We start from the raw sequence: 1,031,038 nt of genomic DNA on the forward strand, positions 1-1,031,038 counted from the left end.
TGCCAGGGGTTTAGATATTAATGGCTATATTTTGAGGGGAAAATAAATTAACTGTTATATAAGCTGCACACAAACTACTTTTCATTGTGTGAAAGTGTCATTTTGTCAGTGTTGTCCCATGAAAAGATATACTTAAATATCTGCAGAAATGCGAGGGGTGTACTCACTTTTGTGATACACTGTAAATATATATATGGCGGAAAACACTAAGGTGACTTGAAGTTCCACTCTGAGACCACCAATTTGGCCAACTTTCAAAATTGTCCGATATGCATGTGTGATACATCATTGGAAAGCTTAAAATCTCAATTTTCTAGGGGAAGAAAAATTTTGAACAGGAGGGCATTTAAAAAAAAAAAAAAAAAAGGTTTTTTAAACAGAAAAACCCTATCTGGAGGTGAAAACACGCGAGAGCAGAATTACAGACGCCATGACTTTAACAAGATATTATCGCGTACTTGTCTTGTTTTGATCCAAAAACTCCACGTAGCATGTATCACTGAGTGTCAAAACACAGCTGTGAATGGCCAAAGCTGGATTTTAGGTGTGAAACACGGTAATATAACAAGGGTAACGATGCAGAAATCGCAGACATCAAGGAGTGGTCGAGATTTTCTTTTTTATATATTTACCCTTCTTTGTTTTTAAAAAAAATTTTTTTTTGGATCGATTATTTATCATCTGACATATCGGAGAAAATGTGACAGTAACAAAAAAATACAATTAAGCGATAGTTATGGGGTAGATATCCGTGACTTTTTTACAGACGCCATTTTTTTCCACTGTGACGTAATTTGTTTAAAAGTTTAAAATATGCGAGTGAATACTTTTTTAAAGTCGTATTTTTTTCTTAAATGAAATATGAGACATCAATTAATGATTCTAAGCTTAAAACGACAGACATTTTGAATAATAAATAAAATCAATTACCTTCGTTTTATGGCTAGCTTGAAACAAAAGCGGTTACGCGACGTCTGTAAACGGAGGTTTTCAGGGTAAAACGGACAAATTAAAAATAGTTTGGGGGCTTAATGCGCCATGAATCTGCTATGGCAGCATATAGACATATTGTTCTATCAAACACAACAGTTGTTTTGGCTTAAAATACAGCACTTTCTTTTAAAGCGGAGTACAAGAACAGAAACTGCTTTTTCAGTCTTGTCTGTGTTTTCCACCACATATATATAAAGTACAATGGTACCTCAACATACGATCGCTTCGACAAACGATGTTTTCGACATCCAACGTAAAATTTGACTCACCATTTATTTCTACATTTGACGACATGCTCGAAATAGAACGATTCACGCGATTCACGTTGACAGCGACGCAGTTTCTTTGTTTAATATTGTGGTAACATCACCAAAGAAATCACCAGAATCGTCAGGTTTTTAATAATTTATTTCATAACTTGTGCAAGACAACATGCCTACTGTCCGCTACAGCTGAAACCTACAACAGAACATGAAAAGTGAAAGTAAAAAGTTCTCCCTCATTTTGACACGTCAGCCACGCGGTGCGTTCAGGTACACCACGCAAAACACATCCGCTACATTAAAAGCCTGATTCGTTACATTATTACAGGTATTATGATCATCATTACTTTTACAGTGGAACCTCTACATACAAAGTTCATCTGTTCCAGGACCTGGTTTCTAAGTCAAAATGGTCCGTTGTCGAGCAGGATTTTCCCATAAGAATACATTATAATTCCATTAATTCGTTCCACAGCCCGAAAACCTACACTAAATCCTTAATAAATACTGCTGGTACTATAGCAAATAGCAATTACACAGAGCAAAACAAATACATTATGAATAAAAAATTGAATAATAATATAATAATAATAATAATACCTGTAATAATGTAACGAATCGGGTTCTAATGGGACGAATATGTTTTCGTGGTGTACCTGAACGCATCGCGTGGCTTTCTTGACAGAGTGAGCCTGAGTGAGATGGGACTTTTTCCTTTCACTTTGTTTACTTTGTTCAGCCGCAGGGGACAGCAAGCGTTGCACAAGTTGATGGAATAAATAATTAGAAACCTGACGAAGCTGGCGATTTCTTTGGCGAGGTCACCACAATAGTAATTGTCACCCTAACCAATAAAGACTGGCAAAAGGTGGTCAGAGGAGGACCGTTGAGAGTAAACATTCTACGCCTGTATTGTCAAGCCAGTTCACAGATGCACACCCCACGCTCATATTTTTCTGTCATTTTCATTTCAAAAGTAAGCATCACCTTTTTCCTTTTTTTTCCACCACCTGCACGAACATTGTTGGACCCCCTGTTGATTTCTCTCACAAGAAAATCTGCCGTGCGTCCGTCTTGCGGGAAAGAAAACTGCGGCGCTGTGATAGATCGTCGTATTTAGAGCATGTCGTCGGATGTAGAAACAAATGCCGAGTCAAATTTTACGTCGGATGTCGAAAAGATCGTGTGTCAAAGCGATCGTTTGTCAACGTACCACTGTATTTTATTATTATTATGAATTTTATTCATAATTTATTTGTTTTGCTCTTTGTAATTGCTATTTGCAATAGTACCAGCAGTATTTATTAAGGATTTAGTTTAGGTTTTCAGGCTGTGGAACGAATTAATGGAATTATAATATATTCTTATGGGAAAATCCTGCTCGACATACGACCATTTCGACTTACAAACAAGGTCCTGGAACGAATTAACTTCGTATATAGAGGTACCACTGTACATATACAGATTATGGCAGTTGATAAATCAACATTTTTTTTTTTTTTTTTTTGCGATTAGCCCATTTATCGATACATATAAATTAAATCAGTGAAAATGTATTTTTAAGAGGCTTATAAAAGAGGATTTGGATGATCTTTATGTCATGTCTCAAAATGATTTACTAATTACCAAAATAGTAGCTGATTAACGTAAAGTAAAAAGTCCATCACTAAAGTTCGTCACTAAATCCGTTTATTACCACCATAAAAATATAACCAGAATTAAGGGGCTTCTGACTCAACAAGACATTGAAAAACTTATGCATGCATTCATTTTCAGCAGATTGGACTATTGCAACAGTAGATTTACGGGTCTTGATAAAAAATCAGTCAGGAAGCTGCAGCTAGTACAGAATGCTGCAGCCAGAGTCCTCACAAATACAAGGAAACTGGACCACATTACACTGGTTTTGAAATCCCAGTGAGTCAAAGGATAGACTATAAAATACTACTGCTCGCCTACAAAACACTTAATGGCCTTGGACCAAAATACATGCTTGACTTGTTAGATTCCTATGAGACATCTAGACCCCTAAGGTCGTCTGGAACCGGTCTTCTGCATGTTCCAAGAACAAGAACCAAGCAGGGTGAGGCAGCATTTAGTTATTATGCTCCTCACCTCTGGAACAAGGTACCTGAACGTCTGAAGTATGCTCAAACTGTTAGCTCTTTTAAATCAGGGTAAAAACGCTTTTGTTTAGAACTGCATATCCATAACTGGCTATATATTTCAATCTACCTGCTTTCTATTCCTCTTGTGCTTATCTCCACTGCTGATTTCAATTATTATTAGTAGTAGTAGTTTTTGTTTTATTTTTATTTTTGTTTTACTTTTATTTATATATTTTTATTCTATTTGTGATTAAATGCGATCTTTTGTCTTGGTTTTTACGTTGTATTGATTTAAATTAGGGCTGTCAAACGATTAAAATTTTTAATCGAGTTAATTACAGCTTAAAAATTAATGAATCGTAATTAATCGCAATTAATCACAATTCAAACCATCTATAAAATATGCCATATTTTTCTGTAAATTATGTATATATTCTGTAAAATAAATTGTTGGAATGGAAAGATAAGACACAAGATGGATATATACATTCAACATACGGTACATAAGGACTGTAGTGGGCATTTCACTCTACTGTCATTGAAATCTGTCTATGCTGTCCTCACTCCGAAGCGTCTACTTTTTCCAAAGCTAGACAGCGAGTGAACGACACTTTAATAATCAGACTTCTTCCTTTTTCATCTGATTTATTAATAAAATGCCTCAAACCATTGTCCTCTTTAGACCGTCGTAAAACTACAAAAAAAAAAGTACACAAGCATTGCATTAGCAACAACGTTAGCTTAGCACGCTATACAGGTTCACTAAACATAAACAAAAAGCGTCTCATACAAAAAATATAACATTTCGCTTACTAACATAATATCCACATTCTTTACAACAACCATACTTACGGACAAATCTTGTCCAAGGATCATATAAGCACAACATTACAACGTAGGCGTCAGCCCAAGACGTCGTGCAGCCATATTGAACTGGCAAGAAAACAAACCATGTCGCAAAGCGACCACAAGAGTTCGCTGTTAGACAGCACAAAAAGCCTTGCTGTAAAACTTACCAAAAGGCAGAATACTGTCTGAGCGGGACATGTGCGTTAATTGCGTCAAATATTTTAACGTGATCAATTAAAAAAATTAATTACCACCCGTTAACGCGATAATTTTGACAGCCCTAATTTAAATGTGATTTTTATTATCTTCATGTGATGTAAAGCACTTTGAATTGCCTTGTGTTGAATTGTGCTACATAAATAAATTTACCTTGCCTTGCCTTGCCTTGCCTAACGCGATCATCGGTAAATTGCTGATGAGTCCATTAATCTCGGCAACATACATTTTGATCAAGATTCAGTGCAAATTTGCAAAAATTATGATAATACTCTAGATATAACTTTTTAGGTTAATCGTCATCTAGGTCGAGAGACCTAAGAAAAAACAAGCTGAAATGAACTACGACTGTCCGTCTCACTCCTTAAAAGTCTCATCAGCCTACAAAACTGATTTGCACACCTAGGAGCGAGCACGCCCTCTACTGGCTAACTTGAAACCCATAGGCAACAATAAGTCCGGAGTTAAAGCTCTAAGGAAAACAGTAAAAAAAATAAATAAATAAATAAAAATAAAATAGTTTCTGAGGATTGATGTGCATAATCACTCAAGCTAAACTGAGACAAACTATATTGGGAAAAATGTTCAAAATTCATCTCGATTATCGTTCTGCATACTTTATTCTGACCACAAACTAAAGGCTTTGCTGTAGTAAATGCTGAACTGAGCCTCGACAAGTATCAATTTCACTAAAAGCGAGCTCAAAATTCGTAATGCGGAAATTGGCCTAGATTACATAGCAAGCTCATTTAAACTGGGTATCAGGCGGTTAGATGACAGCGGGGGGCCTCGTCGCTTGTTTGTCATCGACACAATAATAAGAGATGGAATTTGAGCCACCGGAGGAGAATCGCGGCACAGACAGATGATTGAAGACGAGCTTCCTCGTGCTCTGTTGCCATGGCGGCAGGGCAACAGGAGACAATTCTGTCACACGGTTTATAGATATACACTAAATCCATAAATATAGCACATAAATATCCAACGTAAGGGATGCTAACAGCACATGAGAGTGGTCAATCGATATGTCGACACGAAAGGTGATTTGTCAAGTCATCTCACCTTCACCACCACGTTCTGGCCCCCTGCTTTGACTCGGCTATTCATCAAAACCTGATTGAGATCGTTAGTCAAGCCTCCCTGTTGGGTAATGGTGGGTGTCCGGTCTATGAAACAGGTGGCATCGTACTGTTTGGCTGGGCAAAATCTCCCTGAACGGCTTGCAGCACTAAAAGTTATTTATTATCGGGCAAGGAACCATATTTGGAACTTCAGTGGGTGTTAGAAGAAAATTCAGTCGATAGTCTATTTTTCGCAAATAGTTGCTGTGGGCATTTATTTACTGGACTTGTATTTTTTTGCGCATTTTGGGACATTCAGACATAGCTGGAAGTCATAAAACTGGTGGAATACTTGCCGTGAATAATAAAAAACGTCTAGACAATCCTGTTCAAATGCCAGGTTTTTGTGGAATTAAAAAAATTGAGACAAAGCTAAATGGCTCACTTTGATGCGTTTGATGTTGCTCGTTTTTAATCATCGCTCTCTTTTAGTGTAGAGTTTGATTTTTAATTCCCCTGAAGAAACATTAGCATATGAATGACAATAAAGTGCCACTGTGACCACGGTGGTGTAATAATTGACGTCACATTTTGTGCGAAATAAACCCAATGAGGACAGAATTTAGGAAAAAAGTTTGGGGATGTTGTGCTGAAGTGATGTGTTTTTCCTTTACTCGCACTCTGCAACTTTACTATTCCGAGTGGATATACACGGCAGCAGCTTGTTGCTATGGCATTTGCAAGAAACACAGCAGGCAGGCTTAACTGTATGTCTCCTTTTTTTTAAAATTGAAGATATTTTTACACATCTATTTTGGCAAGAAGCATCTCTGTCGTCTTGTTTTCATCTGAATATGTTTAGAAATACTGTACCTGCAGTGGTGAATGTGCATTAAGCAGGAAATAGCCTTTCACGTTGACTGATTGTTGTCACAAAATCTTTATATAGTGGGGCAAATAAGTATTTAGTCAACCACCAATTGCGCAAGTTCTCCTACTTGAAAAGATTACAGAGGCCTGTAATTGTCAACATGGGTAAACCTCAACCATGAAAGACAGAATGTGGGGAAAAAAACAGAAAATCACATTGTTTGATTTTTAAAGAATTTATTTCCAAATTAGAGTGGAAAATAAGTATTTGGTCACCTACAAACAAGCAAGATTTCTGGCTGTCAAAGAGGTCTAACTTCTTCTAACGAGGTCTAACGAGGCTCCACTCGTTACCTGTATTAATGGCACCTGTTTTAACTCATTATCGGTATAAAAGACACCTGTCCACAACCTCAGTCAGTCACACTCCAAACTCCATTATGGCCAAGACCAAAGAGCTGTCGACGGACACCAGAGACAAAATTGTAGACCTTCAACAGGCTGGGAAGACTGAATCTGCAATAGGTAAAACGCTTGGTGTAAATAAATACACTGTGGGAGCAATTATTAGAAAATAGAAGACATGCAAGACCACATATAATCTCCCTCGATCTGGGGCTCCATGCAAGATCTCACCCCGTGGCGTCAAAATGATAACAAGAACGGTGAGCAAAAATCCAAGAACCACACAGGGGGGCCTAGTGAATGACCTACAGAGAGCTGGGACCACAGTAACAAAGGCTACTATCAGTAACACAATGCGCCGCCAGGGACTCAAATCCTGCACTGCCAGACGTGTCCCCCTGAAGAAGCCAGTACACGTCCAGGCCCGTCTGTGGTTCGCTAGAGAGCATTTGGATGATCCAGAAGAGGACTGGGAGAATGTGTTATGGTCAGACGAAACCAAAATAGAACTGTTTAGTAGAAGCACAGGTTCTCGTGTTTGGAGGAGAAAGAATACTGAATTGCATCGGAAAAACACCATACCCACTGTGAAGCATGGGGGTGGAAACATCATGCTTTGGGGCTGTTTTTCTGCAAAGGGACCAGGACGACTGATCTGTGTAAAGGAAAGAATGAATGGGGCCTTGTATCGAGAGATTTTGAGTGAAAATCTCCTTCCATCAGCAAGGGCATTGAAGATGAGACGTGGCTGGGTCTTTCAGCATGACAATGATCCCAAACACACAGCCAGGGCAACAAAGGAGTGGCTTCGTAAGAAGCATTTCTGTCATGTACCAGACGGAGGACCCAGTTGCGTATCGCAGACACAGGATTTTATTGATGTTGACAGGCAAGGTAAAACTATCAGGTCAAGCGATAATGGCAAGTTGACATGCAGACATATGTTGAATCGCTGACGACCTGACACTGGATGTTGTCTGCTCGAGGCTTATATAGTGTTCTCAGTTATTCTTTATGACATAATAAAGGGCTTTGTGATGCATGAGTGTGAAGCAATATGATGAAACATTACTAGCTGAAACATTACACATGCAAGATGATGAAACATTAATGGCTGAAACATTAATACGTGACACATTTCAAGGTCCTGGAGTGGCCTAGCCAGTCTCCAGATCTCAACCCCATCGAAAATCTGTGGAGGGAGTTGAAAGTCAAAAGACAGCCCCAAAACATCACTGCTCTCGAGGAGATCTGCATGGAGGAATGGACCAAAATACCAGCAACAGTGTGTGAAAAGCTTGTGAAGAGTTACAGAAAATGTTTGGCCTCCGTTATTGCCAACAAAGGGTACATAACAAAGTATTGAGATGAACTTTTGGTATTGACCAAATACTTATTTTCTACCATGATTTACAAATAAATTCTTTAAAAAACAAACAATGTGAATTTCTGGGTTTTTTTTCCACATTCTGTCTCTCATGGTTGAGGTTTACCCATGACAGTTACAGGCCTCTCTAATATTTTCAAGTGGGAGAACTTGCCCAATTAGTGGTTGACTAAATACTTGTTTGCCCCACTGTATCTATAATTATATATAAATGGAACTTTGTCATTGTCTGTGTGTGTTCGTTCCCGACGGACTCTGAAGCGGCTGGGCGGATTTTGACGAAATTTTACAGTTGTAACTTAATATGTGTCTTGGAGTGTTTTTAGAAGGGTCTGATCTTTGTCCGCCTATTTAGTGTGGAAAATTAATTGGAAACGCCAAAGATTTGTATAGAAATTGTGACCTGATTGTGCATGCAACAGCGCCATCTTTTGGGCAAAAGATGCGTCTCTTGCGATTGCAATGTCGCAGACGGCTTTCGAGCTCTACGGTTTCATGTACAAATTTAAGTGTGCTGTAATGACACGTTGTGGCTTTGAGTACTCCACAACAAGACGCAGGATTTCCAAAAATTTTACAATTTTCCGGAATATTACTAAGGGATTCATTTCTGCTGGATACTGTAGCGACCATTAATTGGTCTTTGTTACGCCCGCAATGGTTCATGGGTAGTTGTGACTGAGAGTGGTGGTTGCCGTTGTTATGTTCTGGTGTTTTCTGTTCAATAAAAGCGCAGTGTCTTGGGGTCGTGCCGTGTATGGGGCACAAGAGCAGCAAGTGTGAAAGATAAAAAGGCACCCCACGATTCGATTTGATTACGATTCAGGGGGGGCTTCGATTCAATTTGATTACTGAACGATGGACACGGTATTGACGATGATCGCGGCTACCGCGATTATCACGATTATCGTGACTATCAATGATTCGCACATTACTACTTAATACAGTACCCAAATAAATTTATGTCCATTACTTATCTAAAATATCCTAATGATTCAACAGGAACGATGGAAACATGCCATTACAACAAAAAGTTGCCCTTAAGCTGCTTTTTTATTTATTTATTTTTTTTACAAGAAATGCAAAAACATTAACCATTTTGAAGTTTTACACGGTTTTACACGTTCTGCATTTGAAATACACGTTGACTAATTAGCTTAGCACTCGGCGCTAACTGTTAACATCTCAAAAACAAAAACAATAAAGGCTAAACAGTACAAGAGGGTTCGTTTACTCACCTCTTATAGATGCACACGGGTCTTAGCAACACACAGGACATTTTTCAATTGACATGCCTTAAAACTACTTCTGGACATCTGAAAGACAAGGAGCAGCGAACTAGCTCTCTTTCCCTCTTGCTCTATAAAATTTCTTGCGCACAAAAGCGCGACCGCCGCGACGCGCTTCTGTACCTGCCTGTCTCATACACAAATGTATTTTCCAGTCTTTTAAAAAGGAGTAAATCTCTATCTCTCAGTAACCAGCAGCATCCATCATAACGAGCGTGCGCCCATTAACGGTGCCCGGGCGGCAGACGTGTCTTGAATTTCGTTCTGCTACGAGCGGTTTTTGAACCTTTATGAATCGTAATCGAATCTTCACGTGTGGAATCGCGATGCATGTAATATTCGATTTTTTTGGAACTCCTCTACTATCTATATATTTACTTATCGATCAATCGCATTGGCAACACAGATGAGGCAGAGACACTGTTCAAGTGGGGTCGCCGTATTTTGCTGTCGAAAACAGTGGCCGATGTGCGCATGTGCGTGAAGTAAACGTCACTCGTTTTCAGTTTCGTTTTCCGCGTTTGTCAGCTAATTTTAGAAATCTTTTTGAGAAGACGGCAAGAAGAAAAAAAGATGAGGATTATCGTACTTTTCAGCAGGAATAGACAGAGGAATTTGCCTCTGTAGAGAATTTTGATGACTTTTCGGATAAAGACAAGATAATTTAACAGATAAAAGACATGCCTCTGTCGGCAAGAACTTAAAACTGTTCACGATCTTACAATCATGATGTCAAATCGAGTCAATGCAAGTGAAGGACATAAATTCGGCACTGTTTTTTTCTCCCGCTTTGGATGAGTCAACACATGTACCCTAATTTTCGCACTATAAGGCGCACCTGACTATAAGCCGCAGCCCACCAAATTTGGCACGAAAACGGCATGTGTTCATAGATAAGCCGCACTGGACTATAAGCCGCAGCTGTCCTCACTGTATCATGGGATATTTACACCAAAAGATATTAACCGGTACACTCTTATTTGACAGCGGCATCATATGACCGACTCTCATAAGACCAAATGAACTATCATTAAACTTTGAACCAATTAGTGCAGAGCTTTATTGCTTCAAGAAGCTTCATTTGGCCATAACTTCTCCCTTGAGGGAGACAGTCAACCTCTGCTGCCACCTCCTGTTGACTGTTGTCATCCAAGATGCCTCTTAGCATGCATTGCAGCGCTACAGATGTAAATAACAATCAAAAATCATGTTCTGTGCTAAATATTTCTTCAGTTACTGTTCCAATTGTTTCATCAATTGCTAGTTATGGTATTTGCTAACACTTTATTTGACAGTGGTGCCATAAGACTGTCGTTACACAATCATAATTATGACATGTCTCTGTCCTGAGCATTAATGAATGCTTATAACAGATGTCATTAAGTGTTATCCGGCAAATGATCTCACTTTTGAACGGATGCAAAAGATCCAAGATGGACAAAAATTGAGTTAGTTACATAATTTGCCAAATGACACTTAATGACATAAGCATTCAGTAATGTCCATGATAGTGTCATGTCATAATTTTGATGATCTTAGGACAGTCTTATGACACCGCTGTCAAATAAAGTGTTACGTAAAAAAAAATCAACAAATAAGCCGCACTGGACTATAAGCCACAGGTATCAAAATGAAGGAAAAAAGTAGCGGCTTATAGTGCGAAAATTACGGTAAGCAATTCATCCCAATTCAGCATGATTGCAAGGTTTTGACAATGAAAGGGACAACATAAGGGGAGGATTTATTGAAATCCTTCTCTGAATTCGCTAAAGAAAAAAATCTACCGATGGACAAACTTCTGTGCACTGATGGTGCTCCGTGCGTGGTGGGGGAAAACAGGATTCGCGGCACTTCGTGAACATGAACAGAGACGCATCCTCAGTTTCTCAACGCCTGCATGAAGCTTAACCCCACCAAGTATCAACCACACTACAAAGCCATCAGCAAAACCATGCAGCACCAGAAGTCACATTAATGGTAAGAAATACTCATCATTGATGAGCAACAGCATAACAATGTTATTAAAAAGAATTCAGAAAATAACCAAAACCCTTGTACTTTAAAAGTGTTGAAAATACATAAAATGCACACATTACTTGTATTTTTAGTTTTAAACATACGTATTGTATGGCTCTCAAGGAAATACATTTTTTTTTAAATGTGGTGTTCATGGCCCTCTCAGCCAAAAAGGTTCTCGACCCCTGCTCTACACAGTGATGGGAGAGCGATTGCAAATTAGCCTCTTTATGGTGGCCTTTTACTATTACTACAGCTCCATCTCTAAGGAAAGTATGTTTAATCTGCCATTCAGTTGTATTGTGTTCATGTCACACAAACCAGAGCAACGCCGGGCCATACTGCTTCATACATCCATCGAGCACACTTTTTTTTTTTCTTTTTTCTTTTTTTTAAATCATGAAGAAGCCCTGATTTCGAGGTCTTTATATGTGTAGATTTAACAAACTTTGGCCCCAACAACCCGTGTGTTTATAAAAGTGTACTGTTAGCTATCAAAAAAAAAAAAAAAAAAATTGTGCTCCTTTTTTTTCTGTGTTTGCGAGCGCCTGTGCTCCTGATGAAAAAGCTTAGCGTACAGGGTTGACAAGTGTTTTTTATTTTTTTATTCTTAGGGAGTGGTTGGAGTAACTTTCTTGACCTCACACAAAAACAACTTAATTGTATTTTTAAATAATTAATTGACCTATTTTTATCTCCTTTATGACACCAGTAAGAGATTCTTGGCAATGAACTCATACTACAAAAGACTATGATATAAATCAAATTTTGTCAATACTTTATTCTCTCTGTTGTCTTTTGGGGAAAGAAAGAAGAAGCACTCTGACTTAAAACATTCTCGTGGCTCAGCGGTCATTTGCTTTCCTCCTTTCACACTAAAGAACAAATAGCATACTTAACTCCATGAATAGGCCTAATAAACATGAAAAAGCAAGCAATCCATCCATTTCTATGAGTATTATTGATATTGTCATCTGAGCAATGCTTAGCGTCCTCTACTCGGCTAATTCACTTATTGATCATTCTGTTGGGCAGCTTGCGGAAAGTGCTGAGTGGGCACACTCGGGAGACCATTAGCTCAAGCGTGCGGCGTGTGCGAGGGTTCACAGGAGATAACTTTGTACAGAATGTCAACGCCGGGCATGAAAATAGAATCAACTGCCGCGTTTGATTGCACTTGTTGAGTGACGAGGTGCGCCGGCAAGGTGAAAGTCATAAAATGCTCCTTTTTCATTACGTTAAAACATGTCAGCCTCGCTTTAATGGCTTCTCAGTTTTTGGCCGATGTCCATGCAGCTTTTGTTCACTTGCTTCGTGGCATCAGACACAATATTAAGGAAACTGTCCTGCAGTAGGGTTGAGCCAAAAAACTTTTTCTGTTTGCGGGCTGTCTGGACATGTTCTCATGTTAGCTGGCACTGATGGCATTAGATGTCCAATTCAAATGCATTGATTTTCAGCCCGCAATAACAAATGAAATGACAATAAATTCCCACCCTAAAAAAATAATATGGTAATTAGTGTTGTTTTCGTCAATGATGACAAAAATGAAAATATTTCATTGTGACCCTTTTTTCATGACAAATACATATTGATAAAGAGCTAAACACTTGTGTTTGATGGCTATAACATCATGAGACGTTTGCAAGCTCAGTTTTGTATTTTTTAGGGCTGTCAAATGATTAAAATTTTTAATCGAGTTAATCACAGCTTAAAAATTATTATTCGTAATTAATCGCAATTCAAACCATCTATAAAATATGCCATATTTTTCTGTAAATTATTGTTGGAATGGAAAGATAAGACAAGACGGATATACAGTCACCGGCCACTTTATTAGGTACACTATGCTAGTAATGGGTTGGACCCCCTTTTGCCTTCAGAACTGCCTCAATTCTTCGTGGCATAGGTTCAACAAGGTGCTGGAAGCATTCCTCAGAGAGTTTGGTCCATAATGACATGATGGCATCACACAGTTGGTGCAGATTTGTCGGCTGCACATCCATGATGCGAATCTCCCGTTCCACCAAATCCCAAAGATGCTCTTTTGGATTGAGATCTGGTGACTGTGGAAGCCATTTGAGTACAGTGTCATTGTCATTGTCATGTTCAAGAAACCAGTCTGAGATGATTCCAGCTTTATGACATGGCGCATTATCCTGCTGAAAGTAGACATCAGATGTTGGGTACATTGTGGTCATAAAGGGATGGACATGGTCAGCAACAATACTCAGGTAGGCTGTGGCGTTCAAACGATGCTCAATTGGTACCATGGGGCCCAAAGAGTGCTAAGAAAATATTCTCCACACCATTACACCACCACCACCAGCCTGAACCGTTGATACAAGGCAGGATGGATCCATGGTTTCATGTTGTTGCGGCAAGTTCTGACCCTACCATCCGAATGTTGCAGCAGAAATCGAGACTCATCAGACCAGGCAACGTTTTTCCAATCTTCTATTGTCCAATTTCGATGAGCTTGTGCAAATTGTAGCCTCAGTTTCCTGTTCTTAGCTGAAAGGAGTGGCACCCGGCGTGGTCTTCTGCTGCTATAGCCCAGCTGCCTCAAAGTTCGACGTATTGTGCATTCAGAGATGCTCTTCTACCTACCTTGGTTGTAACGGGTGGTTATTTGAGTCACTGTTGCCTTTCTATCAGCTCGAACCAGTCTGGCCATTCTCCTATGACCTATAGCATCAACAAGGCATTTCCGCCCACAGAACTGCCGCGCACTGGATATTTTTTCTTTTACGGACCATTCTCTGTAAACCCTAGAGATGGTTGTACGTTAAAATCCCAGTAGATCAGCCGTTTCTGAAATACTCAGACCAGCCCTTCTGGCACCAACAACCATGCCACGTTCAAAGTCACTCAAATAACCTTTCTTCCCCATACTGATACTCGGTTTGAACTGCATGAGATTGTCTTATATATGTCTTCGGTATATAAGTCGCACCTGAATATAACTCGCATCAGCCAAAAAATACACAATCAAGAGGAAAAAAACCATACAAGTTACATGGGAATATAAGTAGCATTTTTGGGGGAATTTTATTTGATAAAATCCAACACCAAGAAAAGACATGTCATCTTGAAAGGCAATTTGAAATTAAAAAAAAAGAAAAAAGAATTGATAACAGCAGGCTAATTAAGGGTACGGTATGTTAGCGTTACATGATGCATAAACAACGAACTGAGAACGTGCCCGGTATGTCAACGTAACATAGTTACGAAGAGTGATTCAGATTACTATAGCATTCAGAACATGTAACAAGTTTAGTGTAAAAATAATGTGTGAATTGATATTTTTATGTGTCAGTTATTTCACATATAATTCGCTCCAGATTATAAATCGCGCACCTAGCCAAACTATGAAAAAAAAACTCCAATTTATAGTCCGAAAAATATGGTGAATGTTTTAAAACTTGACTAAGATAACACATTTAGAAATTACTAAAATATGACTTCAACTTATACTAGTATTTTCGTCCAAAAGGCTAAGACTTAAACTAAACAGGCTGCAAAAACAACACTGACAGCAATTAGCAATCATTTTTTCCCCACCTTGACTTTCTGCAATTTCAGTGAAATGAACTCATGTCATTTGGGATACAAAACTATGTATAATTTATCCCGTTCCAAGATTCGCTCAGAGCTGGATCTGAATGTAGAAATTAATGAAAAGCTGTGCAAGCTGATATAAATAAGTAGAAGAAGCGGTTAAGCCTTCTACACATGTTCCCTGCCAGAAGTCACTTCCCGCTGTCAGCGTTCATAATAATGACATGAAGGCGTGTGGCGCACCAACCTGTTGGGACCTCGAGACAGACTTCCTCACCACACGGGCAACCAGAATTTCTGTGGAACGGCACGTATCGTGGAAAATGATTACGTCGTCAGTGATTAACCTGTCAAAAAGTCTGTCGAAAAGTCTTTATTGAAAGCATAAATTGGCAGTGGGTTGCTCAAATTACAAGCGGGATGGCTTTCAATTAGCAGAGGCAGCCAGTTTAGCTTAATTTTTGAGAATTAATTGTTGAATTAAGCGGTTACAGCCATGTTTCATTCATTTTGTTATATTCCAGACTATAAACCACAAATTTATTCTTTCCCTTATAACCCTGTGGTTTTAAAAGTGAAGCTAATATATGGCCTCTTAAAGACTAACCAGCTTTTTCTTCTTTTGTTTTTTTCTTGTTACAAGTGAACATTCCTATTAATCCCATTTTGCTTGGCTTTGCATTACAACGACGGAGCTGGTAAACTAGCATGCTGCTAGCAGAATTCTTTGGGCACTATAGGGATTTTATCGCCGAATAAGGTTTTGTCCAATGCCTGGTGCCATCACATAAAATAGAGTGACAGTTAGGGATGGGAATCGAAATCCGATTCCAATTCCGAACCGGTTCCTAGTGTTTTGAGGCCTTGACATCACAATGAAAAAGCCTTAACGATCCCTTTAACGATTCCTAAAGACGCATATTGCGTCGTGACTTATCTTGTTGTCCAGACGCATCAAACTAGCATGGCGCCAAGAACATCTCACTCCAAAGTTTGGCTACACTTCGCCAGGAAAGAGGGTGAAAATGAAAGGTTACGATGGTTTAGCACGAGCATTGCAGCTGTAAACATAACAATGACAGCACGTAGGTTCAAATGCTCGAAAGTGTGTCTTCACTTCACGAGGAAAAATTACAACAAAGCGACTTGCAGTCATTGCGAGGCGGAGATAACTGCATCGGGAGGGAATACGACTGCACTGTCCTCACCGAGACGCTAAGCGTCAGTCCTGGCTACACAGCTAGCTTAACTCCCAAATGACGATGCAGAAGACGCTGGTATAATTTTTTGACTTTATTCAACCATCACTTGAAGAGTGACACTAAAATTAGAAATGAAACAAATCAATTTCGTCCTAAATAACAAACAGGTTTGCATCAACGAAAATCAGAGATGATTAGCTGCTAATACAATAATAGCACAAATGGTTAGCATGCGTTCGCTAGCATTAGCACATCGTTCAAACCACTACACAACTGGATTTAAGGGTCCGATCGCGAGTGGAAACACACAACAACAACACAAAAGATGATACATACAGGCGTTGCCTCTGTAGATATTTTACAACCATTAACAAAGAACGTAGGCTCGTGGCAGTGTACTGTTTCCCTCTCTCACTAACTCGCTCACTCGCTTGGATGCAGCATTTCTTCTTCGTCTGTAAGCGGGCTCTTCTTCGCGTGAGGAAGTGCAAGGGCGCCTCCACTTGAGCGTGAAAGCGCCCATAAAAACTAAAAGGCATGCATTTCAATATAATAGTAAATAATACACTCTAACACAGGGGTCCCCAAACTACGGCCCGCGGGCCAGATACGGTCCACCTCCACATTGGGTCTGGCCTCCTGAACAATACCAGAGAGCATTTTGATTTTTTTTTTTTTTTTCTCAATAGTGTTATTTATTTCCTGGCCTTTTTCTGTGAAGAACTCAGAGAGGGTTATTTGGTTATTATCTATTTAATTAATAGTGTTATTATTATATTATATTAATATTTTTATTTTATTTACTTTTGTTCCGTGAAGAATCCAGAAAGGGTTATTTGATTGTGGCTTTCTGAAAAACAATATTTTTTTACATTTAGGCACTCCTGCGATTGACACACTTTTTCTGTTACAACCTGACCCCGGCCCCTCATCAGAGAAGGGAAAAGTTATGAGAGTCCCACAGGAAAAAGTTTGGGGACCCCTGCTTTAACACATATTGCCAAAGGCAGAACAACGACCTACATGCCAATATAAACCAATATTTTTCATTTCTATTAGAAAAATGTTTCAGTAAAATGTTACACATTCTTGTGCATTTGCCACTTATTGCCACATTTAAGTTTGTAAGAGTTTGTAAGGTTGTGACTTCTGATTAAACAAACTTGGTGCCAATCAAAACGTTTGTTCTTCTTTTTCCCCAAATTAGAATCGATAAGAGAATCGATAAAGAATCGAATCGTTAAGCAATATCGAAAATGGAATCTGAATCGTAAAAAACATATCAATTCCCATCCCTAGTGACAGTGGTATGAAAAAGTATCTGAACCTTTTGGAATTTCTCACATTTCTGCATAAAACCGCCATCATATGTGATGTAATCTTTGTCAAAATCACGCAGATGAAAAAAACTGTCTGCTTTAACTAAAACCACCCAAACATTTATAGGTTTTCATATTTTAATGAGGATAGTATGCAAAAATGACAGAAGGGGGAAAAATAAGTAGGTGAACCATCACATTTAATGTTTTTTGCCCCCCCTTTAGCAGCAATAACTTCAACCAGACGCTTCCTGTAGCTGCAAATCAGCCTGGCACATCGATCAAACTCAGGACTAGTCTTGGCCCATTCTTCTCTACAAAACTGCTGTAGTTCAATCAGATTCCAGGTGTGTCTGGCATGAATCGCTGTCTTTAGGTCATGCCACAGCATCTCAATGGGGTTCAAATCTGGACTTTGACTTGGCCACTCCGGAACATGTATTTTGTTTTTCTAAAACAATTCTGAAGTTGATTTACTTCTGTGTTTTGGATCATTGTCTTGTTGCAGCATCCATCCTCTTTTTAGCTTCAACTGTCTGACAGACGGCCTCAAGTTTTCCTGCAAAACATCCCGATAAACTTTTGAATTCACTCATCCATTAATGATTGCAAGTTGTCCAGGCCTTGAAGTAGCAAAACAGCCCAACTCTTGATGCTCCCTCCATCGTGCTTCACAGTGGGGGTGAGGTGTTGATGTTGGTGAGCTGTTCCATTTTTCCTCCCAAATAACATTGTGTGTTACTCCCAAAATATTCAACTTTGGTTACATCAGTTCACAAATATTTTGCTAAAAGTTCTGTGAATGTCCAAGTGCCTTTTTGCGAACATTAAATGAGCAACAACGTTTTTTTCTTTTTTTTAGACAGCAGTGTATTTTCGGTGGAATCCTCCCATGAACACCTGTTACGGATGGGGAGTAATTTTTCCTTTTGTTCAGGTATGTATGTTTTTCCTTTCACTTTATACTGGTTTATGTTGGTTTTCACTTGTATTTTTCCTTTGCAGTAGTTTCCACCTGTGTGATCACAGAAGGCCTCCACAGCTGGAACCACTTCATTAGTCAATCATCTGTTCGTCCTGCCACTATATAAGTTGAATTGTTTGCTCTGTTCAAGAGAGGCGGTGGCAGCTCTCACTTTGGTTGTATTGGTTTGTTGAAGCCTGTTATGTTTTGACTTTGATTCTGTTTGTGAAGTTTGCTTTCTGCCACTTGTTTATTAATGATCTCTTTTGTCTTTTTCTTTAGGTTGGCGCAGAGCACAGAGGTAGGGACTTTAGTTAGACACCTGCAGGTCTACATCGTGTCTCCCACCTCACGTAGGTACTAACTCTCTGTATTAGTCCATTAGATAGAGCGGCAACACCACCCATGTATTTTGGGGCACAATAGGTGCCTGTCACTGTAGTGTTTTAGTTTGGGGGTTGTTTTGGGTTCTAGGTTTAGTTGGGGTTTTTGAAACTGTTTATTTGGTGTTTGCTGCATAGTGCAGGGGGTTGGGTAAATGTTTGTGTGCTCTGTGTCCATTGTTTCTTTTCTGTTAAATAAACTTTTTATTTGCAATTTTGACTTGTCACTGCCTCCTCCTTGCACACCTGCCGTCTTATGTTACGCCGCGGCCCCTGACCACCAGGGGTACTCGTAACAACACCATTCTTGGCCATTGTTTTACATATAGTTGATTTGTGGACAGAGATATTGGATTGAGCCAGTGATTTCTGTAAGTCTTTATCAGACACTCTAGGGTTCTTTTTTACCTCTCTCTGTATTCTGCGCTGAACTCTTGGTGTCATCTTTGGTGGACGGCCACTCCTTGGGAGAGAAGCAACAGTGCCAAACTCTCTCGCTTTGTAGACAACTTCTCTGACTGTCGATTGATGAACATCCAGACTTTTAGAGATAGTTTTGTATCCTTTCCCAGCTTTATACAAGCCAACAATCCTTGATCGCAAGTCTTCAGACAGCTCTTTTGACCAAGCCATGATGCATATCAGACAGTACTTCTCATCAAGACAATTCTTACCCGGTGTCTGTTTTATAGTGGGCAGGGCAGCTTTAAACCACTCATCAGTGATTGGGCACACACCTGACAAAATGTCTGGTAAAAATTGGTTTCAATTGTTCTTTGAGTCTCCTTAGGCAGAGTGTTCACATACTTATTTTTCCCCCTTCTGTGAAAACCTTTAAATGTTTGGGTGATTTTAGTTAAAGCAGACACTGTATTTTCATCTGTGTGATTTTGACAAAGATCAGATCACATTTGATGGTGATTTAATGCAGAAATGTGAGAAATTCCAAAAGGTTCAGATACTTTTCATGCCACTGAAAAACTAGCCATGAGTGGTTTGATAGATTTGAAAAGAACGGACGTCCACATCGTGCCACAATGTAGTGCCATGCTAGGGCTCCCCAATTGCCCAGAGTTCATCAAGCACTTTCGAGATTTTAAGAGAACTCTATTTGCTGCAATCAAATAAGGTGAAGAGGTTGTTATTTTTGTTCCTTCATAATTATAGGAATCTGGTATGAAAAAGTGAATGGCTTTCACGATTTTAGAAGGGAGTGTGGCAATGTTTGGCTGCATATAAAAACCAAGGACACAGCATATGAAACGCAAATCAGCGTGATGAGGACATATATTTTGTTATTAAAAGGGATTTGTCATCAATCAAATATTTCTCGGAACATCTCTCTATGTAAATACCCTTTATTAAAACATGGCGAGTTAGCAATCAGGCTAGCGATCAAGCGAGTGATGTATGGACAGTAAGATAGCCAGATAAAATGATTCACAAGGTGAAAACAATTGGACCCTCACTGACACCATAAGCCTAATGAGCAGTTCCATCTCACTTAGGGATGTAATGGTCACACATAATTGCCCTGGCGGTAATGTTGGGATGCTCCATGTCCGGGCCAATAAATTCCACTTAGACCCGGCGCCCAATCCCATCTGATAGTTTCCAACATCTCACCACGTCGCATAAAAAGCGCTGGCCTGTGTCCTTGGATCATGTTGGACAAAACAAAATTAGGAGTTAATTTCAAAGCGACGAAGAATTTTTGCCAATTTCTGTGAATAAAGTTCACGGGTGGAACTGTCATCATCAAAGTGTATATCAATAATTAGCACTTTGACTGCGAGGGCAAATGCTGCAACAAACAATCAAGTAAAAGTACAGCTGTTTAGCTCGTTTAGTTCAACGGCAAGTGGCGCAAAAATTATATCTACAAAGACATGAAAAAATATTGAAATTTAAATTACATGAAAACATTTTCTCTAATTTCATCCAAGCTAATTAATGCTTTGGAAAGCTAGCCTAACGATACATAAAGAGCAAATAAAAATGTCAAAATTCTAACAGTCTAATTGAAACCGGTAAAAAGATCAAAAGTTCCATGAATTCTCTTCAGGGACATTCAACTCGGGGGAGCGTTTTATCCACTTTAATCCAAACGAGTTGGATACAACAAATGGTGCGAAAGCCAATCCAATTATAAGCACAACAGTTGGTAATTCACAATAATGTTTAGTGCATGTAAATAGCCAGCTGTCTGCTCACATGTCGGCCATTCGAATCAAATATTTTTAGCGTCCATGTTTGACAGGCGCGCTTTATTTTTAATGTTTTGTATACTTTTTTATTGACAATTTCTGCTCAGCTTTCAATCCACTCCTGCCTCATCCACAAACTGTATAAAATGCTTTTTGCTCTAAACTGGGAACCGGAAAAGAAAACAGAAGGGAAAACAATGAATATTGGTGACAGCAGATTGGATGCTGAAAAATTCACCGCCAATTTCACAAGTCGGCGACCAGTGACGAGCTTGTCTAGACATCTCATTTTTTTGCACATGTAGACACAGAAATGCAAACATGCACCCACAAAGGTGGCAAATAATCCCATTTTGTCAAACATCTGTGATAGAAGATGCAATTGTCGGGAATCTGGTGCTAATAAGGCCCATTAGCTTTTCATGTTTGTTTTGCTTATAGCTAAAACCAATTATAGTGAGGCTTATTGTCATTTCATGGTGGTAAAAGTGAATTTTACACAGTAAAAAAAACTATAATTGCGTTAAATTTATGGTATTTTAGCATAATAAAATAGAAAACCATAAAATATTTTTTTAAAAACGGTAGAGTACTTCAGTAAATATAAATTTTATAGTAGATTTTTTTTTTTTGTAAATTGAAACTCATGGTAAAAAAAAAATGGTTTCTAATTATTTTATACCGTGATGCATACAGTCTGTAACTAGTCCTGAAAGTGATATAATTGATGCGGATTTCCTTTTTCTGACAACCACTTCTGCCAGTATGTTACTATAAATTTAACATATTTTTGAAACCACTTGGTAAAATTGCAATACTGCAGAGTCCATCACTCGGACCTGGCACAAGGCATCCAATTGCCCCGAGTGTCTTCTCACCTTTTGGGCTGAGCGTCGACATGTCTACTAAAGAGTGTGCCAAAAGTGTGGAAGAAACCAAGACGGATGCTGACGCTGCCAAATATGCAAAATGCACTGAAATTGAGCCAAGCCATTAGCATATACAGCCGCTGGCCATAGCAGGTACACTAAGGTCCAACACAATTTCTACTATGACTTCCAAAGTATTCTCATGGGAAAGCGTGTCAAGTGCTAGTGTCAAATAAATCCAAAATCAAGCGGAACTGTTTAACCTTTGAGGACGCCTGATGGCGGAGAGTTTATTAACTCATAACTGCTAACTCCTTCGCTGCCATTGACAGCAATAGACATCCAAATCCATTTGAACTGGGTGAGCCTGGCAGCGAATGAGCCCTCACAATTCAAATGGATTGGACACTTATCGACATCAACGGATCTGAAACGTGATCATTCACTACCAGTATTCTCATTTTCAAATAGATTGTTGCCACAGCAGCCAACCAACTCTAAGGGTTCACCCTGTTTTTCCTCGAATGAATGTTCACATACAAGTTTGAATTTAAAACAATATTATAGTGCTGCAACGATTAATCGAATAACTCGAGTGTTTGATTAGAAAAAAAATATTTGAATAAAGTTTTGTTGCCTCGAGTATTCGTTTAATTAAAGTGGCGTTGTAATGTTTTATTTTGAAAGTGTTTACATTTAGTTTATTGATTAGGGTGGATACATTGCCCTCTTGTCTGCCTCATTTCACATGGCTGAATCCAACTGCTTCCTGTTAAGACCAACGTAAGCTAAGTTTTTCTTTGGGCTAATGTTTTTTAATGCATTTGTAATTTAGTTTATATGTATAATTAGCTGTTTTTTTGTGGGAATATGAGTCTCAACCATTTGTTAAGAACATTGGAAAAAAATGTTAGCATTTTATAGCATTTAAGCTAGCGGACTTTTGCCATGTAATTTAGCCAATTGTTCCTTTGTTGTACATAGATCCTCATTTATATATTTTTAATACCGTTTGAGGCTCAGCTCAGGTATTTTAATTTTTCATGTTCCTTTTCCGATTACTCGATTATTCAAACTAACTAGTTCATCGGTTAATCAGCTACTAAAATAATCGATAGCTGCAGCCCCACAATATTAAAACACATTTTTGTGTGTTTAAAATACTGTCTCCTAATCTCCACCAGTAGATGAAACCAACGAAAGGTAGAAATTACTGTATTTTTTGGACTATAAGTAGCAACTGAGTATAATCAGCAGCATCCAAAAAATGCGCAATTAAGAGTAAAAAAAAACATATATAAGTCACACCGGAGTATAAGTTGCATTTTTAGGGGAAAGGTATTCAATTTGATATTTATTTTTTATTCATTTTGATCAGCCCTTCACAGTTGTTTTCATTTGTTTTCATAAGTTACCGCCAATGTCAAAACACAGGCCTTGAGCGCCCTCTTGCGGTTTAGTGTGAAAATAACGTGCTAAATCATGTAATGATCTATTGATAATTTCACACATAAGTCACTCCAGACTATAAGGCACACCTCCGGCCAAACTATAGGAAAAAAACTGACTTGAACCCCTTTCACACAAAACTATAACACCGTTAAAATCCCGGGATTTAAACGAGTAGCCCTTATGTTTGAAAGCAATTTCCCGGGTAGACTGACACAGAGATGACGCCAGCATTTACCGAGTCACGTCTTAGTATAATGTCCGGGATTTTCCCGGGAAGCGGTATGTGTGAAAGCAGGCGTTAAATTCCCAGGTCACAGCGCTATGGCTGATGACTTAAATATCATGGCGGGCCGATCGTCATTTCCTCTTTCTTCGCAGTTAGACGAAAAGCGGTAAACAAACATCAAAATGATCAACATGGCAAAATGGAAATAGCTCAATTAAACTGACAACATAAGGAAATTAAAATTGCAACTGGATCGTAGAGCCGAGTAAGCGAGTCCGTCGTCCATCTTTGGAAATGTGTGGTTTATTTTGTTGGCGATGCCGACCAAAAAAGATGTAATGTCCAGGTTGTAAAATGGTGCCAGCCGCCCTCCCCGCACAGAGAGCGCACGGGAAACAGCAACACGGGACAGTTCTGTGAAATTGTCCAACCCGGGTTATCTCTCCATGTATGAAAGCAATGATGCTAGTAATTCCCGTGTCACATTACACAGGAATTTATTGGGATATAAGTCTGAAAAGGGCTTTATAGTCCGAAAATCCGGTATGTATTAGGGCCTGTATTCCTGTTTGTTTGTGTTCAAAATAAGTAGTATTAATATTATATTAAAATATATTAGTTACAGGATATGTTTGTAGTATGAAACGAAAGAGGGGATTATAATTTTGGGGTAATGAGGACAGAGGTTACAGGGCTAAATAGACTTTGCCTGCTTAAGCAGAGGCTTGCTCTCTCAGGGTGCTCCTCTATTATATTCTTAAGAGATTTTCATTAAGATCAGACATTTTTTTTTCTCAAAATTCTGAAATCAAAATGTTCCCCATTCGAAACTTTCCAACTTGTTAAAGTCCATATTTTCAACATTTCAGTGATCGAGTTATTTCCGTTCAGTTGTGTTCCCTGCTGGGTGAATTCTTTCAATGCCTCTGTTTGCACGAGAGTATAGGTGCGTGTGATCCTTTTTAATACGCGCCGCAAACAGAAAAGGCGAGCCGAGCGAATAGATGGCCCCTAAAATAGACGAATAGGTCGGCGACGAATGAATCAAAGGCAGGTAAGCTTGAAATCATCACAGGAAGGTACTCGGAGTGGAGATCAAAAGTAGAGCATTTGTGCACCTGTCGTGTGGGCATGCTGGGAAATACATTCTGTACAAAAGCACACATGGAAATTTGTAGTTTGACATCTGATATGGCGATTGCAGCTGCCATCTATTGCTCGTATCTCAAATTTGTCCTCACAAGTCAAAGCAAACAAATCGACCAAGTAATGGCTCCTCCCAGTAAGTTGGGTCACTTGTATCTCAAGGCAGCAACATAAAATTTCAAAAACGATCCGGTAGAATCAAATGTCAGTGCTCTCACTTGAACTTTCTACTGGCTGTCCATCGCAAGTGCAAATGTCAAATCTATGACGCTAAATAGATTTGGATGAGTAAACTTTGAGAGATTGATTTTCCATCGTCTTTTAAGAAGACTTATTTCCTTTGTCGGGTTGCTGCAGACAACAAAGACATAACAGCACCTTTATAGGCAAGGTTTCCAAAATGAACGCTCAAAATCAGGGCAAATATTTTTTTCTGTGTGCCTATTACCAGAGTAAATCATTCATTATTGTCTGTTTTTAACTATACTGCTGGCCAAAAGTATTGGCACCCCTGCAACTCTGTCAGATAGTGCTCAATTTCTCCCAGAAAATGATTGCAATTACAGCTGCTTTGGTATTAATACCTTCATTTATTTTGCTTGCAATGAAAAAACACAAAAGAGAATGGGAAACAAAAAAAACAACAAATCATTATCATTTTACACAAAACTCCAAAAAGGGCCAGACAAAAGCATTGGCACCCTATGAAAAATCATGTGATGCTCCTCGAATTTGTGTAGTTAATAGCACTTGTTACTTACCTGTGGCACATAACAGGTGGTGGCAATAACTAAATCACACTTGCAGCCAGTTAAAATGGATTAAAGTTGACTCAACCTCTGTCCTGTGTCCTTGTGTGTACCACATTGAGCATAGAGAAAAGAAAGAAGGCCAAAGAACTGTCTGAGGTCTTGAAAAGCAAAATTGTGAGGAAGCATGGGCCATTTCAAGGCTACAAGTCCATCTCCAAAGACCTAAATGTTCCTGTGTTTATAGTCCGCAGTGTCATCAATAAGTGTAAAGTCCATTGGGTAGAACCCATGGCACTGTGGCTAGCCTCCCTAGCTGTGGACGGAAAAGAAAAATTGACCAGAGATTTCAACGAAATATTGTGCGGATTGTAGACAAAGAACCTCGACTAACATCCAAACAAGTTCAAGCTGTCCTGCAGTCCGAGGGGACAACAGTGTCTACCCGTACTCTCCGTCGGCGTCTAAATGAAAAGGGACTCTATGGGAAGATACCCAGGAAGAACCCAATTCTGACCAAGGGACATAAAAGCCAGGCTGGAGTTTGCCAAAACTCACCTGAGAAAGCCAAAAAACATTTTTGGAAGCTTTCTTGAATGCTCTCTGGTCAGATGACACAAAAGTAGAGCTTTTTGGAAAAAGGTATCAACATAAGAGTTTAAAGGAAGAAAACGAGGCCTTCAAAGAAAAGAACACGATCCCCACAGTCAAACATGGCAGAGGTTCCCTGATGTTTTGGGGTTGCTTTGCTACCTCTGGCACTGAACTGCTGGACCGTGTGGATGGCATTATGAAGTCTGAAGACTACCAACTAATTTTGCAGCCTAATGTAGGGCCCAGTGTGAGAAAGCTGGGTCTCCCTCAGAGTCATGGGTCTTCCAGCAGGATAATGACCCAAAACACACTTCAAAAAGCACTAGAAAATGGTTTAAGAGAAAGCACTGGAGACTTCTAAAGTGGCCAGCAATGAGTCCAGACCTGAATCCTATAGAACACCTGTGGACAGATCTGAAATTGGCTGTTTGGAGAAGGGACCCCTTCAAATCTCAGAGACCTGGAGCAGTTGGCCAAAGAAGAATGGTCTAAAGTTCCAGCAGAGCATTGTAAAAACTCCTTAATAGACACCGGAAGCGGTTGTTCGCAGTTATTTTGTCTAAAGGTTGTGCTACCAAGTATTAGGCTGAAGGTGCCAATACTTTTTTCTGGCCCATTTTTGTAGTTTTGTGTAAAATGATAATGATTTTTTTTTTCCCAATCATTCGCTTTTGTGTTTTTTCCTGGAAAGCAAAATAAATGAAGAATTAACTACCAAAGCATTTGTAATTGCAATCATTTTCTGGGAGAAATTGAGCATTATGTGACAGAATTGCAGGGGTGCCAATACTTTTGGCCAGCAGTATATGTGTTTGTTGTATAAACTAGACAGTATGTTAATGTTTTAGTGTGACATACTGTATATAAACCAACTTAATGGAGATTTGTTGTTACGTGTCTGGCAGTGGGGGTCTGAAGCACACTTTTTTTTAAATGTTTTTTTTAATGAAAATAATCACGTATAACTGATGTACAAGTAAATCTGCATTTAAAAAAAAAAAGTTAGTTTGTATTGACATGGCATAATGGCAAGAACATCAAACAAAGACCGAATATAAATTTGAATATTCAAAACAGCGAACAGGAAAGTAGCATATTCAACACTAAAAAGCATTGTCATTAACATGATTGTACATCCCCATTTTATCCAAAACAATCACATTAATTGTCCATCAATTCCAAATTTGTTTGCATTATCACTGTCCATCAGAAGTTTTATTTATGAAATCAATTATGCAGTAAATGTTCGTTTGTTTATTGATGCTAAGGCGTGTTGAACTGAGAGTATAAAAAGTAAGTTTTCAGAATCTCTTGTTTTTGTTTGGAGTAAAATGCTCAAAGTTGATTTTATAGAGGAGATGGAGCATGGGGATGTGCTGACACGCTCAATCGACAACATATGTCAAAAGCCGGACTGGCGAATCTTCCGTAGACTCAACAGGCTGTCAGTGAAAGCGTCAGAAGATCAGTTTATTGTGTGTTCGTACATGGCGTGGTTTTTGTTGTTGTTGTTGTTTGAATTTGTAAATGAATACTACTACTGTATTGATTGTCTGATTTCGATCGCAAGAAGCATCTCATCATTATTACATGTTTTTCATTGGGAGTCAGAAGAAGGCAAGCCAGGATGCTGGACATGAACATAGATCAGAAATACGCATACTTACATTTGCATGAACTACTGTAGTCTGAGCTGTTTTTTGTAAGCTGAAATTGAAGGATTGATACGAAAACACGTTCAACTTTGAGCAAATGTGTGATTGGGCGGGCGTTAACATGGTCAGTATAGTAGGAGTCATTAGCCACGTTTACATGCTGACTTTTATTCATACCGATTCAAATCATTCCGAATGGAAATTTCACATCAGCTGTTTACATGTCACTTCATCTATTCCGATCCAGCGTTTACATGTGACTGCCTTTATTCCGAAAGGACGTTTGACAACTGCCGTCTGACATGCGCAGATTAATCAAAACAAAGCGTCACGTTGCAAAACATGGAGCTCGATCGTCAGATCAGCTGCTGTTTTAACTTTTCGAGTGGAAACAAAACTTCAGAATGATACGCCGTTCATTTAAAAAGTTGTGTGGGTGCGCTGTGCGTGTGCTTGGAAGCCATGTTGCAAGTGACGTTACTTACGTCACCGAGTGACGTCACCACGTCAGTACGGAGCATGCGCAGAAAGAACGCAACCAGACACCATTCCGCTTCCCTGTTTACATGATATAATTTTACTTCTAATCGGTTTGGGAAAAGGAATATTCCACCCCTGTGAATCGGAATGAAATTCCATTCAGTTTGGGCCTGTTCATTCCGAATGAGGTGTTTATATGGAACACATTTATTCGGTTTGAACAAATATTCCGATTGTAATTGGAATATTTGGCTCCATGTAAACGTGGCAACTGACTTAATGAAAATACTTGACCTTGTGCTGACTGGCAATGTAGTCAAGAAGAAACGATACAATGGGGACTTGAGATGGCACCCTGTAGTACACCACACAAGTTCAACATACACGCTTACAAGTGTCCATTTTTCTTCACACATGGCAGGTCACAGGATTTGAATTAGTGGTGATTACTCATATTATTTTAGTGATCTGAAATTTATAGCACAATAGAGTACTGAGGTTAGCACCCTGTTGTATCCCAGTAGTAAATTATTGATACAAGAAGCTTTTTTTTTTTTCATCTTGCACAACGTCTCATAATTATTGCTTTTTAATAATAGATTTTGTGTGTTGTGTAAGCAATCCCAAGCATAGCCCACAAATAGGCATGAGACCATCATTTGCTTGTACTTTTTTTCCCAATAGTGGCAGCAGGGATCGGCTCTTATTCCTGAAAATAAAGTGTTTGCCATCCCAAATGAAGCGCCTAAATGGATTATGGCTCTCATTAAAGTTATTAGTTTCGTCCGCAGCATTTGTCAAGATGATCCCGCTTCCCGAGCGTTGACTAAATCATCCATCCTAGTAAATATTTTACGCAGTGAGAAGAAAATTTGACAGTGGGTTAACATTAGTCCTTGTCCTTGCATTTCATTGCTTTGTATATTTCTGTTATTCAGGCAAACATGGGATAAGGCTTTGTCCCCGATTGACCTTGTTGGATAACAGGAAGGAAAAACATTGAGGTAAAATGTGGTTTAGCACCATATTTATGATGTAATAACCATGAACTTTATTTTCAATTACATTGAATCTTGCTGATCTGTTAATAATATTTAGAGGCCATCACTGCCTTCCCACTGTTTTAATGTATTTTAAAAATATCGCTGTTAATTCTCTGTCTCAAGGACATGAGCCATACGTTGCACTGGTGACATTTTTCACCTCATTTTTTTCCTTCTCCCTGCACGCTCAATATTTGTTCGCAATGATTAATGAAGCACATCGTAGCTTTCACCTTAGGGCAAAAGAACCACATTCCCCTCGTCGTCGCTCACTAGCAGACAACAAGGCTTCATAATTTGCTGTATCATAACAGAACAACATGAAGCAAGAGATTTGCTCGGATATGTGTTATGACCCACAAGAATTAACCAATCCTCCTTGCTAATTCACCTATTTATATTTTTTTCCGTATAGCTCACTGTCATGAAGAAAAATCAACAATGAGACCAAAGCCTTGGCAAACAGAAAAGTAGCAATTGGAATTGAAGTGACAGATCTCAACTGGTCTTACATCTTTGTATGTTTCTGGAATTAGTCCATCAAAATGATCCCATATGTGAAAAATTGAGAAAAACCTATGACCACGACAATAGATGACTTAGACGGGAGCCCTGTGGCACACACACTGACAAAATTTGAGTTGAATTATTGGGTTTTTCCCCTTTCAAATCTGAAAATATACCAACGTTTTACTGCTTTTTTACTAAAAAATGCAAAAGAGTAGACAGATATAAAAAAAAAAAAAATTAAAATTTAAAAAATTTAAAAAATAATTTGGTAGATTTGCAGGGGTAGACAATAAGGGAAATTAGCCACTGCCCTTCTAGGCCAGTAGCTTTTGATGTTCACTGGCCCCACCATCAAAACCACTGGCCCAGGTCAACGCATCAGTTAATATTTATTAGTTATTAGATCAGTTATTAGATCCCAGTAATCATGGAAAAGAACAATTTTCTTGATAACATTTATTTTTTGAGGTAGATTAAAAGTGCTGCAAAACTGCAAAAACATGAGTCTAGTGCAAATAATCTTATTCCAATTCCATAGTTACATCCATAATCATTCCACAATCACTCCAGTATAGCCAACATTTTTTCCTTGGAGCTCAAGGTGGAGGCGGGCCCACGGGAGAGCCCTGTGCCTGGGCAAAGCTTTCCTGTCTTCCCCTTACCACCCTCTGGAAGTCTCCCCCAGCTCGGTTGTCGGGGCTACAATTTAGAAGTCAAAAGGGGTGACCGAGGCAATTATGGCCAACAACATTCAAGCTAGTGCGTTGTTATGACGATATTATTTTCTCCGTAGTCACGCGGATGATTTATCACGTTTTGTTCATATCATCGGTGCCATACTTGTTAACTTCTCTCTAACTTACTGCATACCAGTAAACCTCGTTTTTTGTCTCTTTGTAGCCTAGCCAATTCCAGCGCTCTAGCCACTGGGGCTGACACTTTCTCCCCCTTTTCTTTTCATATTGGATTTCACTTTCCCTCAACTCCTCCTGTGACTTTCTCTTTCTTGAGTGTTTTTTGTTTCACCGCTTGGCCGGGTGCTGGGGGTTTCAGAAACATGTCGTTTTGTAGTATAACGTTAGGTGCGTACTGAGATACTGACAATCAATCAACAGCAATAATCAGGTTGCGTGCATTCACGCGGGAGCGAGCGAGTGAACGAAGTGTGTTAACGCCCCACGGAGAGCAATGGCTGGCTGCATAGACTGTAAGGTTGTCTTTGATCGGGATAGCGTAACGTCATCAAAACACGGAAACACTGGGAATTACTGTGAAATAAGATTTTTTTATTTTATTTTTTTTTTCAAAGCATTATTTTTACAGGCCCCACCGGGCCAGTGGTTGGAGCATTCTTGTGACCCTGACAGTTTTCAAAGTACGTTCGAGCCACCGGGCCATTTATATTGGCGACCCCTGATTTGGTTTGCATATACAGGATATGATTTGGTTTGCATATGCGGTATATAATAATATAGTACGATATTCTGCGTGCCTTGAAAGATCAAAATCCTCTAAAACAGCCAGTAGTGAAGGATGTGTGTTATTTTTATAAAGTGGTTGGTACTGAATGAATTAATAATGCTTGTGTGAGTTTTATCTCTCTGTTGAATGATGTCCAAGTACATGTATCACCCAGCAGGGGATTTTTCCCCTCATAAGTGTATGTATATTAAAAAAAAAAAAAAAAAAAAAAAGGAAAAAAGAAGGAAGAACTGAGATTTCTGCTCATGCTATCATGCTTCTTTTTCCCAATCAAGACCACTGACGTCAGCAGCCACACTTCAAGCTAAAAGCGAGCTTTTTGATATGTATATTACTGTCAATTATCATCCTGGTTTCAGTCTCCCATTATCCGCAATTAGATCACAAGAGAACTTTTGTCATAATTGCCCGCCTCACAGCATAGATGAATTTGCATTTATGCTTGAGGTCTCTCTGCAAAGCGACAAAATCTATTAGACCGATGAGGGACAATTGGTTTTAAAAGAATAGCCCTAATGACTGAGCGCTTGTGCTGCCGCTACATATGTAGGTGTAAAAGTGGGTGTAATTTGTGTTGAACTCACAATATTACAAGCATGGCTCGCTTATGACTACAAGGGAGGAAAGTACTCGCACTTTACTTCAGCACCTATTCAACTGCACACTGTATTGAAAGAAAAACTGTTTCCAAAAAAAAAACAAAAAACTGTAAAATCTCAACAACAGTGGTTAACAGAATTCTACCATTTAAAAAAGGTACTGTCAAATTAAGAACAAACTACTGTAAAAAGAATTACATTTTAACTCATTTTACAGAAAATGTAAAAAGTGTATGTGTAACTCATCTTCAGTAGCTCAGCATTCATTTAAAAAACCATGAATTTCTATAAAGCTGTTGCTGAAGTGTACACGCTGTGCTGAACCTGTCGCATAAGCGTCGGTGGGTAATATACACTCCAGCAGTCAGTGATTGCGCGCACACACTCTTCCGTGACCTTTCTAGCTTGTTATTGTCAACAACCACATACTGGAATCTGTCCTGGTAGCAATCTACTTATGACACACACACTTGTAAAAAATTTAAAATATTAGCGTAAATGATAGATAATGCTTCAATGGACGTCATTGCACATATATGAACACTGAGAAACCTAGTCTTATTGACTTTAGACGATATTGTGTATGTCACAACTAAAGCTATTTGGACATTGTTTCTATAAATGTGTGTGTGTGTGTGTGTGTGTGTGTGTGTGTGGAGTGCTAGCTTTCATCTACTTAACCCTAAATGGAAAAATAATTTTACATGTGTAATAATAAATGTAAAAGTTTATTTTATTTATACATTCTGAAAATAAGTATTTGTATAATTGTTATTTATGCATTATTAGTATTGATGTTACATTTGTCTAGTATTGCATGATTTGTATTTTTTTTTTGTCTCTTTATACTAAACAATATATATATATTACAAATAATTTTTATTAATTCATACATTTTATTGATGCCTTATTCTCATTTTTAAACTATCTTTTGGTATAAATTATTTTTAGTCGCTTTTAATGATTTTAAATGAATTTATTTAGTTTTCACCATTTATAACTTGTGTCATTGTTGTTTTTTCTCACAATTATTTTGCGTGTCAATTTTTTCTAATAAACTATTTTCGCATTTATTCATTCATCCAAAATATTGTGTAGATCTAAATATTTTTTATTTTATTCATATGACTCAAACAAAAGTACCTTAATTGTTTTAAATACAGCATTTTCACTTTTATTTAATGTTTATTGATCTGTTATTATTGATAATCTGCAATTATTTATATTTCTTTACTATTTCTAATTATAAACATTTGAGTTACTTCTAACAAATTATCATTATTCATGTACAGTATATATTTTAGTTTATTTTTATAAATATTTCTGTCACTTGTGCTTATTTGTGTTTACACGTCTTTGCATTTTTTGTGTATAGAGGTTATTTTTACGTCCTATAATGTTTGTCTGCCATCTGCTGGTCATTTGGATGAAAAAGGTCACAATTGCTGCAAACTGCACCGGGGTCACATGAACTCCAAGTAACAAAACATACTGCTTGATAACCAAACCGCCATATAAAATGTTCTTCTTCTACTTAAGATAAACTTTTATGATTTGTTGTTATTTTCGTCTTACTCACTGTATAAAATCATCAATTTTATCAGTGAATAGATAAGAGACTAGAACAGCGACTGCCAAGTTCTCAGACAACAATTAGCCACAACCCATCAGATAATATATACAATATAAAATATGAACAAATGACAGACTGTTTGTGCTCTTCCGTGTGATTGGTGGAGCAAACAACTGAGCAGTCAACGTGTGATGAGCAAGAATGCCGATTGGCTGTTCAGGAGGTGTTCAGTTACAGGGTTTTGTGTGTATGCACTCGAGTAGAATAGAGTTTGTGTACACAGGCTACATAAATAAACAGTGGTTAATGATGACCTAATACATCCACTCTTATTCAATGCATCTTATGCAACAGTTCACTCACGTAACTGTTGACGTGCAGTTTTTGCAGTCCTTTCAAGAACAAACCATTTTTTTACATTTTAAATTGGCAAAGTAAATGTACATACCAGTATAACCTTTTTCAACTTTATTTGTATCAAAGTCTCTTAAAGTCTGAAAAAATCTTGAGTATTTGAACATTTCCAGTGTGCACGATAAGATAAACAGCTGCTTCACGCTGTTATCACTAGTGTGAAGTTTCTCACTTCCAAAAAGCTACTTGTAGTCGGTCTATTGTAAACTGTTTTTTAAAATAGTTAGGTTAACCCAATTTAAATAGAGTGATTATTTGTGACCTTATTTGTTTTAAACCAATTAAATTAGTCGGCTAACAGCTTGCAAGCTAACAAATAAAATGAGCTTTTTGTCGATTCTTGTTTTGTGGTTGAAAAAAACTAGAATACCACATTGCGTGGCATGCAGTCAAAACAGGATCATCTTGACACCTAAGCTAACTAAGATGTTTACACTCGCGTAATCCATTAATCTTCAATACGGATTACAATGTTTTGCTTCTCAATTTTTTCTCTGTACTGAGGTTGGAAGGAAAAAAATGACTTTGATTGCTCAATTTAGGAAAGCTTTTCCGGCGGGACTCCTCGCGTTAGCGATGTCTCAATCCCCTGCTAATCTTTGCTAAACTCAACGGGCTGCTCATTTGAAGCGTGCTCGCTTTCCTGTCTTATCTTCCTCTTTTTGATCCGGCCTAGCTCGGAGCCACGTGTAAAATGCGTTGTATTTTCACGCTAATTTCAACATGCCGTTAGTTCACTTAGATGCTCGTTAATGCGCATTCTACTGTCAGTGAAGGCACCACTGCAAATTAAATGGTATTATATAATATTTATGTACTTAATGTCTTTCGTCAATTTAATTTCAATGGGAATAGATGTTTGATCATTAAAGATGTGACCGAAAATTCGGCGCCGAAAATAGCTAAAAATGCTACATCGCTTTTCGGTTTTTAAGAACGAAAGTTTACAATCGAATAGTGTGAAGAACCTTAGTCCTTAAGTGATGACGTCATCAAAACACAGCGAGAAGCAACACACTGGCTGACGCTATCTCGTGAACACTACTGGTTCACAGCCATCATGTCCACGGTTTGGAATTTGTAGAGAGCCAAAATGTCCGCGGTTTGGAAAATACTTGCAAACCACTACTTATATGTACATATACAGTATATTTATTTATTTCATTTATATATATATATATATACAATACAAGTGTTTTTGGTCGTGGAATAAATTCAATTTGAATCTTTGCCTGTCGTCTCTGAGACAAGGACATATGTTCATCAATGAAACCTTGCCTCACTTTGGAAAAACAACAATTAGCATCACTACGTTTTGATGTGTATGAATCATGTTTTGACAGCTTTTTTCCATAAATGTTTTTTGTTTGTTTGTTTAGGCTGAATTGCATGTCTAATCCTGGTGGTATTTGACATTGGTTTATAGCAGAATAGGTCATTACAGTACATTGACACAAATTCTGTAGATGCTCAAGCGCTGATAAGCAATCATTCTCAGTACTGCCAAGAATGGGAGCGAGGAAAACGTGTTCATTGGGGGAACACTTACCCTTTTTGTCCTGAGGCGGAAAAACACATTAAGGTTGGATTTCTGCCATGGTGTAGTAGTTGTGCGAAGGTTTTCTTTTGCTACGCACCACTTTTTCCACCCTTTGTAAAGTGCAAAGGCTCCAGTGATTTATCAGCGTGAGCACATGGACAGCTGAAATGAGGAAAAAAATGAAAAATGATTGATATGGAAAACTCACGGCAAACGTAGAGAGTAAGGAGGTTATTTGACAAGACCGCCAAGGTTTTTTTTTTCCACAAAGGCTCGGAATAAGAGCTGAAATAAACCTGTTTAGTTAGTCAAAAGACGCGCTTTGAGTATTCAAACCACATGATTCTAAGAATAGAAGGCCAACTTAGTGACCTTCATGACGCTTTCATGCTTGACTCATGTACCACAAAAGTGTGACATTTATATTTCATCTCTGACTACAGTGTCTGAAAAAAAGCCACTATGTTTGGTCTGGAACAAATCTCGATACCTCAAATGAAATGAAACTTGGTCCTCGTCGTGTATGCAGCACAAACATCCAAAATCCCATTCGGAAGCGCACCGCGCGGAATAAAACAGCGGATTTGTCTCCAAAATGGAGTGATGACACGGTTTACATCTCCAACTATAAAAGTCGGCAGAATGAAACAAGCTCCGTTGCATTCGCAGACTCAGTCCTTTGAGACCAGATGTAGCACTATTGTCAAATGCTAATTCACGCTAAGCTAAAAATAGAGACTTTCACGCTTGCAGAAACATTTTAGCATTGGAACGAAAGTTGTATGATCTGTTAGTTATTATTAAGGGTCTATAAATAAAATGTTCACGACATAAACTGCAAAAAAACAGCAGTTTGGCATCTGTTTGTATGTTTGCTGGTTACCACGTCATTAACATTTGCAATGGACAAATATTGATAATTCAAAGATGGAGAAAATAGTTCAATTGACAAAGATAACACACTGCTGGCCAAAAGTATTGACACCCCTGCAATTCTGTCAGATAATGCTCAATTTCTCCCAGAAAATTATAGCAATTACAAATGCTTTGATCGTAATACTTTCATTTATTTTGCTTATAATGAACATACACAAATGGAGAATGGAAAAAAAATTAAATCATTATCATTTTACACAAAACTGCAAAAATGGGTCCGACAAAAGTATTGGCACCTTTTGAAAAATCATGTGATGCTTCTCTAATGTGTGTACTTAACAGCACTTATTACTTACCTGCGGAACATAACAGGTGGTGGCAATAACTAAATAACTTGCAGCCAGTTAAAATGGATTAAACTTGACTCAACCCCTGTCCTGTGTCCTTGTGTGTACCACATTTAGCATGGAGAAAAGAAAGAAGACCAAAAAACTGTCTGAGGATAGAAAAAGCAAAATTGTGAGGAAGCATGGGCAATCTCAAGACTACAAGTCCATCTCAAAGACCTGAATGTTCCTGTGTCTATCGTGCGCAGTGTCATCAATAAGTGTAAAGCCCATTACACTGTGGCTAACCTCCCTAGATGTGGACGGAAAAGAAAAATTGATGAGAGATTTCAACGAATGATTGTTCAGTTGGTGGATAAAGAACCTCGACTAACATCTAAACAAATTCAAGCTGTCCAGCAGTCTGAGGGTACAACAGTGTCAACCCGTACTATCTGTCGGCGTCTGAATGAAAAGGGACTCGATGGTAGGATACCCAGGAAAACCCCACTTCTGACCCAGAGACATATAAAAAGCCAGGCTGGAGTTTGCCAAAACTTACTTGAGAAAGCCAAAAAGATTTTGGAAGAATGTTCTCTGGTCAGATGAGACAAAAATAGAGCTTTTTGGGAAAAGGCATCAACATAGAGTTTAAAAACGTTAAAAACGAGGCCTTCAAAAAGAAGAACACGGTCCCCATAGTCAAACATGGCGGAGGTTCCCTGATGTTTTGGGGTTGCTTTGCTGCCTCTGGCACTGGACTGCTTGACCGTGTGCATGGCATTGTGAAGTCTGAAGACTACAAACAAATTTTGCAGCATAAAGTAGGGCCCAGTGTGAGAAAGCTGGGTCTCCCTCAGCTGTCATGGGTCTTCCAGCAGGACAATGACCCAAAACACGCTTCAAAAAGCACTAGAAAATGGTTTGAGAGAAAGCACTGGAGACTTCTAAAGTGGCCAGCAATTAGTCCAGACCTGACTCCTATACAACACCTGTGGAGAGATCTGAAAATGGCAGTTTGGAGAAGACACCCTTCAAATCTCAGAGACCTAGAACAGTTGGCCAAAGAAGAATGGTCTACAATTCAAGCAGAGCATTGTAAGAAACTCACTGATAGATACCAGGCGGTTGTTCGCAGTTATTTTGTCTAAAGGTTGCATTTTGTGTAAAATGATAAGGATTTGAAAAAAAAAAAAAAAATCATTCTCTTTTGTGTTTTTTCATTGCAACCAAAATAAGTGAAGATATTACTACCAAAGCATTTGTAATAGCAATCATTTTCTGGGAGAAATTATGCATTATCTGACAGAATTTCTGGTGTGCCAATACGTTTGGCAAGCAGTGTATGTATAACAATATGAGGGAAAAGAAAATGTCTTGTTATTTCGGTGTTTATTATAGTGCTGCAACAATTAATCGATTAACTGGAGTAATTCGATTAGAAAAAAGCTTCGAATCAAATTTTGCTGCGTCAAGTATTCGTTTAATTAGAGTGGTGTAGTATTGGTTTGTTTTGAAAGTGTTTGCATTTATTTTATTGATTTGGGTGGATACACTGCCTTCTAGTGGCAAAAGTGAATATGACAAGTTGACAACTCATTTAACAAGGCTGAATGCAGCTGTTCCCTGTTAACACCAACATAAGTTAAGTTTTTGTTTGAGCTAATATGTTTTTTATGCACTTGTAATTTAGTTTATAGGTATATTTAGCCATTTTTTTGTATGAATATGTGTTTTAACGATTTGTTCTGAGCATTGTAGAAAAAAAAGTTAACATTTTATAGCATTTAAGCTAGCGGCTAGGATCAGATCTTTATTTTTAAATGAAAGTGCAATTCTGGATAGTCTGAAGAAACACTCAGGGATTTTATTTTGTATTCACATTTAATGCTCTTTTGACAGTGCAATCTTAGCAAGCCTTTGTTTTACATCTCCTAAAATGTATTCTGCAATGCATTAAATGTTCCTAATCCAATTACTCGATTATTCGAACTAACAAATGGATGGATTAATCGACTTCTAAAATAATCGATAGCTGCAGCCTTACTTTATGAGTCCATGTGTTAACTCGCACGATACCTCCTGAAAGGTGAGTAGATGCCACATTGTAAATGTATAGTACTATATTACTTACAGTTAAGGTGATAATTGCCTAGTTAACATTAACTTATTGATCTAGTTTAAAAGGTAAAAAAGCTGATCCTTTTGAATGTTGCTAAAATTGGTGTATAATTTTAAATAAACAGACATCCCAAACTGTTTGTTCAACCTGTGTGAGGTTAGGTTCCCTGCAAACGTCCCCAGGCTAAGTCTATCTGAACGCAACGTCATTGATATCTTGTTCCGGCACTTTTAGGGTTGAGAGACAGGAGGAGTGTCACATCATATAGAAATGGGCCATATTTTTGGAAAACATGTTTCCCTGTTGTTGTTGAAACAGAACTGCGGCCCGGACGTTGAACTCTGGTGTTACGTACACTGAAGTGCAGCCTGACTCACACGCCGCGCCTCCAGTGAACTGTAGTTCAACAACATGAGCAGCCTGACTCCATGTCAACATGTCGTACCACTGACCTCGTTCACAAGAAGCTGACTGACTATAAAAGGAATGGGTGTGTATGTGTCTGTACGACATACCGGGAGAAGTTGCTCTATGGAGGAATCTGACTGTCTTTATAAGGGTACGTGCAGCTTTTGTGTCTTGTTTATGCAACTTTTAGTTTGGCCAGACGCTTATGTGGGAATTCTGAAAAAAGGTTTAGGTCATTTTGCAAGTTTTAGTCAAAGTCTGCTTTTAAAGGGTTTCCACAGATCGAAAGACTTATAGTTCTTAAAAGATAAACCTTATGATTAGTTAAAATAATTTAATATTGAAACCCTTCTTGATGTTTTCGTTTTTATACAATTTGTAAAATTAGTTTAACTAGTAGGTCGCCATTATTGTTGACATCGCAGGGCAATGACATCACATGGTTACGCTGCCAGGCTTCCAGAGCATGACTCTAGCGACATAAACACGTCATCTGTTCAACCCTTTCAATTTGAACCCGAGAGGAACATTAATGAGCATGACAGCCCTGTCGATATTTCACAAAATGAGCAGCAAAAGCAAAACAAACAGGAAAGACGGGATGAGACGAGACATGAGTAGGGGAAAAAAAACGCTGTTCTGCCAAATTGTGCTACAATGGCAAAACTTCTACAAGAGTCGAAATTGACACCCAAAGTACTACCGTGCGCTTTCAGCTTGTTTGGTTTAGATGCATACAGACAGAACGTACTAAAGATGCCTTAAGAAAATACTTTAACATAGTAATATCAAATAAGGGTGGTTTAAATATGCTACGTGATTAATCTGGTCAACAGATCAACAATATGCTTTAAAGGTATGAATGGAAACACATGTGAAAAGTATTTTGAAGCAATGAAAAGGTAATAAAAGACTTTTAACCGATGCCCATATATGTTGGACGTCTCACCGCGTAGAAGGGATTGCAGTAAGCCGGTCGTATTCGTCAAGTGACAGTGACGATCTACGTCATCACTCCGAGTGTCCATTGCGTGCTTAAAACATGGTGCCCTCTGTAGGTGAAAACATGTACTAAATATTATATATTTTTATATCAATGGCAATATTTTGGTTTTAATAACATACAGTATCTTACTAAAAGAGAACAATCGTGCCTTATTAGAGCCTACAAGTCTTTAAGTCCGAGGTTCCCTTTAAAGGTGGGGTGCCCAAGTCCGGTCCTCGAGAGCCCCTATCCAGCTTGTTTTCCATGTCTCCCTCCTTGAACACACCTGAATCAAATGATCAGCTCATCAGCAAGCTCTGCAGGAGCCTGATAATTATCCTGATTATTTGAGTCAGGTGTGTTGGAGGAGGGAGAAATGGAAAACAAGCTGGATAGGGGCTCTCAAGGACTGGACTTGGGCACCCCTGCATTAAAGAATCAAATCATGATTCTGCACAAGCAAAGTATTTTTATTGTCAAAGTTCAACAAATATATAAACACATATGTACATGTGAGTATATTTGAAAACATATGAAAACAATTTACTTAGAAGGGAGACATGTGGTACACACACACTGGCAAAAATCTAAACGTGAGAATCCAGTTTAGTACACTAGTCCAATGTGTTTTCGAAAACTACATAAGAAAGTTAGAAAATATGTGCATGTATATACAGTAAGTCTATGCAGCAAAGGCTCTCCATAAAACCCTGGATAAATTTAGCTCCAACCAGACATTTCTCACTTGAGATGTATCATTTCAAAAATACTTTCACGACACCAACTCCTATTTATGCAGGGGCACATTTATAACCCTTGAAAAATGAGCACAATGGGCTAAAGACAGACAACTTGGCAAATGTGCAGATTACTGTGTTGGCAGTCGTACGACATGTTTTTGTTACATTTGGACTCTTTGTTCTACTGAATACAAACAATTATCAGAATTCGTTTAAAATACTGTTAATGCCATTTCGTTAAAACAGTGGGCAAAAAAACAATATCTGAATATACCGATCATATCTTAATACTTTGTTATACAGACTTAAATGAGAACTTTTATGTATTGTCTCTTTACCTTAATGATCCCAACAAATAAACAGATTTGAAAAATGTGCTTTTGGTTCGAGGTGGCGGCATGGCCCGACTTCCGCTTCTCCCCCCGCCCCCTTCAGTTGTTGTGGCGCATGGGAGGTGGGGTGAAGTGACGTCATATCACACGCCGGCTTCTGATTGGCTGTCGAGTCTCACCCGACACAGCTGTCTGTGATTGTGTTGTCTGATCGAGAAGAAGCTGTTTTTACTTAGCACGACGACGTGTTTTTAGCTCATTCCTCTCTTCTTACTAGCGTGCAGACAATAATGTGAAGAAACTACTCCGCAGTGGGGTGCAAATAGAAGCCCGGGGAGAGGGTTCATCGACTGCAGAGAGGAGTTAAGAGATCAAGGTAAAGCTCTCAAAACATGGTGGGAAGAGTGACATCACGTTTGTATGTTTTATTGTTTTCAACTTTTTTTTTTAAACTTCAGTGCCAAATGTCTAGCCTAGAGGAGCAATATTGGAGTTGCTCTCGTGCACCTCAGTTGGAACGCGAACAGTCGTCGTCACCATCTTCTACGACCAACTGGTGGGCGTCCAAAGGCGAGGAAATGATGTCCATCATCACATCGGTTCTGAGCAGCGCTTATGCCTCGCTGCACCGCCACCGGACATTCAACTTGATCCGCCGCGGTCTGGTGCTTTTCGCCGTCGGTGTGATCCTTGCCCTGGTGCTCAATTTATTGCAAATCCAACGGAACGTCACGCTCTTCCCCGAGGAGGTGATGACCACCTTGTTCTCGTCAGCCTGGTGGATCCCGCCGTGCTGCGGTACAGGGGCAGGTTAGTTCGACCTAAAATGAACTGTACCGTCTAACGACCTGGGCTGACCGATTCAGGGTTATTTTTCCCCCCCGTTTTAAAGTACAAGGTAGTCCGCCATTAATCAACAGTACTTGACGTTTACGACACATTCAAAGCGATAAAAGGAGGTTACGCGAGGGGAATCATGCGGTGATGATTCACTCCCTGGCAACGTTGTTAGCCATTATATAACACTTCATAGCGGTTTTTATGGTGGGCTTCTATCACGCTTGTTTGGCGGACACGTAAGAGTTAAAGGAGCCAAGTTCGGTGTGGTTATGGTATCTTCGCGCCTCCATTGGCTTAAGTAAACAGGACGTGAGGCGAACCGGGCGCTCATTGGTTGGAGTCATAACGGGTGACTGCGAGGGCGGGGCTTTGGAGGCAAAGGCTTTGTTTGATGGGGAAGACAGGAAGTCAGATGGGATGTAATGAATTTTGCATTTTCTTAGCTTGAATAGGAACAAGTACCTGTTATTTAGTGAATAAAGGTTCAAAAGTATCACTTTCCAAATAAGAATTTTAAGCATTCCATTACTTTTTCAACGTCCGCAAGCATGTGGACGTTCACAAACTAGCTGTTAAGCATTTTTCCTTGCATTTAACTTTCACAAACTAAACCTTGAATGTGTTTCCTCATAAAAATATATAATGAAAATGCTTCCCTTTAGATTTTAATATTACCAGTTGATGTAGAAATTTTAAAGTACTTGCTTCCTCTTTTCATGCGAATTAAAAGCAAACTCAGCAAATAACACTTCCATGATGACATTTTTAAACTATCTTATTAAATCTTCATTTTTCCATCTACAGCTGTAGTGGGCCTGCTGTACCCGTGTCTCGATAGCCATCTTGGTGAGCCGCACAAGTTCAAGCGGGAATGGGCGAGCGTCATGAGGTGCATCGCAGTCTTCGTGGGCATCAACCACGCCAGCGTTGTATCCTTGCATAGTGGCAGCCAATTTCCATGAACATCACAAAGTAAACTCAAAGGCGTGTTTGTAGGTGTACAAATATTTGCTGGTCCATTTGTCCCTAACTCTGTGTGAAAAACAGAAACTGGACATTGACAACAGTGTTCAGCTGTCGCTCACCCTAGCCGCCCTGTCACTCGGCCTGTGGTGGACCTTCGACCGCTCGCGTAGCGGGTTCGGCTTGGGCGTCACCACAGCCTTCCTTGCCACAGTCTTTACTCAGCTTCTGGTCTACAACGGCGTCTATCAGTATGTAAATACACCAGAATTAAACGGTGTACACATTCAGCTCTTTAACAAGTGTGCCATTTTTGTGATTCAGGTACACGTCTCCAGACTTCTTGTACGTACGCTCCTGGCTGCCTTGTATTTTCTTCTCCGGCGGCGTCACCGTAGGAAACATCGGACGCCAACTGGCCATGGTACGTTTGTCCTGGGGGCTTTTGTGACACCATTTTAAAAATGAAGTTTATTGGTTTTTTTTTTGTTGTTGTTGTTGTTGTTATTTTTAACAAGTGCTATGGGTTGTGCCACAATTGGTTGTGACAGTAACTGTCAATGCCTTAAAAGGCATCTGGTTTACAGGTTTTGGCTGGAATACAGTGCACAGTGGTTCTTGACCAATGAGTTTTGAGTAAAGCTGAAACAAATACTCGAGTAACTCGAGTTAAAAAACTGATCCGAGTAATTTTCTTCACCTCGATGAATCGTTTAATTTTGTCAGCTCCAAGCATCAAGTTTTACCCAGACTACTTTTAATGCAGGACAACGCGCTGATGTCATGTGTGTAAAGGAAGAATTAAAAAAAAAAAAAAGAAAAGAAAAAAAAACTTACTGCAGCCAACAACCGCTACAAACTACGCCGACGTTGCTAAAAACTAGCCCGCAACATGCTACGGTGGTAGCAGGTAGCGTCTGATGCATCTCATAGAGATCACATTTATGTTGAACTAGATGCGAAATGACAGTGGCGTTAGGAAACAGCCGCCATCTTAAAGCAGTAGATTTCTAAGCGCTAATAAATCAGATTAATGTTACCGTCATTCGCTCATGTTACGTTTGCCCTGTGGAGGGCTATGTTTCTATTAATTATGACCACTGTCGACGCGTGTCTAACGTTTCATACATATAGGCTTTATTTAATCTGTGAAAACATAGCGTTATAGAGTGATGTGAGTGTAAAATAAATACTTAATAAAGCTAACTGACAATTTTAGCTCGGTAGTCATTGCTGGATAAAACCCCACGTAGCACTGGACCCTAATGTGCTCTAATACAGCAGGTATCATACATTTATTTTGAACACTGCAAAAACTCAAAATCCTATCAGGACTTAAAGTTTAGACTAACTTAAAACTTAACTAGAACTTAAAAATAGCTTGACACAAATGGAAATTCAATTGAACACGTGGGGAAAACACCTAACGTTTAAGTGATGTGTGTTATCAAGCGTAATGGCATTTTTAGATAAGATATATGTATATTTTTTAATAATATCTTAAAGTTTATTGAGTGAAAGCAGTGAATTTTTTTTTTTTCCCTAGTTTCATCTGAGATGCAATTGTTGGCGGTTTTCAACAATGTACATAAGACATTGACTGAAAATGGTTCAATATTAGACGAAATGTCTTGTTATCTAATGTATATTTATAATCGTTCTTTACCAATAATGTTTTATCCGATTAATCGATTGAATTTTCAGTCGATTACTAAAATATTCGATAGCTGCAGCCCTAGTTTTGACTTTAAAAGAATATTACTGCAGTTTATCAAGCAGTTGTGGCAGTCTGCCCCTTCTTAGTGCCCTCTGGTGGTATGGATGTGCATAGTTCCTTTCAATGGTTTTCATAGATTTTTCAAAGTAGTATTCCTTCTCAAGAAAGTACATTTGACATTGACTTGTCAATTCAAAGTACTAAATAATGTTACTTGCCTTTTAAGAATCACAAAAATTAACAGTCTGGACCTAACTGAGATGTTGTTGATTTTAATTACATGTTACGAAGGTTTTAATTAAAGCAAAAATACCATTCAATGCAATTGTTAAAGTCAGGAGTGCCAGTTTTGCTTACTCATGATTGCACTTCATTGAAAGCGGTTGACATTCAAAGGTTGGTGTCGCAAACTTTGGACATTCCTGTAGTTAAGCTTTTATCTCGGTAATGTTTTATCTTATATTCTTATATATTTTGATGTTTCGTCTCGCAGGGTGGTGTCGAGAAGCCGCACAGCGACTGAGGGAAACGTCGCAAAACTGGGGGGGGGGGACCCGTGCGGTTTGACGTGCCATGAGACTTCGAAGGCCACGCCCACCATGGCTTCAAAAAACGACAGGACAGTGTTTTCCTCTTTTTGTCTTTTTTATTTGATAAGCTGAAGTTGACTTTGACAAGTTTTTAAAAGGGAAACTTTCTGGATTTTTCTGGCATGCAAGGATTTTTTTCTTTTTAAGTTTCTCAAACTTTTTTTAAAGTGACTGTACCACACGTTGCGGACGAAGGAAGAACAGCAGGAAATATACGCAGCAGTGCCAATTGGGTTGCAAAATATCCTTTGATTAACTTGTATTTGTCATGAAGGGACATCAATGCTGTTTAGACCGTACCGCGAGTATTGCTTCAAGATTAAAGGGGTCCGTGATTTTTAAAAAATGACCCACAAATTTTCTGTTTTAGTTTCCAGATAAGAGTAAAGACACTAGTAAGTAGCTGTGCTGTTCTCAGGTGTCAGTAACTAGCAAGTATTAGACTAATTGAGTAGCAATAAGATTAGCTAAAGTGGAGAAAATGAAATTCAGAATTTAGTCTGTTTTCATTGATATTAGTTGATGTAGGCATATCAAAATCCAGATGTTTAGCCATTGGTCCTAGCTACAGAAGTTGTCGCAACACTTGATGGGGCTGCAAAACAAAAGACAAAAACAATTTGGTTAGGTATTGGCATCAGCAGATGAAACAGAACCCAGGTTTCACCAGTATTTTAAGACCAAAAGAAATGTTGGCATAGGTAAATAGAACCAGGAATTAGACCGGATCGTTGAAAAAAAAATCAACAAATGATTTAGCTAGTGTCTGGTTGGAATGGAAGCTGGATTTTGGCTGACACGGAAATTAAAAATCACAGAAACGGAAATCAAAAAGTCGTGTGACGGAATCTCAATAGTTGCAGAGACCAATGTTTAGCCTGGCTAGGATATGACGACCTCAGAAATTAGCGTCAAAAGGACAAGTGTCTGCAACTAGCTAGTGTCACAGTAATTAATGCCTGACATTAACTGGTATTTTGAGTTCTTAAGGCCCAAGAGATGAACTAGTATTGAGGTAGATGCAAGTCGCTAATTGGCTAGTCCAAAATAGTGTATTATAGTCCATAATATCGTATTGGGAGGTCAAGACTCCAGGAACTAGCCAGTATCCAAAGAATCTATTCTCTTTGACAGACAATCTGTCAAGTGTGTTTCTGGAAAGGGGCCGAAGATTAGCTTTGCAATCTGTGATTGCCTGTGTATTGAAATATTGTATTACAGCTAGACGATGGTGATCTTTGTCACTATTGTGTAAAAGAAAAAATGTACATAACAAAAAACAAAATGGCTTGTAAACTCACACACATTCCGGTGTTATTACTGTCCGTATGTGAGCTTGATAAGAGCAATCAGAGGACACACATGCCAATTATTATTTATTATGATTTCTGACAAGTCAGGATTCTCAGTCGATCTGGCGTCATTACACATTCAGCTGCAATACAGGAAGGAGAATTTATTTTTCTATTAAATGAAACTCGTGCGGTGGAGGAGGAAGCTTTACTTTGGTTTGGAGGTGATGAAGCGCCTCGTTTGTGCTTTCATGTGTATTAGCCTTTTTTTATGCTATCTAAAATAAAATACATGTGGAAATGACTTGTCTTGTGTGCTTTGTATGTTAGTAAACATTGTGATTGTTGAGAACAATGTGAAATCACCAGTGGTGACGTCTTGTTACCTCTAGAGGTCAGCATTGATCCTCCGTTTTAGGCTGGAATCGATCACATGGACCCCTAACGGAAACAAAAGGAATGACATCATTAACGCATTCGCTGCCATCGACGGCGAAAGTCATCCAAGCCATTTGAACTAGCCTGCCAACCTAAATTCAAATGGATTTGACGTCTATCGCCGTCAATGGCACTGAAAGGCTATTCACAAAAAGCTTTAAAAGTATCACTAAAATCTGCTGGTGCGATGATGTCACTCTTGGAGTATGACACGCACGAGCAGTATATGCTTGTTTGAGGTGGGGGGTCAAAACAACTCAGGTGCACCCAAGGTGAAAGAGGGTAAGAGCGGGCATGTGGGCTCTATTTTAGCCGGCGATGAGCGATGCCACACAGGGAGAGAGCGGCTCGGGTGACCGCGACCTCCGGGGAGGCACGCAAATAACACGCCAAAGGTCACGTTATTAGGCACACTTCAGACTGCACACGCAAAAAAATCTTTTAATACAAATAGCAACATTTTTAAAAGACAATATTTATTATTGATGTGTTTGCATTTAGCATTGAAATTGGGAAAACGGCATTTTAGACAGATCTTCGAAAGTCTCGTTTATCGAGCGATTATGATTAGATGTATCTGCTAAACTAACGTTTTAACTGCAACAGAACTTTTGGCAATTAGGTACATGTTATTTTTTTAATTTCAATTTAACAGTTCAAAATTATTTCCTATTACAAAATTAAAACAGTTTAATATTATCTAAGAGAAGAAAGGCACTAAAGTGTGCACTTGTGTAATAACTTGGACTTTTTCCTCACTAATGCATTTACAAATTACTGAATTAAAACCTTTGGTCTTTTTGTGTTGTCACTTAAAGAACACCAGTTCGTTTGATTGGATAAGATAAAAACCTTAATTAAAATATTAATTTACTGGCCAACTACTCAAAAATGCATTCATGCATGTGAGGAAAGCCAGACGTCATCACGTTTTATAACGCCATTAAAATATTTTCTTTAACTATACCATTATATTAATTAAATTCTTTGTGTTTTGGAAGGTTGGGCAATTTTGCAAACAATTCGTTCTATAGATACACATTAATGACACCCTAGCCAGAAGAAATCTGCCTGGCAACAGCATCTCGAATTTAATGTGAGTAGAATTTCAATTTAATTTTGTTTTTTCGCTATGATATAACGCGCATTATTATTATTATTTTAATCCCACGATGTACCCTTCTAACACCTACTAGCCCCTTTATTAAGTTCATTAATAAAGTAATGCATTCAGGGAAAACAGCTGAGAACTGCACTTTTGAACACCCTATTAATAACTCATCTAAATGAATGTGCTCGTTATTTAAAGTAAACGTGCAAAGTTAACGGGTGTAACAAGTGCTTTTTCACCTGCCGAAAAAGGGGCGCAGGAAAAGGGGGACAGGTGCACGAGGCATGTGGACTATCTCAAGTATGCCCCCCAACCCCACCACACCAATATACACATAGACCACCACCCACGCACGAGAACCCACAAGGGCCACATTGCATCGCTGCAGGTGGACCCTGACACAAAAATATATAACTTCATTTAGAAGAAATATTTTCAGCATTTCAATATTTGGTTGTTGAAGAACGAAAATAAAATCATCTCATTCAGTGCTATTGACGAGGTTAGACGTCCAATCCTTTTCAAAGGCCCTCGGAGTTCAAATGGATTGGACGTCGACCGCTGTCATAGGCAGTGAAACATGACCATCGATTTTTGCAAGCTACTTCAAAATAAGGTTTTATAATTGTTTCAAAGTTTATTAGTCAAAACGTTTGAGAAATAATTATTCAGGAAAACAAAGTAATATTTGTAGGTTTTCTTTGCAATTTATGTATTTTTAAAAGTATTAATCAATTCGAAATGCTAACATTAAATTATTATGTTTTATTATTACTTTGGAATTAGTTCGTTTTCAAAAACATTAGTTTTTGTTACATATTGCAAGACTCATTGCAACTATAATTGCAGTACTTTATAAAGAAAATACAATTTCCCTAGCAAAATTTCATTTTCTTTTGAACCTTATAATTTATAATTTACTTTCATTTGACTTAATGAAAAATAAAAGTAAAACAATTATAAATTGATGCAGTGCACTTACAATTTACAAATGAAAATTGACATATTGTAATAGTTAACATTTTAAGGTAACTGTCCTTTGACACCCCAAAATCAAAATATTATTGAATATTGCAACACTTTTTTTTAGGTTCTCATCTTTCTCACTTTTCGCTGATTGGCTGGCAGCTCTCACGTGGTTCAATTGCTTTATCTTGTCCATTTTACCAAGAGAAGGGGAAAAAAAAAATTTTTTTTTTGCCTTCACAGTATTGACATGCCGACTTTATCTGATGTCTAAATGCCAGCGTTTTTCCATTAAAGAGACAAAAGAGAAGAAAAAAGGAAGACAATAGCTCTCGGCCTTTTCATGGGGGTTCGGGGGTTCGGGGGGGGTTCTAACTTTTGAAACCTTGTGATCACTGTGCCGTGCAGACTAAATCTTCTTTATTGAAGTCACTTAAGTGAATGAGCACAAACAACAAACGGTTGCAATTAAGGCATAATTGGATCAAGCCTCTAATTGAATGCTGAGAGCGACACTAATGACGCCAAAATACGGACATTAACTCATTGCCTGCCTTGGACGGGTATAGACGTCCAATTCATTCTAATTGGAAGGGCTGGTAATGCGATATCTTGGCATGACAGTGCATCCTCTCCGATGTCAAATGGATTGGACGTCTATCACCGCCAAAGGCACCCAATCATTTTTTTGTTTTTTATATTTTCGTTAGGTGTAAGGTTACTAGTAAATCATTAAGAATTCTTCATCTCGATCATGATAGAAGATTAAAAAAATAATAATAATAACAAAATATTAACATTTTCCAACTTGTACTGTTACCTTGTTTGTTGACATACATTCGTTATAAATGTATTTTTACAATATCCACTAAAAAGCATGGATTTATAAAAAAAAGTTTTGTCATTATGCAACGTTCGATAAATACTTCATTTGTCGAATCGTTTTGTAATTTATATTGGATGCAACTTTTTGGTTTAATACTCCATTTCTTTATAATAAGGGTTATAACGTATACTATGTATTTGTATTCATATTACATAGAAATATGTTCAAACAGTGTAGTATACGTAATTTACTCTTGTGATTTTACATTAAACCGACTATTAAAATTTAGGATACAGTATTATAGGAAAAAAAGGTAGAGAGCAATATCTCTTAAATATGTTGATTTTCATTCAATTCACTCCATAAACAAAATGTGTCAAAACAATTCAAATGTGTGTAAATAATAAATCCTCCAATTATCATTTCTCATTTGCAAGCCTTTCAATCAACGTGGCCCCCCTCCCTTGTCATAATTGGACAATGATGGTGGCTGTGACCCTAAATGTCAAAACACTTCCGGGTTCGGACACGCACACAAAAACAAATCATACACCAGGGTCATCTATATAGAAAGAGGGGTGCTTTTGGGGGGGTTGTCTTTCAAATTGTGTGAAAGGCACAGGAAGCAGCAGGATTTGGGGGGGCAACCCCTGCATGGGGATATCTTACAGACCCCCCCCCCCCTCCAATTCTACAGGGGCGGAGGAGGGGGGCGCCCTGTGATCTGTGAGCTGGCACACATGACGGCGTCCATTCACAAATCTTGTGCGCGTCACCTTTTGTAGTGTACAACCACTCACACACGCACGCGCACAGCGGTTCTTGTGAAAGTGGGTTATGGGAGCTGGAGGACACTGCACATGCGCACAAGATGTGATAGTATAGCAGCGAGCGAGTGGGGCTGCATGCCAATTGGCTGCACCCAAAAAATATTGGACTGCACTTTTAGAGGAGACAGCACAGAGATTTGTAGTGCCTTATTATATTTCTATTTAAACAATCAATTACAAATGCTGCCAATTGAACTCATACACTACCCTTGACGGTGACAGACGTCCATAGACATATATCACCACCAATTAGATAATATTGAAAGGGTAAATTGACAATTAAAGCTAATTAGTTAAATATATATTTGCTTGTATTGATACTGGAATCAAAAATTCATATGAATGAGTAATACCGTTTAATGCGTAGTACTTTCCTGCCTTTTATTTATCGTGTGCTATATTTTGCTTAGTTGTACAGCACTTTGAGGACCTCCAAGGTTTTTTTTTTAAAAGGTCTATACAAATAAATTTGATTTGTGTGGAAAGGGGCTTTGGTGTCCTTAGGTTGAGTCAAATTGTAAACATCTTTAATCCAATTCAGTAAATTTGTCTGGCTACGTTTCAGTTGTATTTAAGCAAAATAAATTAATTTCAATTTTGAATAATTTAAAAGCGGTACTCTTATTTGTAATCAATTATATTTTTTTACCCTTTTATATTCAAGCATAGTGTTCATTTAAAAAATGAAAACTGTAAAATGTTACTTATGGCCTATTCTGTTATACTGGATTTTATTGGTGGTCATTATGGTGAGACTTTACTTGGAGTTATGAGAACCAACGTAATATGATATGCATATAAGAGAAATGAATGGCAACATCTACGTAGACGAATACTTTTCATATTGACTATTCCTTACAAAAATTAAACTTCAAAATCTACAAAGCTCCTTTAAATGACAAATACACATTAAGACTAGCGTGAGGTCTTCATCTGATGATAATTGAAACAGAAACCTCTATTGATGTTCATAAACTGACATGTATTTTTAGATTTTGACTATTTTTGTGAGAAATACTTACACGATACATGTTAGTTTGGGTTTTAGTCTTTATTTTGACCAGTCAACCTAAGTACTGAAATAGAAGTTCCTAGTAAAACAAATTTACATATTTAGTTTAGTCTTGATTTTGACAGGCAATTGTTCCCATGATGACAAATACAAATTTGTAGTATAGTAGTCTTGATTTGGACTGTTATTGGTAGAGAAAAAAGGCACACATTTTCACTGCAAATAAAATAAAGTCCAAAGTCTAGTTTTGCTGACTTTACCTTGTAAAATGAAACTAAAGTGTGTATTCATGCGACAAAACCAGTGTAGATTTGTTTAGTAGACTGCAAGTGAAAATGGAAATAAAGTGGATGCACATGTTGCTCAAAGGCGAAAAAAGCTTTTTCAACTCTTGCATTTCAAATTATTGGAAGCATCGGGTTCTAAAGCAAATATTGATATTGTTTAGTTTTAAGGTCTTCATTTGATAAGTAATGAGGATGAAATCATAACTGTTCCTATGTAATGAGAAAAATACATTTAAGAGTCAAATTTGAAATCTTCATTTGACTATTCACGAGAAAAATATCATTTAAAAATGATATAGCATATAAGACATATAATATTTTTAAATGTCTAGATTTTAACCTTATGCCAGAATAGATCTGAATATTCTAATAAATTGAATTACATTTGCAATTTAGCTTTGGTCTTGCTTGGCTGTGCAAGTGACACTAAAATAGGTTCATATTTCCCTATGATCACAAATGCACATTTTAACTTTAGTTTCTATGCCTTGATTTTGACTATTATTTGTGAAAATCACACCAAAATGAGCAAAAGGAATTCAAATTCTAGCTTTAAGTTTTTATTTTGACTATTACTTGTAAAAAGGAAACCAAATTGGAAAGATAATTCAGTTTTGCATCTTGATTTTGACTGTAACTTGAGAAAATGGCTCTTGAAATGATGTGCATGTTTCTTTAGGCAAATCAACAAACTTAAATGTCTCATGTAGGATTCTTTTGTTGTTGTTGTTGTAATTTTAAAATCATAGTGGGGGGGGGGGGTGCATATTCAGTTTGGCTTTGAGCCTTTAGATTTGATGTATGCGTACATATTTCTACATTGACCAATATACATTTTGCCTATAGTTTGAAGATTCCATGTTAATTTTTGCATGTGAAAATGACAAAGTTTAGATAGTAGTAATCTCAATTACATGTTAAAACCTTACAACTGGAAATTGATGTTTGAAAAGTCTAGTTTTGACATTGAAGGTTTGCTTTTTTGTGTCTAAATGTCTTCAGATTAGATCACTTTTGAGCATTGATGGGGTTTTTTTGTAATTGTATCTTCATGTCCAGCCAAGTGCATTTTCAATGTTTTCCACTGTAGTTTTGAGTCTTGAGATGAAAAAAGATGACAGAATATGCTTAAAAGAATTTAGAGAGGTAATGCATAAAGGACCGTGTGTGTAAATATTGCAAACCTCTTTTCTGTGGAAACAAGCCCGGTGTCTTGTGCCTCCATTGTGTGCTGCTCATTTAGCGCCTTCCTTCCACTCTCAGCGTGACAACAGTGGGTACGTGTGTGTGCGTGCGCAATCAGAATTTAAATAGAGCTTCAAGGAGTGCAAGCATGGCACTATTTCACATCATTTGGGAAACATCCAGTCTTTAAAATGCAACAATTTGTATGGTAAACACATCCACAGGTCCTAAAAGATCCATATAAAAGAGCCCTGAAATGAAAAGGGAAAAGTATAAATAAGTGGCTGGCTCACTTACCCTCCCATGGTTGATCTCTGGCCCCCCTCAAGTGTGCTCTCCCCTCGGCTCGGACGGTCCAGCATCGGCCCCCCGCCCCGGCCAGCTCTGTGCGAGCATGTGTCGTCCCCAGAGGAGGAGGACCACTATGCACAAAAAGCTGGTCAGGAAAAGTTAGCCCCAAAAGTTTTGTCTTTGGCGGGGGCCCCCTCCCAGTTTGTCGGTGTGCATCAGTGGTTTCCCTTTTAAAAGGGATATGGACCACAGGCCAGCGTGGGAACACTTTGGGGAGCCTACAAAATAACAGATATAGTATAAATGTACATCACACAATACTTATAAAGTATACAACTTTGATGTGAGAAAGACTAGGGAAACAGATGAAATTACTCAAAACAGTGAAACAAAGCACGTTAGACATGTCTGATCAAATTTTGTTGCTCATCTTTTATTGTAAGAAAAAAAAAGAATCATGTTGGTCGTTGATTGATGCCCTTTGATCTGACGAAGTTCTTTTTTTTCAGTACACGAAATAAAATTGTATTTAATACATTGGAATGGGATTGTTTGACTTCATTGTTGCTCTGTGGTCTTTGTCCTTTATATTTCACAAACTCAATATTAAAATAAAACTATGGCTCACGGGCCACATACGGCCGATCAGGGCATTTAATCCAGCCCAATACAACTATCCGAAAACATTTAACCCTCCAATTGCATATGATAATAATAAGCATCAGTTCCTTTTTTTTCATTTTCTGTTTTTGTTGTACGAAGTCCGTGAGCATTACAATGTAAGTGGCTACAAGTAAAATTAAATACATGATGTTTTGGTTGTGCTGTCTTGCCTTTTTACACCCTAAAAGTCTGAATACGTTCGAGACTTTTCTATCTCATGATTTGAAGGTTACCACTCGTGGTACTCGAAAGAGTCACTGCACAATTAAAGCTCGATTATACTTTACTTTGAAGTCAATAAAGAGCTGTCCATTTTCAAACAATTATTCAGGTTGTTGTCACTTTGTGTTTCTATGACTCACTTGCATGATTTTTGGTAGAAAGTTTTAACATGGAGGCACTTAACCCATTGTGTTTAACAATTATGTGCAATGTATTTTAATTGAATCATTATTTAAGCATAGCTTCAGCTTTCTTTACTTTTCAAGCACATTGTCAGACCTCAAACTGCATAAAAACTAACATTAACTCATTGGTTGCCACTGACAGCGATAGACGTCCAATCCATACTGACTGGTAAATAGATGGAACGTCCATCGCTTTTGATGGCAGCTTAAAAATAAAACCTCAGCCCAGTTTAGCATTAAAAAAATAATAATACATGGCTCGTTTTAAATCAATTACTGGAGAGAGTCTCGCAGTGGATTTGGGGGTTTGAACAGGCGAGAAAGTGGGCGTGCGCGCAGAGCTAGAGAGCCCACGTCACGTGGCCTGGCTCCTGGTCTCCCATTGGTCGGAGGCACGTGTCTGGGAGGACAGTGGGGAGACGTCACTCAAGGGGGGCTTCTTGTATGGAAAATAAGAAGCAAACTCCAGAGTGAGAGTATTAAGAGCATCACTTTTTTGCGAGCCTCTTTATTTAGTTTAGTTGAAGCCGTTCGCCTCCGCGGACGTCTCTAAATGTGCGCAAATGGCTCGGGCGCACTTATAACGCCAGCACCGGGGGGCTATTATGTCCAAAAAGTATGCTTTTCTTCGAGGACGCAACCGCGAGGCTATGCGTGCTGCTCTCAAGCCGTTCTTAATTTGATTTGATTTTTAGTTGGGGTTGTTTTTTTTTTTTAGTAAAAATTAAATCCCACCTCGAACTTGAGCATCCCATCGGAGGAGAGCGACAAAGGGGTTAAACGTAAAGAGAGAGAAAAAAAGCGAGTCACGATGGAAGAACACGAGCGCGGCAGCAGAGACGAGGCGGAGGAATCCAACAGAGCCATCCTACCTCTGCTGCAGGTGCAAGGCAACGTGCAGAACCCGCACCGGGTCACAAACTTCTTCATCGACAACATCCTGAGGCCCGATTTCGGACGCAAAAAGGACCAAGGAGCGAACCACCAGCACCGCCGCGGGGAGAGCACTTTGTCGCCCCCGCCGCCGCCACCACCGCCGCCGGAGAGCCTCGGCAGCCCGGCGGCGCCTCAGACCGAGCCGGTGGGCAGCGCGGTGCCCGCGGAAGGCACCTCCACGCCGCACGCGGTCACCGGCGTTAAGAAGCCAGCCATAGCCGCCGAGGAGCCCCTGAAAGCCCGCGGGGAGAGCGGAGACCAGTGCCTAAGCTCGGATTCGGACAGTTCTCAAGCCAGCTCGAACGCAACCCCGGCCCAGCAGCCCAGCATGCTGTGGCCCGCCTGGGTGTACTGCACCCGCTACTCGGACAGACCCTCTTCAGGTGGGTAACCTAACCCCGAATATAGAGCCGAAAACAGATTTCGAGTTTTGTGTTCAGGCCTCATGTTTACCTTTCCGACTGTGTACTTCAAGCCCAAAATATATAGACAACGAATAAAAAATTTAAATATAAAACAAACTCTGTTTGTAGGATAAAAAAATATTAATTTATCAAACTCAAACATTTTTTGCACTGTTTTCGTGTGCAAAACAACGATCGAGCTGGCGTTTCATGAGTTGCACGCATTTGTTTGCAGTTTTTTTTTTTTTTTTTTTTTTTTGCATGAAAAGTTGCACAAAACAAACTTAACACGCGTCAGCAGAATAACAAAATGTATACGAGCATCGTGCGTGGATCAAATCGAACGGAGTACAACTTGTTCTCATGCATTATGTAGCTGGAGGTGGCGACTACTACGAGTTGTAGAGTTTGTGTGTGTGTATGCGGACACGCATGCATCGATGTGTGTGTATAAAATAAAGCATTCCGCCTGATGCTTTTGCAGGACTTTATTACATTACTAAAACACAATACAATATCGAATAACCTTTGCCTTCACATTCATAATTTCAAATTAAACTGAAATTGAGTATAAATTCGGGAAATTATATACCAAAATGATGCACACAATTTTTAATTATTTAGACACTAACGAACCTGAATTGCTTACTAATTAATTCAGTGTGTGGACATGCAAGGACGAGCTAATAATTTCCACATTTTACGTCATCATTACATGTCGATATTAACACAATTAATAGCTGTGTATTTGCACGGATGCAGGTCCGAGATCCCGCAAACCAAAGAAGAAGAGCACCAGCAAGGAAGACAAGCGACCGCGCACGGCCTTCACCGCCGAGCAGCTGCAAAGACTCAAAACAGAGTTCCAGACCAACCGCTACCTGACCGAGCAGCGGCGCCAGAACCTAGCGCAGGAGTTGGGCCTGAACGAGTCCCAGATCAAGATCTGGTTCCAAAACAAGCGTGCCAAGATCAAGAAGGCCAACGGGAGCAAGAACACACTAGCGCTGCATCTCATGGCGCAAGGCCTGTACAACCACGCCACCATCACCAAGGACGACAAATCCGACAGCGACTGAACAGAAACCCCACTTGGGTTTTAACTTGTTGTTTTTGTTTTTTTTATCTATACTATCACACAGAAATATACAGAGTATAGTGAAGCCAGATCACATGACCCCACTATAGGAATATTATGATGCAATAATATCATCCAACAAAAAGGGCCAGTATAACTCATTGACGACAATTGACGGCAATAAACGTCCAATTCGCTTTGATTTGAAGGGCTGACAGCAATCAGTCGCTGTTGGCCTCTCCCAGTCACAACAGATTGGCCATCTATCGCTGTCAATGGTTACAATGAGTTTAAGAGAGAATATACCAGCATAGTCTGCAATATCACGTCTATACAAGATGCTGTATAAAGTTGTCAATGTCTGTTCCCGCCCCGCCCAAGCAGGAGCTTCTAATTAATGAATTATGAATGCCATCCAATATACAGTATACATATATATGATATAATGATTGTCATTTTTACATCTGGCACTTCTATAAGAGAAGAAACAAGTCCAAAGAATGTTTTTTTTTTTGTCTGTTGTTGTTCCTGCTGCATCAAGGCTACTGTGAAATGAAATCACTGCTAACTAACACCATTTTCTTTTGAAATCATGTATAGATATGAAGAGAGAGAGTTTTATGGCATTATTTTCTAACATGTTGCTTATATGTGAGTGTGAGAGTGTGTTTTTAATTTTAAATAGCAATATCAATCACTGCTGTATTAAATGAATGACTGCTGCCTATAGTGACCGTGTAGCATTCGACCACAAGCACTCATGCAGCTTGTGACCTTGTTAAATCTTCGCCAGTATTTGAGACATCCATTTGTGACTGTATTAAAAAAAAGGACTTCACATGTGTATTTATATAGATTTTATTGAAGAAAAAAACAATCTATCCAATGACCAGTGTTGCTTTAGAGTAGGTTTCTGGGGTGTTTACACTGCTTGTTTATCTTGCAATAACTTTTTTTTTTTTTTTTTGGTGAATGGAAAATGTGTCTACGAGGCCTTTTGCATGAACGCTGCAATTTGTTGTACTTGGGGGGCAAACAACTGTGTTTATCAATGGACAAAGCTAATGTGACCGAGCTAAGGCTGTATTCATGTATCAGGGCGCACGGGAACCTTTTGCCTATATCAGGGGCCATGAAATATGAATCTGACAAATTTTTATGAGTATGATTATATATTATAAACATTTTGGGGGGCTTTTTATAACGCTATTTGTTTGTAAGATAGCTCTCGGGGTCCTAGTACGACTCCATGGGCCGCAGGTTCCCAACCCCTGCCATACGCCAAATTTATTTTTGTTTGCCTTTCAATGTGTTTTCTGTTGTGCATCTGCAAAAAAGTGTGTGTGAATTAAAAACCAACAAAAAATATGATGATGATCCACCAAACTGAAACACACTTTGCCTTAAAAAGTCCCCGCGTGGACTTTTTCGTGAAACAGAACTGTGCCGAATCAGATAAGCAGTATTACTTCAAAAAAAAAAAACAAATGCAGACTATTCAAGCTGAATGCCTTTTTACGAACACTGCTGGTATACGACATCATGAATTTACTCATCAGCGTAGAGCTATCTATCTATATATATGAACAATGTTTAAATAAAATGACAGCACAGAGTTGTAGAATACAATGCTATTTTTTATTTTACGTTGGATGCTATCCTTTGGTAAAGAAAACAAACTCAAAGTGTACATAATTTGTATCATGTATTAATTGTGTACTTAACTGCCTCCTGGAAATTGCAAAAGAGAAAATAAACCTTGAAGATTATCAACAAAAAAATAGGACTTTGTTCTTTTATGTATGTTTACATTCATGTGTAATGTTGGGGGGAAAAAAACCATCAGAACAAAAAGGTTTACATTTTGAATGGCAAAATTAATCCTCCTTGCCACGCAAACACCCACTCGGCAGATGAAAACATTGGGCAAAGCAGCCAAACATTATGCAAGAGAAAGCCTTGAACAATCCCCAGCCGTGTCCCCCACCGCCCCAACAACAACAATGGCCTATCTGCATTTTCATACTTGAACCGCTAGTCTTTGTTTGTGCGGCCGCTGTCCTGTCTTCGCCACGGTCGGTCTTCCTCACACCCTGCTGGAAAAAGAAAAAAAACTTCCATCCAGAAAAGGGAGTGGAAGGAAGGAAAAGAGAGGGAAAGAGGGAGAGAAAGGGGAGAGAAATGAAGGTCAAAGCCTGTCATGGCTGCAGGTGGCTGGTTTATACACCCCCCTCGTCCCCCTACCTTCCTCCACCCACCCCTCACTAACCCATTCTCCACACAGAGCCTTCCCACCCAAACTCTCTTCCCCTTCTCTCACGCTCACACACATCTTACTATCACCCGCTTTTATTATTTTCCTTCTTGCCTGACATACACGCACACACACTTCATTCATTTGTGCATGCACTTACCCGCTCTCGTGCTGCGTGGAAATATTCACAGGGTGCAGGAGGCTCCCAAAAAGTTCAGGCCGGGACATGAAATCATGAACTGTCGTTTTTGGGAAAACCCAAAAAAGGATGATGTTAAATACACCTACAGAAATATGTCAACAGCTGCATTTCCTCTGAGAATGAAGACCAAATGTGACGAAAATAGACTGTCATGGAAAAAATTAAAATCTGCGTGATTAACTGAATTGCTACCAAAGACTACTATAGACGTCTAATGCATTTGAACTGGATGGGTTTGTGGCGATCATTCACAGCCAGCAAAATGATCCTTCATTCCCATGCAGTCAGTCCTGTCAATAGCAGCTAATGAGTTAAGCACTGCAAACGTGTATTGGGTTTTAAGACTCTTAGACAACATAATATACTTTATTATTGTTTACTGAAGCATAAAAACATGGTGATATTTAAATAAAAACAACAACAAAACAGCGGAGACCTGTTGAATCTCCATTGCTAGCCAAAACAGCAACACAAACTGATCCCAAGTCTCAAATCCATTCATTCACTACCACTGTTCACACATATTCAATAGCTACATGCTGTTGCTAACCAAAGTTACACACATGAATTTGGAAAGAAAGGAAATGCAATTAATTTACCAAATGTTCTAAATAAGTGGTTTTCTCTTAATAAACACATCTCTAGTTATTTACATGCTAATAGCTACACCCCCAAAAAATAGCACACATTGATTCCCTTCAGTTTGTCAAATGAATTTGTTTGGAAATAATAGAACTAAAACCGATACACAAAAATGTCCTTTTTGTGAAGTGCAATTAAATAATGACCGTTTTTCTAAAAGCTTTGTTCCAATTAGTCACTGGGTGCGACACTCAGTTTACTCAAACAACAGAACAGTCTTTACAACATTTGCAGTACACTCGGATACATGGTTGCAACACAATGCTTCATGTTTTTACTTCCCAAAATAAGAGTGAGGACTTCCTAAAAACTTGAGTAAAGATGCACCGAGTGATTTTTTTGTTCAGGTGGTGCACCAAAAGTGTTAGCGATTCCTATAGGCTTATTTTAACAAATCGCAACCCCGGATATTTACGTAGGTGGCAAGAAACTAAATAACTGTCCAGGAATAGCTGGCAGGCAACAATTGCGTGAAATGTGGCTTATTTTCCAGGAGCGGTGCCAAACAATTGTAAATAGGCTTTAAAATTGAAGCAGTGGAAGATACAAAGTCGAACGCAAGTTGTTCTCTTTTCAAATTTTGTTTTCCCATAAGAGAGCGCTTTCATTTTTTTTTTATTAAAGCATTTTTAAGAGCGCAAGCAATGTTAAATGTTACATTTAACAGTCTTATCACTTATGTCAAGTTTAGAGAGAAGTTCAACACAGCAAAATGAAACTAAATTACTTACAGGACTCACCCTTTGAAGAATCCTGGCAAACAATTTATGTAGCGGCAAATGGTATTCATTTGATGTCATTAGTCTATGTGATAAGAGTCGAATGGTTCAAGATTTGTTGCAGTGGACTAAAGATGTGATAAAAGTGAAAATCAATGAATAAAACACATAAACGAGACCGTACACTGGCTTCACCAGGACTATTTTGATAAGTCCTTTATAAATGTTGGAAAAGTTAATGGCAAAAACACATGATGAGAGGCAAATTCAAGTTCCTAATGTCAGTACTGAATAGAGCTGGGAAATTTAGCACCCCAAAAAAGTCAGATATCATTTCTTTTCACATTTTCTACAAATTAGTTTTATAGTAGGAATATCCTGATTGCATATTTTCGCACCCAAGTCACCCGATTTTCAGATTCTGCAAATACCGAATCCCGATCAGAAAACGAATCCCCTCCCCAATATAAAAAGTATATATTATTGTTTCTTTAGGCAATGCCATTGTATTTCTATTTATTCTGTTACTTTTAGCTCTTAGCTTTATTTTAATTAAAAACCTGATCCTTTTCACCAGTTTCAGATCATCTGAAAAATGGTCCGATTGGCCTGATTTCCGATCAAATGATCCATATTTTTTAATATTATTTTCATCTCAATGTTAGTGTTTATACAATCGTGTCCTCCAGTGAAGTTTTTGGCAGCCATTTTAATTTTTGTCTATTCTTTAGGACGAAAATACATATTAGTCTTATTCATATTTTAGTCATTTCAAAATGTGTTCATCTTCGTCCAATTTTAGTCAACGAAAACTCAAGACAAACTTTGTATAGTTTTAGTCAACAATGCCCAAAATGTTTTCTTCTATAAACTTTAAAACTTTTAGTCCATGAATAAATAAATAAATAGAAGCTTTCCAACAATTTTGAATGAACATGACAGACGAGCACATAACTGTAGAGTCTACAAGGACGTCACCATTTTCATGATGATAATAAACACTCAGCACATGAGTGACACGACCAAACACTCCTAAATGCGTGCTAACTACACATACAATAAGAAAATATCACACATTGTGAATTTATTACGGACACTATAGCCAACTTTCATCTCGTTCCCATGTCGTCAGATGACAACTGGCATCCATTTTGTTATGGTTTAGTCTCCCAAGACAAGTTTTCAGGGCGTCACCGTCATGAAAAAATTGTTCGTTGACGAAATATTTTCGTTATCGTTGACGAAAACAACACTGGTGTCTACCATTGTATATTACAATATTATAGGAGCTCGAAAAATGAAATGTATATGGAATTTTACTGCAAAATATGTGTAATTTTCTTTGTTATGCATTTATCTTTACAGTCCACCTCACCTGGAGTGTAGTAAACCGCCTGAGACCTATCCAAGTGGGATCTTTTTTGAGGGAATGTTCAAAACCTTCCAAAGTTGTCAGTTTGCATCTGCATATGCATATGGTCCATTTGACATTGCTGATCACCGAAATCTAACTATAGTTCTATAAGCTTCAAAACTTTTAATCCATGAATACATAAATAAATAAATAGAAGCTTTCCAACAATTTTGAATGAACATGACAGACGAGCACATAACTGTAGAGTCTACAATGACATCACCATTTTCATGATGATAAACACTCAGCACATGAGTGACACGACCAAACACTCCTAAATGCGTGCTAACTACACATACAATAACAAAATATCACACATTGTGAATTTATTACGGACACTATAGCGAATTTTCATCACGTTCCCATGTCGTCAGATGACAACTGGCATCCATTTTTTTATGGTTTAGTCTCCCAAGACAAGTTTTCAGGGCGTCACCGTCATGAAAAAATTGTTCGTTGACGAAATATTTTCGTTATCGTTGACGAAAACAACACTGGTGTCTACCATTGTATATTAGAATTATTATAGGAGCTCGAAAAATGAAATGTATATGGAATTTTACTGCAAAATATGTGTAATTTTCTTTGTTATGCATTTATCTTTACAGTCCACCTCACCTGGAGTGTAGTAAACCGCCTGAGACCTATCCAAGTGGGATCATTTTTGAGGGAATGTTCAAAACCTTCCAAAGTTGTCAGTTTGCATCTGCATATGCATATGGTCCATTTGACATTGCTGATCACAGAAATCTAACTATAGTTTTTTTCCAATATTCAATCTCCATCTTAAAATCACCCAGTTCTAGTACTGTATAAGTCGGCATGTTGACGAGTCAAAACGTCGACTAATCAAGGCAAACCCTCGCATGTAGTTGATATGCAGCCTGATACTTTTTAACACTACAATATCCATTTCCGGCACCAAGTTTTGATTATCGTTCTCGTCTTTGCAATTGTTGCTACAGTTCAATAAGTTGTTTTAAGTTCCTCTTGAGGAGGATTTTCTTTTTTCATTTTTGGCAAGATCCCCTTTATCCACCTGTTAAAAACAATCTAATCCAAAAAAATGGCCACATCCAGCCATGAGCTCCTCCTCCCCTACTGTGTCCTTTACACACATGCTTCCTCCGGGCCAGAGTGGAATCTGCTTGGAGGTGCCCGGGCGTCGTGACGGAAACATCATTAAAGTGGTGAAAGACGTAAAAAGGTGAAGAATGGGGATGACATCAGGCCAATTTCACACTTGGCACTCGAACGGCGAGGTCTGAGCCAGGAGGACTCTCGCCTCGCAACGCAGATCAAAGCCTACTGTGGCGAGGTGAAAGGACACCTAACTATGCTAATCCCCAGGACGAATATATTTTAATCTTGTTAGAATACAAGTTAATGCCGTGGCTCAGTGGCAAGAATGAGAAGTGGATGGGCCGACTTGCTAGGTGCCTCAGTCTGGTGCTGGATAAACAAAACGCTGCGTACTGTACAAGAGCGCGATGGCAGACTCACGACAGGTTTGTTTTCATTGAGGACGGAAAGGGGGGGAAAAAACTGTGTCGGTGACCCTGTCTGAATCCCTGCTCGGGCAAGCTAACACGCAAAGGAAATGAGTATTTTGTGGCTCGCATTGAGGCCTCGGTTCCGCGAAGCACCTTGGTAACCCTTGATCTCTCATGTATGGAAGTCAGGGCGCTGGTGCCTGCAGAGGTTTGACTGGCCGCACAATAGCCGGCAGATGCTTTGGGCAAAAGTCACACCCAGGCAACTCTCATTTCACACACCGTCTTTGAGTGAGTGGGAAAGAAAACTCATCCATAGTTTGGCTGGTAGAGGGATGTTTTCCATCAAATTGCGAATCCGACCTCAAACATCGTGATGTTATGGATTTATTTATCAAATATTGCTATTCATATTACAATAGAGCTTCTATTTCTTTACCTAAAACTCCCATTTCTGATTTAAAGCGCTTTATATGCCAACTTTCAACAAAAGTATTCCATTCTGATCAAGGCTTATTTAAAATTAAAAAATGCAAGTTCTTGGCTACCACTTCACTTCACACACGCTTTTGTTTTAAGTTGTGATTTATTTAGGGGGAAAAGTTACACAGTAACATTTTATAATTTGTTTAACAAAACAACACAAAGTTTCTGCTTGTTTTACAAAGTTCTGATACAATGACATGGTACATAAATGATGACGTACTGTATTATTTTAAAGTGTCGAAAAGGCTTCTGTGAAGCTAAATAGGACGTTTCATCTCCTGTGGGGAAACTTAAAAGTCTTTAAAACATTTTTATAAGGGAAAAGAGAAGCCCTCTAAATGTTCTGGACTTTTTATTTGATGCCGATTCAAAAAAAATAATTATGCCTGGAGTGATTTTTTTTTTTACACAGCAAACTTGTTGACAGTGAATCAACAGTCACATAATCGAATACTAGAGGTGTGCAAAATTTCCGATTCTTAGATTATTCGTGATTCGGCCGTGGAAGATTCGAGAACGATTCACAAACATCCAAATTCCGATTATTGAAATATGCCAAGTAAAGCGGAAGTACAACACACTCAGCGCGCCGCGCGGTCAATGAGGAACGGAGCGAGAGTAGCTAAACATCATGCTTCTCATTACCCGGCCCCTCGTGTAATGCCAGTGCTCAACTCACGGCTCTAGCTCAACTCATGCCACGAGATTTAAAAAAAAAAAAAAAAAAAAAAAAAAAAACACAACAACATACCTGACTACTGCCGAAAAGCTGCTACAAAGTACATCCACATAATGTTACGGTAGATATCATTTATATAGGACTAGATACAATATAGATTCTGTAGCGTTCCAGGCACACCTGCAAAAAGCTAGATGCAGGCGTTAGTAAACGGCCGCCATCTTAAAGCAGTACACTTCCCTGCAAGGCTGTTGTAGCGAACCAAGCAAACCTAATTAACTTTTTATCTAAAATACTCCTAAATCGGTAAAATATTGACTTGAATCTATCTTTAAAATAGTTTTAAAACTTTCACATGTCGAAAGTAGACAAAAGTGAAATTATGGAATAACGGGAGCAATTTTAACAACTTTAACGGTTGATTCACAACATTAAATTAATTGAATGTACTTTAAAGCTGCTGATACAGAATGGGGAATGGAGTTTTTTATTTACTGTTATTTTTGTATATTTGTTTACTGCTATATGTTAACTTGATACTGAAATAGTAGTTTGGTTTAGCCTGAGAGTATTTTTGAACAATTTTGGAACTAATGTACAAAACATTTTAAAAAATAATAATAATAAAAAAATAATAAAAAAAGGAGGGGGGTGCATCAATAATCGTTTTATAATCGAATCGGAGCCTCTGAATCGTAATCATAATCAAATTGTTAGGTGCCCAAAGATTCCCAGCTCTATCGAATACCCAATTATTATGTCCGTTACAAATAGGAAACAACAATGTGCAGAAAAATGTTATGGGTTACATCACACGTTTGAATGGAATGTTTGTTTTTCGTTGTTTTCTGTGATTAATGTTCAGGAACCTCTACTGGTAGAACTAAAGCACATATAAAAATAATTGTTAAACAGAATTTATTTTGTGGTAAAAATTTCTTCTCTGTTAAGCAAACACCTGTTTGGATGGACTTTTTTTTTCCATTCAGATAAGCCATTTCTCTGCGATTCAGCGAATTTTTAGTTTTGCCATCTGTTCACAAAAAAACTTATTTTTAGTATATCCAGTCATTATATGAAACAACTTTGTGCTTTTTATTTGTGGCTTACTTTGATAACTGTGCTTAACAGAGTGCAGACTTTAAAAGTAAAGGACAAACAGGTTAAGAATCTAAAGTCCTTAAACTTTGCTCCTTTAAAGACTTAGCAATTCTTCACAATACCAAAGTAGTAGTAGTGATATCCTAATCACAATGTGAACTCATGGACTGACCGTGTGGGATTGAATATTGTGTATGCATGACATGATCAATTATATTGAAAATATATACTAAAAATTTTTTTATTCATACATATATTCATATTTAGAAATACTTTGATTAAATGTAACCATGAATAATGAACATGCATTTTCACTGATTTACATTTTAATTGCAAACGTGTCGCTTTGAAACTGAATATTTGCCTTTGGGACATCATTTAATATGGACATCTGGGCCCCCCAAAAAAACAAGTCAATTATTACTGGCATTATTTTATGTTCACGACTGAAGGAAGAAATTCCAAAAGAATATTTTATTCACTTTAAATTCACATCTAAAGAGTAAGAATTGGCAGCGTTCGATTATGTTTCAGTGCCACTGACTGCGATAGAAGTTCAAAGTTCAAATTGATTGAATGTATCGTCGTCAATGGCATCATATGAGTTGACAAATGAAAAAATACATCACCCAGTCACAGTACTAGTGGACATCTTAATGTTTTTGTTGACACTAAAGGAATCAGGGTCAAAAAGAGGTCAGACTCACCTCAGCCCCTATCAGTTTCCCAATAGCCTGTCACTCACCTGGTGGTTCTGCATCACGGCAGAGAGAGGCACAAAGTGGGAGCTCGGTGCTTCAGCAGCAACAGTGGCAACATCATCACCCGAGAAGAGAAAGAAAAAAAAAAAGAAAAAAAGCCCATCTTGAGCATGACATCTTCCTCCAAACCCGCCACCAGCTCGCAACACTGTGGAAAGAGCAGGGGAAAAAAATGTTCATGGAAAGAGCTGATGGCAAAGTGTCATTGAGCATGAGTATGTAGGCCTAAAAATAGATTTGTTTGGACCCCCCCACTAAAAATCCAAATCTGTGGCCACACTCCACATTATGATTGAGTTATGTAGTCATTCAGGCCCCGGCCTTTTAAGTCATTTTGAACTAAATCAACTAATTTAGTCATCCTATCAAAATGGGAACTACTTGATCGGGCTGATTGATTGGGACTCGGCATGAAAAGATAAGCGCGTGAGTAGAGCGCTTTTGGCGAGAACAAAAGGGGTTCAATCATCACTGATCAACCCGCTGCGTTCTGCCAACATTAAAAATGAATGCACATGCAATCAAAGGCGATATTTCCATACTTAAACACACAAATGACAGTGTAAACTAGAACAATCATGGCGCTTGGAAACAAAGCATGTGGATAATGGATATTGTGCAGGAAAAGTCAGGGATGACTGCAGGTTCCCATCATGCATCACACTAAACCTGACTAAAATGGCAGCTCGCCAAAGATGTGGGTGCGCGGTTCAAAAAGGGTTAATGCTCGCCATAAAATTGCAATGAAGGCCATATTGAGTTACAAAATGCAGCGTTGATGTTGTTTATTTGGCTGTCTTTCACCTGAAGTTTTGCACTTAGTGCTAGAGGAATAGATGAACTTTTTCAACAGCCAAATTGTGCTGTAAAAGTCATAGTGTCCTTGAGTCCAACTGGTGGTCTGTTTTTTTGTCTTCCAAGTTTTAAGAATTAAGATAACCGTAAATGGTAGCTTATATAAAAATACTGCTTAATGGTGATAAGAATCAGGTATGAGTGGGATTTGCCAATTCCACCACAGCGCAAATCCGACATACGGATCACATGGAAATAGGCGTCGAGATCTAGAGCGATGAGTCATGCCGTGTAAATTGTAATTGTATACATGAACCTCTATGCGTCTATGCACAGACAAAAATCATGGTCCGTGTTTCAGGCGGCAAACAAGGAGAGTTCCAGCTCAGTCAACCGTGTCCTAGCTCACCGTCACGGGCGTCTCCCCCTCTCTCACTGATGCTGCCATTTTAACCGCTGCTGAGTGGCGGTCGAGTGAGGGCGGGGTTCGCGGCGGCCATGATGGCAGCGCAATCACAAGATGAGAAAAGCCCCAATATGAGAACATGTCGTCCATCGTGACGTTGTCGCTGGACATTCTGACATTTTGATAACACTTTGATAACGGAGCCAAACTTTCCCTTTATCCATGTAAATAAACACATAGGAGTGGCAAATATTTAGTGAATTATTTTGCATTCTAGTTGCTGGTTCTGTAGATATTAAAAGAATATTAAGCCAGACTATGTCACAAATAGAAGTGAACTGGAATTTTGCTTTCATCTATTAGAAAGAATCTAAATAAAAGAACATGGCAAAACAGCTCTGAGGTTATCCAAGAATATCTTTGGATGACAATTTAGAAAAATCATCATAACATAATACATTTTGACGGAGCGTTTAACGTATGAAATATAGATTACTGTAAAATCAAACAAAACAAGACTTACTGTGACAAGGATTTTTTTTAAAAAAAGAACTGACAAATATAAATCCACAATGTTCCTTTTCTATTTTCAGCATACATTTTTAAAATATAAGTCAGGGGAAAAAAAATATTCAGGTGTACAGCAGGTTTCATAATTTCATCTGTCTGACAAAGTCACACTACGATTGACAAAAAAAAACGGGCAGGGAGTGTTCATAGATAAATTAACACCAACCATACCTTTGATTACTCACTTTGGTACCTTTGCCCCCCCCCCCCACACACGCAACCCTCGAAAAAATAATAAAAAAATAATTAAAATAAAAATGTTCCCCTAATCATTGATTTACATTTATAAAGTATCAACTTTTAAAAATCAGCGGAAAAACCCTCATTTTTTTGTGGTTAATGAAGTGAAAAACCGTTAAGTAGCGCCCCCCACCTGAAATTTTTTTTTTGTTTTTGTGTGTTCAATGTATTTGTTCAGATTTAGCATTGGAAAGATATATATACATACATACATACACACACACATATATATACATACATACATACATACATACACATACATACATACATACACATACATACACACATATATATATATATATACACATATATATAGTAATAAATTGTTTTTAAGCAGTTCGAATGTAATAATTATGATACATTTTAAACATGTTACTGTCCCACTGCATTAATTTTAAAAAAGAATAAAGCAGAAAATGCTTGACTTTATTAAATGCTTCATTGAGTAAGTACACTCAAATCTGCTCAAGCTGCTCACTTACACACAATGAGTTGCCACAGGAACTGTTTAACAAGTTAAACGAAGATTGACACATGCGGCGCTTTGTTGGCTTCTCTGGTATGTTCAAACATTAAACGTCTGTCAGTCTTTGCTAACTTTAATAAAAAAAAAATTTTAAACTCCATTGCACTCACTGCCTGACCAACAGAGAGCAGGGAAAGGGAGGGAGTGAGCGAGAGTGAGACCACGCAATCGGCTCGGGACAGCTTATCTGTAATTTTTTTTTTTTTTTTTTTTGTAATTGGAAAAAAAATCCGCGATGAACTGAGGACGTGAAGTTTTGAAGCACGAAGTAGCGAAGCATCACTGTAATTTTACATCTGTCTAGAAAAGTCACTATTTAAATTGAAAACAAGTGCTGTATTTCATAGCAGATTAAGTGGTTCATAGCCTATTCTGCTTGTTCTCCCTGGCATCCCTCACTCTGAAAATAAAATTTAAAAAAAAAAAAAAAAAAAAAAGGATAGTGGCTCCCTTCCAACTATATTTGAGGTCAGAGATCATGACGTCCTCTTGGCAACACCAGGGCAACAGGCTAGGGTGTCTAGACAGGTCATGGTATCAAACCAGCTCCCTGTGGTTGCTTCCGGAAGGAGGGGTCAGCGGTAGCCAAGTGCAGGGTAAACAGGGATGGGGTGGGCTCGGCCTTTGGCCCCGCTGAGGTGGGATCACCACCTCCACCCTCCAGTGATCAAAGATAGGGATCTTCCTAGGAGAAGAAGAAGGGGCTGGCGCGGAAGATGAACTCTGCGTTTGTGTAATCTGGACGTGTCCAAGGCCCCGATTGTCTCCTTTCACACTCCAAAATGGACCCTTCCGGTGCCACTGATTACATTAGGGAGGACAGACTCTTTTCACAAGGACAGCCAGACAAAAGAGGCGCTTCCGTGGCCCTCACCATCTGGTCCCCAAATAAGTAAGGGTGAAGAAAAAGGGGAAAAAAAGCTCAGCCAGTGAGAGAAGAGGCTGAATAGAAATAACGCCGTTTGAATAGACGGGATGGCCGGACAGATAAGCAAACATACAGTAAAGCTTCAAAGACTGGGAGCCAATCGACATGAGCAAATAAAGCCATGTAACAGGCGCTGAGTGGCGTTGACAGATGTAGGCTAAAATGAAATAGGGATGTAAATCAGACAAGCCTCATTATGACTGAAAACGGACCAAGTTCATCAGTACCTCGAGATTAGCAGTTATAGACAATAACGTCATGGGGGGAAAAACTGCAAATATTAATCAGTCAACGCAACGGTTGAGGCCATACATTAATTCCATGTGTGGTTGTAAAATGTTTATTAAATATTGGTATATGGCATTAAGAAATTGACCAGTCAAGATTGTCAAAATAAATATTTTGCTGAGCCTAATTGCAAAACAGCCAGAGTCATTTTTTAAACATTTTTGAAAAGGAATACAACAAAAAATTCATCAAACAAGTTAAACAACACCAGTCCAGTCATTCTGTTGCAGGGCTCCAGTCTGAGACCAAATGGTTGCATTTTGTGACTAAAATTAAAGCCAGTGCGAGTATCGTTTCCAGCTACTCGCACATGCACAACCAGTAACATTGTTGTGTTGCTTTTTAACTCCTTCACAGTTAAATCCACGAGTTGGCGGCAATGTAATGAGCTGGTTTGCTAAAGGAAAATACAACAGAAGAAAAAGAAGGTCGAGGTGCACGATGTGTGTACTCTGTGGAGCGGGTTATAATTGGGGTGGCGCGAAAACTTGACAGCACTTGCGAACAATGTCGAAAAGGACAAAAAGGATGGGTTCATACTAGGGCTGCAACTATCGATTATTTTAGTAGTCGAGTAATCGATGAACCATTTAGTTCGAATAATTGAGTAATCGGATCAGGAACATAAAAAAAAATACCTGAGCTGAGCCTCAAACGGTATAAATGAGGTTCTATGTACACTATAAGAACAGTTGGCTAACTTACATAGCAAAAGTCCGCAAGCTTAAATGCTATAAAATGCTAACTTTTTTTACATTGCTCTTGAAAAATGGTTCAGACATATGTTCCCACAAAAAATGGCTAAATATAACTAAACTAAATTACAAATGCAATACAAAATTTTTATTTTTTTTTAAAACATGAGCTCAAACAAAAACCTAGCTTATGTTGGTCTTAACAGGGAGCAGACAGATTCAGCCATGTGAAATGAGGTAGAATACAGGGCCGTTTATCCACCCAAATCGATAAAACTAAATGCAAACACTTTCAAAACAAACCATTACAACGCCACTTTAATTAAACAAATACTCGGAGCAGCAAAATTTAATTTGAATCTTTTTTTCTAATCGAATACTCGAGTTAATCGATTAATCGTTGCTGCACTAGTTCATACTGCAGGTTTAATCCACAATTCCGATTTTTTTGGGGGCAACACCGTTCAGACTGCCTTTGTCCATTGAGCCCATTCAAGTATTACGCATGTGCACAAATTCGCAGTCCGACACGCGCTCAGCAAAGTGACCCGCATGCGCAGAAGCATCAAAACAAATAACTACGCTGTTAGGTACTGTGCGTGCATGTGCGTCAGTTTGCTCTGACTCAGCCATGTAAGCAATACTGAAATATTGCTCATTTGGTGCACAGAGAAGCCGAGCATTATCAAGCTTATCCTTTTCTTCATTGTATTTTTTTATGACTGTGGGCAAGCCAGCCTCCTGCATAGTAAAAGCAGAGTTCAAGCTCAGCGCTAACGCTATTCAACCGCTATTTCGCTGCAGTTTTGCATGCTGCTCTTACTCTTTGCTGACGTAATTGCTGCATGAATTCCGATTTGGGAGACTTGACAGTTCAGACCGCCGCCACATTCTGGAATAATTAGGCCTAGACTGGATTTAAACCACATACGAAAGTGACCTAGATCGGATTTGAAATTGTCCACTTCTATGAGACTTGTCACGTTCAGACCATCAAGTTATGCCTCACTCGAGTCGTAAAACATGAAAAAATCGGATTCGTGTATTAAGACCTGCGGACTAAACATAGCCTTAGTGACTACTTTCTTTCTAATACACCTGCTCACAGGGGTTCGACACACAGCGGGTGATGAGCGATGGCTAAATGTGAAACTCATCGCCATTGAGCTGAAAGCCAACACACGGGGCGCGATGCGTCTGCAGCGGCAGCAACACGAACCACCTTCTGCCTGTGCGTCATCGCTAGTCGCTGATTTGCGATGAAATTGGACGGCATTTTAAAATTTCCAGTCTTTTCTGAGTGCCAACAACTTCCCATACTGCTGCTTTTTTATTTATGTCCCGGAAATCATGCCGAAGGTTCCATAAAGTATGTGCCGGTCGCACAATGCTAAAATGATTTGCTACTTCATGTGGACAAAGTGTGGCGTGCGGACATCAAATTCCGGGTTGGCCAATATCCTCGCAGATGATTTGTCGATCACCAAATCTCCTGCTGGTTGGTTGTAGTGACAGCGACAGAAATAGAACAAAATTCCCATGTTAACCTAATTTACAAGCAGTATACACTATACAGTGATCCCTCGCTATTTCGCGCCTTAAACTTTACGCCCTCAGTTCATCGCAGATTTTTTATCGATTAAAAAAAATAAATAAATAAATTTAATAGATGAGCTGTCCCAAGCCAATCGCGTAGTTGACAGACATTTAATGTTTGAAGTTTGCCCCTATGGCAAGATCAAAGCGCCGCATGCGTCAATCATCGTTTAACTTGTTAAACAGTTGCTGTGGCAACTCATTGTAAGTGAGTGGATTTGAGTGGATTCACTCAATGAAGCATTTAATTTAGCCAAGCATTTTTCTGCTTTATTGTTGTTTAAAAATAATTCATTGGGACAGTAATGTGCTTAAAACTTATCATGATTATTACATTTGAAGTGCTAAAAAAAACATTTATAAAAAAATATACCGTATTGGCCCGAATATAAGACTGTGTTTTTTGCATTGAAATAGGCTGGAGTCTTCTTATATTTGCGGTCTAGACATTAAACCAACTCACGACACTAGATGGCGCCAGATATCATTGAAGCGATGTTCTGTCATGAGAGATCTCAGCTACTCTCAAGTTTAACCAGTTGGTATTATTTTATTGCAATGTTTTTCCTTGTTCAGATTTGTTTCAAGACTACAGTTACAGTTAGAGTACACTTTGATGGTTAATGCAGTAATTGCAATTTTGTTGTTTTATCACAATAAATTGGTTTATTTACATTTCAAAAACTAGAAGCCATTCATTACACTTTAGTTTACATATTTTAATGTTCAGATATTAAGATTTGAATGAGGCAAAATAACATGCTTTTTCTCTCAAATATATTGTTATAATCATTTGTTTCAGATGTACTGTAATTATTTTCTGTATAAAAATTAATTTGGTGTTCAAAAAGTCTTTATTCAAACTTGAGTTTTGAAAAAGAGGGGGTCGTCTTATAATCAGGGCCGTCTTATATTCGGGCCATTACGCTATATATATATCTTTCCAATGATACATCTGAATACATTGTACACACACAAAAAAGAAAAAAAAAACTTAATTTTTTTTGGGGGGGGCACTACTTCGCGGTTTTTCATTTATTGCGGCGGGTTCTGGTCCCCATTAACCGCGAAAAACGAGGGATCACTGTACTACTTCATGTCAAAACTGACAGAGAATAACAGATTCATAAGTAAAATTCATTTATTATAAAAGTATCAATTAAACAGGGAAAACTGGAGGAAAACTTTGCATGTCGATTTACAGTGTGCACCCCAAAATCTTCTGCTTGCACCCCTAAGATATTAAGTTTGGGGCCACTGTGCTCCTAGTAAAAAATGTTATTCTGGAGCCCTGTGTTGTGTTTATAAAAAGCACTACAAGTAGTAGAACTCGATACAATATTTCTATGTACCACCAAGTCGTACAAACATGCATCTTAAAATCCATTATTTTGATATAAAATACATTATTTTAAAGTAGATGGCTACACAAGAATAATGAATACAATCACAAAATAACCCTAAAGATAGTGCTCATATTATTTAAGATCTAAAAATGTCCAATTCTATAATCCAGTAATGACACTTGAGCTATGTTCCATGCCGTTGTTGTTTGAAAAAGACAATTGACTGTTGTGCTATGCGTGGCTTGTTTTTCCCCTCTTGCAACACAAAGCCTATGAGGGAAATCTGATAAATAAACAGGCTCATTAGTGGCAAAGGTGATGACGCCCTTGATGGTGAGTGCTATTGTCATGAGATGTGCTTATGTGAGTGTGTGCATGTGCAAAGGTACCACATTCACAAGTCAAGTTGGAATTGCCCATGTGGAATGAAATGAAATTAGAACTTTTGCTTGAGCTGCTCAAGGGCAAAAGTAAAGAACAACCTTGACGACTAAAATCACTGATCGGCACTCCAAATGGTTTTTTTTGTGTGTTTTTGATTTGGAACGTGAACATTTGTCATTGAGAATTCAAACATTCCTTCCTTGCAGGTCACATCAGTCGTGTCAAACGAATGTCTGTGCTAATATATGCTTCTATCTGTCTTTTCAAAGCTTCGAGGCTGAATAGAAAGTGTTAGAAGGGTTAAAAAAACATTTTTTTTCCCCCAGAGTAAAAAAATACGAACACTACATACTGTATAATTTTCTGCTTTGTTGGTTTTCAGGAGGAAATCCTTGCGTTTGGTGACTTTTGTGGGGTGTTCAGCTTTAATCAGCATTCTCACCGAGTGCTGAGTTTTTCACGATATAATTAGCCTAATATCATATTGCCGAAGTACAGTCCCACTGGACTCTTTGGGATTAAAAAAAAAAAAAAAAAAAAATCCAAAAGACCATTCAAATAAAGCTGCGCGGTTTATATACTTTGTATGAACAAAATGTTTTTCTGGTCAAATTTAGTGCGTGTGGTTTATAGTCAGGAGCCCCTAATGTGTAAAGAAATATCAGCCATCCACTTATTCTCATTTACAGTTTTACAAACTTTCCTGGGACCAACAAATTTGCGTTATCGTGCCACACAATTCAAATAACAAGCTGAAAAGATATTTCCCCATCTACACATAAACTCTGAGAAAAACACACCCCAAAATACAGTATGCTTGACATTTTCTAATTGAATAAAACTAAAAAGAAAATCCATGTCGACGTGACTACACAAAAAAATGATGAGTGTTCATGAATGAGAAACGGAACAGACAGCATGGTGGAAACTGAATGAAAATGGCGGTCCACTGGTGAGGATTTGACAACTCTATCCCAGAAGGGGAGGAAAAGTGTGGCTTTTTATCTTTCAGAGATTGACTTCACATGCCAGAACTGCAAAAACAGCAACATGTGTCTCCGCAGTGATGCACAAACATCATGGCAGCGTTTTACATGAACGTTTTCATCTGTCATCCCCGCAGTTAGTGAGAAGAAAGATGTTGTGACGTGTGATGTTCTGGCAATAAGGCTCATGTTGCAAAACAAGATAATATAGAGCTGCACTGTTGACTTGCGCTGACATGAGGGTTTAACATGCGTGCCTTATTGTACACATCTGAGTCTGCTTAGCATTTTGTAGCCTCGGAGTAAAACACACACACGTGCACACACATGTTTGCCGTGCTTCCCGAGAAGTGCAATTATTGATTGAAGCGTCCGGGGGCAAAAAAAGATTTTCTATCAGTAAGAGTACAAAATTGGACAGCTAGAGTCAATATGTTTAGGTTAGTAGTGTTAAATGAACTGCTGAGTCATTCGGAGAATCAAGTCGCTAACAAAGTATGGCATACCAAAAATCAAGCAACACTGACTAGGGTGCAAAAACATTGGATTGCGACCTACTGTAACTGAACTACAGCTAGGCATGTGCCGGTATGAAATTCTGACGGTATGATAACCTTAAGCAAAAATATCACGATGTCACGGTATCACCGTATTGCAATTACAGCTCTAAAATGTTTTACTTTGAGATATCTGGGTTAGGGGAAAAAAAAAAAAAAAAAAAAACGAACAGGATTTTTACTTTTCAAGACATATTAGCAAACTGTAAGCTAATGTTAAGGTAAAATTTTGAAAAATAACTGAAATATTGTAAATACAGTTAAAATAAATGCAGCCCTTTAGGTGAGCCTTAACCCACTGCGCAACATTATTACCATCAGAACAAAAAAAATGTTTTTCTTTTTCCATAAAAATCAAGTGTGTATGACTCGTATCATGTTTACATTACACACACATTCTCTTTCTCAACACAGTTGCCAGAGAGAAAAAAAAAACGTTTTACCACCACTAGACACACCAAACACGCTAGAGTTAACTCTCGTAGCTGGTAGGAAACGTTCATGACAGTGTTTACTAATAGAGCTGGGAATCTTTGGGCACCTAACGATTCGATTACGATTCAGAGGCTCCAATTCGATTATAAAACGATTATTGATGCACCCCACTCCTTTTTTTTTTTTTTTTTTTTTTAATTTGTTTTGTACATTAGTTCCAAAATTGTTCAAAAATCCTCTCAGGCTAAACCAAACTACTATTTCAGTATCAAGTTAACGTATAGCAGTAAACAAATATACAAAAATAACAGTAAATAAAAAACTCCAGTCCCCATTCTATATCAGCAGCTTTAAACTACTTTCAATTAATTTAATGTTGTGAATCAACCGTTAAAGTTGTTAAAATTGCTCCTGTTATTCCATAATTTCACTTTTGTCTACTTTCAACATGTGAAAGTTTTAAAACTATTTTAAAGATAGATTCAAGTCAATATTTTACCGATTTAGGAGTATTTTAGATAAAAAGTTAATTAGGTTCGCATGGAAGGTTTGCAACAACAGCCTTGCAGGGAAGTGTACTGCTTTAAGATGGCGGCCGTTACTAACACCCGCATCTAGTTTTTGTAGATGTGATGGTAACGATGCCAAAGCTATAATGCATCTAGTCCTATATAAATGATATTTACCGTAACATAATGTGGCTTGTAGCAGCTTTTCGGCGGCAGTCAGGTATGCTGTTGTTTTTTTTTTTATCTCGTGGCATGAGTTGAGCTAGAGCCGTGAGTTGAGCATTGGCGTTACCCGAGGGGCCGGGTAATGAGAAGCATGATGTTTAGCTACTCTCGCTCCGTCCCTAATTGTACCGAAGACCGCGCGGCGCGCTGAGTGTGTCGTACTTCTGCTTTACTTGGCATATTTCAATAATCGGAATTTGGATGTTTGTGAATCGTTCTCGAATCTTCCACGGCCGAATCGCGAATAATCTAAGAATCGGAAATTTTGCACACCTCTATTTACTAACCTTTAATTTTGTATGTATGCAAAATCATATTGGAGGTATTGCCTCCTCGGCAGCCACACCCCGCAAACATGTTTTACATGTTGGTTGGCCATCCTCTCAGCCGCAGCCGTCTGTAACATTTCTGTGGCCAAAGTAAGCCCATACCAGCGATTTTGTTTTCTTTGATGGGGCGAAAAGTTCAGGAGTTTCACCTCCTCCAGCCATTGTGTGGCAAAGCTGACTCACTGACACTGAGCAACAACCGGTGGGGGAGGGTTGAGCCTTGTAGCTGCAAGCGAGGGATTTCTCCATACATTTTTGGGTCATAAAAAAATAGCCAATACCTTAGGGACGGAATGACGGAAATTTTTTGCGGTTTTGGAACCTTGAGGTTTTCATACCACAGTATACCATGAAACCGGTAATCGGCACATGCCAAACTACAGCTATTATATTGATTTTATGAATATTGCCAAAGTTGTGACTTACTTACAATATCGATAAAAATAGCTGTGTGCTGGCTCAACTAGTCTGATTTTTTTTTGTGTTTTCTCACTTTCCATCAACAATAAAAAACAGCAATTATACATTTAAAACTATTGAAAAAATCTACATAAGTTTATTTCTTTGCTAAAGCAAAAATTAGAGGTCGACCGATATATCAGCCGGCAGATACATCGGGCCGGTATATGCACTGTTTTCCAACATTGCCCATCGGCCGATTATAAAACAAAAAATAAGCAGATTAAAAAAGGATTTTGATCAGGCATCCGTGCGGGCAACGGTGGCCACTGCAGACTGACGGTAGGACCCCGGAAGGACCCCGCAGCAGCTGCTACAGTAAGCTTCAGGTTTGCCTGTTTTTTATCTTGCATGAGAGAATATGTAATGTTGCTTTAGTCTTTTAAGGTGTTTACTAGGGCTGCAGCTATCGAATATTTTAGTAATCGAGTAATCGACTGAAAATTCTATCGATTAATCGAGTAATCGGATAAAACAAATATATTTTTAGGTGAAGAGCAATTATAAATATACATGAGAAAACAAGACATTTCATCTAATCTTGAACCATTTTCAGTCAATGTCTTTATTTTCGATGTATATTGTAGCTAGAATTAAAAAAAAAAGACTAATTCACTGCTTTCACTCAAAAAACTTTTAGATCTTATCTAAAAAAAATATATATATATATATATTACCTAAAAATGCCGTTACGCTTGATAACACACATCACTTAAAAGTTAGAATTTTTCCCCTCGTGTTTCAATTGAATTTCTCTTTGTGTCAAGCCATTTTTAAGTTCTAGTTAAGTTTTAAGTTAGTCTAAACTGTAAGTCCTGATAGGATTTGGAGTTTTTGCAGTGTTCAAAATAAATGTATGATACAGGCTGTACTGGAGCACATTAGGGACCAGTGCTACTTGGTGTTTTATCCAGCAATGACTACTGAGCTAAAATTGATAGTTAGCATGATTAAGTTTTTATTTTACACCCTCATCACTCCACAATGCTATGTTATGTTAAAGCCTGTATGTAAGACACGTTAGCCACGCAACGACAGTGGTCATAATGAATTGAAACCTAGTCCTCCGCAGGGCTAACTTTACGTGAGCTAGTAGCGACAGTAACGTTAATCTTATTTATTAGCCCTTAGCGCTCTTTATTAGCGCTTAGCGCTGTACTGCTTTAAGATGGCGGCTGTTTAATAACGCTGCCCAGACGCGGCCGAGTCTGTCATTGCGCATCTAGTTCAACATACATGTGATCTTTATGAGACGCATCAGACGCTAGCTGTTACCAACGTAGCATCATGCGGGCTAGTATTTGGCAACGTCGGCGTCGTTTGTGGCGGCTGTCAGCTGCAGTAAGTTTTTTTTTTTCCCCTTCTTCCTCTCCGCACGTGACAGCGCGTTGTCCCGCATTAAAAGTAGTCCGAGCAAAACGTGATGCTTAGAGCTGTCAAAATAAACGATTACTCGAGGTGAATAAAATTACTCGGATCAGTTTTTAAACTCGAGTTACTCGAGTTGCTCGAGTACTCGTTTCAGCTCTAGTGTTTACTGAGTGATCCTTCTACTCTAAATGTAACTTTCATGCGCAAGATTTTAGCTTTAGTATTTTTTGAGCATCGGACACATGAAAATGCAGGGATAGGAAGAACATACTTTATTGGACAAGATATTTTCTACAATGAGACCTACACCAAACCAACGGCTATTTAACACAAACATGCTAGACTGTGAGTCCCGGGCTGTTGGGGGACGGGTATCGATAAGCATTTGCTTTTTTCCCGTCTTTCCTTTGTCTGTCATCGTCTTTTTGATGATGATGACAATGACAATAAATTCATTCATTCAACTTACAGCTAGCATTCGTGTTAGCATTAGCTTAAACTCTTAAACTCTCACTTGTTTACATCTCGTCGTGACATCCTGGTGGGTTTAATTATTTGAAAATAATGAACTGTACTTGCTGAGTGTGTATAATCATAAGAAGAAGTGCCACGTTCGTTGGTTTGGTAGCACTAGACTGAATTAATCCTTTAGGTCTCAGGTCATCATTTTTAAATTTGAAACTGCTGAAGCATTTTTTTTTTTTTTAAATTCCTTTTTAATGTACAAAAAAGTATACCGGCCTCAAATATCGGTTTAAAAAATATCTTTTTTTTTTTTTTTAAGCAATCGGTATCAGCATTTGAAAATCCTATATCGGTTGACCTTTAGCAAAAATACAAAGATGCAGTTTGTACGCAAATTAAAATGTGGTGCAGTCTAGCACAAAGTAATTGTCAATAACACACCGCATTATTGCATGAATAACAGTTTTAGGCCATGAAAATATACACAAAAAACATATGGAAAAAGTTAGAACAGAGTGTGTGAACTGGATGTGCTTTTCTACTTTACGTACAACCTCGAATTTTGTGTGCTGCAAACTAAGGACACCCTGTAAAGTCAACAGAATGATGCACATGTGTCTTTCCGGGAGGGGGTGTAGCAGCTAAATCTGACAATTAGGGGCAATGTACATATACAGTAGAGTGGGACAGGTGGGACCAGTCAAGTGGAGTACACCACTGCCAGTGCAATATGTAGTTTTCCGCGGTAATTAATTATTTTTCTTCGCAGCAGTCTCCAGATTATGTCATCAGGCCCTTCCAAAGAGCTCATTATTCAGTGCCGCAAACAAGTCTAAAAGAAAAATCCAATCCTACAGAGACGGGAGCACCGCGTTCCAGGGAGGAAGCAGGGTTTCCGTGTGAAACCAACAAGAACCGAGCAACACCTGGCGTCCTGAAGTGGACTGTTGCACACTTGGGAGCAGAGATGCAAGAAAATGTCTCAAAGCACTGCTGCTGTTTTAACGCCCACATGACTTTAGATGAGATATTAGCCCTTTTTACACAGTCTGTGAAAGCTGCTGTTGTGCTGTCTGGATTTTCTTTTCATTTTCTTTTTCTGTGTTAATATCATGAGGGGATTGAAGTCAGACCACAAATTTTCCAGGTTTAAAGTAGTAGTATCAGAAGCGGGGTGCAACCTGTGGATCTAGTAACTCAACAACGCCGAACTGCAGCGTCGAGTTTAACACCTAGCTCTCATTTATTCTGCCCTGTATTTTACCATTGAACGGGGAGACTTGCAATGTGTGCATTTCGAGTGGTGGAAGGATAGAACATTTATTTAGAGCAACGTATCCACATTAGGACTCGGACAAAATATCAAAATGGTGATACATCATGATACTTTATATTACAAAAGGTTATCGATATGCTCCTGCCAATAATTGATATATTGTTTTAAAAAGGTGTCAATGTTTAAAAAACACATAAATAAATAAGAAACCCAAATCTTCCACCATAATAGTGTCTTTGTTAACTAGGACGTACATTTACATATGACAGCACTAGACAACCAATCCATTTAAACTGGGAGGGGTGAGTGAACGTCCATTTATTTGAAACCACTGCATTCGCAGCCACTTTTTCCTATTTTGGGGGCGTTTACAGGTCACGTTTTATTCATTTTAGGGCATTTCCAGGTCACTTCCTGTTGAGTTTGAGTCACTGCATATTAATTTGGGGAGATTCCCGGGTCATTTCCTTTTCTGTAATTCAAAATCAATAGGAAGTGAGCCTGAAATACCCCAAAATCAAGAGGAAGTGACTGAAAATCAACAGCAAATGACCTGAAATGCCCCGAAATGAAACTACCGTATTGGCCCGAATATAAGACGGTGTTTTTCGCATTGAAATAACACTGAAAAAAGGGGGTCGTCTTATATTCGCGGTCTAGACATTATACCCATTCACGACGCTAGATAGTGCCAGACATCATTGAAGCGATGTTCTGTCATGACAGATATCAGCTACTCTCCTCATTCACGACACTAGATGGCGCCAGATATCATTGAAGCGATGTTCTGTCATGACAGATCTCAGCTACTCTTTTTAGTTTAACCAGTTTAAATTATTTTATTGCAATGTTTTTCCTTTTTCAGATTTGTTTCAAGACTACAGTTAGTTAGACTTCAATTTGATGGTTCATGCAGTTATTGCAATTTTGTTGTTTTATCACAATAGATTGGTTTATTACACTTAAAAAACCAGAAGCCATTCATTTACGAATGTGATTGCACTTTAGTTTACATATTTAAATGTTCAGATATTAAGATTTGAATTAGGCAAAATAACATGCTTTTTCTCTCAAATATATTGTTATAATCATTTGTTTCGGATGTACTGTAATTATTTTCTGTATAAAAATTAATTTGGTGTTCAAAAAGTCTTTTTTCAAACTTGAGTCATGAAAAAGAGGGGGTCGTCTTATAATCAGGGCCGTCTTATATTCCAGCCAATACGGTATTTGGTTGCCATTGACCGCAATAGACATCCGATCCATTTGAAGTGGGAGGGATGGAAGCGCATGAACTTCATTCGTTCGCTGCCACCCTCCCAGTTTAAATGGATTGGACGTCTACTAGTGATAAACTCATTGTCATTCACAGCAAAATGATGAAAGAACTTGTTTTTCTGTTTATTAGTCGTTTTGTAGAATATCCTAGAATGATTTCCTGACCAAGTATCGATAATCACTGTATCACCATATCGTGAGATCATCGTTATTGTGAGATTTGTATCACACATCTTATCGTGAGGTACCAATAGGTTCCCACCCCTAATGCATACATATATAGGCATATACATTACCGTAATTTTCGGACTATAATGCGCACCTGACTATAAGCCTATAACTATAAACCAAATTTGACACGAAAACGACATTTGTTCATAGATAAGCCGCACTGGTATATAAGCCACAGCTTTCCTCACTGCATTATGGGATATTTACACCATAAGATATTAACGGGTAAAACTTTATTTGACAGCGGAATCATAAGACTGTCATAAGACCAAATGAACCACCATAAATCTTTGAACCAATTGGCTGCAAAGCTTCATTGCTTCAAGAAGCTTCATTTGGCCATCACTGCTCCCTTAGGGGAGACGACCTCTGCTGCCACCTGCTGTCAACAGTGTTATCGTCCAACATGCCTCCTAGCATGCATTGCAGCGCTACAGATGCAAATAACAATCAAAATTCATATTCTGTGCTCATAATTTCTTCAGTTATTGTTCCAGATGTTTCATTAATTGCTAGTTATGGTATTTGGTAACACTTTATTTGACAGTGGTGCCATAACACTGTCATTAGACAATCATAATTATGACATGACACTGTCATGAGCATAAATGAATGCTTATAACAGATGTCATTAAGTGTCATCTGGCAAATCATCTCACTTTTAAACTGATATAAAAGATCCGAGCTGGAAATAAATGGAATTAGTGACATAATTTGCCGGATGACACATAATGACATCTGTCATAAGCATTCAGTAATGTCCAGGATAGTGTCATGTCATAAATATGATTGTCTCATGACAGTCTTATGGTACCACTGTCAAATAAAGTGTTACCAAATACCATAACTAGCAATTAATGAAACATCTGGAACAGTAACTGAAGAAATTATGAGCACAGAACATGAATTTTGATTGTTATTTACATGTGTAGCGTTGCAATGCATGCTAGGAAGCATGTTGGACGACAAAAGTGTTGACAGCAGTCTTATGACGCCACTGTCAAATAAAGCTTTACCTGTTAACCCAAATAAATCAACAAATAAGCCGCACTGGAGTATAAGCCGCAGGATTCAAAATGAGGGAAAAACATAGTGACTTATAGTCTGATTGAAAATTACGGCTTTATATAGGGCAAAAAAAGACTTTTGGTATCGGATCTGACTCAGTATCGGCAGATTCTTAATATCCCTTGACTGACTCGGACGCAAAAATATGCAATCGGGACACTCCTAATTGCAAAATATTGGTTTTGCGAATTACTAGGCGTAATGGAAATGCAGCTATTAATGGCAAATTAATAGCAAAAATGGCACTAACATATTCTTTATAATTTCTATGAAGGCATGACCTTTGAGTGATTTTAATTTTTCGACCATTTTAGACTAGTGACTTTTGCTATAATACTTAAAAACTCCACATACCACCACATCTGGCAGGAAACGCAGGTGTAATGCCCAAAATTTGGCTTAGTGGCACATTCCATAAATTTTCCCTGAAGCAAGTTTTACTAAAATTTGCTAAGCAGCTTTACATTGAGTCGAGAGAAAGTCTCAGAAAGACCGAGAATATCTACCATTTTGATTTGAAGTGCCAATTTTCAGTTAAGTTTCATTATTTTCTTACTTTTATTTCAACTTTTCAAGAGGACGCATTTTCACCAATTTGGTGTAAACAGTTGATTGCAGTCAGATGCTGCTTTTTTCTGCAGCAAAAACCTCATTGGTTAAACTGTCTGTGCTGAATCGGTTGGAAAGAAAACCTGCACCCATATGGCCTTTTGTGAAATTTGTCCGCCACTCCGTCATCGAACACGATCCAAGTCGAGACATTCGCTGAGACACCTGTGCCAAGTTTAACGGCCGCACTGTGTTCACACTTTTGTGCGAGTGCTTTAAAAGTCAACACAAACATTCCAAAAGACGGTAATTAGTCACCAGTTAAAGAGGCAGTAATCGCTGAGCAATGAAGATGAAAAGGACCCAAAGGAAAATAATGCAATGATGGGCTGGTGTTGAATTTCTGGGGTCACGTGCTAAGTCCTTTAAGCGCTCTTCAGTGTTTTGAGGCATGGCCTGCATTTAATCACACAAACGTGGAAAAATATCAATTTCACATTTGGCTTAACGCTTTCACACTTTGTGCCAGCCACACCATGAAAGGAGGGCAATGCAAGACAAAACACAGCTCCTGGATAAGGATCATGTTAATGCCTATCAATTAGGATCAAACAAGGATTAAGCGGCATGGTTGCGGCAGAGGGACAGGGGCCCATGCCAAGTCACTGAATACCAGAGGTCACCCCCCCCGACTTCATTAGGACTGACCTTTCCACGCCATTGTGTGACAGCAAAGAGACCCTACATTCATCTAGCCTGCATGGCTTATAGAGGGTCAAATATGATCCACGCAGGAAAGCAAATGTGAAATATTCACTTTCAGAGTCCAGGGAAAGCCAATAAGTAGCCTCCACTTGGGCCAGGTGGTTATTAGCCGCCAACCCCCTACTTATAGCGTAAAAGGAAATCATTTTTTTCCACCTCAGAGAGACATATGATTTTCTAATTAGTCGTGGTGCACTGAGGGGTCAAGCGGCTCCAATTCTGCCCACCCATCTTAATTCACTAAAAGGTCAAATGGCGTAGAGGAAACAGGTACTCCAGGTGCCTTTAAATAAGCACCAATTAGGAGAAGTGTATTGAAAGCTGCAGCAAAGCCCCGATACTGCTGGTTAGCTAACTGACAGTTAATGAAAAGTAGGGCTGTTTTATAGTCGAGTAATGATTGATTATTTTTGCGATTCGTCGACTAATCAGCTCATATAATATTAAATCACGCATCATTTACTAATATATTATTACGCACTGCATAAAGGTTCTGTGTAGAGCTGAAATGAATACTCAAGGAACTTGAGTAACTGGAGTTTAAAAACTGATCCGAGTAATTTTATTGACCTCGAGGAATCGTTTAATTTTGCCAGCTCCATGCATCACGTTTTGCCCTGACTACTTTTAATGCGGTACAACACGCTGACATCACGTGCGTAGAGGAAGAAGCAATTAAAAAAAAAAAAAAAAAACTCACTGCAGATGACAGCCACTACAAACAACGCCAACGTTTCTAAAATCTACGCCCGCATGATGCTATGGTGGTAGCAGGTAGTGTCTGATGAGTCTCATAGATATCACATATATGTAGAACTAGATGCGAAAGGACAGACTCAGCGGCGTTAGTAAACAGCTGCCATCTTCAAGCAGTAGATTTCTAAGCGCTAATAAATAAGATTAACGTTACTGCCACTCGTTCACGTAACATTAGCTCTGCTATTATAATTATGACCACTGTCGATGCGTGGGTAACGTGTCTTACATACATGCTTTATTAAATCTGTGAAAACATAGCGTTGTGGAGTGATGAGAGTGTAAAATAAAAACTTATTTAAGCTAACTGACAATTTTAGCTCGGTAGTCATTGCTGGATAAAACACCAAGTAGCACTGGTCCCTAATGTGCTGCAATAGAGCAGGTATCATACATTTATTTTGAACACTGCAAAATCTCAAAATCCTATCAGGACCTACAGTTTAGGCAAACTTAAAACTTAACTAGAACTTAAAAATAGCTTGACACAAATGGAAAATCAATTGAAAAACATGGGAAAAACACCTAACTTTTAAGTGATGTGTGTGATCAAGTGTAATGATATTTTCAGTTAAGAAATATATATCTTTTTTTTTTTTTTTTTTTAATAAAATCTAGAAGTTTTTTGAGTGAAAGCAGTGAATTAGTCTTGTTTTTATTCTAGTCACATCTGAGATGCAATTGTTGGATGTTTTCAACAATTTACGTCGAAAATAAAGACACTGACAGAAAATGGTTCAATATTAGATGGAATGTCTTGTTTTCTCATGTATATTTATAATTGCTCTTTACCTAAAAAAAAAAAAAAATGTTTTATCCGATTACTCGATAGAATTTTCAGTCGATTACAAAAATATTCGATAGCTGCAGCCCTGGTTCTGTGGCATATGCTCGAGCTGCTTGCTGTTAGAACATGTCACGCAGGAAGGCACACTCACTACCTTGTTTTTCATTTTATTTGGCTTATGGACTACAATTGTTTTTCAATGTTTACTATAATTAGGACTTTCGTGTCATACTTTGAAAACGTGCATACTAAAATAATAACGATGGCATGAAGGTATGATTTACTGGTTTTCAAAAAAGTATGAATTGAACTCCAATGTGAGTGTTTTTTTCAAAATGACAAGTAAAAATAATTGGCCTGTCAACCATTCAAAAACAGTGCACAAGAAAGTAATTCAGTTTGGAATAAAACTCAAGAAAAAAATGTTTTCAAAGTCCAGATCCGAGATGCAGATGGCCCCCTGATCTGTATTTTCCGTAGTATATTCTGTGCATTCACAACAGTTTTCAGATTAACAAATAACCCATTAACAGTGCTTGTTTCATTAGTACTACATTTTAACACAACTGCTTTAATAGTAATCAAAATCATGGCCTAACAAATTTCTACCAATCAATTAATCAATATAATGTGTTTGGAACACTGGATTATCGCTACACATGGTACAGTTATATTATTTTTATCATTGTGCAATATTATTGATTCTCTGTTGAAAAGATGTTATATTTTATATCGATGTCTACACTGGACATGGAGCTGCTTTTAAACACACTGACAGGTGTATCTTGAAAATAAATATTAGTGCTGCGAAGATTAATCAATTAACTCGAGTAATTCGATTAGGAAAAAGCTTCAAATTAAATTTTGCTGCTTCGAGTATTCGTTTAATTAGATTGCCGTTGTAATGGTTTGTTTTGAAAGTGTTTGCATTTAGTTTTATTGATTTGGGTGGATACCCGACCCTCTAGTGGCAACAGTGAATATGATGTAACTCATTTGCCATGGCTGAATCCAGCTGCTCCCTGTTAAAACCAACATAAGATGGTATGTATTTTTTATGCATTCGTAATTTCATTTATAGGTATAATTAGCCTTTTTCGTGGAAACCTGTGTTTGAACGATTTGTTAAGCGTATCGTTAAAAAAAAAAAAAATGTTAGCATTGTATAGCATTTAAGCTAGCAGACTTTTGCTATGAAAGCCAATTGTTCTTAGATCCTCAATTATTTTTTAATACTGTTTGAGGCAAAGCTCAGGTATTTTCATTTATTTTTAAATGCATTTATTGCTCTTGTGAAGTGAAAGTGCAATTCTGCATAGTTTTAGTTGCAGAGCTTTTTAAGCAAGCCTTTGTTTAACATCTCTTAAAATTTATTCTGCAACACATCAAATGTTCTTAATCAGATTACTCGATGTTTCAAACTAACTAGCTGTTAGATTAATCGACTACTAAAATAATTGATTGCTGCAGCCCTAATACAGAGTGTTCTATTTATGCATGTGTATTGTTTATAGTAGATAAGACCAGCACTCAAAAAAGGTGGTGTTCAAATTTAAGAAAAATATCTTTTTTTTAATACTGCGACAGCATGTTAAAAAAAGAATTAGCAGAATTGCACCACAACTACTTTTCCAACTTATTGTTCCACTCACATGAAAATTTACTACAAATGTTCCATACATTTGGGAACATCCAGTATTTTGAAGTCTGATGCAAAGTTTGATGTACCATAGACCACTTTATGGTGTCTTGGGGATCACCAGTGGGCCGTAGACCACACTTTAAGAAACCCTGACTTACTGTACCACGCTTTGAATTTAAAGAGTTTCACAAACGCTTGCTAATTCAACCCAATGAACGGTTGACTGCACGGTTACATTAAGAAGGCTGGGTAAGAAAGGCTGGGTAAGAAAGGCTGCTGCTCGACTTATTCCCCATCAAGAGATGTAGGAATGTTAACGCCTAAAGTTGCCGAAGTTCATCTAAGGCCAAAAGTTTGGTCGCAGAAAGTAAGCGGTGTTAAAACCGAGCGAGCGAGAAGTCAAACAGGGCTCACTCGGGCCTACAGCCGTCTTTGTCGCGGTGTTGTCGATGTGCATACACCACTTGCGAAGAGTTTGGGGTAAAAAGGGGGGGTTGGAGGTTATTTGAAGATGAAAACAGGAAGTAATGCTGCAGCTGTCTGCTGTATCGTGTTCTGCACGCAGGTTGATCAACAATGCAAGTAAATAAATATTTGGCTGAATTGAACAGAAGCCAAGGATAACGTTAAGCACACGGTTCATTTTCACCCCAGTTTTGGCAACATTTCAAGAGGACGGTCGATTTTTTATATAGTTTTGACATTTTCTTGGGTTGAAGCTGTCTGCTTATTAGCTAATGCACCATGGTTTTGTATTGTTTAAAGCTGTTATCTACACTTTACTCAATAGGGGAAAAAATGTAATCGCCTTGTTATCTTTTTTTTTTATAATAAATCTGGTGAACTAATCGGCAAGAAATCCACAGATAACAATAGCAAAGGATGCAATTCTGTCAATTTCAGGCTGGTTATTTAATAAAAAAAAAAAATTAAAAAAAAAAAAGATATTCCATTCAGCTTTTACTTTACCATTACTAGCCTAGTAGTGACCCAATTTTTTAATGGAGAAATGTACATCGCAAACATAAAAAATGTTATATACAGCATATATTATCATTCTTTAGTGACGCCAAACGAATTATTTATAAGTCTTTGCAACCGTATTGGATTTAACAAAAGTGAAGAAAAATATGTACGAGTCCTGTAAGCATTTTATTACACTGTAAAGTGAACTAAGATTTTTATTTGATGATCAATGATTAAATTGTCACAATTTTACAGACTGAAAATGTGCAACTGTGGAACAACAATGCATGTTGCAATAAAATATATGGGGAAAATAAGTTACCAAATATATTTACCCGCATATTCAATGCGCAGGAGAACCTAAACCTCATTTATCAACAATTAGCGGAAACGGGAACATTATTTAACAACACTTTAAAAAGCCCAAACAAATGTCATTATATTTATTTAACATAGAAAATGAATATGAAAAAATAACAAAAATGCCTTCTATGAAAAAAAAGATCACATTGGAAAATAGTAGTCCCTCTCCGTATTCTACGTAGCAAAATACGTAAAAAAAAATTTTTTAAATAAAATGTCTGCAAACTTAAATTTTAAAGCAGATTACATTAAATATATTCATTCGGTAAAAATGATTTGAATGAAGGTTTCAGACAAGGAGAATTTAATCAGTGTTTGAACATCTCCTTATTTGTTAATGAGGAAACTTCATACTAAATATTTAGTCAAACGTGTATAAATAATGAACAAACAACAGATAACGACCTTGCAAAATAAACTCAAAATGACGGGTAAAATATTCAATGCGATATTACATCAAACTAATTTGATGAAGCAGAATTAAAAATTAAAGAAGAACGTGCAAGATTTTAACTTTCACATAAATGAAAATCAGCCCTTTGAGGTGATTTTATACAGGATTGCGCACCCTTTGTTTCACTAGCTCGTCTAAAATGGACGCTGCTTGCTTGTTCGGAGCTACCATCAACACTGCGGAGTCACAGTACAGGCAAACCAGTCGCAATCGAAAATGTACACTGGCCGGCTGCCAGAAAACGCCTTGAAATACAGACAAGGCATCCATTTTAAATAAGCAACAGTGATATCAAAAAAAAAAAAAAAAAAAAAAAAAAAAAAAAAAGGGAAAAAAGGAGCTGACAGCGACTGAAATCCCTGCCGTTTACGACAGACAATGGCAGCTGCAGCCACACAAAAAAAAAAAAAAACACTTTGAAACGTTCTGTTGTATGCACACTCGAGCAGACCCCGACATTGTAACTCAGCTGCTTTCATCCAGACACCATCATGGCGTCATACCTCGTGACCGTACCGTGGGTGGAGACTAAAAAGACTGCGGGAGGACTCAGCATTTTAGAGCCGAGTCTCAAGTGGAAGTGGGAAAAACCTCGAAATGCAGTTGAATTTCTCATGGACAGATCACCACTAGTTGGCACACAGGAAAAGAAACTTCATTCAAGGCCAAACAAACTAGCAACTGTTATGACTGACACCGCCGTAAAATTCACACCCTGATCCAGTTATTTTCAAACACCATGTTGCATTTTGTTCAGCTAAGGAGATATTAAAAATAAATAAATACATTTTTGTTTGGTGGCTGATTCCCAAAGTGGTACATTGGCAAAAGAATTACGGTAACGACAGTTCAGTTGTATTTAACTTGTGTTGAATTTATCGGGGGTGAATCTTAGCATTTTCACACACATCGGTCTCAGTCAACATAAGAGCTATGACCATTTATTTTTTATGACATTTCAGATAACTTACGAAGTTTAACAGGAGAAAACCTTAGGAAGCTATTTATCATTTACTTATTCTTTTAAGTCAGTGGCTGCCATTGACAGTTATAGATCGGACTAAGTTCAAAGGGATTAGACATTTATCCCTGCACTTTTGGTCAGAATTGAAAAACAAATTTCTATCGTCTTTTATTTTGTATAGCTAATCAATAGCAAACCAATAGCTAATCGCAAATCTGAACTGTTAATTAAGATATGCTTAGTCATTTAAATGTTAAAGGTTAAGTATCCTTGTTAGCATTACTAGAAATTTTGATGCATATCGATCCCAGCAAATGACCATCGACTCCAAATATCGGTTAGCCGCCTTCTTGACAACTGATCATCGAGGTGGTTGAAAAAAAAAACAGTCGATCCCTGCACTTGGTTTAAAGAGTTTGACAGCCACTTCCAAACTCAACAAACATCAAGAAAAGTTCCGAAAAGCATAAGTACTATATAAATAAATACAACATTGACAATTTTACTTTGAAAATCTCCAACCTGAAAAGGTTTTTTTAAACACAGCAACACATATTTTTGGGAAACAAATGTTTGGGAAACCCAGCAGTGGACCGACATCTCCCTCCGGCAATCACACTGTTCAGAGCATTCCTAGAATTGCTACTCTCAACTTGTAACATGTGCAAAATGCTCTTAAATGAACGGGTCAGCAGAGCTCTTACCAGCTGGAGGGGCAGGTAGACACGCTCCGAAATCCATTTGCATGAAAACACCAACTATTTCTGAGGATGAAATGGAAAAATCAACACAAACATAGCATACAGGTGTTAAACTAGAAATATACAAATCCTGTTGTTGGAGAATAATTGCTTTGCGGTGGATCGCGGAGTAAGAAAATTCTAAAATTTAAGTATAATACTGACAAAAATCCGCATTTTTATCTTTTTTTTTTAAAGATGAAATAAACTGAAAAACAAAATTCTTAGGTGGGAAGCTATGACTGTACAATTCAGTGTTTGGCCACAATAGGATTGCCTGCACTTTAACGAGTACCACCAATATTTATTTATTACCAGACAACACATTTTAATCTTGTGCTCATAGTGTTCGATACAGACATCAGTCAGCACGATACAAAATGATGAGTTAATAGTTTTGAGAGTTCGAGCTTAAGAAACCTATAACAGTCAAAAAGGGCAAACCCAAAACATGAGCGAACAACCACAACACAATTCAATGAACCTGAAACTACCACGACTTTCTCACCTTTCCATAATTACAATTCCACTCATTTTTGACCGACGTGACTTTCTAAGCGCACCGCTCAAAAACTAATAGTTGAGCAGTCAAGAGCTATTAAAAGAATACGAGGACAAGTATGCGCTCTAAGTAGGTGATAATGAAGAGATCTTGTCCGGGCCGGTCACTGATACAGCAAAAAGATAAACATCACAGAGCCAAAGTAACTTGTCATGTCAGAGTGACGCTCCCAGCGCATTTCTGACAAGTGACGGGTCCGCGACAAGTTCATTTAAAAAGAAAACATTTCACTTTTTACATGGAAACATGCCACTAACATGTTGCATCAGATAAAATCATTTTGTTTAATGGACTGTAAGATTTAAAATGGTCAGCTTTTTAATATACCATTATAGTATACAATGGAGAATGAACATAACACAGTAAATAATGTAGTATTCATAATAATTACAAATACTAAATAAGTAGAACGCGGCATTTGAATAAAATCTACTTTTGTTTTGAAACTGGCTGCAGTTGTGCCTCCCGTGTCCTCCAACAAATAAAACATACTGCAAGAAATTCTGCCTGTTGATCAAAAATGTCACTGTAAAAAGATTTTAATGTACTTAAGCAAGGTATACAGCTAAATTCAGTTGGTTTTTATTTATTCATTTTTTTTATTCACAATGGAACATCCCTTCTAGGTTTGTTAAAAACCAAAGTAGACTAATTCCAATGCAATTCATGTGTTTTTTTAATTGCTTTTCGCCCCTAAAAATATCAGTCAAAAGTTTTTTTTAAATATCAAAAAAGGACTAATTTCAACATACCGAGTTGTACTGAGTTGAAAATTTCCCTTTAGGAAATAATATATAATTGAATAATTTTTCATGGTTTTTCATAGAACACCTTGAATGCAACGGTCTTGTTTTTTTAATACCAAAAAATGATAGAATTAGCTCAACATTTCACAAAGCAGCAGTCACAGAAGCTATGGGGATGAGTAGAGTATTTTTTCCAAAAATTGGGTATAAAATTGGCAATCTCGATAAAGTGACGTGACCAGAAACCCAAGTTGAACTGTAGCGAATTAGACAAAATGGCTACTGACATGACGTGACTGAGACGCCGTGTTTCTACCCATCACGTGGACGCCGTACAGGTCACAGGGTTTGAGTGGGGGGGGGGGATAACAACAACACAAGGGGCAGCCATCTTCACCCTCTAAAAAGCTACCACTGAGGAGGGAGGAGGGAAGACTGCGCAGACTGCAGTGACGGAGCACAAACGTCTAGACGACCTGAGGCGGCAGACAATCAATGGGGGCGGGCTTATTATACGCTTGGATCTTGTTATGGGCAAAATAGTGGGTTATATTGCCACTCACGTGCAGGAAAATGTTAAATAAATTGCTCCTAAGCTAGATATGAATTGTTTGAAACTGATGTTTGCCTTACAGTTAGAAAATGTTAAAAAAAAAAAAAAAGTGGTGAAAGGTGACAAGAATTGTTTGTCTGGATAGCTAATTAGACTGGTATCAATATGGGATAGTGAGTAGTACATGAGTTTTCTTAATGCAATTCATTTTCCTGCTTGCACATCCTTAAAAATGTGCATGGTAGGTTACCTAAGGATCCCACATTATCATTAAGTGTAAACGGGAAAGTAGTTTGTTGTTCCCTGAGACTGACTGGCGACCAGTCCGTGAAGACAAGTGATTTAGGGGGAGGGAAGAGAAAGTGACAAAAACCTGTTAGTTTGCATTGAAGGTGAAATAGATACAGTGGATCCAAAAAGTCTACACACTGAGGTTGAAAGTAGGGCTGCAGCTATCGATCATTTTAGTAGTCGATTAATTGATGAACTAGTTAGTTCGAATAATCGAGTAATCGGATGAGGAACACGAAAAATTAAAATACCTGAGCTGAGCCTCTAAGGGTATAAAAAAATAAATAAGGATCTATGTACAACAAAAGAACAACTGGCTAACTTGTATAGCAAAAGTCCGCTAGCTTAAATGCTATAAAACACAACCGTTTTTTTTCTTAATAATGCTCTTAGCAAATGTTTCAGACACATATTGCCACAAAAAATAGCTAAATATACCTATAAATTAAATTATGAATGCATTAAAAAAAAAAAAAAACATTAGCACAAACTAAAACTTGGCTTATGTTGGTCTTAACATGGAGCAGCTGGATTCAGCCATCTGAAATGTGGCAGAATAGAGGGCTGAGTATCCACCCAAATCAATAAAACTAAGTGCCAACACTTCCAAAATAAACCATTACGCCACTTTAATTAAACGAATACTCGAAGCAGCAAAATTTAATTCGAATGTTTTTTTTCTAATCGAATACTCGAGTTAATCGATTAATCGTTGCAGCACTAGTTGAAAAAACTAAAAAAAAAATATATATATATATATATATATATATATATATTTTATTTTTTTTTTTTTTTACCATTTTGAACAGTCACCTGGAAATTGAGGGCCCTTGTTAAATGAGAGAGTTTGCCATTTACATTTAAAGGGCCTCAGATTTATTCGAGACAAATTTTATCTGTTACTGCAGTTTTTTTGCATTCTAGCAGAAGTCTAAAGCTTTTGAGATGAACACCGAGTTATATCTAGAACTGTTCATAGCTCCAGCGGATGAAAAACAGCTCAAAAGTAAGAAATTGCCAGCACAAGGCAGTGATGGGTTTGTGCATAATATAACGTAATATTTGCAATTATGGACAAACAATTTAACATTTGTTCAATCAGACAACAAAGAAATCTAACAAACCAGTGTGAAAATGTAACAGTGGAAATTTATTTTGGACAAATCTACTTTCATTATAAAAGATAAAACAGGACTATGTTTCATGTGCTAGTCTATTTCAGGGATATGAAAAGAAATGCATAGTAAAGACAGCCTGTAAAAATGCCATTTAAATCTAAAAAAAAAAAAAAAAAAAATGCTTCCATTTGTTAGACTCAAAAGAGGAAACTAAAATTTGCATATAAAGACGCATACTATACCTTTTTTAAGGAAATAAACAAAAGATAGCTACCAACCTTCGTTTGCTGCCTTGCTCCAGGGCCGCTGCTCTCTCCGTGAACCCTGAAAGCAGCACGCAGTGTATAAAAACATTTGACAGGGAAAAAGATGTGCAACAAAACGTCACGCGGTGTTCAACAATGACTCTTTCATATCAGCCGATGAGACGACTCCGTGACACAAAGCGCACCTGGGTTACGACGGGGTCATAATTTGGCTGATGTAAGGGGGTAAAAAAAGAGAAGTTTGTGAATAGTTCGATGGGGACTTGTACAGGTAGCTAACGTGCGGCGAAGTGAGCTGCGCATGCTCCTGAGAGGGTTAAATTAGCGCCAAAGCACGTCAAATTAATTCAAATCCATTGCGTCGTGTTCAGGTACGGTGGGTTAGTTTAAACTCCATTCATGCTGGCCCTCTGTTAAAACATTTGCTATAATATAGCGTATTTGCGGCGTCGTGTTAGCTAACTCACCTGTCTGCGCATTCAGGGGAGTCTGCTGACGCACCAAAACTTTCGCATCTTTCCCCCCCACCACCCACAACAAAAATACAATTTCTCTCGCGATGACGGCTCCTGTGGCGGCTGGATAAAATCCCACATTCGGCCAGGTGCCCTGGGTGAAAAGAGTCGAGTAAAAGGAGGGAAGACGAGGAAAAAAAAGTCAGTGTCCTATTTTGTCAATTTCAGACACACTCCAGACAGTCTCGGAGCGTGCGCGCATGACTCCGCGCGTGCACGCAGAATGGAGCGGGAAGAGGCGACGGATATTGATTGACGGCAAGTCGGGCCGATAGCGGCGCGACGATGATGGCGTTGTCCAATCACAGGGTTGATGTTTAAACAAGACACCGCCTACCCCGCCTCCTCGATGTTCAGTTGACAGACTGTGAGAGCTTGAATAAAACAGCAAGAGATGCATGTGGGTCACAGACTAGTGCAAATTCTCTCCAGGGAGTAAGAATCGGACTAAACGCGACTAAATGCGCAGGTTTTGGACAATAATAACAGGAGAAACCATTTTCTCCGTAAATATTTTTGATAATACAATCGAACCCAAAATATTTATTAAATGTTAAATAACAATAAACTATAATGAGGTGTGAGCAAAAAATGTTTTTACTAATTCGTGATTTTTTTCAGTCTTTGATCGGCGGAGATAATATATTCACAGATTATCTTAAATATATTTCTATATTTCTAGTACTGTGAGGAGATTTTACATTTTTTTAAGAATTAAATGTTGTGTAAAGAATTCATGCTAATGATTATTTATTTAATTTTTTTACATTTAAAACATATTTGACTATACTATCTTTTTATAATAGTTCAAATGTTATATATACATTAAAAAAGGAGATAAAAACAATTTTATGTGGTGAATCAGACAACTAAATATCGACTATATTGTTTTGAAATATTTTTTACAGAGAGCCAAATAATTAAAATATTTTTATAAAAATATACATTCTTTTTAAACTCTCATCATGTTGTAAAGAGTTTGCATTTGATCTATCATTTGGATATATATGGTCTTATTATTCCAGTACTCAATGGAGATAGCATCACGAATAAGGTTTATAAACAAAAAACAATACTTGTCCGCCTTATTCGTTTACTTCAAAAATATAAATAACGTACACAAAAAGGCTTAAGGTATGGGAAGATCCATTTGTCATCATGAATGTGTGAAAAAATTAACAGATGTTACAGTTGTGGTTTGTTTGGGACATCTTGAAACGCTTGATGTTTGTGGTTGAATTTGAAATCACTATCTTCAGTTGGAAAAAGCAACACGACACAAACCACAGCAATGTGTTAAATGGTGTACTTATTTGCCTCAAAAGTTAAATTATATAGCGTGAAAGGATTGCCTATTCATTGAAATAACTGTCATTTACTGTATATACACAGATAAATGTTCAGTCATGTTAACATTTTGTTATTTAATTCAGTATTACTGATAAAAATCATTCTGCTTTACTTATCTACTTGATTTCACTTGTATTTTACAGTGGTTAACTCAATTACAGTTTTGTAATAGTGATCATTTGGAGCCACGAATAAACAGATGTACTTTCCTATGGGAAAAACTGCAAATGTCTCCCTCATAAAACCACTTCAAAGATGTTTGGATCCAGTCAAAGGCATGTTTTGCCATCCTTCGTGGTGAAAATAACAAGTCTTGTCCGCTTCGGCTTTGCACCCTTTTTTTAAAAAAAAATTGCATTGTTATGGAAAACCACTGGATTTGGAAAGGGCATAATAGAATGTGACAGCTCCCTCTTTTCACTATTTATTTGGAAGAGAAATCAAAATTCCTGGGAAAGTGAATCCAGAGGGGGTGTGGGCGATGAATATCTTATATTTTGCTTTCGGAAACAGCTGTCTGGAATTAATATTTAATGAGACATGACGTATGGTATTTATTACTATGCATGGAAAGACATATAAATGAAAAAAAAAACAGATCAAGTGATTGTACTTGATATTGTTTTTTTTCCATCCTTTCAGGTTATTAATATGCACACTGTCTTTCACAAACTGCACCACTGATCCCCTCCATCAGCCATCTTTGCAGATATTGACCTGGTTGGTGCCACAAAATGGCTCCTTCCTCACAGTGGGAGCCCATAATGAGGCAATACAATGAGGTTTCACTTCACTGCTCACCTCTCTTTGGTTGTCTCTCACCGTCTTTGTTGACCTTTTTTCAGCCTAGGAGGAATTTCAGGGGGGCTGGAATTCCCCTGAAGTGGACAGCAAACGAATCATCCAACATAAATGATGAATGACAGGGAGGAGAGATTAAGAATATGCACTGTTTTGAATTTTAATGACTGGAATAATCCGGAATATCATTTGATATACATGTTTCTATAGTCATAACTACAATTGTCTGGTGACATCTGAAGTTTCTAAATGGTATTTCATATTGTAAAAGTGATGTTTTAATGAAAAAAGATTTATTCTTAAACTGAAACAATACAGCAGGTACAGTATTTGATACACTGCCAATGGGAAAACCCTTGCTCTCCCTTGTATGTTAGCGTAGCACAGGTATGAACACCTTTAATCACTAGGGGCGTAGCTTGGATCAGAATCAACCAATCATATTCAAACTCATGTGACATAATATAAGTATGAACACACCTACCCTAGTATAAAGTGCCTCGGAGGCTAGGTTCAGACTGCACGTCTTGATGCACAATTCCAATTTTTCGTCATATCTGTTTTTTTGCATGCCTGTTCAAACTGCTGTTTTCCACTGAGTCCATTTAAGTGTTACGCATGCGCACTAACTAGCATCCAACAGGTGCTGAGGAAACTGACCCGCATGCGCAGAATCAACAAAACGAATGACAACCCATGCTGGCTCTTCTTTATTCTCGGGTGACCATATTTTGATTTCCAAAAAGAGGACACAAAAAACAGACATAAAAAAGGCCTGTTTAGTCTTCTATTCAAAATTTTATGTGTGGATAGAATGCACGCACACACATACAGTTTGCCCCGACTGTCAGCCACTGAAGCAATATTGATATATTGCTCATTTGAAGCACAGAAAGAAAACCAAGCATTCTCAGACTAATAATTTTTTCCATTTTATTTATTTTTTTATGACTGTGGTGAAGCCCGCCTCTTGACTATAAGCTGAGTTCAAGCTAGGCACTAATGGTAACGCACAGCTCCATCGCTGCCGTCCTCCCTGCCTCTCTCACTGTTTGCTGACGTAACTGCTGCATGAATAGCGTACCGCAGAAATGCTATTTTTAGACCATGACGTCGCCATCGTAACGCGGAAGTGGGACATTACAGACACACCCTCGCATACAATCCATGTTATTTTTGCTATTTTTCTCCGGTCTTTTTTAAAAAAAGAACATGCCGATCAAACACTGCTGCTATGGAACTTGTAGAAAAGACTCTAGACATTACGACATATGAAGGATGTTTTCTTCATACGTTTCCCGAAACCAAAAACTCGGAGGACAAAATGTAAAGAATGGATCAACTTGTGCGGACGTCCAAAAGACCAGTTTAACGGCAGCAAGGTGAAGCCATTCACATTTCATATGCTGTAAACATTTTGTTGGGGGTTATGGTCCTACTGAGGACGAAGAGGTAAGCCATTTTGATATTTTTACTTATTGTTTAGCGTGGCGTTTTGCCGTGCTGCTTCTGTCTGACAATTATTGACCTTTAAAAAATTAAAATGGTATAGGACTGCCACTGTTTGCTTTTCTGTCGTACAAAAACAACTTTAGTAAGGGGGGAAGTGTAAATAAATTATATAGTTAAGATTTGTTATTAATAAAAAAATTATAAGTGTTCATTGGCTGTTACTGAGTAGCATTTGTGATCGCTACACAAAAATAGCTATGTAAATTGCCCCGCAGAACAGTCAGAGACATAAGACAACCAGAGGATATAATACGTAAGAAAGAAAAGGCATATGTTGGTAAAGGATAGATTGTTGAAACAGGAGGATGTCATTGTCAGTGGCGTAAGGCCACAGGCGGATCTACTATTCAGGCGAAGTAGACAATCGCCTTAGGCCCCCAACCAGTAGGGGGGCCCCAACCAGCATCCCTTGCCCCAACGAGCAACGGCTTGGGCCACCGGAGCCAGCAGCACCCCCAACTATTCGTCATGTATAATTATGTCAGCATACCAAACAAACAAATAACAAAACAAAAAAGAAAGCCATTTGAATGCTGCATTTATATTACCCCCCCCACACACACACACACGCACGCACTACAATGGACTGTTCCATGACGACGGACAGAGTATCAGTCGCTTAGCTTTATTTAGTGCCGTTTAGCATCGCTTATCTCCGCTTAGCTGTTCGTTAGCTTCACTTAGCTCTCCCGCGGTTTTCACGCCACTAAGCTCGCTATTTTTGCAGCTCACCTGCTACTTTGCACGTCGGCTATCGTTTATTTCGAAAACATGAGTGAACGTGCTCTCCATGAGAGCCAAAGTGCAGTGAGGGAGAAGTTGAGAACAGGCCTCTAATGCCTCTTTTAACTTTCTTCTTCTTCTTCACACCGAACATAAAATACACGACAGCGCACCCTGTGGCAAAACAATGTAGTACAGTTCCAATCAGTCATACAATAACACTCAACAGCTGGTTAACAGCAAAAGCCCGTCATGTTCGTCATATAAATAATGATTTCTGGAGTTAATCCCACATACTTTGGAATTAATATTATAATATGTTGAGTAAATACTACATAATACAGATTCTACACTAAGAATAGCTTTCAAATGACACTCTTCATGACAAATATGATTGGCAATGAATAATTATTTTAATTATTATACTACTATTATATATAGTAATATACTATAATAATATTGCTAGATTTTTTTAAGAATTGTTTTGAATAATATTGGAAAGGCATAGTCAGTGTTCTGAATCTGTTTACTTTCCATTCTTTTGCACTAGTAAATGCTAACAGCATTTAACCTCATTGTTTATTTGTGATTAATTATTGTTATTTACATGATTATTTGTACTTTAATAAAGAATTTAAGTGTTCCAAAATAGTTTTGTGAATCAATAAGCGTCAACAAAAATTTCATTGCTAACTTAGTAAAAAAAAGAAAATTATTAGATTAGTCGATGAATCGTAAAACTAGACGACTGACTAATCAGGAGAAAATGTGTCGTTTAGGACAGCCCTAGTTTATCAGAACATATTTCCTCCACACCCTTCTCACCTTTTTAATCCCTGACCCAAGTCCGCCACTGCGTAAGGCAATGCACACAAGAAAAAGCTGTCGATAAAAAAGCTAACTCTGGATCAGGTCGGCTATTTTTCCTGTCTTTTTCAGCCCTCGACACTCAAGCCATCTCTTTAACTGAACATTTGTATGTTCTTCCACATCTTATCAGTGAATTTGGCACCAGGGACATCATTTTCAGACAGAATTGGTAGGTTTAACTCAGTAAATATCTCGTTCGTACACTATTTCCATTTAATTACTATTAGGAACAAACGGGAAGTTGACCCACCTAGCAACAATTGCTAATGTCATGAATATCAATGAGCAAAAGTGACGTGTTGCATGCAGTACGCCATTCCGATTAAACGGGGCTGGAGAGTTCAGACCGCCGCCGCATTTTGAAAAATGTGGCTCAAATCGGATTTAAAACCACATACTAAGGTGACGTAGCTTAAATTTGAAATGGTCCACTTCAATTTGAACTGTATTTTTGGTAAATCAGAGGTAACTCCAGGGATGAAAGTGGCTAGAATTTCTTGCCGGAACTTAACAACGTGAAGGTCGCCACGGAGCCAGAAATTTAATTTATTAATTTTTTTTTTCTTTCATTATTATTTTTTTTGGGGGGGGGGGGTCAAACTTCTTAAACTACTGAAATGCAAAGAAAGCTGTTTTAGCACAGTTATTTCTATAACATATACAAAAACAGTCCAAAGTTCACATTGACAGCTAAGATGTTCTGAACCTCCCCATCAGAGCAAATAAAACTAAATATGATAAATAAGCCTCCTTAACTCTTTCATCGCTCTTAAAGATTTGATCCATTTTATGTTGCATTGCCCTTTTTTGTCGCATCAATTCAACCATTTTTTTTTTTGCTGTTCCAGAAAACAACTTTTTTTTTTTTTTTTTTTTTTTTTGCTGTTCCAGAAAACATGCACATTTTAACCAATCAGATCTAACTATCTCTGCTGATCACATGTCAGTATGTCAGCCAATTGAACAGATAAATGAGTCCAGGAGTTTTGCTTTGCTGCGTGCATTTGCACATTGACGTGACTCATCATCGTCAGACTCAGATAACTGCAGCAGCTGGGGAAACCTCCATGCCGTCCGTGGAATAAAATAAGTAATAAATATAGCTGGAAATGGATTACGCTACACAAGCACTTTATTATGCTTGTTGTTAACACTTGTGTATGTAAATCTGATGTTGGTAGATTGTTTTCTTCTTGGAGATGAAATGCATGTGTGGCTTCCTAGCATTTATTATTTTTTTTTTACATAGCGTTTTAACAGTAGCCGTCATATTTTCGGAATCAAAGCACCGTGTACCGGAAAAGCATTCCGGCCCTCAATCTTACACTAGAACAGCATTCCGGCCCTGAATCTTATACCGGAACTGCGTTCTGGCCCTGAATCTTATATCGGAACTGCGTTCCTGACCGTTCTGGCCCACTTTCACCCCTGGGTGACTTAGCATTAATTTTAATGTGATTGTGTCATTATGAGCACAGTCCTGGACTAAATGGCTGTGCAATCAGTCGTTTGCTTAGTTGTAGAGGTTATGAGTCATAATTATTATGGGGGAAAAGAAAAGAATACTTATTTTGGTTTATATCACAAAAACCGGGCATTTGAAGTGATGAGTCCCTTTTACAGACATAGTTCATCATTGTGTCTTATTCAGTTATTCCTCACCAAGCCGAGCAGGGTCGCTGTTTTTTCCTAAGCTCCATTGAATCGGCGGGAACGGAAGCTCACAGCTCTGCCATGTTTGTTCTCCGCTAGTTAGCAACTTAGCATAGCGGGGGCCAACCATCCGCGCTTGTTGTTGTCGTCGCTGCGTCGAAAGAACCACTCGTTCAAGCCCCACGTTTGTCTTCATCGAAATGTCGAGTTATTAAACAAATAAATGTTACTCCGATCCGTGTAGTCCCGTTCCTTAGAAGGAAAGCGCTCCTGCACCATGACGGCCAATGACGAGGGTAGGTGGCTCTTTTCTTCTTCACTGCTGCAATGCTAACTTAGCCGAGTGGCTAACATTGTTATTTTTGTTGGCAGTAGTTGTTGAATTTGATGTTAGCACATAAAGCATAGGACCCATATGCGAATCCAATGTATTTGTTAGGATTTGGAACAGCAGACTCACTCAATGGATGAGGTGAAGCTTCGGGAAGATCACCTCATTTAGCATCGGGAAAAATATTTACCCCGTCTAGGCGGTCCATGTAAACGTTTATCAGCAAGAAGGATCATATCCCGCACGGATTATAATTCAGTGGCACACCATTTACGACGAGTTCTGTATTGATCGGATTAACAGCACTGTAATATACGTTTGTAAAGTGCATTGTTTAAAGTGTCTGGGTGTGATTGCACAGTTTCTAATTACGCGTTATAAATGCTGCACATGAATTTGCATATAGCAACAAGTCCATACCACATCATGTCCTTAAACAATGAGCTTGCACTGGATCTAGTTTGATATTCTACATATTTCCGGTAGAATAGTCGTGTAGGACATGCAGTATTTTGTTTCCAGTGGAGTTTACCGTCAGTTATTGTCAGTTATACTGTGTTTTCATATAAAAGTTCATCATTCAAGGTGTACAATGCCATGCAAAGTTGAGTTTGAGAAATCAGAGTATTCCCGAACGTTTCCATGCCCCTGTGTGTGTGTGTGTATATATATATATATATACAGTATATCAAATAAGTTTTTTCTTAAATAAGTTTTTTTCTTCCCACTCCCTTTCGAGTACAATTATTTTTGTTGAATTATATTGTATGTTTTTTGTTTCTTTTGTGTGTGCATGCTCGAAATAAAAAAGTTTCATCATCATCATCATCATCATCATATATATGCATATACACAGGTTTAGAAAAATTGTTTAGAATGAGGGCGTGTATGTACAGTGTAATCGCTAGCATTCCCCCCCCCCAGCAGCGGGAGCAGAAATTAAAAAATAAATAAAGCAAAATGTACAGTGGTACCTCTACATACGAATTTAATTAGTTGTATGACCTGGTCTGTAAGTTGAAATGGTCATATGTCAAGCGGTATTTTCCGGTAAGAATACATTATAATCAGTTTATTTTGTTCCTTAGCCCAAAAACCTACTCTAAATCCTTAATAAATACTGCAGGTACGATTGCTAATAGCAATTAAACATTGCAAAACAAATGAATTTTAAATACAAATCAGCTTAATAATAATAAATGGAAATTTAAAAAAAAAAAGTTTTTACTCACTCTCTTAAGTCATATAGACTGGCGAAAAGAGGGGGGAGGAGATGGCAGGTGCTTGTGGATACGATGAGCCGTGTTCTAATTTAACAAATGCATTAAATAAGACTCATGTAAAACAAATAAATTAAAGATGCACGATAATATCGGTTACCGATAATTATCTGCAATTATGACGTCACACAGATAATCCAGATATTTTTTTTAAATTAACCGGTAATGCAATCCGATTATTATATACTTGATTTAGCCTCCAAGTGTGCACAACCGAAGCAGTTTTGTCCACTTCTGCAACGCCGCCTCCTCAACCCCTCCTCTCTCTGAAGCCCTTGAGGGAGGAAGGCTTGAGGAGTATGGCGTCATAGAGGAGGCGACGTTACACAACAGGGTTGAGGGACATCATGGCGGCTCTGTCACTAGCGTGGGTTGATTTTTCCGTGTGCGAAACAAACAACGTTCTTGCCATCTGCCAAACATGCACTGCAGAAGTTCCACGAGGCGGAAAGAAAGTGTCCTCGTTCAACACCACTAACCTGATCAGCCATATAAAGCTGCACCACAAGAAGGAATACGAGGCTGTTGCTATCGCGAAGGCTAAGGCTAATTTCAACATACAGCTAAGGAACGAGGCTTGTGACGACTGCTCAGTCTCGGGCAGCGCCGCCGCCACTCATCTCTGGTTCAACTCCTCAAGCACCACGGCCAAACAGAGGCCTGGCGCGGGTGTTAATTTGGTGGCCAGACGGACTGAATGGCACAGGCGGGAGAAGAATCCGAACAAGAGACGTTTTTTTTACCGAAGTGACCCGAGAGCTATAGGCCCGGATAAAAAGATAATACAGTTTATACGACCACCATTCTTCGTGAAAAACATGACGATCACATCAGTTTTACCGGACATTGAACCAACACCAATAATGAAAAAAATAATAACAAAAGCGTTTTAATTGTCACCTTAACTTACTGGCGAACAGAGGTCGGAGACAGCTGGTGTGTATGTAGGTGTTAGGGGCGGTAAGCTGAGTTGTATAAGCAGTTCATTTACACGCACACCACGCGCATATTTTTTCATCATTTTCTTAATTTCAATGGTAAGCATTACCTTTTCCTTTTTCACCACCTGCACTAACCTTCTTGGGATCCAAGTTGATTTCTCTCACAAATGCGCCATGTGTCCATCTTGCGGGGAAACAATGAACTTGCGACGCTGTCATAGATCGCCGCATTTTGAGCATGTCGTCATATGTCGAGACATTATGAGTCAAATTTTACATTGGATGTTGAAAGGATCGTATGTCGAGGTACCACAGCTTTTTTGCCTGAAAAGCGTGAAACGCTCAGTGAGTGAGATTTTCTAACCTTAGTAGTCAATAATGTCAAATTAGTGTGGCTGCGGCACAGTTGGTAGAGCAATTCATCCAAGCGTAATTGGTTAAGACACAAATACTTTTTGTAATGTAGATTATGCCTTCGAATATGACAAGCCTGGAACGGAGCGTTCACGCAGGAGGAGAGGTGAAGATGACGACTTTGAGAGGTAAGTTAAATCCCCAATTCAACTACCAGTAAAAAAATTCATGTAAAAGGTCATTAATTTACATTTGTACCAACATATGGGGTTTCAAAGTTCCAGATTGGACACAATATGCTAGTATGATGAGTCGTGTCTTCAAGGGCCTTAAATAATACAGAACTGTAGAAATGTGTTTCTATTAGGCCTGTCGCGATAACAAATTTTAGTAGGCGATATATTGTCTTATAAATTATTGCCGATATGCGATGATATTGTCAATTTTTTTGAACCATTTCAACCACTAATGTAGTGACAATACATCCTAATAAATAAATCACCCACCATTCAAATGCAATAAATTGTTATTCTTAAATAAAACAAACTGTATTAAAAATAATAAATATAAAAAAAAAAAAAAACACACACAATGCATAATGAGTCATTTGAAAGTTGGCTAAGTGCAGAATAAGAAATAGATGAGAAACTCAATGCCATTTTTGCCAATTAGTCCATCAAAAGTTTTTACACAGTATTTGATCTAAAATGATTGTCATTTTGTCCTGCAAAGTGCTAATGTTAGCAACTTTGAAGCCAAATTTTTCCTTGCCAATCAGATTTTTCTTCAAGGGTATCATTTTAAAGCTATTCTTAATGTAAAATCTGAAGTATTAGAGATTAACTCCAGAAATCGTTATTTATATTTTGAATATGACGTGCTTTTATTTTGAAATGTTCACTCAAAATACGTATGATAAACTGCTAAGCTAAAGTTTACACTCTGTATAAAAAAGTGCACTTCTCTTTTCGTCATGCATGTGGTGTCAGTAATTGATTTATTTTTTAAATTTATTTATTTTTATTTGCAAATGCTGTTAACCAGCGATTTTTCATGTTTGAAGTCTCACCTTTTAACCGCAATTTTGCGTTTTGGAGAAGACTGCTAATGTTTTAAAACAGGCTACAGTGGTTGGTACATTGTCTTTTTTCCATTAGCCTCAATGTAGCAATGCTAACATTTTACAATGTTTAATATAGATCCGTTTCCTTATTTTGAATGTCTGAACTTTAATTCTATGGCATGTTGATGACCTGTGAAACGAACTCATATGCCATCAACACGCATGTGTGCCGAGTACACTCAGCACTTTCAAACACGCATTCACAATTATATGCATGCACGTACGCACAAATGTATGCACGCACGCACGCACTTGGCGATAAATCGCAGCCGTGAAAATTACCACCCTTATTTTTATTCACCGTTCGATAAATTGACTTATTGCATATCACAACACGCTGAGTTTTTATACAGATATTTACCCAAATTTCAGATTTTACATAGTGTAAGACTGTAATATAGGTTCGTGATAGACTATGGCTACTTTCACTGCAAGTCAATTCTATTTTTTTTTTCATATCGCATCTAGGCTCATTTTAACACTAGAAAACCCAAGGAGGGATCAGTTGATGAATATACCTTTTGTGCCCAGAGAGGGATCATCTGATCCTAATTTGCACATCTATTGTGGTCGTTGATGGTGGTCATTGGTACTCACGCCTACGGACAATTTGGAATGATCAATCAGCCTAGCATGCACGTCTTAGGAATGTGGGAGGAAACCGGAGTGTTTTTCTATCTCTACATAGAGAAAGAAAGAAAGAAAGAAAAAAAAAAGCAAACGTGTATGTATGTGGGAATGAAGCATTTAGCTACAGTAAATATGCCACAGACCTAATGTGGATGTGTAGCTGAACAGGTTGACTTTCATAGTATATTGAACTATATTTTAGCAATCCTTTTTTTTTTTTTTTTTTCATCTTGAATCCATTTCCAGCAGGCTTATAATGTAGACTCTAAGCCTAAACCAATGTAGGATAACAAAGACAAAATAACCGAATTTCAATCTCTGAAAGATTTATTTAGAGCAAAACAAAAAACTGTACAGTGTACTGTATACAATCCTGACACATCACTGGGTGAGGCGTACAGCATGAGCCACAAGTCAATCGGCCACATTTCGGACAGACATGAGACATTTTTTCCCCCCGTACACTTCTTTATTTGGCAGCGCCTCGTTTTTGCAGGTGGACTGTGTGTCATGGGAACAAATAAATCTTTCAGAAATTAAATTTGGGTTGTTTTGTCATTGTTATCCTATGTTGCTTTACACTAGAACCACCAGGGGTTTTGGTGCTTCCTAAAACTACCAACTGGGATCCCCCCCCAAGCCGAGCCCATCTCATTTCTAGTCACAAAGCACATATAGCAATATAAAAAGTGTCGTCCTTTTTTTTTTTTTTTAACTTCCGGTCATCCTTTTGCCGAGTCCTTGCTGAGTGAGGCTGCTTTCTCTTTCGCTACTACTACTAGTCAGGCTACTTTCAGACACTTATTTCCCTCTTTGTAGAGGGTATTCAAACAAATACATCCGAATGAATTAGAATTATTAAAATACTTTATCAAAATATTCTCAGAAGTTTAGCAGTTAGTGTCAAGTAAGAAATAAGTGTCTGATAGTCAAGCTACTTTAGCTGAAGAGGGGGTTGGGGCGAAACAGGCTCAGTCAGGCTACTTTAGCTGAGGAGGGGGATGGGCGAAACAGGCTCAGTCAGGCTACTTTACCTGAGGGGGGGTTGGGCGAAACCTTGCTGAGTGAGGCTGCTTTCTCTTTTGCTACTACTATTAGTCAGGCTACTTTCAGACACTTATTTCTTACTTGCCTACTGTAGGTTGATAAATTTGTAGGTAGATTTGTGTATGTCTTAGTCAATCCCAAAAAAAGGTTCCTTCAATCAAAGTATATATTTTCAATAGAAAATAAAAGTCACTTGAATGAAAGCAAAATGTGTTTGAATGCAAAAGTTGCCTGAATGATAGCTTGTTTCTGAACCAAGAGTGGTATTTACTAGTTTTGCATATTTTTTTCCAGCCATTTCATGTGAGGTGTTTTTCTTGTTACCACTGTTGCTTGGTGTGCTTAGTTGTAGTATTTCTAAATATCTATGAATATAAATGTATATCCACAGTAAATTGATAACTGATCTTTTCAAAAATGTTTTTTTAACATGTAGAGGGTATTCAAACAAATACATCCGAATGAATTAGAATTATTAAAATACTGTTATCAAAATATTCTCAGAAGTTTAGCAGTTTAGTGTCAAGTAAGAAATAAGTGTCTGATAGTCAGGCTACTTTAGCTGAAGAGGGGGTTGGGGCGAAACAGGCTCAGTCAGGCTACTTTAGCTGAGGAGGGGGATGGGCGAAACAGGCTCAGTCAGGCTACTTTACCTGAGGGGGGGTTGGGCGAAACCTTGCTGAGTGAGGCTGCTTTCTCTTTTGCTACTACGACTAGTCAGGCTACTTTCAGACACTTATTTCTTACTTGCCTACTGTAGGTTGATAAATTTGTAGGTAGATTTTTGTATGTCTTAGTCAATCCAAAAAAAAAGGTTCCTTCAATCAAAGTATATATTTTCAATAGAAAATAAAAGTCACTTGAATGAAAGCAAACTGTGTTTGAATGCAAAAGTTGCCTGAATGATAGCTTGTTTCTGAACCAAGAGTGGTATTTACTCTTTTTGCATATTTTTTCCCAGCCATTTCATGTGAGGTGTTTTTCTTGTTGCCACTGTTGCTTGGTGTGCTTTGTTGTAGTATTTCTAAATATCTATGTATATCAATGTATATCCACAGTAAATTGTTAACTGATCTTTTCAAAATTGTTTTTTAACATGTAGAGGGTATTCAAACCCCCTTCCACAGCTAATGGCTGGTTGCAAGTAAAGAAACAGCAGCCTGACTTGTTCAAACACATTTTGCTTTCATTCAAGTGACTTTTTTTTCTCGATTGAAAATATATATTTTGATTGAAATAACTTTTTTTGGCTTGACCAAGAAATAAATAAATCTACCTACAAATTTATCAACCTACAGTAGGCAAGTAAGAAATAAGTGTCTGAAAGTAGCCTGACTAGTAGTAGTAGCGAAAGAGAAAGCAGCCTCACTCAGCAAGGACTCGGCAAAAGGATGACCGGAAGTTAAAAAAAAAAAAAGGACGACACTTTTTATATTGCTATATGTGCATTGTGACTATCTGTACAGACCTCTGTGAAGTCCCCCCCCCCCCCCCCAATCAGACGCAAATTTATATAGAAATGATGTCAATCGTTTGTGCTGTAAAAGTTTTGTTTGAGCTGCTTTCGTTGTAGAGATACTTACAATTCTTTTATATAGGTAAATCTGAGGTCAGCTAGCCCCCCATTTCAATTAACAATTGTGTCAATCGTTTGTGTTGCAATGGTTTTGTAGATCAGTATTATGCTTTTATTCAGATATTAATTTCGAGTGGTTACGTCACTCGTAGCTTTTCCTTAGCTTAGCTCCCGCGGCTAATGCAGCATACCAACTCCCAATACCAGAGGGGTGTCCTAGCTACCAACCTAACAAGCACAATCATAACACAAACAAATTCGGGTCTGTTTCGCAGTAAATTGGGGGGCTTTAGATATTAATTTTGAGTGATGACGTCACTCTAAGCCCCTCATGTACTGCAAATGGTCCTGAAGTGCTGCCATTCGTTTGTGCTACGTTCGTGTTAGTTGTTAGGACACACCTCTGTTATTGAGAGAGTTGGTATGCTCTATTAGCCACGGGAGCTAAGCTAAGGAAAAGCTACGAATGACGTCACCACTTAAAATTAATATCTCAATAAAAGCATAATACTGATCTACAAAACCGTTGCAGCACAAACTAGCACAAATGACAGACACAATTCTGAATTGAAATGGGGGGCTAGCTGACCTCAGATTTACTCAAAAAGAATTGTAAATATCTCTAGAACGAAAGCAGCACTAACAAAGCTTTTACAGTACAAACGATTGACATCATTTTTGTATAACTATGTCTGATGGGGGGGAGGGGGCCAACTTCACAGAGGTCCGTAGAGATGGTCAGATAGCACATACAGCAATATATAATATGTCGTCCTTTTTTTTTTTTTTTTTTTTTATCTTAATTTTTTTGTACTTCCAGGTCATCCTCTTGCCGTCGTGTTGTGGGATTTTGCTGTTCTGTTGCGGGATTTTTGCTGCGGTGTCTTTGCATTCGCCTTCTGAGCCATTCGTGCTGCGAACCATTTGCTGTTGTGTTGTGGCAATTAGGGTTCGTGCTTTTGCCAATTTGCAATCGCGCTTTAGGAACTGGGGATCGTGTTGTGGCGGTTTGCTTTCATGCTTTTTTTCTTTTGCAAAGCGTTTGCAATTGGGGTTCATGGTTTTTTTTAATTGCAAAGTGTTGAGACTTTGCATTTCGCCTGACACCTCCCAGCCACCATAATTTCCTGCTCCTGTTCAAATCCACCCCGCCAGTCGACTGTCGTTCGCGCACACGAGCTCGGTCATCAAGATAAGCACATCCCCCGCCCCTTGACGTAGTTAGCACTTTGCATTCAGAAAGCCACATGGCAGAGCTGATCACACTTGGGTTGGGTTGTGAGACCAAAACATTTGAGATTTTTTTGTCGTCACAAATGTATTGATTATTTCATTCATTATAACTTTATACACGTTGCAATGGTCTGTGCGTTTGTTTATTTCATTGCAGTAATTTATACATAAAGTTGCCTGTGTGTGCTATAGGAGAAGAAGAAAAAATGGGCAGAGCAGTGAATGAATAAAATAAAACCATATTCAAAAATAAAACTCTCAAATAATAACTGAAACTATCATGGCAAGAGTCAGTATAAACTGACCAACCCTTGTGGGTTAGAGTAAGGTTGTTTGCTTGTGTGCTTGAGTGGCCTATTTGAGAGACAATGACACACTCATTTGCACATATACAGATGCTAATTGTGGATACCCAGAGTTGTGGGGATCATCTGATCCCCTTCTGGGCTTTCCAGTAGGCTAAAAAAATGTTGGGTTTTCTAGTGTTAATGTGGATAAACTTCGGATGCATGAACACAGATTTGAATGAATGTGATCCATGTGTCATTAGCTGTGGGAGAGCAAACTGGCATACAACTTATCTTACAACAAGTGACATAAGTCACCACTGTTTCATCAAAAGCAGGAGAACAATATTCTTCCTGCTTGATAGCACACATGAAACTTTTGGGTTTAACAAAAAATGTTGGCACCAAATTTCTGAAAGCAGCCACAAAAGCATGACTGCAAAGACCTTGGTGTACTTCCGTAAATACTGCGACAGGTGATCATGTGTGCATGCGTATGACATCACACACACATTCCCTTCAAACTTTTAGTCGCATATGTCTTTGCAATATGAACTACGTAAAAAAAAAAAAAAAAAAACTAAATTACCCCCCCCCCCCCAAAAAAAAAAAAAATCTGAATCTGTGAAATCTTCCTGAAATGCATGCAAAAGACAGGTAAGGGTGTTGTCGTAAATCAAGAAGCAGCTGTATTTGTTTTTTCTGGGAATGGAAAAAATTTATGTTCTGTATATAATGGATTCCTATTTTTCCCTGAAAGTGACCTGGAGGAGGATTTGTTAGAAGAATTTTCGCCTTTGGGTAAGAAGGTAAGACGATTCATCGATATTCATGTTTTTCCTCACGCATTTCAACATTCTTCATGTTTCCGTTCTAGAATCTTTCTGAAGATGAGGACGAAGAAGAGCTGAATGATGCTCTTCTACAGAGTGATGAAGATGAACAGATGAGGTAAGCCTTTTATTCATAGCAGTAGGGCACCTGGTAAGGGCAGAACAATCGTAATTTGTAACATTCTATCATAAAGATGCATTTGCTGCAACTAGTACTACGTTATCTATTGTATTGTATTGTATTCCGCATAGAACAGGTACGTATTGATCAATCCGAGCAAAACAACCGTATAGTGCTTTTAAAGAATATGTAGCAACACATTCCCCCGCCACTCCTGCTTTCTGACCAATGAGCTGACAGAACAATGACAATCCCGCTCAACTCATTGGTTGAGGTACTGTGGCTTGTCATTATGACACAGGAAGACAACATAGAGTGTGGGAGATAAGAGGTTTGAGTGAAGCTCGAGTAAAAAGCACGTTCAAAATGATAATCATTTGTTTTCTTGTTCTTCTCTGTGTACTTTATTTTTGCTATTTGTATTATGTTTTTGTGTTCTGTCAAATTTCCACATTATATTTCAGGGATTCCCCTATATTCAACAGATTGTGGCGCACCGCCACACCAAAATAAAAGCCGCCACGCCTGGCAAATGAGATGTATTCTATTAATTAATCAATTAATTAATTAATTTTTTAAAGGCCGTTTCAAACTAGCGGCAGCCGAGTGTGAGGAGTTCAGCGGAAACATATTCATTGTGTATTGTATTGTTTGTAACAATGCGGGGGCCCCTTAAGAGACGATCGGACTGGGGAGCTGTGACGCAAGGGGAACGAGTAGGAAGATTGGGAGAAAGCGCGAGATGGCGAGAGATAGCGGTCACATGTCGTGGCAGCTCGCTGTTATTTTGTAATTGTTTTTCTTTATTATCGTTACCACAATAAAGTGGGTAAGCCAATACAGACTTCTCTCCTTCTTCCTCATAACCAGGGCATTACAATAGTTTGGATCGGACTTTTCGGCAAAAGTGAGCGGTGGACGGCCGTCTTGGACGGAAAGCAAAGTTTGACTGAATTTCCGCTGAGAGGCGGGGCCTAAAATAAAGCCTTGCTCTATTTTCAGAGCGCCGGTCACTGTACAAGATTTATTAGTTCAAGCAGAGTAATATGATACATATTCACGGTACAAGAAAGTCGTTTCTGTGTCCATCGATTGGTAAAAAAAAGGTCTTTGTACGAGTGACGTGTGTGCGCTCCCGTCAGGGGGGACATTTCACGCAGAGTGGCTATTTCGGCACAACACCGGCGCGCCAACTTCAACAACAAGGGGCAGGTGTACTTTATTTGTGCTATTAGACTGTTTTGGCTGACGGATATACGTAATTACTGCTGACGAAACTTCGATAAATGCGTTTTTTTTTTTTTTTTTTTTTTTAATTTCGCGAGCTCTGGGACACTCGAAAAATGACTCTCATACCTCTCCTTGCTAAGTTAATGGTACCTCGATGTGCGTTTGTGTGGAAATTTTGTTCACGAACAATGAAAAAAAACTATTCACCTTCTCACCGAATCTATTAGAGCTGAAACGAATACTCGAGCAACTCGAGTAATTTCGAGTTAAAAAACTGATCCGAGTAATTTTATTCACCTCGAGGAATCGTTTAATTTTGCTAGCGCTAAGCATCACGTCTTGCCCGGAGTACTTTTAATGCGGGACAACGCGCTGACGTCACGTGCGTAGAGGAAGAACCAATTAAAAAAAAAACCTTGTTGCAGCCGACAGCCGCTACAAGCCACGCCGACGTTGATGAAAACTACACCCGCATGATGCTACAGTGGTAGCAGGTAGCTAAGTTCTGACGCGTCTCATAGATATTATATGTAAGTAGAACTAGATGCGAAATGACAGACAGGGCAGCGTTAGTAAACAGCCACCATCTTAAAGCAGTAGACTACATAGCGCTAATAAATAAGATTAACGTTACTGTCACTAGCTCACGCAACGTTAGCCCTGCGGAGGGCTAGTTTTCTATCATTTATGACCACTGTCGATGCGTGGCTAACGTGTCTTACATACAGGCTTTATTTAATCTGTGAAAACATAGCGCTGTTGAGTGATGAGAGTGTAAAATAGAAAATAATGCTAACCGTCAATTTTAGCTCAGTAGTCATTGCTGGATAAAACACCAAGAAGCACTGGTCCCTAATATGCTACAATACAGCAGTTATCATACGTACATTTATTTTGAACACTGCAAAACTCAAAATCCTATCAGGACTTACAGTTTAGACTAACTTAAAACTTAACTAGAACTTAAAAATAGCTTGAATTCTATTTAAATTCTATTGAAACACATGGGAAAAACACTTAACTTTTAAGTGATGTGTGATAACAAGCGTAATGACATTTTTCGGTAAGAAATGTATATATATTTTTACAAGAAGTAGAAGTTTTTTAAGTAAAAGCAGTGAATTAGTCTTTTTATTCTAGTCACCTCTGAGATGCAATTGTTGGCTGTTTTCAACAATGTACATCGAAAATAAAGACATTGATTGAAAATGGTTCAATATTTGATGAAATGTCTTGTTTTCAAATGTATATTAATAATTGCTCTTTACCTTAAAAAAAATGTTTTATCCGATTACTCGATTAATCGATAGAATTTTCAGTCGATTACTCGATTACTAAAATATTCGATAGCTGCAGCCCTAGAATCTAGTAAAACTCTCTACACGGCTATTAGAATTCCCCCTTAGTCCTTGAAATGGGTCCGTTGACAGAAGGACTGTTATTGTTGTGGTAATGTAGTACTTATAAGGGTCAAATAAAAGGAAAAAGAAGGACTACGACGACGGTCTGCAACCCACGGCTCTAGGGCCGCGTGCGGCTCTTTAGTGCTGCTCTGGAGCTTTTTTTTTTTTTTTTCTAATGGAAAAAGGGGAGGAAAATATATTTTGTTTTAATAGGATTTCTAGGAGGACAAACATGACACAAAGATTCTTTCAATTCATTAATATTATAATGAAGTTAAACTTGTGGTGGCATCGTACAACAGACTAGTCACGTGGTGCGTCATTCTCAATAGGATCCACTGTAGGGAAAATAAGCATTTAATCATGAAGGCTAATTATGTATTTCTAGCCAACATAGTCATTTCAATAGTAGGTTAATATAGCTAGTATCGATACATACAGCCAGTGTTGCTATCATTATAAGGCTTATACAAGGCTTTGAATTTTTTGCGGCTCCAGACATACTGACTGTATCATTTTTTTTTTTTTTTTTTATGGTCAAATATGGCTCTTTCAACATTTTGGGTTGCCAACCCTGAGTCACTACGAGATGTAAGTCGTACTTTTGCTACGAGAAAAAAAGTCGTATTATTACGTAGGGTAACGTAGCTGTAATCAGCTACGCATTTGACATACATGTACCGTAGCTGAGAGCTACGACATTAGCCTAGCTAATGAAATATTTCAAATATATCTTTGTTATGGTTCTTCTTGGGGGAAAAAATAATGAAAAGGAAAAAAAATTGCCGTGGTACGTCATTGTGAGGCTGTCCGACTCCGATGCAGCCCACCACCACAGCTTCAAAAAATCCTAGGGGAAACACTGATATTTGGAATGATCATTTTTGAAACTGTTATTGCTGAGGGGACTTTGAATGCACCTCAGTTGATGTTTGCACTTTTAAAAAAGTATTTTTGAAAAAAACTGCCAAAAACAGAATCATACACACACAAAAAGGCAGAGGATCCTAAGGGTTAGACTATACAGTTTTAAATTAAGCATGACAGATTTAAGTTTTATTCTAGTATTATTTTTTTGTATTAAAAATACATTGCTGATCATTTTTGTTTTTCCCTGTGCCTATATCACTCAAATATGCACCTAATCAATTCAGGCTTGAGTAAAATTATTATATTAGAATTATTGATTAAAAAAAAAAGAAAAAAAAGACACTTTTCACTTAAAAAAAATAAATAAAAAATAAAGGGTGACGGTTATCAGGCCAGCCAGCTACTGTTTTACATTACATGTTGACTGATGCTGGGCTGCTACTAAGCTGTGTAAACACCCCAGTAATGGCAACCACCACTAGAGGGCGACATCCACAAATCTCTGCTCTGATTAGTCAATAGTAAGGGACAGGAAGTAAAACTGCCTTAACTACTATTTATTTATAAAAACGCTTCAAACGGCAGGGATATATGTCCTGTACTAAAAAAAATGGTCATACTTTGACTTTATTTTTTTCACATTACATGTATACTATAAAAAACACATCTTGAATCGTTTAATGCCTACTATATACACAGTGTTTAGGCAGAACTTTCATATAATGCAACAATGCGTATTAAAAGTGTCATTTGTATGTGTACAGTGGCCAGGAAGTGAGCCTCAATGCAACGGACAGCTTATACAAGCAGGAGAATACGCAGCACTACGCTGATGACGCCGTCATCTTGGGCACCGACGACTACGAGGATGTGGCCGTGGAGGCCGGTTACACGCTAGACCAGGGAGATGAGTACACGGACGATTACATTCAGGATGATGGGCCAGAAGACCAAGTGGATTACACTACAGACGAAGTGCTTGACATCCAAATCAATGAACCTATCGATGGAGAATTTCAAGTGAGTTTATTCTTCTCAAATAGACTGTGTCCATCTAATACGGCCCTCCAAATGTGGGTGATAATCCAATATTGTTCAGTTGATTGAGTGCAGCGTAAACAAATTGGACATAGGCTGGCAAGGTGGACATGTCGTTGAAATACAGTGATTGGCGTCGTACACATGCACCCAAGCAACACATGTAAACCATTAAAAGAGCTTCTCTAAATCTAGTTGACAGCTAATGCATAGCTCATTAGATATGATGTAAATTATTAGTGTTGTATCCATCATGAAATAAGCCAAATTGCCCAGGGCAGGAAGTGGAGTAACGTAGAGGTTACCCTCATTTAAATCAACAGGGGGGAGAGTGAACATAGGCCAAGTAAACGATTTAAAGTAAGTAAATGAAATGAGATTTTCAAATTAATTAATTTGATTGGTTCTGGTTTGTCACTGCCTGGTGTTGCAACTCATGTGTTCTGTGAGTGTAAACACAGTTGTATCGAATGGCTCACTTGAAATGTACATGGGAATAGACTGTCAAAAACTGATAGAGGCATTAAATTGGAATTGGGTACTTGAAAGTGCTGATGTATATTCAGATGTTTTGATATTTATTGGAATGTGAAATTCAGAGTACCCGGAAAAATATCAAGTAGGCTTGAGGCAGGATTTGAACCAAGGACATCTAACAGGGTTTTGTTATTTTATGTTGCTAAGGTCCGACAGGTATCGATACCAGGATTTGGCATCGGGCCAATCCTGTCCTTATTGCAAAGTATGTTATTTGTGTAGTCTGTGGAAGGACTGGTAGGCGCTGTTGTGTCCAAAAGATGTCTCCTCCTTTTGAATGACAGAAAGAATTGGAAATCTTTTCAGGTAAAGGAGATGTCGGGTCCAAGTATGTGGGTTTTTTTTCCCGCTGCTATCGCCCCATGGCCGCCGGTTAATTTCCCCATCACACCGACAACGTTTACGCTGATGGCTTGTTTGGCGCGAGGCGATGCTCCGCCGAGTGCCATTGTGACCTTGGGCCTTGGTATCTTTGGGCGAGTCATGAGATGCTTTGTGCTGCCAGTCGCCGAGGTTAATGTGTGCAAGTGGGTGGGTGGCTGTTTGAAGGGGAGCTTTTATCTGGATCTGATAATGCATCATGCAGGTGAAAAGATTATTGACCTTCCCGAGGACACCCCTATACACGTCTCTGGTGATGGATGGTGGGCTTCTCTTTATTTGTCCTCACACACACTAAGAGGATCAAAGATAAGCGTCAATCTGTGCGCAAATGTCCGCCGCGGTCCATTTAACCAGCATGCCATGCTGTTTGGCATTTGAAAAACTACTGGGGTGCTCCGCTTATAACCCTTAAGGGAGGTTAAACTGGAGTAAGATTTTTGGATGTGTTCACCAGTTTTTCTAGTTTCTGCATCAAAATAATAAAATATGCCATCAAAAAGCTTTCGGTGTACGCTGGAATTAGGGTCATCATCAAACTGCTTCCAAATGTAGCACCAACAATTCTTACTTCAATGCTATTGATCATCAGTGGTATTTACTCCCAATATTTACATTATTTGCTGTCATAGATGCACATAATGATGCATATTTCCAAGGTCACTGAGCTACCTGCCCTTGGCATTTTTCTGGCTGTTCTGTGCTATTCATTGAGCACTTAAAACCCAGTTTAAGGGATTAAGCATCCACTTTTCCCTGGGGTATCTTTGTCCGTCCATGTGATTTAGCTAGTGTTTTTCTTTGCTGTGTGAAAATGTGCTACTATTCGGAAGGCTAATGAAGCACGTCACAATACAATGTGTGCGTGACCTGATCTTGCCTTTTCGTTTGAGGGCGTATTTGAGCCGACACATTGTTTGAACTGATTAGAGTCCGTTCCGTTACTACTTGAATATTGCTCATTGTTTGCGCTTTCCTGAAGTGGGTTTGGAATTCTGAAGTTATGACATCAGCACATTTTTAGATACATATTGTATATTTCATTATAGGAATAGCAATAAGTTAATAAACATGGTAATTGTCCCTTCTGTCAACTTGTGGAAAAACATTTATTTATTCTGCCTGTCACTGTGTCGCTGACAAAAAATGTCACCAAAGAGATTCGAACCTTGAACCTCTCAAGCGTGAGGCACCGTGGTGTTCACCCTTTACCATAATGATCAAATATCACATTATGAGTTATTCTGTGGTTCGTACCACTAATATCTGCAGAGTCGAGTGGATTTTTCCCCCAAAAAATTGCCCACATTTCTCTATATCATGTCCATCATTTACATCTCATTGACTTTCAAATGCTGTCAGGAATAGTAATGAAGCCATGCACCCACTGTTATGTTAATTTGCAATCGGAAGAGGTGGCGGGTGGGGTTTTACACGGTGCCTCCCGAAAATCCTCTGTACAACCTTTTTGTATGCCTTTTGTCTAATTAGGTTTTTAAAATTTTATTTATTTGGCTATCTGGACCACTAGAGGACACAGACTGTTCCACATTTAATTTACAGGAAATAGCTTCCTTCTAGTGCTGCAACGATTAATCGATTCACTCGAGTAATTTGATTGGAAAAAAGATTTGAATTAAGTTTTTCTGCTTCGAGTATTGGTTTAATTAAAGTGGCGTTGTAATGGTTTGTTTTGAAAGTGTTTTGCATTGTTTTATTGATTTGGGTGGATACACTGCCCTCTAGTGGCAACAGTGAATATGATGTAACTCATTTCAAATGGCTGAATCCAGCTGCTCCCTGTTAAGACTAACGTAAGCAAAGTTTTTGTTGAGCTAATGTTTTTTTTAAATAAATTTGTAATTTAGTTTCTTAGTACATTTAGGTGTTTTTTGTGGAAATATGTGTTTGAACCATTTGTTAAGAGCATTGTCAAAAAAAGTTAGCATTTTATAATATTTAAGCTAGCAGACTTTTGGTATCTAAGTTAGCGAATTGTTCTTTTGTTGTATTTTATTTTTTTATGTTCTTTAACCAATTGCTCGATTATTCGAACTAACTAGTTCATCGATTAATCGACTACTAAAATAATCGATAGCTGCAGCCCTACTTCCTTCCGTCAACATTTTAACATCTTTGTCTACAGGACAATGAATACCAAAACTATGAGGATGAAGGAGTCCAGCAAGACGTTACCCATGAGGTGGAGAGTTTGGGGAATGAACAGCAACAAGGGGCACAAGACTCTCAGGTCTTTGAAACATCAGAGGTATATCATAATATAGCCATTCATAGACTTTCTGTTGAATTGAAAGAATAACAAACTGCATTTGCAATGAATATGGAACACACCCATAATAAATCATTTGACCCCCAGGCTGAAAATGAAGCCAAGCCTACAGAACCCAAAGAGGACTCGGATGACGACGATGACGAAGATGGAGACTCTGGTCGTATCCGCTTCAAGTCGGAGAGAAAGGATGGCGGTATCGTGCGTTTAGCCGATGCTGGGAATAAGCGGAGGAATATCCCGGAAACACTAGGTAAGAGAAGTGTTTTTAATATTCTCTTGAATGTCGCAAAAGTTTAATTGAATGCTTTTTCCGTCTCTTCAGAACTGTCAGACAAGGCCAAAAAAGATCTTATTCAGTACGAGCAACAAGAACGGCAGAAACGGCAAAATCGGTATGGGGGCCGAGGAGGAGGAAGAGGAGGAGGCTACACTGGATATGGAATGCATAACATGAGAGGAGGAAACCGAGGAAGAATGAACAACCACAGCTTCAACCAAAGAGGCAACATGGGAATGCGGGTAAGACTAAATGCCATTCACAATGACGCCTCTTAGGCTAGGTTGAGACCGCAGGTCTTCACGCGCAATTTCGATTTTTGGCGTGCCCGTTCAGACCGCTTTTTACCTTTGAGCCCGTTCAAGTATTACACATGCACACTAATTCACAGTCTGATACACCCCGGGCAAATTGACTCGCATGCACAGAAGCATCAAAACAAATGACAACACATGTTGGCTCTACGTCATTCTAGGGTGATCATATTTTGATTTCCGTAAAGAGGACACACATTACAAACATAAATAATCCCTGTTAAGTCTTATATTCAAAGTATATAAGGATTGATAGAACGCATGGATGCACTGTGCATGCTGACGGACACACATACAGTCAGTTTGCCCCAACTCCTGGCCATTTCAGCAATATTGAAATATTGCTCATTTGGCGCAAAGAAAGAAACCAGAGCAATCTCAGGCTTTCCCTTTTTTTTTTATTTCATAATTTTTTTATGACTGCTCAGACCGCCGCCACATTCTAGCAAAATGTGGCCCAGATCGGATTTTAACCATATACGAAAGTGACGTAGATCGGTTTTGAAATGATCCACTTTAATGTGACTTGTCCCGTTCAGACTGTCAATTTAATGCCCCACTTGGATCGAAAAAACATAAAAAAAAAAACAGAAAAAACTAGATTTGTGCATTAAGACCTGTGGTCTGAAGCCAACCTTAATGACCAATAGAGGCGTGCAAAATTTCCGAAATTTAGATTATTCCCGATTCGGCCGTGGAAGATTCAAGAGCATTTCACAAACGTCCAAATTCCAATTATTGAATTATACCAGGTAAAGCAGAACTAAAACACAGTCAGCGCAGTCTTCGGGCCGCAATGAGGAACGGACTCAGAGCAAATATCATGTTCAACTCATGCCGCTAGATAAAAAAAAAAAAAAAAATACCTGACTGCAGCCGACAGCTGGTTCAAACAATGCCCAGTTGCTGGTTGCTACAAACATACGGCCACATACGGCTATAGTAGATATCACATATACCGGTATGGAGAACCAGATGCTAAATGACAGACGACTGCGGTGTTAGAACATATAAAGAGAACTAGATGCAAAATGACAGACTTTCCGTTTAGTAGTTGCTGCGTTGTAAACAGCCGCCATCTTAAAGCAGTAGACTTCTCTAGAAGGCTCTGTTGTAGCAAACCTAATTAACTTTTTATCTAAAATACTCCTAAATTGGCAAAATCTGGACTTGAATCTATGTTTAAATGATGAAACAGTTTTAAAACTTCGACATTTTGTAAGTAGACGGAAGGGAAATTATGGAATAACAGGAGCAATTTTATCAACTTTAACGGTTGATTCACATCATTAAATTAATTGAATGTAGTTTAAAGCTGCTGATGCAGAATGGGGACTTGTTAACTGTTCACTTGATACTGAAATATTAGTTTGGTTTAGCCTAATAGGATTTTTTAACTATTTTGGAACTAATGTACAAAACATTCAAGGGGAAGGGGGGGTTGGGTGGCCTCAATATTAGATTTATAATCAAATCGGAGCCTCTGAATCGTAATCGTAATCGAATCGTTAGGTACCCAAAGATTCTCACCGCTACTGACCAATATAAAGAAGTACTGTAAATATTGTTTCAAAATATTCTTCTTGATCAAGGAGGATAATGGATAATTTGGTTTTAATTTAAAGATTCATAAAGTTAAAGCTAATAGTATTGTTCTTTCCTTCCCATCCTTCTCATACATCATCAGTCCTCTCGAATGCCTCTCCTCCATCTCCCCCATCAGCAGCAACATCACCACTCTTTGTTCCGGCCGCGAGGACCCCACCCCTTCCAAGATCACGGGCGACCACACGGGCAGCAACCCCTGCAGCCTCTTATCCCGCCACACATGACACACCGCTTGCCGACGCTTCAGCCCCAGATTGAGCCGCCACCGCCAAGACCGTTGGCCTCCCCGCCTCCAAGTTTTGGCCATCATCACAACCAACATCAACAACACCACCACCACCAGCCGCCACCACCACAGCAGCAGCAGCCCCACCAACCCAAAAACATTCACATTAATCCCCATTTCAGAGGCTCGGCGCCATCCTCTGTGCCAGGTTTGTATCCCTAAGTGGAAAAATACATATATTTATGCAACGGTCAGCAATGATACATAACTACATTTCGACCACATGGGCACGAGTGGACCAATTCTTCCTTATTATATCCACTGGCTGCCTCAGGCTCTCTAGAACATTTTGCATTGTAAATGGATCTCACTGGATCAGCACGTTTTTTTTTTTTTTTTTTTTATATTCACCCAATTTAAAACCTTGGTGCCAGTCCCTATTCGCCTCCTCACTGTCGGGACCACATGTCTGGATTAGAATGTCATTTTGTCATTGGGGTGAATGACAAGTGAATAACCCTCTAACTTAATGGGTTTATCCTCAATTTTTTTGTCTCGTGACAACCACATTTTATTCTTTGCGATGGGTTTATCTGACCTGTCTGTCCCTGGCCGTGTAGAAATTTAGCTGGAGACGAAAGCATTATTTTTTTAATATTCTTTTTTATTTTAGCCTGTCCTTCAGCGACAAAGATGCATCTGCGTTTAAATTGATCAATTTAAGTGAATTGGAACTAATTTGTCAGAAGTAATTACTTTTTTAAGCCTTCTAGGATCACTAGGACATTATAGTGATTGTGTACTAGGACTAATACGATTACCAAATAATTCCAAAACAAAAAATTAATCCAACAAACATTGCTAATTTTCTACCTTAAAACGTCAATAAAAGCAAGTATGGAAGCAGGCATTTCATCAACGCGAGTATTTAGCCAATCAAATGTGAGCATCCCAAATTGCCCGGCCTTTCTTGTTCCATCATTAAGACTCATTACCGCATGCACCTGTGCACATAACTGACATCGCAAAATGGCTGCGCTCATAAGCTGTGTCCTTTCACCATTTGCATACTTAGGCTGTGTTTAGACTGCAGACATATCTGATTCCAATCGTACGCCTCCACAAATCTAATTTTCAGGCCTAATTATTTCCCCTAATTTTTAGCACTGAAGTCACATTATTTAGACTGGGCCACTTTCGAGTGACGTCACGGAAAGTCAAAACCCATCTGGGGTGTTCAAAATGAGAAGCTTCTTGTCCATATCTGATATGAAACTACTTCCCGTATGTGGTTTTAATCTGTGTTGCAAAAATCAGATTTCTGTGGGGCCGTTTACATGGTGACTCTCCGAGAATACGAAAAATTTCAAATTTGCATTTGCGTCTCCATTTGAACAATGTTGCAATTCTGCATGAAAACGATGTAGTATTCATGCCAGGCTCTAGGGGGCAGTGCAGATTTACAGGGCGACAGCGAATAATGCACTTTGACCCCACCAAGCTCACTCAGCCCGGAAAAAAATATGCCCGCCCACTCGAAGCAATGGCATTTTTCTTTTGTTCAAAAAGGCACAAAATTTAAACATTCAACATATTTAATTTAAAAATATTATTTAAACAGTGAAGTAAAGCCGACATTCCGCCATATTTGCTGTTTTCAATTTTACGTAGCACCGCTGCGCACGCCCAATGTGACATGTACGAATACTGACGTTAACGGTGCGGTCTCGCGCCGCGGGAGCCTTTGATATGCATGCCAAGGAAGCCCCCCTCAATCCCCCGCAATCAGATTCTTCCATTTTGGAGGCAGGATTCAGAATTTTTCGTCTTCGCCGACACCATATGCACGCGAGGCGAGTCCGCTACTCAGTCATTGCGTCTTTATGTCGCAGAGTCGCCATGTAAACTGCCCCTAAGCTTTGTGACTGTTCAAACAATAAAAGAGCCATCCAGTTTTAATCTAGATGGGAGAAAAATCTGATTTTGCCTGCCAGTCTGAACAAGCCCTAAATACTTTGTCCAACTTTTTTACACAGTGTCAATTATACTTTGTGTTAACAGGCCCTTTTAAACAGAGGTAGGTAGTAACGTGTTACATTTTCTCAGTTACATTTACTATAGTAACCTTTTGAGAGAAATTTACTTCTAAGAGTAGTTTTACTAAGCCTTATTTTTACTTGTGTACACTACGCCTCTCTTACTCTGCTACTTTGGGCTACACTAGTCGTTATATTTTTCCTCCTTATTCTGCTTTTCTGCTATTCTTCTTTTTTGCGAGAGACTTCAACAGTGGCTAAACCAATTACACCAATGAGACGTCGCAGTAATAATCACATGACTCCATGATACCAATCAGACTCAAGCTTGCCGTTCGATGATCACGCCAGCCTGTTTAATACGCGGCGTCTTTAAAGCACCGTAAAACATTAAGTATTTGACATAGCCGTCAACAGGACTCGAAAGCGGAAATAAATATTTTTCTTTGGCAACGATTGACCACGGGAAACAGAAGATTTGATCCTTTTAGTTTCAGAAAAGGAAAGGTTTTCTCCACTAGAGGGCACTCATGCTCTTTGGATGAATTCAATTCAATTTTCAATTCAATTTTATTTGTATAGCCCTGGATCATAACAAGGTTGTCTCAAAGGGCTTTGAGATACGCAATATGATACACAATCAGAAACAGCAAATGAAGCAACAAAGATGAATAAATAAAGTTCAAGTCCTGGGTATCCGTCATCCTTAGATCCTCCATGTCGGCAAGGAAAAACTCCAAAAACTCCAGAGTCTTTGGGAGAAAATGAGAAACCTTGGGGAGTACCACAGTCAGGAGAGATCCACTCCCAGGACGGATAGACAGGAAGCCCCAGGACTGCTAATGGGAATTAGCAGGCGAAGTTACAGTCCGTAAAGATGCAGTGGAGTAAAGGAACAAGAAGAGGTCCATCTAGCCAGATGAGACGGGGGTAGCAACGCGGACGTCCATCCAGCCAGGGGTCCGGACAATCAGGAGGCTGCAGCTGAAAAATAGCCCCTCCCCTGAAAGGGGACACCGGGTGACTAGTGATGAAGAGACTAGACAACTAGATATTAACATTGGAAAATAGAAATAAAGTAAGACAAGTGGTAGGTAGAGTGAGAAAAAGGAGATAGAACTCAGTGGCTGTACTTCCCCCAGCATTTTAGCTTCTAGTGCAGCTTGAGTCTACTCCGACTTCAACTAGCCTGACCATAAGCTTTGTGGAATAGGAACGTTTTTAATCTAATCTTAAATGTGCAAACTGTCTCGGCTTCTTTAATATTAGCTGGAAGCTGATTCCATAAAACGGGCTTGGTGGCTAAAGGCTCTAGCTCCGACAGTACTTTTAGAAACCCTGGGAACTACCAGTAGACCTGCACCTGAATAATGCTTAATTTCTCCAGATTTCTTGTCTTTCGACGGAGTTCAGTGGAGTTTTTTTGCATTTCTATGGCTTAATGTAGGGAAACCTTTGTACTAAGAAAAATACCATTGTTTGTATTTAAAAAAAAAACAACAAAAAAAACATCTTAAGCAGTTACCCACAATGTTACTCATTACTTGAGTATTCTTTTCACCAAATACTTTTTTTTTTTTTTTTACTGTTACTTGAGTACATTTTTGGGATTATTACTAGGGTAATATTAAACTAACGCTCCTCTTACTTGAGTAAATTTTTTGGCTACTTTACCTAACTCTGCTTTTAAGTAACATCTTTTGTCTAGTGTGGGAAATTCTGCCCTCAAGCTTATGCGAGATTGCTGTTTAATTTTCTGAACTTCCAAGCAATTTAGCACTTTCCTGTAGTGTATGGGTTGCCAGATAACACTATGATAAGAAATAATAACTCATGTGGTCTCTGGTTAGTGAACTTGCTAGCAGTCAACGTGGCAATGCTAGGCTCTGTCCAGCCCTTCTTGCGGCTATTAATCTCGGGTTAAGCAGTGCAATGTAGATGTCTTTTGTAAAAAAAAAAAAATTCTAATGATTCCCTCTCCTTCTCTCTCTCTCTGCCCCTCATTTTCATTTTCCCTCCCCCTCTGTACCCCTCTCTGTTACACCCCCACCACACCTCCCTTTCATTGCAGTGCCCTTGATGCCTCCTGCTCCGAGCCAACCCAGGCCTGCTGTGGGTCCTCAAAGGTTCCCTGTAAGTAGCAGCTGCTCCCTTCCCTTCTCTTCACCACACTTTCGCCAGCCCCCCTCCCACACCGCCGCTACACGCTAGCAAGCTATCTGGTGTGAACGTATCATTACAGCAATTAGAGCAGCCCAAACACTGTTCAAGCCAATTTGTAAACACTGATACAAGCCGCACAACTGGAAAGGCGCGATAGGGGCTTTAGACGGGTGGAGGTGGGCGCGCCGCGCCGGGACTTAGTTAGCGGCTCGTCATGGATGGGCAGGGGCTCACACCGGCCTTCTCAACACATAATGGAAGTCAGGTTACACTGCCAGTTCAGATTCCCTTTCTAGGAGCGTCCCAAAGGCATGGAGAGTGGTATTTGAGTTAATGAAACATGGTGGTATTTTCATGGGGCTCGAGGGGGTGGGTGAGCCTCTCGCCCTTTTGTACCATGCATTTATTCCAAAGCGGAATTTCACGTCAGAGATCTGAAGTCTTCCTGTTAGAAAAGGGGCTTTATTTCACTCTCAGAGGATCTGACCAAAGAATGACAGAAATGCCTTTAAAGTCATTACTCTTCAGGGAGGGAACAGCTTGCTCGCTTTTAGTGACCAATTTCTCGGAATCAAATGGCACTGGTCATGACGTCTTTCTACAATGTGCCTTTCTACATGGTTGCGTCCTATGTTGACATGCAATTTTCCACTTGAGCCAATCCTTATCAAAACATAAGTATATTTTTATTTTCCTCGCGTCCAACCGCCAGTGTTATTATTTCGCATTTAATTTCCCCATGCTCCCCATTTGTGCACTATTGATAACGCAACAGCGGGGAGCTGTTTATTTATTTCTTCCATCTAAATCTGCCAGCGCTAGCTCCAGGCTGCAAGGCTATGCAGAAGAGCAGTTTGATAAAGAGCGCAGTGTCAATTCTCGTGCTGCCAATCGAATATAAGCAGCGGTTGCCACGGCCACCATTTGCAATGCACACGTCATATCAGTCGGGAACGTCCCATTTACCAGTGGACGAGTGATTGGTAGTGATTATCATATATTATCATCCCATCAGATCCAATTGCTGGAGGGAACGGTGGGGGTTTGGGCTCGAGATGTATTGAACGGAATTTTCATCTGAGTGCTTTTAAAATTCCTACTGGTTAATTATGGAACCCAATTAGACATTTGGTTCTTCCCCGGTGCCTAAACATCACCATACGCTGTACATAAATGATAAAGAACATAACAGGCATGAATTTATAACAACAATCATGCATTAAGAAGCTTTTCAATGTGCTAGCTTGACTATCAATAAAATGGAAAATGTGTTAATGATGTTTTGACGTTTTTAAATATTTGGAAAACACATGACAACATGGTGTATTTTAAGAAATTAAGATTTCTTCATGTGTAACATTTTGCATCACAACAAATTATCAGACCAATTGTATACATTCCAATACATTCCAGACATTTTACCATAATGCCCTTTAAAATTTTATGGATGTTTACGTGAAAGCTTTTCCCCCTTATTTGTGACAGCTGAATCTGGTTAATTGACAGCCTGTATAGAAGCAGGAACAATAACAGACATGACACAGTTCCTTAAACTAAGTCCATGTTCACAATTTGCATTCTTCAGGATTTTGACCTCTCATTATGATTAGTCTTGGTTATCCCTTGGCTAGTGAGAGCTCAACATCACTCACGTATTGAACAGCCGCGTACCCTGTTTATGGCGGATTAGAACTGAGAGGATGAGCCACGCTATTATACGGACGCCCGAGTCCTCATTGTGAAAACCTGCCTGTCTTGACCTTTTCAAACACTTCGATGGCGCTGCTGGAGTGATCCCCCCGCTGTCTTTGTTAAGCCCCTTTGATTAACTTTCTGTTAAGCAACTTTTGGGGACTCGCCGTGCCTTCCAGCTTTTTGACGCCTCCCCAAACATGGCCACGTGGCAGCGGAATGAAGATGGATTAAGCCTTGATAGCATCTTAAGTAATTCTCAATACGCTCGGCAGAGGCAAGCATCCCATTTGTGCAAGTGCCACATGTTGAATAGCAGGTTAATTTTTCAACAAAGATGAATGTTTGAAAGAACAATGGAGACTGTTATGAGAGGTAATTGAATTCCAATGAGGGATTAGATGCTTGTTATCATCTTTTCCTTGGAAGATAGATGGAAACTATGCAGCGGGTAGAAAGCTAAAGTGCTTGAAACAATGATGAGGGCACTTATCCCCTCTTGAAATCCTCCCGCCTTGTTAGCCTCGACTTTTCAAAAGCTTTATCAAGGCCCAAGTAGCATTAATGTCGATTATACTGATTGGCATCCATGTTCATTTACAATTACAACTTAAAACTAGCACTTTTTTTTCAGCTGAGAGATTTACTACCGCAAATAGTAGCCATGGGTGCGTTTATTTAATCAACTGAAAGGGGAGGAGAGTTATAGAAATAAAATAATTGGGAATTACTAAATGAAGGCAGGATCTCTTTTAGTGGAAATATTTAAATTTCTTGTACACATTTCTTCATTCTAGACATAATTGTCTAATAATGGTCTCTAGTTTGCCAATTCCGGCTGGCACCATCATTCGACAACTAATTGATGATCAAATGAATGACAATAATTTTTATAGTCGAATAATTTAGACTTTGACCATAGACTTCATAATGTATTGACGGGGCGCAATGCTGATTCATAGGGGGCCTATCTCCGTCAAAGCTGACTGAGTGGAAACACAGAGAAAGAGCTTTTTTCTGTTGAAAATTCTTGTGAATAAATGCTTAAAACCCTGAATTCTTTATAGATATGGACATAAAACTGTCTTGATTCTTGGTTAAAGGCAAAAAAAAAAACATGCAGGTAGCATTTATTTTACGTAAATATTGCGAACTATGAGGCTAGTCAGTAAGGAAATTAGCGGCCACCATATTTAAAGAAAGAGCTTTTTCCGTTGAAAATTCTTGTGAATAATGCTTAAATCCCTGAATTCTAACACTGGAAATGCCTGGTTTTTTTTGGGCTATAAAGAAATACCAGAAAGGCGTCAAAAGACCCCGATGCCAAACTTACTACTGGGCTTTGTCAATGTAACCCGAGTGTGTTCTGTGCCGCCCCGCGTTCTTCTGTGCCGCCCCGCGTTCCGCTCCCACCTCTGACTAAGCTGGGACGCGAACACGCGCGCCGCGACGATTCTAGTCGGCAGGCAAGTTCGGTAACCACTGCGCCAATAAAGCTCGAGCCAACGGCGCAGCCGTTAGCGACCTTACATGAAGGAATCGGCGGGGAGGTTTCCACGTGCTACAACGGATACACTTTCTGTGTACCCGTTACATCAAGCAATAGACCACTCAAACAAGCAATCAAGCAGTTCACCCCCACACACTCCTGTGGAGTCGCTGCCTAAGTGGGAAGGGGGGGGGGTTTCACTCTGGAAAGCTGCAATTAGCATCTTTAATATAAGGGAGACGGGTGGACTTCTTGGTGGGTCTTGCAAAGGAATTGGCTCACTCTCATGTGGGCGCAAAGAAGGCGAAGAAGGAAAAATTGCTTCGGCAACAACCTCTAACACCTAGCCCCGGGAAAAGGCGAAGTGTCATAGGTCACCACATAAAAAATGTTTTGTTTTTTCTTACACCGTCCCTTTTACGTAGGCAAACTGCAGCTTTTGGAATATATAAAACTGTTGTCCGCCCGATAGCCTGCCTGAGCAGCCCACTGTCCAACAAAGCCAAGACAGCCCTCCCCCACAAACACTCAGGATGCTAACTGGAGCAATCCAACCCTCTGTTTTTGCAAATGTCAATGGGAATGACTAATGAGGACTATAGTGCTCACAAGAGATATGTTGATTAGGGTCAGATGACCACCCTTGGTAGTTCTAGTGTTAAAGATATGGATGTAAAACAGTCTCGATCCTTGGTTAGAAGCAAAAAAAAAAAAAAAAGTGCAGGTAGCATTAATTTTGCGTAAATATTGCAAACTCTGAGGCTAGTCAGTAAGGAAATTAGCTGCTGCCATATGTAAACAAAGAGCTTTTTCAGTTTAAAATTCTTGTGAATAAATGCTTAAATTCCTGAGTTCTTTATAGATATGGACGTAAAACAGTCTTGATTCTTGGTTAAAAGCAAAAAACCGTGCAAGTAGCATTTATTTTACATACATATTGCGAATTATGAGGCTAGTCAGTAAGGAAATTAGTGGCTGCCATATATATACAAAAATTCAGAGTTTATTTGTAATTGTCAGGATAATTGTCAGGAGTTCCAACAACACCACGTAGTCGGTACTCATGAAAAGTGCTTGGTGCAGAGCAGGATCAAGGTAAAGTGTCCCCAGTGCCCCCCACAATCCACAGCTTTTTCCGTTGAAAATTCTTGTGAATAAATGCTTAAATCCCTGAATTCTTTATAGATATGGACGTAAAAAAGTCTCGTTGCTCCGTTAAAAGCAAAAAAAAAACATGCAGTTTGCAGTTATTTTACGTAAATATTGCGAAGTATAATGCCAGTGCTGTAGCGCAGGGGTGCCCAAGTCCAGTCCTCAAGAGCTTGTTTTCCATGTCTCCCTCCTCCAACACACCTGACTCAAACAATCAGGATCATTATTAGGCTCCTGCAGAGCTTGCTGATGAGCTGATCATTTGATTCAGGTGTGTTCAATGAGGGAGACATGGAAAACAAGCTGGATAAGGGCTCTCGAGGACCGGACTTGGGCACCCCTGCTGTAGCGGGTAATTTGTCCCATTGATTTTTTTCACGTTTCAAAATGCATGCATGATACGAAAAGTATAATTAACTTGACTTCTCAAACAAATCACTCCTGAACAATCCTCCCTGTTTGTAGGCGGTACAGCTTTTGTACTTTTTTTTTTAACCTAAATCAGGCGTTGGATCACTGCATGTGTTGACTAATTGCGACCGACTGCGAATAACTGAAGCGGACTGTAGGACAGCCCCTTACTTGAAGGCGCAGGGGCCGACAGCGTTACCTGTCAATACAATTATGAAGTCAATACTTTGACCTGAAAATGACCAATTCTTTTTTTTTCATTAAAATATATGAACATAAAAATAGTAAATTATCCATTTTTTTAATTAAATAAAAAGGAAGAATCTGAATTTAACTGGAATAGTATGATCAGATTCTTTATAACTCTTAGAATAATTAAAGTGATGGGATCTGCCCAACAACCATGTTGAAGAGCATGCGTTCAAATGGATGTAGGACATGAACATATATTCTGGTCCTTCCAACATGAATTTGGGAATTATGTCAGAAAAATTATTATGCTATGAAGAACAACGCCAAGAACAAAAAACAAGATGTTTTATTAATGGGGCTAAACATGAAAAAAATTAAATGAAGACGAATACTTGTATGAATTCCTTGCGCGGGCCACAAAAAATGTTGATATGACCCCCGTGCTGCAGGTTTGATACCCGTGTTCTAATAGGACCTTCAATGCATTCCTCTTGTTTTCCAAGGGACCGGGGGACTTCCATCAGCACATGCCAAATAATTTTGGTCAGCCCCAGCGGCCGCCTCATCACATGGAGCCCTTCAGGAACCCGCCGCATCAAGGCCCCCAGGACAGAGAGCAGCCCCTCTTTATGGGAGGTGAGTCCCATGCCAAGCTTGCACAAAGGTTACAATGCTTCTCTTGGCAGAGTTAATTTTATTCCACATCACCTCTGGCTGTTGTACCTACAGGGTGTGCCCCAAGAGCAACACTCATGTTAAATGCATGTTTGTCCATATGCTGTACATTAATTTGAATGAGCTGTGGGAAAACTGCATTAAACACATATTATTTCACATTGCTGTTTGCTAAATGCAGAAGTTGTGCTGTTTACCCTTTCACCTTGATACCACTTTCAGCTTTCATGTTGCCCGCTCACAGTATACATGCAAAGGGATTTACTGAAGGTTGAAAATTTTATTGTTGTTTTTTTTCTTGCTTGTCATACAGGCCCAGAACACACGGATCCAGCGAGCTTTCCAGGGCAGCTCATGTTTGATCACCAGGGCCCCAACCCGCACATGAACACTAACCTGCAGCCGCAAATGCCCGCACAGGGCCACATGGGGTTCGGTCAACCAGGACCGGCCTTCGGCCAGCCGGGCCCGCAGGGCCCACTTGGACTGTTCTCTAGAGAGCCGCCGAGACCCAGCCTCCCCCATCCCCAAGGCCACCAGGGGTTGGTCAGCTTGAATCAGCAAGTTCCCCCTCCCAACCAGGCAAGGCCCTTCATGAACCCTCGTCAGTCCTTTAATCAGCAGGGGAGCCTTTTCCCTCCACCACAAGCCCAATTTGGGATGCAGGTATAAGTGAGAGCAATTGCTATTCATAACCAACATGTTTGTTTTTGAGTCTTTTTGCTAAAATAAGGTCCCTGTTGTTAAATTTTTCATGCTGTTTCTTGTAAAGCATTCAACTATTTGGTTTGGGATTTTTATCAGCTTTGCACTTGATTATTTAAGTGATTGGTGTACCTGAGCACTATTTACATGAATAAACAACACCAGCAATCATATTCAGCGCAAGTGAAGTGTAAAGGGGAGAGACTAGTATTGATGCCACATCTAAATTCTGTTATGAGACATAGACAAGAGCGCCCTCTAGTGATTGTATCCCGCAACTGCGCTAGTGCGGCCTAACTTTTACTAAACCAAGGTGCATATTTTAACAATATCTCACAGACACTAAAATACATACATAATCCTGAAATGATTATCTAATTTCAGTGTGTTTGTTGCACGACTTAAAGTGAATGAATAACAAGAAAATCTTTGCAATGTTATTCTTCAGGGCTTGTTGCACTGCCCCCCTCAGCCTCCGATTCAGGACCCCCTCCCCACCCATCAGCCCATCCACCAACAGCAACATAGGCAGGATCTCCTCCATCACCAGCAGCCGCAACAGCTAAATCTCAACGACCCTCCTCACTTGCTTCACCACAGCCAGAATCTCTTCCAGCAACAGCCGTCACACAGCAGTCCGAGACATTCGAGCCCCCGCGTCCAAAACCTACAACAGCGCAACATGGGCAACAGGCAAAGGATGGTGAGATTGATTTTCTAAAAATATTTGGCAAACTGGTGTAAAAAGAAAAATATTTATTGAAAATACAACTCAATCTTCCATTGAATGATGTTAAAAAAAAATAACAATTCCTTACACCCTGTTTTTTTTTTTTTTTTTTTTTTTTTTTTTTTTTTAAGAACACACCTGCTCCCAAGCAAATCCACCCTCAGCGCAACAGCAACCTACGGGAGCTCCCTATAGCACCTGGCAACGCAAACATGAGCACCTCCTACCCCACTGGTTCCCTCGGTGCCAACGTCAGGCCTGTTGCCAAGGCAACGCAAGGGGTGCGTCCCGTGCAGCGTGCTCAAGCGGTGCCTGGAGGCGGCAGAGGAAGAGGCCAGGTTGCTGTCAATACCACCCCGCAGCCCCTGGCCGCGGGCAGGACGGTGATTCGCAAGGAAATCGCTAGCAGTACAGCATCACAGGTCAGATTTGAAGTTTAAAAGTGGATGTCCCAAAATGGAACGCAGCTTTGCGGTATTCTCCTTTTTGACTGCCATAATGTACAATATTAAATAACTGTGTCAGTAATGAGCCCTATTGACTCCCTTTCCACTGCTAGATTCAGTCAAGCATATAAGTGTGCTGGAAAGTATTCAAAACCTAATCATATGGTCGCTAATGGCAGCAGCCTCTTTCCATTGGGGGGGGGCAAATCAATACAATTGCTTTATCGTCTGGGGTTTTAACCCTGATTACATTTCAATGTCACGCCCTCTCCAGTCCTCGGTAATAATTGCGCTTTTGTGTTTTTTACTGCTATGCCACAGGATCCGGACGAGGACGAAGAGACTAGGGAGTACCGTCTGAAGATTGAGGAACAGAAGCGCCTCCGAGAGGAAATTCTGAAGAGGAAGGAGCTACGACGGCAGATGCAGGCTGGCGTCAGGAAGAAGGAGCTTCTAGACAGGATCAACACTCAAACGCCAACCCAAAGCAACACGGCTTCACAGCAGCCAACAACCCCGCAAAACCAGCCGGCCCCACCTGCCCCGCAGCAACTACTGGTACCGGCGCCACAGCAGCAGCAACAGGGACAGCGACAGCCTCCGCAACAGCAGAGACAAGGACTGCTTGGTAATCCCAATGGCGCGCCCCAACTGCAAACGCCGCGTCTCAATGTCAAGACGCGCTTGCAGATGGGAAAGGGAAATAGCCAGCAGCTACAGACTCTCAGGCCCGGTCCGGACCAGCAGCAGAGTCAGCCCCCACAAAGCCCTCTGCAGCAGCAGAGAAGGGCAAGCGGGCCGCTGAATGCAAACAAACCTGCCGCTCCTAACCAGATTGCTCAGATCCCCCAACAAAACATTCCTGTGACTCCCGCGCTGGGGCCTGGTCAGCCCCAGGCTCAAGGACTTAAACCTGGGGCTAAAAGAACAGTGATGCAGCGGGCCAAGCTCGCTGACGGCGAAGGCCAGCAGGTGCCGCAAAAAGTCAGAGTGGTCAAACTTTCCGGCGGGGTGAGCAAAGCTTTGCACTTCATTTTTTTTCCCCCTGCGGTGATACTCCTTGGGATATTTATAAACGCATACTGTAGTGTAGAACTGCTTTGGCCTTGTTTAGTGAACCTTTCATGCAATTTAAGGTAAACCAAAATACAGAAAAGGCTTGCATTCAATTGGGAATAGGAACCGCGCCCAAAATTTGGACCATTCAAACCCCCTTAGAAAAACTACCAATTTAAAAAAAAAAAACGGTGTCTTTTCAAACACAGATGCATTACTTCAACATACCTTTATGACACCATGGTTTTGGTGTCAATTTATGGCATCTTGGTGTTCTAGATAATGGGTAAAAAAGTGTAATTAGTAAACTTTTTTGGCCCATTTGCTCACCAAAACAGCAGCATCAACTGAAACAGTCTTCTAAATCATTTTGTGTTGCTCACAAAAGGAAATTGTGCGTCAAGTCATCGACTACCAAAATAGTAGTCGATTTGATTAGATGGCGATTCATTGCAGCAGCCCTCCGAAGGAAACGCTAACTCAATGTGGCCTGCGACGAAGATGAGTTTGTCACCCCTGGTCTAGTACTTGAATTAGTGTGTTGAATTATTTTTTTTTTTTGCTTTTTCGTGGGGAAAAACTGCCTCTCCCTAAAAGTACACCTTCCATCATCTGCAGTTTAGTCAATACAGCTTCTTGTAATGACATGCTGTATACCAGGGGTCCCCAAACTATGGCCCGCGGGCCGTATTCGGCCCGCCTCCACATTTGGTCCGGCCCCCTGAATAATACCAGAGAGCATTTTATTTATTTATTTTTTTTCTCAATAGTGTCATTTATTTCCTGGCCTTTTTCTGTGAAGAACTCAGAGAGGGTTATTTGGTTATTATCTATTTAATTAATAGTGTTATTATTATTATTTATTATTATTATATTATTATTTTTATTTTATTTACATTTGTTCCGAGAAGAATCCAGAAAGTGTTATTTGATTGTGGCTTTCTGAAAAACAATAAATTTTTACATTTAGGCACTGCTGCAATCGTCACACTTTTTCTGTTACAAACTGACCCCGGCCCCTCATAAGAGAAGGGAAAAGTTATGTGGCCCTCACAGGAAAAAGTTTGGGGACCCCTGCTGTATAGTGATACCAGTCAGGTTATCATTTGTAAAGGTAGATTTTCAAAAACACCTTGTCCCTAATTGGTTCAAATACCCCTGATTGCTCTTTCTGTCTCTAATCTTAAAGCGATCTAACCCATGCGAGCGATACGAGGACATCCGTGTGTCATTTTGGCAAAATTGATCTCTTCCTCCTGATTAGATTGGAGAACTGATATTTAGGACACACGGTCTTAACAAACCATCAAAGAGAGTCGTGTGACATTTATCCACAAGTTGGGGGACACCTCATCACTGCTCTTAAAGGTTGACATCCTCCTTTAAGGGCAGCTTGTAAAGATGGGTGGAGAACTCATAGAGTGACAGTAACCCCACAAAAGCCCACCCGCATTAGCATTACCGCCATTTTCTGCTCCCTTGATAAGTCAATGCCATGTCTTTAATTACGCAGCAATCTTTATTGAATAATCACAAAAGGCAAGCGTGTTAAACACTCATACTGATGTTTGAAATAAGCCGCTTTTTCCCCGACTCCCATCCCGGAGGATCGCGCTGGCTGCAGATGAAGATAACTGGGTGTCAGCGCCTTAATGGAAACCTGCGACTCGGCTATCAGACGTGCCGCATCTCGGAGGGGCGGCGGATAACGACAGATGGAAATGGCGAAAAGATTCTCTCCCTTCCTCATTGTTCCGCTGTCATCAACGGAAGCTTGACAATGTTATCTGCGTTCTTTTCCTCCCCCCGCCATCCCTCCATCGCTTTCCCCCCGTCGAGCCGTCCCTCAGGTGCGAGGCAACAAAGGAACGCCAATCCAAGACCCTTGTAATTAATCTTTGCCGCTCGAAAAAGCAAGAAGGCGGGGGTGTAGCGTAATACCTGTGTTAAGAAAGTTGCGACTTTTGAGGATTTGGATTTGTATGGCTTAGGCAAACTGATAACAGGCAAAGTATATTTTCATCAGGGATAATACAAAGCATTGCACGACACAAAGGCCTAGGAGGAGGAAGAGGAGGAGGCGGTGGGGATGTGAAGGGGGATGGGGTACACATCCAGCTGCTGTCGTTCCAGTGTAATGCAGCTTAGTATTTGACGGGCGCGATTGGGAGCTGTGATTTCTATAGGGGGGATTAATCCATTTACTCAACTGCATGTGGGGGGGTAGGTCGCAGATATCGCCTCTTTTCTCCGTGCGTATTGATCTGTCACTTCTCTCCGCAGAGTCTCACGCAAGAGACGACCTTCAATTCCTCCCCACGTGTCAAAGCGGCCCACTTTGAGCTGTGACTTTATTTGATAATGAGTCCATCACCTCGTCGAGTCGATCGTTATTCAGCACCGACTGAAGCCTCTTTCATCAGGAGACGTTACTCGGTTTATAGTCATGTCCCGCATATTCGCAGTTCACCATTTACAATTTCATTCAACTTCCCTCTGTGGAGCCTATTCACTAAGATGCCACAAAATCCTGCCAAAACCTTGTCTAAATGGGAATTAGTTTGAAGTAATTCTTGACAATTATTAATATTATTCTCTATTTCTTCATGATCCTATTTTCTAAAAACGTGGGTTGTCCATGCGTTCCCTTACAGCCAGGAAAGGGCCCGCAGGCCACGGGTATGCCAGTCCAGCAACAGTTCCATCATCGAGGCTCCTGGCCGGACAACCCTGTCAGGCAAGGCGTCCAACGGAAGGTCACTATGGGGGGACAACAGCTGCACAGTGCAGGTGGAATGCAACAGGCGGGCCGAGGAGGCATTGCCAACCTGCAGCAGAACAGGGTATGTCTGGAAGTTATGCAAAAATGTAATTATTTCCTGAAAATTTTACAGAAAGAGCTCATTGTGTCAGTTAAGTGAAATTTGGGGGGGGGGGGGTTGGAAAAAAAAAATACTGATAAATTATGATACCTTTTGCATGTGTTTCCCTCTCATACTTTTAAGCATTGTGTTTTCTTTTGGTAGCTTTAAAGCAGATTCTTGATCTGTTGACCACATTAGTCACGTAGCATATTTAAACAACCCTTATTTGATATTACTACGTCTAAGTATTTTCTTAAGGCATCTTTACTATGTTCTGTCTGTATGCATCTAAACAAAACAAGCTGAAAGTGCATGGTAGTACTATGGGTGTCAAATTCGCCTCTTATAGGACGTTTCGCCGGTGTAGCACATTTTGTCAGAACACCATTTTTTTCCCCCTGCACTCGTCTCATCCCATCTTTCCTGTTCATTTTGCTTCTGCTGCTGGTTTTGTGAAATATTGACAGTGCTGTCACGCTTATTAATGTTCCTCTCAGGTTCTAATTGAAAGGGTTGAACAGATGACATGTTTATGTCGCTAGAGTCCTACTCTAGAAGCCTGGGAGCGTAACCATGAGACTTCACCGCCCTGCGACGTCAACAACAATGGCGACCTACTAGTTAAGCTAATTTTACAAATTGTATGAAAACGAAAAACTCAAGAGTGGTTTCAACATCAAATTATTTTAACTCATAATAACGTTTATCTTTTAAGAACTACAAGTCTTTCTATCCATGGATCCCTTTAACAATTCTTTTATAGGTCAACCTGAGGTCAACCAGCCCACCATTTTGATTAAAAATGGTGTCAATCGTTTATGCTTCGTTTATGCTGGAAAAAAATTTGTTTCTGCTGCTATCATTATTGAGATATTAATTTCTCGTGGTAACGTCAGGCAGCCCCTCATTTATTGCAAAATGGACCCAAAATGGTGCCATTCGTTTATGCTACGTGTGCTGCTATCATTTTATAGATATTGAAATATTATTTTCGAGTGCTGACGTCACTCGCCGCTTTTTTGTATCCAACTCCCGCTGCTTACGGAGCATACCAACACTGTCAATAAGTGGTGTCCCAACAACTAGTGCAAACGTAGCACAGACAAATGGGACCCCTTTTGCACTAAATGGGAGGCTTGAGATATTAATTAATAGAATTAGATACTGAACCCCACATTGCTCCTGGTGCTGCATCACCAGTAAGTACAGTGGGGCAAATAAGTATTTAGTCAACCACTAATTGTGCAAGTTCTCCCACTTGAAAATATTAGAGAGACCTGTAATTGTCAACATGGGTCAACCTCAACCATGAGAGACAGAATGTGGAAAAAAAAACAGAAAATCACATTGTTTGATTTTTAAAGAATTTATTTGCAAATCATGGTGAAAAATAAGTATTTGGTCTATACCAGGGGTGTCCAAACTTTTTGCAAAGGGGGCCAGATTTGGTTTGGTAAAAATGTGGGGGGCCGACCTTGGCTGACGGGCTTTACGGAGAAAAATATATTTAAACGAATTTTAGTAAGCCCTTCTGTGTATCACATTTGCTTTATTATCTTTTTTTAAATAATTTTCAACAATCTCGCAACTAGCCCTAGTGGCGTTCTCTTTCGACTCTCGGGCTCTTGTGAAATACTATTGATGGGAAATTAAACTAGCTTCAAGTTGCTTCAATTTCTCGCTGCGTATCTTCCCTGTAATCTTGTCGTACATGTCAGCGTGTCTTGTTTGGTAATATCGCCTCACATTGAACTCTTTAAAAACAGTGACTGTCTTCATGCAAATGAGGCAGACACAGTTGTTGTGTATTTTAGTGATGAAATAGTCCAATTTCCACCTATCCTTGAAGCGTCGGCCGTCGCAGTCAACTTTCTTTTTTTTGTTGATTATCGCCATTTTAGAAAATTGGAAGTAAAGAAGTAAAGGATCACACAGGGTAATGTTGCTGAGAGTGCTGCTGCCTTTTAGTGGGTAAATGAGGAGCAGCATTTAGTGTGTAAGCTACTTCATATGCTGGTAGCAGTACTGCTGACCAATTTAATAAGTCTGTGTGCGGGCCAGATGTTATTGATTTTATGACAGAGGCTGGGGGCCAGATAAAATTTGACCACGGGCCACATTTGGCCCCCGGGCCGGACTTTGGAGTTGTCTGGTCTATACCAAAAGTTAATCTCAATACTTTGTTATGTACCCTTTGTTGGCAATAACGGAGGCTAAACATTTTCTGTAACTCTTAACAAGCTTTTCACACACTGTTGCTGGTATTTTGGACCATTCCTCCTGCAGATCTCCTCTAGAGCAGTGATATTTTGGGACTGTCATTGGGCAACACGGACTTGCAACTCCCTCCTCACCCCGTGGCGTCAAAATGAGAACAAGTACGGGGAGCAAAAATCCCAGAACCACACGGGGGAACCTATTCAATGACCTACAGAGAGCTGGCACCACAGTAATAAAGGCTACTATCAGTAACACAATGCACCGCCAGGGACTCAAATCCTGCACTGCCAGAGGTGTCCCCCTGCTGAAGAAAGTACACGTCCAGACCCGTCTGTGGTTCGCTAGAGAGCATTTGGATGATCCAGAAGAGGACTGGGAGAATGTGTTATGGTCAGATGAAACCAAAATAGAACTTTTTGATAGAAACACAGGTTCTCTTGTTAGGAGGAAAAAGAATACTGAATTGCACCATACCCACTGTGAAGCATGGGGGTGGAAACATGCTGTGGGGCTGTTTTTCTGCAAAGGGACCAGGACGACTGATCTGTGTGAAGGAAAGAATGAATGGGGCCATGTATCGAGAGATTTTGAGTGAAAATCTCCTTCCATCAGCAAGGGCATTGAAGATGAGACGTGGCTCGGTCTTTTAGCATGGCAATGATCCCAAACACACAGCCAGGGTAACAAAGTAGGTGCTTCGTACGAAGCGTTTCAAGGTCCTGGAGTGGCCTAGCCAGTCTCCAGGTCTCAACCACATAGAAACTCTGCGGAGGGAGTTGAAAGTCCGTGTTGCCCAATGACAGCCCCAAAACATCACTGCTCTAGAGGAGATCTGCATGAAGGAATTGGCCAAAATACCAGCAACAGTGTGTGAAAGTGTGTGAAAAGCTTGTGAAGAGTTACAGAAAACGTTTGGCCTCCGATATTCCCAACAAAGGGTACATAACAAAGCATTGAGATGAACTTTTGGTATAGACCAAATACTTATTTTTCACCATGATTTGCAAATAAATTCTTTAAAAATCAAACAATGTGATTTTCTGTTTTTTTTCCACATTCTGTCTCTCATGGTTGAGGTTTACCCATGTTGACAATTACAGCCCTCTCTAATATTTTCAAGTGGGAGAACTTGGACAATTAGTGGTTGATTAAATACTTATTTGCCCCACTGTAGATGGCAATGTAGTGTAAAGCGCTTTGAGCACCTTGAAAGGTGGAAAAGCGCTATACAAGTATAACACCATTAATTCCGAGTGATGATGTGACTTGCATTAATGGCGGCTGAACTATAAAACAATTGTTAATATCTCAAAAACGATAGCAGCACAAACAAAAAAATTCAGCACAAACGAATGACATAATTTTTCTATAAATTTGTGTCTCATGGGAGGGCAACTTCATGGAGGTAAATAGCCAACATACTCTTTGAATTGGAAAAATAAGTAGTGATACATTTCTTACACACACATACTTACACAATACTCCAAAAATTAATTGAACTTTTTTATATTTGAATTTTTTTAAAACTGACAAAAAGGTTATATATTGGATAAAACCCTAACCTCAAAATATTTTAATTAAGCATTTATTAAAATAATTTAGAATAAAAATTTCAACATGGCATGAAAAATGAATAACAATAAAAAGTCTCATAAGTCGAGAGTTGGTACGCTCCGTCAGCCGCGATGGAGGGGCTGCGAGACGTCAATACTTGAAATTCATCTCAATATCTCAAAACCCATAGCAGCACAAACGAACATTTCACTGCACAAATGAAGCATAAACGATTGACACCATTTCTAGGCATTTTTATTTAAAATGGGGGACTGGTTGACCTCAGATTGACCTATAAAAGAATAGTAAATATTAAGATAGCAGCACAAACACAACTTTTTACAGCACAAACGACTGACATTTTTATATAAATTTGCGTCCAATGGGCGGGCCAACTTAATTCGGGTTCTGTATACAAGGCAATCCTTGGTTTGCAATGTTCTTGACTCTTGACCTAAATTTAAAAGTTATGACATTGCAAGTGCAAAATACAGTATTTAAATAATTAAAAAAAAAACACACACACACAGGAAGGCACTGAGTTACTACCATACCTGCTGTTTGCATTTGATTTTTTATATTCATGGCCTGGATTTGTGTTTTTCGTATGAATATTTACTATATTTTTGACCTAATTAGTGCAAATGAGGTGAATGCGCATTCTGATTCAGGCACCAGTTAGGTTAAGGGAACTCCATGCACAGTATATACTTAGTAGCACCTTTTTTGTTTCGTCTTTATAATGGGACCTACAGGACCTCATTTTGATGGATTCATAGCACACATTATGGAGTTGTGCTGCAATTTTTACGTAGATTTGTTATCACAGCTACATTACATTGTACGGTGGTAGTCATGAGACAAGACAGCGTGCCAGGTGTATTGACAAGCAGAAAGCAGTGTTTCACGGGTGGGGACTACACCAGGTCCCTTGGCCTCTCTGTACGCCTGTCACCACCAGGCTCCTGTCACACTCACTGATGCTGACAGGCTAAGGCAGCCACCATAACACTGTGCACACACAATGCTCCCCCCACGCCCATCTTCCTTTGCATCAGATGGAATATACCTCTCACTCACGGGCTCCTCGTATGAAGACGTGCCAAGGCGTGTGCGGCATGTGCTGACATTGATGTTCTCTGTAGAAATATGATAAGTCAATCACAAGAAAGTCATCCATGACTGAGGTGTGTGAAAAGAAAGAAGCGAATATCTCCTTTAGGGATCACTATTGCTCTTCTCCACACTGTTAGATAAAGGATTGTTACGTCAGCGTGGTTGAGAAGAAAGGGTTTCACTTACGCGAACCTCCCGGCGGTTTTGTCACAGGTCGTCGTTTCAGGCCGAGGAAGGGGGGGCACCCCTGTGGGTCGAGGGGGTCCGATGGGTCCCAGGCAAGGGCAAAGGGTCGATGAGAGTCAACGGCGCACTGTCACCATTGAAGGCCTATCGTCGTCCACCACTGAGGTGCAGCTGCAGAGCCTATTGCGATCCATCGGCCCAATTGAGGCAAGTACCTGTTTGAAAATGTTATGATTTAAATGTTTTCCCTGACCATTATTCTGTTGTTTTCAACATAATACATCATGTGTTTGTGGATGAATTTAAGATGAAAATCTAGAAAATGTAATGGTTTTTTTTTTTTTTTTTTTTTTTTTTTTTTTTGCAATTATGTGTGACAGCTACTCGTTTCACAATTGCTGGTTACTTCCTTCTAATAGAGTAGATGTCTGAAATTAGAGATAACGCTCATTATCCAAGCGTGATCTTGCAGCGCCCTCTACTGCTTACATTATATAGATCCACATCTGCCAATGAAGTCATCCTATTACATTCACAGCGCCCTCTTTCGTGGTTAAAGATTTTTTAAAATCTCTTTTTACCCATAACTGATTGCTTATTTTTTTTATTGCAGATGTTCAGAATGATACCTCAGCAAAGGAAAGCAGTTGCCACCTTCTCAAGTCCGCAGCATGCCGCCAGCTTTCAAATAAGCTTCCATAGGTAGGACCCTTTGTCTATTTTTTATCAATACAGTGGACCCTCCAAAGACAAAAGCTTTTGGTATAAATTTGAAATATCAGCGTACCTCTCTAGAGCTAAATTAAGCCATTTTCAGGGTCAGTTGAATTTGTAAAATTGCTTTTTAAGTCATACTAAAAAGATGACAAAGTAGACAACCTGTAAGCACTTTTTCAGTGCCCATTCGGCAGTTGGCATATCTGTGCAAAGGTTTTTAATTTATTCAGGTAGTTTTTTTAGTACACCTTTAATTCATGTTTGCCTAAGAACTCCAAGAATTGAACAGGATCATTAATTACCATGAGGAGGCACCATGTTTATTAAAGTCATCCGCAGCAGATCTTTGAAGAACCAGTAGAGGTTTACGCGCAACCACAGCCCATTTGTGTTAATCCTTTTTGTTATAAATGGATCGGTAGGAACTGCAACTGTCTGGATCAAAGGTAAGTGTGTCAATTTAAATGTTCAGCTTGCAATTTTAGTTATCTGAGGAGTTTACAAATGTTATATTTTCAGCATTAAATTTAGATGCGCAAATAGTGGTTAGAGGTTAAGCTCCGCATATGCTTGTTAAACGTGTAATGGTACTCGTAACATTTCCGAATGTTCTCAAACAAATTCTCACAAAACTTCAGTCATCACATTTGACTTTGGAGGTTCCACTGCCACAATGTAAGGACACATCCCATTAGCATCTTCCTGTCCCACACAAGTAACTTCTTTGACATTTTGCTCTATACCCCAGAATGCCCATAAAAATGACTGTTGCACTCACTACACAGGCACATGATTGATTTATCCCACATTGATGTGAAGCTGATTGACGGATGAAGCAACCGCACTCAAAACGCTACGATCCACACCATTCTACCCCAGCGCCCCCACGACTCGACGCCCCAGCCCCCGACACACTCACAACCTCCAAACTACGTCATGCAATGAGTTGCCGCTGCCATTATGGGGTCAGTCAGCTATCATGTCTACACGAGAGTGTTGTCCTTGGAACTTGGAATAATTCGACGTGTAACAGCATGCTTAATAACCATTGTCCATAGTATGGGAATGACACCGGTGATAGACTAAGTCTAGTTTACTTTGTACAGTACACATGGACATTAAGACACAGGATAATGGTTGCTCCTCTCCATAACGTTCTGTTAGTGTTTGTTATTAAAAAAGGTCTCTTATTTGTTCTGGCCAGGTTTGTTGTCTGTGCTCCCTCTGCAGATGGCAGCATAACATCGCTTTTTCAAAGCGGAATTGAGGCACTCCACTGGTACTCTCTCTCAAACCAGCATGCGGTGCTCTTCAGTTTAGGCCAACTGGCTAATTATGACCATAAGTTTCTTTTAAAGGAGTTCCCTCGCAGATTTCATATACCTTTTGATGTACATTTTAGTTGTCGAGGAAGGAATCATTACAGATTGCTACATTTTTAATTGGCTGGCGTGCATTGTAGGATTCTGTACAGGATTTCTTTTGTCGGTTTTTATTTTTAGTATAGATATGAGCAGATGTTGAGTAGTTGTCTGTTCGGCTGCGTTGACTGCCTCCTTATTAGTTTAAATTGAATAATTCCAAATAGTCTGCATAGTTGAAAAAGCCTCAGCCTCTTGCTATTCTGCGAGTCAGAATAAATATGCTTGTAGTATATGCCATCAGGAAGCTTGAGGCGTTGTGAAGAAAGACAACCTGATGCACTTTTAACATTTTGCTCACGCCACTGTGTTCAAAACTTGGAATAGAGAATATCTGGGGCGAAATTACAAGCTGCAGTTTTTAACCTCGTAGCATAAGGTTTATGAGCAAATGTGTTTACATCAAGTGTCGCTCAAATACTTTATGTACCAGTAAACCTCAATTGAATTTCATAGCATTTATACAAGTGGCACCTAAAAGTTGAGGGGGCAACCATTATCCATGTAGAATTTTCATGTACATACCAGGGTGTTGTCCCATACACAAGCGCTTTGTCTGGAATTTATAGCAAGTGTGCTTTGTTGAGTACATTTTATGTCAAATGTTCAGCCATCAATATCTTTTAATTTCTAAAGAAATGACAAATAATGACCGCATTTCTGTTCGCGAAAGGGGGGGAAAAAGAATTTCTTGAGGGGAAAATAAAAAAAGATGGCCAATATAACCGTGAACAAGCGGGTATGTGAAGCCGGTTGAACTATAGCCTGTCTGATGTCCATATTTCGGCTGCATTTTAGCAGGTAGATGTCATATATTCTTGTTATTTTCATGTTTTATGCATATTCCATTTAAGGGTAATCCTCAAATGGATAAACATTTTACCTCACTAATACTACCTCACAAGTTTTAAGGGGAGTCCCATTGAATTTTACAAAAATATAGCCAATGAATTGCTAGTAAAATAGAATTTGAATTTTGTTTTGGCCAGGTAGAAAGTGAAGATTGTTCTTTAGTACGTTACACACAGAGAGCAAGTGACAAATCTTGTCCTATGCTATAATTTTCACAGATACATTTAACATTTTTTACCTGTTTTTATGACGGAAAATGAGTGGTTCATTACACACATACCGACAATCTCACCAATGTTTGCCATTTTCCCATCCTTGTGACAATTTTCAGTAATGTTCCTCTTATTGTGGCTAATGGCTATTCCTAAAAGAATCCGGAGTGATAATCCAGCGGTGTCATGTGGAATGTGTTGTTAGGAAAATAGTTTGGGACTGTCAATTGTGAGTGTTAAATGTGTCGTGTATTCATCACAAATCCTTGTGTTGTCAAGGTAGAAATCGGAATTTGAAACAACAGCAAGTTATTTACCAGATAAGCCAGAAAGCCTAGTTTCTTCTCTGTATTTTCTGGCAGTCTGGATTCCATCTGGCATGGCGGTGCCTCTGACAGGTCAGTCTAGGTACTACGACCGATATTTGTGCATGGTGGTGGTTTTCAACTCTGGTACAACACACACTTATTAGCAGGACGATGCCATTTTTTTCCCCCTACCTGTTGTGTGGGGTCTTTAACATTGGTAAAAATTGGTATGTGTGTACCCCACTTTAAAGCTTGTGAACTCACAATTGCATCCTGACCAACAAGGACGACGCTATTAAGTTACTGAATTACTTCATGTCACTCCTCCCTGTGTGAACGTACTTTTTTGTTAATAATTGATTGGATTTAGTAATTTAGTGGTATTCCCTCTCAATTACCAAAACACATCAAGAAGCCTTAATCCTAGTGTAGCCTAGTCAAGGGTGTAATGATCACAATTGACTTGTGCATTGTGCATGTGAAACTTGTGTATGTTGTACATTTGTTTTTATGGAATGACACCTATTTTTTATGCTTTCTATTTTAAGTTGAACAGATTTCACAAAGGTTCTCTTATTTCTTTGTTCTTCTGTTCAGTTTTGTGCTAAATCCATTGGATTTTTTATGGTTGAGTACTGACAATGCCAGTTATAGTGGTTAATATGGATAAGACGGATGTTCTTGTTAAGCCATAACAGATTCACATTGAATCGTTCTTCCATGTTTATTGAGAGATTTCTACGTTAGCTGCACTATTTTGAGATGTTTCACTCACTCTACCTCACGGTTGCACTTTTTGCACTTGCATTGGCTCTTAAATGTTACTTTACTGTCCTTTCCTCCCTCTTTTTACAGGGACGAGCTGGAGGATCTTGATAATCTATTAATCAATTTATATTTCTCTAGGTCAGTGCCCCTTCCAGATGTGGAGCCTCAGTCTTATGCATATTGTATTTCCTCAAACAGTGGCTCTAACGGTAATATATGCCCGCCTCTTTTATTTATTTATTTTTTTAAACTATAAGGTACAACTGTAACGAGCTCAGTTAACGGTTGTCATAGATTTTCTTTCTTAAAATCAACTTTGATTCTTCCCCAAAACAGAAGCAAGTAAGCAGTCTTCCTGTTGTATTAGTTAAATAACAACTCAACCGGAGCCACTATATGAGGAATTACATTTGCCATTAAATGCAATGTTCTTTTAAATGTTAATGTTGCAAACAGCGGGCCCATAAAAAGTACTAATAATAGTTATTAGTGTTGCAATGTCAAAATCCTAAGATTTCAAAAGGCACAAAACCATAAGTGTTTGTCTTTTGAAATGTATTTTACACTTAAATACAATACGTAACATTTCCGTGATTGTTTCATAAAGTTACAGTACATTGCTTAATTCAGTGTTTTCAACCTTTTCTGAGTTACGGCATGTTTTTAAATTGGAAAAAATCTTGCGGCACACCACAAACCAAAAATGTTCCAAATTGCTTTCTGTACAACATATTTAGTTATAATAGCTCAATATTTATACTTACTCAGTGTGAAACTTGAGCCTGTTTAGATGAACACAAAGCCAATATGCTGGCAGGAATATTCAACGGCTCTCAGTCGCTGTTTTTTTTTTTTTTTTTTTTTATAGCAGCTAGGCTTGAAAAGCTCAGAATTATCAGACGGCGGGACTGAAGCAATGTCTTTTATAATAATATAAATATAAATATATAAATATAAAAATATTAATGTCTTTGCCGCAGTGTGGGGCTTTTTGGATTTAGCAACAAGTTCGGCAACAAGGCTTTGAGGGCTTTCTCATATACCTTTGTTGGTTTTCTAAAAAAAAAAAAAAATTGATGGATTGATGGTCGTTACATATGGATAAAATGGAAAGGACATTTCCGTGTATATCGACACTTGATGATTTTCATCAAATGATGTACATTAGACGTGCTGGGGTCCACATTGTCGTGGACAGCAAGGTGACTGATGGCTAGAAATCCAAGCAGTTTTTGAATGCGACATGAGCAATACTGCACTCATCTACACACGACCGCAACCTACCTACTCCTTCCTTCCAAATGCAACTCCGCCCGACGACGTTTAAAAAAAAAAAAGGCGATATTGGATAATTTGTCGCGGCACACCTGACAATCTCTCACGGCACACTAGTGTGCCGCGGCACAGCGGTTGAAAAACACTGGCTCAATTGACGCCACCCATGAAAATGTTTTAGATTGGTAATTGTTTAAACTGTACGTATATCACCAGCTACTGTACAAAAAAGTTTATTTGAAGAAATTTTGCTCTAAAAATAGGTATGATTATGTTGTTATACATATATATATGTTAGGGATGTCCAGATCCGATCATGTGACCGGCCAATCGCGCCATTTTTCAGAGGATCCGAATGGCTGCTTTTCTTGGTTACCAGTGCAGCTGGCGTTTGGTACTCTAAGTTAATGATGATATACAGGTTTGTTGCTTTGATCTGGCGTTTGAAGGCTCGCTAGCGCTACGATAAAAAGCACAAATGTGTTAATCATCATTTAATCAATCTTTGTTGGCGACAGGCTGTTCTGGGCAGTGTGAGCGTCAAAGCGTGAGTGAATTTGAATGGACTCACTCATATGAATTATATGAATGTTATGGAGATTGATTGAAGACTGGCGTTAAAGGTCATGCAATGAAAAATGTGTGTTCGCCTACATTTTGTGCTAATGCACCTTAAGAAAAAAGTTAGGAGCACCAGCGCAACCAATGCAAAGAGTATAAGCCTTGGCAATATAAATAGCAATGTTAATTTTTTTTACAATATCGTTCAGGCCTAATTTATATTTTGTTTTACTTTTTAAGGGCTAAAAACTAATGTTCCAGAAATAAAATGTAATTGCCAAAAAATACAAAAATATATACATTCTATACTCTGTACCCCTCTCTGAAAAACAGGAAGCACTATAAAAAATAAAGTACTGTAACATTTTTGGAACTTTTGTTTGGGTTTTGGACTCTTAAATTTATTTAGTTTTTTTCTCGATATCTGGTCGGGACTTAGTATTGGCAGATTCTCAAAATAAGGGGGCTCGGACTCTGTGCAAAAATAGGCGATCGGGAGATCCCATATATATAATATATATATATATGTATATATGTGTGTATATATATATATATATATTAGGGCTGTCAAACGATTAAAAAATTTAATTGAGTTAATTACAGCTTAAAAATTAATTAATCGCAATTCAAACCATCTCTAAAATATGCCATATTTTTATGTAAATTATTGTTGGAATGGAAAGATAAGACACACGACGGATATATACATACAGCATACTGTACATCAGTACTGTATTTGTTTATTGTAACAATAAATCCACAAATGGCATTATTAACATTCTTTCTGTTAAAGTGATTCACGGATAGAAAGACTTGTAGTTCTTAAACGATAAATGTTATAGTTACAAGTTATAGTAATTTTATATTAAAACCCCCTTCATGTTTTCGTTTTAATAAAATTTGTAAAATTTTCCATCAAAAGTAGAGTTAATAAAATAATAAGAATAAAAATAACAATAATAAAAATAGAGTGAAAAGTTTTACGTGTATTTTGCATAGCTAAATTGATATGAATGCCAGTTTATTTAGCATTGTTGTTTAACTGTGTGTCAGAATAGGGCCTCATTACTATAGACTGAAGTGCTTTTCTTTTTGAGAACATTATTTTTTTTTTTGAGAGATTGGAATATTATTTTTGTTGTGCTTTCACTAAACGATACTTATGTTTGTTGTGAAGGAGAAGCTTATGCAAATAAACGGCGCGCCTGTGACCACTCGCCTTTACTGTATAACATATACAGTGGGGAGAACAAGTATTTGATACACTGCCAAAACCCATTGGCAGTGTATCAAATACTTGTTCTCCCCACTGTACCTGTACATATCTTACCCAAAATAAAACAAGAGACACATAATTGCCACTAAAAGAAGGAAAACTTACCGAAATATGTGTGGAGCACAAATAGCAATTTGATTTGCATTGTGAATACAGCATAAACGTCTCACAACTACTAATTCTCCCACGTTTAGAAGACATAACATGAGTATGGAACGGCGCTGCCCCCAAGCGGCCGGTGGCATTCTCTTCACTCTTAATGTCCATAAACGGTCTCATTGTAATGTTTGAGGCAATATGCCAGCGGGTGCGTTAATTGCGTCAAATATTTTAACGTGATTAATTTAAAAAATTAATTAACGCCCGTTAACGCGATAATTTTGACAGCCCTAATATATATATATATATATATATATATATAATATATAATATACTGTATATGCGTGTGTGTGTTCATATTAATGAAATTTCAAACTCATACTCACACATATGGCATAGACTTTCTGTAACTTCTAACAGCACTGGCTAAACTTATCTCCTTTCAGATACAATGTTTATCGCTTCATGGAGAGAGATGCATCACTTCAAGACGCTGTACTTATTTCAATTTGTATTTTGGCACAGCTGTGGCATCATTTTGTGACACTCATTTTCTGCCTTTGACAGTGATAGACGTTGAATGCATTTTCACTAAAACAGCCTGGCAGTAAATGAGTTTAATACAAGAATGATCTAAAGGTGGTTGACTAAGCATTTTTTTAACCTAACTAAATTTAGTTTTACTTGGAACGTTTTGATCAACCTTGGCCACAGGTGTCGCCATTTTTGACATCAGTAATCTCACTTTTTCCCCTCAGTTTCTGGAGACCATCTTTCCATCTAATCTGTTAGTTTCTTACAGCGCTTCACTGCAACACCTGGTGTGAATCCAATGGGCATTTTTGAATTTTCACTGCTTTATGCTTCTTTTTCCTCACACGTTTCTCCTCTTGTCCTCAACGCCGGCCTTGTTCATTAAAGACTTGTGTATCAAACAGGGTGGCCCCAACCCGGATCGCCACTTTGGATATGGAGCAGACTGGTTTACTCTAAAAACCACTGTACACTTCTCATAAGAGCTTTTGACGCACTTTTTGACATTTGGACTGGTGGTGGTTGGATTTTTTTGCCGCTCCATTTTTATGGAAAACAAAACCACACACTGCACTTGTTACTTGGTGTGGATGACTCACTGTTTGAAACCAACTGATTGAGTTTTGGAGCAAGACTTGTCAAATTGTGTTGGCATGTGTATTCAAACTGATGTTTTGACATGAAAAACGGCTAAATCATTGTGCATTTTTTTAAATGGATGTACTCAAAGATGTCTATTTTTCTAAATTTTAAAGACATGGAATCGTTCAGTTTAAGATAAAGTGAAATAAAACTGTTTGATGGGAAAGTTGGCAAGAGTGTTTATTTTGTTTGAAATGATTCATCTCTTGTTGTGTACTGCAGTCCAGCTAAATTTGTTTTACATTTTATTTTCACACAGTCCAAAAACCCTAAAATGGTCAAATCAACCTTTTTTTGTTTAAAAAAAAATAATAATTTTTTAAAAATGTTTTTATTTACCTTTTAATGTCTGCATGTAATGTAATATAACGTAAGAGTAGTAATACATACTCATTTGAATGCTTTTTGTCTCAAAATGACTTGCACAAGAAAAAGCGTGATATTGTGAACTAATGACTAGTGTTGTATCGGTCGCGAACGATTCGTTCTTTTTGAACGAATTGTTTTGGTGAACGAGACCGAACTAATCATCATCTGCACTGATTCGTTCTATGAAGGTGGTGCTTGTTCGCTGCGTGGGAGGGCGTTGAGCAAGCGGCAGCGTCTTCTGGCATCGCACACGACCAATCAGACGCCAGCCTCATCGCGGACAGGGGAGGGAGCGGAAACAGAATCAGGGCGTTTGTCACTCACGTCCACGTGTGGCCAATAAGCAGCCAGCGTGCAGGCAGGGGGGCAAGACTGAGTTTTGTCACTTCCCGTTCAGTGACTCGGTCCTCCGGTTCCTGACCTAGCTTGCTGCTAACTTGATTTTCCAGTAATGACTATGCGGTGAACGAATCAGAAAATGAAAGGAAATGACTTTGTCACATATTTGTTAACGTGGAGCCTATCAAATGCTGCTCAAACAGACAAAAACACCACACAAATCTAGCGAGCATTGTTTAGAGTAGTACTTTTCTCAACAAACTCGTGACTGCCTATGACGACATACTATCAAATTTACAGTAATTTAAAACACGGGTAGCTACGAGGCAAGCAAAAGCTGAGCTGCGGTCGCGTGACGGCAGTGAAGCGGGCAAAGAACTGTCACTATATGGAGGCTTCATGGCAGCGATATTTACCTCATATGTGCACAGAAAAAAATATTTAGTATGATCACCATAATACTGATTTGCAATGAAACTGTATATACATGTCAATTTTTTCCCGAGTGTTTTTTTTTTTTTTTTTTTTTCTTCGTGTCAGCGTGTCGGGTGTTGGTTTGACAAATTATGTCAATCCGTCCATCATGTGCTACTCAAGCGCCCAAAACAACGCACGCAGACACGGGAGATGTCGCAATATGTCTACATTTTTCTTAACAGACTAATGAGAGTAGAAAGGCGACATCGTAAAGAGCTAACAATTATTTCTCGTCAGCATTTGACGATCTGAGATGCGGGGACGACAGGGGAGCTGACCGGATTATTTTATTTATTAATACCAGTGCAAAAAAACAATATGATCGCCATAATACTGATTTGCAATGAAACTGTATATACATGTAATTTTTTACCGAGTGTTTTTTTTTTTTTTTTTTTTCTCGTGTCAGGTATTGTTGGTTTGACAAATTATGTCAATCCGTCCATTATGTGCTACTCAAGCGCCCAAAAACAAAGCACGCGGACACGGGAGATGTCGCAATATGTCTACATTTTTCTTAACAGACTAATGAGAGTAGAAAGGCGACATCGTAAAGAGCAAACAATTATTTCTCGTCAGCATTTGACGATCTGAGATGCGGGGACGACAGGGGAGCTGACCGGATTATTTTATTTATTAATACCAGTGCAAAAATTCAACACGATCATCTTAATACTAAAAAACAAAAATACAACAGAGCGAGATGTAAATATGATGTGTTGGTCGTTCCATATTCAGAAATTAAACTTTCGATGTATTTTTATTTTCGTGACAGCAAACATGCTGTATATGTATGTGTGATCAAGAACCTGCTAAAGAAAGTCCGTGCGCCCCCGCCCCCTACTCCCCTCACAAAAGGAAAATGTTTAACCGTGTCCTAAATCGAAATGCAAGCACGAGCCATGACTTTGAGCCCATAGAACTAGGACAGACGACGCGGAAGTTCTCCCTCGCTTTTGCAGCAGCAGGAGGGAGACGAGGCTGTCTGTGAAAGCAGAATGATACCGCCTGTCACTCATTTCTGAAACTATGACGAGTGGTCAATGTGGAAGAGAGGGAGGGACCAAGCAATGTCACTTCCCGTTCAGTTATACTGCGAAGCGGTCTTTGGTGATTCGTTCGGCAACGTCACTTCCCGTTCAGTAACCGAACGATTCGTTTGGGCGGGGAGGGAGATGAGGGGGGCGAACGATTCGTTGAACGATTTGTTTGAACGAATCTTTTTACTGAACGAACCGGAATGGATTCGTTTACTCAAGTGAACGACAAATCTCGTCACTACTAATGACGGGTTATATGTCCGGGTAACAATACACTGCTGGCCAAAAATATCGGCACCCCTGCTATTCTATTAGATAATGCTCAATTTCTCCCAGAAAATGATTGTATTACAAATGTTTTGGGAGTAATATCTTCATTTATTTTGCTTGCAATGGAAAAAAACACAAAAGCGAACGGGAAAAAAAATATCATTTTTCACACATACTCCAAAAATGGGCCGGACAAAAGTATTGGCACTAGGGTTGTTCCGATCATGTTTTTTTGCTCCCGATCCGATCCCGATCGTTTTAGTTTGAGTATCTGCCGATGCTGATATTTCCCGATCCGATTGCTTTTTTTTTGCTCCCGATTCAATTCCAATCATTCCCGATAATTTTTCACCATCATATACATTTTGGCAATGCATGAAGAAAAAAATGAATAAAACTCAGAGAAATGTATACATTCAACATACAGTACATAAGTACTGTATTTGTTATGACAAAAAATCCTCAAGATGGCATTTACATTATTAACATTCTTTCTGTGAGAGGGATCCACGGATAGAAAGACTTGTGACTTGGTAAATTGTGACTAAATATTGCCATCTAGTGTATTTGTTGAGCTTTCAGTAAATGATACTGTGGCATTCCCAAATGCGTGATGGGAAGTGGAACCATGACTGCAACGTGCTACCAATTGCTATATCTTCTCTGCGTTGGGAAATAATATATGGTGTTAAGACAATGATCAATTGCCACCTTGCTTCCCCACATTGCTTCCCATGATATTTCTAATCATAGGGAGAGGGATTGCAAGGCTTTAGCCAATTAATAAAAGGCTCCAAAGGCTGCCAAAGTTCACTTTACTCGTTTTGCGCTGCCTTTTATCTCTCTATATAGGTAAATCGGCGTCATTACAGATTGAGCGCGACAATGAGTGAGAGGGTCATGCAACGCATGCATTAATTGCGTCAAATATTTTAACGTGACACATTTTTAAAAAAAATTAATTGCCGCCGTTATCGGGATAAATTTGATGACCCTACCTTAAGTCTAAAGTAAAGACTGAGTGTAACATACTATGTCTGTGACGTTAAATACAATTCGAAAACGATTTAATTAATATATACATATATATATATATATATATATGAGGCATGGCTGAAATATTTTTGCCGATTCCGATACTTTGAAAATGACGTGATCGGACCTGATCGATTAAGATGCCGATCGATCGGGACATCTCTAATTGGCACCCTTTGAAAAATCATGTGATGCGTCTCTAATTTGTGTAATGAATGGCACGTGTTACTTACCTGTGGCACATAACAGGTGGTGGCAATAATTAGACTTGCAGCCATTTAAAATGGATTAAAGTTGACTCAACCTCTGTCCTGTGTCCTTGTGTGTACCACATTGAGCGTGGAGAAAAGAAAGAAAACCAAAGAACTGTCTGGGGACTTGAGAAGCAAAATTGTGGGAAGCATGGGCAATCTCAAGGCTACAAGTCCATCTCCAAAGACCTGAATATTCCTATGTCTACCGTGCGTAGTGTCATCAATAAATGTAAAGCCCATGGCACTGTGGCTGACCTCCCTAGATGTGGACGGAAAGGAAAAATTATGGAGAGATTTCAACGAAAGATTGTGCAGATGGTGGATAAAGAACCTCGACTAACATCCAAACAAGTTCAAGCTGTCCTGCAGTACGAGGGTACAACAGTGTTAACCTGTACTGTCCATCGGCGTCTGAATGAAAAAGGACTCTATGGTATGATACCCAGGAAGACCCCACTTATGACCCAGAGACATAAAAAAGCCAGGCTGGAGTTTGCCAAAACTTGCCTGAGAAAGCCAAAAATGTTTTGTGATGAGAGAAAAGTAGAGCTTTTTGGGAGAAGGCATCAACATAGAGTTTACAGGGAAAAAAACGAGGCCTTCAAAGAAAACATGGTCCCCACAGTCAAACATTGCGAAGACGTTTTGGGGTTGCTTTGCTGCCTCTTGGCCGTGTGCATGGCATTATGAAGTCTGAAGACTACCAACAAATTTTGCAGCATAATATGGGGCCCAGCATGAGAAAGCTGGGTCTCCCTCAGAGGTCATGGGTCTTCCAGCAGGACAATGACCCAAAAAACACTTCGCAAAGCACTAGAAAATGGTTTGAGCGAAGGTACTGGAGACTTCTAACGTGACCAGCAATGAGTCCAGACCTGGAGAGATCTGAAAATGGTAGTTTGGAGAAGGTACCCTTCAAGTCTGAGACTTGGAACAGTTGGCCAAAGAAGAATGGTCTACAATTCAAGCAGAGCATTGTAAGAAACTCATTGATAAATACCAGGCGGTTGTTCGCACTTATTTTGTCTAAAGGTTGTGCTACCGAGTATGAGGCTGAGGGTGCCAATACTTTTTTCCGGCCAATTTTTGGAGTTTTGTGTAAAATGATAATGATTTATTTGTTTAAAAAAATCTCTTGTTTTTTTCATTGCAAGCAAAATAAGTGAAGATATTACTATCAAAGCATTAGTAATTTAAATAATTTTTTGGGAGAAATTGAGCATTATCGGACAGAATTGCAGGGGTGCCAATACTTTTGGCCAGCAGTGTACTAAAAAGTCAATTTTATGGGTCTAAACTTTGTGTCGTTATATCTATGGAATTCAAAGCATGCACTTTATCAATGTTGAGTTGCTTTATGACGTTTTATCGCTGAAAAGAGGCTGTTGCAACACAAGATAAAACATGCGCCGTTCGTTGTTGTCCAAGAAAAGTCCTATTAGTGCACAAATTCGACAAAATCATTGAGAAGACAGGCACCTTAAAAATAATAATTTTTATTTAAAAAAAAAAAAATCCTTCAAAACCGGTTTCATAAAATCTGGTCGATATGTGTATCATCTCTTCAAAATGTTCTATTTTGACAGCAGAGTTCCTTGAATTAAAGCAAGTCGTCCAGGCCTTGAAAGAGCAAAGCAGCCCCAGAACCATTCTGACTGTCTGTTTCTGAGAAGTTTCGTGTATTCGAGCAAATATTAAAATGTGACAAACATGCAAAGGAATGACTTTTTCCAGTCAATGTTTACACGCAGACATCCATCTTGGACGACATCTCCCTGACATGTCGGCTCCGAAGCAAATGTTGCCGTGCGGAGAAAAAAAAAAAGACAAGCTGAGGAGGAGCTCTTTTGTGTTGCTCGCTCTTGGAAACGGGGAGTTTTGTTTTTGCCGAATGCCAGACGCTCCGTGTTTGCAAAAAGTCAACATTAGTGAAAGGCACTTGCTCCCTCGTTGTTGAGCTGCGAGGCAGACTCAAGGGCCCCTGGAGGGATTAGAAGGGAGGCACTGTTTACCTGCTCCCAGGAATGCCGCCCCTCATGCGCGCGCGCTTTTGTATTCGCGTGCAGGGACCCCGGGGTCACACTCGGTGGCGGAGACGGACCACCTCACCACTCCACCCACTCACCCGAAAAAAAAGTTTCCACCTCACAATATCAACAAGTACACACAATGTGGGCGACCTGAGAGCAGGATGTGGAATTCCTGCTCGTGTTGCAACACTTCTTCTTAGCCGTGGCCTGGTTTACCTTGTTTGAAGGCTTGCCTTTAATCATTTTAGGAATGCTCCTTGCTGTCCTTTTACTGGCAGAGAATGATCCTGTTTCAGTGCCATTGACAGTGATAAGCGTCCAATCCATTTTGACTGTCAAAATGTGTTGATATCTATCTCAATCATTTGGCTGCCAATGAGTTAAGTAGGAAATTTTTGAAGTATTTGATGTTTCCACATACAGCCCAAGTAATATTTTTCATAAATACATAATGTACGGTAATTTTCATACTATAAGGCGCACCTGACCGTAAGCCGCCACCCACCAAATTTAGCACGAAAACTGCATTTGTTCATAGATAAGCCGCACTGGACTATAAGCCGCAGCTGTCCTCACTGTATTATGGGATATTTACACCAAAATATATTAACCGGTAACTATTTTACAGCGCCATCATACAACTGTCATAAGACCAACTGAACCAACATGAAGTTTCAAACCATTTGGCTGCAAAGCTTCATTGCTTCAAAAAGTGTCATTTGGCCATAACTGCTCCCTTGGGGGAAACGGTCAACCTTTGCTGCCACCTACTGTCAACTCTTTTGCTGTCCAACATTCCTCCTAGCATGCATTGCAGCACTACAGATGTAAATAATCAAAATTCAAGTTCTGGCTAAATATTTCTTGAGTTACTGTTCCAATTGTTTCATTAATTGCTAGTTATGGCATCTGGTAACACTTTATTTGAGAGCGGTACCATAAGACTCATTAGACAATCATCATTATGACATGACACTGTTATGAGCTTTAATGAATGCTAATAATACATGTCACTTAGTGTTATCAGGCAAATTATCTCAATTTTGAATGGTTGTAAAAGATAATGACATCTGTCATAAGCATTCAGTAAGGCCCATGATAGTGTCATGTCATAGTTATGACAGTCTTATGACACCACTGTCAAATAAAGTGTCACCTAATAACCCAAATAAATCAACAAATAAACCGCACTGGACTACTAGTATAAGCCGTAGGATTCAAAATGAGGGAAAAAAGTAGCATCTTGTAGTCCGAAAATTACGGTATATAAATGAAAAAGTGATATGTACAGTGTACCACAAAAGTGAGTACGCCCCTCGCATTTCTGCAGATATTTATATCTTTTCATGGAACAACACTGACAAAATGACACTTTACACAATGAAAAGTAGTCTGTGTGCAGCTTATATAATAGTTTTTTTCCCCCTCAAAATATGGGGTGACAGCCATGCACACCAATATGATGTAGAGTACGGCGTATGGTCTGAGCACTAACAGGCTGACCCCCCCACCTCTTCAATCATTGCAGCAATCCTGTAACGAGTCACATGACATTTTAGAGGGAAAATGACAAGCAGTACTCAATTTGGACATTTAGGGATATACGTAGTTTCTAAGGGGTGTACCCACTTTTGTTGCCAGTGGTTTAGATATTAATGGCTATATTTTGAATTATTTTGAGGGGAAAATAACTCTATTATATAAACTGCACACAGACTACTTGTCATTGTGTCAAAGTGTCATTTTGTCAGTGTTGTCCCATGAAAAGATATCTGCAGAAATGCGAGGGGTGTACTCACTTTTGTGTTACACTCTAAATCAAGGGTTCGCTAAGTATTTTTCAAAAACGTAATTTAACTGAACTGACGTATCCTTAAATATTTTTGGTTATTTCTGTTCTGCAGTTTTTTATTTAAAATGAGAAAACGTCATGTTGCACTACCACTATTCTTCCACACGATGTCACGTTTGTCCAATTTTTGACAACCATCTCTTCTCGCCAAAATAATCCAAATGAAATTCCACCTTGCAGCACCGTCGGAAACTGGCGATTGGTGACGTTCATGGACGTCATGGTGGTTTTAATAAGCCCATAAAGTGTTCAAAGGAGTCCAACAAATACGCCTTGTGTGTGTCGAGATGGAGGTTATTTGCAGAGGGCAAAGCTCGTCACATTTGACGAGAGCGCTCCACATTTCACAAGCACGCGAAAGGTTTCTCAAAGTGCAATATGTCCATTTTTGGAGGCCACACGTTGTTTTGCTCTTTCTCGCAGAGTCTAAACCAGGGTTAACAAAATCTGGACATCGATGCCATCAATCCTGTCGTGTTTTCTACGTCTCTCACCCTAACACACCTGAATCAAATGATTATGTCATCAGCAACCTCTCCAGAAGCCTGATAATGATCCTGATTATTGGATTCAGTTGTGTTGGAGGAGGGAGACATGAAAAACACGACAGGAAAAGTGGCTCCGAGGTCCGGATTTAGTAAACCCTGCTCTAAACCATTTGTTTTCGTCACCGATTCAGTTCCCGCTCCATTAGAATCAAACAAAGACATAACTCCCAAGTTTAAACACATTTTCTTTATCATTTTCGTAATAAACATATAAATAATAAACTCTAGACATTTTTGTCGACACATCGCCCTGTTATGAAAGTTAACTGGTATGTTCTGTCCATATACATATACATATATGTATATATATATAATATACTATCCAAACTGTGCATCTGCCGCATTTCTAAGCTATTTCCCTATGATTATTAGCCTTACAAATATGGAGAAAAACGAAAAATACATTTTTAGTACATTTACATGACTTCCTTATTAATTTATTTAACGAAACAGCACGACTTGTAGCTGTTGCCGAATTTTCAGATTCTGCATTTCATGTTTTTCTCGGTGGAAAAAATAATAATGGCCAAAACACAAACAAACAAACAAACAATAAAAATGCAAACATGAGGCAGAATATGTCCTTCTCTGGCAACCCTCAAAAAGTACAAGTTTTTTTTTTTTTTTTTTTTGTGTAATTTTCCAACACTTTTCCCAGTACTATCGTATTTAAATTAAAATATATTCTCATATCTTTACACTATTTCAAATTCGGTAGCGATCTGTCAAAATCTAATTTACAATTCTGTGTATAAAAATATAATTTATGGAACCCCGCCAAGTTTGTTGTTCCCCCAAAATATGTCAGTTGCACACATATATATATATATATATATATATATATATATATATATATATATATATATATATATATATATATATATATGCACATTATGAACATTACAACCTGTCAAGAGTTAGCTTTGACTTCTTTCTCTTTGCCATTTACTTTTTTTTGTCTTTTCTTGTTCGTTGGTTTTGCATCGGACATATACAAAAATAGATTATGCACACTTTTCACCACAGCCATCAGTTCATGTGAGAATAAATTATTCCAACTTTTTTTTTCTTTCTCTCTTTTAAGGCTCCATTCATTCTTTGAAAAGGGGACGCGTCGTCGTCATAATATAGAAAAGTCACAGAAATAATAATAAATATCCCATCATCCTCTCCACCTGCATGGGGCCTTGTCGAGTTTTTTTTTTTTCTTTTAATTATTATTATTTCATCTACTCAAGAGTCCTACATTTCTTTTTTAATTATTTTTTTGTGGAAAAGTCTGGTCCTCAAGTCATGTTTCAGCTTGACACGCCGAGCGGATGCAAGAAGTGGGGGTCCAAGAGCCACGTTCCTAAGTGATAGAGCACTTTGGAGTACCAGTGCACGCCGTCCTCGTGCGTAGAGTTACCGGCCTGCTCGGCGGAGAGCACCGAGGACACCCAGTAGGCGAGCCGGAGCGGCGCAAGGGCCCAGTGCGCCAGTTCGTGGCTGCTCACCACGGCGTAGCAGGACGCGAGCACCCGGTCCACCACCAGCGTGCCCTGCGTGGTCACCGGCGCGTATGAGCCGACGTGTTCCTCCGTGGACACCCGCGCCACGGTCGCCGGCCTCAGGCGCTCGCCGTCCGGCACCAGCACCTCCTGGCCCGGTCGCACCTCGCTGGCGAACACCGCCGAAGCTCCGCGGCCCTCGGTGGAGTTGTTGACCACGAAGAGGAGGTGTGCGGCAGTTAATGTGATTCGATGGCCCGCGTCCGTCTCCACCACGTGGAAGAGCCGCCGCGTGGTCGAGTCCCGGTCGATGAACATGAGGAAGTCCGTGAAGAGGAGCTTGCCCTCGGCGTCTGCTGCCAGGATTTTGTCCCCGCTTTGGAGGTCCTTCACCGGCTTGGTGGAGCCGTCCCGGAGGATCACCGTGGAAGATGCCGGGAAGCAGCCCCCGGACTTGGCCGCCACGGAGTTTTCTGTCAATGTAAACGCAATTTACTTTAATATTAATATTCAGAATTTTTTACTGTACTGCATACTCAAGTATTATGATTGTTTTTAAAGCAAGGGCGTAGGTTTGCATCGGGACGATAGGGACATAACACTACCAACATTTCAGGATACTCAAATTGTCCTCATCAACTTTTAAGCAACCTTATTTGCATTATATAATGACTTTAGTTATATAGGTAATTTAGAATGTCTTCCCAAATGTTGGAGGATAGAATTGACCTTACCATTACTAGTGATTTGCATTATGTTCAGACTTAGATTTACATCTTTTGACTTGCTGAATGTGCCAGTCCATTTTTCCCCCCTCAAACGCACATTTGATTGGCTGATGACTTGACCCCCCACCCCCCAACACACGCACTCTCGACCCTCACAAAAATGCAACATGTCGACAACATGCCACCTCCTCCGCCCCCTTTGAATTTTTTTTGGACCACTAGCAGTAGCAGCTACTGTAAGTAATGTAAAAAGGAATCAATGTTATGGAGGTGGGGAACACACTACTAATTTAGCTACTAAAAGTCCGACCACAGAGTGAACATTAAACTGTGAATTTGCCAACCTGCAAAATACAAGTAGGAAGCTGTTAACATTTATTAGACTTACTCAACTTTTGTTGTTGTTGTTGATCCCTGACTACGATTTTTTTCCCCAGTTATATTTAATTTCTTTATTTAGACACACAATGTTGAGTGGTCTTAAGACAAATGTTTATTTTTTCCATTTCTGGACAGTTAAGGGATGATTAACACGTGTAGGTTAATATAATATATGTTCAAATGTTGCAATTTACATTTGCTAATAAAATCCAGACATTCATTCTGGAATTTTTCAAAATGTTTTAGTAGTTTTTGAAAACAAAGGTCTGAATCGAATGGTTTATCACCTGAACCAATACACATTAAAGTATAAGTCAATACAGATTTATTTTGTTCATCACCTGAACCAATACACATTAAAGTATAAGTCAATACAGATTTATTTTGCACTGATAATTTAGCCTATCAATCAATTAGGTTCATTTCATGAGAAATGTAGTCTTGACCCCCGGTTCACCCAATCGGTTTGGTCTTATTAATAATCCCGTGCCCAGCAAAAAGTGGACATGTGGTTATGCTGTTATATCGTCCCTACCAACATTGAGACCAGACCTACACCCTTGTTTTAAAGTATTATAAACATTTTTGGTTCAATGGTTGATACAAAATTGATATTGAATACGAAAAGGAAAGAGAACTCATTAATCATAGCCAAAGTTGGCAAAGCACTATTGTGCTGCATATTTGTGTGCTGCTGATTTGGTTAGCAATGGAGATCAAATGGGATCAACGTAAGTAATTTTCATTATCAGTAATTTATTATTAATATGTTTAGTATTATTTACTCATCAGTCACTTGTTGTTTAGACTTTATAGAGTTGATTCAACTGTTTAAATACAATTGTCAGGTGAATGAAGAAGTTAAGATGAAGGAAACTTAGTAGGTGCTGTTGTTTTGGTTAGCAATGCAGACAAAAACTTCACTTTGGCCATGCTAGACTCTGCATTTGCATAGTGCACACTGCTGTTCTGATTAGCAAAAGAGTTCAAATGCATTTGACAGCTCACCAAATAGACATCAAGCCTGAGTAATGCAAATAAATTGGGCACAGGATTAAAAAAAATGGAAAATAAGCGAAAAATCATGGATGTACCCCTCTAAAAAATCTGCTTATAGTCAATTGGCAAATGTTAAACTGTGAATATGCAGTAGTCAAGGAATTTTTGCCAATAGTTCCTAGAACCTTGCGCTCTTGCTGCCAATCCAAAAGATCCCTCGACTGCCTGAAAGTTTTCTTTCCACTCCGTTCAATTAAAAATCAATTCAGCCGTTAGTCCATGTGGTGCAAACACACCCTTCCCTCCAAAAGATCCTGAATAAAGTGGGGAAAAAAATCCTTGCCCTCCTTGCCCCTCCGTGCCGGATGCGTATTGGCCCGCTCTGTGCTGTCTGAGACCCCAAAAAAGCTTGGGCTCATCTATTCTTAATTAAAAAAAAAACTAATAAAGAGTAGTCATTGTCATTCAAAACCAGCTTGTGGACAGCAAAAGAACACTTTTTTTTTAACGCCCCCTCCTTTCAAACTTCTCCCTCCCTTGTATATTTGCTCAGGTGCAGGGACCTCTATGTGACAATTCACACAAACAGGCGACTCACCACTGACTATTTACCCTGCGAGGCTCTCCACTTGTAGATTTGAATTTAAATGAGGGCCCCCGGACTCCTTAAATGTTCGCGCCCATGTCCCCCTGCCCGTGCGGCTGCATTGTGACTCGTCTTGATGACAATAATTTTGGCCTTGGTGGAAGCTCTTCACATACCAGTCTCTAGGATCACAATTTATGCAGGAGGAGGGGGGGGGCTTTTAATCTTCTTTTAAGATTCCCGGGCATGAAATAAGGTGACAACCCGCAAACCAGATTTGGCCAGAGCGATTGGACATTGTTCGCCGCCAAATCCTTTTGGTAAAGTCGGCTGACCCCCGAATGACACGTCGGGGCCCAGCCCATACTGTGATCCAACAAAGTGTGTGCTGAATGATTAATCGGGGATTTATCAGGTCATTCAGAAATTTATGAGTGGAGATTTTCCTCAATGATGGGAAAAAAGCACTTGATATTGGTAATCTAGTATTTAGTAGAGAATAACATCTACTTTAAAAGCATTTTGGATTTAAGTTTTATGGAAAAGTTGTAATAGGAGTAAAAACTGTGTATTGTAACTATTTTAAATCATATATGTTTTTTAATTTTTGGGGTGCATTTGTCTTTTTGTGTCTTTGAAAGTGGTGCAAGGTTAGAATTACACCCACCTTCTACCCAAACACACACTTTCCATATCGTACTTATAAGTCCGTTCCGCTTGGATCACATCCTGGACTCCTTAAATTGATCGATTTTCGAGAGGGTGCAAGTGTAAAATTGAGTAAAATCCTCCGAAAAGGGACTAAATTGCAAGAAGAATAGGAAGTATAGCTCTTGTCTGATTTCATGTCGAATGCTAGAGATGATCATCGAAATGTAACACCATAATGAGTCGACATTTGGTTGCATAAGCAAAAATATAGCATTTTTAGCCGTGCATGTTGGTTACTTGATTCCGATTGGATTCCATTTGGACGAATTCCCTCATAAATCAAAACGTGAGCCCTGAAATTCTCCTAATAGCTGCTAGCTCCCCAGCTAACCTAGAGTTGTGACTTCCATAACTTAAAATGGTAGTGAGTGACTTAAAAAGTCCTTGAGATTTATTACTATAATGCGCCAAATTAGGGGTTGATTTTGTATTTAAAGTCTCTTTTTGTCAGTTGGGGCTCATTTGTATGTACATTATTGCCAAGTTGTGATATGTCTAATTATAAGCTGTTGAAAGTGCTTGAAGCCAAAATAGCTGACATAAATTTAGTTTAGGGTATTGGTCCTTGAGACTTTTTACTAATTGTTTGCTTTTGATGACAATAGACATCATTGCTATAGGGAATTGTATAAATAATAATTTGGATGATTGAACTTTCACCATCATCTTGCAGCGTACCTGCTTTCACCGAGCAGTGGATGTGAGCTTTGGACTCGTAGTAGACCCAGTCGAAGCCGGCCTCCACCGCCAGCCTCGACAGGGTGCCATACTTGCTCTTGTCACGGTCCGATGTTGTGATGTCCACCGCCCGGCCCTCGTAATGGAGGGACTCCTCAAAGTGATGGCCATCCTCGTCCCAGCCCTCGGTGACTCGCAGCTTGACACCGGGCCACTGGTTCATCACCGAGATGGCCAGCGAGTTCAGCTTGTCTTTGCAACGCTATGGAGGAGACAGAAGACCGGTGAGTTGGGTCGATACGGTCCATACAACATTGCTGGCTGATTTAGCTGATGCTCTTTTAAAACCTTTAGTTTCCTTATTGTCGAACTACTAATAAACCTTAAAGGTTGCAATATCTTGTCACTTAGGCTGGTATACCTTCAGATGTCACTATACTTTTTGGTCCTACAAACAGTTCAGAATCCAATAATTATTTGTATTTGAAGTTGCTTTCTGCTATAGCCCTCTTCTCATTCATTATTGATCCTGGATTTTGGGCTCTTGCACAGAGATATATATTGTTATCAAAGGAACGATCCTGTATCTTCTTTTTTTCCCTAAAATCACAATCCATTGCACCCAAAATTCCTCACAGTGGACTTGTGACAAATCTCTTAGTGCTTGTAAATATACTTTATACCCTTGCCTCCGGAAAACTGTCCTTTAGTAACAGGAGAGCACTAGAACTTGAGTATGGCTGGACCAAGAGCTTTTGACCTGAGGAAAAAGTCAAGGCAATGTCCAAATAATTGTAGTCTGTATTGTCATTTCTGAAATGGTTGGGTTTGTATCCTGGATAGTGAAGCCTTATGACAAGGAAATATATTCTGTACACCGTTTGACCTAAGAAAATGATCCTAAAATATCCGCAACTTGGTTTCAGACTACGATCTGGGTTTGGATTTTTTACATCAAAGTAGTGACCTAAAGGTACAATAAATGTTGCATATTCTAGTGTAGATTACATCTTAAGCGCACAAATTGTCTACCTACTGTACATGTCAAACAAAGTGTGATTCGTACTCTAAACTTTTGAACTATATAAGTCATTCCATTGATGTTGCATTTGTATGAGAATTGCATGTTCCTCGAAGGACCCACGTGGTCACCTTCCATTTATTATAATACTGCAACATCAACATTTGGAAATTTATTTTGTAAATCAGTGTTTGACTTTAGGAGCTTGTTAGGACATATTTTGTGTTTTTAGTTCCTCTTTGGGGTTATCCTGTTCTGGAAAGAACATTGAAAGACAGAAATTGGTACCTAGGGAACATTTAGTTACCTCAACAGATACTACATTTGTATCCTAGAAAAAAAGTGTTTGGTATCCTCAGTAGTTGACTTTTGATTGGGTTTCTCCAACATTCAAACAGTTACCTTCCAATGTAGTAATTATAGCTAAGTGTGGATTGTCCCTTTTATTAACGGACCGATTAGGTTCCGAGTGCACATCTTTCTTTGACAGGATTTGCACTATTGACACCAGTATAGATTTAAGGAACACACCTTGTACACTTGTTGGGAAACATTCAAATAGGCATTCAGTAAGGATCTTTGGAGTATAGAATGTTCTTTGAGGGACAGAATTGACTATCCTGTTCTCATTTTTCTGACAATTTTGGGGTGGACTTCAAGACTTGACATTAGGGATACAATTTTTTTTCTGGAAAGTGTACAATTCGAGTGCAATACTTGAGCTAATTTGGTAAATGAAAGTAAACGGCAGGTTTGAAGCCCATCTTGAGGTCCTGTGAGAGCTTTTCTTGGATTTCAATGTATTATATTAGACCAGCTAAAAAAAAAAAACAGAGCATCATGAACTCCTACCTAACCATTGACAGTAATAGATGTCCAATCCATTTGAACTGGCAGGTTCAAATGGATTGGACGTCTATTACCGTCAATGGCAGCCTATGAGTTATCCGCTTTGGCAATAATTCAGATTTTTCTGATGTAATGTTTAAATGTGAGCTTGCATTTTTATTCTTCAGCGCCAAGCGGCGGCGTCAGATGGCACATCTCCAATAAGGAGAGTGAAAAAAAAAAAGCCCGCGATGAAATATTGATAAGAGCCCACATTCGCTTCACTGCTCTATAACATATGGGTCTGCATGGGAAGGTGCGAGCAGCATCCCCCCTTCTCTTTTTTTACATTTACATGCCGTTAAATGCAACGTGGCTCGTATTGTAAAGTCAGCAGGTGACCGTTTAGAATAAATTCCGTCCACTGAGGATGCTTCGCTTTCTCCCAGACAACTCTTCCTCACACTTGAGTAATATGTCAAATAAAAACATCACAAAGAAGCTTTTCAGAGTCCACTTTCATTCTTCTTGTGCAGCAAAGTCTTATGGGGTCTGTGTTGGGGGGACGTGACGCGCCTCCTTAAGTCGGCTGCTGACTGACAGACTTGTGAAATGTCCACAAGGTCCCTTTTTCTCTTCTCTTTCCGCACATATATCAGCGACTGCAGCTTTATGAGCATATCACACTTGTAGAATGCGCTGCATTAAATGTAGACCCCCCTTAAGTCCCCATACCAGCAAGGAGGAAAAAAAGACACATTCTAAGTGAGCCGTAAAGGGCCCCTATTTATTAATTCATTAGGTCGTGTGCCGCAAATCAAGCCCAATTCTGCTCAGCCACCGTAAAGCCCAGCAGGATGCCCCCCTAGCCACCTCCACCACCCCCGGACTTTGTGCTTTGGGAGGGAGGGGGTTAAAGTTGTCCAGCAGCCAAGCTCTTAATCTGTTCCACAAATGATTTGGTTTGAGGAAAGACTTCTCAGCTACCTGTCAGCTCAAACAGCATTTTGACAACTCGGGGAGATGATTTCACGCTTAATTAGCTCCTGTCAATTAAGCTTGACTCTGTGGAAACGAACACCATCCATAAAACTGCGAATCGGACACTCTCGTGGAGTTAATTGGGCCTGAAATGAGCCGACTAATTATTTCATGTCGTGCACTCTTCTTAGTAAGATTACACCAAGCATTCGGCTTGATTTTAGAACACAAAATGTATTTATTCCCCGCATATAAGCCTGCCTATCATGCGTAAAATCCCGTGCGTAAAAGTCCCACGGCGCGCAGCGACGTGCATGCGTAAAGCCGCGCAATACCGGCAATGGAGCCCTAATAATCCCCATGTGACCGTGCTTGTGAAAATAGCTCCTTTTGGAATCACTTTTTTTTTTTTTTTTTTTTTTTTTTTTAGAGAAAAACGACTTTCCATTTTCAAAACGAGCTAAAACGCACAAAACCTGCAAATATCACCTCGTTTTAGAGGCGAGCGAACACGCACCGAGCGGAATTGTGGAATACATCCAGCATGGAGTTGTCATCAAAATGCGATTTGGACACCCGAGATGCGTGCGTAGCTGCCGGTAAGGAAATGCGAGGATGCGAGGCTGTCACGGGGGAGGATTGTGGGGGTGAGACTCGACCGAACGACCGCACGCACGGTGAATATTTCATCTCTGGTCCTCATCAGGACCACCAGCATCCACATCAGGACCAACACCGAGACAAATCGAGCTTGTGAATAATTTAACGGCACCCCTAAACGTGTCCTACTCTGTTCCAAGCAACAGAATGATGCAAAAAAATGCCTCCAAATTAAGTCCTACTCGCTTTTTTTGTATTAAAGAGAGCAGCTGGAGGAGGATACAAATATAGATACGAGGAACAAGGCGCGCGCATGAATATTTTAAATCCACTGTCACCAAGCATGAAGGCCGAGCGTCCCTGACTGTCCGCATGCGCGCTGTCGCGTTGATATCTTTTTTATTTTTTATATAGGAAAAAAAGAGATCTGATATAAATAAATAAAAAGTGCAGTGTCGGTTTCGGCTGCGTGGAGCCGTGGATAATGCGCTGAGTTCACCAGGGGGCTAAAAAGACTTCACTTTGGACGCGCGCAATCGGGCTGACAAGGAGATGGAGCCGGGTGGGGGGCGACTGCGTGCGTACGTGCGTGCATGCGTGCGCCTCACCTGAGTCATGAGCCGGTCGGCGCCGGTGTTCTCCTCATCCTTGAAGATGATGTCCGTGTTGTAGTTGGGCGTGAGCTCTTTAAAACGCTCCGAGTTGCGCGTGATTTTGCCCTCGTAGCGGCCGCTCGCCCCCAACGTCTTCTCGGCCACGTTGGGGATGAACTGCTTGTAGGCGAGAGGTGTCAGCTTCTTGGGATGCCTCCTCCGGCCGTAGCCCCGGCCCGGTCCGCATCCCATGCCGGGGGACACCGCCAAGGACGAGCACGCTACGGCCACCAGAACTAGTCTGCTCCACAGCAGCATGCTTGAGGGGGAAAGGGAGGAGGAGGGAGAGGAGAGGGGGGTGTGTGTCCTTCAGGAGGTGGCCGCCTCTTGGTGCGCCTTTGCCGGCTCGCTCTCGTCTCGGTGCCCTTGTCGTTCGCCCCCCTCCCGGTTCTTTTCTACGGCAGGTGCGGAAATAGACGTCTCAGGAAGGGGGAAGAACATCCAAGCAGGCTTCTTTGGCCCTCTTCTTCTTCTCTTTTTAAGGAGATGAAATAAAATGAAATAATAATGAAAAAAAAAAGAAACCCACGCCGGATCTTCAAGTCGAGCTGCAGCCGCTTGTGTGAGGCGACCCGCTTTTTACTGCTTTGTATTATAGCAGCGATCTATAGCAAGGGGAGGGACTTGATTGGCTCGCCCTCTGCACGTTAGCCCACACCAACCCACACACACACACAAAAGCAAAGATTCCTTCCACCTGCATGTGTTGCGTCGCTGGGAGGGGCTCTTCCATGGGAAAACATCAATTATAAAAAGCGCCTCTCGCAGAGCTTTTTGCCACCAGACCCCTGTCAACTTTCACCAAATTTGTCCCGTGGCAACTCATGCGTGCTAAATGTTCCCAATGTGGCATAACATGACCAGATGAGCCCCCCCTCCAACTCCGTGCGCCCTCGTTGCGCACGGAAGCGCGCCAAGAACACCAAAAAGCAACCAGTTCACGCCAAGAATCTGCATCCAGTGTGGCTTCCTCCCTAAATGGACTTGTAGTCTTGTTCTGTGGTTCTCTTAACTTTTTGCACATCAAAAACATGCTATTGAGCTTTCCTTGACAACAGTTTCCCAAACTGAGGGCTGTGGCCTGAAAATGGCTAGTCCCTCACGTTTCTTGCATGTGTGATGAAAACGTTATTTCTGTTGAACTTATCTAATTCACATACTTTTTTGTACTGAGGAGAAAAGTTTATTTTTATAATTTACGTATATTTGTCTACTCTGAAGAATAATATTCAACCGTTTCAAGTTAAACTCTACAGTGAATAATGAGCATGCTGTAGATCAGGGGTCGGGAACCTTTTTGACCGAGAAAGCCAAAACACCCAACATATTGATTCCACGACAGCCATACAGTCTGTGTGTGTCTATATACTCCATATAATGTATATATATGTATATATGGCGGAAAACACTCAGGGGACTTGAAATTCCGCTCTGAGATCCCCAATTTGGCCAACTTTCAAAATTGTCCGATGTGCATGTGTGATACATCATTGGAAAGCTTGAAATCTCAATTTTCTGGGGGAAGAAAATTTTTGAACAGTAAGGCATTTAAAAAAAAAAAAAAAAAATTAAACAGCAAAACCCTATATGGAGGTGAGAGCACGCGAGAGCAGAATTACAGACGCCGTGGCTTTAACGAGATATCATCGCGTACTTTACTTGTTTCGATCCAAAAACTCCATGTAGCATATGTCACTGAGTGTCAAGACACAGCTGTGAATGGCCACAGCTGAATTTATTTGGGATTTTATGGGTGAAACATGGTAATATAACAAGGGTCCGTTGCAGAAATCGCAGACATCACGGAGTGGTCGAGATTTTCTTTTTCATTTTTTTTACCCTTTTAAACTTTTTTTTTCAAAATTTTCTTTGTTTGGATCGATTCTTTATCTAGATATCAGTGACTTTTCTTACAGACGCCATTTTTTTCTTTGTGACATAATTTGTTTAAAAGTTTAAAATATGTGAGTGAATAATTTTTTAAAGTGTTTTTTTATTTTTTTTTTAAACGAAATATGAGAAATCCATTAATGATTCTAAGCTAAAAACGACAGACATTTTGAATAATAAATATAATTAATTACCTTCGTTTTATGGCTGGGTTGAAACAAAAGCGTTGCGTGACGTCTGTAAACGGGGATTTTCAGGGTAAAACGGACAAATTAAAAATAGTTTGGGGGCTTAATGCACCATGAATCCTCTATGGCAGCATATAGACATATTGTTCTATCAAACACAACAGTTGTTTTGGCTTAAAAAACAGCAGTCTTTTAAAGAGGAGTGCAAGAGCAGAAACTGTATATACTGTATGTGTATGTGTATATATATATATATATATATATATATATATATATATATATATATATATATATATATATATACATATGTATGTACACTCACCGGCCACTTTATTAGGCACACCATGCTAGTAACGGGTTGGACCCCCTTTTGCCTTCAGAGCTGCCTCAATTCTTCGTGGCATAGATTCAACAAGGTACTGGAAGCATTCCTCTGAGATTTTGGTCCATATTGACATGATGGCATCACACAGTTGGTGCAGATTTGTCGGCTGCACATCCATGATGCGAATCTCTCGTTCCACCACATCCCAAAGATGCTCTATTGGATTGAGATCTGGTGACTGTGGAGGCCATTTGAGTACAGTGAACTCATTGTCATGGTTAAGAAACCAGTCTGAGATGATTCCAGCTTTATGACATGGCGCACTATCCTGGTGAAAGTAGCCATCAGAAGTTGGGTGTATTCTGGTCATAAAGGGATGGACGTGGTCAGCAGCAATACTCAGGTAGGCTGTGGCGTTCCAAAGATGCTAAATTGGTACCAAGGGGCCCAAAGAGTACCAAGAAAATATTCCCCACACCATTACCCCACCACCAACCTGAACCGTTGATACAAGGCAGGATGGATCCATGGTTTCATGTTGCCGACGCCAAATTCTGACCCTACCATCCGAATGTCGCGGCAAAAATCGAGACTCATCAGACCAGGCAACATTTTTCCAATCTTCTATTGTCCAATTTCCATGAGCTTGTGCAAATTGTAGCCTCAGTTTCCTGTTCTCAGCTGAAAGGAGTGGCACCCGGCGTGGTCTTCTGCTGCTGTAGCCCAGCTGCCTCAAAGTTCGACGTACTGTGCATTCAGAGATGCTCTTCTGCCTACCTTGGTTGTAACGGGTGGTTATTTGAGTCACTGTTGCCTTTCTATCAGCTCGAACCAGTCTGGCCATTCTCCTCTGATCTCTGGCATCAACAAGGCATTCCTGCCCACAGAACTGCCGCTCCCTGGATGTTTTTACTTTTTCGGACCATTCTCTGTAAATCCTAGAGATGGTTGTGCGTGAAAATCCCAATAGATCAGCAGTTTCTGAAATACTCAGACCAGCCCTTCTGGCACCAACAACCATGCCACGTTCAAAGTCACTCAAATCACCTTTCTTCCCCATATTGATGCTCAGTTTGAACTGCAGGAAATTGTCTTAAACCATGTCTACATGCCTAAATGCACTGAGTTGCCGCCATGTGATTGGCTGGACATGGTTTAAGACAATCTCCTGCAGTTCAAACCGAGCATCAGTATGGGGAAGAAAGGTGAAAGACGAGCTCTGTACTAAGGCCCATCTCTGTACAATCCGCGACGGGAGGACCACCAATGGGCACAGAATCGAAGCATATTATTGCGACGTATGTTCGAAAAATGTTTGAATGGACCATCAGCTCAGCACAGCTCGTACATGTCAAACAAGATGGCCGGTTCTACATTAAAAATTATGGGTTGGCGGAGAGCCTGATGCACTCATCAAAAGAGCCAGATATGGCTCGCGAGACATAGGTTCCTGACCTCTGCTGTAGATGCATGTCCGGTACATGCATGCGTTATCCTTCGAAACCATATTTGGTTACATTAGCAGTATTGCCACAATAAAACTAATGTATATGGCGGAAAACACTCAGGTGACTTGAAGTTCCGCTCTGAGACCCCCAATTTGGCCAAATTTCAAAATTGTCCGATATGCATGTGTGATACATCATTGGAAAGCTTAAAATTTCCATTTTCTGGGGGAAGAAACATTTTGAACAGGAGGGTATCTTAAAAAAAATGTTTTTTAAACAGCAAAACCCTGTCTGGAGGTGAGAGCACGCGAGAGCAGAATTACAGACGCCATGACATTAACGAGATATTATCGCTTACTTACCTTGTTTCGATCCAAAAACTCCATGTATCACTGAGTGTGAAGACACAGCTGTGAATGGCCACATCTGGATTTTTGGGGGATTTTATGGGTGAAACATGGCAATATAGCAAGGGTCGCGATGCAGAAATCGCAGACATCAAGGAACGGTCAAGATATTCTTTTCAATATATTTACCCTTTTAAACGTTTTTGTTTTTTTCTCCATTTTTCTTTGTTTGGATCGATTATTTATCATCTAACATGTCGGAGAAAATGCGACAGTAACAAAAAAAATACAATTAAGCGATAGTTATGAGGTAGATATCCGTGACTTTTTTTACAGACACCATTTTTTTCATTGTGACGTCATCTGTTTAAAAGTCTAAAAAATGCGAGTAAATAATTTTTTACATTTTTTTTTTTTTTTAACGAAATATTAGACATCAATTAATGATTCTAGGCTAAAATTGACAGACATTTTGAATTATAAATATAATTAATTACCTACGTTTTATGGCTGGGTTGAAACAAAAGCGGTTGCACGGCGTCTGTAAACGGGGGTTTTCAAGGTAAAATGGAGAAATTAAAAATAGTTCGGGGACTTAATGCGCCATGAATCTGCTATGGCAGCATATAGACATATTGTTCTATCAAACACAACAGTTCTTTTGGCTTAAAATACAGCAGTTTATTTTAAAGAGGGGTGCAAGAGCAGAAACTGCTTTTTCAGCCTTGTCTGTGTTTTCCGCCATATATAAAAAGTAGAATTATTTAAAATCAAGAAAGTTACAGTTAATTACATTAATTACAATCGAATAAAAGAACGCTTAAAAAACTAGAAGTCGAACAATACAGTGGAACCTCTAGATACAAATTTAATCTGTTCCAGGAACTTGTTTGTAAGTCTAAATGCTTGAATGTTGAGCGGTATTTTCCCATAAGAATACATTATAATTCGATTAATTCGTTCCACAGCCCAAAAACCTATGTCAAATCCTCAATAAATATTGGTGGTACAAATACAAATACCAATTTACACATAGCTAAACAAATAAATTATAAATACCGTAATTTCCCGAATATAACGCGCACTTTTTTTCCCAAAAATCAACTGGTAAACTCATGGTGCGCATTATAAACGGGTACATGGATGGAGACAGAAATATATATGTATTACATATATATATATATAAACCGATTTTTTTTCATTGACACGGCCACGTTGTGTTGAAGAAACGTATGCTGCCACCCGTTGCCGACCATTATGGTACGTGACGTCACCGTTTTGTTTCGGTAATACTTCACTCTAATTGGCCGAATGATTTTGTCTGTGTTAAATTCTGCTTTTTTCACTCTTCATAAAGCACAGAATTTAGTTTCTTGAACTCATTTGAGTCGACGTTTATTGCAGATCCGCAATTCGGACCATAACAAATGTAAGGACACACACTTCCTGTGTCCGTCAACTATATCGGTCCCTCGGGAAACTCAAACCCAAATAACAATAGTTCCTTTTGTTACTCTCGTGCTGACAGCTATGAGCTCTCACGGATTTCCGACTTACGTTCTCACTTTCATTTTACCGTATCAATCCATGGAAGAAACATTTATTCATCATGAGGAAACGAGCAAGTTATACAGCAGCCTTTATAAGAAAAGTCACATCTGTTTTGTTTTCTCCTAGATTCTGGTAAGTTGGAGAAGTTGTCAAATCATATTATTACCGTAAATATTGTCAGTTCACGTTAATGTTTTGAACTACCAATGTGCTATGCTTGAGCTGTGTTTCACCAGTCAGTAAAATGACATCTCTGTATCTGTACACAAGCTCTGTTTTCTTGTATTGTTCTATTTATTGGTGCTAAAATTAGGGTGCGCGTTACAAATGGGTACAATAATTTCCCCTAGATTTTACAAGTAAATTTGGGGTGCGCATTATACACGGGTGCGCCTTATATTCGGGAAATTACGGTACAAATCGGAATAATTATAATAATGTGATGAATCGGGTTAAAATGTGGCGGTTGTGTTTTGCATGCTGTTCCTGAGCGCACAGTGTGACTGACAAGAGAGAAAGACAGGTGTTGTAGAGTCGTAAGTTTTTATTTTTTCAAGTTGGTATCGGCTACGGCGGACATGCAGTAGCCGTGTTGTGTTGCACAAGTTCTGAAATAAATTATTAAAAACCTGACGAAGCTGGCGATTTCCTTGCCGCTGTTACAATAATAATAATTGTCACCTCAACTTATAAAAACTGGGGAACGGAAGTCTGAGGATGACCGTCGAGATAGTAGACATATTCCAGCCGTACTGTCAAGCCAGTTCACTGACGCGCACGCCACGCTCATTGTTTTTCTATCATTTCCCTCTTGATTTCAATTGTAAGCGTCAGCTTACAATTTCTTTCTTCAATTTCTTCAATTTCTTCTTCTTCATGTTGATTTCCCGCACAAGAAAATCCGCCGCGCCTCCTTCTTGAGGGAAAACAATGACATTTCGACCATGTCATCATATGTTTAGACAAATGACGAGTCAAATTTTACGTCGGATGTCGAAAGGATCATATGTCGAGGTACTGTATATTTTTAAAGTAGAAAGACATGTTACTTAAGACTTATCATCAAATAAAAATGTTAAATGTACAATGAAAAATTTAAAACGATAATGCTAATATGAACAAAAGTTACCATGTTGCATGTTAAATCAGGTGAAAACGCATTTGGTTACATAAGTGGAGCCATATGATTCGAATAAAACACACCCAAATTTTAGTTGAAAGTAGTCCAGGCCTTAAACATTCAAAGTACACTATCAGTTGGAACAATATTTATCTACCAAAGAAAATGTATGCAAAAATATGGCCGCCAAGAATTGTAAATTAAAATGTCAACCCCCCAAAAAAGATCATTCGTAAAATTCTTTCCGTGTAGTAAGTTAGTGTCAAATAATTGTCAAGCGCGTGCGTCATTTGGACGCTGCCGCCGTCCTGCCAGCGTGGCGGCCCATGCCAGTCTTTCTCTGGCTGCACTTTGCGTCTCATTAAAGCTCATCCTGGCTGACCTCCATGTTGGCTGGCGGGCCAAAAGATGGCGTGCGCGCTTGGCAAGCGGCGAGCGGAGATGTTACACTGATAATTTTTTAGTTCGGCACGTTGGCTATTCACGACCCATATTGCAATCAATTATCGGAACTGAACCAAGTGCTCATTTTTGCCACCTACAGGACCGGAGTGGAACATTTGATTGGATGTTTATTGGCTTCAGTGGCACGAAAACACGATTTTTCACAGAGCTGCCGTGAAGGTGACGCAGCAAAAGTTAAACTGCTTTTCCACAAAATAATTCCACAGGGATTGAGGTCGTTATTACACCAAGGTGGCATGTGAATAATTTCTTTTTCGGTGGGGCGTTCAAGGTTTTGCCGTTGACTGGAGTTGCCACCTCCTCCTCTACCTCCTCCTGCACCCAATTAGCACGTTAAAGCCTCCTCATGTCGGAATGTTTTGTAACATTGTTAGACGGATTAGGAGTGCGGGAATAATGGTCGCACAAACATATAAGTAGTATCAGGCTTTCGGGGTTGTTTGTCTTGGCGGCAAATAGGATTTCCTATTCTTCACAAGGAGCAGCAGAATTGTGTTGTTGTGTTGTGCACTGATGCTGGGAAGTAACTAAGTAGAAATACTTTGGAATTGTACGTGAGTACAAGATGAATTTCTTTGACAGGAATTTATTTACTGCTCCAGAAGGTGAATACGCTTTTATACTTAGGATTTATACTCGGTACCTACGGATTGTGACACGATAGCCCCCAGCAGTTAAAATGAATTGGATGTGTATTGCCGTCAATGGCAGGGAATGAGTTACAAATCTTGCTTATGGGTTATGACAAAATTATAAAATTTTGAATGAGATTTCACCATTTCCAAAAGAAAAACACAAATAAATATTCATGTTGTAAAGTTTCACACTAAATGTAAAACAAAAGTTTTCATAAAATGTAATTCATGGGAATATGTGTTGACCTATCACTAGGGTTGGGCATTGTTTGAAATTGAACAATTCCGGTTCCGATTCTGATTCCACGCTTCGATTCTGGTTCCGAACGATTCCCGATTCCGATTCTTTTAAGAGGCAGGCTAAAAAAAAAAAAAAGCAGTTTACAAAAAATTGCATAGTTTATATTAAAGTCTTAACTTCTAAACCAGGGTTCACTAAATCCGGACCTCGGTGCCACTTTTCCTGTCGTGTTTTCCACGTCTCTCTCCCCAAATACACCTGAATCAAATGATTATGTCATCAGCAACCTCTCCAGAAGCCTGATAATGATCCTGATTATTTTAAATTCAGGTGTGTTGGAGGAGGGAGACATGGAAAACACGACAGGAAAAGTGGCACCGAGGTCCGGATTTAGTGAACCCTGTTCTAAACGCGTTCATTTTTCTACACCAGTAATCTGATTAAAGTTAGTTTCCTTTGTGTCTCTGCGTTTCCATGACAACCTCTTAGTTATTTCCTGTTTTGGTCTCGCGTCGCGCGTTGTGGGACTGAGGCGGGTGGGTATTCGCGCCGAGTGTTGAGACGTTGCGAGGGAATGTTGATCTGTGGATATCCATGAATGAAGGTGAGTATTTTTCCTTCATTCTGGAGAGTATCAGCAAAAGGTTGGACCCCCTACATGCGCAGCCGTTTCGTAGCTTTGCCGTAGCAACGACGGGCAGTCATCGCTCCAAGTTGGCAAGCTTTGTTTACATCATATGCGTGTTCAACATTTATGCCGTGAGGTGATATGTTCGTTTAGCATCTGTGGGATGTGTTGTAAGTCCGATTGAGTGTAAAGTGCTTAGTTGCCGCCACGTTTTGTGGCCAAATTGACCACGTGTGTGTTGAGAGGAGTACTTCCGGGTTGTTAATGTGCACGGCTGCACGAGCATCCGCGCCCGCCACCACCTTTGTGTTTATTGCACTGTACAATCCACTTGTGTATTGTTGATTATTGTGCCGTCAGTTTGCATTGTTTTACATTGGCACTGATATGCTTTTAACCATAACCCGAAATTCAGAAGTTTTGACATGAGGCTTGATCTTAGAGTTAGCGGGGTTTAGTTGGTCGGGGGAGTTGATTTCAACTAATTCCAAGCAGTTTGTCAGATATTTGTTTGTTTCAGGGCTCCGGAGTGGCTAAGCTAGCGCAAAATTCTGATATTCCCCTTTAAATTCAATCATCGGAAAGTCAATTACATGTGATGACATTTTTCTGTTGTCATTCTTATGTTGAGGCGACAACGGGAGAAAAATGGGTAAAAAGTAACTGATAGATTACTTTTAAAGTAACTTAGTGACTTTGATAATGAACTAATCAGTAAAGTAACTGGATTACTTTTTTGAGGCGTAATCAGTAATTACTTTTTTAAGTAATCTGTGACAACACTGGTCCTTGTAGACTCTACTATTATGTGCTCGTCTGTCAGTATTCATTGGAAATTGTTGGAAACATTTTATATTTATTTATTCATGGAGTAAAATTTTTAAAGTTTACATACGAAAACACTTTGAGCAATTGTCGACTAAAACTAGACGAAATGTGTCTGAGTTTTCGTTGGCTAAAACTACTTGTAGACGAAGACGAACATATTTGGAAATGTCTAAAACGTGACTATGATGAATAAGTATTTTTGTCCAAAAAGACTAAGATGAAAATTAAAAGGGCTGGTTAAAACAACACTGCACAGTATTTTATATTTAAAAATGGTTTTAAAGTTACATCAATAATATCAAAATTGAAAAGTTCAATGTAATGATATCACGATTTTTATTATTACGCATCTTTTAAAACTTTATTCCCAGCACATTTTTAAAAAGAAAGTTTTAAAGTAAAAATAACATTAAAATACAGGGTTAGGGTTATTCATTTATTTTTTTTAATTAAAAAAAATGAAAATAGAAAAGTTATTGACAACACGTAATATTCAATATTTAAAAATAAAAATAAAATAAAAATGTACATCATATTATATTTACATTTATTATATATTACATACTGTATATATTATACATTATATATTTATTTATATTTATATATTATAATATTATACATTTATCACAATACTGATTTTTAAACCCCTTTTCCAAGTAGTCTATTAAAATTAAAGAGGATTCAGAAAAATATATCACTTCATGAAAATAATATCTATTCATTTTTAAAAAAATTATATGTATATATATATATATATATATATATATATATGTGTGTGTGTGTGTGTGTGTCTATATTTTTTTTAATGTTCAATGTAGGTTTTTTTGGTGCATTTTTTTAAGAAGCCCCCCCCCCCCCCCCCCCGCTCGCCCCCTATTTTACATGTGATAAGACACCACACCACTTTCTTATTGAACATTTTTCAAGTTATTTGTCTGCATAGAAAAAATGGACTGATCCAATGTATTATTCATTTCTTTCTAGTACGTTCTCATACCAAAACACAGAGTATGAGTACTTCTGACTTTTTCCACGGAACGGTTGAAGGTAACCGTGACGGAGTTGGTGCAGCAAATGCCTCACAATGGCAATGTCACAATACAGTAAATGTTAGAATCACAGCTCTCCACAGTGTGTAAAGGCTCTTTATTTGCTCTCCTCGGGGCCGCTCCCAATACTTAAACATTAAACGCCAAGGCTAGACAGCCACAGCCACTTTGAACTCAGGTAAAAGAGGGCCAGGGGGTTGGCCTATAGTGCGTGCGCACGTGCACTTTCATGACTGACACCTGTTACATTTTAATATAAAAAATACTTAAAAATAGACTTAATCAGTCAGAAAACATTTCAGATCTTAAATGTACCAAACCATGAGAAAGTTTGATCACCTTCAAGTTTGTACCGCTCACTAAAAAAACATTGATTTACACGGCTTTAAATAGCAATGCCATCAAAACGTTGACTTTGACTCTAAATTAGTTGTAACACGCCGTCTGGCGAGTGTTTTTCCTTCAGCGTTGTACTCTGTATAGCAGCACTAATCCCAAAGCGGCTTCCTACCAAAACAACACACAACATTGGAGAAGTTCGTACAATTCAAACAAGAAATGGCGGCGACGGGAGGCGCTTTACACGAGGCGGGCATGTCCGGACAAGTCGCCATATTTGTTGGCGCGTCCGCGGGAGGTCGCATTCGGGAAAATGCAATTGAGAATAAGGACACTTCATCTTGGGCTTAGGCAAATTTTCATCAAACCTTTTTTTTTTTTACATTTAAAAAATAAATCTAAATAAAGAAGTGACATTCATTTATTTTTTGAATAAAAATTGCCAACCACCATCAAATACAAGTTTATGGAAAAAATTACATCATTCGTTTGTGCTAGGTTTGTGCTGAAATTTTTTTTGTGCTGCTATCGTTTTGAGATATTAACAATTCCTTTATAAATCAGTCTGTGGTCAACCAGCCCCCCCATTTGGATTAAAAATGGCTAAAAATGGTGTCAATCGTTTGTGCTACGTTTGCGCTGTGGAAATTTTTCTGCTATTTGAGATATTGAGGAATTAATTCTGAGTGATGACGTCAAGCAACCCCCATTTATCGCAAAATGGACCCGAAATGGTGCCATTCGTTTATTTCCACATTTGTGCTCGTTTCTGCTGTAAAAATTTTCGCTTGTGCTGCTATCGTTTTATCGATATTGAGATATCAATTTTCGATTGATGACGTCAATCGCAGCACCTCCGTCGTGGCTGACGAAGTGTACCAATTTTCTCAATAACAGAGGTGTCCCAACAACTAGTGCAAACGTAGCGATATACTTCACCATCAGTTGACAAGACAGATCCTACAAACTTTGCGCCACGCCTTCCCATTGGGGGCCGACCCAGGGCAGAGCATTTGGCATTCACTGTTGTAAACTAAAACACACACCGTGTTCAAATGCCGGATTTTGGTGGGAAAAAGACGAAAGTTTTACTGCACACAAGCAGACAGGAGTGTCTCAAGAGTGATTTGGTCCAGGATTCAAGGTAATTATTGTATAAAATATCCCCATGCATCCACTTTGAAACGTTGTGTAAAACTGCATGGAAAGAACTGCCTGTTTTTTTGCTTTTACCAAGAATCTATACTGTTCTATGTTCATATCTATACAAATTGTGGGATGTACGCATTTATTTACAAGAATTTTCAACTTAAAAAGCTCTTTGTTTTGTGATGGCTGCCATGTTGTATCCATACACAGTAGCGTAAGTTTACATTCAAATGATCAGGTAATTTTTGGCCAAATGCCCGTTTTTTGGCAGAAAGTAGTAATTTAGACATTTCTGAATCCATACAAAAATTAAAACGCATTTTGCATGTTTTATTTTATGTAACATTTAATCTAAAAACGATGAGAGCCTGATAGCCTGCAAGACATCCCTCTGTGCTGAGGCAAGAGTAACATCGGAATTCAACCTAAATAGATTGTGATTGTGTTTAGAAAAATGCAAATTTTGCTTTTGTTGAGTAAAATTAAGATGATTCTGCATGCTTTCCTCAAGTATTAAGTTTCTGATGTGAAAATTGAGTAATTTATTAGCTGTTGAAAACTTGCACTAAGTTAAAAAAAAAAATTATTTGGGGCAAAAACGTATATGATATGTAAAAATTGCTATTGACCCTGAAAATATAGGTTATTATCTCTGCATTTGGTGATTTTTGTGCATCTAGTGTAAAATTTGAGAATTATGTATATAGCCATTTTAAGTTTTGTTATACTTGTATTGAAATAATTAATCGGGATTTTATTTGGGAACCACTTTAAATTTTTTTATGTTGCTGGGCAGGTGCCTGTTTTGGTTTTAGGTTGCTAGTGGCTTTGGTTTTGAAAATATTTGAATTTTAAGTTTTTGAAAATAGGCACCTTACTGATGAGCCCCGAGTCCCGTGTCTCGTCTACTGATGGTGAAGTCACAAACAAATGGCAACCATTCGGGTCCATTTTGCAGTAAACAGGGGGCTTGACATATTAATTTCGAGTGATGACTTGACTCTCATTCGTGGCGGGCTAGTTGACGTCAGATTGACCTATAAGAGAATTGTTATTATCTCAACGATAGCGGCCCAAATTTTTTTTCAGCACAAACCTAGCACAAACGAATGACATAAATTCTCCATAAATTTGTGTCTAATAAGGGGCCAACTTCACGGAGGTAAATAGCCAACAAGCTATAACTTTAACTAAAAAAAATATTAATACATTTCTTTTTAACACAATAAAAAAATATTTTCCTATTTAAAACGTTTTTTGAAACTGACAGAAACTCACAAATTTAACTGAAAACATTTCAATCAAGCAATTTTTAATAACTTATTTAGAATAGAAATTTTGACGTAGCATGAAAAATGAACAACAATAAAAAGAGAGACACCAGAAAAGCGCACTTAGGTATAGGAACAAAATATTTGTACTCTGCTACACGTCATCACTGGCGGTTCATGGGCCGATAAGAAAGTGTGGGTTTGTTTCGGACCACGCAGGTCCAGGTGAACGCAGCACCGCCCCCTTGTCTGTAGGTGGGAAACCCCTCACACTCTTTATCTCTCCTGCCTCGGAGCAAAAGAAAGAAAAGTAGAAAAGCTGAAACGTTTTCCCACTGCGGGGCGGAGCGCTTTATGAAGAACCAACTTCAGAGGCCGGAGGATCATAGGCAAAAGTACTTGTGCAGGTGGCAGACTTGGTCATGTGATCAAAACCTCACTTTTATTTCTCACTCGCTAGATTTTTATTGTTGTTTTTGGGGATTGAATGTAGACTTGCGTAGACTTTGCAAGAACGACTCCTCTAGGAGCTCGCTGTTTCTTCTCATGAGTCACAAAATTATGAGTATAAATCATAAAAAGTCATGAGGAAAAATGTAATATTAGAAGATAGTACAGTTATAAAAATTGCAGTGTTATGAGGACAGAGCTTTAATAAAGTAATGCTGCAATAACTAATCGATTAAATCAAATTAATTGATAGTTAAACGAATTTGATAATTGATCTTTGCCTGCAGCTATGAGCAGCCACGTTTGGGTTTTTCTTTGTGTGTGATGTGAAGCTGCGCACGCGTGATCCAGTGATTAGAGTAAAAGAGAGAGAGTTCACTGCTACACTCATGTAGCACGGTGCGCTAAGCTAGTTAGCAACGATGCTAATCAGTGTCTTATGTGTCTGTTTGTATTGTGTTTTGGAGAAGCATATTAGCACTTGAATTATGTTAAAAATTAAGTTGTCTAATTTCTTTTTATAAAGAAACACACACATACTCATTCATATACAGCAACAGCTTAGTCTCCTTTCAACACAAGCTCCCATCCAAATTGTAAATTGTTATACAAGGAGAGAGTGCTTTGAATTTGGATTGTATTTATGAACAACTGTTTAATGAAGAAAACTGATTCATTACAGTCTGCCTCGCCTTTGTTTGGTTTTGTCGTTTAGCTTATTTAAAGAAAATAAGTCATTGACACAATTTATATCAGCACTTTGCCCACAAGAAAAAAAAAAGACCCCGCATGTTTATCCTAAATAATAATTCAACACATTATCTTTAAGGCTAGATGATCTGAAAAAGAAACTAAAAGTAAAAAAAGTATAAAAACAATGTTATTTATATACAAGCACTTACCATGAGGGCTGAAGTCTAGCGACGTAATGAAATTGCGAGCCAGCTGAGCATGAGGGGAGAGAGAGAAGGAGCAGCCATACATCCACCGTAACATTAAAAGAAACGATAGTATAACACAAACAAATTTTGGGTGAGCGTAAACTGGGGGACATAGTTAATGTTCACTTGTAAGCACAAATGATTCGTATGCCCCCTTAGCAGGACGCCGAAACACTTGGGAAGTCAAAACAAAAGAGATATCTCACATCCCAGCTGGCGGGATGACGAGGCACTCGGAGATGCCAAGGAAGAGAGAGGCTTTTCTGGATTCCACCCATTGCTCGTATTGTGAAAATCTGCATAATGAGGCTATTTATTTTTCTCTCGTGACGATGCTCGCATCGTGAAAAACTCGTCAGGTGAAGTGCTCGCATCTTGAGTGGCCCACTATAGTCTAATTTCTCTCACAACTTTTGATTTTTACGTAGTGCTCCAATGATTAATCGATTAACTCGAGTAATTCGATTTGAAAATAGCTTCAAATTTTGCTGCTTCGAGGTTTCGTTTAATTCGAGTGATGTTTTAATGGTTTGTTTTGAAAGTGTTGCATTTAATTTTATTGATTTGAGTGGATACACTGCTCTCGTGGCAACAGTGAATTTGCCACAACTCATCTAACATGGCAGAATCCAGCTGCTCTCTGTTCAGACCAACATAAGTTATGTTTTTGTTTGCGCTAATATATGTTTATGGATTTGTTATTTAATTTAGAAGTATATTTAGCTTTTTTTTTGCAGGAATATATATTTGAATGATTTGTTGAGAGCATTGTAAAAAAAAAAAGTTAGCATTTTATAGCATTTAAGCTAGCGGGCTTTTCCTATGTATGAGAGCCAATTGTTCTTCTATTGTACTTAGATCCTTATTTCTTTATTATTATTATTTTTATATCGTTTGAGGCTGAGCACAGGTATTTTAATTTATTTTTAATGCATTTATTGTTCTTGTGACATGAAAGTGAAATTCTGCATCGTTTGAATAAACACTCAGGGATTTTATTTTGTATTTGTATTTAATGCTCTTTTGAAAGTGTTCTTAGCAAGCCAGATAAATGTTATTGCAAGCAAAAACACTAAACCCTAAAAATTGACTCTGCAACGCATTAAATCAATGTTCATAATCCGATTACTCAAACTAATTGAGTGATAGATTAAACGATAGCTGCAGCCTTACTTTTAAGTATCTTGCTTGTAGTGTTTGATCTTTGACCTATGTGACAGTTTCAGCCTCTAGCGCCGCCCTGCTGCCTTGGCATGTCCCAGACATATTCCCATGCATTATTCATTGTCCCATCTTTGTACTTGGACCTGTATAGGCACTAAGGTTTATTTCCTAAAATCTCCCATTCAACATTTGGAGTCTCTGTCATTCCCTTTTGGGGAAAAATTTGGTGGTGTGACTATTTTGACACATCCTCTCGCTTGCGCAGCTCCCTGAAAAGTGACGCTGGGGTGCGTAAAAACTCACCCACTTGCTAGACTGGAGGCTGCGCACACAAAAATGTGTTGAATGTTCCGACTTTGGTGCTTTTCGAGAAAAGTCGTGGGGGTGGAATGCGGCCGTCTGGATGACAATGAACGCACACTCCCAATCGTTTCGACGCGCGTGCGCGTCGTGACGCACGGCCGATATGTTGAATCATATCGTCTTGACTTTTCACTCAGATTGGACTTCCTGCTTGCGTTTTTGTTCTTATCTGCTTGTACTCTGACCCCGCCGCAGCTCTGCCTATAAAAAGGAATTAAGGCCAATCTCACTCTAAAAGGTGTTGCTCATCACTAAAGTATTGTGTACAAAATTGACATATTTATAGTCATTGTTAAATGTTTCTTTTATTAAAATTCAAAGCTAATATTGTATTATCATATATTTTAGCATTAAAACCATTCTGTTTAGGGTTGTTCCGATCATGTTTTTTTGCTCCCGATCAGATCCCGATCGTTTTAGTTTGAGTATCTGCCGATCCCGATATTTCCTGATCCGATTGCTTTTTTTTGCTCCCAATTCAATTCCAATCATTCCCGATAATTTTTCCCGATCATATACATTTTGGCAATGCATTAAGAAAAAAATGAATAAAACTCGGATGAATATATACATTCAACAACATTCATTTGTTTATTAAGACAATAAATCCTCAAGGTGGCATTTATGTTAACATTCTTTCTCTGAGAGGGATCCACGGATAGAAAGACTTGTGACTTTGTATATTGTGACTAAATATTGCCATCTAGTGTATTTGTTGAGCTTTCAGTAAATGACACTGCAGCCATGCCCCAATGCATGATGGGAAGTGGAACCATGACTGTGCGTCGTGCTACCAATGGATATATCTTCTCTGCTTTGGGAAATAACATAAGGTGTTAAGACAAAGATCAATTGCCCCCTTGCTTCCCCAGATTGTTTCCCATTATATTTCTGATCATAGGGAGAGGGATTGCAAGGCTTTAGCCAATTGAAGAACGGCTCCAAAGGCTGCCAAAAATCACTCTACTCATATAGCACTGCCTTTAATCTCTCTATATAGGTAAAACGGCGTCATTACAGATTGAGCTCGACAATGAGTGAGAGGGTCGTACAGCGCATACATTAATTGCGTTAATTATTTTAACGTGACACATTTTTTGATAAATTAATTGCCGCTGTTATCGGGATATTTTTGATAACTCTACCTTAAGCCCTAACTAAAGACTCTGGATGAGTAACATATTATGTCTGTAACATTAAATACAATTAGAAAACGATTTAATTAATATATATACATTAAAAAAAGGCATGGACGATATTTTTTTGCCGATTCCGATACTTTGAAAATGACGTGATTGGACTCGTTCGATCGGGATGCCGATCGATCGGGACATCTCTAATTCTGTTTGTTATCCATCACTCAACCCTCAAAATTTGAACTAATTTTCTCTCAAACTAATGCTTCTCCTTCTTCCACATTACTCGAACCAATTAAAACCACTCCAATATAGAAAACATTCCTCAAATTGCCACGTTTTCATGATAATTTCCAAAATAACTCATTGGCTGCTATTGACGGAAATAGACGTTCAATCCATTTTGCCTGGGTGGGTCAGGCAGTGTTTCAAATCCATCCAATAATACTTAATATTAGAGTTGTCCGATCATGACTTTTAAACCGATATGCCGATATTGTCCAACTGCAAAAATCCGATACTGATAGCAAACCGATACCGATATATGTGGTTGTGGATTTAACATATTATGGCGAATAATGTTTCAGCTAAGCTGCACGTGTGTGCAATCGCGCACTGCTTGGACATACTCAGGGCACAAGAAAATCTATGCAGCGCACAAAATATAAATCAACTGAAATGAATTGATTAATATCTAGTTTTACGACTAATATAGTTAATTCCACCAATAAGAAATTTTTTGGTACCATTTTGCAACGTAAGTCAATGAGCGACAGGTGGCTAGCCAATAATACGATACAGTTCACTTAAGCTACGCAGCCAATCGTAGCATTGACAGTGTTGCGCATATGTGCCCTGCCCATACGTGCCGTGCATGTTATCTAATGGAGTATGTGCAAATAGAACAACAAGCAATGAAACTGGCTGAGATTATTTTTTTTATTTTTTTAAATGTCTTGTATGGACAAGTTTCCTGGGCAAAACATGGGCAACGCCATTCTGTACGTACCGTTTAGACAGAACACCATGAATTGTGGTTAAAGTAGACAAAGCTTTAAACTGCCAAACCAAACCAGAGGAACCCACGGAATCTCCAGAAATGGATTCAGCATGACGTAGATGAGACTCTGAGACTTCTGTGCTGTGCTTGGTTGTATGAACTCCTGGAAGAGGCTATATATATATATATGCGGAATGTGGAATGTTTTGAACAGTGTCCAGCTTCAATGCGCCAGTGTGGATCTACCTCACATACGCCTTAAATCGAGCAGACATAACGTTAAGGATGTGCTCTAAAGCTAAAGCATCCACCTAAAAAAATGCATGTTTGTTCTTATCACTTCGTTGATCGTTCGTGGACAAAATTATAACAATCTGTGCAGCCTGTGTTAACATGGCGTGTAGATTGATACACCAGCCAGTTGAGTGCCCAAAATGAGGCGAAATTACAAACAATGTTACAGTTAACGAACGCATAAGGGCTGACACTGATTTTGTTGTTACAAGGAAATACTATAAGGTAATTTTCATCTAGTTAGATTATAGTTATGGTACTGTATTATGAGCTCATTGCACATGTACATATAAAAATAAATAGTATTTAATTCTTTTTTTATTGCAGATATTGATCGCAATAAAACTTTTGGAGAACATGACTCCATTTCTTGTTTTATTTAAAACAATTGGTGCATGTGCAAAACAGGTCAATAAATCGCAATTTATAAAATTATTAGAAAAATGTTAACGAAGGTGGAGCATAAGTTGAGCCTTCCATCATCAAGGTAGAATGCACGTAGTCTTGACATGTGTCCATCAACGTAAGTGTTGTTGTGAGGCACATCAAGTAGTCTTCCCTTGCCTAACAGCGTTTTCCAACTGTAAACAAATGAACAAAAATCGTGTAACACTTGAATTTATGCATTTAGGGTTAAAAGCCCATGTATGACTTGTAGTAGATGAGTGTTTGTTTTCGATTTCTTTATCGTTGAAGCTAATGCAAAGCTAATGATTTCTCAGCTGTGATGCAACACAGAATTGTAGTCAAATTGAACATATTTGTAACCTTTTGGTGGCACTGTCTTGGTTCCACATCTGCCTTCAGGAACACAAAATTCCCATATTCATGTATTAGGATACATTCAACTGGCTGCTTCGGAGCTTTTCGGGTCCCTGATTGCATTTCTATCCACTGCCATTAAATCAATAAAATACAAAACTATTTTGGTTGTGGCGACTCTTAGCCATTTCTTCATGTTGTACCCTCATGTCGCGATGATGGCAGATGGATGCGGCATTTCCAAATTGTCTTTTTTGAGGCATTTTGATGAGTAATTCCACACCAGCTCCACTGTTGTTATTGTTAGAGAAAGTGTAAAACGGAAGTCGTGAGCAGAAATGCGGAAGTACCTCGGAAAGTTGTCTATGATAGCTTAGACACGGAGAAATGGAATTTTGAGTGTCCTTATTGTCTGGACACTTTTAATGTAGGAGTTTTATATACTCCCATTGTGGTTGTTCATTATGTTTTATTTATTAACTCACCCATGCCACCACTGGACCTTACCCAAGCCAAAGCAGGACTCTTCTTATGGTTAAAGCAAGACTTTCACATTTAACATAGTACACGTCTCATGAACAACGAGATTTTGGTCTTTTTCATTTGAGGTGGGCCAAATCAATTGTACTCAAAGTAAACTAATGACAATTGCTGCTTTAATTTGATTCTTTTAATAAGCCATGTACCCTGCTATGATCCAAGGTTATGAACAGGCGTGATACCTGGCCACAGCATACACATCTGATGTTGTTCAAAGAGGTCCTCAGTGTGCTCAGTGGAACATAGATGGCTCACTGGATGCTTTAATAATGATAAATTTATGATTTGGGTGATTCCTAGGTCATTTCCTGTTCTGTAACTCAAAATAAACAGGAAGAGACCCATAAAATACCCCAAAATCAACGGGAAGTAACTGAAAATGAACAGGTAAATGACCTTAAATGCCCCAAAATTACCTCATTGCCTGGCATTGCCTGCCACTACCTGCCATAGACGTTCAATCCCGTTTGAAGTGGGAGGGATGGCAGCGAATGTTCATCCGCTGCCACCCTCCCAGTTCAAATGGATTGGACGTCTACTAATGATAAACTCATTCCAATTCACAGCAGAAGCTTGTCTTTCTGTTTATTAGTTGTTTGTAGAATATCCAAGAATGATTTCCTGACCAGTGTATCGATAATCGTTGTATCGTCAGATCGTTATCGTGAGCTTTGTATCGCAAATCGTATTGTTTCGTGAGGTACCAAGAGGTTCCCACTCCTATACTGAACATTCTAAGAGTTCGAAGAAACTGAATTTTGAACAGTGGTAAAGTATCATGCAACTTACGTGTACCTACCTTTATAAATGTCCACCATTCAGTTTGCAGTAATCGATGTTTCCATCATGTAATCAATGTATTTTGTTGGAAAACATTTTTTTGACACATGATATGTGTCGACAAAAATTAGCTGCCACAAAAACCAACTGAGGCGGTTGGTAAGCTCCTCGGTGGCAAGGCCCCAGGGGTAGATGAGATCCGCCCGGAGTTCCTAAAGGCTCTGGATGTTGTGGGGCTGTCATGGCTGACACGCCTCTACAACATTGCGTGGACATCGGGGACAGTGCCTCTGGTTTGGCAGACCGGGGTGGTGGTCCCCCTTTTTAAAAAGGGGGACCGGAGGGTGTGTTCCAATTATAGAGGGATCACACTCCTCAGCCTCCCCGGTAAAGTCTATTCAGGGGTGCTGGAGAGGAGGGTCCATCGGGATGTCGAATCTCGGATTCAGGAGGAGCAGTGTGGTTTTCGTCCCGGCCGTGGAACAGTGGACCAGCTCTACACCCTCGGCAGGGTCCTCGAGGGTGCATGGGAGTTCGCCCAACCAGTCCACATGTGTTTTGTGGATTTGGAGAAGGCGTTCGACCGTGTGCCTAGGGGAGTCCTGTGGAGGGTGCTCCGGGAGTACGGGGTACCGAGCCCCCTGGTAAGGGCTGTTCGGTCCCTGTACGACCGGTGTCAGAGTCTGGTCCACATTGCCGGCAGCAAGTCGAATTCGTTCCCAGTGAGGATTGGACTCCGCCAAGGCTGCCCTTTGTCACCGATTCTATTCATAATTTTTATGGACAGAATTTTTAGGCGCAGCCGAAGCGTTGAAGGTGTCCGGTTTGGTGGCCTCAGCATTGCATCTCTGCTTTTTGCAGATGATGTGGTGCTGTTGGCTTCATCAAGCCGTGACCTCCAACTCTCACTGGGGCGGTTCGCGGCCGAGTGTGAAGCGGTTGGGATGAAGATCAGCACCTCCAAATCCGAGACCATGGTCCTCAGCCGGAAAAGGGTGGAGTGCCCTCTCCGGGTCGGGGATGAGACCCTGCCCCAAGTGGAGGAGTTCAAGTATCTTGGGGTCTTGTTCACGAGTGAGGGTAGGAGGGAGCGGGAGATTGACAGGCGGATCGGTGCAGCGTCTGCAGTGATGCGGACTCTGCGCCGGTCCGTTGTGGTGAAGAAGGAGCTGAGCCAAAGGGCGAAGCTCTCGATTTACCGGTCGATCTACGTTCCTACCCTCACCTATGGTCACGAGCTGTGGGTCGTGACCGAAAGAACAAGATCCCGGATACAAGCGGCCGAAATGAGTTTCCTCCGCAGGGTGTCCGGGCTCTCCCTTAGAGATAGGGTGAGAAGCTCGGTCATCCGGGAGGGGCTTGGTGTCGAGCCGCTACTCCTCCGCGTTGAGAGGAGCCAGTTGAGGTGGCTCGGGCATTTGGTTCGGATGCCTCCTGGACGCCTCCCTGGAGAGGTGTTCCGGGCATGTCCCACCGGCAGGAGGCCCCGGGGTTGACCCAGGACACGCTGGAGAGACTATGTCGCTCGGCTGGCCTGGGAACGCCTTGGAATCCCGCCGGAGGAGCTGGCTGAAGTGGCTGGGGAGAGGGAAGTCTGGGCTTCCCTGCTAAAGCTGCTGCCCCCGCGACCCGACCCCGGACTAAGCGGAAGATAATGGATGGATGGATGGATGAAAAACGTTTTTGCTTTTGTCATGTTTTTTATTTCAAATCAATTTAACACAAAACCTTGACCTGAGTGAGAGAAACACTTGCCATTTCATGATTCATCAGTGCAAAAAAAACCTAAATCAGTTGTAGAAATCCAGACTATTATTATCCCTTTATTGCCAAATGTGTCACATTTGATACACCTAAAACTTTATGATTTTGAGAGTAATTCAGAATTTTGACATTTCTTTTTGGGAAAAAAAAAAAAAAAAAAGTCAAAACATGCATCTGCAGGTTCTATGAGGGAAAAAAAACAGGATTTAGCTAGGGTTATAGATATTAGAACACTTATTACCAGGCCCGGATCTAGGTTTACCCACCAGAGTGGGCACTAAGAAATCTTGAGGGGGCACTCCCAATGCAGGCTTTTTTTTTTACCCTCTGCATTTCTCCGGGCTTGTCCCGTTGAGGCTGCATTAATTTTTTGGGGGTTTATTAGTTTTTTTTTGTTTTTTTTTCATTCATCTATTTACTTATTCTCACAATCGGCGTGATGTCACAATGATGCCATCTCGCATAGCAACGTGTCGCTATTTTAAGATGGGAGCACGCACATGTAAACATCGTAGACAAACATTGTCTGAAATTCATATATTTAGGGCCCGAGCACTAAGCGTGCGAAGGCCCTATTGTTTTGCAAAGGATTATTTTTTATTTATTTATTTATTTATTTTTAAATTATTTTTTTCAGGGCAAATGAAAACGGCCAATTTGGAGGCCTGAACATGCACGAAAAGTCACCAAAATTTGCACATACGTGCGGAAAATTGTAAATTTCGATAATTTTGCAACGTTGCAAAAAATGTAACAAAATGGCTCAGTGGCGCCCCCTTGAAATTTTTAAATTGGCCTATAACATTAGGGTCTGTCAGCGTAGAGCAATGAAATTTGGGGAGTCTATACCTTGTCCAAAACCGCTCCAAAAAAGCATTTACACCCATATTCCAAACCCAACAGGAAATCGGTTATTTTGGATCGAATATGAAATTTTTATCGATTTACAGGGTGCACATTTGAGACCTTTTCGTCGAGGGAGTTAGTTGGATCATCTTCAAAATTGGTGAGACTGTTCAGGAGACATATGAGATCTTAAGTTTTTAAAATGGTGGGTTTTCATTCACGGGTTTGACCTGGGCGTGGTGCCAAAGTCGGCCATTTTTTCGGCAAAATGACAAATTCAGTAAATGACTAATAGTTCCTTGACACAACGTTCAATCTTTTTCATATCTGGCATGTATGTGCGGTATCTCACCCTTAACATGAGTGCATTGAAATATTACCCATTAGGCCTAGCGCCCCCTAGTGAGCATAGGAAATGCCTTTTTTTACGAGACAGGTTCCTCCTCCAAGGGAAAAAATTCCGTTGACCTCAAACCTGTTTCAGGGGAGCCTCAAGACATGTGTTCAGGTGCCTGATGAAAAATATTGCGGTTTCGTTGAAGCGGAGAGGTCCAAACTGGAAGTGAAAATGACCGTCAACAATTTGTCTTGCCAAAAACTTGTCATAACTCGGCAGATATACAACATATCTGCACCAAACTTCCCGTGTTTGTTGAGAGTCATACCCTGAAGGTTCTTGTAGGGGTCATTTGCATCAACTCTACAGTGCCAACTAGTGGCGACAGAAAGAAGTTTTAAAAAAGGCCTTTCCTATTAGGTTTTTTCAACATAGAGCGAGGAAATTTGGGGAGTAGATACCTTATGCAAAACTGCTCCAAAAAGTCTCTTGCACCCGTATTCCAAATCCTACAGGAAATCGGGTATTTTGGATCGAATGTGAAATTTTCATGGGTTCACAGTAGGAGTTTACATTTGGAGGCTTGAATATGCACAAAAACTCACCAAAATTTGCACATACATGCGGCTTTGGATAACATTCGATAATCTTGCAATGTTACGAAAAAATGTAACAAAATGGCTCAGTGGCGCCCCCTTGAATTTTTCAAAAAGGCCTCTCCATTTAGGTTTTTTTAACATAGAGTGATGAAATTCGGAGAGTCAAAACCTTCTGCAAAACTGCTCCAAAAAGTCTCTTGCACACACATTCCAAATCCTACAGGAAATCGGGTATTTGGGATTGAATGTGAAATTTTTATCGATTTACAGTGTGCACATTTGAGACCTTGGCACGGAGGGAATTAGTTTGATCATCCTCAAAATTGGCGAGACTGTTCATGAGACAAATGAAATCTTAATTTATCAAAATGGTGTGTTTTCATCCACGGGCCTGACCTAGGCGAGGTGTCAAAGTCGTCCGTTTTTTCGGCTAAACGCCAAATTCGGATAATGACTGATAACTCCCTCATACAACGTTCAATCTCTTTTAAATCTGGCATGTGTGTGAGGTATCCCAGCCTGAACAGGACTGGATTGAAATATTACCAATTGTGCCTGGCGCCTCCTAGTGGGAACAGGAAATGCACTTTTTTACGGGACACACTCCTCCTCTAAGGGAAATAAAAAAATCAATCAACCTCAAACCTGCATAAGGGAAGCCTTAAGACGTGTTGAGACGGCTGATGAAAATTATTGAGGTTTGGGTAAAGCAGAAGGGTCCAAAAGGAAAGTGATTATGACTGTCATCATTTTCTCTCTCCACATATTTTGAACAGTGATAACTTGAGAGATGTAGAGGGGGGCTGTCTGCCACCACCTCCACCTGCATGCCGTCCGAGTTTGCGTGGCGTCCGAGTTGCGCCAAACTGCGAGGGCCCGTTCAGTCCTGCTTGCAGGCCTAGTTCAGCTGTGTTTTGCATCTTTTTTTCATAAAAACGTCTTAAACATGACATTATTATCACGAGTCACTGCCGACAGACACGAGGAGGCGATAGAACTTAAAAATTAGCGTGTATTGGCCTGCAAATCTGCCCATACAAAGTCGCAGCTGATAGCTGGATAAACAATCTAAAGGAATCGCCTGCAGTGGAGTTCGGAAACATCGGAAACTACCTCATAAAGTCACCCAGTAAGTTGACCTTTATCATTTACGTGGAATATGTACTGTGTGGAACTAAGAAAACTGGTAGTATATACGGAGTGATTATTTCCGCTGTAACCGGTAATTCGCCTCCAAGCGTTATTTAGCCGTGAACCAATAATAAAATAACCAACAAAACAAACAAAATAACCAATTCCCACCAGGCCAATAATATACCGATTGACCGATCAGAGCAGCTCATGGCAAAAGAAAAATAATGCTTTGCGAGTTTTTCTGTTACAGTAATAATAACCACTGCATAGTCTATTGAATCCTAGCAGCTAATTGGGGCGGGAAAAAAAATCGATTAAAGTTTACTCACCAGTAATAAAATGTCAGCTGCAAACGTAAATGTGCCTGGATTTAGGTTCCCACTGGCGAGAATGGTCCACGCAAGCGTCTTCTTTTACTGTTCCTCGATTGATTGCTTTCAGACATTTGCTTGTCCTTTTCTTCTCACGAGGATGAATGAAGAACTTCAAATGCGGCTCCGAACTCTTCTTTGTGTTACAACCCGCAACGCGGCAACTTTTAGTCATTCCGATGGAAGAAAAAGACTGCAAATAAGACAAAAGTTCAACGCGTTTGTACTACAATGCACAACAGAGCAATTGCTTGTGACTACGTGTTTTGCACCCATTTCAGTATGGCGACGTTTTTTTGTGGCTGGTGACGTCATTAATGCGCGGATGTCCGACTGCGAGAATGTGTCCGGAGGAAAAAGAGGAAGCGCGTGGATAACGAGGTTGGAAAAACAGCTTGTTTTGGTGATTGCTTGTTCGGCGTGGTTGCGGCCAACAGTAACCGTTAATCCTGCAATAAAAAAGTAGGTGAGACCAACTCTCCGTGCGTTCTCTATATCCAGTGCGACGCTACAATAGTTATTCCCAACATTTTGATTGGGTGGGCATGACTCACGTCTGGGTGGGCAGTGCCCACCCCGGCCCCCCCATACATCCGGCCCCGCTTATTACACATATTCATTTTGACATTTCTTATTACAAATTTGAAAAAAAAACTTATTTTTTCAAATTTTGGGATTCTCTGATAATTGCTTCATGTTGCAGGTCTTTAAGGGTTATTTATTAGTTACTCGAGATAACACTCCCCCAAAATGTTATGCTGCTGCTCAAGGCCACTGGTAGATGTTCTGTCATTCTGTAGTACCTGAATCTTGTGCCGAACGTGAGCGACCCTCAGCCTCCATGTTTATTTTCCTCTTGAAATGAAAGCAGACGGCATTCATCAGCGGTGTCAAAGGGTGCACGGGGTTTGTGAGCTTTTTCTTTTTCTTTTTTTTTTTTTTACATAAGCAGCGTGAATGCTAATAGCGTGCGGCTCAGAGAAGTGCGCTCAGCTATGTTAAGAGCATTACTGTGCGGTGGAAGTAGAGGCAATTACAACAGTGATGATGTTTGCATTTTTCATATTGGAACTTGCAGTGTATCTCAAGTCAGCATTCAGAACAGGGGATAGAAGAAGTCTGCACAGTCCTGTTTAAATGGCATAATTTGTGTACACTGTATATGAAGGTGAGAATCAAGGATAAACCTGTTCATGGACAATGAAGTAATCATCCAGAGATGATTTGGGGAGCCTATAGGGGGCACTGGGGGCCTAATCTAACTTTATGTTGCTGTTCTGTGCTTCCCTTCAGATCCCTGCTTTTAGGATCAAGATTCAAAGTGATGCTAAGTTGATTTTTTCCCCTCCTTCCTGAGGCTGAACTGCTTTCCTCCGCGCAATCAAAAAAAAAAAAAAAAAAAAAAGGGAAGGATTTCTTGGAGGACTTGTGGGGGCTGAGGGTCCGCCATCAGCAATGTCTAATCATGGCTTGATTGGCACCCTGGTGGAAACGACTTGTAAATCACTGGCGTGTCAAGTACTCTTTAAACGGAATAGGAATCACGTCATTTGTTCCTTTAGCGTTTTTTTTTTGTTCTACAGATTTTTTCGACTCTGGTATTTGCTGCCCAGGGAATATAAGAGGCACAATGATTTTGAATTTTGATTTGAATTTTTATGTTGTCTCGCTGACTAGACTTCTATGCAAGGTGCTATGCAAACTGCTTTTAATCAAATCTGATATCCACTGCACTTCCAGTCCATTTGTAGGATTTCCCTTGTTTTGGTGACGCTCATGCTCATATTTCAGGTTTATGGCTAAAATTAAATGGCTTCATGACTGTTGACAGTATGACTTATGAACAAAACCATAGCCTAACTCCAGGGTCAGCAACCCAAAATGTTGAAATAGCCATATTGGACAAAAAAAAAAAAAAAACAACAACAACCAAATATGTCTGGAGCAGCAAAAAATTAAAAGCCTTGTATGTATCTAATACCTACATTAGCCAACTATCAAAATGACTAAGTTGGCTGCAAATACATAATGAGCCTTGACACACCCAGTGACTTTTCTCTTGTACAATGCCGCCTCAAGTTTCACTTCCTTTCAAAAATAATTAAAATTAGAAGAATGTTTGTCCTCTTACAGAAACCATATAAAAACAAAAAATATATTTCCCTGCCGCTCTTTTTCCATTTTTAAACATTTTTGAAAAAGTTCCAGAGAGCCAACCTGGTCTAGCTAGATTGACAGGTGTTTGGACGATTATTGCATTGAATTTGTAGAGGCAACCGTTGGGCGGCATCTACTCAACTTCGTTATCTTCTGCAAAATGAACAAAAAAATGATTGAACCCTTTCTACTTCGCATGTCGCTCTGTAAAAGTTAATGTTACGTATGTATCATTGTTTATACACTATTAATAGATGTTATGACTTTCTGTACCTGGACCTCAATTGCACTTGGTACTTGAACTTTGATGTGGCACTGCAGCTAGAAATCAAATCAGAAACCATATTTATTGACTCAGACCTAAAATTCAACAGCCATCTACAGTTTGTTACTAAATCTGCCTATAGAGCCTACCCACGTACCACGTGCTCGCTGTATGGTTCCGCCCACTTGTCCGTCATTTTGACTCTGTATTAGCATTGTTTTCAATTGATGGCGGAATTTAAAATGCATTTCATGGAAGACCCGGTGCTTTCTGATGCCGCAAACTCACTGGATCTGTTGCATAAAAGGCGTTATGAGGAAAAGCTTCGTTCTATACAGTCGCCAGATCCATATTTGATGCCCAAATCGATGTTTTTCGACCCACTGTCTTCGCCCTGTCTGCCTGACATCTGCTACGCAGATATTTACAATTATCTTGTCCACACTAAATCAGCCTATTCTCACGAAAATATGAAAAACTTCAAGAGCTTGGAGGCTTATAAACACTTCGTTGCTGGTTGGGTGAAACAGGTCCTCGTCCACGAAAATTCGGCAGGAATCTATCTTGTGCTTGGAAAGGTGAGTTACGAAATTTTCAATTCAAAATATTTTGTTATTGCTAACATCCACTGTCAAGTCTAATGTATTTCATGTCGTTTGTCAATGGAGTTAAGGCTTTTAATGTTTATATGGTTTAGCGATAGCACTCTCACTACATACATACGTGTATGTTGTCGGCGATTAGCCTAGCAATGATCTTAATTGTGGTTATTTGTCAGCCCCGTAGACGAGGCCAGTTTCTTTCACTTGGTACCAGCTAAATATTATTCAAAAAATAACGATGGTGGAAGAAAGGGAAGTCACAAACATCTTGAATTTGAAACTATGTCGTACTACGTCGTATGTTGTCGGCGATTAGCCTCGCAATGATCTTAATTGTGGTTATTTGTCAGCCCCGTAGACGAGGCCAGTTTCTTTCACTTGGTACCAGCTAAATATTATTCAAAAAATAACGATGGTGGAAGAAAGGGAAGTCACAAACATCTTGAATTTGAAACTATGTCGTACTACGTCGTATGTTGTCGGCGATTAGCCTCGCAATGATCTTAATTGTGGTTGTCAGGCCAAAACCCTCTAAATATATATTAAATGCATCTTACCGGATATAAAATGACTACTACATAGTCTGTGGTGATTTTTTGGTGTCCAGTTTTCACGTCGAATTGCAGCCGTCCATTTCGCTCTCCTCTTTGGATCCCTCGGAATACGGTAAAACTTCAAGTCTCTCCTTCCATCTTCTCTGTTAGTGCAACCAACAGCCACACACGCCTTCACCATTTTGATTATTAATGTTAAGGAGCAGAAAAACACGCCGTAAATAGGAGAAATGTACGTAGCCGTAACAGGTTAACACTATGTTTTGACGGACAAGTGGGCGGAACCATACAGCGAGCACGTGGTACGTGGGTAGGCTCTATTACCACCTAAAAATATAGCATGAAATTAAGGGGCTTCTGTCTAAACAAGACATGGAAAAACTTATGCATGCATTCATTTGTAGTGAATTGGACTACTGCAATGATATATTTACAGGTCTTAATAAAAAAAAATAAAAAAAAATCAGTCAGAAAGCTGCAGCTAGTACAGAATGCTGCTGTCAAAGTCCTTACAAATACAAGCAAACTGGACCATATTTCACCAGTTGTGAAATCGTTACACTGGCTTCCAGTGAGTCAAAGGATCATCTGTAAAATACTGCTGCTTGTCTACAAAACCAAAATACATGCTTGGTTTGTTTGACCCCAAGGTCGTCTGTAACCGGTCTGCTGTATGTTCCAAGAAAAAGAACCAAGCAGGGTGAGGCAGCATTAAGTTAGTGTGCTCCTCACCTCTGGAACAAAGTTACCTAAAGGTCTGAAGTGTGCTCAAACTGTTACTCCTTTAAAACTGCTACTGTTTACCACAGCATATTCATAGCTGTCTTTATACTGTATTTCAAATTTCAGTTCTTGGCTTTTTATTCATTTTTGGTTTTATTTCCATTTTCGATTTCAATTTTTTTTTATTTTTTAATTCTCGATTTAATGCGATTTTTATTCACAATTTTATTTCCTCTTTTGATTGTCTTTGTAATTTTCTTTTTAATTTAATGTGATTTTTACAAATCATTTCATCTCTGTGGATCTTCGTGTGATGTACTGCAAAGCACTTTGCCTTGCCTTGTCAATGTTGCAAAATGTTTTGTGTGGTAAAACGGGTGAAAGAGAAGTTAACCCACTCTTGTTTTAAGTGGTTCAATTCCGACTCAGCAAGTATAGGTGAATGTTAGGTGTCATTAGCCGCTTTCGGACTGCTGGAAACTACTTACCGTAATTTTCGGACTATATACCGCTTTTTTTCCCTTCATTTTGAATCCTGCGGCTTATAGTCCAGTGCATCTTATTGTTTGGTTTATTTTAACACTTCATTTGACAGCCGCGGCATAAGACTGTCATCAGACCGTCATAATTATGACATGACACTATCATGGGCATTACTGAATGCTTATATCATTAGGTTTCATCCAGCAAATTATGTCACTAAATATATTTATGCACAGCTTGGATCTTTTATATCCATTCAAAAGTGAGATCATTTGCCAGATATCACTGAAGGACATCTGTTATAAGCATTCATTAATGCTCATGACAGTGTCATGTCATAATTATGATTGTTTAATGACAATCTTACGGTGTCACTGTCAAATAAAGTGATATCAAATACAATAACTAGCAATTAATGAAACAACCAGAACAGTAACTGAAGAAATAATTACCACAGAACATGAATTCTGATTGTAATATCTGTAGCGTTGCAATGCATGCTAGGAGGCATGTTGGACAACAACAGTGTTGACAGCAGGTGGCAGCAGAAGTTGACTATCTGCCTCAAGGAAGCAGTGATGGCCAAATGAAGCTTCTTGAAGCAATAAAGCTTTGTAGCCAATTGGTTCAAAGCTTCATGGTGGTTCATTTGCTTATGACAGTCATATGATGCCGCTGCCAATTAGTGTTACCGGTTAAAATCTTTTGATGTAAATATCCCATAATACAGTGAGGATAGCTGCAGTTTATAGTCCAGTGCGGCTTATCTATGAATAAATGCAGTTTTCGTGTCAAATTGGTGGGTGGCGGCTTATAGTCCGGTGCGCCTTATAGTCCGAAAATTATGGTACTCATATAACTACTCATATACTATACTCATATACTCTTTCATCATTTTATCCAATTACATCAATCTCGGAAAAATGTGGCATTCCTAACTGTGAACAGACATTTTTTTTTTAATATGATTTTTTATATGTTATAAGTCATTTGCTTTAAGTTGGACCACTATTGTGCTATCGTTCACATTACAGCCAATGAGCAACGACCTCAAAATACAGTAACCTTTAAAATAACAAGAAAAAAAAGAGTTCTCATTGGCTTAATTCCACATCACTTAGTCTGACTGTTCTGTATCATCATTTATGGACTACTAAATTATTTGACGAATGTCTACACTTGGACGATTAAAGCACTAACCTTGATGTGGTGGCTATTGATCAAATTGTCTTGTAAAATGACAAAAATGGAGTTGGCCCACTCAAATTCTTAGAGACTCATAGTGCTTAATCCTACTTTTTTTAGTCATTCCGCCCCATTGACGGCTGTCAACTGTCTATCGCTGTCAGTGGGTTAGGGTTCATGATGTTTATGGTATCTTTACCAGAGGCGTTACTGGGGGGGAGCAGTGCCCACCCACGGACACGCTCTGCCCACCCAAAGAAAACAGGATGTAGCACTAACGGCAGTCTGGGCACCGCGTATGGTATCCCAGTCATATAGTACTGATGTGTTCTAAGTTTTAACCTTTGCGTTGTTACCTCCTCTTTCACCTTTAAAAAAAAAAAGAAAAAGAAAAAAGAAATGAAATGTTGGTTTTGTTCCCTAGGGGGCGCTACACACATATACGCACATTTTGATTTTTTTTGTTCACCTGGCTGTTGAGGTTGGTGAGTTTTGAAGCATTCTGAGGGGGTCAAAGTAGGGCTCCAAGCATCGGCGGGACAAAGAATGACTGCTAGGGCGCGCTACATAGTGTATTTGGAATTTGTCTTTACATGGTATCGAAGATTGCACCTGTCTTGACCTGCCTGCCGATTTTGGTGCATTTTGAACAGTGGTGTTACCAGGATGCCAGGTGTGGGTGGGCATTAGTCTTACCTGGGGCGGGGCAAAAAAAAAACAAAAACAAAAAAAAAGCTACAATGCTCAATTAGGTCGAAATCCAGCGTAGGGCTACTGCACCTAAAAACATGTTTTGTTTTCTCCTTGAGATAACTGTTGTTGTGATTTGGTCTATACAAATGAAAGTTGATTTGAATTTATTTGACTTAGATTAGAACATATCCATAACTGAACAGAATGGACATGCAGGTGACAATGTTTTTTTTAGGTAACCTATTGTGGTTCCTCGGTTTTATTATAATGATTATAGTTATTCTTTGTTCTGCAGCCCCTTTGAGCTCAATTTGACCCCCTTAGAATGCTTACAATTGCACCAAAATCGGCAGGCAGGTCAGACAGGTCAGACAGGTGCAATCTTTGATAACATGTAAAGACAAATTCCAAATACACTATGTAGCGCCCCCTAGCAGTCATTCTTTGTCCCGCCGACGCTTTGAGCCCAACTTTGACCCCCGCAGAATGCTTCAAAACTCACCAAACTCAACAGCCAGGTGAACACTTGTGAAAACTTTTGATAAAATTGTGGCATCATGCGGGGACAGGTAGTGGAGGGCCGTTGCTTTTCCAGAGTTGAAGAATCCAGTCAAAATGGCCGCCAGCCCAAAGACTACACTTCCCAGCATGCCGCACAACGCAACCAGGTGTGGCAGCTTTAGCCACCTAATGGCGTACCGCAAGCAACACATCACTTCCGCTCATTAATATTCATGACATTAGCTACTGTTGCTAAGTAGGGACAAGCCACCGTTTGTCCCTAATAGGAAATGAATGGAAATCGTGTACGAAGGAGATGTTTACAGAGCTAAACCTACCATTTCGCTCCGAAAATGATGTGCCTGGTGTCAAATTGACTGGCAAAGATGTGGAAGAACATAAAAATGTTCAGTTAAAGAGATGGCTTTAGTGTTGAAGGCTGAAAAAGACGAAAAAAACAAGCCGACCTAAGCATAGCTTTAGTGTGACGGCCCCTGGCCGTTTAGTAGTTAATGTTCTGAGATTCTTCCAGTCAGCTGATCGTCGCCTCCACCAGCTGGCTGCTTCCCCTCCCACTGTGACGACAGCTGATCGACGCAGGACGGACCGACGACGTCACCGCTGCTGATTGGCCACGGAAAAAGGCGCCAAGCTTCTTAAACCTGCCGCTGTCAACGTTCTATGAGGTCGCATTTGACAGCATTCTGCCGCGGTCCTCCTCGCCAGCTGTTTGCTCGCCATTCACTCTCGTTTGCATTTGATCGCTAGTCTTATACACTCCCGCTTTTTCGGTGAGGTCTTTTGTGTTTATTCGTTATTGGATAGTTTTTGTTCACCACTGTAAATAAGAGCACTGAAGCAAGTAAGGGTAAGTCGCCATTTCTGTTCAACCCGTTTTCTCCTGTTTTGTACAGAGTAGGAAGTTAGGTTAGAAGCTGTCTTTTCTTTGTTCCTTTTACATGATCAGGGTTTAGTTAGCGAGTGGGGTTTAAGTGTAGTTCCTTTTGTTTGTTGTTTTGGCCTGGGCCTACCCTGAAGTCACGCTTCGTCGGCATTCTGTACATATTCGTTGCGAGTTTGATTGTTGTGTAAATAAATTTGTGTCCACTCGTACATTTGTGTGGCTTGTTTTATGTTATGCCCTTCGCGAGCCGTCTTTGGCACGTAATATTTAGCCTTTTTATCTACCCGACTGACAATGACATTCTCCTGTTTCAACAAGCTATCCTTTACCATCAGCCCTGTCTTTCTTATATACTGTATATCCTCTGGTTGTCCTACGTCTCTTACCGTTCTTGGGGGTAATTTAGTTAGCTTTGTGGAGCGATCGCAAATGCTACTCAATGACAGCCAACGAACACTTTTAATTTTTTCATTGATAACACATCTTAATCCTATCATTTATTTACACTTCCACCATACTAAAGTGTTTTTATATATATATATATATATATATATAAAACAGAAACGGTAACAGTGGCAGTCAGATACCATTGTAATTCTTTTCAGGTCATTCATTGTCAGACAGAAGTAGTACGGCACAACGTTACGCTAAAAAAACAAGTTAAAAATATAAAAATGCCTTACCTCTTTGTCCCCTGAAAGACCATGCCAACCCAACATAATGTTTACTGCATATGAAACGTGAATGGATTCGCCGAGCTGGTGTTAAAGTCCGCGCAAGTTGATTCGGTCTTCACATTTTTTCCTCCCGAGTTTTTGGTTTCCGGAAACGTATGAAGAAAACATCCTTCATGTGTCGTAACGTCTCGAGTCGTTTCTACATGTTCCAAAAAAGCAATGCGTGATCGGCATGTTCGTTTTTGAAAGATTACCGGCGAAAAGTACCACTAATTGCGTTGTGTCTATGCGAGGGCGCGTCTATAAAGTCCCACTTCGGCTTTACTTCCGCTTTACGATGCGACGTCACGGTCTAAAAATAGCCTGCGTGCGGTACGCCATTGCAGCTGGCCTGGAGGACAATATAAAAGACGACCAGATGAAGCGAAGGGGGAGGTGGAAGGAGACTGACAGAAAGACTTGGAAGAAAGTATTTTGATGAGAACAGACCTAAGTTGCCATTTTTGAGACATTTTAGTTGATTGTTTACTTTCTGCCTTTTTCTTTTGGGGAAACACGCTGTTTTTCTGAATAAACTGCGGTCACAAAATGTATAAAAAAAAAAAGTGTGTAGCGCCCCCTAGAAACAAAACCAATATTTAATTTCATTTTTTTTTAAGGTGAAAGAGGAGGTAACAACGCAAAGGTTAAAATTGAGAACACATCAGTACTATATGAATGGGATACCATAGGCGGGGCCCAGACTGCCGTTACTACTACATCCAGTTTTATTTGGGTGGGCAGAGCGTGTCCGTGGGTGGGCACTGCCCCCCCCCCCCCCCCCCCCCGGTAATGCCACTGATTTTGAAGCATTCTAAGTAGGGTTGTTCCGATCATATTTTTTTGCTCCCGATCCGATCCCGATCGTTTTAGTTTGAGTATCTGCCGATCCCGATATTTCCCGATCCGATTGCTTTTTTTTTTTTTTTTTTTTTTGCTCCTGATTCAATTCCAATCATTCCCGATAATTTTTCCCGATCATATACATTTTGGCAATGCATTAAGAAAAAATGAATGAAACTCGGACGAATATATACATTCAACATACAGTACATAAGTACTGTATTTGTTTATTATGACAATAAATCCTCAAGATGGCATTTACATTATTAACATTATTTCTGTGAGAGGGATACACGGATAGAAAGACTTGTAATTCTTAAAGGACAAATAGGACTTTGTATATTGTGACTAAATATTGCCATCTAGTGTATTTGTTGAGCTTTCAGTAAATGATACTGTAGCCATTTAACTATTCTGCCCAAATGCATGATGGGAAGTGCAACCATAACTGTGCATATTGGTACCAATTGCTATATCTTCTCTGCGTTGGGAAATAACATAGGGTGTTAAGAAAAAGATCAATTACTAGCTTTCTTCCCCACATTGCTTCCCACGATATTTCAAATCGTAGGGAGTGGGATTGTAAGGCTTTAGCCAATTAAAAAAAGGCTCCAAAGGCTGCCAAAATTCTCTCATTTTACGCTGCCCTTTAGCTCTATATATAGATAAAATGGTGCCATTACAAATTGAACGCGAGTGGGTCGTGCAGTGCATGCGTTAATTGCGTTAAATATTTTAGCGTGATATATTAAAAAAAAAAAAAAAAAAAAAATTATGGCCGCTAACGGGATAAATTTGATAACCCTACCTTAAGCCTAAACTGAAGACTCTGGATGAGTGTGACATATTATGTCTGTAACGTCAAATACAATTAGAAAACGATTTAATTAAAAAATATATGCATATTAAAAAAATCCGATATTTTTTTGCTCATTCTAATACTTTGAAAATGACGTGGACATCTCTAATTCTAAGGGGGTCAAATTGAGCTCAAAAGGGCTTCGGAACAAAGAATAACTATAATAATAATAGTAAAGCAGAGGAACCACAATAGGTTACCTAAAAAAATCGTTGTCACCTGCATGGCCATACTGTTCAGTTATGGATATGTTCTAAGTCAAATAAATCAAATTTTATTTGTTTAAACCAAATCACAACAACAGTTATCTCAATGAGAAAACAAAATATGTTTTAAGGTGCAGTAGCCCTACGCTGGATTCGGACCTACTTGAGCATTGTAGGGTTAGGGTTAGGGCTTTTTTTTTTTTTGCCCCCCCAGGTAAGACTAATGCCCACCCAAACCTGGCATCCTGGTAACACCACTGATCTTTACACTGCCGGTGACTGACCTGCTCTCCTCATCTCCTGCAGTAGTTACCACTGGAAACCAACATTTAGCCTCACTCTTTTGTGTGATTCATTGCATCAGGGTAAAAAAGATGAACAAAGCACAGTGTTTTGTGTGCACACAACTAATGTAGCATGCCGGCACTGAGTGTGACAAAGACGAATGAGGCAACGAAAGAGGAGGGGACGCTTCAACAGCGGTCGACCCTCCGACACCAATTAGCAGATTGATTACGCGCCCGAGAGACGAGCGGACGCGTGTCACTCGGCACCGCGCAAGGCTAGCGACAGGAAGGAGGCCTCGCTTTTTTCCGTGTACCTGGAATGTTAAAGCCGGGAAACAAGAGGCTGCTCCAGGATAGCCATACAGAGGCACTGATCCGTGCGGCGGGTGTAGAGCTGCGTGCCGACACCCTGGAACATGACGAATGTTCCGGGGAACCTCGGATACCGCCTACCTTCAGACTTTGACGCCTGCACGTAATGACGAAAAAGCAAATTTTTGGCCGTTTAGTGCTGTCTGACTAAGATTCCCGATTCCAGTTTGGTAACAATCAGACAAAATCTCTAGTAAACCAAACCAAAATTATGGACTTTTATTTTGTCTTTTCAGGCATTGTTTTTGAGACTTTTTTTGTAGGGTTACTCTTAACAGATCTTTCTACCAAATTTCGGATTGCTGATTAAAATTCGTAACAGGGGCTGAATTTTCAAAATCAAACAAAACTATCGGACTTGACCAGGTCTCACAAATCAAATTAAAGTTCTTGCGAGGTTTTTTTGAAGGTCTACTCATCATGCTCATGTAATTTCATGGTTCAAAACAACAATATTTGTCATCTTAACTTATAAAGATAGGCAAACAGAGATCTGAGGATACCGGCGAGATCGTAGACATACTAGTCCTTCTCAAAAAATTGGCATATTGTGATGAAGTTCATTATTTTCTGTACTGTACTGATAAACATTAGACTTTCATATATTTTAGATTCATTACACACAACTGATGTAGTTCAAGCCTTTTGTTGTTTTAATATTGATGATTTTGGCAAAAAAGTCAAGAAAACCCAAAAATCCCTATCTAAAAAAATTAGCATATTTCATCCGACCAAAACAAAAAAGTCAACCTTCAATTAATCATATCAGCTATGCACTCAATACTTGGTCGGGAATCCTTTTGCAGAAATGACTGCTTCAATGCAGCGTGGCATGGAGGCAAGCAGCCTGTGGCACTGCTGAGGTGTTATGGAGGTCCAGGATGCTTCGATAGCGGCCTTAAGCTCATCCACAGTGTTGGGTCTGGTGTCTTTCAACTTCCTCTTCACAATGTCCCACAGATTCTCTATGGGGTTCAGGTCAGGAGAGTTGGCAGGCCAATTGAGCACAGTAATGCCACGGTCAGTAAACCATTTACCAGTGGTTTTGGCACTGTGAGCAGGTGCCAGGTCGTTCTTAAAAATGAAATCTTTATCTCCATAAAGCTTTTCTGCAGATTGAAGCATAAAGTGTTCCAAAATCTCCTGATAGCTAGCTGCATTGACCCTGCCCTTGATTAAACACAGTAGACCAACACCAGCAGCTGACATGGCACCCCAGACCATTACTGACTGTGGGTACTTGTGGGACACTGGACTCCAGGCATTTTGGCATTTCCTTCTCCCCAGTCTTCCTCCAAACTCTGGCACCTTCATTTCATGCAAAATTTGCGTTCATCTGAAAAAAGTACTTTGGACCACTGAGCAACAGTCCAGTGCTGCTTCTCTGTAGCCCAGGTCAGGCGCTTCTGCCGCGGTTTCACACACGCCTGTGCACGGTGGCTCTGGATGTTTCTACTCCAGACTCAGTCCACTGTTTCTGCAGTTCCCCCAAGGTCTGGAATCGGCGCTTCTCCACGATCTTTCTCAGGGTGCGGTCACCTCTTCTGGTTGTACAGGGTTTCTTGCCACATTTTTTCCCTCCCACAGAGGTGCCTTGATACAGCACTGTGGGAACAGCCTATCCACTCAGAAATTTCTTTCTGTGTCTTAGCCTCTTGCTTGAGGGTGTCAATAATGGCCTTCTTGACAGCAGTCAGGTCGGCAGTCTTGCCCATGATTGCGGTTATGAGTAATGAACCAGGCTGGGAGTTTTTATAAGCCTCAGGAATATTTCGCAGGGGTTTTGAGTTAATTCGTTGATTCAGATGATTAGGTTAGTAGCTTCTTTAGAGCACCTTTTCATGATATGCTACTTTTGAGATAGGGATTTTTGTTTTTTCTGGACTTTTTTGCCAAAATCATCAATATTAAAACAATAAAAGGCTTGAACTACTTCAGTTGTGTGTAATGGATCTAAAATATATGGAAGCCATTGTGTTGTTGTTAGGGCTGTCAAAATTATCGCGTTAACGGGCGGTAATTAATTTTTTAAATTAATCACGTTAAAATATTTGACGCAATTAACGCACATGCCCCGCTCAGATTAAAATAACAGCAGTGTAATGTCCGCTTGTTACTTGCTGTTTGGCGCCCTTTGCTGGTGCTTGGGTCCAAATGATTTTATGGGTTTGGGGAGTGAGCATGGTGTAATGACATCAACAATGGCGAGCTACTAGTTTATTTTTTGATTGAAAATTTTCCAAATTTTAATAAAACGAAAACATTAAGAGGGGTTTTAATACAAAATTTCTATAACCTGTACTAACATTTATCTTTTAAGAACTACAAGTTTTTCTATCCATGGATCGCTTTAAGAGAATATTAATAATGTTAATGCCATCTTGTTGATTTATTGTTATAATAAACAAATACAGTACTTATGCACAGTATGTTGAATGTCTTGTCTTATCTTTCCATTCCAACAATAATTTACAAAAAAATATCGCATATTTTATAGATGGTTTGAATTGCGATTAATTACGATTAATTAATTTTTAAGCTGTAATTAACTCGATTAAAAATTTAAATCGTTTGACAGTCCTAGTTGTTGTAAATGTTTATCAGTACATTAAAGAAAATAATGAACTTTATCACAATATGCAAATTTTTTGAGAAGGACTAGTATTTCATAATTTCCATCATTGTTTCAATGGTAAGTGTTTCCTTTTTTTCCCACCACCTGCACTAACCTTCTTTGGGATCCATGTTGATTTCTCCCACAAGAAAATCTGCTGTGCTGCCATCTTGCGGGAAAACAATGAAATTGCAATGCTGTTGTAAATCGTCGTATTTCGAGCATGTCGTCATATTTCGAGACAAATGATGAGTCAAATTGTTACGTCGTATGTCAAAAGGATCGTATGTCGAGGTACCACTGTATTTGTTTTGTGTGTGTGTGCGCGCGCATCAAGGCAGTATTGGAGTCAAAAGCAGGGCCAAAGCATTCTGTCACCCTCGCTATATAACAACCAGGAGAGCTGAGTCGTCTCCAGCGGAGCCTTGATTAGATTTAGGAACCATTAGGTCGTGATTCGTACAACGTACGGCGCGATGCTTCGCTAAGAGGATGAGACGATGACATCACCTCCCTTTCGGAATGCCTCCTCGTGTATGAATGAATAGGAAAGCGCTTGTGGGCGGGTTGGAAAACCAAAGAAAGCAATTTGTGAGATTAAAAACATTTGTGGCGCCTGATTCAGAAGATCTATCGTGTGACGTTTTGCCCCTCACACACTCACACACAGTACACCTTACTTATTACGGGACTCAGACAAGGTCAAAGCTTATTAAAAAGTCACCATTAACATTCCCACCGGGCTACTACCTCCTCCTCCACTTGGCTGGCAATTATTTGCTAAGTCATGACGGAACGCTGAGCAATGTTTCTGATGCGTCATGGCGTTCGTTGCACTTGCACCTTTCCGCAAGTTGAATCACACCCACATCAAATTGTCATGAGCTTAAAGTCGTCACATTTTTTTTAATAGGGAAAAAATGGTCTGAATTTTTAAGAATTAGGTCGGAAGAAAGGTGTCTAGTGTATTAATATAATGGAAATAGTTATGTATATATATATATATATATATATATATATATATATACCTGTATATTTTTATTATATTATGTATATACAGGATATACTGTATGTATATATTTTCCCCGAGTGGAAGCTTCCATGATCCTAATAAATTTAATAATTAAAAAAATATATACACAGTACTGTATATATATATATATATATATGTTTATTTTCAAATTTGTTAACTCATTGATCAGTGTTGTTTTTGATAGGCCTTTTGATTTTTGTCTTCGTCTTTTGGGTGAAAATACATACAGTGCCTTGCAAAAGTATTCGGCCCCCTTGAATCTTGCAACCTTTCGCCACATTTCAGGCTTCAAACATAAAGATATGAAATTTAATTTTTTTGTCAAGTATCAACAACAAGTGGGACACAATCGTGAAGTGGAACAACATTTATTGGATAATTTAAACTTTTTTAACAAATAAAAAACTGAAAAGTGGGGCGTGCAATATTATTCGGCCCCTTTACTTTCAGTGCAGCAAACTCACTCCAGAAGTTCAGTGAGGATCTCTGAATGATCCAATGTTGTCCTAAATGACCGATGATGATAAATAGAATCCACCTGTGTGTAATCAAGTCTCCGTATAAATGCACCTGGTCTGTGATAGTCTCAGGGTTCTGTTTAAAGTGCAGAGAGCATTATGAAAACCAAAGAACACACCAGGCAGGTCCGAGATACTGTTGTGGAGAAGTTTAAAGCCGGATTTGGATACAAAAAGATTTCCCAAGCTTTAAACATCTCAAGGAGCACTGTGCAAGCCATCATATTGAAATGGAAGGAGCATCAGACCACTGCAAATCTACCAAGACCCGGCCGTCCTTCCAAACTTTCTTCTCAAACAAGGAGAAAACTGATCAGAGATGCAGCCAAGAGGCCCATGATCACTCTGGATGAACTGCAGAGATCTACAGCTGAGGTGGGAGAGTCTGTCCATGGGACAACAATCAGCCGTACACTGCACAAATCTGGCCTTTATGGAAGAGTGGCAAGAAGAAAACCATTTCTCAAAGATATCCATAAAAAGTCTCGTTGAAAGTTTGCCACAAGCCACCTGGGAGACACACCAAACATGTGGAAGAAGGTGCTCTGGTCAGATGAAACCAAAATTGAACTTTTTGGCCACATTGCAAAACGATATGTTTGGCATAAAAGCAACACAAATCATCACCCTGAACACACCATCCCCACTGTCAAACATGGTGGTGGCAGCATCATGGTTTGGGCCTGCTTTTCTTCAGCAGGGACAGGGAAGATGGTTAAAATTGACGGGAAGATGGATGCAGCCAAATACAGGAACATTCTGGAAGAAAACCTGTTGGTATCTGCACAAGACCTGAGACTGGGAAGGAGATTTATCTTCCAACAGGACAATGATCCAAAACATAAAGCCAAATCTACAATGGAATGGTTTAAAAATAAACGTATCCAGGTGTTAGAATGGCCAAGTCAAAGTCCAGACCTGAATCCAATCGAGAGTCTGTGGAAAGAGCTGAAGACTGCTGTTCACACTCTCCATCCAACCTCACTGAGCTCGAGCTGCTTTGCAAGGAAGAATGGGCAAGAATGTCAGTCTCTCGATGTGCAAAACTGATAGAAACATACCCAAAGCGACTTGCAGCTGTAATTGGAGCAAAAGGTGGCGCTACAAAGTATTAACGCAAGGGGGCCGAATAATATTGCACGCCCCACTTTTCAGTTTTTTATTTGTTAAAAAAGTTTAAATTATCCAATAAATTTTGTTCCACTTCACGATTGTGTCCCACTTGTTGTTGATTCTTGACAAAAAATTAAAATTTTATATCTTTATGTTTGAAGCCTGAAATGTGGCGAAAGGTTGCAAGGTTCAAGGGGGCCGAATACTTTTGCAAGGCACTGTATTAGTCTTAGTCACATTTTAGTCATTGCAAAATGTGTTCGTCTAGTTTTCGTTGCCGAAAACGCAGGGAAAAAAATTGTCTAGTTTTAGTCGACTAATACTCAACATGTTTTCGTCCAAAAATAATGAAATAAATAAAAGTTTCCAAAAATTTTGAATGAATATTGATAGACTAGCACATAATTGTAGAATTGAGTCTACAAGTACATCACCTTCTTCATGATGATATTACCGTAATTTACGGACTATAAGCCGCTACTTTTTCCCGTCATTTTTAATCCTGCGGTTTATAGTCCAGTGCGGCATTTGTGTTAATGGGTAACACTTTATTTGACAGCAGCTCCACAAGACTGCCATTAGACCGTGAGAATTATGAAATGACACCATCATGGGCATTAATGAATGCTTATGACATACGTCATTAAGTGTCATCCGGCAAATTATGCCACTAACTCCATTTATGTCCAGTTTGGATCCTGTAAATCCATTCAAAAGTGAGATAATTTGCTGAATGACACAAAATGACATCTGTCATAAGCATTCATTAATGGTCATGGCAGAGTTATGTCGTAATTATGATAGTCTTATGACAGTCTCATCGCGCCACTGTCAAATAAAGTGTTACCAAATGCCATAACTAGCAATTAATGAAACAACTGGAACAGTAACTGAAGAAATAATTAGTACAGAACATGAATTTTAATTGTTATTTACATCTGTAGCGCAGCAATGCATGCAGGAGGCAGGTTACATTTTTGTTGGTCTCCGTCATGAAAAAAATTGACACCGGGAGAAAGCCCGTCAATAAAATATTTTCATTATCGTCATTCTCACCGTTGACAGACATGCAATTCATTTCAACTAGGAGGACTGGTTTTTGAATGCTCATGGTTCATTGCCATTGACAGGGCGAGACGTCCAAATTATTTTGACTGGTAGGGGGTGAATGAACTAATGTTTGGGGTAATTCCGTGTAAAACTATGATAATAGTTGAATTATTAAAAGATAGCCTGAATAGATAAACAAAATGCAAGTCGTTTTTCTTCCTTAAAGATTGTTCAATATTTTCAAGAAATGTTCAAAAGCTTAACTCTTGACTGCCAACCCATCAAAATGCTAACCAACACTCTATTAAACCAAAAGATGAGTACAAAAAAAATCCCGAACTAATGCAATAATTTTCTTATTCTTAGTGTTATCCACAATTTGTGTTCAGCTTGTATCAGTGTGCCTAATAATTTGTCCAGTTCATGTGAAACCAGCATGCAGACGCCTACTTGCCTGGTTGGAAGCAAGCATTTTTATCAAATGAATAGATGCATCTTATCATGATTATTGTGGACGGCTTCTTTCCTGTGAAGAAAGTAATTCATGTTTAATGACTAGGTGAAAATTGCTGGGGGATTGCCGCCTTTATAATGAAGGTAAACACCACACTTGGCATCCACGCTGCCTCGCTCACATGTGGTTTCCTCCCGCTGACGTCAGATCGTCGTGGTAAGAAACTGTATTAATTGTGACGGCTGCAGGAACGTACATGTCGACAGTCTGCGGCCATGCGTTCGAGGTCTGCAGGAAAACACAAAACATTTTTGGCGGGGCTTAAAATTCACCAACAAGCAGGATCACCTATTGGAACTGCAAGTCAACCTACCTGCTAAAGCGCCATCTAAAAAACAAGTGTATTTGCTGTAGTTTTCCGTGATGTTGTTTTTCCGGACCTTGTGATCTTTGCGGTTTGTTTTTGAGCTTTAATTGGAATCATCTTTTGATGAGGGAAAGGCCCAATTACAGGAAGCCTCATGCACACCTCAGCCATGCTATTTTATTTAATTTTTTTGTGGCCAGCTTAGTAGAGTGAGACATGAAGGGGCGCTGTGAAGTTTTCACAGAGATGATCATTTCTGAAACTATAGCCTTTTGAACACAAGATCAGTTTCGGAGAGTGATGTCATTCACTTGGAGCGCAGCCATTGAATTCAGGGTTCTAAAGCTGATGAGCAAAATTTTAATTGACTACTCTAGATAGATTTTTTCCCCCCCAACGGCATAATTGCTCTCAGCCAGTCATTAAAGACAGACATTTAGCAAAATGTTATACAGTGGGATGAAGAAGTATCTGAACCTTTTGGAATTTCTCACATTTCTTCATAAAATCTATCAAATGTGATCTGATCTTTGTCAAAATCACACAGATGAAAAAACTGTTTTAACTAAAACCACCCAAACATTTATAGGTTTTCATATTTTAATAAGGATAGTATTCAGACAATGACTGAAGGGGGAAAAATAAGTAAGTGAACCATTCACATTTAATATTTTGTGCCCCCCCCCCACCCCCCCCACCCCTTTTACAGCAATAACGTCAACCAGAGGCTTCCTGTAGCTGCAGATCAGCCTAGCACATTGATCAGGACTAATCTTGGCACATTCTTCTCTACAAAACTGCTGTAGTTCAGTCAGTTTCCTGGGATGTCTGGCATGAATCACTGTCTTTAGGTCATGCCACAGCATCTCAACGGGGTTCAAATCTGGACTTTGACTTGGCCACTCCAGAACGTGTATTTTGTTCTTCTGAAACCATTCTGTAGTTCATTTACTTCTGTGTTTTGGATCATTGTCTTGTTGCAACTTTTGAATTCATTCTTCCATCAATGATTGCAAGTTGTCCAGGCCCTGAGGCAGCAAACAGCCCCAAATCATGATGCTCCCTCCAGCATGCTTCATGCTGGGGATGAGGTGTTGATGTTGGTGAGCTGTTCCAATTTTCCTCCACACATGATGTTGTGTGTTACTCCTAAACAATTCAACTTTGGTTTCATCAGACCACAATTTTTTTATTCTTAGAATAATGAGCGTACAAAATTTAGTTTAAAAGAAATCAAAATTAGATCAGATTAAAAAAGAAAGTTCAAATTTTACAATAATTAATTTGTATTAGTTCAAGCTAAATAGTAATAAATAGTTAAAATTCAGTGTTGTTTCCATCAACAATGAGCAAATGAAAATATTTTGTCAGCAATTTTTTCATGACGATGACGAGATGATAACGAGCTAAAAATGTGTCTTGGGAGACGAAAACATAACGAGACGAATGCAAGCTTTCGTTTGACGAGATGAGAACGAGACGAAAATGCACCATGGTTTCCGTACCGTTCCGTTTTTGTGTCGTTAGTATGTGTAGTTAGCCTGCATTGCTGGAGTGTCTGGTTGTGTCACTCAAGTGAGATGCTACGTCCCAACCCCATTCACTCATCATTGTTCTCCCCAATCTCCAGGCTTGCACACATGCACACACGGTAAGATTTCTTTACTTATTTTGGCCAGACAGAATATGCAGGGGAAGCCTCTTCTGAAGACGGTACACAAGAAAGCCCGCCCATCTCATCAGACCATAGGACATGGTTCCAGTAATCCATGTGCTTTGTTGACATGTCTTCTGTTCTGACTGTTTGTGGGCTTTCATGTGTACCGTCTTCAGAAGAGGTTTCCCCCTGGGGTGACAGCCATGCACACCAATTTGAAGTAGAATGCGGCTTATGGTCTGAGCACAAACAGGTTGACCCCCCACCTCTTCAATCTCTGCAGCAATGCTGACAGCACTCCTGTAACGAGTCACATGACATTTTGGAGGGAAAATGACAAGCAGAACTCAATTTGGACATTTAGGGATGTACTTAGTTTCTAAGGGGTGTACTCACTTTTTTTTGCCAGGGGTTTGGATATTAATGGCTATATTTTGAGTTATTTTGAGGGGAAAATAAATGAACTCTATTCTATAAGCTGCACACAGACTACTTTTCATTGTGTCAAAGTGTCATTTTGTCAGTGTTGTCCAATGAAAAAATATACTTTAATATCTGTAGAAATGCGAGGGGTGTACTCACTTTTGTGATACACTGTAAGTGAGCCACTGAGAACAACAATTAGCTAACTCCAAATTAGGGTTGTTCCGATCATGTTTTTTTGCTCCCGATCCGATCGTTTTAGTTTGAGTATCTGCCGATCCCGATATTTCACGATCCGATTGCTTTTTTTTTGCTCCCGATTCAGTTCCAATCATTCCCGATAATTTTTCCCGATCATATACATTTTGACAATGCATTAAAAAAAAAATGAATAAAACTCGGACAAATATATACATTCAACATACAGTACATAAGTACTGTATTTGTTTATTATGACAATAAATCCTCAAAATGGCATTTATATTATTAACATTCTTTCTGTGAGAGGGATCCACGGATAGAAAGACTTGTAATTCTTAAAGGATAAATGTGACTTTGTATATTGTGACTAAATATTGCCATCTAGTGTATTTGTTGAGCTTTCAGTAAATGATACTGTAGCCATTTAACATCTGCCCAAATGCATGATGGGAAGTGCAACCATGACTGTGCGTCGTGGTACCAATTGATATATCTTCTCTGCGTCGGGAAATAACAAAGGGTGTTAAGAAAAAGATTAACCACTACCTTTCTTCCTCACGTTGCTTCCCACGATTATTCTAGTCGGTGGGAGAGGGATTGTAAGGCTTTAGCCATTTAAAAAAGAAAGGCTCCAAAGGCTGCCAAAATTCACTCTACTCATTTTACGCTGCCTTTTAGCTCTATATACTGTATGGGTAAAACAGCGCCATTATAGATTGAAAGCGACAACGCGTGAGTGGGTCGTGCAGCGCATGTGTTAATTGCGTTAAATATTGTAACGTGATAAATGTAAAAAATATTAATTCTCGCCGTTAACGCGATAAATTTGATAACCCTACCTTAAGCTTAAACTAAAGACTCTGGAAGAGTGTAACACATTATGTCTGTAACGTTAAATTAAAACATATATATACAGTATATTAAAAAAAGGCATGTCCGATATTTTTTTGCCGATTCCGATACTTTGAAAATGACGTGATCGGACCCGATCGATCGGGATGCCGGGATTAGAGCCTAGTTCGGGCCTAAAAAATCCAGCCCGACCCGACACGGCCCGCTGGTATTGAGGCCCGACCCGGCCCGAGCTCGATCACTTAACTAGATTTGCAGGCCCGAGCCCGAAAAACCCGATTTTTTTTTTTTTTTTTTTTTTTTTTTTTGAGTGACGCGGAAAAAACGCAGCAGCAGCAATTTATTTTCATTTCTTCGAGTTGGCAGAAAAAAACGCAAGTTTTCTTAATGTTTAAATAATCTACATATTTTTTTTAGAATTATCAAAGCATTCACACAACGAAATAACGCTGGGAAAGTTTGTTAAACATATTTCTGAGTGTGTGGGATATTGTTCTCACATGGACGCGCCTCTCTGACAAGGAGAGGGAACAGGAGAGGGCGGCGCCTCGGCCGTGCAGCGGGAGGACAAGAAGAAAAAGCGGCCGGCGCCACGGCGTTCATGCACACGCACAAGCAAAAGCGCAATACAGAGAGCATGCTCTCCATTTTATTTATTTATTTATTTATTTTTTTTTTTGAGTGACGCGGAAAAAACGCAGCAGCAGCAATTTATTTTCATTTCTTCGAGTTGGCAGAAAAAAACGCAAGTTTTCTTAATCTACTTTTTTTTTTTTTGAATTATCAAAGCATTCACACAACGAAATAACGCTGGGAAAGTTTGTTAAACATATTTCTGAGTGTGTGGGATATTGTTCTCACATGGACGCGCCTCTCTGACAAGGAGAGGGAACAGGAGAGGGCGGCGCCTCGGCCGTGCAGCGGGAGGACAAGAAGAAAAAGCGGCCGGCGCCACGGCGTTCGTGCACACGCACAAGCAAAAGCGCAATACAGAGAGCATGCTCTCCATTTAAAAATTTTTTTTTTTTTTTTAAATAATTTATTAGTCCGGCATGGCGGCCCGACCCGACCTGACCCGAACGTGAATGCTTAAATTGTGGGCCCGACCCGACCCGACATTCGGGTCGGGTCGGGTTCGGGTTCGGGCACAAAATCTAACCTCCAGCCGGGATGCCGATCGATCGGGACATCTCTACTCCAAATCCAACCCCACTCCAATTTTTTCTGATAAAGACTTTTGACCCAACTTGTAACTTTTTCACAGTGGCGTCGATTGTACTTTTAAATGACATTTGAACATATTACCTGTCATCCAGATGACCTAAGTGACCTTCTATGAGCCCTAGGACTGCCCATTGGGAACCCCCCCCATCATGTGTCTGTGTCTGCTACTTCAGTCATCTCCGCCTCGCTCGCTTGCTCTCTCGCTCGCAGTGATGTAATGTTCATCCCGAGACAAAAACAGTTTTGATATTACATCATCGCTTCTAAACCTGAGTGCGCATGCGCACACGCGCACATTCACACGCATTTGGGCTAATGAAGCAGCTCAGCCTCCATTGTTGACATTCAGCAGCCTTTCACAACTTGTGAATGTGGCGCTAATTTGGCCTTTTTTCGCATCATTTAGCACACGCTTTACACTCAGGATCAGCTCCAGTTTATGCTTTTTTTTTTTTTTTCCCTCCGCATCGGGCTGCAGGAAAGAAGCAATTACAGAGTGTCTCGGTCTCCATCCTCCGTATCATACATCTGGCTTCCTGTGGAACACGCTCAATAATAAATGTTGTGCTTTTTCTTCGGAAGGTGGGGTGGGAAATCACGGGAGCTTGCCAACGTTGTCGTCGGGGCCCGTTGTTGTCACAAGGAAAGCCTGTGTTTTCATAACACGCGGCGTGTCCTCGCACGCTCCAAAAAAATAAAAGGCCCACTTATGACACACGTCAATCATCTTTGATAATTACATATTTGGCAGCGTGTAATTACAGGATATATGCCCTTAGATCAATAGCAAGTTCTTTTATTGGGTTTTATCTGACAATGTAATACATAGACAGATAATTGTGATTGACGTTTTATGGTTACATGGAAATAAAGCCATGCTGTATGTTCCATGAGTTCTGTGTTTGCTTGTGATAAAGATGCATTATTACGTACAACCATGTATGATGTCACTTTCTAACTTTAAAGTAGAGTTGTCTGATATTATCGTGATTGGTTTTGGGTAGAAATGTCCCGATCGATCGGGATCATGTCATTTTCAAAGTATCGGAATCGGCAAAAAAATATCGGACATGCCTTTTTTTAATATATATATATACATTTTTTAATTATATCGTTTTCTAATTGTATTTAACGTTACCGACATAATATGTTACACTCATCCAGAGTCTTTAGTTTAGGCTTAAGGTAGGGTTATCAAATTTCTCCCGTTAACGGCAGTAATTAATTTTTTAAAAAATTTATCATGTTAAAATATTTAACGCAAATAACGCATGCGCTGCACGACCCACTCACGCATTGTCGCGTTCAATCTGTAATGGCGCCGTTTTACCTATACATAGAGCTTAAAGGCAGCGTAAAATGAGTAGAGTGAATTTTGGCAACCTTTGGAGCCTTTTATTTAATTGGCTAAAGCCTTACAAACCCTCTCCCTACGATTAGAAATATCGTGGGAAGCAATGTGGGGAAGAAAGGTAGTAATTGATCTTTTTCTTAACACCCTATGTTATTTCCTAACGCAGAGAAGATATATCAATTGGTACCACTACACACAGTCATGGGTGCACTTCCCATCATGCATTTGGGCAAAACAGTTAAATGGCTACAGTATCATTTACTGAAAGCTCAACAAATACACTAAATGGCAATATTTAGTCACAATATACAAAGTCACATTTATCCTTTAAGAATTACAAGTCTTTCTATCCGTGGATCCCTCTCACAGAAAGAATGTTAATAATGTACAGTAAATGCCATCTTGAGGATTTATTGTCATAATAAACAAATACAGTACTTATGTACTGTATGTTGAATGTATATCTTCGTCCGAGTTTCATTCATTTTTTTCTTAATGCATTGCCAAATTGTATATGATCGGGAAAAATTATCGGGAATGATTGAAATTGAATCGGGAGCAAAAAAAAAAAAAAAAGCAATCGGATCGGGAAATATCGGGATCGGCAGATACTCAAACTAAAACGATCGGATTGGGAGCAAAAAAACATGATCGGAACAACCTTAGTTTTGGGCCAATATGCATGTTGACTTCAAAGTGAATGTAGAAATATTCTGCCTATGTACAAGGGATGGTCACAGCTTAGCACTGCAGTTATGCTTATTGATCATTAGATGTCTCCAAACTAAGATGCTTCGAATTGATATGTGAGCAGATCATTTGCATTATGATGCAAAAATTAAATGAACAATAAATGATTGAAAATCAATGAATTTGTTAAATTCACAACCGCATATATCGGTATCGGTTTGATATTGTATTGAATTTTTCGAGTTGGACAATATCGGGATATCGGTCATGGGTTAATAAGTCATTATCGAAAGACTCTACTTTAAATATAAAATGTTACAATCATGTCGTGAAAATCATGAACTATTCAGTTTTATTTTGAAAAGCTAAACACATTTCCATGTGTATTTGGGATGCCTCAATATTTTGGGGTTATTTAAAGGTCGTTAAATTCTACTCTACCAAGCCGACAAATTCCCAAAAACTTGCCAGTCGTTTGCAACAGTTAAAGGTGCACAGTGTAGGATTCGCACTTCAATTATTCTGGCCATAATATTTCAATAGACATTAAAGAAACATGTTTTTTGGAAATACAGTCGTACCTCTACATACGAAGTTAATTCATTCCATTCATTTGTGGTCTCACACAAAAATACACCTGGGACCGTGTGTTTTGTGTCATATGAGACTAAGATTGAGCTTTTTGGCAACAAACACTCTAAGTGGATCTAGCGTGCCACGAAAGATGCGCATGCTGAAAAGCACCTCATACCCACTGTGAAGTATGGGGGTGGGTCAGTGATGCTGTGGGGCTGTTTCGCTTCCAAAGGTCCTGGGAACCTTGTTAGGGTGCATGGCATCATGAATGCTTTGAAATACCAGGACATTTTAAATAAAAAATCTGTTGCCCTCTGCCCGAAAGCTGAAGATGGGTCGTCACTGGGTCTTTCAGCAAGACAATGACCCTAAACATATGGCCAAATCTACACAGAAATGGTTCACCAGACACAAAATCAAGCTCCTCCCATGGCCATCTCAGTCCCCAGACCTTGTTTTGTTGGCAAAAGTGGGTTGTACAAAGTTTTAACACCAGGGGTGCTAATAATTGTGACACACATTATTTGATGTCAAATAATTATTTCTTTATGTGGGATTTTTCCCCACTGAATGAATGCACTTGGATTGAAGGTTGGATTTTTCTCTTTTTTTCCATTAAGGTCCCATATTATTTGAATTAAAAAATATATATTAGAAGCTAAAAAACACATCTTTTTCAGGGGTGCCAAGAATCATGGAGGGCACTGTATTTGGTTGGTAATTGAAATTAAAATGTTGGGATTATTACATTGAAAGCATCTTGCATGAAAATTAAAAATAAGATATATCTTCTGCAGAGTACTTGTCGCATGCCACTTCAAGTCCTGCAGGTTTTCCAATGTGACGCGGTTTTCTGGCAACTCGAAGGGGGATTGCATTTTGTGCTAGTATTTTGACCTAGTTGCAGTACCATTTTAGGCCACCAATCCAACATTGTGCACCTTTAATTTTCAAGATATGTTGACTCACGTCTGCATGATCAAGCCGAGTACGTGGATGGAATAATTTGTCCGCACACTCCCTATAAGTGTATTGCCGTCGTGCTTTTTTGCGAGCAGTGAGAGTCTGGTTGGCCTGTAATATTAGTTGTTGTCACCGGCAATTAGGGATTCCCTCAATGACAGGCTGCTGTGTTTTATGGGCCTAAAGTACTGATATTGATGGCAGGATAATGTTAGTTCCCGTGCCCGTGTGTAAATAGCATTTGAGGTAATGGGCTATGCTTTAAAACGGAGAGTTAAAAAAAAAAAAAAAAAAAAAGATAGCTATTAAATATAGAAACTGGACTTAAAAGTTCTGTTTATATGGTGTAATGGTGCAACATTGTTCATATGGAAGTCAGTAGTAAGTCGGGTAGCATCTGCACAAAACACGACACTAATAAGGATAAGATATTGGAAGGATGGGTACTGGTTTGGCATTACTGGAAGTATTGTATTCATATTTGAATAAACACTCCGTTTAACATGTACACTACAGGTAGTACCCGGCTTACAACGTACCGGATTTATGTGATTTCGACGTTATGACGCCGGAGTCTTTTTTTTTTTTTTTTTTTTTAAGTAACGTTGACTTTTGTTTTGTGATGCGTAGCAGCAGGTAGAATTAATGGAATGCAAGTAAAAGCGCATGTACAAATGAAGAACGTATTTGCGCACACAAAGAATCGCGCACATTTGTTCTGATGAAGTCGCGCAGTCAAGTGAGAGAGAGCGAGAGAGAGGGAGGGGGGGTAGTGCCCACCCACGGACACGCTCTGCCCACCCAAAGAAAACTGGATGTAGTACTAACGGCAGTCTGAGCACCGCGTATGGTATCCCATTCATATACTAGTAGTACCAATCTGTTCTAAGTTTTAACCTTTGCATTGTTACCTCCTCTTTCACCTTAAAAAAAAATGAAATGAAATTTTGGTTTTGTTCCTAGGGGCGCTTCCCACATTTACGCATATTTTTAATTATTATTTATTTATTTTATTTTTTTTTACATTTTATCAAAGTTTTCCCCAGTGTTCACCTGGCTGTTGAGTTTGGTAAGTTTTGAAGCATTCTGATGGGGGTCAAAGTATGGCTCAAAGAGCAGCGGGACAAAGAATAACTGCTAGGGGGCGCTACATAGTGTATTTGGTATTTGTCACTAGAAAGCCTGCAAACAGTTTGCTGAAGACATGTCAACAAAGCACATGGATTACTGGAACCATGTCCTATGGTGTGATGAGACGGGCGGGCTTTCTTGTGTACCGTCTTTAGAAGAGGCTTCCATGCACACCAATTTGATGTAGAGTGCAGTGTATGGTCTGAGCACTAACAGGCTGACCCCCCACCTCTTCAATCTCTGCAGCAATGCTGACCACACTCCTGTAACCAGTGGCGGTCTTGGCAATTTTGGGGCCTAACGCGAACATATCCAGGGGCCCTCTTCATGGGTCAGGGGTTAAAAAGGTGAGAAGGGTGTGGAGGAAATATGTTCCGGTACACGAGGGCTGTCCTAAACGACAAATTGTCTCCTGATTAGTCAGCCGACTAGTTTTACGATTAGTCGACTAATTTAATAATTTTCTTTTTTTTTTTTACCAATCAAGCAATGAAATTTTTGTTGACGCTTATTAAATCACAAAACCATTTTGGAACACTTAAATTCTATACAGATTCAGAACACTGACTTTGCCTTTCCAACATTATTCAAAACAATTCTTAAAAAAAAAAAAATCTAGCATTATTATTATAGTAAACTACTATATGTAATAGTAGTATAATAATTATAATAATTATTCATTGCCAATCATATTTGTCATAAAGAGTGTAATTTGAAAGCTATTCTTAGTTTAGAATCTGCATTCTGTTGTATTTACTCTACATATTTGAGCGCCTTGAAAGATGGAAAAGCGCTATATAAGCATAACACCATTTACCATTTACCATATTATAATATTAATTCTGAAGTATGTGGGATTAACTCCAGAAACCGCTAACCGGAAGGTTTAGACTCCGTAAAGAAAAATTCTTCGTCATTGGTTGTGGTGTCACTAATAGATTTTTTTTTTTTTTCGTTAGCAAATGCTGTTAACCAGCTGTTGAGTGTTATTGTATGACTGATTGGAACTGTACTGCATTGTTTCGCCACATGGTGTGCTGTCTTGTATTTTATGTTCGGTGTGAAGAAGAAGAAAGTTGAAAGAGGCATTAGCGTCCTGTTCTCAACTTCTCCCTCACTGCACTTTGGCTCTCATGGAGAGCACGTTCGCTCATGTGTTCGAAATAAACGATAGCCGACGTGCAACGTAGCAAGTGGGCTGTAAAAATAGCGAGCTTAGAGGCGTGAAAAATGCGGGAGAGCCAAGTGAAGCTAACGAACAGCTAAGGGGAGCTAAGCGACGCTAAACGGAGCTAAGCGAAGCTAAAAGGCGCTACGCAAATGAAGCTAAGCAACTGATACTCAGTCCGTCGTCGTGGAACAGTCCATTGTAGTGTGCGTGTGTGTGTGGGGGAGAGATAGTATTAATGCAGCATTCAAATGGCTTTCTTTTTTGTTTTGTTATTTGTTTTTTGGTATGCTGCCATAATTATACATGACGAATAGTTGGGGGTGCTGCTGGCTCCGGTGGCCCAAGCCCTTGCTCGTTGGGGCAAGGGCAGCTGGTTGGGGGCCCCCGTACTGGTTGAGGGCCTAGGACGATCACCTACTTCGCCTGAATAGTAGATCCGCCTATGCCTGTAACGAGTCACATGAAATTTTGGAGGGAAAATGACGAGCAGTACTCAATTTGGACATTGAGGGATGTACGTTTTTTCAAAGGGGTGTACTCACTTTTGTTGCCAGGCGTTTGGATATTAATGGCTATATTTTGAGTTATTTTGAGGGGAAAATAAATTAACTCCATTATATAAGCTGCACACAGACTACTTTTCATTGTGTCAAAGTGTCATTTTGTCAGTGTTGACCCATGAAAAGATATACTTAAATATCTGCAGAAATGCGAGGGGTGTTCTCACGTTTGTGATACATTGTATATGCTTCCGATAGCTCAGATCATGGAACAGTATGACGTCTCCTATCACACCTGCAGATGACACACAATTCTACATTTCTGTGCCCCTGCAGGATTATAGTCCCTTAGTCTCCTTGAGTAAATGCATTAATCAAATCAATGAATGGATGTGACAGAATTTTCTCCAGTTAAATGTGGAGAAGACAGAAGTGATCATTTTTGGGCCAAAAAAGGAAAGGTCAAAGATAAGCATGCACCTTAGCACAATGACACTTACAGCTACGAATCAGGTCAGAAATCTTGGCGTAATTATTGACTCAGAGCTAAAATTTGATAGCCATCTAAAATCCGTCACTAAATCTGCTTATAACCACCTAAAAATATAGCCAGAATTAAGGGGCGTCTGACTAAACAAGACATATAAAAACTTATGCATGCAGTCATTTTCAGTAGATTGGACTATTGCAACGGTATATTTACAGGTCTTGATAAAAAATCAGTCAGGAAGCTGCAGCTAGTACAGAATGCTGCTGCCAGAGTCCTTACAAATGCAAGGAAACTGGACCACATTAGACCAGTTTTGAAATCGTGACAATGGCTTTCAGTGAATCAAAGGACTGACCATAAAATACTACTGCTTGTCTACAAAATACATAATTGATTTGTTGGATCCCTATGAAGCATTTAGACCCCTAAGGTTGTCTGGAACCGGTCTCCTGTATGTTCCAAGAACAAGAACCAAGCAGGGTGAGGCAGCATTTAGTTATTATGCTCCTAACATCTGTGTGAAGTGTGCTCAAACTGTTATCTCCTTTAAATCAGGGCTAAAAACATTTTTGTTCATCACAGCATATCCATAACTGTCTATATATTTCAAATTTCAAGCAATTTGCTTTTTATTAATTTTTTGCTTTATTTCCATTTCTGATTTCAATTATTATTTGTTTTTTTAAAAACCCTACTCGTGAGTTAATGCAATTTTTATGTATAATATCATTTCCTGTTTCAATTGTCTTTGTTTAAACTTTCTTTTGATTTAATGTGATTATTATGATCTTCATGTGATGTAAAGCACTTTGAATTGCCTTGTGTTGAATTGTACTATACAAATAAATTTGTCTTGCCTTGCCTTATGTCGCCAGCGCAGGAGCCAAGGGCGTAGGTTTGGTCTCAACGTTGGTAGGGACGATATAACAGCATAACCTACATGTCCACTTTTTGCTGGGGACGGGACATTAATAAGACCATACAGATTGGTTGAACGGGGTCTCATGAAATAAACTTAATTAATTGATAGGCTAAATTATCAATGCAAAATAAATCTTTATTGACTTATACTTTAATGTGTATTGGTTCAGGTGATAAACAAAATAAATCTGTATTGACTTGTACTTTATTGTGTATTGGTTCAGGTGATAAACCGTTCGATTCAGACCTTTGTTTTCAAAAACTACTAAAACATTTTGAAAACTTCCAGAATGAATGTCTGGGTTTTATTAGCAAATTTATATTGCAATATTTGAACATAAATTACCGTATTGGCCCGAATATAAGACGGCCCTGATTATAAGACGACCCCCTCTTTTTCAAGACTCAAGTTTTGAAAAAAAAAAAAAAAGACTTTTTGAACACCAAATTCATTTTTCATCAGAATACAGAAAATAATTACAGTACATCCGAAACAAATGATTATAACAATATATTTGAGAGAAAAGGCATGTTTTTTTGCCTCATTCAAATCTTAATATCTGAACATTTAAATATGTAAAATAAAGTGCAATCACATTCGTAAAAGAATGGCTTCTGGTTTTTGAAATGTAAATAAACCACTCTATTGTGATAAAACAACAAAATTGCAATAACTGCATTACCCATCAAAGTGAAGTCTAACTGTAACTGTAGTCTTGAAACAAATCTGAATAAGGAAAAATATTGCAATAAAACACTGCAAACTGGTTAAACTTGAGAGTAGAGGAGATCTGTCATGAAAGAACATCACTGCAATGATATCTGGCGCCATCTAGCGTCGTGAATGGGGAGGGTAGCTGAGAGCTGTCATGACAGAACATCGCTTCAATGATATCTGCCACCATCTAGCGTCGTGAATGGGTATAATGTCTAGACCGCGAATATAAGACGATCCCCTTTTTCAGTCTTATTTCAATACAAAAAACAACGTCTTATATTCGGGCCAATACTCTATATTACCATACATGTGTTAATCATCTCTTAATTATCCAGTTATGCAAAAAATAAACATTTGTCTTAAGACCACTCAACATTGTGTTTCTAAATAAAGAAATTAAATATAACTGAAAAAAAAAAAATCGTAGTCAGGGATCAAAAACAACAACAAAAAATTTAGTAAGTCGTATAAATGTCAACAGCTTCCTACTTTTATTTTGCAGGTTAGCAAATTCACACAGTTTAATGTCAACTCTGTGGTGGGACCTTTAGTAGCAAAATTAGTACTGTGTTACCCACCTCCACAACATTGATTTCTTTTTACATTACCTACAGTGGCTGCTACTGCTAGTGGTCGAAAAAAAAAAAAAATCCAAAGGGGGCGGAGGAGGTGGCATGTTGTCGACATGTTGCATTTTTGTGAGGGCTGTGAGTGCGTGTGTTGGGGGGTTAGGGGTCAGGTCATCAGCCAATCAAACGTGCGTTTGAGGGAAAAACATGGACTGGCACATTCAGCAAGTCAAAAGATGTAAATCTAAGTCTGAACATAATGCAAATCACTTAATAATGGTGGGGTCAATTTGAGCATCCTGAAATGTTGGTAGTGTTATATCCCTATGCAAACCTATGCCCTTGGTAGGAACGTAACTCGTTTGTAACCTCGGGACTACCCGTATTTCAAACGCAATCCACTGTAAACATCATCTTGGAAAACATTTAGGTGTTCTTCAGGGCTCAATCCCAGCACCACTATAATTTGAATAATTGCACTAAGTCAGAACTACAGTGGGTCAACTCCATTTTTGTCATTTTAAAGAACAGTGGATTTAACGATTGTGGCTAACTCGCTGACCCATCAAGGTTAGCGCAATAGTGGTCCAAGTATAGACATCCGTCAGATCTATTAATAGACTATAAAACACCGCATTCATCTTTGCAGGAAATCCGACGCCAACCTCACTGGTGAATACTTTTGCCTCATTCAGATTTCCTCCCACCCAGTCCCCCCTCTCGTGTGTGGAAGCGAACGTATCGCTGATATCTTTCAATCGAGGACTCCGCCGCGCTCGCAATCACAGCGTCATTGTTCGACTCATGTTGTGGAAAGCTCCTTTGACAGAGCGCAGTGATGAATCACCTGCGCCGAGGCTTGTGGGAAAACGAGGCCTTCAGATCCCATCGGCCCCTTCTTCAGGAGAAAAAACAACAACATTCAATTCATTTTGCGCCGCTCTTTCATGTTGTTCCGCGCACACACTTGTTTTAAAAAGTCCTTTTTCCCTATTGTGGCAAAGCAAATATGAGGCGGGTTTAGCTCATAAAAGGCAAACGCTTTTACTCGCTTAAGGTGCTGACGGACCAGACGCACTCTGTTGTGTTGGCGGCTTAGAAAAACAAAAACTAGCACAAGGGTTTAAAAAAAAAAAAAAAAAGGGGCCGACAAATTAAGTGGCGCGGGATTCCGATTCCTTTCCCAGCCGCCGGTAAAAACACTCCTGACACGCCCTCCTTGCCTTTTTTTTGTCCCGGAACTCTTTCAAGTCTCTCGATTTCTCCCATCGTCTTACTTCGAGATCCCTTATATCAACTGGAAAGAGGCGAATATAAACTTGCAGGCGCGTTAGCGTGTGAGCACACGATCGTCGCTGGGGTGTTTTGTTCTGAAGACCCGACACTCCCTCCAGGCATGTGAGGCTCGAGGCCATTGACCTTAGCCTAGGGGTGGGAACTTCTGGGTAACTCACGATAACGATGATCTCACGATGTGACGATACGACAATTATCGATACACGTGTCAGGAAATCATTCTACAGTACTCTACAATACAACTAATAAACAACTATGAATTGAAATGAGTTTATCACTAGTAGATGTCCAATCCATTTGATCTGTGAGGGTGGCAGGGAATGACCATTCGTTCCAATTCGTTGGACGTTTATGGCCGTCAGTGGCAGACAATGCCAGTTAATGAGTTAATTTTGGAGCATTACACGTCATTTCCTGTTGATTTTCGGTCACTTCCTTTTCCTTTTGGTGCATTTACGGCTCCCTTTCTGTTGATTTTGGGACATTTACAGGTCACTTCCTGTAGATTTTGGGTTACTGAGCCGGAAGTGACCTCAAATACTGTTGTAGGTAGGGACTCAAAACGAACAGGAACGGACCTGTAAATACCCACAGAAGAATGCTCTGGTTTCAGCGTCGCTGATGCTGCTAAACATCCAATCCGGTCTAATTGAATTGGACGTCAAGCGCCGTCAATGGCAACCAGTGAGCTAATGTAAACACAATTTTAATGGAAGATTTTGGTAGTAACCAGTTGATTCCTTTTTATTTTGAACAGTGACAACTTTTTAAAACGATACATTGATTCTTGGCGAGAGCATATCGATAACCTTGTGGGTCACAAAGTATCGCGATATATCACCATTTTTGTTCACCAGTTTTCCTGGTGAAACTCTGTATCATATAACCGATCGATCGGGTACGATCACGTTATTTTCAAAGCAAAAAAATATCGGCCATGCCTTTTTTTAATATATCTATATATTTTAATTAAATCGTTTTCTAATTGTATTTAACCTTACAGACATAATATGTTACACTCATCCAGAGTCTTTAGGCTTAAGGTAGGGTTATCAAAAATATCCCGATAACGGCGGCAATTAATTTATTAAATAATGTGTCACGTTAAAATATTTAACGCAATTAATGTATGTGCTGCACGACCATCTCACTCATTGTCGCGCTCAATCTGTAATGACGCCGTTTTACCTATATAGAGAGATAAAAGGCAGCGCAAAATGAGTAGAGTGAATTTTGGCAGCCTTTGGAGCCTTTTTTTAATTGGCTACAGCCTTGCAATCCCTCTCCCTATGAATAGAAATATCATGGGAAGCAATGTGGGGAAGCAAGGTGGCACTTGATCTTTGTCTTAACACCCTAAGTTATTTCCAAATGCAGAGAAGATATATCAATTGGTAGCACAACGCAGAGTCATGGTTCCACTTCCCATCATGCATTTGGGATGGCCACAGTATCATCTACTGAAAGCTCAACAAATACACTAGATGGCCATATTTAGTCACAATATACAAAGTCACAAGTCTTTCTATCCGTGGATCCCTTTCACAGAAAGAATGTTAATAATGTAAATGCCATCTTGAGGATTTATTGTCATACTAAACACAGTACTTGTGTACTGTGTGTTGAATGTATATATCCGTCCGAGTTTTATTCATTTTTTCTTAATGCTTTGCCAAAATGTATATGATCGGGAAAAATTATCGGGAATGATTGGAATTGAATCGGGAGCAAAAAAAAGCAATCGTATCGGAAAATATCGGGATCGGCAGATACTCAAACTAAAACGATCGGGATCGGATCGTGAGCAAAAAAACATGATCGGAACAACCCTACATATAACCCTTGATGTCATAGATTACAGTCCCTGACAAAAGTCTTGTCGCTTATCCATTTTGTGGAAACAATTGCTAATAACCTGACTTTTAATTATTCAATTGGTTTCAGAAATGGCTCATATGAAAGCTAAGACCCTCCCAAATGATGTTGAATCTACAAAAATATATTTGTTTCACTGAAAAAAGATTTATCATTTACTGAAGACATAAAGATCAAATTTTGGCAAAAGTTTTGTCCCCTACAGAAGGTAGTGTTAAAATTGAACAAAAAATGTACTTCAAATACATAAATATGTTATATAACATAAGCGAATTAAGTAGTGGTGCTGTGAGATCCAAATTTAATATTTTGTATGACTTCCTTGGGTTTCGGCAAGGATTCATACAATTTATTGAAGAAGTCATCAGGAACATCAACGAAAGCAGTCTTGCATGCCTCCCAGAGTTCATCAACATTCTTCGGTTTCGTCTTCCATGCTTCCTCTTTCATTCTACCTCAGACATGCTCAACGGTGTTCATGTCTGGTGACTGGGCTGGCCAGTCCTGGACGATCTTGATTTTCTTGCCTTGAGGAACTTTGAGATAGAGATTGAAGTATGCGATGGAGCATCATTCTGCTGCAGAATTTGTCCCTTTGTATGGCTAGGAATGTAAGAGCCAGCTAAGATTTGTATATATTTCAGACTATTTATCTCTCAGGGTGCAGACAATTAAAAAACCGTGTGGCATTTGCCAAGACCCACAGCCTGTCAAAAGGATGGATGCTGGAAAAGTGGCAAAAGGTGGATTTTTCAGATGAATCTTCCATTGAATTACACCACAGTCGTCGCAAATATTGCAGGAGACCAACTGGAGCCTGCATGGAGCCGAGATTCACTCAGAAAACAGTGACGTTTGGTGGTGGCAAATCATAGTCTGGGGTTATATCCAGTATGGGGTTGTGCGAGAGATCTGCAGGGTGGTAGGCAACATAAATAGTCTGAAATATAAACCCTTTATTTATGATGTTCTTGCCATGTTTTTGTGTACTGATTTCCAGATGAACCTAATTAACTGTGTTTTTGCGTCAATTTTATTTGTGTTTTTGTAAACAATATTTTTTACTATACCTGTTTCCTGTCCTGGTTCGTGACAGGGAAGGAGTTGTATTCTCCCTCTTAGGTGCTGCAGTTAAAAACAAAGTGGCAGCAGTCTGAACTAACTTTAGGACTAATATATTGCATTGTCGCTGCACCAAATACCTGCAGACAGAGGCCAGATTCAATTAAAAACATGGCTGGATAGCTTTATATTGGACAGCGAGTGGCAATAGACATCGTCGTAACCCAAAGTGCTTGAATTAGCCACAAGTGGCCAGAAAAAGGGAATTTATAGACGCGAACACTTTTGTACCTGCCAGTTGTGCAGCCATCACTCAGCCCAGTGCTCTAAATGCAGACATAACAAGCTGCCTGAAACACACAAACACACACAGATTAGCCCAAAGCAAATAGTACCAATGTCAACGTCAAAGCAAATAGGGTTATTTTTCAACAAAACATAGTCTTGTGTCGTTTAAAGCTAAAATTAACAACATAGTTATTTTCAATATCAATTACATTTGTGGGCCGCAGGATGAGATACACCTGCATAATCTGATTAAGTCCAAATTGACTTGCCAAAATGTTAGCTCACACTAATAGTAGGTTGTTCTATTATGTTAGTTCAGTGCTTCTCAATTATTTTCTGTTAAACCCCAGATCAAGAGGCCTATCAATGTGATTGGGGTCTAATGTCTTTAAGTGACGTCTTAATTGATTTGGCTTTCTGCTGTCCGCTGCAAACATTTTTAGACACAATAAACAGACGGGTCTTTACTTGTTTCCCACTGTATTAAAAAACAAAGCCAAATGCTACATACGCTTCGCCATATTTCCTTGTCTTAGCTCTATATATCTCCAGTGCTCTTTTCTGTGTGCTCTTGTTTAGTTAAAAAATACTGCGCACACTCTGGAAATGAGCCTGCCACTGCCACCCACTGAGTGGATGTGCAATTACACTTCTAGTACGGCAAAAAAGCATGTTCCCTGAGGTCACATGTGCCACCCCCGGAATCGCTCTGCATTGCCCCACTATTTGAGAAGTACTGTGTTAGTCTAACAAAATTTAATGGGTGATAAAATGATTATTGACTTATTGGTAGCACTTTATGGAGGATTATTAGTTTATACAAATGGAGGGACTAACTCGCCCTGAGTCAGTATATTTTGTAGCAGATTTTTTGAATAGCAAATCATACCATGATAGGCTTGCCAAATAGTCGACCTCATTCATTTATGTCTGTTCTCCTAAAACTTAATCAAGTCAGATATGTTATAACACATTTATTAAAGGGATCCACGGATAGAAAGGCTTGTAGTTCTTAAAAGATAAATGTTATTATGCCCTCAAATAATTTGATATTGAAACCCCTCTTGATGTTTTTGTTTTTATACAATTTGTAAAATTAGTTTAACTAGCAGGTCGCCATTGTTGTTGACGTCGCATGGCGGTGATGTCACATGGCGGTGATGTCACATGGCGGTGACGTCACATGGTTATACTGCCGGGCTTCCAGATTGTGACTCTCGTGACATAAACATGTCATCTGTTCAACCCTTATAATTTGAACCCGAGAGGAACATTAATGAGCATGACAACACTGTCGATATTTCACAAAACGAGCAGCAAAAGCAAAATGAACCGGAAAGACGGGATGAGACGAGACGAGAGTATGACAAAACCTGTGTTCTGCCAAAATGTGCTACACCGGCGAAACATCCAATCAGAGGCGAATTCGACACCCAAAGAACTTCCGTTGCGCTTTCAGCTTGTTTTGTTTAGATGCATACAGACAGAACATACTACAGATGACTTGAGAAAATACTTAAACGTAGTAATATCAAATAAGATTGGTTCAAATATGCTACGTCACTTATGTGGTCAACAGATCAACAATCTGCTTTAAAGCTTGCCTGGTACACCAGACTCACCGCTGTTCCAGCTATAGAGTCTGGCGACCGTTCGGCAGATCAAATTCCCAGGGCGGAGCAGGCCACAGCAAACAGACTGCCGAGTGGACCAATCAAGGACGGGCGGATGTGCTGCTGATAAAGCGAAAACTCTAGCGCAAGGGAATAAACATACGAGGAGAGCAGAGAACAGAGAAGTTTATCCACCATGGCTAGCGCGAGATAGACTGGCCGTTCTAGCGACTCAATTTGTTTTTGAAACTGAATTTACCACGGATTGGAACATATTCTCGGCTCTCCCGTTCACCATCTGTGTTGTTGTGGAGATGACTTCTAACGCGCAAGAGTGACGTTGCTCCCTAAAAACACGTCATGCAAATACTGTAAATAAATCTGATTGCACGGAGGATTTCGTTCTGGCTCGCGAGGCCAATAAGGAGATGGGTCCCAGACTCTTCTCACAGTGTTTGATAAATACAGGGAGAATAGTCTGGCAGTGCCAGGAAACTTTAAATCTACCACAAGAAAACACAAAGCTTAAAGGTATGAGAGGGAAACACATGAAAAAAGTATTTTTAGGCAATGAAATGGTGATAAAAGACTCAATAATAACATAAATACTGTCATTTTCGGGCTATAAGGCGCACCTGACTATAAGCTGCCAACCTTCAAATTTGACTCAAAAACGGCCATTGTTCATAGATAAGCTGCACCGGACTATAAACCGCAGATGTCCTCACTGTATTATGCGATATTTACACCAAAAGATAACACTTTGACAGCGGCATCATAAGACCAAATGAACCTCCATGATCCATTGCTTGCATTCATTGCTTCAAGAAGCTTCATTTGGCAGTCTTCTCTTGGGGGAGACAGTCAACCTCTGCTGCCACCAGCTTCCAACACTGTATTTGTCCACCATGCCTCCTAGCATGCACTTCAGCGCGACAGATGTAAATAACAATCAAAATTCATGTTCTGTGCTAATTATTTCTTCAGTTACTGTTCCAGTTGTGTCATTAAATGCTAGTTATGGTATTTTGGTAACACATTGGACAGTGGCACCATTAGACTGCCATAATTATAACATGACACTGCAATGAGCATTAACAAAAATGAGATTGTCGTTTTGTGTCATCCGGCAAATGATCTCACTTATAAATGGATGTAAAAGATCTGAGCTGGACATGAATGGAGTTGGTGGCATAATTTGCCAGATGACACTTAATGACATCTGTTATTAGCATTCATTAATGCCCATGACAGTATCATATCATAATTATGACGGTCTTACGTCAAATGTCAAATGAAGTGTCACCTATTAACCCAAACAAATAAAAAAAATAAGCAACACTTGACTATAAGCCGTAAGATTCAAAATGAGGGGAAAAAGTAGCAGCTTATAGTCCGAAAATTACGGTACTAAGTGCTCGCCGCTTTTAACTGATGTGCGCATGTGTTGGACATCTCGCCACGTAGAAGGAATTAGAGTAACCCAGTAGAGTTCATCTAGTGACAGTGACAATCGACGTCATCACCCCGAGCCTCCATTGCGTGCATAAAACATGGCGTCCTCCGTAAGTCAAAACATGTACTAAATATTATAGATTTTTAAATCAATGGCAATAGACCCTACTCGCCTACGTCACAAAATGACGTGTCGCTGTATCCGGCCGCCATATTGTCCGTATTTTTTAGACCTATTCTCATTGTTTTCAATTAGTCGTGCAAGTTATAGAGCAATTCATGGAAGCCCCGGTGTTATCTGACGCTGTAAACTCATTGGATGCGTTGCATAAAAGGCGTTATGTGGAAAAGCTTCAGTTTATCCATTTGCCAGATCCATATTTGATGCCTAAATCGATGTTTTTCGACCCGCTGTCTTCGCCGTCTTTGCCTGACATCTGCTACCTTGATATTTACAACTATCTTGTCCACACAAAATCAGCCTATTCTCACGAAAGTTTGAAAAACTTTAAGAGCTTAGAGGCTCGTCCACGAAAATTTGGCAGGAATCTATCTTGTGCTCGGGTAGGTGAGTTACGAAATTTTCAATTCAAAATCTTTTGTTCTTGCTAACATCCACTGTCAAGTCTAATGTATTTCATGTCATTTGTCAATGGAGCTAGGGCTTTTAATGTTTATATGGTTTAGCGATAGCACTCTCACTACATACATATATAATGTGTAATAAATATGAAGTGGGATAGCACTACTCCAGATTGTCCCTAGTTGAATTTATTTTTTGGCTTTTGACCTCAATAGTGAAATTGTAAATTAATTGTATGACAACTGTCTTATTATCCCCTTATAATTATATATTTTCAGGTAGTTCATTCACAACGTCTGAGTGTATGTTGTCGGCGATTAGCCTAGCAATGATCTTAATCGTGGTTGTCAGCCCGAAACCCTCTAAATATATATTAAATGCATCTTACCAGATATAAAATGACTACTACATAATCTGTGGTAGTCGTTTGGAGCCCAGTTTTCTCGTCGAATTGCAGCAGTCCATCTCGCTCTCCTCTCCGGGTCTCTCGGAATACGGTAAAACTTCAAGTCTCTCCGTCTATCTTCTCTGTTTTTGCAACCGACCGCCACACACGACTTCACCATTTTGATTATTAATGTTAACGAGCAGAAAAACACGCCATAATAGGGGGAATTTACGAAGCGCTAATGCATTAACATGACGAGTAGACAGACAACATGGCGCGGGGGCGTGGCTGTGACGTCACGTGAGTAGGGTCTGTATTTGATGTGTTTCTAACAACATATTTTAGTAAAAGAGAACAATTGTGGCTTATGAGAGCCTATAAGTCTTTAAGTCCGAGGTTCGCTTTAAGTTAGTTGAAATATTAATACGAATTGGAACGTAAAACTGGCTTGCCATATATTGAGCCTAACTCATGTGTTGATGTTTCCAACGTTATGAGCACTTGCTAAATAGTGAGTCGAGGTCATTTGTGGGTTTTTGTACTCATTTATCTTGTCATACAAATTGTGACAAGCTTTTTCAAAAGTTTATCAAAAGGGCGAGAGTGAGTTGCCAAATAGTGTTTCAGTCCTTGTAGCAGTTTTTGTACTGTCAATTATCATGTAATAAAAATGTAATAACCCATTTATAAACCATTTATAAAGCTCTATTGTAACCTTTTGCAGCTTTTGTGTTGGAGGTGGCTAAATAGTGCAGGTGTGCCTAATGAAAAGGCCACTAAGTGCAGATCTTCCTTTGGTCTTGCATTGAATGCATCTTTTCCCTTTTATTGCAGCCTCCAATCGCTTGAATACAGAGGGGCATGTTTCAACATTTCAACAAGGGGCGCCGCTATTTAGTCCCCCGTCCGATTACTTTTTAAGGAATTCTTTTCTCAGCCGCCCTGAATGAAGACGCTGTGTACAATTAAGGCACTTTTTTTTTCGGGACGCGGACAAACCCCATGCTGTCTGCAAAACGAGGACGCCTGACACCTGGGCAAACACGCGTCTGTCATCGGCTGAGGAAGCCGCCGAGCAACCTGCTCGTTTTTTTTTTTTTTTTGTCAGCACACAAAAGAAAATGCCTGAAATTAATTTAGCACTCAGCATTCATCTCGCGGCGGACGGCTTAAGGCCTCATTGGGAGCTTGCGAAACCAGCAGAAAAGGGGGCTTCACGGAAGAATTCGCAGCCCAGCGCGGCTAAGACGTGACATGTCGGGCGAAGTATGCGCATCCTGTTAATTCAGACGCGAGGCTAATACCTGGGATCTCGGCCCGGGAGCCTCCCTCTTCTGATCTTGCGCGGAACTCAATGGCGGGCCTCTCCAGCCAGCCAGCCGAATAATTGTCGCTTAGTCAGGCCAGCGATCCCACAACACTTTGAGCAATTAGCTTCGCTTTTTGAAGTGCCAAGAACTCACTCATCATTCAGTCAAATTTGAAAGGTGACCAAAAATATGTTTAAAGGGAAAGAAAGAATCTTTATCATGTGCAATCCAGGAGGAAGAATCTTTTTCAAGAAATTTAAAAACACACTTCCGGGTTATGGAGCCTCAGGTAGTTCCAAACATGGCTTCAACGAGTGCGGAATGGCTGACTGTAAAGTATATTTGAAGGTAAGTTAATGAAAAAAACGATCCCTTTTGAATTTATAACAGTCTGTATTCTATCAGAGGTGCTTTATGATGTACAGTGGGGTAAATAAGTATTTGGTCAATTCCAAAAGTTCATCGCAATACTTTGTTACAGTATGTACTAGAGATGTCGGGTCCGATCACGTCATTTTCAAAGTATCAGAATCGGCAAAAAAATATTGGCCTTGCCTTTTTTAAATATATATGTATATATTTTTTATTTTTTATATATATATATTTTTTAATCGTTCTCTAATTGTATTTAACGTTACAGACATAATATGTGTAGGCTGAAGGTAGGGTTATCAAATTTATCCCGATAACGGCGGTAATTAATTTTTTAAAAAATGTATCACGTTAAAATATTTAACGCAATTAATGCATGCACTGCACGACCCATTCACGCATTGTCGCGCTCACTCTGTAATGGCTTTACCTATATAGAGAGATAAAAGGCAGCGTAAAATGAGTAGAGTGAATTTTGGCAGCCTTTGGAGCCTTTTTTTAAATGGCTAAAGCCTTACAATCCCTCTCCCAACGATTAGGGGAAGAAAGGTAGTGGTTGATCTTTTACTTAACGCCCTATGTTATTTCCTGACGCAGAGAAGATATGTCAATTGGTAGCACTACGCACAGTCATGGTTCCACTTCCCATCATGCATTTGGGCATGGCTACAGTATCATTTACTGAAAGCTCAACAAATACACTAGATGGCAATATTTAGTCACAATATACAAAGTCACAAGTCTTTCTATCTGTGGATCCCTCTCACAGAAAGAATGTTAATAATGTAAATGCCATCTTGAGGATTTATTGTCATAATAAACAAATACAGTACTTATGTACTGTATGTTGAATGTATATATTCGTCCGAGTTTTATTCTTTTTTTTTAATGCATTGCCAAAATGTATATGATCGGGAAAAATTATCACGAATTATTGGAATTGAATCGGGAGCAAAAAAAAGCAATCGGATCGGGAAATATCGAGATCGGCAGATACTAAAACTAAAACGATCGAGATCTGATCGGGAGCAAAAAAACATGATCGGAACAACCCTAGTTTTGGCCATAGTGGAGTTTTGAGTGTGACTGACTGAGCTTGTGGACAGGTCTCTTTTATACCAATAATGAGTTAAAACAGGTGCCATTAATACAGGTAATGAATGGAGCCTCGTTAGACCTCGTTAGAAGAAGTTAGACCTCTTTGACAGCCAGAAATCTTTCTTGTTTGTAGGTGACCAAATACTTATTTTCCACTCTAATTTGGAAGTAAATTCTTTAAGAAATCAAACAATGTGATTTTTTTTTTTTTTCCACATTCTGTCTCTCATGGTTGAGGTTTACCCATGTTGACAATTACAGGCCTCTCTAATCTTTTCAAGTAGGAGAACTTGCACAATTGGTGGTTGACTAAATACTTATTTGCCCCACTGTATATGTTGTGCTTTATTTGTATGTGCGTGGCATAATTATACATATATTTTATCTTGGTTGACAAGCGATTTCCTCCTACTTTTTAAGCTGACACTGCTGTCTAGGAATGTATCGCCAGGGATAAATTCATTATCACTACCTGTTTTAAATTATCTACTCTTTCAGAGGCCCTTTGTGTCGTATGCACTCATCTGTATTTGTGAGTTTAGTAGACGACCGGCTGTTTGACATTTTTATATTTTAAAGATGTGTATAGATTGAAAAGTGATGTCAACAAATAATACACCCAAATGTGTAATTGAAAACTAATTTAATGTATATAATTTTTTTAGGTTACATTTTCATGATCCACATCATGCTGCTGCTTCTGGGGACAGCTGCTGGTGCCTGCTGGGCACCAAGCCCATTTTTCAATAGTAACAAACAAACACAAAAAAAAGCTTTTTGTTTCATGTTTTGACATCTGACCATTGCCATCCATTTTTCTGCTGCTCTTGGTCCTTGGGGAAACCATCACAGGCCACTGATCTATAAAATGTTAGGTGTAAACAATGAACCATGACACCAATTTCACCAATTGTTCAATAAAAATATGATTTTCTTTATCAGTTGTTTATCAGTTGTTGGGTGATCAGTTGTTATTGTTATACATTACACAATGTTGAGGAAAATAATAAAATTGTGTTCCTGTCTTGTAATCACTTTGTGTTGCTTGGGTCCAAAATGAAAAATACCTAAAGAGGTACAGGTTTGGTTTTGCTAAAATTAGAGGGTATATTCAAAATATAGTTAGGTTATACAGGAAATATTTGTTAAATGTCATTTATTTGTGTTTCAGGTCAAACTAAGTCTATAAAATAAAAAGGAAGATGTACACTCACACATATATACTAGTACAGTGGTTCTTAACCTTGTTGGTGCTACCGAACCCCACCAGTTTCATATATGCATTCACTGAACCCTACTTTAGTGTTAAATAAAATATATATACTGGATACATTTTTTCACATTAAAGATGAATAGTTTTTGCTTTCTGCTTTGCGATCAGGTACACAACTTCATATGATGTTGTGAGGATCGGTTTGTTAATGGTACAAATCAAAGAGCCGGCAGAGTGGCTTTATCATCGAATTTAGCTCTGTTTACCTTGAATTCACCAAACGTTGTGGTGTTATATTCCCCATCTCAATGCAGCTTCTCGAAGTGTTCCTTTAGTTTTGGCGGTGCGAGGCTAGAGTTGCTCAACTTGGCATTGCAAATCATGCTGCTAGGATGCTGACTCCCATCCTGTTCCGTGATACATGAAAATCCATATTGTATATGGCGGAAAAAGCAGTTTCTGCTCTTGCACCGCTCTTTGAAATAAACTGCTGTATTTTAAGCCAAAAGAACTGTTGTGTTTGATAGAACAATATGTCAATATGCTGCCATAGCAGATTCATGGCGCATTAAGCCCCCAAACTATTTTTAATTTGTCCGTTTAACCCTGAAAACCCCCGTTTACAGACGTCGCGCAACGGCTTTTGTTTCAACCCAGCCATAAAATGAAGGTAATTATCATATTTATTGTTCAAAATGTCTGTGATTTTTAGCTTAGAATCATTAATTGATGTCTCATATTTTGTTTTAAAAAAAAAAAACAACTTTAAAAAATTTGTAATTCACATATTTTAAACAAATTACGTCACAATGAAAAAAATGGTGTCCGTCATATGAAAGTGCAATAGATGCTTTTGCATCAGTGAAGACAAGGTGAGCAAGGTTATAAGTCAAGGTGGAGAAAAAAAAATTGCATTTTAAAGAGTTCTGTGGCTCTTTATATAGGTTTGTGTGGGTGGGTGTTAATCGTATTATAATAACAATTGTAATTTATTTAATGCATTTGTTTTTGAAGTGTTCTCATTGGTGCTTTTGAATAGTTATTACAGCATTTTTCTTTTAATTTCTGCACTTGTTCATTGTCGTTTTTTAAATTACAAAGAGATAACGTGCTTTTTCAGTGTGAGTGTTTAAATATATGTGGTGAAAATTGGGGGGCGGGGGGGTGTGGGGGGGCAATAAATATGTTGCCTAGGGCACCAAATTAGTCAGGAACGGCCCTGATTAATAAGACCAAACAGATAGGGTTAACAGGGGTCATTACTACTTTCATAATTGAAAGGCCAAATAATTTAATGTAATTTATTTATTTATTAATAAACATGCATTTCGGGGGGAAAAAATGGACTGCCACATTCAGCAAGTGAAAAGGGGTCAATACAAGTCTGAACATAATGAAAGAACTGTAATTCACTTAATAATGGTTGGGTCAATTCCATCCTTACAAAATATGGGTAGACAACCTTAAATTACCTATATAACTGAAGCCATTATATAATGCAAATAAGTTTGCCTAAAAGTTGGTGGGAACAATTTGAGCACCCTGAAAAGTTTGTCGTGATATGTCCCTACCGTCACTATGCAAACCTACGCCCTTGCATGAGACGCATTCAAATTAAAGCAGTAATGTGAAGTAATTTCATAACATGCCAAATCGGGTCACAATTAAAGTAATTAAACATTATCCAACAAATAAAAAATAGGGACACAATTAAAGTAATTAAACATTATCCAACAAATAGAGCATGAAAAAATAATTTATATGTTGCATATTTGACAAAATAATCGCGTTTCCGAAGTTTGAACCTGAAAGGGGACGAACCCGGAAGTGATACGTCACACCGGGAACAGCGATGGCAGCTCCATACATACGGCCGCCATACAAAGCCCTTCAAACAATGATTCAAACAGCGATATAAGCGATAGATCGAGCGCAAGGGAGGAGATCCAAGTTTTTGAAGAGTTAAAGGAAGATGAGGAGCTTGGAATTTTATGTTGGACCTAACATGTATTAGCCAGACACTAATCAGGATGCAAACAATGTGCCTAGACTACCTGACATGGAATGGATACAAGACCCATCGAGATTACAAGATTGGTAAGATATAGGCTGTTATTATTTTCATGATTTGAAGATGCAGGCATTTGCACATAATTTTATGTTTTTGTCTATCTGATGACATTGTTAAAAAAAATAATCATCAGACTTCATATTCATTTTGGCAGATCCGGCAGCTCTCGTGCATATAAAATAATAATATTAAAACGTTGGGGGGAAAGAAGAAGATGAGTCCTTGATGGCTTTCTCCTCTTTATTGTGGCAACAATAAGAAAACAAAATAATAGCGGACTGCGACCGCGAAGTTTTGCATCTTGCTGATCTCCTCCTCGCCTCCTACTACTCCAGCGCCTCTTAAACGGATCGTGCATAGTGTCTTGTTATGAGCTTTTTGTTTACAAATGTATCGAACACACGACGTGCTGACAACTTTGTTTCTTTATTAACACATGGAGCTAACAGTACAACACAGCTCGGGGCTCTCGGGAGGAAGTGGCGTCTAATGGCGTGAAGAAATGTAGTTTTTTCACACAAGCGAACAATTACAAAGCACCACTTCAGTGTTGTCCCGAGACTACATTTCCCATGATTCACTGCGTGACCTGCGCGCTCACTGATTCGCTGCCAGACATTAAAAGCAACACGCTTGTTGGGGTCACCTGTCAGCGGCTCTCGTACAGTAAAACACAAACTAGAAGGCTATCAAGCGATCACCGTGAAAGAAACGCCGAACCGTACAAATGCAATGCAATGCTTGAAGCATGAAGGTGGAAATACATAATACAAATACAAATAAATGTGCACAAACTCACCGGCGGTGTGTGTCTCTTATGGAAACGTGACCGTGAATTACTGCGAAGCCGAGCCGCTTATATGCACATCCACACCCCTTTCCCGATTGACAGTGGATTAACCCTTTCGGACAAGATCGTAGATGACGCACAATTTAAACACGCTTAACTTAGCGAACGCAACAACTATGATGAGGGATTGCCACGAGTTAACTTTCGGCTAACGTCGCTAGCTTATACTGTTCATTCCACAACAGTTGGCAGCTCTGCTTTGACAAAGTCATCAGTCATCTATCCAAAAATCACACTTTTTGGCAAATCCTTGATCATAAGCAGACCGGTTAAGGAAGCAGGCATCTTCGAAGTGTTTGCAGCAGAGAACACTACTCGATGATGGCGTGAAATTCATTCGCTTCGTGCGAACGAAAGATGTCCATTTACGTGCCCTGCTATCCTTTGGCCACTCATACAACTTTTCGTTTGAGTGAGAACAAAACATCGCCACACACCGCATTGCATCTTACCGAGAAGCAATGCAACGAACAATACTGTTCTATGGCGGACTTCCCTCGAAGATTTCCGAAGATTGCCGAAGAAAAGCATTTTCGTTGTCAAGGGCGTTGCTATGGGTTAAACAAAGAATCTGGAAGGGTTGCGTTAAAAAAAAAAAAAATAACGAAAATATGCTTATAACTGTTTAGCCATTGATATTATTCAAAAACATGGTTGGCCAACCTTACTTCACATTACTGCTTTAAGTGCTACCAAACAACTTTCAAATTTTAATTTTAGAAATTTCATATTTAAACATTTTTACATCTTCATCATGTTAAATTAGCTCACTGGTCGCCATTGACGACGATAGACGTCCAATCTATTTGAAAGGCAATGGAGGTCAATTAGCTAAATTTATCACAATGTGTAATGAAACACTGTTTTTTTCCATTGGGAAATGGGAAAAAATTTTGATGACAAAACCTGTTTTGGGACAAAAACATGAGGCGATACATGTGAAAACCTCTGTATCAAAACATTAGCATATGAACATAGCAGCATGAGAAGCTCCAAAAACGGCCGCAGGAAGCTTAGCGCGGATTGCCCTCTTTGTCCGGGAGGTAATTGAGTAATTAAGAATTCTGTCCCGCTGGACAAATCCTTCAATGAGTCCAATGCGCGTCGTCTGGGACCCCCTTTCAGCGACAGGTTAGCCACCGGGGCAGATTAAGGCCGGCCCCCCGATCGCTTGTATGGAGCCCATGTCGGGTTTGGCCTGTTGAATGGTGGCTTATGGCGGCTAAAGAGCTGGAGAGGAGGCAATCCTCCAGGGATTACTCTTCACCTTCTCCCTCAAGTGGGAAATCAAAACAGTCTGGAGCGTCCGGGGATCATCCCCAAACACATTCCACAACTTTTGGCCAATATTTGACGCTCCCCAATGACACCGGGGCTTTTTTGGCTCCTTCCAACAAGGGCCACTCTGAGAGGATTAGTGTAAGTAAGTCGCGGCGATAATGAAATCATGGGCTGAGGAGCTCTCGGGAGGATTTTGATACAAAAGAGCCCCGAATTACTTTGTCTTTTTTTTTTTTTTTCTTGTGCAATCGGTTGCTCGCAAATGGTGAGAACATTAATAACAGTAAGGAATAGGAAACCCTTTGTGAGTTCAATAAAATGTCTTATTTTGGGAGAAAATGATAGCATTAAGCTTTGGTGTTGAATAAATGTCATTTTAAGAGAAATTTGAAAATATATTAAGAGAGAGGAAGGTGTTTTGAGTTATTCTAAGTTATTTGATCTTAATTAAACCTATGGAGGTATTAATAACAGAAAAGGGCATAAACAATCATTTAATTTAAATTTTCGTTTGGGAAAACTCTTAACCTGGGACATATCTTTTTGAAAAATAGGTTTTGGATTTACAATTTTTTAGTTTTTTTCAGAAAATTTTCATAACTTGATGATGTCTGTGACAATATTATGTCAGTAATTTTCCTAAAAGTAAAAAGTTTTTTTTAGGAAAACTTTATAGATCCAATGAGAATAATGATATCAAGAAACATTTACAATTGTTGTACTTCTTTTGATTAAGTAAAAGGTGTTTTTCTTGCAAATTGATGTCTTTTCAAATAATGAAAAATAATGTATTATTAATTTGGAGATAAGGTTACTCAAACTCAAGTTGTATTTCCTTAAAACAAAAAACAAAAACAAAAAAAGCCTTTTTAAATGATTTTTAAATGGTCACAATTAGGCATGTGCCGGTATGAGATTCTGATATGATAACCTTAAATAGCCAAAATATCACAAATTTTCCATTGAACACAATTTTTAGTTTTCCAAGCATATTACCAAACTGGCACATAAGTGTAATGTTAAGTCAAAATAAGTAAAAAAATAAAAAATAAAAAAAAAAACAGCTCAACATTATTACAATCAGTACAAAAATAATTGATTTTTTTTCCATAAAAGCACGTGTGTATGACTCGTATTATGTTTATATTATACACACACTCTCTTTCTGAACATAGACAGTTTCCAGAGAGAAAAAAAACACCACGTTTTACCACTGCTAGACACACTATACTCGCTGGAATTAACGCTTGTAGCTGGTGGGAAACATTCCTAACAGTGTTTACTAACCTTTATTTTCGTGTAAATGCAAAATCATATTGGAGGATTGCCTCCTCGGCAGCCACCCGCCATAAACATGTTTCACATGTCAGTTGGCCCGCCTCCTTTAAGCCGCGACTGTCTGTAACTTTTCTGTAGCCGAAGTATTCCCATATCAGCGATTTCCTTTTTCTTCGATTGGGGAAAAAGTTCAGGAGTTTTACTTCCTCCAGTTATCGTGTAGCACAGCTGACTCACTGACACTGAGCAACAACCGGTTGGGGGAGGGTTGAGACTTGCAACTGCAAGCGAGAGATTTCTCTTTGCATTTTTGGGACATAAAAAATAGCTCATACCGTCGGGACGGTATGACGGAAAATCTTTGCGGCTTTGAAAGCTTAACGTTTTCATACCACAGTATACCTTGAAACCGGTAATCGGCACAATTCCAGTCACAATATTGTTAAGTAGGGATGTACCGAAAGCAAAATTCTTGGCCGAAACCAAAAATTGGAGACACTCAGCTGGAAAACCGAAAGGCCAAATAATACACATGCACAGTGGGGCAAATAAGTATTTTGTCAACCGCCAAGTGTGCAAGTTCTCCTACTTGAAAAGATTAGAGAGGGCTGTAATTGTCAACATGGGTAAACCTCAACCATGAGAAACAGAATGTGGGGAAAAAAAAAAAAGAAAATTACATTGTTTGATTTTTAAAGAATTTATTTCCAAATTAGAGTGGCAAATAAATGGTAAATGGTGTTATACTTATATAGCGCTTTTCCACCTTTCAAGGCGCTCAAAGCGCTTAACATTATCTCGCCATCCACCTAGTATTTGGTCACCTCCAAACAAGCAAGATTTCTGGCTGTCAACTAGGTCTAACTTCTTCTAACGAGGTCTAACAAGGCTCCACTCGTTACCTGTATTAATGGCACCTGTTTTAACTCATTATCGGTATAAAAGACACCTGTACACAAGCTCAGTCAGTCACACTCCAAATTCCACTATGGCCAAGACCAAAGAGCTGTCGAAGGACACCAGAGACAAAATTGTAGACCTGCACCAGGCTGGGAAGACTGAATTTGCAATAGGTAAAACGCTTGGTGTAAAGAAATCAACTGTGGGAGCAATTATTAGAAAATGGAAGACATACAAGACCACTGATAATCTCCCTCGACCTGGGGCTCCATGCAAGATCTCACCACGTGGCGTCAAAATGATAACAAGAACGGTGAGCAAAAATCCCAGAACCACACGGGGGGACCTAGTGAATGACCTACAGAGAGCTGGGACCACGGTAACAAAGGCTACTATCAGTAACACAATGCGCCGCCAGGGACTCAAATCCTGCACTGCCAGACGTGTCCCCCTGCTGAAGAAAGTACACGTCCAGGCCCGTCTGCGGTTCGCTAGAGAGCATTTGGATGATCCAGAAGAGGACTGGGAGAATGTGTTATGGTCAGATGAAACCAAAATAAAACTTTTTGGTAGAAACACAGGTTCTTGTGTTTGGAGGAGAAAGAATACTGAATTGCATCCGAAGAACACCATACCCACTGTGAAGCATGGGGGTGGAAACATCATGCTTTGGGGCTGTTTTTCTGCAAAGGGACCAGGATGACTGATCTCTGTAAAATAAAGAACGGATGGGGCCATGTATCGAGAGATTTTGAGTGAAAATCTCCTTTCATCAGCAAGGGCATTGAAGATGAGACGTGGCTGGGCCTTTCAGCAGGACAATGATCCCAAACACACAGCCAGGGCAACAAAGGAGTGGCTTCATAAGAAGCATTTCAAGGTCCTGGAGTGGCCTAGCCAGTCTCCAGATCTCAACCCCATAGAAAATCTGTGGAGGAAGTTGAAAGTTCATGTTGCACAACGGCAGCCCCAAAACATCACTGCTCTAGAGGAGATCTGCATGGAGAAATGGGCCAAAATTCCAGCAACAGTGTGTGAAAAGCTTGTGAAGAGTTACAGAAAACGTTTGGCCTCCGTTATTGCCAACAAAGGGTACATAACAAAGTATTGAGATGAACTTTTGGTACTGACCAAATACTTATTTTCCACCAGGATTTGCAAATAAATTCTTTAAAAATCAAACAATGTGATCCCCCCCCCCAAATTCTGTCTCTCATGGTTGAGGTTTACCCATGTTGACAATTACAGTGCTGTCTAATATTTCAAGTGGGAGAAAGATAAGACACAAGATGGATATATACATTCAACATACGGTATATAAGGACTGTAGTGAGTATTTCACTCTACTGTATTTTAAATCTGTCTATGCTGTCCTCACTCCGAAGTGTATACTTTTTCCAAAGCTAGACAGCTAGTGAACGACGCCTTAATAATCAGACTTCTTCCTTTTTCATCTGATTTATTAATAAAATGGCCTCAAACCATTGTCCTCTTTAGACCGTCATAAAACTACAAAAAAAAAGTACACAAGCATTGCATGAGCAACAACGTTAGCTTAGCACGCTATACAGGTTCACTAAACATAAACAAAAAGCGTCTCATACAAAAAATATAACATTTCGCTTACTAACATAATATGTACATTCTTTACAACAACCATACTTACGGACAAATCTTGTCCAAGGATCATATAAGCTCAACATTACAACGTAGGCGTCAGCCCGAGACGTTGTGCAGCCATATTGAACTGGCAAGAAGACAATAAACCATGTCGCAAAGCGACCACAAGAGTTCGCTGTTAGACAGCACAAAAAACCTTGCTGTAAAACTTACCAAAAGGCAGAATACTGTCTGAGCGGGACATGTGCGTTAATTGCGTCAAATATTTTAACGTGATTAATTTAAAAAATTAATTACCGCGCGTTAACGCGATAATTTTGACAGCCCTAGAAATAACTAGAGATGCCGATCGATCGGGTCCGATCACGTCATTTTCAAAGTATCGGAATTGGCCAAAAAATATCGGCCATGCCTTTTTTAAAATATATATATATTTTTTAATTAAATCGTTTTCTAATTGTATTTAACGTTACAGACATAATATGTTACACTCATCCAGAGTCTTTAGTTTAGGCTTAAGTTAGGGTTATCAAATATATCCCAATAACGGCGATAATTAAATTTTTTTTAAAAATGTATCACGTTAAAATATTTAACACAATTAATGCATGCACTGCACGACCCACTCACGCATTGTAGCGCTCAATCTGTAATGGCGCCGTTTTACCTATTTAGAGAGATAAAAGGCAGCGTTAAATGAGTAAAGTGAATTTTGGCAGCCTTTGAAACTTTTTTAAAATTAAGATCCCTCTCCCTACGATAAGAAATATCGTAGGAAGCAATGTGGGGAAGCAAGGTAGCAATTGATCTTTTTCTTAACACCTTATGTTATTTCCCAACGCAGAGAAGATTTATCAATTAGTAGCACTACGCGCAGTCATGGTTCCACTTCCCATCATGCATTTGGGCATGGCTACAGTATCATTTACTGAAAGCTCAACAAATACACTAGATGGCAATATTTAGTCACAATATACAAAGTCACAAGTCTTTCTATCCTGGATCCCTCTCACAGAAAGAATGTTAATAATGTAAATGCCATCTTGAGGATTTATTGTCATAATAAACAAATACAGTACTTATGTACTGTATGTTGAAATATATATATTTGTCCAAGTTTTATTCATTTTTTTCTTAATGCATTGCCAAAATGTATATGATCGGGAAAAATGATCGGGAATGATTGGAATTGAATCGGGAGCAAAAAAAGCAGTCGGATAGGGAAATATCGGGATCGGCAAATACTCAAACTAAAACGATCGGGATCGGATCGGGAGCAAAAAAACATGATCGGAACGATCCTAGAAATAACTTAATGGAAACTTTTTACATAACAAACTAATTTTTGCAGAAGAAATTCCTAAAAGTTAATAAACGACCCATTAGCAAATGTTGGTTTGTCCAAAAATGAAGTCATTTTTCTTGAGAAAAAATGTTTTACTAGATGAATTAAAGACTCTCAAGTCATATTTAAAAATTTGATACTTACTGAGAATAAAGAAATAATTATTTTCCATTTTTTAATCTTCTAATACTCTTTCCTAGTATTCTCCCATAATTTAATTCTCAGCTCCCTTCCAGTGTGAACATTCTGAAAATCCCATTTGGATACGCTTTGCCTCATAATTTGGGGGAAACCCGGCATCCCCCTCCTCACTCCCTCCCTCCTTCTCCAATCCTCCTCAGCAGCGGAACACATCATTTTGGCGTTAATCTGCATCCTCTCTTTGGGATTACACAACTCGGTGTCACGTCATGTCTCAATTATCACACTCCACCCCGGCTCTGTTTGTGCTTTTATTTCCATAGGTTTCTACTTCCTCTCTGTGTTCCATTTCCATTAGCTTGAATGAATTCTCATCGTGAATGGCTTTTATTGTGAACAAATGATTTTGAAATGGTTCTTAATGTAGAGCATTTGAGTCCATAAAATGATTTCATGAAAGAAAGGATTTGGTGTCTTTTGACTATTTCTAAGACGGGTGAGTCACACGTCTTTGAAGAGGCTCATCCGTAAATAGCTGTTACCTGGCAAAACAAGGACAAAAGACTGTTTGGCAAACACGGCCGCGTGCTCGGGTCAGACTGCTTCCTCCAGGTGACGTGTCGTCTTAAGCGCGTAAAACACCTGGGGTTGGCGAGGAGAGAATATGTAGGTCAAGAGAAGTGTTGTTAATCTTACTTTTAAAAAGTAATTAGTTACAGTTCGTAACTCAGTTACCTCAACGTAAAAGTAATTAGTTACTTGACAAAGTAACTGACGTTCCTTTTCATGTTCTACACATTATTGCATGATCCATTTTATAACGTCTTTCACATCAAATGTGTTTATATTAACAGATTGAATTGAACTGCCTTTTTCATTCCAAAAAAACATAGGTCACCCATTTCACATTTTTAAAAATTTCACCTATAGAGTCCCTGACAAGTCTTGTCGCTTATCCATTTTGTCAAAACAATTGCTAATAACCTGACTTTTAATTATTCAATTGGTTTCAGAAATGGCTCATATGAAAGCTAAGACCCTCCCAAATGACGTTGAATGTACAAAAATATATTTGTTTCACTGAAAAAAGATTTATCATTTAATGAAGACATAAAGTCAGATTTTGGCAAGACAAAAGTTTTGTCGCATACAGAAAGTAGTGTGAGAATTGAACAAAAAATGTACTTCAAATACAAAAATATGTTACATAACATAAGTGAATTAAGTAATGGTGCTGTGAGATCCAAATTTAATATTTTGTATGACTTCCATGGGCTTGAAGGACTGCATCTATGCGGTTTGGCAAGGATTCATACAATTTATTGATGAAGTCATCAGGAACATCAAAGAAAGCACTCTTGCATGCCTCGCAGAGTTCATCAACATTCTTGGGTTTCGTCTTCCATGCTTCCTCTTTCATCCTACCCCAGACATGCTCAATGATGTTCATGTCTGGTAACTGGGCTGGCCAGTCCTGGAGGATCTTGATTGAAGTATGCGATGGAGCACCATCCTGCTGCAGAATTTGTCCCTTTTTATGGTTAGGAATGTAAGAGGCAGCTAAGATTTGTTGATATTTCAGACTATTTATGTTGCCTCCCACCCTGCAGATCTCTCGCACACCCCAATACTGGATGTAACCCCAGACCATGATTTTGCCACCACCAAACTTCACAGTTTTCCGAGTGAATCTCGGATCCATGCGGGCTCCAGTAGGTCTCCTGCAATATTTGCGGCGACTGTGGTGTAATTCAATGGAAGATTCATCTGAAAAATCCTCGTTTTGCCACAAAACAGTGAAGTTTGGTGGTGGCAGAATCATGGTCTGGAGTTACATCCTGTATGGGGGTGTGCGAGACATCTGCAGGGTGGAAGGCAACATACAGTAAGTAGTCTGAAATATCAACAAATCTTAGTTCGCTTATGTTATGTAACATATTTTTGTTTTTGAAGTAGATTTTTTGTTCAATTTTCACACTACTTTTTGCAGGCAACAAAACCTTTGTCTTGCCAAAATTTGACTTTTATGTCTTCATTAAATGATAAATCTGTTTTCAGTGAAACAAATATATTTTTGTACATTCAACATAATTTGGGAGGGTCTTAGCTTTTATATGAGCCATTTCTGAAACCAATTAAATAATTAAAAGTCTGGTTATTAGCAACTGTTTCTACAAAATGGATAGGCGACAAGACTTTTGTCAGGGACTGTATAAGAGTGTAATGGTATACAAACTTTAAGTTTCAAATGCTGTGAGAAAAAAGCCTTTTTCCTGTTGTACTGAACCGTGACTTGTGTGTACCATCACACCCTTAATATACCGTATTGGCCCGAATATAAGACGGTGTTTTTTGCATTGAAATAAGACTGAAAAAGAGGGGGTCGTCTTATATTCGCGGTCTAGAAATTATACCCATTCATGACGCTAGATGGCGCCAGATATCATTGAAGCGATGTTCTGTCATGACAGATCTCAGCTACTCTCAAGTTTAAGCAGTTTGCATTATGTTATTGCAATGTTTTTGCTTATTCAGATTTGTTTCAAGACTAGTTACAGTTAGACTTAACTTTGATGTTTAATGCCGTTATTGCAATTTTGTTGTTTTATCACAATAAATTGGTTTATTTACATTTCAAAAACCAGAAGCCATTCATTTGCAAATGGGATTGCACTTTAGTTTACATATTTAAATGTTCAGATATTAAGATTTGAATGAGGCAAAATAACATGCTTTTTCTCTCAGATATATTGTTAGAATCATTTGTTTCGGATGTACTGTAATTATTTTCTGTATAAAAATTAATTTGGTGTTCAAAAAGTCTTTTTTCAAACTTGAGTCTTGAAAAAGAGGGGGTCGTCTTATAATCAGGGCCATCTTATATTTGGGCCAATATGGTGTATAGCGGAAAACACTCAGGTGACTTGAAGTTCCGCTCTGAGACCCCCAATTTGGTCAAATTTCCAAATTTTCTATATGCATGTGTGATATATCATTGGAAAGCTTAAAACGGGGGAAGCAAAATTTTGAAAAGGAAGGCATAAAAAAAAAAAAAAAAAAAATTAAACCCCTAACCCCTAACTCGATTTTAGAGCAAGAGAGAGCATAATTGAAGACACCATGATTTTAACGAGATATTATCGCGTAATTACCTTGTTTCGATCCAAAAACTCCGTTTAGCATGTTTCACCGTGTGTCAAGACACAGCAACAAACAAAAAAGGAGGGTGAGAGCTAGGCTACATGCTAACCCGAACGGAGCGGCTCTTCTAAGTCTCTTCCTCGCCTTTCGAATACGAAAAATCACACAAAACTACTCCGACTCATGTTACACCTTCACCGACCGGCCAGCCCCCGGCGGAGAGCAAGTTTCGGCTTTTCATCCCCATGCTGCAGCCCTGGAAGGCAGGGAGTGTTCATCGCTGGAGACGCAGAAGGGGATTGAAGCCTAAAATGGCGCATTCTCGGTGGACAAACTGGCCGACGTTAGAGTGCGTGGCTTCCCTAGCCCAAGCCGGATATAGCGCTCTCTAGGCGGGCACGTAAAGAGGGCCGAGGGGGGTGGAAGTCTCTACACAATCAAGAACCGGAGACGAGAGCGCGTGGCTGCCCGAGCACGGGCACTCCCGCCTTAATCTGCCGGCGACCATGGTGTGCGGCAGGCCGCTGGTCGTCTGCGAGGGAGGCAGGTATTCTTCTCGGTGGACAAACCGCGGCTTGTCGCACGCCGTGGTCTCCGGCCGATGAGGACGGGCACTCCTACCTTCACCAGTCGACAGGGAGCATTGTCAGCCACAAAATGCAAGCCACCTCCTTATTAAAACGTTTGCCATGATCTCAGTGTTTCACATAAAACAAAACACGTACCTTACTCACTTCCTCGTCCCTCCAATGGTCCCTTGATTGTCGGACATGTTTTGCCCATTCTTTGCGGGGAACAGGATCTTTTGGAAACCCAAAAAGGCTCACACCATACTCCCTGGTGTAGTAACAAAAGCCTGCAGAACATTGGGCTGACGTGACGCAAAACATAAATGAATTAGTCCACAAAATCAGTTGGATCCGCAGTCCTTTTACATACAACAGTATGGCTGTATAGTGGAAATGATCTAATTCTCTGACGTCACATCCGCCTTCTTCCTCAACCCGAGACTTTAGCTGGAAATCACTCATTTTCATGGCGCGGTATTCAAAAAGTTGAATAAATATATCGATTGCTTCCACACACTTTCAAGCGGTCCATTTCATTCCGGAGTATAAAACACAGCGTGTAACATGAAAAAAACATGCTTTCTGGTTTCAAATGCACTTAACTAATTTGCTCCCAAAATCGTGTAAATGCATTCTATTTTTAATTGTTTTAGTGTCCCAAAGATGTATTTATACGTCTTTTATGGGGTTTTTTTTCATAAGAGACATCTCTGGGTTCTGATTCAACTTAGCTCAAAAGCACAACACTGAAAATCTTTTTAAAGCAATAAAACTGCCCACTGGAGGGCAGTAGCGTATTTAGTAAGACCCGCAACCCGATTCAACGGAACGAATGGCTGGCCGCACGGCCGGGGCGCTGGCGGAAGACGACTGAATGGACGTCCAGGATGCCAGGCAGCGGACGACTGAGCAGAACAACCCGGAGGACGCCTGGGATGCCAGGCGTTGGATGACTGAGCAGACGATGCCGTTGAGTCCGTACTGCTCGCCGAGCAGAGACACGCGGCGATGAGGGAAAGGTTTACCCCGGCTGTTGCAGCCACAACAGCGTTGTCAAGTTCAAAATTAGATCCTTAGGTAGACATTCGTAAAATTACCCAAAAATAAGGAGAGAAGACACGCAAGAAGGGACTAGACAGTGAAATGCTGCTTAGTCACCAAAATTGATCTAAACTAAACTCCTTGCTCTTTCTTTTATTAGTGGCTTGTCCTAACACAGAAAGGTGCCCCCTTAAAGGAAGGGGGAAAGCAAGCTGGAGACACCCATGTGATTTTGATTGGCTATGTGTGAGCATGTAGGTGGAACTAACTAAATACACGTGTGTAAGCAAAGGCACTTAGATAAAGTGGTCAGAATGACCCAGACACTTCAGTTATGCAACGCTGCGGCCATGGAAGATGTCCTCGAATGGAAGATGTCCTCGAAAGTCTAGACGAAAGTCTAGACGTCAGGTGCTGAAGATGTCCCAGAAGGTCTAGTTACGCAATGTTGCGGCCATGAAGCAAGGCAGTTGTCATCCCGACCCTCTTTACCCTTTATAACACTTAAACATTATACTACAACCTAGTATAGCAAGCAATAATCATTTACTGGTTATATCAATAAGAAAAAATATGGCAATATGTATTATGTATGTATTAGGTATATATGAGCACAAGCAAATATTCAATCATTCAAGCAAATATTCAATCAACCCTCGATAATTAACTCAACAAGCGTCATCTTTCAGTTAGTTATGTGTAAATAAACTGTTACTTTGCTATCAAAAGCTCTAATTGTCTGGTTGTTTGTTATTTTGTAAAAGGAAAACATTATTCAGATGTTTGGGGTGTAACTAAAGCAAAAAATAGCTGTGTTAAAGTCAAAGTTACGTTTGAAATGTATGCTTTCACAAAAAGCTCAATTTCTCTGTTTTTTCATCAGAAGTCGGAAAATTGCTTAAACTAAGCTATTTTCGAATGCTGATTTCTAAAGAATGGAAAGATATGAACTAACTTTTTTTCCCTGCTGAAAGAAAAGAGTCTAATCTTTTTTTTTGGTGGGTTCCATGTTTATATAGCAATAGAACATAATTTTCTGTGGGCCTTGCAAAATCAGTCAAAATCCAGTAAAACGGCCGGGAGCGAAGGGGGGTTGCACCGGTGAAAATGGCTGGGAATGAATGAGTTAAGTAGCCCTAAATACAGTGGTACCTCTACTTACAAAATTAATATGTTCCGGAAGTAGTTTCGTAACCTGAAAATTCTGTTGGTAGAGACGCATTTTCCATGTAAATGCACTAATTAGTTCCAAGCCCTCCAAAATTCAGACATAAATCTTTTATCAAGCTTAAAAATTCATCAACATGTTGGGGGAGGGGGATTCTCCAAGACAAAATTCAACTTTGTATGAGAAAAATTGTTTTGCTCGAAAAAAAATTAGATTTTTATTTTTTGTGAAAAGGCATCATTTTTCTCTGACAAAATCTCAACCAAAAAAAAAAAAGGAATATTTCAATAGATTCTGGACTCTTGTTGTGGGTCTCCACATTGATATTTGTGCGCCTCTATGTGGAAAACATGTCCACACCATAAGGATAAACACAATGTCCATTGAATTGAATTCTATTCAATTCTGTCTTTTTACAGTCCAATACTATAAACTGAAGTTTTCTTATTAAAACAAATCTTTTGTTGGATTTTCCGGGTGCGAGACTGGCACATTTTGTTTGGTGATGTGCCGTGTCGAGAGATTTGAATGAGTGCTTTCGCTCAATAAAAGTTGGAAAGCAAACATTAGAGCTTATAGAGTATGACAATATTTCCTTCCTGGGGATCAGATATGCCTGCACACGCTCTCTCCTAAGAAACGCACCATGTGACCGCCAAGCTGTTATTATCGAATGTTCCGGATGCGGTCACGCCTTCACCTGCTGAATTTTAAAGTCAAAGTCCAACTAGCTTTGCTGACCAATGTAAGCCCGAGTCGGCCTATTCGTTGCTGGTATACGAGCGGTCATTTAGAAACAGCGTCTATTAGGGATTTCCCCAAGACGCGGCTGAGGAAGTACAGTTTCAAGAACTGGCGGTCGCATTCCTCAGGTCGACTCGACCGCCAGTTCCGAGGAATGTTTTCACCACGGCAGTTTAATCATTAACGCGCCGCGTAGAGTCTGCGCTCTTATCGGCGCCATAACAAAGTATTTATGGTTGTCCCGTGATTGATGCGTGTTGTTGCTGTGGTACTGAGGCACATTGTTACAAGTGAATATGTGTCACCTGCAAGAGACGACAAGCAACCATTGCCACTGCCATCAAAATATGGACTATGTACTGCTGTTCCTGGTATCAGTTGGATTACTATTTGATTTATTATTTTTTAGGTGCGTGGAAAAAAAAAACATTTTTTAAAATAATTTATTGATTCCAATTATTTCTAGGAGGAAAATATTGAAGAATTCTAGAGGAGAAAAGTTTTTTTTTTTTTTCGAGGGAGGTGTTGAATAAATGCAGATTTTGCTGGAAAAATATATTTGTATTAAAAAAAAGTCAATTGAGAATGAAAGTAGGGTTGTTCCGATCATGTTTTTTTTGCTCCCGATCGTTTTAGTTTGAGTATCTGCCGATCCCGATATTTCCCGATCCGATTGCTTTTTTTTTTTGCTCCCGATTTAATTCCAATCATTTCCGATAATTTTTCCCGATCATATACATTTTGACAATGCATTAAGAAAAAAATGAATAAAACTCGGACGAATACATACATTCAACATACAGTACATAAGTACTGTATTTGTTTATTATGACAATAAATCCTCAAGATGGCATTTACATTATTAACATTCTTTCTGTGAGAGGGATCCACGGATAGAAAGACTTGTAATTCTTAAAGGATAAATGTGACTTTTTATATTGTGACTAAATATTGCCATCTAGTGTATATGTTGAACTTTCAGTAAATGATACTGTAGCCATTTAACTGTCCTGCCCAAATGCCTGATGGGAAGTGCAACCATGACTGTGCGTAGTGGCAACAATTTATATATCTTCTCTGCGTTGGGAAATAACATAGGGTGTTAAGAAAAAGATCAACAACTACCTTTCTTCCCCACATTGCTTCTCACGATATTTCTAATTTTTGAGAGAGGGATTTTAAGGCTTTAGCCAAGTAAAAACAAGCTCCAAAGACTGCCAAAATTCACACTACTCATTTTACGCTGCCTTTTACCCCTATATATAGATAAAACGGCGCCATTATAGATTGAACGCGACAATGCTTGAGTGGGTCGTGCGGCGCATGCGGTAATTGCGTTGAATACTTTAACGTCATTAATAAAAAAAAAAATTAATTACTACCGTTAACTAGAGCTGGGAATCTTTGGGCACCTAACGATTCGATTACGATTCAGAGGCTCCGATTCCATTATAAAACGATTATTGATGCACCCCCCCTCCTTTTTTTTTATTATTTTTTTTTATAATAAATGTTTTGTACATTAGTTCCAAAATTGTTCAAAAATGCTATTTCAGTATGAAGTTCTCATATAGCAGTAAATAAAATGTACAAAAATAACAGTAAATAAAAAACTCCAGTCCCCATTCTGTATCAGCAGCCTTAAACTATTCATTTAATTTAATGTTGTGAATCAACCGTTAAAGTTGTTAAAATTGCTCCCGTTATTCCATAATTTCCCTTTTGTCTACTTTCGACATGTGAAAGTTTTTAAATTATTTTAAAGATAGATTCAAGTCAATATTTTACCGATTTAGGAGTATTTTAGATAAAAAGTTAATTAGGTTTGCTTGGAAGGTTCGCTACAACAGCCTTGCAGGGAAGTGTACTGCTTTAAGATGGCGGCCGTTTACTAACGCCCGCATCTAGCTTTTTGTAGGTGTGCTGCTAACGCTATCTAATCTATATCGCATCTAGTCCTATATAAATGATATCTACCGTAACATTATGTGGATGTACTTTGTAGCAGCTTTTCGGCAGCAGTCAGATATGTTGTAGTGTTTTTTTATCTCGTGGCATGAGTTGAGCTTGAGCCGTGAGTTGAGCAGTGGCATTACCCGAGGGGCCGGGTAATGAGAAGCATGACGCTTAGCTACTCTCACTTTGTTCCTCATTGAGCGCGGCACGCTGAGAGTGTTGTACTTCCGCTTTACTTGGCATATTTCAATTATCGGAATTTGGATGTTTGTGAATCGTTCTCGAATCTTCCACGGCTGAATCGCGAATAATCTAAGAATCGGAAATTTTGCACACCTCTACCGTTAACGCGATAAATTTGATAGCCCTATTTTAAGCCAAAACTAAAGACTCTGGATGAGTGTAAGACATTTTGTCTGTAACGTTAAATACAATTAGAAAACGATTCAATTAAAAAATATATATATATTAAAAAAAAGGCATGTCTGATATTTTTTTGCCGATTCCGATACTTTGAAAATGACGTGATCGGACCCGATCGATCGGGACATCTTTAAATGAGAGTGTTTTTTTTTTTTTTTTCTTAATCTTAATTTTGTATGGAGTTGTATAATAAAACTAGAAACTGCAATTTCTAGAGAAATTACGATGGGCTGTGCTGTGGTAGATACAGATCTATCATGTCATTTCCATAAGCGTATTTTAAGGGGGGGGCAGGGCCCCCCTGGTTGCCGAAAAGTGCCATTACATGTAACTGACTTTCCTATATATGTATAAGCAATAAAACTGCACCAAAAATGAATGAAATGAACAAAAAAACATATTTTTTCATAATGGGTCGAAATTCTTTTTCGAGCACCTTAGACGGTCATTTGCTTTGCATATAATTAAAATAATAATAATAATAATATTTTAAAAAATGATTTTTTTCTTTGATTGAAAATTTTTTTTTTTTTTGATTGATTGAAGCAACTTTTTGAGGGGGATTGAATGACTTAAACACAAATGTCCTAATCATAATATGGCCCAAACACAAAAAGGGTTGCTTCAAAGAAAACTTTTTCAATGAAAAATTAAGTGTTTAAATGCAAATTTTTCAAACTTTTTTGGGTGGGGGGGCGCTACTTCACTACTTATCATGGTGGATTCTGGTAACAATTAACCACGAAAAACGAGGGATCACTGTCATGTTTTCCAACCATTTCGAATATACATTGACAAACGAGCAAGTAATTGTAGACACTACAATGACATCACCACCTTGGTGATGATAAACCACACTCAGCACACTTCAATTCAATTCAATTTTCAATCAGTTGTATTTAAAAAGTTTTCCAAGAATTTAAGAGCACTTTCACATTAGACCAAGAGGACCAGGGTCCGGTTGGAGCCCTTCTTCGCAGCAGTACTTGCAAATGACTTTTTGAAAAGGTTCAGTATTCATGTTTAAAAAACGGACTAAACAGTGCTAGTGTGAACGCACCCTAAAGCCTGAGTTATGCTCCTGCGTTGCGGTGACGGCGAAGTGAATACGGCGTCAATTAGCATTCGCTAGTTCTGCGGTGAGGGAACGTGTTGCTCTGTAATTCACCGCCAAGCCACTAGAGGGGTGTGGCGTTATGTTTGCACAGTTTTGGGGCATGCTTGTTGATTTTATCTAGTCAAGTTTAACGGAGAAAAAATAAATAAACAATGCAATTGGAACACTTGAATGTGGATCTTCAGCTCATCAACATTGAATAAATGTTGATCATACAAATGTTGAGGCACAGGCGACGCAGAAGAAGGTTTCGAGGCGGTCTGTCCGACTTTTGATGCCGCACAGAGTTCTAGCCTCGGGCGGAAACCAGCAAGCTGTGGCGCCTAGCTTCAAACTGGCGTTGAGCACTGCATCCAGCTTTTTATCCGAGGTCTGCAAAGCCCTCAAGCCCAATTTGTTTGCCGTGTCCTACAACCAGCCAGTGGAAAGCCATAGCAGATTTCTGGCAGCTATGGAACATCCCAAACTGCGTTGGAAGCCTTGATGTTATCATAAAAGCACCGACGCACTCTCAATCAGTGATGATGTATCGAGTGCGAACTGTCTGTTGTTGAAAATTAAACATCAAAACAACTCTTTTGACACCAAACCATTGCTTTTTTTCTTCATATGCTTTAAGTGTGACATGTAAATAAGTCACATATTCACAGCAAACATATGTACACAATAAATGATGACGCGCACCAACCAAAAATACGACACAAAGTGATAAAAACATGGCAGTTTTTGGCCGACTGGGTCCCCGCTTCATGTGGCCACTCAATTCCGAACACACACATACTGATCTCGGTGGTTCTTCTATTTTTCTTATTCAATCGCTGGCTGACATCCAGCCCCGTATTTTCAGCCATCTCCTCCCACGAATTGCTTGCCATTTGGCAATCTTCATACTGTCTTGACGAGACATTGTAGAAGTTGTCGTACTTGCTCTTCGTTGCTCTCGTTGGCTTAGCGAGTAGCAAAATCATGTTTGACTATGGGGTGATTTCGCGCTGAACCGGAAACAGCAGTCTGAACGGACCAATCACAGTCCATTTCCGCCACGTCATATGCGTCGAAGTGACGTGAAGTCAAAAAATTCTGGAAGTGCACATCAGGCTGCGGCGGAGGGTCGTTAATCGGTTCTTCCTTGACGGCACAGGTCTGACGTGGAAGCATAACTCGGCCTTAGGACAACACTCACCATGCTATATGCTAATGCTAACGCGAATGCTATTCTAATGCTGCAAGTTACATTTAGTGTGTGATGATCACTTAGCATAGGCTTTTAAAGCCTAAAGCGACATGGCATATCTGACCAAGATTAGAAAACAAAACTTACCAAACAGCACCTGATATGTGTTTCAGAAAAGGCAAGTCTGGAGCCGAGAGAGGACACCCTTGATTAAGCATGTGTGTGGGGCAGAGTGGGGGCGTAGCACGTCACATGTGTGACACAACCAAAGACTGCTATGATGCGTGCTAACTACACATATGACAAGAAAATGTCACAGGTTGTGAACCTATGGTGAAAACTGTGGCAAATTTTCATCTCGTTCTCGTCTCATCAGCTGAAAACTGGCATTTGTCTAGTTCTGTTTTAGTCTTCCAAAACATGTTTTTAGCTCGTCATCGTTATGTCATTGTCATGAAAAAATTGTTTGTCGATGAAATATTTTCGTTATCGTCATCGTTGACGAAAAAAACACTGGTTTTGGCAGTGGCATTTTCTGAGCACAAATACCAGAAAAATGTATCATCTCATGATAAAAGGGTTTGTTTTTTCGTATTTTTTTACATGATGAAGGAATGCATTTTTTTCTCATATTTGTGGCGGGAGGATTATCAACAGAATGCGTGAAATATGACGATGACATCCGCGACCTTCGCCTTCATGGCCCCTGTTTCACTCCAAATCAAAGATGATTGACCCCTCTCCCCTCTCCTTCAAAAAAAAAAAAAAAAAAAGTTCCTTAGCAAATGCGCAAAAAGCGGATGCTCTAAGTCAAAATAAATGAGGCGAGAGTTTGCAAACCTAAGCCGGCGTGGCCGCCGATTGGGCGACCGGGTTGAAAAAGGGGCCTTTTCAAGACGAACCCCCAATCCTAATGTTTGCGCTCGTTGTTGCCCCGGGTGCGTGTGAAATGCTTGGCGCGGACAAAGTAGAGCGCGGCCGGTGCCCACGCTCCATTGTCCCGTCGGTCGGCTAAAGAGCTCTCTTCACAGCTCCGGCAAACACACTCTCCAGACTCTTGGCATATCTCTGAAGATCCTCCTTTTGTGCACCCAAACACATGACTCTCTCAAGGAGAGCGTCGGGGGGAAACCGGGCAGGGCCAGTGAAAAGGCTTAAGTATCTCACGGACCCCCCAACGCACACCTCCTCACCACGTGATAATTGGACCCAGACACTTTTTCCCGGCCGCCGTCCTAATTCAGTGAGTAAATTGCAACGCGGCGAAATCGTGAATGGGCGCCGATTCGGCGTCCCTCTTTGTACGACGCCCACAAAAGGGAAATGTTCTGTTAATCAGTATTGTGAGGGCCGGCTAACTGCGTGTACTTTAAAAAATGGTGGCCCTCCACCATCTGCATGTGTGAAAATGATTGATCGGGGTCGGCATACTTCAAAATTGAAATCTTTTGAGAAAATAGATGAAAGTTTGAAACATGGATTCATTAAAGCGAACATGCTAACTTAAAATATATATACAGTATACAGTATGAACATTTTTATGCTCATATACAGCCAAATCCTCCAAGAAACAAATTAGCAGCAAACATTAAACAAACTAGAAAATACAATTTCTGGAGAATTTGCAATGGTAGCTTTGCTTTGGCAGGTAATCCCGTTGGGGTCACTCGGTCGATATCGAATTTTTGGTCAAAAACGATGAAATTTGGCAAAGCATTGTGACGTTTTGGAGAAAAAGTGTGAAATTGTGGTCAAAAATTGTGATGTGTATTGGTGAAAAATTGTGAGACTTTGGTGAAGATTGTGAAATTTTGGTCAGAAATTGTGACGTTTTGGTAAAAAACCCATGAAGTTTCGGTGAAAATTGGTGAAATTTTGGTGTAAAATGGTGAAATTTTGGTCAAAATGGTGATGTTTTGGAGAAAATTTGTGAAATTTTTGTCAAAAATTGTGATGTTTTGGAGAACATTTGTGAAGATTTGGTGTAAAATAGTGAAATTTGGGTAAAAAATGTGAAATTTGGGTAAAAAAAAAAAAAAGGTTAAATTTGGTTAAAGAATTGGTGATGTTTTGGTGAAGAATTGTGAAATTTTGGTGAATTGTGAAATTTTTGTAAAAAATTGTGGGGGTTTTTTTAACTCATGAGGTTTTTGTGGAAATTTTTGGTCAAAAATTGTAATATTTTAGTAAAAGTAAAATTTAGAAATTTTGTGAAATTATGGTCAAAAACTGATGTTTTGGTGAAAAACTGACATTTTGTTGTAAAATGGTAAAATTTTGCTTGAAAAATGTGTAATGTTTTTGAGAAAAATTGTAAAATTTTAGTTTTTAAAAAAAATCTGATGTTTTGGGGAATAATTGTCAAATTTTGGTCCAAAATTGTGATGTTTTGGTGGGAAATTTCTGCAGTTTTGCTGAAATATTGTAAAGTTTTGGTCAAAATTGTAAAGAATTGAAAATATGTGAAATGTTTGTTGAATATGTTGAAGTTGGAATCATGCTAAAATCATGAAAAAGAATTGGGAAGCTTTCAAGATCAAACACTGAATGGGACTTTCTTGGTCATAAAAATTATTTTGGGAGAATCATTGATTTTTGGCAAAATCTGAATAGAAGGCTGCGTCAGATAAATTTTTTGGAATATGTTGAAGTTGGAGCGTGGTCGACGAGTAAAGGCGTGTGGAAGGAGCAGCATACTGTAAATTGAGGAGAACAAGATTAAAGAGAAAAAAATGGAAGAATAAAAAACAAAATATTATAGATGGTAGCTTTTGCATGTTATGCAAACGTTCTATTAAAAAAATCAGCCACTGAATACGTAATTCGAAACGTCACGAAGGAAGCACCCACAGTGCAGACGGGAACTGGTCTTAATCTGTGCAAGCTGCGGGGCACTTCCTATATACATGGAAGTGGGTTTGAGTGTGAAAAATGAAGACTTTAGTGCTGCAGGCCATCGTAAGTGATCATTTGCCAAATTACATACTAGTCTGCTTTTTTTTTCTGCCTTGAGCTGTAGTCCCTCGTGCAGACAGAAAACTCTGTTATTACATGTAATTGTATAATTCAATAAAAACAATGTAAAATAATTTTTATAATGTAGTATAAAATGTTTATTTGGAATGCATTTTTACACAAAAACTAGTTGCTAGGCAATGTATATAAAACATACCTCATATAATAAGTAATTTTGAAACATTTTTAGTCATTTGCTGCTATTGTATTAATCTTTATGAACTAATAATTATCTTCAATGATAAAATTAAAGTTTTACAGACGAAAACAATTTCATTAAACGTCGACTAAAACTAGACGAAATTACTCGTTTTCGTCAACAAAAAGTAGACGAATACAAACACATTTTGAGATGACTAAAGTATGACTAATAAGTATTATCATCCGAAAGACTAAGACAAAAATTAAAAGGGCTGCCAAAAACAACACTGGTTACAATATTGTAAAGTTTTGATTTAGACGTGATAAACATCTATAGTTGTCCATGGCAGCCAATGAGTTAATAATTGAAATTAACGAGAAAATGGCCGCTACGTCTAGGTGACATGAAGAGGACGGTAATCTCCTTGGAATTTACTCTGCATGTTAGTCTTACAGAGGGGACCGGGACAGCCGGACAGTGGAGTTGAAAGGTCAACGGGTTCAGTTTGTCCAGGCCCATCTGTCGCTCTGTTTACACCCCCCCCCCCCCCCCCCAACCACTTTCGTCTTCCTGACGAGCAGACTACATAGAAACACTCAAGATCTCATTTTATTTCATAAGAGAAGCATTTTCCGCTATTTTCATTCAAAATCAAAGCATCCTGCAAATAGACTTGACAGCAGACCTTCTATCAGGCTAAAAATAGATTACACACGCACCTACGCAAAAACATTTCAAAGTACGCCAAAGACAGTTGTTCTCATTCACACTTCACCGTCTATGATTACGCCATTTAATAACAGCACCAGAGACAAGATGGCTGCCACTCCAGCTTCCAGTGATGATCAGCTATTTGAAATCATGATACTGTATTTAAGGGGGATTTTTTTTTTTGGCCCTAACATGTGAAAAAAAAATTACAGTCCTTGCTGTGTGTTTAAGTTCATCTTAGTGAAAGACCACATTAGAAGCAAAGATGTTCATTTTTAGCTTCAAAGCACAACCTGGAAAGCAAGTGGAGGCTGGGAAAATTCAAATGAGGAAAAAAACCTATGAAGAACCTCACGATCTGTTCTTGGATGATGATAAATGACAGAAATGGAGTGAGTTAGTGTATCACATTGTACTGCTCAGTGGCGTTATTGAATTGGCCTACTTTCTAACATCAGTACATTTAGATATGAACTTATTAATTGAAGTATATGCAGTGGAGCCACTAAGAACTTACGTAAGTGGGCTGACTTCATTTTTGTCATTTTACAGGACAGTGAGTTAAGGTTAGTGCAGTCGTGGTCCAAGTATGGTCATTTGTCATTCATTAATGGTTCATGAACGATGATATATAACTTTCCCTCTACTCAGAGGTGGGTAGAGTCGCCCAAAAATCTAAGAGTAAGTAAGAGTAGCGTTACTTTTAAACAGTGTTGTTAATAACGGCGTTAGAATATGACGGTGTTAGTAACGGCGCTATTTTTTTCAGTAGTGAGTAATCTAATTAATTACTTTTCTCATCTTGGCAATGCCGTTACCGTTACTGAGGCGGGAAAGGTGTGCGTTACTATGCGCTACTGTGTTGGTTGAATGACGCAAGAAAAGTCTGACAGAGACGGACTCACGGAGACGAGCAGAGCAGGAGTGGGGAGGAGGCAAGGGAGTGTGACGCCGTTGCAAATACGATGCTACTATGCTAGGTGGCTCCAATAATACCTGACTGTAGCTGATAGCCTACAAACTACACCGACATGATGCTTTTGTAGATATCACAAATATACAGAACTAGATGCAAATGACAGACACGGCGGCATTAGCAACATATATAATAAAGAACTAGATGCGTTAGTAAACAGCCGCCATCTTAAAGCAGTAGACTTTTCATGAAGGCTCTGTTGTAGAGAACCTTCCTGGTGAACCTAAGTCACTTTTTATCTAAAATGCTCCTAAATCGACAAAACTTAACTTAGATTTATCTTTAAATGATGAAACAGTTTTAAAACGTACACATGTCGAAAATAGACGGAAGTGAACTAATGCAATAACGGGAGCAATATTCACAACTTTAACGATTGATTCACAACATTAAATGACTTCCACACATAGCAAAGGTTATTATCTAGTTATTATTATTATTATCTAGTTATCGCAATATCCGCAATACTCCTGTTGTCCCAAAAACCCTTTAAACTCCAGATTGTGTGACCAGTGTTTTTTTTTTTTTTGAGAAAAAAAAAAAACATGAAAATTATCACCAGTTACTTTGTCAAGTAACTAGTTACTTTTACATTCAGGTAACTGAGTTACTAACACAATTACTTTTTGGGAGAAGTAATTTGTAACTGTAATTAATTACTTTTTTAAAGTAAGATTAACAACACTGGTTACAATGCGTTACTATGTTTGTTGAATGACGCAAGAAAAGTCTGAGAGAGACGGACTCACGGAGACGAGAGAGCAGAGCAAGAGTGGGGAAGACGCCATTGCAAACGCGATGCAAGGTGACTCCAATAATACCTGACTGTAGCCGATAGCCTACAAACTACGCCCACGTGATGTTACGGTAGATATCGCATATTATAGAACTAGATGCAAATGACAGACACGGCTGCATTGGAAACATGTATAAAGGACTAGATGCGTTAGTAAACAGCCGCCATCTTAAAGCAGTAGACCTCTCAGGAAGGCTCTGTTGTAGAGAACCTTCCTAGCGAACCTGAGTAACTTTTTTTATCCAAAATGCTCCGAAATTGGCAAAATCTTGACTTAAATCTATATTTAAATGATGAAACAGTTTTAAAACTTACACATATCGAAAGTAAACAGAAGGGAACTAATGCAATAACGGGAGCAATTTTAATAACTTTAACGGTTGATTCACAACATTAAATGACTTCCACACATAGCAAAGGTTACTATCTAGTTATCGCAATTCCCCTGTGTCTAGTTAAGTGGAGGGTAAAGTATTGGGCTAGGGCCAATTGTCCCCCAAAAAAACGTGAACATTATCATCATTTACTTTGCCAAGTAACTAATTACTCTTACATTCAGGTAACTGAGTTACTAACGCAATTACTTTTGGGAGAAGTCATTTGTAACTGTAATTAATTACTTTTTTAAAGTAACATTAACAACACTGCTTCCAAATTCTGAATTCTGCTTCTCAAGTAAAAGTCAAAGTAGTCATCCATAAATTTACTCAAGTACAAGTAAAAAAGTATTTGTTCATATGAATGCTCAAGTAATGAGTAACATTGTGAGTAAATACTCACAATGTTTTTATTATTATTATTATTATTTTTATTTATTTTTTTTTTAATCTGTCATTGTGCATAAATACTCACAATGTCAGATTTAAAAAATAATAATAATGGTACTGTGGTACCTCTACATAGGGAGTTAATTCATTCCAGGACCTTGTCTGTAGATCGAAATGGTCGTATATCGAGCAGGATTTTCCTATAAGAATACATTATAATTGCATTAATTTGTTCCACAGCCTAAAAACCTACAGTAAATCCTTAATTAATGCTGCTGGTCCTATTGCAAATAGCAATTAAACAGAGCAAAAAAAAAAAATTCATAAAAATCATAATAATAATAATACAATCATAGAAATCATAATAATAATACCTGTAATAATGTAGCGAATCGGGTTCCAATGTGTTTTGCGTTGGGTACTTGAACGCACCGCGTGGCTGACGAGGACTTTTTAACTTTCACTTTGTTCAGCTGCCATGGACAGTAGGCATATTGTGTTTACAAGTTCTGAAATATATGATTAAAAACCTGACGAAACTAGCTATTTTTTGGCGATGTTATCACAATAATAATTGTCATCTTAACTTATAAAGACTGGCGAACGGAGGTCGGAGGAGGACCGTCGTGATCATAGACATTCTACCGCCATATTGTTGAGCCAGTTCACGGACGCGCACACCGTGCTCATAGTATTCTATCATTTCCATCTTCATTTCAATGGTAAGCGTCACCTTTTTCCTCTTTTCACCACCTGCACTAACATTCTTGGAACCCATGTTGATTTCCCTCACAAGAAAATTTGCCGTGCGTCCGTCTCGCGGGAAAACAAAGAAACCACGGCGCTGTCATAAATCGCGTGTTTCGAGCATGTCGTCAGATGTAGAAACAAATAGTGAGTCAAATTTTACGTTGGATGTCGAAAAGATCGTCTGTCGAAGCGATCATATGTCGAGGTACCACTGTATAATTTTTTTCTCAGCACAACTTCATCGATATCAACTGTTATTATACTAAACTATAACCTATTATTTGACCATATTAGGCCAGAAAGATGACACAAATATCATCGACTTCAGAACATCACAACAGCCCCTTTCACACTCACTTGAACACCATTTAAATCCTAGGATTTAAACGTGTAGCCCTTATATGTGAACGCAATTGCCGGGGTCGACTGACAAGGCGATGACGCGGACATTTACCGAGTTGCGTCTTAGTATAATGTCCGGGACTTTCCCTCTAAAAGGTATGAAGTAAATGCTGATGAAGTAAATATCATGGCAGGCCGATCGTCATTACCTCTTTCTTCAAAAGAATAAAATGGGTTGAGGATAAGCCTGAGAATGCTTGGTTTTCTTTCAGCTGCAAATGAGCAATATTTCAAGATTGCGTACACGACCGGAAGTTGGGGCAAACTGCGTGTGGATGTGTGTGTTAATATCATGTGATGTCATTTGTTTTAATGCTCCAGTGCATGCGGGTCATTTTGCCCAGCCCATCTCGGACTGCGAATTAGTACGCATGCGTGATACTTGAAAAGGCTCAATGGACACAGGTAGTCTTAACGGGCACGCCCCCCCAAAAAAACGGATATGACAAAAAATCGGAATTGTGCATTTAGACCGGCGGTATGAACCTAGCCTAAATGCCATTCGGCAAATTATGTCACTTTTGTGTGTGTGGACTGGACATAAATGGAGTTAGTGACAAAATTTACAGAGAGGAAGACAACAAACTCTCAGCCTGGTGCTCAGACAACAACCTGGCCCTGAACACCACCAAAACCAAAGAGGCCATCCTGGACGTCAGAAGGAACAGAACCGATCCGCCGCCCCTGTACCTCAACGGAGAGTGTGTGGAGAGGGTCCACACCTTCAGGTTCCTTGGAGTCCAGATCTCAGATGACCTCTCATGGACAGCAAACATAACAGTCATCAGAAAGAAGGCTCAGCAGCATCTGCACTTCCTGCGAGTCCTCAGGAAGAAGAATCTGGATAAGAAGCTGCTGTTAGCCTTCTACCACTCATCCATTGAGAGCCTGCTAACATACTGTATTTCCACCTGGTACGGGAGCTGCTCTCCCGCAGACAGGGAGAGGCTTCAGGGGACAGTCAAGACAGCACAGAGGATCATTGTCTGTCCTCTCCCATCCCTGATGGACATCTTCTCCTCCCGGTGCCTCAGCAGAGCTCTAAACATCCTCAAGGACAGCTCAAATCCTGGTTTCCAGCAGTTTGAACTGCTCCATTTTGGGGGACACTATAAGTTTTTAAAAGCAAGAACAAACAGACTAAGGAACAGTTTCTTTGCTAAAGCCATCTCCATCCTAAACTGCCATATGGAATACCACATCACCCAATGTCCGATATTCATTTACATGCCATATTCTATGTGCAATACTTACTCACGTGCAATATCAACGTGCAATATTCAATGCCTCCACTGTCAAACTGCTGCTACTTCACTTCTATTCGAACATATTCTATGTGCAATACTTACTTACGTGCAATATTAAAGTGCAATATTCAATGCCTTCACTGTCAAACTGCTGCTACTTCACTTCGATTATTTGCACTGCCTGAACATAGGACTATCTTATCCACATTTTATATTTATATTTATTTAGATTTTATTCTTTTATACTTGTAGGTCACTTTTGAGATTTTAACTTATCCTGCACTGTAAAGGGAGATGCTTCATTGTACAACTGTATAATGACAATAAAGGGCTACGGTATTCTATTCTATTCTATTCTATTCTATTCTATTCTAAAAATTAAAAAAGAAAAAGAAAAATGCTGGATGACACTTAATGACATCTGTTATAAGCATTCATTAATACTCATGACAATGTCATGTCATAATTAATACTGTCTTATGACACAACTTATGCTGCCACTGTCAAATATAGTTTTACCATTTAATCTTTAATGGCTATTTCCAAATGGTTAGTGCAATAATGGTCTAATATGGTTATTGGCTATTGTTTTGCTTCACAAATGACATTGTGTTTAGCTGCGTGGCACTGCGGTTTCTTTTGGAATTCAGCGCATTAGTGGCGTCACCTTTTTAAACGGGGCCTTCTGGACTTGCTCGCACCAACGACGCGAAAGTGCAAGTGGAAAAACACGGCAAACAATAGCAACTTGTTTGAGTGAAACGATTAAGGCTCAAGCACATTTGTTTGGCCAAAGCGGCTTAAAAGTGAGGAGCGGGCTTAAGAAATGCCAAATGTGTGACTCAACAAACATCATCATGTGTTCCTAGGTGGATGTTGGTTCAAATTGGATGCCAGAAAATTTGATAAAGTTATGAATTTGATATAGTGCAGTGGTCCAGCGGTGACGATGTAATGTACTGAATCAGAAGTATTCCTCGCTGGCTGGCGGCACGTAATGACTTGCAAGTGTTGTCTTGGAGAAGAGGTGTTATCTAATATGTCCCTTCATTCAGCAAGTGAGCTGCAGTAGTTAGTAACTCCATCTCAAAGGCGTGTCTGTTTACTAAACGGCGGCGAAGGCGACACCGTCGAGTGACGCCCGCTTGAAGATGAAAGCTCTGCGAGATGCTCTCATCCGACCTGGACAGCTGGAGCTCGTCCCGTGAAGGACAAGGGGGGGGCTTGACTTGATTTCTGTTTGATACACTTTGATTCACCCATCGGCAGAAGGGTGGGCGATGAGCAGCGACTTGTCGGGGGGCCTTTATGGGACGCAGCGTTTGTTTATTAATCACTAGGTTGTGTGATGTGTCTCTCAGCGCGCCAACAGGTATAATTAAGCTTTAAAGGCCACGCCGAGGCTTGATGTGTCTGCAATGGCTTTTTTGTTTTATCTCCTTTTGAAGGCGTGCGTGTGCTTGCGTGTGCAGTACAGTAGAAGTAATCCTCTGTCGTGCGCGCGTGGTCACGGGTGAGCTTCCTTCAAAATGTTCCCACCTCGCGTGACCTTGGAGGTGTCTGCTGACACGCTAGCTTGTTTGGCGTTTTTGACAGTTCAAAGGTTGGCGGGGAAATAGTTTGCAGCTTGTGTGACATTTTGGCTTCTGAAGATGAGGCAGCCTGTGTTTCACCGTGGGACACATTTCGCTTTTACGCTGTCTCCAGTGTCAAAATACACACAAGAAGAAGCCTTGTTGGGACAAAAATAAAGTCATGATGTTAAGAAAAAAATTCCAGCACGTTCATCCTAGGTAAGGTACAGTGGTATTGAAAAAGAATCTGAATCTTTTGGAATTTCTAACATTTCTGCATAAAATCACCATCAAATGTGATCTGATCTTTGTCAAAATCACACAGATGAAAATACAGTGCCTGCTTTCACTAAAACCACCCATATATTTGTAGGTTTTCATATTTTAATGAGAATAGCATGCAAACAATGACAGAAGGAGGGAAAAAAGTAAGTGAACCCTCTGCCAAAGGAGACTTAAAGTGTATGTGACACGAAAAAGCATGTTTATTTCGTAATACACGCGGTATTTTATGCTCCAGAATGATATGGACAGCTTGGATGTGTGTGGAAGCGATCGCTATATTTATTTAGTTTTTTGAATCCCGTGCCATGAAAACGAGTGACTTCCGGCTTCGGTCTTGCATTGAGGAGGAGGGCGCTGTGACGTGTATGGGAGAAGGAGTCCTCTTCACTATACAGCCGTACTGTTGTGTATGAGGACTAAGGATTTATTTTTATTTTTTATTTCGGATTAATATGTTTATTTTTCGCATCACGCCAGCCAAACGGCTGCAGAAAAATCTTGCTGTATGAGGGAGAGGCGTGTGCGCCTTTTTGGAGTTTCGAAAGGTTCCCATTCACCGTGGATATTGGCTAAAACAAGCCCTACTACTGTGGGACCAGGCCCGGAGTGACTAATCGGGAGCTTCTGGACGATTCCAGAAGGGCCGGCCGGCCAGATGGGCCGGTCCGCGTTTTATTAAAAAAAAAAAAAAAAAAATTACACTGTTATCATTTTTTGTTTGGTATTTATTTATGACAGTGTCACTGAGTATAAGTTATACTCAAGCATTCTGTTACCGCTGTCCCTGTGGGCCGTCTTAAAAAAAAAAAAAAACAGTATTATTTTTTTTTCCAGACTCATCCTCACGTGTGCAGACGAAAAATACAGCATGCAGCTCCGCCCCCTAATTGTAGTCTGTATTGAGCCAAATTAGCTGCTATCTCGGTGCTCGGATGGATAAAAAGAGCAAGGGTGGCGCTGAAAAATAAGAATTAAAAAGAGAAAAGCACTCGTGAAAGAATCGGCAAAATGCGCGAAAATAGCTAATTTTTTTCATGCAACGACCTTGCTGCCTCAAACTACAGAGGATTACAACGAAAGTGGTAAGGCCAGATGGCGAATAAAATGCAACTTGCACCGTGTGATACGACAATATGTAATTGTGGAAACTTTGGCTTCTTGTAGCACCTCACAAGGGATATGTAGCAGCAAGCATTAGCCATAATGAACACACCACAGGTGCAGAGCTGGAAGGTAGGATTGCCATGTCGTTCAGCGAGTGAACATTAGAATTAATATAATCAATTACGTGGCGTTTTTAAAGTGGAAATGGAAAATGGATAATAGTATCATTAGAAGTTGTTACAATGTGCAATACGTATTCTTTATTTTTCATATTGTTATGTTGCTATGTTTGTTTTATCTGTAAGCACTCATTTTGTTAATATTTGATGTTGCAGAAAAGGTCTTATTTATTCATTTATTTTGGGGCTGCCAAAATTATCGCGTTAACGGGCGGTAATTAATTTTTTTAATGAATCACGTTAAAATATTTGACGCAATTAACGCACATGCCCTGCTCAGACAGATTTAAATGACAGTACAATGACATGCCCACTTGTTAATTGTGCTTTATGGAGTTTTGCCGCCCTCCGCTGGCGTTTGGGTGCGACTGATTTTATAGGCTTCAGCACCCATGAGCATTGTGTAAGTAATTATTGACATCAACAATGGCGGGCTACTAGTTTATTTTTTGATTGAAAATTTTACAAATTTTATTAAAACGAAAACATTAAGAGGGGTTTTAATATAAAATTTCTATAACTTGTACTAACATTTATCTTTTAAGAACTACAAGTCTTTCTATCCATGGATCGCTTTAACAGAATGTTAATAATGTTAATGCCATCTTGTTGATTTATTGTTATAATACAGTCCTTATGTACCTTATGTTGAATGTATATATCCATCTTGTGTCTCATCTTTCCATTCCAACAATAATTTACAGAAAAATATGGCATATTTTATAGATGGTTTGAATTGCGATTAATTACAATTAATTTTTAAGCTGTAATTAACTCGATCAAAAATTGTAATCATTTGACAGGCCTAATTTATTTTTCAAATGTATCATTTAATATAGTTTTTTTTAAAATCCATTTTTAAATTTGTTCAAAATATGTTGTGTTGCACTTGTTAAAATAAAGCCACCTTGTTAAACAACCATGACCTGCACTGAATTGGAATACACAGAATTACAGTACACGGCTTTAGAGAACACTGAACTTAACACGTGTATGCATAATGACATAATTTTAAATGAGTGGGCCGGTCTGAGGCATGAAATTCCAGGGCCGAAAATGAGTCCCACTCCGGCCCTGTGTGGGACCATTGGATTTACGAGGAAGTGAGTAAACATCTTGTTTTGTATTATGTCAAATACGAATACAGCGATTACAAAGTAAACACTACAAACTTTCTTTAAATAAAGGACTACTTATGTTTGATCATTGATAGGCATGTAAAAAGCTCTCATGCACATTAGCTGCACAACAACTGCAGCCGCCCTCCTCCGGGGAACGAGCTGTAAATTGCTCTCCACCGGGCGGTTTGCCAATCCGCGAAGACAATCGACAACCCAGTCGTCATGTCAAATAATCCGGGCTAGTTATGTGTGATTTTCCGCTTCGGAGACTTTGAAACATCACTCGGTTCGGGTTAGCATGTCGGCTAGCTGTCACGCCTCTTAGTTTGTTTACATTCTCCGAAGCCGGGGAAGGGAAATGACATATGTCGGGAGGTGCGACAGTAAAGGTGAAGTCAACAGTTTTGACCATTATGGAGTAATTTTGCCATGTCGTCCTGAATAAGTGCATTTTTATTATTTCATATTCCATTTAGCACAAGACTGTTATTTGTCATGGCCATGCCATTTATTTAGCAGTTGGGGAAAATACTTGGATAAAAAGAATATCCTGTAAAATTTTGAAGTAAAGAGACAGAAACAATGGCATTTTGTAGATCTCTTCGTCGCGTTTTCCTCGTTGTGAATTGTTCCCCCTCGACGGGCTGACTGGTCCTTCTCAAGCCATTTATTTAGCTATTGGGGAAAAATACTTGGATAAAAAGAATATCCTGTAAAAATATTGGAGTAGACAGACTGAAAAAATGACATTTTGCGGCTCTCTTCGTCGTGTTTTCCTCGTTCTGAATAATTCCCCCTCAATGGGCTGTATAGTAAAACCGATGAGCCCAGTCTCCCGCTGACGTCATCCACCTGTTGGGGACGCTTGAGCACTATAATGGTAGGCGTGGCTAACCAGCAGATTAAAAGACTAAATTTCTCGTCATCTGCGCTTTGCTAAATTGTTGTATATAGTCGAATCGTCTGAAAATATGATTCTAATTCACATAATAATGCTATTTAAGACTTTTTTTTCTCCTGTTGTATGCTCTTTCAAGAGCAATTGAAACCATTTTTTACCAAACATTTTAAGTCAGGTGGTTTAAAGCTGCCCTGCCCACTATAAAACACACCTGGTAAGAAATGCCTTGATGAGAAGCATTGTCTGATGTGCATCATGGCTCGGCCAAAAGAGCTGTCTGAAGAATGCAATCAAGGATTGTTGATTTGTTGTCTGTTGTCTAAAAAAACATTGTTGCTAATTTAATGTTCGCAAAAAGGCACTTTGACACTCCACAAAAGTTTCGGCAAAATATTTTGTCGACTGATGAAACCAAAGTTGAATTGTTTGGGAGTAACACACACCGTCATGTGTGGAGGAAAAATGGTCCACAAACATCAACACCTGATCCCTACCGTGAAGCATGGTGGAGGGAGCTTCAGGATTTGGGGCTGTTTTGGTTCCTCAGGGCCTAGACAACTTGCAATCATTAATGGAAAAATGAATTTAAAAGTTTATCAGGATGTTTTGCAGGAAAACCTGAAGCCGTCTGTCAGACAGTTAAAGCTAAAAAGAGGCTGGGTGCTGCAACAAGACAATGATCCAAAACACAGAAGTAAATCAACTTCAGAATGGTTTCAGAAGAACAAAATACACATTCTGGATTGGCCAAGTCAAAGTCCAGGCTTGAACCTTATTGAGATGCTGTGGCATGACCTAAAGACAGCACACTTCATGATTAAATGTTTATTTTCCTTGCAGCGCATTCTACAGAGAATGACACACTACGTGACTACTTTTTATTGTCCGATAATGCCTCAAGTTTAAGTTAATTACAATACTAATGTATTATGCTTAATTGCTTTGATCAAATTAAAGAAATCCTAATTTTGATGTCACTTGTATTTTGAAGATTCGAAAAAAGGAAAAACAAAACAGAATGTGCATAATGTGCCCCTTATCGGGACATCAAACATAGTGCAACAAAATACAGCCTGCATTTATAACAAATAAAACAGCACCCTTTTGAAAAGGTAAAGTATGTAATCGGAGTTCACATACCTGCATAAAACCGATGGGTGTTCAATATCCATCACATCACACGACTCATCACAGGCAATTTTTTATGCTGTCGCTGAACTAATGTCCTGGATTTGCTGATGGGTGAAGTTGCCTGCCATTTTTATGGCCATTTCCTTCACTGTCTTAGTGCGAGAGGCATGTATTTGATTTTCTGTATTATCTCGGTTTTGTTCTTGAAGTCTGCAAATAGGTGTTCTGATATGTTGATGAATGACTTCTTCATTTACCAGTCACCATCTGTGAACGGTTTTCCACGCTTTATTTATAAAAAAAAACTTGCAGCAGTTGTGGCGTTTGGAGATGCAATCCACTTTTTAAATCTATTTTTGCACTTAATTTCTCCAGAAGTAATGCAATCACACTTACTGGGTACTCGGCTGCAAAAATAGTATGCCTTCCCTGCAAATGTCTTTCTACGTGACTCCTTTTGTGTTTTGACAACTTCTCGCTACAGAGCAAACATTCAGAAAATCCTTCCGCATTGGCAATGAATGCAATTGATTTGGCTTAAGAAACGGCGAATCCTCTGTTCTCCTCAGTTTTTTTTCTCTTTTCCTCTTTGAAATCCATGTCCCATCATATAGCCGCCGGTTTGTTTGCAACAGCCGCCCTGCTGATTGAAACGTGCGTCGCAGGCTATGTCGCAAATCTTCGTTGACAGAAATGTTGAAATGTAATACTGTGGGGCAAATAAGTATTTAGTCAACCACCAATTGTGCAAATTCTCCTACTTGAAAAGATTAGAGAGTCCTGTAATTGTCAACATGGGTAAACTTCAACCATGAGGGACAGAATGTGAAAAAAAAAAACAGAAAATCACATTGTTTGAAAAGAATTTATTTCCAAATTTGTGTGGAAAATAAGTATTTAGTCACCTACAAACAAGCAAGATTTCTGGCTGTCAAAGAGGTCTTACTTCTTCTAACGAGGTCTAACGAGGCTCCACTCGTTACCTGCATTAATGGCGCCTGTTTTAACTCGTTATCGGTATAAAAGGCACCTGTCCACAACCTCAGTCAGTCACACTCCAAACTCCACTATGGCCAAGACCAAAGAGCTGTCGAAAGACACCAGAGACAAAATTGTAGATCTGCACCAGGCTGGAAAAACTGAATCTGCAATAGGTAAAACGCTTGGTGTAAAGAAATCAGCTGTGGGAGCAATTTTTAAAAAAACATACAAGACCACTGATAATCTCCCTCGATCTGGGGCTGCATGCAAGAGCTCACCCCGTGGCATCAAAATGATAACAAGTATGGTGAGCAAAAATCCCAGAACCACACGGGGGACCCAGTGAATGACCTACAGAGAGCTGGGACCACAGTAACAAAGGCTACTATCAGTAACACAATGCGCCACCAGGGATTCAAATCCTGCACTGCCAGACGTGTCCCCCTGCTGAAGCCAGTACACGTCCAGGCCCGTATGTGGTTCGCTCGAGAGCATTTGGATGTTCCAGAAGAGGACTGGGAGAATGTGTTATGGTCAGATGACACCAAAATAGAACTTTTTGGTGGAAACACAGGTTCTCGTGTTTGGAGGAGAAAGAATACTGAATTGCATCTGAAGAACACCATACCCACTGTGAAGCATGGGGGTGGAAACATCATGCTTTGGGGCTGTTTTTCTGCAAAGGGACCAGGACGACTGATCTGTGTAAAGGAAAGAATGAATGGGGCCATATATCGAGAGATTTTGAGTGAAAATCTCCTTCCATCAGCAAGGGCATTGAAGATGAGACGTGGCTGAGTCTTTCAGCATGACAATGATCCCAAACACCCAGCCAGGGCAACAAAGGAGTGGCTTCGTAAGAAGCATTTCAAGGTCCTGGAGTGGCCTAGCCAGTCTCCAGATCTCAACCCTATAGAAAAGCTGTGGAGGGAGTTGAAAGTCCGTGTTGCCCAACGACAGCCCCAAAACATCACTGCTCTAGAGGAGATCTGCATGGAGGAATGGGCCAAAATACCAGCAACAGTGTGTGAAAAGCTTGTGAGGAGTTACAGAAAACGTTTGGCCTCCATTATTGCCAACAAATGGTACATAACAAAGTATTGATATGAACTTTTGGTATTGACAAAATACTTATTTTCCACCATGATTTACAAATAAATTCTTTAAAAATCAAACAATGTGATTTTCAGGTTTTTTTCCCCACACTTTGTCTCTCATGGTTGAGGTTTACCCATGTTGCCAAATACTCTCTAATATTTTCAAGTGGGAGAACTTGCACAATTAGTGGTTGACGAAATACTTATTTGCCCCACTGTAATTATTGCACACTTTTTTATAGCATTGGAAAGGATTGTTTGTGTCATGTTTGCCCTACAGAAACCATGTTAGAACAACAAATATATTTCCCTCCCCCATCTTTACCATTTTCAAACATTTTTGAAATGCTCCAGGGACCCACTAGGGCAGCACTAAAGAGCTGCATGCGACTCTCAAAACACGGGTTGCCAACCCCCGAACTAACCAAATAAAGTAATCATTACCATAAATTAGCAGGACGAGTCTCTTGCAAAATGACAAAAATGAAGTTGCCCCTTTCTCATTCTCAGTTGCTCAAATACTGTCTCAAATTTGATCATCTGATCATTGTATCAGATATGGTTTGCTTTGGGCTTGCTTTGCTAGACAAAAGTGCCGTATTTTTCGGACTGTAAGTTTTTTTTCATAGTTTGACCAGGGGTGCGACTTGTACTCCGGAGAATTTTTTGTGTTAAATTATTAATAAATCATTATATCATTTTAATATTTTAATGTTTTGGAGTGACACTGACGGTTTGGTAAACTTGTTATCATGTTTTTTTTACGTTATTGTTCACTGAATAACTCTTAACAGCTATGTTACGTTAACATAGCGGGCGCATTCTTAGTTCGTTGTTTATGCGTCATGTAACGTTAGCATACCGTACACATATTCAGCGTGTTGTTCTCTATTCTATTTTTATTTTAAACTGCAAGATGACATGTCTGTTCTTGTTCTTGTGTTGGATGTTATCATATAAATTGCCCCCCAAAATGCGACTTTACACACTGGTGCAACTCATATATTTTTTGGGCTGGTGCGACTTATAGTCCGAACAATACAGTACAGTAGCCCTAAAGGGACAAAAGACAAGTGTTCAATTTAGTCTGTGTCATGTTGACTTCTACATCTTCCATCTTTCATTCTCACGTCAACTTTTCCCGTACTTGTCTGTCATCAACTTGATGAGGAGCAAGGCAATTAAATGGTTGACAATTAAACAGCACTAAGTTCAAGCTTACAAAATGATTCCCATGCCGCAGGACAAAAAAAAAAAACAGGTTTGCAGCAACGTCTCATTAGCGGGGGGACATTTTGACATTAATAGATGGTTGGGGGTTTTACGTACAGTGTATGTTGTACATGTTCTGTCATTATTATGGTTATCTGATACGCTGTTTTGATGGGAGCGCGATATTATGTTCAGAGTGTACTCTTTTGACTCTTACGTTAGAATCAGGTCACACATAAAATGACCATCTTACTTAACTTAGTTCAGTTTGATTGAGTTTGAATTAAGAATAATTGGGTACGTTTCATATAAAATATTAATTTCATAAATTAATTTTTCTTCTTCCAATTTTCTCATGACTTTCTTTCCATCACTTTGACTTTTTTAGATCAACAAAAAAAAAAACACTTCCTCTTTAATCACACTTCTTTTTCCTTGCAATATTTTGACAGTCATCACAAAATTACACCATTTCTTACATTCTTCAGTCACTTTTCGAGTTGCCTGATGATGGGTTTTTAAAGGGATCCACAGATAGAAAGACTTGTAGTTCTTCAAAGATAAATGTTATTATGAGGTAAAATAATTTGATATTGAAACTCCTCCTGATATTTTCATTTTAATACAATTTGGAAAATTAGTTTAACTCGTCATTGTTTTTGACGTCACAGGCCGGTGATGTCACATGGTTACGTTACCGGGCTTCCAGAGTACGACTCAATTGACATAAACATGTCATCTGTGCAACCCTTTCAATTTGAACCCGAGACGAACATTAATGAGCATAACAGCACTATATTTCACAAAATGAGCAGCAAAAGCAAAATGAATAGGATAGACGGGATGAGACGAGACGAGAGTAGGAAAAAAAAACGGAGAAACGTCCTACAAGAGGTGAATTTGACAGCCAAAGTACTACCGTGCGCTTTCAGCTTGTTTTCTTTAGATGCATACAGACAGAGTACTGTGGGGCAAATAAGTATTTAGTCAACCACCAATTGTGCAAGTTCTCCTACTTGAAAAGATTACAGAGGCCTGTAATTGTCAACATAGGTAAACCTCAACCATGAGGGACAGAATGTGGGGGAAAAAAAACAGAAAATCACATTTTTTGATTTTTAAAGAATTTATTTCCAAATTCGAGTGGAAAATAAGTATTTGGTCACCTACAAACAAGCAAGATTTCTGGCTGTCAAAGAGGTCTAACTTCTTCTAATGAGATCTAACGAGGCTCCACTCGTTACCTGTATTAATGGCACCTGTTTTAACTCCTTATTGGTATAAAAGACACCTGTCCACAATCTCAGTCAGTCACACTCCAAACTCCACTATGGCCAAGACCAAAGAGCTGTCGAAGGACACCAGAGACAAAATTGTAGACCTGCACCAGGCTGGGAAGACTGAATCTGCAATAGGTAAAACGCTTGGTGTAAAGAAATCAACTGTGGGAGCAATTCTTAGAAAATGGAAAACATACAAGACCACTGATAATCTCCCTCAATCTGGGGCTCCATGCAAGATCTCACCCCGTGTCGTCAAAATGATAACAAGAACGTTGAGCAAAAATCCCAGAACCACATGGGGGGACCTAGTGAATGACCTACAGAGAGCTGGGACCAGAGTAACAAAGGCTACTATCAGTAACACAATACGCCGCCAGGGACTCAAATCCTGCACTGCCAGACGTGTCCCCCTGCTGAAGCCAGTACACGTCCAGGCCCGTCTGCGGTTCGCTAGAGAGCATTTGGATGTACCAGAAGAGGACTGGGAGAATGTGTTATGGTCAGATGACACCAAAATAGAACTTTTTGGTAGAAACACAGGTTCTCGTGTTTGGAGGAGAAAGAATACTGAATTGCATCCGAAGAACACCATACCCACTGTGAAGCATGGGGGTGGAAACATCATGCTTTGGGGCTGTTTTTCTGCAAAGAGACCAGGAAAACTGATCTGTGTAAAGGAAAGAATGAATGGGGCCATGTATTGAGAGATTATAAGTGAAAATCTCCTTCCATCAGCAAGGGCATTGAAGATGAGACGTGGCTGGGTCTTTCAGCATGACAATGATCCCAAACACACAGCCAGGGCAAAAAAGGAGTGGCTTCGTAAGAAGCATTTCAAGGTCCTGGAGTGGCCTAGCGTCTCCAGATCTCAACCCCATAGAAAATCTGTGGAGGGAGTTGAAAGTCCGTGTTGCCCAAAGACAGCCCCAAAACATCACTGCTCTAGAGGAGATCTGCATGGAGGAATGGGCCAAAATACCAGCAACAGTATGTGAAAAACTTGTGAAGACTTACAGAAAACGTTGGCCTCCGTTATTGCCAACAAATGGTACATAACAAAGAATTGAGATGAACTTTTGGTATTGACCAAATACTTATTTTCCACCATGATTTGCAAATAAATTCTTTAAAAATCAAACAATGTGATTTTCTTTTCTTTTTTTTTCCACTATCTGTCTCTCATGGTTGAGGTTTACCCATGTTGACAATTACAGGCCTCGCTAATATTTTCAAGTGGGAGAACTTGCACAATTAGTGGTTGACTAAATACTTATTTACCCCACTGTATGTGATATCTACCGTAGCATTATGTGGCCGTATGTTTGTAGCAACTAGCAACTGGCCGTTGTTTGTTGCGACTGTCGGCCACAGTCAGGTATTATTGTATTGGTTTTTTTTATAGCGGCATGAGTTAACATGATATTTACTCTCGGTCAGTTCCTCATTGCGTCCCAAAGACACTGACATTGTTTTAGTTCTGCTTTACCTGGGATAATTAAATAATCGGAATTTGGTTTGTGAATCGTTCTCGAATCTTCCACGGCCGAATCGCGAATAATCTAAGAGTTGGAAATTTCGCACGCCTTTAGTCGATATAATTTTAAAATGCTTTTATTGGCCAATATTTTCGCAATATTGGACAGAACTCTCATGACGTTTTTCCTTTTAATATTTTGACAGAATTTTTGTGATCCCCTTCATTTTTCTGACATTATTTTTGAGCATTTTTCAGCCCCTTTTTATATGCCTATTTGACTTTTTGTTCCTCGTATTCTGACTTTATTCCTCAAAATATTTGGACAGTACTGTAATTTTCGGACTAAGTCACTACTTTTTTCCCTCATTTTGAATCCTGCTGCTTATAGTCCAGTGCGGCTTAGTTGTTGATTTATTTGGGTTAATAGGTACCACGTTATTTGACAGCAGTGTCATAAGACTGCCGTGAGACCACCATAATTATGACATGACACTATCATGGGCATTAATGAATGCGTATGACAGATGTCATTAAGTGTCATCCGGCAAATTATGTCTCTAACTCCATTTATGCCCAGTTTGTATCTTTTACATCCATTCAAAAGTGAGATCATTTGTCGAATGACACAAAATGACATCCGTCATAAGCATTCATGGCACATGACTCATGTCAGTGTCATTTCATAATTATGATGGTCTTATTACAGTCTTATGGTGCTACTGTGAAATAAAGTGTTACCAATACCATAACGAGCAATTAATGAAACAACTGGAACAGTAACTGAAGAAATAATTAGCACAAAACATGAATTTTGATTGTTATTTACATCTGTAGCACTGCAATGCATGCTAGGAGGCATTTTGGATCACAACAGTGTTGACAGCAGGTGGCAGCAGAGGTTGACTGTCTTCCCTATGGGAGCAGTGGTGACCAAAGGAAGCTTCTTGAAGCAATGAAGCGTTGCAGACAATTTGTTCAAAGCTTCATGGTGGTTCATTTGGTCTTATGACAGTCTTATGATGCCGCTATCAAATGAAGTGTTACCGGTTAATATCTTTTGGTGTATATATCCCATAATATAGTGAGGACAGCTGCAATTTATAGTCCAGTCCGGCTTATCTATGAACAAATGCCGTTTTCGTGTCGAAATTGGTGGGTGGCGGCTTATAGTCAGGTGCGGCTTATAGTCCAAAAATTATGGTACTCATATAAACTTTCATCATTTTATCCAATTACATCTATCTCGGAAAAATGTGGCATTCCTAACTGTGAACAGACATTTTTTTAAAATATATTTACTGTTTCCAAACAATCAGAAACTGTTCGTTTGACCTTTCTTTTCAAACATATATGGTAAGGTTTCAATCAATCTTTTTTTTCATGCAGTCAGTAGGAGCTTAAAAGGTATGATTGGATTTATGCTCTGCACATTGTTCCGGAAGCAGCATGGAGTCGGAATTGCGAGGGATTAAAAGGAAGTGCTCGGAGAACTTGCGCCGCGGGTGGGTGGGCTACAATTTACGGCCATTACGCGGGCCTATTTCGAGCAATCCTGATGGATTCGCCTCAATTATTGTCCATTACGGAGAAAGATGGCCGCCATCAAGGGCGCCCGACAAATTAGCGCTTCCGTCGCCGAGCGCAATGCGTTCACGTCAGGAACTCCGAGCGGAAGTGGCTTGCTGATGAAATTAATACTTGGCTTTCCGACATTTTGCCTTGTGAGTTGTGACCCCTTAATACAAATCCAAGTCCACTTTTGACCTTTTTGGAACATTCCGGATATGTGGGGTCTTTACGCTTGAGAGCAGTGTTTCACTGTTTGTTCAAAAAATGATCCTACACTACGATGAACAATACAGAAAAGCTGCGATTCACGTCATCACTCGAAATTATTATCTCAATATCTGTAAAATGATAGCAGCACAAAGCGCAGCATAAACGAATGACGCCATTTCAGGTCCATTTTGCAATAAATGGGGTGCTGCGTGATGTCATCCCTCGAAATTATTATATGGCGGAAAACACAGACAAGACTGAAAGAGCAGTTTCTGCTCTTGCACTCCTCTTTAAAAGAAAATGCTGTATTTTAAGCCAAAACAACTGTTGTGTTTAATAGAACAATATGTCTATATGCTGCCATAGCAGATTCATGGCGCATTAAGCCCCCGAACTATTTTTTATGTGTCCGTTTTACCCTGAAAACCCCCGTTTACAGATGTCGCGCAACCGCTTTTGTTTTAACCCAGCCATAAAACGGCGGTAATTAATTATATTTATTATTCAAAATGTCATTTTTAGCTGAGAATCATTAATTGATGTCTAATATTTCGTTAAAAAAAACAAAAAAACGACTAAAAAATTATTCACTCGCATATTTTAAACTTTTAAACAAATGACGTCACAATGAAAAAAATGGTGTCTGGAAAAAAGTCACATATATCTACCTCGTAACTAGCGCTTAATTGTATTTTTTTCGTTACTGTCGCATTTTCTCCGATATGTTAGATGATAAATAATCGATCCAGACAAAGAAAAATTGGAAAAAAACACTTGGTGGTAAATATATGAAAAAGAAAATCTCAACCACTCCTTGATGTCTGCAATTTTTGCATCGCGGCCCTTGTTATTATGCAATGTTTCACCCATAAAATCCCTCAAAAATCCAGCTGTGGTCATTCACAGCTGTGTTTTGGCACTCAGTGATACATGCTAAATGGAGTTTTTGGATCGAAACAAGGTGAGTACGCGATAATATCTCGTTAAAGTCATGGCGTCTGTAATTCTGCTCTCGCGTGCGCTCCCCTCCAGGGTTTTGCTGTTTAAAAAACTTTTTTTTTTTCTCTTTTAAATGCCCTCCTGTTCAAAATTTTTCTTCCCCCAGAAAATGGAGATTTTAAGCTTTCCAATGATGTATCACACATGCATATCGGACAATTTTGAAATTTTGGCCAAATTGGGGTCACCTGAGTGTTTTCCGCTATCTCAATATCTCAAAAACGATATTAGCACGAACAAAACTTTGTTACAGCACAAACGTAGCACAAACGATTTACCTTTTTTTAGCATCTGATCGGGGCCAACTTCACAAATTTTCCTAGATGATTAAAATATATATCCATATGTATATCATTCAACAAAACATAATTTTTAATGGAATTAAGACGAATGATTAGCCACGCTACATTCAGAAATTGCAATATCACCAAATTTGTGTCAAGTTCCCTTCCACCAAACAGTGCTCATATCTTAAATTGCTGCTCTTAAGTTAAAGCAAAAAGTCCGGAAAAGTTCAGGTCACTTGTTTCTCAAGGGAGCACTCAAATCATTCGTGACGCCAGTCCTGGAACTTTTCAGACACACCTCAGACCTGCGCGTGTGATCATCATCCACTCGGATATATTGCATTGTTGTCAGGCGAGCCCTCGCGCCGAGATATAGATGAGAGAGGGCATCCCGTAATGGCTAATGAACAATTATGTCAGCCGGAGAGGATGACCAGGAGCGCAATCGGTAAATCCAATTATTTTATGACTTGACCTATAATGCCTCCCCTAACATGACTTTAATCGCTCACGTGGAGTCCCTTGTGGTCCTTGTGGGAGGAAACCAGTCTGCGTCTATAAAAGAAGCGCGTCGTCATTAGAGCGCCTCGCTTGCTTTTCAGGGAGATGGAGCTCCAAATGATTAGACATGTCCTTTTGTAAATGAAATACAAATCACCCTGCAGGCTTTTGGCTTTGACTTCATTTACTAAGTGCTACATTACCTCATACTTTGGACCTAACAATGGATTTCCTATAAATCTGCGACCGGTTGAAATGATGAAGGAGCTCACATATCACAAAATGTGCCAGCGCTTATTAGCACTTGAGAACTTATTGATCCGCCGTTGTGATTAATATCAGTTGGGGGGGCGGTCGACTGACTCAATTAGGTTCGGTTTGTGCTGACTGCTGCCAGACCCGACGCTGCGTGAGGGTCCCCTTTGCCAGGAGTGACTCAACCTGTCCCTCGCAGACGCCCGCCCACATTCACCCACACTACCATCCCCGTTGTCCAGACTGGTGCATCAGCGCCATGGTGTCAGCAAAAAGTTCAGAATTACCTCATTCCAAATTAATGCATGTGCCACCTATGCAATAGGCGTGTGACAATATATCGACAAGGTGACATATCGTGATGCTTTGTAGTCCAAAAAGTTATCAATATGCTCCCACCAAGAACTGATATATCATTTTTAAAAAAGGTGTCACTGTTTTAAAAAAAAAATGGAACCAACAGGTTGCTCCCAAAACTTTCCACTATGCCCCTTTCCCACCGAAACTAATGAGTCAACGCACGTTTTTTCCAAGCCGATGCAACCCACTAGCAATTGGCATTTAGCACATTTCCCTTTTACAAAAAAAAAGCCGTCTTTTTTTTTTTTTTTTTCACCCGTCTAACCCCCCACCCCTCCTCAGCCGTGCGTAAGGTTACGTGACGTCACCACGCTAAGATGCGCGTCGACAAATGCGACCGAATTCATTCAGTTCAAGGAAGTAAACAATGTAGAGTAAAATGGAAGCCTCCTTTCCGTTTGTGTTCTCTGTTTTCATGGTTTTTACTGCCCTCAAAATGGTCGAAATGCAGCAAAGGATCAACACTCTTGTGCTGAGGCAACGTAGGCGACGTGAATTTTGGTTTGAAATTGAAAGGAGTCGTGTAACTACGGTTGTGGGGCGTGTTAAATGGGAGGCGACTGGCACGTTGTTATGACGCATCACGAAGGAGCCTACGTCACCACGTAGATTAGGGTGTTGACTGTTGACCCAGGGTTTTGCTTTCACACTGCATGACGATCAGAGCCGAGGTGATTTTACCGCGGGTCGCTTGCCGGGTTGATTGACACGGGTCGAGGCGGGTCGCTGCACCTTGCCCACTGCCACCAAAAGCCGATTGTTAGTGGGTTGACACGGGTTTTTTAGCCAGTGGGAAAGGGGTATGAGAATAGTGTCTACGTTGGCTCATTGGCTGCCATTGACGGCTCTAGACATCCGAATCATTTTGACTAGACTGGACTGGACGTCTAGCGCTGTCATTGGCACTGAAACCAGAACACTTACAGCCAGTCTTTTAGGGTAATTACAGGTTACCTCCTGTTGATTATGTGGCCATTTTTGAACACTTCCTTTTCAGTAACCCAAAATCAACAGGAAGTGACCCATAAATGCCCCAAAAGGAAAAGGAAGTGACTGAAAATCAACAGGAAATGATGTGAAATGCCCCAAAATCAACTCATTGACTGGCATTGGCTGAAGTTGGGTGATTTCTTTGATATCAGTCACATATTTTACTACAACTAATAGCAAAAAGAGTGATCCCACGCTACTTCACGCTTCAAAACTTCGCACCGTCACCTTACATTGCGGAATTTTTTTTTCAATTATTTATTTATTTATTTTTAAATACAGATGAGCTGTCTCAGCCGATCGCGCAGTCTCCATCTCGCTCCCTCCCTCTCCCTGCTCTTTGTTCGTCAGGCAGGCAGTGCACATGAACAGGAGTCGTTTGCTAAAGTTAACGATGATTGACAGATGAATGTGTTTGATCTTGCCAGAGTCACGGACTTCTGAAGCGCCACATGCGTCAATCATTATTTAACTTGTTAAACAGTTGCTGTGGCAACTCATTGTGTGTCAGTGAGCAGCTCCGAGCGGATTTGAGTAGACTCACTCAGTGAAACATTTAATAAAGCCAAGCATATCTGGACTAGTAATTTATTATTGTTTAAAAATAATTCGGTGGCACAGTAACATGTTTAAAACTTAATAATTATTACATTTGAAGTACTTAAAAAACATTGATTAAAATACACCGTTTATATACAGTTTTAAAAAAAAATACTTTGGGACAAAAAAGTGAAAAAACATGTCTTATATGTATCTCTTCCCAATGCTGACTGACCAGGTCACAACACATCAAAAATGATACAGACCAAAAACGAATAAAAACAAAATACCATGATAATTCCGTTCTCTCATATTCTATTTTTAATTTCAAAATAAAATCAGAACAGCAAAAAATAGACAGTCATTTGTTTTCCGATTTTTGATTTGAAAACAAGAAATTAAGTCGTTTTCCGATTTTGGATTTGACAACAAATATGGAATGAGCGAATGATACACTGATAGTACTGCCAGCCCTCGCAGTTACAATGGTTTGGACGTTTATTGCTATCCGTTGATGTTAATAACAAAAAGTTGTTCCATTTGTATTTCGAATAAAAATGTTTTTTATTATTTATGTGTGATTAGCTAATGTTTTATAGTAAAACTGGTAAAAGTGGGGGCTTTGATTGATTCATTTATTTTGATTTGGTTACCTACGGGGTCTTTAAAAGTCTTAATCTTATAAGTGTCATAAAAATAAGCACTGAATTTTGTCCCATTGTTTTTAACTCTCTGACGCATGAATTATGAAATCCTTGGTCAAAATGTTATTTTTCTTTTTATATGTTTTTATTGGTCTTAGGATGTGAAAATAATGTTCAATTTCTTATTTTTCAAAAAAAAAAAAAATTTCATGAAGTTAGACACATCCACTCCAGTGGACTCCATGCTCCTGCACACTCAACATAAAACAATGTAAATTTGCTGTCAAAAATGAATTAATTTTTGTTCTATTGTTATTATAGAAACCCTTGATCCCCTTATATGCTTTGATAAACATTTCAAAAATTTGGGGGAAATTTCAACACTTTCAACACTAGAGGCACAATGCATAGGCCTGCATAAGAAAACCAATGAAAGTTGTCTTGTTATGACCCCTAAACCCACAGTGTATTTCTGCAGATATTTAAGTATATCTTTTCATGGGACAACACTGACAAAATGACACTTTGACACAATGAAAAGTAGTCGGTGTGCAGCTTATGTAATAGAGTTAATTTATTTTACCCTCAAAATAACTTAAAATATAGCCATCAATAGCTAAAACCATAGCAAAAAAGTGAGTACACCCCTTAGAAACTACGTACATCCCTAAATGTCCAAATTGAGTACTGCTTGTCATTTTCCCTCCAAAATGTAATGTGACTCGTTCCAGGAGTGCTGTCACCATTGCTGCAGAGATTGAAGAGGTGGGGTGTCAGCCTGTTAGTGCTCAGATCATACGCCAACCTCTACATCAAATTGGTGTGCATGGCTGTCACCCCAGGAGGAAGCCTCTTCTGAAGACGGTACACAAGGCAGCACTCCTGTAATGAGTCACATGACATTTTGGAGGGAAAATGACAAGCAGTACTCAATTTGGACATTTAGGGATGTACGTAGTTTCTATGTCGTGTACTCAGTTTTGTTGCCAGGGGTTTAGATATTAATAGCTATATTTTGAGGGGAAAATAAATTAACTCTATTATATAAGCTGCACAAAGACTACTTTTCATTGTGTAAAAGTGTCATTTTTTTCAGTGTTGTGCCATGAAAAGATATACTTAAATATCTGCAGAAATGCGAGGGGTGTACTCACTTTTGTGATACACTGTAAGCACCAATGTCTCTGTTGTTGACTGGCAGCCACTCATCATCACTGTTGTCATGACAGTTATCATCACCGAAGCTGCATATAATTTCCTGGGCAATTCTGCCTTATTCTTCGCTGCTTTCGAAGTCTACATAATAAGATAGAATGCATATAGTTATGCAAACTACAGCTAATCTGATCCCTCGCTACTTCGCGCTTCAAACTTCGTGCTCTCAGTCCATCACAGAATTTTTTTCAATTAAAAAAAATACAGATGAGCTGTGCCGAGCCGATTGCGTAGTCTCTCTCTCGCTCCCTCCCTCCTTCTCCCTGCTCTTTGTTCGTCAGGCATGGCTTGTACACTGGAGTTGCTTATTAAAGTTACGATGATTGACAGATGAATGTGTTTGACCTTGCCAGAATCACAAACTTCAAAAGCGCCGCATGCGTCAATCATCGTTTAACTTGTTAAACAGTTAAGCAGCTCTCGCGGATTTGAGTAGACTCACTCAAAGAAGCATTTAATAAAGCCAACCATTTTTCTACTACGTTATACTTGTTTTAAAATGATTTGGTGGGACAATAACATATTTGAAACTTTTCATTATTACTGTATTACATTTGAAGTGCTTAAAAAAATTTTTTAATTAAAATATATATATATATTAGGGCTGTCAAAATTATCGCGTTAACGGGCGGTAATGAATTTTTTAAATTAATCACGTTAAAATAATTGACGCAATTAACGCACATGCCCTGCTCAAACAGATTAAAATGACAGTAGAGTGTAATATCCGCTTGTTACTTGTTTTTTGTGTTTGGCGCCCTCTGCTGGCGCTTGGGTCCAACTGATTTTATGGGTTAGTACCATGAGTGAGCATTGTGTAATTATTGACATCAACAATGGCGAGCTACTAGTTTATTTTTTGATTGAAAATTTTACAAATTTTAATAAAACAAAAACATTAAGTGGGGTTTTAATATAAAATTTCTATAACTTGTACTAACATTTATCTATTAAGAACTAAAAGTCTTTCTATCCATGGATCACTTTAAGAGAATGTTAATGTTAATGCCATCTTGTTGATTTATTGTTATAATAAACAAATACAGTACTTATGTACCGTCTGTTGAATGTATATATCCGTCTTGTGTCTATCTTTCCATTCCAACAATAATTTACAGAAAAATATGGCATATTTTATAGATGGTTTGAATTGCGATTAATTACGATTAATTAATTTTTAGGCTGTAATTAACTCGATTAAAAAATGTAATCGTTTGACAGCCCTAATATGTATACATTTCTTAAAATTGACTTTGGGGAAAAAAAGTGAAAAAAAAAAGTATTATATGTATCACTTTCCGATGCTAAATCTGAATAAATACATTGAGCACTCACACAAATTATACGTATATATATATTTTTTTTCTTCTTTGCGCTACTTTGCGTTTTTGGTGGTGGTGGTCCAACAGTCATAAAAACAGTGACCTAATTTTGTAACGTGTTCAAAAATACTGTATACTGGGGAAGGCATGATGTCTACTTCATCGGACTCATGGTTAATCATAAATTTCTATATATTATACACTAACACAAATATTTTATATTTCAAACAGTTATTATCTTTCCCTAGATGTCATTGTATATCATGATTTCATGTATTTATTCATTTATTTTTACCACTTTAGCTCTTCGGGCATAGAAGTACTGACAGGATATACCAGTTTTATTGGACTCAAGTGGCAGGTTGACAGCTATCTTGGATTCAGAGGTTATATACTTGCAATTACACCAACTGACCACTAAATTAACCTCAATAGAGTATGGCAGGAGAAAGCACTTGAAACTGCTCTCCAGTTAAACCATAGAAACAAATGCATTAAATTGAAAGGTACATTTCAGTAGCTGTCCACTTCAGTGACCACTATGAACCTTATTTTTAACATTGCATGAAATTGTGTCTGAAATTTTTAGGGGCATTCTAGAAGTAACCGATTTTTTGGGGAAGGTTCAAGTCAAATTTTGTTCAAAGTGTCACCGTCAAAATTTTGTGGAGGTTCAATTATATTTACTGTAGCTTTGCAGTCAGAACATATTCCATTCAACTCAATCAATACATGGAAGCCGAATCATCATTTTCCATTCGGACCTGCTCCTCCTCTTACCTTTTTTTTTTTTTTTGTGCGTTGTAACTTAAGTCATCAGCTCTTCACATGTCAAGGTGAGTTGTCTTTTGAGAAATACCACAGATCAGGTTAAGAGAGCCACGGTGGAAGAAAGTTAAATAAAAAGCCCTTTAAAAACGCTCAAGACAAACACGCTCGCTGTTGAAAATAAAAGCACACACTGAAATCCATTCTGATGACAGTTGGAAGAATGCAGGAGGGGACTTGAGCCCCATCTTTGCCATATCTTTTAAGCGTGATTATTTACTTAAAACAACAAACCAAAGCCTCAAGTCTGGCAGGGTTGGACGTCGAGGCCTTTGATTGAGCCATGGGCTCGAATTCTTAGTTAATAAATTGTTCCACCCCTTTGTCTGCGGCATTAGCGCCAGTGGTCTCCGTTTTTCTTGCCCTAATCTCAAGAATGCGGCAGCCTCTTGAGAAGCTCGCGGGTTTCCTCCACTCCCGTACGTCGCGTCTCGGCTTTTGTTTTCTTAGGACGGCTGCATGGATTGACAGGCCTCACCGTTAGCCGTCTTGCTTTTCACCAATTGCGCCTGAGCACATCAGTGTCAGTCAAGTCTGCAAAGCGTTTAAAAAAAAAAAAAAAAAAAAAAAGCAGCACATCTCCCGTCCCACTTGATCGTGAGCAAACTTTTCAGCAAGACCTTTTTGGCGGAGGGCTGGGGGGGCTACCGCCGCTGCTGATGGTGTTTGTGTGTATGATTTTTCCAATGTGAAGGTGACCTGGGAGGGATCCCTGAGCTCACAGCACAGGTATGAGCAGCTTAGCTTTGTTCTGACGACAGCTGGCTGGGTGAGTCACATTGACTAGCCTTCTTTGGTCAGGTTCCAACGATGCACTGACAACTGCCTGACAATAAAATAATCATTAGGGGAGATTCACACACGACATGTAGGTTTTCAATGTAGAGCACAGTGGCGTCATTAGGTCTATATGCCCCCCTAAATAATTTCTTGTTGTTTAATTAAAAGAAAAAAAAAATACTAAAAAATGCTGACGTTTTGACTATGAAGTTGCCAGAATATTACTTTAAATCAATAGTCATATAAACTATCATTATTAACTTTAAATACTCATAAATCTGTCAGTTTCCCCTCACTTCATAGAGTAAGGTAGAGAGCCCCTTCAGTGCGTCGTTATCAAATCCATTCCACTTGTTCATATAGAGTGGTATGAAAAAGTAACTGAACCTTTTGAAATTTCTCACATTCCTGCATAAAATCCCCATCAAATTTAATCTGATCTTTGACAAAATCACACAGATGAAAAAACAGCGTCCGCTTTAACCAAAACCACCCAAACACTTATAGGTTTTCATTTTTTAATGAGGATAGTATGCACACAATGACAAAAGGTGGAAAAATAATTAAGTGAACCATCACATTTAATATTTTGTGCCCCCACCCCTTTGGCAGCAATAACTTCAACCAGACGCTTCCTGTAGCTGCAGATCAGACTGGAACATCGATCAGAACTAAGGGTGGCCCATTCTTCTCTAATAAACTGCTGTAGTTAAGTCAGATTCCTGGGATGTTTGAGATGAATCGCTGTCTTTAGGTCATGCCACAGCATCTCAATGGGGTTGGTCTGGACTTTAAATTGGCCACTTCAGAACGTGTATTTTGTTCTTGAGAAACCATTCTGAAGTTGAATTACTTCTGTGTTTTGGATCATTGTCTTGTTTCAGCATCCACCCTCTTTTTAGCTTCAACTGTCTGACAGGCGGTCTCAGGTTTTCCTGCAAAACATCCTGATAAACTTTTGAATTCATTTTTCCATTATGATTGCAAGTTGTACAGGCCCTGAGGTAACAAAACAGCCCCAAATCATGATGCTCCCTCCACCATACGTCACAGTGGGGATGAGGTGTTGATGTTTGTGAGCTGTTCCATTTTTCCTTCACACATGATGTCGTGTGTTACAAATAATTCAACTTTGGTTTCACCAGTCCAGTCCAGTCCAGTCCAGTTTTTTTAGACAGCAGTGGCTTCCTCCGAGGAGTCCTCCCATGAACACCGTTCTTGGCCATAGGTTTACATATAGTTGATGTGTGCACAGAGATATTGGACTGTGCCAGATATTTCTGTAAGTCTTTAGCAGACACTAGAGGGTTCTTTTTTTTTACCTCTCTAAGTATTCTGCGCTGAACTCTTGGCGTCATGTTTGGTGGACGGCCACTCCTTGGGAGAGAAGAAACAGTGCCAAGCTCTCTCCATTTTCAGACAACTTGTCTGAATGTCAATTGATGAACATCTAGACTTTAAGAGATGGTTTTGTATTCTTTCCCAGCTTTACAAATCAACAATCCTTGATCGCAAGTCTTCAGACAGCTCTTTTGACTGAGCCATGATGCACATCAGACAATGCTTCTCATCAAGACATTTCTTACCAGGTGTGTTTTATAGTGGGCAGGGCAGCTTTAAACCAATCATCAATTATTGGGCACACATCTGACTTAAAATGTTTGGTAAAAAAATGGTTTCAATTGCTCTTTAAGTCTCCTTAGGCAGAAGATTGACTTACATTGAGGAGAACAAGTATTTGATACACTGCTGATTTTGCTGGTTTTCCCACTTGCAAGCCATGTAGAGGTCTGTAATTTGTATCATAAATTCTCTTCAACTGTGAGGGACGGAATCTAATACAAAAATCCAGAAAATCACATTGTATAATTTTTAAATAATAAATTTGTATTTAACTGCATGAAATAAGTATTTGATACATTACCAACTAGTAAATATTTCTGCTCTTAGTTCTTTTTTAAGAACCCCTCCTGTTCTCTACTCATTACCGGAAGTAACTGCACCATATTGAACTTGTTACCTGTATAAAAGACACCTGTTCACATGCTTAGACAAACAAACTCCAACCTCTCCACAATGGCCAAGACCAAAGAGCTGTGTAAGGACATCAGGGATAAAATAATAGACCTGCACAAGGCTGGGATGGGCTACAGTAAAATAAGCAAGCAGCTTGGTGAGAAGGTAACAACTGTTGGAGCGATTATTAGAAAATGGAAGAAGTTCAAGTTGACGGTCAATCTGCCTTGTTCTGGGGCTCCATGCAAGATCTCACCTCGTGGGGCATCACTGATCATGAGGAAGGTAAGGGATCAGCCCAGAACTACACGGCAGGACCTGGTCAATGACCTGAAGAGAGCTGGAACCACAGTCTTGAAGAAAACCATCAGAAACACATTACGACGTCATGGATTAAAATCCTACAGCGCACGCAAGGTACAGCTGCTGAAGCCAGTGCATGTCCAGACACGTCTGAAGTTTGCCACTGACACAGCAATGGGAGAAGGTCATGTGGTCGGATGAGACCAAAATGGAACTTTTTGGTCTAAACTCGGCTCGTCATGTTTGGAGGAAAAAGAAGAATGAGTACAACCCCAAGAACAACATCCCAACCGTGAAACATGGAGGAGGAAACATCATTTTTTGGGGCTGCTTCTCTGCCAAGGGTACAGGACGACTGCACCGTATTGAGGGGAGGATGGATGGGGCTATGTATCGCCAGATCTTGGCTGACAACCTCCTTCCTTCAGTGAGAGCCCTGAAGATGGGTCGTGACTGGGTTTTCCAGCATGACAACGACCCAAAGCACACAGCCAAGTCAACTAAAGAGTGGCTCCGTAAGAAGCATCTTAAGGTCCTGGAGTGGCCTAGCCAGTCACCAGATCTGAACCCGATAGAAAATCTATGGAGGGATCTGAAAGTCCGTGTTACCCGTGGAGAAAATCTGCATGGAGGAGTGGGCCAAAATCCCTACTGCAGTGTGTGCAAACCTTGTCAAGGACTACAGGAAACGTTTGGTATCTGTAATAGCAAACAAAGGTTTCTGTACCAAATATTAAGTTCGATTTTTGTGATGTATCAAATACTTATTTCATGCAATTAAATGCAAATGTATTATTTAAAAATCATACAACGTGATTTTCTGGATTTTTGTATTAGATTCCGTCCCTCACAGTTGAAGAGAACTTATGATACAAATTACAGACCTCTACATGCTTTGCAATTGGGAAAACCAGCAAAATCGGCAGTGTATCAAATACTTGTTCTCCCAACTGTACTTATTTTCCCCCTTCTGTCAGTGTTTGCATGCTATCCTCATTAAAATATAAAAACCTATAAATGTTTGGGTGGTTTTAGTTAAAGTAGACATTGTATTTTCATTTGTGTGATTTTGACAAAGATCATATCACATTTGATGGTGATTTTATGCAGGAATGTGAGAAATTTCAAAAGGTTCAGATACTTTTTCATACCACTGTAGAGAACGCCAACATCGCTCAAAATCCAGTCCACGTTTTCCCTATGACCTTGCTCGCAGTCGGTACTGGAATGCCGGCATGTGTGTATGTAGATCTGACGCATATGTAGATCTGACGCACACAGAGCCGAGCATAAATACATGGATGAAGGATGGATATCAGAAGGTTTTCCAAAAAAGTGAGTATTTATCACTGCTGACAGTAACAGTTAGCTCCAGCCCCCGACTGACAGCAGAACGCTTTCATCATCCCAGCTTTAAAATAACGCTGCTACTTAGCTGCTGCTAGCTAGTTAATCTGAAATGCATTGTGAACGTCCTGATTGTTTATAGAGGTGAGTGTGCACTCTTTTTACCACTATCTTTGGGGTGACTTCCTTCTGGAGTATCAGCTGTGTTTCTCACATTATGCATACATGAGTACAGGAGCTGGGCTCATTCATGTATGATTATCATCAGTGGATAGTCATAATAATACACTAATGATAATCACTCCACCACCTTTATTGACCTGTAGGAGTCAGAGATTAGTGATAGACCGATTTGCTGACTTTAAAAACAGATGGCATTCTGTCCACCAAGTAACTTGCAATTGTAGCCATTTTTCCCCTGTTGTTCCTACTGTATAAAAAATACACTGAAACAACAACAATAATCATAATAATGAATATATGAACAGTAATTGTTAGCTGTTTGTGAAGCTTTGTACTTGTTCGCTACTTTCACTTACATCCTCTGCATCACTTGGGGGCTAGACCCCCCACCCCCTTCTTAAAAACTAGTGACGCCCTGTAGAATGCTAGTTTTAATAACAGAAAATGCATACAATGGGTTGAATTACATTCTTTGCTCCGTTGTCTCCTATTTCTGTGGCTGTTTATTGATTATGCAGTGTCACAGTTTCGACGTACGTAAAATGATTAATCATATTTTATTTTGAAATTTGCTCCGCGCTCGACTCTCGACCAAGCCAATTAAAACAGGCGAAGTAAAGGCAGAATGGGCGCGCGCTAAGTTACCTAGCAACCGCCCCAAACTCTTCGTTGATAGGATGGCAACACGGAAGGTATGACTTTCTAATATTCGTACCTTTAATTAAAATGTATGAAACGTGTCCTAGTTTGGGCAGTTAGTTGAATTAGCGTCGCGTTTTTGTGCTTTGCTACTTCAACATTTATGCTAGTTTTTGGGCCACGTATTATTTAGTTCGTTTGAAAAATAATGACACAGTTTTGAGTGGGGAGCTCGTTTGGCTAGCCTTAGGAGATGCTGTTCAACACGGGCCCTCCACGGTTAAATAATATATATATTTCTGTAAAAATGACAAGTACAGTATTTATTTCTTCTAGACATATCTAATGTCCACATTTCAATGTAAAATATTGTTGCTAACCTCTTTGTTTTCCCCTTCATGAACACAATGTAAGCATACTATTAAATTATATAATGTCAAAACAGTTATGAATGGTTACAACGAGTGCAGATTAATCAATTTCGGCACAGCTTTTGAGGAGTTTAAAAGGTTAACAGTTTTTGTTAAATCTGAGCTTCAAGATTTCAAAATGTTCATAAACCATATACTATATTTAAAAGGTTATCACTAGAAAGCTTGCTAAACAAAAAACTTTTGAGATTTATTGTTTTTTAATTTACAAACACTCTAAAAGTTTTTCAAATGCGTAGTGAGGAAATAAATGACCGAGAAAAAAAGTTATTTTTATGTACGTAACTCAGATTTTTATAGGAATTAGGGATATGTTACTCGACCATATTGTCATTTTATTCATGATTTTCAACTCGAAGCTGTATAAACCTTAATATTATTGGATGCAAACAACACGGCATGGCTGGCCATTTAAAAGTCATGTTTGCTCTTTGACACAGGATTCCAAACGAGGCAGCAGGTTGGTGATCACCTCAGTAGCCCTCCAGGATCACATCACCAGGAGCCTTCTGGAACCCAATTTTTCACTTTCGGACCCGGTGTTGACATTCAAAAGCAAAGCGCACGCAATTTCCCACTCTAGAGAGAGAGGAAGCCGAAGTGATGCTCCTCTGCGATTTGGAGAAGAGCGAGAATATGTGCTTGATCCTGCTCCGCCACCTCCAACGTTGGGTAGGTTGACCTCGCTTTGGGATGATTTGACTTGTCTGCTAATCTATCAATTGTGTCTCTATTCATTTATGTTGGCCAGCTCAAAGGATGGGCTTGGTGGCTTTACCGCCAGAGAGGCTGAGCGAGGAGGAGTGGACTATGGTGAAGGTCAGGTCGGTCCAACAACGGGAATCGGAGCAGCCTTGCGCAATATGCAAGGAGGCCTTCCGCCTTCAGGCTCAGGTAGTTGCATTGCAACTTCTACAGTGGTATGAACAAGAATCTGAACCTTTTGGAATTTCTCACATTTCTGCATAAAATCACCATCAAATGTGAACTGATCTTTGTCAAAATCACACAGATGAAAAAAGTGTCTTCTTTAACTTAAAACCACCCAAACATTTATATGTTTTCGTATTTCAATGAGGATATTATGCAAACAATGACAGAAGGGGGGAAAATAAGTAAGTGAACCATCACATTTAATATTTTGTGGCCGCCCCTTTGGCAGCAATAACTTCAACCAGACGCTTCCTGTAGCAGCAGATCAGTCCGGCACATCGATCAGGACTAATCTTGGCCCATTCTTCTCAACAAAACTGCTTTAGTTCCATCAGATTCCTGCGATGTCTGGCATGAATCACTGTCTTTAGGTCATGCCACAGCATCTCAATGGGGTTCAAGTCCGGGCTTTGATTTGGCCACTCCTGAATGTGTATTTTGTTCTACTGAAACCATTCTGTAGTTTATTTACTTCTGTGTTTTGGATCATTGTCTTGTTGCAGCATCCATCCTCTTTTTCGCTTCAACTGTCTGACAGACGGCCTCGGGTTTTCCTGGAAAACATCCTGATAAACTTTTGAATTCATTCTTCCATTAATGATTGCAAGGTGTCCAGGCCCTAAGGCAGCAAAACAGCCCCAAATCAAGATGCTCCCTCCACCATACTTCACGGTGGGGATGAGGTGTAGATGTTGGGTTAGGTTTAGGGATTTTCCTCCACACATGACGTTGTGTGTTACTCCCAAACAATTCAACTTTGGTTTCATCAGTCCACAAAATATTTTGCCAAAACTTCTGTGGAGTGTCCAAGTGCATTTTTACAAAAATTAAACGAGCAACAATGTTTTTTTAGACAGCAGTGGCTTCCTCCGCGGAGTACTCCGATGAACACCATTCTTGGCCATTGTTTTACATATAGTTGATGTGTGCACATACATATTGGACTGTGCCAGTGATCTCTGTAAGTCTTTAGCAGACACTCTAGCGTTCTTTTTTTTACCTCTCTGAGTATTCTGCACTGAACTCTTGGCGTCATCTTTGGTGGATGGCCACTCGTTGGGAGAGAAGCAACAGTGGCAAACTCTCTCCATTTGTAGAAAACTCTGACTGCCGATTGATGAACATCCAGACATTTAGAGATGGTTTTATATCCTTTCCCAGCTTTTTACAAATCAACACTCCTTGGTCGCAGGTCTTCAGACAGCTCTTTTGACTGAGCCGTGATGCACATCAGACAATGCTTCGCATCAAGACATTTCTTACCAGGTGTGTTTATTGTGAGTAGGGCAGCTTTAAACCAATCATCAGTGATTGGACACACACCTGACTTAAAATGTTTGGTAAAAAATGGTTTCAATTGCTCTTAAAGTCTCCTTAGGCCGAGAGTTCACTTACTTATTTTTCCCCCTTCGGTCATTGCTTGCATGCTATCCTCATTAAAATATGAAAACCTTTAAATGTTTTGGTGATTTTAGTTAAAGCAGACACTGATTTTACATCTGTGTGGTTTTGACAAAGATCAGATCACATTTAATGGTGATTTTATGCAAACATGTGAGCGATTTCAAAAGGTTCAGATAGTTTTTCATACCACTGTACCTGTACTTTTGATGTTAATTTGCAGCTTATCCTTGCTGACTAGCTACCAGTAGTACCAGTTACTCGTCAGTCATCATAAATGTTCCTATTTTTGGTCAATTATCAATGCCAAAATATTGAGAGAATTATTTTTCAGACTTTTCGTGTCATTTTGAATTCCCTATAAAAACATCAATGTCGAATGCACCCTGTGTGTGTCAAACTGCCGCTTGTATTCTCCACTCTAATGGCTTGTGGAGCTGCTGGAAATTGTACACAGCAGGGGGGCCCACTCGCCGGTGATAGAGTGTGTTGACCGAGCTCAAAACAATGGGAAATCAATATGCCACCTCCCTCCATCCACCCCCTTGCCCTGTGGAGCTCTAAGTCAACTGGCTTATGTGCCAAGTTGCATTGCTTAAAAGAGCATAAAAGAGGTCCTCTGGAGAGCAGGTAGTCCAGGTTCCAGCAGGCACACGGAGGCTCCTGCTGATTCATTCTATCCTTTTGGCAAATACCACTTAGCTACACACTTTCACATATGCGCCTGAATACACATACATTTAAGCTGGAAGCTCACACACAAGTGTGGGTGTAAAAAGTCTGCCAATTTCAATTTAAGCATACGTGTATGATACTAAAAAAATTGAGACCAAGATTAATCAGCTAAAAAAAGGCTTACAACATGAATGTGATCGGCTGGTTTAAACATCCTCTTGTTAGGTGTTGCTGTCCTGCTCACACGTTTTCCACAAAGCGTGTCTGCAGGCCTTCGAGAGGTTCTCCGGCAGGAAGTGCTGTCCCATGTGCCGGCGGGAGCCGTACCAAACGCGCGTCATCTATGATGCTGCACGCCTCTTCCGAAACCAGTGTGCCACCAGGTAAATTGTTAATTAATAATTGCATATACAATTGGATGGTAGTGTATTGTACATTTTTCCTCATTTTCATCACTTAATGTGGACCTTTTAATCATTATTACTTCACTTTTATTGAGAATTCAAGCATTGTGGCGTGGCTACATGGCCCGGAAGTGGTACGGGAAGATCCGAAAAACCGTCTGCCCCAAAGACAAGCGGCTCCGACGCAAATTCTTCGAAGCGAAGGTGAGTTAGTCTTTAAGCGAGACATGACATTATCACAATGAGTCTTTTTGTGGGTCATATACATACATGCTTGTAAGTAAGTCTCACCACAGGACATTATTTCACCTTAATGGGTCAAATAAAAACAAATGTTGCAGCATCATAGACTTTGTGTTGAAAGTACTCGCTGACCCCAAGTATACACACACACGCACACACACCTTCCCCTGCGTTCACCCTTTGATGCTTTGTGAACTTCTCCGTGTTTGTTCGCTAATACGGAGAGAGTTTTTGTGTTTTAGGCAAACAGTCTGAACATTCCAGACTCCACACAAAAGCCTCACACACTTGTTTGGGTCTGCAATTCCTTCATCGATTAATGTGTTGTGTGGCTCAAGAGGCCACTGTAGTGTTTGGATACCTGGCCCAGGGAGCCGCGTGTCACATTCTGACCTGTGTTTGTTTGCGTGTTGAGTGACGGCTTCGCTTCCAAAGTGCCTTGTAGCAACATTGCCATCTAGTGAATCCAAAACGTATGAAAAATCGTATATTTTTACACAATTTTGTACGATATGAGGGTCGTTCCACTTCAGGCCTAATCAGCAAAGTGCTTATTTTCAATACGCTTCTCCGTCAACACGCTTGTTAAAGTCCGTCAGACATTTACTGAGGCAATTAAGTCGCCCGTGACATATTAGGCCCCGCCCATCAAGTGGCCGTGGCCTGTCAGTCACCGGTGCGATTCAGCGCTGGCGTGGGTGGTCATGAAATTCTGAAATCTTTTGTCGGGCGAGGGATGATCTTCAAGAACACGGCGCTGACAGGTCTGATCGACTCCTATTTTGAAGGCCGGGTGGGTGATTGGTGGCGGGTGGTTGGGGTGGGGTGGGGGGTTGGGGGTCTTGTTTGCTTAGCTGACTGTAATTCAAACAGGCGTGTTGCTGCCGGGCCGGGACCTGTGCGAGATTTTAGCTGGCAATAAAATATCTTTGTAAATTGAACAAAATGAACAAGTACAAAGCTCAGATTTCAATTTTGTCCATTTCGGACTGGAATGCAGTTTGCACAATCCAGTTCTTTAGAACAGGCAATTCTTGAACACTCGTTTAAATCATTCACAGTACTAAACGTTCTATCCATTTTGACTGGATTTCATTTAAACTTCAGATGTCCACATACAAATTACGTTTCCCAAAAGTGAGTTGTAAAAGTTATTAGTTACTCAGTAAAGTAACTGACATTACTTTTCATGTTTTACATGTTATTACATTATACATTCTGTAACATCTTTCACATCAAAGATGTTTATATTGTATGATTGAAGAATACAAACACTATATCCAGAATTTTAGAACATTTGGTATTTATCAAATATATTACAGTCTCTGTAATAACACAAATGTAAACCTTTAACCATTAACCAGTGCAAATCTCAAAGTGTATGTTAGGCCTACTGCACAATAAGCAGAACACTATCCTTAAATATTCCACAGAGTAACAATCCTAACTTGCCTTTAGTTTCAATGAGCAAAAAATAGTGCCGGTACTACCAATTTGAGAACGCTACCTTTGAAATTCCTTGGCCCGTCGCCATTATCGCCATCTTCTTGTGTTTGCCAGCAGACTGAGCAGGGCATGATCCACCCATCTAGCCAAATGTATGCAACAGCGTCACAACCCCTTCCTTACTCCTCCCTCCCGCTCTGCTTTCTGCAACTCGCGCGCCAATCAACGAAATTGTAGTAATGCGCCCCTTCACATCATCAGTAACGGTAATGGTGTTGCAAAGATGGGAAAAGTAATTAATTAGACGACTAAATACTGAAAAAAAATAACACCGTTAGAAACGCCATCATACTCTGCCGTTATTACCAACACTGCAAAAGACATGTAGTTTATTAACCTGTTAAAAATCCATGAATAAACCGAGCCTGACTATTAACTGGCGGTTCAAATGGTCAGGAAAAGGTAGTGGCTTATAGTCAGAAAATTATGGTAATTAATTAGGGCTGCAGCTATCGATTATTTTAGTAGTCGATTAATATATCAACTATTTAGTTTGAATAATTGAGTAATCGGATAAGGAACCGAAGGGAATAGCATCTTCTCTCATACTTATTGTTTTACTGTTTGTATTACTCTAACTCACCCAATATAAAATAAACAGCATTTATATCATAGTTTAAGACAAACAAGCAGAATATATTTGATATTATAACCTGTTGGAATTGAAATGATAAGAATTTGAAGCGCCAAGACAACGGGCAGATCAGGGCAGAACAGATACAGGACGCCTTCGGACCACGGAAGCCCAACACGCGCGTCATGCAGCTGACTGAGCAAGATTGACGCTGACAAGCAGGTAATAGGCAAGACATCTACAAGCCCTCATCTTCACCATCAAATCCCACATTCAGCTCTTCAGGACTGATACGCATATCATGCGTTGCAGAATAAATTTTAGGAGATGCAAAACAAAGGTTTCTAATATTGCACTTTCAAAAGAGCAATAAATGCAAATACAAAATAAAATTCCTGAGTGTTTCTTCAAACTATGCAGAATTTCACTTTCACTTAAAATTAAATTAAAATACCTGGGCTAAGCCTCAAACAGTATTAAAAAAAAAAAAAAAAGACAAACAATTGGCTAACCTGCATAGCAAAAGTCCGCTATCTTAAATGCTATAAAATGCTAACTTTTTTTTTTTTTTTTTTTTTACAGTGCTCTTAACAAATCGTTGAAACACACAAAAAATTACTAAATATACTATAAACTAAATCACGAATGAATAAAAAATATTTACTCAAACAAAAACTTACCTTATGTTGGCCTTAACAGGGAGCAGCTGGATTCAGCCATGTTAAATGAGTTATGTCAATATCACTGTTGCCACGAGAGGGCAGTGTATCCACCCAAATCAATAAAACTAAATGCAAACACTTTCAAAACAAACCATTACAACGCCACTCTAATTAAAGGAATACTCGAAGCAGCAAAATTTGATTCAAAGCTTTTTTACAATCGAATTACTTGAGTTAATCAATTAATCGTTGCAGCACTACTGGTCATTATAATAAATTTTAAATTAACAATGAATTACTTTATCACGAAAATAAACTGTCTCACTTATTTTATTCTAAAGAATACCCTCGTATGTGTTTAAAATCAGATTTTGAAAAATCCAAGGGTGCCCCCCCACCCTCATTCTCTGTTGACAAAGAGATAAGACACCCCCCCACCACCACTCCGCGCACCACCACCTCTTCCATTTCAAATTTCCTCCTCCTGCGTCAACGCCACAGCGAGACAAAGTTCACCACAAGCCCGACTGTTTGCTCGGCCCGTCGGAAAAGTCGTCCCGCCTCGTAAAACGGTCTCCGCCCGGGCGCTTAAGCGTTGTTGAATTAACGATAAAAGGCCGGCTGTAAAGCAATCGTGACAGCTTCATAACTCGGGAAACCACGTGTTTTGTAACGTGATCACTTCGAGACCTTATTACAGACTTTACGGTAACGACGGTGTTCAGGTGCTTCTAGAATTTCATGACAGGATGATTCTGGAGTTTGCTGCGTTGTCATGGGTAAAGTTTTGTTGAAGCCCTCACACAGCAAGATGAATGATTAACAATTTGGGTGTATTCAAATGGACAACATGCCTGCGCGATTGTGTTTCCATGTCTCCCAGCGCCATCTTGTTTTCTCCAGTGCCAATTTTCCTTGTTAGTGGTTTTGTATTGATCCATCACAACCCGAAAACCCACATCATTAGCCTTCACTTGAACACACATCACTGTGCGGTGTATGCCCTCCATGCCAATAAAATGCTACTTCTCATCAGCTGCAGGAGCTGAGCGAGGCCTTCGTGCGACGCTGTCACACGGACACCGAAGCTTTTCTCAGCGATATCGACCGCTCGCTGTCATCGAGCCGCCGAGTGTTCCAGCAGCTGGAGAGAAAAAAATATGTCACCGAGCCTCGAGAGGACGACTGGGAGCGCATACAGAGTCAGGTCAGGGAAAAGAAATTTTAAAAATCCTTCTTTTATAGCAGGGGTGTCAAACTCAACTACAGCTGCCACGATTAATCGACAACTATTTTAATAGTCAATAAATCGTTTAGACGTTAACCCATAAATGGTCAAAATCCTCTTCTATAGTTTTTTTATTAATCCATTTATTCATAATTTTATTTTTATATTTCTAAATCAAAACAAACATTGTATTTTAGCCAGAAATTTGGTTGATGCACATTATTCACTTTTGCAGCTGACACAAAATAATGTGGTGGGCCAGGTCTGGCCCCCAAGCCTTGAGTTTGACACCCATTTTCTTTAGCCTTTACTGTCCCTTGTGCAGGTACGATATGGAAGTGCACATCTTTCTAGAGGTGGTCATTAATTTTTCCAAATATAGTGATCCCTCGTTTTTCACGGTTAACGGTGACCGGAACCTGCCGCGATAAGTGAAAAATCGCAAAGTAGCGCCCCCACCCAAAAAAATATTTATGTATATTTTTTTGTGTGTGTGCAGTGTTTTTATTCAGATTTAGCATTGGAAAGAGATACATATAATGCATGTTGTAATTAAAATAATAATAATTAAAATAATTAAATTATACAGTGGTACCTCGACATATGATCGCTTCGACACACGATCTTTTCGACAGCCGACGTAAAATTTTGCCATTTGTTTCTACATCCGATGACAGGCTCGAAATATGACGATTTATGACAGTGCCGCAGTTTTATTTTTTCCCCGTAAGACGGACACACGCTAGATTTTCTTGTGAGAGAAATCAACATAGGTTCCAACAATGTTAGTGCAGGTGCTGAAAAAAGGAGGTGAGGCTTACCATTGAAATAAAGATGGAAATGATGGAAAAATATGAGCGTCGTTTGCGCGTCCGTGAACTGGCTCGACAATATGGCGGTAGAATGTCTACGATCTTGGCGGTCCTCCTCCGTTCACGAGTCTTTATAAGTTAAGGTGACAATTATTATTAGAGGTGTGCAAAATTTCCGATTCTTAGATTATTCGCGATTCGGCCGTGGAAGATTCGAGAAGGATTCACAAACATCCAAATTCCGATTATTGAAATATGCCAAGTAAAGCGGAAGTACAACACACTCAGCGCGCCGCGCGGTCTTCGGGGCGCAACGAGGAAGAACGCAGCGAGAGTAGCTAAACACCATGCTTCTCATTACCCGGCACCTCGGGTAATGCCAATGCTCAACTCACGGCTCTAGCTCAACTCATGCCACGAGATCAAAAAACACAACAACATACCTGACTGCTGCCGAAAAGCTGCTACAAAGTACGTCATCCACATAATGTAATGTTAGGTATCATTTATATAGGACTAGATGGAACATTGATTCGGTAGCGTGAGCAGCACATCTACAAAAAGCTAGATGCGGCCGTTAGTAAATGGCCGCCATCTTAAAGCAGTACACTTCCCTGCAAGGCTGTTGTAGCGAACCTTCCAAGCAAACCTAATTAACTTTTTATCTAAAATACTCCTAAATCGGTAAAATATTGACTTGAATCTATCTTTAAAATAGTTTTAAAACTTTCACATGTCGAAAGTAGACAAAAGGGAAATTATGGAATAACGGGAGCAATTTTAACAACTTTAACAGTTGATTCACAACATTAAATTAATTGAATGTAGTTTAAAGCTGCTGTTACTGAATGGGGACTGGAGCTTTTTATTTACTGTTATTTTTGTATATTTGTTTACTGCTATATGTTAACTTGATACTGAAATAGTAGTTTGGTTTAGCCTGAGAGGATTTTTGAACAACTTTGGAACTAATGTACAAAACATTTAATTAAAAAAAAAAAAAAAAAAAAAAAGGGGGGGGGGGGGGGTGCATCAATAATCATTTTGTAATCGAATCGGAGCCTCTGAATCGTAATCGAATCGTTAGGTGCCCAAAGATTCCCAGCTCTAATTATTATTATTGTAACATCGCCAAAGAAATCGCCAGCTTCGTCAGGTTTTTAATCATTTATTTCAGAACTTGTGCAACACAACATGACTACTGTCTGACACCTTCAACAGAAAAGTGAAAATAAAAAGTGCTCTGTCAAGTCAGCCACGCGGTGCCTTCAGTTACACTATGCAAAATACATCTGCCACGTTAGAACCTGATTCGTTACTTTATTGCAGGTATCATTATTATTATTACTATTATTATGATTTTTATTCATATTTTAAATGTTTTGCTCTGTGTAATTGCTGTTAGCAATAGTACCAGAAATATTTATTAAGGATTTAGTGGTCATCGGGTTGTGGAACGAATTAACAGAATTATAATGTATTCTTATAAGAAAATCCTGCTCGACATGCGACCATTTCAACTTACAAACAAGGTCTTGGAACAAATTAACTTTGTATGTAGAGGTACCACTGTATATATATTTCAATAAAGGGTTTTTAAGCACTTCAAATTTAATAATTATGTTTTAAACATGTTACTGTCCCACCGAATTATTTTTAAACAAGAATAAAGTAGAAAAAAGCTTGTCTTTATTAAATGCTGCATTGAGTCCACCCAAATCTCCTCCAGCTGCTCACTTACAATGAGTTGCCACAGCAACTTTTTAACAAGTTAAATGATGATTGACGCATGCGGCGCTTTGAAGTTACAGCATCCAGGCATTTCTGGCGAGATCAAACATTAAACGTCTGTCAATCTTTGTTAAATTTAATAAGCAACTCCAGTTCACTGCCTGACCAAGAAAAGGAGTAGGAGGGAGAGTGAGACTACGTGATTGGATTGGGACGACTCATCTGTATTTTTTTTTTAAAATGGGGGGAAAAAAATGTGATGGACTGAGGGCTCGAAGTAGGGAGGGATCACTGTAGAATCAATATGCTTCCTTTTTTTTTTTTTTTTTTTTTTTTTTTTTTTTTTTTTTTTTTTTTTTTTTACACAAACAGCATGACAGTTCTTAAAATGTAGCGCGGGCTGGTGTGTGTTCCACAGTTTGTAGAGATAATTTCATTCCGGTCACTAGTAATTAACTTTTGGATGAACAAATAATCTTTTACCAATTTATGTGTGGATCCTGCTACTGTACAATAGAAAATCAGTATTTCCATGCGCGACCAGGTTAGCCAGCGGGGGGCCAGCGACTGCCCCATCTGCCTGACGCCACTGTGGGCCCCAGAAGCATCCGGAAGGTCTTCCAGCTTCAACCTCCATCAACGAAGAAGACGCTCAGTGCTGCTATCCTGCTCCCACCTCTTCCACCAAGTCTGCCTGGACGCCTTCGAGTCCTTCACCACCGACCGCGCACCCGCTTGCCCTCTCTGCAGATCCGACTACCACAAGAAACTAATTTAAAACAGGTAGACGCACCTTTTGAGTAGCGTTACATCAGAACACACAAACGACAAAAAGAGGGATATCTTCAAACTTTTATTTGCAAATGCACAAACATAAAAAAATAACCATACACACGATAGCTGACTGAGAGATTGATTTAAAAAATACATTCACAAAACATGTACCCCCTGGGAAAAAATAGACACGCATTGACAGAACTGCTTCACTTTAAAAGTAAATGCCCACACACCCACACAGCACAGAGATGAATAGAAAACCAGTAGGACTGTGATGTTTTATTTGAGGTGCGACGGCCTTCTCGGTCTGAACAAAGCCGGCACCGACTTCCCTGACAGGTGTTACATCGTCCACGTTGCAGAAACATTTTCGAGCTGTGCTGTTGATTCCCCCCGCAGTTTTCAAATGGCACAACTGTACTTGACTTCTAAAGTATTTCAATCTTTGGCCCTGTTCTGCTTTTCAAATTCATTTAGAGCTGCATATTCAACATAAAGTAGTCCCTGCCTCAATCAAATAAAATGCATATACTTGTACTGTATAACCACACACTCACATTTAAACAACTTCCTTTCTTGACATCGTTTGAGTCGCCATGACAACACATCCGCAGTATATGACGCCGTAATCGGTCACTCGCTTTTTACAGGCCTCCCAGGCTAGCGACCGTTTCCATGACAACACTGAAAAGAAAAGAACGCGCAAGTCGTACGTCGCTGGCGTCAGACTAACCTGGCTAAGATCACAGTGGAACTGTCTAGAGCGGCCCGAAGAACAAATCAAAGATGAGACACGACCTTCAACGTTAAACCCGCGACGGGCTCGTCGTTTAAGGCATTTACGGTGCTTTTGCGGTTAACGCGTCGACGTGGCGGCCTGAGTCCAAACTGCACGTTGTTTTCATGTGTTGTGCGTTTGATTGTTAGCATGAGACTCGGGGGGGGCGAAATGTACAAATTGCTTGGCGAATTTGCCACCTTTACTCCCAAATAATGCAAAAAGAGCAATCAAACATATATACAAGGAAATACAATTTTCACCGAAAAAAAATCTACAGTGCCCTTCTTTGGGGTGTGTTTGGAAGCAAAATAATTTTGTGCATCATAACATAAAAGTCTTTGCATGTCCACTGGCTCAAACTCAAATATAGAGCACCTAAAAATTTCCCACTAATGACATCATCAGGCTCAATGATAGCAATACACTAAAATCCAACATACTTTTTCCACTACTTGACACGACATTGTTTTCTGTCAATAACAATCTTAGTAAACGGACACTTCCGAGGCAATGCATTTTAATACCCGCAGAGTTTTTTTGTCCATCGAAAATTTACTCGTCTAGCACATGGAAAAGTGAAATCTATAATAATGATAAGACCAGAAACTGAATAGTAAAGCTTGCCGTTCTGATTTACGTGTTGTTTAGTCATCAAAGCCTTATTCATATCAGGGGTTCAGAATATTGGAACCATTTGTTTTTTTGTTTTTTTTGGTACTAGACACATTGCAGAGAATTATCAGTCTAGTTAAGAGTTGACCTGATTTGAACTGTACCACTTAGTTGAAACTTGACCAAAAAGGACTTGATGATGTGAAGCACAGGTGCACGGGAGCAAGGGAGTGCCATCTCACTCCCCAGTCTCTTCTTGGCTGTGTCCCGGCTCCCACCCGAGACGCAGGGGACGGAATGTCACGAAGCGAAATGGCCCTCGGCTTCCGTTTGCGGCGTCTGCCAGACGCGGCTCGGGTTCATTAAGTTGCCCGCCAATCCCTTTCACCTTTTAGCGGTCGGGCCTCCACTGTGGAAATCTTCCCCTGTCAATCCTTTCACAAAGTTTTCTGATGCCCGTTGGCAGAGAGCTTCCCAGATTCCGGGTCGGTGGGGCTGTGTGACAGTTGCAATTTATCCAGACCTGGGCAGGGCGAGATAAGGGAGAGACATTTCATTAAGAAAAGCATTTGCCTGAGCGTCTGACTGACATCTTCAAGCCAGAGCCTCGCAAAGCCCTTAACCCTTGCAAACTTGTATATAATTCTTAACGACTTTCACCAAAGGTGACCCAAAACACAGTTTTTCGTATTCTTTTACCTAAAGCCTTGAGGAGTTCCTCCCGCACAGCCGAAGTGAACTTCCTCACCAGACAAAGCGTGGTCACCACCGCAAACAGCAGGTTATACGACAGCACGATGTAGAAGTTCCCCAGCCAGTTGAATCTCCCGAAGTCTCCCAACAGATCGAACCTGGTGATGCCTGGTGAATTGATAAATGAGCCGATAAAAAAAGGCAGAGTCAGTGCGCGTCATCCATTTGCCCGGAAGAGTGGGGATCTTGGGACATAATTAACAGCCTCTGCGGTGGTTCGGAAACGCTCAAGTTGGGGGGTGACTAAGCGCTGCAGTTATGTAGGAGGACTCATCACTTAACAAAAAGCTTCTTCGGACTCATGAAGGTGTGGTTCGTCTTGTTCAAACTTGGCAGTTAAAACATCTTGGGTGATCCTATGGAAAGTGGAGACCTTGACTTGCAAGGTTGGACATTACACTACTTGCAAAAATGATTAAATTTCCTGGTAAAACGTTTTGATACTCAGGTGTAGGGCTGAACAATATTGGAAAAAACTGATGTTGCGACTTTTAGGGGGTTTGCGATATATTACGATATTAAAACTAGAAGAATTTGGTTAGATACTTTGATTGACTCACCATGACCACATTGTATTCATATAATACCGTTTATTCCAAGCTAAGGGGGTTAATTTGTGAATGATGAAGATTTCTGTATATAAAAGGCAGAGGTAGGTAGTAACTTGTTACATTTACTCAGTTACATTTGGTTGAGTAACCTTTTGAGTAAATTCATGAAGAAAAAACGCTGCTGTTACTCTGCTACTTTGGGCTACACTAGAGTCACTACATTTTTCCTCTTTATTCTATATATTGACTTTATTTTTTTCAGCAATGCCAACAGTAGCTCCACCAGTTTCACCAATGAGATGTCGCAACAATAATCGCGAGTCCGTTATACCAATCAGCGTGTTGCTAGTCTTTTATCATGCCAGCCTCTTCAATTACGTCGTCTTTAAAGCAGCATAAAAAATTAAGTATTTTCTGTATGTGCTGAGAAAAAAAATACCATATTTCAAAAAATAATAAAAATAAAACATTGTAAGCAGTTACTCACAATGTTACTCGTTACTTGAGTATTCTTTTCACCAAATACTTTTTTACTTGTACTTAAGTAATTTTTTGGGGATGATGACTTCTTTAACTTGAGTGATTTTTTTTTTTTTTGAAGTAACGCTACTCTTACTTCAGTGCAATTTTTGCCGACTCTACCCAGCTCTGATAAAACATCCAGGAGGCCATGTCTCTGTACACATGCTACTTTTATGAAGCAAAAAAACAATTGCACGTCCTGCGATAGGACTATTGCGCATGCGTACATTGTGATGGCAATGTTCAAACGACATATTGTGCATGCCCACTCAGGTGTACTTCTAAGAGTTTTATACTACTTCACTCATTGGCTGCTATTCATGTCAAGATTAGTGCAGTAGTGGGCCAAGTACAGACATTCATTAAATATTAAATATCATCTATAATATAACTTAATGAAATAAAAAAAAAACAATACATAACGTGCACTTATACCACTGCTTCACAATTACTGTATATTCTGTTACGCCCCCCTCAGGAAGACGTAAACGTTTCACACACACCCCCATCTCCCTGCCGCCTTTGGTTCCGCCTACTATAAATGTATGTTAAGTACAATCTGCATAAAATTGTGTCCTTGTTAACATTAAAGAAAAAAAGTAATATAGATGAACTTACAATAAAGTATGACTTAATTAGACTTAAACCACATCAATTTGCCTGAATTAAAATAAATTAATTAATTAATTAAATAAAAGTCACACCCAAACTGTAAACTTACTGTACTGTATACTGTCTTTTTGCTTTATTATTTGTTTTTTTCGGTCAAATTGTTTGGCGTATTGTAATCTGAGTTAATGTTGCTCATCAATTTGAATTTATTAATTTTATCAAATTTTATTTTTTAATGTACATTGAGTGTATATGTCATTGGACAGAGGGACATTTTGTGATTTTGCTGCAGGCGAAATCACCTTTTTTGCTATGGTGTGTTTTTTTTTTTTTTTTTTGCACTGAGCAATTTGGTATGCCACCTAATATAATCGTAACAGTGCTCACTGGTTTACTGATGTAACATAAAGCTCGTTGGTAATATTTGGCACGTTTTCTCTGAAAGAAATCAAGCAGCTTATCAATGTGACTGGGGTCTAATGTCTTTAAGTGACTTGTTTATTGATTTGGCTTCATGCTGTCTGCTACGAACATTTTTAGACACAGTTAACATACTGGTCAGAGAGGAATAACGTCGTGGAGGAAGCAAAAAGTGAGTTAAAAAGAACACCAGAAAATGCTGCTAGATTTGTCGCTAGTCGGTTTTGACAGAAAAGTCGCCAGATCTAGCAAGGACGTCGCCAAGTTGGCAACACTATGTTCAATAGAGGTGGGAATCTTTGGGCACCTAATGATTCGGAGGCTTTGATTCGATTATAAATCGATTATTGATGCCCCCCCCCCCCCCCCCCCAGCTATTAGCTGCTTTTAATGTTTTGTACATTACTGGTAGTTACAAAAATTGGAAAAAAATCCTCTCAGGCTTAGATAAACTACTATTTTATAATCAAGTAAACATTTCAAAACAGGGAAAAAAATACTCAAGTCCCCATTCTGTATCAGCAGCTTTAAACTACATTCAACTAATCTAATGTTGTTAATCAACTGTTAATGTTTCAATTGCTCCCGTTATTCCATAATTTCCGTTCTGTCTACTTTTGACATGTTAAAGTTTTAAAACTGTTTCATCATTTAAAGATAGGATAAAGATAGGATTTAGGAGTATTTTCGATAAAAAGTTAATTAGATTCGCTACAACAGCCTTCCAGGGAAGTCTGGAAGGCTTTAAGATGGCGGCTGTTAACTAACGGTGGCGAGTCTGTCATTTCGCATTTAGTTTTCTATACATGTGCTAACGCCGCCAAGTCTGTCATTTCGCATCTAGTTTTCTATACATGTGCTAACGCTGCCGAGTGTCATTTCGCAGCAAGTGACAGTAACGTTAATCTTATTTATTAGCGCTGAGAAGTGTACTGCTTTAAGATGGCGGCTGTTTACTAACACCGCTGACTCTGTCATTTCGCATCTAGTTCAACATACATGTGATATCTATGAGACGGCTCAGATGCTACCTGCTACCGCCGTAGCATCATGCGGGCTAGTTTTTAGCAACGTCCGCGTAGTTTGTAGCGGCTGTCGGCTGCAGAAAGGTTTTTTATATGTTTTTATTGCTTCTTCCTCTACGCACATGACATCAGCGCATTGTCCCGCATTAAAAGTAGTCCGGGCAAAACGTGATGCTTAGAGCTGGCAAAATTAAACAATTCCTCGAGGTGAATGAAATTACTCGGGTCAGTTTTTAAATTCGAGTTACTCGAGTATTCGTTTCAGCCCTAATAATCGGAATTTGGATGTTTGTGAATCGTTCTCGAATCTTCCACGGCCTTATTGCGAATACTTTAAGAATAGGACTTTTCGCACACCTCTTGGCTTCAATGCACTTTATATCTCCTGCTCTTTGCTGTTTGCTCTTGTTTGGTTCAAAAATACTGCATTCATTCTGAAAATAAAAGCGCCACTGGCCCCCACTGAGTAGATGTGCAATTACACTTTATTCTAGTATGGCAAAAAAAAAGTATGTTCCCCGAGGTCACATAAGCACCCACAGCATCGCTTTGCACCCCCTCGGGGAGTGCGCGCAACTATTTGAGAAGGACTGACTACTAAGTGACGTGAAATTGAGCCACTGATAACTACAGTAGGCTAACCAACAACAAAGGCAACTAAATTTTTGTGACTGTTGCCACATAAAGACTAGTGCAACATTGATCCAATTACATTGATCAGGTCTATGAATACTTCATAAAAAATGACACGGAACTGGGCCACTGAGAACTAGAGTGAGCTACCTCCATTTTTGTGTGAACTCCAGTTTTCATGATATTGCAGGACACAACTTGAAATTGAATGGCTTTCATCCAGTGATTGCCACCACGATTTTAGTTCCATTTTGGTCCAAACATCTGTCAAACCTAGCTAGACTATATTTTCACACCACAAAAACATCACAGTCAGCCCTCCCAGTTCACATGGATTGGACATTCATCGCCGTCAGTGGAAGCGAATGAGTCAATAGTAACTTAAGTTCATCTGTGGCCCTTCAGTTTGCCCGTAGACTCGCTACCTAGCCTGATGAGCCGCAAGTGTCAAGGACACCGTTGCCGAAATCTCTTTACTGAGCATTAGTCGTCCAATAATGTTTCCTCTCGGTCATCTATATGCAGAAATCAGACTGAGGGAGTCCTGTGACATCTTCAAAGCCTCTCTGGTCAAATGGATTGGACGATCGATTCAGTGTCTGCAAAGATCTATTTACAGCCGCAGTAAGCACTTCGGAGTCATCAAGGACCTTTCACAAAATTGCCTGCGAGGAGACTGGGCAAGGATGACGGGGGAACCCAGTCCGTAGAGCTTACCACTGTGGTCTACGGTTGATTTTGTAATTATTTTATCGTTACTTACGATTTATGGGAGCTCAGTTTTTATTCATCTGGAAAAATGGTGGACTTTCGGAATCCAAGGCATTGATCTATACACTGAATTATGTGAGGTTTCGTACCACACTGTCATGACAGGCGGAATTATCAGGACCTAACCTAAAGACAGCAAGAACTGTCATTAGAGTGCAAACAGTAATGCCAAATATTAGCTCCTTGTCAGTCAAAGCTAGCTTTTTTCTCTGTCGCTGTTCCGTGTGAAAGGTACCAAACAAGAGAATTTTCTGGTGGTCAAGGGAGTATTAAAAGTGAAATAAAAACGTGAATTTAACCCCACGTGAGAGATTTTTAAAATTTAAATTGACACTAGGAAAGCTTTGTTGTGTTGTTTTTCCCCTATTCAATGTCATTTTATTTTGATTGCGGGAAAACCAAATTCAAAACATCAATCCATTAGTGCAAAGCTGGTACGTCATCAAAAAGACATGTGAATGACTTTTGTCAATGACCGCGAGCGCTTCGCCTTCAAACCTTACTTTCTATTTTTTCTTTAATTTCCTCAACACTTCCTCACAACCTTTTCATCTACTGTATTAAACATCACAAAGCACAACTTGTTGATATTTTGCAAAGCTTCCAAGTGAATCACTGTATGCGCACACACACATGCTATTTGAACAGCTGTGAACTCTGCATGTTTATTAGTGCCATTGTGATAGGACAGTACTGCTCCTAACATTTTTTTGTATTTTTTTAGCTTAACTCCCAGCGTCCCCTTTTAACCCTTTCAGAGAAAACGGTCACTAAGTGGACAGCTATTCAAATTTGACTTTTAAGACATTTAACCTCTTATAAAGCAACTGACTATTTTTGGTCATTTAAAAATATATACACTATAGAGTGGTACCTCTACATACGAATTTAATTCGTTCCAGGACCTGGTTTGTAAGTCGAAATAGTTGTATATCGAGCAGGATTTTCCCCCAAAAATACATCCTATGTATGTATCCTATGCCTGTTTTTGACATACTGCGGGGCATGTAGTCAACACAGAGCCGTGCCGAACCTGGAACGAAGATGAATCTTCTTGCTGATAACTTTGTTTTTTTTTATCAAAACACGGGCTCTAACAACAATTCCTCAACCTGTGGATCTCGGCTCACTGCTGCGTCACATGAACAAAACAACATCACCGTTGCGTGTGCTTCAGGGTGCCTCGGAAAACATCCAATCAGAATATTACACATGGAACGCCATAGCAGCATTTGCTAAAATGCTTAAGTTAGTAGGTGCAATTGTATTTTTTTCCCTGAAAAAGACATTTTATTCATTCTGTGTTTCAGTGCGATACTAATATTGTTGTCTTTTACTTAAAAGAGGCATGGTCTATTGTTTTAGTTGTGATTTCTTATTTCTAAAAGTATTTTATAATTTAAGAGTAAAAATTTATTGTGTTTAAATGGGTGTACTTTATTAATGTATACTGTATTCTCACTGTGTTATTGTAAATTGGTTTAATTTTTTTTGGGGGGGTGGGCAAGAATATCGCATATCGCAATAATTTATTAGATAAATTATCGACTACTAAAATTTGTTATCGCGACAGGCCTGGTAAGAAGAATTATGGTGTGATCGATGTTAAGGGAGGGAAGAAAAATACTGTATATCTTTGTACATTTTTTATACGACGTATAATACGTGTTTTTGGATAGTTACTTTGAGATTAAGGGTACATAAACAGTTAATTCAGAATTGCGCGGTACATAAATTCGAGGTACGTCGCCAGCGTAAGAACGGAACCTGTTTGCAAACTGGGGACTACCTGTATACCTATATTTATAAATACAATGTTAATAAAAACTTTGTCATTATTCCTTTTAATTTAATGAATAAATGCACACTGATTATGGCTCCAAGTAACACAGAGAAGTAGATAATTTTTCTTCATCATGTTTAACTCATTACATGCCATTGATGGCAATAGACGTCCAATTCATATAAACTGTGAGTTAAATTAGTGCCCCGTAAGAGTTAAGAAAAAATACCATAATTCGTGCATGAAACCGTTGATTTTTAACATCACTAAATACAGCATTAAGGTAATTTAATCACAGTAGAAGGGAAGAGTGTTCCTTATAACAAATTGTCTGCGTCACGGTCACCAGTACTCACCTAATGTTCTGGACATTACTGGCAGGGCTGAACTCAGCACCAGGATGGACACGCAGCATCCAATAATCTTCAACATAGAACAAAAGAGTCAGAAATCAGGAAGAACTGAAAATTAATTCCACATATTAGCCAGACACTTTGACTCATCAATCTCTGCTAATCACTTGTTCAGCGCAATCTCAGAGAAGCGCTTGGGTAAGAAAAGGAGGAGGGGAAAAAAAGGTGGCACTAATTGATTTGACCACACACATGCAGAGCACTTGATGTTAAATGGGCTCCACATATTGTACAGTTGGTGCCTGTGAAGTTGCTCATTACCAGGTTCTCTGTGTATTATTGTCCTTTCACCGGAGCGTCGCAGCTAGTTAACAAGCTTCACCACTCCCAAACTCATTACCAAGTGAATAGGTGCCACTATGGGCCAAAAAGAACTCACATCCTCCTACCCCCTTCTTCTGACAAAAAAAAAAGAAAGCCTCCCGCCCTGTGATGTTCAAGAAAAGAGCTTGCACTTTGCCGGTGTTTGCGCACCCCACAAACAAATATCGGAGCGATTGACTAAAGCCATTGAGAGGTCCGGAGGAAAACATTAGTGAGCAGTAGGAAGGTTTTTTTTGGGGGGGGGTGTGAGGAAATAAGATGAAACACACAGGGGGGGGGGTACCTTCGGAACATTCTCAGCACCCTTGCCCCCACTTCACCCTGACCCCCCAACCCTCGTCCTTACCGTTGTCATGGTTGTATCATCCTTCCTGGGAGTGAGACCCTCAAAGAGGCGCAGGCTATAGAAGCCAACTACGGAAGAAGCCATCAGATAACTGGAGAATCAGTCAAGGAATATCAAAATGTAACATACATAGGTTCTTAGAATTTTTATGGCAACCAAATTTCATGCTGCTAAGAGCTGGCTGAAAGCAGCTTTGTAGCCGCTTTGAGTCTTCACCTTTTCAGTGTTTGATAAAAGGTGACGAAACGGCACACAACACGTCTTCCGGAAGGTGTCTGGCTTAACTATGGCTTGGGTAAACAAAGCTGGCTCGACACTGTTGCTCTTGGCTGTGGAGCATGCTAAAAAACAAAAAAAAAAGAGGCAAGGGTGTGTGGTAGATGTGTTAGGGTCACTGAAAGGATACAACATGAGGATGATCTCCAACACAGCTTGGACAACGCCAAAGGTGGACAAAGAGGTGTTTCCGATGCCTCCTCGGTCCTGCAAGGAAGCTGAGGTTAATCAAGGTCGTCACAATAGGCGAAGAACAGATCGTCAGAAAAATCACATTTTTTTCTCCTCAGTCAAACAATATCTTAGAAAAGCTGTACCTAATCCAGTCGCGAGATTGGAAATCAGGCCTAACAACGTTATTTTCAGTGGATCGGAATTGGGTGAAAACGATTCTTTTTGAAATATGTATTTTATTCTTAGAAGTGAACGATTTTTTTCTTGCACTATGTAAAATTGTTTGATTGACCATTGAAGATCTTGTTGCCACTGCAATTAGTCGAATTTCCGATATTTTAATTTTGTGCAAGTTTATACTGTATATGTACAGTACGATACAGTACTCAGGTATCGAATCGGGATTCGGTATTGGCAAGTTTAAAAACGGAGTTGTTTGTAAAATGATGTAAAAAAACAAACAAAAAAAAAAACTACCTCAATGAAGTCATGTTTCCATCTTATTTTTTTGTTAGCTAGCCAAATCATTCAAAAATTCAAGATTTTTACATTCATTGCTCAGTATTTCTTTTTTGTAAATCGTCAGTTTTTTTAGTTATCATGGCCCTGAATTATTATTTTTTGTTTATTGGACTTATTGTGGGGGGCATTTTAATTAGTTGCAGTACAGTGATCCCTCACTACTTCGCGACTTCCACACCCTCAGTGCATTGCGGATTTTTTAAAAAAATCATATAAGAGTTATAAAAACATATTTATGTAGACTTACACATCATGAAAGTGAGAGAATGTACAGTACGTTTTATTTATACATATATTTTATGTATTCTATTTTTATGATTAAGATGGTATTTATGTTTCAAACATAAGTTTAACATTCTAATGATAACATATGCATTTATAGGGTTTTATATGCACCCACTGATATTTTATAAATACACAAAAAACCCTGCTACTACTATTGACGCTACTACGTTTTTCACTTTACGTGGTCGGTTCTGGTCCCCATTAACAGTGATAATTGAGGGATCACTGTGTAAGGCAAATTTTATGTACTTTACATAACTAGTTTTTTAAAAATTTCCAATTCATTAGCCAGTATGACAACGCAAGAAGTGTTTAACTCAGATGACCGTTGGTTGTGATGCTAAAATTTCCTATGTTTACATCCCTGAACAGTCATTTTTCGTTGCCTAATAATACAGTACAGTGATCCCTCATTGTTCGCGGTTAATGGGGACCAGAACCCGCCACAATAAGAGGAAAAACCGCGTAGCGGCCCCCCACCCAATTTTTTCCCCTGTGTGTTTTAAATGTATTTATTCAGGTTTAACACTGGAAAGAGATACATATAAGACATGTTTTTTCCCTTTTTTCCCAAAGTATAATAAAAAAAAACATATAATAAATGGTTTTTAAGCACTTCAAATGTAATAATTATGTTTCAAACATGTGGCTGTCCCAACAAATTATTTTTAAACAAAAAATATAGTACAAAAATGCTTGTCTTCATTAAATGCTTCATTAAGTGAGTCCACTCAAATTCGCTCAAGCTGCTCACTTACACACAATGAGTTGCCTAAGCAACTGTTTAACTCTTTCACTCCCAGCCATTTTCACCAGAGCAAGGCCCTTCGCTCCCAGACGTTTTTTTCTGGATTTTGACTGATTTTGCAAGTCCCACAGAAAATTATGTTCTATTGCTATATAAACTTGGAACCCACCAAAAGAAAGATTAGACTCTCTTCTTTCAGCAGAAAAAAAAGTAAGTTCGTATCTTTTTCCATTCTTTAGAAATCAGCATTAGAAAATAGCTTAGTTTGAGCAATTTTCCAATTTCTGATGAAAAAACGGAGAAAATGAGCTTTTTGCAAACGCATACATTTCAAACATAACTTTGACTTTAACAAAGCTATTTTTCGCATTAGTTACATTCCAAACATCTGAATAATGTTTTCCTTTTACAAAATACCACGAACAACCAGACAAATAGAGCTTTAGATAGCAAAGTAACAATTTATTCACACACGACTACTGAGAGATGACGGTTTGACGCCGTTGTCGCCACGTCAGGTGTGTAAACTTTTCCCTCATCGTTGTCTGTCTCACAAAGATGGATTATTTTTGCATTTCTGTGGGGTCTGCTTGGCGAGCCGCGGGGGGTTTCACTCGTTTTGCACGGTCGTCCAGCGCCTGGCGTCCTCTCGTTGTTTTGTCCGGTCGGAGCGCCGCCTGGCTTCATGCCGCCAGCGCTCTGACAAAGCTGCCCGGCCGTTCACTGCTGTTGAATCGGTTGCCTGGTCTTCCAAAATGCGCTACTGCCCTCCAGTGGCCAGTTTTATTGCTTTAAAAGGGGTTTGGAGTGTTGTTCTTTGTTTCTCAGATACAGCGGAAGCTATATATGCTTCTTATATAAAAAAACGCAAAAGATGTATAAATACGTTTGTGGGCCAGTGGAGCATTTAAAAATAGAACGTTTTTATACGTTTCTGGGAGCAAATGAGTTAATAAGTTAAACGATGATTGACGCATGGGGCGCTTTGAAGTAAGCGTCTCTGGCAAGATCAAACCTTAACCGTCTGTCAATCATTGTTAACTTTAACAAGCAACTCCAGTGCACTCCCTGACCAAGAAAAGCGACAGGAGCGAGAGTGAGAGACTATGTGATTGGATCGGCACAGCTCAAAAAAAAAAAAAAAAAAAAAGCATTTATTTATTTTTTTATTTTAATTGAAAAAAAAATCCGCGATGGACTGAGGGCGCGAAGTTTGAAGCGTGAAATACTGAGGGATCACTGCAAATGCAAATTGCAATTAATTTATATATTAGTTGAATGTGATTTTTCATTGCGTTTTTCTTTCTTAGAAAGGTCCTACCCAAAAAAAAAAAAAAAAAAGCTTCTTTTATTGACAATTAGTCACAAATTGCACGAATGCGTCTAGATTTCCACTACTCGCAACACAATACAGATTTCTTTGCATGTATATAAACAGTGAAGTGACTGACTTAAAAAACTCATGTAAACAGACGGTTGGAGATAGGCGGAAAATGGGATTGGGCACGTTAAAGCTATCCGGCGAGAGCAAAAGATCGTGCAAAGTAAATTGTGCCGAAAAGAATTTCTCCACTTGAGTGGCGAGCCAATCGAAATCATGAATGGAAGAAGATGAAAGAGCCTCCTTTTCAAATCACGGCCCACCGTACAATATGTGAACAGGTGTTCAAACAAAAACCCAAAAAAAAACACATTCATACCCTGAACGTGCCAAAAACATAAAAACAACACAACAAATACTTGAGCAAATACAGTGCCGAAACACAACCACTACGAACCTCCCTCGAGGCTTTTGAAAGTGAAGCAAGGAGAAAAAAAAAAAAAGACATCCATCGACATGCTCCGCACATAGCCTGCATCGCTCTAGTCACTTGATAAATATTTGCTTTTCCAACACTTGGCACCGCCGTTTGCTCTTTGGGAGGAACACTGTATTGTACCGACTATGCACACTCGCATTGAATCCACAAGGAAGACGTGACCATCAACGGGTCACTTCACTTTTTCAGTCTTGGCTGAGATGCACTGATTTTCTTTTTTCAACCTCATCCAAGCATGATTTCAGTGTTTGTTGTTGGTTTGGTTAGCAGGATTATGGTAAAGTTTTAGCTCAAGCAAGGACGTTACCTTTTCATCACTTTTTTTGCAAGCAGGATCAAGCTGAATTTCACCCTAGTCAATGATTGTACATTTGTAGTGCTTTTATTATTCTGTTTTTTTTTTTCGTAGCATGTTCAATCCTTGCTGTTTGTTTTTTAGCAGCATGATATTAAAACTTTACAATATGATCTCAGTTGAGGGCATTATTCATTCATTATTTGTTAGCACAATAACAAATACTTCTGTTACACAAGTTAAATTTTTAGTGCTTGTTGGTAGTTTGTAGGATCAGGCGAAAAATCCAGAACTAGAGATTTTATATTTTTGTTGCTTGTTATCTGAATTTCCCATAACTTTAGACTTGTACTTTATCATTGACAGAATCCTGAGTTTCTGTGAAAGTTGGTGCAATACTGTCGTTACACTGAAATATATGAGTGGATCTAGCTTAATTAACAGGTTGGGAGAGGTCAAAATAAGTTTTTCTTTGACGCTTGAACATTTCTTAGACACAATTTCACATAATGTAGAGCAGTGTCTTTTTCGTCAACGATGACGTTAACAAAAATATTTAGTCAACAAACACTTTTTTCATGATGAACACGAGATGATAACGAGCTAAAAACATGTTTTGGGATACTAAAAAGTAAAGAGCCTAATGCCAGTTTTCATCTGACGAGACGAGAACGAGATGAAAATCTGCAATCGTTTCTGCCACATGTTCACAATATGTGACATTTATGTGTTGTTAGCATGCATCCTAACAGTGTCTGGTTGGGTCACTCACTTGACACACTGCACTCCCCCCACTCTCAAGGTTTGCACACACGCCACACGGTAAGATTTGTTTTCTTATCTTGGCCAGAGAGAATATGCAATGTTGCTTTAGCCTTCAAAGGTCTGTGCTGAGTGATCATCACACACTAAATGTAACTTGTAGTGTTAGCATAGCATTCACATTAGGCCAGTGCTAACGGCAAGCGTCCTCTTAGACTCTGGGGCATTTTTTTTTTTTTTTTTTACATAGATGTAACTTGTTGCGTTAGCATAACAGTCGCATTAAGCTAATAATAACGGCAAGCATCCTCTTAAACTCTCGGACATTTTTTTTTTTTTTACATACAGTTCAGGTGGATATAAGTCATTTCCTGCTGAGTGTATATTATCACCAGGGTAGCGTCCTTGTAGATGCTACAATACTTGCTTGTCTGTCAAAATTCATTCGAAATAGTTTAATAGAAACCTTTATTTATTTATTTTTGGAGACGAAAAAATTTTTTTGTAAATGTCGACTAAAACTAGACTAAGACAAACACATTTTAAGATGACTAAAATATGACTAAGACTAATAAGTATTATCGTCCAAAGTCCAAGATGAAAAGTAAAAGGGCTGCCAAAAACAACACTGCCATTTAAAATTTATGGAATTTAGGACCTACCAGAAGTTATTATATGCCCTTTCAAGACCTTTACTAGCTCAAGGCTAGACAACTGCAATGTACTTTATGTTAGTCTTTCCAAGTCCTCTATGGCTAGGTTCACCCGGCAGGTATTAATTCACAAATCCGATTTTTTTGTGTTTTTCCGACTCGAGTCAGGCATTAACGTGACGGACTGAACAAGACAGGTCGCGTGAAAGTGGACCATTTCAAATCCAATCTAAGTCACTTTCGTATGTCGCTAAAATCAGATATGAACCACATTTTTCCAGAATGTGGCTACAGTCTGAACTGTGAAGTCCCCCAAATTGGAATTCATGCAGCAATTACGTCAGCAAAGAGCGAGAGAGACAGGGCGCTACGTTAGCGATAGAGCTGTGCATTAGCGTTAGCGCCTAGCTTGCACACGGCTTTTAGGGAAGAGGCGAGCTTGACAAGTCATAAAAAACACTGATGCAGTGCCATTTAAAATTTAAGGAATTTAGGACCTACCAGAAGTTATTAAATGCCTTTTTAAGACCTTTACTAGCTCAAGGCTGGACCTACTGCAATGTACAGTACTTTACTGTACTCTAGTGCCTAGCTTGAACACGGCTTTTAGGGAAGAGGCGAGCTTGACAACAGTCATAAAATAATAAAACGGGAGGTTACCTGTGGTCCAAATAAGCAATATTTCAAGATTGCTTACATGGCCGAGAGACAGGGCAAACTGTCCGTATGTGTGTCATCATGCACGTACAGTGCATGCATGCTATCAATCCATATAAACTGAATATAAGACTAAACAGGGATTATTTATGTCTTTTATTTGTTTCCTCTTTTTGGAAATCAAAATATGATCACCCGAGAATGCCGTTGAGCCAGCATTTGTTTTGATGTGCCTGCGGATGCAGGTCAGTTTGCACAGCGCATGTCGGACTGCGAATTAGTGCGCATGCGTGATACTTCAATGGGCTCAATGGACAAAGGCAGTTTGAACGGGCATGCCAAAAAAACAGATATGACAAAAAATCGGAATTGTACATTAAGACCTGCGGTATGAACCTAGCCTATTTCGCATCTGCAACTTGCAGGATGCTGCCACCCGATTTTTAACTAGCACAGGAGGGTGCCGTGTTTTAAGCGCGCACTGGACGCTCAGGGTGATGACGTAGATCATAGGTGTCAAACCAATTCCATAAAGGGCCAAGTGGGTGCTGGATTTTGTTCCAACCGATACCCAGCAATCAGTGTAATCAATGAATTTTCTGTTGAAACAAGCAGCACCTGACAAAGTTTAACTGATTACACATGTAAGAGATCAGATTCGTCAAAAGGTGTTCTCTTCATTGTTTGGAAAGAAAACCTGCACCCACTTGGCCCTTTATGGAATCAGTTTGACACCAGTGACGTAGATTGTCACTCACTCGACTGCAATTCTTTCTACGTGGCGAGACGTCCAACACATGCACTCATCGGTTAAAAGGGGCAAGTACTTACTATTTTTGTTTTTATTGAGTTTTTTATGACCTTTTCATTGCTTCAAAATGCTTTTTGCCTGTGTTTCCCTCTCATACTTTTAAGCATTGTGTTTTCCTGTGGTAGCCTTAAAGAGCATATGACACGAGAAAAAAAGTCTTAAATGGCATTATTATGTGAATTAGAATCATATTTTGAGACGATTCGACTATATACAACAATTTAGCAAAGCACAGATGACGAGAAATTAGTCTTTTAATCTGCCGATTAGCCACGCCTACCATTATAGGGCTTTAGCGTCCCCAACAGATGGATGACGTCAGTGGTAGACTGGGCTCATCGGTTTTACTATTCAACCCAATGAGGGGGAATTATTCAGAATGAGGAAAACGCGACGAAGAGAGCCGCAAAATGTCATTGTTTCAGTCTCTCTACTCCAATATTTTTACAGGATATTCTTTTTATCCAAGTATTTTTCCCCAATAGCTATATAAATGGCTTGAGAAGGACCAGTCAGCCCGTCAAGGGGGAACTATTCACAACGAGGAAAACACGACGAAGACAGCGGCAAAATGTCAGTGTTTCTGTCTCTTTACTTCAATATTTTTACAGGATATTCTTTTTATCCAAGTATTTTCCCCAATTGCTAAATAAATGGCATGGTCATGACAAATAACAGTCTTGTGCTGAATGGAATATGAAATAATAAAAATGCATTTATTCAGGACGACATGGCGAAAATTACTCCATAATGGTCAAAACTGTCGACTTCACCTTTAGTGTTGCACCTCCCGAACGATATTTTATGACACCTAAATCGGGCATATGGCTTCGGAGAATGTAAACAAACCAGAAGGCGTGACAGCTAGCCGACATGCTAACCCGGACCGAGTGATGTTTCAAAGTTTTATAAGCGGAAAATCACACATAACTAGCCTGGATTATTTGACATGACGACCCGGTTGTCAACTGTCTTTGCGGATCGGCAAACCGCCCAGCAGAGAGCAGTTTACAGTTCGTTCCCGGAGGAGGGTGGCTGGAGTTGTTGTGCAGCTAACGTGCTGCTGCTAATGAGCATTAGGAGAGCTTTTTACATGCCTATCAATGATCAAACGTAAGTAGTCCTTCATTTAAAGGAAGTTTGTAGTGTTTACTTTGTAATCGCTGTATTCGTATTTGACATAATACAAAACAAGATGTTTACTCACTTCCTCGTAAGTCCTATGGTCCTACAGTAGTAGGGCTTGGCCAATATCCACGGTGAATGGGAACCTTTTGAAACTCCAAAAAGGCGCATACGCCTCTCCCTCATACAGAATGATTTTTCTGCAGCCGTTTGGCTGGAGTGATGCGAAAAAATAAACGTATTAATCCGCAAAATCAGCTGAATCCTTCGTCCTCATACACAACAGTACACTGTAGCATGAAGATGACGTCTTCTACCGTACACGTCACAGCGCCCTCCTCCTCAATGCAAGACCGAAGACGGAAGTCACTCATTTTCATGGCGCGGGACTCAAAAAACTAAATAAAAATAGCGATCACTTCCACACACATCCAAGCGGTCCATATCATTCAGGGGCATAAAATACCGCGTGTATTATGAAATAAACATGCTTTTTCGTGTCACAGGCACTTTAAAGCAGATTGTTGATCTGATGACCACATTAGTCACGTAGTATATTCAAACTACACTTATTTGATATTATTACGTTAAAGTATTTTCTTAAGGCATCTTTAGTATATTCTGTCTGTATGCATCTAAAAAAACAAGCTGAAAGGCGCACGATAGTACTTCGGGTGTCAAAATTCGTTTCTTGTAGGTGTTTCGCCGGTGTAGCACATTTTGGAAGACTTACTTTTTTTTCTCTCTAGTCTGTCTCGTTTCATCCTGTTCATTTTGCCTTTGCTGCTCGTTTTGTGAAATATCGACAGTGCTGTCTTGCTCATTAAGGTCCCCCTTGGGTTCAAATTGAAAGGGTTGAACAAATTACATGTTTGTCATGTTTGTCATACTCTGGAAGTCCGGCAGCGTAACCATGTGACATCACCGTCCTGCGATGTCAACAACAATGGCGACCTACTAGTTAAAATAATTTTTATAATTGTATAAAAGCAAAAACATCAAGAGGGGTTTAAATATCAAATTATGTTAACTCATAATAACGTTCGTCTTTCTATCCGTGGATCCCTTTAATGTGTTTGAATTTTATCTGTTTTATTTATTGAAATGACTTTTAGCGCGATGCATAATTTTTTTTCCCCTCCTCAATTTTTTGTATAGTACTTGGCTGCCTTATATTTATAATGTATTTTGCTTTGTCGTAAAGCACTTTGAGGACCTCTTAGTTTTTGTGCAGGCCTGTATAAATATATCTGAATTGAATTAAGAGACTTTTTCAAGATAAGTAAAATTTAATACTCATAATTTCTGAGAACCTGTAATTAGTTTTTTAAAAAATAAATAAATTGGGGCAGAGTTGAAATAAAGTAAATATTTCACTTGAATTTCTTAGTTTTGAATGGAAAGATAAAAATGTTAATGGTTAAAAACTCAACACATTGAGGAAATTGGGCTTTAGTGTAAAGGAAATATATAACAATAATGAACTAAGATGTTGATGTGCAGTTATCACGCTTTTTAACTCATTTGCTGCTATTGACGGCGATATACGCCCAATCCATTTTGACTGGGCGTGCTGGTAACTATCATTCCATGAATTAAAGTATTCCTAGTGATGATTTATCACAATCGCAGTATTCCGTTTGTGCTTACACTCTACCACGCAGTTGTCTTAAAGCGCATAGCTTTGCGAGGTGCGTCGGGTACAACTTATCATAACACCTTTCAGCATAATGCAGTGCAGAATCTGAGTACAAGCTCTATGATAAACATGATGTGGAATTATGACCTTTCTGATGGCGTCAATAAAACCTGCCAAATGACATCTTTCATAAAAGTCCGGCTAATGGTGGAGCAAACACACTTCCAAGTTGGGCTTCTGAGGAGTAAGGTCCAAGTTTTAGATTATTCTGTCTAATTATGTTTTATATCTTTCTTAGCCACCTTGAGTGTCATTATCTTGATTTGTTTGGTGAAGGAGCCAGAAGTGATGGGGGGAGGGGGTGGCGGTCTGGCAGGTTGTTTCATGCCTTTTTATGCAACTGTCATCCCTTGCGATCTTACTGCAGAGCAGTGGTGCAGTGCTCTCACACCGGGAATTAGCAGAGGGCATGTGATGTCATTTTTATTGGAGGGAGGGGGGAAGGTTGCCTGTGCGTGTACGCTCGCATATGCGAAGGCCGAGGACGGCGAACCTTCTCAGTACACTTCCTTTCAACTCGTCTTTTCACTGCAGTAGCAGGCAGTAGCAGGAAGGCTGACGACGGGGTGAAGCAGGGGGTCGAGGGGAGGGTGAGTGTTGGGAGGCCGGGGTTAAGGGTGGTCCGTACAGCCTGCAGCACTTCAGTCATCACATTTGTTGCTCGTCACATTAACACCTTGTTGTTTGTGGACAAAGATTACATTTAGGGGGAGATTAATTTGATCTTTTATCTGTTGCTTAATTAGATCACGTAAGAATTCAGACTTCAAGTTCAAACAGATAGGGTGTCACGCAAAAATTCAAGATTTTTACCTCAAACGGGAAAGATATCATTTTGGGCTAGTTAATTACTTGGCAGAATTACATAAATTTTCTACCTCGGGCCAGGAAGTTTTGTTTGTTAATGTTCCTTAGTTAGCCTGTTTACAGTGATATGAAAAAGTATCTGAACCTTTTGGAATTTCTCACATTTCTACATAAAATCACCATCAAATGTGATTTGATCTTTGTCAAAATCACACAGATGAAAAAACAGCGTCTGCTTTAACTAAAACCACCCAAACATTTAGAGGGTTTCATATTTTAATGAGGATAGTATGCAAACAATGAAACAAGGGGGAAAAAATAAGTAAATGAACCCTCTGCCTAAAGAGACCTAAAAAGCAATTGAAACCAATTTTTACCAAACAATTTAAGTCAGGTGTGTGACCAATCACTGATGAGTGATTTAGAGCTGCCCAGCCCAGGTAACAATTGTCTTGATGAGAAGCATTGTCTGATGTGCATAATGGCTCAGTCAAAGGAGCTGTCTGAAGACCTGCGATCAAGGATTGTTGCTTTGTATAAAGCGGGGAAAGGATACAAAACTATCTCTAAAAGTCTGGATGTTCATCAATCGACAGTCAGAGAAGTTGTCTACAAATGGAGAGAGTTTGGCATTGTTACTTTACTCCTAAGGAGTGGCCATCCACCAAAGATGATGCCAAGAATTCAGGGCAGAATACTCAGAGGTCAAAAAGAACCCTAGAGGGTCTGCTAAAGACTTACAGAAATCACTGGCACTGTCCAATATATCTGTGCACACGTCAACTATATGTAAATCTATGGCCAAGAAAGGTGTTCATGGGAGGACTCCACGTAGGACTGACTGCTGCCACTGCTGTCTAAAAAAACATTGTTTCTCGTTTAATGGTGGCAAAAAGCCACTTGGACACTCCACAGAGGTTTTGGCAGAATATTTTGTGGACTGATGAAACCAAAGTTGAATTGTTTGGGAGTAACACACATCATGTGTGGGGGAAAAATGGAACAGCTCACAAACATCAACAGCATGGTGGAGGGAGCATCATGATTTGGGGCTGCTTTGCTTCCTCAGGGCCTGGACAACTTGCAATCATTAATGGAAGAATGAATTCAAAAGTTTATCAGGATGTTTTGCAGGAAAACCTGAGGCCGTCTGTCAGACAGTTGAAGCTAAAAAGAGGATGGATGCTGCAACAAGACAATGATCCAAAACCTAGAAGTAAATCAACTTCAGAATGGTTTCAGAAGAACAAACTACACGTTCTAGAGTGGCCAAGTCAAAGTCCAGACCTGAACCCCATTGAGATGCTGTGGAATGACTTAAGGACAATGATTCATGCCAGACTTCCCAGGAATCTGACTGAACTACAGCATTTTTGTTGAGAAGAATGGCCCAAGATTAGTCCTGATCGATGTGCCAGACTGATCTGCAGCTACAGGAAGCTTCTGGTTGAAGTTGTTGCTGCCAAAGAGGCGGTCACAAAATATTAAATGTGATGGTTCACTTACTTGTTTTTCCCCTTTCTGTCATTGTTTGCATAATATCCTCATTAAAATATGAAAACCTATAAATGTTTGGGTGGTTTTAGTTAAAGCAGACATTTTTTTTCATCTGTGGGATTTTTACAAAGGTGCAGAAATGTGAGAATGTTTTTCATACCACTGTAGCTAAAACTTCCAATTATACTTTGACCGGAAATGTACTTTTCAGCGTTTATTAGTTCGCTACACAACACAAGAAGTTATGTGATGTTAAATTACGCTCATTCCGTGTTTGTTTAGGAGTTAGCTGACCTAAAATTAAAAGTAATGATCGCTTTTAATGCCCATTTTTTGTTCATAATTTATGTTTTTGTCATGTTTGTTAGCTAGCACTTTTGCACACTCCTTTGCTTCAGCCAAGGATGTCTCACATTTTTTTTAGCAGGAGAAAGTTGGGAATTATGTCAGATGTATTAGTCCAGGAAATTACATTTCCATGTGTTTCAAAAGTGAAAAGTTGGTAAATTGAGTGGTTTTCTGCTGCTTTTCTTTGCATTGCTAGTTCATCTGTTCCACCCTATTTCCAGCGATGGATGATATATCTAGCCACTTGCGAAAGGGTGTGTAAATTTTCAAAATGGGAGATATTCTAAAGAGACAGTTTGCTCGCCAGTGTCATTCACAGAAGCAATCAAAGTTGAGATTTGTGTTATCTGTGCCTTAGTCCAGAGAGCTTCCCAAATCATCAATTTCCCATAATTGTCTTTTTAAAAAAATAGCTCAAAACAACATCTACTGTTTTGAGACTTAATCAACAGCGCGTCTGCTGGTTGTGGCAAATTAGTGCACTCCGAACCCTGTAATAAAGGATCATTGTCGCATTGTGAAGCTCGGGATCGCCATGTTTCCTTGATTTCAACGCTACATGACGCACTAATACGTGCGCTTGGAGAGGAGGAGTTGAGCCCGCAGCTAATAGTCCACTTAAGGAAATACAGTGTCAAGTGTTGGACTAGCAGAGTAGTCGGCCTGCAGTAAGAATTTTATTAGCCGCTCTTAGTGCTTGTTCATCAGGCTGTAAAACAAGGTGTCCTTTGACAGACTACCCCCCGGTCCTTCTTTTTCTCCCTCAAATTTGCTTCTTTCCTCATCGCCATCCACCTGCTTGCGGTCCTCCTCATAATCTTCATCATCCTGTTTCTTCACCATGCTGTGCCGCCTGCTAAGCGTGCTTAGTCGGAAAGAGGAAGGCAAACATTGACAGGGCAATTCCATTGTCTCCTATTCCCCACACTCAACAATCAGCCTCATTTGACTTTCCCACAGTCTGGATCTCTTTGACAACACATTCAACTTCTTTGCATCATTTAGAGCCGAAGATAATGCGGGCTAAAGTTTTTGGACACGTCTCTTTATGACTAGCTTGTAACAATTAACACAAATGTTATTCAAAAGTCTTGAATTGACCTTACCGTTGGTACCTGACCAACAACTACGACAGGTCTTATTGAATATTAGGTTAAGACTCTTTTTAATTGTCACTTTTACATGTATTGTAGCATGACCAACTGTGTTAAAGTACAATGTTTGAAGTTGAGATAATAATTTAGGTAACGGTTTACAATTTTCAAATTGTAAAACCAAAATATATTACTATCAAGTCATAGTGACCTGAAATATCCCAAAAGTCAAAAGGGTTTAATCCATTTTAAAGGGATCCACAGATAGAAAAACTTGTAGTTCTTAAAAGATAAAGATTATGATGAGTTAAAATAATTTGATATCAAAACTCCTCTTGATGTTTTCGTTTTTATACAATTTGTAAAATTAGTTTTCCTAGTAGGTCGCCATTGCTGTTGACGTCTGAGGGCGGTGACGTCATTTGGTCACGCTGCCGGGTTTCCAGAGAATAACTCTTAGGGGTGTGACAAAATATTGAAAGGGTGATATATCGTGACACTTTGTATCCCAAAAGGTTATCGATATGCTCCTGCCAAGAATCGAGATATCGTTTTGAAAAGGTGTCAATGTTTAAAAAATAAAATTGAACAAGTTGCTACCAAAATTTCCCACCATAATAGTGTCTCATTAACTCTAAGGCTGCATTGACGGTGCTCGACGCCCAATCCATTTAGACTGGGAACGTTTGTTCATTCGAAACCAGGGCATTTACAGGTCACTTGCTGTTCATTTTAGGGCATTTACTGGTCATTTTCTGTAGAGTTTGAGTCACTGCATATTCATTTGGGTGATTCCCAGGTCATTTCCTGTTCTGTAACTCAAAATAAACAGGAAGAGACCCATAAAACACCCCAAAATCAACAGGTAACTGTAACTGAAAATGAACAGGTAAATGACCTTAAAAGGCCCAAAATTACCTCATTGCCTGGCATTGGCAGCCACTACCGGCCGTAGACGTTCAATCTGTTTGAAGTGGGAGGGATGGCGGTGAATGAACTGCCACCCTCCCAGTTCAAATGGATTGGACGTCTACTAGTGATAAACTCATTCCAATTCACTGCAGAATCTTGTTTTTCTCTTTATATGTTGTTTGTAGAATATCTTAGAATGATTTCCTGACCAATGTATCGATAATCGTTGTATCGTCAGATCGTTAACGTGAGCTTTGTATCGCAAATCGTATCGTGAGGTACCAAGAGGTTCCCACTCTCTAGTGACATAAACATGTCATCTGTTTAACCCTTTCAGTTTGAACCCGAAAGGAACATTAATGAGCATAACAGCAATGTCGATATAAGATTGAGCAGCAAAAGCAAAATGAACAGGAAAGACGGGATGAGACGAGATGAGAGTGTGCCAAAATGTGCTACACCGGCGAAACGTCTACAAGACTCGAATTTGACGCCCAAAGTAGTACCATGTGTTTTCAGCTTGTTTTGTTTTGATGCATACAGATAGAACATACTAAAGATGCCTTAAGAAAATTTTTAAACATAGTAATATCAAATAAGGGAGGTTGAAATACGCTACGTGACTAATGTGGTCAACAGATCAACAATCTGCTTTAAAGCTACCACAAGAAAACACAATGCTTAAAAGTATGAGAGGGAAACACATGCAAAATGTATTTGCAGGCAATGAAAAGGTAATAAAAGACTCAATAAAACCACAAACATCAAGTACTCGCCACTTTTAACCGACGTGCTCATGTGTTGGACATCTCGCCGCGTGGAATGAATTGCAGAAGACCGGTTGTGTTCGTCTAGTGAGTGACAAACCACATCATCACCCCGAGCGTCCATTGCACGTATAAAACATGGCGTCCTCCGTAGGTCAAAACATGTACTAAATATTATAGATTTTTAAATCAATCAACCTTCCGGTTACTAAATTTGATGATTAGGGGTAGATGGGGTCACCCTAACCTTGTTCATCACATGTTGCTTCCTGTCAGTTTTGGGAAGGCATGTGCCAGTTACCGGTTACAAGGTATACCATGTTATGAAGACGTCAAGGTTTCAAAACGGCAAAAATTTTCCATCATACCGTCCCTACGGTATTAGCTATTTTATACATCCCAAAAATGCAGGGCTCACCCCTCCCCCTCTTGTTGTTGCTGAGTGTCAGTGAGTGAGCTGTGCTCCCCGTTGGCTGTAGAACATGGAACACCTGAACTTTTTTCCTCATCGAAGAAACAAAGTCGCTGGCATGGGAACACTTAGGGTACAGGAAAGTTACAGACTTAGGCTTAGGTAGGCCAACCGACATGTAAAACATGTTTGTGGGGGGTGGCTTGTCATTTATACAAAATTAAAGGTTCCTCAATGCTGTCATGAACGTTTCCCACTAGCTACAAGAGTTTACTCCAGTGTGTGTAGTGTGTCTAGCAGTGGTAAAGCATACAGTACTGTTACGTAAGCTTGATAATGAGGCAGATAATGTGGCTAATTAGCATGCCAATTTATTTTAATTTAGAATATTTCATTATTTTTTTTGTGATTTTATTTATTTAACTTAACATAATACTCCCTAACCCATGTTGTTTTGAAAAATAAAAATCCTGTTCAATGGATTTTTTGGGGGGATTTTTTATGTCACACATAAATCTCAAAATAAAACATTTTAGAACTGTAATTGCAATACTGTGAAATTGGGATATTTTTGCTTAGGGTTATCAAAAGTACGGTCAGAATCTCATACCGGCACATGCCTAGTTTAAGGTGACATCCTGTTGATTTTGGGGCATTTGCGGTTCACTTTCTGTGCATTTCGGGTAACTTCTTGTTGAGATTGTGTCACGTCCTGTTGATTTTAAGGCAGCCCTTTGTTACTTTCTTTGGTTTTGCTTCACTTCCTGTTGACTTCCAGTCACATGCTGTTGATTATTGGGCATTTCCAGGTCATTTTGTGTTGATTTGGAAGCATTTAAATCCTGCCGCAGTTTAAAAATCCTCATCCTGCAAGATTTTTTTGTCTAGATGATTGTACTGGTTCCATTTTGGAACAGTTTAGGGATGTTCCCTGATTTCGTAGAAATAGTAAGAAACCTAGCCCTCTATTGTATATTATTTCTTTTGCCTTTTACATGGCATTTTGCCCATATAACATTTGATCATAATGACAAAAGTCAGTGTCTCAATTTACAACAAGCTGAGAGACCTGGCATATATCCAGCAATAAAGCATTTAGTGGGCTCGACATAGGTAATTGCAGTATTTTGTCCTGTCAGTTGTCCGCGAGACAGCGTAAAATGAATTGATGGAGAAATACGATACATGATGTTGCCCTCGTCGAGACATGAATGCAACCACTCTCACACACTCACAAACGCCTCTGTCAGTGTAGATGAGACCAGATAAGATGAGTTTAACACACATTGCATGTTAGGCGGAGATGAAAATCACCCGAGCGAGGAAAAGCGGCTCTTTCAGCCGTCGTGGACTTGAGACGTGCCGCCTTGTGCGTTGATTTTTTCTTTGCAAGTGCTGCAATGTGACTTTCAATGAACTTCCAAAACAAAAAGGTTGAGGCCCTGATTAACATCTGCCCGGGCCTTTTCTTCCAACCGTGCACCTGAGCATATCCGGAATTTTGATTTATGTCTCAAAACCTGGCACGTCAGATAGGACTATCCATTTTAGGTATGAGGGGCAAAAACATGTCATTTTGAACAGGTGTCCCCAATCACAAAGTTGCTGACCGTTCTGCTTTGTGTCATGAAAAAGTAAGCCCACAAGAAATTATTTCATTAGTTTTAAACGTGAAGGATTACCGTGGAACCCTTGGGCATGGCAGTCTCATCCACAAGAAGGTATAGGATGTTCAACGCCACCAGAAGAACCGAGATTGCCTGTGGAGCGAGAGAAAGAGTCAATAGCTAGCTAGCACACAATGCAAAACGCTATTGAGTAACGATACTTGGAACAGTGTTATGGATAGGGATGTCCCGATCGCATATCTTTGCACCCGAGTCACCTGATTTTGAGAATCTGCTGATACCGAAACCCGATACCGAAAAAAACCTGTGTTTTTGGGGTGGTTTTATTTGAACAAAAAAGCCAAACATGCAATGTGTTGTTTACAGGACTTCTTCTTGTGCTTTTTCCAGGAGTGTTGCAGAGTATAAAATGTATATATTTTAGGGCAGTCAAAATTATCGCCTTAACGCGCGGTAATTAATTTTTTAAATTAATCACGTTAAAATATTTGACGCAATTAACGCACATGTCCCGCTCAGACAGTATTCTGCCTTTTGGTAAGTTTTACAGCAAGGCTTTTTGTGCTGTCTAACAGCGAACTCTTGTGGTCGCTTTGCCACATGGTTTATTGTCTTCTTGCCAGTTCAATATGGCTGCACGACGTCTCGTGCTGATGCCTACGTTGTAATGTTGTGCTTATATGATCCTTGGACAAGATTTGTCTGTAAGTATGGTTGTTGTAAAGAATGTACATATTATGTTAGTAAGCGAAATGTTATATTTTTTGTATGAGACGCTTTTTGTTTATGTTTAGTAAACCTGTATAGCGTGCTAAGCTAACGTTGTTGCTAATGCAATGCTTGTGTACTTTTTTTTGTAGTTTTATGACGGTCTAAAGAGGACAATGGTTTGAGGCCATTTTATTAATAAATCAGATGAAAAAGGAAGAAGTCTGATTATTAAGGCGTCGTTCACTAGCTGTCTAGCTTTGGAAAAAGTAGACGCTTCGGAGTGAGGACAGCTTAAATGACAGTAGAGTGAAATGCCCACTACAGTCCTTATGTACCGTATGTTGAATGTATATATCCATCTTGTGTCTTATCTTTCCATTCCAACAATTTATTTTACAGAATATATATATAATTTAAAAAAAATATGGCATAATTTATAGATGGTTTGAATTGCGATTAATTGCGATTAATTACGATTAATTAATTTTTAAGCTGTAATTAACTCGATTAAAAATTTTAATCGTTTGACAGCCCTAATATATTTATGTATCTTTTGGCAATGTCATTGTATTTCTGGATTATTTTTTTACTTTTAGCCCTTAAAAAGTAAAAAAAAACAACAACAACAACAAAAAAAACAACATAAAATAGGCTTGAATGATATGGGAAAAAATTAACATTGCGATATACTGTATATTGCCAAGGCTCCACACTTACTTTTTACATTGGTTGCACTGGTGTGCCTTTTTTTCCTATGATTTACCAGCACAAACTGTAAGCGCACCCACATTTTTCATTGCATCACCTTTAACCCCATACTTTAAATCCATAACATAACATAACTCTCTCCATAACATTCACATAATTTATATAAGTAAGTCCACTCGAATTCACTAACGCTTTGACGGTCACACTTCCGAGAACAGCCTCCAGACAATGAAGATTGACTAAACAATGATTGACATCGACATCCGACGTAAAATTTGACTCGCCATTTGTTTCTACTTCCGGCAACATGCTCGAAATACGACGATTTATGACAGCGCCGCAGTTTGTTTTCCCGCAAGATGGACGCACGGCGGATTTTCTTGTGAGAGAAATCAACGTGGGTCCCCAGAATGTTAGTGTGGATAGTGAAAACAGGAAAAAAAAGGTGACGCTTACCATAGAAAGATGGAAATGGAAGAAAAATGTGAGAGTGGTGTGCGTGTCCGTGAACTGACTTGACAATACGGCCGTAGAATGTCTACAATCTCGACGGTCCTCCTCCGACCTCCGTTCGCCAGACTTTATAAGTTAAGGTGACAATTATTATGATTGTAACATCGCCAAAAATCTCCAGCTTTGTCAGGTTTTTAATCATTCATTTCAGAACTTGTGCCACACAACATGCGTACTGTCCGCCGCAGCTGAACAAGTCCTCTCTCACGCAAAGCACATTCGCCACATAAGAACACGATTCCTTACATTATTACAGCTATTATTACTATTATTATATTGTTATTCCTATTTTTATTCATACTTTATTTGTTTTGCTCTGTCTAAATTGCTTTTTGCAAAAGTACCAGCAATATTTAGTCAGGATTTAGTGTAGGTTTTCGGGCTGTGGAACGAATTAATGGAATTATAATGTATTCTTATGGGAAAATCCTGCTCGACATACGACATTTCCACTTAAAACAAGGTCCTGGAACGAATTAACTTTGTATGTAGACGTACCACTGTAAATATATATTAGAGCTGTCCCAACTAGTCGACGTTGTCGACGTCATCGATGACGTAAATGCGTTGACGGGCAAAACATACCGTCGACCGGTAATGACGGGTTAAAAAAAAAAATTACATGCGGATAAAGTTTAGAATGGCAGGCGCTCGCGATGCAAGCGGTTGTTACTGGCACCCTCAAAGGGGCCGCTGTTATTCTCAATTTGACCGGAATTGTCAGATTGAGCAGAGAGGAAGAAAGTGGGCGAGCGAAAGAGAGGGAGCTAGATAGGCGAGTTGGAAAGTGCGCGGGTCGCGCGGAGTTCAGTGGCTGCATCCCCAACGTTTTTGTTTCGGTCAATAAAAGTATCCATCAAAAGCCATCCGACGCCTCTCGGTGTTTTTATGCACGCCGCCGCCTTCCTGAGGAGGAAATCGGACCAACCGACGACAACGAGCCAAGTGAATCGCCGGTTCACTCCTCACTACGGCGAGGAGTCAATTACCGCCGATTACCAAAAAGGGCAGAATTGGTAACACGGTGAAAGCGGCATAAAGCCAAAAAAGCGGACCAGAACAGCCACAGCCTTGAATTATTTCAAGGAAAATAGGGACGGTGCCACTGTGTGTACTCTTTGCTAAACTGAGCTCGCATACCACGGTAGCACGTCGGCTATGAACGAACACTTGAAGCGCCGTCATCCAAGTTTAATTTTCGAAGACAACAAGAAACAACAAGCTAGCGGATTGTAAATCCATACAACTTTTTAACAATTTTTTTAATGGAAGTTGCCTTTATGTGTGTCTTATCAACGTGCATTTTTATTTAATAAAATAATTAATATAATCTATAATATATATATAATTATTTAATTATTATTAAATTTATTAGGATCATGGATGCTCCCACTAGGGTAAAATATATACATATATCCTGTATATACATAATGTAATAAAAATATATATGGAAACACAGCACTGGCCCGCTTACTGTAATCCATGACTGCACTAATGTTAGTTGCTTTATATTATAAAGTATTATTGTGTATATAGTAGGGCTGTCAAAATTATCGCGTTAACGGGCGTTATTTTTTAAAATTAATCATGTTAAAATATTTGGCGCAATTAAAGCATGCACTGAATGAGCCGCTCTCGCATTGCCTTAAACAGATTTCAATGAGGCTGTTAATGGACATTAAGAGTGAAGAGAATGCCACCACCCGCTTGGGGGCAGCGTAGCGCCGTTCCATACTAATGTTATTCCTTCTAATAGTGGGAGAATTAGTAGTTGTGAGACGTTTATGCTGTTGCTTTGTGCTCCACACATATTTCGGTAAGTTTGCTTTCTTTTAGTGGCAATTATGTGTCTCTTGTTGTATTTTGGGTAAGATATGCTCAGAGAGATATCTGTTATAAAGGCGAGTGGACACAGGCGTTCTTTGGGCTGCGCCGTTTATTTCCATACGCTTCTGCAACTCCTTCACAACAAACAGAAGTATCATTTAGTGAAAGCACAACAAAAATAATATTGCTATCTCTCAAAAAAAATGTTCACAAAAAGAAAAGCACTTTAGTCTGTAGTAATGAGGCCCTATTCTCACACAGCTAAACAACAATGCAAAGTGAACTGGCATTACTCAAGAGTTTGGTCACTCAATTCTTATTATTGTTATTTTTATTCTTCTTCTTATTATATTAACTCTACTTTTGATTGAAAATTGTACAGATTTTATTAAAACGAAAATATGAAGAGGGGTTTTAATATAAAATTACTATAACTTGTAACCATAACATTTATCTTTTATGAACTACAAGTCTTACTATCCATGGATCACTTAAACAGAAAGAATGTTAATAATGCCATTTGTGGATTTATTGTTATAATAAACAAATACAGCACTTATGTACAGTATGTTGTATGTATATATCCGTCTTGTGTCTTATCTTTCCATTCCAACAATAATTTACGGAAAAATATGGCATACTTTAGAGATGGTTTGAATGCGATTAATTACGATTAATTAATTTTTTAGCTGTAATTAACTCGATTAAAAATTTTAATCGTTTGACACCCGTAGTATAAACACATAGTAGTATACTATAAAATTAATACTATATATTTAATTTTTGTTAGTGTGACTATGTGTGCCTTTCATTCAAAATAATTGTGGTAATATTTCAGTGTGCCCTCTGCTTTATCTATTATCAGGTTAAAACAAACAAAAGTTGAACAGTTTTTCTCTTCCCCAAAAAATGCGGCATGCACACCAGAAAAAGTATATGAACTCACACAAAGTATTCTGAAAATTATTGTCTGGGACATTGCAATTAATTTTAACATTTAGAACAATATAGACAATGACATACCACAAAAAGAGTAAGAATTGTTTTGACTCCTGTGAAAAAGGTGAAGTCACAGTGTTTACATTTACATTTTTTTGTACTAGTTAATGCCAGCAGCATTTGACCTCATTGTTTGTGATTTATTATTGATATTTATGTTATTTATTTATACGTTAATAAATAATTTAGGTGTTCCAAAATGTTTTTTGTGATTTAATAAGCTTCAACAAAAATTTCATTAATAAAGTAGTTAAAAAATATATATATATTAGATTACTCGACTAATCGTAAAAATAGTCGGCTGACTAATCGGGAGGAAATTAGTCGTTTGGGACAGCCCTAATATATATACTATTTTAATATTAAAAACGCGATCATTTTCACCCGATTCTGATCTCATGAAAAATGGCACGATTGGCCCAATTTTCGGCTCGGGACATCCCTAGTTGCAGATATCCAGCTGTTGGACGTGGTTATTGGGAATTAGCTTAAATAGCTATGACACAGTAAGAATCAGGCTTCGGACATTAAGTGAAAGCATGGCCAGCAGCCAAGCTACAGTATGTAGTCGACACGGGTAAACACCTCTACGGCTTAATCATAGGTCACCCACCGTTCCTGCGAGCAGGATCAGCATCACTATGGGATACAGCAAGTTCTTCTCCCAACCAGACGCTTGCTTTCTTCTCTCTTGAGAAAGGAAAAAGAGCCACGTTAAGCAAAATCATCTCCCTCATACAAATTATTATGGCAATAGAACAGTTTCTACTATTTTGACTAGAGTAGAAAAATATGGCCAACAGAATACGGGAAATAATAGAAAACAACAGTATGAAGCAAAACATGAACTTCAATTTTATGTGTGCAGGTAGAACAGGTACAACTACTGTGAAAAACGGTAATTACCGGGTTATTCCCAACCCATTTTCTCACGTGGATAATTAATTAATCGTCAAAAACTTGAGCTTCACCCACACAAACACACATCAGAGGTATGTGTACCAAACACGCGGTCCTCTCTCATCACAGTCACCCCCTTTGGCTATTTTCAAAAAAAGAAAAAAACAGTTTTCCTCTTTAATTAGCTCATCATCACTTAATTGTGGATCATAAATCTCTCAAAGACAGGACATGATGTATATTTTGAGTCTTCGCGGGCAGATTGACATCGTTCTGCAGCTTACTGTCATCAGTCACGTGATGCGTCGCCGACGACTTCGGCCATATTGACTGGTCGCGCTCAGTTTCCAACCTTGGCAGTACTTATTCTCAAAGTGCAGTCGCTCCTGCGCCCCGCTGACAAGTTTGCCAGCTGCACTTTATAAGCACCATCCTTCTAAATTAATGACGTTACTAAAAGGCTCGCTACGATATAAAGTTTGCTTCTTGTCCAATATCGCTAAGTGCCTGTAGGCTCGCTCACGCCGCCCGCCAACCTGCTCCCCAAAAGCCTCATTTATAATATCCTAAAATGGATGGAAAATGATCAGGCAGGTCTGGTCAGCATCCAAATGAAGAAATAAAAGCAGACAGGGAGAAATGGACCGTCTGTCCGCAATATGGAGAAAAAAAAAAGGGGGGGGCCTTCATGGTGTATACAGTAAACCTCCATCTAATGTGGGGCATATGTTCCAGACCCACCTGCTATGGGTAAAAAAAAAAATGCAATAGAGAGAAACCATACAAACATATATTTTTAATAGTTTCACCTCTCCCACATGCTTTAAAAACACATTGTAAATTTTCCACGACAAACATATGGATACGTTACACAAAAAAGTGCTGGAGTGGTAAATACATACCCAGTTTATTCCTCAAGTTTCTGATGCTGTCCAGTTCTTTGGTGAGCTGATGAGTGACGCCTCCTCTGGTATAAGCACATGTGGATGATCCTGGCCAAGACAAAAAAAAAAAGACGTTTTAACATAATATGTCCTGTGTTACCGTCAGTTTGCACAGGTGATACCATAGTTTCTGCCAGTGTTTGTGTAATGCTCCAAAATGCCACAAGATGGCACCTAACTTGTGGCTTATAGAAAAGTAGTAATTGGCAACCAAGAAGTATGTTGAAATAAGGTTGGGCAACCTAGCCAAGAAAGAAAAAAATCACAATTTAATTTTTCACTTTGTCCGATCTTAATTGTTTTCACAATTATTTGAGTATTTTTTACTAAAAGTAGTAGTCTTAAATAACCAGCAATGAAAACGTAAGAAACGAGAGAGTAATTGAACATTTTATTTATATACAAAGTAATTGTTTTGACAGTTAAATAAGACAAATAGAAACAGGAAGTCCCCGGGTTACAAACGAGTTCCGTTCCTACGCTTGCGACGTAACCCGAATTTCTGTGTAAATTGGAATTAACCCTTTAAGTACCCCTAATACCCCCCAAATCTCAAAATAACTATCCAAAAACATTTACTATGCGTCACTGTACCGTCCTCGCCAAGACGTTGGAGCTACAGTGCTGGCCAAAAGTATTGGCACCCCTGCAATTCTGTCAGATAATGCTCAATTTCTCCCAGAAAAAATTGCAATTACAAAGTAAAATCTTCATTTATTTTGCTTGCAATTAAAAAACACAAAACAGAATGGAAAAAAAAACCTAAATCATTCTGATTTTACACAAAACTCCAATAATGGGCCGGATAAAAGTATTGGCACCCTTTGAAAAATAATGAGATGCTTCTCTAATTTGTGTAATTAACAGCATGCTACTTACATGTGGCACATAACAGGTGGTGGCATTGGCAATAACTAAATCACACTTCCAGCCAGTTAAAATGGATTAAAGTTGACTCAGCCTCTGTCCTGTGTCCTTGTGTATACAACATTGAGCATGGAGAAAAGAAAGAAGACCAAAGAACTGTCTGAAGACTTGAGAAGCAAAATTGTGAGCATGGGCAATCTCAAGGCTACAAGTCCATCTCCAAAGACCTGAACGTTCCTGTGTCTACCGTGCGCAGTGTCATCAATAAGTGTAAAGCCCATGGCACTGTGGCTAACCTCCCTAAATGTGGACAGAAAAGAAAAATGGATGCAAGATTTCAACGAAAGATTGTGCGGATGGTGGATAAAGAACAAGTTTAGGCTTTCCTGCAGTCTGAGGGTACAACAGTGTCAACCCGTACTATTAGTCGGTGTCTGAAAGAAAAGGGACTCTATGTTAGGATACCCAGGAAGACCCCACTTCTGACCCAGAAACATAGACAAAGCCAGGCTGGAGTTTGCCAAAACTTACCTAAGAAAGCCAAAAACGTTTTGGAAAAATGTTCTCTGGTCAGATGAGACAAATGTACAGCTTTTTGGGAAAAGGCATCAACATAGAGTTTAAAGGAAAATAACAAGGCCTTCAAAGAAAAGAGCATTGTCCCCACAGTCAAACATGACAGAGGTTCCCTGATGTTTTGGGGTTGCTTTGCTGCCTCTAGCACTGGACTGCTTGACCGTGTGCATTGCGTTATGAAGTCTGAAGACTACCAACAAATTTTGCAACATAATGTAGGGCCCAGTGTGAGAAAGCTGGGTCTCCCTCAGAGGTCATGGGTCTTCCAGCAGGACAATGACCCAAAACACACTTCAAAAAGCACTAGATAATGGATTGAGAGACAGCACTGGAGACTTCTAAAGTGGCCAGCAATGAGTCCAGACCTGAATCCCATAGAACACCTGTGGAGAGATGTGAGTTTGGAGAAGGCACCCTTCAAATCTCAGAGACGTGGAGCAGTTGGCCACAGAAGAATGGTGTAAAATTCTAGCAGAGCATTGTAAGAAACTCATCGATGGATACCAGAAGCAGTTGTTCGCAGTTATTTTGTCTAAAGGTTGTGCTACCCATTATTAGGCTGAGGGTGCCAATACTTTTGTCCGGCCCATTTTTGGAGTTTTGTGTAAAATGATAATAATATTTTTTTTTTTTTTTCATTCTCATGACAATGCATAATAAATGAAGATATTACTGCCAAAGCATGTGTAATAACAATCATTTTCTGGGAGAAATTGAGCATTATCTGACAGAAATGCAGGGGTGCCAATACTTTTGGCCAGCACTGTAGTTCCAACGTCTTGGCGAGGACGGTACAGCGCCGTATAGTTAATGTTTTTGGATAGTTAATTTGAGATTTGGGGGGTATTTAGGGGTACTTAAAGGGTTAATTCCAAATTACACAGAAATTTGGGTTACGTCGCAAGCGTAGGAACGGAACTCGTTTGTAACCCGGGGACTTCCTGTTTCTATTTGTCTTATTTAACTGTCAAAACAATTACTTTGTATATAAATAAAATGTTCAACTACTCTCTCGTTTCTTACGTTTTCATTGCAGGTGATTTAAGACTACTACTTTTAGTAAAAAATACTCAAATAATTGTGAAAACAAACAAGATTGGACGAAGTGAAAAATTCAATTGTGATTTTTTTCTTTCTTGGCTAGGTTGCCCAACCATATTTCAACATACTTCTTGGTTGCCAATTACTACTTTTCTATAAGCCACCAGTTAGGAGCCATCTTGTGGCATTTTGGAGCATTACACAAACCCTGGCAGAAACTATGGTATCACCTGTGCAAACTACCAATACTTTTGGCCAGCATTAAGTCCGAGCTAGACAGCGAGCTAAGCCCCGAAATGAAGATGACAGACGGCCGTGTGGTTTGCTGACTTTATTCAGCTCCTCATGACATCAACACTTGCAGAATGAAACTAAAATAAAAATGAAATTAAATCCGTTTCATCTTCAATAACAGCGATTCATTTCAATTCCGTACACCATCAAAAACAATCACATAAACTCGCCCTAAGTATTCGACCACAATTGAAAATGCACAATAAAGAGTACAAAAGGTGTTATATACAGGTGTTGCCTCCAAGGATGCTTCACAAGCAACAAATGTTCACGCAGGCTTTCCCTTCTCTCTATCACCCGACTGCGCGACTTCTTCGTTGGAACAAATGCGCTCTTCTTCGTGTGCGCAAATACATTTTTCTTCGTGTGTACATGCGCATGCATCACAAAACAAAAGTCCATTTAAAAAAAAAATTAAAACAAACAAACAAAAAAAAGAAACGCTGGCGCCGTAAAGTCGAAATCACTTAAGTCGGGTAAGTCATAACCCGGGGGCTCCCTTGTACCAATTTTCAGTAGCCCGTGAAAAGCATTTTCGTTACATTAGCATTTAGCTAGCCAGTGTTAAGACAAATGATAACGCATTTTGTATTTTAATTAATGTATAATTTTCTTTTTTAAAATGTAATTAAACATCTTATTCACATATGAAATATATGTAAAAGTTAAATAAGGCTAATTGATGTTTATTTTTATTGGCGTGTGAAATGAGTCTTCCATTGTCGATTAGCATTAAGCTAGCAGGTGTTTGAAAACCGAAATCTATTTAATTCTATTAGTGTCTTTAGTTTTACAGTTTACCTCATCTGTACTGTATTTAACCACTTGAAAACCATCAACATTGGAGTCTTATGATTAAATATGTCACAGCTGATAAGAGATCGAACTAAAAAGTTTTTCAAGCTATGATTTCGATCTTAAAATCTCCCTGCCACTTCTCAACTGAGAGACTTATCATTTGTAAAATGGGAATGAGTTCAGCTTATTGTTCTCAGTGGATATGTATTAATATTCATCATGCTTATATGTTTTCTATGTTACGAAATTTTATTTTGATGTTAAATCACTTAGGATAGATCACTCAAATAAGTACTAATGCATTTAATGAAACAATATTAGATATGATGTGACTTTAAGAAGCCAGCAAACACAAAAGAAATTGTCACGGCCCCTTCAAAGAAAACGTATTTTCCCTGGAGATGAGCCAAACAGTCACAAATCTTCCCATTCCCAAGAAAAAAAAAAGTACTATCTGTGTGCATGACACATCCAACCGTGGCTCTGTATGTCAACCTTGGCAGATAAATGGTTCATCTGATAGATATTATGGCCTTAATAGCGAATAAATCACGGAAACAAAAGACGCTATCATCACTCGAGCGAAGGCGTAATGGAGCCTTGGCAGGATCTCAACTGCAGTATCCCAAGTGACGTCACTCCCGAGTGAAGTTAAATATATCCTGCCTTCGCCTTCTGCTGGCAGCATCAAGTAAGAGACTGAGTTACAGCGAGGCAGAGATGCTGAGTGAGGCTTCTGGCAGCCAGCGGCGGCCGGAGTAATGCGACGCACCCTCGTTAACCTTGTGCCACGTTTGGGAGAATGACGTCAGGGAGATAAAAAAAAATATGCAAAAGAGCAAGCCGAGACAATTGGTGGCAAGGTCGTCGTGCCGCAGAGCATCTGGACGCGAGCGCCGTTCTCTGCGAGTGACACTCTTTCAAGGACACTGTGGCAACGCTTGCACCCCATTTACGTAATTTGGTCGGTCCAATGTTACAAGACTGCACATGTATTATTTTCGTTAAATGTACAAAGAAGGCTGCATGAAAATCAATAACACATGAATTTTGAAAAGTAGGAACGGGCGATTCTAAGATCGAGATCAAATATCGGGAAAAAAATTTTGCTCGAACTCGGCGATCAGCTGTGTCATATTTAATTGCATATGCAGATGCAAACCGACGAGTTTGGTAGATTTTGGACACTGAAAAAAATCTAATGTTGATGATTTCAGGTGGTTTATTGAATTAAATCACTTAATTGGTGATTCACATCCTTGAAATCACAACTGATAATTTGGTACTATTTCGCCAATAATACCAAAGAGTTGGACTTTTTTTTTTTTTTTTTCAAATAAATATTTATTGTCTTAGCATATGCGGAACTAGGAAAGTTAGACACTTCCTTCTTTCCTTTTTTTTTTTTTTTTATGTATGTGGCTCTCACTCCAAATACAATCATGTGAAAATATTTGGACACCCTATGGAATCTTATGTGTTTTCTAACATATTTGGTCATATGGATATTTAATATCAATTTTAACAATCTTGAGAGATTCAAGTAATACAACTAAACAATTAAAACTGAAAAAAGGTATTTTATAACTTTCTGGAAAATGTAATTTTAAATAAATGCAATTTCTGTTAGGACACCCTTACATTCAATCCCACTTAAAAAAGCTAAAATCACACACAAGTGTACACATCAGGTGCACAATATTACAACATCATTACCCAGTGTTTTGAAGGAGGCTTGCTTTATTTAAACCTCACATTTAGTTTGGTGTGCCCCTAACTGTTGAAGTGAGAGAAAACACCATGTGAGATCAAAGGAGCTGTCTGAGGCCTTCAAAAAGAAGATTGTAGACGCTTATGAGTCTGGTAAGGGGTTTCAAAAGAATATAAAATCAGCCATTCCGCTGACTGGAAAACAGTCTACAAGTGGAGGACATTCAAAACAACTGCCAAGATTCCCAAGTCTGGCCGTCCAAGCAAGTTCACCCCGAGAGCAGACCGCAAGATGCTAAAACAAGTCTCCAGAAACCCTAAAATGTAATCACAGGACCTACAGCAGGCTCTTGCTACTGTTGATGTGAAAGTGCATGCCTCTACAATCAGAAAGAGACTTCACAAGTTTAACCTTCATGGGAGGTGTACAAGGATTAAATGTAGACAAAGACCAGGACTTCTGGAATAAGGTTCTTTGGACAGATAAATCTAAAATTGAATTATTTGGACACCAGATCAGAGGACATGTTTGGCGTAAACCCAATACAGCATTCCAGGAAAAGAACATCATAGCGACTGTGAAGCATGGAGGTGGACATCTCATGGTTTGGGGATGCTTTGCTACAGCAGGACCTGGCCAGGTCACCATCATAGAATCCACCATGAATTCTATCGTGTATCAGAGGGTGCTTGAGGAACATGTGACATCATTTGTGAAAAAAACTAAAGCTGAAGTGAAACTGGACCCTTCAACATGACAACGACCCAAAAAATACCAGTAAATCCACCAAGGACTGGCTGAACAGAAAGAAATGAAGAGTCCTGGAATGGCCGAGTCAAAGCCCAAATTGAATTACGTTGAGATGCTGTGGGGTGACTTAAAACGGGCTTTACATGCAAGAAACCGCTCAAACATCTCACAGCTGAAAGTATTGTGCTTTGAGGGGGGGGGGGGGGGACTTTCTTCAGACCAATGTCAAAGACTGGTAGATGGCTACAAAAAGCGTCTCACTGCAGTTATTTCAGCCAAAGGGGGTAACACTATCTATTAAGTGGTAGGGTTTCTTATTTTTTACCTCAGAATATGCATTTTTGTTGATATATTTGGTTTAATGAGTAAAACACTGTACATTTTTGTTGTTTACCTGCAATTAAAACACTTTCTTTTCCAGAGATAAAGAAAAACAAGATCAGATGCTGATATGTGAACATTGCTTAATAAAGAATTGAATATTTCATGGGGTGTCCTAATTTTTTCGACATGACTGTACAACATATATGACAATCCTTTAAATATGTCACTAAGGCAATCATATGATGATGCTGTGTTCTTCGGAAAGCCCCCCCGCACAGCTCAGACGTGTACATCAACAACAACATCAACAGTGCATATCTGTCAACACAAACTGAAGAAAACAAGAACTTTACAGTACGTCACGTGAACTTTCCCTGAACTGCCTTTCCAAGCCACAACGTGACCATGTACACCATATGTACATGATCGCATTCACGTATCGTTTGAGAACATGGCAAAAATGGACCCACGTAGATCTTGACCACTGTTTTCTTTTGAGCCCCTCACTGAGGCTTTGAATACATCAAACATCTCCCGGGGGCGATAAGACAGAGATTGCAATTATTCCGTCGTTTAGTTCAAAGCGTGGCAGCGCGTAAGGAAGCACAACGCTCAGATGGCGCTCTATGGAGGTGGCCAGCGTAGTATTTAAAAACACATGCTATCACAGGGGCTGATCTCCCATACCTCCCTGGTGTGAAAAGACTCCTCATTCGCTCGCATCTGTACACTTGGTTGCGCGCTTGACTTAATATTAAAGTAGGTTTTGGAAAGTGGCCAGAACTTCCTGCCTCTTGACATTATTCAGTGTTCGGCAAGGAATTTGCAAACAGAAGCGCACAAGAAAAGGAAATGCAGGTGACCAGGGCGGAAGAAAGAACACCTTCCCAAACTTCCTTAAGACTTTCTCTTTATAGCAAAGTCACCGAGGGCACAGCGGGAACTCCGCCTAGTGTCCTTTTTATATATATCAGCGAAAAGTTAATCAGTGATGACAAACGTGAGCCACAAGTTCTTGTCAAAGATTAATTTCCACCCTATTAGCTGGACTATACCACTACAGGGCTGGCAGTAAATGAGGCAATCGTTTTACCAACTGAGGCAAAACTAAGGCACTGAGAGTGCCTTAAAATTAATCATTAAAAATCAACTTTAGTAGGCGTTACATTCCTGTGACAACCATGTAGAAGTTTTAATTACTATAAACAATTGTATGAAAACCACATCCAGTAACTGAAGGCAAAATTGACAACACGCTTCATCGCACACTGTAGGGCTGTCTGACCCCTTCCCCTTCACTATAATGTGCCAACACGTCTCAGACAAACATACCGTTTAATCTTCTCTGAAGAGCTTCCTCTTGCAAATAAATGCAGTAAATCTGCTCATCCAGGTCCTCCAGGATCTGAAGAGTGCATGAGAGGAGATGGAAATGGGTTATAATTAGGCCCGAAGCGGGACTGGAGAGATGGCAGATGGGAGGATGAGTTGGTGACGTATTTGTAGTCCGGCTGGGTATTTAAAAAGCCAAGAGACGGACAGATTTTTCAGACTTTTGTAGTCACCTTGGTCTTTTAAAGTGCTAACTCAGTTTAAAGGGAACCATGGACAGAAAGACTTGTAGTTCTTAAAAGATAAATGTTAGTATGAGTCATAATGATTTGATATTACACCCCTCTCTTAATGTTTTTGGTTTTATAAAATTTGAAAAATTAATTTAACTAGTAGGTACTAGAGGTGTGCAAAATTTCCGATTCTTAGATTATTCGCGATTCGGCCGTGGAAGATTCGAGAACGATTCACAAACATCCAAATTCCGATTATTGAAATATGCCAAGTAAAGCAGAAGTACGACACACTCAGCGCACCGCGCGGTCTTCAGTGCGCAATTAGGGATGGAGCGAGAATAGCTAAACATCATGCTTCTCATTACCCGGCCCCTCGGGTAACGCCAATGCTCAACTCACGGCTCTAGCTCAACTTATGCCACGAGATAAAAAAAAAAACAACAACATACCTGACTGCTGCCGAAAAGCTGCGACAAGCCACATTATGTTACGGTAGATATCATTTATATAGGACTAGCTTCGGTATCGTTACCAGCACATCTACAAAAAACTAGATGCGGGCGTTAGTAACGGCCGCCATCTTACAGCAGTACACTTCCCTGCAAGGCTGTTGTTGCGAACCTTCCAAGCGAACCTAATTAACTTTTTATCTAAAATACTCCTAAATCGGTAAAATATTGACTTGAATCTATCTTTAAAATAGTTTTAAAACTTTTACATGTTGAAAGTAGACAAAAGAGAAATTATGGAATAACAGGAGCAATTTTAACAACTTTAACGGTTGATTCACAACATTAAATTAATTGAAAGTAGTTTAAAGCTGCTGATATAGAATGGGGACTGGAGTTTTTTTATTTACTGTTATTTTTGTATATTTGTTTACTGCTATATGTTAACTTGATACTGAAATAGTAGTTTGGTTTAGCCTGAGAGGATTTTTGAAAATAATCGTTTTACAATCGAACCGGAGCCTCTGAATCGTAATCGTAATCGAATCGTTAGGTGCCCAAAGATTCCCAGCTCTAGTAGGTACCATTGTTGTTGACGACGCAATGCACTCTGGGCGGTGACATCACTGGGCAGCGCCGCTGTACTTCCACATTGTCACTCGTTAGCTACATAAACATGTTATCGGTCCTGCCCTTCCAATTTGAACCCGAGCGGAAAAATGATGAGCAAGACAGCGCTGTTGATATTTCACAAAAAGAGCAGCAAAAGCAATTAAATGAAGGTCTCCCACAGGATTCAAACCCTCGTCTCCCGTGCGAAATACCATCGCGTAGACCACAGGACTATACTTCCGCGGGACGTTAGCATCATGATTTTTCTTGTAAAGCAATTGCAACCCATATGTGTTGTCTGTTTGTGTGGTAAAACCTGAACCGGAAACACAACTGAAAAGAAAGAGCGGCTGGCTTGACCACGATTTAGAAAACGCGGCTCACTTCAGACAGCAAGCAGACAACAATAACATAGGGAATGTGTAAAAGGGTTTATTGAACACACAAAAAACACGCGAAAAGGGAGACGTAAAAAGGGTCGGTGACAGTACGCCGCGATAAAAAAAAAAACAAAAAACAAAAAAAAAACAAGGGAAAACCATGGTGAGACGCAGACAAACGAAAAAAACAAGGCAATGATGCAACTAGCAACGAAGGGATATACAAACTGTCAAATGGTAGCAAGTCAATATCTCGGCCAGGCGCCTAGGATCGGTTTAAAGACACTGCCGATGAACTGGAATTGGATGCAGGTACGACATTGGGAACTCTGTAACAAAACAATCTGACCAGCAGCACAACGTGACAAAATCATGCCAATCGTCATACTAGCTTGGGTGTTAGCTAGCACAGCTATTCTCCCAGTCCATCCCAACCGCGTCATCACTCCCAGCATACTCTCCGGAGGTCAAAACATGTACTAAATTTGATAGATTTTAAAATCAATGGCAATAATATATGTTTCTAATAACATATTTTAGTAAAAGAGAACAATTTAGGCTTATTATAGTCTACAAGTCTTTAAGTCCGAAGTTCCCTTTACAAACTGAATAAGCAAAAACGGGTATTAAATACAAATCTTTAAGTTTGCGCACATTAGTAGCAGGACAATATTTCATATTTGATTTTGGAAATTTTTACAACCTGCAAAATGGTAAGGAGTATTTTCAAGGAGTACAGAATATTCACTAAAAGATGAATGAAAACATATGACTGAAAGTCCTAAATGGTATTGACCTACCGTTGGCTTCACAAGTAACTGGCCCATTACGGTGTACATCCTTGACAATCCCACAGGGGTGCACACTACGAGGCAGACAAATCGAACGTATTAGAACAACAGTTTGAATTGTAAAGTAAGGCCATCACGATAAATTTAGATTTAAAAAGGCTTACTAAGTAAAAGCAGTCCTCCCATCAGTGATATACAGGAGTACAGGTAGGGTAGGTAGAATTCCCAAAGGTCTATAGAGAGGGTTAGGGTAATTAGTAATATTAAAACATAAAAAACACATGCATTGGTTCATTTTAAGAGTGACAAAAAAATCAGTTTATCATTAAAATTAATAGTCAAATTAAATGTCTTAATTAAAAAAATAGATACGTGTAGTATTAAAAATTAACTAAACAGATAAAAACGTCAGTAAAAAATACACTGTTATTAAAATGAATGCATTTTTATAAACAAATGAAAAAATAAAATGGGTCAAATGTGTCCACTTTGAGGTGGTGGTGGTGGTGGTGGTGGTGGTATACTTGTATGACAAACATACTGCAATTTAGCTGCATGGATGTACTCAAATGTATTTAAACCGCAGAAAATGCAGAGAAATAACAATTTGAAAGCCAAATATTTTAGGTGTCTTTTCATATATTTGCAATATGCGAATAAATCTCATTTTCAAGCCATCAAAAACGTAATCTCCCAAGCGTACCGTAGAGTGACTCCATACTGGCTGCGTCATTGTCAATGAGCGCTGACGCCACCCACACGATGCCCAGGATGAGCAAAGCCAGCAAGAAGAGCATCACGAAAGTCTCCAAAATGCGCGCCTTAATGCCCTAAAGTGCATAAAAATAACAAAGCATATTTTCAATGTCTCGCCACAGCTCATAAACCCTCAAATCCTATCAGGTTTAATTTTTAAAACAGGTTTCATTCCCCTTGATGTCCCGCTTCCTCCCGTCATGCAACACTCCCCCAAAAATGGCATGGATTTCCACTCACAGCACACAAACATGACATAAACGCTCCCGCCTATGCCTGCGTAAAACAGCTCTTTTATATACACATATTGCTCTCTATAAAGCGCGTCTAACGGGGCGCTGGCAGAGCTTGAAATGAAAAAAAGAAGGAGGTGCGGGTGGGGGTGCGAGGTCAGCTACTGTCTGCGATCAAGAGCAGGCCTCCCATCTGGGCCCGATTAGGAGCTCTCCTAGCACTGTTGTATCCTGGACGGCGCAGACAGCAGGCTTTTGGGGTAATTTGCGTTTTCCGGGTCACAAACTGCTGAGTGGTTAATAAAGTGCCTCTCTACCTGTTCACACAGTTTGCATTACCCCCACTGCTGGAGAGCCACGCTGTCTAGTGTGGCAAGATAGATAGGCACTGGTGCAGACATGTCAGCTCGGCAACCCAGGCGCACCATAACTGAGGAGTAGGGGGGTGGTTCCACCTAAATTGGCTGCACATGAGCAATTTGTTACCGGCTAAGAGGAATGGCGGTGCGGTCGCTGGTCAGCTTTTACCAACAGGTACGCGAAGGGGGTCTCCCTTTGAAAGAGGCCCCGCTAATTATCGCCTAGCCTTTTAAGAGTGCAAATGGTCAGAATTGCGCAAACTCAATTAGAAGCTTTTTTTCTCTTTAATCTAGGGCTGCAGCTATCGATTATTTTAGTAGTCGATTAATCGATGAACTAGTTAGTTTGAATAATCGAGTGATCGGACAAGGGACATAAAAAAATTAAAATACCTGAGTTGAGCCTCAAACGGTATGAACTTTATATCTAAGTAAAACAAGTACAAGAAGCCAAGTACAATTGGCTAGCTTGCATAGCAAAAGTCCGCTAGCTTAAATGCTATAAAATGCTAATGCTTTCTTTAAACAATGCCTTTAACAAATGGTTCAAACACACATTCCCACAAAAAACTGCTACATATACCTATACTATATTAAGAATGCATTAAAAAAAAACATTAGCTGAAACAAAAACTTAGCTTTTGTTGCTCTTAACAGGGATCAGCTGGATTTAGCCATGTGGAATGAATTATATACACTATAACCACAAGAGGGCAATGTATCCACCGAAATCATTAAAACTAAATGCAAACACTTTCACAATAAACCATTACAACAACATTTTAATTAAACAAATCCTCGAAGCAGCAAAATTCGAATCTTTTTTCGACTCAAATTGCTCTTTTTTTTAAACAATGCTTTTAACAAATGGTTCAAACACATATTCCCACAAAAAACTGCCAGCTATACCTATAAACTAAATTACGAATACGTAAAAAAAAAAAAACATAAGCGCAAACAAAAACTTAGCTTATGTTGGTCTTAACAGGGAGCAGCTGGATTCAGCTCACTGTTACCATTAGAGGGCAGTGTATCCACCCAAATCAATAAAACTAAATTCAAACACTTTCAAAACAAACCATTACAACGCCACTTTAATTAAACGAATACTCTAAGCATCAACATTTAATTTGAATCAGTTTTCTAATTGAATTACTCGAGTTAATCAATTAATCATTGCAGCACTACTTTAATCCGTTAAAAAATCTCCGTCTGCAGGTTAGCAAAGGTATGTTTGTCAATTGCAGAAACTTTACATGATTCTTTTGATAGTCGACTAATCACCAATTGCGATTGAGTATAACATTTCAGCTGTGAAAGTGCATTTGAACCAAACACCTGTACTATATGTCATTTTTCAAAGAAGAAGCATATGCATAAAAAAGCTTCAAAGGACCATTTCTACATTAATATCGCTGAATAATTAATCGAGAATAGTTGTAATTTCATTTGATAATCTATTAGTTGACAATTGGTCGCTCAACCATGGAACCATGGCTTAACCATGGCTAACTTGGATGTTTTTTTGACCCAACCCTTGCTAATCTGCAATTTTCCCCCATAAGAATAGAGAATGTCCATTATTAGAAGATTTGTTATCGGGATTGGCCCCAGTCCCTAACTGTAGTACTGTACTCGTTTGTGGCACTGTTAAAGGAGCAAGGATGTAAATCACAGGATATTTTTATTTGATTGTATTGTATTTTTGAAATAAGTACAGTACTTTTTTTTTAAGAATAGAGAAAACTGACATTCATTTCAGAAGAAATACCATCTTCGGATTTACTATTATCCAGATACAAGATCACCTATATCAGCATACGGCATTTTGTCAGCCACACAGCAGTATCTAAACCTGCATTAGCCACATGGCAACTTGGTTGCATATCTTTAAAGGCAGGATTCCAACCGGATTTGTGTCCGGATAAAGTCCAATTAAAAGATTCCATGAGAGAGCAGGTATAAAATTCTCCAGACGCCATAGCAAGCAGCATGGGCAGGTTAAGGAGTGCCCCACTGTGGCAGAGCTGGACACTGCAGCCACCGGACGCTATTTATATCTAATCTATCATTTTTATCGTCAATCCACTAAGCGCGTATCCGACAATTGGAATGTACTCGTGCTCTTGAATGCAATGAGAGTTGACAATTTGGACAATCACATTGTAGACTAGATTAAGACTTCAAAATGAGGATGTTGAGAAAGAAAGTATTCCACGTGTGAGCGCATTTCCCTCCCGTGAGAGGAAGCGGGAAAGAGGTGTGAGAGAGAGAGAGCGAGAATGAATGCTTTCAGAGACCACAACCGTGCACATTCGAGCCTCAGCGTCCGCTCATGCGCACTGGTCCACCTTAACAGAACAGTCCATGCCATCCTGAAGGTGTATTCCCTTTAGATAGGCCCACTCAATCATTTATAAGCCTCCCAACATTAGCCATTCAGATCATTTAGGGCAAAGGCAGTTCTTGTCACCTCCCTCGCGATCATTCCTCCCTTAAGCTCTCGTTTATTCTCGTCACAGAGCTTTGTTCATCCCCAAGAAGGCGAAGAAGCTTTTATTTTAAACGACGGTTTATAAATAAGCGGGTCCCACGAAGACGTCGCTGATCAAAAGGAGACGTGTCAACCCGCAGAAGGCATGAAGGCAAAAAAAAAAAAAAAAAAGACCCGCTGAAAGTTTCTATTCTTGCCGTTCTAATTGTGTAGCTACAGCTAAATATAGTCGCTCTGAAATATTCAGCATCCCCCGATCCTCGCCGTGACATCGAGCGAAGTGGCTGCTTGGCTTGTGCGCGAACCGGAACAACTTCCAAGAAACACGTGTAGGGACCAAAGGGCAGAAAGTAACCACAACAAAGAGAATGTTGAGAATTTGCAAGTAATACATCCGAAAACATTTTAGAATCAATTGCCAACCTTCCATTTTCGTCAACGATGACGATAACGAAAATATTTAGTCAAAGAATTTTTTTTCATGACGATGACATCACGATGACACGCTGAAAACGTGTCTTGGGAGACTAAAACATCACGTGATGGATGCCAGTTGTCATCTGACGACACGAGAACGAGATGAAAATTCGACAGTTTCAGTCATAAATTCACATGTGATATTTTCTTATTGTATGTAGACATGTGCCGATTACTAGTGTCAAGGTATACTGTGGTATGAAAACGTCATGGTTTCAAAACCGCAAAAATTTTCCATCATACCGATCCAAAGGTATTAGCTATTTTTTATGTCCCAAAAATGCAGGGAGAAATCCCTCGCTTACAGCTACAAGCCTCAACCCTCCCCCACCCGGTTGTTGCTCAGTGTCAGTGAGTCAGCTGTGCTACACAATAGCTGGAGGAGGTGAAACTTCTGAACTTTTTCCCCCGTCAAAGAAAACGAAATCGCTGGTATGGGAATACTTCGGCCACAGAATAGTTCCAGACGGCCGCGGCTTTGAGGAGGAGGGCCAATAGATGTAAAACATATTTGACAAGGGTGACTGCTGAGGAAGGAAAACCTCCAATATGATTTTGCATTTATACAAAATTAAAGGTTATTAAACAATGTCATGAATGTTTCTCACCAGCTACGAGAGTTAACTCCAGTGTGTTTAGTGTGTCCAGTGGTGGTAATATGTGTTTTTTTTTCTCTCCGGCAACTGTTTGTGCTGAGGTAGAGAGTGTGGGTATAATGTAAACAGCATAAGAGTCATACACACGTACTTTTTATGGGGGGGGGGGGGGGGGGGGGGGGGGTTGGGGGGAATTCACTTATTTTTGTTCTGATAGTAATAATGTTGAGCTGTTGCTTTGGGATTACGCTTACCTAAAGGACTGAATTATTTTAATTAGAATACTTCAGTTTTTTAATTTTTTAAAATTTATTTTAACTAAACATTATACTTATGTTCCAAGTTGTACGTATGTTCCAATTTGCTCATATGTTTTGAAAAATAAAAATCCTGGTCAATGGAAAAAAAGTTTTTTTTTAATCCAGATATCTCAAAATAACACATTTTACAGCTGTAATTGCAATACCGTGATACAGTGAAACCGTGATACTTTTGCTTAAGGTTATTATACCGTCAGAATCTCATACCGGCACATGCCTATTTATATCTGTAGTTAGAATGCATTTAGCAGTGTTTGGTCATGTCACTCCTGTGACATGCTGCGCCTCCCCCCGCCCCACACACAAGCTTACTCACTGGCCAGTGAGTAAGTCAAACTAACTTGTAGCATTAGCGTTATCATTAGCATTTAGCGCGGTGACTCAGTGTCTTCTTAAACTCTTGGAAAACATGTTAAATAATTTCATCACATCCAGGTGAGTTTAATAAATTGCAAATAATGGGCTGTTTTCCTGCTAAGTGTGTATTACTGAAAATGGTGATGTCGTTGTAGACTCTACAGTTATGTGTTTCTGTCATGTTCATTTGAAATTGTTGGAAACCTTTTATTCATGTATGTATTCATGGACTAAAACTTTTGAAGTTTGTAGACAAAAAAAATTTGAGAATTGTCGACTAAAACCAGACGAAATTTGTCTTAGTTCTAAAATATGCCTGAGACTGATAAGTATATTTGTCCGAAAGACTATGAAAATGGCTGCCAAAAACAACACTGCCTTCTATTATTATTTCTGTACTGCATTTGCTCTCCAAATACACGGTTATCATACAAAATGTATGTTAGCATATTAGCACTGGGCCCAAGATCATCCGCTGGCCTGCCTGTCTGAGGCATGCAGAACAAGGCCCAAAGAGTGTAATTGAGGGAGGAGGTGAGTAGAAAAGCTCCCTGCCCCTTCTTGCTAAAGACATGCCAGATGCCCAAGGACCTTATTAGCGCATCGTTGAGGGGCCGAGAGCCGCGCCACAGTGACCGTGTGGCAAGATGCAAAGCAGAGAGGAGAGCGAGGGGACACGCCGGCCTGTAAAGCGCAGGGAATGGACTTCTAAAGCCTCTTAATAAGACTTCCCGATAATGACGCGAGACGCATGGAAAATGATCGGCATCACATCGTATTGTTCAAACGTGACCGATTGGTCGCTGTAAAACAAGTTGTGTTCACTGTCCGTACAAAATGACCGCAGCTTGTTCTGCTTGTGTGAGTTTTTTTCATCAAGCTAAAACAATGTTGCCATCAATTTTCATTTTCAAATGAAATCAGGCCAATCGTGCCATTTTTCAGAGGATGAGAAATCGGGTGAAAATGATGGGGTTTTTTTTGTTTTTTTTAGGGCTAAAAAGTAGAAATCGACCAATATGGGTTTTTCAGGGCCGATCCCAATTATTAGTACTTTGAAGAGCCGGTAACCGATTTTTGGAGCCTATATTCATTTGCAGTAGAAGTGTAAAAACTGGCGTTAAAAAATTGAATAATGCAAACACTGAATTTCATTGAAATGCCAAAAGCATGTTTATTGAATCACACAAATAGAAAATATTAGCGAATTATATGGGGGTGGCGTGGTTCAGTGGTAAAATAGCGTTCCCCAACCCAAAGGTTGTTGGTTCGATTCTCTGCCCTGATGACCTCGTCTAAGTATCCTAAGCGCTTTGAAGGCCTTAACAAGGTGGAAAGAAGCAATACAAGTGTAACTCCATTAACCATTACCATTTAACCAATCAGAGAATGCGGTGAATACTAGTGCAGGAGGCAGGAGAGAGAGGCGCGGCTGCATTTGAGCCTAAATAACTCAGTTAAATTTTTTCATATTGGCTGGTCGGATTCAATAAAAAGGCCAATGCAATATACATCAAATTTCCGAAAATCTGCACAAGGTACTCCAGAAATACAATTGCATTGCCAAAACAAACAAAAATATATACTTTTTATACTCCGCAACACTCCCGGCACAAGCGGAAAAAGAAGTACTGTAAACAGTACAGTACTGTAAAATGTTTGGAACTTTGCTTCCAATAAAAAAAATCTGTATTTAATCAGGTATTTGTGTCGACAGATTATGAAAATCAGGTTTACTCGGACTCGTTGCAAAAAAAGCGATCAGCGCATCCCTAAAAGTATACTTTGTAAACCCCTAGCAGTCTCAACCCAGGATGCAATCTTTCGATAGCTTAGCATACCAACTTTAAGGAAGTTTTATCAGTTCTCTAATTTGAAAAAACAGTGTAAAATTGTGAATCTTTAAGCATTTTTGCATCAAATTTTGGTTCGTACAGCAAGGACATAACACAAATTTGTATAGAAGTCAGTATGTCCTACTAACCTACGCTAAAGAAAATATTTGTAAGAAAAGCATAATTTAAAAAAAATCAACAAATGAAGAGTAGGTACGGTGGTAACCAATTAAGAACATCCTACGCCAAGTTGTAATCCTAACCCTGAAATATTGCATATCGCGAACGTCATAAACTAGGAAACCCCCCACCCAAACCCCGTCTACGGCACAGTTTTAATGAATGACATCTTAATTTTAAAAAAGAAAGCAACAGGACAGTTTAGAAAACTAAGTCAATCAAGGAGGAAGAGAAAAAAAGAACCTCAGCAACTTGCTTGTTCCTTTTTTTCCCCCTATTTTAAATTCCCGTCTAGAGCTAATATGTTCCCATGGCAACCAACATTGTAACGGACAGCTTTGGGGAGACATTGTGACCTTAAAGAAAGGTATGTAAACACCACTTTATATTCCCGGCCGGCCCTGGCCCAAAAGAAGGCCTGGGAAAAATGTCTGCATGTGCAGGAGATTTGAAATAAATATCCCGGCCCCCATTGTAGAGCCGCAACAAAGACAAGTATCTTAGTAACACCACGCGGGGTTTGCTGGGCGAAACGTTCTCCTGCGAGCGCTCCCCCCTTTCACCCGCTCGCCCCTCCCTCCACAATAAACACACTCCTCATCATCGGCTTAGGATGAGATTGATGAGGAGTTTCTTTAACTGCCAGATGAAACCTGTTGGCCCTCTGCTGGGTCAGTCAAGGGGTCAGACTGGTTGCAACTCGTTTCAGGATCAAACACATTTCGACACCGAGGGGAAGACGCGGCCACTTTTCACTGCAAGGCCATATTTGTATCGTGGCACTTTCTCACCGCTGCACACTTGCAACTCAACGAGATGGGAACAATTCTATAAATTATGGTTTCCCAACTACCGTGCCAGGGACCAGTACCGGTCCGTGGCGCATTTGCAACCGGGCCGCAGAGAAATAATAAATAATTTGTTAACAACTGCAATATGGCCTGTGTCTCTTGACTAATCCGTGTAGAGATTTGTGTACGCCCCCCTTTAATAGTTGGCTGCCATTACTGGGGTGTTTGCTCACCTAGAGCAGCCCAGTGTCAGTCAGTGTAAATAGTAACGTTAGCTGCTATTGGGTTTATGCTGCGGGTGGCACAACTCAGCAATGGCAGACGGGGTACTTCCAGTCATTTTTCTCAGATTATCCATTGGAGCTAGCATCTATTTTTTATATTTATGTGCGCTTGGCCTCGATAATGATATAGGCACATCAGATTTTTCCCGGAAATAATAAGCCCACATGTTAGCAAAGATGACAAAAAAAAAAAAAAAAGACTTATTTGGACATCTTTTCTTTTACGGAAAAAAGGCCACCTGCTGAGCCAGAAGAGGAGCCTACAACCAAGTCCATTCTGTATAATATGTGGCTAAAAGCTAGCAAACAAGGCAACAAAAGCGAATGCACACAGAGCATCATACCTCGCGGCGAACGGTATCGCTTAAGCCAAAAACCTTTCACGATTGGAGAAGAACTCATTATGCCTGCGACCAAGGATATTTGCCGTCAAGTTTTAGGAGAGGCAGCTGTTAAAAAAGGTTGATCCAGCGTATGGTGAGTTACATTTTTCATGCACTTAATGTTCGTTTTCGTGTAATTTTATATTTACAGTGATCCCTCGTTTGTCGCGGTTCATGGGGACCAGATCCCGCCGCGATAAGTGAAGAACCACAAAGTTTGGTGTGTGTGTTCAATGTATTTATTCAGATTTAGCATTGGAAAGAGATACATATAGGACATGTTTTTTCAGTTTTTCCACAAAGTATAATTAAAAAAAAATTATATGTATTTATATAAATATATATATATATATTTAAATAAATGTTTTTTAAACACTTCGAATGTAATACTCTACTTATGATAACTTTTAAACATGTTACTGCCCCACCAAATTATGTCTAAACAAGAATAAAGTACAAAAATTCTTAGTCTTTATTAACTCATTCACTCCCAGCCATTTTCACCGGAGCAAGGCCCTTCGCTCCCGGCCATTTTACTGGATTTTGACTGATTTTGCAAGGCCCACAAAAAATTCTGTTCTATTGCTATATAAACATGGAACCCACCAAAAGAAAGATTAGACTCTCTTCTTTCAGCAGAAAAAAAAGTAAGTTCATATCTTTTTCCATTCTTTAGAAATCAGCATTAGAAAATAGCTTAGTTTGAGCAATTTTCCAATTTCTGAAGAAAAAACTGAGAAAATGAGCTTTGTGTAAACGCAAAAATTTCAAACATAACTTTGACTTTAACACGGCTATTTTTTTGCTTCAGTGACATAAAATAACATGAACAACCAGCCAAATAGAGCTTTTGATAGCAAAGTAACAATTTATTCACACTTACCTAACTGAGAGATGACGTTTGGTGGCTGCGACAGCGGTTAAACTTTTCCCTCATTGCCGACTGTCTCGTAAAGATGGATTTTTTTTGGTCTTTTTTTTTTGTGGTGACCACTGTCTCGTTTGCCTGGGGAACTTATGTTCCTGGGGGGGGGAACTGGTTTGGCCGTGCGCGTTTCCGTGCAGGACACTCGAGCGTGCGGTGGACCTGAGCAGCAAGCTGCAGAGGGGCTCTGCTAACTTCCCTAATAAAGTTGTAATGTTTGAATTGGGTTGTTAGGTCTTAACAAATGCGCTACTGCCCTCCAGTGGCCAGTTTTATTGCTTTAAAATTGGTTTTAAGGCTTGTTTTATGTTTCGGCGATAGATCGGAAGCTCTAGATGCTTCTTGTACAAAAAAAACGCAAAAGACGTATAAATACGTTTGTGGGACAGTTAAGCATTTAAAAATAGAACGTCTTTATACGTTTCTGGGAGCAAATGAGTTAAATGATGCTTCTTTGAGCGAGTCCACTCAAATCCGCTCAAGCAGCTCACTTACACACAATGAGCTGCCACAGCAACTGTTAAACGATGACTGACGCATGCGCCGCTTTGAAGTTTCGGCAGCTCTATAAAATACTGCATTTATTTTTTAATTGAAAAAAAATCAACGATGGACTGCAGTCACGAAGTTTGAAGCACGAAATAGCAAGGGATCACTGTACTGTAATTTTCTGCCACACATTGCCGGTCTGTAAAAATAAAAAAGGGCCAACTTCACAAAGGTCCGTGGTGCAAAAAGGGTTGGGGACCATTGCTATAAATGATTCCCCAAACATTTTCAATGACAACATATTAAAGCGTGACAGTGAAACTTTAAAATTCAAGTGTAATTCGTTATGGGATGCTAGTTCAGAAACAATTGTTTTCCAAGTCATTGTGAGATTTTCTGTTATTGTTGATTATATTTCAGTATTATGATTGTGATTAACAAAATTGATTTGGCTTATTTTTAAAATGCTGCACCTGATACTGTCACATTAACCACATTGCGTAAATTCATCCAAGTCTTGGTATTTTTAGAGTTCAAAATACTGTATTTGTCACAAACTTTGAATCATCATCCTCAGACCTAGCATAGCCCTCTAAAGTTAAGAGGAGCGTGCATGAGCAGGCTAGCAGTTTGTTTTTAGTAAACATAGCTTTGAGATATCGCACTCATCACTTCAGGTAATTAAATGTCTCATTAATTTCTCAGTTGGAACATGCTCATCGTGCTCTCGACTGTCTGTTGTGAGGCGACCAAAATGCTGTTGAAAACATCACCAAAAGGCCAAATTGCAGTGGCAGTTGTCAACACCTTGAATTTTAATCATTGTTCCATGAATTTGTATAATATTATTCCTAATAGTCTATTTTGTAGCATTTTTCTTAGCTGCACTACTTGCAGTAGATGTGGATTTTACATTTTGTCCAATCAGATTTCAGTGTTGATGGTTCCTATAAATGTTACTCTTTGTGATAGTAGTGGTATTAAATGAAATAAGGCTGGCAAGTCTCCATCAAAAGCCCAAACTGAATCACTGAGAACTTAAGTGGACTAACTCTACATTGTTATTTTCAAGTGAAATCAATTAATAGAAAAAAGACAAATATTAAGTCAGTTGTAAGTCCATTATTGCACTCACTTATTGTTTACTTTTATCAACTGGGCCAACTCACGTTTCCATTTGCAACATCATAAGTTGTCCTTCATTTCTTTCCTAAATAAATCGATTTGGATTCATTTTGAGAAAGAAAAAAAGTGTAACCAAAATAAATAATTGCCATACAAATGACTAAATAACTCCAGATTTTATTGTAGCCATAAACTTAAAGCAGTTTCCTACAAAATGACAAAAATGGAGCTGGCCCACTCTAGTTCTCAAAAGCTCAATTATATTGTGTAATTTTGAAGAATGATCCTCGGCTAAAAATGCTAAACCCAAGAATGACCTCTAAAGGCCTCAGCGATGTAGCTCCACGGCGAGGATTTGAGCACCCGGCCGTAAAAGCGGGAGACATTTTACAGCAGCAAATAAAGCTCGGATCATAACATTAGACGTCAGGACCCTTAAGTCGCACCGATTCATCCACAATTTGGACAATTTGTTACACTATTAATCATTCGGCCGACACTGCCTCCCGACAACGAGCTGAACAGTTAAACCTCGAAGAAAAAAAAAACTTCCGCATTTCCATCTTTTTGTCGCGGTGGTGTCTTTTAGTGCGTCGTCAAATGTAAGCGCGGCCACATGAAAAGGCTGACTCATGACATTAGCCGCTAAATTCATCACTCGCTTCATTTCCGCACTCAAAGGTAGCCGCCAGCGCACAAGCTTAAAATGCCACATAAAACCCCGACGGTATTGCGCTCATATAGCGTTATTGCGGTCTCGTACTGTTAGGTATTTGGTTTAATTCTGCTTATTTATATGGCTTTATATAAAATTTTAGTGTGATATTTATATTGGTAGGGCTGGGCAAATCTAGCCCCCCCAAAAACATCACAATTTTATTTTTTATTTCATCTGATCTAGATACATGTCACAAATTTTAAAGTTGTTTTTCCTATTTTTTTCAACTGGTAGTTTTTAAAGAATGAACAATGAAAACAAACTTTAAACATTTTATTCCCGTATGACGTTATTGTTTAAAGCATTCAATAAGGTATAATGAGCTAATTCAGTTAGCTCTTGAATAGCATCTTCCATTGTATATTAGCGCAATGATTAGCTTTAAGCTAGTGGGTGTTCAAAAAATGTATTTTAATGCGTAAGATTTCAAATTTTCTTTAGGGCTGCAGCTATCGATTATTTTAGTCGTAGATTAATCGATGAACTAGTTAGTTCGAATAATCGAATAATCGGATAAGGAACATAAAAAATTAAAATACTTGAACTGAGCCTCAAACGGTATGAAAAAAATAAATAAATGAGGATCTAAGTACAAATAAAGAACAACTGGCTAACTTACATAGCAAAAGTCCGCTACCTTAAATGCTATAAAATAACATGCTATATAGATATAGATATATATAGACAGGGGTGCACATAAGTGGTCCGCATGCGTACTGGACGTAGACAAACGCGCTGGCCCTCAACGGCTTCCATACGCTTTTGCGTACCGATGGCTGACCACTGTATTTGCGGCGGACACGAGAAAATAACTTCTCAAAATGTCGAAGAGGCAGGGCATGCTGAGTAATTACTTCCGTGTTCCTCCACCCCGGCAAAAGACAGACGGACGACAGAGACGTCACCGGAGCTACCGAAAAAAAGGACTTTTGCTGAAAAGTGGCTACAGGAGGTACCATGGCTAGAAGCAAATGATGCTTGCACGGAAATGCGGTACAAAATGTGCCGTGAGAATCCCAACGTCGCCGATAAGAGCAGCGCATTTTATGTAGGGTCAAAGAATTTCAGCCATCCAAACTTTGAAAAGCATGAAAAAAACAGAGAGCATGTGGCAATTAAGCAAACTATCGATGTCAAACAGGACCCCACTCGCCCTATGGACAAGTGGCGGAATAGGGCGGAATAAAGGTAATGAACAGTGACATGCACTGACAAACGTGTTTTTGCTCGCATTTTACAAAGCTAAACATGCACGTTCAATGAGGTCTTATGAGGAGGACATCCCACTTTTAAAAAGGCTTGGAGTTAATGTGGGAGCCGCATAATGCCCTTTATTTTGAATTGGTGCTTTTTATTTCTTTACATTTCACTTCAAAGTAATGGCAATTTTGTTGTGCCAGTTGATGTTAATCAAGCATTAATTGTTAATATAATTAATTAAAGTTAATTGGCTCTAAGTAAAGCTTGTCATAAATTTATCGCATCAGGCGGGTCAGCTCTCAAGCTCAATGAGAACCAAGTCACATCTCCAGGTCCTCCTCTGAGAACCTGGGCAAAAAAATTATGTGCACCCCTGTATATAAATGTCTATTTTAAATGCTAAAATGCCTTTTTTTTTTTAAACAATGATCTTAACAAATGGTTCAAACGCAAATTCCCACAAAAAACGGCTAAATATACCTATAAACTAATTTTACGAATGCATTAAAAAAGCATTAGCTCAAACAAAAACTTAGCTTTTGTTGGTCTTAACAGGGAGCATTTGGATTCAGCCATGTGAAATGAGTTATGTCATATTCACTCATTCATTTTTCTAATCGAATTACTCGAGTTAATTGATTAATCGTTGCAGCAGTAATTTTCTTAGTGTGTTCAGTGTGACACTTTACTTCAACTGGGTTGTAATCTGCTTGATAACTATCAACATTGGACTCTTTTAAAGTGAATATTAGCTATCTGCCAAAGTGTTGTTTTCATCAGCAATGACGAAAAGGAAAATATTTCATCGACAAACAACTTTGTCTTTGTTTTGAATGATGACATGACAATGACAAGCTACGACTGTGGCTAGGGAGTCTAGAACATAACGAGACGAATGCCAGTTTTCATCTGACGTGACGACTGCAAGACGAAAATGCGACATTGTTTCTGTGATATGTTCACATTCTTGGCAAAAGAGAATATGCAATGTTGCTTTAGCCTTTTAAGTTCTATGCTGAGTGATCATCACACACTAAATGTAATCCTAGCGTTAGCGTAGCATTCGCGTTAGCATTAGCTTCAGAATGTCCTCTTATACGCTGGCCAGTCTAAAGCAGAGCCACTTGGCTTTTCTGGTCGGTTAGTCTAGAGCAGTGGTTCTTAACCTGGGTTTGGTGAGTGAGTCTAAGGGGTTCGTCGAAGGTGAAGAAACACAGAGCGCTATTTTCGTACGCTGATTAAACCTGGGCAAAGTGGCTTTTTAGACCAGGTTTTGGACTGATTTGCTCACAATTTACAGGCTTAATCCATGTTATCATTTGAGCCGATGGAAGGAGGAACTGGTTTGCTCAGTGGAAGGTTGACTTGCAGTTGGTCTGAGGGAACACAACAGACCAATGGGCAGCATGGTTTCAAATTTTTACCCGTTTATCAAACATGCTGTCAAAATGAGAACAATTTTGAACGGGAATTTGCTAAATTATTAGCTTGCTAACTGCAATATGTATCGGTTTTGAATTTTTTAAAAAATTGCTTTATTATCAAATTCCAAATGGTTCGGTGAATCCACATGTGAAACTTGTGGGTTTGGGTACCTTTAGCAAGGTTAAGAACCAATGGTCTAGAGGATGTTAAACACTCTGAAAACTTTTTATTTATATATATTGTTTTACATACAGTTCGTGGCGTCTAGGTAGGTTTAATTGAAAATAATGTACTGCTTTTCATGCCGCGTGTGTATTATTATCACAAAGTTAGCGTTGTCTTTTTAGATGCTACAATATGTGCTTGTCTGTTTATTTTCATTCAAAATGGTTGGGAACCTTTATTTTTGGGCGAAAACTTTAAATTTTACCCCCAAAAATTTACAGACGAAACCATTTTGAGTAACTTTTGACTAAAACTAGACAAAGACGAAAACATTTTGAAATGCCTAATATATGACTAAGACCAATAAGTATTTTCATCCAAACGACAAAGAGCCAAACGACAGTCAATTTGCATCTCCACCTGTTTGGTCGAACAAATATGTCTCAACCGGTAACTGCGATCACCTACAATTTTTTTCAATAAATGAACTCAATCTTAAAATCGATCGCCCCTAGTTATTGAGATATTATCACTGTATAATGTCAACGTGGCAAAAAAATTGTGCAGCTGTGTATGTTTTACACTCGTTTGCTGTCAGCCTCATGATTGACGTGCTTTTGGGGCAAGCGTGGCCCCCGGCCCTAGCTTAGCATGCACACGATACATATATGGATGTGCAGCCCAACACTGAACAGAGCTGGCCTTTAAGCCTGTTTATGAACGATACAGTGGCGAGAAAACAGAACAAAAGGCAATGAGGCCCTCGCTTCCCACACTTGACGAACTCCGACTAAACAAATTGGGAACAAAAAGAGCTGGCCTTGCAGCTACAGTACTGAGCAATTTTTATGTGCATTTTGCCAGAAGGGACATAAACCAGGGGTTTTTCAAACTGTGACACAGGATAGAGGTGTATTAAAAGTAAATCTCTCCCACTCCATTTTGCAAGCTTCTATTGTGCTGTCATGTTGCTGCCACTTTATGGACGCTTGGAACACGAGCCCCCAGTCGCTCTTTTTTTCCCTCCTCCCTCTCTGAGGGTGGGGTGTAATCAATTAAACAAGGAAGTTCGCCGAGCCTTACAACTCGATTATTAGCTTGTCCTTTTGAAGTTTTATTTTAGGGGGTTGGAGGGAAGGCCGGAGGGGGGGCGACGAGGAATCAGGCTTTAAATCAGTGAGGCCGATGCAGCCGCGTTGAAGCGTTTGCAGCCTACGCTGCCTTATTGCGAGGCCTTGTCAGGATGTGGCGCAGGGCGAAGACCAGATTCCCACTTTCATGGGTAATGAGCTTTCGGTCAGGGGCGTGAGTCAGCGAGAGGGCACGGAATGAGGCACCTGCTGCTGCTGCCTCTGTAAAAAGTGTATTATTTCTACCTTTTTAGATCCGGCGAAGCCTTCTGATTCCAGGAAGAAATAGGCGAAGGGCATCAGGATGAAGAGGCAAAGGTTGGAGAAGAGTGACACTAGATTCCAAAGGCCTGGAAAAAGTAAAGCATTGGCATGTCAATTACTAATCGACCTGCTGTAACGAAGTGATTTTGAGTGATTTTCAACAGATGAGAATTTGTAAATTAATATTACGTAAATGCTCCGAAAATATTTTATTTTAGGGATGTCCAGATTGCATATTTTTGCACCCGAGTCACCTGATTTTAAGAATCTGGCGATACAGTCCCGATACTTTTTCTTTTTTTTTTTTTTTTAAAACAAAAGTTCCAAGTGTGTTACAGTACTGTACTGTTTACAGTTCTTCCTCTTCCACTCTTTCCATGAGTGTTGGGGAGTATAAAACGGTTATATATTAATTTCTTTTGGCAATGCCATTGTACATTTGGATTATTTTGTTACTTTTTAACCCCCAAAACGTAAAAAAAAAAATTTTTTTTTTTTTTTTTTTTTAAAAGAACCTGATCCTTTTTACCCAATTTTTAATCCTCTGAAAAATGGCACGATTGGCCTAATTTCTGATCACGTGATCGGATTGGAGCAATCCCTGTTTTATTTACTACCAATAATGTTACCTATCTATGCCAGTAACATTTAGTCGCAGGCGGAAAGTTCAAATGCAGTAACTAACTTTTTTATGAAAGTATATGTATGTATTTCAGCTCAAAAGGTTGGCAAATCCACTGAAAGCTGGCAGGCAAACTGTGAGATCGGGGTGGCGGCAATGCCATCTGGTGGACTTTATCGCCCTCTAGTGGTCAATCTAACACAGATCAACATGTCCATGTTGCAGCTGGAAAGTATGTTATACCACCATGCTGTTACTTAAATTGGAATACACCATCACTAGCCAACGTAAAAGTCAATGTGCATGTCCGAAATGTATGTTTTAAGTTTCTTTTTTACTTTACTTTTACTTTAAATTTAAGTAAGTTTTGGCTTTTTGTCTCTTAGGGCTATGATAACTACTAAAGATTTGGATGACAGACAATTCATTACGTCATAAAAAAAAAAAAAAAAAAATCCAGTGGGGAAAAAGTGAGCATGGCAGTAACTAAGCATACCGTCTTGTGCTCTGTGACAGATGGCAACTCACTGCACGATTAGAGTAAACAGGGTTTGGACAAAATAATGGAAACACCTAACATTTTGACATCATAATCATTCAACATACCGTAATTTTTGGACTATAAACCGATACTTTATTGCTTCATTTTAAATCCTGCGGATTATATTCCAGTGCGTGTTATTTGTTGATTATTTGGGTTAATAGGTAACACTTTATTTGAAAGCGGCATCATAAGACTGTCAAAAGACCATCATAATTATGACACTACCATGGGCATTACTGAATGCTTATGACAGATGTCATTAAGTGTCATCCGGCAAATGATGTCACTAACTCCATTTATCTCTGGCTCAGATCTTTTACATCCATTCAAAAGTGAGAAAATTTGCCGGATAACACTAAATGACATCTACCATAAGCATTCACTAATGCTAATGACAGTGTCATATCATAATTATGATGGTCTTATGACAATCTTATAGTAACACTGTCAAATAAAGTGTTACCAAATACCGTAACTAGCAATTAATGAAACAACTGGAACAATAACTGAAGAATTAATTCGTACAGAACATTAATTTTGATTGTTACCGTATTGGCCCGAATATAAGACTGTATTTTTTGCATTGAAATAAGATTGAAAAAGTGGGGGTCATCTTCGCGGTCTAGACATTATACCCATTCACGACGCTAGATGGCGCCAGATAACATTGAAGCGATGTTCTGTCATGACAAATCTCAGCTACTTTCAAGTTTCACCAGTTTGCATTATTTTATTGCAATGTTTTTCCTTATTCAGATTTGTTTCAAGACTACAGTTACAGTTGGACTTCACTTTGATGGTTAATGCAGTTATTGCAATTTTGTTGTTTTATCATAATAGATTGGTTTATTTACATTTCAAAAACCAGAAGCCATTCATTTACGAATGTGATTGCACTTTAGTTGACATATTTAAATGTTCAGATATTAAGATTTGAATGAGGCAAAATAACATGTTTTTTCTCTCAAATATATTGTTATAATCATTTGTTTCAGATGAACTGTAATTATTTTCTGTATAAAAATTAATTTGGTGTTCAAAAAGTCTTTTTTCAAACTTGAGTCTTGAAAAAGAGGGGAAATCTTATAATCAGGGCCGTCTTATATTCGGGCCAATACAGTATTTAAATTTGTAGCGCTGCAATGCATGGTAGGAGGCATCTTGGACGACAACACTGTTGACAGCAGGTGACAGCAGAGGTTGACTGTTTCCCCCAAGGGGGCAGTGCTGGACAAATGAAGCTTCTTGAACCAATGAATCGTGGTTCATTTGGTCTTATGACAGTCATATGATGCCACTGTCAAAAAGAGTGTTACCGATTAATATCTTTTGGTAAATATCCCATAATACAGTGAGGACAGCTGCTGCTTATAGTCCAGCTTGGCTTATCTATAAACAAATGCTGTTTTCGTGTCAAATTTGGTGGGTGGCGGCTTCTAGTCAGGCGCGCCCTATAGTACGAAATTTACAGTAATTGTTAAATAATGATATTGAGCATCTTGTATGACCAGCACAATCTCCAGACCTTAACATTACTGAGCATTTATGATCAGTTTTAGAGATTCAATTAAGACGTTGATTTCCACCAAAATTGTCTGTAAAAGAGTTAGAGAGGGTATTCCAACTGAAGAATGTCTTAAAACTCCCTTGGAAACAATTCACAAGTTGTATGAATCAATACCTCGGAAAATTGAGTTAGGGGTGCACCGATCACAGATTTCTAGCCATCCATCTATTTTCTCACTTTTAGTAGACAGGACACAATATTAACTGACCATGGATGAGGGAGCCATTGAGCCATTGGATGTAGTAATTCTTGGGGAAGGACAACAAGATCTCATTGCTGATGATGGAGAACGGCAACAGAAAGACGGCACCGCCCGACACAGCGAGCGTGAACGTGCACAGGTACAATCTGTGAGAATAAAAAACACACTAATGTAGTGTGGCAACAAAGAAAGTAGCACCTGTACAGAAATGCTAACAATACTGCCAAAAAGTCCCCTATTCACAAAATTGGATACATTGCATATATTGCCTACATACAGAGAACACATCATGTTGGACTCACGATATTCTGTTGACGACAGCATCTTCATCCTCGTGGTCGTCTAGAAAAATTTGAGAGACCACATTAAGTAGGTCATTTTTCAGACTAATTAAAATCAGATTACACACACAAACACTTGGGGCTAGCTTTTGTAATTTGCCCCTTGTTAACCAGTGGTCTGGGGTTTGTTAAGAGTGTTCTTTTTTTCAGAACACGATACAGTGGTACTTTAACATACGATCTTTTCAACAGCCAATGTAAAATTTGACTCGCCATTTGTCTCAAAATGCTTGAAATACGACGATTTATGACAGCGTCGCAGTTGTATTGTTTTCCCGCAAGACGGATGCGTGCCGGATTTTCTTGTGAGAGAAATCAGCATGGGTCCCAAGAAGGAATGGTGTGGGAAAAAAGAAAAAGGTGACGTTGAGCATTGAAATTAAGAAGGAAATGATAGAAAAATATGAGTGTAGTGAGCGTGAACTGCCTAAACAACGCAGCTCACTGGTTCCACCCATCCCCAGCCAACAACAACAGAACATGAAAAATGAAAGTAAAAACTTCTCACTCTACCGCACAGGGGTCGCGTTAACCGATTTTTTAAAAACGGTGACGGAAAAACTGAAGTCCGTCCGTCATTTTGACAGGTTGCAATTCACCCCCCAGACCACAGGGTGGCGAGTGAGCATATTAATTAGCTATTGTCTCTCTTAATGCATGACATCGTTGGCTATTCTGTCAGAATATTGTAGCGTCACCGGGGTCTGGCGGCGGCACCGTGATTGACACATCAACGCGAGGTTCTTATTGGTGCACCCGGTGTGCCAGCGCGTCATCCAATTGGTGGACTAGATTGCCGCCTGTGTATAGACCCCAATCATATGACGTCACAACTCCGCCCCCCTGACTGGAGCCGCCATACTGTCCGTCAGCTCGTCGTGTTTACACATTACCGCTACGTACATGCCTCCTATTACGGCGTGTTTTTCTGCTCGTTAACATTAATAATCAAAATGGTGAAGGCGTGTGTGGTTGCAGTAACAGAGAAGATAGACGGAGAGACTTGAAGTTCTACCGTATTCTGAAAGACCCGAAGAGGAGAGCGAGATGGACTGCTGTAATTCGACAAGAAATCTGGGCACCAATTGATCACCACAGACTATGTAGTAGTCATTTTATATCTGGTAAGATGCATTTAATATATATTTAGAAGATTTTGGGCTGACAACCACAATTAAGATCAGTGTGTGACGTTGGTGATTGGGGTCTATATAGTTGCCTCTTTTTCTTTGGGGGTGGAGTCGTTGTTTTGTTGGTGTTGTTGGCGGCAAGCAGAGTAAAAACGGGGGAGAAAAATACGACTTCCGTGTCTAATTTTTCGCCGCCAAGCAAGCGTTACAATATTAATTAAAAATGAATGAAAACTAAATACTATTGAATATGTCATCATTATCGTTTTAAAAATTTAAGTGACGGGTAAAAATAGATTATGACCGGATTTTTATGACCCTGTCAGTCAAAATGACAGACAACGAAAATGTCTAGCGCAACCTCTGCTACCGCACCCCTCTCTCTCTCATCAGTCATACGGTGTGTTCAGAAAAAGCATGCAAAACACAACTGCAACATTAGAAACCTGTTACAATAATTTGTTATTACTGTTATCTGCATTATTGTTTTATTATTCCGATTTTTATTTATAATTTGTTTGTTTTGCTATGTGTAATTGCTATAAGTAATTGTATCTGCAGTATTTATTAAGGAGTTAGCGGATGTTTTTGGGCTGTGGAACGAATTCAACGAATTATAATGTATTCTAATGGGAAAATCTTGCTCAACATACGACCATTTTGACTTAAAAACCAGGTCCTGGAACGAATTAAATTCATATGTAGATGTACCACTGTATATCTTTCTATTTTCTGTCAGCCTGGATGCACTGTGGCACTATGCTGCCTCTCACAGGTCAGTCTTGGTAATACAACAGACATTGGTTGAGGTATGAAGCTCAGGATTTATGTACAGTGATCCCTCGCTACTTCATGCTTCAAACTTTGCGCCCTCAGTGCATCGCAAATTTTTTTCAACTAAAAAAAAAAAAATACAGATGAGCTATCCCGTAGTCTCACTCTCGCTCCCTCCCTGCTCTTTGTTCGTTAGGCACTGCACATGCACTGTAGTTGCTCATTAAAGTAAACGATTGACAGATGTTTGTGTCTGATCTTGCCAGAGTCACGAACTTCAGAAGCGCCGCATGCGATAATCATTATTTATCTTGTTAAACAGTTGCTATGGCAACTCATTGTGTGTAAGTGAGCAGAAAGAGCGAATTTGAGTGGACTCACTCAATGAAGCATTTAATAAAGACAAGCATTTTTTTTTTACATTTTCTAAATGGATTGGGTGTCAACTTTTTTCTTGTTTCAAAATAATTATGTGGGACAGTAACATGTTTAAAACTTAGCACAATTATTACATTCAAAGTGCTTGAAAATATTTTTTAATATATGGCGGAAAACACAGACAAGACTAAAAAAACAATTTCTGCTCTTGCACTCCTCTTTAAAATAAACTGCTGTATTTTAGCCAAAAGAACTGTTGTGTTTGATAGAACAATATGTCTATATGCTGCCATAGCAGATTCATGGCGCATTAAGCCCCCAAACTGTTTTTAATTTGTCCCTTTTACCAACCGCTTTGGTTTCAACCCAGCCACAAAAAGAAGGTGAGTAATTATATTTCTTGTTCAAAATGTCTGACATTTTTAGCTTAGAATCCTTAATTGATGTCTAATATTTCGTTTAAAAAAAAAAAAAAAAACGACTTTAAAAAATGATTCACTCGTATATTTTAAACTTTTACACAAATTACGTCACAATGGAAAAAAATGGCGTCTGTAAAAAAGTCACGTGTATCTACCTCATAACTATCGATTAATTGTATTTTTTTTGTTACTGTTGCATTTTCCACAATATGTTAGATGATAAATAATCGATCCAAAAAAAGAAAAATTTGAAAAAAAAAAAAAAAAAAAAAACATTGAAAAGAGTAAATATATGAAAAAGAACATCTCGACCACATCTTGATGTCTGCGATTTCTGCATCGCGACCCTTGCTATATTACCTTATTTCACCCATAAAATCCCCAAAAAATCCGACTGTGGCAATTCACATCTGTGTCTTGACACTCAATGATACATGCAACAGTTTTTGGATCGAAATGAGGTAAGTACGCGATAATATGTCGTTAAAATCATGGCGTCTTTAATTCTGCTCTCGCGTGCTCTCGCTTCCAGTTTGAGTTTTGTTGTTTAAATTTTTTTTTTTTTTTTTTGAATGGCCTCCTGTTCAAATTTCTTCCCCCAGAAAATTGAGATTTTAAGCTTTCCAATGATGTATCACACATGGATATAGGACAATTTTGAAATTTGGTCAAATTGGGGGTTGTGAGCGGAACTTCAAGGCACCTGAGTGTTTTCCGCCATATATACATAATGAAGCGTTTCATAAATTCAATCATTTTTCTGCTACTTTTTTCTTGTTTAGAAATAACTAAGTGGGACAGTAACATGTTTAAAACTACATGATAATAATTATTTGGGTTGTTCCGATCATGTTTTTTTGCTCCCGATCCGATCCCGATCGTTTTAGTTTGAGTATCTGCCGATCCCGATATTTCCCGATCCGATTGCTTTTTTTTGCTCCCGATTCAATTCCAATCATTCCCGATAATTTTTCCCGATCATATACATTTTGCCAATGCATTAAGAAAAACATTAACAAAACTCGGACGAATATATACATTCAAAATACAGTACATAAGTACTGTATTTGTTTATTATGACAATAAATCTTCAAGACTGCATTTACATTATTAACATTCCTTCTGTGAGAGGGATCCACGAATAGAAAGACTTGTGACTTTGTATATTGTGACTAAATATTGCCATCTAGTGTATTTGTCGAGCTTTCAGTAAATGATTCTGTAGCCATGCCCAAATGCATGATGGGAAGTGGAACCATGACTGTGCGTAGTGCTAACAATTGATATATCTTCTCTGCATTGGGAAATAACATAAGATGTTAAGAAAAATATCAATTGCTACCTTGCTTCCCCACGTTACTTCCCATGATATTTCTAAGCACAGGGAGAGGGACTGTAAGGTTTTAGCCAATTAAATAAAGGCTCCAAAGGCTGCCAAAATTCACTCTACTTATTTTACGCTGCCTTTTATCTCTCTATACAGGGAAGACGGCGCCATTACAGATTGAGCACGACAATGCGTGGGGGGGTCGTGCAGCGCATGCATTAATTGCGTTAAATATTTTAACGTGATACATTTTTTAAAAAATTAATTACCGCCGTTATCGGGATAAATTTGATAACCCTACCTTAAGCCTAAACTAAAGACTCTGGATGAGTGTAACATATTATGTTTGTAACGTTAAATACAATTAGAAAACGATTTAATTAAAAAAAAAAATATATATATATATATATATATATATATATATATATTAAAAAAAGGCAAGGCCGATATTTTTTTGCCGATTCCGATACTTTGAAATTGACGTGATCGGACCCGATCGATCGGGCTGCTGATCGATCGGGACATCTCTAATAATTATTACAATTGAAGTGCTTAAAAAAACATTTACTAAAATATATATTTTTTAATTATACTTGGGGGGGGGGGGGGGGGAGTGAAAAAACATGCCTTATATGTGTCTCTTTCCAATGCTAAATCTGAATAAATACATTGAAAATTGAGGGGTGCGCTACTTAGCAGTTTTTCACTTATCATGGCGGGCTCTGGTCCCCATTAACCGTGAAAAACCAGGGATCACTGTACTATGTTCACCATCTTGTGTATGAACAAACTTGCCATAATTTTCTTATTACAATAATCAAGATGTTAACCATCCGTATGCTTATACTGAAGGCATTAGTATTTAAAAGACGTGCTTACCCGTCTTCCTCCTGTATCGGGTGATAATGAAGTAGGAGACAATGTAGAGTACCGCAAACAGAAGGAAGCATATCTGAAAGGGCAAGAAAGAAAATATCTATGGGTACTTTTGGGTAATAACCAGAACATTTCAGAACAGCTATACTTCTTGTATTTATAAAGGAGGTCATCATGTCACATTTTAATATTGTTACAAAGTTGTTTGCAGAGTTAAAAAAAAAAAAAAAAAGTATACATTAAAAACAGCAGATCACATATCTTTATATTAGTTAAGCCAAAGCGTGTCAAAGATGGGGCTCAAATAATTTCCCTCGCCTCTAAATATGCTGACAGATAAGATCCCGTTCCACATTCCTACTTCTACTGTGACAGCGAGCGGAACGCCACTAATAGAAGTTTAGAAGCTACGACTTAAGCGGTTGGCACTGTGACAGTGTTACGACATGACTCAGCCTCTGTGATGCTGCCAAAAGAACACGGGACAGGATCAGGTGTGGAGGACTGATAAAGCAGGCTCCCCTAAAGAAGACAACACTGTATGAGGAGATAACACCGACACCTTTCTGAAACAACACTCACAAGTCAGGACATCAACTACAGTCTAAAGATATGCAATACAAGAGCTGTATGTACCCTTGGACGGGCAACACATGTAGACAGTATTTCACACCTTAACAGGACATGGAGTCAAAAAGGAGGTGTGGATGAACAGTTACAATTTTAGCTTTTTCACACTAGTGCCAATATGAGCAGTAAGTACAAGCTGTTTTGTAGTATCGCTTTTCGCACACAACCCAGCGAAGAATATCGTGGCAACTGTGTAAGCATTCACACAAGTGGTACTTTCAATGATTTGGCTAGTAAATATTTTTAAAATACTAGTCATACGATTATTTAACATTTTTGTAAGGTGCAGATATTATTTCTCCCCACCTGGGGTCGCCATCCTCATGTTTTACTGTAGCATCTGTGACTTTTAGTTGACACAATTCTGTAAATAAGTACTGTAACTAATGCTTAAATACAGTCTCATTACTTTTCCCACTTAAATTGTTGTTTTGAAACAAAGTAGTCGTGGGCTTTCTAAAACGTTGATAGGGAAGGAAAAAGCGATTGTCTAATGTGTCACACCCCTGGCATGTCTTTACCTGCGTTCCCTCACATACAGACATCTCTCTTCTTTTAGAAGGGGGGGGGGGGGGGGGTTAGCTCACTTCTTTGATAAAGTTAGGTTATTAGTGCTGTTTATTCCTAAGAGATTGGAAAAGTCGTGAAATTCTTGCTTTTAGAGGCAGTAATCACGGTGCGTTTGCTAAAAAATGAATGCCTTACTTTAAGTACTCGTGTTGAACCGATACTGGTTGTTTACTTAAAAATGTGAGCATTCTTTTTAATCGATTGGTTGATTAAGAAGTATTGGGATTTGAACGTCACCAAATAAATTAATTACAGTACCAGCCCTAACATTTGTGAACGTGTTAAGTAAGTTGTTGTGAAATTAATACCGGTGCATCCGACAGCTTGAACTAGTGAGGATTAGCCAGCGTCGACAACAAGTAGTGATCATTGTTTTTAGAGGACATCGTTAGCCGCCTAGCACCCGTTTAGCCGCTTCCGTACTCACAATGTACTCCCGGACTTGGCTGTGGAAATTCTGCTCCCTGATAGTAACATCGTCTGCTTCCATTCTTCATATTGCAAATATTCCAGAGGGGCTCCAGACTCCACTACATAGTAGCTCAAAGTACTTCAATTCTCGGATGGTCTTGCTTTCTAATCCGCGGATGACTGATTAAAAAAAAAAAAAAAACAGTTTAAATCGGAGGAGAAAGAAGCCCGCTTCTGCTGACAAAAAAATCCTCCAAAATAAATGACGTAGTCACTACGCGTCCATTGTCTGGCCACACCGGAAGCAAAATGTTACGCGACGCGGGTTAATGACGTATAACATAAAGATCAAATATATATGATAGTAGGTACTTGTTGCACGCTTTGAGCCAATAGAGACGAGCGTCATCACTTGTCGGCCATTTTGCGTCAGGCCGGTTTATGAATACTGTGTACAACTGTGTAGACATCTGAATACATCTGTGAATAGAACGTGTACTTCCAAACAGTTTTTAACCGATTTTCAAAAGCCTTGGTTTTTACATAAACTTAAAAAAAATGCAGTAAACTAACTACATACTAAAATAATTTATTTGTTGATGTTTTTTCAAAATCCAACATTCAGCATTTGCACGTCAATACGACTTTTTATAAAACAAACAATTTGTAAATCGGTCAGGAGTTCAGCAAGTTATAACTATTTTAGTACAGAAAATACAAATTTTCTCGTCATCATAGACGTGTCCCGACGCAAGATGGCTGCTAGTCATTTACGCCACCGACTCCGCCTTCTAACAGCTAGCCTCACAGGTGTGATATCTATGCGTATACCTCCACGGACTGGAACCACATGTGTACGCTTTTTTAAAAAACCTTAAAATAACAATAATTTTGTAATAACTATTTCCCCTAACAGTCGACATGGAGCGTTAAATTTCCCTATTATGATAATAGGTTTTTACGTGACATTCTGAACGTAAGAAGAATTGGCTACCAAGCATTTTGTCTCCACATTGCTGCCATGAAACGCAAATGGAAGCCGCGGGGCAGCGACAAAAAGAAGAAAAGCGCTGGTGTGTTGCAGAAATACATGGTGGCGGTAGGAGATTTTGTCAAAAGCAAAAGCGGCGAAGGAGAAGCAGAAAATGACGCCGGTTTCAGGTCAGTCAAACGGAAAAGTAGAAAGGAGATGCGCAAAGAGAAACGAAAGCTGAAGAAAGCCAGGATGAAAAGTCACTACCAAGGTAAACAGACTAATAACCTGGCAATTGGTGGTGATACACAGACAGTAACCGCCCTTAAGCAGAAGAATAAAATGTCTAAAACAAATGCAAAGCAACCGGAAAATCAAAAAATAGCACAAAAGAAAACCAGCAAGCTTCAAGAGCTGAAGAAAAAGAAGCTTTTGGAGGTGAACAAACAGGACGACATCCAAAAAGTGCCCAAAACAAATGATAAATCCAAAGTGGCCCCCAATAAAACGAACAAGCTTCAAGAGTCAAGGAAGAAGGCGCTTTTGGAGGCAAATGAACAGGAGGACCGAGAAATTAAAAAACTAGAGCGCTACTTGAAATTAAACAAAAGGAAAAACAAGAAAAGCCTGCCTCAATCATTTGTGGCTGATGGGCTGGACTACATCCTGGGTGCTCTCGATGCGGACACTTTGGCCACAGGGATGTATGACAGTGATGACAACATGGACGTTGCCAAGGACAACTTTGAACAACTTAATGAGGACAACTCGGATCAGGATGAAGAGGACTTGATGAGTGAAGGAGAAGATGTGAATGATGAGGGAGAAGAAGAAGGAGAGGAGGATGCTGATGTGGAGGAGGATGCTGATGAGGAGGAGGATCCAAGTGAGGAAGAGGACGCAGTGGACGAGGAACTGGAGGACAAAACTGACAATGACGAGGAAGCAGAAGAGGCTTCTGAATCCAGTTCAATCAATGTGAGTAATATTCGTACCATAAGCCACTACTCTTTTTTTTCCCCCTCATTTTGAATCCTGCGGCTTATAGTGTTGTGCAGCTTATTTTCTGATTTTTTGCGTTAATAGGTAACACTTTATTTGACAGCAGTGTCATAAGACTGCCATAAGACCGTCATAATTATGGCCAAATCATGGGTATTAATGAATGCTTATGACAGATGTCATTAAGTGTCATCCAGCAAATTATGTCACTAACTCCATTTATGTTGTTGAAGGACACTATTTTCTCTCTTTGTCCTTCGCATATTCGTTGAATTTCGGGTGTGGGAATGCTGGTAAATTAGAGGCTGGAATTGAACAGTATTCCTTCGAAGGTTTTATTGTAGAATATTTTAGGTACAGATGTGATACAGACAGGCTGTGATCTTGCAAAAGTACAACAAAAGAATATGAGGCAAGTTTTTATACTATTGAAATGGCGTTGCCGAAACTCTGGCCTACACTGGGGATTTTGTCATCAAAAAAACATCTTAAGTTGAAACGTAGAGAGAGGGTCCTGGCTGATAAAAACAGTGAGTCATAGGCAGTTTCTGACAAGGCGGGGAACAGGTACCCATTGTGATTTTTCAAAGCAGTATTAAAGCACTCAAAGCATGGCTAAATATGGGCATGGCACAATATCCTATGATACAGTCTTCGATGTCCAGCTCAGATCTTTTACATCCATTGAAAAGTGAGATAATTTGCCGGATGACACAAAATGACATCTGTCATAAGCATTTATTAATGCTCATGGCAGTGCCATTTCAAAATTATGATGGTCTTATAACAGTTTTATTGCGCTACAGTCAAATAAAGTGTTGCCAAATACCATAATTAGCAACTAATGAAACGACTGGAACAGTAACTGAAGAAATAATTAGCACAAAACATGTATTTTGATATTTACATCTGCAGCCCTGCAATGCATGCTAGGAGGCATGTTGGGTGACAATAGTGTTGACAGTAGGTGGCAGCAGAGGTGGACTGTCTCCCCCAAGTAATGGCCAAATAAGGCTTTTTGAAGCAATGAAGCTTTGAAGCCAATTGGTCCAAAGCTTCATGGTGGTTCATTTGGTCTTATGACAGTCTTATGATGCTGCCGTCAAATAAATGTTACTATATACACTAATATATAGAGGTGTGCAAAATTTCCGATTCTTAGATTATTCGCGATTCGGCCGTGGAAGAGTCGAGAACGATTCACAAACATCCAAATTCCGATTACTGAAATATGCCAAGTAAAGCGGAAGTACAACACACTCAGCGCGCCGCGCCGTCAATGAGGAACGGAGCGAAAGTAGCTAAACATCATGCTTCTCATTACCCGGCCCCTCGGGTAATGCCAATGCTCAACTCACGGCTCTCGCTCAACTCATGCCGCGAGATAAAAAAACACAACAACATACCTGACTGCTACCGAAAAGCTGCTACAAAGTACATCCACATAATGTTACGGTAGATATCATTTATATAGGACTAGATGCAATATAGATTCGGTAGCGTTAGCAGCATACCTACAAGAAGCTAGATGCGGGCGTTAGTAAACGGCCGCCATCTTAAAGCAGTACACTTCCCTGCAATGCTGTTGTAGCGAACCTTCCAAGCAAACCTAATTTTTATCTAAAATCGGTAAAATATTGACTTGAATCTATTTTTAAAATAGTTTTAAAACTTTCACATGTCGAAAGTAGAAAAAAGGGAAATTATGGAATAACGGGAGCAATTTTAACAACTTTACGGTTGATTCACAACATTAAATTAATTGAATGTAGTTTAAAGCTGCTGATACAGAATGGGGACTGGAGTTTTTTATTTACTGTTATTTTTGTATATTTGTTTACTGCTATATGTTAACTTGATACTGAAATAGTAGTTTGGTTTAGCCTGAGAGTATTTTTGAACAATTTTGGAACTAATGTACAAAACATTTAAAAAAAAAAAAAAAAAAAAAAGGAGGGGGGTGCATCAATAATCGTTTTATAATCGAATCGGAGCCTCTGAATCGTAATTGTAATCGAATCGTTAGGTGCCCAAAGATTCCCAGCTCTACTAATATATATTATATATATAAAATAGAGAGAGAGAGAGAGAGAGAGAGAGAGAGAGAGAGAGAGAGAGAGAGAGAGAGATACTATGTTGTTACCGGTGAATATATTTTGGTGTAAAAATCCCATAATACAGTGAGGACAGCTGCGGCTTATAGTCCAGTGCGGCTATTCGTGTCAAATTGTGGGTGGGTGGTGGCTTCTAGTCAGGTGCGCCTTATAGTCTAAAAATTACGGTACACATTTCATGTTAAATTACCATTTCACATACAATATTTCATGCATATTTCTTGGTACTAGGCTCCATCGGCAACAGGCAAATACGTGCCACCTCAAATGCGTGACGCTGGAGGTGACCAACGCAAAGCTGAGCTGGAAAAACTGAAGAAGAATGTGAAAGGACTCGTCAACAGGTAGCAAGCTTTCTTCCTCTTTCTTTACTGTGAACTGAATTTCAATCTTGAAATAAAAAATATCCATTGATTCATTTTGGTGTTTTTCAGGCTCAGTGAGCCCAACATGTCGTCTATAAGCAGCCAGCTTGAGGCGCTCTACATGAGCCACAGCAGGAAAGACATGAACGAGACTTTGACAGAGGTGCTGCTGGCAGCTTGCGTCACGCCAGCACTGATGCCTGACCGCTTGTTGATGGAACACATCCTCCTGGTCAGCATCCTTCATCACGCTGTGGGCTTGGAGGTGATTAGTTGTTTAATTTCACACTTGATCTATCGGAATTCCTGAACAAAGAATATGGGTTAAACAAAGCCAGAAAAAAACTTCATTATTTTAGGTGGGAGCCCATTTTCTGGAGACGGTCGTACGCCAATTCGACGACACGTACAAGCAGCCGAGTGAAGGCAAAGAGTGCGACAACCTTGTCGCCATCGTTGCACACCTATACAACTTCCAAGTGGTGCACTCGCTACTCATCTTTGACATCCTACAGCGCCTCGTGGCGGCGTTCACCGAGAAGGATATCGAGCTAGTGCTGTTTGTACTTCGTAATGTTGGCTTCTCATTGAGGAAGGACGACGCCTTGGCGCTGAAGGAGCTCATTACTGAAGCGCAGCGCAAGGCAGCTGATGTTGGGAAGAAGTTTCAGGATCAAACTAGAGTATGTAGTGACTAGTGAATAAGGCTAATACATATACGAATATAAATACAATAATGGTCAAGTTGTAAGTAGTAACCTCACTCTGACCACGATGTTTTTAACACTCGTAGGTTCGTTTCATGTTGGAAACAATGCTGGCGTTGAAAAACAACGACATGCGCAAGATTCCAGGCTATGATCCCGAGCCTGTGGAGAAGTTGAAAAAGCTGCAGAGGACTCTGGTGGGTGCTTTCTTTGATATCAGTCACATTTTGTACTTCAAGTAACAGCTAAAATATACAGTGGTATGAAAAAAGCATCTGAATCTTTGGGAATTTCTCACATTTCTGCATAAAATCGCCATCAATTGTGATCTGATCTTTGTCAAAATCACACTGATGAAAATACAGTGTCTGCTTTATCTAAAACCACCCAAACATTTATAGGTTTTCATATTTTAATGAGGATAGCATTTAAACAGTGACAGAAGGGGGGAAAATAAGTAAGTGAACCCTCTGCCTAAGGAGACTTGAGAGCAATTGAAACCAATTTTTACCAAACATTTTAAGTCAGGTGTGTGTCCAATCACTAACGGGTGGTTTAAAGCTGCCCTGCCCTCTATAAAACACACACCTGGTAAGAATTGTCTTGATAAGAAGCATTGTCTTATGTGCATCATGGCTCATTCAAAAGGACTGTCTGAAGACCTGGGATCAAGGATAGTTGATTTGTACAAAGCTGGGAAAGGATACAAAACCTTTTCTAAAAGTCTGGATGTTCATCAATCAACATTCGGAGAAGTTTTCTCCAAATGGAGAGAGTTTGGCACTGTTGCCTCTCTCCCATGGAGTGGACGTCCACCAAAGATGACGCCAAGAGCTGAGCCCAGAGAGGTAAAAAAGAACCCTATAGTGTCTTCTAAAGACTTACAGAAATCACTGTGACAGTCCAATATCTCTGTGCACACATCAACTACATGTAAAACAATGGCCAAGAATGGTGTTCATGGGAGGAAGCCACTGCTGTCTAAAAATACATTGTTGCTCGTTTAATGTTTGTAAAAAGGCACTTGGAGACTCCACAGAAGTTTTGGCAAAATATTTTGTGGACTGATGAAAATAAGTTGAATTGTTTGGGAGAAACGCACAACGTCATGTGTGGAGAAAAAATTGAATATATCACCAATATCAACACCTCATCCCCACCGTGAAGCATGGTGGAGGGAGCATCAGGATTTGGGGCTGTTTTGCTTCCTCAGGGCCTGGACAACTTACAATCATTAATGAAAGAATGCATTCAAAAGTTTATCAGGATGTTTTGCAGGAAATGAGGCTGTCTGTCAGACAGTTAAAGCTAAAAAGAGGATGGGTGCTGCAACAAGACAATGATCCAAAACCCACAAGTAAATTAACTTCAGAATGGTTTCAGAAGAACAGAATACACTTTCTGGAGTGGCCAAGTCAAAGTCCAGACTTGAACCTCATTGAAATGCTGTGGCATGAACTAAAGACAGCGATTCATGCCTGACATCCCAGGAATCTGACTGAACTACAGCAGTTTTGTAGAGAATAATGGACCAAGATTAGTCCTGATCGATGTGCCAGACTGATCTGCAGCTACAGGAAGCGTCTGGTTGAAGTTATTGCTGCCAAAGGGGGGGGGGTGGCACGAAATATTAAATGTGATGGTTTACTTACTTAATTTTCCCCCTTCTGTTTGCATACTATCCTCATTAAAGTATGAAAACCTATAAATGTTTGAATGGTTTTAGTTTAAGCAGACGCTGTTTTTTAATTTGTGTGATTTTGACATTTGATGATTTTATGCAGAAATGTGACATATTCCAAAAATTTCAGATACTTTTTCATACCACTGTACATAAAAGTAACTCCATCATTACCAATAGGGGTGACAACATATCGAAGAGCTTAATATGCTCCTGCCAAAAATCAATAAATAATTTAAAAAAGGAACCAACATGTTGCCTCCAAAATCTTCTACTAGAATGCTGTCTGTGTTACCTCACTGGCTGCCATTGACACTGCGAGACGTCCAATCCATTTTGACTGGGAGGGTCAAAACTAGATTGGACGTCTAGCACCGTCAATGGCACTGAAGCAGAGCTTTCACTTCCAGTCTTCCCGGTTTTGGGGGCACTTAAAGGTCTCTTCATTTTCATTTTAGGGTATTTACAGGTCACTTTCTGTTGATTTTGAGTCACTTCCTATTCATCTGGGGACATTTCCGAATCACTTTCTGTTCAGTAGCCCAAAATCAACAGGAAGTGATCCTTAAATGCCCCCAAATCATCAGGAAATTACCCAGAAATGCCCCAAAATCATCAGGAAGTGACCAAAAAACAATATTTTGTAGAATAATTTCCTGACCCATGTATCGATAATTGTTGTATCGTCATATCGTGAGCCTTATATCACAAATCATATCGTATCGTGACGTAAGTAGTGGTTCCCACCCCTAATTACCAATATTAATGTTCATCAAAAACAATGTGGCAGAGATTATATAGCCGGAAATATTATTGTAAACCAGAGTAACAGTGTGGACTGTTTGAACAGTACACTTAAAAATAGGCAATAAAAAATGCTATACCATAGACTTCAATTAAAATTTAAAATTAAAATGTATTGCACGAAAGTTATATTGCAATGTTACCTAAATAAATCAACATAAATTATTCATTTACAAGACCCTCGTGACGATAAGCGGTTCAGAAGATGAATTATTTAAATGATAGTTTACACTGCAGCCACCAGGGGGCCTCAAAGAGTTGCTTTTAAAGACATGCAAGTGCTGTACAGTGGAATGCTGAACTGATGCTTCTCGGGATCAAATCTACTCTTGGAGGATTTTGATCCTATATTTTGTTAGGATTGCTCTTAATGCTAAATATTTGCATCCCAGATCCAACGCAGCACGGCAGGCAGCGACATGAAACTGCGAGTGTCTCTGGAAAACTTGCTGTCGGCCGACCAGGTGGGGCGCTGGTGGATCGTGGGTTCATCGTGGAGTGGAGCGCCTATGATCAGCAACCAAGAGAGCAAAGGTGTTGGTGAAGGACAGGTGAGGACAACATCAGCATTCAATTGTAGACTGAAAAAAAATGCATCAATCTCTCACGTACATATTTAGTTTCAATTTACCACCAAAGTCCTGGAACTGGCCCGAAAGCAGCGGATGAACACGGAGGTCCGTAGGAACATCTTCTGTGTAATCATGACCAGCGAGGACTACATTGATGCGTTTGACAAGCTGCTGAGGTGCATTTATGTTAGTTGACGTGGTAGACCTGATGTTGACATTGTTATTGAATCCTTTTGGTTGTGTGAAGGATGGGGTTGAAAGACAAGCAGGAGCGGGAGATTGTCCACGTGTTGATGGACTGCTGCCTGCAGGAGAAAACCTTCAACAGCTTCTACGCCGTGCTGGGAGAGAAGTTCTGCGCTCATGATCGCCGCTTCCAGGTAGCAAAGATGTAACATAGCAAAAACCTATTTAAAAAAAAAAAAAAGATAAAAATAAATAACCTCATTTGCTGCATAAATGACGGCGATAGATGTCCAATCCATCGCTTCATTTGACTTCATTACCAGTAAAAGTACAGGTAGTCCCCGGGTTACAATGTACTTGACTTACGCGATTTCGACTTTACCACGCCAGAGTCTCCTGCGCCATTTTGTCTCCAGTCATCTTTTTTTTTTTAAGTCGCATAAACAGTACCTTATTGAACCTCACAGTATCTTATTTTTTACTTTATTAATATGACGTGTTCTGTCCTCACTAAACGTGAAGTTGTTCAGCTTTACAGACAGCAAACAAGGCAATTGTGCTTTTTGAAGCCTCTTACTTCCTTCACTTTTGATCATTTGTAAAGCTGTAACAGATACAGTATGTACGCTTAAGTTCAAAACACACACAATAAAATAACACAAAACAATTGGTGTTCAAACGTCCATCTAGTCCAGTGCTTCTCAATTATTTTCTGTTACGCCCCCCCCAAGCAAGACGTAAATGTTTCGCGCCCCCCCCAACTCTCCGTCGCCACTGTAAATAGTATTATTCGTCTATAAAATTACTATTATAAATACGCATCTGCCTAACATTGTGTCCTTTTTTTCTAATAAAGAAAACAAGGAACAGATCAACTTATAATAAAGTATAACTTTATTAACATTGTTTTGTTTGTAACAGAGAAGACTTGACGTGCATCAATTTGCCTGAATTTAAAAAAAAAAGTCACATTCAAACTGTAAAAATACACTCAAGGTATTTTTGACCATTTGATACAGAAAAATGTAATAAAATCCGTAAATAATAACAAATTCAAATTGATTAGAAACATTTACTCATGAGGACAATATGCCAAAAAATTTGACCGAAAAAACAAAAATGAATAAAGGAAAAAAAAGAGTGTCCTTGGACAGAAGGACAGTTTTTATTTTTGCTGCTCACACTCAGTAATACCTCCTTTGCAATGGTGTGGAGTCATTATGCAATGAGCATGCTAACAATGCTCACTGGTTTACTGATATAACACTGACAAAGCAGGACTATTGTTGGCAATATTCGGCACGTTTTCGCTGAAAAACAATCAAGCGGCTTATCAATGAAATTGGGGTCGAATGTCTTTAAGTGGCGTCTTAATTGATTTGGCTTCTGGCAGTCCGCTATAATTATTTTCAGACACAGTAAACAGTAGTCTTTCCTCATCACCCCACTGTATTAAAAGTCAAAACTAAAAGGCAAACGGCCTGAAAAAAGCGCATTCTCGGCGGCCGAGGTAGAACCGTAGGTGAGGGCGGTCGTCATGACGATCCCAAGCCGAAAATGGCACTTCTCGGGCGGCAACGTGAGAACCGGACAAGACAGTGGGTCGCTGCGTGAGTCAGTCCGGTCGGAAAACGGCTTTCGAAAACGGCGGCGGCGCACTGCTCTTCATATCTGTTTTCTGTGTGCTGAGTGCTCTTCCTTAGTTCAAAAATACTGCACGCACTCTGAAAATGAGAGCGCCACTGCCACCCACTGAGTGGATGTGCAAGTACACTTTATTCCAGTCCGGCAAAAAAAAGAAAAAAAGCATGTTCCCCGAGGACACATGCGCCCCCCCTGGCATCGCTCTGCGCCCCCCCAGGGGGGCGCGCCCCACTATTTGAGAAGTACTGATCTAGTCTAATCAATATGTATATTTAGTACAGGGGTCCCCAAACTTTTTCCTGTGAGGGCCACATAACTTTTCCCTTCTCTGATGAGGGGCCGGGGTAAGTTTGTAACAGAAAAAGTGTGACGATTGCAGGAGTGCCTAAATGTACAAATTTATTGTTTTTCAGAAAGCCACAATCAAATAACCCTTTCTGGAGTCTTCACGGAACAAAAGTAAATAAAATAAAAATAATAAGATAATAATAATAAATAATAATAACACTATTAATTAAATAGATAATAACCAAAAAACCCTCTCTGAGTTCTTCACTAAAACGGCCAGGAAATAAATAACACTATTGAGAAAAAACATTTTTTTAAAATTCAAAATGCTCTCTGGTAGAGATGTCCCGATCATGTCATTTTCAAATTATCGGAATTGGCAAAAAAAAAAAATATCGGGCATGCCTTTTTTTAATATATATTTTTTAAATAAATCGTTTTCTAATTGTATTTAACGTTACAGACATAATATGTTACACTCATCCAGAGTCTTTAGTTTAGGCTTAAGGTAGGGTTATCAAATTTATCCCGTTAACGGCGGTAATTTTATTTTATTTTTTTAAATTATCACGTTAAAATATTTAACGCAATTAATGCATTCGCTGTACGGCCCACTCACGCATTGTCGCGTTCAATCTGTAATGGCGCCGTTTTACCTATATATAGCGTTAAAAGGCAGCGTAAAATGAATAGAGTGAATTTTGGCAGCCTTTGGAGCCTTTTTTTAATTGGCTAAAGCCTTACAATCCCTCTCCCTACGATTAGTAACATCATGGGAAGCAATGTGGGGAAGAAAGGTAGTTGATCTTTTTCTTAACTCCCTATGTTATTTCCCAACGCAGAGAAGACATATCAATTGGTACCACTACGCACAGTCATGGGTGCACTTCCCATCATGCATTTGGGCAGAACAGATGGCTACAGTATCATTTACTAAAAGCTCAACAAATACACTAGATGGCAATATTTAGTCACAATATACAAAGTCACATTTATCCTTTAAGAATTACAAGTCTTTCTATCCGTGGATCCCTCTCACAGAAAGAATGTTCATAATGTAAATGCCATCTTGAGGATTTATTGTCATAATAAACAAATACAGTACTTGTGTACTGTATGTTGAATGTATATATTTGTCCGAGTTTTATTCATTTTTTTCTTAATGCATTACCAAAATGTATATGATCGAGAAAAATGATCGGGAATGATTGGAATTGAATCGGGAGCAAAAAAAAAAGCAATCAGTTCGGGAAATATCGGGATCGGCAGATACTCAAACTAAAACGATCAGGATCGGATCGGGAGCAAAAAAACATGATCGGAACAACCCTACTCTCTGGTATTGTTCAGGGGGCCGGACCAAATGTGGAGGCGGGCTGTATCCGGCCCGCGGGCCGTAGTTTGGGGACCCCTGATTTAGTAGATTAAATTAGCCTAATTCGCCTAACAAAAGTCTGCTATCTTAAATGCTACGAATGCTAACGTATTTACAATTTTAAAACTATAAACAAACTGTAGCTCTAAACTTAATTCCAAATGCATACGCAAACATATATTAGCTGAAACAACTTACAGCCTTATGTGAGCCAAACCAGAGCGCAGCTATCCTTTATCCATGTGAGACGTCTGAGTCTGCTCAGTCATACAAGGCAACAATCCAGCAGTCCAATCAGCAATCCAGTGCATCCACCATCATTAAACAAAATACCCGGTAGTCCCCGGGTTACGGACCTGCCTAACGCGATTTCGACTTTACGACGCCTCGGTCTCGTCGTTTTTGTTTTGTTTTGTTTTTTAAATATTGACTATTGTGATGCATGCTTTTATTTTGGCGCGGGAAGTGTAGAACAGGAAGCTATCACATGTACAGATGTGCGCCGCCCACCCCACACGCACACACAGTGCAGCCGTGAGCCGAGTGGCAGAGGTGACAGCCTTGCGTAAACATTTGTTGCTTGTAAAGCATCCAGAGACAACGGCTGTGTATAACCCCTTTTGTACAGTTTTATTTTGCGTTTTCAATTGTGGTCGAACACTTGGGGCGAGTTTATGTGATTGTTTTTGATGATGTGCGGGCGCTAGCTGATACATGCAAATCGTTTTTATTGCTGAATCAGCAGTTACATGTAAATTTGAATTGCTGTTATTGAAGATGACGCGATTATTTAGTTTCATTTTCAATTACATTTGACATCGTCATTTCGGAGCTGAGCTCACTGTCTAGCTAGGACTTAGCTCCAACGTCTTGGTGAGGACAGTACAATGATGTATAATACATGTTTTTTGGTTGTTTTTTTTTTTAGATAATTTAGAGGGTTTAGATAATAATAATAATTTAGATAATTTAGAGGGTGTTTTGAGGTATTTAAAGGGTTCATTCCGACTTAAGCAGAAATCCAGGTTACATCGCCAGCGCAGAAACGGAACTCGTAAACCGGGGACTACCTGTGCAATACTTTTGGAGTTTTTGGATAGTTATTTTGAGACTAAGGGGTACTTAATGGGTCAATTTCGATTCATGTTGAAATTCGGATTACGTCGCTAGCGTAGGAATAGAACTAGTTCGTAACCCGGGGACTACCTGTATTCATTATCAATAATTGGTAACGATGAAAAATTATGAAAACACCGACCCAAAAATGCTCCTAGTCTCTCAACCATCCATCGTTGCTTCCTATTTTTTTCGGTAATTTAGTAGCGCTTGCTAAAGGAAATGTCACTGATAATAAAGATCTAAGCCCTTGATGTGATTTTCGATGCCTTCCAAAACAAACCATCAAAGCCATTATTCATTCAGCCTAATCACCTGATTGAGTGCTAATAAGTCTGCATGCTAATGACTAACCAACTTCCGAACCTTGCGTGACCCGCCTGCCGGTATCATCTCACACCTTTTCCCCGTAACCACAAACAACACTTCCTCCTCAGCCCGACTACATCAACCACCGACGACTCATTGTCTTCCTCAAAGAGCCCACCGAGAATGTTTGCTTTTCACGTGTGAGCTTGTTAAGTTTCCTCCTTTTGACACTTTTTTTTCCCGTTTACTTCCATGTTTCACAGATGACCTTCCAGTTCACCCTGTGGGATAAATTCCGTGAGCTTTCCAACCTTCCCGCCAGGTCTTTTAACAATGTGTGCCAGCTGGTGACACGATTCCTTCAGAACAAGTGTCTCTCATTGTCACTACTCAAAGTAAGCAAGAACATCCAGATCCCCATTTTAGATCCGTATGTTCTTTCTGGTTATTCACAAACGCATGCATTTGGCATTTTAGGCAATAGAGTTCGGCGAGCTTGACAAGCCCACAGTGCGTTTCCTGCGTCAAGTCCTCACTCGGCTGCTCACAGACACGGAGCCTGAAGATCTCGTCAGCATATTTGCAAGGTGAGAGAAATAAACGCCTCTCGACCAAAAAAAAAAAAGCAGTTGGATCACTGTTTAGCCGTGTATTTGTAATCCCGGATGAGATCGTTTTGGGATAACCCGAAGCTTGTTCTGCCGACCACCCACCGTCAATGTTACCCCTCCCTCTTCATTTGCTGCCCACCTGCCAGGATTTCTGGAATTCCCCAGTTGGCAATGCTGCGCGAGGGCCTGAAGCTTTTCATCAGCCATTTCTTGCTGAAAAACGCCGGGCCGCAGGACGACGTGCTGAAGGAGCGCGCCTGTATTGCAACCAAGGCGATGGACTCCAAAGAAGCTAGAGTCAAACTGTAACTGCAAAAATAAAGGTGCAGCAACACTTTTTATGGAGGGAAATCAAGAATTATGATTACAGTCATCCATTCACAATATATTTTTTTACAACACTTGTCGCCAATGTATAATATTAAAAAAAATACACATTTATATGTGGTTTGATTCACTCCATTGTAGAGCCGCAATGCTTTCAAGTGAGGTGTGAACAAGCAACCAGGTGTATACAGTGGGATCAATGGGCTCACTGTGTGCGCTCCACACACTGACCTTTGTGTGCCACTTTTTAGCCAGCAGCCTTTACCTGCCCCGCTCGGGCCCAGCCGGGTCTGACCCCGGCCTGAACTCTTGATCCATAGCCGCCAAAACAAACATGGTGAGAAGATAAGCGGCGGGTCCTCCACTTAACAGCCTCTGACAAAATGACTGGATTTACTGCAATAACAGTAGTGTGAAGGCCAAGGTCTTTACATTACTTGTGACGTCTTATCAAAATAATCACAAATGTATTAATGAAACCGTGATTATATACAGTTTTGAATAGCAGCAGGTGTTAACACAAAAATGGAAGACTCATCGAAAGCCTACTAAAACAACTGCTTTCTATCAGGTCAGTCAAAAAATTTAAATCGCGTGTACGTACGTACATGTAACATTCAAACGTGACAAAACATTTTGGAAATTCTCCAAAATACATATTGTACATCACTTTTTAAATTCTAATATACATTTATTGTTATTATTATAAAATAAATATTCATGAATAAGTATATTAACATGAACATTCAAAATTTTAAAAGTGGAAATTTCAGAAATTACATGTTTTTGTGACGTGTGTATTTTCAACTAAATTCATTTTAAAATATATGGCGGAAAAGACTCAGGTGACTATAAGTTCCACTCAGAGACCCCCAATTTGGCCAAATTTCTAAATTGTCATATATGCATTTGTGACATAACGTTGGGAAGTTTAAAATATCAATTTTTGGGGGGAATAAAAATTTTGAACAGGAGGGCATAATTAAAAAAAGAATTAAACCCCTAAACCAGGGATCCCCAAACTACGGCCCGCCTCCGCATTTGGTCCGGCCCCCTGAACAATTTTTTTTTTTTTCAAGTGTTTTTTATTTCCTGGCTTTTTTTCTGTGAAGAACCCAGAGAAGGTTATTTGTTGTGTTATTATTGTTAATTATTATTTTATATTATATTATATTTTTATTATTATTTATTTTATTTACTTTTGTTCCGTGAAATATCCAGAAAGGGTTATTTGATTGTGGCTTTCTGAAAAACAATAAATTTTTACATTCAGGCACTCCTGCATTCGTCACACTTTTTCTGTTACAAACTGACCCCGGCCCCTCATCAGAGAAGGGAAAAGTTATGTGGCCCTCACAGGAAAAAGTTAGGGTTTAGGGCAGGGGTCCCCAAACTCGAGGTCAGAGCATGAGAGAGCATAATTAAAGACACCATGATTTTAGCGAGATATTATTGCTACCTTACCTTGTTTCGATCCAAAAACTCCGTGTAGCATGTCTCACAGTGTTAAGACACAGCTGTGAATGGCCACAGCCGGACTTTTGGGGGATTTTATGGGTGAAACACAGTAATATAACAAGGGTCGCAATGCAGAAATCGCAGACATCAAGGAGTGGTCGAGATTTTCTTTTTCAAATATTTACCCTTTTAAACATTTTTTTTTTAAATTTTTCTTTGTTTGGCTCGATTATTACCTAAAATATAGGGGAAAAATTGACAGTAACAAAAAAAATACAATTAAGCAATAGTTATGAGGTAGATATCTGTGACCTATTTTACAGGCAGTATTTCATTTCATTGTGATGGAATATAAAAGTTTAAAATATGCGTGTAAATAATTTTTTTTAAAACTAAATATTAGACATCAATTAATGATTCTAAGCTAAAAAACTGTGAACATTTCAATTTTCGAATAATAAATATAACTACTTACCTTCTTTTTATGGCTGCGTTGAAACAAAAGCGGTTGCGCGGCGTTTGTAAATGGGCGTCTCCAGGGTAAAACGGACAAATTAAAAATAGTTCTGCGGCTTAATGCGCCATGAAACTGCTATGGCAGCATATACTGTAGACATATTGTTCTATCAAACAACAGTTCTTATGGCTTAAAATACAGCAGTTTATTTTAAAAAGGGATGCAAGAGCAGAAACTAATTTTTCAGCCTTGTCTGTGTTTTCCGCCAAATATTGTTTTGCACTTATAGTTTATTAGTGTTTTTTTGCTGGATGGGTAATTTTGGAAAAACTCGATTTTGTTTTTATTATTTTTATTTTATTTTATTTTTTTATCTTGCAACACAGCATGACTATAATCAATATAGTTTCAAAAATAATTTATTTTTTAAAGTTTAATTAAAAAAAATACTGTTTATATTTTTTTAGATTTTACATATGTTTTCAATTTTGGCATTTCACTTAAATATAGTTGTGTTCAAAATTACTTAAAGCAACACTAGGTAACCTTTCAACCTTTATAAAATATTTTCATAACATTTGTGATGGTATGTCGACTAGTTGAATGTCACCTCTTTTATATCTTGAGGGGGTCTGTATCGCTTTCACCGGCACTAACTTTGAGGAGGGTAGCAGGAACTCTGCTACACAAAAAAACTACGAATGTCCCACCTTGTAAGGTGGAAAAGCGCTATATAAGTATAACACCATTTACCATTTACTGGTTTACGGCACATGTAACTTCTATGGAAGTAGATTTGTGTCTTTTCAATCAAAAAAAAGTTTCTTCAATCAAATAAAAAGTTGCTTCAATCAAAATATATGTTTTCATTCGAAAAAAACGTCTCTTCAATCAAAAAAAATGTGTTTGAATGCAAAAATAAATTTGAAACTCAAAATATTTGAAAACTATTTTTCTTTGATTGAAAAAATTTTTTTTTTGATTAAGGTCAAGTTTTTTTTTGATTGAAACACCATTTTTGATTGAAGTCATGTAATTTTGCGTTTGGACCACATTTTGGCTAGGACATTGTGTCTTTATTATTCAATCAAAAATTAAGTTGCTTCAAACAATAAAATATATATTTTCAAAAGAAAAATCACTTCAATCAAAAATTTTTAAAAATTGCTAACCGTCATATGCTATTGTTTAGCCATGACAGGATTCATTACCTTATTACTATTCATCCTTCACACAGCCGCTGGAAACAGAAATGTCATTTAATCAATCTGCAGGTGACCTGGAGATCATGATTTTATGACACTGTGCGGGTGTGCGCTGGTCCTCATGGGAAATGCAGTCTTCCTTAAGGCAAAACAATACTGCTTTTGTCCACCGGCGTCGCTAAAATTGACCAAAACTGAAAAGTTATCTAGTGTTTCTTTAACTCCGCTGTCAAATTGTAGCACTTTTTTAATAAGTCATTCATAAACAGATCATATTGGGACTTAAGTGTAATATACACAAATGCAATTGTCAGTTTTACAGGTCTAAATTTGTTCTGAATTCTGATTAAGAATAACATTTAAAAAAAAACATTTTATACTATAACACAGTACTACTGTGGGAACTGAATAGTTTTGAACACAACTGTAAGTGTATTCTCACATGCAAACATAACTAAAAGCATTTTTTGAATACAATTTGTGACAAGTGGTTTCTTACATACAATTTATTCCCCCCTTTTTTAATTACAAAAACACAAATTGAGTCAAAGTAAAGTTGTGCCAAGTCTTTTTCTGTTTTTCTTTTTAAACGGGTATTTCAATGTGAGTCCATTGGTGGTGTGGCGCGAAATGTTTCTTCTTCTTGCTGTTTGCTCACACGGCACGTTTGCACACATCCGACAGCGCCATTAACAGTCATTCCCATGACCCCGGGCTGTCAACGCACAAGGCTGCATGTGTCTGACGCCATAAATCAAACCCTCGCTACAACTCACACGCACACACATTTGAAAAAAGCACAATATTTATTTGACACTATTTGCACCGAGAGACCACAATTGAGCATGCGTGTTTTTCTTTTATAAATACAGTATAGAAAAATAAACAGAACATTTTTATTATAATAAGGCCAACATAAAACGAGATTTGCTATTAAAGCAGATGGAATGAAGTTTAAAAAAAAAAGTTCAGTTTTGCATAGAGATACACTGACGTCATAAGTAGTTGTGACAGTATTATGAATGGGACGTACTGTGATGTATAGCATCAAAAATAACCGAATCCTATAGAGGAGTACTGAACTTAGTTCAATGAGTTATAAAATATGGCATATGCCCTCGTCCAGTCATGTATATTGTGACTTACCGTTCAATTTTATCACACTATATGCTAATACTATTCAAGAAAATGCATTTGTGAACGTCTTCAGTCCGACCGACCTCATGAAGTCACTTCCGGCTGATGTGATGGCAAAGTATGCTGATAGAATGCTTATGTTTGACCTTCTTTTCTCATATATATATATTTTTCAATAAAAATGTTGACGATAAAAAGCCTTTCCATGCAAAGTCCTCATCCTCCCTCAAGGCCGCGGGCTGAGGCAGGTTCGATTGCGCTCGTCGTCTGAAGAACAGTCCGAGGAGTTGTAGAGAAAGCGTTCGCCCTCGTCATCGCTGTCTTTCAAGTCTCGTATTCTGCCGTTTTTGCCCGTCGTCACCTTGCCACCCTCGTAGTCCGACTGCTCGCAGTCTCGTTCGGTCTTGTCGCCCTTGCCGCCCTTCTGCTTTTCAGCCTCCTGAGCCGCTTGTTCCTTGGCCTTCTTGCTCCGCTTCCACTTCATGCGCCGGTTCTGAAACCAGATTTTCACCTTGCGGCGAACCAGTTCAAGAAACAAGTTGAGAAGAGTGATATACTCTACCATAGACTGGACAGATGGATGAATAATAGCTATTGTAGATAAAGTATAGACAGATGGATATACCTACACTGTAATAGACAAACTGATACAGAAAGCAGACATAGAGATACAGTTGATTGTACGAATCTATAAGAGATATAAGCAACTTTCAGACTGGCACTGTAGTCTGGTAATGTGAAGTTGTTTAAGCAGTTTACGCTTGTGTGTGAACAGAATCTGCCAGCTGACTTTATTCCGACATTACACAGTAATTTGGCGTCTCAGACTCACAATTTCGCATTATTTGCAATATACGTTTTCGGAATAAAACCTGTAATATTCCGCTTCACTAGCACAGGTTGATGACTTAACTATCATACGAAAGAATACAGGGTGCGCCTCTGAACTTGACGTCATTTTCTCATTGTTTTTCACTGCAACACGGATAAAAATTGTTGACAAGCAATAACCAAAGAACATAGAAATCATAGAGTCTGACAGCTGCTCTATATTAGGGCTGAGGAGAGACTTTTAAATGAATTTTAAATGAGGTGGTGTGGGACTTAGTGTTCAGTGCAGTTTTAGGGTCCGTTCCTAACATTCAAATTTTTATGTTTCGATATACTGTATACGTATGTCTAAAATCAGATGTGTGTATGGATGGCCAGATAATGTGGGTAGTGGATGGACGGACGGACGGACAATTACTGTATTTTTCGGACCATGAGTCACACCTGAGTATTAGTCGCACCAGCCATAACATGCCCAAGGAAGAGGAAAAAAACATAAGTCGCACCGAAGTATGTCGCATTTTTGGGGGAAATTTACTTGATAAAGCCCAACACATAGAACAGATATGTCATCTTGAAAGCCGATTTAAAATAAAAATACAATAGAGAACATTATGAATAATAATAATGACTAAGTGTACAGTATGATAATGTTATATTATGCATGAACAACGAAATGCGAACGTGGCGGTATGTTAGCGTAACATGGCTATTAAGAGTTATTCAGATAACTATAGCATAAAGAACATGCTAACAAGTTCATCAAACCATCAGTGTCACTCCAAAACACCAAAATAACATGTGAAATGATATAATAATGTGTTAATAATTCCACACATAAGTCGCTCCAGAGTACAAGTCGCACCCCCAGCCAAACTATGAAAAAAAACTGCGACTTATAGTCCGAAAAATACAGTAACAGCTAAATGGACAAATAGCTAGCTAGATTGACATATACAGTGAGGAGCATAAGTATTTGCACCCCTTGTGATTTTGTGAAGTTCACCCACTTAGAAAATAGGTGGAGGTCTGAAATTTCAACCATAGATGCATTTCCAGTCAGAGAGACATTATCTAAAAAAAAAATCTGGTACTCACATAGTATGATTTTTCAATATTTTATTTGTAATTAACTGGGGTTTATGAGTACCCCTGAGAAAATCAGTGCTATAACTTAGTGCAGAAGCCTTTGTTTGCAATTACAGACGTCATACAGTTTCTGTAGTGCGTCACCGGGTTTTCACAAATGAAAACCGGGATTTTGGCCAATTCCTCCATACAATCTTCTCTAGATCTGTCAGGTTTCGAGGCTGTCGTTGAGAAACATGAAGTTTCAGCTCCATCCAAAGGTTTTCTATTGGAGTGAGGTCTGTCACCCGGCTATGCCAATCCAGAACCTTTATATGCTTTTTACACCAGCACTCATTGATCAGCTTGGCTGTGTGCTTTGGATCATTGTGATGTTGGAAGATCCAGCCACGACTCATCTTCAGGTCCTGACTCAGGGAAGGAGGTTGTGTCTCAAAATCTGACAATACATTTCACCATTCATCCTCTGGTTTATACAGTACAGTCGTCCTGTCCCCTTGCCGAAAAACATCCCCAAAGCATGAGGTTTCCACCCCATACTTCACAGTGGGGATGGTGTTCTTGGAATTGTACTCATCCTTCTTTTTCCTCCACACTTGACGAGTAACGTTTGCACCAAAAAGTTCTACTTTGGTGTCATCTGACCACATGACTTTCTCCCATGACCCCTCTGCATAACTCAGATGGTCCCTGGCAAGCTTCAGACTGGCCTTCACATGTACAGGTTTCAACAGGGGAACCTTCTGAGCAATACATGATTTTAAACCATTGCACCGAAGTGTTCTACTGACAGTAGCCTTTGAAACTGTACATCCAGCTCTCTTCAGGTCATTGACCAGCTCCTTCCGTGTAGTTCTAGACTGAGCCTTCAATTTTCTCATCACGATTGATGCCCCGTGAGGAGAGATTTTACATGGAGCCCCAGTCCGAGGTAGATTATCAGTCATGTTTAGCCTTTTCCATTTTCTAACAATTGCTGCAACTGTTGATTTATTCTCACCTAGCTGTTTTCCAATTGTCCCATAGCCTTTTCCAGCTTTGTGGAACTCAACAATTTTTTCTCTGGGGTCTTTCAAAAGCTCTCTGGTCTTGCCCATGGTAGCAGTTGAATTATGACTGACTGTGGGGTCCACAACTGACAATATTGAGGTCAAACAGGTGATGGGTGGGTGGTTACTCTTGGGGTAAATTATTGCTGATGCTCAGAAAAAAATATATTGCTGATTCTCAGGGGTACAAATACTTATGAACCCCAGTAAATTACTTTTTTTTTTTTTTTAATCATACATTGTGATGTGAAATGCATCTATGATTGAAATTTCAGACTTCTATGTATTTTCTAAGTGGGTGAAATTGCAAAATCATTGGGGGCAAATACTTCTCCTTACTGTACACCCATTGAAAATGCACTGATAAAACGAGTGGTTGTTTTTTAGACTTAAGGCTGGACAGACAAGGATGACTAGATGGACGGATGAATGGATAGTTTATTCACATATATTTACAGATAGATACGTGGGTAACAGTGCTTCAGACCGATGACTAATACTATAGGTTGAAACTCAAGTACACATACTGTAGGTGCTCATTTTTTTGTATTTAGCTTTGTAATGTGTAGAACAACTAGTGCTTTTTGGTACCTGCGTTTCTGTGAGCATGAGGGAGGTGGCCACTTCGAAGCGTTTGGGTCGAGACAGGTACTTGTTGAGTTTGAACTGGTGCTCCAGCTCCAGCAACTGCTGACTGGTGAACGCTGTCCTCGGCCGCCTGCACTTGCCCAGCAGGTTGGACTGTGCCTGGGCTGCTTTGCACAACACACAAAAACACAGCTTCACTTTGGAGAAGGTGACAAAATCGTAAGACTAATTGGTGTTGTTAAGAGCATTTGTGGGTTTAATGTTTTGTATAAAAAGCACCACGTGATGGAAGGTTGTAGATTTCGCGCACCATGCTTTCTTGGAAGTAAAAAAGGCTGACAAAGCAAAAAAAAAAAAAAAAGCAACAAAGATATTTCTCTTTTTAGAGTTAAATTTTTAAAACGACGACACTGACACTTTGGTCTCAACGTTGGTAGGGACGATATACAGTAACAGCATAACCTACATGTCCACTTTTTGCTGGGGACGGGACATTAATAAGACCAAACAGATTGGGTGAACGGGGGTCAGGGCTACATTTCTCATGAATATGAACCTATAATTAATTAATAATTAATTGATAGGCTAAATTATCAATGCAAAATAAATCTGTATTGACTTATATTTTAATGTGTATTGGTTCAGGTGATAAACCATTCGATTCAGACCTTTGTTTTAAAAAAACAACGAAAACATTTTGAAAACTTCCAGAATAAATGTCTGGATTTTATTAGCAAATTTAAATTGCAAGATTTGAACATAAACTATAGGAATGCAAAAAATAAACATTTGTCTTAAGACCACTCAACATTTTGTGTCTGAATTAATAAATTAAATATAACTGAAAAAAATTTGTAGTCAGAGCTCAAAAAAAGAAAAGTTTAGTAAGTCTGATAAATGTCAACAGTTTCCTATACTTTTATTTTGCAGGTTAGCAAATTCACACAGTTTAATGTCAACTCTGGGGTCGGACTTTTAGTAGCAAAATTAATAGTGTGTTCCCCACCTCCACAAAATTGATTTCTTTTTACATTACTTACAGTGGCTGCTACTGTTAGTGGTCGGGAAAAAAATTCAAAGGGGGTGGAGGAGGTGGCATGTTGTCGACATGATGCATTTTTGTGAGGGCTGTGAGTGAGTGTGTTGGGGGGTGTGGGGTCAGGGCATCATCCAATCAAATGTGCATGTGAGGGAAAAACATGGACTGGCACATTCAGCAAGTCAAAAGATGTAAATGTAAGTCGGAACATAATGCAAATCACTTGATAATGGTAGGGTCAATTCTATCCTTACGACATTTGGGAAGACATTCTAAATTACCTATATAACTAAAGTCTTTATATAATGGAAATAAGGTTGCTTAAAAGTTGGTGGGGACAATTTGAGCGTCCTGAAATATTGGTAGTGTTATGTCCCTACCGTCCCTATGCAAACCTACGCCCTTGACATATAGTAAAATAAATGAGAATGAGGCAAAATAATTCCCAATCATGAACATTTACGTATATAAATAATTTTATAAATAGGTACACTTAACTAGTGTATAATAATTCTCAATGCCTAACTTAAATGGCAAATGATTCAAATTCTATTAACAAAAATATTCGATACACAATACTATTACCAAAAATGATGCAAAATTATTCTAAACCTTATTAGATTTTATAGATATTTTTGTAATAGAAGTACTTCCCACAGATGGTGGAGTTCCGCACCTCAAATTTTCATGAAGTAAAATCAAAATCACGCTTTGAAAAATTACTCTATATACTTTAATTAAAATGTTCAGGAAAACAATTTTTGAAACTATCCCCGAAATGAGGTCAAATGATGTCCAGCACTACTGCATGCAATTTATTTTCCTCTCAAATTTTTCTGCCATCCTAGTCCTATTATGTCATCATGTCTCTGTTTGTCCCGGCAGAGTATGAAAGTGTTCTCATAGAGGATGAACTATATACACCGTCGTGACCGCCTGCTGTTTTTCTGACCCAAATCTGTTAGAAAGTAGTGCGGACAAAAAGGGCAGTGTGCGCGGTGAGCAAGTCGCATGTGCACTGTGGCTTTCGCAACCCACCGCCACTTTCCCACTGTCCATTATCTGTCCATTTTAGTTCCTCTCCCAAAAATCATCCATCTGTGTCACCTTGTACGTATGCACTCCATCATTCGGCACCAATGGACAAACACCGACATAGTTCAGAGTTTTTTTTTTTTTTTTTAAAGCACCATTTAGGGCCTACGTGTTTATCGGCGGTATTTTTGACCAAAACAGATTAACAGTGTGTTGATGAAACATTTTAGTATATATAAAAACTTCATATATGTAATTGAAATAATTAAATTGTATAAGGAAATCTTCCATTGTCCTGCAGATTTACTACTTTGATGATATTTTCTGCGAGCCAAGTTGACATCAACATGTCTTCAAAACGATCAACAAGCAATTAATGTTGATTTATTACAGAAATACAGTAATGAATAACTATTATAGAGCAATGATTAGACATAAGAGTGAAAACAAGCTCAATTAAAATCTTGGTAAAACGAATATGTACTATATAGAAAAAAAGACAATTACTTTTGGCTGATTATAATCAACACAAATTCACTGGTAAAGTCAATAAATGGTAACGTATTTTTTAGATATCCAAATGAAAACCCATTTGACCACGATAATTATCAAAATTTTGGCCAAAAAAAAAAAAAAAAAAAAAAACTAACTAAACAACTAAAGGGCAGACTTTTGTTTTAGACTAATAGTTTAATCATAAATAATTCTATATAAGACATTTTGGCTCAGAACCAAGCCAACTGATTTGAAGAAAAAACTGTAAGCATTTGTTTAAAAAAAAAAAAAAAAAAAGTCAATTTTGATGAAAATTAAGCTAACTATATTGATGTGCAGTATAGTCAACTTGATTTCGATGACATTGGCAGCCATTATGGACCATTTTAATCTAAATGAATAAATAATTGTAATAAAGGTTCTGGGATCTTAACCATCTACGAATGTAAAATAAATATATATTTTAATGTAACCTAACAAAAACATTTTGTTTCTTATTTTAGTTACTCAGAACGATGCATTTTTTTCTGGTATCAATTGAAAACGTTTATTTGCTTCTTGACTGGCCATTTTAATATAGAAATTCTAATTTATTGTTATTATATATCGCTAATTAGAGCCAAAATGGACTACTGACTTGTTTCTATTATGAAAATAGATTTTGACTCATGACAACTATTCTAATTGTCATTGTAGTTGAATTTTGGGACCCATGCTGATGCAAAATGACAATATATATTTGTCAAACTTAATTCACGTTATTGCGACAGTTTTCGAGACCTATCTTGTTTTAAAAGTAGTGTTAGATTTTGATTAATGAAGAAATTGTTGTAACTACTCTGGAAAAATTTCAAACAACACCTTATTCTCAGATTTTGCTGCATGTCAGAGTAGACCTCCACCCTCGGATTTTGGCATCATATGCCGTACTCAAAATAACCTAAATACATGATTTTTTTTTGGGGGGGGGGGGCACCCAGACTAAGCGGTAGATGATATATATCAATAAATACTGGCCTTAATTTTTGTTGATTTTTTTTCAATATTTTTGTTTCGACTTCCAGCTTGTCCCATCAGCAGGTGGAAAATTCGTTTATGAATTTATAAATGAATAATTATTTCCATTTGACGAGAGGGAACAAGTCATATTTTCTGGTTTAAAATTTTATTTTATTTTTTTAGAATTATTAAATTATAATATTACTACAGTCAAAAATCAGTAGGAGTGGTTTGCTCTGAATTATTTTTTTTAGAATTCTTAAAACTAATATTACTACAGTCAAAAATCAACAAGGGTGGTTTGCTCCCTTAACAAGTGATCGTTCATATGTGTTTATCAGGTGAGTTCAACATTTATACTTGGGGTATTTCGCTTTGGTCTAACATAATAGGTTTTATAGCTGTCAAAATATGTGTTGGTCCCATTGAGTCGTTAATATAATATTTAAAGACATATTTGAGTGCACTTTAATTCAAGCGTTATACTCACAGTTAAAGTCTGCCATTTTCGGAAGCATCATGCCGGCCGTGGATACCCGCAGCCAGTGGTCCAGCTGGAAGGTGCTGGCCGTCAGCTTGATGGGGTCCCCGCCGCCGTGGTGATGCTGGTGCTGGTGGTGGGATCCGTGCGGGTACGACGCGTAAGTGAGGGCCGGGTGCTGAGCCCCGAGCGCGGCCGCCGAGTACGCGTACATGGGGTGGCCGTATAGCGCCTGCGCGTGGATCCCTCCGCCGCCGTTCTGTGGGTGGAGTCCCACCACCCCGTGAGGGCCGCTCAAGAAGCCCGGCTTGGGGATGAGGCCGTGGGCGGAGATCCGCGGAGGGGACGGCGTCTCCGCACGGAGGGACTCCCCGGGGTTGCCGAGCTCCGAGCCTGCGTCGGCGCTGGCGGCGCTTCCCGGGGTCGTGACCAGGGCCAGAGGGGACGTTTGCACTTTGGGGGTGTCCGCCGCCAACAGCGCGTCGATGCGGAAGTTTTTCGATTTCTCCATCTTGGAGGGAGAGAGCACCGCGCGGAAGTTGGGACGGGATCCCGAGTGGGAGCTCGGAGCTCGGCGTGACACTTAATGCTCGTCCCGTGGAGATGATTGGACGGAGCGGGCCCCCCGCCCCTACTAACCCCTCCTCCGGCCCTCATTTCCATTAGAGCTCACGCACCTTCTACCGAAAATACTCAACACTGTCAATTCATTTTAACGAGGCGTCGTATTTTACACTAACAGCATCATCGTTAATATTCGTTTAAGGAATTAAAGTGCAGCACATTGGAAGGATTTCACACCCCTCAAGGTCACACGAGGCGCCTTTTTGGAGACACATATTAGTATTGTGATCATTAGTGGTATTTGAAATAAAAGTACGGTCAAATGAGGAACGATTGAATGCGTTTAGGGTTGCAAAAGATGACAATTTAGTTGGAATTAGTTTCCTGAAGGAAGGAAATGTTTGTTTTTCGTTCATCAATTACATTGTACTGCATGTTCTTGGCTATATAGGAGAAAGATGTAGGTTAACATTTAATGTCATTTCGATCATCAGTATGGAAATGTGCATACTTTTCCCTGGATATTTATTTTAATGAATTAAATGCATTACAAAGCCGTTTTGCAGCAAAAAAACATAAGACAATGTTCACATCACGTATAGGAAATGCTCTATTTTCCGAAAAAATATATATGCTCATGTTTTTTTAATATATAAGGCGGAAAACAGACAAGACTGAAAAAGCAGTTTCTGCTCTTGCACCCCTCTTTAAAATAAACTGCTGTATTTTAAGCCAAAATAACTGTTGTGTTTGATAGAACACTATGTATATATGCCGCAATCGCAGATTCATGTCGCATTAAACCCCCGAACTATTTTTAATTTGTCCGTTTTACCCTGGAAACCCCCGTTTACAGACGTCGCGCAACCGCTTTTGTTTCAACTCAGTCATAAAAATAAAGCTAAGTATTTATATTTCTTATTCAAAATGTCTGTCATTTTTAGCTTAGAATCATTAATTTTTTGTTAAAAAAAAAAAACGACTTTAAGAAATTATTCACTCGCATATTTTAAACTTTTAAACAAATTACGTCACAATGAAAAAAAATGGTGTCTGTAAATAAGTCAAGGATATCTATCTCATAACTATGGCTTAATTTTATTTTTTGTTACTGTCACATTTTCCCCGATATGTTAGATGATAAATAACCGATCCAAACAAAGAAAAAAAAAATGTTTAAAAGGGTAAATATATGGGGAAAAAAACATCTCGACCACTCCTTGATGTCTGCGATTTCTGCATCGCGACCCTTGTTATATTACTATGCTTCACCCATAAAATCCCCCCCAAATCCGGCTGTAGCCATTCACATTTGTGTCTTGACACTCGATGATACAGTTTTTGGATCGAAACAAGGTGTGTACGCGATAATATCTCATTAAAATCATGGCGTCTTTAATTCTGCTCTCTCGTGCTATCACCTCCAGATAGTGTTTTGCTGTTTTAAAAAAAATAATCTAAATTCCCTCCTCTTCAAACATTTTCTTCCCCCAGAAAATTGAGATTTTAAGCGTTCCAATTATGTATCACACATGAATACAGGACAATTTTGAAATTTGGCCAAATTGGTGGTCTCGGAGCAGAACTTCAAGTCACCTGAGTGTTTTAAGCCATAAACAAACGAAACAATTTCGTTTGTAATTTTGTTGTTTTGGCCGCAAAAGATGAGTTTATGTAATCAAATTGCTATTTTCCAACGCTTTGTTAAATTTAAAATATGAAAAAACGCATGTATATATAAATTAATATGTACTTGTATGTCATATATGTCATCTTTAGGCGTTATTCTGCTTGTTAAAGATTTTTCTGCAAAACAAATATAAATTTACAAATCCATGCTTTCTTAAAAACTCGGGTATTAATTCAAACGGACGAAAAATATAGCAGTGTCATCTGAATTTCGGAGGCTACATGCAGGTCTAATTTTCAAATAATCATTTCCACAACTGACTTATGCTTCTCGCGTGAAAGGTGAACTGTCACTTTCCGCAATTGGATTTAGATGACAAATTAAAGAAAAGTGCAGACACGGGCTAATTTAGAAAGAGGAGTTGGTCATCATGATCATCATCAAGCATCAGGAAAGAGACAAATGACACGTAGGAACACGCAGAGGTGGAGGAGGTGGAAGCCAATTGGGAAATTCCCGTGAAAGCTCTCCTGCTGTTGCCCCTCCGAAAAAAGCATGATAATAAGCCTGTGCATGGTCAAAATGAATTAACTGATGGTCTCACTTAACTTGGCATGGCAACCTTAAAATACTTCACAATATGCGTGCACCCCCAAAAAATTAAGAGAAAATGGAAAGCAAATGTAGAAGTGAGTCTTAATAATTCCAACCGGATTCCAGGGCGGACAGGATGGAGCGCGCATGGGTCTAATAAGCCACTTAAAGTTAATGGAAGAGGGAGGTCACTGCGAGAATTATTGACACCCCCGTTGGCCTTAACCTGTCTCCCAATAAAGCTGATTAGTTTTGCCCCATTCGTCAGCGCCACCGACGACGTTTTATTTGCTCGGGGGAAATCAACAAGTCAGCGGAGCTTGGCCGCTGAAGGATCGCGATTTAATTGCGCACCTTGATCATCAGTGGATGATCGTGAGGAGGGACACGATGATGGATGGCAAGATGAGGTGACTCGTTTCAGAGACGAGGGGAAAAAAAACAATTGCAACTTTAATGTTAAACTGATCTCCCTATTAAACTCAGTGCCTGCCATTGACGGCGATGGAAGTCGAATCAATTTATAAGGGTGGCAGCGATAGTTCACAGCTAAACATCCCAATTCAAATGGATTGGATGTCTGTCGCCATCAATGATACTAAAACATCATCATTCACTGCCTTGAAATATACATGACCTTGAACTGAGGTTTATATATTAATGCCAATGAGCTCGTACCTCAATATACTCATATATCAAATCAGTTTTCTCCATGCAGAGATATAAAGAGCAGTAATTGATGGATTGACTGAGTTAATTTGTTCCAGTAACTCATTAACTCCACAATAAATAATTTGACCCTATACTGAAATGAATTAACATGCATGTATTCATCAATGTCCTATAGTTGAGTCATTAAATTGCGATTATTTTATTTATTAATAACCCAAATTTTGCGATTGTATTTGTTATAAAAGGGATGATTAAAATGTGATTTAAAAAAAAAAAAAAAATTAAAAAAAAAAAAACTCTTTTATTGAATGCATTGGCCAGTTCCGTTTTTGTTTTGGCATGTTTTATTTGTGAATTTCATGCGTAAATTAAATAAAAACTTTTATTGTAACTACAGTCGAGCAAAAATAAAATTTCTTTTTTAATTGTATAGAAACTAATAAAATACAGTATATTCCATTTAATATTTGTGTCTTTATATTTTCATTTTTAGATATATATAGAAAAATGATCATTTTTGTATGAGCATTATATTTTTCTATTTTGATATTTGCAAGAGCCTTCTTTTTCAAATATCCTTTAAATTATTTTTAGGGCTGCAGCTATCGATTATTTTAGTAGTTGATTATTCGAGTAATCGGATAAGGAAAATGAAAAATTAAAATACCTGAGCTGAACCTCAAATGGTATAAAAAAAAAAAAGGATCTATGTACAACAAAAGAACAATGACTAACTTACATAGCAAAAGCCCGCTAGCTTAAATGCTATAAAATGCTAACTTTTTTTTGTTTTTTTACAATGATCTTAACAAATGGTTTAGACACATATTCCCACAAAAACGGCTAAATATACCTATAAACTAAATTGCAAATGCATTAAAAAAAAACATTACCTCAAACAAAAACTTGGCATATGTTGGTCTTAACATGGAGCAGCTGGATTCAGCCATGTGAAATGAAGCTGACTAGAGGGAAGTGTATCCACCCAAATCAATAAAACTAAATGCAAATACTTTCAAAATCAACCATTTCAAGGCGACTTTCATTAAACCAATACTCGGAGCAGCAAAATGGAATTCAAATCTTTTTTTTTTTCTAATCGATTACTCGAGTTCATCGATTAATCGTTGCAGCACTAATTATTTTCAATGATCAAACAAGGCTGTGCATGATGATTGTATCGCTGTCGTTGTTTTGCTGCTTTAATTTCATTAAAATGCTGCATGAATATTTCTATTAAGGCTGCAGTGAAATATGGAGCCATTTACAATTGGCCCTTACCAGATTTATGACCCCCAATCCCCACCTCCTCCCTTTTTTCCCATCACATTGAAGAAGAAGGAAGGAGTGGTGGGTTGGGTTCCAAACCTGTCGTCTTCTATGAAAGCCCCTAATGAGTTGGACAATTAGGTACAATACAAATCAACATGACAAATAGCCTAGTTATATACTATTAATTGCAATATGTGTTGATTATGAAAAGTCAATTATTGAAGTGGCTTTTATTGTGACTTCGCATTTGAAACAACAGACAACGATAATGTGGAGCTGTTTGAATCAAGGGTGTAGGTTTGCATAGGGACCATGGGGACATAACACTACCAACTTTATAGGATGCTGAAATTATCCCCACTAACTTTTAAGCAACCTTATTTGCATTATGACTTCAGTTATATACTGTAGGTCATTTAGATTGTCTTCCTATATGTTGTGAGGATAGAATTGATCATACCATTGTTAAGTAATGGTGGCGTGGCTCAGTGGTAGAGTAGTTGTCCCCCAAACCAGAGGTTGTGGGTTCGATTCTCCGCCCTGATGAACTAGTCTAAGTGTCCTTGAGCAAGATACTGAACCCCACGTTGCTCCTGGTGCTGCGTCACCAGTAGGTAGATGGCGAGATAGTGTAAAGTGCTTTGAGCGCCTTGAAAAGGTGGAAAAGCGCTGTATAACACCATTTTACAGTACTTTCATTATTTTCAGACTTACATTGACCCCTTTTCACTCGCTGAATGTTCTAGTCCATTTTTTCCCCCTCACACGCACGTTTGATTGGCTCACGACTTGAACCGCCCCCACACACACATGCGCATTCACAGCCCGACAGAAATACAACATGCCACCTCCCCCGCCCATTCGAAGACGAGGAATATTAGAATGTAGAAGTAATGTAAAAGACGTCAATGTTGTGGAGGTGGGGAACACGCCACTAATTTTGTATCTGCTACAGTGTTTAAAGTCAATTTTACTTACTTAGATTTCTTGACATAAGAAACACAACTAGCTGAAAAGAAGACCAACAGACTTATTTTAAGCAAAATGTTTTTATAGTTAATAGGGCTGTCAAAATTATCGCCTTAACGGGCGAAAATATTTGACGCATTTAATGCACATGCCCCGCTCAAACAGATTAAAATGAGAGCAAAGTGTCATCTCCACTTGTTACTTGTATTTTTTGGTGTTTTGTCGACAAGTCTTTCTATCCATGGATCGCTTTAACAGAATGTTAATAATGTGAATGCCATCTTGTTGATTTATTGTTATAATAAACAAATACAGTACTTATGTACAGTATGTTGAATGTGTATATATCGGTCTTGTGTCTTATCTTTCCATTCCAACAATAATTTACAGAAAAAATTGGCATATTTTATACATGGTTTGAATTGCGATTAATTACGATTAATTATTGACAGCCCTAATATTTAATCATAAAAGAAAATTTCGTTTGTCAGAAATGTTCTTAATGCAAGAATATTGTTCAAAACATAATTTGAAAGCATTTTTTTCTTGATTTAGGTGAAAAATGACCAACGTTTGAATGTATTGGCTTAATAAAAACAAATACTAGAATCTGAAGCATTAATCTGTTAATTAGCCTTTAACACTCAAAACAAGATGGGAGAAAATTATTTGACTTGATTTAACAAAAAAGATCAGATTAAGACGTTATAAATTTGCAGTGTGAAAGTTTGTAGAGGTCGATACAGATTTATTTTGCATTAATCATTTAGCCTATCAATTAATTCGGTTCATATTGGTGAGAAGTGTAGCCCTGACCCCCGTTCACCAAATGTATTTGGTTTTATTAATGTCCCGTCCCCAGCAAAAAGTGTACATGCAGGTTTTGCTGTTATATCGTCCCTACCAATATTGAGACCAAACCTACGCCCTTGATTTGAAATGATATTTCAACTTTTTTTTTATTATGGTTCTTCCAGGGGAAATTTGATTCATAAAAAATCATTCTCGGATAAGGAAAAGCAAATAAGAACACTGAACTTTATTTGGAGTTCACCCGAGGCACTTTCAATATTGGCAACTCATTCCCCCAAAATAATCCCTTTGTCTAAATAAAAACCAGAATTAAGGGGATGGTTTGTGGTTTTGTGGCTCCTTCGTAATTTGTAGGCGTGTCGTGACGCGTTCTATTTCCCTCGGAATTTTTAGTACTACAATGTTTGGATTTTGCGTGTTGGTTAAACAAAAACATGTTTGAATACACGTAAAATAAGACTTTTCATAAAATTAATTTTCTTTAGAGTTGAGAAAACAACAAAGTTGGACGATGTTTACAGTATATTTTAATAAATAGCAAAACATACGAATACAACAAGTTACCAATTGCAGCACGTGACGCCGTTATTGACGTGAACTTCATCCAATCGGCTTCGCTGACGTAACAGGAAGCGGAAGCAATCAGGTCTCCTCTTGTGTTGACTTCTTTTGAGCAGAGGGAAACAAATCGCACGGATTCAGCTGAAACAAACACACAATATTCATAATTACCACGCAGTTCACACCGTAAAGGTAACCGCTCCACTTGCTGTCACTGTACCGCCTTTACTCCCGTTCCATGTTACGTTAAAAGACGTCCAAAAAGTGGGCACCCCGCCGTGAAGGAAGCCACTATAAGTGTTAGCTCTTTGGCTAGCCACTTAGCTCCGTCGCTCACGTCAACAAAGTCGCTCTATGCTAAAACGCGCGTGTAAAAACCCGAAACCTATCGCTGATCAACAATATTAGCTCTCAATTATTTATACGTTGGATCAGAAAATGCAGACAGCCGTGTTTTGAGCCTGCCTGCTGAGTCATTTGCTAAGTAAAGACGCCGGTTAGCTCACCGGGTCGAAGCCGAATCGCAACAAATGTCCCTTCACATTGAAATGCGTTGCAATTACAATATTTGAGAAGTCGGTGATATATACTATTTATCACAACTGTGTAACTACGTTTCTCTACCTCTATTACCACGTGTATTCACCTTGATTTCACTTTTTTTTTGTTCCAGGAATAAGTACCAATATCATCATCAGTAAATGGGAAAGAGGTGAAGATGTTCAGCTTCGAGGGCGATTTCAAGACAAGACCCAAAGTGTCACTCGGGGGAGCAAGTAAAAAGGTAGACTTTGTATCCATGTATATATGCTAATGTGTTGTACTGGAGCTTCAATGTCTATTCAAACTTTTCCTGTGTTTCTCCCAGGAAGCTAAAGCATCTCTGCTGCATCGTACACAAGAAGAAAGAAGAAAAAGAGAGGTATCATGTCATCCAATGTGTTGTGTCAACCTTTATCAACAGTTGGACTCTTTTCTTTAGAGAAAAAAAAATACCCAGCATTTTCCCACCCTCCTCGTTGTATTTTTCATGTTATCAGGATGATAGGAAACGACTGAAGAATGCCATCATCATTCAGTCCTATGTCCGCGGCTATCAAGATTTGAAACGACAGGTAAGGTGACCTTCTGATTCTTGGACTATCTTATCATCTTGACATGAAAAACAACAAAAAAAAACATTATCACGGAAATATACTTCGGCCTCCAGTATATCATTTTATCTTAAGGGTTACGACGGACCTGACTTATGCGATTTTGACTTTACGACCGGCCGCATGTTTTGGACACTCGGGTGAAGAGAGGGGCGGAGCTGTCAACTGATCACCACCTGGTGGTGTGTTGGCTCCGATGGCGGGGGAAGTTGCTGGCCAGACCTGGCAGGCCCAAACGTGTTGTGAGGGTCTGCTGGGAACATCTGGCAGAATCCCCTGTCAGAAAGAGTTTCAACACCCACCTCCGGCAGAACTTCTCCCTTGTCCCGGGGGAGGTGGGGGACATTGAGTCCGAGTGGGCCACGTTCCGCACCTCCATTGTTGAGGCGGCCGATCAGAGCTGTGGCCGTAAGGTGGTTGGTGCCTGTCGTGGCGGCACCAACCACCGTGGACACCAGCGGTAAGGGATGCCGTCAAGCTGAAGAAGGTGGCCTATCGGGCCATTTTAGCCTGTGGGACTCCGGAGGCAGCTGACAGGTACCGGCTGGCCAAGCGGACTGCGGCTTCGGCGGTCGCCGAGGCAAAAACTCGGACATGGGAGGAGTTCGGCGAGGCCATGGAAAACGACTTCCGGACGGCTTCAAGGAAATTCTGGTCAACCATCCGGCGCCTGAGGAGAGGAAAGCAGTGCACCATTAACACTGTGTATAGTGAAGATGGTGTACTGCTGACCTCGACTCGGGACGTCGTGAGTCGGTAGGGAGAATACTTCGAAGCCCTCCTCAATTCCACCGACACGCCTTCCTTTGAGGAAGCAGAGTCTGGGGACTCCGAGGTGGGTTCTTCGATCTCTGGGGTTGAAGTCACTGAGGTGGTTGGAAAGCTCCTCGGTGGCAAGGTAGATGAGATCCGCCCGGAGTTCCTAAAGGCTCTGGATGTTGTAGGGGTGTCGTGGCTGAGACGTCTCTACAACATCGCGTGGACATCGGGGACAGTGCCTCTGGATTGGCAGACTGGGGTGGTGGTCCCACTTTTTAAGAAGGGGGACCGGAGGGTGTGTTCCAATTATAGAGGGATCACACTCCTCAGCCTCCCTGGTAAAGTCTATTCAGGTGTGCTGGAGAGGAGAGTCCGCTGAGAAGTCGAATCTCGGATTCAGGAGGAGCAGTGTGGTTTTCGTCCCGGCCGTGGAACAGTGGACCAGCTCTACACCCTCGGCATGGTCCTCGAGGGTGCATGGGAGTTCGCCCAATCAGTCCACATGTGTCTTGTGGATCTGGAGAAGGCGTTCGACCGTGTGCCTCGGGGAGTCCTGTGGGGGGTGCTCCGGGAGTACGGGGTACCGAGCCCCTTGGTAAGGGCTGTTAGGTCCCTGTACCGGTGTCAGAGTTTGGTCCGCATTGTAAGTCGAATTCGTTCCAAGTGAGGGTTGGACTCCGCCAAGGCTGCCCTTTGTCACCGATTTTGTTCATAATTTTTATGGACAGAATTTCTAGGCGCAGTCGAAGCGTTGAGGGGGTCCAGTTTGGTGATCTCAGCATTGAATCTCTGCTTTTTGCAGATGATGTAGTGCTGTTGGCTTCATCAAGCCGTGACCTCCAACTCTCACTGTAGCGGTTCGCAGCTGAGTGTGAAGCGGTTGGGATGAAGATCAGCACCTCCAAATCCGAGACCATGGTCCTCAGTCGGAAAAGGGTGGAGTGCCCTCCCCAGGTCGGGGATGAGATCCTGCCCCAAGTGGAGGAGTTCAAGTATCTTGGGGTCTTGTTCACGAGTGACGGTAGGAGGGAGCGGGAGATTGACAGGGGAATCGGTGCAGCGTCTGCAGTAATGCGGACTCTGCACCGGTCCGTAGTGGTGAAGGAGCTGAGCCGAAAGGCAAAGCTCTCGATTTACCAGTCGATCTACGTTCCTACCCTCACCTATGGTCACGAACTTTGGGTTGTAACCGAAAGAACAAGATCCCGGATACAAGCGGACGAAATTAGTTTCCTCCGCAGGGTGTCCGGGCTCTCCCTTAGAGATAGGGCGAGAAGCTCGGTCATCCGGGAGGGACGCGGTGTCGAGCCGCTACTCCTCCGCGTAGAGAGGAGGAGAGGAGCCAGCTGAGGTGGCTCGGGCATCTAGTTCGGATGCCTCCTGGACGCCTCCCTGGAGAGGTGTTCCGGGCATGTCCCACCGGCGGGAGGCCCCGGGGACGACCCAGGTCACGCTGGAGAGACTATGTCTCTCGGCTGGCCTGGGAACGCCTTGGGATCCCGCCGGAGAAGCTGGTTGAAGTGGCTGGGGAGAGGGGAGTCTGGGCTTCCCTGTTAAAGCTGCTGCCCCCGCGACCCGACCCCGGAACAATTGGAAGATAATGGATGGATGGATGGACTTTACGACGCCTGCGTCTCGTCGTTTTTTTTTTATTTTTTTTTAATGTTGACTTTTGTTTTGTGATGCATGCTTTTATTTTGGTGCAGGAAGCGAATGCATGTACAGACGCGCCTGGCCGCTAAGGGAGTTCCAAATAATCGATTATTACATGCATCGCGATTCGACACGTGACGATTCAATTATGATTCATAAAGGTTAAAAAAACGATGATTTTTCCTCATAACTTTATGACAGACGCTCGTAGTGGAACGAAATTCAAGACACGTCTGCCGCCCGGACACCTTTAACGACGCTCGCACATCGTTATGATGGATGCTGCTGGTTACTGAGCGAGAGATTTACTCCTTTTCAAAAGACTGGAAAATTTGTGTATGAGACAGGAGCGAGCAGAAGCGCAACCCGCTGTGCGCAAGTTATTTTTTAGAGCGAGAGAGGAAGAGAGATAGTTTGTTGCTCCTTGTCTTTCAGATGTCCAGTAGTAGTTTGGTGTTGGTGTTATACTTATATAGCGCCAAGTCATGTCAATTGAAAAATGTCCCGTTGCTAAGACCCGTGTGTGTCTATAAGAGGTGAGTACACAAACCCTCTTGTACTATTTAGCCTTTATTGTTGTTGTTTTTGAGATGTTACTAGTTAGCGCCGAGCGCTATGCTAATGAGCTAATTCGCTAACTTGTAACCATATGAAGAACGTGTAAAACCACTATTAAGTACAGCGGTAACACTACAAACATGCAAAATAGTACAGAAATCTTTGAAAACAAAGTATATTGGATAAAAGAAGTTTTATTTCTAAAGACACTTTGTTTCCAGAAAATGTGGAATTCATTCCACCTGTGTAAATTCTATTTTATTGTTGAGAGAAATAAGTACTCCCTTTAAAATGGTTAATGTTTTTGCAGGTTCTCGTAAAAAATAAATAAATGAGAAAGCAGTTTAAGGGCAGCTTTTTGTTGTATGGGCATGTTTCCATCGTTCCTGTTGAATCATCAGGATGTTTTGAATAAATAATAAATTTGTTTGGCTTCTTTATTAATTAGTAATGTATGATGCATCAATACTCATGATAACCGTGATCATCGTCAACACCGTGATCATCGTTCAATAACTGAATCGTAGTACCCTGAATCGTAATCGAACCAAATTGTGGGGTGCCTAAGATGGCACACCTCTACTGCCCACCCCATACACACGCACACAGAGCAGCCGAATGGCAGAGGTGACAGCCTGCGCGCACATTTGTTGCTTGTGAAGCATGCAGAGGAGACGGCTGAATATAACCTCTTTCGTACTGTTTATTTTGTGTTTTCAATTGTGGTCCAATACTAGGGGCAAGTTTATGTGATTGTTTTTGATGATGTGCGTACGCTAACTGATACATGCTAATCGTTTGTTATTGCTGTATCAGCAGCTACTCGTAAACGCAAATTTGAATTGCTGTTACTGAAGATGAGACTGATTTAATTTCCTTTTATTTTACTGTATTGGCCTGAATATAAGACTGTGTTTTTGCATGAAATAAGACTGAAAAAGAGGGGGTCGTCTTATATTCGCAGTGTAGACACTATACCCATTTCCGATGCTAGATGGCGCCAGATACAGTATCATTGAAGCAATGTTCTGTCATGACAGATCTCAGCTACTCTCAAGTTTAACCAGTTTGCATTATTTTATTGCAATGTTTTTCGTTATTCAGATTTGTTTCAAGACTACAGTTAGACTGTACTTTGATGGTTAATGCTGTTATCGCAATTTTGTTGTTTTATCACTATTGATTGGTTTATTTACATTTCAAAACAAGCAGCCATTCATTTACGAATGTGATTGCACTTTATTTACATATTTAAATATTCAGATATTAGGATTTGAATGAGGCAAAATAACATGCTTTTTCTCTCAAATATATTGTTATAATCAATTGTTTCGGCTGTACTGTAATTATTTTCTGTATAAAAATTAATTTGGTGTTAAAAAAGTCTTTTTTTCAAACTTGAGTCTTGAAAAAGAGGGGGTCGTCTTATAATCAGGGCCATCTTATATTCGGGCCAATACGGTAGTTTCATTCTGCAAGTGTTGATTTCATGAGCAGCTGAATAATGTCAGCAAACCACCTGGTCTGACATCTTCATTTCGGAGCTTATCTCACTGCCTAGCTTGGACTTGGCCCCGACATCGCAGCGAGGACAGTACAATGACGTATAATACATGTTTTTGGATAGTTTTTTTTTTTTTTTTTTTTTTTTTTTTTAAGAGTGTGCTTTTGGGCATTAAAAGGGTTAATTCTGGTTTTCACGGAACTCCGGGTTACATCGCAAATGCAGGAACGAACTCGTTCGTAAACGGGGGACTACCTGTACAAACATTTCTCAAAAAATATATACGACTGTATTCTTGTGATATGGATTAATCTATAAATTTGCTTCCAAAAACATTTGATATTTGTTTTTAAAACATTCATGTCTGAGCTCCCGAAATACAAATTTTAAACTCATTGTTTTTTTTCCCCTTCCCAGTTTGGTTTTTATACAGGGTGACCCAAAAAAAGTTTACACTCAGTTGACTGCTTGTTTAAAAGCCATTGAAACATATCTAAATAGGTTGTCATGCATAAGTGATTCATTAAGGTCACTCAATGCAGCTGGTAATCTCTCGTCTCTACAATTCCTGTGCTTCTGCTGAAAATGAAGAAAACTTTAGCTGTACCTGAATTGCTGCGTGCCGGTCTGACACCTACTGAGATTGCAGCAAATCTGAGAATATCCAGATGTGCAGTCTACAAAGTTAAAAAGAAGCCGAAAGATACTGGAACAGCCTCACGAAAACCTGGGTCTGGAAAACCCGATCTGTGCGGACCAAAAAGTTGATTGACAAGGTGATATGTGGCCACCCCAGAGTCCAGATCTCAATCCCCTGGATTATAGCACATGGGCAACTGTGGAGGACAGTGCCTGTAAGAAGCCACAAACTTCTGTGGCAGCCTTGGAGAGGTCCATTGTTAGATCTTGGGAAAAGATGACAGCATCCTACATAAAGAAGACCTGTCAAGCGTTCCACAGGCGCCTGAAGGCTGTTGTGACACTTAAGGGAGGACACATTGAAAAATAGAGTGTACTGTACATGTTCTTTACAATAATGTATAATTTGTGATTAAATTCTAATTCTAAGATGAATAAACATGACATTTAAGTTGTATTATGGCAGTGTAAACTTTTTTTTGGGTCACCCTGTAAGCAGTTTAATTAAAATGACAGGGGGAAGTCGTTCCTAATATACAATTTTTTTCCTTTAGTATGCCATCCAGAGAGCAACTTTTGATGAGTGTGCCAGCCAGACACAGCACACTTTGGAAGCGCCCACGCTCAGTCTCTTATGCAGGCAGCTTATCTTTTTCTACAGACAGAACGTGGATGCACATAGATTGGTGAGAAAACAGCTGTTATTACACTCACCTCTCCTTGCTTCTCTACTTCAATATTCTATTTGCGTGTGTGTTTATTTTTGGCAGATATGGCTGTGCCAGAACCTGGTGAAACACAACTGTCAATTCGTCAAGCTGCTAGTGGGTCCGCACAGACAGACGTGTATATTTCAGATCAAGAGAATACTGGGTTTCTGCTGCAGGTATTTTCAAAGTCTAATAAATTGCTCAAAAGTTTTTAAATTGTATAAAATACCCAGGGGCGGATCCACCAGAGTGGTAACTAGGGATGCAACGATACAATTAAGTCACGGTTCAATACGATTTTCGATACGAGGGACACGATTTTTGATTCGATTAAATACAATTAATGCTCTGAAACAAAAAATACAAGTGTAATGTTTTTTTTTTTTTTTTTTTTTTATAACAAGCAAAAATAACAATGCCATCATATAAACATGCATTATAGTGCATAATATTTATGTGCTTACTTCTTACTGATCTGAAGAAATTTTGGATAAAAGTGCTGAGAACAGTCTTTACTGTTTGTAAAGTGAGGCGGGGCACACTGTTGATTGCCATTACTCTCATAGCAGATATGTTTACCACATGAGAATAACATCCTATTTGTGGTCCGAGTCCATCTGTGTTACGTACTGAATTAACAATATTAACTTCGATTCAGTCATGGCGGTTTTTAATTCATCGATGTGGTATATGGCTGCGCCGGACATTTTAGCGAGAGAGACGACAAAAATAAATTCGGAAAATACATTTTGGGAGTTTTTCATTTGGATCTAATGTTTTTGCATATTGAAGAGGGCGTGTCGAACGGTTAAATATAAAACAGAGTATTGTTGCATCCGTAGTTTCAACTGCCACCTTAAAAGACAGGCTTGCCATTCCAGTGGGCACCAATGGGGGAGGGACTCCTGTCAATTTGACAGTTACTGCCATCAATTAGGTAGTGATGACAGAAAAGATCCTTATAATAATAGTAGAATAATAAAAAAGATGTCCTTGTTTGTAAATGTCACTTTTTGTAGTGTCTGCATACAATTTCTTCGCAAACTCTAATTCAATATCTACAGTATACACATCTGCCATATGTTGACACTAAGGGTGTAACAATTAATCGATGTGGATAAATACTGTATCAGCACAATTAAATGTAATTCGATCCAAGGCAAAATGATTATAATTTCTTTAATGCGTTTTAGTAAGAAAAAAGGTTGGCGATGTTTCATCAACACTGTCACGTCATAATTTTGTATTAAATTGATCTAACGCCCTTAAATGGAATCGTGGCAGAATATTGTATCATTGTCCAAAGAATCGATGATGTATTGTAGCATCATGAAGTATTTGCCACCCTCAAAAAGTTCCTGCCCCCCTCTCGTCACCCCATAAATTTTTTTCTAGATCCGCCCCTGAAAATTCCGATTTATTCTGTAAATATAACAACGTTAGGTAAAAATGAATACAGCTTCAATAATTGTTTTTTTTTTTCGTTCAACTACTATTCTCTATGTAAAATACTCTATCATTGATTCCTGCTCAAACAAGACCATAGAGGTTGAACTTGTCTCTCTCTTGTCTTTCCAATAGACTATTACAGAACTGCAGTGATGACAGCTTAAATGTGGCCGTTCCCATGCGAATGTTGGAAATTTTCTCTTCAGAGAGAATCTACCTGCCCGTGTTGGCCGACACCAACCATGTGGCGTCAACGGTCGAGCAGATTTTGCACTATATGGTCCAGACAGGTACGAACACAGCGACGTTCTCTCGTTTAGTGTCAACATCTGAAATGCTTGTTACGTGTTATTTATAGGATTAGACTACATTAGATAAGAAGCCAATGTAATCTTGTTCATTTTAATGGGTTTTCGACTATAGTGTGATAGAAGAGCCAGCTAAACAAGCGGAAGTTTTATTTTCAGGCAGATTTAAGGACACTGGGTCACTTTGCATTAAGGGTCCACGATATCCAATTTTAGAAACATATATCGATAACTTCCTGCTCCTCAATGCCGATACCGATACGATAACCAATAATACCGTATTGGCCCGAATATAAGACTGTGTTTTTTGCATTGAAATAAGAACGAGAAAGAGGGGGTCGTCTTATATTCGCAGTCTAGACGTCATACCCATTCACGACGCTAGATGGCGCCATCATTGAAGCAATGTTCTGCCATGACAGATCTCAGCTACGCTCCCCATTCACGACGCTAGATGGCGCCAGATATCATTTGAATGAGGCAAAATAATCTTTTAAGATTCCATCGAAGCGATGGTCATCTTTTAATGGGCTTATTAATAAGTTGGATGTATTGTAGCTCGACACCTTTTTCCTTCCTTGTGGAACTTCGGCTTTGCATTTGTTACAAATCGCAAGTGAAGCGTTTTCCTTTGACAACTTGAAAAAAATCCCACACTACTGACGCCATGCTTGTTGTTTACTAGCCAGCCGTGCTGCACACTGCCATCGCTTGAGCGTTACGTCACAGAAAAGGAGCGCATCATTTGTGGCAAAACTCCATCTTCCTAAACCACACACAGTCACTTATACATTATACTGGCAAAACAGGAGTTGAAACAAACTTACACATCTCAATCCACAAATCCATCCAAAAATATTATATATTATTTGTCCTATTAATAATGTTATTGGATTTATTGGGATGACGTTATTAGGGCTGTAAAAGTTATCGCGTTAACGGACGGTAATTAATTTTTAAAATGAATCACCTTAAAATATTTGACACATGGTCGGAATGACCCGTTAATTCGTTGCCTCAAACGTTTTACAATGATGCCGTTTTAGCGCATTGAGACCGAAAAGGCAGAGAAATGCAAGTAGACACAGGTTCAGTGGACCACGCCAATTTTGGCTTCAGCAGCCACTACTAACTGTCATGGTTGCCCAACTTCCAATCATGCATTTGGGCGGAGCAAGAGACGATCTTTTTCTTAACACGCATAATTGAACACAACGTTGAACATATTGTATCATTTCCAGCCACTACTGACAGTCATCTTCCCATCATGCATTTGGGCATAGCAGGAGACGATCTTTTTCTTAACACGCCGAATTGAACACAACGCAGAACACACTGTATACCATTTCCAGCCAGCACTGACAGTCATGGTTGCCCAACTTCCCATTACGCATTTTGGTGGAGCAGGAGACTTTCTTTTTCTTAACACGCCTAACTGAACCCAATGCAGAACATACTGTATACCATTTGCAACACTAACAGTCATGGTTGCCCAACTTCCCATCATGCACTTGGGCCGAACAGTTAAGTCACTACAGTATCATTTAGTGAAAGTACGACAAAATAATATTCCTATCCCTCAAATAAATGTTCACAAAAAGAAAAGCGCCCAATGCGAAGAGAACTGGCATTCCCAATCAAATAGCTATGCAAAATACACATAAATATTAATAATGTTAATGATAAACAAATACAGTACTTATGTACAGTATGTTGAATGTTTATGTTCGTCTTGTCTTATCTTTCCATTCCAACAATAATTTACAGAAAAATATGGCATATTTTAGAGATAGTTTAAATTGCAATTCATTACAATTAATTAATTTTTAAGCTGTGATTAACTCGATTAAAAATTTTAATCGTTTGACAGCCCTTGTTATCATTCCTATTATTGGACTGATAATTATCGGACCAATAATTATCTTGCATCTGTACTTTGCATACACTGAAAAGTAAAAATGAAATACTATGATTTGTTATAGTGAGTAATTCATGATCAGGTCTGAAAAATTCATGTTAAATTAAGGTCATTTTGGGCCAGATCTCACTTCTCAGCATTATTTTGTGAATATTGCTTCAACACTTTATCGTATACAGCAAATATTGTTTGACAACCATTAAAATGACTAATACACAAATTGCTTACTTTTAAAGTCTTATTTGTTACTTATTATTTCAGGATACTACAGGTCGCTGTACATTTTGGTGAATCACCGCCTCCCTCCCAGTCTGGAGTACACAGACTCCCCTTCAATTCCCCTGGCAAGCACACTATTGGAGCACATCCTCAAACCTCTGCACTTTAGCTACTCCTCCTGCACAGCGGATGCAAGGTACGACAAGCTTTTTTTTGTTTTGGTATTGTCTCCTGGAGTCAACAGTGAAGTCAATTTACAACAAGCTGTAAAAGCCCCCCCACCCTCAAGTCACGTTCACTTCCCTCCGAGTAGAATACGCGACTGTTTGCCGTGAGTCAGAGACATCCTTATGAGCAAACGTTGAGCGGGTTTCTTTTCTTCTTTGAAGAAAAGCGAATTGGGAGTGAGAGGAATTTGTGTACACACATATAGTCTGACAGCTCATTATGTGAGTTCGGGGGGTCAATGGGGGGCTGCCAGATGTGAGCCAAATAAAGAAGCTCTGTTGGGGGAGATAATAGCCGAGTGGTCACTTAGCGGAGTGATCAACATGCCTCACACATCATAAAGTTTGCACCTCATTGTAACTCTTAATTGGTTCTCTTTTTTTGACCCCTTCATGATTGTAATTCCAGTTAAACATTCTATTACTTGTTTGTCTAAAATTTCCTCATCCCATCTTTTCCAGGCATTTTGTCTTTGCCGCCTTTACTGAGGAGTTCATTTCAGCGCCGTTCACCGAGCAGATCTTTCACTTTTTCATCCCGGCCCTCTCGGACCCTCGGCTTGCATTCCCTTTCGAGGCCTTCCTCAGCTCCCTCCAGGGCACTGTCACATCGTCCCCTGTCGCCCAGAGCCGCGCGCCCTGGATATTTTACTTTGTCCTCTCTGCAGGAGAGAACTGTTTAGGTAAGTAGTAGATGTGTAAAGGTACACACAAGTCACGGTTTGGTACATACCTTGATACTAGGCTCACGGTTCGGTACGGGTTTGGCACAACAGGAAAAACAAGGCTTTTTTTTAAATCACAGCTGGAGGTGCAACAGTTAATCGATTAATCGGCAACTAATCGATTAGCAAATTATTCGACAACTATTTTGATAAACTGATTAATCGTTTCGGACCTTCAGCTTAAATTTGTGAAAATTCTTGAAATTATATCATACTGTATATAAAACCTCTCAATTGTAAATATTATCAGATTTGTTCATTATATTTTTGTTGAGTCAAAATAGGACATGAAAAAAATCTGCTTTTACGTTAGTAAACAAGAATTCACATTTTTACCAATTTTCGGACATCTTGCTGTCTAAACTAGCTTCTTAATACGGCTGCAACAACTAATTGATTAAATCGATTAATACATTAGTTGCCAACAAATTTGATAATCGATACAGTTGAAGGATATAGTCATCCACTTTTTTTCATTTATCATCATTTATCACATTTATCTAATTGATTAATCGTCAGATGAATCTATTATGAAAATAATCGTTGTTGTAAAGTTGTTCAAATTGCTCCTGTTATTCCATAATTTCCCTTCTGTCTACTTTCGACATGTGAAAGTTTTAAAACTGTTTCATCATTTAAAGATAGATTCAATTCAATGTTTTGCCCATTTAGGAGTATTTTAGATCAAAAGTTAATTAGGTTCAGTCGGAATGTTCGCTACAACAGCGTTCCAGAGAAGTCTACTACTTTAAGATGGCGGCTGTTTACTAACGCCGGCGAGTCTGTCATTTCGCATCTAGTTCTATATACATGTGATATCTACTGTAGCATCATGTGGGTGTAGTTTGTAGCAGCTGTCGGCCGCAGTCAGGCATTATTGTTTTTTTTTTATCTAGCGGCATGAGTTGAGCATGATGTTTACTCTCGGTCCGTTCCTCATTGCATCCTGAAAACCGCGCTGACTGTGTTTTAGCTCCGCTTCACTTGGCATATTTGAATGACCGGAATTTGGATGTTTGTGAATCGTTCTCGAATCTTCCACGGCCGAATCGCGAATAAATAAAGATTCGGAAATTTCGCATACCTCTTCCGGCAACCTTGGTAACTTTTTTAAAATTAAATAATAGGGTCCCGCCATTTTCAGTGTTTGATTACACACAATTATCTGTAAACCATTACAAGTTATCATGCACTCCCACATGAGATATATATTTTTATATTGCCTAAAATAAAAAGTGCAAATTATTCCAAAACTTAAAAAACATCTCTTGAAATAGTGCAGAAATAAATACCGGTACTCAATTCAATTCTCAGTTTCAATGGGCTCAAGCAAAATAAATACTTCCTGATTTGAAAATATTAAATAAATACACTTTAAAAAGTGTATTGGATAGTTCCCACTCTGTACTTTTGCCACAACTCTCCTAGTACTGAATTTGACTACGTACTTTTTCCCGTAATGTTGGTTGTTGGATTAGGCGCAATACCTCTACTGCCTACTGGGGTGGAGGAGGACTAACTCCTTATTATTTTTTGACCAACATATTCGCCGTCTCACTGAATGCACCGAACCATGATGCCCGTACGAGACGAATACAAAAACTATTACACTCTTGGAAACACTCTTCCATTTACCTACCAGATTTAGTGATTGATTCTGTTTGCTGTCATCACATGACGACATTATGTTGACAGGTTCACTATCTGAGGAAGGCCTGCTTCTGTATTTAAGCGCCCTTCAGACACTGTTGCCTCTGTTGCCGGTGACCGAGAGCTGCAGCCGGCCAGAGGTGGGCAGCGACTCTGAAGACGAAGACGACGCCGACATCCACCCACCGCCTATGAAGGTACCACACTCGCACCGCAAGGCGTTTGAAGACAACCTTCATTGATCAAACCGTTTTATTTTTCCCTCCACTCATGGATTAGGATGACAGTCGAATCTCCGTGCAGCTGATCACCGATGAATGCGTGCGCAAGCTGGACACCAAACAGCAGACTAACACGCTGCTCAACTTGGTGTGGAGGGACTCTGCCAGCGAGGAGGTCTTCACCATGATGGCTTCCATTTGTCATACGCTCATGGTGCAGCATCGTCTCCTGGTTCCCAAAGTCAGGTGAGCTGTAACAACAACGACAAAAAAAACAAAAAACAATTCTATTCTATATGATAGAGCTGCCACAAATTATTATTTTGATTAGTGGGCTAATCACGGGTTATTTTTATTTATTATTTTTTTAATTATACAAAAATGCATTAAAAACGTAGATACAATTATAAAAATATAAAATAAAAAGGCCAATATTTACTTTTAAGATGCTCGAAAAAAGATTTTAACTATAGGTCAACAATGATTCTCAATTATTAATCAACGATCAGAATAGTTGTCGGCTAAGTTAATCATTTAGTTGTCCATTAGTCGATTAATCGTAGCAGCCCTGCTATAAACAACAAACGATTTTGAATCATGCTAATACAAGGAAAAGCTGAATGTTATGTATTGCTTCCTATTGATTTTGATAGACGTGCAATCCATTTGGCATGGGAGGACTGGCAGTGATCATTTGCTGTCAGCCTCTTCAAGTTGAAATAGATTGGATGTCTATCACCGATTAAAAAACCCTTAAATTATAAACCCTTAAATTATAAGTCCATTTACATTTGCACAATTAGCCTTGCACAGCGGCCTTCTCGAGAAAAAAGCGCATCCCAACACGTTTCCGCGCAGTAAGCAGTAATGTAAATAACGAGGCAACGAGAGAGAAGGAAGGGCAGCCGTCGGCAGTGCGCAGCCCGCTGGCATTTACAACCGGTGGGAGGAAGCAGAAGATGTCAGTGAAGCTGTCAGTGCTGGATGAGGGCAATTACCTCTTCTCGGGGGGCTGATTACATTAGGGCCAGGATGTCTGAGGTGCTGATTGCCTGCTTGTGTTTGAGGCTGCGCGCTTGGTCAACCTGCTCCTGTTAATCATTAGTAAAAGCCTGATGATTTGTATGTGTGTGGCTTACTTAAACTGTACTCACTTACCCCAAAGCAAGCGAAATCCAATGAGGGTATTGATGAGTTATATAAATTTATTTTATAGGGGTGAAAGGAAAGCAATCAGCTGAGAGATCAAGATCATAAAAAATGTTGTATTCTGATATATTTTTCATTAACTCCTTAATGTAGCCATTGATGAGGATAGACGTCCAATACATTTGGATGCCTTTCGAGTGAAGGAGTTAATGTATTTTAAAACAATTAAGCCCCTTTCAGACATATGCTGAACTCTGGTTAAATCCCGTGATTAAAACTGGTAGCCCTTATGTCTTGAAGCAACTTCTCGTTTCACCTGACACGGAGATCACACGGACATAAACCAAATCACGTCCTAGTGTAATGTCCGGGATTTACCCGGGATGTGTGAAAGCAGCCATTTATTTCCTGGGTCACTGCGGATAGGCTGATGACATAAATATCATGGTGGGCTGATCATAATTTACTCTTTTTTTCGCAGTAAGCCGAAAAGCGGTAAACAAACATCGCAAGTATAAAAATTGCAAACTTGAAAGATGCCAAAATTAAACTGGAAACAACTAAATTAAATTGCTACTGGATCTTAGAGCCGAGGAAGTCACAGTCCATCGTCCATCTTTGGAAATGTGTGGTTTATTTTGTTGTCGACGCCGACCAAAAAGGACGTAATGTCTGGGTTATAAAATCCCGCCCTCACCGCACAGAAAGCGCCGAGTCGCCAACACGAAAAAAGTCTGAAAGTGTCCAGCCCGGGTAATTCCCGGTACATCGTCCAATGCCTGAAAGCATGACACGAGTAAATCCCGCACCACCTAACACTGGAATTTAGCGGGATATAGGGCTGAAAGGGGCTTATATATATGAAATACAGGGGGTTTCCCCTAGAAAACTTGCAAAGCCTGATGGTAGAAAAAAACACTGGTGGACCACCATGTTTTGGGAAAATAAATGAAAATAAAAATGTAAATTTGACAGGAATTTTGAAATCATGACTATTATGTGTTATTTTTAAGTTTTTCTTGATTTAGGTAAAAAATGACCAACTTTTAGATGTATGGGCTTAATAAGAACAAATTGTAATATTTACTTTCAGTGGAATAGTCGGACACATTCGTCTGTTAACTAGTCTTAAACACTCAAATCAAGATGGAGAAAATAATTTGACGAAATCTAAGAAAAATAATCTGATTAAGACGTTTTAAATTTGCAGTGTGTGCACACGCAGTTTTGTTTTGACAGCTTAGTTAGCATAGCAGCGGAGAAAACTTTTTACATTATTTGCATCCATGGGTAAGTGGCCAACGGCCATTGGCTGTATAGAGTTTACAAGTCTTGATTCACAACAGAGAAATAAAGAGAAATAAATTCATTTACTTTGCAAGTAATTCCGGGCCTCCAATTTTCCTTTAAGTCTTTTGTCCGTTTTTCCGATATTGACGTAAAATGGGTCCTAGATTGTATTCATTTATGGTCTTAAAAAGTCTTTAAAAGTCTTAAATTTGGCTTTTTGAAACATGTAGAGACCCTGTGTTAGGATTAATGGTGCTCTTGCTGATTTAAAAAAAAATTTTTTTTATAGTAGCTAGTAGAGCTGGGAATGTTTGGGCACCTAACGATTCGATTACGATTACGATTCAGAGGCTCCGATTCGATTATAAAACGATTATTGATGCACCCCACTCCTTTTTTTTTTTTTTTTTTTAATTTGTTTGAATACATTAGTTCCAAAATTGTTCAAAAATCCTCTCAGGCTAAACCAAACTACTATTTCAGTATCAAGTTAACATATAGCAGTAAACAAATATACAAAAATAACAGTAAATAAAAAACTCCAGTCCCCATTCTATATCAGCAGCTTTAAACTACTTTCAATTAATTTAATGTTGTGAATCAACCGTTAAAGTTGTTAAAATTGCTCCTGTTATTCCATAATTTCTCTTTTGTCTACTTTCAACATGTAAAAGTTTTAAAACTATTTTAAAGATAGATTCAAGTCAATATTTTACCGATTTAGGAGTATTTTAGATAAAAAGTTAATTAGGTTCGCTTGGAAGGTTCGCAACAACAGCCTTGCAGGGAAGTGTACTGCTTTAAGATGGCGGCCGTTACTAACGCCCGCATCTATTTTTTTGTAGATGTGCTGGTAACGATACCAAAGCTATACTGCATCTAGTCCTATATAAATGATATCTACCGTAACATAATGTGGCCTGTAGCAGCTTTTCGGCAGCAGTCAGGTATGTTGTTGTTTTTTTTTTTTAATCTATTGGCATGAGTTGAGCTAGAGCCGTGAGTTGAGCATTGGCATTACCCGAGGGGCCGGGTAATGAGAAGCATGATGTTTAGCTACTCTCGCTCCGTCCCTAATTGCGTACCGAAGACCGCGCGGCGCGCTGAGTGTGTCGTACTTCTGCTTTACTTGGCATATTTCAATAATCGGAATTTGGATGTTTGTGAATCGTTCTCGAATCTTCCACGGCCGAATCGCGAATAATCTAAGAATCGGAAATTTTGCACACCTCTAGTAGCTAGCAGAATTAAATTTGGTAGTTTAATCTGACTCAAAACGGATATGTCAAATATCAAATGTAATTGCAATCTTAAAAAAAAAACAAAATCCCCCCTAATTTATTTTTTAAATAACTGGAGTTTTCTCCAGTCTTGCAAAATCACTCAATGTGACAAATTTTGGGAACCTCACACCATTCTGTTCGTATACTATTTTGTAACAGAATAATAACCCTTTGAATTCAACTAGTCTGTATAGTAGCTATTGAACTAGTGAAAATGATTACAACAGTGATCCTATTGTCCAAATTGTTACGCGTGACCAACCTGATGTCTTATGTCTCCGTGCTTAAAATTTACAGCAAGAACAAGATGGTCGACTCAAAATTGTACATTTTTGCCTCGCCGGGAGAATCCAAAGTGTGCTCCGATAATGTCCTTAATTTTTTTATGGCGTCCCTCCTTCCTTTCCGCCACTTTCCCCATAAATCCCGCCCTTCGTCTTCCATCATTATCGGATATCTGTACAAAATAATTAGCTCGCCGAGGAAGATTAATCACTGCGGGAGTGGACGGGATAGCTTTGCAAGAGGCTAAGGGGAGCAAATTGCATCCTTGTCTTGATTTACTGTGCTGATCCGCTGAAGGGGGGAAAAAAGAAGCTTTCTGGGTTTGTCTTGCCAACCCTGCGTTTTTCATGAATATTCTCAAAGTCGGGACCTCAAATAGATTTTGAGCGTTTTTATAATAATCACCTTGTCTGTCTTGTAATGCTGTTTTAATGGTTAGAATCGGATATTAGCAACATTTGGTGATTTCGACAAGTATTGTACTCAGGCGTAAAAGAAAAAAAAATTCACTCTTGAAATGATCTCGCTATGATTCATTACAGGGTTTTTTTCTCCTCCTCCCAACCCATTTTGACTTTGTTTATGAGCGGTTCATTCCATGATTGAAAAGGGGGTTTGGGGGTTCTGGCGGGTTGTAAATCAGCTTGTCAGCTGGCATTTAGTGCTTTGTTTCCCATTTCAATCAAACACCCGGGCGCCTTGTTATGAGCGCGCTGCACCACTCTCCTCCCCGAGCTTCTCTCCAGAGCCTTGTAGCACTGACAGATGGCGTGTGGCAGGCCACGGACCATTTTTCAAGTTCTCCTTATTGAGCTTCAGGTCAGCTCCATGTGGTGGTGGTTGATTGGAGAGGCGGAATTTGAGCAACGTCATTGAGAATTATGTTCCTGCTTCCTCAACACTTCATGTGGCATTAGAACAAAAGCTAGACAGTTGGTGGAAAAAGTCTACATCCCTGTTCAAATGTCATAACAGAGCTGGAGGAGTGAGCATCAGGTGTTTTTTTTTTTTCACTCATTTCATCTTGGAAGGGGCTTCATCATAGTTATGGTTTAATCAACTAACCAACAACCACTCGGTTATAGAATGAAACAACTATTTTGACAGTCGATGAATCGTTTAGAAATATTTATAATATAGAATAATAATATAGATTATAATATAGAGTAATATAGAAATATTTTAATATTTATTTTTTAAAAACACTTTTTTTTAATTGAAAAAAGGAAAATCAGTAAAAAAAAATTTTTTTTCAATTTTTACTTATTTTCATTTTTATTGTAATTATTTTAATTGAAATTAAGTGAAAAAATATATTTTAATTGTTTAAATTATTTTCACTTAAAAGGAAACAGCTGTACTCGTAAAATCGTGTATTTTTCCTCAAAATTGACAGTGCAACAGTGTGTGAATTCTGGTTGTGCTTAATGACCTCGAACTTATTTTGTTGGAGCATAACTGTATTTACTGGCCTAGTAAAGTGCTTAAGCCACACAGTCATAAGTCATCAGTTATCAAACTCAAAATAATACCATAAAACAGATCATAAATAAAACAATAATTACAATGTTAAAAGCAATGTTCCCTCTAATCTTTCTTGTGTCTGAACAGACACAAGCTCCCTGAACATACTGAGGACCACTGTGAGCAACATCAGAAATGTACGCTGTGGCCACGCTACTATTACACCTTTTCAATTTGGATCATAGCAAGTTACATGGCTTATTAAAAGAATGAAATTACAGCAGCAATTTTCATTAGTTTACTTTTAGTTTACTTTTACTGTAATATAATAATATATATGTATATGTAATATAATAAACAATTTTATTCGTCTAATTAACTAGACTATATCAGTTCTAATATTAGATATTAATTGAAAGTAGATATTAATTAATACTGTAATGGTTGCAAAATTTGGCAGCAGAATGTTGCTTCAGTAAATCAGCACAGAAGTCGAGCTGACTTTTAATTCACTCTTTATTTTTCTCTTCACCCAATCAGGACATGCACCTCACAACTACTGTAATTTTCGGACTATAAGCCGCTACTTTTTTACTTCATTTTGAATCCTGTGGCTAATAATCCAGTGCGGTTTATTTGCTGATTTATTTGGGTTAACAGGTTACACTTTATTTGACAGCGTGAATCAAAAGACCTTCATAATTGTGACATGACACTATCATGGGCTTTACTGAATGCTTATGACAGATGTCATTAAGTGTCATCCGGCAAATTATGTCATGAACTCCATTTATGTCCAGCTTGGATATTTTTCATCCATTCCAAAGTGAGATAATTTGCCGGATAACACAAAGTGAGATCTGTCATAAGCATTCATTAATGCACATTGCATTGTCATATCATAATTATGTTAGTCTTATGGTGCCGCTGTCAAATAAAGTGCTACCAAAAATCATAACTAGCAATTAATGAAACAACTGGAACAGTAACTGAAGAAATAATTAGCACAGAACATGAATTTTGATTGTTATTTACATCCGTAGTACTGCAATACATGCTAGGAATCATGTTAGACAACAACAGTTTTCACAGCAGGTGGCAGCGGAGGTTGACTGTCTTCCCCTAAGGGAGCAGTGATGGCCAAATGAAGCTTCATGAAGCAATGAAGCTTTGCAGCCAACTGGCTGAAAGCTACATGGTGGTTCATTTGGTCTTCTGACAGTCGTATGATGCCGCTGTCAAATAAAGTGTTACCGGTTAGTATCTTTTAGTGTAACTATCCCATAATAGAGTGAGGACAGCTGCGGCGTATAGTCCAGTGCGGCTTATCCATCAACAAATGTCGTTTTCGTGTCAAATTTGGTGGGTGGTGGCTTATACTGTATATACAATCGTGGTGTAGTAACCCACTAATGGGAGTGTCGCAACATTGGTTAAAAGGCAAAGAACAATTGACAATTACAGTACATTGATGCACTATTGCGCCTTATAATCAAGTGTGTCATATGTAGGAAAATAAACTTGTTCATTGATGGTCACACATGACTTAATTTCGTGGGCCACACAAAATTATGGGGCGGGCTGCATCTCGCCCCCGGGCGTTGAGTTTGAAACCTGTGATTTAGTGAATTAGTTTTAAAATTTGATGGAAGCGGTCTTAAAAAGGTCTTAAACTTGTCAGCAGTTACTTAGTATTAAACCGGTGTTCGGCCATTCCTTACTACGCGGCGAAACGTACTACACAATGCTCAGCGCGCTTGCGCAACCATCCGCACGCATGTGCACATCGGTTAGAAGCGGCGAGTACTCACTATTTTTGTTTTTATTTCGTTTTTTACAACCTTTTCATTGCCTCAAAGATACTTTTTGATTGTAATACCCTCTAATACTTTTAACCATTGTGGGGTTTTTTGTGTTAGCTTTGAAGCAGTTGACCACACTAGTCATGTACGTATTTAAACCGTCCTTATTTGATATAACTACATTTAAGTATTTTCTGAAGGCATTTTTAGTACGTTCTGCCTGTATGCATCGAAACAAAACAAGTTTAGAGCGCACTGTAGTACTTTAGGTGTCAAATTCGACTAATGTAGACGTTTCGCCGATGTAGCAGATTTTGGCAGAACACCGGTCCCGCTAGCATACTCGGCACATTATTGTCACCTTCTCTTGTGAAAGCCATACAGTTTAGAAGCTTAGGCAAACACACACAAACCCTGAACAAAGAGGCGCTTCGCACCTCGACGCTACTAAAGGCGAGGTATGCAAGGCCACCTCGGCGTTATCACGTAATTCCCCGAGAGTGTGCGAGCAGGTTTGTCACCGTGAGGTCACAGCGAGGATCCCACCTGCACCTCCCTTTCTCCTCCTCCGGCCTCCATTGTCCTGCTCTCCCCCCTTGGCCATTAAGTTAAATGGGGCTCCAGCAGGAAGCTGTTTATGACCCCCTTCGCAGCAGCAACTAGTTTACTAATGGAAGCTGCCTCACCTAAATAAAGCTTAATGGCTCATTTAATCTCCTTTTGGATAGGGGAGGCCAAGAAGATTCCATGTTAGCGAACAGTGCAATTTATTTCTCATATGTCCGCTCTTGGTTAACAGGGCACACACAAGCAGACACATTGGCGGAAAGTCATTTTACAGTTTTTCTCGCCAGGTTGTTAAAGCGCTGAATGATGAATGTTGACATTGAACGTAACCTCTCTTCTTTTGTTGTTGTGCAGACTTCTGTACAGTTTAGCCTTCAATGCACGTTTCCTGCGGCATCTGTGGCACCTGATCACCTCCATGACCACTAAAATGATCACCGGGTGAGGATTGGTTGATTAAACTCTTCTTGTTGGCTTTTTGCGGGAAATCAGGTTAGTTTAAGAAGATCTCAACATTCTACAACAACAAAAGCCCTCTTGTTCCTCAGCTCCATGGTTCCGCTGCTGCAGCTGATCTCCAGAGGTTCGCCCATGTCCTATGAAGACTCCAACCGAATCATTCCGCTCTTCTACCTCTTCAGCTCCCTCTTCAGCCACTCGCTTATCTCCGTGCACGATAGCGAATTTTTTGGTCACGAAATGGAAGGTACCGTAGTCGTTTTCAAGACAGATTTCACCTAATGGTCTGCATCAACATTCTTTATTTTTCCACAGATTTATGTACAATTACATTGTATTTTTCTCATTTCTCGTACAATACAAGCCATTTTAGTATCAAAACATGTACCTCATTCGGAACTACTTTTCAAACCCCACGAGTTGCAGTTTCACATTTTCCACCAGGAAAAATAAAATGTTCAAAATGTTTTAGCTACTACCTTAAACGTCTTACTTTAGCAGTAGAAAATTACCAAATTAAAGTGAACATTGAATAAATACATTTAAAATTAGAAAATGCAATTACGGGAGAAATTGGATTATTTGTGATGGTTGGTATATCTGGTCACTTCCTGTTGATTTTGGGGCATGTCGGGGTCACTTCCTGTTGATATCAAGTCACTTAGGTTGGAAATCAACTGGAGTGGACGTTTTTCTACTATTGAAATGAATGGCAAATAGCGCCATTGGAAATGAATGGGGAAATTTGGCCATTAGAAATGAATGGGTATGTTTTTGGCAAATTTTAGCTGAACCATATGTTTTCGGCAAAAACTTTAGAATTTTTGTGTCCCTTAGTGTCTGGAATTTTTTTTATGTATAAATGGTGTGATTTGGACAAAAATTGTAGGACAAGAAGCGTTGTTAAATTTCACATTTTTGGGCTGTCAAACGAAAGAGGTTAGTTTTCTTACGCCACTGACAGTGACATTCTCCTGTTTCAACAATCTATCCTTTACCACCATATGCCCTGTCTTTCTTATATATTATATCCTCTGGTTGTCTTACATCTCTGACCGTTCTTGGGGGCAATTTACATTATTCTTTTTGTGTAGCGATCGCAAATGCTACTCAGTGACAGCCAATGAACACTTTAATTTTTTTCATTAATAACAAAACTTAGTTTTATAATTTATGTACACTTCCCCCTTACGAAAGTTTCTTTTTTTTTTTTTTTTTTTTTTTTTACAACATAAAAGGTAACGGTGGCATTCAGATACCATTTTATTTTATTTTTTCCAGGTCATTCATTGTCAGACAGAAGCAGCACAGCAAAACGCCACACTAAAAAATAAGTAATAATATCAAAAGGGCTTACCTCCTCGTCCTCTGAAGGACCATGGCCCTCAACAAAACGTTTACTGCATATGAAATATGAATGGCTTCACCTTGCTGGCGTTAAACCAGTCTCTTGGATGTCCGCGCAAGTTGATCCATTCTTCACATTTTTTTCTACGAGTTTTTAGTTTTGGGAACCGTATGAAGAAAACATCCTTCAAATGTCGTAATGTCTAGAGTCGTTTATACTAGGTCCACAGCTGCAGTGTTTGATCAGCATGTTCTTTTTTGAAAGCTTACCGGGGAAAACAAGCAGAAATAATATGGTTTGTGTGCGAGGGCGTGTCTATAATGTCACACTTCCGCGTTATGCTGGCGACGTCACGTTCTAAAAAAAGCATTTGTGCGGTACGCTATTCACAAGCACTATGTAACTATACTGACAATATTATCAATGGAGAGCAGTATACCGTATTGGCCCGAATATAAGACGGTGTTTTTTGCATTGAAATAAGTCTGAAAAAGAGGGGGTCATCTTATATTCGCAGTCTAGTCTTTACGACGCTAGATGGCGCCAGATATCATTGAAGTGTTCTGTCATGATAGATCTCAGCTACTCTCCCCATTCACGACGCTAGATGGCGCCAGATAACATTGAAACGATGTTCTGTCATGACGGATGTCAGATACTCTCAAGTTTACCCAGTTTGCTTTATTTTATTGCAATGTTTTTCCTTATTCAGATTTGTTTCAAAACTACAGTTACAGTTAGACTTCATTTTGATGGTTAATGCAGTTATTGCAATTTTGTTGTTTTATCACAATAGATTGGTTTATTTACATTTCAAAAACCAGAAGCCATTCATTTACAAATGTGATTGCACTTTAGTTTATATATCTAAATGTTCAGATATTAAGATTTGAATGAGGCAAAATAACATGCTTTTTCTCTCAAATATATTGTTATAATCATTTGTTTCGGATGCACTGTAATTATTTTCTGTATAAAAATTAATTTGGTGTTCAAAAAGTCTTTTTTTTCAAACTTGAGTCTTGAAAAAGAGGGGGTTGTCTTACAATCAGGGCCGTCTTATATTCGGGCCAATATGTTTTTTTTGTTGTTTTTTTTTACCAAATAGACTCAAGCAAGTTGTTATTTCTGAAAGAAAGCATGCCCTTGATGATTGTTTATGTGCCATTTCAACCAACCTGATCTCGCAAATCCTGTCTGTAGCAATCTTCACATTGGTTGAGAATCACTGGTTTAGTAAATTGTCATTTCCAGTCGTGGTGCTCAAAGAGCGTATCCACCTCCCTTGACCAGGTCAGACGCAGTCGTCCATGATGCCTTTCACCCTGTCGGAGCTGGTGACTCTGTCCCGCTGCCTGAGGGATGCGTGCCTCGGCATCATCAAGCTGGCCTACCCGGAGACCAAGACGGAGCACCGAGAGGAATACATGGCGGCCTTCCGCAGCGTTGGTGTCAAGACCAACACCGAGGTGCAGCAACGCATCCAGGCTGAGCAGAAACGCTGGGTGCAACTGTTTAAGGTCAGTGCGTGATCATACAGACTCTGAAATGTGTTTATATAAAATTCCAACACCATTAGGGGTAATTTAGATAACAATAGCTTAAAAAATGGTCCATTTTGCCAAGATTGTCGAACGCTTAAACTCGGGGGGGGGGGGGGGGGGGGGAATGCAAATCGATGAATTTTTGAATAGTGAAGTGTTTATATGTGAGGGATTACTGTACTCTGGATGAGGGAAGCTATTATGTGCAATAAAAACAAGCAATGTTAGATTTATTAGGAAGCACATTACCATGAGTGCATTATCAGTACTGCCTTCCATGCATAGTGAGTGACCTGTGCTTTGGCGGAAATCAAGCATACACCAATGGATGGGCAAATAGGAGGAGGAGCAGCTGCGGAGGTCGTCCGCTGGCTATTTACCCAAAGTAAATGAGACGGAAAATACATCTTTTTTTTTCTCCCTCCCTCGTTCGTCGTCCCTTGCTGTAATTGCGCGAAAAAGTGATTACGCGACCTTGCGGCTAACTGCCGAGCGTAGAAAGTGACCGCTCTTTTACGCAAGGTGGGTGAATACCTGAGAAGCCAGCGGGGTTGATTTTCATAAAAGATCCGCTCAAAGGCCTCTTGTCAGCTAAAACGACCCATTAAAGAAGTGGGGAGCAGGGAAAGTGCATTTTCCAAATTGAGCGGTGGGATTTACAGTCGCTTTAACGCCGCTGACCCCTAACACGCTAATGTTTGCTTCGTGTCATCAGCCGTCCCTCCCCATCTTTTATCGGCCCCATTGTCGAGCTATCTATTTAATTGAAAGAAGCTAATTGAATGAAAATGATCAACTAAGCTTGTATTAATATTCCTAATGGAACTTTCTTCTTGGCCATGTTTGGAGAAGCATGTCACGCCGGAGTTTGGGAAAGGCCCATTAAGACTCGCACTTAACCCGATGGGCTAATTAAGGAATGCTTATTCATTCTGGGAGTCAGGGGCTAGGCACGCTCCGAACCCATCGCCGTTGCCCATTTACAGCGTTTTGCACTCGACGTTATGGCCCAACGTCGCGGGATTGATTGGCGTCCTATGAAAATGACGTGCTTTAGGGGAGAACTCTTCGATTTGGACCGTTCGGCCTAAGCGTGATATGGAAATTGTCCAGCCGTAACTGTTATGGCAGGACGCAGGAACTCATTTAAAGGGTCTTTGTGCGGGGGAGGTTAAATGACGGCTCTTTTCAGCAATCAATCATAGTTCCGGTTGTTTTCTGCAGTGCAATGTAGGTTTTGACTGTCATTGCTTTAACTCAACCCGCCAGGTCATCACGAACTTGGTGAAGATGTTGAAAGCGCGTGACATCCGACGACCCTTCTGTCCGTCGGGTCACTGGCTTTCTCAGGAGGTCAACATCCGAGCCGATAAGGTAATGTTTGTTCTATAAAAAGTTGGGATGTCCCGATCTGATCACATGATGGGAAATCGGGCCGATCGCACCATTTTTCAGAGGATTGGAATCAGGTGAAAAAGTTCGGGTTTTTGATTTAAAAAATACAGTGATCCCTCGCTACTTTGCGCTTCAAACTTCACGCCCTGAGTCCATCACGGATTTTTCTGTTCCTCCCTCACTCTCCCTGCTCTTTGTTCATCAAAAAGTGAACTGGATTTGCTTATTAAAGTAAACGATGATTGAAGGTTAAGCTTTGATCTGGCCAGACTGGATCTTCAAAACGCCGCATGTGTCAATCATCGTTTAACTTGTTAAACAGTTGCTGTGGCAACTCATTGTGTGTAAGTGGGCAGCTGGGGCAGATTTGAGGCACTCAATTATCATTTAATAAAGACGAGCATTTTTTTTTTTTTTTTTTACATTTTTTTAAATGAATTGGGCATCTACTTTTTTTCTTGTTTAAAAATAATTCTGTGGGAAAGTAACATGTTTGAAACTTCTCATAAATTTTGCTTTTAAAATGCGTAAAAACCATTTAGCTGAATTTTAAAAAAAAAAAAATATATATATATATACACACACACACACACAAGTTTTTTAAAAATTTTACTTTTGCGCTACTGCACGATTTTTCACTTACCGCGGTGGGATCTGGTCCCCATTAACCGCAAAAAACAAGGGATCATTGTATACAGTATTTGTTTTTCTGTTTCATGCTCGTACAGCAACGATTATTTTTCTCACGATTAATCAGCAGACTTTTTTAACGATTAGTCGACGAATCTAATAATTTTTTTCTGAGTTTTTTTTTTTTTCTTTACTAATCTTCTGACAATTAAATTTTTGTTGACAATTAGTGATTCACAAAAATATTTTGGAACACTTAAATTCTTTATTAAAATACAAATAATCACATAAATAACAATAATAAATGACAAATAAACAATAAGGTCAAATGATGATGGCATTAACTAGTGCAAAACAATGGAATGTAAACTGATTCAGAACACTGTGAACTCACGTTTCCAACAGGATTAAAAACAATTCTTACTTTCTCTTTTTGTGGTCTGTCTATATTGTTCTCAGCATTAGAGTGAGCACCAGCAGAGTAGATAAATAAATGTCAAGTATTACTGGAGTGAAAAACTTAATGATGCACGTTGATACGACGCGACGACTTAATATTAGGCCCAAATAAATATATTTTTCAAAGTCGTAAAGATGCTACGAGAAACAAAGGCGCTTTACATACATTTACCTTCGCTGGGAGCTACAACAAAGCATTACGGTAATCTAAATTCTTCAATTGATTAAAATTTGATATACATGAAGCAAAATAATAAGGATTTCCTTATTGGTAAAACTGATTCTAAAACACAAGATGCTTTCAATATTGTTAATTTTTTCGGAGGAGGCAACGCTTTACGTAAAGTACGTAGCTGCTTATTCAGCTGCATTAGCCTGACATTAGCCCTATTAATCTGTCGTACGACCCACATAAAGGTAACTTCAATAAAAAAATGTCGTTATATGGACTTACGATCCGCCAGTTTGTTGTCTCCTGTTGTCTTTAAAAATTATGTGTTCATTCATGGCCGACGTGCTGCCGTGGTATGCAAGCTTGGCACACGACGGTGTACCCTCCTTTGTCTCGTTGAAATAATACCATGTTTGGGTCAATCTGGTGCGCTTTTTTTGGCTTTGTGCCGCTTTCCTCGCTTGAATCCCGAGCGTCCGCCATTCTCAACTTTCAACGCATATATTTTTTAACCCTTTATTAACTGTTGAAGGGATGGTGTGCTCATCGACGCATTTACGTCATCAATGACGTCGACTAGTCGGGGCAGCTCTAGTGTTAACCATCTTTTGGTCAATCTTTGTTGTCAAGAGGCTGTTCTCAGCAATGTGAGCGTCAAAGAGGAGTGAAATTGAGTGGACTCACCAATGTGAATTATATGAATGTTATTGAGAGTGATTAAAGTTTGCCGTTAAAGGTGATGCAATGAAAAATGTGGGTGCGCCTACATTTTGTGCTGGTGAACCTTAAGAAAAAAAGTTAGGCACACCAGTGCAACTAATGCAAAAAATAAGTGAGGAGCCTTGCCAATATACAGTATATCACAATGTTAAGTTTTTCCAATATCGTTCAGGCCTAATTTATATATAGATGACCTTTTTAGGGCTAAAAGTCATTAAATAATCCAGAAACACAATGGCATTGCAAAAAGATACAAAAATATATACATTTTATTCTCCACAACACTACTGGAAAAAGTACAGCACTGTAACATGTTTAGAACTTTCGTTCGAATAAAAACAAAAAACTTTTTTCCCTGATATCGGATCGGGACTCTGTATCGGCTGATTCTCAAAATCAGGTAACTCGGACTCGGGTGCAAAAGTATGCGATTGGGGCATCCCGAATGAAAAGTCATTTCGTTCATCAAGCGGTAGTGGAGGTAATGCTTGTTTCCATGTTCAGGTTACTCAGCTCTACGTGCCGTCTGCCCGGCATGTGTGGCGAACGCGAAGGATGGGCCGCATCGGACCCCTTCAGTCAACACTAGATGGTACTGTCATATTTTTTTGGCCTGTTTATTTTAAACTGTGTAAAAAGAAAAATGGTGTGATTTCCACTTTTTTGAGTACACCATGGCTACAATTGTTTAGTATATGTAGTAAATCATCTGTAATAATATTTCAATTATTGTAGTGCGTCATGTAATGAGGCCTTTTTAATAGTGAGGAACGAGGTTTGTCCACAATTGTGTGTGTGGATGCACGCATTGCACGGCGTGAAAACAAGCTAATAACAATGTGTGTATGAGCTGCCTAATGTCACTCCCAGGCTGTATGGCCTCCATTCAATTAGCCTGAAAGTACCTGCTGAACTCGTCCACATCAGCCGCTGCTGTTTGCTCTCTCCTTTTCTCATTTCCTTAAATGGACGTCACCCCCACCTCTCGTCCTTTTCCCCCGTGCTGATGAACGAGCGACGTATTGAGTACCCTGACGGAGGCCATATTTCTCCTTAAAGATGGAAACCTGATGGCAAAATGCAGATCAGACTGACTAATTGAGTGGAATAATTGAGCTGGAGTGGAAGCTAAGTGAGGAGTTCTGCTATTGTGGCGCTTTTTTTCCTCTTCCTATTTTGGTGTTGCGTTCTAAATCTGGAGTTTAATAGAAAACAAACATCAGCTTAATGGATACATGCTTGGCAGGCGGATTTAGTGCACGGTTGGGAAATCTGCGGCACGTGAGCCGTATTATACTTAGGTGTGAGTTAGCAATGTTTTTTCATTGTGCATTTTCTGGCTGGTGCGACGAAAAACACAGTACATTTACTCTATATAACTGAGAGCAGCTGATATTTAGTATTTTAATTCTATGAAGTAAAAGAAATCCATAAAACTTGACACCAGTTGGAATTATTTTCCCTGAAACTAGTTATGTATTTTGTTGTGTTGATTGTTTTAACTTAAAAAGAATTGGAAAAAAATCCATAGTAATGCTTATTAGTTAATGGGGGTAGTTCACATGACGTCATACCCTCTTTCGGGTTTACCGATAGGAGTATATCCCTCTGTAAAATTCCATTCAGTTTATATGGGCCACATGGATCTACAGGGTAAAAAACATTAAATTCCGAAAAGTATAACTAAGATTAATATTATTTGGAACAAGGCAAGGCTGACTTGCTAAATGTATACATATTTCATATTTAACTATAATGCACATTTCTAGATTAAGTGGGAATTAGGCATGTGCTGGTATGATATTCTGATGGTATGACAACCTTCGGCCAAAATATCACGGTACACGGTATTGCAATTACTGCTCTAAAATGTGTTACTTTGAGATATCGGGGTTTTAAAAAAAAAAAAAAAAACTTTTTCAATTGAACAGGATTTTTATTTTTTAAAACATAATGGAACAAAAGTATAATGTTAAGTTAAAAAAATATATATATATTCTAAATAAAATCAAAATAATGCAGTCCTTTATGTGAGCCGCTCAACATTATTGCCATCAGAAGAAAAATAATTGAATTATTTTCCATAAAAATGTGTATGACTCGTATCATGTTTACATTGTACACACCCGCTCTCTTTCTCAACAGAGAGAAAAAACACGTTTTACCACTGCTAGACACACTAAACATGCTGGAGTTAACTCTTGTAGCTGGTGGGAAACGTTCATGACAGTGTTTACTCACCTTTAATTTTGTATAAATGGAAATCATATTGGAGTTATTGCCTGCCCGGCAGCCACCCTCCGCAAACATGTTTTACATGTCGGTTGGCCCTCCTCTAAACCTCGGGCGTCTGTAACTTTTCTGTAACCGAACTATTCCCATATCAGCTATTTTGCTTTCTTCGATGCGGGAAAAGGTTCAGTAGTTTCACCTCCTCCAGCCATCACATAGCACAGTTGACTCACTGACACTGAGCAACAACTGGTGTGAGAGGGTGGAGCCATGGAGCTGCAAGCGAGGGATTTCTCCATGCATTTTTGGGACATAAAAAATAGCTAATACATTAGGGACGGTATGACGGAAATTTTTGGCGGTTTTGAAACCTTGACGTTTTCATACCAGGGTATACCTTGAAAACCGGTAATTGGGACATGTCTCGTGGGTATGGAAGCTAAGTAACGCTAATAATACTAGCGACCAACCTGTGTGTAAAGCCTCACTTTGTTATATATTTCCTTTTAATATCAATGTATGCTCAATCACCATGCATCTAATCAAATGTCAAATAAATAATCGGTATTAATATGAAAAAGGTTTAAAGCGACCGACAGAAATGTATACAGCATGACGTGCAGTCACCCATTTAAGATAAAATGTTACCAAGAAATCCTTAGTTATGGTTACTTTATTCTACTATTCTATCATTATTGTAAAATAATAATAACAACAACAAAAACAAGGTGGTGATACACACAGGCAGACATGCAACAACATCACTAGCAGTGGTTTATAGCATGAATTCCCTGGCGAATTAATGAAGATACACTCCTATCACTAACCCAGAAGTAATCTGGAAGTTGAGTGAGACCACTGTGAACACAGCTAAACAAAATAACTTTTTACATTATTTGGTGGGTTGGATATCCATGCTTTTAAATGGGAGAAATGCAGAGGTGGGTTAAATAGCCAAAAATTTTACTCAAGTAAGAGTAGTGTTTCTTCAAAATAATATTACTCAAGTAAAAGTACTCATCTAAATATGTACTAAAGTAAAGAGTACTTAATGAGTAACTGCATACGATGTTCAATTCTTTTTTTTTTTTTTAACCCCTAATGCTAAATGTCCCCTTAATGCTAAATGTATCGCATTTGATACACTTAGAATTTCATGATTTTGAGACTAATTCAGAATTTTGAAATATCTTTCTCAAAAAAAAAAAAAAAATAGATGCAAGTCAACTCATGCATCTTCAGGTTCCATGAGGAAAAAGGAAACAGGATTTAGCAAGGGTTATAGATATTAGAGCGCTGATTACACATATTAATTATTTTTCAAATTTTGTGATTCTCTGACAATTGCTTCATATTGCAGGCATTAAGGGGTTTTAAACATTTTTTTTTTTTCACGGCATAAAGTTATCTCTCTGAACTGTAAATATTATACTGTAGTATAACCTAGTACATAACCATATTAAGCCAATGAAATACCAAAAAAATCATTCAATTCTGGCGAGAGAAAAAAATCTACAGAAATGAAACATTATTTGTCCGAAGAACATGAGTGCCCTCTAGTAGAGAAAACATATTTCCCTTTATGAAACAAAAATTATCATAACTTCGGTTATCCCTGGTCAATCGGTGCCAAATGAAAACTGGGAGAGAGAACGGCAAGCTTAAGTCTGATTGGTATCATGGGGTCATGTGATTATTGTTGTGACGTGTCATTGGTGAAACTGGTAGAGCCACTGTTGGCGTCCCTGGCAAGAAAAAAAAAAATCTAATATGTATATTAAAGAGGAAAAACGTAATGAATAGTGTAACCCAAAGAAGCAGAGTAAGAGAAGTGTTTCTTCTTCACAAATCTACTCTTAGAAGTACATTTTTCTCAAAAAGTTACTCCAGTAAATGTAATGTCTTACTACCCACCTCTGGAGATACATTCAATTTTTGATTTCGGTATCATCTTTTTTGCAGTGGGCTCGGAGCCTCCTCAGTTGTCTGTGTCAGAGGAGAGACATCTAGCCATCCTAACCGAACTCCCTTTTGTTGTTCCCTTCGAAGAGCGAGTCAAGGTAACACACTCTATTCCGAAAATACAACATTGATCGTTAAAACTACCTTTAGTCATCTGATTTTCAAATATGGTGTGTTAGATATTCCAAAGGTTAATCTATGCGGACAAGCGGGATGTACAGGGAGACGGGCCCTTCTCCAATGGCATCGTTGTCACCATCCGACGTAATTACATTTACGAAGACGCTTATGACAAGCTCTCTCCAGAAAATGGTACGACCACGTTCAAATGTTGTTGTTTTTTCTGCAAACCGCTTAGAACAAGGTGAAAACTGTTGGCACGACAGTGCAACCGCAGCGCTGTAAACATTCAGGCTCTGTCTAAATCTCTTGTTCAGCCCTATAAAATCTTTATATGAAGGATCAAGGTAAAAATCAAGGTTAGTTCATCTCCTTCCACTGCGCCACGTATTGTATTTCAAGCGTGGGGCGCATAATCGTGCTTCCGATTATTCTAATGGAAGGCATAAAAGGCGGAATCAATTATTTTAAGTCACCTCTTTTGTGTTTTGAATTGAAAAGGCCACCCGAGCGGGGGCCCACTCTGATTAAAAAGAGTAGTAGGTTGAAGACATGATGTATATCATTTATGTGTCCGTAAATTATAGCTGCCTGATTTATTGACATGCATTAATTATTCTGAAAGATGACCTTATATGGAAGTTGATTAGAATATTCTGGGGGTCAAGATGATGTTTTGGCACTAAAAGGGTTTGTGCAAATTTTTATGTATTTCATTGCAATGGAGCACGATTGAATTTTTTTAAGGGTAACGTTGTCAAATGAAGTACAGTGATCCCGCGCTACTTCGCGCTTCAAAACCCTCAGTCCATCACAGATTTTTTTTTTCAATTAATTTTTAAAAAATGTGTTGTCTCGATCCCTCCCTCTTATTAAAGTTAACGATGATTGACAGACGTTTAATGTTTGAACTTGCCAGAGAAGTGGACTTCAAAGCGCCACATGCGTCAATCATTATTTAACTTGTTAAACAGTTGCTGTGGCAACTCATTGTGTGTAAGTGAGCAGCTTGAGTGGATTTGAGTGGACTCACTCAATGAAGCATTTTTATAAAGCCAAGCATTTTTCTGCTTTATTCTTGTTTAAAAATAATTAAGTCGTACAGTAACGTGTTTAAAACATCATAATTAATACATTTGAAGTGCTTAAAAACCATTTGTTTAAAAAAAAAAAAAAAAAAAAATATATATATATATATATGTATATATATATATACTGTATATGGCGCAAAACACTCAGGTGACTTGAAGTTCTGATCTGAGACCCCAATTTGGCCAACTTTCAAAATTGTCCTATATGCATGTGTGATACATCATTGGAAAGCTTAAAATCTCAATTTTCTGGGGGAAGAAACATTTTAAACAGGAGGGCATTTAAAAAAATATATATAAAAAAATGTAAACCCCTAAACCCAAACTCGAGTTGAGAACATGAGAGAGCACAATTAAAGACACCATGATTTTAACGAGATACTGTCTTTCACTTACCTTATTTCGATCCTAAATGCATATACATTTTTAAAAATTTTACTTTGGGGGAAAAAAAGTGAAAAACGTCATATATACTGTATATGGCGGAAAACCCAGACATGGCTGAAAAAGCAGTTTCTGCTCTTGCACCCCTCTTTGAAATAAACTGCTGTATTTTAAGCCAAAAGAACTGTTGTGTTTGCTAGAACAATATCTTTATATGCTGCCATAGCAGATTCATGGCGCATTAAGCCCCCAAACTATTTTTAATTTGTCCGTTTTACCCTGGAAAGCCCCGTTTACAGACGTCGCGCAACCGCTTTTGTTTCAACCCAGCCATAGGAAGAAGGTAAGTAATTATATTTATCATTCCAAATTTCTGTCATTTTTAGCTTTGAATGATTAATTGATGTCTAATATTTCATTTAAAAAAAGACTTAAAACAAATTATTCACTCACATATTTTAAACTTTAACCAAATTACGTCACAATAAAAAAAAATGGTGTCTGCAAATAAGTCACAGATATCTACTTCATAACTAACGCTTAATTTTATTCATTTTTTGTTAATTTCACATTTTCCCCAATATTTTAGATGATAAATGATCGATCCAAACAAAGAAAATTGGAAAAAAAACTTTTAAAAGGGTAAATATATGAAAAAGAAAATCTCGACCACTCCTTGATGTCTGCGATTTCTGCATTGCAACCCTTGTTATATGACCATGTTTCACCCATAAAATCCCCCAAAAATCCGGCTGTCGCCTTTCACATCTGTGTTTTGACACTCGGTGATACATGCTACATGGAGTTTTTGGATCGAAAAGAGGTAAGTATGCGATATCTCGTTAAAATCATGGCGTCTTTAATTATGCCCTCACCTCCAGTTACGGTTTTGCTGTTTAATTTTTTTTTTTTTAATATGCCCTCCTGTTCAAAATTTTTCTTCCCCCAGGAAATTGAGATTTTAAGCTTTCCAATGATGTATCACACATGCATATAGGACAATTTTGAAATCTGGCCCAATTGGGGGTCTCAGAGCGGAACTTCAAGTCACCTGAGTGTTTTTCGCCATATGTTTGTATATATAATATATTTATATGCCAAATGTGAATGAATACATTGAACACTTTGCGGTTTTTCACTTATCGCGACGGGATCTGGGCCCCATTAACCGCGAAAAATGAGTGATCACTAAATTTTGTTTCATTTATTAGAGCCGGATTTAAAAAAAAGGATTCGAGTTCACCTACTGAACGCCCACGGTTTGGACGAGGCGGGTATTGACGGAGGCGGAATCTTTCGTGAGTTCCTCAACGAACTTCTCAAGTCGGGCTTCAACCCCAACCAGGGTGTCTTCAAGACCACGAACGAGGGGCTATTGTACCCCAACCCGGCTGCTGAGACGCTGGTGGGGGACTCCTTTGCGCGCCACTACTACTTCCTCGGCAGGATCCTTGGGAAGGTGAGAGTTCAAGAATCCTTACATTTTCTGTATGCAAATGTGAAGGTTTATTGACCGTTTCCGAATCTAGCGCTCGGTCCTTTAGTTTGACACGTGTGCTTTATGTAAGAAACTGCAAAAGCTTGATTTAGGCGCCACGGTGAAATTTAAATCATTGCACAGGCTGCCTTCGCCGTTATTTCTGAAAAAATGCTATTACTGGAGAACTTCTTGCAATCCACAACTTAAAAAAAAAAAAAAAAGTCAAAGAGAAGTTAAATATGTTCATTGCCTAGTTTTTCCAGTTTTTTTCCTGGTGTTTGACTATAAATGTTCTGAATCATTTTGAAAGCATGTGCTGATGAGGATAGCTTGAAGTGAAGGGCTATCATCTCCAATTCAGATGAAAGACCTCATGACAAGCGACCACTTCTCAATTAGGGCTTCCATTAGTAGATGATTCCTATCCTCTTGTTTGTGTAGCCGTCGCCATTCGGCCGGCCCTAAATCAGTGCACCCGTGCAGACTGCACATAAATAAGCATGCGTTAATAGCATTTTGATCTGTTTTACACTCGCAAACATCCAGCTTTCTCCTCTACATTGAACTTTTGCGGCTCAAGACTCATTTTTTGAATAAAAAATGGTTTCTTCCATTCACTGAACTTTTGCTCACATTGATCAGAAGAGGAGAAAATGGTCAAAGTAGGCTGATTATCCATTTTGATGAACAGATCAAAGCATTCATTTTGTGTACTCTCTTCAACAATACTCCTTTCTTCAACACTAATGGTAAGGAAAATGTCAGTTTGACTTTCAATTAACCCTACTTCAAGTTCCTCCCTCTCTCCATAAAAGTGGACGTTTGAGCGGCCATTTTGCTCAGCCCCGGCGGTATTTGTTTAGTGGCCGGGATAAAAGGCAAAGCCTTTATATAGATTGGGATTGCATCACCGGCGTGGCTCAAAGGACACGGGAGATTAATATAGTTAATTAATGTCGGAGGCGTGCCATTGTTGCGGGGGGGTGATGCATTACAGGCGTGAGTGGCTTGTCTGCTTGGGGTACTCACCCAAATGGGATTGAGCAACAGAAGCAGCAGCCGCCCGTCATTCTTCTTCCTCACTTGTCTACCCGAGTGACAGGTAGGAAAGATTTAAGGCATAAACATGAAAACAGGTTACAGTGAACCCGTTTAGAAGCTCTAGACCAGGGAGTCTTAACCTTTGGGGCCGTGAGCACCATCTAGTGGGCCACAAAATTATTTCAGTTTCCTGCCAATGGGTGCGAGGGCCATGGGCCGGGCAAGCGAAGTATAGGACTGTTGCACACAAAGTCCAACGCTGTGTATGAGGTTTAACAAATGCTTCTATTAATAACCACTCTTTTTTGCTGACAATCGAAATTTGAATCATAGTTGCACGAAAAAACTAGCCAAAAATGCACAAGAATACATAGTCTCCAGACTGCTGCTAAATGGGGGCATTTCACCTCTAAAATTTGACACAATGCAAATGAATTTTTCATCTACTTGCACCTAGGCAAGTTCGACTTTTGCAGATTTAATTTTTTTTATGAAAAAACATTTTTTTATTGCTGACAAACTTGTACTCCACACTTAAGCCTAATTGTGGGCGGCAAGGTGCAAATAAGTTGCTAAAGCATTGCATTTATCAGTGATACAGTAAAAATGAGTGGAAATGAAAATATTGATAGGCACATGTCTGATGGGATTCACACACAACCGGGTACGTCGGACGACTGGATGCGTATAAGTAGTACTATATGGCGGAAAACAGACACGACTGAAAAAGCAGTTTCTGCTCTTGCACTCCTCTTTAAAAGAAACTGCTGTATTTTAAGCCAAAACAACTGTTGTATTTGATAGAACAATATGTCTATATGCTGCCATAGCAGATTCATGGCGCATTAAGCCCCCGGACTATTTTTAATTTGCCCGTTTTACCCTGGAAACCCCCGTTTACAAACGTCGCGCAACCGTTTTTGTTTCAACCCACCCATGAAAACAAGGTACGTAATTATATTTATTATTCAAAATGTCTGTCATTTTTAGCTTAGAATCATTAATTGGTGTCTAATATTTAGTTTAAAAAAAAAACGACTTAAAAAAATTATTCACTAGCATATTTTAAACTTTTAAACAAATTACGTCACAATGAAAAAAATGGCGTCTGTGAAAAAGTCACGGATATCTACCTCATAAATATCGCTAAATTGTACTTTTTTTGTTACGGTCGCATTTTCCCCGATATGTTGGATGATAAATAATCGATCCAAACAAAGAAAAATTGGAGAGAAAAAAAACTTTTAAAAGGGTAAATATATGAAAAAGAAAATCTCAACCACTCCTTGATGTCTGCGATTTCTGCATGGCGACCCTCGTTATATTACCATGTTTCACCCATAAAATCCCCCCAAAAAATCCAGCGGTGGCCATTCACAGCTGTGTCTTCACACTCAGTGATACATGCTCCATGGAGTTTTTGGATCGAAACAAGATAAGAACACGATAATATCTCGTTAAAGTCATGGCGTCTGTAATCCTGCTCTCGCGTTCTCTTGCCTCCAGATCAGGTTTTGCTGTTTAAAAAAACATTTAAAAAAATAATAAAATTGCCCTCCTGTCCAAAATTTTTCGTCCCCCAGAAAATTGAGATTTTACGCTTTCCAATGATGTATCATACATGTATATCGGACAATTTTGAAATTTGGCTAAATTGGGGGTCTCAGAGCGGAACTTCAGGTCACCTGAGTGTTTTCCGCCATATAATGGTTGATGTCAGATCAGATAATAAATTCATAAGTTCATAGTTTTATGCATGTATTTTATACATGTCGATTTACAGGGTGCACCCCTGAATCTTGCTTGCTTCCAATTTTAAGTGACGAGCCCCCGTAAAAAAATGTTAGTCTGGAACCCTGAAAGCTGAAACTATAATTGCGAGGTAATGCAAGAGGGATGCAGAGAGATGTAGATCTACTCACCGAGACATAAAAATGTGCCCATATATTGTGTTTTACAATATCAAACTATATTTTTAAGTTTTATATGTATCTGTGGATGAAATATCAAAGAAGAAAATGTACACAAGCGTATCGTACTGTGCCAAGTACATTCATGAGAATGATTTAATTTTTCCTCTTTGTTCGACTGACCCTTAGTCTTTATATGGTTAAAAGGTTTTTAAATACAATAAATTTATATTTTATGGTTTTCATTGCATGTATTTATCTGATAACCTAATCATTATCATCTTCAAAGAAACTCAAGAATAAATAAGTTTTATCGAACTTGCAGGATATGTTTGCAATATGAAACGAAAAAGCTGATTAAATTTGGTGGAAAAGAGGTCAAAGGTCACAGAGCTCAGAAAAGGAATTTCGCAATAACTTGAACTTGGTAGGTGATAGGATAAGAGAAAGGGTCAAAGGTCACAGGGGTCAGAAATCTGGCAATGCATGTAGTCCCCGGGTTATGATGTACCTGACTTACATGATTTCGTCTTTACGACACCAGTCCCTTCCGCCATTCTTTCTCCTGTCTTTTTTTTTTTTTAAGTCGCGTAAACAGTACCTAGTTCTTGCCATGTCAGGATCTCCTCCTCTCCCAGCAGCATTACTGCCATCCTGCAGTTCCTGGCGGCGTCAGGGCTCACTTCCTTGTTCTCATGCTGCTGCTGCTTTTCCCCCGGCGCCCACTTCTCTTGCGAGGCCCGATCTGTTTTTTTGGAGTTCAGACGGCGGGCTCGTGTAAAGAGAGGCGACACTGGCGACCTGAGCGGCCATGACAACCCCCCTTTCTGGCATCCCTACTCTTTCCACAGCGCCCTTTTCTCTCGGCAAGGCGACTCAATCGCGGTTAAAGCCCAAATTGTTTTTTCTTTTTAAGCCAGAATAGTCATTGATTACAACTGCATTTTACACAACGTACCTCACAGTATATTATTTTTCCCTATATCTTATTAATATGACGTATAATACATGTTATTTTCAGGTTTAGGGTGTATTTTAGGGTACTTACAGTGTTGGCCAAAAGTATTGGCACCCCTGCAATTTTGTCAGAAAATGCTCAATTTCTCCCCTGCTGGAATTTTAGACCATTCTTCTTTGGCCAACTGCGCCAGGTTTTTGAGATTTGAAGGGTGCCTTCTCCAAACTGCCATTCCTCTACAGGATTCAGGTCTGGATTCATTGCTGACCAATTTAGAATTCTACAGTGCTTTCTCTGAAACAATTTTCCAGTACTTTTTGAATTGTGTTTTTGGTCATTGTCCTGCTGAAAGACCCATGACCTCTGAGGGAGACCCAGCTTTCTCACACTGGGCCCTACATTATGCTGCAAAATTTGTTGGTAGTCTTCAGACTTCATAATGCCATGTACACGGTCAAGCAGTCCAGTGCCGGAGGTAGCAAAGCAATCCCAAAAATCAGGGAACTGCCGCCATGTTTGACTGTGGGGCCAATGTTTTTTCTTTGAAGGCCTCGTTTTTTTCCCCTGTAAACTCTATGTTGATGCCTTTTCCCAAAAAGCTCTACTTTTGTCTCATCTGACCAGAGAACATTCTTCCAAAATGTTTTTGGCTTTCTCAGGTAAGTTTCGGCAAACTCCAGCCTGGCTTTTTTATGTCTCTGGGTCAGAAGTGGGGTCTTCCTGGGTATCCTACCATAGAGTCCCTTTTCATTCAGACACTGACAGATAGTATGAGTTGAAACTGTCGTACCCTCGGAGGAGGCAGGACAGCTTGAACTTGTTTGGATACTAGTCGAGGTTCTTTGTCCACCATCTGCACAATCTTTCGTTGAAATTTCTCGTCAATTTTTCTTTTCCATCCACATCTAGGAAGGTTAGCCACAGTGCCATGGGCTTTACACTTATTGATAACACTGCGCACGGTAGACACAGAAATATTCAGGTCTTTGGAGATGGACTTGTAGCCATGAGATTGCCCATGCTTCCGCACAATTTTGCTTCTCAAGTCTTCAGACAGTTCTTTGGTCTTCTTTCTTTTCTCCATGCTCAATGTGGTACACACAAGGACACAGGACAGTGGTTGGGTCAACTTTAATCCATTTTAACTGGGGGGTTTAGTTATTGCCACCACCTGTTATGTGCCACAGGTGGAACATAACAGAGTACCCTTAGTTACACAAATTAGAGATGCATCACATGGTTTTCAAGGGTGCCAATACTTTTGTCCAGCCCATTTTTGGAGTTTTGTGTAAAATGATAATGATTTTTTAAAAATTATTTTATGTTTTTTCATTGCAAGCAAAATAAATGAAGATATTGCTACCAAAGCATTTGTAATTACAATCATTTTCTGGGAGAAAAACCTGGGGACTACCTGTACTTTGAGGAGTGGTCAAAGGTCACAGAGGTAAAAATATGCCAATGCTTTGAATTTGGCTGCTTAGGCTCTCTTAGTTCTGGTCTCTTAGGTTGCTCATCTAGTCATTGTAGTTTAAGGAGAGAATTGCAAAATCTCTTCTAGTGAGCATATGAGATACTTTTACCGGAGCTGACCAGTGTCATGACATGACGATTAAGGAGCGAAAGGAAAAAATGCATTGTAGAAAAATGAGTTGAAAAAAACAGTTGGCTAATTTTTTTAGAATGAATCTTCGAATGGGCCCCGTGCGGGTTTGTAGAAGAAAAGTTGGGCCCCAATCCCAAAAAGATCTATTATAATATCTGTAGTGCTGCAACGATTAATTGATTGAACTCGAGTATTCGATTAGAAAAAAATATTCGAATTTTGTTTCTTCAAGTATTCATTTAATTAAAGTGGCGTTGTAATGGTTTATTTTGAAAGCGTTTGGATTTAATTGTATTGATTAAGGTGGATACACTGCCCTCTGGCCTGCCTTTTTTCACATGGCTGAATCCAACTGCTCCCTGTTAAGACCAATGTAAACCAAGTTTTTGTTTGAGCTAATGTTATTTAATGCATTCGTAATTTAGTTTATTGGTATACTTAGCCGTTTTTGTCGGAACAAGTGTCTGAACCATTTGTTAAGAGTATTATTAAAAAAAGGTAGCATTTTATAGCATTTAAGCTAGCAGACTTTTGCTGTGTAAGTTAGCCAATTGTTCTGTTGTTGTACATAGATCCTCATTTAAAAAAAAAATATATATATACCGTTTGTGGCTCAGCTCAGGTATTTTAATTTTTCATGTTCCTTATCCGATTACTCGATTATTCAAACTAACTAGTTCATCGATTAATCGACTACTAAAATAATCGATAGCTGTAGCTCTAAATCCTTGTTTTCAACTCACCCACAAACTGAAAATCTGCATGTATCCTCCCACACATATTTTTAACCAATTCATTGGCTGCAGTTTACGGTAAGAGATGTGCATACTTTTTTCTTTTTTTTTTTTTACTGGGAGTGCTATTTCAAATGGATTGGACATCTACTGAAAGCCAATGAGTTAAACACACTGTTGCCCCTACTAAGACATACTTTTAAAAATATTCTATTCTGCCTGTTTTAAATCTCTATCCAGTATAGTGTAAACCTTTTTTTAGAATGTGCTTCTTCACCCTCATATTTTTGCTCCCTAACTATGAATGTGAGAGCTTCAAGCCGTATGGGTGGCCCCCGCTTTTGATAGATGGTGATGCTTTTTAAAGGCATTATAATTTTATTGATCGCTAATGTTGTAAATTAAGGGATTTATTTGGCAGGCAACAGAATGCACCTGCAATGTTGTTGGCATTTATTCCACCTGATGGCGCCTCGATCTGCTTTAATTGCACTGCCACTGCACTCACTTATATTAAAATGCCCAGGGGCCATAATAATTAATTCTTAACGTCCCCAAGTCATTTTGGCACAATTTCTGGCAATAAACACTCGTAAATAAAGTAAGTAGCATTGGGGAAAAAAACAAGACGGGAGCCCTCCCACCACCACCTTCTTTCCCGTCCATAAACTTCCCCTCTTCCCGGCAAGCGTGTTATTGATAGGTTTCAAGGGGCCACGCAGCACATATGGTCCCCAACGAGCGCTGGCCGCCGTCAAAATACTAAGTGGATTATTTTGCATATAAAACAGACAATGTTTGAAGTTGCGCAATTAACCCGTGTTTAGAAAATAGCCGTGATTTACGACTCTGCGCGTGTGTTTAAGATGCATGCATTATGGAAATCCTCTAGATTTATAATCCATTTAGCTGATGCGGTCAGGGTTTTTAGCGCTATCATTTATAAAGAGACGCATATTTTAGCCCGTCCAATGGCCTCCCTTTTCGGACTATTCTAGTACATTAGCTTTGGGGTTTTATGAGTCACCTGCCCGCCGCTGCTTCTTAATGGCGTCTCGGGTCAAGGTGAGAATTGGCATTTATAAAAGTTTGAGATGGGCCGAGCGGATGCCGGGCGCGCTTTAGATGAATTGTGTTTTCCTCTCAGTCTCGCTGTTGTGTGAGCAGATTTACGACTTTATAGCTTCAAAAGTAAACGGGATTTGATGTATTGAATTGTGTTTTAATACTTTGGGTATTTGAAGTTTGAACTGACCAAGGTTTGTGGTGTGATCAGGGTAATATTCAATTGGGGATACAGAAAGTATACTGTATACTGTATACTACAGCATACTGTACATTAGCCATGTGCCGGTTACCGGTTTCACGGTTTACCGTGGTGTGATAACGTCGCGGTTTCAAAACCACTAAAATTTTCCGTCAGACCGTAGTACGGTAGTCGCTGTTTTTCATGTGTCAAAAATGCAGCCAGAAGTGGCTTGGCGCGGCAGCGCTCACCCCCTCCCGTTTGTTGCTGTGTGTGAAAGTGACGCTATCAGCTAGACAGCCAGTGAACCCAAAAACAAATACTTCAAACATAAGTACAAACATAAGTTTTCTTCAATTTATTGAGCTCTCAAATCGTGGTAAGTGGAATATACAAAATGAATACATTTAAAACGTTGTACAATTGTTTTTTCCATGTGTGAGTAGCTTTAACAGATTAGCTTCATGAAAAAGTTCGCCAAAAACAAAACACACATTTTCCTTTCAGATTCAATATACAAACTAACTACAAGCTTACAAAGACGAATGTTAGCCTAGGTTTAGCTGGGAGAGCAAATTCGTCGAGTGTTACAGCCGCAGAGTGAGAAAACAAGCTTGATTCGCTTGGATGAAGGGGAAAAGGGGATAGCATCAAAGTTCGCTAATTGCGAAAGATGCTCTTGCCCTAAGCACAAATCCAGGTTCGCTGGTTCAAGGGGAGGTCTCACTCCCATTTTTTTTTTTTTTTTTTTGGATGAAACCTTTCCACAACAATATTTACTATTTACACTTTAAAGTAACTTATAGGTTTTACCTAACTAACTTACGTATTAATTTCTTTTTTTTTAACACCACCACATAGGCATGACATCATGTAGACTAGAGCTGACACAGTGGCTGAAAATGGGGAAACTTCACTTGAGCTTTTCCACCCTCAAAAAAAGTCATGCAGTAGAATTAAAAAAACAAATTTATTCAGAAGTGTTTTTACTTTTTTATAGAAATTATTTTGTTCTTGCTCTAATCTTAAGCAACTTGAGCTATGGCTGTGGGTATAGTCTACAAGTTATATTTATTTTAATTTTATTTAAAATATTTGTTTTTTTATTGATAATTTATTTTTAACAATATATTCATGTTCCAATTTATAACAATGTTCTGAAAAAAAAAAAAATCCTGTTCAATGGAAAAAAAAATTAACCCATACATCTCAGAATAACACATTTTGGAGCTATGATTGCAATACCGTGATACCGTGAAACCGCGGTATTTTTGCCCACGGTTATCGTACCGTCAAAATCTCATACCGGCACATGCCTACTGTACATAAGTACTGTATTTGTTTATGATCACAATAAATCAACAAGATGGCATTAACATTAACATTCTGTTAAAGCGATCCATGGATAGAAAGACTTGTAGTTCTTAAAAGATAAATGTTAGTACAAGTTATAGAAATTTTATATTAAAACCCCTGTTAATGTTTTCGTTTTAGTAAAATTTGTAAGATTTTCAATCAAAAAATAAACTAGTAGCTCGCCATTGTTAAAATCAGTCGCACCAAAGCGTCAGCAGAGGGAGACAAAAAACACAAGTAACAAGTGGACATGACACTGCTGTCATTTTGCATCTGCTTGAGCGGGGCATGTGCGTAAATTGTGACAAATATTTTAACGTGATTAATTTTAAAAATTAATTAACGCCCGTTAACGCGATAATTTTGACAGCCCTAATCGGAACATAGGTATAATCTCAAGTTTAAAAAGGTAACAAAATATTCTTAATAAAATTAAAATACCGTATTGGCCCGACTACAAGACGTGCCTGATTATAAGACGGCCCCCCCTTTTTCAAGACTCAAGTTTGAAAAAAGACTTTTAGAACACCAAATTAATTTGTATACAGAAAACAATTACAGTACATCTGAAACAAATGATTATAACAATATATTTGAGAGAAAAAGCATGTTATTTTGCCTCATTCAAATCATAATATCTGAACATTTAAATACAGTGAGGCAAATAAGTATTTAGTCAACCACTAATTGTACAAGTTCTTCCACTTGAAAATATTAGCGAGGCCTGTAATTGTCATCATGGGTAAACCTCAACCATGAGATACAGAATGTGGAAAAAAAAAAAACAGAAAATCACATTGTTTGATTTTTAAAGAATTTATTTGCAAATCATTGTGGAAAATAAGTATTTGGTCAATACCAAAAGTTCGTCTTAATACTTTGTTATGTACCCTTTGTTAGCAATAACGGAGGCCAAACGTTTTCTGTAACACTTCACAAGCTTTTCACATGCTGTTGCTGGTATTTTGGCCTCCATGCAGATCTCCTCTACAGGGTTACCCCAAAAAAAGTTTACACTGCCATAATTCAACTTAAATGCCATGTTTATTCAGCTTAGAATTAGAATTTAATCACAAATTATACATTATTGTAAAGAACATGTACAGTACACTCTATTTTTCAATGTGTCCTCCCTTAAGTGTCACAACAGCCTCCAGGCGCCTGCGGAACGCTTGACAGGTCTTCTTTATGTAGGATGCTGTCATCATTTCCCAAGATCTAACAATGGACCTCTCCAAGGCTGCCACAGAAGTTTGTGGCTCCTTACAGGCACTGTCCTCCACAGTTGCCCATATGCTATAATCCAGGGGATTGAGATCTGGACTCTGGGGTGGCCACATATCACCTTGTCAAGCAACTTTTTGGTCTGCACAGATCGGCACTTCCAGACCCAGGTTTTCGTGAGGCTGTTCCAGTATCTTTTAGCTTCTTTTTAAATTTGTAGACTGCACATCTAGATATTCTCAGATTTGCTGCAATCTCAGTAGGTGTCAGACCGGCACGCAGCAATTCAGGTACAGCTAAAGTTTTCTTCATTTTCAGCAGAAGCACAGGAATTGTAGAGACGAGAGATTACCAGCTGCATTGAGTGACCTTAATGAATCACTTAAGCATGACAACCTATTTAGACATATTTCATAGGCTTTTAAACAAGCAGTCAACTGAGTGTAAACTTTTTTTTGGGTCACCCTGTAGAGCAGTGATGTTTTGGGGCTGTCATTGGGCAACACGGAGTTTCAACTCCCTCCGCAGATTTTCTATGGGGTTGAGACCTGGAGACTGGCTCGGCCACTCCAGGACCTTGAAATGCTTCTTACGAAGCCACTCCTTTGTTGCCCTGGCTGTGTGTTTGGGATCATTGTCATGCTGAAAGACCAACCCACGTCTCATCTTCAATGCCGTTGCTGATGGAAGGAGATTTTCACTCAAAATCTCTCGATCCATGGCCCATTCATTCTTTCTTTTACACGGATCAGTCGTCCTGGTCCCTTTGCAGAAAAAAAGGCCCCAAAGAATGATGTTTCCACCCCCATGCTTCACAGTGGGTATGGTGGTCGTCGGGTGCAATTCAGTATTCCTTCTCTTCCAAACACGAGAACCTGTGTTTCTACCAAAAAGTTCTATTTTATTTATTTTATTTTCCGACTATAACACATTCTCCCAGTCCTCTTCTGGATCATCCAAATGCTCTCTAGCAAACCCCAGACGAGCCTGAACGTGTACTTTCTTCAGCAGGGGGACACGTCTGGAAGAGTAGCCTTTGTTACTGTGGTCCCAACTCTTTGTAGGTCATTCACTAGGTCCCCCCGTGTGGTGCTGGGATTTTTGCTCACCGTTCTTGTTATCATTTTGACGCCACGGAGTGAGATCTTGCATGGAGCCCCAGATCGAGGGAGATTATCAGTGGTCTTGTATGTCTTCCATTTTCTAATAATTGCTCCCACAGTTGATTTCTTAACACCAAGCGTTTTACCTATTGCAGATTCAGTCTTCCCAGCCTGGTGCAGGTCTACAATTTTGTCTCTGGTGTCCTTCAACAGCTCTTTGGTCTTGGCCCTAGTGGAGTTTGGAGTGTGACTAACTGAGATTGTGGACAGGTGTCTTTTATCCCGATAATGAGTTAAAACAGGTGCCATTAATACAGGTAACGAGTGGAGCCCCGTTAGACCTCGTTAATATAAACCTCTTTGACAGCCAGAAATCTTAGCTTAGAGCGTAGCTTCTTTGGAGTGTCCTATTCGCCCATCTTAACATGTGAACTGCTAGCCTATGATCATGTACTGTATTTGATGATGTGTGAATAAACTGAGACTGAACTGAAATCTTGCTTGTTTGTAGGTGACCAAATACTTATTTTCCACTCTAATTTGGAAATAAATTCTTTAAAAATCAAACATTGCGATTTTCAGTTTTTTTCCCACATTCTGTCTCTCATGGTTGAGGTTTACCCATGTTGACAATTATAGGCCTCTGTAATCTTTTCAAGTAGGAGAACTTGCACAACTGGTGGTTGGCTAAATACTTATTTGCCCCACTGTATGTAAACTAAAGTGCAATCACATTTGTAAATGAATGGCTTCTGGTTTTTGAAATGTATATAAACCAATCTATCGTGATTTTAAAAAATTGCAATAACTGCATAAACCATCAAAGTAAAGTCTAACTGTAACTGTAGTCTTTAAACAAATCTGAATAAGGAAAAACATTGCAATAAAACAATGCAAACTGGTTAAACTTCGGAGTAGCTGAGTTCTGTCATGATGGAACATCGCTTCAATGATATCCGGTGCCATCTAGCTGCGTGAATGGGTATAACGTCTAGACTGCGAATATAAGACGACTCCCTCTTTTTCAGTCTTATTTCAATGCAAAAAACACCGTCTTATATTTGGGCCAATACGGTATATGCAGTCTTTTAAGTGAGCCTAAACCCACAGCAACAGCTCAACATTATTACCATCAGAACAAAAATAGTGCATTTCCAAAAAGCACGTGTGTATGACTCGTACCATATCTATATTATACACACACTCTATTTCTTAACACACAGTTGCCAGAAAGAAAAAAACACATGTTTTACCACCGCTAGACACACTAAACACGCTGGAGTTAACTCTTGTAGCTGGTGGGAAACGTTCATGACAGTGTTTACTAAGCTTGAGAACGATAAACCGATACGACCGGATATCCGGTTTTACAGGTGAGAGATACAGCTGTATCGATTGTAAAGTTACCATTCGACAGTAATTTGCCATTAAATATTCAACGAACCGATAGTAGAGCTATAATTCGGCTACCGCGAGCACAAGAATCGGCTTCTAATGCCTAGTTCAATGCATTGCTTAACCCCTGGGTGTTATTTGTCCATTTTTTGGCTTTTTTCGTTTTTTTCTGTGTTTAAAAGGAAAAAAAGCATATGAAAAAATACACTAGGGAGCTGATATTTCCTGCAGGATACTAAATCATGTAGAAGTTCGAAATGGCACCATCCGGCAATTTCTAACTTATTGCAAACAGGCTGGGAAGATTTGCACTAAACTCTTGTTATTTTGCCATTTTTTGGCTCATTGACTCCCATTATAAATCATGATTTTTAATATGCTGTAAACCTGATGTTTTATCATGCATTTTCCGTGATTATTGATGCAATCGCTTCTTTGGCGAGTCAAAAACATGCAGATAAAAAAATTTTTGTGTTGACACCCAGAAGTCACTAGATGGAGCCATAGGCCAATACATGAATTTTCTTGCGAAGCTAGCTTCAGATCGGTCAAAAATTAATGCAATAAAGACGGTTGGCTTTACAAAAAAAATGGTGTCAATGTTGTCTGAGCTCACTTTCAGTCTATTTGGGCATGCGTATTTGCAATTTTGCACGTTTGCACAAGACAATAAAAAGGTACTTCCCGGAAATGCAAAAAAACCAAAACAAAAAACCACGTGTTTATTGTTGTCGTTTGAATTTCAACTTTTATTGGTTGGGTGTTTGAATTTCTTTACTCTCATTGGTTCTGGGCATTTTGGGAGTCTCTGTTCTCGCGAGGATCACCATTTTGCATTTCTTCCAACACAATTTATGATCGATGGCGGCGAGAAGTATTTCACCGCAGGACACGATTCGAATGGTGTTAGAAAATCCTGATTCCGACGACGACGACCTTTGTTCGGACGCTTCTTTGGAGAGCCCAGAAGACATTGAACAAATTCTTCCGGACTTTCGATGCCGGAGGAGGACGGCTTTGATGACGAGGATTAGGAAATAGTTGACAACATAACGAGATGAAAGCGGGGAGCAGAAGGCGGGGGCACGGACATGACCACGTTGAGGCGCATGACGAAAATGACGGCGATCGAGGTAATGACGAGAGTGAGTAAGCAAATGTTTTGCATATCAAGGTTTGTCTTGTAAAAGCTGATCAAAGATCAAAGCTGTTATTGTTGCGTGCGCTTGTGCTTTGCAGGCCTGAGGCACATACTCCTGCCGCCGGCGCGCACTCAGGTGGCCAATGTGTGTTTTTTCACATGCCGGACATTTCGTCATGCAGCGCGTTTGTGCTGTTCACGGAGATCTACCCTCGTTTGTGCTGTTCACGGAGATCTACCCTGAGTGGAACGTGAAGAAAAGCTACAAGCGCCGACTATTTCTTGAGGAACTTGGCAAGGCTCTAATTCGGCCAGAAGTCCTAAAACGGGAACCACCGCCTTCTGCCGAAGGCTTGGTTGAGCAGCGAGCTGGACCCCCGTCCAAGCGCAAACAATGTGGCCTTTGCACAAAGCCACTTCGGGCTTCGAACATAATAATAAATAATAATACATTTTATTTATAACGCACTTTACATTTGAACAACAAATCTCAAAGTGCACATCATGAATTGTGTATGTTGTTATTATGTTAACTGTTATATTGTATGTATGTTTTGTAAAATTGTTAACATAAATTCTATCATCAAATCAGTTATTGTCACGTTGTCACAGTCTTGTTCTAAAACAAAAAATCTATTGTTACGACTTTTACTTATCCAATGATGTAATTATGTAATATAAAATATTTTAGTTTGATTTATATATAGCCTATATAGCATAGTTAGTTTTACTATTAGGATAATGCTGCTATTATTGTCCATAGGGGGCCAAAACAAAAAAACTATATGTTTAGATAGGTCTGATGCCACTGAACATTGTGAGTGGTTGAAAATGAAAACATATTCAGAAATAACTTAGTTATCACACTTCAAAGGAAAAGCCATTTTTTGGACAAAATCACAAGAGTTGAATGTAAATGAGAAAACTGCAATTGTGTAAAAAGTGGGTGTGCATAAAAAAATTGGTTGTTACGACTTGTGGACTTATTCAAGCCTCTAACTATGTGATATGGAATATTCAAATTAGACTTTTGTTTTTTATATATATACAGCATAGTTAGTTTTGCTATTCGGATAATGCTGCTATTATTGTCCATAGGGGGCATTGAAAAATAAAAAAAATAAAAAACTTTATATGTGTAGATAGGTCTGACGCCACTGAACATTTTGAGTGGCTGAAAGTGAAAAAATATTCAGAAATGACTTAGTTATCACACTTCAAAGGAAAAGCCATTTTTTGGACAAAATCACAAGAGTTTAGTGTAAATGAGAAAACTGCAAATGTGTAAAAACTGGGCATGCATAAAAAAATCGGTTGTTATGACTTAACGACTTATTCAAGCCTCTAACTATGTGATATGGAATATTCAAATTAGACTTTTGTTTTTTATATATATACAGCATAGTTAGTTTTGCTATTCGGATAATGCTGCTATTATTGTCCATAGGGGGCATTGAAAAATTAAAAAAATAAAAAACTATATATGTGTAGATAGGTCTGATGCCACTGAAGATTTTGAGTGGTTGAAAGTGAAAAAATATTCAGAAATGACTTAGTTATCACACTTCAAAGGAAAAGCCATTTTTTGGACAAAATCACAAGAGTTTAGTGTAAATGAGAAAACTGCAAATGTGTAAAAACTGGGCATGCATAAAAAAATCGGTTGTTATGACTTAACGACTTATTCAAGCCTCTAACTATGTGATATGGAATATTCAAATTAGACTTTTGTTTTTTATATATATACAGCATAGTTAGTTTTGCTATTCGGATAATGCTGCTATTATTGTCCATAGGGGGCATTGAAAAATAAAAAAAATAAAAAACTATATATGTGTAGATAGGTCTGATGCCACTGAAGATTTTGAGTGGTTGAAAGTGAAAAAATATTCAGAAATGACTTAGTTATCACACTTCAAAGGAAAAGCCATTTTTTGGACAAAATCACAAGAGTTTAGTGTAAATGACAAAACTGCAAATGTGTAAAAACTGGGCATGCATAAAAAAATCGGTTGTTATGACTTAACGACTTATTCAAGCCTCTAACTATGTGATATGGAATATTCAAATTAGACTTTTGTTTTTTATATATATACAGCATAGTTAGTTTTGCTATTCGGATAATGCTGCTATTATTGTCCATAGGGGGCATTGAAAAATAAAAAAAATAAAAAACTATATATGTGTAGATAGGTCTGATGCCACTGAAGATTTTGAGTGGTTGAAAGTGAAAAAATATTCAGAAATGACTTAGTTATCACACTTCAAAGGAAAAGCCATTTTTTGGACAAAATCACAAGAGTTTAGTGTAAATGAGAAAACTGCAAATGTGTAAAAACTGGGCATGCATAAAAAAATCGGTTGTTATGACTTAACGACTTATTCAAGCCTCTAACTATGTGATATGGAATATTCAAATTAGACTTTTGTTTTTTATATATATACAGCATAGTTAGTTTTGCTATTCGGATAATGCTGCTATTATTGTCCATAGGGGGCATTGAAAAATTAAAAAAAATAAAAAACTTTATATGTGTAGATAGGTCTGACGCCACTGAACATTTTGAGTGGCTGAAAGTGAAAAAATATTCAGAAATGACTTAGTTATCACACTTCAAAGGAAAAGCCATTTTTTGGACAAAATCACAAGAATTTAGTCAAGATAAAATAACGCCCAAGGGTTAATGAGATGATAATTTAGCTTTTACTTCACTTGCTGCGCTTGTGTCATTCACCACACAGCGCACTTAGATTGAGACAACACGCATGCTATAATATGGACAAACACAACTCACGGTATGGTTGCCTCTACTTCCCATGCATTTCGGCAGAACCGCTACTAGTCGCCGTCATTGCCCGATCGTCACGGGCGTGTCACAACGCGAGAGCTAACAAAATCACTGTAACGCACGCTCCATAGCGTTTTCTTCACAGCCCAAAACGAAAACGAAACTAGTAGTGGCAACGAAGCAACATGCTAAAACAATGGACAGTTTGAGCACCGACGCCAGCGACGTGCAGCGATTGATTTTCAACACACCCAGGAAATACAAAAGTAGGACTTTGAAGTGGGGAAGGTAGCCAGATCTGTTCGCATGAGACACAGCTAGTGTGAAGTGAGGAGCGTTACAGGGATCGTGAGTTTTTAACCCTGAAAAATAACCCACTACAATGGTGGAAAGGGCAGCACGCCCCTTTAGAGATTTTTTTTCCACGAAACGCAGTCTACTTAAACATTAGCATGTGGATTAGTTTATCTTCCTGAAGAAAAAAATCTGGCCTTCAAAAAAGATATGGACAGTGATGAGGAATAAAAAAATGTGGAAGCACAGGCATAAGTGAAAGACTCTGCTGTGTATAAGGTAAAAGTAATGATTATTGACCTGTCTGTCTAAAATGCCATGTTTTTATTCCCCCAATTATACCAGTGGTAAAGCATAATTTATTATTTATTTATGATAACACTGCAGGTTTAATTCTTTTTTTCTAGAGCTGCTGCATATAATTAATATTTTTTGTTGGTAAGATGTTTACGTTGAAAGTTTGCACTTAAATTGCTTACCTCTTGTGTTCAAAACACCAGGAAATACACTAATTGATTTACTGCACTTTATTGTTGTCTGCCACTGGAGTTTTATTTTATTATCAATCCCATCCAACAAAATGACGGTCATATAGTAAGCCTTATTTTTATTGATTTTTTTCATAAAAAAATAAAACATAACATTGGTATGAAATTTTGTTGTTTAATTTTGCTATTAGAAATGTGGTCTTTTTTTATATGTTTAAAATACTGTTCGAACACACACAACAAATGTTTACTATCGTATCGTTTTCACTCTGTATCGAACCGTATCGTTCTTAAACTGTATCGAATCGTATCGAATCGCTCAGCCTTAAAAACGTATCGTTTTTTAATCGAATCGTAACCTGTGTATCTAGATACATATCGAATCGGCTTCATGCCAGAGATTCCCATCCCTAGTGTTTACTAACCTTTAATTTTGTATAAATCTGAAATCATATTGGAGGAATTGTCTCCTCGGCAGCCATCCTCCGCGGCCATCTAACTTTTCTGTAGCCGAAGGATTCCCATACTGGCGATTTTATTTTCTTCAATGGGGGAAAGAGTTCAGGAGTTTCACCTCCTGCAGCCATCCTTCAGCACGGCCGACTCACTGGCACTGAGCAAAAACCGGTGGGGGAGGGTTGAGCCTTGCAGCTTCAAGCGAGGGAAATTTTTGCGGTTTTGAAATCTTGACGTTTTCATACCACGGTATACCTTGAAACCGGTAATCGGCACATGTCTACACACCTTGAAAAATGGCCTGGTCGGCCGATTTCCAATCACATGATCAGATTGGGGACATCCCTAGTATTGGTGTTTTGAAAATCCTACTACATTAAAAACAAATGTCTTCTAAATGTAACAATGCCATGTAAAATGAGTCAAACGAATAATTCCACTTTCTACAGGTAATGTGCGTGCACTCATGGCCTACAATGAGGAACTCTAAAAAAGCCATGCTAGCCCTAAGCCCTATTTCACAGTCTGTCCTCTTACCGTTCTTCTGTGCTTGACATGCGCACACTCGTGGCCAACAACAAGGCGCTCTACAGCACTTGTACTAAGTTATTATGTACTGTCGTGGCGGAGGATCTGAAAAACTGATTGTGAAAAAAACAGTCCATGCTTTATGTATGAGAATCAACGACTAGTTCAAGACTGGTTAGAGACCGAATGTATGATTTTGTTCCCTAGGCTCTATATGAAAACATGCTCGTGGAGTTGCCCTTTGCCAGTTTCTTCCTGTCCAAGCTGCTGGGCACCAGTGCTGACGTGGACATCCACCACTTGGCCTCACTGGACCCAGAAATGTACCGGAACCTTCTCTTCCTCAAGAGCTACGAGGGCGACGTGGAGGAGCTGGGCCTCAACTTCACAGTGGTCAACAATGATTTGGGAGAAGCTCAGGTGACTAGGACATATTTTCTTGATCTTGTAGTTATTTAATGAGTGTGAATGTTTAAGTTTTCCCATTGGGTGGCATGATAAACAGTGTTTTCGTAATGATTTATCACTTTTTCAGCATCAGTGGCGAGAAAACACCTCTCACGATGATCTGACAGAAGCATCTCTTAGGCACGTCTCGCCCCCGAAGCACCGAGCTAAAGCGGAGCTGTTTACTCAGGGCCTTAACGCGTCTTATTAGCTCTCGTCAAACAGCGCCTGAAAATGGCCCAGTCGCATTGCGGCCTCGGCAAACACGATAGGGGGGAAAACAATTTGCGGAAGATTAGGCACACACCCGGGAGTAACCTGCCCTCCATTTGCCCCCCAACGAGAGATAGCGAATGGCCAGATAAGCACGGTAATTCTTCTACATTAGCACATAATCGCACTCTCCACCATGCAGAAGACTAAAAAATTGAGCAACAACTTTCATTCCATTATAATCTGACTCACCGTTCTTAAGAAGCTTATCACTATCAGGTTTTTGTTGGAACACGTCAGTAAGGCCTGATTCAATTCTAGTTTAATGCCTCACTGTTGAGTAAATAAGCTGTCCAGTGTGTCTCGGTCATATGAGAAAAAAAGACATGTTAAGTCTGGAGCTTTAATCTTACTTTCCAAATGACCACTTTAAGCTTTTATATGTACATTTGAGCCTGGAATATATCATGTGGATGACACGTTTTGAGTTTAAGTGGGTCTTTTAGTATGAAATGATTGCAAGATGTTGTGTTAAGAGGAAAAAAAATAGATTCATACCCTGTCTCAAAGTGGACATGTCCAATCTAAATCACCTTTACCCAATTTATTAAGAGCATACGACACGAGAAAAAAAGTCTTAAATGGCATTATTATGTGAATTAGAATCATATTTTGAGACGATTCTACTATATACAACGATTTAGCAAAGCACAGATGACGAGAAATTTTAATCTTTTAATCTACCGGTTAGGCACGGCTACCATTATAGGGCTTTAGGTGGATGACGTCAGCGGTAGACTGGGCTCATCGGTTTTACTATTCAGCCCATTGAGGGGGAATTATTCAGAACGAGGAAAGCGCGACGAAGAGAGCCGCAAAATGTCATTGTTTCAGTCTCTCTACTCCAATATTTTTACAGGATATTCTTTTTATCCAAGTATTTTTCCCCAATAGCTATATAAATGGCTTGAGAAGGACCAGTCAGCCCGTCGAGTGGGAACTATTCACAACGAGGAAAACGCGACGAAGAGAGCGGCAAAATGTCATTGTTTCAGTCTCTCTATTCCAATATTTTTACAGGATATTCTTTTTATTCAAGTATTTTTCCCCAATAGCTATATAAATGGCTTGAGAAGGACCAGTCAGCCCGTCGAGGAGGAACTATTCACAATGAGGAAAACGCGGCAAAATGTCATTGTTTATGTCTCTTTACTTCACTATTTTTACAGGATATTCTTTTTATCCAAGTATTTTCCCCAATTGCTAAATGAATGGCATGGTCATGACAAATAACAGTCTTGTGCTGAATGGAATATGAAATAATAAAAATGCATTTATTCAGGACGACATGGCAAAATGAGTCCATAATGGTCAAAACTGTCGACTTCACCTTTACTGTCGCACCTCCCGAACGATATTTTATGTCACCTAAATCGGACATATGTAATTTCCCTTTCCCGGCTTCGGAGAATGTAAACAAACCAGAAGGCGTGACAGCTAGCCGACATGCTAACCCGAACCGAGTGATGTTTCAAAGTCTTCGAAGCGGAAAATCACACATAACTATCCTGGATTATTTGACATGACGACCCGGTTGTCGATTGTCTTCGTGGATCGGCAAACCGCCCGGCGGAGAGCAATTTACAGTTCGTTCCCCGGAGTAGGGTGGCTGGAGTTGTTGTGCAGCTAACGTGCTGCTGCTAATGAGGATTAGGAGAGCTTTTTACATGCCTATCAATGATCAAACGTAAGTAGTCCTTCATTTAAAGGAAGTTTGTAGTGTTTACTTTGTAATCGCTGTATTCGTATTTGACATAATACAAAACAAGATGTTTACTCACTTCCTCGTAAGTCCTATGGTCCCACAGTAAATATCCACGGTGAATGGGAACCTTTTGAAACTCCAAAAAGGCGCATACGCCTCTCCCTCATACAGAATGATTTTTCTGCAGCCGTTTGGCTGGCGTGATGCGAAAAATAAACGTATTAATCCGCAAAATCAGCTGAATCCTTCGTCCTCATACACAACAGTACACTGTAGCGTGAAGAGGACGTCTTCTACCGTACACGTCACAGCGCCCTCCTCCTCAATGCAAGACCGAAGCCGGAAGTCACTCATTTTCATGTCGCGGGATTCAAAAAACTAAATAAAAATAGCGATCGCTTCCACACACATCCAAGCGGCCCATATCATTCAGGGGCATAAAATACTGCGTGTATTATGAAATAAACATGCTTTTTCATGTCACAGGCACTTTAATGCACACACCCCTTTTATAACCTCTATTTTGTTGGGACGAAAATTAATCTCGGCTTTAAAAAAAAAGTGTAATCATTTTCCTACTTTCCCTTTGCATTTTTAATGTTGTTTTTGTCTAGTTGAGGATTCTATTCCTATTGGACAAATAAAAACAGGTTTCCTGTTTTTGGTGCATTTTCATGTATATCCCCTGACCTAAACCCTATCAAAAATGCTTTCTCTTCAGGATTTTAACTAATAGGCTGCCACTAACAGATTGATCGTGTTTCACTGCCATGGACGGAGACAGACGTCCTATCCATTCGGACTGGGAGGGCTGGCGGCGATCATTTGCTGCTAGCCCTCCCGGTTCAAATGGATTGGACGCCGATCGCCGTCAATGGCCCTGAAAAAGCTTGAATTCAGACAGGGTGCAGATCCTTTTGCGCACACCACACAATGTACCCACATTTAGTTAAAGCGTTTAAACCAGCACCAATTACGATCAGCGTCAAAATTGACAAACGTGATACGGTATTTAGCGACGAAAGACACTTGTAAAGCGCACAAGCGGCTGTCGGCCGTTCGTGTCCTCTTGCAGACATTATGATGTCATCATAAACCCGCCTTTATGAACCGCGATGAGCACATTTTATCAAGCGCTAACTGCTCTAAAGCTAATGAAAAGAGAGCTCGGGGCCAAATTGTATTAGAGCAGATGTTCATTGGCCGCGCTATATTTAGCGGAGCACTTAACCACGGGCACTCGCCGGGGGGAGACGCACCTTTAATCAGAGTGCTGCGGGATAACATTTTAATTACCTCGCTTTGATTGAGTTCAACCCACCTCGCGCAATTACAGTAAAGACCCTGTCTTTTCGCGGTTCACAAACTTTGCCGTACTCGTTACTAGATGTGAATTAGTTAACTGTGTTTTCTCACTACTCTGATGTTAAAATTATATCTGTACAGGTAGTGGAGCTGAAGCCAGGCGGGAAGGACATACCCGTCACCACGGCCAACCGTATAGCGTACATCCACCTGGTGGCCGACTACAGGCTCAACAAGCAGATCCGGCCCCACTGCCTGGCATTCAGGCAGGGGATCGCCAATGTGGTCAACTTGGAGTGGCTACGCATGTTTGACCAGCAGGAGATTCAGGTGATTGGAAACTGAAAGCAGTGGTGGATGAAGTACTCACTTTTATATGTATATATATATATATATGTAAAAATAAAGATACAAGGCCAAAAAATGCTTCTGTAAAAGTACAAGTATCTGAGAAAAAATATTTACTCAAGTAAAAGTACAATTTAAAATAAAGTTTACAATTAAAGAGTAAAAGTATTTTCTTCCTATGCTTCCTATGCCTCATATCTGGCGATACGATTCATATCACGATTCACAGGTTACGATTCGATTCGATTCTGATTAATCCCGATACTCCCACTTGAAGACGATTATTGCGATATTTGTATAACACTTTAGAAAAAACATCAAAAGTGACATAATTACATTTATATCAATTTATTCCCTAAACTTCATCTAGCACCAGTGTTGTTTCCGTCAACAATGACAATGAAACATTTCGTCAATGAAAAATTTTTTTCATGACGATGATGTCACGGTGACACGCTGAAAACGTGTCTTGGGAAACTAAAACATAACGAGATAGATGCCAGTTGTGGTCTGACGACACGACAACGAGATGAAAATTCGCCATAGTTTAGTTGTGTGATATTTTCTTATTGTATGTGCAGTTAGCACGCATATCGCAGTGTTTGGTTGTGTCACTCATGTGATTCTAAATACTCCAGACCTCCCGTTTTTGCAGTCAATGCCAAATTGAGGCAAAGTATCATTTAGAAAAAGGACTAATCTGAGCAACCACTAGAGGGAGAAGTACACAAATCTCTACTCGGATTAGTCTAATGCTGTTTTTACTTCAGCAGACTGCAAGGCAATGGTGCTGCACGCTGCCAACTACTGGAAAGGAGTAGAAATGCAGCCGCTGAATTGTTTATTTCCACCGAAAACACACGTGTAAGGATCGCTAGAGACAGATTTTAAATTGATACAAGAATTGCATGAAGTAATATCGCGATATATCTCAGAATCAATTTTTTAACACCCCTAATATAAACACACAGATCTGAACCAATAATCAAAGAACGAACCAGAAAATTCATCAATTGATCAATTTGATTTAAAACTGTGCGGAATGGAAAAAACAAGCAATAAATTTGATGGCAGATTGCAAGCAACTCTCAGATGTATACCCGCACCTACAAGAGTATGCAGCGCCCAACTGAAGGCACACTGCTCTCACTGTTGGTTTTTATTGGTTAATGTCTTGTTCAACTGCCTAATCTTGCTTGTAATCATGTTTTTGCCTCTAGTGCTCAATTACGGTATAGTTGCACGGGGCTTATCGATTGCGCCGGAGGCATTAAAACGAAACCATCAAATCAAATTGAGGAAAAAAAAAACCCAAAACAAACAAAAGTATCGTGTAACGCAGGTGACATTTTGAAAAGTAGTAAAAAGTACAATTACAAGCTGTAAAATGTGAAGTAAAAGTCAAAAGTACAACTTCATATTTGTAGTCAAATAAAGTACAAATACATAAAAATGTACTTAAGTACAACAATTAAAACTTTGTTACATTTCACCAATGACTGAAAGGATGCCATTTCTCAATCCTTCTATGCAACATGGGAAAATATTTAACTGTAGTTTTTTTTTTTTTTTTTAAACAGGTGCTGATATCCGGTGCTCATGTTCCAATTTGTCTTGATGACCTGAAAAAGTTCACAAACTACTCAGGTAAGAATTATAAAATGTCAACCTGTGAGCTTGGAGTTCCCTCATTTTTTCCAAAAGTATTAGATCTATTTTTGTTAGACGACACTGTGTCGTATTTTGACTGAAATTCTGCGTGAGACTGGGCTACGGCACACACTGCAATCAAACGTCATATTCAACCAAAAGATCATGTTGAAGCACATTTGACTGCAATAGACATCTAATCTGTTTTAACATTAGTTCGTATATGAATTGGTTCTTTTTTGGGCGTCTTCGTAGGTGGCTACACGGCCACGCACCCCGTCATCCAGATCTTCTGGGAGGTGGTTGAAGGTTTCACAGACGAGGAAAAGCGCAAGCTGCTCAAATTCGTCACCAGCTGCTCTAGACCTCCTCTACTTGGCTTCAAGGTTTGACCCCCATTATACGCATAATGTTCTTTCTCGTGTAACTGCTTGGATTTGAAAATTGTGACTTTGCCTCTTTCATAATGTGACAATTAATACAAAAGAAGCTACCTGATGGCGTTAAAGCTGCTTACAATGGTGGAACTAATAAAAGGTGACAAATGGTTATAAAAAACGAATATAAAGGGCCATAATTACTTGTCAAATTTGTAAAACCTTTAATCTTAATCTTCTGCAATTTACGGCCAAAACTCGGGTGCCCCATAGTGGTCACTCGGCCAGCATGAGGCAAATCTTATGCCTCTTTTCCACGCAGGTCCCACAAAAAATTCTGATCCTGAATAGAACATTTTATGCTTTTTACTCAGGAGCAAGCAAAGGCAAGATCATAGACTTCACTATCAGTTAACGGGACATGGGGCTCGAGGCCGATCCGGAATGGGCCTATTTTCAAAAACTTCAAATTCCAATATTTTCAAAACCAAAGTCGCTAGTGACCTAAAACCAAAACGGGCACCTCCCTTAGGCATGTATGAGTCTCCATGAGAAGCGACATCAAAAAATTCAAAGTTGCTCCCTAATAAAATCCAGATTTTTTCTTTTATATAAGGATAAGAAAAACTTAAAATGGCTTTAAAATTCTCAAATTTTACGCTAGATGCACAAAAATCACCAAATGCAGGGATAATCACCTATATTTTCAGGAACAATCGCAATATTTAAAATATCATATATGTTTTTGACCGAAATAGCAACTTTAGTGCAAGTTTTCAACAGCTAAAAAAAATCATTCAATTTTCACATCAGAAACCTAATACTTGAGGAAAGGAAAGCATGCAGAATCATCTTAATTTTACTCAAGAAAGCAAAATTTACATTTTTATATATTCAGTCACAACTTATTTAGGTTAAATTGCGATGTTACTATTCCCTCAGCACGTCTTGCAGGCTATCTGGCCCTCGTCACTTTTAGATTGAAATGTTACATAAAATAAAACACGTAAAATGTGTTTTTTTTTTTGTATGGATGCAGAAATATCTGAATTACTATTTTTTTGCTAAAAAACAGGCAGTTGGCGGAAAGTAACCTGATCATTTGAATGTAAAGTTATGCTATTGTGGCGGGCATCACAAAACCAAGAGCTTATCAGTTGAAAATTCTTGTAAATAAATGCGTAAACCCCAGAATTTCTATTGATATGAACTTAAAACAGTCTAGATTCTTAGTTAAAAGGAAAAAAACGGGCAGTTATCATTCATCTTACGTAAATATTTCAAGCTAAAGTTGCGCAAATTTTTTCCCATTAATTTTTTTCACATTTCAAAGTGCATGCATTGTGCTATTTTGTACAATAATTACTTAAAATCCTTGACCAAATCACTCTTGATACTCCTCCTGCCTGCTTGTTTTAGAGGAGTTCCAAAAAAATCGAGTATTACATGCATCGTGATTCGACACGTGACGATTTGATTACTATTCATAAAGGTTCCAAAAACGATGATTTTCCCTCATAACTTTATGTCAGCCGCTTGTAGCGGAATGAAATTCAAGACACGTCTGCCGCCCGGATACCGTTAATGGACGCACGCACAACGTTATGATGGATGCTCCCGGTTATTGGGAGAGAGATTCACACCTTTTTAAGACTGGAAAATAAGTTTGTGTATGAGACAGGCAGGACAGAAGCGCGACCCAGCGAGAGGGTAAGAGAGATAGTTCGTTGCTACTTGTCTTTCACATGTCCAGCAGTAGTTTTAAGGCATTTCAATTGAAAAATGTCCTCAGTGTGTTGCTAAGACCTGTGTGCGTCTATAAGAGGTTAGTACACGAATCCTCTTGTACTGTTTAGCCTTTATTGTTGTTTTTGAGATGTTAATAGTTATTGCCGAGCGCTAAGCTAATTACCTAATTCGCTAACGTGTATTTCATATGCAGAACTTGTAAAACCATGATTAAGTACAGCGGTAACACTACAAACATGCGAAACAGTACAGAAATCTGTTGTTGGAAGTGCTGCCTGGGAGCCAACAGGCGTGTGTGCGCATGGGCGGGTAGGGAGAGAAGAAAGTGCGCACGCTGTAATGCACGCTGTAATGTGTGTGTGTGTGTGGGGGGGGGGGGCGATGTTGGAGGCTGCAGGACTTTTTTTATGTGCTTTTATGTGCAGTTGTGACTTCCACCTTTCACTCCAAGAGTTACACAAGGGAGGTAACACTGTGAAAACAAAGTGTATTGGTTAAAAGAAGTCTTATTAAGAAATAAACATAAAAGCATTAATTCAAAATAAAGGGCATTCATATGCGGCTCCCACATTAACTCCAAGCCTTTGTAAAAGTGGGATGTCCTCCTCATAAGAGCTCATTGAACGTGCATGTTTAGCTTTGTGAAATGCGAGCAAAAACACGTTTGTCAGTGCATGGCGCTATTCTTCAATAACTTTTTTCCGCCACTTGTCCATAGGGCGAATGGGGTCCTGTCTGACATCGATAGTTTCCTTAATTGCCACATGCTGTTTTTTTTCTTGCTTTTCAAAGTTTGGATGGCTAAAATTCTTTGACCCTACATAAAATGCGCTGCTCTTATTAACGACATTGGGATTCTCACGGCAAATGTTGCACCACATTTCCATGCGAGCATCATTTGCTTCTAGCCATGGTACCTCCTGCAGCCACTTTTCAGCAAAAGTCCTTTTTTCTGGTAGCTCCGGTGACGTCTCTGTCGTCCGTCTGTCTTTTGACGGGGGTGGGGGAACACGGAAATAATTACTCAGTGGGGCCTGCCTCTTTGACATTTTGAGAAGTGATTTTCTCGTGTCCGCCGCAAATATAGTGGTCAGCCATCGGTACGCAAAAGCGTATGGGAAGCCGTTGAGGGCCAGCGCGTTTGTCCACCTCCAGTACACATGCGCGCATGCGGACCACTTATGTGCACCCCTGATCATAAGGATATTTCAAATAAATAATAGACATAAATTTGTTTGGTTTCTTTATTAATCAGTAATGTACGATGCATTGATAATCGTGATAATCGCGATAACCGCGATCATCCTCAATACCGTGATCATAGTTCAAAAAACGAATTGTAGCACCCTGAATCGTAATCAAATCGAATCGTGGGGTACCTAAGATGGCACACCCCTAGCTTGTAAGCAGTAAAACTTTTGTTGTCCTTTTCCACCTAAATCCAGCATTTGAACACAGTGTGTGTTTGCGTTTATAGCAGTGAAAGCTACACGACGCTCTGCCTGGCCCGGCCCCCTACGGGAAAGCGTGGCACAATGTCTGTAGGAGCTGTCTAGTCAGCTGATGGTGAAGTCTATGGCAAGATACCACAACTTTAGCATTCCACAATCAGATACGTAATAGCATTAAAAGATTATTTTATTTTTTATTTATTTTGTTATTTTGGGTGTTAAACATTTTCAGGAAATGCGCTGTCCTTCCTCAGTTACAGGTTAGATACTAATTTCGGAAAGCAACATGGAAAAAAGGTAGAAAAAAAATCTGAGCTTGTATGTAAGTAAGAAAAAGGGCTTACAATGCCCCGCCAATGGAAATGCATACAATGAACCACACTAAAGTGAAGTCTCGTATTAAGGATCAATGTGGCTTTGATGTGTTTGTGATGTAAATAAGGAGATCCTGTCTTGAGAGCAGCTGCCTATTAGGCTGGTCTGATACGCTTATCAACTCTCGTTCGTGACCTTGCTCTGCTCGGTCTGAACAAATATTGTCATTTTCTTCAAGTCGGTAGCCAGTTGAACTTTTGAACTTTTTATGTGACAACATTTCCGTTGTTGCTGAATCATGGCGGCTAAGGAAAACCTTAGAGTAACGTCTTCATTTGGGGGAAAAAAACTTACTGCTGGAATGGTAATTGCAATTTCAATTATAATACTAAACTTGACTATTTTGAGAAATTAGCAATAGGTATAGAATAATAATATAATATAAAAAGCATGATTTTTAATGGTAATTGTTCGTCTTGTTTACAGTACATTTATTTGTACCTGTTTAAAATTATGGAATGTCAAACTTTCGTCAAACAGTCAAGGCTGAAGCATTTCATGATGTAGGATGGTTTTTGAAAAGAAATGGGTATGCATGGTTGAATAATCTTGCTAAATACTTCATCTCCAAATTCTTAGATTAACGTCATTTTTTAAATCCAAATAAATAACAAAAGTTTAGGGATGTCCATATCGTATATTTTTGCACGTGAGTCCAAGTCACCTGATTTTGAGGATCTGCCGATACCGACTCTCGATCCGATACCAAATTTTTTTAACAAAAGTTCCAAACATTTTACAGTACCGTACTGTTTACAGTACTTCCTCTTCCGCTTTTTTCCTGGAGTGTTTCGAAGTATAAAATATTTCTTTTGGCAATGTCATTGCATTTCTGGATTATTTTGTTACTTTTTAGCCCTTGCAAAGTAAAAAAAATACATATACATATATACGCTACTGTTCAAAAGTTTCTATTTTCCAGGCGAAGAAAAATTTTAAACAGGAGGGCATTTTTTTAAAAAAAATCATTTTGTTAATTTTTAGCCCTTAAAATTTACAGTATATGTGTATATTTCTTTTTAAAAATTATCCTTTTCACCCGATTCTGATCCTCTGAAAAATACCGTGATCGGCCCGCTTTCCGAACATGTGATCAGATCGGGGAGATCCCTAAAGTTATTTAAAGACACAGAATTTCATTTTTTTCCTGATGTGTAAGAGTGGTGAAAAATGTAAATAATAGCCAATACTTCCCGCAAGTAGGAAAAATAGACATCGTCAAACATAGTATTAGTTACAGGCCGATATATGGACTTTTATCCTACATTGGCCATCGGCCGATTCACAAAAAAATTAGATAAAAAATGATTTTGATCAGACATCTCTGTGGGCAACTGTTGCCGCCGCTGACTGACAGCAGGGCCCTGGAAGAACCCTGCAGCAGCTTGAAGGCAGGCTGCTCCAGGAATCATCAGGCTTGCTTGTTTTGTAAATATTGTAAGAGTTTTTTTGTTATCTTGCATGAGACAATATGCAATGTTGCTTTAGCCATTTAAGGTATTTACCGGGTGATCTGTACAGTCTAAATGTAGCTCGTAGCGTTTGCGTAGCATTTGAGATCGCTTTAGCATGGCGAGCGTCCTCATAAATGCTTATTTACATCTCTCTGTGACATCCTGGTGGGTTTAATTATTTGGAAAAAAATGTACTGTTCTTGCTGAGTGTGTATAATAATAATAATAATAATTTAAAAAAAAAAAAAAAAAAAGAAGTGTTGCGTTCGTTGGTTTAGTAGCACTAGACCAAATTAAGCCTGTGACACGAAGAAGCATGCACTAGACCAAAGCACACGCTTCCAGGCTTCAACTGGGACTTGGTCAGATGAGACCAAGATTGCGCTTTTTGGAACCAAACACTCTAAGTGGGTCTGGCGTGCCACGAAAGATGCACATGCTGAAAAGCACCTCATACCCACTGTGAAGTATGGGGGTGGGTCAGTGATGCTGTGGGGCTGTTTCACTGCCAAAGGCCCTGGGAACCTTGTTAGGGTGCATGGCATCATGAATGCTTTGAAATACTAGAACATTTTAAATCAAAATCTGTTGCCCTCTGCCCGAAAGCAGAAGATGGGTCGTCACTGGGTCTTTCAGCAAGACAATGACCCTAAACATATGGCCAAATCTACAGAGAAATGGTTCACCAGACACAAAATCAAGCTCCTCCCATGGCCATCTCAGTCCCCAGACCTTGTTTTGTTGGCAAAAGTGGGTTGTACAAAGTTTTAACACCAGGGGTGCTAATAATTGTGACACACATTATTTGATATCAAATAATTATTTCTTTATGTGGGATTTTCCCCCACTGAATAAATGCACTTGTATTGAAGGTTGGATTTTTCTCTTTTTTTTTTAAGGTCCCATATTATTTGAATTTAAAAAAATGTATTAGAAGCTAAAAAACACATCTTAACCAGGGGTGCCAATAATTATGAAGGGCACTGTATATGTGTTTTAATAACATCTTTTAGAAAAAAAAGTTGTGGCTTATTAGAGCCTACAAGTCTTTAAGTTTGAGGTTCACTTTACGAAAATTGTGATCTGTTCTTAGAGCAAGCGTCTTTCCCATGAAGTTAATTTATACTAGGTCTTATCTTTTCCTTTAAGTCACGAAAAGCAATAGTTAATATTCATCAAAAAAGATTAATTGTGTACAAAGACTATTCAAATTATGTGAAGAGCTCACGGAAATTGATAAAACTAGCATTAAAGTATTTGGTAAAGCTAGATCGTTCCTGGACTAAATTTGTGAAGATAGTCTAATAAAATGAGTTCAGCACTTTACATATCAACATTTCTAAACGGGGGCTTTTGGGAAGTATTAAAGATGCCCCTTGGGAGTGTATCTTTTTTTGTAGCCTCACTAGTGAGCTAAAACTTTATGGTTGTCCTGCAGTAGAATGTTGGACCCAAACTCCTTAAAAGAAATCCCTTCTGTTACCTCCTCCTTTTTTAATCCATTTGACTTTGGCCGGCACGCGTTGGCGGTCCTCTCTCTTCGGGCGTTAATTTGTGGCCGACGGGGGCGGGCCCCCTGACCCGGCCCCCCGGCTGGAGCCGGCTCCGCCTTAATTAGCTGTCGTGAAAGGAGCCCGGGATTCATTAGCAAAGATATAGGTGCTGTCAAGCAGAGCCATTTAAAAAAGATGATTGAAACGGCACCCTACCCCTTCCTTCCCTCTCCTCGGGAACGATCGCCGGTGTAACGAGCCGTTCTCAATAAGCAACGATAGTTTAATACGGTAATTGTCGGGAAAATGGGGTCGTCGCGGCTGAGCCCCCGAAGAGCCATTTGATGATAGGGTGATGATAGGGTATGTGCTGACTTGAAAAAGCGGGAAGGAAATCGCAGCGGCTCGTGATGGAAAGGCTCAATGTCACAGTCTGCAGATGAGGTGGCGGGGGGAAAAATGCCGAATAGACGACATGAAATGAGTGTTCCCTGCTAGGTCAAAGTGCAACAGCTTTCTCAATGTATCCTTGGCCGGATTCTAGGAGCTGTATCCGGCGTTCTGCGTTCACAACGGCGGCACAGACCTGGACCGGCTTCCCACGGCCAGCACCTGCATGAACCTACTGAAGCTGCCCGAGTTCTACAGCCAGCATCAGATGCGGAACAAGCTGCTCTATGCCATCGAGTCGTCGTCCGGCTTCGAGCTGAGCTGAGGCTACGGCGGACAAATCCAGGAAATGATGTGCACTGAATCGGCTGGGGTTGGTGTGCATGACTGTGTGCGAGTTGAACGCTAGGAGACCACCGGCCTCGCATTAAAGATGCCGTTGCTGCTTTTCTTAAAAAACAAAACAAAACAAAAAAACATTAATTTTTTTGGGGCTTTTAGTTAATTTAAAGTTAGCTTGTCTCGAAACAGAAACTATGACACCATTTTCCACTGCACGACATCTACTTGCATTTTTTCAAGTTGTAAGCAAGTCTGAATATACCATTTCCTTATCCAGAACCTGCATTAAAATTGGAGTTAAATCCTAATTTCAGCGATTTTTATTGGAAAAACACTAGCAGGCCATGATTTTAAAGCAATCAAATGCCGAGACCCTCTAGTGTCTATACTGTGTTTCACACCTTTTTGTAAGTCAGTCTTTTTGTCTACTGAAAACATAAATCCAAATAAATCACAGGGCTGCCTTGAGATGCAAGTAAAATGGTTTCCTGATTACATATGTAACTCAAAATGTCTTTCAGATTAAAATGATTGGATCATCAATCTGTTCTGGGCTTCCATATAAGAACAAGAAAACAATTAAGAATATGTTTTTAATTCATTGGCTGGTATTAAAAAAATATCAAAACCTTAAGTTTTATTGTAATTAGATACAATATAAATAACATTTGTGACTCATTAAAGCAAAAGTTCAGTTTTTTTGTTTTTTTTTTACATCAAGCTTATTCCTTGAGTTAGCAGGGGTTTAATTAGTTGGTGGAGTTCATTTCAACAAATTCCATGCAGTTTGTAAGTTATCTGTTTCAGGGTTTCGGAGTGGTTAAGCTAGCACGAGTCAATGGGCCCAACTTAACATGCCGATAAAAATAGCATACACATCTACGAACAGATCCAACGTAGTCAAATAAATTCAAAATGCATATCATTGTTCCAAAACACAGTCACAAAAAACTGTCCTAATTCATTTCATTCTGCAGGACTATTATTTTTTTTAGATGCGTAATACGACCATACTAAGGAGGAGTGTTTCAGCCACTCGTGCTCAAGCTGCATTCGAGGAAGGTGTGAAATCTGACTTATCCCGTTCGGAGGGTACCAGTTGCGACCTCAAAGCGTTCCAAGCGAATGTAAACAGCAAAGATAGCTGATCGCGACAAGTTATTTTTTATTTTTGCCATCAAACCTGCCTTCTTGTAAGCGATCAAAGAGTGAAGCCGTTCCAATGATATTTTCCCAGATCAGAGGTTGGAAACTCTTTCTTCCCACCCTCCTTGAATGCAGCATCAGTATTCTGATTTAACTCACTGCCGGTGTTGTGCCGAAAAATAGCCGCCCCGCCTGAAATGTCCCCCCTGACGGGAACGCTTTATTGAGGTGAAAACATCAAATGTTTTCATTGACGCATTACAGTAATGGATTTACGACTGGAAAATCAGTTTTAAATAAATAAATTACACAAAATACTAGTACTGTATTTTAGTAACTAATCGTGGACTGGGCCACATAACCATCTTTGAACAGAAATGTATCAGTCTCCAGGTTTTCACAACCATATCCCAATGACAATCACACAGGTATGACATTTATTAGTTCAAGCAGAGTAAAATAATACATATTCACTAGGGGTGCAATGGTTCAGTTAGCCCACGGTTTGGTTTGAACCTCGGTTTTGGGATCACGGTTTCGGTTTGCTTTTTGCATTTTTTAAATTTTTTTATTTTTATTTTTTTAACTGCCTTTATTTTGCTTTTAAGAAAATGAAATAAACACTTAAAATGTAAACATGTTCGACTGTTAAAATGACTCTTAGCTCTTTGGCTAGTTTAGTGACTACTGAAATACACACACAGTAGTAAAAAGTTACTTGGCAAAGTAACTGGTGTTACCTTTCATGTTTTTTTTTCTTTTTTTTTTTTTCAAAAACAAAACAAAACAAAAACATAGGTAACACTTTATAATAACTATCCGTTTTACTAGTTAATAGATCATTAGTAAACTGTTGATAAATGATTTATCGTTGATTTGTGAAGTATTTGTTAACAGTTTGTTAAGCATTTACAGGGTGTTCTTGACCTGAAACACAGTTTGTGTCAAAACGTTTCAAGTTTTTGTGTGTAACGTTTGGCATTTCTATCTTTTCAGGTTAAGAAATGCCGTTCACTTCAAAAGAAAAGGCATTTTGATAAGGCATTTTGCAGACAGCGCTCATGTTGCACATTTATGAAAATCTGCCATAGAACCAACAAATATTTGTACTTTTCTTTTTATATTTAACCAATAAAACTTATGACCTTCAACATAAAGTGTATATAGTTTTATTAAGATCCATCAACTAGCATAGCCATTTAGAATGGGGTCAACCATATTGGAACACCCTGTAAATGCTTAACAAACTGTTAAATACTTCACAAATAAACAATAAATCATTTATCACCAGTTTACTAATGATCTATTAACTAGTAAACGGATAGTTATTATAAAGTGTTACCAAAACATAGTTACCTTTGCTATGTTTAGAAGTCATTTAATGTTCCGAAACAACCGTTAAAGTTGATAAAATTGCTCCCGTTTTTGCATTAGTTCCCTTCTGTCTACTTTTGACATGTGACAATTTTAAAACTGTTTCATCATTTAAAGATGGACTCAAGTCAAGATTTTCCCGATTTAGGAGTATTTTAGATAAAAAGCTACTTAGGTTCACTAGGAAGGTTAACTACAACAGAGCCTTTCTGAGAAGTTTACTGCTCTAAAATGGCGGCTGTTTACTAACGCTACAGAGTCTGTCATTTCGCATGTAGTTCTATATGCATGAGATATCTAGGCGTAGGCTGTCGGCTGCAGTCGGGAAATATTGGAGCCACCTAGCCTAGCATCGCGTTTGCTACAGCGTCACAACAAACACTCTTCCCTCTCCGTGCCTCTGACTTTTCTCGCGTCATTCAACCAACGCATTAACGAACGGAGGAAAAAAAATGTAATGCACGACAAACGTACAGATTTTGAACGTAACGTACGGCGTACACATTTAAAAATCAGCGCTCACTTGTACAAATTACGCCGAGACCGTACAACTTGACAAGTATGAATTATAGTGGACCGTCACAGTTTGGTAGTAGCACTCTGTCCAACTATCAGTGGTCACGGCAAAACTTTGTGCTTTAGCAAAGTCATCTTTGATGGCTTTGCGTGCCATTTCATAAATGTTGGGGAATACGTTGTTGGAGAAATATGTCAACGAGGGAACAATGTAACGCGGGTCAAGCGTTGCAAATAAAATAACGAACCCCGCCGTGTGTTTTTACTGGTTGTCCTGCTCTGAGAAAGTGATATCTGTGGGTGATGCTGGCTGAGGTGCTGGAGTCTTGTTATAAGTGTTGCCATTAGCATAGGGAACAAGCACTGAGCAATGCTTGCAAATTGGTTTTTTTTTTCAATATTTTGTCTCCCTCCAATTTTCTCTCCCACCGTATTGAAGTCCACGGTGAAACTGAAATGTTGCCACACCGCAGATTTGAAAGAAGCCAGTGCTTCCTCAAAATTCGGTCTCTCCGCTCCTCCGCTCGCCATAGCTTTTTGTTTTCTTACTTGTTTCACTTTCACTTCGCTCGTAAGCGAGAGAGGGCGTTACGCGGCTTCTATTACACAGGTGCTTGACAGCGGTCGGATATTTACCTGCGGCGGGGCTGGAATTTCTCCACAGCTGTGCTTCACGTCGCACACAGAGCTCGACCAATTCATTCCACAAGCGTTCGGAATAAATTAATTGCAAAACCGAAAAGGCGCGGTTCATAAAGGCGTATTGTACCGTAAAGGGCGAACCGTACGGTTCGGCTTTGAACCGCAAACCATTGCACTCCTAATATTCACGGTACAAGAAAATCGTTTCCATGTCCATCGATTGGTAAATAAAATAAACGCTCAATAAAGCTTTATAAATGAGCGTTCCCGTCAGGCGGGACATTTCACGCGGGGCGGCTATTTTTCGGCACAACACCGGCAACATGGTGAAACGTGCATTTAGAGGCTGTGGAAAAAGAAGAAATGGGCAAATGAAAGTTTCCACAAACTCATTATTAAGAATGAGGAACAATATCAACTGGTTACTTGCTGCTGACTACGACATTAAAAAAAAAAATCAGCGGTGAAAATAACCGATGTGGTATCACTCCGCCCTGCTCCTCTGCAGAGCTTCTGGATTACAAATGTTGCTCTTCATACTACATACAATTATTAACATGCAATGGTAAGTTTTAATAAGTTTATCCTGAAAACATAGCCAACACCACTGATTGCTTGGGTCATCGATGATTTTGATGAGTGTATCTGTCGTTTTTTTATTGGCGTGCTAAATCGGCCCAATGGCGTTACGCAAGCAACACGTCACTTTTGCTCATCAATATTCATGACGTTAGCAATTCTGCCTAGGCGGGTCAACCACCCGTTTGTCCCTAATTGTAAATGAATGGAAATAGTGTACGAACGAGATGTTTACTGAGCTAAACCTACCAACTCTGTCCTAAAATGATGTCCCTGGTGCCAAATTCACTGGTAAAGATGTGGAAGAACATACAAATGTTCAGTTAAAGAGATGGCTTGGGTGTCGAGGGCTGAAAAAGACGGGGAAAAAAGCAGAGCTGACCTAAACTTAACTTTTTTATCAACACTTTTTTCTTATGCCACTGACAATGACATTCTCCTGTTTCAACAATCTATCCTTTACCACCATATGCCCTGTCTGTCTTATATATTATATCCTCTGGTTGTCTTATGTCTCTGACTGTTCTTGGAGGCAATTTACATTACTCTTTATGTGTAGCGATCGCAAATGCTACTCGGTGACAGCCAACGAACACTTTTAATTTTTGTCATTAATAACAAACCCTAATTCTATCATTTATTTACACTTCCCCCTTACTAAAGTTCTTTTTTTTTTTTTTTTTTACAACAAAAAAATAACGGTGGTAGTCAGATACCATTTTAATTTGTAGTAGGTCATCTATTGTCAGACAGAAGCAGCACGGCAAAACGCCACGCTAAAAAGTAAGAATATCAAAATGGCTTACCTCTTCGCCCTCCGAAGGACCATGGCCCCCGACAAAATGTTTACGGCATATGAAATGTGAATGGCTTCACCTCGCTTGCGTTAAACTGGTCTTTTGGATGTCCGCGCAAGTTCATCCATTCTTCACATTTTTCCTCCAAGTTATTGGTTTCGGGAAACGTATGAAGAAAACATACTTCATATGTCGTAATGTCTAGAGTCGTTTCTACAAGTTCCATATCAGCAGTGTTTGATCGGCATGTTTATTTTTGAAAGATTACCGGGGAAAACGAGGAAATATAATGGATTGTATGCAAAGGCGTGTGTATAATGTCCCACTTCCGTGTTACGATGGTGACGTCATGGTCTAAAAATAGCATTCGTGCAGTACTATTGACTCGCGCTAGCTTAGCCACTCCGGAGCCCTGAAACTAACACACTACACGGAATTTGTGAAAATCAATTCCACCTACTAATTAAACCCTTGCTAACTTGAAGATTAAGCCTAATGTCAAAAATTCTGAACCTCCTTTTTAGGCTTCGTCGTCATTTTTAGCAGAGTGTATATAATATATGTCAATAAAGTTTGCGAAATTGTCTGTCTCCATGAGTTGCTCCACAGTTTAATTTTAGTTTAACAAAATTGCTAGAGATAGACTTAAAACAGCTTGAAGCTTCTTTTTTGAAAAGTACTTCACTATTTGGTCATGTGCTTCTTGTGAAGTGAGTTGAATTGAATTTGCGCTCGTAAATCAAAGATAAAATCGGCCACATTGAGAGCTTGCATCTTGAAAATCTGGTGAATCCGGTCATTCATATCTCAAGGCATCACTGTATTTTGCCAGTTTCAGCTTTTATGGGTTTATAACACGAAGTGTGTAAAGTTTAAAGGGTACATAATTTGTTTATTGCTTCTATACAAACATTTCTGTCTTCGGGTTGCACATTACTCAACTATTTTAAAAGTAGTATTGGAGCGCAGTGGAAAATAGGCATTAGCGCGCTGTTGTTTCCCCCACCCACCCACCAAAGATGATGTGTCAACATATTGTATTGAAAAGGCAATACAAGAAGAGAGGGACTGTGAATTGCGTGCCACAATGGCGTTCCATTTTCGTGATTTCCTCAAATATTCCTGTTGTGTCATAAATGTGGGAACTTGGGAGGTTTTTGTTCAGACGGATTTGTGAATTTGTTCAAAAAGAGGATGGATTTGTGAATATGTACATGTTCTCTTGTATGATTCGTTATTTCTTCAGTATTTGTACAGGTTTCCTTCCTGTTTGTTTGTGAGAGTGATTGTGTCACGTGATTACAAATTTTAGCAACTGCAGAGTGAATGGAAATGAATAAATCTTTTTTCCAGAATGATCTTCTCACTGGTTGTTTAAAGTAATTGCGGCGATAAAAAGCGAGGGAGAGAGGGGGGAAAAAAGGATTCGTCCTGGCTTTTAATGGCCTCTGACATATAATTAAAGTAACATCCAGTTAAGAAACACTGAGCAGAACTGTTCTGGCCTTGAGATGCATTACCGGACCGAGCGCAAATTAAGCTTGTGTGCGTTTGTCATAAATCCGCATGCAGCCATCCATCGCTTTTTGGACCCAAGCCATCTCCTCCTCTCCTCTCTGCAACATCTCATATCTCAGAAGCCCCCAAACCTTCACCGCCTGCGACTCAAAGTAGTAATTGGGTCTTAAAAAAGACGACTTGTCATTGAAATGAGGGATTCATCTCAATTACCTTGAGATTTATTCCAGACTATTACCTGGTGATGGATTATAACTGACAAAGTTAATGCGGGATGCCGTGAATCATTTGCAGCATATAATACACTTTAGCCTGCCTGTGAAAGCCTTTTAAGGGCAAATTAAAGAAATTTCGTCTTTGTTTGTTTTCCAGCAAAATTTAGCACAAGTTCACGTTGTCACGCCCCCTCCAAATACTTTTTGAAGTATTTGAGCTTTTCCAGTTTTCCAGATCACAGCAAGTTCTCAAAACCCTTGTGAGTGAGAAAAGTATGAGCTAGGAAAACAAACAGGCTAAAAGAAGGGATAAAATAAATTTTTGAAATTGGAGTATTGAAAAACACGTCATAAACGTTTTATTACAATTTTTGTTTGGGGGGGGGTAATATTCATCTACACAGACATTACAACATAAGGGCATGGTACATTGTTAAACAACTTTAAACATAACAGACAAGCCTAGAGAATAATCATGAATCCTACATCAGAAATTACATTCACAAATAACTAAATAGAAAAATAAGTTGAGAAAACAAAACAATATAGATAATAATAGAATAATTTTAGGATCTATCAGTCAATTCAAGCTTTTCAACAATCAAAGCATTTCCCCTTTTGTATATATCAAAGAAGAAAAATCCAAAACTCGTTTGCGGGAAATTGCGGCACAAACGAGTTAAGAATCTCAGGGGGTTCTCTCCTGGTTTGTGGTTCTCTCTAGTGGCCTAAACGTGGAACTGCAATGACATATGGTTAAATCTAAAATACTGTACTGCATTTTGGTACGTGTACCTATCTGCTAGTAGTTTTTTCTTCTAATTTTAGAAAGCAAAAAAAAAAAAAGGTAAATGAGCCTAATTCCGTTTTTTTGTTTGTTTGTTTGTTTTGTTTTAATGCGTATATAGAGAACCAAATAATTTGTTTCCCGATTAAAAAATGGGTATTAAAAACACGTCATAGGCTTTTTATTACAATAGAAAACAGTCCGTTCCGAAACTTTATTTTTTCTGGGAAAATTGTTTTTCTTTTTTTTTTTTTTTTTTTTTTTTTTTTTTTTTATAAATTCACACAAACATTACACCATTAAGTGGCATGGTACATTGTTAAACAACTTTAAATATACCAGACAAGCCTAAGGAATAATCATGAATCGAATCCTACATCAGAAATTAAGATCACAAATAACTACATGAAAAAAGGAGAGAGAGAGAATATATATAAACAATAAACACTGACCGGCCACTTTATTAGGTACACCATGCTAGTAACGGGTTGGACCCCCTTTTGCCTTCAGAACTGCCTCAATTCTTCGTGCCATAGATTCAACAAGGTGCTGGAAGCATTCCTCAGAGAGTTTGGTCCATATTGACATGATGGCATCACACAGTTGGGGCAGATTTGTCGGCTGCACATCCATGATGCGAATCTCCCATTCCACCAAATCCCAAAGATGCTCTATTGGATTGAGATCTGGTGACTGTGGAGGCCATTCGAGTACAGTGAACTCATTGTCATGTTAAAAAAAAACAGTCTGAGATGATTCCAGCTTTATGACATGGCACATTATCCTGCTGAAAGTAGCCATCAGAAGTTGGGTACATTGTGGTCATAAAGGGATGGACATGGCCAGCAACAATACTCAGGTAGGCTGTGGCGTTCCAACCATGCTCAATTGGTACCAAAGAGTGCCAAGAAAATATTCCCCACACCATTACACCACCACCACCAGCCTGAACCGTTGATAGAAGGCAGGATGGATCCAAGCGTTCATGTTGTTGACGCAAAATTCTGACCCTACCATCTGAATGTCGCAGCAGAAATCGAGACTCATCAGACAAGGCAACGTTTTTCCAAACTTCTATTGTCCAATTTCGATGAGCTTGTGCAAATTGTAGCCTCAGTTTCCTGTTCGTAGCTGAAAGGCGTGGCACCCGGCGTGGTCTTCTGCTGCTGTAGCCCATCTGCCTCAAAGTTCGACGTACTGTGCGTTCAGAGATGCTCTTCTGCTACCTCGGTTGCAACGGGTGGTTATTTGAGTCACTCTTGCCTTTCTATCAGCTCAAACCAGTCTGGCCATTCTCCTCTGACCTCTGGCATCAACAAGGCATTCCCGACCACAGAACTGCCGCTAACTGGATATTTTTTCTTTTTCGGCTCATTCTCTGTAAACCCGAGAGATGGTTGTGCGGTAAAATCCCAGTAGATCAGCAGTTTCTGAAATATTCAGACCAGCCCTTCTGGCACCAACAACCATGCCACGTTCAAAGTCCCTCAAATCACCTTTCTTCCCCATAATGATGCTCGGTTTGAACTGCAGGAGATTGTCTTAAACCGTGTCTACATGCCTAAATGCACTGAGTTGCTGCCATGTGAATAAATAATAAAGTGGCCGGTGAGTGTATATAATAATGGAAGAATTTTAGGGTCTATTTTCTCCTTCCTATAAAAATATGAAGGAGAAAAAAAAAAAAACATAATTATTTTGTTCCAAAACTCGTATGCGGGAAATTGCGGCACAAACGAGTAGGAGAATGGACATAATATCAATGATTGTAAATTACCAAATGTCAAAATTCGGAAAGTTTTTGTGGACGAAATGTACCCATTTTCGTCAAACCAGTGCCTCTTGCTTTGTTCTCCCCAGTCATTTTCTTCACTGTTTTGGAATCACATAAAAATCTTCTGATTGAGCCTGTGTCCACAGTCAGCACTATTGTAGCTCTGGCTGGCCACGTTTTACTGTGTAGTGTACCTGTGTCACCTCAGCTGCAGTAATTTAGAGGGTAGTAGTGGGATGATGTCAAATTATTGCTTTAATTTAGGTATCACTATTAATCATTTAATAGATAGTATATTTTCGCAGTAGTTTATTTGCTGTTAATCTATTAGGAATAATTCCAAATGAGGAGCATTAGTTAGCGTAACAAAATAAGATGTTCTGTATGGGTACTTAAATTCATTCTATATTGATTGATAATAAATGCATGTTTCAAAAAAAAAAAAAAACATCCCTGAAAATAATCAACCATAGTAGCAACTGAAATAGCCTAGCCATGCGCCTATCAATGCAAGATGTATGAAGGTAAATATATAGTTTAAATGTTATTCATATACAAGAGCATAATGCCATACCAAATCAAGCTCACGTGATTTTTCAGGTATAAAGAATTGTGACGAAGGCTCTTCTGGGATCTTCCGTTTTGTGGAGGTCCCCTGCAGCATGCTGTTTTACACCTCCGTGGGACACTGCAAAAACTTTCCTGCCTGCCTTGCAGTTCGCTTTATAATCATCATCAGTGACTTTATCGAACCACGAGTTACCCTCTTCTCACTCCAGTCTATTTTTTGGAGACGTTTCCCCTTTTGAGGATGAGGTTGGGGTGTCCTGAGCGTTTCATCTTTGTTTTGAAAACGCGCGGGGCGGTGCACTGAGCAGGGCCAGCGAGGTAACTAGGCAACGAACCCGGAAGTGGAGCGCAGCGCAGTGCAGGGCAGACAGCAGCAGGCAGGCGGATAACTATCTTGCTGTCTTTAATATCTCCTGTCCTTTTTGTTCATTATTGTTGGCTCAGTGGTCACTCATGAGCGCAGCCAGGCGTGTTTGTGTGTTACAGACGTGCATGGGCTGGGCGTACCATCGCCCACCGCCGGAACCATGGGTCGCGAGGGGTCGCCCCACGGGAGAATTGTGAAGTACGGAATAAACTGCGTTCTGTATTGGTTCAATACGGAACGCAACTTTTAATTCCCAATTACGGAACGATTCAGTATTTCAAGGGACGGGTGGCAAGCCTAATGCTGTCACCGGAAAACCGGAAAAGCGCAACAGCGGCTAGCTGATTCACGCCCAAAAATTTATACAGACCACAATTACGCAAGTGAGTTGGGTTTATGAGACTTGGAGGACACTCTGTCTCAGGATGGATCTCATCTAGCAACAGAGTGGCCTTTAGATGATGAATTTAGTGAGGACACTCAACCATGACACAATCCTGATCATAACTACAGTGCAAGTTCATCTGAGCCCTCTCAAAGCAGAGTTTTTCAGTTTTTTTGGGGAACAGTTAAAACAGTTATTCCAGCATTGTTTAAAGTGCGGTTCCCCGATTGCTCTGGAAGATCAGAAAGAGCAGCAAAATGAAGGATCACGGTTGACATTAGAGCTCACGTGTGCAAATGTCTGTAGCTACAAAGGCAGTCTCAGCCTACTCTGAGAGGCACCGAGGGCGAAGGAAACCTGCTTTTGGCAGCGTCTGTTTTCTTCAGCGGCATCCATTTTGCTAAATTTCAACGTTTTTGTAACAATATGAACCTCAAAACAATATGTGAAGACTCATACACAACACTAAGGAAGATTTTTTTGTTTCCCGCATGGGCAAATGAGCAAATTGCAGTTTTAACTAAGATGAAATCCCAAAAAAAAGTTCTACTCTGTGGAGACGGGCGCCGTGACTCACCTGACCACTCGGCTAAGTACTGCACATACACTTTTTTAGAAACGCAGAGTAAAAAAGTTGTGGACTCAAGGTAGTAAACCACACCAAGGTTTCAAGCGCGAATACCATGGAGATTACAGGTTTTAAGGAAGCGCTTAAACCCATCGAAGGAAATGGAGTGGAGGTGTCGACGATCTCCACTGACAGACATCCACAAATGGTGTACCGCAAGCAACACGTCACTTCTGCTCATTAATATTCATGACATTAGCTACTGTTGCTAAGTAGGGACAAGCCACCGGTTGTCCCTAATAGGAAATGAATGGAAATCGTGTACGAAGGAGATGTTTACAGAGCTAAAACTACCAATTCTCTCCGAAAATTATGTGCCTGGTGCCAAATTCACTTGCAAAGATGTGGAAGAACATAAAAATGTTCAGTTAAAGAGATGGCTTGAGTGTCGAAGGCCGAAAAAAACGAGCCGACCTAAGCATAGCCTTAGCTTTTTTTATCGAAGCGACTGACAATGACATTCTCCTGTTTCAACAAGCTATCCTTTACCATAAGCCCTGTCTTTCTTATATATCCTCTGGTTGTCCTACGTCTCTTACCGTTATTGGGGGTAATTTAGTTAGCTTTGTGTAGCGATCGCAAATGCTACTCAGTGACAGCCAACGAACATTTTTAATTTTTTCATTGATAACAAATCTTAATTCTATCATTTATTTTCACTTCCGCCTTACTAAAGTTGTTATATATATATATACAGTGCCTTGCAAAAGTATTCAGCCCCCTTGAACCTTGCAACCTTTCGCCACATTTCAGGCTTTAAACATAAAGATGTAAAATTTTAATTTTTTGTCAAGAATCAACAACAAGTGGGACACAATCGTGAAGTGGAACAAAATTTATTGGATAATTTAAACTTTTTTAACAAATAAAAAACTGAAAAGTGGGGCGTGCAATATTATTCGGCCCCCTTGCGTTAATACTTTGTAGCGCCACCTTTTGCTCCAATTACAGCTGCAAGTCGCTTGGGGTATGTTTCTATCAGTTTTGCACATCGAGAGACTGACATTCTTGCCCATTCTTCCTTGCAAAACAGCTCGAGCTCAGTGAGGTTGGATGGAGAGTGTTTGTGAACAGCAGTCTTCAGCTCTTTCCACAGATTCTCGATTGGATCCAGGTCTGGACTTTGACTTGGCCATTCTAACACCTGGATACGTTTATTTTTGAACCATTCCATTGTAGATTTGGCTTTATGTTTTGGATCATTGTCCTGTTGGAAGATAAATCTCCGTCCCAGTCTCAGGTCTTGTGCAGATACCAACAGGTTTTCTTCCAGAATGTTCCTGTATTTGGCTGCATCCCTCTTCCCGTCAATTTTAACCATCTTCCCTGTCCTTGCTGAAGAAAAGCAGGCCCAAACCTCAGGGTGATGAGCTGTGTTGCTTTTACGCCAAAACGCCAAACATATCGTTTTGCATTGTGGCCAAAAAGTTCAATTTTGGTTTCATCTGACCAGAGCACCTTCTTCCACATGTTTGGTGTGTCTCCCAGGTGGCTTGTGGCAAACTTTAAACGAGACTTTTTATGGATATCTTTGAGAAATGGCTTTCTTCTTGCCACTCTTCCATAAAGGCCAGATTTGTGCAGTGTACGACTGATTGTTGTCCTATGGAAAGACTCTCCCACCTCAGCTGTAGATCTCTGCAGTTCATCCAGAGTGATCATGGGCCTCTTGGCTGCATCTCTGATCAGTTTTCTCCTTGTTTGAGAAGAAAGTTTGGAAGGACGGCCGGGTCTTGGTAGCTTGGGAAATCTTTTTGTATCCAAATCCGGCTTTAAACTTCTCCACAACAGTATCTCGGACCTGCCTGGTGTGTTCCTTGGTTGTCATAATGCTCTCTGCACTTTAAACAGAACCCTGAGACTATCACAGAGCAGGTGCATTTATACGGAGACTTGATTACACACAGGTGGATTCTATTTATCATCATCGGTCATTTAGGACAACATTGGATCATTCAGAGATCCTCACTGAACTTCTGGAGTGAGTTTGCTGCACTGAAAGTAAAGGGGCCAAATAATATTGCACGGCCCACTTTTCAGTTTTTTATTTGTTAAAAAAGTTTAAATTATCCAATAAATGTTGTTCCACTTCACGATTGTGTCCCACTTGTTGTTGATTCTTGACAAAAAAAATTTAATTTCATATCTTTATGTTTGAAGCCTGAAATGTGGCGAAAGGTTGCAAGATTCAAGGGGGCCGAATACTTTTGCAAGGCACTGTATATATATATATATATATGTGTGTGTATAACAGAAACGGTAACAGTGGCAGTCAGATACCATTGCAATTCTTTTCAGGTCATTCATTGTCAGACAGAAGCAGTACGGCACAACGTTACGCTAAAAAAATAAGTTAAAAATATAAAAATGGCTTACCTCTTTGTCCTCTGAAAGACCATGCCAACCCGACAAAATGTTTGCTGCATATGAAATGTGAATGGATTCACCGAGCTGGTGTTAAAAGTCCGCGCAAGTTGATTCAGTCTTCACATTTTTTCCTCCCGAGTTTTTGGTTTTCCGGAAACGTATGAAGAAAACATCCTTCGTGTGTCGTAATGTCTAGAGTCGTCTCTACAACTTCCAAAAAAGCAATGCGTGATCGGCATGTTCGTTTTTTGAAAGATTACCGGCGAAAAGTAGCACAAATTACGTTGTTTCTATGCGAGGGCGGGTCTATAATGTCCCACTTCTGCTTTACTTCCGCTTTACGATGCGACGTCACGGTCTAAAAATAGCATGCGTGCGGTACGCCATTGTGAAGGAAATGCAGGTTGCCCATCCAGAAAAAAGCCACCGATTTGATCCCTGGCATGTAGCAATGGGAGTGTCAAAAAACTTGACTGCTGCAGCTAAAAAGAGGGGATGTGAAGCCCTAGCAGAGTGGATCCCATCCATCATAAATCATTTCTGGTGGAGTGCACAAACCAGTGCGGATGATGCTGAGGTTTTAAAAGAGAAGTGGGTGTCAATGATAGACCACGTTACCAACAGACACGACTGTGCTCATGAGCCCCTTGATGAGACAAGCCAATGAAGAATGCTGTGGTTACAGCCAGGATCCAAAGGCCACCGAGCACTTGTGAAGACTGTTAAAGACGAGCAGCTTTTGAAAGATCTGGCTCATTTGACAAAGTGCATCCACCCAACATCAAATGTTCAAATACAGAAATGTTCCAAAAAGTTTCATGTTTAGTTTATTTATTTATTTTCCCTTCAGGCATGACAAATCCAAACAAACATACAGCATTTATATGTGTTTACAATTAATTCAACCCGAAGAGAGCTGACGGGAGAAGCCGAAGCTTATTGAACCCTGTCCCCAGTATACCATATAGGATGCAGAGAATATCGAATATCAATTTTTGACATTCAGATTTCGTAATGATTACAAGTTTTTTTTATCTTTTTATAATAACCATCCCCTCTGATTGTTCATTTTCCCAATAGTCCATTGTCGATCGTGGCAATGTGCTTGTTATGTTGATTAGATCCAGTAGATTAGTTCATAATTCAGTAATTAGTTTACTCAGTTGATTCGATCCAGAAGATAGGGAATAGCCGAGGACCGATAGTAGGCCGTGTCCGCCACCCTCATTTTGTCGACTTAATCCTCGTCGCAGTTTTCGTTCCTTGCTGACTCCCGACGAACACTCATCTCGCACAATCAGAAGCTGTCAGCAGCGCACCAAAAGGAAACATCCTCGATATCGTTCCACTTCGAGTGTGCTCAGACACAGCGGCAGCCATCTACCCCAGCTATCCTCCATAATATTTCAAGATGTTTTCCGGGATGAGGAGATCGTTTGCACGTCCTCTTTGATCCAGATCCTCTGCCAAAGCTTCCAGTTTTTTGATACGATCATCTCTGTCTTTCATTGTCTTCTTCAGTTGCTCGTTTTCAGCCCGCAGCAATTGGAATTCCTTCAAGATGTCTTGATTCTGCTTCAAGAGGTCCCGATTTTGGACCAAGAATTCAGAATTCAGCCATAATTTGCTCTAATTTTAACTCTTAATTTTTGCATAGAAGATTTTAAATCTTCAATTTCTTCAGTCTTGTCAGTCTTTTCTCCTCTTTTCAGTGCATTAGGTATATTTGGGAGGTTTTCTCTTCCAGCTGGCGCCTGAGTTATCAGAGATAGAGCTCAGGAAAATGTGTCTTTCGCCTTCGAGTGTCTGAGTGAGTCATGTTAATATCATGTGTAAGTATTTGTAAAAAAGGCTGTGAATCACTTATCAATTTTTGTTTGTTCAAATTTGTTTCAGGTATACCACTCCACTTACCTCAAATACCTTCCAAAGAGAACACATTTCGAACATGACGTGGTGATCTATGCCTCCATGCTTGCTGCTCTGGATTATAACAACAATGTAAACAGAGAAAAGGTGGGAGAAGTGGTGAACGATCATTATTTGTCTCCTTTATCATAGACTTCATAATTTATCAATGGGGCGCGGGGCCGATAAATAGGGGGCCGGCATTGTTCGCGAGGACGTCAAAGCTGACCGAGTGGAATCAACAGACAAGAGCTTTTTTCGTCAAAAATTCTTTTGAAAAAATGCTTAAATCTAAATTATTTAATATCTTTAATATTCTTTAAGTCTTTAATATGGACGTAAAACAGTCTCAATTCTTGGTAAAAAGCAGAAAAAAAAAACGTGCAGTTAGCATTTATTTTACGTACAGGACTCTCGGCACAGCCCAAATATGCCAAAAAAGTTGACTTTTGAGAAAAGTCAATTTTTGATTTTTTGTAAGGGGGGTGCTTAAGCATTTTTTCAAAATTCAAAAACGGTCAAAAAACACTTTTGGGCCTAGGAGCGCCGGGAAACGTTCCAAAAACATGTCAGGACTCTCGGCACAGCCCAAATATGCCAAAAAAGTAGACTTTTGAGAAAAGTCAATTTATGATTTTTTTGTAAGGGGGGGTGCTTACGCATTTTTCAAAATTCAAAAACGGTCAAAAAACACTTTTCGGCTTAGGAGCGCCGGGAAACGTTCCAAAAACATGTCAGGACTCTCGGCACAGCCCAAATATGCCAAAAAAGATGTCTTTTGAGAAAAGTCAATTTTTGACTTTTTTGTAAGGGGGGGGGGTGCTTACGCATTTTTTCAAAGTTTCATAAACGGTCAAAAAACACTTTTGGGCCAAGGAGCGCCAGGAAATGTTCCAAAAACATATCAGGACTCTCGGCAAAGCCCAAATATGCCAAAAAAGATGACTTTTAAGAAAAGTCAATTTTTGACTTTTTTGTAAGGGGGGCTGCTTACGCATTTTTTCAAAATTTCAAAAACGGTAAAAAAACACTTGTGGGCCTCGGAGCGCCGGGAAACGTTCCAAAAACAGGTCAGGACTCTCGGCAAAGCCCAATAATGCCAAAAAAGTAAGACTTTTGAGAAAAGTCCATTTTTGACTTTTTTGTAAGGGGGGGTGCTTACGCATTTTTTCAAAATTCAAAAACGGTAAAAAAATACTTTTGGGCCTAGGAGCGCCGGGAAACGTTCCAAAAAGATGTCAGGACTCTCGGCACAGCCCAAATATGCCAAAAAAGTTGACTTTTGAGAAAAGTCCATTTTCGACTTTTTTGTAAGGGGGGGTGCTTACGCTTTTTTCAAAATTTCAAAAACGGTCAAAAAAAACTTTTGGGCCAAGGAGCGCCAGGAAACATTCCAAAAACATGTCAGGACTCTTGGCACAGCCCAAATATGCCAAAAAAGTAGACTTTTGAGAAAAGTCAATTTTTGACTTTTTTGTAAGGGGGGGTGCTGACGCATTTTTTTCAAAATTTCATAAACGGTCAAAAAACACTTTTGGGCCAAGGAGCGCCAGGAAACGTTCCAAAAACATGTCAGGACTCTCGGCATAGCCCAAATATGCCAAAAAAGATGACTTTTGAGAAAAGTCAATTTGTGACTTTTTTTGTAAGGTGGGTGCTTACGCTTTTTTCAAAATTACAAAAACGGTCAAAAAACACTTTTGGGCCTAGGAGCACCGGGAAACGTTCCAAAAACATGTCAGGACTCGGCACAGCCCAAATATGCCCAAAAAGTTGACTTTTGAGAAAAGTCAATTTTTGACTTTTTTGTAAGGGGGGGGGGGGTGCTTACGCTTTTTTCAAAATTTCAAAAACGGTCAATAAAAACTTTTGGGCCAAGGAGCGCCAGGAAACGTTCCAAAAACATGTCAGGACTCTCGGCACAGCCCAAATATGCCAAACAAGATGACTTTTGAGAAAAGTCCATTTCTGACTTTTTTGTAAGGGGGGGAGCTTACGCATTTTTTCAAAATTCAAAAACGGTAAAATAACACTTTTGGGCCTAGGAGCGCCGGGAAACGTTCCAAAAACATGTCAGGACTCTCGGCAAAGCCCAAATATGCCAAAAAAGTAGACTTTTGAGAAAAGTCATTTTTTGACTTTTTTGTAAGGGGGGGGGGGTATTTACGCATTTTTTCAAAATTTCAAAAACGGTCATAAAACACTTTTGGGCCTAGGGGCGCCGGGAAACGTTCCAAAAACATGTCAGGACTCTCGGCACAGCCCAAATATGCCAAAAAAGTAGACTTTTGAGAAAAGTCAATTTTTGACTTTTTTGTAAGGGGGGCTGCTCACGCATTTTTTCAAAATTTCAAAAATGGTCAAAAAACACTTTGGGGCCAAGGAGTGCCAGGAAACATTCCAAAAACATGTGGGGTGTTAATAATTGTGACACACATTATTTGATGTCAAATAATTATTTCTTTATGTGGGATTTTTTCCCCACTGAATAAATGCACTTGTATTGAAGGTTGGATTTTTCTCTTTTTTTCCATTAAGGACCCATATTATTTGAAAAAAAATTTTTTTTTTAAATTAGAAGCTAAAAAACACATCTTAACCAGGGGTGCCAATAATTATGGCGGGCACTGTACGTCTGATCATGGATGGACATGTAGAAGAGTTCTCCTCAGACACATCCTGCCATGTTAGCTGCATAACAACTGCACGCCGCTCTCGTATGACTCTCTCACTGTTTACGTCTTCATTGTGTAGTAAAGCATTATTTTACGCCATATTCGTGTTGACCATGTGGCAGCTACGCTCTCCTCCGACATCGGCCGGTTTGTCCAGCGGTCATTGTCCAGCTGCTCCCCTGCAAACGAGCCCTCTGCCCGCAGCAACAGAACGACGAGCTCTAACTTGCTCGCTGCCGGGCAGGTTACCGATCAGCGAAGACAATCGACAAACCCGCCGCCGTGTGACTGGATCCGGGCAAGTTTTGTGTTATTTTTCGCTTCAAAAAGCCAAAATAAGACTTTGAGACGTCACTCGGTTCAGGTTAGCATGTCGGCTAGCTGTCACGCCTCTTGGATTGTTTACATTCTCTGAAGCCGGAGCAGGGAAATGACAAAAGCCGGACTAACTACGGTGGTATTGGGGAACACTTTATGATAACTATCCGTTTCACTAGTTAATAGATCATTAGTAAACTGTTGATAAATGATTTATTGTTGATTTGTGTAGTATTTGTTAACAGTTTGTTAAGCATTTACAGGGTGTTCCAATATGGTTGACCCCATTCTAAATGCCCAATCTAGTTGATGGATCTTAATAAAACAATATATACTTTATGTTGAAGGTCATAAGTTTTATTGGTTAAATATACAAAGAAAAGTACAAATATTTGTTGGTTCTATGACAGATTTTCATAAATGTAAAACATGAGCACTGCCTGCAAAATGCCTTATCAAAATGCCTTTTCTTTTGAAGTGAACGGCATTTCTTAACCCGAAAAGATAGAAATGCCAAACATTACACACAAAAACCTGGAACGTTTCTACACAAACTGTGTTTCAGGTTAAGAACACCCTGTAAATGCTTAACAAACTGTTAACAAATACTTCACAAATCAACAATAAATCATTTATCAACAGTTTACTTATGATCTATTAACTAGTAAAACGAATAGTTATTATAAAGTGTTACCAAATATTGTTCGGGAGGTGCGACAGTCTAGGTGACGTCAACAGTTTTGACCATTATGGAGTAATTTTGCCATGTCGTACTGAATAAATGCATTTTTAATATTTCATATTCCATTTAGCACAAGACTTATTTGTCATGTAAATACCATTTATTTAGCAATTGGGGAAGAAATACTTGGATAAAAAGCAAATCCTGTAAAAATATTGGTGTAGAGATTGAAACAATGACATTTTGCTGCTCTATTTGTCGTATTTTCCTCGTTCTGAATAATACCCCCTCAATGGGCTGAATTCTAAATCAGATAAAACCATGACCCTGCCGACGTCATCCTCCTGTTGGGGACGCTAGAGCCCTATAATGGTAGGTGTGGCTAAACGGCGGATTAAAAGACTAATTTCTCGTCATCTGCGCTTTGCCAAATTGTTGTATATAGTTGAATCGTTTCAAAATATGATTGTAATTCACATGATAATGCTATTTAAGACTTTTTTTTGTATCCTGCTCTATTTTATCAAAATGTTTTCATTTATTGCATGATCATTTTTGTATTATGCAGGTATCTGGTACAGCAGTTGTGCAAATACTGCAAGATATTGAAGTGCTCCTGAAGAAATGCATTCAAGCTGTTTAAAGTTTATTGAAATCTTTCACAATTTTATTAACCTGTGAAGGATTTTTCATCTTGCAGTTATTACGGCCATTGTAATTCAAACCATTTCGTCACTTACAACTGGACGACTTTCATTTCGAATCTGAAATCAATATTAGTCTGTTATTTACAGTATTCGTTCACATTTTGCACCGCGTATGAAGTTAAACAAAGTTTATTTTATAAACTTTATACGTAGTTCCACTTCATATATTTCCCTCTGTTCTCCACAAGAGGCGCAAGTAGCCAAGTTACTGAAGAGGCAGGGACTGAAGAATCTATTGTGTATAAATTTGAATTATTTTGTTGGCTTTACGCGACGATGAACAAAATGCCAGTTTATTTACATTTGGACGTGGTACGCGGTCATATTGCGTTTTCTTATGTGTGTCGTACCTCGTGCGTCATCACAGATGCGCAAAAAGCTCAGTCGCTGCTAAAAGGCGTGCTGCCTTCACGTTCTCCTCGCAATAAACGCACGTGTTTTTCACTTCCTAGAGGTGGCATTGAGCTGAAAGAGGGCAACCCCCCACTCTTTTAAGAGATATAGTGTTTGATAACCTTTAAACGATTTTGATTCTTACGAGTGTCTAGGATAAAGATAAGCCACTTTCTTTTGTGGTTTTGTTCAGAAGTACCACAGTACCTGAACGCAACGGCAATAGCACATTTCTCAGTCGGTTGGCGGTGGAGCACCAGCAGCCTCGCGGTGACATCGACTGCTGCTCACCGACGGAAGGAACAGCCAACGCGGCTACAAGAGCTTCGTAGTACCGGGCCAGCTTCCAGCAACCAACGTAGTGAGTCGTTGTCTTTGTGTTTATGGCTTCTCTTTGCCGCATTTTATCAACTCGGTGCTATTTTTTTTTGTACGTTTTTAACACATGGAATATAAATAAACAAGGGGCTAGCTTGAAATAATGCAGAATAACGAGGGAAGTATGACTTGGCTTTAGCCAGACATTATATTCGATTTTTTTTTTCTTTAATCCACCGGAGCTGCATTAATATGTCGATCTTCTAACCAGACCTCACACATTCACGTCATCGCTTTTCTTAACGTTTCCAGCTGTTACGTGACCCATCCACTAATATTCTGCTAAGAAGTCTTAACACACGATTAAATTGCACATTCGGTTGCTTAAGGCTTCCAATGTTTTTTTTCTTTCCTCATAATGAAGTTGGCGTACTTTCTCTTACCATTTCAAACTTGTGACGTAGTAGGGCTTTTAGTGACGTGTAACCTTTGCACGGTCTCGTCACAAGCAAAATGGTAAAAATAAAAAAATAAGTAAAAATAAAAAAGATAATGCCAATAAAGTTGTAATTTTGCAGAAGTGGGTATTTTACGATTACGATTAAGAGGCTACGATTTGATTATAAATCGATTATTGATGACTGCCCCAAAGCAATTAGCTGCTTTTAATGTTTCGTACATTAGTTTCAAAAATTGGACAAAAAGCCTCTCAGGCTTAAATAAACGACTATTTTAGGATCAAGTTAACAGTTCAAAACAGTAAATAAAAGTCAAGTCCCCATTCTGTATCCGCAGCTTTATACTACATTCAAATAATTTAATGTTGTGAATCAATCGTTAAAGTTGTTAAAATTGCTCCCGTTATTCCATAATTTCCCTTCTGTCTACTTTTGACATGTGAAAATTCTGTTTTAAAGATAGATTCAGGTCAAGATTTTGCCGATTTAGAAGTATTTTAGATAAAAAGTTAATTAGGTTCGCTTGGAAGGTACAGCCTTCCAGAGAAGTCAACTGCTTTAAGATGGCGGCTGTTTACTAACGCCGGCAAGTCTGTCATTTCGCATCTAGTTTTCTATACATGTGTTGCTAACACAGCCGAGGCTGTCATTTCGTTTTTAGTTCTATATGCATGTGATATCTACCGTCGCATTATGTGGGCGTAGTTTGTAGCAGCTGTTGGCCGCAGTCAGGTATTGTTTTTTTTATCTTGCGGCATGAGTTGAGCATAGTCATTACCCGGGTAATGACAAGCATGATGTTTACTCTCGGTCCGTCCCTCATTGCGTCCCGAAGACCGCGCTGACTGTGTTTTAGTTTCACTTTACTTGACATATTTCAATAATCAGAATTTGGATGTTCGTGAATCGTTGTCAAATCTTCCACCGCCGAATCGCGAATAATCTAAGAATCGGAAATTTCGCACACCTCTGATACTAACAGTATTAGTGCGTCGCTTGGGTTTGTCCAATATGACCGTAATGGCAGATAAAACATACTTTCCTTAGAGGTGTAGCTATAATGTAGTAATAGTAAAATGACACCATCTACCCATTAACCACTGCGGGTGTAACATCAAAGCACATTTAAATGTGTATATGAAACCGCAAAGTTGAAAGCCAAGTGAGATATGTGTATAAATTGAAAAATGTGTATTTTCAATGATCATGTCTGTGTGCCCTTTCGCATACATTATAACTTATTTTTCGTGACTCGTCAAATTTTCCTGCTGTGCGTGCTCTCTATCATTGCTGCAATTTGCCTCAGTTGTGTATTTTGTCAGTAGAGTCATCCAGTGTTAAGCGTGAATCATCTTGTTTGGCCGAAAGGGCATACTGATTGTTTTCTTCTTGATATCAGGAACAGTTTAGAATAACTAAACATACACTCATTACATTTTTCTTTGACACTTTAACAGCTTTACTGATGCCAGGTCTGTTGCACTTTTCGAAAAATAAGACCTTCGTTCTCTGATATTGAACACCTAGATAAGATATCCCACTGACAAACAGGCTTTGTTCACCTTCATTTTTCTTTTGAGTTTCAGCTACTTCTCTTGATGGTCACGTGACCTTTAGAATGAGGCCAACCAGTCTTTTATACTACCGGCTTGTATGTGTGTGCATATTGATAGTATGTGTGTGTCCATGCGGCAACGCGAATGCACTGCGGCCAGCTTCGTGCCCTTTCTCTCAGCAATTCCACCAAATGACATTATGTTAATATGCCTCAAGCATCATGGTATTGATTGGCCCACATACTTGGGCGTACATGTTCAAGTGGATGTCCTTAAATTTATGACCGCAAGTGGAACACTAGGTTTTGAATATTAATATTAATATATGAATATTAAGTAGGATTGGGAACCTCTGAGTACTTCACGACACAATTTGTGATACAAGGCCATGGCGGTCAATGGCAAACGGGCATATCAGGTCATTTGTTGTTGATTTTCAGTCACCCCTCCCAGTCTACATGGATTGGGTATCTTGCGCCGTCAGTGGCAGCCATTGAGATAACAGAGACACTATTCTAGTGGATGATTTTGGCAGCAATTTGGACTTAAAAACGGTGAAATCTTTTTAAAACAATATATCGATTCTTGGAAAGAGAATATTGGTAACATTTTGGGATGCAAAGTATAATGATATAACACCATTTCGACAATTTGTCACACCCCTAATATTAAGATTGGAACAATACGATTTAATTCTTGTTGGATCATGATTTGTCGCAAAAAAAATTTGACTTCTAAAATGATTATCGTAATGTCTTCCACCAAATGCAAATATATGCGTTGTATGATTTTGTGGACAGTCACACGTGGATGACAGCAATGCATTGTTCGGATTTTATATGGCACAGTTTATGAGCTGAAGATAAAGATTTGGTGATAAGTCTCACCTTGTCATACTGATTCACCATGTTACTGATAAAAAAAATACAATTTGGTTCCTGGCTTGTAATCATTTTATTTGTGTTGTTTGGGTCCAAACTAAATGCAAAAATTCCACTGAAAAGGTAAAAGTTTGGTTTTGCTAAAATTGGAGCCCAAATTCAAAACGTCCTAGTTATGCAGAAAATATTTAACTGTCATCTCTTCGTATATCAGCTCAAACTAAGTCTATAAAATAAGGAGGAACATGTACATTTATATATATATATATACATATATAAGCATTAGAAAGTACACCGGTTTAAAAAAAAAAAACAAAAAAAAACGGGAAAGCGAACTTCAAAGCCGTGACCACAAACCCACACTTTTTGGGAAACGAAAGTGTTTTTATATGTCAATGTGACGTAAGAAACTTGGAACCTGGGAACAAAATATGTGTTACATGGTGTTATAAGTGAAATAAATCAAATCAAATCCATTTATATAGCCCTTTACAAAAACCTGAGAGGTCCTCAAAGTGCTTTATAACAAAGCAGGATGTAGTTCATGATAAATAAAAGGCAGCAAAGTACGGTACAAATTGAGAGGGGAAAAAAAAACTGCATCGCGCTGTAAGTCAATAAGCAAATAAATCAATAAAAACCCTTAAAAAATATAACCACGCTAACCAAGTCTTGCCTGGCACGGTCAGACTGTTCTCCCTTTATTTTTTCAAACACTGTCTGTCTGGGACCCAGCTCCTTAATGGTCTCTCGAGCCGAACAAAATCATGCGTGCATATTAGATTATTTTCATGACGTGTTCTTAACGAGCAATGTCACTCTGCGCGTCGGAAATCGTCTCCACAACAACACTAGGGCTGCAGCTATCGATTATTTTAGTAGTTGATTAATCGACAAAATAGTTTGAATAATCGAGTAATATGATAAGGGACATGAAAAATTAAAATACCTGAGGTGAGCCTCAAACAGTATAAAAAAATAAATAAATGAGGATCTAAAGTACAACAAAAGAACAGTTGGCTAACTTACATAGCAAATGTCCGGTAGCATAAATGCTATAAAATGCTTTTACTTTTTTTTTTTACAATGCTCCTAACAAATAGCTCAGACACATTCCCACAAAAAACGGCTAAATATATCTATAAACTAATTTACGACTGCATAAAAAAAACATTAGCTCAAACAAAAACTTATTAGGGATCAGTTGGATTCAGCCATGTGAAATGAGGCAGACCAGAGAGCGGTGTATCCACCCTAATCAATAAAATGAAATACAAATACTTTCAAAATAAACCATTTCAACTCAACGATACTTTAATTGAATACTCGAAGCAAAGAAAATTAAATTCGAAATTTTTTTTCAAATCGAATACTAGAGTTAATCGATTAATCGTTGCAGCACTGAACACCACAGATGAACCGGGGAGCCGAGAATATGTTCCAATCCGCGGTAAAATCAGTTTTAAATTACCAAAAACACATCGACACAAGTCCGTGACAACAGTCTCTCGCGCTAGCCATGTTGAATAAACTCGGTTCTCCGCTAGCGCTAGAGTTTCTTGTCGCTTTACCAACGTCACGTCCGCCCATCGCTGATGGGTCCACCCTGGACATTCAATCTGCGGGACGTTCACCAGACTCAATCGCTGGAACAGCGGTGAGCCTGGAGTTCCAGGCTAACCTTAGTCAGGGGAAAAAGCCAGTCTAAAAATAGTAGGTCTTTAACCGCGATTTAAAAAGGCCTAGATTTGTCATGGTGCTGATTTCAAGTTATTCCACAAATAAATGCCCAAATAAATGCCCAAATGATAGTTGGATCAATTTAAGCACCTTAAAAAGTATGCTAATGTATCTCCTTCCTGCCCTAAATGAGGCATTTGAAGGAGGTGTTAAAAATCTAGGTGTTTAACCTTAGCACCACTCATTCAAATTCACAACTCTGCATGTATTTTGTTTGCTTTGTACGTTCTGTTCTCTAACTTTTGGCTGCTGTTCCACACGGCAGTTAGCACATTGTCAACACAGCCCACCTTACACTGGCACTGCCAAAATCTCCCCCTCTCCTATGACGCTAAAAATCCCCCCCCCCCCGCAACACAAACACAATGCAAGCGCAAAGGCCACTGATATAAATAGCGGGCGAAACGGGGCCCGACATGCATCACAGTGTAAACAGTCGAAGTTTGTGTATACTTTCACTATGACGACCGAGTGTGTCCTTACCGTATTTTAGTCGAGGAAGACGTTGGGTCGTTGCACTATTTCCATGAGGTTAAACATGCAGACATGAGTATCGCTTGACATGTTTGCTCAACAGAGATCTTGTTTATGGTCTGTACAGGAAAGGTGTTTTTCCATTTATTTAGAGGGCAAAAAAAGACATTAGCGAAATATACTTAGTTTTCGAGAACTTGAGGCTTTTAGCCAAATACACACAGCAGATCTTTTATCTATTTGGGCGTGCGTGTTGACAGAAAACTGGCAGCATGATGCCCTCAAGCGCCACCCGCTCTCTTGAGGGCTTGAAGAGGAAACTAGTCGATAGATGTTTCATGGTTGTTCGTAGCCACTAGCCACTTTACTGGCGCTAGTTGAAGAATGGACAGTTTTGTAACATAGCATCTCTCACAGAAAGAAACAGACAAAAAACCTGGTATGAAATGAACTCGAATGAACAATGACAATGAATGTGTACTCAAACTAAAGCGCTAACAGGCATAATAACTCAATTAGCAAATAGCTACAAGCTTTTTTTTGTCTTTTAGAAATCAAACTGGGATTGCAACCCTTTATTTTGATGTACTTTTGTATAGTTTGCAAACAAACTAACCAGTGTGAATGATGTTGCTCACGCTAACCCAGTGCTTTTCAATTATTTTACGGCTCTCCCCAGGAAGACAAATTTCACGCCTGCCCAATTGTCAGCCACCACTGTAAATAATGTCACGTGTCTATAAAATTATTATTATATGAGTACACCTCTGCATAACATTGTGTCCTTTTTAATATTAAAAAATAAAAAATATATAGATCAACCTAGGCATGTGCCGGTATGACATTCTGACGGTATGCTCACCTTAAGCATAGACTTCATAATGATGGGACAAGGGGCGCGGGGGCGATTAATAGGGGCCCTACATTGTTGGCATGGCCGTCAAAGCTGACCGAGTGGAATCACAGACAGAGCTTTTTTCGTTGAAAATTCTTGTGAATAAATGCTTAAATACCTGAATTCTTTATAGGTATGGACATAAAACAGTCTCGGTTTGGTTAAAAGCAAAAAACAAAAAAAAGTGCAGTTTGCACTTATTTTACGTAAATATGTTGAAGTACAATGCTAGTCTGTCAGTCAATGTGGCAGCCGCCATATCTAAACAGAGCTTTCCCGGTGAAAATTCTTGTGAATAAATGCTTAAATCCCAGAATTCATTATAGATATGGACGTTAAAACAGTCTCAATTCTTGGTTAAAAGCAAAAAAAAACAAACAAAAATGCGCAGTTAGCATTTATTTTACGTAAATATGTTGAAGAATGAAGAATTACAACAAAAAGCTTTTTACGTTGAAAATTCTTGTGAAAAACGAAAAATATAATAATGACCTTGAATCCTCGAACAAATCACTCCTGAGACAATCCTTCCTGTTTTTATGCGGTAAAGCTTTCGTACTTTTTCAACATAAATCCGGCGGTGGATTGCTGCATGTGTCACTGCGACCGACTGCGAATAACTGAAGCGGATTGTGGGATGGCCCCCTGCTTGAAGGCGTGGCGCAGTGAAGGTCGACTCTGACCCGTCAATATCATTTTGAAGTCTATGCCTTAAGCCAAAATATCTTTTTCGTTTTACGGTATCACGGTATTGCAATTACAGCTCTAAAATGTGTTACTTTGTGGTATCTGGGTTAAAGGAAAAAAAAACCTTTTTTCCATTGAACAGGATTTTTATTTTTCAAAACATATTAGCATACTGGAACATAAGTGTAATGTTAACTTGTTAAGTTAAAATAAATTTAAAATATAACAAAACATTCTATATAAAATTAAAATACATGCAGTCGTTTATGTGAGCCTAAACCCACAGCTCAACATTACCATCAGAACAAAAAAAAAAAGACTTATTTTCCATTAAAAGCGGTGTGTATGACTTGTATCATGTTTACATTATACACACACTGACACATACTCTTTCTTAACATAGACAGTCGCCAGAGAGAAAAAAAAACTTGTTTTACCACCGTTAGAAACACTAAACACGCTGGAGTTAAAACTCTTGTAGCTGATGGGAAACTTTCATGACAGTGTTTACGAACCTTTCATTTTGTATAAATGTGAAATCATATAGGAGATATTGCCTCCTCGGTAGGCCCCCTCAGGAAACATGTCTTACATGTCGGTTGGCCCCCCTCCTTTAAGCCACAGCTCTTTGTCAATTTTCTGTAGCCGAAATATTTCCATACCAGCCATTTCGGTTTCTTCAATTTTGGGGAGAGTTCAGGAGTTTCACCACCTCCAGCCATCGTGAAGCACAGCTAAGTCACTGACACTGAGCAACAACCGGTGGGGGAGGGTTGAGCCTTGCAGCTGCAAGCGAGGAATTTGTCCAATGTCCATGCATTTTTGGGATATAAAAAAATAGCTAATACCTTAGCGACGGTATGACGGAAATTTTTTACGGTTTTGAAACCTTGACGTTTTCATACCACGGTATACCTTGAAACCGGTAATCGGCACATGTCTACTTACAATAATGTATAACTTTATTATAATTGTTTGTTACAGAAAAGACAAAGCGCATCAATTTGCCTAAATAAAAAAAACAAAAAAAACCGTCACATTCAAACTGTAAAAATACTCGAGGTTCATTTTTCCAAACATTTGATACATAAAGTAAAATTTAATAAAATCAATAAATAATAATAAATTCAAATGGATTAGCAACATTAACTCATGAGGACAATATGCCAAACCATTTGACCGAAAAAAACCCAAAACAATAATTAATAGAACAAAAAAGGCAGTGTCATTAGACAGAGGGACAGTTTTAATTTTTACTGCAGGCAGTATCGGCTCCTTTGCTACAGTGTTGAGTTATTTTGCACTGAGAAACTTAAATTTGACCGAAAAAAACAACAATAATTAATAGAACAAAAAAGGCAGTGTTATTGGACAGAGGGACAGTTTTCATTTTTAATGCAGACAGTATCAGCTCCTTTGCTACAGTGCTGGGTTATTTTGCCCTGAGAAACTTTGTATGCCACCTTATATAATGCTAACAGTGCTCGCTGGTTTACTAATGTAATACTGACAAAGCAGGGCGATTGTTGGCATAATTCTGCACGTTTTCTCTGGGGGGAAAAAAAAAGTCAAGCAGCTTTTCAATGTGATTGGGGTCTAATGTCTTTAAGCGACATCTTAATTAATTTCGCTTCCTTCTGTCCGCTGCAAACATTTTTAGACACGGTAAACAGACTGGCCTTACCTCGTGTCCTACTTTGTTAAAAGCGAAACGCGACATACGCATCGTCATATTTCCTCGTCTTAGCTCTTTAAATCTCCAGTGCTCTTTGCTGTGTGCTGTTGTTTGGTAAAAAATACTGTGCACAATCTGAAAATGAGAGCGCCACTGCCACACAATGAGTGGATCTGAAATTGCACTTTATTCTCATACGGCAAAAAGTATGTTGCCCGAAGTCACCTTCGCCACTTTGGCATCGTCCCACTATTTGAGATGTACTGCACTAACTTGAAGGGACAGGCTTGCAAACTCACTAAACAAATGAACTGAAATGAACACACCAAGGTAATTAAAAAGTTAATAGTTTTGATTGCATTATTATTTTTTGTGTGTAGTTTGCTTAACAAGCTAACTCAAACACAGTAGTTTGAAAAAATTGCAAACTTAACTCGAGTTTAAGAGCTACCACCTGATAAATTGAGCAAAGGTTTCATATCCTTATGTCAAAGTATACAGTCTTTATTAAATGCTGAGCAAATTTGTAAGTGATGACCCTGGTACTGAACATACTGTGAGCTAACAAGAACTATCTACATTCATCTGACATGGACGCTGTAAGTGTGAATGTACTGGACTTGTTGCAACTTGTCGGAAGCTCAACATGCTTCATTCTTCTTGGCGTTCCATGACCATGATTTATACTTGCACTCCCTCAGGGTCACATAGAAACCTTTGCTTCTCATGCACTTTTTCGCCTTCAGTTTATTGAATGATTCAGCTCTTTTGAATGACTGTAATTTTTTTGCTTTGTTTTTTTCCTTTTTCTTTTTTTAAAATTTTTTTTATGTAGGAGCGCCTCGTTGTGCAACTGAGCCATGGTGGAGTACTACCAGATCCTTGGAGTACAAAAAGGTGCAACGCAAGCTGACATAAAAAAAGCGTAAGTGTATGTTACAATGAACACGTTCTAAAGAGGAAATGCTTTCATAGACCAGACCACAACGTAGAGGAATTGGCTTCTTCTTCTGCCTTGTTGGTGTGAAATGTGTCTGTCAGAATTGCATTATTTTGATTTGATTTTTTTCCCTCACACTTTTTTTTTTTACATTGCAGGTACAGAAAACAGGCCCTGAAATGGCATCCGGACAAGAACCCCGAGAACAAGGAGGAAGCCGAGAAGAGGTTCAAAGATATTGCCGAGGCTTACGAGGTGCTCTCAGATGGTGAGAATGGCGTAAATTCAAATGCATCGAATCAACAATGCATGGCGGATGGATGTTTCCCTCAAACGTTTGTTTCGTTCTCATCATTGTAACGTAGAGAACAAGAGGAATATTTATGACAAATATGGCAAACAAGGGCTGTCTGCAGGAGGAGGAGGCGGTGGTGGAGGAGGAGGTAAGGGGATGAACTGTCAGCACCACTGTATACATTTAACTCAAATCTGTGTCACTTTGTATTGTGCTGCTGCTATCATAATCTAAATCAGGTGCTCCCAAATTACAACTGTGGTATTGGTTTGGCCAGATTTTTAACAAGTGCCTTTTAGTTGATAAAAAAAGAAATTTGAACTGACATGCAATACAAATTGGTCTCAATATTATTTTTAACTCGGTGGCTGCCATTTACTTTAATAGATGTACAATCCATTGGAACATCCATCCATTTAAGTCCAAATGCATTGGACGTCTGTGACAGTCAATGTTGTATGCTGCTAGTAACCCTATCAGCATTGTGTTTTTGCAGTAACCCAGTTCTGCAAGGCAATGTAAACTTGAATGAGTTAAATTTGGGGGGGAAAACTGTTTTCAATAGGGTTGAAGTCAGTGAATTATATGCACATGAAAATGCACCAAGATACAGGAAATGGGCCATAATTAGTTTTTGGGCAGTCACCCAGTTACAATATGTAATGCAACATATACCTGTCTAAAACCTGAATACATGTAGTACCCGGGTTACGACGTACTCGACTGATGCGATTTTGACTTTTGCCATTTTGTCTCCAGTTTTTTTTTTTTTTTTTTAAGTCTCACAAACGGTACCTCACAGTATCTTATTTTTTACCTCATTAGCATGACTTGTTCTTTCCTCACTAAACGTGAAGTTGTTCAGCTTGACAGACAGCAAACAAAGCAATTGTGCTTTTTCAAGCTTTTTATTTCCTTTACTTTTGACAAATGGTAAAGCTGTAACTCACATACGTACACTTATAATCAAAACGACACACATTTTAACAATAAAACGCTCGACACAAAACGATTGGTGTTCAAATGTCCATCTAGTCTGATCAATGTTAATTTAGTAGATTAAATTAGCCTACCCTTAGCTTAAATGCTAAGAATGCTAACGTATTTACAATTCTCATAGCGAATCGCTCACACGTAACTCCACCAACTGTAGCTCTAAACATAATTACAAATGCATACACAAACTTATATTAGCTGAAGCTATTTACAGCCTTAAGTGGGCCAAACCAGAGCACAGCTATCTTTTATCCATGTGAGACATCTGAGTGCTCCTGTATGGAAGTATTATTGAACGACAGTCCAGCCAGACCCAACGCTGCCACCAGAGGGTGTATCCTCCACCATTAAACAAAATACAATACTTTTGGACTTTTTGAATAGTTATTTCGACATTTTAAAGGATTGATGCAGACTTAACATGGAAATTCGGGTTACGTCGCCATCGTAGGAACGGAACTCGTTCGTAACCCGGGGACTACCTGTTTATTATAAAGTGTTGTAAATGATCATTTTCAACCCCACTACAGTAAAAATTTATATGGCAGAAAACACAGACAAGTCTGAAAAAGCAGTTTCTGCTCTTGCACCCCTCTTGAAAATAAACTGCTGTATTTTAGGCCAAAAGAACTGTTGTGTTTGATAGAACAATATGTCTATATGCCCCCATAGCAGATTCATGGTGCATTAAGCCCCGAACTATTTTTAATTTGTCCGTTTTAACCTGGAAACCCCCGTTTACAGCCGTCGCGCAACCGCTTTTGTTTCAACCTAGCCATAAAAAGATAAGTAATCATATTTATTTTTTGAAATGTCTGTCATTTTTAGCTTAGAATCATTAATTGATGTCTAATATTTAGTTTAAAAAAAAAAGACTTAAAAAAAGTATTCACTTGCGTATTTAACTTTTAAACAAATTATGTCACAACTTCAATCACCTGAGTGTTTTCTGCCATATGCACTAGTACATGCATTTATATTCGTGTGTGTATATATGCACTGTATGTATGTGTGTGTAAGTATTGATGTGTATATGTACAATATACACATGTATTGGTGTGTTTATATAAAGTATGTGTGATTGGCTGGCAAACACTTCATGTTGTACCCCACCTAGTGCCCATAGTTAGCTAGTTAGCTGGGATAGGCTCTAGCATCCCAGCAACCCTCGTGAGGATAAGCATAATGAATGACTCATATGTATGTATATTATATATATGTATATGTATATATATATACATACATATACATATTAGAGATGTCCCGATCTGATATTTGGATCGGATCGGATGCCGATATGGGCAAAAAATGCGCATCGGTATCGGATCGGAACACGGAAAAATTCCGATCCAGATCCAGTTTTTTTTTTCAAAGTCCGGTCCGGTTTTTCCAGCACACCAATTTACATAATCTATTCCAGTTTTTGCCGGTTTCCCTAAAATCCGTTCCGCATTATACGGCACACCTTCAACACACTACCTTACTGTCTCCCAATTTACCGAGAGACTTTATCGGTAAAAATGTCAGCTGTGTGGGATCACTTCACCTTAAAGGACGACAAAGACGAAGAGGCAGAGTGCAACATATGCCACAATAAAGTCAAGCGTAGTGGTAAAGTGGTAAGAAGTTTTAATACAACCAACCTAATCAAGCATTTAGCGAAATACCACCACAAACAATATGAGGAGTATGTTAAGAAAACCGAAGACAAAAAAGTCCTACGCAACTAACACTGGCAGAAACTTTTGCTATGCCTGACAAACTGGCACTCGACAGTCCCAAAGCCCAGGGAATAACAAGAGTCATTGCCGAAGAATTCATTCTGGATGACGAGCTATTATCTCACGTGAGTAAAGACGCACCATCCAACACTTAGAACCACGGTACAACATGCCCAGCCGTCATTGCTTCCTTGAGCGATTCGGCCGTGGAAGATTCGAGAACGATTCACAAACATCCAAATTCCGATTATTGAAATATGTCAAGTAAAGCGGAACTAATACACAGCGCGGTCTTCGGGACGCAATGAGAAACTGACCGCATTGCGTCCCGAAAGTAAACATAATGCTTGTCATAGACCCGGGTAATGCCAATGCGCAACTCACGGCTTAAGCTCAACTCATGCCGCTGGATAAAAAGCACAAGTATACCTGACTGCTGCTGACAGCCGCAACAAACTACGTCAACGTCGTTTTACTGGAGATAATAGATATCATATGTATACAGAACTAGATGCTACACGACAGACTCGACTGCGTTAGCAACATTGAAGTATTGAAAACCAGATGCGTTAGTAAACAGCCGCCATCTTAAAGCAGGAGACTTCCCTAGTAGGCTGTTGTGAACCTTCCATGCGAACCTGATCAACTTTTTATCTAAAATACTCCTAAATCGGCAAAATCTTGACTTGAATCTATCTTCAAAACAGTTTTAAAACTTTCACATGTCGAAAGTACACAGAAGGGAAATTATGGAATAACGGGAGCAATTTTAACAACTTTTAACGGTTGATTCACAACATTAAATTAATTGAATGTAGTTTAAAGCTGCTGATACAGAATGTGAACGTGAATGTGTATTTTATTTACTGTTTTAAAATGTTAACTTGATACTGAAATAGTCGTTTATTTAAACCTGAGAGGCTTTTTATACAATTTTTGTAACTAATGCACGAAACATTAAAAGCATCTAATAGCTTGGGGGATTTGTGGGATTTTCCACTGAGGTTGTTGGCGTGTTTTGCTTTTTTAAGACAGTTTACAATATTATTTGCACGTTTTACTGACTGACTATGCCATTTCTATTTATTGGTAATGTTTTGTGTTTGTCACTGAATAAACAGTTCAGTTTCTTGTTACCAACCGTTGTGTGTTATTCAAACTCACCTGATTCAGCTGGCTAGTTGTTATCAAGAGTACTAAAACCTATTTCAACATGAGTCTGACAACTAAGTAAGGAGGCTAAATAACTTTAAACTTTAACACATGCTCAGATAGGTCGGTATCGGATCGGAAGTGCAAACAATATCGGTATCGGATCGGAAGTACAAAAATCTGGATCGGGACATCCCTAATATATATGTATATATATATATATAAAATTCCAGCTACTGCAGCATAGAATCAGTCACAAGTTCAGCCAGAAAACACTTCTTAGACTTAAAATTCTTTAATGATCAGTTTTGGGTTTTTTTGTTTGTGCCCACAGGAAGCCACAACAATCACTTTGGCGGCTTCGGCTTCACATTCCGAAACCCCGAAGATGTCTTCCGGGAATTCTTTGGTGGCAGAGATCCCTTTGCAGATTTTTTCAGTAAGTCAAAGTTTGGTTTATTAGGTAAGTTTTGTGAGGCAGAGAGGAAAACCAACAAACAAAAAACAAGTCACACTAGGGGGTTGATTGATTAATCTGCTCTTCTTAAGCCCCACTGAGAGTAAGAAATGCCCACTGATGATGTCACATGCTGCGTATTAAATGTACAACAGCAGCAAGAAGAGGAGGCCGGTGCGTAGCCCGCTCGTGTGGTAGCCATGTGCGTCGGACACAGAGCCCAGCTCTAAATATGGAGCTGGGCCACAGGCGCGGGATGAATGCGAGCGTCGACATCATCCGGCTGGAATGCTGTCGAAAATAGCCGCCGCATTAAAGTGCATGCAATAATGGCAGCGCGTGGAAAAACACGCTCACATACACAGACTTGTATTCACTTTTGGAGAATCACTGGTATTAACAATGTATTTCATGTGTTGCATAACGCTTGTATTCTTGGACTACGAACAAATCGATCGAGTTCTAAGTTCTAGATAGTCTGCTCAGCACTTATTTTGGAACGCTGGTTGAAAATGTTTTTGAAAAAAAAAAAAAGGGGGGGGGTAATTTGGCCTCGTTTCTTCTCTGGTGCCCTCTAAGCCTAACGTTAATAGAGCTGTAAGGTCTAGATCAGTGGTTCTTAACCCTGCTAAAGGTACCGAACCACACGAATTTCACCTGTGCATTCACCGAACCCTTCGGAATTCAATAAAGACTTCTTTTTTTTTTTTTTTCCAAACGCAAAACCGATATAGCTAAGCTAGCAAGCAAATTCCTGTTGAATTTTATTCAAATTTACTACAAATAAATTTGGTATTTTCACATTGGAAAATGAACTTTCATGTCTACATTTATTTATTTCGCTGCTTAAACATGGAAAATAGGAATCGGAGTCTTATGGTCTGTACAGCTTTAATGTATCACGTGGGAGTTGGATATACTTCCATTGTAGTTTTTCATCATGTCTACATTCTCTCTGATGGTCACATCCTTGCATCATGTACTATTTTCATGGCGTAAAATGTGACACAATTTTTTTTTATTATCTGCGCAGTGTACGCTGCCTGTAAGTCTGTTATACTTCCTCATACCAAGTGTAAGTCAACCTTCCACTGGGCAAACCAGTTGCTCCTATTAGATGGAATAAAGCCTATAAATTCGAGGCAACCCAGTCCAAAACGACACTTGGCCTTAAGCATAAAAACAGGGCCCTGTCTCTTAACCTTCACCGAACCCATTAGACTTACTCACCGAACCCCTGAGGTTCAATCAAATCCAGGTTAAGAACCACTGGTCTAGATAGTCTGCTCTGCACATATTTTTGAACACTAGTTCAATATGTTAAAAAAAAGGACAATTTGGCCTTGTTTCTTCTCTGGCGTCCAGTAAATGCAGCCTAAAGTTAATATAGCTGTGAGGTGTCCCGTAGGTGTCTTTATTTTGGGCTTTCTGTCCAAGGTCAAGAGAGGTGGCTATCTTTTTTACCTGCTTAACTTTCGATTCGTGCTTATCACACCTCTTTTTATTTTGGTAGTTAAGTAGTTAAAGTCAAAGAATATTTTGCAATTGGATATGAATAATAACACTATACTAATACACGAGTCCACATAATATAAATCATGCTTATAACATGACTTTCCTTGGGATTTTTCAGCCAACGACCCACTCAACGAGTTTGTCGGGCACACTCGCCACAGGGGGGCGACTCGAACACGGACGGGCGGCAGCGGACTCTTGGATTTCGGGGGCTTCCCTTTCGACTCAGGTGCGTACATCACGACCCAACATTTAAATGCCAAATGTTCACGTCGTCCTATCTTGTGAAGGTTTTAATGCATTCGGCGACATGGGCAGCGGTTTCACCTCCTTCAGCTCGTCGTTCGGCAGCAGCGGCGGAGGAGGAATGGGCAACTTTAAATCGGTGTCTACTTCAACGAAGTTCATTAACGGCAAAAAAATCACTACCAAACGGTAATTTTTCAGATGGATTTAAACTGGAGGTCCAAGTGTTTAGCCAGTGTATTAAAAATTGTGTTCATCTGCACAGGACGGTGGAGAACGGACAGGAACGCGTGGAAGTGGAGGAGGACGGCCAGCTCAAGTCGTTAACAGTTAACGGTGAGGAGCAAGTCCTAAGAATCAACAGCAAGTAAAGTTGTCATTTCGCAGAAAAACACCAAAAGCACCGCCATTGAAAGCACTGCTCGTGTCCACCGCGGCAGCCTCACGTATTTATTGCAGACCGTTCGGAGTCTGTTCAGCACACAGAGCAGCTTTATATATTCTATGATGTATATTTCTACCTTGTCAAATGACATTTGTTGGCATGTCGAGAGCTTTAACGTGTTACGTCAGGGTTGGGAAACCTGTGGTGCTTTTCACTTCTAAAAACCTAACATGGACTATCAGGAAAAAAAGCCCACAATGGTTCCTCAGCACTGTCTTAAATCTTTTAACTCCACCTTGCTAACCTGTAAGCCGCCGTCATGTGTGACGCATAACAACATACTGCATGATCGGATTGCGGCTAGCTGTTTTCTTTCATGTTTTGTACCAGGAAGGCCATTGATTATTAACAAGAGGTGAATGTTCAATAAACTTGACTTTGTGATTATGTAGAAGTGTATTGCAAGTTGCACCCCGTTTTCTGACTTCTCACACTTTTGGTTTGACACATTGCCTGGAAATGGTTTTTCAACAAGGAGATCGCAACCTGACTCATTGTTTGGTTCTAATGCCCATCATCACCCACCGTTCGTGTGTGTAACCCAATAACTCACGTGTCCATCTCGGTATAGGTAACTCACAGTCTACGGCTTGGCTACCCCACTCTTTGCCTGTGCTTTCTTTTTGCACCCTCAACATTAGGTATAAAATATTTGGAAATTCTGCTTTTACAAAGGTAACAATTCTCCATTTATTTTTTTTCCCAAATCACAGACAAAATTTAAAACTGGAAGCTGTTTTCATCAAAACTCATAGAAATGTTTACAAGAATGTGAACTCACATTTCAAAAGTTCTATTAAGTGTAAAAAGATTACAACAGAAACATGAAAATCAAGTAAAAATTAAATTCGCCCTGACCTCGCTAACTTTAACTGTAGCATTGTTTTAAGTACAGTGGTGCCTCGACTTACGAACATTTACATACAGAATTTTCAGGTTAAGACACGCTTCAACAGGAAAATATTGCCTCTTGTTACGAAAGAAATTTCAGGATAAGAAAGGCAAAAATACAGTATGGCTGGTACTCGCAGCTGCTGAAGTTTACTGAACGTAACATACTTATAGCTGCTCTGCCATTGGCTTTTGCCTGGCATTCTTGGCATCCAATTGGCTAAGAGGGACCTTTACTGTACTAGTCCTTCTCAAAAAATAGCATTTACATAGACATTTTAACTCGTTTAAAAATTAAACTATTTACAGGCAATATTTCAACTCCTTGGCTAACAGTGACAGTGCTTGACATCCCATTTGAATTGAGAGGGATAGAAGCTTCCAGACCTCCCAGTTCAAAAAGTGTGGACATCTAGTGATGAAATCAAATCACAGCAGAAAAACAGCCACACGAATGGACGTCTGTCCACGTCAATGGCACAGACTCATTCACTGGCAACCAACGAGTTAAGTACAAGTAAAAACTGTCAAAGCTAATGAAAGACATCTTTTGAGTGTCAACACTGCCACTTAGTGATCATTTGTAAATATTGCTGATTATTCATCTGGGGAAACCAGCCAAATAAACGACTCCCCCCGACCCCTCAATAAAAAAAACAACAAAAAACAATATAAACAACCTTACCACCTTCAATATAAGGTATCTAGGAATGTGCCCTTCCTATGCACATCCTTTTCACAGGGGGTCATAAACAGCGCACCTCATGGGAAAACGCCCTAAAGAGAAAATGCGTGTTTTGCATGGTGTGTGCATGCGTATGTTTGTCGACACTCAAGATCACATACGCATATTGCTGTATTGACACAAGGATCGTCGCTACAAGGAGATATGGAAGACCAGGAAGCCTGGCTCAGGTGTGTCACATTCCATTCATACAGAGTTTAGTATTCACAAAGGTAGGAATTCTTCAATACATTTTGCGCATGCGTAGACCCGTTGCTAGGCGACTGCTATCCTGCACCATTCGGCTCCGCCTATGTTGAAACAGTCTGAAAACGAACAAAATTCAATGAAAAGCCACAATTTGAATGGACTGTAGCCTTACAAAGTGGTTTTTCCACCATCATGTAATTTGACACCATTTGTAGAGTTTGCAAAACAGCAAGGGCGTAGGTTTTGTCTCAAGATTGGTAGGGATGATGTAACAGCATAACCTGCATGTACACTTTTTGGTGGGGAGGGGACATTAATAAGATCAAACAGGTTGGGTGAACGGGGTTCAGGGCTACATTTCTTACCAATAATAATCTAATTAATTGATAGGCTAAATGATCAATGCAAAATAAATCTTGATTTATACTTTCACACTGCAAATTTATAACGTCTTAATCTGATATTTGTTCTTAAATCGGTCAAATAATTTTCTCCATTTTGTTTTGAGTGTTTAACAGATTATTTTGTCAGAATATTCCATTTAGGAAATATTAATATTTGATCTTAAGTCTATACTAGGGCTGCAGCTATCGAATATTTTAGTAAGCGAGTAATCGACTGAAAATTCTATCGAGTAATCGGATAAAACAAATATATTTTTAGGTGAAGACCAATGATAAATATACATGAGAAGACATTTAAATGGTAAATGGTGTTATACTTATATAGCGCTTTTTCACCTTTCAAGGCGCTCAAATCTAATCTTGAACCATTTTCAGTCAATCAATGTCTTTATTTTCGATGTATATTGTTGAAAACAGCCAACAATTGCATCTCAGATGTAACTAGAATAAAAAAAAAAAAAAACTTTTAGATCTTATTTAAAAATATATATATATCTTACCTAAAAATGCCGTTACGCTTGATAACGCATCACTTAAAAGTTAGGATTTTTTCCCACGTGTTTCAATTAAATTTCTGTTTGTGTCAAGCCATTTTTAACTTCTAGTTAAGTTAGTCTAAACTAAGTCCTGATAGGATTTTGAGGTTTTGCAGTGTTCAAAATAAATGTATGATTCAGGTTGTATTGGAGCACATTAGGGACCAGAGTTACTTGGGGTTTTATCCAGCAATGACTACTGAGCTAAAATTGATAGTTAGCATTAAGTTTTTATTTTACACCCTCATCACTCCACAACGCTATGTTATGTTAAAGCCTGTATGTAAGACACGTTAGCCACGCATCGACAGTGGTCATAATTAATAGAAACCTAGCCCTCCGCAGGGCTAACGTTACGTGAGCTAGTGGCAGTAACGTTAATCTTATATATTAGCGCTCTACTGCTTTAAGATGGCGGCTGTTTACTAACGCTGCCCAGACACGCCCGAGTCTGTCATTTCGCAACAACGTAGCATCGTGCGGGCTAGTATTTAGCAACGTCGGCGTCGTTTGTAGCAGCTGTTGGCTGCAGTAAGTTTTTTTGGGGGGGGCTTCTTCCTCTACACACGTAACATCAGCGCGTTGTCCCGCATTAAAAGTAGTCCGAGCAAAACGTGATGCTTAGAGCTGTCAAAATAAATGATTACTCGAGGTGAATAAAATTACTCGGATCAGTTTTTAAACTCGAGTTACCCGAGTTGCTCGAGTATTCGTTTCAGCTCTAGTCCATACATTTATTAAAAGATGGTCATTTTTCACCTAAATCCAGAAAAAAAATCCTTTCAAATGTTTTGAACAATATATATTCTTGAATTAAGAACATTTTTGACAAGCTTTTTAAAAAATTTTTATAAAGACGATACAGTTTTTGCTTAAGATAAGTTTTTAAAACTTATTTTCAGCTAGCTATTCTTATTTCAAGCAATTCGGGTAAAATTTACTTGAAGCACTGGCAGATCATTTAACTTATTTCTAGTAGATTTACACTGAAAACAAGGGATTTAATTAGTTTTAAGGAGGTGTTTTTGCAGTGGAGATGTGTTGCTTCGGGTGATACACCGTTCCATTCAAACCTTTCAAAAACTACTAAAGAAACATTTTGAAAACTAGAATAAATGTCTGGATTGTATCCGCAAATTTAAACTGCAATTGCATTTGAACATAAATTATATCAACAGACACAATAAATACAAAACTGTTACTAATCTCTCAACTATCCAGAAATGCAAATAATAAACATTTGTCTTAAGACTACTCAAGATTTTTGATCTAGATAAATAAATTAAACTGAAAAAACTAAATAAAAATGGAGTCTTCCTTCAGGTAAAACACTACTGCTTTTGTCCACAAGCACAGCCAAACAACAAAAAATGAAAGCTTCATTGGACTGCTTTAAGACCACATAAGTAAAACAATAACAATTGGGGAGAAGGGGTGGACCTCTGTTCACAACATTTCCCACTGATGAATTAACGCTGAGTAGAGAAAACATACAGAAGGATATTGCTCTCAAAGCAGCTTCCGACTCGAGTTCGGGAAAGTCACACGGATTAATGTTATGCTAACTCTGATGCAGGTCGGACTTTCAGTAGCAAAATTAGTGGTGTGTTCCCTCCTTCAACATTGACGTCTTTTTACATTACTTACAGTGGCTGCTGCTAGCGGGGGAAAAAAACTTCTAATATTTCTGGTCTTCGAATGGGGCGGATGAGGTGGCATGTTGTAGTTATCTCGGTGCTGTGATTGCGTGTGTGTGTGTGGGGGGGGGTGTTGAAGTAATCAGCCAATCAAATGCGTGAAAAGGGGTCAATGTAAGTTTGAACATGATAAAAGTAATTCCCTTAATAATGTTAGGGTCAATTCTATCCTTACAACATATGAGAAATCTAAATTACCCATATAACTGAAGTCATTATATAATGCAAATAAGGTTGTTTAAAAGTTGGTGGGGACAATTTGAGCATGAAAAGTTGGTAGTGTTATGTCCTCCTACCGTCCCTATGCAAACCTAGCCGAATAAAAGCCTTGTAATACCTCTCCTCTTTGAAGGGGACAAAGGAGGCAGCATGTGTTTTGACATATTGTATTTCTGTCGAGTCTGTGAGTGCACGTGGAGGGAGAGGGCCTTAAGTCATCAGCCAATCAAACGTGCGTTTGGGGGGGGGTGATGGACCAGCACATTCAGCAAGTGGAAAGGGGTAAATGTAAGTCCGAACATAATGAAAATAATTCACTTCATAATGGTAGTGTCAATTCTATCCTTACAACATATGGGAGAACAATCTAAATTACCTATGGCGGAAAACACAGACAAGCCTGAAACTTGCTCTTGCACTCCTCTTTAAAAAGAAACTGCTGTATTTTAAGCCAAAACAACTGTTGTTTGTAGAACAATATGTCTATATGCTGCCATAGCAGATTCATTGCGCATTAAGCCCCCAAACTATTTTTAATTTGTCCGTTTTATCCTGGAAACCCCCGTTTACAGACGTCGCGCAACCGCCTTTGTTTCAACCCAGCCATAAAACGAAGGTAATTAAATATATTTATTATTCGAAATGTCTGTCATTTTTAGCTTGCAATCATTAATTGATGTCTAATATTTAGTTAAAAAAAAAAAAAACGACTTAAAAAAATTATTCACTCACATATTTTAAACTTTTAAACAAATTACGTCACAATGAAAAAATGGTGTCTGTAAAAAAGTCATTTTCAGTCAGTATTTTTTTTGTTACTGTTGCATTTTCTCCGATATGTTAGACGATACATAATTGATCCAAACAAAGAAAAATTGAAAGAAAAAAAAAAGTTTAAAAGGGTAAATATATGAAAATCTCGACCACTCCTTGATGTCTGCGATTTCTGCATCGCGACCCTTGTTATATTACCATGTTTCACCCATAAAATCTCCCAAAAATCCAGCTGTGGCCATTCAAAACTGTGTCTTGACACTCAGTGATGCATGCTGCATGGAGTTTTTGGAACGAAACAAGGCAAGTACGCGATAATATCTCATTAAAGTCATGGCGTCTGTAATTCTGCTCTCGCGTGCTCTCACCTCCAGGTAGGGTTTTGCTGTTTAATTTTTTTTTTGTTTAAATGCCCTCCTGTTCAAAAATTTTCTTCCCCCAGAAAATTGAGATTTTAAGTTTTCCGAAGATGTATCACACATGCATATCGGACAATTTTGAAAGTTGGCCAAATTCAGAGTCACCTGAATGTTTTCCGCCCTATACAGACCCTACTCACATGACGTCACAACCACGCCTCCGCGCCATATTGTCCATCAGCTCGTCGGGTTTAAGCATTACCGCTACGTAAATTCCTCCTATTATGGCGTGTTTTTCTACTCGATAACATTAATAATCAAAATGGTGAAGGCGTGTGTGGCGGTTGGTTGCAATAACAGAGAAGATAGACGGAGTGACTTGAAGTTCTACCGTATTCCGAGAGACCCGGAGAGGAGAGCGAGATGGACTGCTGCAATTCGACGAGAAAACTGGGCACCAAACGATCACTACAGATTATGTAGTAGTCATTTTATACCTGGTAAGATGCATTTAATATATATTTAGAGGGTTTTGGGCTGACAACCACAATTAAGATCATTGCGAGGCTAATCGCCGACAACATAGTTTTAAATTCAAGATGCTTATTTCTTCCACCATCATTATTTTTTGAATAATATTTAGCTGGTACCAAGTGAAAGAAGTTAAACAGGTGTGTCCAAACCTTTTGCAAAGGGGGCCAGATTTGGTGTGGTAAAAATGCGGGGGGCTACCTTGGCTGATTTACATAGAACAATGTATTTAAACAAATTTTAGCAAGCCCTTCTGTGTGTCACATTTGCTTTATAATTTTTTAAATTCATAATTTCAACAATCTCGTCTTTGTGGCATTCTCTATCAACACTCGGACTCTTGCGAAATACTGCTGCTTTGAAATTAAACTAGCATCAAGTTGCTATAATTTCTCGCTGCGTATCTTCCCTGTAATGTTGTCGTACATGTCAGCGTGTCTTGTTTGGTAATATTGCGTCACATCAAACTGTTTGGAAAAACAGCGACTGTCTCTTTGCAAATGAGGCAGACACAGTTGTTGGGTGTTTTATTGAAGAAATAGTCCAATATCCACCTATCCTTGAAGCGTCGGCCATCGCAGTGTTTTTTTTTTTTTTTAATTGATTGTCGCCATTTTAGAAAATTGGAAGTAAAGGGTCACACGGGTAATGTTGCTTAGAGTGCTGCTCTTAAAGTTTTTCAAACTTTCGTGAGAATACGCTGATTTTGTTTGGACAAGATAGTTGTAGATATCAGGGTAGCAGATGTCAGGCAGAGAGGGCGAAGACAGCGGGTCGATAAATATCGATTTAGGCATCAAATATGGATCTGGCGAATGGATAGAATGAAGCTTTTCCACATAACGCCTTTTATGCAACGCATCCAATGAGTTTACAGCGTCTGAAAGCACCGGGGCTTCCATGAATTGCACTATAAATTGCACGACAAATTGAAACCATTGAGAATACGGATAAACACTGACGGACAATATGGCGGCCGGATACAGCGACACGTCACTCTGTGACGTTGGTGAGTAGGGTCTATAAGTGAACTCATTACCTAATGCAAATAAGGTTGCTTAAAAGTCTGTGGGGACAATTTAAGCAACCTGAAAAGTTGGTAGTGTTATGTCCCTACCGTCCCTATGCAAACTTACACCCATAAAAGAAACGTTGCATTAAACTTGTTTTTAACGCTTTACCCCTTATGGCCACTGGATGTCACCATCTCCCTACAAAAGAAGACTCGGATGTGACTTAACAGGTGTCATCTCTTGGCCTTCTTAGATACAAAACAATTCCTCGGACAATTCGTCCACATATATAACATAACATAGCATAAAGTATTATCTGATGACACTTGCCATCAGAAGTGTTTCAACTGTTTCCATGGTGTTGCTGCAGTCTCTAATGATAACCCCTCTGTAAACAATGGCGCCAAATGAATGTTTTGACTTTCAAATGTGATCCACTTGACCAAAACAGCAGCTTGCAATTATAATCAAAACTCCTTGATATCTTTGTTTTCCTAACCATTAATTGCACAAGGATGGATTGCTGACCCTTTCATAACCGGAGGGCCCTCTCATCACCGTGGTAACCACCTCATAATAAGACACATATTGATCATCCGGAGCGAAGTGTGGACTAATGTAGCAAAGAGGAAAGGCCTTTCGAAAAGGCAAATTTGAAAGCAAAATGAAGCCGTTTACTCCCCCAGGTATGAAACAACAAAGCGTGGTCGGTTGCGCTTGTCTAAACTGAGCTCGGCTAACACCTGGTCGCTTTTTTTTTCTCCCCTCGCTTCCTGCGCGCCTCCTTAATTACACGACACAATGGCGACGCGATCGCCCGTAATCTGGCGGCGTCATTCGTCTCCTCACTGCTGCCACTAATTCAATATAAATGGAAATGACCTGCAGGGAACAATAAGCAAATCTCATTCTATTTACGTGACTAATCACAATCAAGTCATTCACATGAAATACGAATGGACTGTATGAGTTGACAAAGTGTGTGTGTGTTGCCTGAGGCATGTTTTCATATTTCCCAATGTTGTCATGCTGCTTTGACACAATTGTCACACTATTTTACATTTTTTAATAGTCTACTGCAACAGTTTTGATGGATTTTTTTAAAGGTTTCACACCATCTTTGCGCAGTTTTTTGGGTTCCATTAGCAAACAATTTAAGCTTTGACACATTTTTATTACAATTATTTGACTATTCTAAAAAACAAATTTTTGTGTGTATGTTGTTTAATCAACAGGATTTTTGCACAAATTTAAGTGTTGAACATTTTTGACATCTTTTTACTTATACACTGACCAATTTTCCAAGGTATGTTCCAAAAGCAAAATTTTCGGCTGAAACCGAAAACCGAATATCGGAAAAACCTGGCCGAAAGGCCGAAAAGTACACATGCGTATAATAATTATTATTATTTTTAAATTATTTTAGTTCATTATTTTCCAATTAATGCCCTTTGCAATGGCATTGGTTCTACAACCTCGGAGTCTTGAGAAATTTTATCTTGAAAGGTGCCGATTCTGAAACCTCATGGGCAGGGGCAGATCTACAAGGAGTATAACAATTAGTCGATCAATGCTATATCAATTTGTTAAGCACAAGTGAATGTAATTCGATCAAAATGCAAAATGATTATAATTTCAATGTCCTGTTTTCAGAGGTGGGTAGTAAAGAATTACATTTACTCCATTACGTTCACGTGAATAACTTTTTGAGAAAAATGTACCGTAATTTTCGCACAATAAGGCTGACTTTAAGCCGCCACCCACCAAATTTGGGATGAAAACAGCATTTGTTCATAGATAAGCCGCACTGAACTATAAGGCACAGTTGTCCTGTATTATGGGATATTTACACCAAAAGATATTAACCGGTAACACTTTGTTTGACAGCGGCATCATACGACTGTCATAAAACCAAATAAACCATCATGATACATTGATTCAAGAGGCTTCATTTGGCCATCACTGCTCCCTTTGTGGAGACAGTCAACCTCTGCTGCCGCCTGCTGTCAACACTGTTGCTTTCCAACATGCCTCCTAGCATGCATTGCAGTGCTACAGATGTAAATAACAATCAAAATTCGTGTTCTGTGCTAATTATTTCCTCAGTGACTGTTCTGGTTGTTGCATTAATTGCTAGTTATGGTATTTGGAAACACTTTATTTGACAGTGGCGCCATAAGACTGTCATTAGACAATCATAACTATGACATGACACTGTCATGATTACGAGTGGGAACCTCTTAGTACCTCACGATACGATCGATTTGCGATACAAAGCTCACGATAACGATCTGACGATATGGAGATACAACGATTATCGATACATTGCTCAGGAAATCATTCTAGAATATTCTACAAACAACTAACAAACAGAAAAACAAGCTTCTGCTGTGAATTGGAATGAGTTTATCACTAGTAGACGTCCAATCCATTTGAACTGGGAGGGTGGCATGACATGAACATTCGTTCATTCGCTGCCATCCCTCCGACTTCAAACGGATTGAACATCTATGGACGTCAGTGGCAGTCAATGCCAGGCAATGAGGTAATTTTGAGCTATTTAAGGTCATTTACCTGTTGATTTTCAGTTACATCCTGTTGATTTTGGGGTATTTTACTGGTCACTTTCTGTTTATTTTAAGTTACAGAACAGGAAGGGACCTGGGAATCACCCAAATGAATAGGCAGTTACTCAAACGCAACAGGAAATGACCTGTAAATACCCTGAAAATCTGACAGAATGACTGTGAATGCTCTGGTTTTGAATGAACGAACGTTCCCAGTCTAAATGAATTCGGTGTTGTGCACCGTCAATGCTGCCATAGCGTTAACTGAGACACTTTTATGGTGGAAGATTTTGGTAGCAACTTGTTGGTTCCTCTTTATTATTTTTTTTAGACATTGACACCTTTTTAAAACGATATCTCGATTCTTGGCAGGAGCATATCGATAACCTTTTGTGATACAAATGTACAAATGTATCACCATTTCGATATTTTGTCACACCCCTATACTGTACTATAACACATTTTATAACCACATTAAGTCAAAGAAATACAACAACAACAAAAAACATTGAATTCTGGCGGGAGAAAAAAAATCTACAGGAATTAAGCATTATTCGTCCAAAGAGCATGAGTGCCCTCTATTGGAGAAAGTATTTTCTATTATGAAACTAAAAGGATCATATCTCCAGTTTTCCGTGGTCAATCGGTGCCTAATAAAAACTGGGAAAGAGATTAAAATCCACGCTCTCGAGTAGGGATGGGAATTGATACGATTTTTACGATTCCGATTCCATTATCGATATCGCTTAACGATTCGATTCTTTATCGATTCTCTTATCAATTCTAATTTCCCCACTGTACATGTCACCTGTTCAACTCTTTCAATTTGAACCCAAGGGGAACATTAATGACCATGGCAGCACTGTCGATATTTCACAAAATGAGCAGCAAAAGCAAAATGAAGAGGAAAGACGGGATGAGACGAGAAGAGAGTAGGGAAAAACACATGGTGTTCTGCCAAAATGTGCTACACTGGCGAAACGTCTACAAGAGGCGAATTTGACACCCATAGTAACGTCTACAAGAGGCGAATTTGACACCCAAAGTGCTACCGTGCGCTTTCAGCTTGTTTTGTTTAGATGCAAACAGACAGAACATACTAAAGATACCTTAAGAAAATATTTAAACGTAGTGATATCATATAAGGGTGATTTAAATATGCAATGTGACTAATGTGGTCAAAAGAGCAACAATCTGCTTTAAAGCTACCACAAGAAAACACTATGCTTAAAAGTATGAGAGGGAAACACATTCAAAAACGTATTTTGAGGCAATGAAAAGGTAATAAAAGACAAAAAAAAAAACACATACCGTATTGGCCTGATATAAGACAGTGTTTTTTTGGATTGAAATAAGACTGAAAAAGTGGGGGTTGTCGTATATTCGTGGTCCAGACATTATACCCATTTAAGACTCTAGATGGCGCCAGATATCATTGAAGCAATGTTCTGTCATGACAGATCTCAGCTACTCTCAAGTTTAACCAGTTTGCATTATCTTATTGCAATGTTTTTCCTTATTCAGATTTGTTTCAAGACTACAGTTACAGTTAGACTTCACTTTGATGGTTAAAGCAGTTATTGCAATTTTGTTGTTTTATCACAATAGATTGGTTTATTTACATTTCAAAAACCAGAAGCCATTCATTTACAAATGCGATTGCACTTTAGTTTACATATTTAAATGTTCAGATATCAAGATTTGAATGAGGCAAAATAACATGCTTTTTCTCTTAAACATATTCTTATAATCATTTGTTTCAGATGTACTGTAATTATTTTCTGTATAAAAATTAATGTGGCGTTCAAAAAGTCTTTTTTCAAACTTGAGTCGTGAAAAAGAGGGGGTCGTCTTATAAGTAAGTACTCGCCGCTTTTAACCGATGAGCGCATGTGTTGGACGTCTCGCTGCGTAGAATGAATTGCAGTAATAGTATTTGTCGAGTGACAGTGACAATCATCACCCCGCTCATCCATAAAACACTGCGCCCTCCGTAGGTCAAAACGTACTAAATATTATTGATTTTTAAATCTATGGCAATATTTTATGCGTTTCTGATCATGTTTTAGTAAAAGAGAACTATTGTGGCTAGTAAGAGCCTTCAAATCTTTAATTCCGAGGTTCCCTTTAAAACACATCAGCAATGTTTAGATTTTATTTCCCCAAGGATTTTCAATGAATTATTAGTTTCTAATATTGCACTGCTTTAAATTATTTTAACAGAACTTTGTTTACTTTTACATAGTCCCCAAACCTTCTTAATGGCCCCCACACACACATTTTTAGTCTGAATACTTGAGCAACACGTTATTATTTGGTCTTTTTTTCCTTCCAAGATACATATTTTAAATAATTATTTTTCAGAAGTTTTATTTAGGTGTATATATATATATATATATATATATATATATATATATATATAGCATTAGTGGGTTCATATAAATAGGTGTTTTTATGGGCAACCTGTTGCTAGTTTTGTCTTCAAATCATTACAATTTGGCTTTGGCGCAATCTAGTGGAATATGTTGTTAAATTAATTTTTTTTTTTTTTTTTTTTTTTTTTTTTTGCATAGCGTTACTTTTCACCCTCGACGGGCTGACTGGTCCTTCTCAAGCCATTGATATAGCCATTGGGGAAAAATACTTGGATAAAAAGAATATCCTTTAAAAATATTGGCGTAGAGAGACTGAAACAATGACATTTTGCAGCTCTCTTCGTCGCGTTTTCCTCGTTCTGAATAATTCGCCCTCAATGGGCTGAATAGTAAAACCGATGAGCCCAGTCTACCGCTGACGTCATCCACCTGTTGGGGACGCTAAAGCCCTATAATGGTAGGCGTGGCTAACCGGCAGATTAAAAGACTAATTTCTCGTCATCTGCGCTTTGCTAAATTGTTGTATATAGTCGAGTCGTCTCAAAATATGATTCCAATTCACATAATAATGCCATTTAAGACTTTTTTTTTCTCCTGTCGTATGCTTTTTAAAGAAGCAAGAATCATTCCCACCACTCGTCGGGCCGGTGTTGTGCCGACACAGTGTTCCGGCCGCCAGCTCAAGTCCCAGCCGAAAATAACGCGTCTCAGGCGGACGACGGGAGCGATGCGAGGCGCCCCACTCCATCCGAGAGCATGCCGCTCAATTTGACTCAACAGTGTGTTCCTCCGTTTATATTACCGCTAAATACACAAGCTCGACGCCAATTTAACGGGAGCTATTTTTTCACGGGAGATTTGGCTAGCTCTGGCAGTGTTCAACGCAAGCTGCAACGAATGGCAGTAACTTTATAATATCGCAAAATATGAAAACAATTGAAACCATTACTCACCAAATTCAATCTGCTGGCAAATACAGGCAAGTGTGTATGCTGCGCTCTGGTCTGCTCCGGTGTGGATAAAGCCTGCTTTTTGTTTTCGCAGCTTTGCAATGCAACCAAAGGCTCTCCAAGCACTCCACGTACACGTAAAGAGTGGAATAATGTAACGCAGTTTGGGCCGATGATTGGTTCTCGTCATCGAAGCATCTTGAAGGGTTTGCTGACTGTCCAAGTGTTACTTTCTTAAAGGGCCGATTTCTGAATTGCTCAGTTTACATACTAAATTAATCACATGATGATAATAATAATAATAATTAAATAAATAAAATCTCCCGACCCTTCCCCTCCCAAAAAGAATGTCCTCGGATCTACGCATTTCACGTAGGTCCCCCTTTTTGACTTCAAAACGGCGAATTTCGCCGAAAGGTGAGAGATTTTCATGCCTGTTAAAAGAGTGGGTACTTAATTGACGAACTATGTCACTAATTATAACACACCTAATCTGTCTGTAATCTTCAGATTGGATATGACTTTCTTCAGAGATTCTTTCTCTTCGTGTTTCTCCCGCGATTGTCGTCTTGAAGGTCTTCTTCTGTCGCAACTAGGATGTTTATGCAGCGAATAGGGTTACAGTGGCGAGTAGCGCCATCTACTGTCGGAGAGTTTGAAAAAGAAACGAACGAGTCGGCCCAAAATCAGATTGCTTTTTTTTTGCGTGAGAAATTGGATGTGTGGCGTGTGTGCGTGAGAAAACAGGCAATTGCGTGTGTGTCTCACGCTAAAAACGTTGTAATTTACATCGTAGGCGTCAGACTGAGACGTCGTGAAGCCATATTGAATTGGCAAGAAAACAATAAACCATGTCAGAGGTCGCTGTTGGACAGCACAAAAACCCCTGCTGTAAAACTTATAAAAGGCTGAATAGTGATCCATATGAATTGTTGTTATAATGATACTGTGCAATCACCCATTACATAATGTAACGCGTGGCAGGGCAGGATGAGTGCATAAAAGGTAAAAAAGACGTCCACTTATGCACTTTTAATAGTCAAAAATAAATAAATCCAGCTCAACCACTCGTCACTTGGGAGTACAACGGACCACGCACACATGGTCACACTTGACTCCCCAAAAAGTAGGTAGCAACTGTAGAAGAAAGTGAACATACAACATAAAGAGGCGCCACCGTGTGGTGGATGTCCTAAGGAATAAAGAGGATCACAGAAGTGACCGTTACAATGACCACATTAAACCAAACAAATACAAAATAAAGAAAAAAAGAATTGAATTCCGCCGAGAGAAAAAAATGGACAGAAACGCAGCATTATTCGTCCAAAGAGCATGAGTGCCCTCTTGTTGATAAAATAGTGAATAGTTCCTTTATAGTTACGATTGTAAAATTAAAAGGATCATATCTCTGGTTTTTCTTGGTCAGTCGGGGCCAAATAAGAACTGGGAGAGAGGTTTAAATAGGTGCTTTCAAGTCATGTTGACGGCAGCGCTCTTTGTAAAAACATTTATTAAGGTGCTTTAAAGACGCCACGTGATTAAACAGGCTGGCGTGAAGATAGAAAAACAAGCTTGCGTCTGATTGGCATAATTGAGTCATGTGATTATTGTTGCGACGTCTCATTGGTGAAATTGGTAGAGCTACTCTTAGCGTCGCTCGCAAAAAAAAAAAAAAAAAAAAAAAAAAAAATCTAATATGTAGAAAAGACGAAAACGGTAACACTCTTGTGTAGCCCAAAGTAGAGGAGTAAGAGAAGCGTTTTTTTTTAAAAAGTCTACTCAAGTAAAAAGTATGGCTTAGTAAAACTACTCTTAGACGTACATTTTTCTCCAAAAGTTACTCAAGTAAATGTAATGGAGTATACTGTATGTAACGCGTTACTACCCAACCCTGATTGTTTATGACTACTTGTCATATATATATATATGGCGGAAAACACAGACAAGACTGAAAAAGCAGTTTCTGCTCTTGCACGCCTCTTTAAAAGAAACTGCTGTATTTTAAGCCAAAACAACTGCTTGGTTTGATAGAACAATATGTCTATATGCTGCCATAGCAGATTCATGGCACATTAAGCCCCCAAACTATTTTTAATTGGCCGTTTTACACAGGAAACCCCTGTTTACAGACGTCGCGCAACTGCTTTTGTTTCAACCCAGCCATAAAGCGAAGGAAATTAATTAAATTTATTATTCAAAATGTCTGTCATTTTTAGCTTAGAATCATTAATTGATGTCTAATATTTCATTTAAAAAAAACACGACTTTAAGAAATTATTACTATTACTACTACTATTATTACTTTTAAACAAATGACGTCACAATGAAAAAAATGGCGTCTTTAGAAAAGTCACGGATATCTACCTCATAACTATCCTTTAATTTTATGAATTTTTTTGTTACTGTTGCATTTTCCCCGTTATTTGAGATGATAAATAATCGATACAAACAAAGAAAAATTGGGGAAAGAAAAAACAACTTTAAGAAATTATTCACTCGCATATTTTAAACTTTTAAACAAATGACGTCACAATTAAAAAAAATGGCGTCTTTAAAAAAATCACGGATATCTACCTCATAACTATCGCTTAATTTTATTTATTTCTTTGTTACTGTTGCATTTTCCCCATTATTTGAGATGATAAATAATCGATACAAACAAAGAAGAAAAAAAAAAAATTTAAAAGGGTAAATATATGAAAAAGAACATCTCGACCACTCCTTGATATCTACGATTTCTGCATCGCCAACCTTGTTATATTGCCATGTTTCACCCATAAAATCCCCCAAAAATCCAGCTGTGGCCATTCACAGCTGTGTCTTGACACTCGGTGATACATGCTACATGGAGTTTTTGGATCGAAACAAGGTAAGTACGCGATAATATCTCGTTAAAGTCATGGCGTCTGTAATTCTGCTCTCGCGTGCTCTCAACTCCAGATAGGGTTTTGCTGTTTAAAAAACATTTTAAAAAAAAATGCCCTCCTGTTCAACATTTTTCTTCCCCCAGAAAATTGAGATTTTAGGCTTTCCAATTATGTATCACACATATATACATGTACACACATGTATACATATATATTCTTTTATCATATTCTTTTTATCAATGATGATCGAAGGAGTATTGTCATTGTTGTGAAACAGATGTGGCGTCAGATGACGACGAGCATCGCCGCCGCAGACACAATCAACTACCTGCGCCCGGCTGGAATCACCAGCGCTACCTCAGAAACTCGGCTCAGAACTTTGCGGCCGAAGATGACGAGGATGAGGAGGGAGGAGAATATGGACTTAGCAGAGGTGACCGACATTGCTCATTTGATTGCAGCTTAATTCCAATCGAGACTGTATTCCAGAATTTCTATGACATTCCCTGCATAAATAATAATAAATATGTCTCATTTGCTGGTAGGTCACACGGACTCCAAGAGAAAGAAACTCTGGCTGAAAGAGTCAAGACGAAGACGAGCGCCACCGCCGCCTCCGCGGTTCTTTTTCCCGCCTTTCGGTGGTTTCGGCCCTTTTTTCTAAATTGATTACCATTTGCGAATTTTATAATGTTTGAAAATGTTCACGTCATCAACATGTCCAAAGCAGATTAGATGTTTGTTTACATTTTGCAGCACATGTCCTAAAACCCTGAAACAAAAAGTGATTTGTCAAGACGAGTCCCGCTCAATGTATTTGACGGGTTTTGCTTTCATAAAGGGGGATTATTATTTTTTTAACTCATTGCCTGCCATTGAAGACAATAAATGTCAATAAATTCTAACTGGGAGGGCTGCTAGTCAATGGAAATGAACGTATGGAGAAAAAAAAATTGGGTTTCAGTAGGGCTGAAGTCAGGGGATGATGACAGAGTTGGGAACGGAGACCTGACGAGCCATAGTGGAAAGAAAAGTACAAATAGGCTACTTTGTTACTGTAGGAAACTATTCACTGACGACGATAGACACCCAATCGATTTTGACTGGAATGGACGTCTATCGCGATCCATTAACAGGCAGCCATCCCAGTTAGGCTTTGTTCAGACTGGCAGCCAAAATCAGATTTTTAGCCCATCCAAATTGAAACTGGATAGCTCTTTTGTAGTCTGAACAGTCACAAAGCACAGAAATCGGATTTTTGCCAGACGGATTGAAACCACCCCCCGTATGTGGTTTCAATCAGATATGGACAAGCTGCGTCTCAGGGGCCGTCTACATGGTGACGCTCTGAAAAAACTAACAGAGCACGACCTTTTTGAGAAAAAATGTACTTCTAAGAGTAGTTTTACTAAGCTATACATTTTACTTTTACTTGAGTAGATTTGTGAAGTTACTTTTACTCTGCTACTTTGGGCAATACTAATTGTTTCATTTTCCCTCTTTATTCTACATATTATATTTTCCTTTTTTTTTTTTTTTGGCCAGGCGTCAGCATTGGCACTAACAATTTCGCGAATGAGATGTCGCAACAATAATCACATGACTCCAGACTCAAGCTTGCCGTTCTATGATCACGCGGGCCTGTTCAATCACGTGGCATCTTTAAGGGGCCGTTTACATGGTGAATCTCTCTCCGAGAATACGAAAAATTTCAAATTTGCATTTACAGTATATGGTTTCGTCTCCATTCGAACAATGTCGCAATTCCGCGTGAAAACGATGTAGTATTCATGACAGGCCCTAGAGGGCAGTGCAGATTTACAAGGCGACAGCCAATGATGCACTTTGACCCCAACAACTTCCTCAGCCCGGTGACAACATACCCGCCCACTCCAAGCAATGGCATTTTTCTTTTGCTCCAAAAGGCACAAAATGGGAACATTCAACATATTTAAATTAAAAATACAATAAAAACAGTAAATTAACATCAACGTTCCGCCCTATTTGCTGTTTCTAATGTTGAGTAGCACCGCTGCGCATGCTCAATGTGTCGTCGCAACAGTAATCACATGACTCCATTATACAAATCAGACTCAAGCTTGCCATTCTATGATCACGCCAATGATCTGTGATCATTCCTTTGAAATGGATGCGGCACAAGCCGATGATCTATGATCATTTCTTTGAAATGGATGCGGTGCAAGCCCCCTTAAGCCCCCGTAATCGAATCCTTCCACTTTGGAGCCCGGATTCAACGGTTTGCGTCTTCGCCTTCCGTTTTCGCCGACACCATATGAAGGCGAGGCCATTCCGCAACACAGTCATTGCGTCTTGGTGTCGCAGAATCGCCATGTAAACTGCCCCAGAATCACCATAAAAAATGATGTATTCGACACAGAGTGCTGCCGTCAACATGACTGGAAAGCGCTGATTTTAACCTCTGTCCCAGTTTTTATTTGGCACCGATTGACCACGAAAAACCAGAGATATGAGCCTTTTAAGTTTCTTAATAGGAAATATGTTTTCTCCACTAGAGGGCACTGATGCTCTTTGGACGAATGATGCTTCGTTTCTGTATTTTTTTCTCTTGCCGGAATTCAATGTTTTTTTTATTTGTATTTCTTTCCCTTAATAAGGTTATGTAATAGGTTATAGTCGTCTTCTTCTTTAAATTATAATAATAACAGTTCATATAGATTAAAAAAAACATTGTTCCAAAAAAAAAACCCCAAATCAAATATTACTCGCAATGTTACTCATTACTTGAGGATTCGTTTCACCAAATACTTTTTACTTGTACTTGAGTACATTTTTTGGATTACTATTTTTACTTTTACTTGAGTAATATTATTTTGAACTAACGCCACTCTTACTTGAGTAAAATATTTGGCTACTCTATCCACCTCTGAACACAACCCATTTCATGTTCGCATTTACCTGGTTCCGTCTCCGTTCGAACGACGTCACAATTCCGCGTGAAAACATAGTATTCATGCCAGGCCCTAGGGGGCAGTGCAGTTTTAAAAGGCGTCAGCCAACGATGCACTTCCTCAGACTGGAAGACAACATGCACGTCCACTCGAAGCGATGGCATCCACGTTTTTTTTCTTTTGCTTCGAAAACGTGAACATGTGGCGTACCACACAAAAAATTGAATTGTTCTACTTTGAATCTCAGAATCAAAAGTTTGTGTTTTCGCCACAACCGCAATTACGCGAGGCCATTCCGCAACACAATCGTTGCGTCTTGGTGTCACTGCGTCACCGTGTAAACGGCCCCTCAGTCTGAACAGTCAGATGGGTTTTGACTGTCCGTGACATCACTCTATGCTGGATGATGCCTTTGTTGCCACAGTAACCTGTCAAGTGTGTCAATAATGTGGCCCAGTCTAATAAAGCCCATAAGTGATTTAGACACTTGCTAAAAATAATGCGAAGTCAGCTCCAAAAATCAGATATACTTAGTAGTTACGGTAGTACCTCTACATACGAATTAAGTCGTATGTACGTTCCAGGACCTGGTTTAAATTGAAATGGTCATATGTTGAGCGGGATTTTCCCATAAGAATACAATGCTAAATCCCTAATAAATACTGCTTGTACAAATACAAATAACAATTACACATGCCAAAAGAAATAATTATAAATACAAATCGGAATAATATAATAATAATAATGTAACGAATCAGGTTTTAATGTGGCGGTTGTGATTTGCATGTTGTTCCTGTGTGACTGACGACTGAGTGAGAGAGGTACGGTAGAGTTTTTACTTTCTCTTTTCATGTGGTTGTTGGCGTTGGCTACGGCGGACAGTAGCTGTGTTGTGTTGTAAAAGTTCTGAAATAAATGATTAAAAAACTGATGAAGCTGCCTACTTCCTTGCCGATGTTACAATGACAATAATTGTCGCCTTAGCTTATAAAGACTGGCGAACGGATGTTGGAAGACCGTCGAGATCATAAACATTTTCGAGCTGTATAGTTGAGCCAGTTCACTGATGAGCAGCACACCACCCATGTTGATTTCTCTCACAAGAAAATCCGACGTGTGTCCGTCTTGTGCAGGGGTCAGCAACCCAAAATGTTGAAAGAGCCATATTTGACCAATAAAAAAAAAAAAAAAAAAATGTCTGGAGCCACAAAATTTTTTACAGTTGTGTTCAGAATCATTTACCGCTAAGGGGCCAGGCCCCCCTGGTGGCCAAAAAGTGTCATTGAATGTAATTGACTTTCCTATATAAATGAAAGTTGGAAAGCAATAACACTGCAACAAAAATATTTATTTTTATAATGGGTCCAAATTATTTTTCGAACAGATCATGTGACTGGCAACTTAGATGGTCAAAAAAATCTTTTCCCGAAAAAATATATTTTTGCAAATGATTTTTTTCTTTGATTAAATATATTTTTTATTGATTGAAGCAAATTTTTGGGGGGGGATTAAATGATTTAGACACAAATGTCCTACTCATAATATGGCCCAAATACAAAAAGGATTGCTTCAATCAAAGAAAACTTTTTCAATTAAAAATTAAGTGTTCAAATGCAAATCTCAAATATTCTTTCGCATTCAAAACCTTTTTCCATGACTGACTTTTTTTTTTTTTGATTGAAGTGATTTTTCTTTTAGAAAATATTTTTTTTAAAGCAACTTATTTTTTGATTACAAAAATGTCCGAGCCAAAATGTGGCCCAAATGCAAATCGATATTACATCAATTAAAAAAGTTGCTTCAATAAAAAAAAAAAAAAAAAAAAAAAAAAAAAAAAAAAAACAATTCAAACAAAAAAAGACAAAAAAAATTAAATCAAAGAAAAATAGCTTTCACATGCATTTTGTTTTAGTTACAAATTTATTTTTGCATTCAAACACATTTTTTCTTGATTGAAGTGACTTTTTTTTGGGTTGAAAATATATATTTTGATTGATGCAACTTGTTTTTTTTTTTTTAATTGAAAATGACTGCAATTATAAATGCTTTGGTATTAATATCTTCATTTCTTTTGCTTGCAATGAAAAAAAACACAAAAGAGAATGAAAAAATAAATTAGAAAATCATTATCATTTTATCCAAAAATGGGCCGGAAAAAAGTATTGGCACCCTCAGCCTAATACTTGGTAGCACAACCTTTAGACAAAATAACTGCGCTTGTGGAGATGGGACTTTTAGCCTTGAGATTGCCCATGCTTCCTCAGACAGTTCTTTGGTCTTTCTTTTCTCCATGCTCAATGTGGTACACACAAGGACACAGGACAGAGGTTGAGTCAACTTTAATCCATTTTAACTGGCTGCAAGTGTTATTTAGTTATTGCCACCATCTATTATGTGCCACAGGTCAGTAACGGGTGCTGTTAATTACATAAATTAGAGAATCGGCCTTTCCAGACTCAGTCCACTGTTTCTGCAGGTCCCCCAAGGTCTGGAATCAGCCCTTTTCCACAATCTTTCTCAGGGTGCGGTCACCTCTTCTGGTTGTGCAGCGTTTCCTGTCACACTTTTTCCTTCCCACAGGCTTTCAACTGAGGTGCCTTGATACAGCACTCTGGGAACTGCCTATTAACTCAGAAATTTCTTTCTGTGTTTTAGCCTCTGGCTTGAGGGTGTCAATGATGGGCTTCAATTTCAATTTTTTATTTGTATAGCCCTGGATCACAACAACGTTGTCTCAAAGGGCTTTGCAGAGGCAATATGATACACAATCAGAAACAGCATATGAAGCAACAAAGATGAATAAATAAAGTTCAAGTCCTGGGTATCCCCCATCCTTAGACCCTCTTCTGGACAGCAGTCAGGTCGCCAGTCTTGCCCATGATTGCGGTTTTGAGTAATGAGCCAGGCTGGGAGTTTTTAAAAGCCTCAGGAATCTTTCGCAGGGGTTTTGAGTTAATTCGTTGATTCAGATGAATAGGTTAGTAGCTTCTTTAGAGTACCTTTTCATGATATGCACATTTTTTGAGATAGGGATTTTTGGTTTTTCTTGACTTTTTGCCAAAATCTATTCTAATCTATAATCTATATAATCTATATAATCTATATTCAAACAATAAACGGCTTGAACTACCTTAGTTGTGTGTAATGAATCTAAAATATATGAAAGTCTAATGTTTATCACTATATTACAGAAAATAATGAACTTTATCACAATATGCACATTTTTTTTTAGAAGGACTATTATATAGTGGTGACAAATATCAAATGCATATAGCTGCATAGAAAAATCGTGCTGTTGTTATTGAATCAGCATAAAACACAACAAGACGCCAGCCTGCTCTCGTATTTTCTCCGCTTCTAATTAGTTAGGAGCACAAATTGCAGCTAAATCCGCCGACTATCAAACGTGCTTTGAAAGCTTGTCGCCGAGGGAAAAACGCGTTAGACGGCACAGGCTTTTGTTACGTTCAAGGACTCAGGAATCGCGTCAGTTGAAAGAAAACGAGATTGGGTCAAAGAGCTGCTGAGGGATTTTTTTTTCTCAAAACACTTGTGGAGTATGAAGACTCGGAAGTAAGAATGGCGGCGCCAATGCGAGGAGAAAAAAAAGACACCTGCCGTCCTTCGGGTAAAAGACACACACAAACAGTTCTAACTACTTACTTTTAAGTGTGACTGTTGCCAGGCATATTTGCAGACTGGAAGTGATCCTGGAAAATAGTGTAGGTTTTGACAAAAATCACATTTCAAAAAGTGTAAATTAAGGGAAAAAAAAGGAAAAATTTGAAACACTTTTTAGCTACTGCTGAAATACCAAGAAAAAAACAAAACAAAAAAAACAAAAATAAATTTAATGTGTCACAACCACAATGAATGTGTGTATATCTGTGTATCATCTGCATTTACAGGGAAAAAAAGGCAAAACATCCATGATTCATGGCGTTTCCTAGTGAGCCTCCAACAAGGCAACCGGCCTAGTAACAGTCGCCTAGCAACAGCAACAACCCTCTACCACAGCCAATCATCTAGGTGACACATTGTCATCTGTTTGCTGGTCAAATATTTGCATTTTTGTTTTAAATGACAATGTTCTTGCATTTTCCAACTACCAAAAAAGTAGTGCAAATTAAACATGCCATCCAACATGACCACAAAATGTCAAGACACGGTCCACCGATGCATGATGGGACACAAAAAGAGGCACATGAAATATCAGTGCCTGCTCTAGCTTCCTTTTTTGTTTTTTTTTTTAAACTGCGGATCATACAATTGGATATGTTAAAATCGTGGTTTGATTACAGAACCGAGCCAAAGACTCGCGTTTGTCAGGCGACTTGAACAGCGACTTTTGTTTGCCGAGACGATCAAAGGCGGCGAGGCCTTGGCGCGACATGAAGGATCCACTTGCACACGCTGGGCTTTTTTTCTCCCCCACTAGTGAAAATCCTGGAACGCATCCCAGGCACTTTTCCAAACAAGAACAACACTCGGGAATCATCCAAACACTACACCACACAAGTTCATCATGTAAAGTCAACGCTAACGATTGAAGTCTTCCCGTTTGCTAGCTCATTAACTGCCATCGACAGCGGCGAATAATCGCTGCCGGACCTCCCAGCATAGACTTCACTATCAGTTAACGGGACATGGGACTGATCCGTAGGGGGCCTATTCCCAAAAACTTAAAATTTAAATATTTTCAAAACCAAAGCCGCTAGTGACCTAAAACCAAAACTGGCACCGCCCTTAAGTATAAATGCTCCATGAGCAACAACATCAAAAAATTCAAAACCGTTCCTTAACAAAAATTTTTTATGCAAGTATAACAAAACTTAAAATGGCTATAAAATTCTCAAATTATTACACCAGATGCACAAAAATGTACCAAATGCAAAGACAATCACCTGTATTTTCAGGATCAATAGCAATATTTAACATATCATATACATTTTCATACGCGGAGTTTAAGGGGGGCCCAGGCCCCCCTGGTCGCCGAAAAGTGTCATTGCATGTAATTGACCTTCCTTAATTTGATTTTAAAATTAAGAGTTTTCCGGTAAAATATTGTCTATAAAAGTTAATCAATAAAACAAAAAACAAAAATGAATGAAATTAACAAAAAAAGATATTTTTATAATGGGTCAAAATTATTTTTCATAAAGATCATGCGACTAGCACCTTAGACGGTCCTTTACTTTGCTTAGCCGAAACCACCCGTGGACCGAAGAGGCAAGATGGATATACGTAATTTTTTCAAACCTAAGCTTTTAAAGGCGACAAAAACTATTGAGCAAGAACCTAGAATTGAAAATGTGGACCATGAAACGCCAGAGACAACTTCCAAAATGGTGAGCGGAGTTTCAATTTGCCCCACTTAAGACGCTAATTGTACAACAGAGCCACCATCAGTGTCTTGCCAATGTAGTTACCCCCGTCAAAAATGGTATACCCTGGCCGCGGGAGCGCACACACACATATTAGTTATGAGTTATGTCGACTTAAACAACTAATTGAAGCCAGAAAAGAACCGCAGTTATATATTTTGGACATCAACTTTGATTAAACTGGAGAAACTCCCAACAGGACTTGAATTACAGTAATAACATTATAGGTCATCCTACGAGTAAAACAGTAAATCATTGCCTTTTTTTAACGTTCAATACGTATGTTGCGTTATACAACAGAAAAAAAGTATTTTTTTATAGATGGGCTGTTTTAAAACCAAAACACGGAAATCAAGCAAATCAGTGCAGTGCAGTGGCTCCGCCCAGGGGATACAATTTTTGACGGGGGTAACTACATTGGCAGGACACCGGCAGGCTTACCATATGCAATGGATGACGCAAAAAGTATAGCTTGTTCCAAACAGCCTGATTTAGAATTCTCAAGAATGATGGGAAACGAAAAATGCTTATTTTCAACTTATTATTATAATTATTCTTGTAATTTAATTTTATTGCTGACACTGCGTTTCGGGGTCATCAACCTGTTTTACCCCCCTACCCCAAAAGTCAAACTGCACCTATGGTTTTTGACAAAAATTGCAACTTATGTTTTTTATTTAGTGCAAGTTTTCAACAGCTAATAAATCAATTTTCACACCATAAACTTAATACATAAGGGAAGCATGCAGAATCATCTTAATTTTACTCAATGAAAGCAAAATTTGCATTCTTCTGTATAAAATCACATTATTTTGGTTGAATATTCCGAATATATGAATATTGCCTCAGCACGTTTTGCAGGCTATGTGGCCCGTTTTTTGGTTGAAATGTTACATACAAACTTTTTGTATGGACGCAGAAATGTCTAAATAACTACCTTTCTGCCAAAAATTATTTGGCCGAAAATTACATGATCATTTAAATGTAAAGTTACGCTACTGTGTATGGACACAACATGGTGGCCATCACAAAACAAAGAGCTTTTTAAGTTGAAAATTCTTGTAAATAAATGCGTACATCCCAGAATTCCTATAGATATGAATATAGAACAGTCTAGATTCTTGGTTAAAAGCACAAAACCAGGCAGTTATCATTCATTTTATGTAAACATTGCAAGTTAAAATTACGCTATTGTGTAATCCAAAGTGGTGGTAATCACAAAACAAAGAGCCTTTTAAGTTGAAAATTCTTGTAAATAAATGCATACATCCCGGAATTTCTATAGATATGGACATAAGAGAGTGTAGGTTCTTGGTTAAAAGCAAAAAAACAGGCAGTTATCTTTCATTTTACACGAATATTTCAAGCTAAAGTGATGTTATTTTTTTCCATGCATTTTTTTCACATTCTCAAGTGCATGCATGGGGATATTTTATATAACAATTACCTTGAATCCTCGACCAAATCACTCTTGAGACACTCCTGCCTGCTTATATGCAGTATAACATTTGTTCTTTTTCCACTTATACCCGGCGTTTGAACGCAGCATGTGTTTATCATAGTGAAATCCAAATGCTCTGCCTGGGTCAGCCCCCAATGGGAAGGCGTGGCGCAATGTTTGTGGGAGCTGTCTTGTCAACTGATGGTGAAATCTATGCTCCCAGTCCAAATGAATTGGACGTGTGGCTCCGCCAATGGCCAGAAATGAGCTCAAACATTGCAAAGAAAAAAACATTCTCAACAGGGTTGAGGTCAGGGGGTGATAACATGCACATGAAAACGCACGGAGGTTATCAAAAAGACAAGACAGCATTGTTTCTATTTCTCTTTATTATCAATGTGAATATTATTGTGGGCATTATTCACTCTAGTAGAGGAAGTCATACTACAGTAATGTCAATGTTGCACAACATATCACAATGGATCCGTGATACAACAACTCGTTAAATAGATGGAACACTTCAAGACACTACTTGTAGTTATAATTATTAGTGGTCACGTGGTGCCAAGCTAACGAGAGATGCATTTAGAATTCTATTACAGTGGTACCTCTACTTACAAATGTCTCTACATACACAATTTTCAGGTTAAGACACGCCTCAATGGGGAAAATATTGCCTCTTGTTATGAAAGAATTTCAGGATACAAAAGGCAAAAATACATTATGGCTGGTACTCGCAGCTCCCGGAGTTTACTGAACGTAACATACTTATAGCAGCTCTGCTATTGGCTATTGCCTACCAGTCCTGGCATCCAATTGGCTAAAAAGGGGACCTCTACTGTATGTATATGTGTGTATTCCAGCGTCCTCTTCATTCATTCATTCATTCATTCATTCATGTGTTCCGACAGCTTTACATGAGTCTTTATTCGTGTTTTTTTTTTTTTTTTTTTAATATTATGCAAAGCTCTAATTTTATGTTTATTGTGCCATAATAGAATTGTAACATGTATTTATTACATGTTTTGATGCATTTTTATGCATTATAAAAGATTGATCTCTGAATTTTGGGGGGCTTGGAACAGATTAGGGCATTTACATGGATACGCGTCTCGGTTTACAGAATTTTCAAGTTACGAAACTACTTGCAGAACCCATTAATTTCATAGGAAGAGGTACCACTGTATTTATGGAGGCTGTTGAATCAATAGCAGGAGTCATAGGAAGAAAACACTTTTAAAGTTATGACGAAAAAAAATTGCAGCAAAGGGATTTTGTTCCGTTTTGTTCTGACTTTACAGTATTCTCGTAAAACCGACGTATCCTGAAAACATTAGAATATCATTGATTTTGATTTTTGACTATTCTTGCAAAAATGAACAATATGTTTAGCATACGTTGCTACTATTTCCACAAAAGTAGTGAAAACTAACATCAAACCCGCACATTCATAGCTTTATTTTAGTCCCGAAATTTTTTAGTTTGTTATGAAACATTATTTCATTTTTTTTAAAAGTATACTTGTTTTTCTTTTAATATTATCATTCAAGATCAATTACTAAAGATGCACAATAATATCGGTTACCGATAATGGCAATTGTGGCGTCACACAGATAATCCAGATTTTTAAAAAAATCAACCGGTAATCCAATCCGATAATTATATACTGGATTTAGTCTTCAAATGTGTGCAATCTATGCAGTTTTGTCCAATTCTGCATCGCCGCCTTAACCCCATCACATGAGTGACAACACATGAAATGCTTGAGATCATGGCGGCTCCATCACAAGTGTGCGATTACCTTTCCGTGTGTGAAACAGAAGTTCCACGAGGCCGAAAGAAAGCGTCCTCAATCAACACCACTAATGTGATCAGCCGTTTAAAGCTGCATCACAATGATTCGTGAAACAAATACAAGGCTACCACTAGTGCAAAGGCTAAAGCTAATAGTAAACAAATTGAAAGCATACTACGGGGTTTGTGACGATCAGTAACGCTTCATCTCCGGTTCAACTCATTAAGCACCTAAATCAAGAAAAAATTGCTTTCAGATAATGTTTTGGACCTTATCTATTCTTGAATAAAGAACATTTCTGACAAACACATTTTTTAAGGATTAAATATAATAATCTATTGCTGAAAATAAGGCTGTTAAGCTTATTTTCAGATAGCTATTTTTCTTATTTCAAGAAATCTGAGTGAAATTTACTTGAGACACTGGCAGATAATTTCACATATTTCCAATAGATTTACACCTAAAACTTTTTAAGGGAATTTTAACTAGTTTTAAGGAGGTGTGTTTTTGCATTGTAGTAATGATATATACTGTATGTTAGGAATTACTTAGTTTTAAAGGCATTTTCGTGCAACTTAGGTATTTACTCAGTAAATAATCGCTGCTAAAAGTTTACCATTCCACAATGTCAGACAATGTCATTGTTTAGATGTTGGAATTCACTACTTTTTTGACACACACATTTGATGTCGAAAAAAGAGCAATAAATTCTATGTTTGCACAGTAATATTTGCTCTTGTGAACACTTTAAAATGTTACGTATATCTTTTAGTTGAATTATCGGCTTGACATTATCGGTTATCGGCTGGAACGAGGAGGCAATTATCGGTATCGGTTGAAAAATGTATTATCGTGCATCACTATTAATTGCTTTCTTTTTACAAATTTCTGACATTACTCTCTCACAAAAGTTAAATTATTGGAAGTGTGACGCCACCACACACTTTTTTTTACTCAAGCCACTACAACAATTTGAATATTATGACTCTCAAAATGCATATTAATAATAACTCATAAGTTTTTAACGTGTAACTTTAGTAAAAAAAATTTTTTTTCCCCTTTTACAATAATATGACTCATAAAACTTGTACCATTAGGATTTTATATTTGTAAACATAGATCTTAATGAAATTTAATGAAATGATTTTTGGAATCATCTATTCCTCCAAGTGTATTCTCATAATAATTGCAGCATTTTCTTGTAATATCATGACAAATGAGTCATAAAATATTGAATATTTCCTCCTCCTCATATATTACATATATTTGCATAATATCAACTTTATTTATCCTCTTAGAATCATACTTTTTACTTTAATGGTTAGAAAATGATGGCGTCTAAGTCCGACGTGTATCATTTGTACAATACCACAATCCATACAGTCAACTGTACATACGCATAGAAGTATATATACTAGCATATGTTTGCTTTTTAAAATGATATTGTTTTTTGATCTCAAACTCTTCACTGGACATGACGTTACAGCTGGCCAGTGGCACCAGAACCTTGCGTTCAGGTACTTCTGTACACCACACTTGCTGAGACGCTGCCCAATAAAAAGTACGTATTACATAATATTTTCCCCTCTGAACACAGGCAAATATTTTTTTTAACCACTTGTGATGGCTGAAACTTTTGTTAAAAATTGGAGGCGAGGAACTTTGCTTCTTATACTACATTAAAAAGTATGGTTAGTAATAATGCGGAAAGTTAGTTATAATAGTAAATAGTACTATTTTGATATGATTATTGTAATACTATAACATTAATTTGGAAAAATATGACCTAATTATTGCGAATAAAGATTTAAGGACAACTGATTTTTTTACTGTATTTACCTGCCTCATAACTCCTTCTCTCAAATAATATAAAAAAATAAAAATTACTTCAAAATAAAAAAAACTGTAAAAAGCACGAGAATTTGTAATTTTTTAATGATTTTATTTTCGTTAATATTCGCATTTTCTCCTGCAATATTAGCACTTTGTTATGATTTTTTTTTACGTAAAAATATTTTTTTTTATCGTATAATATGCTAACATTTGTATATTCATAATTTCAATTAATGTTTATAAATAATATTTGTTTTAAAGACAGTAAACAAAGAAAAACAACAGCAACAAAATCACAAGTTTAAGATTTCCTTCTAAATTCTTTACATAAATAAATAAAATCTCCTATATGAAATCTTTGTTTCTTCAAAAAAATATTGTGTGACTTTATCAGTGTTTGGGAGTAAAGTGTCTCCTCCCCCAAAAGCGAACATGGACATGCTTTTCATTGGACCGCATGGTCTCCTTATTTCCGACGTGTATCGCGCGCCCGATCAGCTCTGCTGGTACCTGAACGCAACCTTTGGCCACTGTGATTGCCGCACGACATACAGAAAACTCTTGTGTGTATATATCAAGATTTAAAGGAGAAGAAGAGGTGGAGGAAGAGTTGGCCTTCACTGGGGCATCGCTTTGAGGATGGCGTTGACCTCCTCGGCCACGGCCGTCAGCGCAAACTCAAACTGCTCCTGCAGGATGACATTTGTCAACATTTGTAAGGCAATTCACCGATATTTCTCATTTCCGTGCCGTCGACAACATTGAACCCTTTCATGCTCAAATTATGATTTTGATTACATTCATATACAGTGGTCTCAAACTTGTGGCTTCGGGGCCAATTGCAGCCCGTGAGACAATATTTTGCACCCACTATTTGATATCCGGCTGTGGTATTAGTGTTGCCTACATGCATTTTGTGATCGAAAATTAAAACACAGTGATCCCTCGCTACTTCGGCTTCAAATTTTGCGCCCTCAGTCAATCATGGATATTTTTTTCAAGTAAAAAAAGAAAAAAACAGCTGTCACGAGTTTATCGCGTAGTCTCACCCTTCCTGCCTCTCCCTGCTCGTTGTTGGTCGCAGTGAGTGCCCTGGAGAACCGAGCTTCAAAGCGCTTCAAAACAGTTGCTGTGGCAACTCATTGTGTGTAAGTGAGCAGCTTTGGATTTGAGTGGACTCACTCAATGAAGCATTTAATAAAGCCAAGCATTTTTCTGCTTTATTCGTGTTTAGTATATTACTACTCCATGATATTGGAGTAGAGAGATTAAAACAACGATGACATTTTGCTGCTCTCTGTCGCATTTTCCTCATTCTGAATCCTCCCCCTCAACGGGCTGAATTCTAAATGAGCTGAAATCATGACTCTGCCGACGTCATCACCCAGCTGGAGTCGCTAGAGCGTTATAATGACAGGCGGGGCTAAACAGCAGATTAAAACAGTCATTTCTCGTTATCTGCGCTTTGCCAAATTGTTGTATATAGTCGAATTGTCTCAAAATATGATTTTAATTCACATAATAATGCTATTTAGGATTTTTTTTAGGTGGAGTTACAGGCACTTGAAGGCAAATACATATATTGGCCTAAAACCGTTAATGTGAAACCAATTTCGATATTAGAGATGTCCCGATCGATCGGGATGTCGATCGATCGGGTCCGATCACGTCATTTTCAAAGTATCGGAATCGGCAAAAAAATATCGGACATGACTTTTTTAATACATACATACATATATATATATATATTTAATTAAATCGTTTTCTAATTGTATTTAATGTTACAGACAAAATGTCTTACACTCATCCAGAGTCTTTAGTTTTGGCTTAAACTAGGGCTATCAAATTTATCGTGTTATCGGCGGTAATAACTTTTAAATATTTAACGCAATTGATGCATGCGCTGTACTACCCACTCACGCATTGTCGCGTTCAATCTATAATAGCACCGTTTTACGAATACATAGAGTTGGGCAATGTTAAATGAGTAGAGAGAATTTTGGCAGCCTTTGAAGCTTTTTTTTAATTGGCTAAAGCCTTACAATCCCTGTCTCAACAATTAGAAATATCGTGGGAAGCAATGTGGGGAAGAAAGGTAGTAATTGATCTTTTTCTTAACACCCTATTTTATTTCCCAACGCAGAGAAGATATATCAATTGGTACCACTACGCACAGTCATGGTTGCACTTCCCATCATGCATTTGGGCAGAAGTTAAATGGCTACAGTATCATTTACTGAAAGCTCAACAAATACACTAGATGGCAATATTTAGTCACAATATACAAGGTCACATTAATCCTTTAAGAATTACAAGTCTTTCTATCCGTGGATCCCTCTCACAGAAAGAATGTTAATAATGTAAATGCCATCTTGAGGATTTATTGTCATAATAAACAAATACAGTACTTATGTACTGTATGTTGAATGTATATATTCGTCCGAGTTTTATTCATTTTTTTCTTAATGCATTGCCAAAATGTACAGTATATGATCAGGAAAAATTATCGGGAATGATTGGAATTGAATCGGGAGCAAAAAAAAAAGCAATCGGATCGGGAAATATCGGGATCGGCAGATACTCAAACTAAAACGATCGGGATCGGATCGGGAGCAAAAAAACATGATCGGAACAACCCTAGTCGATATTATCCAATATCATTTCAAAATGATTTTATCAGCCGATATTAATGGCAACCCGATAATATCGAACAACTCTAATAAAAAAAGGTTTCTTTACCTCTCAAGTTTTCCTAATTTTTAATGCATCGAATATCGAGTTTAATGCTTTTTAAGGCCTGAATTTGACAAAATCCATTGAATGACTTTTAATGCTTTTTAATTACCTGCATAAACCCTGAATGATAACTTTTGAATAGATGTCCGCTGTCGTAACCCGTGCCCCTGAATACTTGCTGTGAATGCTCATATTAAATAAAGCGCCATTGCCGGCACTAGACGTCCCAAATTGGACGTCTAATGCCGGCAATGGCAGCCGATGACTTCAGCATTCTTACATATCACTGTTGCTTTGATGGACTCGCTTCACTATTGTTTTTCTATCGCAGCTTTTTTCCCCTCCAGAGCAAAGCAACAGCGTGATTGATGTTTGCCCCCACAGAACTGCTGCTGTTTTTGCACTCGTCTCCCCTGGCTCAGGGGCCCAAAAAAAAAAAAGGAAGAGCGTAGGTGTGCGGAGGCCTTTAGATGTGTCAACAAACAGCGAGGCTTGAAGGGAGACGCGATCGATACGGACGAGCCGCCGGTGGCCGATCGGCTCTTTCTATTTTCTGCGCCGTGTGATGTCAGAAATATGTATCCATCCGTCTCCGTGAGGCTTTTACGGCTTCGGTCGGGAGGGGCCGGCAGTTTGCGCCTCACATCTGTCGCGTAACGTACTTTTAAATTGGTTGCCATCTGACAAAATCTTGAGGGATTGTCAGCCTTAGAAGTACCCTTGAAATGGACACTTGAAACAGAAATGGCAGACTTTCTGTGTCGTTTAAAACATGGGTTCTCAAGACTTTTTTATGCGTCTAATCAGGATCGACTAGTCTACCGAATGTCGTGTCGCTGAGGTAAATTGGCGTTGGGGGTTGAATTTTCTTCGAAGGACAAACGGACACAGCTCAAATGATTGTGAAATTGATGTTTTGGAGCAAAATGGTGACTTCCTTTGTGTTTTCAGGCATGGGTTCTTGAGGTTTTTTTGAGGATCTACTTACGATGAACAGCCCCACCAAATATTATGTACCTGAACAAAAATGGCTTTGAGGGCTGATTTTTTTCTTTTTGCAGGAAACAAATGTTTTCAAGCAGAATATAAGATTTTCTGTAAATTTTGGGTTGTGGTGGTAACAGTATTTGACAGTGGGTTCATATGACTGTCATAAAACCGTCATAATTGTGACATGACACTGTCATGTGCATTAATGGATGCTTATGTCACTAAATCCATTTATGACCAATCTTTTACATCCATTCAAGAGTAGCACAATTTGCCAGATGCCACTTAATGACATCTGTCATAGGCATTCATTAATGCTCATGACCGTGCCATGTCATAATTATGACGGTCTTATGACAGTCTTATGCATCAACTGTCAAACAAAGTGTTACCATTGTGGCTTCTTGAGGCCTTTCTGTGCATCTAGATATGATGAAAAGCTTCACCAAATTTCATGTATCTAAACAAAATCGGCTTTGGGGGATGATTGTTTTCCTGTTTAAAGGACATGGATGTTTTTCAGGCAGAATAGAAGATTTCCTGTGTATTTTGGGTTGTAGCTTCTTGAGGGTTTTTTGTGCATTCAGCTGCGATGAACAGATTCACCAAAATTTCATGTACCTTGGCAAAATTGGCTTTGGGGGGGTGATTATTGTTTATGTTTTTCTTTTGTGGAGGAGTAAATTGATCTCTTTCAAGCAGAATGGAAGATTCTCTGTGTATTTTGGGTTGTGGCATAGACTTCAGTATCAGTTGACGGGGCTCGGGGCTGATCCGTAGGGGGCCTATTTTTAAAAAAATTAAAATTCAAATATTTTCAGAACCAAAGCAGCTAGCAACCTAAAACCAAAACAGGCACCTCCCTTAGGCACATATGAATCTCAATGAGCAGCGACATAAAAAAATTCGAATTTGCTCCCCAATAAAATCCAGATGAATCATTTCTTTATACAAGTACGTATAATGGCTATAAAATTCTCAACTTTTACGCTAGATGCATAAAAATCACCAATGCGGAGATAATGACCTATATTTTCAGGATCAATAGCAATATTTCACATATAACATAGGTTTTTGCCCAAAATAGCAACTACAGCTAATAAATCACTGAATTTTCACATCAGAAACTTAATACTTTAGGAAAGCATGCAGAACCATCTTAATTTTACTCAACAAAATCAAAATTTGCATTTTTCTATATACAATCACAACTTATTTAGGTTGAATTCTGCTATTGTGTAGCGATACAAAATCCAACACGGTGGCCGTCACAAAACAAAGAGCTTTATAAGTTGAAAATTCTTGTAAATAAATGCTTAAATCGCGGAATGTCCATAGATGTGAACGTAAAACAGTCTAGATCAGGGGTCCCCAAACTTTTTCCTGTGAGGGCCACATAACCCTTCTCTTCTCTGATGAGGGGCCGGGGTCAGTTTGTAACAGAAAAAGTGTGACGATTGCAGGAGTGCCTAAATGTAAAAATGTATTGTTTTTCAGAAAGCCACAATCAAATAACCCTTTCTGGATTCTTCACGGAACCAAAGTCAATAAAATAAAAATGATATAATATAATATAGTATAATATAATATAATTAGGGCTGTCAAACGATTAAAATTTTTAAGCGAGTTAATCACAGCTTAAAAATTAATCGTAATTAATCGCAATTCAAACATCTCTAAAATATGCCTTATTTTTCTGTAAATTATTGTTGGAATGGAAAGATAAGACACAAGATGGATATATACATTCAACATACTGTACATAAGTACTGTATTTGTTTATTATAACAATAAATCAACAAGATGGCATTAACATTAATATTCTGTCAAAGCAATCCCTGGATAGAACGACTTGTAGTTCTTAAAAGATAGATTTTAGTACAAATTATAGAAATTTTATGTTAAAACCCCTCTTAATGTTTTAATAAAATTGGTAAAATTTTCAATCAAAAAAATTAACTAGTAGCTCACCATTGTTGATGTCAAGAATTACACAATGCTCATGGTGCATAAAATCAGTCGCACCCAAGCGCCAGCAGAGGGAGACAAAAAACACAAGTAACAAGTGGACATGACACTGCTGTCATTTTAATCTGTTTGAGCGGGGCATATGCGTTAATTGCGTCAAATATGTTAACGTGATTAATGAAAAAAATTAATTACCGCCCGTTAACGCGATAACTTTGACAGCCCTTAATATAATATAATATAATATAATACAATACAATATAATCAGGGGTGCACATAATTTTTTTGCCCAGGTTCTCAGAGGAGGACCTGGAGATGTGACTTGGTCCTCATTGAGCTTGAGAGCCGACCCACCTGATGCGATAAATTTATGACAAGCTTTACTTAGAGCCAATTAACTTTGATTAATTATATTAACAGTTAATGCTTGATTAACATCAACTGGCACAACAAAATTGCCATTACTTTGAAGTGAAATGTAAAGAAATAAACATAAAAGCACCAATTCAAAATAAAGGGCATTATGCGGCTCCCACATTAACTCCAAGCCTTTTTAAAAGTGGGATGTCCTCCTCATAAGACCTCATTGAACGTGTATGTTTAGCTTTGTAAAATGCGAGCAAAAACACGTTTGTCAGTGCATGTCGCTGTTCATTACCTTTATTCCGCCCTATTCCGCCACATGTCCATAGGGCGAGTGGGGTCCTGTTTGACATCGATAGTTTGCTTAATTGCCACATGCTCTCTGTTTTTTTCGTGCTTTTCAAAGTTTGGATGGCTGAAATTCTTTGACCCTACATAAAATGCGTTGCTCTAATCGGCGACATTGGGATTCTCACGGCACATTTTGTACCGCATTTCCGTGCGAGCATCATTCACTTCTAGCCATGGTACCTCCTGTAGCCACTTTTCAGCAAAAGTCCTTTTTTTTGGTAGCTCCGGTGACGTCTCTGTCGTCTGTCTGTCTTTTGACGGGGGTGGGGGAACACGGAAGTAATTACTCAGTGTGGCCTGCCTCATCGACATTTTGAGAAGTTATTTTTTCGTGTCCGCCGCAAATAGTGGTCAGCCATCGGTACGCAAAAGCGTATGGAAGCCGTTGAGGGACAGCGCGTTTGTCTACGTCCAGTACGCATGTGCGGACCACTTATGTGCACCCCTGAATATAATATAATATAATATAATGTAATGTAATATAATAATACTGTATTAATTAAATAGATAATAACCAAATAACCATTGCTCAGTTCTTCACAGAAAAAAGCCAGGACATAAATAACTCTATTGAAGAAAAAAAAAAAAAAAATTTTTTTTTTTTTTTTTTTTAAACAAAATTTTTTTGTTGTTGTTGTTCAGGGGGCCGGACCAAATGTGGCTGCGGGCCGTATCCGGCCCGCGGGCCGTAGTTTGGGGACCCCTGATCTAGATTGTTGGTTAAAAGCAAAAAACTGGCAGTTGTTGTTCATTTGCGTAAATATTTCAAGCCAAAGTTACGGAATTGTGTAATCCAACATGGCGGCTGTCACGAAACAAAGCGCGAAGAGCAAAATTTGCATTTTTTTACATACAATCACAATTTATTTAGGTTGAATTCTGCTATTGTGTAGAGATACAAAATACAACATGGTGGCCGTCACAAAACAAAGAGCTTTTTAAGTTGAAAATTCTTGTAAATAAAGGCTTAAATCACGGAATGTCCATAGATGTGAACATAAAACAGTCTAGATTCTTGGTTAAAAGCATAAAACTGGCAGTTGTTGTTAAGTTTACGTAAATATTTCAAGCCGAAGTTACGGAATTGTGTAATCCAACATGGCGGCCGTCACGAAACAAAGAGCTTTTTCAGTTGAAAATTCTTGTAAATAAATTCTTATATCGCGGAATTTCTATAGATATGAATGTAAAAGAGTCTATATTCTTGGTATGAAGCAAAAAACGGGTAGTTATCGTTCATTTTACGTAAATATTTCAAGTTACACGAATTTTATCCATTGATTTGTTTTCACAATGTTTCAAAGTGCATGCATAGTGGTGCTATTTAATACAATAATTACTATGAATCCTCGACAAAATCAGTCTTGAGACACTCCTGCCTGCTTATATGCAGTAAAACCTTCGCCCTATTTCCACCTAAATCCGGCGTTACAACGCAGCGTGTGTTTGAGTTTATCACAGTGAAAGCCAACTCAACATTCTGCCTGGGTCGGCTCCCTATGGGAAGGCGTGGCACATTGTCTTTGGGAGTTGTATTGTCAACTGATGGTGGAGTCTATGGTTGTGGCTTCTTGAGTCTTTTTTGTGCATCAAAATATGATGATAACCCCCCAAAAATTTTAAGTAGCTGAACTAAATTGGCTTTGGGTGCTGAATTCTATGGGAAGGAAATTGATGTTTTCAAGCACAATGGAAGGATTTCTGTGTAATTTGGGTATGGCTTCTTGAGGGGATTTTGTGTATCCAGTTATGATGAAAATATACGCAAAGTTTCATGTACCTAGACAAAACTGGCTATGGAGGCTGATTTTTTATTTTTTATTTTTTTGGAAGGAAATGGATGTTTTCAAGCAGAATAGAAGATTTTCTATGTATTTTGGGTTGTGGCTTCTTGAGACTTTTTTGTGCATCAAGATTTGATGGGAAAAAAACAACAAATTTTAAGTATCTGAACAAAATTGGCTTTGAGTGCTGAATTATTTTAGAAGGAAAGAGATGTTTTCAAGCACAATGGAAGAATTTCTGTATAATTTTGGGTATGACTTTTTTGAGGCTTTTTTGTCCATCTAGTTATGTTGAACAGCCCTGTGCATCTAGTTATGATGAACAGCCCCACAAAATTTCACATATCTGAACAAAAGTGGCTTTTGGGGCAGATTTTTTTTTAAACTAACCCTTAAAATGTCCAAAATGACCTTGAAATGTCCATGTTAATGTCATTTCAATTTGTATAAATCACTAAAACAAAAGTACTACTCACCCAAAAAACTGACATTCTGCTTACCAGCCTATATTCCATATTACCTATTTATACTTTCAAATTTGAAGCAGTAAATATTTGTAGTGTTCGTTAGAAAAACCTGTCACTGGCATCCAATCAAACAGCTCTGTTAAAACTTTCTTCATTAAGGAGGAGTTAGTAAACAATAGCGACATGTTTTCTTTTCATCTCCTCCTTCACTCGCTCCAACCACTCCAGCTCAAAGGCAAGGAGGGTGGTTGGGGGGTGGGGGTGGGGGGTGGTGGGGGTTCCTACCTTTGTGTGGACCATGCCGGCTCTCTGGTCTCTCAAGTGCTCCAGGGTCGCGGCAATATCAATCTCTTTCGCACCTGCAACACACACATAAGACAACATTGGAGGCGCTTCAAAGCGAGGCTGCTAATCCAGCTCCCATCTGTCAATCTCCTCTTTTGCTTCCCAATTGAAAATGATGACATTCATCCATGGAGAGCGTTGGAAGGCCGCCCACCACGCCATCAAATGTGCGACGGTGGCCACAACAAGGGAAGAAACTCAAGTGTGAACATACAGTACATTCTTTATCCTCTGCGTAGAACGACAAACTAGGAGGAGAATGTACATTTAAATGAAGCAAAAAGTGTGGAAAAAAAACGCTTTCATTTTTTTGTTTGATTTGATTATGTCTGTTATTACGTATATATGTTATATAATATACATTATATTATTATTACATCTATTGTTACTCATTATTTGCCATTGATGGTTATAGACGTCCAAATCATTTGAACTGGGAGGGCTACCAATTATAACACTTATGTTATAAAATGCTTTAGAATACAATTTTTACATTACAGGCAATCCTCGGGCTACTAAGGAATTCCGTTCCTACACTGGCGACGAAACCTGAATGTCCGCCTAAATTGGAATTATCCATTTAACTACCCCTAAATACCCCATAAATCTCAAAATAACAATCAAAAAAAATGTATTACACATCATTGTACTGTCCTCGCCAAGAAGTTGGAGCTAAGTCATAGCTTGACAACGAGCTAAACCTTAAACTTTCCCCTCTCTCTATCACTTGACTGTGCAACTTCTTTGTTGTCATAAATGCGCTCTTCCTCATGTGTATGCGCATACATACTAACTGCTCTTATAATCAAATACACGATTCGCCAAAGGGCAGAAGGATCATATCAATAAAGTAAAAAAACAAGATACTGTGAGGTACAATAAGGTACAATTTAAACGACTTAAAAAAACGACTGGATACAAAATGGCGGACAAGACACCAGCGTTGTTGAGTCGAAATCATGATTCGGGTACGTCGTTACCCGAGGACTACCTGTATGTTTAATGTAATGACTTTTCTCCTTAAAGGTTATCTACATAAATTTATTAAACAATTTAATAATTTTAACAAAACATTCTCAGAAAATGCAATCTTTTTTTAGCCATAAATTATGAAAAAGTTCTTTTGTCATAACAGAACTTGTCATTTTTCTGAACATTTTCAATTTTATTCACCTACCTAGAAAATTACAAATGTTTTCTCTTCAAATTACAACATTTAACTGTTGTGAAAATGCAATATTTTTTCATAATTATAACCATATTGACCGAGAATAACTTCCTTCTTCAAAAATTTTCTGACAATAACAGAATTTAAATCTTTCATAAAACACTTTTTCACATAATTTTGTAACCTTTTTATCTTTATAAAATTACATATAAATAAAATCCATCCATCCATCCATCCATCCATCCATCCATCCATCCATCCATCCATCCATCCATCCATCCATCCATCCATCCATCCATCCATCCATCCATCCATCCATCCATCCATCCATCCATCCATCCATCCATCCATCCATCCATCCATCCATCCATCCATCCATCCATCCAAAAATTTGTTCTGTAAACATGCCACGAATCTTTTTTTTAAAAATTTACTTCGTGATTGTCAGATTTTTCTCATTTCGCATAATTTTTCTGATAAAATTATGATCACATTTTTTTCCCCTGATGTAATGATAACAAGTGTGTGTTTGGCATCATGAGGCTGAACTGAAGTAAAATCAAATTCCCAAAACGGGGGCTTTAATGCAGCTGGAGTGCTCCAAACAAGACTTTCATGTGTTAACAAGGGCCCGCCGTTGGATTCCACAGGCGAGAGAAAAGCTTTGGAGGGTTAGATTATGTCCGTTTTCTTCATGGCGGGCAGCAGGCGGGGGGTCCGCGGCTCAGGAAACAAAAGGTTAAAAAGAGTGCGCCGAGTGGCTTTCATCGCCGCGGACAACGGGGACGTTTGTCACCCGGGAACAGGCGCCGGCCGCAACCTCTTCTAACGAGCGGCCATTTTGAATTGGGAAAAGGGCAAAGTTGAGAGGTCAAAGGGCAGAGGGCAGGCAAAGCTGCGGCGGGGGGCTCTTCTAATTGACCTTTGCTGTTCTGGTTGACCTCCACAATGGAAGCAAAAGCCATTTAGAATTGAAAACACTTTTATAAGCTCCGACAAAGGAACATTTTTCAAAACGTCATTTTAATTGATTTTTTTCATGAGACTAGTCAATTACTCTCATTTAAAGAGAGGTTGTGACCATCAATTTACAGTATGTATCTCTGCATTATACTGCCCCGTGGTGGCCACAGCAGAAAGTGCTCAACAATGAATGAATAATACACAAAAGGTTTACTTTTCACATTTTACATTACTCATTGGCTACCATAGACGTCCAATCCATTTGAGAGGGGAGGGTTGACAGCGGATGGACGTTATGACTACTTTTTAATCATTCTCATTAAAAAAAAAAAAAAAAAAATATATATATATATATATATATATATACACATACAGTATATATAAACTACTGTTTATATATGTATAAACAATGCCTGAATTTACATTTTACAAATAGACGTTATGCTTTCGAGAACATATAAGTAGATAAAAATAATTTTAAAAAATCATATGTCATAATAATAATTAAATGTAAATTCATGTTCATGTTTTTTTTTCTTTTGTCAAGTCAAAATGCTGGCTTTAATCTTCTAAATTTTCAAAAATGCTTATTACATTAGAAATGCTTTTCTACCGTCACGTATTCATGAAAACCGAACACTTTATGGTGGGTTTCGATTCCCTGTGAATATATTCGTTTCACTCCAAGACAATAACACAACTGCAGAAAGATAAAGAAAGAGAAATCTAATGAACACATGGTTTCTACGAAACATTACGGAGAGCAGTGATGCCACTGTAAATGCATTCCGTTTCATTTCCATGCATGCGCCATCTAAATTCAGGCGGCAATTGTGATGCTGCTCCATACGGCCTGACAGCAGCATAAATGACTACTAAATTACTAATGTTCATATGGCCTTTTTTCCTTCCCCTATTTCTCATTTGAGCGAGGGGCTTTTGTTCCCCCGACACCCCTCCGCGGCACACGTCAACCTTAACGCATCGCCGAGACCCTGTGTGGAAAACCAGAGCGTTGCCGGGGCAACGGGAGCGGAGAAAGCCGAGCGTTTACCTTTGGCCATCCTGTTGAGGACCATGTCGATCAAAATGTATGTCCCGCTCCTGCCGGCGCCGTCACTGCAGACGCACATATGCATATGGTCAAGGTGAATGATCAAATTTTACATTTATAGTTTTGCAAATTTATTTCTGGAAAAAAAATTATCATGGAAAAGTAGGATTTTTTGTATTTTGAAAAAGTCAGGTCATTCATATCCCAAGGCATTACTGTTCACGTTTTTCTTATTTCTTATTACAAATATTAATATGATATACATAAATATATAAAATATATAAATATATTATTTATTTATATTTCTCATTACATTATACTAGTATTATTAATAAATTTTTGTGAAAATGGAACATTTTTATACTGTAAGACTTTTTTTGGGTCAAATTTGTCAAGGACATTTTTTTTTGTTAACATTGTTATGACTTCATTTTCATAATTTCTATTTTATTTTTCCATAAAATAAGTCACTTTTTACAAGCATACAGTTTAATTGTTATGAAAACTATAACACTTTTTTGGGGGGTCAAATTTCTTATGGACATTTTTTGTTAACATTGTTATGACTTCATTTTCATGAATTTTATTAATTGTTTTTCATAAAAAAAGTCACTTTTTCACGCATACAGTTTGATTGTTATGAACATTATAAGACTTTCTGGTCAAATTTGTTATGGACATTTTTGTTAACATTGTTAAGACTTCATTTTCATCAATTTTAGTTTTTTTTTCATATAAAAGTCTCTTTTTCACGCATAAAGTTTAATTATTATGAAAATGATATATTTTTTTGTCAGTTTTTCTTGTATAAATAAGTTTTTTTTCCAATAAATATGTATTCTTATGAATTTTTGTTCATTCAAAATACTTTGCCAATTAAAAACCACATTTTTTTCCAAATCTTAAAATGTGTAATTTTCACGTTTTTTTCTGACTACTTAAATCCGTCCCAAATATTGGACTTGTCTCACTTAATTTTTTTTCTTCTCAATTGTGAAGTTCTCACAAAATTTTGCGAGGAATTAGAAAAACAAAACAAAACTGAACATCGGGTGATGCAATACATGTGATCGACTCGTGTGGTCTGGGGAAGCAAGTCGCGGGAGTGTGTGACTAGGGGACACGAGGGGGGTACTTCTGAGAACCCACCAGATGACAAAGGCTTTTAAAAGCGTGCACCTCAGGAGAAGGTTGAGAGACGAGGGGTGGTTTGAAGAACAGCTTTTTTTTTTTTTTTTTGGAGGGCCTTGCTTTTTTTCCCTCCTCTCTCTCACTCTCCATTACTCTAGAGATAGCATGTTGAAAAGCCTCCCTTTGTGCCCGCCGGCCATTCAGAGGCACTGCATGTTAATTGCAAACAAGGCGTGCACATCTCACCGATAAAGGGGGAGGTCGACGGAACGGGCGGGGGAGACGTGCACGGAGGCTTCATTAATCCGTTGACGCCGCACGCATGACTTCACAGCGAGCGTCTGTTAATTTTGAGGATTTTCCATGAAAAACGAGGTGAAAATGTTAGCATTTTTTCGGGAGGGGACAGCCAAAAACTCGCCAAGCCACGCCTCCTCACAAAGTTGCGAAAAGCAGTTTCGCTGATCAATGTGAAATTCGGTTTTTCATGACAGGATGCACCAATAGTTAATTAAAGAGGCTTTAATTAAGATTATTGTTGTAGCGTTACGTTGTTAAACCCGCGTGCCCCCAAGAGACAAGATCTTCATCATCATCATCATCGTCAGTTTGTAATACTTGCCTGCAGTGAACAATAATCGGGCAAGATCGACCCCGGTAGCACTTGTTAACCTTTCTGCAATAAGAGAAGAGAAAAGACAGAAAAAATATGTCATTGCGGTCGAGATCACAAAGATGAATTAGTTGGATTTGACGGTGATAGATGTCCAATCCGTTTGAACTAGGAGGGCTACTCTATCACCGTCAATGGCAGCAAATCTGTTAAAATTTTACAAGGGGAAAAAAATTTATTCTCAATAGCGTTGAGGTCAGTGGATGATAATTCACTGATGAAATGATCATGTGACAATGTCACATGATAAGGACGGACAATTTTGTGTTTTTTTGGGACCCCCCCACTGTTGCCATGGAAACAGTGAGAGTGCCTGTGCCTTTAAACATAAAAAGGCACATTATGAAAAAAAAGAATAAATGTCAATTCAGTGCACTTGTTTTTATTGCTAATAATGAAATGTCAGCCACAACATCTTGATTACTACTCGCTAATATTGTGGAAAAATGAATGCATTAAAGTAATATTTTGAAAAAGTCAAACTCATTTTGGTGAAACAGCTCATGATAAATAGGATTATAATGCTTTAACCACTATTAAGACTTATGTTAACACTAGCCACGTTTACATGCTGACTTTTATTCATACCGATTCAAATCATTCCGAATGGAAATTTCACATCAGCTGTTTACATGTCACTTCATCTATTCCGATCCAGCGTTTACATGTGTCTGCCTTTATTCCGAAGGGACGTTTGACAACTGCCGTCTGACATGCGCAGATTAATCAAAACAAAGCGTCACGTTGCAAAACATGGAGATCGATCGTCAGATCAGCTGCTGTTTTAACTTTTCGAGTGGAAACAAAACTTCAGAATGATACGCCGTTCATTTAAAAAGTTGTGTGGGTGCGCTGTGCGTGTGCTTGGAAGCCATGTTGCAAGTGACGTTACTTACGTCACCTAGTGACGTCACCACGTCAGTATGGAGCATGTGCAGAAAGAACGCAACCAGACACCATTCCGCTTCCCTGTTTACATGATATAATTTTACTTCTAATCGGTTTGGGAAAAGGAATATTTCACCCCTGTGAATCGGAATGAAATTCCATTCGGTTTGGGCCTGTTCATTCCGAATGAGGTGTTTATATGGAACACATTTATTCGGTTTGAACAAATATTCCGATTGTAATTGGAATATTTGGCTCCATGTAAACGTGGCAATTGTTATGAGATTTTTCTTTATATTTTTGCAAAGTGCCAAATTTCAAAAAGTTATAATTCACAGGTACAACTCAGTATTATGGCTACCTTAATTTATTCCTGAAGTTCATATATTATACAATACAATACAGATAGTCCCTGAGTTAAGAACAAGTTCCATCCTTACGCTGGCGACATAACCCCAATTTCTGCGCAAGTCAGAATGAACCCTCTAAGTACCTCAAAATAACGATGCAAAAAGTCCAAAAGTATTGTATTTTGTTTAATGATGGAGGATACACTGCCCTCTGTTGGCAGCGTTGTGTCTGGCATCACTGTTGCCTTGTATAACAGTGAAGCAGACTATGACATGAATAAAGGCCAGCTGCGCTCGGGTTTGGCCCACATAAGACTAAGTTGTTTCAGCTAATATATGTTTGTGTATGCATTTGTCATTAAGTTTAGAGCTACAGTTTGTGGAGTTATGCGTAAGCGATAAGCTATGATGATTGTAAATACGTTAGCATTCATAGAATTTAAGCTAAGGAAGTTTTGTTTGGCAAATTAGGCTAATTTAATCTACTAAATTTACATATTGTTATTACTAGTGTTATTACCCGATCACGTCATTTTCAAAGTAGCAGAATTGGCAAAAAAATATCGTACATGCCTTTTTTAAATATATATATATGTATATATATATATATATATATTTTTTTTTTAAATTAAATCGTTTTCTAATTGTATTTAACGTTACAGACATAATGTGTTACACTCTTCCAGAGTCTTTGGTTTAAGCTCAAGGTAGGGTTATCAAATTTATCGCGTTAACGGCGAGAATTAATATTTTTTACATTTATCACGTTACAATATTTAATGCAATTAACGCATGCGCTGCACGACCCATTCACGCATTGTCGCGTTCAAGCTATAATGGCGGCGTTTTAGCCATACAGTATATAGAGCTAAAAGGCAGCGTAAAATGAGTAGAGTGAATTTTGGCAGCCTTTGGAGCCTGTTTTTAAATGGCTAAAGCCTTACAATCCCTCTCCCAATGATTAGAATAATCGTGGGAAGCAATGTGTGGAAGAAAGGTAATAGTTGATCTTTTTCTTAACACCCTATGTTATTTCCCAACGCAGAGAAGATATATCAATTGGTACCACGAGGCACAATCATGGTTGCACTTCCCATCATGCATTTGGGCAGAAGTTAAATGGCTACAGTATCATTTACTGAAAGCTCAACAAATACACTAGATGGCAATATTTAGTCACAATATACAAAGTCATATTTATCCTTTAAGAATTACAATTCTTTCTAGCCGTGGATCCCTCTCACAGAAAGAATGTTAATAATGTAAATGCCATCTCGAGGATTTATTGTCATAATAAACAAATACAGTACTTATGTACTGTATGTTGAATGTATATATTCGTCTGAGTTTTATTCATCTTTTTCTTAATGCATTGCCAAAATGTATATGATCGGGAAAAATTATCGGGAATGATTGGAATTGAATCGGGAGCAAAAAAAAAGCAATCGGATCGGGAAATATCGGGATCGGCAGATACTCAAACTAAAACGATCGGGATCAAAAAAACATGATCGAAACAACCCTAGTTATTACATACATCACATTAGATGGACGTTTGAACACCAATTGTTTTGTGTCAAGTATTTTACTCTTAAACTGTGTGTTACAGCTTTACAAATTGTCAAAAGTGAAGAAAGTAAAGCGCTTCAAAAACCACAATTGCCTTGTTTTCTCTCTGTCAAGCTAAACAACTTTATATTTAGTAAGGACAGAACATATATTAATAAAGTAAAGTAAAAAATAAGATACTGTGAGGTACAATTAGGTACTATTTACACGACAAAACCCCCCCCAAATACGACCGGAAACAAAATGGTGAACTCTGGCGTCATAAAGTCGAAATCACGTAAGTCAGGAACTACGCAACCCAGGCACTATCTGTACATACAAAGGGAAACATTTAAAATTTTAATAATAATTCAACGACTGAATAAATACTAAAATTATCATTAATACTGTACGCATTTTTAACACTGATACATTAACTTATGCATGAACACATGGGACATCTATCGCCATTAATGTCAGTGAATTGCTTATCTTGCAAGCTATTGAAAATGAAAAAGTGATTCATACAGTATGTACATTTTCATTGTTTGTGCCTGAAGGGAAAACGTCAAACATGTTAAGTCTCGTCAAAGTGCCGCACAAAGATGGCCAAACTTCCCATGCAAAAAGCGAGAGGGTCGAGAGAGCGAGGAAGGGAGGGGAGAGAGAGAGAGAGAGTCAGGATGTGCCCAGGCCTGGCTGAGGAGACACAGTTTCCAATGATCACTTTTGTGACTATGCAACTGGGCTCATATTACTAGCTGCAACATCACAAAAATGACACTGGCAACCGCAAAATACGGGGACCGGGGACGCCAAAAAGCCGACAAAGCCCTCTCACTTTGCATTAACAAGCACGAGAGGGAAGGGTTGGGGGTTACATTTCCATCCACAAATCAGATGCATCTATTCTCATTTGTTGTCCCTCTGCGGTTTCCCTGAGGAGCTCCTAGAAGAAGCGGGCGAGGTTATACCGTCGCTAACAAACCCCCGCCCGCCTGACCCCTTCTCTCCCTCTTTTTAGTCAGACGGCTCTCGTTTAATTGGCTCTTTGAATGAGGTGTTTTCTTCCCAAGCCAAGCCAGGCAGTGCGGGGCTGTTAATTTGCTGCATCACATGTGCTGGAGGGAGGTGAGGGGAAGGAGGTGCTGGAGGGACGGGGACCAAGGGGGGAGGAGAGAAACCTTGTTAGATCCGCCGAACCGGGGGAAAAAAGGAGGGAAAGGGGCGCGAAAACTCATATTTAGATGTTAACCGTACCTGCGGAAGTCCAAGAGGGTGCGCGCACAGTTGGGAACGCCGCGGTCCATCCAGGACAGGAAGTGGAATTGGGTGACGGTGCGCGTCTCGTTGGTGTGCAGGTTCTTCAGGTAGAAGCTCCGAACGAGGAAGTCTTCGCACCAGATATGCTCGGACACGAGGTTCACCTAGAGGTGCACATGTTCAACTTTAGTTGTGGTTTGCTAATATCTGCTAAGACAAGCCTGGTGTGATGTTTAAATGAAATGATACGCTGTGATATAGTACGTGTTGGATGAAATATCTAGCATATGCTTATGTACTGTGTACTTTGAGCTCTCAGTAGTTTGTTATGTTATGTTATTTGAATTTTTTTTTTTTTTACATTAGGGCGGTCTTGGTGCAGTTGGTAGCTGGAGTTGTCCTGGGACCATAGGGTTAGAGGTTCGATTCCCGGCTACGACAGCCCACTGTTGAAGTGCCCTTGGGCAAGGCACTCAACCCCAATTTGCCCCCAATGGGTTGGCAGCACCTTGCATGGTAGCAGCACTATTGGTGTGTGAATGTGTGCGTGGAAGGGTAAATGTGTGCTAATGTGAAGCGCTTTGGGCATGGTAACCATGTAGATAAATGGGCTACACAGGTACTTTCTCTTTATCATTAAAGTGATTGGACGAATGAAAACTAACGTAATTTTCCTGACTATAAGCCGCCACTTTTTTCCTTCATTTTGAATCCTGCGGCTTATAGTCCAGTGCGCCTTATTTGTTGATTTATTTGGGTTAATAGGTAACACTTTATTCGACAGCGGCGTCATAAGACCGTCATGCTTATGACAGATGTCATTAAGTGTCATCCAGCAAATTATGTCACTTCCTCCAATTATGTCCATTTTGAATCTTTTACATCCATTTAAAAGTGATATAATTTGCCAGATAACACTAAATGACATCTGTTTTAAGCATCCATTAATGCCCATGACGGTGTCATGTCATAATTATGATTGTCTAATGATAGTCTTACGGCACCACTGTCAAATAAAGTGTTACCAAATACCATAACCAGCAATTAATGAAACAACTGGAACATTAACTGAAGAAATAATTAGCACAGAACATAAATTTTGATAGTTATTTACATCTGTAGCGCTGCAATGCATGCTAGGCGGCATGTTAGACAACAACAGTGTTGACAGCAGGTGGCAGCTGGAGGTTGATTGTCTCCCCCAATAGAGCAGTGATGACCTAATGAAGCTTCTTGAAGCAATGAAGCTTTGCAGCCTTTTGGTTCAAAGCTTCAAGGTAGTTCATTTGAGTCGTATGATGCCGCTGTCAAAGTGATACCGGGTAATATCTATTGGTGTAAATATCCCATAATACAGCTGCGGCTTATAGTCCAGTGCGGCTTATCTACGAACAAATGCTGTATTTATGTCAAATTTGGTGGGTGGCGGCGTATAGTCATTGGCGGCTTACAGTCAGGTGCGCCTTATAGTGGGAAAATTATGGTAGTCTTCTGGATAATTGTGACTTTTTAACAGAGCACAATCGTTTTTTTTTAGTAAATCGCATTGTCCCCTTTCAAATAAATTAAAGTTAAACTTAAGCTTTGGGGAAGAGGTATATCAAAACATAATTGAATATGCCACCTAACGATAAGTAGCATAACAAAGTAGTCACGACTACATACGCCAAAGGAACACCCTGTGTAGAAGGGATATAACAGCCAACCGACAGAAAAGGAAGAGAGAGGGCAGGAAAGGCAAGGGTATGATAGGGCAGGGAGAGTTCACAAGTAGTGTTAGCCTGAACTGCCAGTCCTCCCAGTTGAAATGGATTGTACATTTCTCACCTTTAATGGCAGCCAATACGTTAAAAGTGAAGTTGATATTTCCAAATTGTGGGGCGCCATATATATAGATAAATAAGATTGATTAGAGCCAATCACAACCTGCGGTTTGCAGGGGTTGCACGCCAGGGGGTGCGTGGCAGTAATTGTGATCGATTTGAATAGAGAGTCACTAATTGTAGCGCACGCTTTAAAAGGGATCGATTATAGTCGATATTCATAAACGGTTGGATACGTGCCACCAGTGGTGCAGTGATGTTTCAAGTGATGAATTAGAATAGATCTGTGATTATCAAAATGTGTTCTGAGTACCAATGGTCATATGTAGACTCCCTCTAGTGGTATGAGTGAAGACATTTTTCAATTAAATCTAATTTTTAAAAAAAGTATATGAACATCTTGAGTAATTTTAATGTGCATTTCAGTGGATTTAGGAGTTTTTTGGTCACTTTTGAGTAGGGGTCTGACAAAATATGGAAATGGTGATATATCGTGATACTTTGTATCCCAAAAGGTTATCGATATGCTCCTGCCAAGAATCGAGATATCGTTTTAAAAAGGTGTCAATGTCGAAAAAATAAAATAAAAAGGAACCAACAAGTTGCTACCAAAATCTTCCACCATAATAGTGTCTCAGTTAACTCTAAGGGTGCATTGACAGTGCTCGACGCCTAATCCATTTAGACTGGGAACGTTCGTTCATTCGAAACCAGAGCATTCAGTCATTCTGTCCGATTTTCAGGGCATTTACAGGTCACTTGCGGTTCATTTTAGGGCATTTACAGGTCATTTCCTGTTGAGTTTGAGTCACTGCCTTTTCATTTGGGTGATTCCCAGGTCACTTCCTGTTCTAGAACTCAAAATAAAAAGGAAGTGACCCATAAAATACCCAAAAATTAACAGGAAGCAACTGAACATTAACAGGTAAATGACCTTAAATGGCCCAAAATTACCTCATTTCCTGGCATTGGCTGCCATTGACGGCCATAGACGTTCAAATGGATTGGACGTCTACTAGTGATAAACTCATTCCAATTCACAGCAGAAGCTTGTTTTTCTGTTTATTAGTTGTTTGTAGAATATCCTAGAATGATTTCCTGACCAATGTATCGATAATCGCTTTATCGCGATATCGTCACATCATCGTTATCGTGAGCTTTGTATCGCAAATCTTATCGTATCGTGAGGTACCAAGAGGTTCCCACTCCTACTTTTGAGAGTGTCAGTTATCTCGCTGCTGCACATCAATAATACTGCTTGCACACTCACCCTGCCCTGTCATACTACAGTCTTTCCTGTCCTCCCTCTTCTGCCTTAAACTTGATGGCTCATACACAATTTTAAACTCAATTTTTAAAAATTATTTTCTAGTGCTGGCGTACCTCGTAGAAATGGTAGACATCCGATCCCTCATCCGGCCAGTAGTGGTGACACTGCTTGACGCCGTTCTCCGAAACAGGGGTGAGCATGACGACGACCACGCAGCCGCTCTCCCACACCATCTGCACGCCACAGGAAAAGCAATCGGTCAGGGCTGTCGCGCAGCGGAATATTTCGCCGGCGTATGAGGGTGTAATGGATTTCTTAATCCCGGTCCGAGAGGCATGGATTAATCGTCATTGACGCGGGGAAATGTGATGTGCGCTCGGGAGAAACACGCAAGCCCACAGCAGACGTTAAAGCAAATTGGAAGGAGAACTTGGGTTTTACAAGCGTTCAGTAAGTTTATCAAATATGTACAGAACGAGCCAAATCATAAATTAACAATTCATGCTTTATAGCTAAAGTAAACCCTTTAGAGGTTCTCTAAAGATCCACCGTCAGCAATATTCCACATTCAGATTTTGTCCATTTTAATTGTATAAAACTACTCCTGAAATGCTGTGTAGAATGCAATGGAATGCAAAAATGTAATACAGGATGGAAATCAATTGTGAGATTCTTTTTTTAGTAGGATGGCTTGAGAGAAAAATTTGTAAAATGTCTCTATTCATTTGAATGTGGAATTAAAAGAACATTTGTGGAAACTCAATAACACTAACCAAAATGTGAAGTTCAGGGACATTAAGAAAAGAGAATGTTATACATTAACAAAAATGAATGCTTTTCAGCCTTCACATATCACATTTTTTCATCATTATTTCAAACTAGTTTACAATTGAAAGAGAAACACGCATTTGTGGGTAGAGTTGTAAAACACGTTGAGGATAAAAGTTTCATATTGAAGTGGTTTTCAATGGGATGCGTCACTATACGTAGCGTTACAAAGTAGTCACAGCCTCATTCCCTTATTTTTCGACATGTCACCAGCTAATTGTTGCGTGGAAAGTCCTTGAAGTGCTTAACAGTGTTGTTAATAACGGCGTTAGAGTATAACAGCGTTACTAACGGCATAATTACTTTTCCTATCTTTGCAAAGCCGTTACCGTTAATGAGGACGTGAAGGCGTGCTTTACTACAATTTGGTTAAATGACGAGAGATGTCTGAGAGACACGAAGAGAGCAGAGAGGGGAGGAGGAGAAGGGGGTTGTGACGCCGTTGCAAAGGCGATGCTAGGTGGACCGAAGCGTTAGCATAGCATCCGTGTTCTCGATAGCATGAGCATTTAGCGTGGCGAGCGTCATCTTAAATGCTCGGGAAACTTCTTTTACACAGTTTGTGGTGTTCAGGTGGGTACAATTAAATTGAAAATAATGGACTTTTCCTGTTGAGTATCCATGTATCCATTATCACCACTAAGTGGGCGTTGTCTTTGTAGATGCTATAATATAATAATAATAGTGCTGCAACGATGAACAGATTAACTCGAGTAATTCGTTTAGAAAAAAATTTCGAATCCAATTTTGCTGCTTCGAGGATTCGTTTAATTATACAATAGTGGTGTTGTAAGGGTTTTTTTATTTATTGATTTGGGTGGAAGCACTGCCCTCTAGTGGCAACAGTGAATATGACATAATTCATTTCACGTGGCTGAATCCAGCTGCTCCCTGTTAAGACCAAAATAAGCTACGTTTTTGTTTGAGCTAACTTTTCTTTTTTAATAAATTCGTAATTTAGTTTATATTTTTATTTAGTATTTTATTTTTTTATGTTAACAAACTAGTTCGATTAATCGACTACTACAAGAAAAATTCGTAATTTAGTTTAGATTTTTATTTAGTATTTTATTTTTTTATGTTAACAAACTAGTTCGATTAATCGACTACTACTAGTTTTTTATTACCACAAATAGTCACTTGTCTCTAAACTTTTCTTGAATGACAAATCCATAAACCGTGTGTGTTTTTTTTTTTTTTTTTTTTTAAATCAAAACAACTGGAGCAAAGATAGAAGGAAGGAAGAGATTCAGAGCCTCACCTGCATATTTAAAAATATATCGATTTATATATCAGGGGTGTGATGGTACACACAAGTCACGGTTCAGTACAACAGTAAAAAGGCTTTTTTTCTCTCATAGCATTTGAAAGTTAAAGTTTGTATACCATTACACTCTTATATAAGTGAAATTTTAAAAAATGTAAAAAGGTTGACCTATGTTTTTTTTGGGAATGAAAAAGACTTCAATTCAACCAGTTACTATAAACATATTTCATGTGAAAGACGTTAGCCTAAAGATTGGATCATGTAACAACGTGTAGAACATAACGTTAGTTATTTTGCTGAGTAACTAATTAATTTTACGTTGAGGTAACTGAGTTACTAACTCAATTACTTTTTGGGAGAAGCAATTTGTAACTGTAATTACTTTTTTAAAGTAAGATTGACAACACTGGTGCTCAAGTGGTGTTTCTGACTCTGCTAAAAATGGGTGTTGTTCGACAAAATTGCTAAATGGCGTTGCCATTGAACTAGTTTTCAATGGGGTACCAATTTAGATTAAGGAACACAATTTTGTCAGATTCAAATACAGCAAACTACACTCTTACTTGCTACAAACCGAACCATGGTGCAGGTCTAATCATTTAAGTCTATTTTGTCTTGTTCACTGCCAGAAGAGAGCAAGAACTACTGTTCACTCCGTCAATCTGAGTCTAATTTTCCACATTTTCCCCCCCCGTACGTAATTGGAAAACACGCAGCGACGCTTTGGTGACTGCGCTCCTCTTTTCGGTTCGATAATAGACAGATGCGTCTAGTCACCTGGCACGAACGCCGACAAACACAAAACAATTATCAGCGTTTCATTGGAGGCACTCAACACGCATTTGAATACAGAAAGAAGGGGGAAAAGCTTCCCACACAATTAGGATGCACTTTGCAGTTAAAAGCTTGCGAGGTATTGTGTTGTTAATTAACTGCGAGCCTATTGTCGAGCATGAAAACTATTTTAGAGCAAGTCCGAACTTGTGAAAACTTCGACGATGGCGAAAGGGGGCCAGCTGCTCTGCACTCCCGTCACGCGATTGCGGGTGCGATGGACTCGCTAATGACTACAGTGGGCGTCTTATTAACACACAGGGACGCAATTTGGCCAGCATGCATCATTTAGTGCGCACCTCCATGCAGGCAGCGGGCTGTGTTTAACAAAGGCTCGTAGCGCGTGGTGATTAATGGAAAGGAGTGGGAATAAGGCAGTAGCCTTATTGGATGTGCGAAATCATCGGTAAATACAGTAGTACCATGATTATGAATTTAATTCATTCCATGATAACCACACTAAACAGGAGTGCACAGTTTTGTACTACAAGAAAACAAGTGTAATTTGGTAAAACAGTTGCTTTCAAAGCAACTAACTTGTATTCACCAAATCTTCCAAATGAAAGTTATAAGAAATGTTTGGTTCTTCTGCTTTTCGAGAAGTAGATCTTTCTTTTTTCCCCACTAAAATGCAGCGCCATTTCTCCCAGTAACCTCTCATATTTAAAACGCTGCTATCTACTGGCAGTAGTGCAGCAGAAAGATAGTTTTCAAGCTTGAACCTTACAGTGGAACAACTTCAGTACCTCCTGCACTCCTAAATAGAGTTGTCTGATAATGAATTTTAAACGGATAACCGATACCCCGATTTTGTCCAATTCCAAAAATTCGATACCGATATCAAACTGATACAGATATATACGGTCTTAGACACAAAAAAATTATGGCTACAGGTAGCCCCCGGGTTACGACGGATTCGACTCACACGATTTTGACTTTAGGATGTCGGAGTTTCGTCCGCCATTGTCTCCAGTCGTTTTCCTTTTTTAAGCTGAATAAATAGTTAAGTACGTCTTATTTTTAACTTTATTAACTTGACGTGTTCAGTCCTTACTAAACTTGAATTTGTTCAGCTTGACGGAGAGCAAACAAGGCAATTGTGGTTTTTGAAGCTTTCATTCCTTCACTTTTGACAATTTGTAAAGCTGTAGCTCATATATGTACACTTATGTTCAAAAGGACACACATTTTAACAATAAAACACCTAACCCCCCCAAAAAATGGTGTTCAAACTTCCATCTTGTCCGGTCAAAATGTAAATTTAGTAGATTAAATTAGCCTAATTTGGTTAGCAAAAGTCCGCTAGTTTAAATGCTACGAATGCTAACGTACCTACAAGATCCATAGCAAATCGCTCACACATAACTCCACAAACTGTAGCTCTAAATTTAATTACAAATGCATACACAAACATATATTATCTTGAAAAACTTACAGCCTAATGTGGGCCAAACCAGAGTGTAGCTGCCTTATATGCATATCAGACAAGTCTCGTATTCTTTCATAGAAGCCAAGGCGACAAGGATTTACAATAATATATACCCTACTAATGTATACTTGTCTCATTTTAAGGATGTTGACAACAAATGCTCATTTTGTAAGACTGAATCTGAAAATGTGACTCATTTGTTTTATGGTTGCCCCATTAGTGGAAAGCTTTGGACTGATCTTCAAAAATACATTTTTATGTCAAACCAAACAAAAGATTAATTAAATGGAAAAACAGTTATTACTTATTTGAATCCAAACGTTAAAAGATATATATTTACAAAATTAAATCTTCATATATTGATAGGGAAATATCATATTCATAAATCTAAGTTTCAAAATGTAAATCCGAACTTTAAATTATTCTTTGTTGAAATTTAATTATATTTCACATCCCTTAATATGATACAAAACAATAAATGCAAGTCTGTTTTAGAACATTAAAAAAAATTTTTTTTTTAATTCTTATTTTTAATCTTACTATGTAATAGCAAAATTGTTCATAAGGTTATATACTGTTGTTATTTGTTATTTTATATGTTCTATTGTTCAATTAAAAAAAAAAAAATTAAAAGAAAAAGAAGCCAAGGCGATAGTCCAGCTACACCCAACACTGCTACCAGAGGGCAGTGTATCCTCCATCATTAAGCAAATAAAATACTTTTGGACTTTTTGGATAGTTATTTTTTAAAGGGTTAATTCTGACTTATGCGGAAATTCGTGTTACGTCACCAATGTAGGAACGGAACTCGTTCATAACCTGGGGATTACCTGTAATTGTATTGTGATGCCCCACTGGTTGTTTTAAATAATGATAAATGTAACAACTTCAAGGTTTTCCATATAAACATTCTGTGAAAAATAAGAACAACTTCAACTGAAGTTATGGGAAAAGTGCTGAAATTGCACATCTATCGTTCATTTTAATTTTTGCACTACGAAAGCAAATGGTCTGCTCCCATAAAAAATCTCAAGCATCTAGTTCGCAGACAAATAATGGTCAATAAGCATAACTGCTGTGTGAAGCTGTGACCGGCCCTTGTACAAAGGCAGAAGGCTTCTACATTCACTTTTGAGGGGAACATGCATATTGGCCCAAAACCGATGTCGATATTATCCAATATCATTTTAAAATGCTTTTATTAACAACTCTACCTCTAACCATTGCAAACGTAAGTAAAATCAATCTTGTGAACGAAATAACGGTTTTCACAACTTTTCACTTGATTTACACTAAACTCAACCATCATTTTTTTTTTCACCTTTTTCACAATTTCCTCAATTTCAGGGGCATATAAGTCAACTACACATGGACCTCGCCCATATTTGTCCATGATTTCAAGCTTGAATCATTGACCAACATCCAGTTGTTCCCAGCATTCACATTCTTAGGACCCGCGCTGATTACATTACGAAGGAATGAGACTAAAGCTGTATTCCAATTCCCAAATGTACTTTGCATTTTTGTACTTTTGCTTATCTTTTAAATAAAAAAAAACCCCAACAAAAACAAAAACTGAAACTAATGAGATATGACTCTTATTGAACAAATTCCACCACACAGCATAAAAGAAACAGGAAAAACAGTAAGCATCTTCCTGGCTGGTTGGGTAGGTTGGCCCAGCCCCCAGATGCGCACGGGCTGGGGAGACCTAACAGTTGTTAACGTCAGTGCAACATGAAATTTAATGCCACGCAGGGATATTGTTTACAACGTTAATCTGAGAGCCTGCATGGTTCCTTAGTACATGTTACTGTTCCGGTTGGCAAAGAGTTTCAACGTTAAGTCTCCAGTCTACAAACTGAGACTCATTATACTTTTCTTCTGGTAGGGAAAAAAAAAAGAACTTTATTATAATTTGTGGGAAGCATTTGTTTATCTTAAGTGGAAATTGGGCCACCAGACCCCCACTGTTTGAGGAAATGTCAATTTGCGAAGAGTGTTAAGCATTGTTTAAATCGTTGGGCTTGTTAAAAATATAGTTGAGTCAATATTTTTAGCAGGAATAATACACGAGAGGCAAACTGGGGCTTGCTGATCTCCCGCTGAGAGCTCCCATCACAAAACAGAGAACGTGTAACCCAGATGTTTTTTCTTCCTCCCCACTGTGTGCGTCTCCACTGTGATTATTCCAAAACCTCACGGCTGAAGAAACAAATCAGTTTGAGTGATGGCAAGCGGCGGCAGACGAGCCTTACCTGCCAGAAGTCGGCCACGGTGGAGGGAAGCGGGCCCTGCGAGGCGATGTAAGTGGGGTTGCGGGGGTCGTGGTCCATCTGGGAGCGAGAGAACAGAGTGTGACGCCGTGTTTGGATGGATGCGAACACATCGTCTTAAATCCTCCATCTGGACGGAGACTATCGCTTCTTCCCTCTTACATTCACTGAGGCGTTCAGAGTCTTCCTCCTGCCCGCCAATGGGATTTGTTTCAAAACGTCACCTGCTTTGTAGACCAAGCGCAAAACTAATTGTTGTGTGGAAATCTCAAAGTCCTTGAAGTGCTCGCATTGCGTCGCAGAATAAAGTCGCTAAAAGTGGGCGTATTTTTTGCTTAAAGTGGCTAAAGGCAGTCCTAATTAGTCAAAACGTTGCTAAAGTGTGTAGTGGTGTGTGAATGATTCAATAAGAATGCACTCGATATCAAATCAAAACTGTACCAAAATTCATTGCTAAGGCTGCAACAACTAATCGAATAAATCGATTAATAAATTAGTTGCCAACAAATTTGACAGCTATGGCAGCTATGAGCAGTCCCGCTTGGGTCCTTGTTTGTGTGTAATGTAAGTCTGCGCTCGCGCCAGTAATTAAAACACAAGCGAGAGAGAGTTCACTGTTACACTCAGGTTTAGTTGCTGAATATATATTTACGCGAAAAGTTAGATTGTCTTGAGTAGTGTGTGTTGTTAGATCCAATGTGCCTCTGTCAGACGTGAGTAAATGAAGCCAATTGTATTATTTGTATTCTTTGTTGATGACACGTTACTACTTAGCATGGAGCGCTAAGCTAGTTAGCGATTATGCTAATCAGTGTCTTAAGTGTCCGCTTGTATTGCGTTTTGGAGAAGCATATCAGCACTTGAGTTATTGCTAGACTGTAAACTTGTCTCATCCCTTTTTATAAAGAAACCACACGCATAAACCCATTCATATTAGAGTTTATCATCTCCTTTCAACACAAACTCCCATTCAAACTGTAGATTGTCGTACAAGAGAGTGTGCTTTGAAATTGGGTTTGAACTGTGTTTATGAACAGCTGTTTGATCAAGAAAACTGATTCATTACAGTCCGTTTATTCAATTTTGTTGGGTAGTTTGTTTGAAGAAAATAAGTCATTGCCACAATTTATATGAGCATTTTGCCCACCAGAGAAAAATGAGCAGGACTTTTGTCTGATTTGTGTACTGAGAAATTGTTTTTATGGTGTATGGTCAGAACCTTTATTAAAAACTTGAACAAGTTTTATGTACTTAAAACAGTACAGTTGCAGACTACAGTAGGGTCAGGAAGCTGTAATAAAATGTAATTTTTGAAGGAAATAGTCATCCATTTTGTCATCATTGTTACTTACAACATGCCTAAAACAACTTCAAGTTAAATTGTGAAGGTAATTGAGAAAGGTGCCGTTTATCCGATTAACCATCCAATTAATTGATTATAAAAATAATTGGTAGTTGCTGCCCTATTCAGTGCTGTTTTAACTAATTGGCTGCCATTGACTGAGATAAACGTCCAATCCATTTTTATCGCGGGTGTCCGGCTAAAACTTGCTAAATGCGCTCATCGCATAGACTTCATAATGATATTGACGGGGCGCGGGGCTGATTAATAGGGGGCCTGCATTGTTGGCGTGGCCGTCAAAAGCTGACTAAGTGGAATCACAGATAAAGACCTTTTTTCATTGAACATTTTTGTGAATAAATGAATAAATCCCTGAATTCTTTATAGATATGGACTCAAAACAGTCTCGATTCTTGGTTAAAAGCAACAACAACAAAAAAAAAACGTGCCGTTAGCATTTAATTTATGTAAATATATCGAAGTATGATGCTAGTTTGTCAGTCAATGTGGCAGCCGCCATATGTAAACAGTTTTTCCGGTGAAAATTCTTGTGAATAAATGCTTAAATCCCTGAATTCTTTTTAGATATGGATGTAAGACAGTCTCGATGCTTGGTTAAAAGCAAAAAACCGAGCAGTTAGCATTTATTTTACGCAAATATGTCGAAGAATGATGCTAGTCTGTTAGACAATGTGGTGGCAGACGTACAACAAAGAGCTTTTTACGTTGAAAATTCTTTAGGCAAAACGAAAAACATAATAATTACCTTGAATCCTCGAACAAATCACTCCTGAGACAATCACTCCTGTTTGTATGCTGTACAGCTTTAGTACTTTTTCAATATAAATCCGGCGTTGGATCGCTGCATGTGTCACTGCGGCAGACTGCGAATAACTGAAGCTGATTGTGGGATGGCCCCCTCCTCGAAGGTTAAATATGACCCGTCAATATCATTATGAAGTCTATAGTCATTGCTTAAGTGCGTAGATGTATGCTAATGATTCAATCAAAATGTATTGCGTGAAACTTGGTAGATACGTTAATAATTAGTAAAGCAGTGAAAAAGTCTCAGTAAACTTTGTTAAGAAAAACACCAGAAGTCCACTTTTTCAGATAAAAGATTTGGACTTAAAAAAAAAAAAATTCAAAAAAAAAAAATACAAGTATACAATCTATGTATGAAGTGAATGGACCCATCATAAATGCTTAGTAGCCCTCAACACACAAATTATTATTATTATTTTTTTAATCACAAAAAGCCCTCGATGGTATTGTAATATTTGTAAAATAGTTACAATACTTTAAAAAGTAACTAAATAATATAATGTCTAAATATTATTGACTATATTTTTACTATAATTGAGACATTACACTACTGAAAGAACATTTCATGTTCAGATTTTTGGGGGGGTAATTTACAACAACAACAATTAAGGGTAAAAAAGGGTTTCTCAAATATGACTATTTTTCTGAGTAAAAGGAGTACTGATAAGCCCTGTAACTCAGCACAGCAAATTTTAACTAATTGACTGCCATTTGACAGGAATACATATCCAATTTTGAATGGGAGTGAATCATCAGTCAAAATGGATGGCTGTCTATCGCAGTCATTAGCACTGATATACGACCATTCCTCGAAGTTCAAATGGATTTGACATCTATCATTGTCAATGGCAGCCAATGAGTTAATGTGGTTGTCAATTGTAATTTTTTTTGTCCCTCTATCAGGCAGTTGTCACACGAACAATTCCCCAGTGAAGAATCAATAAACGCTTATCTTCATGAAGGCAGCAGTACCTGATGCTGTGTCTATAGATTGTCAATTATCTTAAAAGATGACAAAAAATCTGATATTTCCAATGATGTACAGTTCCCTAAACGTTACACGCATGCAAAAAAGAGATCACTGGAACATTGTTGTACTTTAGCAATTTTTTTTCTCTCCACGCTTCCTGGTTAAAATTCCTCACATGGTTTTTGATAGAAGAGGAGGGGTGGGAAAAAAAACCTCCCCCCGCTGAAATGAAAGCCAAACGCAAGCGCCGCCGTTTCGTTTAGCCAATCTCAAGGACACAGACACGTTTCAGCCGCCGTCGCTTGAATACTAAAACGCAAACATGAAAGAACCGTCCTGCGTTTTCGGCCGTCTTCCACTCTGCCGTTGTTCCGAGGCGATTACGACGACGCGGGCGAAAGTCGTTCTCATTCGTTTTGAGGTAAAAAGGCTCACACAAAATGTCTTCTCTGCGTTCGCCGCTTTAGTCTGCTTTTATATCACAAAAGAAACCACACAAGCCGAATACCTGACATTGCCTTGCAGAAGACTTTCGATACCAAAATGAACACGTTTTGTTTGCTGTATCTGACTACGCAAGTTTTGTCTCTTAATGTCAAAGTTTTGGGAGTATCAGAGTACTCTTGCTGTTTATTTGAGTATTGTTCCTCACTATCGAAATGTTGTGCATGCTAGCCATGTATTGTTTCGGACTAAGCGTGCATTTATGTTGTCTACAGTTAAACCTCGATTAAACAAACTCAGAACTAACATATTCCGAATTAGGCATGTGCCGATAACCGGTTTCAAGGTATACCGTGGTATGAAAACGTCACGGTTTCAAAACCGCAAAAAATTTCCGTCATACCTTCCCTAAGGTATTAGCTATTTTTTATGTACCATAGATGCAGGGAGAAATCCCTCGTTGCAGCTGCAAGGCTCAACCCTCCCTTGTGCTACACGATGGCTGGCTTCCCCCCCATCGAAGAAAACCAAATCGGTGGTATGGGAATACTTCGGCTATGAAAAGTTAGTGTTGTTAATAATGGCGTTAGCGTTACTGAGGATGTAAAGGCGTACGTTACTATGCGTTACTACATTGATTGAATGACGCGAGAAAAGTCAGAGACACGGACTCACGCAGAGCGGGAGTGGGGAGGAGGCAAGGTAGTCGTGATGCCGTCGCAAATGCGCTGCTAGATGGCTCCAATAATACCTGACTGTAGCCGATAGCCTACAAACTACGCCCACATGATGCCACGGTAGCTATCAAATGTATATAGAACTAGATGCGAAATGACAGAAACGGCGGCGTAAGCACATGTATAAGCAACTATATGCGAAATGATAGACTCACTGGTGTTAGTAAACAGCCGCCATCTTAAAGCAGTAGACTTCTCAGAAAGGCTCTGTTGTAGAGAACCTTCCTAGCCAACCTAAGTAACTTTTTATCTAAAATACTCCTAAAACGGCAAAATATTGACTTGAATCCATCTTTAAATGATGAAACAGTTATAAAACTTTCACATGTTGAAAGTAGACAGAAGGAACTAATGCAGTGACGTTTGATTCACAACATTAAATGACTTCATAGCAAACGTTACTATGTTTTTTTTTGAGGGGGGGGGGGGTAAAAAAACATGAAAGGTAACACCAGTTACTTTGCCAAGTAACTAATTACTCTTACATTCAAGTAACTGAGTTACTAACTCAATTACTTTTTGGGAGAAGTAACTGTAATTGTAATCAATTACTTTTTAAAAGTAAGATTAACAACACTGGTTACGGACGGCCGTGGCTTAGAACAAGAGGGCTAACGGACATGTAAAACATGTTTGCGGAGGTTGGCTGCCGAGGAGGCAATACCTCCAATATGATTTCACATTTATAGAAAATCAAAGGATGGTAAACAATATCATGACTGTTTACCACCAGCTACGAGAGTTAACTCCAACGTGTTTAGTGTGTCTAGCGGTGGTGAAACGTGTTTTTTTCTTTCTGGCAACAGTCTGTGTTGAGAAAGAGTGTGTGTATAATGTAAACATAATACGAGTCATACACACATGCATTTTATGGAATTCAATTATTTTTGTTCTGATGATAATAATGTTAAACTGTGGCTTTGGGTTTACGCTCACCAAAAGGACTGCATTTATTTTAATTTTATTTACTGTAGAATATTTGTTTTGTTTTTTTTAAATTTATTTTAACTTAACATTATACTTATGTTCCAATTTGCTATTATGTTTAAAAACAAAAAATAAACCCAGATATCTCAAAGTAACACATTTTAGAGCTGTAATTGCAATATCGTGATCCGGTGAAACCTTTTGCATAAGGTTATCATAGAGTCAGAATCTCATACAGGCACATGCCTATTTCGAATTAACAGACTACAGATTACATAGTTTACTTCTGGAACTCAATAAGTAGACACATTAAATGTAAAACATACAAAGTACATTCACAACTATTTTCACTCAGCAGCATGCAATGATCACGCCTACTACCGTTTCTGAGGCGTTTTCGCAATAATTACAGCAAAGTTGGAAGCAAAGGTCAAATTTTTCCATTTTGTATGAATCACGGGAATCCATTTGTCTGTGTGAGTAAGACTGAGAATCTTACAGTCACCAAACTTTGTGCGAGGGTGCTCCTTGGACAGAGAAAGAATTAGTCAATATTTATTAAGTGGTTGATTAAGAAATGACCTCAAAATCAATTTATGTAAATCAGACGCAAATAATATCTGCAAATCTGTTGTCATCACCATTGGAACCAACAAGTCCCAAATGATTGAAAGAAATAATTAAAAAAGAAATTGCTTAAAATTACTGCTAATTTAAACCACTAAAATTAGAATGGATTGCCAAGGAACATCAACATAGTAATAGTATTGGAAATTATTGAAATGTACCTTAAATATAGTTCTTCAACGATTAATCAGTTAACTCGAGTAATTCGATTGGAAAAAAGCTTCAAATAAAATTTTGTTTCTTTGATGCTTCATTTAATTAGAGTGGTTTTGTAATGCTTTGTTTTTAAAGAGTTTACATTTAGTTTTATTGATCTAGGTGTATACACTGCCCATTAGTGGCAACAGTGAATATGACAACTTATCTAACATGGCTGGATCCAGCTGCTCCCTGCTAAGACCAACATAAGGTTGTAATTTTTTCGTTTGAGCTAATAATATAATTGTTTATGCATCCGAAATTTACTTTAGAAGTATATTTTGATTTTTTTTATTGTGGGAATATATGCTTGGACAATTTGGTAAGAGCATTGTAAAAAAAAAAAAAAAAAAAAAAAAAAGGTTAGCATTTTATAGCGTTTAAGCTAGCTGACTTTTGTTATGCAAGTTAGCCAATTTTTCTTTCGTTGTACTTTGATCCCTTTTTATTATTTTTTTTAAGCTTAGGTATTTTAATTTATTGTTAAATGCATTTATTGCTCTTGGGACATGAAAGTGCAATTCTGCATAGTTAAAAAAAAACACTCGGGAATTTTATTCTGCAACACATTAAATGTTCCTAATCCGATTACTCAGTTATTCGAACTAACTAATTGATAGATTAATCGATAACTTAAATAATCGATAGCTACAGCCCTACTTCAGTATATGTGCTTTAGTTTATGATAAATTGCACAACATCGGGAGCTTCTAGGCCATGAAACACCTTGCTGCAATTGAACAGATAATCTGCCAAGCAACTCTGTTGAATTGAGGTTTAAAAATAATCATGTATTTTTTTCCCCCCAGTTGTTTGTTCCTGACAACTTAAAGTCATATCTGAGTCTTCAAGTACAGTGGTACTTCTACATACGAAGTTAATTTGTTCCAGGACCTTGTTTGTAAGTCGAAATGGCCGTATGTCGAGCAGGATTTTCCCATAAGAATACATTATAATTGCATTAATTCGTTACACAGCCCGAAAACCTACACTAAATCCTGAAGAAATACTGCTGTTACTATTGCAAATAGCAATTACAAACCCTAACCCAAACAAATAAATTATGAATAGAAATTGGGATAATATAAGATAAAATAAGACTTTATTAATCCCTCATAAGGGAAATTCAGGCACTGCGGCAGCTCAAACAGTGTACAATAAAACAAGTAGACAAACTGTAAGAACTATATTAAAATAAATAGATAAATGAATAATAATAATAATAATAATAATAATACCTGTCATAATGGAACAAATTGGGTTCTAATGTGGCGGATGTATTTTGCGTGATGTACCTGAACGCACCGCGTAGCTGACGACAGAGTGAGAGAAAGTGCAATTGAGATATTACTTTCTCTTTTAACGTCCTGTTGCTGCTGGCGTCAACGGCCGCGGGCAGTTGGCGTGTTGCACAAGTTCTGAAATAAATGATTAAAAACCTGACGAAGCTGGCGATCTCTTTGGCGATGGTACAATAATAATTGGCACCTTAACTTATGAAGACTGGGGAACGGAGGTCGGAGGAGTATTGTCAAGCAGCTCACCGACGCGCACCCCACGCTAATATTTATCTATCATTTCCATCATTTAAATGGTAAGCCTCACCATTTTCCTTTTTTCATCACCTGCTTTAACATTCTTGAAACCCATGTTGATTTCTCTCACATGAAAATCCGCCGTGCGTCCGTCTTGCGGGAAAACAATGTAATTGCAAAGCTGTCATAAATCGTCATATTTGGAGCATTTCGTCGGATGTAGAAACAAACGGCGAGTCAAATTTTACGTCGGATGTCGAAAAGATCTCGTGTCGAAGCGATCGTATGTCGAGATACCACTGTGTTGCTCCTGAGCCTGAAAATTGCTTATGACTAACTGGTGATCGCACCAAACTATTCAAGCATCTTCGTAATTTTGCAAGGCATAACTGATATTTGACAAGAAGGTGGAGGAGTGAGGACAGCTAAGTTAGCTCATTAGCTTCCATGAAGTGAGCCTGATTATTTTTTATTCGGACACTGCAGCCTCGGAGCTAATGAAGAGGAAAAAGCCACATTGACAGACATAATTATCAGTTTTGCTAGACACAGCCGGGGGTCCCTATTGTGGTGTAATTACCCTTCTTTCATCCGCCCCCCCAAATCCTCCTCCCGTGTCCTGCCACTTCCTCGCCCACTTGCATCCCTTCGGTCGTTTAACCCCCAAAATGTTATTCTTTGTTGAGCGCAACCTTGAAAAAGCGATGTGTGAATATGCCATCAGAGAAAATGGAGCATGTAAAAGAGCGGATTGTTTGTTTGTTTGAGAGGCGTATAAAGCTTTTAGTGCGGCTCCCTCGTCTATCTGCTTGGAAAATCCCAAATACTGTATTTGAAATGCATAGCTTCCTGTTGCTTTTGATGGAGTCCCTTTGCAGTAACCTCGGGGGAAATCACAACTGACAACATGTGGTGATGGTGGTGGGAGTACTTAAAAAAAAAAAAAAAATAGCCTTAGCACACTCCCGCATAGTTTTGGATATATCTAGAGATGTATACACTTGTAACAAAAGATGCGTGTTGTTCGTTCTGTATTGATGAAACACACAAAACGCATCCCAGCTCGGAAAGAAAGTTTTGCAAAAAAAGATCAATAGACTCAAATCGATGACGAGCCAAATGGAAAAAGCAGACACAAGCCCAAAAAACACAGCGTTGACTGAACAATACTCACAATTGGGCTGGCATTGATGTAATCGGAGCCGCTATGGTTATTCTCTGCTTTCAAGGTGATCCTGGAATGATCATCTGTAACAAAGATGCATAATTCATTAGTATTTTCCCTGCCTGCCGACCCCCGCGCGGAAAAACAACGGAATACCACGCGACTCGGCTTGAAAATGAAGCCGAGACAGTGTGCGTGGGGAGAAGAGAGCTTTCATCACGCTTTCATCACGCGCAATTCCGGAATAAGCTCTCCACCTCCAATAAGAGAGGGTCCCTCAAGTCCTTGGTATCTCTATGAAAATCTAATGCTTTTGAACGCACACCCGGCGTTCCTGTTTAACACGTCGCCTTGAGTGACAGCCAAGCTTCTAATCTCAGACGTTCAAGTGTTATACGCCGTCAAGAGTGGGTGTTTGTGTCACCATTGATTGACAGTTATGCAAAAAAACAAGCCAACTGCTACTTGGCGTCAACTAATTCCCCCAACGGAGTACTGACGACAACATTTGGGAACACGTCGCAGTGTGAGAAAATTGTTGGTCATGGTTGTGAATGCACTGAAAGACATCACCCAACTATAATTTTTGCCCTCGTCCCTCGTCACTGGTCAAAATACAAAATTTTGATTGATATTGCATTTAGGGAATAACAAATAAACCGATAAATTTGTAAATTTTCATCCCTCTCAAAGGGCGGACATTGTCCGAGAGTTGCTGTTGATTAAAATTAATGCCACAAGGTCTCTAAATGTGTCATGAAATTACATACAGTGGTATGAAAAAGTATCTGAACCTTTTGGAATTTCTCACATTTCTGCATAAAATCACCATCAAATGTGATCTGTTCTTTGTCAAAATCACACATATGTAAAAACAGTGTCTGCTTTAACTAAAACCACCCAAACATTAATAGGTTTTCATATTTTAATGAGGATAGCATGCAAACAATAACAGAAGGGGGAAAATAGTAAACCCTCTGCCTAAAGAGACTTAAAGAGCAATTGAACCAATTTTTACCAAGCAATTTAAGTCAGGTGTGTGCCCAATCACTGATGAGTGGTTTAAAGCGCCCAACCCACTATAAATCACAGAATTGTCTTGATGAGAAGCATTGTCTGATGTGCATCATGGCTCGGTCAAAAGAGCTGTCTGAAGACCTGAAATCAAGGATTGTTGATTTGTATAAAGCTGGGAAAGGATACAAAACCATCTCTAAGGCTACGTTCATACTACAGGTCTTAATGCACGAATCCGATTTTTTGTCATATCCGTTTTTTTGGCGTGCCCGTTCAGACTGCTTTTATCCATTGAGACCGTTCAAGTATTACGCATGCGCACTAATTCGCAGTCCGACACGCGCTAAGCAAGAAGACCCGCATGCGCAGAAGCATCAAAACAAATGACACACGTCATCCGTCATTCCAGGGATATCATGTTTTGCTTTTCAAAAGGAGGACACAAATAACAGACATAAATAATCCCCGTTTAGGCTTATATTCAAAGTTTATATGGATCGATAGCATGCACGCACTGTCCGTGCATGTCACACACATATGGGCAGTTTGCCCCGACTCTCTCTCGGCCGTGTAAGCAATGTTGAAATATTGCTCACTTGTAACAGAGAAAACTGAGCATTCTCAGGCTTATCCTCAACCCATTTTTATTTTTTTATGACTGTTGTGAAGCCCAGCCCTTCCCCGAAAGGCAAGCTAGGCGCTAATAACGCACAGGTGCATCGCTACGGTAACGACTCTCTCGCTATTTGATGACGTAATTGCTGCATGAAATCCGATTTGCGGGACTGGACAGTACAGACCGCCGCGACAGTCTGGAAAAATGTGGCCCAGATCGGATTTAGACCACATACGAAAGTGACCCAGATCGGATTTGAAATGGTCCCGTTCTATGCGACTTGTCACGTTCAGACCGTCAAGTTAATGCCTCACTCGAGTCGGAAAAACACGAAAAAATCGGATTCGTGCATTAAGACCTGTAGTATGAACGTAGCCTAACAGTCTGGATGTTCATCAATCGACAGTCAGAGAAGTTGTCTACAAATGGAGAGAGCTCGACACTGTTGCTTCTCTCCCAAGTAGTGGCCGTCCACCAAAGATGACGCCAAGAGTTCAGCACACAATACTCAGAGAGGTAAAAAAGAACTCTGGAGTGTCTGCTAAAGACTTACAGAAATCACTGTCACAGTCCAATATCCCTGTGCACACATCAGCTATAGTCAAGAATGGTGTTCATGGGAGGACTCCATGGTGGACGCCACTGCTGTCTAAAAAAAACATTGTTGCTCGTTTAATGTTCGCAAAAAGGCACTTGGACACTCAACAGAAGTTTTGGCAAAATATTTTGTGGACTGATGAAACCAAAGTTGAATTGTTTGGGAGTAACACACAACGTCATGTGTGGAGGAAAAATGGAACAGCTCACCAACGTCAACACCTCATCCCCACCGTCAAGCATGGTGGAGACAGCATCATGATTTGGGGCTGTTTTGCTGCCTCAGGGCCTGGACAACTTGCAATCATTAATGAAAGAATGAATTCAAAAGTTTATCAGGATGTTTTGCAGGATAACCCGAGGCCGTCTGTCAGACAGTTGAAGCTAAAAAGAGGATGGATGCTGCAACAAGACAATAATCCAAAACACAGAAGTAAATCAACTTCGGAATTGTTTCAGAAAAAAAAATACACGTTCTGGAGTGGCCAAGTCAAAGTCCAGACTTGAACCCCATTGAGATGCTGTGGGATGACCTAAAGACAGCGATTCCAGGAATCTGACTGAACTACAGCAGTTTTGTAGAGTAGAATGGGCCAAGATTAGTCCTGATCGATGTGCCAGACTGATCTGCGGCTACAAGAAGCATCTGCTGCTGCCAAAGGGGGAGCCACAAAATAATAAATGTGATGGTTGACTTAGTTATTTTCCCCCTTCTGTCATTGTTTGCATACTATCCTCATTAACATACGAAAACCTATAAATGTTTGGGTGGTTTTAGTTAAAGCAGACACTGTTTTTTCATCAGTGTGATTTTGACAGACAAGATCAGATCACATTTGATGGTGATTTTATGCAGAAATGTGAGAAATTCCAATAGGTTCAGATAATTTTTCATACAACTGTAATGGACTGAACAACATTACAAACGACTGAGCCCAGCATTTTCATGACTACCTGCTTATCATTGCCATTTTGTGCCTTTAAAGTATTGCTACAGATAATCTGGATTCCTGACTGAATATCTTAGCAATTTTCCTGACTGGTTATTGGTTTAGACTACCTGATTTATTAAACCTGAAAGTGCCTCAGCAGAAACAATCGCTTCTGCACTAGGAGTGGGAACCTCTGGGTACCTCACGATACGATATGTGATACAAGGCTCACAATAACGATAATCCTACGTTATGTCGACGCAACAATTATAGATACATTGGTCAAGAAATCCTTCAAGGATATTCTAAAAAAAACAACTAATTATGAGAAAAACAAGCTATTTTCATCCTTTTGCCTGGATTGGAATGAGTTTATCACTTGTAGACGTCCAGTCCATTTGAACTGGGAGGGTGGCAGCGAATTAACATTTGTTCATTCACTGTCATCCCTCCCACTTCAAACGGATTGGACGTCTATGGCCGTCAGTGGCAGACAATGACTGGCAATTAGTTCATTTTGGGGCATTTCACGTCATTTCCTGTTGATTTTTGGTCGCTTCCTTTTCCTTTGGGGCATTTTCGATTACTTCCTGTTTATTTTGGGGCATTTACAGATCACTTCCTGTATATTTTGAGTTACTGAAAAGTAAGTGGCTCAAGAAAGTCCCCAAATGAATACAAAGTGACTCAAAAGCACTTGACTTGTAAATGCCCACAAGACTGGCTGTAAATGCACTATTTTTCATGCTATTGACAGCACTAGATGTCCTATCCAGTCATAATAAATTGGACGTCTAGCACTGTCAATGGCGACAGTGATCTAACGTAGACACTATTCTAATGGAAGATTTTGGTCGCAACATGTTGGTTCCTATTTTTTTAAACAGCGACAGATTTTTAAAACGATACAGTGGTACCTCTACATACGAAGTTAATTGGTTCCAGGACCAAGTCGAAAATGTCGTATGTCGAGCAAGATTTTCCCATAAGGATACATTATAATTCCATTAATCCTACACTAAATCCTTAATAAATACTGCTATTCCAAATAGCAATTACACAGAGCAAAACAAAGAATGAATAAAAATCTGAATAATAATATAATAATGGTAACAATAATAATACCTGTAATAATGTAACGAATCGGGTTCTAGTGTGGCAGATCTATTTTTGCGTGGTGTACCTGAACGCACCGAGTGGCTGACGTGTCATAGTATAGGATCTTTTACTTTCACTTCAGTTGTTCAGTTGCGACGGACAGTAGGCATGTTGTGTTGCACAAGTTCTGAAATAAATGATGAGCTGTCGATTTCTTTAGCGATGTTACAATAATAACAATAATTTCCACCTTAACTTATAAAGACTGGCGAACGGAGGAAGACCGCCGAGATCATAGACCATCTACGGCCGTATAGTTGAGCCAGTTCATGGATGCGCACCCCATGCTCTTACTTTTTTTTTATCATTTCCATCTTCATTTCAATGGTAAGCATCAACTTATTCCTTTTTTTTTCCACCACTTGCACTAACATTTTTGGAACCCATGTTGATTTCTCTCACAAGAAAATATGCCATGCGTCCATCTTGCGGGAAAACAAAGAAACTGCGGCTCTGTCATAAATCGTCGTAATTTGAGCATGTCGTTGGATGTAGAAACAAATGGTGAGTCAAATTTTACTCCGAGTCAAACTCTCGGATGTCGAGAAGATCGTGTGTCGAAGCGATTATATGTCGAGGCACCACTGTAAATCCATTCTTGGTGGGAGCTTATCGATAAACTTTTGGGCTACAAAGTATCGCGATATATGCCCTTTTTGATATAATGTCACACCCCTACTCTGCACTGCATCCCCAATGAGAAGGCGTTAAACATTTCCTAAATTAACAACAAACATGGTAGTGGTTACATCACTGCACTCGCTTTCTCATTCTCGCCCTTCTGCAACCAGGGTCTGAATCCACATTGTTACTGTGGCAGTTGAGCGTGCTAACTACTGAGCTAACAGCCTAGTGTACTTTTAGCTGCAAGTACGCACTCTTAAGTTCTAAGAGAAAAAGGTTTTCCTAACCTTCTGTACGCATAGTACTTTCTCCAACTGGTGTACCTTAGCTCAGCAGTCAGCACGCTCGACTGCCAAGGTGACAGTGTGGGTTAGAATCCCAGTTGGACAGAAGAGAAATAGAGGAAAAGCAATGCAACAATTTCAGCACCACCATTAAGAACGGAAACATTTTTTTCTACCATGATTTGCAGTTTAAAAAACATCTACAAAAATTTATTGTAAAATTTACAGTCAGAGACTCACTATACCGTTTTTACAACAAAGATAGCTCCCAGTGTTTGGCTTCGACTGATTTCATTTTTTTCTACATCGTAAATGCAATTAAAAAATACTTACACGCTAGCACGGCATCCGAGCGGTTCTTCCTGACACTCTGCTCGCTCCGGGCCACGTTGCAGGTGGCTGGTTCCGCTTGATACAAGCACAGCGCCTCCCACTCGCGCTGCAGACGGTTCTTGTTCTTCAAGTGGTCCTCCATGTACGACTGAGGGAAAACAAGATTTCCATTTCACGCCACAAGACTGAAAGGTGCCCAGACATTAGGTGGCGAGGAAGGTTGCGGTTTGAGGGAAGGTAATGTTTTTTTTTTTTTTGTAGTTTGAGGAGGGTTGAAAACACAATTAAGACTCCTGAGAGGTTTGTCAGCTGTAGAAATACTTGAGGGGTGTTTCAGTGTCGCCCTTTACTGCTTGCACCGCCACTGATAAGATTGTCTACGTTTAAGCCGTCGCTCGCAGAGGACGAAATTGAATTCGCTAGAGAGCCAAAGATGGCAAAAAAGAAAGGGGACGCTGTGTGTGTGTTTGTGTGTATACTCCCAAATCAGGGCAAGTCTTAGGGAGATTAAAGGACGTAGCTGGCAAGGGGAAGCTTTTTTTTTTAAGTAGGCGCCATATTTCCCCCCTTCAAGTCTTGTATCATGGGTCTCCTCCCGATGGGGGTTAAATGGTTTAGTCGTCAATTGTGCGGGGAGGAAGATTACAGACTCATAAACTGATGTCAGGGATCAGCTGGCTAATACAATGAAAGTGATACCCACATGCGCTGCAGGTTTATCCCATATTAAAGACGGCGTAGGTAGACTGAGCAGCTTCATTGTGACATTTTGCACAATCTGTCAGACGCTAAAAGCACGTCTTTGCGGAATAAAAAACACAAATGCCGTATAGCTGGTAATCACAAATAGGCCTGTCCAGCACACAATGGGTAATTACCCTTTGATGGCTAATGAATTCGCATGACTCAGACAGGATATTAGGTGAGTCTTTAAGACACTTACAAATGGGACTAATGATGGGAATCAAAGTTTATTGTTTGGTATGAAAGCTAAAGTGCCAGAGAGGTCCTAAAATCAAGCACTCCTGATTAATGCAGGGACATAATGAGACAGCAGTGTTTTCCACCTCCACATTTAATGGCAGGCTCCTAAAATCAAATCTCTGCTGTCGCTGGGATCTTTTATTTCCATGAACCATTTTTTTTTTCATGAATTTGGATGTATTTTCAATGTCTTTTGCTTTCAGACTTTTTCTGAAAGAAAAAAATCCATCAAAAACAGGTATTGTCTGCAACTATTGTTAACAGTTATTGCTTCTGACTACTCGTGTATTGGTTCTGTCAATGCCAGCATTACTCTTTTGTATTTAAGTTTTTTTTCTCTTAGAATTAAGTAGCTACTATCAGTTTAGTATTCCTGCTTAAAAGGGTATTGTTCCTGCCTCGAGTTAACAAAAACGCATGAAACGAATTGAAAAAACATTTTCATAAAAGGTATATAAAACGATATTTTTATCTACAAAAACAACCGTAATTTAAGGACTATTAGCCGCTACTTTTGCCCTCCGCTTTGAACCCTGCGGCTTATAGTCCAGTGTGTCTTATATATGGATTTTGCTGCCCGACAAAGTGTATGTCCTAAGTAGGATTGTTAAAACTATTGAATCGTATTGATCCTGAAATGTATCAGGATACGGTAGTTGTTTACTCTGTTATCTATTGGTTTTTGGGCTATCACAGTTAAGAAAATTTTGTTGTCATGGGGTAAATTTGATTCTGCACGACTCTTGATAGTCGTTGTTTCGTTTCATTGTTAACTCATTGGCTGCCGTTGACTGGGCTTGACATCTAATCCATTTGAAGTGGGAGGGTTGCAAATGAATGAACATTTATTTGCTGCCAAAAGAAATTTTTATTTTAATATTTAGGCGCGGTTTATCTATGGACAAATGCCGTTTTCGTGTTAAATTTGTGGGGTGCGGCTTGTAGTCCGAAAATAACAGTAGCTGAAACTACTTTACATTTCAAAACTATTTATAATGACAATAAATCTGTCCTTTGTTTTCGTCGTCAATTTCAGTCTTGAGCTTTCATGGTTGATTTGAAATGTTCTCTTATTTTCTGTATCACTGACCTTTTCTAAAATCTTGCACACAAGACACACATAAGAAAACTAATACAAAAATAGATAAAAACAAACCTACAGTACATAATCTAAAAAATAATTAAATAAAAACAATTTAAAAAAAATAATTGAAAAACAAAATTAAAACAAACCAAACTAACCAAAATAAAAAATCCACAATGATCTCTGCTTGTGGCTTTACTACCCTACTTGACTTTTTTCCCATGCTAATCTACTATTGTTCCAAACAAACAATTGCACTAGATTGTAGTACTACTTCAGTGCTATTGTACTACTTCTACTATTGCTCCAGGCTAGTCCACAACTGATTCTCACTACTTGACTATTTTCCCCAGACTACTCGACTAGTGTCCGCGGACTATACAACTATTGTCCCAGACTACTGGATTACCATTTTAGACTAGTCAATTATTGTTCCATACCATTCGATTACATTCCCAGACGACTTGATTATTATTCCTGACTACTTGACTATTGTTCCAGACAAGTGTTGTTTTTGGCAGTCTCTTATTTTGGACGATAATATTTATTAGTCTTAGTCATATTTTAGTTGTCTCAAAATGTGTTTGTCTAGGTCTAGTTTTTGTTGACGAAAACTGATTTTGTCCCGTTTTAGTCGATGTTGACTAGAAATGTTTTCGTCTGTAAAATTAAAAAACGTTACTACAAAAATAAAGGTTTCCAACTATTTCGAATGAACACTGACAGATGAGCACATATTGGAGCGTCTGTCTACAAGGCCAACGCCAACTTGGTGATAATATACACTCAGCAGGAAAACAATACATTATTTTCAATTTACTATACCCACCTGGACGCCACGAACTGTATGTAAATAAAAGTTTAAGAGGACTATTAGGCTAATGCGAATTCTATGCTAACGCTACGAGTTACCTTTCGTGTGTGATGATCACTCAGCTGAGACCTTTAAAGGCTAAAGCACCATTGCATTTTCTCTCTGGCCAAGATAAGAAAACAAATCTTACCGTGTGCGTCTCAAAACAAGCAATGGAGAGACTGGAGAGGACAATGGCACGTCACATGAGTGACACAACCAAACACTGCTACGATGCAGGCTAACTATACATAAAATGTCACACATTGTGAACATGTGACTGAAAATGGCCATTTTCATCTCGTTGTAGTCTTGTCAGATGAAAACTAGCATTAGTTTCGTTATGTTTTAGTCTCCCAAAACATGTTTTTTGGTCGTTATTGTCTCGTCATCCTCATGAAAAAAATTGTTCGTTGACGAAATGTTTTCATTATAGTCACCGTTTACGGGAAAAAAAACACTGTTCCAGACGACCTGACTATTGTCCTGAGTATCTGAAAATCTATGCTTACTATGTAGTTATCGTTTCTGTTGATCCAAATGTGGTCTGACTACTTAGAAATACATTATGTCTACCTGGACGTTGTTCCTTCAGAGTTAGTTAGTACCGTATCTGAAAATTGATGTTTCTGATTTTCAGAGTGTTGCTCCTGACTTACCTGGATAATATTTGTTCCTACTCGGGTATTGTTCCTATATGGAAAGGAATTGTTCTTGACTAGTTGGTTATTATTCATGACTATCTCAGTATCTTCTTGACTATCTTTTTTTTTTTTATTGGTCATTACTTGTTTTCCCCCTGACCCCTCTGACCAAGTATTACTTCTGATTACCTGTTCCGATCGTAGTATTCTTCTGTACTATAATTGCTCCAGATAACCTGAGTGTTATGTCTGACTGCTCTATCCGAGGTAGTTCCTGACAATCCAACTACAGCTTCTGTCTGGCAATTACACCAGCCTACCTGAGGATTGTTCCTGACAACTTTGATACTTTTACTTCCTAGTTAAGTATTGGAGCCTGACAAACTAAGTCCTAAAGTACTTTTCCATTTGAGTCCTCTTTCCCCCACTGCCTGCCCGTCACCTGTCATGTTGTACTCTCTCCAGCATCGCATCCGCTCCCAAGTGCATCGCGTTCTATTCAAACGACATCCTGAATTGATTGCCTTCTACATTCATATTTCTGCCTTAACGCCACGCAGCCGGCAGCCCCCTTATCAAGGCGACGAGCTCCCGGCGCGAGGCGGCGGACCGTGGTTTATTCCGCAGTCGGGCTAGTGAAGGTTTAGCGAATGAGGGGAGGATTACGTGTGCCAATCAGGGACTTGGGATGGGGGAGGCCCGCGTGTCAGGGAAACAATGGCTAATCCCATAAAGCAGTCTGCTCAACGGCCGAGTCTGCTGGGTGAAATCGGGATGAAGGCGGACCACAAACAACAGGTAACACATTACTGTCAAATTTAAACTAACAACAGTCTGTAAAGGGAAGAGGGAGGGCAGGGAGGGAATTTATGAAGTGTACGCCAGAGGTGGGCAAAGTAAGCTCTGCTATTTAATCCGGCGCATCACACGCTTACATGACTGATTAATAACTCATTCAATAACCAACCAAAAAAAAAATATTAATCAAATAAATGATTTATCATACATAGTATAGTACAACATGCATGATTTTCATGATTATAAATAAAAACACAATAAAAATATTAGTAAAATATTTGTTATTACTTCATAGCAGTACTAAAAATGGAAAAACAAGAATGTTCATTTATCGTTTTTTTTTTTTTTTTTTTTTTTTAAACCTCATCTACAAAACACCATCAGTTCCAAAATCAATGTTGGCCCTCGAGTCCATCCTTGTGATTGATTTAAAATTAAAACTGCAACTATACGACTATTGTCCTTAACAATTCACCTCTAAAACGAAATTAAACAGCCCTGAGGCATGAAAATATGGCAGTCGTGCCAAGGGCAATATTATGAATAAATGTATGTATCCCACCGGCTATCCTAACAGTTTCCCAGCATGGACTGCGAAGCATTTTTCGCTTGCCGTCTGTGCGGTGCTGTCCATGGTCCTGCACTGAGTGAGGCTCTGACTATGCAAAACAGTAATGGGTGTGTCAAAGCATTTCCGGATAAACAAGAAGAAGCTGATGACTCAGCACAAGGCGGCTTCCAATTTCACTTCACAAGTTACACAAGACTTTTTTTTCCCATTTGAAGTGTGAGTGCAAGCTTTGGAACGCTACGTATTCATCACGCTTCTCCCCACGCCGCTCTGCTCCAAATAGAGAGAGGGAGCGACGGAGAGATGAGATGAGAGGGGCAAATACAGGCCCGAGATGAGCGATAAGAAGGCAATCACACACATGGTTTGACGGGAGATGATGGCGGAATGTTAAGGAGAGTCTCGTGAGGGCCCCTTTCCAAAATGGAGGGTCCCTGAAATCGTTCTGCTTTGAAACCAAAATGCCTTTTCACCTAAAACAAAATGTGCGTATGTATAGTATATAAATGAGTTTTACATCACGTATCCTGTATACTAAAACACAACAAAGTTTTACAGAATGCAATGACAAAGAAAAACAATAACGACCATTTTTAAATAATAAAATAAGACTTGTACAATTTAAATTGATAATTTTTTTTCCCCCAGAAATTTTGAAAACGACATTAAAGTTAGAACAGATTTTAGGAGGGAAGTTCAAGAAACTCAAACATGTAAGCCTATAAAACAAATCCGATAAAATTGATGGATGAAATAATTAACAAATGAAATATTCATTCATTTACAATAATTTTTTTAAAAGACGAAATAACTCTAAAAGTTAAGTTAAAAAAAACACATAGGATTTACTGTAATTTCCCGAATATAACGCTGACTTTTTTCCCCCAAAATCAACTTGTAAAATCATGACTTGCATTACAAACGGGTACATGGATGTAGACAGAAATATATACATAATGCATATATATATAAACCGATTTTTATTTTTATTGACACGGCCACGTTGTGTTGAAGAAACGTATGCGGCGACCCGTTGCCAACCATTACGGTACGTGACGTCACCATTTTGTTTCGGTAATACTTCACTCTAATCGGCCGAATGATTTCGTCTGTGTTAAATTCTGCTTTTTTCACTCTTCATAAAGCACAGAATTTAGTTTTTTGAACTCATTTGAGTCAATGTTTATTGCAGCTCCGCAACTCGGGCCATAACAAACGTAAGCACACAGACTTCCTGTGTCCGTCAACTATATCAGTCCCTCGGGAAACTCAAACCCACATAACAATAGTTCTTATTTTTACTGACGTGTCGACAGCAATGAGCTCTCTCGGATTTCCGACTTACGTTCTCACTTTCATTTTACCGTATCAATCCATGGAAGAAACATTTATTCATCATGATGAAACGAGCAAGTTATACAGCAGCCTTTAAAAGAAAATTCACATCTGTTTTGTTTTCTCCGAGATTCTGGTAAGTTGGAGAAGTTGTCAAATCATATTATTACCGTAAATATTGTCAGTTCATGGTAATGTTTTGAACTACCAATGCGTTATGCTTGTGCTGTGTTTCACCAGTCAGTAAAATGACATTTCTGTATCCGTACTCGAGCTCTATTTTCTTGTATTCTTCTATTTATTGGTGCTAAAATTAGGGTGCACGTTATAAAAGGGTAAAATAATTTTCCCTAGATTTTACAAGTAAATTTGGGGTGCACATTATACACGGGTGCGCCTTATATTCGGGAAATTACGGTATTTTGCACTTCTCGAATCTAAAATTAGCTTTTTGAAAACAATAATATAAAATTACACCCTCCCCCCAAAAATAAACTTTATCTTCAACAAAAAGGAATAAATGCTTACAAAAATAAATAAATAAAAAGAAGTGGATTTTACACAGATCTACTTAATTAAGCAGGCTTTTCCGAAAGTGTTTTGTAACAAGTTATAAAATAAATTCTGAAATAAATTCCATAAAAAATATTTTTAAAAATATATTAACATGAAAGTAAAACATATCATTGAGAATAAAAAACAAACAAACATGTAAAATAGTCAAATAAAAGCAATTTTTAAAATAAGTAAGCTATAAGTAAACTTGAAATAGAAACCCATTTGAATTATATTCAAGTTTTGGGTTTATGTTGAAATCTCACTTCAGTAACACCCACAATTTAGGCCAATGACAAAAAATTTAGACTAAGGTCTCAAAATGGTGTATAAATCCATTTCTATTCGGTATTTCTATTCCTAATACATTCTTCATAAGAAATAACGTCACCTCCATTCGATTAGATCCATTTTTAACCATATCCCTTTCTTTCCTTGTATAGGTCAATGTTTTGTCAACACATTACGTATTTTAAAACATTTAATCCTAGCTCGGAAACCAATTTCCCAATTTGGGCTTTAGACAGATAGTACAGATCGCTCACGACACTTCATTTGCTGCTATGGAGAAGCCAAGGCTAATAATAATAACAGCACGCCTCCTAGAAATGATTCACAGGCCCCTTTTTGTTGTTAGCGCTGCACTATTGTCACCACGTTCAAAAGGGGCGCTCGGCACAAACAAGCTTTGACGAGTGTAAGAAAAAGCCATCTATTAGCAGCAGTACAAGGCATTACTCACATTCCCTCTCATTCATTACAGCCTGCCCCTATATAATAGGCAGACGTGGCGGGTGATGAATGCGGCCGCCATTAATGGAAACACTGCCAGGCATCTATCCGTCTCTTTTATCAAGCTTGTCTCAAATGAATGACATGCCGCAAAATTAAAACAATCCATTGTGTGTATGCAAGGCAGGAAAAGCCCCCACCGCCCCCCCCCCCAAAAAAAACGCATAATTACTAACACCCCAACGACAATCACATACAGGGAAATGATATTTCAAGAGGAAAAAAAATCAGGCTTATTTTGCCGCAGCAGTGAGTGGGTAAATGACAGTGGAGAGATAAAGAGACAAAATCACACTGTGGCGCAAACCAAATATGGGGAAAAAAACGGAGCAGAGATAAAAAGCCGGATGATATGATAAAAGAGCTCTAAAGAGAACGAGGTGAGCCAAGAATGACAGACTTTTATATATATTTTTTCAAGCAGTGATACTGTCAATTTGTCTGAAGTTCAAAAACAACTCAAAAGATCAATAATGAAATGCTCAAGCAAACCTATTAATCCAGTTCAACCAGCTGACAACTTTCCTTTTTTCATGACTAAGCCCACAACAAACATAAAAGTAGGCTTAGCACCTTTTTTACTTTTTAATTCTTGTCACTTGTGCATATATTTGCATATGTATTGTCCTATTAAACGATGCAATTTCTGGAAAAATAATGCAATTATGATAATGGTGACTTTTTGGTAAAAATGTGAAAAGTGTCAATTGTTTAGCTACCATGTTGAAATCTATAAGTGATGTGAACCTTGTTTTTTAATTCGTGAGTTGGATTTAAGGATAAGTTTTTGGTGAAAATGGTACATTTTTGGTGTAAAATGTGAAAGGCTCATCCCTTAATAATTCATGAATATGCTCAAAAGGGAATGTGTGAATTAACGTAATATGAATAGGAATGATATGAATGAGTGATGCTAATGTGCTGAATGTGTCACAGGCATTAAATGGGATAAAAATAATAATTAAAAAAAAAAAAGTCAATTTTTGTTAAAAAAAAAGTGAAAAAATTGGAAAGATTTTGTGAATATAATCAAATGCGGAAATTGAGGGAAAAATAATAGGAATGATATGTGACTTTCAATGTGTCAGTGGAATTTCATGAGAATTTTCTTGGGTCAAAAATGGTTAAATTTCTGGTCAAAAAAGTACAAAAAATGAGAATTTTTAGGGTGAATATACCCGATGTGAATATGAGAGTTAATTGTAACATCAATAGGAACACATGAATGTGTGATGCTAAATGTGTCCAATGGGGTTTAATGGGATTTACAGTATGTAGAAAATTTGTGAATTTTTGGTCAAAAATGGTTAATTTTTGGTCAAAAATGAAAATATGTGAAACGTTTTCTTAATATGTTCAAATGGGAATATGGGAATCAAATACAACATGGATAAGAATGATATGAATGAGTGATGCTGATGTGCTGAATGTGTCACTGGGATTTAATGAAATATTTTTTTTTTTTTAAAAAGTCAATTTTTGTTTAAAAAAAAAAAAAAGAAAAAAATTGAAAAAAAGATTTAGTGAGTATAATCAAATGCGGAAATAGAGGGAAAAAAATAACAGGAATGATGTGTGACATCCAATGTGTCAGTGGAATTTAATGGGAATTTTCTTAGGTCAAAAATGGTCAAATTTCTGGTCAAAAAAGTAAAAAAATTAGAATTTATTGGGTGAGTATATCCGATGTGAATTAAAAGTCAATTGTAACTTGAATAGGAACATATAAATGTGTGATGTTGAACGTGTCAATGGGGTTTAATGGGATTTATGTAAAAAATGGTCAATTTTTGGTCAAAAATTGTTAATTTTGGGTCAAAATGAAAATATGTGAAACGTTTTCTTAATATGTTCAAATATGAATGTGGGAATAAAATATAACCTGAATAGGAATGATATGAATGTGTGATGTTGAACATGTCACTGGGATTTAATGGGATTAAAAAAAATAAAAAAAGTCAATTTTTTTGTATATATATATATATATATATATATATATATATATATATATATATATATATATATAATATTGGAAACATTTTGTGAATACAAATGCGGAAATTGAGGGAAATATGAATAGGAATATAATGATGTGTGACGTTTAAGGTGTCAATGGAATTTAATGGGATTTTTTGGGGTAAAAAATCGTCAAATTTCTGCTATAAAAAGTGAACAAATAAGATTTTTTGGGTAAATATATTCACTGTGAATATGAAAGTCAATTGTAACATGAATAGGAATACATGAATGTGTGATTCTGAATGTGTCAATGGGATTTAATGGGATTTTATGTCAAAAATTGTCCATTTTTGGTTAAAAATGAAAATTTGCGAAGTTTTCTTAATATGTTCAAATTTGAATGTGGGAATCAAAGACAACATGAATAAAAAATGATATTGATGAAAAGTCTGTCAATTACAATTAAAAATTTGAAAAAAGGTCAATTTTTTGGCCCAAAATATGAAAAACGCTGTCAATACCTTTGAATGCATTAATCAAAACAGGTAACCTCATTCTCAATTTGATTGCTTACCAGTATCATGTGCCCAGTGGAGATGTCCATGTTGGACGGGACAGGCTCCTCGCACCAGGAGGATGTGCTGCTACGCGTGGATGGGCTTCCCGCTCCGGGCCCATCGCTGAACTGGGACGACACACTGTTGAGGCGCGAGTGGCGCAGCGTCTCTGGACGCTCCACACGCTCTGACGCCCGGATAGCCATGCGTTGGCGACACAACTCCTGCAGGGCAGGGGAGAGAAAAAAATCATTTGACAATTAATTATTCATGCACACATACATATAAAATATGTGCACTGTTCCACTGAAGACAGATACAGTGTCAAAATGAGATATGACGCCCTCTAGTGGAAATGTAAGCATTTTATCAAATGTTTTGGGTCTTTAAATAAACGGTCACATGAGAAACTTTCAAGGTTTGCATTCTGAAGATATGTTGGAAAAGAAAAACATCCTGCAACATTACCAGTTTACTATCATTCTAAAAGGTATTTGGTAACATTTGATGCATAAAATAGAAAAACAATAATTTGCAATTTTGATATTTTAGCAAGAAACATGAGGTCAATGCACATTATTTGCTTCGTGTTTGATGCCTTTGATCTGACCTTTCCTCAAATCTGATGGTAGAATGGGTTAGTTAAGGTCACATGAATGCAACATATTTAGATGACTGATCATTTGATATCATTGTCATGTGCTCTTACCGTCCACATTGCAGCGATAAAACTAGAAATTGCAAGACTAATAAAGGCGCATTACTGTTTGTTCTGTAGTCAGTTATATTCTTAAAAAAAAAACAACAATAATATGCCACACCACACATTTGTCAAACAAATCAGACATTTAAAAGACGGATTAGGAGCCTTTCCTCCCCAAACAAAGCAATGGAGCTCATCCATCATTCAAATAACCAGCCAGGACTGGGATGCATTCATGCATTATATTCTGATGGATATCTTTGGACTGCCAAAAAAAAAAAAAAAGTGCTTCCCCGCTACTTTTATCAGGATTACAACTTTTCAAATGACTCAGCTTTTTTACAATTGCACCCCTGTGCAGTTGAAATATGAAGACGAGCCATTGTCTACTTATTAAAAAAATATAGGAGACTCTTTATTTCATGTTTTTATTTACCATTAAAACTTTACAAGCAACTTTGGCCTCTGTAATACCATAATATGTATACGGTATTATAATAGTGTTTATATGAAGGGATGTCACTCCATTGTCACTGTCATATACTCTACTATATTCTCTGTCTGTCTACATGGATATAATTAAAGTTCTATTACCATGTACATCATATTTGCCAACAAACACATTGGCAGCCATTGACGGCAATAGATGTCTTGTAAATAATAACTGTCTGGTAGGGCAGAGTGACATTAAAATCGAAGATCAGAAAAAAAATTGAACGAGTTCTGATCAGCCGTGCCATATTTCATCTAACATATGCATAACTACTCGTTTGGCAGATTATCTGAAAGGCCCTCAAAAAAAAGACTCCAACATTGATAGTTTTCGAATTGTTTATACTGTCAAGCTAAACACACAAAACGAAAATTACATATACTGCGAACTATAACGTAGCTTAAAGCTAATGTACACTGGTAGACAGTATTGTATTAAAAAGAACCAATCAAGAAGGGAAATGACAACAAAATCTTGATTTTTTGGGGGGGCTTGATTTTCTAACCCCAAAAAAATCATAATCAGAGGTGGGTAGTAACGCGTCACATTTACTCCGTTACATTTACTTGAGTAACTTTTTGAGAAAAATGTACTTCTGAGAGTAGTTTAACCACACAATACTTTTTTACTTTTATTTAAGTAGGTTTGTGAAGAAGAAACACTACTCTTACTCCGTTACTTTGGGCTAAGCTAGAGTCGTTACATTTTTCCTCTCTATTCTATATATTGGCTTTAATTTTGCCAGAGATGCCGACAATGGCTGTCTATGTTTCACCAATGAGACGTTGCAACAATAACCACATGACTGCATTATACCAATCAGAAGTAATAATGTTTTGCTCTCCACTAGAGGGAACTCATGCTCTTGGGACGGGTCATTTTTCATAGTGTTGTTATGGTCTGAATTCGATGATTTTTTGTGCCATCTTTTTGGCCTAATATGATGATGTATTAGGTTAGAGTGCGAGATGTCCCGATCGATTGGGATACCGGTCCGATCACGTCATTTTCAAAGTATCAGAATCGGCAAAAAATATCGGACATGCCTTTTTTTAATATATATATATATTTTTTAATGAAATCATTTTCTAATTGTATTTAACGTTACAGACATAATATGTTACACTCATCCAGTCTAGGCTTAAGATAAGGTTATCAAATTAACCCGATAACGGTGGTAATTAATTTTTTAAAAAATGTATCACGCTAAAATATTTAATGCAATTAATGCATGCGCTGCACAACCCACTCACGCATTGTCGCGCACAATCTGTAATGGCGCCGTTTTACCTATATAGAGAGAGAAAAGGCAGCGTTAAATGAGTAGAGTGAAATTTGGCAGCCTTTGGAGCCTTTTTTTAATTGGCTAAAGCCTTACAATCCATCCCCCTATGATTAGAAATATCATGGGAAGCAATGTGGGGAAGTAAGGTAGCACTTGATCTTTTTCTTAACACCTTAAGTTATTTCCCAACGTAGAGAAGATATATCAATTGGTAGCACTACGCACAGTCATGGTTCCACTTCCCATCATGCATTTGGCCATGGCTACAGTATCATTTACTGAAAGCTCAACAAATACACTAGATGGCAATATTTAGTCACAAAATACAAAGTCACAAGTCTTTCTATCCGTGGATCCCTCTCACAGAAAGAATGTTAATAATGTAAATGCCTTCTTGAGGATTTATTGTCATAATAAACAAATAAAGTACTTATATTCGTCCGAGTTTTATTCATTTTTTTCTTAATGCATTGCCAAAAATGATATGATCGGGAAAAATTATCGGGAATGATTGGAATTGAATCGGGAGCAAAAAAAAGCAATCGGATCAGGAAATATCGGGATCGGCAGATACTCAAACTAAAACGATCGGGATCGGATCGGGAGCAAAAAAACATGAGCGGAACAACCCTAGTCTGAATTCGATGATTTTTGTGTCATCTTTTTGGCCTAATATGGTAAATGGTGTTATACTTGTATAGCGCTTTTGGTGATGTATTAGGTTATAGTACAATATAATAATAGCATTTCATGTGGATGAACTTGTGCTGAGATACGAAAATACCATTATTATAAAAAATAAGATAATGTAAGCAGTTACTCACAGTGTTACTCATTTGTTGAGTATTTTTTTCAATGAATACTTTTTTACTTGTACTTGAGTACATTTTTTTTAACTACTACTTTAACTTTTACTTGAGTAATATTATTTAGCAGTAACATTGCCCTCTGATCATAATTGACATTATTATTATTTGCATCTATGTTCTCATCCTGTCATCTATTCTCGTTTGCCTCCATGTTTGTTAAATTAGGTTACATGCAGCTTTATCTTAAGGTTTCTTCTCTTACAAATGCATTCTCGGGGTTCATAAAATCCATTCTTTAGTGGTGGAAGTAGTCCTGAAAGCTTTAGGGTAGACACATGCATCCTGGGAGGAAGGAAACCATGTTATGTCTTTATATCCTTGGAGCCTTCGACCAAAATTCAAAGACAACTTTGGTTTTGACTTGAGATTACTTTGTTAATGATACATTGCTAAAATGTCCTATCTATTGTAACTAGAAGGGTTGACAGTGATCATTCATGTGCATTCACTTTAAAATGACTGCTCTCAGACACTCAATACGATCATATATGTTGTTGATCCATTGCCATTTTTCTTATTGTGTTCTTCTGTAATTTCCCCATAGCAGGAGCAATAAAGGCTTATTCTATCTCATTCTATGTCTGACACTATGGCTCCTTTCTTATCTTCTCAAGTCACCACAATCTTCCCATACCATCGTGTACCGTTTCGGCCAGACACTTCCTTTAGAATTCATTTCCATGCTCAATAACAACCGAGGCCTCAGAAAAGGCATTGTGGAAGGCAGCACACGCTATCCGCTGATCTATCAACGTGATATTTCCCTGAGGGCTGCAGGGCCTGCTAAGCCCTGCTCCTGGATTCGTTTTTTTTTTTCTTTCCCCTCCCTTCGCCACCGTCAAGACTTTAATGATTAGAGTCATGAAGCGGCGCCCCGAGCCTTGGCCTTGGGGCAACATCCAAGTCCACCTCATAATTCATTCGACTTCTCCGCCGCCGTGCGGGAAGTTGAGACCGGCCCGGATGCTGAAGGGAGATACGGACGGGCTTTTATGACCCAGACCTCTTTTCAAAGTGAGAATAACAACAAGAGGAAACATCAAGAATACTCACTCTTTCACCGCGGATGGACATTTTTGAATAAACTTCCAATCAATTCTACATTCGTGAGCCGTGCCACTGTCTCGCGCGGTGCCAAAATGAGATATGGAGGAGTAAACTCGATTAAATATTGAAAATGTTAACAAGTCACACAAGCTAAATGTGTTCTGAGTGCACAGCTGAGCCCCAATGCGGTTAATCAATATTTCCCCTGGCCACACGGGGCCCGGGAAGGGGAGGAGGAATGGGTCACAGTGGCGTCACACACATCTTGATAATATCATCATTCCTCACCTTATTTATTGGCTGCCATTGACGGCGATAGGTGTCGAATCCATTTGGATTAGAGTTGTCCGATATTATCGGGTCGACGATAATATCAGCCATTAAAAGCATTTAAAATAATATCGGATAATATCAACATCATTTTTTCATGATCGGTTTTACAATACATACAATGCACAACATACAATTTAATAAATACATTACAATGCATTTAGCCATAATATGTTGAGTCCACATAAATTGGTATCGGTTTGATATCGGCATCGGGTTCTGGGAGTTGAACAATATCACGGTATTGGTTATCGGTTAAAAAGTTATTATCGGACAATTCTAATTTGGTTTAAAGGCCAGTCGCCTTCAGTGGCAGCCAATGAGTTAATTGCACTTAAATAAATCAAAGTAATGCCCTTGTATGTGGGATAGGAGCTGCTGTCAACCACCGCTCACACTCAGACACTCACACACACTCACTAACATGACTTGCATTGACAGCTATAGATGTCAAATATCCATGTTAACTGGGAAAGCTGGTTTGAATGAGTATGAACTGTTTTTAAAAGTCAAATTTTTGGTAAAAATCTTTATTTGAATCACAACATAGGGGAACACTATTTTTGTTGTTTAAAGTTTAACATGTTTTTTTAACCAAATTTTGGTTGCAGGATCTACAACTGATTTGAGTTTCTAGCTATCACATAAAGTTTTTGAACTGACGGTAGTCCTTGGAGAATTTGGAGAATTAACCCATTAAGTACCCCTAAAACCCCCCTAAGTCTCAAAATAACTATCCAAAAACATGTATTATATGTCATTGTATTGTACTCACCAAGACATTAGAGCTAAGTCCAAGCTAAACAGCAAGCTAAACAGTAATCTTTTTCCCCTCTCTCTCTCACTCGGCTGCTCGACTCTTTGTGGGAGTAAATGCTCTCTTCCACGTGTGCGCGCAAATATCTTCTCCCTGTGTACATGCACTCTTACTCGTTCGCAGAAGTACTACCTGCTCTACGCTTGCAGCACCAAAATAAAAGCATGCATCACAATACAAAAGTCAACCTTCTAATCAAATACACAATACTGTGAGGTACAATAAGGTGATGTTTACAGAACTGGCTAAAAACAACTGGAGACAAAATGGCGGGCGAGACTGCGGCATCGTAAAGTCGAGAACACGTAAGTTGGGAACGTCTTAATCGAGGGACTACCTGTATTTGCTTTCTTAAAAAAATGCAAATCATTGTATTTGTGTGGTTTTTTTTTGTGTTGTGTTGCTGTGTTTGTTTCATTAAAAAATATTGACATACAATGCAATATAAAAGAAAAAGGCATGACTACAATTTTTATTCAACACTATTATCTTTGTTTTGTTACAAAGTACCATGATGCCTCACTACTTCACGCTTCAAACTTTGCGCCCTCAGTCCATTGCGGATTTTTTGTCAAATTAAAAAAAATATATATATATATATATAGATGAGCTGTCCCGAGGATCGGGCAGTCTCCCTATCGCTCCCTCCCTCTCTCTGCTCTTTGTACATCAGGCAGGCAATGCACATGCACTGGAGTTGTTTATTAAAAGTTAAAGATGATTGACAGATGAATGTGTTTGAGCTTGCCAGAGTCACGAACTTCTGAAGCGCCACATGCATCAATCATCATTTAACTTGTTAAACAGTCGTTGTGGCAACTCATTGTGTGTAAGTGAGCAGCTCCGAGCGGATTTGAGTAGTAGTAGCATTTGATAAAGCCAAGCATTTTTCTACTACTTTATTCTTGTTTAAAAATCATTCAGTGGGACAGTAACATGTTTAAAACTTATCATAAATATTACATTTGAAGTGCTTAAAAAACATTTATTAAAATATATATACTTTTTTAATTATACTTTGGAAAAAAAAGTGAAAAAAAATGTCTCATATGTATCTCTTTCCAATGCTAAATCTGAATAAATATATTGAACACACACACAAAATAATAAATAAATAAATTAAAAACATTCGGTACGCTACTTGGCGGTTTTTCACTTATCGTGCCGGTTTCTGGTCCCCATTAACCGCGAAAAACGAGGGATCACTTTATATGGCTAGTTGCGTACATGTAGTAACAACATAAGTAGATAATATGTGGAGGAAAAACATCATTACAGAGGAAAACTAAGATCAATTTTGGATTCTGCATGCAAAAATGTATTAAATATAGCTGCTACACGGTTTTCAAAATGTTGCCGAGTGTCATTTAGGCAGTTATTCTTCTGCATTAAAAAGAAAAAGTTTCAATTTTGTTTTCGGCGAACCCTTAGGCCTACTAGCTACTGTTTTGGTCGTGATGTTGGTACTTGTAGAGTGTTGTGTTATTTTACATGAGTTAAATGAAACTGTCATAGTTTGCTCCATAGTTCTTAAGGTATTGTACAATTAAACTAGATTTCATTTTTTTTCATCATATTTAACTGTACTGTGAATGGGAAATAAACAATTAAATCGAATCTTATGAATTGTGCGCTTGGGGGTAAGTTTGAATAGAGTACCATTTAAATTGCCTAATCATGGGCTGAGCATGCATGCCCAACGACAAATTAGAAAAGGAGCAACCTGCCTCCCGATTGGCTAACAGTAGGTGTGAGAGTGGGCGTCTCCAAACCTGATAGGTTGCCGTGGCATCGTTGCCAGTATCAGTGCCCAAGCTGGAGAGTTTCTCTTTAATGCGCAGGTGGGAGCGCTGGCGCACGCAGAAGAAGGTGGCAGACACCAACAGCACCACCAGGATGAAGAGCACGCAAAGGACCGAGAGAACCACCAATTGGCCTGACTCCACGCGGGTCTCTTTCACCACGGGGATGCGGCTCAGGCTGCCCCTCTGGAAGGAAGCACAAGAGGCGGCAAGCGACAGTCAAAATGGGGGTTACAAGAGTGGGAAACCTGTGGCACATGGGGCATTAAGGGCCCTTGAGAAAAGCTTCATGGGAATAAAACATTAATAGCACAAGTTAGGACTGAGGACTTAATGAAAACAATCATCATGGGAAATTTCATTGTATCAAAATTAAGTTATACACAGGTGCTTAATGAAACTAGTGCCTCCAACCCAACTTAATACATCTTGCTTCATTTAGCAGAAAAGTGAAAATATAATAGCAAGAGGATCTGCTTTCTTATCAGGTTATATTTACAGCTTTAGAATACTATACATTCATTTTATAGGTGCTAAGACATGTTTTTTTTTCCACAATAGGAAATTATGAATCACTTCTAATACATTTTTCTGTTGGCTATTTCTATGTGCAGAAGCTGTGGCTAAATGTCAGGAAGTATTCATAACATTTTCTATACAGTACAGTTCATGTTTCAATGTACTGGAAATTTTCCCTTAGAGAAAATGAAGCATTTTTCCTATGAATTATGAATTATTGAATCAGATCTGGAGAACCTAGTCCAAAATATATATGTACATACATATATATAATGTAAGGGCTGTCAAAATTATCGCGTTAACGGGCGGTAATCAATTTTTTAAATTAATCACGTTAAAATATTTGATGCATTTAACGCACATGCCCCGCTCAAACAGATCAAAATGACAGCACAGTGTCATGTCCATTTGTTATTTGTGTTTTTTGGTGTTTTGTCAGCCCCTGCTGGCGCTTGGGTGCGACTGATTTTTGGGTTTCAGCAGCATGAGCATTGTGTAATTATTGACATCAACAAAGGCGAGCTACTAGTTTATTTTTTGTTTGAAAATTTTACAAATTTTATAAAAGCGAAAACATTAAGAGGGGTTTTTAATATAAAATTTCGATAACTTGTACTAACATTTATCTAAGAGCTACAAGTCTTTCTATCCATGGATCGCTTTAACAGAATGTTAATAATGTTAATGCCATCTTGTTGATTTATTGTTATAATAAACAAATACAGTACTTATGTACAGTATGTTGAATGTATATATCCATCTTGTGTCTTATCTTTCCATTCCAACAATAATTTACAGAAAAATATGGCATATTTTATAGATGGTTTGAATTGCGATTAATTACGATTAATTAATTTTTAAGCTGTGATTAACTCGATGAAAAATTTTAATCGTTTGACAGCCCTAATATAGTGTTTTGGTATGATTCGGAAAGTTTCAGTTTCTAAGTCAGGGGTGGTACAATCAATGATTATAATGTTCAAAATAATATTCATAAAGTGTAACATGACTTGGAAGGATTTTTCATTATTTTTATGTATAATAATTGTGCCTCGTTGGCTATTTTTGCTTACTAATTCTGTAGTCAGGGGTGTGCCATTTAAAATATGAGTTCTCCTTTTTTCTGTCAGAAGCCATCTAGAAAATTTGACGAATTTGAAGGATATTTTTGCGCTGCTGTTCTTATTTTACTTAGAGAATCTTAATCATTGCCCTATGCAACCAACCACTGGTGGAGCAATATTCTTTCAAAGCAGAGCATTGCACACAATTGTAAAAACAAATAAATCCTCAGTTATAAAAAGCTCGAAGACATTAAACCCACACATGGTCAAATTGTAACATGCCATTCTATTTTTCATTCTTTCAGTCTTCTCTTTTGGAACAAAACTGGGATTCGCCCCATCCACCCCCTACTCATTAGCCAGCTAATACCGGCCTCATAATGTGCATTCAGACAGCCCCTCAAACCCCAGCGCCCCCCGCTCCTTGTCCACTACTGCCTCCCACTACAGACATTCACAATCCCATTTAGAGCTGGCAAGGCCAGGCCAGGCGCTGTGCAGCTGCATAGAGGTCGGGAGCCTAAAAGCTTGTGAGATTAATTAGCTCCTGGCTGGATTAGGCTGTGAAGCAAGCACACGGTCAATGGATAGCAACCACTCTTGATATGGATTAAGAAAAAAAAAAAAAGGAAAGTTCTGATCCAAACAGAAAGAAACGACGTACAAGATTGTTAAACCAGGGATTTTGTTTTCGATTTCTGTAACAAAAGCATTTGTTTTGCGAGAAGAGCGATGCAGCTTAAAATAAAATGAATCAACTCGTGATTATAAACATATAATTGTTTGGTAATCGGAGGGGGAAAAAATAAAGATTAATAGCACAAAGAAGACACCCACAATGCATCTAGTAGTTGCTTCCATCCTTGAACCAAGCAAGCCATCTCATGATCACAAGAATACAATAGTTCAGTCACTTGAAAAAAGGAATCACATCGAGCTAATGCACTGAATGTTGTGTACAAGGTCGGCTGAAACTATCCACCTTGTGAGCACAAACAGACAATTGTTCACTCCCATAAAAAATAGCTGAATTTCATACAAATATTCTGTGGCTAACACGGTAGCTGTTAGCACAGGTCCACAAAACCGATCACAAACATACAATCATACTTTTATCCACTAACATGGCAGTTGCTATCAAACATCCACTGAAACGAATCACGTTGTGATCCCAAACATGCCAGCGCTGAACTATATTGGGAAAAACTGACATTGCGAGTTTTTAGGGGTTTGCGATATATTGCGATATTAAAATTAGAAGAATTTGGATAGATACTTTGGTTGACTCACCATGATCACATTGTATTCATATTACTTTATTCCAGGCTAAGAGGGTTAATTTGTGAATGATGAAGATTTCTTTACATAAAAGGCAGAAGGTGGGTAGTAACACGTTACATTTACTCTGTTAGATTTACTCAAGTAACTTTTTGAGAAAAATGTACTTTTTACTTTTACTTGAGTAGATTCGTGAAGAAAAAACTCTACTTTTACCCCACTACTTTGGGCTACACTAGAGTCGTTACATTTTTCCTCTTTATTCGACATATTGACTTTATTTTTGTCAAAGATTACAACAGTAGCTTCACCAGTTTCACCAATGAGATGTCGCAACAATAATCACATGATTCCATTGTACCAATCAGACTCAAAGCTTGCCGTTCTTCTACCACGCCAGCCTGTTCAAACATTGTAAGCAGTTTCTCACAATGTTACTCATTTCTTGAGTACTCTTTTCACCAAAACTTTTTTACTTGAACTTGAGTAATTTTTTGGATGATTACTACTTTTACTTCAGTAATGTTATTTTCAAGTAATGGTACTCTTGCTTGAGTACAATTTTTGGCTACCCTACCCAGCTCTGATGAAAGGGATGTCTCTGCACACGTGCTGCTTTTATGAAACCAAAAAAAAAAAAAAAAAAGAACTATTGCGCATATGCATATTTGAGATAGCGATGTTCTAACAATATACCGTATTGGCCAGAATATAAGACATTTTTTCTGCATTGAAATAAGACTGAAAAAGTGGGGGTCGTCTTATATTCGCGGTCTAGACATTATACCCATTCACGACGCGAGATGGCGCCAGATATCATTGAAGCAATGTTCTGTCATGATAGATCTCAGCTACTCTCAAGTTTAACCAGTTTGCATTATTTTATTGCAATGTTTTTCCTTATTCAGATTTGTTTCAAGACTACAGTTACAGTTAGACTTCACTTTGATGGTTAAAGCAGTTATTGCAATTTTGTTGTTTTATCACAATAGATTGGTTTATTTACATTTCAAAAACCAGAAGCCATTCCTTTACGAATGTGATTGCACTTTAGTTTACATATTTAAATGTTCAGATATTAAGATTTGAATTAGGTAAAATAACATGCTTTTTGTTGTTATAATCATTTGTTTCAGATGGACTGTAATTATTTTCAGTATAAAAATTAATTTGGTGTTCAAAAAGTCTTTTTTCAAACTTGAGTCTTGAAAAACAGGGGGTCGTCTTATAATCGGGGTCGTCTTATATTCGTGCCAATACGGTATTGTGCAGACCTAAAACATACAATTATGCCTTTTAAAGGAGATATTTCATATAGGGTGCAATGACTAACACTACAACTTCAGTCACACCGACAATAGAACTAGCCTCACTAGCACAAACGTAAAATTGTTTCCATTTACTGATGTTCCTGCTACTTCACCGAGAGGTGATTTAGTTTTTTTTGACTAAATTTGATCCATGAATGGCTATAAATAGCCTCCTTTTGAATTTTTTGGAGGAGAGGGAAGAGAGGGGTGTCGAACGTGGATTAAAAGTTTTAGAAAAAGGCTCGTTACTGATAATTGGGCCACTTATGGTCATTTGCTTTAGTGAACAAATCCCGATGGGCCCAAATTTAAAAGCATAATTAGCAGCACTAATTCAGGGGATTATTAACGATACATGAAATGTGATGGGTTTTCAATAGTCAGGCAAAGGACACAAAATGTCTGGAAAATCACCACTGGAAAAAAAGATGAGTGTGGTGACATCTTGTCAGGGCTTTTTTTTAACAAGCTACTTCTCGCTCGACCTTGCGACTCGACGGTTTCAGCGGGTTCTTATCCGGCGGTGGGCCGGACAGCTGCTGATTGCTCGCTATTTCAATCAAGGATCGGTGGTTTGAAGAGGATCGAGGAGTGGGGGGTGGGGGGGTGTCTGTCCAAAACGCCGACATTTCCATTGAGAGTTTATTCTGCGAGGCTATTATCTTTGACATCCTCACACAAAAATAAATCTCCAAGAAAAAAAGAAGTCAATCATAATTAACTATATTGGCTAGAGCGAACATTTGAAAGCTAAAACGAGCATTGGGATTTTGTACCAAAAAATGATGCATCCTTATTAAATTAATCCATTGGAGGAAACTGAAGGGTGCAAAAAAAAAAACAAAAAAAAAAAAAAAAAAAAAAAAAAAAGTGAAATTTAGTGCAATAACCGCTGCACCACTCAGCTTGGATGTTAAAAAAAGGATAACATAGAATGAATGCTAAGATCTTCCAAATGAGGGTTTCTTCTTGTGGGCGCCGGGGGGCCAACTAAGTCTGGATGTTGGAGCCGGGGGTGTGTGGGTTAAAATGATTGAGAAATACTGTATTAGATTGTATGTCTATATATATATTTTTTTTTAACTTTTCCATTTTTTTCCTCAAGAAAGGGGTGCATATCTTGGGTAAGAGAAAATGTGAGTGAAAATTTTGATTTTCCTCATGAGTTTTTTTTCTTAAGGGGGTGCGGCACATTGGGAAAGACTGCATTTAAAAAAAAAATTTTTTTTCTTTTTAGTTTAAAAAAAATTGTACATTTTATGGCATCGACTGCATTAGACTGCCTATTTAGATCTTCCAAATTAGTTTACTTGTTTTCTGATGAGGTGGTTGGTGGCTTAATCGTATTTGAGCAAGACTATTATACTAAAGGTTTTCATCCAATTCGGTTTTATTTTCTGGGGAGTGGGTGCCAACTGGATGTCAAAGGGAGCTTAGAGACTTAAAAAGTTTTGGGGATATTAAACCTTTACATCTTCGCAATAAGGCTTGTAAAAAAAAACAATTGGAATCGCTAAACACAAGATGTTCTTGTACCTAGAGAGGAGGGAAACGGCCAGATGGATTTTGTGGGGGAAGAAAGTGGGAGGGGGACTTTATATTATTCAAAAGAAGGGAGAGGAAAGGTCAGGCTGCGGTGCGTTGACTCATCGCAAAATGGATTTTTATTGAGGAAAAACACTGGAAAATTCTTTGTGGTGATGCCACATGCAGCGATTAAGTACGGTAGATAGTTTTATCTAGTATAAGCTAAAATAATGTTAGAATATGAAAGGGCAAGAGGAAAAAAAATCTGAGAATTATTGGCATTACACGAATAAAACAGTAAGACAATATTCCAAATGTGCGCAGTTTCATAGCCTATATAGAACTAAAAAATTGCATTTTGCAAAATCTATACACCCTAAAAGGAGGGGGGGGGGGCGGAGGATGATCACTAGGAATCTCACCAAAACCATCACCGACACGTTAACAAGTTTTCAGCGTCAATCCGTGAGGGGGCGTGGGAGGTGGGGGGGATTTGGAAATTTCACGCATGGCATGCAGAAGACATCAGCGGGAAACAATAATATTAATTACCCGAATCCATGTCGCCGGGCAGGATAGACGCTGTCTTCTTGTATTCCAGAGGCGCTTACTTCACACACTGATGCCGGTCGCGGCTCCGAGGCGCGTTTATGCTTCCCTGGGCTGCCCACTCCCTAACCCCCACCACCCAAAAAAAAAAAAAGTTCCCCAGTGAGGGTCTCAACAAAAGAGCGAGAGAAAAAGGGGGGTATTAGAAAAAGGGGAGAAGAATGCGGGATATGCCCGCCTGATTTTCCGAGCCGCGGAAGAATGTGCAGAAGCCCCCGAAGAGCGAGTCCATTCAGCACCACCGCCGTCCTGCTGAAAAGAGACGGGGAGGTGCTGGGCTCCCTCTTCTCTCTCCTCTATCTTTTTTTTTTTCCTTAGTTTAAAGCTGAGCCCCTCCTTATATTCAGCCCCCCCCTTGTCGGTCGCACATGTCATATCCAGAGGTTGCCATGGCGACGCCTCCACATGTTGTCGACAGTGAATGTCGATGGAGCGATGCCTGGCTAATAGGCTTGTGGGCTGAGGTGGGAGGATTTTTTTTTTTTTTTTGGGGTGGGGGGGTGGTCGCCACTCATTTGTTGAGCAACCGGGGGTCTGTGTTTGCAGTGCTGTTTTCTCAGGCTTTTTCGTTTTTTTATTTTTTTTTTTAAGAGGTGAGCATCTCTCATGATTCCTCAAAAGTGGCGCCTTCGTTTTGCTTTTTTTTTTTTCATTTGAATCCACTCTGTTTGAATAATAGCTCTGACGGCAACAGATGACCCAGACTGGCTTTAAAAATTCACTGTTTTTTTACATTGACCATCAGTAACATTGGCCTATAACCATTTAAAACACGAATTCAGGAAGCAGATCAACAACCAACAACCTTGGTTTCCTTCGAAATGCCGTTAGGTAAATTTAAATGTCGGAGAAATGGTAAAAAAATATATTTAAAAAAAATTTATTTTTGTACAGTGGTATCTCTGCTTACAAATGTCTCCACATACAGAATTTTCAGGTTAAGACACAGTTCAACAGGAAAATATTGCCTCTTGTTAAAAAATAAATTTCAGGAAACAAAAGGCAAAAGTACAGTATGGCTGGTACATGCAGCTCCCAGAGTTTACTGAATGTAACATACTTATAGCTGCGATGCCATTGGCTATTGCCAGCTTTACAGCTTTACATGAGTGTAATAACTTTTATTCTTTACTCTATTCTTGCTTTTACATTGTGCACAACTTGGATTTTATGTTTATTGTGAAATAATCGAATTGTAACATGTATTTATTACATGTTTTGATGCATTTTTATGCATTATAAAAGATTTATGTCTGAATTTGGGGGGGATTGGTACAGATTTGGGCATTTACATGGAAAACACGTCTCTACTTACAGAATTTCAAGTTAAGAAACTATTTCCAGAACCAATTAATTTCATAAGTAGAGGTACCACCGTATTTGAATGTTAATAAAAGGTGAAAGCTGTCCATATTATTTATTTTTTTCAATTTTGATTTTGCTTAAAACATAAAAAACTTTTTGACATTTACATTTCCTTTTATCGATGTATTCATTTAAAATAAAAATAAGTGCAATTTTTGTGAGTTTATAATTGTCAGTTGGTTTTTTTTAATGGAAAAATCTTCAAATATTCTTTCTTATTGAAAACATAGATATTTCTTTGAATTATTATTTATCCGTGTATGTATTTTAAACCCCCCCCCACCAAAAAAAAAAAAGGGGGAAAAAAACTAAATGTTCTGTGACTGCTGTAGTCCTTAATCTGTCATTGAGGACTACAGAAACTAACTGAATTTACGAAACATGCAAATCGATGCACATGATTTGCTTTGGCGTGCCTGTGTTCTAACAGCTTTACTATTATTCTATTATTTCATAAATTAACTCCTTAGCTGCCATTAGCAGCGGTAGTGGTCCAATCCATTTGGACTGGCAGCGATCAAACTACCTCTGCCAGGCTCCCAGTTCAAATAGATTGGATGTGTATTTCCCTCAACGGCAGTGAATGTAAAACTTGAACCAAGTTGTGTACTTACAGTTCATTAAAGTCAAAAAGTATCGACTCTGAAAGCCAATGAAACAACTTTGTCAAAGCAAATTGCGGCTAATTGTTGAAACACCTCCAACATCTGCCTGCGTCTGAGACAAAAAAGTGCTAATTTTTTAGCTAAAATGCTATTCTAATTAGTAATCAACATGTATTAAATAAAAAAAAAATCCATCCAATGGAGAGCAACAGCTGCACTTAGCAGAGAGGAGCGAGAGAGGAGGATTATGGAGTACAGAGAGAGAAAGGAGAAAGAAAAGGGGCGGTGAAGAGAGGAGAACAGGGGTCCTGTCAAATGCAGATGACGAGTCTTTGGGGAAGGGCTTGGGAGAGGGGTGGAGGTGGAGGTTCCAGTTAGGGAGGGGGGGCACTCCAGTTTATTTTTTCCATTCACAGAGCACCCCCACCTCTTCTCTATTGTCCCTCCGTGTGACAGCTGGAGGTGGCAATGTGAAGGGGAGAACAAAAAAAGGAGAGGGGAAAAAAAAACCAACTCGCTGACCAGCAGCAGTGGGCAGAACACCACGGAAAAACGCAAGGATCACCTTTGGAAAGCATCACGAACATTGGAGATTTCCGAACTGAGGTGGTCCTTGAATGCATCTTAGGACAGAATATTAAGAACAGTCGTGTGCAATGTGAGAGAATAAAGAGTAAATAAGAGGAGTCAAATTGAAAGCATCACCATATTTGGTAGTGGCGTCAACAATAATCGATGCGGCGATGCATCCCCATGCGGGGCATGGACGATTCGATTCGATGCGGGCAACAAGTCAAATCGATTCAGCGCATTTTAAAATATATAAGTTCGTTCAAAAATCTTCCCTGCGTAATTCCGGTGATACAACGGATTTGGTTTCCCCATTTGTATTATTATTCTCATGTTTCATTTTTTACACACCGCATAACTCTGGTCAAGTTTCCCACCAACCTCGTAGAAGCCAAAATGTCTCCAGATGTCTGCTTTCAATGTCTTAGGTGCATCAATAATCTTTCTCGCTCCCTCTTTCTCCGCTTCAGCCATTGTTATGTTATGTCCTATCTCTTAGAGGTTAGATCTTGTGCCCGAACCCGATTAACATTTTGGGCCCGAGCCGACCCGAATTTCGGGTCGGCTCGGGCCCAAAATGTTAAGCTTTCACATTCGGGTCGGGTTGGGTCGGTTCGCCGCGCCGGACTAATAAATTATTAAAAAAAAAAAAAAAAAAAAAAAGGGATAAAACCGAGAGCAGGCTCTCTGTATTGTGCATTTGCTTGTGCACGCACATGAACGCCGTGGCCCGCATGTTTTTTATTATATTAAACTTTCCCAGCATTATTTCGTTGTGTAAATGCTTTTCTAATGATCATAAAAATACGTAGACTATTTAAACATTAAGAAAACTTGCATTTTTTTCTGCCAACTGAGAATTCGTTATGAAAGACACTTCTATTTATGCACACAAAGGCAACAGAAATGTGATCCTTTTGAATCTTCTCCTCTGTGTGTCTGCAAAACCCAAGGTTTTTTTTTTTTATATTAAACTTTCCCAGCGATATTTCGTTGTCTAAATGCTTTTATAATGATCATAAAAATATGTAGACTATTTAAACATTAAGAAAACTTGCGTTTTTTCTGCCAACTGGAAGAAATGAAAATAAATTGCTGCTGCTGCGTTTTTTTTTCCCGCGTCACTCCCAAAAAAAAAAAAAATTCGGGTTTTTCGGGCTGGGCCTGCAAATCTAGTTAATTGATCGGGCTTGGGCTTCAATACCAGCGGGCCGTGTCGGGTTGGGCTGGATTTTTTAGGCCCGATCTAACCTCTATTGCACATATAGGGTGGGCTAGGCCTACATTCTACTTTTGTTCTACATTGCAATTTAGTTGATGTGTTGTTTGTAACTGAACTGATCCCTGGATTGATATTGCGATAAAGATGCTGCTGCACTACAATATTTTCTTTGTCGTTTTCTTTAATATTTACTTAAATATTTTTATTGATGGGTCGTTGTGACTAAAATACAGTGACTGTTATAAAAAGTTGTTTAATGTTTGACCGCTTGTGTTGCCTCATGATTCACGAAAAATATGCTTTGCTTTAGAATTGTAATGCATCCCAGGCTTTAATGCATCACGATGCATTGCCGAATCTAACCGAATCGAATCGTGACCCTCTGAATCGAATCGAATCGTGGCCCTCCGAATCGTAATCGAATCGAATCATGAGGGCAGTGCCGATGCACACCTATAATATTTGGTAGAGTCAGGACTTTACCTTAAAATGTCATCTTAAAATGACTCCCTCCTCTCAAGATATACCTACCCTTCAAATTTGAGTTTAATAGGCTGATGCTGTATCAAGTTATTGTGAAATTCCTTTTCTGACCTCTGTGACTTTTGACCTCATTACCCCAAATTTAATCACAACATATCCTGTAAGTTTGATAATGATCCCTTTATTGCTACTTGAGTTAGTTTGAACAAGAACAAAGAACCAAATATCTTAAAATTGTTTCTTCATGAATTCATTGATTTACTCTTGAAATATTGTGACTATTCTTAAAATGGGGAATTTATATAAGTAAAATTGGGATTTATTTTCTTTGAATACTTCACGTTTTGTAACATATCCACTTTTTTCTGTAGTAGTACATTTTTGGATATGGTATTATTATGACTTTATTCTTGTCATAATGTGATTTTAATTCGTAAAATTGGGATTTTAAAAAAATAATAATAAATAATAAAATACCTTTATTTCCATAAAACTGAATGTTTCCACTTTAATATTATAGCGTCACCTTGTAATAATGTTATGTAAAGACTTTTACATCGAGTGTTGGTATTTGAACTTTTCATTGTAACTATACAGGGTATTTTTTTCACATAAAAATTATGCTAATACTTTTACAATAATATGACTATTTTACTCTTGTAAAAGATTTGTAATATCGCAACATTATTATACCACACAATGACTTAATGGTCATGAATTCGATTTTTTTCTGCCTTGATCAGATGAGCCAGCAATGTGAGTTTGTTTTTTTCTCCAACTAACACTGACAACTGGATTTGGTTATTTTGGGCTAAGAAATGCGTCAAAACGTCTTCCCCTCCTCTAATATCATTTTGTCACCCTCAGTGACAATTTCTGTCACGCTCTGTGCACACTTGTACCCTCATTTAGCAGGAATTATTCAAAACTACTTTCCCCCTTGCCATTGGGCATAAATGTGGTCCATTGCAGGCTTATCTCCAGCTGAAGAGAAGAATTTTGCAGAGATTCGAGACGGATACAAGAGCAGACGATTAGTGTGACTGACATCGAGATGCTTTTTCTGACTGGAAAGAATCCAAAGCTATCATTTCTCTCCTCTATTCTTCACACCCGCGAGTCAACCACCTGCCGGCACAAGATGACAAGATTTTACCCCGAGAGAGACCCTCGCCAATCGCCATCCACCTTCTGACAAATAAATGCCTCCCTCAAATAGAAACCTTGGTTTTCTCACATTGGCCCATTCAGTATACATGTCGTTCGCCATGATTAAATTTTTGGAAGAAAAAAAAAAAAGCACGAAGTGGGTGTGTGCACACAGAGACAGTACAATTCCCTATTTTCGCTACTCCACTTTATCATACTTTCTTATAGATTCATTGAGTACCATTGTTGGTGTTAGACCTTTGTTTTTCTTTTTTAATTTCACCTGTCCTGTTCAGCTGCTTAGACAAGGAGAATAGGAATATGAGTGTGCTTCTCACATAGGAGTTTGAGATACTCCCATTGTGGTTGTTCATTAAAGGACATGTTCACGTTCATACAAAAAAATAAAATATTAGGAAAAAGCAGCAAACAGTAAAGGGTGTAGGGGGGACAGAAAATAAGGAATAGACAGAAGAGAAGAACAAAAAAAAAAAAAAAAAAAAAAAAAATACAGGTAGTCCCCGGGTTACGAACAAGTTCCGTTCCTACACTAGTGGTGACGTAACACAAATTTTCACGTAAATCAGAATTAACCCTTTAAGTACTTTAAAATAACAAAATCATAAAGTCCAAAAGTATTGTATTTTGTTTATTTGTGGAGATACACTGCCCTCTGGTGGCAGCGTTGGGTCTGGCTGGACTGTCGTCTTTCATGACAGAAGCAGACTCAGACGTCTGCGATAAAGGACAGCTGCGCTCTGGTTTGGCTCAAATAAGGTTGTAAATTGTTTTAGCTAGTACATGTTTGTGTACGCATTTGTAATTAAGTTTACAGCTACAGTTTGTGGAGTTAGGTTTCAGCGATTTGCTGTGAAAATTGTAAATACGTTAGCCTTCGTAGCATTTAAAATAGCGGACTTTTGTTAGGCAAATTAGGCTAATCTAATGTAATCTGACTAGATTGAGTTTTGAACATCAATGGTTTTGTGTCAATTGTTTTATTGTTAAAATGTGTGTCGTTTTGAACATCAGTGTACATATGTGTGGTACAGCTTTACAAATTGTCAAAAGTGAAGAAACTAAAAAGCTTCAAAAGCACAATTGCCTTGTTTGCTGTCTGTAAAGCTGAACAACTTCATGTTTAGCGAGGACAGAACACGTCATGTCAATAAAGTAAAGTAAAAAATAAGATACTGTGAGGTAAATAAGGTTCTGTTTATGAGACGTAAAAAAAAACAAAATGACTGGAGACAAAAAGGCGGACGAGACTCCGCCGCAAAGTCGAAATCGCGTAAGTCGAATACGCCATAACCCAGGAAATACCTGTACATTATTAAACGCCTATGCTACCTATGAACATAGTAGCGCTATCGTTAGCTTATATTATATATTATATTTAGCCGTGGACACCGTGGGGGGGGGGGGGGGTGCATGATCACCGAGGAGAGAGAAGACGGAAGGTAAGTCGAAAGGAAACGTGATTAGTTGGGTTGGAGCGTACACAATTCTGGCACCATGTTGGTGTTAGATGTCTAATCCATTTTAAATATAGTTCAAATGGATTGGACGTCTATCACTATCAATGGCACTGAAATATGACCATTCAGTCACAGTTGCGGACCCTAACATCGGCAACAAAATAAACCACACATTTCCAAAGATGGACGATGGACTCTCCTCCTCGGCGCTACGATCCAGTAGCAATTTACTTTCATTATGTTTTCAGTTTAATTTTGCCATTTCCAGTTTGCCATGTTGATAATTTTGATGTTTGTTTACCACTTCGTCTTACTGCAAAGAAAGAGAAAAAGACGATCGGCCCGCCATGATATTTACGTCATCAGCCATCGTGCTGTGACCGGGGAATCAAATGCGTGCTTTCAAACTAGCCTCGACCCAGGAAAGTCCCGGACATGATACTAAGACACGACCCGTTAAATGTCCGTGTAATGTCCATGTCAGTCGACCTGGGAAATTGCTTTCACACACAAGGGCTGCCCGTTTAAATCCCGGGATTTAAAAAATGTTCAGGTATATGTGAAAGGGGCTATAGTTACATAATATTCATAGTCCCCCCGCGCTAAAATTTAAAAGTCCAGAGCAAAATAAATAAAATGCCCTTCAAATATGAACCGATTAGTGGAGTAATCGCAAAAATAATCGGTCATAAGTCGACTATCAAAATAAACGCCAATATCACAGCATTATTACTGCGTTATTATTAGAAAATAATTTTAAAAAATGTTTCCAGATGGGTCTTACTTAACTTTGGGTCAATTAAAACTTTGGCACTTGTTTCCGTCACGAACCGGGGGCGCGAATGGAAACATTTTCACACGTTCCAAGCAAGAGGCCCAGCACAGCGTGCCATCACAAGTCATGTCGAATCCCTCCCGGCGAGCACCATTGCTAATGACTATCATGACGGCATCCTTTGACTTTCTGACAAAAACCGGGGTGAGGACATACTGAAACTCTCCCGTGGTCACTGGCTGTAAAAATAGATATATTTATGGCGTCACGCCTGCTTGATCTGGCAGTAAGTACTCCTTCCGACAGTGGCAGAGAATCTGGCTGGGTTTATCTATCCTTGCACTCCTCGTCGCGCGCCGGTGTTTGCCTCCGTGACACGTTTCATATTTCTAATAATGAAAAAGAAGGAAAAAAACAGATGAAGCATGAGGACGTGTTCAAACAACAGTGGCAAAAAGCGAGGGAGGGTGGATGTTAAACAAATGTCAGGTTGAAGTGCACTTCCTTGGATGGCGGTGGTGGCCGCCGAGAAGGGATCAGGAGGCCATAACCAGTTTGATTGTTTGCTTTCACCTTCGCAGACTGTTTACAAGCACACCACGGAGCATTGATGCACAGCTGCTGATATATTTGGGTAGGAAAAATGAACACGGAAACCATATTTAGGATTTGGAGTTCTTTTGCAACATCCAAAAATATTACAAGCGCGTGAAGTAATCTGACAAAAGCTTGATGTGTAGTTTCTTGTTGGAGGACAACTGGAAATGCTTTACGACGATGATACAATGCAGTGGTAGGCAAATAGCATATATCATATAAATACCTTTTTTAAGATACTTTAAATCATGGTTCTTGCAAGGTTCAACAAGTGAAATTTAAAGTGCATGTGACACGAAAAAGCATTTTTATTTCATAATACACGCGGTATTTTATGCCCCTGAATGATATGGGCCGCTTGGATGTGTGTGGAAGCGATCGCTATTTTTATTTAGTTTTTTGAATCCCGCGCCATGAAAATGAGTGACTTTCGGCTTCGGTCTAGCATTGAGGAAGAGGGCGCTGTGACGTGTACGGTAGAAGACGTCCTCTTCACGCTACAGCCACTGTTGTGTATGAGGACGAAGGATTTAGCTGATTTTGCGGATTAATACGTTTATTTTTCGCATCACGCCAGCCAAACGGCTGCAGAAAAATCATTCTGTATGAGGGAGAGGCGTATGCACCTTTTTGGAGTTTCAAAAGGTTCCCATTCACCGTGGATATTTACTGTGGGACCATTGGACTTACGAGGAAGTGAGTAAACATCTTATTTTGTATTATGTCAAATACGAATACAGCGATTACAAAGTAAACACTACAAACTTCCTTTAAATGAAGGACTACTTACGTTTGATCATTGATAGGCATGTAAAAAGCTCTCCTAATGCTCATTAGCAGCAGCACGTTAGCTGCACAACAACTCCAGCCACCCTCCTCCGGGGAACGAACTGTAAATTGCTCTCCGCCGGGCGGTTTGCCGATCCGCGAAGACAATCGACAACTGGGTCGTCATGTCAAATAATCCAGGATAGTTATGTGTGATTTTCCGCTTCGAAGACTTTGAAACATCACTCGGTTCGGGTTAGCATGTCGGCTAGCTGTCACACCTTCTGGTTTGTTTACATTCTCTGAAGCCGGGAAGGGAAATGACATATGTCCGATTTAGGTTTCATAAAATATCGTTCGGGAGGTGCGACAGTAAAGCTGAAGTCGACAGTTTTGACCATTATGGAGTAATTTTGCCATGTCGTCCTGAATAAATGCATTTTTATTATTTCATATTCCATACAGCAAAAGACTGTTATCTGTCATGACCATGCCATTTATTTAGCAATTGGGGAAAATACTTGGATAAAAAGAATATCCTGTAAAAATATTGAAGTAAAGAGACAGAAACAATGACATTTTGCCGCTCTCTTCGTCGCGTTTTCCTCGTTGTGAATAGTTCCCCCTCGACGGGCTGACTGGTCCTTCTCAAGCCATTTATATAGCTATTGGGGGAAAATACTTGGATAAAAAGAAAATCCTTTAAAAATATTGGAGTAGAGAGACAAACAATGACATTTTGCGGCTTTCTTCGTCGCGTTTTCCTCGTTCTGAATAATTTCCTCTCAATGGGCTGAATAGTAAAACCGATGAGCCCAGTCTACCGCTGCCGTCATCCACCTGTTGGGGACGCTAAAGCCCTATAATGGTAGGCGTGGCTAACCGGCAGATTAAAAGACTAATTTCTCGTCATCTGTGCTTTGCTAAATTGTTGTATAGGGTCGTATCGTCTCAAAATATGATTCTAATTCACATAATAATGCCATTTAAGACTTTTTTTCTCGTGTCATGTGCTCTTTAAGGCTTATTCATTCCTCTTTAAGACCACTAAGAACATAATTTAATGCCAGAAATATGGAAGCTTCACAGCCAACCTCACAAAAAATATCTACCTCCTAAAATGTCTGAAAGATTTACAGACAAAGACAAACCTAGGCACATTGTACAATTCTTTGGTAAATTGACAATAGTGGTACTTGATTTCACGGTCTTCAGGTGAATTACAGGCGGTTTTTACAAGACAGAATTTCGAGATATTTCCATTGTAACGTGCTCCGCTTCTGGATGGAGGATTCAACTAATTTCAAAACGACAATTATATGTGGACCACATCTCGATCAATAAGTAAAAAACACAGTTTTACTGTAGATAGCGCTGCAAAATGGCCGAATCACAGAGTATCAGGGAAACAGTTCTTCGGGACCCTTTACAAGGTGACGCAGCGACACCAAGACGCAAGAACTATGTTACGGCGTGGCCTCACCTTTACACTATGACGGTGAACATGGAAGGTGAAGACGCAAACTTTTGATTCCGGCCGCCAAATCACAACTATTCAATTGCGGCGATTGCCCTGCAACCATATGAATGGAACGCTCTCGCTCAGATGAGGTCAGCATTCGCACACGTCACTTTGCATGCGCAGTTGCTGATACTATACATTCAAAAACAGCAAACATGGCGGAAAGTCGGCTTTAATTTACTGTTTATGCAATATTTTTAATTTAAATATACTGTATTTTATGTTCGAGTTTTTGGGCCTTTAAAGCAAAAGAAAAATGTATGTTGTCTTCTGGGCTGAGGAGATTCTTGTCAAGGAAGTGCCTCATTGGCTGTCGCCTTGTCTAACTGGGATGGGCCTGTCATGAATACAGTTGTACCTCTACATACAAATTGGCATTTTACTGACTGGTGAAACACAGCACAAGCATAGCACATTGGTAGTTCAAAACATTACCATAAACTGACAATATTTACGGTAATAACATGATCTAACAACTTCAACTTACCAGAATCCAGGAGAAAACAAAACAGATGTGACTTTTCTTTTAAAGGCTGCTGTATAACTTGCTCGTTTCATCATGATGAATAAATGTTTCCTCCATGGATTGATACGGTAAAATGAAAGTGAGAACATAAGTCGGAAATCCGTGAGAGCTCATCGCTGTCAACACGACAGTAACAATAGGAACTATTGTTATTTGGGTTTGAGTTTCCCGAGGGACAGATATAGTTGACGGACACAGAAAGTCTGTGTGTTTACGTTTGTTATGGTCCGAGTTGTGGAGCTGCAATAAACGTTGACTCAAATGAGTTCAAGAAACTAAATTCTGTGCTTTATGAAGAGTGAAAAAAGCAGAATTTAACACAGACGAAATCGATCGGCTGATTAGAGTGAAGTATTACCGAAACAAAATGGTGAAGTCACGTACCGTAATGGTCGGCAACGGGTCGCCGCATACGTTTCTTCAACACAACGTGGCCGTGTCGATTAAAAAAAAAAAAAAAAAATCGGTTTATATATATATATATATGTAATATATAAATATTTCTGTCTCCATCCATGTACCCGTTTATAATGCGCACCATGATTTTACAAGTTGATTTTGGGGGAAAAAAGTGTGCGTTATATTCGGGGAAATTACGGTAATTCGATTAATTTGTTCCACAGCCCAAAAACCTATGACAAATTCTTAATAAATACTGATGGTTCAATTACAAATAGCAATTACACATAGCTAAACTAATATATTATAAATACAAATTGGAATAATGCAACAAATTGGGTTCTAATGTGGCGGTTGTGTTTTGCATGCTGATCCTGAACTGACGAGAGAGTGAGAGAGGTGTGGTAGAGTTTTTAACTTTCTCTCTCCGTGTTATGTCGTTGTTGGCTTCGGCTACAGCGGACAGTAGCTGTGTTGTGTTGCACAAGTTTTGAAATAAATGATTGAAAACCTGACAAAGCAGGGGACTTCCGTCCCGATGTTACAGTAATAATAATAATAATAATGAGAGTCGTCCTTGAGATCGTCGACATATTCCAGCAGTATTGTCAAGCCAGTTCACTGATGAGCACATCACACTTATATTTTTCAATCATTTCCATCTTAATTTCGATGCTAAGTGTCACCTTATTCCTTGTTTCACCACGTGCACAAACCTTCTTGAGACCCAAGTTGATCTGTCTCACAAGAAAATCCGCCGCGCATCCGTCTTGCGGGAGAACAATGGAATTGTGACGCTGTCATAAATCGTGGTATTTCGAGCACGTCGTCATATGTCAAGATAAATGACGAGTCAAATTTCACATCGGATGTCGAAAGGCTCGTATGTCCATCCGATCCTATGTCAAGGTACCACTGTACTACATCTTTTTCACACGGAATTGCAACATTGCTCAAATGGAGACAGGACCAAGCAGGAACCTTGTAAATGCAAACATGAAATTTGTCGTATTCTTGGAGCATCACTATGTAAACAGCCCTTTAGTGACTTTATGGCACACTCTGGGACAGCTGGCTCCATCTGTCATGTTTCAAATCACCATTATGTGACAAATGTAAGTGCATTTTAGGGTGGGTCATAGTGCATTTCCATCAGCATTAAATGTACTGTCAGGAAATTTAATACAAACAATGATTTTACAGTAAATTTAAGACAACTTAAGACCTTAATTCCACAGATTTTAATTCAATACTATTCAGTGCTTTTTAAGGGCCAGCAAAAACCCTGTAAATGCCGTGATTAATCGTGATTCATCAAAAAAAATCAAAAATCAATAGTATGATCAATCTGATGAAAAAAGATCGAAAGTCCATACTGTATACCAGTATATGCATGTAATGCATACAGTGAAGAGCAGAAGTATTTGCACCCCTTGTGATTTTGCAAGTTCACCCACTTAGAAAATAGGGAGGGGTCTGAAATTGTAATCATAGATACACTTCCACTTATAGAGACATAATCTAAAAAAAATCCGGAATTCACATTGCATGGTTTTCATTCATTTATTTCTAATTTATTGTGGTTCATACGTATTTGTACCCCTGTGAAAATCAGTGCTAATATTTAGTGCAGAAGCCTTTGTTTCCAATTACAGAGGTCAGACGTGCTATGGAGTTCGCCACCAGGTTTTCACATGTGGAAACAGGGATTTTGGCCCATTCCACCATACAGATCTGCCAGGTTCCGGGCTATCGTTGAGAATAGAGATGTCCGACGCTGATATGGGCAAAAAAATGCGCATCGGCATTGGATCGGAGCATGGAAAAATTCCGATCCAGACTTCAAATCCAGCTTTTTTTTTTGGAGTCCGGTCCGGGTTTTCCAGCGCACCGATTTACATAATCCATTCCAGTTTTTGCTTCGGTTTCCCTAAAATCCGGTCCGCATTTTACAGCACACCTTCAACACATTACATTTACATTACCGTCTCCCAATTTACCGATAGACTTTATGAGGAGTATGTTAAGAAAACCGAAGACAAAAAGAAAGGTCCTATGCAACTAACACTGGCAGAAGCTTTTGCTATGCGTGACAAACTGGCACTCGACAGTCTCAAAACCCAGGGAATAACAAGAGTCATTGCCGAAGAATTCATTCTGGATGACGAGCCATTATCTCACGTGAGTAAAGACGCACCATCCAAAACTTAGAACCACGGTACAACATGCCCAGCCGTCATTACATCCTTGAGCGATTCGGCCGTGGAACATTCGGGAATGATTCACAAACATCCAAATTCCGATTATTGAAATATGTCAAGTAAACACAGCGCGGTCTTCGGGATGCAATGAGAAACTGACCACATTGCGTCCCGATAGTAAACATAATGCTTGTCATAGACCCGGGTAATGCCAATGCTCAACTCACGGCTTTAGCTCAACTCATGCCGCTGGATAAAAAACAAAAGAATACCTGACGGCTGCTGACAGCCGCTACAAACTATGTCAACGTCGTTTTACTGAAGATAATAGATATAATATGTATATAGAACTAGATGCTACATGACAGACTCGACTGCGTTAGCAACATTGAAGTATTGAAAACCAGATGCGTTAGTAAACAGCCGCCATCTTAAAGCAGAAGACTTCCCTAGTAGGCTGTTGTGAACCTTCCAAGCAAACCTAATTAACTTTTTATCTAAAATACTCCTAAATTGGCAAAATCTTGACTTGAATCTATCTTCAAAACAGTTTTAAAATTTTCACATGTCGAAAGTAGACAGAAGGGAAATTATGGAATAACGGGAGCAATTTTAACAACTTTAACAGTTGATTGGCAAAATTAAATGAATTGAATTTAGTTTAAAGCTGCTGATACAGAATGGGGACTTGAGTATTTTATTTACTGTTTTAAAATGTTAACTTGATACTGAAATAGTCGTTTTATTTAAACCTGAGAGGCTTTTCATACAATTTTTGTAACTAATGCACGAAACATTAAAAGCATCTAATAGCTTGGGGGATTTGTAGGATTTCCACTGAGGTTGTTGGTGTGTTTTGCTTTTTTAAGACAGTTTACAATATTATTTACACATTTTACTGACTGACTATGCCATTTCTGTTTGTTATCTATAATGTTTTGTGTTTGTCACTGAATAAACAGTCAGTTTCTTGTTACCAACCGTTGTGTGTTATTCAAACTCACCTAATTCAGCTGGCTAGTTGTTATCAAGAGTACTAAAACCTTTTTCAACATGAGTTTGACAACTAAGTAAGGAGGCTAAATAACTTTAAACTTTAACACATGCTCAGATAGGTCGGTATTGGTATCGGCCAGTATCGGTATCAGATTGGAAGTGCAAAACAATATCGGTATCGGATCAGAAGTGCAAAAACCTGGATCGGGACATCCCTAGTTGAGAAACACAAAGTTTCAGCTCAATCCAAAGATTTTCTATTGGATTGACATCAGGAGACTGCCTCGGCCACTCCAGAACCTTGATATGCTTTTTACGCAGCCGCTCCTTGGTCGGCTTGGCTGTGAGCTTCGGATTATTGTCATGTTGGAAGATCCAGCCACGACTCATCTTCAAGTCTCTGACTGAGGGAAGGAGATTGTGGCTCAAAATCTGACGATACATTTCAACATTCATCCTCTGCTTTATACAGTACAGTCGTCCTGTACCCTTTGCCGAAAAGCAGCCCCAAAGCATGAGGTTTCCACCCCCATACTTCACAAATGGCGATGGTGTTCTTGGGCTTGTACTCATCCTTCTTTTTCCTCCACACACGATGAATAAACTTAGCACCAAAAACTTCTACTTTGGTCTCATCAGACCACATGACTTTCTCACATGACCCCTATGCCGTAGACTTCATAATGACATTGATGGGGCACGGGGCGCGGGGTTGATTAATAAGGGGGCCTGCATTGTTGGCGTGGCCGTCAAAGCTGACCAAGTGGAATCACAGACAAGGAGCTTTTTTCGATGAAAATTCTTGTGAATAAATGCTTAAATCCCTGAATTCTTTATACATATGGACGCAAAACAGTCTCGATTCTTGGTTAAAAGCAGAAAAAAAAAAAAAAAAAAAAAACGTGCAGTTAGCATTTATTTTACGTAAATATGTCCAAGTATGATGCTAGTCTGTTAGTCAATGTGTCAACCGCTATATGTAAACAGGGCTTTTCCGGTGAAAATTCTTGTGAATAAATGCTTTTAATGAATTCTTTATTGATATGGACGTAAAACAGTCTTGATTTTTGGTTAAAAGCAAAAAAACATGCAGTTAGCATTTATTTTACGTAAATATATCAAAGAATGATGCTAGTCTGTTAGACAATTTGGTGGCAGCCTTATTTTTACGTTGAAAATTCTTGTGAAAAAACGAAAAATGTAATAATTACCTTGAATCCTCAAACAAATCACTCCTGAGACGATCCTTCCTGTTTGTATGCGGTACAGTTTTCGTACTTTTTCAACCTAAATCCGACGTTGTATCGCTGTATGTGTCGCTGCGACCAACTGCGAATAACTGAAGCGGATTGTGGGATGGCCCCCTACTTGAAGGCATGGCGCTGTGAAGGTTGAATCTGCCCCCCACTATCATTATGAAGTCACATTCAGATTGTCCCTGGCAAACTTCGGACGGGCCTTCAAATGTACTGGCTTCAACAAGGGACCCTTCAAAGCAATTCATGATTTAAACCATTGCACCGTAGTCTTCTACTGACAGTAGCCTTTGAAACTGTGCATCCAATTGTAGTCCGAGCCCTCACTTCTCCTCATGAATGATGCCCCACGAGGGGAGATTTCACATGGAACCCCAGTCCGAGGTAGATTAATTATCAGTCATGTTTAGCCTTTTCAATTTTCTAACAATTGCTGCAACTGTTGATTCATTTTCACCAAGCTGCTTTTCAATTGTTCCATTGCCTTTTACAGCTTTGTGGAGCTAAACAATTTTTTCTCTGGCATCTTTCGAAAGCTCTCTGCAGTTGGATTATGACTGACTGTGGGGTGCAGATGTGATAATTATGAGCTCAAAAGGGTGGTGGGTGGGGTGTTACTCATGGGGTAAAGGTACACTTTTTTTTAAAAGATAGACTGACAACTCTTTGAGTGTCATAATTGTTGCTAGGTTTTTCTTCAGATTATGTCTTTATAAGTGGAAATGCATCTACGGTATACAGTGGGGAAAATAAGTATTTAGTCAACCACCAATTGTGCAAGTTCTCCTACTTGAAAAGATAAGAGAGGCCTGTAATTGTCAACATGGGTAAACCTCAAACATGAGAGACAAAACAGAAAATCACATTGTTTGATTTTTAAAGAATTTATTTCCAAATTTGAGTGGAAAATAAGTATTTGGTCACCTACAACCAAGCAAGATTTCTGGCTGTCAAAGAGGTGTAACTTCTTCTGACGAGGTCTAACAAGGCTCCACTCGTTACCTGTATTATTGGCACCTGTTTTAACTCATTATCGGTATAAAAGACACCTGTCCACAACTTCAGTCAGTCACACTCCAAACTCCACTATGGCCAAGACCAAAGAGCTGTCGAAGGACACCAGAGACAAAATTGTAGACCTGCACCAGGCTGGGAAGACTGAATCTGCAACAGGTAAAACGCTTGGTGTAAAGAAATCAACTGTGGGAGCAATTATTAGAAAATGGAAGACATAAAAGACCACTGATAATCTCCCTAGATCTGGGGCTCCATGCAAGATCTCACCCCGTGGCGTCAAAATGATAACAAGAACAGTGAGCAAAAATCTCAGAACCACACGGGGGGACCTAGTGAATGACCTACAGAGAGCTGGGACCACAGTAACAAAGGCTACTATCAGTAACACAATGCGCCACCAGGGACTCAAATCCTGTACTGCCAGACATGTCCCCCTGCTGAAGCCAGTACATGTCCAGGCCCGGCTGCGGTTCGCTAGAGAGCATTTGGATGATCTAGAAGAGGACTGGGAGAATGTGTTATGGTCAGATGAAACCAAAATAGAACTTTTTGGTAGAAACACAGATTCTCGTGTTTGGAGAAGAAAGAATACTGAATTGCATCTGAAAAACACCATACCCACTGTGAATCATGGGAATGGAAACAATATGCTTTGGAGCTGTTTTTCTGCAAAGGGACCAGGACGACTGATCTGTGTAAAGGAAAGAATGAATGGGGCCATTTATCGAGAGATTTTGAGGGAAAATCTCCTTCCATAAGCAAGGGTATTGAAGATGAGACGTGGCTGGGTCTTTCAGCATGACAATAATCCCAAACACACAGCCAGGGCAACAAAGGAGTGGCTTCGTAAGAAGCAATTCAAGGTCATTGAGGGGCCTAGCCAGTCTCCAGATCTCAACCCCATAGAAAATCTGTGGAAGGAGTTGAAAGTCCATGTTGCCCAACGACAACCCCAAAACATCACTGCTCTAGAGGAAATCTGCATGGAGGAATGGGCCAAAATACCAGTAACAGTGTGTGAAAAGCTTGTGAAGAGTTACAGAAAACGTTTGGTCTCGATTATTGCCAACAAAGGGTACATAACAAGATATTGAGATGAACTTTTGATATTGACAAATACTTATTTTCCACCATGATTTGCAAATAAATTCTTTAGAAATCAAACAATGTGATTTTCTGTTTTTTTTCCCACATTCTGTCTCTCATGGTTGAGGTTTACCCATGTTGACAATTACAGGCCTCTCTAATATTTTAAAGTGGGAGAACTTGCACAATTAATGGTTGACTAAATACTTATTTGCCCCACTGTAAATTTCAGACCTCTACCCATTTTCTAACTGGGTGAACTGGCAAAATAACAAGAGGTACAAATACTCTGCTCCTCACTGTTTATAGCAGTAGTATATACAAATAGCAGACTCTGAGTGAGCATGCATGTTTAATCCACCACTGTAATGGACAGCCCTCTGAACTGAAGCAGGGTTCTGCTGTGTATTGAGGCATTGTATCTGTTCAGTCGCAAATGAAGCAGACAAAAAGCTCAGATGTTAATGCGCGATTAAAGTAATTATTTGCATTAATTCATTTGTGAGTGAACACAAGAGTTAACTTTGCCACATCATCGCTGCCAGCCCTCCCAGTTGAAATGGACCATCACCGTCAATATTTAGCATATGAGTAAATGACGCCTTGAGAAGTGTTTACAATTTTAAACGGCAATGACTGTATTTCACTGTTGAGTCTTTAAAGGCAGAGTGTGTTAATGATTCAAAACAGCCGCCTCATTATCGCCAGGTTACCGCTTCTCGACACTGTGAGGAGCCGCAGCAGCAACACAGTAAAAACAGCCTGTAATATATTGATACAATTTAAATTAATCAGAGAATAAAGTGGCAAAATAAGTTTTGTATATGATAAAACAGTATTAATGAGAAAAATGTTTTATTCTTATTGGGGAAGCATTTGCCTCGAATGGCTACACGACACCAAAATGGTGGCTGTCATGACTTTTTTTGCTCCAGGCAAACCTATATTGAAAACTAGGCATTGCTAAACTCGTTTTTTTTTAATAGATTATGTATTTTCTGCAATGGCGTGTATATAGATGATTACGACGCTTTGCTTCCCCGCAGCTAAAAACGTCAACATCGGGATGTTATTATTTCCGTCCTCTCAGTTTTTCGTTTTGAAGAGTACATTGTTGCAGATGTGTGGGTTGCCTCCTTCAAATGTCGTCGACTTGACAACCATAGATGGGATTTACCTTGATGTGTGCCACTTAGAACCGTTGGCACGGGTACAAGACACAGACTTATTTGACTGGAGAAAATAGAAGACTGACACGCACATATATGCTAGCTTACTGATGAGCATGAAACATTGCAATTCAGCTAAATCGGGACCTTTTGTAGGTGTTTGATCACCCGCTATTTGGAAACACACACACACAGGCACGGTAAATTCAGGGCATTCTTGCTTTTAGATTTTTTTTTTTCTGCTGATGATTGCATCTAACAGATGAGCAGTGTCATTTTTTGCATTTGATCTCTGTGTAAGTTACGCTCCACCGCCGGAAGGCACCGCCTAATGCAGCGATATTACATCAGTGCGATGCACATCGGAATAGTTTCAAATGTAAGCGGATAAGCAACGTGCTAGAAAATAGATTCCAAGCCCAGAAGGCGCACCCCGCGTTAATATCACTTTAACAATACCAGCTGATGGATGTGGGGTTGAGAAAAAATAAAAACACATTCCTTTACTCCAATGGAGTTCAAAGCGAAATCCTCCATCACCTTCCCAAATGGAGCCTCGGCACTCAAGATTACATAAATATATATATATATATATATATATATATATATATATATATATATATATATATATATATATATATATTTAATGAATAATTTATTGCAGCTAGTTTCAAAGAGCCATGCTGAATCTAAACTATTTTTGGTTTAACTCGCGTTGGATAAATCTGCAGGTACACAATGCTAATGCGTAACGGTAAACAGCATTAGATGGCATTAGTTTGGTTGTTTGTTCGGTGGAAGTGTGAATATATCAGCAGTAGGACTGCTAGTGTGTCCAACTGACATGAACGCTAGGTTGCACGTACAGTGGGGCAAATAAGTATTTAGTCAACCACTAATTGTGCAAGTTCTCCCACTTGAAAATATTAGTGAGGCCAGTAATTGTAAACATGGGTAAACCTCAACCATGAGAGACAGAATGTGGGGGAAAAAAAAACTGAAAATCACATTGTTTGATTTTTAAATCATTTATTTGCAAATCATGGTGGAAAATAAGTATTTGGTCAATACCAAAAGTTCATCTCAATACTTTGTTATGTACCCTTTGTTGGCAATAACGGAGGCCAAACGTTTTCTGTAACTCTTCACAAGCTTTTCACACACTGTTGCTGGTATTTTGGCCCATTCCTCCATGCAGATCTCCTCTAGAGCAGTGATGTTTTGGGGCTGTTGTTGGGCAACACAGACTTTCAACTCCCTCCACAGATTTTCGAATGGGGTTGAGATCTGGAGACTGGCTAGGCCACTCCAGGACCTTGAAATGCTTCTTATGAAGCCACTCCTTTGTTGCCCTGGCTGTTTGTTTGGGATCATTGTCATGCTGAAAGACCCAGCCACGTCTCATCTTCAATGCCCTTGCTGATGAAAGGAGATTTTCACCCAAAATCTGTCGATACATGGCCCCATCCGTTCTTTCCTTTACATAGATCAGTCGTCCTAGTCCCTTTGCAGAAAAAAAGCCCCAAAGCATGATGTTTCCACCACTGTGCTTCACAGTGGGTATGGTGTTCTTTGGATGCAATTCAGTATTCTTTCTCCTCCAAACACGAGAACCCATGTTTCTACCAAAAAGTTCTATTTTGGTTTCATCTGACCATAACACATTCTCCCAGTCCTCTTCTGGATCATCCAAATGCTCTCTAGTGAACCGCAGACGGGCCTGAACGTGTACTTTCTTCAGCAGGGGGACACGTCTGGCAGTGCAGGATTTGAGTCCCTGGCGGCGCATTGTGTTACTGATAGTAGACTTTGTTACAGTGGTCGCAGCTCTCTGTAGGTCATTCACTAGGTCCCCCCGTGTGGTTCTGGAATTTTTGCTCACCGTTCTTGTTATCATTTTGATGCCACGGGGTGAGATCTTGCATGGAGCCCCAGATCGAGGGAGATTATCAGTGGTCTTGTATGTCTTCCATTTTCTAATAATTGCTCCCACGGTTGATTTCTTTACACCAAGCGTTTTACCTATTGCAGATTCAGTCTTCCCAGCCTGGTGCAGGTCTACAATTTTGTCTCTGGTGTGCTTCGACAGCTCTTTGGTCTTGGCCATAGTGGAGTTTGGAGTGTGACTGACTGAGATTAATTAATACAGGTAACGAGTGGAGCCTCGTTAGACCTCGTTGTTTGTAATTTGGAAATAAATTCTTTAAAAATCAAACAATGTGATTTTCTGTTTGTTTTTTTCCAGATTCTGTTTCACATGGTTGAGGTTCACCCATGTTGACAATTACAGGCCTCTCTAAACTTTTCAAGTAGGAGAACTTGCTCAATTGGTGGTTGACTAAATACTTATTTGCCCCACTGTACATCATGACTGATTAGCTAACATTCAATAAAAGAAGATAGGCTATTTATGCCCCCATTTAACGGCACTTTCCACCCTAAAGTACAGTTGCTTTCTCGAAAATGTGAAGCAAGGTTATTAAAATATGACCCAAAATAAAAGGACATTTTGAGTAATGATTAATTCTATTGTATTACAGATAAAAGAAGTGCAGCCACTAAGGGAATCTCGTTGGGAGTTAAAACCCATACGAGAAAACAGGGAGGCTTTAATTGTTTTGTTTGAATACAATTCACGCTACTTTTAAACTATTGTGCTCTCGGCAGGCTCGGGAGGAGATAAAACTGCAATTAATTTTAAAAGGGATGCAAACAGAGACAATACATCAAGTGGCACAAGTGGCGGCGGCGGGAAGGGCCTACGTGGGCTGACGGTAGAGGTTGGCGAACGTGGTGTAGTTCTAACTGCCGCTGATGGAGACTTTTGGTGGGCTGGGAAAGCGTGATAGTGGGAGCGAGGTTGGCGCGACAAAGTCACGTTCAGACAATTATCGGTGCTGAGGTATCAACGTGATGTTGAGTGTTGAAAGTCCCACGTGTGAAGTTGTTCCTGGAGACATACTGAGACCACCTGCCTGAGCATATGCCTCTATGATCAGCCAGGGCTTGCGCGAGTTACGCTACGGATGTTGAACCACAGGGGGCAGCGTGTGATAGACATAAGGGTCGTGTCCTTGGTCGTGCGTTTTTCTCTGGAGGGACTTTCTTCTTCCCCTGTTATTGCCATGGCGACGACAACCCTGGGTTGCTTAAGGGAGGAAACTCGGTGTCTGGAAATGTCCTCACCTTTTGATTTTTCTACTTAATTACTTATAATCTGAAATGTGCGGTACATGCTAATCAAAACTCATGTTCCCATATGGTCCTTATGGTTTTTCAGGTTATGTGGTCTACACAAATACTGATAATCGGGACAAATTTGAGCATTTGAGCATCCAATTAAAGACTGGAACGATCTGAAATATAGAAATACTGATCTGGTTCAAAAATGACGATAGTTATCACAGGATGTTTTCTCGAGCAGATTGGCAAGGAAGAAATACTCAGATTTAAAGCAACACTAGGTAACTTTTCAACCTTTATAAAATATTTTCATAACATTTGTGATGATATGTCAACTGAAAACTAGTTGAATGCCACCTCTTTTATATCTTTGAGGGGGTCTGTATCGCTTTCACCATCACTAATTAGCTTTGAGGAGGGTGGCAGGAACCCTGCCACACAAAAAAAAACTACAAATGTGTTGACTGCTTTACAGCATATCTCACTTCCCCCCTTCATTATAAAGAACGAAGTCAATGCGAACGCTTTCCTGTGAATTCTAAGTAGGTGGCAGAGCAACAAAAGAGACAAAACGTTTTGTCCGAGGAGGAAAAAAAAGGGAGGCTATCAGCGTATTCAAGAATAAACATTGGGCTGGCTTTCACTCGCTGGCGTGACGATCCCCCCCTCTGACCTCCCCTCAACTGAACTCGTCAACACTGACCAATTCGGGTGGGAGGTTTATCCATACTATGCAAGATGGTTGCTAACCGTCATATGCTATTGTTTAACGACAACTGGAGTCATTACCTTATTACTATTCATCCTTCACACAGCCGCTGGCAACAGAAATGTTGTTTAATCCATCTGCAGGCAACCGGGAGATTGATTTTTGATTGATTTATGATTTTACGACACTGTGCGGGTGAGCGCTGTTCTTCATGGGAAATGCAGTGTTCCTTAAGGCAAAAACTGCCGCTTTTGTCCACCGACATCGCTAAAATCAACCAAAACTGAAAAGTTACTCAGTGTTGCTTTAACATGTCAGACACTGCAGAATAATCTTTCAAGATTAATCAAATTCTACAATTTTTAGGCATCTTCAAACGCAAATTTAACATCTATGATTTTATGAGAAGATCAGAAAGGAAAACAGATTCCTAATCAAAGGATAATCACTCCGGATGATCTTCCTTTGCTGACTCCTATTGTTAACTCATTCACTCCCAGCCATTTTCACCGGAGCAAGGCCCTTTGCTCCTGGCCGTTTTACTGGATTTTGACTTGATTTTGCAAGGCCCACAGAAAATTCTGTTCTATTGCTATATAAACATGGAACCCACCAAAAGAAAGATTAGGCTCTCTTCTTTCAGCAGAAAAAAAAATTTGTTCATATTTTTTTCCATTCTTTAGAATTCAGCATTAGAAAATAGCTTAGTTTGAGCAATTTTCCAATTTCTGATGAAAAAACAGAGAAAGTGAGCTTTTTGTGAAAGCATACATTTCAAACATAACTTTGACTTTAACACAGCTATTTTTGCTTTAGTTCCATTCCAAACATCTGAATAATGTTTTAATTTTACAAAATAACATAAACAACAAGACAAATAGAGCTTTTGATCGCAAAGTAACAACTTATTTACACATAATTAAACTATTGAACCGTTGAACTATTTGCGCACATAACAACGGGGAAGGCTTTCGGCTGCTCCCAGTTGTATGAGGTGGCTCCCAGCAATCTGATGAGTCCGGATCAAGATCGGTCTCACTTTTTTCATCATCTTCATCGTTGGTTTCAACCTCGGCTCAGGAGTAACACAACATGAGCTCCGCAGAACGGGTGTGGAACCTGACGCTGTTGTGGCCGAGACTTTTGTCTGTCTCATCAAGATAGATTTTTTTTTTTTTTAATCCTTCTTTGACGATGGTTTTGTGTTCTTTTCAAAACACTCCTCCAGTGTCGTTTGCCTTTTTTTTCACGATCGTTCTCCACATTTTTCTCAAATTCTCACGCGTCTTCACAAGATTACTCCAACTTCCGTTTCCTGACTATTTTTCTTTACTTCCTTTCTTGAGTTCTTACAAAATGCGCTACTGCCCTCCAGCGGCCGGTTTTATTGCTTTAAAATGAGTTTTGAGCGTTGTGCATTGTAGTTTAGGTGCAACAGAACCTAGAGATGCCTTTTGTCAACGTAAAAGACGTATAAATACATTTTTGGGACACTGAAACAATTAAAAATAGAACGCATTTATATGTTTTTGGGAACAAATGAGTTAAGGAAGGAAAATCCTCAATTTTTCCCTGATTATCAGCTTACCTGTATCGGAACTAAATATTGAAAAGGTTCAACATTTTGGATTGTCTGACCAGATTATCCTGTGGTGTCTGGTACACATCTCTTAGATCACTCTGACAATCCGGCCTTTGCTGATTTTGCACTGAAGAGGGGGAAAACCTGCTCAAATATGGTATAGGTAATGGTAATCGATATGTGATTACGTCGTGTCCTCTAGCTAAAAGGAGTCTCATACTAGAAAAGTACATTTCCGAGCAGCTACAACAATAGACGCAGTCTGCCATCGCGTCTTTAAATCACCCAAAAAAAACGTACAGCTGATTGCAAACAGAATTAATTATGACTTACGTCAAGTTTTTTTCTTTTGATAAATTGACGTCTCGTTGTTGTAAAGGCATACAATCAATCTGCCCTATTTTCACCCACGAGCATAATTACAGCGCGAGGTCCGGGCTGAAGGCACGGTGATGCCTTCCCACTCCCTCTTCAATGTAATGAACTGTGACTGGCGTGTGATTGCATGCATTCAAGGACGCCACTTCCCAAGATCAACAAGCAAGCAGCAATTAAATACAATCCTTTCTTCTTGTTTTGGATATTGACTCGGGCGTAAGTGCGACATTTAGCGTTTACAACCGGACACAAAATCAATATTTCAATGGTTTTATACGGGTCGGCTCGCGTCCGTTTGTGCTAACGAACAGATAATCCCATTTGTTGGTACAGTGAACGCCCATTTATTGGAAGGAGGTAGTGGGGGGTTACATGTTCTAGACCCACTGTGATATTGAGAGATCATAGATAAATACATTGTGTCTGTGAACAATAAAATATGGGAGGGCATTAAAGAAAGAGAAGATTTTGTCAATAATCCATCAAAAATACACATGTAACGGAAGGGGCAGCACAATTGAACTGTTAAAAATATTCTGTTCGAATTTTTAATTTCGATTCCAAGTTTCGATGCCATGACCTCCGACCGGAAAAAATAGCTGCCAAACACGACGAAGAAGCAGGGCCGGCCCAGGCCATTTGGGGGCCCTAAGCAAAATAATGCCAAGTGGCTCATATTTTCGTAAAAATGTATTAAAATAACTTAATGTGCATCTTTCTCGATTCTTGATCTCATAACTATGCACAGGACCTTGCCAAGCATTACCTTGAATTGTACATTTGGGGAAATCATCATTTTGTGAAGAGGATGGCACTCCACCCCCAGTTCCAAGATACTTCTCAATAGCTCTTTTTGAATCATCCATATGATTACATGGAACAAAATTTAGCCCAGGAAAATATTCGTCAACAAAAACGTGTACTGTGGGGAGTGCGCAACTAATTAAGTAGATTGACCATAGGCTGATACATGACATACTACTTGATAATCATGTCCGATATAAATGAAATGACTACACTAGGACAGTTAATTTTCTCCAGGGTATTTTGCTGACTATATTTTATACCTGTCCATACTCGTTTAAGGTGTGTTTAAGCCCCCCCCCCTTCTGCAATGTAGCCTGCATTTGCACAAACTACGCATGCGTCAAAAGGAGAAGCCTTATGTGGTACGTCATCGCCCGCGCGGTTTATCTCTGAAACGGAAACTCATTCCTAGCCCACGGAAAATTTCAAAATTACCGTAATTTCTGGACTATAAGGCGCACCTGACTATAAGCCGCCAGCCACCAAATTTGACATGAAAACAGCATTTGTTCATAGATAAGCCGCACTGGACTATAAGCCGCAGTTGTCCTCATTGTATTATGGGATATTTACACCAAAAGATATTAACTGGTAACACTTCATTTTACAATGGCATCAGAAGACTGTCATGAGACCAAATGAACCACCATTAAGCTTTGAACCAATTGGCTGCAAAGCCTTATTGTCACTAAAAGCTTCATTTGGCCATCACTGCTTCCTTGGGGTAGACAGTCAACCTCTGCTGCCACCTGCTCTCAACACTGTTGTCATCTAACATTCCTCCTAGCATGCATTGCGGCGCTACAGATGTAAATAACAGTCACGTTCTGTGCTTATTATTTCTTCAGTTACTGTTCCAGTTTCATTAATTGCTAGTTATGGTATTTGGTAACATTTTCTTGGATAGTGGTGCCATAATACTGTCATAAGACAGTCATAATTATTACATGACACTGTCATAAGCATTAATGAATGCTAATAATAGATGTCGGTTAGTGTCATCCAGCAAATTATCTCACTTTTGAATGGACGTAAAAGATCTGAGCTGGACATATATGGATTTAGTGACATAATATGCCACATGACACATACTGACATCTGTCATAAGCATTCAGTAATGCCCATGATAGTGTCATGTCATAATTATGATGTTCTTATGACAGTCTTATGATGCCGCTGTTAAATAAAGTGTTACCTATTAACCCAAATAAATCAACAAATAAGCCACACTGGACTATTGGCCGCAGGATTCAAAATGAGGGAAAAAAGTAGCGGCTTATAGTCCGAAAATTAGGGTACTACTCCTTCTAAACTGTCATTATTTTGTGATCACTGTTTTTTCGTGACTGTGATTAAACACATCACACAGGAGCGAGAGTGGAAGGTAGAACATGTTCTGCTTTTACATGCAGGCGCCGTGTTGTGATTGAAATAAATCTTTATAAAACAACGGAAGCCTGACATCATTACTTGGGATGTTACAATCGATGCTCAGTTGCGCTCACACCACTTGGAAAATAACAAATAGAAGCATATGTCGTGGCGCTGGGTGGCTGGAAGCCACAACCAGCCTGCTTGTGCATAAAAGTGGCGATCCTGAAAGTGGCAACAGTTTTGACAGGAAAAAATGTCTGGGAAAACAAAACTGATCCCGCGCCTCTTTGACTGGGGGTACCACGCAGGTCACTTTTCGGGGTTTAATTTTCTTCTACGCATTTTATATACAGTACTCGTGTTCGTTCGGCATTGAGTTGGGAGGGGCCAGCCCCGCAGCAGGCTGATTGGAGACAACTCGGGAGACGACCTCTAAAAAAACATTCTTCTCCACCTCATCCTCGATGGGAGGACCCCAAATGGGCACCGAATTGAAGCATATCATTGAGACGTAGTTTGAAGGTTCAAGAAAAACGTGTGGAAAAGAGCAGGAATGCCACGTCGTGATCGTCCGCCTCCATTGTTTACGATGCTGTCATGCCGCACTAAAAACAGCGACGGCATGACGTCCCTTGCTGAGTATCTGAATGTTGTACGGTGACAGCAGTCCATATTAGCTGCGCGTACGTGGCGGTTAACCTCACCCACCTACATTAACCGTCTAACAACTAATCCATACTAGTGTAGCCGACATGTGGTATAGTATAGGTATAGTATAAGTCATTACATGTTTAAGGCCATTATCCGTCCTAGTGTAGACGCAGCCTATATCTAGGCTCTCCAGTCCAAATGCATATTATGTCAATATTTCGTTTGACTACAATCAGCGGAAACTGTACATTTGCCGTTGCCGACGGGTGACAACGTGCTCGGCTTTACTTGATTCGCTCCGGGCCTTTGTGCTGCGGCTAATGGCAATTACCAGTACACATATTGACAAGCTCAACTGACAACAACGTTCAAGTCGGAGTGTCTTGCACAACAACAACAACATGCTCTATTACCTTGATACTGTTGTTTCTTTTCTTCTCCAATTTTCTTCTTCTTTCGTTTCTCTGCTCCAGAAGGATAAATTCTCTTCAACATATTCATGCATCTATTTTCCAAGCAAGTTTGAGCACCAATCATGGCAAAGCAGGTTCAACGTCACTCCCCAGGTTGCCAGATTGTAATGACAAGAAAATGGATGTTTGCAGAGATAAACGGCAATGTGCGCCACATTATTCACGATGCTCTATGAACAACGTATAAAATGGGGTTGCCAGATTGGGGGGGCCCTAGTGGTGGCCCTAAGCAGCTGCATAGTCTGTGTATAGGCTGGGCCGGCCTTGCGAAGAAGCTACATGAAGTGTGTGTTTGTGCATTGCAACACTGTGCGGAGGCGCTCAAAAGTTTGGCTCAACTTCGCGAAGAAAAACATTTGCAACACAGCTATATCATGCAAATTTGGCTGCACGACCAATATGATTAAACACCAATGGCTTCATGAAATACAAACGCTGAGTAGTGCATAGCTGAGTGCTGCGTATTTGACATGCTCCGGGGTCCTCTAACTAGTCAGGACAAGGTAAGTAAAACAATAATTTATGTCTGTCTTCTGCTACCCCCGCAAACCGACCCCGGATTTAGGGGTGGATGATGTGTGGATGGATGGAATAGTAGGAGAATGAGTCGTATTATAATGTCGGCTAATGTAGCTGCCTAGCGTAGTGCATTGATGCCTCCGTTAAAATCAACAGTATTAAAAGATCATCAATTTATAATCAATAGAAGAATTTATACTAATGCTTAGTCGTAGCTCCCAGCTAAGTTACATGCATGTAAAATGCGTAGCAGCTCAGAGCTACCTTACGCCTTCGTAATATTTGCGACTTTCTCGTAGCAATAGTAAGACTAATCTTATGTCCTTTTTTAAAATTTATTAATTTAACCCAAATACTCCGTCGTATCAACGTGCATCATTAGGTTTTTTGCTTCACGTGCTTCACTTGTGATATGTGACATTTATTCATCTACTCTGCTGTGCGCAACAGCCACCAGCTGTTATACATTCAAGCTTCATCTACAACCACTGAACGTGTGTTCTCCACTGCAGGAGACACTATCTGTCCAGGACGCTCACGCTTACTGCCTGAGAAGGCAAATATGATCAATTTCCTCAACCTAAAAAGTTACTGATTTTATACTGTTCCCGCTGCTAGTCGGGACTGGGTTTTACAAGTTGTTTTCTTGTTTGTTTGATATTTTGCACCAGGTTAGGCCATTAGCGCGAGCTCAATAACATGTAACAATTCCTGCAGCATAAGACACTCTAAAACATTGGCATAAGAATATGTGTAAATGTTTTCTCCGTAAGCTTTTGAAAAATAATCTCTTTGTGAAAGTGCACTCCTGTGGAAAGAAACTTCATCATATTCAAGTTCAAAGTTAAAAATAGCCCTATGAAAAATTCATAGCAAAGTTAATTGAAAGTTCATATAATTTTAAAAATGGAGAATTTAAGAAATTGATATAAAGTATGCAATTTTTTTTACCCTGCCTATTGACTCATTTGCTCCCAAAAACGTATAAATACGTTTTATTTTTACATGTTTCAGTGTCCCAAATACGTATTTATACGTCTTCATACGTTTTTTTTTTTTTAAATCTTTTTTTTACAAGAGAAATCTCTGGGTTCTGATTCAATTTAGCTCCAAAGCACAAAGCTGAAAATCCATTTAAAGCCATAAAACTGGCCACTGGAGGGCAGTAGCGCATTTGGTAAGACCCGCAACTCGATTAGATGACAATGAACAGCTGGGCCGCACAGCCGGGGCGCCGGCGGAAGATGACCGAATGGAGAACAACCTAGAGGACGCCCGGGATGCCAGGTGCTGGACAACGGAGCAGAACGACCGGGACCACCAGTGGAGCGGACGATGCCATTGAATCCGTGCTGCTCGCCGAGCAGACCCCACAGCGACTCAAAAAAATCTATCTTTATTAGACAGGCGGCGATGAGGGAAAAGTTTACGGCCACAACAGCGTCATCTCTCAGTTGGTTATGTGTAAATAAATTGTTACTTTGCTATCAAAAGCTCTGTTTGTCTGGTTGTTTATGTGATTTTGTAAAAGGAAAACATTATTCAGATGTTTGGGATGTAACTACAGCAAAAAATAGCTGTGTTAAAGTCAAAGTTATGTTTGAAATGTATGCTTTCACAAGAAGCTCAGTTTCTCTGTTTTTTCATCAGAAATTGGAAAATTGCTCAAACTAAGCTATTTTCTAATGCTGATTTCTAAAGAATGGAAAAAATATGAACTAACTTTTTTTCCTGCTGAAAGAAGAGAGTCTAATCTTTCTTTAGGTGGGTTCCATGTTTATATAGCAATAGAGCAGAATTTTCTGTGGGCCTTGCAAAATCAGTCAAAATCCAGTAAAACGGCCGGGAGCGATGGGGGTTGTACCGGTGAAAATGGCAGGGAGTGAATGAGTTAAAAGAATCTAAATGGTACGTGGAATCGGAATTGGAACCGTTCAAATTCAATTGATGCTAAATCCTAATTACGGTACAGGGAGGCGGAGTTTTACAATATATTTTTTTAATATATACATCTTATTATTTGAGCTTTTTAATGCAGTACATGAGTCAATACATCTCAGCCAGAACAAAAATAACAGATCGATTAATCTTATTTCATGGTCATCTGGTATACGATCAAAAAGTAAACGTTTACAATATTAATACAGTATCGGTAATTCTGAAATATTTTAAAGGGAAAAGGCAACATGTACTCTCATTTTTTCACTATTGGTTGCAGGGCTTTGTTCCCATCACCCACAAATTTCCTGCATTAACAATTTGGTTGACGAGAACTAGCAAGAGTTTGTGTTCCGATTATCAATTAGGGTCAATGACATAAATAAAACCTGATAGGACAGCTGATTATATACAATTCATAGGGAACAAAGCGCGCTCAGCGAGCAATAATTAACCTCCCACTTAGCATCTGCCGCTAATCCAAAATGTGCAATTCCACGAGTTAGGTGTTCAGTTAGCGCTAATTTTAACATCCAGGCAGACTTTAAATGTTTTAATTAAATAGCAAACCTTGGTTATAATTCAATTGACATACAGCGTAATAAATGTCTGCTTCTATCAAACAACAACTAAACTGGATTGAGTCATTTGCCATTTTGCGGCGTTAGCCTGCAGCGAGGGCTTTTCCAGCGTGCTAGCAGGAGATGAGTGCCAGATGTGCTATACGAGTAACTGCATGACAAATGGCAGCGGGTGAGCCCCCTGCTCTTGCATCCCACCGCCAGTCCCTTGGCATGCAGCTTTTCGGGCCAAATGGCATCCGCATCCCTCCCCAGCTGACATTTAAAGCCTCTGCCATGCTACCCCAGCTGTGGACACCGCAGATCCCTCCTCCCCGCAACCCCGCCTTACTTCATCCTCTCCCGGGCACCGAGCCACCAGGCCCCAATGCTACCGGTGCCAGTCAAAAAATTTGCATAAACAGTCAGCTTTCAATGGCACGCGGTGGATAAAGATCATACTTTACAATGAATTCACTTGTCATTTATCACATGAGAATGGTGAAGGGTGTCATGTGGGTTTATAAGTGAGTTCATTCGCATGCAGCAGTGTCTTGGGATACAAGTTTTATTTTTATCATGACTGAGCTCCCAACTAAAAAAAAATTCACGTCAGGAAATGAATTGAAATGCCATTAACTCATTGGCTGTCATTGATGGTGGTTGATGGCTGAATTATTTGGACTAGGAGGAGCGAATGAACATTCGTTCATTGGCACTGAAAGATGAGCATTCACAGCCAGTCCTCCCAGATTAAATGTCTACTAATCTGTTCCACTCCCACACACAAAAGCACTCCATAAACAGTACAAAAATGACATATTTGAATTAGTGCTGCAACGATTAATCGATTAACTCGAGTATTCGATTAGAAAAAAAGATTTGAATGAACTTTTGCTGCTTCGAGTATTCGTAAAATTAAAGTGGCAATGTAATAGTTTATTTTGAAAGTGTTTGCTTTTATTTTTATTGATTTGGGTGCATACACTGCCCTCTAGTCTGCCTCATTTCACATGGCTGAATCCAGCTGCTCCATGTTAAGACCAACATAAGCCAAGTTTCTGTTTGATGTCATGTTTTTTAATCAATTTGTAATTCAGTTTACAGGTATATTTAGCCGTTTTCTGTGGGAATATGCGTCTGAACCATTTGTTCAGAGCATTGTAAAAAAAAAAAAAAAAAAAAAAATGCAGCATTTAAACCAGCAGACTTTTGCTATGTAAATTAGTCAATTGTTCTTTTGTTGTACATAGATCCTTATTTATCAACTTTTTTATACCGTTTGAGGCTGAGCGCAGGTATTTTAATTTTCATGTTCCTTATCCGATTGCTCGATTATTCGAACTAACTAGTACATCGATTAATCGACTACTAAAATAATTGATAGCTGCAGCCCTAATTTGAATATAAATACTGTGGTAACTCCACTTATGAACGTCTACACACGGAATTTTCAGGTAAAGACACACTTAAACGGGAAAATCTTGCCTCTTGTTCCCAAAAAAAATTCAGGATAAGAAAGGCAAAACTACAGTATGGCAGGTATTCGCAGCTCCAAGAGTTTACTGAACGTAACATACTTTTAGCTGCTCTGCCATTGGCTATTTCCTAGCATTCCTGTCGTCCAATTGGCTAAGAAAGACCTCTACTGTATGTGTATGTGTGTATCCCAACATCCTTTTCATTCGCACCCCATGCTACAACAGCTTTACATAAGTGTATTATTCTTTATGCTATTCTTGTTTATGTTTTTTTTTTAACATTGTATTATGCACAACACAGATTTTATGCTTATTGTGCAATAATCTACTTGTAACATGTACAGTCATGTGAAAAAATTAGGACACCCTATGGAAGCCTGTGTAGTGTGTATTTCCTAACATATTTGGTCTTATGGATATTCAATATCAATTTTAACATTCTTGAGAGATTGAAGTAATAGAACACTTAAAACTGTAAAAAAAAAAAAAAAAGTTTTTTTAATTTTATAACTTCTTCAAAATGTAATTTTAAATAAATACAATGTGTGTTGAGGAATAAATTAGGACACCACAACATTCAATCCCACTTAAAATGGCTAAAAATCACACAGAGGTGTATCACATCAGATGCACATGATAGAACATCATTACCCAGTGTTTTGAATGAAGCTTGCCTTATTTAAACTTCACATTTAGTTTGGTGTGCCCCTGACTGTTGAAGCGAGAGAAAACACCATGGTGAGATCAAAGGAGCTGTCTGAAGCCTTCAGAAAGAAGATTGTAGACACTTATGAGTCTAGTGAGGGATTTCAAAAGATCTCAAAAGAATATAAAATTAGCCATTCCACTGTCCGAAAAATACTCTACAAGTGGAGGACATTCAAAACAACTGCCAACATGCCCAGGTCTGGTCGTCCAAGCAAGTTCACCCCGAGAGCAGACCGCAAGATGCTAAAAGAAGTCTCCAAAAACCCTAAAATGTCATCACGGGACGTACAGCAGGCTCTTGCTACTGTTGATGTTAAAGTGCATGCCTCTACAATCAGAACGAGACTTCACAAGTTTAACCTTCATGGGAGGTGTGCAAGGAAAAAGCCTTTGCTCACTAAAAAGAACATGAAGGCCAGACTGAAGTTTGCCAGAGTGAATGTAGACAAAGACCAGAACGTCTGGAATAATGTTCTTTGGACAGATGAATTTAAAATTGGATTATTTAGACACCAGAAAAGAGGACATGTTTGGCATAAACCCAATACAGCATCCCAGGAAAACAACCTAACATGAAGCATGGAGGAAGAAGTGTCATGGTTGGGGACGCTTTGCTAAAGCATGACCTGGCCAGCACACCATCATAGAATCCACCATAAATTCTATCGTGGATCAGAGGTTGCTTGAGAAACATGTGAGCATCTGTGAAAAACTTAAAGCTAAAGCGAAACTGGGCCCTGCAACATGACAATAACTCAAAACATACCAGTAAATCTACCAAGGACTGGCCGGAAAAGGAAGAAATGGACAGTCCTGGAATGGCCAAGTCAATCCCATTAAGATGCTGTGGGGTGACTTGAAACAGGCTGTGAATGCAAGAAACCCCTCAAACATTTCACAACTGACAGTATTCTGCGTTGAGGAGAAAGGAAAAAAGGCAAACCTTTTTTCCAGAGATAAAGAAAAACAAGATCAGACAATGATATGTGAACATTTCTTAATAAAGAACTGAATATTTAATGGTGTGTTCTAATTTTCTCGCATGATTTGTTACATGCTTTGATGCATTTTTATGCATTATAAAGATTTATGTCTGAATTTTGGGGGGCTTGGAACAGATTAGGGCATTTACAAAACGCGTCTCTACTTACAGAGTTTTCACATTATGAAACTACTTCCACAACCAATTAATTTCGTAAGGAGAGGTACCACTGTACCTTGTCAGATTAAAGGCCTTCAGTACACCGAGATATCTCAACTCCTCTCAGCACTATTTAACTACAGTGGTACCTCTACTTACGAACATCTCCACAAACGTAATTTTCAAGTTACGACACTCCTCAACGGGAAATTATTGCCTTTTGTTACGAAAGTAATTTGAGAATATGAGATACAAAAATACAGTACAGTACTGCGAAAGATACGTATGTACTTCGTGCTTTTTGCGTTTCAATGTCGCGCCATAACTTCCTGCTGCCCAATGGCGTACCGCACGCAGGCTATTTTTAGACCGTGACGTCTTATCATAAAGCGGAAGTAAAGCCGAAGTGGGACATTATAGACCCGCCCACGCATAGAAACAACGTAATTTGTGCTACTTTTCTCCGGTAATCTTTCAAAAACGAACTTGCCGATCACGCATTGCTTTTTTGGAACTTGTAGAAACGACTCTAGACATTACGACACATGAAGGATGTTTTCTTCATACATTTCTGGAAACCAAAAACTCAGGAGGAAAAAATGTGAGGACCGAATCAAGTTGCGCAGACTTTAACACCAGCTCGGTGAATCCATTCACATTTCATATGCATTAAACATTATGATGGGTCGGCATGGTCTTTCAGAAGACAAAGAGGTAAGCCATTTTTATATTTTAAACATATTTTTTAGCGTAACGTTGTGCCGTACTGCTTCTGTCTAACAATGAATGACCTGAAAAGAATTACAATGGTATTTGACTGCCACTGTTACCGTTTCTGTTATATATATATATATATATATATATATATAAAAAAACAACTTTAGTAAGGGGGAAGTGTAAATAAATTACAGAATTAAGATGTGTTATCAATGAAAAAATTAAAAGTATTCGTTGGCTGTCACTGAGTAGCATTTGCGATCGCTACACAAAGCTAACTAAATTACCCCCAAGAACGGTAAGAGACGTAGGACAACCAGAGGATATATAAGAAAGACAGGGCTGATGGGAAAGGATAGCTTGTTGAAACAGGAGAATGTCATTATCAGTCGCGTCGATAAAAAAGCTAAAGCTATGCTTAAGTCGGCTTGTTTTTTTTCGTCTTTTTCAGCCTTCGACACTCAAGCCATCTCTTTAACTGAACATTTTTAAGTTCTTCCACATCTTTGCCAGTAAATTTGGCACCAGGCACATAATTTTCGGTGAGAATTGGTAGGTTTAGCTCTGTAAACATCTCCTTCGTCCACGATTTCCATTCATTTCCTATTAGGGACAAACGGTGGCATGTCCCTACTTAGCAACAGTAGCTAATGTCATGAATATTAATGAGCGGAAGTGACGTGTTGCTTGCAGTACGCCATTGGTCAATCGTTCCCATCATGCTTCAGTAACGTAATTTGGGTGTCACAGTATGATGACGTGCACAGGCGCGACTTGTAATTGTTATAGCGGGTTCGACATCTTCACCAAAAGAGCACAAGTCTCGTCGCATTTTTGTCTCACGAAGAGTTTTTTTTTAAGGCCACACACTGTTCACTACATTAGTAGCACAATAGAGCACGTCTCCCCGCGATTATTAGTCACCAAGAGTAAGATAGGCGATAGGCACCATCTTGAAAGAGAAGTAAAGTAAGATATTTTTCTCTTTGTTTGCATAATGTTTTATTATCTACTTCATTACAGGTATTAACGAACAGTTGGGTTAGGTATATGAAATGATTCAATTGTGTTTGGCTGTTCATTACGGTTTTACCCTGATTATAAAATTTAATGTGGCGTTTCAGTAGTGCATGGAATGGATTAGTGCACTTTACACGGAAAACTGGGCTCTACTTACGGAACTTTCAAGTTACGAGACTACTTCCCGGACCAATTAATTTCAGTAGTACAGGTCAAGGGCGTAGGTTTGTTCTCAGTAGTAGTAGTGACGATATAACAGCATAACCTGCATGTACACTTTTTGCTGTGGACTGGACATTAATAAGACCAAACAGATTGGGTGAACGGGGGTCACGAATACAAACCTAATTAATTGATAGGTTAAATGCAAAATAAAAGTTGTAAATACATTGGTCTTTAGACCACCGAACATTCTCTGACTAAATATACTAGCATATATTAAATATATTTGAAAAACTTAGGCATTAACAGAAATAAATAAAAATGGAGCCTTCGTTCAGGTAAAACACTACTGCTTTTGTCCACAAGCACAGCCAAACTCAACAAAAAAATAAAAGCTGCTTTAGGCTTCTTTAGGGTGTCTGGGGGGGATTTGAAGTCATCAGCCAATAAAACGTGCGTTTAAAAGGGGAAAAAATGAACTGGCACATTTAGGCACTGGCAAGTGAAAAGGGGTAATTTTAGGTCTGAACATAATGAAAACAATTGACTTAATAATGGTAGGCTCAATTCTATTTTTACAACATACAGAAAGACAATCTAAAATTACCTTCATCTATAACTGAACTAATTAAAAATGAAAATAAGGTTGCTTAAAAGTTGGTGGGGAGAATTTGAGCATCCTGAAAAGTTGGTAATGTAGTGTCCCTACCGTCCCCATGCAAACCTATGCACTTGGAAGAGGTACCACTGTATTTATATCATCATCATCATCATCATTAAAGCACTATTATTTAGTCGTTCTTCACAGAGGATAAATAATATATCACGGTTCTGTTATGGCTATCTACACGTGTTGCTGCACAGATTTTTTTCCACTTATTGTTTAAAGTGTTAAAGAACCATAACAAAGATGCTATTTAGCATTGTTGATTTTGACAGTGTCAACTAGGAGTGGTATTAAAACGACGAAGCATATTTTTAAAGAATTGCTACTTTCTGTATTGTGAAGCACGTTGCATTCATCATACAGGACTCGCAAGTCGGCACTCGCAAATAAAAGTAGACAAATTATGCCCAAAAAACTTTGAAATCCAGTCACAAAGGTTCTATTTAAGATAGATGCAAAATTAAAGAAATTTGGGCTTGTATTTTTAAAATTCCCCCAAATTCTGAGTTCAGTTAGAGTTAAAAAAAAAAAAAAAAAAAGTTACAATAAATGGTACCCTCAGCAAAAAAAAGGTTTTCCATTTCAGCATTGCCAAATTAATTTAGATCTTTTTCAAGTGACCTCATCACTTAAAATTTCCTAACAATCAAACCTTTAAACTTTAAATTGCCTCTCTTTCCGAGCATCAGTGGCGCTGTTTTATCATATCAACTATGTACTTTTTAAAGAAATTCAGCCACATAATTTATTCCCAATTTTTGCAGCCACTGGAGGTTCCGTGACCTCAGTTTAAGAAACACGGCTTTTTCATAACAGTGAAATGACATGTCTCAAGGCAAGTACTGCCTCGCAATAAAATATTAGGTTTTAAATATTTAGCTGGTTATACTGTGCAAAAGATGACATTGAACGTCCCGTCTTATCATGTGTCATTTTGATATCAAACGCACAACACAAACTTGAACAACAAAATATTCATACTTTCAGTGGAAGTTTATGAATAATAAATTAGTATTTTGTTCTACTAAGGAGACTTTGTCTAATGAATATTTATCCTTGCCATTTTTTGCCTTTAAAATTCAGCGCACTGTTGTTATCAGGCAGTATCAGTCCCATTTTGTTTTCCTTTAATCTAAAAAAAAAAAAAAAAAAAAAAAAAGGGCGGAATATTGTGGGCATATGACTAACAAGCACCGACCGGCAGCAAATGCATTTCCTCTAACCAGTTAGGACAAATCACTCCGACGGGGAAAAACTTCAAAGCAAAAGCTCATATATTGACCATTTTCCAAACACAAGCGCGAATAAAAAGCCATAAGCTGTGCATGTTGATCCGGATGCAGCTTGTATCTTATGTATGCTTTACTTCAAAACATGTCTGCCAAGAAGAGAAAAACTCAATTTTACATCAATTTCAGGATAGCGTCTTCTCGTCTCAGCGTCAAAGTTGGCTTGACTTCACTGCAGGGTATATACAGTTTTTATGATGTTGCCTTTATACTCTGCTGCAATAGAGTTGAAATAAAACTATTGATTGTGTAGTTTTAAGAGGTTTAATAAAAAAAAAATAAAAAGGTGTTGTTTGTGTAAAGGAATGTTACTGAATATAAAGTGATGTTTTGAGATAGATACAGTATGAGTTTTATTATGTGACCACTTTTGTCAATCAAGACGCAAGTATCTCAAATTATCTCTTTTGAAAGTTTAATCATAAAAACTCATTTCAGCTTTCCGAGTTAACAATATTTCACGTTAACCGCTTTGAATATTAGTACATGAATTTAAACTTTTCCTACCCTACAAAAATGTTTTTTGATCTAATATTGAACTACAAAAAACAAATGATATAATTAAATAGAAGGGGAAAAAAATGAACAGCTTTAGCCGCATTTTCTATTTCAATTCAATGAACTTGAACTGCTTCTTCTTTGAGTTTGCTTTGGCCACCTGGGGGCAGTTAAAGAGGGCGCCATGTTTTTTATACCTGCAATGGACGCTCGGGGTGATGACGTAGATTGTCATTGTCACTCGAGGAATACTGCAATACGGTTATTGTACCTCCTTCTTCGCGGCGAGACGTCCAACACATGCGCCCATCGGTTAAAAGCGGCGAGTACTTACTTAAGTTACTATTTGTGTTTTTATTTAGTCTTTTATTACCTTTTCATTGCCTCAAAATACTTTTTGCATGTGTTTCCCTCTCATACTTTTAAGCATTGTGTTTTCTTGTGGTAGCTTTAATAAGCATTTTCCTAAGGCATCTTTAGTATGTATGTCTGTATGCATCTAAACAAAACAAGCTGAAAGCGCATGGTAGTATTTTGTGTGTCAAATTCGGATCTTGTAGATGTTTCGCGGGTGTAGCTAATTTTGGCAGAAGAACACCGTTTTTTTTTCCAAGTCTCGTCTAATCCCGTCTTTCTTGTTCATTCTGCTTTTGCTGCATGTTTTGTGAAATATCGACAGTACTGTCATGCTTGTTAATGTTCCTCTCTGGTTCAAATTGAAAGGGTTGAACGGAGGTTTATGTTGCTAGAGTCATACTCTGGAAGCCCGGCAGCATAACCAAGGGACGTTACCGCCCTGTGATGTCAACAACAATGGCGACCTACTAGTTAAACTAATTTTACAAATTGTTTTAAAACGAAAACATCAAGAGGGGTTTCAATCCCGAATTATTTTACCACATAATAATGTTTATCTTTTAAGAATTACAATTTTTTTATCCGTGGATACATTTAAGGAAAATAAACGAAACAAAACAAATATAATTCTGCCTAACTATAGCTCCTCCTTAGAAAATTCATGAAATGGATCACTTGTATCAAAGGGATCATTGTAAAGACAGTGCAGCCAGTGAGTGGATAGCAAGAGACGCACAACAAAATATATATTATTTAGTAATATGCAGTATATGGTATACCACTGCATTAAAAGAAAAAAAACCCTGAAAACTCAGCTGAACTATTTGTGGACCTGACTGAATGGGTTGTTATGTTATATGCGTATCTATGGTGTGTTTCCAATCAATTGCGCATTGGCCTTCAACTGCCTTTTTGTCCAACCACCTATGCAATCTCCTTCCAACAATGTCATGAACCCAAACAATAAAAGCATCGCCCGCCTATAAATGTTTCAGCGGCGCGGCTGTGTGTGTATTTCAAAGTGGCTCAAATGCCATTAGCGCGCCGGATCTGGATGTGAAATGTCAGCGTGGAGCAGCCCCGCAGCGCCCGCAGCCCTGCCCGAGTCAGTCGGTCTCTTTGGAGGACTCCAGCTGCCTCCCCGCTGATGAAAGCCCGTCCGACGGCTTTGCTTCTCGGCAACCTTTTTACCATCACGTGACCTTTTGGACTGCAGAAATGCCTTTGATAGCAGGCCATACAATGTGGTATTTGCCACTCTATATAGCAGGATGCATGCTCCTTGCAGGCGGTGGGGAGAGTGAACTTGTCTGCTTTTAATGAGTGTCAAAACACTTGTTTCACTATCTCATAGGCGTGAATAAAATGCAGTTCTTGTGTTTTGTGAGCTCATTAAGGAGTTCAGATATATTGAGTTGTGTTTAGAACTATAGGCAGTTCTGGGTTTCCAACCATCTGGACATTTTTTAGGTTAACTCATTCGCTGTCCTGTCATACTCTCATCTTTCCTGTCCTCCTTCTTCCAGTCCTATCATTTAGGGTTGGGGTATCCATTCCTCACAATGTGTCCCCTCGGTAAATGAGGTCGTAATGATTCCATAATGCTGTTTATATCTAAGTAGCATATTTATTCAATTTATGCTTCAGTACCAGTAATAGACTTCACTACCAGTTGACGGGACTGGGGGCCGATCCGTAGGGGGTCTATTTTTCAAAAACTTAAAAATTCAAATATTTTCAAAACCAAAGCCGCTAGTGACCAAAACCAAAACAGACACCTCCCTTAGGCATATATGAGTCTCCGTGAGCGGCGACATAAAAAAATTCAAAGTTGTTCCCTAATAAAATCCAAATGATTTATTTTTATACAAGTATAACAAAACTTAAAATTGCTATAAAATTCTCAAATTTTACGCTAGATGCACAAAAATCACCAAATGCAGAGATAATCACCTATATTTTCAGGATCAATAGCAATATTTACCATATCATAAGTTTTTGCTCAAAATAGCAACTTTTTTTTTTCAACATAAATAATAAATAAAATTAGCGTTTTCCTATATACAATCACAACTAATTTAGGTTGAACTCCGCTATTGTGTAGAGATACCAAATCCAACATGGCGGCCGTCACAAAACAAAGAGTTTTTTAAGTAGAAAATTATTGCAGATAAATGCATAAATTGCAGAATTTCTATATGTGTGAACCATAGTGTGAACGTAAAACAGTCTAGATCGGGGTGTCCAAACTTTTTGCAAAGGGAGCCAGATTTGGTGTGGTAAAAATGTGGGGGGCCGACCTTAGCTGACTTCCTTTACGTAGAACAATATATTTAAGCAAATTTTAGCAAGCCACTCTGTGTGTCACATTTGCTTAATTAGTTTTTTAAATTAACAATTTCAACAATCTCGCAATTAGCCTTTGTGGCGTTTTCTTTCGACTCTCGGGCTCTTGTGAAATACTGCTGCTGTAAATTTAAACTACAGTGCCTTGCAAAAGTATTCGGCCCCCTTGAACCTTGCAACCTTTCGCCACATTTCAGGCTTCAAACATAAAGATATAAAATTTTAATTTTTTGTCAAGAATTAACAACAAGTGGGACACAATCGTGAAGTGGAACAAAATTTATTGGAGAATTTAAACTTTTTTAACAAATAAAAAACTGAAAAGTGGGGCGTGCAATATTATTCGGCCCCCTTGCGTTAATACTTTGTAGCGCCACCTTTTGCTCCAATTACAGCTGCAAGTCGCTTGGGGTATGTTTCTATCAGTTTTGCACATCGAGACACTGACATTCTTGCCCATTCTTCCTTGCAAAACAGCTCGAGCTCAGCGAAGTTGGATGGAGAGTGTTTGTGAACAGCAGTCTTCAGCTCTTTCCACAGATTCTCGATTGGATTCAGGTCTGGACTTTGACTTGGCCATTCTAACACCTGGATACGTTTATTTTTGAACCATTCCATTGTAGATTTGGCTTTATGTTTTGGATCATTGTCCTGTTGGAAGATAAATCTCCATCCCAGTCTCAGGTCTTGTGCAGATACCAACAGGTTTTCTTCCAGAATGTTCCTGTATTTGGCTGCATCCATCTTCCCGTCAATTTTAACCATCTTCCCTGTCCCTGCTGAAGAAAAGCAGGCCCAAACCATGATGCTGCCACCACCATGTTTGACAGTGGGGATGGTGTGTTCAGGGTGATGAGCTGTGTTGCTTTTACGCCAAACATATCGTTTTGCATTGTGGCCAAAAAGTTCAATTTTGGTTTCATCTGACCAGAGCACCTTCTTCCACATGTTTGGTGTGTCTCCCAGGTGGCTTGTGGCAAACTTTAAACGAGACTTTTTATGGATATCTTTGAGAAATGGCTTTCTCCTTGCCACTCTTCCATAAAGGCCAGATTTGTGCAGTGTACGACTGATTGTTGTCCTATGGACAGATTCTCCCACCTCAGCTGTAGATCTCTGCAGTTCATCCAGAGTGATCATGGGCCTCTTGGCTGCATCTCTGATCAGTTTTCTCCTTGTTTGAGAAGAAAGTTTGGAAGGACGGCCGGGTCTTGGTAGATCTGCAGTGGTCTGATGCTCCTTCCATTTCAATATGATGGCTTGCACAGTGCTCCTTGAGATGTTTAAAGCTTGGGAAATCTTTTTGTATCCAAATCCGGCTTTAAACTTCTCCACAACAGTATCTTGGACCTGCCTGGTGTGTTCCTTGGTTTCATAATGCTCTCTGCACTTTAAACAGAACCCTGAGACTATCACAGAGCAGGTGCATTTATACGGAGACTTGATTACACACACGTGGATTCTATTTATCATCATCGGTCATTTAGGACAACATTGGATCATTCAGAGAGCCTCACTGAACTTCTGGAGTGAGTTTGCTGCACTGAAAGTAAAGGGGCCGAATAATATTGCACGCCCCACGTTTCAGTTTTTTATTTGTTAAAAAAGTTTAAATTATCCAATAAATGTTGTTCCACTTCACGATTGTGTCCCACTTGTTGTTGATTCTTGACAAAAAAATTAAATTTCATATCTTTATGTTTGAAGCCTGAAATGTGGCGAAAGGTTGCAAGATTCAAGGGGGCCGAATACTTTTGCAAGGCACTGTACCTTTAAGTTGCTGCAATTTGTCACGACGTATCTTCCCTGTAATCTTGTCGTACATGTCAGCGTGACTTGTTTGGTAATATTGCCTCACATTGAACTCTTTAAAAACAGCAACGGTCTCTTTGCACATGAGGCACAGTTGTTGCGTATTTTAGTGAAGAAATAGTCCAATTTCCACCTATCCTTGAAGCGTCGGCCGTCGCAGTCAACTTTATTTTTTTTGTTGATTGTCGCCATTTTAGAAAATTAGGAAGGTAGGGTCACATGGGGTGTGTTGATGTTGCTTAGAGTGCTGCTGCCTTTTAGTGGGTAAATGAGGAGCAGCATTTAGTGTGTAAACTACTTCATATGCTGGTGGCAGTACTGCTGACCAATTTATTAAGTCGGTGTGCGGGCCAGACGTTATTGATTTTATGACAGAGGCTGGGGGTCGGATGAAATTTGACCACGGGCCGCAAAGGGCCCCGGGCCGGACTTTGGACATGTCTGGTCTAGATTTTTGGTTAAAAGCAAAAAACGGGCAGTTATCATTCATTTTACGTAAATATTTCAAGCCAAAGTCAACATTATTGTTAAATCCAACATGGCGGCCATCACAGAACAAAGAGCTTTTTCAGTTGAAAATTCTATCAAATAAACCCTGCCTGCTTGTACGCAGTAAAACCTTCGTTCTATTTCCACCTAAATCAGGCGTTAGAACGCAGCGTGTTTGAGTTTATCACAGTAAATAGTAAAAGTCACCTCAACGCTCTGTGGGTCGGCCCCCTACGGGAAGGCATGGCGCAAAGTCTGTGGGAGTTGTCTTGTCAACCGATGGTGGAGTCTATGTACCAGTATTTCCACTGTTCATTTTTTTATCCATCCTTTAACTCAGGGGTCCCCAACCTTTTTTGCACCACGGACCGGTGTTATTTGGGTCATTTTTTCACGGACCGGTGTTCTGACAAATTTTGCAACCCATCAAAAATTGCAACGATGCGGTTCTGCGCATGCGCGTAACGTTAAACATAGCCGCAAAATGCGCAAATGCAGCGATTCCAAAGTAAACACTGCAAACTTTCTTGAAAGAAAGGAATATTAACTTACGTTTGATCATGGAAGGACTTGTAGAAAAATTCTCCTCAGATTCATCCTGCCATGTAAGCTTCACACAACAGCTGCACACCGCGCTCACCATTAATGACGTCGCCTTATTGTTAAACATTAATTAAGAAGCCCGCTTCACAAAGATACGATGCTGGAAATTGTAGCAAGGTTTTCAACGCTCTTGTCGCGATGTCAGGATATTCCAGAATGACTTTAATCCAGAACCTCGGTAGAGTTGTTGTCTCAAATGTATTTAATAAGGTCGCAGTCATTTGCGATCTCTCTGTTTATTCACAAACGGGTCACGAATCCACTCCTTCGCAGTTCGTGGGTCTTCGAGGTTGTAGGCTCGTCAGGTGCCCTTTCCGCCGTAAAAAATATCCTTTTCGCCGTAAAAGTATTTCCAAAGACGTCTGTTTTCCTGTTATCTTCGGTAGTGTGGAAGCTAATTATTTCCGGGAACAAATGTGCTGCGCCGCGGCCTAGTAATACGCTATTATCGAGGACAAGCGCACATAGATATATTATATACACAAACAAGATGTACTGCTAGCAGTCCAATCAATGGACTTCTATGACAACATTGTAATCTATCCCGTAGTATTATATCTAGAGTAGACAGAGATATTGGTGTGTTAAGCAGGGGCACAGGGTTAATTCGGCCAGAATGCGGTCGTTATCAAATTATTTTTTCTTTGCGGCCCGGTCGCAAATGCGCCACGGACCGGTACCGGTCCGCGGCCCGGCAGATGGGGACCCCTGCTTTAACCAGTTGCTGTCGAAAAAAATGTTTCTACAAATCATTCAACTTTTGTATTTAAACAGTAAATATTCACAAGTATGAACACCAACCATGAATATACAAACAAAAGAGGTTTCCTTGCTGCCATATATGATTTACATCCAACCGGTGGAATCGCCAGTTGACATGCAGCTCAGGGATTTCGACACATAATGAGAGCCTCTTACTTAACATAAGCAGTATGCTAGAGTTATCTCCCCAACACGAAGCCCGCTGTCAAAATGTCAACCGATCTCAATTCAGCCACCGACTCTCTCCCACCGGGACTCATACCAGCGGGGGCCACATTGCGGCAGCGAATCCAGCGGCGGTAAAGCGAGGGGAAGCGGGAACGAATGCCCTTTTCGATGCGACGTGCGGTGACAAGTTCAAGGAAAAACCTGACGAAAGAGCTCTCTTGAAAAGCATTAGCAGAAACAACAAGTAGGTGATGCTTTTTTGAAATGAAGTCAATCTATTCATGGTGGTCAAAAGAGTGCTGTTTTTCCCCCGCAGTTTAGTTGGACTATTAAGCATCTAGCATCATGAAGTGCTTTGTAGCGGACTGTTTCGATTTATCATCGCGCATAGCATTAAAAAACAACAATGTTCAACCACTAACATTTTTTTTCTGTTCATGACTCACGTAAATAATCATGTTATTTATGAAACTGAGGTTTCTAAACCAGGACCGCCCATCAGTGAGGCCAAACAAGATCGAATCTACAGGCCGACTATCAGCAGACGTGCCACCGTTCTCTCCTCAGAGGGTCTCCTAGGCTTCACAGCATTGTGTTTGTCTTTCTGGTGTCTTTCAATTCCAACCGTCGCCAAAGCCTACTAGAAATCCTCTGAACATCACACAGCTCTCTTTCAAAAATATCCTTCAGAGCATCCCTTTTATTGCTCTCACCTCTCCACACCAGTGAAAGCACCCCCCCCAATACTCTCCTGAGGTTAGTGGGGGGAAAAAAAGATGCTTTCTGGTGATGTGTGATGTCTGAATTCAGTACAGCTGAATGGATAAACTAAGGGCACCCATCATATGACCGCAGTAGCTAAGGGTGTAACCGTACATGCATTTGTACTGAACCGTTTCGGTACGTGGTGCTCGGTTCGGAACGGTGGCGTACCGAACGGGTTTCTGACGTAATGTAACTAGGGGTGTCAAACGATTAAAAATTTTAATCGAGTTAATTACAGCTTAAAAATTAATTAATCGTAATTAATCGCAATTAATCGCAATTCAAACCATCTATAAAATATGCCCTATTTTTCTGTAAATTATTGTTGGAATGGAAAGATAAGACACAAGATGGATATATACATTCAACATACGGTACATAAGTACTGTATTTCTTTATTATAACAATAAATCAACAAGATGGCATTACCATTATTAACATTCTGTTAAAGCGATCCATGGATAGAAAAACGTGTAGTTCTTAAAAGACAAGTTATAGAAATTCTATATCAAAACCCCTCTTCATGTTTTCGTTTTAATAAAATTTGTAACATTTTCAATCAAAAAAATAAACTAGTAGCCCGCCATTGTTGATGTCAATAATTACTTACACAATGCTCATGGGTGCTGAAACCTATAAAATCAGTCGCATCCAAGCGCCAGCAGAGGGCGGCAAAACTCCGAAAAACACAACAAGTACACCTTTCACTGTGCTCTCATTTTAATCTGTTTGAGCGGGGCATTTGTGCGTTAATTGTGTCAGATATTTAAATTTAATTTAAAAAATTAATTACCGATCGTTAACGTGATAATTTTGACAGCCCTAAACGTAACCCTTACTTTTCGAGGCTGTATGTCGATCGGGTTACAGTTTCTTTGTGTAGATTATATTTACTCCGTCTTCTCTACTATAATGAGGACCAACATGGTAGGACGGTATAACCCTGAAACGTCAACGGCGCGACAACGTGGCCGCCGCGAGAACGCAGTGAAACGCGGGCGTTAAAGTCAATCAGCCAATGCACACCAGTCGCAGTGCAGCCCCGTGTTAGACGCGTCCCAGAAGCGGCTCAACATGACGCACGCGAAAAGAACGGCAGAGTTTATTATTTGACGCGAGACGCGACCCTCCTGCGTCAATATTACTACCAGTAGCTAGGATCGGGCAGACCGGAAGTCACTCGTGTAAAAATACGGTGGATCCGGTCGATTTTCAAACTAATATGCAATCGTAACCCACTTTTTGAGTCCATCAGATCTGGAGTGGTAGATCGGGGCACAGTTGACTTGTCTTTGTTGATTTACTGCTGTCTTCTCTGCTATAATAATGACCAACAAGGCCCTGTGTTCAATACAAAACCCTCCTACCACAAAAAGTAGGAACTAATATCCACATAGGAACTAAAGTTATACAAAATAAAATATAGAATATAAATGAATACTACATCACATTTGTATAATATGAACACATAATAAGATAAATAATAGCCCATTTAAATGAAATAAATTGAAATGAGCTACAACACCTGTAATTAAATAATAAGAATTATACACAGATCCTGCTTACACAATTAAATTTATTAATTTCTGTGTGGCGCTTTAACTTGAGAAAATCCACCAATGAAGCTTTTGAAAATCGTTCATAAGAAAAAAAAAAAGATTAATTGAGGCATCATTTGTAAAATACATGTTAAAATCTTTGTCACTGGGATTGCTTTTCCCTTTAGCACAGGACTTCTTTTTTCTTCTTTCTTTCAGAAAGAAAGCTGACCAATACACGGGCTCTGAAAGGCAAATTGTTGTTGGATTATCTTGAAATACCCGCTACTTTTTGAGCAGAATTCTAGCTATGTATAGGCTAATGTTCCTATTTTTGAAAGCACAAAGGTTTGTAATAAACAACTAGCACATTTATATTTCACATTTTGTTTTCTTACTGTACCGAAAATGAACCAAACCATGACCTCAAAACCGAGGTACGTACCGAACCGAGATTTTTGTGTACCGCTACACCCCTAGCAGTAGCCAATGAATACCATCCGATCCCCAAGAAGTTGTCAAATTTGGAGTTTGACCAGTGCCCTAAAAATATATACTTCAACGAAAATATCTACCCCTACAGAGTTTATCCCCCTCATAACTGGAACATTGTGAGAAGCAAACCACAATTGTACATTTACATTGTAGAAAGTGGGTTGATAATTGATCTCAATGGGATATTTTAAAAGTGGACCAAATGGAAAGAACAACTAGTGTCACAGAAGCAATTGTGATACAACAGTTCCCTTATCGACCAGCAGGAGTTTCTTGGCCCCATTTTTTTTTCACACCTCTCACAAGACTTGTGAGATGTTGCCAGACGAACTCCATTTGATATTTGTGTCCGCACGCATACTCCCACTTGGGACTGGGCTGTTAATCACAATTCCACCCCACGCCCCCTCGCTAGCGTACTTCATTTATGGAAAACAAAGCTGACATTTTTTGTTGCATTTTCTCGTTAAGGGTGCCGACGTCGTCGGGATCCGGAATGGACTGGATATTTCTCCGCCTATTGATGGATGTCTCCTTCCCCCCACTCTGACATTTGCTTATCCTCGTCCGCATCTACCGCTATTGACGTGCGCTCTATCCGGACATCTTTGCTAAGCTGTTTTGTCATTTGTCACCTCTTCAATAGAAATTGAAGATGGGGGGAGTTGCCGACGATAAGACTTAATGACACCTACCACAGTGCTGGCTTTACTCCCTCGTTTGGAAGCCTGCACTATACTTTACACCACTCTTAATTTGTTCCTCTTAGGCATTCTCTGAGCAATTTAAGCAGCATATATTTATTTTTTGGCTGCTAATACCTGGAAAGACCACTCGGGAAGCTTCTCGTATGCAGTCATCATAACTGTCAATTTAGAGCAAATTGAGTGAAAACAGGCTTTTCGTTTAACACCTTTTAAATTTAATGCATTTGAAGAGGCCCACTCCACAAGCTCTACTGTTAAAAGCCACTATTCTACGCAACTTGTCCTCAATTCTTCACTACAAAGCGATGACATCATCCCATCAAAAGCAGGGATGTGCATTTGAGTCACGGAGAGAGATGTGACACGGGTGCCAACTAGGGATGTGGCGATATGAGATTCTGATGGTACTATCACCTTAAGCCAAAATATCACGGTTTCACGGTATCAAGGTATTGCAATTACAGCTCTAAAATGTGTTTGAGGTATCTGGGGTTAAAAAAAAAAGCTTTTTTTCCCATTGAACAGGATTGTTGTTTTTCAAAACATATTAGCAAATAGGAACATAAGTATAATATCAAGTTAAAATATATATGGCGGAAAACACAGACAAGTCTGAAAAAGCAGTTTCTGCTCTTGCACCCCTCTTTAAAATAAACTGCTGTATTTTAAGCCAAATCAACTGTTGTGTTTGATAGAACAATATGTCTATATGCCGCCATAGCAGATTCATGGCGCATTAGGCCCCCGAATTATTTTTAATTTGTCCGGTTTACCCTGGAAACCCCCGTTTACAGATGTCGCGCAACCGCTTTTGCTTCAACCCAGCTGTAAAAAGAAGGTAAGTACTTATATTTATCATTCAAAATGTCTGTCATTTTTAGCTCAGAATAATTAATTGATGTCTAATATTTCAAGTGATGGTAACTTCAGTAATTTCACTCCAACAATTAAGAAATTTCTGTTTCAGTAAAAACTAGGGCTGTCAAACGATTAAAATTTTTAATTGAGTTAATCACAGCTTAAAAATTAATTGATCGTAATTAATCGCAATTCAAACCATCTCTAAAATATGCCATATTTTTCTGTAAATTATTGTTGGAGTGGAAAGATAAGACAAGATGGACATAAACATTCAACATAATATACATACAGTAAGTACAAGACGGACATAAACATTCAACATACTGTACATAAGTGCTGTATTTGTTTATTATAACAATAAATCCACAAGATGGCATTAACATTATTAACATTCTTTCTGTTAAAGGGATCCACGGATAGAAAGACTTGTACTTCTTAAAAGATAAATTTGAGTACAAGTTTTATATAGTAATTTTATTTTAAAACCCCTCTTAATGTTTTCGTTTTAATAAAATTTGTAAAATTTTCAACCAAAAAATAAACTAGTAGCTCACCATTGTTGACGTAGCCAAGCGGGACGTCACAGCCGTTCTTCCACAGTGTCTTTAACCACGTAAGGTAGTGATTGAAATACGCCACAAGGTGTCAATGGCGAGTTTTAAATTAATTAGAGATCTAGCCAAGGCAAAGTCTGAGTAAGTTTTATGTGTATTTTGAATAGCTATTTTGATTGGGAATGCCAGTTCTCTTTGCATTGAGCGCTTTTCTTTTTGTGAACATTATTTTTTTGAGAGATAGGAATATTATTTTTGTTGTGCTTTCACTAAATGATACTGTAGCGACTTAACTGTTCCGCCCAAATGCATGATGGGAGGTTGGGCAACCATGACTGTCAGTGGTGGCTGCAAATGGTATACAGTATGTTCTGTGTTGTGTTCAATTAAGCGTGTTAAGGAAAAGATCGTCTCCTGTCATTCTTCCCCACATCGTTCGCCACTATACTTATAATTATTGTGAAAGAGTTGCCAAAGCTTAAACCAATAAAATGCGCGGTCCAATGAATGCCTTTGTCCACTCACATTTCTCTGCCATTTCGCTCTCAATGTGCTAAAACGCCGTCATTGTAAACTGTTTGAGGCAACGCATGAACGGGTCATTCCGTGCATGCGTTAATTGAGTCAAATATTTTAACGTGATTAATTTTTAAAAATTAAATACTGCCCGTTAACGCGATAAATTTGACAGCACTAGTAAAAACATGTAAACTCACTCCAATTAAGACATAACACAGGTGTCTCTTGTTACGATACGAATAAGTTGAATTGCGATATATGAATCCGATTTACTCCATTTACGATATGGGGGGAGGGGGCACACTCCATTTATCAAGCTACGTGAACGCGAGACATTCAGTGGAATTATGACGCTTTCTAAAACAATCCACTCCAATTACCAAGCCGTACTATTTCCTCATATTATCACATGATTCTTTCCAATTAAGTTACATGACAAAGTTCCCACCAATTACGATGAGTTAAACGACTTCAAGTGGTGAGCAATTATATATTAGTTTACACTTCATCTTCTTGCTTGATCAGTCCAAAATATAAACTTGACACGTCTTTGGGGACGCGAGATTTTTCCGAGAAACTAATAGGATTCGTTTACATCACATGCACAAGAAGGAAAAATGTGTATTTTTTCCGCGTTATAATGATGCCGCATCTCATCTAACGCCGATTATTCCAATTTTTCCCGCCTCCCCATTCCACAGGGAGTAGCAATCGAAAACTTTTTTTGTGTGGGATGGTAAATGCGGCACTTCCTCGACATGCATCTCCACAAACACAAGTTGAGGCGCAGATTTTCTCCCCATGAGGTGGAAGGCAGGCATTTTTCCCCCCTTCCTCCCTCCGCCTCTCTCCTGCAGAGGGACTATTATTGCAGCTAATTATCTACAAATAGGCCCGATATGACAAACACAGCCCCCGCTACTAAGTGCACTAAATCAGTCAGTGCGGGTATAAATGAATGAAAGAGAAGCAAGGATTGGAACAAGATAAAAGTCACTGTGATGATTTTTTTTTTAAGGAGGGTGGAATCAGATGAATGAAGCAGATATAATTGAGCAGAGTAGAGAAACAATGTAGAGTAAGATGAAGCATATAAAAGTGAGGCAGATGGGCAAAGAAAGACGGCAAAAGGGACAAACAGAGCAAAACGATGGAGCCTATGGCGCGCGTGACGGTGGTTGCCCATGGCAACCGTCCCGCCATGCACAGGCAGCATCCATCCCAGCATGCCTGGTGATCAGGCCAGCGCACGGGTCTACGAGGCTGTCTGTCTCATTTCCGTAGAGAATCTCATTTACTAAGCCAGCTATGACGCGTCAATGGGCGCTTGATTAGATCCTTACCTCTGACACATATGAATATTTATCAGCGTGGAGTGAATACACATTTACTCTCCTTTCATCTGGATCACTCTTGAGGGTCCTCCGCTTCTCCTCTTAATTTTTGCCCAATGAATATGTCACGGCCACGTCGCCAGGGACCGACAAGCCCTCCAGATAATCTGGACACAGTGGCTGCGCATTGTTGAGCTTTTAAACAAAACGCCTCTGGCTTTTTTGTTGTTGTGTTTCATTCGCCATGGCGACAAAAGCTCTCAGGGCCACCTAAAGGAAATGAACGCGGGGACGGATGGCAATCACGGCAAAAACACTTATGGGGATATGTGTCGGCGATACGTCGAGCGGCTTAAGCCGACGGCGTGCGGTTGCACAAATGAAGCTTGCAGGTGTGAAATAGATGTCAAAACAAGTGGCTGTTATGTCTTCCCACATGAGCGCAAACACGATCATATGGTAATCTTGTTTTTTTTCTCCGATACCTAATACATTCGTTTTATACAGCACTTTTCTAGATATGCCGAAACACGAAGATACTATTTAAAACTAAAATCGCAAGACCTTTTGTTTTAATGAGGGCCAGTGAACAAAGATCATTTGGTCTATAAGCCACACCTGACTAGAAAATGCACTTAAATTTTTTTACAGAATACAGTGCCCTCCATAATTATTGGCACCCCTGAAAAAGATGTGTTTTTTGGCCTCTAATAATTTTTTTATTCAAATAATATGGGACATTAATGGAAAAAAAAAAGAAAGAAAAATCCAACTTACAACTTAAAATACAAAAAACAAAAACAAAACAAAAGCTCAATCTTGGTCTCATCTGACCAAAGGCACACGGTCCCAGTTGAAGCCTGGGACCTGTGTATTTTTGTGTGAGACCAAGATTTGGCAACAAACACTCTAAGTGGGTCTGGTGTGCCATGAAAAATGCGCATGCTGAAAAGCACCTCATACCCACTGTGAAGTATGGGGGTGGGTCAGTGATGCTGTGGGGCTGTTTCGCTTCCAAAGGCCCTGGGAACCTTGTTAGGGTGCATGGCATCATGAATGCTTTGAAATACCAGGACATTTTAAATCAAAATCTGTTGCCCTCTGCCCGAAAGCTGAAGATGGTTCGTCACTGGGTCTTTCAGCAAGACAATGACCCTAAACATTTGATCAAATCTACACAGAAATGGTTCACCAGACACAAAATCAAGCTCCTCCCATGGCCATCTCAGTCCCCAGACCTTGTTTTGTTGGCAAAAGGGGGTTGTACAAAGCATTAACACCAAGGGTGCTAATAATTGTGACACACATTATTTGATGTCAAATAATTTTTTCTTTATGTGGGATTTTTTCCCCACTGAATGAATGCACTTGTATTGAAGGTTGGATTTTTCCTCTTTTTTTTGCCTTTAGGTCCCATATTATTTGAATTAAATAAAATATATTAGAAGCTAAAAAACACATCTTTTTCATGGGTGCCAATAATTATGGAGGGCATTGTACTAGCATAATGTTCTGACTATAAGGTGCACCTGACTAAAGCCGCCACCCACCAAATTTGACACGAAAACAGCATTTGTTCATAGATTAGCCACACTTAACTATAAAGCCTGAGTTATGCTTCCGTGTCAGACCTGCGCCGTCAAGGAAGACCCGATTTACGACCCTCCGCCGTAGCCTCTTTTGCTCCTTCTGAATTTTCTGACTTCGCGTCAACGCGTGAGATGTGGCGGAATTGGACTGTGATTGGTCCGCTCAGACTGTAGTTTCCGGTTCAGCACGAAATCACCGCCATCGTCAAACATGATTTACAGGCAAAAATGGACCAAGCCGACGAGAGTATCAACAAAGAGCAAGTACGACAACTTCTACAATGTCTTGTCAAGACATTAGGAAGATTGCCAAATGGCTAACAACTCATGGGAGGAGATTGCTGAAAATACGGGGCTGGAAGTCAGCCAGCGATTGTATAAAAATTTTTTTTTTTTAAAAAGAACCACCGAGACAAGTATGTGTGTGTTCTGAATCGAATGGCCACACGAAGCGGTGACCCAGTCGGCCAAAAAACTGACAGCTTTTTATCACTTTATGTCGTATTTTTGGTTGATGCACTTCATCATTTATTGTGTACATACTGTATGTTTGCTGTGAATCTGTGACTTATTTACGTTTCACACTTCAAGTATATGAAGAATAAATCACAGGTTTGGTGTCAAAAGAGTTGTTTTGATGCTTAATTTTCAACAACAGCTCACACTCGATACATCATCACTGATTGAAAGTGCCTCGGTGCTTTTATGGTAACGTTAACATCAAGGCTTCCAACGCAGTTTGGGAAGTTCAACAGCTGGCAGAAATCTGCTATGGCTGCCATATGGCTGGTTGTAGGACACGGCAAACATATCGGGCTGGAGGGCTTTGCAGACCTCAGACAAAACGCTGGACGCAGTGCTCGACGCCAGTTTGAAGCTAGCCGCCACAGCTTGCTTGCGGCATCACAAGTCGGACAGACCGCCTGGAAACTGTCTTCTGCGTCGCCTGCGCCTCAACATGGTATGATCAACATTTATTCAATGATGATGAGCTGAAGATCCACATTCAAACGTGCCATCTTGCGTTGTTTATTTATTTTTTTCTCCGTTAAACTAGACTAGAGGAAGTCAACAAGCCCCAAAACCGTCCAAACATAACGCCACACCCTTCTAGTGGCTTGGCGGTGAATTACAGAGCAACGCGTTCCCTCACCGCAGAACTATCGAATGCTCATTGACGCCGTAGTCACTTCGCCGTCACCGCAGCGCAAGAGCATAACTCAGGCTTAAGACGCAGCTGCCTTCACTGTATTAGGGGATATTTACTTACTGCTGCCACCTGATGTCAACACTGTTGACATCCAACAGGCTTCCTAGCATGCATTGCAGCGCTACACACATAAATAACAATCTAATTTCATGTTCTGTGCTAATTATTTCTTCAGTTACTGTTCCAGTTGTTTGACTAATTGCCATTTATGGTATTTGGTAACACTTTATTTGACAGCGGCGTGATAAGACTGTCATAAGACCATTATAATTTTAACACAGTGCCATGACAGATATCATTTTGTGGGATTCTGCAAATTATCTCCCTTTTGAATGGATGTAAAAGATCCGAACTGGACAGAAATGGAGTTAGTGACATAATTTGCCGGATGACACTTAATGGCATCTGTCATAAGCATTCATAAATGCCAAAGATAGTGTTATGTCATAATTCCGAAGGTCTTATGGCAGTCTTATGACATCGCTGTCAAATAAAGATTTACCTATTAACCCAAATAAATCAACAAATAAGCCGCACTGGACTAAAAGCCGCAAGATTCAAAATGAGGAATATAAGTAGCTGCTTACAGTCCGACAATGACGTTACAGTTGTGTATAATTTAAAAAGCCAAAAAAGCTTTACAGTAAAAAAAAAACTTACTTTTGTTAGCTATGAAATAACAGCAAAAATGTAGTTCCTTTTGCGATAGTTTGTTGTCAATTGGACTGTACTAGATAGAGTTGTCTGATGTTATCAGTTAGCCGATAAAAGCATTTTTAAATTGATATCGGATAATATCAACATCGGTTTTTCATTATCGGTTGTGGGCCAATATTATTTGTTGCCTTCAAAGTGAATGGAGAAGTTTTCTGCCTTTGTGCAGGGGCTGGTCACAGCTTAGCATAGTTTCTCCTTATTTTTCACAGAATTATTCTTCGAAAAACCGTGAAGTTGTTACATTTATCATTATTAACCCATCCAATGGGGCATCACAGTACAATTAGTCATAGTTTGTCCATGACCCCATATATCGGTATCGGTTTGATATCGGCATCGGGTTTTTGGAGTTGAAGAATATCCGGATATTGGTTAAAAAGACATTATCGGACAACTCGAAAAACTTAAGTTTTGACGTTGTATTCCTATATCTATAGCAATAGACATTGTCCAGTGACATCCATTGTCACTGGAGGGCTTGCAGCAAACTGATAATAACATGAGAATTCCCTGTCGGTCTCAAAACTGTTATGAAGAGTAAGGTTTGCGACCAATGTCACCAATTTAAGGAAAAGTGGAAGACAGAATATTTTTTAAGGGCATTCAGACCCAGACGCATATTATAATGCAGAGAGAAAGTTGCAATCCTCAAGAATTACATTTTAAGATGTCATTACTTAACCAGACATGCATGCCGAAGATTTTATAAAGTAGCAGAGAGATGAGAGCGGGGAGGTGGTCGACAATCTTCGTGTTATGAAGAATTATTCATGTACTCAACTGTTATTCACAAAGATTGAAGTGATAGGATTGCTTAAACTTCTATTTTGTATACTTGATGTGGCTCACACTTAGACTACCTCGACGGTCTCCCGGCGAAGTTTAGTTTGAGACCTTGCTTTAAATGCACCCTGTGACTGATAGGCGACCAGTTCATCGTGTGGTCTCCCACTCCCCTCACAGGAAAAGCCACAAAGAAAATGGATGGATAGATATTTTTAGTGAATGTGACTTACGTCACTGACTCCAGCCTCCACGATTTTCAGGCCCGTCTCCTTCTCCAGCTGCTGCTTCTGTTGAACTGCACGGGAGACAAAAGCGGAGGCGGAGTATGAGCAAAAGATGACAAAGTAGCACTTTTTTTGTTTCTATTCCTACTTCTCACAGTGGAACGAGTTGGTCAGTGATACTGAGAATGATGCAACGGATGAGACGCCGTGAGTCAGACGACAAAATGATCGCATGGACCGAGTGGCCCACGCAGGAACCCGCGTCATTTAGCGCTCGGTCGACGCAACAGGGCGAATACATCGCTGTTTCTGTAATAGTCGTGAACGTTCTGAAAGGACTGGGGTGGTGACGGATGAGCATCTATCAGTACTTACCGTGAAGTCATCGTCATGACAGTTGAAGATGATCTCAAGTAGTCATGAAGATGAATGATGACTAAAGCCGAGTGCTTTGAGATACGAGTTACCCTATATACCGTATTGGTCCGAATATAAGACGGTGTTTTTTTGCATTAAAATAAGACTGAAAAAATGGGGGTCGTCTTATATTCACGGTCAAGATATTATACCCATTCACGACGCTAGATGGCGCCAGATATCATTGAAGCGATGTTCTGATCAGATCTCAGCTACTCTCAAGTTTAACCAGTTTGCATTATTTTATTGCAATGTTTTTCCTTATTCAGATTCGTTTCAAGACTACAGTTACAGTTAGACTTCACTTTGATGGTAAATTCAGTTATTGCAATTTTGTTGTTTCATCACAACAGATTGGTTTATTTACATTTCAAAAACCAGATGCCATTCATTTACGAATGTGATTGCACTTTAGTTAACATATTGAAATGTTCAGATATTAAGATTTGAATGAGGCAAAATAAAATGCTTTTTCTCTCAAATATGTTGTTATAATCATTTGTTTCAGATGTACTGTAATTATTTTCTGTACAAAAATTAATTTGGCTTTTTTCAAACTTGAGTCTTGAAAAAGAGGGGGTCGTCTTATAATCAGGGCCACCTTATATTCGGGCCAATATGGTACATGAACAGCACTTGATAGTGAAAAACTGGGTAAAAAGATCAATGACAATCTCAAAGAATGAAAATAATTACACATTATGTATTTAAAACACCATATTGTTTAAATAAACTAGGTTAGTTCAAGACCAACAAACAATACCAAACTTCACAGACTGGCTTCACTTTAATACAAAAATGGAACTATATAATTTAGTATATACTGACAGGTATACTTTTTTTTTCTTTCCAATTATTTGCTCTTTCTGAAACAACTTGAGATGCTAGCACAGTCCTGTCCAAGTAGTAAAGTAGTACATGAATTAGGCTTTAGTGAATCATGTTGAAGTGGAGTGAAATTCATTCTCACATTGCTTTATTTGCCATCCTCCAAAGGGAACACCTTTTCATATATCTTCTTGATCTGATGACATTTTCTTCAAATGTTAAGGAAAGGTGACGGTTATAAAAAGCTAGATTCGGCTTTCCGAAGAAGATGCCCAATGGGTAAAGATCTGTCTGCTCTAAATCGGAAATTAAATCTATAATCTAAAAATAATACTAATGCTAGTGCTGCAACAGTTAATCGAATAACTCGAGTAATTCTATTAGAAAAAAGATTAGAATTAAATTTTGTTGCTTCGAGTACTCGATTAATTAAAAAGGAGTTGTAATTGTTGTTTTTTTAAGTGTTTGCAATTAGTTTTATTGATTTGGGTGGATACACTACCCTCTAGCGGCAACAGTGAAAATGATATATATTCATTTCACATTTCATGTAAGTTTTTGGATCAGCTAATGTTTTTTAATGCATTCGTAATTTAGTTTATAGGTATATTTAGCCGTTTTTTCTGGGAATATGTGTTTGAAACATTTGTTAAGAGCACTGTAAAAAAAAAAAAAAAAAAAAAAAAAAAAAAGTTAGCATTTTATAGCATTTAAGCTAGCGGACTTTTGCTATGTAAGTTAGCCAATTGTTCTTTTGTTGTACTTAGATCCTCATTTATATATTTTTTATACCGTTTGAGGCTCAGCTCAGGTATTTTAATTTTTTATGTTCCTTTTCCGATTACTCGATTATTCGAACTAACTAGTTCATTAATTAATCGACTAAAATAATCAATAGCTGCAGTCCTAACTAATCCTAATATATATGTATATATACGGTATTTTTCGGACTATAAGTCGCAGTTTTTTTTTTTTTTTTTTTTTCCATAGTTTGGCTGGGGGTGCGACTTAAACTCTGTAGCGACATATGTGTGAAATTATCAACACATTATTATGTCATTTCACATGTTATTTTGGTGTTTTGGAGTGACACTGATGGTTTGGTAAACTTGTGAGCATGTTCTTTATGCTATAGTTATCCGAATAACTCTTAATAGCTATGTCACGTTAACATACCGGCCACGTTCGCATTTCGTTGTTCATGCATCATGTAACATTATCATACTGTACACTTTTTCAGCATGTTGTTCTCTGTTGTATTTTTATTTTAAATTGCCTTTCAAGATGACATATCTGTCCTATGTGTTGGATTTTATCAAGTAAACTTCTACCAAAAATGCCACTTATACTTCGGTGCGACTTGTATATGTTTTTTCCTCTTCGTTGGGCATTTTATGGCTGGTGCGACTTATACTCTGGTGTGAATTATAGTCCGAAAAATACGGTATATGGGCATTTTATGGCTGGTGCGACTTACAGTCCGAAAAAAAATGGTATAGATATACACAGTATATACAGTATATGCAGTATATACTAATACTAAACCAAAAATAAGACAAGAAACAGCCATAAAAACCATCTAGTCACATCAGAACTTCAAGTAATGAGTACACTATTAGTTTGAAGTCTTGCAAATGGGGACGAAGTTAAATGGTGCCATTTAATTCAAGCAACACTGTAACGATACAAAACACTAAGGAGTGCAACCGACTGAAGCTTTAGTGTGTTCGTTAATAACTTAAGCCCTCTCCTTTTGTCCTTACAATAATTAATACACCGCCACATCTAGCGATCTCATCAAATACGCCGAAGCTATTCCCACCGGCTCGCTTCGTCAGACATATTCTCATGTAAATCCGACACATCCATCACTTTCTACCTTTGAAGCAAACGCGTAGGTGAAAACAAAAATCAAAGGGGCTTTCATATATTACGCTAAATTAAATAATGCACAGAAAATGCCGCATCCTTTTGAATGAGTTTGTTAGCATGTGAATGTGAGTTAAAGCGAGCAAGTCCTTTAAATCCCATTTCCCTCAGATGAAGGCTATGCAAATGACCCTGCAGACACTGAAGCTCACCTCGCACTCCACATTGGGTGAGGGCCTGTTTTAATTAGTATTTTAATCTATCCCAGTGATTCCACTCGGGCCACAATGTATGCGGCATTCCATCTAATTAAGCATGCTACTTTTAGGATGATCATCCATCTCGCTCGGCCGCCTCTGAGCTCAAACCCTCTCGTCTCGCTTGATTGAGAAGGACGCATTGATCAACCAATCATCTCATCAATGTGGTGGCGGGTATCTTAGCCGTATAGGGAGGATAAATTGGTACGCTGCATGTACAGTCTATCCAAAAAACATGAACTCACTCTTTCTTTGACAGCCCAATTACTTGAATACATTATTTAAAGTGCTGTCAAAATTAAAGCTTTAACTCTGAAGATTAAAGTTAAAGCTTATCCTCAAGTTTACTTATGTATGTAGACCCAAATTAACAAAAGATCCCCAAAGGGCTTCACGGACACAGTTGACATTAAATTATTGAATAAATAACAGTTTTTAATGATTTTAATGAAGGTTAAATCTTTTAAATTTTCACTATAACCGGTAGCTTTGGTTTAGAACAGGGGTCCCCAACTTTGCACCAGAGACCGGTGTGATGTGGGCCTTTTTTTTCCATGTTGGGCCAAACGTTCGGCCATAAAATGAAGCAAATATAAATTAACATGACAGGGCTAAGAACTGACGTTAAAGAAACACTTGGTAATTTTTCAGTTTTGGTAGATTTTAGCGACACCGGTGGACAAAAGCGGTAGAGTTTTGACTTAAGGAAGACTGCATTTTCCATGAGGACCAGCGCACACCCACAAAGTGTCGTAATATCATCAATCAATCAATCAATCAATCAATCAATCAATCAAAATCAATATCCCGGTCACTTGCAGATGGATTAAACAACATTTCTGTTTCCAGAGGCTGTTTGAAGGATAAATAGTAATAAGGTAATGAATCCAGTTGTGGCTAAACAATAGCATATGACAGTTAGCAACTGTGTGGCTTAGTGTGGCTACCCCACTCCACGTGAACTCGTCAGCGCCAGCGAGTGAAAGCTGGTCTTTTTTTTCCTCCATAGACAAAACTTTTTGTTGCTCTGCCATCTTTGTAGAATTCGCACGAAAGCGATCGCATCGACTTCTGTCTTCATATTGAACGGGGAAAGGAGAAAGTGACGTATGCCGGAAAGCAGTCAGCACATTTGTAGTTTTTTTGTGTGGAAGGGGTTCCTGCCACCCTCCTCAAAGTTTAACCCTTCAACACCGAACGTGTCGGCAGCGACGCGTTTACGCATGTCATCTTTGAAGCTTTGTCATGCTGTAATTACGTCACCCACGTGCCGCTGGTTGGTCTCATTTGAAAGTGCGGAAGTTGATGTCCGCACCCGTTCTTATTTGAAGTCAATCGACCAAGAAAAATGGGAGATAATGTCATTTGAGTTTTATAGTTTTATTGCACTCATAAATATGCATTAAAACACTGCATGGACCATGTATCTATCTCTATATTTCCATAATTTCTTGTCCTTTTTCAAAACCGAAAGCAGCACAAAAGACTACGTATCCCAAGAGCCGTTGTGATGTCAAGAACCGAATGTGGACATTTTTAATAAATTTCCGAGCGAGGCGCCAACTAACGAAAAGGAGGCATGCGAAGCAAGCAACGGCCGGTGTTGTACCGGTTGGATTGAGCGAGCGACTTTGAAACGTGCAGAATGAATCTAAAACTAAATGTACCGCAAGCTAATGCATTATTTCATTAACTCAAGGAAGAAGATGAGATGAGATGTTGTTGTTTTCCTGTGATGAGTCGGCGTCTCGGCGAGTAGAAGTGACAGCAGCGCGCAAACGGCGAAAGAGTAGGCTGTGTGATGGGTATAATACCTAACTTCACAAAGAGATATTCTCCAAACCCTTTTTGTGTTAGATGATATATATTTTTTTCTCACTATTTTACACTGTATATAACCTGTTTTGACCATAGTATGTGTAAAGGCCAAAAACGCCTATGACCATACTTGCTGTTTGTGTTGAATTGTCAAACATAAAACTATTCAATCTTATTTTTTTAAATTGAATGTTTATCCTAACAAGTTGAATAAATATTATCAAGCTTCAAAACGGTTGGTCGAGCATGTTTGGTTGTCAATGGGACATCAACATTACAAATTTTGAAAAAATATTTTGTCTTTTTGGGTCCAAAAATGTGGATTATAATTGGTCAGTGAAGAAAATAACAGTTTGGACATAAAGTTCAAGGTGTCCTTAAAAAAGGGACCCAACTTGGCCATTGTGAACAATTTTTTCTTTGAAATATAAAGGCAACATCAAATGCATGCAAATTCGGCCAAAATAGGCTTAGGTGTTAAAGGGTTAATTCGTGCCGGTGAAAGCGATACAGACCGCCTCAAGATATAAAAGAGGTGTCATTCGACTAGTCGACATACCATCACAAATGTTATGAAAATATTTTATAAAGGTTGAAAAGCTACCTAGTGTTGCTTTAAGTGTAGGCAAAATTTAACTCACCATGGGCTGAATCTGAATTTTTAATAGCGGCTTCTCCTAAAACTTGATGGCAAATATCCTTGGTCGCATAATGTGTTCTCCTCCAATCGCGAAAGGTCTCTTGGCTTTAGAAATACAGTTGGCCACGAGGTATGATGTTCTCAGTGCATTCGCTCTTGTTGATGTGGTAGCCCTCAGTTTGTCCTTTGTGCTTGCACTTTTTTCTTTCAAAAAATTCCCAAGGCTTATCTATTATTCCAGGGTGTTTAGTCTCTTGGTGCCGAAGCAGCTTTGAAGGCTTCATTGCCTCGTTTGCTAGCTGCTGGCCACACACAGTACAGGCCAAAAGTTTGGACACACCTTCTTATTTGTGCGTTTTCTTTAATTTCATGACTGTTTATATTGTAAATTCTCACTGAAGGTAATAAAACTATGAATTAACACGTGTGGAATCATGTACTTAGCAAAAAAAGGTGAAATAACTAAAACCTATATAATACTCTAGTATCTTTAAAGTAGCCACCTTTTGCTCTGATTACTTTCTTGCTCATTCTTGCCATTCTATTGATGAGCTTCAAGAGGAAGTCACATAAAAATAGTTTTTGACTTCACAGGTATGCCTTTTCAGTGTTGATTAGTGGAATTTACTGCTTTTTCAATGGGGTTGGGACCCTTATTTGTGTTGCATTGAATAAGGTGTGTTCAACATTTGGCCTGTACTGTATTAAGCAGAGTGGACTTGGTGCCAGAGAGTTACCTGTTACGAAAAAAAACATTTTAGGTGTGGATTTCTTGGTATCGTCTGTTAAAAAAAGCTTTTAATTTCTCAGAGGTCGTACGCCTCTGTTCCGGTTCGTCAGGTGGCCAAAGACATCTGTTTTTCATTCATTTCCGCTAGCACGTGGGCTCATTATTTCCGGAAACAAATCTGTTGCATCTACGTCAATCGTCATTATCGAAGACCAGCGCCCAGAAATGTAGAAAAATAGATGCTAGCTCGAATGGATTTCTAGGACCACATCCTATCCAGTTCTATTATTATATCTATAAAGTCCACAGGCAGGTTGGTGTGTCAACAGGCACAGGTCAGAATGTGATCGTTAATATTTATTAGTTCTGTGCGGCCCACTAACAAATGCACTAGAGACCAAATCCCGGTCCCCGGGACAGTGATTCGGGGCCCCTGGTTTAGAACATGAATTTTGCAAATTGAAATGAAATGATCTTTCATTACAGTAGACCTCGCTAACGAACAAACGTGAGCTGTAAAAATCTAAAGAATTTTAATTAATACAGGTCGTCCCTGGATTACGACTTACGTGATTTCGACTTTACGACGTCTGAGTCTCGTCCGCAATATTGTCGCCAGTCGTTTTTTTTTTTTTCCCCAAGTCACATAAATAGTACTTTATTGTTGTACCATAATGGCCCGAATATAAGACTGTTTGTTGCATTGAAATAAGACCGAAATAGTGGGAGTCGTCTTATACTCGGGGTCTGGACATTATACCTATTCACGACAATATCATTGAAGCGAAGGCTGAACTTGAGGAGTAATGTTCTGTCATGACAGATCTCAGCTCCTCTCAAGTTTAACCAGTTTGCATTATTTTATCGCAATGTTTTTCCTGATTCAGATTTGTTTCAAGACTACAGTTACAGATAGACTTCACTTTGATGGTTAATGCAGTTATTACAATTTTGTTGTTTTATCACAATAGATTGGTTTATTTACATTTCAAAAACCAGAAGCCATTCATTTACGAACGTGATTGCACTTTAGTTTACATATTTAAATGTTCAGATATCAAGATTTGAATGAGGCAAAATAACATGCTTTTTCTCTCAAATATATTGTTATAATCATTTGTTTCAGATGTACTGTAAGGATTTTCTGTATAATTAATATATAATTAATTTGGTGTTCAAAAAGTCTTTTTTTCAAACTTGAGTCTTGAAAAAGAGGGGGTCGTCTTATAATCAGGGCCGTCTTATATTCGGGCCAATACGGTGTTTTATCAATATGACTTAGGGCTGTCAAAATTGTTGCGTTAACGGGCGGTAATTAATTTTTTAATCATTTTAAAATATTTGACGCAATTAAAGCACATGCCCCCCGCTCAAACATTAAAATGACAGCAGTGTAATGTCCGCTTGTTACTTGTTTTTTGGTGTTTGGCACCCTCTTCTGGCGCTTGGGTCCAAATGATTTTATGGAATTCAGCACAATGAGTGAGCATGGTGTAATTATTGACATCAACAATGGCGAGCTACTAGTTTATTTTTTTATTGAAAATTTTACCAATTTTAATATAACAAAAACATTAAGATGGGTTTTGATACAACATTTCTATAAATTGCACTAACACTTACCTTTTAAGAACTACAAGTCTTTCTATCCATGTATCGCTTGAAGACAATGTTAATAATGTCAATGCCATCTTGTTGATTTATTGTTATAATAAACAAATACAGTACTTATGTACCATATGTTGAATGTATATATCCGTCTTGTGTCTTATCTTTCCATTCCAACAATAATTTACAGAAAAGTATGGCATATTTTATAGATGCTTTGAATTGTGATTAATTACGATTAATACATTTTTTAGCTGTAATAAACCCGATTAAAAATTTTAATCGTTTGACAGCCCTAATATGACTGTTCTGTCCTTTGGCAAAATGTATACTTGATTATAATGCTGACTTTTGTGTCGCGATGCATGCTTTAATTTTGGCGCAGGAAGCGTACAGCAGGTAGTGCTTCCACACACGAGTAAGAGTGCATTTACGCACGAAGAAGAATGTATTTGCGTACACAAAGAAGAGCGCACGCATACACATGATGAAAAGCGCATTTTTTCCCAAGAAGAAGTGGTGCAGCAGAGAGAGACAGAGAGGTTAAAGATTACAGTTTAGCTCGCTGTCTAGCTAGGATTTAGCGCCAACGTCTTGGTGAGGACAGTACAATCACGTTTAAAACATGTTTTTGGATAGTTATTTTGAGAATTAGGGATACTTAAAGGGTTAATTCCTCGGCTTACTCGGAGATTCTAGTTACGTCGCCAGCATAGGAACGGAACTCGTTTGTAACCCTGGGACTACCTGTATTGCTGACAAAAAAAAAAAAAAATCTAAAAAATGCAAGTGAATACACAAGTTAATCTGCAACATAGCGAGGGCACAAACTAAAAGATTTGAATTCATTAACTATGTATCTGGGTCATTAAAAACTACTTAAAATGAAAAACGACTAATGGCCAGTCAAAGCGTACATTTTTTAAACACCGTGAACATTCGAAACGAAGGTCAGACTGCCACGAAAGTCAAGTCAAGAAAATATGCCATTAGCGAGAGGCGAAAAGTCTTCAAGCCAACGCATCTTCGAGATGAAGCTCATTTTCAATTCGTGTTATGTATTTAGTCATCTGGCTGCCGGGGGGAGATACCTGGGTGCTGTTTAGGAGGGGGGTAATGAGAGAGGTAATTGGGCCCAGCTGGACGAGGGCGTAGGTGGCGGGGAGGAGCGAAGACGCTCAAAAGGTCACGCAACGTTTCGCGGCTAATGAGGACTCCTCTGGGGCGTCGTGGCTGCATGAGTTAAACGGCGAAAACATTAGCCCTGCGTCAACACGTGACGCCACGTGACTGGCGCACGGCTTTTTGACTGACGTGTCGTCATGGCCAAGCGGGTCGCGATAAATCGGCCAATCGGTGCGCGGGAAAGGGACAGGCCACTTTAAATTGAAACGCAATCTATTAGCAAAGCTCATTAAATGCGCTTTATGTGCCAGTAGATGGTTCTGTACATAGATCATTGCTCTTTGTTTTGCTCAGAGATAACCATCCCTCCGTGTTGGGAACACAAAGTAACTTGCAGTGGTGGGAAATAAAGTAAAAATACACTGATTTCTTATTTTTCTTAGGTAGCTTAAAGCTAGTTTTAGTAAAGCACCGCAACACACTGTGTATCGCTAAATTGCCAATGCAGTAAAAAAGTTGAAAACAAACAATACCATGGCTTTATGTAAACATGTTGCAAAGAAGTATATCAATTCAGAGTTCGAAAGAGAAGTTTAAAGTACATTTGCAATGAGTTGTTTTGAGAGACCATCAATGTGTTATTCAACTCAACAATTTGAGCTGCGCAATTTCCACTCGTCTGCAGGACTATCACATGTCAGATGGGATTCCCGCATAGGCACAATTAGACACACTCACATTGAGAAACTCAGTGTCATGATTAGCGATCAGGCAGCATAGAATAGGATGCCAACATATCCACACTCACAAGGGTTTCACACAAATACTGGGTTCTACACCTCACCTGGCTGATTTGTGTACACTTCACCCCTCCCAATCATTTATTTTCTGACTCCCCACCTTTTTTCCTGGGTCATCAAGGCCCCCACATGGTGTCAACCGGAAATACAACTACCGTAATTTCCAATATAAGGCGCACCCGCCTAGGGCAAATTATTTTACCCGTTTATAATGCGCACCCTAATTTTAGCACCAATAAATAGAAGAATACAAGAAAACAGAGCTCGTGTACAGATACAGAAATGTCATTTTACTGACTGGTGAAGCATAGCACATGGGTAGTTCAAAACATTACCATAAACTGACAATATTTACGGTAATAATATGATTTGACAACTTCTCCAACTTACCAGAATCTAGGAGAAAACAAAACAGATGTGACTTTTCTTTTAAAGGCTGCTGTATAACTTGCTCGTTTCATCATAATGCATAAATGTTTCTTCCATGGATTGATACAGTAAAATGAAAGTCACAACGCAAGTCGGAAATCCGTGAGAGCTCATCGCTGTCAACACGACAGTAACAATAGGAACTATTGTTATTTGGATTTGAGTTTCCCGAGTGACCAATATAGTTGACGGACACAGGAAGGCTGTGTTGTGTTACGTTTGCTACGGTCCGAGTTGTGGAGCTGCAATAAACGTCGACTCAAATGAGTTCAAGAAACTAAATTCTGTGCTTTATGAAGAGTGAAAAAAGCAGAATTTAACACAGACGAAATCATTCGGCTGATTAGAGTGTAGTATGAAGTATAAACAAAATGGTGACGTCACGTACCGTAATGGTCGGCAACGGGTCGCCGCATACGTTTCTTCAACACAATGTGGCTGTGCCAATAAAAAAAAAATCGGTTTATATATATATGTAATATATAATATATATTTCTGTCTCCATCCATGTACCCGTTTATAATGCGCACCATGATTTTAAAGGTTGCTTTTGGGGGAAAAAAGTGCGCGTTATATTCGGGAAATTACGGTAGTTAACGATAGCACCAACATATTCATAGTGTTGGTGACGCCGTTCAATGTATTTGTTGTTGTTGTTAGTGCTACTTTTTCTCCCCGATTCTTTTCTCTGTCCCACCATAACCCCTTCCTGTTCGTTGCTAATAAACGTTGAATGACAAAGGGAGTATCTCCGACTCCCATGTGATACGATCTGAGCTGTTTAAGTGAAGAACTAAAAATAAATCAATGAAATTGGTAATATTGTACGATATTTGATTATTTTGAAAAGACTGTGCCTAATCATAATTCACCTATTACATTCAGGAAGTAACTTAGTCGACACTGCAATCCGCACGCGCCGATTTCATGAGCTTCAAATGAGGCAGCAAATATTCCTGACAGACTGTGGAAAAGAGACGTCAGGTCTCATTTCAGAGAGACTCCTCCAGACATTCTTAATAGGCATTGTCCGAGCCTATCTCGTCTCATCTCTGGTGTGATCCCATCCCCGCAGCTCCTTTTTTTGATCTTTGCCGTTTTCCCAGTGACTCCGAACCCTTGATAAAAAGACAATCTGCGTGGGCTCCATTTTTATCAGCGCTCACTAAAACAAACCTCACTTAACGCAAACCTGAAATAATAATAATGTGCTGGCCCTAATCCATTTTTGCTTTTTTTTCTGATTAAGCTCACAAGGATGTTTTCACATCCGAATTTTTAAAATGAAACATTCAGTTTCGGTCGATATCGAGGAAAGTAATAGGTAGCTCAAACTCAAGCTAATGGACACGAATACACCGGGGAACAATTTTGAAGAAGAAAAACAAAGATTTTTATGCTGATTCCAAAATTGTACTGTTTTTTTTTTAGCACGTAAAGATTTTTTCTTCATAGCTTAGCGATTATTGCGTTACTACACACTTATATTAGCAGTAGCCACATCATTTGTAAAGCATAATAGTATTGAATAAACATTGCAGTTGTGATTATTTTTTTATATCTCATTTGACGACAAGATGTGAATATTTTCATAAAACAAGCACATAAGTCAGTTATTTTTCACAGTGTAGTGCAGAGGTTGCGCTTGACTTTTTCGTTGTCTGTCATTTTGACTGACAGTGTCATAAAAATCCGGTCATAATTTATTTTTACTCATCACTTACGTTTTTAAAATGATAATAATGACATATTCAATAGTATTTAGTTTTCATTCGTTTTTAATTAATATTCTGTCCGAACAAGCTTAACAAGAGGCAAACAGACAGCGGAGTGCACCAATCAGTTAGCAAAGCGACGAGGGCAGGACGAGGGACTTGCGCGCGGAAGTAAACATACGAGGAGAACGGAGTTTATTCAACATGGCTAGCGCGAGACAGACTGTTGTCAATGACTCGTGTCGATGTGTTTTAGCTCATTTAAAACTGAATTTACCGCAGATTGGAACATTCTCGGCTCTCCCGTTCGCCATCCGTGTTGTTATAGAGACGACTTTCGGCGCGCAAGAGTGACGTTGCTCGTGAAGAACACGTCACACAAATAAACAAATCTGATTTGTCGAGTGATTTTGTACCTACTCGAGAGGCTGTGTCCCAGACTTTTCTCTCAGTGTTTGAAAAATACAGGGAGAACAGTCTGCCCGTGCCAGGCAAACACTCAGTTGCCTTGACATTTTTCCGAGTAAGGCCAACGACGTCATGCATCAAGAGAGACAATAGCTAATTAATATGCTCACTCGCCACCCTGTGGTCTGGGGTGTGAATTGCAACCTGTCAAAATGACAGATGGACTTCAGTTTTTTCCGTCACCGTTTTAATACATCCTTAATAAATACTGGTGGCACAGTTACAAACAGCAATTATACATAGCAAAACAAATGGAAGTGTTTTTATTGTGTCCTTAACAAATAGAGACTGGCGAACGAAGGTCGGAGGAGACGGCGGGTGAGGAGGTAGAGGATACGGTGAGCCATGTTGTGAGCCGTATTGTCTAACCAGTTCACTCACACAACGCTCATATGATTTCTTTTCTCATTTCTATGGTAAGAGTCACCTTCTTTCGTTTTTTCACCACTACCACCACCTGCACTAACCTTCTTGGGGCCCATGATGATTTCTCTCACAAGAAAATCTGACACGCTGCCGTCTTTCGGGAAAACAATGAAATTGTGGAGCCCTCGTAAATCTTCGTATTTCGAGCATGTCGTTGTTTCGAAGAATTGTATGTTGATGTGTTTGTATGTCGTGGTACCACTGTATTACGAAAATGTGGATCATTTAGTCAAAAAACGTGTCGTGAAGGAGAAAAACGATAAGTTTTTGATTAAAAATAGCAGAACACAAATTGTCTTGCCTAATGCCGTTGGGCACTTTTCGGAACATCTAAACCTCGTACAAGATGTGTCAGAAAAGTACCAGGACTGGCGTCACAAAAGACATTTCAAACACAAACGTGTCTGACAAGCTCAAGGGTCACCAAACAGTTCTCAAACACAAAACAGTATTCCCCATCTTTTCATATTTTATAGGGTTGCGGTCACGGGAAGGGAATTGATCCACAACTTCGTCATAATTGTAATCTCCATTGCGCCCTTTGGTTAAAAATTCTATGAGACACGGTCACATCCATGACAAGATTGTCAAGGCCATCATCCAAATGAATGAACCTACTCTTTTAAATGTTATTTTCAATGCTCTTGTAGATCACTGCTGCTTCCACTTCAGTTTTGACGTTGAGTGCACAAACCCAATGTCACTTAAATAATAATTAAGCACTTGTATGCAACAAAATAACTGTGATTTAAACGATAAGCATCCTGGCTTTCGGAATCCATGTGGGAAGAGCTGAAGAACACTTCAAAAGTTCATCAAGGGCTCGTCGGGAGAGGAAGAAAAGGCCATTTCAATCACCGGCCGCCTTGGAAGGGATTGGAAATCCTTGGCGCACACAAATAGGAGTAAAAATACGACGCGCTAGCCAGACTTTATGTGACCTTTAAATTGCTCGCGAGCATATGCACTCAACATCATTATCTGCCGTGGAGTATAATTTGATTAAAATGCGCCGCTTCTCCGCCATATGCTGTCGGCTAATGTAATGGCGTCCCCGCCCTCATCGTGGAGTCTAACGGCGATCCCAGAATGATTATCATGAAATCATCGGAGCTTAAAGTCATGAATATATGTGTTCATTTCTCTGACACATGACATGTGGTTGTTATTGTTGGAAGCGATATAAATGCGGCGCGGCGAGATGGATCACTTCCTGCGAGCCTCTAAGTATTCGGTATTTCGCCGTGTCGTAATGCCTCCAAATGGGCGAATCGGGTTGGCATATTTCATCTCGGTCCTGCTGATTGATCTGTTAATACGCAGATACATCCCTCCGCCCTATCTGGATCCTCGCTGCCGCCGCCCTCTAGACGTCAATTCTCTCAAAAACAAAATGAAAGTGTTTATTGCATGGGGGGAGACGCTCACGCCTCGCTCTCTCCGCAGCCGTTAGCCTTATCAGTAGGCAATCGCTTCGATATTAAAGCCGCCATTCCAATCATCACTCCACCCCCCCGACACGCACATATAACGACAGTCTGAACCTATCAGGAGAGCTGAAAGAAGACAGAGAAGCTGGAGGGGGGAGGGAGAAGGATGCACCTGATCCCTCTAACGCCACTGCTCTCCAAACAGATAGGCCGCTATCAAAACCAATAATGTGACTCCCAAGCTCGGAGAATGAAGAAGCACCGAGGGGCGGCGCACGATAAATCATACGTGACCTCCCTCAGATGTGACTTGTACGCGACGATACTCGTCAAAATGTACATTGTTGCAGATATGGCTGTCACTTTTATGAGCCTTATTTGGTTGGTTTTCTTTCTACTTTTCTTGTATTCTCTCTGCCAGAACTGTTTTACCTAAAAAATAAAATGCATCGTAATCAGTGGAAATGGGCATTTAGGAAAAGTTATACCTTATTGAATGAATGAATGAATGAATGAATTTATTGTCATTGTCATCATCATCATAATCATTGACAGTTTCGGAGTGTGGAATTTGCCCGAAAGAAAGACGATGACAGACAAAGGAAAGACGGGAAAAAGCAAATGCTTATCGATACCCGTCCCCCAACAGCCCGGGACGCACAGTCAAGCATGTTTGTGTTACAGTCCAGTTATTATCAGTTTTTTTTTTTTTTTTTTTTTTTTTCCCACATATCATTCAAAAGTCATTGATTGCCATGGAATTTCACAGATTGTCAATTTGAGTGGGTTCATTGTATCAGTTGATGTCCAGCTTATTTCTATATTTCTTAAACTTCTCCTCGCAGGCCCTGTCCTTGGGAGATAAAATACTCATACAGCGCTGTTTTCTTTTTGCAAGCGTTGATAAGCGTCTTGGTCATCCAAGGTTTGTTTTGCATTCTTTGTCTCGTGGGTTTGCATTGTAAACATCATTCCAGTCTTGAGTTTAGAGATCTTTTTTCATATTTTCAATGTTTTGATCAGTTCTGATTCTTTTGTACACTGTCTTTGTCGGATTTACCCAGTGGTTGCGTGGAGTGTAGTTTGTGAAGATAGGCAGTTGGTCGGTGATATCACAGCAATGTTGTATCCGTGCAAATTAAAGTCAGTTCCTTTGTTTTCATTAAGCCAGGTTTCTGAGACGTCAATAACATCAAACTTGTTATTGAAACTCTGTAGATATTCGTCAGTGCTATTCAAATTAATGAATGAAAAAGTATAAATATTCCAGGCATTTATAGTAATTGTAATTCATATTGATAAATATAATGGTTTCATAAAGGTAAAGATATACCGTATTGGCCCAAATATAAGACGGCCCTGATTATAAAACGACCCCCTCTTTTTCAAGACTCAAGTTTGAAAAAAGACTTTTTGAACACCAAATTAATTTTTATACAGAAAATAATTACAGAACATCTGAAACAAATGATCATAACAATATATTTGAGAGAAAAGGCATGTTATTTTGCCTCATTCAAATCTTAATATCTGAACATTTAAATATGTAAAGTGCAATCATATTCGTGAATGAATGGCTTTTAGTTTTTGAAATGTAAATAACCCAATCTATTGTGATAAAACAACAAAATTGCAATAACTGCATTAACCATCAAAGTGAAGTCTGTCAACTGTAACTGTTGTCTTGAAACAAATCTGAATAAGGAAAAACATTGCAACAGAATAATGCAAACTGGTTAAACTTCAGAGTAGCTTAGATCTGTCATGACAGAACATCGCTTCAATGATATCTGGCGCCATCTAGCGTTGTGAATGGGTATAATGTCTAGACCACGAATATAAGACGACCCCCCTCTTTTTCAGTCTTATTTCAATGCAAAAAACACCGTCTTATATTCGATCCAATACGGTACTGAGCGTTACAGAATTTACATGTGTTGCGTCATTCAGTGGCATTAACTCTAAAGAAAGCTTGGTGACAAAAAAATAAATAAAATGTAGGAAAAAAATCGAGATAAAATGCATTTTAGTTTTCACAGAAAAGGAATAGGAGCATGAATAGGAGCAGGAGGAATAGGACATAGGATATCTAAATCCTATGTCAATGACACTGAAACATGCCAGTCTGTCATTGCCAATGGCAGGCAATGAATCAACATCTGCAGAAGACAAACAGTAAAGACATTTTGGCAGCTATTACTATTGAACATTTTTTCATTGGGAAAAAAAATACTCATATATGTAAAAAATAATTGTTTTTAAAAGAAAAATCAGTAGCGTATGTTTACCATAATTAATCACTATATAAGAAAATGTTTTCTTCAAGCCCAGCTGTCTGTGAAATTCAGGTTTGTCATGAAGCTAATCTGACCTTCTGGCTAGACTGCCGGAACCGCGCCAGCTGAACCGCTGGACCCGTGCTGGCGCAGCTCCAACGAACCTGGCAGCCGAGACTTTGACTATCCGGCCGGAAGGCCAAACTCCGCACGTTCACCTTAGTCTTAACCCTTTGTGCTGACTCCATTTTGAAAGGTTTTAAGAAGGCTCACCTAGAACAAGTTGACCATTTATTCGGGTCGACAGCGATCAAACAGAAAGGCGAAACAGACTCAGAGGAGGAGACAAACTCGTTCCAAGGTCACCATATTAGAAGTCAACAAAAGGTTCCCAAGAAAAAAATTACCACGATTAGTTAAACATTCAGTCTTTTGAAGGCTCTCGCAGGGCGGGCTGTGGGCAGGAAGAGGGCTGTGTTTAGGATTATTGTCTGTTTGTGGATTAAACAGGAGGATTTGGGACTGTTGTCCGGGCAACGACGGTTGTGGATTTTGCCACCTCAGCGTCAAAGGGGTTCTTGGAGTCTTGTCAGTCGTGTTATTAGTTAGATATCGGGCGTTCTCCGGTGTTCCTTGTGTTGGGACAGAGTGTCCCGCCATTTGTTCAGGACTAAGGTTGTTCCAATCATGTTTTTTTTGCTCCCGATCCGATCCCGATCGTTTTAGTTTGAGTATCTGCCGATCCCGATATTTCCCGATCCGATTGCTTTTTTTTTTTTTTTGCTCCCGATTCAATTCCAATCATTCCCGATAATTTTTCCCGATCATATACATTTTGGCAATGCATTAAGAAAAAAATGAATAAAACTCGGACTAATATATACATTCAACATGCAATACATAAGTACTGTATTTGTTTACTATGACAATAAATCTTCAAGATGGCATTTACATTATTAACATTCTTTCTGTGAGAGGGATCCACGGATAGAAAGCCTTGTAATTCTTAAAGGATAAATGTGACTTTGTATATTGTGACTAAATATTGCCATCTAGTGTATTTGTTGAGCTTTCAGTAAATGATACTGCAGCCATTTAACTTCTGCCCAAATGCATGATGGGAAGTGCAACCATGACTGTGCATAGGGGCACCAATTGATATATCTTCTCTGCGTTGGGAAAGAACATAAGGCGTTAAGAAAACGATCAACTACTACCTTTCTTCCCCACATTGCCTCCCACCTTATTTTAAATGACTGAGAGAGGTATTGTAAGGCTTTAGCCACATAAAAAATGGCTCCAAAGGCTGTCAAAATTCTCTTTACTCATTATACGCTGCCTTTTAGCGCTATCTATAGGTAAAACGGCGTCTTTATAGATTGAACGTGACAATGCGTGAGTGGGTCGTGCAGCGCATGCATTAATTATTTAACGTGATTAATTTTTTTTTTAAAAAATTACCGCCGTTAACGCAATAAATTTGATAGCCCTACTTTAAGCCAAAACTACTCTGGATGAGTGTAATACATTTTGTCTGTAACGTTATATCCAATTAGAAAACGATTTAAATAATATATATATATATATATATATATATATATATAAAAGGCATGTCCGATATTTTTTTGCCGATTCCGATACTTTGAAAATGACGTGATTGGACCCGATCGATCCATCTTTATTCTGGACTGTCCGGGAGAACTGATTGCGAGAGTCGGTGCGTGAATCATGCTCATTCTTTTGTAAGACGCATGCGCTGGGCTTCCGTGATAAGAAGGCGTTGTTTATCTCTTATGCCTTATATTCTGCTTGTTTTCCTTAAACTATGGTATAAGTGCCATTTATTTTATATTGGGTGTGTTAGTTATACAAACAGTCAAACAGTAAATACGAGATACAATACTATTCCCTGATTGATTATATCAAGTGTGTTAGAGTAATGCAAACAGACGGTTCCCACGAAAAAACGGTACTATCTCCTTCAGTCATAACTAACATATTCCTGTAGGTGGTATCATTTTTTATTTGAGATCAGCCCCAATTATTACTACAAGATAAAGACTAGAGGGTGAAACTTGGCTTTTCCCGTCAATTATGAAGGAGAGAATCCCAACACGTATTTTAAGTAACATGCAAGTTTCTGTATTGTATTGTGGTAGATAACAAAGTTTGTGTCGTGAACTGCGCCCAAAGTGAAGCTGTGCGAATTCTGCGTTTGTGGCACCATCATGTGGACACTGACAACAGTAGATTCAACTGTGGAAACATTACTGATTGCGACAAACTTTGTCCCTACGTCACACATGAGACCAATGTTCACATTTGGAGTAAATTAGACAGGTGCTTTTCAGCTTCCATTAGTTTGCAAACTCTAGCAGTGCTTCATATTGAAGAACACATGCGAACGATGGGGGTATTATGGAAAATTATTTTTCGTGCATTGTTATGAATGTACTTTAAAATGAATGTATGCGGTTGGTTGTGGAAGCTTGTTTTTCTACAAACGTGCTGGTGCTGGACGTACTTATTTTTTCCTGATGTATTAGGGCAGCATCCTTGGTTTGAAAAAAAAAAAAAAAAAAACCTGCTAGGGGTGTAAACATGGCCCTGGTTATAGGCGTATATCTATACATAAATTTAGCGCTGCAACGATTAATTATTAACTCGAGTAATTTGATTAGAAAAGAGCTTCATATCAAATTTTGCTGCTTCGAGGATTGCTTTTGGTTAGAGTTGCGTTGTAATGGTTTGTTTTGAAAGTGTTGGCATTTAGCTTTAGTGATTTGGGTGGATATACTGCCATCAATTGGCAACAGTGAATATGACATAACTCATCTTAACATGGCTGAATACAGCTGCTCCCTAATAACAACCAGCATATGGTTCTAAGTTTTTATTTGAGCTATTACGATTGTTTATGCATTCTTCATTTAGTTTGGAAGTTAACAGTTTTTGTGGGAATTTGTGTTTGAATGATTTGAATGATTTGTTAAGAGCTTTGTTTAAAAAGAAAAAAAAAAAGCACTTTATAGCATTTGGGCTAGCGTACTTTTGCTATGCAAGTTAGACAATTGTTCTTTTGTTGTACTTTGATCCACATTTGTTTTATTTTTTTATACCGTTTATGGCTAAGCTCAGGTATTTTAATATTTTTTTTTAAATACATGTATTACTCTTGTGAAATGAAAGTACAATTCTACGAAGAAACACTCGGGTATTTTATTTTGTATTCACATTGAAAGTGCAATCTTGGCAAGTCAAAATAAATGTTATTGCAAGCATAAACACTTTTTCCTGTTGTACATCTCCTACAATGTATTCTGCAACGCATTAAATGTTTATCGAAGACTTTTCTCAGGCTTTTTTCTATTGTTTAGAGGTTTGAGGTGAAATCAATTTTTTGACTGATGATTACTAAAGAACAGAAAAAGCTCAAACATCTCTGATAAAGGAAGAGCACCTAGCCTTTCTTTTTTGTACGTTCAGTGCTTATACTGTCACAGATGTAGGAAACACCAGTCGGACAGAGTGGTGAGTCGCTTATTAAACAATGGGATCATTTCCTCAGTCTGTCTCACGCTGCTTTTAGCAAAGTCATTAAAAATTTAGATTTTCGGGCTGTAATAATACATGATGACGAATAGGGAATGGACCGCAGTTTTTCGGTTTGGCAATTCAATTTCCATTGACGCTTTTTGCGTGTGCATGTCTGTTGCCTGTTCAGCGCACGAACATTTGCATCCAGGTTCAAAGTTCAGCTCACGGATGCGGAATAAAAGTTCAGCTCACGGATGCGGAAAAAAATGACAAATAGTAGCTTGAGTGTGAAGTTTAAGGGCTGAAAAATTAAAGAGATGAATACATGCAAATATTAGATGTGGATTTGTTTTGGTTTTACCAGTGATTTTAAAGTTACCTGCACAGTAGCAGCATTCATTGTTATAGATTTGCAGCTTTTTTATGTGATTGTCAAAAAAGTTAGGTTTGGTCATGTAATGCTGTACAAATTTCAGGAACGTGGGAATTTCCAAACCAAGTCATATATTCTTTAGAATACCTACTATTAGTGCCATGCTTGAAGTGACATTAAAATACACATTATTACATTATTATTATTACACATTATTACAATTTTTGTTGTTTGGAACAGATTAAATCTTTAAAGGGAACCCCAGACTTAAATTGTTGTCTTTTACTGAAATATGTTATCAGAAACATATAAAATATTGCCATTGATTTAATTATCTAAAATATTTAGCTCATGTTTTGACCAATGGAGGGCGCCATGTTTTATGTGCGCAAAGGACGCTCGGGGTGATGACGTAGTTTGTCACCGTCACTAAACGAACACTACCAGGTTAATGTAATTCCTTCTACGCGGCGAGACATCCAACACATCGGTTAAAAGCGGCGAGGACTTAACATTTGTCACCGCCCTGCGACGTCAACAGCAATGGTGACCTATTAGATGAACTAATTTTACAAATTGTATAAAAAGAAAAACATCAAGAGGGGTTTCAATATCAAATTATTTTAACTAATGCTGTCAAATTAATCACGTCAACGGGCGGTAATTAATTCTTTTAATCAGTCACCTTAAAACATTCAACACATTTAACGCATGCGCAGAATGACCCGCGCATGCATTGCCTCAAACAGATTACAGTGACGCCGTTTTTTTGCACATTGAGAGCTAAAAGGCAGAAAAACGACAAAGAAGAATGGAAGGAAATGATCTTTTTCTTAACACGCTTCATTGAACACAACGTAGAACATACACCATTTGCAGTCACCACTGACAGTCATGGTTGCCCAACTTGCCCAAGCAGTTGAGTCGCTACAGTATCATTTAGTGAAAGCACAACAAAAATAATTATCCTATCTCTCAAAAAAAAATAATGTTCACAAAAAGAAAAGCGCTCAGTGCAAAGAGAACTGGCATCCCCAATCAAAATAGCTATGCAAAATACACACAAAACTTACTCAGACTTTGGTCAAACTCTATTCAAACATTTCATTTAGCTCAACAAATACACTAGATGGCAATATTTAGTCACGATATACAAACTATCACAGGTCTCGTACGCTCTGAAGTCAACACTCAAATGAACGTAAGGTACAATGAACCCGGAAAGTACGGCGTCAGTCGAGGGGCAAAATGCACTCATTGGCTAGATCTCTAATTAATTTATTAGTCACCACTGACACCTTGTGATGTATTTCAATCACTACCTTACGTAGTTAAAGACACTGTGGAAGAACGGCAGGGAGCCCATGTGACTATTTAGTTTATTTTTAGATTGAAAATTTTTGCAAATTTTATTAAAACGAAAACATTAAGAGGTGTTTTAATATAAAATTACTATAACTTGTACTCACATTTATCTTTTAAGAATCATTTTAGGTGCAATTGACAAGATAGACGTCCAGTCATGTGGCTCTTTATATTTCTGCTGTGAACTTCATTAAAATTATAACTAGTTGATGTCCAATCCACTGGAACTGGGAGGTGAGGCAGTAAATGAACAAAATTCATTTGCTGTCAAAAGCAGCCAAATAGTTAATAGCAGTTCCATTCATTTTCAATAGAAAAAGACGATTTGCGATACAAGGCATCTTTGTACATTCCTAGAATCATTACTCATTTTCTTGTTCTTTTAAAGCCATGTTTTTGCAGTGTGCTGATGACATCACCCGGCCGCGGCCTCCAATCAGCGGTGCCAATCACACACCAGCCAGCATTGTCACATGATTTCAGAGCATGCTGTTCACAGCAGGGTTCGTAGGGCGGGGGGGACAAGAGGGGGTTCCAGGCCACCTCGCTGTTTATTCACCCCGATCGATCATTTCACGCGGATAAGCCAACACAACTCTCCCCACAACAAACCAACTGCTGTTATTCAGCCTAAAATCAACAAGACCGGCGGCTCTGCGACAAAAGCACAATAGGGAAAAAAAAGACAGAAAAATACTTTCATTTGCCAGGCTTCTCTCTTTTTTCGCTGAATGACAATTACAAATGATGTTGAAGGTAATAAAGTGCGCCAGTGGCCCTGATTCGGGCACGGTAATGGCAGGAGCGGCGTAATTAGCATGCGCCGAGGGTCTGCCGAAGACCCTGCCTCTGATATCAAACACATTACAGGCTCCTTCCTCTTTCAAACGGAACCCACATGACACTTTTATAATTGCATACCCCCCTTCCTTTTTCTTATTAGGGGGCCTTTTCGGAAGATGGCTCAATAATAAACCTTCACAAGTCCTTGCCTCTGCTGCACATATCTCAAATAGTCGCTGTCCTTCTAATAAAGGTATTAGCAAATATGTGGTGCGTGCACCCCTGGGGGTGCGTTAGATTAAAAATGTAAAGGCTGCTTGCTGTATAATAATGCATTTATATTGAAGGAATAAACATCGCACCTTTATTGCTAGAAACAGTCATTTTTGTATGGACTGTTTGAGGGTTTAAAGACGAGAGCGGGGTGCTCTTGCCTTGTTAATGGGAATATATAGCAAAAGAATTTCAGTACCTTCAGCTCCAATAGACGACACTATCCCAATTAGTTAGATGAATGCTTCCCTATTGACTGCTTTTTTGAGTGTGCTGGGAAAAGTTGATGAAATACGGCATTTACAGACACTGTGTCCAGTTTAGCTTAAGAAAAAAAAGCCTTCATTTAACTTTTTTTCGGGTGTGCAGGACATGCACCACCAAGGCCTGTCGCAATAACACAATTTAGTAGGCTATTTATCGTCTCATAAACTCTTGCCGATGTGCGATATTATTGTCAATTTTTTAAAATAAATCACCCATTTAAATGCAAGGAATTGTTATTCTTAAATAAAACACAAACTGACAAAGATTAAAAACAACAACAAAAAAACCAATGCATAACGAGTCATTTGAAATCTAGCTAATTGCAGGATATAAAATAGGTGAAAAACCCAATGCCACTTTTGTTCTATGCTAATTACAGCTCACCAGAAGTGTATACAGTGGTACCTCTACATACAAAGTTAATTTGTTCCAGGAGCTTGTATTTAAGTCAAAATGGTCGTATGTTGAGCAGGATTTTCCCATAAGAATACATTATAATCACATGTATGTTGAACTACATGCGAAATGACAGACTCGGCCGCGTCTGGGCAGCGTTAGTAAACAGCCGCCATCTTAAAGCAGTAGAGCGCTAAGCGCTAATAAAGAGCGCTAAGCGCTAATAAATGAGATTAACGTTACTGTCACTAGCTCGAGTAACGTTAGCCCTGCGGAGGGCTAGGTTTCTATTAATTATGACCACTTTCGATGCGAGGCTAACGTGTCTTACATACAGGCTTTAACATAACATAGCGTTGTGGAGTGATGAGGGAGTAAAATAAAAACTCAATAATGCTAACTATCAATTTTAGCTCAGTAGTCATTGCTGGATAAAACACCAAGTAGCACTGGTCCCTAATGTGCTCCAATACAGCCTGTATTATACATTTATTTTGAACACTGCAAAAACTCAAAATCCTATCAGGACTTACAGTTTAGACTAACTTAAAACTCAACTAGAACTTAAAAATGGCTTGACACAAATAAAAATTCAATTGAAACACGTGGGAAAAAATCCTAACTTTTAAGTGATGTGTGTTATCAAGCGTAACGGCATTTTTAGGTATACATATATTTTTTTAAAAAAATATCTAAAGGTTTTTTGAGTGAAAGCAGTGAATTAGTCTTTTTTTTTTTTTTTTTATTCTAGTTACATCTGAGATGCAATTGTTGGCTGTTTTCAACAATATACATCGAAAATAAAGACATTGATTGACTGAAAATGGTTCAAGATTAGATGAAATGTCTTGTTTTCTCATGTATATTTATAATTGCTCTTCACCTAAAAATATATTTGTTTTATCCGATTACTCGATTAATCGATAGAATTTTCAGTCGATTACTCGATTACTAAAATATTCGATAGCTGCAGCCCTAATAATAATACCTGTAACAATGTAACGAATCGGGTTCTAATGCGGCAGACTTTTTTTGCTGCACCTGAACGCACCGCGGGGCTAATGTGATGGTGAGCAAGAGCGCCATTTTACTTTCTGTTTCGATCCTGACGTCAACAGCAGCTGACACTAGGCGAGTTCATGGAATAAATGATTAGAAACTTGACGAAGCTGGCGATTTCTTTGGCGATGTTACCACAATAAGAATTGTCACCTGAAATCATAAAGACTGGTGAACGGAGGAGGACCGCCGGGCGAGATCAACATCTACGGCCCTATTGTCGACCCAGTTCATGGATGCACACACCATGCTTATATTTTGCTATCATTCACATCTTCATTTCAATAGTAAGCATCACCTTTTCTTTTTTTTTCTCCACCTGCACTAACCTTTTTGGATCCATTGTTGATTTCTCTGACAAAAAAAAATCAGTCGTGCATCCGTCTTCCGGCAAAACAAAGAAACTGAGGCGTTGTCAAAAATCGTCATATTTCGAGCATGTCTCGGATGTAGAAACAAATGGCGAGTCAAATTTTACGTCTGATGTCGAAAAGATTGTGTGTCGATAAGATCGTATGTCGAGGTACCACTGTAATTGATCCAAAAACATTGTCATCTAGACCGGCAAATAGCGCATGTTAGGAATTAGAAGCCAAATGATTCATTGCCAATTAGATTTTTCATAATGAGTGTCATTTTAAAGCTATTCTTACTGTAGAATCTGAAGTATGTGGGGTAACTCCAGAAATCTTCATTTCCATGTTGAACATGACATGCTTTTATTTTGAAATGTTGACCAGAAGTATTCATTAAACCACTAACTGTAAGCTTTACATTCAGTTTAAAAAAAAAAAAAAAAAAAAAGAAGTGCACTTCTATTTTCGTCCTGCATGTGGTGTCAGTAATAGATTTTTTTCGCATCGTTTGCAAATCCCTTTAAACTAGATAGTTGTTATGTTTGAAAATGTCACCTTTTAACAGCAAGTTTGCGTTTTGGAGAAGACTGCCAATGTTTTGTAGCAGGCTAAAATGGTAGTACAGTATACTGTCTTTTTTCCATTAGCCTAAATGTAGCATTGCTAACGTTTTACAATGTTTAATATGGATGTTTCCTTATTTTGTATGTCTGAACTTTAATTCTATGGTGTGTTGATGACCAATAAACATCTGTGAAAGGAAATGGGAGTCTCGTATCAACATGCCTGTGTGCCACGTGCACGCAGCACACGCAAACACACGCACGCACACTGCGATAAATCGCAGCCGGGAAAATTACCACCCTCATTTTTATTTACCGTGCGATTCATTGACTTATTGCATAGCGCGACAGGCTTAGCGCCAACTAGGTTGAAGGGGGCACGTGACGCTAAAGATTGAATTCTCTGTTATTCTTAATTCTGACTGTTATAGACAGTGCTCCAATTGTAGTGTTGGAAGTGCTCCAAGTAATTAATTGCCTTGTGATTGCTTTATTTGGGTGTGCATGGGAAAGAGGTGATGTGTCAACTCAGTTGAAGGAGGTGCGCAGGTTAAATAGTTTGTTGAAACTTGTTCAGAAAAAATTTCCTGATCCACACGCTTTTTTTTGGGAGGGAGTCTTTTATTCATTCATTTTTTCATTTTCCAAGCCGCTTTTCTTCACATGGGTCGCGGCGGGGTTGTGCTGGAGCCAATCCCAGCTAACTATGGGCAGTAGGCCAAGTACACCCTGAATTGGTTGCCAGCCAATCGCAGGGCACAAGGAAACATAACGACCATTCACGCACACACTCATACCTACGGACAATTTAGAGTGTTCAATCAGCCTACAACGCATTTTTTTGGGATGTGGAAGGAAACCGGAGTCCCCGGAAAAAACCCATGCAGGCACGGGGAGAGCATGCAAACTCCACACAGGAAAGCTGGAGGCCAGGATTGAAACCTTGATCTCAGAACTGTGAGGCGACCGTGCTAACCACTCGGCCGCCGTGCCACGAGTCTTATTTTTCAGCAGTACGGCCTGGCGTTGTTCGGGTTTGTGTAATGTGAACGCAAAACAACCGAATGGCATATAAAACACACTTTCCTGAGATGTAGCTAAAGTGAAGGAGTTCATGCGCAATCGCTTTTCCATCACAGTGTATTGTGGCGAGCGACGTGAAGAAGAATTGGACAGTTTTTAAATTTCACACTTGCTACTATTGTGCCTCATAAACCAGGCAACTGAAAGAGACAGTGCCTCTTTTGAACAGAAAATACCAGAACATAACAACGGCAACCAGCAGTCTCAGTCATGGTTGCCACAACTACCCAAAAACCATTGCAGGCGTAACACATAAAAACTGTTGCTACACTGTGAAATGCAAAGTACGTTATAAATAAAATGTATTATTATTATTATTAATATATGCAGTGGGGCAAATAAGTATTTAGTCAACCACTAATTATGCAAGTTCTCCTACTTGAAAAGATTAGACACACCTGGAATTGTCAACATGGGTAAACCTCAACCGTGAGAGCCAGAATGTGGAGAAAAAAGAAAAAAAAACAGAAAATCACATTGTTTGATTTTTGAAGAATTTAATTCCAAATTAGAGTGGAAAATAAGTATTTGGTCACCTACAAACAAGCAAGATTTCTGGCTGTCAAAGAGGTCTAACTTCTTCTAACGAGGTCTAACGAGGTTCCACTCATTACCTGTATTAATGGCACCTGTTTTAACTCGTTATCGGTATAAAAGACACCTGTCCACAACCTCAGTCAGTCACACGCCAAACTACACTATGGCCAAGACCAAAGAGCTGTCGAAGGACAGAGACAAAATTGTAGACCTGCACCACGCTGGGAAGACTGAATCTGCAATAGGTAGAACGCTTGGTGTAAAGAAATCAACTGTGGGAGCAATTATTAGAAAATGGAAGACATACAAGACCACTGATAATTTCCCTCGATCTGGGGCTCCATGCAAGATCTCACCCCGTTGCGTCAAAATGATAACAGGAACAGTGGGCAAAAATCCCAGAACCACACGGGGGGACCTAGTGAATGACCTACAGACAGCTAGGACCACAGTAACAAAGGCTACTATCAGTAACACAATGTGCTGCCAGGGACTCAAATCCTGCACTGCCAGACGTGTCCCCCTGCTGAAGAAAGCACACGTCCAGGCCCGCCTGCTGTTCGCTAGAGAGCATTTGGGTGATCCAGAAGAGGACTGGGAGAATGTGTTATGGTCAGTTGAAACCAAAATAGAACTTTTTGGTAGAAACACAGGTCCTCGTGTTTGGATGACAAAGAATACTGAATTGCATACGAAGAACACCATACCTACTGCGAAGCATGGGGGTGGAAACATCATGGTTTGGGGCTGTTTTTCTGCAAAGGGACCAGGACGACTGATCTGTGCAAAGGAAAGAATGAATGGGGCCATGTATCGTGAGATTATGAGTGAAAATCTCCTTCCATCAGCAAGGGCATTGAAGATGAGACGTGGCTGGGTCTTTCAGCATGACAATAATCCCAAACAAACAGCCAGGGCAACAAAGGAGTAGCTTCGTAAGAAGCATTTCAAGGTCCTGGAGTGGCCGAGATCTCAACCCCATAGAAAATCTGTGTAGGGAGTTGAAAGTCCGTGTTGCCCAACGACTGCCCCAAAACATCACTGCTCTAGAGGAGATCTGCATGGAGGAATGGGCCAAAATACCAGCAACAGTGTTTGAAAAGCTTGTGACGAGTTACAGAAAACGTTTGGCCTCCGTTATTGCCAACAAAGGGTACAAAACAAAGTATTAGATGAACTTTTGGTATTGACCAAATACTTATATTCCACCAGGATTTGCAAATGAATTCTTAAAAATCAAACACTGTGATTCTCTGTTTTTGTTTTTTTTCCACATTGTCTCTCATGGTTGAGGTTTACCCATGTTGACAATTACAGGCCTCTAATATTTTCAAGTGGGAGAACTTGCACAATTAGTGGTTGACTAAATATTTATTTGCCCCACTGTAAATGACTTAACTCAAATAGTCATCTCCCTTTTTGACTTTTTTGCTGCCATGCAGGGGACCTGGGGTGCCAAAATTAATCAAAGGGGTGTGTTACTTCCCTAATAGATGAACGGCCCCAATTAATTAAAACCATTCCCAAATATGACTCCCTTTGACATTGCTTTCAGAGTGGGTGCGCCAACTCTGTCAAACGTTGCGTAGGTTAAAAAGTTTGTCAAAAGACAGCTGCATTGTAGTATAATTTTAGAAAGTACTAATAAAGACGTCATCTGCCATAGAGTATTCCCGCTATTTGAGTAAAAATGGTACTGTATATGCACACTTGCATTATAGCAGTTCCTTGGCTGGCTGCTTGATAAATAGATTGTGGCTGTTCTGACACTGGGTGGGGAATAAGCATTTCGGCATTGATAGGCGCTGACACCAATTCGTCACGGACGGCAGGAGACGGCGGGAAGAGCGGCAGAGGCGGCAAATGACTCACATTTTGCCGCCGCCTCCAGATGTGGCAGATACCCCACTGGATGTCAATCAATGACAATCCCTCACAAATGATAGGATGGCAACGAACAATGAGTGCCGGGGGAATACAAAGCATATTGTATTGCAAGTTGTATTTACTGGTCTTGTAATGTGTGGCGTAATCTCTGGTGACAATTGGGAGTTGGACAGATTATCTGTGTGGGTTTTATGAACCTTAGTTGGATATCCTTACGCTTCCTGTCACAATTGCAAAACACTGAAAAAATACCATTAGTTGCTTCTCCCGCTCCCTAGTATTAAACTTGACTAGGAAACAACAACAAAAATGATAACCATTATAAGTAAGAGTATATTTTTTCACATTTTTGTCAGTAATTATTGGTACTATAGCTGTATAGGTAGTCCCAGGGTTACGACGTTCCCAATTTATGTGATTTCGACTTCATGACGCCGGGGTCTGGTCTGCCATTTTAGCCCAGGTCGACTGACACTGAGATGACACTAACATTCCGGGTCGCGCCCCAGTATAATGTCCAGGACTTAACTGGGACGCAGCATGTATGAAAGCAGCCGGTTAATTTATCCAGGCCACAGCGCGAAGTCTGATGACGTAAATACCATGTCAGGCCAATCGTCATTTACTCTTTCTTTGCAGTTAGACCAGTACTTCTCAAATAGTGGGGCACCCCCCAGGTGACAATTGGGAGTTAGACAGATTATCTGTGTAGGTTTTGTGAACCTCAGTTGGATATCTTTACGATTCCAGAGACATGCAGAGCGATGCTGGGGGTGGTGCATGTGACCTCGGGAAACATACCATACAGTGTCCTTTGACAGCTCTTTGGTCTTGGCCATAGTGGAGTTTGGAGTGTGACTGACTGAAGTTGTGGACAGGTGTCTTTTATACCGATGAGTTAAACCATGTGCCATTAATACAGGTAATGAGTGGAGCCTCGTTAGACCTCATTAGAAGAAGTTAGCCCTCTATGACAGCCAGAAATCTTGTTTGTAGGTGACCAAATACTAATTTTCCACTCTAATTTTGAAATAAATTCTCTAAAAATCAAACAATTGGATTTTTTCCCCCACATTCTGTCTCTCATGGTTGAAATTTACCCATGTTGACAATCACAGGCCTCTCTAATCTTTTCAAGTAGGAGAACTTGCACAATTGGTGGTTGACTAAATACTTTGCCCCACTGTATCATAACATGCCATACTGGAATAAAATGTAATTGCACATTCACTCAGTGGGTGGCAGTGCCGCTTTCATTTTCAGAATGTGCGAAGGATTTTTGAACCAAACAAGAGCACACAGCAAAGAGCACTGGAGATATGAAGAGCTAAGACGAGGAAATATGACGAAGTGTATGTAGCGTTTGGCTTTTGGCTTTGATTTTTAATACAGTGGGAGACTAGAAAAGACAAGTTTGTGTCTAAAAATGTTTGCAGGGGACAACAGGAAGTCTAAGTGACGTCTTAATTAGTTGATTGATTAATTAATGTGTAGGGTCTGATGTCTAAGTCTTAGACATCAGACCCTACACATTAATTAGCCACCTGATTATTTTTTCAGCGAAAACGTGACGAATATTGCCAACAATCGTCTCGCTTTGTCACTGTTACATTAGTAAACTAGTAAGCACCGTTAGTATCATATAAGGTGGCACACCAAGTTGCTCAATGTAAAATAACCCCCCACTGTACCAAAGGAGCTGATACTGCCCGCAGCAAAAATAAAAACTGTCCCCCTGTCCAATGACACTGTCGTTTTTGTTGTGTTAATTTAATAGCTAATGTTGCTAATCCATTTGAATATATTATTATTTACTGATTTTATTACATTTTATTTTTCAGGATCAAATGGTCAAAAAAATTCGTTTGGATGTGACTTTTTTTGTTTTGTTTTTAATTACGGCAAATTGATGCGCTTTAAGTCTTTTATGTTACAAACAAAACAATGTTAATAAAGTTATACTTTATTTCTAAGTTAATGCAAATTACTTTTTTTCCTTTAATATATAAAAATGACACTATATTATGCAGAGGTGTACTTATAACATTAATAATTGTATCGACAAATGATACTATTTACAGTGACAGCAAAGAGTTGGGTGTTGCAAAACATTTACGTCTTCCTGGGGGAGGAGGGGTGTAACAGAAAATAATTGAGGAACACTGAGTTAGACAAAAAGTGGTAAACATCGCAATTATAAACATGGCAAATTTGAAAGATAGCAAAATTAAAATGAAAACATAATGAAATTAAATTGCTACTGGATCTTAGAGCCGAGGAAGAGACAGTCCATCGTCCATCTTTGGAAATGAGTGGTTTATTTTATTACCGTAGCCGACCAAAAATGGCGTAATGTCCGGGTTATAAAATCTCGTCCCCAGCCATTCACGCACAGAGAGCGCCAAGTCGCCAACACGGGACAAGTCTGAAAGTTTTCAACCCGGTTATCCCACGTCACATTCTAGGGAAATTAGTGCGATACTGTAAATCTGAAAGCAGCTTTCGTCTCCAGTCTTTTTTTTTTTTTTTCAGTCGCGTAACAGTAAAACCTCTAAGCATCGATAGTGAGTATCTTATCTTTTACTTTATTAATATGCAGAGGGGGTAGTAACGCGTTATATGTACTTCGTTACAATTACATGAGTAACTTTTGGAGAAAAATGTACTTCTAAGAGTAGTTTTACTAAGCCATACTTTTTACTTTTACTTGAGTAGATTTATGAAGAAATATGCTACTCTTACTCCGCTACTTTGCGCTACACAAGAGTCGTTACATTTTTCCTCTTTATTTTACATATTTTATCTATTTATTTTGGGATCCCAAGAGTAGTTCTCCCAATTTCATCAATAATCACATGACTCCATTACACTAATCAGACACAAGCTTGCTGTTCTATGATCCAGCCTGTTCAATCATGTGGCATCTTTAAAGCACCGTAAAAAATGAAGTATTTGACATACAGCGCTGCCCCCAACATGACTCAAAAGCGCAGAGTTTAACCTCTCTCCCAGTTTTTAGTTGCCACAGATTGGCCACAAAAAACCAGAGATATCATCCTTTTAATTTCATAATAGTAACTATTAAGCAACTGCAGTATTCAGTATTCAAACTAAGAACTATTTTCTCCACTAGAGGGCACTTATGCTTATTGGAAGAATAATGCTTCATTTCTTTTTTTTTTTTTTTTTTTTTTCCGTCTCTCGCCAGAATTCAAAGGTTTTTTTTTTTTGTATTTCTTTGGCTTAATGTGGTTATAAAATGGGTTATTGTACAGTATCATTATAACAGTTCATTTAGATAAGATGAAAAATACCATTGTTTAAAAAAAATTAATAAAAATAAGCAGTTACAATGTTACTCATTACTTGAATATTCTTTTCACTGGATACTTTTTTACTTGTACTTGGATACATTTTTTGGATGACTTACTTTTACTTGAGTAATATTATTTTAAGTAACACAACTCTTGACTAAAATATTTTGGCTACTCTACCCACCTCTGTTATTATGACATATGATACATGTTTTTGGATAGTTATTTTGAGCTTTAAAGGGTATCTAGGGGTACTTACAGGCATAATTCCGACTTAAACGGAACTTGTTTGTAACCTGGGGACTACCTGTATTTATGATACAGTATGTTACTGGAGTTAAGACTCTTATCTGACACCTAAATACAGTTTTGAAATAATCTACATTCACATGGTTTACATGAATTTGAATCATGCAGATCCTCTGTAAGCTATAAGAAGACCAAAAGTAAGTTTAATCACTTTTTTTTTAATTAGGAAATATTTCAACTAGGGTTTTTAAATCACCAATTTCTAGACAATACGATATTCACCATTTGATCGTTGTATTGATCCAGATGTTGTTGCAACTATGAACAAAGGAATCACAGAACACTAGAGACCTAAAATGATTATTGAACGTAATTTTTTAATACTATGCAATGTGTTTTGAGGTTAAAATTGACATCTTAAAACGTGCTTTTGAGTGACAGCGGAAGAAAACTCAGGTAGTCGGCTACTGTCTGATGAGAGCCTACTGGGGTGAATGCTTACTGGAGGAAAGGAGGGTGTTACACATACACACACATGCACACAGGACTACTTCCCCACTGAGGCAACTATGACAGAGGCAGCCCTACCTGTCAGTGTGGCAGCAATTATCCTGCAGGCTCTCTCCACGGACCACCTCCTGCAAGTCTGCGCATTACTAACCACATCACTGAGCACATACATAGGCAGTGCGCGTACAAACGCACTGGTGGGCAAAATGCACACCCGAGATACTGAACACACTCATGTGCGCACACGCCGCACGAATGAGCTTTTCATCCACAATTCGCTCTCTACAAGCTAATGACCCGAACCAATGAGGTGTTGGTGCTGACATCCTGCTCAAGCCATGAGAAACAAATCATTTGAATGATGTGTGAAGGAGTTCAAACACACACACACATGCATGTAAGAGTAATAACCTGGGTGTGTGAGGAAACTGTTGAAAAGGGTCTAACGTTCAAAAAGATTGTTAACAACGACACTTTTTGATCCCTAATTAGTTAAATAAACACATTTATTTGTTAAATAATCACATTTATCTGTTTGCCATTGTCAGATCAGTTTTGCATGTTTGACCCTTGTCACGGACCATTTTCTTTAAATTCCAACTGATTTTCAATAGCGTACCGCATGAATGCTATTTTTAGACCGTGACGTTGCATCGTAAAGCGGAAGTAAAGCGGGAGTGGGACATTATAGACCCGCCCTCGCATAAAAACAGTGTTATTTCTGCCAGTTTACTCCGGTAATCTTTCAAAAACGAACATGTCGATCACACAATGGTTTTTTTGGAAGTTGTAGAAACGACTCTAGACATCACAACATATGAATCTTCATATGTTCTCCAAAACCAAGAACTCGGAGGAAAAAATGTGAAGAATTAATCAACTTGCAGGGACGTTTTGACGCTAGCTAGGTGAAGCCATTCACATTTAATATGCAGTAAATATTTTGTTGGGTTGGCATGCTCCTTCAGCGGACAAAGAGGTAAGTCATTTTGATATTTTTAACTTATTTTTTAGCGTGGCGTTGTGCCGTGCTGCTTCTGGCTGACAATAAATGACCTGAAAAGAATTAAAATTGTATCTGACTGCCGCTGTTCCTTTTCTGTTGTTGAAAAAAAAAAAAAAAAAAACCTTTAGTAAGGGGGAAGTGTAAATAATAGAATTAAGATTTGTTATTAATGACAAAATTAAGCGTTCGTTGGCTCTCAACGAGTAGCATTTACGCTCGCTACAGAAAAATATAAATGTAAATTGCTCAAACGAACGGTCAGAGACGCAAGACTACCACAGGATATACTGGTAAGATAGACAGGGCATGTGGTGGTAAAGGATAGATTTGTAAAACAGGAGAATGTCTTTGTCAGTCGCGTAAGTAAAAGGTGTTGATAAAAAAGCTAAGGCTATGCATAGGTTGGCTTGTTTTTTTCGTCTTTTTCAGCCCTCGACACTCAAGCCATCTCTTTAACTGAACATTTTTATGTTCCTCCACATTTTTACCAGTGAATTTGGCACCAGGCACATCATTTTTGGACAGAATTGCAAGGTTTACCTCTGTAAACATCTCCTTCGCACACAATTTCCATTCATTTCCTATTGGGGACGGAAGCTTGTCCCCCCTTAGCAACATTAGCGAACGTCATGAATATTATTATTGAGCGCAAGTGACGTGTAGCATGCGGTACGCCATTGGATTGAGATTGTTTTTGGTTTTTTTTTTAGATTTTGCTTGTTTGTAAGATGCACAATCACCTTAAAAGAATGTTTCAACATCCCCGAACACAGGGGTGGATCAAACAGGGTGGCATGGGGGGTCAAGTGCCACCCTTGACTTGCCACCCCAGTTGCTAATCCAGATCCAGTTATTTCACATTTACTGCCATCAATTAAGTAGTAAGTTTCTGTCATGTTCACAATGCGTGACATTTTATGTGTAGTTAGCAGTTAGCCTGCATCATAACAGTGTCTAGTTGTGGCACTCATGTGATGTCCTGTGCCCCCCGCCCAGACTCACCAGTGCGTCCTCTCCAATCTCCAAGCTACCACACACGCACACAGATTTGTTTTCTTATCTTGGCCAAAGAGAATATGCAATGTTGTTTTTGCCTTTAAAGGTCTGTGCTGAGTGATCATCATACACTAAATGTAACTTGTAGCATTAGCGTAGCATTTGCGTGAGCATTACGCTAATGCAGTGGTTCTTAACCTGGGTTCGATAGAACCCCAGAGTTCGGTGAGTCATTTTAAGGGGTTCAATGAAGGTTAAGACACGCAGGGTTCTCTTTTTGGATGCTGACATAATCTAGGCAAAGTGGTGGCCAGGTTTTGGACTGATTACTCCCCAGTTTACAGGCTTTATTCCAATTCTTTTAACTGCAAGTCCTAGAGAAACTGGTTTGCTCAGTGGAAGGTTGACTCACTTGGTATGAGGAAATACAACAGATGTACGGGGAACCAAAAAAAAAAACCCTTGTGAATTTTACACCACCATGAAAATTGTCATTTTCGAGTGATTCGAGTGAAGATGTGATTTTTTTCAAAAAAAAAAAAAAAAAAAAAAAAAAAAAAAAAAATAGAAACAGTGTGAAATGAATCACGTTTAATTTCATTTTCCAATGTGAGAAGCAAATCAAAAGGCAAAATTATTTGTGGTAAATTCACACTGTTTATAGGATTTGTGATAAGATTGTTTTACACAATGACTATTTGTACAAATTTGTCGATCATTTTGTGCAGGGTTTTTCATTAAATTTGATATCATTTGAGGTGTTAACATGACAAACTACGCGGTCAAAGTTAATGCAACCAAGCAAGTTTAATGTTGAGCAATATAAGATATTTTCCTCCAAATTTGAATGAAAAATTCTAAGATATGCGCATTGGGTCAGTCTCGGTGTAGTGGTCTGATGATGATGCAGGCAAGGTTAGGGTTACATACATTTTGGCCTGTCTAAAAATATGCTGTCTAAATGAGAAGATGTTTGAATGGAAATTCACTTAGGTTTTAGCTTGCTAGCTTAGATATATTGATTTTGAATTAAAAAAAAAAAAAAAAAAAAAAAAAAGAAGAAATTCTAGTTCCAAAGGGTTCGGACAATGCACATGTGAAACTCATGGGGTTAACCTTTAGCAAGGTAAAGAACCACTGCGCTAATGCTAACTGAGAGCATCCTCTTAAACCTCATTTGCTCCCAAAAACGTATAAATACGTTTTATTTTTAATTGTTTCAGTGTCCCAAAGACGTATTTATACGTCTTTTACGTTTTTTTTTTTTTTTTAAAACATGAGACATCTCTGGGTTCTGATTCAATTTAGCTCCAAAGCAAAAAGCTGAAAATCCATTTTAAAGCAATAAAACTGGCCACTGGATGGCAGTCGCGCATTTGGTAAGATCCGCAACCCGATTCAACGGCAACGAACGGCCGGGCCGCATGGCCGCGGCGCCGGCGGAAGACGACCGAATGGAGAACAACCTAGAGGACGCCCGGGATGCCAGGCGCTGGACGACTGAGCAGAACGCCTGAGACCACCAGTGCAGCGTAAGATGCCGTTGAGTCCGTGCTGCTCACCGAGCAGACCCGCAGAGATTAAAAAAAAATCCATCTTTATGAGACAGGCGACGATAAGAGAAAAGTTTACCCGGCTGTCGCGGCTACAACAGCGTCATCTCTCAGTTATGTGTAAATAAATTATTACTTTGCGATCAAAAGCTCTATTTGTCTTGTTGTTTATGTTATTTTGTAAAAGGAAAACATTATTAAGATGTTTGGGATGTAACTAAAGCAAAAATAGCTGTGTTCAAGTCAAAGTTATGTTTGAAATGTATACTTTCACAAAAAGCTCAATTTCTCTGTTTTTTCATTCTAATGCTGATCTTTAAAGAATGGAAAAAGATATAAACTTTTTTTCCTGCTGAAAGAGAGTCTAATCTTTCTTTTGGTGGGTTCCATGTTTATATAGCAATAGAACAGAATTTTCTGTGGGCCTTGCAAAATCAGTCAAAATCCAGTAAAACGGCCGGGAGCGAAGGGCCTTTCTCCAGTGAAAATGGCTGGGAATGAATGAATTAATCTCTGAAACTTTTTCACATTCAGTTCGTGGTGTCCAGGTGGGTGTAATTAATTGAAAACAATGTGCTGTTATTCTGCTGAGTTTGTATCATCACCAAGTTTGCATTGTCCTTGTCTCTTTCAAGTAGAAATGTCAGTTTTTGAGGTCGTTTTTAAGTACTTCACAACTTACGTGTGGGAAATATTGTTCCAAAACTAATCAAATAAATACCACTCTAAAATACACAAATCGGTTTTGACTTGGGGGTGCGCAAACCCTTTTGAATGAATTAGTCGTGTAAAGCAAATGTTACTCGGACAGTTAATAACAACTTCATCAGTTTTATTCTTTTCTTGGACGCCAACGCTGTGGTTGGAAACGAATCGGGCTGCTGTTAACACAGGCGGGAGGGCAGGATATGAGCTCCAGTGAGTCAGAGGATAGTATAAAAAAAAAAACAGACAAGGCTTCCATTTTGGCTGCAGGGAAGGAATTGATCCGTTCCTCGCCGGCTGGCTGACTCGTGTTTCAGGAAAAGCTTGACTGTACAGACAGAGCTGTGAAGGGTGATTTGAGCAAATATTTGAGTGAAAAATGGGCATGTGTTTTGGATGGGTGGGGGACCTATGTGACCTCATTACTGAAAATTTGTTCCGACTGTCATTAGCAATCATAGACGCCATCACTCATGTCAGGAGTGTAAGGAGGGGGGCATGAAAGACAGGGTGAAAGGGGGGGGCACAAGGGCGGATGGGTCTACAGGGGTTATGACAATTATCACGTAGCGTTTGATAACTAGTTGTAGTCAGGCTGTGGAAATATTCTGCATGTTTTTGCAAATGGGACATTTCTGCTTGTAGGAGTCGCCGATAAATCCTTCATTGTGGAATTTTTTGGAAAAAGCACCTGTTGCATCAGTGTAAACACTAGGGGTGTGAACCTCTTGGTACCTCACGATAGGATACGATACAAAGCTCACGGTAACGATGATCTCACAGTATGGCGATACAACGATTATCGATACATTGGTCAGGAAATCATTCTAGGACAGATAGCACAGATAGTTTAACCAATGCGGTTTCAGCAGAAATACGAAGCACCTGACTGCAATCGACTGATTGCACTTGTAAAACAGCTGATTGGTGAAAAGGTGTCCTCTTAATGGGTTGCAACCAAAACCCGCACCCACTGCGGCCCTTTGTGGAATAGTTTGCCCACCCCTGTTCTAGGTTATTCTACAAAACAACTAATCAACACGAAAAACAAGTTTCTGCTGTGAATTGGAATGAGTTTATCAATAGTAGACATCCAATCCATTTGAAGTGGGAGGGTGACAACGAATGAACGACGTCTATGGCCGTCAGTGGCAGCCAATGCCAGGCAACGAGGTAATTTTGGGGCATTTCAGGTCATTACCTTTCGATTTTCAGTCAATTCCTGCTGATTTTGGGGCATTTTATTGTTCACTTCCTGTTGATTTTGGGTTATACAGAACAGAAAAGTGCTCTGTAAATGCCCTAAAATGAACAGAAAGAGACCTGTAAATGCCCCTCAAATCGGAAAGAGTGACTGTGAATCCTCTGGTTTCGAACAAATGAACGTTCATTCGTCCAGTCTAAATGGATTGGGCATCAAGTACCGTCAATGGCAGCCAATGAGTTAACTGAGACACTTATGGTGGAGGATTTTGGTAGTGAAGGGAATAGTTACCTTCCTCGCACACACCATATACTGTAACTGTTTGCATTACTCTAACACACTTAATATAAACAATCAGGGAATAGTATCGCTTCTCATATTTACTGTAGGACACACCTAATATAAAATAAATAGCACTCATACAATAGTTTAATGAAAAGAAGCAGAATAGAGGGCATAAAAGATATACAACGCCATCTTATCACAAAAGCCCAACGTGTGCGTCACGAGCAAGATTGACGCACCAACACTAGCAATCAGTTTTCCCGGGCACTCCAGGACAAAGAGCAGGGCGTTCTGTCCTAAAACAAGTAGCATCGGAGAACGCCCGATATCCAACTGATAACCCAACTGACAAGCCTCCAAGAGCCCCCTTTGACGCTGAGGGGGCAGAATCCACATCCTCGTTGCCCGGACAACAGTAACTCCCAAATCCTCCAGTCCAATCAACAAAAGACAATAATCCCACAAACACCCTTCTTCCTTCTTCACACCCTTCTTCCTGCCCACGGCCTGCCCCGCGAGAGCTTTTAAAAGACTGAACATTTAGATAACAACTGTCGCTTCTCGGGGACATTTTTATGGAGCCGTTGTTTTTCCAACCCTGGATCCTCTCCGTCGTCTTTTTTGCCTTGTTTTTGACCATTGTCGACGAATAAATTGTCAACCTGTTTTCGGTGAGCCTTCTTTAAACCGTTCAAAATGGAGTCAGTACAAATGGTTAACACCAGAGTAGACGCGCGGGATTGGCCTCTCCCGTTCCGACTTGCGGAAGCGGTGCCAGCAGAACACCATATGGTTCGGCTGTCGCTGTTTCCGCGGCTAGCCCGGGGGGCCGGATTCCTTCAATAGCAACTTGTTTGTTCCTTTTTAAAAAAAAAAAATTTTATCATTTGCACCTTTTTAAAACGATATCTCGATTTTCGGCAGGAGCATATTGATTACCTTTCGGGATACAAACTATCACGATATATCACCATTTCGAAATTTTGTCAAACCACTAGTAAACACAGGGATATCGTGTCACTTGCAATGTACATGGAAATCAATAATAAAAAATATTTGACAGTAGCCATTAATTCAGAATTTGCTACTTTGGCCCCTCCAGTGTAAAACCATTCTTTTTTGCAGCGAGTTCTTGTACAACAAAAGCAAAGGCAAGCTCGCTTTGCCGTCAGCTGCCGATCTAAAAGCCCTAAAAACCTTTCCGCCGCATCAAGTAACCCTGAACCGCCTCTCACTTTCTATGTCTCGGCGCGTCGTCGACGAGCATCCTGGTGACGCGTCAGCCGGCAGCGCTCGTCATCTGTGTGTGCAGCTGCGAAGTGGTGGTGGGTGTTTAAAAAAAAAAAGACTACACAACGCCTCGCTCAGCTGTCAACATGAGAACCATGACATTCTCTTTCAGTTGTTAGTACTGATATTATTTCCTTCTCGGCATTTTTTCTTGCTTATCCTGCACTGTAAAGGGGGATGATCCACTATTTCATTGTACATGTAGTTGTACAATGACAATAAATGGGCTATTCTATTCTTCACAAAATATTTGTTGACGCAGCCTTAATACCGTAGGTATGACATGCGTACAAAATTTTCTTACCATAAATTGAAACTTGATATCATTTGCGGTTCATAGTACAGAATGCTGCAGCCAGAATCCTCACAAATACAAGGAAGCTGGACCACATTACACCGGTTTTGAAATCGCTACACTGGCTTCCAGTGAGTCAAAGGATAGACTATAAAATACTACTGCTCGTCTACAAAACACTTAATGGCCTTGGACCAAAATACATGCTGGATTTGTTAGATTCCTATGAGACATCTAGACCCCTAAGGTCGTCTGGAACCGGTCTCCTGCATGTTCCAAGAACAAGAACCAAGCAGGGTGAGGCAGCATTTAGTTATTATGCTTCTCACCTCTGGAACAAGTTACCTGAACGTCTGAAGTATGCTAAAACTGTTAGCTCCTTTAAATCATGGCTAAAAACGCTTTTGTTGAGCACTCCATATTCATAACTGTCTATACATTTCAATTTACTTGGTTTCTATTCCTCTTCTGCTTATCTCCATTGCTGATTTCAATTATTACTAGTAGTAGTAGTTTTTGTTTTATTTTTATTTATTTAATTTTATTCTATTTGTGATTAAATGCAATTTTTATGTATAATTTTATTTCATATTTTGATTGTCTTGGTTTTTACATTGTATTGATTTAAATGTGATTTTTATTATCTTCATGTGATGTAAAGCACTTTGAATTGCCTTGTGTTGGATTGTGCTATATAAATAAATTTGCCTTGCCTTGCCATAGACTTATTTCGAGCCGGCAAATTAGTATTATATCACCGAAATTCATATTTTGAGGCCGCTAATTATTCTAATGAAAACAAATTAGCATTTCGTGTACACAAATGTTTGTAGTATCAGTATTATCGTGCACCTTAAACCTTTTTTGTGGCTACAAATAAGTGTTTCATGATCAGAAATAAAATTGTGTTGCCACAATGTAGTATTTACAGCGATCCTTCGTTTTTCGCCGTCAATGGGGACCAGAACCCGCCACGATAAGTCAAAAACAGCGAAGTAGCGCCCCCCCCCAAAAAAAATATTTGTGTGTGTGTTCAGTTTATTTATTTAGCATTGGAAAGAGATACATACGAGACATGTACAGTGGTACCTCGACATACGATCGCTTCGACACACGATCTGTTCGAGATCTGACGTAAAATTTGACTCGCCATCCGTTTTCTACATGCGATGACATGCTCGAAATACGACGACATGACAGCGTCGCAGACGGATTTTCTTGAGAGAGAAATCAACAAAGGTTTAAAAAAGGTTGGTACAGGTGGTGAAACAAGGAAAAAGGTGACACTTGCCATTGAAATGAAGATGCATATGATAGAAAAATATGAACGTGGGGTGTGCATCCGTGAAGTGGCTCAACAATAAGGCCGTAGAATGTCTACGATCTCCACCGTTCTCCGGCGACCTCCGTTCGCCAGTCTTTATAAGTTAAAGTGACAATTATTATTGTGGTAACATCGCAAAAGAAATCGCCAGTTTCGCCATATTTTTATCATTTTTTTCCAGAACTTGTCCAACACAACACGTCTACTGTCCGCTGCAGTTGACGGTGTTCTCAACAAAACATTGAAAGTGAAGGTGAACTCTCAACCACACCGCTCCCTCTCTCTGTTACGTCAGCGACACGGTGCGTTCAGGTACAGCACGCAAAACATGTCTACCACATTAGAACCGGATCGTGACATTATTATTATTCTGGTTTTTATCAATAATTCGTTTGTTTTGCTATGTGTAATTGCCATTTGTAATAGTACCAGCAGTATTTATTTAGGATTTAGTGTAGGTTTTTACGCTGTGGAACAAATAATAGAATTATAATGTATTCTAATGGGAAAATTTCGACTTACAAACAAGGTCCTGGAACGAATTAACTTAGTAGGTACCACTGTATTTTCCCTTTTTCTCCCAAAGTATAATTTAAAAAAGAAATTATGGTTATAATTATATTAATAAATGCTTTTTCTGCCCTTCATATGTAATAGATGTTTTAAACATGCTACTATCCAACCAAATTATTTTCAAACAAGAATAAAGTATAAAAATGCTTGTCTTTTTTTAAGTGCTTCATTGACTTAGTCCAGTCACATCCGCTCAAGCTGCTCACTTACACACAATGAGTTGCCACAGCAACTGTTTAACCAGTTAAACGATGATTGCTTTGAAGCTTTGGGTTCCAGGTATCTGTGGCAAGATCAAACATTAAATGTATGTAAATCATCACTAACTTTCATATGCAACTCCAGTGCTCTGCCTGGCGAACAAAGAGCAAGGGGAGGGAGCGAGGGAGGGAGGCAGAGAGACTACACCAGGGGTGGGCAAACCGGTCCTCGAGGGCCGCAGTGGGTCCTGGTCTTTGTTCAAACTTATTCAGCACAGACAGTTTAGCCAATGAGGTATCAGTAAAACAAGAAGCACCTGACTGAAATCTACTGATTGCACTTGTAAGAAACCGTATTGGTGAAAGGCTGTCCTCATGATGGGTATGAACAAAAACCCCCCACTGCGGCCCTTTGTGGAATAGTTTGCCCACCCCTGGACTACACGATCGGCTCGGGACAGCTCATCTGAATTTTTTTTTTTTTTAATTAAAAACAATTCCGCTATGGACTGAGGGTGCGAAGTTTGAAGCGCGATGTAGCGAGGGATCACAGTAGTGCAGATTTTACGGCTATATATTGTGTCCCAAAAATATTTTTTGTGGATTTTTATGTATTCTGTGGGCACAAATTATTGATGTGCATCTTATAACTATTTGAATGCATCAAATTAGCATTGTGTGATTCTAAATTGAAATTTTGAGATCATTTTTCACCATGTCATGTCTGTCCCCCGCCCAAACATAAATCTGGTGACAAAGGAAGGAAAAGTAACAGGAAAGAAATATTTGAAAATACACATTTTGACAGTTATTTTAGACAGCCACACATCCCTGGATCAATCTTACAGCTCAGTTCCTCCCAAACGATTTTTTCCAAGAATGCGAAGCTGCAATTCCGACTCACAGCTTGACGATTAAATCTATAAGCGGGCGGCATGTTTCCTAAATAGCTGCTACATATGTCGGGAAAACTCTCCTGTGATTGAAGTCGCAAGGCAGTTTCAATGAGAAGGCATAAGTGAGACTCTTTCTATTTTTTTAAGGACACCTGTTGGGCTGCCACAGCTCATCTCGTCCTCATTTAGCCGTCTGTCAGGGCTCCGCGGGGCTGATTACAGCCAAGATCTGATTCCACTTGCACTGCTTATCAGTCTAATTAGGGCCCCTGGCAGGTGACTTGAAGAAAGTTGCCTGCGTCGCCACTGTTCAAGGCACAGGGATTTGTAGCGGCTGCTCTCAAGCCAGGGATTGCCAAGGGGGTGAGAAAGGAAGAATGCAATGGCAGTATGGTTGAATAATTACACACTAATGTTGTTTTTCCCTTCTTACACAAGGTTTTTTTTTTAGACAGTATAAAAGGTTGATTCAAAGACACTTATTAACCAACAGTGGGAATTGCTCTAAGATTGCAAGGGAAGCTCAGCTTCCCCCAAAATGTCAAAAAATATATGATGAATTGTACATACCGGTATACTGTTGTGTGTACAAATTTTCATAATCATGCTCATGACACTTGCTTTGTTAAAAACGAGTAGCGAAAAAAAGGGGCTTCTATTTCTGGTGTTTTTTTTATTATTTTTTTTATTGTCTGTGCTTGTGTCTGGAGACTTGACCTCTGGCACTGTAGTTTCTTTCCCTACAGAGCAGCGGGTGCCGCTGAGCCCTTCTACCATCACAAAGCACTCACAGGCGGACAAACCTTGAGCTTCCGCTCATTGAAAGACCAGCAGTCGCCACCGTTTTCAATGTATTTGTCTCTACCTCAATTACATTATATGTAATTATATTATAAATTTTGTTGTTATTAATATACACTGCTGGCCAAAAGTATTGGCACCCCTGCAATTCTGTCAGATAATGCTCAAATGTATCCCAGAAAATGATTGCAATTACAAATGATTTGGAGTAATATCTTCATTCATTTTGCTTACAATGAAAAAACACAAAAGAGAATGGGGGAAAAAATCATTACCATTTTACACAAAACTTCAAAAATGGGCCGGACAAAAGTATTGGCACCCTTTGAAAAATCGTCTGATGCTTCTCTTATTTGTGTAATTAACAGCACCTGTTACTTACCTGTGTCACATAACAGGTGGTGGCAATAACTAAATCACACTTGCAGCCAGTTAAAATGGATTAAAAATGACTCATCCTCTGTCCTGTGTCCTTGTGTGTACCACATTGAGCATGGAGAAAAGAAAGAAGACCAAAGAACAGTCAGAGGACTTGTGAAGCAAAATTGTGAGGAAGCATGGGCTACAAGTCCATCTCCAAAGACCTGAATGTTCCTGTGTCTACCGTGCACTGTCATCAATAAGTGTAAAACCCATGGCACTTTGGCTAACCTCTCTATTGTAGATGTGGACGGAAAAGAAAAATTGACGAGAGATTTTAACAAAAGATTGTTGGAATGGTGGATAAAGAACCTCGACTAACATCCAAACAAGTTCAAGCTGTCCTGCATTTCAGGGTACAACAGTGTCAACCCGTACTATCCGTCGGTGTCTGAACGAAAAGGGACTATGGTAGGATACCAGGGAAGACCCCACTTCTGACCCAGAGACATAAAAAAGCCTGGCTGGAGTTTTCCAAAACTTACCCAAGAAAGCCAAAAACGTTTTGGAAGAATTAACTCTGGTCAGATGAGACATAAGCAGAGTTTTTTGGGGGGGAAAAAACAAGGCCTTCAAAGAAAAGAACATGGTCCCCACAGTCAAATATGGCGGAGGTTCCCTGAAGTTTTGGGGTTGCTTTGCTACCTCTGGCACTGGACTGCTTGACCGTGTGTATGAAATAATGAAGTCTGGAGACTACCAACAAATTTTGCAGCATAATGTAGGGCCCAGTGTGAGAAAGCTGGGTCTCCCCCTCAGATGTCATGGGTCTTCCAGCAGGACAATAACCCAAAACACACTTCAAAAAGGACTTGAAAATGGTTTGAGAGAAAGCACTGGAGACTTCTAAAAGTGACCAGCAATGAGTCCAGATCTGAATCCCATAGAACACCTGTGGAGAGATCTGATAATGGCAGTTTGGAGAAGGCACCCTTCAAATGTCAGAGATCTGGAGCAGTTGGCCAAAGAAGAATGGTCTAAAATTTCAGGAGAGCATTGTAAGAAACTCATTGATGGATACCCGATGCGGCTGTTCGCAGTTATTTTGTGTAAATGTTGTGCTACCAAGTATTAGGCTGAGGGTGCCAATACCTTTGTCCGGCACATTAATGTTTTGTGTAAAATAGTAATGATTTTTCTTTTTCATTCTCTTTTGTGTTTTTTCATTGCAAGCAAAATAAATGAAAACATTACTACCAAAGCATTTGTAAATGCAATCATTTTCTGGGTGAAATTGAGCAATACCTGACGGAATTGCAGGGTTGCCAATACTTTTGGCCAGCAGTGTATAAATGATTGACAATGTGTACTACTACTTCAATACAAATGGCTCAAAAAGTGCTTTTCTCCTTTAAGTTAAAATGAACATGTAAACATTAACGGGTTTCACTGAGGTTCAAATGATTAATTAAAAACCCATCTGCCTCAAAGTTCGACGTACTGTGCGTTCAAAGATGCTCTTCTGCCTACCTTGGTTGTAACGGGTGGTTATTTGAGTCACTGTTGCCTTTCTATCAGCTCGAACCAGTCTGGCCATTCTCCTCTGACCTCTGGCATCAACAAGGTATTTCCGCCCATAGAACCGCCGCTCACTGGATATTTTTTCTTTTTCGGACCATTCTCTGTAAACCCTAGAAATGGTTGTGCGTGAAAATCCCAGTAGATCAGCAGTTTCTGAAATACTCAGACCAGCCCTTCTGGCACCAACAACCATGCCACTTTCAAAGTCACTCAAATCACCTTTCTTCCCCCTACTGCTGCTCGGTTTGAACTGCAGGAGATTGTCTTAAACCATGTCTACATGCCTAAATGCACCGAGTTGCCACCATGTGATTGGCTGATTAGAAATTAAGTGTTAACGAGCAGTTGGACAGGTGTACCGGTGAGTGTGTATATATACATACATACATATATATAGTTATATATTTATATATACTGTATAAATGGGATGTTACTGTAACAAACAATTCGGGAACTACACGCATCACACGTAACGGCGACTCTACTACGATTTCTACGATTTCCACTTTCTATTTTTCGTCTGCTTGTAGAGAGTGCACTGCAGTGTCAGTGAAATGGGATGACATACCTCAGCTCGCTTTCAACATTTTTCGAAATCACCTATTTTTGAGAAAAAGATTTTCTCGTAGAAGCCGAAATAATTCCACACGTCAGCTTTTAAATTTATGGGAGCAGGTTTGATCTCACGGAGAGGTTGGTTGGTTAGGTCAGCCATGCTTGCTACTGTTTTCTATCTAGCGGCATGAGTTGTGGATGTGTACTCTCGGTCCGTTCCTCATTGTGTTCGGAAGACCGCGCTGACTCTGTTTTAGTTCCGCTTTACTTGGCATATTTAAATAATCGGAGTATGGTTGTTTGTGAATCGTTCTCGAATCTTCAGCGGCCGAATCGCGAATAATCTAAGAATCGGAAATGTCACACACCTATACTAAAAACACAATGTATAGGTTGATCATCATTTAAAAAAAAAAAAAAATAGACTAGCAGCGTCTAGGGATGGGAATTGATACGATTTTTACAATTCCGATTCCATTATCGATATTGCTTAACGATTCAATCCTTTATCGATTCTCTTATCGATTCTAATTTCGGGATAAAGAAGAACAAACGTTTTGATTGGCATCGAGTTTGTTTAATCAGAAGTCACAACCTTACAAACTCACAACGAGGTCAAAAGAGGCCCAAAGCCTCATTGTTAACTGTGGCAATAAGTGGCAAATGCACAAGAATGTGTAACATTTTACTGAAACGTTTTTCTAATAGAAATAAAAAATATTGGTATATATTGGCATATAGGTCGTTGATCTGCCTTTGGCAATATGTGTTAAAGCAGGGGTCCCCAAACTTTTTCCTGTGAAGGCCACATAACTTTTCCCTTCTCTGATGAGGGGCCTGGGTCAGTTTGTAACAGAAAAAGTGTGACGATTGCAGGAGTGCGTAAAAGTAAAAAAATATTATTTTTCAGAAAGCCACAATCAAATAACCCTTTCTGGATTCTTCAAGAGACAAAATTAAATAAAACAATAATATAATATAATATAATAAATAATAAGAACACTATTAATTAAATAGATAATAACCAAATAACCCTCTCTGAGTTCTTCACAGAAAAAGGAAATAAATAACACTATTGAGGAAAAAAAATAATAAATAAAAAATTCAAAATGCTCTCTGGTATTGTTCAGGGGGGCGGACCAAATGTGGAGGCGGGCCGTATGCCATTGTTTGGGGACCCCTGTGTTAAGGTGTATTATTTACCATTATATTGAAATGCATGCCTTTTAGTTTTTATGGTGCTTTCACGCTCAAGTGGGGGCGCCCTTGCGCTTCCTCACGCGAAGAAGAACGCGCTCACGTGAAGAAGACGTGCTGCATCCAAGCGAATGAGCGAGTTAGTTAGAGAGGGAAACACTGCTACGAGCCTACATTCTGTGTTAATGTTTGTAACAACGGATGTATGTATCATCTTTTGTGTTGCTGTGTGTTTCCACTCGCGATCGGACACTTAAATCCAGTGTTATTGAACGATGTTTGAACGATGTGCTAATGCTAGCGAACGCATGCTAACCATTTGTGTTAGTACTGTATTAGCAACTAATAATCGTTGATTACGTTGATGCAAACCTGTTTGTTATTGGGGACGGAATTGATTTGTTTCATTTCTATTTTTAGTTTCACTCTTCAAGTGATGGTTGAATAAAGTCAACAAATTATACCAACGTCTTCTGCATCGTCATTTGGGAGTTTAGCTAGCTGTATAGCTAGGACTGAGCCATAGCGTCTCGGTGAGGACAGTGCAGTCGTATTCCCTCCCGATGCAGTTATCTCCACCTTGCAATGACTGCAAGTCGCTTTGTTGTAATTTCTGCTCGTGAAGTGAATACACACTTTCGAGTGTTTGAACCTACGTGCTGTCATTGTTATGTTTACGGCTGCAATGCTCGTGCTAAACAATCGTAACCTTTCATTTTCACCCTCTTTTCTGGTGAAGTGTAGCAAAACTTTGGAGCGAGTGGTTCTTGGCGCCATGCTAGTTGTATGCGTCTGGACTACAAGACGCATCACGACGCAATATGCGTCTTTGAATGAATGAATGAATTTATTGTCAGTGTCATCATCATCAGTATCATTGACAGTTACAGAGTGTGGGATAGTTTGGCCAAGAGAGAGAAACATTGACACAGAATATAGAGTAATTTGACCGAAAAGACGATGACAGACAAAGGAAGACGGGAAAAAAAGCATATGCTTATCGATATCCGTCCCCCAATAGCCCGGGACGCACAGTCTAGCATGTTAGTGTTGCATAGTCCATTTAAAAAAAATTTTTTTTTTTACTAATATATCTTTCCAAGACATGGCCGTTGGTTTGGTGTAGGTCTCATTGTAGAATATTATGTCCAATGACAGAGCATGCAATGTTATGTCTTAGTCTCTGTCCCAGACATTTAATCATCCTTGTTTGCCTTTTTTGTTGTGGGAACAATTTGTTGCGAATGTGTGTGTGCAGTGCAGCTATGTCTCATTTTGGTTCATGTAACGATTTAGTATAGTTTCTTTGTACATTTTTTTGAAGTAACTCAATGATTTTATACTCGTAAGCGCTGCATCGCATGTATTCCATAGGCGAGCCCCAATGTTCGTAATCGAGAAAGATTTTAATGTTGTCCTAGTTGCCTGATAGGAAAACAATCTGGTTCCTCTTAGGTCGTAGTTTGATTCCCTTAGTTGGAATCAAACTAAGGGTTTCCTTTAACTTTAGGAATCGTTAAAGGGATCGTTAAGGGTTTTTTATTGTGATGTCGAGGCCTCGAAACACTAGGAACCGGTTCGGAATTGGAATCGGATTTCGATTTCCATCCCTAGCAGTGTCTCAACTCTTTGGGCTTTTATCACTTCTAATCGGTATTTCGTGGCCACAAATTCGTATTTCTTGATCACAAATATGTGTTTTGTGGCTCCAATTTTGTAATTCCAGCAAACTTTTTTGCTTGGTATCCTCTAATTTCTTTTATTATCATTATTATTTTTATTTCGATTTATTTCCTAACACTTATTTTATGTCCACAAATTATTATTTTGCGTTCATACACTAGTATTTCAGGAGAACCTTACACCTATTGCAGCAATTTTTATTGTTTTCAGTACTTGTACTGCAAGTAGTGGTCTATTCATTAGAGAGTTACAAGTGCCATTGTCTAGCTGGAAGTAATTCATGCATTCTTCTATTTTCAGGGGGAAAAACACACGTTTATTATCATCATCAACAATCATTAAATGGTACAATTTCCGCGGCAGGCGACGGATCCTGAGAGGGCTCTATAATAAGTAGCTGCAGAAGACAAATGGCCGCAAATGACAGGAAATGGCGGGTAAAACGTGAGATGGTGGGAATTGATGAAGGAAGGGGTGGAGGATTTAACAAAAGGTGCGCAGGTTTCTCTAGGTAGTGTATCAGTCGCCGCTAAAAGGTCAGGAGTGTGCTGTTCGCACATCCAGGTGCTAATGTAACACCTCTCACACCTTTCACGCTCGCCCGCATCTGCGGCTGCCTGCGGCTTAGTGGACGAACTGTTGTTTTCTGCGAAATAATGCTCGGTAATCCCCCACTCACGTGTCGCCTTAACACTGGGATCTGGTGTGTGGCCGCCGCCGGCGACAGTTGCCCACGCACCTGCGAAATATACTTTGATTTGAAACTACCACGGAGAGAGGTGCTTCAAGTACAGATACCTGCACGTCTGTCAAACAGCCTAACATTGCAATCGAATGTCGGCAGCATTTTTTCAATTAAAATACAGCCGATTCATAAGAGCACGTTTGGTGCAGTGAAACGGATTTCGCCACGTATATAAACGACCACTTAGGCGGACGATTTAACAAGTGGAGCTGAAATCCCATTCCAAGTCAATCTGAGGCGGATATTGGAGTTGAATTGAAAGGGGTTGGGTGTCCTTTAAAGCGAACTCGAAGATAGAGACGAGTTATCACCTCGGCAGAGAGCCCTGGGAGAGACAACGCTTCTCTGTAGGCGTCTGACCCCGTGTATACAGGCCAGTGACCCGTGACACTCAGCCGCTATCGATTTAAGAGGAGGCTGAGGACAGAGAGAGGGCAAGGAGGGACCAGCAAAAATCCCTTTTTAAAGCATATCCATAATTTAGTGCGCTTTCTTCCTTTTTCAGACGGATGAATAGCAGGAAATGCTGATTTGAAAGAGCAATACTCAACGAAATATGCATTAAATGTAAGCGTAGGGGTAAATATCGAATATCTGGCTCATAACGGTTTCGTATTTGTATGACAACATCATCCATAAATTGTGTGTTGTCAGGCGCTCATTCATTCACAACTAGCTCCTCTCAGTTCAAATGAATTGGACGTATGTCGTTGACAAAGGCAGCCAATGAGTTAATGACTTGATTTACTGTCAATAGTACTTCATTAAACACCTAATGACAACAGCTTTTTAACTACGTCGCATTTTGTGCAGTGGAATGAAAAGCATTTACCAGTCAAAATAAAGCCAGTCCATCAGCATTTATCGACATTGACTTAGCGCTGGTTGAGATGGCCGGAAAAAGAATGACAATATTTTTTCCCAATGTCGTCCGAGCTGGATTCTTTCCAAGGGCGTAGGTTTGCATAGGGATGGTAGGGAAACAACACTACCAACTTTGCAGGATGCTCAACTTGTCCCCACCATCCTTTAAGTAACCTTATATGCATTATATAATGAGTTCAGTTATACAGGTGATTTAGATTGTCTTCCCATATGTTGCAAGTATATAATTGACCCTATAATTATTTAATGAATTATTTTCATTATGTTCAAACTTGCATCTACCCCTTTTCACTTGCTGAATGTGCCAGTCCCATTTCCCCCCTCGAATGCACGTTTGATTGGCTGATGACTTGACCCACCCCGACACACACACGCACCCTCACGCCACACAGCCCCGACATAAATACATGTCGACAGCATGCCGGCTCCTCCGCCCCCTTCGAAGAAAGGGATCTTAGAAGTTCTTTTTAAGCCAGCAGCAGCCACTGTAAGTAATTTAAAAAAGACGCTAATGTTGTGGATGTGGGAAACACACCACTAATTTTGCTACTTGAAGTCCGTCCTGCATCAGCGTTAGCATAACATTAAACTGTGTGAACTTGCTAACCTGCAAAACTCGAGTAGGAAGCTGCTTAGAGAGAAGTGTTCTTCTGTTTGTGTTTTCTACTGTTAACGTTAATTATACTGTTAGAAATGTAGTAAACTCTGCTTGAAACTATAGAACTCGAAAAACATTAGCAAGAAGCTGCTTAGAGAGGGGTGGTCATATGTTGCTCACACAACACAACATACACACAACATAATCATAATTAACTATTAACATATTAAAAAAATTTTGGGGGGGTTTGGATCCCGCGAGCTACCCACACTAGCGTTGCAATCGGCTGGTCGATCGTGATCGACGTAAAGAGCACCCCTGATTTAGCATATCAATTAATTAGGTTCACATTCTTGAGAAATGTAGCCATGACCCCCATCCGTCCAATCTGCTTGGTCTTATTATTGTCCCATCCCAAGAAAAAAGTTTACATGCGGGTTATGCCGTTATATCGTCCCTACCAATGTTGAGACAATTTCTAAAGAACCTGCTATTAAAATGTTCCCGAGGCATTTGTGTATTTGAATATTGTTTTGAGAGTAAAGTGAATCAATGCTAATTTTCATTAACGGATGAATGGAATCTTCCATTGTATATTAGCATTAAGTTAGCAGGTGTTAAAAAAACACATTTTGTATTTAAATGCACAGTGGGCCGCAGTAGGTGCAGGTTTTCTTTCCAACAAAACAGGACGACACCTTTGCACCAATCTGTTTTCTTTAGTGCTGCAACGATTACTCGATTTAATCGAGTAATTTGGTTAGAAAAAAGATTTGAATTAATTTTTGCTGCTTCGACTATTCGTTTAATTAATGTGGAGCTGTAATGGTCGGCTTTGTACGTGTTTGCATTTATTTTTATTGATTTGAATTGATACGCTGCCCTCTAGTGGCGACAGTGAAAATTATATAACTAATTTCACATGGCTGAATCCAGCTGCTCCCTGTTAAGACCAATATAAGCTAAGTATTTTTTTTGAGCTAATGTTTTTTTAATTCATTCGTAATTTAGTTTATAGGTGTATTTAGCCATTTTTGTGGGAATATGTGTTTGAAAAATTTGTTAAGAGAATTTTATTTAAAAAAAAAAACGTTAGCATTTTATAGCATTAAACTAGCGGACTTTTGCTAGGTAAGTTAGCCAATTATTCTTTTGTTGTACTTAAATCCTCATTCATTTATTTTTTTGTACCGTCTGAGGCTCAGTTCAGGTATTTTAATGTATGTTCCTTATCCGATTACTAAAATAATCGATAGCTGCTGTCCTAGTTGTCTTACAAGTGTAATCAGTTGATGTAAACGTTTCACACTGCCCCAACTCTCTGCCGTCACTGTAAGTAGTATCATTTGTCTATATTATTAATATTGTAAGTATACCTCTGCTTAAGATTGTGTCCTTTTTAATAGAGATGTCCCGATCCAGAGTCTTTAGTTTAGGCTTAACGTAGGGTTATCACAAATATCCCGATGACGGCGGCAATTAATTTATTAAAAAATGTGTCACGTTAAAATATTTAACACTATTAATATATACACTGCACGACCCTCTCATTGTCGCGCTCAATCTGTAATTACGTCTTTTTACCTATATAGAGAGATCAAAGGCAGCACAAAATAACGAGTGAATTTTGGCAGCCTTTGAAGCCTTTCCTCAGTTGTCTAAAACCTTGCAATCCCTCTCCCTATGATTAGAAATATCATGGGACGCAATGTGGGGAAGCAAGGTGGCAATAGATCTTTGTCTTAACACCTTAAGTTATTTCCCAAAGCAGAGAAGATATATCCATTGGTAGCACGATGCGCAGTCATGGTTTTACTTCCCATCATGGTTCCACTTCCCATTATGCATTGGGACATGGCTGCAGTATCATTTACTGAAAGCTCAACAAATACACTAGATGGCAATATTTAGTCACGATATACAAAGTCACATTTATCCTTTCAGAATTACAAGTCTTTCTATTCGTGGATCCCTCTCACAGAAAGAATGTTAATAACGTAAATGCCATCTTGAGGATGTATTGTCATAATAAACAAATACAGTACTTATGTACTGTATGTTGAAAGTATATATTCGTCCGAGTTTTATTCATTTTTTTCTTAATGCATTGCCAAAATGTATATGATCGGGAAAAATTATCGGGAATGATTGGAATTGAATCGGGAGCAAAAAAAAAAGCAATCGGATCGGGAAATATCGGGATCGGCAGATACTCAAACTAAAACGATCGGGAGCTAAAAAACATGATCGGAACAACCCTACTTTTTAATATTAAATATTACTTAATATTAACTTAATTGACATTGTTTTGATTATAACAGAAAAGAGCGTATCAATTTGCCTGAATTACAAACAAGTCGCATCCAAACTGTAGAAATACACCCAAGGTACATTTTTTTAATAAGTTGATAATGGAAAAAAATGTAATCAAATAAATAAATATTGATAATTCAAATTGATGAGCAAAATTAACTCATGAGGATAATATGCCAAACAGTTTGACCGAAAAAAAAGAAAAAAAAAAAAAAAGAACAAAAACGACAGTGTCATTGGACAAGAAGGACAGATTTTATTTTGGCTGCAGGCAGTATCAGCTCCTTTGCTATGGTGTGGGGTTATTTTACACTGAGCAACTTGCTATGCCACCTTATTACGATGCTAACAGTGCTCGCTGGTTTACTGATGTAACTCTGAGAAAGCAGGACGACTGTTTGTAATATTCGGCACGTTTTCACGGAAAAAAAAACATCAAGCGGCTTATCAATTGTGGTCTAATGTCTTTAAGTAACGTCTTAGTTGATTTGGCTTCCTGCTGTCAGCTGCAAACATTTTTAGACACAGTAAACTGACTGGTCTTTCTAGTCTCCCATTGTAGTAAATGTGCTATGTGCTCGATTGGTAGGAACAAAAACCAGGACCCACAGCCACCCTTAAGGACCGTTTTGGACACCCCTGGTTTATGTCAACTGGAGGCTTTCAAGTAGTTTATCACTTGAAAGCCATCAACATTGGAGTCTATTTTTGAAGGACGATCACAGAGATCGACTTAAAAAAAAAAAAATTCTCACTCTATAATCTCGATTTTAAAATCACCCACGTTTACTTCGGCGTAGATCAAATTTGTGTCAACTACAAAAATTCTGTAGTCGTTAAAACCTTATTGTGACAGAGTATCCCGATAATAAAAACTTACACCATTCTCATCCCTAGTTTCAATTAACTTTGGACAATGAGTCACGGTCATGACTTTCTATGCCAAATTACCACAACGGTACAATTTGCATATAGTAAAAAGGGACGACCAAAGCACACCGGAAAAGACAGCTCAAATTGTACAAAGGAAGCGGAAATTGAACATCTGTCTTTTTTTTTCCCTCTCCCTTTCAGGCGCATGCCAAAGAAAGATGTTGCTGCACCTGGTCATGAATTATAGACATGATGAGGGGGTGGAAGAAAGCGGGGGGGGGGGGGGGGGGGGGGCAGGTTTGCAGGTGAATGAAAATGAGGGGAGGGGGTGCTCATTGCGTCTCTTGGCCATCTGGAGACTGTCACCGGGGTTCTGTTGGATCAGTGATAGTGGTGGCAATCGCCAAGTAACAGCCGTCTATCCATTTTCTATAGCGTTTGTCCTCATTTGGGTTGAGAGCTTGAGTATACTAGTTGACTTTAAAGTGGGTACACCCTGGACTGATTGCCAGTCAATCACTGGGCACATGCAGACAAATCCTGTCAACAGACTTGATTGCGACCAACATCAGCAAAGATTATCACTAAGGCCACGTTAACACTGAAGGTCAATTCAAATTTCTTTGCCAACATGCCACATAAATCTCTTTTTTCCATAGAGTATGAACAGTCCAATCTTGATATTATTTTAAAACTGATCTGGGTTCACTCGTATGTGTATATAAACTGGATATCTGAATGTGATCCATATCCATTAGCCATACATGTCACTAACAGGTGAAAAACACCATCACTGTTTGACAACAAAGATGGTCAGTGGCTGATGAAAGCACAGAAAATATTTACTCAAAGATACCATACATGAAGTTATCAAGTTGAGAAAGTTGCTTTTCTTTGATTGATTGATTGATTTAAAAACTGATTGCTCCAAAAATTAACTCCACAGTATTAACTCCTGTAAACTCTGTGATACATGATGACATGTCACAATGCGCATGCCTGCTACGTCACCATGGGTGGGTAGAGTAGCCCAAAATTTTACTCAAGAAAGAAGTAAAAGTGGTCATCCGAAAAATGTGCTCAAGTACTAAAAGTATTTGGTGCAAAGAATACTCAAGTTATGAGTAACGTTGAAAGTAACTGCTTATGAGTTGTTTTTTTTTTAAACAATGGTATTTTTTTTGTCTCAGCACAGTTATCTACACTCACCGGCCACTTTATTAGGTACACCATGCTAGTAACAGGTTGGACCCCCTTTTGCCTCCAGAACTGCCTCAATTCTTCGTGGCATACAGTGGGGAGAACAAGTATTTGATACACTGCCAACACTGACAGTGTATCAAATACTTGTTCTCCCCACTGTAGATTCAACAAGGTGCTGGAAGCATTCCTCAGAGAGTTTGGTCCATATTGACATGATGGCATCACACAGTTGGTGAAGATTTGTCAGCTGCACATCCATGATGCGAAGCTCCCGTTCCACCACATCCCAAAGATGCTCTATAGGATTGAGATCTGGTGACTGTGGAGGCCATTTGAGTACAGTGAACTCGTTGTCATGTTCAAGAAACCAGTCTGAGATGATTCCAGCTTTATGACATGCGTATTATCCTGCTGAAAGTAGCCATGAGAAGTTGGGTACATTGTGGTCATGAAGGGATGGACATGGTCAGCAACAATACTCGGGTAGGCTGTGGCGTTCCAACGATGCTCAATTGGTACCAAGGGGCCCAAAGAGTGCCAAGAAAATATTCCTCACACCATTACACCACCACCACCAGCCTGAACCATTGATACAAGGCAGGATGGATCCATGCTTTCATGTTGTTGACGCCAAATTCTGACCCTACCATCCGAATGTCGCAGCATAAATCGAGACTCATCAGACCAGGCAATATTTTTCCAATCTTCTATTGTCCAATTTCGATGAGCTTGTGCAAATTGTAGCCTCAGTTTCCTGTTCTTAGCTGAAAGGAGTGGCACCCGGCGTGGTCTTCTGCTGCTGTAGCCCATCTGCCTCAAAGTTAGACGTACTGTGCGTTCAGAGATGCTCTTCTGCCTACCTTGGTTGTAATGGGTGGTTATTTGAGTCACTGTTGCCTTTCTATCAGCTCGAACCAGTCTGGACATTCTGCTCTAACCTCTGGCATCAACAAGGCATTTCCGCCCACAGAACTGCCGCTCACTGGATATTTTTTTCTTTTTCGGACCATTGTCTGTAAACCCTGGAGATTGTTGTGCATGAAAATCCCAGTAGATCAGCAGTTTCTGAAATACTCAGACCAGCCCTTCTGGCACCAACAACCATGCCACGTTCAAAGTCACTCAAATCACCTTTCTTCCTCACTCTGATGCCCGGTTTGAACTGCAGGAGATAGTCTTAAACCATGTCTACATGCCTAAATGCACTGAGTTGCCGCCATGTGATTGGCTGATTAGAAATTAAGTGTTAACGAGCAGTTGGACAGGTGTACCTAATAAAGTGGCCGGTGAGTGTATATGAACTTGTTATTTTACTGTACAATAACCCATTACATTACCACATTAGGCCAAAGAAATGCAAAAAAAGGGAGAAAAATAATTACAGAAATGAAGCATCATTCATCCAAAGAGCAGGAGTGCCCTTTAGTGGAGATAATAGTTCCTAGTTTGAATAGTGAATCATTCCTTTATATTTCCTATTATGAAATTAAAAGGATCATATCGCCAGTTTTCTGTGGTCAATCAGTGCCAAATAAAAACTGTGAGAGAGGTTTAAATCCGTACTTTCGAGTCACGTTGAGGGCAGCACTCTATGTCAAATACTTAATTTTTACGGCGCTTTAAAGACACCACGTGATTGAACAGGCCTGCGTGATCATAGACCAGGGGTTCCCAAACTATTCCACATTGGGTCGCTGTGGGTGCTAGATTTCTTTCCAACAAAACAGGACGACATGTGTACCAATCTGGTGTTTTACAAGTGTAATCAGTTGATTGTAGTCAGGTGCTGCTTGTTTTAGGAGAAACCTCATTGGTTAAACGGTCTGCGCTTGATCGGTAGGAACAAAACCCAGGAGCCACAGGGGTCCTTGAGGACCGGTTTGGGAACCACTGTCATAGACTGACAAGCTTGAGTCTGATTGGAATATTATTGGGGTATCTTATCGGTGAAACTGGTAGAGCTACTGTTGGCATTGCTGGCAAAAAAAGGAAAGTCTAATATGTAGAATAAAGAAGGAAAATGTAACAAGTGTAGCCCAAAAGTAGCAGGGTAAGAGTAGCGTTTCACAAATCTACTCAAGTAAAAAGTATGGCTTAGTAAAACTACTCTTAGGCTAGGTTCATACAGTAAGTCTTAATGCACAATTCCGTTTTTTTTTGTCATATCTGTTTCTTTGGCGTGCCCGTTCAGACTGCCTTTGTCCATTGAGCCCGTTCACAAATCACACATGCGCACTAATTTACAGTCTGAGATGCGCTGAGCAACTGACCCGCATGCACAGGAGCAACAAAACAAATGACCACGCACGCTGGATCAACGTCATTCAAGGGTGATCATATTTTGATTTCCATAGAAGAGGACACAAATAACACACAAAAATAATCCCAGTTTAGTCTTATAAGTTTGTATGGACTGATAGCATGCACGCACTGTCTGTGCATGACACACACTCTGACAGTTTGACCCGACTCTCGGCCGTGTAAGCAATCTTAAAATATTGCTCATTTGGAGTAGAGCAAAAACTGAGCATTCTAAGGCTTATCCTTAACTCATTTTATTTTTTAAGACTGTTGTAAAGCCCACCTTCCCCAAAAGCCACATTCAAGCTAGGCGCTAACGCTACTGCACAGCTGCACCGCTATCGTAGCGCCGTCTCTCTCGCTCTTTGCTGACGTAATTGCGGCATGAATTCAGTTTTGGCGGACTTGAAATTCAGACCGCTGCCACATTCTGGAAAAATGTGGCCCAGATCATCTTTTAGCCACATACGAAAGTGACGTAGATCGGATTTGATATGGTCCACTTTTATGTGACTTTTTCCCCATTCAGACCGTGAAGTTAATGCCTCACTCCAGTCGGAAAAACGGCAGTATGATGCGGTATCGACCTAGCCATAGATGTAACATTTCCCCCCCCCAAAAAATAAAAATACTACCCACCTCTGTGCGTCTCGGATGCATCCTGTTAACCTACGAGCAATGTGAATGGCTACACACAAAAGAAAAAATTGAACATATAAAATGCAAACTGGGTATCATGCCCTGCAGTGTGAATGTGACTTAAAATGTGGCTTGAATGAATGTGAATATTGCCTCGCTCAAACTGACATTCATTATCTGAATTTTAGCCCATCTGTATTGAAACTGGATGGCTCTTTAATAGTCTGAATAGTCCCAAAGCACAGAAATCTTGATTTTAGCGAGTGATTGAAACACATTCGAGAGGTAGTTTCATATCAGATATGGACGAGATGCTTCTCAATCTGAACAGCTAGATGGGATTTGCCTGTCTGTGATGTCACTCTATGTTGCCTGATTCCTTCTTTCCGCAAAAAACTGCCAGGTGTGTCACTAATGTGGCCCAGTCTGAATAGGCCCATATCCGATTTGGACACTTCCCAAAAATTGTGTGAACCGTCAGCCCTGAAATCAGATTTGAAGAGGAATCTGATTTGAATCAGATATGCATGCAGTAGGGTTGTCAAACGAGTAAAATATTAAATCGAGTTAATCACAGGCTAAAACTTAATTGTAATTAATCGCAATTCAAACCATCTCTAAAATATGCCACATTTTTCTGTAAATTATTGTTTGATTGGAAAGATAAGACACAAGACTGACAAACATTCAACATACTGTACGTAAGTACTGTATTTGTTTACTATAACAATAAATCCACAAGATGGCATTAACATTCTTTCTGTTAAAGGATCCACGGATAGAAAGACTTGTAGTTCTTAAAAGATAAATTTGAGTACAAGTTATAGTAATTTTATAAAGAAAAAGAACGTCTCCTGCTCCGCCCAAATGCATGATGGGAAGTCGGCAACCATGACTGTCAGTAGTGGCTGCAAATGGTATACAATATGTGCTGCGTTGTGTTAAATTAAGCGTGTTAAGAAAAAGATAGTCTCTTGCTCCACTTAAACGCATGATGGGAAGTTGGGCAACCATGACTGTTAGTAGTGGCTGCCAAAGCTTAAGCCAATAAAAAGCGCGGTTCAATGAACGCCTGTGTCCACTCGTATTCCTCTGCCTTTTCGCTCTCAATGTGCTAAAACGGCGTCATTGTAAACTGTTTGAGGCAACGCATGAACGGGTGATTCCGTGCATGCAATAATTGGGTCAAATATTTTAACATGATTAATATTAATTACCACCATTAACGCGATAAATTTGACAGCCCTAGTTTGAACACAGCTTAAATTATATGTCATTTTCACAGAATCAACCCAACAGCGGAATCTTTACCATTTCTTTGCTTTTTTTCTTGGCTGTGTTGCTTCACCTCCTTGCAATGTGGATGTTAAATTTTTCATGTCCAATCAGGCTATAGCCTCTGCGCTGCCACGTCAATCTAACTTGCTCATGGCCTTTAGAGGTTAATGACAAATTTACACACCGAATTTTAGACACAAATGCATAACAAATCAGCCTTCAGAGGCAATACATAAATGCCACACAGTGGTTTGACTTTAATATCTCAAGGGTGGTTAGTTCTGTCAAACAAAGTAACGGTCATCATGATTATTTATTATTGGTGCGGCTCAGTTTTTGTTTTCCACTGAAAGAAAAGCAGTCAAATATTAACTCATTGACTGCCATTAACGCGAGACGTTCTATCCACTCTCCCAGTCAACATACGCTCCTGAAATAATGAATAATAATATATTTGATTGCTCATGCTGGAAAACACTCAGGTGACTTGAAGTTCCGCTCTGAGACCCCCAATTTGTCCAAATTTGAAAATTTTCCTGTATGCATGTGTGATACATCATTGGAAAGCTTAAAATCTCAATTTTCTAGGGGAATTTAATTTTTGAACAGGAGGGCATTTAAAAAAAAAAAAAAAAGTTTAAACAGCAAAACCCTACCTGGAGGTGAGAGCACGCGAGAGCAAAATTACAGACGCCATGACTTTAATGAGGTATTATCGCGTACTTACCTTCTTTCGATCCAAAAACTCCATGTAGCATGTATCACCGAGTGTCAGGACACAGCTGTGAATTGCCACAGCTGGATTTTTGGGGGATTTTATGGGTGAAAGATGTTATAATAGCAAGGGTCACGATGCAGAAATCGCAGACATCAAGGAGTGGTCGAGATGTTCTTTTTCATATATTTACCCTTTTATATGTTTTTATCAATTTTCCTTTGTTTGGACCGATTATTTATCATCCAACATATCGGAGAAAATGCGACAGTAACAAAAAAAAATACAATTAAGCGATAGTTATGAGGTAAATACTGTATCCGTGACTTTTTTACAGACACCATTTTTTTCATTGTGACGTAATTCATTGTGACGTTGTTCATAATTTTAAAATATGCGAGTGAATAATTTTTTTAAAGTGTTTTTTTTTTAAACGAAATGTTAGACATCAATTAATGATTCTAATCTAAAAATGACATTTCGAATAATTAATATAATTAATTACCTTCGTTTTATGGCTGGGTTGAAACAAAAGCGGTTGCATGACACCTGTAAACGGGGGTTTCCAGGGTAAAACGGAGAAATTAAAAATAGTTTGGGGCTTAATGCGCCATGAATCTGCTATGGCAGCATATAGACATATTGTTCTAGCAAACACAACAGTTGACTTCCGCGTCGTGACTCTTGTTATATTACCGTGTTTCACCCATAAAATCCACACAAAGTCTGGCTGTGGCCATTCACAGCTGTGTCTTGACACTCGGTGGTACATGCTACATGGTGTTTTTGGATCCATTAAAGGTAAGTGCGCAAGAATATCTCGTTAAAATCTGCTTGTCTGTAATGATGCTCGCACCTCGAGTTACCGGAAAGCCACAAAAAGACGTACATTGCAGTAGAACGCTAGCGCACAGCAGGCTAGCTGACTAGCGTAATATCCATTACCTTTTCGACCCTCGTTGCCGTTTGGATTGCTTATTATAAGATGGTATCGATGTATTAGATACATTAGATGCTTAAATCATAAAGCCTAGGCCCTAGGCTTCAAGGTTAAATACAATAAATAGTGTTATGTACTCACATGTATATGTTCACTTTATGCATATTGAGCCTTTAATTTTCAGTCAATGCAGTCATGCCTTCACATTCTTTAATCATAATTGAAAAAAATATATTAAAAACCCAATGCAAAAATTAAAATATTATGGTATTGGAATTTTAACCCCTAAAATTCTTCTGGAAATGTTTTTTCTTTGCACAGATTAAAATCAAGCCATATCAAAAATGAATGCAGTAAAATTATCATTACCTAAACTAACTACTTAACAAGTATATTAACTATATACAGCCAACTCCCCGTTTAACCATGTATATTTACAATATAAAACACTGGGCTATGTTAAATCCACATTTACTCACACACCAATTCCCTTTATTGTTGTACATCCACTCACATCTTAGTGCATGCATTTTGGTTATCAAGGACTTGAGTAGACAAAGGGGGAATCATCTTGAAGTGTTCATTTATTATGTACCAGGATGGGTGTCCAAAAGCTTTTTTTTTTAAATGAGAAACTTAAAAGTTCAACGGTCTCAAAAATGCCAATTTTTCACTCACCTGATTTGACCTATTTTTACGGTGTCAAAAAAATGCCCTCCTGTAAATTTTTTCTTCCACGAGAAAACAGAGATTTTAAGCTTTTCAGTGATGTATCACACATGCCTATAGGACAATTTTGAAATTTGGCCAAATTGGGGGTCTCAGATCGGAAATTCAAGTCACCTGAGTGCTTTCCGCCATATATAGGAAAACACAGACAAGGCTGAAAAAGCAGTTTCTGCTCTTGCACCCCTCTTTAAAATAAACTGCTGTATTTTAAACCAAAAGAACTGTTTTGTTTGATAGAACAATATGTCGTTATGGTGCCATAGCAGATTCATGGCGCAATAAGCCCCCAAGCTATTTTTAATTTGTCCGTTTTACCCTGGCAACTGCTGTTTACAGACGTCGCGCAACCACTTTTGTTTCAACCTAGCCATAAAAAGAAGGTAAGTAATCGTATTTATTATTCGAAATATCTGTCAATTTAGCTTAGAATCATTAATTGATGTCTAATATTTAAAAACGACTTTAAAAAATGATTCACTCGCATATTTTAAACTTTTAGATAAATTACGTCACAATGAAAAAAATGGCGTCTGAAAAAGTCACGGATATCTACCTCATAACTATCGCTTAATTCTATTTTTTTTTCCGTTACTGTCGCATTTTCCCCAATATTTCAGATAATATATAATCGATCCAACAAAGAAAATTTGAAAGAATTTAAAAAAAAAAAAACGTTTAAAAGGGTAAATGTATGGAAATGGAAATCTCGATTACTTCTTGATGTCTGCGATTTCTGCATCACGACCCTTGTTATATTACCATGTTTCACCCATAAAATCCCCCCAAAATCCAGCTGTGACCATTTATAGCGGTGTCTTGACGCTCTGTGATACATGCAACATGGAGTTTTTGGATCGAAAAGAGTAGGGGTGCACGATATCCATTTTTTGAAACCGATACCGATATCGATAACTTCCTGCCCCTTAAGGCCGATACCGATATGACAACCGATAATATATATATAATTTTTCAATGCAAATTCACCTGAGTTTTCGAACACCTGTAGGTAAAAAATACTAGTGGCGGATTCAGCATAGATTTGCCTTTGACCTAACCAGAAATTTCATAATGACATGAACAGGAGTTACGTGATTATTATCATCTAAAAATGTAATAAATATCATGTAAAAACAGGATAATTATCATGTAATAACGGGACATCTATGATGTAAAAACATGATTGCTATCATGTAAAAACGTGATATCTATGATGTACAAATTATTATGACGTCATCCCAATAAATCCAATAACATTATATAGGTATGTAAACAGGAGTGGAAACAAACACACATCCCAATCCACCGACACCGTCCCAAAATTAATACTAATAGGCCCGAATTGGGCCACCGATAATATACAAAGTTATTGGATTTATTGGGATGACGTCATAATTCCTATTATTGGACCGATAATTACCGTGCACCTCTAGAAAAGAGGTAAGTACACAATAATAACTCACTAAAATCATGGCGTCTTTATTTATGCTCTCGCGTGCTCTCACCTACAGTTAGGGTTTTGCTGTTTAATTTTTTTTTTTTTTTTTTTTTTTAATGCCCTCCTGTTCAAATTTTTTCTTCCCCCCGAAAATTGAGATTTTAAGCTTTCCAATTATGTATCACACATGCATATAGGAAAATTTTGAAATTTGGCCAAATTGGGGGTCTCAGAGCGGAACTGCAAGTCACCTGAGTGTTTTTCCGCCATATATATCGACTGATACAGCAAGCAACCCAGCCCAACGTTGAGCTTAATTACATATTTCAGAAGCATATGTGCAAACAGAATTCTAGCATAATGGCCTGAAAAACACGCAGCACATAGCCCGTCCGCTATTGAAAATGTACTGAAAGGGAACCTAAATTGTACACCATGATTGCAGACAGCTGTAATCCTTTGGTTAAAAAAAATATAATCATACTCTGGAGAAAAAAACAGTACAAAAGCGGAAAATAGCGCTTTGAAGATGGGAAAGGCAGAAAATGTCACCCGTGGTCTTTGAAGCTCGCCGGCTCCCTTTTGTTTCTCTACACTTGTAGCTCAATGAAACCGCTGGCAGGGCAGCAGATGCGGGGGCCAATTAAGTGCACAGGCACCATTAGAAACAAAGAATATACATGATAAAAAGAATAAAAAACACATTTTCTCATATTGTTTGTGGAAACACCTGTATGGCATTGTCCACACCTGCACTAGTCAACAAATATAGAGCATACAAAAAAAATGCTAAAACGCTACATGGTTATGTAACAAAAAAGTCGCTTTGTTGATGCTACTGTATGTATTACCTCCACAAAACAGGCTAAGGGTTGCTATAATTTCATATAGCAGCTGTCATGTAGGTTTATAAAATTTTGCTTTACCGGCACGAGCAATTACCTAATGCCATGGTAACCGAATGCGTTTCCTGGGAAGTAAGCTCTGTTAAACTGTGGACTAGGAAAACCTTCTTCAATACTTAAGCGTTACTTTTAATGTGACTAGACATGTGCCGGTTTCAAGGCATACCGTGGTATGAAAACGTCAAGGTTTCAAAACCGCCAAAATTATCCGTCATACCGTGCTATTTTTTATGTCCCAAAAATTCATGGAGAAATCCCTTCGCTTGCAGCTGCAAGGCTCAACCCTCCCCCACAGGTTGTTGCTTAGTGTCAGTGAGTCAGCTGTGCTACACGATGGCTGGAGGAGGTGAAACTACTGAACTTTTTCCCCCCATCGAAGAAAACAAAACCGTATGTGAATACCTCAGGTACTGAAACGTTACAGACGGCCGTGGCTTAGAGGAGGAGGGCCAACCGACACGTAAAACATGTTTGTGGTGGGTGGCTGCCGAGGAGGCAATACTTCCAATATGATTTGGCATTTATACAAAATTAAAGGTTAGTAAACACTGTCATGAACGTTTCCTACCAGATACGAGCGAACTCCAGCGTGTTTAGTACAACTGTCTTTGTTGAGAAAGAGTGTGGGCATAATGTAACCATGACACGAGTCATACACACGTGCTTTTTTAATGTAAAATAATTCAAATATTTTTGTTCTGATGGTAATAATATTGAGCTGTGGCTGTGGTTTTAGGCTCATCTAAAGGACTGGATTTATCTTAACTTTATTTAGATTTTTTTTTTTTTTTTTAACAAACATGTTCCAATTTTCTAATACAGTATGTTTTGAAAAATAAAAATCCTGTTCAATGGATTTTTTCTTTAAACCCAGATATCTCAAAGTAACACATTTTAGAGCTTAGTAATAACGTGATATTTTGGCTTAAGGTTATCATACCGTCAGAATCTCATACTGGCACATGCCTAAATGGGACCCACCCAAAAACTGCTTCAACACTCTAAACTTGCCTGTCTAATATGATAGCCAGTAAATGATATCGTAACTGTGATGTAAGCCAAGCTTTTAACAGTTTTGTGGAAGATTATGAACCTTTAGACCAGGGGTGTCCAAACTTTTTGCAAAGGGGGGGCCAGATTTGGTGTGGTAAAAATGTGGGGGGCCGACCTTGGCTGACGTCCTTTACGTAGAACAATATATTTAAGCAAATTTTAGCAGGCCATTCTGTGTGTCGCATTTGCTTTGTTATTTTTTGTAATTAATGATTTCAACAATCTCGCAACTAGCCTTTGTGGCGTTCTTTTTCGACTCTCGGGCTCTTGCGAAATACTGCTGCTGTGAAATTAAACTAGCTTCAAGTTGCTTCAATTTCTCGCTATGTATCTTCCCTGTAATCTTGTCGTACATGTCAGCATGTCTTGTTTGGTAATATCGCCTCACATTGAACTCTTTAAAAACAGCGACTGTCTCTTTGCAAATGAGGCAGACAGTTGTTGTGTATTTTAGTGAAGAAATAGTCTAATTTCCACCTACCCTTGAAGCGTCGGCCGTCGCAGTCAACTTTCTTTTTTTTGTTGATTGTCGCCATTATTGAAAATTGGGAGTAAAGGGTCACACGGGGTAATGTTGCTTAGAGTGCTGCTGCCTTTTTGTGGGAAAATGAGGAGCTGCATTTAGTGTGTAAGATACTTCATATGCTGGTAGCAGTACTGCTGACCAATTTATTAAGTCTGTGTGTGGGGCAGACTTTGTTGATTTTATGACAGAGGCTGGGGGCCAGATGAAATTTGACCACGGGCCGCATTTGGCCCCCGGGCCCGACTTTGGACATGCCTGCTTTAAACAAATATGTTATTGGTTGATTAATCATTTGGAGATATTCTAGACCTCAAATTGTCCACCCGCAGTCAGAAAGTTTTGGATATTCTGAAGTGTCTCAAAACTTTTGACCATGAATGTATTAACTCATTAGCTCCCACTAATAACAAACAACAACAATCCAACTCAACGAACTGGCTGTGATGTGAATGCTCATCTTTCAGTGCCATTCATTCGCCCTCTTCCAGTCAAAATGGATTGGACGTCTGGGGCCGTCAATGGTAGCCAATTAATAGCAAATATTTGATTTCTTTAGCATTTTTACATTTCTCTTTTAATTGAAAAAAAAAAAAAAAAAAGAAAATAATTACCCTTATATATTTTGTTTATGTTTAATTTAATCAAAAGGAAAAATCAACATATTAAATGAATACTCTTTATTTTACTTATTCATTTTACATTTCTAAATCAACATTTCCCATAAAAAACTAGTAAATATTATCTCTAGTTCTTAATTTTTAAAATTAAGTAGTGCTCAGTTTATTTTTTGGACAACAGCACCATGCTGTAACGTTCCAAGTTTCCTCCCCTCCCAAGAGGGAGGTACTGTATTTCCTCTACTATTTGTCCAATCAATGAGAGCACCTTTCGTCCACGTGATGCTACTTGGAAAGTTCGATTGGAGCAGTGTGAAAGCTGAACCTTTTCAACAACTCATCTGTAAGTGTTGCTGCGAGGTAGCTCTATAACTGGACCATGGTCCTCTTTGGTCTTGTGCCGTGGTTCTTAACCTTGGTTCGATCATGAAAAAGTATCAGAACCTTTTTGAATTTCTCACATTTCTGCATAAAATCACCATCAAATTTTTATATTTTAATGAGGATAGCATGCAAACAATGACAGAAGGGGGAAAAATAAGTAAGTGAACCATCACATTTAATATTGCCTTTAAAATGCCTTGATGAATTTTTACTTATTTATTTTCTTGGTTTGCCTGTGATTTTTGTATGTCTTTTGCAGACACTGTAGGTTTTTTTTTTTTTTACCACTCCGAGTATTCTGCGCCAAACTCTTGGCGTCATCTTTGGTGGACGGCCACCCCTTGGGAGAGAAGCAACAATGCCAAACTCTCTCCCTTTGTAGACAACTTCTCTGACTGTCGATTGACGAACATCCAGACTGGAGGTGATTTTGAATCCTTTCCCAGCTTTATACAAATCTACAATCACAGGTCTTCAGACAGCTCTTTTGACCGAGCCATAATGCACATCAGACAATGCTTCTCATCAAGACAATTCTTACCAGGTGTGTGTTTTATAGTGGGCAGGGCAGCTTTAAACCACTCATCAGTGAATGAGCACACACCTGATTTAAATTGTTTGGTAATAATTGGTTTCAAGTGCTCTTTAAGGCCATGTCCACACGTAGCAGGGTATTTGGCAAAAAGAAGATATTTTTCTACGGTTTGGCCTATCATCCACACGCACATTTAAACCAGGGTTCTTAAGAGCCACGGGGAAAGTGAAGAAGTGCAAATTCTGCGTTTGTGGCGCCATCTTGTGGACACTGATAACCGAAGATTTAACTGTGGAAACGTCACTGACTGCGACAAACTTTGTCCCCACGTCACACATGAAATCAATGTTTACATTTGGAGTAAATTAAACACGCGCTTTTTTTGCTTCCAATTTTTTTTTCACAACTATTGCTGTGCTTCTTATTGAAGAATTGGTATTATGGACCATTATTTTTATTGTTATGAATGTACTTAAAAATGACGGTTGGCTGTGGGAGGGTTTTTTTTTTTTGTACAAACGTGCAGGTGTGGACGCAATTATTTTTTCCTGACGTATTAGGACAGAATCCTCGTTTTAAAAAAAAAAAACCCTGCTAGGTGTAGACATGGCCTAAGGTTTCTTAGGCAGAGGGTTCACGTACTTATCCTCCCCCTCTGTCATTGTTTGCATGCTACCTTCATTAAAATATGAAAACCTATAAATGTTTGGGTGGCTTTAGTTAAAGTAGACACTATTTTTTACTTGCCTGGCACGGCCAGACTGTTCTGTATTTTTCAAACACTGAGAGAAAAGTCTGGGACCCAGCCCATTAACGGCCTCTCGAGCAGGTACAAAATCAATCGACAAATCAGATCCGTTTATTTGCGTGACGTGTTCTTAACGAGCAACGTCACTCTTGCGCGTCGGAAGTCGTCTCCACAACAACACAGATGGTGAACAGGAGAGTCGAGAATATGTTCCAATCCATGGTAAAATCAGTTTTAAATTACCAAAAACACATCGACACGAGTCATTGACAACAGTCTGTCTCGCGCTAGCCATGTTGAATAAACTCCGCTCTCCTCGTATGTTTCCTTTCGCGCGCAAGTCCCTCGTCCTGCCCTCGTCGTTTTATTAACGTCACGTCTGCCCGTCGCTGATTGGTCCACGCCGCTGTCTGTTTGCTGTGGCTTGGTCCGCCCCGGAAATTGTATCCGCTGAATGGTGGCCAGACTCAATAGCTGGAACAGCGGTGAGTCTGGTGTACCAGGCAAATTTTTCACATCTGTGTGATTTTGACAAAGATCAGATCACATTTGATGGTGATTCTCATATGAAATGTGAGAAATTCCAAAAGCTTCAGATACTTTTTCACACCACTATGTAAGGGGTTCTGCGAAGGTAAAGAAACGCAGAGCCCTATTTTTGTACGCTGATTAAATCTCGGCAAAGTGGCTTTTTAGACCAGGTTTTGGACAGGCTTAACAATATTTCTTTTAACTGCTAGTCTTCGATCTGATGGGAGGAAGACCTGGTTTGCTCAGTGGAAGGTTGACTCGCACTTGGTATGAGGGAATACAACTGACCAATGGGCAGCGTGGACTCAAATTTTGACCTGTTTGTAAAACATGCTGTTAAAATGAGAATAATTTTGAATGGGAATTTGCGAAATTATTAGATTGCCAACTTATATCCGTTTTGAATTTGAAAAAAAAATGCTTTATCTAATTCCGAAGGGTTTGGTGAATCCACATATGAAACTTGTGGGGTTCGGTGCCTTTAGCAAGGCTAAGAACCACTGGTTTAGTGTGAAAGGGCTCAGATAGCATATACAGTAGCTGACACAAGTGATTTAGGCAAAAGTAGTGCTTATGTAGAGCTGGTGATTATGTTTTAAGTATGTATTAGGCAGACATACTAAATGTCTCACTCCCAGACACATTTTAATAAATAGATTTAGTTTTGCTTCACACGCTTTTGAAGCGTATCACTTTCGTTGTTCCAGCAGCCCACGCTATATCACTTCTGTCTGAGGTTTTCACATTTAAAGTGTGTTTAAAAAGTGTGTTTATAATCATTTTAAATGTGTTTGAAGCATGTGGGAGAGGTACTTTGAGGTTGACACCGTAACCTACCGAGGGTCAGCGGTATTCAGTTGTGGGTGCCAATGTTTTCAGCATTGTCCCTGGTGGGTGTCGTTAATGATTTACAGTGAGTTAACGTCATTTTCCCCCCTGCCGAGTTGGACAGGGGGCGTGATTGAATCAGCACTACATAAAGCCCTTCCGTGAACTCCTCCAGAAGATCATCTTCACAGCTTCTTTCAATTTAGCATAATGGGGGGATGGTGCATTTTTGATATCATTACATTATGAGTCATAGCAGGAGATGGGAGATGCTCGTTTACTGGGCTGTTTGTATGAGCCGCTTCATAATGCAAAAAAAAAAAAAAAAAAGCGGTGTACAAGAACCCGCTGCTCTCCACATGGTGAGAGCCATCAGCGAGGCGGCGTTCGATGGGGGAAGATGAAGGGCGGAGGGAACAGAAGAGATGAAGGCTGAGAGGGTCGGCGCGGAGCAAAAAAAAAAAAATAGGTGGGAGCCGGTGGGGGCCGCCACTGAAGAGGAGGTTGGATTTTCTGCTCAACATGGTGCTTTAATCCCACCGTCGCTCTCCTGCTCCTCCAATCTATGGAGCCGTGACAAAAACTCAAGGAGACTACTAAACATAGTATAGAAGGGGCCTCATGCAATGAGCTTTAAAGTAATGGTGAGAATGGATGCTGTTGCTTTGTCGGTTGGGTGCTGGGTAGGATTCCATTTGCTATTACAGTGAACCTCTGTTTATCCCGGAGGATAAGGTCATGACCCAGCCTCTGTAGGTGAAAATCTGCCATAATGAAAGACCATAGAGAAAAAAATGCTTCTCTTTGAAAATAGTGTAGCCACATATAAGCACATTTTACACATTTCATTTTCAAAACGCATTGTAAACATTAGGGGTGTAACGGTACACAAAAATCTCGGTTCGGTACGTACCTCGGTTTTGAGGTCACGGTTCGGTTCATTTTCAGTACAGTAAGAAAAAAAAATGCAAAACATAAATGTGCTAGTTGTTTATTATACACTTTTGTGCTTTCAACAATAGGAACATTAGTCTATACAAATCTAGAATTCTGCTCAAAAAGTAGCGGGTATTTAAAGATAATCCAACAACACTTTGCCTTTCAGACCCCGCGTATTGGTCAGCTTTCTTTCTGAAAAGAAGAAGAAAAAGGTCCTGTGCTAAAGAGAAAAGCAATCCCAACGACAAAGATTTTAACTAGAGATGTCCCGATCGATCGTCCGATCACGTCATTTTCAAAGTATCGGAATCGGCAAAAAAATATCGGACATGCCTTTTTTTAATTTTTTTAAAAATTTTAATTAAATCGTTTTCTAATTGTATTTCACGTTACAGACAAAATGTCTTACAGTCATCCAGAGTCTTTAGTTTTGGTTTAAACTAGGGCTATCATGTCGCGTTCAGTCTATAATGGCACCGTTTTACGTATACATAGAGTTAAAAGGTAACATTAATTGAGTAGAGAGAATTTTGGCAGCCATTGAATTTTTTTTTAATTGGCTAAAGCCTTACAATCCCTCTCTCAACAATTAGAAATATCGTGGGAAGCAATGTGGGAAGGAAAGGTAGTAGTTGATCTTTTTCTTAACACCCTATTTTATTTCCCAACGCAGAGAATATATATCAATTGGTACCACTAGGCACAGTCATGGTTGCACTTCCCATCATGCATTTGGGCAGAAGTTAAATGGCTACATTATCATTTACTGAAAGTTCAACAAATACACTAGATGGTAATATTTAGTCACAATATACATGGTCACATTTATCCTTTAAGAATTACAAGTCTTCCTATCCGTGGATCCCTCTCACAGAAAGAATGTTAATAATGTAAATGCCATCTTGAGGATTTATTGTCATAATCAACAAATACAGTACTTATGTACTGTATGTTGAATGTATATATTCGTCCGAGTCCTATTCATTTTTTTCTTAATGCATTGCCAAAATGTATATGATCGGGAAAAATTATCGGGAATGATTGGAATTGCATCGGGAGCAAAAAAAAAGCAATCGGATCGGGAAATATCGGGATCGGCAGATACTCAAACTAAGACTTTTGATCGGGATCGGATCGGGAGAAAAAAAACATGATCGGAACAACCTTGATTTCAACATGTATTTTACAAATGAAATGCCTTAATGAATCTTTTTTTTTCTTAGGAACGGTTTTCAAAAGCTTTATTGGTGGATTTTCTCAAGTTTAAGCGCCACACAGAAATTAATAAATTTAAATTTTGTGTAAGCAGGATCTGTGTATTTTTATTATTTAATTACAGGTGTTTTAGCACATTTCAATTTATTTTATTTAAATGGGCTATTATTTATTTTATTATGTGTTTATATTTTACAAATGTGATGTAGTATTCATTTATATTGTATAACTTTAGTTCCTATGTGAATATTAGTTTCTACTTGTTTTGTTGTGGTAGGAGGGTTTTGTATTGAACAAGGGGCCGTGTTGGTTATTATTATAGCAGAGAAGACAGTAGTAAATCAACAAAGACAAGTCAACTGTGCCCCGATCTACCACTCATGAGATCTGATGGACTCAAAAAAAGGGATTACGATTGCATATTAGTTTGAAAATTGACCGGATCCACCGTATTTTTACACGAGTGACTTCCGGTCTGCCCGATCCTAGCTACTGGTAGTAGTATTGACGCAGGAGGGTCGCGTCTCGCGTCAAATAATAAACTCTGCCGTTCTTTTCGCGTGCGTTGTGTTGAGCCGCTTCTGGGATGCGTGACTAGTGTGCAGTGGCTGATTGACTTTAACGCCCGCGTTTCACTGCGTTCTCGCGGCCGCCACGTTGTCGCGCTGTTGACGTTTCTAGGTTATACTGTCCTACCGTGTTGGTCCTCATTATAGTAGAGAAGACGGAGTAAATATAATGAGAAACTTTAATCTGATCGACTCACAGCCTCGAAAAGGTTACATTACATCAGAAACTCGTTCGGTACGCCTCCGTTCCGAACCGAGCACCACGTACCGAAACGGTTCAATACAAATACATGTACCGTTACACCCTGTAAACATACAGCGTTTTCACCAAAACCCAGAAAAATGAAAAATTAGTTTTTCATCCGTCCAAATAGTACTTTTGACAAGCTTCAGATTTCAGATCCATTCAAAAATTGGTTCCATTCTTTCTCAAGAAGATAAAATATGTGAAAATGGTCAAGGATGAGACCAGAATAACAGAGGAATAGATATAAAACGTGTACACTCCTCAATAACAACAACATGAGCAACGACGTGACGGGCTTTCAGCTTGTAAAAATTATTCTTAACACACCACAGCACAATCAATCACTTTTAATCTTTTAGACTGATTTGAGAATCGGGTATTTTCTGACTTTACTAGGAGAAGCTCTGACTGTTTAGGACGAATTCAAACCCAGCTTTTGCCAGAGCTTGTATTTATCTGGGTTTATTATGGAAGCAACAACCTCATTCCCGCTCCCAAAAATTGCAAAATAAACAATAAATGTCCATGAGGATAATGTGTGAATGGCATTTATATGACTGCATTTTCTGGTTCAAATCAGTTGATGAAAAGTAGTTTAGTTCCTTGGTAAATGCTAAAAATACAACATGCAGCACAATTATCCTTTGTTGATAATCAACACACTTTGTCGGACAATAAATCACAAAGCAAGTGAAGCTAATGCGACCCAGCCAAGCTTCGTGAATCAGCTAAAAATGAGATCGGGACAAAGTCTTCAGCCGCATGAAAAATGCTTTAAAAACGGCAACTCTGGCTCCCATCCAGAGGAGCTCAATTACAACATTTGGTGTCGCGTAACGCCGAGTCCCAGCGAACGGGAACACTTTGCACCAAATAAAAGAGCTAGATAATTAGCTTTGCTTGCACAATCTCAGCGAGTGTGAATCTTCAGAGACATTTGCATTCGCAAATGTTTTCAATCAAGCAGAATCATAATGAGGATAAATACACAACATCCACTGAAGATTAGCCGTGTATAATAGTGTGGATAAAATGCCTCCCACTCGCTCGTAGTCCTACTATAGATTGATTTAATAATTAAACTAAGGATTTTGAGAGATTGCCTGCAAAAGCTGGCACTGGGGTTAATATCAGAGACGCGTCAACAGTTGTATGTGGGAAACAGTGGCGAATGCTCCAAGACTACAAGAGAAGCTCAGCTATAACCAAAATGTCAAAAAAACAAGTGATCATACTGTTGTGTGTACATGTCAATGATTAAATATGCGCTAAACCAAGCTCAACTCTTGTTCAGAATTAGCTTATCACTTGTTACGATGCGCATGGACTCCACCATCAGTTGACAAGACAGCTCCCAAACATTGCGCCACGCCTTCCCGTAGGGGGCCGACCCAGGCAGAACGTTGAGTTGGCTTTCACTGTGACAAAATGTCAGGGAAGCTCAAATTTGAACTCCAAGACAAGTGTTACCTCGATAGCTCGATTAGAGAAATGAATACGACCCCAACCATGGATTGCTTTTCTTCGAAGACTTTATGAACAACAGCTCTTGGGTACAAAATGATGTTACCCAGCCAGGAGCTGTGATCACCCAGAAAGTACGAAGAAGTACAATAGAAGCTGGACATTTATACTGTTGAAAGGGCGGTGCCAAAGCCCACCGTGAAACGAAACTTATTAAGAAACGAAACTCATCATCTCACAAACCTGGGTATTTTTCCATAAAAAAACATCTTTGAGCTGAGACCTTGAACACCGGTCCCGGCTAGAACGAAGATAAGCTTAGTCTGATAAACCTACAGTTTATGGGAAGGCACACTCAAACAGGTTGATATCACAATGATGCTTTATGCTACAATGTTCTCATGCAAGCATAACAAAAGCATACAAAATATGATGTATAATGGTTGTGTTTTAAGCATGAATAAAATTCTCTCACACGCTGTGTTCTAACGCCAGATTTAGGTGGAAACAGGACAAAGGGTGTACTGCATACAAGCAGACAGGAGTGTCAAGAATGACTGTCTAGGATTCAAGGTAATTATGATATTAAATTTATATAGCACCATGCATGCACTTTGAAACGTTATGAAAAAAAACTTTGGATTGAAATATTTGCTTCGTGACAGACGCCATTTTGGATTACACAATACTGAAACTTTTGCTTGAAATCTTTATGTAAAAGGAATGATAACTGCCAGTTTTTTTGCTTTTAACCAGGAATCAAGAATCACTCTTTTAGCTTCATAGCTATAAAAATTCCATGATTTAAGCATTTTTTAACAAGAATTTTCAACTTTAAAAGCTCTTTGTTTTGTGACTGCCACATTGGATTTTGTATCCCACACATGACATTTAAGTTGCTATTTCTGGCAAAAACGAATAGGTTAAATATTGCTATTGAAATAAAATATTGGTGATTATGTCTGCATTTGGTGATTTTTGTGCATCCAGCGTAAAATCTGAGAATTTTATAGGCATTTCAAGTTTTGTTATACTAATATAAGAAAATAATCAGGATTTTATCATGGAACAACTTTTAATTTTTTGATGCCGCTGCTCATGGAGACTCATATAGTATATGCCTAGGGGAGGTGCCTGTTTTGGTTTTACGTCGCCAGTGGCTTTGGTTTTGAAAATATTTGACTTTTTTTTTTTAAATAGGTCCCATACAGATCGGCCCCCAGCCCCGTGTCCCGTCAACTGATAGTGAAGTCTATGCGATACGTGTGGAAGTTGTCTGCCTTCAGAGTTGAGAGTGCATTGTTCCACTACAGCAAAACGAGACGAGTCATTGGCAAAAGGCTGGTTGTATCACGCCTATTAGACGCTGTGCGTCTCTGGGGGTCAGTGGGCGAGGCTCAGCTGGCCTGGACGGTCTGCTTCTCTGCATGATGATTGGATGATTCATTTTTGATTGACAGCGAAATGAGCGAATCAGTGATCTCATAATAGCCTCCACGGGTGGCATTTTTCAATTTTCATTCCGTTGTTCTGAGTTGAAGCAGAGACTTTCCTAATCATTTTGGCGACACTTGCTTTGCAGGAAATTGTTTTTTTTTTAAATAGCTGATTGTATTTGGAGACATAACTTCTGGCAGTCTAGTTTCTTTCCCCAGAAAACAGCAAGCCCTTCCAATACTCACACTCACACTCACAGGCGGACACACTTTCAACTTGCCCTTATAGACAGACCAGCATCCGCCACTGTTGGAAATGCCACAAAAGGTTGGATGGGCAGGGGGCCACAGTCTTCATCTTGTTCCGTTCAGTTGCATTCAAATCATTTGTCTCTGTCGGACTTAATTTATCATACTAAATGCTTACGGCATCAATAGCTAACTTCAGGCAAATCTGATTCTTTTGTCTTTTTGTGTCGTCGTTTAAACAGTCATTTTGATAATCTGTGCATTGCTAGACTTAGGCTAGGTTCATACTGCATGTCTTAATGCAAATGCACAATTCTGATTTTTTATCATATCTGTTTTTTGGCAAGCCCGTTCAAACTGCCTGTGTCCATTGAGCCCGTTCAAGTATTACGCATGCGCACTAATTTGGAGTCTGCATTGAGCAAACTGACTAGCATACACAGAAGCATCAAAACAAATACGCACTGTGAGCGCATGACGCACACATACAGTAAGCCTTGAGTGCATCAGTTTGCCCCGACTTGGCCATGTAAGCAATACTGAAATATTGCTCATTCGGCGGACAGTAAGAAACAAGACAGCATTATCATGCTTATCCTTTTCTTCATTGTATTTTTGTATTCATGTGGTCAAGTCTGCGTCCTGCGTAGTAAAAGCTAGGCGCTAACGCTAATGAACAGCTACATCGCTCGCTCACTCCTTGCTGACTATATTGCTGCATGAATTCCCATTTGGGAGACTTGACAGTTCAGACCACTGCTACATTCTGGAAAAATGTGGCCTAGATCGGATTTAAACCACATACGAAAGTGACCCAGATCGGATTTGAAATGGTCCACTTCTATGCAACTTGTCCCGTTCAGACTGTCAAGTAAATGCCTCACTCGAGTCGGAAAAACATGAAAAAAATCGGATCCGCGCATTAAGACCTGCAGTATTAACCTAGCCTTAGTTTGGTCAAAGCATCTACACCAGTGGTGTCCAAACTATTCCACGTAGGGCCGCAGTGGGTGCTGGATTTCATTCCTACAAAACAAGATGACATCTTTTCACCAATCTGGTGTCTCACAAGTGTAATCAATTGATTGCAGTCAGGTGCTGCTTGTTTTAACACAAACTTCATTAGTTAAACTGTCTGTGTCCAATTGGTAGGAACAAAAACCAGGACCCACAGCGCCCCTTGCGGACAGGTTTGGACACCCATGATCTACACTAATTCAGATTTTTTTTTTTTGTCATATCTGTTTTTTTGGTGTGCCTATTCAAACTGCCTTTGTCAATTGAGCCCGTTCAAGTATCACGTATGCGCACTAATTCGCAGTCCCAGACACGGTGACCAACTGACCTGCATGCTCAGGAGTATCAAAACAAATGACTAAACATGACGCACACATACGGACAGTTTGCCCCGACTCCCGGCCATGTAGGCAATCTTGAAATATTGCTCACTCGGAGCAGAGAGAAAACCAAGCATTCTCAGGCTTATCGTCAACCCATTTTATTTTTTATGACTGTTGTCAAGCCCGCTCCTTCTCTAAGAGCCGTGTTCAAACTAGGAGCTAATGCTAGTAATGCAAAACTGCACCACTACCGTAGCGCCCTGTCTCTCTTGCTCTTTGCTGACGTAATAGCTGCATGAAATCCGATTCTGGAGACTTGACAGTTCAGACCGCCGCTACATTCTGGGAAAATGTGGCCCACATCGGATTTAAACCACATACGAAATTGACCCAGATCAGATTTAAAATGGTCCACTTCTATGCGACTTGTCACGTTCAGACCGTCAAGTTAATGCCTCACTCGAGTCGTATAAACACGAAAAAATTGGATCCATGCATTAAGACCTGCGGTATGAACCTAGCCTATGATGCTTTAAAGTCTTATGTGTTATTTAATGTGAGGACCACACTTGAAATTCCTCCAGACACAAGCATTAATACATTAATATGTCATCTCTATGCCATTTTCTCCAGCCCAACAATGCATATTCAGTTTTTTGGGTCTCCCCGGTTCGCTCCGTTACTTCAATTTGCGTTGCGGGCGCCTTTCTCATTAATCTCCCGCCATTTGCCGATAGCTCGACTTCATCCACTAGAAATCGCTTTCAATTATTCATGACTATTTCCCCGCAAATACCTCCGAGATGGAATTAGCAAACAAACAATGCCAGGCGACACTAATCCCCGTCTACGGGTGAAGATCCTTTAATGCACTAGAGATCTGGCCGGCTGTTGACAGGCACCTGTTACTGTCTTGAGCCGCTTCGCAACAGCCACGTTGACACAGTAAACATGTTTACGGGAGCAGCGTGGAGGTGAACACTCGAGCGTGGTGGAGAGGAGTAACTAGAAGGAGAAACGGCAAAGGGAGGAGGAAGAGCATGACCGACAAGGATAAACAGGATAAAAGGAAGCTAAAGACACTGCCCGAATCATTAATCGTCTGGAACGTTCTCAGTTTCTTGGCACAATAGAAATGTTTCCACATGACAACTTTCCTGTAAGAGGCGGACAATGAAAGAATGTTTGATGAGCGCTCACTCTTTGCAGACTTTAAAAAGACGGGATTCCAGAAGAGCAGCTTTTTTTAAATAACTGTCAGAAACAATTCCCTGGGGAGTGGTCGGTTCAGCGAAGAAAAGGAGTCTGCGATTGCGATGAACCATCACGGCCTTGAGAGCAAGGTCGTAGGTTTGGTCTTAATATTGGTAGGGACGATATAACAGCATAACCTGCATGTACACTTTTTGCTGGGGACGGGACATTAATAAGACCAAACATATTTGGTGAATGGGGATCAGGGCCACTTTTTTCACCACTATGAACCTAATTAATTGATAGGCTAAATTATTAATGCAAAAATAAATCTGTATTGACCTATACTAACTTTCACACTGCAAATTTATAACGTCTTAATCTGATCATTTTTGTTAAATCTAGTCAAATAATTTGCTCCATCTTTTTTTGAGTGTTAAAGGCTAGTAAACATTAATGCGTCAGATTCTTCCACTTACTTTAAGTAAATATTACTATTTGTTCGTATTGAGCACATACATCTAAAAGTTGGTCATTTTTCACCTAAATCAAGGAAAAAATTCTTTGAAATGATGTTTTGAACAATATTCTTGAATTAAGAACATTTCTGACAAACAAGTTTTTCTTTTAAGATTAAATATTAGGGCTGTCAAACGATTAAAATTTTTAATCGAGTTAATTACAGCTTAAAAATTAATTAATCGTAATTAATCGCAATTCAAACCATCTATAAAATATGCAATATTTTTCTGTAAATTATTGTTGGAATGGAAAGACACAAGATAGATATATACATTCAACATACGGTACATAAGGACTGTATTTGTTTATTATAACAATAAATCAACAAGATGGCATTAACATTATTAACATTCTGTTAAAGTGATCCATGGATAGAAAGACTCGTAGTTCTTAAAAGAAAAATGTTAGTACAAGTTATAGAAATTTTATATTAAAACCCCTCTTAATGTTTTCATTTTAATAAAATTTGTAAAATTTTCAATCAAAAAATAAACCAGTAGCCCGCCATTGTTGATGTCAATAATTACTTACACAATGCTCATGGGTGCTGAAGCCTATAAAATCAGTCACACCCAAGCGCCAGCAGAGGGCGGCAAAACTCCATAATACACAAGTGAGCGTTTCACTGGACTGTCATTTAAATTTGTCTGAGCGGCGCATCTGCGTTAATTGCGTCAAATATTTTAACGTGATTGATTAGAAAAAATTAATTAACGCCCGTTAACGCGATAATTTTGACAGCCCTATTAAATATACAAACTTTTTCCTTGAAATAGTTCTGTTAAGCTTATTTTCAGCTAGCTGTTTTCTTATTGCAAGAAATCTCAGTGAGTAAAATCGACTTGAAGCACTGCAGCAGTAGCGAAATTAGTGGAGTGTTCCCCAACCTCCACAACACTGACGTCTTTTTACATTACTTACAGTGGCTGCTGCTGGCAGAAAAAAACTTCTAATATACCTCGTCTTTGAAGGGGGCGGGGGAGGCGGCATGTTGTATTTCTGTCGGGCTGTGAATGGGTATGTGTGTGGGGGGGTCAAGTCATTAGCCAATCAAACTTGCATTTTAGTGGAAAAAATGGACTGGCACATTCAGCAAGTGAAAAGGGGTCAGTGTAAGTCTCAACATAATAAAAGTTCTGTAATTCATTTAATAAAGGTAGGATAAATTCTATCCTTACAACATATAGGAAGACAATCTAAATGAGCTATATAACTGAAGTCATTATATAATGCAAATAAGGTTGCTTCAAAGTTGGTGGGGATAATTTGAGCATCCTTAAAAGATGGTAGTGTTATGTCCCTACCGTCCCTATGCAAACCTACGCCCTTGCTTTAGTGTGTTCTTGCACCTATCGTGGGTTTTTGCTGGGGCGAATTAATCAACGGATGGTGGGTAGGTTCCTTATAACACCGAGGCAACCCAAATGTGTTGCAACAAACCAAAGAGACCGTAAAACATTTTTTTTTTCTTTTAAAGTTTTAACAAAAGTAGACATAAGCGACTGATGAAAATTCCTTTTTGTTAAAATTTTTAGGCCGTGCGGTGAGTCGTAATGCATGTTTGGAGGGTTTCAAGGCATTCCCTGATCTCTAAATGTTCTTTTAGCAACTTTAAAATGTTATGATTTTGCATAAACAAAACAAAATTGACATAATTCGACCACCGAAAAAGTGACAGTTTACCTTAAACCTGGGAAAAAAATGGAGAAAAAAATATGGTTCGTGAAACTCATTTCTCTTCCTTTCTGACCTTAAAGTTTTCCAGCAATTTACACAAGATCTGTGATCAGAACTAGCTTGTCAGAAGAACAACAACTTATTTTGTCTCCATTTGATGTACTTACAGCAGTGTTTTCAACTTTTTTTAAAAAACGGCACACTTTTTTCATTAGAAAAACACCTAAAGGCACGCCACCATAAAAGAATGTAGAAAATAGGTAATATCTGTAAAATGTATTAGGCGGAAAACACTCAGGTGACTTGAAGTTCCGCTCTAAGACCCCCAATTTAGCCAACTTTCAAAATTGTCCGACATGCATGTTTGATACATCATTGGAAAGCTTAAAATCTCCATTCTCAGGGGGAAAAAAGTTTTAGGACATTTTTTTTTTTAAATATATTTTTTAAACAGCAAAACCCTATCTGGAGGTGAGAGCACGTGAGAACAGAATTACAGACGCCATGACTTTAACAAGATATTATCGCGTACCTTCTTTGTTTCGATCCAAAAACTCAATGTAGCATGTATCACTGAGTGTCAAGACACAGCTGTGAATGACCACAGCTGGATTTTTGGGGGGATTTTATGGGTGAAACATGGTAATATAACAAGGGTCGGGATGCAGAAATCGCAGACATCAAGGAGTGGTTGAGATTTTCTTTTTCATGTAGTTACCCTTTTAAACGTTTTTTTTTCAAGTTTTTTTGTTTGGATCAATTATTTATCATCTAACATATCGGAGAAAATGTGACAGCAGCAAAAAAAAAAAAACAATTAAGCGATAGTTATGAGGTAGATATCCGTGACTTTTTTAGAGACGCCATTTTTTCATTGTGACATCATTTGTTTAAAAGTTTAAAATATGTGAGTGAATAATTTTTTTAAAGTCGTTTTTTTTTTTTTTTTTTTTTTTTTAAACAAAATATAAGAGATCAATGAATAATTCTAAGCTAAAAACGACAGACATTTTGAATAATAAATATAATTAATTACCTTTGTTTAATGGCTGGGTTGAAACAAAAGTGGTTGCGCGACGTCTGTAAATGGGGTTTTCAGGGTAAAACGGGCAAATTAAAAATAGTTCGGGGGCTTAATGTGCCATGAATCTGCTATGGCAGCATATAGACATATTGTTCTATCAAACACAACAGTTGTTTTAGCTTAAAATACAGCAGTTTCTTTTAAAGAGGAGTGAAAGAGCAAATGAAAGATATCTTTATCTTATTGCGTCACACAAGAGACTCTCCGAGAGGAAAATATCTTTGCTTCCTTTGACCGCCATTCAATGAATTTTGTCCAGTTCTGAGTTAGCATCTTTACTTTAAAAAAAAAAACCTTTTCCATTGCTGTCACCGTTGCAGTGTCGCTAGCTAGCTGCTAGCATTAGCCCCAATGCCACTCTTACCTCTTACACATCACAAAACAAAATAATTGGCTACCTATTATTGAACCCAAAGTATTGCATGATATCTGACCATTAGACAGCAAAGATATTGGATTTTGCGCATTTGCGGATTAATTTTCAAAAAACATTTCGACATCAATGAGGTGAAAGTGGATGATTTTCCACGGCACACCAGACACTATGCAATGGCAGAGTGGTTGAAAAACACTGACTTACAAGTAAATGAATAGACCTACAGGTAAGCTCCGGGTTACGAATGAACTCCATTCATACGCTGGCGACGTAACCCGAATTTCTGTTAAGTTGGAAATAACCCTTTAAATACCCCTAAATCTAAAAATAACTCCCCAAAAAGTCAGAAAGTTGGTTAGTGGTGGAAGATACACTGCCCTCTGGTGGCAGCGTTGCGTCTGGCGCCTTGTTTGACTGAGAAACGGACTCGTCTGACATGGACAAAAGACAGCTGCCCTCTGGTTTGGCCCACATAAGGCTGGAAGTTGTTTCGGCTAATATATGAATATATTCATTTATATATTATATTGTTAATATCGAACACCAATTGCTTTGAGTCAATAAGTGTTTTATTGTTAAAATGTGTGTCGTTTTGAACAAAAGTGTACATACGTGTGTTAAAGCTTTACAAATTGTCAAAAGTGAAGGAAGTAAAACGCTTCAAAAACCACCATTGCCTTGTTTGCTGTCTGTCAAGCAGAACAACTTCACATTTAGAGAGGAGCGAACACGTCATAATAATAAAGTAAAAAATAAGATACCGTGAGGTACAATACTGTAATGTTTACGCGACTAAAAAAATAACAACTGGAGATAAAGGCTAGGTTCATACCGCAGGTCTTAATGCACAATTCCAATTTTTTTGTCATATCGGTTTTTTTGCCGTGCGACTGCCTTTGTCCATTGATTCCGTTCAAGTATTACGCATGCGCAGTAACTCGCAGCCCGACAGGCGCTGAGCAAACGGACCCGCATGCACAGCAGCATCAAAACAAATGACTACACATACTGGCTCTACGTCATTCTAGGGTCATCATATTTTCATTTCCAATAAGAGGACACAAATAATCTCCGTCTAATATTCAAGGTTTATATGGATTAATAGAACGCATTCACACACTGTGTGTATATGAAGCACACAAATACAGTTTGACCCGACCCTCTGCCATGTAAGCAATATTGAAATAGTGCTCATTTGGCGCACAGAAAGAAAACCGAGCATTCTCAGGCTTAGCTTTTTTTTTCCATTTTTTTCCTATGACTGTGGTCAAGCCCGCCTGCTGCCTTAAAACCGAGTTCAAGCGAAGCGCTAACGCTAATGGATAGTTACATCGCTGCCGTAGCTCCCTGCCTGTCTCACTTTTTGCTGACGTAACTGCTGCATGAATTCCGATTTGGGAGACTTGACAGTTCAGACCACAGCCATATTCTGGAAAAATGTGGCCCAGATCAGATTTTAACCACATACTAAAATGACCTAGATCGGATTGGAAATAGTGTACTTTTATGCGACTTGTCCCGTTCAGACCATGAAATGAATGCCTCACTCAAGTTGGATAAACATGAAAAATCGGATTTGTGTATTAAGACCTGAAGTATGAACCTACCCAAAATAGCGGACCAGACTTCGGCGTCTTTAAGCCAAAATCGCGCAAGTCGAGTACGTCATAACCAGTGTTGTCAGTAACGCGTTGCGTTACTGTAATCTGATTACTTTCTTCAGTAACGAGTAATCTAACGCGTTCATTTTTCCAAGCCAGTAATCCAATTAAAGTTAGTTTCCCTAGTGCCTGTGCGTTACTATTTTGTTTTTGCCTCATAATTTATGTGGAATGAAGAATACTGTAGTCATGTAGGAAGAGCATTTCTCATCGGGGGGAAAAAAAACGGGTCACGTGTATTATGGTGCTGTCTGAGCCTGAGCGCTGTCTGCAACGGTGGTCAACAACATAGCATTCTGACGAGGCAGCGAGGCTAACAGTGAAAGGCAGGATATATACCGCAAATGGATGCCTTTGCTCACTGGAAATACAGCCATTACTTCACATTTCTGTCCAGTTAAGATGACAAAAATACCTCCGTGCGTTGCAAACTTTACGCTGGCTGAAAATGACTGTCGGTCGCTAAATCAACAAAGAAGCACTTGGAATTACAGTACAACGCGACAAAACTCGAAACAGCCTACAGGTACCAGGACAGCCAGCACTTCTACAGTTTGTAACCAGCCTTTATGCACATTTTATTGTCAGTGTTTGTAACCATAGGCGGAGTTTTACTTTTGTGGGGCTGGGGGTAAAGCATGTTGATGACAAACAAAAGTCAAAAGTTTGGACACACCTAAACATTTTTACGTTTTATATATTTTCACTACTATTGTAAATCCTCTCTGAATACATCACAATTATGAACGAACATGTGGAATGGCCAAAAAAAGTGAAATAACTGAAAACAGGTTTTATATATGCTACATTCTTCAAAGTATCCACCTTTGAGGTGTCACCAAACTTTTGGCCAATACTGTATATATACATATATATAAAACTGTTCAAGCTCAGTTGTTGTTGGTTGCCTTTAAAAGCTTAGGTTTACAGAAATTCTAAATATCCATCTTGCCTCCACAGGTGTAGTTTTGGCTAAGCAAAGCAAAAGATCGTCTCTAACGTGCTAGTCACATGATCTGGTCGAAAAATGATTTTGACCCATTATGAAATACGTTGTAGGATTCTTGTTCATTTCATTAATTTTTGTTGTTTGTTTTATTGCTTTACAACTTTTATAGACAATATTTTAACAGCTAGGTCTTTATTTTAAAGGGGAAGTTCAGAATTTTTGACATTAGGCTTTATCTCGGAGTTAGCGGGGATTTATTTAGTCGTTGGAGTTGATTTGAACAAATTCCGTGCAGTTTGTCAGTTATTTGTTAGTTTCAGGGCTCCGGGGGGTGGCTAAGCTAGCGCGAGTCAATGGTGGCTGACATCAACTCCATCGACTTATTAAATCCCCGCTAACTCAAAGATTAAGCCTTATGTGAAAAATTCAATTACATGTGATGAAATTTTTTTGTTGTCATTTTTATGTTGAGGCAGCAAAAGGAGAAAAATTGGTAAAAAGTAACTGATAAGTTACTTTTAAAGTAACTTAGTTACTTTGATAATAAAGTAATCGGTAAAGTAATGAAGGGGAAAAGATATCGTCATCGCACACACCATATAATTGTTCGCATTAGTCTAACACATATATAATCTAACACATACATATGGTACAGGTTCTCGTAGGCACCGTCTATTTGCATTACTCTAACACACTTAATATAATTAATCAGGAAATAGTATCATTTTCATATTTACGGTAGGACTGCACTACTAATATAAAATAAATAGCACACCATAGTTTAATGAGAAGAAATAGAAGAGATACACAATGCCGTCTTATCACAAGATTGACGCACCAACTCTTGCAATCAGCTCTCCCAGCAAACTCCAAGGACAAAGCGCTTTGTCCTAAAAAAAAACGTACAAGCCAGCCCGGACAACAAAGTTGATAGCGGGCGTCCCATCCGGCACGAACCTAAGCCGCCCAAAACCGGCCACAGAGGGGAAGACCCAAAAACAACGCCCAGACACACCTTCGGACACACCTTTGACCCGGCCCGCTTCAGCAAAGGCTTTAAAAAGACTGGACACTGAGATAACACAGATTTTTGCTGCTCGGGAACATGTAGCCTTGTTTTGGATCCAGAATTGTCCCTCCGTCGTCTGTTTTTGCCTTGTTTTTACCATTGTCGACGAATAAATTGTCAACCTGCTTTCGGCGAGTCTTTTTCAAACTTTTGGAACATGGAGTCAGTACAAAGGGTTAATCTCAGAGAGAACGCGCGAAGTTCTGCCTTCCCGGTTGGCGCGCGCGGGGGCAGCGTCGGCCGAGCGGCACTTGTTTTGGCTGTCGCTGTTCCCGGGTGCGTCTTGGCCGGGGGGGCGAATTTCAACAGTAACTAGATTACTTTTTTGAGGTGTAATCAGTAATTAAATTACTTTTTTAAGTAATCTGTGACAACACTGGTCATAACCCAAGGACTTACTGTATTTTTGTTTCAATTTTAGTTTTGCAATGCAGGAGTGCACTACATGGGGTCCTCGGTTTAGTTCAGTTCGTACACTGTAAACCGGATTCTGTATGTAGGTCATTGTCAATCACCTGCTTATACTAATGCTATTAAAGTCAAAATAACAGCAAAAATGACAATTGTCATTAATGCAACTAAACACAGATTTGTTAGGTCCGTTTCGGAATTCTCAAACAAACGGTGCACCAAAAGAAAAAGTTTGCCCGGCTACAAGCAAGCAGGCAGCAACACGTGTTCTTTCCTTCTTACGGCTCACATTTGTCAGCTCATCAATGCATAAACGTTAGGGAAGACGGAAAATGCGGACCGCGTCGTATCGCATTAGCGTCACCGTATGTCAATGTGTGTGTGCATCTGTCTGTCTTTGTGCGCTACGTGTGCGTGCCCTCCAGCAGACGGCGGATGATGCAAAAGAGGATGGAGTGTAAGACGCGCACACACAAACGCTCGCCGCTATCGAACACACACTCACAGAGCCATGGGCGATGGAGGAGAAGAGACCGAGGAAGACTTTGATCACCGAACTGAGCACATTCAAGCACTCAAGCAGAAAGAGTGGTAGCCAGTGATGGGGAGGAGAGAAGAGAGTGCCCAAGGAGAGATGGGAAGGAGGAGTCTTGTTTTCTGACCTCTATGCTCATTGATACAGATGTTCAGGGAGCGGACACAGCGCTGTTTTTTATTTAAAAAAAATAAATAAATAAATAAAAACTCAATTTCACTGGAGCCCGTGTCACAGACAACAACAAAAATGTAGGCGAGAAAATGTAATTCTCACTTTCTTTTTCTTTCGGCCTCTGGTGGTTTGTTGGTTCAGAGCGGTAAAATATTACAGCGGCGAAATGTAGCGCCGGCAGCTCAGATGGCCCACAACAAGCGGTCCCAACACGGGTGCTTTGTACAGCTCGGCAGATGAAGCACTGTGCTGTTTTCGCGAACGAGAGAGCAGGTAATTATCATTGGCATTTTGACAAGTGTTCGCCACAGTGAAGGTCAACTCTGCCTGCGTGGGAGATCTACGCTAATATGCTCAGCTGGAGGAAGACCAGCACTCAAACGGCGGCCGCCATTAATGCGGGTGCGACTGCTGCGTTTTCACATCAAAAACAGCCTGTCATTGTGCATTGACGAGCAGATCAGAGGAATGGACATTCCAACGTCAAACAAGCTAACATTTGTCAATTAATTCTTTGGCTGCCTTTGATGGTAATAGACGTCCAATCCAATTCAACTCTAATTCAAATGGACACCAGCCATTGTCTTTGTTCTCTAGCAAAAGCCATGTCTAATGGGAACTACAGTGATCCCTCGCTATTTCCCGCTTTAAACTTTGTGCCCTCAGTCCATCACAGATTTTTCCCAAATTGAAAAGTAAATAAATACAGATAAGATGTCCTGATCCGATCACGTAGTCTTCTCTCCTTCCTGCTGCTTTTCTTGCTCTGGCAGTGCACTGGAGTTGCTTATTAAAGTTAACGATGATTGACAGACTTTAAGGTTTGATCTTGCTTGGAAGCCGAAACTTCAAAGCGCCGCATGCCTCAATCATCACTTAGCTTGTTAAACAGTTGCTGTGGCAACTCATTGTGTGTAAGTGAGCAGCATGAGCGGATTTGAGTGGACTCACTCAATGGAGCATTTAATAAAGACAAGCATTTTTCTACTTTATTTTAGTTAAAGAAATAATTCGGTTGCCTGGCACGGCCAGACTGTTTTCCCTGTATTTTTTTTAAACACCGTGAGAACCGTCTGGGACCCAGCTTCTCATTGGCCTCTTGAGCCTAAACGAAAGTAACCATGCTATCAGATTCGTTTATTTGCATGACGTGTTCTTAACGAGCAACGCTACTCTTGCGCATCGGAAGTCGTCTCCACAACAACACAAAGGGCAAACGGGAGAGCCGAGAATATGTTCCAATCCGTGGTAAATTGTTTTAAATGACCAAAAACACATCGATTCGCTAAAACCAAGTCTGTCTCGCACTAGCCATGTTGAATACACTTCTCCGTTCTCCACTCTCCTCTTATGTATATTTCTTCGTGCCACAGTTTCTTGTCACGTTCGCCCGTCTCTGATTGGTCCACTCCGCTGTCTGTTTGCTGTGGCTTTCTCCGCCCTGGAAATTTGATCTGCAGAACGGTCGCCAGACTATGGCTGGAACAGCGTTGCTTCCAGGTTAATAATACAGTCTGACAGTAACATGTCTAAAACTTATCATAATTACATTTGAAGTGCTTAAAAACCATGGTAACACTTTTTAATAACTATCCGTTTCACTAGTTAATAGATTATTAGTAAGGTTAATAATACAGTCTGACAGTAACATGTCTAAAACTTATCATAATTACATTTGAAGTGCTTAAAAACCATGGTAACACTTTATAATAACTATCCGTTTCACTAGTTAATAGATTATTAGTAAACTGTTGATGAATGATTTATTGTTGATTTGTGAAGTATTTGTTAACAATTTGTTAAGCATTTACAAGGTGTTCCAGTATGGTTGACCCCATTCTAAATGCCCATGCTAGTTGATGGATCTTAATAAAACTATATACACTTTATGTTGAAGGTCATAAGTTTTATTGGTTAAATATACAAAGAAAATTACAAATATTTGTTTGTTCTATGGCAGCTTTTCATAAATGTGCAACATGAGCGCTGCCTGCAAAATGCCTTATCGAAATGCCTTTTCTTTTGAAGTGAACGGCATTTCTTAACCTGAAAAGATAGACTTGCCAAACGTTACACACAAAAACTTGAAAAGTTTCTACACAAACTGTGTTTCAGGTTAAGAACACCCTATAAATGCTTAACAAACTTAACAAATACTTCACAAATCAACAATAGATCATTTATTAACAGTTTACTAATGATCTATTAACTAGTAAAACGGATCGTTATTATAAAGTGTTACCAAAACCATATATTAAATCATATGTGGCGGAAAATGCAGACAAGGCTGAAAAAACAGTTTCTGCTCTTGCACTCCTCTTTAAAACAAACTGCTGTTTTTAAGCCAAAAGAACTGTTGTGTTTGATAGAAAAATATGTTTCATGGCGCATTAAGCCCCCGAACTATTTTTAATATGTCCATTTTACCCTGGAGACACCCGTTTACAGACACCGCACAACCGCTATTGTTTCAACCCAGCCATAAAAACAAGTAATTATATTTATTATTCTAAATGTCTATCATTTTTAGCTTAGCATCATTAATTGATGTCTAATATTTAGTTTAAAAAAACTACTAAAAAATCATTCACAAATGTTAAACTTTTACACAAATTACGTCACAATGAAAAAAATTGTGTCTGGTTACGGATATAACTAGCGCTTAATTGTATTTTTTTTTAATTTGCTTCTGTCGCATGTTTTAGATGATAATCGACCCAAAGAAAAATTGAAAAAAACGTTTAAATGGGTAAGTATTTGAAAAAGAAAATCTCGACCAATCCTTGATGTCTGCGATTTCTGCATTGCGACCCTTGTTATATTACCGTGTTTCACCCATAAAATCCCCAAAAAGTCCGGCTGTGGCCATTCAAAGCTGTGTATTGACACTCGGTGATGGAGGGTTTTTGGATTGAAATAAGGTAAGTATGCGATGATATATCGTTAAAATCATGGTGCCTTCAATTATGCTCCCATGCTCTTACCTCGAGTTAGGGTTTAGGTTTTTTTGTTGTTGTTTTTTTTAAATGCCCTCCTGCTCAAAATTTTTCGTTCACCTGAAAATAGAAATTTTAAGCTTTCCAATGACGTATTACACATGCATATAGGACAATTTTGAAATTTGGCCAAATTGGGGGTCTTAGAGTGGAACTTAAATCCAACTGTGTTTTCCGCCATATATATGTTTTTTTTAATTATACTTTGGGGGAAAAAAAGTGGAAAAACATGTTGTATATGTATCTCTCTCCAATGCTGAATCTGAAATACATTGAACACACAATTTTTTTCGAGGCGGGGGTGCTACTTCACGGTTTTTCACTTAATGCGGCGGGTCCTAGTCCCCGTTAACCGTGAAAAATTAGCAATCACTGTAATGCCTTATCGTCGTCTTGTGGCATCCGGAGGCCAAAAACTGTGTTGAAGTGTGAGGAGGAATTTCAAAGTCCCTTTTGCGCAAAAAATACATTTATCAGAAAATCCTTTTCTATCCAAAATGTGTGAATTAGATGAAACAAACCGGTTTCACCGCTGAATAAAGAAACAAACCTGTTCCACCACTGAATAAAGTAGAAACACAACCATCATTTTGGAGGAAAGAATAATCTTTCATTTAATAGTCTGTGTGATTACGAATTCACAGAATTGTGTGGGTCTTGAAATTTCAGTCAAAATGCTGTAAATCAGCTTGCATTCTGGCTGTCTTTTCAGAAAATACGGTTGATCTCTGGTCTGATTTGAACATTTACATATTTACATTACACTCTCAAGACCTGCTAAGGCATGCATTATATCATCACTTGATGACCCAGGCCAATATCTCCACACGAAGGGCAAGGACAAACACCAGGCTGCGGGGAGTTCCGAAGAAGACTGCGAGTTAAGTCAGTGGTAGCTGGGTGAGGACGTTTCCTTTTGTCTTGGCTGTCACGCCCGGGCGACCCCAGAGCCCCTCAGAGGCCACAAAGCCCCCAAGAGGCCAGACCGAAGCAATGAGTTTGCAGGCCCCCGGGCCGTGAGAACCGTGGCCCCGGTCAATGAAGGCTGAGAGGCAGGGGACCCTGAGAGCAAGTGGCTGGGCCATCTGGAGCAAGAGAGCAAGAGACCCTGACACACGGCTGTCACCCCAGGGAGGCGGACAGAGACACGGACACAGACAATGTCCTCCCCCGTGTTGCTTCCTCACACTTCAGTGATGACAGAAAGGAGATCCGTGAGAGTGAGTTTATTATTCAAACAGGCAGAAAGACGTGTTCCTAAAAGGCAACACGTGATAGAAAATCCACTGACCAGTAAGAGGAAAATGCCCTCCACCCAATGAAAGAATATCATAATACAGTGAACCGTGCCTATTCACGGTTCATTATTCCGAAATTCATCTAGTTGCCTTTTTTTCTGTCAAACATGTCCTCAACTACAAGTTCAAAAACAAATACCAAGGAAGTATGTTGAAAAGATACATATCAAATATCTTATAAACCATGGATGTCTGGGTATTAGTAGTATTAGTTTTCCTGGAAAAATGGCAAGATTTTGAATAACTTACTGTAACTGTGTTCTATTGGTGATTAGTAAAGAACAGAAATATGTAGATTAAAACTTGTTTTTTTCCTGTTGAAAGACTAATCTTTTGATTTAGTAGGTCTTTTCATTTTATTTCCATTTGGTAGATTCAGTCTATCTATTATCATTGTACATTATATTCCGTGGGCCTTGAAAGCACTCAGTCAAGACTTTTATAAAGGTGCATGGCTTAAAATTGGCTTGGAAAAAATATATTTTGAAGGCTTTAGTCGCGACTTTAAAATGCACTGTGACGCCTTCAATGTGGCGAACGGGTGAGGTGAATTCCAGCATATATAGGAAGCAAAGCCCAATGTGGCACCCCATAAAATGGTCGTTTCATGCTTGTATGAAGCATAGTGAGATTAGGAAGCGCCAATGAGTCCAAAAGTTTAACAGTAGGCTGCTAAAATAACTCATTTGCACGGCACAGTATGAACACAGCTGCGGAAAAATAAAAATCTCACACAAACAAAACGCACACACGGACTCACACAACGTCTTGTATTTTCGATAAAGCGGCAGCTTTCCCTTTTGTTTTGCAGCCGAGCAGGGATTAGGCAACGCGCGTCTTTGTCCTGCGGTTTTCCAGTTGAGCAGAACACAAGAGCCTCTACCTCCGCTAATACAGTCAGACCTCCCAGCAGGCCTTTCACCAACGCAGCCGCTAAGAACCTGCTGCCCAAAAGATGCTTTTCAATGAGTTATCAAATCTCCTCAATACTGTCCGTGCCTTTCAACCGAGTCTCTTTGTCTCGTCTTTTCAATGGGGCATTGAGCACATCAAATGGAAAGTGATGGGTAGATAGATGGACAGCAGTATGCGGCGGAGCCATATTAACCTCCGTCAGACAATGCCGGGTACAGTCAAGGTAGCGCTAGCGGAGGTTCGCACTCGCACAATTTGTTTCTATATCAGAACATACACCCACGCAAAATGCCAGAAAATTGGTATAAAGAAAAGAGCATAGTGCTAATGATACAACTCTACATTGTAACACATACAAAGGATCTATGGGCCCATGGACTGCTTGTCATGAAATCAGACTGATCATCTTTATTTTGGCTCCAAGTTGAACATTTCTCAATTTATTTTGGAAAACAATCCTGCAAATTTTTGTCGAAACATGTTTGGGACCATAGCTATAATGCAGTCCTTCTCAAATGGCGGGGCGGCCCCCCCAAGAGGGTCGCAGAGTGATGCCGGGGGGATGCATGTGACCTCTGGGAACATACTTTTTTGCAGTCCTAGAATAAAGTGAAATTGCACATCCACTCAGTGCATGGCAGTGGCGCTCTCATTTTCAGAGTGCGCTGTATTTTTTAACCAAACAAGAGCACACAGCAAACAGCAGGAGCTAATGAAGAGCTATGACAAGGAAATGTGACTAAGCGTACAGTGGGGCAAACAAGTATTTAGTCAACCACCATTTGTTCAAGTTCTCCTACTTGAAAAGATGAGAGAGGCGTGTAATTGTCAAGGTGGGTAAACCTCAACCATGAGAGACAGAATGTGGAAAAAACAAAACAGAAAATCGCATTGTTTGATTTTTAAAGAATTTATTTCCAAATTTGAGTGGAAAATAAGTATTTGGTTACCTACACGCAAGCAAGATCTCTGGCTGTCAAAGAGGTCTAGCTTCTTCCAACAAGGTCTAACGAGGCTCCACTGGTTACCTGTATTAATGTCACCTGTTTTAATTCATTATCAGTATAAAAGACACCTGTCCACATACTCAGTCAGTCACACTCCAAACTCCATTATGGCCAAGACCAAAGAGCTGTCGAAGGACACCAGAGACAAAATTGTAGACCTGCACCAGGCTGGGAAGACTGAATCTGCAATAGGTAAAACGCTTGGTGTAAAGAAATCAACCGTGGGAGCAATTATTAGAAAATGGAAGACATACAAGACCACTGATAATTTCCCTCGATCTGGGGCTCCATGCAAGATCTCACCCTGTGGCGTCAAAATGATAACAAGAACGGTGAGTAAAAATCCCAGAACCACACGGGGGGACCTAGTGAATGACCTACAGAGAGCTGGGACCACAGTAACAAAGGCTACTATCAATAACACAATGCGCCGCCAGGGACTCAAATCCTGCACTGCCAGACGTGTCCCCCTGCTGAAGAAAGTACACGTCCAGGTCCGTCTGTGGTTCGCGAGAGAGCATTTGGATGATCCAGAAGAGGACTGGGAGAATGTGTTATGGTCAGATGAAACCAAAATAGAACTTTTTGGTAGAAACACAGGTTCTCGTGTTTGGAGGAGAAAGAATACTGAATTGCATCCGAAGAACACCATACCCACTGTGAAGCATGGGGGTGGAAACATCATGCTTTGGGGCTGTTTTTCTGCAAAGGGACCAGGATGACTGATCTGTGTAAAGGAAAGAATGAATGGGGCCATGTATCGAGAGATTTTGAGTGAAAATCTCCTTCCATCAGCAAGGGCATTGAAGATGAGACGTGGCTGGGTCTTTCAGCATGACAAGAACCATTTCAAGGTCCTGGAGTGGCCTAGCCAGTCTCCAGATCTCAACCCCATCGAAAATCTGTGGAGGGAGTTGAAAGTCCGTGTTGCCCAACGACAGCCCCAAAACATCACTGCTCTAGAGGAGATCTGCATGGAGGAATGGGCCAAAATACCAGCAACAATGTGTGAAAAGCTTGTGAAGAGTTACAGAAAACGTTTGGCCTCTGTTATTGCCAACAAAGGGTACTGAACAAAGTATTGAGATGAACTTTTGGTATTGACCAAATACTTATTTTCCACCATGATTTGCAAATAAATTCTTTAAAAATCAGACAATGTGATTTTCTGTTTTTTTTTCCACATTCTGTCTCTCATGGTTGAGGTTTATCTATGTTGACAATTACAGGCCTCTCATATATTTTCAAGTGGGAGAACTTGCACAATTAGTGGTTGACTAAATACTTATATGCCCCACTGTATATGGCGGAAAACACAGACAAGACTGAAAAAGCAGTTTCTGCTCTTGCACTCCTCTTGCAGAGAAACTATTGTATTTTAAGCCAAAACAACTGTTGTGTTTGATAGAACAATATGTCTATATGCTGCCATAGCAGATTCATGGCTCATTAAGCCCCCGAACTATTTTTAATTTGCCCGTTTTACCCTGGAAACCCCCGTTTACAGACGTCGCGCAACCGTTTTTGTTTCAACCTAGCCATAAAAAGAAGGTAAGTAATTATATTTATTATTCAAAATGTCTGTCATTTTTAGCTTAGAATCATTAAATGATGTCTAATATTTAGTTTAAAAAAAGAAAACGACTTTAAAAAAATTATTCACTCGCATATTTCAAACTTTGAAACAAATTACGTCACAATGAAAAATGTTTCACCCATAAAATCCCCCCAAAATCTGGCTGTGGCCATTCACAGCTGTGTCTTGACACTCAGTGATACATGCTACATGGAGTTTTTGGATCGAAACAAGGTAAATTCGCGATAATGTGTCGTTAAAATCGTGGCGTCTTTAATTCTGCTCTCGCGTGCTCTCGCCTCCAGTTATGGTTTTGCTGTTTAAAAAAATGTTTTTTTCCAAAATGCCCTCCTGTTCAAATTTTTTCTTCCCCCAGAAAATTGAGATTTTAAGCTTTCCAATGATGTATCACACATGCATATCGGACAATTTTCAAATCTGGCCAAATTGGGGGTCTCAGAGCGGAACTTCAAGTCACCTGAGTGTTTTCCGCCTTATACAGACTTGAATCCTTGAATATGTATTAGTTCGTCTTGATTAGCGTACTAAAACAATGAAATTTTAAATCCAGATTGCTTGATGCACAAAGCAAGCCAGCTTAACCAGAAAATGTGTCTACACCCTCGTAGATATTATGAAATACCATCAAATCTCACAAGACCGTCTAAAATTGTGATTCCGGACCACTGGTGAAGATGAAGTCACCTGTAAATTTCATCAAGGTCTTGATTCACTTTATGTCCCAGAACTACAATAAAACACGGTCTACCCTTCTGACACCTGCCTATTAAATGCAGTTTTAGTGCGTGTGATGCTGGAAAGAAGACTATATTTGCTGTTCCAAGACTGCAATCAGGCATGCTGTGCAGGCTCCCAGCAGCAGGTTGAGCCCAGAATGCAGCATGGGGTTTTGATGAGTTCATTAGGAGGCCACGTCATTTATGCACAGTCACACATAAGGCAAAGGTCAGTCGGGATTACCCAGGTGGCCGCTGCATGTGGGCGTCAGTTTGATTTTCAGATTCCACTTAAAGCATGCTGCTGCTTTACAACCTGGTTACCACTTTGCAAAGAAAACACATACACACACAAAGAAAAAAAGCATACTGTGGCCATGTCGTGTTGGAGTCACCGTCAAGCAGATATTCAGAGCACTGATGCAACAGAACAGCATCTGAACTGTGTACTCGCTTTGCATCATTGCTAATATGAAAGAGGGCGAGATGGGAAGTACACTCTATTTCACACGAAATGGAGGGCAGCAATAAGGTAGACAGGAAATGAAGCTCTGGGATGGTTTGATCTTAAGGTCAGCGGAGGCACAAATGTTGCGGTTTAATATTTCATCCTCGTCGAGGTTTCGCATCCGTTGTGAATAACGACGACCAATTAGAAGCGGGAGCGAGTTTGAATGGTTAGCGATTGCTATTCAGGTGGGTTGAGATTCATAATTCATCAACATGGGTCAGGCGGACGATCATGTTGACTTAACATTTGGGCTGACATTTCAGCCCCGCTCACGCCTTTCATTAGTGCTCGCTACACGCCATCTCATCAAAGTCTATCAAAGCGAAGAGGGGGCGAAAGGAAGAAATGGACGAAAATGGCAAAGTTGTGACCGGTGACTCTTTTCCGATGGCTTGGCTGTGCTGTGCTTCAGAACCCCACAGGACATTGAATGCATCAATTGGTAGAAGTAAATGTATTTTTACTCTTAAAGGCATGCAAAATGAAGCAATTGTCAGAGAATCCCAAAACTTGAAAAATAAGGTTTTAATTAGGCGTGTGACAAAATATCGAAATGGTGATACATCGGGATGCTTCGCATCTCAAAAGGTTATCGATACGCTGTTGCCAAGAATTTAAAACAATGCTTTTCAGCATGAGCATCTTTCGTGGCACACCAGACCCACTTAGAGTGTTTGTTGCCGAAAAGCTCAATCTTGGTCTCAGCTGACCAAAGCACACGGTCCCAGTTGAGGCCCCAATACCTCTTGGCGAACTCCAGACGTTTGTGTTTATGATTGTGAGTGAGGAAAGGTTTTCAAAGTGCATGCCTCCCAAACAGCTTGTTGGCGTGTAGACAGCACCTCATACCCACTGTGAAGTATGGGGGCGGGTCAGTGATGCTGTGGGGCTGTTTCGCTTTCAAAGGCCCTGGGAATCTTGTTAGGGTGCATGGCATAATGAATGCTTTGAAATACCAGGACATTTTAAATCAAAATCTGTTGCCCTCTGCCCGAAAGCTGAAGATAGGTCGTCACAGGTTCTTTCAGCAAGACAATGACCCTAAACATATCGACAAATCTACACAGAAATGGTTCACCAGACACAAAATCAAGCTCCTCCCATGGCCATCTCAGTCCCCAGACCTCAACCCCATTGAAAACCTGTGGGGTGAGCTGAAGAAGAGAGTACAGAGGAGAGGACCCAGGTCTCTGGATGATTTAGAGCAGGGGTGTCCAAACGTTTTGCAAAGGGGGCCAGATTTGGTGTGGTAAAAATGTGGGGGGCCGACCTTGGTTGACGTCCTTTACGTAGAACAATATATTTAAGCAAATTTTAGCAAGCCATTCTCTGTGTCACGTTTGCTTTATTATTTTTTTTAAATGAATAATATCAACAATCTCGCAAACTAGCCTTTGTGGCGTTCTCTTTCGATTCTCGGGTTCTTGCGAAATACTGCTGCTGTGAAATTAAACTAGCTTCAAGTTGCTTTAATTTCTCGCTACGTATCTTCCCTGTAATCTTGTCGTACATGTCAGCGTCTCTTGTTTAGTAAGATCGCCTCACATTGAACTCTTCAAAAACAGCGACTGTCTCTTTGCAAATGAGGCAGACACAGTTGTTGCGTATTTTAGTGAAGAAATAGTCCAATTTCCACCTATCCCTGAAGCGTCAGCCGTCGCAGTCAACTTTCTTTTTCGTGTTGATTGTCACCATTTTAGACAATTGGGAGTTAAGGGTCACATGGGGTAATGAGTGCTGCTGCCTTTTAGTGGGTAAATGAGGAGCAGCATTTAGTGTGTGAGGTACTTCATATGCTGGTAGAAGTACTGCTGACCAATTTATTAAGTCTGTGTACGGGCCAGACGTGATTGATTTTATGACAGAGGCTGGGGGCCAGATGAAATTTGACCAGGGGCCGCATTTGGCCCCCGGGCCGGACTTTGGACATGTCTGATTTAGAGAGATGCTGCAAAGAGGAATGGCTGATGATCCCTCTTTCTGTCTTTTCCCATCTTGTGAAACATAGGAGAAGATTAGGTGCTGTTTTGTTGGCAAAAGGGGGTTGTACAAAGTATTAACACCAGGGGTGCTAGTAATTGTGACACATATTATTTGATGTCAAATAATTATTTCTTTATGTGGGATTTTTTTGCCCACTGAATAAATGCGTTGTATTGAAGGTTGGATTTTTCTCTTTTTTTCCATTAAGGTCCCATATTAATTTAGAAAAAAAAATATCAGAAGCTAAAAAACACATGATTATTATAAATCCAATAATTATGGAGGGCACTGTAATACTGTATCAGTTAACGCTAGACTGGGAAGGGCGAACCAGAGCATTTACAGTCACTCCGTCCGATTTCCTGGACATTTACAGGTAATTTTCGGTTCATTTCAGGTTATTTACAAGTCGCTTCCTGTTGAGTTTGAGTCACTGCATATTCGTTTGGGAGATTCCCGGTTCACTTCCTGTTGATTTTGGGTTGCAGAACAGGAAGTGACCCATAAAACACCCCCAAATCAACAGGGAGTGACCCTGAAATGCCTTGAAATCAACAGAAAGTGACTAAAAATCAACAGGGAATGACCTGAAGTGGCCTAAAATTACATCGTTGCTTGTCATATGCTGCCACTGACCGGGGCCCGTTTGAAGTGGGAGGGGTTCTTTCACTGCCAACCTCCCAGTTCAAATGGACTAGATGTCTACTAGCAATAGACTTACAGCAGAAAGCTGAAGATAGCTTGTTTTTCTGTTAATTAGGCTACGTTCATACTACAGGTCTTAATGCATGAATCCGAATTTTTCGTGTTTTTCCAACTCGAGTGAGGCACTAACTTGACGGTCTGAACGTGACAAGTCGCATAGAACTGGACCATTTCAAATCCGATCTGGGTCACTTTCATATGTGGTTCAAATCCGATCTGGGCCACATTTTTCCAGAATGTCGCGGCAGTCTGTACTGTGAAGTCTCCCAAATCGGAATTAATGCAGCAATTACGTTATCAAAGAGCGAGAGCGACCCTACAGTAGCGGTGCAGCTGTGCGTTATTAGCGCCTAGCTTGCATTGAACACAGCTTTCGTGGAAGGGCCGGGCTTGACAACAGTCATAAAAAAATAAAAATGGTTTGAGAATAAGCCTGAGAATGATCTGTACTTCTCTGCTCTATATGAGCAATATTTCAAGATTGCTTACACGGCCGAGAGTTGGGGCGAACTGCATGTATGTGTGTGTGACATGCACGGACAGTGCGTGCATGCTATCGATCCATATAAACTTTGAGTATAAGCCTAAACGGGGATTATTTATGTCCGTTATTTATGTCCTCTTATTGAAAAGCAAAATTTGATAACCCTGGGATTACGGATGACAGCCAGCATGTGTGGCCATTTGTTTTGATGCTTCTGTGCATGCAGGTCTTCTTGCTCAGCGCATTTCGGACTGCGAATTAGTGCGCATGCGTAATACTTGAATGGTCTCATTGGACAAAGTCTGAGCGGGCACGCCCAAAAAAACATATGACAAAAAATCGGATTTGTGCATTAAGACCTGTAGTATGAACTAGGGATGTGACAAAATATCGAAATGGTGATATATTGAGATACTTTGTATCCCAAAAGGTTATCGATATGCTCCTGCCAAGAATCGAGATATCATTTAAAAAAGGTGTCAATGCTTAAAAAAGGAACCAACAAGTTGCTACCAAAATCTTCCACCATAATCGTGTCTCAGTTAACTCTAAGGCTGCATTGACGGGGCTCAACGCCCAATCCATTTAGACTGGGAACATTCGTTCATTCGAAACCAGAGCTTTCAGTCATTCTGTCTGATTTTCAGGGCATTTACAGGTTACTTGCTGTTTATTTTCATTTTAGGGCATTTACAGGTCATTTCCTGTTGAGTTTGAGTCACTGCCTATTCATTTGGGCGATTTCCAGGTCACTTCCTGTTCTGTAACTCAAAATAAAGAGGAAGTGACCCATAAAATACCCCCCAAATCAACAGGAAGTAACTGAACATCAACAGGTAAATGACCTTAAATGGCCCAAAATTACCTCATTGCCTGGCATTGGCTGTCACTGACGGCCATAGACGTTCAATCCGTTTGAAGTGGGAGGGATGGCATTCGTTCATTCGCTGCCACCCTCCCAGTTCAAATTGATTGGACATCTACTAGTGATAAACTCATTCCAATTCACAGCAGAAGCTTGTTTTTCTGTTTATTAGTTGTTTGTAGAATATCCTAGAATTATTTCCTGACCAATGTATCGATAATCGTTGTATCACCATATCGTGAGATCATCGTTATCGTGAGCTTTGTATCGCAAATCGTATCGTGACGTAACAAGAGGTTCCCACTCCTAGTATGACCTCGCCTTAGTTTTGTATGATATCGTAGAATGATTTTCTGACCAATGTATCGATAATTGCTGTAGCGCCATATCATTAGATCAACGTCATCGTGAGCTTTGTATCGTATATCATATCGTTTCGTGAGATACCCAGAGGTTCCCACCCCTAGTTTTAATGCAACCTTTAAAAAAAAAAGAAAAATCTAAATGTGTAATAAGTGCTCTAATATCTATAACCCTTACTAAATCTTATAGAACTCACAGATACATGTGTTGACTTGCATCCATCAATATTTTTTTAAAAAGAAAGTTCAAAATCATGAATTTCCAAGTGTATCAAATGTGATACATATGGCTATAAAGGGTTAAACCATGGAAATGTGAGTCATTGTAAATATTGTTTTAAAAGCAGTAAGTAGTCACACACAGTGACTCCCATCTGTTGGCAACAGTGACATTTCCTGCAGACAGTATTTTCCATTTCATCCCTTTGTTAAACAAATGCAGCAAACAAAAGCATGAGAGCAATGGTGCGGTATGACTATCTGCTGGAATCTTACGCAAAAGGCTATTTTCCCCTGAAGACAGTGAATCAAGCTCAAGAATGAATCTCATGGTGCACCACTCAGTTAAAAACCCAAATAGTGACACAGACTCATCTACAGTCAGTCCTTTCGACATCCGAATTTAAAGTTTGACTCGTCATTTAGCTAGACATATGACACATGCTCGAAATACGACGATCTACGACAGCGACACAATTTCATTATTTTCCCGCAAGATGGACGCACGGCGGATTTTCTTGTGCGAGAAACAACATGGGTCCCAAGAAGGTTAGTGCAAGTTGTGAACAAAGTAAAAAGGTGACGCTTACCATTGAAATTAAGAAGGAAATGATAGAAAAATACGAGCGTGGTGTCCGCGTCAGTGAACCGGTTTGACAATACGGCCGGAAAATGTCTACAATCTCAACGGCCCTATTCCGTTCTCCACTCTTTATAAGTTAGGTGACAATTATTATTGTAACATCGGCAAGGAAGTCGCCAGCTTCGTCAGGTTTTTAATCATTTATTTCAGAACTTGTGCAACACAGCACGGCTACTGTCCGCCATAGCCGACACCAACAACAACATAATAAAAGTAAAAACCTCCCGTTCTACCGCACTTCTCTGGCTGTCTCTAGTCAGTCACACTGTTCAGGAACAGCATGCAAAACACAACCGCCACATTCGAGCCCAATTCGTTACATTATTATTATTATTTTATTATTATCATTCATCATTGTATTTATCATTTATTGTTTTGCTATGTCTAAGTGCCATTTGTAACAGGAGTACTTATTAAGGATTTGGCATACGTTTTTAGGCTGTGGAACACATTAATCAAATTTTAATGTATTCTTATGGGAAAGTCCCAATCCACATACGACCATTTCAACTTACAAACCGCGCCCTAGAATAGAATAGAATAGAATAGAATAGAATAGAATAGAATAGAATAGAATAGAATAGAATAGAATAGCCATTTATTGTCATTATGCAGTTGTCAATTGTGGAGCATCTCCCTTTACAGTGCAGGATAAGTTAAATCTCAAAAGTGACTTGCAAGTATAAAAATATAAAATCTAAATAATATAAATATAAATGTGTATGAGATAGTCCTATGTTCAGGCAGTGCAAATAATGTAAGTGAAGTAGCAGCAGTTGACATTGAAGACATTGAATATTGCACGTAAGTAAGTATTGCATATAGAATATGTGTGAATAGAAGTGAAGTAGCAGTAGTTTGACAGTAAAGGCATTGAATATTGCACGTTAATATTGCGTATGAGTAAGTATTGCACATAGAATATTGCATGTGAATGAATATTGGACATTAGGTGATGTGGTGTTACATATAGCAGTTCAGGGTGAAGATGGCTTTAGCAAAGATACGAAATATAATTAATTATACTATATACTAGGGCTGTCAAAATCATCGCGTTGAGGGGCGGTAATTATTTTTTTTTTTTAAATTAATCACATTAAAATTTGTGACGCAATTAACACACATGCCCCGCTCAAATAGATTAAAATGACAGCAAAGTGCAATGTCCACTTGTCACTTGTGTTTTTTTGAGTTTTGTCGCCATCTGCTGGCGGTTGGGTGCGACTGATTTTATGGGCTTCAGCACCCATGAGCATTGTGTATTGACATCAACATTGGCGGGCTACTAGTTTATTTTTTGATTGAAAATTTTACAAATTTTATTAAAACGAAAACATTAAGAGGGGTTTTAATATAAAATTTCTATAACTTGTACTAACATTTATCTTTTAAGAACTACAAGTCTCTGTATCCATGCATCGCTTTAACAGAATGTTAATAATGTTAATTCCATCTTGTTGATTTATTGTCATAATAAACAAATACAGTACTTATGTACCGTATGTTGAATGTATATATCCATCTTGTGTCTTATCTTTCCATTCCGACAATAATTTACAGAAAAATATGGCGTATTTTATAGATGGTTTGAATTGCGATTAATTACGATTAATTTTTACGCTGTAATTAACTCGATTGAAATTTTTAATCATTTGACAGCCCTACTATATATATATATAATATTTATAAATTATATTCTGTATATTATACATAAACTAAACAAATTTGTATGAAGGGGTACAACTATACAGCACTAAATTAGGCATCCTACCCAGAAATGTTGAATTTTGGGATTATTTGATTCTAAACGTATTCATGACCAGTAATAAAATCACACAACATGTTATAATTACAAGTGGGGGAAGATAATAGAAGAAATAAAAAGTTAAACGCAAAAAATGCCTGGTAAGAAGAAAATATCGTACCAACAGAATGCATTTGAGCCACTGACAACTAGAATGGGCTAGAATGGGCTTACCCCATTCTTACCATATTGGATAAGATACTTAAATTTTAAGTCCACAGCCCAATGGCTGCCAATATATTTTTGTGCAATAGAGTAGTGGTTTAAGTACAAACCTTCTCATTTATATTTCAGGAAACCCAATAAATTTCATTCTAAATAACAAAAACAGTGGTACCTCTTCTTACGAAATTGTTTCTGGAAGTAGTTTCTTAAACTGAAAATTCCTTGTGTAGAGACGCACTGTCCATGTATTCCCTAATTCATTCCAATCCCCCCCAAAATTCAGACATAAATCTTTTATAAAGCATAAAAATGCATCAAAACACATAACTAATACATGTTACAATTAGTTCATTGCACAATAAACATAAAATGAGAGTAGCGCATCATATATAAAACAATGAATAGAGGAAAGAATAATTATGATGGTCATTTTTAAGATCAATAATGGCCTTCACTTTCTTGGGGTCCACGGTGAATCAAAGTTAATACACTCACGTAAAGCTGTTCGATCAGGCAAATGAAGATGACACTGGGATACACACATACACATACAGTAGAGGTCCCTCTTAGCCAGTTGGATGCCAGGAAGATGCTAGGCAATAGCCAATGGCAGAGCAGCAATAAGTATGTTACATTTAGTTAGCTATGGGCGCTACGAGTAGCAGCCCATAATGTATTTTTGACTTTCATATCCTGAAATTTGTTTTGTAACCACATGTTCTCATCGAGGCGTGTTGTAACCTGAAAATTCCGTATGTAGAGACGTTCTTAAGTAAAGGTGTTCTTTAGAGGTGCCAATGTACGTGCAGACTGGCTGACACCTATTGTAACAAATAAAATGTTCTAATTCGTCAATTCTAGTGAGTAGTGTCTGATTTTGCCTTGATTTCAGATTGTCATTTTATTTGGGAATTAAATAATTTGGTTTATTAGTTCTAAATCCTTCCATTTGTCTTAATAAAAAGAAGAAATAATTGGCTCTCAACACAGCCAATGTGTGGAGAGTGGATCTGACTCCACAGTAATGGATGGTCATCTGTCACCGCGGTGTTAATAATCTTCGCCGATCAGGGTTACAGCTTGTACAAGGATGAGAAGCGGCTGTATCAGAAGAGACTAATCTGTGTTCTCATTTACTCAAGCGGCGATTTGACGGCACGGCGGAGCGGAGAAAAATGAGATGACGGATGTACTGTAGTAAGTGATATAGGCTTCTCTCTTACCGGCCACTTGCACCAGATCTGCTGTGGTTACGTTGGCAGGGTTGGGCCCGACCCGGAAAGTCAACGCCGGGCCGAGAACACTGCAGGAAAACAAACAAAATGGCGCTTATTTTTCACTTCAGACCTCGTGGAATATCAATAAAATGCGTGCTTGTCTTCTCTAGTTCAAGTTTTCTGTGACTGTACAAAAAGCTAAGTTGCTTGTCTCCATTTAACCCTCAGGAACCTGCCCATGTACATACACTCTCTGCACTTACTCTCAACTGTCTGGTCAGGAGTCAGCGGTGGACTCGTCTCTCCCTGGAGCTGAATAAATGTTTAAAGGTCCCTGAGCTTGGCCGTCAACTTAAGGCTAACAACCGTGCTCTCGGAGTATTACAACTCCCTGCGGTGCACAAGCAAAAGTTAAAAAAAAAAAAAAATGGATCTGATGTATGTTTACTACATTTGTGAGCATGTTAAAATCCCAAATGAAAATATGTTGGTGCTGTGAAATGGTTTTTATAGCAATGTCTGAAATGTTTAAGTAACAAAATTCAGGAATGCTTTGTATTCTGGGAGTTTACGGTGTTAAATGTAGGGGTGTGACAAAATATCGAAATGGTGATGTATCGTGATACTTTGTATCCCAAAAGGTTATCGATATGCTCCTGCCAGGAATCGAGATATCGTTTTAAAAAGATGTTTAAAACAAAAAAAAGGAACCAACAAGTTGTATCCCCAAAGGTTATCGATATGCTCCTGCCAGGAATCGAGATATCGTGTTAATGTTTTAAAAAAAAAAAAAAAAAAAAAAAAAAGGAACCAACAAGATGCTACTTTGTATCCCAAAAGGTTATCGATATGCTCCTGCCAGGAATCGAGATATCGTTTTAAAAAGGTGTTAATGTTTAAAAAAAATAAAAAAATGTTTAAAAAAAGCAACCAACAAGTTGCTACCCAAATCATCCACCATAATAGTGTCTCAGTTAACTAAGGCTGCCATTAACGGTGCTCGACGCTCAATCCATTAGACTGGGAACGTTCGTTCATTCGAAACCAGAGCATTTGCAGTCATTCTGTCCGATTTTCGGGGCATTTACACGTCACTTGCTGTTCATTTACAGGTCATTTCCCGTTGAGTTTGAGTAACTGCCTATCCATTTTGGTGATTCCCAGGTCACTTCCTGTCTGTAACTCAAAATAAACTGGAAGTGACCCATACAATACCACAAAATCAATAGGAAGTAACTGAAAATCAACAGGTAAACGACCTTAAATGGCCCAAAATTACCTCTTTGCCTGGCATTGGCCGCCACTGATGGCCATAGACGTTCAATCTGTTTGAAGTGGGAGGGATGGCAGCGAATGAACAAATGTTCATTCGCTGCCACCCTCCCAGTTCAAATGGATTGGATGTCTACTGGTGATAAACTCATTCCAATTCACAGCAGAAGCTTGTTTTTCTGTTCAATAGTTGTTTGTAGAATATCCTAGAATGATTTCCTGACCAATGTATCGATAATCGTTTTATCACCGACAGATCATCGTTATCGTGAGCTTTGTATCGCAAATCGTATCGTGAGGTAACAAGAGGTTCCCACTCCTAGTTACATGTGTAGATAATATTGCATTGAATTGCAAAGGCCCTTGAATCGATTCGTGGCATAATTTGTGTACAAATTTATGGTTGAAAGACAAAAAAAAAGTACTGACAGCTGTGATAGGCAGAATGGCAAATGGTACAATCAGAAAAGAGTTAACTGTCAAATTAACAACAAACTATCATAAAAATAACTATATTTTAACAGTTGTTAAACACTGAACTGCTTAAAAAACTGCATTCTGCCTCCCTTCTAACCTCTGTCGACTTGGGGTTTGCACCGGCATTGTCACTGTGGCAATTAAGCATGCCGATTGTTAAGGTAACAGGGACTCAGATTTTGTCTGCTAGCAACTTCCATTTTATAATTTCTCCATTCAAAACAACTGTGGCGCTGGAGTAACATTACTAATCAAAATCCTGTAAAAAAGACAATTTGGAAATACCGCATCCATCTGCCATCATCACGACAGAAGAGGACAACATATTCATGAACCAGATGTTGAACCAAGCTCGTGCCACCACAAAGACCGGGTATTTTTGTGGCCATTTTGCCGCTGTATTATGGAAGGTATGTTCTTTCTATCCTTGCATTTTCATGTGTCCGGTGCTCAAAAAATACTACAGCTAAAATCTCGCGCATGAAACGACTTGTTGCCTTTGATATTGTTGGTACAATGATGATTGTAAATATGATGACCTTTAATATTATTTACTACAACTACTGTATCTGCTGCTAGCCTGTTGCTAATCAGTACGTGTAGCATGGCACAATTATGTCAACGAATAAATGCAAGTGTTACAAGTTTTTTGTTCATTTATTTACAGGTGGAAAGTGCTGTTAGGCTAGGCATGATAAGTTGATATGCCTCACAGCAACACATCAACTGTACGTTGATGGACATACCGTAATTTCTGGACTACAAGGCGCACCTGACTATAAGCCGCCAGCCACCAAATTCGACATGAAAACAGCATTTGTTTATAGATAAGCCGCACTGGACTATAAGCCACAGTTGTCCTCATTTTATTATGGGATATTTCCACCAAAAGATATTAACTGGTAACACTTCATTTGACAAAGGCATTATAAGACTGTCATGAAACAAATGAACCACCATGAAGCTTTGAACCAATTGGCTGCAATGCCTTATTGTTTCAAAAATCTTCATTTGGCCATCACTGCTCCCTTGGGGGAGACAGTCAACCTCTGCTGCCACCTGCTGTCAACACTGTTGTCATCCAACATTCCTCCTAGCATGCATTGCGGCAGTACAGATGAAAATAACAATCAAATTTCATGTTCTGTGCTAATTATTTCTTCAGTTACTGTTCCAGTTGTTTCATTAATTGCTAGGTATTGTATTTGGTAACATTTTTTGGGATAGTGGTGCCATAATACTGTTATAATTATTACATGACACTGTCTTAAGCATTATTGAATGCTTATAATAGATGTCGGTTAGTGTCAGCCAGCAAATGATCTCACTTTTGAATGGACGTAAAAGATCTGAGCTAGACATAAATGGAGTTAGTGACATATTATGCCACATGACACATATTGACACATCTGTCATAAGCATTCAGTAATGCCCATGATAGTGTTATGTCATAATTATGACGTTCTTATGACAGTCTTATGATCCCACTCTCAAAAAAAGTTTTACCTATTAACCCAAATAAATCATCAAATAAGCCGCACTGGACTATAAGCCGCATGATTCAAAATTAGGGGAAAAAGTAGCCGCTTATAGTCCGAAAATTAGGGTATATTGAGACTACGTCATTCTACCCGGGGGCGTCAGCTCGATCCCGATATCCAACTACGAGCTTTTTAACTGCAGCAACTTACGCTACTGGGGCTGGAATTATCAAGAACAGCGGGATAAAGCCTGTCTGGGGGCCGGTACCTCGGCTGAAAGTTTGGCAAGGCTCCGGAGCTTTGCTGTCTGATATCACATTCTCATATGCTATTTTTTCCAATAATTTTATAAATTGTGATTAATTGACCTGTTTTGCACATGCACCAATCGTTTTAAATAAAACAAATGGAATCATGTTGCCCAAAATATTTTATTGCAATCAATATCTGCAATAAAAAAGAATGACATACGATTTTTGTTCATACAGTTGTGGTCAAAAGTTTACATACACTTGTGAAGAACATAATGTCATGGCTCTCTTGAGTTTCCAGTTATTTCTACAACTCTGATTTTTCTCTGATAGAGTGATTGGAACAGATACTTCTTTGTCACAAAAAAACATTCATGAAGTTTGGTTCTTTTATGACTTTATTATGAGTTAACAGAAAAAGTGATCAAATCTGTTGGGTCAAAAATATACATACATGGATCTGAAAAAGCGAATCATTGACTTGAACAAGTCAGGAAAGTCACTTGGAGCCATTTCAAAGCAGCTGCAGGTCCCAAGAGCAACAGTGCAAACAATTGTTTGTAATAATAAAGTGCATGGCACTGTTTTGTCACTGCCACGATCAGGAAGAAAACGCAAGCTATCACCTGCTGCTGAGAGAAAATTGGTCAGGAAGGTGAAGATTCATAAAAGAACCAAACTTCATGAATGTTTTTTGTGACAAAGAAGTATCTGTTGCAATCACTCTATCAGAGAAGAATCAGAGTTGTAGAAATAACTGGAAACTCAAGAGAGCCATGACATTATGTTCTTCACAAGTGTATGTAAACTTTTGACCACAACTGTATGTACGTACCTTGTAGCCCTTCTGCATTAGGCAAATGTAATATAATTTGTAATTTCACCTCATTTTAGTCACTCAAGTGGCCGGAGTATCAATCTATACCTCACGTCAACACAGGCGTTACAATTTTGTCCACGAAGGATTAACGAAGTGATAAGAACAATCATACAATCTCATCTACGTCGTGCTGAATCAATTTTTGGAGATTCCATGGGTTCCTCTGGCTTAATTTGCAGTTTTGTCAAGACACTGCTTATTTCAACCGCAATTCATATTGTTCTTTCTCAACCGGAAGTTCGGAGCAGAAATTTTCCAAGACGGCGCCTCCCTTATTTCGCTCAGGAAAGGTGTCTATACACACAGTAGTTTTGCCAACCTGTCTTCAGTAGCTCAATAGTCAGGACGCTTGACCGCAAAGATGACAGTGTGGGTTTGAATCCCAATTGGAAAGGGATGAGAATGAGAAATGCAGCTGAGACGTCACAATCACGACCCAATACATTATGGATCACCACGAATTTTAGAATATTTTATTTCAAATACCATTACTGAAGCACAACACCGCTTTTTATTAGGGTTGTTCCGATCATGTTTTTTTGCTCCCGATCCGATCCCGATCGTTTTAGTTTGAGTATCTGCCGATCCTGATATTTCCCGATCCGATTGCTTTTTTTTTTTGCTCCCGATTCAATTCCAATCATTCCCGATAATTTTTCCCGATGATATACATTTTGGCAATGCATTAAGAAAAAAAAAAAAAAAAAAAAAACTGATGAATATATACATTCAACATACAGTACATAAGTACTGTATTTTTTTATTATGCCAATAAATCCTCAAGATGACATTTACATTATTAACATTCTTTCTGTGAGAGGGATCCACGGATAGAAAGACTTGTAATTCTTAAAGGATAAATGTGACTTTGTACATTGTGACTAAATATTGCCATCTAGTGTATTTGTTGAGCTTTCAGTAAATGATACTGTAGCCATTTAACTTCTGCCCAAATGCATGATGGGAAGTGCAACCATGACTGCGTAGGGGCACCAATTGATATATCTTCTCTGCGTTGGGAAAGAACATAGGGTGTAAAGAAAATGATCAACTACTACCTTTCTTCCCCACATTGCCTCCCACGTTATTTTAAATGACAGAGGTATTGTAAGGCTTTAGCCACATTAAAAATGGCTCCAAAGGCTGTCAAAATTCTCTCTACTCATTATACGCTGCCTTTTAGCGCTATCTATAGGTAAAACGGCGTCTTTGTAGATTGAACGCGACAATGCGTGAGTGGGTCGTGCAGCGCATGCGCCAACTATTTAACATGATTAATTAAAAAAAATTAATTACCGGCGTTAATGCAATAAATTTGATAGCCCTACTTTAAGCCAAAACTACTCTGGATGAGTGCAAGACATTTTGTCTGTAACGTTAAATATAATTAGAAAACGATTTAAATAAAAAATATGTATATATTAAAAAAAAGGCATAACCGATATTTTTTTTGCCGATTCCGATACTTTGAAAATGACGTGATCTGACCCGATCGATCGGCATCATCTCTACTTTTAATGTGTATTTTTAATGTGTATTTTACGGTTCTCTCTTTTTAACAAATACTCTCAACTTCAGCTGCAAGTATTTTATTGTAAATTTACTCATTTTTTTTTTCCACAGTGTTACAACATCCATAATAAACTTTTAAGTCAGCTCACTGGTATCGTACCGCCCAACTGTCCTTCCTGTCGGAGCACATCACCGATAACTGCTGGAGTTCTATGACACAAACCCGCTCCACCATCAGTCACCTGCACACTCCCAGGGCTGCGAGCAAAATATGAGCCAATACTTGCGGACAGATGGACCCAGCCATGCAATGATTTGTGAACACCATCCCTCTCTCATACACGCGCACACACATACACCATTCTAAGGGGAAAAAAATGCCCTTTTCTAATGCTTCACCTGGGTTCTGTTTGCTCTTGTAAATGTCAATATTTCCACAATCTTTACCCTGGCCTCCATTCCCCATGGCCGCAGATCTCCAAGCATCTCAAATTGAACTGATTCCTTTTCCTTCCAAACCCCCATTTAAATGAACTAAAGGGAGAAACACAAGCGCTGTTGTATTAGGAGGGTGGTTGGGTGGTTTCAGGAGGGGGGGATTGGAGTCAAGGATGATAAGCTATCTAGAGGACTTCACACTTTCTCCTGTGTTATCGGATGTGTAAGCATGGACTTCATATTAGCTCTGCTGGTGGGATGTGATTAGTGTGTGTGCGCGCGTGTGCAGACGAGTGTACTGTGTGCGTCCCACTCCCCCTAGTGCCGCAGCTGGGTAAAGCCCTTACGTCATCTCGAGGCTGGTATCCCCTCTGAGCCAATCATTTCTGGGGGAAAAAAAGATCACCGCAGGCCTGACTATCTTAAAATTCCAGCCTCTTCATCAAAATGTCTGCCTCGCCTGTTTGTCACATTTCAGCATCTCTCCCGCAGACTCCTTATCTGGGGGCTTCAGAAAAAGAGCTGGCACGGAAAAAGCAGGGCGGCGCGCTCTGACCCAGCTCCCCAGCATATTCAGAAAGGGGGACGTTTTCAAAAACTCACCTGCCGCGGCCTCACGGAAAGCCGCACAATGGGCTAGCGCAGTCTGCCTGTGCTATTTTGACTCCGACGGGTTTTCATTAGAGGAAAGGAAGTGGGGAGAGAGGACATTTTCTCCATTTATCTTTTTAAGGACACACACCAATCTTACAGCTGTAATAGGCTGTTCTTGAAGCATATGTGAAATTGGCTACTCCAGTGGTGCGGCGCAACTAAGCACAGTAATACGTTGAGGTAATAGTGATCTGACTTTTTAAGGTAAATATTCTTTATCCTCAGGGAAGAATGAATACTGTGACAGCTGATGGGTTGTGGTATCTCCTGTCTCAAGGTGACAATGTTATGCTGCCACCTGTTGGCCATGCATACAGCGCAGGACAAGCTCAATGTCCTGTTAAATTTAAGCGAAAAGAAAAAATTGTTACCGCACAATTTTTTAAGGCAAAAAATTATGGAAAATTGTTTTTCTTAAAAGAAAATTACAAAAAAAAATTGTGAGTTTGGAATCTATTAATGAAATTTCCATTCATTTCAATTAGGGCTGTCAAAATTATCGCGTTAACGGGCGGTAATTAATTTTTTAAATTAATCACGTTAAAATATTTGATGCAATTAACGCACATGCCCCATTCAAACATTAAAATGTCAGCAGTGTCATGGCCACTTGTTCCTTGTGTTTTTTGCCTCCCTCTGCTGGGGCTTTGGTGCGACTGATTTTATGGGTTTAAGCACCATGAGAATTGTGTAATCATTGACATCAACAATGGCGAGCTACTAGTTTATTTTTTGATTGAAGATTTTACAAATTTTATTAAAATGAAATCATTAAGAGGGGTTTTAATATAAAATATCTATAACTTGTACTCACATTTATCTTTTAAGAAGTACAAGTCTTTCTATCCATGGATAGCTTTAACAGAATGTTAATAATGTTAATGCCATCTTGTTGATTTATTGTTATAATAAACAAATATAGTACTTTTTTACATTATGTTGAATGTATATATCTGTCTTGTGTCTTATCTTTCCATTCCAACAATAATTTACAGAACATACGGCATATTTTATAGATGGTTTAAATTGCGATTAATTAATTTTAAAGCTGTGATTAACTATTAAAAATTGTAATCGTTTGACAGCCCTAATTTCAATAGGAAGAAAGGATTCGAGTTACAATCTTTATAATCAACTGAACCAAAATGACAAACTGTTCGACTACTTTTAACCCCATTTTTGTCATGTTTTGAAATTTGAAAAAACACCATAATTGAAAATAAGTACTGTAATTTCAAACAAAAACCATCAGGAAAAAAATGAAAGTGAAGAAAATTAGTCGTTGAATCCATCCTATGACCAAGCTCGTAACTGGACTTATTCATATATTGTTTTTTTTTACCAACAAGGATCTGTACTTTTACTTATTTACAGGGTTGTGAGTACTATTGCCCCATCTGGCCAAACCACTAGCTCCTCATCAGTATACAAATAACGCACATCAACTGCGTTAGCATCAGAGTTGATTAGCGCTGATGTGATATGGCAGCTGTAATAACAGGATTAACTCAATCAGTGCCGGCCTGATGACATGTCCCGGTGTTCCTGCTCGTCACAAATAAATTGGAAGCCTGAATGTAAAAAGATCAAGAGTCTCCTTGGCGGAATTTGTTTTGAGGTCACCAAGGAGAGATTTGCCGTGCACTGGATACAGAGCAGTTATAGCAACTCGGCCTGGTTTATTAGAGAGAAATCTACAGTCCTTGAGGTAACAAGTGGTGTGCAATGAAGTAGGGGAAAGGAGGGACTGAACCATGTTATGAAAAATTGTCACATTGATGATTATACTAATAGTTTAAAGATTCAACCATAATCCCAAAACACTTCATTAGAGTGTGATCGTGTCATTAACTCATTCAATGCAAAGGACGTTGATCTTCATTAAATGGAAGTCCACTCTATATAAAGTATACTGTGCAGTATTTGCCTTTTATGTATTTCAATGGGCAGGCATGGTAGTCTTGCCAAGCTTCTCAGTCGAATTTAATATTTTTTAACGACTGTAATGATGAACATAACCCTGTTGATCAAGGGTTTAGGTTTGGATTGGGATGGTAGGGATATAACATATGGGGTGCCGTTTGTAAAGCAGCACATGCTGAAAATTACGGCAATATTTTCTCACATTTAGCACCACAGAGTGTTTAAAAAGTGGTGTAAATTTTTTGAGTCACTTTTTTTTTGCACATTTACAACATTTAGCAACTTAAATATTCATTTTTAAATAAGACTTTTTGTACCTGAATGTTTAAATCCAGAATTAAATATTTAATTCAAAATCTTAAATTTATATCCTATATCCTAAATGCTAAATCTGGAAATGGTTGGAACTAAATATTTAGCTTAATATGCAAATTCACATGACTTGAGACCGGAAGTAACAAAATAGAAGCTGGAGCACACAAAATGTTCTTTAAATAGTTTCTTCTAAATATGTATTTTACCTATATATTGTTATTATAACAATGACTCATGTCTAAGAGCAGACTGCCACCGTTGAGTAGATTTTATTCATTTTCAAGCAATGTAAACAGACAGTCTGAGCTGCTCCACCAGCTTTTATTTTGTTACTTTCGGTCTCCAGTCATATGAATTTGCATATTAAGCTAAATATTTAGTTCTGGCCGTTTCTTGATTTAACATTTAGGATATAGGATATAAATTTAAGATTTAAATTAAATATTTACTTCTGGATTTAAAGAATCAGGTCCAAAACGTCTTATCTAAAAATGAATTTTTAAGTTGCTAAATAATGTTGTAAATGTGCTTTAAAAAAAAAAAAAAAAAAAAAAAAAAAAAAAAAGTGACTAAAAATTTCACACCATTTTAAACGCTGTGTGGCGCTAAATGTGAGAAAATGTCGTAATTTTGAGCATGTGCTGCTTTACAAACGGCTCCCCATACATCACACTACCAATTTTTCAGGATGCTCAAATTGTCCCCAACAACCTTTAAACAACCTTATATGCATTATATAATTAGTTCAGTAATACAGATCATTTAGATTGTCTTCTCATATGTTGTAAGGATAGAATTGACCCTACCATTATTTTGTGTGCATTATGTTCAAACTTACATTTACCCCTTTTCACTTGAATTCCACCCCCCCAAACACACGTTTGATTAGCTAATGACTTGACCCACTCCCGACACACACACAGACACACCCCGACAGAAATACATGTCGACAACATGCCGCCTCCTCCTCCCCCAATGAAGAGGAGGGATATTAGGTTGTTTTTTGTTTTTTTCAAACAGCAGTAGCAGCAGCCACAGTAATGAACATCAATGTAGTGGAGGTGGGGAACACACCACAAATTTTGCTATTGGAAGTCCGACCTGCTTAGCATAACATTAATCTGTGTAAATTCGCTAACCAGCAAAACTAGAGGAGGAAGCAGCTTAGAAAGAAGTGTCCTTCTGTTTGTGTTTTCTACTGTTAACATTAATCAAAGTGTGAGAAATGTTGTGAACTCTGCTGGAAACTATAGAACCAGAAAAACGTGAGCAAGAAGCTGCTTGGAGAGAGATGGGTGCTCCATAACCTCATACAGTGCTGGCCAAAAGTATTGGCACCCCTGCAATTCTGTCAGATAATGCTCAATTTCTCCCAGCAAATGATTGCAATTACAAATGCTTTGGTAGTAATCTCTTCATTTTTTTTTGCTTGCAATGAAAAAACACAAAAGAGAATGAAAAAAATAAATAAATAAATCATTGTCATTTTACGCAAAACTCCAAAAATGGGCCGGACAAAATTATTGGCACCCTCAGCATGATACTTGGTAGCACAACCTTTAGACAAAAATAACTGCGTACAACCGCTTCCGGTATCCATCATTGAGTTTCTTACAATACTCTGCTGGAATTTTAGACCATTCTTCTTTGGCCAACTGCTCCTAGTCTCTGAGACTTGAAGGGGGCCTTCTCCAAACTGCCAGTTTCAGATCTCTCCACAGGTGTTCTATGGGATTGAGCTCTGGACTGATTGCTGGCCATTTTAGAAGTCTCCAGTGCTTTCTCTCATACTATTTTCTAGTGCTTTTTTGAAGTGTGTTTTGGGTCATTGTCCTGCTTGAAGACCCATGACCTCTGAGGGAGACCCAGCTTTCTCACACTGGGCCCTACATTATGCTGCAAAATTTGTTGGTAGTCTTCAGACTTCATAATGCCATGCACACGCTCAAGCAGTCCAGTGCCAGAAACATCAGGGAACCTCCGCAATGTTTGACTGTGTTCTTTTCTTTCACGGCCTCGTTTTTTTCCCCCTGTAAAGTCTTTGTTGATGCCTTTTCCCAAAAAGCTATAACATTCTTCCAAAACTTTTTCGGCTTTCTCAGGTAAGCAAACTACAGCCTGGCTTTTTTCTGTCTGAGTTAGAAATGGGGTCTTCCAGGGTATCCTACCATAGAGTCCCTTTTCATTTAGACGCCGACGGATAGTACGGGTTGACACCGCTGTACCCTCGGACTGCAGGACAGCTCGAACTTGTGTGGATGTTAGTCGAGGTTCTTTATCCACCATCCGCACAATCTTTCGTTGAAATCTCTCGTCAATGTTTCTTTTTCGTCCACATCTAGGGAGGCTAGCCACAGTGCCATGGGCTTTACACTTATTTTATGACACTGCACGGTAAACACATGAACATTTAGGGCTTCGGAGATGGACTTGTAGCCTTGAGATTGCCCATGCTTCCTCACATTTTTTTCTTCTCAAGTCCTCAGACAGTTCTTTGGTCTTCTTTCTTTTCTCCATGCTCAATGTTGTACACACAAGGACATAGGACAGAGGTTGAGTCAACTTTAATCCATTTTAATTGGCTGCAAGTGTGATTTAGTTTTTGCCACCACCTGTTATGTGTATCAGGTAAGTAACCGGTGCTGTTAATTACACAAATTAGAGAAGCGTGATTTTTCAAAGGGTGCCAATACTTTTGCCCAGCCCATTTTTAGAGTTTTGTGTAAAATGATAATCATTTTTTTCCCCCATTCTCTTTTGTGTTTTTTCATTGCAAGCAAAATAAATGAAGATACAGTATTACTACCAAACGATTTGTAATTGCAATCATCTTCTGGGAAAAATTGAGCATTATCTGATGGAATTGCAAGGGTGCAGAACTTTATGTTGCTTACACAACACAACATGCACAAAACAATCACAATTTACCATGTACATTAAAAAAAAAAAAAAAAAAAAATTGCTACCCACACTAGCGTTGGGATCAACTGGTCGATTGTGATCACCCCCGATTTAGCATATCAATTTAGGTTCATATTTTGGAGAAATGTAGCCCTAACCCCCATTCACCCAAACAAAAAGTGTATATGCAGGTTATGCTGTTATATCGTCCCTACCAATGTTGAGACCAAACCTACGCCCTTGCTATAGATGAGAGTTGCATCGCTTCAGATTTGGGATCAGCACAGTTTTTGAGAAGATACAGACTGGGCAGACAGTCTCAGGTTTCCGTGTGAATTATGAGGGAAAGTGATACAAAGATGTTGGAAGAAAAGTTTGAAACCTCACACTTGAACAGAGTATGTTTCAAACAGAATGTCTTGCAAAGTTACAGAAATACTGTAGTATGTCATGAAAAGATGTTCATGAAGTGAAAGAAAGTAGATTCTATGTCAAAAATCCATTGTTGTTAAGCTCGAGCCATTCTGGAGTCCCGGTTTCGTGGTTATATTCGTGTAAGTACATTACTTTTTGGTTGCCAAACGCCTTCTCTCACATTTATTTTTGTTGTTTCATTGTTTGAGGTGTCACAGAAGCAAAGAATAATAGCATGAAAGTCACCGTTCCGCTTTACATTTTTCACAAAAAGCTTGTTTCTCTTCTCTTACCGCAGTGTTTTTCTGCTCCTAAACATTAAACAGAAAAAGGTCGAAACACTTTTTGGTGAAAGATGAGTCTAGTTTTTCTGCTTCGGTTTAGTTTCTTGTATTGTCAAAGATATTCTGTGGGTATTCAGTCAAAATGTGTTAAACGGCAAGCAAGATGGGGCTCTCTACTTTGAAAATTGCTGGCAGTGAATAAGCTTAGCGAGACTTTTGTGCAGTACTGTACCATATGTACACCTACAAGACATACAAGGCCATCAAAGTCAGAACATCATCCAACCATCTTTTTAAATTCTCATACCGATGTCCACGTGTTATTAATACATACTGTATCCACAGGGATGCTACTTGTTCTTGTTGTATTGGCGTCGAACACGTCTCGGCCGCCGCCTACACGGCCTGACACCAGACGAGCAGCCTAGCCGCAATACTGGCGCAAACCAGACCGGGTTCAAGGACAGTTTGGTCGCTTGTGAATACATTAACCGCCTCCTGCTGAATAACTTCTATTTGCAGTGTGGTATCCACACATCCACATCTTTGCAGCCTCCACTCACTCTTTGACTCTAACTGAGAAGGATTTGATGGCTTGACTGTTCTTTTACTTTGACGAGGCGTACAGAGACAGAGGCAGTGGTTTGAATACAGAAGACACATCACAACTGAACCGGAGGTAATTAGGGGCGCACTGAGAAGTCAAACACAGTAAAAGGTCAGATAAACAACAAACGCCTACGTTGACTGGTGCTGCCGCAAAGTTTTTCAAGGCTAAAGCAGTCCTTGTAATATGTCACAATGCTTTTCCCACTCTGGGAAACATGGAGCATTTCAACTGTAGTCAATTACAGAGAAAACTCGCTGGTAGGAAGGCTTTAACAACATGGAAGCGTAAAATTTCATGGAAAATATGGGGCCGAATTAGATGTATAGCGTTTCTCGCAAATGTCTTTTCTCAGAATGTTTAAAAACTTGAACTTTAGTTCAAGGAAAATATATTCCAGAGAGTGAGTACGGTCTTCAGTAATCTTGTGGTTCACATCAATGACTTTTCATCAAGCGTTGTGAAGGCCGAACGATTTAAAAAGATGGTCCAGAATTTAAACGAGGCAATTCTGTTTTCAGCTCTGAGTTTTGAATAGCTGACATTCCTAAGATCGGTTTAGGCAGTGGCGATTGCTCCAAGACTGCAAGTGAAGCTCAGCTTCCCCGAAAAAAAAAAAAAAAAAAAAAAAAAAAAGTAATCAAATATTGTGTGTAAATGTCATTGACTAAATTAGGGCTGCAGCTATCAATTATTTTAGTAGTTGATTAATCGATGAATTGGTTTGTTCGAATAATCGAGTAATCGGATAAGGAACATGAAAAATTAAAATACCTGAGCCTTAAACAGTATAAAAAATAAACGTAGATCTAAGTACAACAAAAGAACAATTGTCTAACTTACATAGCAAAGGTCCGCTAGCTAAAATGCTATAAAATGCCGAGTTTTTTTTTTTAACAATGCTCTTAACAAATGGTTCAGATATTCCCACAAAAACAGCTAAATATGCCCATAAATTAAATTATGAATGCATAAAAAACATTTCTCAAACAAAAAATTAGCTTATGTTGGTCTTAACAGGGAGCAGTTGGATTCAGCCATTTGAAATTAGGCAGACCAGAGGGCAGTGTATCCACCCTAATCAAAACTAAAAGCAAACACTTTCAAAACAAACCATTACAACTCCACTTTAATTAAACGAATACGATAAGCAATAAAATTTAATACGAATATTTTTATCTAATCGAATACTCGAGTTAATCGATTAATCGTTGCAGCACTAGACTAAATACTGTATATGCTACAACACGCTCAACTTTGGTCAAGAATCAGCTTCTTATCACTGGTTTTAATGGAGCTTGCTTTTCATTCATTCGCACAGCTTCACAGTCCTTTAAATAGTGTGGATGCTCGTGCGTCTCCAGAGTTGAGATCGCATTGTTCCGCTAAAGCGAAACGAGACGAGTCATTGGCTAAAGACTGAGTATATCCCACCCATTGGCCGCTGAGCGTCTCTGGGGACCTATGGGCTGTGGGTGAGGCTCGGCTAGCCCCGACGCTGGCTTCTCTGTATGATGATTGGATGATTTGTCTGAATACCTTTTTGATTGACAGTGAAATGAGCGAATCAGTGGTCTTGTCGTACTAACATCCACGGGAGCCAGGTTCAATTTTCATTCTGTTGTTCAGAGTTGAACTGGAGACTTTCATAATTATCCTGGCGACACTTGTTCTTTAAAAATGACTAGGGAAAAAAATTTAGCTCCTATTTCTGGTGTTTCTTTTTTTATTATAGCTGCTTTTTTTTTGGAGAATTGACTTCTGGCCCTCTAGTTTCTTTCCCTACCGAGCAGCGGGTGCCACTTTGCCTCTCCACTGTCACAAAGCACTCACAGGTGGACACAATTTGAGCTTCTCCTCATTGAAAGACAAGCATCTGCCGCTGGTTTGAGGTGAATCAGATGTGTATAATAGAGCTGTCCCGACGTAGTTCACGTCATCGATGACGTAAATCCGTCAACGAGCACAACATCCCGTTGACAGTTAATGAAGGGTTAAAAAAATATATGCGTGAAAAGTTCAGAATGTCGGACGCGCAGTATGCAAGCGGGAAAGCGGCACAAAGCCAAAAAAGCGCACCAGTGTCCAAAACATTGACTTACAGTGCCTTGCAAAAGTATTCGGCCCCCTTGAACCTTGCAACCTTTCGTCACATTTCAGGCTTCAAACATAAAGATATAAAATTTTAATTTTTTGTCAAGAATCAACAACAAGTAGGACACAATCGTGAAGTGGAACAAAATTTATTGGATAATTTAAACTTTAACAAATAAAAAACTGAAAAGTGGGGCGTGCAATATTATTCGGTCCCCTTGCGTTAATACTTTGTAGCGCCACCTTTTGCTCCAATTACAGCTGCAAGTCGCTTGGGGTATGTTTCTATCAGTTTTGCACATCGACAGACTGACATTCTTGCCCATTCTTCCTTGCAAAACAGCTCGAGCTCAGCGAGGTTGGATGGAGAGTGTTTGTGAACAGCAGTCTTCAGCTCTTTCCACAGATTCTCGATTGGATTCAGGTCTGGACTGACTTGGCCATTCTAACACCTGGATACGTTTATTTTTGAACCATTCCATTGTAGATTTGGCTTTATGTTTTGGATCATTGTCCTGTTGGAAGATAAATCTCCGTCCCAGTCTCAGGTCTTGTGCAGATACTAACAGGTTTTCTTCCAGAATGTTCCTGTATTTGGCTGCATCCATCTTCCCGTCAATTTTAACCATCTTCCCTGTCCCTGCTGAAGAAAAGCAGGCCCAAACCATGATGCTGCCACCACCATGTTTGACAGTGGGGATGGCGTGTTCAGGGTGATGAGGTGTGTTGCTTTTACGCCAAACATATCGTTTTGCATTGTGGCCAAAAAGTTCAATTTTGGTTTCATCTGACCAGAGCACCTTCTTCCACATGTTTGGTGTGTCTCCCAGGTGGCTTGTGGCAAACTTTAAACGAGACTTTTTATGGATATCTTTGAGAAATGGCTTTCTTCTTGCCACTCTTCCATAAAGGCCAGATTTGTGCAGTGTACGACTGATTGTTGTCCTATGGACAGACTCTCCCACCTCAGCTGTAGATCTCTGCAGTTCATCCAGAGTGATCATGGGCCTCTTGGCTGCATCTCTGATCAGTTTTCTCCTTGTCTGAGAAGAAAGTTTGGAAGGATGGCCGGGTCTTGGTAGATTTGCAGTGGTCTGATGCTCCCTCCATTTAAATATGATGGCCTGAACAGTGCTCCTTGAGATGTTTAAAGCTTGGGAAATCTTTTTGTATCCAAATCCAGCTTTAAACTTCTCCACAACAGTATCTCAGACCTGCCTGGTGTGTTCCTTGGTTTTCATAATGCTCTCTGCACTTTAAACAGAACCCTGAGACTATCACAGAGCAGGTGCATTTATACGGAGACTTGATTACACACATGGGATTCTATTTATCATCATCGGTCATTTAGGACAACATTGGATCATTCAGAGATCCTCACTGAACTTCTGGAGTGAGTATGCTGCACTGAAAGTAAAGGGGCGAAATAATATTGCACGCCCCACTTTTCAGTTTTTTATTTGTTAAAAAAGTTTAAATTATCCAATAAATGTTGTTCCACTTCACGATTGTGTCCCACTTGTTGTTGATTCTTGACAAAAAAATTAAATTTCATATCTTTATGTTTGAACCCTGAAATGTGGCGAAAGGTTGCAAGATTCAAGGGGGCCGAATACTTTTGCAAGGCACTGTATTTCAAAGAAAAGAAGGAGGGTACACTACTGTGTCTTGTCTCTCCAATGCCAAGCTTGGCTGCACATCGGCCGTGAATGAAAACCTACGCTGTCACCCAGTTGTAATTTTCGAAGACGACAGGAGTAAGTCCATCTAACTAACTAACTAACGACATGTTTTATTGAAGTTGCTAAGCCTGACGCGATATGCAATGAGTCCATTTTGCGCACGCTCAATAAAAATGATTAGATTTTTAATTAAATAATTCTTGTATTAAATAATTTTCACAGCTGAATTTTATCGCTGCGCGCGTGCGTGCTAATGGCATATGAGACTCCAGTTCCTTTCACATGCTGTAGAATTAAAGTTCAGACATACAAAATAAGAAAACACATCTATATTAAACACTGTAAACGTTAGCATTGCTACATTGAGGTGAATGGGGAAAAAAATACAACCTACTTTATCCTGCTATAAAAAGTTGGCAGTCTTCTCCAAAACGCAAACTTGTGGTTAAATGGTGACACTTCAAACATGAAAAATCACTGGTTAACAGCGTTTGCAAATGAAAAAATGAAGAAAAAAAATATTACTGACACCACATGCAATGACAAAAAGTGCTTTTTTTGCGGAGTGTAAACTTTAAGTTAGCTGTTTAGCGAACGTATTTCCGGTGAACATTTAAAGAATAAAAGCATGTCATGTTCGTCATATAAACACACACTTTAGAATTGAGATTCTACACTATGAAAAGCTTTAAAATGACACCCTTTATGAAAAATCTGATTGGCAATTAATAATTACTATGACTGATATATAGTACTATACTGTAATATGAATGCTAGGTTTTTTTTTTTTTTTTTTTTTAAGAATTATTTTGAATTATGTTGGAAAGTCAGTATTCTGAATCTGTTTACATTCCATTCTTTTGCACTAGTAAATGCTATCAGCATTTGAACTCATTGTTTATTTGGGGTGGCGTGGCTCAGTGGTAGAGTAGTTGTCCCCCCAACCCAGAGGTTGTGGGTTCAGTTCTTTGCCCTGATGAACTTGTCTAAGTGTCCTTGAGCAAGACACTGAACCCCTCGTTGCTCCTGGTGCTGCGTCACCAGTAGGTGGATGGCGAGATACTGTTGAGCGCCTTGAAAGGTGGAAAAGTGCTATATCACGTGCTAACTTACGTGTTTATTTGTACTATAATAAAGAATTTGAGTGTTCCAAAATGTTTTTGTGAATTGATAAGCGTCAACAAAAAAGTAATTGCTAAATTAGTAAAATAATTTTTAAAAAAATACAAAAAATTATTAGATTAGTTGACTAATCGTAAAAATAGTCGGCTGACTAATCGGGAGAAAATTATTCATTTGGGACAGTCCTAGTGTAAAACTATATGTGATGCAAAATTTGTACTGTAGTGGTTCACTCAGCTAACTTTCCGCAAAACGATTTGATTGCTAAATGGCTTTGTAAATAGACAGGACGGAAACTTACGAGAGCTGCGTGAGGTCTGCGGCATGGAGTTTCAGCTCCTGGGTGAGTCGTTCCATCAAGTCCATGGCCTGGTCAGAGGTGAGGGAGCTGGTGAGAAGGGGAAGCACACAGACAGCTGGGCGTCATGCTTGGAGGTACGACAAACGTTAGACACAGTCGGCTGTTAAAATGTCTTTATTTCCTAGCCGCAAATGGGCCATTGCATATGAGTAGAAATTGCAGTGCTTGACCTCGGTAATGCTTCCTAGTTCACACTCCTCCGTGTTTTTTTCTTAACCATTGCTACTTGCAAGAAGCATTTCTGTCCCCAACCACTAGTTTGACAAGCCGTATCATCACCAGTTGGAAAAAAACAGGAATTTTTAAGTGCCTATCCAGTTATCAAACGCGCACTTCATCAGCTGTAGAGTTCTAAAAGCCTTACTTGTACAGACTTCAAGTGCTCAACAGCCTGAAGAACAATAAAGTATTTGCAAACCTACTGCCCAAGAATCACACAAAGTGTGTCGAGGGAAAAGACAGCGAATCAGCTGCCTTTACGGGCTTTCTAAATCACCTGCTTTTGTTCCTGCAATGAAACAAACAATAAGGTGAAAATGGAACCTGCATGAGGTGTAATGGCTGCATCATATGGATGTGCCTCTCTGCCATTTCCCTCCTCCTCTCATCTTTCTTGCTCTTTGCACACTATCCTCTCTCTCCCTCACTCGCGCCCAAAGTGAGAGTACACAAACGCGGCGGGCACGAACACGCGCCCCTCGCCGCCAGACGAGAATAATAAGGTGCAAATGGAATGGAGGTGAAGTGTAATGGCGGTCTGATAAAGCCATGCCTCATCTCAGCTCAGTCCACGTCGTCTTTCTCTCTCCCTCTCGCAGACTAAATCGCCGAGGAAATAGACCAAACAAAAGGTAATTTGCAGAAGGGGGATGGGGGAAGAAAAGCACGGGGCGAAATAAATGAGAAGGACACACAAGAAAGCTACTTGGTTGCTGTCGATTTAACCGAAAATGCGTTGAGAGGCGGCAAGGTCAACAAAAAGTCAGGGAATGCATTGAGACCACACAAGAACGACTAACCGAGTGTTTCAAGAACAAAATTATTCAAACTTGAAAATGATTCAAGGATTTTTCTTTGCTTGAATTGATGTTCTGTTGAATCATAGTTAAGCAAGGAAAATAATTGGGCCAGACTTGAGCCCAATCACCCGCCTACGAGCCAAGGCCCAATTTTCAGATACCTAAAGATTATCCTGTGGTTTCTGTTGAATATTTCTTCAGAAAATGGTTGCGCCAACAAGTGTTACATTTTTGCACAGATCTTTGTGTTTGGTCAGTACTGAGCTCAAGTTAGTCACTGAACTGAGAGGTTATGCGTGAATCATAGGAGGTTAGGTGAGATTTTTGCAGAGGTCTGCAACCTTAAACACTCAATGAGCTATTTCCACCCAGTTTTGACAAACTAGTCATCATTGGAAGGCGCATGCACGTTTTGACTTTTGAACTGATTGCGTCAGGTCCACTGTGTAGGTGTGTGTATATACAGATATATATTCTGTGGTGCATATTTGATATAACAATAGATTTTAGCCTCCTTTAACCATTTGGTATTTCATACAGTCTTTGCGCCTTTGAATTGAGCAAATACTTGTGGGTACACCTTCCCAGTGGCAACCGTGACTTTAAATAGTTTGTGAATTAATGACTTGCGTGACTCTTCTCTGAAGACATAAAACTGTGATCTTGACTTGATCTGCCTATTAAAGGGAAGTTAAAATTCTTTGTTTAATGTTGCAAGCTCTAGAATAAATTTTAATCATATGTGAGCCACATCAGAAGGTTCCAAGAGCCTCATGTGGCTCCAGAGCCGCAGGTTGCTGACCCCCTGGACCAGAGTATGCTAAAAAAAAACAAAAAAACACTGTTGGTTCGACTTGCTCATAGTCATAGTTTGCCACATTTATTTTTATGGGTGGTGATTTGTTTGTTCATCAAGTAGGATGCATTGCAGGAATTACAGACATTAAATTAAGTATGAAAGTTATATATATATGAAGCTTAGATGACAGGTCATGGAGTGTATCTACACCTTTTTACTAGGGCTGTCAAAATGATCGCGTTAACGGGCGGCAATTAATTTTTTAAATTAATCACGTTAAAATATTTGACGCATTTAACGCACATGCCCCGCTCAAACAGATTAAAATGACAGTACAGTGTCATGTCCACTTGTTACTTGTGTTTTTTGGTGTTTTGTCGCCCTCTGCTGGTGCTTGGGTGCGACTGATTTTATGGGTTTCAGCACCATGAGAATTGTGTAATTATTGACATCAACAATGGCGAGCTACTAGTTTATTTTTTGATGGAAAATTTTACAAATTTTATTAAAATGAAAACGTTAAGAGGGGTTTTAATATAAAATTTCTATTACTTGTACTAACATTTATCTTTTAAGAACTACAAGTCTTTCTATCCCTGGATCGCTTTAACAGAATGTTAATGCCATCTTGTTGATTTATTGTTATAAAAAACAAATACAGTACTGATTTACAGTATGTTGAATGTATATATCGATCTTGTGTCTCATCTTTCCACTCCAACAATAATTTACAGAAAAATATGGCATATTTTATGGATGGTTTGAATTGCGATTAATTAATCTTTAAGCTGTGATTAACGCGATTAAAAATTTTAATCGTTTGACAGCCCTACTTTTAACATTATCTCATATTCATTCACCAATGGTGCTTCTGTCATGCAAGGCACTGCCAACACACTGGGGGCAAATTAGAGTTTTGCCTTACCCAAGGACACTTTGACAGGTAGGCGTTTGTTGGTTATGCTTGAATCACATAAAGTGGTATGAAAAAGTATCTAAACCTTTTGGAATTTTCACATTTCTGCATGAAATCCCCATCAAATGTGATCTGATCTTTGTTAAAATCACACAGATGTAAAACCAGTGTCTGCTTTAACTAAAATAACCCAAACATTTATAGGTTTTCATGTTTTAATGAGGACAGCATGCAAACAATGACAGAAGGGGCAAAAATAAGTAAGTGAACCCTCTGCCAAAGGAGACCTAATTTTTACCAAACAATTTAAGTCAGATGTGTGCCCAATCACTGATGAGTGGTTTAAAGCTGCCCTTCCCACTATAAAACACACACCTGGTAAGAATTGTCTTGATGAGAGCCATTGCCGGATGTGCATCATGGCTCGATCAAAAGAGCTGTCTGAAGACCTGCAATCAACGATTGCTGATTTGTATAAAGCTGGGAAAGGATACAAAACCTTGTCTAAAAGTCTGGATGTCCATCAATCGACAGTCAGAGAAGTTGTCTACAAATGGAAAGAGTTTAGCAATGTTGCTTCTCTCCCAAGGAGTGGCCGTCCACCAAAGATGACGAAAGGAGTTCAGCGCAGAATACTCAGGTATAAAAGAACCCTAGAGTGTCTGCTAAAGACTTACAGAAATCACTGGTACAATCCAACATCTCTATGCAGACATCAACTCTATGTAAAACTATGGCTAAGAATGGTGTTCATGGGAGGACTCGACGGAGGAAGCCACAGCTGTCTAAAAAAAAAAAACATTGTTGCTTGGACACTCCACAGATGTTTTGGCATAGTATTTTGTGGACTGATGAAACCAAAGTTGAATTGTTTGGGAGTAACACACAATGTCATGTGTGGAGGAAAAAAATGGAACAGCTCACCAACATCAACACCTCATCCCCACCGTGAAGCATGGTGGAGGGAGCATCATGATTTGGGGCTGTTTTGCTACCTCAAGGCCTGGACAATTTGTGATCATTAATGGAAGAATTAATTCAAAACTTTATCAGGATGTTTTGCAGGAAATCCTGAGGCCGTCTGTCAGACAGTTGAAGCTAAAAAGAGGATGGATGCTGCAACAACACAATGATCTAAAACACAGAAGTAAATCAACTTCAGAATGGTTTCAGAAGAACAAAATACACGTTTTGGAGCGGCCAAGTCCAGACTTGAACCCCATTGAGATTCTGTGGCATGATCTAAAGACTGCAATTCATTCCAGACATCCCAGGAATCTGACTGAACTACCGCAGTTTTGTAGAGAAGAATGGGCTAAGATTAGTCTGATCTGCAGCTACAGGAAGAGTCTGGTTTAAGTTATTGCCTATGGGGGGTGAGGGGGGGGCAGAAAATATGAATGTGATTGTTCACTGACTTATTTTTCCCCCTTTCTGTCATTATGTGCATACTATCCTCATTACAATATGAAAACCAATAAATGTTAGGGTGGTTTTAGCTAAAGCAGACACTTTTTTAATCTGTGTGATTTTGACAAAGATCAGATCACAGTTGATGGGGATTTTATGCAGAAATGTCGGAAATTCCAAAAGGTTCGGATACTTTTTCATACCACTGTATCCTGTGAGTTTGTACGTTTGCCCTGAAGCTAGGTTATCTTATGTAAATTTGAAAGTTATTTAAAAAATTGAAGCTATTGTCTTAAATCACCATTTAGTCAATCAGTTAGGTAGGTAGGTGGTAGCTTGGAGATTATTGTTGGATCGCAGGTCAGGAGTGAGCTTGTTAGCCGAATATATGAAAGTACGCTTGGATCATCCTTGAAAGCGTGAGAGGTTGTGCTAGAATGGTTTTAAATGTGTAGTGGGGTTGTGAATTGGTCAAAGAATGGCCACACACGGACCAAGAAAAAGAGGGGGTTGCGATCCACCAGAACAAGTTGTGGCAGAAAAACAAGCCTACTGTGACAATACTGCCACATAGAGCAGCCGAATAGAGCAGCAGCACTTTGAACGAATGAGAAAGAGTTAAGATCATTCGGCCCCCACGAAAGTCATTCCAGGCACGTTTGCATCCCTCTGCGTCGTCTCTGGCAATCGTAGAGCTCTACGAGTGTCTAGCTTGTTGTTGCTAGCCCCTACCCTCAAACCCTGCCCCATGGGGGTACTACTCTCTGTCTCTTCTATTCGCATCCCGCCTTTTTCTCCTATTCCCCAAGCACCAGCATCATGTCAGGAGCTGTCTGTCAGATAAGCAGGTTGGCATCAACTCACTGCCAGCAGACTCCTCGGTAGGCCGATGACGTGTCCTTTTTAGAGAATAAAAAATAAAACCTTTCTCCTGGAACATCAGCACCTACACACAGTGTGGCGTCTTTACAGGGAGACACAGGTGAAGGACAACCCCGTGACACAACACTTGATAACGCCAATAAAGGGATTTGAAAGAGGGCCTGAGGGGAGGTGAAAGACACAGTGGATAACAATTACCGAGCCTGAGCCCACGGAGTATCATTATTAAATACAGCACAGCAACACACAGATTTTTTTCCACTCGATAAATGGTTTCCTTTCCTATAAAATACGACAAATAGTATTATAATTGAAGGAAGGTTTTCCAATACTGTATTGTGAGCTACGATACAATTAACCATTTTGATTTGCATTGTTGTTAAATGTCATTAGCACTATGTACTCACTCTGAGCCAGTTATGATGTAACCAAAATGTCTGTCCTTTCCTCTGCTGGAAAACTCTTTCAGTCCGACGTGGACCAACTGAGTTTTGATCTTCACGTCATTGGCGGCAGGCTTTTGCATCCACTTCACCATCTCAGAGTCAGATTGTTGGGCATCGGGCGTCGCACCACTGATCAACCGCAAGCTGGAGTCTTCCCTGGCGGGTGCAGAGAAGACTTTCTTGGCACTTTGGGACTGCGTGGTTCGACTATGGATGCTCTCCAGGCCCACTGCTTTTTCACCAGTAACAGGTTGAACATCAGGGGAATCATCAAACTTGTCAAGATAGTTGAGGAGCTTGGAGAAAATGGCAGTATGCTGCGATGAATCAAGAAAAAATTGTCTCAAAAAATGTGTGCCATTAAGGGCTAGTGACTTTTTCCAAACACAGTATGAGCCTCTACCAAATGATTTCATTGTGATATACAGTGGGGCAAATAGTATTTAGTCAACCACTAATTGTGCAAATTCTCCCACTTGAAAATATTAGAGAAGCCTGTAATTATCAACATGGGTAAACCTCAACCATGAGAGACAATGTGGGAAAAAAAAAAAAAAACAGAAAATCACATTGTTTGATTTTTAAAGAATTTATTTGCAAATCATGGTGGGCAATAAGTATTTTGTCTATACCAGAAGTTCATCTCAATACTTTGTTATGTTCCCTTTGTTGGCAATAACGGAGGCCAAACGTTTTCTGTAACTCTTCACAAGCTTTTCACACACTGTTGCTGGTATTTTGGCCCATACCTCCGTTCAGATCTCCTCTAGAGCAGTGATGTTTTGGGGCTGTCGCTGGGCAACACAGACTTTCAACTCCCTCCTCACCCCGTGGCGTCAAAATGATAACAAGAACGGTGAACAAAAATCCCAGAACCACACGGGGGGACCTAGTGAATGACCTACAGCTGCGACCACAGTAACAAAGGTTACTATCAGTAACACAATGCGCCGCCAGGGACTCAAATCCTGCACTGCCAGACGTGTCCCCCTGCTGAAGCCAGTACACGTCCAAGCCAGTCTCGGTTTGCTAGAGAGCATTTGATGATCCAGAAGAGGACTGGGAAAATGTATTATGGTCAGATGAAACCAAAATAGAACTTTTTGGTAGAAACACAGGTTCTCGTGTTTGGAAGAGAAAGAATACTGAATTGCATCCGAAGAACACCATACCCACTGTGAAGCATGGGGGTGGAAACATCATCCTTTGGGGCTGTTTTTCTGCAAAGGGACCAGGACGACTGATTTGTGTAAAGGAAAGAATGAATGGGGCCATATTTCAAGAGATTTTGAGTGAAAATCTCCTTCCATCAGCAAGGGCATTGAAGATGAGACGTGGCTGGGTCTTTCAGCATGACAATGATCCCAAACACACAGCCAGGGCAACAAAGGAGTGGCTTCGTAAGAAGTATTTTAAGGTCCTGGAGTGGCCTAGCCAGTCTCCAGATCTCAACCCCATAGAAAATCTGCGGAGGGAGTTGAAAGTCCATGTTGCCCAACGACAGCCCCAAAACATCCCTGCTCTAGAGGAGATCTGCATTGAGGAATGGGCCAAAATACCAGCAACAGTTTGTGAAAAGCTTGTGAAGAGTTACAGAAAACGTTTGGCCTCCGTTATTGCCAACAAAGGGTACATAACAAAGTATTGAGATGAACTTTTGGTATTGACCAAATATTTATTTTCCACCATGATTTGCAAAGAAATTATTTAAAAATCAAACAATGTGATTTTCAGTTTTTTTTCCCCCACATTCTGTCTCTCATGGTTGAGGTTTAACCATGTTGACAATTACAGGCCTCTCTAATATTTTCAAGTGGAAGAACTTGCATAATTAGTTGTTGACTAAATACTTATTTGCCCCACTGTATATAATAGCTCAAGATATGCAGTTGATTTTTTTTTTTTTTTTTTTGCCTTCACATTCCACAAATGCCAGACTGGATGTCTTCCCAATTAATGTGATTTCCTAAGGGTAAGACATGCCTCTCCCTCGCCAAAACCAATTTGTCGCTTGGTGAGACCATTCATTTGAAATTCACCTTGTCAACAGGCTCCTTGTCAGCTGCACTATCTTCTTGTTGGCCTGGAAACAAGTGGAAAAACAAGATTCCAAACACCCCAAAATAAGTAGACTTCTACATAGCTTTCCTGTGCTAGTCACTAGTTGTGCATGTTTCACTACCTTGTCGAAATCTGGAAGGGACCTTCTGTTTGACAACCAGCACTTTGTTTGGTTTCGTATCCAAGACTTTGTTCGATTCCACAGCAGCCACTTGCTCCCGGTCTCCATCCGTGACCTGGTCAGACATAGCGGTTCCCGGTCCTGGCTGCGCCTCGGGATCAGGTTGCCTCACCTCAGCTTCTTGCAGAACTCCGGTGATGACATCAGCCAGGTGGTTAAGGTCTTTGGCCATCAATGGGTCCATATTGAAGTTGTGCCCTCCCAAATGGTTCATCATATCCTGCATTAACCGGTCTGGAGGAATAAAATATGATTTTAATTATGATGAATAGGGGTGTGACAAAATATCGAAATGGTGATATATCCTCATACTTTGTATCCTAAACGGTTATCGATATGCTCCTGCCAAGGTTCGAGACATCGTTTTAAAAAGGTGTCAATGTCTAAAATAGGTTGCTACCAAAATCTTCCATCATAATAGTGTCTCAGTTAACTCTAAAGCAGCATTGATGGTGCTCAACACCCAATCCATTTAGACTACCATTTAAAAACCAGAGCATTAAGTCATTCTGTCCAATTTTCATGCCATTTACAGGTCACTTGCTGTTCATTTTAGGGCATATACAGGTCATTTTCTGTTGAGTTTGAGTCACTGCCTATTCATTTGGGTGATTCTCAGGTCACTTCCTGTTCTGTAACTCAAAATAAACAGGAAGATACCCATAAAATACCCCAAAATTAACCGGAAGTAACTGAAAATCAACAGGAAAACGACTTTAAATGGCCCAAAATTACCTCATTGCCTGGCATTGGCTGCCACTGATGGCCATAGACGTTCAATCAGTTTGAATTGGGAGGGTGGCAGCGAATGAACGAACGTTCATTCGCTGCCACCCTCCCAATTCAAACGGATTGGACTTCTACTAGTGATAAACTCATTCCAATTCACAGCAGAAGCTTGTTTTTCTGTTTATTAGTTGTTTGTAGAATATCCTAGAATGATTTCCTGACCAATGTATCGTTGTATCGCCATATCGTCAGACCATCGTTATCGTGAGCTTTGTATCGCAAATCGTATCGTATCGTGAGGTACCAAGAGGTTCCCACTCCTAATGATGAACCTTCGTAAATTGATGTTATCTTGCAGGCTAATCTTAACATTATACAAACAAAAAATGTCCACATTTCAGTGAAGTAAGCAAAGCAACACTACATGAGGCAAGGAGCTTAAAGTTGTTACCATTCATAACATGAGAGGGCTTCTTGGCAGTCAATTGGCCAGACCCACTCCTGAACAAAAGTCCATCCAGATTGGGTTTTGGGGCTTTCGAACCAAAATCTACTCGAATCTCATCTGGAGGCGGGCGCACGTAGCCAAGGTAGCGGAGCTTTCCGTTCGACTCGGGCGGTTCCCTTCCCCCAAGGAGCTGGTCCAGTTGGTTAGAGAGGGGCTTGTAGGGGGCGCTAAGTTTAGGGTGCCTGCCCTCGCCACTTTTTGAGATGACCTTGGTGATGGGAGCTTGGTCCGGTCCCTTTTGGAGGCTGTAAATGCTGGTCTCTTTCCAGCCTGACTTTGGCGGAGCACGATCGGAAGGGCTGTCATCGCTGATGCCATCATTCTACAGAAACGAAACAAAGGACACAATAGTACTGACGTGTGATTGACACCTGTTGCATCAACAGAATGTTTTACTTCTGGTTATTTGTTGCTTTTCAAGAATTAATGGGGCTACAGTGGGGCAAATAAGTATTTAGTCAACCACTAATTGTGCAAGTTCTCCCAAATGAAAATATTAGAGAGGCCTGTAATTGCCAACATGGGTAAACATCAACCATGAGAGACAATGTGGGGAAAAAAACAAAAACAAAATCACATTGTTTGATTTTTAAAGAATTTATTTGCAAATCATGGTGGAAAATAAGTATTTGGTCAATTCCAAAAGTTAATCTCAATACTTTCTTATGTACCCTTTCTTGGCAATAACGGAGGCCAAACGTTTTCTGTAACTCTTCACAAGCTTTTCACACACTGTTGCTGGTATTTTGGCCCATTCCTCCATGCAGATCTCTAGAGCAGTGACGTTTTTGGGGCTGTCGTTGGGCAACACGGACTTTCAATTCCCTCCACAGATTTTCTATGGGGTGGAGATCTGGAGACTGGCTAGGCCACTCCAGGACCTTGAAATGCTTCTTACGAATGGGTATGGTGTTCTTCGGATGCAATTCAGTATTCTTTCTCCTCCAAACACGAGAACCTGTGTTTCTACCAAAAACTTCTATTTTGGTTTTATCTGACCATAACACATTCTCCCAGTCCTCTTCTGGATCATCCAAATGCTCTCTAGCGAACCGCAGACGGGCCTGGACGTGTACTGGCTTCAGCAGGGGGACACGTCTGGCAGTGCAGGATTTGCAGTGTGCAGGTTCATGCTAACGTTTTGTTTGTTTTTCCAATTCAGCAATATTGTTTTTTTTGGCTATCGTTAAACTTGCTAGTAGTGGACGGGCTTGATGGTTTGAGATATTCACTGTATTCAGATCGCCAAGCAGACAAAGAATTGGAGACAATGGAATCCTGCAGTTCAACAGGAAAGAAAGTTTCTTGGTTACCTGTGATCAGAAATCTTGTATTGGTTTACATTGCCAAAGAGCATGAAAGTATGTATCTGAAGTATCTTCGTCGCAGCTTGTACAGTTATCGGATTGGGAGAACCCCATTTTGTGCATTTTAGATTGAGTAAAATGCCATCTGTGCAGTATTTTGAACTGTATAAGTTGAAGGTTCTTGTTCTTTGTCATGATAAATGTATTTTTACAGATGTCAGACCAATATTTATTATCTAATGTTACCGGAGGGTCGTTACTCCATTTTTCGATTGGTAGACAAGTAGAGTTGCTACATGAGAAAGCTTTATATACTTTTGAAAGTATTTTAGAGATCTAATCTAATAATTATTAGAAAATTATTCCATTTTCTAATAATTGCTCCCACAGATGATTTCTTTACACCAAGCGTTTCACCTATTGCAGATTCAGTCTTCCCAGCCTGGTGCAGGTCTCCAATTTTGCCTCTGGTGTCCTTTGGCAGCTCTTTGGTCTAGGCCATAGTGGAGTTTGGAGTGTGACTGACTGAGATTGCGGACAGGTGTCTTTTATACCGATAATGAGTTAAAACAGGTGCCATTAATACAGGTAACGAGTGTAGTCTCGTTAGAACTTGCACAATTGGTGGTTGACTCAATACTCATTTGCCCCACTGTACATTTACAAACAAGACTTAATAAAATGTGTTTTCCCCCTCTATTTTTGTGCTGGTCACTTGTTGCCAAGCAAAACTTCTATGATGGTAAGCTTTTTCTTTTGTTTGCCTGGCTACTACTCTGTACTAATCCCACCTGAGTGCTAACTGCCTTTTGTTGGACTCCAGGCTGGAGCTGTGGCAGGAACTGCAAGCCTTTAAGGAAGCGCTGAAGGTTCCTGTTCAGCTCTGCCTGGCCGGGTCTCCCATTCCTGCCCGTGACTATGTCGTAGGACCCGAATGGCGCCTCCGATGCTGCCTGATGGCTCCTCAGCTTGGAGAGCTCTTGGGAGATGACCTGCTGGGTGATGTCATCCTGCCATGTCAGACCTGAGGGAGGTAATAGCACATAAATAGATCCATAAATTTAATTATTGATGTTTTTATTGGCACTGTTACCTAATGTAGTTTTTAACGTAGTGCCAACATTAAATCATGTTCACAGCTAATCCTTCCCATTTGTGATTGATATTAAGTACACTTACACAATTTCATGTCCAAAATGTTGTCTCATAATCATCAGTTTTGATAGATGCTGTGCTGTCAGAATCTACTGAATGTATCAATGTCTACGGTTTGGGAAGTAGTTTGCATAAAAATGGCTCTCTCAGTGTGATGCATTGTGTAGTGTGCTATCGGCAGATATGTATAAACACGCACACCATAGGCAGACAACAAGCTCAGGGAGAATGTCACAGTGCCAACATCTCTGCTAATTGCCAACACATAGCTGGAATACACAACTCCAGAGAGGCAGAGGGGGCATGGTGCCAGGATGCCAGGACCAGATGGAGCTACCCAAGCGGGGGGAAAAACACGATACCCCAAACATGGCCAACATCCTCAATGAGCCAAAAATGTGGTGAGCATGAAATAGAGGGATGGTCACTGATTGGGCTATGTCACAAGAGAAGTTCAAGTGGTTCCACAGTTGTCAAAGTCTATCATTGTTTAAATATCATCCAAGCATAGATAAAATTTCTGGCAGAATGCAATTGTTCAGATGTTTTAACAACATATCTTGTTTGAGATGCTTCAAAAGCAATTACTTACAAGCAAAGTCAATGTTCTGTATAATAATAATTAAACATTTTCTCATGTTTCTGGAAGAAATGGGTGTATTTGGTCATACCCACCTACATACTACTGATGATTACTAAGGAATGGAAAATGGTCCATTCAAACTTTTTGCCCATTGGTTGATTTTTTTTTTTTTTGTATGTGTATAATCATGAAGCGCAATATTCTGGGAATCTTGGAAAATAAGTAAAAATGCTCTAAAATGGCTGCCAGCTGCTCTCAAAACGCTTGGCAGTAAATGAATAAACGGCTCGCTACCAACGCAACAATCTTCAAACAAGTCAGATACTCTCATTGGTATATTTTGTGTTGGTGAGCCTTCCAAGCATTCCAAGTCTAACTGACACGGTGCTCTCAAACATTCCTCGTCATTTCATCTGGTGGCTTTATTTTACAGATTTTAATTAGTTTGGTGCGATTTTGAAGGGCTTTATTTAGGGGTGTGTATTGCCTCATATCTGCCAATACGATTCGAATCCCGATACTACACTTGAAGATGATTATTGCAATATTTGTATATCACTTTAGAAAAAACAAATCAAAATGGACATAAAAATACATTTATATACATTTATTCCTGAAACATCATCCAGCCTACAAGTAGAAATGTTTTTGTTTTATGTTTGAACAACATATGGCTTTCCATATAACATTTTCTCTTTTTTAGTCCAAACCTGCTTAAATGCAGGATTCTAAAAACTCCACGCCTTCGTTTTAGCAGTAAAAGCCAAAATGAGACCAAATTTCAGATGAATAATCCAAGCAAAACAACCAGAAGTACCCGTCCGCCATTGCTGAGGTGTGCCGCCCGCAGCACACAGACAACAGCAGCTGATGTTCCTGTTTACAGTGACTGACGCTGGGCTGCTATACTTGTGTAAGCACCCCAGTAATTGCGGACAACCACTGGAGGGCGACGTACACAAATCTCCACTCGGAGTCTAGTCTAATGTTGTACTTCAGGAGACTGCAAGGCAATGCTGCTGCACGCTGCCAACCAGGTGAGGGAGTAGAAGTGCAGCCACTGAATTGTTTATTTCCACCAAAACACTTGTAAGGATCGATACAGACGGATTTTGAATTGATATAAGAATTGCATGACGTAATATCGCGATATATCAAAGAATTAAAGATGTCCCGATCCGATAACGTGATCGTGAATCAAGCCTATAAGGCAATTTTTCAGAGGATCGGAATCTGGTGTAAAGTGTCGGGTTTTTAATTTTTTTTTTTTTTTTTAAATGACTGCTGGCGGCTAGAGTCGCCAGTCTTTAGAGGCAGCTGAAATTTTACAGTACGTTACTGCCATCTTGTGTTCATAATAATTCACTGCATCGTTTGACGCAGTTCGGAGCACATGCGAATTAACGCTGTTGAGTGCTTTCTGTTTCATTTCTGCATTGGAAACTATATGTGGTATTTCATATCTAGACCAACCTTTTAATATGCAATATATGTGTGTCTATAGGGAAAAGCTATATGAAAAAAAATTGTTAATTCCTTTGGCCTGCTGTATGGTATCTAACCTATACTTATAGCTTTACCTCAATTGAAGTGTGGGGTTGACATGGTATTTGTACACCAACGTGTATTGTGCAGTTGTGTTGAAGTGCAGTGCACAACGAAACGCACTGTTTTGGACAGGACACATATAGTTTTTTTTTTTTTTTTTTTTTTCATTTTTCAAGAGCTAAAAAGTAACAAAATAATTCAGAAATACAATGGCATTTCCCCAATAAATATATATACCGTATTTTTGGGACTATAAGTCGCACCTGAGTATAAGTCGCACCAGCCATAAAATGCCCAATGTGAGGAAAAAATCATATATAAGTCGCACCAGAGTATAAGTCACATTTTTGAGGGAAATTTACTTGATAAAATCCAACAAATAGAACAGATATGTCATCTTGAAAGGCAATTTAAAATAAAAATACAATAGAGAACAACATGCTGAATAAGTGTACAGTATGATAATGTTCCATGTTGCATGAACAACGAACTGCGAACGTGGCCGGTATGTTAATGTAACATAGCTTATAAGAGTTATTCAGATAACTATAGCATAAAGAACATGCTAAAAAAATTTATCAAACCATCAGTGTCACTCCAAAACACCAAAATAACATGTGAAATGATATAATAATGTGTTAATAATTTCACACATAAGTCGCTCCAGAGTATAAATCGCACCCCCAGCCAAACTTTGAGGAAAAAAAAAACTGCGACTTATAGTCCGAAAAATACGGTATATATAAATGTTCGCAACACTCCCAGAAAAATAGGAAGAGGAAATACTGTAAACAGTACAGTGCTTAACATGTTTTATAATTAACATGTTTTTTTTTTTTTTAAACTTTTTTTTTAGTATCAGATTGGGACTCTGTAACGGTAGATTCTCAAAATCAGGTAACTCGGACTCGGGTGCAAAAATATGTAATTGGGACATCCCTACTCAGAATCGATTTTTTTTTAAATACCCGTACCATTAATAGAAGACAGTGAAGAATTTGTATAAACAAGCCAATTTCAAAGTCAACTCACCACTTATTAATTCTAGATATTAACATTTAGCTTAATACACTAATGTCCTTAAACAATTTGAAATACTTTAACAGCAATAGATAAAACAAGGAGTTTTCACAAGCCTGAATCAAACTACTTTTTTATGACAAATCCTTCAAATTATCAAAAACATACACACAGTATTGTGTCGGAACTGCTGCCTCCATGAGTTAAAATGCTTTCATTTCTTTTTCCACACACTACACAGGTCACACAACTCTAATTACGAAAGATGACAAATTTAGGGCATGGTGCAAAATGTAAAGAAAACAAAGAAACATCCATAAAAGGTATACATTTATTTAACTATCCAGAAGCTCCATTTGTGGCATTTTTGACAGCCCGACAGAGCCTTAAAAGCATCATTACCGCCCGAGTCGGGCAAAGGCCAAACTAATATGCATGACTAGCTTGCCGCTTGAGTCATTTCAAATTGTAGTCACGGCGAAAACCTTGACAAGGACCAAACAAACAAATGAACAAAACAACAAGGAAGGAAATCATTTTGCTCACACTAAAAGCAGGTTACTTTAAAATGACCCTGACGCCTACACTCACACTCACGCCGACTGAATGCTAACATTAATGCTCGTTCTCCCTACTCTAAATGCATTGTACAACTTGTACAGTATGTTCACGGTCACAAGCTTGCCTTGACTATTTGAGTCAATGTTTTGCAGATTCCAAAAACTGTTTTATTTTTTACTCAAAGTCAGAAACAAGAAGTAGATAATTCAATTTCATTTCATTTGGTAAATTGCCTTCAGGATGCTTTCATATAGAAAATGTTACTACTTATCACGCTTTTGAATGATTTTATCTTTTGAGATTGGATAAGCAGCAAGGCGAATGCAATTCCATTTGATACAAGAGAAAGAAACTTGTGAAATCTCTGAGGACGTTCACTAATTAAATCAAAGAATCTCAAATTCGCATATGATATGCAAATACATAATTTTAATGATTAGAGATGAGAGATCACTGCGTAGCAAAACACCGGACAAAGTTTTTTTTCCCCAATACAGATTTACATTTGAAAGAAATTGGCTATATCATAATGCCTTTGAATTGAAATCAAAAGTCAGTTCTTATTAATGTAAAATATGCCGTTTACAACTCATCGATAAGTAATAGAGTGCCAAAAGGCCGAACTGTATTAGAAACTAGAGGTGGAACAATTCCAATCATTTTCAGACTACAGTGATCCCTCCTTTCTCGTGGTTAATGGGGACCAGAACCCGCCGCGATAAGTGAAAAACCGCGAAGTAGCGTCCGGGGGTAAAAAAAAAAAAAAAAAAAAATTCATGTTAAATGTATTTATTCAGATTTATCATTGGAAAGAGATACATGTAAGACGTTTTTCCACTTTTTTCTCAAAGTATAATTAAGAAAAAAACAATGTTTTTTAAGCACTTCAAATGTAATAATCATGATAAGTTTTAAACATGGTAGTGACCCACCAAATTATTATTAAACAAGAAAAAATGTAGACGCCCAATCTATTTTTTTTTTTAAAGTTGAAAAATGCTTGTCTTTATTAAATGCGTCAGAATGAGTCCACTGAAGCTGCTCACTTACACACAATGAGTTGCCACAGCATCTGTTTAACAAGTTGAACGATGTTGATGCATGCGTCGCTTTTAAAGTCCATGTGACACGAAAAAGCATGTTTCACATGCGGTATTTTATGCTCCTGAATGATATGGACCGCTTGGATGTGTGTGGAAGCGATCGCTATATTTAAGGGCTGTCAAAATTATCGCGTTAACGCGCGGTAATTAATTTTTTAAATTAATGACGTTAATATATTTGACGCAATTAACGCACATGTCCCACACTGTCCCATGTCAGACAGTATTCTGCCTTTTGGTAAGTTTTACAGCAAGGTTTTTTGTGCTGTCTAACAGCGAACTCTTGTGGTCGCTTTGCGACATGGTTTATTGCTTTCTTGCCAGTTCAATATGGCTGCATGACGTCTCGGGCTGACGCCTACGTTGTAATGTTGTGCTTATATGATCCTTGGACAAGATTTGTCCGTAAGTATGGTTGTTGTAAAGAATGTACATATTATGTTAGTAAGCGAAATGTTATATTTTTTGTATGAGACGCTTTTTGTTTATGTTTAGTGAACCTGAATAGCGTGCTAAGCTAACGTTGTTGCTAATGCAATGCTTGTGTACTTTTTTTTTGTAGTTTCACTACGGTCTAAAGAGAACAATGGTTTGAGGCCATTTTATTAATAGATCAGATGAAAAAGGAAGAAGTCTGATTATTAAGGCGTCGTTCACTAGCTGTCTAGCTTTGGAAAAAGTAGACGCTTCGGAGTGAGGACAGCATAGTCAGATTTAAATGACAGTAGAGTGAAATGCCCACTACAGTCCTTATATACAGTATGTTGAATGTATATATCCATCTTGTGTCTTATCTTTCCATTCCAACAATTTGTGTTACAGAATATATATATAATTTACAGAAAAATATGGCATATTGTATAGATGGTTTGAATTGCGATTAATTGCGATTAATTATGATTAATTAATTTTTAAGCTGTAATTAACTCGATTAAAAATTTTAATCGTTTGACAGCCCTACTATATTTATTTAGTTTTTTTAATCCCGCGCCATAAAAATGAGTGACTTCCGCCTTCGGTCTTGCATTGAGGAGAAGGGCGCTGTGACGTGTACGGTTGAAGGCGTCCTCTTCACTTTCCAGCCGTACTGTTGTGTATGAGGACTAAGGATTCAGCTGATTTTGTGGATTAATACGTTTATTTTTCGCATCACGCCAGCCAAACGCCTGCAGAAAAATCTTGCTGTATGAGGGAGAGGCGTGTGCGCCTTTTTGGAGTTTCAAAAAGTTCCCATTCACCGTGGATTTTGGCCAAAACAAGCCCGACTACTGTGGGACCATTGGACTTACGAGGAAGTGAGTAAACATCTTGTTTTGTATTATGTCAAATACAAAGTAAACACTACAAACTTTCTTTAAATAAAGGACTACTTACGTTTGATCATTGATAGGCATGTAAAAAGTTCTCCTCATGCACGTTAGCTGCACAACAACTGCAGCCGCCCTCCTCCGGGGAACGAGCTGTAAATTGCTCTCCGCCGGGCAGTTTGCCGGTCCACGAAGACAATCGACAACCCAGTCGTCATGTCAAATAATCCGGGCTAGTTATGTTTGATTTTCTGCTTCGAAGACTTTAAAACAATGACATTTTGCAGCTTTCTTAGTCGCGTTTTCCTCGTTGGGAATACTTCCCCCTCGACGGGCTGACTGGTCCTTCTCAAGCCATTTATTTAGCTATTGTGGAAAAATAATTGGATAAAAAGAATATCCTGTAAAAATATTGGAGTAGAGAGACTGAAACAATGACATTTTGCGGCTCTCTTCGTCGTGTTTTCCTCGTTCTGAATAATTCCCCCTCAATGGGCTGAACAGTAAAACCGATGAGCCCAGTCTCCCGCTGAGTCATCCACCTGTTGGGGACGCTCGAGCCCTATAACGGTAGGCGTGGCTAACCGGCAGATTAAAAGACTAATTTCTCGTCATCTGCGCTTTGCTAAATTGTTGTATATAGTCGAATCGTCTCAAAATATATTTCTAATTCACATAATAATGCTATTTAAGACTTTTTTTCTCCTGTCGTATGCTCTTTAAGTCTCGGCTTACCAGCGTCTCAGGCAAGATCAAAGCTTAACCGTCTGTCAATCATTGTTAACTTTATTAAGCAACTCCAGCGCACTCACTGCCTGACCAACAAAGAGCAGGGGGAGAGAGGGAGGGAGGGATGGAGAGAAAGAAAATACGCGATCGGCTCGGGACAGCTCATCTGTATTTTTTATTTATTTATTTTCTTTAATGGAAAAAAAAATCTGTGATGGACTGACAGCGCGAAGTTTGAAGCGCGAAGTACCGAGGGATGACTGTAATAAGGCATAGCTGACTATAAGCTGCACCCACTAAATTTTACAAAAAAACTATTCGTTCATATTCTGCATATTATTTGGAAGAAAAAAAGCCGTACTGGGCTATAAACTGCGTGCTTCAAAGCAGGGGGGAACAAAAGTAGCAGCTTATAGTCCAAAAATTACGGTAATTGATATCCAAACTACTTTGCTCTTTGATTTATTTTTTTGTCTTAAATCCTTTGACCAACCAGTATATGGGGCTAGATGTACAGCATACTTGCTTGAAGAAATATGCTCATTTCAGCTAGAAAGTGTGCTGTAATTCATAACTATTATGGAATTTTTACACCCCCCCATTCTTTTTGTGCAAAGCTGATTTCCTATTGATGTGTCTGAAACGGCATTTTCGAGATAAGGTGGTTCGTCGATCGATTCCATTGACGTCCCTCGCCATTTTCACACCCCTCGATTCTCTTCACTTAAAATTCCCAGAATACAATGCTCTCGACAAAGCCCCCCAGCGACACCGCTGAAACGATGTTTTGCTGATAAAACAAGGTGCTGCGGTGCATTGTGGGGAGAGATAAAACTCCAAGCGATGACATCACCCCTTCAAGGTCGGAGTTTAAACGGAGGGCCTTCCATGTTGATTCATTTCGAGCAGCCCCTCCTTTTTCTCCACTTTTTTTTATTCACCCCCCCTCCTCCCGGTTGACTGCTGACTGTTAATGGTTCACGCCTGTTACAAGATATTAAGCTCAGAGTGGCCTGCAAAAGCCAATTATGTTTGCACTGGGTGGGTGGTTAGCCTCTTTGGGTGGGTGGGGGGCTTAATCCTCATGTTTGTGGTCCTGTTTATGCTGTAGGCATCTACTGCCCTCAGGTGGCTGTATACTGCAGTTACAGTTTGTCTCAGTGTGGAGTCTAATTCATCCATCTGTCCCTTCTGTGCTTCTCGTTTGAAAGAACTTACTAGTGAATTCATTTTAAGTCTGAATTGATAATGAAATACATACAAGAAAGACAGACAAACATCTCCCTCCCTCTCTCTCTCTCTCTCTCTCTCTCTCTCTCTCTCTCTCTCTCTTCACACCCCTACATATGTATTTAATCGTTTTGATCTGGATTTTGCAGGGGTAAAAGTGGCTAGAATTTCTTGCTGGAACTCCCCAGCGTGAAGGTCGCCACGGAGCCAGAAATTTTATTCATTTATTTATTTTGTCTTTCTTTTTTTAGGGGGGGGGGTCAAACCTCTTAAACTAATGAAATGCAAAGAAAACTGTTTTAGCACAGTCATTCAAATTTGTATTTTTTCAATGATTTGCAAAATAAAAGTTAACAAAAACAGCAATAACCCCAACCTCCATCTCTTAATTTTTATTTTCCCTCATTTCCTCACATACTAAATGCCAAATCTCAATTCTAACTACTTAAGAACATAGGATGTATATTAAAATTGAAGTTAATGTAAACATTTACTTTTTAAAAAAATAATAATAAAGATATAAGTAACATATATTCAGAAAAATAAGTACAAATGACATGATGCAGAGTAAAATGGAATATATTTTGAAGTTTTTCAAATCGTAAGTAAATGAATAAGTAGCCTTACATAAATGAACAAATATAAGTCAAAAAGTGCACATTGACAGCTACGATGTTCTGAACCTCCCCCATCAGAGCAAATAAAAATAAATATCATAAATAAGTCTCCTCAACTCTTTCGTTGCTTTTAAAGATTTGATCCATTTTATGTTGCATTGCCCTTTTTTTGTCGCATCAATTCAACAACCTTTTTTTTTTTTGCTGTTCCAGAAAACATGCACATTTGAACCAGTCAGAACTAACTATCTCTGCTGATCACATGTCAGTATGTCAGCCAATTCAACAGATAAATGAGTCTAGGCGTTTTGCTTTGCATTCGCACATTGAAGTGACTCATCATCGTCAGACTCAGATAACTGCAGCAGCTGCGGAAATCTCCATGCCGTCCGTGGAATAAAATAAATAATATATATTAGTGGAAACGGATTACGCTACACAAGCACTTTATTATGCTTGTTGCTAATACTCGTGTATGTAAATCTGATTTTGGTTGATTGTTTTCTTCTTGGAGATGAAATGCATGTGTGGTAGCTTAGCATTATTATTTTTTTTACATAGCGTTTTGAAAGTTCCCGTCAAATTCTCGGGATCAAAGCACCGTGTACCGGAACAGCATTCCAGCCCTGAATCTTATACCGGAACTGCGTTCAGGCCCTGAATCTTATAGCGGAACTGCGTTCCTGATTGTTCTGGCCCACTTTCACCTATGGGATTTTGGCAGCAATAATTAAACTAACCTGATTGTGGCCAATTAGTTTTTAAAACACTGGCTCTCCTGCAGTAATCAGGCAACTTTCCTAATGTAACCAACCACCAGGGGGCGAGCACATTATTAAGGCTTTCTTAAAATGCCTAAAATACATCGAGCAACTGTACAACAAAAATTGGAGATGAAGAGCATCATGTTTTGGAATCAAAGTTTCATTTTACACTGAAGACTGTTTCCACAGTTTGTTGAAAAGTATCAGAAGAAATATAGGGATGATTCCCCATATAAACAATTGTGAATAATTCACCAAGAGTGATTGTGTTCATGAACTGTTAGCATGTTAGCATTTTGGCAACTCAAAGAGTAATGCTAGCATGTTGAGTGTTAGCATTTTAGCCAGTTTCCATCTAAAACTACATGTCAAGTGACATGTACCTCTGTGAGCTAGTTTCTGCAAGAGAGTCCTCAGGCGCAGCAAGCCGGAGGAAGACACGTCGTACGTGTTCAGGTCTGCGACGGCCAGCTCCTGACACCTCCCGAAAACTCCATCTGCACACCAGAAGAAGAGCGTGAACAAAATGTGCCGACGGCGTTTTCAAGCGAGACGTCCCCACTCTGTGACATTCTATTCCAATAAGCAGCCCTCTTTGGTGATAGCAACGACTTTATTGTGGATGGGGGGTGACGTGTGGGGGGGGGACTCCACTAATCTAGCACATCAGCCAGGCTCGATGCGGGTCGCTAGGCAACCTGAGTCATACTGGACGACCGTCGGGACCTCTGGAAGAGGCTGAAATGTAATAAAGACACGCATAATTCCATCCATTTGCCTGGGAAGAAATGGCACAATTCCAAAGAATGGCATGGCAACAGGCATCACTCAAAGTACGTGATCAAAGTACGGCAAGTCAGACATTGGGAATATGATTCGTCAGCCATGCAATCTCGACAAAAGCTGTTGTCCAATTATGTGACGCAAACTTATTCTTTCCTTTTAGCAAAACTCGGCAGCTTTCTCTTGACTGCCCACACCACATCCTTTAACCAAGCGCCATTTTTATTGTCGAAAATAAGTCCAATGTCCTTGGGGTAATGCTAATAGAAGGCTATGCAACCCATGCGAGACTTCACAAAGGCGTTTTAATTTGCAGAAACTCTCTCTTGCGGCTCTTTGGTTTACTGTTTTATAAGCTTCAAGACCAGTAGATACTGTAAGTGCTACATGTTCGCTCCCCCAAGTGCGCGGCCTGGGCCCTTAATAAACAATTAACCAGCAGTGTTTTATTGATTTTTGCGGTGACCTCTCGCCCGCTCGGGGCCGTTCAAGCCCACGCAGCTACATTTGAATGTCTTGGCGGATGTTAGTATCGATTCGCAGTTTTGGATCACTTCAGCTGCATCATAAGCACTTTTAAGGAAACATTTTTTGTTATAAAATGCTGACACCAGTAAGAAAAATTATCTTGTTAGTTGGCTATAAATGCTGTTAAGAGTCTTAGGCTAGGTTCATACTGCAGGTCTTAAAGCACAAATCCGATTTTTTCGTGAGGCATTAACTTGACGGTCCGAATGGGACAAGTCGCATAGAAGTGGACCATTTCAAATCCGATCTGGGTCACTTTCGTATGAGGTTTAAATCCAATCTGGGCCACATTTTCCAGAATGTGGCGGTCGGTCTGAACTGTCAAGTCACCCGAATTGGAATTCATGCAGCAATTACGCCAGCAAAGAGCGAGACAGACAGGGCGCTAAGGTAGCGGTGCAGCTGTGCGTTAGCGCCTAGCTTGCCTTGAACACTGCTTTTGAGAAGGGTCGGGCTTGACAACAGTCATAAAAAAATAAAATGGGTTGAGCATAAGCCTGGGCATGCTCGGTTTTCTCTCTGCTCCATACTTGCAATATTTCAAGATTGCTTACACGGCCGAGAGTCAGGGCAAACTGTCCGACTAAACGGGATTATTTATGTCTGTTTTTTGTGTCCTCTTTTTGGAAATCAAAATATGATCACCTTTGAATGACATTGAGCCAGCATGGGTGGTCATTTGTTTTGATGCTCCTGCACATGCGGGTCAGTTTCCTCCGTACATCTCGGGCTGCGAATTAGAGCGCATGCGTGATTCTTGAATGGGCTCAATGGACAAAATCAGTCTGAACGGGCACGCCAAAAAAACATGACAAGAAATCGGAATTATTCATTAAGAACCTAGCTATAGAGACCTAGCTGCTAGCATTATACGAGAGCTAATTTCAAGGTTAATAATGAATGACCTCCTTAAGTTCATTTTTAAGTGGCTTTACTTCTCAGATGTAACAGTTTGATGAAATAAGCATGACATTTCATCAATAAGCCTTCAGCTTTTTCATTTAAATACTGACACCAACAAGGACAAAAAATTATGATCTTGTCAGATGGCCATAGTTGCTGTTAGCAACCTAGCTATTAGCATTGTAAGAGGGCTAAATTTAAGGTTGACAATGGCCTCAATAAGTTCATATTTTAAGTGCATTTACTTCTCAGACATCACAGTCCGATGAGATAAGCATGGCACTTCATCAATCACCCCCAACCTGATGGCTGTATTTATCTTCATTGGACATTGCGGCCTGTCTGGAAATATCGATTTAGCGCTGCCAATACGACCGTCCAAACGTGTCCTAATAAGTCATCACTTGTCGCCTACTACTTCGGTTCTTGTTTGCATAAACGTATTGCTGTCACCTTTCCAAAGCATTAGCGTTCACACTGTAGATAGCAGCCTGAAGCGCGTGGGTGCAGCGACGTCTGGATTTATGCCGCTTTGCTGCTTAAAAAAAGAATCCACCTTTATACTTGTTAACATGATCAAGATGTGCCAAATGGAAGGACAGATAAAAAGAAACCACAATCTGATGTTTGAGGATGTTTGTATTGACTGGCTGTCAGTCCTCGCCCTGTCAATCCCAGAAGGAAATTGCAATGATTATAGAGCACTGTTGCCATGGAAACCAGAAAGAGACACAGCACGTCAAACATTGAGACGACCCGTTATGTCATCTCCAGTCGGCCTTCCTTCTTATATAATGAGAGGAAGTTGAATCCAGCTTTTGGGGTTTTTCTAGGGGGCCAAAAGCCCATCACGTGACTCAAAGATAATGTTAAGAGGAAGTTGGCTCACCGTAAAGCAGGTTAGCGCCTCAGGGAGGAAGTGAGGTGGCTGCCCCTACCCCACACTTCCTGCTTCTTTCAACAAGCAATGGTAGGTTACCAGGCAACTAAACCACCCCTTCATTTCTAAATTGTCTGTGATATCATAGAAGATATGATACAGTAAGCATCCACACCTATCAGCAGACTACAATCTGGGCTCATATGTAAATAAGGACATCCTTAGCTCTTTAGGATTAATAATAATTATACTAGGGTTGTTCCGATCATGTTTTTTTGCTGCCGATCCCGATCGTTTTAGTTTGAGTATCTGCCGATCCCGGAATTTCCCGATCCTATTGCTTTTTTTTGCTCCCGATTCAATTCCAATAATTCCCGATAAGTTTTCCCGATTATATACATTTTGGCAATGCATTAAGAAAAAAATGAATAAAACTCGGACGAATATATACATTCAACATACAGTACATGAGTACTGTATTTGTTTATTATGACAAAAATCCTCAAGATGGCATTTACATTATTAACATTCTTTCTGTGAGAGGGATCCACAGATAGAAAGACTTGTAATTCTTAAAGGACAAATGTGACTTTGTATATTGTGACTAAATATTGCCATCTAGTGTATTTGTTGAGCTTTCAGTAAATGATACTGTAGCCATGCCCAAATGCATGATGGGAAGTGGAACCATGACTGTGCAGAGTGCTACTAATTGATATATCTTCTCTGCGTTGGGAAATAACATAGGGTGTTAAGAAAAATATCAATTACTACCTTGCTTCCCCACATTGCTTCCCACAATAGCTCTAATCATAAGGAAAGTGATTGTAAGGCTTTAGCCAATTAAAAAAAGGCTCCAAAGGCTTCCCAAATTCACTCTACTCATTCTACGCTGCCATATAGCGCTCTATATAGGTAAAACAGTGCCATTACAGATTAAGCGCGACAATGCGTGAGTGGGTCTTGCAGCGCATGCATTATTCGCGTTAAATATTTTAACGTGATACAATTTTTAAAAAATTAATTACCACCATTATCGGGATAAATTTGATAACCCTACCTTAAGCCAAAACTAAAGACTCTGGATGAGTGTAACATATTATGTCTGTAACGTTAAATACAATTAGAAAACGATTTATGTAAAAAATATATATATCAAAAAAGGCATGTCCGATATTTTTTTGCCGATTACGATACTTTGAAAATGACGTGATCGGACCCGATCGTTAGGGATGCCGATCGATCGGGACATCTCTACTGAATAGTTTTATATTTGACAATTCAACACAAACAGCAGCTATGGTCATAGGAGTTTTTGGCCTTTACACATACTATGGTCAAAACAGGTTATGTACAGTTGACCAACAGTGCCGAATAGTGAATATATATCATCTAACACAAACGTGGTTTGGAGGGTATCTCATTGAGAGGTTAGGTATTGCACCCATCACCTTATCAAAAGTAAAACATGCAATCAAGCCTCTCGAACACACACATCTATATACAAATTGAAAATATTCATAGTGAAAAAAAAAAAAATCAAACTTTGAAAAAAAGTCTTTTCAAAAATATTGACAATAAACTAGTTCAGTTCAATTTTTGCAGGCATGCCACTCAGTTCCCCCTTGAAAAAGACAAAGGGCTACGTCATACAATACGTCACACAGCCCACTCTTCCGCCGTTTGCGCTGTCAGCCTGTCATGCTTCCCAACTCGCCGACTCATCCGAAGAAAACAATGACAAACCTGGTCCACCCTCTTCCTCGAGTTGATGAAATAATGCATTAGCTTGCGCTAAATTTAGTTTTTGATTCATTCCGCACGTTTCAAAGTTGCTTGCTCAATTCAAACCGGCCGTCACTCGCTACTTCGCCTCCCTCTCCTTAAGTGGCACCTCGCTCGGCAATTTATTAAAAATGTTCACATTACGTCCGTCCTTCGTGACATCACAATGGCTCCTGGGATATGGCGTCTTTTGTGGTGCTTTCGGTTTTGAAAAAGGACAAGAAATGATGGAAATACGTTCATAAACACATAGTCCACGCAGCGTTTTAATGGTTACTTATGAGGGCAATAAAACTATAAAACTGAAATGACATTATTTCCTGCGTAATTACAGCGTGACGAGGCTTCAAAGATGACATGCGTAAAAGTGTCGCTTCCCGACACGTCCGGTGTTAAATGTTTAAAAAGGTTAAATATTAGGAATGTCCTCGATCCGATCACGTGATTGGAAATCGAGCCGATTGGGCCATTTTTCAGACGATCAGAATCTAATGAAAAGGGTTTTTAAGTAAAAAAAAAAAAAAATCCATATATATATATATTTTATTTTTAGGGGCTAAAAAGTAACATAATAATCCAGAAATCTAATGGCATTGATAAAAGAAACAAAAATATATATGTTTTGTACTCCGCAACACCAGACCCGGCGGCATGGGCGGGCATTAGGGGGCTGGGCCCGCCCTGAGAGACAACGTGCGTTACGATGCATTACTACTTTGGTTGAATGACGCGAGAAAAGTCGGAGACACTGAGAGAGAAGAGTGTTGTGACGCTGTAACAAACGCGATGGTAGGCTATGTGGCTCCAATATTTCCTGACTGTAGCTGACAGCCTACAATCTACGCCTAGATATCAAATGCTTATAGAACTACATGCGAAATGACAGACGGCAGCGTTAATAAACAGCCGCCATTTTGAAGCAGTAGACTTCTCAGAAAGGCTCTGTTGCAGTGAACCTTGCTAGCGAACTTAAGTAACTTTTTATCTAAAATACTCCTAAATCGGCAAAATCTTGACTTTAATCTATCTTTAAATGATGAAATGGTTTTAAAACTCTAACATGTCGAAAGTAGACAGAAGGGAACTAATGCAAAAACAAGAGCAATTTTAACAACTTTAACAGTTGATTCACAGCATTAAATGACTTCCAAATATCGCAAAGGTATATTGATGTTGTTGTTGTTTTTTAAATTAAAAAAAAAAAAAGAAAGGTAACACCAGTTACTTTGCCAAGTAACTAATTACTCTTACCTTCAGGTAACTGAGTTACTGACTCAATTACTGTTCGAGAGGATAGTAATTTGTAACTAATTAATTACTTTTTCAGAGTAAGATTACCAACACTGGTCATAAAGATGAAGTCTGCAGAATGAAAAGTGACGAAAGCGGAGATTTCATTCTGCCAATTTGTTGCCGAACACAATTTGCCCGCAACTATTGCTGATCACTTCTCAGAATTAGCAAAAGAAATGTTCCATGACTCAAAGATTGCATCAGTAAGTTAATTTTATCAATTGATCTTTTTAATTTATAATTGAACACACTGACGAACTACCTTCAAGTCAAACTGAATTGCGAGCTGAAGTGCCATGAAGTGCAGCCATCAAGACATGATAGAAATTGCCAAAAGTGCTACATACAATTATAACAAAAGTCACTGTTGAATTTTAGTAATCATGATGTAAATGAAGATATTGATTTTTCTTTGATTGCACCAGGTTATATGTTACAATATTACCAATAAATTCATATTATTTTAAAAATTGAGTTTTATTTTTGTTTCATATTGCACGCTATATACAACGTTGTAAGATCCCCAATTTGTAAGGGCATACCTCATTATTTGTAAGATTGCCAAAGGCCGGGTTGGCAGGTATGTTTTTGTTTTTCTTATTGATTTTACGATGAACTACCACTTGTGACTTCAGTGACAGAAAATATTTCAGTGCACTGATGTAGTAATGTACGGGTAATAACGCCACTGTTCAGGCTAAATTTACGTTGACGAAGGGTGCCCCTCCTAAAAAATGTAATGCCTCCCCCCGTAATTTCTTTCTGCAGCCAGGTTTGCGCAACACTCCCGGAAAAAGAGGAAGAGTAAGTACTGTAAAGAGAACAGTACTGCAACATGTTTATAACTTTTGTTCAAAACGACTTTTTTCGGTATTGGAGCGTGATTCGGTATCGGCAGATTCTCAAAATCAGGTGACTCGGACATATGCAATCAGGACATCCCTAATAAATATGCTAAATTGTAACAATCTGTCAAACTGTGTGTTTTTTAGTACTTGTTTAGATGATTTAGCGTCATTAAAACCAAATTTAAAAATGAGGAAAAACAAGAAAAAGTGGAAAATAGACTTACCGTTGACGCAGAACTCATAAGCTCGGCAAAGCTCGTCTTCAAACAGGCATCCTGAAACAAAAAGAAAAAAAGACATAACTGAAAACTCAAAAAATAAAGCTAAATTAAGAGAGTAACACTGTTACAGAAGGGCCAAGCATGAAAAGCTGGTGACTTTTTTTTTTTTTTTTTTTTTTTTTTTTCCCCCAAAGGTTGAGTAGAAAGAAGGGCCGCTTTTAACGATAAGAGAATAAAAAGAGGGAAGTGTTTTAATGAGAAAGTGCGCATCACTTGTTCCACCTTAGAGTGAAAATAATGCCCAGTGGGGTTTTTAACATGCAATTTGCATTTTGTAAAACGGCAGGCCTACTTCACCTCCTCATCACTTTTTGCCTTAATTCAAGCGAGGAACACGTCAGCTCTCAAAATTAATTACGACCTTCCATTAAATCAAGCATCCAGCCGCTCGTGCGCGTGCGTAACTGATAAAAGTCACTTCCTTTTCCTCCGCCGCATGGCAGAGATGATTAAAAATGATGCCATTTAATTAAAATGTAATCTTCGTTGACTCTGCTGATTAGCGATTAAGAATGCAGGTGCAACAACAATTACACAGTCGATATCTTAATGAAGCTTCCAGACTAAAACAATGTCCACATGTTAATTGGTCAAACTTTGAACTGCAACTATAAAAATGTGATGTCACATATAATTGTCTCTTTTTCTTTTTAATGCAAGAAATCTCCCAAGAAATTCATATCAGATGACATTTAAAAGTATGTTCATAACCAAATGAGTTTTTCCAATTAAAACTTGTCTTTGTGAAATTGTTGCAATCCACTAAAAAACAGGTATCACCAAGTTTTATTTTTAATGCACAGAAAATAAACGGCATTTGCGTTATGCAGTGAAAATAGCCTTTTTTTTTTAATCAATCCAAAACATGTTTATGTTTTTTGAATATTATATTGAGCAGAAAATGACTAAAAAATAATGTGTAGTTTGTTTACCATTTTGTTTACCAATCAAAATTCAGACAGATGCTTTTTTTTTTTTTTTTTTTTTTTTTTTTAATTGTTTTAATTCCAGCATCTGAAAAATGTTTTTTAATCAATCCAAAACATGTTTATGATTTTTGGGCATTTATAACTAAAAGTTACAAAAAAAAAAAAAAAAATTCAAGTGTAATTTTGTTAACAATCAAAATTTATGGACAGATTCTATATATATATATATTTTTTTTTTTTAATTACAGCACCTCAAAGGATTTTGCGTCAATGGAATCCAAGTACCATATTGGCCCGAATATAAGATGGCCCTGATTATAAGACGACCCCTTCTTTTTCCAAGACTCAAGTTTGAAAAAAAGACTTTTTGAACACCAAATTAATTTTCATACAGAAAATACAGTACATCCGAAACAAATGATTATAACAATATATTTGAGAGAAAAAGCATGTTATTTTGCCTCATTTATATCTTAACATCTGAACATTTAAAAATGTAAACTAAAGTGCAATCACATTTGTAAATGAATGGCTTCTGGTTTTCTGGTTTTCTATTGTGATAAAACAACAAAATTGCAATAACTGCATTAACCATCAAAATGAAATCTAACTGTAACTAGTCTTGAAACAAATCTGAATAAGGAAAAACATTGCAATCAAATAATGCAAACTGGATAAACTTGAGGGTAGCTGAGATCTGTCACGACAGAACATCGCTTCAATGATATCTGGCGCCATCTAGCGTCGTGAATGGGTATAATGTCTAGACCGCGAATATAAGACGGCCCCCTCTTTTTCAGTCTTATTCTAATGCACAAAACACGTCTTATATTCGGGCCAGTACGGTACATTGGCATCCATAGATTCGAGATACATGCCCGTCAATGGCTGGACATACATGGCCGTCAATGGCAACGAAATAAATGGTTGTCGATGGCTTGGACATGCATGGCTTCCAATGGCATCAACTTGCTTGGGCGCCAATTAAATGTCAATGAGGATTTTTGGTCAAAAATCACAACCACACAGGTTTTTCTGCCAATGAAAATGAAGGAAATTTTGGCCATTCGAAATGAATGGAACGATGGCTAATGGCATCCCATTAGAAACGAATGGGAAGGTTTTTGGCGAATTTTGGGGGAACCGTATGTTTTTGGCAAATTCGGTATACAACTTTACCCTTACAACCGGGCCCCTTACCATCCTGAAATGTTTGATGTATGATTTATATGAATTGGGTGAAAATTGTAAGACTTGGTACATTTGGGGGGAATTCCAAAAAACCTGTGTTTTGGCGTGAACGATAATATTTTGGGGGTGTCATTTGAAAGATTCCCTGCGTTGCACGAGAATTTCAGTCATGTTTGTATTCGAACAGTGTCCACGAGCTGAACAGTTTGGGCTGCCAAACAACCACCATTAAAAAAACAAAACAAAACAAAAAAAAAAACAATAACATTGATGGTTTCTTTTGCATTACATGAAAAGCTAGCATCCAAATGAATATAAAATAGTAATAGTCATGAGAAGCATTTATCCATGAATTTTTCAATTATTATTTTTCAATGCCAAAATAAAAAGCCAGTATTTCCATTTTTCTCTGTATCAAGCCGGGGTAAAAAAAAAAATAAAATAAAAAGACATGTACCAAGTTGAGTACATTAAGTGCAAGTACATGCAAAACTCATGGATATCCCACTTACTCCCAATTTGATGTATGAAAGTCCACTAGTTTTTTGTTTTTTTTGACCAAATGAATCTGAAAAGGATGCAACATGATTACTCAATTCACAAAAAAAGATTTGACGAAAATGTTCTTAAAGTGACAACTAAATTTCACAGCAATGATTGGAGCCCCAAAAAAAGAGGAGCAGACAAAGTAACAAAAAGTCATTGGCTTCGATAATAATCAAGGCGAGGCTTACATTAAAGGTGGTGGCTCTGGACATGGCAGGAATCATGAAATCTTAAAAACTGACACAGGGGAAGGGTCTCAGGTGGAGACAATGAGCATGATTAGGAAACATAATGGCAGAAAGTAAAGCGGAAACAAGGAGGAAAGGCAACTACCAAAATAAAAGTAGACCAGCCTACATGAAAAGGGGCGACAAAAAAAATGAAACCCTTAACAAGAACGAAGAGACCTGACACACTCATTGCAGTTAAGCATAAAAGTGCCCACAACCCATCCGAGCAGGCAGGTGCAACGGAGCCTGACACATTCAACGCCAACTGTCTTGGAGAATTCCCATGCAGGTCGCTCTCCGCCAGTTCCTGGCGACATGCCTGTCCGCCCGGCAACAGCCAGGCTATGAATTAAAGATGGCTGCGTCGCCACGGCAACGGGGAAACCAGAAATAGGCAAGCTTGACCTCATCGTCTGGCCTGAATTGAATTTTCATCATTGCATCTATCTGCCACTACATTTATGTGTCTACCAAGCTTACTACCCATCTATTATTTACATACCTTCCAACAAGCCCAACTATATATTTATATTAGGGCTGTCAAAATTATCGCGTTAACAGGCGGTAATTAATTTTTTTAATTAATCACGTTAAAATATTTGACGCACTAAACGCACAAATGCCCCGCTCAAAAAGATTAAAATGACAGGACAGTGAAAGGTGTACTTGTTGTGTTTTTCGGAGTTTTGCCGCCCTCTGCTGGCGCTTGGGTGCGACTGATTTTACAGGCTTCAGCACCCATGAGCATTGTGTAAGTAATTATTGACATCAACAATGGCGGGCTACTAGTTTATTTTTTGATTGAAAATTTTACAAATTTTATTAAAACGAAAACATTAAGAGGGGTTTTAATATAAAATTTCTATAACTTGTACAAACATTTATCTTTTAAGAACTACAAGTCTTTCTATCCATGGATCGCTTTAACAGAATGTTAATAATGGTAATGCCATCTTGTTGATTTATTGTTATAATAAAGAAATACAGTACTTATGTACCGTATGTTTAATGTATATATCCATCTTGTGTCTTATCTTTCCATTCCAACAATTTACAGAAAAATATGGCATATTTTATAGATGGTTTGAATTGCGATTAATTGCGATTAATTACGATCAATTAATCTTTAAGCTGTAATTAACTCGATTAAAAATTTTAATCGTTTGACACCCCTAATTTATATACTAATTCACACATTCACCTTAACAGTTACAACATATCAACATAGCTGACCATTCTAATGGTTGGGTATATCTGATCAACTACTCAACTAGTTATAAAACCAAGATTTCATTTAACGTAATTTTCTGACTACAAGCCGCTACTTTTTTTCCCTTATTATAAATCCTGCAGCTTATAGTCCAGTGCGGCTTATTTTTTGATTTATAGGTAACACTTTATTTGACAATGGCGTTATAAAATGGTCATAAGACCGTCATAATTATGACATGACACTATCATGGGCATTACTGAATGCTTATGACAGCTGTAAAATTACGGCACTAACTCCATTTATGTCCAGCTCAGATCTTTCTCATCCATTCTAGAGTAAGATAATTCCCGAATGACATTAAAGAACATCTGTGATACTAGTAAGCATTCATTAATGCTCACAATAGTGTCACGTCATAATTATGATCGTCTTATGACAGTCTTATGGCGCCACTGTGAAATAAAGTTTTACTAAATGCCATAACTAACAAGTAATGAAACAACTAGAACAGTAATGGAAGAAATAATTAGCACAGAACATGAATTTTGATTGTTATTTACATCTGTACTGCTGCAATGCGTGTTAGGAAATAAGTGGATGAGAACATTGTTGACAGCAGGTGGCAGCAAAGGTTTACTGCCTCCTCCAAGGGAGCAGTGATGGCAAAATGAAGCTTCTTGAAGCAATAAAGCTTCGCAGCTATTTTGTTCAAAGCTTCATTGTGGTTCATTTGATCTTCGGACAGTTTTATGATGCCGCTGTAAAATAAAGTGTTACCGGTTAATATCTTTTGGTTTAAATATCCCATAATACAGTGAAGGCAGCTGCGCCTTATAGTCCAGTGCGGCTTATATATCAACAATTGTCGTTTTTGTGTCAAATTTGGTGGATGGCGGCTGATAGTCTGGTGTGCCTTATAGTCCGAAAATTAAGGTAAAATTTTCTCCATGTTCTATCTATGTAGATTCTCAGTCATCGGTAAATTTTCAACAAAACAAAGTCCAGCAGGCTTGACTCAAACCTTGTGGATAACCTGTGAATTTTATTTTTGCTACAAATGTGAAAACAATTGTTTGTACATGAGCTGCAAATACATATACGAAAAATGTGGCCAAGTTCTGAATCACGTTAGCCGTGTTGTGGATCATTTTACTATGGCTTGATAACATCATGTAGTACCAGTGCTCAAGCTGCGAAAAAAAATGTAATCGCTCCTACTAGCTGCCATTTTGTGTTGTTTAAAAAAAAAAGAATAAAAATACACCGCCTTTGGGTTTGCATCTGCCTCCTCAGCTGTGTGCTTCCCTGCTGCAATGAGAACTGGTGTAGGGTATTAATCACCCTGAAAGGAAGCAGACACGGCAGCGTTCATTACCATGTGTGGATAAGCTCCCAAAATGGACGAGACATTATCTGAACTATGCTATGACCTCTTTTTTTGTTCTCTTCGTTAAAACCCGATGACTCAACGGTGGCACCTCGTAATACCTGAGGCTGTTTTCACAGCCCCGGCCCCAGGAGGAGAGATCCTTACTGCGACACAGGCGACAAGAGCGTTATTTTGCCAAAAGCGTCTCCGAGGGAGGTTACGCTCTCTTCGGTGTAATTTAATTCCTCCCTACTCCTTCTTCACACTCCTTCTGTTATCACACTAACCAGGACAGTAAGCCATTCTTGAAATGTGTAGCACCATCCAAAGCTACTCAGTCATTTATCTACCTATGTTACCTATCATCTATTATTTTTAACAGACATCTAGATATATACAGACTTAACGGACCGTGATTTTGACATGCACCTGAGAGAGGTCCTGTCAGAAGTCAGATTCATGGCAACTAACATATGTCAAGACAACAAATCAACTGCCATGCGGCAACAAAACCCATACATCAATGTCCACTGACGTTGTGTGTCAGCTTGGCCTGTCATAATTCACCGCAGCAACCTCAACTAAATTGTCGCCGCGTGACAACTCAAGTGTGTGACACTGGTTTAAAGCCATGCATCCATCTGTATAGAATTGTGAGCACAATATAAATTGGTACACAAATGCATACAAACAAATGTGTGATGGTTAACGTCATGGTATTTTGACACTTGAATGACAGTTACATTCAACAAGATTATGTTGGCAACGGTTTGGTTGTATTATATTTCAATTAGTTCCTAAATGTTTTTTAAGACATTGAATTTGCCAACACAGGATTTAAAAAAAAGTCTACACACCCCATTTGAGAATTTTTTCTACCATTAATATGTTCAGAATTAACCAATCGCATCAAGTCCACACACACTTGATGTACCCATCATACATTTCTAATGTTCTAACAGGCTTATGTTGACATTTCAAGAATTTGCACTAACACCAAGTGCTTTATCGAACTTTTTCAAAAAGCTAGCTATCAACTACCCGCCTTACTATCCATCTTCATTCTAATCTAACAACCTACTGTATATACCTACTCATCAATCAACTACCACTACAATCCAAGCGTGCTTCAAGGCTTTGTTTTGTTTTTTCTCATATAAAACCGAATGCATACAGCTGCATAAAAGTGAATTTATGAAGGCTGCCACAGTTTCATATTCAAAACCCATTAATATGCAGAAATCATAAAACATTCCAGGCCAGCCAATGCAATTTATGTGCAATCACACGCTTAAGTTTGACTCCCGTCGCGCTACTGACGTCCATATGCACATAATGCTTCCAAATATACACCACATGATCAATATTAAGCAGCCTGTATGAATCATCACTCCAGTTCATGCTGTGGCTCCATAACAAGAAGCACTTTAACAACATGATGTGACGCATGAATGGAATGCAGAGGATGTTATTAAATATATAAGCGGATTTATAAATGCTGTGTGTTAAGTATACGTAGCGTTTTGTGTTAAATATGCTCATGCGTCAGTCATGTTGCATTACTAGCAGGTCACCTAACAGTAAATATGGTCACACCCCTCATGATAAATTTGATTTTATTCCAGCCAAGGAAGATGAGTACTTCAAAGTTATGGGCAAGTTCAGAACTTTTGACATTAGGCTTAATTTTCGAGTTAGCAGAGGTTTAATTAGTCGTCGGCGTTTATTTCAATAAATTCTGTATAGTTTGTCAGTTACTTGTTAGTTTCAGTGTTCCGGAGTGGCTAAGCTAGAGCGAGTCAATGGTGCATGCTTACTGTACTTAGCATGTCAATAAAGAATCGATATAAACAGATCTAACATAGTCAAATTCAAAATGCAGATCATTGGTCAAAATCCCCTTATGGCCATAACAATGTCACACTACGCTGCCGTATTTTTAGTTGTTTCTTTATCCTGAAAACACAGCCCACACTATTGATTGAATGGGTCATCGGTGATTCTCATGCGTGCATACTTTTTTTATTGGTTTGCTAAGTAGGCACTATTCAGCCTGAAAGCTCTGAAAACTAGCCCTGAAACTAACAAATTGCACAGAATTTGTTGAAATCAACTCCGCCGACTAATTAACACCCCGCTAACTCGAAGATTAAGCCTTACGTCAAAATTTCTGAATTTCTCCTTTAAGCGTTAAAATGGAAAGACCCTGCCTGAATTGGTCGACAGCCAATCGCAAGGCACACAAGCAACCATTCAAACATCGCAACTTCATACAATAATTCACCTGAATATGTCTATTTTTCTGGCTTTATTCTGAGATTATGAACTATTGTCAAACCTAGTGGGAGGGTGACTCTTGGGCTGAGGAAGAAGGTGTTTGTGTGCTTTAGGCGATTAGTCACAAATTGCTTCTAAATCAGTAGTAATATATTTTCAATCAGCTCACACCCTTTATTGTTTCGTTCTCCAACACTAGGCGTATCCATTGCAACAGGAATCAACCTTTGATTGAAAGAAGGAATTTATACAGGTAGTCCCCGGGTTACGAACAAGTTCCGTTCCCACGCTGGCGACGTAAACCAAATTTCCCTGCAAGTCAAAATGAACTCTAAGTACACCGAAACACACCGTAAACCTCAAAATAACCATCCAAAAACATGTATTATATGTCATTGTACTGTCCTCGCCAAGACATTGGAGCTAAATCTTAGCTAGACAGCGAGCTAAACTGTAAGCTTTCCCCTTTCTCTTTCACTCACTCACTCACTCACTCTCATGGGAGCAAAAGCACTCCTCCCCTTGTGTGCGCAAATACGTTTTTCTTCATCTGTACATGCACACTTGCGTACTACCTGCTCTATACTTCCTGCGCCAAAATAAAACCATGCATCACAAAACAAAGTCAACATTATAATCAAATACACATTTCGCCAAAGGGCAGAACGGTCATATTAATAAAATTTAGTGCTGCAACGATTAATCGATTAACTCAAGTGTTCGATTAAGAAAAAAATATTTGAATTAAATTTTGTTGGTTGCTTCGAGTATTTATTTAAATAAAGTGGCGTTGCAATGGTTTATTTTGAAAGTGTTTGCATTTAGTTTTATTGATTAGGGTGGATACACTGCCCTATGGTCTGCTTCTTTTCACATGGCTGATTCCAACTGCTCCGCGTTAAGACCAACAGAAGCTAAGTTTTTGTTTGAGCTAATGTTTTTCAATGCATTCACAATTTAGTTTATAGGTATATTTAGCTGTCTTTGTGTGGGAATATGTGTCTGAACCATTTGTTAAGAGCACTGAAAAAAAAAAAAAAAAAAACTAGCATTTTATAGCATTTAAACTAGCGGACTTTTTCTATGTAAGTTAGCCAATTGTTCTTTTGTTGCACATAGATACTCATTCAAAAAAAAAAAATCATACCGTTTGAGGCTCAGCTCAGGTATTTTAATTTTTCATGTTCCTTATCCGATTACTCGATTATTCAAACTAACTAGTCCATCGATTAATCGACTACTAAAATATTCGATAGCTGTGGCCCTAATAAAATTAAGTGAAAAAATATACTGTGCGGTAAAATTAAGGTACTGTTTAAGAGACAAAAACAAAAACAAAACAAAAAAACAATTGCAGACAAAATGGCGGATGAGACTGCGGCGTCGTAAAGTCGAAATCACATAAGTTGGGTACATCGTAACCCAAGGACTACCTCTATTTTGAATAAGCGATCTATACAGAAAGACATCAATTCTAGCTGTTTCCTTGTTGGCTTTTGAAAACATACATTATACTGCTCCACATTCAAGAACCAAAACATAGGAATGACTATTACAGTATCCTTGCCATTCCATGTCCGAGGCATTCTCTCCTTTCAAGTCTCCAACGCCGTGTTAGTCGTCTTTGCAGCTTTGTCACAGATAACTGTTAGTTAAAAGTTTTGACTTAAGATGTGAAACAATACACATTACTTGTGTGTAGCTACAATGCAGCGGCTAAGGAGATGGGGCTGTTTACACAGGAAGGTATGCTAATAAAGGCAATTTAGAGTGTTAAATGAAACCCATCAGGCATGTTTTTGGAGTGTGGAAGAAACCTGGATACCCGGAGAAAACCCAAGGAGGTATGGCTATAATATGCACAGCGAGATGAGATTTGAACCTAGTCTCAGAATTGTGAGGTAGTTTCTGTTAAGTTTGGTAGTGCATACTAGCAGAGGTGGGTTCCTTGAGTAACTTTTTGAGAAGAATGTACTTCTAAGAGTAGTTTTACTCAGCCATACTTTTTACTTGAGTACATTTGTGAAGAAGAAACGCTACATTGGGGTACACTAGTCCTCTTTATTGTACATATTAGATTTTACTTTTTTTTTTTTTTTTTGCTAGAGACACCAACAGCGACTCAACCAGTTTCACCAATGAGACATGGCAATAACAATCACGAGTCCATTATACCAATCAGACCCAAGCTTGCCGTTTTATGATCTCACCAGCCTGTTTAATCACGTGGCGTCTTTAAAGCACCGTAAAAAAAAATTAAGTATTTGACATTGAGCGCTGCTGTCAACATGACTCGAAAGCGAGGATTCTAATCTCTGTCCCAGTTTTTATTTGGCACCAGTTGACCACGGACAACCGGAGATATGTTTTCTCCACGAGAGGGCACTTATGCTCTTTGGACAAATAATGCTGAATTTCTGTAGTTTTATTTCCTCTCGCCGGAATGTTTGTTGTTGTTGTTGTTGAATTTCTTTGGCTTAATGTGGTTATGTAATACGTTATAGTACAGTATAATAATTGCAGTTCATATAGATAACCTTGTGCTGAGGAAAAAAAAAAAAAAAAAAAATCAAACATCTTAAGCAGTTACTAACAATGTTACTCATTACTTGAGTATTCTTTTCACCATATAGCGGAAAACACTCAGGTGACTTGAAGTTCCGCTCTGAGACCCCCAAATTTTAAAAAACTCCATGTAGCATGTGTCACAGAGTATCAAGACACGGCTGTGAATGGCCACATCTGGATTTTTGGGGGATTTCATGGGTGAAACATGGTAATATAACAAGGGTCGCGATGCAGAAATCACAGACATCAAGGAGTAATCGAGATTTTCATTTTCATATATTTACCCTGTTAAACTTTTTTTTCCAATTTTTCTTTGTTTGGATCGATTATTTAGCATCTAAAATATTGGGGAAAATGCGACAGTAACGAAAAAAAAATACATTTAAGCAATAATTATGAGGTAGATATCTGTGACTTTTTTACAGACACCAATTTTTTCATTGTGACGTAATTTGTTTAAAAGTTTAAAATATGCGAGTGAATAATTTTTTTAAATTGTTTTATTTTTATAAACTAAATATTAGACATCAATTAATGATTCTAAGCTAAAAATGACAGACATATCGAATAATAAATACGATTACTTACCTTCTTTTTATGGCTAGGTTGAAACAAAAGCGGTTGCGCGACGTCTGTAAACGGGGGTTTCCAGTGTAAAACAGACAAATTAAAAATAGCCCGGGGGCTTATTGCGCCATGAATCTGCTACGGCAGCATTTAGGCATATTGTTCGATCAAACACAACAGTTCTTTTGGCTTAAAATACAGTTTATTGTAAAGAGGGGTGAAAGAGCAGAAACTGCTTTTTCAGGCTTGTCTGTGTTTTCCACCATATACTTTTTTTACAGACACTTGAGTACATTTTTTGGATGACTACCTTTACTTGAGTAATATTCTTTTGAAGCAACGCTACTCTTACTTGCGTAAAATTCTGGGTTACTCTACAAACCTCTGCATAATAGTACAGTAAAAGAATGCTGTAACACAAAACATTGCGTTATCATCTTTGCAATTGTATTGTTATGCAGGTGTTCCTAATAATGTGACCAGAGGGAGTATATCATGACGGCAACTGGGGCCTGATGTACCTTATGTAACTTTACTGTTGATGATGTATGGATTTCACCTTGCAAGACAAAACTATTATTAGAACAAATGTTTGCAGCAGGAGGTAAACATACAAAGTATGAATGTTTGGAACTTAGTACAAGAGGGACATGGTCTCAACTTTTGATTGGGGGTAATTTACTTGCCGAATCATGACAGTTTGGAGTGTAAAAGCCAAAAGAGGGGCTCACCATAGCTTCCGTCGGCGCAGGCGGGTGCAAAGCAGCAAAGCCAGACGGCCAACGTGAGGACGACCACGGGACACCACGGAGACTCCATCCCGCTGTTTGGCTCAATCCATGCCCGCCTCACACGTTCATGATTCCGGCCGATGTCGGGTGGGAGCAGCCCCGGAGGAGTCGGTGGGGTAGTCGCGTGGCGGAGGAGTTTGGGGGAAATCGAAAGAACCTAAAATGGCTGCATGAAATAAGCAACAGAGAAGAGTGGAGCGCGGCCGACGCTGTTTTTCAGGACCGAGAACAGCGACCGAGGCAGACGGAGGAGCCCCTCCTAACGTGACGTCAGGAAGTCGTGGCGGAGAAACGTGCGCGGGGAAAGCAGGCTGGGCTCCATGACAATGGAGAAAGACTAGGGGGACACGTGAAGAAGGAGGAGCATCCGACTGGGAATGAAGAGGATGGATTTTGCTACGGAATTCAATGTGAGATGAAGAAAACATACTTCTTAACTCATTGGTTGCCATTGGAGGGCATATGGATTCGACGTCTATTGCTGTCAATGGCAGTGAATAAGTTACCCACGACAGCTATTCAAAAGTTGACGACCTTAACCCACTTTTTTTAATGAACAGAGGTGGGTAGTACAGTGATCCCTTTCGATTAAAAAATAAAATAAATAATTACAGATGAGCTTTACCGATCCAATTGCCTCACTCTCCCTCCTGCTGCTTTTCTTGGTCAGGCAGTGCACTGGAGTTGCTTATTAAAGTTAACGATGATTGACATTAGGCTTAATCTTCGAGTTATCATCTCTGGCTAGATCAAACCTCTGCTTGGAAGCCGAAACTTCAGAATACAGCATTCTTCTATCGTCGTTTAGCTTCTTAAACTGTTGCTGTGGCAACTAATTGTGTGTAAGTGAGCAGCTTGCGAGGATTTGAGTGGACTCACTCAATGAAGCATTTAATAAAGACAAACATTTTTCTATTTTATTTAAAGATGCACCGATACCGATACTAGTATCGGCAGGGGGCGCCGATCCGGCCCGAAATGGTGGTATCGGTATCGGCGAGTACCAACAAAGACGGCGCCGATACCATTTACCGGTCCATTATTATAACATTTGACCACAGCCTTTTTCTCCTGCTGGCGCTCACTACACTCTGTCTCTGTGTTGTGTGATGACACGTGAACACCGAGCAGCTATCGCTATTGGCCTGCTCCAGACCAATGAGAGCGGGCCAATAGCCACTCCTGACCAATCAAAAGGGGGCTTTTTCATATGGACGAAAAACAAACCAGGAAATATGGCGGCGCCGCGGCGGTCGGGAAATATTTCCAAATAGAAATCCCGTCGATTAAAATCAATGGCTGCATGCAAGATTTGCGGCCTGGAAGTTTGGAGATGTGGAGTTAAATCGGCCAGTTTCAATACCTCGAACTTGATAAAACATTTGAAGATGAACGAACACAATGAGTTTGAGCCTGCAAGAGCAGGACTGCTATCCAGAGGAAGAAGGCCGCTGGACCGGAGCAACAATCTCTGGTCAGTTCACTTCGTCTACTTTACTTTTATTGTCTTTTACTGAAAGAAATGCCGCAGTAATTTGGGAAGTGTTTCCAAAGTATTGCTGCCACCTTTCAGAAATAGAAATAAGGGACTCCCACCTCCCGAAAAAAAGGAGAGACGGGATGCTGTGGTCAATTATTATTACTTATAATTGTTAGCGTCCGCAAATGCGGAAACAAGGTTGAACCTCGAAGCAGACAACAAGCGGGGGATACATAAAAGGGTTTAATGATTGCAAACAAAAAATAACACGCGATCGCGGGACAGTAGAAATAACAAAAGGAGTCCGTGACAGCAGGTCGACGGACAAACTAAGACGATAGGCAGCGGTTACAAACAAGAGCAGCACACTAACAGAAAAACCCAATGCAGGGGCATAACAAGCAAATGTAGCGAGATTATTGTGCCAGATGTCAAATAGTGATCAGCAAGGCAAATATCTCGGCAGCCTTCTCTGAGATCACCCGTGCTTAAATGCTGCGTTGATGAGCCTGCATTGGATTCAAGTGCCACGCCCCCACGCCCAGCAACAAAACACAATCTAACCAGCAGCAGAATGTGACAATAATTTCATGAAAGTTGCACTGTTTGGACTTTGAGAGGTTTAAAAATTTATTCAGTTCATTCAGAGTTTATTATTATGAATTTATTTTTACTTTCTTACTGTTGGGCTAGTATTATACATGTTTTATTAATTTCACAAATTTAGCACTATTTTGGCCTTTGAGAGCGGAAGGTTTATTCAACTATTGTCTACTAGGGTTTAGTGTACTTTTTCCTATTTTGCAAAGGTAAGCAACAGCCTGACAAAGCCTTGATAGCAATGATTTCACATCCAATTATGTAGCTCTTTGGAAAAAAAAAAAAAAATTAAGAAAAAAAAAATTATATATATATATATATATATATATATATATATATATATATATATATAATCGGGGTGGTATCGGTATGGTATCGGTATCGGCCGATACTGCACAGCCAGGTATCGGTATCGGGGCCAAAAAATGGTATCGGTGCAACACTAATTTTATTTTTTATTTATTTATTTATTTTTTTTTTAATAATTCGGTGGGACAGTAACATGTTTGAAATATCATAATTATTACATTTGAAGTGTTTAAAAACCATTTAATAAAGATTTTATTTTGGGGGGGAAAAAAAGTGAAAAACATGTATTATATGTACAATATCTTTCCAGTGCTAAATCTGAATAAATACTTTGAACACAATTTTTTGTTGTTGTTGTTATGGGTAGGGGGCGCTACTTCGCGGTTTTTCACTGATCGCAGCAGGTTCTGATCCGCATTACCCGGGAAAAATGAGGGATGACTGTAACGTGTTATGTTAACCCCTTTTTTTGTGCCAACAGTAGCTCTACCAATTTCACCAATGAGACGTCGCAACAATAATCACATGACTCCATTATACCATTCAGACTTAAGCTCCCAGTTCTATGATCACATCGGCCTGTTCGATCACTTCGCGACTTTAAAGCACAGTAAAAACATTTGACGCTGCCTTCAACATAACTCGAAAGCGCAGATTTTAAACTCTCTCCCAGTTTGTATTTGGCACCGATTGTCCATGGAAGACTGGAGATATGATCCTTTTAATTTCAGAAACATTCACTATGAAGGAACTATTCACTATTCAACTAATCAAACTAGGAACTTTTTTTTTTTTTACCACTAGAGGGCACTCATGCTCTTTGAACGAACGATGCTTCACTTTTATTTTTATTTTTTTTGTGTCCCTCGCAAGAATTCAATGATTTTTTTCTTATGTCTTGGCTTAATGTGGTTATGTAATCGTACAATATAATAATAGTTCATATAGATAACTTTGTGCAAAAAAAAAAAAAAAAAAATCAAACACTGGAAGCACCTACTCACAATGTTACTCATTACTTGAATTTTCTTTTCTTTTTTTAAACTTTTTAACTTGCACTTCAGTACATTTTTTGGATGACTAATTTTACTTGAGTAATATTATTTTGAGGTAACGCTACTCTTACTTGTGTAAATATTTTTGGCTACTCTACCCATCTCTGTAAATGAATGAATAAAAATATAAATACACATTGGTAACAACCTCACGTAACGCCGTTAGGTTGATTTTTAACCACTTCATAGTATTTGATTCATTGAGTGCCACTTATGGCGAGAGACGTCCAATTCATTTAAACTGGGAAGACTGAAAATGGATTGGACATCTAGCGCTCTCAATGGCAACAGAGTTTAATAAGGGTTAAAAGAAAAAAAAAAAAACATGTTATTCGTGCATAGATGGGCCTAAACATTTCAACTTCCTATCTAGCCACCAACCACTTTTAACTAATTCCCATCTATATCACACCTAAAAGCAACACAGAACACATCAACTAACGTGTTTTTTTGTTTTTGGTTTGTATTTTTTTATTAGCACCCAGCCCAATAGTTTATATATGCATGCAAGAATAAATGTTTTTTATCCATTAGCTGCTATTGACAGCACTAGAAGTGCCACTTCAAATGCCATGGACGTCTAGTAAATCATCTGTAAAATAGGGAAGGAACAATTCTAGAGTGCAGATTTTTTTTCCTTCAGTCTGCCCACTGTGCCAGGATTTCATCCAGCGTCGTCATAGACAATTGGTAAATGACCCTGGAAGGAGGAAATAATACTTTTGCTTCATAAAACAAAATATTAATATCATAACTGAAACATATTTGACATGGGCCTACCCTTGGATATCGTTGTCTGTGTTTGCGTGTGTGCTTATCTGTTGCTGCAAGGTTAGAGCGGCTCTCTTTAAGCACTCATTGGACTGTCCCCCTGGAAAAATACGTATTTTTGTTAAGTACAGTCTACTGAAATTAATACATGATGTATTAATAGCACATTTTGGCCCACCGTGTTTTAGGACCGCCAAGATGTGCACAACAGCTGCCAGTTCAGTGAGAGTGTTGAAGGCATCAGAGTCCAGCGACCTGACAACCTCAGCCAAAAGGGCCCTGAAGGCAACACGCAAGTTTTTTTATTTAACATTTATTCGATCAATTAAAAAATAATAATTGAAACTCTTGTTCTATTAAATCATTGAGATAATAAGTTGCATTTTTGCAAAAAAAGTTTTTTAAAAATGACCATACTGATTTTCAAATGTGAAAAAAAGTTCATTGTTCAGGATGTTATGTTTAAGATAAAATTAAAGATGAATAGCTTGTTTTTTAGAAATGCTAAGAAAATAAACTCACACACTGAGAAGAATGAAAATAATATTTGAGAAACTAATGATTTTTTTATGGCTTTCCTCTTACAGGAATTGTACTTTATCATTTGTTTTCAGTGTCACCCTAATACTGTCTCTGTAATATATTTAATGCTTGTTGTTTTTGTGTTATTCTACAAACTAAAAAAATGAAATTTCATTCTGTCAGGATCTTCCTACCTGGTGACCAGCGCAGACTTGAGGATGACAGACAGCAGGTTGCCGGAAAGCGGAGGCATGTCCTCTTCGGTTTTTGGAGTGATTACCTCTTCAGGGTGCGTCATCTTGGGGGTTATCAACATCATCAGCCAATTCATTGTACTTAGCTTTCTATCTATATATATATAATTAGCCGTTTTGGAATGTGGTTTATCATTGCTGCAAAAAAATTCTCTTTTGGGGATGGGCCTAAAAATGTCCTGACTGCCATGCTTACCTTTGTGAGGGCATATCTGATCTCCACAATGATGATGGCGAAAAGGGTGTCGAAGACCCCACTGAGGTCACAGGCTTGAGCCATTAGCAGGAAGTCATCAAGACCGCTCAAAGCTGACTGGCACATCTAAAAACCAAAATATATCATTCTCAGCCCTGTCGACTACTACTGCATGTAAAGATAAAATGGTACCAAGATTAGATTTCACAAATATCGAGATCAAAGTTCTGATTATGTGATATGCTATATGACATGTACCTGTTTAGCTTCCTCTGGCTGTTTTTTAAGTCTGCGAGCCAAAAGTTCCATGATCTTCTGGAATATGTTCGCTACCACAGCCAGACACTGGGTGGCGGCATCCTGCTCATCTCCTTCTGGCTTGTTGCCATTCATGGAGTAACTTGCCGTCAACTCTTTCAGAACCATCAGAACGGCGGGAAAGCATAAGTAGCCCGATTCTGTTTAAAAAGAAATAAAATTTAAAAACAGCTTAGCGAGAGGACTCCCACACAAACAAAATGTTCAATTTTTACCTGATAGCACTACGAGTGAACACAGGTGCAAAACGTGACCTCTGAAGTTGTCATCGTTCAAACAGAGAACCACGTCCCTGCATACTGTCAGGAATGTCTGATGGATAGGTGGAGACAAAAAGTCAGTTTCTACAATCAAAGTTGTGCCTTCAGTTGAACATTTTCTGCAGCATGCGCTCACCTTGATTATCTCTGCTGCTAACGCTCTCGCCTGATCCACCTCTTCATCGCCGTCTCCCTGGCGACCATCAGCCAGAAAGGGAAGAACCTTCTCCCCCACCCAAACCGCCGTTCCCTCAAGTGATAGAAGGTACTCCCGCCCATCGGAGAGCTAGTGAGAGGTAACGTCCATTTACAAAAGATGACTTTTCTTTCACAGCTTTGAGCACGCGAATGACACTCACGTCGTGTTGCAGGTGTGTGCTGAGGCGGCCATGAAAGGCAAAGGCCTTCAGGGCAATGTCTACGCCGGCTGCGTCCGCAAAGGGAGAGTTGAGGTGAGAGTACAGCCGTGACTGCGGATGAGAATTTATTGTAAATCACACAAAAAAATAACTTGCGTTAGGAGTTTCATGATTTGTTATCATCAATGATTTGATACATACCACAATTAGAGCTAGCAGATATAATTAAAGGACAGTGTTAGTGAATATATGCACACACCTTCCAGTTCCCTAGAAGCACATGGAGGCGCTTTAGTGGGCCCTGACTGAGGGCCAAGACTTTGTTACGCGCTGACCGGTCAAGGAGCAGGTAGTCCAAGTACGCCAACGCTAAGTGTGGCTTGGCTTCCGCTGTTACCTGAATGGTCACCTTCCGCTTAGCATTTTCCTGCTAAATGGGCCACAGTGAAGGGAAGTCATTCAAGTGCCGTTTCCTTGACGACAGATGAATAGATGAATAAACTGACCCCCTGCTCATCAGGCAGAGATTCGGAAAGCCATTCATTGATGAGCTCCAGGACGCTGGCGGTCTTGCCCCAACTGCACATGCAGTCCAGCAGTTGCCCGTACAATGAAGGCGAGGCTGTGGGTTCCATCTTCCTCAGGCGAGAAAGCACAGAATAGCTGGGGGAAATAGCATTCCCACAAAAAATATCAGTGCTTGAGGATGCAGATGGATGTAAGAGTTGGAAGGCAACCCACCTAAATGTTGCTACCGCTTTAGTGGGCATGAAGGAAGCCAGCTGCATGAGGGGCTCCTGGCATCGCTCATCCTGAACAACACAGATTAGATCTATCATGATGAGTTTGGACACATATTAGGTTGTTTATATATATATGCTTGAGGTGGGAACCTCTTTTCACCTCATGATACGATACGCTATACAAAGCTCACGATAACGATCTCACGATATGGTGATACAACGATTATCAATACAATGGTCAGGAAATCATTCTACGATATTCTACAAACAACTAATAAACAGAAAAACAAGCTTCTGCTGTGAATTGGAATGAGTTCATCATTAGTAGACGTCCAATCCATTTGAACTGGGAGGGCTCCCATCCCTCCCATTTCAAACGGATTGAACGTCTATGGCCGTCAAAAGTGATAGCCAATGCCAGGCAATGAGGTCATTGTGGGCCATTTAAGGTCATTTGCCTGTTGATTTTTAGTTACTTCCTGTTGATTTTGGAGGTATTTTATGGGTCACTTCCTGTTTATTTTGAGTTACAGAACAGGAAGTGACCTGGGAATCGCCCAAATGAATAGGCAGTGACTCAAACTCAACAGGAAATGACCTGTAAATACCCTAAATTGAAAATGAACAGGAAGTAACCTATAAATGCCCTGAACATCGGACAGAATGACTGAATGCTCTGGTTTCGAATGAACGGACGTTCCTAGTCTAAATGAATTGGCCGTCGAGCACTGTCAACGCAGCCTTAGAGTTAACTGAGACACTATTGTGGTGAAAGATTTTGGTAGCAACTTGTTGCTTCCTTTTTTAAACATTGACACCTTTTTAAAACGATATCTCGATTCTTGGCAGGAGCATATCGATAACCTTTTGGGATATAAAATATCACGATATATCACCATTTCAAAATTTTGTCACACCCCTAATGCACACTATATAAGGAAAGAATTTTTTTTTTTTTTTTTAAATCACCGTATACTTAAACCATCTAGGCACTTATATCTGTAATGTATAAAATACTCATACAAGTTTACACAAATTTAGCCTCATCAAACATACAGACATCAAACATTGGGTTTCTGGTTGGTAGGGTTCAACAAGCTAAATATAAGACTTTTAAATACTTTAAGACCATAATGAATAAAATTTAAGACCCATTTTACATCAATGCCAGCAAAAAAAAAAATGTACAAAATATTTGAAGGAAAACTGGAGGCCTGGAACTACTTGCAAAGTACAGTATAAGTAGTAGTAGTATAAGTAGTAGTAGTATTATGAGTAGTAGTAGTATAAGCAGTATAAGCATAAGTAGCAGTAGTAGTATAAGTAGTATTAGCATAAGTAGTAGTAGTAGAAGTAGTAGTAGTGTCATACAGTAACGTCAATAGATTTTTAAGACCTTTCAAAATTGTATTTAAGACCTTTTAGGAGAATTTTAAACATTTTAAGGCCTTTTATTCAAATTATTGAATTTAAAACTTTTTTTTTTAATCTCCTGAACCCCCCCCCCCCCAAAGAATTTGACCCCGTGGATACCCTCAAACATATGCACACACAAAACATACATTAGCACCTGCACACTAAATGCGAAAAAAGAACTAGAGGAGGACTCTGGGAGTGCAGTCATCTTCATCCGAAGCAGCCAAATTCAAAGCATCGCCATACTTGGTAGAGTGGGCACTACTTTCACTCATGCAAGTTTGATAATAAACCCTTTATTTGTGCTTGACTTACTTTGAACACAAATATATTTCTGACCTCTGTGACCTTTGACCTCATTACCCCAAAATATAATTACCTCTTCTGTTTTATATAACAAACATATTTTGCAAGTTCGATACCGATCCCTTTATATGTTCTTGAGTTATTTCTAACACAAAGACAAACAAACGACAAACATACGAAACCGAATACATAACCTGTACGCTTCAATGGATGTTCCAACCGCATATTTTTGCACCCGAGTCAGAGTCAACTGATTTTGAGAATCTGCCGATACAGAGGTACCGAAAAAAAATATATACAGTATATATATATATTTTTTCAATTTGAGCAAAAATTCCAAAGATGTTACAGTACAATACTTTTCACAGTATTTCCTCTTCCATTTTTTCCAGGAGTGTTGCGGAGTATAAAACAATATATTTTTGTATCTTTTGGCAATGCCATTGTATTTCAGGATTATTTTATTACTTTTTAGTTCTTAAAAAGTAAAAATATGTATAAATTAGCCCTGAAATGATGGAAAAAATTAATATTGCGATAAATATTACCATAGCACCATACTAACTTTTTGCATTGGTTGCACTGGTGAGCCTAACTTTTTTTCTTAAGGTGCAACAGCACAAATTGTAGGCGCACCCACATTTTTCATTGCATCACCTTTAACGCCATACTTTGAATCACTCTCCATACCATTGAAATGAGTTAGTCCACTAAGATTCACTCACGCTGCCGACAACAGCCTCGAGACAATAAAGATTGACTAAACGATGATTAAGACATTTGTGCCTTTGATCGTAGAGTTACACTATCAAAGCTACAAACCTGTCAATCATCATTAACTTTAACAAGCAAACTCCAGCTGCACTGCTTATCAAGAAAAGCAGCAGGAGGGAGAGTGAGAGGCTGTATGAGCATGAAGCAGAAAAAAACCTATATGGCGGAAAACACTCAGGTGACTTGAAGTTCCGCTCTGAGACCCCCAATTTGGCCAAATTTCAAAATTGTCCTATATACATGTGTGATACATCATTGGAAAGGTTAAAATCTCAATTTTCTGGGAGAAGAAAAAATTTGAACGGGGGGCATTTAAAAATAAATAATAAATGTTTTCATGCCCCTAAACCCTAACTAGAGGTGAGAGCATGAGGGTGCATAATTAAAGACACCATGATTTTAACGAGATATTATCGCGAACTTACCTTGTTTCGATTCAAAAACTCAGTGTAGCATGTCTCACCAAGTGTCAAGACACAGCTGTGAATGGCCACAGCCGGACTTTTGGGGGATTTTATGAGTGAAACACGGTAATATAACAAGGGTCGCAATGCAGAAATCGCGGACATCAAGGAGTGGTCGAGATTTTCTTTTTCAAATATTTACACTTTTTTTTCTATTTTTCTTTGTTTGGATCAATTATCATCTAAAATATACGGGGAAATGAGAGTTACAGAAAAAAAATACAATTAAGCGATAGTTATGAGGTAGATATACATGACCTATTTACAGACACTATTTGTTTAAAAGTTTGAATATGCGAGTGAATAATTTTATAGTTTTTTTTAACTAAATATTAGACATCATTTAATGATTCTAAGCTACAAATGATAGACATTTCAAATAATAAATCTAATTACTTACCTTCTTTCTATGGCTGGGTTGAAAAAGCGGTTGCGCGGTGTCTGTAAACTAGGGTCTCCAGGGTAAAACGGACAAATTAGAAATAGTTCAGGGGCTTAATGCGTCATGAAACTGCTACGGCAGCATGTAGACATATTGTTCTGTTAAACACAACGGTTCTTTAGCCTTGAAATACAGCAGTTTATTTTAGAGAGGGGCCCAAGAGCAGAAACTGCTTTTCCAGCTTTGTGTTTTCCGCCATATACATATTTTTAATTAAAAACCCGATCCTTTTCACCCGATTCCGATCCTCAAAAAAAAAATAGCACTATCAGCCCGATTTCTGTTACGCAATACAACAAAACATGCCAACAAAACAAACACCCAACAAAATGCCTGAGTAAAAACAGAACCACACACACAAACGCAGAAATGAAATACGCGATTATTATTCAGGATATGTAACTAACAAAAAACCGAGAGGGAAACTATGTCAAAGGTGTGCGAATGAGTACCGTGAATGCGATAAAGTATTTGCTCATAACCCCGCCGAACTTGGCGTACACGTGCTTCTGGGTCTCCTCGTTTTGCTGGAGGGCCCTGTCGACGCTCTTCCACAGGACCGCCACAACCTCCAGCAAACTGGCCACCACGTCCTTCTCCAGTTGCAGAGGACTCTCGCCCTCAGGCTGATCAGGAAAAAAAAATTAATCTCAGAGAGAGATTAGTTTGATTTGTAAGAGGTTGTTTCGTCTTTTCTTACTATGCTGTTTTCCTTGTCACTATCATTAATCCCAGTGTTGTCGCCATTGCTTTGAATGCATTTGTTCAGGATGCGGCGAATGGCCAGAATTAACTTCACTGCATTAAAATACATCAGAGTTCTTAAACATCTGCATGTTCTAATGATATCACGTTTAAAAGTCTTACCCATATTATCAGGAGTGGTGTGCATGTCGGCATACATGTAGAACTTCCGGGCTGCGATTGGGCTCATCTCGATGAGGGTGATGCAGCGGCTGCACCACTCAGACGACGTGGCGTCGGTGGGGATGAAGGTGTCAAATAGCAGCTCGGCGAGGCGCTTGGACACAGGTGCCCTGTCAGAGGCCAGGCGGACCACCAGGTGGTCGAGGCTGCACACCTCCCAGAACTGCGGAGGAGTGAGGGGAATGCATCATATATTGCTTTTTCTGTACTTTAATCCAGAATTTTATTCATTTATTTTAAAGAGTTTGGTTGGGTCTGCCTTTAACTGAAAGTGGAAAACCATCCACTTCCTCCAAATTGATGTTAAAAATATTTATTGACAATGAATCCGCAAATGTGCAGTTGCTGAGTGTGTGCCATCTTTTCTATACCAGAAGGTGTCAATAGGTAGCTTAGTATTTTGTTTAGTGATGCATAAGAGGTACAGTGCCTTGCAAAAGTATTCGGCCCCCTTGAATCTTGCAACCTTTCGCCACATTTCAGGCTTCAAACATAAAGATATGAAATTTAATTTTTTTGTCAAGAATCAACGACAAGTGGGACACAATCGTGAAGTGGAACAACATTTATTGGATAATTTAAACTTTTTTAACAAATAAAAAACTGAAAAGTGGGGCGTGCAATATTATTCGGCCCCTTTACTTTCAGTGCAGCAAACTCACTCCAGAAGCTCAGTGAGGATCTCTGAATGATCCAATGTTGTCCTAAATGACCAATGATGATAAATAGAATTCACCTATGTGTAATCAAGTCTCCGTATAAATACACCTGCTCTGTGATAGTCTGAGGGTTCTGTTTAAAGTGCAGAGAGCATTATGAAAACCAAGGAACACACCAGGCAGGTCCGAGATACTATTGTGGAGAAGTTTAAAGCCGGATTTGGATACAAAAAGATTTCCCAAGCTTTAAACATCTCAAGGAGCACTGTGCAAGCCATCATATTGAAATGGAAGGAGCATCAGACCACTGCAAATCTACCAAGACCCGGCCGTCCTTCCAAACTTTCTTCTCAAACAAGGAGAAAACTGATCAGAGATGCAGCCAAGAGGCCCATGATCACTCTGGATGAACTGCAGAGATCTACAGCTGAAGTGGGAGAGTCTGTCCATAGGACAACAATCAGTCGTACACTGCACAAATCTGGCCTTTATGGAAGAGTGGCAAGAAGAAAGCCATTTCTCAAAGATATCCATAAAAAGTCTCGTTTAAAGTTTGCCACAAGCCACCTGGGAGACACACCAAACATGTGGAAGAAGGTGCTCTGGTCAGATGAAACCAAAATTGAACTTTTTGGCCACAATGCAAAATGATATGTTTGGCGTAAAAGCAACACAGCTCATCACCCTGAACACACCATCCCCACTGTCAAACATGGTGGTGGCAGCATCATGGTTTGGGCCTGCTTTTCTTCAGCAGGGACAGGGAAGATGGTTAAAATTGACAGGAAGATGGATGCAGCCAAATACAGGAACATTCTGGAAGAAAACCTGTTGGTATCTGCACAAGACCTGAGACTGGGACGGAGATTTATCTTCCAACAGGACAATGATCCAAAACATAAAGCCAAATCTACAATGGAATGGTTCAAAAATAAACGTATCCAGGTGTTAGAATGGCCAAGTCAAAGCCCAGACCTGAATCCAATCGAGAATCTGTGGAAAGAGCTGAAGACTGCTGTTCACAAACACTCTCCATCCAACCTCACTGAGCTCGAGCTGTTTTGCAAGGAAGAATGGACAAGAATGTCAGTCTCTCGATGTGCAAAACTGATAGAAACATACCCCAAGCGACTTGCAGCTGTAAATGGAGCAAAAGGTGGCGCTACAAAGTACTAACGCAAGGGGGCCGAATAATATTGCACGCCCCACTTTTCAGTTTTTTATTTGTTAAAAAAGTTTAAATTATCCAATAAATTTTGTTCCACTTCACGATTGTGTCCCACTTGTTGTTGATTCTTGACAAAAAATTAAAATTTTATATCTTTATGTTTGAAGCCTGAAATGTGGCGAAAGGTTGCAAGGTTCAAGGGGGCCGAATACTTTTGCAAGGCACTTTAAGTGGCCTGGGAGCTAGCGGCTAGCTAGTGAAACTATACCAGTGACATCGACAGAAAGGTTTTTAAAAAGAAAGATGCTTTAAAATTACTCAAATATGATTTAGACTAATAAGTATTATATCTAAAAGACAAAGACGAAAATTAAAACGGCTGCAGGTATTTTTGCTCTACAAAAGGAAAAGCACAAGCTGTTCTGGATAGGAGAACCATTCAGTTCTATCAGGTCTTTAAGTATGTCTCTTTTCGCACCATAATACATTTCAATGTTGAAACACTGGGTGTAACGGTACACAAAAATCTCGGTTCGGTACGTACTTCGGTTTTGAGGTCACGGTTCGGTTCATTTTCGGTACAGTAAGAAAACAAAATGCAAAATATAAATGTGTTAGTTGTTTATTACACAACTTTCAACAATAGGAACATTAGCCTATACAAAGCTAGAATTCTGCTCAAAAAGTAGCGGGTATTTAAAGATAATCCAACAACAATTTGCCTTTCAGACCCCGCGTATTGGTCAGCTTTCTTTCTGAAAGGAAGAAGAAAAAAGATGTCCTGTGCTAAAGAGAAAAGCAATCCTAGTGACAAAGATTTTAACATGTATTTTACAAATGAAATGCCTCAATGAATCATTTTTTCTTATGAACGGTTTTCAAAAGCTTTATTGGTGGATTTTCTCAAGTTAAAGCACCACAGAGAAATTAATTAAATTTAATTGTGTAAGCAGAATCTGTGTATTATTATTATTATTTAATTACAGGTGTTTTAGCTCATTTCAATTTATTTTGTTTAAATGGGCTATTATTTATTTTATTATGTGTTTATATTTTACAAATGTGATGTAGTATTCATTAATATTGTATATTTTATGTTGTATAACTTTAGTTCCAATGTGAATATTAGTTCCTACTTGTTTTGTTGGGGTAGGACTGTTTTGTATTGAACACTGGGCCGTGTTGGTTATTATTATAGCAGAGAAGACAGCAGTAAATCAACAAAGACAAGTCAACTGCGCACCGATCTTCCACTCAAGAGATCTGATAAACTCAAAAAGTGGGTTACGATTGCATATTAGTTTGAAAATCGAACGGATCTACCGTATTTTTACACGAGTGACTTCCGGTCTGCCCGATTCTAGCTACCGGTAGTAGTATTGACGCAGGAGGGTCGCGTCTTGCGTCAAATAATAAACTCTGCCGCATTTTTCGCGTGCGTCGTGTTGAGATGATTCTGGGACGCGTCTAACACGCGGCCGCACTGCAACTGGTGTGCATCGGCTGATTGACATTAAAGCCCGCGTTTCACTGCGTTCTCGCGGCGGCCACGTTGTCGCGCCGTTGACGTTTCTGGATTATACTGTCCTACCATGTTGGTCCTCATTATAGTAGAGAAAACTGAGTAAATATAATCTACACAAAGAAAATGTAACCCGTTCGACTCACAGCCTCGAAAAGCAAGGGTTACATTACGTCAGAAACTCGTTCAGTACGCCTCCGTTCCGAACCGAGCACCACGTACCGAAACAGTTCAATACAAATACATGTACCGTTACACCCTTATGAAACAGTTTAAATGTAAGCTTTCACTAAACATTTTCTGACTGAATTCACTCACAAAGTAAAGACAGAATAATGAGACCAACTAATAGCCACAAAACAATTACCACAGTGACTACATTGAATGTTAATAAATATTAGGCCTGAACGATATATCGTTTAAACATCGCCATCGCGATGTGCACGTGTGCAATAGTCCCATCGCAAGTACTTGCAATAGTTTTATTTTTTTTAATCCACAAATGTATGTTGCTCCATGCTTTCTGTCCTGAGTTGATCGCTTTAGTGACACTCACACAACCTCCCTGTCCCTCTCCCTCCCTCCCTCTCCTAGGTCTTTGTTCCTCTGCGCACTTGCTTATTAAAGTTAACGATGGTTGTGTTTGATCTTGCCACAGAGGCGGACTTCAATCACACCGCATCTTTCAGTCGTCGTTTAACTTGTTAAGCACGTGTTGCATGAAGGAAGCGTGCGCTGGAATGAATGTGTGTGCGTGGAAACGTTGGGGATAGCCGGTGTTCTGACGAATGGGTATGCTTTGTACACCTGTTGTGTTGTGTCCTGGAAATAAACACTAGAAGTGATTCTGCAGCCAAGGTAGATAAACAGAAGCATTAAATAAAGCAAAGCATTTTTCTACTACAGTACATTATTCTTGTTTAAAAATGATTCGATGATCTGCACGTGTGGTACATGATTGGAAAGCTTAAAATCTCAACTTTCTGGGGGAAGAAAAATTTTTAACAGGAGGGCATTTAAAAAAAAAAAAAAGAAATGTTTTTTAAACAGCAAAACCCTAGCTGGAGGTGAGAGCATGCGAGAGCAGAATTACAGACACCAAGACTTTAACGAGATATTATCGCGTACTTATCTTGTTTCGATCCAAAAGCTCCATGTCGCATGTATCACTGAGTGTCAAGACACAGCTGTGACTGGCCGCAGCTGGATTATTTCATTTTATTTTATGGGTGAAACATGGTACTATAGCAGAAATCGCAGACATCAAGGAGTGGTCGAGATTTTCTTTTTCATATATTTACCCTTTTGAACGTTTTTTTCCCCAATTTTTCTTTTTTCGGGTAAGTTATTTATCATCTATCATAGCAGGGAAAATGCGACCGTAACAAAAAAATACAATTTAGCGAAAGTTATGAGGTAGATATCCGTGACTTTTTTACAGACGCCATATTTTTCATTGTGACATAATTTGTTTAAAAATTGAAAATATGCGAGTGAATCATTTTTTAAAGTTAGCCATATACATTTTGTAAAGCATATTTTAGGGGGAACATTTTGAAAAAAACATGTCCAATATATGTATAATATGTATCTTTTTTCAATGCAAAAAAAAAATAAAAATAAATAAATAAATAAATAAATATATATATATTTTTTTTAATATCGCAATATAATATCGCAATATATTGCAACCCCCCAAAAAATCGCAGCAATAGTTTTTTCCAATATCGTTCAGGCCTAATAAATATTATCCCGCCCACATTAAGGTAGCAAAGAACGGCAGACATTACAATCATAAACATTATGTTGCAACAACAACAAGTAGACTACCGGTAATACGCTCATATTAATGACCACGAATGTCCACAACGAAAGCTAGCTGGCTAATTTGTCTGTAGAGGAGATCGGTCTTTCTATTACTGCAATCGGCCAGTTGAATGATCAATTGGTGCACCTTTAATAGCTAATGATACTCTGAGCACAGGCATTTGGAGTACCTTGGCCGCACGGACCGCCTTGAGCTTGAGAAGCATGTCGACAAAAGCCACGCGGACTTTCTCAGAGCTGTCATGGAGGCTGTTCTTGAACTTAGGGATCAACTTCTCCAGTACAGGATGGCTCAGCACGTTGTCCAGAACCAGGCAGAGATGCTGAAGACAACAACACATTTTAAAGAAGCCCTTTTTAAGGCTAACATTGTCGTATTTCCAAATTAATTCCCACCATGAAAACGGTGCAGCGGACTTCATCGGAGCTGCAATCACTTGCCAGCTCCTTGAACTTTTTTAGGAAGTCAACGATAACCACTGCCGGCAACACCTCCCAGCACCTGGCGAGGATCTTGCAAACGCCCAGAATAGCGTTGCAGCGCACGCTAGGGTTTTCATCAAACAGCAGGACCTTAAAACGGAAAGTTACAGACACGTTATTGAACTTACTAGGTGATTCTTTTCTCAAAATGTATTGAACAAAGACACTAATTTTACATTTAGAGATCACACAGAAAAAAAAAAAGGTTCACCATTAGCATGTCAAGCTGTTTCTGAAGGGCTGATTCAATTTTCTGATCGGGGTCAATGATTGGAAAGGCGTCCGTAAACAGCATTGTGGCATTGACGCGAACTTCAAAATTAGGGACCTGTAAGAAAGAGACGAGAAGAAGATGGACTTGTGGGGCGACGAGATATTTACAACTAAAGTACTATAAGATGTACAATACGCACGCTGAGATGCTTCCAGAGAATGGGTTTGTAGAGGACATTCAGCATCTTTTCCACTGCGGGGTAGATTTTCTTCTTATGGAAATAGAAGATAATCTGCAGGAAGTCAAGGGAAAATAGAAATCATGGCAAACTTATGCAAATGGAAGCCGCTTGCTTGCATTTTAATTCATTTCCCCATCTTTCTCGTCATCGTTTGTAGATTTTTCTGCTCGTTAGTCGTTACCTGTTGGACTTTTCTGAGGACGGGTGACGATCTGTTCAACAGGATGGCACACTTCATGAAGTCCTGTATGCAATCGTTTTCAATCCTCTCTATGAAGTTGCCGCTGGCCTTCTTCCACGCTCGGAAGTAGATCTCCGCCACGTGTGATACAGTCACCCTGGAATGAAATTGTGATGCTGAAAGGAAGGGAATTAACAGCACAACCCTTTTGAAGGTCATAATATATATTATATGTATGGCGGAAACACAGATAAGACTGAAAAAGCAGTTTCTGCTCTTGCACCCCTCTTTAAAATAAACTATTTTAAGCTGTTGTGCTTGATAGAACAATATGTCTATATGCTGCCATAGCAGATTCATGCCGCACTAAGCCTCCGATCCATTTTTAATTTGTCCGTTTTACCCTGAAAACTCCCGTTTACAGACGCTGCGCAACCGCTTGTTTCAACCAAGCCATAAAAAGGAGGTAAGTAATTATATTTATTATTCAAAATGTCTGTCATTTTTAGCTTAGAATCATTAATTGATGTCTAAATTTCAGTTTTAGAAAAAAAAAAAAAAAACAATTTAAAAGAAATATTCGTGTACATATTTTAAACTTTTAAACGGATTACGTCACAATGAAAAATTTGGCGTCTAAAAAAAGTCACGGATATCTACCTCATAACTATCGCTTAATTGTATTTTTTTTGTTACCGTTACATTTCCCCCGATATGTTAGATGATAAATAATCGATCCAAACTAAAAAAGTTGAAAAATAACGTTTAAAAGGGTAACTATATGAAAATCTCAACCACTCCTTGTTGTCTTCGATTTCTGCACCGCGACCCTTGTTATATCACCATGTTTCACCCATAAAATAAAAAAAATCCGGATGTGGCCATTCACAGGTGTGTCTTGACACTCAGTGCTACATGCTACATGGAGTTTTTGGATCGAAACAAGGTAAGTACGCGATAAAATCTCGTTAAAACCGTGGCGTCTTTAATTCTGCTCTCGCGTATTCTCGCCTCCAATTAGGGTTTTGCTGTTTAAAAAGACTTGTTTTTTTAAAAAAATGCCTTCCTGTTCAAAATTTTTGTTCCCCCAGAAAATTGAGATTTTAAGATTTCCAATGATGTATCAACATGCATTCCGGACAATTTTGAAAGTTGGCTAAATTGGGGGTCTCAGAGCGGAACTTCAAGTCACCCGAGTGTTTTCTGCCATATATAATATTTTTAAGCAATTGTCCAGCAACCACCAAAATCATCATCTTCAAATACACAGATGTAAAAATATTCCTAATATTTTAAAACAGCGGTTCTGTAAGTTATGGAAGGTTTGAAACATTAACACTGAATTCAAATTTGCAGAAATAAATGATATAAAAATATAATTCATTGAGAAAGGAGGAAATGAAAATTATCTTAATACTTAGGGGAAAAAATTGAATGCACATTCACTTTAAATACACTAGCAGCACCTGGTGGAAAAACGTATACATAAAAAAATAGTGCTTCAGCCGCCATACTCAGAAAAAAATTGGATTCGCAAGTCAAAGCAACAACAAGAACAGCAAAAATTACCAAATACGGCAGATATATTGAAAACATTAGAAATTAGGTCACTTGAATATCTAATAGTCACCATTAAAACGGGTATCTCAACAGAAAGGATTGTATTAGTTTCTGTGAAGATGAAGATGAAGAATGCTGGATGATTTTTTTAATGGAACTCTGCAGAGAATAGTAAAAGGGGGAAATTAGCCCCATCTGGTGGGCACTTACAAATACTAAAACATTGAAATCCAGAAATTAAAATCTAATGGAAAAAGGAACATGGGATACAAAATTATTAAAGGTTTTGAATGGGATCTTTTTGTGCAACTTTGTCATTTAAGTTTAATTTAACAAACTGAAAACCCTCTAACCAATTCAACATAGCCAAAAGATTAAAAAATAATAATAAAACCACCCTCATAGAGTAGAAGGAGGCTCTCACTTATTGAAAAACTGCATTTTATTTTTGATGGTTCCATGGATCAGTGAGATGAAGTCGACGTGCCAGCTGAAGAGAAACACCATGAACCGCTTGCCCTGTGGTAGCGCGCACACAAGCATAAGCACGGTTATCCTTTCAGCATGTTGTACACAAGTGCGATTGGTGCGAACGCTCACGTCTTCATTTCTCAGGAAGGAAGGACATAGGAAACACTGAACCAGCTGCTCGCCAAGGTGCTTGCCGCTTTCAGACGTGTAGTCCACATTCAGGAGCACCTTATGGAGGCTCCACATTCTTTGGACCTCAGTCCCCTGACAAGACAATTTACAGTAAACGTTACCTAGCAGCATGTTATCATAGATACCCAATGCCATTTTAATTCTTAGCAATTACTGACCGATTTCTTCAAAACAAAGCTTTTCTTCAAAGCAATGACAAAAGCGGTGTGGCCAAACTTATTTTTATCCTTCAGGCCTTTCTTCCACCAAGCCTCACATAGCATTTGGATGTGAAGCAGGACGTTATCCTCCGTCACAGGAAGCGACATCAAAACATCTGGCAGTGAAGACAAAGAAAAATGAATCGACACTAGTATCGAAGTTGAAATTGGCACACCCACCGTGGAGTTGGTGGATGATATTCAGAAGGCCGTCGTAGTTGTCTCCATCTTGAAGGATCTTCAATGACACGGTGGCCACAAGTGTCACACCAGCAACGACGGCCATGACGCATTTCTGGTGGATTGAAGCGAAACTGCAGTTGAACGCTTTCCCGCAGACAAACATAAAAACAATAAAATAATCAACTCACGGGATTAAGAGCAGACTCTACATCCATAGCATCCTCCCACTGTTCTGGTGGCACCTCCAGGAGGACCACCTGAAGGAGAGAGGCCAGTTTTCCCCACAGACCCTCACGCTGATCCCTTGACAATTCTTGCATCACTTCCTCCACGTCAAAAGGATCCGTTCTGACTTTCTGCTTAGCAAATAGCAAGCAATCACAAACATAGAAAAAAAATTCACAATGTTTATGTTTAAATGCTGTCAGTTTAAAATGTCAGCATTTTTTTCCCATTCAGTGGTGACGTTGGTTGTAAAACACTTTGGTTCAACAGCAGTTGTTTTTATAGTACATTACTCTCTAAATATAGTTGAGTACAATTGTCTTAATGTATGTGGATTTTAAATGGCTTTTCTACACAAATTTTCCCTACATTTACAATCTATTGACAATCTTACTTTTTGTTTAAATTAGGGCTGCAGCTATCGAATATTGTAGTTGTCGATTAATCGATGGACTGGTTAGTTCGAATAATCGAGTAATCGGATAAGGCACATGAAAAATTAAAATACCTGAGCTGAGCCCAAAACGGTGTATGTATGTATGTATGTATGTATGTATGTATGTATATATATATATATATATATATATATATATATATATATATATATATATATATATTTTTTTTTTTTTTAAATGAGGATCTATGTAAAACGAAAGAACAATTGGCTAACTTAAATTTAAAAAGTCCGCTAGCTTAAATGCTATAAAATATTTAAAAAAACAACAACAAAAATTCAATGCTCTTAACAAATGGTTCAGACACACATTCCCACAAAATAACGGCTAAATATACCCATACACTAAATTATGAATGCATTAAAAAACATTAGCTCAAACAAAAACTTTGCTTACGTTGGTCTTAACAGGGAGCAGTTGGATTCAGCCATGTGAAAAGAGGCAGACCAGAGGGCAGTGTATCCACTCTTATCAACAAAACTAAATGCAAAGACTTTCAAAATAAACCATTACAACGCCACTTTAATTAAACGAATATTCGAAGCAAAAAAAATTTAATTCGAATATAGTTTTCTAATCGAATACTTGAGTTAATCGATTAATCGTTGCAGCACTTGTTTAAATGGAACAATAGCGTACTGCACGAATGCTATTTTTAGACTGTGACGTCACCATTGTAAACCGGAAGTGGGTCAACATAGAAGTACCCTCGTACTGTATACAACACGTTAGTACTGCTTGTTTTCTGCAGGAAATCTTTCAAAAAAGAACATGCCGAGTAAACACTGCTGCTATGGAACTTGTAGAAACGACTCTAGGCTTTACAACATATGATGGATGTTTTCTTCATACGTTTCCCGAAAACAAAAAAAATGAACAATGGATCAACTTGTGCGGACATCCAAAAGACCAGTTTAACGCTAGCAAGTTGAACCCATTCACCTTCATACGCAGTAAACATTTTGTAGGAGGCCATAGTCCTACAGAGGACGAAGAGGTTAGCCATTTTGATATTTTTACTAGGGCTGTCAAACGATTAAAATTTTTAATTGAGTTAACACAGCTTAAAAATTAATTAATCGTAATTAATCGCAATTCAAACCATCTATAAAATATGCCATATTTTTCTGTTAATTATTGTTGGAATGGAAATATAAGACACAAGACGGATATATACATTCAACATACTGTACATAAGTAATGTATTTGTTTATTATAACAATAAATCAACCAGATGGCATTAACATTATTAACATTCTGTTAAAGCGATCCATGGATAGAAAGACTTGTAGTTCTTAAAAGATAAATGTTAGTACAAGTTATAGAAATTTTATATTAAAGCCCCTCTTAATGTTTTCATTTTAATAAAGTTTGTCAAATTTTCAATCAAAAAAATAAACCAGTAGCTCGCCATTGTTGATGTCAATAATAATTATGGTGCTGAAACCCATAAAATCAGTCGCACCCAAGCGCCAGCAGAGGGCGGCAAAACACCAAAAAACACAAGTAACAAGTGGAAATGACACTTTGCTGTCATTTTAACCTGTTTGAGCGGGGCATGTGCGTTAAATGCGTCAAATATTTTAACGTGATTAATTACAAAAAATTAATTAACGCCCGTTAACGCGATAATTTTGACAGCCCTAATTTTTACTCATTTTTTTAGCGGGGTGTTTTGCCGTGCTGCTTCTGTCTGACAATGAATTACCTGAGAAAAATTCAAATGGTATCTGACTGCCACTGTTGTTACCTTTTCTGTTGTTAAAAAAAAAAAAAAAAACTTTAGTAAGGGAGAAGTGTAAATAAATTATAGAATAAAGATTTGTTATTAATGTAAAAATTAAAAGTGTTCATTGGCTGTCACTGAGTAGCATTTGCGATCGCTACACAAAAATAGCAATGTAAATTACCCCTAACAACGGTCACAGAGTAAGCGAATCAGAGGATATAATATATAAGAAGGACAGGGCATATGGTGGTAAAAGATAAATTGTTGAAACAGGAGAATGTCATTGTAAGGCAATGCACACAAGAAAAAGGTGTCGATAAAAAAGCTACCTCTGGATCAAGTCGGTTCATTTTCCCATCTTTTTCAGCCCTCAACACGCAAGCCATCTCATTAACAGAATATTTGTATATTCTTCCACATCTTTACCTTCTTTAGGTTCATCTCAGTAAATATCTCGTTCGTACACTATTTACATGTATTTAGCATTACCGACAAACGCAAGCTTGACCATCTTAGCAACAGTTGCTAATGTCATGAATATTAATGAGCAAAAGTGACGTGTTGCGTGTGGTACGCCATTGCAACTACCTCACGGTTACTCATTCGCTGCCATTGACAGTGATAGATATCAAATCCATTTTAAACAGGGGTGAAAGTGGCTGTAATTTCTTGCAGGAACTCCCTGATATAAAGGTCCCCACGGGTGGCGGGGGGTTGTCAAACCTTCTAAAACCACAGAAATGCAAATAAAACTTCTTTTGGTAGTTATAACACACAACAAAACACAACAGGTTTTATACACGGATTAGGCTACTGCATTACACTTGCTGTAATAAGGAATACATATTTTCATTCAAAATGGTATTTTTTCAATGATGTGCAAATAACAGTTAACAAAAAACACCATACAGTAACCTATGTTACCCCATCTCCTAATTTTTATTTTCCCCTCATTTCCTCACATCCAAATGCAAAACCACAATTTCAACTACTTAAGATTAAGAACATAGGATGTACAGTACATTAAAATTGAAGATGTAAACATTGACTTTAGTACTGCAACGATTAATCGATTAACTCGAGTATTCGATTAGAAAAAAAAATATTTGAATAAAAATTTGTTGCTTTGAGTATTTGTTTAATTAAAGTGGCGTTGTCTTGGTTTATTTTGAAAGTGTTTGCATGTAGTTTTATTGATTTGGGTGGCAACAGTGAATATGATATAACTCATTTCTCATGGCTGAAACCAGCTGCTCCCTGTTAAGACCAACATTAGCCAAGTTTTTGTTTGAGCAAATTTTTTTTAATGCATTCATGATTTAGTTTATAGGTATACATATTTAACAGTTTTATTCCTATAGGTATATTTAACAGTTTTTTTTTGTGGGAATATGTGTCTGAACCATTTGTTAAGAGTATCGTTTAAAAAAAAAAAAAACTAGCATTTTATAGCATTTAAGCTGGCGGACTTTTTCTGTGTAAGTCAGCCAATTGTTCTTTTGTTGTACATAGATCCTCATTTTTAAAATCTTTTTTATACTGTTTGAGGCGCAGCTCGGGTATTTTAATCTTTCATGTTCCTTATCCGAATACTCGATTATTCGAATAACTAGTCAATCGATTAATCGACTAGTAAAATATTCGATAGCTGCAGCCCTAATTGACTTACATATAATTTTTTTAAAGTAACATACATGAACAAAAATAAGTACAAATGACTTACATTAAACACAGTGAAATGGAATATATTTTGAAAATTATACAAACATTGACTTTTTATATTATAAGGAAATAAATAAGTACCCTTACATAGGTAATTGAACAAAAATAAATCCAAAGTACACATTAACTATATTCCCACATGTACAGTGCCTTGCAAAAGTATTCGGCCCCCTTGAACCTTGCAACCGTTCGCCACATTTCAGGCTTCAAACATAAAGATATAAAATTTTAATTTTTTGTCAAGAATCAACAACAAGTGGGACACAATCGTGAAGTGGAACAAAATTTATTGGATAATTTAAACTTTTTTAACAAATAAACTGAAAAGTGGGGCGTGCAATATTATTCGGCCCCCTTGCGTTAATACTTTGTAGCGCCACCTTTTGCTCCAATTACAGCTGCAAGTCGCTTGGGGTATGTTTCTATCAGTTTTGCACATCGAGAGACTGACATTCTTGCCCATTCTTCCTTGCAAAACAGCTCGAGCTCAGTGAGGTTGGATGGAGAGTGTTTGTGAACAGCAGTCTTCAGCTCTTTCCACAGATTCTCGATTGGATTCAGGTCTGGACTTTGACTTGGCCATTCTAACACCTGGATACGTTTATTTTTGAACCATTCCATTGTAGATTTGGCTTCATGTTTTGGATCATTGTCCTGTTGGAAGATAAATCTCCGTCCCAGTCTCAGGTCTTGTGCAGATACCAACAGGTTTTCCTCCAGAATGTTCCTGTATTTGGCTGCATCCATCTTCCCGCCAATTTTAACCATCTTCCCTGTCCCTGCTGAAGAAAAGCAGGCCCAAACCATGATGCTGCCACCACCATGTTTGACAGTGGGGATGGTGTGTTCAGGGTGATGAGGTGTGTTGCTTTTACGCCAAACATATCGTTTTGCATTGTGGCCAAAAAGTTCAATTTTGGTTTCATCTGACCAGAGCACCTTATTCCACATGTTTGGTGTGTCTCCCAGGTGGCTTGTGGCAAACTTTAAACGAGACTTTTTATGGATATCTTTGAGAAATGGCTTTTTTCTTGCCACTCTTCCATAAAGGCCAGATTTGTGCAGTGTATGACTGATTGTTGTCCTATGGACAGACTCTCCCACCTCAGCTGTAGATCTCTGCAGTTCATCCAGAGTGATCATGGGCATCTTGGCTGCATCTCTGATCAGTTTTCTCCTTGTTTGAGAAGAAAGTTTGGAAGGACGGCCGGGTCTTGGTAGATTTGCAGTGGTCTGATGCTCCTTCCATTTCAATATGATGGCTTGCACAGTGCTCCTTGAGATGTTTAAAGCTTGGGAAATCTTTTTGTATCCAAATCCGGCTTTAAACTTCTCCACAACAGTATCTCGGACCTGCCTGGTGTGTTCCTTGGTTTTCATAATGCTCTCTGCACTTTAAACAGAACCCTGAGACTATCACAAAGCAGGTGCATTTATACGGAGACTTGATTACACACAGGTGGATTCTATTTATCATCATCGGTCATTTAGGACAACATTGGATCATTCAGAGATCCTCGCTGAACTTCTGGAGTGAGTTTGCTGCACTGAAAGTAAAGGGGCCGAATAATATTGCACGCCCCACTTTTCAGTTTTTTATTTGTTAAAAAAGTTTAAATTATCCAATAAATGTTGTTCCACTTCACGATTGTGTCCCACTTGCTGTTGATTCTTGACAAAAAAATTAAATTTCATATCTTTATGTTTGAAGCATGAAATGTGGCGAAAGGTTGCAAGATTCAAGGGGGCCGAATACTTTTGCAAGGCACTGTATCACATGAGACAAGCATTGCTGGACCCCATTGCAGCGTGTAATTCTATAATTTATGATACAAATTAGAGAAAATATATACAAATTAAGAGCCCCATAAAGCTTTCAAATTAAAAAAAAAAAAAAAAAAAAAAAATTCTGAATTTTATGTTTATTATTTGCAGGGTCAGGCCTTGTAGGTTAATATGTAAGATGTTCTAAACCTCCCCATCAGAGCAAATAAAATAAGCCCCTTCAACTCTTTCCTTTCTCTTCAAGATTTGATCAATTTCCCGTTGCATTGCCCTTTTTAATGGCATTAATTCAACAAGCTTGTTGTTTTTTTCTTTATTTTTCCCATTCTCTTTTGTTTTTTCATTGCAAGCAAAATAAATGAAGATATTACAATCAAAGCATTTGAAATTGCAATCATTTTCTGGGAGAAATTGAGCATTATCTGACAGAATTGCAGGGGTGCCAATACTTTTGGCAGCACTGTATTTTTTGTACCATTGACGCCCATAGATGTCCAATCCATTTCGACTCTAAGGGAAGCTCATCTAATTCCAAAGGGATTGGACGTCTATCGCCGTCAGTGGGAGTCAGTGCTAATTTATGAGCTAATATTACAGCCGTTTGAGCAGGAAAGTTGCTGAGAAGTTTATTAGTTTAAATATTGTATGTTGCAGTATACAAAAGTTACGTGGTCAGTGTAAAAACAGCTCATGTTTAATTAATGAAACTCTTGTTCGTCTAGCACCGGAAATACAATAAATTAAAGATAACTTACGTGAAGTTGGACGAACTGAAGGAAATCGTCCACATTTTCCTTACAAACGGATTCCAAGAAAGCCTCACGCTTGGACATGTTGTCGCTTTTAAGCTGACGAGAAAAGAAGTACTTTACGGTCCAAACAAACACGACTCCCAGACAAAACAATGAAATGAACTATTTACTAACAAATTATTCTCCGGCAATATCGTCTCGTAGTTCTAATACACTAGAACGCGCTGTTATAATCGTCTTTTGTGAGGTAATTTATCGAGAATTCGTTGAGTTAGCGTATTGACAGCACTCCATTCCAGCTACTCTGAACCCGCTCAAATTTATACTACCGTTTACGTAAAGCGTCATTGCTACGTCACAGACATGCAGTTATTAATTTCTGCCACTTGATGGCGACCTCGTCCAACGTATGTTCCTTTAATGAATATTCGAAAGTTGTCCCTGGGTTACGACAGATTTGTCAATATCATTATCTTCAATCAAAGGCGTAGGCTTGGTCTCAACATTGGTAGTGATGATATAACAGCAGAACCTGCATGTTTTTGCTGGGGACGGGACATTGATAAGATCAAACAGATTGGGTGAATGGGGTTCAGAGCAACATTTCTCACGAATATGAACCTAATTAATTGATAGGCTAAATGATCAATACAAAATACATCTGTATTGACTTATACTTTCATATGTATTCGTTCGGGTGATACACCGTTCGATTATACCTTTGTTTTCCAAAACTACTAAAGAAAGAGTTTGAAAACTTCCACAATAAATGTTGGATTTAATTAGAAAAATTATATTTCAATATTTAAAAATAACTCAATAAATACAAACTTGTTAATAATCTTTTAACTATCCAGGAATGCGAAAAATAAACATTTGCCTTAAGACCACTCAACATTGTTGAGAAATTAATGACATATATAATATGTAAATGTATAAATTAAATATACCTGAAAAAACCGAGTCAGGGAATCACAAAAATAAATAAAAATACACCCTTCCTTTCATGTAAGACACTACTGCTTTTGTCCACAAGCAAAGCCAAACTCAACAAAAAAAATGAAACCTCCTTTGGGTTCTTTAAAACCACATAAATAATATAAAAATGAAAATTAGGGTGAAAGGGATAAACCTCGGTTCACTACATTTCTCACTGTTTAAATAACGTTCACAGTAGAAAACACATACAGGAGGACACTTCTCTCTAAGCGGCTTCCTATTCAAGTTTTGCAGGTTAGCAAATTCACACAGTTTAATGTTGTGCTAACGCTGATACAGGTCGAACTTTAAGTAGGAAAATTAGTGGTGTGTTCCCAACCTCCACAACATTGACGTCCCATTACAATAGTTATAGTGGCTGCAGCTGGTGCTGGCCCCCCAAAAAACCTTCTAATATCCCTCCTCTTCGAAGGGGGTGGAGGAGGCGGCATGGGGCTGTGAGTGTGCGCGTGTGTGTGAGAGGGTCGTGTCAAATCATCAGCCAGTCAAACATGCATTTGAAGGGGGAAACTGACTGGCACACCCAGCAGTGAAAAGGGGTAAATGTAAGTCTGAACATAATGAAAATAATTCACTTAATAATGGTAGGGTAAAATCTATCCTTACAACATATGGAGAGACAATCTAAATTACTTATATAACCAAAGTCATTATATAATGCAAATAAGGTTGCTTAAAAGTTGGTGGGGACAATATGAGCATCCTGAAAAGTTGCTAGTGTTATGTCCCTACCGTCCCTATGCAAACCTACGCCCTTGTCTTCAATATAAATATTATGGTATCAAGTATTTTGTAACTGTACGACATACCATTTTAAAGATATTCAAAACCATACTTTTCTTAACCCTTGTGATCTGTTCAAAATCAGCCCACTTTTTTCCTAGTGGAGAGCAAGGGCATAGGTTTGGTCTCAATATTGGTAGGGACGATATAACAGCATAACCTGCATGTATACTTTTTGCTCGGGATGGAACATTAATAAGACAAAACAGATCGGGTGAACAGGTGTCAGGGCTAATTTACTCACGAGTATGACCCAAATTAATTAATACGCTAAATCAGAGGTGCTCATTACGTCGATCACAATCGACCCGTCGATCGCAATGCTAGTGTGGGTAGCTCGCGGCATCCCCCACACCAAAAAAAAAAAAAAAAAAAAAATACAGTTAATGAATTTATGTTGTCTGTGTGAACAACATGTGAGGTTATGCAGCACCCGTCTCTCTCTAAGCAGCTTCTTGCTCACATTTTTCTGGTTTTATCGTTTCCAGCAGAGTTCACTACATTTCCCACAGTTTAATTCATGTTAACAGTAGAAAACATAATAGGAAGGACACTTCTACGCAGTTTCCTATTTGAGTTTTGCAGGTCAGCAATTTCACACAGTTTAATGTTATGGTAACTCTGATGCATGTCGGACTTTCAGTAGCAAAATTAGTGGTGTGTTTCCCACCTCCACAACATTGGCGTCTTTTTAAATTACTTACAGTGGCTGCTGCTGGCCCAAAAAAAAAACGAATATCCCCCGTCTTCGGAGGAGGCATCATGTTGTTGACATGTATTTCTGTCCGGGCTGTGTGCGTGTGAATGTTGGGGTGGGATAAGTCATCAGCCAATCAAACGTGCAATTGAGGGGGGAGAAATGGACCGGCACATTCAGAAAGTGAGAAGGGGTAAATATAAGTTTGAACTAGGGCTGTCAAAATTAACGCGTTAACGGGCGGTAATTAATTTTTTAAATTAATCACGTTAAAACATTTGACGCAATTAACGTACATGCCCCGCTCAAACAGATTAAAATGACAGCACAGTGTAATCTTCACTTGTGTTTTTTGGAGTTTTGTCGCCCTCTGCTGGTGCTAGGGTGCAACCCATTAGCATTGTGTAAGTATTGACATCAACAATGGCGGGCTACTATTTTATTTTTTGATTGAAAATTTTACAAATTTTATTGAAACGAAAACATTAATAGGGGTTTTAATATAAAATTTCTATAGCTTGCACTAACATTTATCTTTTAAGAGCTACAAGTCTTTCTATCCATGGATTGCTGTAACAGAATGTTAATGATTTGATTTGTTATAATAAACAAATACAGTACTTATGTACCGTATGTTGAATGTATATATCAGTCTTGTGTCTTATCTTTCCATTTCAACAAAAATTAACAGAAAAATATGGCATATTTTATTGATGGTTTGAATTGCGATTAATTACAATTAATTAATTTTTAAGCTGTAATTAACTCGATTAAAAATTCTAATCGTTTGACAGCCTTAGTTTGAACATAATGAAAATAATTCACTTAACAATGGTCGGGTCAATTTTATCCTTGCAACATATGGGAAGGCAATCTGTAAAACTGAACTCATTAAATAATACATATAAGGTTGCTTAAAGGTTGGTGGTGACAATTTGATCATCCTAAAAAGTTGGAAGTGTTATGTCTCTACCGTCCCAATGCAAACCTACACCCTTGGATTTAACTCAGCCGGAAAATACCAAACCCTTACAGTTTGTTTTCGGGGAAAGATTAGCCCATTTTCAAGTTTGAACATGTAAAAACTACCGCTGAATTTTGCATTGCATTGATTTTGACCTAAAACCTGTTCTTTTTGGCCCGACTCGAATACAAGGGTTAAATATGGTCACAGGTAAAAATAAACAAAAATACATAACCGTAGGAAAAAATAACAAAACAATTCATTATATGTAACCACCATATTAGGAGAGCGGAAGAGATTACTTTGTACGTACCTGTATGTGTCCTGCCCTGCGATTTGCTGCTGACCAGTGAAGAAAATGTATAGCAACACTTGATTTAAGGCTTTAATCTACTCACCCATCCTTAAAAAAACAGCACTCATTATTTATCCACAATTTATTCATCAAAAAGCCACACATCATTCAAAATCAATAACTTTAAGAAGGCAAAAATTACACGGTGGTGAGGTTTTTTTCTTTTTTTAAGGCACAGGATAGATAAAAAGCTCCAATAAACACAAAGTTAAAACTGCATGGCAAAAAATGTATACAAATTTCTGTATTAACTTTTTAGTTTGCTGGCAGCTTAAAAAAGAAACACATGAACAGTTGTCTCTAGCCTGGTTTCTTGGCTAACATCCGACATGAATCACCTTCAAACTCCAAATTCAAGTATACCTTTTTTTCCCCAACGTTGTTTGCAGCCCTATAAAACGCCCACAAAAGTTTCTCATGGTGGCGACCATGCATGCCCCCTCACCCCCACAATAAAGAACCTTAAAACAATATTGCACAAAGTCCATCTAAAAGTACACCTAGCATTCAATGATATGTGCATTCAATTTTAAAATCAAAATAAATAAATAACAAAAGTCAAAGCATTCACTATAGGACAAAAATATAAACAAGACTGCTACTTGGCCGACTCTTGGGTTTCATTCTGCTCCTTTGGTAAAAACTGTGGCTTTTTTAAATTTTGAATTCTTCATTCTAATGCCCTGCTAAGTTATGTACGAGCAACATCGAAAACAGTGACAAAATCTTTCATTATGAATACAATAAGTTACGATACTTGTACGCTCTCAGGACAGCATGAAAAACGCATGGGAAAACGCATGCTGATTGAAATGATTCTACAATATGACAAAAATGTACAGTACATAAATAAAATGGTTCAAATCACAACAGGTCACTATGTAAATGAGTCTTGGATGCTCCTCGGCGACGAAAAACCATCTTCGCTCAGCTCATACCTTGCAAGAGAAAAGAAAATATTTTAATGAATTTTTATTTAAATGGTGACTGTAGATTATATCTTAGTATTTTTTATCATTATTTAAAATATAAATCTACCATTGTGTCCATCCTTTTGCTATATCTTCTCCACTTAAATCAACCAGCACCTGCAATTGCACAGTCATTTTTTAACTCAAAATGATTAAAAATTTCAAAAAGCAATGCAGGAAATACATTACTTTTCCCAGAAGGCCTTTGTGTTTGGACAAAATGTTCCCTCCATTCTTTACTGCGACATCCAGAGTTCTTCTATGGAGCTCCACTGTTGAGACGCTAAACTCAAACCTGCAATTCACTAACACTATATTAACACGATCTACAAAACGAAGTATTCTAAAACATGAGAATGCCTAATGGGTCACATGATTTTAATGCGCAAAACTTACGTCTGATCGTAAACAGGGTTGAGGGTCTTTTTCGCGGTGCCCGTCTTCCTCCGGCTAGTGCGGCTTTTGTCGGGCAGCAGATAAAGACGGACGAAGGGGTCCGAGGTGTCTTTGGAGAAAGCTATCAAATTTCTGAGGGGAGAAAAAATGCAGACATGAGACAAAACTTGAGTTTAAATGAGTGCAGTGTTGTTTTCCTCAAAAATGACAATAACGAAAATATTTTCACGACGATGACATAACGATGACGAGCTACAAACGCGGCTTGGGAGACTAGAACATTACGAGACAAATGCCAGTTTTCGTCTGCCGAGACGACAACGAGACGAAAATGCGACATCACTTCTGTCATATGTTTACAATGCGTGACATTTTCATATTGTACGTATAATACGTCAGCTTGCATTGTAGCAGTGTTTGCGCTTCTCCCTCACTTTCCTCACCGGGGTTCAGAATGTATCTCAAGCTCGGTTGCGCTCCATCTTGCTTGTTTGGAAACACGGTAAGATTTGTTTTTTTATTTATACAAGAAAGTATATGCAATGTTTCTTTAGCCTTTAAAGATCTCTGCTCAGTGATCATGAGACGTTACATGTAACACCTATTTTTAGGGTTAGCATTAACTACAGAATGGCGAGCGTCCTCTTAAAAACTGGCCAGTCTAAAGCAGAGCCACTTTGCTTTTCTTGTCCATAAGTTTAGAGGATGTTAAAGTGATCCTCTGATTTAAATACATGTAGGCTCTAATAAACCACAATTGTTCTCTTGTACTAAAATATGTTGTTAGAAACACCTAAAATGTTAAATCAATGGCAATATTTTATAATATTTAGTCCATATTTTGACCGTTAGTTGGCGCCATGGTTTGCGGGCTCGCAGTGATGACGTAATTGGTATCTTTCCAAATGTGTGGCGTGTTCAACAATTGCCTATTGCTGCCTAAACTCACGAAGTAAAATGCCACGATGTGCTGCTTTTGGATGCAATTTCCAGTCAAATGGAAAAAAGGTGAGTGAAGTGAGTGGTCAAGGTGGAATTATTATTTTTAGTGAATAAATGTGCATAAGTGGAAGCTTCTCCCCCTTTTTGGTCCCTGCATGCATGTATCCTACCCACCACGCGTTACAACTGGCGCCCGAACATTTTTCCCGGATCCTCAGTCAAGTAAGGGTCCCATCGCGTCTGCAATAATGGTTTTGGATCTGTCCATTTATTTTTATTCGTCGGTCCCACAGCGGCTTTTCCGATCAGTCTATTTTGTGGAATCGACGGCCTAATCGCGGCTGTGATATTGCCATGGGATCGGTCTAATTCCTGGATCTTCGAGTGAGTAAAAAACGCGGATTTGGATTAGTATCGCTATCCTTTTTGTTGACTATTCTTTGTGGGAGTTTTCCCCAAATCATACTAAATAATTAAAGCACTAAGGCACGCTACAGTGACGACAGTGACTCTGACGTGGACCTTACAACAATGTTGGAGTTTGTCAGGGAATGCGTGTTTGCGTACTGCTGAGCTCCCGAGTGAAGAGTGGTCAAGGTGGAAATATTAATTTTTGTGAATAAATGTGCATAAGTAGAAGCTTCTCCCCTTTCTGGTACTTTTATACACGTATCCTAGCTACCACGCGTTACAATGTACTAGACCTGGATTAAACAAGGTGTGCTCTTTGGCCTGTACTGTATGTAAAGCACACGACAGCTCTGGATGCTAACAATCTACATAATTATATTGGGAAAACGTTTGAAAATGCAATATGCTTACCTTCAATATCTGCTAATAAAACCGGAGTTCCCGAATCCCAACAGCATGCACTCTCGCTCCCAACAGGACTCTCTCACATGACCAGTTTTGCCCAACTTTTGTCTTATCAGGTATTTGCTGCACGCATTTTTCCCTGAAGCTCGTTTTGTGAATGACCGACAGTGCTGTCCTACTCTTCACTTTTCAGATCTGGTTAAAATAGGAAGGGTGGAACTGACGACATGTTGGGAAAGCTAACGAGTGACAAGCTGGAATTTTGGCATTCGGGGCCAGTGACGTCACGTACTGCGACGTAACAAGAATGGCGATCTATCACTTAAAATAATTTTACAAACGTTATTACAACAAAAACATTAAGAGGGGTTTTAATATCAAATTATTATAACTCATACTAACATTTATGTTTTAAGAATTACTTGTCTTAAATATAGAGGATCCCTTTAAACACTCAGACATTTTTTTTTTTTTTTTACATACAGTTCGTGACTTCTAGGTAGGTTTAATTGAAAATGATGTACTGCTTTTCCTGCTGAGTGTATTATTAGGGGTGTGCTATCTTAGGCACCCCACAATTCGATTCGATTACGATTCAGGGAGCTACGATTCGATTATTGAACGATGATAACGGTATTGATGATCAAGGTTATCGCGATTATCGATGCATCGTATATTACAAATTAATACAGTACCCAAACAAATTTATGTTCATTATTTATTTAAAATATCCTAATGATTCAACAGTAACAATGGAAACATGCCCATTCAACAAAAAGCTGCCCTCAAGCTGCTTTTTTATTTATTTATTTTTTACAAGAAAGTGCAAATCCATTAACCATTTTAAAGGAAGTACTTATTTCTCTCAACAATACAATAAAACTTACACAGGTGGAATGAATTACACATTTTCTGGAAACAAAGTGTCTTTAGAAATAAGACTTATTTTAACTAATATACCTGTACTATTTCGCATGTTTTTAGAGTTACCGCTGTACTAAATCATGGTTTTACACGTTCGGCATATGAAATACACGTTCGCGAATTAGCTAATTAGCTTAGCGCTCGGCGCTAACTATTAACATCTCAAAGACAACAACAATAAAGGCTAAACAGTACAAGAGGGTTCGTGTACTCACCTCTTATAGCTGCACATGGGTCTTAGCAACACTCTCAGGACATTTTTTAATTGAAATGCCTTAAAATTAAAACTACTGCTGGACATCTAAAAGACAAGGAGCAACGAAGTATCTCTCTTCCCCTCTTGCTCTCAAAAATAACTTGCGCACAGTTGCGCTTTTGTGCGCAAGTTATTTTTTTTTTCTTTCCTGTTCCTGCCTGTCTCATACACAAATTTATTTTCCAGTCTTTTAAAAAGGAGGAAATCTCTCTCTCAATAACCCCATCATAACTTGCGTGTGCCCTTTAACGGTGCCAAGGCATCTTGAATTTCGTGCTGCTACGAGCGGCTGCCATAAAGTTATGAGAGAAAATCATCGTTTTTTTTTAACCTTTATGAATCGTAATCCAATCGTCACGTGTCGAATTCGATGCATGTAGTAATCGATTTTTTGGAACTCCACTATGTATTATCATCACAAAGTTGGCGTTGTCCTTGTAGATGCTACAATATGTGGTCATCTGTCTATGTTAATTCAAAATTGTTGGAAACCTATATTTATTTTTTGGACTAAAACATTAGAATTTTACAGATTAAAACATTTCGAGTCACTGTCAACTAAAACTAGACCAAATTTGTATGAAATTTCGTAAACTAAAATTAAACGAACACAAAAACGAGACTATTTTTGTCCAAAAGACCAAGAATAAGACAAATATTAAAAGGGCTGACAAAAACACCACTGAATGAGTGTTAATGCTAAAGTATGTTTTAACTTCATATATGGTGCAGTTGCACTCAAGTGCGAATAAACGGTGCATCGTGCTCTTTGTACAAGCGCTTTGTACAAGTTTTAAAATTCAAATACGTTGGCTTGTGTGCATTAGAAATTACCGGCAGGCGTGCACCACCACGATGAGCTTGTTCCGTTGGGTGCTATGCCGAACTGTCAGGTGGACCTCACCCAAGGGAAACTGAGTGGGGGTGGAGCCGCTGTAAGCACACAAAACACACAGTCAGTCACATCGTATTGCCTTTTATTCATATTGATCAATTGAAATACAAAAATGAAGTATCTAGTCTCACTGTTCCAATGCTTTTTGGAGTTGAGTGAATCTAAACTGATATATAAATTGAACTTTGTCTGTTTGAGTGTGTGTCTGTGTGTGTTCGTTCCCTATGGACTCTGAAACGGCTTGACCGATTTTCTTGGAAATTTACACATTTTTACTATAAGCGTCTGCAAGTGTTCTTAGATGGGTTTAATATCTGTAGGCCTCCATTTAGTGCGGAAAATTAATTCAAAACTAAAATTTAGCATAGAAAATTGCTAATTGTGAAGGCGACAGCGCTGTCTTTTGGCCAAAAGATGCGTCTCTTGCGATTGCAACGTCGCACTTGGCCTTCAAACTTTACAGTTTCATGTCCAAATTTAAATGTGAATTGATGATACGTTGTGGCTTTGAGTACTCTACAAAAAGACGCTGGACTTAAAAAAAGGAAAAAACATCCGGAATATTGCTAAGGGATTCATTTCGGCTGGATATTCACTCTGTGGCGACTGTTATTTATTATGTGTTACGCCCGCAATGGTTCTTGGGTGGTTGTGGCAACCATGATTGTCAGTGGTGGTTGCCTTTTGTTATGTTCTAGTGTTTTCTGTTCCATAACGAAGCTGTCTCTTGGGTTCATGCTCAAGTATCGGGCACAAGAGCAGCAAGCGTGAAACATAAAAACAGTCTCTCATTCTTTTCCATGTCGCTCGCCACAGTACTGTGTACACATTGATGGAAAAGCAATCGTGCATTAACTCCTTTATGGTGTCCTTTTACTATTACGGTGGTACCTCTACATACGAATTTAACCTGTTCTAGGACCCGGATTGTAAATCGAAATGGTCGTATGTCGAGCGAGATTTTCCCATAAGAAAACATTATAATTCCATTAATTCGTTCCACAGCCTAAAAACCTACGCTAAATCCTGAATTAATACTGGAATTACAATTACAAATAGCAATTACACATAGTAAGACAAATAAATTATTAATACACATCATGATAATAATATTAATGTAATGAACCAGGTTCTAATGTGGCTGTTGTGTTTTACATGCTATTCCTGAACTCACCGTGTGACTGATGAGAGAGAGAGAGGTGCGGAAGAAGTTTTTACTTTAGTTTTTACTTTCTCCTATCATGTTGTTTTTGGCGTCGGCTACAGCGGGCAGTCGCAGTGTTGTGTTGCACAATATCTGAAATAAATGATAAAAAACCTGACCAAGCCGGCGACTTCCTTGCCGATGTTACAATAATAATAAACCGGAAATAAAAAGGCGTTTTTATTTAACTTATAGAAACTGGTGAACGAAGGTCGAAGAAGACAGCGGGTGGATTAGATGAGGATACCTCCCTCGCTACTTTGCGCTTAGAACTTCACGCCCTCATTTCATCGCGGACTTTTTTTTTTCAATTAAAAAATAAATAAATAAATAAATACAGATGAGCCATCCCGAGTCACACAGTCTCACTCTTCCCCCTACTACTCTTTGTCGGTCAGGCAGTGCACTGAAGTTGCTTTTTAAAGTTAACGATGATTGACAAACATTTATTGTTTGCTCTTGCCACAGACGCCTGGAAGGCGAAGCTTTAAAGCGCCGCATGCATCAATCATCGTTTAACTTGTTAAACAGTTGCTGTGGCAACTTATTGTGTCTAAGTGAGCAGCTTGAGTGGATTTGAGTGGACTCACTCAGTGAAACATTTAATAATGAAAAGCATTTGTCTACTTTTTTCTTGTTTAGAAATAATTCGGTAGGACAGCAACGTTTTTAAATTGTATCATCATTATTAAATTTTAAGTGTTTAAAACCCATGTATTAAAATATATATAAATAAAAGTTTTTGTTTTTTTAATTGAACTTTGTGAAAAAAGTGACAAAACATGTCCATCCCTTTACATATCTCTTTCCAATGCTGAATAAATACATTGAGCACACAAAAAAACGCTACTTCGCGGTTTTTCACTTATCGCGGCAGGTTCTGCTCCCCATTAACCGCGAAAAACGATGGATCACTGTCCATTTGCTTGAGGACCGTCGAGATTGTAGGCATTTTCCGGCTATATTGTTTAGCCAGTTCACCCACACGACGCTGATATTTTTCTATCATTTCCTTCTTAATTTCGATGGTAAGCGTCACCTTTCTCCTTTTTTCACCACCTGCACTAACCTTCTTGGGACCCATGTCTATTTCTCGCACAAGAAAATACGGCGTGAGTCAGTCTTGCGGCAATACAACGAAATTGCGACACTGTCATAAACCGATGATTTTCGAGCATGTCGTCATATGCCAAAACAAATGACGAGTCAAATCTTACGTCGGATGTCAATAGGATCGTATGTTGATGCGATCGTATGTCAAGGTACCACTGTACTACCGTATTTTCCGCACTATAAAGCCAATCGGTGTATAAGGCGCATCTTCACTGAATGGCCTATCTTAAAACTGTATTCATATTTTAGGCGCACTGCATTATAACGCTCAGTCATAGTAGTGGTAGTGGTCGTTTGGGTTGCATTATGCATCCACTAGATAGAGCTGTGCTAAAGGAAATGTCATGCCATGATTAAACAATATTGATCCATATGTAAAGCGCATTGAATTATAAAGCGCACTGTCGGCTTTTGAGACAATTGAAGGCTTTGAGGTGCGCCTTATAATGCGAAAAATATGGTACGTTACAGATGCGTCTCTAAGGAAAGTATGTTTCATCTGGGACTCGGTTGTATTGTGTTCACGTTACACAAACTTGAGCAACGATGGGCCAAACTGCTAGTTTTTAATAAGCGTAGGTGCATAAATCTGCTTGCCAAAAATGTCAATAAAGACCTTGATTGAAGGAATAACAATGATGGATGAAAGTAAGTAAAATTGAGTTGTTTGGCAATACCTTATAGAAAATCTTCAAGAAAGGAAATTGAATCATAAATAATAGATTTGTCATTTTACTTGTGCAGCTGGCGTAGCCTCTGCTGAAGCTCCAGGGTGGCGAAGGGCAGCGAGATGTCTGAAGCCAAGCTGGGCGTGGACTCATTGTGAGCCAGGTGCTTCTGGGAGGCCGACATGGCGACGCACAGGCTGGAGACGCTGCGCAGAGGGCTTGCGGCGTATGGCTCACCGTCCCGGTGATGCAGCGTGAGGGAAGAAGCGTGCGTGGGCTGGGGCGGAGGTGGTGGCGGGGTGGGGGGATGAGGGGGCGGCGAGTCTGAGGTGGACGCTCTCGTTGAGGCGGACGGGTGGGGTAGACTAGACTTGCGGACGCGGACTGAGGAAGGCTGGTCTGAGGAGCCTTGCTTTTCCAGTGATAGGATCTAATGAGGCAATACGGCACATTAGATTCAAGGTTCGTTAATTTTGCTTTATTGTCGTGATAGAGTAATTTAATTCTTCACAGCAATGCCTATCAATTATCTTGACTCATCTAACTGCGTAGTAGAAAGGCCACTGGAGCAATACAATGACTCATTCCTTCAAGTAAAAAACTACTTTATCACGCTTGAGCTAGCGTGTACTGTGCATATAGCAATTCCCATGTCACGACAAGAGCAACAAAAAGGCGATTTTCTGATGCAATACTTTTCCGTGACATCAATTATTTATTATTTGGGAGGATAAAAAGCAGAAAATCTGATGTTATGTTTTTACAAGGACAAGAAACCTATGGCCCGTGGGTAGAATACGTTCCCTGAGAGAATTTCAAAATTAATTTAAAGCTGCAACGAATGACAAATGGGGATCATGAACCCAATTTTTAAGGCGAATCAATCAAATATTTATTGTCATTGTCATCATCATCAGTATCATTGACAGTTATTGAGTGTGGGATAGTTTGGCCAGAAAGGAGAAACATTGACACGGAATATGGAATAATTTGCCCGAAGAAAGACGATGACAGACAAAGGAAGACGAGAAAAAAAGCAAATGCTTATCGATACCCGTCCCCCAACAGCCCGGGACGCACAGTCAAGCATGTTAGTGTTGCATAGTCCATTTTTTTTACTCATATATCTTTCAAAAAGTCATTGATTGCCATGGCATTTTGCAATATTGTCCGTTGGTTTGGTGTAGGTCTCATTGTAGAAAATATTTTGTCCAATGAGCTAAGTATCCAGTCTCCATCTCACAGCAGGTTAAACACAGCGCTAATGTTGCAAAGGCAGCTCAGAATCTAATTTTACTGGAGGGCATATCTTCAGAGCAAGCAATATTATGTCTTAGTCTCTGTCCCCGACATTTAATCATCCTTTGTTTGCCTTTTTGTTGTGGGACCAATTTGTAGCGGATGTGTGTGTGGAGTGCAGCTATGACTCATTTTGGTCCATGTAGCGATTTAGTATAGTTTCTTTGTACATCTTTTTGAAGTAACTCAATGATTTTATAGTCGTAAGCGTTGCATCACATGTATTCCATAGGCGAGCCCCAATGTTCGTAATCGGGAAAGATTTTAATGTTGTCCTAGTTGCCCGATAGGAAAACAATCTGATTCCTCTTAGGTCGTAGTTTGATTCCCTTAGTTGGAATAGAGCTTGTAGGTTAGGCGGGAAACTGTTTGCGTGGGCCTTGTACATCATTTGAGCAGTTTTGAAGTTAACCAAGTCATAAAATTTTCATATCTTGGACTTGATGTAAAGTTCGTTTGTGTGCACTCTGAACAGTGCTTTATGAATAATCCTAATTGCCTTTTTTTTGAAGGATAGAAAGTGGACAAAGGTGTGTTGTGTTCATTAAACTTTGATGCCATGATTAACCTGTAGGCAATACGAACATGTTTGTTCATCTTCCTTGTACGAGGACGTCAAAGTACAAGTCCTGAAATTCTGCTTCAAAGCAAAACGTCGATTTATCGAATCTTATCAAATTTTATCGGCATTTATATGAGGGTCCTGAAAATACCCCTAGCCCGGTTTTAGACACTAAAGTTGGTTTAAAATGAACGTGTACCGGACTACTTTTACCCGCAAGGCCATTTTAAATCTGATGCTGGAGCTGGGACCAGAGTTTCTGAGCGGGAAGCATTGCGTCAGCGTCATGTCCTCTTCGTCCAAGAGGCCACTCAGAGGCACGGTTAGATTACCCAAGGTGCACTTGGTCTTGTCGTCTTTCACCTGTAGAGAGAAGAATGTCAGAAATTCTTAGAGAACGTTAAAACAAACCCATGAGCATCAAGAACCTGGATCCTACCTCCACCTCCAGTTCCTGCCTCCTTGGATTGTGAACCAGGAATGAGAAGGAATCTTCCCACAAGGGTTCCTTGGTCTTGTAGCGGATCTTCAAGAATAGTGCAATGAAGTTAATTTAACTGATCGACAGGCTTCGATACAAGCCATTTTGTCACTGACTTTAAACAACAAGCCTGGCATTACAGGGCAAACTACATGTGCCGAGGTTTGATAAATCGACAAATGAGAAACCTCGAAATCAAGGCTTCCCAATGAATTTTGGCCATCAATTCAGTGGCTCCACACTTACCACCTAGGGGGCAAATTGTTTAAAATTTACTCCCCCTGAAAAATGGTTGAAGTTTTTAAAAGTGATTCTCAATGTCAGATTGGAGGACCAAATGAAGACCACATAATTCCAAGGCCCGAACTACATTCCAAAAACACCACTTTTGAAAAGAGTCCTATTCACGGTTTATCGATTGTCAATTTGTCGCTCTATTTGGAGGTGCTCGAGGGTGAAAATTTCCATGGTGGCTGTCAACGACCCAAACAACGAATTTGCCCATTTTCGTTAAAATCCGACATATATTAATTTGAGAGCAAAATATCGGTTTTGTCAATTTTCTGCAATACTGAAAGCTCTGCAATCTTGGAACTTCTGAGAAATGATATTGATGTCACTCTCTATGAGTATGTCAAATTTGGTTAAAATCGGGTCATGTCTTCTGCAACCAGATATCTTCAATTATCGATTTTCGATACAAAACCTACCTAAAAAATGTTTAACTTTTCAAGAAAATTGGTCGAGCCGTTTCAGAGTCCATAGGGAACGAACACCAGAGGTTGGTCGAGTAGACAAAAAAAAAATTACTCTAGTAAGAGTAGCGTTATTTCTAAATTGGGTGGGTGGACGGACGGACGGACGGACGGACGGACAGACAGATAGATAGATAAGGCGCTATAAGGCGCACCTAACTATGAACCAGCCCAATACCCACCAAATGTGACATGAAAACGGAATTTGTTCATAGATAAGCCGCACTGGACTAAAAGCCAAAGCTGTCCTCACTGTATTAAGGGATATTCACACCAAAAGATATTAACTGGTAACGCTTTATTGACAGTGGCACCAAATGAACCACTATGAAGCTTTTAACCAATTGGCTGCAAAGCTTTATTGCTTCAAGAAGCTTCATTTGGCCATCACTGCTCCCTTGGGGGAGACTGTCAACCTCTTCTGCCAAATGCTGTCAACACTCTTGTTGTCCAACATGCCTCCTAGCATGCATTGCAGCGCTACAGATGTATATAACAATCAAAATTTATGTTCTGTGCTATTTATTTATTCAGTTACCGTTCCAGTTGTTTCAGTAATCGGTAGTTATGGTATTTGGTGACACTTTATTTGACAGTGGTGCCATAAGACTGTCATTAAACCATTATAACTGACATGACACTGTCATGAGCATTAATGAATGCTTATCACAGATGTCATTTCGTGTTATCTGGCAAATGATCTCACTTTTGAATGTATGTAAAAGATCCAAACTGGACATAAATGGAGTAGGTAACATAATTTGCCGGGTGACATTTAATGACATCTGTCATAAGCATTCAGTAATGCCAATGATTGTGTCATGTCATAAAAATGATGCCATTGTCAAATAAAGTGTTACCAAATACCATAAGAAGCAATTAATGAAACAACTGAAACAGTAAATGAATAAATAATTAGCACAGAACATGAATTTTGATTGTTATTTACATCTGTAGCGCTGCAATGCATGCTAGGAGGCATGTGTTGCCTATTAACCCAAATAAATCAACAAATAAGCCGCACTGGACTATAAGCCGCAGGATTCAAAATGAAGGAAAAAAGTAGCTGCTTATAGTCCGAAAATTGCGGTATGTTTAGATTCACTTGAAAAATCAGCACAAATTAATAAGATCCAAACTTCACAGAAATAACAAGGAGCTAATGTGCAGCCGCATTTCATTTCTACTTCATGGCTCTCTTAATCTGACAGGCGGCTGACGAGCGCACGGCTCATCGATTCAAAGTTCAACGCTGCCAGAGCGGTTGTAAAACTCCAATGTTCACTGAAGTATACATAAACTTAATCGATGCATCAAACACAAACCGGAGACCCACCTTGCTCTCTTGAGTCTTGTGCCCGATGGTTAATTGGACAAACGGACTCGGCTCACTGCTGCTCTTCTTTGCTGACTATGAAAAGAATCGTAGAAAAATCGATATCAAGACAAAAAGTTCAATTCTGCTATTGTATTTGGTACAAATAACCACTTTTGCACATGTAGGCAGATGGTCCCATGTTGTCATGCAAGATCTGAGCGGTTTCGCATGAATAATATATGCTCGACGCATTATATATTCTGTGTTATATTAATGCTTATGATAATGTGGTAAAGGCTATGGGACCAATTGCTATACGCGCTCTAGATAGTAATGACATTAACTCTGTAAAGGCTGTAATGGAAACAACATGGAAATGTAATATTCTGAAAATGTCCCATTGGAATACACTAAAAGACTTAAAAATACTGTATATGCTTAAATACTTACTTTTTGATTTATCATAACTAGGGCTGTCAAAATGACCGCATTAACAGGCGGTAATTAATTTTTTAAATTAATCATGTTAAAATATTTGACGCAATTAACGCACATGCCCCGATCAAACAGATTAAAATGACAAAAATGTCCACTTGTTAGTTGTGTTTTTTGGAGTTTTGTCACCCTCTGCTGGCGCTTGGGTGCGACCTATTTTATGGGCTTCAGCACCCATGAGCATTGTGTAATTTTTGACATCAACAATGGCGGGCTACTAGTTTATTTTTTGATTGAAAATTTTACAAAATTTTATTAAAACGAAAACATTAAGAGGGGTTTTAATATAAAATTTCTATAACTTGTACTAACAATTATCTTTTAAGAACTACAAGTCTTTCTATCCATGGATCACTTTAACAGAATGTTAATAATGTTAATGCCATTTTGTGGATTTATTGTTATAATAAACAAATACAGTACTTACAGTTGTGGTCAAAAGTTTACATACACTTGTGAAGAACATAATGTCATGGCTCTCTTGAGTTTCCAGTTATTTCTACAACTCAGATTTTTCTCCGATAGAGTGATTGGAACAGATGCTTTTTTGTCACAAAAAACATTCATGAAGTTTGGTTCTTTCATGACTTTATTATGGGTGAACAGAAAAAAGTGATCAAATCTGCTGGGTCAAAAATATACATACAGCAGCGCTAATATTTGGTAACATGTCCCTTGGCCATTTTCATTTCAATTAGGCGCTTTTGGTAGCCATTCACAAACTTCTGGCAAGCTTCTGGTTGAATCTTTGACTACTCCTCTTGACAGAATTGGTGCAGTTCAGTTAAATTTGATGGCTTTCTGACATGGACTTGTTTCTTCAGCATTGTCCACAAGTTCTCAATGGGGTTTAAGTCAGGACTTTGGGAAGGCCATTCGAAAACCTTAATTCTAGCCTGATTTAGCCATTCCATTACCACTTTTGATGTGTGTTAGGGGTCATTGTCCTGTTGGAACACCCAACTGCGCCCAAGACCCAAACTTCGGGCTGATGACGTTAGGTTATCTTGAAGAATTTGAAGGTAATCCTCCTTCTTCATTATCCCATTTACTCTCTGTAAAGCACCAGTTCCATTGTAAGCAAAACAGCCCCACAGCATAATACTACCACCACCGTGCTTGACGGGAGGCATGGTGTACTTGGGGTTAAAGGCCTCACCTTTTCTCCTCCAAACATATTGCTGGGCATTGTGGCCAAACAGCTCGATTTTTGTTTCGTCTGACCACAGAACTTTCCTCCAGAAGGTCTTATCTTTGTCCATGTGATCAGCAGGAAACTTCAGTCAAGCCTTAAGGTGCCGCTTTTGGAGCAAGGGCTTCCTTCTTGCACGGCAGCCTCTCAGTCCATGGAGATGCAAAACACGCTTGACTGTGGACACTGACACATGTGTTCCAGCAGCTTCTAATTCTTGGCAGATCTGCTTTTTGGTGATTCTCGGTTGAATCTTCACCCTCCTGACCAATTTTCTCTCAGCAGCAGGTGATAGCTTGCGTTTTCTTCCTGATCGTGACAGTGACAAAACAGTGCCATGCACTTTATACTTACAAACAATTGCTTGCACTGTTTCTCTTGGGACCTGCAGCTGCTTTGAAATGGCTCCAAGTGACTTTCCTGACTTGTTCAAGTCAATGATTCGCTTTTTCAGATCCATGTATGTATATTTTTGACCCAGCAGATTTGATCACTTTTTCTGTTAACCCATAATTAAGTCATAAAAGAACCAAACTTCATGAATGTTTTTTGTGACAAAGAAGTATCTGTTCCAATCACTCTATCGGAGAAAAATCAGTGTTGTAGAAATAACTGGAAACTCAAGAGAGCCATGACATTATGTTCTTCAAAAGTGTATGTAAACTTTTGACCACAACTGTATGTACAGTATGTTGAATGTATATATCCGTCTTGTGTCTTATTTTTCCATTCCAACAATAATTTACAGAAAAATATGGCACATTTTATAGATGGTCTGAATTGCGATTAATTACGATTAATTAATTTTTAAGCTGTAATTAACTCGATTAAAAATTTGAATCGTTTGACAGCCCTAATCATAACATATTTTCAAGATAACTAATATATATTTTTAATCATTTTGCATTATACTCCTTTTTTACATTTAGAAAAAACACTTGATGATAAAAGCATTGCAATTCAGCATGTACCAGTATCAAAAAGGCAGATCCAATGCAGTGCAAGCAAAGTAGATTGAGCAGTCAGAACCAGGACATGCAAGTCGATGAAATATCATAAACATGCAAGATGACATCAAACGTGCATATTAGGAACTCTTCAACACAGTGACGCAAGTGCAGATGCCCATGGTGCTCATATGTCAATCCCACGTTACCTTCAGGGCCTTAAAGACCTGCTTCAACCCGTCACAGGTGAAATCAGACAGGTTGTTCTTTTTGAGCCAAAGAAGAGATTTAAGGGGAGACAAATTGGAAAATCAAACCCACAGTTAGCAGGATGGGAGTTAGCCGGCATGTCGAGAAAGATGAACGATATTAATGTGCAGGGACTGAGAGATGGCACACTTTTTTAACAAGCTAGTCATTCTGACAGCCGGTACATCAACTAGTCCACTAGCTCTTTTCTGTTATAAATCACATACTATAAGTCAGCCTTGAAATTTAATACAGAAGAGCAATAAACAGAGGTCCTACATTGAAAGTCAACCCAAGATTTCCCTATTGTGACACAAACAAATGATTATCCTTATATATTCTTCCACTATTTTTCCATTGTGGTTTGGCAAGAAAGGGGGAAAGGGCTCAAAATCTGCCTACTAATCGAGAGATTTCAGGTTCAAATCTCAGCCCCTGGCTTACTTATGCATCCCAAATCATGTATGAAGGCTTGGCTCCCACTGCTTCATTACAATTCAGTTGCATTTAACTTTTATGCTCATTTAATCTTTTCGAGCTGTTTGTTTTTGTATAGGTACAGTGGGGCAAACAAGTATTTAGTCAACCACTAATTGTGCAAGTTCTCCCACTTGAAAATATTAGAGAGGCCTGTAATTGTCAACATGGGTAAACCTCAACTATGAGCAGTGTTGTTAATCTTACTGAAAAAAAGTAATTAATTATAGTTACAAATTACTTCTCCCAAAAAGTAATTGCGTTAGTAACTCAATTACCTGAATGTAAGAGTAATTAGTTACTTGGCAAAGTAATTGGTGATAATTACTTTTTTTTTTCCCTCAAAAAAAAAAAAAAAAAAAAAAACATTGGCCACACTATGTGAAGTTTTTTTGTGAAGGTTTTTGGTACAATTGGCCCGAGGCCAATTCTTTACCCTAATTTACCCTTCACCCTGAATCAACTGTTAAAAGTTGTTAAAATTGCTCCCATTATTGCATTAGTTCCCTTCTCTCTACTTTCGACAAATGAAAGTTTTAAAACTATTTCATCATTTAAAGATAGATTCAAGTCAAGATTTTGCCGATTTAGAAGTATTTTAGATAAAAAGTTACTTAGGTTCGTTAGGAAGGTTCTCTACAACAGAGCCGTAATAAAAGGTCTACTGCTTTAAGATGGCGGCTGTTTACTAACGCATCTAGTGCCGTGTCTGTCATTTTGCATCTAGTTATATCTATATACAGTATATGCAGTGTTGTTAATTTTACTTTAAAATAGTAATTAATTACAGTTACAAATTACTTCTCCCAAAAAGTAATTGCGTTAGTAACTCAGTTATCTGAATGTAAGAGTAATTAGTTACTTGGCAAAGTAACTAGTGATAATTTTTTTTTTCTCAAAAAAAAAAAAAAAAACAGGTCACACAATGTGAAGTTTAACTTAACTAGACACAAGGGTATTGCGATAACTAGCTAGTAACCTTTGCTATGTGTGGAAGTCATTTCAAGTTGTGAATCAACTGTTTAAGTTGTTAAAATTGCTCCCGTTATTGCATTAGTTCCCTTCTGTCTACTTTAAACATGTGTAAGTTTTAAAACTGTTTCATCATTTAAAGATAGATTTAAGTTAAGATTTTGCCGATTTAGAAGCATTTTAGATTAAAAAAAAAAAAAAAAAGTTACTTAGGTTCGCTAGGAAGGATCTCTACATCAGGGCCTTCCTGAGAGGTCTACTGCTTTAAGATGGCGGCTGTTTACTAACGCATGTAGTCCTTAAAACATGTTGGCAATGCAGCTGTGTCAGTTTTTGCATCTAGTTCTATAATATGATATCTACCGTGTCATGTGGGCGTAGTTTGTCGGCTATGGCTACAGTCAGGTATTATTGGAGCCACCTAGCATCGCGGTTGCAACGGCGTCTTCCCCACTGCTGCTCTGCTCTCGTCCCCGTGAGTCCGTTTCTCTCAGACTTTTTTTATTCAACCAACTTAGTAACGCATAGTAACGCACGCCTTTCCCGCCTCAGTAACGGTAACGGCGTTGCCAAGATGAGAAAAGTAATTAATTAGATTACTCATTGCTGAAAAAAATAACGCCGTTAGTAACGCCGTTATATTGTAACGCCGTTATTAACAACATTGACTATGAGAGACAGAATGTCACATTGTTTGATTTTTAAAGAATTTATTTGCAAATAATGGTGGAAAATAAGTATTTGGTCAATATCAAAAGTTCATCTCAATACTTTGTTATGTACCCTTTGTTGGCAATAATGGAGGCCAAATGTTTTCTTTAACTCTTTACAAGCTTTTCACACACTGTTGCTGGTATTTTGGCCCATTCCTCCATGCAGATCTCCTCTACAGCAGTGATGTTTTGTGGCTGCCGTTGGGCAACACGGACTTTCAACTCCCTCCACAGATTTTCTATGGGGTTGAGATCTGGAGACTGGCTAGGCCACTCCAGGACCTTGAAATGCTTCTTACCAAGCCACTCCTTTGTTGCCCTGGCTGTGTGTTTGGGATCATTGTCATGCTAAAAGACCCAGCCACGTCTCATCTTCAATACCCTTGCTGATGGAAGGAGATTTTCACTCAAAATCTCTCGATACATGGCCCCATTCATTCTTTCCTTTGCACAGATCAGTCTTCTTGGTCCCTTTTCAGAAAAACAGCCCCAAAGCATGATGTTTCCACCCCTATGCTTCACAGTGGGTATGTTGTTCTTCGGATGCAATTCAGTATTCTTTCTCCTCCAAACACGAGAACCTGTGTTTCTACCAAAAAATTCTATTTTGGTTTCATCTGACCATAACACATTCTCCCTGTCCTCATCTGGATTATCCAAATGCTCTCTAGCGAACCGCAGACGGGCCTGGACGTGTACTTTCCTCAGCAGGGGGACACGTCTGGCAGTGCAGGATTTGAGTCCCTGGCGGCGCATTGTGTCACCTTTGTTACTGTGGTCTCAGCTCTCTGGGGTGAGATCTTGCATGGAGCCCCAGATCAAGGGAGATTATCAGTGGTGTTGTATGTCTTCCATTTTCTAATAATTGCTCCCACAGTTGATTTCTTTACACCAAGCGTTTTACCTATTACAGATTCAGTCTTCCCAGCCTGGTGCAGGTCTACAATTTTGTCTTTGGTGTCCTTCGACAGCTCTTTGGTCTTGGCCATAGTGGAGTTTGGAGTGTGACTGACTGAAGTTGTGGACAGGTGTCTTTTATATCGAAATAGTTAAAACAGGTGCCATTAATACAGGTATTGAGTGGAGCCTCGTTTGACCTCGTTAGAAGAAGTTCGACCTCTTTGACAGCCAGAAATCTTGCTTGTTTGTAGGTGACCAAATACTTATTTAAAAATCAAACAATGTGATTTTCTGTTTTTTTTTTCCACATTCTGTCTCTAATGGTTTACCCATGTTGACAATTACAGGCCTCTCTAATCTTTTCAAGTAGGAGAACTTGCACAATTAGTGGTTGACTAAATACTTATTTGCTCCACTGTATTTACATATGATTTAATGATTTTAATTTAATATTTTTTTAATGGTACTTTGTGTAGTAGTTTGAGAACCACAAAATGATAGCTGTAATTTCACAACCATAAGGCTCACCTAAAAGTACAAAAAAAAAATTCTCCAAAATTGACAATGCGCCTAATAATGTGGTGCGTTTATTGTGTGGAATGAGTACCAAAATGTGTCTGTCTGAATAAGCAATTTTTGAAAAGGCAGACGTGAGGGCCACATGAGAACCTTAAAGGGAGAATAATGTGTGTATTAGGGGGTGGTCCCACAGTAGCTGTAATGTCCGAGTGAATGCATGAGGCTGAAAACATTGGTTTGACGAAGGACCCTTGAAAATGGCATGTACTACCATAAGAGACACGGTTAAGACGCCCAGTTCAAACTCAAAGCTACCACCTACACGAAACAAAAAGAAACTGCCACATATGGTGATTTTTAAGAGGAAGACGCTGCCTAAAGAAAAGTTGAGTTGAGCTGTTTGATGAAGACCTAGCCGAGTTGTTCAATTCAGATACAGAAGATGAGGATTTTGATGGATTTGTGGATTGATTAAGACTGATCTGAGTACTTTGTTAAATTATTTAATAAAGTACAATTGAACTCAGTTTCGTCCCCGTTGCCTTGGGGAAAAAAAAAAAAACGCTAGCAGGCATGCTAGCACGCATGCTAGCGCGTATGCTAGCGTGCATGCTAGTCTATGTTTTTTATGGATCCAATAATGTGGATCCCCTTACGTGTGTGTTAAATACAAAAATATCACCCGAAAATTAACCTGTGCCTTTTAATACGATGCGCCCTATGGTAACGAAAATACAGTTCTCTACTACAGCAATATACTGTAGTAGATACAGGTAGTCCGCGGGTTACAAACAAGTTCCGTTCCCACGCTAGCGACGTAACCTGAATATCCGCCTAACAGTGCTGCAACGATTAATCGATTAACTCGAGCATTCGATTAGAAAAAAATATTCGAATTAAATTTTGTTGCTTCGAGTATTTGTTTAATTAAAGTGGTGTTGTAATGGTTTATTTTGCATTTCGCTTTATTGATTAGGGTGGATACACTACCCTCTTGTCTGCCTCATTTCAAATGGCTGAATCCAACTGCTTCCTGTTCAGACCAACGTAAGCTTAGTCTCATGTTTTTTAATGCATTCGTAATTTATTTTATTGGTAAATTCAGCCGTTTTTTGTGGGAATTTGTGTCTGAACCATTTGTTAGGAGCATTGTAAAAAAAAAAAAAAAAAAAAAAAAAAAAAAAGTGAGCATTTTATAGCATTTCAGCTAGCAGACTTTTGCTATGTAAGTTAGCCAGTTGTTCTTTTGTTGTAAATAGATAATAGATAATAGAGATTTTTTTTTTTAATACAGTTTTTGGCTCTGCTCAGGTATTTTAATTTTTCATGTTCCTTATCCAATTACTCGATTATTCGAACTAACTAGTTAAACGATTAATCGACTACTAAAATAATCGATTGCTGCAGCCCTTCCGCCTAAGCCTTTAAAAATTCAAAATAACTATCCAAAAAGTCCAAAAGCAACCCTCTGGTGGCATCCTTGGGTCTGGCTGGATTGTCGTTCAATAATGCTTCCATACAGGAGCACTCAGATGTCTCGTATGGATAAAGGATAGCTGCGCTCTGGTTTGGCCCACATGAGGCTGAACTTGCCTTAGCTAATATATGTTTGTGTATGCATTTGTAATTAAGTTTAGAGCTACAGTTTGTGGAGTTATGTGTGAGCAATTTGCTGTGGGAATTGTAAACACATCAGCATTCATAGCAGACTTTTGTGATGCAAATTAGGCTGATCTAAATTTACATATTGATCAGACTAAATGGACGTTTGAACACCAATCGTTTTGTGTCGAGTGTTTTACTGTTAAAATGTGTGTCGTTTTGAACAGACGTGTACATTGTCAAAAGTGAAGGAAGTAAAAAGCTTCAAGTAATGTTAATAAAGTAAAGTATGTAAATAAAAACAAAAGACACTGTAAGCTACAATTAGGTACTGTTTGTACGACAAAAAAAAAAAATAAAAAAATAAAAAAAGACTGGAGACAAAATTGCGGGCGAGATGGTGTCATACAGTCGAAATTGCGTAAGTCGAGTACGTTGTAACCCGGGTACTAACTGGATATTTAATTTACTTGCTGTTGTTTTACAACTTACATTAAATGCTAGCGTTTATGGTCACGCCAAACCAACTGATTAGTCACCAGGCCGTGCACCAAATCACAACCGCCATGCCAAAGAACTCACGCCGATGGTGCGATAATCTGAGCTGTTGCTCTCACAAAACACCAGGCCAGACGCTCGTCTCTCGCTTAAATTGCCGCAGCCTAAGCTGCCACTGAAGATGCTCTTGGAGGAAGAGTTAAGGGGGGGAAATGACAATATAGGAGTGTGACTAAAAAGTGGATACAGAAAGTCCACTCAGCCCTGTACAAAATCAAGGTTGTTGAGGCTTTAAACAATTGAAAATCATTATTAAAAAACATTACAAGTGCTAAACTTGACTAACAGACCTCTCTAAAATGCACAAACACTAGTCTAAAGTAATTATGCATTGTATTGTTGCATTGTAAGAACAATAAACTATGCTCAAATGTGACTTTCACCAGTTTCACCGGATTTAGGATTTTTAAAAAACAGTGCTAAATCAGTCCAAATGCTGGCTCAGCAAGACGAAAACTAAGCTTGAGCTAACTGAGCTTGAGCTATTTCTGAAAGAATGGGTTATGGCAAAAGCACATCCATACAGTCAAGGAGGTAGATAGTAAAGAAAAGGAGAGCTGACTGCTAAACGCGGGTTCACGTAGAGTTCAGTCGCCACGGAAACCCAAGAACACAGCAAGTAAACTGAAACTTAAGCCTTGTGCTAACACTGACCCATGCCTCTTATTTGATGTAGTGGGCATTTCCTACTAAACTGGTTGTGTGTTGATAAATGATTTTTCTTACTGGCAGGTTCTTCGCCGAATCCAAATAGACGACCAGGAGCGCCGACGACAGGCCGTCATTGGCCAGGCTCCTGTCAGCTCGGACGCTTCGCAGCACCTGATTGGTCCGAAATGAGGTTGAGTCAGAAAACGGGTAATGAAGGGTCCAAGTGGGTGACCAAGTCGCTTACCTGCTCCAACTTCTCTGTCGTGGACAGCAGAGATAGCCACTCCAGTTTTAAGTGGAGTTTCCCGGTCGGAGCCTCTTCCAGGTCGAACCACTTCCAGCACACAAAAACATTTTTGGGATTAAACAAGTGATTTTACCTGCCCATAGCCATATAAATGACCAAGGTCAGTGCATCCCTCAAATCCAGAGACTGTCAGTAATTTTCCTTTTTACAGTTTTTTTTTAACCCTATATTGCCGTATGTATCCCATTTGATACACCTAAAATTTCATGATTTTGAGACTAATTCAGAGTTGTGACATTTCTTTTTGAAAAAAAAAAAAAAGATGGATGCAAGTCAACACATGCATCTGGAGGTTCCATGAAAAAAACAAACAGGATATAGCAAGGGTTATAGATATCTGAGCACTTATTACACATATTTGATTTTTCTTTTTACAAATTTGAAGAAAAGGTTTCATTAGGACCTTATTTCTCAAATTTGGGGATTCTCTGATAATTGCTTCATATTGCTGGCATTAAAGGGAATATAACTCTGACTTTTGTTCTGAGTTGAGAGCAAAAACGTTGATATTTAAAATCTTAATGCTGCCAATCCCAGTTAAGGCTCACAATAAAACTAAACATAAAACAGGGTTTTATGTTTTAAAATTTTAAAAGTCAAATTTAATGTTTTTTAGGATATTTTTAAGACCTTAAAAATACAGTATAATTTAAGACTGAAACAAGTTGCAACAACCTCTGATGAAGAAAAAAAAACACATTTTATTCCACTGTAAACACAGAACCGCTGCCACAGTGTCAGCACTGGCACGCGAAGGGTTAACCAGTGACACGCGAGCGCATGGCAAAATAATAAAAAAAAAAATTTTTTTTTTTTTTAAACCTGAAATTAAGACATTTTTAGTTGCACGCCCTGTTATTTAGGGCTTTACAGGAGCGTCCCTCCCGACCCCTCTGCCTATAGCGTTATTTGCGAACAATTATGGATTTTGAGAACACTTCCAGCTCTTCAATTTCTCGATTCCTGCGCTCGTCGTTTTTTGTTTTTTTTTCCTCTGAGCGCTCAATTCTGCGCGCTCAATTCAGCACCCGCCACTAACGTGTCACGAAGCCAACCAGTCAGAGAGCTGGTGGAAGTACACCGTGTTACCAATCTGCACTTTTTGGTACTGTTACTCCAAGCCCCAGCGTGGAAGCCGGCGGGCCAGTAAGCGAGTAGACAGCCGGCGAATCGCCGGCGTCCGCGCCGGGAGCCCCGTCGCTTTAACTTTGAATTGAGATCCCGATGTCACACACTCGCCACGGCGCGGAGGCCGGTCGCTTAAGATACAGGACTGTACACCCCTGTCCCGGCGCATCGCAACACTCCGGTTGGACCCCGATTGCCAGCTGTCAGGTCAGGGCAGCGGGTGAAGCGATGCTTGCACTGTAGTATGGAGTGGACCGGCGATTAACGTGGCTCGTTGCCGTCGATTCGTCCGGTGCTTACTTCGGAGAGGTGGCAATGTGTATAAAAACACTGTGACGCGTTGGATGGCGTTTTACTGGAGACTTTTATTAAACAAAACAAAAACCAGCGGGGGACACAGCGTCTTCTCTCCTTTTCACGGCGCTCTCCGCTCTCTCTCAACACCTTCCTTCGCTCCCTCTCTTTTTCTCGCCCAGACGCTCAATTCTTCTTCTACGCTTAACTAGCAAGCCGATCATATTGTAGGGGACAGCGGCCCCTTGGGGATACCGGTAACAACTGGTTGCCTGGTTACTTCTGGTAGCTCTTTTTGTGCATTATGCCTCGAGAGAGTTGTGTGTCGCACAACAAGTGTCAAACGCCACTCCGAGACAAAACATGAAAATTCATAGAAATCAGGGCCAAGGAACACATTAAAGTAGGTATCTTTTATATTCGTTATATAAAATCTAAAATTGTGCATATAATTCACTGTTTAAGTTGCTAGTGAACAAGACAAAATGTAAGAGTCGGCTGTTCTGACTTTGAAGGCTCTCTGTACTGTGAGAGACCTGCACTGAGAATCACACCTGTTCCCCTTTGCATGCTGGGGTGTGTGTGTGTGTGTGTGTGTGTGTGTGTGATATGTTTGCATAAAATGGTGCAGCTGTACAGCTGTTATTACTGTTGCACTTATTTTCAAGTTTTGATATTTTCGACAATATGCATTAGTTTTTAGTTAATTGATGAAGACGAATGGTAGTTATACAAATTAAATGTATGTCCATGTTTTTTTTATTTGGAGTAAAATTACAGCTCTGCTGAATATAAAAATTCGGATGCGCGTCATTAATCTTGGGGTGGCACACTGATTGACAAGAAAATTTGAAAGTGGCACTCATACCCAAAAAGGTTGCTGACCCCTGTTATAAAGAGTAAATATTTTTTCTCCTCTTATGTGAGACTCGACGGTTTTGACCCCCATTGTCCCTAACGAAAAAGTCTTTTTGCAAAACTTTGCACCTGAGGCTGTTGTTTTTTTCACCAGGGTCCAACCACCTCTTAAATAAATCATCTTCCATACATTTTTTATTCAGTTTACAGGAAACTTCCCTATTTCGGCATATTCCCGCTCACCTGTACAACTGTGTATAACCAGGAAACAGCATCATGGCAACAACCCTAGTTGCTGACATACGCTGAGGTTGTGGACTACATACAGTTTAATATATACATCCGTCCCAAACTCTCATATTGAGTGCACAACGTTAATAAAGCAATTACACACCATTAGAAGTTTTACGGCATAGTACAGTGATTTCACTGGCATTAAACGCACCGTCTGGATATTTAGTACCTACAGCAATTTTCCATTAAATTTCAGACAATTTAAGACCTTGATTATCCAGATTTGAAATTAAAGACATTTTAAGATGTCTTAAGAACCTGCGGGAACCCTCTAAAATAAAGAGATTTACAAATTGTTTCTTTGCCCTAACTTCTAACGAAATCTTTCTGTATTGATATTTATACATGTGTTTTTTGTCGAAATAAAACGTTTCAGTGGCTGCACTTCTATTCCCGTCCAGTAGTTGGCAGCCCGCAGCAGCATTGCCATGCAGTCTCCTCGAGTAACAACATTAAACTAATCCAAGGAGAGATTGAAATTACAAAAAAAAAATAATTGATGTACTGATATCCATTTTGATTTGTTTTTTTCTGAAGTGAAATACAAATATCACATTAATCATCTTTAAGTGTAGTACCAGGATTAATTGGGATAGAATCGAATCATGACCCGTGAACCGTGATACGAATCGTATCGCCAGATATGAGGCAATGCACACCCCTAATAAATACAGTGTATCACAAAAGTGAGTACACCCCTCGCATTTCTGCAGATATTTAAGTATATCTTTTCGTGGGACAACACTGACAAAATGACAATTTGACACAATGAAAAGTAGTCTGTGTGCATCTTATATAATAGAGTTGATTTATTTTCCCCTCAAAACAACTCAAAATATAGCCATTAATATCTAAACTACTGGAAAGAAAAGTGAGTACACCGCATGGGAACTACATACATCCCTAAATGTCCAAATTGAGTTCTGCTTGTCATTTTCCTTCCAAAATGTCATGTGACTCGTTACAGGAGTGCTGTCAGCATTGCTGCAGAGATTGAAGAGGTAGGGGGTCAGCCTGTTAGTGCTCAGAACATACACCGTACTCTACATCAAATTGGTGTGTATGGCTGTCACCCCACGAGGAAGCCTCTTCTGAAGACGGTACACAAGAAAGCCCGCAAACATTTTGCTGAAGACATGTCAACAAAGCACATGGATTACTGAAACCATGTCCTATGGTCTGATGAGACGAAGATTATTTTGTTTGGTTCCGATGGTCTCAACCATGTGCGGCGGCGACCAGGTGAGGAGTACAAAGATAAGTGTGTCATGCCTACAGTCATGCATGGTGGTGGAAATGACCCCCCCACCCCCCACCTCTTCAATCTCTGGAGCAATGCTGACGGCACTCCTGTAACCAGTCACATGACATTTTGGAGGGAAAATGACAAGCAGTACTCAATTTGGACATTTAGGGATGTACGTAGTTTCTATGGGGTGTATTCACTTTTGTTGCCAGGGGTTTAGATTAGGGTTGTTCCTATCATGTTTTTTTGCTCCCGATCCGATTGTTTTAGTTTGAGTATCTGCCGATCCCGATATTTCCTGATCCGATTGCTTTCTTTTGCTCCCGATTCAATTCCAATCATTCCCGATAATTTTCCCCAATCATATGCATTTTGGCAATGCATTAAGAAAAAAATGAATAAAACTCGGACGAATATATACATTCAACATACAGTACATATGTACTGTATTTGTTTATTATGACAATAAATCCTCAAGATGGCATTTACATTATTAACATTCTTTCTGTGAGAGGGATCCACGGATAGAAAGACTTGTGACTTTCTATATTGTGACTAAATATTGCCATCTAGTGTATTTGTTGAGCTTTCAGTAAATTATACTGTTGCCATGCCCAAATGCATGATGGGAAGTGGAACCATGACTGTGCGTAGTGCTACCAATTGATATATCTTCTCTGCGTTGGGAAATAACATAAGGTGTTAAAAAAAAGATCAATTGCTACCTTGCTTCCCCACATTGCTTCCCATGATATTTCTAATCGTAGGGAGAGGGGTTGTGAGGCTTTAGCCAATTAAAAAAAGGCTCCAAAGGCTGCCAAAATTCACCCTACTCATTTTGCGCTGCCTTTTATCTCTCTATATTGGTAAAACGGCGCCATTACAGATTGAGCGCGACAATGCGTGAGTGGGTCGTGCAGCACATGCGTTAATTGCGTTAAATATTTTAACGTGATACATTTTTTAAAAAATTAATTTCCGCCATTATCGGGATAAATTTGATAACCCTACCTTAAAGAGCATACGACACCAGAAAAAAAGTCTTAAATGGCATTATTATGTGAATTAGAATCATATTTTGAGACGATTCGACCATATACAACAATTTAGCAAAGCGCAGATGACGAGAAATTAGTCTTTTAATCTGCCGGTTAGCCACGCCTACAATTATAGGGCTTTAGCGTCCCCAACAGGTGGATGACGTCAGCGGTAGACTAGGCTCATCGGTTTTACTATTCAGCCCATTGAGGGGGAATTGTTCAGAACGAGGAAAACGAGACGAAAAGAGCTGCAAAATGTCATTGTTTCAGTCTCTCCCAATATTTTTACAGGATATTCTTTTTATCCAAGTATTTTCCCCAATAGCTATATAAATGGCTTGAGAAGGACCAGTCAGCCCGTCGAGGGGGAACTATTCACAATGAGGAAAACGCGACGAAGAGAGCGGCAAAATGTCATTGTTTCTGTCTCTTTACTTCAATATTTTTACAGGATATTCTTTTTATCCAAGTATTTTTCCCCAATAGCTATATAAATGGCTTGAAAAGGACCAGTCAGCCCGTCGAGGGGGAACTATTCACAATGAGGAAAACGCGACGAAGAGAGCGGCAAAATGTCATTGTTTCTGTCTCTTTACTTCAATATTTTTACAGGATATTCTTTTTACCCAAGTACTTTCCCCAATTGCTAAATAAATGGCATGGTCATGACAAATAACTTGTGCTAAATGGAATATAAAATAATAAAAATCCATTTATTCAAGACGACATGGCAAAATTACTCCATAATGGTCAAAACAGTCGACTTTACCTTTACTGTCACACCTGCCGAACGATATTTTATGACACCTAAATCTAAATATGTCATTTCCCTTCCCCGGCTTCGGAGAATGTAAACAGACCAGAAGGAGTGACAGCTAGCCGACATGCTAACCCGAACCGAGGGATGTTTCAAAGTCTTCGAAGTGGAAAATCACACATAACTAGCCTGGATTATTTGACATGACGACCCGGTTGTCGAGTTTCTTTGCGGATCGGCAAACCGCCCGGCGGAGAGCAATTTACAGTTCGTTCCCTGGAGGAGGGTGGCTGGAATTGTTGTGTAGCTAACGTGCTAACAGCTAACTGCTAATGAGCGTGACGATAGCTTTTTACATGCCTATCAATGATCAAACGTAAGTCGTCCTTTATTTAAAGGAATTTTATAGTGTTTACTTTGTAATCACTGTATTCGTATTTGACATAATACAAAACAAGATGTTTACTCACTTCCTTGTAAGTCCAATGGTCCCACAGTAAATATCCACGGTGAATGGGAACCTTTTGAAACTCCAAAAAGGCGCATACGCCTCTCCCGCATACAGAATGATTTTTCTGCAGCCGTTTGGCTGGCGTGATGCAAAAAATAAAAGTATTAATCCGCAAAATCAGCTGAATCCTTCGTCCTCATACACAACAGTACACTGTAGCGTGAAGAGGACGTCTTCTACCGTACACGTCACAGCGCCCTCCTCCTCAATGCGAGACCGAAGCCGGAAGTCACTCATTTTCCTGGCGCGGGATTCAAAAAACTAAATAAATATAGCGATCGCTTCCACACACATCCAAGCGGTCCATATCATTCAGGAGCATAAAATACCGCGTGTATTATGAAATAAACATGCTTTTTCGTGTCACAAGCACTTTAAGCCTAAACTAAAGACTCTGGATGAGTGTAACATATTATGTCTGTAACGTTAAATACAATTAGAAAACGATTTAATTTAAAATATATATATATACATTAAAAAAAGGCATGTCCGATATTTTTTTGCCGATTCCGATACTTTGAAAATGACGTGATCGGACCCGATCGGCATCTTTAGTTTAGATATTAATGGCTATATTTTTAGTTATTTTGAGGGGAAAATAAATTAACTCTATTATATAAGCTGCACACAGACTACTTTCATTGTGTCAAAGTGTCATTTTGTCAGTGTTGTCCCATGAAAAGATATACTTAAATATCTGCAGAAATGCGAGGGGTGTACTCACTTTTGTGATACACTGTACTTTATTAGACAGTGCACCCGAACTTTACATTCCATTTTATTGTTAATCCTGGGTGTGATTTTTCATGATTAAAAACACCTTACAAACATTTTTGTTGTTGTTTTGGGAGTGGCTGGAATGGATTAATGGCATTTCCATTAACTTCAGTGGAGAAAAATGTTTTAATATGATAAGTGATTGCAGTTATGGGTGTGGACACCAAATAAATTAACAAGCCATTGCTAGCAGAATCCAGCCCAGGTATTTGCCGTCATTGCAATAGTTCCTGGCAAAAGATTTGAGCCACATTGTTGCATCAAGAAAAGCAGACGATAGTTGGATTTAACTGCCTCAGGCTCATTATTCCCTTTTGTCTACGCAAAGCCGACTGGATTTACTTTAATGCTCACTCAACAAATACACACATGGGGGCGGTGTCTCGACCCATTTGCTGATGTTGTGAAACTGATGCTTTAAAAGACATCAAGCGCAACTGAAAGTAAACTGAAAGGAGGGGAAGAAGAAAAACAAAGCGGACACTTACTTCATCCACTTTTTGTTCTTTGTGCAGCTCGGTCATGTCGATCATCAGGCTGTGGGCAACACAGAAAAAGAGTTAAAAGGGAACTAGTGGGCAGTTTTCACAAATAAAAACAGTTGTCAGGTGTCTTCTTTTCACACACTTTGCAGGAATATACTGTTATCACTTTATTTTGGACATTAAAGATAGTAGACCCACAGCCACTAATATACTTGTAATGTTTACTTTGCAAACAGAAGGAGCTCATTCAAACATATTAGCTGAGATTCATATTGTAAGTGTAGACGTTTGAAGGCCACGGGTGATAAACAAAAGGAAACACACCTTCCCAAGAAATCATCTTTGTCGGGATCCTCGTCGAACAACTCGATCTCGAGGTGCTGACCAGTGTGCTCGTAAACCAAAGCCTGAAGTGAACAATTACTTTTTATTATTCATGCAAACAGCCGACCAGCACATTGACGAAACTGCAAACCCTCCATTTGTCACCTCATAAACTTCGTTCCATTTGGGATGAAGGCTCTCCTTGATGGTTTTGCTCTGGAAGAGTTGATTGCCGATCTGCAGAATGCCGTAAGGGTCCGACTTTCCCTTGATGAGCCCGCCTAGGAATTTATCCTTCCCTTCCAGATCCTGGGCTTCTAAGAAGTGAATCCGAAGCACTCCCTTGGAAGATATGACCAACAGATTACAAGTGAAAGTTGGGCGATTTGATTACACTAGCCTATTTAACTGAGCAGTAATGAGTTTGTATTTTGACCAATTAATTTAAAGATTCAAGAGGGACGAACAAATCTAAGCATTACAATTGAGGCTGTTACCTGCAAGTGTTCAACTTGTTGTCATAGTTACAGGCACGAGGCCTCGACTCACTGTATTGGCGCTTAGGTTTTAAAAAAACTGGCTGCTTTACTTTACTGCGAGGATTCGAGAGCCCTCTCATCACATTGCCTGGAAAGAGATGGCGTTAGGTTTCTAAAATGAATTGATTAATTTCTACTGTGTTGAAAGCAGTGGTCCAACAGGTAATTATTGGCATTTCGAAAGGGCCAATTAGCAAACTGACACCATCAAATTATCTGATTTCTTTATATCATGTCTCTCGGACAAGTGAACACTGAAATATTATCAATGACACCCATCCCAGCCATAACAATATGAGGAAAAACATGGTTTTTGACTTGTTTTTTGATTTATAAAGACCACTTAAACATTAGGATTTAAAAAATCGCTATCGCTGTCAATATGAGTTTTTAATGAAATTTACACATTTTCTTCTTTTACTAAATACCACAACACATACTCTGTGAGTACTATACATCTACCTGGCCTGGCAGTAAATGAGTTGACAGACTCAAAAAAGCAGATTCAGGCAATATTAAGGGTTAACAATAGCCGCTTTTGGTACTGTAGGAACTTGAGCAGTCACTCCAGTAGTTATAGGGACTATCCTTCAGCAGGAAGTCGTGATCGCACATGGGTACAGCACCTGATACGATGTGACATTGTAGTCTGCGCAAGTGACACATTATTTACTTGTCACACCCACCTCAGGCAAAATACAAACGCGAAAACTAAGCTGAACGGAAAACGAAATGGAAGCTGTTGAGGACAGAGCGGCAGTTCTTGCATATTTGAAGGGAATAGTTTCCATTGGTGAGCAAATCCAGCATCTAACGACAAGACTGGAAGAGCACACAGATGTAGTACATCAAAGTTTTTTTTTTTTTTTAAAAAGGTGGCTCCTTGAGACGCACAAGTAGGCATGTGCCGGTATGAGATTCTGACGGTATGATAACCTTAAGCAAAATTATCACTGTTTTACGGTATGATTGTAGTGCAATTACAGCTCTAAAATGTGTTATTTTGAGATGTCTGGGTAAAAAAAAATACATTTTCTATTGAACAGGATTTTTATTTTTCAAAATAACATATTAGCAAATTGGAACATAAGTATAATGACACATTGTAAATAAAATTATAATACATGGAGTCCTTCGGGTAAGCTAAACCCTCAGCCAAAGCTCAACATTATTATCATCAGAACAAAAAAAAAATGAATTATTGTCTAATTTCCTTATTTGTTTTACCAACGCTAGACAAACTAAACACGCTGGAGTTAACTCTCATAGCTAGAGGGAAACGTTCATAACAGCGTTTACGAACCTTTAATTTTATATAAAGCGACGGGTGGTTACGTAAATTCAAAATCATATTGGAGAAATTGCCTCCTTTTGCAGCAACACTCCGCAAACAATGTTTTAACATGTCTGTTAGCACTCTTCCTCTCAGCCGCTGCCGTCTGTAACTTTTCTGTAGCTGAAGTATTCCCATATCAACGACTTTGTTTTCTTTGATGGGGGAAAAAGTTCAGATGTTTCTAACTCACTGAGCAACAACCGGAGGGGGAGAGGTAAGACCTGCAGCTGAAAGCTAGGGATTTCTACCTTTAGGACATAAAAAAACAGCTAATACCGTAGGAACAATATGAAAGAAAATTGGAATGGTTTTGAAGCTGTGACGTTTTCATACCACGGTATACCTGAAAACCGGTAAACGGCACTTGTCTACATGTGAGTATGGAAGGGGCATAGCTGCTGATTCGGGCTAATCACCAAATACCGAAGTAATCGAGTTCCTACGGCCCCACTGAAAGTCACTACCTCATAGTAGGAACTAAAATAGTTGTCGGAACTCAAGTTCCTGGTCCCTAGTTCCTCCATTTGCAAAGACACAAAATGACATCATCGTCCCTCAAAAGGTTCTAAGAATTGCAGTTCCTACAGTGCGAAAGCGGCTATTGACTGTCATCAACTATCAAAATAGTTGCCGATTCCAATTGCTTATCGATCAATTTATCTAGCCAGCTCTAGTTGGCAAAAATACCATAACTATGATGGATGTGGTCCATGACCAAGATGAGTTTGACACTCCTAGGGGAAATCACATCTCATTTCACAGCGTTCTTTACAAAACGTGTCCATTTTTTTAAGAACTTCTTGGTTGTGTAGAGGGAAAACTTCTATTTATTAACCACTAATTCCCACACATCCAGTGTTTTTTTCCCTTTTTGTTTTTTATCCCATCCCCGCTATTACCTTCGGCATAGGAAAGCGAAGCTGGGCCAGTTCCACGTCTCCAACCAGCGGGATGGTTATTCGGTTGGGCAAGACCAAATAGGAGGAGATGATATCTTGAATCAGACTGTCAGAAAGGCCGCTGTGAGGAAAGCAATACAAACAGGAGCCTTGCATTATTCATGAACAAGAGTAAAAAAGTACTCCCCCCTGAGTTGTAAATATTCTCTTCCGATCTCATTTGAGCAGGGGCGAGAAGGCTCTCGCGGATGATTTTCCAACTACAAGGGATCATTAACCCGAAAAGAGTGCATTCCTACCAAATGGGTTGACAGTCTTTGCATTTCAGAGCATAGGTCCTATTATTAATTTTCATGAGTTGAGTTATTATGTGTGCCAAATTTCTGTTTAATCGGCTGTATGAGGACTAGGGGTGGAAAAATCTGGGTACCTCACGAGACGATAGACAATACAAGGTTCACGATAATGATCTAACAATATGGCGATACATCAATTATCAATACATGGATCAGGAAAGCATTCTACAAAACACTGTGTACATACATCTACTGATGCAGCTGGACTCATCTTCAGTGATGTTCAGTGAAGACAATACCAGGTAATGAGTTAAATTAGGGGCATTTCACGTTATTTCCTGTTGCTTTTAGGTCACTTTCTTTTCCTTTTGAGGCATTCACAGGTAAATTTCTGTTGATTTTGGGTTCCTGAAAAGTAAGTGACTTATGAATGTCCCCAAATGAATAGGAAGTGACTCAAATCAACAAGAAATAACCTGTAAATGCCCTAAAATGAACAGGAAGTGACGTTTAAATACCAACAAGAGTGCCTATGAATGCTCTGGTTTCAGTGCCATTGATGGTGCTAGACATCCAATCCAGTCAAAATTAATTGGATGGCTAGTGGCGTCAATGGCAGCCAGTGAGCTAACGTGGACACTACTCTAATGGAAGATTTTGGTAGCAACCTGTTGGTTCCTTTTTTCTCTCAAACAGTGACACCTTTTTGAAAGGATATATTGATTCTTGGTGGGAGCATATCGGTCAGATGTCGCACTACAAAGTATCGCGATGTATCATCTTTTCGATACATTTTCACACTCCTAATGAGGACCCCTAAAAAGTGTAAATACTGTTTCTGCATGCTTACACTTTGCCAATAGAGTTGCCGATAATGACTTTTTAATCAAGAACTGATAAACCCATATTTGTCCAGCTCCAAAAATCCGACACCGATATAAATCTGATACAGTTATATGCGGTTGTGGACTCAACATATAGTACAGTGATATCTCTACTTACGAAATTAATTGGTTCTGGAAGTACTTTCTTAACTTGAAAATTCTGTAAATAGAGACGTGTTTTTCCATGTAAATGCCCGAATCTGTTCCAAGCCCCCTAAAATTCAGACATACTGTACAGTGGGGCAAATAAGCATTTAATCAACCACTAATTGTGCAAGTTCTCCCACTTGAAAATATTAGAGAGGCCGGTAATTGTCAATATGGTTAAACCTCAACCATGAGAGACAGAATGTGGAAAAAAAAAAAAAAAACAGAAAATCACATTGTTTGATTTTTAAATAATCTATTTGCAAATCATGGGGTTTCGAAAATAAGTATTTGGTCAATACCAAAAGTTTATTTCAATACTTTGTAATGTACCCTTTGTTGGCAATAATGGAGGCCAAACGTTTTCTGTAACTCTTCTCAAGCTTTTCACACACTCTTGCTGGTATTTTGGCCAATTCCTCCATGCAGATCTCCTCTAGAGCAGTGATGTTTTGGGCTGTCGTTGGGCAACACAAAACAACAACAACAACAAACAACAAAGACCCAGCCACCTCTCATCTTCAATGCCCTTGCTGAGGGAAGGAGATTTTCACTCAAAATCTCTTGATACATGGCCCCATTCATTCTTTCCTTTACACAGATCAGTCGTCCTGGCCCCTTTGCAGAAAAACAGCCCCAAAGCATGATGTTTCCACCCCCATGCTTCACAGTGGGTATGGTGCAATTCAGTAACTCTTTTTGTTATCATTTTGATGCCAAGGGGTGAGGAGGTAGTTGAAAGTCGGTGTTGCCCAACGACAGCCCCAAAACATCACTGCTCTAGAGGAGATCTGCATGGAGGAATGGGCCAAAATACCAGCAACAGTGTGTGAAAAGCTTGTGAAGAGTTACAGGAAACGTTTGGCCTCCGTTATTGCCAACAAAGGGTACATAAGAAAGTACTGAGATGAACTTTTGGTATAGACCAAATACTTATTTTCCACCATGATTTGCATATAAATTCTTTAAAAATCAAACAATGCGATTTTCAGGTTTTTTTTCCACATTCTGCCTCTCATGGTTGAGGTTTACCCATGTTGACAATTACAGGCCTCTCTAATATTTTTAAGTGGGAGAACTTGCTCAATTAGTGGGTGACTAAATACTTATTTGCCCCACTGTAAATCTTTTATAATGCATAAAAACATGTAACAAATACATGCTAAAACTAGATTATCGCACAATAAACATAAAATCAGAGTTGTGCATAATGTAAAAAACCGGGAATAAAGAACTCTGGGATACACACATACATATAGTTAGAGCAGTTATAAGCATGTTACGTTCCATCAACTCTGGGAGCTGCGAGTAGGAGCCATACTGTATGTTGCCTTTCGTATCCTGAAATTACTTTCGTAACAAGAGGCAATATTTTCCGATTGAGACGTGTTATAACTAGTGCTGTCAAATTTATCGTGTTAACGGGCGGTAATTAATTTTTTAAAATTAATCACCTTAAAATACTTGACACATTTAACGCATGCGCGGAATGACCCGCTCATGCATTGCCTCAAACAGATTACAATGACGCACTTGAAAGCTAAGAGGCAGCGAAAGGTGTCTTGTTTTGTGCTTTTTCTTAACAAAGGTATACCACATGCGACGTGCTGGCACTTTGTTTCTTTATTAGCATATTCAGCTTCAACATTAACACAGCTTACGGCTCTCGGCATGCCGTAACTCTAACTCACTCCTGCATCAAGTGAGTAAACAACATTGGCGCCGCGCGCACTTCAGGGTGCCTCGGATAATTCTATATCTGAATATTACAAAAGGTGAGTGGACACAGGCGTTCATTGGACCGTGCCGTTTATTGACATAAGCTTTGGCAACTTCTTCACAACACACATAAGTATCATTTAGTGACAGCAAATGTGACAACAGTGACAACAAAAATAATATCACTCCCAAAAAAAAATAATGTTCACAAAAAGGAAAGCGCTTCAATCTGTATTAATGAGGCCCTGTTCTCACACAATGAAACAACAGTGCAAAGAGAAATGGCATTCCCAATCAAAATAGCTATGCAAAATACACATAAAACTTACTCAAGACTTTGGTCAAACTCTATTCAAACATTTTTTTTAGTTCAACAAATACACTGGATGGCAATATTTAGTCACAATATACAAATTATCAGAGGTCTCGTACGTTGTGAAGCCAGCACTCAAATGAAATGAATTACAATGGATGGACCAGTAAAAAGGGAACTACGGCGTCAGTCGAGGGACAAAACACACAATTTGGCTTGATTTCTAAGTTAATTTAAAACTTGCCATTGGCACCTTGTGGTGTATTTCAATAACTACCTTACGTAGTTAAAAACACTGTGGAAGAACGGCAGGGAGCCATGTGACGTCCCGCTCGGCGACGTCAACAATGGCGAGCTACTAGTTTATTTTTTGATTGAAAATTTTACACATTTTATTAAAACATTGAGAGGGGTTTTAATATAAAATTAGTATAACTTGTACTGACATTTATCTTTTAAGAACTATCCGTGGATCCCTTTAACAGAGAGAATGTTAATGTTAATGTCATTTTGTGGATTTATTGTTATCATAAACAAATACAGTACTCATGTACAGTATGTTGAATGTATATATCCGTCTTGCGTCTTATCTTTCCATTCCAACAATAATTTACAGAAAAATATGGCATATTTTAGAGATGGTTTGAATTGCGATTAATTACGATTAATTTTTAAGCTGTGATTAACTCTATAAAAAATTTTAATCGTTTGACAGCCCTAGTTTTAACCTGAAAATTCGGTATATAGAGACGTTCGTAAGTAGAGGTACCACGGTATTCTTTTTCAATCATATATAGTTTATTTAATTATTGCACCATGAATGCAAACGGTCTGGTCACAAAACAAATCCCAAGAATCTTAGTTTGGAGACAGCTAATGGTCAATAAGCATAACTGCTGTGCTGTGACCAGTCCTTGTAAAAAGGCAGAAGGCTTCTACCTTCACTTTGAAGGCAACAAGCATATTGGCCTAAAACCAATAATGAAAAATCTATGTCGAGATTATCTGATATCATTTTAAAATGCTTTTATCGGCCGATATTATCGCCTACCCGATAATATTGGACAACTCTACTTGCCAATTTAGAAAAATAGGAAACTGCTAACAATCGGGTGCATGTTTATAAGCAGTACTTGTTGCTAAGTAAAATAATCCTGACCATTTTTTTTCCCTTTGGGTGCCATGCCAAGTACTACAACAAAGAAACAAAGCAATTACAAGAGGGACATTTCAAGCCCCAGCCCATTTACTGTACCACCTAATGAAAGTTGACTAAAGAACTGCTTGTAATCACCTCCAAAGGACACTAACCTGAAGAACCTCAATTAACATAAGGGGCACAACAACATACAACTTGTTGACAAGGCATCTAATTATATCAATCGAGAAATATCGTACACTGCTTCTGGGGTCTGATGTCTTATGTAATCACTGCGATAAATTTGTGGTTCAAGAACACTCTCAAGGCTAGGAAAAGACAAGTATTAGTCCCCGAACAGCGATTGGCCACTATCAATACAAGCGCATTTAATTAAATTTAGCGGCATTGGTTTTTCAATATAAGAAATACTTTACGGGGGAAACTGGAGGACTAGCAAATGTTAACGAGCAAACGAGATCGTCATCCAAATACCGTATTGTCCGATGTATATGATCAATTTAATATTTAAGCAAAGATCGAAATGTCAAACCGCATAAATGCCAAAGGTTTGGATTTTGCTGGTAGCTATGCGACATTTCAAGGGCAAAGAGTCAGAATATCAATTGAATTAATTTGACTATTGTTTTCCACCCCTCTGTTGCCAAGGCAACGTCATAGTAAGTGCGACTGGTGAATACCGATTTTCTTGCAGGGTTTGTCAAGAATTGCCTCAAGCACCAGTAATAAGTCCATTGTGTCAAAGCTTGTAATTATTTCAGAGCGACTTAAAAGGAACTTAGTTTTTCTTTAAAAAAAAAAAAAAAAAAAAAATTAGCCATTTTGATGAAAAGGACACTTTAGGAAGCAGGATTGATTTTTTGTTGTTGTTGTTGTTGTTTTTTTTTTGGGTACGATGCCTTGCAAATATGTGATTGGCATTATTGTACACCGTTTAATGATAAAAAGGATTGTAATGCTCATTTAAATGACAACTAAGAGATTATCTTTTTTTCAAATAAAATTAACGACATTTTTGTTTTTACTTTTTATCACATTTTTTAGGAGTGCTACAAATATTAATGAGCAACAATGCAAACAATTGTTCATTTATTGTATTTTTTTTTTCCTTTTAATTTACTCTATACATTAATCTTTTTCAGCATGACTGGAAAGTGCAAATTTCCCAGCGGGGTTTTTGTAAATTCTGCCTGGCAACAATTGAACAGTTCTGTTTAAGATAATACTTAGGGATGATTATGAATTCTTTTTTCTTGAAATATCAAAAATGAATTCCTGGAAGCACACAAAAAAATCTAGGTTTAGAAACCACAACTACAATTCAATGTACTTCCACACCACTGCACACTCCACAGTGTTGAACATTGTTACAATAACAACCGTGCACGTGTTGCATAATAACATTACGACCACGTGCAATGCGCCAGCTGATGCTGTCTGTCTGATTCCACCACTGCGACCTCTCCTTCACCGGCCAATACCTCCTTTCACTTGACCCCTCCCACAACAAATATACAACTAACCACACACAAGTATTGTATTCCACAAGCAACATGAATCTCTTTCACCCACAAAGGATTAAACAGAAGGTCAGCAAGCACTCAGTGCCAACATGTTTGCTAAACTCAGAGGTGGCAATAGCAATCACACCTTGTACCTAAGTAGTACATACAGTGGTATGACAATGTATCTGAACCTTTTGGAATTTCTCACATTTCTGCATAAAATCACCATCAAATGTGAGCTGATCTTTGTCAAAATCATACAGATGAAAAAACAGTGTCTGCTTTAACTAAAACCACCCAAACATTTATAGGTTTTCATGTTTTAATGAGGATATTATGCAAACAATGACAGAAGGGGGGGGGGGGGTAAGTAAATCATCACATTTAATATTTTATGATTTCTGTAAGTCTTTAGAAGACACTCTCGGGTTCTTTTTTATATCTCCGAGTACTCTGCTCTGAACCCTTGGCGTAATCTTTGGTGCACAGCCACTCCTTGGGAGACAAGCAACGGTGCCAAACTTTCTCCATTTGTACACAACTTCTCTGACTGTCAATTGATGAACATCCAGACTTTTAGAGATGGTTCTGTATCCTTTCCCAGAATTTTTACAAGTCAACCATCCTTGATCGCAGATTTTCAGACAGCTCTTTTGACGGAGCCATGATGCACACCAGACAATGTTTTTCATCAAGACAGTTGTTACTAGGTGTGTGTTTTATAGTGAGCAGGGCTGCATTACACCACTCATCAGTGATTGGGCACACACCTGACTTAAATTGTTTGGTAAAAAATGGTTTCAATTGTTTTTAAAGTCTCCTTAGGCAGAGGGTTCACTTACTTATTTCTCCCTTCTGTCATTGTTTGTGTGCTATGCTCATTAAAATATAAAAAACTTATAAATGTTTGGTTGGTTTTAGTTAAAGCAGACCGTGTTTTTTCATCTGTGTGATTTTGACAAAGATCAGATCACATTTGATGGTGATTTTATGCAGAAATGTGAGAAATTCCAAAAGGTTTAGATACTTTTTCATGCCACTGAATGATTGCGTTAAAAAAAAAAAAAAAAAAAAGAACTGATTTAACTCCTATATTTGAGTCAAAACAGAAAAAAAGTACACTAGGAAATATACTGTATGAAGGACGCAGTAAAATGTTATGAGACCCCAACACAAAAATCTTAATGGAATTGTAAGGAAAAAAAAAAATGACATCAACATGATATATGATAAGCAATAGTTGCTTTCTTCAAATTATATTGTTTCATACTTTTGTGGTATGGCCTTAAGAGATGTTTCTAAAAACTAAAATGGGCCCCCCAGTGGGAAAAACCGTATATCCGCAAGGTTATATGGGAGCCAAACTTTTTTAAGAGCTTTTATATGACACATTTAAGGAGTCTTATTTATTAAATAGGACCGCAAGGAAAGGAAATTATGGTCTCAATATTATATCTGTGCAACAAGGTGATACTTTCTTCTGGAGAAATAATAATACTAAATGGTTTTTTGATACGACAGTATTTTGCGTTACTTTTATCGAGAAACTACTGTTGTGTTCATCTGATGGTCATGTGATGTCATTGCTTCGTGACGTGTGGAGTATGTTTTTTTTTTTTTTTACTCATGTAAAAAAATGGTGTATGTACTTAATTTTATCATCTACAATGATGATCAATTATTTCATTAAACAAATAGCATTTTTTGCAATTCCAGGGCCCCGGGGGTGAATGAGAGCCGCCCAGGGTTCCTAAAGGCTCTGGATGTTATGAGGCTGTCGTGGCTGATATGCCTCTACAACGTCGTGTGGACATCTGGGACAGTGCCTCTGGATTGGCAGACCGGGGTGGTGGTCCCACTTTTTAAGAAGAGGGTGTGTTCCAACTATGGAGGAATCACACTCCTCAGCCTCCCCAGTAAAGTATATTCAGGGGTGCTAGAAAGGAGGGTCTGTCAGTAGGTCGAATCCCAGATGCAGGAGGAGCACTGTGGTTTTCGCCCCAGCCGTGGAACAGCTCTATACCCTCGGCAGGGTCCTCGAGGGTGCATGGGAATTCGGCCAACTGGTCTATATGTGTTTTGTAGATTTGGAGAAGGCCCCTCGTGCCCCTTGGAGGGTCCTGTGGGAGGTGTTCGGGAGTATGGGGTAGAGACCCTTGCTAAGGGCTGTTCGGTCTATGTACGACCGGTGTCAGAGTTTGGCCCACATTTCCGGCAGTAAGTCGAATTTCTTCCCAATGATGGTTGGACTCCGCCAAGGTTGCCCTTTATCATCGATTCTCTTCATAACCTTTATGCACAAAATTTCTAGGTGCAGTCGAAGCTTTGAGGGGGACCGATTTGGTGGCATCAGCATTGCATCTCTGCATTTTGAAGATGATGTAGCGCTGTTGGCTTCATCAAGCCGTGATCTCAAACTCTCATTGCAGTGGTTCGCAGCAGAGGGTTAAGCGTCTGGGATGAAGATCAGCACCTTGAAATCTGAGACCATGGTCCTCAGTCAGAAAAAGGTCTCTGCATCGGTCCGTCCCATTGAAGACGTACCTGAGCCAAAAGGCAAAGCGCTTGATTTACTAATCCATCTACTTTCCTACACTCACCTATGGTCACGAGCTGTGGGTCGTGACCGAAAGAACAAGATCCCATACACAAGCGACCAAAATGAGTTTCCTCTGCAGGGTGTCCGGGCTCTTCCTTAGAGATAGAGTGATGAGCTCGGTGATCTGGGAGGGACTCTGGGTCGAGCAGCTTCTCCTCCGCGTTGAGAGGAGCCAGCTGAGGAGGCTCGGGCATCTGGTTCGGATGGCTCCTGGACGCCTCCCTGGAGAGGTGTTCCAGGCATGTCCCACCGGGGGAGGCCAATCCAGGACACGCTGGAAATACTATGTCTCTCGGCTGGCCTAGGAACATCTTGGGATCCCACCAGAGGAGTTGGTTGAAGTGGCTCGGGAGAGGAAAGTCTGGGCTTCCCTGCTAAAGCTGTTGTCCCCGCCACCCGACTCCATTTAAGCGGTAGGTAATGAATGGATGGATAAATTAGTAGTTTGGAATTTACAACTATTTATTAGATAAATTAATAAAAGAAAATATGAAAAATAATTTATGCAATCAAGGTATGCAACTTTGTTTTCTGAATAAAACAATTCACTTATTAGTCATGGTAATTATGTTTAACCTAATTAAAACATAACTGATAACACTTCTGCGATTTACTGGACCGAAACCACAGGATTTAGCGCATTAGTAATGTATGCACTCCCTAGCGCGTGGAAGTAATTGTGTTAGACTCCTTAATTGACATCCATTGACTTTCCAATCTGCCTGCACATTACCGAGGAGAGGTTCTGTTCAGCAATTATCTTGCATGGGGGGAAAAAAAGACCAAACTTTCATTTTGCCGCATTTGAGGTCTCAAAAACAAACAAGGCAACTTACGTGAGTCCGGGAATGTCCAGTATGTTAGTGAGGCCCGTCCAGTTGATATCGAGAAGCTGCGATAAAAAGCAAAGAGCGTGTTAAGTGAATTGCACATTTGATCTGGTCTACATTCACAACTTGACTCCGACTCTGGCCAACAAGCCCTTAGGACCTATAATGAAGAGCCTAGCATAAATCAATGCTTGTGTGGATAGTTGGCTGCAATGGCTCATTGACTGTATGTATTTATTTTTTATGGGCACAGACTTATTTCAGCTTGCTCAGTTCAGAGAAAAGCCACCCAAACACAACAGAATTGCAAAACTACTTGGAGTTATGAGCGTGGTCATGAAACAGACTGAGCTCGTATCTCAAGGCACCACTGTAATTGGTATTTGGCTCAGTGGCTACACTGCGACGGTGTACGGTGTAATGAACATCCAGTAAGTGTTTACGATGCTGCTGCGAGCTCCTTTGGTTGCTCTTTATGAGCCACAGCCACAAGTGGGACAGCAGGCACAAATCCTCACGTGGAAGCGGCAGTTTAAATGATTAATAAGAGCTGCAGCAACCTTCCTCAGGGCTTCATTAACACCTTTAATGAGCAAGGACGCAAATGGACAACGTCGTCATGGGTGGCACTGTACACAAAGTAACGCAGCGAAGGATGGAGAAATAGAATGATATCAATATCCACGCTCACTGCACCATTTTCCAGGCTTTGCCTAATGAGCACACCCTACTTTCCCCAACTTCATAATGCTCCCACTGCAGCAGACACTCAGCGCTGCAACATGCTATGTGGGTGGCGGGAACAGTATTCCTATTCAATGCACTAAAAGTAAGTTGACACAAGATGAAAAAAACGCATTGTTGGCAGATAGAATCTATGAAATCGTGCTCTGAATACAGAAATGTAATTATATTAGGGACGTGCAGATACCAAAACCAATACAGGTATCAGATTTTGTTATCCGTAAAAAAGCTCCTATACAACAGCTATTAGTTTAAAAGCCTGTCATACTGGAAATACAGTTAAGTTAAACTTTCCATTTCAGGTTCTACCCATAATTACTGGGACCCTCCTAAGATGGCATAACAATAAAGCCAAAAACAACCAAAATGGAGTTCATCCTTTTAAAGGATGTCCCTAATCCAATCACGTGATCGGAAATCATGCCCGATCACGACATTTTCATAGGATCAGAATCAGGTGAAATAAGTATATATTAGAGAGACAGACCGATTATCAGCGCTGACATTTGGAAATCTGACGTATATTGGTATCTGCCCCCCCTTTTTTTTCTCTCAAATCGGACCAGCCAATATGAAAAAATCCATTTAAAACTGGGTTATTCCTGCTCAGATCCAGCCATGCCTCTCTCTCCTGCCTGCTGTCTCCTGCACTAGTATTCACCCCGACCTCTGATTGGTTAAATGGTAATGGTAGATGGAGTTACACTTGTAGTGCGCCTTTCCACCTTTTTAAGGCCCTCAAAGCATCTTGCTCAAGGACGAGGTCATCAGGGCTTTCTTTTCTGTAAAAATTTTCAGAGAGCTATTTATTGAAACCTTATATTCAACTTCATAAGAGATTTTTCTGAGTCTAGGAAACTCAGGCACTTCTGGAACTATTATTTTCTATTTGTGTGATTCAATAAACATGATTTAGGCATTTAAATGAAGGTCAGTGTTTGCATTTAACCAAGAATCAAGACTTTTATTTCCATATCTATAAAGAATTCAGGGACTTAAGCATTTATTCACAAGAATTTTCACCGGAAAAGCTCTGTTTACATATGGCGGCCGCCACATTGACTGACAGACTAGCATCGTACTTCTACATATTCATGTAAAATAAATGCTAACTGCAGGGTTTTTTGTTTTGCTTTTAACCAAGAATCGAGAGTGTTTTACATCCATATCTATGGAAAATTCAGGAATTTAAGCATTTATTCACAATAATTTTCAACGGAAAAGGTCTGTTTACATATGGCGGCCGCCACATTGACTGACAGACTAGCATCGTACTTCAACATATTTACGTAAAATAAATGCTAACTGCAGGTTTTTTTTTTTTTTTTTTGTGCTTTTAATCAAGAATCGAGACTGTTTTACGTCCATATCTTTAACAAATTCAGGGATTTAAGCATTTATTCACAAGAATGCAACAATGGTTCGACGCAAATCAATTATCTTTGAATCTCGAAAAAACTAAATACATGCTATTTGGCAGGAAAGGTCTCAACGAGCACTTAAACATACAAATAAACAATGTTGTGATACAGAGAGTACGGCAACACAAAGTCTTAGGTGTAGTTTTTGATGACTTACTAACATGGAAGGCCCATGTGGAGCGGCTGCGCAATAAGCTTGCTAGGAGCATCTCCATTCTCTTTAGAGCACAAAATATGCTAGATGAGAGGGCTCTCCAAACTCTTTACAGCACACTTATCTTGCCGCACCTCAGTTACTGTTCGGAAATTTGGGGACACACACACAAAACCCACCTTTATCCACTTTTTATCCTTCAAAAAAAAGGCAATTTGGATCATTCACAACGCACCGTTCAGAGCACACACAAATGAGCTCTACATCAAATCTAAGCTACTAAAATTTCCTGACTTGATTAACTTCAAAACTGTTCAAATGATGTACAAGGCCCACGCAAACTGTCAGCCGCCTAACCTACAAGTTCGATTCCAACTGAGGGGATCAAATTACGACCTAAGAGGAATCAGATTGTTTTCCTATCGGACAATTCGGACAACCCTAAAATCCCTCTCGATTACAAACATAGGGGCTCACCTATGGAATACATGTGATGCAGCGCTGACGAGTATAGAATCATTTAGTTACTTCAAAAAGATGTACAAGGAAACCATCCTAGATCGCTACTCAAACCAAAATGACACATAACTCCACTGCATACACACATCCGCAACAAAATGTTCCCACAACAAAAAGACAGCAAAAGGATGATTAAATGTCAGGGACAGAGACTAAGACATAACATTGCACGCCCTGTAGATATGCCCTGCAGCAAACTTAGATCACTAATCAAGTGCAAATGGAGCTGCTTGACTGGACGCTAAGCTTTGGACAGAATCTTTTCTACAATGCGACCTCATGGCAATCAATGACTTTTGGGAAGGTATACAAGTGAAAAAATGGACAAAAGCAAAAAGAAAAAAAAAACAAAAACGGAAAATGAAGGCTCATGTAATGTGACTATCCAACTCTGCTATTCTAGACTGTGCGTCCCGGGCTATAGGGGGACGGGTATTGATAAGCATACAGTATGCTTTTTCCCGTCTTCCTTTGTCTGTCATCGGTCTTTTCGGGCAAATCATTCCATATTTTGTGACTGTCAATGATTCTCTTTCTTTGGCCAAACTATCCCACATTTTGTAACTGTCAATGATACCGATGATGATGACAATAAATATTTCATTCATTCATTCATTCAGAATTTTCAACGGAAAAAGCTCTTTGTCTGTGATTCCACCTGGTCAGCTTTGACGGCCACGCCAACAATGCAGGCCCCCTATTAATTGGCCCCGCGCCCCATCGATATCATTATGAAGTCTATGTATGAACATTCGTTCATTGGAGGCCTTCATGCACAAGAGTGATCAGCAGACTCTAAAACCAGGTGATCTCATGTAAAAAGATGTGATCAGGACATCTATAATCCTTAGATACTCAGTGAGATAAAAAAAGAACAAAACTTGCCCCTGCACTACCTTTGGTGCATTCGACTATGGCGTTCTTACTCTTATGTACAGTATAACTGTCTGTAATGTCTTTAAATATATTAACTAAAGACAGACATAATGACTTTGCACTGATCCCTGAGACCTCTTATGGTCTGGAAATATCTTTTGGCACACACACTTTTTATGGCACGTTGCAACGAAGAAGCGTCCGGGGCGTTACTGCCGTATAGAAGAGTGATTGAAAGGCATAACGGTGAGCAGGCTTTGGTAATATAGGATAGCAAGTCATGGGGAAGAGGACAAGGCCGCAAAAGTAGGGCTGCCAATTAAAAGCTTTCCTGTACAACTCCACCGGGTGCTCGCCATTTGCTGTAAATCGGTCAAACGTGTGGATTTTTATAAGAGGCGAGATAGTTAACGACGTGTCGGTAGAGTGAACAGAGATTAAACTAAGACGCGCTGCTGTGAGAATAAAAAAGGATCTGCAGCATAGAAAAAGCAACAAGCTCTGGGATAATGAAGCAAGCTTGGCAGAAATATCCTGCTTTATGGCATCCAATCATATCACATCCAGTCAGGGACATAACCATTTGACATTGGGGCGTAAAGACTAGTTGCCTGCCAAATAAAACAAGCATGGTCATATTCACACTTATGGGCATATGAGCACGCATGTTTTTGAAATATTGGAGGAAGTTTGGAGTTTCTGGGACTCAAACCCAGAATAATGCAGCAACTTACAGGCTTCTTGAGGAAGAATAGGGAAAGCGCTCCGACGAGAGGCACGTCGCCCAGCAACGGCTCCATCAGCACACGCAACACGCCGTGAATCTGAGGGATTACAACAGGAACACTTTAACACAAACGCTCACACTCATACAAGCACACAAAATGGCAAACCCCTCGCGACCCCCCTGGCAGGTTGGAAACTCAATACTCCACCTTCATAACATATTAGGACAATTACGGTGGATTAAAAAAAAACGGTGGTGCGTTCGGGTGGGGGGGCGCCAGCTGCTGTCATCTACACCAGGCAAAATCAGACTCTTGATGTTTTGAATCTATATTTGGATTTTCAAAACGTTAGTAACCTAATAGTGCTAATAATGTTAACGGGCTGCAGATTCTGTGTCGGTTACATCCCAAGTGGGAAAACGCAATAAAAATTGATTTCCTGACATGTTAAAAGACAAATGAGAACCGCAAAACATTTTTATGGAGCAAAGATGACTTTGTACTTTTTCTGAAACGTGGACTGACCTGAATGCTTTTGATTCCGGCTTTGCAGTAGTAACGTTTGATGTCCACGTCAATCTCTGTGTTGCCTACAAAGCTAGCATAGCATCGTCAGGCCTCATTAGCATAGCTGGCTAACTAGGCTGTTTTTGTAATACAGTAGTATGGAAAAGTATCTGAACCTTTTGGAATTTCTCACATTTCTGCATAAAATCATCATCAAACTTGATCAAATCTTTGTCAAAATCACACAGATGTAAAAAAAAAAAAAAAAAAAAAAAAAAAAAAACCAAAAAAAAAAAAACTGTCTGCTTCAACTGAAACCACCAAAACATTTATAGGTTTTCATATTTTAATGAGGATAGCATGCAAACAATGACAGACGGGGGAAAAATAGGTAAGTGAACCCTCTGCCCAAGGAGACCTAAAGAGCAATTGAAACCAGTTTTTACCAAACAATTAAAGTAAGGTGTGTGCCCAATCACTGATGAGTGGTTTAAAGCTGCCCTGCCCACTATAAAACACACACCTGGTAAGAATTGTCTTGATGAGAAGCATTGTCTGATGTGCATAATGGCTCGGTCATAAGAGCTGTCTGAAAACCTGCGATCAAGGATTGTTGATTTGTATAAAGCTGGGAAAGGATACAAAATCATCTCTAAAAGTCTGGATGTTCATCAATCGGCAGTCAGAGAAGATGTTTACAAATGGAGAGAGTTTGGCACTGTTGCTTCTCTCTCAAGGAGTGGCCGTCCACCATAGATGACGACAGGAGTTCAGCGCAGAATACTCAGAGAGGTAAAAAAGAACCCTAGGGTGTCTGCTAAAGACTTACAGAAATCACTGGCACAGACCAATATCTCTGTGCACACATCAACTATATGTGAAACTATGGCCAAGAATTGTGTTCATATGAGGACTCCACTGAGGAAGCCACTGCTGTCTAAACAAAAAAAACATTGTTGCTCGTTTAATGTTCGCAAAAAGGCACTTTGACACACCACAGAAGTTTTGGCAAAATATTTTGTGGACTGATGAAACCAAAATTGAATTGTTTGGGACTAACACACAACGTCATGTGTGGAGGAAAAATGGAACAGCTCACCAACATCCGTGAAGCATGGTGGAGGGAGCATCATGATTTGAGGCTGTTTTGCTATCTCAGGGCCTGGACAACGTGCAATCATTAATGGAAGAATGAATTCAAAAGTTTATCAGGATGTTTTGCAGGAAAACCTGAGGCCGTCTGTCAGACAGTTGAAGCTAAAAAGAGGATTGATGCTGCAACAAGACAATGATCCAAAACTCATAAGTAAATCCATTTCAGAATGGGTTTCAGAAGAACAGAATACACGTTCTGGAGAGGCCAATTCAAAGTCCAGACTTGAACCCCATTGAGATGCTATGGCATGACCTAAAGACAGCGATTCATGCAAGACATCCCAGGAATCTTAACAACAGCAGTTTTGTAGAGGAGAATGGGCCAAGATTAGTCCTGATCCAAGTGCCAGACTGGTCTGGAGCCACAGAATGCGTCTGTTTGAAGTTATTGTTGCCAAAGGGGGTGGGGGGGGGGGGGCACAAAATATTAGATGTGATGGTTCACTTACTTTTTCCCCCTTCTGTCATTGCTTGCATGCTATTTTCGTTAAAATATTAAAACCAATAAATGTTTGGGTAGTTTTAGTTAAAGCAGACTGTTTTTTCATCTGTGTGATTTTGACAAAGATCAGATCACATTTGATGGTGATTTTATGCAGAAATTCCAAAAGGTTCAGGTTTTTCATACCACTGTTCAAACAATAACTGAATTCATAACAATTATTAATTGTCATACCTGATTTGTAGGTCCATGACGATCTGTCGTCGATCCACGTTCTCAGAGTAAACTTTGACACCGTTGACCCTCAGAGGCTACACACAACACACATTTTACTCAACATAATCTACTTATGAACAATTTAGAGTATTCAATGAATGGAACAATTCAAATTCCACACTAGAATGACACATTGAGAGATCTGAGCCAAGAAGATTTTGACTGTGTCGCAAACAATACTAACCTCAACTCGAATGATAAAATGCACATAGCCATCAACTCACTTTGTCTCCAATGTCGATCTTACTGAAGCGAAAGGTGCTGAGGTGGGCATTGGACTCCTTAACGGCTGGCTCCACCGTGTCACGGAACAGCTTCTCCACGTATTTGCAGATGTAAGGCCACATCTGCTTCACTGTCTGACATTGCAGAGAGTAATAAAAACTGTGACATGTATTATTCTAACAGGACATCAACACAGTAACTGCTGCAGAACTCCAGTATATCAAGTGAGGTGCTTAAGTTAAGATCCCGCTGCAATCACACAGCAATAAATGAATGTTGAAGCATGAATATTAATGAAAGGCTTTGGAATGTACTGTACAGGCGTGGCTTCACTCGAGCGAATAATGCGTAAAGACGGCCGCTGGCTTCTTTTACCTTGTTTAGCCACTCTACTCGCTCCACGTCCGGAAAGTGGACCTGCAGGGAAAACAGAGCAGACAAATCCCACAGTTGGGCCGTAAGCCTTATGAATGCCAAAGTGTCTTTAAAGGTCAGCCTCAAGGACAAAAACACACATAGTCTGCTTCCACATTTTAAAAGAATGGATTAATAGTGAATAAAAACTTGAGCAAGTATCATAGAACAAGTATTGGCGAGTAAAAATATTACTGCGGACAGTAAAATATACACATTAAAAGACAATGTAGAATCTTGACATACAGGTATTTAGATGTTTTTCAGCGACAGTTTTTTGATTTCCGCAGCATTTTCATTTCATTGCCAAGTTTTTTTTTTCTATTTCAACTTTCAGTTTCAGCTTCACTTAGCCACTCACCTCAAGGCCAGAAGTTGAAAGAGAAAAATGAAATACAGGAAATAAAAATACAGCACTAAAAACTAAAATATGAAAGAAGAACTCTGAAGACGGACCTTGAAAAACAAATAGTCTTTTAAATGCCTGTTTGCTTGTTTTATTCATTGCAGTCTATTCAGTGCTGTTTTAATTATCTGTGCAACCAATGCTGAAACTTGATACAGTAATCTGGCTTTTAGTTGAGCGACTAACAAGGCCTGAATGATTGGAAAAAAATATAATTGCGATTTCTTTTGGGGGGGGGGGGTGCAATATATTTTGCGATATTATACTGACTTGAGTAGCTCTGTTTGGGATAGGTCTGAACAATATTGGAAAAAATTAACATTGCGATATCCAGTCATGGACGAAATTATTGGTACCCCTGAAATTTTCCAGAAAATCTAATACTTTTCACAGAAATTAATGCAATTACAAATGTTTTCAGTATGAATGTGTTTACTTTTTGTATGTGCAATGGAAAAACACAAAAAATATGAAAAGAAAAAGCCAAAATGTACACAATTTTACACAGAACGCAAAAAAAAAAAAAATGGGCTGGAAAAAATTGTTGGCACCCTCAACTCAATATTTGCGCATTCTTTAGAAGAAATAACAGAAAGCAATCACTTCCTATAACCATCAACAAGTTTCGTGCTCCTCACAGATGGAATTTTGGACTACTCTTCTTTTGCGAACTGTTCCAGGTCTCTCAGATCGAAGGATTCCTTCTTGCAACAGTAATTTTGAGATCTCTCCATAGTGCTCAATATGATTTAAATCAGGAGTCATCGATGGCCACCTCAGAATTCTCCAGCGCTTTGTCTCCAACAATTTCTTGGTGCTATTTGAGGTATTTTTTTGGGTCATTGTCCTGTTGGATCACCCATGGCATGACCTATGACGCAGACCCAGTTTTCCGACACTTCCTACGTTGTGGCCGAAAACATTTTGATAATCTCCATATTTCATGACTCCTTGCACACTGTCAAGGCACCCAGTGCCAGAGGCAGCAAAACTACCCCAAAAGATTATCAGACCTCTGCCATGTTTGACTATTGGCACTGTGTTCTTTTCTTTGTAGGCCTCATTCTTTCTTTCTGGCACTGGGTGCCTTGACAATGTTCAAGGAGTCATGAAATATGGAGACTAGGTCCAGTCATGGGTGTTCCAACAGGATATTAAACCCAAACATACCTCAAATAGCACCAAGAAATGGTTGAAGAACAGTGCCCACTTCATTGAGTGAGTTCACTCAAATTCACTCTCGCTTTGACACTCACTCTGCCGAGAACAGCCTCTCACTTACACAATGAGTTGCCACAGCACACTACTGCAAGTGTGTAATGAGCTAAACTATGATTAAAACACATTTCTGCCTTTGATCATAGAGCTACCAAGCCTCCTCTGCAAGATCAAAGCTACAAACCTGTCAATCATCATTAACTTTCAGTACCGAGCTGCACTGGTGAGGAGGGAGGTGTGAGAGGCTGTGGCGCTGTGCTAGCATGAAGCAGAAAAACGAGTTTGCGTGTTCAAAAAAAACAACATATATATACGTATATATCGCACGTCCTTGTGATGCGAGCATTGCGCATCCACAAATCGCGGTGGCGATGTTCAAACGATGTATCATAATTATCATTCAGGCCTACTACAGGTAGTCCCTTGGCTACGACATACCCGACTTGCGTCATTTCGACTTTACGCCACCTCTCAGCATTGACGGTAAGTACAGTATATTATTTGTCATTTATCCATCCATCCATCCACCATTTAATTTTGTTATTTATTAGGTCTCATTAATCTAAATGGTTGATTTCTAATTGCAATGCATATCTGGTATTTCATAATACTCTACGCCTGGCCTGCTTTCCTTTGTTGCACTCCACCTTGTTTGACATCACGCCAGCGCTAATTTCTGTTAGTTTCGAGCATTGCTTTCACGATGGGAAGCGGGGGTGAACGCCAAGTTAACATTTCAAGAAGGAAGCGAAACCGTAAACGGCACGGGGTTGGCGATGCTTTACCACTGTTAGCTTGCTATTTGCCCGCTAGCTTATTGAGCAGCGTTTTCACTCTGGACCGGTTCTACTATAGCTGCCGTTTTCCTTGTTGCATTGCCTAAGATTTGGAACAGTTATTTCCCCTCGGTATTATTGTGAAGCTATTGAGGTATGTTTTGTAAGCAAATATGTCTCTATTGATTTGATTTCTAGCATTATTGTACGCTGTTTGTCATTATTGTATTTTATTTTATAATTGTGTGTTCATAGTTTGACATTGACAAATTAATAAATGTCAGTTGTAAGAACAACATGGTGTGATCTACGTACATGACAGGAAGGAAGTGATATCAATCTATCTATTTTATTTTTTACTTTATTTTATTAATATGACATGTAATACATGTTTGTGGATAGTTATTTTGAGATTTAAGGGGTATTTAGGGCTACTCAAATTGTGAATTCCAATTTATGCGTAAATTCGGGTTACGTCGACAGCAGGAACGGAACTTGTTCGTAACACGGGGACTACCGTCACATCTCGGAAGTCTTGTTAATGTTTTGTGTTGGTTCAGGTCGGATTCTTTTATTTTGGTAGTGGCGTTACTCCTTGATTTAAATTTACTTCCTGCACTTGCCAAACAGGCTGATCGTGTCCACCTGTGACCCTCTGTATAAATAGTCTGCGTCGAACCTTACCCTGCGTCGGTTTGTCTGCTATCCTACGCCACATCCTTGTGTAAGCCCGTTTTGACCACAATTGATGTTTTTGAACCAATGTCTTTGGTTTTTGGTGGAATTACTCAGTTGATTGGTGTCCAGCTGTTGCTGTGATTTTTCGTTATCTTTTTTTTTTTTTTTGGAACCGTAAGAACTGGAAAATAAACTTTTGTTTGAACTGAACTGTAGAGCATTTGGGTCCTTTGGTGCATCTGTGTCAACTACCTGCCCTAACATTTTGGCAAAATTCTGGATCTGAAAGGCATGTTTGGGAAATCTTACATATTCAGATCTGATAAGACGTGCTTTTTCCTCATGCAGTTTCACAGACATCCGTTGCTACAATATGTTACCAATCGGAATGTAATCATGCAATCAATCAGTACTCAGAACTACGGCAAAGTTCAACCCAAGAGAAATCTGATTATAGATCCCGACCAACCAGTTGTGCCAAAGTGGCCATCTCTAAAACCTAAATGTAATGGAACTCTTACTGAAGTCACAGCAAACAACCTCTATTCATCCTAATCCTTGCAGGTTTATTAAGTTGAGCTGTAGAAAAGGCTGATGAAAACAAGAAGCTATTGGACGGTACTGTATATCAAAACCATGAGACAGAACGTTTTGCACAAACAAATACATAAATAAACCCAGCACCGGCGGACGTAATTAAACCCAATTGGATTGGACCCCAAATCCCTTTTCTTTTTCACTTGTAAGGACAAAGAAGCAGTATCGATTCCAATCAAACCAATAACACAACAATGCAAAGTTCATTGATGTTAATGAGCACAAATCCAATCCATCAGACTGTAATCCTCAACTTTGCAGACATTTTACACCTTTTTTCCCCTCACTTGACGCTGATCTGAATTGACTCCAACAGTCAATGAGTTATTGATTGAACACGGTCCAAAGGAGACGCCCCGCTATCCGGACAATGCAACTGCCCCGCGTTTTGCGCACTGTACGCCCCCCTCCTCAAATGCAGCAGCGTGAGTTATGGCACGCAGTCAGCCGGAGACAGAACAAGGTGCCGTCCCCACCGGAGTCCCCGCCAAAGTGCTTATGCGGCATTCATGTCATGACAGAGATGAAGCAACAACAGGAACATGAAGTCCTACTTAGAGCGACATATTGAGTCTTCTTTTTCTGAGCTCGACAGCAACAACAAAGGCAGAAGTGAGAAGTCAGGACAGGGCTAGAAAGAACATGAGTGGGGAAGCTGTGGGTATAATATGTCTTATTTAGAGGCTGAATTCTGAGGGACACTGATACTCCAAACAGTAATAGTTGGAGAAAGGGAAGTGTGTTTTATTGATTTCAGAGGGTATGTGCAGGTAAAGCCACTGCAAAATTTCACCTCATGGGGACAGAATGATGCTTCGGCAGACAGGGTAATTCCTGTCAAGACGTCCTCAATAAGTGACACCAAAACTTTTGGTAGGTTAGTCTGACCAACAATTTTATGGGAAATTATTTGACCACGTCAATGCATCCCACATATCAAATTGCTCCATTTTGGTCACCAAAACGTTGGCTCTTATTTTCTGCAATATTTTACACCCGATTCACACCGTTAAAACTCCAAAATGTTCCAAAAATTCGCATGACGCAAGTTATTTTTCTCACCCCAAAATTTCACGGCCACCCCAAATTGATGTTTTTGACAAAACAAGCACCATTCATTTCCAATGGCACATTCAATCTATCACATTGACATTCCTCATTAATTCTCATGGTAATTGTTACTGACTTTCAACTCAGACCGAAAAAAAAAAATTTTCATTGGTGGAAACATACTGGAGGTGAAACAATTAATCGACAACTAATCGATTAGCAAATTAATCGACAACAGTTTTGATAAAAAATTCATCGTTTAGGACCTTCTTCACCTTAAACCTGTGTAAAGTCTTGAAATTATAACATACATACACTGCTGGCCACAGGTAAGTAAAAGGTGCTGATAATTACACAAACTATAGAAATATCACATGATTTTTCAAAAAAAAATTTTTTGGAGTTTTGTGTAAAATGGTAATGACTTTTTTCCCCCCATTATATTCAATTCAATTTTATTTCGTATAGTCCTATATCACAACAAGGGTGTCCCAAAGGGCTTTGCAGAGGCAATTTGATACACAGTCAGAAACAGTAGATGAATTAATAAAGTTCAAGTCCTGGGCAACCCCCATCCTTAGACCCTCCATGTCGGCAAGGAAAAACTCCAAAAACCATTTGGGAAAATGAGAAACCTTGGGGAGAACCACAGTCAGGAGAGATCCACTCCCAGGACGGACAGGCTATAGATGCACCAGGACTGATGGTGGGTATTAGGGTATTAGGTATTATTATCTTTTGTGTTTTTCATTGCAAGCAAAATAAATGAAGATATTACTACCAAAGCATTTGTAATTGCAATCATTTTCTGGGAGAAATTGAGCATTAGCTGACAAAATTGCAGGGCTGCCAATACTTTTGGCCAGCAGTGTATAACCTTTCAGTTGCAAATATTATCAGATTTCTTCATTACATTTTTGTTAAGTCAAAGTAGGACATTAACAAACATTCACATTTTTGCCAATTTTCCGTCATCTTGCTGTCGAAACTAGTTTCTTAATAAGGCTGCAACAACTAATTGATTAAATTGAATAATAAATTAGTTCCCAACGAATTTGATAATGGATATAGAAATGGAAATAATGGATACAGTTGTATAATACAGTTAGGTCGGGAAGTTTTAATAAAACATTATTTTTGAAGGAAACAGTCATCCATTGTGTCTTTCTTGCTACTTAAAACATGTCTAAAACAACTTCAAGGGAAATTGTGAAGGTAATTGAAAAAAGTGACATTTACCCAATTAATCATCAGATTAATCAATTATGAAACTAATCGTTAGTTGTAGCTAGCCCTAACACATAAAGTAACAAAAATTTCAATCATTTTTGACACCCCCTCCCACCAAAAAAAATATCAACAAGTAAACCAAACTCAACAGGAAGTGACCCAGAATTGCCCAAAAATCAATAGGATGAGACCCAGAAATGTCCCAAAATTAACTGGAAAGGACCAAAATTAAAAGGAGAAGACTCAGAATTGCCCATAATCAACGAGAAATTATCTCAAATGAACAGGAAAAGACACATAATTATCAGGAATTTATTGACCATCATGAAAGCATTCCCATGTAATTTCGCCAGAAATTTTCTAGTTAACTCATTGGCTGCCATTGACTGTTTATTCGCTGCCAGCCCACCACTCTACTAGTGACAAAATTGTTTCAATTCAAAGCAGAAATGTGGAAGAGCCACGTGATTAGACATCTATCACCGTAATGGCACTGAAAGAGTAAAGTGCTGAATTTTGCTAGTTTCCAGGACTAATTGTATACCCAGCAATTTCGTAGTAGTACATGACAGATATGCAAGTGGGATATGGGACTGCCGAGGACCAATCATGGGTGTTGACAAGACTCCACCGATCACTGTTTATTTCTTCAATCAACAAGCTCAGGATGCTGCGGTTGCGCCATATTTTCTTTTCCCTCTAAGTGGGATGCTCTTTACTCTAAGTACCACTATTGTGCATCCTCAGGCCCGAGTCAGCACAAAGTCAGCTTGAAACTTTATTTTAATTTTTTTTTTTACGAGGCATTCTGAGCAAGCAGCGACTGAGAGATGAGGTCATCTTGGGATAATGTCTGGTCAGGCAGCTGTGACGGTACGCTTTCTGCAGCGCTGTGTAAACAGGCATTTGGACAGGGAACATTTGCAAATTTGATTAAACAATACACCAACACTTGTAGTGGAAACTTAAGTAAGAATCTGGTGATGCTGTCACTGTATTTACAAGGAGTGGGAACCTCTTTGTACCTCACGATACGATACGCGATACAAAGCTCACGATAACTATGATCTGGCGATATAGCGATATAACGATTTTCGATACATTGGTTGGGAAATCATTCTAGGATGTTTTACAAAAACTAATAAACAAAAAAAACAAGCTTCTGCTGTAAATTGGAATGAGTTTATCGCTAGTTGACGTCTAATCCGTTTGAAGTGGGAGGGTGGCAGCGAATGAACCATCCCTCACACTTCAAACGGATTGAACATCTATGGCTGTCAGTGGCAGCCAATGAGTCATTTTGGGTTATTTAAGATCATTTACCTGTTGATTTTCAGTTACTTCATGTTTATTTTGGGGTATTTTATGGGTCACTTACTGTTTATTTTGCATTACAGAACAGGAAGTGACCTGGGAATCACCCAAATGAATAGGCTGTGACTCAAACTCAACAGGAAATAACCTGTAAATGCCCTAAAATGAAAAGCAAGTGACCAGTAAATGCCCCAAAAATCGGACCGAATGACTGTGAATGCTCTGGTTTTGAATGAACGAACGTTTCCAGTCTAAATGGATTGGGCGTCGAGCACCGTCAATGGCAGCCTTTTTTATTTATTTATTTAATTGACACCTTTTTAAATCGATATCTCGATTCTTCACAGGAGCATATCAATAACCTTTTGGGATACAAAGTATAACGATATATCACCATTTCGATATTTTGTCACAACCCTGGTATTTACCGAGTATAAGATTGGAAGAAAATATTGTCGTATCGTTCTGTTGCATGAATGGGAACAGCCTTTCATTGTTCTGCTTATCAATCTTCATTGTTGCCATAGATGAACAATCATCAGTTATTTGTTAAAGATCATTTTTGCACTAAGTAGAACTGGAAAATTTCCTGCCACAGACTAATAAGTCACAGTGAGACTGATAGCCCTATTAGATAACTGCAATCACAAGGGGGAAACCAGACACTCTGTTATTTGGGAATTTAATCTTTTAATTATTTTTATCAGGTTAAACATTAGGTAGTGAAGTATGGCACTGTAAGAGTTCAAATTTGGCATTTAAGAAGTTAATAAAGGGCCAGTATTGGCAAGTCTGATATTGATATCGGTGATGGAAAGTGTCTAGGAATTACTTCTCAATATATACTTCTCAGATGTTGATATATAGCTTAAGCTTTATTATTGTACAAGTGTTATCTAAAATTCGTAATTCAGAGCACAGCTGTCTATATCCTGAGGCGAAGAAGCTCAATCAGGCGCTCTAAAGGGTAAAGCTGTTCTTCAAAAGGTACAAAGTATCATTTAATTAATAAAAGCACAGCCAGGCCACCCATGCTTAATGATATGATGTATTTTGTCTTATAATCATTGGACCATTGTTCATATGATGTATTTTGTCTTATCATGGGTTTGTTTCACCAGTTAACCCTGCCTTCCAGTATAACAATCCTCTGTGTTCGGCCACGTTAGAGCATCGTTGTACTCCATGTGTGATTGATGTTCTCCTTATGATAATAAGTAAACTTTTAAAGGACTTCTGGAGTGAGAGACGTATTCTTCTAAAAACAAAGGGAGAACAAATTTTCTCCCCTGACAGAAAGGTGTTTGGAGGTCAGAACTGCAAATTAGTCAATTTAGATTAGAGTAAAATGCACAGTAGTGTTCCATAAGGAACAATTCTGGCTCCAAATAAATTGTCAATATCGCCAATAACAATTTCGGCATTGAGCCTATCAGTCATTGTGACTGAGACAATACTGATACTTCGGGATCAGGGCAGCGCTTTCAGTTTTTGTTATTTTTCTCCCCCAGGCAGTGATATATTATACTGTCCAAGTATATCAACAGAATTCCACGTATTCTGCATTGATATAAGAAAAAAAAAGTGATTAAATGCGTAAATGTATTTTGTGATTTTGCGTTTTCTCCCTGTTATAGTGACAGTGATTTTGAACTGACTCGATTATCCAATACCAAATAATCAATCATCAATAGTGATAAAGATATCTGTCTGCAATACTACAAATCACAGTGGTAAACTGTACACTCTTTTATTTTGGGAATATAAATTGTCACCTTATATTGGGGTAAAGTTAAACCATTACCGGTTCTGGTGATTCAGATTTTATTATTACAGATATTGGTCATGCATTGACTTGGAAATGGGTTGACAACAAATGAGTATCACACAAGACTACCTGTTACCCTGATAAAAAAAAAAAAAAAAAAAAGTGACTAAAACAGACAGAGTGCAGGCTACATCCCAAAATACCAGGGTGTCTGGTTTACCATTGTACCCTGCTGTATTTAGCTCAAGCTGGGGCTATAGGTCTAACGTCACTGCCTAACGTCGGGGTGAGAGTGAACAGCTGGTCCTCGGTCACAGCTTTACACCTCCAGTCATCTGACAGGCAAAGTTATAGTAGTACAGGTGGAAAACTGAGCGATTGGGGGGCGTCTTACCCACGGCGGTAGGTCGGAGGTGCTCAGACCTGTCGCGACGCTCCTCTCCTCCTGCTCCAATAAAGCCAAAGCTCGGCTCAGGCGGCTTCGCTTTCCTCCAGCGTTTCTCCTCCACCAGAAATAAACCACGAGTCCAATAAGCATCCAACTGAAGCTGAACTCAAAGTAGCCCAGTGCGTAAATCGGGAAAATGAGCACAAAGGTCTTGGCGAACTGCACCCACGTCTGCGTCAACTCGCTGGTGGCCGACGCCTGGGTGTCATCGCCGGGCGTGTTTCCCGCAGAGGGGCGATGGAAGCGGGCGACGGGCGGAGCCGGGCTCGCCGCGGCGTGGCCGCCGTTCTCTTTGGGCGACGCCGCCGCGGTGCTGGTGCTCGCCCCGTGGGCTGCTCGCACGGCCGTCATGCTGTCTCTGGACATATCTCCGTGTTTCGAATGTCCAAAATGAAAGGGTAAGGAGGTGCGGTCGCTTCAGTTGCACACCGCTGCTGCTGACCCATAACCCTCATGGGGAGTCCTTAGACGCCAATCTTCTGGATGAAGCAACCGAGCTCCAGAGCCCCACGGCTCTGAAGCGCACTCAGTGGTGGGAATGAACATTTCCACAACATGAACCCGGATCATGTGCTTTGAACGTGTGTGTTCAGCCCATGCGACTAAATCTCACACTCAAACAAATGAAAATAAAACAGCACCATCTAACGGTCATTAGCAGTAGTCAATAATGCAGACTAGTTTTAAGTATTTTAGGACTGTACTAATATTAGTCATTCACAAGTTTACACTCTTCTGTATAACAGTGAATTAGATTTTCGATCGATACATGTATTTATTGTTTACTCATAAATGTACAAATGTAAGCATAAGCAGATCTACTATTCAGGCGAAGTAGGCGATTGTCTTAGGCCCCCAACCAGTAAAGGGGTCCCCTAACCAGCTGCCCTTGCCCCAACGAGCAAGGGCTTGGGCCACCGGAGCCAGCAGCACCCCCAACTATTCATCATGTATAATTATGGCAGCATACCAAACAAACACATAACAAAACAAAAAAGAAAGCCATTTGAATGCTGCATTTATATTATCTCTCCCCCCACACACACACTACAATGGACTGTTCCACGACGACGGACTGAGTATCAGTCGCTTAGTTTCATTTAGCGCCGTTTAGCTTTCCTTAGCTCCGTTTAGCATCGCTTAGCTCCGCTTAGCTGTTCGTTAGCTTCACTTGGCTCTCCCGCGTCTTCCACGCCACTAAGCTCGCTATTATTACAGCCCACTTGCTACTTTGCACGTCGGCTATCGTTTATTTCGAACGCATGATCGAACATGCTCTCCATGAGAGCCAAAGTGTAGTGAGGGAGAAGTTGAGAACAGGACGCTAATGCCTCTTTCAACTTTCTTCTTCTTCACACCTAACATCACACCATGTGGCGAAACAATGCAGTACAGTTCCAATCAGTCATACAATAACACTCAACAGCTGGTTACCAGTATTTGCTAACGAAAAAAAGAATAAATCTATTAGTGACACCACAAGCAATGACGAAGAATGTATTTTTTTTTTACGGAGTGTTAAGCTTCCGGTTAGCGGTTTATGGAGTTAATCCCACATACTTCAGAATTAATACTATAATATGTAGAGTAAATACTACGGAATACAGATTCTACACTAAGAATATCTTTCAAATGACACTCTTTTTGACAAAAATGATTGGCAATGAATAATTATTATAATTATTATACTCATATATAGTAGTATACTATAATAATAATGCTAGAATTTTTTTTAAGAATTGTTTTGAATATTGTTGGAAAGGCAAAAAAGTCAGTGTTCTGAATCTGTTTACTTTCCATTCTTTTGCACTAGTAAATCCGATCAGCATTTAACCTCATTGTTTATTTGTGATTAATTATCGTTATTAACATGATTATTTGTACTTTAATAAAGAATTTAAGTGTACCAAAATGGTTTTGTGAATTAATAAGCGTCAACAAAAATTTCATTGCTAAATTGGTTAAAAAATAAAAAAAATTAAAAAAAATAAATTAGCTAATCGTAGAACTGGTCGGCTGACTAATCAGGAGACAATTTGTCGTTTAGGACAGCCCTAGTGTGTATTTCTTCCACACCCTTCTCACCTTTTTAACCCCTGACCCATAAAGAGGGCCCCTGGATATGTTCGCCTTAGGCCCCAAAATTGCCAGACCGTCACTGAATATAAGATTTGAACACAAATCTGCTATTCGCTTTACGTGAACGGCAACAGGTGATGATGCTGGTTAATAGCATCTTGTGCCATCTAGCGGATGAGCATTGAATTGCTTTGCCCATCACAAATAAAAACATACTACGACTACTAGATGATGAATGTGCCAAAATCACGCATTTATTAATTTAAAAATCATTGAAATAGACTAAATTCATTTAATTAAAATTAATTCATTCATTAATAATTTAATAAGAATTTAAATAAGAAATAAAAGTCTTTTTAACAAGTAAGTAATTTTAACAAATTAAAAGTCATATCGGATTGATGTTGACCGTGCCGCTGTGGTGGTCACATTGAGCACTTGTAAAGCATGAAATAAACAAAGTTACATACAATACTTGTATCGAGCTAGTTATTATTATTATTATTATTTATTTATTTATTTAATATACCGCAATGGTTTTGGCACATTCTTTTTTAATCACCCTGTATAATAATTTTTTTTTAGTAAGTAAAGATAATAATTTTGAAGGCAAATTGGTGGAATTAGATGATTAAAATCTAGTGAAGTATCAAGGAAACAATTACAAAGACCTTAGGATTCAAATAAAACTCAAGTTTTTGTAGATCTAAAGGATACATTCAGCATTTTTTTTGTGTGTGAATGAAAATCGAAAACAAGGTCGTGTTAAACAACGCAAAATTACACTTGTTGATTGAGTACATATAAATAAGAGAACAGTATTTAAATAAAACGTATAATGACACAGGATAATCTAACAAAACCCTAATTTATCGTTTTGTTGTAGTTTTTATTCCAACTTGGAATTTGAATTGGACGAATCGATTATTTAGTAATGGATCGAGATATGCACTCTGCTATCGATTAACACACCTGTCGTCAAGGGGAATGTGACGCATTGTCCTTGGTTTCGTGTAACTGCGCATGCGCAAGACAAGAAAATTACAGCGCTCGTCATGGTGCTGTCTTAGCAAACATGTAGCCCTAACTGAGCAAAATTTGCGAACACCAACGGCAGCATGCACCACGAAAAGGTAGATTTTTCTTAAAAAATATACTTCAGTGTGGTGACGCGTGCTGTTTGACGGTCGTTTAACTCATTCTTAGCAGTTTTCTCACGAGCCAGTAATTCGTTTCAAGCGGATAAATACGACCAGTTTCCTCAATGTGTGTATAAAATGATCGCTGAATGCTTGTTAGGGCCCGAGCACTAAGCGTGCGAAGGCCCTATTGTTTTGCAAAGGATTATTATTATTATTATTATTATTATTATTATTATTATTATTATTCTTCTTTTTTCAGGGCAAATGAAAATGGCCAATTTGGAGGCCTGAACATGCACGAAAAGTCACCAAAATTTGCACAAACGTGCGGCTTTGCGTAAATTTCGATAATCTTGTGTCGTTTTGAAAAAATGTCAAAAAATGGCTCAGTGGCGCCCCCTTGACCCTTAAAATTTTCAAAAAGGCCTCTCCTCTCAGGTTTTCAACGTAGAGCAATGAAATTTGGGGAGTAGATACCTTATGCCTAACTGTTCAAAAAAGCCTCTTGCACCCATATTCCAAATCCAACAGGAAATCGGATATTTTGGATCAAATGTGAAATTTTTATCGGTTCACAGTTTGAGTTTACATTTGGAGGCCTGAACATGCACGAAAACTCACCAAAATTTGCACATACATGCAACTTTGCGTAAATTTTGATAATCTACAAAAAAATTTAACAAAATGGCTCAGTGGCGCCCCCTTGAAATTTTCAAAAAGGCCTTTCCTATTAGGTTTTTTCAACGTAGAACGATGAAATTTGGCGAGTCGATACATTGTGCAAAACTGCTCCAAAAAGTCTCTTGCACCCATATTCCAAACCCAACTGGAAGCCAGAAATTTTGGATCAAATGTGAAATTTTATCGATTTACATTTGAGACCTTGTCGCTGAAGAAAATAGTTGGATCGTCTTCAAAATTGGTCAGACTATTCAGGAGACATATGAGATCTTAAGTTTTCAAAATGGTGAGTTTTCACTCAAGGGTCTGACCTGGGCGTGGTCCCAAAGTCGGCCATTTTTGGGCAAAATACCAAATTCAGAAAATGATTAAAAACTCCGTGATACAACGTTCAATCTTTTTCATTTCTAGCATGTATATGAGATATCCCAGCCTGAACACGACTGCATTGAAATATTACCCATTAGGCCTGGCGCCCCCTAGTGGGAACAGGAAATGGCCTTCTTTACGAGACAGGCTCCTCCTCCAAGGGAAAAAAATCTATTGACCTCAAACCTGTTTCAGGGGAGCCTCAAGACATGTGTTCAGGTCCCTGATGAAAAATATTGAGGTTTCGTTGAAGCGGAGAGGTCCAAACTGGAAGTGAAAATGACCGTCAACAATTTGTCTCGCCAAAAATTTTGAACAGTCATAACTCGGCAGATATGCAACATATCTGCGCCAAACTTTCCGTGTTTGTTGAGAGTCATACCCTGAAGGTTCTTGTAGGGGTCATTTGCATCAACTCTACAGTGCCAACTAGTGGCGACAGAAAGAAGTTTTAAAAAAGGCCTTTCCTATTGGGTTTTTTCAACATAGAGCAAGGAAATTTGGGGAGTAGATACCTTATGCAAAACTGCTCCAAAAAGTCTCTTGCACCCATATTCCAAATCCAACAGGAAATCGGGTATTTTGGGTCGAATGTGAAATTTTCATGGGTTCACAGTAAGAGTTTACATTTGGAGGCTTGAATATGCATAAAAACTCACCAAAATTTGCACATACATGCGGCTTTGGATAACGTTCGATAATCTTGCAACGTTACGAAACAATTTAACAAAATGGCTCAGTGGCGCCCCCTTGAAATTTTCAAAAAGGCCTCTCCATTTAGGTTTTTCTAACATAGAGTGATGAAATTTGGAGAGTCAAAACTTTGTGCAAAACTGCTCCAAAAAGTCTCTTGCACACACATTCCAAATCCTACAGGAAATCGGGTATTTTGGATTGAATGTGAACTTTTTATCGATTTACAGTGTGCACATTTTACACCTTGGCACCTAGGGAATTAGTTTGATCATTCTCAAAATTGGTGAGACTGTTCATGAGGCATATGAAATCTTAAGTTATAAAAATGGTGTGTTTTCATTCACGGGCCTGACCTGGGCGGGGCGCCAAATTCTTCCATTTTTTCGCCAAAACACCGAATTCGGAAAATGACTGATAACTCCCTCATACAACGTTCAATCTATTTTAAATCTGGCATGTGTGTGAGGTATACCAGCCTGAGCAGGACTGGATTGAAAATTTACCATTTGTGCCTGGCGCCTCCTAGTGGGAACAGGAAATGCCCTTTTTTACGGGACACACTCCTCCTCTAAAGGGAAAAAATCAATCTACTTCAAACCTGCATAAGGGAAACCTTAAGACCTGTCTTCAGGTGCCTGATGAAAAATATTGAAGTTTCGTTGAAGCGGAGGGGTCCAAACAGGAAAGTGAAAATGACTGTCAACAATTTTTCTCTCCAAAAACTTTGAACAGTCATAACTCGGCAGATATACAAGATATCTGCGCCAAACTTCCCGTGCTTGTTGAGAGTCATACCCTGAAGGGCCTTGTAGGGGTCATTTGCATCAACCCTACAGCGCCAACTAGTGGCGATAGAAAGTCACTCGTTTTTCCAAAACATGTCCAGTTCTTTTCATGTTGGTCATTGTAGTTTCAAGACCTATTAAAATACTTTTTTTACGGCCCATGTCCACGTGTCTCTGTCTGTTGCCGTGACGACCCTTTGTTCGCCATTTAAAGGAAATATTTTTTTTCAGAGACTCAGGGAGCTTATAGAGCCACAATAGTTGGCACACTTGGTCGAATTGGCCCAGTTAGAAGATTAATTTTGGTTTTGAATAAGGGCTTGGCTGCACAGCTCAGTAGTGGCTCCTTTTTTGTAGTACTCTCTCCAATAGGGGTTTTTATCTCTTGGGTGTGGGAATGTAAATAGGCGACTTTCGAGCATGTTAGGTTCTAATGAGATGATTAGAGAGGAGGATCTGCCACCACCCTGACCTGCACACAGTCCGAGTTGCGTGACGTCCGAGTTGCGCTAGATTGCGAGGGCCCGTTCAGTCCTGCTTGCAGGCCTAGTTTTTTTTGTTTTTGTTTTTTGTTTTTAAAGAAAATAAGCATGGAGGACACTTGGACTACTGCCGAGTTGAAAAGACAACTTTCCAGGAGGAGGGAACAGGACCACGACAGAAGGCAGCATCGCGGTGGGGAATCCGCGGAAAGACGTCACAGGGACTCCCGAGGGGACAGGGACCAGAGGTGGTTAATAAGTACAATACTCAAACAGTGTACTTACGTAAAATTATATACACTTGTGTACATAATACTCTGGTAAAAGTACAAGTGCTGATTCAACCTCTTTACTCCTGTAAAACGACCAAAAACTGTTACAACTGAAAACGAAAATCTTCCTTTTCTGTCAATTACTCTATTTTCTTACGTTGTGTTGTCTTCTGCGAAGACTAAAACATGTAATGAGCCTTATGAGAATGTAAGGAGTTGAAAGCACAGATGTACAAAGAGTAAAACTCAAAAATTGCCCCCTGGAAACTCAAGTACAGTTAACTGAACTCACCTCTTATGTAAAGTAATGTTACTTTTTCACTTCTTACTCATGACAGAGAGCGTCATGCAGAAAGACGGGACTTGCATCGAGAGGATCGAAGGGGTGACTGGGACAAGAGGACGGATGAGGGACGGGACAAACTGGAGGATGGCAACAGACGTGGCCCCGACTCCAGAGAAGACAAGGAAAAGCGGGCTAAAGTGAGGCCAAGGGAGGGACATGAGGAGGAGGACAGACACAAGAGGAAGGACGACAAGGAAAGACAAAGAGAGGAAAGAGACAGGGAAAGACGGAGGGAGGAACGGGATAAAGAAAAACGCAGGGAAGAGCGGGAAAGGAGGAGACCCGATGAGAGGCTGGACGATCAAGACAGACGAGAGAGGCATGAGGAAAGGAAGCATTCGAGGGAAGAAAGAGGTAGACATTCCCCAACATTTTAATCACTTTTCCATCATGTATTAAAGTGTCTTACTCCCAACACTGCAGAGCAACACCGAAAACAAAGAGAAGAGCGAGAAAGGAGACACAAAGAGAGAGCATCTCACGTAAGCATCCTAAGTATAACAAATGGACATTACACGGCAAAAACACACCTCCTTAAAACCAGTTAAATTCCCTTGGTTTTAGACAGTGTAAATCTACTAGAAATAAGTGAAATTATCTGCCACTGCTTCAATTAAGTTTTACTCACACAAATTTCTTGAAATAAGAAAAATAGCTAGCTGAAAATAAACCTATGTTAAGCAATGAATTAGTATATAAAATGTTTAAAAAAGCTTTGAAATTCCAAATATTCTTAATTCATTGGTAAATATTGTTCAAAACATTATTTGGAAGCAAATTATTCTTGATTTAGGTGGAAAAATTACCAACATTTAGATGTATGAGCTTAATAAGAACAAATAGTAATATTTACTCTAATATTTAAGTCGAATAATCTGAGGCATTAATCTGTTAACTAGTCATTAACACTCAAAACAAGATGGAGAAAATTATTTGACTAGATTTAAGAAGAATAATCTGATTAAGACGTTATAAATTTGCATTGTACACTAGGGCTGCAGCTATCGATTATTTTAGTAGTTGATTAATCGATGAACTAGTTAGTTCGAATAATCGAGTAATCGTATAAGAAAAATAAAAAAATCAAATAACTGAGCTGAGCCTCAAACGGCATAAAAAAATTAATGAGGATCTAAGTACAACAAAGAACAATTGGCTAATTTACATTGCAAAAGTCCACTAGCTTAAATGCTTTAAAAAGCTAACATTTTTTTTTACAATGCTCTTAACAAATGGTTCAAACACATATTCCCACAAAAAAAACAACAACAAAAAACGGCTAGCTATACCTATAAACTACATTACGAATGCATAAAAAAAACATTAGCTCAAACAAAAACTTAGCTTACATTGGTCTGAACAGGGAGCAGCTGGATTCCGCCATATGAAAATATTATTATATCAAATTCACTGTTGCCATTAGATTGCAGTGTATCCACCCAAATCATGAAAACTAAATGCCAACACTTTCAAAACAAACAATTACAACACCACTTTAATTAAATGAATACTCGAAGCAGCAAAATTTAATTTGAATCTTTTTTCTAATCGAATTACTAGAGTTAATCGATTATCGTTGCAGCACTACGGTACAACCATTTGTGTTTGACCATTCCTCACATTTTATTAGGACGAAACGCTGAGGCGTGCCAGAGAAGAGGAAACTGAGGAAGAGCGAGCTGAGCGGGAAAGACGCAGAGAGAGGCGGCGCAGGGAAGCGGCTGAGAGACATCACAGCAGCCCAAGGAAATCTAAAGCCAGTCACGGCCAGGACACTGAGACCAAAAAAGTTGAGGTTAGTGGGTCACTTACCTAGAACCAAGACTTTAATACGTTACCTTGTTTTTCTAATTTATCCAGGAGGACGTGATGCATTCAAGAAACGTGGCAACTAAAGATTCCGCAGACAGGGAAGAAACAGTAAGATTCCAACTTGTGAAAAATTAATAATTAATTAATAATTAATGCATGCATGTGGTACGATTATGCTGTCCCTCCTTGCATCACTTTTACATGATTAACAACAAAACAACTCAAAACAATATATACAGTAGTACACTGTTTTATATGTTTTTGTTTATTTTTCAAGGTGCAGGCACCAAAGGCTGAGCCTTCGCAAGAGTACGAGGATGATTTTGAGGTAAAATGATAACTTTGCTCATATATCATTCTATTATTTATTCCATTTCCATTCATGTCATTTGTCACATTTGCATGCCCTAATTGGTTTACTTGACAAGAAAGCGGTAAGGATTTTTTTCACCTCACATTTGCGTAATTTTTTCGCGCAGTTTGTTCTCACGCTTCACTCGAATGTTTGTCATTTTGGCAGGAATACGAGGAGGATTTTGAAGAACTAGACGAGGACGGCGAGAAGGAAGATGAGAATTTAGAGATGTCCGAGGAGGTAAAAGCGATCCAGAGAGCCATGGGTGAAGAAAATGAACGAGTCAGAGCGTCGTTTTCTAGACTCAGCAAAGAGGAAGAAGAGGAAAAGCCTGAATTGTCCCAAGGTAGTCCTGATATATGGTTTAGTTAAAAAAACAATACATGTAAAATAATAATAATGCATCTTTTATTCCCAGTAAAACGAGAAGAGAAGAAGAACATTAGAAGCTCACAGCGTGGAAAGTTCATTGACTTTGCGGCCGCAAAGAAGCGAGAAGCAGGGAAGAAAGTCGCTATGAAACAAAAGTAGGCAAGGAATATGATTCTAACCCTTCAGAAACCCCCAAAATATCCTCAACAGTTCAAAGTGTGCTGCAAACAGTGTTGGGCACGTTACTTTAAAAAAGTAATTAGTTATAGTTACTCACTACTTCTTCCAAAAAGTAACTGAGTTGGTAACTGAATTACTTTATAGTAAAAGTAACTAGTTACCAGGGAAAGTAACTATTTCCGTTACTTTAAAAAGAAGTTGTTGTATGTCAAAGAATTTGAAATTTTCTGAGCAGTATTCGAGTCAGTTGAATAGAGAAGAACAGATAGGTAGTTGTGTTATAGAACCTTGTAATATTTATTGCACCTCATCAGCAACGGATTTATCCTACACTTGAAGTGCAACAAAAATAAACAGATTTGAATTGCTTACCACAGATGTCGACAAAAGCTTTGCCCCGGGACATAAATTACACTTTACATGCACGTTCTTTCCTTTAATTTCGACTAACTTGAAATAGTGTTTATATCTCTACTTCGTAAAGGACAAATTTTGCTCTGAATGCTCTGCCATCATATCCCTCTGCATCTGTTTTGAGTGTGCGTGTTTGCCGCACACGCTGTTCCGGTTTGTGTGTCAAAACACCGGCTCTGTTTGTCTTACGATAACACATGACTCTAACCCTCAGCCAATCACAATCACTTCCATCGCATCTATCCAGGGGGTGCATTCAGGTAGCCTCGTACCCCTACTCCTCCCGTCACCCTCAAAGCGCCTGCCATCCTCAAGATGGAAGCAGCATTCTTGTTGGCTGACAGTGGGGGATGAGAACGAGGCTAGCATTCAGGTGTAGCAAACACAGAAACGTTAGTAAGCTTTGGAAAGCAGTGTCTAATTGAATGAGCAAGGACAAACAGCCTGGGGTCATAAGAAGTACGTGTGCTGTTCTCGAACCTGAATGCACCCCGAGTCTTGGATGACAAATGAACAGAGCAGAGTAGACTCGCTACGGCTGGTAGTTTCTTCAATTTATTCAGAGTAAGTAACGCACCGTTTTTGACCGTCAGTAACGGTAACGGCGGAAAAATAATTAGATTACCCCGTTACTGAAAAAATAACGCCGTTATGTAACGGCGTTATTTATAACGGCGTTATTCCCAACATTGACTGCAAAATGCACAATGTCATATTTGAGAAAAATGAGCACTTCATTTTTCGGACTATAAATCGCACCAACCAAAAAATGAACAATGAAGAGGGAAAAAAAAAACATACAGTGGTACCTCTACTTACAACATTACAACTTACAACTCTGTAATTCGAAAAATTCGTAAATAGAGACGCGTTTTACATGTAAATGCCCTAATCCGTTCCAAGCACACATTACTTTTTATAATTTGGGTAAAACCGGAATAAAAAAAACACATTTGAATCATTCCATATACCTAACCTAACCGTTAATACCTGTAATGAAGTAGATATTAGAACAAAATGCAAAGAAAAAAAGAAATATCTAACCTTTCGAGTGAGGCAATGTCCTCATCCAGGAGATCGATGGTGTCTATCACCTATCTCATTCTTCGTGACACAAAAACGCGAGTAGACCTATGCTATAATGTGCGACGTCGACTCGCAATATCAACCATAACACCGTCGTGCCTGTGCACCTCATCATACTGCGACACCCAAATTAAAACGTCATCAACAATAAGCCAAAAGGAGAGTAGAATCCTACAGGGGCCTGATGGGAAATATTATGACCATTAGGGCAACAGATCTTGTGGCGCGATATTTAAAAGCAGAAAGTACATATGTATTTTCTACAGTATTGTATAGTATTTGGGCCTTTCGTAACCTGAAATTTCTTTCCTAACAAAAGGCCATATTTTCCCATTTAAACATATGGTAACCTGAAAATAACGTTTGTAGAGACTTTCGTAAGTACAGGTACCACTGTATAAGACACACAAGAGCATGAGCATTTGAGCATTTGTTTTTAAGTCATCGCCGATGTTGAAACAGGTCTTCTCTCTCTTGCGGTTTAGTGTGAAAATAACATGTGAAAAGAGTTACAGGTAGTCCCCAGGTTACGGACAGATGCCGTTCCTACGCTGGCGACATAACCCGAATTCCCGCGCAAATCGGAATTAACCCTTTAAGTACCCCTAAATACTCCCTAAATCTCAAAGTAACAATCCAAAACCATGATTTATACGTAATTCAATGTACTATCCTCGCCAAGATTTTGGAGCCAAGTCCTAGCTAGACAATGAGCTAAGCTCCAAAATTACGATGTCAGATGTCCGTGTGGTTTGCGGACTTTATTCAGCTGCTCATGACATCAACACTTGCAGAATGAAACGAAAATAAAATCGAAATTAAATCAGTTTAATCTAAAAAAACACTAATTAAAATTTGCATTTATAACAAGCTCCTGATACAGCAATAACAATCCACACAAAAGGTTAATATGTAACAGTTCGCTTCCGCACATCATCAAAAACTTTTATGTATAGGTGTTGCCTCTGTGGACGCTTCACAAGCAACAAATGTGCAGGCAGGCCTGCAGCTTTAAAATTTCCCCTCTTTCTCTCACTCGACTGCGCGACTTTGTGGGAGCAAATGCGCTCTTCGTCGTGTGTGCGCATGTGCTCTTCTTCATGTGCACAAATACTGTACATTGTTCTTCGTGTGTACATGCGCTCTTACTCCCATGCCATTAGTACAACCTGCTCTACGCTTCCTGCGCCAAGATAAAAGCATGCATCACAAAAAAAAAACAAAAAAAACAAAAAATTAAAAGAAAACGAGACTCCGTTGTCGTAAGGTCTAAATCACGTAAGTCGGGTACGTCGTAACCTGGGGACTACCTTCAATAATGTGTTAATACTTTTACACGTAAGTCATTTCAGAATATAAGTCACACCAACGGGCAAAACGATGAAAAATCTGTGACTTAGAATCCAAAAAAATATGGTACAATAGAAATCTGACATTTAGTTTTGAATGTTCATAATAATTTTGCTTTATTTTGCATTTTTATAACAGAAAGCGCAGTGGAGAGCTGCTTCGCTTAATTGATCTGGATTTGTCCACTACGGTGTCCCTTCTGGATTTACCACCAGTCAGTGAATATGACATGTACATTCGGAACTTCGGTGCTGCTAACACAAAGCAGGTCTGTTTACAACATTCATATTGTATCTTACCTTGTTCTAATTATGATGCATTCCTCGCCAGGCTTACGTGCAGTGGAACGAGGAAAATGCAGACCGGGACATTCAAACTGAGGAGCTGGAGTTGAGTGACAAGTGGACGCAGCATCCCGCAGAACTGAGCGGTGCCTGTGGCGGTAGGAAAAAATAAACAAAACCTTTTACACTTTCTAACGTCTGAAAAAGTACTTCGCTTTCCAAGTAGAAACTGCAATTTCTGGAGAAATCATGATGGGGCATTGCTGTGGTAGATACAGATCTATTAGGTCACATCCTGATGATTTGGGGACATTTCGGGGACACTTCCTGTTTATATTTTGACGTACATGGCTGTCAATGGTATCGACTTACTTGGACGCCAATTGAATGTCAGTGGGCTGTAATGGTAAGTGTATGGCGAAAATCAAAACCACATGCTTTTCTGCCATTGAAAATGAATGGGAAATTTGGACGTACATTGCCGTCAATGGCATGGCCGTGCATGGCTGGCAGTGGTATCAACTTACTTGTCCACCAGTTGAATGTCAATGAGCTGTAATGGTAAGTGTATGGTCAAAATCAAAACCATACAAGTTTTTCTGCCATTGAAAATGAATGGGAAATTTGGACGTACATGGCTGTCAATGGCATGGCCTTGCATGACTGTCAATGGCATCGACTCACTTGGGCGCCAGTTGAATGCCAATGGGCTGTAGTGGTAGGTTTTTGGTCAAAAAACACAGCCACACAGGTTTTTCTGCCATTGAAAATGGAAAATTTGGATGTACATGGCTGTCAATGGCACTTGACTTAAATGAGCCCCAGTTGAATGTAAATAAGCTGTAATAACAACCTGTTTTCCCACCATTGAAAAAGAAGGTGAAATGCTTGCCATTAGATATGAATGGAACGCCGTACATGGCCATCAATGGCATCCCCATTAAAAATGAATGGGCAAGTTTTTGACAAATATTGAGGGAACTGTAAATTTTGGGCAAATTCTTTATACAACTTTTATGCCCCTTACCGTCCTGGAATTTTTTGTGTAAATTATGCGATTTGGTAAAAATTGCAGGATGAGATACATTTAGACCCCCCCCCCCCGCCCCCCCCGAAAAACGTTTTCATGGGCGAACGGAAATTTTTGGGGGTCATTTGAAAAATTCCCTGCTTCGCACAAAAATTCCAGTCATTTTGATATTCGAACAGTGACATCGGTCAAACAGTTTGGGCTGTGCGGCGCGATGAAGCAACGCCATTAAAGAAAAAAAGACAGGGGGAAAAAAAGGGAATTTTATTACATAGGTCTTTGCCCCATATAATAAAAGCACAGTTGGATTTAGTGTTCATCCAAAATGAGGCAAATATTTTTGTTAAAGGAAGTGATTCTTTTGCTTACCACTAGAGGGAGTCAGCATACTGTTGTAAATGCTTATTATGAGCGATTGTAGCACATTCCAGTGAAACCAGCTCAACATGCAAACTAGAAGTTGCCTTTTTTGTTCTGAAGATCCAAACCGGACAAATGAAACACGAAGCATAAGTGGGATGAACTTGGATTCAAGACGTTTGGCTGTCTTCCTGCATTCTGCGTCCCAGGTGATTTTTGTTTGTCTGTTGAGTATAATCCTCAGAAGTGAGTACAGTAGTGTATTCACTTATTACTTCCCATCCTTGATGGCAGGTGATGGCAGTGCTGCTGGAGGAGGATCACACCGAAAGAAGCTCCCTACAAGGCCGAAAGACGCAAAAGGATGCGCTGTCTTTTAGTGACGGAAGTCTACAGCTCAACACCAACTTGCATTTTCTCCGCAGTACGCAAATGACATCAACGTAACTTGTATTCCATGAATATATTCAACTAAACTACTTGTGGTTTCATCCAGGTCGCGTCATCAGCCAGGTGCTCTTCTCTCAGGCGCAGAGGCACACTCTCCTGTCGGTTCACATGCCCTCAGCTTCGTCCAGTGACGTCAGGCTGCATCACAGCTGCACCATCATCTGCGTCTGGAACATGTGGGAGCCGTCTAGACCGCGGAAGGTTCTGCTTTGTGACTCGGAGGTGCAGTTAGTGAATTACTACTAGTCCCTCTGTTTATTGTAAAATGGGCTCATGTAGGTTTCAAAGGCTGATAATTTGTTGACGCTCTCTCAGGTGCAGTGCTGCTGTTTCAGCCCAGGAAAGGCCACATTAGTGTTCGCAGGTACTTCCATCGGTTCCGTGGCGGTGTGGGACCTTCGGGAGCCCGACGGGAACCACGAACGCCTGAAAGTGGGCGATGACGAGTGGACTTTCAGACGACCCACTTTCTCCACCGGTATGTCACGATTGGCAATGCTTTGACACTGTGGACTTTTTACTCATTAGCTGCCATTGACAGCAGTAGACGCCTGTGTGTGCTTAGATGCAGTGCCCTCAGCCCATTTCTCATCAGTGACGTCCGTGGAGGTTGTTACCACCACTGTACCCGGTGGGCCGGGGTCAGAGGTGGCCTTTTTAGCATCTGAGGAAGGCAAGTTATCCCATAAATAAAGTATATTTGGTGTCTTTCTAATAATCCTGATGTTAATCTCCATTTATACCCAGAGTTGTTGGGATTGTCCTTTCAATTGGCATCTCTGGACGAGAACGGGCTTCTGAATCTTTGGGTCGGTCTCCATTTAATTTGAAAGTTTTTTTCCGAGTCAAAATCTTAAAGGTTGTTCTGTTTGTGGCCTGTAGGTGGTAGTGCAACTCGCAAAAGCCAATGAGGCTGGCTCCCAGACAGACCTAGGTAAGTTATTTATTTTTTGTATCCATGAACATACTAAAAGGTTTCAAGTGCCATATCACATTTGAACTGCATATTACATATGGCGGAAAACACAGACAAGACTGAAAAAGCAGTTTCTGCTCTTGCACTCCTCTTTAAAATAAAATGCTGTATTTTAAGCCAAAACAACTGTTGTGTTTGATAGAACAATATGTCTATATGCTGCCATAGCAGATTCATGGCACATGAAACCCCCGAACTATTTTTAATTTGGCCGTTTTACCCTAAAAAACCCCCGTTTACAGACGTCACGCAACCGCTTTTTTTTTCAACCCAGACATAAAAAGAATTAACCAAAATGTCTAACATTTTTAGCTTACAATCATTAATTGATGTCTAATATTTCGTTTAAAAAAAAAAAAAAAAAAACGACTTAAAAAAATTATTCACTCGCATATTTTAAACTTTTAAACAAATTACGTCACAATGAAAAAAATTGCATCTGTAAAAAAGTCACGGATATCTACCTCATAACTATCGATTAATTGTATTGTTTTGTTACTGTCGCATTTTCCCCAATATGATAGATGATAAATAATCGATCCAAACAAAGAAAGATTGGAAAAAAAAAAAAAAAGTTTAAAAGGGTAAATACAGTATATTGAAAAGAACATCTTGACCACTCGTTGATGTCTGCAATTTCTGCATCACGACCCTTGATATATTACCATGTTTCACTCATTAAATCCCCCAAAAATCCGACTGTGGCCATTCACATCTGTGTCTTGACACTCGATGACAAATGCTACATGGAGTTTTTGGATCGAAACAAGGTAAGTACGCGATAATATCTCGTTAAAATGGTGGCGTCTTTAATTCTGCTCTCGTGTGCTCTGCCTCCAGGGAGGGTTTTGCTGTTTAAATTTTTTTTTTTTAAATGCCCTCCTGTTCAAAATTTTCTTCCCCCAGAAAATTGAGATTTTAAGCTTTCCAATGGTGCATATCAGACAATTTTGAAATTTGGCCAAATTGGGGGTCTCAGTGCGGAACTTCAAGTCACTTGAGTGTTTTCCGCCATATACTCAATTACATATCACTGGTATCATCACGTTTTATGAAAATCCCCAAAATGGCATGTGTGTTTCCTTCCATAAACAGTGTGAAATTTTTTTTCCATTCAACCAAATATTTACATGCACTCTAACCGCAAATGTCTTTTTAACCCTCCTTTTACAAGAGTTTTGCTGGGTTAGTTTTACCCGATTATTAAAAAATGAAGCTCATGTTACTCATTGGCTGCTATTGACGGAGATAGATGTCCGATCCATTTTTAACTGGGAGGGGGCGAATGAACGTTCGTTTAACTCATTCTTTGCAGTTTTCTCACGAGGCTAGTTTTTCTTTTTCAATAAATATGACGTCCTTTCATTCGGTCCCTCCCGGTCAAAATGGATCAGACGTCTATCGCCATTACTGGCAATGAGTTACCCTATTTTCCGCACTATAAGGCACACTTAAAAGCCTTCAGTTTTCTTAAAGCCGACAGTGCACCTCATAATCCGATGCGCTTTATACAGTGGTACCTCGACATCCGATAGCTTCGACACACGATCTTTTCGACATCCAACATAAAATTTGACTCGCCATTTTTTTCTACATCCGACGACGTGCTCGAAATACGACAACAGTGCTGCTGCGGTTTCTCTGTTTTCTCACAAGACGGACGCACAGCGGATTTTCTTGTGAGAGCAATCAACATGGGTTCCAAGAATGTGAGTGCAGGTGGTTGAAAAAAGAAAAAAGATTTAGGCTTATCATTGAAATGAGGTTCAGTTCAGTTTACGTTTATTGTCCCCTAAGAGGGGGAAACTTGAAAATGATAGAAAAATATGAGCGTGGTGTGCGCGTCCGTGAACTGGCCCGACAATACGGCCGTAGAATGTCTACGATCTCGACGGTCCTCTTCCGACCTCCGTTCGCCAGTCTTTTAAAGTTAAGGTGACAATTATCATGATTGTAACGTCACCCAAAAAATCGCCAACTTTGTCAGGTTTTGAATTATTTATTTTAGAACTTGTACAACACAACATGCCTACTGTCCACCGCAGCTGAACATGAAAAACGAAAGTAAAAAGTCCTCTCTCACGCTGGCACTTCAGCCACACAGTGCATTCAGGTACACAACGCAAAACAAGTCCGCCACATTAGAACCCCATTCGTTACATTATTACAGGTATTGTTATTATTACTATCATTAAATTATTATCCCGATTTTTATTCATAATGTATTTGTTTTGCTCTGTGCAACTGCTATTTGCAATAGTACCAGCAGCATTTATTCAGGATTTAATGTAGATTTTCGTGCTGTGGAACGAATTAATGGAATTATAACGTATTCTTATGGGAAAATCCTGCTCGACATACGACCATTTTGACTTACAAACAAGGTCCTGCAACGAATTAACTTCGTATGGAGGTACCACTGTATATAGATCAATATTGTTAAATCATGGCATGAAATTCCCTTTAGCACAGCTCCATCTAGTGGATATATAATGCAACCCCAACCATTACTACTACTGCGCCTTATTATGCAGTGCGCCTTATATATGAAGACCATTTGAAAATAGGCCATTCATTCAGGGTGCGCCCTATACTCCGATGCGCCTTATAGTGTGGAAAATACAGTAAAGATGTCAGAAGCTGTATTTTTTAAACTTTTAATAGAATTGTAAACAAGTGCCACAAACCTTCATTGAGCCAAGCAGAACACGATTAATGCCCCAAAAACCTTTTTTTTTTTTCTTTTTTACAAAAATATGGGTCAACTTGACTTCTCTGAGTGAATATCTTAATATTAAACAACCCCACTAATAAATTCCCTGCAAAATATATATGTTAGAATTAGGGCTGTCAAATTTATCGCATTAACGGCCGGTAATTAATTTTTTAAATTAGTCACGTTAAAATATTTAATGCATTTAACGCATGCGCGCAACGACCCACTCACGCATTGCCACAAACAGACTACAATGGCGCTGTTTTATGTATATTGACAGCTAAGAGGCAGAGACAAGCGAGTAGAGTGAACACAGGCATTCATTGGAGCGGCACTATTTATTGGCAACAGCTTTGGCATCTCGTCCACAATAATTTTAACTATTGTGGCGAGCGACGTTGGGAAGAATGACAGGAGATTATCTTTTCTTAACACCTGTATTGAACACAAGGCAGAGAAGATATACCATTTGCAGCCAACACTGATAGTCATGGTTGCCCAACTTCCCATCATGCATTTGGGCAGAAACGTTAAGTCGCGACAGTATCATTTACTGAAAGCACAACAAAAATAATATTCCTCTCTCAAAAAAAAAAGTTCACAAAACGAAAAGCGCTCAATGCAAAGAGAACTGGCATTCCCAATCAAAATAGCTATGCAAAATAATACTCAGACTTTGGTCAGACTCTATTCAAACAATTCGTTTAGCTCAACAAATACACTAGATGGCAATATTTAGTCACAATATACAAACTCACATTTATCTTTTAAGAATTACAAGTCTTTCTATCCGTGGATCCCTTTCACAGAAAGAATGTTAATGCCATCTATTGGATTTATTGTTATAATAAACAAATACTGTACTTATGTACAGTATGTTGAATGTATATATCCATCTTGACTGATCTTTCCATTCCAACAATAATTTACAGAAAAATATGGCATATTTTACAGATGGTTTGAATTGCGATTAATTACGATTAATTAATTTTTAAGCTGTGATTAACTCGATTCAAAATTTTAATCATTTGACAGCCCTAGTTAAAATAATAATTTGACTACTTAAAATAGGAAACAGGTCATTTTGACCTCTGTGAGTAAACATGCAAATGAAAAAAACATCACAAATAGCAATTCTACTTTGAAAGATGTGTTAAAAATAAAAAACGAGTCAATTTGCCCCGTCTACGTAACAGGATGATTAACTATACAAGTACTAAAAACACATCTATCCATAAACACGCATATATAAAATAAACTGTCTGTTCTCATACATGTGTCCTGTGAACTTCTATCCATCCACAAATCATGTAAATGTCAGCCTGAGAGGGGAAAGAATGTTCAGAAGTTCGGCGCTCGAAGCAGTCTCGGTGTCGTGAACATACACTATGTGCTCATATTTCTCACACGTGCATGCACATGTGTTTTTTTCAGGGCTGAGACCGGGTGGCAAAGTGAAGCTGCTCCACAGCTCCGGCTGCGTGACGGCCGAGGGGTGAGATACGATAAACAGCATGTGATGATCATTTGTCAGCGCCGGGCGAGCCCTCTCAAAATAGGCCATAAAGCGGCACACAGCTGCCACGTTTGAGTTAAAAGGGGTCGCAGGATCTTGTTTGTTATGCTGTTGATTTTGTCACCTCAACATTTGATGGAAACATCTGCGTACGAGTGTCGTGTGTTCCTGGTTGTTTTTGGATGGGAATCTTATAACCTTCGACCTCTTCTTCTTCGCAGGGTGTCGCCCTCGCACGCTGACAAAACGGGACCGATGCAGTCGCTTCATTTAAAATTTCTCCCCACTGACCCCAGTCACTTTTTCATCGGTAACAATATGGTGAGAATGACCATAAATACAGGAATAAAAGTGAACTCAGTTCTGAAAATACCTGTTTTCACTGAAGGGTCAGGTCAACCACGGCACCACGCAGGGATTGAAGGCCTTGCCCAGGTGTTACAGCTCGCAGGAGTTAGCAGCCCGGCTTGTTGATGTCACCGCCATCCAGTTTTCTCCTTTCAAACCACATTTGTTTTTGGTGAGCAACAACCAAAAACACATTTTAAAAATACGTACAACTACAGACCTTCTCCAAAAACGTAGATAATGGAAAAGTTGGTATCTTTTTGGGAAATGATAATTTCTTGGAGATTGCATTATCTTATGTAAACTACATTAATCTACTAATTGAGAATTAATCAACAACATTATTAACTATTATTAACTACTAGAGTTGTCCAATTATCAGGTAGCCAATAATATCAGCCAATAAAGCATTTTAAAATTATATCGGATAATATCGACATCAATTTTTAATTATCGGTGTGCTTGTGCATATGCGATATGGTAGTGCCTTATTGGCAATTTGCACTTGCACTTGATAAAAAAAACAAAAAAACTGATGTTTGCACTATTGCAATTTCAACAATAAATATATTGGTGCAATATAGGCACTTTTTCCATAACTTTAGTTGAAGTTGTTCTCTTAATTTTCATAGAAGGTTTATTTTGAAAACATTGATGTTTTAAAATTTATTGTTATTAAAGCTAATAATTATTAATAACATGTTAAGTCCACAACCGCATATATCAGTATCGGTTTGACATCGTTATCGGATATTTGGAGTTGGACAATATCGGGATATCGGTTAAAAAGTAATTATCGGACAACTGTACTAAATACCATTTAGAAAAAAGATTGCTTAGAGAGACATAGTTCAATTAAAATTTGTTGTTAAAATTCTGTCTAGTTCTTCTTGAAAGCAGACCAACGATTTTGATATTTACTGATATTACAAAGTCTGTCACGATTCTATTCACATGGAATCGATTCAATACGATACTATGTACACATTTGAAATGTCAACAGAAATTGGAATGAAAATTATTTTTATAAATAGAGTAGTCCGGTAATATCTGCCACCCGATAATATCGGCTGATAAAAACATTTAAAATAAATATCGGAAAATATTGGTATTGGTATTGGTTTTGCGCCAGTATGTATGCTGCCTTATAAATTAAAATACAAGCCTGCAGCCTTTATGCATGGGCTGGTCACAGCTTAGCAAAGCAGCTGTGCTGAGACTGACCTAAAGATGACTGCAAACTAAGATGCATGCGATTTGTTAACTGAGAAAAACACCCTAAACACTCATGGTGCACAAATAAAAATATAATGAATCATAAACTCATCACATACTACCACTTTGTCACCAGAAAGAAATAGTCACTAAGAAAAGTAATAAAAACAAATAATTATGAGGGGTGTTTAAAAAATCAATTCTGAAATATATTGTGATATTACGTCATGCAATTCTCGTATTGATTCAAAATCTGTATCGATCCTTACCCGTGTTTTTTTTTTTTTTTTTTTTTTTTTTTTTTTTTTTTTTTGAAATAATTGAGCTGTTGCACTTCTACTCCCGTCTAGTAGTTTGCAGAACGCAGCGGCATTGCCTTTCAGTCAACTGAAGTGACAACAACATTAGACTAATCCGTGTAGAGGATTGTGTACGTCGGCCTCGAGTGGTTGCTCGGATTAGTCCTTTTATAAGTCTGAAATCTGGGCTCATTTTGGATTTGACTGCGAAAACAGAGGCATGAATTATTTAGAATGCAGGCTTGGACTAAAGCAGGTTTGCACTAACAAAGAAACTGTTATAACAAAAAAATTTTTACTTGAGTGCTGGATGATGTTTCAGGAATAAATTGATGTACTTAAATCCATTTTGATTTTTTTTTTTTAGTGATATACAAATATCACAATAATAGTCTTCAAGTGTGGTATCGGGATTAATCGGGATCGAATCGAATCGTGACCTGTAAATCATGATATGAATTGTAACGCCAAATATGAGGCAATACACACTCCTAATAAATATGATTAAAACCTGTGCAAAAGCCCAGCAAAATGCATCTTTGGAAGTGTCATTACATTGGCATGTCCTGCGATTCCCTGCCTCTGGTGTAATGCTTTGGTCGCCCCCTAGTGGCTTTTTAGGGCAACTAGTGTAAACATCATTTATTTGTGAATACTTTTATTTAATTACGGACATTTTCATTTTATTTTATTGATATGGGACATTATTTTGGCATTTTTTTAGCTTAATTTCATGTTTTTTTTTTTCATTTTTCACAGAATATTTGGAAAACACTGAAGTTGTTGTATTTATCATTATTAAACATCTAGTGGGGCATCACAATACAATTAGCAATAATAATTGCACGATATACATTTTTTAAAACCGATATCGATAACTTTCTGCTCCTCAAGGCCGATACCGATACGATAACCGATAATATATAATTTTTCATTGCATATTTACCCGAGATTTTGAACACCTGTAGGTCAAAAATACTAATGGTTGATTCAGCATAGATTTTCCTTTGACGGAACCAAAATTTTCAAAATGACATGAACATTATTATAATGAACAAAACAAAGACAAGAACAGTTTTGACTTCAAATAAAGTGCCCATTAATTTTTTCAAATGAATATAATTTGAGTCACAATCAATCAGTCAATATCATTGACGATGTGTTCCCCTGAACAATGAGCACTGATCTAAAACAAACATAAACCCAACAGGTATTTTGCTTTGTCAGCAGATAAAACATTTGTTGCAACAGGAGAGGAGACTTTTGTCGTCTTGGTCCATGAAACAACTTTCTTAACCTGGCAATTATAGAACAGCAAGCTTATCAATAACCAAAAGGCCTCTTAAGAACTTGTAAACAAAGCACTGTAAAATGCAAACAATTTTTAACTCAGTGAAGGAAAAATACGGCCTCTGGAACAGTAACAAAACTTTGCATATTGGCAAAATCGGAGTGGAAACAAACACACACATCCCAATCAGACACCGTGCCAAAGATATTATTAATAGGCCCGATAACATATTGTTATCGGATTTATTGGGATGACGTCACAATTCTTATTATCGGACCGATAACTATCGGACCGATAATTATCGTGCAACTCTAATAATATTGTAAGTCCTCGACCGCCTATAATATCACTATCGGGTTTTGGAGTTGTACAACATCAGGATATCGGTTAAAAAGTCATCATTGGACAACTGTATTTATACAATACGGTATATCTAAGAGGACAATGTTGGTTTAATTTAATCATTGCTTAACCAATTGGTGTATTGATCCTGATTGATATACTGTATATATTGTTACACCCCTATTAGTTAACATCAAAATAATCATTTATGACAGCCTTAGTGGAAACATGTCTGTACATTTCTTGGCAATGTGTCTGTGACTGTACTCCTAACTTATTCAACACTTTTTACTGTTACCTTCCGCCAGGTTGGCTGCAACGATGGCAGTGTGCGGTTGCACGACTTCAACAGTGACAAACCGGTGGCCGAGTGGACCGACAGCACTGCCGGGAAGTCTGTGGTCTCGCTGCAGTGGAGCCAGACCAGAGCGGCGGTCTTCTGCGTGTTGGACGCCGCATCCCGCCTTTACATTTGGGACCTGCTGAAAAGAGAAACAGCGCCTGTGGTTACAGAGCGATTAAACACCGACAGGTGATTTTGACACTTGGACTTTCTTGTTTTATGTACAGTATGGCATACAGTGAACCCCAGCTATTTGCGGGACCGAGGTGTGCTGCAAATAGCTGGGTTTGTAATTACGTAGATGACATAGCACATAAAACAAGATAATAAAGCATCAACACCATGCGTCTTGCATGTACATATCGTAAACCAATGTTACATAAACAACATGGTCAATAAAATCAGCTTTTGGCATTTACACATAACAATAAATGTATTACAACAGGAGGTCTTTGATTTTTACTTTCACAGGCTGACGGCCATGGCTGCGTTTGGAGATCCGGCACAACTGAACACATATTCAGGAATAGCGACAGCCCACCAATCGGGTAAAATAGAAATGCACTATTTCACACGGGAATTTACCATACAAAGTAGTGAAGAAGAAAAAACATTAGAAGGAAAGATTTTAGAATCCTTTTGAAACACTTTAAGGACTATATTTGTGCCTCAAATGGTTATTTTGACAGTGAATTTAAGTTTTTTTTTTTTTTTTTTTTAATATAAAACAAATGGAAAAATTACTGGGTTTTCATGCCATTGTTTCTATTTCTTTTTTTCAAATGAATAAAACAAAATGAATAAAAAATTCCCTTTTTAAAAATATGCAAAAATACGAGGGTCATTCAACAAATGGGGGATTTTTCGGTAAAAGGACTTCTAATACAAATAGCTTACTTTTTTTCCCCTTCTCAACGAAGTCTCCCAGCACTGTCACACACTTTTCCCATCTGTGCACAAGCTTTCCGTATTTCCTCAGCGTAAAAATCTTTGGACTGATGTCTCAGCCAGTCGCTCACAACACTTTTGGCTTTGTCGCTTTCAAACATTGTGCCATTTTGTCAGACATTTTTTCGGCGGTACCATACACACTTGACATTCTATGAATTTCAACTAGTTTGCACTTTGCAACCTTCAGCAACCAAAAACTTTACAACTGAACGTGTTCAATCCTGGAGCATGCGTCTTGGTCGGCCATCTTTTTTAATCGCCGAAACTCTCAAAGTTTTTTTTTTTTTTAATCTGCAAAAGAAATTAGATGCACGTGAAAAGTAAGTAAGAATACTGGTATAAAAGAATATCTTATGATTGAGAGATTAACCAAATCACAATTGTCAAATTGAATAATTTAGTTAATTTGATAATCATGTGTATCGATTAATCGTGGAAAGCCCTATTCATACTCATGACAGACATGTAGATTTTGTAATTTTTTCCACTCATGTATTTGTGTATGGTTGAAAATGTAAATAAAAACTGTGTACCACTATAACACAATCTGGAGGGTTTGTTTTTCTTCATCTGTACATTCATACACACACATTAAAGGTAAATATGTAATTTATCCTCACTCCTGACCTTCACTACCTCCTTTAAGTAGAGGTGCACATCAGTACTTACAGCATAGGTGACTTACCCTCCTTGTGGTGCACGTGCAGTTCATGTCGCAACAACATAGAACATATACTGACATGCAGAAGAGTGTTGCATAATAGCATATTGAACCTCACTCGAGAGGTCGTGCATACATGAAGTACCATGCACACAACCCGTTGTACTGGGGTAAAACATTAACACCTCCAAAGACTAGCACACGCTCGGACTTCCCGTACGGGACACTTTTAGCTTACTGTAGTTACTTAAAGTGCGACCTCCATTCCCACAGTATGCAGTGCCTTAACTCATTCACTGCTAGCCTATGTACACTGAGGAGCAGAAGCATTTGCACCCCTTGTGATTTTGCAAGTTCACCCTCTTAAAATAGAAAATAGGTAGAAAACTGAAATTTCAATCATAGATGCATTTCCAGTTATAGAGACAATCTTAAAGAAAATCCTGAATTTGCATTGTATTATTTTTCAATAATTTATTTGTAATTTATTGGGGTTCATAAGAATTTGTACCCCTTAGAAAATCACTCAAAGAGTTGTCAGTCTACCGTAGAAAAAAAAAAAAAAAGTCAACCTTTACCCCATGAGTAACCACCCCCCCGCCACCCGTTTGAGCTCAATATTGTCACCTGTGCACCCCAGAGTCAGTCATAATCCAACTGCCACCATCGGCAAGACTAAAGAGCTTTCGAAAGACACCAGAGAAAAAAATTGTTGAGCTCCACAAAGCTGAAAAAGGCTATGGGTCAATTGGAAAGCAGCTTGGTGAGAATAAATAAACAGTTGCAGCAATTGTTAAAAAATGGGAAAGGCTAAACATGACTGATAATGTACCTCAGACTGGGGCTCCTTGTAAAATCTCTCCTCGTGGGGCATCACTCACCATGAGAAAAGTGAGGGCTCAGCCTAGGACTACGCGGCAGGAGCAGGTTAATGACCTGAAGAGAGCTGAATGCACAGTTTCAAAGGCTACTGTCAGTAGAACACTACGGTGCAATGGTTTAAAATCATGCATTGCTCAGAAGGTTCCCCGGTTGAAGCCAGTACATGTGAAGGCCCGTCTGAAGTTTGCCAGGAACCATCTGAATGATGCAGAGAGGTGATGGGAGAGGGTCATGTGGTCAGATGAGACCAAAGCAGAACTTTCTGGTGCAAACTTTACTCATCGTGTGTGGAGGAAAAAGAAGGATGAGTATAATCCCAAGAACACCATCCCCACTGTGAAGTATGGGGGTGGAAACCTCATGCTTTGGGGCTGCTTTTCGGCAAATAGGACAGGACGACTGTACTGTATAAAGACGAGGATGATTGGTGAAATGTATCGTCAGATTTTGAGGCACAACCTCCTTCCCTCAGTCAGAGACCTGAAGATGAGTCATGGCTGGATCTTCCAACATGACAATGATCCGAAGCACACAGCCAAGCTGACCAAGGGGTGGCTGCGTAAAAAGCATATCAAGGTTCTGGAGTGGTCTAGCCAGTCGCCAGACCTCAACCCAATAGAAAATCTTTGGATGAAGCTGAAACTTCGTGGTTCTCAACGACAGCCCCGAAACCTGACAGATCTAGAGAAGATCTGTGTGGAGGAATGGGCCAAAATTCCTGTTTCCAAATGTGAAAACCTGGTGAAAAACTACAGAAAACGTCTGACCTCTGTAATTGCAGACAAAGGCTTCTGCAGTAAATATTAGCACTGACTTTTTTCAGGGCAAATACTTATGAAACCCAGTAAATTACAAATAAATTCTTGAAAAATAATACAATGAGAGTTCCAGATTTTTTTTTAGATTATGTCTCTATAAGTGGAAATGCATCTATGATTGAAATTTCAGACCTCTACCTATTTTCTAAGTGGGTGAACTTGCAAAATCACAAGGGGTGCAAATACTGCTGCTACTCACTGTAAATAGGATAGTAATCACAGAGAATGTGCTGTGGTAGTAAAATACATTTTTTAGTTTGATTTAAAACAACTATTGGGAACGATAATGGCCTTCACTGCTTTAATAATAGGACACGAGATTGAAGAGTACAATATTAAATGTTTAATGGAAATGTGCAAATGTAAATTTTTGGGACTATAAATTGCACCCACCGAATTTTACAAGAAAACCATTCGTACATAAGCCTCACTGGACACTAAATGATTTTTATTTTTACACCAAAAGACATGCAGCTCCAATTCATAAAGTAGCTGAACAATAAGGTTTCAAAGTGGAGGGGAAAAAAGTAGTGGTTTATAGTCCAAAAATTACAGTAAATACACAGGTATTGCATGCGAAAAAGTTGAGTAAAACAATTAAAATGAACTACAACTGCCCGGCTCACTCCCTAAACGTCTCATCAGCCCTGAGAAGGGATACACATCCAAATATCAAGGATGCCCTTAACTGGCTAACTCAGAACCTACAGACAACAATAACTGCACAAAGATTATCAAATTAATCAGCCCAGAGACAAAAAATAAAATCAGGCTCAGAGGATTGATGCATATTCATCCCTAGAACATACTTACCAAATTTCATTCTGATCAGTCCACAAATACCAGAGGAGTAGCCTTTTTTGTTCGTGTCCACACCAAGAAAAACAACAAAGCGAGTCCTCCGGGCGGTCTAAAAATGACATTACAGAAATTCTAGTCAGGATAATGTGTCATGCTTTTAGTTTTTTAAATTTTGCTTAATGAAAACAAGGAAGAAAATGGTTGCCTTTGTGGTTTAGTGCATGAGATAAAAAATGAATTACAGAAAGTAGGTATGAAAACAGGAATATATTGCACAAACATCCGAAAAGTTAAGTCTCATGTTGAATATAAAATTGTATAAAAAGAGCATCATCACTCTGCTAAGTCTCTATTATAGTTGAGCAGGTCGCAAGTGAGCAAAATGTCCAGGCGTCCGCATTCTGTTAGCACTTTGTTGAGACGGTCGCTGGTGATGTTGTCAGCTGACTCGTCCAGAGGCCAATCTAGGAGCTGAGCGCTGGATGGCAGCACGGGGAGGCCCAGCTGGTAGTCCTCCAAAGGGTTGGGGTAGAGCACCTGCTGCATAGACGGCAACCTTGCCAGCGTCCTCACCACCTTGACCAGGCTGGCAGTAGAAAGCGGGTTGAGAGCAAAGTCGAAGCTACGTAGCGACGAGCAGCATCCTAGGGAAGGCAGCAGCTGGCCCAGCAGGTCGTCGCTGAGCCCGCAGCCGCTCAGCGACAAATGGCGTAAGCTTCCCGACGCTTGCCCCAGGAGGCGGCACACGGAAGGCAGCGTCTGAGCGTTCAGTCGGTTCTCGCTCAGGTCCAGTTGCTGCAGGGAGGGCGCGTGCCTGCTGCACGACAGGTAGGACAGATCGGCCAGGCTTAGGCTCAAGTAAGGCAGCTCCAGCACTTCTAGAGGCTGAGGCAGGAAACTGTAATAAAACAAAAAAATATAAAAATTGTATTTCAAAACATTTTTATAGCATTTTATTAAGAAATAAATAACTAAAAAAAAGAAATGCACTCTAGGTATGGGCCTCAATAACACTCAAACTTTTACTTTTTTTTTTTTACTTAACTCATTGCTTGCCATATTGACAACTAAACTGGGAGGACTGGCTGTCAATGATCATCTTTCAGTGCCATTATCCATTGCCATCCCTCACAGTCAAAAAGGGATTGTATGTTTAGCACCTTCAAAAGGTAGCCAATGAGTTGATGGCTTGTTTCAATAACGTAAGACACTACAATTCGAGTTTTGACAAAGGTTTTCATACCTGAGAATTTCACGAAGCTCTGACGGCAAGCGCAGCGCCGTGAGACTAAGGCGTCGTAGTCCATGTAGCTTCGCCAGACCCTGAGTGAGATCTCGAAGCGCCTCCTCGTACATCGGCAGGTGACACCAAAGGTCCAAATTGCAGTAGTGCAGGCAGAGAGAGCTCAAATCAGGAAATGCGGCGAGCCAGTGACAGAGCCGAGCCAGACCCGACAAGCCTAAGTGGCTGTAGCGCACGTCTACACACACCAAGCCACGATGCGGCAGACAGTCCAGTAAATTCCCGATGCTGGACACGGAGATCTCCTCCACATGCAGGGACCTGCACTGCAGCTCCAGGGGTCCGGTTGTGTTTAGGGCAGCATTCACGCGCTCCAAAGAGCGGGCGTTGACGAAAAGGTCAGCCCTCACCTGCAATGGCATGCGACATTCTTTTCTGTTGCCATCCATTTTCTCTTGCCTTCCCTTTGTCTCCATCCTTTTCTCCACATTCATCAAATTTGGCCCCTGAAAGACACCTAACGACCCCTCAGCATGGTCGCGCTTGTCAACATTTTCCTCCTTGACTCTCTTGTGCTGACCCCTCTCTTGTTGCAGAGCACAGACCCTCTTCCGTTCCCCGGCTCGAGCCTGAACCACCATAGAGCAGAGTGCTATGGTCAGGGACCAGCCCCCCATGGAGTCCACCGTCGGACCCTCACCTTGCAGCCCGCATAGGTCCAAGACTCGCAGTGCACATCTAGATAGAAGAAAATCAAAAGTTAGCGATACAGTTTTGTCTCCCCTGCCATTTTGTTGGTTTAAATCGAGAGGATTCAGAGTAATTGTCATATCAATATATATATATAGAAATATAATTTAAATACGGTCATGATTTAGACTTCTTACATGAAAAAAAAAAAAACGTTCAAAAGATGAACTGACTGAATCATAAATCATCTTAATCCTAATCGATCATTGATTACCAACCTTATATCGGAGAGTCCCCTGACAACGGCAAGCAAAAGAGCCTGAACGCAGAGCCGATTCGGGGGCCGCTGCCCTCGCTTTCTGCGCCCGCCGACACGCAGATGACGCTCGGGCCACTTCTGCACCAGCTCGCCGACGGCCAGCGGTTTGCATCCGGCGAACGAGGCTTCCAATAACGGGCCGAATAGCTCGCGAGGAACCCAACGGAGCCAGTGGAGCGATGCGCTGTGGTTGCTCACCACCTCTTTGGCGCACAAACTCAACAAAGAAAGCTCCATCACACGTTAAACATTCGCTAAAATGTTTTTAAAAGTCAAGTTTGTTAACAGCACGTAAACGTTTACGACCGGGTAGCCAGACTTTAGTCTTCCATGATAGCGAGCAAATGCAAGAGAGTCTGGCTGCAGCCCGCCTCTCTCAGTACCCTGCGCCGCTCGTCTCAGTACCCATCCCGCAGACAGGAAGTGACGCAATATCGCAGCTCTCAGACCGGAAATGACAACATGAAGCTGCGCTCGAGCTCCGAGCTTCCGGTTTTATCGTAATAGTTAGCGTCCATTCGAACGTAAATACTAGTTTATTTTCTTTTCGCACGTCTTTTATTTTCGGTTTCAGCATCACTCATTATTATTTAAATAATAATTTATTTATATGCTCCTTAAATTGATTTGGTGAAATCGGGAGATTAACTCTTTAAGCGCGGTCAGTTTGTTAAAGCCTGCTGATTTTACCAAAATGAAAAACACGGTTACAGTACATCAAAATTAAAATACACACTACTGCAATAAAGGTTTAATTAGTGACTGAAAGATCGCCTGTGACCTATCACAGTGTGTACTTTAGTTTGTCAATTGTAAAATATACTCCAATTGAGAATAATTACAAAATTGCTGTCATCCTTACATTTTTATGAACGGACACATTAATATAGCTTCATTACAATTTAATGTATCAAAAACGTAATATTCTCTCAATGTTGCAACCAAACCAATTTTGTCTTTCATTTTGCTACTTAAATTCATTCATGTGGGTGAAGATCCTAATTAACTAATTCAGAAACTATAATAAACTTTCTGCTCCAGGAAAGGCACCTTTATTTCAAACAGAAATGACAAAAGTTGTCATGTGTTAGTTGTTTTTTTTCTTTTATCCCAGACAATAGTTGTAGGTTGTTTTAATTACCTGACATTTTTCGGCAAGCACTCCCGCCTTCATCACAGGTAATTAAAACTACCTACAACTAACATCTGGGATAAAAGAAAAAAAAAACAACTAATTCATAAGTGTAGAAAAATGAACTCAATACAACCAGTTCTGATGTGGTAAACTTTATTTTTTTAGTTTTATTATTTTTTATTATTATTGAGAAAATAGATATTTTCTTTAGTCAACAATCTCCTCAAAAAAGGTAAATCCATCTTCCAGATGGTTGAAACAGAACTTGAATGGCTCCAAGACATTGTAGTTCGTGATCATCCTCCTCCATCTGCAGGATGCTTGGGAACTCCTACTGCATTGATTTTTTTTTTTTCCCCTAGCCCTGTCCGAGGCTTTTGTGCTGTCTTGCACAATCCTTTTACCAAAACTGTTCATTGGAAAAGAGAAAGAAAAGAGCTATTTGAATATTACATAAGTAAAATAAAAATGATGCTTTGTTAATTTTATACTTGATTTTTCTTTTCATGCATTGCATTAAACTAGGTATATAAACAATCTTACCATTTTTTCCCGCCATATCTTTTTGGAGTGGGCCACCACGAACTTGAAGGAGCTGTGGTTGCACCTCTTCCTAAAAATAAATCAGTGAATAAAGGGGGGCATGTTCAAAAGTGCGTCAGAGTAATGGACACTAAAAAGTCTTTAAAAGCTGACCTCAGCAATTATATTCAAATTTCACTTCTGTAACTGATAGACTGGTGGCACTTCACCCTGCAGTAATGCTTTTGCCTCATCTGTCCAATGGGCTAACTCTTTCCTGTGGCTCACATAAGTTGAAAAAATACAAAAATAAGTATTCCACATTTTCCAACAAAGAATTAAGGTGCTGTGCACCTACTTTCCTATGAATGCCATATCAACAGTTTCAAAGACTTACCATGCACCCAAGTTTGAAATTGTCCGCTAGCAATATACACCACCACTTCCTCAGAGTTGGCATATCAGTCTAACAAAAATTAAAAACAAGTGTAAATAAAGAATAACGACAAGGATATTTTGTAGCCCAATTTGAATGATTCGGTGAACTTCATTTTACAATGGTTAAACTCAAAGAGAGCATCCAGAACAGTGCAAAGAGCATACTACAAATGGATAAATGAATACAAATATCACAGAGGACAAAATTGGACAGTTAAACTCACCTACCATCAACATGAAGATGCCACAGTCCTTCCCCTATGGCTGTCCCGGAAAACCCTAACGTAAGAATTTAACCGAGTCACTTCCTTCAAGTTTTGAATCAATGAATATACACACTTTTACAAATACCTCTATTTCACTTCCAATCCTCTCTTTCCATGTCCCCCTGTTGATTGACTGTCAACGTTTTCTGCAATTGAAAATATAGGTTCATATTAAATACAGTAGTTAAACAATTACAAACGTGTTTCCATGCATAAGAACACCAACCAGTCAGGTTTAAATGATTCATGCAAACAAAACAAGGGCGTAGGTTTGCATAGGGACGGTAGGGACATAACACGACCAACTTTTCAGGATGCTAAACTTGTCCCCACCAACTTTTGAGCAACCTTACTTGTATTATATTCGTCCCTACCAATGTTGAGACCGGGCCAACGCCCTTGAAACAAAACATTCGCAATTTTAGAGTGGCATTTTAGAAATTTGCTTCAAATGATTGGATGAATCATCTGGAGTGCAATTCTGCTTTAATTGAAGGGGCAACATAAAAGGATCGACTGGAACATACCTTCAAAACCAAACAAGGCTATTCTGGATCATCATGGAAATGCCATGCCAATATGAATGGATACTGAATTTCATTAGAGATAACAATAGTTCCCTGATCTCACGATTGGATCTGTTTTTCTTCCCACAAATAATTGGAATTTGGATCATTTAATTTGTTATGATTTGACTGTTCTTTGAAAATGAACCAATGCTCCAAGTTGTAGTTGTTACTAATCAGCCTTACAGGCAAATGCATGTGTGGGTCACATCCTGTAGGCTTTCACCATGTTGCAACAACATAGGGGTCAGCCACAAATATGGTCCTTCCCTGAAAAATACATAATCTATACACACGGACATATGTTATATAAATACAAACGTACGCAGACACCTACACGAGCCCATACAAGCATTCTGTAGGCTACATAGTTAAAATACCCTACACACGCCAAAAAATACTTTTTTATACCTTTGAATGAGCTACTTGTTAGACAAGTTATAAATATGCATTTCATATCTGCAAAAAACAAACACAAAAAGTTACATTTTACTTAATTGTACAAGTGACATTATGTTCTTTAGAGAAACTAAATCCTCAAAATTCACAGTTGATTCCATTTCATTGTTCAGGCCAACGTTCCAAAAGTCAGCACGTGTCAATCAAACTTTCTTTTTTTAGACAATCAACACCATTTCTGGCCTCTTTATATTCAAGATTTGCATAAGCTAATGAGAATGTTGATTGGTTAAATAAACAAAGAGTAAATAATCAATTATGTCCAATTGTTAACTAATATAAGGAATAATAAGCCTATCCAGATTTCCACTGAGCACAACATTTGTCTCAGACATAAAAACATACCAGCCGTTCCTGGGCAGGATGAGTTTGAACCGTCCACGAAGCTCAGCATGGTCTTATATTGTCACCATTGGTCCTGTCTGCACAGTGGGTTTTACAGTGTTCGATGTCTATCAAAAAAAAGTGTTCAGCACAGTCCAAAATCTAAAGTACATTACTACTTATGCTACTTACTTCCATTTGGATCTGTGTGACATCCCTGTATCTGCATGGGAAGACTACCATTTGGGGGTCGTGATTTAGTTTCTTCCCAATGGGGTGGTGATCAAGGAGCTAGTAAAAAAAAAAATAATAATAATGAAAAAATATATAGCTAAGCAGAGTAACAATATCAAGAAAAAATTACAACCTTGTCCTATTTGGATCATGTGACAACATTCAAACTACAAAGGACCAGACAAAACAAATGAAGGCAAAACAACAATACCATACAACAACAAAAACAGCGAGCTGCGAATTGCAGGCATGTACATAATGAAAAATAAGAGTGCAATATAATGAAAACTACACAAAGAAGACTGTTCATTGAGGGGGGAAAAATGTAAAAAGCATTAGCAGCATTAGCCAATTCGCTGCTGAATTCATCAGTACGTATTAAACAATATAAGTAGAGCAAAGTCACATGCAGTTAGTAAAGGAAGACATTATTTAAATTACATTAAGAATACTAGATATAAGTACGGTCTTTTCAACTCAAAATAAACACTTCATATTTTCACCGCAAGTGTTGTTTAACTATTTAACATTTTTAAACATGCATACGCTTTTAAAAACTTTTATTCAGTGCGGCCACTTACCGTGTTTTCTTCGCGAGAGGTGAAATAACGTAACTTGTTTTCGTCGCAAGGGTTGACGACATTTCCGGTCTGAGGGGATTGAGAGCTGCGGTATTGCGTCATTTCCTGTCTGCGGGATGGGTACTGAGAAGAGCGGCGCAGGGTACTGAGAGAGGCGGGCTGCAGCCAGACTCCTCTCAGCAAATGAGGAAGCTGCAGCATCCGTTTACTTTTTACACTGTCGCATTTCTGTGACGTAGTACGCATGAGACAGATGTAGATCCACCCAAAACGGAATAAATGACCCCGAATGGCCTGTTCCTCTTCGCATTTTTTAAAAAAACCAGTTACACTAAGAATACATTTTTTAAAAGTTGCCTCCTAATTAGGATATTATATTCATGAAATATTATTGAAAATAAAACGTGTTTAACGACGACAGAGGGTTCCATTACACGTAACTGCAGTCAAGTCACGCAGCCCCCCCCCCCCCCCCCCCCCCCCCGCATATGGAAATGTCCCCACTTTGACAAGCAGTTGTACACCAAGTGCAGTTTAAATGATGACCAAGCGCTGTCTTTGCCGCTCACTTTAGCTCAAGATACATTCAGGAGATATCAGGGAGGCTATTCTTCAACCGGCAGGCACATTAGAGACTTGTTTATGTGCTGCTAGAAAAGAGGCGGGAACCTGCCACGTAGGCGAGGAGTGCACTAAGTGGAAAGTTGCACATGAAACTTCTAAGTTGACATTCGAGTAGTCTAGTCGTAAAAGTGGAATCCCTTAAATGATTTATTAAGTTACATTATTTTGAACAGGAAGGGATTTACTTATATTTTGAAATGCTCCATCAGATATAAATAAAACACCCTATGTGACGTGACATAGTTGTATGGTCCAGTTAGTACAGCTAGGTATTTTGTATGCTTGAAACGAAAGACAATACCTGCATATTGCCCACAAGGTGGCAGCAAAACCCAAATCTTTAACTGTTTATATAGTATTTTGGAAACCTTTTTCCTGGCAGAGGTCATTTCAGTTTTCATCTTTTTGAAATATACATCTTAGAATCAATTCATTCTCGAAAATGTATCTTTTACCCTTAAAATCTTAGAGAGGCGCCTTTCTCCATTTTACAGATGTGTAAGTGAACACAATCTTACGGTTCTGAGTGTCGACCGTGGTCGAATTTGTATCCTGCAAAGTGACATTGTCACGCTTGAGGGATTCCTTCCCCTGACAAAAATGGATTTCCATTATTAAAGCTGAGCACCAGCTCATACTGAATTTAAACCCATGGGGCCTTGTTAAGTATGCAATTCATTTCTCGTCGTGCTGTGCAGGTGTCGCTTCGCCTCCCTCGTTCTCATATTGAAAACGCAGCGCCGTTTCATTTGCATTTTTACAAGAGAACAATTCAGTGCTGGAACATGTAATATAATAAAATGGATGTTACAAGGTATCGATCCAATTACGCTATATGTTATGCCTATTGTTGTTGGAATGTGCACTTTTGTAGTATGGTGTTTTTATTACTGTATATACAGAATGACAGAACGATGCAAATGTTGCAGTGCTGTTATTATCTCATGCATTTTACTTAAATAAATATATAATAATAGCATGTCCAAAAATAAAAATATATTTAGTTGGAAAAAGTCTTCAATTTAATCTGTTATTCTGAGTTAAAGCAGATTAGCCTAGCCATGAATTCTGCTGAACGATCCATTTTATTGATGTACGTTAAACAACTTTGGTAAAAATTAAGATACTAATTCAAAATTGGTTACAGTTTGGGGTGATCAATAATTCAGACCAACATGTCTAGAAAAAAAATGACAAAAATTGTAACTAGAGATGTCAATCGGGTCCAATCACGTCATTTTCAAAGTATCGGAATCGGCCAAAAAATATCGGCCATGCCTTTTTAAAAAATATATATATTAAATCGTTTTCTAATTGTATTTAACGTTACAGACATAATATGTTACACTCATCCAGAGTCTTTAGTTTAGGCTTAAGGTAAGGTTATCAAATTTATCCCGATATCGGCGGCAATTAATTTTTTATAAAATGTGTCACCTTAAATCGCAATTAATGCATGCGCTGCATGACCCTCTCACTCATTGTCGCGCTCAATCTGTAATGACGCTGTTTTACCTATATAGAGAGATAAAAGGCAGCGCAAAGTGAGGAGAGTAAATTTTGGCAGTCTTTGGAGCCTTTTTTTTTTCTTTTTAGCAATCCTTCTCCCTATGATTAGAAATATCATGGGAAGCAATGTGGGGAAGCAAGGTGGCAATTGTTCTTTGTCTTAACACATTATGTTATTTCCCAACGCAGAGAAGATATATCAATTGGTAGCACTACGCACAGTCATGGTTCCACTTCCCATCATGCATTTGGGATGGCCACAGTATCATTTACTGAAAGCTCAACAAATACACTATATGGCAATATTTAGTCACAATATACAAAGTCACAAGTCTTTCTATCCCTGGATCCCTCTCACAGAAAGAATGTTAATAATGTAAATGCCATCTTGAGGATTTATTGTCACAATAAACAAATACAGTACTTATGTACTGTATGTTGAATGTATATATTCGTCCGAGTTTTATTCATTTTTTTCTTAATGCATTGCCAAAATGTATATGATCGGGAAAAATTATCGGGAATGATTGGAATTGAATCGGGAGCAAAAAAAAAGCAATCGGATCGGGAAATATCAGGATCGGCAGATACTCAAACTAAAACGATCGTGATCGGATCGGGAGCAAAAAAACATGATCGGAACAACCCTAATTGTAACTGTGACTGGACTTTAAAGTTAGTTAGCAATTTAGCTTACCAATTAGCATAGCAACTACGGGAACAGCAGTTTTTTCTTTTTTTTATGCATGCTAAAGTAGAAAAAAATACATTTTAAAGGTCAGGTTTATTGAGGTTGGTGGATTTTGTTCAAATTCTTAAGTATATTTGCAACACATTCTGAGTTAAGAAAAATGTGTGGTCCTCCGTTATTGCTAACCACTTAACCTTTATCTTACTTCTTCAAGGTTCAACACAGAGACTCGACTCGGCCAAGTAGGCATATTGAGTAAGCGCCATAAAAGCCATTTATGACCCTTTACCACATGCTTGGACCACACAATCATTCTGAGCCGCTCCGGAAAAAAAAAAAAAAGTAATGAAGTGGACGTTCACAAACATCCATAATGTTTTGCGAATTTCGACGAATACTGCTGGCAGTCTCAACTTTCACAGTCTTTTGTGATGCCTGTTCGAGTTGGAACTGGACCTGTGCTAATGGAATACGTGTGCCTGAGGATGACGTTTGCGACTTTAGCAACGACTGCGGCGATGGCGGCGACGAGCGGCACTGTAAGTCAATACAGCACCGACTATTTAGATGACTTAGATATTGTATTACTGTTTGTTGTTGGACAAAACCTCTTAAAGGGAACCTCAGACTATAACACTTGTAGGCTCTAATAAGCCACAATTGTTCTATTTTACTAAAATAAGTTCTTAGAAACACATTTATTATTTCCATTGATTTAAAAATCTATAATATTTAGTACATGTTTTGACCTATGGAGGGCACCATGTGTTATGCGCGCAATGCACACTGGCGGTGATAACGCAGTTGGGCTGGACTGGGATAATAGCTGTGCTAGCTAGCAAGCGAAGCTTGCATTACGACAGCATGATTTTGTCACATTCTGCTGCTGGTCAGGTTGTTTTGTTATAGAGCTGTGGGATGAGTTCCCAACGTCGTACCTGCATCCAATTCCAGCTCATCAGCAGTGTCTTTAAACCGATCCTAGGCGGCTTGCCGAGATATCGTCTTGCTGCCATTTGACAATTTGTATATCCCTTCGTTGCTAGTTGCATCATTACCTTGTTTTTTTCCATTTGTCTGCCTTTCACTGCGGTTTTCCATCTTTTTTCTTTTTTAAATTCACCCTGACCTACTGTCACGGACCCTTTGTGTGTCTCCCTTTTCACGATCGCGTGTTTTTTTGTGTGTTCAATAAACCCTTTAACGCAGTCCCTATGTTATTGTTGTCTGCTTGCTGTCTGAAGTGAGCCATGTTTTCTAATTCCGTGGTCAAGTGAGCCGCACTTTCTTTTCAGTTACGTTTCCCCTTCAGGTTTTACCACACAGCAGCGCGTGTGGGTTGCGATTGCTTTATAAAGGAAATCATGACTAATGTCATGCGGAAGTACAGTCCTGCGGTCTAAGCGCTTGTCTGTCGCATGGCAAATGCTGTTTCGAATCCCACCGGAGACCTTCATTTATTGCTTTTGCTACTTGTTTTGTGAAATATCGACAGTGCTGTCCTGCTCACCACTTTTCCGCTCGGGTTCAAATTAAAAGGGCAAAACCGACGACATGTTTATGTAGCTAACAAGTGATACTGTGGAAGGACGGCAGCGTTGTCCAGTGACGTCACCGCCCTTGCGTCGTCAACAACAATGGCGACCTGCTAGTTAAACAAATTTCTCAAATTTTATAAAAAACATTAAGAGGGGTTTGAATATCAAATCATTATAACTCATACTAACATTTATCTTTTAAGAACTAAAAGTATTTCTGTCTGTGGTTCCCCTTGAGGGTCACGTTTGAATCAAACTTTGTAGATGAAACCAGTCAAACGGATTCCGAACACAAAGTATTACTCGCAAAAAAAAAATTTATTCTTTTGTCATACAGGTTCCCAGTATAAGAGGTGTGACTTTGACGAAGGGTTCTGTGACCTGATCCAACCATTCCAAGCAGTTTCTAATTGGAACAGAACCACATCGATCGCGCCCATCCAATGCGACCATACCTGCAACCAATCTGGTTGTTAGACGTTATTTTATCAACACAAAACAAAGTATTTCATTCACTCACACTTCAATGTGTTAAATTTTCCAGCACATTTCCTGTCCCTTGTACCTATAAGAGGAAATGCTACTGCAGCACAGCTGATAAGTCCGCTGTTTGGGCCTACTACCACCTGCCAGGTAACAACATCTTTCACTCATGGAGGCAACACTACGGTGCTTATATAGTGAATTAAAAAAAAAGTACACATCCCAATTCAAATGCTTAGATTTTTTTTTTCTTCAAACGTATTCCACTAACCAACATCTGTCCTTATTAGATGAGCTTCTACCATTACATCTCAGCTCGACATGGGACTCTTCAGGTTCTGATGAAGACCGAACCACTGGGTCAGAGCACTGTGATATGGGAGCAGTCCACTCCAGCGGAAACATGGCAGCGGGCTCTCATCCGGTTTTCCAGCAACAGCACTTTTCATGTGCGTATGATTATCAAATTATTATTCTGAATCAACAACGCTAAGAATGGAAGTAAAATAATCGTTCACTATCTGCTGCTTTCTGTGAGATACGCAGCCACCATCTCGCACTTACCACTCAAATTTATGCTTGCTACTCAAGAAAAAAAGGTAGGTAACTGTGGCCGTACATAAGTCGAGGTAACACTGTAGTGACGAAAAATAAAAATGAAATGGCCATTATATTGAATGACATTTTCAATAAAGCAAATGCAAAAAAACCCCCCGTAATTTTCGAACTATAAGGCCCACCCAATTTGACACAAAAACGGCATTTCTTCATAGATAAGCCGCACTGGACTTTAAGCCACAGCTGTCCTCAATGTATTATGGGATATTTACTGTACACCAAAAGATATTAACCGGTAACGCTATATTTAACAGCGGCATCATAAGATCAAATGAACCACCGTGAAGCCTTGGGGTGTCCAAACTTTTTGCAGACGGGGCCAGATTTGGCGTTGTAAAAATGTGGGCGGCCGACCTTGGCTGACGTCCTTTACGTAGAACAATATATTTAAGCAAAATTTAGCAAGCCATTCAGTGTGTCACATTTGCTTTATTCTTTTTTTAAATAATAATTTCAACAATCTCGCAACTAGCCTTTGCGGCGTTCTCTTTCGACTCTCGGGCTCTCGCGAAATACTACTGCTGTGAAATTAAACTAGCTTCAAGTTGCTTCAATTTCTCGCTGCGTATCTTCCCTGTAATCTTGTCGTACATGTCAGCGTGTCTTGTTTGGTAATATCGCCTCACATTGAAATCTTTAAAAACAGCAACTGTCTCTTTGCAAATGAGGCAAGACACAGTTGTTGCGTATTTTAGTGAAGAAATAGTCCAATTTCCACCTATCCTTGAAGCGTCGGCCGTCAAAGTCAACTTTTTTTTGTTGATTGTCGCCATTTTAGAAAATTGGAAGTAGAGGGTCACGCGGAGTAATGTTGCTTAGCCCTTAAATACCTGCAACATGAAGCAATTATCAGAGAATCCCAAAATTGGAAAAATAAGGTCCTAATGAATGACTTTTTTTCAAATTTGTGAAAAGTCAAAATATAAAATGTGTGATAAGCGCTCTAATATCTATAACCCATGCTAAATCATGTTCTTTTTTCTCATGGAACCTGTAGATGCATGTGTCGACTTGCATCCATCATTTTTTTTTTTTTCCAAAAAGAAATGTCAAAATTCTAAATTAGTCTGAAAATCATGAAATTTTAGGTGTATCAAATGCGATACATTTGGCAATAAAGGGTTAAAGTGCTGCTTGCTTTTAGTGGGTAAATGAGGAGCAGCATTTCGTGTGTAAGCTACTTCATATGCTGGTTGCAGTACTGCTGACCAATTTATTAAGTCTGTGTGCTGGCCAGATGTTATTGATTTTATGACAGAGGCTGGGGGCCGGATGAAATTTGACCACGGGCCGCATTTGGCCCCCGGGCCGGACTTTGGACATGTCTGCCTTAAACTAACTGGCTGCAAAGCTTCATTGCTTCAAGAACGTTCATTTGGCCATCACTGCTCCTTTGGGGGAGACAGTGTCTAGTTATGCTATTTGGTAACACTTTTTATTAACAGTTGTGCCATAAGACTGTCATAACACCATCATAATTATGACATGACACTGCCATGAGCATTAATGAATGCGTATGACAGATGTCATTTTGTGTCATCTGGCAAAATATCGGTTTTGAATGGAAGTAAAAATCCAAGCTGGACATAAATGGAGTTAGTGACATAATTCATAATGTCATTAATGCCCATGATAGTGTCATGTCACGATTATGATGGTCTTATGGCAGTCTTATAACGCAGCTGTCAAAGAAAGTGTTGTCTACTAACCCAAATAAATCAACAAATAAGCCACACTGAACTGTAAGCTGCAGGATTCAAAATGAGGGGGAAAGGTAGCGGCTTATAGTCCGAAAATTACGGGTAATGTTGCTTGGTTTTCTTTAACATTGTTAATAACGTATTTTGAGGTACTACTTTCGCCTAAAACTACATATCATGATTGAATATATTTTATTTTAACATTGTTGATAAGGTATTTTGAGGTACTACTTTCGCCTAAAACGACATATTATGATTGAATATATTTTATTTTATAATTTGTGTATATGATTTTAATACATTTGAACTAAATTCCATAAGAAAATTGTAATTCAAAGTAGTTAAAATACAATAAAAATGATAATTTGTTTGAAAAAAGCAAAACATTTAAAACCGAAGAAATAAAATACAGTACAGTGTAATGACATGAGTAGTAAAAAACAATGATTTTCGATGCTCCCTTCCCTCCAGTTCTTCCTCCCCCATAACGACACGCATCATATACAACGGGTAATAAAGAGCCACATTTACAGATAAGCCGCTCAGTGAACTTTGTTACCGTGGGCATGGTTACACTAAGAAAACCTCAAGAGATGAAGCAAAAAAATATGAAAGGCCTGTTACTTTTGAGAGATGCAAACAAACGTATTTAAATTATGTTAACATATGTGTGTCTGTCCAACAGGTGATAATTGAAGGAACTCTAACAGCGGAAAGTGACGCATCAGAGGTGCTTGCTATCGATGACGTTTCTTTTCGTCCCCACTGTGTGCCTGGTATTGACATTCTTAACAATATTATTTAACATTTACAAGTAAAAAGTGCTGAAAAATTCAATATATATAAATATTTTTTAAAGTTTTGGTTCCCAGTTCAGCCCCAACGACCAACGCTTGCCCTCCCTCCTGGTTCGCTTGTGGTGATGACGGGCCATGCATAGAGGGAGACAAAATGTGTGACTTCACCCCGCAGTGTCCCCATGGCGAAGATGAAAGCAACTGCCGTAAGCACTTTTGTTTGAAATATACAAGTTAAAATCATATTCAATTCATTAAGTAGTACTACCATAATTTTCGGACTATAAGCCTGTACATTTTTCCCTCATTTTAAATCCTGCGGTTTATAGTCCAGTGCGGCTTATTTGTTGATTTATTGGGTTAATAGGCAGGGATGACAGTGGGCGGGAACGGTCAGGAACGCAGTTCCGGTATAAGATTCAGGGCCGGAACACAGATTCAGGCTAGAAATGCTATTCTGGTATACGGTGCTTTGATTCCGAAAATATGATGGCAACTGTCAAAACGCTATGTAAAAAACATAAAATAAAATACAAAGCTGCCACACATGCATTTCATCTCCAAGAAGAAAACAACCTACCAACATCCGATTTACATACACAAGTGTTAACAACAAGCATAATAAAGTGCTTGTGTCGTGTAATCCGTTTCCATCGATATTCATCATTTATTTTATTCCACGGACGGCACGGAGGTTTCCCCAGCTGCTGCAGTTATCGGAGTCTGACAATGACGAGTCACGTCAATGTGCGAATGCTATGGATCAAATCTTTAAGAGCAAGGAAAGAGTTGAGGAGGCTTAGTTATCATATTTAGTTTTATTTGCTCTGATAGGGAGGTTCAGAACATCTGAGCTGTCAAAGTGCAGTTTGGACTTATATTTGTTCAATTATGTTAGGCTACTTATTCATTTCCTTATGATTTAAAAAAGTTAATGTTTGTGCGATCTTCAAAATATATTCCATTTCACTCTGTATAATTATAATTTGTACTTATTTTTCTGAATGTATGTTACTTATATCTTTATTATTAAAACACATCAAAAAGTAAATGTTTACATTCTCTTCAATTTTAATATACTAGTACATCCTATGTTCTTAAGTAGTTAAAATTGAGATTTGGCATTTAGAATGTGAGGAAATGAGGGAAAATAAAAATTAGGAGATGTAGGTTGGTGTTATAGCTGTTTTTGTTAACTTTTATTTTGCAAATAATTGAAAAAATACAATTTTGAATGAAAATCAGTTTTTGTATGTGTTATAGAAATAACTGACCAAATTCTAAACAATTTCACCCCTGTTAATTGGTAACTCTTTATTTGACAGAGGCATCATAAGACTGCCATAAGACTGTCATAATTATGACATGACACTATCATGGGCATTAATGTGAATGCATGTGACAGATGTATTTAAGTGTCATCCGACAAAGTATGTCACTTAATCCATTTATGTCCAGTTTGGATCGTTTACATCCATTCTAAAGTGGGATCATTTGCCGGATGAGACAAAATGATATCTATCATAAGCATTTATTAATGCTCATGGCAGTGTCATGTCATAATTATGATGGTCTTATGGCACCACTGTCAAATAAGGTGTTGCCAAATACCATAACTAGCAATTAATGAAACAATTGGAACAGTAACTGAAGAAATAATTAGCACAGAACATGAATTTTGATTGTTTATATCTATAGCAATGCAATGCATGCTAGGAGGCATGTTGGATGAGAGCAGGTGGCAGCAGAGGTTGACTGTCTCCCTAAAGGGAGCAGTGATGGCCAAATGAAGCTTATTGAAGCAATGAAGCTTTGCAGCCAATTGATTCAAAGCTTCATGGAGGTTCATTTGGTCTTATGGCAGTCTTATGATGCCGCTGTCAAATAAAGTGTTACCAGTTAATAACAGTGAGGACAGCTGTGGCTTATAGTCCAGTGTGGTTTATCTATGAACAAATGCCGTTTTTGGGTCAATTATGGTGGGTGGCGGCTTATAGTCAGGTGCGCTTTATAATATGAAAATTAATGGTACTCGTTTTTTCTAATTGTCTAGCTTCAGAGTGTGACTTTGAGGGCAGCTCCTGCGGCTGGTACGAGCTCACCCTCGGCGACGGCTTCGACTGGGTCCGGGGCTCGTCAGCGGATGTACCACCGGAGTACTACGGTCGGCCGCCCCCACCCGACCACTCCAGTAACAGCACAGAGGGTACAAGAATATCCCCGGAATACTAAATGTTTCGCCATCTGTTGTTTTTGTCACTGTGTGCTCTGTTTTCCGATGTGAAGACTCAGTGAAAGTGTGAATTTGGTCCCATGGGCTTGGTGAGTGGCAAGCTTGCTGACATGACACATTTTCTGATGGGAGCATCTGCTTGCATAAAATGAAATCCAGAGTGAATACTGTATATACAGCTAGACATGTGCTGATTACCTGTTTTAAGGTATACCGTGGGATGATAACGTCAAGGTTTCAAAACCACAAACGTTTTCTGTCATACCGTCACTAAGATATTAGCTATTTTTTATGTCCCAAAAATGCATTGAGAAATCCCTTACTTGCAGCTGTAAGGCTAAACCCTCCCCCACCGGTTGTTGATCAGTGAGTCAGAGTCAGCTGTGCTATACGATGGCTGGAGGAGGTGAAACACCTGAACTTTTCCCCCATCGAAGAAAATGAAATCGCTGGTATGGGAATACTTCGGCTACAGAAAAGTTACAGACGGCCGCGGCTTAGAGGAGTAGGGCCAACCGACATGTAAAACATGATTGCGGAGGGTGGCTGCCGATTAGGCAATGCCTCCAATATGATTTCACATTTATACAAAATTAAAGGTTAGTAAACATTGTCATGAACGTTTCCCACCAGCTACGATAGTTAACTCCAGCATGTTTAGTGTGTCTAGCGGTGGTAAAACGTGTTTTTTCTCTCTGGCAACTGCCTGTGTTGAGAAAGTGAGTGTGTGCAATGTAAACATGATACGAGTCATACACACATGCTTTTTATGGAAAATAAACTATTTTTGTTCTGATGGTAATAATCCTAACCTGTAGCTGTGGGTTTACGCTCACCTAATGGACTGCATTTATTTTAATTTTATTTAGATTTTTCTGATGTTTTTGTAATTTATTTTAACTTATTATTACACTTGTGTTCCAATTTGCTAATATGTTTTGAAAAATAACAATCCTGTTCAATTTATTTTTTTAAACCAGATATGTCAAAGTAACACATTTTAGAGCTGTAATTGCAATACTGTAATACCGTGATATTTTGGCATAAGGTTATCATACTGTCAGAATATTATACAGGCACCTACAGTATGTGTTCAGATTCTATGGAATACAGATGTGAAGCAGGTTTCAGAACAGCTGTGAATCACTTAGCTAATGTTTGCCTAATATGCTCATTTGTCCTTTCACTACAGGTCACTTTATGTTTATACTGAAGAACAGCAGTAGTCTTTATCCAAGGGCGGTCCTCCGAGGACCGTGGTTCCAGCAGTCGGCCTCTGGGTGCACAATGACCTTTTGGTGAGACTAACCGTTTGATTCCCTCTCTGTAAATTGCCTAATTTCATCCCCCGTCTCCTTTGTCTAGGCATTACAACACGGGTATATCAGTAGGGGCTGCTGACATGTACCTTCGCATCCGCGGAGTCCAAAACAACACCATCATATGGAGGAATTATTACGACCAAGGAAGTCGATGGAACCGAGTCAGTGTTCAACTAGGACGAATCGCGCGGCCCTTTCAGATAGCCCTGGCTAAAATAAGCCTGGGTGTGTTCGACGGCATCTCCGCCTTGGACGATGTGTCCTTCCACAACTGCTCTATGCCACCTGCCGCTACAGAGTGTCCGACACAAACACATTTCCACTGCACTCGCACCAGAGCGTGTGTGGAGCGGCTGCTGCTGTGCGACCTAGTGGACGACTGCGGAGATGGTTCGGACGAAGAGGGTTGCTGTGAGTGGTATATTCATTCAACGGTTGATTAAAAAGCCGTATTGATGGATGCATTTGTTGTGAAAAGACTCATGAGTAGCTAATTGAGTGGGTCTGTGGGTTTAAAATACTTGGGTCATGTGCATAGGTCCTTCAAGAAGGACTCCTAACTACTGAATTTAATATTCCAATCCATTTCAGTAAGAAGGGTAAGAGAAATTCTATGAGAAAAAGCTTCAAATCAAGTTTTGCTGTTTTGAGTATTCATTTAATTAGTGGCATTGTAATGGTTTGTCGCAAAAGTGTTTGCATTTAGTTTTATTGATTTGGGTGGGGCTGCCCTCTAGTCACAACAGTGAATATGGCATAACTTTAACATGGCTGAATCCATCTACTCCCTGTTAAGACCAACCATAGACTTCATAATGATATTGACAGGACACGGAGCGCAGGCCGATTAATGGGGGCCTGCATTGTTGGTGTGGCCGTCAAAGCTGACCGGGTGGAATCACAGACGAAGAGACTTTTTCATTGAAAATTCTTGTTAATAAATATAACAGAATAGAATAGAAAACCCAAAAAAAAAGCCGTGCAGTTTGCATTTATTTTACGTAAATATGTCGAAGAATGATGCTAGTCTGTTAGACAATGTGGCGGCAGCCTTACAACAAAAAGCTTTTTAAGTTGAAAATTCTTGTGAAAAAACTAAAAATATAATAATGACCTTGAATCCTCGAACAAAACACTCCTGAGACAATCCTTCCTGTTTGTATGCTGTACAGCTTTCGTACTTTTTCAACCTAAATCCGGCGTTGGATCGCTGCATGTATCGCTGCGACCGACTGCGAATACAGTAATTGAAGCGGTTTGTGGGATGGCCCCCTAATGAAGGCATGGCGCAGTGAAGGTTGAATCTGACCCGTCAATATCATTATGAAGTCTATGGACCAACATAAGGAAAGTTTTTGTTTGCGCTACTGTGTTTTTTAAGCAGTGGCAATTTAGTTTATCGGTATACTTAGCTGGTTTTTTTTTTTTTGGGGGGGGGTATGTATTTGAACAATTTGTTAAGATCCTTGTTAAAAAAAAAAAAAAACTTCGCATTTTATAGCATTTAAGCTAGCGGACTTTTGCTATGCAAGTTGTTCTTTTGTTGTACTTCAGTCCTCTTTTTTTTGTTGTTTTTATACCTTTTGAGGCTAAGCTGAAGTATTTTAATTTATTTTTAGATGAAAGCGCAAATCTGCATAGTTTGAAGAAACACTTGAGAATTTTATTTTGTTTTCACATTTAACGCTCTTTTGAAAGTGCAATCTTAGAAAGCCTTTCTTTTACAGCTCCTAAAATTTATTCTGTAGCACATTAAATGTTCCTAATCCGATGACTTGATTACTAACTAGTTGATTGATTCGTTCTACAAAAGTAATCGATAGTTGCTAATTCCTACTATTGTCTATTTTGGGTCTCATCTTTTGTGACAGCCCCTGAGCTCCAGTGCAACTTTGAGCATGGCTTGTGCAGCTGGAAACAAGAACGAAATGGCGGTGGCGATATTTTCGACTGGACCCGTACACGAGGCCCCACCCCATCCTTTAACACGGGGCCATGGAAAGACCACACGCTGGGAACCAGCTACGGCTACTACCTCTACATTGAGTCGTCCGTCCCCCAGAAGTTCAAGGACACGGCAATACTGCTAAGCCCGACCTTCCAGCCCACCCACCGTCGTGGAGAAGACCCCTTCGACTCCCGCAACCCTTGCGTTTTCCGCTTTCACTACCACATGTTTGGCTCGCGTGTGTTCTGCCTGGCAGTCTATCTTAGGACCGTCTCCACAGGCCGCGGCCAGTTGTTGTGGGTGGGATATGCAGACCAGGGTAACTTTTGGCACAGGAAGACTCTCTACATAACAAGTGCTCGACCTTTCCAGGTAAGGTTCCTCTTGGGAATTTTGATATTCGTCTCAGGTTTTACCAGAAAGTTTTTGTCAGTAGTGTCATCACAGAAAGTGGCCCTCCAGAGTTTCATTACGAATATCTATCTAACAACCTCAACATCGATCCCACAAAGATGGATGTTGTGATGCTGTGAGCAAATATAACCTGACAGGCACTTAGAGATTTCTCCTCTATCAGGGTTACCATTATAGATAACAGCAGGTCTTTCTGTGAAATGAATTGACTCAACTGCCCATCCGTACAACATTGACATATTTGCATTTTGACGCTAAGGACGATATTATGTGGTAGATTTGTTACTTATTCCTCCATGCTTGGAAATGCTTTACTTCCCACATTGTTGTTGACCCGATCAAAAAATGGTATTTTATGACCCTATTACCAGATTGTAATCGAAGGTACGGTCGGAGATGATTTCCACGGGGACATTGCGATCGATGACCTCTCGTTCTTGGGCTGTGTCCGACATGAAGGTAAAACTGAGATGTCGTGGAGTGTTTGTTTCAGAATTAAGATGTGTGCTTTTCCCCCGACGAAGGTGAGCTGCCCTTTGCAAACACCACAGACCCCACTGTGACCACGCCGGCCCCCTCGGTTCAGCCCCACCACTGCCCCCCGGGGGAGTTTGCCTGTGGGTCAGTTGGCGAGTGTGTAGCCCGCGAGAAAGTGTGCGACTTTAAACCAGACTGCTCGGATGGCACGGATGAAAGCGATTGTGGTACTAATAAACAGAAGTGATACAGTGGCACCTCTACTTAACAACTGAATTGGTTCTGGAGGTAATTTCTTAACTTGAAAATTCTGTAAATAGAGACATATTTTCCATGTGAATGCCCTAATCCGTTCTAAACCCCCTAAAATTCGGACATAAATACTGTATAAAAATGCATCAAAACATGTAACAAATATGTCACAATGAAATAATTGCACAATAAACATAAAAATCTGAATTGTGGATATGGTAAAAAAAAAAAAAAGAATAAAGAATAAAAATTAATACACTCATGTAAAGCTGTGGGAACGCGAGGGGCGAATGATGAGGATGTTGGGATACACACATACAGTAGAGGTCCCTCTTCGTCAATTGGGTGCCAGGAATGCTAGGATATAGCCAATGGCAGAGCAGCAATAGATAAGTTTCCGAGGTACTTCCGCATTTCTGCTCGCGACTTCCATTTTACTCTTTTTCCATCCAAAACAACAGTGGAGCTAGGGTAGCATCACTCATTAAAATCCCTCAAAAAAGACATTTTGGTAATACCACATCCATCTGCCATCATCACGACACGGGAGGACAACATCTTCATGAAGGCAGATGTGGAACCAAGCCTGTGCCACCACAAAGACTGGGTGTTGATGTAGCCCTGTTGCCGCTGGTGTTATGGAAGGTATGCGCTTCCTATCCCTGCATTTTCATACAGTGGGGCAAATAAGTATTTAGTCAACCACTAATTGTGCAAGTTCTCCCACATGTCAACATGGGTAAACCTCAACCATGAGAGACAGAATGTAGAGAAAACCAGAAAATCACATTGTTTGATTTTTAAAGAATTTATTTGCAAATCATGGTGCAAAATTAGTATTTGGTCAATACCAAAAGTTCATCTCAATACTGTGTTATGTATCCTTTGTTGGCAATAACGGAGGCCAAACGTTTTCTGTAACTCTTCAAAAGCTTTTCACACACTGTTACTGGTATTTTGGCCCATTGCTCCATGCTGATCTCCTCTAAAACAGTGATGTTTGGGGCTGTCGTTGGGCAACACAGACTTTCAACTCCCTCCACAGATTTTCTATGGGGTTGAGATCTGGAGACTGGCTAGGCCACTTCAGGACCTTAAAATGCTTCTTACAAAGCCACTCCTTTGTTTTCCTGGCTGTGTGTTTGGGGTTATTGTCATGCTGAAAGACCCAGCCACGTCTCATCTTCAATGCCCTTGCTGATGGAAGGAGATTTTCACTCAAAATCTCTCGATACATGGCCCCATTCATTCTTTCCTTTACACAGATCAGTCGTCCTGGTCCCTTTGCAGAAAAACAGCCCCAAAGCATGATCTTTCCACCCCCATGCTTCACAGTGGGTATGGTGTTCTTCGGATGCAATTCAGTATTCTATCTCCTCCAAACACAAGAACCTGTTTCTCTACCAAAAAGTTCTATTTTGGTTTCATCTGACCATAATACATTCTCCCAGTCCTCTTCTGGATCATCAAAATGCTCTCTAGCGAACTGCAGACGGGCCTGGATGTGAACTTTTTTTTAGCAGGGGGACACATCTGGCCGTGCAGGATTTGGAGTCCCTGGCGGCACATTGTGTCACTGATAGTAGCCTTTGTTACTGTGGTCCCAGCTCTCTGTAGGTCATTCACTAGGTCCCCCCGTGTGGTTCTGGGATTTTTACTCACCGTTCTTGTTATCATTTTTACGTCACGAGGTGAGATCTTGCATGGAGCCCCAGATCGAGGGAGATTATCAGTGGTCGTGTATGTCTTCCATTTTCTAATAATTGCTCCCACAGTTGATTTCTTTACACCAAGCGTTTTACCTATTCCATATTCAGTCTTACCAGCCTGGTGCAGCTCTACAATTTTGTCTCTGATGTCCTTCGACAGCTCTTTGGTCTTGGCCATAGTGGAGTTTGGACTGTGACTGACTGAGTTGTGGACAGGTGTCTTTTATACCGATAATGAGTTAAAACAGGTGCCCAAATAATTATTTTCCACTCTAATTTGGAAATAAATTCTTTAAAAATCAAACAATGTGATTTTCTGTTTTTTTTCCCCCACATTCTGTCTCTCATGGTTGAGGTTAACCCATGTTGACAATTACAGTCCTCTGTAATCTTTTCAAGTCGGAGAACTTGCACAATTGGTGGCTGACTAAATACTTATTTGCCCCACTGTATGTGAGGTGGTCAAAAAATACTAAAGCTAAAATATTGCGCATGAAACGACTTGTTGTCTTTGATATTGTTATTAAGATGATGATTGTAATTATGATTGTTTAATATTATTCACTACAACTACTGTACTACTGTGGCTTCAACACATGCTATCTGCTGCTAGCCTGTTGCTAATCAGTACGTGTAGGAAGGCACAATTATCTAAACGCATAAATGCAAGTCTTACAAGTTTTTTTTTTGTCTGTTTGTATACAGGTGAAAAACTGTTAGGCAAGGGAAGACAACACTAACTGTACGTCGATGGACACAGATCGAGACTACGTATGCTCTGCTTTGATGATGGAAGGCGCGACTAATGCTCCAACTTCATTAATATTTTTCTAATAATTGTATAAATTGTGATTTATTGAACTATTTTGCACATGCACCAATTGTTTTAAATAAAACAAGAAATGGAATCATGTTGTCAACGTGTTGTTTTATTGCGATCAATATCTGCAATAAAAAAGAATGACATACTATTTTTTTATATGATGTACATACCTTGTAGTATTTCCTTGTAACAACAAAATCCGTGTCAGCCCTTCTGAATTCAGCAACTGTAATATTATTTGTAATTTCACCTCATTTTCGTCACTCAAGTGGCCGGCGTATCAATCTACACCTCACGTTAGCACAGGCTGCACAGGTTGTTATAATTTTATCCACGGATGATCAACGAAGTGATAAGAACAAACATACAATCTTTTAGGTATATCCTTAGGTTTAAAGCACATCCTTAACTTATTGTCTGCAGCTTGTTCCGATTTAAGGCGGATGGCGAGGTAGAGCCACACTGGCGCATTGTAGCTACTAGCTGGTCGCTGATCAAAACATTTCACTTCCAACCATATTTATAGGCGCTTCCAGGAGTTCATTCGCAGCACAGAAAGTCTCGGAGTCTCATCTACGTCGTGCTGAATCCATTTTTGGAGATTCCGTGGGTTCCTCTGGTTTGATTTTGCAGTTTTAACTTTTTCAACACACTGCTTACTTTAATCGCTCTTCATGTTGTTGTGTGTAAACCAGGAATTCGACGCAGAAATGATTAAAGATGTTGCCGCCCATTTTTCGCTCAGGAAACTTGTCTAGAAGTATGTTAGGCTCAGTAAACTCTGGGAGCTGCGAGTACCAGCCATACTGTATGTTTGTCTTTCGTATCCTGAAATTTCTTTCTTAAAAAGAGGCAATATTTTCCCCTTGAGACGTGTCATAACCTGAAAATTCTGTATGTTGAGACATTCCTAAGTAGAGGTACCACTGTATTTTAAAGAACATTTAAACCGATTTTAGCTACACTATATGACGTAATTCTAACTTTTTCATACAGTGGCAGAAAAGTGTGATTTCAATGGTGGCGAAACATGTGGTTGGGAAACTGTCATTCCGCCCACAGCCTCCACGCATGCATTCCGCTGGTCACCTGATCAAGGGGAAAGCGTTCACGCCGGAGAACAGTATCATCGTCCTGTCACTGACCACACCCTGTGAGTAACAGTAGAAACTAGGGATGTCCCGATCCAGGTTTTTCCGCTTCCGATCCGATACCGATATTGTTTTGCACTTCCGATCCAATACCGATACTGGCCGATACCGATACAGGCCTATCTGTGCATGTGTTAAAGTTTAAAGTTATTTAGCCTCCTTACTTAGTTGTCAGACTCATGTTGAAAAGGGTTTTAGTACTCTTGATAACAACTAGCCAGCTGAATTAGGTGAGTTTGAATAACACAACGGTTGGTAACAAGAAACTGACCTGTTTATTCAGTGACAAACACAAAACATAAATAACAAACAGAAATGGCATAGTCAGTCAGTAAAACGTGCAAATAATATTGTGAACTATCTTAAAAAAGCAAAACACACAAACAACCTCAGTGGAAAATCCCACAAACCCCCCCAAGCTATTAGATGCTTTTAATGTTTTGTGCATTAGTTACAATAATTGTATAAAAAGCCTCTCAGGTTTAAATAAACCACTATTTCAGTATCAATTTAACATTTTAAAACAGTAAATAAAATACTCAAGTCCCCATTCTGTATCAACAGCTTTAAACTACATTCAATTCATTTCATTTTGCGAATCAACTGTTAAAGTTGTTAAAATTGCTCCCTTTTTTCCATAATTTCCCTTCTGTCTACTTTCGACGTGAAAGTTTTAAAACTGTTTTGAAGATAGATTCAAGTCAAGATTTTGCCGATTTAGGAGTATTTTAGATAAAAAGTTAATTAGGTTCGCTTGGAAGGTTCACAACAGCCTACTAGGGAAGTCTTCTGCTTTAAGATGGCGACTGTTTACTAACGCATCTAGTTTTCCATACTTTAATGTTGCTAACGCCGTCGAGTCTGTCATTTTGCATCTAGTTCTATATACATATGATATCTATTATCTACAGTAAAACGATGTTGACGTAATTTGTAGCGGCTGTCAGCAGCAGTCAGGTATTCTTGTGTTTTTTATCCAGCGGCATGAGTTGAGCTAAAGCCATGAGTCGAGCATTGGCATGACCCGGGTCTATGACAAGCATGCTCTCATCATACTCTCGGGACGCAATGCGGTCCGTTTTTCATTGCGTCCCGAAGACCGCACTGTTTATTAGTTCCGCCTTACTTGACATATTTCAATAATCGGAATTTGGATGTTTGTGAATCGTTCTCGAATCTTCCATGGGTGAATCGCTCAAGGATGTAATGACGGCTGGGTATGTTGTACCGTGGTTCTAAGTGTTGGATGGTGCGTCTTTACTCACGAGAGATAATGGCTCGTTATCCAGAATGAATTCTTCGGCAAAGACTCTTGTTATTCCCTGGGCTTTGGGACTGTCGAGTACCAGTTTGTCACGCATAGCAAAAGTTTCTGCCAGTGTTAGTTGCGTAGGACCTTTCTTTTTGTCTTTGGTTTTCTTAACATACTCCTCATATTGTTTGTGGTGGTATTTTGCTAAATGCTTGATTAGGTTGGTTGTATTAAAACTTACAGCTTTACCACCACGCTTGACTTTATTGTGGCATATGTTGCACTCTGCCTCTTCGTCTTTGTCGTCCTTTAAGGTGAAATGATCCCACACAGCTGACATTTTTACCGATAAAGTCTCTCGGTAAATTGGGAGACGGTAATGTAGTGTGTTGAAGGTGTGCCGTAAAATGCGGACAGGATTTTAGGGAAGGAAAAACTGGAATGGATTATGTAAATCGGTGCGCTGGAAAACCGGACCGGACTTCAAAAAAAAACTGGATCGGAAGTCTAGATCGGAATTTTTCCGTGTCGGCTGATCCGATGCGCATTTTTTTGCCCATATTGGCGTCCGATCCGATCCAAATATCGGATCGGGACATCTCTAGTAGAAACATTAGTTTAATATATTTGTATAAAGATAAGACACTTTATCATGTCAAAGCTTCAATGATGTGACCAGGCAATTTTAGAACAGACTTTCCTGCTTGTACTGCAAAGTTAGCAGCCCATTCTCAAAGGATAGACGGTGACCTTATTGTCCTTATCAGTGTTTTATTGAGTGGAGCAGAAAATGACAATGCACTTTGAACGCAGCATCGCTGCGATTTCATCTCGCTGGAAGACGCAATGTTCTCTCTTAAAAGCTCCCGCGAGGCTCTCCCCATTGCTCCTATATGACCCTTCTGGATCAATAAGGCGCGGGTGAGATGGAGCGGTGCCTTATTTAAACCAAGCGGAGGCACTTCTGTGGGTGTGCAATCAAGTGAAGAGGCTGTGCAGCAGGTTTCTGCATTACAGCTGACATTAAACGTTTCACAGGGACTGTTGGGGTTGTGATTCAGGGTTTATAGTTTGGCTAGCACGTTAGTTACATAACAAAGCTCTTATTAGAATGTTAGCATCGACTAAACATTAAATTAACTCCATAAATAGCGTAAAGAAAATGAGCAATGCTTTAAGACAGCTCAATTTTAAAATCAATTGATTAAAGAGGACTATTGTTATTTAAGTTCGTTTCAGTCTAGCAGCGCGACCTTCTGATGTGTGGCACAGAAAAAAAGCAACCCAGCAATTCAATAACTTTTGTTTACAGGGGCAGCCGTGAAGGTTGGTACATGTGCGCCGACAGCTCCAACGGCGGCTACGGCCACACAACCGACCTCCAGACACCCGTCATTGCGTCTACTGGGCCGCATTGCACCCTAGTCTTCTGGTACCACATGGGCGGATTCACTGTGGGCTCCCTTCAAGTGAGTGTTGCAAGAGGTTGATAATTGCGTCGGTTTACGGTCATTCTTGCACTATTTTGCAGCTTCTGCTGAGGCGTGCTAATGTCACCCACGAGGTTTGGTCTCAGACTGGTAACCAAGGCAACAAGTGGAGACGAGGTGAAGTGTTCTTGGGGCTGTCACGTGACTTTCAGGTTTGGAAATGGTTGATTAAATCATGAAAATATCATCCTTCACTTCCTAGCTAATATGGAGTTATTGCTTAAATACATAACTGCCAGTAGGGAGTTTCTTGTTTTATGAAAAGTCATTAAAAGTTTCAGACAAGCCAATTTTTGTTTGACAATTTTGGACCGCCCATTTGTCTTTTATAATTGCTTTATATTGGGTAGCAATGGGAGAAAAGCTCTAAGGAGTAGTTAGTCTTTGAACAACCCCAAGAAATTGTTAGAATGAACTAAAAAAAATGGACAGTGACAACCAAAACTACAGACTTCATTTGCATTTTTGGATATTCTTTTAGAGTTTCTTGAGAATTCTTTTGTAACTATGCTCATAATAGACATGCTAATGCAGACATGTCCAAAGTCCGGCCCGTGGTCAAATTTCACCCGGCCCCCAGCATCCGTCATAAAATCAATAACGTCTGGCCCGCACACAGACTTAATAAATTGGTCATCAGTACTGCTACCAGCATATGAAGTAGCTTACATACTAAATGCTGCTCCTCATTTACCCACTAAAAGGCAGCAGCACTCTAAACAACATTACCCCATGTTACGCTTTACTTGCCATTTTCTAAAATGGGGACAATCAACAACAACAACAAAAAGTTGACTGCGATGTCCGACGCTTCAAGGATAGGTGGAAATTGGACTATTTCTTCACTAAAATACGCAACAACTGTGCTTGCCTCATTTGCAAAGAGACAGTTGCTGTTTTTAAATAGTTCTATGTGAGGCGATATTACCAAACATGACACACTGACATGTACGACAAGATTTGCAGGTAAGATACGCAGCGAGAAATTGAAGCAACTTGAAGCTAGTTTAATTTCACAGCAGCGGTATTTCGCTAGAGCCTGAGAGTCGAAAGAACGCCACAAAGGCTAGTTGCAAGATTGTTAAAATTATTAATTCAAAAAAATAATAAAGCAAATGTGACACACTGAATGGCTTGCTAAAATTTGCTTAAATATATTGTTCTACGTAAAGGACGTCAGCCAAGGTCAGCCCCCCACTTTTTCACCACACCAAATCTGGCCCCCTTTGCAAAAAATTTGGACACCCACTAATCCATTTTTTTTCTTCTTCTCCTGGTCACATCCTTTATCTTGTAGGAAAAGTATAAAATCTTTAGAAATTTATCTTTGAAGGATCCATAACATGGCCATTTAAAATGAAAAGACACAAGAAATTTTCCATTTTTAAGCATGGTTTCTTAACTTTTGTAAAAACTTATTTTGGAGTCATCTCACAACAGATATGCCTACTAGAGCTGCAGCTATTGATTATTTTGGTAGTCGATTAATCTATCAACCAGTTAGTGCGAATAATCGAGTAATCAGATTAGGAACATTTAATGTGTTGCAGAATAAATTTTAGGAGATGCTAAGATTTTTAACTTTTAAAATAGCATTAAATGCGGAAACAAACTGTAATTCCCGAGTGTTTCTTCAATCATTTAAAAATAAATTAAAATACCTGAGCTAAGCCTCAAATGCTATGAAAATAAATATACGAGGACCTAAGTACACCAAGAGAACAATTGGCTAACTTGCAAAAGTCCGCTAGCTTAAGTGCTATAAAATGATAACTTTTTTTTTTTCAATGCTTTTAATAAATCGGTCGATAACATATTCCCACAAAAAACGGCTAAATGTACCTATTAACTAAATTACAAACGCATAAAAAAACATATTCGCTCAAATAAAAACTTACCTTATGTTTGTCTTAACAGGGAGCAGCTGGATCCAGTCATGTTAAATGAGTATCCACCAAAATCAATTAGACCAGGGGTGTCCAAACCTTTTGCAAAGGGGGCCAGATTTGGTGTGGTAAAAATGTGGGGGGCCGACCTTGGCTGACGTTCTTTACGTAGAACAATGTATTTAAGCAAATTTTAGCAAGCCATTCTGTGTGTCCCATTTGCTCTATTTTTTTTATTAATAATTTCAACAATCTCGCAACTAGCCTTTGTGGCGTTCTCTTTTGACTCTCGGGCTCTTGCGAAAAACTGCTGCTGTGAAATTAAACTAGCTTCAAGTTGATTCAATTTCTCGCTACGTATCTTCCCTGTAATCTTGTCGTACATGTCAGTGTGTCTTGTCTGGTAATGTCGCCTCACATTGAACTCTTTAAAAACAGCGACTGTCTCTTTGCAAATGAGGCTGACACAGTTGTTGCGTATTTTAGTAATTTTTATTTTTTTATTTATTTTTATTTTAGAAAATTGGGAGTAAAGGGTCACACAGGGTAATGTTGCTCAGAGTGCTGCTACCTTTTAGTGGGTAAATGAGAAGCAGCATTTAGTGTGTAAGCTACTTCATATGCTAGTAGCTTTACTGCTGACCAATTTATTAAGTCTGTGTGCGGGCCAGTGATTTTATGACAGAGACTGGGGGCCGTATGAAATTTGACCATGGGCTGCATTTGGCCCCCGGGCCAGACTTTGGACATGTTTGAATTAGACTAAAGGCAAACACTTTCAAAACAAACCATTACAACGCCACTAATTAAACGAATACTCGAAGCAGCATAATTTGATTTGAAGATTTCTTTCTAATTGAATTAATGGAGTTAATCGATTAATTATTGCAGCACTAATGCCTACCAAAATTAATTTTTTTTCTGCCCTAAGTACAATACTAAACCAACCTCAATAACTTTTTTTCCACAAATACTACATTCCGACACACCGACACGGCTCATTAGCTGATGTTCTTGATCAATGCTGAATCAATAAAGTCTAAGTCTGCCCTACATATGCTTAAGCCGTGATCATGTTAGTAATGAGTCGTCTGGCAGCAGCTGCCAGCCGAGGTCAGTCGAGGATCAGCAGACTGTATGTGTCAGCCAAAGGTTTGATTTGTCTCTTGGAGTTATATCGCTGACAAGCATTAACCTATATGTCAGCAATCGTTGCCACGCTGATGCTACCGCTTGATGAGTTGCCTGTTTTTTATGAACTTGGAAAGATTCCTAGTGGCCTTTTCAAATATGCCATAAACAGTGAGGTAGCAGTTCTTTAATGTTAGTTTTCAGTGCAATTCATCATTCATTTATATCATGAATACTGGAAGTATTTGTAAAACTTTGTCGAGACCAGTGTTGTCACAGATTACTTGAAAAAGTAATGTAATTACTAATTACGCCTCAAAAAAGTAATCTAGTTACTTTACTGATTACTTCATTACCAAAGTAAATAAGTTACTTTAAAAGAAATTTATCAGTTACTTTTTACCAATTTTTCTCCCTTTACCGCCTCAACGTAAGAATGACAACAGAAAAACGTCATGACATGTTATTGACTTTCCGATAACTGAATTTAAGGCAGAAGATCAGAATTTTTACGCAAGACTTAATCTTCGAGTTAGCGGAGGTTTAATTAGTCGATGGAGTTGATTTCAACCACCACTGACTCGCGTTAGTTTAGCCACTCCGAAGCCCTGAAACTAACAAATAACTGACAAACTGCGTGGAATTTGTTGAAATCAACTCCACTGACTAATTAAACCCCACTAACTCGAAGATTTAGCCTGAATTTTGGGAATTTCGGGTTAGGCGCTAGGGTTAACAGCATATCAGTGCCAATGTAATACAATGCAAATTGGCTGCACTATATTAACAACACACAAATGAATTGCACAGCGCAATAAACACAAACCTGGGGGCAGGCGCGGATGTGTGCGCAAAACCCCAAAAAAAGCCACGCGGTCAATTTGGCCACAAAACGTGGCAGCAACTAAGCACTTTACACTAAACTGGATTTGCAACATATCCCAAAGCTAAACGAACACATCACCTCACGGCATAAATGTGCAACACGAATATTATGTATAAAATGCTTGCCGAATTGGAGCGCTGACTATCCGCCGTTGCAACGGCAAAGCTACGAAACAGCCGCACATGAAGTGGCTCCAACCTATCGTCGGAACCCTCCAGAATGAAGAAAAAAATACCTTCATTCATGGACGAAGACAGATCAACATTCCCTCGCACATTTCAACTGGTGGCTGCACTCGGCTCGATTGTGCACCCACGCTGGCACACGGCTTTTTCAGTTCCAAAACAGTTAGCACGAGTGACTCAAGACCAAAACAGGAAGTAACTGTGAGCGTTTAACATGGAAACGAACGCGTAGCGGGAACCTTTCTAACATTTTCTATTCAAAATGCTTTTCTTACATGACTGATATTCTTCATTCTACATACATTATGAGGCAATAACAAAAGAGTAACGCACAAACACTAAGGAAACTAACTTTAATCAGATTACTGGTTTGGAAAAATTCATGAATACTTTAGATCAGGGGTCCCCAACCTTTTTTGCACCACGGACCGGTGTGATTTGGGTCTTTTTTTTATGAACCGGTGTTCTGTCAAATTTTGCACCCTAATGAAAACTTAATCCCAAAGCTTTTGTGGCGGTTAAAAAAGCCCTCTTTTATATTCAGTTGGACTCTCAATGTTATTCAACGTTGATAAAAAACTATTTACATCATAAACATGCATGTGCAACACGAAAATGGCGTAAATTCATGCTTAACGAAACGGCAAAGTCGTGACGTGACAGAGCTGCGTGCAGTTCTTGTGTGCTGCTAACATGGTAAATGTAAGCTAATATTCCTTTCTTTAAAGAAAGTTTGTAGTGTGTACTTTGGAATCGCTGCATTCGCGGTCATTTTTAACGTTACCCGCATGCCAAATTTGTCAGAACACTGGCAATGTGCGGCAGAAAAATACAACAAATATAAAATAACTTTTTTTTTTAGCCCCGCCGTGTTAAGTGCAGGGAAAATACAACTCACCCGCTGAATCACTGGGAGGCCTGAGCTTGTTTCGTTGCGACGAAGTGGTCCCGAGATGGGAGAATGAGAGAAGCCCGCTTCACAAAGATACGATGTTAGAAATTGTAGCACAGCTTTCAGTGCACTCCTAGTGACGTCAGGATATTCCGAAATGACTTTAAACCAGAACCTCGGTAGAGTCGTTGTCTCAAATGTACGTTTAAGGTCGCCGTGATTTGCGATCTCTAGAAGCTGATATTCCTGTTGCACAGACATGCTCGAATCACTCGGTTTATTCACATACGGGTCGTGAATCCACTCCTTCGCAGTTATTGTTAGTGATTGGGAAGTAGCATAGATTTTGTTTTCTTCGAGGTTGTAGGCTCATCAGGTTCCCTTTTCCCTGTCCAAAGACTGTTTTTCAGTCATTCTAGTGTGGGGGCTAGTTATTTCCGGGAACAAATGTGATGGGCGACAACCTACGTCATATGTTATTATCGAGGCCAAGCGCACGTAGATATACAAAACAAGATGTACTGCTAACAGTCCAATCAATGCATTTATATGACGACCTCCTATCCTGTAGTTGTACATCTAGAGTAGACAGGGATATTGGTGTGTTAAGCGGCATAGGCCAAAGTCAATCGGCCAGAATGCAGTTGTTAATAAATTATTTATTATTTCTGGGCGGCCCGGTACTAAATCCGCCACGGACCGGTATCGGTCCGCGACCCGGTCGTTGGGGACCCCTGCTTTAGATTGCTCGTTACTGACGGAAAGTAATCAGACGCGTTAATGACAATACTGGTCGTGACCTGACAGGTGGTGTTCCGAGCCAAACGCGGGATCAGCTATATGGGCGACGTGGTGATCGACGACGTCAGCTTTGTGAACTGCGCCCCTCCCTCGCCCTCGGAAGTGCCGTGCACCCCTGAGCAGTATACCTGCGCCAACGACCGTTGCATCCCCCGGGATAATCTGTGCGACTTCATCGACCACTGCGGTGACCACTCAGATGAGGATCCCTACATCTGCAGTAAGCGTGCCTCAAAGGCCCACTGAACACTAAGCATCAGTGAATGACTTTTATTTTATTGTCTCGCAACCGCTGTTCGTCAGAGGGATTTATAGGCCGCTGCAATTTTGAGTTTGACCTGTGCTCTTGGCGCCAGAGCGCGGAGGATGATTTTGACTGGCAGATCAAAGCCGGTAGCACCCCCACACTTGGCACGGGGCCGTCCGCAGACCACACGCTGAGGGACCATTCTGGACACTACCTCTACCTGGAGAGCTCTTTCCCTCAAGCTTCTGGAAGTGCTGCCCGAATAAACGGCCCATTGCTGAGCTCCAGGAGTTCCCAGTGCAAGGTTGGCAAGAATTTATTATTTTTTTGACTGGACTGAAGAATAATGTACTCACATCAGCCAGTATCAATTGCATGTGTGGGTGTCGCAGCTGTCAGCTTGTTGGCGGGCGTGATCGACCGCCCCGTTCATCTGTCATCTCTCGCTCTCGACCTGTCAGTCAATCTGTCAATCATGTCAGTGGCTAAACTAGTAGGGACTGGGGAGTCGGTCTGCTGGGGATGATGGCAGCTACTGTAATTGCACCTCTCGAGATAAACAATCTAATCCTTCCACCCTTGTCTTTCATCTTCATTTTACACTACCCACAAAAAAAACAACTGAAAAATATATCCTTTTGTTCTTTCAGATGCGTTTCTTCTACCACATGTCTGGAGATGGCATCGGGACACTGGCCGTGTTCCGGAGGAGTCAAGCGGGTCTTCACCTCCTCCTCAACTTGACGGGCGACCAGGGAAATTACTGGCAGATGACTGACATCCCGCTGAGCCACTCCGAGGACTTTCAGGTCACATTTGAGGGACGGGTTGGCCGAAATCCTAAGGGGGACATCTGCCTGGACGACATCACCTTTTCACCAGGTTGCCTCCTCGCATCATTGAACACAATAGAGGATGACGCCACTCCTACTCCTGAAGGTACACTTTGCAGAGGTCATATGAAAAGCCTAGGAGGTTTGTAATTGCTTTTCAGCCATCTTCCATTTGGAGCCTCCATTTGTCCATTTATTGGTACTTTATAGTCCCCTGAGTCTGTGTCCCTTGATACACTAGAAATAGCAACTGCCTGAATAACAGCGATGTAAAAAACTGTTATATGCTGTTCCTGTTCTGAAATGCCACACCCATAAGAGAGCAAAAACCTAATAAAAACTAGTTTTAAAAAAACTAATTGAGCAAAATCATACTTGCACATTTAAATGTTTTATTTCAAGGTTGGTGTCCCCCAGGCTCCCTGCCATGCCAAAACGGCCATTGCTTCTCCCTCAGCCAGATTTGCGATTTCCGAGATGACTGTGGGGACGGCACCGACGAGAAACACTGCGGGACTTCCTGTTCTTTTGAAAATGGCCCCTGTGGTTGGAAGAACTCCCCAGCGGACAATTTCGACTGGTCACTGGGAACCGGCTCGGTGCAGAGCATACGGCCACCGTACGACCACACTTTGAAGGATGAAACCGGTTTGTTGTTGTTTTTGTTGTTCAGCCAGCACCTCCATGCCAGATTGTTATTTTTTGGGGGCTAATACTGTAGTGCTTTTTAGTTCCACTAATGTGTGCTTATCCATGTTATATGTATCTCTAATAGTTTGGTTTTGAAGACCCAATGCTAATGACCAAATATTCCCTAAAACTTCTTTTTCAGGTCACTTTCTTTATTTGGAGGCTACACCTGTCGGACTTAAGGGTGACAAGGCTCACCTCAAAAGTTCAATGTGGAAGGAATCCAGCTCCATTTGCAAGCTCTTTTTCTGGTACTACATTTCCCAAAAGGCTTCTGGAACCATCCGCCTACTTGTCAAGGTAAGTGCCGCCTCCTAAAAAAAAATGAGAAGATCCTTCTCCATTCTTCTTCAAATGATTTTCCTTCAGTTTGTTCTTTTCTTCCATATTTTTGTTGACTTCCTGAGTGCTAATATTATTGCTAGGCATGTTCCGGTATGAGATTTTGACGGTATAACCTCAAGCAAAAATAGAGCAGTTTCACGGTATTGCAATTATGGCTTGAATATGTGTTATTTTGAGATGTATGGGTTAAAAAAAATCTATTGAACAGTATATATAGTTTACATATAAAATATTTGCAAATTGGAACATCAACATAAATATAATGCTAAAATCAATAAAATAACTGAAATATTTTAAATAAAATTGAAATAGAACTTATAGGTTAAACCCAAAGCCACAGCTCAAGTTGCTAATCATTAGAACAAAAATAATTATTTTCCATGAAAAAGTAAAAACACTTCTAGATAAAATGTACAGTATATATGTATATTTATTTTGTATATATACTGCAGGCACGTCACTGACTTCAAAGCTCTATCTCAACATTTTTAGAGACTTGCCAATTCTCTACATATTTCTCTCTCAGTCCAAGTTATGACACCGTCTCTATTACTTAAGAGACAGAGCGTATGTGTATGACTCGTATCATTATTCACACATTATACACACCCACCCACCCTCTCTCAACACAGAAAGTCTCCAGAGAGAAAAAAACATCACAAGCTGTGCAGTGATCCCTCGCTACGTAGCGCTTCAAACTTCGCACCCTGAGTCCATCACGGATTTTTCTTTACAAATTCAAAAAAAAATTCAGCTGATCTGTCTGGAGCCAATCGCGTAGTCTCACTCTCGCTCCCTCTCTCAGCTTTTTGTTCATCAGGCACTGGAGTTGGTTTTTAAAGTTAACGATGTTGACAGATGTTTGGGTTTGATCTTACCACAGACGCTTGTAAGCCAGAAAAATAGAACATATTTACTGTGTACGTTTTTGGGAGCAAATGAGTGAAAGACCGTTCGGTGGGACAGTAACATGTTTAAAACTTATCATAAATATTACAATTTAAGGGCTTAAAATCCATTTATTAAAATATACATAGACATTTTTTTAAAATTATACTTTGAGAAAAACAAAGGGAAAAAAACATGTCTTATATGCATCTCTTTCCAATGCTAAATCTGAATAAATACATTAAACACACACACAAAAAAAACACTTTTTTTTTTTATGGGGGGGGGGGCGCTACTTCGCGGTTTTTCACTTATCGCGGCAGGTTCCTGTCCCCATTAACCGCGAAAAACGAGGGCTCACTGTACTATGACAATGTTGTTCTGAACAAATGTTCAATGTGCAGTGGCGGACGAATTTACAAAAATATGCTAATAGTGAAGAAACTAGTTAGCCGTCTTGGAATGCTAACTAGCCACATTAACAGCTTCGTTAAAAAGCTTATGTTAGAGTATATGTTTTACCATCGCTAGACACTCAACACCCTGGAACTCTCATGCTGGTGGGAAACGTTCATGACAGTGTTTACTTACCTTAAATTTTGTGTAACGTGACAGAGGATGGTCATGTAAATGTAAAATCATGTTGGAGGTGTTGCCTGCACCTCAGCTGTCCTTCCCCCTCTAAGCCGCCTATTTCTTTTCGCTAGCCGAAATACCCCCATAGTAGCGACTTTTTTGAGGGGGGGCTCAGGTGTAGTTTTGATAGTGACAGCAGTGTCACCGACAGAGCAAAAACCGGAAGGGCTAGGGCTGCCGCTCTAAGCCATTTCTCGTTGCATTTTTGGGACATAAGAAATAGCTAGTACCGTACTACAGTATAACTGAAAATTTTAGTGGTTTTGAAACCGTGACGTTTCATACCACGGTAAAACTTGAAACTGGTAACCGGCAAATGCCCAGTTATCACCTTTAATTTCTGTCTGGGTTCTTCGACTAAAGTGTTGTATCTTAAATGGATGTCTCAATTGCATCAAATAAAGTTAAGCTAGCATATTGTCAATGTTGAGTATTTGCTTTATACACGGGTGCTTGATTTTGTGAATGCGTCTTTGCATTAATATCAGTCATAGATCTTTAGAACGTAACAGCGTGCACATGGGTTTCGTTCTGGTTTTGAAAGGAGGGAAATATAAAATAAGATCTAGTGAATAAAGGAGCAGCTTGTGGTTCATCGTGACAATTTCTGAGTAGTCATCCAGCAAAATGTAAAGCCGCTTCCTCTCAGACGTTCTTTTGTGGCAGATGGATAGTATTCCGGCCAAGTGAAAGCCATTCTTTGAAGCCAGTTCATAATAATAAAAGTCTGTATAAAGGCTGTGTCCTTGTTAGAGAGATAGGACTGACGGCTTGCCATGTTGGTGTCAAAAACTGGATTGACTTCCGTGTACACTCATAATGGACAATAAAGTCACGATAGGGGCTAAATAAAGGTCATGGACTGCCATCTGCTGAGTCGTTTACCTTTATTTTGTTTTTACTGCATTAGTACCACATAACTGTAGCACTACTTTGCTGTGCATCCTCATAAAAAAATACTGCTGGTGTCCTGTGAAAAAACAAGGTGACATGGAGTAGACACTAGATACATGACGCTCCGCACGGCCGTGTGTGATGGCGGCCCGCTCAAAGTTGCGCTCCGGGACAGATTGCTCGTTTGAACGCTGCATTAGTCACCATGTGGTGCCTGGCCGCCGCCATGGGAAAAGACTCGCGGAGGGATTACATACTTGGCGTGTCTTCTAATATATTCCATATGCGGCATGAGAGAGGCAACAATAACTCAAGGCGCAGTCTTGAGTAGCAGCGGGAATCTTTATGACAAATGTTAATGAGAACCTGTATTGGTTCCAGCCAATCTCATTATTGTGTGTCTTCTTAATGATCTTCTCCATACAGACAGAGAACGACATGTGGGAGGTGTGGAACAAAACAGGTCATCAGGGGAACCAGTGGAAGCGGGCCGAGGTGGCGCTGAGAAGGCTGAGGAACTTCCGGGTGATATTCGAGGGAGTGCGTTCGCACGATGTGAGCGGGGGAGCCGCCTTGGACGACGTGGAGTTCAAAGACTGCGCCCCGAGTGAGTGACGAAAGCCAATCGTGTGAAGCGTCACATTGTGTTTACAGTTATCCTGCCAGGCGATACGTGCCCAGTGCGATTCGTTAATTGGATGCCACAGAGGAAGAAGTGAGGGAGATTTGATGCTTTTGATGTTTGATGGTGCACGAGGCAAAGCCGCCACAAGAGAAGTCCAAATGGGAAGACGTACAGCAAATATTGCTTTCTGTGTGTCATTCTTTCATTCTGTCCATTTTGTTCAACTTGCTGTTTCTTTCAATCTATTTTCGTTCCTTTGGCTGGGGGCTGAAATTTTCTTCACTCCTTTACCTCTTCATCCTTTCCATCTCTATATTAAACTTCACTACAAACCTCCTTCTCTCTTATTTACTCCTTCCATCCTTTCAAACCTCCCTCTTCAGAAAAACATATGCTGCCAGTTAGAAGACTGTCTTCCTCCATGCCTTAAATGAGGTGCAGCGAGCGGAAAGATGCTCCGAGCTCTCTTGACAGGCTTTTGTCGGCTTTTGTCCACCGCTCGCATCCTTCCGTGCGGAACGTAGGAAAGGAAGGCTTTGTTTTAATAATGAGCAACAGATGTTTGCGTGCGTGTCAGTGTACATCCATCGCACAAAATGTAACCTCTATGGGATAGATGGGTGCTCAAAAGCACCTTATTGTCTTACAGTATCTGAACAGTCTATAGTTTTCAGTTTGTTCCAGTATGAATGTGACTTTTTATAAAACATGGCAAAAAATATTAATATCGGGTCATTTACCACCGTGTCTTTCGAACCAGGTCCTGCCGAGTCAATGAGTTGTCCTGCAGTTACGGACTTTGTTTGCGACAACGGCCACTGCGTCGAGTCCCACCTGGTGTGCGATGGCAAGCCCGAATGCAAGGACCAATCAGACGAGTCCGATTGCGGTAAGCGGTTTTGTCGCAGGTTTAATTCCCAAGCTCATTTAATACTTTCCCCCATATGTTTAGGCGCTGTGCTCGCCATGCCGGGAGCGTGTAATTTCGACGAAGACGAGGGCCAATGGGAGAAGAGGTGCCAGCTCGCTCAGGACACTGACGATGACTTTGATTGGAGAATCAATCACAGCAGCGACACAGCGGGAGGTGGACCACCATTTGATCACAGTCCAGGTTGGCGGGCTGTCTAAAGGGGATCTAATTTCAGAACTGCACGAACTGTTCTAAATATACTGTGAAAGATTTTAATTTTAAGCTTGTGCCAATGTGAAAACTCATTTAATATACACAATATCGCTGTGGACTGCCATTTGGTGTGACTTCACTTTCCATTGAATTCACTGCACTGACTGAATGTGTCATTGACTGATGATGTCACAGGGCACGGGATCGATACAGTTTTCAGCATGAGAAAGTTGCTGCATGTAAACAACTAGATGCAGTCAGTGTGAATGCTGAGAAAATGAATATTGGGTCTCTCAGTGAGTAAGCAGGTGAATATTTTTGTCACGGGTTACATGGACCAGGGGTCCCCAACCTTTTTTGCACCACGGACCAGTGTTACTTGGGTCTTTTTTTCACGGACCGGTGTTCTGACAAATTTTGCAACCTATCAAAAACTGCAACGATGTGGTTCTGCGCATGCGTGAAACGTTAAACATGGCCGCAAATGCAGCTATTTCAAAGTAAACACTACAAATTTCTTGAAAGGAATATTAATTTACGTTTGATTATCGAAGGACATGTAGAAAAGTTCTCCTCAAATATATCCTGCCATGTTAGCTGCACACAACCACTGCACACCGCTCTCTCACCATTAACGACTTCTGTCGTTAAGCATTAATTAAGAAGCCCGCTTCACAAAGATACGATGTTGGAAATTTTTAGCAAGGTTTTCAATGCTCTCGTAGCGATGTCAGGATACTCCGGAATGACTTTTATCCAGAACCTCAGTAGAGTTGTTGTCTCAAATGTACGTTTAAGGTCATTTGCGATCTCTACAAGCTGATTCTCCTGTTGCACAGACATGCTCGAATCACTCGGTTTATTCACAAACGGGTCACGAATCCACTCCTTCTCAGTTCGTGGGTCATCGAGGTTGTAGGCTCATCTTCTGGCTCGTCAGGTGCCCTTTTCGCCGTAAAAAATATCTCCAAAGACGTCTTTTTTTCCAATCATCTTCGCTCGTGTGGGAGCTAATTATTTCCATGAACAAATGTGCAGCGCTCGCGGCTTAGTGATACATTATTATCGAGGACAAGCACACATAAATATATTATATAAAACAAAACAAAACAAGATCTACTGCTAGCAGTCCAATCAATGGATTTCTATGACGACATTCTAATCTATCCTGTAGTATCATATCTAGACTAGACAGGGATATTGGTGTGTTAAGCAGGGGCACAGGGTTAATTCGGCCAGAATGCGGTCGTTAATAAATTATTATTTCTGTGCGGCCGGTACCGGTCCGCGGCCAGGCAGACGGGGACCCCTGACATGGACAGTTGCCCAGGGCGTCTTTCTCAATGAGGCTCAATATGATTTTAAAAAATCATCAACTTTCATTCATTATTCTGAACATGAGCTGAGCATACATCAACATCAGCAACTTTCATTCATTATTTCAAATATATGATTCAGGAGCGTACATCAACATCAGCAGTGACTGCAGTCATCTATGCAAGAACCACCACGACTGAGAGACTAGCATCCATAAGAATATTTGATGCTTATCCTTATCAGTCTTAACGTGAAATTCTAAAATGAATGACTTCACGATCCTTTATAAAAAAACACATTAAAAAAAGGTCTTCCAACCATACTTCCTCGGTTAATCTTATCGACCTTTGTTCATACAGAGGGGCAAATAAGTATTTAGTCAACCACTAATTGTGCAAGTTCTCCCACTTGAAAATATTAGAGAAGCCTGTAATTGTCAACATGGGTAAACCTCAACCATGCGAGGCAGAATGTGGAAAAAAAAAACAGAAAATCAAATTGTTTGATTTTTAAAGAATTTATTTGCAAATCATAGTGGAAAATAAGTATTTGGTCATTACCTAAAGTTGATCTCAATACTTTGTTATGTACCCTTTGTTGGCAATAATGGAGGCTAAACGTTTTCTGTAACTCTTCACAAGCTTTTCACACACTGTTGCTGGTATTTTGGCCCATTCCTCCATGCAGATCTCCTCTAGAGCAGGGATGTTTTGGGGCTGTCGTTGGGCAACACGGACATTCAACTCCCTCCACAGATTTTCTATGGGGTTGAGATCTGGAGACTGGCTAGGCCACTCCAGGACCTTGAAATGCTTCTTACGAAGTCACTCCTTTGTTGCCCTGGCTGTGTGTTTGGGATCATTGTCATGCTGAAAGACCCAGCCGCGTCTCATCTTCAATGCCCTTGCTGATGGAAGGAGATTTTCACCCCATATCTCTCGATACATGGCCCCATTCATTCTTTCTTTACACAGATCAGCCGTCCTGGTCCCTTTGCAGAAAAATAGCCCCAAAGCATGATGTTTCCACCAGAGGTTGCGCTAGACATTTTCGTTGTCTGTCATTTTGACTGACAGGGTCATAAAAATCCGGTCATAATCTATTTTTACCCGTCACTTAAATTTTTAAAATGATAATGATGACATATTCAATAGTATTTAGTTTTCATTCATTTTTAATTAATATTGTAACGCTTGCTTGGCGGCGAAAAATTAGACACGGAAGTCGTGGTATTTTTCTCCCTCTTTTTACTCTGCTTACCGCCAACAACACCAACAAAACAACAACTCCACCCCCAAAGAAAAAGAGGCAACTATATAGACCCCAATCACCAACGTCACACAATGATCTTAATTGTGGTTGTCAGTCCATAATCTTCTAAATATATATTAAATGCATCTTACCAGATATAAAATGACTACTACATAGTCTGTGGTGATCGTTTGGCGCCCAGATTTCTTGTCGAATTACAGCAGTCCATCTCGCTCTCCTCTTCGGGTCTCTCAGAATACGGTAGAACTTCAAGTCTCTCCGTCTATCTTCTCTGTTACTGCAACCAACCGCCACACACGCCTTCACCATTTTGATTATTAATGTTAACAAGCAGAAAAACACGCCGTAATAGGAGGCATGTACGTAGCGGTAATGTGTAAACACGACGAGCTGACGGACAATATGGCGGCTCCAGTCAGGGGGGCGGAGTTGTGACATCATGTGATTGGGGTCTATACACAGGCGGCAATCTAGTCCACCAATTGGATGACGCGCTGGCACACCGGGTGCACCAATAAGAACCTCGCGTTGATGTGTCAATCACGGTGCCGCCACCAGACCCCGGTGACACTACAATATTCTGACAGAATAGCCAACGACGTCATGCATTAAGAGAGACAATAGCTAATTAATATGCCCACTCGCCACCCTGTGGTCTGGGGTGTGAATTGCAACCTGTCAAAATGACGGACGACTTCAGTTTTTTCCGTCACCGTTTTAAAAAACCGGTCAACGACGGAAAATATTCGGTTAACGCAACCCCTGGTTTCCACCCCCATGCTTCACAGTGGGTATAGTGTTCTTCGGATGCAATTCAGTATTCTTTCTCCTCCAAACACGAGAACCTGTGTTTCTACCAAAAAGTTCTATTTTGGTTTCATCTGACCATAACACATTCTCCAAGTCCTCTTCTGGATCATCCAAATGCTCTCTAGCGAACCGCAGACGGGCCTGGACGTGTACTGGCTTCAGCAGGGGGACACGTCTGGCAGTGCAGGATTTGAGTCCCTGGCAGCGCATTGTGTTACTGATAGTAGCCTTTGTTACTGTGGTCCCTGCTCCCTGTAGGTCATTCATTAGGTCCCCCCGTGTGGTTCTGGGATTTTTGCTCACCGTTCTGGTTATCATTTTGACGCCACGGGGTGAGATCTTGCATGGAGCCCCAGATCGAGGGAGATTATCAGTGGTCTTGTATGTCTTCCATTTTCTAATAATTGCTCCCACAGTTGATTTCTTTACACCGAGCGTTTTACCTATTGCAGATTCAGTCTTCCCAGCCTAGTGCAGGTCTACAATTTTGTCTCTGGTGTCCTTCGACAGCTCTTTGGTCTTGGCCATAGTGGAGTTTGGAGTGTGACTGACTGAGACTGTGGACAGGTGTCTTTTATACTGATAATGAGTTAAAACAGGTGCCATTAATACAGGTAGCGAGTGGACCTTCGTTAGACCTCGTTAGAAAAAATTAGACCTCTTTGACAGCCAGAAATCTGTTTTTAGGTGATCAAATACCTATTTTCCACTCTAATTTGGAAATAAATTATTTAAAAATCAAATATGATTTTCTGTTTTTTTTCCCCCCACATTCTGTCTCTCATGGTTGAGGTTTACCCACGTTGACAATTACAGGCTTCTCTAATATTTTTAAGTAGGAGAACTTGCACAATTGGTGGTTGACTAAATACTTATTTGCCCCACTGTACCTACACATTTCAGAACAACTTATTCAGATTCTTCTATAGAGTTTCCTTTCACCAACTAAATGCTAATTCTACAATCTGCCTTTCTTGCTCAAAGGTGACGGTGGGAACTTCCTTTACATCCACTCAGCCGCTCAGAGAGACGGTGAGGTTGCCAGGGTGACCACCACTAGTGCCTTTCCCGCTAGCACAGGCCTGTGTCACCTGCGCTTCTGGTACTACATGCACGGCTCGGACAAAATGGGAACGCTGAAGGTAGCTAGGATTGCATAAATAATGTCGCTTAGCTGTCACTTAGCAGTCAACTCAGCCACACAAGGAAGAATCAAAGACATTGCTAGGCAATAATTCATCAAAGCATCGTCATTTCCATCTACTTATGTCTTACATGACTATTTTTGTGGGGCACAGTTGTACTTTTGGAGTCAAAACATTGCATAAATTCTGCCTTTGTAGGTGTTCACAGTCGGCCCTAGTGGTACGCCCCTGCTTATGTGGGCCAAGGCTGGAAACCAAGGCGAGGGGTGGACGTACGCCAGCGTCATCCTGTCTAACCCGACGCCTTTCCAAGTGAGCATCCAAGCAGAGGTCGGTGGAGACATGTGGACCAACATAGCGCTGGATGACATAACGTACACGACGGAGTGCATGGTCGGAGGTGAGGACATGTTTTAAACTTACGGAAGTTTGAAAAGTAGCGAGGACTTCCGTATCTACTCTCCATAATAAACTTCCCAAACTTATCATTACTCCCTGCAGGACCAGTGACTCCAGAGCCCCTCACTTGCACCTCAGACCACTTTCAGTGCGTCTACTCCTTCCAGTGCATCCCTAAAAGCTGGCTATGCGATGGCGAACTCGACTGCTTTGACCAATCGGATGAAGAGCGTTGCCCCACGTTCGTACCGGGCACCCTGCCCCCACAAGGCGGTTGCTCGGAAGGCCAATACCGGTGTACCGACGGCATCTGCCTTCCAGGCATACTGCGCTGCGACGGTGTCCCCGACTGCCCCCACGGGGAGGACGAGCACAGTTGCCGTAAGTGTCACTGCTGGATCTAAATAATAATAATGAATTCAATTTTATATGGTCTCTTCAGCCCTATTGCAGTGTGAGTTAGGAGAGCTTCAGTGCGATACTTCATCCACTTGTGTTCCTCTCGAGAAGCGCTGCGACCGCTTTGTGGACTGTCTGCCTTTCCGATCTGATGAGTCCAGTTGTGACGGTAATATTAACTTAAAAGAAAAAAAGCATCCATGTATTACCTATACAGTAATCCATTACATATTCACTATTCTCATACAAAATAAATACCTTGCCATTTTAAAACTAAGGATATGCCTTAAAGCAGCTTCATCCGGACTTTATTTTTTCTCTTGACATCTTTGAGTGAAGCTCTGCCAAACAGACCCTCACACCATCTCTGCAGGGCGCTTGTTAACGAACGTGTCTCTTGTTTGCTTGTCAGAATCCGTCAGCTTTCTGCCAAATTCCGGCATTTTCCGGTCTCTACCTGCTGCTCTGACATCTGACACGGAAGCTTTAAATCGGTTCATGCACCATTCTGGGAGAGAAAACCTCGTATTAAGTGGGCATCACATTGTGCCAATTTGACCTAAAAATAACTGCATTTTGAATGATTGCGAGGGCTAGCATTTCTTTTGTTGCCAGGGCGATCAACGACTAATTTTTGCGTGCCAGGACGTTTTATTACTGCTCACATTTTTTTTAGCCATAGCACATATGGATTCAGTCTATTCCAGATCTTTCAGTTTATCGCACGGCACCTTAATTAAACGAATACTCAAAGAAGCAAAATCTAATTCGAAGCTTTTTTTTTTTAATCGAATAACTTGAAGTAATCAATTATTCGTTGCAGCACTACAACAAACCAAAACACCTTCCTTACCAGGGGTGTAACAATATATCGCATGATCATTTTTCTCGATACTTTGTATCCCAAAAGGTTAGGGATATGTTCACGCCAAGAATCGATACAGTTTTAAAAAGGTGTCACTGTTTAAAAAAAAAAAAGGGGGGGGGGGGACCACCAACAGGTTGCTACCAAAATTTTCCATTAGAATAGTGTCTATGTAAATTTACAGGCTGCCACTGTCGGCGCAAAACGTCCAATCAATTTTGATTGAACGAACATTCCTTCACCCTAGGGCTGCAACAAATGATTATTTTTATAATCGATTAATCAGATGATTAATCGGATAAATGTCACTTTTTTCAATTACCTTCACCGTTGTTTTAGGAATGTTGTTAGTAACAATGAAGACAAAATGGATGACTATTTTCTTCCAAAATAATATTTTATGACAGCTTCCTGACCTAACTGTAGTCTACAACTGTACTGTTTTAATTACATAAAACCTGAAACTAGAGTTTTATAAAGATTTCGACTATAAAATAAAAAAAGAATTTCTCAGTACACAAATCAGACTAAAGTCTTGTGCATTCAAATAAAAAATGTGCTGCTGATTGACCTTTTTTTCTTGTGGGCAAAGCACTGATATAAATTGTGTCAATGACTCATTTATTTTCTCTAAAAAAACTAAACAACAAAAACGAATAAGGTGGACGCAGACTGTAATGAATCAGTTTTCTTGATTAAAAATTGTATTCAATAGGGCACTCAAAATTATCGCGTTAACGGGCGGTAATTATTTTTTTTAATCACGTTAAAATATTTGACGCATTTAACGCACATGCCCCGCTCCAACAGAATAAAATGACAGCACAGTTTCATATCCACTTGTTACTTGTGTTTTTTGGTGTTTTGTCGTCCTCTGCTGGCGCTTGGGTGCCACTGATTTTATGGGTTTCAGCACCATGAGCATTGTGTAATTATTGACATCAACAATGGCGAGCTACTAGTTTATTTTTTGTTTGAAAATTTTACAAATGTTATTAAAACGAAAACATTAAGAGGGGTTTTAATATAAAATTTCTATAACTTGTACTAACATTTATATTTTAAGAACTACAAGTCTTTCTATCCATGGATCGCTTTAACAGAATGTTAATAAAGTTAATGCCATCTTGTTGATTTATTGTTATAATAAACAAATACAGTACTTATGTACAGTATGTTCAATGTATACTGTATATCCGTCTTGTGTCTTATCTTTCCATTCCAACAATAATTTACAGAAAAATATGGCATATTTTATAGATGGCTTGAATTGCGATTAATTACGATTAATTAATTTTTAAGCTGTGATTAACTCGATTAAAAATTTTAATCGTTTGACAGCCCTAATTCATAAATACAATCCAAATCAAATTTCAAAGCACTCTCTCTTGTATGACAATTTACAGTTTGAATGGAAGTTTGTGTTGAAAGGAGCCTAAGATGTTATATGAATGGTTTTATGTGTGAGGTTTCTTGCTAAAAAGAAGGGCTAATATGCCTCTCCTAAACACAAACGGACACTTAAGACACTGATTAGCTTAATTGCTAACTAGCTCAGCGCTCCATGCTAAGTAGTAACGTCTCATCAACACAGAATACAAACAATACAACTGGCTTCATTTTTTAACCTCTGACGGAGGCACACTGGCTCTCACAATACAAAAGACCACCGATCGACAGATTCGACACTTCATAAACTGTTTTGATTCAGCAACCCGGTGTAGCAGTGAACTCTCTCTCTCTTGCTCTAATCACTGGCGTATACACAGCCTCATGTTACACACAAACACGGACCCAAATGGGACTGCTCATAGCTGCCGGAAAAAAACGATGATCAAATTAGCTGGCAATTTTTTAATCGATTTTAATCGATTAATTGTAACAGCCTTAATTCACCTGCTCGTTCCAGTTTTGGTGGCATATACAGGTCAATTCCGATTCATTTTGGAACATTTCTGCATTACTTTCTATTTATTAACCCAAAATCAACAGGAAGTGACCCGTAAATGCCCTAAAATCAATAGGAGGGTGACCCCAAATCACCAGGAAATTACCTGAAATGCCCCAAAATTAACTAATTGACGGACATAGATATCCAATCCGTATGAAGTGGCTGCCACCGTGCCAGTTCAAACAGATTGGATATCTAGCAATGATGAACTAATTTCAATTCATAGCGGAAAAACGAAAAGAGCTTGTTCTCTTTATTAGTTGTATGGAAGAATTTCGGAGTGATTTCATGACTCAAGTATCGATGATTGCCCTATCGTTAGACGATCTTTATTGTGCGTATGTATCGCAAATCGCATCGTGAGCTAACCAGAGGTTCCTACCCCTATTCCTTACTGCAACTTTAAACCTGATGTGTCAGAACTTTTTTCTTTAATAATGTTTGCAATATGAGAGAAACGAATTGCTAGATGCGACATTTTAATATACATGCTAATGCGCCGTGTGGTTATGTTTCCCTGGCAACGCAGCCTAATATTGAGGTGAGGTGAAAAATGTCATTTTAGCAGAGGTGGCATATGGTAATAGCAAACGTGAATTATTAATATTGCCAGATTGTTATTCTCACTTCTTGAAAATTTCTTTGCTCCTTGTCTTGCAGATTGCCCTCCTATGTACTGCCTGGATCGAGGCTTGTGCCATGTGGAGAAACACGGACCTGTTTGCATGTAACACACACTCCAAAACTCTCCTTATCTCGTATTGTACGACACCGGACATAAAAAATTCACCCGTCTTGCTCCGTGAAGCATGCTGGAACCTGGAAATTCTGTTTGCTCGGCTTCTCAACTTTTATTTATTACGATGGTGCCTCGACGGAATTGTTGTTAGATCTTACTGGTCAATATTTATACAGCAAGCATTCGTCTGGTTAACTTTTCAGTTCAAGTCAGAACAATGGCTCTTTTAGATAGCTGCATTCAGCCTAGACAAATTCTGTCTTCAGCCTTTTCAAAAACAAGTTTAGTTTGGTAAAGTTGGTAAGTTTGGTAAAAATTCCCGTACTTTGTTCCTTCATTTTGAATCCTGCAGGTTAGATTTTAGTGCGGCTTATTTGTTTATTTATTTGGGTTCATACGTAGGTAACACTTTATTTGACAGCGGCGTCCTAAGACTGTCATAAGACCATGTCATAATGACAGATGTCATTAACTCATTCACTCCCAGCCATTTTCACCGGAGCAAACCCCTTCGTTCCCGGCCATTTTACTGGATTTTGACTGATTTTGCAAGGCCCACAGAAAATTCTGTTCTATTGCTATTTAAACATGGAACTCACCAAAATAAAAGATTAGGCTCTCTTCTTTCAGCAGGAAAAAAAGTTCATGTCTTTTTCCATTCTTTAGATATCAGCATTGGAAAATAGCTTAGTTTTAGCAATTTTCCAATTTCTGATGAACAGAGAAATTGAGCTTTTTGTAAAAGCATACATTTCAGACATAACTTTGACTTTAACACAGCTATTTTTAGCTTTTGTTGCATCCCAAACATCTGAATAATATTTTCCTTCTACAAAATAAACAAGACAAATAGACCTTTTGATAGCAAAGTAACAATCTATTTACATGTTTGAACTGACAGATGACGCTGTTGTGGCTGCGACATCCAGGGTAAATTTTTCCCTCATCGCCGTCTGTCTCATCAAAATGGATTTTTTTTTTGTCTTTCTTTTGTGGTGACCACTGCCTCGTGGCGGAGTTAGCCTGGGGAACTTATGTTCCTGGGGGCTAACTTGTTTGGCCGTGCGTGTTTCAGGCTGAGTCGCAGGACACTGGAGGGTGCGGGGGACGTGAGCGGCTGAGCAAGGCGGCGCAGGCTCACTCGGCAAGCAGCACAGACTCAACGGCATCGTCCGCTGCACTGGTGGTCCCGGTTGTTCTGCTCGGTTGTCTGCTGCCTGGCATCCTGGACGTCCATTCGGTCGTCTACCGCCGGCTCCCCGGCCGTACGGCCCGGCCATTCATTCGGTTGAATTGGGTTGCGGGTCTTACCAAATGCGCTACTACCCTCCAGTGGCCAGTTTTATTGCTTTAAAATGGATTTTCAGCATTGTGCTTTGGAGCTAAGTTGCATCAGAACCTAGAGATGTCTCTTGTGAAAAAAAGAAAATGTAAAAGACGTATAAATACGTCTTTGGGACACTGAAACAATTAAAAATAGAATATATTTATACGCTTTTGGGAGCAAATAAGTTAAGTGTCATTCGGCAAATTATGTCACTAAATTTATTTATGTACATGTTGGATTCTTTACATCCATTCAAAAGAGATAATTTGCTAAATGATGACACTAAATGATTTGTTATAAGCATTCATTAACTCATTTACTTCCAAAAACGTATAAATACGTTCTATTTTTAACTGTTTCAGTGTCCCAAAGACGTATTTATACGTCTTTTACGGGTTTTTTTTTCACAAGCGACATCTCTAGGTTCTGATGCAACTTAGCTCCAAAGCACAATGCTGAAAATCCATTTTAAAGCAATAAAGACGTATGTATATGTCTTTTACGTTTTTTTTCCGAAAAGACAACTCTGGCTTCTGATTCAATTGAGGTTCAAAGCACAAAGCTGAAAATCAATTTTAAAGCAATAAAACTGGCTACTGGAGGGCAGTAGCGCATTTGGTAAGACCTGCAACCCTATTCAATTGCAACAAGAGGCCAAGCTGCAAGGCCGGGGCTCTGGCGGAAGATGACCGAATGGATGACAGGCGGCGGACGACCGAGCAGAACAACTGGTAGGACGCCCGGAATGCCAGCAGCTGGACGACCGGGACCACTAGATGCCGTTAAGCCCGTTCTGCTCGCGAGCAAAGTCTGCAGAGACCAAAAAATAAATAAATTTTTTTGAGACAGGCAACGATGAGGGAAAAATTTAACTGGGGGTCGCGGCCACAATGCCGTCATCTTTCAGTTAGTTATGGGTAAATAAATTGTTACTTTGCTATCAAAAGCTCTATTTGTCTTGTTGTTTGTGATATTTTGTAAAAGGAAAACATTATGCAGATGCTTGGGATGTAACTAAAGCAAAAAATAGCTGTGTTAAAGTCAAAGTTATGTTTGAAATGTATGCTTTCACAAAAAGCTCAATTTCTCCGTTTTTTCATCAGAAATGGGAAAATTGCTCAAACTAAGGTATTTTCTAATGATTCTAAAGAATGGAAAAAGATATGAACTTACTTTTTTCTGCTGAATAAAGACAGTCTAATTTTTCTTTTGGTGGGTTCCATGTTTTTTATAGCAATGGAACAGAATTTTCTGTGGGCCTTGCAAAATCAGTCAAAATCCAGCAAAACGGCCGGGAGCGAAGAGCCTTGCTCCGGTGAAAATGGCTGGGAGTGAATGAGTTAATGCTCACGACAGTGTCAAGTCATAATTATAATTGTATAATGACAGTCTGATGACGCCAATGTCAAAAAAAGTGTTACCAAATACCATAACAGGCAATTAATGAAACAAGTGGAATAAATAATTAGCACAGAACATGAATTTTGATTGTCATTTACATCTGTAGCGCTGCAATGCATGCTAGGCGGCATGTTGGACAACAACAGTGTTATCAACAGGTGGCAGCAGAGGTTGACTCTCTCCCCAAGGGAGCAGTGATGGCCATAAGAAGCTTTTCCGGCTTATTCATGAACAAATGCCGTTTTCGTGTCAAATTTGATGGGTGGCGGCTTATAGTCAGGTGCGCCTTATAGTTCGAAAATTACAGCACTTTAAAAGAGACAACAAAGCTGTTAGAAAAGACTGCACTATAATATCCTAACTTTTCCAGCCACACATCAACTTAACCCTCCTGACTTGCCAACAACCTTAAAAAAAGGGAAAGCAAGGCCTTTTGAATAAGTTTAGCGCAGTCTCTCCCAAAATTTTTAAGCCACATACCACTTTCAACATCCCGACAGAGCTGGCGCACCGCTCCGTCTCTGCACACAGCCTTTAAAAAAAAAAAGAAAAGCCTTTTGGATAGTTTTCGATTAGCCTCGCACCCTTTGAAAGCCTTCTAACCACTAGGCCAACACATGGATGGCTCTGTTCACAGATGAAGGTTTGCCGCCGTGACCACACACACATGACGGCCCCCCGTCCACAACTGCTTTGGCTGATAACAGCATCCCTGAGAGATGCGTGTTCCACATTAGAAGCGCGTCCAAGTGAGGAAAAACCAGCTGATATTGAGCAGATGTCGACTTGGACTAGCATTTTTGTTAGGGAGAAGGACGCTACCGCCACAAACACGTGAAAACGTTTCGCAGCTGGATTCTGCTTCTGTCCTGCAGTGGAATTTGAATCGGACATGAGGAATTGATTGTTTTGCTTTATAGAATAGAATAGAAAGTATTTATTGTCATTGTACAGAGTACTATAAAATTAGAAGTGTGTATATGACAATTTGCAGTACTCGGACGAGGAGGCAGATGGCTGACTTCATATGATGATATTGACGTAACAGTGCAAAAAAAAATTTGATAATGAAACTGTGCAAATGCTGCATATGCAGTAGAGCTAGGAATCTTTGGGCACCTAACGATTCGATTACGATTACGATTCAGAGGCTCCGATTCGATTATAAAACGATTATTGATGCACCCCCCCTCCTTTTTTTAATTAAAAAACATTTTTTAATTAAATGTTTTGTACATTAGTTCCAAAATTGTTCAAAAATCCTCTCAGGCTAAACCAGTACTTCTCAATTAGTGGGACGGGCCCCCCCAGGGGGGCGCAGAGCAATGCTGGGGGTGGCGCATGTGACCTTGGGGAACATACTTTTTTGCCGTACTAGGTTAAAGTGTAATTGCACATCCACTCAGTGGGTGGCTGTGCCGCTCTCATTTTCATCGTGTGCGCAGTATTTTTTAACCAAACGAGCACACAGCAAAGAGCGCCGGAGATACAGTATTAAAAGCTAAGACAAGGAAATATGACGAAGCATATGTACCATTTGGCTTTGACTTTTAGTACAGTGGGGGACGAGGAAAGACCAGTCTGTTTACTTTGTCTAAAAATGTTCTCAGCGGACAGCAGGATTTTTTTTTTCCCAGCAAAAACACGCTGAATATTGCCAACAATCCTCCCGCTTAGTCAGTGTTACAAAAGTAAACCAGCAAACACTGTCAGCATCATACAAGGTGGCATACCTAGTTGCTCAGTGCAAAATAACCCGACACCATAGCAAAGGAGCTGATACTGCCTGCAGCAAAAATAAAAATTGTCCCTCCGTCCAATGACACTGTCGTTTTTGTTCTATTAATTTATTTATTTTTTCGGCCTAATTGTTTGGCATTTTATGAGTTAATGTTATTGATCAATTTGAATTTATTACTATGTATTGATTTTATTACATTTAATTTTCAGTATCAAACGGTCCAAAAAATGTATCGAGTGTATTTTTACCGTATGGATGTTTTTTTTTTTTTTTTTTTTTTTTTTACACTTTATTGGAAGTTGATCTATATTACTTTTTTTCTTTTAATATTAAATATAACAATGTTATGCAGAGGTGTAGTTATAATAATAAGAATTTTATATACAAATGATACTACAGTATATTTATATTGGCGGCACAGAGTTGGGGGGGGGGCGCGGAACGTTTATGTCTTCCTGTGGGGGGGCATAACAGAAAATAATTGAGAAGCACTGGGCTAAACCAAACTACTATTTCAGTATCAAGTTAACATATAACAGTAAACAAATATACAAAAATAACAGTACATAAAAAACTCCAGTCCCCATTCTGTATCAGCAGCTTTAAACCACATTCAATTAATTTAATGTTGTGAATCAACTGTTACAGCTGTTAAAATTGCTCCCGTTATTCCACAATTTCCCTTCTGTCTTCCTTTGTCAAAGTTTTAAAACTATTTCATCATTTAAAGATAGATTCAAGACAAGATTCTGCCGATTTAGGAGTATTTTAGATAAAAAGTTAATTAGGTTTGTTACAACAGAACCTTCTTGAGAGGTCTACTGCTTTAAGATGGCGGCTGTTTGCTTACGCTGGAAAGTCTGTCATTTCGCATCTCTGTTCAATAATACATGTTCTAACACCGACGTCGTCTGTCATTTTGCATCTAGTTCTACATATATATGATATCTACTGTAGCCGTATGTTTGTAGCAACTAGCAGCTGGCCGTTGTTTGTAGCGGCTGTCAGCCGCAGTCAGGTATGATTGTTTTTTTTTTTCTAGCGGCATGAGTTGAACATGATATTTACACTCGGTCCGTTCCTCATTGTGTCCCAAAGACGGCGCTGACTGTGTTTTACTTCCGCTTTACCTGGTATAATTCAATAATCGGAATTTGGATATTTGTGAATCGTTCTCGAATCTTCCACGGCCGAATCGCGAATAATCTAAGAATCGGAAATTTCGCACGCCTCTACTATGCAGTACCCAGATTGAGACAGATGTCTGAGAAAATTTTACTTTGTGAGATGCATGTGGCAATGTTGTGGTATTAGCAGTGCAATGACTGATATTTCAGTGCAAACTTGAGTTGACTGTTTTACATCTCTTGGAAAGAAACTGTCTCTGTTACCCAATGTTTATATTTAACAATTGTTATTGCCATATGTGGAGATTAAGAGTGGGGTCCCCTGGTGGCTGAGAATGTAATTGACGTTCCAATATATGAATTTACAATTAAGACTCTGCTGGTAAAATATTTTCTCTAAAAGTTGTAAAGCAATAAAACAAACAACAAAAATGAATGAAATTAACATTTTTTTTTTTTTTATAATGGGTCAAAATTTATTTTCGAACAGATCATGTGACTTAGAGATGGTCATTTGCTTTCCTTAGCCAAAACCACCTGAGGACAGAAGAAACAAGATACGTAATTTTTTTCAAACCGAAGCTTTCAAAAGCGACAAAACTACTGAGCGAGAACCAAGGATTGAAAATGCGGACCATAAAACGCCTGAGAGCACCGCCAAAATAGTGAGCGGAGTTTCTGTTTGTCCCACTAAAGACGCTAATTCTATAACAGAGCAACAACCGGGCGTACCATATTCAATGGACGATGTCCTTGGCCAAAAGCACAGCTATCTTAAGCAGCCAGATTTAGAATTCCCCTAAAAATGATGGGAAACAAAAACAAAAAAGATCATTTTCAATGTATGATTATAAATATACCTTTCTAGAATATTCAGTCAAAAAGGATACAGTCTCCTGTTTTGCCTGCCACCGTTTTCAAACTTACCATGGTGGGGATTCGTTTCGCAAGGGTGAGTGAATGACTGGAAAAACTGGCATTAAATTGGATATCTCCGCGCAACGCACAAATCGGCGTCTAACTACTTCACAGATAAACGCGTGTGCTCACCTTCGAACGCATACCCACACACACAGTAGCTTGGATGCCTGTATTTACGAGCATGGGCTAAGCTACTAACCGAGCATATATCTTGTAAGTTAATTTTATTGCTAACACCGCGTTTCGGGTTCATCAACATGTTTTGGCGCCCCCCGCCACAAAAGTCAAACTCCGCCTATGGTTATTGCACAGGAATTTTCTTTGGGTCACGAGTGCTTTCCTGTATGCAGGTGTTCTGTGGGCTGGACCGGAAACCGTTGCCACGTGAAGGCAAAGCCCCCATTTTCCACTCCAACGCCACCCGCGCTGGAAGACACATCGTTGGGTAATATCGCAACATTTCCCACCTCACACACAAGGGCGTAGGTTTCGTCTCAAAATTGGTAGGGACGATATAACAGCATAGCCTGCATGTACACCTTTTTATTTGAGCTTTGGAATACATTGACACGATTTAATAGTTCTCAGCCACATCTAAGATAACAGATCAGATAGTCTTTTTCATGGCACATTTGATGTAGATAGGAGAAAAAAAGAATACTACTACTAATAATAATAATAATATTAACAAAGGATAGGTTGATAACAACACTTTGTCTTTGCCATGAGAAAAAAAAACAAACAAAAAAAACAAACAGGAGTTATGTTTGGCTGTATCGTGAGCAAGTCCTCATCTATTTTACAAAAACCACACATACGCACACACATACCCACACACACAAAAACAAAATAATAGTAATGGAAATTTAAAAAGAAATAAAATTCAAGGAAAACAAAACGCACAATTCAAGCATACCGTAGCACAGTAGGTAGGCTTGAATGCTATGGAGAGGGGAAAAAAAAAAAAAAACTCAAAATGAAATTAAGAGGGGAGGGGGTGGGGCAGGGCATCTGGTTGCAATTCTGCTGAGATTATTAATCCATCCAGGTAATCTCTAAAGGGCTGCCAGGTTTCGTGAAAGATATTTTCCCTACTGGAGAGTGAGAGTCTTATCTTTTCTAACTTTAAATGAGAAAAGGGGTCAATTTAAGTCTGAACATAATGAAGGTACTGTAGTTCACTTAATAATGGTTGTGTCAATTACCGTATTGACCCGGATATAAAACGGCCCTGATTATAAGACGACCGCCTCTTTTTCAAGACTCAAGTTTAAAAAAAGACTTTTTGAACACCAAATTATGTTTTATACAGTACATCTGAAAAAAATGATTACAACAATATATTTGAGAGAAAACGCATGTTATTTTGCCTCATTCAAATCTGAACATTTAAATATGTAAACTAAAGTGCAATCACATTCGTAAATGAATGGCTTCTGGTTTTTGAAATGTAAATAAACCAACCTATTGTGATAAAACAACAAAATTGCATTAACTGCATTAACCATCAAAGTGAAGTCTAACTGTAACTGTAGTCTTGAAACAAATCTGAATAAGGAAAAATATTGCAATAAAATAATGCAAACTGGTTAAACTTGAGAGTAGCTGATAGAGGTGGGAATCTTTGAACACCTCACGATTCGATTACGATTCAGAGGCTACGATTCGATTATAAATCGATTATTGATGAAACCCCCCCCCCCCCCCCCGCTATTAGCTGCTTTTAATGTTTTGTACATTAGTTACAAAAACTGTAAAAAAAAAAAAAAAAAAAAAAACATCAATATCAAGTTAACAGCTAAAAACAATAAATAATATACTCAAATCACCATTCTGTATCAGCAGCTTTAAACTACATTCAATTAATTTAATGTTGTGAATCAACCGTTAAAGTTGTTAAAATTGCTCCCGTTATTCCATAATTTCCCTTTTGTCTACTTTCAACATGTAAAAGTTTTAAAACAATTTTAAAACATAGATTCAAGTCAATATTTTACCGATTTAGGAGTATTTTAGATAAAAAGTTAATTAGGTTCGCTTGGAAGGTTCGCTACAACAGCCTTGCAGTGAAGTCTACTGCTTTAAGATGGTGGCCGTTTACTAACGCCCGCATCTAGTTTTCTGTACATGTGCTGCTAACGCCACCGAGTCTAGTATGCATCTAGTCCTATATAAATATGATATCTACCGTACCATTATGTGGACATACTTTGTAGCAGCTGTCAGCAGCAGTCAGGTATGTTGTTGTTTTTTTTATCTCGCGGCATGAGTTGAGCTAGAGCCGTGAGTTGAGCATTAGCATTACCCGTGGGGCCGGGTAATGACAAGCATGATGTTTAGCTACTCTCGCTCCGTTCCTCATTGCGTCCCGAAGACCGCGCGGCGCGCTTAGAGTGTTTTACTTCCGCTTTACTTGACATATTTCAATAATCGGAATTTGGATGTTTGTGAATCGTTCTCGAATCTTCCACGGCCGAATCGCGAATAATCTAATAATCGGACACCTCTAGAAGCTGAGATCTGTCATGACAGAACATCGCTTCAATGATATCTGGCGCCATCTAGCGTTGTGAATGGGTATAACGTCTAGACCGCGAATATAAGACCCCCCCCACACTTTTTCAGTCTTATTTCGATGCAAAAAACACCGTCTTATATTCGGGCCAATACGGTATATCCTTACAACATATGGGAAGACAATCTTAATTACCTATAGACCCTACTCACGTGACGTCACAGCCACGCCCCCGCGCCATGTTGTCCGTATACTCGTCATGTTAATGCATTAGCGCTTCGTAAATTCCTCCTATTATGGCGTGTTTTTCTGCTCGTTAACATTAATAATCAAAATCGTGAAGTCGTGTGTGGCGGTCGGTTGCAAAAACAGAGAAGATAGACGGAGAGACTTGAAGTTTTACCGTATTCTGAGAGACCTGGAGAGGAGACCGAGATTGACTGCTGCAATTCGACGAGAAAACTGGGCTCCAAACGACTACCACAGATTATGTAGTAGTCATTTTATATCTGGTAAGATGCATTTAACATATATTTAGAGGGTTTTGGGCTGACAACCACAATTAAGATCATTGCTAGGCTAATCGCCGACAACATACATTCAGACGTTGTGAATGAACTACCTGAAAATATATAATTATAAGGGAATAATCAGACAGTTGTCATACAATTAATTTACAATTTCACTATTGAGGTCAAAAGCCAAAAAATAAATTCAACTAGGGACAATCTGGAGTAGTGCTATCGCACTTCATATTTATTACATATTATATATGTATGTAGTGAGAGTGCTATCGCTAAACCATATAAACATTAAAAGCCCTAGCTCCATTGACAAATGACATGAAATACATTAGACTTGACAGTGGATGTTAGCAAGAACAAAAGATTTTGAATTGAAAATTTCGTAACTCACCTTCCGAGCACAAGATTCCTGCCGAATTTTCGTGTACAAGGACCTGTTTCACCCAACCAGCAACGTAGCATTTATAAGCCTCCAAGCTCTTAAAGTTTTTCAGACTTTCGTGAGAATAGGCTGATTTTGTGTGGACAAGATAGTTGTAAATATCAGGGTCAGGCAAAGATGGCGAAGACAGCGGGTCGAAAAACATCGATTTAGGCATCAAATACGGATCTGGCGAATGGATAAACTGAAGCTTTTCCACGTAACGCCTTTTATGCAACGCATCCAATGAGTTTACAGCGTCAGATAACACCGGGGCTTCCATGAATTGCTCTATAACTTGCACGACTAATTGAAAACAATGAGAATAGGTCTAAAAAATAGGTACAATATGGCGGCCGGATACAGCGACACGTCATTTTGTTACGTAGGTGAGTAGGGTCTATATACTGAAGTTATTGTATAATGCAAATAAGGTTGACTAAAAGTTGGTGGGGACGATCTAAGCATCCTGAAAAGTTGTTAGTGTTATGTCCCTACCGTCCCTATGCAAACCTACGCCCTTGCTCACACGGTCCGATTAATAAATAACAAAGCCGCCTTTTGACGGACTATGTCTATCAGACGCCGTGTACGCCGGCATTGCCATCGGGTTGCTGCTGCTACTCATGGGCATGGGAGTTTGCATCCTAGCTCTGTGCAGTAAGCGTTTCGGCGTGAGGTGAGTTGTATCACTGATAGTCACAGTTTTTTGGGTCTGCTGCTGCTAATGCTGAGCTCCTTTTGCGGCATCCTCTGCAGGAAGCGGAACCCGATAGACTACGGAATGATGGATCAGCCCGCCTTAAACTGGAAGGCACAGGTGATGTCTGATCCATCATTGGAAAATTCTTCTGGGGCATCATTAGTGTTCAATACAGAAATCCCTAGCTATTTGTTATCCCGGCAATGTGCTATGTACTTCAAACAAAAAGTGTTCAATTTGAAAAATATCTTCATCAATTTCTCATCAACCTTGTTTTTGTTCTGCTGTTAACGCATAATTTCAGTTTCGCCGCCTCGCAACCAGGCGCAGAAACGACAACGGGGGTCTTTCCATCAGCGTGTACCCTTGGAGGAAGGAGGAGGAGGTAAGCCCCCCCCCCGCCTCTTTTCTCTGATTAGAAAATTTCAATTCATCCTTACTTGAACAGAGCTCATACCGGAGGGACGCGGGTCTGTCCTTTGCTAACCCGCTGTACAATCATCAGCAGCAGCTGCACCATGATGAATGCCAGAGTTCTCACGCGTAAGAAAAAAAACAGACGGACTTTGCATACGGAAGCCTGTGGAGGATCAGTATGCGAATGACTTTTTTTCCTCAGGGAAAGTGAAGAAAAATGGACATACTGTACATGCAGTGACACACAAAATTAGGAACAGGAATGAAGATGGACAGAATTTTTTACTGGTGACTTGCGTCTATGCCATGTGATTTTCCAAATCGATGTATTGTTGTTTTAATGTATGTATGGTGGAAAACACAGACAAGACTGAAAAAGCAGTTTCTGCTCTTGCACTCCTCTTTAAAAGAAACTGCTGTATTTTAAGCCAAAATTTGAAAGAACAAAATTTTTGTATGCTGCCATAGCAGATTCATGGCGAATTAAGCCCCCGAACTATTATTAATTTGCCTGTTTTACCCTGGAAAGCCCCGTTTACGGACGTCGCGTAACCGCTTTTGTTTCAACCGAGCCATTAAAAGAAGCTCAGTAATTTTATTTATGATTCAAAATGTCTGTCATTTTTAGCTTAGAATCATTTATTGATGTCTAATATTTTGTTTAAAAAAAAAAAAAAACACACAAAAAAATTATTCACTTGCATATTTTAAACTTTTAAACAAATGACGTCACAATGAAAAAAATGGTGTCTATAGGAAAGTCACGGATATCTACCTCATAATTCTCGCTAAATTGTATTTTTTTGTTGCTGTCTCATTTTCCCTGATATGTTATATGATAAATAATCGATCCAAACAAAGCAAAAATGAAAAAAAAAAAATGTTTGAAAGGGTAAATATATGAAGAAAAAAAAATTCTCGACTACTCCTCGATGTCTGCAATTTCTGCATCGCGACCATTGTTATATATTACCATGTTTCACCCATAAAATTCCCCCAAAATCCGGCTGTGGCCATTCACAGCTGTGTCTTGACACTCAGTGATAAATGCTACATGGAGTTTTTGGATCGAAACAAGGTAAGTACATGATAATATCTCGTTAAAGTCATGGCGTCTGTAATTCTGCTCTCACGTGCTCTCACCTCCAGATAGGGTTTTGCTGTTTAAAAAACTTTTTAAAAAATGTTTTTTTAAAATGCCCTCCTGTCCAAAATTTTCCTTCCACCGGAAAATTGAGATTTTAAGCTTTCCAATGATGTGTCCAGAGGCGTCGCATCCCATTAGGCAAACCAGGCAATTGCTTAGGGCCTCCAGCCGGCAGGGGTCCCCAGGGGGCCAACAGGTTTATCACACGCAGCTTTACTGCATTGTCGCAGCGAAAATTGTAGGGAGTGTTTCAATACCATGGAATCATTTGGCAGATTATCTAATGATTCTACTATCAATCCCGATCCGCACTAACAGTGTCATGTAGATTATTCATATTTAAGAAAATCCGATCAGCTATCAATACCACATGATTGTTTAAAGAGTGACTCACCAAGCGCTCTGGAAAGTCCTTGTAGAGTTGTTTAACATTGATTTTCACAGGCCACCTCATTGTTCATGTGACTACTTAAAGAAATGGTGATTTTTCCCAAAAAGTCTATTAATGGGTCTATCGTATTCCTCGTCAAATACTCTATCAGAAAAATATAAAATATATGTATCTAAATTAATCCTAAACAATTTTATTAGCAAATTTAATACTCATTTTGGTCAGTAGTCCACCAATCAGTGGTTTTTACGGAATAATTTGAATTTGGTGGGTCGTAGGGCCAATCTGACTACTGATTTCACACAAAGGTATATACCTCCGCATCCGATGGTGGTATTTTTGTGTTGCTACTCTTTCTTCTATTGCTCCAAGTCCAACTGTCCTCCTTACTTGCACACGCTCGAAGGGCCCCATTTTGCTTGTTGCCTGGGGCCCCCCGGGACCCTTGCTACGCCTCTGGATGTATCACACATGCATATTGGACAGTTTTGAAATTTGGCCAAATTGGGGGTCTCAGAGCGGAACTTCAAGTCACCTGAGTGTTTTGGCCGTATATTAATGTAGCTGTAGATGTATTACACATGAGATGGGGCAGCAACCAGTCTGTCGGTCTATGGTAAATTTTGTATTCGATATTTCATTTATTTGATAAACTGAAATATGTCACTCTGTTTTGGTGATTCCTACACTACCGTTCAAAGGTTTGGAGTCATCCAGACAGTTGTGTGTTTTCCTTGAAAAGTCAGTTTTTTTTTTAAAATGAGTTGCAAAATGGATAGAAAATATAGTCAAGAGTTCTAGGCATATACCGGTATTATATTCTGATGGTATGATAACTTTAAGCCAAAATATCACAGTTTCGCGGTATCATGGTATTGCAATTACAGCTCTAAAACATGTAACTTTGAGACATCTGGGTTGGATTAGAAAAAAGCTTTGAATTAAATTTTGCTACTTTGAGGATTCGTTTAATTAGAGTTACGTTATAATGGTTTGCTTTGAAAGTGTTGCATTTAGTTTGATTGAGTTGGGTGGATACACTGCCCTCTAGTGGCGACAGTGAATAACTCACCTAACAGGGTTGAGTCCAGCTGCTCCCTGTTAAGGGTAACATAAGGTATGTTTTTGTTTGAGGTAATACGTTTGTTTATGCAATCGTTATTTTAAAGTACTTTAGCAGTTTTTCTGTAGGACTATGTGTTTGAAACTTTTGTTAAGAGCTTTACAAAACAAAAATGTTAGCATTTTATAGCATTTAAGCTCGCGGATTTTTGCTATGCAAATTAGCCAGTTGTTTTGTTGTACTTAGATCCTCATTTATTTCCTGATTTTTTTTTGTACTGTTTGAGGCTAAGCTCAGGTATTTTAATTTAGTTTTAAATGCATTTATTGCTCTTGTGAAATTAAGGTGCAATTCTGCATTGTTTGAAGAAACACCCTGGAATTTTATATTTTGTATTTGCATTAAATGCTCCTTTGAAAGTGCAATCTTAGCAAGCCAAAATAAATTTATTCTGCAACGCATTAAGTGTTCGTAATCTGATTACTCGAGTATTTGAACTAACAAATCGATCGATTAATGGATTACCTAAATAATAGATTGCTGCAGCCCTAATTCATATAGTATATATTAGTATAATATATATACCGGTTTATTCATATAGTATTATAATATGAAATAGTATTCCACTACTACAGAGGACGATGTAAAATACTAAAGTCAAAGTTGAGATAAATTCCTTTGTAAGCAGGGTAAGAGGTTAGCAACAGGTGGTAAAAAAAAAAAAAAAAGCATCCCCCCAAAACAGACAAACTCAGCTCAGTTCTCGTTTGCATCAACCCGGTGACATTGGAACTGACGACCTGCGGTCAAAACAAAAGCACTTTATGTACCTTTATGCCAAGCTTGCACACTCGTGGGTGGAGATTATGAGGCCATCATTGTTTTTGCTTTGTTTTCGTGGGTCTGGTCGCTTCGGTATTCATGCCACTGAATGGCACGCGTACAGCGAGCACAAGCGCTTTGTGGATGTTGTTTTTGTGTTGTTGTGGGCTCAGATAATCCCAATGGAGGGAAATCAGGGAATGGATATGTCCTTTTATCCAACTGATTAGACACGATGGAGATGTGTTGTATATCACTTTCAATGTGTAGCTTTGGTTTTGTCATACTTATTATTTGGGATGTCCCGATCGCGTATTCTTGCACCCGAATCCTAGTCCCGAAAGTTCTATACTGTTTACAGTACTTCCTCTTTTTCCCGGAGTGTTGTGGAGTATAAAACATATAGAGGTTGATACCTTGTTTTTCGCGTTTGATTGGGACCAGAACCCACCGCGATAAGTGAAAAACCACGAAACAGCGGTACCAGCCACCCCTCACAAAAAAAATATCAATAAATAAAAAGAAAAAAAAATATTTTATTTTTTTTTGCGTTCAGTGTATTTCTTCAGATTCGGCATTGTACATTTAAGAGGTGTTTTTTCACTTTTTATCCCAAACACAAGAATAAAGTAGAAAAATGCTTGTCTTTATTAAATGCTTCATTGGGTGAGTTCACTCAAATCCCTCAAGCTGCTCCCAAACACACAATTAGTTGCCACAGCAACTGTTTAACAAGCTAAACGATGATAAGGAACTCCAGTGCACTGCGTGACCAAGAAAAGTACCAGGAGAGAGAGTGAGACTAAGTGATTGGATCGGGACAGCTCATCTGTATTTATTTTCTTTTTAATTGGAAAAAAATATACATTATTTGTACATTTTCGATTAAATATTATATATATATACTGTATATATATATATATATATATATTTTTTTTTCGAATTAAAAACCCAATCCTTTTCATCCGATTTAGATCTTCTGAAAAATGACGCAACAGGCCTGATTTTCGATCATGTGATCGTACAGGGGCCATCCCTAATTTATATACAGTCGTGGTCAAAAGTTTACATACACTTGTGAAGAACATAATGTTATGGCTCTCTTGAGTTTCCAGTTATTTCTACAACTCTGATTTTTCTCTGATAGAGTGATTGGAACAGATACTTCTTTGTCACAAAAAACATTCATGAAGTTTGGTTCTTTTATGACTTTATCATGGGTGAACAGGAAAAAAGTGATCAAATCTGCTGGGTCAAAAATATACATACAGCAGCGCTAATATTTGGTAACATGTCCCTTGGCCATTTTCACTTCAATTAGGCGCTTTTGGTAGCCATCCACAAGCTTCTGGCAAGCTTCTGGTTGAATCTTTGACCACTCCTCTTGACAGAATTGGTGCAGTTCAGTTAAATTTGATGGCTTTCTGACATGGACTTATTTCTTCAGCATTGTCCACAAGTTCTCAATGGGACTTTGGGAAGGCCATTCGAGAACCTTAATTCTAGCCTGATTTAGCCATTCCATTACCACTTTTGATGTGTGTTTGGGGTCATTGTCCTGTTGGAACACCCAACTGCGCCCAAGACTCAATCTTCGGGCTGATGACCTTAGGTTATCTTGAAGAATTTGAAGGTAATCCTCCTCCTTCATTATCCCATTTACTCTCTGTAAAGCACCAGTTCCATTGGAAGCAAAACAGCCCCACAGCATAATACTACCACCACTGTGCTTGATGGTAGGTATGGTGTACTTGGGGTTAAAGGCCTCACCTTTTCTCCTCCAAACATATTGCTGGGCATCATGGCCAAACAGCTCGATTATGTTTCGTCTGACCACAGAACTTTCCTCCAGAAGGTCTTATCTTTGTCCATGTGATCAGCAGCAAACTTCAGTCGAGTCTTAAGGTGTCGCTTTTGGAGCAAGGGCTTCCTTCTTGCACGGCAGCCTCTCAGTCCATGGAGATGCAAAACATGCTTGACTGTGAACACTGACACCTGTGTTCCAGCAGCTTCTAATTCTTGGCAGATCTGCTTTTTGGTGATTCTCGGTTGAATCTTCACCCTCCTGACCAATTTTCTCTCAGTAGCAGGTGATAGCTTGCGTTTTCTTCCTGATCGTGGCAGTGACAAAACAGTGCCATGCACTTTATACTTACAAACAATTCTTTGCACTGTTGCTCTGGGGACCTGCAGCTGCTATGAAATGGCTCCAAGTGACTTTCCTGACTTGTTCAAGTCAATGATTGTTCAAGTCAATAATCACTCACAAGAAATTGCTAATTTGTGTTGCTGTATGTATATTTTTGACCCAGCAGATTTGATCACTTTTTCTGTTAACCCATAATAAAGTCATAAAAGAACCAAACTACATGAATGTTTTTTGTGACAAAGAAGTATCTGTTCCAATCACTCTATCGGAGAAAAATCAGAGTTGTAGAAATAACTGGAAACTCAAGAGAGCCATGACATTATGTTCTTCACAAGTGTATGTAAACTTTTGACCACAACTTTATATCTTATATGGTTGTATTTCTTATTTTCTTGGTTGTCTTCTTTCCATATTCATACAATTTATCAATGTAACATGACTCATTAGTAATTTTGCACTCCAAACTAATTACTCCAAGTCCAAACAACAAATTATCTTGGTGTATTTGAAAATGCTTAAGTTTCATATAGTTTTCTATAACGTTCTGTTTAAAGGTGCACAATTTAGGATTTGCACTTCAATTATTCATGAAATCGGCATAATACTTCAATAGACATGAAAGAAACATGTTTTTTGGAAATACTTCTAAAATGGTTCTCAATGGTTAATCGGAGATTTCCCTATTTTAAATGAAAATTTGCGCGTCGCAAATATGTTCCTGTTTTGCTTCCGTGTTCATCATTAGCCAATCACGAGACCAGTTTCCAGTCTTCGTTCAGGTTGTCACAGCTCTACGCTAACTTTGACAAAAAGTCTGAATTATGTCTACCAGTCAAGCAAAAAAAACATTGTTACGAATCTCAAAGGATTCAAGACAACAAGACAAGCACAACAAGGATATGCATTTATTCAGCATGGTGGTGTTACATTATTTAGCATGTGGATCCATTGTCCTATGCTACGGTATTGAGCATATGGGCTCATTGACGGGGGTAGATATTACACGTTTTTTTCTTTCCAAATTTCATTTAACATGATCAATTTAAAAATTGAAAATAATTAAACATTCAGTAACATGACTATCTGGACTTATTTTTATTTAAAAAGATTAGCCTTATCATTATTTAAGTGTGGACTTTTGAAGGTTTCCTGCAAAATCTTTAGGAATGTCGCATCCAAATTGCGTGAAAGCAAGACCCATAGGTAAAAAAAGATTCAATTCTTTCATTCATATTCCATATCGCATATCCCAAAATGTAAATAAAACAATTGTCGATTTCATTTTTTCATCCCTGTTAACAAGAATCCAAACACACCAACTGGACGACCTTGTACCGTGCCCACAGCTAAACGAGCTCAAGTGCACTTTGGGCTCTGATTAGCTTAATAAATGAAGATGAATAGACCGCGATTGGACGAGATGTGAATGCTGAGACGAAACTAATCGGAAAAAAGACTGAAAAAGCTATCTCTCGAGTGACGAGCTCCTCCTGTGAGGTAAATACATCACACGCTTTGCCGCGATTGTTCTCGGCGCAGGTGTGTTTTTGCCGCGAGGTGGACGCTGATCAAATCGAGTTGCAAGCTACATAACGGAAGAAAGCGGATGATGAAAACTCCCCGAAGACACGTGAAGGTCATATTGCAAATGTTAGGTAAAACTTTCCTGACTTCAATCAAGATGGTGTAAAACTAAAGTGTCACATTGTGAAGTGTATTTCATTCATGTGTTTCAAATAATTTTTGACTATGTGAGCAATCTGTCTGATTTACTAAAGGATATTCATTCAACATTTCACCAAAATGAAAGACATAAGTATTTGGAACTAATTAAATAATAAACCGGGGTGTGACAATATGTCAAAAAGGTGATATAACGCGATTGGGGCTGCAAGTAGCGGTTATTTTCATAATTAATGAATCGGACAATTAATTGAACAATTAATCAAATAAATGTCACTTTTTCATTTACCTTCATAATTTACCTTGCAGTTGTTTCAACAACGTAAGTAACAAGACAAATTGGATGACCATCACCCTCAAAAATAATATTTAATTACAGCTTCTGTTTCTACAAAACTGTAATCTACAACTGTACTGTTTTAAATACATAAAACTTATTAAAGGAAACCACGGATAGAAAGACTTGTAGTTCTTAAAAGATAAACCTTATTATGAGTTAAAATAATTTGATGTTAAAACTAAAGCTGTCAAACGATTAAAATTTTTAATCAAGTTAATCACAGCTTAAAAATTAATCAATCGTAATTAATCGCAATTCAAACCATCTATACAATATGCCATATTTTTCAGTATATATTGTTGGAATGGAAAGATAAGACACAAGACGATATATACATTCAACATACTGTACATAAGTACTGTATTTGTTTATTATAATAATAAATCAACAAGATGGCATTAACATTCTGTTAAAGTGATCCATGGATAGAAAGACTTGTAGTTCTTAAAAGATAAATGTTAGTACAAGTAATAGAAATTTTAGATTAAAACCCCTCTTAATGTTTTCGTTTGAATAAAATTTGTAAAATTTTCAATCAAAAAATAAACTAGTAACTCGCCATTGTTCATGTAAATAATTGGTGCTGAAACCCATAAAATCAGTCGCACCCAAGCGCCAGCAGAGGCCGACAAAACTCCAAAAAACACAAGTAACAAGTGCACATGACACTGTGCTGTCATTTTAATCTGTTTGAGCGGGGCATGTGCATTAATTGCGTCAAATATTTTAACGGGATTAATTTAAAAAATTAATTGCCGCCCGTTAACCCTTATTAAAACCCCTCTTGATGTTTTCGTTTTTATGCAATTTGTAACATCATTTAACTAGTAAGTCGCCATTGTTGTTGACGTCACAGGGCGGTGACGTCACATGTTTATGCAGCCGGGCTTCCAGAATATGATTCTAGCGACATAAACATGTCATCTGTTCAGCCTTTGCAATTTGAACCCGAGAGGAACATTAATGAGGACGACACCACTGTTGATATTTCACAAAACAAACAGCAAAAGCAAAATGAACAGGAAAGACGGGATGAGACAAGATTGGGAAAAGAAAAACGGTGTTCTGCCAAAATGTGCTTCACGTGCAAAACGACTACAATAGGCGAATTTGACACCCAAAGTACTACCATGCGCTTTCAGCTTGTTTTGTTTAGATGCATACAGACAGAACATACTGAAGATGCCTTAAGAAAATACTTAAATGTTGTAATATCAAATAAGGGTAGTTTAAATGCACTATAATGTGACTAATGTGGTCAACAGATTAACAATCTGCTTTAAAGCTACCACAAGAAAACACAGTGCTTAAAAGTATGAAATGGAAACACATGCAAAAAGTATTTTGAGGCAATGAAAAGGTAATAAAAGACTCAATAAAAACACAAATAGTAAGTACTCGTCGCTTTTCACCGATGTGCGTATGTGTTGGACGTCTCACCACGTAAGAAGGAATCGCAGAATACCGGTAGTTTTCGTCTAGTGACAGTGACAAACTACGTCATCACCCCGAGTGTCCATTGCATGTATAAAACATGGCGCCCTCAAAACTTGTACTAAATATTATAGATTTTTAAATCAATGGCAATATTTTATGTGTTTCTAGTAACATATTTTAGGAAAAGAGAACAATTGTTGCTTATTAGAGCTGTGGTTGCCTTTAAAGATTTTAATAAAGGTTCTGACTATAAAACATAATGATAATTTCTCAGAAAAACAAATCAGGCAAAAGTACTGTTCATTCAAATAGAAAAAGTGCTGCTGGTTGACATTTTTTGTTTATCTTGTAGGCAAAGCGCTGATATAAATTGTGCCAATGACTCATTTATTTTCTTTAAACAAACTAAACAACAAAATCGAATAAGGAGGAGGCATACTGTAATAAACAGTTTTCTTTATCAAACATTGTTTTCATGAATACAATCCAAATACAATTTCAAAGCACTCTTTCTTGTATGACAATTTACAGTTTGAATGGGAGCTTGTGTTGAAAGGAGACGATAAGGTGTTATTTTACTGGGTTTATGTTTGTGGTTTCTTCATAAAAATAAATGAGACAACGTTACTATCTAACAATAACTCAAGAGCTAAGATGCTCCTCCAAAAGGCAATACAAAGGGACACTTAAGATGCTGAGTAGCGTAATCGCCAAATAGTTTAGGGTTCCATGCTAAGAAGTAATGTCTTATCAACAAAGAATACAAGCAATACAGTTGGCTTCATTTACTCACCTCTGAAGGAGGCCCACTGGATCGAACAACACAAAAGACAGTATAACTCTCGACACTTCGTAAAGTTATTGATTCAGTACCCCAACCTGAATGTAGCAGACTAGCAGTGAACTCTCTCGCTCTCTCTCGCTGCAATCATTGGCGCTCGCAGCGCCACATTACACACAAAGACCCAAACAGGACTGCTCACAGCTGCCGACAAAACTCAATTATCAAAATTTGTTGGCAACTAATTTCAGGGTTTCGCCTACATACAGTATAAAAGATTGTGGCACACCGCCACACCAAAATAAAAGCCTTCACGCCTTGCAAATGTTTTATTTATTTATGTATTTTTAATGGCCCTTTCAAACTAGCGGCAGACTAGTGTGAAGGGTTCAGCGGCAACCTCTTCATTGTGTATTGTAATGTCCGTAACTCAGCGCGGCCCCCTTAAGAGACGATCGGATTGGGGAGCTGTGACATAGGGGGAAGCCAGTAGGAAGAATTGGAGAAGCTATGGGGCGAGATAGCGAGAGACAGCGGTCGCAGGTTGCGGCAGCCCGCTGTTATTTTGTCATTGTTTTTCTTCATTATTGTCGCCACAATAAAGTGGGTAAGCCTATATCGACTCCTCTCCTTCTTCCCCCAAACCGAGGCATGACAGTATTTTGGATCGGACTTTTCGATGAAAGTGAGCGGTGGACAGAAAGTTGGTCGGAAGTTAAATTAGCCCAAAATAGAGCGAAGCACTGCCGCGCTAACGTCAACAACGCATCCAATAGCAGATGGACAGGCGTACTTACAGTATATCTGTGCTATCAGGCTGTTTCGGAAGACGGATATACGCAAACACATCTGACGAAACCTTGATAAATGCGCTTTTTTCAAGTTTCGCTAACTCTGGGACACTCGAAAAATGACTCAGGCCTCTCCTTGCTAAGTTCATTTGTGTTAGTTCACTAACAACAACAAAAACTATTCACCTTCTCACCGGAACTAGTAAAACTATTAGCTATCAGCTAATTAGCGATTAGAATTTCCCCCTGCTCCTTGAAATGGGTCCGCCAACAAAAGAACTACTATTGTTGTGGTAATCTAGTATGTATTAGAACTACATAAAAGGAAAAGAAGGACCACGAGATGCAAGTCATACAATTGGTACTAAGGAAAAAATTATTACGTAGGGTAATTTAGCTATAATCAGATATGCATTTTACGTACATGTACTGTAGCTTAGAGCCACCACATTAGCCTGGCTAATGAAATATTCCAAGAAAGATCTTTGCTATAGTTCTCCTTGGAGAAAAAAATGTGTAAAAAAAAAAAAAAAAATTCTCATTAGTCACGATATGACGCCATTTCGCCGTGGCATGACATGGTGAGGCTGTCCGACTCTGATGCAGCGCACCACCACAGCTTAAAAAAATCCTCGGGGAAACCATTAATTTAAAAATCAAATTTAATCGATTAGTTGTTGCAGCCTTAATCACGATACTTTGTAACCCAAAAGGTTACCGATATGCTCCCACCAAGAATCGATATATCATTTTAAAAAGTGTCACTGTTTAAAAAAAACACACACACAAAAACAACAGGTCGCGACCAAAATCTTCCATTAGAAAAGTGTCTACGGTAGCTCACTGGCTGCCATTGATGGCATTAGACATCCAATTCTCTTTGACTGGGTTGGACGTCTAGCACGTCAATGGCACTGAAACCAGAGCATTCACAACTAGTCTTTTGTGGACATTTACAGGTCGCCTCCTGTTCATTTTAAGGCATTTACAGGGTTCTTCTTGTTAATTTTGAGTCGCTTCAACAGGAAGTGACCTGTAAACGTCCCAAAGGAAATGACCGAAAAGCATGAGTATTTGTCTTGAATCGCCCCAAACATAATTAGCTGCCACTGACGGCCATAGACGTCCAATTCATTTGATGTGGGAGAATGGCAGCGAATGAACATTCATTCGCTGCCATTCTCCCACTTCAAATGGATAGGACGTCTACTGGTGATAAACTCACAGCAGAAGGATGAAAATAGCTCATTTTTCTGTTTATTAGTTGTTTGGTAGAATATCCTAGAATCGTATCGTGAGGTGCCCAGACGTTTTGAGCCCTAATAATAAGGAGTAATGAATAGTTCTTATGTATAATTCAGGCAATGTAAGTACTTGTTTAAAGAGTAGAAAAAAAGAAATGTAATATTTTTACAGCTGAGGTGCAATTTTTTAGTGGTTGGTTTTAAAGCCCTCTCAAGTGCTAATATTTGATGGCAGCAGTTGAGCGATTTATAAGAGCGTTCTTTCACTTTTCAGCTTTTCCATGACCGCTCCTGGAATCCCCACAGCGAGCCGTGTCATAATTGTTAAGTTCTCCTCCCTGTATGGGCGGCAAAGGGAACGCCATGGCAGTGTAAAGGGGAAAAAACACCTTCCCTCAAACAAACTCCCTTCTGCGGGCTGTGAGGAAAACAAATAAGATGGTGATGTCATAGTGTCAACACTGCAGTGCTTATCCTTCCTTAAAGATGACCAAGTTTCTATAGCATTTTTGCCTCAAGGTAAGATGAGGATTTTACCTTAAAAATTCAGTCCTTGTTTGACCTCTTCAAATTTTTGGATACATTAAAACGATAAAAAATACTCTTATCTAAATATTGAATGATTTAAAAGATTTAACAAAATGGCTCAGTGGCTCCCCCTTGAAATTTTCAAAAAGGCCTCTCCAACTAGGTTTTTTCGATATAGAGCAAAGAAATTTGGGGAGTTGATACCTTTTGCAAAACTGCTCCAAAAAGTCTCTTGCACCCATATTCCAAATTTGGATCGAATATGAAATTTTTATCGATTTACAGGGTGCACATTTGAGACCTCGTTGCCGAGGGAGTTAGTTGGATCGTCTTCAAAATTGATGAGACTGTTCAGGAGGCATATGAGATCTTAAATTATCAAAATGGTGTGTTTTCATTAACGGGCCTGACCTGGGCAGTAGAGGTGGGAATCTTTGGGCACCTAACGATTCGATTATGACTCAGAGGCTACGATTCGATTATAAATCGATTATTGATGACAACCCCCCCCAGCTGCTTTTAATGTTTTGTACATTAGTTACAAAAACTGTAAAAAAAAAAAAAAAAAAAGAAAAAAAAAAAGGCTTAAATAAACGACTATTTCAGTATCAAGTTAACAGTTAAAAACAATACTCAAATCCCCATTCTGTATCAGCAGCTTTAAACTACATTTAATTAATTTGATGTTGTGAATCAACCGTTAAAGTTGTTAAAATTGCTCCTGTTATTCCATAATTTCCCTTTTGTCTACTTTCGACATGTGAAAGTTTTAAAACTATTTTAAAGATCGATTCACGTCAATATTTTACCGATTTAGGAGTAATTTAGATAAAAAGTTAATTTAGGGGAAGTCTACTCCTTTAAGATGGCGGCCGTTAACTAACGCCCGCATCTAGCTTTCTGTATAGATGTGCTGCTAACGCCACCGAGTCTATATTGCATCTAGTCCTATATAAATATGATATCTACCGTAACATTATGTGGATGTACTTTGCAGCAGCTGTCGGCAGCAGTCAGGTATGTTGTTGTTTTTTTTATTTCGCGGCATGAATTGAGCTGGAGCCATGAGTTGAGCATTGGCATTACCCGAGGGGCCGGGTAATGACATGCATGATGTTTAGCTACTCTCGTTCCGTTCCTCATTGCGTCCCGAAGACCGCGCGGCGCGCTGAGTGTGTTTTACTTCCCCTTTACTTGACATATTTCAATAATCGGAATTTGGATGTTTGTGAATCGTTCTCGAATCTTCCATGGCCGAATCGCGAATAATCCAAGAATCGGAAATTTCGCACACCTCTACTGGGCAGGGTGCCAAAGTCGGCCATTTTTTTGGCAAAACACCAAATTCAGAAAATGACTAATAACTCCCTCATACAACGTTTAATCTAGTTCATATCTGGCATGTATGTGAGGTACCCCAGCCTGAACATGACTGCATTGAAATATTACCCATTGGGCCTGGCGCTCCCTGCTGGCAACAGGAAACTGCCTTTTTTACGAGACCGGCTACTCCTGAACGGAAAATAAATCAATTGACCTCAAACCTGTTTCAAGGGAGCCTTGAGACATGTGTTCAGGTGCCTGATGACAAATATTGGGTTTGGTTGAAGCAGAGGGGTCCAAACAGGAAAGTGAAAATGACTGTTGCCATTTTGTCTCACCACAAATTTTGAACTGTCATAATTTGGCAGATATACAACATATCTGCTCCAAACTTCCCGTGCTTGTTGAGAGTCAAATTCTGAAAGGTCCCGTAGGGGTCATTTCCATCAACCCTACAGCGCCAACTAGTGGCAACAGAATGTCACTCATTTTACTGATACATGTCCAGTTCTTTTCAGGTTGGTCATTGTAGTTTCAATACCTTTTGTAATACTAAATTTTTAGGCCTATGTCCACATGTCTCTGTCTTTTGCTGTAACGACCCTTTGTTCACCATTGATAGTATATTTTTTAGGCAGCTTACAGAGCCAAGGAATTTGGCACACTCGGTCGAATTGGCCCAAGGTCGAATTGGCCCAATTAGAAGATTCATTTTGGTTTTGAGTAAGGGCGTGGCTGCACAGCTCAGTAGCGCCTCCTTTTTTTGAAGTACCCTACAGTAGGGTTTTTTTTCTCCTAGGTGTGTGAATTTATTTCTAGGGTTGTTCCGATCATGTTTTTTTGCTCCCGATCCGATCCCGATCGTTTTAGTTTGAGTATCTGCCGATCCCGATATTTCCCGATCCGATTGCTTTTATTTTTTTTTTGCTCCCGATTCAATTCCAATCATTCCCGATATTTTTTCCTGATCATATACATTTTGGCAATGCATTAAGAAAAAAATGAATAAAACTCGGACGAATATATACATTCAACATACAGTACATAAGTACTGTATTTGTTTATTATGACAATAAATCCTCAAGATGGCATTTACATTATTAACATTCTTTCTGTGAGAGGGATCCACGGATAGAAAGACTTGTAATTCTTATAAGATAAATGTGACTTTGTATATTGTGACTAAATATTGCCATCTAGTGTATTTGTTGAGCTTTCAGTAAATGATACTGTAGCCATTTAACTGTTCTGCCCAAATGCATGATGGGAAGTGCAACCATGGCTGTGCTGAGTGGCTCCAACTGATATATCTTCTCTCCGTTGGGAAATAACATGGGGTGTTAAAAAAAAGATAAACTATTACCTTTTTTCCCCACACTGCCTCCCACGAAATTTCTAATTGTTGAGAGAGGGATTGTAAGGCTTTAGCCATTTAAAAAAAGGCTCCAAAGACTGCCAAAATTCACTCTACTCATATTACGCTGCCTTTTAGCTCTAAATATAGGTAAATCGGCGCCAATATAGATTGAACGCGACAATGCGTGAGTGAGTCATGCAGCGCATGCATTAATTGCGTTAAATATTTTAACGTGGTTAATTTTAAAAAAATTAATTACTGCCGTTAACGCGATAAATTTGATAGCCCTACTTTAAGCCAAAACTAAAGACTCTGGATGAGTGTAAGACATTTTGTCTGTAACGTTAAATACAATTAGAAAACGATTTAATTAAAAAAAAAAAAAAAAAATATATATATATATATATATATATGTATGTATATGTATATATATATATATATATATATATATATATATATATATATATATATATATATATATATATGTATATAGTAAAAAAAGGCATGTCCGATATTTTTTTGCCGATTCCGATACAGTACTTTGAAAATGACGTGATCGGACCCGATCGATCAGCATCCCAATCGACCGGGACATCTTTATTTTTTTCTCATCCCAAAAAATAGGCGAGTTTCGAGCATGTTACGTTCTCATGAGATGATTAGAGGGGGACGATCTGCTGCCACCCTAACCCGCGTGCCCTCCAAGTTGCGTGATGTCCAAGTTGTGGCAAATTGCGAGGGCCCGTGCAGTCCTGCTCGCAGGCCTAGTTTTAATTGTACTTTGATGAATAAAAAATATATATTTCCAAGTCCCTATTATTAAACATTTAGTCATACTCAGTAGTTGGCTACAGTTTGGATATTTTTTTCCCATTTCTATGCCTTGTTACTATCTTGTGGTAGACTAGCTAGTGAGCTCAGTAACTGATCATCAATTTACTGTCACTTTAATACCATAATTAGCTAGTGACATTTAAGATAGCATTGGGAAGGGTAAATATAGAAACAATTACATAAATGGTCACTTGATCCCTGCCGACTGCCCATAATTAGCTGGGATGGGCTCCAGCACCCCCGCGACCCTCATGAGGATAAGCGGCTCCGGAATGGTCACTTGATATCTTTTCATATCCTACATTCCCCTACTTTTTCGTTTTTCTTTTGTGACGCGATGATGATTATTGTGATTTTGCGATGTATCGTTTTTCTCAGTCTATGAATGATAATTATTAGATGCCTGTTAAATATTTGCTTGAACAATGATTGCTTATAATAAAGTCGAGTTATTGTTGATCGATTGCTTCGATGAAATGTTTAGTGATTGATTAAAGAGATGTTTCATTATTGATTGCTAGAAAATATTGATAGACATCTTTTGCTCTCAATAAAACTGCCTTGTCATCTTAACCGGTTCAAACCGGCTTTCATTCCACAGCTCAACTTTAAGGACAAGCCGCAAACATTAAGAAATCAATCTGTCGCATTTTATCTGTTGCCAAATGCATCTTGCTACATGAAATGTTTTGACACACATGTAGTTACAGTGAGGAGCAGAAGTATTTGACCCCTTGAGAGTTTGCAAGTTCACACAATTAGAAAATAGCTAGAGGTCTGAAATTTGAATCATAGATGCATTTCCACTCATAGGAACATAATCTAAAAAAAAAAAAAAATCCAGAAATCACATTGTATGAATTTTTAAATATTTGTAATTTACTGGGGTTCATAGGTATTTGTACCCATGAGAATCAGCAATAATTATGACACTCAAAGAGTTGTCAGTCTACCTTAAAGTCCACCTTTACATCATGAGTAACCACCCATCCACCACTTGTTTAAGCCCATTATTGTCACCTGTGCACCCCCCACAGTCAGTCATAATCCAACTGCTACCGTGGGCAAGATCAGAAAGCTTTCAAAAGACACCAGAGGAAAAATATGTTAAGATCCACAAAGCTGGAAAAAGCTATGGGACAATTGGAAAGCTGCTTGGTGAGAATAAATAAACAGCTGTGGCATTTGGTAGAAAATTAAAATGGCTAAACATGTCTAATAATCTACCTCAGACTAGGGCTCAATGTAAAATCTCTCCTCATGATCAGAAAAGTGAGGGCTCAGCCTAGAACTACACGCCAGGAGCTAGTTAATGACCTGAAGAGACCTGGATGCAGAGTTTCAAAGGTTACTGTCAGTACGGTGCAATGGTTTAAAATCATGCATTGCTCAGAAAGTTGAAGCCAGAACATGTGAAGGCCCGTCTGAAGATTGCCAGGGACCATCTGAATGATGCAGAGGGGTCATGGGAGAAAGTCATGTGGTCAGATGAGACCAAAGTAGAAGTTTTTGGTGCAAACCTTACTCGTCGTGTGTGGAGGAAGAAGAAGGATGAGTATAATACCAAGAACACCATCCCCGCTGTGAAGTGTTGGGGTGGAAACCTCATGCTTTGGGGCTGTTTTTCGGCAGGACGACTGTACTGTATAAAGCAGAAGATGAATGGTGAAATGTTCCGTCAGATTTTGAGCGACAATCTCCTTCCCTCAGTCAGAAACCTGAACATGAGTCGTGGCTGGATCTTCCAACATGACAATGATCCAAAGCAAACAGACAAGCTGACCTGCGTAAAAAGCATATCAAGGTTCTGGAGTGGCCTAGCCAGTCTCCAGACCTCAATCCAATAGAAAATCTTTGGATGGAGCTGAAACTTATTTGTTTCTCAACCCAGCCCCGAAACCTGACAGATCTAGAGAAGAGTTGTGTGGGTGAATGGACCAAAATCCCTGTTTCCATATGTGAAAACCTGGTGAAGAACTACAAAAAGCGTCTGACCTCTGTGATTGCAAACAAAGGCTTCTACACGAAATATTGGCACTGATTTCCTCAGGGGTACAAATACTTATGAACCCCAGAAATTAAGCCTGAACGATATGTCGTTTAAACATCACCAACGCGATGTGCGCGTGCACGATAGTCCCATCGCAAGCACGTGCAATAGTTTTTTTTAATTTTTTATCCACATACGCCGTACTTTCTGCTCTGCGCACAGCATCACACCCTCCCTCTCCCAGCCCTTTGTTCCTCTCAGTCACTGGCACTTGCATATTAAAGTTAACGATGGCTTTGATCTGGCCAAAGAAGCTGGGCAGCAATCTGTCAATCATCGTTTAACTTGTTAAACAGTTTCTGCAAGGAAGTGCACTGGAATTAATGTGTGTGTGTGTGTGTGTGTGTGTGTGTGGAGACGTTGGAGACATATAAAATAAATGCCAGAAGTGATCATGAGGAGTTTGAAATTTCTACATGTCACTCCAAGAGTCACAGCTAAGGTAGATAAACATAAGCATTTAATAAAGCCAAGCATTTTTCTACTACAGTACTTTATTCTTGTTCCAAAATGATTTGGTTGGACAGTTATGTTTAAAACTGATAATAATTACAACATTTGAAGTGCTTGAAAACCATTTATATACATTTTTTAAATCACTTTGGGGGAAAAAGTGAAAAAAAAAAACATGTCTTATATTTATCTCTTTCCAATGCTAAATCTGAATAAATACACTGAGCACAAAAAACACAACACACCAAAAAAAAAAAAAAAAAAACAATTGGGGGGTGCAGTACTTTGCGGTTTTACACTTATCGCGGCGGGTTCTGGTCCCCATTAACCGCAAAAAACGAGGGATCACTGTCCACTGTGGTGATGGTGAGTCATCCAAAGTCTTTCCAAACAGCTATTCAAGTCATCTAGTGAAAATTTCTTTAAAATTTTAATATCGCAATATAATATCGCAATATATCGCAAACCCCCCAAAAAATCACAACGATAGTTTTTTCCAATATCGTTCAGGCCTACCAGAAATTACAAATAAATAATTGAAAAATCAGACAATATGAGTTCCGGATTTTTTTTTTTTTTTTTTGATTATGTCTCTATAAGTGGAAATGCATGATTGAAATTTCAGACCTCTACCTATTTTCTAAGTGGGTGAACTTGCAAAATCACAAAGGGTGCAAATACTTCTGCCCCTCACTTCAAATCCACCCACATAGTCAAACAAGTTCAAGGAGTGTCCCCAGCTTACTTCTCCAATTCCCTTTTCGGGCAAGACACCCAACTGTTACTCGGGCCAACCCAAATGAAAAGAAAGGTCACAGAAGGGGTACGGTTATATCGAGCTTGGAAATTGTTTTGTATTATGTAGTCTAGTATTTCATAGTATAGTTCCCTCCAGTTCTCCTTGCAAATTTCACAAAAAGTTGAGTGCCTTCTCTCCTTATTTTAGTTCATATTGGTAAATGTTAACCTAAGGATTGCTGTATGAACTTTATAGTGAACAAACACACTGAGAGACAGTTTGCACTGAAATGTCACCATCATTGCACTGCTAATGCTACAACATTGTCACTAAGTAATATGTGCTCAGCCATCTGCAGATTTGAAATTGAATACATACCTGTCAAGTTGTACGGTTCCGGCGTAATTGTACAAGTGATCACTGATTTTTAAATGTGTACGCCGTACGTTCAAAATCTGTACGTGTTTCGTCCATTACATTTTTTTTTTTTCCCGTTCTGATTTTGTCTCCGTTTCGGCAACGAGACAATGCACCGAATTAGTCTGTAGCCGTTTGCTCGCGGGAATCGCGTGTTGAGCTTAGCGTCTGCTTTTTACGATCACGTGACTGGACTTGCACTTCCGCCACCATATCGTGACTCGCAGTCGACAAAGTTGATACAAACGAGATAAAAATATGGATGAACCAGCTCGTAAGAAAAGAAAAACTTTTCCCCCCATCTACCAAAATGGGAGACACAAACTGGTGAATACGCCGAATGGATAAAAGCGTCTTCGAAAGGACCACAATATTTATTTTGCGTGCCGTGTGGATTGAACTTTAAAGTTTTGGCATCACGATTCTATTGTTTCACGATCTCAGAAAGCACTTCGAGACAAACGGTCATAAAGATGCAGTCTGCAGAATGAAAAGCTACAAGCCTATCAATGAACAATTTTTACTGTAAAACAAAACCACTCAGTCATCAGTTGCTGTGACAAAATCGATTTTAGAAGAAAGAGATCTTATTCTGCCAATTTGTTGCCGAACACAATTTGCCTGCAACTATTGCTGATCACTTCTCAGAATTAGCAAAAGAAATGTTCCCTGACTCAAAGATTGCATTGGAAAGTTCATTTTATCAATTGACCTTTTTAATTTCGTTTACCAAAATATTGTTATGCACTGTAATTTTACTCAAGCTTATGAAAGCGTATGAAAAACACATATAGTTTAGTAGTGACAATATTAGCAACAAATTCATATTATTTTTAAAATTGAGTTTTATCTTTGTTTCATATTGCACGCTACATAAAATGTAAGATTAGTCACCATTTTGTAAGGGTATACGTGACTATTTGTAAGATTGCCAACGGCCTCGGGTTGACAGGTGCAGTGGGGCAAATAAGTATTTAGTCAACCACTAATTGTGCAAGTTCTCCCACTTGAAAATATTAGAGAGACATGTAATTGTCAACATGGGTAAACCTCAACCATAGAGACAGAACGTGGAAAAAAACAGAAAATCACATTGTTTGATTTTTAAAGAGTTTAATAAAATAAATAAGTATTTGGTCACCTACAAACAAGCAAGATTTCTGGCTGTCAAAGAGGTCTAACTTCTTCTAACGAGGTCTAACGAGGATCCACTCGTTACCTGTATTAATGGCACCTGTTTTAACTCATTATCGGTATAAAAGACACCTGTCCACAATCTCAGTCAGTCACACTCCAAACTCCACTATGGCCAAGACCAAAGAGCTGTCGAAGGACACCGGAGACAAAATTGTATACCTGCACCAGGCTGGGAAGAACCCTAACCCTATTTGCAATAGGTAAAATGCTTGGTGTAAAGAAATCAACTGTGGGAGCAATTATTAGAAAATAGAAGACATACAAGACCACTGATAATCTCCCTCGATCTGTTCTCACCCCGTGCGTCAAAATGATAACAAGAACGGTGAGCAAAAATCCCAGAACCACACGGGGGGACCTAGTGAATGACCTACAAAGAGCTGGGACCACAGTAACAAAGGCTACTATCAGTAACACAATGCGCCGCCACGGAATCAAATCCTGCACTGCCAGACGTGTCCCCCTGCTGAAGAAAGTACACGTCCAGGCCCGTCTGCAGTTCGCTAGAGAGCATTTGGATGATCCGGAAAAGGACTGGGAGAATGTGTTATGGTCAGATGAAACCAGAACTTTTTGGTAGAAACACAGGTTCTCATGTTTGGAGGAGAAAGAATACTGAATTGCATCCGAAGAACACCATACCCACTGTGAAGCATGGGGGTGGAAACATCATGCTTTGGGGCTGTTTTTCTGCAAAGGGACCAGTACGACTGATCTGTGTAAAGGAAAGAATGAATGGGAATGTTTTGAGAAATTTTGAGTAAAAATCTCCTTCCATTAGCAAGAGCATTGAAGATGAGACGTGGCTGGGTCTTTCAGCATGACAATGATCCCAAACACACAGCCAGGGCAACAAAGGAGTGGCTTCGTAAGAAGCATTTCAAGGTCCTGGAGTGTCCTAGCCAGTCTCCAGATCTCAACCCCATAGAAAATCTGTGGAGGGAATTGAAAGTCCGTGTTGCCCAACGACAGCCACAAAACATCACTGCTCTAGAGGAGATCTGCGTGGAGGAATGGGCAAAAATACCAGCAACAGTGTGTGAAACGCTTGTGAAGAGTTACAGAAAATGTTTGGCCTCCGTTATTGCCAACAAAGGCTACATAACAAAGTATTGAGATGAACTTTTGGTATTGACCAAATACTTATTTTCCACCATGATTTGCAAATAAATTCTTTAAAAATCAAACAATGTGATTTTTTCCCCCCACATTCTGTCTCTCATGGTTGAGGTTTACCCATGTTGACAATTACAGGCCTCCCTAATATTTTCAAGAGGGAGAACTTGCACAATTAGTGGTTAACTAAATACTTATTTGCCCCACTGTATGCGAATATGAAGATGAATCTGACACAGGTTCAGTGTTTAAGTGGATAAAATAATAGATGTCTGTGGTTCTATTATCGACTCTGTCAATAATAGCTTGCAGAGATTGGGGAGTAGAAGGAACTACAAAAGTTTAAAATAAATAAATAAAAAAAAAAAAGGCAAAAGAACTCAAATGTTGAATTAA

General features: G+C 39.2%; 15 protein-coding genes and 3 long non-coding RNA genes across 35 annotated transcripts; 9 read left to right on the plus strand and 9 right to left on the minus strand.

Annotated features, from left to right (window-relative positions):
- Positions 1 to 20,247: 20,247 nt before the first annotated feature.
- Positions 20,248 to 43,059, minus strand: LOC130908503 (uncharacterized). The gene is made up of 4 exons (XR_009061606.1): positions 41,221 to 43,059; positions 40,107 to 40,209; positions 35,435 to 35,587; positions 20,248 to 20,542 (listed from the first exon to the last, which is right to left on the minus strand). It is a non-coding gene; the product is annotated as an uncharacterized LOC130908503 (long non-coding RNA).
- Positions 39,241 to 46,920, plus strand: insig1 (insulin induced gene 1). Of its 2 annotated transcripts, XM_057823970.1 has the most exons (7): positions 39,241 to 39,308; positions 41,492 to 41,590; positions 41,673 to 42,024; positions 42,859 to 42,983; positions 43,102 to 43,268; positions 43,342 to 43,441; positions 45,228 to 46,920. In XM_057823970.1, the coding sequence occupies exons 3-7, from the start codon at positions 41,679 to 41,681 to the stop codon at positions 45,255 to 45,257; spliced, it is 768 nt and encodes a 255-aa protein (XP_057679953.1). In that variant the 5' UTR covers positions 39,241 to 39,308; positions 41,492 to 41,590; positions 41,673 to 41,678; the 3' UTR covers positions 45,258 to 46,920. The 2 variants fall into 2 exon arrangements, with proteins under 2 accessions (XP_057679953.1, XP_057679952.1); XM_057823969.1 differs by lacking the exon at positions 39,241 to 39,308 and having other exon boundaries at positions 40,612 to 41,590.
- A 55,855-nt stretch (positions 46,921 to 102,775) lies between these two features.
- rbm33a (RNA binding motif protein 33a) lies at positions 102,776 to 152,153 on the plus strand. 2 transcript variants are annotated; one of them, XM_057824415.1, is made up of 19 exons: positions 102,776 to 103,006; positions 105,729 to 105,804; positions 112,273 to 112,321; positions 112,390 to 112,463; positions 116,734 to 116,989; positions 120,072 to 120,194; positions 120,303 to 120,468; positions 120,541 to 120,737; positions 122,533 to 122,851; positions 126,751 to 126,812; positions 132,282 to 132,414; positions 132,767 to 133,119; positions 133,607 to 133,861; positions 134,020 to 134,310; positions 134,656 to 135,345; positions 138,045 to 138,233; positions 143,358 to 143,537; positions 143,944 to 144,032; positions 144,833 to 152,153. In XM_057824415.1, the coding sequence occupies exons 1-19, from the start codon at positions 102,988 to 102,990 to the stop codon at positions 144,879 to 144,881; spliced, it is 3,570 nt and encodes a 1,189-aa protein (XP_057680398.1). In that variant the 5' UTR covers positions 102,776 to 102,987; the 3' UTR covers positions 144,882 to 152,153. The 2 variants fall into 2 exon arrangements, with proteins under 2 accessions (XP_057680398.1, XP_057680397.1); XM_057824414.1 differs by having other exon boundaries at positions 102,777 to 103,006; positions 122,497 to 122,851.
- An 8,180-nt stretch (positions 152,154 to 160,333) lies between these two features.
- shha (sonic hedgehog signaling molecule a) lies at positions 160,334 to 170,407 on the minus strand. Its single transcript, XM_057824155.1, has 3 exons — positions 169,821 to 170,407; positions 165,783 to 166,044; positions 160,334 to 162,172 (listed from the first exon to the last, which is right to left on the minus strand). Exons 1-3 carry the CDS (start codon positions 170,121 to 170,123, stop codon positions 161,508 to 161,510), a joined length of 1,230 nt encoding a protein of 409 aa, XP_057680138.1. The 5' UTR covers positions 170,124 to 170,407; the 3' UTR covers positions 160,334 to 161,507.
- rnf32 (ring finger protein 32) lies at positions 165,865 to 371,816 on the plus strand. 4 transcript variants are annotated; one of them, XR_009061618.1, is made up of 10 exons: positions 165,865 to 166,066; positions 298,142 to 298,373; positions 298,453 to 298,595; positions 300,936 to 301,093; positions 301,210 to 301,318; positions 305,136 to 305,306; positions 308,415 to 308,653; positions 368,745 to 368,849; positions 369,471 to 369,608; positions 371,671 to 371,816. XR_009061618.1 is itself a non-coding variant. In XM_057824156.1 (8 exons), the coding sequence occupies exons 1-7, from the start codon at positions 166,013 to 166,015 to the stop codon at positions 308,646 to 308,648; spliced, it is 1,101 nt and encodes a 366-aa protein (XP_057680139.1). In that variant the 5' UTR covers positions 165,865 to 166,012; the 3' UTR covers positions 308,649 to 308,653; positions 315,082 to 317,274. The 4 variants fall into 4 exon arrangements, 1 of the variants encoding a protein (XP_057680139.1); XR_009061619.1 differs by having other exon boundaries at positions 371,674 to 371,812; XR_009061620.1 differs by lacking the exon at positions 371,671 to 371,816 and having other exon boundaries at positions 369,471 to 369,900.
- Positions 308,430 to 378,825, minus strand: lmbr1 (limb development membrane protein 1). The gene is made up of 17 exons (XM_057824154.1): positions 378,565 to 378,825; positions 376,941 to 377,013; positions 371,992 to 372,031; positions 371,696 to 371,835; positions 368,737 to 368,840; positions 352,952 to 353,078; positions 352,413 to 352,481; positions 352,258 to 352,322; positions 349,781 to 349,853; positions 342,046 to 342,135; positions 340,857 to 340,933; positions 335,540 to 335,617; positions 318,600 to 318,676; positions 318,194 to 318,284; positions 317,467 to 317,533; positions 310,740 to 310,901; positions 308,430 to 310,563 (listed from the first exon to the last, which is right to left on the minus strand). The coding sequence occupies exons 1-17, from the start codon at positions 378,625 to 378,627 to the stop codon at positions 310,478 to 310,480; spliced, it is 1,482 nt and encodes a 493-aa protein (XP_057680137.1). The 5' UTR covers positions 378,628 to 378,825; the 3' UTR covers positions 308,430 to 310,477.
- A 533-nt stretch (positions 378,826 to 379,358) lies between these two features.
- nom1 (nucleolar protein with MIF4G domain 1) lies at positions 379,359 to 394,605 on the plus strand. Its single transcript, XM_057823794.1, has 11 exons — positions 379,359 to 380,499; positions 382,869 to 382,981; positions 383,072 to 383,267; positions 383,362 to 383,685; positions 383,796 to 383,906; positions 386,587 to 386,745; positions 386,815 to 386,942; positions 387,014 to 387,146; positions 391,948 to 392,079; positions 392,162 to 392,271; positions 392,442 to 394,605. The coding sequence occupies exons 1-11, from the start codon at positions 379,570 to 379,572 to the stop codon at positions 392,602 to 392,604; spliced, it is 2,499 nt and encodes an 832-aa protein (XP_057679777.1). The 5' UTR covers positions 379,359 to 379,569; the 3' UTR covers positions 392,605 to 394,605.
- Positions 394,606 to 397,035: 2,430 nt separating this feature from the next.
- On the minus strand, positions 397,036 to 404,996 carry mnx1 (motor neuron and pancreas homeobox 1). Its single transcript, XM_057824599.1, has 3 exons — positions 404,495 to 404,996; positions 400,440 to 400,600; positions 397,036 to 397,390 (listed from the first exon to the last, which is right to left on the minus strand). Exons 1-3 carry the CDS (start codon positions 404,994 to 404,996, stop codon positions 397,106 to 397,108), a joined length of 948 nt encoding a protein of 315 aa, XP_057680582.1. The 3' UTR covers positions 397,036 to 397,105.
- Positions 404,997 to 411,625: 6,629 nt separating this feature from the next.
- On the plus strand, positions 411,626 to 483,711 carry ube3c (ubiquitin protein ligase E3C). Its single transcript, XM_057824345.1, has 24 exons — positions 411,626 to 411,752; positions 412,234 to 412,344; positions 412,429 to 412,482; positions 412,601 to 412,675; positions 418,382 to 418,513; positions 418,598 to 418,713; positions 420,119 to 420,276; positions 422,474 to 422,627; positions 423,121 to 423,341; positions 425,079 to 425,230; positions 425,313 to 425,500; positions 433,449 to 433,535; positions 433,643 to 433,800; positions 436,195 to 436,421; positions 437,715 to 437,819; positions 440,326 to 440,413; positions 444,016 to 444,113; positions 444,195 to 444,327; positions 446,822 to 447,069; positions 465,567 to 465,779; positions 469,231 to 469,419; positions 471,018 to 471,084; positions 471,343 to 471,473; positions 478,531 to 483,711. Exons 2-24 carry the CDS (start codon positions 412,279 to 412,281, stop codon positions 478,699 to 478,701), a joined length of 3,231 nt encoding a protein of 1,076 aa, XP_057680328.1. The 5' UTR covers positions 411,626 to 411,752; positions 412,234 to 412,278; the 3' UTR covers positions 478,702 to 483,711.
- LOC130908668 (uncharacterized) lies at positions 459,786 to 461,395 on the plus strand. Its single transcript, XR_009061635.1, has 2 exons — positions 459,786 to 460,796; positions 460,903 to 461,395. It is a non-coding gene; the product is annotated as an uncharacterized LOC130908668 (long non-coding RNA).
- Positions 483,712 to 498,990: 15,279 nt separating the features above from the next.
- On the plus strand, positions 498,991 to 533,237 carry dnajb6b (DnaJ heat shock protein family (Hsp40) member B6b). 2 transcript variants are annotated; one of them, XM_057824492.1, is made up of 10 exons: positions 498,997 to 499,427; positions 508,586 to 508,675; positions 508,849 to 508,958; positions 509,056 to 509,133; positions 513,189 to 513,293; positions 514,945 to 515,055; positions 515,117 to 515,261; positions 515,338 to 515,408; positions 531,912 to 532,067; positions 532,180 to 533,237. In XM_057824492.1, exons 2-10 carry the CDS (start codon positions 508,611 to 508,613, stop codon positions 532,296 to 532,298), a joined length of 960 nt encoding a protein of 319 aa, XP_057680475.1. In that variant the 5' UTR covers positions 498,997 to 499,427; positions 508,586 to 508,610; the 3' UTR covers positions 532,299 to 533,237. The 2 variants fall into 2 exon arrangements, with proteins under 2 accessions (XP_057680476.1, XP_057680475.1); XM_057824493.1 differs by lacking the exon at positions 509,056 to 509,133 and having other exon boundaries at positions 498,991 to 499,427.
- An 8,523-nt stretch (positions 533,238 to 541,760) lies between these two features.
- ptprn2 (protein tyrosine phosphatase receptor type N2) lies at positions 541,761 to 831,932 on the minus strand. The gene is made up of 22 exons (XM_057823858.1): positions 831,519 to 831,932; positions 819,841 to 819,891; positions 812,980 to 813,093; positions 802,771 to 803,003; positions 800,616 to 800,994; positions 799,376 to 799,669; positions 799,233 to 799,276; positions 797,155 to 797,510; positions 791,662 to 791,748; positions 773,060 to 773,139; positions 667,786 to 667,850; positions 604,566 to 604,781; positions 597,267 to 597,473; positions 587,118 to 587,265; positions 581,566 to 581,639; positions 572,769 to 572,846; positions 566,266 to 566,385; positions 563,057 to 563,223; positions 558,960 to 559,013; positions 557,207 to 557,271; positions 553,962 to 554,035; positions 541,761 to 545,706 (listed from the first exon to the last, which is right to left on the minus strand). The coding sequence occupies exons 1-22, from the start codon at positions 831,604 to 831,606 to the stop codon at positions 545,635 to 545,637; spliced, it is 3,066 nt and encodes a 1,021-aa protein (XP_057679841.1). The 5' UTR covers positions 831,607 to 831,932; the 3' UTR covers positions 541,761 to 545,634.
- A 3,520-nt stretch (positions 831,933 to 835,452) lies between these two features.
- On the minus strand, positions 835,453 to 858,659 carry ncapg2 (non-SMC condensin II complex, subunit G2). 3 transcript variants are annotated; one of them, XM_057824524.1, is made up of 27 exons: positions 858,518 to 858,630; positions 858,347 to 858,439; positions 851,864 to 852,031; positions 851,673 to 851,787; positions 851,451 to 851,608; positions 851,230 to 851,364; positions 851,054 to 851,148; positions 849,070 to 849,226; positions 848,847 to 848,939; positions 848,645 to 848,761; positions 848,347 to 848,523; positions 848,121 to 848,273; positions 842,715 to 842,937; positions 842,548 to 842,645; positions 842,300 to 842,473; positions 838,444 to 838,514; positions 838,209 to 838,365; positions 837,962 to 838,132; positions 837,703 to 837,813; positions 837,480 to 837,629; positions 837,299 to 837,395; positions 837,024 to 837,223; positions 836,766 to 836,891; positions 836,510 to 836,613; positions 835,972 to 836,072; positions 835,803 to 835,893; positions 835,453 to 835,722 (listed from the first exon to the last, which is right to left on the minus strand). In XM_057824524.1, the coding sequence occupies exons 2-27, from the start codon at positions 858,422 to 858,424 to the stop codon at positions 835,662 to 835,664; spliced, it is 3,381 nt and encodes a 1,126-aa protein (XP_057680507.1). In that variant the 5' UTR covers positions 858,425 to 858,439; positions 858,518 to 858,630; the 3' UTR covers positions 835,453 to 835,661. The 3 variants fall into 3 exon arrangements, with proteins under 3 accessions (XP_057680507.1, XP_057680509.1, XP_057680506.1); XM_057824526.1 differs by having other exon boundaries at positions 835,454 to 835,722; positions 837,962 to 838,129; positions 858,347 to 858,659; XM_057824523.1 differs by having other exon boundaries at positions 835,454 to 835,722; positions 858,347 to 858,659.
- Positions 858,660 to 862,222: 3,563 nt separating this feature from the next.
- esyt2b (extended synaptotagmin-like protein 2b) lies at positions 862,223 to 921,844 on the minus strand. 4 transcript variants are annotated; one of them, XM_057824678.1, is made up of 24 exons: positions 921,156 to 921,844; positions 911,686 to 911,727; positions 911,310 to 911,444; positions 911,044 to 911,120; positions 909,231 to 909,303; positions 908,712 to 908,801; positions 904,270 to 904,325; positions 894,812 to 894,932; positions 892,203 to 892,379; positions 892,038 to 892,120; positions 891,717 to 891,765; positions 884,261 to 884,350; positions 884,092 to 884,187; positions 883,390 to 883,491; positions 877,585 to 877,641; positions 874,760 to 874,834; positions 872,627 to 872,713; positions 872,401 to 872,550; positions 870,395 to 870,756; positions 867,281 to 867,379; positions 863,509 to 863,640; positions 863,302 to 863,407; positions 863,180 to 863,229; positions 862,223 to 863,079 (listed from the first exon to the last, which is right to left on the minus strand). In XM_057824678.1, exons 1-24 carry the CDS (start codon positions 921,573 to 921,575, stop codon positions 863,019 to 863,021), a joined length of 2,790 nt encoding a protein of 929 aa, XP_057680661.1. In that variant the 5' UTR covers positions 921,576 to 921,844; the 3' UTR covers positions 862,223 to 863,018. The 4 variants fall into 4 exon arrangements, with proteins under 4 accessions (XP_057680661.1, XP_057680663.1, XP_057680662.1 ...); XM_057824680.1 differs by lacking the exon at positions 883,390 to 883,491; XM_057824679.1 differs by lacking the exon at positions 877,585 to 877,641.
- Positions 921,845 to 924,301: 2,457 nt separating this feature from the next.
- Positions 924,302 to 946,304, plus strand: dync2i1 (dynein 2 intermediate chain 1). Its single transcript, XM_057824771.1, has 23 exons — positions 924,302 to 924,421; positions 927,543 to 927,691; positions 928,054 to 928,415; positions 928,485 to 928,543; positions 929,692 to 929,856; positions 929,922 to 929,981; positions 930,151 to 930,201; positions 930,394 to 930,574; positions 930,647 to 930,755; positions 933,769 to 933,898; positions 933,961 to 934,072; positions 935,425 to 935,513; positions 935,599 to 935,728; positions 935,801 to 935,976; positions 936,070 to 936,232; positions 936,320 to 936,427; positions 936,502 to 936,563; positions 936,637 to 936,688; positions 940,881 to 940,941; positions 941,184 to 941,283; positions 941,351 to 941,482; positions 944,766 to 944,989; positions 945,272 to 946,304. Exons 1-23 carry the CDS (start codon positions 924,407 to 924,409, stop codon positions 945,441 to 945,443), a joined length of 2,862 nt encoding a protein of 953 aa, XP_057680754.1. The 5' UTR covers positions 924,302 to 924,406; the 3' UTR covers positions 945,444 to 946,304.
- A 2,064-nt stretch (positions 946,305 to 948,368) lies between these two features.
- On the minus strand, positions 948,369 to 951,527 carry si:ch73-174h16.4 (leucine-rich repeat-containing protein 14). Its single transcript, XM_057824772.1, has 3 exons — positions 951,125 to 951,527; positions 950,157 to 950,894; positions 948,369 to 949,811 (listed from the first exon to the last, which is right to left on the minus strand). Exons 1-3 carry the CDS (start codon positions 951,400 to 951,402, stop codon positions 949,247 to 949,249), a joined length of 1,581 nt encoding a protein of 526 aa, XP_057680755.1. The 5' UTR covers positions 951,403 to 951,527; the 3' UTR covers positions 948,369 to 949,246.
- Positions 951,528 to 952,436: 909 nt separating this feature from the next.
- Positions 952,437 to 955,817, minus strand: LOC130908873 (uncharacterized). Of its 6 annotated transcripts, XR_009061663.1 has the most exons (10): positions 955,691 to 955,766; positions 955,243 to 955,276; positions 955,068 to 955,166; positions 954,897 to 955,003; positions 953,612 to 953,672; positions 953,489 to 953,539; positions 953,220 to 953,288; positions 952,997 to 953,105; positions 952,844 to 952,913; positions 952,437 to 952,709 (listed from the first exon to the last, which is right to left on the minus strand). It is a non-coding gene; the product is annotated as an uncharacterized LOC130908873 (long non-coding RNA). The 6 variants fall into 6 exon arrangements; XR_009061664.1 differs by lacking the exon at positions 955,243 to 955,276 and having other exon boundaries at positions 955,691 to 955,817; XR_009061662.1 differs by lacking the exon at positions 955,691 to 955,766 and having other exon boundaries at positions 952,997 to 953,099; positions 955,243 to 955,684.
- A 7,730-nt stretch (positions 955,818 to 963,547) lies between these two features.
- malrd1 (MAM and LDL receptor class A domain containing 1) lies at positions 963,548 to 1,009,323 on the plus strand. 2 transcript variants are annotated; one of them, XM_057824773.1, is made up of 30 exons: positions 963,548 to 963,629; positions 963,713 to 963,856; positions 965,704 to 965,856; positions 967,076 to 967,181; positions 967,249 to 967,616; positions 969,077 to 969,525; positions 969,939 to 970,026; positions 970,092 to 970,271; positions 973,825 to 973,981; positions 976,544 to 976,700; positions 976,763 to 976,873; positions 982,509 to 982,722; positions 982,806 to 983,053; positions 983,400 to 983,688; positions 984,000 to 984,230; positions 984,415 to 984,572; positions 987,462 to 987,642; positions 988,421 to 988,549; positions 988,613 to 988,774; positions 993,170 to 993,327; positions 993,529 to 993,730; positions 993,832 to 994,110; positions 994,172 to 994,297; positions 997,605 to 997,671; positions 1,004,551 to 1,004,645; positions 1,008,243 to 1,008,339; positions 1,008,420 to 1,008,480; positions 1,008,668 to 1,008,748; positions 1,008,812 to 1,008,906; positions 1,008,983 to 1,009,323. In XM_057824773.1, exons 2-30 carry the CDS (start codon positions 963,805 to 963,807, stop codon positions 1,009,032 to 1,009,034), a joined length of 4,746 nt encoding a protein of 1,581 aa, XP_057680756.1. In that variant the 5' UTR covers positions 963,548 to 963,629; positions 963,713 to 963,804; the 3' UTR covers positions 1,009,035 to 1,009,323. The 2 variants fall into 2 exon arrangements, with proteins under 2 accessions (XP_057680756.1, XP_057680757.1); XM_057824774.1 differs by lacking the exons at positions 1,004,551 to 1,004,645; positions 1,008,243 to 1,008,339; positions 1,008,420 to 1,008,480; ... (1 more) ...; positions 1,008,812 to 1,008,906; positions 1,008,983 to 1,009,323 and having other exon boundaries at positions 983,985 to 984,230; positions 997,605 to 997,855.
- The last annotated feature ends 21,715 nt before the right edge of the window (positions 1,009,324 to 1,031,038 follow it).

This window comes from Corythoichthys intestinalis, chromosome 20 (genome assembly GCF_030265065.1).
Source record: "Corythoichthys intestinalis isolate RoL2023-P3 chromosome 20, ASM3026506v1, whole genome shotgun sequence".
Classification (NCBI taxonomy): domain Eukaryota; kingdom Metazoa; phylum Chordata; class Actinopteri; order Syngnathiformes; family Syngnathidae; genus Corythoichthys; species Corythoichthys intestinalis.

What these genes read in the sequence shown, in the direction of transcription:
- insig1 (XM_057823970.1), top strand. Translation starts at nt 41,679, where the DNA reads ATGTCTAGCCTAGAGGAGCAATATTGGAGTTGCTCTCGTGCACCTCAG. An exon ending in GTCTACAACGGCGTCTATCA is followed by an intron (nt 43,269 to 43,341) that starts GTATGTAAATAC and finishes TTTGTGATTCAG; the next exon opens with GTACACGTCTCCAGACTTCT. An exon ending in TCGGACGCCAACTGGCCATG is followed by an intron (nt 43,442 to 45,227) that starts GTACGTTTGTCC and finishes TTCGTCTCGCAG; the next exon opens with GGTGGTGTCGAGAAGCCGCA.
- rbm33a (XM_057824414.1), top strand. An exon ending in TGGGCAACAGGCAAAGGATG is followed by an intron (nt 133,862 to 134,019) that starts GTGAGATTGATT and finishes TTTTTTTTTAAG; the next exon opens with AACACACCTGCTCCCAAGCA. An exon ending in CTAGCAGTACAGCATCACAG is followed by an intron (nt 134,311 to 134,655) that starts GTCAGATTTGAA and finishes GCTATGCCACAG; the next exon opens with GATCCGGACGAGGACGAAGA.
- rnf32 (XM_057824156.1), top strand. Translation starts at nt 166,013, where the DNA reads ATGGCCAGCGAGTTCAGCTTGTCTTTGCAACGCTATGGAGGAGACAGA. An exon ending in CGAAACCAGTGTGCCACCAG is followed by an intron (nt 301,094 to 301,209) that starts GTAAATTGTTAA and finishes ACTTTTATTGAG; the next exon opens with AATTCAAGCATTGTGGCGTG. An exon ending in GCAAATTCTTCGAAGCGAAG is followed by an intron (nt 301,319 to 305,135) that starts GTGAGTTAGTCT and finishes ACTTCTCATCAG; the next exon opens with CTGCAGGAGCTGAGCGAGGC.
- shha (XM_057824155.1), bottom strand. Translation starts at nt 170,123, where the DNA reads ATGCTGCTGTGGAGCAGACTAGTTCTGGTGGCCGTAGCGTGCTCGTCC. An exon ending in CCGACCGGCTCATGACTCAG is followed by an intron (nt 166,045 to 169,820) that starts GTGAGGCGCACG and finishes TCTCCTCCATAG; the next exon opens with CGTTGCAAAGACAAGCTGAA. An exon ending in CCACTGCTCGGTGAAAGCAG is followed by an intron (nt 162,173 to 165,782) that starts GTACGCTGCAAG and finishes TTACATTGACAG; the next exon opens with AAAACTCCGTGGCGGCCAAG.
- lmbr1 (XM_057824154.1), bottom strand. Translation starts at nt 378,627, where the DNA reads ATGGAAGCAGACGATGTTACTATCAGGGAGCAGAATTTCCACAGCCAA. An exon ending in GCTGTCGTCAACAGAATATC is followed by an intron (nt 371,836 to 371,991) that starts GTGAGTCCAACA and finishes TTATTCTCACAG; the next exon opens with ATTGTACCTGTGCACGTTCA. An exon ending in TCTTCAGAGAAGATTAAACG is followed by an intron (nt 342,136 to 349,780) that starts GTATGTTTGTCT and finishes TGTCTTGGCCAG; the next exon opens with GATCATCCACATGTGCTTAT.
- nom1 (XM_057823794.1), top strand. Translation starts at nt 379,570, where the DNA reads ATGAAACGCAAATGGAAGCCGCGGGGCAGCGACAAAAAGAAGAAAAGC. An exon ending in CTGAATCCAGTTCAATCAAT is followed by an intron (nt 380,500 to 382,868) that starts GTGAGTAATATT and finishes TCTTGGTACTAG; the next exon opens with GCTCCATCGGCAACAGGCAA. An exon ending in GTGAAAGGACTCGTCAACAG is followed by an intron (nt 382,982 to 383,071) that starts GTAGCAAGCTTT and finishes GGTGTTTTTCAG; the next exon opens with GCTCAGTGAGCCCAACATGT.
- mnx1 (XM_057824599.1), bottom strand. Translation starts at nt 404,996, where the DNA reads ATGGAGAAATCGAAAAACTTCCGCATCGACGCGCTGTTGGCGGCGGAC. An exon ending in GAAAATGGCAGACTTTAACT is followed by an intron (nt 400,601 to 404,494) that starts GTGAGTATAACG and finishes TGTGCAAAGCAG; the next exon opens with CCCAGGCACAGTCCAACCTG. An exon ending in TCATGCTCACAGAAACGCAG is followed by an intron (nt 397,391 to 400,439) that starts GTACCAAAAAGC and finishes GTTCGCCGCAAG; the next exon opens with GTGAAAATCTGGTTTCAGAA.
- ube3c (XM_057824345.1), top strand. Translation starts at nt 412,279, where the DNA reads ATGTTCAGCTTCGAGGGCGATTTCAAGACAAGACCCAAAGTGTCACTC. An exon ending in ACCACTAAAATGATCACCGG is followed by an intron (nt 433,536 to 433,642) that starts GTGAGGATTGGT and finishes CTTGTTCCTCAG; the next exon opens with CTCCATGGTTCCGCTGCTGC. An exon ending in CCTTCGAAGAGCGAGTCAAG is followed by an intron (nt 444,114 to 444,194) that starts GTAACACACTCT and finishes ATGGTGTGTTAG; the next exon opens with ATATTCCAAAGGTTAATCTA.
- dnajb6b (XM_057824492.1), top strand. Translation starts at nt 508,611, where the DNA reads ATGGTGGAGTACTACCAGATCCTTGGAGTACAAAAAGGTGCAACGCAA. An exon ending in CAAGCTGACATAAAAAAAGC is followed by an intron (nt 508,676 to 508,848) that starts GTAAGTGTATGT and finishes TTTACATTGCAG; the next exon opens with GTACAGAAAACAGGCCCTGA. An exon ending in GGGCTTCCCTTTCGACTCAG is followed by an intron (nt 515,056 to 515,116) that starts GTGCGTACATCA and finishes TATCTTGTGAAG; the next exon opens with GTTTTAATGCATTCGGCGAC.
- ptprn2 (XM_057823858.1), bottom strand. Translation starts at nt 831,606, where the DNA reads ATGGAGTCTCCGTGGTGTCCCGTGGTCGTCCTCACGTTGGCCGTCTGG. An exon ending in ACCCTCTTGGACTTCCGCAG is followed by an intron (nt 559,014 to 563,056) that starts GTACGGTTAACA and finishes CTCTTATTGCAG; the next exon opens with AAAGGTTAACAAGTGCTACC. An exon ending in CCGGCATGGTCCACACAAAG is followed by an intron (nt 545,707 to 553,961) that starts GTAGGAACCCCC and finishes GTCATCCTGCAG; the next exon opens with GAGCAGTTTGAGTTTGCGCT.
- ncapg2 (XM_057824524.1), bottom strand. Translation starts at nt 858,424, where the DNA reads ATGTCCAAGCGTGAGGCTTTCTTGGAATCCGTTTGTAAGGAAAATGTG. An exon ending in TTCAGTTCGTCCAACTTCAC is followed by an intron (nt 852,032 to 858,346) that starts GTAAGTTATCTT and finishes TTTGCTAAGCAG; the next exon opens with AAAGTCAGAACGGATCCTTT. An exon ending in GCACACACCTGCAACACGAC is followed by an intron (nt 837,630 to 837,702) that starts GTGAGTGTCATT and finishes ACCTCTCACTAG; the next exon opens with CTCTCCGATGGGCGGGAGTA.
- esyt2b (XM_057824678.1), bottom strand. Translation starts at nt 921,575, where the DNA reads ATGTCCAGAGACAGCATGACGGCCGTGCGAGCAGCCCACGGGGCGAGC. An exon ending in GTGGTGGTGCACGCCTGCCG is followed by an intron (nt 863,641 to 867,280) that starts GTAATTTCTAAT and finishes TTCTCCCCTCAG; the next exon opens with AAATTTGATAGCTTTCTCCA. An exon ending in AACCCTGTTTACGATCAGAC is followed by an intron (nt 863,408 to 863,508) that starts GTAAGTTTTGCG and finishes AGTGAATTGCAG; the next exon opens with GTTTGAGTTTAGCGTCTCAA.
- dync2i1 (XM_057824771.1), top strand. An exon ending in AGTACGAGGATGATTTTGAG is followed by an intron (nt 930,202 to 930,393) that starts GTAAAATGATAA and finishes TCATTTTGGCAG; the next exon opens with GAATACGAGGAGGATTTTGA. An exon ending in TCAAACCACATTTGTTTTTG is followed by an intron (nt 941,483 to 944,765) that starts GTGAGCAACAAC and finishes ACCTTCCGCCAG; the next exon opens with GTTGGCTGCAACGATGGCAG.
- si:ch73-174h16.4 (XM_057824772.1), bottom strand. Translation starts at nt 951,402, where the DNA reads ATGGAGCTTTCTTTGTTGAGTTTGTGCGCCAAAGAGGTGGTGAGCAAC. An exon ending in AGGGGACTCTCCGATATAAG is followed by an intron (nt 950,895 to 951,124) that starts GTTGGTAATCAA and finishes TCTTCTATCTAG; the next exon opens with ATGTGCACTGCGAGTCTTGG. An exon ending in GAGCTTCGTGAAATTCTCAG is followed by an intron (nt 949,812 to 950,156) that starts GTATGAAAACCT and finishes GTTTTATTACAG; the next exon opens with TTTCCTGCCTCAGCCTCTAG.
- malrd1 (XM_057824773.1), top strand. Translation starts at nt 963,805, where the DNA reads ATGTGTGACTTCACCCCGCAGTGTCCCCATGGCGAAGATGAAAGCAAC. An exon ending in GTTCAAAGACTGCGCCCCGA is followed by an intron (nt 987,643 to 988,420) that starts GTGAGTGACGAA and finishes CTTTCGAACCAG; the next exon opens with GTCCTGCCGAGTCAATGAGT. An exon ending in GCTGGAAGACACATCGTTGG is followed by an intron (nt 1,004,646 to 1,008,242) that starts GTAATATCGCAA and finishes TATGTCTATCAG; the next exon opens with ACGCCGTGTACGCCGGCATT.